At 50.5% G+C, this 1,082,131-nt stretch overlaps 357 protein-coding genes across 357 annotated transcripts in view; 181 read left to right on the forward strand and 176 right to left on the reverse strand.

Annotated features, from left to right (window-relative positions):
* Positions 1-308: 308 nt before the first annotated feature.
* On the forward strand, positions 309-623 carry A1O9_01866 (ATPase; the record flags this gene model as incomplete). Its single annotated transcript, XM_013407442.1, has 1 exon — positions 309-623. The coding sequence occupies one exon, from the start codon at positions 309-311 to the stop codon at positions 621-623; it is 315 nt and encodes a 104-aa protein (XP_013262896.1).
* A 2,635-nt stretch (positions 624-3,258) lies between these two features.
* A1O9_01867 (uncharacterized protein) lies at positions 3,259-3,790 on the forward strand (the record flags this gene model as incomplete). Its single annotated transcript, XM_013407443.1, has 2 exons — positions 3,259-3,544; positions 3,600-3,790. 2 exons carry the CDS (start codon positions 3,259-3,261, stop codon positions 3,788-3,790), a joined length of 477 nt encoding a protein of 158 aa, XP_013262897.1.
* A 7,075-nt stretch (positions 3,791-10,865) lies between these two features.
* A1O9_01868 (glucose repression mediator protein) lies at positions 10,866-11,905 on the reverse strand (the record flags this gene model as incomplete). Its single annotated transcript, XM_013407444.1, has 6 exons — positions 10,866-10,961; positions 10,992-11,084; positions 11,136-11,315; positions 11,363-11,445; positions 11,495-11,698; positions 11,755-11,905. The coding sequence occupies 6 exons, from the start codon at positions 11,903-11,905 to the stop codon at positions 10,866-10,868; spliced, it is 807 nt and encodes a 268-aa protein (XP_013262898.1).
* Positions 11,906-14,387: 2,482 nt separating this feature from the next.
* Positions 14,388-16,091, reverse strand: A1O9_01869 (PiT family inorganic phosphate transporter; the record flags this gene model as incomplete). Its single annotated transcript, XM_013407445.1, has 1 exon — positions 14,388-16,091. One exon carries the CDS (start codon positions 16,089-16,091, stop codon positions 14,388-14,390), a length of 1,704 nt encoding a protein of 567 aa, XP_013262899.1.
* A 986-nt stretch (positions 16,092-17,077) lies between these two features.
* A1O9_01870 (uncharacterized protein) lies at positions 17,078-17,503 on the reverse strand (the record flags this gene model as incomplete). Its single annotated transcript, XM_013407446.1, has 1 exon — positions 17,078-17,503. A coding segment is annotated over exon 1 (234 nt), but the record flags the coding sequence as incomplete, so codon positions are not given.
* Positions 17,504-18,839: 1,336 nt separating this feature from the next.
* A1O9_01871 (uncharacterized protein) lies at positions 18,840-20,312 on the reverse strand (the record flags this gene model as incomplete). Its single annotated transcript, XM_013407447.1, has 1 exon — positions 18,840-20,312. One exon carries the CDS (start codon positions 20,310-20,312, stop codon positions 18,840-18,842), a length of 1,473 nt encoding a protein of 490 aa, XP_013262901.1.
* Positions 20,313-22,307: 1,995 nt separating this feature from the next.
* Positions 22,308-23,057, forward strand: A1O9_01872 (uncharacterized protein; the record flags this gene model as incomplete). The annotated part of the gene is made up of 1 exon (XM_013407448.1): positions 22,308-23,057. One exon carries the CDS (start codon positions 22,308-22,310, stop codon positions 23,055-23,057), a length of 750 nt encoding a protein of 249 aa, XP_013262902.1.
* A 612-nt stretch (positions 23,058-23,669) lies between these two features.
* On the forward strand, positions 23,670-24,413 carry A1O9_01873 (uncharacterized protein; the record flags this gene model as incomplete). The annotated part of the gene is made up of 3 exons (XM_013407449.1): positions 23,670-23,741; positions 23,855-24,001; positions 24,147-24,413. 3 exons carry the CDS (start codon positions 23,670-23,672, stop codon positions 24,411-24,413), a joined length of 486 nt encoding a protein of 161 aa, XP_013262903.1.
* A 1,257-nt stretch (positions 24,414-25,670) lies between these two features.
* On the forward strand, positions 25,671-26,054 carry A1O9_01874 (uncharacterized protein; the record flags this gene model as incomplete). The annotated part of the gene is made up of 1 exon (XM_013407450.1): positions 25,671-26,054. One exon carries the CDS (start codon positions 25,671-25,673, stop codon positions 26,052-26,054), a length of 384 nt encoding a protein of 127 aa, XP_013262904.1.
* A 23-nt stretch (positions 26,055-26,077) lies between these two features.
* On the forward strand, positions 26,078-27,184 carry A1O9_01875 (uncharacterized protein; the record flags this gene model as incomplete). Its single annotated transcript, XM_013407451.1, has 3 exons — positions 26,078-26,187; positions 26,241-26,601; positions 26,792-27,184. 3 exons carry the CDS (start codon positions 26,078-26,080, stop codon positions 27,182-27,184), a joined length of 864 nt encoding a protein of 287 aa, XP_013262905.1.
* Positions 27,185-27,393: 209 nt separating this feature from the next.
* Positions 27,394-28,098, reverse strand: A1O9_01876 (uncharacterized protein; the record flags this gene model as incomplete). The annotated part of the gene is made up of 3 exons (XM_013407452.1): positions 27,394-27,516; positions 27,578-27,900; positions 28,023-28,098. 3 exons carry the CDS (start codon positions 28,096-28,098, stop codon positions 27,394-27,396), a joined length of 522 nt encoding a protein of 173 aa, XP_013262906.1.
* A 1,904-nt stretch (positions 28,099-30,002) lies between these two features.
* On the forward strand, positions 30,003-31,987 carry A1O9_01877 (uncharacterized protein; the record flags this gene model as incomplete). Its single annotated transcript, XM_013407453.1, has 5 exons — positions 30,003-30,264; positions 30,315-30,522; positions 30,573-30,879; positions 30,932-31,497; positions 31,570-31,987. The coding sequence occupies 5 exons, from the start codon at positions 30,003-30,005 to the stop codon at positions 31,985-31,987; spliced, it is 1,761 nt and encodes a 586-aa protein (XP_013262907.1).
* Positions 31,988-35,738: 3,751 nt separating this feature from the next.
* A1O9_01878 (uncharacterized protein) lies at positions 35,739-40,770 on the forward strand (the record flags this gene model as incomplete). Its single annotated transcript, XM_013407454.1, has 2 exons — positions 35,739-40,467; positions 40,517-40,770. The coding sequence occupies 2 exons, from the start codon at positions 35,739-35,741 to the stop codon at positions 40,768-40,770; spliced, it is 4,983 nt and encodes a 1,660-aa protein (XP_013262908.1).
* Positions 40,771-42,567: 1,797 nt separating this feature from the next.
* Positions 42,568-44,297, forward strand: A1O9_01879 (uncharacterized protein; the record flags this gene model as incomplete). Its single annotated transcript, XM_013407455.1, has 3 exons — positions 42,568-42,742; positions 42,797-42,905; positions 42,953-44,297. 3 exons carry the CDS (start codon positions 42,568-42,570, stop codon positions 44,295-44,297), a joined length of 1,629 nt encoding a protein of 542 aa, XP_013262909.1.
* Positions 44,298-45,036: 739 nt separating this feature from the next.
* Positions 45,037-47,956, forward strand: A1O9_01880 (serine/threonine protein kinase; the record flags this gene model as incomplete). The annotated part of the gene is made up of 5 exons (XM_013407456.1): positions 45,037-45,513; positions 45,604-45,935; positions 45,989-46,158; positions 46,208-47,307; positions 47,369-47,956. Coding segments are annotated over 5 exons (2,667 nt in total), but the record flags the coding sequence as incomplete, so codon positions are not given.
* A 5,859-nt stretch (positions 47,957-53,815) lies between these two features.
* Positions 53,816-54,496, reverse strand: A1O9_01881 (uncharacterized protein; the record flags this gene model as incomplete). Its single annotated transcript, XM_013407457.1, has 1 exon — positions 53,816-54,496. One exon carries the CDS (start codon positions 54,494-54,496, stop codon positions 53,816-53,818), a length of 681 nt encoding a protein of 226 aa, XP_013262911.1.
* A 1,407-nt stretch (positions 54,497-55,903) lies between these two features.
* On the reverse strand, positions 55,904-57,216 carry A1O9_01882 (uncharacterized protein; the record flags this gene model as incomplete). The annotated part of the gene is made up of 3 exons (XM_013407458.1): positions 55,904-56,622; positions 56,671-56,946; positions 57,000-57,216. 3 exons carry the CDS (start codon positions 57,214-57,216, stop codon positions 55,904-55,906), a joined length of 1,212 nt encoding a protein of 403 aa, XP_013262912.1.
* A 210-nt stretch (positions 57,217-57,426) lies between these two features.
* Positions 57,427-58,665, reverse strand: A1O9_01883 (acyl-CoA dehydrogenase; the record flags this gene model as incomplete). The annotated part of the gene is made up of 1 exon (XM_013407459.1): positions 57,427-58,665. The coding sequence occupies one exon, from the start codon at positions 58,663-58,665 to the stop codon at positions 57,427-57,429; it is 1,239 nt and encodes a 412-aa protein (XP_013262913.1).
* A 1,015-nt stretch (positions 58,666-59,680) lies between these two features.
* Positions 59,681-63,254, forward strand: A1O9_01884 (uncharacterized protein; the record flags this gene model as incomplete). The annotated part of the gene is made up of 3 exons (XM_013407460.1): positions 59,681-59,847; positions 59,899-62,368; positions 62,418-63,254. 3 exons carry the CDS (start codon positions 59,681-59,683, stop codon positions 63,252-63,254), a joined length of 3,474 nt encoding a protein of 1,157 aa, XP_013262914.1.
* A 936-nt stretch (positions 63,255-64,190) lies between these two features.
* A1O9_01885 (ubiquitin-conjugating enzyme E2 G1) lies at positions 64,191-64,776 on the forward strand (the record flags this gene model as incomplete). Its single annotated transcript, XM_013407461.1, has 2 exons — positions 64,191-64,350; positions 64,427-64,776. The coding sequence occupies 2 exons, from the start codon at positions 64,191-64,193 to the stop codon at positions 64,774-64,776; spliced, it is 510 nt and encodes a 169-aa protein (XP_013262915.1).
* Positions 64,777-65,972: 1,196 nt separating this feature from the next.
* Positions 65,973-67,541, reverse strand: A1O9_01886 (uncharacterized protein; the record flags this gene model as incomplete). Its single annotated transcript, XM_013407462.1, has 1 exon — positions 65,973-67,541. The coding sequence occupies one exon, from the start codon at positions 67,539-67,541 to the stop codon at positions 65,973-65,975; it is 1,569 nt and encodes a 522-aa protein (XP_013262916.1).
* Positions 67,542-72,757: 5,216 nt separating this feature from the next.
* On the forward strand, positions 72,758-73,192 carry A1O9_01887 (uncharacterized protein; the record flags this gene model as incomplete). The annotated part of the gene is made up of 2 exons (XM_013407463.1): positions 72,758-72,935; positions 73,008-73,192. The coding sequence occupies 2 exons, from the start codon at positions 72,758-72,760 to the stop codon at positions 73,190-73,192; spliced, it is 363 nt and encodes a 120-aa protein (XP_013262917.1).
* A 1,633-nt stretch (positions 73,193-74,825) lies between these two features.
* A1O9_01888 (uncharacterized protein) lies at positions 74,826-76,061 on the reverse strand (the record flags this gene model as incomplete). The annotated part of the gene is made up of 1 exon (XM_013407464.1): positions 74,826-76,061. One exon carries the CDS (start codon positions 76,059-76,061, stop codon positions 74,826-74,828), a length of 1,236 nt encoding a protein of 411 aa, XP_013262918.1.
* Positions 76,062-77,545: 1,484 nt separating this feature from the next.
* On the reverse strand, positions 77,546-79,442 carry A1O9_01889 (uncharacterized protein; the record flags this gene model as incomplete). The annotated part of the gene is made up of 4 exons (XM_013407465.1): positions 77,546-77,618; positions 77,671-78,749; positions 78,854-79,118; positions 79,177-79,442. 4 exons carry the CDS (start codon positions 79,440-79,442, stop codon positions 77,546-77,548), a joined length of 1,683 nt encoding a protein of 560 aa, XP_013262919.1.
* Positions 79,443-80,366: 924 nt separating this feature from the next.
* Positions 80,367-81,759, reverse strand: A1O9_01890 (uncharacterized protein; the record flags this gene model as incomplete). Its single annotated transcript, XM_013407466.1, has 2 exons — positions 80,367-81,059; positions 81,109-81,759. The coding sequence occupies 2 exons, from the start codon at positions 81,757-81,759 to the stop codon at positions 80,367-80,369; spliced, it is 1,344 nt and encodes a 447-aa protein (XP_013262920.1).
* A 692-nt stretch (positions 81,760-82,451) lies between these two features.
* A1O9_01891 (uncharacterized protein) lies at positions 82,452-84,119 on the forward strand (the record flags this gene model as incomplete). The annotated part of the gene is made up of 1 exon (XM_013407467.1): positions 82,452-84,119. The coding sequence occupies one exon, from the start codon at positions 82,452-82,454 to the stop codon at positions 84,117-84,119; it is 1,668 nt and encodes a 555-aa protein (XP_013262921.1).
* A 208-nt stretch (positions 84,120-84,327) lies between these two features.
* A1O9_01892 (uncharacterized protein) lies at positions 84,328-86,250 on the reverse strand (the record flags this gene model as incomplete). The annotated part of the gene is made up of 1 exon (XM_013407468.1): positions 84,328-86,250. The coding sequence occupies one exon, from the start codon at positions 86,248-86,250 to the stop codon at positions 84,328-84,330; it is 1,923 nt and encodes a 640-aa protein (XP_013262922.1).
* Positions 86,251-86,652: 402 nt separating this feature from the next.
* Positions 86,653-88,827, forward strand: A1O9_01893 (uncharacterized protein; the record flags this gene model as incomplete). Its single annotated transcript, XM_013407469.1, has 2 exons — positions 86,653-87,966; positions 88,021-88,827. The coding sequence occupies 2 exons, from the start codon at positions 86,653-86,655 to the stop codon at positions 88,825-88,827; spliced, it is 2,121 nt and encodes a 706-aa protein (XP_013262923.1).
* Positions 88,828-92,619: 3,792 nt separating this feature from the next.
* On the reverse strand, positions 92,620-93,858 carry A1O9_01894 (uncharacterized protein; the record flags this gene model as incomplete). Its single annotated transcript, XM_013407470.1, has 4 exons — positions 92,620-93,078; positions 93,440-93,537; positions 93,588-93,766; positions 93,824-93,858. The coding sequence occupies 4 exons, from the start codon at positions 93,856-93,858 to the stop codon at positions 92,620-92,622; spliced, it is 771 nt and encodes a 256-aa protein (XP_013262924.1).
* A 440-nt stretch (positions 93,859-94,298) lies between these two features.
* A1O9_01895 (centromere/microtubule-binding protein cbf5) lies at positions 94,299-95,906 on the forward strand (the record flags this gene model as incomplete). The annotated part of the gene is made up of 3 exons (XM_013407471.1): positions 94,299-94,401; positions 94,461-95,476; positions 95,535-95,906. 3 exons carry the CDS (start codon positions 94,299-94,301, stop codon positions 95,904-95,906), a joined length of 1,491 nt encoding a protein of 496 aa, XP_013262925.1.
* Positions 95,907-98,332: 2,426 nt separating this feature from the next.
* A1O9_01896 (HAL protein kinase) lies at positions 98,333-99,737 on the reverse strand (the record flags this gene model as incomplete). Its single annotated transcript, XM_013407472.1, has 2 exons — positions 98,333-98,464; positions 98,517-99,737. 2 exons carry the CDS (start codon positions 99,735-99,737, stop codon positions 98,333-98,335), a joined length of 1,353 nt encoding a protein of 450 aa, XP_013262926.1.
* Positions 99,738-105,208: 5,471 nt separating this feature from the next.
* Positions 105,209-106,222, forward strand: A1O9_01897 (protein hob3; the record flags this gene model as incomplete). Its single annotated transcript, XM_013407473.1, has 5 exons — positions 105,209-105,272; positions 105,328-105,373; positions 105,423-105,496; positions 105,553-105,700; positions 105,769-106,222. 5 exons carry the CDS (start codon positions 105,209-105,211, stop codon positions 106,220-106,222), a joined length of 786 nt encoding a protein of 261 aa, XP_013262927.1.
* A 770-nt stretch (positions 106,223-106,992) lies between these two features.
* A1O9_01898 (electron transfer flavoprotein beta subunit) lies at positions 106,993-107,870 on the reverse strand (the record flags this gene model as incomplete). Its single annotated transcript, XM_013407474.1, has 2 exons — positions 106,993-107,706; positions 107,817-107,870. 2 exons carry the CDS (start codon positions 107,868-107,870, stop codon positions 106,993-106,995), a joined length of 768 nt encoding a protein of 255 aa, XP_013262928.1.
* Positions 107,871-110,032: 2,162 nt separating this feature from the next.
* A1O9_01899 (E3 ubiquitin ligase complex SCF subunit sconC) lies at positions 110,033-110,589 on the reverse strand (the record flags this gene model as incomplete). The annotated part of the gene is made up of 2 exons (XM_013407475.1): positions 110,033-110,469; positions 110,535-110,589. The coding sequence occupies 2 exons, from the start codon at positions 110,587-110,589 to the stop codon at positions 110,033-110,035; spliced, it is 492 nt and encodes a 163-aa protein (XP_013262929.1).
* Positions 110,590-111,786: 1,197 nt separating this feature from the next.
* Positions 111,787-113,791, forward strand: A1O9_01900 (uncharacterized protein; the record flags this gene model as incomplete). The annotated part of the gene is made up of 4 exons (XM_013407476.1): positions 111,787-111,895; positions 111,958-112,340; positions 112,390-112,517; positions 112,585-113,791. 4 exons carry the CDS (start codon positions 111,787-111,789, stop codon positions 113,789-113,791), a joined length of 1,827 nt encoding a protein of 608 aa, XP_013262930.1.
* A 581-nt stretch (positions 113,792-114,372) lies between these two features.
* Positions 114,373-115,858, reverse strand: A1O9_01901 (UV excision repair protein Rad23; the record flags this gene model as incomplete). Its single annotated transcript, XM_013407477.1, has 6 exons — positions 114,373-114,594; positions 114,645-115,399; positions 115,456-115,539; positions 115,609-115,681; positions 115,741-115,788; positions 115,841-115,858. The coding sequence occupies 6 exons, from the start codon at positions 115,856-115,858 to the stop codon at positions 114,373-114,375; spliced, it is 1,200 nt and encodes a 399-aa protein (XP_013262931.1).
* Positions 115,859-116,289: 431 nt separating this feature from the next.
* Positions 116,290-117,358, reverse strand: A1O9_01902 (uncharacterized protein; the record flags this gene model as incomplete). Its single annotated transcript, XM_013407478.1, has 2 exons — positions 116,290-117,221; positions 117,268-117,358. The coding sequence occupies 2 exons, from the start codon at positions 117,356-117,358 to the stop codon at positions 116,290-116,292; spliced, it is 1,023 nt and encodes a 340-aa protein (XP_013262932.1).
* A 549-nt stretch (positions 117,359-117,907) lies between these two features.
* Positions 117,908-120,283, forward strand: A1O9_01903 (aminodeoxychorismate synthase; the record flags this gene model as incomplete). Its single annotated transcript, XM_013407479.1, has 1 exon — positions 117,908-120,283. One exon carries the CDS (start codon positions 117,908-117,910, stop codon positions 120,281-120,283), a length of 2,376 nt encoding a protein of 791 aa, XP_013262933.1.
* A 206-nt stretch (positions 120,284-120,489) lies between these two features.
* A1O9_01904 (uncharacterized protein) lies at positions 120,490-121,349 on the reverse strand (the record flags this gene model as incomplete). The annotated part of the gene is made up of 2 exons (XM_013407480.1): positions 121,004-121,349; positions 120,490-120,952 (listed from the first exon to the last, which is right to left on the reverse strand). A coding segment is annotated over exon 2 (384 nt), but the record flags the coding sequence as incomplete, so codon positions are not given.
* Positions 121,350-123,123: 1,774 nt separating this feature from the next.
* A1O9_01905 (uncharacterized protein) lies at positions 123,124-123,690 on the reverse strand (the record flags this gene model as incomplete). The annotated part of the gene is made up of 1 exon (XM_013407481.1): positions 123,124-123,690. The coding sequence occupies one exon, from the start codon at positions 123,688-123,690 to the stop codon at positions 123,124-123,126; it is 567 nt and encodes a 188-aa protein (XP_013262935.1).
* Positions 123,691-125,436: 1,746 nt separating this feature from the next.
* A1O9_01906 (uncharacterized protein) lies at positions 125,437-125,921 on the reverse strand (the record flags this gene model as incomplete). The annotated part of the gene is made up of 2 exons (XM_013407482.1): positions 125,437-125,734; positions 125,794-125,921. The coding sequence occupies 2 exons, from the start codon at positions 125,919-125,921 to the stop codon at positions 125,437-125,439; spliced, it is 426 nt and encodes a 141-aa protein (XP_013262936.1).
* A 1,972-nt stretch (positions 125,922-127,893) lies between these two features.
* On the reverse strand, positions 127,894-129,153 carry A1O9_01907 (uncharacterized protein; the record flags this gene model as incomplete). Its single annotated transcript, XM_013407483.1, has 1 exon — positions 127,894-129,153. The coding sequence occupies one exon, from the start codon at positions 129,151-129,153 to the stop codon at positions 127,894-127,896; it is 1,260 nt and encodes a 419-aa protein (XP_013262937.1).
* A 666-nt stretch (positions 129,154-129,819) lies between these two features.
* Positions 129,820-130,682, forward strand: A1O9_01908 (uncharacterized protein; the record flags this gene model as incomplete). Its single annotated transcript, XM_013407484.1, has 3 exons — positions 129,820-129,862; positions 129,888-130,452; positions 130,502-130,682. The coding sequence occupies 3 exons, from the start codon at positions 129,820-129,822 to the stop codon at positions 130,680-130,682; spliced, it is 789 nt and encodes a 262-aa protein (XP_013262938.1).
* Positions 130,683-132,082: 1,400 nt separating this feature from the next.
* A1O9_01909 (uncharacterized protein) lies at positions 132,083-132,799 on the reverse strand (the record flags this gene model as incomplete). The annotated part of the gene is made up of 1 exon (XM_013407485.1): positions 132,083-132,799. The coding sequence occupies one exon, from the start codon at positions 132,797-132,799 to the stop codon at positions 132,083-132,085; it is 717 nt and encodes a 238-aa protein (XP_013262939.1).
* A 916-nt stretch (positions 132,800-133,715) lies between these two features.
* Positions 133,716-133,925, reverse strand: A1O9_01910 (uncharacterized protein; the record flags this gene model as incomplete). The annotated part of the gene is made up of 1 exon (XM_013407486.1): positions 133,716-133,925. One exon carries the CDS (start codon positions 133,923-133,925, stop codon positions 133,716-133,718), a length of 210 nt encoding a protein of 69 aa, XP_013262940.1.
* A 2,129-nt stretch (positions 133,926-136,054) lies between these two features.
* Positions 136,055-136,924, reverse strand: A1O9_01911 (uncharacterized protein; the record flags this gene model as incomplete). The annotated part of the gene is made up of 1 exon (XM_013407487.1): positions 136,055-136,924. The coding sequence occupies one exon, from the start codon at positions 136,922-136,924 to the stop codon at positions 136,055-136,057; it is 870 nt and encodes a 289-aa protein (XP_013262941.1).
* Positions 136,925-138,047: 1,123 nt separating this feature from the next.
* Positions 138,048-139,766, reverse strand: A1O9_01912 (uncharacterized protein; the record flags this gene model as incomplete). The annotated part of the gene is made up of 1 exon (XM_013407488.1): positions 138,048-139,766. The coding sequence occupies one exon, from the start codon at positions 139,764-139,766 to the stop codon at positions 138,048-138,050; it is 1,719 nt and encodes a 572-aa protein (XP_013262942.1).
* A 2,241-nt stretch (positions 139,767-142,007) lies between these two features.
* A1O9_01913 (uncharacterized protein) lies at positions 142,008-142,931 on the reverse strand (the record flags this gene model as incomplete). The annotated part of the gene is made up of 4 exons (XM_013407489.1): positions 142,008-142,190; positions 142,242-142,395; positions 142,492-142,768; positions 142,877-142,931. 4 exons carry the CDS (start codon positions 142,929-142,931, stop codon positions 142,008-142,010), a joined length of 669 nt encoding a protein of 222 aa, XP_013262943.1.
* A 364-nt stretch (positions 142,932-143,295) lies between these two features.
* Positions 143,296-143,702, reverse strand: A1O9_01914 (uncharacterized protein; the record flags this gene model as incomplete). The annotated part of the gene is made up of 2 exons (XM_013407490.1): positions 143,296-143,451; positions 143,505-143,702. Coding segments are annotated over 2 exons (353 nt in total), but the record flags the coding sequence as incomplete, so codon positions are not given.
* A 3,224-nt stretch (positions 143,703-146,926) lies between these two features.
* Positions 146,927-148,704, forward strand: A1O9_01915 (uncharacterized protein; the record flags this gene model as incomplete). The annotated part of the gene is made up of 6 exons (XM_013407491.1): positions 146,927-147,435; positions 147,483-147,633; positions 147,682-147,905; positions 147,959-148,055; positions 148,117-148,326; positions 148,390-148,704. The coding sequence occupies 6 exons, from the start codon at positions 146,927-146,929 to the stop codon at positions 148,702-148,704; spliced, it is 1,506 nt and encodes a 501-aa protein (XP_013262945.1).
* A 302-nt stretch (positions 148,705-149,006) lies between these two features.
* On the reverse strand, positions 149,007-150,973 carry A1O9_01916 (uncharacterized protein; the record flags this gene model as incomplete). Its single annotated transcript, XM_013407492.1, has 2 exons — positions 149,007-150,253; positions 150,304-150,973. 2 exons carry the CDS (start codon positions 150,971-150,973, stop codon positions 149,007-149,009), a joined length of 1,917 nt encoding a protein of 638 aa, XP_013262946.1.
* Positions 150,974-152,546: 1,573 nt separating this feature from the next.
* A1O9_01917 (uncharacterized protein) lies at positions 152,547-153,092 on the forward strand (the record flags this gene model as incomplete). Its single annotated transcript, XM_013407493.1, has 1 exon — positions 152,547-153,092. One exon carries the CDS (start codon positions 152,547-152,549, stop codon positions 153,090-153,092), a length of 546 nt encoding a protein of 181 aa, XP_013262947.1.
* A 46-nt stretch (positions 153,093-153,138) lies between these two features.
* A1O9_01918 (uncharacterized protein) lies at positions 153,139-154,053 on the forward strand (the record flags this gene model as incomplete). The annotated part of the gene is made up of 1 exon (XM_013407494.1): positions 153,139-154,053. One exon carries the CDS (start codon positions 153,139-153,141, stop codon positions 154,051-154,053), a length of 915 nt encoding a protein of 304 aa, XP_013262948.1.
* A 378-nt stretch (positions 154,054-154,431) lies between these two features.
* A1O9_01919 (uncharacterized protein) lies at positions 154,432-156,243 on the forward strand (the record flags this gene model as incomplete). The annotated part of the gene is made up of 1 exon (XM_013407495.1): positions 154,432-156,243. One exon carries the CDS (start codon positions 154,432-154,434, stop codon positions 156,241-156,243), a length of 1,812 nt encoding a protein of 603 aa, XP_013262949.1.
* Positions 156,244-157,089: 846 nt separating this feature from the next.
* On the forward strand, positions 157,090-157,824 carry A1O9_01920 (riboflavin synthase, alpha subunit; the record flags this gene model as incomplete). Its single annotated transcript, XM_013407496.1, has 1 exon — positions 157,090-157,824. The coding sequence occupies one exon, from the start codon at positions 157,090-157,092 to the stop codon at positions 157,822-157,824; it is 735 nt and encodes a 244-aa protein (XP_013262950.1).
* Positions 157,825-158,623: 799 nt separating this feature from the next.
* On the reverse strand, positions 158,624-161,739 carry A1O9_01921 (uncharacterized protein; the record flags this gene model as incomplete). The annotated part of the gene is made up of 2 exons (XM_013407497.1): positions 158,624-159,526; positions 159,583-161,739. 2 exons carry the CDS (start codon positions 161,737-161,739, stop codon positions 158,624-158,626), a joined length of 3,060 nt encoding a protein of 1,019 aa, XP_013262951.1.
* Positions 161,740-169,619: 7,880 nt separating this feature from the next.
* Positions 169,620-171,490, forward strand: A1O9_01922 (uncharacterized protein; the record flags this gene model as incomplete). The annotated part of the gene is made up of 3 exons (XM_013407498.1): positions 169,620-169,710; positions 169,783-170,680; positions 170,731-171,490. 3 exons carry the CDS (start codon positions 169,620-169,622, stop codon positions 171,488-171,490), a joined length of 1,749 nt encoding a protein of 582 aa, XP_013262952.1.
* A 3,866-nt stretch (positions 171,491-175,356) lies between these two features.
* Positions 175,357-176,554, forward strand: A1O9_01923 (uncharacterized protein; the record flags this gene model as incomplete). The annotated part of the gene is made up of 3 exons (XM_013407499.1): positions 175,357-175,390; positions 175,578-175,632; positions 175,711-176,554. The coding sequence occupies 3 exons, from the start codon at positions 175,357-175,359 to the stop codon at positions 176,552-176,554; spliced, it is 933 nt and encodes a 310-aa protein (XP_013262953.1).
* Positions 176,555-177,056: 502 nt separating this feature from the next.
* A1O9_01924 (uncharacterized protein) lies at positions 177,057-178,115 on the reverse strand (the record flags this gene model as incomplete). The annotated part of the gene is made up of 1 exon (XM_013407500.1): positions 177,057-178,115. One exon carries the CDS (start codon positions 178,113-178,115, stop codon positions 177,057-177,059), a length of 1,059 nt encoding a protein of 352 aa, XP_013262954.1.
* Positions 178,116-178,447: 332 nt separating this feature from the next.
* On the reverse strand, positions 178,448-180,355 carry A1O9_01925 (uncharacterized protein; the record flags this gene model as incomplete). The annotated part of the gene is made up of 1 exon (XM_013407501.1): positions 178,448-180,355. One exon carries the CDS (start codon positions 180,353-180,355, stop codon positions 178,448-178,450), a length of 1,908 nt encoding a protein of 635 aa, XP_013262955.1.
* Positions 180,356-181,106: 751 nt separating this feature from the next.
* Positions 181,107-182,303, forward strand: A1O9_01926 (phosphatidate cytidylyltransferase; the record flags this gene model as incomplete). The annotated part of the gene is made up of 1 exon (XM_013407502.1): positions 181,107-182,303. The coding sequence occupies one exon, from the start codon at positions 181,107-181,109 to the stop codon at positions 182,301-182,303; it is 1,197 nt and encodes a 398-aa protein (XP_013262956.1).
* A 1,049-nt stretch (positions 182,304-183,352) lies between these two features.
* A1O9_01927 (uncharacterized protein) lies at positions 183,353-183,718 on the forward strand (the record flags this gene model as incomplete). The annotated part of the gene is made up of 1 exon (XM_013407503.1): positions 183,353-183,718. A coding segment is annotated over one exon (366 nt), but the record flags the coding sequence as incomplete, so codon positions are not given.
* Positions 183,719-183,971: 253 nt separating this feature from the next.
* Positions 183,972-185,042, reverse strand: A1O9_01928 (uncharacterized protein; the record flags this gene model as incomplete). Its single annotated transcript, XM_013407504.1, has 1 exon — positions 183,972-185,042. The coding sequence occupies one exon, from the start codon at positions 185,040-185,042 to the stop codon at positions 183,972-183,974; it is 1,071 nt and encodes a 356-aa protein (XP_013262958.1).
* An 828-nt stretch (positions 185,043-185,870) lies between these two features.
* On the forward strand, positions 185,871-188,080 carry A1O9_01929 (uncharacterized protein; the record flags this gene model as incomplete). Its single annotated transcript, XM_013407505.1, has 3 exons — positions 185,871-186,931; positions 186,985-187,367; positions 187,419-188,080. The coding sequence occupies 3 exons, from the start codon at positions 185,871-185,873 to the stop codon at positions 188,078-188,080; spliced, it is 2,106 nt and encodes a 701-aa protein (XP_013262959.1).
* Positions 188,081-188,981: 901 nt separating this feature from the next.
* Positions 188,982-190,115, forward strand: A1O9_01930 (uncharacterized protein; the record flags this gene model as incomplete). Its single annotated transcript, XM_013407506.1, has 4 exons — positions 188,982-189,336; positions 189,416-189,579; positions 189,659-189,905; positions 190,048-190,115. 4 exons carry the CDS (start codon positions 188,982-188,984, stop codon positions 190,113-190,115), a joined length of 834 nt encoding a protein of 277 aa, XP_013262960.1.
* A 926-nt stretch (positions 190,116-191,041) lies between these two features.
* On the forward strand, positions 191,042-192,205 carry A1O9_01931 (uncharacterized protein; the record flags this gene model as incomplete). The annotated part of the gene is made up of 1 exon (XM_013407507.1): positions 191,042-192,205. The coding sequence occupies one exon, from the start codon at positions 191,042-191,044 to the stop codon at positions 192,203-192,205; it is 1,164 nt and encodes a 387-aa protein (XP_013262961.1).
* A 1,917-nt stretch (positions 192,206-194,122) lies between these two features.
* Positions 194,123-195,487, reverse strand: A1O9_01932 (uncharacterized protein; the record flags this gene model as incomplete). The annotated part of the gene is made up of 6 exons (XM_013407508.1): positions 194,123-194,536; positions 194,592-194,688; positions 194,739-194,818; positions 194,873-195,036; positions 195,152-195,280; positions 195,436-195,487. The coding sequence occupies 6 exons, from the start codon at positions 195,485-195,487 to the stop codon at positions 194,123-194,125; spliced, it is 936 nt and encodes a 311-aa protein (XP_013262962.1).
* A 576-nt stretch (positions 195,488-196,063) lies between these two features.
* Positions 196,064-197,503, forward strand: A1O9_01933 (uncharacterized protein; the record flags this gene model as incomplete). Its single annotated transcript, XM_013407509.1, has 1 exon — positions 196,064-197,503. The coding sequence occupies one exon, from the start codon at positions 196,064-196,066 to the stop codon at positions 197,501-197,503; it is 1,440 nt and encodes a 479-aa protein (XP_013262963.1).
* A 648-nt stretch (positions 197,504-198,151) lies between these two features.
* A1O9_01934 (uncharacterized protein) lies at positions 198,152-200,053 on the forward strand (the record flags this gene model as incomplete). The annotated part of the gene is made up of 5 exons (XM_013407510.1): positions 198,152-198,376; positions 198,431-198,461; positions 198,522-198,535; positions 198,616-199,112; positions 199,165-200,053. The coding sequence occupies 5 exons, from the start codon at positions 198,152-198,154 to the stop codon at positions 200,051-200,053; spliced, it is 1,656 nt and encodes a 551-aa protein (XP_013262964.1).
* A 524-nt stretch (positions 200,054-200,577) lies between these two features.
* Positions 200,578-201,484, reverse strand: A1O9_01935 (uncharacterized protein; the record flags this gene model as incomplete). Its single annotated transcript, XM_013407511.1, has 3 exons — positions 200,578-200,987; positions 201,044-201,133; positions 201,229-201,484. 3 exons carry the CDS (start codon positions 201,482-201,484, stop codon positions 200,578-200,580), a joined length of 756 nt encoding a protein of 251 aa, XP_013262965.1.
* A 955-nt stretch (positions 201,485-202,439) lies between these two features.
* Positions 202,440-203,523, forward strand: A1O9_01936 (uncharacterized protein; the record flags this gene model as incomplete). Its single annotated transcript, XM_013407512.1, has 2 exons — positions 202,440-202,595; positions 202,657-203,523. The coding sequence occupies 2 exons, from the start codon at positions 202,440-202,442 to the stop codon at positions 203,521-203,523; spliced, it is 1,023 nt and encodes a 340-aa protein (XP_013262966.1).
* Positions 203,524-204,040: 517 nt separating this feature from the next.
* Positions 204,041-207,752, reverse strand: A1O9_01937 (uncharacterized protein; the record flags this gene model as incomplete). Its single annotated transcript, XM_013407513.1, has 7 exons — positions 204,041-204,165; positions 204,269-204,913; positions 204,966-205,220; positions 205,285-205,455; positions 205,516-205,677; positions 205,730-207,595; positions 207,665-207,752. The coding sequence occupies 7 exons, from the start codon at positions 207,750-207,752 to the stop codon at positions 204,041-204,043; spliced, it is 3,312 nt and encodes a 1,103-aa protein (XP_013262967.1).
* Positions 207,753-208,934: 1,182 nt separating this feature from the next.
* On the reverse strand, positions 208,935-209,537 carry A1O9_01938 (uncharacterized protein; the record flags this gene model as incomplete). Its single annotated transcript, XM_013407514.1, has 1 exon — positions 208,935-209,537. The coding sequence occupies one exon, from the start codon at positions 209,535-209,537 to the stop codon at positions 208,935-208,937; it is 603 nt and encodes a 200-aa protein (XP_013262968.1).
* Positions 209,538-210,225: 688 nt separating this feature from the next.
* A1O9_01939 (enoyl-CoA hydratase) lies at positions 210,226-211,228 on the forward strand (the record flags this gene model as incomplete). The annotated part of the gene is made up of 2 exons (XM_013407515.1): positions 210,226-210,551; positions 210,604-211,228. 2 exons carry the CDS (start codon positions 210,226-210,228, stop codon positions 211,226-211,228), a joined length of 951 nt encoding a protein of 316 aa, XP_013262969.1.
* Positions 211,229-211,275: 47 nt separating this feature from the next.
* Positions 211,276-212,748, reverse strand: A1O9_01940 (uncharacterized protein; the record flags this gene model as incomplete). Its single annotated transcript, XM_013407516.1, has 1 exon — positions 211,276-212,748. The coding sequence occupies one exon, from the start codon at positions 212,746-212,748 to the stop codon at positions 211,276-211,278; it is 1,473 nt and encodes a 490-aa protein (XP_013262970.1).
* Positions 212,749-214,129: 1,381 nt separating this feature from the next.
* A1O9_01941 (uncharacterized protein) lies at positions 214,130-215,548 on the forward strand (the record flags this gene model as incomplete). The annotated part of the gene is made up of 1 exon (XM_013407517.1): positions 214,130-215,548. The coding sequence occupies one exon, from the start codon at positions 214,130-214,132 to the stop codon at positions 215,546-215,548; it is 1,419 nt and encodes a 472-aa protein (XP_013262971.1).
* An 816-nt stretch (positions 215,549-216,364) lies between these two features.
* A1O9_01942 (uncharacterized protein) lies at positions 216,365-217,334 on the reverse strand (the record flags this gene model as incomplete). The annotated part of the gene is made up of 2 exons (XM_013407518.1): positions 216,365-216,598; positions 216,675-217,334. 2 exons carry the CDS (start codon positions 217,332-217,334, stop codon positions 216,365-216,367), a joined length of 894 nt encoding a protein of 297 aa, XP_013262972.1.
* Positions 217,335-219,658: 2,324 nt separating this feature from the next.
* A1O9_01943 (uncharacterized protein) lies at positions 219,659-221,279 on the forward strand (the record flags this gene model as incomplete). Its single annotated transcript, XM_013407519.1, has 2 exons — positions 219,659-220,062; positions 221,027-221,279. The coding sequence occupies 2 exons, from the start codon at positions 219,659-219,661 to the stop codon at positions 221,277-221,279; spliced, it is 657 nt and encodes a 218-aa protein (XP_013262973.1).
* A 370-nt stretch (positions 221,280-221,649) lies between these two features.
* A1O9_01944 (uncharacterized protein) lies at positions 221,650-223,711 on the reverse strand (the record flags this gene model as incomplete). Its single annotated transcript, XM_013407520.1, has 4 exons — positions 221,650-222,485; positions 222,539-223,002; positions 223,060-223,426; positions 223,477-223,711. The coding sequence occupies 4 exons, from the start codon at positions 223,709-223,711 to the stop codon at positions 221,650-221,652; spliced, it is 1,902 nt and encodes a 633-aa protein (XP_013262974.1).
* Positions 223,712-225,016: 1,305 nt separating this feature from the next.
* Positions 225,017-227,287, forward strand: A1O9_01945 (uncharacterized protein; the record flags this gene model as incomplete). Its single annotated transcript, XM_013407521.1, has 1 exon — positions 225,017-227,287. The coding sequence occupies one exon, from the start codon at positions 225,017-225,019 to the stop codon at positions 227,285-227,287; it is 2,271 nt and encodes a 756-aa protein (XP_013262975.1).
* Positions 227,288-227,327: 40 nt separating this feature from the next.
* On the reverse strand, positions 227,328-227,927 carry A1O9_01946 (uncharacterized protein; the record flags this gene model as incomplete). Its single annotated transcript, XM_013407522.1, has 1 exon — positions 227,328-227,927. One exon carries the CDS (start codon positions 227,925-227,927, stop codon positions 227,328-227,330), a length of 600 nt encoding a protein of 199 aa, XP_013262976.1.
* An 853-nt stretch (positions 227,928-228,780) lies between these two features.
* A1O9_01947 (uncharacterized protein) lies at positions 228,781-230,439 on the reverse strand (the record flags this gene model as incomplete). Its single annotated transcript, XM_013407523.1, has 2 exons — positions 228,781-229,991; positions 230,091-230,439. The coding sequence occupies 2 exons, from the start codon at positions 230,437-230,439 to the stop codon at positions 228,781-228,783; spliced, it is 1,560 nt and encodes a 519-aa protein (XP_013262977.1).
* Positions 230,440-230,970: 531 nt separating this feature from the next.
* A1O9_01948 (uncharacterized protein) lies at positions 230,971-233,158 on the reverse strand (the record flags this gene model as incomplete). Its single annotated transcript, XM_013407524.1, has 12 exons — positions 230,971-231,195; positions 231,251-231,351; positions 231,412-231,589; positions 231,642-231,724; positions 231,874-231,983; positions 232,032-232,127; positions 232,175-232,346; positions 232,408-232,439; positions 232,488-232,594; positions 232,650-232,765; positions 232,818-232,940; positions 232,993-233,158. The coding sequence occupies 12 exons, from the start codon at positions 233,156-233,158 to the stop codon at positions 230,971-230,973; spliced, it is 1,509 nt and encodes a 502-aa protein (XP_013262978.1).
* A 1,572-nt stretch (positions 233,159-234,730) lies between these two features.
* Positions 234,731-235,360, reverse strand: A1O9_01949 (uncharacterized protein; the record flags this gene model as incomplete). The annotated part of the gene is made up of 1 exon (XM_013407525.1): positions 234,731-235,360. A coding segment is annotated over one exon (630 nt), but the record flags the coding sequence as incomplete, so codon positions are not given.
* A 1,733-nt stretch (positions 235,361-237,093) lies between these two features.
* Positions 237,094-238,299, forward strand: A1O9_01950 (uncharacterized protein; the record flags this gene model as incomplete). The annotated part of the gene is made up of 1 exon (XM_013407526.1): positions 237,094-238,299. The coding sequence occupies one exon, from the start codon at positions 237,094-237,096 to the stop codon at positions 238,297-238,299; it is 1,206 nt and encodes a 401-aa protein (XP_013262980.1).
* A 1,553-nt stretch (positions 238,300-239,852) lies between these two features.
* Positions 239,853-241,701, forward strand: A1O9_01951 (uncharacterized protein; the record flags this gene model as incomplete). Its single annotated transcript, XM_013407527.1, has 4 exons — positions 239,853-239,948; positions 240,004-240,141; positions 240,215-241,276; positions 241,354-241,701. 4 exons carry the CDS (start codon positions 239,853-239,855, stop codon positions 241,699-241,701), a joined length of 1,644 nt encoding a protein of 547 aa, XP_013262981.1.
* Positions 241,702-241,825: 124 nt separating this feature from the next.
* On the reverse strand, positions 241,826-242,694 carry A1O9_01952 (lactam utilization protein lamB; the record flags this gene model as incomplete). The annotated part of the gene is made up of 3 exons (XM_013407528.1): positions 241,826-242,364; positions 242,413-242,584; positions 242,638-242,694. The coding sequence occupies 3 exons, from the start codon at positions 242,692-242,694 to the stop codon at positions 241,826-241,828; spliced, it is 768 nt and encodes a 255-aa protein (XP_013262982.1).
* A 459-nt stretch (positions 242,695-243,153) lies between these two features.
* Positions 243,154-246,988, forward strand: A1O9_01953 (urea carboxylase; the record flags this gene model as incomplete). Its single annotated transcript, XM_013407529.1, has 3 exons — positions 243,154-243,618; positions 243,666-246,107; positions 246,164-246,988. 3 exons carry the CDS (start codon positions 243,154-243,156, stop codon positions 246,986-246,988), a joined length of 3,732 nt encoding a protein of 1,243 aa, XP_013262983.1.
* Positions 246,989-247,124: 136 nt separating this feature from the next.
* Positions 247,125-248,564, reverse strand: A1O9_01954 (uncharacterized protein; the record flags this gene model as incomplete). The annotated part of the gene is made up of 1 exon (XM_013407530.1): positions 247,125-248,564. The coding sequence occupies one exon, from the start codon at positions 248,562-248,564 to the stop codon at positions 247,125-247,127; it is 1,440 nt and encodes a 479-aa protein (XP_013262984.1).
* Positions 248,565-249,349: 785 nt separating this feature from the next.
* On the reverse strand, positions 249,350-251,110 carry A1O9_01955 (transcription initiation protein SPT3; the record flags this gene model as incomplete). The annotated part of the gene is made up of 3 exons (XM_013407531.1): positions 249,350-249,997; positions 250,083-250,283; positions 250,367-251,110. 3 exons carry the CDS (start codon positions 251,108-251,110, stop codon positions 249,350-249,352), a joined length of 1,593 nt encoding a protein of 530 aa, XP_013262985.1.
* A 792-nt stretch (positions 251,111-251,902) lies between these two features.
* A1O9_01956 (diphthine synthase) lies at positions 251,903-252,880 on the forward strand (the record flags this gene model as incomplete). Its single annotated transcript, XM_013407532.1, has 3 exons — positions 251,903-252,037; positions 252,108-252,232; positions 252,289-252,880. The coding sequence occupies 3 exons, from the start codon at positions 251,903-251,905 to the stop codon at positions 252,878-252,880; spliced, it is 852 nt and encodes a 283-aa protein (XP_013262986.1).
* A 1,052-nt stretch (positions 252,881-253,932) lies between these two features.
* A1O9_01957 (uncharacterized protein) lies at positions 253,933-254,589 on the forward strand (the record flags this gene model as incomplete). The annotated part of the gene is made up of 1 exon (XM_013407533.1): positions 253,933-254,589. One exon carries the CDS (start codon positions 253,933-253,935, stop codon positions 254,587-254,589), a length of 657 nt encoding a protein of 218 aa, XP_013262987.1.
* Positions 254,590-255,087: 498 nt separating this feature from the next.
* Positions 255,088-255,632, reverse strand: A1O9_01958 (ribonuclease T1; the record flags this gene model as incomplete). Its single annotated transcript, XM_013407534.1, has 2 exons — positions 255,088-255,579; positions 255,618-255,632. 2 exons carry the CDS (start codon positions 255,630-255,632, stop codon positions 255,088-255,090), a joined length of 507 nt encoding a protein of 168 aa, XP_013262988.1.
* Positions 255,633-256,535: 903 nt separating this feature from the next.
* Positions 256,536-257,603, reverse strand: A1O9_01959 (uncharacterized protein; the record flags this gene model as incomplete). Its single annotated transcript, XM_013407535.1, has 2 exons — positions 256,536-257,391; positions 257,440-257,603. The coding sequence occupies 2 exons, from the start codon at positions 257,601-257,603 to the stop codon at positions 256,536-256,538; spliced, it is 1,020 nt and encodes a 339-aa protein (XP_013262989.1).
* Positions 257,604-259,490: 1,887 nt separating this feature from the next.
* Positions 259,491-262,228, reverse strand: A1O9_01960 (uncharacterized protein; the record flags this gene model as incomplete). Its single annotated transcript, XM_013407536.1, has 2 exons — positions 259,491-261,638; positions 261,698-262,228. 2 exons carry the CDS (start codon positions 262,226-262,228, stop codon positions 259,491-259,493), a joined length of 2,679 nt encoding a protein of 892 aa, XP_013262990.1.
* A 1,345-nt stretch (positions 262,229-263,573) lies between these two features.
* On the forward strand, positions 263,574-263,993 carry A1O9_01961 (uncharacterized protein; the record flags this gene model as incomplete). The annotated part of the gene is made up of 1 exon (XM_013407537.1): positions 263,574-263,993. The coding sequence occupies one exon, from the start codon at positions 263,574-263,576 to the stop codon at positions 263,991-263,993; it is 420 nt and encodes a 139-aa protein (XP_013262991.1).
* Positions 263,994-265,145: 1,152 nt separating this feature from the next.
* A1O9_01962 (uncharacterized protein) lies at positions 265,146-267,219 on the reverse strand (the record flags this gene model as incomplete). Its single annotated transcript, XM_013407538.1, has 3 exons — positions 265,146-265,494; positions 265,816-267,046; positions 267,126-267,219. The coding sequence occupies 3 exons, from the start codon at positions 267,217-267,219 to the stop codon at positions 265,146-265,148; spliced, it is 1,674 nt and encodes a 557-aa protein (XP_013262992.1).
* A 1,904-nt stretch (positions 267,220-269,123) lies between these two features.
* On the forward strand, positions 269,124-270,014 carry A1O9_01963 (uncharacterized protein; the record flags this gene model as incomplete). Its single annotated transcript, XM_013407539.1, has 1 exon — positions 269,124-270,014. One exon carries the CDS (start codon positions 269,124-269,126, stop codon positions 270,012-270,014), a length of 891 nt encoding a protein of 296 aa, XP_013262993.1.
* Positions 270,015-272,347: 2,333 nt separating this feature from the next.
* A1O9_01965 (uncharacterized protein) lies at positions 272,348-273,384 on the reverse strand (the record flags this gene model as incomplete). Its single annotated transcript, XM_013407540.1, has 2 exons — positions 272,348-272,705; positions 272,762-273,384. The coding sequence occupies 2 exons, from the start codon at positions 273,382-273,384 to the stop codon at positions 272,348-272,350; spliced, it is 981 nt and encodes a 326-aa protein (XP_013262994.1).
* Positions 273,385-276,858: 3,474 nt separating this feature from the next.
* On the forward strand, positions 276,859-279,363 carry A1O9_01966 (uncharacterized protein; the record flags this gene model as incomplete). Its single annotated transcript, XM_013407541.1, has 1 exon — positions 276,859-279,363. One exon carries the CDS (start codon positions 276,859-276,861, stop codon positions 279,361-279,363), a length of 2,505 nt encoding a protein of 834 aa, XP_013262995.1.
* Positions 279,364-283,087: 3,724 nt separating this feature from the next.
* On the forward strand, positions 283,088-283,942 carry A1O9_01967 (uncharacterized protein; the record flags this gene model as incomplete). The annotated part of the gene is made up of 1 exon (XM_013407542.1): positions 283,088-283,942. One exon carries the CDS (start codon positions 283,088-283,090, stop codon positions 283,940-283,942), a length of 855 nt encoding a protein of 284 aa, XP_013262996.1.
* A 409-nt stretch (positions 283,943-284,351) lies between these two features.
* On the forward strand, positions 284,352-285,488 carry A1O9_01968 (uncharacterized protein; the record flags this gene model as incomplete). The annotated part of the gene is made up of 2 exons (XM_013407543.1): positions 284,352-284,380; positions 284,414-285,488. 2 exons carry the CDS (start codon positions 284,352-284,354, stop codon positions 285,486-285,488), a joined length of 1,104 nt encoding a protein of 367 aa, XP_013262997.1.
* Positions 285,489-285,849: 361 nt separating this feature from the next.
* A1O9_01969 (uncharacterized protein) lies at positions 285,850-286,854 on the reverse strand (the record flags this gene model as incomplete). The annotated part of the gene is made up of 1 exon (XM_013407544.1): positions 285,850-286,854. One exon carries the CDS (start codon positions 286,852-286,854, stop codon positions 285,850-285,852), a length of 1,005 nt encoding a protein of 334 aa, XP_013262998.1.
* Positions 286,855-287,713: 859 nt separating this feature from the next.
* A1O9_01970 (uncharacterized protein) lies at positions 287,714-288,583 on the reverse strand (the record flags this gene model as incomplete). The annotated part of the gene is made up of 1 exon (XM_013407545.1): positions 287,714-288,583. One exon carries the CDS (start codon positions 288,581-288,583, stop codon positions 287,714-287,716), a length of 870 nt encoding a protein of 289 aa, XP_013262999.1.
* Positions 288,584-289,288: 705 nt separating this feature from the next.
* On the forward strand, positions 289,289-291,262 carry A1O9_01971 (electron-transferring-flavoprotein dehydrogenase; the record flags this gene model as incomplete). Its single annotated transcript, XM_013407546.1, has 2 exons — positions 289,289-291,090; positions 291,163-291,262. 2 exons carry the CDS (start codon positions 289,289-289,291, stop codon positions 291,260-291,262), a joined length of 1,902 nt encoding a protein of 633 aa, XP_013263000.1.
* A 2,464-nt stretch (positions 291,263-293,726) lies between these two features.
* A1O9_01972 (TATA-box-binding protein) lies at positions 293,727-294,604 on the forward strand (the record flags this gene model as incomplete). The annotated part of the gene is made up of 3 exons (XM_013407547.1): positions 293,727-293,983; positions 294,041-294,128; positions 294,185-294,604. 3 exons carry the CDS (start codon positions 293,727-293,729, stop codon positions 294,602-294,604), a joined length of 765 nt encoding a protein of 254 aa, XP_013263001.1.
* A 2,320-nt stretch (positions 294,605-296,924) lies between these two features.
* A1O9_01973 (uncharacterized protein) lies at positions 296,925-298,373 on the reverse strand (the record flags this gene model as incomplete). Its single annotated transcript, XM_013407548.1, has 2 exons — positions 296,925-297,210; positions 297,268-298,373. The coding sequence occupies 2 exons, from the start codon at positions 298,371-298,373 to the stop codon at positions 296,925-296,927; spliced, it is 1,392 nt and encodes a 463-aa protein (XP_013263002.1).
* Positions 298,374-298,729: 356 nt separating this feature from the next.
* Positions 298,730-299,998, forward strand: A1O9_01974 (uncharacterized protein; the record flags this gene model as incomplete). The annotated part of the gene is made up of 1 exon (XM_013407549.1): positions 298,730-299,998. One exon carries the CDS (start codon positions 298,730-298,732, stop codon positions 299,996-299,998), a length of 1,269 nt encoding a protein of 422 aa, XP_013263003.1.
* A 5,092-nt stretch (positions 299,999-305,090) lies between these two features.
* A1O9_01975 (uncharacterized protein) lies at positions 305,091-306,420 on the forward strand (the record flags this gene model as incomplete). The annotated part of the gene is made up of 2 exons (XM_013407550.1): positions 305,091-305,530; positions 305,583-306,420. 2 exons carry the CDS (start codon positions 305,091-305,093, stop codon positions 306,418-306,420), a joined length of 1,278 nt encoding a protein of 425 aa, XP_013263004.1.
* Positions 306,421-308,957: 2,537 nt separating this feature from the next.
* On the forward strand, positions 308,958-310,379 carry A1O9_01976 (uncharacterized protein; the record flags this gene model as incomplete). Its single annotated transcript, XM_013407551.1, has 2 exons — positions 308,958-310,033; positions 310,211-310,379. The coding sequence occupies 2 exons, from the start codon at positions 308,958-308,960 to the stop codon at positions 310,377-310,379; spliced, it is 1,245 nt and encodes a 414-aa protein (XP_013263005.1).
* Positions 310,380-310,694: 315 nt separating this feature from the next.
* A1O9_01977 (uncharacterized protein) lies at positions 310,695-311,393 on the reverse strand (the record flags this gene model as incomplete). The annotated part of the gene is made up of 2 exons (XM_013407552.1): positions 310,695-311,238; positions 311,278-311,393. The coding sequence occupies 2 exons, from the start codon at positions 311,391-311,393 to the stop codon at positions 310,695-310,697; spliced, it is 660 nt and encodes a 219-aa protein (XP_013263006.1).
* Positions 311,394-311,903: 510 nt separating this feature from the next.
* On the forward strand, positions 311,904-312,720 carry A1O9_01978 (uncharacterized protein; the record flags this gene model as incomplete). The annotated part of the gene is made up of 2 exons (XM_013407553.1): positions 311,904-312,165; positions 312,287-312,720. The coding sequence occupies 2 exons, from the start codon at positions 311,904-311,906 to the stop codon at positions 312,718-312,720; spliced, it is 696 nt and encodes a 231-aa protein (XP_013263007.1).
* A 907-nt stretch (positions 312,721-313,627) lies between these two features.
* Positions 313,628-316,943, reverse strand: A1O9_01979 (uncharacterized protein; the record flags this gene model as incomplete). The annotated part of the gene is made up of 2 exons (XM_013407554.1): positions 313,628-315,547; positions 316,290-316,943. 2 exons carry the CDS (start codon positions 316,941-316,943, stop codon positions 313,628-313,630), a joined length of 2,574 nt encoding a protein of 857 aa, XP_013263008.1.
* A 449-nt stretch (positions 316,944-317,392) lies between these two features.
* A1O9_01980 (uncharacterized protein) lies at positions 317,393-318,539 on the forward strand (the record flags this gene model as incomplete). Its single annotated transcript, XM_013407555.1, has 2 exons — positions 317,393-317,559; positions 317,585-318,539. The coding sequence occupies 2 exons, from the start codon at positions 317,393-317,395 to the stop codon at positions 318,537-318,539; spliced, it is 1,122 nt and encodes a 373-aa protein (XP_013263009.1).
* A 130-nt stretch (positions 318,540-318,669) lies between these two features.
* A1O9_01981 (uncharacterized protein) lies at positions 318,670-320,413 on the reverse strand (the record flags this gene model as incomplete). Its single annotated transcript, XM_013407556.1, has 2 exons — positions 318,670-319,819; positions 319,875-320,413. 2 exons carry the CDS (start codon positions 320,411-320,413, stop codon positions 318,670-318,672), a joined length of 1,689 nt encoding a protein of 562 aa, XP_013263010.1.
* A 1,188-nt stretch (positions 320,414-321,601) lies between these two features.
* A1O9_01982 (uncharacterized protein) lies at positions 321,602-322,929 on the reverse strand (the record flags this gene model as incomplete). Its single annotated transcript, XM_013407557.1, has 2 exons — positions 321,602-322,474; positions 322,528-322,929. 2 exons carry the CDS (start codon positions 322,927-322,929, stop codon positions 321,602-321,604), a joined length of 1,275 nt encoding a protein of 424 aa, XP_013263011.1.
* Positions 322,930-325,050: 2,121 nt separating this feature from the next.
* On the reverse strand, positions 325,051-327,771 carry A1O9_01983 (serine/threonine protein kinase; the record flags this gene model as incomplete). The annotated part of the gene is made up of 1 exon (XM_013407558.1): positions 325,051-327,771. One exon carries the CDS (start codon positions 327,769-327,771, stop codon positions 325,051-325,053), a length of 2,721 nt encoding a protein of 906 aa, XP_013263012.1.
* Positions 327,772-333,434: 5,663 nt separating this feature from the next.
* Positions 333,435-334,535, forward strand: A1O9_01984 (uncharacterized protein; the record flags this gene model as incomplete). Its single annotated transcript, XM_013407559.1, has 1 exon — positions 333,435-334,535. The coding sequence occupies one exon, from the start codon at positions 333,435-333,437 to the stop codon at positions 334,533-334,535; it is 1,101 nt and encodes a 366-aa protein (XP_013263013.1).
* A 1,838-nt stretch (positions 334,536-336,373) lies between these two features.
* On the forward strand, positions 336,374-337,983 carry A1O9_01985 (uncharacterized protein; the record flags this gene model as incomplete). Its single annotated transcript, XM_013407560.1, has 6 exons — positions 336,374-336,503; positions 336,560-336,771; positions 336,818-336,935; positions 336,986-337,469; positions 337,527-337,731; positions 337,798-337,983. 6 exons carry the CDS (start codon positions 336,374-336,376, stop codon positions 337,981-337,983), a joined length of 1,335 nt encoding a protein of 444 aa, XP_013263014.1.
* Positions 337,984-339,229: 1,246 nt separating this feature from the next.
* On the forward strand, positions 339,230-343,965 carry A1O9_01986 (ATPase; the record flags this gene model as incomplete). The annotated part of the gene is made up of 2 exons (XM_013407561.1): positions 339,230-341,471; positions 341,543-343,965. 2 exons carry the CDS (start codon positions 339,230-339,232, stop codon positions 343,963-343,965), a joined length of 4,665 nt encoding a protein of 1,554 aa, XP_013263015.1.
* A 546-nt stretch (positions 343,966-344,511) lies between these two features.
* On the reverse strand, positions 344,512-345,990 carry A1O9_01987 (uncharacterized protein; the record flags this gene model as incomplete). The annotated part of the gene is made up of 1 exon (XM_013407562.1): positions 344,512-345,990. The coding sequence occupies one exon, from the start codon at positions 345,988-345,990 to the stop codon at positions 344,512-344,514; it is 1,479 nt and encodes a 492-aa protein (XP_013263016.1).
* Positions 345,991-347,388: 1,398 nt separating this feature from the next.
* Positions 347,389-348,348, forward strand: A1O9_01988 (uncharacterized protein; the record flags this gene model as incomplete). Its single annotated transcript, XM_013407563.1, has 2 exons — positions 347,389-347,563; positions 347,627-348,348. The coding sequence occupies 2 exons, from the start codon at positions 347,389-347,391 to the stop codon at positions 348,346-348,348; spliced, it is 897 nt and encodes a 298-aa protein (XP_013263017.1).
* A 4,458-nt stretch (positions 348,349-352,806) lies between these two features.
* Positions 352,807-357,613, forward strand: A1O9_01989 (ATPase; the record flags this gene model as incomplete). The annotated part of the gene is made up of 2 exons (XM_013407564.1): positions 352,807-356,484; positions 356,543-357,613. 2 exons carry the CDS (start codon positions 352,807-352,809, stop codon positions 357,611-357,613), a joined length of 4,749 nt encoding a protein of 1,582 aa, XP_013263018.1.
* Positions 357,614-358,872: 1,259 nt separating this feature from the next.
* A1O9_01990 (uncharacterized protein) lies at positions 358,873-359,883 on the forward strand (the record flags this gene model as incomplete). The annotated part of the gene is made up of 1 exon (XM_013407565.1): positions 358,873-359,883. The coding sequence occupies one exon, from the start codon at positions 358,873-358,875 to the stop codon at positions 359,881-359,883; it is 1,011 nt and encodes a 336-aa protein (XP_013263019.1).
* Positions 359,884-360,352: 469 nt separating this feature from the next.
* Positions 360,353-360,598, forward strand: A1O9_01991 (uncharacterized protein; the record flags this gene model as incomplete). The annotated part of the gene is made up of 1 exon (XM_013407566.1): positions 360,353-360,598. The coding sequence occupies one exon, from the start codon at positions 360,353-360,355 to the stop codon at positions 360,596-360,598; it is 246 nt and encodes an 81-aa protein (XP_013263020.1).
* A 379-nt stretch (positions 360,599-360,977) lies between these two features.
* Positions 360,978-361,280, forward strand: A1O9_01992 (uncharacterized protein; the record flags this gene model as incomplete). Its single annotated transcript, XM_013407567.1, has 1 exon — positions 360,978-361,280. One exon carries the CDS (start codon positions 360,978-360,980, stop codon positions 361,278-361,280), a length of 303 nt encoding a protein of 100 aa, XP_013263021.1.
* A 666-nt stretch (positions 361,281-361,946) lies between these two features.
* On the forward strand, positions 361,947-363,071 carry A1O9_01993 (uncharacterized protein; the record flags this gene model as incomplete). Its single annotated transcript, XM_013407568.1, has 1 exon — positions 361,947-363,071. One exon carries the CDS (start codon positions 361,947-361,949, stop codon positions 363,069-363,071), a length of 1,125 nt encoding a protein of 374 aa, XP_013263022.1.
* Positions 363,072-365,367: 2,296 nt separating this feature from the next.
* Positions 365,368-367,752, reverse strand: A1O9_01994 (uncharacterized protein; the record flags this gene model as incomplete). Its single annotated transcript, XM_013407569.1, has 1 exon — positions 365,368-367,752. One exon carries the CDS (start codon positions 367,750-367,752, stop codon positions 365,368-365,370), a length of 2,385 nt encoding a protein of 794 aa, XP_013263023.1.
* A 556-nt stretch (positions 367,753-368,308) lies between these two features.
* Positions 368,309-369,926, reverse strand: A1O9_01995 (26S protease regulatory subunit 6A; the record flags this gene model as incomplete). Its single annotated transcript, XM_013407570.1, has 5 exons — positions 368,309-368,327; positions 368,382-368,472; positions 368,531-369,079; positions 369,131-369,546; positions 369,607-369,926. 5 exons carry the CDS (start codon positions 369,924-369,926, stop codon positions 368,309-368,311), a joined length of 1,395 nt encoding a protein of 464 aa, XP_013263024.1.
* Positions 369,927-371,289: 1,363 nt separating this feature from the next.
* On the reverse strand, positions 371,290-372,699 carry A1O9_01996 (uncharacterized protein; the record flags this gene model as incomplete). The annotated part of the gene is made up of 2 exons (XM_013407571.1): positions 371,290-372,154; positions 372,206-372,699. The coding sequence occupies 2 exons, from the start codon at positions 372,697-372,699 to the stop codon at positions 371,290-371,292; spliced, it is 1,359 nt and encodes a 452-aa protein (XP_013263025.1).
* Positions 372,700-378,642: 5,943 nt separating this feature from the next.
* On the reverse strand, positions 378,643-380,169 carry A1O9_01997 (uncharacterized protein; the record flags this gene model as incomplete). Its single annotated transcript, XM_013407572.1, has 2 exons — positions 378,643-379,090; positions 379,151-380,169. 2 exons carry the CDS (start codon positions 380,167-380,169, stop codon positions 378,643-378,645), a joined length of 1,467 nt encoding a protein of 488 aa, XP_013263026.1.
* Positions 380,170-383,129: 2,960 nt separating this feature from the next.
* A1O9_01998 (AGC/AKT protein kinase) lies at positions 383,130-385,826 on the forward strand (the record flags this gene model as incomplete). The annotated part of the gene is made up of 2 exons (XM_013407573.1): positions 383,130-384,379; positions 384,431-385,826. The coding sequence occupies 2 exons, from the start codon at positions 383,130-383,132 to the stop codon at positions 385,824-385,826; spliced, it is 2,646 nt and encodes an 881-aa protein (XP_013263027.1).
* A 2,425-nt stretch (positions 385,827-388,251) lies between these two features.
* Positions 388,252-391,512, reverse strand: A1O9_01999 (isoleucyl-tRNA synthetase; the record flags this gene model as incomplete). The annotated part of the gene is made up of 1 exon (XM_013407574.1): positions 388,252-391,512. The coding sequence occupies one exon, from the start codon at positions 391,510-391,512 to the stop codon at positions 388,252-388,254; it is 3,261 nt and encodes a 1,086-aa protein (XP_013263028.1).
* Positions 391,513-391,910: 398 nt separating this feature from the next.
* A1O9_02000 (uncharacterized protein) lies at positions 391,911-394,823 on the reverse strand (the record flags this gene model as incomplete). Its single annotated transcript, XM_013407575.1, has 1 exon — positions 391,911-394,823. One exon carries the CDS (start codon positions 394,821-394,823, stop codon positions 391,911-391,913), a length of 2,913 nt encoding a protein of 970 aa, XP_013263029.1.
* A 1,349-nt stretch (positions 394,824-396,172) lies between these two features.
* On the reverse strand, positions 396,173-400,051 carry A1O9_02001 (uncharacterized protein; the record flags this gene model as incomplete). Its single annotated transcript, XM_013407576.1, has 1 exon — positions 396,173-400,051. One exon carries the CDS (start codon positions 400,049-400,051, stop codon positions 396,173-396,175), a length of 3,879 nt encoding a protein of 1,292 aa, XP_013263030.1.
* Positions 400,052-400,740: 689 nt separating this feature from the next.
* A1O9_02002 (uncharacterized protein) lies at positions 400,741-402,960 on the forward strand (the record flags this gene model as incomplete). The annotated part of the gene is made up of 1 exon (XM_013407577.1): positions 400,741-402,960. The coding sequence occupies one exon, from the start codon at positions 400,741-400,743 to the stop codon at positions 402,958-402,960; it is 2,220 nt and encodes a 739-aa protein (XP_013263031.1).
* Positions 402,961-404,352: 1,392 nt separating this feature from the next.
* On the forward strand, positions 404,353-406,724 carry A1O9_02003 (uncharacterized protein; the record flags this gene model as incomplete). Its single annotated transcript, XM_013407578.1, has 7 exons — positions 404,353-404,432; positions 404,480-404,733; positions 404,786-405,038; positions 405,098-405,665; positions 405,731-405,832; positions 405,884-405,945; positions 406,028-406,724. The coding sequence occupies 7 exons, from the start codon at positions 404,353-404,355 to the stop codon at positions 406,722-406,724; spliced, it is 2,016 nt and encodes a 671-aa protein (XP_013263032.1).
* Positions 406,725-407,387: 663 nt separating this feature from the next.
* Positions 407,388-408,210, reverse strand: A1O9_02004 (uncharacterized protein; the record flags this gene model as incomplete). The annotated part of the gene is made up of 2 exons (XM_013407579.1): positions 407,388-407,797; positions 407,865-408,210. 2 exons carry the CDS (start codon positions 408,208-408,210, stop codon positions 407,388-407,390), a joined length of 756 nt encoding a protein of 251 aa, XP_013263033.1.
* A 742-nt stretch (positions 408,211-408,952) lies between these two features.
* Positions 408,953-410,355, reverse strand: A1O9_02005 (uncharacterized protein; the record flags this gene model as incomplete). Its single annotated transcript, XM_013407580.1, has 4 exons — positions 408,953-409,709; positions 409,762-409,917; positions 409,980-410,172; positions 410,226-410,355. 4 exons carry the CDS (start codon positions 410,353-410,355, stop codon positions 408,953-408,955), a joined length of 1,236 nt encoding a protein of 411 aa, XP_013263034.1.
* Positions 410,356-410,665: 310 nt separating this feature from the next.
* A1O9_02006 (uncharacterized protein) lies at positions 410,666-411,345 on the reverse strand (the record flags this gene model as incomplete). The annotated part of the gene is made up of 3 exons (XM_013407581.1): positions 410,666-411,010; positions 411,060-411,160; positions 411,237-411,345. 3 exons carry the CDS (start codon positions 411,343-411,345, stop codon positions 410,666-410,668), a joined length of 555 nt encoding a protein of 184 aa, XP_013263035.1.
* Positions 411,346-411,801: 456 nt separating this feature from the next.
* A1O9_02007 (autophagy-like protein 3) lies at positions 411,802-412,973 on the forward strand (the record flags this gene model as incomplete). Its single annotated transcript, XM_013407582.1, has 2 exons — positions 411,802-412,337; positions 412,400-412,973. The coding sequence occupies 2 exons, from the start codon at positions 411,802-411,804 to the stop codon at positions 412,971-412,973; spliced, it is 1,110 nt and encodes a 369-aa protein (XP_013263036.1).
* Positions 412,974-413,578: 605 nt separating this feature from the next.
* A1O9_02008 (uncharacterized protein) lies at positions 413,579-414,424 on the reverse strand (the record flags this gene model as incomplete). Its single annotated transcript, XM_013407583.1, has 1 exon — positions 413,579-414,424. The coding sequence occupies one exon, from the start codon at positions 414,422-414,424 to the stop codon at positions 413,579-413,581; it is 846 nt and encodes a 281-aa protein (XP_013263037.1).
* A 1,883-nt stretch (positions 414,425-416,307) lies between these two features.
* A1O9_02009 (uncharacterized protein) lies at positions 416,308-418,810 on the forward strand (the record flags this gene model as incomplete). Its single annotated transcript, XM_013407584.1, has 2 exons — positions 416,308-416,385; positions 416,435-418,810. The coding sequence occupies 2 exons, from the start codon at positions 416,308-416,310 to the stop codon at positions 418,808-418,810; spliced, it is 2,454 nt and encodes an 817-aa protein (XP_013263038.1).
* A 1,025-nt stretch (positions 418,811-419,835) lies between these two features.
* Positions 419,836-420,192, reverse strand: A1O9_02010 (30S ribosomal protein S16; the record flags this gene model as incomplete). Its single annotated transcript, XM_013407585.1, has 1 exon — positions 419,836-420,192. One exon carries the CDS (start codon positions 420,190-420,192, stop codon positions 419,836-419,838), a length of 357 nt encoding a protein of 118 aa, XP_013263039.1.
* Positions 420,193-420,965: 773 nt separating this feature from the next.
* A1O9_02011 (YjeF) lies at positions 420,966-421,774 on the forward strand (the record flags this gene model as incomplete). Its single annotated transcript, XM_013407586.1, has 2 exons — positions 420,966-421,035; positions 421,161-421,774. 2 exons carry the CDS (start codon positions 420,966-420,968, stop codon positions 421,772-421,774), a joined length of 684 nt encoding a protein of 227 aa, XP_013263040.1.
* A 759-nt stretch (positions 421,775-422,533) lies between these two features.
* A1O9_02012 (DnaJ like subfamily B member 4) lies at positions 422,534-423,625 on the reverse strand (the record flags this gene model as incomplete). The annotated part of the gene is made up of 1 exon (XM_013407587.1): positions 422,534-423,625. One exon carries the CDS (start codon positions 423,623-423,625, stop codon positions 422,534-422,536), a length of 1,092 nt encoding a protein of 363 aa, XP_013263041.1.
* A 637-nt stretch (positions 423,626-424,262) lies between these two features.
* On the reverse strand, positions 424,263-427,151 carry A1O9_02013 (uncharacterized protein; the record flags this gene model as incomplete). Its single annotated transcript, XM_013407588.1, has 1 exon — positions 424,263-427,151. One exon carries the CDS (start codon positions 427,149-427,151, stop codon positions 424,263-424,265), a length of 2,889 nt encoding a protein of 962 aa, XP_013263042.1.
* Positions 427,152-430,775: 3,624 nt separating this feature from the next.
* A1O9_02014 (uncharacterized protein) lies at positions 430,776-430,973 on the reverse strand (the record flags this gene model as incomplete). Its single annotated transcript, XM_013407589.1, has 1 exon — positions 430,776-430,973. One exon carries the CDS (start codon positions 430,971-430,973, stop codon positions 430,776-430,778), a length of 198 nt encoding a protein of 65 aa, XP_013263043.1.
* Positions 430,974-432,747: 1,774 nt separating this feature from the next.
* A1O9_02015 (uncharacterized protein) lies at positions 432,748-434,601 on the forward strand (the record flags this gene model as incomplete). The annotated part of the gene is made up of 1 exon (XM_013407590.1): positions 432,748-434,601. The coding sequence occupies one exon, from the start codon at positions 432,748-432,750 to the stop codon at positions 434,599-434,601; it is 1,854 nt and encodes a 617-aa protein (XP_013263044.1).
* A 676-nt stretch (positions 434,602-435,277) lies between these two features.
* Positions 435,278-439,013, reverse strand: A1O9_02016 (uncharacterized protein; the record flags this gene model as incomplete). The annotated part of the gene is made up of 2 exons (XM_013407591.1): positions 435,278-436,701; positions 436,757-439,013. 2 exons carry the CDS (start codon positions 439,011-439,013, stop codon positions 435,278-435,280), a joined length of 3,681 nt encoding a protein of 1,226 aa, XP_013263045.1.
* Positions 439,014-439,560: 547 nt separating this feature from the next.
* Positions 439,561-440,687, reverse strand: A1O9_02017 (oxidoreductase; the record flags this gene model as incomplete). The annotated part of the gene is made up of 2 exons (XM_013407592.1): positions 439,561-440,354; positions 440,405-440,687. The coding sequence occupies 2 exons, from the start codon at positions 440,685-440,687 to the stop codon at positions 439,561-439,563; spliced, it is 1,077 nt and encodes a 358-aa protein (XP_013263046.1).
* Positions 440,688-441,205: 518 nt separating this feature from the next.
* On the reverse strand, positions 441,206-442,454 carry A1O9_02018 (uncharacterized protein; the record flags this gene model as incomplete). The annotated part of the gene is made up of 2 exons (XM_013407593.1): positions 441,206-442,036; positions 442,119-442,454. 2 exons carry the CDS (start codon positions 442,452-442,454, stop codon positions 441,206-441,208), a joined length of 1,167 nt encoding a protein of 388 aa, XP_013263047.1.
* Positions 442,455-442,997: 543 nt separating this feature from the next.
* On the reverse strand, positions 442,998-443,785 carry A1O9_02019 (ubiquitin-conjugating enzyme (huntingtin interacting protein 2); the record flags this gene model as incomplete). Its single annotated transcript, XM_013407594.1, has 2 exons — positions 442,998-443,477; positions 443,531-443,785. The coding sequence occupies 2 exons, from the start codon at positions 443,783-443,785 to the stop codon at positions 442,998-443,000; spliced, it is 735 nt and encodes a 244-aa protein (XP_013263048.1).
* A 1,016-nt stretch (positions 443,786-444,801) lies between these two features.
* On the forward strand, positions 444,802-446,222 carry A1O9_02020 (26S protease regulatory subunit 4; the record flags this gene model as incomplete). Its single annotated transcript, XM_013407595.1, has 2 exons — positions 444,802-444,852; positions 444,903-446,222. The coding sequence occupies 2 exons, from the start codon at positions 444,802-444,804 to the stop codon at positions 446,220-446,222; spliced, it is 1,371 nt and encodes a 456-aa protein (XP_013263049.1).
* Positions 446,223-447,386: 1,164 nt separating this feature from the next.
* On the reverse strand, positions 447,387-448,997 carry A1O9_02021 (uncharacterized protein; the record flags this gene model as incomplete). Its single annotated transcript, XM_013407596.1, has 2 exons — positions 447,387-448,735; positions 448,793-448,997. The coding sequence occupies 2 exons, from the start codon at positions 448,995-448,997 to the stop codon at positions 447,387-447,389; spliced, it is 1,554 nt and encodes a 517-aa protein (XP_013263050.1).
* A 7,303-nt stretch (positions 448,998-456,300) lies between these two features.
* Positions 456,301-457,995, forward strand: A1O9_02022 (uncharacterized protein; the record flags this gene model as incomplete). Its single annotated transcript, XM_013407597.1, has 3 exons — positions 456,301-456,593; positions 456,655-457,111; positions 457,171-457,995. The coding sequence occupies 3 exons, from the start codon at positions 456,301-456,303 to the stop codon at positions 457,993-457,995; spliced, it is 1,575 nt and encodes a 524-aa protein (XP_013263051.1).
* Positions 457,996-458,491: 496 nt separating this feature from the next.
* On the reverse strand, positions 458,492-459,867 carry A1O9_02023 (uncharacterized protein; the record flags this gene model as incomplete). Its single annotated transcript, XM_013407598.1, has 4 exons — positions 458,492-458,809; positions 458,909-459,634; positions 459,692-459,766; positions 459,820-459,867. The coding sequence occupies 4 exons, from the start codon at positions 459,865-459,867 to the stop codon at positions 458,492-458,494; spliced, it is 1,167 nt and encodes a 388-aa protein (XP_013263052.1).
* Positions 459,868-460,242: 375 nt separating this feature from the next.
* A1O9_02024 (ribosome-releasing factor 2, mitochondrial) lies at positions 460,243-462,705 on the reverse strand (the record flags this gene model as incomplete). Its single annotated transcript, XM_013407599.1, has 1 exon — positions 460,243-462,705. The coding sequence occupies one exon, from the start codon at positions 462,703-462,705 to the stop codon at positions 460,243-460,245; it is 2,463 nt and encodes an 820-aa protein (XP_013263053.1).
* A 1,577-nt stretch (positions 462,706-464,282) lies between these two features.
* Positions 464,283-465,802, forward strand: A1O9_02025 (uncharacterized protein; the record flags this gene model as incomplete). Its single annotated transcript, XM_013407600.1, has 4 exons — positions 464,283-464,332; positions 464,383-464,736; positions 464,784-465,450; positions 465,542-465,802. 4 exons carry the CDS (start codon positions 464,283-464,285, stop codon positions 465,800-465,802), a joined length of 1,332 nt encoding a protein of 443 aa, XP_013263054.1.
* A 608-nt stretch (positions 465,803-466,410) lies between these two features.
* On the forward strand, positions 466,411-468,380 carry A1O9_02026 (uncharacterized protein; the record flags this gene model as incomplete). The annotated part of the gene is made up of 3 exons (XM_013407601.1): positions 466,411-466,881; positions 466,936-467,389; positions 467,449-468,380. 3 exons carry the CDS (start codon positions 466,411-466,413, stop codon positions 468,378-468,380), a joined length of 1,857 nt encoding a protein of 618 aa, XP_013263055.1.
* Positions 468,381-468,840: 460 nt separating this feature from the next.
* On the reverse strand, positions 468,841-469,890 carry A1O9_02027 (uncharacterized protein; the record flags this gene model as incomplete). Its single annotated transcript, XM_013407602.1, has 1 exon — positions 468,841-469,890. The coding sequence occupies one exon, from the start codon at positions 469,888-469,890 to the stop codon at positions 468,841-468,843; it is 1,050 nt and encodes a 349-aa protein (XP_013263056.1).
* Positions 469,891-470,971: 1,081 nt separating this feature from the next.
* Positions 470,972-471,406, reverse strand: A1O9_02028 (uncharacterized protein; the record flags this gene model as incomplete). Its single annotated transcript, XM_013407603.1, has 1 exon — positions 470,972-471,406. A coding segment is annotated over one exon (435 nt), but the record flags the coding sequence as incomplete, so codon positions are not given.
* Positions 471,407-476,935: 5,529 nt separating this feature from the next.
* Positions 476,936-478,610, forward strand: A1O9_02029 (uncharacterized protein; the record flags this gene model as incomplete). The annotated part of the gene is made up of 2 exons (XM_013407604.1): positions 476,936-477,182; positions 477,232-478,610. 2 exons carry the CDS (start codon positions 476,936-476,938, stop codon positions 478,608-478,610), a joined length of 1,626 nt encoding a protein of 541 aa, XP_013263058.1.
* Positions 478,611-478,741: 131 nt separating this feature from the next.
* On the reverse strand, positions 478,742-480,662 carry A1O9_02030 (uncharacterized protein; the record flags this gene model as incomplete). Its single annotated transcript, XM_013407605.1, has 5 exons — positions 478,742-479,468; positions 479,528-479,658; positions 479,739-480,028; positions 480,085-480,583; positions 480,633-480,662. The coding sequence occupies 5 exons, from the start codon at positions 480,660-480,662 to the stop codon at positions 478,742-478,744; spliced, it is 1,677 nt and encodes a 558-aa protein (XP_013263059.1).
* A 624-nt stretch (positions 480,663-481,286) lies between these two features.
* Positions 481,287-483,054, reverse strand: A1O9_02031 (uncharacterized protein; the record flags this gene model as incomplete). Its single annotated transcript, XM_013407606.1, has 4 exons — positions 481,287-481,736; positions 481,796-481,906; positions 481,983-482,646; positions 482,702-483,054. The coding sequence occupies 4 exons, from the start codon at positions 483,052-483,054 to the stop codon at positions 481,287-481,289; spliced, it is 1,578 nt and encodes a 525-aa protein (XP_013263060.1).
* Positions 483,055-484,437: 1,383 nt separating this feature from the next.
* On the reverse strand, positions 484,438-485,535 carry A1O9_02032 (uncharacterized protein; the record flags this gene model as incomplete). The annotated part of the gene is made up of 2 exons (XM_013407607.1): positions 484,438-485,368; positions 485,516-485,535. The coding sequence occupies 2 exons, from the start codon at positions 485,533-485,535 to the stop codon at positions 484,438-484,440; spliced, it is 951 nt and encodes a 316-aa protein (XP_013263061.1).
* A 614-nt stretch (positions 485,536-486,149) lies between these two features.
* On the forward strand, positions 486,150-493,157 carry A1O9_02033 (uncharacterized protein; the record flags this gene model as incomplete). Its single annotated transcript, XM_013407608.1, has 1 exon — positions 486,150-493,157. The coding sequence occupies one exon, from the start codon at positions 486,150-486,152 to the stop codon at positions 493,155-493,157; it is 7,008 nt and encodes a 2,335-aa protein (XP_013263062.1).
* An 899-nt stretch (positions 493,158-494,056) lies between these two features.
* A1O9_02034 (homoserine O-acetyltransferase) lies at positions 494,057-495,644 on the forward strand (the record flags this gene model as incomplete). The annotated part of the gene is made up of 2 exons (XM_013407609.1): positions 494,057-494,475; positions 494,525-495,644. The coding sequence occupies 2 exons, from the start codon at positions 494,057-494,059 to the stop codon at positions 495,642-495,644; spliced, it is 1,539 nt and encodes a 512-aa protein (XP_013263063.1).
* A 1,484-nt stretch (positions 495,645-497,128) lies between these two features.
* On the reverse strand, positions 497,129-498,394 carry A1O9_02035 (uncharacterized protein; the record flags this gene model as incomplete). Its single annotated transcript, XM_013407610.1, has 3 exons — positions 497,129-497,364; positions 497,432-497,695; positions 497,731-498,394. The coding sequence occupies 3 exons, from the start codon at positions 498,392-498,394 to the stop codon at positions 497,129-497,131; spliced, it is 1,164 nt and encodes a 387-aa protein (XP_013263064.1).
* A 1,768-nt stretch (positions 498,395-500,162) lies between these two features.
* On the reverse strand, positions 500,163-500,702 carry A1O9_02036 (uncharacterized protein; the record flags this gene model as incomplete). The annotated part of the gene is made up of 2 exons (XM_013407611.1): positions 500,163-500,492; positions 500,550-500,702. 2 exons carry the CDS (start codon positions 500,700-500,702, stop codon positions 500,163-500,165), a joined length of 483 nt encoding a protein of 160 aa, XP_013263065.1.
* Positions 500,703-501,706: 1,004 nt separating this feature from the next.
* Positions 501,707-502,161, forward strand: A1O9_02037 (uncharacterized protein). Its single transcript, XM_013407612.1, has one exon. The coding sequence runs from the start codon at positions 501,746-501,748 to the stop codon at positions 502,109-502,111; it is 366 nt and encodes a 121-aa protein (XP_013263066.1). The 5' UTR covers positions 501,707-501,745; the 3' UTR covers positions 502,112-502,161.
* Positions 502,162-503,836: 1,675 nt separating this feature from the next.
* A1O9_02038 (uncharacterized protein) lies at positions 503,837-504,314 on the forward strand (the record flags this gene model as incomplete). The annotated part of the gene is made up of 2 exons (XM_013407613.1): positions 503,837-503,957; positions 504,043-504,314. 2 exons carry the CDS (start codon positions 503,837-503,839, stop codon positions 504,312-504,314), a joined length of 393 nt encoding a protein of 130 aa, XP_013263067.1.
* Positions 504,315-504,356: 42 nt separating this feature from the next.
* On the forward strand, positions 504,357-504,796 carry A1O9_02039 (uncharacterized protein; the record flags this gene model as incomplete). Its single annotated transcript, XM_013407614.1, has 2 exons — positions 504,357-504,740; positions 504,779-504,796. The coding sequence occupies 2 exons, from the start codon at positions 504,357-504,359 to the stop codon at positions 504,794-504,796; spliced, it is 402 nt and encodes a 133-aa protein (XP_013263068.1).
* Positions 504,797-508,155: 3,359 nt separating this feature from the next.
* Positions 508,156-508,638, forward strand: A1O9_02040 (uncharacterized protein; the record flags this gene model as incomplete). Its single annotated transcript, XM_013407615.1, has 1 exon — positions 508,156-508,638. One exon carries the CDS (start codon positions 508,156-508,158, stop codon positions 508,636-508,638), a length of 483 nt encoding a protein of 160 aa, XP_013263069.1.
* Positions 508,639-508,667: 29 nt separating this feature from the next.
* Positions 508,668-509,304, forward strand: A1O9_02041 (uncharacterized protein; the record flags this gene model as incomplete). The annotated part of the gene is made up of 3 exons (XM_013407616.1): positions 508,668-508,980; positions 509,044-509,096; positions 509,164-509,304. The coding sequence occupies 3 exons, from the start codon at positions 508,668-508,670 to the stop codon at positions 509,302-509,304; spliced, it is 507 nt and encodes a 168-aa protein (XP_013263070.1).
* Positions 509,305-510,107: 803 nt separating this feature from the next.
* On the forward strand, positions 510,108-512,147 carry A1O9_02042 (uncharacterized protein; the record flags this gene model as incomplete). Its single annotated transcript, XM_013407617.1, has 1 exon — positions 510,108-512,147. The coding sequence occupies one exon, from the start codon at positions 510,108-510,110 to the stop codon at positions 512,145-512,147; it is 2,040 nt and encodes a 679-aa protein (XP_013263071.1).
* A 916-nt stretch (positions 512,148-513,063) lies between these two features.
* On the forward strand, positions 513,064-514,270 carry A1O9_02043 (uncharacterized protein; the record flags this gene model as incomplete). The annotated part of the gene is made up of 2 exons (XM_013407618.1): positions 513,064-513,549; positions 513,608-514,270. The coding sequence occupies 2 exons, from the start codon at positions 513,064-513,066 to the stop codon at positions 514,268-514,270; spliced, it is 1,149 nt and encodes a 382-aa protein (XP_013263072.1).
* A 1,200-nt stretch (positions 514,271-515,470) lies between these two features.
* Positions 515,471-518,118, forward strand: A1O9_02044 (AGC/PDK1 protein kinase; the record flags this gene model as incomplete). The annotated part of the gene is made up of 2 exons (XM_013407619.1): positions 515,471-517,696; positions 517,750-518,118. The coding sequence occupies 2 exons, from the start codon at positions 515,471-515,473 to the stop codon at positions 518,116-518,118; spliced, it is 2,595 nt and encodes an 864-aa protein (XP_013263073.1).
* A 1,130-nt stretch (positions 518,119-519,248) lies between these two features.
* Positions 519,249-520,958, forward strand: A1O9_02045 (uncharacterized protein; the record flags this gene model as incomplete). The annotated part of the gene is made up of 1 exon (XM_013407620.1): positions 519,249-520,958. The coding sequence occupies one exon, from the start codon at positions 519,249-519,251 to the stop codon at positions 520,956-520,958; it is 1,710 nt and encodes a 569-aa protein (XP_013263074.1).
* Positions 520,959-522,419: 1,461 nt separating this feature from the next.
* On the reverse strand, positions 522,420-524,409 carry A1O9_02046 (uncharacterized protein; the record flags this gene model as incomplete). The annotated part of the gene is made up of 2 exons (XM_013407621.1): positions 522,420-523,974; positions 524,051-524,409. 2 exons carry the CDS (start codon positions 524,407-524,409, stop codon positions 522,420-522,422), a joined length of 1,914 nt encoding a protein of 637 aa, XP_013263075.1.
* A 578-nt stretch (positions 524,410-524,987) lies between these two features.
* On the reverse strand, positions 524,988-526,184 carry A1O9_02047 (uncharacterized protein; the record flags this gene model as incomplete). Its single annotated transcript, XM_013407622.1, has 1 exon — positions 524,988-526,184. The coding sequence occupies one exon, from the start codon at positions 526,182-526,184 to the stop codon at positions 524,988-524,990; it is 1,197 nt and encodes a 398-aa protein (XP_013263076.1).
* A 621-nt stretch (positions 526,185-526,805) lies between these two features.
* Positions 526,806-528,129, forward strand: A1O9_02048 (26S proteasome regulatory subunit N6; the record flags this gene model as incomplete). Its single annotated transcript, XM_013407623.1, has 2 exons — positions 526,806-527,064; positions 527,123-528,129. 2 exons carry the CDS (start codon positions 526,806-526,808, stop codon positions 528,127-528,129), a joined length of 1,266 nt encoding a protein of 421 aa, XP_013263077.1.
* Positions 528,130-529,201: 1,072 nt separating this feature from the next.
* Positions 529,202-529,980, forward strand: A1O9_02049 (calcium-binding protein NCS-1; the record flags this gene model as incomplete). Its single annotated transcript, XM_013407624.1, has 4 exons — positions 529,202-529,212; positions 529,280-529,365; positions 529,421-529,716; positions 529,801-529,980. 4 exons carry the CDS (start codon positions 529,202-529,204, stop codon positions 529,978-529,980), a joined length of 573 nt encoding a protein of 190 aa, XP_013263078.1.
* Positions 529,981-531,136: 1,156 nt separating this feature from the next.
* A1O9_02050 (uncharacterized protein) lies at positions 531,137-533,129 on the forward strand (the record flags this gene model as incomplete). The annotated part of the gene is made up of 2 exons (XM_013407625.1): positions 531,137-533,000; positions 533,062-533,129. The coding sequence occupies 2 exons, from the start codon at positions 531,137-531,139 to the stop codon at positions 533,127-533,129; spliced, it is 1,932 nt and encodes a 643-aa protein (XP_013263079.1).
* Positions 533,130-537,257: 4,128 nt separating this feature from the next.
* On the forward strand, positions 537,258-542,663 carry A1O9_02051 (uncharacterized protein; the record flags this gene model as incomplete). The annotated part of the gene is made up of 1 exon (XM_013407626.1): positions 537,258-542,663. The coding sequence occupies one exon, from the start codon at positions 537,258-537,260 to the stop codon at positions 542,661-542,663; it is 5,406 nt and encodes a 1,801-aa protein (XP_013263080.1).
* A 2,931-nt stretch (positions 542,664-545,594) lies between these two features.
* On the forward strand, positions 545,595-546,145 carry A1O9_02052 (uncharacterized protein; the record flags this gene model as incomplete). Its single annotated transcript, XM_013407627.1, has 2 exons — positions 545,595-545,938; positions 545,989-546,145. The coding sequence occupies 2 exons, from the start codon at positions 545,595-545,597 to the stop codon at positions 546,143-546,145; spliced, it is 501 nt and encodes a 166-aa protein (XP_013263081.1).
* A 5,203-nt stretch (positions 546,146-551,348) lies between these two features.
* A1O9_02053 (uncharacterized protein) lies at positions 551,349-552,500 on the forward strand (the record flags this gene model as incomplete). Its single annotated transcript, XM_013407628.1, has 1 exon — positions 551,349-552,500. One exon carries the CDS (start codon positions 551,349-551,351, stop codon positions 552,498-552,500), a length of 1,152 nt encoding a protein of 383 aa, XP_013263082.1.
* A 540-nt stretch (positions 552,501-553,040) lies between these two features.
* A1O9_02054 (uncharacterized protein) lies at positions 553,041-554,214 on the forward strand (the record flags this gene model as incomplete). Its single annotated transcript, XM_013407629.1, has 2 exons — positions 553,041-553,293; positions 553,343-554,214. The coding sequence occupies 2 exons, from the start codon at positions 553,041-553,043 to the stop codon at positions 554,212-554,214; spliced, it is 1,125 nt and encodes a 374-aa protein (XP_013263083.1).
* Positions 554,215-555,752: 1,538 nt separating this feature from the next.
* A1O9_02055 (murein transglycosylase) lies at positions 555,753-557,280 on the forward strand (the record flags this gene model as incomplete). The annotated part of the gene is made up of 2 exons (XM_013407630.1): positions 555,753-556,163; positions 556,213-557,280. The coding sequence occupies 2 exons, from the start codon at positions 555,753-555,755 to the stop codon at positions 557,278-557,280; spliced, it is 1,479 nt and encodes a 492-aa protein (XP_013263084.1).
* A 1,148-nt stretch (positions 557,281-558,428) lies between these two features.
* On the forward strand, positions 558,429-559,493 carry A1O9_02056 (uncharacterized protein; the record flags this gene model as incomplete). The annotated part of the gene is made up of 1 exon (XM_013407631.1): positions 558,429-559,493. One exon carries the CDS (start codon positions 558,429-558,431, stop codon positions 559,491-559,493), a length of 1,065 nt encoding a protein of 354 aa, XP_013263085.1.
* Positions 559,494-560,271: 778 nt separating this feature from the next.
* Positions 560,272-560,871, reverse strand: A1O9_02057 (AP-2 complex subunit sigma; the record flags this gene model as incomplete). Its single annotated transcript, XM_013407632.1, has 2 exons — positions 560,272-560,676; positions 560,767-560,871. 2 exons carry the CDS (start codon positions 560,869-560,871, stop codon positions 560,272-560,274), a joined length of 510 nt encoding a protein of 169 aa, XP_013263086.1.
* Positions 560,872-561,591: 720 nt separating this feature from the next.
* On the forward strand, positions 561,592-563,142 carry A1O9_02058 (uncharacterized protein; the record flags this gene model as incomplete). The annotated part of the gene is made up of 1 exon (XM_013407633.1): positions 561,592-563,142. The coding sequence occupies one exon, from the start codon at positions 561,592-561,594 to the stop codon at positions 563,140-563,142; it is 1,551 nt and encodes a 516-aa protein (XP_013263087.1).
* Positions 563,143-563,478: 336 nt separating this feature from the next.
* On the forward strand, positions 563,479-565,058 carry A1O9_02059 (uncharacterized protein; the record flags this gene model as incomplete). The annotated part of the gene is made up of 2 exons (XM_013407634.1): positions 563,479-564,453; positions 564,531-565,058. The coding sequence occupies 2 exons, from the start codon at positions 563,479-563,481 to the stop codon at positions 565,056-565,058; spliced, it is 1,503 nt and encodes a 500-aa protein (XP_013263088.1).
* Positions 565,059-565,747: 689 nt separating this feature from the next.
* A1O9_02060 (solute carrier family 25, member 46) lies at positions 565,748-566,734 on the reverse strand (the record flags this gene model as incomplete). Its single annotated transcript, XM_013407635.1, has 1 exon — positions 565,748-566,734. One exon carries the CDS (start codon positions 566,732-566,734, stop codon positions 565,748-565,750), a length of 987 nt encoding a protein of 328 aa, XP_013263089.1.
* Positions 566,735-567,803: 1,069 nt separating this feature from the next.
* A1O9_02061 (uncharacterized protein) lies at positions 567,804-569,064 on the reverse strand (the record flags this gene model as incomplete). Its single annotated transcript, XM_013407636.1, has 2 exons — positions 567,804-568,829; positions 568,897-569,064. 2 exons carry the CDS (start codon positions 569,062-569,064, stop codon positions 567,804-567,806), a joined length of 1,194 nt encoding a protein of 397 aa, XP_013263090.1.
* A 2,421-nt stretch (positions 569,065-571,485) lies between these two features.
* On the reverse strand, positions 571,486-572,865 carry A1O9_02062 (uncharacterized protein; the record flags this gene model as incomplete). Its single annotated transcript, XM_013407637.1, has 2 exons — positions 571,486-571,651; positions 572,138-572,865. 2 exons carry the CDS (start codon positions 572,863-572,865, stop codon positions 571,486-571,488), a joined length of 894 nt encoding a protein of 297 aa, XP_013263091.1.
* Positions 572,866-573,241: 376 nt separating this feature from the next.
* Positions 573,242-573,706, reverse strand: A1O9_02063 (uncharacterized protein; the record flags this gene model as incomplete). Its single annotated transcript, XM_013407638.1, has 1 exon — positions 573,242-573,706. A coding segment is annotated over one exon (465 nt), but the record flags the coding sequence as incomplete, so codon positions are not given.
* A 428-nt stretch (positions 573,707-574,134) lies between these two features.
* Positions 574,135-575,230, forward strand: A1O9_02064 (uncharacterized protein; the record flags this gene model as incomplete). The annotated part of the gene is made up of 2 exons (XM_013407639.1): positions 574,135-574,338; positions 574,472-575,230. The coding sequence occupies 2 exons, from the start codon at positions 574,135-574,137 to the stop codon at positions 575,228-575,230; spliced, it is 963 nt and encodes a 320-aa protein (XP_013263093.1).
* Positions 575,231-575,657: 427 nt separating this feature from the next.
* On the reverse strand, positions 575,658-577,358 carry A1O9_02065 (uncharacterized protein; the record flags this gene model as incomplete). The annotated part of the gene is made up of 2 exons (XM_013407640.1): positions 575,658-576,608; positions 576,660-577,358. The coding sequence occupies 2 exons, from the start codon at positions 577,356-577,358 to the stop codon at positions 575,658-575,660; spliced, it is 1,650 nt and encodes a 549-aa protein (XP_013263094.1).
* A 956-nt stretch (positions 577,359-578,314) lies between these two features.
* A1O9_02066 (uncharacterized protein) lies at positions 578,315-580,041 on the forward strand (the record flags this gene model as incomplete). Its single annotated transcript, XM_013407641.1, has 4 exons — positions 578,315-578,356; positions 578,407-578,501; positions 578,554-578,628; positions 578,688-580,041. The coding sequence occupies 4 exons, from the start codon at positions 578,315-578,317 to the stop codon at positions 580,039-580,041; spliced, it is 1,566 nt and encodes a 521-aa protein (XP_013263095.1).
* A 68-nt stretch (positions 580,042-580,109) lies between these two features.
* A1O9_02067 (uncharacterized protein) lies at positions 580,110-581,207 on the reverse strand (the record flags this gene model as incomplete). Its single annotated transcript, XM_013407642.1, has 1 exon — positions 580,110-581,207. One exon carries the CDS (start codon positions 581,205-581,207, stop codon positions 580,110-580,112), a length of 1,098 nt encoding a protein of 365 aa, XP_013263096.1.
* Positions 581,208-581,603: 396 nt separating this feature from the next.
* On the reverse strand, positions 581,604-582,444 carry A1O9_02068 (uncharacterized protein; the record flags this gene model as incomplete). Its single annotated transcript, XM_013407643.1, has 3 exons — positions 581,604-581,842; positions 581,894-582,309; positions 582,362-582,444. The coding sequence occupies 3 exons, from the start codon at positions 582,442-582,444 to the stop codon at positions 581,604-581,606; spliced, it is 738 nt and encodes a 245-aa protein (XP_013263097.1).
* A 693-nt stretch (positions 582,445-583,137) lies between these two features.
* Positions 583,138-584,981, forward strand: A1O9_02069 (uncharacterized protein; the record flags this gene model as incomplete). Its single annotated transcript, XM_013407644.1, has 5 exons — positions 583,138-583,504; positions 583,556-583,856; positions 583,907-584,130; positions 584,189-584,536; positions 584,593-584,981. The coding sequence occupies 5 exons, from the start codon at positions 583,138-583,140 to the stop codon at positions 584,979-584,981; spliced, it is 1,629 nt and encodes a 542-aa protein (XP_013263098.1).
* A 296-nt stretch (positions 584,982-585,277) lies between these two features.
* On the reverse strand, positions 585,278-586,697 carry A1O9_02070 (uncharacterized protein; the record flags this gene model as incomplete). Its single annotated transcript, XM_013407645.1, has 2 exons — positions 585,278-586,331; positions 586,462-586,697. 2 exons carry the CDS (start codon positions 586,695-586,697, stop codon positions 585,278-585,280), a joined length of 1,290 nt encoding a protein of 429 aa, XP_013263099.1.
* Positions 586,698-587,165: 468 nt separating this feature from the next.
* On the forward strand, positions 587,166-588,413 carry A1O9_02071 (dihydroflavonol-4-reductase; the record flags this gene model as incomplete). Its single annotated transcript, XM_013407646.1, has 5 exons — positions 587,166-587,187; positions 587,237-587,288; positions 587,346-587,478; positions 587,536-587,830; positions 587,890-588,413. 5 exons carry the CDS (start codon positions 587,166-587,168, stop codon positions 588,411-588,413), a joined length of 1,026 nt encoding a protein of 341 aa, XP_013263100.1.
* Positions 588,414-589,370: 957 nt separating this feature from the next.
* A1O9_02072 (uncharacterized protein) lies at positions 589,371-590,224 on the forward strand (the record flags this gene model as incomplete). Its single annotated transcript, XM_013407647.1, has 2 exons — positions 589,371-590,038; positions 590,095-590,224. The coding sequence occupies 2 exons, from the start codon at positions 589,371-589,373 to the stop codon at positions 590,222-590,224; spliced, it is 798 nt and encodes a 265-aa protein (XP_013263101.1).
* A 438-nt stretch (positions 590,225-590,662) lies between these two features.
* A1O9_02073 (uncharacterized protein) lies at positions 590,663-592,192 on the forward strand (the record flags this gene model as incomplete). Its single annotated transcript, XM_013407648.1, has 3 exons — positions 590,663-590,912; positions 590,968-591,834; positions 591,927-592,192. The coding sequence occupies 3 exons, from the start codon at positions 590,663-590,665 to the stop codon at positions 592,190-592,192; spliced, it is 1,383 nt and encodes a 460-aa protein (XP_013263102.1).
* Positions 592,193-592,515: 323 nt separating this feature from the next.
* A1O9_02074 (uncharacterized protein) lies at positions 592,516-594,364 on the reverse strand (the record flags this gene model as incomplete). The annotated part of the gene is made up of 6 exons (XM_013407649.1): positions 592,516-592,850; positions 592,913-593,214; positions 593,272-593,412; positions 593,469-594,053; positions 594,118-594,181; positions 594,238-594,364. 6 exons carry the CDS (start codon positions 594,362-594,364, stop codon positions 592,516-592,518), a joined length of 1,554 nt encoding a protein of 517 aa, XP_013263103.1.
* A 1,010-nt stretch (positions 594,365-595,374) lies between these two features.
* Positions 595,375-596,616, forward strand: A1O9_02075 (threonine aldolase; the record flags this gene model as incomplete). The annotated part of the gene is made up of 1 exon (XM_013407650.1): positions 595,375-596,616. The coding sequence occupies one exon, from the start codon at positions 595,375-595,377 to the stop codon at positions 596,614-596,616; it is 1,242 nt and encodes a 413-aa protein (XP_013263104.1).
* A 1,069-nt stretch (positions 596,617-597,685) lies between these two features.
* A1O9_02076 (uncharacterized protein) lies at positions 597,686-598,060 on the reverse strand (the record flags this gene model as incomplete). The annotated part of the gene is made up of 1 exon (XM_013407651.1): positions 597,686-598,060. The coding sequence occupies one exon, from the start codon at positions 598,058-598,060 to the stop codon at positions 597,686-597,688; it is 375 nt and encodes a 124-aa protein (XP_013263105.1).
* A 775-nt stretch (positions 598,061-598,835) lies between these two features.
* Positions 598,836-600,314, forward strand: A1O9_02077 (uncharacterized protein; the record flags this gene model as incomplete). Its single annotated transcript, XM_013407652.1, has 2 exons — positions 598,836-599,085; positions 599,152-600,314. The coding sequence occupies 2 exons, from the start codon at positions 598,836-598,838 to the stop codon at positions 600,312-600,314; spliced, it is 1,413 nt and encodes a 470-aa protein (XP_013263106.1).
* A 200-nt stretch (positions 600,315-600,514) lies between these two features.
* A1O9_02078 (uncharacterized protein) lies at positions 600,515-601,151 on the reverse strand (the record flags this gene model as incomplete). The annotated part of the gene is made up of 2 exons (XM_013407653.1): positions 600,515-600,644; positions 600,730-601,151. 2 exons carry the CDS (start codon positions 601,149-601,151, stop codon positions 600,515-600,517), a joined length of 552 nt encoding a protein of 183 aa, XP_013263107.1.
* A 1,269-nt stretch (positions 601,152-602,420) lies between these two features.
* A1O9_02079 (uncharacterized protein) lies at positions 602,421-603,389 on the reverse strand (the record flags this gene model as incomplete). The annotated part of the gene is made up of 1 exon (XM_013407654.1): positions 602,421-603,389. The coding sequence occupies one exon, from the start codon at positions 603,387-603,389 to the stop codon at positions 602,421-602,423; it is 969 nt and encodes a 322-aa protein (XP_013263108.1).
* A 389-nt stretch (positions 603,390-603,778) lies between these two features.
* A1O9_02080 (phosphatidylinositol glycan, class O) lies at positions 603,779-606,908 on the forward strand (the record flags this gene model as incomplete). The annotated part of the gene is made up of 2 exons (XM_013407655.1): positions 603,779-603,939; positions 603,989-606,908. 2 exons carry the CDS (start codon positions 603,779-603,781, stop codon positions 606,906-606,908), a joined length of 3,081 nt encoding a protein of 1,026 aa, XP_013263109.1.
* A 3,402-nt stretch (positions 606,909-610,310) lies between these two features.
* A1O9_02081 (NADP-dependent mannitol dehydrogenase) lies at positions 610,311-611,256 on the reverse strand (the record flags this gene model as incomplete). The annotated part of the gene is made up of 2 exons (XM_013407656.1): positions 610,311-610,598; positions 610,744-611,256. 2 exons carry the CDS (start codon positions 611,254-611,256, stop codon positions 610,311-610,313), a joined length of 801 nt encoding a protein of 266 aa, XP_013263110.1.
* A 1,081-nt stretch (positions 611,257-612,337) lies between these two features.
* A1O9_02082 (uncharacterized protein) lies at positions 612,338-615,763 on the reverse strand (the record flags this gene model as incomplete). Its single annotated transcript, XM_013407657.1, has 1 exon — positions 612,338-615,763. The coding sequence occupies one exon, from the start codon at positions 615,761-615,763 to the stop codon at positions 612,338-612,340; it is 3,426 nt and encodes a 1,141-aa protein (XP_013263111.1).
* Positions 615,764-617,661: 1,898 nt separating this feature from the next.
* Positions 617,662-617,958, reverse strand: A1O9_02083 (uncharacterized protein; the record flags this gene model as incomplete). The annotated part of the gene is made up of 1 exon (XM_013407658.1): positions 617,662-617,958. One exon carries the CDS (start codon positions 617,956-617,958, stop codon positions 617,662-617,664), a length of 297 nt encoding a protein of 98 aa, XP_013263112.1.
* Positions 617,959-619,031: 1,073 nt separating this feature from the next.
* On the reverse strand, positions 619,032-621,446 carry A1O9_02084 (alcohol dehydrogenase; the record flags this gene model as incomplete). The annotated part of the gene is made up of 4 exons (XM_013407659.1): positions 619,032-620,670; positions 620,720-621,149; positions 621,199-621,239; positions 621,295-621,446. The coding sequence occupies 4 exons, from the start codon at positions 621,444-621,446 to the stop codon at positions 619,032-619,034; spliced, it is 2,262 nt and encodes a 753-aa protein (XP_013263113.1).
* Positions 621,447-628,235: 6,789 nt separating this feature from the next.
* A1O9_02085 (phospholipid-translocating ATPase) lies at positions 628,236-633,032 on the forward strand (the record flags this gene model as incomplete). The annotated part of the gene is made up of 4 exons (XM_013407660.1): positions 628,236-628,664; positions 628,713-631,733; positions 631,787-632,016; positions 632,069-633,032. The coding sequence occupies 4 exons, from the start codon at positions 628,236-628,238 to the stop codon at positions 633,030-633,032; spliced, it is 4,644 nt and encodes a 1,547-aa protein (XP_013263114.1).
* Positions 633,033-633,998: 966 nt separating this feature from the next.
* On the forward strand, positions 633,999-640,568 carry A1O9_02086 (uncharacterized protein; the record flags this gene model as incomplete). The annotated part of the gene is made up of 1 exon (XM_013407661.1): positions 633,999-640,568. The coding sequence occupies one exon, from the start codon at positions 633,999-634,001 to the stop codon at positions 640,566-640,568; it is 6,570 nt and encodes a 2,189-aa protein (XP_013263115.1).
* An 834-nt stretch (positions 640,569-641,402) lies between these two features.
* Positions 641,403-644,861, reverse strand: A1O9_02087 (uncharacterized protein; the record flags this gene model as incomplete). The annotated part of the gene is made up of 2 exons (XM_013407662.1): positions 641,403-641,659; positions 641,744-644,861. Coding segments are annotated over 2 exons (3,375 nt in total), but the record flags the coding sequence as incomplete, so codon positions are not given.
* Positions 644,862-649,227: 4,366 nt separating this feature from the next.
* On the reverse strand, positions 649,228-650,653 carry A1O9_02088 (uncharacterized protein; the record flags this gene model as incomplete). Its single annotated transcript, XM_013407663.1, has 4 exons — positions 649,228-649,582; positions 649,656-650,003; positions 650,087-650,191; positions 650,253-650,653. 4 exons carry the CDS (start codon positions 650,651-650,653, stop codon positions 649,228-649,230), a joined length of 1,209 nt encoding a protein of 402 aa, XP_013263117.1.
* Positions 650,654-652,254: 1,601 nt separating this feature from the next.
* A1O9_02089 (uncharacterized protein) lies at positions 652,255-653,922 on the forward strand (the record flags this gene model as incomplete). The annotated part of the gene is made up of 3 exons (XM_013407664.1): positions 652,255-652,815; positions 652,870-653,001; positions 653,065-653,922. The coding sequence occupies 3 exons, from the start codon at positions 652,255-652,257 to the stop codon at positions 653,920-653,922; spliced, it is 1,551 nt and encodes a 516-aa protein (XP_013263118.1).
* A 400-nt stretch (positions 653,923-654,322) lies between these two features.
* On the reverse strand, positions 654,323-655,796 carry A1O9_02090 (carbamoyl-phosphate synthase arginine-specific small chain; the record flags this gene model as incomplete). Its single annotated transcript, XM_013407665.1, has 2 exons — positions 654,323-654,615; positions 654,668-655,796. 2 exons carry the CDS (start codon positions 655,794-655,796, stop codon positions 654,323-654,325), a joined length of 1,422 nt encoding a protein of 473 aa, XP_013263119.1.
* A 1,075-nt stretch (positions 655,797-656,871) lies between these two features.
* On the reverse strand, positions 656,872-657,451 carry A1O9_02091 (uncharacterized protein; the record flags this gene model as incomplete). Its single annotated transcript, XM_013407666.1, has 2 exons — positions 656,872-657,314; positions 657,361-657,451. 2 exons carry the CDS (start codon positions 657,449-657,451, stop codon positions 656,872-656,874), a joined length of 534 nt encoding a protein of 177 aa, XP_013263120.1.
* Positions 657,452-657,584: 133 nt separating this feature from the next.
* On the reverse strand, positions 657,585-658,069 carry A1O9_02092 (uncharacterized protein; the record flags this gene model as incomplete). The annotated part of the gene is made up of 2 exons (XM_013407667.1): positions 657,585-657,896; positions 657,950-658,069. 2 exons carry the CDS (start codon positions 658,067-658,069, stop codon positions 657,585-657,587), a joined length of 432 nt encoding a protein of 143 aa, XP_013263121.1.
* Positions 658,070-659,035: 966 nt separating this feature from the next.
* A1O9_02093 (cell division cycle protein 123) lies at positions 659,036-660,067 on the forward strand (the record flags this gene model as incomplete). The annotated part of the gene is made up of 1 exon (XM_013407668.1): positions 659,036-660,067. The coding sequence occupies one exon, from the start codon at positions 659,036-659,038 to the stop codon at positions 660,065-660,067; it is 1,032 nt and encodes a 343-aa protein (XP_013263122.1).
* Positions 660,068-661,155: 1,088 nt separating this feature from the next.
* On the forward strand, positions 661,156-663,011 carry A1O9_02094 (POT family proton-dependent oligopeptide transporter; the record flags this gene model as incomplete). Its single annotated transcript, XM_013407669.1, has 2 exons — positions 661,156-661,511; positions 661,559-663,011. 2 exons carry the CDS (start codon positions 661,156-661,158, stop codon positions 663,009-663,011), a joined length of 1,809 nt encoding a protein of 602 aa, XP_013263123.1.
* Positions 663,012-665,960: 2,949 nt separating this feature from the next.
* Positions 665,961-669,114, forward strand: A1O9_02095 (uncharacterized protein; the record flags this gene model as incomplete). The annotated part of the gene is made up of 5 exons (XM_013407670.1): positions 665,961-666,187; positions 666,260-666,552; positions 666,607-667,647; positions 667,705-668,100; positions 668,156-669,114. 5 exons carry the CDS (start codon positions 665,961-665,963, stop codon positions 669,112-669,114), a joined length of 2,916 nt encoding a protein of 971 aa, XP_013263124.1.
* Positions 669,115-669,664: 550 nt separating this feature from the next.
* A1O9_02096 (uncharacterized protein) lies at positions 669,665-673,387 on the forward strand (the record flags this gene model as incomplete). Its single annotated transcript, XM_013407671.1, has 1 exon — positions 669,665-673,387. The coding sequence occupies one exon, from the start codon at positions 669,665-669,667 to the stop codon at positions 673,385-673,387; it is 3,723 nt and encodes a 1,240-aa protein (XP_013263125.1).
* A 301-nt stretch (positions 673,388-673,688) lies between these two features.
* Positions 673,689-674,609, reverse strand: A1O9_02097 (uncharacterized protein; the record flags this gene model as incomplete). The annotated part of the gene is made up of 1 exon (XM_013407672.1): positions 673,689-674,609. One exon carries the CDS (start codon positions 674,607-674,609, stop codon positions 673,689-673,691), a length of 921 nt encoding a protein of 306 aa, XP_013263126.1.
* A 911-nt stretch (positions 674,610-675,520) lies between these two features.
* Positions 675,521-677,776, reverse strand: A1O9_02098 (uncharacterized protein; the record flags this gene model as incomplete). Its single annotated transcript, XM_013407673.1, has 1 exon — positions 675,521-677,776. One exon carries the CDS (start codon positions 677,774-677,776, stop codon positions 675,521-675,523), a length of 2,256 nt encoding a protein of 751 aa, XP_013263127.1.
* Positions 677,777-682,512: 4,736 nt separating this feature from the next.
* A1O9_02099 (uncharacterized protein) lies at positions 682,513-683,411 on the forward strand (the record flags this gene model as incomplete). Its single annotated transcript, XM_013407674.1, has 2 exons — positions 682,513-682,993; positions 683,047-683,411. 2 exons carry the CDS (start codon positions 682,513-682,515, stop codon positions 683,409-683,411), a joined length of 846 nt encoding a protein of 281 aa, XP_013263128.1.
* An 896-nt stretch (positions 683,412-684,307) lies between these two features.
* Positions 684,308-685,762, forward strand: A1O9_02100 (uncharacterized protein; the record flags this gene model as incomplete). The annotated part of the gene is made up of 1 exon (XM_013407675.1): positions 684,308-685,762. The coding sequence occupies one exon, from the start codon at positions 684,308-684,310 to the stop codon at positions 685,760-685,762; it is 1,455 nt and encodes a 484-aa protein (XP_013263129.1).
* Positions 685,763-686,187: 425 nt separating this feature from the next.
* Positions 686,188-688,080, reverse strand: A1O9_02101 (uncharacterized protein; the record flags this gene model as incomplete). Its single annotated transcript, XM_013407676.1, has 1 exon — positions 686,188-688,080. The coding sequence occupies one exon, from the start codon at positions 688,078-688,080 to the stop codon at positions 686,188-686,190; it is 1,893 nt and encodes a 630-aa protein (XP_013263130.1).
* A 1,157-nt stretch (positions 688,081-689,237) lies between these two features.
* A1O9_02102 (uncharacterized protein) lies at positions 689,238-691,241 on the forward strand (the record flags this gene model as incomplete). The annotated part of the gene is made up of 3 exons (XM_013407677.1): positions 689,238-689,853; positions 689,962-690,726; positions 690,808-691,241. The coding sequence occupies 3 exons, from the start codon at positions 689,238-689,240 to the stop codon at positions 691,239-691,241; spliced, it is 1,815 nt and encodes a 604-aa protein (XP_013263131.1).
* A 416-nt stretch (positions 691,242-691,657) lies between these two features.
* Positions 691,658-693,683, forward strand: A1O9_02103 (uncharacterized protein; the record flags this gene model as incomplete). The annotated part of the gene is made up of 6 exons (XM_013407678.1): positions 691,658-691,696; positions 691,833-692,360; positions 692,424-692,558; positions 692,644-693,020; positions 693,087-693,277; positions 693,328-693,683. The coding sequence occupies 6 exons, from the start codon at positions 691,658-691,660 to the stop codon at positions 693,681-693,683; spliced, it is 1,626 nt and encodes a 541-aa protein (XP_013263132.1).
* Positions 693,684-694,748: 1,065 nt separating this feature from the next.
* On the forward strand, positions 694,749-696,129 carry A1O9_02104 (uncharacterized protein; the record flags this gene model as incomplete). The annotated part of the gene is made up of 3 exons (XM_013407679.1): positions 694,749-694,923; positions 695,045-695,587; positions 695,678-696,129. The coding sequence occupies 3 exons, from the start codon at positions 694,749-694,751 to the stop codon at positions 696,127-696,129; spliced, it is 1,170 nt and encodes a 389-aa protein (XP_013263133.1).
* An 8,571-nt stretch (positions 696,130-704,700) lies between these two features.
* Positions 704,701-707,054, forward strand: A1O9_02105 (uncharacterized protein; the record flags this gene model as incomplete). The annotated part of the gene is made up of 2 exons (XM_013407680.1): positions 704,701-706,851; positions 706,914-707,054. The coding sequence occupies 2 exons, from the start codon at positions 704,701-704,703 to the stop codon at positions 707,052-707,054; spliced, it is 2,292 nt and encodes a 763-aa protein (XP_013263134.1).
* Positions 707,055-715,695: 8,641 nt separating this feature from the next.
* On the reverse strand, positions 715,696-717,300 carry A1O9_02106 (uncharacterized protein; the record flags this gene model as incomplete). Its single annotated transcript, XM_013407681.1, has 1 exon — positions 715,696-717,300. One exon carries the CDS (start codon positions 717,298-717,300, stop codon positions 715,696-715,698), a length of 1,605 nt encoding a protein of 534 aa, XP_013263135.1.
* A 328-nt stretch (positions 717,301-717,628) lies between these two features.
* On the forward strand, positions 717,629-719,581 carry A1O9_02107 (uncharacterized protein; the record flags this gene model as incomplete). Its single annotated transcript, XM_013407682.1, has 1 exon — positions 717,629-719,581. One exon carries the CDS (start codon positions 717,629-717,631, stop codon positions 719,579-719,581), a length of 1,953 nt encoding a protein of 650 aa, XP_013263136.1.
* Positions 719,582-719,671: 90 nt separating this feature from the next.
* Positions 719,672-720,451, reverse strand: A1O9_02108 (uncharacterized protein; the record flags this gene model as incomplete). Its single annotated transcript, XM_013407683.1, has 1 exon — positions 719,672-720,451. The coding sequence occupies one exon, from the start codon at positions 720,449-720,451 to the stop codon at positions 719,672-719,674; it is 780 nt and encodes a 259-aa protein (XP_013263137.1).
* Positions 720,452-721,685: 1,234 nt separating this feature from the next.
* A1O9_02109 (uncharacterized protein) lies at positions 721,686-722,735 on the forward strand (the record flags this gene model as incomplete). The annotated part of the gene is made up of 1 exon (XM_013407684.1): positions 721,686-722,735. The coding sequence occupies one exon, from the start codon at positions 721,686-721,688 to the stop codon at positions 722,733-722,735; it is 1,050 nt and encodes a 349-aa protein (XP_013263138.1).
* A 316-nt stretch (positions 722,736-723,051) lies between these two features.
* On the reverse strand, positions 723,052-723,870 carry A1O9_02110 (uncharacterized protein; the record flags this gene model as incomplete). The annotated part of the gene is made up of 1 exon (XM_013407685.1): positions 723,052-723,870. The coding sequence occupies one exon, from the start codon at positions 723,868-723,870 to the stop codon at positions 723,052-723,054; it is 819 nt and encodes a 272-aa protein (XP_013263139.1).
* A 1,762-nt stretch (positions 723,871-725,632) lies between these two features.
* Positions 725,633-728,403, reverse strand: A1O9_02111 (STE/STE20/PAKA protein kinase; the record flags this gene model as incomplete). Its single annotated transcript, XM_013407686.1, has 3 exons — positions 725,633-726,045; positions 726,093-728,326; positions 728,381-728,403. 3 exons carry the CDS (start codon positions 728,401-728,403, stop codon positions 725,633-725,635), a joined length of 2,670 nt encoding a protein of 889 aa, XP_013263140.1.
* A 2,017-nt stretch (positions 728,404-730,420) lies between these two features.
* On the forward strand, positions 730,421-731,866 carry A1O9_02112 (uncharacterized protein; the record flags this gene model as incomplete). The annotated part of the gene is made up of 1 exon (XM_013407687.1): positions 730,421-731,866. The coding sequence occupies one exon, from the start codon at positions 730,421-730,423 to the stop codon at positions 731,864-731,866; it is 1,446 nt and encodes a 481-aa protein (XP_013263141.1).
* Positions 731,867-732,335: 469 nt separating this feature from the next.
* On the reverse strand, positions 732,336-735,365 carry A1O9_02113 (uncharacterized protein; the record flags this gene model as incomplete). The annotated part of the gene is made up of 1 exon (XM_013407688.1): positions 732,336-735,365. One exon carries the CDS (start codon positions 735,363-735,365, stop codon positions 732,336-732,338), a length of 3,030 nt encoding a protein of 1,009 aa, XP_013263142.1.
* An 834-nt stretch (positions 735,366-736,199) lies between these two features.
* A1O9_02114 (uncharacterized protein) lies at positions 736,200-736,918 on the forward strand (the record flags this gene model as incomplete). The annotated part of the gene is made up of 2 exons (XM_013407689.1): positions 736,200-736,286; positions 736,391-736,918. The coding sequence occupies 2 exons, from the start codon at positions 736,200-736,202 to the stop codon at positions 736,916-736,918; spliced, it is 615 nt and encodes a 204-aa protein (XP_013263143.1).
* A 212-nt stretch (positions 736,919-737,130) lies between these two features.
* On the forward strand, positions 737,131-737,352 carry A1O9_02115 (uncharacterized protein; the record flags this gene model as incomplete). Its single annotated transcript, XM_013407690.1, has 1 exon — positions 737,131-737,352. The coding sequence occupies one exon, from the start codon at positions 737,131-737,133 to the stop codon at positions 737,350-737,352; it is 222 nt and encodes a 73-aa protein (XP_013263144.1).
* Positions 737,353-738,059: 707 nt separating this feature from the next.
* A1O9_02116 (uncharacterized protein) lies at positions 738,060-739,947 on the reverse strand (the record flags this gene model as incomplete). The annotated part of the gene is made up of 2 exons (XM_013407691.1): positions 738,060-739,065; positions 739,127-739,947. 2 exons carry the CDS (start codon positions 739,945-739,947, stop codon positions 738,060-738,062), a joined length of 1,827 nt encoding a protein of 608 aa, XP_013263145.1.
* An 843-nt stretch (positions 739,948-740,790) lies between these two features.
* On the forward strand, positions 740,791-742,314 carry A1O9_02117 (3-carboxy-cis,cis-muconate cycloisomerase; the record flags this gene model as incomplete). Its single annotated transcript, XM_013407692.1, has 3 exons — positions 740,791-740,993; positions 741,045-741,284; positions 741,336-742,314. 3 exons carry the CDS (start codon positions 740,791-740,793, stop codon positions 742,312-742,314), a joined length of 1,422 nt encoding a protein of 473 aa, XP_013263146.1.
* Positions 742,315-742,660: 346 nt separating this feature from the next.
* On the reverse strand, positions 742,661-744,568 carry A1O9_02118 (uncharacterized protein; the record flags this gene model as incomplete). Its single annotated transcript, XM_013407693.1, has 3 exons — positions 742,661-742,752; positions 742,814-744,233; positions 744,287-744,568. 3 exons carry the CDS (start codon positions 744,566-744,568, stop codon positions 742,661-742,663), a joined length of 1,794 nt encoding a protein of 597 aa, XP_013263147.1.
* An 812-nt stretch (positions 744,569-745,380) lies between these two features.
* A1O9_02119 (ferrochelatase) lies at positions 745,381-746,670 on the reverse strand (the record flags this gene model as incomplete). The annotated part of the gene is made up of 1 exon (XM_013407694.1): positions 745,381-746,670. The coding sequence occupies one exon, from the start codon at positions 746,668-746,670 to the stop codon at positions 745,381-745,383; it is 1,290 nt and encodes a 429-aa protein (XP_013263148.1).
* Positions 746,671-747,137: 467 nt separating this feature from the next.
* On the forward strand, positions 747,138-749,213 carry A1O9_02120 (ATP-dependent DNA helicase 2 subunit 1; the record flags this gene model as incomplete). The annotated part of the gene is made up of 2 exons (XM_013407695.1): positions 747,138-748,659; positions 748,723-749,213. The coding sequence occupies 2 exons, from the start codon at positions 747,138-747,140 to the stop codon at positions 749,211-749,213; spliced, it is 2,013 nt and encodes a 670-aa protein (XP_013263149.1).
* Positions 749,214-749,903: 690 nt separating this feature from the next.
* Positions 749,904-752,036, forward strand: A1O9_02121 (lysosomal acid lipase/cholesteryl ester hydrolase; the record flags this gene model as incomplete). The annotated part of the gene is made up of 3 exons (XM_013407696.1): positions 749,904-749,938; positions 749,988-750,067; positions 750,118-752,036. 3 exons carry the CDS (start codon positions 749,904-749,906, stop codon positions 752,034-752,036), a joined length of 2,034 nt encoding a protein of 677 aa, XP_013263150.1.
* Positions 752,037-752,976: 940 nt separating this feature from the next.
* Positions 752,977-754,440, reverse strand: A1O9_02122 (uncharacterized protein; the record flags this gene model as incomplete). The annotated part of the gene is made up of 1 exon (XM_013407697.1): positions 752,977-754,440. The coding sequence occupies one exon, from the start codon at positions 754,438-754,440 to the stop codon at positions 752,977-752,979; it is 1,464 nt and encodes a 487-aa protein (XP_013263151.1).
* Positions 754,441-755,892: 1,452 nt separating this feature from the next.
* A1O9_02123 (uncharacterized protein) lies at positions 755,893-759,662 on the reverse strand (the record flags this gene model as incomplete). The annotated part of the gene is made up of 3 exons (XM_013407698.1): positions 755,893-759,425; positions 759,481-759,607; positions 759,657-759,662. The coding sequence occupies 3 exons, from the start codon at positions 759,660-759,662 to the stop codon at positions 755,893-755,895; spliced, it is 3,666 nt and encodes a 1,221-aa protein (XP_013263152.1).
* A 1,253-nt stretch (positions 759,663-760,915) lies between these two features.
* A1O9_02124 (uncharacterized protein) lies at positions 760,916-761,878 on the forward strand (the record flags this gene model as incomplete). The annotated part of the gene is made up of 2 exons (XM_013407699.1): positions 760,916-761,206; positions 761,411-761,878. 2 exons carry the CDS (start codon positions 760,916-760,918, stop codon positions 761,876-761,878), a joined length of 759 nt encoding a protein of 252 aa, XP_013263153.1.
* Positions 761,879-763,065: 1,187 nt separating this feature from the next.
* A1O9_02125 (uncharacterized protein) lies at positions 763,066-765,444 on the forward strand (the record flags this gene model as incomplete). Its single annotated transcript, XM_013407700.1, has 1 exon — positions 763,066-765,444. The coding sequence occupies one exon, from the start codon at positions 763,066-763,068 to the stop codon at positions 765,442-765,444; it is 2,379 nt and encodes a 792-aa protein (XP_013263154.1).
* Positions 765,445-766,079: 635 nt separating this feature from the next.
* On the forward strand, positions 766,080-769,111 carry A1O9_02126 (uncharacterized protein; the record flags this gene model as incomplete). The annotated part of the gene is made up of 2 exons (XM_013407701.1): positions 766,080-767,352; positions 767,433-769,111. The coding sequence occupies 2 exons, from the start codon at positions 766,080-766,082 to the stop codon at positions 769,109-769,111; spliced, it is 2,952 nt and encodes a 983-aa protein (XP_013263155.1).
* A 1,553-nt stretch (positions 769,112-770,664) lies between these two features.
* Positions 770,665-773,250, forward strand: A1O9_02127 (uncharacterized protein; the record flags this gene model as incomplete). Its single annotated transcript, XM_013407702.1, has 5 exons — positions 770,665-770,697; positions 770,745-770,802; positions 770,854-770,960; positions 771,014-771,975; positions 772,023-773,250. 5 exons carry the CDS (start codon positions 770,665-770,667, stop codon positions 773,248-773,250), a joined length of 2,388 nt encoding a protein of 795 aa, XP_013263156.1.
* Positions 773,251-774,267: 1,017 nt separating this feature from the next.
* On the forward strand, positions 774,268-776,055 carry A1O9_02128 (uncharacterized protein; the record flags this gene model as incomplete). Its single annotated transcript, XM_013407703.1, has 1 exon — positions 774,268-776,055. One exon carries the CDS (start codon positions 774,268-774,270, stop codon positions 776,053-776,055), a length of 1,788 nt encoding a protein of 595 aa, XP_013263157.1.
* Positions 776,056-781,559: 5,504 nt separating this feature from the next.
* Positions 781,560-783,176, forward strand: A1O9_02129 (uncharacterized protein; the record flags this gene model as incomplete). The annotated part of the gene is made up of 3 exons (XM_013407704.1): positions 781,560-781,710; positions 781,795-782,252; positions 782,319-783,176. 3 exons carry the CDS (start codon positions 781,560-781,562, stop codon positions 783,174-783,176), a joined length of 1,467 nt encoding a protein of 488 aa, XP_013263158.1.
* A 688-nt stretch (positions 783,177-783,864) lies between these two features.
* On the reverse strand, positions 783,865-785,246 carry A1O9_02130 (uncharacterized protein; the record flags this gene model as incomplete). The annotated part of the gene is made up of 3 exons (XM_013407705.1): positions 783,865-784,097; positions 784,136-784,459; positions 784,895-785,246. The coding sequence occupies 3 exons, from the start codon at positions 785,244-785,246 to the stop codon at positions 783,865-783,867; spliced, it is 909 nt and encodes a 302-aa protein (XP_013263159.1).
* Positions 785,247-788,627: 3,381 nt separating this feature from the next.
* A1O9_02131 (uncharacterized protein) lies at positions 788,628-789,824 on the forward strand (the record flags this gene model as incomplete). The annotated part of the gene is made up of 1 exon (XM_013407706.1): positions 788,628-789,824. The coding sequence occupies one exon, from the start codon at positions 788,628-788,630 to the stop codon at positions 789,822-789,824; it is 1,197 nt and encodes a 398-aa protein (XP_013263160.1).
* A 28-nt stretch (positions 789,825-789,852) lies between these two features.
* A1O9_02132 (peptidyl-prolyl cis-trans isomerase pin4) lies at positions 789,853-790,622 on the reverse strand (the record flags this gene model as incomplete). The annotated part of the gene is made up of 4 exons (XM_013407707.1): positions 789,853-789,911; positions 790,111-790,206; positions 790,326-790,428; positions 790,515-790,622. 4 exons carry the CDS (start codon positions 790,620-790,622, stop codon positions 789,853-789,855), a joined length of 366 nt encoding a protein of 121 aa, XP_013263161.1.
* A 2,009-nt stretch (positions 790,623-792,631) lies between these two features.
* A1O9_02133 (DNA helicase INO80) lies at positions 792,632-796,984 on the forward strand (the record flags this gene model as incomplete). The annotated part of the gene is made up of 3 exons (XM_013407708.1): positions 792,632-792,799; positions 792,858-796,737; positions 796,794-796,984. The coding sequence occupies 3 exons, from the start codon at positions 792,632-792,634 to the stop codon at positions 796,982-796,984; spliced, it is 4,239 nt and encodes a 1,412-aa protein (XP_013263162.1).
* Positions 796,985-802,285: 5,301 nt separating this feature from the next.
* On the forward strand, positions 802,286-804,383 carry A1O9_02134 (uncharacterized protein; the record flags this gene model as incomplete). The annotated part of the gene is made up of 6 exons (XM_013407709.1): positions 802,286-802,391; positions 802,467-802,648; positions 802,728-802,798; positions 802,840-802,942; positions 803,027-803,352; positions 803,549-804,383. The coding sequence occupies 6 exons, from the start codon at positions 802,286-802,288 to the stop codon at positions 804,381-804,383; spliced, it is 1,623 nt and encodes a 540-aa protein (XP_013263163.1).
* Positions 804,384-804,718: 335 nt separating this feature from the next.
* On the reverse strand, positions 804,719-807,458 carry A1O9_02135 (CAMK protein kinase; the record flags this gene model as incomplete). Its single annotated transcript, XM_013407710.1, has 7 exons — positions 804,719-806,042; positions 806,099-806,392; positions 806,444-806,490; positions 806,537-806,848; positions 806,894-807,182; positions 807,231-807,285; positions 807,356-807,458. 7 exons carry the CDS (start codon positions 807,456-807,458, stop codon positions 804,719-804,721), a joined length of 2,424 nt encoding a protein of 807 aa, XP_013263164.1.
* Positions 807,459-808,920: 1,462 nt separating this feature from the next.
* On the forward strand, positions 808,921-810,392 carry A1O9_02136 (uncharacterized protein; the record flags this gene model as incomplete). The annotated part of the gene is made up of 2 exons (XM_013407711.1): positions 808,921-809,041; positions 809,104-810,392. The coding sequence occupies 2 exons, from the start codon at positions 808,921-808,923 to the stop codon at positions 810,390-810,392; spliced, it is 1,410 nt and encodes a 469-aa protein (XP_013263165.1).
* A 595-nt stretch (positions 810,393-810,987) lies between these two features.
* A1O9_02137 (5-aminolevulinate synthase, mitochondrial) lies at positions 810,988-812,868 on the reverse strand (the record flags this gene model as incomplete). Its single annotated transcript, XM_013407712.1, has 2 exons — positions 810,988-812,495; positions 812,547-812,868. 2 exons carry the CDS (start codon positions 812,866-812,868, stop codon positions 810,988-810,990), a joined length of 1,830 nt encoding a protein of 609 aa, XP_013263166.1.
* A 2,748-nt stretch (positions 812,869-815,616) lies between these two features.
* On the reverse strand, positions 815,617-817,874 carry A1O9_02138 (uncharacterized protein; the record flags this gene model as incomplete). The annotated part of the gene is made up of 6 exons (XM_013407713.1): positions 815,617-816,394; positions 816,454-817,180; positions 817,251-817,335; positions 817,401-817,456; positions 817,542-817,709; positions 817,799-817,874. 6 exons carry the CDS (start codon positions 817,872-817,874, stop codon positions 815,617-815,619), a joined length of 1,890 nt encoding a protein of 629 aa, XP_013263167.1.
* Positions 817,875-818,423: 549 nt separating this feature from the next.
* Positions 818,424-820,419, reverse strand: A1O9_02139 (uncharacterized protein; the record flags this gene model as incomplete). The annotated part of the gene is made up of 10 exons (XM_013407714.1): positions 818,424-818,649; positions 818,694-818,836; positions 818,889-819,022; positions 819,090-819,170; positions 819,225-819,303; positions 819,360-819,381; positions 819,434-819,656; positions 819,708-819,829; positions 819,876-820,197; positions 820,272-820,419. 10 exons carry the CDS (start codon positions 820,417-820,419, stop codon positions 818,424-818,426), a joined length of 1,500 nt encoding a protein of 499 aa, XP_013263168.1.
* Positions 820,420-820,948: 529 nt separating this feature from the next.
* Positions 820,949-821,760, reverse strand: A1O9_02140 (uncharacterized protein; the record flags this gene model as incomplete). The annotated part of the gene is made up of 2 exons (XM_013407715.1): positions 820,949-821,308; positions 821,353-821,760. The coding sequence occupies 2 exons, from the start codon at positions 821,758-821,760 to the stop codon at positions 820,949-820,951; spliced, it is 768 nt and encodes a 255-aa protein (XP_013263169.1).
* Positions 821,761-822,452: 692 nt separating this feature from the next.
* A1O9_02141 (uncharacterized protein) lies at positions 822,453-823,228 on the forward strand (the record flags this gene model as incomplete). The annotated part of the gene is made up of 2 exons (XM_013407716.1): positions 822,453-822,558; positions 822,621-823,228. 2 exons carry the CDS (start codon positions 822,453-822,455, stop codon positions 823,226-823,228), a joined length of 714 nt encoding a protein of 237 aa, XP_013263170.1.
* A 1,193-nt stretch (positions 823,229-824,421) lies between these two features.
* On the forward strand, positions 824,422-825,414 carry A1O9_02142 (2-dehydropantoate 2-reductase; the record flags this gene model as incomplete). The annotated part of the gene is made up of 1 exon (XM_013407717.1): positions 824,422-825,414. The coding sequence occupies one exon, from the start codon at positions 824,422-824,424 to the stop codon at positions 825,412-825,414; it is 993 nt and encodes a 330-aa protein (XP_013263171.1).
* Positions 825,415-826,635: 1,221 nt separating this feature from the next.
* On the forward strand, positions 826,636-827,478 carry A1O9_02143 (uncharacterized protein; the record flags this gene model as incomplete). Its single annotated transcript, XM_013407718.1, has 1 exon — positions 826,636-827,478. One exon carries the CDS (start codon positions 826,636-826,638, stop codon positions 827,476-827,478), a length of 843 nt encoding a protein of 280 aa, XP_013263172.1.
* A 1,165-nt stretch (positions 827,479-828,643) lies between these two features.
* On the forward strand, positions 828,644-830,276 carry A1O9_02144 (uncharacterized protein; the record flags this gene model as incomplete). The annotated part of the gene is made up of 4 exons (XM_013407719.1): positions 828,644-828,903; positions 828,981-829,543; positions 829,602-829,703; positions 829,765-830,276. The coding sequence occupies 4 exons, from the start codon at positions 828,644-828,646 to the stop codon at positions 830,274-830,276; spliced, it is 1,437 nt and encodes a 478-aa protein (XP_013263173.1).
* Positions 830,277-830,922: 646 nt separating this feature from the next.
* Positions 830,923-831,345, forward strand: A1O9_02145 (uncharacterized protein; the record flags this gene model as incomplete). Its single annotated transcript, XM_013407720.1, has 1 exon — positions 830,923-831,345. One exon carries the CDS (start codon positions 830,923-830,925, stop codon positions 831,343-831,345), a length of 423 nt encoding a protein of 140 aa, XP_013263174.1.
* Positions 831,346-831,772: 427 nt separating this feature from the next.
* Positions 831,773-832,885, reverse strand: A1O9_02146 (uncharacterized protein; the record flags this gene model as incomplete). The annotated part of the gene is made up of 1 exon (XM_013407721.1): positions 831,773-832,885. The coding sequence occupies one exon, from the start codon at positions 832,883-832,885 to the stop codon at positions 831,773-831,775; it is 1,113 nt and encodes a 370-aa protein (XP_013263175.1).
* Positions 832,886-833,056: 171 nt separating this feature from the next.
* Positions 833,057-834,606, reverse strand: A1O9_02147 (uncharacterized protein; the record flags this gene model as incomplete). The annotated part of the gene is made up of 3 exons (XM_013407722.1): positions 833,057-833,466; positions 833,548-833,902; positions 833,995-834,606. 3 exons carry the CDS (start codon positions 834,604-834,606, stop codon positions 833,057-833,059), a joined length of 1,377 nt encoding a protein of 458 aa, XP_013263176.1.
* Positions 834,607-837,863: 3,257 nt separating this feature from the next.
* A1O9_02148 (uncharacterized protein) lies at positions 837,864-839,567 on the reverse strand (the record flags this gene model as incomplete). The annotated part of the gene is made up of 4 exons (XM_013407723.1): positions 837,864-838,084; positions 838,148-838,654; positions 838,760-839,282; positions 839,328-839,567. Coding segments are annotated over 4 exons (1,491 nt in total), but the record flags the coding sequence as incomplete, so codon positions are not given.
* A 1,218-nt stretch (positions 839,568-840,785) lies between these two features.
* On the reverse strand, positions 840,786-842,569 carry A1O9_02149 (uncharacterized protein; the record flags this gene model as incomplete). The annotated part of the gene is made up of 2 exons (XM_013407724.1): positions 840,786-841,082; positions 841,151-842,569. 2 exons carry the CDS (start codon positions 842,567-842,569, stop codon positions 840,786-840,788), a joined length of 1,716 nt encoding a protein of 571 aa, XP_013263178.1.
* A 682-nt stretch (positions 842,570-843,251) lies between these two features.
* Positions 843,252-844,597, reverse strand: A1O9_02150 (uncharacterized protein; the record flags this gene model as incomplete). The annotated part of the gene is made up of 3 exons (XM_013407725.1): positions 843,252-843,589; positions 843,644-843,965; positions 844,019-844,597. 3 exons carry the CDS (start codon positions 844,595-844,597, stop codon positions 843,252-843,254), a joined length of 1,239 nt encoding a protein of 412 aa, XP_013263179.1.
* Positions 844,598-846,179: 1,582 nt separating this feature from the next.
* Positions 846,180-847,474, forward strand: A1O9_02151 (uncharacterized protein; the record flags this gene model as incomplete). The annotated part of the gene is made up of 4 exons (XM_013407726.1): positions 846,180-846,471; positions 846,530-846,845; positions 846,924-847,005; positions 847,061-847,474. The coding sequence occupies 4 exons, from the start codon at positions 846,180-846,182 to the stop codon at positions 847,472-847,474; spliced, it is 1,104 nt and encodes a 367-aa protein (XP_013263180.1).
* A 13-nt stretch (positions 847,475-847,487) lies between these two features.
* A1O9_02152 (4-carboxymuconolactone decarboxylase) lies at positions 847,488-848,242 on the forward strand (the record flags this gene model as incomplete). Its single annotated transcript, XM_013407727.1, has 3 exons — positions 847,488-847,543; positions 847,594-847,675; positions 847,841-848,242. The coding sequence occupies 3 exons, from the start codon at positions 847,488-847,490 to the stop codon at positions 848,240-848,242; spliced, it is 540 nt and encodes a 179-aa protein (XP_013263181.1).
* A 1,261-nt stretch (positions 848,243-849,503) lies between these two features.
* A1O9_02153 (uncharacterized protein) lies at positions 849,504-854,913 on the forward strand (the record flags this gene model as incomplete). The annotated part of the gene is made up of 2 exons (XM_013407728.1): positions 849,504-853,856; positions 853,909-854,913. 2 exons carry the CDS (start codon positions 849,504-849,506, stop codon positions 854,911-854,913), a joined length of 5,358 nt encoding a protein of 1,785 aa, XP_013263182.1.
* An 822-nt stretch (positions 854,914-855,735) lies between these two features.
* On the forward strand, positions 855,736-859,107 carry A1O9_02154 (uncharacterized protein; the record flags this gene model as incomplete). Its single annotated transcript, XM_013407729.1, has 1 exon — positions 855,736-859,107. The coding sequence occupies one exon, from the start codon at positions 855,736-855,738 to the stop codon at positions 859,105-859,107; it is 3,372 nt and encodes a 1,123-aa protein (XP_013263183.1).
* Positions 859,108-860,244: 1,137 nt separating this feature from the next.
* Positions 860,245-862,704, reverse strand: A1O9_02155 (uncharacterized protein; the record flags this gene model as incomplete). Its single annotated transcript, XM_013407730.1, has 1 exon — positions 860,245-862,704. The coding sequence occupies one exon, from the start codon at positions 862,702-862,704 to the stop codon at positions 860,245-860,247; it is 2,460 nt and encodes an 819-aa protein (XP_013263184.1).
* Positions 862,705-864,298: 1,594 nt separating this feature from the next.
* On the forward strand, positions 864,299-869,445 carry A1O9_02156 (uncharacterized protein; the record flags this gene model as incomplete). Its single annotated transcript, XM_013407731.1, has 9 exons — positions 864,299-864,591; positions 864,649-867,466; positions 867,513-867,545; positions 867,602-867,705; positions 867,769-867,814; positions 867,867-868,295; positions 868,349-868,704; positions 868,786-869,009; positions 869,087-869,445. The coding sequence occupies 9 exons, from the start codon at positions 864,299-864,301 to the stop codon at positions 869,443-869,445; spliced, it is 4,662 nt and encodes a 1,553-aa protein (XP_013263185.1).
* Positions 869,446-876,233: 6,788 nt separating this feature from the next.
* On the forward strand, positions 876,234-878,391 carry A1O9_02157 (uncharacterized protein; the record flags this gene model as incomplete). Its single annotated transcript, XM_013407732.1, has 6 exons — positions 876,234-876,387; positions 876,466-876,842; positions 876,899-876,983; positions 877,077-877,115; positions 877,165-877,380; positions 877,433-878,391. The coding sequence occupies exons 1-6, from the start codon at positions 876,276-876,278 to the stop codon at positions 878,389-878,391; spliced, it is 1,788 nt and encodes a 595-aa protein (XP_013263186.1). The 5' UTR covers positions 876,234-876,275.
* Positions 878,392-879,873: 1,482 nt separating this feature from the next.
* A1O9_02158 (uncharacterized protein) lies at positions 879,874-885,078 on the forward strand (the record flags this gene model as incomplete). The annotated part of the gene is made up of 7 exons (XM_013407733.1): positions 879,874-880,176; positions 880,281-880,460; positions 880,513-881,482; positions 881,536-882,453; positions 882,507-882,799; positions 882,992-883,220; positions 883,277-885,078. The coding sequence occupies 7 exons, from the start codon at positions 879,874-879,876 to the stop codon at positions 885,076-885,078; spliced, it is 4,695 nt and encodes a 1,564-aa protein (XP_013263187.1).
* A 9,747-nt stretch (positions 885,079-894,825) lies between these two features.
* On the forward strand, positions 894,826-896,643 carry A1O9_02159 (phosphatidylserine synthase; the record flags this gene model as incomplete). The annotated part of the gene is made up of 3 exons (XM_013407734.1): positions 894,826-895,092; positions 895,157-895,506; positions 895,554-896,643. 3 exons carry the CDS (start codon positions 894,826-894,828, stop codon positions 896,641-896,643), a joined length of 1,707 nt encoding a protein of 568 aa, XP_013263188.1.
* A 6,751-nt stretch (positions 896,644-903,394) lies between these two features.
* On the forward strand, positions 903,395-905,266 carry A1O9_02160 (serine/threonine protein kinase; the record flags this gene model as incomplete). The annotated part of the gene is made up of 1 exon (XM_013407735.1): positions 903,395-905,266. The coding sequence occupies one exon, from the start codon at positions 903,395-903,397 to the stop codon at positions 905,264-905,266; it is 1,872 nt and encodes a 623-aa protein (XP_013263189.1).
* Positions 905,267-906,417: 1,151 nt separating this feature from the next.
* On the forward strand, positions 906,418-908,080 carry A1O9_02161 (acyl-CoA dehydrogenase; the record flags this gene model as incomplete). Its single annotated transcript, XM_013407736.1, has 3 exons — positions 906,418-906,492; positions 906,679-906,924; positions 907,037-908,080. 3 exons carry the CDS (start codon positions 906,418-906,420, stop codon positions 908,078-908,080), a joined length of 1,365 nt encoding a protein of 454 aa, XP_013263190.1.
* A 285-nt stretch (positions 908,081-908,365) lies between these two features.
* Positions 908,366-910,318, reverse strand: A1O9_02162 (uncharacterized protein; the record flags this gene model as incomplete). The annotated part of the gene is made up of 2 exons (XM_013407737.1): positions 908,366-908,831; positions 908,919-910,318. The coding sequence occupies 2 exons, from the start codon at positions 910,316-910,318 to the stop codon at positions 908,366-908,368; spliced, it is 1,866 nt and encodes a 621-aa protein (XP_013263191.1).
* Positions 910,319-911,541: 1,223 nt separating this feature from the next.
* On the forward strand, positions 911,542-914,271 carry A1O9_02163 (uncharacterized protein; the record flags this gene model as incomplete). The annotated part of the gene is made up of 1 exon (XM_013407738.1): positions 911,542-914,271. The coding sequence occupies one exon, from the start codon at positions 911,542-911,544 to the stop codon at positions 914,269-914,271; it is 2,730 nt and encodes a 909-aa protein (XP_013263192.1).
* A 1,013-nt stretch (positions 914,272-915,284) lies between these two features.
* On the reverse strand, positions 915,285-916,304 carry A1O9_02164 (uncharacterized protein; the record flags this gene model as incomplete). Its single annotated transcript, XM_013407739.1, has 1 exon — positions 915,285-916,304. The coding sequence occupies one exon, from the start codon at positions 916,302-916,304 to the stop codon at positions 915,285-915,287; it is 1,020 nt and encodes a 339-aa protein (XP_013263193.1).
* Positions 916,305-919,402: 3,098 nt separating this feature from the next.
* Positions 919,403-920,362, reverse strand: A1O9_02165 (uncharacterized protein; the record flags this gene model as incomplete). The annotated part of the gene is made up of 1 exon (XM_013407740.1): positions 919,403-920,362. The coding sequence occupies one exon, from the start codon at positions 920,360-920,362 to the stop codon at positions 919,403-919,405; it is 960 nt and encodes a 319-aa protein (XP_013263194.1).
* A 1,121-nt stretch (positions 920,363-921,483) lies between these two features.
* On the forward strand, positions 921,484-922,329 carry A1O9_02166 (uncharacterized protein; the record flags this gene model as incomplete). Its single annotated transcript, XM_013407741.1, has 1 exon — positions 921,484-922,329. The coding sequence occupies one exon, from the start codon at positions 921,484-921,486 to the stop codon at positions 922,327-922,329; it is 846 nt and encodes a 281-aa protein (XP_013263195.1).
* Positions 922,330-923,877: 1,548 nt separating this feature from the next.
* On the reverse strand, positions 923,878-924,204 carry A1O9_02167 (uncharacterized protein; the record flags this gene model as incomplete). Its single annotated transcript, XM_013407742.1, has 1 exon — positions 923,878-924,204. One exon carries the CDS (start codon positions 924,202-924,204, stop codon positions 923,878-923,880), a length of 327 nt encoding a protein of 108 aa, XP_013263196.1.
* A 2,824-nt stretch (positions 924,205-927,028) lies between these two features.
* On the reverse strand, positions 927,029-928,732 carry A1O9_02168 (uncharacterized protein; the record flags this gene model as incomplete). Its single annotated transcript, XM_013407743.1, has 1 exon — positions 927,029-928,732. The coding sequence occupies one exon, from the start codon at positions 928,730-928,732 to the stop codon at positions 927,029-927,031; it is 1,704 nt and encodes a 567-aa protein (XP_013263197.1).
* Positions 928,733-929,315: 583 nt separating this feature from the next.
* On the forward strand, positions 929,316-930,476 carry A1O9_02169 (uncharacterized protein; the record flags this gene model as incomplete). Its single annotated transcript, XM_013407744.1, has 1 exon — positions 929,316-930,476. The coding sequence occupies one exon, from the start codon at positions 929,316-929,318 to the stop codon at positions 930,474-930,476; it is 1,161 nt and encodes a 386-aa protein (XP_013263198.1).
* A 3,498-nt stretch (positions 930,477-933,974) lies between these two features.
* A1O9_02170 (uncharacterized protein) lies at positions 933,975-935,966 on the reverse strand (the record flags this gene model as incomplete). Its single annotated transcript, XM_013407745.1, has 1 exon — positions 933,975-935,966. One exon carries the CDS (start codon positions 935,964-935,966, stop codon positions 933,975-933,977), a length of 1,992 nt encoding a protein of 663 aa, XP_013263199.1.
* A 319-nt stretch (positions 935,967-936,285) lies between these two features.
* On the forward strand, positions 936,286-937,733 carry A1O9_02171 (uncharacterized protein; the record flags this gene model as incomplete). Its single annotated transcript, XM_013407746.1, has 2 exons — positions 936,286-936,305; positions 936,356-937,733. 2 exons carry the CDS (start codon positions 936,286-936,288, stop codon positions 937,731-937,733), a joined length of 1,398 nt encoding a protein of 465 aa, XP_013263200.1.
* Positions 937,734-937,947: 214 nt separating this feature from the next.
* A1O9_02172 (NADH-ubiquinone oxidoreductase subunit) lies at positions 937,948-938,540 on the reverse strand (the record flags this gene model as incomplete). Its single annotated transcript, XM_013407747.1, has 4 exons — positions 937,948-938,005; positions 938,061-938,248; positions 938,301-938,396; positions 938,463-938,540. 4 exons carry the CDS (start codon positions 938,538-938,540, stop codon positions 937,948-937,950), a joined length of 420 nt encoding a protein of 139 aa, XP_013263201.1.
* Positions 938,541-939,769: 1,229 nt separating this feature from the next.
* Positions 939,770-941,733, forward strand: A1O9_02173 (uncharacterized protein; the record flags this gene model as incomplete). The annotated part of the gene is made up of 2 exons (XM_013407748.1): positions 939,770-940,625; positions 940,676-941,733. The coding sequence occupies 2 exons, from the start codon at positions 939,770-939,772 to the stop codon at positions 941,731-941,733; spliced, it is 1,914 nt and encodes a 637-aa protein (XP_013263202.1).
* A 1,562-nt stretch (positions 941,734-943,295) lies between these two features.
* Positions 943,296-945,047, forward strand: A1O9_02174 (beta-lactamase; the record flags this gene model as incomplete). The annotated part of the gene is made up of 7 exons (XM_013407749.1): positions 943,296-943,592; positions 943,729-943,816; positions 943,894-944,426; positions 944,491-944,520; positions 944,595-944,780; positions 944,862-944,901; positions 944,947-945,047. The coding sequence occupies 7 exons, from the start codon at positions 943,296-943,298 to the stop codon at positions 945,045-945,047; spliced, it is 1,275 nt and encodes a 424-aa protein (XP_013263203.1).
* A 589-nt stretch (positions 945,048-945,636) lies between these two features.
* On the reverse strand, positions 945,637-946,822 carry A1O9_02175 (uncharacterized protein; the record flags this gene model as incomplete). The annotated part of the gene is made up of 3 exons (XM_013407750.1): positions 945,637-945,738; positions 945,792-946,503; positions 946,572-946,822. The coding sequence occupies 3 exons, from the start codon at positions 946,820-946,822 to the stop codon at positions 945,637-945,639; spliced, it is 1,065 nt and encodes a 354-aa protein (XP_013263204.1).
* Positions 946,823-947,354: 532 nt separating this feature from the next.
* Positions 947,355-950,069, forward strand: A1O9_02176 (uncharacterized protein; the record flags this gene model as incomplete). The annotated part of the gene is made up of 6 exons (XM_013407751.1): positions 947,355-947,383; positions 947,430-947,528; positions 947,583-947,884; positions 947,932-948,536; positions 948,598-949,107; positions 949,158-950,069. 6 exons carry the CDS (start codon positions 947,355-947,357, stop codon positions 950,067-950,069), a joined length of 2,457 nt encoding a protein of 818 aa, XP_013263205.1.
* Positions 950,070-950,509: 440 nt separating this feature from the next.
* A1O9_02177 (adenosine kinase) lies at positions 950,510-951,787 on the reverse strand (the record flags this gene model as incomplete). Its single annotated transcript, XM_013407752.1, has 4 exons — positions 950,510-950,543; positions 950,647-951,349; positions 951,416-951,660; positions 951,723-951,787. 4 exons carry the CDS (start codon positions 951,785-951,787, stop codon positions 950,510-950,512), a joined length of 1,047 nt encoding a protein of 348 aa, XP_013263206.1.
* A 668-nt stretch (positions 951,788-952,455) lies between these two features.
* A1O9_02178 (uncharacterized protein) lies at positions 952,456-953,025 on the reverse strand (the record flags this gene model as incomplete). Its single annotated transcript, XM_013407753.1, has 1 exon — positions 952,456-953,025. The coding sequence occupies one exon, from the start codon at positions 953,023-953,025 to the stop codon at positions 952,456-952,458; it is 570 nt and encodes a 189-aa protein (XP_013263207.1).
* An 836-nt stretch (positions 953,026-953,861) lies between these two features.
* A1O9_02179 (uncharacterized protein) lies at positions 953,862-955,422 on the reverse strand (the record flags this gene model as incomplete). The annotated part of the gene is made up of 4 exons (XM_013407754.1): positions 953,862-954,470; positions 954,535-954,905; positions 954,966-955,141; positions 955,202-955,422. 4 exons carry the CDS (start codon positions 955,420-955,422, stop codon positions 953,862-953,864), a joined length of 1,377 nt encoding a protein of 458 aa, XP_013263208.1.
* Positions 955,423-956,541: 1,119 nt separating this feature from the next.
* Positions 956,542-956,892, forward strand: A1O9_02180 (uncharacterized protein; the record flags this gene model as incomplete). The annotated part of the gene is made up of 1 exon (XM_013407755.1): positions 956,542-956,892. One exon carries the CDS (start codon positions 956,542-956,544, stop codon positions 956,890-956,892), a length of 351 nt encoding a protein of 116 aa, XP_013263209.1.
* A 28-nt stretch (positions 956,893-956,920) lies between these two features.
* Positions 956,921-958,061, forward strand: A1O9_02181 (uncharacterized protein; the record flags this gene model as incomplete). The annotated part of the gene is made up of 2 exons (XM_013407756.1): positions 956,921-957,562; positions 957,627-958,061. The coding sequence occupies 2 exons, from the start codon at positions 956,921-956,923 to the stop codon at positions 958,059-958,061; spliced, it is 1,077 nt and encodes a 358-aa protein (XP_013263210.1).
* A 376-nt stretch (positions 958,062-958,437) lies between these two features.
* On the reverse strand, positions 958,438-959,475 carry A1O9_02182 (uncharacterized protein; the record flags this gene model as incomplete). The annotated part of the gene is made up of 4 exons (XM_013407757.1): positions 958,438-958,702; positions 958,810-958,953; positions 959,063-959,304; positions 959,368-959,475. The coding sequence occupies 4 exons, from the start codon at positions 959,473-959,475 to the stop codon at positions 958,438-958,440; spliced, it is 759 nt and encodes a 252-aa protein (XP_013263211.1).
* Positions 959,476-960,386: 911 nt separating this feature from the next.
* On the forward strand, positions 960,387-961,849 carry A1O9_02183 (uncharacterized protein; the record flags this gene model as incomplete). The annotated part of the gene is made up of 2 exons (XM_013407758.1): positions 960,387-961,436; positions 961,517-961,849. 2 exons carry the CDS (start codon positions 960,387-960,389, stop codon positions 961,847-961,849), a joined length of 1,383 nt encoding a protein of 460 aa, XP_013263212.1.
* A 570-nt stretch (positions 961,850-962,419) lies between these two features.
* On the forward strand, positions 962,420-962,884 carry A1O9_02184 (uncharacterized protein; the record flags this gene model as incomplete). The annotated part of the gene is made up of 1 exon (XM_013407759.1): positions 962,420-962,884. The coding sequence occupies one exon, from the start codon at positions 962,420-962,422 to the stop codon at positions 962,882-962,884; it is 465 nt and encodes a 154-aa protein (XP_013263213.1).
* An 847-nt stretch (positions 962,885-963,731) lies between these two features.
* Positions 963,732-965,614, forward strand: A1O9_02185 (uncharacterized protein; the record flags this gene model as incomplete). Its single annotated transcript, XM_013407760.1, has 3 exons — positions 963,732-963,869; positions 963,938-965,429; positions 965,499-965,614. 3 exons carry the CDS (start codon positions 963,732-963,734, stop codon positions 965,612-965,614), a joined length of 1,746 nt encoding a protein of 581 aa, XP_013263214.1.
* Positions 965,615-967,399: 1,785 nt separating this feature from the next.
* A1O9_02186 (uncharacterized protein) lies at positions 967,400-969,600 on the reverse strand (the record flags this gene model as incomplete). The annotated part of the gene is made up of 5 exons (XM_013407761.1): positions 967,400-968,504; positions 968,592-968,683; positions 968,751-968,837; positions 968,885-969,465; positions 969,582-969,600. 5 exons carry the CDS (start codon positions 969,598-969,600, stop codon positions 967,400-967,402), a joined length of 1,884 nt encoding a protein of 627 aa, XP_013263215.1.
* A 592-nt stretch (positions 969,601-970,192) lies between these two features.
* A1O9_02187 (uncharacterized protein) lies at positions 970,193-972,827 on the reverse strand (the record flags this gene model as incomplete). The annotated part of the gene is made up of 6 exons (XM_013407762.1): positions 970,193-971,183; positions 971,250-971,311; positions 971,381-971,467; positions 971,545-971,598; positions 971,716-972,243; positions 972,408-972,827. 6 exons carry the CDS (start codon positions 972,825-972,827, stop codon positions 970,193-970,195), a joined length of 2,142 nt encoding a protein of 713 aa, XP_013263216.1.
* A 2,278-nt stretch (positions 972,828-975,105) lies between these two features.
* On the forward strand, positions 975,106-975,696 carry A1O9_02188 (uncharacterized protein; the record flags this gene model as incomplete). The annotated part of the gene is made up of 1 exon (XM_013407763.1): positions 975,106-975,696. The coding sequence occupies one exon, from the start codon at positions 975,106-975,108 to the stop codon at positions 975,694-975,696; it is 591 nt and encodes a 196-aa protein (XP_013263217.1).
* An 862-nt stretch (positions 975,697-976,558) lies between these two features.
* A1O9_02189 (large subunit ribosomal protein L24e) lies at positions 976,559-977,367 on the reverse strand (the record flags this gene model as incomplete). Its single annotated transcript, XM_013407764.1, has 3 exons — positions 976,559-976,849; positions 977,051-977,194; positions 977,317-977,367. 3 exons carry the CDS (start codon positions 977,365-977,367, stop codon positions 976,559-976,561), a joined length of 486 nt encoding a protein of 161 aa, XP_013263218.1.
* Positions 977,368-979,138: 1,771 nt separating this feature from the next.
* A1O9_02190 (uncharacterized protein) lies at positions 979,139-979,954 on the forward strand (the record flags this gene model as incomplete). The annotated part of the gene is made up of 1 exon (XM_013407765.1): positions 979,139-979,954. The coding sequence occupies one exon, from the start codon at positions 979,139-979,141 to the stop codon at positions 979,952-979,954; it is 816 nt and encodes a 271-aa protein (XP_013263219.1).
* A 625-nt stretch (positions 979,955-980,579) lies between these two features.
* Positions 980,580-982,334, reverse strand: A1O9_02191 (uncharacterized protein; the record flags this gene model as incomplete). Its single annotated transcript, XM_013407766.1, has 6 exons — positions 980,580-980,918; positions 980,977-981,236; positions 981,296-981,458; positions 981,511-981,701; positions 981,763-982,231; positions 982,278-982,334. 6 exons carry the CDS (start codon positions 982,332-982,334, stop codon positions 980,580-980,582), a joined length of 1,479 nt encoding a protein of 492 aa, XP_013263220.1.
* Positions 982,335-983,088: 754 nt separating this feature from the next.
* A1O9_02192 (uncharacterized protein) lies at positions 983,089-983,937 on the reverse strand (the record flags this gene model as incomplete). Its single annotated transcript, XM_013407767.1, has 1 exon — positions 983,089-983,937. One exon carries the CDS (start codon positions 983,935-983,937, stop codon positions 983,089-983,091), a length of 849 nt encoding a protein of 282 aa, XP_013263221.1.
* An 880-nt stretch (positions 983,938-984,817) lies between these two features.
* Positions 984,818-986,663, forward strand: A1O9_02193 (uncharacterized protein; the record flags this gene model as incomplete). Its single annotated transcript, XM_013407768.1, has 3 exons — positions 984,818-984,961; positions 985,010-985,225; positions 985,281-986,663. 3 exons carry the CDS (start codon positions 984,818-984,820, stop codon positions 986,661-986,663), a joined length of 1,743 nt encoding a protein of 580 aa, XP_013263222.1.
* A 5,411-nt stretch (positions 986,664-992,074) lies between these two features.
* On the reverse strand, positions 992,075-994,479 carry A1O9_02194 (uncharacterized protein; the record flags this gene model as incomplete). The annotated part of the gene is made up of 3 exons (XM_013407769.1): positions 992,075-993,949; positions 994,082-994,267; positions 994,321-994,479. 3 exons carry the CDS (start codon positions 994,477-994,479, stop codon positions 992,075-992,077), a joined length of 2,220 nt encoding a protein of 739 aa, XP_013263223.1.
* A 410-nt stretch (positions 994,480-994,889) lies between these two features.
* A1O9_02195 (uncharacterized protein) lies at positions 994,890-996,894 on the forward strand (the record flags this gene model as incomplete). The annotated part of the gene is made up of 4 exons (XM_013407770.1): positions 994,890-995,089; positions 995,155-995,563; positions 995,625-995,877; positions 995,969-996,894. The coding sequence occupies 4 exons, from the start codon at positions 994,890-994,892 to the stop codon at positions 996,892-996,894; spliced, it is 1,788 nt and encodes a 595-aa protein (XP_013263224.1).
* Positions 996,895-997,883: 989 nt separating this feature from the next.
* Positions 997,884-999,495, forward strand: A1O9_02196 (uncharacterized protein; the record flags this gene model as incomplete). Its single annotated transcript, XM_013407771.1, has 4 exons — positions 997,884-998,288; positions 998,346-998,848; positions 998,907-998,999; positions 999,057-999,495. 4 exons carry the CDS (start codon positions 997,884-997,886, stop codon positions 999,493-999,495), a joined length of 1,440 nt encoding a protein of 479 aa, XP_013263225.1.
* A 700-nt stretch (positions 999,496-1,000,195) lies between these two features.
* On the forward strand, positions 1,000,196-1,000,699 carry A1O9_02197 (uncharacterized protein; the record flags this gene model as incomplete). The annotated part of the gene is made up of 1 exon (XM_013407772.1): positions 1,000,196-1,000,699. One exon carries the CDS (start codon positions 1,000,196-1,000,198, stop codon positions 1,000,697-1,000,699), a length of 504 nt encoding a protein of 167 aa, XP_013263226.1.
* Positions 1,000,700-1,000,933: 234 nt separating this feature from the next.
* On the reverse strand, positions 1,000,934-1,002,944 carry A1O9_02198 (uncharacterized protein; the record flags this gene model as incomplete). Its single annotated transcript, XM_013407773.1, has 5 exons — positions 1,000,934-1,001,813; positions 1,001,877-1,002,066; positions 1,002,118-1,002,377; positions 1,002,432-1,002,594; positions 1,002,641-1,002,944. The coding sequence occupies 5 exons, from the start codon at positions 1,002,942-1,002,944 to the stop codon at positions 1,000,934-1,000,936; spliced, it is 1,797 nt and encodes a 598-aa protein (XP_013263227.1).
* Positions 1,002,945-1,003,481: 537 nt separating this feature from the next.
* A1O9_02199 (uncharacterized protein) lies at positions 1,003,482-1,004,932 on the reverse strand (the record flags this gene model as incomplete). The annotated part of the gene is made up of 2 exons (XM_013407774.1): positions 1,003,482-1,003,660; positions 1,003,711-1,004,932. The coding sequence occupies 2 exons, from the start codon at positions 1,004,930-1,004,932 to the stop codon at positions 1,003,482-1,003,484; spliced, it is 1,401 nt and encodes a 466-aa protein (XP_013263228.1).
* A 1,613-nt stretch (positions 1,004,933-1,006,545) lies between these two features.
* Positions 1,006,546-1,007,734, reverse strand: A1O9_02200 (uncharacterized protein; the record flags this gene model as incomplete). The annotated part of the gene is made up of 2 exons (XM_013407775.1): positions 1,006,546-1,007,530; positions 1,007,577-1,007,734. 2 exons carry the CDS (start codon positions 1,007,732-1,007,734, stop codon positions 1,006,546-1,006,548), a joined length of 1,143 nt encoding a protein of 380 aa, XP_013263229.1.
* Positions 1,007,735-1,008,745: 1,011 nt separating this feature from the next.
* On the forward strand, positions 1,008,746-1,009,228 carry A1O9_02201 (uncharacterized protein; the record flags this gene model as incomplete). Its single annotated transcript, XM_013407776.1, has 1 exon — positions 1,008,746-1,009,228. One exon carries the CDS (start codon positions 1,008,746-1,008,748, stop codon positions 1,009,226-1,009,228), a length of 483 nt encoding a protein of 160 aa, XP_013263230.1.
* A 992-nt stretch (positions 1,009,229-1,010,220) lies between these two features.
* Positions 1,010,221-1,011,504, reverse strand: A1O9_02202 (uncharacterized protein; the record flags this gene model as incomplete). Its single annotated transcript, XM_013407777.1, has 1 exon — positions 1,010,221-1,011,504. The coding sequence occupies one exon, from the start codon at positions 1,011,502-1,011,504 to the stop codon at positions 1,010,221-1,010,223; it is 1,284 nt and encodes a 427-aa protein (XP_013263231.1).
* A 1,026-nt stretch (positions 1,011,505-1,012,530) lies between these two features.
* On the forward strand, positions 1,012,531-1,013,069 carry A1O9_02203 (RING-box protein 1; the record flags this gene model as incomplete). The annotated part of the gene is made up of 4 exons (XM_013407778.1): positions 1,012,531-1,012,653; positions 1,012,711-1,012,789; positions 1,012,848-1,012,918; positions 1,012,971-1,013,069. The coding sequence occupies 4 exons, from the start codon at positions 1,012,531-1,012,533 to the stop codon at positions 1,013,067-1,013,069; spliced, it is 372 nt and encodes a 123-aa protein (XP_013263232.1).
* Positions 1,013,070-1,013,379: 310 nt separating this feature from the next.
* On the reverse strand, positions 1,013,380-1,013,790 carry A1O9_02204 (uncharacterized protein; the record flags this gene model as incomplete). The annotated part of the gene is made up of 3 exons (XM_013407779.1): positions 1,013,380-1,013,574; positions 1,013,630-1,013,689; positions 1,013,743-1,013,790. Coding segments are annotated over 3 exons (303 nt in total), but the record flags the coding sequence as incomplete, so codon positions are not given.
* Positions 1,013,791-1,015,073: 1,283 nt separating this feature from the next.
* Positions 1,015,074-1,017,041, forward strand: A1O9_02205 (uncharacterized protein; the record flags this gene model as incomplete). Its single annotated transcript, XM_013407780.1, has 1 exon — positions 1,015,074-1,017,041. The coding sequence occupies one exon, from the start codon at positions 1,015,074-1,015,076 to the stop codon at positions 1,017,039-1,017,041; it is 1,968 nt and encodes a 655-aa protein (XP_013263234.1).
* Positions 1,017,042-1,020,694: 3,653 nt separating this feature from the next.
* A1O9_02206 (uncharacterized protein) lies at positions 1,020,695-1,022,050 on the forward strand (the record flags this gene model as incomplete). The annotated part of the gene is made up of 1 exon (XM_013407781.1): positions 1,020,695-1,022,050. One exon carries the CDS (start codon positions 1,020,695-1,020,697, stop codon positions 1,022,048-1,022,050), a length of 1,356 nt encoding a protein of 451 aa, XP_013263235.1.
* A 576-nt stretch (positions 1,022,051-1,022,626) lies between these two features.
* Positions 1,022,627-1,023,835, reverse strand: A1O9_02207 (uncharacterized protein; the record flags this gene model as incomplete). Its single annotated transcript, XM_013407782.1, has 1 exon — positions 1,022,627-1,023,835. One exon carries the CDS (start codon positions 1,023,833-1,023,835, stop codon positions 1,022,627-1,022,629), a length of 1,209 nt encoding a protein of 402 aa, XP_013263236.1.
* A 493-nt stretch (positions 1,023,836-1,024,328) lies between these two features.
* A1O9_02208 (uncharacterized protein) lies at positions 1,024,329-1,026,282 on the reverse strand (the record flags this gene model as incomplete). Its single annotated transcript, XM_013407783.1, has 3 exons — positions 1,024,329-1,025,459; positions 1,025,516-1,025,980; positions 1,026,040-1,026,282. 3 exons carry the CDS (start codon positions 1,026,280-1,026,282, stop codon positions 1,024,329-1,024,331), a joined length of 1,839 nt encoding a protein of 612 aa, XP_013263237.1.
* Positions 1,026,283-1,027,182: 900 nt separating this feature from the next.
* Positions 1,027,183-1,027,368, reverse strand: A1O9_02209 (uncharacterized protein; the record flags this gene model as incomplete). Its single annotated transcript, XM_013407784.1, has 1 exon — positions 1,027,183-1,027,368. The coding sequence occupies one exon, from the start codon at positions 1,027,366-1,027,368 to the stop codon at positions 1,027,183-1,027,185; it is 186 nt and encodes a 61-aa protein (XP_013263238.1).
* Positions 1,027,369-1,038,017: 10,649 nt separating this feature from the next.
* On the forward strand, positions 1,038,018-1,039,748 carry A1O9_02210 (amino-acid permease inda1; the record flags this gene model as incomplete). Its single annotated transcript, XM_013407785.1, has 4 exons — positions 1,038,018-1,038,296; positions 1,038,356-1,038,810; positions 1,038,869-1,039,292; positions 1,039,359-1,039,748. The coding sequence occupies 4 exons, from the start codon at positions 1,038,018-1,038,020 to the stop codon at positions 1,039,746-1,039,748; spliced, it is 1,548 nt and encodes a 515-aa protein (XP_013263239.1).
* A 1,758-nt stretch (positions 1,039,749-1,041,506) lies between these two features.
* Positions 1,041,507-1,042,079, reverse strand: A1O9_02211 (peptidyl-prolyl cis-trans isomerase-like 1; the record flags this gene model as incomplete). Its single annotated transcript, XM_013407786.1, has 2 exons — positions 1,041,507-1,041,962; positions 1,042,047-1,042,079. The coding sequence occupies 2 exons, from the start codon at positions 1,042,077-1,042,079 to the stop codon at positions 1,041,507-1,041,509; spliced, it is 489 nt and encodes a 162-aa protein (XP_013263240.1).
* Positions 1,042,080-1,042,583: 504 nt separating this feature from the next.
* On the reverse strand, positions 1,042,584-1,044,053 carry A1O9_02212 (uncharacterized protein; the record flags this gene model as incomplete). The annotated part of the gene is made up of 1 exon (XM_013407787.1): positions 1,042,584-1,044,053. The coding sequence occupies one exon, from the start codon at positions 1,044,051-1,044,053 to the stop codon at positions 1,042,584-1,042,586; it is 1,470 nt and encodes a 489-aa protein (XP_013263241.1).
* A 705-nt stretch (positions 1,044,054-1,044,758) lies between these two features.
* A1O9_02213 (uncharacterized protein) lies at positions 1,044,759-1,046,701 on the reverse strand (the record flags this gene model as incomplete). The annotated part of the gene is made up of 4 exons (XM_013407788.1): positions 1,044,759-1,045,408; positions 1,045,458-1,045,729; positions 1,045,777-1,046,022; positions 1,046,154-1,046,701. The coding sequence occupies 4 exons, from the start codon at positions 1,046,699-1,046,701 to the stop codon at positions 1,044,759-1,044,761; spliced, it is 1,716 nt and encodes a 571-aa protein (XP_013263242.1).
* Positions 1,046,702-1,054,879: 8,178 nt separating this feature from the next.
* Positions 1,054,880-1,056,065, reverse strand: A1O9_02214 (gluconate 5-dehydrogenase; the record flags this gene model as incomplete). Its single annotated transcript, XM_013407789.1, has 2 exons — positions 1,054,880-1,055,547; positions 1,055,612-1,056,065. The coding sequence occupies 2 exons, from the start codon at positions 1,056,063-1,056,065 to the stop codon at positions 1,054,880-1,054,882; spliced, it is 1,122 nt and encodes a 373-aa protein (XP_013263243.1).
* Positions 1,056,066-1,058,696: 2,631 nt separating this feature from the next.
* A1O9_02215 (uncharacterized protein) lies at positions 1,058,697-1,059,329 on the reverse strand (the record flags this gene model as incomplete). Its single annotated transcript, XM_013407790.1, has 2 exons — positions 1,058,697-1,059,062; positions 1,059,120-1,059,329. The coding sequence occupies 2 exons, from the start codon at positions 1,059,327-1,059,329 to the stop codon at positions 1,058,697-1,058,699; spliced, it is 576 nt and encodes a 191-aa protein (XP_013263244.1).
* Positions 1,059,330-1,060,718: 1,389 nt separating this feature from the next.
* A1O9_02216 (uncharacterized protein) lies at positions 1,060,719-1,062,535 on the reverse strand (the record flags this gene model as incomplete). The annotated part of the gene is made up of 3 exons (XM_013407791.1): positions 1,060,719-1,061,596; positions 1,061,647-1,062,441; positions 1,062,526-1,062,535. The coding sequence occupies 3 exons, from the start codon at positions 1,062,533-1,062,535 to the stop codon at positions 1,060,719-1,060,721; spliced, it is 1,683 nt and encodes a 560-aa protein (XP_013263245.1).
* Positions 1,062,536-1,063,533: 998 nt separating this feature from the next.
* A1O9_02217 (uncharacterized protein) lies at positions 1,063,534-1,064,697 on the reverse strand (the record flags this gene model as incomplete). The annotated part of the gene is made up of 2 exons (XM_013407792.1): positions 1,063,534-1,063,920; positions 1,064,047-1,064,697. Coding segments are annotated over 2 exons (1,038 nt in total), but the record flags the coding sequence as incomplete, so codon positions are not given.
* Positions 1,064,698-1,065,261: 564 nt separating this feature from the next.
* Positions 1,065,262-1,067,460, forward strand: A1O9_02218 (3-methylcrotonyl-CoA carboxylase alpha subunit; the record flags this gene model as incomplete). The annotated part of the gene is made up of 1 exon (XM_013407793.1): positions 1,065,262-1,067,460. The coding sequence occupies one exon, from the start codon at positions 1,065,262-1,065,264 to the stop codon at positions 1,067,458-1,067,460; it is 2,199 nt and encodes a 732-aa protein (XP_013263247.1).
* Positions 1,067,461-1,073,406: 5,946 nt separating this feature from the next.
* Positions 1,073,407-1,073,898, forward strand: A1O9_02219 (Ras family, other; the record flags this gene model as incomplete). The annotated part of the gene is made up of 1 exon (XM_013407794.1): positions 1,073,407-1,073,898. One exon carries the CDS (start codon positions 1,073,407-1,073,409, stop codon positions 1,073,896-1,073,898), a length of 492 nt encoding a protein of 163 aa, XP_013263248.1.
* A 485-nt stretch (positions 1,073,899-1,074,383) lies between these two features.
* Positions 1,074,384-1,076,111, reverse strand: A1O9_02220 (3-methylcrotonyl-CoA carboxylase beta subunit; the record flags this gene model as incomplete). The annotated part of the gene is made up of 1 exon (XM_013407795.1): positions 1,074,384-1,076,111. One exon carries the CDS (start codon positions 1,076,109-1,076,111, stop codon positions 1,074,384-1,074,386), a length of 1,728 nt encoding a protein of 575 aa, XP_013263249.1.
* Positions 1,076,112-1,077,097: 986 nt separating this feature from the next.
* Positions 1,077,098-1,077,854, forward strand: A1O9_02221 (uncharacterized protein; the record flags this gene model as incomplete). The annotated part of the gene is made up of 2 exons (XM_013407796.1): positions 1,077,098-1,077,324; positions 1,077,401-1,077,854. The coding sequence occupies 2 exons, from the start codon at positions 1,077,098-1,077,100 to the stop codon at positions 1,077,852-1,077,854; spliced, it is 681 nt and encodes a 226-aa protein (XP_013263250.1).
* Positions 1,077,855-1,078,252: 398 nt separating this feature from the next.
* Positions 1,078,253-1,079,737, reverse strand: A1O9_02222 (uncharacterized protein; the record flags this gene model as incomplete). Its single annotated transcript, XM_013407797.1, has 1 exon — positions 1,078,253-1,079,737. One exon carries the CDS (start codon positions 1,079,735-1,079,737, stop codon positions 1,078,253-1,078,255), a length of 1,485 nt encoding a protein of 494 aa, XP_013263251.1.
* Positions 1,079,738-1,081,422: 1,685 nt separating this feature from the next.
* Positions 1,081,423-1,082,131, forward strand: part of A1O9_02223 (uncharacterized protein) — a gene marked incomplete at both ends in the record, with an annotated part of 1,095 nt that continues 386 nt past the window's right edge. The window contains 3 exons of the mRNA XM_013407798.1: positions 1,081,423-1,081,451; positions 1,081,502-1,081,597; positions 1,081,654-1,082,131. The exon at positions 1,081,654-1,082,131 is cut by the window's right edge and continues 169 nt beyond it. Coding sequence (XP_013263252.1) covers positions 1,081,423-1,081,451; positions 1,081,502-1,081,597; positions 1,081,654-1,082,131 — 603 coding nt within the window. The remainder of the gene's footprint in view (positions 1,081,452-1,081,501; positions 1,081,598-1,081,653) is intronic.

Here is a 1,082,131-nt window from a genome sequence, read left to right on the forward strand (position 1 = left end):
TTCCAGCGCTGGCTACGACATCTCCAATCCACCGAAGCCTTGGTCTAACATAGAAGAACTTGAAAGTCATAGGAGCAGCCGTGGGTGGAATAATCAACGGAAACGTACCCTCCCAGTTTTTCGCGCCATTCCTGAGGAAAGATAAATCTACAGCTACCTCGGTTAAAACGATTATCAGCAACAGCTCTAGTTACGTAAAGCCTAGCGAGATGCTACTAGTACTTAGACGTCCAGGCGTAGGATGTACTTCACTTTTGAAAGTCCTAGCCAACCGGCGTAAAGGCTACAAAAATATCTAGGGTTAGGTCATGTATGGGTCGCTTAGCCACGAAGAAGCTAGACCACATCGTGGTTATATTGTTATGGACGAGGACGAGAACACATTCTTCCCCACTCTCACCGCTAGAGAAACGATCGAGTTTACTACACGCTTAAACGTTGCCCATAACGCCCTAACTAGCCCTAGCTCCTCCGAAGAGGCAAGACGTATAACTATAGACTTTCTCTTCCGCATGCTCAATATCTTTTATGCCAAGAACACGAAAGTCGGGAACGAATATATCCGTGGAGTCTCCGGTGGTGAGAGAAAACGTATCGGTATTGCGGAGGTCATGGCTACTTAGGGCAGTATATATCTCTAGGACAACTCTACGAGGGGCTTAGATGCAAGCACAGTACTACTATATTTATAATCCGTCAGGAAACTTACCGACCTATTTAGCCTTACGTTAATCGTCACGCTCTATTAAGCTAGTAATGGTATCTACGAACTATTCGACAAGATCCTAGTAGTCGAGAAGGGTGAATAGATATACTATGGCCCGAAGGAAACGGCAAGACAGTTCTTCGAAGACCTTAGTTTCGTCTATGTAGATGGTGCTAATATTGCGGACTTTGTGATAGGTATGGCACACTATCCCCGACCTCGATGGAATTACTCGACTCTAACAATAAGCAGGAGTCACTATGCCCACCGAACGATAGATTCGTACGGGTTATGAGTCTCGGTTCCCGAAAACCGGTGCTGAAATTCGCGCGCGATATGACGATACCGTAATTAAGAGAAACATAGACGCTAAACTAGACTATCCGGACTCAGCGACAGCCAGATCTATACCGCGGATTTCGTCGATATAGTCACTCGCGAGAGATTCCTAGGCTTCATAGCAAAGCACTCCTCATATAAAGTAAGTTCCTAGCTATAGCTCAAGGTAACTATTAGACGTCAGGTCTAGATTTTGCGTGGCGACAAAACTGTCTATTCGTTAAATAGGGCTTAAATGCCATCCAAGCATTATCAGTTAGCGCACTATTCTATAACTCACCGGATACCTCCATAGGAACTTTTCTTCGAAATGGGGCTCTTTTCACAGCTATCGTATTTAATGTCTTTCTAGTACAATCCCGAGGTTACTAATTCATTTATTGGTCGTTCTATTCTAACTAAACACCGAAGCCTTACGCTCCATCACCCTACAGCCTAGTGTTTTACATAGATTATCACCGATATCCCTATCGTACTCGTCCAAATCACAGCTTTTTCTCTTCCGGTCTACTTTATAGTGGGACTAACTATAGCCGCTAATATATTCTTCACATTCTAGTTCATACTTAATCTTAGTAACATTCTATCTTATAGCTTTTTTCCGAGCTATTGGAGCCGGTTTCAAAATATTTAATAATACCAGCAAGATTTCCGGAGTAGCTATCTTGGCGCTACTCTTGTATAGCGGATTTATAGTCCCAAAAATAGAGATGAAGCCCTAGTTTATCTAGTAAGCATCTACCTACGTACCCACATATAGAGCTTACTCGAATAGGATATACTAGGTCGATCCAATTGTATATACGTTAAATGCTCTTGTTTCCAACGAGATGTACAGCAAAGTTATTAGCTGTGCTAGACTAAATCTAGTCCCAACCGGGCCGGGGTATAATTCAGCCGAGTGCCAGGAATATATAGGTGTTCGCGGCGCAATGCCAGGACAAATTGCTATTTCTAGAGAGCAATATCTAGCATCTCTCAGCTATAGTCACTCGCACCCTTAGAGAAACATCGGAATTATTTAGTAAGTCCCTTATCTCCCTGACTAATATTATAAAACTTATTGTATAGGTTATAGTGGGTATTCTTCGTCTACCTAACGATACTCGGTACTCCAGCATAGCAAAGCGTCTCGTCGTAGAATGGAGTCCTCACAGTTCCGAGAGAACTAGCGAAGAAATTACCCTTCTCTACTGATGACGAAGAATCACAAAACCTAGCCAGGACAGCGGCTTCGGGAAGTAGTGCGTCCCTCGGCGCCCTAGATAAACAGCCAGGCAATGAACGATTGAATTAGAATAAATCTGTGTTCACATGGAGAAATCTCTATTATACAATTTCAACGCCTCACGGCCCTTACTAGTTACTCGATAACGTTTATGGATGGATTAAACCCGGTCAATTAGATGCACTTATAGGCTCATTAGGCACTAGCAAAACGACTCTTATGGACATGCTATTATAGAGAAAAACCGATGGCACAATTACTAGTTCGATACTAGTTGATGGAGCACCCCTTCCACTGGACTTCCAACGGTCCGCTGGATACTACGAACAACTCGACGTACATGAACTACTAGCGTATATTTCCTTTCCCTAGTTATCCTATATAGTCGTTTAGTAGTAGCTAACTCTTAATTCCTTAGTACCGTGAGAGAAGCATTAGAATTCTCTACCCTCCTACGACAGCCGCGATCTACTTCCAGAGAGGAGAAGCTAGCTTATGTCAAAGTTATTATTGATCTACTCGAGATACACGATATTGAAAATTGTCTAGTCGGACACGTTGGTGGAGAAGGCCTATCGGTCGAACAACGGAAACGCCTAACTATAGCGGTTAAGCTTGTCGCTAAGCCGAGCATCCTAACGTTCCTAGATAAACCGACATCTAGACTTAATGGATAGGCAGTATATAACATTTTACGGTTTCTCAAAAAACTAGCACTAGCAGGTCAAGCTATCCTCGTCGTTATTCATCAACCCAGCGCTCAACTCTTCTATATGTTCGACACCTTACTTCTTCTTACCAGACGTGGCAAAGCAGCCTACTTTAGGGAATTAGAGACCAAGGTAGTATATTAAAGGTATACTTTAGCCGTAATAATGCCGCCTGTCCAGCCGGCAAAAATCTAGTAGAGCATATAATTGATATTTTATCTACTAGTAAGAAGGACTAGAACTAAGTCTAGCTCTAGTCGCCCGAACATAATGCGATGCTCTCCGAACTTGAGAACATTAATGAAAAGAATATTTCACAGGTTAGCGATAATGGCGAGGAGTTCGCCGTAGGTCTATGGGCCCAGATTAAGCTTATTACAATACGGATGACTAAATTAATCTATCGGAACCCCGAATATGTCAACAACAAGTTCGCATTACACATCATTACAGGTCTCTTCTCCGGCTTCACCTTTTGGCAGATCGGTAATAGCGTTAGCGACCTCAACCTACGCATGTTTGCAACCTTTCAGTTTGTCTTTATTGCACCGGGAGTTATCAGTAAGGTCTACACCGCGACTTAAAGGGTATAAAGATTTAGCTAACCGAGAAACAGATCAACTACAGCCTCTTTTCATCGAGAGGCGCGATATCTACGACGCTCGAGAAAAGAAGTCGAGAATGTACACCGGGATTGGTCAATTCATCGCGGCATACGCACCGAATGCAACGGTAGCAGTACTCGCCAACCCTATCTTCATCTTCACTACCGTTGGCTACTACGGCGTCTTCGTACCGTACGAATAGATCGTTGATGGGCTCCGCTACTAGCTTTACTGGATTAATCCGTTCAAATACCTTATGGGCGGTCTACTTGTCTTTCCAAATTAGGATATTGTGGTTGAATATAGTGAGAACGAGTTCGCTCTCTTCGATCCGCCTGCCAACTAAACTTGTGCCCAGTATCTAAAGGATTATATGACAAGTCCATCCGGAACAGCAAGCAATCTTCTGAATCCTGATGCTCAGACTGGCTGTCGAGTCTGTCAGTGCTAGTATGGAAGCGACTGGCTTAAGTCTCTCAATATTAAAGAACACTACTATGGATGGAGAGATATTGGGATTGTGGCAATCTTCATCTGCTCGAGCTATGCACTTGTTTACTTGTTGATGAAGCTCCGGACAAAGAAAAGCAAGAAGGCTGAATAGAGAATACTGAGGCATGGTCAAATTAAGTCTGCTGACAGGTCCTTGTCGAAACACTGCATATAGAATGTAATTATAGAATGGACTAAGGGTTGTAAACTCGGTTCAAATCAATGTCCAGCTAGGCTCGATCTTGAATCTAAGCGGAGACATACTCTCGCCTTAAGCTATCCTACGAGAGTACAAGAGAGAATTTCTTGATAAGAGCCTTTAAGCTCGAAAGCTCGTAGTTGAAGCACTTCGCAGAAGCTCTCAGTCTATGCATCTGCACAATGACCGGTATACCCGTGTGTAAATTGATTACATCCACACGGGGTGTCCCAGAAATTTACGCATCGGCACAATAGTTAATGGTCAGATTACTCCCTCGCTGATGAAGTCGATACATTCCCCTACATCACTGATCCCCTTCATTTGCATACCTAGAACTCCTACTATCACCACCACGTAAAACATCATTACATCTTAAGGCAATAGCCCTGGTGATCTTTCATTGATAATTTAGTTGCAGCGTAATAGCGTTCTAGACGTCCTCTACTACATAGGCTAATTCTTCTGCTTGGTGTTAGTAGACCTGCCACCATAGTTTACTAGATAATACTAGTCGAGATAGCGTTTCTATATAGTAAGATAATTAGCTCTAGTATATTATAAAGATATAGAGTTTAGGAGTCTTTAATACGAAATATAGCGTTACACTAGGTTAATTGTTGCTAAAAAGAACTCTAAATCCTTAAGTCGGCCCACCATATAATGCAACAACCCTGTAATGCAACACTCTCCCTAACTACAATGACATCCATTTAAGCGTCTCGTACGGCGTTAGTAACGTCGTTAACGTACCATTCTATACATAGATTCGCGAATTAAGTCTTCTATAATGCTACGGACGAGAGTTGTGCCTATCTAGCTCTATCTATTCGATCCTAATACTCCTAACGTTGTTGCGCCTCCTATTAAGCCCTCTTAACCTCCTTAATCGTTATAAAAGCTTTATTCGAGTTAATTTCGACCCTCGTACGCCGAGTAGTAGTCTTTTCCTTTAGAAGAGTCGAGACCTTAGTTAATTTATACGATCGCTCGGTTAATTACTACGAAAACTAGTCGATTACTTTAGCTACCTTCTAAAGAACTAGACGAGCTTCCTTTTAAAGCGGAATATCTCGAAAGACTTCGTACGCTTAAGTCTAAAATTAACGCCTACTCTTAGGTATTATCGTAATAATACTAAGAGAGTGTTTTCGCTTCTTCGTACGCGGAGTTTATAGAGTGGCTTAAGGAGAATTAGCTCGTTAAATAACCTATAAGGAATTAAGGACTTTAGAGGGGTCGTACGGGTTTAAACCCGTCCCTTTCTAACTAGCTCGAATATATTAAGGTTAAAGGGCCTTTACTCTCGCTTTTATATAGTATTTAATAAATTATCTACGTTATACGGGTCGTATTTCGACGTATCTTAATAAATTAGCGACTTCCTTTCGGTATATACGCTTTAAGACCGAGAATATACTAATATTAAGTAGCTAAAGGATATGCGATAAGTATAGGGGTATATAAACTAACTAAATATTATATATAAAGTATTTATATATAAAATTAATCGATATATAACTCCTAGTATTATCGTAAAGAAGAAGTCGTACGCCTTCGTCGAGAAGAGTTTACGGAAGAAAAATTTAACGTAACTAGTTTAGACCGACTTTATTTATCGTAAAGGTATTATTAGTCGTACGGAAATGCTAATTCGATAGAGTATTCGCTAGAAACTAGGTTAACTATAGTTCTTTCCCCTTAAAGATAATTAGGAGATTAATCGTACGCCCTTTAGCTAAATAGGTCTTAATAATAGTTACCTAGTTACGATTTTCTAGGGTTTTCTTATATAAGCGCTTTATAATACTCTAGCTAAGTACTTACTAATTCGTATAGACTCCTATTCTAAGGCTATACTCATTAAAATTCTAGATATTGCTCGTACGAATCCCGTAGTAGATTACTACTAAAAGAAAGTAATTAAAGAAGGCTTATAGGGCTTATATTAATGTATTCTTAGCTCGGAGGTATTTAATCTTTCTTCCTACCTTTAATCGTACGTCTAGATAACGCTTTAGAAAGCGTTAGATCTAATTAACACCGATTGAAGATACGCCGCTAGAGGCCTTCGAAACTAGCCCTACGAAGTCGCGTACTTATATAAAGGTAGGAGGAGCGTCAGCGAGATCGAGGTTAATAATCCATCGTACGAGGAGCTCTTCTTGCATCGGAGATAGATTTCGTTGCGGCTCTCTTACTTATTATCGTATAAGCCCTCCTTTTAATCGTCGACTAAGTATAGTATAATTAACTAAGTACGTAGCGGCGGCGGCTCGGATTAAAGGGTATTTACGGCGTTCGTACGCGATCATCGCGGCTTCAATGGCTTACTAGGATTCGGAGGACATCCTGATACACTTATAGAGCAATTGGCTGAGAACTGACTGCGTACGAGAGAGAGAGAAGAGAGACACGACGCGTTGAAGGTTGGTGGGGAGAGTGTTGCATTACAGGGTTGTTGCATTACATGGTGGGCCGACTTAAATTAAAGTCTAAAGTCGACCAAGAATAAGTTTTAGGCTTTTAGCTAACAGTATAGGGGCCCGATTTCTATCGATAACTTATTCGTAATGCTGTCCGGTGCATACGAGAGTTGCCTATTCTCCAACGACAAATGGTACCTGACGCCACTCAGGATGAATCGTATCAGCAGCCACTTTGAATCGTACGCGCAGTCCTTCAGTTTTATGTGGGGAACCTGGTCGATACTTGCACAAGCGATAAAGGCCTATACCGGAGAGGATTAGAGGCACCTAGAGCCTCCTGCTTCTGATATGGTATATACGCGACCTTGTTCCCAGCCTCTCCGAGTTGCAAGTTTGACGAGTCATTCCCCAGATTCCTCTTCGATACTTCATGGATTGACCAAAGCTCATAAACCCACAGACCAGCGTTTCCATATGAGCTGACTTGAGTCAACTTTCGAAGTTCCCCCCGGGCTATAGCTTTAGGGTAAAAGCAGCGATGCATGAGACTGCTAGCAAGAAGAAGACTGGGAGGCCTTGAGATGGACTGGAGGCTCTAGAGGTCGGACTAGCGGAGGAAGTTGGGGTTTGCTGCTGGCTCGAAATCGAGTGACCATTGACCGATGTCGAGCCTGGATCACTTGAGCTTGTTACAACTGTCGGTGCGGATGTCATTTTAGCACCTTCGCAAACATAGATCGGATTCGTTCACCTGACCCAAAGATGTTCTCAGTCTCGTGTGGGCGTGACTTACCAGGCACATCAAGAGTCGTCTCTGCCCCAGTTGTAGCTCTCAATAACATCATGGTGCTTGTTCCCCTGCCACAACCAACGAGCGGAGTGAAGCCCGTGATATCAAGATTCTCAAAAACCTTATGTGTGACGCATTCCACATCACTGAAATCCAGAGTTAATCACAAAGGCTAGTTGGCTTAGATGGACTGAAAAGAGCTCACCAAACGATATTACCTCCATCGATTCCTCTGGCTGTCTGTCCAGCACATGCAGTATACACGTCGTCGCGACCACAGCCTGCATACCCTAATGTGATTGTGAATGGATTATCTATACAGGCCAGCCAATCTGTCTGCAGTGTAAGCGATACAGGATCTCTCATTTTTCGACAGGGATTCTGTACGTACAATACGGCCCATCCGTTCCGTTCTGACCCACTCCAATTGAGTATTGGTCCTGGGGAATTGCAGTCTGGACCACTGTGTAGAAAGAAGTCGTGACCGTCGTTGCCCGTGCTTCCAGGGCCCTTTGAGTGGTCGCCGTGAGAGGCGTAGGAGCAAGTGTAGGGCTCGGGTCACCATAAACGAGAGTGCTGGTGGTTGTAAGTAACAAAAGGGGTACCAAGAACATCATGGTAAGTTCGTCGGTCTCACTATCGGTGAAAACCGTTGATTGATAGGGACAATGCAATAACACGTCAATTCCAATAGCGTAGAAGAGGGCACATCGCAACCTTTAACTACTGATGTAGTTTCCACGTCTTCAATGGAAGCGGAACACTGTAGATCAGGTTTTAGCGCAAGGCGACACGCAAAGGCTTGCGAATGGCTTGATGACTCTCAACCGGTATCAAATCAAGGGTGTACTGACTTTCGTGTGACGGTGTGCCCGTCTCTGCCGTAACGCCACTGGGAGCCAGCCCGGAGCCAGCCCCTTATTGCCACAACACTACAACTCCCTAGGACGAAGGACAAGTGGTTTCTGGCGAGGGTCGAGCTGAATCGTTTGGAATAGTCTGCAGACGAGCTGTTCTTGAGTTTTGTCCTTGAATTATTTTGCTGAGATGATGCTTCGTCGACCCCTGAGGCTCTGCCGCTCTCGGCAACCACGAGCATACTCTGCTCCTTGCGATGATCGTCCGCAAAACGGCAGCCAGAGGCGACATCCAGACGTCCGACTTGGAAAGGCGACTGGCGGTGGGATCTATCGAGTTTCAGTTTCCTAGGCCTACATGAATCGGGATCTAGGCCAGTTGAAATTTGACCACATCTGATGATCGACTGTTATCAAGCGAAAAGCTGGCAGTGCCAAGGAGTTAAAGATCGCCAGAACTAAATTTTGTGGCACCAGGAACCTGCACTTGTCTATCAAATATCGAGAACCAAAACTTGGCCCTTCCTTGGGCAAAGATATTGCCAGGAATTCCCCAGCGAAGTTTTCGGATGCAGCGCTTGCCAAGAGAGAGGGAGAGAGCTGCCTTCGCTAAGCGAGGTGCGCTACATACTTTACAAAGTTCTTGGGTGATGGGAAAGGGTAATGAGCTTGCAAGGGCCCTGTCCGCGCCAAGCTTCTCTTCGCTCCGTCTTAACGCTCATATTTCATTGGTGCGCAAATCGGAAGTTAGATCTGGGCTAAACTCAGCGACCAGCAAGGGGTCAAGGACGGTGGCATATCAATTTGCGAACCTATTCCATCGACATCTCGACATGTCTTTGTGGCTTGTTCCGCTGTATGCAGGCCTCAGATCCGGCCCAGGGCAGTGAGGCTCTCTTTCCAACTATTCCCACAACCATATCACTCGCGGACAGTGCTGAACGAGCTTCATCCCTAACTACAGGAAAAGTGTGCACGCAAGAGTGACTCCCGCACCCCGCCCCACCCCCTTCCTACCCCCCAACTAGTTTTGGTGTCTCCTTTGTTTCTCAACCTGTCAACCACCGTCTCGTCCATCGCGCTAAGGTCTCTCCTGGCAACCGCCCCTAATACTGGGATCCCATCCCACGCCCCGTGCCAGCATATCATATTATTTTCAACCTATACCCCAGCCATGCCTCTTTTTTGGAAGAGACTGCTAGCAGCCCGCTGCGAACATTGCTGGAAGCCGCAAAGCTAAACATCTTACAGTTGGGCGTGACGGTCGCATCGATCTAACGGCTTGACGCTGAGCCAAGAGATCGTTACGGTCCTTGGAAGCCGATCTGCTCTTAGATCTGGGTTCTGATGGCCATCTCTCCCTATGTCAGCCGATTATGGGATTTCAGCTAGGAGCCGCCCTAGTTAGTTGGATGTTGAGATGCCGATAGCCATTTGCGCCGCTGGCCAGCTGTTAGATATGGCCGATGTTACCGATTACTTTGTCAATCCTGAGAGCCTAGTATGTGAAGTCTAAAAGTCTACAGCATCTAGGCTATAACCAAAAACAAACTGTCGTTGCCTAAGACCATGGTGGATACAATTAAATCAGTTGAATCCATTTTCCTCTCCAAGACAACACGTCTTCGCGACAAAAGACGCCCCAACTTGACATTACAATGACCTCTATACACTCCTTTGAACGAATTCTTCACGCTTCGGTTTCCTTTCGATGTCCCTGGTCTCGGTCAAATAAACGTCACTCATTTTGGAATTTGTTATCCGGGCTTATTTTACATTTCGACACAGAGTCCGTAGCGATCTAGTGGCTTGTCAGACTTCTTGTCGAACTATTTGGGGCAATCATAATCACGAAAACCGCGCTCGAAGCCAGACTTGATGCGCAAGATCGCACAGCATTGCATTACCGTTCGACAAAGCATTTTCTGGAGTTTGTTTGTTTAGGCATGCTTATCTGGGAGAGCATCTTCAGGCAGGCAAGCATCCTCATACCAGGACCGGAAAGCATTCGGTGTGGGGGATAATGCGATCTTTGACTCAGTTTCAGGTGGGACGAAATGATATTCATCAGGGAGTGTACTGATAGCCGCTGGCAACACCAACATCTCTAGCAAGTCGTCAGGTCCATCTCTACTGGCAACACCGCCAATGATAACGCCATCTCCAAGCTTTTCCGGCTCTGCCCCTTTTCAGGAAATGCTCCAAGTCGAAGATCCGAATATCTTCGTCGTCTTCATATATCCAACCATCCCAGCCCGTTGCTTTTACCAGCTGACCAGGTACGCCTTTATCTAGTGCTTTGCTATCCCATTGACTTAATTCCGATAACTGTCGTGCATCCATGCAATATCTACCGAGCGGATACCAACTCTGAGCATCTCGCTCTTCAGCGTTACTCTTGATAGAGGATATTATGTCAGACACGCTGACCTGAACAAATAGACTGCTCAAGACACCTTCTTTTGGCAGGCATTGTTGTCGCAATACTGGAGACAAAGCCAGCCGAAAAGCTACAAAAAGATGTTCGCCCGCTTTAGACTCATATCAGAGACGCGCTTGTAGGCAGCTTCCGCACTCTCGAACTTTTGAAGCCATATCAGCAACCACTACTAGTTGTTAGGACGGGCGTGCCATACTTCATTTTCCTGTTCATGAACATTGCCAATCTGAAACCAGATATCTTCTTCCCGTAAAGGCAGTGGTGGGTCTTGCACAATATATCTAAAACACTTCGAAAGGGTTAGCAACGTATATAAGTAACTATTGAAGGGCTTTCTGACCTCGAGACTAGGCTGAAATTTTTGCTGTTGCTTATAAATTACACCAAGTCTGAAATACACCTCCTTCGCCCTTTCGGAGTTTGGTTGTACTCGCACAACTTGAATGAAAGCTTCTTCGGCCAGCTTTAGCAAGCCATAGCGCTCGTATAGAATACCAAAACCATACCATAGTTTCGGATCCTGGACAGGTGTTAATTGGTTCGTTTGTGCAGCAGGGAGGACATTACCGCAGGATCTGGCAAGTGGTACAGCGCTTGCTTGTAGGCCCCGTACGCTTCTTGGAGATTGTCCGTCATTAGATAGCAATGGCCTTGAGTGTTCAGTAGCTGACAGTTCTTGTGTTAGACGCTTATACGTACCTAGATTACACCAGACCTCTCCATTGGAAGGCTCTAGTCTAAGAATGTTTTGAAGTAATTCAATAGCTTCGGGATACTTCTCCATACTACGCAATATTCGGGAGATCGTGTTCATGATTCGTGTCGAGCGTTGATTATGTCGCAGCGCTTGTTCATAAGCGAACAGTGCATCGTCCAAATCACCAGCCACTTCGTTCAGAAAACCTAGAAAAGGGAGCATGTGGGATACCAATCTTGCCGCAGTGCAACGGGTGACTCACCAATTTTATCCCAGGTTGACTCATTGAGCTGTGCCAGTAGGCGTTTTTTCTGGGCACATCCCCCAGCTGGTGCTGCATCATTGACTTGCATGAATTGAAGGCTACGCTGCATGCCTAATACGCCGGACGGAGCCTCCGCCACTTCTTCCATATTATGTGTCTTGACTTGTAGCTGGGCAATGAGGTATGTTATTCAGCAATAGCGTCCGTTTCAGGGAGGTCTCTGACCATCTTATGGTAAACTGGGAATCTTGATGCTGAATTTAGCCCGGCAAGGTATATCTCGGGTGAACCTGCGAGGAACTTGTTCTACTGACTAGTAGCTCGCGGATGTGAAGACTATGTCCCTTTAATAACCTCGGTTGTTATCTGAGAACTGAAAGGCGTTAAGCGACTAATAGGGCTGATGGCCAACCTCTGACTAAGATCGGGAACGAGCCGACATAAAGGTTTAATGGCTGATTGGACTGGACGAAGCTCAAGAAGGCCTCCTTAATCAAGGAGCAGCACGAGAGGGTAGGAAAGAAATCCGAAGACGACACGGAACTATATTCAAAGAGGAATACAAGCTTAAGAATGGGTGGAAGGGACAGAACACTTAACAAGGATGGTACATATGTTCTAACCATTACCGGAAGATGTAGCATACCAGATTAGGCTGGAGCGACAGTGCGCCGTTAGCCACCATGGGGTAGATCGCTCATTTACGTAGTGCATTCTGAAGCAATCCGAAATGAAGAGGACATGACACTTCAGTCCCCTGATAATCCTTGTTCCAAACTGCGTATCGAGGCGGGTGCCCGCTTGCTTATTAGCTAATTGACGCCCGCACAGTTAAATTCCTACCTACTTAGGCAGTGCTACCGGCCGAAGGATGTGCTGGCAGAATCGTCATTCCCACTGAGATGTCCGGGAAACGCTAGATATTTATTTACAACCAACTGCCCATCTTCGAGCTAGATGTTACGAACGACGGTCTGCTTTCCCGGTGCCGTGCATTCGACGCCTTGATAGGAGACAACGCTGAAAAGCACGCTCTCGGAAGGTCTGGGAAGGTCTTGGCTCGTGTCCACCTTCGTAGAGAACGTGCTTGGGTTAAAAGAGTGACACTTCATATTCAAGAAAGGCGGGACCGAACTTTCTACGTGACAACTAGAAATTGAGAATCCTCTAACTTTAGTCATTATCATTTACTATCTCGTCGACAATACCTGCAAAGACTTCCAGATGTACTAAATAACTGATGTGGTCTTGAGAGTAACTAGTACGTTTTGCACAGTGCTTCGCTAGGTAGTAGTCGGCGCGGGGTGGCAGCGTATCCGTCCCTGCCCCTCAGGAAGTGCCGCTAATTAAAGGGCTCGCAAAGTACGGAGTACTCGTATAATGAGGTTGGAGGGCTATGTGTACATATCCGGGATGACATACGGGGCACCGCCAGGCTAACAATTTATTTGGTGCCTCTTTTTGAACTACCACTCCGCCATTACACCCACCATAAAAATGGAAGGTGAATCCACTTCGGATTGAATCGTGTGGCCCACAATTAATTCCGTTGTCCGTCAGCGCTGAATGCTCAGTTGTACCATCCCAGCATGAGTCAGTCTTGCCGCCGAACTGGTTCGCTGCAGCTAAACATGCATTTTTGGGTTGTTGCCAAAGGCTGCAAGCGGCTTTCACTAGTAACTCCTTGCCCATCCTCAAAGTGAGACCGCCAGAAACAGTTCCGATATAGTGGACTTCATTGGTGGGATGCTAGAAACTATTTCAGAAGCATGAGCCTGCAACAGTAGGCGTGGCCGCTGTCAAGTGCTCACTTCACCTGGCGGAAATCAAAATAGTTTAATATAGATTAGTCGGCTGAAAGATCGTCACTTATCGAAAATTCAATGCAGCCAAGCCAGCCACTGATGTATGTGGATTTTAATCATGCCACGTGTTGCGTAAAGAGAGACGGAAGCCCGCTAAAGCTTAAAGCGCCCGGCCGAGAATTGTAGAGCCCACGGCCCCCGCCAGGGGTCCAGGATGCCCTGAAACCCTCGCTTTGGGCCGGATGACACGGAGAAGTTGTGGAGCGGCCATCATAGACGAGGAGATTCGTCTTCGCTTGCTAGGTTTGTGTACATTAGACTAGTGCATCCGGCTTGTCACGTGCATGATAGCTTCCAGTGGCCTGGGGCCGATGAAAAGTCTAGGGGTGCACTCAGTGTCATAACATTTGCCCCTGGCCGTATGTCTTATTGCGGTTCGTTCGTCTTCTTCCTTCCATCGGCAGGATTGGATATCGAATCGATCGATTCTCCCATCTGGCCCATGTGTCGAGGAGAAGTGAATCTCACCTCCTGTAAGGAAGTCCAGCGCTGCTAGCCAGGAGCAACGCAAGCACTGGTAGTCTTCCATGCAACCAGATGTCCTAGATAATTTCAAATTAGAAAGCGACCACGGAATGAGACGTTGACCTGTGGGGAGGAATAGAGATGTGGGTGTAATAAAAGATTGGTAGGGGTGAGTGGTATGGTATTGTCCCAGTGTGAGGGTGTGGCAGGACTAGTCTATCTACGTAGCTAGCAGCCTTGGCGCCAAGTCCCGCTTGCGATTGTGGCATAAAACTCTATCTTCAGAAGTCTGCACCAACCTCAAAAGTGTGGAGTGTTGAGAGCCATGAGGCAAACCAACCCAGCGATCAGCCCCGCGCAAGGCAGAGTTAATACCCACCCACTGAAAATCCAGACGACTTGCTTCCAATTTACCGCACCAACATCATAATTCATGAGCGCAACCCCAACAACAGCACCAGTAAGGCATTGGGTAGTGCTGACTGGCAAGGCAAGTCTCGACGCCATTAGCACAGTAATTGCAGCGCCAAGCTCGGCGCTAAAGCCTCGTGTTGGCGACATACGAGTAATCCTGTTGCCGAGTGCGCGGATGATGTTGTAACCATAAAACCAAAAGCCAGTGCCTAGCAACAGGCCGGCGATAACAAGGAACCAGACGGGGGTCGGCGCTTTCGAGTTGACTTCGCCTGATCTGAAGGTCTGATAAGAGGCGACCCAGGGGCCCACAGCGTTGGCAACGTCGTTGGAACCGTGCGCAATTGACATCAACATTGCCGACAACACCTGGCAGTAGGTCCATAGGTGTTCGACACGGATATCATATTTAGGGGCGCGGCTATGGACACCGTGGAGCGCTTCATCGGAGTGCGTGACGCAGTCACGAGTCACACCTTGAAGAAGAATAAACTTAACATAGCCCCAAAGCCGTCGTGGGTGGTGTATGGGTAGGTGTCGGACTGGTTGAAGAAAGCGCTCTTCGGGTTCCAAGGCACGCTTGCGCTGCTGGACGCCCTGGGAACCGTTCTCGAGTTTCGAGGAATCGTCAATTTTATTAGTATTCGCACTCGTAGATTCCGCCTTTTCGCCCCTGACAACGCTGTCTGAAGAGGTGGTCTCTGCGGAACTGGCATAGGGGCTCGCATAGTAGTCGGTCACATAACTCCCATCTGCGCGACCGGGAAAGTAGAGTGGAGGATTTTCCTTCTTCAGCAACGGCCCGAGAGGTAGGTGATAGAATTTGACGCGAGCATCCATCTTGACAAGTCGACGTTCAAAGTATGGGATGAAGAAGGTGTATGCAATAGCGAGAACTCCAAAAAAGACACCCAGAATAACCCCCACAGCCTTGCCGGCTCCGAACTCTTCCAAAGAGGGTGCTGAAGGAGTTTCGACAACAATGAATAAAGCCAGGATAGCGCATGTAAAAGCTATATAGAAAGGGATGGCTCGCATCGCCTTCTTGAACGAGTCCTGTCGATCAAGAATGCTGTACTTCAAGGTCCCGAAAATGAATGCAGCAAACCCTGCTGCGATAAGTGGTGCCACACCCCACGATGCCGCGGTCTGAGAAACACTTCCCTTCTTCCATTCCCACGTAATTTTGGATTGTGAGGCAAAGCCTACTCCAACGAGAGACCCAACGATAGTTTGGGTTGTTGACACTGGGAAGCCAATTGTGTTGCTGATGGCAAGCCAGGAAGCACTCCCAACCTCCGCACAGCCCATGGCTAGCATGAGAGTTCCAGGCCGGTCCGTGAATCGATCCAAGGAAATGATGCCGCTTTTGATTGTAGCAGTGACACGAGAGCCGAGGGCGGTGGCACCCACAAACTCTGTACACGCGGCCAGAACACCAGCCTGGGGCATGGTAAGTGTACGTGCAGCGACTGAAGTTGCGTACGAGTTTGCGACATCGTTTGCGCCATTGCCCAGGGCACTAAAGACGAAGGCGATTGTGGTCAAGGCAAGGATCCAGTCGTACTTGGCTGTGATTGATGGAGCCATGGCTGCCGATGCTGCAAAACTGAGAGTGGAAGAGCAGGATACCGTCCACGTTTGAAGAGTAATTCAGCAGTACCAGATCGAAAGATGCAGAGCCATTATAATTTGCGGTGCAATGGTCAGGTCTATATACCTAATGGGGTCTCGTTGGTGTCACAAGGATAGAGGCATGACAGCCTCCTGCCACAATCAGCTTTCCCTGTTCACCGATCCAATAAAGCCCCAAGTATTCAGCACGCTGTGAGAATGAGATGCTTGATTGAATAACAAGACATGGCAAGCATTGTAAAGCTAATTCTTGGCATTCTTCGTACATGCTTAGAGATAATGTGGCAATATCGCTGTTCATCGGTCCAATAAAGCCCCAAGTATTTAGCACGCAGTGAGACTTACGTGCTTGATTGAGTGACAAGACATGACAAGCCTTGTAAAGCTAATTCTTGGCACTCTTCAGACATGCTGAGAGATCGTGTAGGATTGTCGCTGCGCTAAGCTCATCTGCGGTCCGTATGCACCTACGGAAAGGTTAGAGGTGCAAGTGATGGAATTGAGGCGTAGCAGGCAGAATGGGCTTTTATAAACATAGAATAGAGTGTAGTTCGGGATAAGCTTTGTATCTCTTCTGGGGATTGTCTGTTTTGACATCCTTTTCGCATTGTTATAGGTACTCCCTAAACGCGTTTTCTACTTCCACGTTAAACCCCTTGGACCCTTTCTACATTATATTCCTGCACTAAACTTGCTTGCCTGCGGTAAGGCCTTGGCTAGATTATGTCCTTGTATTGCCAAGGTAATTTACGGATAGAGCTAGTCGGTGATAGAATATACAGCGGACAGGGACCCGCCCGGGCGAAGGAGGGTCACTTCGCGCGGTTCGCAAATAGATACCATTCTGGCTCGGACTAGAACAGGGCCCTGGAGCCGTGTAAGACACTAAGGTTATTGCCAAGAAGACGCGATTTGACGGCCAGCTCACCATCCTTCGGGACAAGCAGTCCAAGAGAATCCGGCGCTACAATGAACTTTGTCCTCGGCCTTTGGCAATCCGACGGGCCCCCAATATAGTCATAGTGCTGGTGACTGAAGATGACATGGTGAATGACTTCAGATTCGAGGCCACCCTGTTTAAGAGAGGACACAATGTCCTGACCTGTATTCAACCGCATGCGATGTCGGAGGCACTGCTGGAGATCACGTGGATACCTCGTCAGATCATGGCGCATGCCGAGATCGAAGAAAATGCGTGTCAGCCTGCCAGTCTCGATGTTTGTATGCTGGATTGGAAGATTCAGTGACGGCACTGTGATACGACCTTCTGAGGCTGGCGGGATTGATTACTTCTCTGGGAGGGTCAAAGACCCAGCATCTAGTGCAGAGCATATCACCTTAGGCATGTTGGGCAGTGTTGCGCTCACTGTTTGTTTTCCAAAAACTGCTGCGACCATGAAGACTGGACGATCCTTTGGAGATTTAGGAAATTTGATATATTAAAGGTGTTGTTCCCAGGTATACCGCATTGCTGCCGTCGTGTCTTGCATGTTAGTACTTATTGGACAGGAAGCGTGCTGCGTGTTCGGCCCGAGCCTCATTCGCCGCTGTCAGAGCCAGAAGCAGTGCTTCTCTATCTCATACCTCGCAGAAATCCGCCCTAAGCCACTGTTTAGAGGTACTTCAGGCTCATATATTCCAATCTCGACAGGGCAGCGCTGTTGGTGTGCCAAAAGCTCAAGTTGCTATTACGAGGAAAGTAACAAGTAGTCACGCATGAGGTATTCATAACCTCCACGACGGCTGGGCGGACGTCACCCGAAAGCGGCGCCCATAACTTCCTCTTCTCTGACCATAGATCCAGTTGGATGCCAGTACATATGATTGTAGTTACGCCATATTTCTCGGCACTGTTGCTTGAGATAAACCTTCGTACAATAAGCGGGACCAGTTCGTGACGTCCTCATCACCACCGTTCGGCTCTATACGCAACCACGCTTTGAGAGATATATCACTGGCGCTTGGCGATGCACGACAATGTGTAGTTTCACCCGTAACCCAGGCTTACCTGACCCTAACCCAACAACTTGTGCCTAGCAGCAGCCTTCCAACCTGTCGCATCTCACGCAACAAAAATCTACCAACACATCGAGAGGTCGTTGTCATCGCTCTAGCAATCACCGGTTAAGGTATTGCTTGGCGTTTGCTGCATCACGCGGTATCAAGCAATGTCACCGTAATTGATGTCAGAGAACTACATATCCCCCGGAGCAACTGGTCGCAACGATGGATGGGTCAATTGCACCGCGGTCAAAGAATTCGAAAAATACTCAAAACTCTTTGGCCGTGAAACCGCTATTCGTATTGTTCGTTTCGAGCTATCTCACTGTCAGCCTATCAGGTATAAAGAATCGTTTGGAAGTATTGGTCCTGAACTTATGCACAGATAAGGAGTTGAGGTGGATCAATGCAGTCTACGCAGCCTTCGAGGATGAAAAGGTCACCGAATTCGCAGAGATTCTAGGATCTGTTGAAAACGAAATTCTAGATCTGAACGGCTGCTGGAAAATAATTGGAAATGATGTAGTGGCATCAGTAGGGGCTACATAAATACCCCATATACGGTGGTTGACATCTAACGTTCTGCTAGAAGTATGAAACTACATGATACCAATGCCAAAGGCGCCCTAGTAGGGCAGGCAGGATTGCATGGCCGTACTGTATGCAGAGATAGATAGATAATTACATACGAGATATGAAGACTCAATCAAGGATGGCTGAAAGATCCACCAAGCGATAGTGTTTGCGGCCATAGAAAACCCAGTAAGCCCCTGCGTACAGATATGCAAATACCAGCACGCAAACAACATAGTTCATGGCGCTCACTTCGACAGGTAAAAACAGAGGGAAGGAATAGAATACTGTAATAATCACCGTCCATATGACGACGACAAGGTTGGCGATTGGGCCAAATCTAGGCCACCAAAAAGGCCCTTTCGGAAAGCTGCCATGACGCGCTCTCAACAAGAGCACCGCGGGCGCTGCATAACTCATGTACTGGAGAATAATCCCAGCCGAGATGAATGAATTGAAAGCGGTGGTCGATGCGAGATAAAGAAAGCCACAGATTGTGATCCAGCATGAACCCCATAGGATAGCCCATAGAGGAGTACGGAACGGCGCCGGTGCAATCCGACTCATCCTGCTGTGGAAGGGAAATGCTCTGTCACGACTCATCGACCATACAATCCTTGATTGCCAAGTATGCATTCCAATTACAGCACCCCATGTAGCGATAACCATGAAAGCGCCTAACGCGAGGGCGGGAGTCGCGTTGTCACTGTAAGCCGCATATAGAACCCCGAGAATGGAGAATGTATTCTCCAGGTCAGGCGCTTTGAAGAAGACGGCAATGTTTATTGGAAATGCAACGATAAAGCCCATGCCGACGGTCCAAAGCAACGCTTTCGGAATGTTCCTCCGTGGCTCTGGGATCTCTTCGGCCAAGTGAGTGGCAGCGTCAAGACATGAAAAGCCCCAGTTGACGCTGCTGATGCCAATCATGAAGGCAACACCATTGGACCAACCTGACACGTTGAAGTATCCTTCTGTCCCGAACACCAGTCCGACAGAGGCCTTTTCAGTGTTTGAGGCTAACAAGGTGATGAATATTGCCACCATCAGTGAGAGGGAGATGTACACAAAGCTACTGGACATAACTGGGATGAAGCGCTCGAAAATGACCATTATAGTAGCGGTCCAATTGGCCCCCACAAACACGAGAAAGCCCATCCACTGCTTATATTCGAAGTCAGGTCGTGTGAGTGCAATGAGGGCGAATGTAGTATTTGAGAGTGCCGAGCACGCCGAAGCGCCGATACAGACAACTGCTGCCCAGGAGATAATGCCTGTCATGTACGACAAAAAGCGACGTTTTTGCTCGGATGCAAGCTCTGCAACATAGAAGTACTGAGCACCCGAATGCGGATAAGCTGAGGCCAGCTCACCCAATGTGATGGCAACACAGAAGGTAATGGCGGTGATCAGAATAGTGCCGTAGATGAACAGGGGTCCCGCGCCGAAAGCTGCGCTTCCAACGACCAGCACCATACCCAAGCCGGAATTGGAGATCGAATAGCCCAGTGACATGGCCGACCAGACAGTGAACGGCTTCAGTGGAGGCTTCTCAACCTCCATGGTATCGGCAAGGTGAGCAGACTTCATTTGGTTGGACATGGTTGCCTGGTGATTGTGATGAGACACCTTGATGTCGTGCATATCCCCAGTCATGACTTCGGCACGTTTACTCGATCGATGCCGCAACGATGGTGAGGTTAAATGTGAAGAATGACACGGAAAAGAGCTCTCAAACGTTGATAAGAGTTGTGAAGCGCGTTGATATAGCTATTTCTAATTGTCGAACTAACCCCCGAGGGACAGTTCGTGCACAGAAAAAGTCTGAATCATGGAGAAGAAAGATTGTGTAGGTGTGCTTCAGAAGGCCTTGGAGATGTGCAATCTCACCATCTAAGAGATAACACTGGAAGGTTATCATCAGTGACTAGCTTACTTCGTACGGAGTACTCCGTCTCTCATCAACGTGCGTACCAAGAGGAGCAGGTGCATGGTCACAGGGTTGTTGGATTTTGGAAAAGGGGACTTGGCCTCGGAGTTTGATTGGGGAGGATGTTGGTTGATTGTTAAAGGCGAGGCATTCTGGCCCAAGAACATTCCTAGTTCGTGGTAGTAGATGCGGCGCTACCAAGGAGCTAATCGATATCCGCAATAAGAAAGACAAACTTGAAGTTTGCTCGGCGACGTGCCGTTTGTAGACAAAGACCTGGAGGCTTGTAACTTCATCCCTACCAAGAATTACTAACCCTAACCCGTTCAAGTTTCTTGTTAGCCACCACGCAGCCTTAGTAGCTTTTATATAAAAGAGGAGAATATAACTAAATCCCCCTATACTAACTGTCTTTAACCTCTCTCAAGGCGGTCCTATAATGCTAGTCAGCGAAGGAGGGGTCCGGGTCTTTAATGGGTCCAGGTCCTCGAGGTCTATCAAGGACCCAAAGGACCCCAAGGAATCGTAGGATGACTAAGCAATCCAAAGAGTGCCAAGCTAGGTGCCAAGCAGCACCAAGTAGAGACAGTGCTTATATAAAATAGATGACTACTCGCCTAGTGCTAACTGTACTTAGCTCCAGATTAATATAATCCGTTTGTACTAGTCCTAATTAGGTAGGTAAATCTATAGTGAAGACCCGGACCCTACCTTCGCTGGAGCATAGTAAATGCATGTGTGTGAAGCACCAACTCACCATTCTAGAAACTATGTTGTCATAGAACTGCTGGCCTAAGAATTTCCCTGCCATTTCTTGGCCCAGTTTGTTCTGGCTTGAAAGTTCGGAAGGCTTATTCGACGGCATCTAGACTTGAAAGGCACTGCGAGAATGCAATGATTGACTTTACCCAGCTTTGAGCGTTGCTAAGCGGGAGAGGATGCCATCAAGGTGAATAAACATGTTGACCTCCCTCCTAGCCATATGCCAGCCCTGAGAAGCTAAGCTTGAACATCCAGCCGAGAAGTTCGATCGACTCCGGACAACTGTGCAAATGACGAGGGGTAGTGTACCGAATGATCCGTTAGGCCCACTCCTATATCTGGTTGGAAGTTAATTTCACCAAGGGCACACTTCAGCGGGCGATCTAAAATCGCCGAACCGTTCGAGCGAAGCCAACACGGCAGAATCTTGAGCCCAGCGACTTCGCATTGAGTGTGACGGTCAATACGTTTTAACTACCGAAAGCTCTCTCTCCCCTACACAATTCAAGGCTGAAATATAGATCACTCACTGCGATACAAAGGGGCTCTCTTGGCTGTTGTACAACTACTTGCCACGTCTAGGTACTGTTCTTGCCGGACCTCCGTCTCTACAGCTGGCGACAGAGAGAATTCACTGTTCAGACTGGCAATTCCCAGCATCAGACAGATCTACCTGGCAGCGATTCGACTGGCAGAAACATGGTGCCCCTTGACTTCCGCCCATGATGACTTCTGTGCAGGTTGTTGGTGAGTTATTATTCCTTGCGGAAGCATCTGTGAGCATTGAGCTTTCTTTGATAGAACCGAGAAAGCCTTATGAGCTACGCTAGGTCAAGACAGTTCGAACGTTGAGGCCGTATGATCTGTTAATCAAGACAGTGGTGGCATCCCTTTGCCACACCGATATGATAGTCATTGATGGAACACTTTCTGCGACGTTGCCAATCACAGCGTCGCACGAAGGCTCCGGTTTCGTGATCGAAGTGGGAAGTGCCGTGGAGAACTTTAAAGCCGGTGATCGTGCGATGAGTGGAGTGCCGCTCAATCCATGTGGACACTGTGAGGACTGTCGTGGGCCTGAAGATCAAGTTCAATACTGCAAACATACGACAGGGGCTATCGGGCTAGGTGTGGACGGCGCCTTCTCCGACTATCACGTCGCAGACAGCAGGACCACTTGTTTGATTCCGGACAATGTAAACCTCGCAGAAGGTGCCGCACTGGCGTGTGCAGGTTGTACGATATATTGTGCAGTCAAGACTAGTAGGCTCGTATCAGGTGGATTTCTCGCGATCGTTGGAGCTGGTGGAGGTCTAGGACACCTTGGAGTGCAATTTGCACGGGTGAGGGGCATTCAGGCAATAGGTATCGATGCTCAGGATGCAGCTCTTGGATTATGCACAACTGTGGGGGCAAATTATGTGATTGATGCGAGAGAAGGCCAAGAGACACCTGTCGCTAAAGTACAAGAGATCGCCGGGGCTTCCGGAGCAGACGCTACATTGAACTTGAGTGCTCACTCCACAGCTACCGTAACTTCCTGCGCCGTGACTAGATGTCACGGCACCATGATGCAGGTTGCTTGTCCGCAGCAAACGACAATCTCTATCTTCGATCTCGTTTCCGCGATGTTACAGTCAAAGATTCCATGCTAGCGGGTACCGATTGTTCCCACGAGATGCTCAGAGTATGCTAGGTACGGACTCAAAGTTAAAATGACTCTATTCCATGGACTTGATCGGGTCACAGAGATGGTACAGGCCTTACGATCTGGCACATTGAAGGGGAAAGCGGAATGCCACTCATCAAGATCAGTCCAGGCTCAACCAAGAATTGCTTTCCGAGGCCTTGTGGCACTCGTGATTCAGAGGAAACTCGGTGTGAATTCGGGCCCCTTTAATGTAAACAGGCTGCGAATCTAAGCTGAATGGCCGAGAGAGGAGGTCTAGACAAGGCTGTTGTCTTCGGTACAACGATCTGGAGAAATCAAATGTACTCGGCACTGTGTGGCGGGGTTGCTGATCCATTTCCTCGTGGGGATTGGATTTCGGGGACCACGAAACTTAAGACTTTGGGCTTGGTTTACTTAAGATGCACATGATGCCTGAGGTGATGAGGACACCATTTGCAAAAGCAGTTTCATCAAACTTCATATCCAGTCATTTGTTCTGCCCAATATGCATGGTCCCTCCTCTCAGCCAATTCCTCAACCAGAGCATTATCATGCACGCCAATGTCGTCTATACAACATCCTTATGTTGCTTATCATGGCCATCGGATCACTAGTCTTTGGATATGCCAATGCAGTCATCGCCATCGTCGCCGCCCAGCCATCCTTTGTAAGTCGCCCGCCTGTGCAGTGTTATTTGCAATAACATCTTGGGTCAATGCTGACCGCCATGCTACCAAAGTTCTCTCATTCGGCCTTCACCAGCGTGCCGATTCCAACTAGCTTTTGGGCCTGATGAACTCATTGTACTTTGCTGGAGGCTTCTGTGGATGTGCTGAAGCTGGATTGGTAGCAACTTACGCAAGCTCTCCAGAAGTTCTTGCCAATCTGAATGAATCAGCACTTCAAGCTGCAGTGGCAATGTGCTATGTGTTTATCTTTGTCCTAGAATGCAGCCTCGGAGGTGTACAGTATGTGTACCTAGGAGAAATTTTCCCAACACACATTAGGTCCAAAGAAATGGCTATTAGCACATCCGGATTGGCCCTTATGAATGTCATCTGTTGCATTTCAGGACATTGGATGGAAGTTCTATCTTTGCTTCATCTGTCCATCAACAGTGGCAGCTGTGCTCATATACTTTGTCCTCCCGGACACACGAGGTCTCCCACTTGAGAGCGTTGGTGCACTTTGTGGCAATGAGGTCGGAGAAGCCGAAGTGACTCAGGATCACATGGGGAGTGACAATGAGAAACCTCAGAAGCACGATGATGACCTGAATGGGTACAAGGAACAGGTTGAGGCCGCCGTCACTACGAAGCACGTCGAGGGGCTATCGTGAGATTTTTGAAGATCTAGACACAGCATCATTGCAGGGGAAACGGATCATGACTGGTCTAAGTTCTGGTCATTGGCAGACGAGATGACACTAGAGGATTGAAGCTGCCAACACACTGATGTTTGGTTAATGGTGAAGGCGATTTGGGCCAGTCTCATTACCCTCATCGATTTGATAGTGCCCTAGAACGCGAAGTAGTTGCCTAGGCGAAGATGATTTAGTGTTAGTTGTGAGACAATCACCTTGGGATGCTGTCAGATTCTGTGAGGGCAAGTCCATGCATGTATAGTTGTCCCTCAAAACGAACAGAATGCTAACATTAATGAGCAACGTCCATCCCTTCCTGCCTCGAAAGAATAAGCAACATTTAGGGAAACTAATTTTCAGACTTGGCTTGACCAGCCCGACGAGCCCTTCCCGGCTCAATTAGAATCTGCTGTTAGATTGCGCTGTCCGTACACGTATATCCATGGCCTCTCTTCGACCTCACATATGGATGCCCTGTTTCAGAGTCGATGGAGACAAGCTTAACGCGTTTTTCAGGTAGCTTACTAAAAACTAACTAATCACAACATAATAGACAGCTTATCTTAGCGCTTAATGTTAACCTTATTAAGGTTAATGATATCATTTACTCTTCTAATACAATTCTTAAAACAAAGGATATATAGGATTAGTCTAATAGGTAAGAAGAGAGAAGAAAGTACTAATAGTTATTGCCAGCTCGTTAGGGTGAACTCATTACTAACTTAAAAGATAAACGAGAAATAAGATTTGTCTTAGTAGTATTCCTAAAGTGATATCCCCATCGCAGCTATTTCGTCGGCATTGAACAGCGGCTGGGTCAGCAGACAGCCAATTTAGGCTTTCGGGTGCTATAATGGGGGTTTTCATCGGCGTGCGGCTCCGCCGTCCGACGCCTGATGATTCGTTGAAACGGGTATCGGCAGGTTTCCTGCACAAGTTTTCAACGTAACAACCCACGCAACCGCTCGTTCCATCGCCTACCCAGGGAAGGCAATACCTACTACCCAATCAACTGCCGACTGCATGTGTGTATACCACAGAGACGAGTGAACGCGGAGCGTGTCCCCAACAGTCGGAAAGATACGGAGAACAAATCCATTATGTTCATCGTGGTGTGGGCCCCCAACAGTGACAATTAGAGAGGCACATAAAACTACAAATGCCGCCAGTGCTCACGCCCAAGAGCTTTCCTCTTAGCAAGATTCAACGCTAAATAGCTTGGTTCTTGCAACCATGACTGACTCGAAACAGCACGACCAGACATCCGTCCATGGCGACGACATCGAGAAGTATTCGGCACCTCGGGATGTGCCGGTGGAACACGCTGCCTCAGGCATATCCGCAGCTGAGAATGCGGCCTTGGTGTTCAAGCAAGACGTGAGAATCATACCTCTCTCCGCCTTCATCTACCTGCTCTGCTATCTGGATCGCTCCAACATCGGGAACGCCAAAACTCTCAATTCTCAAACGAAGGATGACCTCCTCTCCGACACGGGCGTGACCAACTACCAATATATCATCGCGTTGATGGTCTTTCTGATCGCCTACGCCGTCTTCGAGGTCCCGTCAAATTATTTCCTCAGGAATTCAAGCCCAGTCGCTGGATCGCCTTTTTGATGCTGTCTTGGGGTGCTTGTACCATGGGCCTCGGCGGAACGCACAGCTACGCCAGTGTCACGGTTGTTCGCTTTTTGCTAGGCGTGTTCGAGGCCGGCCTCTTTCCTGGCTTAGTGTACTACTTGGCTTTTTGGTAGGTTGCCCTGAGGCAGAGTCGGCTGTGGCTTGACTAACAAGGACGCACAGGTACCGTAGTGAGAAACGAAGTTTGCAGGTTGCCATAATTCTAGCCAGTGCGACACTTGCTGGCGCCTTTGGTGGTGCCATTGCATTCGGAGTCGGACATATGAATCAAACTGCTGGCATGTCTGCCTGGAGGTGGCTATTTATTCTGGAAGGCTTGCCAAGCATCCTCTCGGCTGTCTCTGTTTGGTTCTTACTCCCAGACTACCCAGAGGAGGCCGCATGGTTGACGGCCGACGAAAAACAACTCGCGGCCCGTCGACTTGCAACGGAGGGCTCCAAGGGCACTGCCAAGTCTTTGGACTGGCAAACAGCGAAAGCCACACTTACAGACTGGCGACTTTATGCCCATTATGCGATTTACGTGGGAATCTCGGCCCCGTTTCCTCGCTGTCCCTGTTCACTCCGACCATTACCGCTGGACTGGGGTACACTTCGTTGCGCGCTCAATTAATGACAACACCTCCCTACGCTGTGGCCTACGTGTTCACACTGGGGGCCGCATGGTCTGCTGACCACTTCAACGCACGGTCGCTGCACTCGACGGTGTTCAGCACGATCGGAGCAGCCGGCTTCATGGGTTCGGCTCTGCTACCACCGACAGCCTACAAAGAGCGCTATGGATGCTTGATCGTTGCGGCCACGGGCTCGTTTGCTTGCATTCCCCCGCTTCTTGGTTGGCTGAGCAACAACCTCCACTCCACCGCACAGTGGGTCTCGCCCTTGCTATGAACATCTCGTTCGGCGCCCCTGGCCAGATTGTGGGTGTGTGGATTTACAAGGCGAATGAGAAGAAACAAGGCTACCCCAGTGGCCACTGGACAAATGCCGCGCTATTGTTCTTTGTTGCTACTGGCTGCTTGACCTTGAGGTTCTACTACAGGTGGAGAAACATGAAGTTTGCTGGGGGCAAAGGAGACGGCATGGTGAGAGAGTTTACCTACTAAGCCAAGCAATGGATTGGCGAGGGGACGAGGAGATGGTTGAGCAGAAACTGGACTGGAAGAGGACCAGCGAAACAGCCATGCTTGCAAAATTATTATTTCGGTGCCAAAAAGCGAGCGGCTTCTACGAAACCTGTGATAGCACTCATCAAATTCATGCCAATATGCGAGGCCCAACAGCGTCGTTCCAGCATTACAGTTTTGTCTCTCGTTCATTTTTTCATGCTATAGATACCGAGGTAGTTGCCTTCGGTGTCCTCAAAATGTTGCATGAGCGCCATCTCACCCTCGGGTTCAATTCCAGACATTTTCTTGCCGCCGTTCGAAACGATTTTCTGGCTCAAGTCAGACGCTGTTTGATGGATTCCACAGCTGGTGAACTGTCAAAGGTCTCACCTCTTCCCAAGCATTAATATCGTCCACATATAGGTATAGCACAACGCCTTTCCTGCTCAACCCGCTCCGATTGGCAGCCCATTCTTCCTGGGACACTCGCGTGATGCCACCGCCTGGACATGGCTGGCCGGGAGCTTCGAACAATGCGATTTCGTTTTCGTCTAATGGTTTGCCATGGTGGGATTCACGGCGTGGAAATGTCCAGTTGAAGACCTCCGAGTAGAACTTCTTGGCTGTGCAGAGAGAGACAAGTAGTGTTAGCTCACTGTTCCATGGTAAGAAGCTTTGGCAGTCATTGATGGGTTGTTTTTTCAGTGCGATTTCTAGTGAATGTCGGAGTGGACTGAGAGACTTGAAATGGGAACTGGGAAATAGAAGATCCTGGAATGGTTTCAAGGAACATAGGCAAGGTTGGGTTGGCTCGGGCAAAGAGGGCGATACCCACCTCGAGGGACGTCAGTAGCAAGTACATTGATCCAACATGGAGTGCCGTCTTTGGGTGGGGTCCAGGTTTTGGCCATGGTGCAGGTGCTCTGTGACAAAACCAACTTAATATGTTCAATGATATGATATAGCTTTTGTAAGAGCCTTCGCCTAGGAGAATGGTGAAATGAAGACAGAACCAGCACAGGAAGGCCGTGCGAGAAGCACGTTAATATACTTACGGGCGTCCTTTCTGCCCCTCATACTCTAGGGCGTTCTTTCAATCACGATCAAAGCAGTAACTTTCGTATTCAGGCGTTGAACGCGAGGGAGAGAAGTTGGCGTTTTCTAGTCCTCCATGTCATTGGCTGGGACGGACTGTTGCCTGGCGTCGTGATGCTGCAGCCAATTGCACTGCAGCTGCAGAAGCGAGAGTTCACGAGATTTACACGCAGTCACGTGTTCCCAGGACCGAGCGGCCGCAGCAGTCTGAACCTCAGGGTGGTATTCTGGTAGAGCAATCTGACCAAATCAGCATTGGTGGATTAGCCCAGTCAGCCATTGTTATCTCCCGCAAAAGCAGTCTTTCTGTGGCTGCAAACCAAGGCGTAAAGTCCGATCACGTGATCAACTAAGATTGTGGAGGTCCCCTGAGTCAGGAGAACGAGAGCGTCAATTCTCAGCCTTATCGCAATGAATCAGGGTGAATCTGGCTAGAAAAAGGGGCTCAGGCACACAAACTCAGTGACAACAGCATGGAACGATGAGAAAGAAAAGGACAACCCTGAAGGCTGTGCCTCGGGGGTGATGCAGATGACGGCTTTTCGTGGTGAACTGACCCGATATCCGATAGCCGACACTGTGCCAAGAATTCGATCCAGAAAATTTTAAAAAGCCTCTCGGGTGCAGAGATTTTCCGTTCCTGAGGCTTTAAGCATTAGTGATAAGCGAGGGGCTACCAGCCGCCAGGTCGCCAGGGCTAAGCTCACATGCACGAGGCTGAGACCTTTTGATTACTGCAGTCGGTGTTACAGCCTACAACGATATCTAGTCTATGGAAACAGAGATTGCGTCCAGTCGAATATCATCCTGTTATCTTAATGGCTGAGGGCGGCCGTTTGAGCAATAAAAAGATTTTCAGACTAAGCTCCTAATCCTGCGCATAGACAGCCTTGATTCTGAAGCTTGTTTTCGCCCATTGAATTCTTCTGCCCCCAATCTCTGCCCAGGGCATTTCCTGCCAGCGCCCTCGGGGATGTAGCAATACTAGCTGGTATTTCCGCGTCTTTGAGCTGCAGACAAGTGCCCATGGCCTACTATTCTATGACTCTTTGCCTATATCGCCCGCGGGTGAACTCATGAGGATGCAAGATCGACCTCACCCGAGTAGGTCCTGGTTGCAACAATGGAAGGCTACCATCGGCTAAAATGCATAGCATCGCAACCTCTCAGCCCCGAGTTTCCACCCTGATAACGGAATATGTTATGAGGTGATCAATTGACAATCCATTTAGTGTGAAAAAACCCTCTTCGGTGGAGACCGAGTTGTGGCCATTTGAGGGTCAGCCTGATCGCCACTCGGTTTTTGACCTCGAATCTCACGCACCATGCCGTAATAGCCGCCTCCGCAACAATGAATGCTTGCAAAGATCTTAGATCGATACGCACATTGTGCAAATTATTCGCCCTGGACCCACGACTCCCTTGGTGCTTTTGGCGGGAGTTTTCTTGTGGCCAACGTGCTAGGTACCGATCGCCAAATGTAACCAACCCATGAAGAATTCAGTACGTCCCACTCGGGAAGGACCGATTCGATGTTGAATGCTCCTGTTTTTTGGGGGTTACCTTATCTTTGATGAGTGTTTTGCTTCGCCGTCTTCTTTTAAATCTTCAGACGTCCACTTTGCTGTCATTCTAGCATCTTGTTCCTTTCAGAGTATTCTGCTGATGCCCAACAAGAGCTCTTTCGGAACTCATAGCATCCTACATCAAGACCTACACCATGGAGAAGGACATTGAAGCCAAGGCCGAGAGCCCAGCTCCTCGATCCGACATGACTGAGGGGAACATCGAGTTTCCAAGGGCACCAACGGCAATGGGACGTTTCGTAGACAGCTTCAAAAGAAACCCCAATGCCCGCGTGACCACAGAAGCGGTGGACGCAAACGGGAAACCACTACCGGATCAACAGCCAGCTGAGCCTGCACTGGCCATGAAATTGAAGCCTCGACATCTGCAGATGATTGCTATTGGTGGTTCAATCGGTATGATTAGCCTGGATACGGGGTTGAAGTTCTCGCTCACAATATGACAGGCACTGGTCTATTTGTTGGTTCAGGCTCCGCCTTAGCTAATGGCGGACCGGCTTCATTAATTATTGCATATGGCTTAATTGGAGTCATGCTATTCTGCACAGTGCATGCTCTTGGTGAGCTTGCCGTCGCCTTTCCTGTGGCTGGTTCATTTTCGGCATATTCAAGTCGTTTCCTGGATCCAGCATGGGGATTTGCGATGGGCTGGAAGTGAGTTCTCACTCACGCAGCTTGGTCTCATTGTGGCTGACAGCGGCTAGCTACGCTCTTCAGTGGATGATTACTCTCCCTTTGGAAATTGTCGCAGCATCGATCACACTCGAATTTTGGCCTGGAAGCAGGTCTACCAACGGAGCCGCATGGGTCACCGTTTTCCTGGTTGTCATTATCGCCATCAACTTTTTCGGAGTACGTGGATATGGTGAAGCCGAATTTGTTTTCTCGATCATCAAAGTATTCGCTGTGATTGGCTTTGTCTTGCTTGGTATCATTATCAACACTGGTGGTGTTCCTGGGGATGATCGAGGATACATTGGCGCTCGCTATTGGTATGACCCTGGGGCATTTGTAAGGATTCACTACTCTTCTTACACGGCATGAATGGTTGACAGTTTTACAGAACCATGGATTCAAAGGTCTATGCTCCGTCTTTGTCACAGCTGCCTTCTCTTTCTCAGGGACCGAGCTGGTCGGTCTAGCAGCGGCAGAGACGGAGAATCCACGTGTCGCCCTTCCAAAGGCTGTGAAACAGGTCTTCTGGCGAATCGCACTGTTCTACATGGTCTCACTCACCATTGTTGGAGTACTGGTTCCATACAACGACCCCGCTCTCTTGAACGGCGCCAGCTCGCAGGACGCCAACGCATCCCCGTTCGTCATTGCAGTCCGGAACGCCGGTATCTCAGCAGTGCCCTCGATCATGAACTGCGTTATTCTTATCGCCGTCCTTTCTGTCGGAAACTCTTCCATCTACGGAGCCAGCAGAACTCTGGCAGCGCTGGCAGATCGGGGTCAAGCACCAAAGATATTGGGATATATCGACCGGTCTGGTAGGCCGTTGGTGTCGATTATCCTCTGCTCATCGCTCGGCTTCCTCTGCTACATTGTGGCGGCTGGTCCAGATTCTTCCACGCAAGCCTTCAACTGGATGATTGCACTTTCTGGCCTGGCTGCACTGTTTACCTGGTAAGTCCACTATTGTCATTCGGAATTCCTGGGACATTGTTCGCGAGGCTTTTTACTAACACGAGCTACCAGGGCCTCGATCTGCCTGGCACACATCCGATTCCGACAAGCATGGAAAGCAAACGGCCACACCCTGGCCGAGCTCGCGTTCCGCTCACAGGCGGGTGTCATCGGCAGCTATCTGGGCCTCATCATGAACCTCCTAGTGCTGATCGCACAATTCTGGACCGGCTTCGCTCCCGTCGGGTACGGCGACATGACGGCATCCGAGCGCGTCGAGAACTTCTTCCAAGTCTACCTTGCCGCACCGCTAGTGATTCTCTGCTACTTTGGGTACAAGTTCGTCCGTAGGACGAGCATCAAGCGCATCAGGGATATCGATGTTGTCAGTGGCAGGCGCGAGATGAACTTGAAGGAGATTCTTGCGGAGGAGAGAGCTATTCAGGCCAAGTGGCCTTGGTGGAAGAAGGTTTACAGGACGGTTTGCTAGCGGGGAGGGATATGGAGAAGAGCAAGCAAGTCGTTCCGGAGATTGCTATGTGTTTCATCGTCTAATGACAGTAATGTTTAAAAGAATAAGCCTGGTGGTTGAATTGACTCTTATAAAACGGTCTAGAGCTTAGAGCTAGCAGATTCGTGTAGAATGCATAATTGCTGATTACATAACCATGTTCTGTTCTGGCTCTACCCAGCTAGCAGAAAACTTTCACTAGTAACACAACAAGAGTCCTGCTATGAGAATATATAGATACTATCTGATCGCTGACTAAGTGTGCTTGCTTGGATGATATCTGCCGGTCCCGAATATCGAAATGTTCAATGGCCATGCTTGCCTGTCCAACAAATGCACACCACCAGGTGGCAATAGGATAATGGTAATATGTACATCTATCATAAGGAAGAAGTCACGACACGGTGGGCACTCACACATCAGCGCTGGTGAGGATGCGGTATGCAGATTGATCCAAAATAAATGGAACCGAAATGATTGGAATACTGGTTGCAGGAGTTGTGGACAGCGCTGGTTGTGGAATTGCTCAAACGAGACCATGCTTCATTCATTGTTGGGTGGTTCGGCCAGAGTATTTAATGGACAGTTTCTACATACCTAGACCGCTGCTTTGCTCAGCATATGCATCAGAAGATATTGTGTTTATTGATGGACGGCTTGTGGTGGGAGTGGGACAGCTGGGTAGTTCATGGTTCTCCTTAAAACGACCCACAGTTCCATTCCTCATCAGCCAGCCTTGCGTGGCCGAGAAACGTCAGCACACTCCGGAGTCAGCACCTCCTTCCTACGTTGGCTGAAAAGGAAGTCAGTAATGAAATAGGAGAATAGCAGTGCATTGGTCTCGGTCTCAATCTGCATCGTAGTCATAGCTCGAGCGGCGCTTTCCTGGATTCCAGGCGTGGGAGCAAGGCCGAGGACTACGACGCATGGTGGACTCTTGCTCCAGTTCCTTGTACTGCTTGTGTAGTTCGCAGATAAAGCCTACTGTTTCCTTGCCCACTTATATAGTCTTTTTCACAGCATCCTTTGCGGCCTGGACCTTCTGCAGGAATCGCATCTTCTGTGCAGGGTCAGGCCGGGCTTACTTGTCAGCCTTGTCGTGGAGTGACTCAGAGTGCTCCGTTTCATCATTCGAATCATGGCATCACTGCCCAAGAGGTCCTTCTGATGTTACCCTACCACACGCTTAGTCTTCCACAATGGTGGTTGTTGGTCGACGTTGTGGCTTAATGTTCTGGGCGAGGGTTTGCTGTTGGAATGGTTTGTGTGGTTCTAATGCCGTGGCATTGTTCGGCGTTCGGCGTTCGGCGTTTGCTGGAATATAAGCTTAGACTCGATGATTTTTAGATTTTGTTGAAAGAATTACGGCTGCGAACTCGAGAGAAATGGTACATGAAGAGGAAAAGGATGCCTTGTCGACATTCTTGATTGTCAGATCCTACCTTTATGGGGTCTGTTTGTCACGTGTGAATGTTTCGTCGGGAAGCTGGATTCTCTTTGTATTTGCCAAAGCGATTTCCCCGATTTGAATAGTCTTTGTTTCACAGGGTGGCTTTGCCCGCCGTCGACTGTCTCATTGGTGAGGGTCACGTGATTGTAAGGAGACTCGAAGACGTCACTGGGACGGCGACACCAAGGCAGCCTGGTCTCGTAAGAATGCTGAAACAAACTGGTGGAGCTTGGGAATGCACGGTCATTCCGACCGAAGCTCTAGGCAGTATTGGACTCTTTGCTCTGTCAAATGAGATAGAAATGAAATGGGGGATAGAGCGATTGTTCCGAGTTGACGGAACCGGCGCAATAGCTGCCGGATGGCCTCATGGACGGAACGAATAATGGACGAGGACCAAGTGTGAGGGTGTGTACAGAGCACGTTCTAGCTTGGCTGCGTCCGAAGGCATGCGATTGACGAGAGCCTTAGGTTTAGCAGTCCAACTGGCAGGTGATAGCGCACTTCAGAGAGATCCGAAGAGGACAGTGGCCGGGAGTGATGCCGGTACGGAAAATTGTTCTCATCACCTCGATACGAGAGTCAGTGATGCAGACTATCCGCTAGACAGGACTTTGAGTCTGTGAGGGGCCGTTATTATTCGCGAAGAAGAGGATGTGGGCGATTGATTGAGTCAGTCGTTGACTTGAAGTGGGTGACTCTGGACTCTACCAGTGGCTGCGTGCCTTGGGAGCTGGCGGGGCACTCATGTAGTACTAAGCACGGATACTGGATGTACTAGGTACGGATAGGTACTGAATGTGCTAGGTCCTGATACTGTATGTGCTAGGTCCTGAATGTACTAGGTACCGTTTGTGCTCCGTACTGAATGTGCTCCGTACTGTAGAACCGCGAACACGCGAGCTCTGCAGGAACAGCCCACTGGCACAAAAGAAAAGAAAAGATAAGATTCAGGCCCTCGCCCTCGCCCTCGCCCTCGCCCTCGTCCTCGTCCGGGGACCTCACCCTCCCAGGGCCATTACAAATAGTCTCCTACTCTCCGTATAACTTTTAAATGAAATCACCCTCCCTCCTCCCTACCAGGCCCCAACATCCACCATTTAATCAACATCAAACAGACGAGGCGCTGTCGAAGGCGAGAGACAACATCCTCATTAATTTCTTCTGATGCTCGGCAAAAAGGTGGGTTGCAGTCAGGTCAGCAAGTCCCAGTACAGGGGATAAGTGATGGTAGGTCCGAGCCTATCAATGGGCCTTCGTGATGGCTTTTTGGCTGCATTTAGTTAAGCTTTTCGCGTGGAAGCCCAGCAGCCGCCCCTGGATCCACCTGGACATGCCCAGCGTCCAGACATTTGCAGGCATTTACAGGGATAAATCCATTAAACGAGATGGCCTGATCAGCCTCTCCCAGCCACCCTCCCACGGGAGAGGGGAACCGCCCACACCCACGAGTATCGTACTCGCACAGTCACGGAGTCCAGCACGCCCTCACGCCCTCAACGCCCTCACACCCTCACGCCCAAACTCAACGGCACGGCAGCGCTGGGGGTTGTGCTTTGGCTCTAGGCCTCCTTCCCGGGCGGCCAGACGGCCACTTCCAGTAGTGCCTTAGGCTTAGCGTCGTCCTAGCAGTGCCCACCTGCCTCACGTCCACCGACAACCCCCCCAACAACAGCACCTATGGCCGTCACTTATAGCCCACTGTGAGTCACGCCATAGGCTCGAGCACTGCATAGCACTCCGTAACTGTCACTGAGTGACTGGCCCACCGCCGTCACTGTTTTTCCGACTTGTGCCTGGTCGAGTGCCTGTGCCTTCCTATTCCCGAGTTTGGGATCCAGATCAAACTGCACCTTCCACCCGTCGCCCATCACCACCACCACTTCTGAGGATTCGTCGCCCATATTCTTTTCGCTTTTTACTCCACTAGCATCACCACAGCAGAGCACAACAGAACGCAGCACAATAACGTCGCCCTCGCCCTCGCCACACCTCACTTTCATTTGACACCTGTCTTCCATTCGACAAATCGGATCACCCACCCTATCTGTTTACCAGCCTCGGCCTGGCCGTGTCAGCTGCAAAAGAAGAGAAAGTGAAGTGACCAACCACTCTTGGCCCCACGTCCCAACAGCCAACTCGATCCCCAGGACTCATCCATCACCAGCACACATCGCACAAAATCTAGAAATGCTCTACTCCCTCGAACCATCTGCCGACGCGCACAGCCATGTATGAAGGCACCTCCACCTTGGATCCATTGCTCCATTTCTGGCCCAAATGGCCTCGGATTCAACTCTGAGCAGTCGCGTTTCCTTGATTTCCCTCGATCCTGCTGTTGCCTCCCACATTACTGCCACCACCGTTCCTTCGACCTCTCAATATGGCTCCAGTCCGAGAAAGAGTACAAAGACGCCCGACACCGAGATCACTCATCGCCATGTCAGGAATAACTCTGCTCCAAATACCCTCGACAAGAAACGCTCCAATTCCCTGCGCCGCGTCAAGAACAGCACCGAGATCCTGAGACAACGCTCTACAAAGTCCGCGAGGAAACAAAGGCAGCAAGACCCTGTATTAGACACAAGAGGAGGTCGCAACTTCACCGTCGGCAATGTCGGCACGGGTGGTATCCTGTATCTCACTCCCTCCGCCTTTCAAGCGCCAGGGCTGCACTCCATCAATCCAATATCGCCTCCGACCGTCACCACTCCTGTCACTGCGCCAGCCCTGCTAAGCCACGAGCATCTTCAGACTTCCCTCCAGGCTGTCTCGGATTCTTCCTCTCAAGCCCGTTCCACTTCTCCCAAGCGATCCATTCGAGCGAGCAACAGGAGGGTTGCACGTCCCAATCATGCCCGGTCCCAGTCCTTCTCGACCGTCGAAGAACATCGGCACTCCCTGTCAGCCCCGGTCCAGTCAAGGACATTACGGATTGTCATCAATCGCCCAGACACTGCTCGTCCAGAAACGGCAAAAGAATCTATCGAGGAGCTGAATGAGGAGCTGTCGCCCACTCTTGAAGTGCCCATCCCGCATTATCGCATTGGGACCTTTCGCTTCAGCAATCATGGCACTCCAGTTCTGCGCAATTCCTCTTTCACGAGAGCCTCCGCCACTGGCTCAGACATGACCCCCACGGCAGCCACTGCTCGTCTTGACCAATACTTTCAGGGTCCTCCGGCGTCCAGTCTCAAAGTTTTTGCTCGACCCCCCCCCGCACATTTGGGAGTTGAAGACGACCCAGCAACATTGAACCCTCCTGGTTTATCTTCCGACTCGACAACTTCAGTTCAACCAGCTGCATTCGATCAACTCACCCAGATCTATGACGATCCCTCCGTCGTTCGTTATTGCCAGAACGTCAGAGAAATCACCGCAGCAACTCCGGCAAGAATCATTGCCCAAATTTCCTCCGACTCCTTTATGGATTATGAGTTGGTCTCGGATTTCTTCCTTACCTTTCGATCCTATATGTCGACTTATACCGTTCTTGATCTGCTTCTGGCCCGGTTAAGGTGGGCTATCGCTCGGTTGGAGGACGATGGAAGAATTATTCGTGTGCGCACATTTGCTGCTCTTCGGCACTGGATCCTCAACTATTTCATGGATGACTTCTTTATAGATCTTCGTCTGCGAGAAAGATTCTGTGCCGAAGTCAACAAATTGCATCGTGATGTCAAAGCCAGTCCAGAAAATGGGTATAGCGACCTCAAGCTTTTGCGCGATCTGAAACGGTGCTGGAACGGGCGTTGCTCACTGTGCTGGGATTCTGAGGGCTTCGAACTCGATGGTGATCAGGAGGAAGATCTACTGCCCGGTGGACCGATGGACATCCAGCAATCCACCCCGAGACCTCGCACGGCGGTCAGGCCCTTCCATCCTCCTGCCGAAATCCCTCGACCGGACATTCTGCGTGGGCCTTCCCATAGTTGGTTTGAGGTTGACAAGACCGCCACCGGTTTTCACGACCGTCAGCTGTCGACTGATTCTGATCAGATCCCACCGTCTCTCGGAAGCGATGGCAGCTTACAGGCGAACTCCTGCTTCCCACCGAAAGCTTTTCTGCGCCCTAGCCCCGAGGCTAACGTCAATGCGAAGGGTCCTCATCCAGTGTCAGTGCAGCATCGTAGGAAGAACGCCCCTGCCAATCTGCAGGTGAACACTCATTCAGGCATCGGGACCAAGCCAAGCCACAAGAGAGGTGCCAGCTCCATTGATAGTAATCGTGAATCAACACCTCGGAAAACCGAAGCTGAGCCAGAAGCCATCATGGGCGAGGAGGGGAATATCATTCGCGGGCTCTTGTACAGTCCCAGCGCGCCGTTTGTGCAAATCATTGCTACAAATTCGACACAATCCCTTGACCGAACCGAGGTGGGAGGTATGCGGGAAGGTCCAAGGAGAGCGCACGGAACACAATCTGCCACCCAGCCCACTGGCAGAAACATCTTTGGGTCCTTGCGCAAAGTATTAGGAAACAAGCAAGGTCAGGTTGACGTGACACTCGTTACTGCGTCACACTCGGCACAAGATGTACCCATCCGAACCCAGAAGCCAGCAATGCCACTCAACCTATCCAAGTCACATGATGAGTTGCGAAACCAAGCCGGGCTCGCCCTCGCGCGGAAAGGCGAGGTTCGCATTGATCTTTTGTGTGCAGCGGTCTGTCAAAACTATGAGAGCAAGTTTCCCTCCAAACATCGCATCACCTATGGAGCCTTTTTCACACACAATCCGCCCATGGCGCCGGCTGACAATACTGATGGTGGATTGAACACCCCGCGACTCAATAATCGTGCCACTGCTCAAAGTGGCTCTATCCTCATTGTGGACGATACAAGACCCGAGTTGCCTTCCATGTCGGGTGCCCTCCGCCCTAACACCGATGACATGATTGGAGTCACTCCCGCATCCGAAACAGAGGCACTCTTCAATGAGGGTGTGGTCATTCTTCCCAAGGCTCGGAGTGATAGCATGGATGCGGTTGCCACCCAGAGGAGCTCTGATGTTCTTGGAACTGTGATGGATGTGCCGTCTGCAGATGGAAGCAATGATACGCTTGACAAACTCGCCACTGGTGCTTCGTTCGGTGGCGATCACTTTGCCTTGACCAGCGGACTTAGTGGAGAGAGGCTTAAAACTCCAACAACAGTCAGTTCGAGGACGGAGCGAGAAGGTAATACAAGCCTCGACTTAGCACGACCAAACGAGCAAGATGCATCCTCAGAGAAAGCGTCCTTAGTGGATGAAAGTCATGATGCAGGTGGAAAAGGAGATGAAGATAGCAACTCCCATGCTAAAGACGAAGCACCCACTCATACGCTCAGACGGCGGCCTGGTGGTGACCTTCGTCGTGTTGAGAACGTACAAGACCTAGACCATTCCACACACCATAACTCGTTGGACACTGTCAGTGCCGCATCTGACTCTGCTCATGAATCTTTACTCATAATGAGAACTGATACTGGTCGTACGATCAAAAGAGATCCGGACCCTCCGCGAAAAGCAATCTCAATGATCAATACGCACTCATCTCAGCACCTCCGACCCTCGTTCGAGGCGGCTGTCGCTGAATTTTCGGCTATCCCGGATGACGATGATGGAGGCTTAGAAGCTACGTTGATGAAGCTCGAAGGCCGTTATGAGAAGAAGTCGCCCCCAATGGAACAGCACCCATTAGATACGACGGGTAAGAGAAGATCCTTACCAGACCTCAAGACAAGCTCACATATCGATCTGAGAGATCCTGTTCGACAAGCGCGGCAATCACTTGATATCCAGATTCGAGAAATCACGAATGATCTGACCTCACGCACGTCTCTGGATGGGCTCCAGCAGGCAAGCAATCCGACATCTCTTGGTCTCAAGCAATCCTCTTCTCGCAAGTCATCGATCTTTGGGCTACCCACCGAATCTATCGCAGGTTCCGAAGAGTCAGATGGGTCCTTGCCACTATTGAAGCGCGATGCTGCCCACGAAAGCACGACAGGACCGGCCAACACTATTCAAGGTCCAGTTGTCGCCCCTGGATATTTTGCTCAGGACCCCCCTCAACTGTTTCATTTGCCTAAAGCACCTCCGCCGAGTGGAAACAAGCATGCTCACATGCAGAGTATCTCGCGCCCGGACACTGCAAATGACAGTGCTAGGTCATTCCTCCTAGATGAAGATGAGAATCTCTCCGACTTATCATCCGAAATCTCAGTGGACATTATCAATTACTCTGACGTTGTTGACAACTCCATGGCTCCCATGCTCGCGGCCCCTGGAACTGCGATATCCGGGCTGGAAATCCCGGCTCATCCTTTGACATATGCCTCGGTTGTCAATTTGAACGCTCTCGAACAATCGGCGCGAACATCTGATTCGATCCCCCATGAGATAGACCCAGCAAGACTGCAGGCAAAAATCCCAAATTCTGTGCCGCCTCGTTCACGGGAGAAGCCCATGTCTCAGCCGCTCTCACGTGTCCCTGCCGGACCTGCACATGTTCCTTTTGTACTCGCATGCGACTCTCAAGTTCTTGCACAGCAACTGACGCTCGTCGAGAAGTCCGCTTTGTCGGAGGTTGAATGGTCAGACCTGGTGGAAATGCGTTGGGACAGTAAAGCAGCTGAAGTCCTAGACTGGGTGGATTGCTTGACGCAGACCAAAGTACGGGGCATCGACCTGGTGATTGCCCGCTTCAATCTCGTGGTCAAGTGGGCCATGTCGGAAATCATATTGACCCAGGATATCCATGAGCGTGCTCGAGTGATCACCAAGTATATCCATGTTGCTGCTCACGCCCGCAGGCTGCACAACTATGCGACAATGCTCCAATTGACAATCGCTCTCACCTCTACGGATTGTACCCGTCTCACCAAAACATGGGCCTTGGTCTCTGCTCCTGATATGTCACTACTCAAGCACATGGAATCTCTCGTTCAACCTATTCGAAACTTTCATGATCTTCGCCTTGAAATGGAATCCGCCGATCTCAGTGATGGCTGCATTCCCTTTATTGGTCAGTCAATCATACCTTGGCAGGAGCCTCTTACTAACTAAGCTTACAGGTTTGTACGTTCATGACTTGACCTACAATGCCCAAAAACCATCACGTATCCCCAGTGGGCCCGGACGTGAGTCACTGATCAATTTTGAGCGATATCGCACTTGTGCCATCATTGTCAAAGGACTACTGAGACTCATCGATGCCGGATCCCGGTATAGCTTTGAGCCGATCGAAGGAGTCATTGAGCGTTGTTTATGGTTGGCGGCTCTGCCTGACGATCGCATACGAAGTACGAGCAAATCCCTGGAATGGTAATCCAAGAAGCGAACACAAGGTCAAAGCGGCCTTTGTGATAGTAAGTAATCTGATGGGAGGAAGTAGGCGGGTGATGAGCAGCAGCCCCTGTTCAATAGGTTTCTATGGCCCATTGTGTTGTTTGTTCTTCAGCGATTCAGCAAAGGCGCAGATGCTGAGTGTTCTGCTTTAGTCTTGCATATGTTTTCCCTTACTGATTGATCCGTATCTGGGTTGGGATGAGCAGAACACGTGTAATTGTGCATATTTGGTTTTTATTATTTGTTGGTCTGGCGGGCGGTCTGCTCAAAGCATTGAGATGACACTTGCGGGCGGTGCGGCTGTCGTACACATTATACTGCTGGCAGGATATATACCCCTCAATATCGGAAGCGACGCGATCATGGTGTTTGCCTTAGTGACAGCCAATAGGATAGGGCTAGGATATACAATAAAAGTAATCTCTTGGATCAAAGATGAGTGTCTGGAGATCGTGCCGGGTATTGAGTCTGACTGTGACGAGTACCCGTACAGAGTACCCGGTACCCCGTGCACATCCCGCATTCCTCCAGACTGGAATCTATTGGTAGTATTCAAACCGGTGGCAACTAATCAGGCAAACCCAACAGGATGATGAACATGGTCCATCAATGCTCACATATTATTGGTGAGCTAAGCAGGGCCCATGGGACGAAGGTGTGATAAGACAATCTACTGGCCGCCATGGCGCTTCTCCTCCAGCCACGAGTTGCTGGGATTTTGTTTAAACAGGTCTGCTTCGTGACCAGCCGTCGTTGACGTTGGCCAGTGATGAAGCGCCCTTTGAGCCGCACGGTCGCCAGCAAGGCGAAGGACTCGATACTGCTACGCACAGTAGGCAGGAGGCAGGACCAGTTTTCCTTAAAAAAGGCCCGAACTTGGCTGGGGGTGGTGAGGCCGCCCTACTTCGCTCCATCTTGCACGACAGAAGGCCTTGATGGCAACAAACAACACTACTCCCACCGACTGGCGCTGGGTGCTGCACGATGCCTATGAGCTCAAGCAAGAAAAGCTCGAGGCCAGATTGACGAGGAAATGGGGGCCTTTTGATTATCATGTGACAGTGTGCAACAGTTTCCTTGTCTTCTCATTTAGATGGTCTACTTACTCGAGCCTTGCACAGTTTCAAAACGACCAATACACCTTCCTCGTCCCAGATAATGCGACAAAGGTGAACCTTGCTTTTCCAGGACTTGCTCCGTTCAGGCTGACTTGCAGTGCAATCAGGAGGAGATCAGCCAACTCTTCGACCAGCACAAGCCAAATCCCAGAAAGGCGGCGCGGTCCAGGCGATCATAAGGGATGCGGAAGGGAAGGAGCGAGGCAGGGGTGGGGGGGCCGCGGACAAGGGGAAGGTGGCGCGGTTGCTGGCCGAGGAGCAGCCTCCGCAGTTGCAGTTTCAGCACACCGAGTAGCTCGTTCATTATTTGATGAGCCGTGCCATTCGCACGGCAACACAGAGATTGAGAGCCTGGAGGATCCTACTACCCTCTCGTTCATAATCTGGGCCACCCTGCGTAGTGTGCCGCCACCCATGCGCACGGAGTATGCTACCCTGTATCGGGCGATGCGCGAGCAGAAGCCTCGGTGGAAGCTTTCATCTTCTTCTTCAGCCTTAGGCGAGTGACCCCCGCCTGACCAAGTGCCACCACAGACTCCGTATTGAGGCGCAGTGAACGAGCAGCCACGACGAGCCTTATAACTTTCGTTTGGCTGCCTCTTCCCATCGTCATTGCACTCCTGTTTTAATGTTGGCAAGAGCAACCTTCCAATTGCGACATGGAGCTGTTGCGAGAGCAATGCGGCGCTCATCAACACTATCCCAAACAGCTAGATCTTGATTCCAAGAACCTGAATGACTACTTTGCACGGTTGCAAGCTCGCGTGAGCAGTCTATTCTGTGAACCTGAAGATGCCTTACTGGAGGTCTTAGATCTGGAAGGGGGAGAGCGAGGTCGGTGGCATCTAAATGGGCATCCCCAACGAGACTAACCTTTCTTGAAAACAGAATTCATACTCCGAGATGCGGAGACATTCTCAGAGATTCAGCGGCTGTGCCCACTACCATCCAATGGAGCCACTGCTGAATCTGAAGCTTCCTTAAGATGTCGATTTATGTGTGAGCGCTTACTCCAAAATACCGCGTCTACTAAACCCTCATCAGCTTCTTATATGGCGAGAATTCACGGTCAAAGCTCTACGTCACCCATGACCTGGTGTCATATATCTTGACGTACCACCAAGTCCAGCCATGGTTCCTTGATTTTCTGTTCGCCTTTGGAAAACAAGAAGTGCCCCAGGATTTCCGATTTAGCTCTTTCCGACGCATACATCACAATTCCAGCAAGTTGGCTATACCAAAACTCGGCCGTTCAGGCCAAGACTACCATATGTGCTACAATCTGAAATCTGTCGAGCGGACATCCACAAATCCGCATATGCCATGGTCACTTAGACAGACGGTGGTGTACCATTCCTACGACACACTCAAGGGCCAAGCATTTTGGATTATTCTCAAGGGCAACGACTCTCTGCGGGGCGATCTGGAGCAATCTGTGCAGAAAAGGCAATCTCAAGGGCAGGACAGCTATTCAACTATGGGTCAGTCATTTGCCGCAACCATTCAAATCCACCTCGAGATCTGCGATTGGTCAATGCAAGGCTGGAGATGGTATATCAACGATCTCGAGTCCAAATTGGATCAACTCACGGAACACGGCGTCACTTTTGATATCTTTGGTGCTAAAGATCCCCTACGTTCACTGGTACCTGGCTCTGGCGCTTGCCAGAAATTGAACTACGACAAGTTCTTCCAATTCAGTAACCTGCAAGAGGCTCAACATGTGGAGGAGAAGGCAAGTAAAGCACTGTTGGCTCTCAAGAGCAATGCTAGCAATATCGATGCTTTGAAATCGCACTATACCTCCGCTAGTAGTGTCCAAGGAAACGGATATATGGTAAACCCCTGTCTCGCGGACTTTTATGCAAAACTTGATGAGATGTCGAGCGAGCTGGATATGCATCAGTCTGCTCTGCAAGCCTTAGTTCGCCTGGTCACGGATCGGAAACAGTTGCTCTTTGGCATTCTGGAGTACGAGAACATGGTGGCGACCCGTACATTCGCAACAAAAGCGCAAACTTCGGCGGAGAACATGGAGAAGCTCACAAAACAGACAAAGCGTGAAACAGTGTCTATGAAGGTCATTACGCTCGTTACAATGTTTTTCCTTCCCGCTACATTCATATCGACTCTCATGAGCACAGATATTATCCGATGGCAACTGGACAATGATGGGACATTTCAGAAATCGGTTTCGTGGGGAGCAGTCAGATTCTTCCTCGCTCTGAGTTTGCCTCTTACATTCACAACTTTCATTACATGGGCAATTGTTTACGCAGTGATTCTTTACCAAGAGCGCAGGCAAGAGAAGCGGCTACAAGGCTACGGAAAGGCTGATGTCTGGTATCATCCTCTACCACGAATGAGTTGGCCCATTGATGTCAGTTGAGCAAAAGATTATTTGGGTACCCCATACACAGCTCCAAAAAGCAGCCGCATGTATGCCAGTGTGCAACCTGCTTTCCAGTTAGAGCGATAATCTCACATAGCGGAACATCTGCAGAAAAGCGACCAGCCTCATGCGCAGAGCCAGAGGTTATGCTGCTCAAGCAAAATAGGGAGAGAACAAGTGGTGGAAGAGTGTCCCTACACAATTGCGAACAACGAACAGGCAACCACTCCCAGTTCGAAGTTCGGATCCAATCCTAGTGCATGGAGAAAGCGGCAGCAGCTAGATTTGACATTGCTTTTGATACCCCTGTCCAAAGTTCAGCTAACAGAGGTGGGGCACAGATTCTGGCACCCTTGTTTGCCTCGCCCAAGCCTTACCAGGCGGCTCCCCCCCCCCTCCCTCTTCTCTCAAAGATTCGCATCATGCACTCAGAACAACCTCATCATCCGCAGCCTGACCGCATTCTCCAGTCTGCCTCTGTTGTTTCTTCTCTTTCCTGCCTCTCCTCGACATGCTCCCACAGAAATGCCGATCGGTATAGAGATCGAGGCCATCATAGAGCTTCTATACCCGCCCATACCTACAGCCTTGCCAAACTACTAATAAGACCATGGGCTCCCCACATCGCTTGTCGCACATGCACTTTGACCAGACACCTCAGGCCGAGTTGCGCCGTTTCCTTGCAACAAACCGAGTAAAAGGATTCCGCTTTGGGAATTCATCAAAGGCGGAGACATTTGTGCCAAAAGATGAGCTGTCGGATTTCTTGAAGACCCCGGGAAAGCTAGAGGCGCTTTTGGAGAGTGCCTGTCATAAACGCTTCACGCGCGCTGATATAGCTGCAGTTGAGGAACGCCTCCTAATACTCTCAATCCTGGTGTTGATCGATCGAGGGTATCTAATTGACTACTGTATCAAGGTTCCCTCTCTTGTTGATGCCAGACTGCCTCTCGAGAGAGCACCAGACAGCTTTTCGGCAGATCTATTTCAGCGATTCGATGAAGAACAGTGGGCATTTTGTGCATATGAGTTCAAGGATGGTCCTAGTGACGTACAGATTCTCAACGACATCATCTTTCCGATTTCTCCACGAGAGGAAAAAGGCTCTGGGAGGACGTCGACTACCTGGCTGGTGGATATTCACCCATGGTATTGTTTTTGCGCTAAGAATGGAGATGATGACGACGATGACGACGACGACGACGACGACGAGGTGAGTACCAGGTGCACTGTAACACTATTCGATTGTCTGCTATCTTTACTAACCTTACGCTAGACAATTGACGACTACTGCAAACATGAGTATATAGTAAAAACATATAATGCAAAGACGTCCTTATCGGAAAGGTCCTATCGCAATGAGCTCAACGCTTTTGAAACTTTGAGAGTGAATGAGGATGCTGGGAAACACATTGTCAAGTTTTATGGCAGTTTTACTCAAGATGGGTCCCACAACGTCATCCTCGAATATGCGGACCAAGGTACACTGGCCGACTATTATAAAAATGTTGAAGGCCCAAGGGAGCAAACCGATACAACCGATTTCTGGGAACGTATGTTCAATCTAGCGAGAGGCCTTCGTCAAATCCACGACGTCGGGCACCGGCATGGCGAGCATGACGATGGCTTCCATGGGTAAGGAATAAAATAATTCTCGGCGATTATTTTGGTGAGCTAATGTCACCAAGAGTCCACCAGGACATAAAACCTTCGAATATCCTCGTTTTCAGCAATGGAGAAAAGTCACCCTACCGCTACACCTTCAAACTTGCCGATCTTGGTCATAGTCACTTTGGGTTACACGACGAATCTGGGTCCGAGGTAAATCATAAAGTTGCTGTGGGAACTCGTACATATGGTTCGAGATAGTGTTGGCCCCCTCCAGAATCTGGTCTAACATCCTTTAGGGCCCCCTAGTCACTATGTGGAAAGACAGGTTAACTCCAAGTTTATCAACGCCGAGAAAAAAGGAGACATCTGGTCACTGGCTTGCGTTTTTAGCGAGGCTGCAGGCTGGGTGACCTATGGCCTTCCAGCTATCAAAGAATATCGCAATCTGCGTACACAATCTATCGCTAGAATCTCAGATTTCCAGGACAGCGACTGTTTTCATACTGGGAGCAGTGTTCTCCCGGAAATTGAAGCGTGGCATACAAAGCTGACAGGATTGTGCAGAGCAAGCGATCGAGTTACGCCCAATATTTGGCGAATATTGCTACAAGATTGCTTCAAAGCGCACGAACTCCGTTTTTCGGCAGATCAGTTTCTAGGACGGACATTCGATTTGCTGGTGATGCAGAGAAAAATAACGGCATCTGAAATCTACACCAGTGCCTACAGCCCCAAACAAAGGTCTCAGGCTCCACCACGGCCCAAAAGAGCCCACACTCACGATCCATCCGCCGACACTATCACCACACATCGCCCTCATGATAGTAGTAGCGGAGCGAGCTCCAACGACATGTCCTTCTTGCAGCCCCTTCGCAAGTCAGGTGAAGCCTTTGACACATGTGCGACTCCTACGACACCACCAGCAAGCTTAATAGGTCCGAATGCTAACGCAGGTCCATCTCACACCCAAGCCGACGTTGGAACCACCGCGTATGGTAGCCCTCGAGGAACAGACCTTTCGCCCAGTCCTCCTCAGGTCTCTGATAAGGCCTATCCAGGCTTGACAACAAACGTACCAGGTGGGGAATTGCCTTTCAACAACAGCCCTAGTGCGCGTCAAACACGCGATTCAGGCTGTGGCATACCAGGTATTGCGGAATCGGAGCCCGATGTCATGAGGAATATGTCACAGCCCAGCACAGAAGGAAAATTTGAAGCCGAAAAGTCCCCCCAGCGACAATGCCCAGTTCATGACACACCTGGATCAAAGGTGCCCACAATTTCGGTTGCCGAAGTTGAGCGGTGGATGTCTGGTAGAAAATTACGGCGATTAAGAAGGGAATCTGAGAAATTGCCAAACGAGGAGTATTTGAACCGCGTGAAAGGGCGAAACCACGTACGTTCCCCCTCACCCCAAACTCCTATGATACACGGCTAACTAGTTAAATGCCTTTTAGATGATTTTGGTCGATGACGCTATCTCCATGAAGGACCGCTGGCCCGAAGTCATTAATTTCTTTTCATCTTTCGCTTACCTCACCAAGACAGTGGATGTTGATGGTTCGATTGACTTGTGCTTTACAGTTTCGAATGAGAAATGCTGCAGCAAAAAATCATCCTTGTTACTTTCCAAGGTTACAGAAAGAGGTTCACATCTGAGTGCGACATCTAATCCTGAGAGTGTATGTGACAGAATTCTCTACGAATGGAAGAAGAAGGCGAATCCGAGTAAGCTTGTAAGCTGGATTAACAACCCCACGCTTCCTCCTGTCACCCTTTACATTCTCACTGATGGAGTCTGGGAAAATCGCAGCGATCTTAGCAGCTTCGTCAAGGATGTTGTCGGTTTTATGAACCAAAAGGATCTACCGCGCAAACATATCGGCGTTCAATTCGTTCAGTTTGGGAATGACAAACGCGGGACAGCTCGCTTAGCGCACCTGGACTCGGGATTGAACTTGGATAAAGATATTGTTGACACTGAGCCCAGCGACGGCAACATCTTGAAAGTTTTACTCGGCCCAGTCGATGATACCTTCGATAACCTCCCTGAATGTATCTGCTCTAGGCGTGAGGGGTCGACTTGAACCTCATGGGGGCCAGCATAATCTATGCATAGTTTCAGCATTTGTTTCTGGGCCAACATTCATCCTTTCATCCGAACTCATACCTGCTCGAGAAAGGCATCTGAGCGATATGTGGATGGCTTTCTATGGGGCCCTCTTTGTCACTGTCGTCTCAGGCGTTATTACTGTCATTACAGGAGTTATCTCACATTATATCACCCTCAGGGAGTGGCGTTGGGCTAAAATCACAGCTACGAAAAAGCTGCAATGGGTTTGGTCATATCATGGTTCTTGAAATGGCTGGCGTCTAGTAAGCAGTAAACATTCATCTGCGAATGAGGGCTCAGGAGAATCGGCGCATACTCTTTGGCTCGTCAATTTGACTCTGATACCCAGGGGGTGCTGGTGGAACACAGGACAGGAGGGCTTGGAACGTCTAGATCGTGCTAGCTAGCATACCAGTCATAAAAAGTCTTTTTCGCTAGAATAGATCGGGTGGAACTACCCAACGAGGGTAATGAGGGAGAAATTCGGAGCTTGCGAATGGTCACACATCCTGTGCTACGACTTGTGGTCTTTTCCCCTTGTTAGATACCCAGAGACATACAAACGCATGATGGGCTTTATGAGCTGTTTTAACGCAGTTGTTCTCTTCTGTGAAACAGGGTTTCTGTACACCAGGCCGCTCCAAGTTATCCATCTACGAGAACACGCAACAGTTCAAAGCCGAACTCTTGCGCCCCACACCACACCGACTACGTGTCCATGGACTATGCCCGAGTTCCATTTCCGCATAAGCAGGGTAGACCAGGACTCCCAGCGAAGCAGGTCTAACTTGAACCTAGAAGGGCTAGAACAAAGAGCCATCAACAGTAGGCCGCAGATTTCTCCGTCAACAGGTTCTTGCGCGCCCACACGACGATGAAGTTCGGCACCTTGAACGTCCCGCAGTGGCCCGTTCCCGCTTTCAGGCCGATTTGCAGGCCCATGAAGCCTATACAGGGAGGTAAAAGGAGTTGTTAGTCAGAGGCTTTGGTTGGGATGGATGGGGAGGAGGTAGCAGGGGAAGAGAGCGAGGTGTTGAGAGGGACAGGGAAGTGGGGTTATAAACGATGCAGTGGGAATGTACTAAATTGTAAGAGGGGAAAATAAAAACTAAAAGAAACATAACGTTTCGCAGACGGTTTGTACGGCACCAACGCCGGCTCGGGGCGGCCCTTGGATCCGCTAGCATCCGCGCGCAACGCCAGTGCAATATTCTTCGCGAGATGCGCTGACTGCTTGTCGCACGATATGAACTGCGCGTATTCGACATCCCCGACGTCGCCGAGCGCCCAGATGGCTTTCTGCGCAGGCTCCTCCGGTACCGCGGTGTCAATGCGCCCTCGGATGTTCAGGAACTCATCGACGAGCACAAAGCCGTCGGGGTTCAGGAAACGCGAGGGCATGTAGCTTGAGTTCGGGACGAGTCCGAAGGCTGGGATGTACATGTCTGTCAGCAGGGTGGTCTTATCTGGGAGCGTGGCGCTGAGTTGTTGCCGCTGCGGAGGCGGTTGAGCATTAACGACGGGGGAGGAATCGGATACGGGTTTGTAAGTGGCGGCTCATGTGTTGAATTTGATGTGGACGTTGAGATCCTGGAGCGCTTTCGTCGCGACTTTCTGGACGCTCGCGGGGCTTTCTTCCAGGATGGTGCTGCCGCTTACTATCTGTTTGCTTTTTGCTCAGCATTGCCACTGATTCAGAGCTGGAATGTTTGTTCAAATGGGGGATGTGGGAATGTGGACATGGCGACTTGGGGACTTGGCTTGACTTACCAGGATGATTACCTTCTGCCGCCCATACTTGAACGCCAGTTCACCGGCAGCCTCAACGCCCGTGACGCCGCCACCGGCCACAACGATAGTGTTGGTATTCTCGACGCGGCGATGAAAATTGTGGAGAGCGGTCTTGGTCTCCTCGGTCGAGTCTAGCCCTTTGAACGGAGTATATTGCCTCTCGCGTGCGAGCCAGTCGCAAGAATGAGGAAATTGTATTTGAGAAATTACTCAGGGGTGTGGGAGGGTTGAGTAGGCCCCTCAGAGATGGTGACTGTTCTCCCGTCGACGTGGAGAGCCGTGGCGTACGCGAGGATGAACTCGAATCGGCTGGGGGGGTAGTGCTTGAAGCCTGCGGCGATGGGTTGGAACAGCTACTCGTCAGTGAGCTGTCCTGGGAGGATTGCTCTCGGGGGGGGCATGCTCCAGTAGAAATGGCTGTTGGGGGACACGCGGGTGATGTTGAATGGCACCGTGAGAGCGGTCTTTGAGGTTTGTTTGAGGATTCAGTGAGCCATGGTGACCCTCGAGCCGCCGAGGATGACGATGTTCTTCATCTTCGGAGGTGCGGCAGTATGGTCTTTATCTATTCCTCGGAAGTAGTCTGCAGTGATCAGGTGCAAGAGGCTACTAAGGCTTTACTGGATTGTATTTGCGGCAATTCGTAGGATAGATAGCATGATTGCTATCGTGGAAGGCCATACATATAGAGCCGGACTCAAATTCCCCTTGAATCATGGAAGATGGAAGACGGCATTCCCGCGTTTAAGTAGTTGCACTTGCCACAAGTCATAAAATTATTAAATGACTATGAAAGAACTGAAATTCAGTCCATTTTGACATCGAGCCCGTCCAGATCGCGCTCGGTCGCAACCCCTTGCCCGGCCCTAGTCCGCGATTGGTCCTTTGTGCGAGCCGACAGGGTGCTCAGATCAGCTGGCCACAGCTCAATGGAAAAAGGCATGTCGTTCCTGACTAGCACTGAAGCTTCGATATATCTCACCCGTATCGGAGTCAAAAAGGGGCTATGGGACCATGAGGCTGAAGAAATGGGCCGCGACCTGCAGGAGTGTCCAATCATCACTTGAAGCGCACCGCCGGGATCCGCAGTCAGATTATGGAACGCAGTGCTTAGAAACACAGGCACCGATCCATAATGCAGTCAAGGAAAAAGTGGCCTCTGGAAGGCTCAAAGTGGTGTAATAGCAGCAAGCTTAATGATACCTTGTCGAATGGGGATATGGTCCGCCACAACGAACCAGGCAGAGCAGCTCTTTGGCTCGGCGGGAAGAAAAACCTCTGGCTCCTTCCTCCTCAACTGTGCACGGATAGCTCCTAGAAGCAGTAATGCCATTAAGCCAGCCCAAATAAGAGATTTTTGCGTTGTATTTCCATAATTGACTCGGCCGACTTACCAGAGAGCTGTTGATGCATTGGTCATCCCTGGCGAGAAAGTGATCCCGAGCAACCGAAAGATTCAAGACCGCCTTTGATGGTCTCGGCTCTCTAGCTTGTATAATTCAAAGGATCATAAGATTGTGGGTAGTTTCCTGACATTCTTTCCATGTAAAAGTCGGGTTTGTCCGTCTTGTTCTCCAAACGTCCTCTAGGAACAGGCAAAATCCTCACTCGGTGTTAGTAAATCGTTCCGGTAATCGGTGCAGAGGGAAAAATATCTCGGGAGTACTGTTCATCCTCCGTCTTTGCTATGGACCCAATGATAAATAATGGGCAGATTATAGTAGTCAGAGCAGTATGAGGAATCTTCGTCCGAAGTAAATTCATTGATTTGGGATAAGCTGAGTTGGCTAACATGTTCTGCCCAGGGAAGCCATAGACGACCAAGTGCAAATAAATAGAAGACATATACGCAAATATCTGCGTGACAAGCGTCGGTACATCGGCAGGCGTTTTTGACTCACCTTCTATGAGGCTGGAGCCTTCCAATGCTAGCTGGGAAAGTTCACACTAGATCTCCCGATCGATATCATGAACGACAGGACCGAGTGTTGCACAGTCGAGGTTTCCTTTTTCTGCGAGGTGAATTTGATGCTCATACAGCGCAGAAATACGGCCTATCTGAAGCATGACCCTATTTCTGCCGCCCATAATGCTCTCAAGCTTGATCTAGGATCCAGGGGAGAAAGCTGAAGAATTGTAAGACAGCAGAAATGGTGCTTTCCTATTTGTGATGGAGGAGATTATATCGAGCCAAATAATCGTGCTACTCAGAAATCTGAAGCAGAGGACTTCTTCTGCAACCGCAGAGTCATACTCTACGAGAGTGAGATTTTCTTTCCAAATGATTGTCGACTTTTCAGTCAGTCGGAATGGTTTTAGCTCATGCGTAAATCCACGATGGTACATACTCATTAATGCACGGAGATGCGGCTCCCATCCGTTGCCGTTGCCTGCGAACAACTTTAACATAACTTGTTAGCAAAGAAAAAAACACGGTCATATTTCTAGACAGGGCTGGGGTAATACCTCGAAAAAGACGAGCTGGATGACGGTCATCATTTCGTCCACTGCAATGGAGAAACCCGGTCGATGGCCATCTGCCTTTTCAGGTTCAACCGAAGAGGAGCTCTAGGTAATATCAGTCACTATAGAGGTTGGTATACCATCAGCATTCTTACAGACAGGCCGCCATCTAGCATACGACGACTCCCGAGATCCTTCGAGGATGCAGAACTAGCGTTTTGGGAATCGTCCGTGTGGCGATTGATCTCGGACCCAGATATAGATGTACTTCCGGTGGATACATTCAAGGGCTTGGGTGCTAAGATGGGGCAGTCGAAGTCCAAGGCTTGGACGGTGGACGCGCAGATCTCTTCCTCGAAGTATGTTTTACAATTTCCTTAAGACTGTTGGCGACTGCTCGCTCTTGCTCAAGGTCATTCATCCAAACTGGCTTAGGTCCGTAGGCGTAGCATCTAATTGATAGAGAAGTGCATATCGAACAAAGCGGACGTTCCTCGTCACATTTCTTTTTGCGTAACCGACCGGTCCAGCAGCCCTACCTACTTCGAAGGGGTACAATCATTGAGAGAAGGTCCTGAGTACGATGCCAAATTGGGTTCCAACTTTCATGTTATCTCTCAGTGCCATTCCATCTTTTTCATTTTGTCATTCGCGGATAGGTAGGTGAAAATCAGGCACCGTCAGATGCATAATGTACGGAGATGGTATGTTGCCAACAAGCGCCTTGCAGCCCGGATCTTATTACTAATCTACTCTCGGCCGGGTCTGATGGGTCTTGGATATCTTCCGATTTGTTGTGTGGTTGAAATAATCACCTTGGCTTGGCAGTAAATATATAGAGATGTTGTCCCTCAGTCACGCAATAAAGGGTGATTTGTCCGCCGCGGCATATTGTGGGAGGAGTCTCGGTGGCCGCCTCATCCATATTCTACCTTGTTCATTCTCATACTACTCCATGAGACAAAACGTCGCAAGAGCCACCATTACCCTAGGGTTAGAGAGATCACAGCTCACCACGCCAGAGAATAATAATGTTGACAACGGCCACAAGTGCCAGCTAGAATCATAATCACGCGGTGGATTGACCGTCTCGTCAGAGAACGCGCATCATCTCGCTTTGAATAGTTTAAAGTCGCGATTAATCCATTTGGGAGCCGCGATGGAGCTGCAGTCATGTTCATGCAAAGCAGGTGGGGATGTTTTCACTTTGTAGCTTCCATCCACGCTCAGTGTCCGACAGTGCCAAAACTTCGCTTGACCGATGCCTTTGGGGAGGCAAGCTGGGTTGCCGGATTGGGCTTTTCCGAGGGTCGTCAGCGCCACAACAAGGGCGATAAGCCTGCCGTCTGCAGAAAGCCCGATGGTGCTCTCGTACAAGTCTGCCGATAAATGCCTGACTCGCTTATCGGAGTACAGTTTAATCGTCCATCGATGGACACCGGCGTGATGGATAGTGAATACCTGGACAAATTGTAAATCTTGTATTTTTCCGGAAAGGTTTCGTGCTTTTGATCGGTTTACAGTCCATTTTCCAATATTAACCTTGAGCCAACACAGCAGCAGCCTGTCGTTGCTTCTGAGCGTGGCCCTGATTTGAGGCATGACCCACAGCCTTGGTGGCCGCAGACTGGCTCGCCTCTGGAAACAAGGCATTCAGTTTCCTGTAGAGGTCGTGGACAGGAGTTAAATGGGCAGGCGGTGCTAGAATTGCAGGTCCCGCTGGTAAAGCACCATTGACTTTCTTCTTGGCATCTGCAATTGCAGCTAGATACGACAGATTTGCCTGCAATCGGCGCATACAATCGGCATATTCCTGAGAAGGCGGCTTTGAGTTCCCACCAGCAGATTTGGGAGGATCCCCAGGGCTGTTATTGAGGGCGTTTGTTGAATCGGTGGCCAAGGTTGGGGACGTGGGGGATTGTTGGCCCTGGCTGGCCGTAGCACCTGCTTTGCCTTGGGCCTGTAAAGATACCACCTCTTGCAGTAGATGTGTGTTGATTTCTAGTAAGACGGAAACGCGCGCACGTTCGCGCGCTGCGGATTGGGGCGACATAGGCTGGCCTTGTGGCTGTCCCGGTTGAGGTTGCTGTTGTTGAGATGACTGCTGTTGATGGTGGGGTGTGGTGGCAGTGCGTGCTGCCTGCGCGGCATTCTGTATTTGGGCTTGTTGAGCGAGAGTTGCATTGGGCTGCCCTTGTATCCCGACTGCTGCGGCCATGTTTGGGTCGGCTGTGGAAGGCAGTGACGATGCTCCTGCTGCTTGGGAGGAGGAAGGTGTGACAACCTGGTGGATACTAGGGTTCGAGTTGTGGCTTGACCCTGGATTGAAGGGAACGGGTGATGGTCGATTGGAAGATGTCTGGCCTGGATGAGATGTCAGTGTCCGAATGGCTGTTGGTGATGAAAAGGGTGGCGACGCTAGAGAGATTGAAGAGGGCGACGGAACTGACCTTGAAATGGGGAGCCAGCGAGAGCGGGCTGTTGCGGTTGATGATAGAATTGCTGGGGAGCAGGCTGATGTAAGTGCTGAGGATGGGTTGCCCGTTGCATGTGGTTTGGTATCATGGCAGGTTGAAATGAGGTCTGGGCAGGGTCGTAGGGCGGACCCGGGGACGGTGCGTAAAAGCCGGCGGGCTGGGAATGAGAGAAGGCAGCTGGCTGAGCAGCGTATGGGTTTTGAGACTGAGCTTGGGAAGCGTAAACTGGCAGGGCGGGGTTATTCATGATTGCTTTAGCGATCAAGGTGGATGATTGGGCGTGAGCTAAGGAGGTTCGTGAGATCTGGGAAGTGTAAGGTAGGCGTAGGCGTAGCCTTGGGAGGTGGTGGATGGTGGAGGGATGGCGTAGGTTCGGCTGTGCGGTTTTGGTTCGGACTGATTTGGGTTGGTGCGGTGTGCGGTTAGGGCAGACTGCAGAGGATAGAAAGTCAAGGATGGGTGGCGGACGTAGCCTGGCGTTGCAAATGTGGGTTACGGCTAGCCAGGGCGTGGCAGGATCTGGCAGCACCAAGAGACGCCAGGAGGCTTTCGGCCCGCAGGAGACGAGAAGCTAAACCAGACGGACGGAGAATGGCGCAAGTTAAAATGGAATCGAGCGCAGGGGATAGACATGTAGGGGCTTGGATTGAGAGAGTCGTAGTGGGTAATGGATAAGGAACGATGAGTATGGGTGGTGGAACCGGGAAACAGGCGGTGGAGAGGATGAGGAGTGAGCGGCTTGGGTCTGTGTGTGACAGAAGATGAAGAAGAAGATGTGGGGACTTTAAAGCATCAAAAATGAGAGAATACGAAGAGGAAAATGAAGGGTGAGAAACCCGGGCTCGGACGGGGAAAGGACGCACGAGGCCAGAGCGAATAGAGAAGAAACAAGGGGAGAGAAGGGGCGAGTCGCAGGCGGAGGAGTTGCATGACGAGTGCCTAATCGTACACGTAATTAGTGTCTAGTTAAGCCCGAATTAGTCTGAGCCACTAATTGACAAGCGTTGTACTAAGGGGAGCTTATAGAGTGAGATAGTGTAGTATCCAGTCCCTAGTATCAACACTAAGTCGCTAGCACATATCTCAACTATTATCACTCCGTCCTTGTTAAGTCAACCGCTCTCGCTCCACTCACATTGCCACAATTCCTAAGACCTCCCCTTCTTCCTCTTCACCTCATCAATCCACCGAGGTGCCAGTGAAACAGGCACAACAAATATCCTGACCAGCCCATCAACAACTTCTGTCTTTCCATTCGACAGTGCTTCCAACAGTGTCAACTTCTTACCCACTTTCATCAGACCACCACTGATAGTATCCATGTAGCATTCCACCGTCGCCAGCTTGTACTGGTTTTTGGTATCCCACGGGAGAGGTAGAATGTAGCTAAGATGATCCGTGATGGCAGTCTTCTCCGCCCACGCCTTAATCAGGTCGCTCTGATTGTGCATGGGATACAAGAGCATCACCGGAAATTCCAGAAGACTCGTAGGTGACAACGGATCCGGCGACAGTCGGATACTCACGTCTTCCAAGTTCGGTGAGTTCTTGTTGCCTCGTGCTTGGATCTTCTTCGCCTTGAGAACCGCCGCAAGTACTGATTGTTCCTGTCGTCTCCTTTGATGCTCGGCCTCTCGTCGTCGGTCATGAGCTTCTTTCGCCTTGGCTCGCTCGCGAATCTTGCCGAGTAGCTTTGCCAGCGCAGCATTGTTTGCATCAAGCTTGATGGCTCGAGATGCCACATCAAGTGCTTCGAGCACCTTGTCCAAGGCGAACAATGCTGACGCCGACCGGAAATGTGCCTTGATATTGTTAGGGTTGAGCCGAAGTGCCGCTGCACTGTCTAATGTTGTCGACCGATAGTTTTCTATCAGATTAGCACGGTCGCTTCAGCCAAACTTCGATACCAACTCACTGAGCTCAAGGTTACACAGCGCCCGATTGACGTAGAGTTGCTCCTCCAAAGTCTGTCGGAGTGCCACCTCACTCTCGTGGTCTTCAGCCTTGTCCCATTTGTCTTCTCCCTTGTCCCCCAGGACTGCAATTCCCTTGGCGTAGAACTCTTTGGCATCTGACCATTTCTTTTCTGCTACCATCTCATTCCCCCGCTCTTTGAACCCTTGGGCAACCTCTGCCTTAGTCCCTTCATACTGCAAAGCCTTGATAGCTTCCAGAAGATCATTTTGTCCATCTGTCACGCTTTGCTCAGCATCAAGCCCGAGCATGGACGGAATTATGCCGTACCCTCGTCAGTTGCCTCTGCTAAACTGTTCATGAATAGTGGCGTTTTGCTCATGTCCTGTACAATCTGCTCGAAGCTCTGGTCGCTGATGGGGTCTTTACGGGGTGTCCTGATATGTTCTTGGTAGAGCTCCTCGATCGAGGGAGGCGGCGCACTAGGCGCTTCATTGAGATTGAGGCTTTCATCGAAGTTATCGGGGAGTTCCTCTATCCGCGACATTGTTGTGGTCTATGACACTTCTAGACGGTAAGATGACAGTGCAGGATGTTGGGGTGTGGAGGGGCACAATTGGCAAACTTATATTTATTTACTTCTCCGCATCGTACCGTGTACGTCACCGCATGCGCAACAACAGCCACAAAGGACCCGATTCTATAAACTATTATTGTATTCCAATACAAGTGTGCCATGGTACTATCTCTAAAATGATCAATAACTTCGTGGCAAGTCCAATACCTTCTCGCTCACAAAGTTGAGTATCATCTCCCGACTCACTGGTGCGATCCGAGGAACAAGACACTCTCTTAGGTATCTTTCAACATCGTATTCTGCCGCATATCCCATCCCACCATGGGTCATCACCGCTCTTTCGCAAGCTCGAAACGCTGCCTCAGCCGCTAGATATTTGGCACTATTGCAAGCCACTCCCACAGCATGCTGGCTGATGCTCTTATCCTTCGTGCTCCTGTCATATAGGCGTGCTGCATTGTAAGCAGACAGCTTGGCCGCCTCCAAGTTCATATATGCATCCGCAAGAGGATGAGCGATTGCTTGGTTCTTGCCGATGGGTCGCCCGAAGACTACCCTCTCCTTCGCGTACTTGGCCGCCTTTTCAATCGCGGCATACCCCAGTCCAAGCGCTTCTCCTGCTAGCAGACACCTTTCGGCGTTCATTCCGTGCAAAATGATCTTGAACCCCTGGCCTTCCGTTCCAATGAGGGTATTTTCAGGCACTTCGTAGTGGTCAAAGAACACTTCGTTAGCATCGACGGCCCGACCCCCCATTTTCTTGATCTTCTTAAGCTCCAGTGCTGGATTGGACTTATCAATGTCTATACAAAACATTGAAAGCCCTTCACTAGGCTTTTGGACCTCTTCCAGAGGCGTGGTCCGAGCGAGGAGTATCATCTTCGAAGCTACTTGTGCACAAGTGATCCAGATTTTCTGACCGCTAATAACATACTTGTCTCCTTTCCGAGCTGCACTCGTTTTTAACCGCAGTGTATCGAGACCGGTATTGGGCTCTGTCACACCAAAACATACTCTAGTCTTTCCGCTGATGATGTTGGGAATTGTTGATTCTAACTGCTCCTTGTTGCCAAATTTGGCTAGTGGTTGAGTGGCATAGACGTTGGCATGAATCGATTGTGCGCCTGCCATTCCCGCTCCAGATTGAGATATCGTTTGCAGCATCATTGTGGCTTCAGAAATGCCCAGCCCTGCACCACCAAACTCCTCGGGAAGCGCAATACCTAGCCAGCCGTCGGCAGCCAAGGCGGCATGCAGCTCCTTTGGATCAGTCTCACTTTGATCATGTTGCTGCCAGTATTCATTCGGAAATTGCGCACAGATCTTTTGAATAGAGTCGCGAACAGTCAATTGCTCTTCGGTGAATCCGCTTATATCCATCAACTTTTGCTGTCTGGAGGCGGAGAACTGTCTTGTCATGTTGAAGTTTGAAGCACGCAAGCATTGCCGAGGTTGTGACCAGTTCGGTCTCAAAGACTCAGCAAGCAACTGCGACGGAATACGAGTGATAGGGCTCTTGGATGCCATGGTACTACTAGTAGCTTTAGAATAGATTGGGGACCAGTAGTCCGGAGAGAATGTGAGAACCAAGGACGAGAAAGACACTGAGCTGGGTGATCCTCTGCTTTATCTATGAGCCGTTCTTACGGGAGGGAGAGGATCCCAAATGGTTGGAGAACTTAGAAAGCCTCCGATCTCGGAAATATCCTAGTCTCTCGAAATTGCACCAGGCATGTTTCGAGATGAGGGGACGATTCGGAGATGCGCCTGGCCAATAGGAGCAGCTTCGGCCGCCTGACGAGGCTGTGCCATACATGCCAACTAGATATCCCGTCTTCTCTTCGGGGAGGATTGGATTCTTTCGAGGTGGACTCCGTAATGTGTACTTCTCTTGCACAGATGTCGGTTTTAGAAAGATGCAGTTCAGTGATTATTATTGTGGCCCTTGGCCGTGATTGCTCTCGGATCGCCCGGCACTTCTCCAAAGGCGCTGCTCGCGCTGAGTCCTGTCGATGATGTTCCAGAGCGGCATTTCCCATCCCTCTTGGATGGCCTCAAAGGTAGTCAACTGTTATGTACGGGTCACGAAGTACAGATTACCGAGTCCTCGTATGATTACTCCCTAGGTGCACATGAAACGTTCTATCAACAATTGGAGTCAAGCGTTGGGGAGACGCCAAGACTGAGCTGTATCACGTGTATGCGCGATTTGGAACTAAGCTCTTTCGGTCGACACCCAAACATTGAAATCTATCGTCACTTATCCAAGAGACCTTGGTCGTGTATTCCAAAGCCTGCCGTCAACAAAGACCATAGCCATCTTGTTGCCTTTCCCACCCTTCCCACCTTTGCATGAGAACCAAATGAAGGACTCTTAACAACCTTCAATTCCGGTGTCGATTTTCAAAACCCGCGTCGACTAGTATCGCCCGCAATGGCGACAAAGAATACCACTGTCGGCTCAGCAGCATGGATCACAGCCGAAAAGGAGAATGCTCTGCAAATTTTACAGAATGAGAGAGAAGAAGTCGTTTTCCCGGCCCAGCATCAGTTAGAATGGCTCAATGAGCACATGGCTGATATCTTCAGCAAGAGCAATGTGTAAGACTACATCCTCTTCAAAAACCCCTTCCCATCGACTGACTTCAACAGTGACATGGGAAATGTTTTCAAGACGCCTGGGAAACTGCGCGGCAAGACTCCTCGAACTGCTAGAAAGCGCAATGTGCCTGGTGCAGATACGCGCATTGTAAGATTGTTCTTCATTATCCGACAAGGCGCTCTAACATATAAGCTACAGCCACTGAGTGATGTATTCTCCTCCAAGCCCGTTCTGCGCCAAAGCCCACAGAAGGCGGCGCACCATAACAAACCGCACTTTGAAATTGCTACCGATAAAGAAGAGCAAGTTTCACATTCATATAAATCGCAGGCTGACTCGGGATACCACACATCAAGTCAAGAGATGGATAATGACGTGGAAACAAACATGTCGCCGATTACTCAACCACCAGAGACTCAAGATTCAGACATGATTGATGTTGTTGCCGAGCCCGACCTGCCCGATGTTCAAGAAGAACACCGAACGACTGAAGGCTCTTTTCATTCCGCTAAAGAGGACCAGACAACCAAGCTTGGTCATCCTGAAACCACCGCGATCGCTTCAAAGGAACCAGCATCAGCACTTGTTGCAGATGCCAAACAGCCAAGCGGTGATCCTATCTCCACAGCTGAACCCCGACAAGACATGCAACATGAGTTTGATGATATCGGCTCTCCTTCAGATGAGTCTACCCCAGATCGACCGTTGGTTCGGAAGAGCAGTCTAACTTTCGCCGCACTACCTGCACGAGAACCAATGAAATCAAGTCTTGGTGCAAGAATATCAAGGACAAGCCATGTAGACCGAGCCCGTTCTCTATCACAAAATCCCTACGCTGCACGTCATCCTTCCGCAACGGATCAAGACCCGAAATCAACTAGGCTCTACAATGAAGATACCCCGATGAGGGACCATGTCGACCACGAGGCCGAAGATGACAGCGACGACGACGAGAACGTGGAGATCTTGGGCCACGATGATTCAGACGGGGAAGCGCAGATGTCCAAAAACCATTCAAAGTCCTCTACCCAAAGACTCCATGAGAAGATTGATATGCTAGGAAAGGCTCCTGCTCCACGGCCTTCCAAATCTATATCTTCTACCCTTGCTAACATCAAGAACTCTGAGCTGAATGCTCAACCTGAAGGGCAACCCAAGCATCCACAACACACGAATAATGACGAGGATGATTGGATCAAGCCGCTTACCTCCCCGAATGTTGTATCATCCCCTGCTAAGGGCACTGTCACAAGAGATGACGAATATTCGGACGAAGAAGGATTCGATATTCGTGCACCAGAACTAATTGCACATGAAGAGCGAATGAGGACACCTGTACGAATGTCTCCAGCTCCCGTAAGAATGATGCCGGGCTATGGACACGCGAAATCTGCATCGACCGTGACCTTGGCCTCTCCTGCTAAAGCGGCCATGGCACCTCCAGCAAGCCCAGCAAAATCCATCTCGATCTCCAACCCATCCTATCCTCCTACGACTACGCCTCAAGGTTCGCCGCGGAGATACCTTGACTTGAGTGCTTCTAAATCGAGACTTCATTCGATAATGAAAACTGCTAAAGGTTTATTTACCACCAGCGCAAGTATTTCGGCGGCGGCAAAAATGGAAACTCTTTCACCACAAGCATTGAAGACAGCGGCGAACAATATGCCAGGAATGTATCCCAACCTCAACGCTTTGCTCCAAGATAAGCCTCTGCCTAGCAGTCCCAAGGATGCGAGGAAGACCCGCAGCTCCACTGACAGGGAAAAAGAGGAGCAAAGAAAGGAGAAGGAGGCAGCTCTGAAACAAAGGATGGATGAGCAGCTTGAGAAAGCACGCGAACAAGAGCGACGAAAAGCTGTTGAACAGAGGCTGGCTCATGAGAAGGTATTGAAAGCAAAGGCACCCGAGCCGCCACAATCAAGTCCTCGACGGCAAAATGGGGAACAATTGGATATTGCAGACCCTCCTCCACCCGGCATGAAGACTGGAAGACCGGTGCGTCCAGGAAGAGAGCCGCCTGTCAATAAAGCAAAGCCAGCACCGGTCTCGATTCGAGTGGGCACGTTATCACAGCGAATGCCCATCAATGCTACTTCTTCGGCATCTACAACCCAAGAGACACTTCCCGCCGAGCCCAAACGCCCAGGTCTGGCCAAAAAGGCGAGCACTGCATCGTTGCAATCATCGACCTCGACCAACCTCAAATCATCGGTCCATGGCCCAGCACCGAAACCGCGAGCTCTCCTAGCGGCAGAGCGGAAGAAGGAGCAGGATGAGCGTGAAGCGCAAAGAAAACTCGAGCAGAAGCGAGAGCTCGAGCGCAAGCGGGCAGCACAGCAAGAACAAGCACGAAAAGAGGAGCAGCGTCAACGAGCGGAAGTTGAAAGGAAGGAACGAGAACGGGTGGCTGCTGAGCAAGCCAAGAGACAAGCCCAGCAACAAGCCATTGAGCGAAAGCGACAAGAAGCAGCGCGAAAAGCCGAGCAGCAGCGACTTGATCGTGTCGCGAATGAGGCTGTAAGTTCTTCCTCCATACTCTAGAATTTCTGCTAATTTGTCTTTTCAGGCGGCAACGAGACCTTCTTCTCGCATGGCAGGTCCAACGGCTAACCGCCCGTTGATCAACCATCCTTTACCTACCAATCCTGCCAAACCAGCAAAGAGGCCTCTGGACGAAGATGCCGGACCATCACGCCCCCAACCGGCGAAATATGGTGATGCCAAACGAAGAAAGACCGAGGATGAAAGTGTTGTGGAGCCCGCGTCACGACCAGTGGTCTCTGGAGCTCCTATTCGACAGTCACAACTTGGAAAGAAGCCGTCGATCTTCAATCATAGCACTTATGCCCCGGCGCAGCAAGCAGGTCACCTGAGTCAGTTCCCTCAGCCGCCTAGCCGTGCCGCTCCTCCGCAGATGCAACAATATGGCGCTGGAGCCAAGATTCCATTTGCCGACGCACCCAACCCGCCGGCGCATACCAAGACTCCAGCATCAATTGTGAAACAAAAGACCATTCAAGCTGTCAAGTCGTCGCCACAATATCCTAATGGCGAGGCTATTCATCTTCCTGAGATTCCTACCGACTCTGAGGATGAGGATTCAGACGATGATGGCAATGCCTTCCCCATTCCAGATTGGGCGACTCCAGGCCATCTCACTGAACAACTCATCCGACAAGAAGGCATGGACGGAGATGCAGTCTTTGGACCGATAGCTCCCCTGAGAATGGAGGAAATATTCGCCAAGGGAAACAAGGATAGACTCAAAAACCTACGAGTGCGCACAAGTAGTGCCAACTGGGCCATGAGCGGCGACGGGTTGACTCTTGAAGAAGTACGAATAGACCGAGAGCAGCGGGAACGGATGAGGGTACAAGGCGGGTGGAGGTTTGGCAATCAATGAGTCACTTGAGTGATAGGGACTACTGTACCGTGGCACATGCACATATGGATTCTGAATGAATGGTTTGATGCAATTTCGGAGGACTCTTGAACAGACATTGAACAGGCATTGCGAGGCGTCTGGAAAGCGGCCAATAACTACCTAGGTAGGACTGCTGGGTGACTGGCCAAGTCGAATCTTTGCCGTCGTTTTGACGATGCGGGAATAAGGACTGCAACGCTCTAGCATGGAATCAATCCACACCATGATCGTGAATTTGCCCACATGTACCAAGAATGCTGGTCTGTTATCGAACTGGTAAGCGGGATATTGGAATATTGATGCACGTTGTCATGGAGGGACGGTGCGACTGGTCGGTGAGGAGGCTGAGGATGGTGAGCGGCTCACCGCGTAACCACTGCCTAGCGCTAATTAAGTTAGTCATTCAGGCGAGTGGCGGCAGTGGCGGCAGTTGATGGCGGGAAACCGGTCTGATTTTAGGCGCCGCTCCGTCTGTCATTTAATGGGGCAATGGCACCCAGAGAAGGCCCGAGGGGGGTTCTCAGGTGATTTTGTTAGGCGCCTGTTTGTGGCTGCGCTGCCTATCACGGCCTGGCCGAAAGGTCATTCGGCAAACTGCGGTGGCCACTCTATCATCCATCATCTCTCATCCCACCTTCTCCAACTCCAACGACATGTACACTGGCTGCTTAACATAGCTGCTTCACCTCTTTCATCCCAACAAGGCCATACTTACATGTTATTCCTCGCTGCCTGTCACATTTCAATCGAGTATCCCTCTCTTTCGCTTCACCCTGTCCTCCTTTGGGATTCATTTGTTTCTCACCCACCCGCTCCCAACATCTCTTCAGATATTGGATCACTTCTCTATCGGGCCCCTCCTTGCCTCTGCTTTAAGCCTTCTGCTTATTGCTCACTGGGTTGTCTCTAAACAAGATGGCTACCACCTCCGCAGCTGCCGGCTTGCTTGGAAGACAGTTTAAACAAATGCAATCAGACAAGGATATTCCCGGCATAAGCTGCGGCCTGGTCGACAGCAATATCTTCGAGTGGGAAGTCATGCTCATGATCAACGACGACTGCAAGTATTATGGAGGTATATTGATCTTTACTGCCTCAGGTTCTCCGCCTGTTGCAACACCCTATGCTGACCTGGACCTAAAACAACGCAGGAGGCTTCTTTCGCGCTCGACTATCATTCCCACATGAATATCCTTTAATGCCACCCAAGATGAAGTTTGAAACACCAATCTTTCATCCCAATATCTACGAGTCCGGCGATGTCTGCATATCCATCCTTCATCCTCCCGAGGAAGACAAATATGGGTATGAGTCGGCCGCGGAGAGATGGTCACCCGTCCAGTCCCCAGAAACAATTCTGCTCTCGGTCATCAGCATGCTGAGTAGTCCCAACGATGAGAGTCCTGCCAACGTCGATGCCGCGAAGATGTGGAGGGAGGATCCCAAGGCTTTCAGACGAAAATGCCAGAAATTGGTACGAGAGAGTCTAGGGGACGAATGAGTCATGTGGTGATTTCCGGATTCTTTTCAGAAGAATATTGAGTTCTTGGAAATACCAAGTTGCGCACAAGCAACATCTTGGCTCACCCTCCTTGCCGCAGCCTTTGATTTTGAATACACCGGCGCAAACATCGGCCTCTCCGATCATCATGGTCTGAGATTTTGGCATGTGGTGATGGTATTGGTGTCACTCGATTGCGACTTTCAAGCACGGAGTTGGCTGGTATATGAATGCACTACGCCCATGCCACTACATCTATTACAATTTGGAGCACAGCGTCATTCAGTCTTGGAAAATCAAAGGAACCCTCATGGAGTCGTAGCACTTGAGGAGAACAGATTCATGGCTTGCTCCGCTTGAGATGTATATGGAGGCATCAATGCATGCACCTGCGGCGGAATAGTGCTCCGTGGAGGGGCCTTTTGAAATTTTGAAGCAGCATCATACCCGTGCAAATTAAGCTTTTCGGTTCAAGCGATATATCTTAGCAACTAGGAAGCGCGCTCCGAGAGGCTAATACCTATTCATTAAACGCGTCGCATTGGATTTGCATGGAATGGAACTATATATGACCCGCAGACAGACATGATCCCAGCAAAGTTAAACCTTGCATTCTTGCTCCTCCTGGTCCTAATCCTTAACATGACGAGCTTAAGGCTGGTTTCAAATACCATCTGAGCTCGGGAGCATCAGCTCTGCGAAAAGATGGCACCAATTGGCAGACAGGTATATATCAGGGCGTCACTTTGATACTTTCCAGTTACGCCAAGATTGCTCTTTTCGGCCTCTTCCCTTCCGAGTGCATGTTGCATGTCGTTTTGGTTGGGGGGGGGGGGGGGAGTGTTGTAGGTGAATGCGCAAAAGGTTTTGATTATGCTTTGACGGTGGAATGGTGTCAAACATCAACTAGCACGACTTTGCAGCTTAGCTATCCTTGCGCAGTGACATACGCCCTGCCGTACCAAGGGCCCCTATCCCTGTCGATTCCAATCTGGATCGAGGCTGGTTGCAATATTGTGATCCATCAGTATGAGCGCGCCAATACTCATGCGAGATACCACCCGTAAATAGTTCCTATTTCCCGCCATGACCTAGAGTCGAATCGTTGGAGACAGCGATTCAATCTCCGGCTTGGCCTGTATGTCGACGGAGATAACAAGTAGCCGTGGAGAACACATAAATGGCCTGTTCCGGACTCAATTTTGTGTCGCAGTCTTGAGATCTTCAGATTCGAATCCAGGGCGAACAGGGCTAGCCACGCCCGATTGGACGATCTGGTCTGGATAAACAACTTGCCTCTGGGGCTCCTGCGGCCACATCGGGCTATACCAAGCAGCTTCAAATAGTGCTCGCCTCCGCCTGGATGGTGACACAGCGGCCAGATCGACCCGCGGAGCTGAGTTGACGAACCACACGGGGCGGCTGGGATGGAGAGGCGTGCCATTCGTGATGGACTGCACTATCCAGTCCAGCTTGCTTTGCGGGAGCAGCGAAACTATGTCTCGATGGCGAAAGAGGAATACGGAATAGACTGCACCACCGACGAGGACCAGGGAGCCAACTAGGCAATATAGGACCAAGAAAACCGTCGAGATTTGCACAACGGGGACCTCGACTTGGAGGTGCCGTTGGACGGGTGTTCTGTCCTGCACGTCCTTGACGATCATGTATGTCTGGTAGAAACGGCGCAGTTCTCGTGGCGTGATGATAGAGATTGGTTCCTTGCTGATAGATTCCTGCTTAAAGCGCGAGAAGTAGTATTGCATGTAGGCGCTGGGGACCGCATCGACGTCACCCATGTCGGGAAATGCTCCAACATAAGTGTCTGCGCCTTCATCTGGGTTGTATACTATATCGCAATCGATGCGTGTAAACGAGGATGATTCGACGGCACCCACACCAAATGTGCATGAGCCAGAAAGGGAAGAGCCCTCCGTTGTATTTTTAGGGGCGTTGTGCATATGCAGCGCTGCAAGCGACATGCTGACCCGCTGATAGATGTCGGTGGTATTATCATAATCGGTGTAGTTCGCGGCATATGAGAACATGAGGACATCCCGGTACAGTGTTTGGTTCACGTAATAGTCTCCGTGGCTGTTGTAAACGTAATCACTATACCGCGCGCCGGGAATGACTGTTTCTCGCCCATGGATTTTCGCCGAGAAGCCACTGCAGTCGTCCGTCATTGTAATGTTGACGACAGTAGGGTCGATTGATCTACAAACCAACGACCAGCTGTTATTCCATTCCTCCGTCCGGTAAAGCCAGTGCGTGGCAGTTTCAGGGAGATAATCGAGCAGTTCGTCAGTGGGATATCCAGCGCGGTCGAGACTTGTAAGTGTCAAGTTCCACGTCACTTGCTCATCGCTGTTGCTGTTATGGGAGCGCGTTGCAAGGTAGCCATTGACATCCAAGTCAGTGGTCATACTAGTGCTACGAGTTGCATACCTCGCTATGGGCCCAGATGTGAGTGTCGTGATAGAAAATATGATGATAACAATCGATTGGGAAAGCATGGGCCCATGCCCTGGGATCTTATGCCTAAGAACTGAAAAGGCATCAAGCACCTCGCCAGGAGTGTTGAGTGTCAGGATAGAAGACAAGTGAACTGCCTTCATTTGTACTATCCGTCGTGCTCCGGACTGCCACGACAGCCGTACAAATACAAAGATGACCAAGGCGCTGAGAGCTGTAATAAGGACGTTCAGTCCGGCCTGTACATCTTCCAACTTCCATTGCCTCGGTAAGGAAGTCCAGGCACCCATTGTGGAAGATGCGCAGGAGTAGCAGGCCGAAGGAAAATGGGCTCCATGGTTAAGCCTGGTATCGCAACGCAGGATACTTATGCTTGGTTCGAACACAGTAGTTTGCGGCGGATTTGCACCACGATTCTCGTATTCTGTACAAATGTAGGAGCTCGTGATGGCTTTACCTTACATGTTGGAGTTGTTGTCGGTGTCACAGCTAGAAAGAAACCTGCAGGCAATTATCGCTTAGAGGTCAGCTTCATTGGCTAGCCGTCGCCACATTTCTTGGGTGTCAACACCATCATCATTTACCCCGGCTGACATTGGTCAGCGATGGCTAGAGGTACCGTTCCTCGGGCTCAAGTTGGCAGTAGGATTTCAGCCTCAGGGTCCGAAGATCTCGATCGAGTCTTGATGAAGTCAAAGAAGGCCCTGTCTGAATAGCTGCATCCTGACGAGCTCGGATGTGGATGATTTCAAAAGCAAATTTGAATGACGCCTTGTCTTTGTGGTTGCGGACTCTTTTCCAAACGTTTCTCTTATGTCCTCACATCATGAAAGTAAGGCGAATTCTTGAGTTATGTAACATCAAGGCATAGGCTCAAAAGGTTTCAATAGACATTCTGAGGTAGAGAGCCAACGTCTCCCATCAGGCTGAAAATGCCAAGATGAGAAATCGACGATAATGCTTGCCATTCGAGACAAGGAATGGCCGAGAACTTTATCTCGCGAGGTCTGAGACTGGGCATTGTTTTGTTTGGGCCGACAAGGATTTTATGGGGAGAGAGGAGGAGAGGAAGACGTAGGCTGCATTATATTTACCTTTACCTACTTACCTGCCATGTAGTGGGCAGCAAGTGGGACGATGATGGTGCGCGAAGGGAGGCACAGGACCTCAGGAAGCGCAATTCAACTGTTCCAGAGTCTGGATTTATCGTAACTGCGCGCCACCGATGCCGTATAGTGCTGATCTTCCCTGTCTAGTCTCATTGGGGCGGGAAAATCAGTATGGTAGTGCACCAGTTGGGATGTCTCCTGCAAGGGTCTCCAGATGCCATTTTTTGGGACACGCAGCCTCGCTGACTAAGCATTTGAGTCGCCGCAGACACCCCCAAGTAGCTTCTCATTCGCCTTAGCCTTATGTTCTGCCGCCTCGTGTACCTCTGGCAGCACAGCTTATAGCAGTCCCCTCAGAAGCGCAAGAGAGTACTCTGACGGGATTTAGAGGCATAAGATGGCAGACTATCTATCCTCCGCAACCAGGTTTCGAATTTAGGAGTCGAATTTGGCTTGTTTCAACCGAGGACGGTAAAGACTTGTATTATCGACTAGATCGGTCGGGATAGAGCTAGTTTGCGTCAAGTGTCCCGTCTTTTGAGTTTCATGGAAGTGCATGGTGAACACTTATGTGTCGACAGCCAGCCTAGTTGTGGTGAGACAGCGAAAGCACCGCACTGTCTCGCCCGATTGTTTAACGATATGCCGATATTTTCAGCCGGAATGCACCTAACACAAATCTCTCCACCATGATGAGGCTCTTATTGATGTCCAAGTGCCTCTCTATGATTGAAATGTTTTGACATGGTCGCTGCACCTACCTCGAGCAACGGTGGCCATACATAATCAGCGCTATAGAGATCCATCTTCGCTTGTGTAGACAAATGTGGCATATATATGATGAATTTTCCAGTAGGAATTCATTCTATTCATGGAAGTGTTAGCAACGTTGTCCATAACCTCGAGAAGCTATCGGTTGTGAGGCTAGTCTTCTCTTTTCATCCAATGCAAGGCAGTCAGCTGGCCTGGCAATATCTTTGGAGGGCATTGTTGCGGGACTTCTTCAAAGAAGATATACAATGATGATCTCATACGCAGGGGAGCGAATATCACTACGAGGGAGACGTTCGACATGGTTTTGAGCAAGGAAGATGACCTCAGGCATGCTTGCAGCTGGGAAATGGAAACGAAGAGACCAGAATAAAAGTAGATGAATTGTCGCAGCTTGCGAAATGATTGGAGGCGCAGTACTATTTGTGGCTGAAAATGCATACTTGTTACGGAGCAGGGATTGCTCTCCAGCACAAGGGTCAGTCCCGATATGCCAGAGTCCGTCCCTACTCCGGTGAAAAAGAATCAGAGTCAGATGCGGATGAGCTTTTAGGAAACATCCACATGAAAGAGATCACACTGGTGCGTCGATACTCGGTACAAGCGATCAGAGTCGGAATGCTGAGAAGCAAATGAGCATTACTCCACGCTGTGCGAACGTCGATGCACTGATTCCCAATCTTCGGTGTGAATACCCAAGAAAACAGATAGGCCTCATGAGTATTTTCTTCGGCGACGAATTAACTTCTCTTAGCATGAGACATTTTCTATCAATCGCAGAGGTTCCTCGCTGATCCTGTGCACCGCCATTCCCAGTGAGCAAGCGAGCAGGATGTCGAGTTTTCTTGTCTCAAGCGAACCATGTACGCAGTAGTCCCAAACAAAAAGACCACAAACAGGTTCTTACTCGAAGCTAGGAGACACTCAGAAGGCAAAATACTGCAGACTCGCAAATAGAGTTTTGGTGAATTGCATAGTCTGTACATACTAAGCAAAATGCTGCAAACGACGTGGCCTCTCACATTCCATAGTTGGTCAGACAGAGCATAACCTGTGTGTGGTAGTTAAGCCTGACGTATCCAGGCGCTGGCTCTGTCTATAGCGATGACTTCGGTACGAGGTGAATCGCTTGAATAGTTTGAACGACTCCACCCGTTGTTTGGGAATGTTAATTGATCTCGCTCAGCTCCAAGTGTATCCTTGTGAAGGAGTATCTGAGAGACATCGGTAAAGACGACTTCAGACCTCCTTCAACTGATGAAACACCTGACAAAACGCGCAGTAATACGCTCGACAAGCCGCATAACATTGGTCAAGCGTGCCAAAGTACTCAATAACTGTATCATTTAAGAGCCTGCATAGCTTTCCGTGATGTCAAGGTGAATAGTTATTGGTGTGAGACACGTAAGATTGCCGACTAAGCCAGCAGTTCAGATTGACCGAACTCGCTTACACCAACCATGGAGACGGTGCTGACGCGCCTACGAGTACACTGGTATGTCATTGCCGTATCTGTTTTTCTTGTTCGTTGCTCTCGGTCCAATATCCTGTGCAATGTTGGCAGCCCCTAGATGGTGGGCTTTGCGGGCTCGAAACGCCAACTCCCTCAACTTTGAGACACCCCTCCACCATGCCAAGTTGACACAATGTTGAGATCCCTAAGGTTCTGGCTCGTCGAGTGGTGTCAGCTATTCAATTCGATGATGGAAATTTCTTCAACACCTCGTGAATAATAGTTTTTGCAACATAATCCACGAAAACTTGCCACATAGCCGATCAACACTACCCAAATGTAACGATTTCTGACCATAGCCCCCTTGATTGGACCGACTAGGTGTTTCCATACAAAATCATATCAGATCGGAGACCCTCCAATGCGAAGAACATAGAGACAGCAAAATCACGCGAGATAGTAGAAGGATCTCTCCAGCGATCCCAAGGCAACCGCTCCTGGTTTGCACGATCGACAAGGAATAATCCCTGGATATCCACTGTCGCAACGAAATCGACATCAAGTCGCCCACAACAGAGAGCCAATGTGGTTGCTGCTAATTGCAGCGTCGTTCTTTCCGTCCGTGCTTTCCGCATTGGTGTGGAGTACAGAGATAACATGGTTGAAGATAGTATATCTGGAAAATGCTAACTTCTACCATATTTCTTAATAGGTGACACCGTAGGACAGCTTGAAGGGTCAAAGTTCGCAGGTGAAGCAAGGCATTTCAATACAATGGTGGCTTCCGAGTCCCACCTGTATCATCAGTCGCTCCTCGCGCTCCAGGACGGAGTTTGTATTCGCATAATGGACAAGATGCTCTTTGTGCTTCGCTTAGAGACATTGACATCATAGAATGTGCTTCTGCTAATCTCAGCTTGGCCAGGAAGTTTCAAATGCAGGAAAAGCTGTGTAGACGAACTTTGCCATGGTATGCCATGGGAATCTGATGACCAAAGTTAGCGAGCAAAAGAATGCTCGGCATTTGGTTCCACGCACTGACTTTTTGACCATTTCAAACTGCGAGATATAATTGTCGTGGTCGATCTCCTCTTTTTCACATCCACAACAAGGTCCATCCTGGTTGAATCAGCGTTATGTCTCAAGACAACAACAGGCCGCGCCACAGCAACAGCCAAGTAACGACATCTCCACAATGATCGGCAGATTGGCTTCAAACGGTTGGAGAAGGGCGAGGATCACTGCAAGGAACGATCCTTGCCACACTACATCATTTGTTCATGCCGAACACGTGAACCCTTACCATTGAAACTTCATTTCGACTGGTCAAGATTAGGCGCCTTATACAGTAGTCCAACTCGAACCAGGGCACTGCACGCGAAACTTGAGCCTTATACGGACGACTTTGCTGAGCATCCACAACGTCCCACAAAGGAGGCTGTCCAATTCTTGATCGACGAAACGGCTCGGAGATCAGCCATCAACTTTTCCTTTCCCAGGTACCTGACCGACATTTAACACCAATAATCAGGCCTTAGCCATGCTTGTGTCTCTGCGTGTACCTTGCGCACCACCGACAAGTAGCTCGGCGCGATACGCCAATCAATCGAGCCTCTTCGCCCATTCCTATGTGCTTCCAATGACACTAATTTCTTGTTTATGGACTGCCCCTGACAATGGGATACTAATCACTTCAAGGATGGCATTCTGAGTTGGAACTGTCTGATTCGCCATGTCGTAGACGAACTTTCAGTTCCTGGCGCGATCTACGCAGGTTCAAACTGTGTAGAGGAGCCTGGCGTCGATCGTCGATGAAGGGAAGTAGTCTGTTGTTGGTCTTTGGCGAAGCCTTGCCCCAACACCTCGTCATAAGGTGATTATGTAGGCAGGGAAATGCTCGGTTCTTTGATATGATCGTCGTCATCGACAGGATCATGGTTCAACCCAGCTGAAAGGTCCCTCAATGCTGGCATGCCGATACTGTTGCCGTCAGTGTCGAAGGGTGGGAGATTCATGGTCCTGGACAAGATCACACAGCTATAAAGTCGTCCTTAAACTCCCTTTACCAACCTCACTCTTATTCCATCTCAATTCATCGTCACATTCAACAGAGTTCCTTGATCAGACACTTCTCTCTAAAGAAACCCCCCTCCAAAGCAAAACACAAGCAGTCATGCGCTTCCAATCCATCGCCATTGCCCTTGCCGGCGCAACCACTGCCATGGCTGCTGCTGTTCCAGGAAAGAGCACCCTGTTGGACCGTCAAGCTGCCCTCTGCTCCGGCGCGAGCAGCAGCCCAGTCTGTTGCGCGACCGATGTTCTCGGTGTGGCCGACCTCGACTGTGCTCCTCGTAAGTTTTGCATGCCCTTACCCGTTTAAAATAGCTATCCGCATGAGCACCAAGTAACGATGATCCCTCCAGCACCGGAGACCCCAACTGATGTGGATAACTTCGGCGAAATCTGCGCAGCCATCGGACAAAGGGCTCGCTGCTGCTTGTTGCCCATTGTAAGTGGTACCCTGCAAGCCGGCATCGTGGACCAGAGGAAAGCTAACAATACCAACCAACAGCTCGAGCAAGGCCTCATCTGCTCCGCCCCAGCTTAATCATTTTCATGATAGCGAAAGTGGTTGAACATGGCTGGCGTGTACGAATTCGGTGATGTGTATGAATGACTAAGACATCCCTTTTCCAACTATTCTCGGACTTCCGCAGCATCAAGTTGGTATACGAAAATATGGTTGGTATTGTGAAGGGGATTGAACCTGGCGTTTCGTGCTTCCTTCTCAGGCAGAAATGGCGGCATGGAATAGGAGCGTTGGGGATACATGTGCGGTCCCATTGGCTGGGAGGGATAACATGTATATTTGATGATAATCCTCAATCCCATGTGCCAGTCTCACGTGATTCTTCCCATGTGAGCGCGTATGCCTTCTTGTGAATTCCAGTGTTGCAGAAAGAAGTACATGGAATCGAAAGCCCTTGGTCATAGGGTTGATTATGCTTGCAATGAGTCGTCGAATGAATATTCGAATCACCTTCGTTTTCTTCTACGCTTGCCCACGGTAAGCTATGTGCTAGGTGATAGACTTAAGTCTGTCAACGGTAGCTACCTGGCACATAAAAATTCCAATATTGTAGTGGAGCGAAGGCAAAGTCAAGGCAGTACGACGGATAGAACCGATGAAATGAAACGAAGCTGTCCTGGAGTACAGCACACGAAGGAAGGCATCCACAATCAGAATAGACCCAATTGAGAGTTCCAAGGTTCAAGGAGACGAGTCATGAGACAATGCTGCGGCTGGGAGGCCAAGTGGTCAACGTATGTAGTATAAGTGTTTGCGCCTAGATACTTTGTAATGAAACCGTACATATGTGGAAAGGAGATTCGTATATTAGCACTCACATTGGCTTCATGATATCTGTAGAGGAATTGTCTTTGCACCAACATAAACATAAAGCACTTGAGATCTCATGAAAGTGTCCTCGATGACAAGACGGAATTCCAAAAATACCCTCAACACGCAAAATGCCAAAATATAAAGACATAGCAGAATACCCTTCCTATGCCTAAGGCAAGCTCTCCTATCTGCTGGGTATCAGAAACGGCAAAAAGCTATTGTGTATACGTAGAATTCACCAGGCGTTGAATCCTTCGCAAGAACATTGGTGAAAGTTATGATTTTCTGCCGGGAGACGGCTTGATGTAGCTCCAGTTGCGGTCTTTTGATTGACGAAGGACCAATTCCGTCGTCGATCTAGTGAAATTTGATGCAGCATGACTAAATCACTCTCCGTGTAGTAGAATACAACATGAAGCGACGCGGGGTGTGTGTGTGTGTGTGTGTGTGTGTGTGTGTGCGCGCTTTTGTCAACATGATTGGACTGGTGATGGGTCCCATGAAGAACGAATGAATCACCTTCTGAAAAGTGACCGTGATTGCCTGATATGGCGATTGATCAATTAACTCCATTCGGCAAGGTTGCCATAGTGCTCAATGTAGGTTTCGGGGCTTAAGACACGTGAGAGGGTGTCCTCTTTTGTATAATAGTAGTCACCTCTGAGCACATCCAGCTATGCTAACTTGTCAATTAGGCCATACTTATGTCATAGATCAGAACAGACCTTGCATTGACTCGGGCGAGAAATGTCAAATGGATAAGGCAAAGGAATCTGGAGCAGAACGTGCTGAATTCAATCAAAGGCTCCCTGGTTTGGTGTTTTGAATCATGAACAAATTATGGCATTCGAGCATAATCTGCCGGATTGTAATGATATTGCTGTCCGTTCTGCATCTGCACCTGCGGTTGAGGCGGTGTCTGCTGTTGGTTCGACATTGCATTTGGATTTGGATTTCTTGGTGAAGGATTGGGAGCCTGACCACTACTCGCTGGTAACTCTGCTACAAAGGCCCGTTTGTTAGGCCCACCAGGCGAAGTCTGTATAGCTCCGTCATCCCCCTGATGATACGAACTAGGATATGAACTTGCTGATCCAGCATAGCTTTGGCGGTCGGAGGCAGAGCTATTCATTTGAAAATGTGAATTCTGGGGAGAACTAGCGGACAATTCAGACACAGCTGATGAGAAGCGATTGTTGGACGGATGCAAATGTGGCGGAGGCTGCATCTGTTTATTATCTTGGATGAAATGCGTACTACCCGGCATTTCGATGGCTAGGCCCTGGGCGGGCGGGACATTGTTGCCATATTGTGATTGTCGAGTATAGGCTGATTGATTTTGAGCGAATGCACCTTGATTTTGGGCGTAGTGTGGATGGGCAGAGGGAGGGTAAAGGCTAGGTGATGGAGGAGCACCAAATGCCGACGGCGCAGGAGACAGCAAACCGGGTGAATAATGTCCGGACGCTTGAAATGTCTGAGATCGATCGGCAGGATTCATAGTCTTGAGCTTTCCATCGTCAAACATAGCGTTCAAGACGCCGGCGTCGATTAGTTCAGCCTTCTTGACTAGGCGGTCGACCATGGTTTTGGACGAAGCTTTCATTTCTTTTTTCACGAATGATACCATCGCCGGGTTGCACCTGATCTCAATGTCTTCTCTGAGATATAAACCTGATGCCGGCGCACCACTACCTAGCTCCTTGGTCTCGGGAGGCTCTCCAGGTTGATTGCCTCGAATCTGCCATTTATTGCGGAGGTCTATGCCCATCGGGGCATATACATGTGTCTGCAAACCCCATGGCATATCGTGGAAGCATCCGTTGAAGTTGATCTTGCCCGATCCCAATCTTCCCATGCCAGGCACATACTGAATTCGTTCTGTGATCTCGTACCAGGTTGAGAAGAACTCATCGGGAGGTGCGGACTGCGGGGCTTTTATGGCTTTGACTCCTATGACTAAGGGGTTGAGCTCAATAATTTCCTGGTGGCTATGAAGCATATCAATAGCCAGCTGTCGCGGAATGTGAGAGGGGATCGGAGTGATCGTGCAGAAGACGGTCTTCTTCTTCATTTTGGCGGGGCAACTCGGTTGACTGCGATGATGCTCGGGTGCGAGCGCACAGAATGCGATTTTCGGTGGTCGCGAAGGCTAGTTTGTCATACAAGACTCACTGATATATGCGCACAACTGAGGATTTGGCGACGATTGTTGGCAAAAGTGATTGCCAAAGAGTAGCGCAGGCTGGAAGGGCCCTCCTGAGCTGTAAGACTGGAGGCCGATGGTGCAGCTGTGGAAATGAGCCGAGCCCTAAATCAAGGTGGTCAGGGCGGAGGTCCGAGCGCTGGTGGATAGCGGCTTGCTGGGGTGAGTTTCGAATCTTGGGAGTGAGCGAGATCAACACCCTGATTCAGTCAAAACCACGAACACGAGCAGGTTCTGTGGGTGTATGGATATACATGGAGCAAACGGTTAAGAAGGAAGAGAATTGCCGTACAGGAGAAATCTTTGTTGATTCAACTGCTTACACAGAAAGCCACGTCGCTCTTCCTGCGAAGCCGACCGAAAACTCGAGAAGGAGCAGGCGCAGCAGATAACGAGGGGCGAGGTCTAAAGGCCGGCTTACACAGCAAATTCGCAAGAAAATACGAGATCCGTCGAATGCACATTACGTTTGTTCACCTACTAGACCCCCACCCCCCTTGGTAGGTTGTATGTCAGCTGCACTGAACAGCTGGACGCTCAACCGCATCGGGAAGTTTACAAATTATTGCCCAACTGCACGTGTACTGGACCATCCCACCAGGGATTTATCCGCGGAATGCCTTGTTTTACTGTTTTACAGTTTTGTTTCGGGCCCCGGATCCTCGATTAGACACGGCAGCGAGGCCGCATTGAACAGCTTGGCCATGGGTGTACCGGAGGTTACTGGTCGCGCGTCAATTCCTTGCCCATATATCTAGACTCTTTTCCGCCTTACAACCTGCAGAGAATAGGGCTGGAGGCATTGACTTTGGACGTCTTAACCAACACAACCAAAACGGTCCCCAGATTTGGTTTTCGACGTCATGGTGGCAGTGCCATTGAGGGGAGCCAAGGACCCCCCCCCTGCTCAGAGTCTCGCGCGGCCGTGCGGCCTGGTTGGAATAAGGCTGGGCATACGTCTCGAATGGTTCTACCGAATAATCAGGCCTCCTCCACCTTATGGGTGCTTATCCACAGGCAGATCGCTGAGCTAAACCAGAGCCACTGGCCTGGATCGAAAAGCTCCAACAAAGCCAAAAGCTTAAGCGGGCTCTCAAGAGCGATCACGGCAATGTTTTACGTTGCTGTGGAGGACACTCTAATTAGAGCTGTTGTTCGAATATGTGGTGCGTGGAGCGTTGGGGGTTCAGGAAGATTGCGCCAGCGGATGAATGACACAGGATCCTTCCACGAAAGTTAAGATGCCTTTATGGTAACTATTGCTATTGCCTTCACCATCGGTTCTGACAGCAGAGAGCGTCATCCCCTGGAGCTTGTCATGTTCATTTCCCATCTATCGGACATGGACCAACTTAGTCATCATTCATAAATCTCTGCAGCCACTTGTTACGTCCAATACGTGAGCGAACCCTCTTTCCGAATACCCTGTGTATCCATTAGCATCTGTACTGGGGATCTATGGGGGACCAACACTCACCATAGTGGAATTGTCAAGAAGCAGACGAATAAGAAGAGCCCACCGAGAATGCAGAAGACCTCCAAGGGACCATCCTCGGCCAACCAATTGTTGACGAAGTAGGTAAGACCAAAGGTTAAAAGGTTTCTGGCATTAATGGCCACAAATGCCTCCTCATTCAACTTGGGATATGAATCAATCACATAACCAAAGACACAGGTCGATGCAAATGCCAAACTCATGTTCGCAAGTCCAAATGTTAAGACGGGCCCACTCCAGTGAGTTCCGTAGTGCACAGTCGCTCCGAAGCCGAAGAAACCGACGGTGCCCAAGATAGCAACGACTACCATCAGGACCAGACGAAATTCAGGCTCGTAGATGCCTTTATTCTTCTTGGTCAAATAAACACAGATCCAGTCATTCAGGGGACCCGAAATGATCTCCCCCAAGAGCGTCAGGATGAAGGGCGACAAACTAATCAATCCAACCTGTGAGACAGTGAACGAGTACGGCTCTTGCAGGAACAGGACTCCATTAACCACTGAGAATACGACGATCCAGGTCAGCGTTGTGCCATACACGAGAAAAGCCCAGAATATGGCTGGATAGAAGAAGAGGACCACCGGGCGTGTGAAAACCTTGTACAATGGCGCATAGCTGTATCTCCCGGTGAAAACTCTCAACGACTGCATGAATGTATGCTTCTTCTCGACGGCACCCCTGGATGGGATGTACGAGAGATCTTGATCTTTTCCTTCGGCCAGGTGAGATAGATCATGGTCATGGCCAAGCTTCATGTGCGCATGTCCTAGCCCCGGTTTTTCCGACTCACTGTCCACGGTGGCATGACCTGGGACCAGCACGACTGCATCACGGCGGTAAGAAGTCTCTGGTACAAAGAAGACTATTCCGAACATGAGGGCGCCGAAGAATATCGCGCAAACCCAGAAAGTCCACTCGTAACCATCATATTCGATTATATATCCTGAGACAAGAGCCCCACCTGAAATACCTGTGAGTAAGAAGAGGTTCCATACAGCAATTCTGGTTGCTCTCTCATGGACAAAGTAGAGATCTCCGATCGTACATTGTACCAATACCTGGGGGGCGGGATTATCAGCTATCAGGTTTGTGCAAGTTTGACACACCAGGCTGAGATGGCCATCTGGCTTGGAACGGTATCAAAAAGGAAGGATGAGCCTACCTCAAAAGGAGCCATGCCTATCCCGGATATGACTCTGCTTGCGAGGAACGAGTTATAATCACCTGCTTCAGCTCCCCAGACACTGCACGCAAACATGATGACAATGGAGAGAATATAAATCGGCCGCTTGCCAAATAGCTTAGCCAGGGGATTTGTGATGAAGAGTCCAAGGCCAATGGTGAGAATCAACCACGCAGTCGCCTGCGAGATTATCTCCACTGTGATGTTGAGCTGTGCAGAAATTTCGACAAATCCAGGACCCAGCCTGGAGTACGTTAGAGAGTGACAATGAGGTATGGCATAGGAGATGGGGGCTTGCGTACATTGGGCCAAAGGCGCCGACGACTGCTGCTGCAAGGCTGACTATCAACAATATCAATTCCTTCTTCCACTGTGGCCAATTGAGAGGGTCATTAGGTGAATCTGATGGCTGAGGGATCAGAATGATGTGCGCGAATCGTCCTTTTCCATGCTTCAATCGATCGCGAGGTAGGTCAGCATATTCTGGTGGTAGGTCGTCTTGGTCGCTCATGAATGATGTCCCTGGAACAACCTCCAGTTTCTTGCAATCAATTATTCCGAAAGGCATGATGATTATGCTGAGGTTTTGCGAGTATCTTCGTACCTAGTCTGGAGTGACGAGTTGCCAGTAAACGTTCGGTAGTAATAATACACTTGGCACTAGATATGTTGCTCGGAAAGTTATATCAACTTGAGCCTCATATGCTAAGGTGTGGCTCAATGCTTAAATAGCGCCCCACCCCCTCCGGGCAATTCGCAGCCACTGTACCCAGTACACTGTACGAGGGACCCCAAGGATCACAACGGGAAAATTGAAGCGGCACTTGCATCAGACAGGTTGGACACCCTACTGGACACCCATAATGACTCGAGTGCGGATAGCTCGGCCGGTGCAGCTAGCGAGGCATCATTCAGATAGATGGGAAATTTCCGCCTCCTCTCACTGACCAAAGTGGTCATGCCTACTTGACAGGCGAGCAGGTCAACCAACCCCACGCCCGAAGAACCGAATCCATATGCATGAATGACCCCAAAAGTGCCAATTCCGTAAATTGGAACCCTCCTCTTTGCCGGCAGATGGTTGGCGATCCAGAAGGGAGCCATCTTTTCTGTTCTACGGATTTATTTTCGCCACCACTTGTATAATGCATTTACCATTTATGGTTATCGTGCATATTGGTAGCGATGCTCTATGGAGGCCACATTTGGTAGCTCGACATGCTGATCGACGGCTTTGACTTTCTGAGAAATGATATCTCGTGTGGAATCTTGGAGCGGACCGCCACCGAAGTACCTCGTAGTGGGTCCGTATCCTGCTAAGGTGCATCTGTTTAACGACTCTCGCCTACGGCAGCCTTGTGCGAAAGCGCCCCCCCTTGAAGCCAGCTTAGTCAACGTCGAAGAGAAACATGACATTTCTTGTGTCTTTTCTCTGCTAGTCTGAAAAAGTTCTATTATCAGTTGAATTGTGTATCAGACTGTCTATTCTGCTTCACGCAAGCTGGTCGATTTCCTGTTTCAACATACTTTGAACACCACTCAAGTTGGGCTCTGGAATACCGTCCACCTTGACAGCCGCATCCTTGTCCAATTTCTTCAGTACATCATCAATAACCTCATAAGCATGAGTCTCAGCATCAAAGTCCAGTAGCCACGCATCTCGTTTCAAGTGCAACATTGTTGGATCCTTCCATATCTTGTCCCAATCCGCTTTGTGCCATTGCTCTCGAGTCGTCACTCCCGTCATCTGCGCCCTGTGAACCCGTTCATACCGAATGGCTTCGTAAGCGCGGATGGCTCGAGGTACATCGCCCTTGCCGCTCTTCTCAAGTGTTACTGCTAATGTAACACCGTCTTCCATCGATTGACTAGCTCCCTGAATTGACGTCGGCAGAAAGGGGTGAGCAGCGTCCCCAATGAGGGCAATCCGCGATTTCGGCGAAATAAATGTTGGCAAGGGGTCCCGGAATACCAGTTTATAATCGACAAGACGGTCCTCGGGAGTGGCGTTGACAAGGTCATGTACGATCGGAGCCCACCCCTTTAGATTTTCAAGCACTTCTGACTTCTTTCCTGGGAATTGCCAATCCTCGTCGATGTCTGCGGAGTCCTTGTGCGTGAGCACCCAGCTGAACTCCTTTCCATTTTTGATGGAAGCGGCCAAGAAGTGTTTATCTTCGCCAATCTATGATCTTGTTAGTAGTTGGTCCCCCCAACGGGGTATTCTTACTGACCCAGCCAGAGTGCGTGTCGCCATTGATCACTAGATGCTTGGTCCGTTCATTCTTGGCAAGTTCGTCCGAGGAGAACCAAGTACGATAAACTGCATAACCAGAGGCCCTAGGCTTGTCTTCGAAGCCCAAGACGATCTTTCGGCCTGCAGATTTTACACCCTCGCCCGCCAGGACACAATCCGCAGCTAATCTGTCCCCATTGACAATAACTCCGGCTTCAGAATCCGTCTCGAAATAGTCGCTGACACTCTGCCCAAGTCTGATATCGATCCCCCTGGCTTTAGCATGGCGGTAAACAGCATCATGGATGTCGCCTCGGTGGCCGTTGATTCGCCTCCCCCATGATTTCTGTTCATCCCATTCCTGACGTGTGGCAAATTTCCCCGTCCACTCATAAAAATCAAGTCCGCTGCTGTGGTGGATTATTGGCTCGAGTTCCTCGACAACACCTTCCCACCGTTCAAAGATGTGGCCTGAGTTGGATGAGAAGCTGATGATATCGCCTAGGGGTTTCAGCTCAGCAACCTTTTCCAGTAGTATAACCGAGTGGCCTTTTCGATCGCATTCAATTGCAGCACATAAACCTGCGAATCCAGCACCAACTATTAACACCTTTATCCCTGAAGGGGGCAGCCTTGAGAATCCTGGCATTTTCTTGATCACAATTCACCTGTCCTTCCGAGAGCGAGAACGAACTTGGTACTTCTCAGGATGGCGGGATATATCTACTGATACAGTGGCGAAGGTCATGTGTGTCGTTCTGAAACAAATGCTCCACGCGCTCAATAACAGCTCCACATGCGAACTCGGCCTGAATCGTTCCACGTGGACATTAGTGAGCACAATGAAGTATTGGATTTGCAATCCGGCAATCGTCCATGAGATCTCGAGGCCCGTTTTGAGACTGCACCTAGAAGACCGCAGCTCTGGGGCTTTTCCGGTGATCAAAGAGAAGCCAGGACAACTGCCGAAGGGCATAATATGGAGATTGAACTGACTAGCTTGTGGGTTTTCTCCGTACTTTGGAGAACTCGCCCCGCAAACACGCCTCCACGATGTTCGTTAGTCAAACATCCTACCTATCACCTGAAGCCCTCGGCCTGCTGTTGCATTGTTTTAGGAGTTTTCCTGGGAAAGGGGGATAACTGATAATGCATTGATCAGACGCAATGCTGGGATACTCACCGCTGCTGCAACACCAACCCTTTGTCACCCCCACCAACAACCTTGTGTTCCAGCTACTCGTTCGAAAGCCAAGTTTATAGCATACTGAGGGTCGCCTTATTTTCAAGGATCTGTCCAAGCATAGACTCGTCAGCCTGCACCTGTGAGAAATCATCAAAATGGGCTGGGCAACTGTCTTCTTGGCCTGGTCATCCTTGATAGGTCTATCACTGATCATCGCTCTTGGAGTCTTGATACATGATATTATACTATGGAAGCGAATGCCTCCAGGCCCTCGGCCTCTCCCATTCATTGGTAACAAGCTTGATGTTCCTAACAAACATCCATGGATCCAATTTCAAGAATGGTCCCGGCAGTATGGACCGATTTTTACGGTATGGTTCGGCCGTCGACCGACTGTTATCGTTTCAGATCCAAATGTGGCCGTAGACCTGCTCGAAAAGCGGTCTCAAAAGTACAGCTCCCGCCCGCGCTTCGTCGTCATGGGAGAAATCTTCTGGGATATGTCGAGTATCCTCGTACAGCCATACGGGAAGGACTGGTCGGTGAGAAGGAAAGCGATGCACCAGGTCCTAACATCAAGAGCCTTGGAAAACTACAAGCCCGTCGCAGAAGCAGAAGCAACAAGGTTGTGCCAGCAACTCCTGAACAAAGCGGATGATCTTGACAATCTTCTCAATCGATTTACATCTTCGATTGTCTTCACAATAGCTTACGGCCACCGGATCGACAGCATGCAGTCACCTATCATCAAACAACGCATGAAGATCATGCATTGGAATGCCGCCGTGAACGTACCAGGTCGATATTTGGCAGAGTCGTTCCCAATTCTTAAGAACATACCCGATTTCCTTGCACCTTGGAAGCGAGAAGTCAAGGGTTGGGGTCGCGAAGAACAGATGGCAAATGCTCAGCTCCTCGGTTACGTGGAAGAAGATATTGAAGAAGCGAAGAAGCCAGGCGCTCGCCCCCTCCCCAATAGCCTAGCTCGACAACTACTGGAAAACCGAGCCGCAGATCCTGCTTCTTTCGCCCTGTTGCGAGAGCGAGATTTTGCCAGCCTTCCAGCCTCAGTCTTTGGCGCCGGTGCAGACACCACAGCTTCCACACTATCCTCCGCGATCCTTGCCATCATTACCAACCAAGAAACACTTCATGCCGCTCATGCAGAACTCGACGCTGTGATCGGTCGCAGCCGCCTGCCTGATTACACTGATGAGTCTTCCCTGCCGTACATTCGCGCGCTGTGCAAGGAAGCGCTGCGATGGCGACCTGTGGCCGTTCTAGGTGGAACGCCGCACGCTTCGACAGAAGCCGATACGTATCGAGGCTACTACATACCTAAGGGCACCAACATCTTGGGCAACAGCTGGGCGATCAATCGGCACGAGTCGTTCTATCCGAACCCCGATCACTTCAATCCGCTGCGCTTCCTAGACGTCGACCCGACTTCGCTTGCCTACCTGGCCAAAACATATACCTCCACAACTCCCCAGGAAAAGGGCCTCGCGCATCCCAGCAAACTCGGTCACTCGAGCTTCGGCTGGGGCCGCCGCATCTGTCCTGGGGCGGAATTGGCGAGCAACAACCTGTTCATCGCCCTCGCGCGCGTCCTGTGGTGCTTCGACATTCTACCCGCTAAGGGCGCCGTCTACGATACGTACGACTACACCGACGGCTTCAACACTCGCCCGAACCCTTACAAGTATGAGTTCTCATTGCGGAGCGAGAAGCACGGCGAGGTCTTGAGGGCAGAATTTGCCGATGCACAGGACTACCTCGAGAGCAACTTCCCCTTGTTCAGGGAGCATGAAATTGTCGTTTAGGGGAATTTGTCTTTTTCGCTCGAGGCAGGCCAGAAAAGGGCAAAGAAACCCAATGACCATTAATAGGAAGACTAAGCCAGGGGAATGGTGGACTCGGGATTGCATTAAAATAGCAGTACCCAGGGGAAGTCGTAGTGTCGTTAGTCCCTCTTTAGATGGGATCAGTCATCGATCGCCTATTTGACTAGAGATAGAAAATAGCCCGAGTTCACTGAGCACCCTGCATCCGTCTGAGCCTCTCTTCAGCCGCCCTAGCTCTCCGTTCCCTCTCCAACTTCATTCTTAATTCAGGAGTCAGGCCTCTGGTCTCCTCCTCTCGCCGGTCTGAACCAGTTTTCTCCATCAGGGTCTTGCCGGCTCCGGCTTTCCGCTCCATCCTTCCAGCCATTTTATGGTCTTCTTGCTGAATTCGGTCCAGGTCTGCTTTGCGGCGCCGTGCCTCCGCGGCGTCAGAAGCCACCTTATCCTGCTGAGATTTGGCATCGGACTCTTCTTGCGTTATACCTGTTGGGATGTGAGTCTTAGACCAGTCGTATGCGTCCTCGCCGAGCTGGTGGCGTGCAACGCGGAAACTATCCCTGGTTCTGGTATCCCCGGCAATGTCATAGGGTGTCTTGCCATCGCCATTTTCAACCGTCGGGTTGGCCTTGGCTTTGGTGAGCAACGTCAACACCAGGGCTGGAGAGTTCGTCGAGGCAGAGAGATGAAGTGGGGTCGGCGCATGATAGTGTTCTGATAAAGGCCAGAAAGAGAAATCTGGCGAGAGCTGGTTCTTGGTCAGATACTGCAAAACACCGGGAGCTTTGGACCTTCGAATCAGGGCCTGAAGCTGATTTGTATGTAATTGCGCGGCTTCTTCCTCTTCTGTCAACTTAGGCGCAGTGGGCTTGGGTTTTGGGTCTTTTGGAGCAGTCTTTATCACGGGTTTGTCTTCCACTGCGGGATCAACTAGCTTGCCAACCTTCAACCTGGTGAGCTCATGGAACGACCGGAGCAGCTCAGTCTGGGTTGCGCGGCGAGTGCTAAAAGGAAATCCTCGTAGTCGCTTATCATTATTGCGCAGGACCTGTCCGTCATAAGGCCCGAAGAGGGTCTTGCGATTTGTTGTGCCCGTCGCGCGGATAAAAAGGAGCTCCGCAGTGTCAATCATCGTCTTCCATTCACCTAGAACATTTCTGACATCGGCTTCTAACGCCATCTCATTATATCTTCGTATCGACGATCCAGCAGAATGAGCATTTCCCTTGGCATTGTCATTTGCAGATTGGGATCCGCCCTGTTTCCGCCTAGTCGTATACCGGTGAAAGGTTTTATGCGCATGTACAATAGCGTGACGTTCTTCCACGCCACCAGGGCCTTTTCGCAATTCTGGTACCAGTGAAACGATCATGGCTGCGAAATGGCCACCACCAATCATACACAAAAAGAAATGAGGGTCATTCTGGCCAGGCTGCGATGCCTTTGCACCACCGCTTTGCTTTGCAACGGTAGCCTTGAGTTGTTTACCCTTGATGATATCTACTAATGACGATGCGGTTGCTTCTTGGTCTGAGTGTGAGAGAAGAGCCTTGTAGACTCCGAGACCTGTATCGTCTGCAAGCTTTGGGCTAGACAACCAGAACATGGGTGCACTGCCGGCACCTATTTTCCTCGTGGAACTATTCTCTTCTTCTTGATTACTATTGTGCAGTTTCGCTTGTTTCTTGAGAAGTGCAGTCAAGGTGCTCTCTCCAGGCTTTCCCTCTTCGTCATTGTCATCTGAGGTGTCCGACTCAGAGCCTGACAGAGACTCATCCAGATCACCAATCATTTGAAAAAAAGTGGCTTCATCTATCGGCGGCATCTGTTTTATGTTCAACTTGAGATTGTATCGGTGAAAATCTGACTTGACATGTTGCCTTTGGTCTTGCACCGAAGAGAGAGAGACTTTGCAAAGAGTGCATGATGTCGATGTCGACACGCCGTCGTTCACTGTTGCGCGAGACTGCGCATCGACTGAGTCTACAGGCTCTTGTGAGGGACGCTCTGCCCTGCCAACAACAGCAAGACTGAAAAGTAGTTCTGTAGGCAAGTCGTAGACTGAGATAATGTTCAGTAGAGTTTTGAATAGACCCCGACTACAACTCACCATAAAGAGGGCGCCGGAGAAGAGGATTTGCATCTATGCCTGTCTGAGCCATGCTGTCGTCTCACCCAACAAAGCACTGCCACGAAGAGCCAATTCTTTGCTGAGGCATCTCTGTTGTTTCGGTTTCTGAATCTGCATGTGCCATAGAAATGACTGGGCAACTGCGTCATCGCTCGCGCGATCATGTGATAACGCGTGACTGCCTGTCCCTAGCGCGACGCGTGCCTGCTGTTAGCGCGACTCCTGCCTGGCGCTATTCTGAATAGAGGGCGTCTGTAATCAGCCTACCGGCTGCTGCCTCTTCTTTTGTGAGAGCATCACATTGAGATTTCTTTAAGAAGGACTGTCGAATCTTCAAGATTTCAAGTCAGAGTCAACCTCTCCGACTTGCACTATACAGTAAATATGCCTCGTACCAAGGCTCCTCCTGCTGTACCGAGCACATCCCTTGAAGGGTACACTGTCACCTTCGCCTCCTATTCCGCGGGCTGTCATATAGACTTGACTTCGAAGACTATCGCCCAATTGAGAGCCCAAATCGCCACTTGTGGTGGGTCTTATACCTCAAAAATAGCCCAGTGCACCCACCTTGTTGCTTCTCCAGCTCAATATGAGAAGAAACTCAAAGCAGTCAAGGAGGCCCTTCAACAGCCGAGTCTAATCATTGTCGATTATGATTGGCTTGCGGAGTCTTTGAAATCCACCTCTCCAGTTTCTGTCGATGACTATCTTCTGGACAAATCGTCTGCCACTACGACTGGCGTCAGTGGCACCAACGGTGTGAATGACAGCAACGGTGTTGATGAGGAAAGCGAATCTGACAGCAAAGTTCCCAGCGATATTCCAAAACCGAATTTGAAGCGAAAGCGAGGTAATGATAAGGCTCCTGATACTCATCTGCCCACCCGAGTCTCGACTCAAAAACCTCCACCAAAACCGAAAGCAGCGCCTAAGATTCCAGTCGATGAGCATCTATCCAACGGTGATGCATACACAGTCTTCGTTGATGATGACGGCCTCGCATGGGATGCAACTTTGAATCAATCTAATTCCAATGCAAACAACAACAAGTTCTACAAAATGCAACTCCTCGTTGATCATAAAGGCTCTTGTCGGTGTTGGACACGATGGGGTCGTGTTGGTGAGATTGGCCAGTCAATGATGCTTGGCGATGGCGACATGAAGACCGCCATGGCTGCTTTCGAGAAAAAATTCAAGGACAAGAACGGGAACAAATGGGAAAACAGAGATGGTCCCGCCAAGAGCGGTAAATATGTCTTCATTGAGATCAACTATGCGGACTCGGAGGACGAAGAGGAAGAAGAGGAACCTCAGAAGAAGAAGGTGGCTGTCAAAGACGAAGAAGACGAAGCGGAGGATGAGATCGATGACATTCCCGTTCAAAGCACCCTGGACAAGCCTGTGCAGGAATTGATGAAGCTAATCTTCGACCTCAAATTATTCGATTCCACAATGGCGTCACTCAACTACGACGCAAAGAAGATGCCCCTGGGAAAACTGAGCAAGAAGACTCTTTTAAAAGGCTATGAAGTCCTCAAAGAACTTGCTGCTCTCATTGCAGACCCGAATATCGCAGTGGGAACTGGCACGACTTATAGCCAGGCTGTTGCAGACCGAAGTAATCTCTACTTCTCGCTTGTGCCCCACGTTTCAGGCCGCAGCCGTCTGCCAACCCTTGATAACATGGGTCTCATTAAGGTATGATTGGAAAGGTGTTTAAGGCCCGCGTACGCTGATTGACCAAATTTATAGAGAGAGATTGAAGTTCTTGAGACATTGACAGACATGCAACTTGCCAATGAAATCATGAAAACTGCCAAAGGTAAAAAGTCCAACGACAAGGTTCATGTCCTCGACAGACAATACCAAGGACTTGGGATGCAAGAGATGACTGCTTTGGATGCCGGCACCAGAGAATTCAAAGAGATTGAGACATACTTGATGAAGACACACGGTTCGACGCACGGTTACTCTTACGAGGTTCAGGACATCTTCCGAGTTGAACGCATAGGTGAAGATGCCCGTTTCCAATGCTCAGAGTTCAGTGACATGGGCGACAAGTCTGACCGCCGACTCCTATGGCACGGATCGCGCGTTACGAACTTCGGCGGTATCCTCAGCCAGGGCCTGCGTATTGCGCCACCTGAGGCCCCTGTCTCTGGCTACATGTTTGGAAAAGGCGTCTATCTAGCCGACATGAGCAGTAAATCTGCAGGATATTGTAGTTCATACAGCTCCAATGGTACGGGTCTCTTGCTGCTCTGCGAAGCCGAATTGGGCACACCGCCGCTCAAGTTGATGAACGCCGATTATAACGCGGGGAATCGTGCCAAAGATGAGGGATGTATCTCAACCTGGGGCGTGGGCCAAACTGCTCCTCTAGCGTGGAAGGATGCTGGAGCCATTCACAAGAGTCTGAAAGGAGTGACCATGCCCGATGTGTCTAAGAAAGCACCAGGTGCCACGAAGGAGACAGGCGCATATCTATTCTACAATGAGTACATCGTCTATGACATCTCACAGATCAAGTTGAGATACCTCTTGAGAGTGAAGATGTGAAATGGCTTCGGCGATCACCCGGGACCCTTTGGCTAATATCAGCCCCTGACACGGAGGAGTCGAGTTCCTCAATCGCTGTCCACCGCCCAAGTTGCAGACTCTCCACCTGCATTTCTCGGTTGTCAGCACAGAGACACACTTAGTCGATTTGATGATGCTCCTTCACAATATTGTCTTCACGCATTTTCTTGATTCTAGAATCTAGATACTTCGATGGCTTCGAAAACTCGGAAAGGGGGATCGTCAGCACACCACGCCGTGCTAGAGTACCCAACGAATGATGACTTGCTTAGGCGTTTCGGGAATTTCACATCATCAGACAGCGAGTGTAGGATGTTTCCTCTAGTGCTACCCCTCAGTGGCTAAGGAAGTATCCTTAGACAGTTTGATTCAGAGCTAGCTATGACCATACCTTCCAAATACAACGTGCTCGTTATCCTGCTCATATTTTTCAAGCCGTGCTCCCTATACGTACCTGTCATGCTATGATTAATAGTATTTCTCTCATTCGCGAAACGAAGTCGTCTGCACTTGTTGTATTCGCTTCATATAAGTTCTATGTTACGACAAATTGCCTCTAGCAAGGGCAGGTATGTGTATATGCATGCGTGCCCGGTTGCGGGCCGCCACTTTCCTTCACATGGTGCGGGCGCTGCGCATCTGTCTGTCCGTCAATTTTTGTATATCTCGTATAATTTCGTCGTTTCATTTTTGCTTTTGAGACCCTGGCACCCTGCCTGATGTTTGTTGTACTCTTACACTTGCCCTGAGTGGCTCCACAAAGTAGGTGGATAGATGGATGCTGCCATCCACCCTGCTCATTTGTCAAGTCCATACACTAGTCCTCCCAAGAGTAGGCCATGTTATCCCAAAGCATGCCACTTTGTCCGTGAGAGCGACATGTCGTGGTTCTCATTTTCTTTCCCAGGGGGGATGTGTCCAAAATCTCGCCTAATTTCGTCATGCCACAAATGCGCCCTCCCAATATTTCACTAATTTGATTTGGTTGTTCCACTCGTATCGCCGGGATACCTTAATTCACCGAATCCTCTGCCCTGCCCTGCAACCGCAGATAGAGATCCAGCCTCTCATGACACGTATGGCTGCGGTGCCTCAATCGTTACAGGCCAACTGATCGAGACTAGATCAATAGCCTTCGCCTTGGTAGCCCTTCGTGCTGCGCCGTACGACGCGGTTGTTGCCTCTGGCTCCAGCTCCTTGCACGGCTCCTCCTCCGAGCACATTGCCAAGGATGTCGAGAGCTTGGTCCAAAACATCATTTATGTCGTCGCCGCCGGCGCCTCCCTCCTGATTCCCGCCGCGCTGACCATTTCCTTGGCCATTGCCTCCGGCATTGGTGTTTCCTCGGCCTTGCCCGTTGGCGTTTCCGTTGCCATTTCCTCGGCCTTGCCCGTTACCATTTCCGTTGGCGTTTCCATTTCCATTTCCTCGGCCTTGCCCGTTGCCTTGTCCATTGCGATTGCTACCACCTTGATTCTGGTTGTTCTGATTGGCATTGTCGGCACCAGCAATCACAGCTTCGACATCGGCAGCTTGCACACCGCACTCTTGGGCAATAGTATCGATGATCGCACCGTCAAGTGCTCCTGCCCCGGCATTGGCCGCAGCAACATTCTCAGTCGCGTTAGCTACAGCGGCAGCTTCAATGTCGGTAGCATTCGCCGCAATTTCAGCAGAGGCTGTTTGAGAGGCGGCAGCCTCATCGCTAGCTGTGGCCGTGGCAGTAGCTGTGGCCGATGCTGCTGCATTGTTAGCAGCCTCTTCGTTGGCAGTGGCTTCCTCAGTCGCAGCTGTGGTATCTTCTGCTGCAAATCTAGCGACCCCCTCAGTAGCTGCTGCAGTAGCTGTGGCAGATACTGCTGCATTATTGGCAGCATTGTCGGTGGCTGTGGCATCTGCAACAATGTCGGTGGCTGTGGCATCTGCAGCATTGTTGGTGGCTGTGGCATCTGCAGCATTGTTGGTGGCTGTGGCATCTGCGGTATTGGCAGCCTCGTTGTCGGCGGCAGCGGTAGCAGTAGCATTTGCCGCTGTCGCGGCAGCAAGATTGGCAGCGTCCAAAGCGGCAGCATCCTTGAGAGCGTTGTCTGCGGCTTTAACAGCAGCAGCTATACATTGTTGTTGCGTTTGAGCAACGTTGGCGTTCCCCTGACCAGCGGCAGTGGCGTTGGCTTCAGCTGCTGCTAATTGGACAGCCTCAGCGGCGAGAGCAGTAGCATCCAAAGTCTGAGTTGCTGCTGCTGCTGCAGTCTCTGTTGCGGTTTCGGTAGCAGCGTCAGTGGCGGCCTCGGCTGCTGCAGTCTCAGTAGCGGTTTCGGTAGCAGCATCAGTGGCGGCCTCGGCTGCTGCAGCCTCAGTAGCGGTTTCGATAGCAGCATCAGTGGCGGTCTCGGCTGCTGCAGCCTCATTGGCAACGGACACAGTTTCTGATGCAGTTCCAAGGGCTGCAGTTGCCCCACCGACACCCACGCCTGCTCCGACATTCTGGCCAACTGTCATGACCTGGCCGTTGATAATCACAACAGCTGGGGCTGGGTTTCGGGCTTCAAGCTCAGCATTGCGTTTCTTTGCATCTGGCGATGGGATCGGAATGACATATGCCGACACTGCAGGTAAAATAAAGGCAGCCGTCAATGCCAGCGATTGAATACTTGAGACAGCATGGTATTGAGCGAAAACGCTCGGCAACAAAAGGAGGGAAGAAATGATGCTGTAAAAGAGGAGCCGGCCCATGATTGGTGTAGTGTCTCTCGACAACTAGAAGTGAATGACAACCCGTGTCTATTTGGGATGAATCCTAAAAAAGAGGAAACAATGAAAGATAAAATAGGCGAGATGAGAAGGGAGTGAGGCAGGACCGGCCTGTTGCTAGGAACAAAAAACAAAGATAGGAAGGAGGCTATCCAAGAAGTTAGTGAAGCCGTGGAGGAGAATGATTTCCCTTTAGCGAGGGAACGGGGAATCTTAATATAAGAAAGGGACTTGGCCAGAACCTACCGATGGCATGATTGCGACCTCCTTACATCAGATGTGTCGAGACAGTTAACGAACGAGATGGGTGACACAAGTACCACTTTTCTCTCACGTTTGCACCATGAAGCTGTTGAGCTGCGCCCCCAGCCCAGGTTCTGGGTTTGGGAGCGACATGGAATCAAAGTAGAATTTTACCAAGCTCAGATCCTCTTACCCACAGCAGTTCACACTGCAACGTGGTTTCAATGCTCTAGCAAGCAGCTCCGTGTTGAAGACCAGTAAAGTTTCGGTCAAGGAAGCTCAGGCCTAGGCCTTCTGGACCAGTTTGGGAGAGGCCAGGCTCGTTGGCGGCCTACGTCAATGCTTGTTGATCTGTCGAATGAGCGTTTGGCTGAGGGGAATGTGGATATCCATTACTCCGTCCACATCGAAAGCACAATATGGAAATCAGATATTGACCGGGAAAGAGAGCATCCGTAGCTAATGAAACTCGCAAGGAAGGTGGCGAGGCTGTTGATGTTCCAGGTTGAGGGCTTTCGAGTCTCCCAGTGTTTGATACATCCCAATTGGGCCAAGGCTCCATGATGACGTGGTCTTGGCGGTTGCTTAAGACTTTTCATGGTGGCCTTGGCATCAGAGCTTCTTCAGCCTTCTGGGGCCCTTGGGTTCGAGGAATTGTAATTAAATGTAGTCGATCCTGTTTTGAGGGGTCATCACTTCTATGGGTATCATTCAATATTCTGTCAATGCGTTGTTGGTACATGATATGTTGGCACATTAGTCCGGCTGCTCATGGTGTCAATCTCCTCCCAACCTCCTGCCAGCGCCTCGGCCGCTCCAACCACTCGAGAAGCCGCTTGTCCAACCCCCTGTCTGTTGCTGAGGTATATTCTGTCCAGCTCTGAAGGTCGACCCATATGCTTTGTGAGCAAAGGAACTCCTATCCGCCCCAAAATACCGCTTGATAGCACCTGGGGTTTGGATATAGTTCCGTCCTCCCTGGAATGTTGGGTACAGGCGGGTGAGGAATTCATACAGATGAGCTGCAATGATACCCATACCCTGGTACATCGCTGCCGCAAAGCCGTTCATGACCAGGGTCAGCAGAAGCATAGCCCATGGAAGTAGCTCGACGGGAATTTGAAGGACGATAAAATGCGCCTTCTTGCCACGGTTGTCTTGGGCATAAGTGTACATAAATGCTAACATGAGTGCAGAAGTGAAGATATAGCCACTTAGGAGAACTCCTGAGGTCAACTGAGGTCCAAATTAGTTGAAGCTTTCGACTGATTGGAAATAGACCAAAGATTGATAAGTGAGTAGTCATGAAGAGATGTAGGAAGCCACAACCGCGAAACGCAAATTGATGTGTCACGAAAGCTTTTCTCAATAGAGCTCCCACCATGCCTGCACCGCACACAGTCCCGATTGATATTATGCGAATGATGGATCTGTATGTGCCACAGGGGTACTCTCCCTCGTTTCCAGGAACCGCTTCAGCTAGAAAAAGGCTGGGCGGGCAGATATGCGAGGTGCGGTGTATGATAAGATGGAAGACGGGGAGAGAGGCAGGACTATAAAGGAAGAGGAAGGCGGTAGCACGTCGTATCTTACTTACCCAAATGATGGTTCCCACAAACCAGACATAGGTGAAGAAATCTCCAGGTTGGCCGAACCGGGGTGAATTCAGTTCCAATCCAGAGGCATATGTATACACTGGACATGATTAGTTGGCAGCAAGATTGCGCGGCTGTCCTTGAGCTTACTCAAATACAGATCAATGACAAAGGAGAAATCTGGCCCTGTCAAGAGGAAGGCGGAAAGCAGACGCCACAGCTCTGGAGGGAATGTGAATGCGAGGGAGTTTTGATAGTAAATACGTCCGAAGCCCAGAAGACCTCCATAAACAAGAGCAGATTCTACAAACATTGCGGCCACAATCGTTCTATGAAGAAATGTTTAGTCAGAATGATCAAAATAAAACCTTTTGTGTAGCACTAACCGGGTCACAGGAGGAGCACTCCAGAATCTGTCCATGATGACTGGCACACCCTGAGGGTCCTCCAGATGCCGAAAAGTCCAGTTGATGCAGTCAGTAGTAGGTGACTGAGGATGAACAATGAAGAAGAGGAAGAGTGAACAGAGAACACTGTGGCGGTTCATCAAAGAGAACAAAGAACTGACCTCTGCCAAGCCTTTGATGGGACTAACTGCTTTGGGTATAGATTGGGATGAAATTCGAGAAGCTCCGCACGGAGGCTTCGCCAGTCAAACAACTTTTTTCTACCACGCATCCTCGCTCCAAGATATTCATATTAATGTACAGGTCAGCTTTGAAATCCCTTGTTTTGCATATCAGGGGCTAGGTATCGGTTACTGTATCTTGTACCCCAACTACTGGTATCCCTGGCCCGAGTTTGGGCCTTTGTCCAGCGCCACCAGCCACATTCAGCTTCTGGCGATAGGACATCGCCAACATGGGCAAGGTCGAGGAACTCGACTATAGCATCAAACCAGAGAATGTCACCCCTCAAATTCCGACATCTGAGTGGCCTCTGCTGCTGAAGAACTATGACAAGCGTGAGTAGTCAACGTGCATGCGGGACCTGTTGATCAATGTACTAATGCGCGTGGAATAGTCCTCGTGAGAACCGGTCATTTCACTCCCATTCCATGTGGATGCACCCCTTTGAAGCGCGATTTGAAATCGTACATCTCTTCAGGTGTAATCAACCTCGACAAGCCCTCCAATCCTTCCAGCCACGAAGTTGTAGCATGGGTGAAGCGGATATTGCGCGTGGAAAAGACCGGTCACAGCGGAACTCTCGACCCGAAAGTTACTGGATGCCTCATTGTCTGCATAGACAGAGCAACTCGACTGGTGAAATCTCAGCAAGGAGCTGGAAAGGAATACGTATGTGTCATCCGTCTGCACGATAAATTACCCGGCGGTGAGGCACAATTTGCTAGGGCTCTGGAGACGTTGACTGGTGCTCTCTTTCAACGACCTCCATTGATCTCAGCGGTTAAGCGACAGCTGCGTATCCGAACCATTCATGAGATCAAGCTCTACGAATTCGACAACGATCGCCACCTGGGCGTCTTCTGGGTGAGCTGTGAAGCAGGGACGTACATCAGAACTCTCTGCGTTCATTTGGGACTTCTACTCGGTGTTGGAGCACATATGCAAGAACTTCGGAGAGTACGGAGTGGAGCGATGGATGAGAGCGATGGCATGGTCACGCTACATGATGTGCTGGATGCACAGTGGACACATGACAACAACAGAGACGAAACCTACCTACGAAAGGTCATTTCTCCCCTTGAGAGTCTCCTTACCACCTACAAGAGGATTGTCGTCAAGGACAGTGCTGTCAATGCAGTATGCTACGGTGCCAAATTGATGATTCCCGGCTTACTGCGATTTGACGCTGGTATTGAGGTCCATGAAGAGGTTGTCCTCATGACCACCAAAGGCGAGGCCATTGCTCTTGGTATTGCGCAGATGTCCACAGTGGAGTTGTCAACGTGTGACCATGGAGTTGTTGCCAAGGTCAAGAGATGTATCATGGAGAGAGACCTGTATCCTCGCAGATGGGGTATGGGGCCCGTCGCTCTGGAGAAGAAGAAGATGAAGTCGGATGGAAAGCTTGATGTAAGTGGTCGACATATCATATTGTACATCTCATCAATCAACACTAACATGCCCACAGAAATATGGCCGTCCCAACGAAGCCACCCCAGCTAAGTGGACAGCCGAGTATACTGACTATAACGCCCCTGATGGCACGGCCGCTGCCCCAGTCAAAGAAACGACCTCCAAATCCGACGTTCTCACCGCCCCACCAGTGGCTCCCAACGGCGAAACCGCAGACTCGATGTCACTGGACGGTGACACAGAGATGTTGCCGCGGAAGACCAACGGGGCCGAGAAGGAAAAGGACAAGAAGCGCAAGAAGCACGATGGCGAAACTCCCGAGGAGCGCGCGGAGCGGAAACGAAGGAAAAAGGAGAAGAAAGAAAAGAAAGAAAAGAGGAAGTCCAGGGGCTCCGCGGCCGCCGACGATAGTGACGACAGCGACTGACGTACCAGAGGATTAGGAAGAATTTCATCTTTTGGTCTGTCGTTTCGCTCCGGCCTCCAGGCACAGTAGTGGCGGTGGGAAAAGCAAATCTTTCAACGCTCTCATATCGTTAGCGTACGACGCATCGCTTTCTCTCCTCTTCAACGCATCTTCCGGGCGTGTTCTCCATCTTGTTCAGGAGATCGGGTTCGACTGTAACGGGGAGGGGGCCAAACCGGCGTTTTCTTGTTCAAGTATGTATCTACATGTTCGTTCGTGGGCCGTACGGAACTATGCTTATCCTTGTCCTTCCTTGTCCTTCGTCTATCCTGCAAGCTCACCTCCGGGTGGGGGGGGGGGGAATCTGCATACCTCTTCTTCACGGAATCAAGAGGAAAGCGGGCAGATGCGGACAGACAAACCTTGCTATTGAGAATGCATGTATGGACGTATGGACGGATGGACGGATTGAGTGCGATGGGTGTTAAGGGGGAGCGATTAGGATGAGATATGATGGCTGGTCAGCTGGCGTAGCTCGAAATTAAGGAGAGTTGAAATGCAACCAATGCAGATGAAAATGGCAGAATCGAATCGTCCAAGGTCTTTTCCGTCAATCCATCTTCGTTCGACCATGAGGCATCATGAGACATGTCCCTCTATCGTCATCTTATCGGATAGAAGCAGCACATGACTTGATGTAATGACCTCAGCACTGAGAACGAGGCAATTGAATCCTCTGAGAAAACGAGAAGGGATGTGATGTGTGATCTTTCCGTAGAATTGTGGAAATCACGAACCTTTGGATGACGCACAGCCTCCATCCGACTCGATCCATCTACCGTGTCTGCCCTAATTAACTCGTAAGGTACTCGGCCAAGACTGGTATTGCGCAGCGGTAATTTCGTGTTTCTGGCGGCTTGTTGGGAGCGGATACAAGTAAATACCACAATTGGGGTTAGGGTTAATATAATATACATACTATTTATCCTAGAACGGCATGAACCTCCACTTCACTGGTAGATGCAAGGGGATTCATCTCATCGCGATGCGAGCGTTCCAAATATCTACAGTACCTCCAGGAAAGGGGGCATCTAGACGAAGTGTGGAGTCTGACTATACACGCGCGGTCTGCAGTGGGTAAGCGATCGAACCAGTTGATTCCATGGATGAATTCAAATCCCTGAAATGAAACCCCACTGGGAAGGGAGTTCGGCAAGACGGAGTCCTGCTCATCTTGGCGTGTCTGTTGGAGCTTCAGGGAGCGAAGTCTGAGGCGGATGCAAGGCAGGGCAAAGCAAGAGTCATCTTCATTGTGATGACTGGCAGGACAGGCAGCAGCCAAGATGGGGGAGGGCAATTGCTGTTCCAAGACGGGTTATGACGTGGAATTCTGTCACGAATTGAAGCAGGTCTAAGGGAAGCTGGAACGACATATCATTTGTGAACGGGCTAAAATTAGCAAATCCCGTGATTCTGGGAGGCATCGCACGGTCGCGTCAGGGAACGAGGGCATCACTGTCATGGAAATCTCATCAATTTTAGTAGTGCTGTGCTGTTGCTTTTTGGTAAAAGTTGGACTCGATGGAATAAGATAACAATAGAGCAAAAAGCGAAAACCTGTCCTGGGTGACCACTTCTTTCCCTCCCCAAAACCGTACTCGAATGAAAATAGGGAGAGCATAGAAGTGAAAATAACCTTTCTAGATCCTCCACAAGAAAAGAGGGCGAGGGAGGTAAACCCTCAAGAAAGTATATATGCTTGAAGAAGAACTGGAGGTTTTCCAGAATATGAGGTCTTTTTGAAATGATTTGATATCAAAACAGCATCCCCTTTGATTGTAGTTACAGGTTTGATCTGAAGTCTTCTGGAGGTGCGTTGGAGCAGGTTTGTCTTGGGCCTTGAATTACCGTCAAGAGTCAAGGTAAAGAGATCCAAATTAAGTGTTTGACGATGGCCTCGTGCTGGCAAAATAATGCTTGTATGCTAGGTAGACCACCCGTGGTTCGGGTTGTTACAGGATGCGTGTTTATCTCCAATAAAAGACGAAATTTGAACACGCTTAAGAAGACGTGAAAAGCGATCGATGAAGAACTCAGAAATCTGCGAATGACTGATGCGGTCCGAAGGGATTCCAACGAATGTCAGTCTCTGCATGGTGACCAAGCCAAGTCAGAGGAAAACTCCCGATCCCATGTTTAGTGTTCCGATCGATAGACATGTTCATGGCGTCAATGCTGTCAAAGTGAACTGGAAGTCTGCGGACGAGGGAAATCGAATAATCACTGGTGTCTTGCTCTCTGTCAGAAAAGGAATTCGTTCATCACTTCGTGAAAGTCGTACTCGTGGTTGGTGGCACGAGTTGATTCAGATGCTTTCGCTTGATGCGCGGGCCCAAAATGGCGACGCAATGGAACTAGAGGAACAAGATGTCCTCCGCCAGAGAGGATCAATAGCCCTCCTCGCCGGCTTTACACACCTTGATCTCTCGGCCCCATTCTGATTTGAGAACTTGTGAAGCAGTGATTCGGCGACCAGGATTAGGATCGAGGATCGAATAGATAACATTTCGGCAACGGGCCTAATGTCCAGTTAGCTTGAGACCACGGCATATTGAATGCAGAAAAACTTACCCTGTGCAAGGTCTCAATGGGTGCATAACCGTCTTCATCTCTACGGCCCTCAAGATAGCGTTCGTAGAACTCATCTTCATCCTTACGGGCAACTCTCCATAGGTGACGGCCGGTGCGCATTGCCATGTAAATTACACCGCAAGCCCAAACATCGACCGCTCTTGGGTCAAATTCACCACCGGCATACTCTTCTGGAGCGATATAAGGAGCGCTGCCACAAAGTCCGGCGGTCATATGTGCTTCCTTTTCCCAAGCCATTCGGAAGCATTCTCCGTTTCCGAAGTCGGTAATTTTCAGAGCACCATGTGTGGTTAGAAGAAGATTTTCGGGTTTTAAATCGCGATGTGCCACACCCATTTCGTGCATGTATTCGACACCACGCATTAATTGCTTAAAAAGACAATCTGCTTCGGCGACCTGCAGGGTGCCGGCAGCAAGAACTAGGGTGTACAGATCACCACCGGCACAATATTCCATAACCTCACAATAATCGCCCTTGGAATCTTGCAGGAGGTCCAGAGTGTGGATAATATTAGGATGGCGAAGCGAGGATGAGATGCAAAACTCAGAAGTGAGGCGTTTTTGGTACTTCTTGGACGTTTCCTGGGGGCGACGGCGAAATTCTTTAACAGCATAGAGCAATTCTCCACCAGCAGTGGTGGGATCGGGTTTGTGAGAGATGCGAACAATGCCAAAGGCACCACGACCGACAATCTCTTGACATTTCCCGTATTTTTCAACCAGGTTTGCGCTCGCATTTGGGCCGCCGGCCTTCTTTTCCAAAGGCAGAGAGTCCTTCTCCGAGCGGAGCTGGTCGACCCATGAAGACATAAGTGACAGCTGCTGCTCACCACCATCCAGGTCTTTTTTCTTGCCTCCACCGAGCATATCTCGGAGCATGTCCGTGAGCTTTTCCTGGCGTTTGGCGGATTTGAGGTAATGGGCATGAGAACCGTTGTCGAGGATCTCGAACCTCTTGTGGGCGACGGCGGTAGAATCCGGGGTGGTGTCACCCTTCTTCTCTTTGGAAACGCTCATCTTCTTGCCGTCTTTCTTCTCGTCATAGGATGAATCCCTGATGGGGGCAGGTCTGGCTGAGCCATTGGCATGGCTGTTCTCCCAGCGATCGGGCGAGATGTCTTTGCTGTGTGACTCTGCTTTTGCAGTATCAATGTCTTTTTGCTCGGTTCTTGAGAACATGCGGGTGAGGCGGTGCGTCATCTTGGGCTTTTTGACTGCAGGGGGTGTATAGTGACCTGCGGAGTGTGACGCGGCGGCCACGGCACTACCGTTGACAGTGAGGTGGGCCGTGTCCTCCGCCAAACGTGTTATTGAACTTGCATCATCCTGCGAGACTGGAGAGTGGACGAGAGAAGGAGAAGTTGGATGCGAGAGGTTTAAAGACGATGATGTTAGATTCATGTGAATGGCGGAAGGAGGTGGGGGGTGGTGTTGGGCAGGGTGCCCTATCTCTCGGCGATTAGTGGCGGTAGATAAGGATGGAGTGTGATGAAATGATGTGATTTAAGCGGGCGATCTGACGTCTAAAAAGATCTAACTCAGGAAGCGGTCCTTCTTGTTGTTTCTGGAAGATGTATTTCTGGAATTTGAATGTTGCGCGCAAAGAATGGTGATTTGGGTGATTTGGGTGATAGGAAATGAGGATGGTGGCGAGTGAAGGAGAGCCAGAGCCAGAGTCAAGGGCAAAATCGAGGAAATGAAAATTGGTCGGGACAGGAGGTGCAATGCCTCTCGGCTTGATGATCTTATGATGAAATGGTGAACGGGTAGGCCCCAAGTCCAGGAGTGGGTGGCACTGACTGGTTCTGAATTCTCGACGTTAGGGCTCAGATCGGTCAGGGATTTGAGTTGGACAAGCGTTGGCGCGCACCGTCAGGGTACGAGGGCCTTGGTATGGAGGATGGAGCGTGCAGTCTGTAATCGTCGCTAGCTGGTAGGCGGTTAGGGATCAGATCAGTTCTCACTTCTCACTTCTCGTGCGCCAGACTCGGGTATGGAGTCTGTGGCTGTGTGAACGGACTGCCTGCGCAATCAAGAGATGGGACTGACTGTTCGCGGGGCGATTTAGGACCGAGGGCGGGGTTCAAATGTCCGCTGACCAATACTCTCCCTCAGTCTTGGCAGGCAGGTGCGCTCCAATTCCTGGTCTTTGTAATGAGGATTGCAGGACTTTTTCTGTTTTCTTCTGGCGGCACGCTGGGGCAATGGAGGGTCAGAATTTTGTGTGAATTCAAAATATTGTTGAAGGTTGCGGGAAGAGGTTGACGGAATGGAAGGGGAGCGGGAGAATTTGATGTTGGCCAACAATCCCACAAGGCCGGGGCTCAGCGTTGTCAGACCAAGTGAATGGTGAGGTAAATTACGAGCTGCTGTATCATCAAGAACGAATTGACTTCCGGGACCCACGGTCGCCGCACCCCAAAATTTGAGAAATATAATTTTTTCCAGGGAGAAAAAAGGGCCTGGATGTGTGTTGTGGGCGCAGTCGAAGACGTGTTTGCTCTGGCAGTGCGGAATAAGCAGGCGTTGGATTTGTATTTTGGTTGTGGCTTTGGGCCTACGTTTACTTGCAGTGCCCACCAACCAAGGGCAGTTTAGGCGGCTGATCGATCAACTTGTGCCCTGTAAGGAGTAACTAGGCTTCTAGGGACCTCCTGCAAAATCTGGCAAGTCTGGTCTCGTAAGTTTGGCTAGTCGGAGAGGGCAGGAGGCGCCACAAGTGCCTGGTTCGGGTTAAGGACCGTCAAGCTGCGGATGGCATTTCGGGGGTGAATAAATGGGCCGCGTCGGATCTGAGCAAAAGGCAGGGAGTGTACGCCGTACTGTACTGGTACAGTATGTAATTCTGTAATAGCGAGTACTATTGCACTGCGTACAGTCCGCAGCAACAAGAACAGAGCACAGGCATGACAAGATACAGCATGCTAGCATGTACGGAGCATGGTGGTTGGAGTTGAGAGAGCAACCAAGGGAGTCGAGATTTATCTATCAACAGTGATACCACTATGGTTAATTGCCCCCTTCGGCTGCATCTTCACCTGTCCCAGAGCACTCTTAAGAAATAGTCAGTCACTACTAACGAAGCAGACAAGCGTGGTGGTGGATCAACAGCGTGGAGCACATTTCGATCGAGTAACTGAATGCCGTAACTCGAAAGGTTGAAGGATACCTTTGCTCAGTACTGACCAGTCCAGCACTGTCCACCTCCACTATCCAGGCCGGAACTCCACCAACACCAATACCAACACCACCACCAACACCAATACCAACACCACCACCAACACCAATACAGACACGAACACCAATACCAACACCAACACCAATAACCACGCCACACAGCGCACAAACCCTGCCATCAAAATCCCCCATCCCCATTCTCATTCTCATTTCCATTTCCATTGCCATTGCCGGCCTCCGTCTTGAGAATCAAGTTCCAGTCACTTGCGTTCCGAGGCAACATGGTGAATGCTGACTGGCTCGGTGGCTAGTCTGCAGCATGCATATGTATTCCATCTCTGCAGTTCCCCCGATGCACGACTTGCACGACTCTTTTGTGGTTCTGACCTGCAGGCATGCATCATAGCGCATGCCTCCTCACTCGCCACAACCTATACCACGCGAGACATGTACGAAATAGCTTCTCGAAATTGGTAGCACCTCCTTTTGGGATATTATTCTGCCTGCTCCCCCCAATAGCAGCTCGAATGGCTTCTCTTGGAGTCCTAGCAGCCCAGGTACAACGCTCATGGTATCAAATGCACGCAGCTGGCGCTGGCGCTCTTGCCCCTGCTCGTGCTCGTGCTCGTGCTTCTGCTCATGCGCGTGCTCGCCTAAGGAACAATTGGGTGTCTGTACGCGGTGAACCATTCTTGTCTTGAGTCTTGTCTTCTGGTGCTTTGCCGGTTGGTCTCATGTCATCCCATCCATTAGTGGCTCCCTGGGAGGCTCTCCTGAGCGAATGGCCCGAGCACTCCATCCGAATAATTCTCGACTCATCGTCTCGTCGCTACACCGCTCGAACGCCGGCGTATCGACCCTCTTCCAAGCCAAGACCTGACCTGTAAGCTGCGCTGTGGATTGGGCCGCTGTATGCGCTGGCCTTCTTCCCCATTCTTGTGTCCTGCCATGCCATGCCATGCCTTGCCACTGCTTTCCCAATTTCCCGCCGTCCTAGACATGTGCACTCACCTTCGCTACAGAGTGTTCGGCGCCGTCTCTCGACGATGACTATTTTCCTGTCTCACCAGACTACTCGTTGATAGACATTCACTGCTCCGCGCCATCCATCACAAACAAGGAAGTGGCGGAATCAAGCTTTCCATGATGCTTGGTCTCAAGCAAGCATCTGCTCATCCACCGTCGTCTCGCCTTTCGGCTCCTTCAGAGTCGCACAGCTTCCAAAAGCCAAATCTAGCCCGCGAGACAGATGAACCCTGGTCGCTTGGTCTCTGTTTTGAGGGAGTAGCCGCCTCCGCATTTCAGACGGAATGGATAGCATCTCGGTCAATGGGGTAAACTCTCATCGACTTTGATTGGGTTACTCTAGTCAACCGGCTCTGCAGTCAGAGTAGAGGCTGCCCGGCTCCAGATGCGTTTACCAAGGCTTGCTCGGCAGAAGTATTGCGTATTCATCTGCGGGAGCTTTTCTTGGATTTCCAATACGACTAGGGCGTGTTCGTTCCGAGTCCGGCCCAAACCATCTCAAAAATTGTCCTCCATACAAGGTGGGCATCGTGCTGGCTGTATCCGTGTAAGATAGGGCTTATCATCCTTGTCCCATTGATTTGGACTCTTCCACCGCTGACACCGACTCCTGCATCTCGCTCAATATATTCTCCTGGCTACTGAAATATATCCAATCGTTCACCCACGAGTCGACCGACTCTTGACCTTCAGATCGTAACCAGCCTGGATCATCAGATGCTGCAGCTCTGGATGCCGGCTATCCAATCTGTGGCTCAATCAGATTAGAACGAAGAAGTCCTAGGATACGCGAAACATGCAATGCATGCCTTTGTAGTCTCGCACTTTGCAGCTTGACATCAACATTAAAGCATGTGAAATCTAACATATCATCGCCTCTCTAATGATGCCACTTTCCGCTTATTCCTTGGTTCCTGGTAGGCCAGGGGAAATGATGGATCGGATGTGTTGGACAGCCAAGAACGACACCCAGCCCTGTCCATGATGATGATAATCCTGATCTGTGACTTGAGTCGAAGCATCTACGCAAGCGCCTTCTCCGTTTTCAATTCTAGTTTCCATTCTCTCTGTATGCGGGATTTTTGGTATTCGTCCTCTAGCGATTCAGCAATCCTGCATGCCGACAAAGGGGTCCTTCATACTGTGGGCTAGGAGCATGCTGCCGGCGTCCAATTTAAATTGCATCCGCCCTGCATGATGCATGTCTCTATTCCAACAACAACAGTACAGGCCGTTAGCTATCGGAACCGTGTCAATACACAGTGATGAGTTGTTGCTGCTCGTTCAGAATCCATTGTTTCTGTACCGTCGGTAATCTCCTGCTTCACTTCTACAGGCGTCGCCAACGATAAGACTGGATCTGGCAGACCTTCATCAATTTCATTTGCTTCGCTGTTATGGAGCTTCTCAGATTGTGAATGAAATCCGTGATAATTTGGGCACGGCACTCATGCAGCACGTCGACACCGACATTTTGACGTGTTTGTGGGCAAAGGCGTTGTTCCTGCCACATGTAAGTCCCGGGTTGATCACCATTCAGACACCAAAACCAGACTCGAATAATATGGAAATCAGCAGTAAGCAATCCTTGGACAAACGACAGGCCAGATTGAACAGTGCACCTTGGATGTGGTGAAAGGACGCGTTCTGGGAGTGTACCAAAGCGAAGATGCCATAGCGAGCTCTCCAACAAGACGAACATTAGGTGTCCGGTAGAACTCTTGACCACAACAATATCCCTCTCTTGCTGTTTGACCAACGTCGGCCTCATACCCTGTTCAGTTGGTATAGCAGGTAGATGACTTTAGTGAGTAGTGTGTTGACGTCGTGGTGAATATAGTCTTAACAAATACTTTCTACCATGGGTAGGTTTTCCAAGCTCACAACATTAATATCTTCTACAATGTCGACCTCATCCTTATGTCCCCAGCCAGTGTCAATTGCATTGTCGACGTCGACATCGGATTGACTGAGCACCCCTGTGGACTCTAGCTCTAGCATGATATAGATACCCTCCAGCTTAATCAGATTGTCCTTTTGCTGTGTGAATAGCGGCCCACATTGATGACGATTCTAGGTCTATTATCTACAGACGGACTGATAGGATTAACCATGATTTTACTATTGAATAGTGATGAATAGATGTCGCCGACCGGATGAAAATATGTGAGGTAGAAATCGATGAGGTACTGTTACTATCGCCCACTGGGGAGGTGTATATGGATCCACGTGATCGATCTCCCGATACTGCTTACGTCATTATCAACGAATCCTGGGCATTGCGCTTGTCCAAGCCGCGTGGCGGTGCACTCTCTTGGCGAGTGTCTGGAGCCGTAGAGTGCAGGACTCTCCTCCCTGCCTCTCCATCGTCAACAGCGTCGTTGAGAGAGGCCCAGAGATCAACGAGTCCCCTCAAGAATTCAACGATCGCATTGAAACTGCATATACACTCTACTTCGACCAACAAAATGTCGTGGGCCGGCTTCAAGAAGAACGTCAACCGCGCAACGACGCAGGTGATGATGAAGACGGGTAACCAGTCCTCACTCGGTCTGGTTCCGCAGCCTGGCTAACTTGGAATCAATAGGGCATGTGGAGAGGACGAACGACCGCGACTACGAAGTGGAGGAGAGGTGGGTCTTTCTTCAGCAGCTTATGAATTACTGTCTCACTGTTGCGCAGGCGATATAGGACGATGGAATCGGCAGCGAATCGACTGCAGAAGGAAGCGAAGGGATATCTCGACAGTCTGAGAGGTGGGCAAGATTCCATTTTGAAGTGAGATCGGTATCAGGCTGACCACATCCTACAGCCATGACCGCTTCACAAATGAGAATAGCGGAGACAATCGACGCATTCTACGGGGACGCTGGTACAAGAGATGGAGTGTCTAGATCGTATAAGCAGGCCGTCGAAGATTTAGACGCCGAAACAATCAAAGCTCTTGACGGACCGTACCGGTAGGCACGCCTCGAGCTCGTTGGAACATAATGGAGAGCCAGAAATGCTGACATTCTCATTTCAACAGAGCTACCGTTCTCGAACCGATCTCCCGCTTCTGCGCATACTTCCCCGACATCAACGAATGCATCAAGAAACGCAACAACAAACTCCTTGATTATGACTCCATGCGATCCAAGGTGAAGAAATTGGTGGAAAAGCCGGACAAAGATGTGACGAAACTTCCCCGAGCAGAACGCGAAGCTGAAATGGCAAAACAAGCATACGAACAGCTCAACGAGCAACTCTTTACCGAACTGCCTCAGCTCATTGATCTCCGTGTCCCTTACCTCGACCCATCTTTTGAAGCTCTCGTCAAGATCCAGCTGAGATTTTGTGCTGAAGCTTACAGCCGAATGGCACAGGTTCAACAGTATCTCGATGCAGACACCAGAGAGCAGTACGCTCGCGGCGATCTGGACAATCGGGTTGAGCAGGTTCTCTCCGAGATTCGAGATCTAACCATTGCCGGCACGGTTTAGTGTGAAAGCCATGTCAACACGGATCAAGAACCTCTTTGAACTGTCTTCAACCCCAAGTAAATCACAAACAAATGACAACAACGCAACAACATATTGCAAACGACAATTGCACACAGACAATTCATAGCGACTGTCGCACAAAACATGGCTTTCTAATGGCTTGACATGGGTAGACGAAGGCGATGTTGGGACGGAGTGGCAAATCCGGGAGCGGACCCTTCTCCAGTTTCTTATAATGGGACGGCATAAGGGCATAGCGTTGGCGTTTTTACTGCCAGGTGGAGCAGAGATGGGGAGAGGACGGGCAAGACAGACAGGCGGAGCGCTTTCTCTCGCTTCAAGTTCTCCCAGCCGTTGTGTCAACCTATATGAGACCAGTGCTGCCCGACCTGAGTAGAATAAAACTTAACCAAGTCTTGAGGTTTTTGTCCTGTCCTCAGAGGGATGTTTAGCTTGGGTTCCACTCGGTTCGACTCGGTGCAGAATTCAATTGAGACAGGAAAAGTCTGCACATGCGCTTGAGGACAGAATTTTGCATTTTGCATTTTGACTTTTTATTTTTATTTTATTTCGTTCTTTCCTTGTGACCCGATCATACCTCCTGAAGGAGAGCATCCGCCGATTTTGTCCCAGCAATGAATAGCGCACAGCACGCAAAGTCGCCAACACCGCTTCCAGAAGCTATCATGTATGCATGTGTGTATGTACCGAACCAAGCCAACAGAACTGTCCGCTTTCACTTCCCTGTGTGTGGTATCCACATCGGGTCTCTAGATAGCACCCAACTCTTTCAGTTTGGAAATCATACCGTCTACATCCTCGACTTTGCCACCGCCCTGTCTCACGGGTGGTTCCTCGACTTTTACAGTTTTCAGCCTGTGTGCACCCTCCACGCCGTAGTCAGTCAGTGTCTTCTTCTCCAGCTTCTTCTTCTTAGCCTTCATAATGTTTGGTAGGCTGGCGTAGCGAGGCTCGTTCAACCGTAGATCTGTGGTGATGATCATCGGAAGTTTGGCCTTGAGGGTCTCGACGCCGCCGTCGACTTCGCGCTCGACCGTGACGTGCTGGTCCTTGATCTCGACTTTACTGGCCTGCGTCGCCTGCGGCCAGTTGAGTAGGCCCGCGAGCATCTGACCGGTCTGGCCCGCGTCGTCGTCGATGGCCTGCTTGCCAAGGATGATCAGGTTGGAGTTCTCCTTCACGGCGATCGCCTTCAGCAGCTTCGCCACCCCGAGCGGCTCCAGCGCCTTGTCTTCCGGTACGTCGACGTGGATTGACCGGTCCGCCCCCATGGCCATCGCCGTGCGTAGTGTGTCGGCGCATTTTGCCGGGCCCGCGCTCACGGCCAGGATCTCCTCTACCGGCTGCTTGCGTTCGCGTAACCGCACAGCTTCTTCGATGGATAGTTCGTCGAAGGGGTTGAGTGAGTGCTTCACGTTGGCTGTCTCAATCCCACTGCGGTCAGACTTGACTCGTGGCTTGACCTGTAGCGTTGAACTCGGGTTAGTGTGGATGTCTTGACATTCTTGAGGAAGCATTTGACCGGGACAGTCCCCATCATGTAGCGTAAACGGGAGGAAATGGTGGGACGCACAGCATAGTCAATCACCCTCTTCACAGGGACAAGAATCCTCAACTTCGATGACATCGTGCACTCGAGGGAGGTTCGCCTTTGTTGGGACCCACCGCTGCACCTCGTTGCGTTTATTGGATGTTTCCCGCAACGATCAGGATAATATCAGCTCCCTTGGAGATTGTAGAGACAGTCACAACTCCAGAAAATAGCTGGGAGCAAAGAAGCAGTCAAAGACACCAGGATCAATCCATGAAAAAGATCTTCGAGAAACAATCGAAGCCCGCGATCGGGGATGCTTTGCTAGGGTCGAGCTGCCAGCTCCGGGGCAAGCCGCGGGCATGTTCTCCTCGTAGCCTCGGGCCATTGCCCACCAAACAGCAGGCAAAGGCGGCGCTTTCCCGGCGTTGCTTTCGCCCTGCACTTGAGCCCCTCGAATAACCGAACCTTGCTTCTCTAACATGTGTTCTGCACGTGACTCAACGACTCGATAGTCATGTGATTTGCTATCTTAATCTTGGCACGCCAAGCCCACAGACAAGTCGCACTGGCAGGGCTTTGCACCCGCAGGCTTAGGAAAGGACTGAATTTCTACGGACTTGTCAACCACACCCAAGTTTCCCTCAAACCATCGCCGTCGCTCGACACGCATTCAAGATGCCGGTACGTCCTTGGTCTTCTCAATCCCTCTTCTCGGTGTCTACAGGAAAGCAAAGCGATTCTCGACTGTGGTCTCCACAGTCCAGGTCAAGGATCAGACCTGATGCAAGTTGAAAAATAATCGATCCACGAATTGACGCTTTATTTCGTGGGACATGGAGATTGCTGGATGAATCGAATGTATGAGGCATTGGCTTGACTGACATTTTCCCCCCATAAACAGAGTCACAAAACATTCCGCACGAAGCAGAAACTCGCGAAGGCGCAGAAGCAGAACCGACCTATCCCTCAGTGGATCCGACTGAGGACTGGAAATACCATCAGGTCAGCAACTATCACATTTCCCCCCCTTCTTTGAAGACCCCATCATCGTCACATCTTCCTTTGGTTTTGGCTTGTCCGTAGACTGTTGATTTTGCAAAAGAGGTGGATTGAAAGATGGGGTAGAAAGCGCCGAGCTGTGAGGGCTGGTCGCCAGGGCGGCGATCTATCTCACGGACCTACGAGGGATTGTTGGCATTTAGGGATACAAGTTTAGGATGTCTATGCTGCTTCTCTGCCTGCTTGGTCTTCTATTCAATCATTTTACCACCACCACCACCACCACCACCACCATTTCCTTCTTGGTAATGGCAACACACTAACATGTTCCACTTATACAGATACAATGCCAAGCGGAGACATTGGCGCAAGACCAGAATCGGCATCTAGATGACTCGCACAACACCACTGTCTTGTTCGCCCATAGTCCTTTTCTTCCAACAGCAAAGAATCTCTACCATGGTCAATTTTCCTTGATGGAGGGAGGTGGTTGAGTTGGATGACGATGTAGACGGTCAGATGCAGGATGGTCTGTATCTCGGACGGTACCTTGATGACCAGACCGAAACGCAAAGAAATATGAAAGCATTGCACGGGGTTTTCTCTCTGGCGAACGAACGAAGGGGCGAGGCTGAATAGCTTCTGTGAACTGCCGAACGTTTCGTTCTGCTCCCAGCCGGGCATGAAATAGGGGATGGAATCAACTCGGTGCTACGGAACATTGATGATCACCCAGTTCTTACAAATGAAATCACATATTCTACATCCATGATTTTTCTGACAGTAGTGCTATTGTGTTGCTGATGCATAGGGTGCAATCTGGCCTGGATGACGAATAATGTACGATACATGATTCGATATGGCACGTGCTTTTGGATTGTATTATCCGGTTGCTGTTGTCTATGGAATATGGTTTCCGAAGCAGTTGGAGCTCGATGGGTCATAACAGTTTGGGCTACAAAGTATCTATTGCAGACGGAGCTGAATTTCTGCATGAATCATGTGATATCCCTGCGTTACCATGTATGTCATCATGAGTAAAACATGAAGTTTGCGACGAGTCGTGGTTAGCAAAGTCCTAGGAAGGAAGCCAAAGTCGTCATCATGCCAGATACCATTCCAGTAGACAGTCGTCACAACCTCCCAACAACGCCTCCCGATGAGCTGTGCAAAGAGTTGATCATATGAGACTGAAACATTCATCGGCTGTAGCAAAATTAATAATGATGTTGTTAGGTAAACGCTGATCGTATGACTTACTCCTCAGCCCACTCATTCTCACGGCGGATTTGATCTTCCTCCTCAGGGGTGAAGTCATTTTGGATGTTAAAGGTCTTGCGGATCTCTTCTGGAGACTTGCCCTTGATCATGTTTGCGACGGTCTTGCAACCGACATCGAGGAGGGCTTTAATATCGAGATAATTGGCAGCCAGGATGATTTCGAAAAGCATTTCTTGGTCGACTTGCATGAACTTTTGGTCCCATTCTTCAATGTCGGTGGTCTTCTTGCGGGAGTCGGAGTCATCCTCGTTGGTGGAGGGAGGATCGTGCTTATGATGGGTGCACCATTCAATGACCTTCTTCAGGACAGCGGCATTGACATTTGGGATGGGGATTGCCTCATCCATGGCTTCTTCTCCAAGGTCGCTAACCATGTTCTTGATGAGAATTGACCGCTCTGCAACTTCGCGTTCTAGTCCGACCATTAGTAAACCAAATCTCAGGAGCGGGGAAGGGGAGGGAGGGAATGACACTCACCAACGACAATGTCTTCGCCATCAGAGCTCTGTAATGTAAGGTTGGATTTGGACATCTTGACAGTATGGACCCTTTGTGCTAGAGGTGCGAGATAGTACGAGGTATTGAGGGAGGGATCGGTCAGTGGATCAGTTGATCAAGGATGAGAAGGTTCGATGGCAGGATACGGATTGATGGTGGGAAGGAAGAGGAGTGCGAAAGTAAGAACGTAGAGACGAAATAGAGGTAGGAGGTGCTGGCACGCGCGGAGGAGTGCGTCGGTTGTATAGGCAGCGTCTTGAGTCTTGATGAGCGCGAGGTGAAGGAGCATGTGCTGCTTGAAACCCTGGGCAGGTTGAATCTGAAGAAGGCACTGTCATCGACTACACCTGATTTGGCAGGTTTCCCGGCGTCAGCCTTCTGCCACCTTTTGGTTGGCTGCTGCCTTCTCTTCACTATTGTAGCCGTGAAGAACAACTGGGATAATGATGCAGAGGATCCACTTACAGAGTCTGCTTAGGCTGTCAGTAACAGTCGGGGCTCTGTTCAGACTTTGTTGGTGATAAGATGAATCCGTGAGAGAAGAAAGGGTCTGTTGAAATCGCGACCACAGGAATGAGGCAAGTGTCGATGGGTAGCCTCAACTTGTAATAGAATGTCTTTAATCTAAGAGAGCTTCGAGTTCCCCTCGTTCCGGCCATCTACCTACCTAAGCAGATACTAACGGTCCTTGTATCAAATTTGATTGTCAGCCTTTCTTCGCCGCGAACAGTGAAGGCAGGACGACGAACACGTGATAGGGATTTAGCATGATGTCATAGAGAAGTCAAGGGAAGGTGGTGGCGAGGCTGGGAGGTTGAAGCGTGAAAGTCTAAATTGTTTGAGTTGCGGGAAGAACGTGCGCGTATCAACGGAATAAATCTCACATTTCCCTCCTGCAAGCACTTGATTCATTGTCCAAGCTGCGTCTACTGACTCGGTAGCGGAAGCACATTTTGAGTGTCCTCCTCTAGTCCTCATTGCTTCTTCCATTTGCTGTATCGTCCGCACTCCTTACTCCACCTCGTCCCAGATCCTACCCCGACTGAATCTTTACGGATACGCGTTTGCGTATCGTGTTGCGACGCGCTGAGCCTCCCCCATTCGATCCTCCATTCTGTGACTTGGAGTATTCACACGACAAGTGATAATGAGTTTGACCAATATCCTCCTGCCTTCCTCTAGGACAATGAAAGACCACAAACAATATCCTGCACGGTGACTGCCAACAAGCATGTGGCGGCTGATCTATCTGTTCCTTTTATTTGTTCGCGTTTATCTGGCCTTTTGCCCAAGTTATCTCCATCCCGATGAAATCTTCCAGGGCCCGGAACCAATGGCCGGTATGTTCGTCCATACCTTGATCCATCTCGCGCGTCCACAAGCCAGCTGTTAATATTCTCAGGCGCTATCTTCCCCTATCCGAATCAACAGACATGGGAATGGACATCTTCTCATCCAATCCGCAGCGTCTTCCCGCTGTGGCCCATCTACGGTCTGCCCATGACATTGTTGAAGTGGGTTTGGGCGCAAGAAGAAGATGGGTTGGTCGACCCTGCCATAATCTATTATACCCTGCGTCTGGTCATGTTTGTTCTCAGTTTTGTCCTGGAGGACTGGGCTGTCCATGATCTTGTCCGATCTCCGAGAAATAGACGACATGCGGTTCTCCTTGTGACTTCGTCATATGTCACTTGGACTCTCCAGACTCATACCTTCTCAAATTCGGTCGAAACTCTTCTCGTCTTATGGAGTCTTGTTGTGATAGAGCGTATTCTCGGCGAAAATGTAAGTTTTGCATCCTCCACCGTCGGCCTTGGGTATTGACGATCAATAGAAACGATCCGCCATTGCTGCTAGCATTGTGCTAGGCTTTCTTCTTGTTTTTGGGTCTTTTAATCGGATTACTTTCCCAGCTTTCGTTGTGATACCCGGCATCCAGTTGTTGCCACACTTTTTGAATAGGTGAGCCATGCCTTCTAAAACTCTCTATATGTACATCTATGCTGATTCCCGATTGACAAATGTGCAGACCTTTTTGCCTTCTAGCGATCCTACTATCTGGAATTTTCTGGACCTTGTTCGCCATTACCATTGATACTGCTTACTATTCCGGTCCGGCAGCCACCAAGTCATTCCGAGCCTTATACGAACGCGTCCGCAGTGCCCCTGTAATCACTCCACTCAATAATGTACTGTACAACACACAGACTGGTAACCTGGCCCAACACGGGCTTCATCCGCACTACCAGCACCTTTTCATCAACGTACCACAACTCCTCGGTCCAGCTCTGTTTGTCCTTCTGATCTCTGCATATCCCTTCAACCTCCGTGTCTTCAAAACAATGCTAAGCAATGCACGGCTCGCATCTGCGGCGTCGGGAACTCTCCTGCTTAGCATCATTCCCCATCAGGAACCACGATTCCTCCTGCCGACCGTTCCCCTCCTTCTAAGTTGCATCCACGTTCCAACGACCAAGATATGGAACCGCATCTTCTGGATAACCTGGGGCATCTTTAACATCCTCCTCGCCGTCATAATGGGCATCTACCATCAAGGCGGCGTGATCCCTGCGCAACTCGCAGTCCCATCTCTCGTCGTCCAATCCCTCAACACATCGTCGTCGGAAGCCCACAACATCGAAGTCTTCTGGTGGAAAACCTACCCACCACCCAACTTCCTCCTTGGACCCACTCCACTGCACCCAGCTACAAACCATCCACTAAACCTTTCCACCGTCCCGCTCATGGGCTTCCCGCAGCAAGAACTCGTCTTCATGCTCATGCAGCACATGCCCACGTGCGACCCCGGCCTGATTGAGCGACTGACCACGCACCACGAGAAGACGGATGTGTTTGTCGTCGCACCCCTCTCGGCCTGGCGCCTCCCTGAACCGTATCCACCGATTGCGGACTTCAGCTTCTCCGTGACCTTCAACTTACCGCCCGCAAAGCTGAATATGAAGAATATTGCCATGTTCAGACAACATATCAACTTGGATGACATGGATTTCGGTGACGACGGGATTATGAATACGCTCCAGCGAATCGTGGGGAGGAGAGGGCTGGGGGTCTGGGCGGTCAATCAGGTCTGTGGATCGCATGAGGTTGTCTACGTCCAGGATGGAATGGCCATCAATTCTAAGGGTGACACCATTTCCGAGATACCACTGACGACGGCACCACCAGGCTCTCCTAAGAGTGCTGGTGCGTTTTCCACACTGGAGACAGGTAATTAGCGGATGAAATCGCAATGAACGGAAGAAAGGGAAGCAGGTTGGGCATATGTGGTCACGATTCAGAGACAGTAGGAGAACGATTACACGTCTTGTGTCGGGAGAGTTGATTTAGTCTCAACTTGCTCATGGAGGAACTAGATGGCCTAGAATGTAATCCAGTTCCTCACGTGCTAAACAACAAGATTGCAATTTGGAGATCACGATCCTCCGCTGCTTTGTCTAATGTCTCGGTCCGATTCTCAGAACAGAAGAATTCATTGTCTGGCTCTGGCCGCCGATCAGGCGTATGAAATCGCTCTCGGTCTGTTCCTCTCAGCCACATTGGCTGTTGTCGTGAACTCGCTTCGTGCCGTGTCTGCGCATAATTGGAACAATGTCCCACAACCCTTTCTCAACGTTCCCTCTGACTGAAATTGGGTTCTGCATGGGAATGGAATCTTGTGGGTATTCATTGTTTGTGGTAGCAGTAAGCATAGAAATGTTGAGGGTTGTCCGATATCAATGAGGGGCCCGCGCCACCATCAGGCTCCCGACATTCTCCAAATCATTGTGTCAAATCTGTGGGATGATTCTACAAAGGCTCATTGCTCATCCTCATCTGGTTGCTCGAACAGAAAGTTGGCGGCTAGCTCTTCGTTCTTGTCACATGCGAAATAAGCCTGAATTACCTGGTCGCGGGAGAACCCAAGTCGGCAGAGTCGTTCGATGGCATCACGCTCCTCCTCCGTAACACTAATAGGAGTTGCACCGGGTGGGAGCGGACCAGCATCGCCCATTCCACCAATGGCATCGCCTCCGATATCCTGGTATTCTGTTAGTCCGTTGGATTTTACAAAAGCGAGGAGCAATTTACCTCGGCCAGCAGTTGAAGGAATTGTTCTTGATTTTGACCAATGATCTGAGCAAGTTGTGGGTTGCCTTCAGCGACTTGCTGGAGGATAGGCTCGAGCATGGCAGGCTGTTGCTGAACAAGTTGGCGCAATTGCTGGAAATGAGGACTCTGTCTCAGGAAATCCATATTCTGTTGGGCATTGCCTCCTGCCGCACCACCGAGACCAGCGCCCCTGGCGGCTCCTCCTCCTCCTCCTCGGCCTTGTTGTCCAGCTTGGGCTGCGGCCTCAAACAGGTTGATAGGCTCGTCGCCAGCAGGTTGGGCGGCCTGAGCCTGAGCGGGTGGAGGAGAAGCAGGGGTGGCTTGAGCGCCAGTTTGAGCGGTCTGCTGCTGCTGCTGCTGTTGTTGTTGTTGTCGCTCTCTCTGCTCAGCTTGAATGTTCTCTGGAATACCACTCAAGAGGTACTCAATTGCACGATCGGGGTTGAAATAGGCAGCGCGCAGGGCTCGGTCAATATCAGCTCGTTGAAAACCCATGGCTTCCATCTCGCGCACAGTTGACTCGTTGCGATTTCCAACGAGAAAAGCCGACGGATCATTGAAGCCTGAACTTGCTGGATCAGCGGCAGCTGCGGTCGTCTGTGCAGGACTTGGAGTTGAGGGTTGAGCGGCCGGAGCAGACGGTGGATTAGGCTGAGGGGCGGCGGGCGGTGCTGGCGTGGATGCCGTTCCGGAGGGAGCAGGCGTGGACGGAGAGCCTGCCTTTGCTGCTGGTGCTGCCTTGGGCTGGGAAGTGTTAGAAGAAATCAAAAGGGAGTGGTCGAATGGAGACTTGCCTTGCTGACCATGCATACAATGAAGCCTTTCTCCTCGATCTTGTAGGACTCGACGGTGTTGGCATCGGCGAGGACCTTACCTGGATGGTTGAGTCAGTGACAGTTCGTCCCACTGAGAATCAAGGACCGCTATGAATATAATTACGGACCAGAATAGATGAGCTTCTGCTGCGACACTTCCCATCCTTTTTCAGCGGCAACCTTCTCTTTAACCTGGGCAATCTGAGAGGGTCCACATGTCAATACAATGCTAGTATTTGATCTTTTAAAAGGGGTCATACCGTGTCTGTCGGTTCGGCTTCAATGGTGAACTTCTGCTGCTTGAGATCCTGTTATGGCGTTTAGTATCTGGTGGCATTGGGCTCGACGGGGATTACTGACTCGGAATGAGAGCTTCATCTTGCCCCGCTACGTACACCGATAGAACGGAGAAGAACTTTGGTGGGGTTGTCAGAGAGATTGGAACAGACAGATTGTCAGTTGTTTAGAAGAGTACAATGCACAAATGAGTTGATTGATTCCAAAGGATGCAGAAAGTTTGAGTGAGAGAGAGTGGACAAAATGCGGCCGAGTGAATAGAAATGAGGATGGGATACAATTGAATGACGAAGGGTTGCAACTGCCTGCGCGCCGTCGCCGCCTCTGCCTTGCGCTCGCCTCCTGCCTCCTGCCACATCTGCCAAGACCGTGCAGGTCACCTGCTTTCAGCCCTACCAGTACTTCATTTAGCACGATTCACGATTCACGACTTATGGCAGCCTAAGATTGAGCGGTTCTGTTTATTATTGTGACTATGACTGTGCGTGGGAATTTGAGTCTAGGTCCCTCTCTCATGGACTAACGTCGCCCGCTTTGCTCTTTCTTCTTTTCGGTTTGCCTCGAGTAGAAGAATTACCCTTCTTGTCACTCACCAGTGTGCCCTTGGGTACATTTGGTGTACTTGTGGCACCAGCGGCAGATGCTGGGATGACTGAAGGCGCTCGGGATTGCCACGGCGTCACTGTTGCTGCGGCAGATGCCTGGCTCTTGGATAGGCTATTCGCACCTTCCTTCGTCTTGTTCAGTCGGAAATTCCCAGGCTCTCCCACCAGCGGGACATCATCCATGTACTCTTTGCCGTACTGTAGGGTCATCCGCAGTGCCTCTCGCAGAGTCCGTGCACTGTTGTCAAAATCGTCTTGTGCTTGGGTTTGTGACGCGGTGGTTGTAGTGGGAGCCTTATCGCTCGCAGAGGGTTGCATCCCAGGCAGAGGCGTGTCTTCTTTGCTCTGTTGTGAGGTGGTTGCTAGTGCCTGTTTTGTTGATTTCTGGACAGGTTTGTAATATGTATGTCCATGGGACACTGAGAAAAAAGAAAGACCAGATGGTGCTGTAAAGACCTTGTCCAAGGCTGACACAGTGTTGAGAATCCGATAGTTCAGCACACTTGCAATTGACGGTGCTTGATATATCACGTCGTTCACAATATAGTAGTATCCCAGGGGTGTAACTCCATTGTCACTGTCGTTCTCTCGATGCTGTTTGCGGATGACCCATACATTTGACGGCTCACGGCCATTCGGTCCATCGATGAAGACCTTGGATTCCAGTGGGTCGTGCTCAACCACATACTGAGTTCCCCTTTGGTGACGGAGATGGGATTCAAATTTCTGTCGCGTCCCGAGAATATCGTTTTGATTAGGAGTGCCCACCCACTGAGTCAGCAATGACTGGTTCCCAGACACTTGGTCAAAAAATGGAGAGGTTGCAAAGTAGAAGAGGACTACATCAGATTAGACCAATCGACATCAGCCAGGCTTGAAGCTCACCATTATTCGAATGCAGAAAGCCTCCATTCCAAGAAATCCACTGCGGATCATAGTGAGCCTTGTCGGTTTGATCATCCCTAGATTCAGCCATTGTGGTTACAGTCGGAGCTTGTTAGAGAGCTAACGCTGTATCTCATCTTGAAGATGCTCAACAGACAATCCTCCGAGTCCTGATCAATCCTGGTGTCATTCAGCCTCGAAACGCAAAAGGACCAGTACGGGAGAATGATGTGGCGAAACCATGGAATGGATCAAAGGCTGAAGACGATCGATGGATCACGGCAACGAGGACCCGGACATTTATAACACGTGATATCACGTGGTTATCTTGGCAGGAATTCGTCGCGAAAGGGGATTTCTTGCCGTCTTAAGAAGAAAGTTTCCGGGCCTCGTGTTCATCAAAATCGATCCTTCCGAAAAGCGCCTTCCTCGCCCCAGGGGGTTTGGTCTTTTCGTTTATTTCTGATCATGGTGTTCTGACTCTTCTATTTTCTTACTTTCCGTATATCAATCAACGTTCCTACATCCTCTACGTGCTTTGCTATTCCTATAATTCCTTGCTATTTCCCCCTCAAAGTTGTCCAAAGCAAGTCTTGGACACACTCATAAGTGCTCCCTTTTCGGACCTTTTCCTGTCTCAATGACCAAATACGGGTCTGTCCTTTTCATCGATGCTTACGACTCTTTTGCGGAGAACATTGCTGCCCTTCTCCGTCATGAGCTCAGCGTTGAGCTAGCATTGATTCGAATCGATTGTGATGTCCAAGCACAATTTGGCAAGGATATCGAAGAATTTGTGTCGAGCTTTGACGCAATAGTCCTGGGACCAGGCCCTGGTAATCCTCAAAACATATCTGATGTTGGTCTATTCAACCAAGTCTGGGAGGTTGCTGCCCTGAAGAATATTCCTGTTCTCGGCATCTGTCTTGGCTTCCAAAGCCTCTGCGTCCGGTACGGCCTCCCAGTCATTCACATGGACCTTCCCTGTCATGGTCATGCCAAGCAGATCCTCCATCTCGGCCAGGACATTTTCAAGAATTCTGGAGAAGTCGTCGCCACCAATTACAACAGCCTAGGCTGCCGGTTGAAAGAAGTGGTCCTAGACCCCTCTTTCAGTCGCACAAACTCTTCGGGCTCTGTATCCAGTCTGTCCTCTTCTCTCAGTGTCCGATCTCATACATCGCTTCCCTACAGGCAATTGCCAACATACCAACAGTATGGGGATAAGGAAGATCTTCTGGTTCTTGCATGGGATAAAGACGACTGGTTGATGGCGGCCAAACATAAAGTTCTTCCTTTCTATGGCTTCCAATTCCACCCCGAATCTTGCAAATCCAATTCCTCCTGTACAAAACTGATAAAGCAGTGGTGGAACACTGCCCAAACGCATAATTCCTTATTTAGACCGCCCCGCACAGATGAAATCCCACGCACACTTCTAGCGGCCTCAAACCCAACGGTTGAAAGCAATACCGAAGCGTTGTCCATGTTTCAGGATAGGTTGGCTGACCTGACTCAGTCCTGTGGTTCCGTGTCCCATCTCCAAAAGATATCTTCTTCTGGCGGGAGCAAAAACATCGCTCAGCTGTGCTATGAGGCTGCTCCAAAAGATGTCCTTATGCTCGAGTCGACACGCAAAGGCCGGTACAGCATATATGCCTTCCCAGGGAGCTTCAGCTTTCGGATCGAGTATGCAGCCGGCTGTTGTACGCTGACCCAAGACTCAAACGTGATTGAGAATATTGCTCTAGAACGGGCTGAGATGATTCGAGTCCTCGAGAACTTCATGTCTAGCAAGGCGACCAAGTTAGATGATCTTGATCTGCCTTTCCGAGGTGGCTTGATGGGTTATCTATCCTATGAATTTGGCACATCCTCACTGGCTTTAGATGTGCCTCAAATCAACGCTACAGAAACAGCAGTTCCAGAAATCAGTCTGATATGGATTGATCGAAGTATCATTTTTGACCATGACACGCTGACCGTTCATATCCAGTCAATCCGAGAACATGACGCCCACTGGGTTCAAGACATGATCAGCAAAATTGGCGACCTAGACCGTCTGAAGCCCATGACAATTGATGCCAAGGAAGCTGAAAGGCTTCGAGATATTCAGAAGTCGGCAGTATTCTCTCTTCCAGACCATGACAAATATATTTCAAAAATTCAACAATGCCAATCGGAGCTGCGGGCTGGCAACTCCTACGAATTGTGCCTCACAACTGAAGCTGAGGTATTCACTCCCACCGGTGCCAACAACTCATGGCTACTATATCGGAACATCCAACGCCATAATCCTGTTCCATTTGCTGCTTTCATTCGTCTCAATACGATAACAATCCTGAGCTCCTCCCCAGAACAATTCCTGTCTTGGAGCACCGACCGTACCATTGACATGGTGCCTATGAAAGGGACGGTGAAGAAAAAACCAGAGATGACATTAGAGCGGGCTACAGCTATTCTGGCTTCTGCCAAGGAGTCGGCTGAAAACCTCATGATCGCGGACTTGATTCGACATGACCTGTATTCGACTGTTGGACGCGATGCACTTGTTGAAGTTGTCAAATTATGCCATGTCATCGAAACCGAAACTGTCTTCACACTGGTTTCTCATATCCGCGCACATGCTCCTTCAAAGAATGACTCCAACGTCGCAAGCAAAGAAATGACAGAGAATGGTATAAAAGCACTAGCTTGTACACTACCCCCCGGCAGTATGACTGGGGCTCCGAAAAAGCGCTCCTGCGAAATCTTGCATGGTCTTGAACGGCGGAACCGAGGAGTCTATTCTGGAGCCATTGGATACATGGATATCTCTGGAAGAGGCGCATGGAGTGTTTGCATCAGGACTGCTTTTGCAAATGACGACGACATCATGGATATGAAGGGCGTTGAAATGCAAAAGTGGAGGATTGGTGCGGGTGGAGCCATTACAGTTCTCAGCGATGAGGAGCAAGAGTGGGAAGAGATGATGACGAAATTGGACAGTGTACTAAGAGCATTTCAACACTCTTAAGACACAACACTTTACACAGCTATAATTAAAATACTAGGATTTGACAAATGACCTGCAATAGGTAGTCGTCTCTAGGCCGAGGGAAAAGAGCCCACGAGTCTCTCGAAGAACATGCTTTGTTCTGTGGCGGCAGCTGGCACAGAAGAAGCGAACAGAGGACTGCAGGTATGTGTAAGATAAATCCGGGTCCACCAGCCATGACGACTGTATTTACTGGTGAGATGGTCTGCGAGAAGGCTGGAGCATCCAGTAATGATGCCGGCGGAGACGGAGAGTAGGAAACTGTTCAGTGGAGAATAGCCGACGCCAGAAATTATGACGGTCATATAAGTGGAGATCCGGCCGTTGGCGATCAACATGCTGAAGGCAGTCCGGAAAAGCTGCCAGAAGAGTGGATCATCCAACACTTCAAGGACCCGGACGTGTTTGATGTGGGTATTGTGTACGCCAGCGTTGTTGGAGCGTAGCCTAGCCACGGCAACGCAACGTTGACGCCCGGTGGAGCCCCTAGCGCGATTGGGCTCTGGTGGGAGCAGGAAGAGAATGATCACTGTCCAGCGGATTGTGATCCAGTACGCAAAGATGCACATATTTCAACGGTGCAAGAGCGGCTGTCATGTGGCCAAGTCCAAAGTCGACTGAAGGGAGCAAACATCGCGAAGAAGTCGGCTTTCGATAGGTTGTCAAGGATGACCGGGAGACAAAGATGCGAATCAGTACTCCCCAGATGAGAACCAAGCGCCGAGTCTCAAATGTTGTTCACTCGTTTTGTAGAGACTTGCCACAATAACCATCAGCATAGGGGAGATACCCCCCCTTCAGGAAGCCGAGAAAGAAGTGATTTGTGTAGAGATATTTGAACGACAGATGACGGTCAGCGCCAAGTTCACTCCCTGTAGAGCGATGACACCTGCGGACACACGCTCTGCAGGGAATCAGTGAGCCAGAACAATGACGGTAGGGCTCCTACGATTGTTCCAAGAGAGAAGATGGAGAGTGAAAAGCTATATTGATTGCCGATGAGCTTGAACTCAGAGTGGGGTCCGAAACGCGTCTGTATAGATAGAGACCAGCAGATCCGGGCATCTTAACAGGCGCAAGAGAGGGCGGAGGGGTTGTACAACGCACAGCTGGAGAGATCATGGCCTTGTCATAAAAGACTAAGCCGTAAAGTGATGAGCACAATGGGGACAGGCTTCCGCTCGACTAGTTCTCGCCCCTCTAGCGACCCATTCGGTATCTTCGCCGTCGTATGCGCCGCCAAATGCTTCGATTGAGACTTTCAGAATGAGAGATTGCTTTCAACCAAATCAAGGCAGCAAGTGGCTCTCCTTCCCCATTGCCATAGCCGACCTCCTGAATTTCGTTGAGTGGAGGAGGACGGTGGAGAGGCGGAGATGATGCTGACAACTGCATGTGCTCTGCTAGACACAGCAGCAAGAGAAGACGGGGGAGTGTCCAGTCCAATATCTGCTGTGGGTCAGAGCTCGGATGGGAAGAAAGGCCTCTGCGAGAAACCCTTCGCCCAACTTATCACTCGCTGGCTGCTAGACTACATGCCTGCTGCACGTCCATGCTTTGTTTGCAACTCGATGCCTCCAAAATTCGAAACCTGGGGGGGAGCCAGAGACAAAAATCAAGGCTTCGTTCGACGCAGTGGAGACACAGTAGATCTTGTTATCGCTCGCTTTGCCAGGAAGCGGAAGCTTGCTGGATAAGCTTTGAGTAGGTATTGTCCCTGCTTTATGTGCGTTGATAACATCACTGAGTCCTGCTTACAGCTGTTCTTCGCGTTTGATGTAAGCCCCTGTCTAATCCGGGAGCTGATGGCCACCTTCAACGGCGTTTCGCTCCATTCTTTGGGCGCATACCGGTTTCACCAAGCCAATACTTTGATCGGAGACCGCTACACAATAGTAGTCCCTCATGTGGTCAGGAATCGGGGCTAGAGACCGATTTGTCTCAAATTATGAATCCTCTGTGGGAAAAATCCGCCTCAATGGTTATTCCGACGTGAATGGGCCCATGGCTCTTCCCAAGCTAGCCAGAGCCATCGAAACCAGCAATTGTCACCTTTTAGAATGTCACTGTCCTTTATGATGCCTCAGATGACTCTCAACGAAGAGAACGACCAGGTACATATCGAGTTCGGCCCAATATCATTGCGCGGCATGAGTTCCTTCTTCTGCATGCGCCACGCACGTCCGGCCGTGTGCGTGATGCATTTTGGCGTTCCCGTCGTGCCTGATGAATTCAGGATGTAAACGAGATGGTCGACTCCCAGCGGCTGATACTACATCACTAGAAGCAAACGGGAAACTACATATAACTGCGCGGGCAGCAAAGAAGTGTTGGGAAAATAGGAAGACAGTTTCCACCAAAGGTATCTACGCAGTCGGCATACGCTGCACGCAGTTGGAGGACGGGAACTAGTTTCCATGGTCTTGGCATCAAAATAAAACAACAGGAAAGGGAAGCCATTGGGATCGAGGCAGTGGTTTATGATCAACATTTGAATATTATTGTTAGAATTGGAAAGAAACTAACTGAGAAGCAACCTATGCAACAATAACCGTTAAAGAATGTGATACATTGTTGATCCGATGAACACTCAAGGGATGCTTTGTTATCATATTACACATTTTGCAACGCCCTTTGACTTTTGACCTAAAGCCACTCAGTACTATGTAGTGGTCGCTTGTGGGTATTGTTATGATCACAACTTCACCTCCTCTTAGGGCACGTGCAAAATGGCAGAGATTTATAGATAAAACAGTGTAAGGTGTTGCGGCAGTATTGGTGCAGGACGTAGTTGACTACTGAATGCTGTGGTCGGCTGTTCAGTCGGACGTGATCTGGATCCGCTTCTGAGACTTAGCCTTCTCGGTCTTGGGGACTACTACCGTCAAGATGCCGTTCTTCATGCTAGCTTTGACGTTTTCATGGTCGATAGGGTTGGGGAAGTTGAAGCTCCGGGCGAATTCCCCAACGCTACGCTCTGAGACCCAGTAATAGTGCTGTGGGTCGGCTTTGGCGACTTCCTTCGGGTCAGCAGTTGTCATTTCCTTTTTAGAGGAATCTTCAGCTGTCGTGCTGTCGTCTTGAACTTCGGTGGCGGCGGGTTTCTCGCCTTCTTCTCGGATGCGTTCAGTCCTACCCTTGATGGTAAGAGTTTGCTCATCCGCGAATTCGACGACAACATCCTTCTGGTCAATACCGGGTAGCTCGCCTTCCAGGATGTAGTTGTCCTTGCCTTCCTTGACGTCGAATTTAGGGGCAAAGGTGCGGGATGCAGTGTCGGATAGCTTCTGTAGTTCGGAGAAGGTGTCATTGAAGAGGTTGAAGAAAGGAGCCATCTCAGAGCGGTAGGGCGCGAAGGCGGATGGGATGCGTGGGATTAGAGCCATATTCCGGGTTTGGGTATGCTTTGGTTTTGAGATTGCAAAAAGGGTTGGAGTCAGACGATGTGGAAGTCTTCGCAGAGCGTTGGACATCAAGTAGGTTGTGGCCGTGTTCTGGTCCGTTGAGAATCAAAGCTGGGAAGGACTGGGAAGGAATATTTATAAGTCTGAAACCAGTCGAGTATCCATAGGCACTATACGTTATGTCGTTGAAGTGGAGGGCGCCCGCGAGCAATGCAGAAATATCTTGGAGTTTCTAGATATTTCATTTCACATCCTCATTTGGCTCCCGAACATACTTAGAGCTATCACGTTATTTTCATCCCAGCAAACACGCCACTTACAACTAGGTACGGCCGTACATCTACACAATTCGGCAGCGATCTCGATATTTGGTGTGGATCGCACGAACGAAAGTGAGACAGAAGGTAGAGTGTTGTGATGCGAAGGAATCAATCCATTACGTGAATAGACTCCTTTACAAGCATATTGAGGGCACATGCCCTGCATGTCGAACCCCAGGCGCCACCAGCACAGAAAAGTACTGCGGCCGGATTTACATTCCGCAGCCATAGTAGAGGCAAGGATAGAGAGAGTCAAAGATACGAATGACGATAAAGAGCTGCAGTTGTCCGTTTGGGGGAAGGGGGGTATGGATTTCCCCTCTAGATCACAATCCGATGACCCAGTCAAAAAGTAGGATGTGCGGGTATAGTACTGAGCGAGTGATGGACTTGAGATCAAAACGAATGAATATAGCACATGATCAAACAGCAAAAGTAATTTCGACGAGATCCTTGCAGTTGCTGAAGCAAACACTTGGGTTAGGAGAATTCGAAGCCCCGCTCTAGCAACCAATGTTTCAACTCGCTAGGAGTGGCTACCCCCTCCCGGAAATGTGCCAGACCCACCAAGGATAATACTAACTATCTAACAGACTTCGACCAGCAAGTGGAAATTCTTTTCCCACCCTTGTACAGTATGGCGAGATGCATGGAATACGAAGCCTGTGGATACCGTCATGCCAGGAAACTATTCACCAATAATCGCTGCTGACAACGACCTGGGAAGGAATTTCCGATGTTGCAGAACGACGTGAACTGTTAATTGACTAGACTTAGAGTTCGATCATCATTTGCAATTTCTCTCGACGCTCTTGCACAGTACTTAGAGACTCTTCACATGCGAATCCGGCATTTAAGAGCAATGATGGTTGGAAGCCTTAAGGAGGTCGCGCTGGGGTCGCGCTGGAAGAAGAGCTACATATACATCCGTTCTACACAGCCAGCGTAGGTGTTGGCGCCAAAAGTGACTATCGACAGAACAGGCAGACAACCACGTCATGACGATTAATGAGTCAGTGCCACAGCCTCTGGAATGCTTTGGAATCATGGAAAACAGGCTCCAGTAGGTCATCTTGCCTAGTAATTGTCTATATAAACCAGAACGGTGACCATAGAATAGAAGAAGACAGAAATCTCAACAACGCTGACTTGCCTGTATCGATTGGCCCGTACAGTTGTACAGTCCAAATCCTCCAACAGTAGGCAAGGTCTGGGCCTTTGGCGGATCCAGGATCCGGCGCCCCCTGCTCCTGGGTCCGGGTCCTTAAGGTCTGGCGAGGACCCAATGGACCCAAGGGAGTCGTAGGATGACTAAGCACATCTTGACAAGGAAGGGTGGAAGACACCCAAGAAGACCCGTATGAGGTAGAAGGCAGGGTCTTAGGTAAAAGAGCTGAGGTGGAGAAGCCTACACAACAACCTCCCAACTTGTTCTTATAGTCTCTACCTCCGTTTGTCCTGTAAGCTTCCTCTTCCCATCAATGCACTTGACCTCCCAGAGAATTACAGTAGTCTTCTTAGTCTCCTGGCCGGTTGCTTTGCGCTTGGCCGTCCATTTACTAAGAACCGCCACCACGCCTTCCGGCTTTTCAAGGTTCTCCCATTGTAGTATTACGGAAAATGTGTCCTGGATCGATATGCTAGCATTACGCGCGTATTGAAGGCCAGACTTAAATTGATCGTATGTATAGACGTTGTGGTTGATCCTGAGAGCGCAGCTGGTTTAGATATGCTTAACAAGATGCACGAAGTTTGGGTATCGTACTTGACTACTAAGCTTGGATCAACATGCTCATCGACGGCCCTGAGAGCAATTTCTTCATTTTGTTGGATGAACAGAGCATCGTTGAGCTCTGTCACCCATTGACTGAGGGGTTGCTGTTGGACTGACATCGTATGTTGCTACACATTGTAAATACATCATTCTGGCCACAATTGAGCTACGCACCTAAGAAAATGGTAGAGTTAAGAATAGAGGGCTGAAGAGTGTGATTCAGCTTACATCGTTCAAGGCATGAAGCGCATTTTATGCCTGTTGACTTCGCAAACACTAAATGTTCCCTTTAGGTCACTTTTGACCTGTAACCATGCCCATCCCTAGAAGTCCACTAGCGTCTGCGGATTTGCGGAGGGTTCTACGCTCCCTTGGGCTTAGCTCTCAACGTCCAACAAAATTCGCAGAGGATCTCCACGTTCATGTCGCCGTACTCATAAAACCTATGCAGAGAGAGCGCGAATGGAATAAAGAACGTAGAACGTATGACTAAGAATGAGGAAAGCTTGGATTTGTATAACTAGTCTACATATACCTATCTATATCGTGAACGCTGACTAAGCACCTGTATGGAATGCCCTGCACCCTGGACAGCGATGTCATTGAAGCATGTCAATGTATGAGATAGGGGTGGGACAGCGGCTTTGTAGCCATGCAGGAGTTTGATTAGATGGCAAGACAATACTTTACCATAGCCTACGAGCGAGATTGACCGATTTCCACTCCTGAATCAGCGCCAACCCTGTCGACTCCCCTTTGAGAACCCCCCTATGGCAATTTTTGATGACACGTGACCCTTTACCGTGGATTGATATAAATGCTGTGTCGCCCCAATCCACTCGCATATAGACAAACCCTTGGATGGACATGAATATCCATCCATATCCATCCATTCCGAGCTCTGAGCAAATCACTATTCTGAAGGGCCCAACCCTCGATTCCCAATTACCTGCATGTTGAAGACATACCCTAATGCTTCCAGGCTATGTCTGTATCTCAGTGGGCCAGCCTACATATGTGACATCTGCACCGAGACCCCGGCCTTTGGTGAGGCGTGAGGCCACATTCGCGTCCGAGCGTAGAAGTAACATAAATTGTGTTAGGTGAAGTTTCATCAACTTCACATGTCTGAACGAGATAAGGCTGAGTTTGCTGCCCAGCGGTCACGGCACACCTCCAGACGCCCCTGTACAACATTACAGGCACATATAGACACGTAACTAAACGAATCCTCGTACGATAAGTCATCGATATAGGTACAAATAGTTACACCTAGGCGGAAATTCGACTGTGAGCGCTGAAACTTAATCAGCCTACATCAACTCTATCAACACGTAACGCACAAAATACTATAGGTACTAAACTCTATAGTGCTAGCTAGAATGCCTCCTTTACCGATCGATAAGAAAGCTTCTATAGCCATTTTAAGAACGTTTAAAAATATTAGAAAGTAGAGCTTAAGTACCTGGCTAATGTTTATATAAACTAGAATAATGATTACAGTATGGAAAGAAACAGGGATCTAGTCACCCTTAACTAACTTGCCGAAGTTACTAAACATAGATATCCAATAGAAATTATGTTCACGCTAGCTTACTAGAGAACTAGGTGATACTTCTTCACTGGATGAAGCAACCCTGCCCAGCAACAGTAGATGATGGTTCGTGAGCGGTGGTGGGCTCGCATTCGGTAGGAGGCGCACTAAGATCGATCCTTGGTCTAGTAGAACCCCGTAGCGGCCAGTGGTAACTCTTCGATTTATTAAAAACTATTTGAGACAGGGCTGAGCCTGGTAACCGCTTCATTCGAGTTGTTGCTGTGTTGTTCGAAAGGGATTACACAAGTGATCATTGTCATGAATCTCTGGCACCTGTTAAAATTGGTTGAGGTCATCACTCAGAATATGCTATTTCCATGCACTCGTAAGCTTTATTTTACCACGACCTGACGGAGTGCGTAAGGCCCCGCAACTGATGTACGTAACTCTCGTTTATCAAGATGAAAATGCACGGAAAATATCGAGGGACAAGGACGGAAGACTCGCACGCAATTAAAGGAACAATCGCTTTGACTGTTGCGTTCCACGTCGCTCTAAGCAGTCTCCAAGCCATGCTTGAAAGTAAAATATTGTCCCAACCATATCCGCGTGGCCTCAGGTGCCCATAGCATCGTCATAATTAGTACACCGAGCTCCTCCAGGTCCTTTGGTTTCGCCTTTGCCATTTCCTCGTCCCAAAGTGTGACGCGCATCTCGAGTCGCTCCCTCCCTTCTTGCGCCCTACGCCAGCTGATATCGGACTGCGCACCCCAAAGCGCTGCTTGTGCAGTGAAGCATACGTGCAGTTCCGTGGGCCTGTCGTAGCCCAGTTTCAGGAAACTGTATACACCCTTCAGCATGAATGAGGTTATCACCGTGCGTCGGATGCTCTCCTCAACGAGCCAGGACTGCCAGTCCGACTTACAATCAATGGTCACAATACTCGTGTCCATCGAACCTTGTGTAGTAAATGTCGCCTGTGCTTCGTTGCATGTGTGAGCCCTGAGTTGGCTGGCCCATAGGATCAAAATCGGTTCATCGGCCTCCGCATCGGCCCTGAGACGGATGTCGCCATCGAAGAGTCGCATTATCTGGTAAAGCAGGAGCGCTTGCAGAGCCGCAAGAAGATCCGTTTTGGAAGCGAGTAGCGCATTGGTGCTTGCGATCAGCTGCCGACATCTATGGCCCAGATTCCGAAATACCAATGTCTGGTTTGCCACACCCTTCATGCAATACGAGGCGCACATGCTCATTGCGTCCTGCAAAGCCGGAGAACATCTCTGCTGAAATTGCATCCGGTGGATGAACATCGTTTGCCCTTGCTCTGCGAACGTCCTCGGAATTGCTGCTATTCGCTTCGCCACGAACTCTACACGAGGCTGAAGTCCTGCATCCGAAGTGTTGGCTCGTACGATTGTTGGATCGGCACTGCTCGGCGCCTGTTGAGCGACATTGTCTTGGATGCTATCGAATATGAAGGTGTCATCGTCTGGCATATTACCAAGGTTAAAAGGGTGATTAGGAAATTCGAACAGAGCACCATCCAGGCACGTTGTGAGCAACGATGTCGGTTCCGCGTGATATTGCTGCAGCTGCCAGTTGCCAGATGGCTGTCCACCCACGGGCTCCGAGGCAGGAACAGATTGATCTACATCGTAATCAATGTTCCGCCGTGGTTGATGACGATTTCGGCCGATGTATTGGCATTCAGAGCCTTTCGCGACGCACCGCTGGCATCTGGGCCATGTTCTGTCGCACTTTCGCTTAGTCTTGATACATGCGAAGCACGACTTGTGGCGTGATGTGCTCGACATTTCGGAGCGGAAGCCCCAGATTCCGTCAGCGAATGCTCACCGTCGATCGTCCGCGATGTTGTCTGCATACTCGACAGTTTTGAGAGATCAAGGTTGATAAAGAGGGGTTACAGTTGGGCGCAAACTCCGCTAGCTTTATAATTCACCCGCCAGGTTTTCCGCTGGCTTAGCTCATCGAAGCCCCACATACTCCGACCCATGGCGGAGTTTATGGGGCCAGCCTAAGTGCCACTGTTCTGGACTTCGACTTCAAGTTAAGAGGCCGAGTAGTATATTCGCGAACCGCGCCAATTAGTCGCCTTTCGCCTAGGCGGTCCCTGTACACTGTATATTCTGTCATGGACTAGGCCTATCCGTGAATTACTCAGTTAATATAAGGATATACTATAGTTAAGGCAGTAGCTTAAGTAGATAACTTTAGTACGGTCGTCGATTAGGCCGTAATTTATCGCATCTCGCGCTATTCGTGCCTCGTCCGGAACACCACAAGCTTTCTCGTGCGCACGTTCTGCTATGGTTAACTTTCTTCCTATAAGGCTGCCTTATATGTCATGTCGCTCACTCGCCGCACACCTTCATAGGGCCTTTAAACTCTCCATCTTCATAGCGTCCCGGTATTTCCTTTTCATTCTGCTCCATCAAGGCTCACGTTGAGCTTCATTAGTAATGTCTTCCTTCAGTACAGTCCTCATTACAGGCGCAAACCGCGGTACGTACTTTTCTTCCTCCTCAAGTCATTCCTGATCTTATCCTGAGCCATTCTACGACAGGTATCGGCACAGGTCTCGTGACGTTATACCTCGCGAATCCCAATACTACCGTTATAGCGACGGTCCGCAATCCCTTGGCTGCGGAATCTCTGCATTCGCTGCACAAGGCATCTGGATCCCGCCTCGTTATCATCAAACTCGATATCGCATCCACTGAATCTATCAAAGCCGGCGTTGAATCCTTAACATCAGAGCACAGCATCAACAGCATTGACGTCGTTATTGCAAACGCCGGCATCGTTGGTATGACGCCCAAACTCACTGAGACTGCGATCTCCGAAATTGAAACCTATATCCATGTGAATGCGTATGGCCAGCTCGAGCTGTACAAAGCGGTGGCCCCACTGCTTCGCAAGAGTGAGAGCATGGCCAAGTTTGCATACATATCCAGCGCTGGCGGAAGCCTGACGAGCATGAGTAATATTGTTCCGCTTGCCGCTTATGGAGCGAGTAAGGCTCTAGGGAACTTTCTCATCAAGTGGCTTTCACTTGAGACCCATGATGTGCTGATTTGGGCCCAACACCCTGGGTCTGCACGCATAGCCTCTTCTGTTGATAACACACTGACCCTAACATAGAATGGTCGCGACTGACAGCGCGAAGGTTGGCTTCGAAGCTCTGGAACAGCAGGGCCTCGATTTAACTACGCACATCGTCTCCGTGGAACAAAGCACACAAGGGATCAAGAAAGTGGTACGTGTGCCCGTTGTTCGTTTAGTTATCGTCCATGTATTTGAGAAGAAAGCTGACAAGTCGTGAAACAGATCGACGATGCGACATTGGAGAACGCGCATGGAAAGTTTCTTGGACCTGATGGTGCAGAGTTGCCTTGGTGAACATAGAACGAGAAGCGAATGCTGCGCATCTGCAGAGTACCTTACCCTCTCAACAATCACCTTGAAACCATCCAGTAAATTCCTTAGTACATAGGTAGTCGCTGCCGCTACGCCTGAGCCAGAATAGAGTCGCCAAAATCGGCGCTTGCGACACTCGTGAAGTAGGACCAACTGTAGGGGTTTTAATAGGAGCGCATTCAACTGCTATGTATCGTGTAACGAGGATCTTAAAGCTAAAGAGGGAGAGTAGAAGAGAGAGTCTAGCTACCGTACAGTAAAGAGATATTCTCTCCTTTAGTGGATTGTACGGTAGCTAGAGTAACTATGATAGGAGGGAGTCACGTGGTATACCCTTATTGAGTCGTAGGTGTCCACCAAGACCTCGTGCGGGTTTAACCCGTGACATCTAAGATACCAATCGGGAGGATGGAAACGCGTGGTTGCCGACGACGGGGAGAGCTCTGCCGGCTAATCCTTGCGTAAAGATTTGAGAATGAATGGATGACTTATCACATTCAAAGAGCGCATTAGGAGAAACAATCTTTACTCTAAGAACGAGATTACTCTCATAATAAGTGTTGGTCATGAATGTACGCACATTAGATGAAGTGCTTTGTTACGGATTAAACCCGTATAGAGTCTCGGTTAAACCGGCTATCTCCTACAAGGCAACATCACGTGACATCCCCCTATCGATGGTTACTCCAGCTACCGCACAATCCACTAAAGGAGAGTATATCTCTTTACTGTACGGTAGCTAGACTCTCTCTTCTACTCTCCCTCTTTAGCTTTAAGATCCTCGTTACACGGTACATAGCAATTGAATTAGGCCCTATTAAAACCCTCACATTGGACCATAGTATTGGTGGTGGTGGACAAGCACACGAATATTGTCATCCCGTCAGAATTTGATGTATACATCATAATATGGTGAATAGTATAGATGATTTTGAGCTTCGCCACATGTGCCTGGCCCTGCTCGCCATGAGGGCCTAAGCATGCAGTAAAGAGCAATTTGATTTTGAAAACCAGAATGCTGTCTATATTTCACTCAGCTGGTGATTGACAGAATCGCCAGGCAGAGCAAATAGATTGGAGGCTTGCATTAATTGCATTGGGACAGAACTTCGAAGAGAAGTCAGCCACTCGGTGAGGCTGAGGTAGTCGTCTCTGCGCTCGATTTGCGGCCGATCATTCTCCCTAAGCCCTGGTAGTGAGATTTTCCTCCAGTCCCCACTGACCGGTATGCAATTGACAAGAACGTGAGTGACGCATTAGTGCCCTCTACATGTCGATCAAATCAACCGACAACGGACCATATCCCTAATCGCCCGTGTCAACCTCGAGATCCAGCTGTACATTATTGCTGACACCGTAGTCTTGCAGCGTGAGTTGATCCTTGAACGGCCGCTCTCCCTGTCTCTTGAGCAAGATCTCATGTGGTTGTCGTCCGATCATTGATGCGACAATGACTTTGAAATCCTTTATTGGGTCAGTAGGATAGCAAGGGATTGCCTTTTTGGTGCCTAGTCTGTCGTTGACGTAGACGATAATCATGGGTTGTGTTACAGCCTGCGGTGGTGCTGCTGCTGGTTTCTTCTCCTTCCTCTCCTTTTCATTTTTAGAATTCCTATCTGCGCCGCCTTTTGCGTCAAGGACATTAGAAAGTCCCTTGTCCTCTCGTTCATTGTCATTATCATACCGTCTCGGTGACCGGCGGCGGGGAGGAGGCGATCGCGACCTTGATCGAGGACGGTAGTGGTCTCTGTAGCCTCGTTGCAAGCCAGAGTCTCGGTCTCGGTCTCGATCTCGATCTCGGCGACCATCTCGGTCCCTATCATGGTCCCTGCGTCTATCTTTCCATTTGAATCCTGCGTCCTTCCGACGTGGTCGATCACCTTGTCTGTCCCTGTCCCTGTCGCGCCGAGGTGATCTGCTGCGCTGCCTGCGTTGGTCTTGCGTTGGCGATCCTGGCTCCTTCTCGTCTCCGGGTTTGCTATGGGACGAAGCGCACCTATTTTCAGGCTCGCTGTTAGCCATCATGAGGCAATCGCCTGTCAGTCTACCTGCAGGCTGAATGAGATTATGACGAGTAGCATGGGAAACCTGTATCAGTCTTCGTGGTTGGAATAATGTTCTTTCATCACTCCATAGCGCGAACAACGTCATAGAATGCCAAGACTACCAATTCACGATGTTGTGTCGCGCCGTAATTACATTCCTGAAATTCTGAACGCCTCAAGCTAATAGATAAATCGTGTCTCTCATTTTGCTTCAAATGTGTCTATCACGCCTTCAAAGCACGAACTTACTCACTGCGATAACAGGTGCTATCTGAGCCTACTCTGTACCTCCTCTGCGGGTAGTCTGGTATATACCCGAAATATCTGCCGTTTCAATTCTTCATCGCCAAAGTCAAAATCAGTGTCATGGCAATCTCGAAACACCTTTATCGGCGGCATGTTTGGGAAACCAAAGCTCGTTGTTCCTGTATCCAGGTGTGATCCCAGTGTCAACTGAGGATTTTGACTTGGTTTCCTTGTCCAGGCTCCGATCTGCCATGACTCCCTGATATAACCCTTCCATCACAATTCTATATCTGTTCGTTGCTCTGTTGTATGGCTCGACTTCGTTGAAGGTTTGCAGCGCACTCTCGAGGTTCTCTATCCTAGAATTGAAGTGCTGTGGGCCCTGGTTTCCCCCAGCCAACGTGATCCCAACATTAGAGGGACCATGCACCCTTGGAAAAGATACCACGAACAATATCACGCCGAAATTCGATGCCTTACAGTGCTTGTAATGATGACAGCAGCAACTTCTTGAAATATCGCCACCACCCGGTAATCCGAGCGGCTTGAAACCGGTATCGCAGAAGACCACAAGGTATTTCGAAGCTCTTGGGTTACGCGTGACCGAATTTGAGGACTAGACGGCAGTTTCTCTCCCAAGCTTGGAGTTATATCTCGGAAGTGACTGCCTTTGCTGCCATGCGAGAGAATTGCTCCAATCTGTACTCTACCCTGCTAGGTAGCACCGCAAGTTCCGCAGAAGAGCGAGCCAAGTACTGTTCCAAGACCTTCACATCCATCATGGGCATCCCGCTGGCTCGCGAGTACGCTACCCAGCTGTCTGTTAAAATGCGGTTGTCGGGCAGGGCGGTGTACATAGTGGCAGGATCCCATTTTGCAGTCGGAGGTCGACCGATGACAAACCAGAAGCCGTATCAGAGTATGCTACAGCCCACCAGGTCCGCCTCCTCATCTCAACCTTTGACATCCGATTGATACCCGGAGCCGAGGTTGGTGAGCCTTTCAAGTGGTGATGTTTTAGTTGTGCTCCCTTGCCAGCCCCGCGATGTAGGGCCATCGGCCCATCGCTATTGCCATGCGGAGTACCATGCACAATATGAGATATGCGGTATTCGGTGAATTTAAGTAGTATAAGACACCACCTCCGAAGATTATGAGTCCTCAGAGCATCTCTAAGTTCCCAGTTCAAAGGGATCGAATGCAATGACACGCGGCGCCCGAGTGTAGTACGATAGTAGAAAGTATGCGAACTGGCATCACCGGTTGCTATTGAACCTAGTGCTAGTACGGTGTTCAGCAGCGCTACCCAGGAATCGTCAGTCCGAACTTGTTTTTTCAAACATTTTCGGAACCCTCTTCATCAATCAAGGCGGCTATGCAACAACTACGGTCTGCAGAAACAAGTGGAGTAGAACGTCTGGACAGTGTCCAGGCCTCGAGTGGTATGGCCCTGGTACAAGAAAGGAGGCCAGTCTGATCCTTGCATTGTGGAAAAGATCTACTAAGCTCCACGAAATATTGTTTTGTTGATGGACACGCGAGAAAGATCAGCCTTGGGGCTGCACCGACGCAGAACTTCCTAGGTACGAGCCATGTTGTCCTGAGATGCAAGACGGCCTACATCATCATCAATTGGTGAAAGATAATCTTGTCGTCCAAGCTCCTTCCACTCGTGGCTTGAATCCGATAGATTCTCATGACTTGTCAATCCCTGGAAGATGTGTGCTCTGTTCCCCGGTCTGCTGAGCCGTGGGCGTTGACGAGTAGACTTGCTCACAATTCAACAAATGTCTATTACTCGTTCGTCGGTTTTGAGACTTTGTCGAAAAGATCTCCATTTGCCTTCCATATAGGATCTGTCCTTCGATGTCATTGGGGACATGTGGATCGGTTCTCCCCGAGTACCACTGGCAAATTTTACGCGGGAGGCTCCCGCCACAACGAATTGTTCGCTGTGTGCTCTCAACCCAGGCAGAATTGACTTTCCTTCCTTCGGGCATTGGGTCAAAGGCTTTAGCCGTACTTGATTGGGAAGGTATCATAGATATCCTGTGTCCAGCGAGATATATTGTCGCAAATGAGCAACAGTCAAGACCATGGATGTAGACGGTGGCTGCTTTCCCTGCCAATTTGAGTTCGAAAACAAGTAGCTTGTCTGCTTGATGTCTTTCAAGCAAGAGGGATCTAGATAGGAGGTGGCATGAGGGTATCAATAACCCAACACTCTCTGGGGTACATTAAGTGATCAAGTGACTATGTTAGCTAGTTGGCGAGTTTATTACTATTTAAGTACTTGATTAGGCTGTTTAATCCCGTGACTACCAGGTAATGCGACCGGGTTTCTTGAATTATTGGCAATGAAATATTTACTTGGTGAAGCCTAGGTGCTAATAGTAAATTGGGTGGTCTAGATATTGGGCTCAAGAACGCCATATAATGCACGCCATGGCAACAAAAGGCCGTTGAGATATACTCTCGTTCCTAGACCGGTATGAAAACTAACCATCAACTTTGATCATTGGAAATACCTATGATCTAGCTACGCCATTTCAATAAGCCCGAAGTAATAGTGCGGCGTTGAGGGAAGTGTTACTCTGTAATGTAGTGGCTATAGGGCAAGTTCATCTATGTTATGCCCCCTTTACAGCCAGGTAATTATGTACTGACGTAGCATTGCTCCCTAGCACAGCCTAGGCTGTGCACCCGCAAGAGCCGTCAGGGCGTACTTCAATGAGGGCCTTTCTCGGCACCGGGCACCGGTCACCATCTATAAGCACGATGTCGCACTGTCCTTCACTGAGAAGGGCTGTAGGTCTTGGAACCTCTCAATAGTATAAGCTCGAGACTCGCTGAGATATATTCGTCGGGTAAATTCGAGCTGCTGAAGCAATGTTAAATCTGGGTGAGGTTGTCGATAGTTATAGTATCTAGAATTGAGTATGCGCGGCATAAGAGACCGGAGCAGCGAGTACCATGAATTTTAAGATCATGCCCCTCCCTGTGCTGGTCGAAGAGCATACATCCCCACAGGATACAGCCGAAGCTCCTTCGGAAACCCTCTCTGCAGCTCCATGTGCACAAGTTGCAGTCCTGCCTCTCTAAATGCGGCTCTCCAATTACCATCACTCCGCGTTACACTGCTATCAATGGGGTCGAAAATATCCGCCCCGAACGCATCCGTAGATAAATTCTCCTTCACAATGATCCATCCATTCGGCGTATCTAGTAACAAGATCAGAGCTCTAAGATAGGTAACCAACGATGTCTGAGACAAGTGGTTCAGACACCACTGGTTATAGATGAGATCGTACTTAGGGGCCGTTTGCTCTGTAGCGTCTCTCGCGATCGTAGACGACGTGTAGGCAGGTATCGAATCAGCACTCCACTCCTGCAACGGCACGTTCCAGACCCGCTCCAATTGACCGTCTTTCACAAGTAGCGATGTCGGCGCCGTAAGAATGTCCGTAAACCGCTGGATAGGCTCGATGATGTCGATCTTGGCGCACAGCGGCGCGAGCAACTGGAGCGTGACTCGTCCAATGCCCGCGCCTGCTTCCAAGGCGTGGCTGAATGCGTAGCCCTGGTATTCTGACGCGTGTGCGGTGTCCGAAATCCCTGATCTGGTGCTCCTGGTAGTTGCAGTGGAGGGGTTGTCCTTCTTGTTGTACAACCGTCGGATCTTGGCGAGGAATATGCGTGAGAATTGGATGTCGACGCGTGAGATCTGTGGGTAGCCGCCCAGCATGCCGTTCACGTCGACGCTGATAGATTCCCAGTAGGCAAGTTGAGCGGAAGTTGAGAGTTGAGGTTCATCATTACCCTCGGTTTCAGACGCTGGAGCGGATTGGGAGGACATGAGAAAAGTTTAGCCCTCAAAGAAGAGCTTGAGCTTTCCTTTCACTGGGTTTGCGAGAGAGAATCGAGCGCTCTCCACAGATTTCGGGCCAGACGGATTTGCTCTCAAGACTTCTATGATTCTTTTAACCGTAGATAGTGTTGTTTGTGGTGATTTACGTATTAATGGTTATGAAGCGTCATTGTTCGCCAAGGATTGGGAAAACTTCTCGCGACTCAACCTACTCAGGGCCTAGGGTGATGCCGCTCTAAATAGTGTTGAGTATAGCCGATCGTAGGTGGAGCACCTAGCCGCGCATAGTCGATGTGGGGCTGTCTAATTTCGCAGGCCTGCACGCTGGCTGCATCACTCTGACATTACACAGCATCTTCTACACCTCAGCAAATTAGCATAGAGCGTGAAACCGCATAACTATCCCTCATCTTGCGGGGACAGTTGCCTGCTGTCGATACAAGTCTCCCAATCTTCAGTGCGTACGTCTGAGATTTTATTCCTCGCTTAGTATCCCTTACACCTGTGTCGGCAAATCTCATGGGATATTCTTCTGTATTCCCTGGATGGGTTATACCCTTAATAGTCGACTTAGAGACCGTTAAAATGGCTCATCGGATACGCGAGACTTAATGGCGCAGAAAACATAACCCAAACCAACTTGATATCGATCTATTGTGAGCTTAAGATCGTCTTCGAATCCTTGCAATCTTGCTGTAGCGTAAGATCAAGTCAAAGGTCCGCTAGCCGCGAGACAACTTGAACAACCCGATTTATCTAGAGGTGACACTTAATTATTTTCGATTGCTAGCAGATAAAGAGTTCAGACCACCTTCTTCGCCAGGGAAGAAGCCACGCGCAATTGTCTGAGAAACAGCAACAACTTGAAGAGACGACTAGATACATGGGCAACAGTCATCCAGGGCGACAGGGTCGAACTGATGTTAAAAACAAGGTATAATATCGACAGACCTTATATTGCAAGACTGTGCGTTCACCTCTGGACTTCCGAAGGTTGGTTCGAGGACTCGAGCCCAGTTTCCCAAAAATACGGCTGAGCCCGACTGGGGTAAGCTCTCATTCCTTCATACAAATGTATTTGTAAGGTTCTTTCTATAGCTCCTGTCAATCACTAGGTGATTCGGAAGACCCGTTCATTCCACGCCTCGTAGCTGGCTTTGTGGATGTAAAATGATGTTGCAATCCCTATCCGGCAGCAGGTGTTCCCCTCTCTCAGTTTCAGCAATAGACAAGTATATTTGGGGGGTTTTGATGCTTCGTGCGGGAACCTCACAGGTAGGAGAAAAATAGGTAGGATGAAGACGGGACCACCAATATAGATTTTATGGTCCATGGAGTCGAGACTAATGACCCATCGATTGTTTCCCTCAGAGTCCGCTTCGCCGTACAGGTACGTCTTCCCGTCGAGCTCTGACTTCCAGGTATCAGTCAGCTTAGCTCTGCCCTTCACGGTCAGCGTGCCTTGTCGCACCGACCCGAAGGGCAATGTGGGTTCCGAGAGGTTGGTCTCGCACTTGAGAATAGAGATCAGTGAAATCGCGCTGAGACGCTGAGAGAACTGCAAAGAGTAGCCCGCTCCAAAGACAGCAGCCCACGACCATGATGGACTAATTCGAGAGTTTGGGGCTGGACGAATGCCAGTCTCATGAACCACCCACGTCAGAGAATGCGGCAGGAACCTTTCCCAAAGGCCCGCGCGATACTCGCCCGTAACTTCGCCGTACAAACGCTTGAATTCATCCGCAAGTGCAGATATGGCAATTAATCTGTCTCCATGTTCTTTCAGATTACGACATCCGTAATTAGTCACCATGCTATTCCAGCTGTCGTATATCCTATCCGCGGGTGTCGAATTCCATTTCTGGCTCTCTGGCATGTTCATCTGGGCAAGAGTCAAAATCGCGGCTAATGTTTCGGCTGGAGTGTGCCCGCGCTTCTCGGAGGTGTTAAGGTAAGAGTTCCAGCTCCCATAGTCCTGGTCCAACATAGGGGGACTGTTTCCTTGAGCTTGGAGTCTTCTTCTCTCTAGGAGCGCCTGACGGACACCGCTGATGTACGAGGCCCTCGAATAGCGGAACCCTTCATTATGCTTCTCCTCTGTGGCGCACGAGAACACAAATCCTTCTGGCGAAGGGAATTCTAGGAGAACATCCGGAAGAGCGTGCTCTTGCAAGGTCCACCCGCGAGATGCGATTGATCCAGAACCTGCGGCGTATACACTATTTTCGGCCGTAAGATAGGCTCTCGCATGCTTCCCGCTTCGGGATACGACGGGTATCTCTTGAATCCGAGATTGGATCACCCCTAGATGAGGTAGACGATACGTCTTGGGTATGTCGGCACTCCGAGTGAGAAACCCTTCTCTCACATGTTCCGCATTTGTAGCAGAGATGACGAAAAGTGCGTTTCTGTAGTATTGATGCATGCGAGGAACCTCGACAATTTTGTCAGCTGGGTCATCTTGTATGATGCAAATGGCATCGATCCAAAGATATTTCAGTCCCAGGGCTCGTATTACTTCGATGGCGTCGGTGTACGTCTTTGGCAAATCAGGTATCCACACCCGTTGCAGAAAGGCCTTCAGCGTGCCGACTTTTAATGTTGGCCGGTCTCCTTCGCCCCAACAATAGCTCAGCGCAGCATATGACCCCCTTTCTCCTTCTGATGGGATATGTAGGGAAACAGAATCATGACTGTTCGTTCTAGAGACGTCGATGAGACGGGAGGGTAATACCACGTCCGAATTTGTCCGACAATTTTGATGACCTTTGTGGCAAGCAGAAATCCAGGATCGAACAGTGTTTCTGTCAAAGTTTGCGTGTTGACTCATTCGAGAGGGTGCATTAATATAATGGGAGACTTCGCTGCCTGTCGAGAAAGGTAAGTTAGTGGTACGACACAAAAAGTGGGACTGATGCAATCGGCTCACCTAGATCAGCAAATAGCGGCAATTCGAAGGTTATATCAACAGCACCGTCGGCAAAGGAAGGAATGGAGTGATCTTGAGAGCTGAAAAAGGTATAATTTGTCACAGAAAATCTGAGATGATCTGCCTTGCCAACTTTGGAAATATCGATGGCAATTTCGAAGTTTGGTTGAGCGTGGCGGAGGAACCACTCTTCCACAGTCGATTCTAGCTCTTCAATGCACTTATTGACGACTTGTTGGCAAAACCAGCATGAATCTTTCAGTCCTTCTTGAAGTTCTTTGAGACTTCTTGCCGAACATGGTCGGTCGCTAAAGGTGCCTTGATATCGCCACGCTTGTGTCCAGACTTCGGGACTGAAGGTCACTTCTCTGCATGCCTTACACAGTGTCCACATGGACCTGTAGTGGATATTAGAGGAGTTTGAATTTCCCATGCTTTCGCTGATCACCACCTGCGACAACTGCTCGGGGAACGTAACAGAATTTCAGCCTCGTATTGATAGGCATCATTGCTAAGGATGCTTGGCCGGGGTCATGTGAGTCGTGTCTAAAAATAGGGAACCTTGGCCAAGTTCAAAACCTCAAAGCGACCAACCCTCATGGTATTGACAATTGTCGAGCTTTAAAGGCCCCGGAGCTGTTCAGGGCCCAGGCACGGTATTCACCACATTCTTGTCATTAATGCAGAGATATTAGACTGCTAAGTCGGAGTAGAAATAGAGCAGTCTGGCGAGGACGTCTTGCCTGTGGAAAGCTGCCGTATGAGGAAGGTGACAACCTATGACGTAACGTGGCCTGGTTTCGCAAGGTTGCATAGTGATAAGTAGAACAGGCTTCTCCAAAAATGCTCATGAGTTACCCATGTTTGCGCCGCTGCTGAAGTGCTGGCTGACAGTCCAAGTCACGTGATCCGGCCTTGCCCACGAGGCTGGCTTCCCACGATACTTCGGCTGATCTTCCCCTTTTGCTGGTGGCCGCCATCTCGCATCAACGGCCCGTAACAATACAGGTGATAATAATTCAACTGATCCTAGATCCGGATTTCATTCTATTTACGAGCCGAGACTAGGTAGTGCGACTCTGTATTTTGGTCCGCGGCCAACCTTGCAGCTTGACCGGTTGTCTCATTGCAGTTGAAAGTGTGATTCTTCAAGTGTAACAGGCTTGACTGTTATAACTAAGTGGGCACCTAGGTATCTTTATATACGGCAGTAGCTATAGTTGCCTACAGCTGCCTATTAGGCAGCTGCACGTGATCTGGGATTTCAACTATTGCGAGGCATACCGTCTTGTGCGGGGATCCATCGGAGCTTATCCTCCCATCCCGGGTCGCGGAGCTTGTCTAGGCCTTGGATGGATTCGTTCAGAATGTATTGTTCCTATGGGCATTTAGGGTTTGCCGTTGCTTGAATGGAGACTTGGCCATTGGCAAAGATGGCGCACTTGCCTGCGATGCTGGTCGTGGTATGGACATCAAGGGCAATCTGACATGCCAGTACAATTCCTTAGAGTTCTCCCGCATATATGTCGATGTTAATCATCCTTCTGGAGCGAGCGTTGTTCGGGTGTAGAGCAGATGCTAAGGCGGCGACACCGACGTGGCAGTTGGTACCGCTCCCATCGGTGTATAAAGAAAGTGTGGTGCTTTAACTGAGGCCGTCGTCTTGTTTGACGGCCACATTGAGTGATAGGTTGATACGAATGAACGGCCCAGGGCACTCCTCAGGGATCACTAAGCCGGACTCAGTGTTGGAAACGGAAATGGACCTTGGAGAGGTCAAGATTCGCCGCTGGGCATCGTGGTATATGTACTTGGGTAGCCACCCCTACCTAGGTAGGTTGGTATTCTACTTGGCAAGCTATTCTTAGAGTGTGGGCTTCCTCCATCCCAGCAGCTCAAATAGCCCCTATGGTGAGTTTTATACTAGCCTTGTAAGCGCTTGGCTTTGTATACCTTTCTAATCACAGATGCATAGTGGCTAGTTCAAAAAGGTATATATATCCCGGCTAGGGGAACGATAAAGCAAGTCACGTGGATCTCCACTTATCGACCTAGCATGGTCAACGCCTCCCGTGCTCGATCAGGGTGCGGGCGGAAATCCTCAAGCGGTGTGTTACTATGATCTCCTTGTCATTTTCTCCATTATTCATGACCCGCCTGACGATAGTCGCCTTCTTCGTACTCGCCTTCCGTGGATTGCGAGCCTCGAATATCTCGTCCAACAATTCTAAAGTGCGACCCTTTGTCTCGACGAAGAATAGGTAGATGAAGGCCAACTTCGAAGAGGTCGAAGAAAACAAAGAACACGTAGATCCAGTATTGGATCTTGTGGGGTTAATTTTGAGAGCCATATCGAAGCTGTTCGCAACAACTCACATTCTTTACTGCAACAGGAGCCGCGAAGGTGTTGACAAAACCAGCACATCCGCTGACGACTGCAGACACACCCATCCCTTTGGCTCTCATATCGTTTGATAGTACTTCTCCTGGATAGATTGGTTGCATCGAAGTGTAGCCTAACGCGAAGACACTGTCAATCTCAATGTTAGGTTTCTTGGCCTGAATATAGGACGAGAATATCTCCGAGCATCACACCAGATCTTCAGACTCGAAATAGAATACCAACCTTCCAAATACATATATAAAAGCAATTGAAGCAGAAGATGCCGCCTTGCTTCCTGTTTGCACATACCCTGCTGCTGTTCCTGCTGCTATGGAAAGACAGACGGCCATACCAAAGGCAACAGACATCATCAGTTTGCGACAGCCCACGACATCATATAGACGGGCTCCTATGAAGGCAGGTATCCAGCCACCAATGGCGTAAATTATATTCAGAAGCAGCTGTGTATTCGTGTTGGTGATTCCGACATTTGCAACTAGGTAAGGAAGATCTAACAGAACTGTTAAAGGTTTTGTTTGCGTCCGTTCGGTGAAATACTAACAGTAAGATGCGACACTTTGAGAACGCCGTTAGTACAGACAAACCTGAGCTCCTTTTTATAACTTACTTGTTCCCTGGGAACTGACCAAACCAACTGAACGCCACGTCTGAAGAGAAAACATGTCAGTTGGGGGTGGGGGTGGGGGGGGGAGCTGTACAATGGTCTAGATATTGGTAACAAGCGCCAAAAACCCCTTGTTGACTTCGAGCAAGGCCATCTCAAGTGGCCGACAAGACTTACTCAACATGAGGCGGCATCTCCAAGCACGGGTCGAGAATAAGACCCGTAAATCAAAAATTTACGCCATGTCATTATACCTTCATCGCGCAACGGGGCGCTCATCTCTTCTATCTGCAGATTAAAAGGGGATGATTAACATTGCCATCAGCGTGTAACCAGCAATCACAGTTCGTGCTTCTTCAACTCGATATTTTCCAATCAGCCTAACACTGTTAGTCGTTGATGTGGCTTTTAACCAGGGGCATTGAACTGTACCATCGAGGCGACTTTGAACAGAACCAAACTCCCAAACACACAAACCCAGGGCACAGCATTTGCAGCCAGAGTGAGAGACGCCATGAAATAGCACCGGTGAGATGCAAGTTCGAGCCATAAACAGCACATGTGGCAATTATTGAACTCTTTGCGTATTAAGGAAAGATGGAAATAAAACATTATTGTGGCATATGCTTACGAAGTAATATAATATGTTTGTACATGCCAGAAATTGTTCCACGATGTTGTGGTGGCGAGAGTACTATTATATATAGGGGAGCCGCTACTGCTGCTATCTTTGCGAAGGAAGAGAGATGAATCTTCCACCAATGAAGCCTCCTATGGTCGGAGCAGTGGCTGTCACGATGGTGCCGATGCAGACTCCGATGCATCCAATCAAAATGGGCTATCGGCGACCTTGCCAGTCGGCAGTCCAGGCAAAGGTGGTTCCAGCCATCTGACCAACCTGAAATTAGGCGAACACTATCCCGATGCCACTGTTGCCTTCTCGAGGTAGGTGGTAATATTCGGTGTAGCTTGGCATGGCATTGATAGGCCCCATTAATGATCCGTCGTCTCCTTCACACCGTGATCAGAAAGGCCTACACCCACGGGCCTGGATACTTACCGGTCATAGTTGAGCACAAATACAGCAGCCCACATATCATATACAGCCGAAGATAGCCTTTGCCCCAGAGACTGGGCCTCTTTCCTTCTAGAGCTGTAGCTAAAGCGGCATTATGCGCGTGAATGGTTTTCTCTTCGACGATGGTGCGCGATGGCTCGGTGTGCTCGAAGCCGACTTTATTGTCTTTTTCCATTCTACTAGTTCATATGACACTCTTGAATAATCAAAGAATATGGCGGATTCCCAGAGTAGTATCTGGACCGTGGCTGAATGGAGATTGACCTGGTGTGCTTCGAAAATCTAAAGCGAATCGATATAGAAGTACGGTTGTGGACTAAAGGTTCAAATAAGCAAGGGAATACCGCTACCACATGTAGAGCCAGAAATGAGTATTAGATCTTCCCCATAGTACAAACCCCAGGAATGAGTGTCGGTAGTGGATGTCGGAGTGCAGCGGCGTTGATGATCACAGCCGGTATTTTATAATCCTGGATCCTGCACACTGATCATTTCCTCTTATGGGTCGCTGGGTCGCTGATTGCCCGCATACCCGTGATGTACTGCTGGTGGAGATTCTAGAGCGATTAGTAGACTCAAGATTCCAGAGCTAACAGACCAACCTCTGTAGACATTGCCAGGTTTCTACGTGCCACAAGATATGTATGTTCTTCTGCCAGCGATTTGGTGAGAAGACTAAGCATTCTCTGCTACGAGGTAAATGATAAATCAAGGCGCTTTTACCCCTGCACAATCATCTCAAATGATCTTCGAGTGCAACCATTCAAACTTTTCTGGATCTTCAGCAACGAGTTCAAAAATCCCACGTCACTGTCATCAGCTTATAAGTTTATCTAGTCAATGGTCGTGGAGCGAATGTAGGTCCACCTAGCGCGGGGTGCATAGTTTAGATCTTAATTTGATTGATTGATTGATTTATTCCTACACCTAAAAGCCTCTTAGTGGGCTTATGTCGGGAAAACTATCTAGCTCTATAGTAGGAAAACCCTCTGGGCTAGAAAAACCTACTATCTGCAAACACTACTTCATGCTTTCCCTTCGTACCAGGCTTAGCTCCTAATTACAACCACTACTTTTATGAGGGGGGGGGGGGGGGGGGGGGGGGGGGGGGCGCATCGTGTAATGCATCTAAACCACAAGCGTATGACGATATCGGTTCTGCGGCAGAGAATGGGTTCTTTTTAAGTGAATCAAGCAACTCTTGTCAAGTCTTGGCTTGCTTGCATTCACATCCACCTGGGACCCAAGGTAGATCTAACATATCAGCGTCCTCTAGAACTCAAGTTTTTGTATTCCCTTATAGAAAGGATCGTCACAATTGGGTTCTGAAGGAACGTATATGTGGCTGTAACGATGAGTTTACGAACATTAGACGATAGCTAATATAACAGGTAGGCAACTATGACAGTAGGGTCAGTGCCGTTGTACTCGGATTATAGTAAAAAGCATCCAAATGTGCCTGTAGCGGTGTTGCCATTAGACTTTCCCAATCCTTGGACGGCACAGGGGCATCAGCAAGATCGCCTCCCCCTTACGGTCTCTCTAGGGGTATCTAATATTTTCTTGTTCCGAATCGCTTTCATCTCCTCTTCTTGGGAAAGCGCCATATGCATCAAGTAAAATGCAACGAATCGGCGGATTTGCTGAGATACGAACGACTTTCTTTATGTCTCCTTGCTAATCCTCACAAAGACTTCTAACTAGACCTGAGCACACGATTCCGACTTTGAGTCACGCTTAAAAATGTAGTCTATATTTCACGAGGATATTTGTGAGAAAGGAGGCTTAATATAGCTATCCTCGTACTTCGCTATAGCTGCACCATTAGCGATACGAAGTACATAAGCGTTTGGAAATGGAAAGGAAATGGGGGCATTGGGCATTGGGCATTCCAGGATTAACCACCTTTCCTCCCTGGCCTCTTGGTCGACTTACATAAGTACTTAGCTAGTCCTCGTCATTTGTCCTCGATGGTCATTCTAGGATGCCCCAGCATCATTTGGTAGGCAAGAGACAAGCACGATATCGAAGCGACATCTAAGTGATCTTATGATCCAGATAGAAGGAAGTGTCCTTGTTAAGTGAATGATGTTCAAACTCGTTCGCACGAAAATTGAGTCCCTCTAGCCAGATCACCGCCACTAAATCTTGTACCTATTATATCGATCCCTTTCCCCCGACAACAGACAGCGAGGCTCTTGTTTGTTGCCCGCGAGAAGACTTATAGACGACTGCCGTGAGCACGTAGTTAGCCAAGGATAACTGGACAGACAAAAGGTTTCCGAAGGAGACGTCGGCTTGTGGTCTGCTGATCCAGGAACCTGTTGAAAGCCTTCTGTACGGATTGGCACTATTCTACCCGGCCCACCTCTTGATAGCATTTCCAATATGGCGTGAGAGTGACAAGTTCGCCGGCCGGTGCCACCATGAGGTCCGAAACCCACATCCAATCTTAGTTGCGGGTGAATCGGACTCGGATGCGGTCCAGGTGAATCATGGTCAAACAGCTGAACGAGGTCGACGGGATACCAATAGCAGTACCCTGGAGCCATTATTCGGTATTCTAGTCTTCTAAAGCCAAGAGGAGACTCATGTATTACTATGTAGGTAGTCCCAGACTCCCGGCGGGTTGGCTTCTCAGATGCTCGGTTCCTCGACACTCAGGCCACCCTTTGGCTATGGCCAAGAACGGCTATCGCGAATCTTGTTGTACGAAAACCTTGGATAGCTGAACCACGCATTCTCCGTGGTTCTCCTCGCTGCTAATACCAAACCCCGTGGAGCAGAATAGTCGGTTCCGTGCTTCCAAGCACGCTAAAAATCGGTTCCGTCCATTAGGCTTTGTATATCAAGCTTCCGCGTATAGATCTAGTATCTGACTCAAGAGTATTTGAAGAACGCGTTGCCGCACCCAACTGTTCAGGTTGTGCGACATTCTCATCAACAGTCTTCCGACAAATCGAAATTCCCTTACTATGGTGGCGTCCAAGGAAGTCGAGGCAGCAACATCTGTTCCAAGCCCTCTCGAGGATGGGCCCCATAAACACGCAGAAGTCCTCGGCGCTTCTCATGAAACCGTGGTTATCGATGAGGACCTCTCTCGCATGATCGCGAGGAAATTCGACTACCGCATCTTGATCCTCTTCCTCATCATCAATTTGTTTTCATTCATTGATCGGGTGAACATCGGCAACGCCAGACTGTTGGGACTGGAGAAAGATCTCGAACTGGGAGTTGGCCTTCGGTACAACATCGCGCTGATGTGTCTCTTCGTCTCATACTGCGTGGTGGAATTGCCCTCCAATATTGCGTGCAAATACTTCGGTGGCAATATCTGGATCCCTTTCCTGGTGTTCTCCTTTTCGATCATCACGACCTTGACCAGTCTGGTCGAATCGCGCGGCAGTCTCTATGCTGTTCGGTTTCTCCTCGGCTGCGTGGAGGGAGGAATTTCGCCTGGGCTGGTATGGATGCTTTCACAATTGTGAGTGAATTCTTACAGCACCCAAGCATGTGCATTGACAACTGTAGTTATCGACGACAAGAGCTCGGCTTTCGCACCAGCATCTATATTTCGGCCGCCTCTGCAAGTGGAGCATTTGGCGGCTTGTTAGCAATTGGACTCAGCAAGATCCCCCCATGGGGCCTGATCCATACATGGAGGAACATCTATTTCTTCGAGGTACTAACCAGTTCCTGGAAGGCAGAGACTTTAACTAACACGGCCTAGGGAATAATCTCTTTATTCATTGCGATAGCCGCGTGGTTTATAATCCCCTCAGGACCCGAGACGGCTAAATTTCTCACTGAGGAAGAGAAAGCCACGGCAGTAACTAGGTTGCTGGCTGATGCTGTCGGTACCTCCGAACGAGGCCGTACACAATTTAAACACGTTTGGCAAGCCTTGACCAGTCCACACGTTATTGGCTGTGGCTTCGGATTTTTCCTTTCCAAGTCTGTAACCTGCTGGTCCCATATTTTCTCATGGTATGCTGACGCATCAATAGCACGGTCGCCCAGGCATTCGGGGTTTTTGCACCCTCAATTATCAGGGGTATGGGTTACTCCAGCACAGATGCCCAACTGCTTTCTGTGGGTCCCTATGTAAGTAGATACCTTTCATCTGACTACTAACCATGGCAACGGTAGACTGACCTCGGAACAGGCGGTGGCATGCGGTTTTTCGATTGCAGTGGGCTATTTGTCCGATCGCTATAAACAGCGAGCCTTGCCCATTATATGCACTGCACCCTTTGCGATTGCTGGATTCTTCATGCTTGAGTTTCTCCCCAACGACAGACCTGCCGCCAAGTATGGCGCGCTGTACCTGGCTGCGACTGGGCTGTATGCTTTTGTACCGATCTGGCTGACCTGGGTAAGTACCTAGCCATCACTCAATCCTTGGGACTAGAAATCATGACACTAATTCTGGGTATAGGCTGTCAACAACTGTGCAACTGCGACGGTGCGAGCCGCATGCTCGGGCATAGTCTTCACCATGGGCAGCTTAGGAGGCATCATGGCACCCTGGATGTTCCTTCCGAGGGATGCGCCGGCTTATCGTACGGGTCACGCAGTTCTAGTAGCATTTCTTTGTGGAAGCTGGGCGTGTGCAGTGCTTCTCTGGGGGTATTGCAGGTGGGAGAATCGTCAGCGCGACATGGGCAAACGAGACCATCGCTTGCAAGGACTGACGAGAGAGCAAGAGCTGGAGCTGAGCTCTCGCCATCCTGCCTTCAGATATTTGGTCTGAAGAGGGTCCTCGCAGGGAAGGTCTGATGAGCAATGCCAAGAGCGACGCAATATAATATATACAGCTATATATTCTTAGATGACCATGTTTGGTACTTTGAACCAAAGCGACGAAATCGGCTTCAGTACTATGTTTCGCTCAATATGGATGAGATCATGAGAGTCATTACTAACTACACAGGCAACTAGCCCACTGTGGATTTCCGTGACGTCAGCCTTGTCCACGGGCTACCCATCCCTTGTCAACCATCTTATCTCATATGAGATTTGCCAATCGTCTTGTTGGGGTGTTGAATGTATCGCTTATGTTCTGAGAACATAAGGGCTCGTTTCAGGGTGTCTCCTGGCCATTTTCATCCTGAAATTTTCACCTCTCTTCAACAGGGTGCTATTCCCACTGCCACTACTGACTTTTTCAAAAGCCCCTGAGCGCAGCACCCGAACTTCCGCAGATTGGACCTCTCCGCTTTCTGAATCCACATTGAACACAATCTCATCGAACGATATCCCTCCATATGACACTGCATCAATGGCAGCCCAGCTACTACAAGCAAGGGAGAAAGGACCCATAAGTGAAGTAATCGACGTTGAGGAAGATGTATCTTCCGAGGTGTTATCGTCTGAATTGGTGGTGGCATCAGGGATCACGTAGCTGTACGAAGTACGCCAACTAACAACCTCGTTACTATCAGGGCCTTTCCCAGCCAGGCCGGTGGGAAATAGATTGAGGTCGAGTGACAATATTGTTGTGTTCACACCCATCGCCGACCCCAACAGCGCTGTGAGATCTTCACCTTCCCATGTCCAGCTATCGATGTGCAGGTTTGAGCCGCCCGCTACGCCATCGACAACACTCAAGGCGAGGCTGGAGTTGGTAGCTTCATCTTCGTATAGGCCTGCGTAGTTTTGCTCGGTTTGCTCTCGGGCCGCTGCCTTGACTGCCGTGAGGAAGGTCGATGAAATCAGATCAGCCCCAATGGCATTGACCAAAGGCGACAGGGGTCCAGCTGCGAGAATTGTGAAGCCAACATTGTAGTCTGGGATCAAACCCATCTCGGCGCTGTACAAACCTATTCCGCCAGACTTGGCATATATCCTGGTTGGATAGCGATCATCCGGTGGATAAGGGACAATCTCCCAAGGAGCACCCACTGTCATGTAGGTGTCAGGGGTGAATGAGTGGGGCTTCAGCCACCTTCTTGTTTGGGACGGCGGCAGGACTGTATAGTTGAGAATGGAGAGGCCGAAGTTGCGCAAGTCATTGATAGTGCTGTAGAATGCGCCTCCAGGACCAAGAGGGCCGAGGTCTGCAGAGTACAATGAAGTGGTATCATTGACTGGTATGACTGCATTGTCTGACGTAGGTGGAACATTGAGATATGTCGAGTTGAGGGAAATGTCTGATAGTGTCGCATTAACTAGGTCATCAAACGGGGTTGAAGTCATGTTCTCTAAAGCATAAGCCAGCAACTGGAAAGCGAGGTTAGAATATGTCGGTGCGTAGAATGGCGCAATCACTGGATGTCTGCGGAGAATGTTCTCAAACAGTGCTGGATTTCTCAGCAGGCAATACGGGCTGAAGACCAATCGACCAACTCACCTGATCGATCACATGGATATTGGACTTCGGGAACTCCACAGTATGACACATTGGGGCTAGAGGCTGGGGGCAAACCCAAGGCCGCAAGCTCTTCGTTGGTGTACCTGAGATTCCGTTGAACATCCCTCGAAACACCAGAGAGGTGTGACGCCAAAGATCCAATGGTGACCTGGTCCCATCTGAGGACGTCGATGTCACTCTCCTGGACAGTGGAGGATGCAGCCTCGGCAAGTTCTGGGACGTATTTAGTGATAGGTTGGTTCCACGTATCATCGCCTTGATTGGCCAGATATGTGTAGACGGTGAAAACCTTGGAGATGCTACCGATGCGGTAAATAGTGTTGGAATCCACTGAGGTGACGCCCTGGGATGCACGTTGCAGGTTGGGAGCAGAAAAGTGATAAGTGAATAGAGATCCTTTATCGTGAAGAGAATAGAAATCGACCGAGTAGGATGTATCGTTGTCAATCAAGACGCCGCTCCCTTCTATGGCGGTGATGACGGTGGTTACGTTCTGTATGGCATCTGCAATTGCTTTATTGTCTGCCAAGGGTCCTGAGATAGGCAAGTTGGGTGTGAATGGGGGACATGACTGGGCAGATACGAGAAGACTCTGGTGTGCCAAAAGGGCGAGGATGGCGAGCTGCCAGAATGAAGACAGGGTATTCATGTTGACCAGAGGGTCTGGATTTCGTTGAGCCAAGGTTCTCGGTTCCTGCACTGGATACCAGCAGATCTCATGCTTTATAGACTTGATCCATTGCTAAAGCGTCCACACGAGACATAGCCTGAATCTTGCATGCTTTCCTTGGCTGAGGCAACACAAGGTTGGCATCCTCGATGCCTAGGCGTGCTAGGATGGCGCACCGCTCCACTGGGGAGAACATGTTCAGTCTCTGGTCTGACGCATACGGGGATGCTGGCCGCTCCGAATACGTGCAGCCGTGCAGCCGTTGAAGCCATGGGATCTCCTTGATCTATGGCCAGTCTCCATCTGTCGAAGGCCCTGTTTGCCAACGTGTGGGAGGGAGAGTCCCTGGGTGTTCACTGTTCGCTGCTATCCAATTGGGAAGGGCGGCACATTGATGGCTTGGCCATCACTGGGCAAACGCAAGGCTGATTCCACAGCCGTGCCCAGCATCCCATTCCCAAACGTCATGCGGTGGAGTCTGTGGGGCCCAAGATGCTGTTGAGCACCGACGTTAGGCCGTATCTTTAGTTTTGCTCGGTGTCAATGACATTGTGTCGACTTTGGTTAGATTATTTTCTTAGGTTGGATGGTCAGGGGAATGGTGACAACCAACAAGCTCGCCTCGGTTCTTGATGTCGAATTACTCGTAGCTAGTATCCTGAAATAGCCCCCTTTCCAATAGATTCAAACCCAAAAGCGACCGGGCGTCTTATGCATGGGCACGGGACTTGTAGCTACCTACCTAGGTGCCCAGGCAATTCCAGCCGTATCCTTCTGCATCCCATGCCATCTTCATGCAGCCTCCAGTGCGGGGTTGAGATGACAATGGGAACTCGACCAGTTAGGGAAGTAGCGAAGTACATCGCCTGACGTAAGGATGCAGGGAAGGCGCGACGCCCCTTGGAGTCTTGGCATCATTCTCAACACAGCCACATTCACCTCGCTCATCAATACAAACCACCAGGCTCACCCATACAAACTGCCTCGCAACCCCTCGTCAGGTTGCCATAGCATTCTCCAACTCAATCATCGGCAGGCAGAAGCGTGAATGATCGACCGCACTGAGCATGTCTCCTCCATTAAGCCCAGAGTGCGGGTGAGCGTGGAATGACGCCACTCACTACCTCAGAGTGGGTTTATTTCTCCCTGCTAAAAATAGCAATGGATCTTAGCGAGGTCATGTGTCAACCCACCATTCACCATCAACTGATGAACAGGATATCCGACCGAAGTCCTCCGTACCTCCTGAGGCTTTACCAATGCCAACGTTGCGCTTGCCGGGTAGAGGCAATATGCACAACGCGGGAACACAAGAACAAGCATCGAAACCCACTTTGGGGGAGCAATTGCATTGGTTGTTGTGCGAGATGCCCTACACCACCCACGTGAAGCCTCGGAGCTTTCATGGCGATTTTCCATCGCTTTCAAGATCGTGCTAGCCCTCATGTGGGGAAAGGATCACCAACGGTTTCTTGTACCACACAGAACTGTTCATGGTTCGCCTAAATAGTAGATATGTTCTATTTGTGTACACTTTCGAGCTTGGTGCATTATGGACAATGACGAGTACGAGCAAAGTACCACTGTTCCCCAGCATGCTCTTGTTTCGGAAGACGTTGATTGGGAGTCGCACCCAGAAAACCCCCGAAACTTTTCGCTACAACGCCGCGTGGCGTCCACGGTTGCGGTGACTTTTCTAGCTCTTGTGAGCACTTTAGCAGCCTCGATTTACAGTCCGGCTCATGCAGAGGTCTCCGAGGAATTCAATGTTTCCGAAGTGGTGGCTATCCTGCCGCTGGCGCTCTACAATCTGGGTCTAGCATTTGGACCTCTTGTCGGAGCGCCGCTCAGTGAAAGTTGTGGTCGAAAGGTAGTTTTCCTGAGTACGACCCCCATTTTTGCAGCATTCACCCTGGGAGCAGGTCTGTCACGGAGTGTGGCTGGCTTGAATGTCTGCAGGTTTTTCGCAGGCGTTTTCGCTTCTCCAGCCATCAGCAATGCATCCGCAACGATCATCGATTATACTGCCGGGCGGTATCGGGGAGTCTCACTTGCATTTTACTACTCGATACCCTTCTTTGGAGCAGTCTCTGGATGAGTATTATCTCAGTGCTTGACGAGCCCCATTGACGTTCTGCAGACCAATGATTGGCGGTCTTGTCCTAGGGGCAAACGGCTGGCGGTGGACACAGTGGACCACAATCTTCTTCATTCTTGCTTTTTATCTGCCCATAATCTTTACCAAAGAGACCTATAAAAAGGCCATCCTGCAGACAAAGGCTAGGACACTCGGCTCGCCGAACTCGATGCCAGAATTGGAATTGGGCTCGCTACTGAGTTCCACCAAATACTTCGCGACTACGCTGCTCGTCCGACCAGTCCACATGATATTGACCGAGCCAATAGTGACTCTGGTCTGCATGTACAATGCATTCCTTTTCGCCATGATGTACACGTTTGTGGTTGCATCACCATGGGTGTTTGAACACTACTATCATTTCGACATGGTCGCCCAAGCCTTATCTTTTCTAGGTCTGATGGGGGGTACAGCTCTCGCACCAGTTCCCTTGATTCTCATCGACACATACATCTACCAACCACGACTTAAGCAGTTTCGAAGGGAGTTCGCTGGTTTTGATAGGCACTTTCCCCCAGAACATCGACTGTACCCTGGTGTGCTTGCGTCCTTTACTCTCCCGGCCTTCCTGTTCGGATTCGCCTGGACGGCACGGCCTTCGATTCATTGGATTGTGCCCATCATTTTGGAAGGACTCACCATTTTAGCGGCCGTAATGATCTATTCTTCGGCCAACCTCTTCATGATGGATTCCTATGGTCCGCTCTATGGCGCTTCGGCATCAGGAGCAGCCATGTTGTCTCGATATGGATTGTCAGCTGCTTTTCCATTGTTTGCATTGCAATTGTACAAAGCACTTGGTGTCAGTTGGTCAACCAGTCTCTTAGCCTTCTGTACACTGGCCATGGCGCCGATACCTTGGCTGTTCTGGTACTTTGGGGAACAGTTGCGTGGAAAGACCAAGTACGAGACCAGTGGCTGAGGAGGAGGATGTACATGACAGCATCAGTTTGCTATAAGACGTTCGCACCGACAAATATAATCTCCAGGTGGCCTTTCACTAAGGGTAACTTTGAGCACTGAATGAGTTGATTGCAGGCGATTAGCCAGACAACCAGGATATATTCTGACCAGGTGTACGAGGATATATGGGACGTCAAATGCACGTGTTTGCAGTATGCAAGGCTGCGTCCGGCATACCTTCTCCTTTAGGGCTCGGACTCAGCCTTGTTTAAACGCAAATCAACTCCATAGAAGTTTTTCCTCCGCAGAATAAATACTGTATGTACTGCTCTTCTTCCAACGTCTTGCACTAAGTGCTTTTAAGCACAACTTCTAAAACAGCGTATACACCTGCCAAATGAGTCAAGCGTCAGGCACCTTGATGCCATTTCTCTACCCATGTATATTTCAGCCTGCATCTTTGACGACTCGATCCCGATCCTACCTCACCTCGACGAGGATTCGTCCCCACTTTTTGCACGGCAGCACTCGACGATCACACACATCGCTTGCGGAGACCAATGCTGCACGGCGTGGCGCGGCATCAGAACCCCAAATTGCACCTAAGAGTGCCTCACGCCTCAACCCAGCCCCTGACGACTACGCGCGCAATATTTTCATCGATAAATGTTTCTTAACGGTCCACGCCGGCGGAGGCGGGAACGGGTGCGTTTCGTTCCACCGTGACGTCTATATTCCCGATGGGCCGCCTAATGGAGGCGACGGCGGCTCAGGAGGTAACGTCTGGATCCAGGCCGTACCAGACGAAACAAGTTTGCACAAGATCGCGAGGCGAGGAATCGTAAAGGCCGAACGAGGAATCAGTGGCATGGGCAAGAGTCAGGGCGGGCGAAAAGGAGATGACATCTGCATCCAAGTGCCCGTGGGAACGGTCATTCGAGAAGTTTGGCGCAGCGACCCCGTGACAGAGGAGGAGCAACTCCTCAAGGAACTCCAGGCCATGGGGGTGGAGGATCCGCTCGCAAACCCTACTGAGCATGGTCTGCGCGACAAATGGATTCTCTACGCTGGATGCACGGCTCCCGAGGCTAGAGGTGTCAAGGACAGACTTCCATCTGCAAAGAAGGCGAGGAGGAGTCACCTGACCGTCTTGCAACCTCAGGCCCCTATCAATCTCGACCTGGACAAAGCGATGGAGAAGCCACAACTCCTCGTGGCCGGCGCAGTGGGCGGGCTAGGCAACCCACATTTTGTGAGCAAGGAAGAACCCAAGCCGAAATTTGCCACGAAAGGCGAGCTCGCCGTGCGGGTCAAATTCGAACTAGAACTTAAACTCCTGGCGGATGTGGGCTTGGTAGGGCTCCCAAATGCCGGGAAAAGTACGTTTCTACGAGCGATCAGCAATTCCCGCACGCGGATCGGCGACTGGGCGTTCACGACACTGGAGCCCACGATCGGCACAGTGGTGCTGGACAACAACGAAGGCCGGCCTCTGATCAAGTCCGGGATCGAGGGCGACTCACCGCGCACGAATTTCACCATTGCAGACATCCCTGGTCTGATTGAGGACGCCCATCTGGATCGGGGACTAGGCCTTGGATTCTTGCGACATATCGAGCGTGCACGCATCCTCGCCTTCGTCATCGACCTCAGCGCTGGAGATGCCGTCACCGCGCTGAAGAATCTCTGGAAGGAGGTCGGCGAGTACGAGAACCTTCGCAACACCGAGCTCAACGAGCTGACCGAGGCTCGAGCCGTTAGCTGGTCGCCCTTTGATATCAGTGGTGATGCTGCGGGGAGCGCTTCTTCCTCCCGCGGCAAAGTCTTCACGGAAGACGGTGAGGCGATATCCGTCTTTCCACCTCCCTCGCCCTCGGCGTCCAGGAGCAGCGCCGGCGGCGTGCGTGGCATTGGCCGCGTGCTCGAACCTCTACGCTTTCCGCCCATCTCATCGAAGCCATGGTTCGTGGTCGCGACCAAAGCCGACAAGGACTCCGCCGTGACGCAAAACGAATTCCTCGCGCTGCGCGACTACGTGGCCAGTGTGGAGAAGGGCACGGTCGAGCACCCCAGCGGCAAGGCAAACGCCTGGCGGCAAGCCTGCGCCACCATCCCTGTCTCCGCCATCAATGGCCAGGGCGTCGATAAGGTCATGCGCTTCACTGCTGGTTTGCTCGATAGTATGCATGTCAAGCAGTTCGCCGCCTAGTAGTCTGTTTGCTAAATGGCTGGCTGGCTGGCTGGCTGGCTAACGAGCCAGCTGTGCAAGAATGTAACATTATTGCCCCAATCCTGGAGTGGCTGCTCCGCTTTCCTGATCTTGATAGTATCTCCTACTCAGAAGGTGTCCGGATCATCGAAGGGCGTGTGGGCTCATCTATACGAATGCTCGCTCTACTTTCTTCTACATATGCTCCGTTAGTTCAGGATAATATGGTGTGTCAGGGATTGCGTGCCTGCCCATGACTTACGAAATGGCGATGATGGTAGCGACCGGCCACATGTCCAATCAATTATCAGCGGTGGGACTGGTTTCCCTGCAGCAAGTCCGAGACACGTACCTATGTATATGTATGTAGGAAGCTAAGCTGGAGAAAAAGACACTCACTTGTAAATACTTAATTAGCTGTATGTGCACGACCCACCGCAACCAACCAAGTCGAGGCGGGGGAGGGGCAACACTTCCGCGGCCATGACTCACCTGGTAGAGTATTTCAGTGCAAGCTATCAGTTAACTCACTCTATTACCTGAGGTAGTACGAAGGGTCCCTGGGAGTGTTGTCATCACCGGCGGGATTTATCTAGTGATTTAATTCATCAACCACACTGTTGCTTTGCTTCCCAAGAACAAAAGCTCGACCATTGGGGATTGGTTATCCAATTACTCTAGGAACCCGCGTCTGCAATCCAAGTCTGCACTTGTCATTTCGACGCGAGAGAAGCATCTCTAGTCGCCAACAAGCACACCACCACCCCGCAAAGCCACACTGTACACCCACATCACATAGAGAGGCTCGCGCACTCGGTCGCCTTCAACGGCGCATCCACAGCAACGATGTTCACAGGACTCGTCGAGACGATCGGGACGGTGTCGTCGCTCTCGCCGCTGGACGCGTCGGTCTCGGGCGGGAACGGCACGTCGCTGACGATCGGCAACTGCGCGGCGATCATGGAGGGCGGGATGGCGCTGGGCGACTCGATCAGCGTGAACGGGACGTGTCTGACGGTGACGGAGTACGAAGCGGGCGGCGGAGCGTCCAGCTGCTGGTTCAAAGTGGGCGTCGCGCCCGAGACGCTGCGGCGCACGAACCTCGGCTCGCTGCAGGAAGGCAGCAAGGTCAACCTCGAGCGGGCCGTGCAGGCGTCGACGCGCATGGGCGGGCATTTCGTGCAGGGCCACGTTGACACGGTCGCGGTCATTATGGCTAAGACGCCGGACGGCAATGCGCTGACGTTCCGCCTCGCGCCGCGCGAGAAGGCCGTCTTGCGCTACGTCGTCGAGAAGGGGTACGTGACGCTCGACGGCGCCAGTCTGACCGTCACCAAGGTCGACGATGCCGCGGGCTGGTTCGAGATCATGTTGATTGCGTATACGCAGGAGAAGGTGGTCACGAGCGCCAAGGAGCCCGGCGACGAGGTCAACGTCGAGATCGATGTCGTCGGGAAGGTCGTCGAGAAGAGCGTGGTTGGGTATCTGGAGGGCACGCTTGGGTCGGACGGCGGCCCCGCCATCCTGGAGAAGATCGTGGGCCGCATCGTCGATGAGAAGTTGCGCGCTCTTCAGAACTAAAAGGACCCCTTCGCCGTTCCCCCTCCATAATGGGAATTTACATGGCATGGCATGGCATGGCATGGGAGAGAGCGGCCGAGGACGAAAGTACAAGGACACGCGTCCCTCCCCAAGAATATATATAACGATGACCTAGATGGGTTGATCAATGAAATCAGTGGGAGGAAGTGTGTCCGTGTCACAGTCCTTTTCAATGGCGACTATATACAGCATGCATTCGAGCAGCGGCCGATGGATTCGACTCCTGCAAGATCCTACTGGCAACATCTTTCTTTGTACGAACATTACTCGCTCTATCATGGCGGGCTCTTTGACTCGGAGCAGCTGGGACGACGGCACCGTGATGGCAACTGGGTCTCTAGCAATGTATGTGTCTCTCAACTTTCCTTCTAACCCACTCAGCGACAAGTTTCGACAGTGATTTCTACTGTGCCGCTTCATGATGGACCATGACACGGCGTGGAGTCTTGAACGCTCTCAGGTCTAACGGGGGTTGGATAAATCAATCATTCAACCGAGAACTTCTGCGTCAGAAAACGACCCCTTTCCACAAGCCGTTCTTGAGTACATAGTATCATCATATAACATCCCTCGCCCATTTTCATTCGAATAAAAACTGTGGTATCTTATGGTTAGGCATCATTCCCCAACATCCACATTTCCAGTCCAGCCCAGTCCAGCCCCTGAGCGTATCCTGTGGTATATTTTCCGTCAACCCCATCCAAGGCCAATGCTTCTTCTCCCCCAACGGTGCCCATCACTCTTGCCCCTATTATATCGCTGCTTCGGATTCCATAATTCAGTCACCAGCCCAGGTGCCACTGCCCTCTTCTTTAATCTCTCCCTCACCACCAAATCCATTCCCGGCTCCATTTGCAACAGCATTATTGCCAAAGAAGAAACCATCGAACAAATCATACTGCTGGCCGTCGGACCAGTCATGTTGCAGATCCAACCCCATGCCGAAACCAAGGTCGAGCCCGTTAGTGTCGAAGTTGAAATCATCACCTGGTCCACCTGTTGCGCTTCCTACCGCGTTGTTCAAGAAATCCATTCCTGGGAGTGATGACATAAAATCTGGGTTGTAAGTATTATGCATATAGAACGGCTGTTGCTGTTGATTGAAAGCCATTCCCGAAGAATCCGTGGCTGTCTGTTGTCCACTGGCAAGACCAAGGCCAGAATTGAGCTGTGAATTGATATTGGACGTGTTTGAAAGTTGGCGTGACTGTTGAGAAGGTGAAGAGTGTTGTGGTGGCGGCATCGATTGGAAGGGTGCCTGCCTTTGGAGGGATTGATGTTGTGTCTGGGTCTGCATACGTTGCATCCCTGGAAATTGATGTGGGAAAGACTGAGACGGCCGAACGTTGGGTTCCAAGTCTTCTGGGAAAAGTTCTCGAAGGTCCATATCAAACTTGGGTGGTGGACGCTTTACCGGTGGTCTAGGCGCCAATTGAGGATATGAGTCGATAGTCATCGCCACGGTCGGACTCTGTAAGCTCGGTTGTCTGGAAAGTGGAGCTCGTACATCATCATGTTCTGCCGAGAATCCGAATCCAGGTGTTGACATGCACATCTGTACTGTGGCTTTGCTCATTCGTTCGAATGCATCTCGACAGGCCTCGGCAGGAGGACATTTCTCCATCAGATCTCCGAGAACTGAAGTCGCAGACAGGACGGTCCAGTCAAAGTCATCGAGTGTCTAGAGATATGAGCATAAAGATGATCAAACAAGATAGCCAGGTATGCGACACTTACCAAACCTGCCCTGACCGCCGGGGAATGCCACACTGCATAGAGGAACGAAATGCCTGCCATAAACAAATGGTGAGTGGCCAGATATGTGTAGTTCACTAGTCGCAGCCGATGAAGTTGTCTGTAGAGTTTCAATGTCTTTTGTCCTGCTTCGGCGCATTTGAGAAACACCAGGTCTTCATCTTCTTTCTCTTCCGTTCGCACGCTCGATGGACTGGAGACATCCTCGGTCGGACTCAATTCGTTGGCCAAAGGCGGTGGCACACTCAAACTTTGCCGATAAAGCATGATGACTGCCTGCCAGTAGTTCAATTCTAGAAACTGCACAGAAAATCCGACCCCAGTCTCACGAGGCCCTGGAGCAGACTGCTTCCACTCGTAAAGGCGCTGATCTATATCTCGACGCCAACTGCGGAAGGAATCAAACTTGCTCAGAAACGGTGAGGGGAGTTTGGTATGCATGAACTGGTTGCGGCGGTTCATTCCGTTGTGATGTGCTTGCTGTGCTTGCTGATGCTGAAGCACCTGAAGAATTTCTGATTGCAGGAGACGTAGTCTGAAATAATGGTGAGAAACACACTTGTAGGTAGGTTCGTTGGCTGGCATCTGCTGTTGAAGGAATCCACCTCTTGTGATATATTTGTCATCTAGGAGAGAAGGAAAATCCGTTGTGACCACTTGGTCGGTGATTCCAAATGGTCGACCTACACACGTGCTGACTAGACGGTCGAACGTGTAGGTGCACCACCAGAGCCGACGGCGAAGATCGCGAACCCATTCACGTCGGCCTCTCTCTTTGGCATTGATAGGTTTAGGTGGTTTGCTATCCGCCCCGTTATTGATTACCTCACGCCCATCAGGAACATTTTCAATGCCAGAGCCATCCTCATAGTGAAGGCCAAGGTCAACGGCCAGGCGCATAGCAACACCAACGATATACCAAAGACCCGGAGCAACAGGTCTTAAAAGAGCAAAGCCACAAAGTAGAAGAACGGCCTGGAGCTCTTCTAGGTCACCATTTGGCCGCTCCACTCCCTCCAGGGACGAATTTGAGCTTAGATACTGACCCAAGTTTACGATTGCAGAAGCATGGTATTCCTCAGGCTGAGCTTGTTGACTTGCCAGCCTCGGTCTCTTGGACGCGTACTCACCTTGACCCTGCGAATTGGGCTGCGGATCAGAGGAACCCCAAATAATACCAGCACCGATTGCAAAGACTATATTGAGCAAGTACAGCTCTCGGCTGGTCCTCTTTTCTGGCTCGGTCGAGTAGGTCCGATCGAACAGTTCCAAAAACTCTCCTCGATGAAGCACAGGAATTTGTGGGTTGGCATGTTCGAAATATAAATTGACAAGTTTGGCACCCAATTGACGGTCGGGAAACGGGGCTTCTTTAATGGTGGGCTTGGTTTGCAGGCCAAAATAGGAATCTCGCATGGAACTGCCCCCAGACGCAGCTACGTTGGCCATAGGACGATTAGACCTAGGTCCTGCGCGCTCTGAATTGTTGGTCGATACGGAACTTTTGACAGCAGCCAAAACTAGCCGAGCAAATGATATGCCTGAGGTCGAACCCAGATATCGAGCATCAGATGCACCTTGCACCGAGACCATTCCAATATTAGAGACCAGCTTGTTCAAGTTCTCGGCATCATCCTGCTTCTTTTCCCATTCTTCATTTCTGACAGCGTGTGGTGAGGCATGTTGAGGGGAATGCGGGCCTATCCAGGAATTTCTGGTGCTAGCCGGTGATTGCGCAATATCACTGAGCTCCTTGGACTCGGCGCTGTAGACATCAGCTGCATTGTACGAGATGTCATTCGCTTTCAGCAGCTGCTCGAAGTATGCCAATCGGGTCTCGAGATAGTAGACATAGCTTCGAGGGATCTCTCTCTTCGTGGTAGCATCATATCCTACACATCGGACACTGGCTTTTTCACAGGTGCTGCAGGCGGGTAATCTCTGGTCGCAGCGGTTTTTCCGAACACGACATCGATTGCAGGCTGAGACATTGCGAAACGCGGAGGTGGCCGCGGCTACGTTGGAGGGCGGGGAGGCTGTGGGAGGATAAAGGTCTTGGTGGGATTGCGACAACTTGTCGTCGGGTTGGTATGCACGCTTGATACCCGCACTCTGGGGTGAGGGAGTGGTCGAGGTCATGGATTCGATGAAGACCCGGCTAACATCTCTGGCAGAGTCAAGATTAAGACTTGATGCGCAGGGGTGGCATGAGTGAATCTAGAGTGTGCGGCCTCATGCATCATACCAGCATTGCAGTACAAGGAGAGCCTCATCGGGCAAAGGGCGCACGGGGTACAGATGAATTAACCATGTTTCTTGATTCGGCCTGAGAACTTCGAGAAGCCAGTGAAGGGCAAGGAGAAGGCTGCGAGGGCCGGTTGGTGCAGATTATCGCAGGCTGATAGCAAACTGACCAATAGAGAGAAGTGGTTGGACGATGAGATCTGGTAGTAGCGATTACTCGATGCCTTCTGTAGGGATGCGGATAGGGACCGTGGGCCTGCTTGGGCAAAAGCAATCCTACGCAGGCCAGGCAGCTTACCGAATTGCGGGCATTCGGTGAGCCTGGTGGGAGAAACGTGAACGATTCACAAAGGGGCCCTTATCAGGTGGCGACCAACCAATGGGAGAGAGCTTGGCAAGAGAGAGCTGTGCCGAGGCAGGCACGTGATGGAGCACGCCCAGCCCACGTGATATGGACGGACGTCTTGAAACACGAGACCCCACCGCTAGTGCTTCAAGTGGACCCTGCCGCGTTTGTGTCGAGAGGATCACGTGACTGAGAACTGGGAGCACGAGGGACAAGGGACAAGGAACAAGGAACATGACTCCAAACAAATGACCAGAAGCTACAAGTAGATTAGCTTGAGAACAATCACAATAAGAACAAAAACTCCCGTTACGGGGGCCTCATCCACAACATGCCAGTATGCACGAGGGAAATTGCATGCCTGCCGCCCCTGGTGGCCCTTGGAGGGCGCCTTCCTCCAGGAACTCCTCGGAATAGCATCCGAAGAGTTAAGGTTGGGCGTTGGAGCCAGTCGGATTTCTCACCTTGGTTCCCGGATCCCGTGTCCCCCGAAATCAGCAGCCATCAACAACCATCGCTGTACCCAACACAATCGTCAGATTCATCACCCACAAAGCAAGGGGTGCATCAGGGTAATCCCGGGTCTTGCGACAAATAGTACATACATGCCTCGTACAATCTCATCATTTCGCAGTTTATCATGCACCTCTTTCCGCTACGGAGTACGACATACCGATTTATGAATTGGCCTTTTGATCGCATTCTAGCCTGGCTCGTTAAAGCAGCAGGATCCATAACCCTCACCAGGGAGAAGGAACTCTGCCCTTCGTATGTGGACTGTTCTAGACGACAAGCCACATCTTGCATCGAGAAGCCAACAAAACGTGCATTTCTGTCCTTGGTTTATCGGTACACAAACTGTGAGCAGGAATGCAGCCGCTGGACAAGTCATGAGATTGGGTACTTTTCATACTCAACGAGGTTTAGAGCAGAGCCTTGCAACATGTTGACAGAGATCATGCAGACTTACCCACGGTAGGTATTGGCTGTTGGGTATCTGCCGCAACAATGGTTCACAGTTTTGACCAAATGAAAACTATACGTATTCATCTTGCGAGAGAAAAATTGGCCGCAGGTGAGGAAAATTGCCCGATTCAACCAGCGGGAATATGAAGTCTTATCTTGCATGACATGCATGTATGTCTGTACGGAGTACCTGCAGTACAATACAAACTCGGGATGCGTCTGAGGTCTCATGATGCCTCTGGAGATCATTTCCGTCCTCGCAGGAGGAAAACACCCTCGCACCAATCTTACCTGACCCTACTTAAACATACGAGTACGAAAATGTCAACGCACCTTGAGATGTCTGCATGAGTCAATTCTTGTTCTTTGCAGGGTGGGATAGAGCGAATCACTACCCTTGAGTCCTTGACTGCCAGCCAGTTTGACCATGAGCATTGACCCATAGTTCCCGAAGTTTGAAAGTTCCCATTTAGATGACCAGTTGGTAGGTGCGGAATTGCATGTCGAAATATTGCCACCTAAGTAGTGCATCATGCAATATGATGCCGAGTTGATCTTTCGGCACAAGAAAAGGCATGCACTGTAGTAGGCAACAAATGCATCAAGACGCAGCCTGAAGACCATGCACGATGTAGTTTGAGCCTCTGGTATGAGTCATTGCAACAATAGTCCTGAGTCCCTCAGCAAGGAATTGGATCTGCTGGCGGCTATTGTGCACGTGTACACATTCAGGATCGCCAGTCCAAACTCAGGAGTAGGATGCCCGGGGCAATACGCTGCGGCTGGGTGGCAACAGCACGGGCAGTGCAGAGCAAGGAAACTTGGAGGGCACAAACGAGTGCGGCGAACGGACGACTGTGACACGTACCATGAGTTCCCTGGTTTGACTGGCACCAACGCATCGCATCCGAAGCAGTCCGACACACCAGGCCTAAGCTGCCGATCCATTTGACGGGAGATTTGGACAAGCAGAAAACTTGGGGACATAATCCGTCAGCTCGTCACTGGCTGGTGCAAGTTCAACCTGTCACTCAAGCTGACCGCTGATTGCGTCGAGGTAGAGGCTGGAATGCCAGAGTCGAGGATCAAGTGCGGGACAATGACTGGAACTGACACGTATGACGTGCAGTAGATTCACATTGACAGGTCACAGCGGGGAGTGTACGCCCAGCTGGCGAGCTGACTTCGGACAAAGTCCATGGAGGGCGTGGGATTCTTCGGATCTGGGTCAATGACAGGCGGGCTGGATAGACAACACCGACGAGACGTTCAGCCAGTCAACCAGGATACGGGGGGGGGGGGGGCAACATTCGGTCAAAATCGATAAAGTTTGATGGAAAGGTGCCCGCAGCCAGGTTGATGGTGCAGCCGAGAGGAGTCGAACACATTGACACGGACTTTGGAGGGGTGGTGAAGTGACTGATGCAGCCAGATTGAGATTCTGCATCTGCATCGAACATGTCAGCAGGTGAGCGCCTTGCGGAAACGATGGTCGATGATGATTCGCGTTTCCTCCGCTCTTCTTCTCTCGAGAGATGGTCAACGACAAGGCTTCAAGACGCAGGCGACGGAAACGAATCAGCCAGCGAGCTGAGGAAGTCACTGCGTCACCCGGCAGATACCGGGTGTCGAGCACGAGGTAGCAGCAGTAGTACATACGGCGCACGGAGTGCATGCGTAGACTTTAGGTAGACGTGCATGAGTGGGCATGCATGCAGACCGCAGTGTGCCGCGTGGCGCACGGTTGGGCAGGAATACGGCAATGAATTGATTTATATTCATATTCATATTCTCGGATACTAGATACGGAGCATGGCAATGAGGCAGCCCTGATGCATCACGCATGTGCTACTGTGCTCCGTAGTTTGATTGATACTCCGGCACAGAGACACGAGTCCATAGCATGACTACGTAGGTACTTCGAACAGTACTCCCATGCTCGTAGTTACCACTGCCCTGTCGGCGTCGATGCGATGACAGCGACGCGAGTGATCGCCAGACTATCCCTCTTGGTCATCAACGCCGATCACCGTCAAATGTAATTATGGACGGAGGTCACGCGGACGGGACTGGGGACGCCGCTGCAGACTGCAACGGTCAAAGATTCAACTCAGTTTCCACTAGCTGTTGGGTGGTTGGGCATTCAGATATGGAACCCAAGCGATAAATAACAGGGAGAGAGGTCACAGCACCAGTGCACCACAGGCGTCAATTTTGGACCAAACTGTCAAACTCCGTAACTCACTCAAAACCTAGGTACTCGGTGGTACTCGGGTAGGGAGGGAAGACAAGCCAGAGAAGCAACAATTCAAGCCGAGTTGGGAAATTTACCGCAGAAGCGAGGGTTTGCCTGCGGCTACGACGATAGTCCGTCCAGCACCTGGTCCTCCGTACCCCATAAGGAGATTCCATGGGGAGATGATGTGCGATCAATTCCCATCAGAAGTGGATATATTCTCGAACCGAGCGGCGATGATGCGACAAGCACAAGCACAGGCAGGGCCAAACCACGGTGAAGCTGGCACGTTCTTGTGTCGGCCGCCCAGATTGAAATAGTATCATGGAGACCATGCGACTTGGGTACCGGGCACCTTGTAGACATCTGTATTGAGAGCTTCTGACATAAGGAGGCGTCTTATGAAGTACCTAGGGAAGCCTCTAAGGTACCTCGTATGTACCTAAGTACCAGCACAGAGGAACTCGGCAATCGAGGTACATACATGACATTCGTTGCGATATTTTAGGGGGGTCTAGGTTAAAGCCAGCGCGAGAGAAGACCCATATTCGACGAGATGAGATGATTGATGATTCAGCTGCCCCTCCATCTTCCTCCCCTCCCCCCAATTCGTTGCAAAGAGACCAGGGCAGGGATTGTTCCAGGGTTATACTTTCGCGGGTCAGGGCTGAAGCAGACGATGTGGGTTCCGGAAAGAGGCCTAGAGAAACGCCTAGAGAAACGCCTGGGGCACTAAAGCACACCGCGAGGCTCTAACAGCGGTAACCCTCCTCCCCCGGTGGACTCTTGGACCGTATCCCCGGGACAGTTGAGGGTGACGGTGGCTAGTCTCTCTCGGAGTACGGAGTACATCGGTGGCGAAGTCCTAGGGTAGGTCCATCGAAGGTGCGGACATTTTCTGGAAATGAATCAGGGGCACGCTAACCGGTTTGCCATTGATTCTCGTTTGGTGAGCGTGTTTTGTGACGGTTTGAACAAGCGCTGAGGAGTCAGGACTCAGGAGACTGGGATGGTCGCCTACAGTAGCTAGTAGGAAGTTGTTGGCTACGCTCAACTCGAGGTACGTGCCTTATTTGGCACAGAGGTAGCGAGTACATCTGCGGTACCGAGTGTCTGCGACGTGGTACCTCCTCTGGCTGGCCGCTGGACTCGAGGCAAGACAAGTCGGCGTCAAGATCAAGGCCGCTGCTCGCGCCCTGCTTCTGTCTTTCTGACTTTCTGACTTTCTGTCGCCGGGGGATATCGTCAAGTAATGCTCAGGATTCCCGTCTTGCCATTTCATTTCCCAAATTCAAGCGAAGTTCCCGCGCGCTACGTCGGCTGACAGATGTCCATGCCTGTTTTCCTGTCTGTGTCTCAAATTCTCAAAGTGCCGAACCAGTTCACATGCTTCGCCTCGCCCCATCGACTAACAGATGCAGCATTCCGTAATCTACACACGTCCTTCCCAAGTATGGAGGACTGAGCAAGGCTATGTATGACTCGGCGAGCCACCAAGTCCCTGTGATATGGCGCATCGTGTTCAGATGTACGGAAAAGGTACTGATCCACGCCCCACTTGGCAAACACACAACAATTCCCCTGCACACTCCATACTCCGTTCGACGCAAGCTGGCAACGGCTAGAGCATGTAGCATCATTTGCCTGGCCTGCAGCCAGGCAATTCTATAATACCGGTCTAGTAGGCAAAACCTAGCGGTGGCGAATGTGATGGCAGCGCCTCCCGACAAAAGCCATTGTGCTCTGCTTTTCTTCCTGTTTTAAGCTCGTCACCTGCGCCTGGTCGGGCATGACCGCCTTCTTCACCGCCTCAGGAGTCCCTCCTTGACAGGCGGTCAATTGGTTCTCAAGCAGAGCCGATGACGATGGCTGATGTCAGGTATTATGTGCGAGTACGGCAAGCAATCAGGCCCATCATTTCGCTCTCCACCTGAGTCACGAGGACAACAGGCCATGGGGTGCCAGCATGCACTGCGCCTGCACCTGCACTGGACTGCACGCCGTAGGGGCGACGGAGTGGCCGGACGGAGGATGTTGGGCAGTCAATTACGACCGCTAGCGACTGTATACGGATTGCGGAGTACGAGGGACCCAGGGATCCAGGTATCCAGGTATCCAGGACTGAGCTGACATGACCATTCCGAAGAGGGAGTCTGTCACGACTCACGACTCACGACTCACGACTCCGAGTGACCAGGCCAACGCCAGGCACGCTAGGGTGCAAAAGTAAAAGCTTCTCAGCAGGCTCGGTGTAGCTCTTTGGGGCCTTTGACTTTGGTGACTATGGTGCCTTGGTGCCTTGGACTCCACCCCAAGTCGCACGGGGACGAGCGAGGACGACTGGATAAACTCCAGGACTAAATGGCCCCTGCTTCTCGGTAAGCAGTCTCCCCGGTGTTCGGGAGACCAGGGTCATCTTCCTAGCTTCGACGCTACCACTCTGGTCAGGGGCACGTCGACGGTTTGGCCGAATCGCGACCATTGCCGTCTGCTTCACACCACCAGACCACTGCAGCCATAAAGGGTTGTCCTCAACAAGAGCCGACGAGTCAACGAGAGAGCCCAAGGTACCGCACTGGTGGTCCCTCCTGGAAGTCCCTCGCACCTCATCCCCCGCGGGCCATGGGCCATCACATCAGCCTTGGGCCGTTGGGAGTCCACGACTGCCCATTCTTTTGTTCTGGGTGTCCATTGACCGAGTTCTATTGGGACGGGTATCTCGTGCCCATGCCCACGGCCTACGAGTATGCCCAGAAGTGGCCCCGTTACTTGTAATATTGACCGCCCAGGGGCCAGGTACCCTAGTCGCCCCCTCCCCCGGCCCTTGGTTTAGGCCCTTTTAACCCTTTGGTCTCGTCTCCAGCGTTTCCAATGTTTCCACGCCGTGTCTATCAATGCCCGCCAGAAGGAGTCTGTGGTTGTTCACACCACTGTACAGCCCTGGTCCATGCCCAAGGCCCATGCCCAAAGTCCCAAGCTCACGCCCGTTCTTGCGCCCCACATCGCCACTTGTCGCATGGCAGCCCTGAAACCCACCGGGGGCAGCAATTAGCTCTGCCTCATTTTCCGAATCCTGACTGGGATGAGGGATGGGGGACGAGGGACATTCGCATTTCTCAGCATTGCATACGAGTTATGTATTCGTCAGTCAGACTGTACGGGGTCCTCTGTCCTCTGCTGTTGCCCTGGCCAGTCAAGGCCATTCCCATTCCTTCTCCCTGCTCTGAGTACGGTGCCCTGTAGTGGAAATAGAAACAGAAACAATAGAACAACACCAACACCAACACCAACACCAACACCGTGCTCTCGTCGCCCGTCCTTTCATTCCTTATCCTATCGTCATTCATGAGTAATGACATGCGAATCACCACCCCTGCAAGACCCGTTCAACCCCATCCCTCATTGTGCCCTCTTCCCCCCCAAACCCCAATTGTCTGTCTTCCCTTTTTCCTTTTTTCCCGTTTCCCTTCTATACCCACTTTTCTCGTCACTCAACCCCAAAAAAACCATGACTTAATTACTCGGAAACCCTTCGCCCAGCGTGTCCGACCCTGGTCTTAAGTTATGCGGGCATTTCAATTCGGGCAATTCCAAACCGGACGGGGATCGGTGCCAGTCCCAGTCCACCTGCCAGCCCGCCTCCCAGTCCCGGCTCCTGACTCTAGCGCGGTCGATGGAGTATCCCACCGTTCGCTTGTGTGGACAGCCGGGCGCGGATGTCAAAGACTTTGCCTGACTATCAATGCTTCCGCGCTCCCTCGCGCCGTGTAACCGTCGCTTTATTTGGCCACTGGCTCTAGCAACTTAGCAACTGAATGAGGGCACTGGATGCTGAATGATGGCACTGGTGGTCCCAGTCGCAGACCCAGCCAGTTCCGCGTCCCCATCTGCTCTCACGCTGTTGCTGCTGGGCGCCGTGTACGGGTCCTCGTCTTGCTCGTCTTCCTAACCCTCGTCGTCCTGTGATATCCCATCTTTGCCCAAGCAAGCCCACTGCCCACTGCCCACCGCCCACCGCTTCTTTCCACGCGGGCGGCGGATGCACCATTCCGCCAGCCAGAATCGTCGCCCCGCTCTCTGGTCGGTCTGACTCCTGGAAATCTCGTCGTCTCCCTTAATAGCCTGCCCTCTCCTGCGCCTCTGCGTGACAGATGCCCTTTCTTCTGCTCACCTACTCTTTTGTCCTCGACCTGCACCATCGACACACTCCTTCCCTCCTACGGCAACATGCCTCTTCCTTTCAGCAAAATCTTCTTTCGTAGCCCTAGACCTCGACAAGCTCAGGACAATTTTCCGACCAAACAACTATTTGTTCTGGGTACGTCATCTCGCAGCCCGTCCCGAAATGGAATGCTCTTGCGAGAATAATTCTGGCTAACGCACATCGCAGCATTATGTCGCATATGCGAACCAATCGCCTTTATGTCCATCTTCCCTTATGCCTATCGCATGATCGAATCCTTCAATCTCACCCAGGACGAATCCCAAATCTCAATCTATGCTGGAATGCTCATCACCGCCTTTGCCTTTGCTGAATTCTCCACCGGGATGATCTGGGGGAGAATCAGCGATCGCGTAGGGAGAAAACCAGTTCTTGTCATGGGCCTCATCGGCACCGCTCTCAGCATGATCTGTTTTGGTTTTGCAAAGAGCCTGACCGGTGCCATTGTCGCTAGAGCCCTTGGTGGTCTTCTCAATGGCAATGTGGGAGTCTTACAAACAACCGTGGCCGAGTTGGTCACCAAAAAGGAGCATCAGCCTCGTGCCTACTCCATTATGCCCTTTGTCTGGGGCTTAGGCTCCATCATTGGTCCCGCCATGGGAGGAGCCCTGGCCATGCCGTCCGAAAATTATCCCGCTCTGTTCCCTCGAGGGAGCCTCTTCGACGTCTATCCATTCTTGCTCCCAAATCTCGTCTGTGTCATTATCCTGCTCTTCGGCATCTCGAATGGCGTCCTTTTCCTGGAAGAAACCCATCTGGAGATGAAAGACCGCCGAGATTGGGGCTTGGAGCTGGGCCGAAAACTGGTCAAGAAAGTGACGGGCAGGGACACTGGCAACCACGACAAGTACAATCTTGCGTTTGGGGATGAGACGGAAAGCCTCACCGAGGACGACCCGCCTCCAGGATACCGCAGCACCGAGGGTTCTCCTCGACTCCGTTCTACTACATCAGTACAGCTGAACGCCGACATCGAAAGACTGGCAGAGAAGGAGAACAGAGGAATGACCAAGACCTTCAACAGACACATCATCTTGATCATTGTGGCCTATGCCATCCTCGCCTAGTAAGTCAGAGATGCACCACGTAGTGACAACCAACTGACAATTCACCCAGCCACAGTGTTTCCTTCGATGCCTTGATGCCAATATTCCTCAGTGAAGATCGGGTCTCTACAGCACAAGCCGTGCTCCCTTTCAAGTTTTCCGGAGGATTCGCCAAGTCAACTCAGGCAATTGGCTTCATGATGGCTGTTCAGGCTGCCTATTCCATGTTCGCCCAGCTGTGGCTTTTCCCCTTGATCGTACGCCGGATTGGCACTCTCCGTGCTTTCCGAGCCGTCATGTCTGTTTGGCCTGTGCTCTACTTTGTGGTGCCTTATCTGGTCTTGCTCCCAGAGAAGTTCCAAACCGCCGGCATCTACTCTTGCCTGGTCATCAAGATCACCTTCCAAGTGATTGCCTTTCCTTCAAACGCAATTCTCCTTGCTAATGCTGCGCATTCCAAATCGGTCCTTGGCACCATTAATGGAGTAGCCGCATCCACCGCTTGTTTAGCCCGTGCCTTGGGGCCCGTTGTCACTGGATCAATACACTCAGCTGGACTGAAACTCGGATATAATGGCCTTGCCTGGTGGGCAGGGGGCATCGTCTGTGCTATTGGAGCTCTGGAAAGCTACTGGATGGAAGAGACCGAAGCACGCCTGGATCGAAGTTCGGAAGAAGAGGAGCAAAACACTTGCGAACCGTTGCTGCATGCGGCCGCCGTTGAGTCGGTAGACGACTGCACCACGAGACCTGACAACCTCAGCCTGATGGATGAACTGGACCTTACGAAACCTGTAAAGCATGAAATGGATTTTGGAGCAAAAGAATGAGGACCCCGGCTGCCTCTTCACTTTGCATTTGTCTCGGAGTTTACAACGTCCCTATTCCCTTCTCGGCTTTTTTTGCAACATTGTTTCCGACGTGTCTGGCCGCTTTGGATACCGTCGATCTGCATTGAGCTTGGGATGTCATCACGATATGAATTTTGAAGACTAGTTTTGGTTTTGGTTTTGGTTTTTACCGCTAAGAATATCTGAAAGCAGCGCGAGCTGCGAAAAACTACAAGCATTTGGAGGGAGTACTTTGCGGTTTAGAGTATTTTGGAAGAACAAAAGAACCCTTCGGGGGAAACAGTGGCGCATGGAACGAATTTGGTCTTGATTGGAAGGCAAGGGCACGGACTCAGGATTTCTTTTCCTACAGCATTTCGGTGTTTCCTTTTCTCTTTTTCTCTATTGACAAATCTAGTTGGACATGGTGGAATTTTGCTATTGCTATTTGGGGGTTATCCTGGTTTGGACTATCGAGCTTGGGAGGTTGTTTGGTCTAAGATACCTTGCGGGCTTTGTTCCCGGCCTGTCTTGTCTTTTTGCCAGTTTATGCTGTTACTCCTGCTACCAGCTAGCTGGTCGGGTGTCTCCGCCCTTCTCAGCACAACTTGCTCTGCCGAGTCACTGAGACGGCGGATACGGTGGGAGTGTGTACTTTATATCTCGCATCGCGAGAACTGTATCTTTAGGAAAGGAAATGTTGCAGGCATTGGATCAAGAAGGGAGAAGGTGATCTTTAAGGGAATGACCACACAAAGGGGAGGGTCACGGAAGAGGGAGAGGGAGATTACTATATGGATAAAACGAACAACCAAAGAGAAAGGACATGGCATGATGGAAACCAGCGGTCAAAAGGAAAAAATGACACGCTTTTCACTCTGATTTGATTCATTTGCCTGTTTTTCCTCTATTTTGTTCGTCCTTTCCCCCTTCTCGATCCACTGTGTGTATACATGTTCCCCCGTCTGAGGTTGCAGTATCTACGGACAGTCCACAGGGCAGTTCCATGGGGTCCAACCATGCCGGCGATATCCATAATTCTGCGTCGTTGTCGCCTCGACTTCTACTCAACAAGGCGTGACTGGCGGGTCGCACAGTCCGCGTCGCCCACTTCTCATCTGCGTATTGTTTCACTGTCCATTTTGTAGCGTGGTTGCCTGGCAGGAGCAGCAGGCGGGTCGTAGCTTCCCGACTGCCATGTTCCCCGTGGCACTCGGATTGGGAAGCACGCAGGTTCCTTGCTAGGTTTTCCTCTTTCTTCAACCTTCCTAGCCATACATCATGTAGAGTAGGTGCGGTTTTTTCCTACCTTGACACCAAATCACCCCCTCCTTCGCAAAGTACCCGGTCAGCTTTCCCACAATGGAATCCACCATCCATTGCCGCGTCGGCTCGGGCAGATCTCGCCTGGACGGGCCAGAGCAGACCAGACAAGGGTAGGGGATGGAGGCGAAATCGAGCAACATATTGGGCACACACTCACAGCAGCCAGGCGGTCAGGAAGGAAGAAACGTGCCCCGAATCCTGCTACCTCAACGACGTACTGCCTCATCCCATTTTCTCCACAGCCGCTCGGAAGGGTGGTCGAGTAAACTTGGGCTCCACGATGTATCATCCATTACCGTGACGTTTTCTGAATCAAGAGAGCGCAAATGCCGGCATTCGAATCAGGCTGTCTTTAGCGAAAGCTGGGTTGCAAAGCGCCCGTGTGACAGCCCCCTGGCAGTCCGATCAGCGGGTTTGTGCATGGGTTCATTTGATCATTCACTTAAACAAAAAGCCCATCGGCGATGCAGAGGAGCAGAACAGTTCTTCCTTCCCTCCCCTTTCCTCCCCTGAGCCGTAACGAGGATACTGCTGAAAAGAAGACTGTTTGAGGCTGTGTTGAGAGAGTTGCTGCCACGTCATGTGTTCCACTGCGAGGCAACCACGGCGAGCCACCTGGTCGCAGTGCGGACAATGACCGCTGGCATGCCGTCACTCTCAGTGATGCTGTCCAGGGGGTCATATGATTGCCAATTTTTCCGGCCGGGGAGATAAGTATTGATAGCTATTTACGTACTTACAAATATGCACTAAAGAGTCATGAAAAGGAGAAAAGAACAAGAGCGATGTTGATCAACTAGGGCCATGTGGAGCCGAATGCATTGGTGGCATTTACCATTCTGGTAGGTCGCATATGTCAAGCGACCAATCGAGATACCATATTTCCGGACATTTCATGATGACGATGACGACCAGACACTTGGCCATGTTGCAATAGCACATACAGCTTGGTGATTGTTTCTGACATCCTCAAGTTTCTCGCTTGGCATAACAAGAGTCATCAAAGATTTCTCCACAATGATCAGATTACTCGTAATCACGTGCACCAACACACGCTAGCAAATAGGGTGGCAAGGCTGGAAGCCCGAGAAGTTATGCCAAAGATAATGGCTGCCTACGAAAGAGATGGTAGTGGTGAGCGGTAACGTCAATGAAAGGCGAGGTCCAGTGTTCCTCAACTCTCTATTTGTTTTATCAATTCCTGTTCCCTACCTACATGTCTTAAACAACCTCGGCATTTGGATCTCAGGCCCAATGACTCCGAGTATTTTGGATGAAGCTATCAAATCAAGCCATTGCTATCGTCGGGCCTTGGCGTCCGAAACCCCAGTCGATTCAACGGCGGACGGCAGCGACGCCCGCGTTGACCCTGTCGGTAAATGAATCGCCGTAAATACTCCGGGCACTACTTTCGATTTCACCACACGTCAAGGATATAACTTTGAAGCTCGATACAAAACATTCCTGATAGTCTCGTTTTGACCCTTCGACTGTCCTGTACAATATACACTCACAGATGGCGCCTAGCAGAGCTTCGCCCTTATTGCTGCTTCAAAGAGACCCCATCACCAGTGTGGGAACGCAACCCGCTTGTTTCATTTTCGACCTTCTTCCCAGATCTAAACCCAGACCCAGATTCGTCACCGGTAGAAGATGTTTGTCCTCAACAACGCCTAGGAGCAGTCCTACCGCGGGCAAAGTGGCGCCCTTAGATGGCATCAGGGTCCTAGACATGACGAGGGTGTTGGCTGGCGTGAGTTCCTCCCGCCTCCTTCGTGGTGTCAGGGAGGCATATGGCCTGTGTCACATATCGCTAACCTCTTCTTCCTGTCGTGGTAACTCAGCCTTATTGTACTCAAATTCTGGGTGATCTAGGGTAAGTATGCTATGTCCCCCGGTTTTGGCCCATAAGTCTTTTGGCGATCTGGGACGTGGGGTCAGGAATTCATGGTTGGATACGCCCAGTATTGCCATTCATCCTGGGATATTTGAGAACCGGGAAACTACGCAGATCCCTTTGTTGCCGGAATCCTAGCGAGACAGGCTCAAAAGCAACAACATGTTTGCATTAATTCCGTAGGAAACGAGCGATACTAACTCCTGAACCATTTGCGGAACCACAGAGCAGAGGTCATCAAGGTCGAACATCCCACTCGAGGCGACGATACGCGAGCCTGGGGACCCCCTTACGCCAAGTACATGGATGATGGTATGTGCGATCACACTTGACTGCCCTGTGTGAATTCTCACCTGAGCTTCGAGATGAGATATTGTTCCCCAGGTGGTAAATGGCTCACTTTGTAACTTTCCGTCATAGCCGTGGTGAAAGGTGGGAGGCCCGGTGAAAGTGCTTATTTCATTGGCGTAAGTTTACCAGGTACCCGGCTTTCCCTCCATTTTGTGGTTACCATTGCAACCGGCATTGCTTCCAGGTTTCTAATTGCTCTATCATCCGGCGTTAGGTAAATCGTAATAAAAAGTCACTCGCACTTTCGTTCCAGCACCCTGAAGGCGTCAAGGTCCTACATGAGCTTGCAAAGATGTCAGATGTCTTGGTTGAGAATTATATTCCAGGTAAGTTGGACCAAAACGAGGCCCTTTCTAGGCTGGCCCTGCTCTTGATGAGCCTCCTGCCTTTGTCCCCTTTTTCGAAATGTCATTTCATTCGATTAATGATGATGGTGTTCGTGAGACTACTATGCCATTGTTAATCCCCTTGTGTCTGAATCGTCAACTAACATCGCGGTTTACTTATCTCCAGGGGCGTTGAAAAAGTATCAGTTAGACTATGAATCCTTGAAGAAGATCAACCCCAGGTACGAGATCCTCCATGAGACCTCCATAATACCGCGTCGGCAATAATTGAGCTACAGAAACTGATCCCTTAATTCCAGATTAATCTACGCATCAATAACGGGGTACGGGCAAACAGGACCATACTCGAACCGAGCAGGGTACGACGTGATGGTGGAAGCGGAAATGGGACTGATGCACATCACAGGGGAGCGGGATAGATCACCAGTGAAAGTCGGGGTTGCAGTGACAGACCTAACGACAGGACTGTACACCTGCAACGCTATCATGGCGAGCCTGCTCGCACGGCAGAGAACAGGGACGGGCCAACACGTAGACGTGGCACTGGCGGACTGCCAGGTAGCGACACTAGCCAACATTGCAAGCAGCGTGCTGATTAGTGGGGAGCGCGACGGCGGGCGATGGGGCACGGCACACCCATCCATTGTCCCTTACAAGGGCTTCGTGACGGCCGACGGCGACATCATGCTGGGCGGCGGCAACGACCGGCTCTTCGGTGTGATCTGCGACAAGCTGGGGAAGCCTGAGTGGAAAGGAGACCCGCGCTTTGTTACCAACGACGCCCGCGTCCAGAACCGCGCCGTTCTCGAGGACATGATTGAGGCGATTACCAGGACGAAAACTACATCCCAGTGGCTCGAGATCCTCGAGGGCTCAGGAATGCCGTACGCGGCCATCAATGATGTGAAGGATACCCTGGATCATGAGCATGTGCGCGCTCGCGGGATGGTGTCCCAGATTGAGCATCCGTCTTGTGGGCCGATGAGTCTTGTCAGCCCGCCGGTCAAGTACAGTGAGAGCCAGACGGGGATCAGGTCCCCGCCGCCTACACTCGGCCAGCATACGGACACTGTGCTTACGGAAGTCCTTGGGTGGACGGGTGAGGAGGTACAGAGACTGAAGGACCAGGGTGTCATTGCTTGAAAGGAAAGGGGGGCGAGGAGCCAGGAAAGAGAAGAGTGAAGAGTGGAGTTGGGTATTTGTAACTATATCTTGGATATCCATCCTCCAAAGCCCCCCCCCCCCCACCGGACGGCGCATGCGTGTCGGACTCGAGAAGGAAGAATAATACTTATGTTTGAGGGCTGTAGGTATTGGCATCGGCATCGGCAGGTTGGTTTGTGGTTTGTTGAGACCTGCCCCAAAGCATAGAGTGTAGTGTTGTTGAGAGGAAGCGGAGAGGTGATATCATTCATGAGCTGCCTGCTCGACCCATCCACAGCCACCAAGAGAATAAACCGAAGAGAGGTTCTTCCTCGAGAAGACACAACTTATGCACGTGATATTATGATCTTTCTCGCCTCTTTGCTATCCGTACATCAGCCGCATGACCGAGACATCTGTTATTAATTGCTTCCTCTTCGGCATCGCCACATAAAGCGTTCGCCGTTCACGGTTCACAGTTCGCAATTCGCAGTCCACTCATTCACAAACCATCATCGCTGACTCCAACCAATCGACAACTAACGCCCCAAAGCCTCCTGGCATCCTCCTCGTTGTCGGTCCTGCCAGGGACATATCCAGGATCAATGAGGCCCCAGCCCTTGCGCACAGGGACAGCGAGGCCACAATCTTCGAGGTAGAGGCCGCCTCTGGCTTCGAAGCGCTTCGCCACGGCAGCGACGACCGTGGTCGCGGCCCCCTGCTCGGTGGACTTCATGTAGTTCAGCAGCTTCATGATGTTCCGCGCGTAGTACCACGTCACGATCTCCCATGCGCCCGAGTTTTTCTGGAGTCCGCTTCTGATACCGCCCGGATGCACCGCTAGGCCCCAGACGCCGGGCTTGCGGGGGTCTTGAGCGCGGGCGGCCAGCCCGTACCGCCGGGTGATCTCCGATGCCATGTAAACGTTCGCGAGCTTGGACTGCGCATACCCCTTTTCTTTCTCGTAGACGCCGGGCTGTTCGAGATTCAGGTCGGAGAAAACGATTGCAGAGTGTCGGTGTGCGGTGCTGCTGAGCGCGACAACCCGGGATTCGAAGCCGAGTTTAGAACTGCGCTCTAGTGTCGGGAGGAGCATGTGTGTGAGGAGGAAGTGTGCGAGGTGGTTGACTGCAAAATGCTGCTCGAATCCATCTTTCGTCTTGTTGAACGGGACATGGCGGATTCCGGCGTTTGTGATGAGGATGTTGAGCTTGTCTGACTTCGAGAGGAATTCTTTTGCGCACTGGCGGACGGACTCAAGCGAATCAAGGTCCAGCTTCAATAGGTGGACTTTGGGATCGTTGGCCAAGTCTGGCCCGAGGGCTTCGCGGGCTTTGGTGAGGTCGCGGGCTGTGAGGTAGAGCGTGGCTCCGGTTGACTTCAGCGCACGTGCAGTTTCCACACCAAGCCCTGATGAGCAACCGGTGATGAAAATCACTGCATCGGACAGTTTGCCAACCAAACACTCATGCTGGATGATTTGGAAAGCGGTAGGTCGGTCGTCATTTGGGCCCCCGGGTGCTCGATGAGCTGGAGCGTAGGGGTTCTCTGGATCATCCATTTTCTATAGAGAAGTAGTTGTGAGGGTCAAGTTCAAAAGTTGAGAGACAGATGGATGTCCGCCTTGAATAATATCTCCTGGCTTTATACTATTCGATATTTGGGTGCCCATACCCATATTTTTGTTAGGGGTTAAGAGGTCATCCACTTGCCTAAAGACCGCCAAGCCCAAAGCCGTATTGGGGGCCGGGCTGACGAGGCTGACATTTATCTCCGAGTTTTTCCTAGGAATGACAAGATCAATTTGTCTTTGCTCCAAAAATCGAGATTTAGTCAGTGCAAATCCCGCGCCCACGTACAATACCCTGTGGTGTACTTCGAGATCAGGTTCCTTCAGGCAAATCCTTCAAAAACGACGTCATTTTTGCTTTGGCGTTGCTGCTGCTGGATCTGCTGCACCATTTTTGCTGTTTCGGCCTCGTGCTCCTTCTCAGCGTCGGTCATTTTTGAAATTCTTTCATGGTCCCTTCGAGCATTCCTCTTAGAGCGTTTGACCTCCCTGCTTGCTTTGTGTTCAAGTTTCTCCGACCAAGCCAACGTTGTTCCTCGTTTCTTGTGAGATTTCTGTGGATCCTCCTTCATTTGTTGTTTGTTCTCTTCTAAAGCCGCCCGCCTTTGCTTCTCGTGTTGTTTATCTTTGTATGCATAAGAATCCCAGTTGACCTCAGGAGCCGTGTACTTGCTTCTGTCCCAATTTCGGAGTTCTGGCATCTTAGGCATTCTCAAAAGAGCCCATGCCGCCGCATGATCATTCCAATCAATATCAGTCAACCGAAAGATAGAAGACGCTTGATGCTTGGAATAGCTTCTCACCCAACTGACAAAAGCCTTTTGACCCTTATCGTGGATATTTCTATCTTGAAGAACGAGTTTGCGAAAGCTCTCCTCAATTGAAAGGCTGCTTTCTGGCGAAGCTGATATGTCAGGTTCTGTGAGCGGCTCGATCGGAGTTTGTCGAACACTTAGGAAAGATATGTATTCTTCCTCTCTGCCCGGGATCAAAAAGACAACACTTAATCCTTTCCGTCCTGCTCGACCAGCTCGTCCACAACGATGTAAAAATGCTTTAGGATCCGAAGGAGGGTCGATTTGTACCACTAGATCAACAGAGGGGATGTCTAGACCTCTCGCTGCAACATCAGTGGTCAACAGCACCGCCGGAGAAGTAGAGTTGGTAAAACGGACGAAATTTTTTTGTCGCACATTGGTCGGATGCTTTCCATGCAATGGGACAAGAATTGTATCTGCTGGAAGGATGGAAGGAAGCAAGGCTTGAAAATAGTCAACTGCAGCGCAAGTTGATAAATACACAATCGTGCGTAAGGGGGAAGGCTCGAGTCTTGACAATAGATTTGCAAGCGCTGGCAGCTTCTGCGAAGCTGGGGCGAGGGCATATGTCATCTTCAGGCTTGCGGGAGTCCGTTTATCCTCCACTCCATTTACGCCCTTGACCTTGACAGCAATTCTAACTGGATTCCGTAAACCCACCCGAATGATTTGGTCGACCGCTTCGCTTACACTTGCACTGAATAAACCGGTTCGGCGTTGTTTTGGGAGCAGCTTGAGTATCTTGGTCAGGTCATCCTTGAAACCAAGATCGAGTAGCCGGTCAGCTTCATCAAGGACGAGGACCTCAAACGAAGACTGCGGACAATGAACATATGGAGAAGATAGTATCTCAAGTAAGCGCCCCGGTGTTGACACCAGTAAATTTGGTGATATCTTGAGGAATGTACTTAAGTCTTGTGCGGGCGTTGTTGCACCGCCCAAGAGTAATTGCGGCACTATCTTCGGTGTAGATGCTGAGAATGTCTCGGCCTCCGTCTCTTCGTTGGTGACAGCATTCTCAGTGCCCAATGAAGATCTCCGAACAGCAGCGGATGGGCCATGAAAGTCGATTAATGACACAAGCACATTGTGGATCTGAGAAGCCAATTCTCTTGTAGGAGATATTATGATGGCACCAACATGATGCTTCTTGATGGGCTCGTCCAAATGTAGTAGCCGTTCCACGACAGGAATGAGGAATGCCAGCGTCTTTCCACTCCCGGTAACCGCTTCCACCACAACATCCTTATGCGCCATAAAAAGAGGAATGGTTGAGGCTTGTACAGGTGTCATTCGGGAGAAATTCATGGACGACGCAGCGTCAAGGACCCATTTCGAGAGGGGGGGGTTGAGAGAATCCCATGCTCTTGAGGCCGTGTTTTTAGATCTGCTCCTACCTCTGTCGGGAGCCATGGTGATATGTGTCGCTTTTCTCTTGCGCAGAGTGCGACTATGGCGGGGGAAGATGAAGGCCAAAAAAAGTTGTTGCCAGAAATGTGAAGGGCAAACGGCTGACTACTTCACTGTACAGGTCAAATGTTCGGCCGTAGTGCTCAGCTCCATATCAGGCTAGACCAGGAGTCGTTCCAACCGGCAACGAATACATTTGGCGAAATCAAGCGATAGGCAAGATTTCCGCACCTTTCTGGCGGTCAGCCATTTTCTGTCCTTTTTCACTTTCTCTCGCAGGCCCTGGCCCTCTCGCTTTAGGCTGCCGTGCCACTCCGTGCACAATCCACAACAATCCACAACAATCCACAGATACCACTAAGTTCTACGACTGACAGTCAGCAGTGCACAGGCAAGAGACAGAGTTCATCCGAGGCCATCCATCCCTGCAACATGTGCCATCATATCAACTTGAATCTTGACAACTTTCTCAAAAAGCCACTACTCTTCCCCCTTCCACTTTCATCCCACATTTAACACACCGACCATTGATCACTGGTATCACCCGTCGAGTTTTGCAGTTCTCTTTTCTTGAGCTGGCTCATGGCAATGAGAGACAGGATCTGGTCATTGTTGTCTTTCATCATGCAACAATAATCTTCGCCCACCTCTCCACAACTTGACCTTGGTGCGCGTGTGCCACTTCTCACCACCCTCCACCACCGACACACTTCCCGACGTCTTCTCTCACACATCTCGACACACGCACTCCCTGATGTCGTATCCTTACCCAATTCCAGCCACTCCGCGAGTCATTTCTCCTTCTCCCACCCCTTCCGAGGCCTCCGACCGACAGGACTCCTATTTTGCACCAGTCACCAGATCAGCTGCGAAATCCCAGAGACAAAAGTCTCCTCACCAAGAACCTATACACGAAGAGAGAGATGGTTCAGGCTCAGACTCGAGCCTTGAGAAGAGGGCTAGAACGAGGTCAAGAAGCCCAATACTATCTCAAGCTGTTCAAATGAATGGCACCACCAGCAAAAGAAGACGCATGAGCGGCCTCACCTCCAAGAATCCTGTCACAAAATCAGAACCTCTCACAAATGGCGCTGCACTTGTCCCTCAGTCCAATGGACATCTCTCTCCCTACGATCGAGTCAAGAAATCATGGCGAGAATTTTCTCGATCACCCTCCCCACTTGGGCTGATCCCTCTCCACCGGCACTACCGCACGCTCATTCACAAACATGAAATTCCTCGCAAGGTACTGCACGTCTCCATCGGTTTCTTTACATTGCGATTTTACACGCATGGCATTCAAGCAACTGCCATTACACCATGGCTATTGGGAGCATTGGCCATCATTGGGCCGACTGATATCCTACGCCACCACTCCGATCGATTTAACCGGTTCTACATTCGCGTGCTGGGTGCATTGATGCGTGAAACCGAGGTTGAAGGCTACAACGGCGTTATTTGGTATTTGGTTGGCGCGGTCATCGCTCTACAATTTTATCCGAAAGATATTGGAGTCATGTCTATCCTTCTTTTGTCCTGGTGTGATACCGCTGCGAGTACATTCGGCCGACTATACGGTCGCTACACGATTCGGTTGCGTAGAGGAAAGTCTTTGGCTGGATCTCTTGCAGCTTTTGCCACAGGTGCGCTAGTAGCAGCTTTCTTCTGGGGCTGGCTTGCACCGAGAACAGGTCCATTTCCGGACGATCCCGTCAACGGATTCATGTTCCAGAATCGACTGTCCCTACCTTCTCAGGCCAAAGTCTTCCTCGGTTGGGAGGCTAATCAAGGGATGATTGTGGGAAACTTAGCACTCACGATTATGAGCTTGTGCACTGGCCTAATCGCCAGTCTTTCCGAACTGATTGATATGTGGGGATGGGACGACAACCTCACAATTCCTCTATTGAGCAGTGCAGGACTATGGGCGTTTCTGAGAGTCTTTGGATAAAGAGCTCAGACCATGGGGAATTTCATGAGCTCTAGATTATTGCCGCCCCTCCGCGTCTTCTGCATTTTGGGACTCTCTTGAATCGCATTATGGATTTTACAATTATTTGTCTAGGTGCTTTTTGAGCGAGCGAAAGTTCTAATCTTCAATGTCGGGATTTTGACATCGACTAGCTGCGAGGCCCTTCCACTTTGTGAACAGGGTTGCAGTACATGAATACACATAGCTTCTTTTGGTCTGGGTCTTGGGACGGTCACGAACTTGAATGTTATTGAGACGAGTGACTACCTACATAACGTAGCTATGCGTAATAATTACAGCTCCATACTTACCCTTTGCATTTGCTCCCCCCCCTTCAACCGAGAACATTTTCAGTGTTTGTTGTTTGCCCTTAAAAAGTAAAATTAAAAACGAAGAGAAAGCAATAAGTAAACTGGTCACCGAGTCTTGTTTTGCCATCACTGGCTTTGGCTACACACGCCCAAAGACGCAGTGATACAGGTACGAATATGCATGACTGTGCGCCTCTGATCTCAGCATTCTCCCAAGCAACGCACCTGGGGGCCCAGTGAGGCACAATCAGTGACGGAAAAGCGATTTCGGGCAAATCGGAGATCAAGTCCGGGCGATCGACCAGAAGACGTCTCCCTTTGTCCGCGCCGGGCTTGGCAATGATGAAGTCATGGATGATCTCGTCCAACATGATGCGCAGCATGATCATGGGGGGCAGTGAGTTGCGGGTCGTGACCTCACTCAATTGGCAGCTGTTCTGTGTTGAAGATCTGTACGAATACTTGGTTTTCTTTGCGTCTGTCCACAGAAGACGTTAACATTTCTGCGATTGGAATCCAGAGTGCAAAAGCATCCATACAAGAGGAACAGAGATATATATTTCGGCACGGAATCGTGTCAGTATTTGAGCCTACTCTTATCAAGCAGAACTAGAACTTGTCTTTCCGGAACTACCCCCTATCATGCAGTCACTCCGGACGTTGGTGAGCAGAGGTTCTCCTCGAGCGACAGGTCTGGCCATTCGACCCTTCCTCCCAGCTCAATCTGTGAGACTGGCCCATCAATCTTACGGCAACGAGCAGTCCGGAATGGAGCAGGGCACCAACCTGAAGAATCCCAAATCCCATCTCGAACACCCCGGCCCAGAGGCTCCAGCGAGTAAAGGAACTGATAAGAAGTCGTCTTCGTCGACCTCCGCATCCTCAGCACAGTCATCGGAAAATCAAGAGACGAGCGGCGATGGTGGAAGCCCTGCGATTCATCGACCCAAATCTGCTGCAGAAGACACAGATCCTGAAGTGAGGAAGCATAACGAAGAGATGGAGAAACGGAGCGATCGATCCGTCAACCAGCTCAGTGAGGATGACAATAAGGTCGATAAGAACTTCTGGAAAGGTGAGTTGCTTACACGAGTCCAGTGGCATTTCCTAGTCTGAAGTTGCTGACACGCTATTGGTTCCCTAGGTGATGTAGGCCTAAAGAAGTAGTCGAGGTCGCAGCTCAAGCACCGGTGGATGACTTTGGATGGTTTGGATGTCCTCATGTAAAGCACTTTGTACCATAGCTTTCGTGGTTGACACGACACGTTGAAAAGTTTGTCGACAAGATGCGATTCTTGTATTCAGCATCAAAAGATGATTTTTCCATTAGAGAGATTTATCCTTTCTTGAGTTGTAAAATGTCTCTCAACTTGACCTGGCCACGTTGACCCCATCCTGCTTGGCCATGATCCACATCTGGTCGAACGCGGATATACCACGTCTGAGCTTTAGAGTCCAACTCTTCTCTGCTTGAGTATTCTGCCCAGCTCTGACACACGATATCGATGGCCTTGAGCATCTTCGCTGCGGCTTCCTCTTTTCTGCGAGCAATTTCTGCTGGTTTCTCCTTTTTAGACTCTGCTTTGGTTTTCGGCGCAGGATCGTTATCCTCGGAGTTGGCTTGAACATCGATCATAGATTTCAAGAGATAATTCCGGGGAGCGATTGGCGTGTGGATCGGGGGGGCATCTTGTCGTTTATTATCCTTACGTGCAATCAATGGGCCATTTGACCTACGCAAAGCCTCAAGGTCCAAGCCCCAGTACGCACTTGTGGGGCTGAGGGAGTCCTCGTCAGACTTAACGACATGTCTTCGCATAACAGCCACTTCACGGCCCATGATCTTGATTTTGGGCTGACCCATAGCCCAGCCGTCCTCCTCGGCAGTTGGACCCGATGTCAAGCCCAGGTACTTGGCCTTGCTTTGTGCACCAGTACTCACTACTGCCTGGGCCATGCTCCATCGGCTTGATAGTGGCTGTTCAGGCTGGGTATAGGCTAAGACGGCGATTGTGAAGGCGAGAAAGAGGGGGGCTCGATTGGTCTCAATAGTGACATTCTCAAGTTCATCCTGGGTCAGGTCGGTTTGGGGAAAAGCCAGAAGGCTTTCTTCATCAACCACATCTGATTCTGACTTGGGCCGTTTGGAGATCGAGGATGATGCTTGTGCCGCCGAGCGTTTCTTTGGGTTGGATACACGTTTGGCAGCATTGATGACTTGTTTCACATAATCCGTTTTCTCAGCCGTGAAAATGGACTTAAGATCCGCAGGATCGGCCTTAGCGATCTGATCAGGCGTGCTCAGGCTCTGCTTACGGAGAGCACTGATCTTGGACATGGCGTCCTGCAACGGAAGCCGAGCATCTTTTGTGAGGAAACGCAAAAGTGCCTGTACTTCTGCGGCCATGATCTCTATCGATCCTCACGGTGGTGAAGCTTTTAGAACCCGCCTCGTCGCATATAACTGCGAAGGGCCAAGGAAGGTCGTGGGGTCATCGCGGATCAGGCTGCAAATCTAGGATGGGCGGCTGGCCCTTACTCGTACTCATACTCGAGCGCGATCGGCGTGTGCCAAGAAGGGGGTATGCGAAGAGGGGATCGGTCGGAATTTCCGTGGATGAACATGGATATTAGAAGCAGGCATTTGGAAGTGCAGAGACATATTGGTGGTGGGCAACAGTGCGCAGTGGCCGAGATTTCAAATGACAGGGTCGCTGTGAAAATGACCAGGACTTACGGCCTAATGGGGACAAGATCAACCCGGGTGCCAAGAAGTGTGGTTTCCAGTGCCAGTGATGCAGTGGATACAGGAGTTGCAGGCGCAGCAACCAAGGCAAGCACCCAAGTCTGCAACAGCGACCCTCAGCAACCCTCGCTCGCGCTCTGGCCTCTGGCCCTGCCCAACCGACCACCCCCGATCATCAGCCTGCACCCGCACCTGCGCCTGCCGTCTTGGATTCTTGCTGCTACTACTGCTACTGCCGCTTTGCACCCAAGCATCACCACCTACCACCGTCTTCCACTAAACAACCTCAAACCTCACTTCTCACTTCTCACTTTCTCACAATCATCCACCACCACCAACCCACCACCGCCAACCCTTACATTACCCGTTAAACAGCTCTCACACCTTCTTCGTCCTACACACTTATCTCGCGTTCATCATCGACTCTCCCCTCATCGATTCGAATTTCTCGCTTTTGACGTGACCGCCGTAAGGGGTGGCGCAGCGCCCATGGCGCGACGACCTCCTTCCACCAGCTCCCTTTCCGCTGAACCACGCCCTTCCTACCGAAGAACATCATCTAATTCCTCCAACCCCAATGTCTTCAGTGATGATTATGCTGCCGACAACCCCAATCCCTTTGCCAGTGCCACTTCCAGTCCAATAGATTCGATAGACAGTCGTTCGGACCGATTATCACTCAACCATCATGTCGATCCCGAATCAGATCCAAGAGAGTATACTCCTGCTGGCCTTCCTGGAAATTTAGTTGGCATGGGCCAAATATCTGCCATGTCCGGCACATCTGGAACCAACTTTTCCACCACCCCCCAGAGAACCGTTTCTACCTCGTCTCATTCGATAGCTGATACGCACAGAACACTCAGCACATCCTCTCGTTTTTCTCTACCTCGAGCACCCAGTCCCTACAATGGCCCGACTGCTCCTAGCCAACCCTATGGTCTATATCCTCAGGCCACGCGTGCCTCGAGTATTGCAAGCGAAGCAACCATACGCCCCATCGACCGACCTTTTGTTCCTCAGGGAGGGCCTGAACATCCTTACGGAATGTATCAACAAAACACTGTTCCCGAGGAAGGGGATGACTCGCAGCTACATATCCCCTTGGGGTTTCCTGGCCTAGGCCAATCTTCACAATCCAGCTCGCATTCTTCTGGAGACGAGGTCGGTGATATTGTAGGATCTGATGGTCACGTGGAACAATTACCTCCCTACAGTCGCTATGCCGACAACGTGATTGCTAAAGGCGACATGGCTCGGATAGAACCGCCTACTGTCGCTATAGACGACCCCTCACCTTCTCCCACCACTCAACCGGTCCCTGCCTCGTCCTCGAACATTGAGTTGACAAATGTCGGTGACAGCTCTTCTTCAGACGAAGTAGCAAGGAAGGAAGGCTTGGCAGAACAAAAGAGGAACAAAAGAATGTGCTTCGGGATCCCATTTTGGACATTCGTCATCATTGTAGCCGTTGTGATAATTGCTGCCCTCCTAGGTGGAGTGATTGGTGGAGTGGTGGGCACGAAGAAGGGCACAGACAGGGCAAACGGGTATGCTGTGACACCTCCCTCAGCCTCCCCCATTGACTAATTCTTGACTACAGGAGCGCAACCACTACCATATGGCTTGATGCAGATCCTGCCCAAACAGATGGGTCGACAGGGCCATGCCCAACTGGCCACTATACACTGGCACTCAACCAAACTGAAGAGGTTGACACCTGCGTCGTTGACCCTGCCCTCAAGAACGCCTGGGGCTGTATGGATTTTGCCAAACTCGGCATTAACATCTTTGAGATCCCCAACGGCGGCTCATTGCAGGTAGTCTTTGATGACTATTCTATCCGACCCCAGCAATTCAAATATGGTCCACAACCACCCGACTTCAACGGTACTGCATTCACCATGGAACCCTACATGGACAGGGAGGACGATGATCTGGGTGTTGCGCTGTTCTTTAGTGTTCTCTTTGATAAATTAAGCATTCGTCAGTCAACTGCCCCCCTTGGTGAGATTTGGCCACTAACTCATCTCACAGTCCCGGCAGAGGCTCTTTCTCCCCCCAGTGAGAGGAAGCGATCCATCCCCGCCTCGCATCTAACGCAACGAACGGACTGGGAAGATCCCAACTGGTTGAGCATTGGCGACCAGCCTTGGTACTGCTATTGGAATTCTACAGTTAGTGAATTTTGGATTTTCCTCGACCAAGATATGAACCTGTGGGATTCATGGGCCGCAACTTCCACCATTACATCAGGCTATCCGACATCCACAGGCCAAACGTCGTCTATCTATCCCACGAATGCGCCAGGCGCGCCTACCACGAACATTGAATCTAAAGGCAGTCCACCTCAGAGTTCTCCCACACCCTACAACGACCCTTACTGGAATGGTGCAAAAAACAAGCGTCAAACAACCCAAATTGGCGCCCCTGGTATATTCCCCAAGCTGGTGAAGATGGTGGAGAAGAGGAAACCACACAGCAACATCCAGCCTTATTGCCAACAAATGCAAGTTCTCAACAACTGGCAAATCATGCCCATCCCTACCGTCCCAACCATCTGTGTCACCGAGGATGAGTACAGCCCTCCAGCTGCGACTGACGCCGGCAACAAACATATGTCAAGGCGGAAGCGCTCGCCCGACACCGTCTCTCAGCTAGCATCGAATTGTATTTGCGAATGGTTCAGCGATTACTAAACTTGGGGGTTTTGCTTTGTCTTCTTGGTAATGCGTCTACGAGGTCATGACTGTATCTACTGCACTTTCGGGTTGATCACGGCGCAAGAATCTTTGGTATTGAACGGGTGGCCAACTGTGGAACGTATTACAGGGATATATATTTGCGGCTGAAACTCTATTTGCTAAACAAGGACTTAGCAGCGTTGAGGCCAGAGATTTATTTGGACATATGGAAATATGATGGATGCATGTATAGTCGGTTCATTGGTTTGGGACTGGGACTAGGACAAAAAGAATACCAGAACACGCGTTGGACCGTTCTTCATAGTTTGGAGCCTGTCGACTTCGGTCAACGAGGCTGGAATCGGGGCCCAAATGCCGATTTACTGCCATTCTTTCGATATCGTCATCCTGACTGGTTACTTTCAGTCTTGTTATTCTGTACCCCCCTTTTCCCAATTCGAGCCCTGTTCCAAATCTTGGAGCAAGCTCACGTAATCAGCTCCAATCCATCGGGTTGACGTGGCTCGCACCACTAGCTGGTTCAGGGGAATAAACTGGTAAACCCAAAATCTATCCAAGGAAAGTTTCTTGCGGTTGGGTTTTGCAGCCGCCATCCGAGCTGAAGCGGAAACTCCCTCATATGCCACATCAGCTCGGCCTAACCATTTGCCAAAGCACACGAGATGTTTGATTTCTGCTTAATGAGTTTCCCTCCTGACATAGACCGTAACCCTGTCTACTACTCCAAGTTGTGGCGCACAGTTGCTATTTGAGATTTGCGTCCACTGTCTTCTCTTCTGGTGGGTTGCCCCTGTCAGTCATCCCGATGACAGCAAGGGTGAACACGCATGTGGATATATGACGATTCTTCCATCGTTCACCTGTCGGCGTATCATCCACACTGAAGAAACCAGCCATGGGCCGGCGCAAAGCTCTCCTTATTGGGATCAACTATAGCGGGTCTCAACATCAGCTGCAAGGCTGTATTGATGATGTCGCCAACATGAGCGAGTTTCTGGTATCTCGAGGATACCCCAAACAGCCGGGCAGCATGGTACAGCTCACAGACAGCAACTACAATCCACCCAATTCTCCATACTACCCTTCTGCGCACAACATCCTGGCTGCCATGGCATGGCTGGTCTCTGAGCCCGGGTGTGTGTGTTTTCTACATTACTCCGGCCACGGGGGCCAAGTACCTGGTAATCGGGAGACCGCCTATGACGATACCATCGTCCCCGTGGATTTTGAGAGAAACGGGATGATCGACAGTGGGACCTTGCACAGGCATCTGGTTAGTGCCTTGCCGCCGAACTCGACTCTGGTGATTCTTTTCGATTGCTGTCATAGGTATTGTTTTCTCGGCTGCATGCCTTTTCTTTGGGATTCAAAGGCTGACGTGTGTCTTGCCTAGTGGCTCCGCGGTTGAATTGCCATTTGTCTACCGTACAGATGACGATGGAAATGTCAACCTGCTTGACAATCTGCGAATGGGAGCAGAGTTGATTGGCGAAGTACGCACTGATACGTTTCCTTCCTCTTCGACGATCCACACCCTTTCCAGTTCCTTCACTAATATCCTTGACATCGTAGGCATCCCATCTAATCCGTGGCGATTTCTCCATCTCGAATGCTGGTGAAGCCCGGCACCTCCTTGCGGGTGCTACTTCGTTCTTCCGCGGCCTAAAACACGAATTCGATGGCAACGACCGAGAAGGTCTACAAGAAGTCGACAATTTCGGGAACGATTGGTCTCAGGAAGGCAGATCCGTTTTCATGTTCTCGGGCTGCAAGGACGAGCAGACCAGTGCGGATGCTTTTATCAACGGACGACATGTTGGTAAGTGTCGACCTTCACTTGCAATGGGTGCTAGCTGGGTTATGTCGTGCTAACGCAGGTTGTGCCAATGTTAGGTGCGATGTCCTGGGCTTTTTTGGAAACCATGAAGCGTGATTTCAACTGGAATGTGAGTTGGATACAGGTAAGTCGAGAATCATCCCTCGTGCAGATGAGTGGAAGAACTTGTTGGAGCTCACGTACAGGCCTTAGATACTTCAAAATACTCGCGGATTACTGCAGGAACATTACTCCCAGATACCGCAGTTGTCTTGTGGCTTTCAGTTCGACCTAAACAGTCCTTTTCGAATTTGAGATCGAGAAGGATTGAAACTTTCACTGAGGGGCCAGAGACTTTCCTTATCTCCCTCCAAGAAAAATCCACAATTGTCCAACGGGCAAGACAGGATCAATCATCGATCCAACTACTATACAAACGCATAGAAACATATGACGGGAGCATCATAAAATGAGACAATGTTCCTCCCTTTTGATCCCAGCCTCGTCATGCGAAATTGGAGCCGGTCAGAAGGATGTTTGGAATCCGCCGTAGCTTTCTACTCCGGAGCATACAGTAACTAGAGTGCTGCAGATCCCCTCGTTCAGTGGGACACATGCGCCATCCACCATCCTCGCTAGATTTCGGCATCCTCCAACTCTGACAGGTCATTTATTTGCTCTCAACCGCGTCTTGAGGTGTTACACAGCCCTGGGGAGTCTCCTATACGTTTCACAATTTTCCAGCCTCCAATTCACCTTCTCTCGCGACTGTGTCTTCTCATGGGGTAGAGAGTGAAGTACTTGGGCTGCCCTTCTCAGTGACATCCAACCTATGACAATTAGGAACACCACTCCTATCCCACCAGCCTCCCTACAAAGCTGTCAGTACCGATTTTGGCATGTCTGTACCTCGGACCTCATTACCGCTAGCATGGTCATGCACCCTCCCATGTACCAGCGTGTGAAGAAAGCTCTACACCAGTTCTAATACTCTCATACCCCAAAACTCTGGACCATCAATCGCGACGTCCGCAGCGAGGCTCACGACGAACATTTGATAAAGCCCACACCTCAAACTCAATTTTGGGTATATTCGCAAACCACATATCTCCGCAGCTGTCCTTCTCTCGCAACCGGAGATGCCCGTCTACCTGGTTCACGGCTTCCGCTGGCCACGGGAAGGCTTTAGTGGAATTAGGGTCCATGCAATACTCCACAACCTCGAGGACACCTCGGTCGAATACATCCAGAATGAGAACAGTAAGACTGATATCCTGGCATCTTTCCACAAGGCCTATCCGGAGATCATGAAAGAGCTCGATGCTCCCGGTCGCACCCTCGAGTTCATTGAACAGTATAATCCTGAGGATACCGAGAGCGACCACGCTGTCAGCCAGCCTTACGCCTATGTCGGCGACAAGGTTGTCACCATTGCTGCAAACCCGGGCGATGCTCCAAATCTGCCTCTTGCCGCCCTAAACTCCTCTCCAGTTGCCTCACAGGGACAGACTGGCGGAGCTGTGACATCTGACCCGCCTAAAACAGCGGCTGGGGCCTCGAAGACGGCCAATCCTTCCCGTATCGCGGCTCTCGAACCGACCGCACTCAGTATGAACGTGGAGGAGGTGATATCAGAAGGACCGGGGCTCACGAATCGCGCGTGGGAAGCGCTAGCCGATCTCCGCGACAAGATTGCCAGTGGGGAGAAGATTGGCTGGTGGGTTGTCTACAATGGCGATCCGCAGCGCGCGTTTGACGATTATGATGATGACGATGAATACGATGGCGAGTACGAGGATGGGGAGATGGAAGATGTAGTTGAAGAGGACGAAGTCCGAAAACAGCAGCAACAGCTCAAATCACTGCGTCATTCACAGCAACAACAGCAAGGACCTCAATCGAGATCCACACTAGCTAGCCCGACATCAACCTCAACGGTCCGCCCACGAACTGCACCATCGACTGATGCTCAGACTGACAGTCACCCACAATCATACATGACACCACGACTTCCGCAAGTACCCACATCTCCGCTACCTCACATCGCCTCACAACAACTCCCCCAGCCCCAAGGCGATTTGACAGCATTGCCGGTGCGGCCTGCCGCAGGAACAACAGGGTTGAGGACATCGGCACCATACCCCCCACCACAACCGCCAGAACTTACTTCGCCGGGACGTGGCGATAGATATAAAGGGAAAGGAAAACAAACACAACAGGGCGAGGTAGACACTGCACCTAAGGTCAAGGAGGTGGTGCGGACGCAGGGCCTGAGGAAGAAACTCTTCGGGAAACGGATATGAAAGGGAAGCAAAGTCATCCTCGGAGCAAGAAAAAGCAAAAACCCGTTGGAATCTTCGGAGGTCGCCACAAACGGACGTTTGATCGTGATGATGCTGGACAAGCGTCAATGTCTAGACAGACGAAAGAAACGAATGAAATGATGCTCGGAATGTATGATGGATGAGGGAGCAGGGAAACCAAACCAAATCAGGCCTACGAGGCAGTTCTATAGCTGCCACGCCTAAAACAGGACTGGAGTAGGAAGTGATGGACTAGGACTAGGACCGTTGAAAGCAAGCATTGGGACGGAATCGTCATGCCTAGGATAGGACATGGTCTTTGTGGTCTGACCGGCAGGCAGGCAGGCATAGCGATGAGTTCTTTCTCACCCGGGTTATCATATATGAATCATATCTTCTATCCATCTATACTGATATAGGACACAAGCCTATCTATAGATAGCCCCCTACTCTTATCAATGATATCCATTGTTTGATGCGAGTGCAAGGAAAGCGGTAAATGATATTCAATAGTCATGTGTTCCCGTCTGCACTAGTCTATTCCCATGTATTCCTGAGGTTGGTATGTAGATCTGGCATGTATGCAGAAAGCCCTCTCTCCATCTAGCCCTCTCTTCATCTAGCCCTGACTAATTCCGGAGGACGGAGTACGGAGTAGGTAATTAGTTAGTACAATGCTTGGGCTTATTTAGCCAGTACGGGATACGAGACGCGTAGATCCTAGATGGATATACTAATACATGTGTAGGCAGGGACCTGGAGAGGCGCATTGAGTACCCAAAGTCTACCTACACGAGAAATACATCGAATACCCACCAGTTACTCTCAAAGCAAGCAAGCTTCAAACAAATTGCTCGCGCGCTCGGTCGTTGGTTCGTTGGTTCGCTTCACTGCTCTTTCTGTCATAATTTCTTTTTTGGCCTGGCAGAGGAAGAGGGGGAGAGTTCAGAGGAGGCGAGGGTTAGGAAGTGCAGAGCTCCGCTGGACTATGACACATTACTCTACGCCGCTCGCGGAAAAGAGGAGAGATGGTTCTTGGTGGTGTTTCTTTGCATTATATGAGGGTTCAGTACTCGGCACTCAGGACCCCCTACTTCGTACGCAGACCAAGTGAGGCTACGCATTTACCTGGGGGGAGGGGAGAAGGCTAGCAGGGGAAAGGCAATAACTGAATCGTGACAGCAAGGAAAATTGATTCTGCTGGTTGGAACTTACCCTTGTCCATTAGTTTTTAGTTCTCCGACAAACTTCGAGTCCTGGAGAGACAAAAAGGACCCCAGGGAGTTTAGCCAGTCACTTAACTCAAAACCAAGAATTCCAGGTTGTGCGTTACGGATCCTGGAAGAGTAAAACAACGGACGGGGGTAATGCTATTTGGCCGTACCGCGTTACAGAACTGAAGGTAGTCGAATTCAAGAGCCGTGAGGATCCAAAAAAAAAACGATTTGCCTGATGGTTTCCTTCCAGTAACGAATTTATTGCTTGCATGTGAACCAGGATGTCCAATAAAGACGGAGTCCACAGCCCTTAGTCTGGCTCATTTGTGACTCTGTTTCATCGTTCAGTCTGTAGACCACAAATAATGGATCCTTCGTGTCATAATCCTTAGGTTCGGGCCCATGCGGTACGCTCCAATTTCGAAAACTAGGCCAGAAGAAAAGGAAAACCTAACGAGTCCAGTCCACCGCTTTGAGATGTGCCTGAACCAATCCTGCGACTGTTGTCATATCCACGGTGCTAGCTCGTATGTCAACTCTTACAGTGTCCACAAAAAGCTGGATACATCGATTGTCCCAGGGATCATTGGGTAGTTGTACAGGTCCATCATGCCACCCAGAAAATCATAACAGGATTTCACGTCATCAAGTTGTTAGACAGTACACTGCCATCCGGAAGTCGAAATCGTCTGCACACGTCCTAGTATCCACGGCGATCGTCATAGGCAGGGTAGCCTCCACCACCTCCTCCAGACCCATAGCCTCCGTAACGAGGCGGGCTTCGAGGACGAGCGTACGGATCTCCATTTCTTGCATATGGGTCACCGTATCCTCGTGCAGCAGGTGGTGGACCTCGGCTATCATATGGATCAATATCGTACCTCCTAGGAGGTGGCGGCCCATCATATCCTCGAGGTGGGCTTCGTCGTCCGTAGCCTCGGTCGTAGTAGTCGTCAGGTGGTGGGCGACGGCCAGGAGAGCGCTCACGGTAGCCTCGTGGACTGTAGCCTCTTGGTGGAGGCGGACGGCGGTCCCAGTCATCCGGAGGACCGTAGCGACCGCGTGGTGGGCTGCGTTGGCGATAACTCCTGGCATCCGCTCGTTCTTCTTGAATCTGAGATTGCGATGTGTCAGTTTATCTATGCGCCTCCGAATCAACATGTACGTACATCTGCAATACAGTGGACAGTAGCATTCTTGAAGCTTTGTCCATCTAGTTTTTCAACGGCAGTCTTGAGATCGGCGCTAGTTTCGAATTCGACGAAGCTATACTCCAGGTGAGTAGTTGTCTCTTCAGTTCAAAATACGGAGCGTACCCTTTGCCGTCGCGTTCACGTCCCGTCTCGGAGTAGACGACATCGAGTTGGCCAGAATTTCGAGCGAAATCTTTCAGATCCTGTAAAACCATCAACCCAGAAGTCGGGTGAAATTTCCACATGTAGAAACTGACCTGCCAGCTGGTCTCGGGTTGCAAACCAGTAATCTGCATGCGATAGATGGTACGACGGGGGCGAGGCACATTACGATCCGGAGGGCCAGAAAAGTCATCCTTGCGGCGCGGGCCTCGAGCGAACTGAACGGTCAATCGCTCACCCTTGAACTCAGTTCCATCTACTCGCCTATTAGACCAAGAAAGAAACAAGGGAGCAGCAGGGAGCGGGAGGGCATACGGAATGCTAAAATCTGTTAGCGAAACAAGGAGAAGGGAGTGGGAAGTTGGCTGAAATACCTGGAACCACATCGCGAGCATCCATGGCATCCTCGTATTCGATGAAACCGAAGCCGTTCATTAGCTTGATTTCCTTGATGGTACCAGCTCCATGTGTGCTGAAGTGGTCTTCAATATCCTGCTTTGTGACTGAGTTGGGGAGTCAAGAGTCAGCGACTTGGGAAAACCTGGAGTTTCAAGCTGGAGATCCTCGGATTTAGGAACAGGAACAGGAACAGGAACGAGGGTGGGTGGAAACAGTTATCCTTTGGCACAAAAAGAGATCGGAGCGGAGGTGTGCATACTGTTGCGGGGAAGATTGCCCAGATAGAGGCGAGTAGAGGACACGTCGGCCATTGTGCAGTTCACCACGGTCTCGAGGTCAGATTCTAGATGCTAATCCTTGGGAAATGAGGATACGTTTGTGAGCTGGCGCCACGGCCGGGGATGATATCGGATGAGTGAAACCAGAATCCCAACGCTGGCGCGAAGTAGCTCAAGGCTAAGAGCCCGGATGGATGCACAAATGCAAGTGGAGGGCGCAGGGACAGCACTTTGCACCTCGCACCTTGAAGCTGAGGTAGAGGTAGAGGTTGAGGGAGAATGGCGATGCAGAGGGTGGAAGAAGAAGCAACTGCGCAGGCAAGAAGGCGAGAAGGCAAGAAGGCAAAGTGGGTGGAAGCGAGAGCGGCGAGCAGTGGTGTCACGTGCATGTTGGTCTTCAACTCCACGCTTCGGTACACCTGCCAGATTTGCGCATTTCAGCCACGCCAAGGCTCTCAAGCGCCTAAAACATGCCTCGCTCCTACGTCTTGGGTGCCTGCTACTCGTACATCTACCACTGACATTTCAAAGCCGCGGAACTCCCTATATTTCTTTTCCTCAGCCTTTGCTCCGACATGAGCAAACAAACTTGGACAGATCATTGAAATCATGGTGTTGAAATCGAACCCCGAATTCCTGCAATGTGTCGTAAAACAGATGCAGAAGGGCATTCCTGAAGATCCCATTCTTGAATGTCATCCTGATGGCTACCAGCACCTGAGAGACCAAGTTGAGAGCCTGTTTGCACTTGCCGACCAGAAATTGCATACTTTCCCTTTCAAAGACGTGAGGCCGTGCTGGTTTCGTCTCTACACTGACGCCAGTATTGCCAAGGCATTGACAGTAATGGAGAACCCCTTTGAACTTTCAGAACTGGATAACATTGTCTCCATTCTAGACATGGCGCTCATCATGGCCGGCGGCCTTGGCCGGGAGCAGTTGATCCACGACCTCCTATTCAATCTAAAAAAAGCCCTCGGAGAACATCAAGAAGATTCAGAGCGCCCAAGCAAAAGAAGACGTCTCCAAGAATTAACTAACATCCTGCCCCATGACACTGTTTCCCTTCCTACAATCCACTTTCCCATTCCGCAAATGTCAAATCCTTCACTCACAAAGTTCCAAGCCTTTATGACGGATAAGCGGGAACCTATCATTTTGACCGACATTTTAACTCATTGGGCAGCGCTTGAAAAATGGAAAAATAGCTCTTACTGGTTGGACAATACCATCCAGGGCCGGCGTTTAGTCCCCGTTGAGATTGGGCGCAGTTACACAGATGAAGATTGGGGCCAAAGGATACTATCTTTTGGTGAATTCCTCCACGATTTCATTTTACAGATGCCAGAGGCTGGATTCCGCTCCGGAGAGCCTCCTAGGACCTGCTACCTTGCCCAACACGACCTTCTTAAGCAAATTCCGTCCTTGCGGGGTGACATCGCCGTTCCCGATTATTGCTATTTGGACGTTCCTGGCCCGGAGCCAGGTACGCCTGTTTGCTCAAGTAGAGTCGAAACGGAAACCAACAAGGCCAGGAACCCAAAGGTCGGTTCTTCAACTGGACTTGCCTCTTTCGGACCTGAGGACAAGGATAGTACTGACTCCGAGGTTCAACAAAACATCTGGTTTGGCCCTGCCTGGACAATCTCTCCGTTGCATCACGACCCTTACCATAACATATTGTGCCAGGTTGTCGGAAAGAAATATATTCGCTTGTATTCGCCCACCCATAGCGCCGCATTGTTGCCGAGACGTAAGGACGAACCTGCCCCTCACGCTAGAACTCACCGTACAGAAGGATCTCCAGAATTCACAAAGGAGGATAGCCAGGCTTCAGAAACCATTGACATGTCGAATACTTCTCAGATTGATATTGCTGCAATGGAACTGTCCCCACTTGAAGATTGGGACGAGGTTTACCCGGGAATCAATGGCATTCCATACACAGAATGTATCCTTGAGGCTGGCCAAGCATTGTATATACCCGTTGGCTGGTGGCATTATGTCCGAAGCTGCTCCGTTGGCATTAGCGTAAGTTTTTGGTGGTGAGCTGCCGAGTACTTGTACTTCTTCGGAATAAGCGAGTGAGGTCTACAGGTGTGGGAGATGGTCAGATTACGACCGAGGTATAAGGTGATTCAAAGTATTCGACCCAATCAAGGAACCTCGTACCGATAGAGAGCGTCCAGGGCTGGCGTAGCTTATTGCTCAAAGAACTACGCTTAAGACGCCCCAATGCAATCAGTCAAGCTCACACGTATCCCCGGACGCATGGAAGGGAGCTTGAGGCTACCTAGCGCCATGTTGCAGCCTTCCTGAATGGCCAAGTCGTTCCCCTCGATCTTAATGCCATCCGCCTATTCATTCCATAAGAGGAAACGCCCGGTTGTCACTTGACCAGAGCTGATGCTCTTTATCTCTGGCCAGAGCAACGTTGTTATCACTAGATATGGACGCACCAGTAAACTCCGAGGTTGGCATGAGACTAATTGACAGCCATCAACTGGTGCCTGTGGGATATAAAGATGGCTCGTACACCCTCCAAGCTTGCGGCAAGCTTGATCTTGCTTCCGGGAGAGAATTGTGAGAGCTTGTCCCAGGCTTGACCATTTCTTATCAGCCCACAAGCCTTGCCCAAGCAATTCAACGACTCCACCCCCGCCCCACACAGCCAGCCCATTGATAACGTCGCCTAACATGTCCGACGCCGAGTATGCAGGAACCGCGGCGCGCAGCATGTCCAAAGATGAAGGTCGACTACGTGAATTGGGCTACAAGCAAGAATTGAAGCGAGACTGGTCCATGATCCACAACTTTGGTGTTTCTTTCAGCATCATTTCCGTCATCACTGGTATTACCACGTTGTTCAGCTATGGTCTAAATACGGGTGGCCCGGGTGTGATGAGTGTAGGATGGATTATTGTACGCATTCTCTAGATATCTGGAAAACGGATCTGTTAATTGACTGGCTTGCAGGTCAGCTTTTTCACCATGTTTGTCGGGTTAGGTGAGCATTGCCCGGTCGATATTGTCAGGACCCAGTACCTCAACTAACGACAAGCAACAGGAATGGCTGAAATTGTATGCTGCGTTTCGCTCTGATTCTCTGAATTCTCCCCTTATGTGGTCGATCCCACGATTGACCAAGAACTTAACCTCAGGTTTCAGCCATTCCATCAGCTGGCGGACCATACTTCTGGGCAGCAATTTTGGCACCTCAGTCATGGGCACCATTTGTTGCTTGGGTAACTGGCTGGTTCAACCTGCTTGGACAAGTCGCCGTGACGACAGGAATTACCTTTGGTTGTGCCGGACTTGTGTCGACACTGGCAAGCATCAACGGCTATGAGCCATCCGCTGGGAAAACCCTCGGTATCTACGCGGCAATCCTGTTCTCCCATGGCATTGTCAACTCATTCGGCGTGCACATCCTCCGATATTTGAACAACACCTCGATTGTTCTTCATTCAGTGGGTGTTTTCTCTTTTGCCGTTGCTGTTGTCGCCAAAGCACCCACCCATATGAGCGCGAAATTCGTCTTTGCAACGTTCTACGACGGAACCGGCGATCCAGGATGGTCTGTCCGTGCTTCCCCGGCGTATGTCGCCTGCGTTGGTATTCTCATGTCTCAATACACCATCACTGGATTCGATGCAAGGTGAGCGGCTCTGACCAGTAGCAACGCTGCAGCCTTCCTAACAAGTCCTCAGCGCACATCTATCCGAGGAAACTCAAAACGCATCTTGGTCTGCCCCAATCGGCGTGCTCATGTCGATTGGTTGCTCCGCCGTCTTTGGCTGGTTCTTGATCCTCTGCCTCCTGTTCAGTATCCAAGACTTCGACACAACTCTCGCCTCCGAATACGGAAACCCTGTCCTACAAATCCTGGTCGACGTGTGCGGCAAAGAAAGCGCGATTGTTCTCTTCGTACTCGTCATTGTATGCGTCTGGCACTGCGGGCTGTTCAGCCTGACGTCGAACTCACGGATGATGTTCTCGTTCGCGCGAGACGGTGGCATTCCGCATTTCTTCCACCACGTGGACAAACGCTTCCGCAGCCCGATCCGTACCATCTGGCTCGCGGCCACGCTGTCGTTCCTCCTTGCAGTCCCAAGCGTCGGCTCAAGCGTCGCGTTTGCAGCAGCGACCTCCATCGCCACCATCGGCCTGTACATCTCCTACGGCCTGCCCATCCTCATTGGCATGGTGAACCCACAGGGCTTCATCCACGGGCCCTTCAACCTGCACAAGTTCTCTCGGCCCGTGGCACTCGTTGCCGTCCTGTGGATCTGCTTCATCACCATCATCTTCTGCCTCCCGGCTGTCAACCCCGTCGACAGTCAGACGCTGAACTACACTGTTGTGGCCGTCGGCATTATTGGCGTCTGGTGTATGGGAAGTTGGTTCCTCTGGGCGCGCAAGTGGTTCAAGGGCCCAATTCGGCAGGTCGAGGCCGAAGTCGCTGGGATCGATGTCGACGACCCGGACGCCATGGATCGCGCCGAGAGGGAAGGCAGAATCCCCCAGGCGGACGCCCTGGAGGGCTCAAACGAGAAAAGTCTCCTCGCTGCCATGAAGCATGTATGTGACCTAACATGATCCGACAAAACGACAGTCTAGCTAGTGTTTGTGGTGTGTTCATCATGAACCGCGCGTACTGCTGCGTGGAGGCTTCTCGCTCCCATGATTGGGGGAGGAAACAGGTGGCAGCCCAGAATTTGATACCCAGAGCTAAATTAGCACATTGCTGAATGTCATTCGTTTTAATCCCTTGCTTTTTCGGGAGCTCGTGTGTCTACATGAACGCTTGCATGGATCTCTCCGCCACAATAACAGTAAAAGCCGCTTGGCAACCAAATCTGAAGGTCCCCCCTTGTAGAAGTGTCATAAATCCAAGATTTCCCCCCTGTACTATCTCCAGTATCGAGTGACAGACACGACGGTGGATTGATGAAGACAATCATGAGTGACTCTTAGTTATTATGATTCTTGATGTATGCAAGTCCAAAAAAATCAGAAATCTATGATAGTAACAGCCCGTGTGACAACCGCCGTCTTGTCACTCACAGAACAGAGCGCCTGGACCTGCAAGGGTCTCCCCAGAACGTCAATGTCCTTTGTCCTCACTCGACGAACAAATTTGCCGCATTCGGGTTGGGCAACTTCGGCTCGTACCTCAACTTCTCAAGATCGGCCGGAGACTCGCAGATGACTCTGCAGCCCTTGATCTTCTTGTCGGCGAGAATGCCCTCATAAATCTTGGCGTAGTCGGACGCTTTCATCTTCCATGCGTTCGCCTCGCCTTCACACTGAGCATCGTACTCGACACGGTAGTCGAGATACGCTTCGTTGAAACGGACATTCGTCTTGTCGAGCTCGCGAGAGGCCAGCGCTGCTAGTGAGAAGAGTGCTCCTTGTGAGATGGCGGTGACGCCGTGGCTGCCGTACGTGCCAGCGCCGCCGGTCACGACCGTCCATGTAGCATTGGGGTCTCCTTGTTCGAGCAAGTACGGGACCGTTGCGCGGTACGCAGCTAGAATTGGGCCATTAGATTGGCGGATCCACTCCAATATTGTCCAGTCGGCTTACCAAATGCAGCTCCAGCGTTGATGTTCATTGCGTCTCGGTAGTAACTAAGATCGACGGTGTAGCTCGGCGATTGAGCCCTGAAGACTCCCACTATCGTGTTGTCAGCTGCCTTGTGCACGCACTGAAGAGAACCACCGCTGACATCGTTCTTCGCGCGCACTCTCCTCCCCCAGTAATTCACGTACCTGCGGCGTAGACATGCTGAAAAGACGGCAACTCTCTGGCCTTGACACGGTCCACGAGGCTCTGTACGCCATCGTCGCTAGTCACGTCGACCTCGACCGTGGTGATTCCCGATTTTGTTCCAACATGCTGGTACAACCGTTCCGCTGCGGCTGCGTTGCGGACTGGAGCCAGGACTTCTCGCTGAGATCGTAAGGCGGCGATGATGACGGAAATGCCAACGTTGCCGGTGGCGCCAACGACAAGTACTCTCTCCATGGTGTGGTGATGGTGTCTCCCAATTTTCAGCTCTGATGTTTCGCTCTGCCTTCGTGGTAGAGTGGCTTGAGATTGCACCACGTTTAATACTTCTTGGAGTCACTATCAACCGCCCATATCTCCGTAACAGCTCCGAGAGATCAGTTCGATCCCTAGAACATTGGTAAGCCAACACGGGTCCGGCATCAAATGATCGCGTTCTTGGATATTTGCGAACACCAAGACTACGGAGGAAAGTGAAACTTTCTCCGAAGCAGAAGAGTAGTGATTGAGATGCGTCGCCTAATGGGGAAAATATCACGGCCGAGGCTGTGTATTGCCAGTTAATAGCTAACCCGCGGATACGCGAGCTAGCCCCACTACTTGCTTCATGGGTTTGAGCAATAATTAGGTTGTCAATCCGCTCCCTTCGGGCTGTGGCTAGGCTTGATACCCTTTCGGCCTCGATGAGAAGAGAGTATTTCAAGACATATTTAATGATTCATAGGATAGGCATGCCGAATTTAACCTGAGACGAGGATGTTTTGGAATTCCCAAATCTCACCTCTGCCAACCAAGACTCAAGCTACTTTGGCTTTTGTTGATCCAGGGGGACTTGAAGGAACCGTCACGAGCACATTTGATCCGAGGTCTGATTACGAGAAAACCGTTACATACCATTCTTATCACTTACCGTCGCGCTGGCTTCGAGGAGCAAGTGACACATCTCGCTGTCGTTTCATGTCAAGACTTAACCCACACAGCAACACCTACGCCTGTTGGCATGGTTCCGCCCATCATCGGAATTAGTGTTACACGTGATCGCTAAATGGGGGGTCGCATCGGAATGAGTGTCCTTACTTACTCGCACGTCCGTCAGTGTCAAGAAACATCGATCATGTCAACCTGCCATATATATACCTTGATGCCGATCAGACTGCGAGCTAACTAGTGCGGGAAAACGACTTGCGAAAATATGGCTACGCAAATGTCTGGGTTCGAAGGGTACACGAACAGGGTGTTCCCGTTCAAGGCCGCGGATGGCCTTGAGTTGAATGTTGATGTCTTGTACCCCTCCACGAAGCCGCCTTCCCCTCCACCAGTCTTGATCCACTACCATGGCGGGTTTTTGGTAAGGCTTTCTCCTCGGACTCTGTAACGGAACACTTGACTGACAGGCGACCTTACTTTAGGTGATAGGAGATCGATATGCGTTCTTCCCAACATGGCTGGCGCAAGCAAGCGCAAGTCGAGGGTGGATCTTCGTCACACCAGACTATCGGCTCATTCCCGAGAAGACTGCACACGCCTCTGTAGAAGATGCGGTAGACGCCTACCAATGGGTGCTGACGTCCCTGTCCAGCCATATCGGGATCGAGCTCGGTCCAGTGGTACTCTCCGGTTCTAGTGCTGGCGGATTTTTGGCCCTGACGACTTCTGTCATCGCAAAAGACAAGCCGGCTGCGTTGCTTTCTGTCTACGGAATGCTCGACATGGCGAATGCGCATTATCTCACCAAGGGAGGCAACATATTTGGTCTCCCTGTTTTCGACACCACCGAGATAAAGCAGACGCTGGCATCGATTAAGGAGAAGCCAGTATTAGCCGCATATCCTTATCCTGCGGATCCGAGTACTGACCTGCGTATGGCAATTATTTCAACCTTTCACATCGACGCCCTATTTCTAGATTACATGACGGGCGTCCCGGGTTTAGGGGATGAAGTGGCCAAGGGAGGCGTACGAGCGATTCCTTCCACTCACCACTCGCTGTATCCTCTCACCTTTGGTCGCTTGGATAACCTCCCTCCAACCATCCTCGTCCACGGAAAAAGTGACTCAGCGGTCCCTGCCGTTTTGAGTGAAGTTGCCGCCGAAAAGCTGAAGGCAGCCGGTGTCACCGTGCACACGGAGTTTCCAGATGTTGGGGAACATGGGTATGATAGTGCTACGGGAAGACTGCTGGAGCAGGAGACAACAGGGGAGCTTAGCGAGCCTAGATTCCAGAGCTTGCGGAATGCCCTCAAGGTCTTAGATCAGGTTATATCCAAAAAGGCATAGACGAGTCGAGTTCAAGCGAAGCAAGGGACGTTGTGACACTACACTAGAAAGAATAAAAGAAATCGTGGCCGCTGTTACCACCGGAATGCTTATTGCAACTGCTATATCGTGTAATAATCCTTTCTTGAGCTCTTTCCTCTGCTCTTTAGACCTATGCGCATGCGCGGCGCGCTCTAGTTCAGGTGCAATGTGTATAATAATATTGATGCTTCGCGGAAGTGATCAAGAGTCTTAAGACGGTGGCGATTTTCCGTGTAGGACCAAGTGTGCTGGATTTAAGCGACTGAAAGACTTTATGTAGATTTCCTCTAAAGTAGTTTAAAGACCCTACCCCGGTTTCAAGGCTCATGACGCGGACATGGGACACTCAGTCTAAATGTTCTTCGCCAAAGATGCACCCACCAACAAGAATTGTATGTAGCATAAATCGCACGACAGTTGACCCCAAAACGAACCCAAAATCGTTGCAGGTTGCGATTTACCTTTGTGTCGGCGTTCAACATAAGTGAAAATTTGCTTAGACGTGGAATTTAGCCCTGTACTTGTTCTCAAGGGCAGCCTTGATCGCATCGGTTGTGGCCTTGGCGTCGCCGAAGAGCATCTTTGTTCCGGGCATGTAGAACATTGGGTTAGGGACATCAGCTTTTGGGAAGATTTTCAGTCAGTACGTTAGAGGACATATCAAATCAAGGAAGGGAAGGTGATTTGGATTGAGGCCCAAAGAGGTTTGATTGGCTTAACTCACCATAACCACTGCTCATGCCTCTCTTCATGACGATTACCTGCTTGCTCTTCCAAGCATGCAACACTGGCATTCCAGCGATTGGACTTCCAGACTCCAAGGCAATAGGATTGACAGTATCATTTGCTCCGATGACAAGTGTGAGGTCAGTTTCCGGGAAATCGTCATTGATCTCATCCATCTCCAGCACGATATCGTACGGCACACTGGCCTCGGCGAGAAGTACATTGCATTGGCCAGGCATGCGACCTGCTACAGGGTGAATTGCGAATCGAACATTAACACCCTTCGATCTCAGGAGCGCGGTTATCTCTGCGATGGCATATTGGGCCTTTGCGACTGCCATGCCGTAGCCAACAACAATGATGACGGACTGTGCCTCGACTAGCGAGTCGACCGTCTCCTCAACACTGGTCTTTGTGACAGTACCTTGGATCTCGTGGCCTGGTGCTTGGGCGATAGGAGCAATGCCACCAAAGAGGACGTTTGTCAGCGACCGATTCATCGCCACACACATGATATAGGAGAGGATTGAGCCGCTGACACCAATCAGCGACCCGACTGTGATCAACAAAGAATTGTCAAGCATAAACCCCTCCGCGACGAGCGCGAATCCGGAATAAGCGTTCAACACAGTAATCACAACGGCTGACGAGTCGTAAGCAGAGCGAAGATTTCACCGCAGAGGGCATTGACTTACGCATATCAGCACCACCTATTCCAGCAGTGGTAGTGTACCCTTTGGCGAAGCTGAGAATAGTACTCGCGGAAAGTGCCATCGCCGCTACCGCCGGCGCGCCTGGTGCCATTGTGACGAAAGCACCCATCGTGCCTACGTTTGCAGCAAGTAGACTAGAATTGACTAGATGCCGTCCTGGTAGAGCCAATGGTCGCGAAGACATCTTTCCAGCGAGTTTCATGAAAGCCACGATACTGCCAGTGAAGGTGATACCACCTAGAAAGACAAGGATGTTAGGTATGTTTGGTGAACTCAGAGGGTCAGGGTGCCCCAGTCTTACCAATCACAACGCCAAGGTATGCTGTGACCATATGCAGGGTAGAGATATCCTCAACGTGAGCCAGAGCACTTCCGATACTAGTCAAGACGGCAGCGAGGCCGACAACCGAGTGGAGCGCAGCGACGGTCTGTGGAAGTTCGGTCGGCGTTATTCTGCGTCCAATCAAAGCACCTGACATCATGCGTCAGAAGGTATCAATCAAGAAACAGGCAGGGTCATAGAAGTACTCACCAGCCAGAGCTCCGATGGCTGCGATGCCTCCAAACTGAGCTAGAACTTCAGGCGAGAAGCCGGCGGCAGCTAATGACGCAAGGATACCTGCTCCAACACCGAGAATACCCAGAAGGTTGCCTGTTCGTGCAGTGGCCTGAGAGGCCAAGCCAGATATCGAGCCTGAGGAATCTCGTCAGCAACCCGCGGAGATATCGTGGTACGTCCATCTTACCAATGCAGAGCAAACTGCTCACGAGATATCCAGCTTGGACTAAACCAGCCATACCAGTAGATGCAGCCGCAAGAAAGCCTCCGCCAAACAGAACACCAGGAATTGCATATAGCCATGGATATTCTGGAGGATCAGTGGCTCGTTTAAACATGTCCAACATTCTTTTCGTGATGACGAAGCCGCCTGAGACGTTGACAAACGCCAACAACACAGACAAGGCACCCAAAGCTTGAGGGATTGTCTCTGGTAGATATCCACCTCCCATGACGAAGAAGCCACCCACACCAACTATACCAGAAATAGCGTTGGTGACGCTCATAAGCGGCGAATGAAGGGCAGGGATCACACCCCAGACAGATCGATAGCCGATGAGACCAGCAAGGCTAGCGGTGAACATATTGCTCATGAGAAGAGGTGACGTAAACTTTCCGAGGGTAAGCATAGCGCCCATTCCTCCTGCGACGGTTGCGACTTCTCTAGTCTGCTTCTGCCAAGGGGTCAGTTCCACAGGCTTGACTTCTTCATGATGCTCCTGATTTTGAGTTGTTGGTGGTGGAGCAGCTCTGGGAGCGGGAGGAATAATTTCGCCATTTCGAGTGACTATTGAGCCTCGCACCACCTCGTCTTCTAGATCGATGCCATAGGAGTTTTCCTTTGGTGCCATTGACAGCAGGAATTTGGTAATATTGTTCGAGTACAAACTTGAGGCTTGCGTTGGAAGTCGAGATGGGAAATTCGTGTATCCAATGATCGTAACATGATTGTGAACGGTGAGCTTTCCAGGTTGGGTAACCTCGCAATTGCCACCACCTTCAGAGGCCAGATCGACAACCACAGAGCCAGGTTTCATGGCACTGACCATCTTCTCGGTGATGAGCTTGGGTGAAGGCTTACCGGGGATCGCCGCCGTGGTAACAACGATATCGACCTCTTTGCATTGCTCCATAAAAAGCTTCATTTCTGCTTCGATGAATTCCTTGGACATCTCTTTGCTATAACCGCCTGCAGCAGAACCCTCTTCTTTGATGTTAACCTCCAAGAAATCTGCGCCAAGGGACTGAACCTGTTCTCGAGCAGCCGATCTTGTATCAAATCCACGTACGATTGCCCCGAGGCGCCGAGCAGTGGTAATAGCGCTGAGACCTGCAACACCAGCCCCAATGACGAGCACTTTTGACGGCGGGATCTTGCCGGCGGCGGTGACTTGACCCGTCAAGAAACGACCGAAATGATTGGATGCTTCCAGAACGGCTTTGTAGCCAGCAATATTTGCCATGGAACTAAGCACATCAAATGCTTGCGCTCGAGAGATTCTGGGGATCATATCCATGGCGAAAGCAGTTACGCGCTGCTTGGCGAGAGCTTCAACAAGGGGCCTGTTCTGCATGGGTTGGATCATCGAGATCACAGTGGTGCCTGGGCGAAGATTGGGGACCTCTGTATCGACGTTGGGGGCGCGGACCTTCAGAAGAATGTTGCTCTCAGACCAGACTGTCTTCCTATCAACGACGGTAGCGCCAACATGCTCGTAAACCTCGTCAGCATATTCAGCATTGGCGCCAGCACCACGCTCTACGAGGACACGTGAGAATCCCTTCTTCAATAGAAGTGGGATATTCTGTGGAGCGACAGCGACACGCTTCTCGCCATCAAAAGTTTCAGCTGGGATACCAATGGTGAGCTCCGAGTAAGGAGTAGCCTCCGGCACAAGTTCAGACTTGAACCTGGACCATACTGGTGAAGCCTTGGGTAGAGGCTGTCGAGGGGGCGTCCGTTTGGGGATCAGCGGAATGGCGCCGCGTGGACCCGAATGCAGATGTTGTCTAGCCTGCCGCACACAGCCATGGATGATGCTGAGGCGAGGAACTGAACCAAATGTCAGAACACTGGTCCATGTGTATGAAGGATTCTATTAGACGAGTGACACCAACTTACCTGGCCCCAGAGCCTCGTAATAACAGCTGGTAGATAGTTTAACCGACATGTTCCTCGACCAGGTTACTCGTGAGGCGTGGTGAGCCATTGTGGCCTGTAAGAGGCGTTATCTCACCGCCCAAACGACACGCGGTAGAACCTTGCAAGATCGGAGGCTGAAGCTGCAGATGACCGCGATGACCCGCATGTCACGGCCGAAAACGCGTCTGGAAAGTCAGAACTCTATCTAGACGATGCGCTGTAGCATGGTCCAACTTCGAACGTTGTGTGCGTGCGTGTGTGTGTGTCGGGACCAGGCTGGGATTGAGTCCCCAGTTGAAACGGTGGGAGAAGAACTGAGGGTGAGAGACTCGGAGGTAGGAAATGAGCAAAAAGCTACCGTGGCAGCCAGTGGTAGCGCCCCTTTGCAAAGTGGGTTCGAGGTTCGGAGAAGAAACCTGGGAGCTCACAAATGCAAGAAGCTCGCGCCTCAGGTTGCAACAACTACACACGAGTACAGGGAAGGGTCCGCTTGATCGATTTGGTGCGGGACAGCTCAGAGGAAGAGCTCGGGACTGCCGAGGGACAATTGCGATGGTCGGGCGACGGTCGATGCCCAAGTCCCTCCGCTCCGTCCTCTACTGCGTACGCCGGACCCAAGCAACCAAGGCTCCATCGCGCACCAGGTTGCATCAACTCCCCATGCCGTCCCCCGTCCCCGTGTTTAATCCCTCATTTCCACCAATCTACCCCTCCATGGCTAAGTGGGGGTGGAGCTGATCGCGACGAGGTTGTCGAAGATGGCGGGGTTCTGAAACGTGGAGAAGGCAGTTGTGGCAAGAGCGACCACGGGACGCGTCTCCATCGAGCCTGCCATGAGGTATCACATCACGCACGTACCAGTGTCTGGATTACATAAGGCACACGCCACGCCACGTGTGTGGAATGCCATAGAGAACGTTAAGTCCTCGTCTAGGTTCCTGCATCGAACACTTGTAGAAGGAATGGAGCCTGTGCACACAGGTAGCCTGCGAGTCCCCGTCGCGAGGGACCCTCTCTTCTGGTCTGCAGCTGCTTACAGGCCTCTATTGACTAGTCCTTATACCCGAGGCGCGTCGGTGTTTGCGCGGCTCTGTCCGCTACTCACTCACAGGGTACTCCGTACTTGATATACATGGACCAAGTATGCACCCGAATGACCGGGCACCTGATCTTTTCATGGCCAATACCCGTCGTATTCGAGCACCACTCGGACCCAAGGAACCCTTGTCGAGGTACCATGGATGTCAGCTTAAGCTGCAGCTTCACCGCCATCTTCAGCTGCGAGTTCGTGATCCATGCCAGCGATTGGCTCTAGGAAGCCTCGAAAGATGGTTTTTGTGATCTCCCAGCTTTTCACAAGGTTATCCTTGACTTCGCCTTTTCTGTCTTGTCGCGCTTGCACGTCTTCCGAATTCCCTTCTCCTTCCACTTCACGAAGTTCTAGTGTCCACCTCATTCCATATCCAAGCGGATTTCTTATCTCGTAGACAGCTATGCCAGGGTGGAGCAGCATAACATTCTTCCAGACAGCCTCTGCCAGCATCTTGTCAAGTGTGTGACTAGCCATCTCTGTCTTACCCTCATTGCTACCCACTGGCAAGGTCCAGAATGTGTGTGGTCGACCGTGTTCGGACGAGGCTCCTCCACGCTCGAAATGTTTGCACAGCGCCACAGCCCCAGAGGACATTCGCGTCTTGGGCCGCGGAGGCGCATTGAACGCTTCCCGTAACGACTCTTGGGGTGGAGGTATGAGGAATAATGTTCCTTTCGTCTTCCTGTACCCAGCAAGGCGGTAAACTGTCTCTGCTTCTGACGGTGCGTCAGACCATGGAAGAATGAGAGAGGGATACATCTCGCGGGTCTATGTGTTGCCTTGCTGGTCAAGGTACAAAGGAGCAAGTCGTAAACGGGATGAAACGACTTTGCTCAAGGCTCTCTCACGAAGTGGTGAGGTCGGGTCTTTAGATCCGATGACATCGTGAAGAGACGATGGTCACAAGCCACAAGTCATTGCATTTTGGAAGTGTTTGGTAGCTAATTAGGTGACTCAGATCACGCGTTTTGGCGTGACTCAATGAGAATGTTTTGGAATTGGCGAACCACATCTAATCAACTCCGGCGCCGGATTAATGATGAAGCGGGGATATCAATGGATGGCAAAACCCTTCACGAACGACATCCTTCCCCATGATCAGTAGTGATTCAGGTCTAGTAGTTCATGCTTTTGTTGCAATGAGTACCATTGCAGTGGTCTTAGGAATGACTCTCATTTCAAGGATATTTCAAGGGAGAAGTCACCCGAAAGCCTAGAGACGGGAGTGATTACATATTCCGACTGTTCACAAATCAAAACATCCGAGGTCCCAAGGCTGGGTATTATTGAGTTTACCATCTCCGCATCAGTGGGAACTCCAGAGCTTAGAGTAAATCTCATGAGTTGAGTACTATGCCGAGTACAAGTAGATGGCAGTGCGTTCCAACCGTCATCAATCTTCGACAATAGACGTATGCTCGCAAAGCTGACCTGAACAGAACACAAAATGCTCGCCGATCCTGTGAAAGTCCAGATTCCCACATCTTACGAGACGCTACCTGTCCAACATATCAAAGTATCTCATTACCCGGAAAATGCCCCTGAAGCCACCCCAGTCATTGTTGTCACATTGAATCGGCCAAAACAAGGCAATGCATTCACCGTCCAAATGATGCATGCCTTTGAGCTGGTCTATCCAATGCTGGATCTGGACGAAAGGGTAAAATGTGTGGTTCTTACCGGAGCCGGCAAGTTCTTTTGCGCTGGGGCAGATCTTGATATTGGATTTCCCAGTGATGGGAGCAGAGAAAGACTAGTGGACCATCGAGATAGGTGGGAGATTCTGCTACCGCCCTCGACCCAGAAATCTAACAAATTATAACAGTGGAGGACGTCTAAACCTCGCAATCTACCGGTGTCGGAAACCAACCATTGTGGCGCTCAATGGTTCAGCCGTTGGCCTAGGGCTGACGATGGGTCTTTCGGCGGCCATAAGAATAGCCCATGCATCCTCAAAGTACGGCTTTGTTTTCGCCCGTCGTGGGATCACAATGGAATCTAACTCCTCGTTCTTTCTACCACGATTGATTGGCCACTCTAATGCTTTGTACCTCCTGACGACCGGCGATGTTTATCGTGGGGATAGCAAGCATTTTGGAAGTCTATTTCAGGAAGTCATCGAGGACCCAGCGGGCGTTTTGAAGAGAGCATTGGAACTTGCAACAAACATTGCAGAAAAGACAAGCGTTTTGGCAGGCTTCATGAATCGAGAATTGATGTGGAGAGGCAAGCCATCAGCGGAGGAGACTCATCTTTTGGACAGTGCGGTCCTGTACCACATGTTCGCGAACAAGGACTGCAAAGAGGGCGTGCAGAGTTTCATGGAGAAACGAGATGCAAACTTCTCGGCCACCCTTGAAGAAGATGGGCCGCCGTTCTATCCTTGGTTTGCCGAGGTCGATACAGGATCGCGAACTCGACGAGACAATCTAGGCAAGTCGAAGCTGTAAGATAGTCACTAGGAGGGCTAGGAAAACTTAGGACAAGAGAATTTTCGTCAGAGTCGGGCTCTAGTATGTCGCTCATTCCACTTCTGAAGGGCGTCCTTTTCTCTCGTAAGGGCATGTTGTTGCATCTTGTCCATGGCGTCTGCAACATCATGATCACTCAGATTGCTGATTTGCTCGATCGGGGTTTTGATAGGCTCCAGGGGCTTAGAAAACGCCTTCACCCAGCTGGCTTGAGAGGTAATCGTTCCTCGGCCTTGAACGACTTCAGAGCAAAATGTGCCCCACCGCTGGTAACAGTCCGACCCAGAGACAGACCTAGGGAATATCATTGCGAAACAGTGAGGCATACCCTCGTACCCGACTAATTCGACGACTCCACCACCCTGATGCATCCTGCGGGCAAGAATCAGAATTTCATCTTCCAGCGCTTCATTTCCCAGACACATAAAAACGGGTGGCATTCCCTTCCAGAGCTCGGCAGCAGCAGCCAAGGGAGAAGTCAATGGATGTATCAACATAGAGGCGTTGCAGAACATATCGGCGCGCGGGGGTTCTGTCGGCCATACTACATCGGGGGTTGGCTCATGTCTCGACACACCGGTAGCAGTTGGAGGGTCGAGGTAATCGAGGTGTGCATTCTTGTTGATGGAAGGTAAGGATCGAGTAATATCTACCCAGGGAGAATTCAGGGCTACCCCAGCGGGTAGTTCGACGGGAACATCGACGCCATGGTATCTAATTGTATTCAAACCCATTCTCCGAAGAGTAAGGAGGAGCAGGAGCAAGGCTGCTGCTAGATTCGCCCCGGCAGAGTCGCCGGCAAACACAATGTGTCTTGCAGGAACTGGGCTATGTGGCACTCCAGGAGGAGGGGATAGCAAAGACAGGTACGACATCAAAGCATCAAGCAGCTGTGCTGGGAAAGGGTACTGAGGAGCCAGTCGATAGCGCACCGAGTAACATCTACCTCGAGTCAACCTAGCTTGTCGTAAGGTTGAGTCGCGAACGGTCGCTGGGTCCATCAAGAAATAGGCACCGCCATGGAAGTAGAGAATGGTCACATCTGAGGTTACTTCTTTCATCATCTTTCTGTACTGTTCAGCTTCTGGTAGGTCCGGTCGCGGTTCTGTCGAGGAGACCCCATCTCTGTAGCCGTTCCATTCGGCTTCAACAGCAGCGACGTCGGGCGTTGTATAAGTCTCGTTGCCGCTCCCGAGCTCTGCAATTGCTGCACAAACAGCTTCGCGCGGACCCTCCCTGTCCAGCGGAGGGGCTAGAGTGACCTTTGAGACCCATATGGGCCCTTTGATACCTGGATCTCTTGTCGAGACCCTCTGCAAGAACCTCACGGGCCTCCTCATATTCATGATGGATCGCAGCACGACCACAGCAACCTCGGTGGTCAGATGCTGCTTGGCAGAATTCTCAGATATTGACAACGCGTTGAATAAGGCGGTTTTCAATATCAATGGCAACCGAGGCAAAAGAAGCCTGATCATTGCTTTCGGTGAAGGATCCATTTTGAAGGGGACAAGGTACTGTGCGTCGATGTCACAGCATATACGGAGTTACACTGAGAACTGTCCACATGATTCAGGAGAGGCCTCGCCCAGACGAGGCCTCGGTCCACGTGTTTGTCGATAGGTATGTATGGACCGTGGGCGGCACGCGTCATAGACGCGACGCATGGAACAGCAACATCGGATTAATCTCATTCCGGGCGGGGCTCCCTCTCCCTGGCCCTTTGTCGATACGAAGTCCCGCCTCCTTCCTGTAAGCAATCGCGTACGGAGTATGTACCTTTGTATGATGCATACTCCACGTAGTCAGAATACAAACACGAACAATGATAATACCAGCAACACTCCAAACGGTCGTGAGTTTGAGCTTCGCTTGTCGTGAGTCAATGCTCCTGTCTTGTCCAAAGTAATCAAAAGTTTGGAGGTCATGCCTCGGCTTGCCCGAAGTTTTTTCTTCCTCTTCTACCCTTTCATTTCCGGTTCCCTGAAGCTTCCGTAGTCACCTGGACACACCAAGGAAAACCACCAAGAAGCCAGCAAGGAGCAGCACGAGAAGCTCAAGTCGATCCCACAATCCTCCATTTCCTCGTGACTCTCGCTTATTATTCATCTCAACAAGTCATCCATCATCGATGATCTTATCCTAGAAATACTCGTGGCCTGGGTGGACCTTCTCCTTTCACCCGCTTCTGCCTGGCTTATGCAAGCGGCGCAAGGGTCTTGCGCGCGTTAGGGCTGGAACCTTTCGCCCTAGTAGTGTTGTTAACCCCCATGAGGGCATGGCGAGCCTATTTTTAACCAAAATTCAATCTCTCCCTCGAACAGGGCATCGCTCTCAACTCTATCAACCACTGTTGTCATCCTAATTCCAACTATCCCAGGAGATTTTGCGTCGGGTACTTCACCCACGTCACCGACTATTGACCCCTATTGGCTTCCCCCAAAACGCAATGTAAAGGGCGTGGCTAATCCTTACAAGGCCATCGGGTCCTTCCTCGGATTGGCGAGCACTGCCAGTCCGGTGCGTCACATTCCCATCTTCTGCCTCTGTGAATCACCGTCACTCCAGGCTGAAACGTTTCGCTGTATGCCGATCCTGGATGAGGGGGGATCCATAACAACAAAATCGGTTGGTCACTCAAACGCAACACCTTAGAGCGCCAGGGCTGACATGAGCAAACCGTTTTCTTTGCTAAACATGGGATGTGCTCGTGTATGCCTTGCCCTTGGCCGACCATACCCGATACTTGATGGTGCCGTGGCTCCTCCATGTGCATGGGCCCGCTCCCCTATAGAGATAGCTTGAGATAATTCCAAACATCAACCATACCCGAAAATCAACCATCTCACCCTGTTATTCTCCCCACTGCTTACCCAAAATATGACTTTGGACGACAGTACATTTGATATTCTAGGCGTCGACTCCCCAGATCTCGCTTCGCTGGCCGTGTGGGATCTTTCATCCCTCTCTGATCATACATCAACCCCGGATAGTGGCCGACGCAGTACCACCACCAGCTATGACTCAAAAAGGGGAGGTCGTCACAAGACGCGCACTCTCGCACCAAATCTAACGCGACGCTCCCACAAAAAGTCCCGTGGTGGTTGTTACAGCTGCAAAAGCAGAAAGATCAAATGTGGAGAGCAGAAGCCTGCCTGTGGGAGCTGTCTCATGAAGGGTATTACTTGCGTCTATCCAGCTACCGAACAACCTCAGCGAAAATCTAATCTACCGTTGATAAAGCGAAATCCAAATGTTTCGCCATCATTTTGCGGCGCGAGTTTCTCCTTGCTCGACATGCGCTTTTTCCATCATTTTCTCACCATTGCCTATCCTCATCTACCCGTCGACAATGATCACGTCTGGGTCAATGAGATCCCTCAATTTGCTGAGCAGCACGAATACTTGATGCACGCAATTCTTTCTCTTGGAGCGTCCCATCTTTCGCGACTGACAGGAGTCGACTACCGTCGCGAGTCCTTAGTGCATCGAGGCCAGGCGATCAGTGGACTCAACACGGCCTTATCTCAGGTTTCTAGGGTATATGGGGAAAGCGACGCAATGCTAGCCTCTTGCTATGCACTCACATTCCAAGCCTCATATATGGGCGATGGGTTGACAGATTTTATCACGATGGTGAGAGGATGTGCTCTTACCACAGAGAAGATTCGGCAAGATCACTCACCTACCGCCTTCAACTTGCAACCAGAGTGGCATTTCAAATATATGGCACCGAGACTCATGAGCCTGCCGAGTGTAGACCCAATCCTCCTGGAAGAAGGTTACAATGCGCTAGAAAACATTCGTCCATACATCACCACAGACACAGAAATCGATTTCCATGCCGCACTGGTTGATGTTGTTGCCTCGCTCCAGGCGTCTCCTGCATCGGGGTACCTTCAATTTGTCGGCGTCTATGGTGTATGGTACGAACTATGCCACGACGCATTCAAGACATTCCTCGACCCTAATAACCTCATGGCGCAGCTCCTGCTTGCCTACTTCGTCGGCGTACAGCTATTGATGGTCCCACTCGCCGCAGCCGAGTATCCCAACCGCGCCGACGTCTCGCGCGTGCGCGTCCTGTTTGGGACCATCGAGTGGGCGGAGGGTATTTTCGAGCGCTTGGAAGCCAGCAATTCCGAGCTCAAGTGCCATCTCGAATGGCCGAAGAACATCGCACGAACCGTCGTGGCCGAGATCAATGGCGATGTGCTACACCTCCCTCCGGTCTTGCAATTGCACCTCGCCAGTCCGGAAATATCTCCTCAGACAACCATGTTAGGCGGTATCCCGTGATGCGATTCGATGAACACCCGATTCCAAAGGATTCACACTGACCCATTGGGGGCCGATAGTGTGTCGGGGGCTGTGCTGTCCCGGGCAAAATCTGCTCGCACAGCACCCCCTTGGAAGTCGATGGCGGCGGTTTTGAGGATGAAGAAAAAAGTTGGGAATGTTGTATCTCTTAATGATCTGTTCTTGCTTTTGCTTTTCCTCTTGATGAACTTTCTTGAAATGAAACCAATTGTATTTTACCAGTCTACTTACCCAGGGTAGTCCCACTCATGGGAGAGAGAGTATGTGTCTCACCTCTGCAGCTTGGATTGGAGTTCCCCTCGATATGGCAAACTCATTCAGTTGATAGAATATGAATAATGAAATTTGAAAACGACCCCCTGTTTCTATAGCCTTTCGCCTTCTCCCGTCTTTTTGTGTAAGAATGACCCTCGGGAAAATCTAAGCCAGAACGTCGGAAAACAAGAGTACGCGAGCGAGTCGGGATAAGAGCTTGAGTTCCACCCAAAAGAGCACGCGAGGTAGACAAATATTGAGATAGGTTGAGCACATGCTTGGTATCAACGCCTTAGAATAAAACGACCGATCTCAGTATTTCCCCCATCCTGTACACTTGGGCCAGTGCTCTGCTGCATATACTCCTCAAGTGTTTGTCGTCAAAATCAATTCTCCCGACTCCCCAAATTGACCCCAGTTGGCGTCTTCAAGAAAAGCAAAGGTAAATCCAGTGGTTTGGAAATGTACTGTATGTAGCCAAAACGCCATCTCATTGCTCCACATCTCCACGGCCTTTTCCATATCCGCCAGTCTGTAGAATTAGACGACGCCTCCATTCGCGGCAGTGCCTGCGTTTCCATTTTTCTGCACTTCTTTCAGAGAGAAGTCCGTTCGCGACTTTTGTTGCATCCATTTGACAGGAGAATACCATCCCAGAACGGCGATTGCGATGAACATCGGTGCGGCTTCGAGGACATAGAGGCACCATTCATTGCGGAAAGGATAGCCGTCGATTCCAAGCCCAAATTCGACGACTCGGTATATCGATCGTACCTGGTAGAATGAATTTTGTTAGTTACATGAGGGGCATTACAAGCGTATCGCACAATGCATCCAATAATTCACTTACCTGCACGAAAAATCCGGCAATCCAAACACCGAGTATCACCTTTTTCACACACGGATTGAAGCCAGAGTCGTAGGAGCGCTTGACTCTTACTACAACGCGCCCGAGAACGAGGAGAAACGTGCTAAACGTCGCCAGTTGCAGTGCCAGACCGACCAGGAGGACATTGGTGCCGACCTCCTTCAAGTTACCCTCCCAGTTTCCCGAGCTCGCGATCCCAGACCCGGAGCACTGAGTCAGGAAGCTGAAGATGTCGGAAGTGATGAAGATGCGACCGAGCCAGCGAGGAGGGATACGGAAGAGCACTTGCTGCGCTGGTCCCTCGGGTAGGCTGGAGCGAATGAGGCGAGTCAGGAGAAGATACAATGTAGCGCAAACGAATATGGGGCTGATGACGATGTAAGAGGCGGAGGTGGCATACAGAGGGATTGACTGCTTGTTTTTGATGCTGGCGATGCGCACGCTCCAGCCGGCTGTGGAGATCAAGGCTGCGACGAACAGTGGTATCGTGTATCTGTGCTTGATCGGTTGTCTGCGTGCGTATAGTATAGAGATGTGGAAGTGGTAGAGTGTTAGGAAAAAGTATAGCGCAGAGAAAACGATTGCAACTGCAGTGGACGGATTGTAGAAGTAGAGGTTGAGCTCTTCGGTGTCTGAGGCCATTTTAGGCTTGGGAAAGTGGCACTCGAGCTTTGATGGGATGCGAGATAGCGCAGTATAAAGGTCGAGTCGGTCGAAGAGAATGGGGATGAGCAGCGTTGGCGATATGATGCTTCGTATAAGGACGTTGACGGTCCAAATGATGATGCCTGGTTGGCCTAGTAAAGCAGCAATGTGTATGGTAGTATTGATCAATGGTATAAGCTAGACGAGTATCTAGCAGGGACGTGAAGAGTTTCAACAAGATAAAACAGCTGCCACACACAAAAAGCCCCGCGCAGACAAAGGCAGCGAATGTTCAAAGCGCTGAATGGTGCTAAGAATGTTCTTCACATTGAGAACAAACAATTCGGGAGGCTTTGAAGGTCTATATATATGTCTGAACAAAGCGGATCTCGCCATTTTGATGGAGTGACCCAAGAATAATAAAGATTTGCAGACGTTTGAACGATTGTACAATGCACAAGAGGATGCACTGGGCAGAAGGATGTTTCGTTCTCCAGTATCGAAGGTCTTTGGTCTCAATCCGGTAAGCGAACGTATTCGGGTTCGCCAGCAATCAGCCCGCGAATGTTAGACCCAGCTGGGTGCTTCCAGCGAAGTCACTGTCGCCAAGGACATAAGTCCAGCCTTTGAGTAGGGCAGACTTTGCTCCTGTTAATCGCGATTTTCACCCTTTCCAAGATTAATTTGAAGCTGTAACTGGTATTGTGGAGATTCGGGTTGTCCCATGCATACAGGCCAGGCAGCAAGAATACAAGAGGGCCACGGGAACGCCCCGCCAGCAGAGGCTTGAATGCGTGGATACCAAAATGGGAAAACGATTACCTCGTATTGCCTAATTGGGGGAATCCCGTATTGACATCCAATGATGCCTTTCGTCGACAGATCTGTGTGTGAATATCATGTTATATAGAAACATGTTGATAAAACAGCCCCAAGTCACTGCAGGTGGAACATTTCCCAGGATAGGAGAAGCAGTAAGAACCGTATTCGGAGGCATGGGGCTGGATCTGCATACATCTCAAGTTGCTAACTCGTCACTACTAGGCGCGAGAAAGTGGTGCTTCATATGCTATCAGCCTTGATATCGCTGATAGAGTAGATACACAGCCACATCAGTGTAAATCCTATCGGGTACGATCTCAGGCAACAACAATTCCAGTGTTGAAGGTTGGAGTCGCAGTGGTCAAAAGCACTATGTCGAAGCAATCAATGTGTGGCGCACTTTTCGTATTCGGGTTTGAAGCCTTGGCTGCCAAGACATGGGGATACATGCTGATATACTCTGCCGTAGTGAGATACGGTGGCGTAAGTAGACAAGACGCTTCTCCTTTTCAGTATTCGCATTTACATAACTTCCTGTCCGTCCCGACAATTTAGGTAGGATATTTCAAACGTGTCCTGTCTCGATTCAGCCTAACAAACACTGCCTGCATCTGTATCCAAGACATTTCCACCTCAACTATTCTAATTGTTCCCCACGAGGGCTTGTATCACCGTAGTTAGCTAATACTGGGTGATCACATCTTATGCTAAGCGAACCTCCAAATATGAGACTATGAGGTACTTGCCCTTTTGGACCATCGAACAAATTCAATAGATGTCCTTCAAGAGTCTTGTACATTATTCAGCAAAATCGTTATAAGGACCGATATGACTTCCCCTTATCTAGACAGGTCGCCTCACCACGGCCTTGTTCACTTCCCATTCCAATACCTTCAGTTTCTCGTCTTTCTGGAATCTAAAGGATCACACCCAACACGAGTCGATAGACTAAACATTTTCTAAGACGACTCTGACTCAAGCACAAGGCGAATCACCAGCCAGGGTTTGATATCGACCTGCCTGAAGCAGTACAAAGGTTTGTTGATTCTTGTAATTGTTGTGCAGCATCAGAGCTTTTGGCACTCTCGGGGCTCGCCTAGTCATCAGTGCTTAATTTATAGGCTGGTACTAACCCTAGAGTTTTCAGTACCTACCTATCATAGGTATATATGCCAGGCAAAGTTGTGTGATGTTCTACCAGTTACTTTCGGGTTGCGGCTACAGGCACAAAGTCGCCCGTAATATAAGTGGTGGATTCCGGGCAACAGGTTTCGATCAAACTTGTCTGGATTTTCTTGGTCGCCAACGTCTACATCTAGAAAGTCTACTGTCAAATCCAACACAGAAGTCGTTACGCTCCAAACAAAAGCCGTCCATCCACCCGGTCCGATGGAGAACGCCACAAAAACCATAACTGCAAACCCGTGGGCAAGAAGGATGAAGTCTCCCTTGCTTCCGGACCCTAACTAATCACAGATTTGCGAACATCGCTATTCCAGATGCACATCGACGGTCAGACTTCGTCGCCCGCTCTTGTCTTGCTGAACTTTATCAGCCGGAACAACAAGCATATTCCGTCCTCCATCATACTTTTGGAGCACGCCCATCACATAGCGCTTGGCCCACCTCTCGCTCTGACACAAAAACCAATCATCCTGGCCCGACGTACCAATGCCAACAAACAGGTCAACCCTCAGATGTTTCACCGAAGTCCAATCTTGCTCCTGCAGACTCATGAAGAAGTTGTCCAGACACAAGTTGTTGCAGAGGGCAAAGGTTCTTCTTTTCTCGCCCTGTCGGACAAGAGGAGCCACCTCGCTGAATATCTGACGGCTCACTCTAAGGATGCGATTGTCGCAGAATCGATATACGGAAATGTTCTGGCAGCAGTTACCAAGTCTGTGTATGGTACACTGCATTGCTTTGGAGGCGCATCCACATGGGTAGATGGTTTGCGGACCGACGATATATGACCATATCTGCAGCCGAACTTCTAATGGGAGATCTAGGAGTTCCAACATTTGTTGTGGTTTGTCTATGGTCATAATATGGATAGAGCAACCATGACCATGCATCTATAATTGTATGATAGCGGTTTCACAGAATTAGTTAGAAGGGAATCCAGATTGACGAGGCAGCAGATGGCGGTGGAGGGGCTGTAATTATATTGTCGAGCTGTGGTGGCTGGCTAATAAGGAATTCCGAAGCGCAGGCCCAGCAAGCCCACGACACGAAGGGCAAATATGACACAGTCAATAGTACCGAAGGACAAGGCTGATCGCCCGGGCCTGGCTAGGTTGTAACACGATAAGCGCATAACACTTACCATCTTTGCATTAGCTCAAGAAGTGATTCCATGGAAATGGAACACTATTGTCGGATAGAACGCGTGGTGGCTCCCACTGCCGCATGATTTTAAGTTATTGCTCAGAAACTGGCAAATGATTGTTGCGCGATTGTCTTTGATAAGGTCACACATCTGCGGCTATGGTAAGCACCCTGGTTGATCCGCTAGCTATCCCAGAAATTTGTCAAGACTTTGCGAGCTCCCCAAGGTAATCTGCAGTCATGGTCGACTCACTGATACCCCGTCAGCATCATGTGAGTTTCTGGCCTGATGAGTGGGAGATACCCCCAAGGTTGAGACGAGATCGAGGGAATGACAAAGACTAACGACTAAAGCTGCCCTCGTCATGAGAATTGAACGTTGACCGCTTTCTGGAAAAATCTTCGAGCAGCCTCATCCGGCCTCAATTCTCGATGCAGCGCTCCAGCATTTGACTGAGATCGGAATGTGCAAATCCCCTCGTTAGGATAGGGCAAAGTATGCAGATTCTGTTGGGCTGGAGCGGGAAATCGGATATCAGAGGCCGACAGGTTGTTGAGACGATGCATGAAGCGCTGAAATACGAGGAATCCCACCTCGGTCTTTCTGTGCTTTTTCGGAACGTGCCATGGGTGAGATCAGCAGTGGCTACTCATCGGTCTACTCCTTATGGCCGCCTGATTGGCATTGCCTCCCACAATCAACCGACGATGAGCTCAGCGTTCGTGAGTCAACTGCGAGAACTGCTCACAAGTTACAACCAACGAAATACTGAGCCTACTACATACTCGTGATGATTCATGGTCGCCCTTGTTGCTAAAATGGAGACGGTGTGAAGGCTGCTGGGCTACTTACGTTCCCCCGTGATTCGGGGGTAGCCGGAGCCGGGTCAAGGCCCTTGTTCTACACATCGCATGCAGACGTTGGTTTTGATCATCACTCCTTCCTTGCATGATGAGTATTCTGAGACTTAGAAGATGGCTTAAACCAGCGCGCGAGTATTTAATCATTATGGGTACTCCTCAAACCTATTTGAAAGAACACTCAGGCGGGAGAGTTAAGGGGCAATATGTCAAGCCGACCTCCCAGCAAGGACCCGGCATCGCTAAGGTTTACATACATCAATTCGAAGAGAGCGGTAGGTATCGTTGGTTTCCACTCTGCCTACAGCGAAGCCTTAAGATGCAAGACCCTTTCGATTCGACCGACCGCCTCTTTCAGCTGGGCACTCGTATCACACACAGCGAAGGTAAACCGGTCAAAACGAAGCACCACAAACTTCTTGTTCTTGACTTCCCTTCCTAGCCGCCATTCATCATAACCAATCGGTGGTGGCCGGTTCTTACACAATAGGGGATCAGCAGCAAATTCGTCAGCTGTTGCAAGTCGCGTCACAATCTGATCGTATTGCCGTCCATCTAGTGATAATCGTGAATCAGTTGACTGGATGATCACAGTTGCTTCATCCGCACGGACAAAGCCATTGGAGATAGCGTCAATATCTCCAAGGTCATCTTTGAGTTCCTCGAGTTCCTCGATGCTGTCTGGCAGGATGAGCAGCTGGAAGAGCCCCTTCTTCCAGGGGGAGAACAGCAGATCGTCCGTAAATGACAATTGTCTCGTTTTCAGATCGCACGCGTATACCTGAGGCAGGTTGATCCCTCCATGCATGTTCCGAATGAATGGAAAGCCATTCTCGTATCGATATCTGGTCATTCCTGCCGCTCGGGGACCCTTTTGGATTTCCCGCCTCCAACTAGGGACAAGTTGCACCGCCCACATGTACCATTCGCGTATGAAGACCTTGACAGGATCGGATTCTGTCACGTATTCACCGTTGACAATTGTGGCCGCGAGTGACTTTTCAAGCTGTTGTTTCCGTTCCATGTACCATGCAGTAAAAAGTTGGTCGTGATCGGCTTCTGGCTTGCGATGGAGAAGAGCAAGCCTCCATGATAATGCCAGAGCATCTCGGAAGCCGGAGGCAATTCCTTGTCCTCCTAGGGAGAAGTTAGCAGCCTTCGTGAATCTACAACACCATATTGAGACTCACCAAAGGGAGGGAAAACGTGTGCAGCATCTCCTGCCAAGACTACTCTACCGCGAGACCACCTGTTGCAAGATCTGGCAACAAACGAAAATGGTCTTGACCTTAGAGTATCGATACAGTCTTCAGGAAATCGAATTGGATGATCGAGACCGTATCGACTTCCAGGGTGGGTGATGTAAGGGAATATTATCTTGCTTGTCTCCTCCCACGTTGCCATCTGATTAGGATCTTCCCGCTTCTGAACCACAAATTCGAATCTCCAGAGTTGATCTTTCATAAGACCAAATCTGCCGCAGACCGAGGGTCTTTTGGGGTTGCACAAAAACCTAAATTGCTTCGGAAAGAACAGGTCGTATACTTGCTCCGGCGTATATCCCAACCGCCACAAGGGAAAATCGGGATGCGTCTTTTCAGTCGGTATGGTGATCTTCCAGTTGAGAGCTACCCAAGTCTCCTCGTATGTTGACCTAAATTCATTGTTAGCTGATAATAACTTATGGGAGGGGGTGAGATATGATACTAACCCTTCGCAACGCTCTAGGACAATCCCCCGGTCTTCAAGATACCTCTTTCGCACAAACCCGGTTTTGCCATCGGCGCCGACCAAAAAAGGAGCTTTCAATTTGCGTATGTGGCCATCCGCCCCTTGGTACTCAGCAACAACTGAGGCTTCTGTCTCATTGATACTGACCAGAGTCGATTCTGGCCTAAGTTGGGAAAGAGGTGTCCGGTCAAGTTTATCCCTAATTGCTTTCTCCATGGCAGGTTGTTTATGGCAAATAAATCCCACATGACCTGTTCCGCCCTCGGTGGTCGAATAATCCATCTGAACGAGCGGCTTCTTGTACAGATCACCTGTGTTGCCTGTAACAAAATTGAATATCTCCATACCTGGAGGACTGATCAGTACATCTCACCTGTGATGATCATCGACAACGTACAGGTTCCAATCTCGGTATATATCCGATCATATATGCCGATTGATTGCAGGATTCTTATGCCATCTTCGTCAAGTGCAATGCCTCTAGGATCTGTGGTGATGTCCTTCTCCTTCTCTAGCACAACATTCGGCACGTTCATCGACCCAAGTAACGCAGATAGCACCGTTCCTGTTGGGCCGCCGCCGCATATTATTACTCCAGTCTCTTCAATCTGGTTTTCGACTGCTTGTGCCATGATGAGTCTGAGATGGGTTCAACTCTTTTTCAGGTATGATGTTCGGTTACTTCGTCTCTGCCGGGAAAAAAATATTGTCAAAGACTCCTTGCACTTTAACGTCTGCCGGTGGGTTAATAAGTCTGGGCTTGAGCAGACCCCAAATTCTCTTTTCATGACACCTGGATGGTGGATATGAGTGGCAAACATACCACTCAGATGCGACCTCCTCCCGGTATTGGATCCCGCCATAATCTGGGGAATAATTATGACCGACGCCTCAGTTCCCAAAATCCGGGCACGCGCAAAAACAGGTGTGGGACAAAGGAGGGCTGGGGAAACCCGAAGACGCCATGGAGGTGAGGACTCGAGGCGTGAGGGGCCCCTCGGCCATGCTCGAGACCAAGGCTCAGTTTGAAACGGGACGTTTGGCCATCCTGTGGGACCTCAAGCTGGAGCATGGGCAGGTCAACATGTCAATGTGGGACCTCAAGATCTTTGGGCAGCTGTGCCAGCCACAATCAAGATTCATTGCATAGCTTTTGTCCCTGTCCTATGCAGTTGTCATCTAGGTTGCAAAGCGACTAAATAGCTAATTAGTATCCTCTGGTCCATATTTTGATCTGTCAACCGAACCTGAAGTCCCCAGGACCAAAATACGAGAGGAAGTGATCAACAAAATGGGCACCGCGAGTGCCTTGTCGCCGGCGCGCGAATGGACCTGGGCAGGGTCAAGAAAACACATCTACCAATCCACCAGAATCATCTTTCGATTGACCCTTTTTGCAACATGGAATGTGATCAATTCACTCGCAACTTAGTGGCCTCTAAGGAGAGAATCCTTCATCTGAGATCCCAGTAGTTGAATGGTTAGAGGTCAGGTCTGGATATGTAAGCCGGCTTTGCACGAGCCCGAGGCAAAGCTAAATAGTCGTTGATCCCTATCAACGCCGAGTAACCAATTACCAATTCCCCGGATCGCATTAGCTGGCGAGTTTTAGTAACCACAAGAGACCCTAGTTGAAAGAATACGTCTGAGGATAGGCGTCCTCCAGTGCCGAAGCTTGGGTTTATGCCGCACCACCCCAGATTTTGGGACTTCCTTTTCCCTTCCCCACACTTATGAATACTCTCGTGCTTAGCTCAATTCTTCACCTTACATGTCTCTGCCTCCAGAACGAAAAGAAAGAGGTTTTGATGATTTAAAACGTGCCTACTTACTCCCTACCATCATTCAGCAACTGTAATGCATGCTAATGAGACCGAGGCCGGGTCTAAAGCACCAGCACGAGGCCGCCGAGGGAGTAAAGTTCGCCAGTGCATGACATGCGGACGTACCTTTGCCAAAACCGACCATCTAGAGAGACACATCAGGTCCCATACAAAAGAAAAGCCATTCAAGTGCAGTATATGTGGGAAGCACTATGGGCGTCAGTAAGTGAGAACGCGGAGTTTCGCCATTCAAAGTCTAATGCTGTCTTGCGCAGCGATACACTGCTTCGTCACCAGAAGGACCATTTAGAAAATGCATCGATCGGCGCATCAGATGTGAAGGATTATTCCAACGGCTCGGAGGAGTCAGAGATCCAGCAGACGCCTGTCCCAACGCCTAACATGACACTGAGTGCCATCAATGTCCCAACACCTGGTCAAGACAACATTCAGTCTGTTCCTCATGCCAACGCGAGCCTAGATTTGGGTTCCCTTGCTTTCACGGCCGATACGTCGAACTTTCAGCATATGCAAAGTGATCCTGATGCTTCCAAATCTGTATTTCCAGCCGAATTCTCAGCCAGCGACATTAGTACGAATTTCGAGGTTCCCCTCGATGCGTTCAATTTCGACTTCGAGTCCAACTACCCTTCGTGGCTAGTCGATGGTGATTTCCATGCTGGCATGCTTGATACCCCGCTGGTCACCACTATGGCCGAACTGAAGCCGGGCTGGCATGAAAGTCCGTATGCCACCATGAGCGCTAGTGGAAACTACAATGTAAAGTCTGCACCAAGCATGAAACACCTGTGGTTCACGCCAGGGATTGAACAACAGGAAGACATACCTACCTCAGGGCCTGCTACGCCCCCAGCATCGCAAGTTGAGGTGGATGACTCGTATCGTCAGACCCTCCATCAAAGCCTGCTGATCCGCGCCCCACACGACCAAACGTTACCCTCAGCGGATTTTTTGAACCTGTGCGTCAGATCTTACTTTTCGAGGTTTCATCCAGTCTTTCCCGTCGTTCATGCGCCTACGTTTCGTCCGTCGAAGGCGAAGTCTATGGTTTTGTTATCAATATGCTCTGTCGGCAGCCTCTTCACTGGCTCGGTGCATGCAATACGGCAAGGAGTACAGATCTTCGAACGACTGCACAAGGCCGTACTTGCGAACTGGGACAGACTCATCAGTCGAGGCACGGATGAGAAAATCTCGCTTATTCAAACGGCCATCATAGGACAGACTTTTGGGTTGCTGTCTGGAGAGCCCAAACATCTAGCTATTGTCGATACTTTCAACGGCACTCTCATATCTTGGGCGCGGCGGCTGGGGTCCTTCAAGACGAAGAAATTGCGAGATCTGGACTTGAATCTTTCGCCGAATGACCTCGATTTGCAATGGCGTGCTTGGGCGAAGAACGAAGAACTAATCCGCATAGCTCTTGCCGTGCATATCCATGATGCTGAGCTAGCAAGCATCTTTCATCATGAACCATTCCTCAGACACAACTCGCGGCAATTGCCAATCGCAGCCTCTCAGCAGACTTTCATGACCAGCAAGGCGGAAGAATGGCGAATATCATATCTCAACGACCCGACTAATTTCAATAATAATGATCTCACTCCTGCCTCTATTGACGCGAATATGGATTTTGACATCTTGGCCATGCCCAACAACAGCTATTTCACAGCTTACACTGTTCTTCAGGGGATCTGCGTAAATATCATTGAGAACCGAGTCAGTGCACACTCATCCACGAAACTGGATGCAATATCGAATCTTCTCACCACATTTCACGCGAGATTCTTGCAAGGTGCAGCTCCCTGGGAATCCGATTCCATGGACATGACCATCCTTTGGCATTCGGCATATATGTCCATCTGTGCAGATTTCGACCTTCTGGAGAGAGCCATCGGCCGCGACGGAGGAACATTATCCAACGCAGATCAAGTCGCGGTGACAGCATGGGCGAACTCAAAGCAAGCGCAAAGGTGTGTCATTCATGGCACTATCATTCAGAAAAAACTCGAAAATCTGCCCCTCGGCTTTGAACCTGCCATCCATGTTCCGAGAGCCATGTTTCGGGCTGGTATCGCCTGGTTCTGCTACACGAGGTTCGGGATCCGAGCAGACGGAGAGAGGACTATTATTCCCGACAATCTCGATTACCCTGAATTCAAACTTGTCGGAGTCAACCCTGCCGCACTGTTGTTTCAAGCAAACGGATACAAGCATGGACGACCCAGTGCCATGGAAATCAACGCAGCCCTTTGTGGTCTCACTGATCTGCTGAGAAGGATCGGACATTGGGAAATAGCTCGAAGATTTGCCGCCATTCTTGGAGCATTGCTTCACAACGAAGCCGGACCACAGCCGCCATGATGGTAACCGGTCACTATTGGCCCAGTTGCTCCAAGTTCTACTAATAGTTGCTATAAAAATTGGGATGCCGTTTGACAGCATCCGGCAAAGTCAGACCATTCCTCACATCCTCCAGGACATTATCACTGGCATCCTTCAACTTTGGTAGGAGATCGAGCACGTTCTGCAAAAGATCCCGTGGGATTACAACGACAGCGCGATCTCCTTCGTCTGCGCACAAGATATCTCCAGGCCTGACAGAGAGGGGCCCAAACTGAAGAGGAACATCAACGGCCCAAGGCACGACATTCAGCGACGGTGCCGCCGCGGAGAAACCATTCGACCAAACCTGGAATTTCCCATCTTCACAGCACGAAGCGCAAGACTCTGCGTCACGAATCCGCCCATCCACCACGATTCCACGAACACCTCGCAGCTTCAATCGCGTCACCATGATGTCGCCAATCAGGGCCACCGAGAGCGGCCCCTCCGGCGCCTGGACCAGCACGACTGCACCAGGGTCTGGAAGATCAGTCCAGTTCGTGCCCTTTGGGATATTCGATTCGAACTTGGTCGTCATAGCACCATCTCGGTCTGCGTAAGGCGGAATGTGAGCTTTCCGCTCATAGCGGATGGTATGGAGGGGTGCGACAAGTCGCATGCCAGGACGGCTGTTCTGCCGAATTGACGCTAGATAGACCATCCCATAGGAAAACATTAGCCTTCAAGGTAATACCATGTCGCGAATCTACCGTGGGACACCAGGCAAGCTATGTATAGTACCTATGTCAGGATCGATGACACCAGAGTTCGGCGCCTTGAGTTTTAACAGCGCGTCTGAGACCTGAATCACAATATATTTAGTCCTGGTTAACAGATACGGACAAGGTGTGGATATCACGCACGTCGCATGCGGAGTAGTTTTGCTGAATTCGACCGCACATGGCCTGCAGATTAGCGTCTGCAGTCATCTTGCGTTTGCGGTGGCTAAAAACTGGCTCGAAATTCTTCCAGGTAGTATACTCTTTGAGCTCTTCCTGAAAGTTCAATCATTTGATGATGAGTGTATCTTCCTCTCAAGCAAAAGATCAACCAAAATTTGGCATCAAGTGTTCTCCGGCTGGTGCGCCTCTGGCCGGCTAGCCTCGGGCGTGAATGTTACCCCATCCCTGGGACCCATGACGCGCTAGGATTGATGTTCAGCGCCGGATTGCTATATCTGTCAAGGTGTTTGTTAGCATCAGAGGCAGGGCTTTATCATGATAAAAATGTAGCTATGTAGACGCTTATTTTCTAATCGAACGGGCTGCGATTTTCCTCCATCAAGGTTCAAACAGGGTCTCGCTGGACTACGCATGTGATTGTGCTTACTATTTGTTGCATATTACTCAGACTGCAGTAGGGATAAAGGTATTTTAAGGGTTCTGAGAACTGGATATTATAAGGCACAAACTCGCGCCGGGGCGAACTATTTCACCACTTCTGTGCTCAGGTCTTCTGGCCAATATGGCTGATCAACCCCCGTTCCCTCTGGTGCCTACGTTATACGATGGCTCTACCGTACCTGGTGGGAACTGTAGCACAGGCTTTGGAACGCGGAACTGCAACCCCAGTGCCTTGGACTGTCGGAGCTCGAAGAAGTCGAGGTTGAACATACCCTGTTTTCTGAACATTTCCATGTACCGAGGTGCGGTGTAATTCATGCTGTGGTAGTGCCGAAACACCTCACGCCCGTTGCGAGTCCAGAGATCTTCCCATACATCCCTTGGATACTCCCCGACCTTGTCGGTCAACCAACGGTTATAATAATTCATAGCTAGGTTGACCAAATAAGAACCCCCCTGTTCAGACCGTAGCACCAATGTCTGGAGAACGGCGCAGGTCCCAGCAATACCTACGCAATAGTCAGAGTTTGGGAGGACCGGAGTCACCGCTTCGTTGTTGCCCATAGCCCTGCCAAATCCCATCGAAACACCGGTGCATGCGTCACTTATTGGTTGCCAACCACTCCGATGTGCCCAGGGACCATTCCAACCGAAGCAGTTTTCACGCACATAGATGAAACCGCGACCACGCTCCTTGCCTAAGTTGAACACGCTCTCAAAATCTGCTTCATACTTATCCAGCACGCCAGGCCGGTAGCCATTAACCACCACGTCGGCGTCTGAAAGGAGGGTCTTGAGTTTTGTCCTGTCTTCCTCCTTTCTCAGGTCCAGATGACAGTTCCACTTCCCCCAATTCAGGTCAGGATGGAGACCGGAAAAGTCAGCAACATGTGGCCCGGTGACGCGCATGACACTGGCACCCAGCTCAGCAAGACCTCGAGCAATGGATGGCCCAGCCACAATTCTCGTCAAATCCACAACCTTGAGGCCAGCTAATGGGCGCCTCACAGGAGTTGCATCAACGTCTGGCCACCAACCAGGTTTTAATGCATGATCCGGATGGGGGTAAATAGTGTACAGCCCAGTTTCTGCATGTGACTTTCCTTGTGCAGTTTCCGCGTACTCTTCTGGTGAATGACATATAGTTCCGGCCTGTTTGAAATCTTCTGCAAGGATATAATCCCACTCAGCAGCATCTTTTTCGGCTATTTTGGAAACAAAAGGTGTCCATGAGTCCTCAACGGCTTTGAACTCAGGCATGTCCCATGGCAAGCTCAAGGCTTGCAGACATGGATCTGGATTCAAGCTGGCATGCAAATGGTAGAATCTTCCGTCTCGAGCTTTGTAAATATTTGTCACAGACTTGCGATAATGTGATGACACTTAGTGATGAAGGTCCCAGCTTGGGAAGTGCTTCGAGTGGGCGGCATTCAACTCACGAAGCTCAGTTGTACGGATAGGTCCATCTGCCGGGTCAGGATTGATCTCCAATAGGAAAAATGACATCACGAATAGTTGTGCATGGTCAGTGTCAATCGTTATCTCTACAGGAGGAAGGCCGTATTTTCGTCCCAACAGGATATTAAGGAGGACTGCTTCTAGCCCTTTGAGTGCCGAGACACTTTCTGCCAAACGCCAGTTGATCGCCATTGATGGCTGATCCCGACCAGTGAATCTGATCTTGTCCACAAGCTCGAGACATTCAATTGGTAGTTCTTGATGTGGATGGTGCAGAAGGCCTTGCGTGAGAACCTTTTTAGCTTCAAGGGGAACTGAGTATGGAGTCATGCTTGCAATCAGGAAAGAATGGAGTGGTCGCGAAGTGAGACTGAAAAGCTTCGATATGGTGAGAACGAGATGTAGTCAATCTTTCGGACCCTTGCCAGGCTGCTAGCACACTTTAATATGATTGACGACAGGGTAAAAGCCCTGTTCGACTGCCATTCCTCACACATTCAAATATTCGGTGCCGGATTTCCAGTTCTGGAAATTCCACCTGTTGATATCCTTTGCTACTAATCCGCCAGAGTCCACTTCGTGGATTCACCTAATAATCTACCAGGCTGTCAGCTGTCAGGGGCACTATGCGGGTCCTTTGAACAACCCAATGATGCAAAGGAGCAATTTTGGCTGGGATGCACTGGATAGGACAAACAACTTTGAATGTCAGTGACCATGATTGTACCCATACAGTGGCCGAGAACACCGAAATCGCCTTCGCATACACCCAATTGAGTAATCACGGAAAACTATAATTACGTCTTTTGTCGGATCGCCTCGGTGCGTTACCAACCTCCAGTCCCTATACCTCGATAGTTCCTAAGCAACCGAATCACCATATTCGGCTGTGTTCGGTGGCACGACCTCCCGCTTCTGCCTCGCCAAGTCCCTATTATGCAAATGTCGCATAATGAGAACAATTGCCGCTGCCGCCACGCCGAAACCGGCAGTGATGTAGTTACCAACGACGATGTATGGCTGTTTATTTGCGGGGAAGGTAAAGATAGGAACCCAGGCAATAAAGATGTAGCCAAAGGCATTCATCTGAGTGAGGTCGTCAGTTTTTAGCTCGTGATATTAGAGAAATGGCAGCTCCTACCAGTGCACCGACATATGCTCGCTTCTCGGGATTAAGTCTGTTCACCTCGTTTACCCAGGTCCAAGTTATGCCCGCAGCTACTCCGGTAAGAGCAGTAAGGTCTAGACAAATAAGGAGGTCAGGTTAGACGCTTATCCTTTTGGCAAACCAAAAGGACTCACAATAGAGTACCCAACGTTGTCCCCTATCGGTTGGGTGAACAGGTGTGGCGGCAAGCGCTGTTGGAAAGATGATGGCCATCGCACTAACAAACAGCATACCAGGCCACCGAAGCGACCCAGGCAAACTATCCGAAATCCACGCGTTGACGGCGGTGCCAAAGATTTTTATTATATTAATCTAGTCAAATTCATTAAGCTCATTTAATCGCATAGCCAGACCAAAGACTTACGCCGAGTGGGATAATATTGATCTCAGCCACTGAAAAGACGGGCGGCTGTCCTTCAGTATTATAGCTCTTAACCCAGAAGATCACTGCTAGGGTTAAAATTTGTGGACGTCTCATAGTAGAAGCGACTTACTCGAGCCCCCGGATTGCCCGAACTGTATCATGAGCGCATAAAATAAGGGAACTACCCAATTATCAGCAGCTGGAAGTACCGGAATTTGATCAATGTACTCACAAAGAAAAGCATGCCACGTCATATGCCAGCGTTTCACATCTTCCCACCTATAGAATCCAGTGAATGGTCGTGTTTCCGTAGGCATTCTTGCGCGTGCCAGCTCAATTTCTCTCCCGGTGAAGATCCTGGATGATATCAGCCAAGCTATAGTAGGGAACGAAGAGACCCACCAATTAGGCTTCGCTCGAGCAGGGAGTTGAGGAATGGCAAGTGCGGTCCACATAGCACTAGGGACAGAGATGCAGCCACAAATACTATTAGGATCAGCTTTGGTTTCTCTGATGGATTTGGACTTATATACATATACATCCACCGCCAACCAGCGAGGCCGCCGGATCCATTAAGTCCTGAATATATCGCAGCCATTAGGAAACCAGAAAACAGGGGCCCGATCTCTGTAGCAATCGCAATTATCGTGGCACGTCGCGCCAGCTCATGAGGCTTGTAGTAACTTGCGCACACGTACATGACCGCTGATAAATTCTGTAGTTAGAAGGTTTTGGCACCAAAAATGTATGCTTGTTAGGATATTACCTGGATAGTGGCCTGCCTCGAAGATTCCGACGCTAGGACAAAGTTAGAGTTTTCAAATTGTCGAAGGACAATAGACGTACAAGAAGCGGAAAACGTAGAGTTGCTGAACATTTTGAACACCAGCATGGGCAAAGGTGAAGACTGTCCATGATAGCTCGAGAAATGCTATATAAAGTGGAACGTTCACCTGATTCCGGGTTAGTACATAACAGGAAGTACGCGATTCGAAAGGTAAAGCATACCCGAGTAAGTAGCAGGTTCGAGGGGATCTGCCCGAACACATATGCCGCACTCCAGATCGCGTTGGCGTAGTTGAGCTCCTTTCCATAAAGCGAGAGATCCTCCTTCATACCACTGTCTAGAGTCAAAATTAGTAGACATTGAGTTTATCTTGCGGGCATGACGCATACTAAAAGCATTGTTGATGTTGACTTGATCAAGGTAGCGGCAGATAACCCCTAGGAATGCGGCTGATAAGAGTGTCAGGTCGAGCTTATTGAGGAAGCGAGCCTCTTCTTTTGGACAATCGAGCGCTACAAACGATCATGTAAGCATTCTTCATTTCTGATGTTGGAAGAGACCTACTGGACCAGATGTATGACCTCCAGGTTCGCTTAGCTTCATGTTGCGCTGGAAACTCTGGATCCTTCAAGCTCGAGGCAGTCCGCTTCGTTTCCATGCACACCGGCACCTGAGCCCCAGTTTTCCCAACAGTGGGGATTTGCAGAGGGTTTTCGCGACTTTGTGACATGTTCAGCAGTATTGATCTGCTCAGACCAGAGAAATCCTACTTCAAGCTTCTTTCTGCCCGCATAGGCCTTTAAGCATGTTAATAGACCACGGTCGTAGGGAAGGATTAAAGTAATTCAAACTTAGGTAAAGAAAACCGGTGGCTTGCTTCCATGCTATATGGCGGTATCATGCCTGACACTCTCCCAAGAGCAAAGCTGGGCCAATATTTAGCGGCCCTATCTATGCCTACGCAGGGCAGAGCGGGGAACATCTAGACTGCGTCGAAATAATGGACAATCAGTAGCTGATTCTTGCCAATGTCTTAGCTATCCGGCCCATATCGTGATTATCTCAGGAATGTTTCTGCGGTCGAATCGCTCAGGAGTCTTTCTGTCGCAAATACGGTTGTATTATGAAGACATGATCAACTCATTCGAACCTGCAGGCTACAACCCATGAAGATACCAAAAGTAGAGAGCCCGGAAAAAGCCATCGTAGGCGATCTCTGGAAGCTGGATTACTAACGGTGCAGATGAAGACTTGGCTTCTGATTACTAACGGCGCAAGCCGTCGGCTTGTACAAGCATCTACTATTACCTAGGCGGGCTAGCAAATTGAGATGGGTGCCTCATATGTTGTTCAAGGCAAAGGCGTCTTCTAACAGCAGGTCGTCCAACCATTTTTCAGGATCATCGCCCACCATAAGTGAGTCAAATAGGGGGCCTTCGTCATTATCAGAGCCCCCATTGAAAGTTGAGCCCAGCTCGAGAGCACCCAGAGGATCGGATTGCTCACCCAGGTTCGTTGCGGCCCGGTGCACAGTCTTTTCAGTGTTGCTGAAGTGCTGATACAGGCGGTCGTGGGATCCCAGATGAAATTGATTGGCGAAAAGTTGTTTTGGATTCACGCCATTTGTTTCAATCGGTATCATATCCAATTTTGAAAGAATCACATCGAACATGCGCAGTGTCCATTTGAGGCTGTGCCAATACTTAGAGCCTGCTCGAAGAAAGGCAAGGCCTTTTCGTATTAATGATTGATCAGCACAAGGCATCTGACCAGTACGGGAAGCGTTCAGTGCAATTTCAATTTGCATCGCCACCGTCGTTGAGGCACACAAGTGGCCCTGGCACCATACGTCAAGCTGCGTTTCGAGATAGTCATGGAAATCCAGCACTTACATTGAAAACGGACAGAAATGCATTAGATCATGAAGTATGATGCGGTCGAAAATCGTGCCTAATTCTAGGATGGAGTTTTGTTGTTTCTGATACGCTCGGAGCAACAAGCTGCTGTCGCGTTGAGCAGTCTCGTATAATTTTCTTGCTTCTCTCCAAAGAAGAATCTCGAACCGACAGCTCATTGCTCTCAACACCAGGATCCAGACATTCTTATGCGACCAGGTTTCGACACTCTCAGGGTATAACTCAAATGGCAAAAGTCGTTTCCATTCGAGCATTGCGATATTAAGTTCTTCAATCACAGAAATTGGTGAACCTTGATCTGGCACCCTGAATGTGTGGATGAATCTTGCACCTTGAGAAAGTTGTCAGAAACCGAAACCAACCATATTCTCCCGAGGGCACCTACATATATGGGAGAGCTTTGTGTTGTGAATAAGGTATAGCACTTGTACGGGGGACAGAGTACAGGGGTATTCAGCACCAGAGTCTTGGGTGTGAGCCTCGTCCTCTTCCGTGCAATCCTCCACTTCCAATTCGAGAACATCGCAATGTCTATCATTCAGTCCGCGAACATTGTTGCGCCCAGAGATAGCCATCAGCACATCCTTGTTGAACATGACCCAAAATATGCGTGTGAATAGCTTCTGTGTTTCCATATCTAATTGTCTCGCCATTTGTTTTCGATGCAGTCCGAGTTGAGTGGCTAAACGTACTGCGTTGTTGAGCCAGTACCTACAATCCTTGTCCAACCCGAACGAAAAATATGATGAAGTCAAAATCAATGATCCTTGCAGAAGAACCAGTTGCGACTGCTCACCTCCCAAGTCGTACAGTAATTGAGCTTTTGCGAAGAAAGACCTCTGAGCAGTGTATCTATCAGGATACCCGCTTTCCGCAAGGAGTGATGATGACATGTAAGGCGCAACACTCGTCAGGGTGCACTGACAAATGAAGGTGGAGTATGTTCCCGCGGTATAGCGACGCACGAAACTGACACTGTCCAGAACTGGGGTATACGGATAGACCCGCTCGAAGTAGAGCCCGTAGGAGCTTCTCGCTTCAAGTTGAGTTAATTAGTAGTCTATACTCTGAACCGCGAATGAGACATACCAAGTTGCCGGTGGCGGAAGCACAAACGCTCCACTCCTTTCTAGAAATTGGATGGTCTCTCCTGTAGTAGGCCGTATTTAGTCTCCGGCACGATAGCCAGACTCATCCAGCAATAGTCGAACAAATCTTCCACTCGACCGCTGCCCGAAAAGCTCTCCAAGGATGGTGGTAGAATTAACGCCGTCATGGTACTCCAGGACTTCACGTCCCTTAGCTGAATGAGCTTCTTGATTAGGTGAGAAAATATCATCGCTGCAATTGGCTATTTTGCGGCATGTTTCCAGAGGTATATCCTCTTCTAATATCGCATCTGCTGTGGGCTCAGGTAGTACGGGATTCGGAGGATCCTCGGTGTCTAACGAATCTATTGAAATTGGACAAGAAAGAGGGGGACGTTGACGAGACTGAAGGCCATAGGGAGACTTTGACACTGGCTCATGTGCGATAGGGTTGAACACTTCATTGGCAGGAGCGCCCTGGACTGCTCGCTGCATTTTTGGAGGCCTAGGAACAGCGGCAGGGTTCTCGAGAGACCAAACATGTTCTTGTAGATGGTAGCCCTCTTTTAATTTGTGCCTCCTTCTTCGACATTTGGGTTAGACCGAGTTCAATGAGGTAGGAATTGGGGATTGGGACTTACCGAGCTGCTGAAATTGTCCATGGGACGAGCTCGCATGAGTTGTTTCTCCCGCGTTTGATACAGCGCGTGCAGGGCAAGCCAACTTGGCCTGCATCGCACCTTACTTTTTTCTGATGGCAAGAACGCAGGCTCTTGGCTTCTTGACTTTCTCTTCATCATTGGCAATACTTGTCATATCCTCAGACCGGTAGAAATGCGTTCGCAGTCATACATGAGGGCGCCCGCTCTTTGACTTTCATAGTCTGAACATGTGAATGTGATTTATTTTCCATCAGCGGATAAGTTCTGCGAGAGCATACGGAGTGGGAGATAGACCGAAAGACAAGGACAGAAGTGTCAAACAACAATCAATTACTATCGAGGAAGATAAGACAGTATCGGCGCCGAACTGCCATATCTGGCTTGGTGGCTTGGCCTCTTCTCTCAGGGGTCGGTCAGAGGACCGATACAAACAATCAAACCCCATCAGCGAGACTGTCCCCGCCTCGAAAAGGCCGAGGGACATCGAATTGGACGAACTTAGCCCCGCATCTCCGTACAAGGTGCCGAAGCCAGCAAGATGTCTAGATTGCTAACATCATCGAATTCCGTTCATGGTTGTTTCATCCTGAAGGGTTTGGTCTGTTTTGTCGATGAAAGAACAGATTAAAGCCTCCAACCTGAGACTGTCACCCTCATAGCCTGACTCTTAAGTGGGTACGACATTGTAGCAACGATCATGGTACCTAGGGATTGACAAAGGATGTCTTGGGTCAGCCCTGCCTCCTCGCCGTCTCCTCTCTTGAATCAACATTCATCACACAAGTGCTAGCTCAACTCGGTCCACTCGTCACCAGGGACCAGCTAAGCAAGATTTCTCTTCGCAACCAATTGGCCTTTCGCATACCAAGTCGCCGTGATCTAAAACGAGGTAGGACATACCAAATGCTTCTAGGTCTCTGCCCGCGAATCATCCTGACCTTCGACTGTTCAACTGCCATTGCTCATCTAGCACCCTCTTCTCGTCGCCGAGCCATGACTATGTCGTCTGAATGGACGGGAACTGCAAATGCTCATACTCTTGTCCTCCTGGGAGATTTCATGATAGGTCGTCTCATCGATGCTCTTTTGCCTACCAGTATTGCACGGGAGGCGCCAGCATCAGACCCAGAATCTGTCACACAGCTTGTCGATCATTCGATTCTTCCCAAGTACCCGGAATTGAAATCTTATGGCTATCATTCACCTTGGGGCAATAGCCTCAACTTACTCAGAGGTGCTGACATGGTGATAGCCAATCTTGAAACAGCGTTGACAACGAGTGAGCGGAAATGGGAACACAAAGTTTTCAACTATCGAAGTCATCCCGAAAATGTCAAATGCCTGATGAACATAGGAATGGGGGACGGCGAAAGAAGAGGATACGTCAGCTTGGCAAACAACCATACCCTTGACTGGGAAGTGGAAGGATTGGCCGAGACTGTGAAAACGTTGAGTGACGCTGGCGTTGGGTTTGCGGGAGCAGGGAGGACACAGGAGGAAGCAGAAAGGCCGGCATCCCTGCAACTTGGTGGAACGCAGCTAGCCACGACGCCATGGAACATTGACTGCTGGAGCTTCTCAGACCACCCCAGTGAATGGAAGGAGATTACAACCTTCAATTTCATCGAATACACGAGGCACGGGAGGGAAAAATTGAAAAGCCAGATATTGTCCGAACAATCCAACCAGAGAAGTCAGAACGATTCGAAGCAGAGGTCGAAGCTGAAAATCATCTCAATTCATTGGGGCCCAAATTATCGATGGCGACCATCCAAGGAAATTGTGGAACTGGCGCATTGGCTGGTTGATGAGTGCGACATCGATATCATTCATGGCCACAGCAGCCATCACATCCAAGGGATAGAAATATACAAAGGAAAATTAATCTTGTATGGATGTGGAGATTTTGTGGATGACTATGCGGTCGATAAGAGTTGGCGAAACGATCTCAGCGCTGCGTGGAGAGTCACGGTCGCCCCCAACAACGAGGTGGCTGAACGAGGTGAGAGGCTTATGGTTCAGAAGTTGGAAGTATTCCCAAACAGGATCGAAAGATTTTCTGCAAACTTGCTGAGCCCGGGCGATGAAGATCATCAGTGGTTGCAGAAGAAGTTCAGGGATCTATGCGATGAACTCGGTACAAAGATTGAGAAAGAATTAGGTGATGAGGGACAAATCATTGTCGACACCAGGAGCCAAGGTTGATCGAATTGATGCTATTTCAGGGTGTGATTCGGTACATATTCATCAATGCGTGGGACCCTAGGGAGATGGACGGAAACAGCCAACCAGTCTGATCAAAGCAATAGGAGGAAGATCATGGCATTGGTGGATCCAATGGACGTGAGAAAATATGGAAAGAGGTAATTAGTATGTACACCTAGTTTAAGCAGATTAGGAACCTTCTGCATCCGCAGATAATTGTCTTGCATGCTCTATAGATCATTCAAATCATGATACCTCGCCAGTACTCGCTCAATTTGCCAGGGCTCTTTTAAACTCCTGTTCGTCTGTCGCAAATTCTTTTCCGCACATCAACAGGCAACGTTAGGGACCCTGATGGAGTACTCGAGTGTGATGATGCCACCTTCGGCCGACGGTCAAGGACTCAAGGCATCTTCGGTGCCGCTCCTGGCAAGTATTGCGGAGATGTGAGTCTGGGGTCTTAGGGTGCCTTGTCTAGTGCTGCATCCTCTGAACGAACTTTGTGCATGGGCGACAGGGCATGTGGAGGAAATGTACTCCGTGCTCGCAGCTTGTTCCTCCGTACCTAGATAGCATTGGTTTGAGTTCTGTGATGGGTTCTCCTTCGGCACCGTTGACGCCGCGGATTTTCCGTCTGCCCATAAATGCCAATTTAGATACTCCGTACTTCCTCGGAGTTAGCTAAGATACATAGCCGAAGGTCTTCAAACTAGTGTTTTGATTGCTTTATATATCGTAATAACTTACATAACCGAAACATGACACGATCGCTATTCTTACAGCAACCCCTTCCCACGAACTTGCCGCTAATCATCTTGCTTTCCTTGTCAATGTTTCAGCTCATATCTAGCTGTAGATGTGTCTCGACCCATAGGATTCTGGGTGGAACCGCTCACATGATAGAGACAATGTGGATGCAGTCACTAGCTCGACTAATTGGTGAGATGGGCTTGAAGACAGGCGGCTGAACGCTTGCGATTGAGCGTCAAGATCGAGGCCACATATGGACGCCTGGTTTCACCGTGATATGACTCTGCTGACCGGGGAAAATGCGGTCGATAGTGAGAGTAAGCTGATCGGTACAGGGTACAAGGTACGAAGCACCCCGTTGAGTCACATGATTCTCAGGGCATCTGATATTATGTACGGTGTAGGTAGCAGCCCACAGCCCGAGGGGCATCACAGGGAACTAGTTTACTCCAAGTAAGTGATATTCAGCAAGAATCCGGTTGAAATACAATACAAAGCGGGGCCTGGAAGCGGCCGGGGCGGTGCCGAGGCTGAAACCTCGTACCTACGTAAGGTTTACTGAGGCCCCAGATCTTGGACTACTTAAAGATTACAGCAACTCCACCTGTCAAGCGTTTGGTTTCTCGGATATGACCTACTTACACTGTATATATGACTTCTGTTATGTTTTTCTGAGATTGTGAGGCTGTTCCCTTCGGCAACCTCTGAAGTTTTCCGTAAAGTAGTATCGGCACTGAAATCTGGACTTTCCCATCTGATCCATCGATCCCATTAGCCTTGTTTGAGAGCTGGTCGCGTCCACAATGTACATTACGTCAGAGGAGAAAGGTCTCCCAATACCGACGAAAGACTTGATATCGTGGATCTTCGACGATCCCAAATATGACATCGACAAGGCTGTCAGTTGCAGATTTCTGAAGAATTCAACCTAGACTTCCACTAACAATGGCATAGATATACACTGACACTGCCAAGCCGTCCCGTTCAATCTCTCATCGCCAAGCGCGGACGATAGTGCGCCAGCTGGCTGCTGGATTTCAAAAGGCAGGTGTCAAGAAGGGGGACACTGTCTGTCTTCATTCGTTTAATGATGTGGGTGACTTTGCCTCATCCGGGGAAACTGTAGTCCCCTATAAACCCAAGATATCCTGACGTTCGTTTGTAGATCTATTACCCCGTGGTCGTCCTGGGAATTATTGCTGCCGGTGGGATTTTTGCCGGGACGAATCCTTCGTATACGCCACATGAATTGATACACCATATCAAGACCTCGAGAACAAATTTCCTTATTACTGAACCGGAGATGCTCCCTCAAATTCTCGATGCTGCAAAGACATGCAGTATCCCCCACTCGAATATTTTGATTTTTGACGTACAGAACCAGCCCGTTCCGAATGGATTCGAGTCCTGGACGAAGCTTCTGGGGCACGGTGAGGCCGACTGGGTTCGTTTCGATTCTGAATCACAGTGCAAGAACACGGTAGCCTGCAGACTCTTCAGTTCTGGGACAACTGGTCTTCCCAAAGCCGCCGAACTCAGCCACTACAACCTGATCGCTCAGCATACCCTGGTCTACGAATCGTTTCCCAAACCATACGAAGTCCGACGCATATTGCCTCTGCCGATGTTTCATGCAGCAGCAGTTCCCTCAGTCCACTTCACGCACCTCCGTGCAGGTCACATTGGTTTGGTGATGCGACGTTTCGAACTCGAATCATTCCTTAAGGCGATCGAACAATTCCAAATCACCGACTGCATCGTGGTTCCACCCATGGTCGTTGCGATAGTCATGAGTCCACTGATACAGAAATACTCAATGAAGAGTGTCAAGGTGGCCCTATGCGGCGCCGCCCCCTTGGATAAAGGTACCCAAGCACGCCTTACGGCCGTCCTCAGCGAAGGTGTACCTTTCACTCAAGTCTGGGGCATGACTGAGCTAAGTTGTGTTGCGACCATGTATGTTTATCCCGAAAACGATACGACGGGAGGTTGTGGTCGGCTCATTCCAGGGCTTGAGGCCAAATTGATCGACGATGACGGCAATAACATCACCGCATATAACAAACAGGGTGAATTATGTATTCGCGGGCCCACGGTGATTAAGGGCTACTTTGAGAACCCTTCAGCCAATGCATCATCGTTTGATAACGAGGGATTCTTCAAAACTGGAGACATTGCGTATTGTGACGAGAAGACGAAGGTATGGTACATTGTAGATCGGAAGAAAGTAAGTTTTTCCTTGATCTCAACTTTGTTTAAGTGCGCAGTTCCGCCTTCATTCTGATACTGACTAAAACTCGATAGGAATTAATCAAAGTCCGAGCATTCCAAGTCGCCCCTCCGGAGATCGAAGCAGTGCTTCTCTCGCACCCACACATTGTCGATGCGGGCGTGATTGGCGTGCAGAAATCAGTTGACGACTCGGAATATCCACGAGCTTACGTTGTGCGGCGGCCTTCGCCTGAGGGAGCCGCACTGACGGAGGACTCCGTGAAGAACTATGTTGCAGAGAGATTAGCGAAGTATAAGAGGTTAGAAGGAGGCGTGGTGTTCATGGATGCGATTCCGAAGAACCCAAGTGGGAAGATTCTAAAGCGGGTTCTGCGTGAGATGTCGAAGAAAGAACTCTCGAGTGCAAATGCTAAACTATAAAGGGGGTTGGTTGGTTGGTCTAGACCTTAGAGTTATCTCGATCACTTTTTTCATTTGGCGGTCTTCAGCAACTGAGGGTCATAGATTGGAATCAGATCACTGGCTTGGTGGCCTCTATCTTCGATCACCTTGCATGCTCTTTGTTGAATCTATCAATCACTTCCTTCGTAGTCTTGATGATCTCCAGGCAACCCGGTGAATCAGAGTGGCAGCAGATAGAGATGGGGTACTCCTTGACAGGAAGTTGCACAACACTGCCGTCCGTTGCTGTTACAGACTGAGTATTGAGCTGTTGGCTGACATGGTTCCTCACGTCCTCCGTCTTCCAAGGTTTCTTCTTGCGGTCGATCACCAGCATACCGTCATTACTGTACTTTACATCGCCGTAAAGCTCAGCCCAGAAAGTCATGCCCAAATCATTCGCGGCTTTCTCCATGTTCGTGCCAGCCAGGCCAAACACCGGAATACCCTTGGGAATCCCCTGCATTACCGCCTTCGCGATCTCATAGTCTCGACACATCATGCCATACAGTACACCGTGGGGCTTTACGTGGTGTAAGGGGACGCCCTCAGCGTCAAGAAATCCTTTCAAGGCTCCGACTTGATAAATAGTCATTGCAGTCAATTCTTCCGGGGACATTTTGATCTCACGCCGACCAAATCCTAGCTCTCGTTAGCTTTGAATGTTGAAGTTGTAGCCATACTTCTAACCTTGAATATCGGGAAGTCCAGGATGAGCACCCACTTTGATATTGTGCTTTTTGCAGTTTCTGACGGTCTCCTGCATGATCAAGGGATCGCCTGCATGGAAACCACATGCAATATTTGCGTGATCGATCAATGGCAACAGCTCAAGATCTGGTCCACACACATAGTTTCCATACTACGTGGAAATGTTAGTTTCTTCCATGGCCATCAATCGAGTGGGCCCCTTACAGCTTCTCCTAAATCGACATTGAGCAAGGCTTTGTGCTTGATTGGTGGGGGTGACATGACGTCAGTTAGGAGTCGAAGTTGATCTCGCAGTAACTTAATGTTTCTGTTTCACCACAACCTCGACGCCTTTTGCAACAGTATCAACATATGGGGATAACAATGTTCCTCTCCGTTCAAGCCATCAGATATCGGCCAAATGGAATCAATATCAGGCCACACAGCTCTCTAATACGTCACGCACCTTTGACGGAGAAGAACGATGTGGAGAGGGATCCGAGGTGCTCCATCTCCCCTCAACGGTCTTGGGGAAACTTAATCCTTGAATCCAATCACAAGTCTATCCAAGGGAGGAGAAGGTAAGAGGCGCCAATGATGTGAACGTCACTGCGAGGTGATAAGCCAATGCCAATCCTAATGTAGCGGTGGTGTAAAATCCGCCTGAAACCAAGAAGGTGAAAGCTCCCTTCCCAGATCACACGTCCATGCTGTTGGAAAGCCGTACACTTCCACAGCACTATGGAGAAATTGAAAACTCTCTTGGTTGCAAACCGAGGAGAGATCGCGGTGCGTATATGTAGGACTGCTCGCAGCCTTGGTATCAAGACCATATCCATCTACACGCCAGCAGATGCTGCCTCAGCTCACGTTGGTGCTGCCGATGCAGCTGTCCTTTTGTCCGGGTCTGATGCCAAGGGGTACATCGACGGCGAGCACATTGTTGAGATAGCCAAGTCGAAAGGAGCAGATGCTGTCATTCCCGGCTATGGATTTCTCTCCGAAAATACCGAGTTTGCCAGGCAAGTGGCGGACGCTGGCATGGTCTTCGTTGGACCCAGTCCCAAGTGTATTGATGATTTTGGGATCAAACATACAGCACGCGACCTAGCCGCCAAGGCAGATGTACCGATTGTTCCTGGAACGAAGGGTTTGGTGGGTTCAGAGGATGAAGCCGTTGAAGAAGCACAGAAGCTAGGGTTTCCTGTTCGTAAGCGTGTCTTTCTGTCCAGTGAGGTACTAAAAATGCCTAGGTGATGCTCAAAGCAACAGCAGGTGGTGGTGGAATGGGCTTACTCACCTGTAAAGATGAAGATGGAGTCCGCCAGTCATTCAAGACAGTACAGTCCCGTGGAGAAACGCTCTTCAAGAATTCGGGTCTTTTCATTGAAAAGTTCTATCCATCATCACATCACATTGAGGTTCAAGTCTTCGGAAACGGGCAAGGTCAGGCGATCCATTTTGGAGAGCGAGAATGCTCAATTCAACGTCGTCACCAAAAGGTGATTGAGGAGTGTCCGAGTCCTTTTGTGATAAAGCATCCAGAACTTCGAGAGAAGCTTGGCTCAGCCGCAGTGAGATTAGCAGAGTCGATAAACTATGGCTCCGCCGGTACGATTGAGTATCTCGTTGATGACGAGACGGGCAAGTTTTTCTTTCTGGAAATGAACACTCGTCTTCAAGTAGAGCACGGAATAACTGAATTATGCTATGGTGTTGACCTCGTGGAGCTCATGCTGAAGCAGGCGGATGCCCAGCTACTAGGCAAAGGCGGAATGCAGGGCGAATATCTGAAGTCTCTACAACCCAAGAGTCCGAAAGGGGCTGCCATTGAAGCACGAGTCTATGCAGAAAACCCTGCAAAGGACTATGCTCCCTCACCTGGCACTTTGCAACATGTCTCGTGGAAGGAGGTCGCTGGTTCGAGAATTGACGGCTGGATTCATACTGGAACTAAGGTGACTTCATTCTATGATCCACTTCTTGCTAAGGTTATGGTTCACGCAGACACGCGAGACAAGGCTCTCGAACGTATGTGGGAGCTGCTCGCCGAGTCAAGAATATTTGGACCACCAACCAATATGGACTTCCTTAAAGCCATCCTTGAGGACGATACGTTCAAATCAGGCAAAACTTTGACCAAGTTCCTTGACGGGTTCAAATATGAGCCCAACGCCATAGACGTTTTGCAAGGGGGAGCATACACTTTGATCGAAGACTGGCCAGGTCGGCCAACAATAGGAAGGGGATTCTCTCATTCTGGTCCGATGGATCCGCTGGCATTCAGAATTGCTAACGCACTCGTGGGCAATGCGCCTGGAAAGGAAGGGATTGAAATCACACTAAGCGGTCCAGACCTCAGATTTCTCGGTCCTGCAATCATCGCCATCTGTGGAGCACCTATGGAAGTAAAGATTGATGGAAAGCCTATGTCAATGTGGACTCGTCTCAAAATAGAGGCAGGTCAGCGGCTCACGATCGGGAAGACAACGGGAGGGGGATGCAGATCGTATCTGGCAATATACGGGGGGCTTCCGAGTATTGCTACTTGGTTTGGATCCAAATCTACTGCTCCCATGACCGCCGTGGGAGGCTATCAGGGCAGAGCACTTGCTGCAGGAGACCTTCTCGCGATTAGAAAAGATGTCCCTAGGGTCACAGGGGAACTGAAAATACCAGACCATTTGATTCCGTCTTACCCCGAGGAATGGGACCTCTTCGCCATGCCCGGACCCTACGACGAGGGCTATATCGAAAAGGATTCCATCGAGGAGTTCTACAAGACGACATGGAAGATATCTCATAACGCGGCCCGAGGTGGTATTCGTCTCATCGGTCCGAAGCCTAAGTGGGCACGTTCAGATGGCGACGAAGGCGGTGCTCACCCTAGTAATGTCATCGAATACGGGTATCCAGTCGGCACAGTGAACTGGACCGGCGACGATCCGTGCTTGTTTCCCATCGATGCTCCTGACTTTGGTGGATTTGTCTCGGCGACCACTATTGTCAAGGCAGACTATTGGAGGCTGGGTCAGATGAAGGCCGGCAACAAGTTGCGGTTCAATAGGGTATCGTATCAAGATGCAATTGCGAAAAGGAATGAAGTCGAGGAGTTCCTTGGCTTGATTCATGACTGTTGCAACGGCAAGGCTAACTTTAGTGATGCATTCCCGTTGAAATACCAAGGACTACCTCCCTCAGTCAAGAGTCAAGGTTGGGAAGTCGCTGTCATTCACCAAATTAAAGAAGAAGGCAACCAACCTCTGGTGTCTTATCGACAAGGCGGCGACGATTTCATCTTGATCGATTACGGCTATGGTGCATTTAATCTCAACTACCGATGCCGTGCTGTGGCGTTGTACCGGAAGCTCAAAGAAGGCACCGGTGACATCTCCTTTGAAAATGGCGCACTACACACTGGCATGGCATGTGGGAATTCCCTGATGCTTTACTACGATTCCCTGAAAGTCAGCCGCCAAAGAATCCTAGATTATCTCTTAAAACTTGAAAACGAGCTGGGTGACCTTAGCGAGGCCAAATTTCCCAGTAGGAAGTACAGGCTTCCCATCACTTTCGAGAGCAAGAGGCAGAAGGAGAGCTTACAGAGGTATATCGAGACTCAGAGGCCGTATGCAACCTACCTTCCGGATCCTCTGGAGTTTGTTGCTAAGAACAATGCTTTCACTCCGCAACAGGTATGTGTGGCAGAATATACCTCTTCTGATTTTGTGCTGACTACCAAATGTTAAAGCTTCGAGATATTTTTACCAAATCCTCGCTGATGGTGGTTGCAGTGGGCTTCTTTGTAGCGCTGCCGATTGCCCTGCCAATTGATCCTCGTCAGCGAATTCAGTGCCCCAAGATGAATCCATCGCGGGTACATACTCCCGAGGGCCAAGTAGGATGGGGAGGATCGTGTATGGCGCTATACAACGTCGAATCACCCGGTGGGTACATGAACACAGGGCTTTCGATTCCCGGGGCAGACATTCTAGGATTTAAAAACGGGTACAGCTCGGAAAAGCCCTGGTTGTTCGAAGACTTCGACCAAATCACCTTCTACGAGGTCAGCGAGGACGAGTACGAGTCCATGATGGCCACTTTCCGAAGCGGCAGGTACAAATATGAATATGAAGACACGGAATTCGATATGAAAGAGCATAACCAGCTTCTCCGAGACACAAAGGATGAGGTCGAGAAGATCCGCGCAAAGCAACGAGAAGCGCAAGCTGAGATGGACAGGCTTGAGAAGGAGCTTTTGGACAAATGGAGCAAAGAGAAAGAGGCCGGGAAGATCAGTATGGATACAGTGGAAGAACTTCTGCATGACCCGGGTATCATTGCGATCGAAGCGCCCCTCAATGCCAACGTGTGGAAGGTCGAGGTCAAGGAAGGCGATCCAGTCAAAGTCGAACAGATTGTTTCTATTCTGGAAGCAATGAAGTTGGAAATCCCAGTGAAGACCGAGCAGGATATGGAAGGTGCCACGGTTGAGAAGCTGCTGGTAAAGCCGAATGATGTTGTGCAGGCTGGTGCGCCGTTGATGTTATTGCGCAGGCCGAAAGGAGAGGAATAGGAATATGGCTTCGTCGGCTCAATGAACATTGTTAAATCCACGGGACTTTCAATCTAATTAGGATGATGGGTAGTTTTCGACATTGTTGTGCTTTCGAGCTTTATCATATTCGTTTACAGCTTGATCCACATGTCTCTCACCGGTTGACTGTTGTGGTATGTGTGGACTGAGCAGCTCCCTCTTCAATGACTGAGTCGGCATTGTTCTGGATTTTCTGGTCCAAACCATCAACGACATGTTTCCACCCTACAGGCACACCGTCATCTGTAAATTGTGCCCACTCAAACCAGCCACAGCCTTCACCTCCATCTGGTTTATTCCCAACTTGGCACATCCACATGTACCGACCTCGATTAGTCTTCTGTTTTTGTACACATTTCAATACGCATGGAACTCCACATTTGCACTTTGGTGTGTATTTGGGACGGAATTCCTCCCGGTACCATCGGTAAGTAATGTTGATACGTTTGTTGTCTGTAAGTGGGTGTGGAGTAATTGCTTGAGCTGGGGCAATGCTATGTTTCCACTCCTCTTGCATTTCAGCATGCATGACGAGCAAGGAGTTGTGGGGAAGATGGATTGCAATTTGGCCAGATACATCAGCCGCAGATGGATTTGTTTTAAGACTTGTTTTGGACTTGGTGCTGTCCTTAGCAGATTCCTCGTCCTTTGGAACGATCTTTCGCACACGGAATTCCCGAGCCACACCCAAACTCAAACTTCCAATTATTGCTCGTGGGCCGAGATAAGAAAGCTGATCTGAATGGTATCCTACATGTTGGGCTCCGCCATCATAGCAATTGACGAAGGCAGCATTTGGCTGCCATGTTGCGGGAGTCTGATATTTCAATTTTTGACCGTCAGGATAGTAATCACGAATACGAGTGGCAACTTCTTGGTTAACAGCATCCCTTACAATATCACTGACCTGTCGCATGACTGGCAAGATTTGGCGAACATCCATGAGGTCGTTGCCATTGTAATAGTACTCACTCTTTTGACGCTGGAGCTCCTCGAGATTGTCCACATAGAAGCAGGCAGTGTGTGGGGATTTGACAACATTGTCAAATAGTTTGAACGTGATGCTCTCGTAGCTTGGGACCTCGACCATCAGCTCTTCAATTAAAGCATTTGCGAGCTTCGTAGGGAGGAAGTTATGGATGATGGAGCACGGGGTATGATCTGCAATGTCTCTTGGGGTATATAGGTGGACTGTTTTCCCCTTTTTGGTGAGCTGTTGTGTATGTGATTTTGAAGGACTCTTATTTCCCGTTGTAAATGGGAGTGCGCTCTGAATACCCGGAATTGTCTGCCGTCGCTTCGCGATGTGCGGTGTATTATCCCCTGCAGCCGACAAAACAGCAATTGCATTGTCCACAGAACCGTCACAACTCAATAGAAGCTCAAGCAGGTCGGCTTGTGTTTTCCCAGGGTGAAGTGAGGAGAGAATGGCCAGTTTAACATCAGTCGATTCGTCCTCATCCTCCTTGTCTTGATTTATAGAATATGCTCTCTCGATCAAAGGTGGTGGGGAGTGGGTTGGGCGGGGTCGTTTTCGAGACAAAAGCGCGTCCATCGAGATATGACAAAAAAGACAGTGGAGTGAGTAGTCTTCGGCTTGGAGCCATGGTATGTTCAGAGGGCTACCAATTGACCAAGTAATGATCTTATTAGTTGTGTTGCTGTAGACATTGATTGCGTGACCAGGAACCGTAGATACGCAGACATATTCTTGCCACTTAGAAAAAGATTTTCATTTCGTCTTTATGAAGACAGAAAAAGAGAACCGAGCTTACATGTCTTTTTAAAGAAACGACCGGGAAAGCGAGCAAAATAGCCGCATCTTTACAAATGCCGAGGAAAAGAAAGAGAGGGAGAACCGTGTCTTTTGAAAAAGGCACAAAAAAGCCATCTCCTCAACCCGTGACGTCCTTGTCGGCACCAGCACCACCAGGAGAAGCAGGGGGAGGGCGGCCGCCGTCGCCATCCTTCTTGCCCTTTAAACTGAATACAATGTTATGAAGACGAGAAGAAAAGAGAGAACGCATCAAATGTTATTAAAAAAAGAGTGCGTGTTTCTTCAGCGGCCACAACTCCATTGGGCTAAGGATTCGCAAATGTCTCTACGCCTAGCATTCAAGGGAGGACTTCCGCTCAGGGAACCCTCTAGCTGTAAGCTAGCTAAGTATAAACGCTCATTCCACGCCTTGTAGTGCCTCTTCGACCCATTTGAGATGACACCGCTCAGATGGTAACTACTCGTTTCAAGGTGCCTGGGGATACCCCGCCGAAGCTCCCTTCTCTCCAGAAACATCCCGTAAAATAGACATTGCTACAACTCCAGCGTCAAGATGCAAGATGTCAAATCAACCTCAACGGTGTCCTCATTCCAGCATAGCCAGGGCGCATGAACTTGTACTTAGGAGGAGTGACCTGCAGACGACGAAAGCCCTCACGAACATGCTTTGGCTCGACGGGGGTGCGCCCTTCCTCTGGCATTTCGAAAAGACTGCAACCCTCACGCTTGCGCTTCTTGGATGCCTCCAGATCACTCCTACCAGTAGCGCCGGCGCCACCACCTGAGGCTTTCTTATTCGCCAGGTCCTCCGCGGCCTTGACTTTGAGAGCCTCCTCGGTGAGGGTCTGTACGATCTCGAAGGTCAGGAACCCCAGGATATCGACCACGTCGTCATTCGGCTTGCTGTCGATGATGGTGCCAAAGCCTGCCCACTCACGGAACCGCTTGCCTTTGCGGAATGTGAAACTCGCTTGACGGCAGTCCGACCAGTACACATATTCCTCCCGTGTCATATCCTTGGTGCGTTCGTCTGCCGACGCAAGACGGGCCAGTGTTGCCTCGTTTTGTTCCTCTTCTTCCTCGTCTTCTTCATCATCGCGCTCGGGCACTTGCTCTGCGTAGAATGACTGCACTTCCCAGGGGAGCACAAGTTTGGCTTTCTTCGTGCCCGTTGCTTTCTGTGGCGCCGATGGATTCACTCCGCCCGACGCCTGGAGTTTTGGGGAAACCATGTTAGATTTGCAGACTGAAAAATTTGAGAGGCTACCGTGGTCCGGCAGCGAGAGGATGATTTACCTCTTCGAAGTCACCAACGTCACCAGCATCGCCGCCTCCTTTGTCATCAGAGTCCTTAACATTCTTACGCACGTCCTTCCACGAGAGGAAAGTCTTGAGGCGGGATACTTTTGCTCGGTCATGGCGGATCTGGAAGATCAAGTCGACAATGGAAATCGATCTGGAGCCACGACGATTAGCGAGGATGGTAGCCTGCTGAAGCTGGAAGTTTGCAGAGTTAGAACAGAACTATCAAGCCTTTCGAGAGAGTTTGGGGAGTGTTTTAGAGGAGAGAATGAGCATACCATTTCTAGAACTTGCTCCCGTACAATCTCTTCAATCATCCATGTCGTCTCGGGGCTTGGTTCTGCAGTCTCGCCACTGACAAACATCATCTGTGCAATCCAGTAAATTAGTCTCTGCTTGAAGTCCTCCATCGTTTCACTGTCATCATCTTCCATGGAGCTGGCCTCCGAAAAGGACCATTCCGACTTCGCTTCTGGGCTCGTGGTAAGGTCTTCAGCACCGAGAGTGAATCGTCTCATTGATGCGCCTGTAGATTTGTCGTTGTCCGATGCGGTAGAGAGCGCAGGGTCATTGTTGGTACTATCTCCGTCTAACGCCATGGATTCACTTTCATTTTTGCCTCCATTGAAACTTGCGAACCCTCTCAATTCATTGATCCAGTCTCCCAAAGAAGTAGCATTCGATCCTCGGGCAACGTCGTCGTCATGTTCTACACTCTCATCATTCTCAATCTCCTGACCCAAGTTGATGTGATCACGCGAATCTCCGGGTGCTGAGATCTGACTAGGCGTGTTCGTAGTGGCTGCACCATGAGAGTGAGGAGTGGTGGAAATGTCAGATAAATCTATAGCTTGCTGATGTTTCAGATCAATTGAAGGCGAGATGTGATTGTCACAGACGCGATCTTGATATGTCAAGCCTGTAGCATTTCTCTTTGTCTGCGTCTCAAAGGTATCTTCGTTCAAGATAGCATTGATAAGCCATGCCTTGCCATCGTTGGAAATGCCAATCAAAGGATCCATGCTGGCTGCGGCGCTGCGCTGGGTGGAGTCTTGGGTGGATCTTGCGCAAACGCGAGGCGCGGCGAAAATTGAAAGGTTCAGTAGAGTCGAAGGATTGTCTGGATTGATGGTCTTCTTCAACGATGAGGCTGTCTTCACTATCCCAGCTCTCGCCAAGACGCATTTCAGGGCAGTCGCCTGCCACTCATGGCAATAGACTCGATACCACATGATACTGACAGTCCAATACATAACCATTTCAATAATAGCGGGCTGCTGCTGGTGGATCTCCAGTGTCCGGCTGCTCCTCCACAGGTGTCGTTCTCAGATATGGCCATTTCTTTCAATAAACCATCACAGTTCCATTGCATGTTGAAGATGACGACAGACACCGCGGTGGAAGTAAAGGGTAGATCGCTTACCTGCTGGATCTCCTGCCGATACTTTGCAGGTCGCTCCGCCATCTTGTCCCCGAGGTCCGCAATACACCTCCACTCTCAAACACGCCTTGTACGCAGATCAAAATGCAAGAAGAAATGAAAGCCTTGTTCTACATTTCACGCGGTCGGCTTCCTTTGATGGAATGATTGCAGACATGTGATAAGATTGATCATCAGAAAGGAGGCGACCGCGCAAAAGAACATTGTGCATTCCCGCATGTCACGTGCCAAGATGCCTGGCGATATTTACGTCATTCTCGTCATTTGAACCCCGCGCTCCAATTCCAATCACTTTCTTTAAGAACAGGGAACAGCAACTGCCTTCTGGTTCAGGCAAGACTTAGACTCGTCACTGGTGTGAGAACCCTTCACAATGTTGTACCTGATCGGTCTAGGCCTTGCCGATGAGACAGACATCACAGTCAAAGGCCTGGAGGTGGTGAAGCGTGCCGAAAGAGTCTATCTAGAGGCCTACACCAGCATCCTCCATGTTGGAAAGGACAAATTGGTAAGAACACCTATCTTGCGCATCCATGCATGCCCAGTCGTCACTGACTTTCTCTAACCAGCCATCATAGGAGGCGTTCTATGGTCGGCCTGTCATAGTCGCGGATCGGGAAATGGTTGAATCTTCCAGTGACGAGATTCTTGCAGGAGCACACGAATCTGATATCGCATTTCTTGTCGTTGGAGATCCTTTCGGGTATGTTATCTGGCCGTGGGACCAATACAACTATATGTGCTGATTAGAGCTTGCAGGGCCACTACACATACTGATTTGGTGCTTCGCGCACAAGAACTGTCCATCCCAACCAAATCGATACCGAATGCTTCAATCCTAAATGCAGTTGGAGCTACAGGCCTTCAATTGTACAACTTCGGCCAAACGGTATCTATAGTTTTCTTTACTGACAACTGGAAACCCGCGAGCTTCTACGATCGAATTCGTGAAAATGCCTCCATTGGCCTGCATACACTCCTCCTACTCGACATCAAAGTGAAAGAGCAGTCTCTAGAAAATATGGCCCGTGGCAGGAAGATCTACGAACCGCCGCGATACATGACCGTCGCCTGCTGTGCACAACAGCTCCTCGAGATAGAGGCAGAAAAGGGGGAAGGCATCTGCAGCGAAGATAGCCTAGCCATTGGGTGCGCAAGGGTTGGTGCAGATGATCAAACATTTGTTTGCGGAACACTGAAAGAACTGTGTGACGTTGATGTCGGCCCACCCCTCCACAGTGTGGTGCTTATTGGGAAAAGGGCACATGAGCTTGAGAGAGACTACATCAGACCATTTGCGATCAACCAGGACGCCTTCGACAAAAGCTGGAAAAAGTATCAGGGCGAGTGATACTGTGATGGGCGGGCACCCAAGAGACAATGGTGTCCAGATCCCGTGCCGACAATGGTTCGACTTCAATTGAGCCGATGAAGGGTCTGTTCAGTTTGCAAGAGGACATCGACACCACTATCCTAAGTTCCCAATAAGAACAAGACCTTGTCCAGCTGCACCTCCACACATACATCAGATGCAGGATGTTGCGAGCCCCTGCCAACTACAAGATTATGCTCAATTTGAGAATTTGACCACCGTGCAGGATTTCTCCTTTATGTTTTTGCTGAAGGCATCAATTCGTTGACTGCTTTGTAGGGTTGCATCTCATGCCCGAAGGGATGGATCGGACTGGAACGAGTATGCATACATAGCTAGACAGGTCTTATCGCTCCGGAGACAACCCTATAACATGTGAAAGTGATATACCAAAATTCCTGAGCAGGCGATGCCATGTATGGTCGTCTGTCTGGCGTGCTTGGGTCCATGATATTGCGTGACACAAATCCAGAAGGGGGGATAGTTTGTCCATTTCGGCCCAGGAGGCCCGCTATCGAAGATTGCATCTTATCTATGATCAGCATGTCACCTACATTCAAGTTCTTTGTAGAGAGGAGTCCGCTTTAACCTCTACTATCTTGCTTGATAAGTAGGTGCATAGCAGGTTGCTCCATTCCTTCCCCCCCTTCGGCGAATGATTCATACACTAAGACTTAAAAGATACGCATGACTCATGATTAGTTATTTGGGCCCCACGTTAAATGACGCACTTGCCACAGGCAGAACATGTGAAGAGTCACAGCCGGAGAGGTTAGTTCGAGAATTAAATACACAGCAACAAATCGGAGCAACAGACGCGGACTCACCAACGCAGCGATCTCGCTTGTCTGATCAAATATCGACCTCCCAGAAGTTGCATGCCTGTCCACAGTCACTTCTTTTCACCAGTCCAGTACATTCGTATTTTCGTCATTGTCCATCTCACCACCTTCCTCACGGTCAGTACATATCTGCAACACCGCAACCCCCAAGTCTACCACCCTCGCCACCACCCTGCCACTGTCCACACGATGGCACCGAAGAAAGAAAACACTAAGAAAGTAGCGGGCAACGCGCGTAAAGCCGAGGCGGCAGCACAGAAACAGGCGGCGAGCGACGCCAAGCACGCTTTAGAGGAGGATGAGGAATGGGGCAAGGGTGCAAAGAACAATAAGAAGAAGGAAAACGCTGCCGCCAAGGCAGCTGAGCAGGCGGCAAAAAAGGCTGAACGAGACGCCCTGTTGGCAGAAGAGGAGAGGAATCAGCGGAGTGCGCCTAAAGGAGCAGGGAAGAAGACAGCGGAGAAGAAGAGCCGTGGGACACTGGATCTCGGCCAGCTGGACGGTGAGCCTTCCAAGGCGATCAATGCCTCCGGGATTGACAATGCACTTGATGCGTTGACTCTGACCGGATCGGCGAATGATCTAAAACTCGATCGCCACCCAGAGCGAAGGTTCAAGGCCGCATACAAAGTTTTCGAGGACCGTAGACTACCTGAGATCGAACTCGAATACCCCGGCTTGAGGAAAAACCAGAGGATCGAAATCGTCAAGAAGGAATTCGAGAAAAGCGAGGACAACCCCTTCAACCAAGCTGGAAATGTGCGGTATGATGCGTCCAGGGAAGATCTGGATGCTGAAAGAAAAAGAGTCAGGGATGGTGTCGAGCAGCGGCTTACTAAGAAATGAGAGATTCAACTCTACGTCTCTCTCTAAACAGAGAAGCATCAATGATGTAGCTCTGCCCCTTTCATGGAAGCCTACATATTCGGGAATCTGTTCATGGGGCCCTGTGAGTGGTCTTGAGTCAACCAGCACGAAACCTGGCATCCCTATCGTCGCGATCAGCACAAGTTCCAACCATTACATAACAACGTGACGGCGCCTCGAAATGGGTATATACAACACTCAAAAGGACAACTCAGAAGGAACCCAACTCCACTCCCAAGGGAAATTACGCAATGCATTTTACAAGCGGGCCTTTTGAAAGCGCCTACTAGGGATAGATACGACTATAATGATAGACGGAAATACATGAGCCATTCTGCACATATCAAGTTTGACTGCGCTGTTCAGATACTGTTTCATCTACAGGGCTCATAAAAGCCGGCTTGTATCTAGTGTCTTCGGGGAGGTTCTCACACATCTAGCCAGTGCTCACAATGATCTTGACGTCAACTAATTGGTTCAAGCACACTCAACAAACCCATTCCCCGACGCGCCTGTATGGGTAATAACGCCCGCGAGGGCCCCCTGCTCATTGAAGATGACTCGATCGGCGCCAGGACTGCCGCCATCATACTCCTGGAAGTCACTGAGGATAGGGAACTCCTGGTAGGGGCCAGGGACAGACAACTCAAAGTCTTCGTCGTTGCGGAACGCGTGCGGGTACTTGCCCGACCCCTCGGTCTCGCCCGCTTGGAAGAGCTCGAAGCCCTCGGCCACAGCGGCGGCCACGGTGCGTTGGAAGTAGCAGACGCTGCCGCAAGTCGACGCGCAGGTCTGCGTTTGGCGCTCGATGAGCAGTGACGTTTCGGGTGAGGCTGATCTTGGCTGATATACGGATGGGTACAGTGATGGTGATGGAAAGCCTTCGCGGAGAATGAATGGTGGGAGACACAGTGCTGGTGTGCTCAGGGCGAAGAGCGTGGCTAGAGCCTGGAGGGGCTTCATCAGAATCTAGCTGTCCGTTATGGTATCATTTTTGGGGGGCATACCTGGAGGAGATGCATGGTTGCCTGTAGTTGAGATACAAGGAAGCGGAAGTCAAGTGAGGTTCAAGCAACACGGAGAGTGTAACGGCTGCGAGTTGAGCGGACGCGACGCCAGCACCGATTGTTTGTATGGAGACGAGGCTGCCCGGCAGTGTGTATCGTAGAAGCCGCCGAAAGGCAATAAGCGAAGGCTTGCGGGAAACCTTTAAATACCCATTGTCGATATTTGAATCCATCAAAGTTATGAGACCACTTCCTCGTAAACTTGACTTGCAGGATAAAATCAAGGACTCCATCTGCAGACCTCTCAGATCCATCACATCCATCGTGTCCTACCTTGGAGAGATCAAGGCGACCACAAAGAGATGGACCCTGGTGACAGTCAGGTACCCGTTGGCGTGCATGTTGGGAACGCTGTGAATGGATGATATTGGTCCACGCTGTCCCCAGACTGGCGGTTGCGGGCGAAGGATGTCGATCAAGCTATCCCAGAGCTCGACATTCTCCGAGCCTCGGCCTAGAAATCAAGTTTGGATTGTGCGTTGCGAGAACCTATCAGCGATGAGAAGGAGAGCACGAATAGAAGAATGGAAGTTAGAAAGCCAAAAGACTCAACGACTGTTTCGGTGGTGCGCGTATCCACATCCCATCAGGAAGCTCGTATGGGTTCTGATTGGAGGCTGAGGTCCGCATGTAATATCAACCAGGGGCCATCTCCGGGCATGAAACATGGAATATGGGGCGGCTTGGACGGGTCGGATCAGCCTTGTTGCATTAATTTCATAACCAACTATCTCATATGGAGCACCCTGTACCTCGTACTCAATGTGGCATTCATTCATCTGGTGGTGTATTCTCTGGTACAGACGCCATGCTATCCAACGCTGTGTGTGGCCCAAAATCCATTTCCAAGACGAACAACTATGGATGCATGAAGGATCGAACATCCCATACACAAAGTCGTTCATCCCACCCACAACTGGCAGCCCACCCTTCACTTCCAAATAAACACCAGTCAACACCTGTCGCAAACTCAGTATGACGACCCATGCTACCCAATTCTCGGGCTTGCTGTTGGCCGTCACCTCCGTCTGTCCACACTCGACATGTCATGTCATAACTGGCACTTAACAGTAGGTCTGGAAGGTGTGGACTCCATGCAACTTTCCGTACGGCATATCCGTGACCTTGTAACAGTTGAAGTGGGCCCTTGGGTTGTCGAATATCAAATGTTCGAATGATCCTATCAACTCCTCCCGTCGCCACCACGGTGCCCCGGTATTTGTTCCAGTCATGACAAAGTGCTTCGGCGGGTGGAAAGGTGGGTTGAGGTTTCCCCAGACCGACGGAAATTGGAGGTGAGTGAATCGGAATTTGAAGGGTAAGATGGTTACTGGCGCTGGCTGGTGTTCGCAAATCCCACACCCGGAGGTGACTGTCTGAACATACTGCGCTCAGCATGCCGTCGGTATGAGGATTCCACTGTACTGAATATGTACAAGAGTGCGTTGGTAATGTCAACAGACTCTGCTGTCGCTCAGGGTTCCATATCTTGACAGATCCATCCCACGATGAAGATGCGAAAGTTGCTTTCGAAGTCAGGTTCCAACTACAAGAGAATGCCTCTCTTGAATGCTCTTGAAATGTTGCTATGGGAAAGTCGGGGGCTAATGAGGTGTCGTAGAGACGGAGAGATCCGTCCCCAGAGGAAGTCAATACGTGGAACGAATGCGCTTCAGAGTGAGTGACATCGTAAAGCGCATCCTGGGTTGGATAGCTGACTGGTCAGCATGTGCCGTGTCTGAATGATGATATAGAGCAATACCTCTTCAACGGCTGGATACCATGGGGAGTCAATTCCAGTATATAGAGCCGTCCATTTCCTACCAGACCATAATTTGCTGAGGCAGCGACAGCTATTCGGTTGTCGAAGAAGGGAGAGTATTTCACAGCATAGCCTTGGAAGCCCTGGGTGCGGTATTCTAGCATGACGGAGAATTAGAAGACTGGACGATCAGGGTGCTGTCAATCATCATGCAGCGGTTTCTGAATGGTCTGACAAAGAATTATTGACGCGAAGACATCCCCGCCGTGGCTATGACTGCTGCAGAACTTGGGCACCCTCAATAATTGATTGATAGAATAAGGTGGCGGCGCTGGATGAGTCCGGCTCTTAAAATTCAAGCCGAGGTTTCTCCCCGCGTACCTTCCTCATGTCCTGCAGGAAGCAACGTCGCTGCCTGGACGGCTCGTCAAAAATCTAGCTCCATTATGGCTAAAAAAGTTGCCGCTTTATAGTGGTCTGCAATTGTGAGAAGAATCAACGACAGGTCAACGACAGGATTGACACGGTGGTACACCGATACCAAGCTTACCTAGTGCTGCACTCAGCTAAATCAATGTTGCATCCGAAAACAGCACTCACAGCTTTCCTTCCCATGCCTCAATGATGATTTTACCTCGTACGACAGATGAGGCTGTGCATCTACATGCGAAGTGTGTGTCCCGGAGCCTTGAAAGAGAGCCAGTGGCACTATCTCCTGATGAAGGCTCAGACCTATTGGAAGCTGCACGGCCAACATACGAAGATTTTCTTGAGGATGACGAGAAGCGATAACACCGTCACAAGGGGTCATGAGTAGGTTAGTATTTTACCGACTTCGCCTGCTCTTTTGCACGACCATAAGCAGAAGAATGCTGGTATTTGGTGAATGAAATTGTCTACCCATATTGTGTACAGCAGGCGCATCCATGCGCGACTTCATCTCCTTGTCGACTCTGCCCCCTTCCATCGTCAGACATACCGTATTCTGACCCTCTCACTCCGAATACCATCCAGGCTCCCCCATTTCACCTTTTCCAGTCTGATAACCAAATCGAAGTGTCACCACTCTGCTGCCAGCGGGAAATTCGAACTGGTGCGGCTGACAAAACTTCCTGTAGTCAATCACGCAAGAGGCGAAGTATCTGCTATTCTAGAACACAGAGTACTAGTGTGTATAAGTGTTATACCTTCAACCCAGAGTGCAACGATCTCACCCTGTTGTTTGAGGTCACGCTTAGGTTAGCCCCTAGTGAATGCTCTTGATCATCCACGTAGACGGGGACCCATTTGTCGCTTCCTGAAACTGCCCTGAAAGAAACGAGGATGGGATCTTTAGTGGGAAAGTTTTCGGCTCTGAATGAGTCTGTCCCATTCGCAGAATCGGAAGATGGATCAGAGAATGAGTATTTGTTCCAGCGAATCTTCTCGCCGAGCTTTATAGGGATGGTGTCTGCTCTAGCTCCTTCTGGAGAGGACATTCTACAAACGTGCATTCCGGCACGACCCTTGCAAGCTACGGACACGCCTTATTCGTTCGTCCAGGAATACCGGTCTTCGCACAGCCACTCGCCCCTTGTGCCTCGGAATGAGGCCCGCTTAAACATAGTTGTGAAGCTGCCATTGACTACGAAGCCCGCAATAGTGAGTCAAGAAAACTTGAATAATTCGAGCATGCACACACACCTTGTTGTGCTATGAAGGGTAGCAGGTGGTTGTCTGCGCAAAGAAGCTCTCATCAATCTTAGCAATCAGTGTAAAATCTAACATCTTGCGAGCTAGAGACCTAACACAGCGAAGTAGATTTTATTGTTAAAAGCAAATAAAGGGGTTCGGACAAGCAGCTAAGTATTTGTACAACAACTCAATGCATTTGACCTTGGCTCATTAACGAGTAAACAGCTGTAAAAAACAGTCCTAGTCAAAAAAAAAATCGCGACCGGAGAGTCGAACCCCGAGCTTGTCGGATTTTAGAGATATTATTGTCTCACCCTCTGATGCGTTCGATATACCCGTGTCTAGACTTCCTAGGAGGTACTTGTTGAGCTCGATCCTTAGAGAACAGCTTGCACCGTCGCTTTTTTCCCAACCTCCCAATCGGCCAAAAACCGAACCTTGACATTTCTACCTCGAAGGCCCCTTACTTTCACTTTCATTTCCTCTCCAGGGAGCAGATCAAACATGTTGTCAGTCCACAACGGCTCTGGCTCATCTTCGCTTTCTGTTCCATCATACATTGGCTCCATCCAGCATCCTTTGATAGGTTGGTTTGCGACAACCGTAACCTCGTCGTCAAAATCTATGCCCTGATCATCAATACTGTTGGAAATCCTCAGCGGCTCAACAGAGACAGTGACCTTGGTATCTGCAGGCCACAGCAGATATCGAAATGGCTCTGGCCAGTCGACGAATCTAGCTAGGGTTTTTCCACTCACAGGATCGACAAGGGTCACTTGAAGGATGATAAGGCTCCCTTCTGTCCACGAGGCATGTGGCTTCAATTGCAGTAGTTCGGTGTTGTACCCAGCCGACAATGTCACATCGGATTCAACGTTATCCAGCTTAGCAGCCTTGCCAACGTAGAAGTCATATGCTTTTAGCTGCATTTTGCACCTGATCTCCTCTCGCGTGTTGTTGTGGGCGAACACAGCAAAACTAGGGATGTAGGAGCGGCTAGGTTTGTTCTCATCAATCCAACGTGAACCAGGTGTCCGTTCGCTGCCAACACTGATAGGAGCGAAATTTCTTCGAATTGAATAGAAAGCCGGCTTAGGACGAAGGTAGTAGTCGATATATGCCCAACTGGTCGAGGGGTAGATATCATTGAGCTGCCAGATTAAGGCACCTGCGCAGTATTCTCTACCTTTCCCGCCAAATTTTCGCTTCCAGTCCCTTAATGCGTAACTATTTGCTTCACTTTGTAGGAGGTGGGAACAGTAGACAAAGTTCTCAAACTTCATATCGTAGCGGAAGTTCTCCGATAGATAGCGAGCAATCCGCGTCTTTGATCCATTGTCCTTGTTATGACAGTCCATAATTCTAGATTGAGGGAAGCGATCCTTCGCTTCAGGAGCGAATGCAAGCACCGTGCGTTGGATAGGATACCCATGCATACCGAACTCAGATACGAAGCGTCCGGACAGGTCCTTGTAGTTCTGATAAGGTTTATCAGCATGCCACACAGCCCATTGGTGAATATCACCAAATGTTGAATCAAAGGAATTTTCCCCCTCCCCCCAGGGTGATGAAGGCCAGTATTGAGTGTTTGGACTAAACTTCTCGCAGATTTCTGGAAGAAGTTGTAGGTAGATTTTACGCTGAGGAAACTTTGTGTCTTCAAAAGGTCCTTTGATATCTGTATAGTCGTATTCCACCTTGAGCCAGTCTGCAATCAAGAAGTCCTCGTTATCACCGGCCCAAATAGCTAGAGACGCTCGGTTGCGAAGACGAATAGTTTGAGCTTCTGCCTCGAGCTTGATATTGTCCAGAAAGGCTTGATGGATTGGGTAATCACCGCATGCGAAAGCAAAGTCGTGCCACACAAGGATGCCTAGCTCATCGCATGCGTCGAAGAAGTCATCGGTCTCATAAATACCGCCTCCCCAAACTCGTACCATATTAGCATGGTTGTACTTGGCCAATTTCATCCAGCTGTAGTATCGCTCTCGGGAAATGTTTGGGATAAACACATCAGCAGGAATCCAGTTGGCTCCCTGGGCGAAGATATCGTGCCCATTGATATTAAACATGAAGGTCTTGCCAGGAGCATCCTCAAGAGCTCTTTGGATTACCCTAATCGTTCGCACGCCAAAACGAGTAGTGTGGTTATCAAGTGTACTTCCCGAGTTATCTTCCAGAGACACCACGACACTGTATAAATGTTGAGCTCCTAGACCATTTGTCCACCAAAGCTTTGGATTCGGGATTGAGAGTTCAGCAAGCCCTCTCTGTACTTCGTCTAGAGGGACGATGACATTTCTATGCACCTCCTGCTGATCCTGATCGAGGACAGTGACTTTTGCTGTCATAGCTGAAGACCCAGCGGCCTGTATGTCAATGGAGAGATCGGCGTTCGAATGGTTAGAGGTAAGGTTGGATACAACATAGACGTTATCAACTCTTGCGTCGTAAATATCAAGATAGATTGGCATCCACGGACCGGCAGTCATCATAATCGGACCCCAATCCCATCCCCAATGACACTGTTATTCAATTTTTAATAATTCCAAACTTCGCGAAAGAAAAAGAGTCTGGTACTCACCTGGGCCTTACGAATATGATTTCTTCTCTTATCACGCACTAAACTAATCCTCTCGCCAAATTGTTTTTCAAGCGCAGTTCCAACTTTTAAAGGGCTTTCAAACACGACAGCAAGCGTATTATGCTGACCCGCCGGTTTAAGGTAGAGTTTAATGTCTCTCCGATATGGAACAAACATATTATCGCTTTTGAGAATCTCCTCGTCATTCAAAGTAACTGTTGCGAAAGTATCGAGACCCTCAAATACCAAGTCCGTGAAGGTTGCTTTCTCAACACCCTCTGGTGTCTGGAAGGAGCAGGAGTACTCCCAATCCGCTTCGCTGACCCATTGGATGTGCCGCTCATTTTCTCCCACACTTGGGTTGGGAACCACTCCTTGCGCAAGAAGTTCCATTTGGATAACTGACGGAAAGGTTGTGGTGGGACTCCAATTCTTCAAAGTCGGTACTGCGTCTGCATTCGCATTGCCATTGGAATTTGAGAGTCTCCATCTCCATCCAGTGGCCAACTTTTCTCGTCTTTTGATGGGCATATTGAAAGGAGATCACAAACTAAACTGTGTGAGCAAAATCCATAGAAGAGAATGGACCACCTACATGTATGAATAGCAACTGTGTAATTCGCAATTCTGGAAATACCACGATGATTTAATCACATTGACTGCATAATCTTATAATCATTCTCTCCATCGACCTAGGCCTAGGACGGTAATAAAAGTTCTCAACGTTTGAGGTGAAGACTTTAGTCTGGTGGTCTCATTCGTTGAGTTGGTGGAGAAATGTGCGTTGTTTCATTTTCGCAAGCATGTTGCGGGTGCCGATCTATGGCAACTCTAGCAACCGAGAGGACCGAGGTGGCCGAAAAGTACCGCTAACTTTATCTTTGAGTCGAAACGACATATCAGTAGAGCTTCGTAGAAATTCAAGGTGGTTAAGTGGTGGGTGGAGGGCGGAAGTACATATTTCCGCCATTCACAACTACTCAGAGCCTCGCCGGCGATATGGAGTACATATCTGGCTGCAGGCGAGGGTCCACCGTACCGCATGATCATGAATAACCTAGGCCCTTTTAAGAATGCCACAACTTTGAGAAGTGAAATACAATTTTGACACCCATCTATTTTAGTGGAGTGCTGCCTGGAGATTTGTATTTCCACGGTTTCCGCCACTAACCCACTAAAGCTGCACCAAACAACTCCGGTTAGATACTATATTCCTGTCAGGTATTGGCCAAAGGTCAATGCGCATATACTCCGTGCCCCACATCCCTATGCGGAGTCTTAGTCACTGGCTTCCTGTCCCACCAGCACACCAGGTATCGTGCAGGTGCTCCGTATGACATGAGATTTAGAAATAAGAAATGCCTCGCAACCCCCTTTCAATCTTGTAACAAAGGAGTTTTCTCTTTTTCTCAGTGTTAGGGATCCTTAGTTTCTGAATAATCCCAGATTCCTAATTAGGTCTCCTAACAATACCGAGCCATTCCTACATCTTCTTTAGGCGGCCATCGAAAAGTACAATTGACTAGATACCTAGAATGTGGAGTACGCTCCTTCCAATAATGAAGCAGAAGTCGACCATAGCAACCATGTTAATATATCCGATCGAATTACCATCTGGGAGATTTTAAGATAGAATCCATACGCTGTCGGATGGTGTTGCTACGCACTATTCGCGTATATCATGTATGTGTATGATGCAATGGCAGGTGCTATCGTCCTTTCAATCAACCAGTTTCGCGAGGACTATGGCTAGCTGTACAATGGACAGGATATAATTTCTGCAAGGTGGCAATTCATCTTTGTAGCTGGACCTCTTGTGGGTGTAATTTTCGGAGCGACAGCCACGCCGACTATTACAAAACGCTATAGGCACAGAATGTGTATTGGCGCGGCATACATACTCACCATTACGGGTGTCTTCCTTCAATATTATTCCCCTGGAGATCTCCCCATGCTGTTGGGAGGCAAGATATTGACTGGAATTCCCCTGGGTATCTTTGTCATGGTTGCACCAGTCTACTGCTCCGAAGTAGCACCAGCACGATTGCGTGGACCCATGATCGCTGCTGCGAACTGGAGTCAAGTAATTGGCAAACTTATTGGCTATGGTGTGATGCGAGAGACACGAGCTGTCGACAGCAATATGTCCTATCGCATCATGTTCGCAGTGCATTGGGGTTTCGCAGTGGTTGGTCTGGTTGTTCTTCGCTTTCTGCCTGAGTCTCCATACATGATGCTTACTCAATCCAATATTTCGGCGGCTAAAAGAGCATTTCTAGACTCTGCGCAGGCATAGATTTCAATGACAAGGTACATGAGATCGAGGTTGCGCTCATGCAGAACCGTGTACAGCAACCGAAAACGGCCAGTTTCAAAACTTGTTTCAACAAGCAGAACAGACTTCGAACATTCATCGCAGTGTCTGTATTCTTCTTTCAGGTCAATTCAGGACTAACTTGGATAAGTACTTGGGATATATGTCTTATTTCTTGTTTTGGGCGACATGAATTACGGGACTGCATTTGACGTGTCGGTCGGCATTGCTGGACTAATGACTTTAGGCAATATGGTTGGATGGATATTGATTGAGAAACTTGGTCGAAGAGGGACCATCTTCTACGGTATATATCGCGATAAGTCTCCCACTATGGAGCCTGGGCTAATATCGTGATTTATGAATGGTGACTATGACACTTTGCCTCTTACTTATTGCAGTCCTTACTCTCTTCACCGATAAAGGCAGTACGATCATTTTCACGCAATCGGCGTTTATGGGTGTCTGGGGTTTTGCACACCAAACTTCTATCTGCGCAGCAGGGTATGTTATAGTCGCCGAAACGGCCACATCATCCCTCCGTAGCCCTACTCAAGCCCTGGCCATCTTGACACTAGCGGTTTTTGGTAGTGTGTGGGCTTTTGCGTTGCCGTACATGGTCAACCCCGACGTGGTGAACATAGGAGGTCGCGTTGCTTTCATGTTTTTCGGTATGGACATCCTCCCCTGTATCGTTATCTTCTTTTATTATCCAGAGACAAAGGTTAGTCGTTTCTGCCTCGCGTCATATATAAGGTGATAAGGGCTGACGCTATGTGACCAGGGCCGTTCATTTGAAGAGATCGATTTGCCGTTCGAACGTGGTGTCAAGCCGAAACATTTTGCAAAGACAAGGCTGAGCTAAGCGGCCAAAACTGTACGTGTACACTCAAAACAGGGTTGGGATCCATGACAGCCGTTTAGTCGTAATCTGCATCTATGGACATTGGACAGCAACGTACCGTTCTGGAAAGAGGGATATGGGCTATTTCAAAAGTGATGAAATGGTGATCAATAGTCATTCATCACATTAGCAAGCTGGAGAAATATGAGAGAGAAATGAGGGGCGGCGAGCAAAAAATAACACTGGTAGCCTCTGTCGTATCAATTAATTACAGGTTACGATATCCTTATTCAGAAATCCGGCAGCGGATAATAATTGGCTGCACTCTCGTCACCAAATCCAAAATCATGGTCAAACCAATCTGCTGGCAGAGTCGGTGTAGTCATGTTTGATTGGAACATGCACATTAAATTTTCCATTTCCAACCCGGTACTTTCAATTGATTCCGAGCCTTCTTCTCCGTACGCGTCATCTTCTCCTTCTTGGTTAGGAACCAGGATAACTTTGTACAGTACCTCGACAACTTCGCCATAACGATCTACTGGTCTCTTGTAAGGGGTCATATCCTTGAAAGTGTGAATTGCTCTTTCGAGGCTCTGTACCCACTCGTCGACCTCTGCTTGGCTGAAACAATCCATCCTTTTCGCGATAAGTAGTGAGAGTAATAAGACCAAGCACGCTTGAAATAGATGAAACGATGTATGCCATACTGAGACCCTGGTATGAGGGGAGAGAGAGGTAATCTCATGGACAATAATAGTAGCCGTCTCGAGGCAAAGTGAGACAACTTTCCAATCCTCATTTCTGAAAGTATAGGGTGCCTCGTTGTCCGTTAAATGCAACAAATGTGGCCGGGAGATACAGAGGAGCGTAGCTAGAAAGAAGAACCTCCTTATTTCTCGACTGTAATGAAGTTCTTTTGGGCATAACCGCCCTGGCTGAAATTGCAGAGGTTGCGACCTGTTCCATATTTGGAGCCCATCCTCGAAAGATAAGACCTCCGAAGCGGTTAGTGGAGATAGTTGAGCCATTCGGTCTTGCAGCTTGTTCAAAATCATGCAAAATTCGGCCTTACTTCGGATTGACATCCGGTAACAGTCTTCGAGTGTCAGGTCATTATTGTGGGTCTCCCTTGCGGCTGCAGTCTGAGTGCAAGCATGAGCATGCTTCGGAAGCTGAGGCAAAGGTAGTAAGAAGGCGTCGCATTTGATAAATTTTGGTCGATCTAACAGCATTCCTTGCCAGGAGTCGGCGGACACCAGACTCCACCATATTCGACTCCTGACCTCGGCTCGAGACTCTGACCCAGGGATTGTCTTTTTTGGTGTTTCCCTGTGAATGCCCATTAATATAGCCATTCGGAATGCTGTCCCCAAAATCAAGTATGCGGTATTTGGTGAATTAATATAGTGTAGGTAAACTCCTCCAAGAAGAATTAGAGCTTGGAGCATTTCGAGGCTCCCTGAGGTCAAAGTCTGGTAATTGATGGCCTCACGCGCACGAGTGTAGTAGAAGAAATGGAACTCATCGTCTCCCGTCGCAATAGAACCCAGAGCATATACCACATTTGACAAGGCTTTCCAGGCATCATCTGTTCGTTCTTGACTTGAGAGAGTGGTTCGGAATAGAGCTTCATCAAGGATCGGCATTATTGCGTGAAAATGCCCAAAATATCCATCAACAATGGCCTGCTGAGTAGATAGTGAGGATGGTAATAGCGAATTCTCGCCATAGGCAGCTTGTTGAGAGCCATTCGTCGGGTCCGGCTTTGGTGGGGTCGGGTTATGCTTCTGTGAAAATGACCTGCTTAAGGTGAAGAACCTCTTTTTTGCTTTCGGACATAGTGTGAACAGAGCGCATAGTACAGCAGCGTTTGAAAAGTTTCCCGGACGTATAGTTGATTTCTCGAGGGTGAGACCATTTATGGCATCTCCAACAAGCGGTTCGGAATCCTTCCCGTCTGGAATTACGTTCCACTCATGATCCGCCTGTTCAAGCTCTCCAAAACTTGGGGCCGCTGATATGTTCTCATTGGCTATATCACTGTCCAGAGGTGGTGACGTGGACGTTTCATCTCTCTCGTCACTGATAAGGCTGACAATGTGTCTCCTAGATAATCCTGGCACCTTGCTGAAATCGATCGCTGGTAAAAGCTGCCTCAGCAACGCATTTCGGGAATCCACCGCCTCCACTAGTCGGCCGATGGTTCTAAATAAAGGGCAGTCAGACTCTTCCGCAATCAAAGCTCGTATCAACAACGGGATGCTTACGTCCAAGACGGATTTGTTCGCCTATATCGCTTCCGGTAGCCACATCTGTCCTGCACGGAATAACTTTGGCAGCCTTTGCACGGCAAGGACCCATCGCAGCGAATCTTTCTTCTAGTACATTCGAAACAAGCACGGTTAATTGTACGCGGTTCAGGTTTAAGTTTTGCCTTACGTCGATCAAGAAGTTGGGAAGAGTGAGACATGGACGGAGATGCTCTTCGGCAGCCTAGTAATTAAGCAAATGTGCACGAACGCCTTGTTCTTGATATATATTGATCTTTTCCTAGGCAAGCTGATGAAAGTAGCGAGATAAAGTATCCCAGTAGGATGAGTCACAGGGTTGAGATAAGACGTGCTAGGAGGTGAGCCAAAAGGTTAATTGGTGTTCTTGCTGATACATAGAATGCAGTGTAGAACCGAGGTTTTGCAGGTTCAACCCCATCTTTGGGTTGCCGGCCACGTGGCCGGTGGCACAGCCGCTCACAGGTTTTGCTTAAACGCTCGATGTACAGCTCTCACCATCCCAATCGGAAGTTCAGGGCTAAAATAAAGTCATATATAATGTATAGACGAACAACATGGATTGAAGGAACCTAAGATGTTTATTCCATAGGGTAATTAACAGCTATTCGGCAACCAGCCGGCCCGACAGATCATATGGAGTAGAAGAAAAGCCTCCGCCTGCGGGTTAATGCTGCATTCAACTACTTCAGATACCTCTGAAAATACTTTCCCCCGAGTCCAGTAGTCATGGGCAGTGTCGTTGCCGAAGAAAAGACTCTGCTCCTACAATCTCGCTGACAATGATTTGACTATCAATGGCTTTGTCTCTCAGGAAGGATCTGTTGCAAACTTCCCAAACATTCAATATGCCAGAATCTCCGCTTTATTCTGCGTAGGGTTGAGGCTAATGACCCAAGAAGCCGAGCCGGACGAATCATCTCATAGACGGCCTGCTTTGATGTCGCGGAAGATGGCGTTCGCATATTTTCCACCGAGCATGAGGCGATATTAACACCACACACATCTGGATCCTTCTCAGCCGCATTGAGATACACTGTATAAGGCAAGGTGTCGCAGATCTGGACCAACGACATCTAGCTCGCGAACATGGTCACCAGCTCTTTGCTAATTGTTGTACCAGGAAGCGTCGACAAGATCTACAAACGTTGCCGCCTGCGTAGCCTCGGTTCCCACCTTAGCATTTCGAACCAAGCTGAGAGCATTTGGTCATAATGCGGGGCGTATCGAGGGGTCAAGTTGCCAAGCCTTCCCCAGATTCTATTAACCAGGCTTTCTCTGTGGGACGAGCGGCAGCCCCGTCCGATGTGGCCCCGATATTCCATTCGCCTCGCTTGGCAGGAATAATGCACCTTGATATCTCTATCCCTCATGAGGATCTCCAATATTATGACGGGCTCATTGGCTTGAACTACCGAGGCGCTCTTAGAGCCATGATACGACGTACACTTTGATGGTCCCTAACCAAGAGCGGTCTGCAAACGAGGTGAAGCTCCCCGCAGACAAGATGGCTACGATCCGAACTCCGAGCTCGTCTGGGGCTCATGTTAGGTGTATATAAGTATGCTTGATGCCAACTGCTTGCTCGCCTCAATCTGTCTTTATTGGTGGAGCCAGAAGTGGACGATCAAGGTCACATCAATCATGAAGGTTTTCAGGTCAGCACTGTATCCCCTCTGTGGTATCCTCGCTTGCAGTTGCGGGGTGCAAGCAAGGAATGGGCCTACTGGGCTCAGCACACCGAAGATTGATACGCATTCGCACATATACCCGGATTGGTATCGACAAGCGGTGATAGATGCAGGTTGGGTACCAGGCGTAAGTGGCCCCCGAGGATCGTTCGTGGTATCAAGCTAAAGCCTATCAAAAGCCAGATGGCAATGCTGGTCCACCGGTAGGTTTCGAGGTTTTAACATTTCGATCGATGTCTCGTTGACTGAGTGATAGGCCTGGAATGTGTCGTACCATCTTGACTTCATGGCGGCCAACAACATTGAGAAGAGCTATGTGAGCTGTTCTAGCCCAGGGACGAACCTTTATCCAAACGACACGGCAACCAACATCCAGATAACGCGGGAGTTCAACAACTACACATCTGACCTGAAGCAACAGTATCCTGATAAATTTGGCTTCTTCGCCTCGCTACCATTGCCAGATATCGACGCAGCTCTCCTCGAGATCGATCGAGCTTTGGACGAATTGAACGCCGACGGATTCGTGCTATTATCGAATCACTGGGGTCTTTATCATGGAGACCCAAAGCTTGCCCCGGTATACGAGAAACTAAATGAGCGGAACTCGGTGATTTTCATCCACCCGACCATTCCGTGCCCAAAGAACGCCCCGGGAGAGATTACAGGGACCCCTCGACTGGACTACGTTGCACCATTAATGTGGGCATATCAAGCGCCAGTGATAGAATTTTTCTTCGACGCTGCTCGCACAGTGTCCGATCTAATCCTAACGGGTACGGTTCAGGACTATGCGAACGTCAAATGGATAATCCCACACTGTGGTGGCGTTCTGCCCGCGGTATTTGAGCGATTCTTGCGAACTTCATCTCTGCTGGGCCCCAAAGTCGGCTCTGACCGTCCTGCAGTACCATACACCCTCGCGAATGCCACGGCATTGCTTGAGAAGCAGTTCTGGTTCGACCTCGCGGGTTTCAGTATGTCAAGTCAGATCTGGAGTATGAGTCGATTTTGGGGCGCCAACAAGTTCTTGTACGGAAGTGATTTCGCGTTCACCGCGGCAGCCGGCGCCATTGGCTTGACAGGTGCAATGAATGAGACGCTCCCTCAGTTGTACAACGATACCGAGATCGGCTGGATCTTCAAGGGCAATGCCGTTAGCTTGCTGGGCGGCTAAGCTCCTTACCATGGAAGTCCTAGAGCCGTGGAGGGAAGGGACACGGTGAGATGGGTAATATGACAGACGTTCGCACACAACAAGACCTTTCTAATAAGTTCGCTGAGCACTGTGTCCTTATCGAAAGGGTATTTGTGAGCAGATTCCGTCATACTCAGGACCAGCTATACCATCAAGCACTCATCACGCGGTGATCCTATTATTATATAGATATGGCCAGCGCCTTCTCAAGGCTAGGATAGTGCAGCTTCCTTTACATCTGTAGTTTCAGCACAGAACCTCCATGGCATCTGATCTTTTTCTTTAACTCTTTCCCATGGTGAGCACTCTCGGTCTATTTCCTACAGTCTTGCCTAGAAGAGATTAAAAACCCTGATATCTGTCTGACAATATCTCAGTCTTTTGATAGACCGTTAGAATGGCATTGTCATTTCAAGATGCCGCCGTTCTACAAAGCCTTAATTATGCAGAATAATTGGTTATACTTTTGCTTCCTTCTCCGTAGCTAAATATCCACCACCACTCCCAAATAGCTTTTAATAGTTATATATTATAATTATCAGAATTGCTTCAACAATCAATACCCCATTCGAACTGGTGTATCGGTAACATATAACGCTCTCAATACCGATTAATTATGACTCATAATTAGTTCATATGGTATTAGATATCCGTTAGGCGCGGGGTTCGACTCCCCGGTTCGGAATTTTTGACCATATCGACCCTTTTTAACAGCCATTTTTTGCACAATTATCAGCTTCAGTGCGTTGACGCCAAGGGCGGATAGCCACCCTAAGAAAATACTCCCCACCAAGTGACCCGTGAGTCGAGGAATTCAACAAGCCTATTGCCAAAATCTGCGCAAACAGACTCTAGCAGACCCGTTTTCCAAGCACCAGAGACATGAAAATAATTCCTGCACCTCGTTGCCGAAGTTATACATTTCATAAATAATACCTTGCACGCATTTCATTAGGCATTACGGAGTGTGTATGATCTGCCCAGCACAAGTACGCTTAAGGATCGACCTTCCCAAAATTGACACCAAATTGAGATTAGATTATCATGCCACACCTCATTTTTATGGGCGGTAGACGATGGCAAGGATGGAGCTTCCGATAGCCTTGTAGCACTGCACGTTATCGGCTTGGTAGCTATCTTTATTGCGATGAATGGAAGTGCAAGACCCGCAGGTTTTCAAACACGCCCTGTGCTCCAGACTCGCCCCCACCCTCCCGGACAAAATTATGAGAACTACAAACAGCATCGTTGCGGTGGTGTTTATCATTCTCATCTGGGAGTTCTTAGTGCGGCATGAGAGATGACAATATAGTTTTGGTGTGTATCCCTACTCCGACAATCCGGACACTGGCAGAGCACTCCAACGCAACCAATTTTTGACAGCAGCTGAGCATGGTCTTTTGAACTTCGCGGCAGAAATAACAGTGGAGGGTTGGGAGCATATCAACCAACAGCTGTCCCGAGCCCGAGCAGTGCGTTCTGCCAGAGGGGCTTCCTTTGTCAAACCCGTCAGAGATGCAATACCCGCAGGATCCACCAAAAGAACATGAAAAGGCAAGCATCGTTGGTCCAAGCACAAATATTGGAGAACCGCAGTGGCTAATTGAATGAAATGAACTCGTACTCAATACCAAACGATGCGATCATACTGGAAGTCTTTGAGTATTGTACAGCAGGTGGTGCTGGGTTCGAAGGAAGTGCTGAGCTCTTCAGGGCTGACTTCTACTAGATTTCCAGGCCCTTACTCCCATATATGGACCCGACATACCTGTTGACGGTCACCAGGATCCACTGTTGAGCGTGGTTTTCCCAATGGTATTGCAGGCGGAGCTGCTTTTCCCAGAATAACGTTATTCCGGAGATTAAGTGCTCGCCTTAGCCGTGATTCGGCTCGGATTCGAGTCCTTGAATATCTCAGGATTCGAATCTCAGATTCAAGTCCGAGCCGAATCTGGCTTGGTGGTGATTCGGACCCTGCTAATGCTGGGTCATTCCTGCAGTCCCTTCCGCTCCCGCTGGGAACTCTCTAGAGCATGATATGATCTTGATGAATCGAATGGGAAACTTGATCCGGAATGTGCAAGCAGCATTATCTTCAAGTAAGCAGGAAGGAAAAGAATTCCCAAAAAGGTTTCAGAGTTATTGATTGGCTAGTTATTTAATTTATGTATGAAATTACATGCAGCCAGATATCTTCATTCATGTCATGCTTTCAGCATAAGGCATCAAGGACGTGGAATTTCACCCTGGACGTGCATTGGGAGCTCGCCGTTCGAATCACGGATTACATCTTCGAAACTGTTCATACCAAGTTAGCAAGACGAGCCAATGGAAAGGATGGGTAGCACCCACGCAGATTGAAACATGATGTAAACCATCTCGTCATTGTAGACTTTCCGGGTGTACTCAGCCTCCTCGTGACCAATCTTGATTGTCTTCGTTCCACGACCGGCGCAAGCCGCGTCAGCCATTAGCTGGGCTTGAATACATCGATCCATCGCACCAAATAGGAAGACTGCGCCGTCGACCGTCTTAGCCACTGTCAGGTGGCCATGGTTCTGGAGAATCACGCCTTTAGTGTTCCCAAGAGCTTCAGCTATGTGTTTGCCCTCATCAGGGTTGAAGGCGATGCCACCAAAACCAGCGTATATCCCGTGATCGTTGTAGAATCTGTATATCCATCAGAATATTCTTCCACAAGAAGGGCCCGCGAGGGATATAGTCACCTGCAAGCATCTTGGCTGATTGGCTCAAGTTGACAACCAAGGGACGAAAATGCTTTGCTTGGCACCGAATGGCAGTGGACAGCCGCGATAACATCAGGCCTAGCTTCATGAACTGCGGAGTGGATGATATATCCAGCTGGATTGATGGAATGCATGTTTCCGCCCTCTTTAACCTCTCCATCCTTACTCACAAGTACAAGATCTTCAGGCTTCATGTGACTAAAGGACTTCCCGTGAGGATTGATCCAGAAATGATCGGTCATTATTGGATCCCTGACTGTGACATGACCACCGGCGCCTTCGTTATTGTAACCCTGACAGCCCAGCCATCTCAGAGCAGCAGCATGGTGGAGTTTCCGATGTGCTCTTTCAGCATCCAGACTTGCGAATGTCGGGATCCGTATTCTAAACACATCTTTCGCGTCTGGTCCGCCAACTTTCTGATACGCACCGTAGGTAAACTCTGTTGGTGGTGGCTTGCTTTCTCTGAAACTGTCAGAGATGATTGCCGCGGGCGCCTTATTTGACGTAGCAATAAGTCTTCTCTGGTGTGTCTGGACCGATGAGAGTCGAGGTGGCTTGAGTTTCTGGGCTACAACCCTCAGGAATGGTGAAGTGGCCATCATGATGCACTCGTTCTGTCATCAAATCGAAAGTATCCCACTTCCAGAAGATGCACCTAGGCTCTGTAGTGAGCGCAAAGATACTAAGATTCGGTTTGTGTATAGAACTCTCAACCCAAGAGACTTGGATTGTAGGTAATCCCTAAGTAGGGTAGATTCTGGATAGAGCGGCAATCGAGGCTGATCCCGGCAATGTTGGAGTGCTTGTTGAGGGGATGAGAGGAGACTTCGATATATCTTCTCAGCATGGCTACTACTCCAACGATCGGCATCAGGAGGCATGGAGGCATAATATCCATTGCTAGTGGTTGAGAATCGCACCTGCAAGGGGGGGGGGGGGGGGGTAACGTGGTGAGGGGTCAATTACAACTCACCAAAAGAAATGATGATATGCCATAAGATCCTACTCTTGCCTACCGGCCACAATGCATAGGTTCGCATGATCCATGACCGATACAACGCTAATGGCATACCATTCTTCGGTGGCAATGCTTACTTGAACCGCAATCTATACTGGGAATGCGCGGGTGGGAGCCATTGCGGCAAGGCTGGCTAAGAAAGGGGAAGCATAATGTTTCAGGTGTTATGACCCTCGAGCGACCACCATTTCATATCCATGCTGCAGCTCGGAGTGGCCCAAAGAACGGTGGATCTCTTCTGACCGTCTAGAATTGGCCACCAGTCTTGATTCACAAGCCAATCTTCGATCTTTATGGGCGCCTCCTCCAGCTTCAACTGTCACAATGTCAATGTGGGCGTCAGGAGGATGAAGTGTAATCCTCAATTCAGTAATGATTCTCAAACCACCTTTATCACCCCCAAGGTAGCCAGCTTCGTGAACATACTTCCACATTTCGGCTAACTCTAACCCGAAACCAGGGATTGGCATCTTCTCTGCCAATTAGTGATGCCAGTCTCTTCAAAGGATACCTCGCATATCACTTGCTTGTTGGGAAAGTCGATTCACTCTTTATATGTCGTATACTGTGGGTACCCAGCGTACTCGCGTATTTCGCCTTCTGAACTTGGTGGGGAAGAGGTTGGCTAGAGAGAGCCTTCGCAAAGATGCCAGGGTCACGATTTTGGTCAATGAACGGGATCAGAGTGTTACTCAGCACCGATAAGGAAGAAGGTGAGTTGTTTCAGGACCGCGGATCGATAATAGTGGATCACAAAGCGACTCTGGATTGGGGAAGAGGTCGTCCTGTCCCTGTATCGCACGGCCTCGCAGGATAGTATTTGCCTACCTGCTCTATCGGGACTTAGTATTGCGGCAAAACCCCAAGTGACAATCTAGTCGAGGCTACTTGGCCTTGGTCTCCCTCTATCTTGAGGATGCACATAGCTGGTGCGATAGGAGTATCTGAACCACAAGAGCAACGCAGTATAAGATCTTGATCACTTCCTCCCTTCAAGCGTCTCCGCAAAGGAAATATCACAAGAATTACCTCAGCTATCGACACTTTTTGTTGTTCAAAAGGCATGCCAATGGCTGTCAGCATTAATCACTTTCACCATGCTCATGTACGACGGTTCGGTTGTCGTGGCGGCATCCGCTGGCCCTGGAAGCAGACGGCGGGCCCGCGGCGTCTCAGCGGAGCCATCGGCCGTTCGAAAGCAATTGAATTTCGACGTACTGTAGATGTGGATGTCGACTGATATTAATGGTCCTAGCTTCAAGAGACGCGTTGCCTTGCGGAGATGATGGACGTAAGTCTGGACATCCATTCCATTTCATGTGGCCTGCGCTCCCGGCCTACCATGTTTCAGTAGATGGCTAAAATCCAGCGCGGCTGGTGGTCAGTATGCATGTTACGTTCCTGAACATATTCTAATCGATGATAGGAAATCGCCCAAGAGATTCCCGAGACACGTAAATTCACTCACCGTCCTCTTCGGACGGGTAATCTTTTTCCGCTGGTCATTACCTTATGCTAGCCCGGCGCAACGAGACGGGAAACGCGAAGCTGTCGACGCCCACGGTGACAACAGCGATAGCACCACCGACAACTCAATAGCCGATAACACTCTTGGGGCAGGATGGACTTTTTGTCTTTTTGGAGGCGATTGGGGAAAAGTCCAGAGTCCTAGGCGTCAGGTGTATGAAAGCAGTAGTCGAACAGAAAATGATATAGGAGATGTTTAGGTGGACTCCAAGCAGACTACAGTATCATATGATGACGGTTTATTTCAAAGGTCGCCATAGCAGAAATGTGCTCACCTGGCCACGCGTATGCACTGTTGGTATTAGGTAGAAGAAAGAATAACTTCAGAGTTCCTGCCATTAAGGAAATGCTTGTTAGTCCGACTTAACACTGATCAGTCAGTAGTTCACCAGAGCTCTACCCTTCACTATTGTCCTCCCAGTTCAATTGTATTGCATAGCCCACCTTCTTCATCTCCTCAGCGTTCGACCACTCGAAGTTATATCCGAGCAGGAAGATAACATCACCGTACAAATCAAGACATTCAGACCGTCTGTGACAACCAACGATGCTTCCAGCTCAAGGAGTCACTGATTGGAGGTCATCTCTTACTCTCTAGACACGAGCCTTGGTGGGCGGATTGTTTACCCGAGACCGCTTCCATCCGCCAGAAGTACTATACTGTACATCCGGCATGAAGAATTTCCTGGGGTGTGAGAAGGGCAACCAGCGCCTACAATTCACCAGTTCCGACAGCGGAGGCAATTGGCCGTATTCGAATCAAATGCAGCAAAAGGGGGATTATCGGGGTTTTTCTGGAGCAGGGCTTCACTGGGGTGGCATGGGAAGCCGCGAAAATGCGCAAATAACCAACGTATTCGTCTCGCAATTGATGGAACAGGCACCCACAGGTGGGTGACAGGCAGATCCGAGGGAGCTTTGTCAGCTGTGAACTTGAGGCACAAGAGAACACAAGAGATAAATGAACGCGACGAGATTGGCTTTTTGGACCCAAACGCACCGTCCAATGCAACATCGCATTTAAGCACTAGGGCTCGCTCTTATGACGATAGAGCCGAGTGCTCATGAGGGCGAGAAAACCCCGCAACAAAGGCTTGAGCTATGCTGCCCTCGTTCTGTTGTTGGACGGGTGACATGACACCTGTTGCAATTGGCCCGTGCCCTGCGAGGCCTTCTGGAAGATGCCATAAGCAGCGACGCACATAGATTAGCGTACTCGGAAATGTCCACCAGGTTTACCACAAGGGCCTGAAGCGGTAAAAATTGTCGTGTGAAGGGCGTGCAGTGGGCCAAGCAGTTCTCCCTCCTTGAAACGACCCAATGGCGCTGAGAACAGGCCGTTCTCTGCCTGAGGAGTCATAACCTGACCCACCGACCTCGGAGTTTCTCATAATGATTGTATCCGACAGGAAAGGCTGAATATCTCATCTCATCCTTCGAAACTTCACGTTCACATTTTGTTCTCCCTTTGAATCGAGCGGTGTCATATTGGCTGATCCCACAATTGTCTGGGGTCATCGTGGCAAACATGGAGTACTTCAACTTCGAGGATGCTTCGAATCTCCCTCCCTTTGACTTGGATGAGGTCTCCTCGTTGACAGGCGAAGTCAACGAACAAGAGGCCAATGACTGCTATGAGTCTCTATTCTTCGATAAAACAAATGTCCTACCAACATCTCGACCAACAACTCAGGGTCCCATGAAACTCAAACTAGTCAATAACGTCGAAATCGAAGTCATCCCACATACCGCTGATGTCTCGGCAGACTACCCGATGTTTCGTGCCAAAGATCCGTGCGACCTATGTTCAAGGATGGGACTAGACTGCTTTTTGGCTACAAGAGGAGCCATGGTGACAGGCTGCACTTGCTGCATCTCTCTGTACCGTGAATGCAGTTTCGTTCACCCCAAGATTCCAAAAGGATTCGTGAGCACTTTTCCTGGTATCTCCGAAGACTTCCAAGTCTGTGAAGGCTCTTTGACCGAGAGAAGGAAGGCAATGAGATCGATGGAGGAAGGCCGAGGCCGCAAGACAGGTGCTCGATTCCCTCGAGATGCTGTCAAGATTTTGAAGCAGTGGCTTGCAGACCATGCTGACCACCCATATCCAAATGAGAGAGAAAAAGACGAACTTAAGCAACTTACTGGTTTGAAGCGGAGTCAAATTTCCAACTGGCTTGCGAATGCTCGCAGGAGAGGAAAAGTCCGACCAGCCAACTCAGATCCTTCATCTCCTATGCTCGGTGCCATCGATATTCCTCAAAGGCGTGAAAACACGGATGTTGCGGACCTCAATCCCCTAGACAGATGGAAGGCTTCTCCACCGGAAAACGAACCTGCATCAATGACTGCCATTGCCAGAGCCGTCACTTCCACACCCCTCCCCGTACGCAACCCATCAGTAACTAGCCTTCAAGGTTCTCGACCGAATTCCAAGAAAGCTTCTAGCGAAGATAGTTCCTCTTTCTCCATGTTCCGAGCCCCCTCCGTGAGCAGTTTTGAAACCCGAGAATCCAGCAATAGTGACCTTACATTTGCCTCTTCGAGGTCGAATCGATCCAAGGGTTCGTTTGCTTCGTCCCAAGATCGACGAAGGCGCAGAAGAGCCCCAATGCCACAACGCGCTGCTGCACAACAAGCCAAATCGAGGAGTGCGAGAATCTTCCAATGCACCTTCTGCACAGACTCTTTCCCTGCTAAGTACGATTGGCAGCGGCATGAAAAATCGTTGCACCTTGCACTCGAACGATGGACCTGTTGTCCTGATGGCGGAATCATGACCGATCCACAAACTGGTGTTCAACAATGTGCGTTCTGTCGACGCCCAAATCCTGATACAGACCATTTAGAATCTCATAATTTCAACGCCTGTCAAGAGAAGACACTACAAGAACGAACCTTCTATCGGAAGGATCATCTCAGTCAGCACCTGAAGTTAATGCACAATGCGAAAGTTCAATCACATATGGACAAGTGGAAGAGTAACACCAACGAGATCAAATCCTCGTGCGGATTCTGTCCATCCAAGTTCACCACTTGGCAGCAACGAGCGGACCATCTCGCTGCCCACTTCAGAAATGGAGCAGACATGAGCATGTGGGCCAATGGTTGGGGGTTCGAACTCTATGTGGAAAGACTGGTTGAAAATGCCATTCCTCCATATCTTATTGGACATGAGAAGAATTCCATGGAGCCATATGTCGCCAGAGCTCAGAGAACTCCTTCATGCACAACCGATACCGGACTCACAACCGGAACATCTGCTGAAAGCACGGAACCCGACCAGCTGACGAAAGATTCCAATTGCTGGGGCAGACTCGAGCAAGAATTGGTCAAGTTCGTCTTGCGATGTCGAGGCGCAGGAACCGTTCCAAGTGACAAGGAGCTCCAGGACCAAGCACGCATGATCATATATGAGGACAATGATCCGTGGAATTGGACAGCAGCGGATAATCAAGAATGGCTCGATACCTTCAAGTACCAGAATGGAATCGGAACGTTCACGGAGACGATGGCCACTCACGCACTGGCCGAAGTTCCCATTATGGCACCGTATGTGATTAAAGGAGGTCTGAAGAACAAGTCAGTCAGCGGGGGGGGAGGTGCTCACCACCCGCGCAAGAGCGTTTCCTCCAATTCCAATTCCAACCCGACGCCCGAGTGCGGCAGTCTCCCTAATTCCGCCGGCATCAACGCCACCTTCGATCAAAACATGGACTTTGACTTCGACAGCATCGATTTCAGCGGCCTCGATCTGGGCATGATGGACGACATGAATTTCGAAAGCGGCCTAGACGGCCAACAACTTGTTGCTACTGGAGATCTGAATATGATGCCAGCAACCACTGGACAATTCTCATCAAGCATTCCCATCGATCCAATATTCGGATCCTACGATCCCAACAACTTGACAATAGATATGAACGCAGGACTGTCGCCCCAGCTGCCGCAAAAGGAGCAGCCTCTGAATACAGATTTCATGACCGAGCAGGACTTGAATCATTTGACGGGGTACATGGCAGGATTCAATTGAAATGGGACATAAATTGACATTGTCAGAATCTAAAAGGCGGAAAGGAAATCCAAAACCCAGGCCGGAAAACGGGCAAGTATGGAATTAATATACGATATACAAATTCCCATCCGCAGGAAGAACTTATAGGCAGGGCGGACGTCTTCAACAACCGTCTTACAAGGTCCGGCGCAGGGCGTGTTCCGTGCAAGCATTCGTTCCTCTACTTAGTTAACATGATCTCGGCCAAGGGGCAAGAGTCTCGTAGCTGAAAGAAACACCAGCTAGCCAATAAACGAGCAAATGAAAACTCATTGACTCAAGAAAATGTCCAATTTTTTCGTAACTATCTTGAGTCGTTGTTGAGTCACAGAGAACGCTATGAATCTGATGCTGGACCTTTCGTGGCCGCGCGCCCTGCAATTGTCACTTGCTGCCGTCCCTCGCCGAATTTCATCAAGCGGTATACCCAGCTAAGTTTATTCGGTTCAAGGGTTAGTGGTCACAAGTGTTCTTCAGACCGTAAGTTTCCTCTTACCCGTCGGATCTCATCGGTTACGTCCATGTTCCTAGGTTGTTGGAAGGGTGCCACCGTGTTACGAAGTTGCAATATAGTGCCCCCCATGGCGGTGGATGATTTGATGGGTGTTCCATCAGTTTTGCTGTTGTGCTGGGATGGTGCGTTGCGGCTTCGGCTGTTTGATGGGTCTCAGCCTTGCGTATGGCTTTTTCTCGTCTGCCATATGCCTGGCCACGCCCACACTGGTAAGCGTGATGCAAAATGTGGGTTGTTGACAAGGATCCGCGAGGAATCCATTGATGGTCAATCATACCAGACTATATTTCTTGTTGCCAATTGGCCCATTCAACATGATTGAAAATATGTGTCGGAAGTCGATAAGAGTTTCCTAAACAAGTCTAGGACTATTGGATTATGAATTCGAGTAGGACTGGATTGCTGGTTGAGAAATGTGGGCAAGATTGATCTGGCGTCCAGTTGACTCATCATGCTGAGGTTGAATGGAAGGCGATGTTGCTTCAGGCCCAACAAGGGACAAGATTGATGATAAAGTAATTCCTTGCGATATATCCTTTCTGCAGGCTCTATCGAAGGAAGAAAGTGATTAAGATGCCAGTCTGCGTAGCTCCTGTTGTTGTCCTCTTTTGATAATTCTCGAGCCATTGAATGAGGATGGGACTAGGTGAGAGAATCTTGAGCGGTTGACATTTATCGACGTTGAAATCAATCCGAGCCTTGGTGGCAAGACCATATGTGCTCTGCCGCTGTCTGATCAATCGTCCTTCAGCCCCTCTCATTTCGTTAATACTTTAAGTGTGAATATTTTCAAGTGAAATCCATGCGTATCACTTCAAGTGGCCAGAGTGGCCACAGGTTTCCTCCTCAGTTCATTCCTGATCTCTTTTCGCAATGCCACGCGCATCAGAGGGACTGTATAGGCTAAAGCAACCCAGGCCTTTGGTTTTGAAGCGGTTAAGATCTACACCTCGAAGATTTCCGAAATGTGTGTTAACAATGCCACTGACCTCTTCCAAAATGGGTGTCTTGCAGTAGTCACAAGGCCTCTCGAAGCGTGCATAGAGTGCTAGCACTGGCTCCCCCATTACCGTACGGAATTCGAATTTTTTTGGCTGGTCCACAAAGATTGCGAAGTTTCTCAACTACGGATTTGAAAGAGGAATCTTCGCCGCTTCGCCATCACCGACCTTGTCGTATCTGATTTGCAAGTGTGCAAGTGCCATGTGAAAGGCTCCGTATCTCCGCTGGCGGCAAGAAGGAAAGCTGACCTCCACCTTGATCTTGAGTGATAATCTCTGTCGATACATGTGTACACGTCCTTCACCAAATCGCGGACCACATCTTCGCGAACAGAGTTAACCAAACCTAAATGAAATTGTCAGGTCTCCAATCAAATTTAGTGGTGCTAGTATTGCTCACTGAACAGGTGACGGCCGTTAGATGTTTCGTGATCTGATACAAGGTCAGGATGCGGGTGTGCTTGTATGGTGATGTTTTCAGAGCCCTGATACAGAAATGTTTGTGTTTCGTGCCACAATAGGTCATCGAGCCGGAGTACGGAGGCGATCTGAAAAATGTCTTCATAATCGCAATCTGGTATCATTTCGGTCGGCGGGTCCCGTCCCAATATAGTAGAGCGTCACCTATTGCTGGTCGAACATATTCAAGGCATGCAACATACCCTGCAAACTGGCTTTCAATCCAGGGTTTGACAACTCTTGTGCAGAGCCGCATATCCGCGAAAAGCGTGAGCTTGATGAACTCTTTGGGAGTGTAGAGTTTGAATCCGTCCCACCTAAGGTGGACAAGATCACAGAATGCAAGGACAAGGGTAGGATCTTCGTCGTACAGCTCGATTTCCTTCGAACTATGCTCCGGCCACTTCGGAGAGGAAAGCATCGCCGAAAAGACAGGGGAGGCCAAGCTGATGAGAGTGCCGGATACTTTGATATCGAGCGCGTCGGTACCTGTCCCGGCCTTGGGGATGGCGTCGCCGTTAGGGATGATGGCCACTTGTTTTGCATCCCGCCGTTGCTCTGACCCTTTTGTCTCGTGCTCCTCGGTGGTATCTAATTCAACTGCCTTGCGTTTGCGGTGGCTTATCCACTCAACGGCAGGACTTGAGGTGTCTTCTCCGCTTCAGAGGAGACAACGGTGTCGCTGGTGGGTACTCCATAGTTATTTGTAGTTGACCAGAGTTCAAAAGCGCCACATGATAAGTTTCAGCTTGAGCAAGGAGGTGTCATGAAAGCAAGAGAAATACCACCTCAGAAATTGAGTGGGACTGAGTGAAAGACTTGGGGATCTGTGAGGTAAGAGAAACATTAATCCACTTGGAGAAGGTATAAGGAATAAACTATTCGGTGTCTACAAAGGAGTATAGTATGAAGTAGGTACGGAGTACTCATCCTCAAAACGCATCTTGATATGCGTTTGAACGCGTCAGAGGCCGACCGAAAATGAAGGCGGGAAATAAGATAATCCGGTCCGCAGGCATCCGGCCATATCCCCACCAAACAAGGACAATACGTTACCGAGTACTTAATTTTGCGGAACATAGTAGGTATGACTTGCATGAAGTCCCTTTGAAAGCAAGAAGAAGGAAATATCTCGATTGTGGATGGCTCTCCTAAGCCACCCGAAATCCGAACAGCCGAGCCCCATATCCGATGGCGATGGCGATGACGATGGCGACGGATGGCGCATACCAATAAGCGAAGAGAATCTTCACATGTGAAAAGAAGGGCACGAAAACGAGAAAGTCTCCTAATCCTGCCTCGTTCTCAAATCGGTCCTGGTCTGCTGCGTCCCACGCCGCTTCGCTGAATGCTCAACAAAAGCTACGACCATCCCAAACTGACTAAGTCTAGTAGCCCGCCGTCTGCCTGTCATTCCTGCTTCGTATCATGTCCATATCTCCATCTGCATGTGATAATGTTGTGCACATGCCAAAGCACTGATAACAACATTCCCCGGTAACGTCTCATCTCATCTTATGTTATGATCTGATCTCCGTGCGCCCTTCATTTCATACATTATTTTCTCCATCTCGAACGCCAGACACATAAGTTGTGAGGAAACACATTCCATACAGCCCATACACAAGCAGCCTACACCTGAAAAATGTCAGGACCCAGCAACAATGGGGCTCTACTGGCACCAGACCAACCCTTCTGCACAACCGTCGCAACCTCCAGCATATTCACCATGATACCCTCTTCTGTCCGCTCACGAATCCCAGTGATGAAATCCATTCGAGCCTCTGCCAAAGCTGCTATGCTTACGAGGTCCTTGACTTCTCGACGGAAAGCCTACACAATTTCGAGCCTTGATGAACCCAAAGAGGAGCGAAGTTTCGGATTTGCTACGACTGCCCCCAATAGTGAAGTGAGCACCCCGACGATAAGACCACAAACTCCTGAAGATGGAGTCCGTACGCCGGACTTGAGTCTTGCAATGCTCTCACAATCGGAGAGCCAGTCTGGTGTCAATTGGGATGTTGCGGCTACGGGGATACGATTATGGATAACGGCCAAAGCCCAGGCCGAGCAATCTGGGGACTCGGCTGCACTGCGAAGCATGCATATTGATGCGATGCGATACATGCATATGGCGTTACCACGGGATTTGACTCCTCTTGAGATCGAGTGTTTGCGGGCTAGTATGTCGCCAGCTCTCTTCCGAAGTACCTCGCAGGGTCAGCCTCAGGAACCTCCTCCTCGACGATCACCTAGTGTCTTGCGAAGAGCTGTTGCCCAGATGGTTTGCTGGGTCTTTGCCATTTTCCTATTTATCATGCCACTTTTCATGAGCCTCTTAAATAGCGTTCTCCAATTTGAACGCCAGCATCAAATGACGGAGAAGATCTTGTCCGGCAGCTTTGATCTTGGTTCTTGTCTGGGCGAACCCGGGTCACAACTTCAGCGATCGTTTCTCCGATTCAAGGATAGTCCATTGGGGGAGTCATGTGTCCATGCAGGGGTGTGGGTTGCGGAGGGGTTGATCGGCGGTGTCAATGATGGAATGAATGCTGTAGCGTATGGTCGTACCGTTGTGGTTTAGATTGCATGGACACAGCAGGCATTTACGAGCAAGATTAGACTGGTTTGGATATGTGATACCCATTTGATAGAGGTCCGAATTGAATGATATGACTTTACGAATTATGATGTGGAACTATTTGCTCGGGTGCGACAAGGCTGTGCTTCAGCCTTGTCGGGGATTCGTGGTATTTCATCACCAAAACATTCTGCGTCTCCAACTCAAAGGACTGCCTTTCCTCTACAATCATGTCCGCATCCACCACGCTTCTTCTTCCCACATTTCGACGACAGCAATTAGTTCTCGACTTGTCAGTCATACCTTGAACGTATGACATATCCTAGTGTTCACTGACGCGATCAAGTTCCTCGCTCCGCAACGAATGTCCTGAGGGAATTTATCTCTCCTTAGTCCCAGGGAGACCATCGCTATGGGGCGGTGTCTTCTTCGTCCGCAATGGTGAGTCCTCTACAAGCCCAGCCACTTCTCTAGCAAGAGACTAAGGGAGATATCCCAAGGCCCCTACGCTGAAGCCATCCTGCGTTTCCAGATCTCCTTCCCCGACACATACCCTTCATCACCGCCGCTGGTCACTTTCTCCACAGATGTCTTCCACCCGCTAGTTGTGCCGTCGACCACATATACCTTCAGCGCCAATCTTGAGGCCTCGAGCACCGTCAGCGCATCTGACGAGCACCGTCTACCGCCTGGCGCGTTCAGCCTGAGATATGGCTTTCCTAATTGGTTTGCACGCGCAGGAGCACAAGGAACCACAACGACCACACACGAGAGGGAGGGCGGTGCGTCGACCGATGATGTTACACAGGGAGATGTGAACCAAGCACAGGGGGAGAGTGACCAGCGATCTAAACCGTCCAGCCCAGAGTCCACAACAGTCGATGCTCAGGCCACCACTCAGGCTATCAACTCAGCGCAAGTAGATCGCAAAGCCACGCTCCTCGCCCTCCTCCACCACATCCACGCCTCATTCACCGACCCGTCCATCCTCGACCCCCTCCCGATCTCCTCCGCCGGCAACCCCAGCGCCTGGCATGCCTGGCGCGCACACCGGAGCCTTAACTCTCCCACAAGTGCGATCGCTGCTACTGGCGCAGACGCATCAGCCCCGCTAGGTACCGGGCCAGCGACGGGATCCTCCTCCTCAACATCTCCGTCATCACCCAAACACCCCAGCGCATGGAAATGGGACGGCGTGTGGGAATCCAGGGTCGAGAGCGCCATCCGCGAGAGCATTGCTGAGAGTGCTTTATTTGGTTCGCCCGCGGCTTCGGGGGGACCTGGGGCCGGCCTTGGGCTCGGTTTTGGCTTGGGCGGTGCGAGAGGGGAGGTAGGGACGCCCGGCTCAAGGTTTGCGTCTTCTCCGTCGATGGGCGGTGGTGGAGCGTCTGGCACCGCGGCAGCTGGAGGGTCGGATCTCGACGATCGACAAAGGCTACAGGCCATCGCAGACAGGCAGATTCGCTTCGCTAAGATCCCGGATGATAGTTTGTTGGATGTTAGGCGGCAGGCAGGATTTCTTGCTCCAGCCATGAACGTGGCAAGGTGATGTGATTTGATGACTGTTTGACATGAGATGGTATGGAGTGTATTAAGATATTGAGCCACACCATGGTTCCCAATCTCTTCCAGATCGTTCGACTAGATTGCCTTGTCTATGCGCGAGACCCTCGAAATGGAGACATTTACATAAATACGCGGATTTTGAGAACGGTCAATGCTAAATTTGCTTGACAGTGGCTACTTTGGCTATTGTATGTCTAGCAACGCCCTGGATCACATATTGCCTCCCTCCTTTAGTGAGAACTGCGAAGCTTGCAAGAAGGGATCCTAGCTACGACGGAAACATGCCGAGAGGAAGGAGCAAAGAAACTTGTGATCCTAGGATATTGTATTTCTCCCAGATCTACCTACTCCTCAAAGCCTACAAGCTTGTTGCTCACCTCCCATAGCCTCGTCGCGGCATCAACATCATAAGCCCAAGCGGCATGGCCGGGAGAACCCAGGTCAGCGGCTAGCTTCGGATCGGCAGGTGGGCAGACCTGTGTATCATCGAGGTATTTGCCACCGGTTCCCTCGAGCTCTTTGTCGACGGCAGCGAGCACGGTCGTGGCAGCGCCCTGGCCCGGGGATTTCATGATACGCAGCATCTCAGGCATGGCTTTCAGGGCGGAGAAATCCATGTGGACCCCAAGGCCAGTCTCGATGCTGCCCGGGTGCAACGACCAGGCGTGCAGGCCTTGTGCGCCATAGCGCCGCTCGATCTCGTTCGCCATGTAGATGTTTGCGGTCTTGGACTGCCCGTACCCTCCGAACGGGGTGTAGACGCCTGGTCCCGACAAGTTGAGGTCGTCGAACTGGACCGGTAGCTGGCGGTGTCCTTGTGAGCTAACGTTGACGACGCGCGAGTGGAATGCCGGCGTCGAGGACGCGAGAAGCGTCGGCTTGAGCAGTTGGAAAAGCAGGAAGTGGCCCAAGTGGTTGGTCTCGAACTGCGCCTCAAACCCGTCGGGCGTGATGGTCAGTTCCGGAACCGCCATGATGCCCGCGTTATTGATCAGCAGGTTGAGCTGGGATTCCTTTGAGAGGAACTCCTTTGCAGCAGAGCGCACGCTCGCTAGGGAGCTCGTGTCAAGAGGGAGGAGCTCGACTTTGCCTGGTTCGATAAGTTCGGACAGCGCTTCGCGCGCCTTGTCGAGATTCCGTGCTGTAGCATATATTTTGGCGCCTGTTGCTTTCAGGGCGCGCACTATCTCGATACCAAGTCCCGACGAGGTGCCGGTGACGAAAATCACCTTGTCTGAAAGCTTTCCTTCAAGGTCGTTGTCCTTGATGATCTGCAGAGCCGTGGGTCGTGCATCCCCTGGTCCTGCGAGATTGCTTACTGCGTGGGCTTCTGCGTACCTTGTTGTCATTTTCGAGACCACTTGCTTTGGCTTCTGGATTTGGTTCTGTTGATATTGTTCTGGCGGATAAATTGTTTAGAGGCTTATGAGAATGTACTTGATTTGGAGGAAGAGTATACCGAGTACTCCTGGCTTGAACGGAATCATGTCAATCCTCCCTTTATATGCGAAACCCTTCCCAGCGACAGATGAATCCATGCAGACAAAGGAGATATTGCGAAGCTTAAGGCCGAAAACATGTAGCCTACTAGATTCATCATTTGTGTGGCAGAGCAGCCGATCAGTCCAAGTTCCGTAAGTCGTCACCCACCAACCTACGCCAGTCCTAAAAGTTCGGGCCGCTAGAACAGTTCAGCGTATTAGAGTAAGCCAATGACGGATGTCTCAAGATGCAAATGCTCGACGTTGAATTGCTTGAGTTTGAACCTGTCAAGGGGCAAACTCCGCCAAAGCCCGAAGGGTGCTTGTCGGATGGGCATGGCGGATTGCTTGCGGTCCGCTTGGCTGCTGACCGAAGGATCGTTGCTCCATCATGATCCAACGAATTGCACCACTGCTCACAAAGACGTCCTTATTCGGCAACCTAATAAATCTCTTTCTCAGATGCAAGAACGGTGGGAGGGGAATCATAGCCTGTAAACCTTTTGACGTATGGGGTTTAGTTGTTGATCCAACCGGAGTTTGTTATATCCTTGATAAGTGTCCATGCTGCATCCATGTTGGAATCCTCAAGATCCCCGAGACACTTTCTCCAAGGGAAGTTTAGGTTTTGATAAAAAAGGCACTTGACATGAAATATGTTTCCTTGGGCATTTTAGCGACTACCATGATGAGGTCATCCGCTACCGATCACAAATAGGCTGGAGTTTCACCAACTGATGATCTTCTCATTCTGCCAAAATTCGCCATTTGAGCCTCCAAGATCTCCCAGGACAAGCAATACCGGAGTCTGAGCGCCTTGATCCGGTGTCTTGACTCCGCCGCCTCGGGTCATATCTGTCTTGACATAGCCAGGACAACAGCTGTTGATCAATGTCTCACTTCCATTTTCTCGATTCTGTCGCGCGATGGCTCGCGTGAAGCCAATGGTACCTGCTTTGGAGACGGCGTATGCGGCACTAGGCCAGTCTTTTTGATGAGAGCCATTCTCAACGGCAGTCGTGAACTCCTGCATTAACTTGGAAATGTCTTCTGGCGTCTTGGCGGCCAGGAACCGAGACCTGATGGAATCCGAGTATTTGGAGGACAGGTGACCAGATGCGCTCGCAACATTCACTAAGCGACCTCCATTCTTGATGTGTGGCAGAAGTAGTTCAGTCGCGTGAAGGGTGCCGTAATAGTTGCTATGGAGAGTTTCTCTGACCACATTGGCATCAAAGCCTTGCATTGCAATTGCAGCATTGTTGACGAGAAAGTCTATGCCGCCAGGATGCTCGGCCTTCAGGTGAGCCGCAAATTCCTCGATACTGTGTTTGGAGCTGATGTCCAAGTTGAGGTATTGAACATCCGTGAGTCCACCATGGCTGCGCAATACTTTTGTCTCTTTCAGCTGGGCGTCTTGTAAGATTGATCCAAGAGCGGTCTTCCCCCTTTGCTCATCGCGTGCAGTGAGATAGATAAGGAGTGGCCCGTCGTTGAAAGAAGATTTCGGATACTGTAAAGCAAGTTGGCGGACGATTGCAAGTCCAATACCTTTATTGGCACCGGTGACGGCACCGACGCGAGAGTAGGAGGTCATTTTGAACCTGTAGAAAGCGAATGTGCAAGAGAAGATTGCTGCGTGTTTGTGGCAGGAATTGACGGTGTTTATCAATCAAACTGATGGCATACGGCTGAATTCTACGTATTTAAGTTCAATCCGTGACGAGTAGAGACGTCGTCAGCGGTTTCTGGGTCCGATGGGTATACCTACATCTCGGGCTGCATCACATTGTTGGTCTTTGGCGATTGAAGACGTATGCTGACATTTGATGATATCACTGGATTCTCTTATTACTTAGTTGTCTATTTTCCTACCCGTAGGTACCATTTTCAAGGTTCAATTCAAATGTCGTCACGGAATCATCGTCGACCTCCCGTTGTGTGTCTGCTCCACCGTATTTATTGAGTGGAGTATTAACCCCGTACCGTGACGACGGAAAGAAATCCCTGGAGAGCCGAGCCTCGGATCTCAGAATTGCTTTGGTTCAGATCCTCGTCAATTGGTCGGGCGAGACTCGCAAACAAAAGCTCCATGGCCCATTCACCTTTATCCTTCAACCCAGTCGCCCGGGCTTAACCGACAAACGCTGACGTCTTGTCGGAGTCCCTCGTTGCTCTCTACAAAAATGCTCCCGCCGTGATTTCACCGTGCATCGAATTCTTGATCTAGTCTACTCCTAAAAGCCATCCCCTTTCCCTTTTCACTCCATGCTTTGTTTCCCTCTTCCACGATCTTCTCCAGATGGCCTCTAAACACCTTTCTCGGCCTTTAACCAGGCTTGCGAACCCAATCCAGCAGACTCGATCGTTTTCCAAATCCTCGGTTTCCTTCCTCAATTCCTTCCCCGCACATAGGCAAGCTGTCACGAGAACACGATCACACCGGCCTATTTTTGTTGCTGGCCAACGACGATCTATATCGTCAAGCCTTCAGCGGCGATATGCCGACGTTGACGAGAGCTTCGACCCGGCCTCCGTTGAACGAGAAAGTGATGAGGTTGATGTTTGCATCGTCGGTGCTGGTCCAGCTGGCCTGAGTGCTGCCATTAAGTTAAAGCAAATCGCCAACGAAGAAGGCAATGAGGAATTCCGAGTGGTCGTGCTGGAGAAGGCTGGAGAAGTTGGAGCACATATTCTATCTGGAAATGTCCTTGAACCTAGGGCAATCAATGAGTTAATACCAGATTGGCTATCGGAGGATAATGAGCACAGATTCACCGGGGCCACACCAGCTGGTGGCGACAAGATGCGATGGTTAACCAAATCTAATGCCATACCCATACCTGCACCTCCACAGATGCACAACAAGGGCAACTATATCATAAGTCTCAGCCAATTCACGAAATGGCTTGGTGAACGGGCCGAGGAAGTTGGTGTTGAGATTTATGCTGGATTTGCTGGCGCCGAAGTCTTGTACAACCGTGAAGGCGCAGTCAAGGGAATTGCCACCAACGACCAGGGAATTGGAAGAGATGGCAAACCAAAATCGACTTTCGAAAGAGGAATGGAGTTCAATGCAAGAATCACTCTGTTAGCGGAAGGATGCCATGGCAGCTTGACTAAGAAAGTGACCAAGAAGTTCGACTTGAGACGAGACAGTGGCCCACAGACTTACGGACTTGGAGTTAAGGAGATCTGGGAGGTCAAGCCCGAGAACTTCAAGAAAGGAGAGATTGCACACACTTTAGGTTATCCACTCTCCAAAGACACCTACGGCGGTGGCTGGATGTACCATTATGGTGAAAATCTGGTAAGTCTTGGGTTGGTCGTCGGTCTCGACTATCCCAACCCATGGCTCTCTCCATACGGCGAATTTCAACGCATGAAACTGCATCCTTTCTACAAATCCGTGCTAGAAGGCGGAAAGTGCCTCGCCTATGGCGCCCGTGCCCTCAATGAAGGTGGATTTCAGTCAATACCCAAATGCGCATTCCCCGGTGGTGCGCTGATAGGCGACACTGCCGGGTTCCTCAATCTTCCCAAGATCAAAGGCACACATACTTCAATGAAGTCCGGCATGTTAGCCGCTGAATCCGCCTACGCGGCTGTGACGAAGAATCCGGATGCGAACACCATTTTTCTGTATGACTACGAAACAGCGTTGCGCGAGAGTTGGATTTGGCCGGAGCTAAAAGCAGTCCGCAACATGCGACCCTCCTTCCATACCCCTCTCGGAGTCTATGGCGGTGTGATGTACTCGGGACTCGAAGCGTATTTACTGCGCGGCAAGGTTCCCTGGACTCTGAAGCACCCGTGCAAGGACAACGAGGCGACGAAGCCCGCAGACCAGTGCAAGAAGATCGAGTATCCAAAGCCGGATGGTGAGATTACATTTGACATTCTTACATCCGTATCGCGGACAGGGACGAACCATGAAGAGGATCAACCAGTGCATCTACAGGTGAAGGACTGGGAGGCCCACGCTGCACAAGAGTGGCCAGTCTATAAAGGTGTCGAGAATCGATTTTGCCCGGCCGGTGTGTATGAGTATGTCGAAGATGAGAGCAAAGACATTGGTGTCCGATTCCAAATCAACGCGCAAAAGTGAGTGTCCTTCCCATCCCGCTGTTTGCTTCTGCTTGAATGCCAGCGACTGACGTCTTGTGCCTCAAAAAGCTGTATCCACTGTAAAACATGCGATATCAAAGCCCCCAATCAGGATATCAATTGGCAGACACCGCAGGGCGGTGAAGGACCGAGTTACAGCCTTACTTGAGGGCTCTTCGAGCTGATGACAAACTCGTGCTCCCAGAGCGTCCTTCTCCATGTTGGATTCAGCAATCAGATGTACAGCCTTATACCTTCTATGATCATACTGGAATATGATACGGGTACGGTCGAGAGGAGCACGAAGGCGGATGATGGCAATCTGGCCTCGCTGCTCGGGCCCGAGGCCCCTCCCGCTCATAACATTACTCGGGAAAAAGTCCGCTGCGCGTTGCAGCCAAATATACGTCTAGTGGTAAAATGATGGAGAAGTAAATTCAAAGCGTGATATTGTCCGTGCAGTGCGCCTTCACGCGCATATGTTCGATCTGGATGTTGCGATGTATGAGTAATCACTCCTCATTCTTGATTCCAATGCCAAAGGACCTCGTCCGTTTCCAAGATGGAGCAGCCTATCCGTCTCATGCCCCTGGGTCGCTGCTTAGCTTGATAGACATCCAGCCCCGAGACCTCGGGTGTTTGCCCGCTCTGTCGCCCGCATCGCTCCTCCAGCCTGGCACGAGATCCTCGTATGCGGCCGCACCTTGAGTATTTCAGCTGGATCAAAGATCAAACAGATTCATGCACTTGTAGCCTTACTGCAGATCCTTGCATGACAAGGCTGACACTCCAGCCGTGGAGGGCATGTTTACCGATGTGCGCTATACTTAAGATGGATGTTAGTGGACGATAATCTCAGGTCGGATGGTCGGATGTTAGTGGTGCTGGTGGGGCAGCTTGTCACCGGTCTGGACAGAGTGGCCAGATGCCTGATTGGCCTGATAGGCCTGATGGCTGCAGATTGTGGCGTCGGGCGAAAAAGCCCGGTCGCCGCCAAGGCGCGAAATGACTGTCAAACTTGCGCGGCATGTGAAACTGTTTGTCCCTCCATCCCTGGCAAGAATCGTGAGTCATTTCGTTTTTTGCAGTCCCTCTGGGTGCTCTCCCTTTTCCCTCTCCCACCGCTCAACACACCCAGCGTCCATTCATTTTTATCTGTCTATACAATCATCGTGTTGTTGTGGGCTTGTGACCAGCCCTGAAAGCAGACCGGATGATGCATTCTGTGACAAGAATGGCTATCATCCAACTGTTTAAATCATGACTAGGTCTCAACGCGAGCCATTTGCCTGTGGTTCGGTTGGGTAACTTTGGGCGGCAAACCCGATTTTCTCTCGGTCTCGGTCTTCCCTGCCCACCCACCCCCAAGCAGAAAAATTCGCAACCTGAAGCACGTGAGCTTGGGCCAATGTTACACTGCCATCCCGCCTCGGTAAATGGTATGAGCTAGAGTTGTTGATTCAGCTCATGGCAAAAAAAACACACTTGGTCCTGTCTTTTGCCCTGGTTTGTTCAGCAGACCAAAAGGAGGCTCGCAACTTTTGACCTGAACTTTTGTCACTTGATGGGTGCACAAGGCAGGATTCAAGCTGGTTAGGCGTGTCTGGTTCCGTGGGAGGTGCATTAACGCGCAGCACTGCATGCATGCAAGCACAGAAAAGGGGCAGATAATGGAAGGTGCGATGATGCAGACCGGGTGACGGATGAGGCTTAGCTAAATCATTAGCGTGAGACTAGCGTGGCGGGGTTGGAGGCCCTGCTGCGAGTATAAAAGGAGGCTGCCCTCCCATCGCGAATGCTCCCGGATTTTCTGACATTTCTTGGCTTGGCACTTCGCCGCAACCGCATTTCATCCTCCACGGTCTCTTCCATCAGGCTCCAAGGCTGATCAAGCGCATTACCCACGCCCGCCTCGCCTGCGACCTCTCCAGATACCATACCCTCCCAGTTGTCATCGGCTTTGAGATCCTTCTCGTCGTGACATCTCTATCCTCTTGGCGCTTCACCGCAAACCACAGGCAAAAAGCTTGCTTGCGTGCGCCTGGCCACTCTCTTATCACAAGAGCCTCAAGGTTCAGAAAGACAAAGAAGAAGCCGCAATCAATTTTAGACAGTCTTGCACTTTCCGCAATAGTAATTCGCTCCCAAAAGTCAATCTCACTTCTCTTGTTGCCTCGTTTTCGCATATTGTCGGTCCAGGCTCGTCGACCGAACCTCACCTCAACTTAAAAGACTCCAAACAAAAAGTTCAAGTCAAAAGGGCAGTTGTTTGTAGGGGAGACATTGACTTGTTTATCTCCCACATTATCGGTACGAACTCACTTCCCTGTCGCCTCGAGTCCCCAATCCATCATCGTCGTCGAGTTACCGAGAACGATATCTACCTCGGTGTGGGTGTGAATCTTCACTCAAAGATCACTGCCTCACCTCAGTCGATTCTCACTTAACCGACCGACACTAGTCTGCGCGTCGCTCTCTCGAACCTCCCATCCGTCCTCACCACAGCATCGTCCTAACATCCTCTCTCATACAGACTGCCTCTTGCGTCTTTTTCCTCGATCCACACATCGTCGAAGAGACATTTGACTGCGACCGCTTTATTGCGCCGCAGTGCAAACCTCACACCTGCAATCATGGATTCCCTTACCACTCATCCCTCCACCGCACAACAGGCCAAAGCCTTCACCTCTCCCGCATCTCTCTCGTTTCCTGGTGGTGCTGGGGACTTGACACCGCCTTCCTCTGAGAAAGATGGACAGAACCTCAACGGTGGCTCTTACGCAGATGCGAAGATGAATGGCCAGCAACAGGGAGGAAATGCCTTACAGGCTCCACAAACCCCCAGTGCTACTCCTGGTGCTGGAGTGAGTGGTATCGTGCCCACTTTGCAGTGAGTATCCATCCTTTGTTGCCCTATGGTCAGCAGAGGTTAACTTTCTTGGAAAAGAAACATCGTTGCAACAGTCAACCTTGATTGTCGCCTCGATCTCAAGACCATTGCACTGCATGCTCGCAATGCTGAGTACAATCCAAAGGTACGATTCATGTGATTGCATACTTTTCCTCATGACAGTTAGCTAACTATCACCAGCGTTTCGCCGCTGTGATCATGCGTATCCGTGACCCCAAGACCACTGCCTTGATCTTTGCATCTGGCAAGATGGTTGTCACTGGCGCAAAGTCGGAAGATGATTCGAAACTGGCAAGCCGCAAGTATGCGCGTATCATCCAAAAGCTCGGCTTCAATGCCAAGTTCACCGATTTCAAGATTCAAAACATTGTCGGCTCTTGTGATATCAAGTTCCCCATCCGACTCGAAGGTCTTGCTTCCAAGCATCATCCTTTCAGTTCCTACGAGCCTGAATTGTTTCCTGGTCTCATCTACCGTATGATCAAACCTAAGATCGTCTTGTTGATCTTCGTCAGCGGAAAGATTGTGCTCACTGGCGCCAAAGTTCGTGAGGAGATCTATCAAGCCTTCGAGCAGATCTACCCAACGTTGTCAGGTTAGTCCTTGAATGCCTTCGCCCTGTCCTCGTGCCACAACTAACATACGATCTAGACTTCAGAAAGATCTGATTTCTTTGCGTGGGCGGTCTTTGTATCACTATTCACTTTCATCAAGCTCTTGACTATGGTCATCTTGTCAAAGGCTGATGGAGGCAAATTACCATGTTGCTTTTTTTTTGCCCGTGTTACGACTAGTCTATGAGCATTGCAAGGCGTTTTGAGCGATGACATTGTTTCCTTGGTGGGCACCAAAACGGACAACAGGTGCCACGAGGTTTTTACACCAATTAGAAATGGGTCTTCATCGACACACGGGTCATTGGCGGTATTCGGCGCTGGTCGATTTCGGTACCGTCTTGGTTCTCTATTCCCTCTTCAACTTCCACTTGGGTCATGGTTCGAAGTACAGAGCCATCGACATATTTTCCGGCGATACACACCGAAGGGGGTTGCGCCTGATATGGGAGGCAATCTTTCTTGAGAGCCGTGGATCCGCGACAATTGAGGAATGTCACGGAGAGATTGGACCCGACGAAAGTTGTCGTCATATTAGATTGCTGCAATCAGGAAGATTCATAGAGCAGTGGTTGTGGAAACCGCCGATCGTGGATGAGTGGAGGTTGCTGGTATCGTAGGCGGTCGCTGCTTGTGCTTCAGGTCATCCTTGGTCGCCAGATGATCAAGGCTGGCGATAGCTTTAATCATGAAGCATTGCTTTGATAGTCATAATATGATTCTTCAACCCTCCAACCATATTGTTGCCTCTTTTCTGGCTTCTTGGATCCTGACCGGTGTTGTGGAAGTATTCGTAGAATGTGCAGCGTGCTCCAACCTCCGGATCCACCCCCTGCAACAGACGCCTCATCGGATGGATGCAAGGTACTTTTCTTCTCGCTCACCTTTTTATTTTCCGCACGCCGCGTACTTTCTTTACCCTACCTTTCTGGCTTTTGAAGAGAGCCCCCACCATCAGATGCCATTTGTGTCAGAGGAGAAGGCTGTCTAGATCCTCACCTGGCAATCTGGCTTGCTTATGTGTGTGTGTATTTGTGTGTGTCTTTTGAGGGTCGTGATTCGTGAAGGTTTCCTGGGCGGATAGTCTGGCAGTTGGCAGTGGGTTGAGTGCCTAGGTTGGCAGGTAGTCTAGTTAGCGATCGTGTTTACCTGCATACCATACCTTGTCTACACGGCATCCTTCTGGACCGTCACCGGGTAGGTCGTGTCGTTGATGTCGTCGATTTCGCGTGGGTTACTGATGACGAGGCGAAGGGCTTGATCGTCGCTGCTGCCACTGGAATGGAGCCTTGGGGGTGCTGTTGCATATAGTGCCTGGGCTGCCGTGTCGGGTTTTATACCTGGCGAAATCTGTACCTGGCGAGCTTAGTAGGTGTCGATATTGTCGACTTTTGTGCGTTTCGACTCTCGTCCATTGACGAGTTTTGTACATACGCGCCTGTGTCTGGCTGTCTGGCTACCATTGGTGACCCGAGAATAATTGTCCACAGCTAGGGCACATAAGACTGCGGGCTGCACTCAGGTACAGTGGCCTCTCCATCTCGCTTCAGGACTAGGTACTATGTCTATTAGGTCAAAGTTTGCAGACGACGCAGAAGACAACAACAAGGAAGATCAGGAAAAACAAGAACAAAGAAAGGGATTTTCTTACGCTTCGCTTGAGTAGAAAAGAACTATATAGCCATTCCACTATCAAGCCAAAACGCGCGAGATCGGTACTCGTTCAGGGGGTCGGAATCCAGGTGGAATTTCGCGCGACTTTGGCAGAGTCAAAGCTTGGGTTTGTCTGACAGTTTTTGGACATATTGTGGTGGTGAAAGTGTCTCATGTCGGGTTAGATGTTGGCTTCGGATCTCGCATCCATCTACGCACGTGCTGGAAGTAAGCAGGCTGTTGTTACTGGTGGGGATTCCGTGACTGGGATATTGCTGGTTTGCTTCTTGCTTCTGAATCTTGAGATGAAATGTGTGGACTGTCGGAATATGTTACGGGGTTTCCTGGGCGTCAACGCAGTGCCATGTCTGCAGAAGGGGTTCCGAACGTCTTGGTGACAGACAAAGCCCTTCCGGTGAACACTGGCTGGTACATCTACCTATCTAAGCCTGCTGGTCATGTAAATCGGCCTAGCTATGTATGTAACACTGTAAGTTGCCATGTGTATGTGATGTTTATCCACGTCCAGTCTGGCTGGCTGGCTGGCTGAGACGGGCTGTCATGGACTCTTGGGCCATGTTCCAAGGAGATAAGGAATGCAACAATGGCCTCCGTGAATCCTCGGAACACCGAGCAGCCGTGTCTGATCAATATCACCTCGTTCTCTTCGCCTCCTCGGCCAAGATCATCCCTTTCCTGCCAGCTCGACTTCCGTCGTCACAGCCCAAAAACTCCTGCCCAGCCGTCTCGGCTTTCAACTCCTCCTCCGTCTTCCACCGCCAAATCTCTGCCAGCTCCGGGTCCAGGTTGCCCTCAAGCGCGTCGACGATCTTGTCACCTATCACGGGGAAGAACTTGAAGCCGTGCCCAGACCCTCCAGTTGCAAGGAAGAGGTTCTTGTATTGCGGGTGGTATGCCATGAGGAAATCGCCGGATGGACTGTATTGGGACACGTTAGACAGATACTTGGCCCACAAACAGGCAAATGAAACTTACGTATCGCAGTACCAGCATATCCTCGTACGCGTGAAGGGTCGGGCTTTCTTGTGCGGAATGAGAACGGCCATTGCTTCACGGATTGCGTCTTCTGCTTCCAGAGGTATGGGCACGCCGACCTCCGGAACACTGACTTCGATAACCTCATCGTCTTCGAGTCTAGCCGGCGCATTGCTGAAGCTGGCCTGCAGCTTCTTCCTGGGAATTTTGACGAGATTCCTATACCCGTAGCCATGTCTTGCAATCTTGAGCTTCTTGTCTCGCGGTGGTATAATGAACATACCCCGGCTCATGTTCATGACTGTCGGCCGGTGTGCCATGGCATCCTGCTCTTCCTGAGTGATGTCGATAAATGCAACGGCTTGCCCAGTGGCCAGGCATCGTCCTTGCAGGTCAATCAACGATGGGCTCCAAGCCCCAGCTGCAAGGATGATAAGGTCGGCTTTTAATTGTTCGCCGTCTTTCAGTTGCGCTCCCATGACAGTCTCGTCCGAGAACAGCAGCCGATCGACCTGCGTACCATTCCGGATGGTGACTCGATCGTGTCCCTCCTGCCTCACCCTCCGCAAGGCATAAGCAACACAAGCCTCGGCATCAGCCCACCCAGAATTGAAGTTCGCGTAGCCGTGGTCGCCACTGACGCCCTCGTAGCCCGTGGCCTTCTGGATCTCCTCTCGACTGTTCAACTCCTGGATCTTGTTGACATCGCCCCAGCCCGTGCCATTCGCCGCTGCGAAAGCTCGTACATTCTGCAGTGACTTTTTCACGTAGTCGCCTTGGCCCTCGTCCGCTGTCAACACAAAGCCAGGCTCATGGTACCGCCCCTCACCGCCCCATCCGTCCTTGCTCGTGTCGCGCCATTGCGCCTGTACCTCCAGGGCCAGCTTCGAGTATGGCGCGGATGCATAGTCTGCCCGCACGATGCGGTTGGCATCGACGGATGAACCTGATGGGTTCGGTAGCTCCGGTGAAGTGTCGACGATGGTTATTCTGGTTTGTTTGTATTTGGGATTAGACAGCAAGGATAGCGCCGTCGCCAGTCCGAATTCTCCTGCCCCGATAATGAGGACGTGTCCAGGGGCTGTGGAGGTGCCAGCTTTTGACATGTTCTCGGATATGTAGTTGAACATCAAATATAGACATATGTACGTCCCTCCACTTACATCTGATTAGTTATGACTTACTTCTGGCCCAACCCATAGACGAGAACAGCCTTGGTGCCGTGTTGCATTTTATACTGAACGATCCCTCCAGCTCTAGGTTATGGTGGTGTGCTTCTCCGCTTTACCGTTGACGGTCTTCTGCGCCGTGCTGGTGTGAGAGTCTGGACTCTTGAGCCTCGACTTGTTCGCTTGAACTTCGGCTCGGCAGAAAATAGTTAAATATTAATCTCCAACTCCAACTGCAAGACAGCTCGACTTCCTCGGTGCGACCTTCACCGCACCAGGTTTTGCCGCCCACGATGCAGAGCTTGCAGAGCTCTCGGATACCACATATTGCGCTGGCACTCATTTCCAAACGATCAAGTACGCGGAGATGCTTGAACCACACGTTCCAAGCCAGCGAGATCCGCAACCATGTCTATGCCAGATCCTCGATGCACCATTTCGACAGACATGCCTCGACGGCACTGAAGAGGATGCCCCGACAGAAGCCAGTTAGAAGAGACCCAGTAGACACGACCGCGCCCCTACCGAAGCCAGTTTACCAGCCCTACACCCGACCCCTGCCACAATTCCTTCAAAGGCTATTCGTATCCAAGGCCGCCTACTTCTGGGGCGCTTCCATCATGGGCGTGGCGTTTGGAATATACTGCACGATGACCTACATATCATACCGACGGGCGGTCGAGCGAGCAAAAAGCCTGGACCTACCACAAAACGCCGACGTGTCCAGCCGATGGCTCGATCTCTCGCGCGACTTTGACGACGAGGTGGACTTATCCGAGCGGCTGGCGCGGCTGCACAAGAAACGCGCGGCGCTGTGTACGCAGGCGCACGGGAATGTGCTCGAGGTCAGCTGCGGTACGGGCAGGAACATGCGGTTTTACGATCTGCGGCCTCTGCGGCAGCCAAGCGATACGCGAGTCAAGAGTCTGGTGTTCAATGATCAGAGCGAGATCATGGTGTATCAGGCGCAGAAGAAGTATGACAAGTTGCAAGAGGCTGTGGAGCCGATTAATAAATTTAAGGGACCGGTGAGGTTCATCGTGGGAGACGGTGGTGACAGGCGCGTTATCCGCAGGCCTGAGGGAGGGTTCGATGTGATCATCCAGACAATGGGCATCTGTAGCATGGCGAATCCTGTGGAATTCCTTAAACGTTTGGGCACCTTGGCCAGGCAGCCTGGGGAGAAGAGCGCCACAGCCGCCTCAACAGCGACTGGTAAGCAAGCAGAGGAAGCAGCTGAAGGACCGAAAGCCACAGACTACGGCTCTCCCGACGAAGAGGCGGAAGCCAGCAAGGTTTCAATCGACAGAGGCGGAAAGATCCTTCTACTGGAGCACGGGCGGTCGACGGTTGGGTTCGTGAACAACTTTCTAGATGATGTCGCCAAAGAACACGCCGACCGGTATGGATGCTGGTGGAACAAGGATATTGAGAAGGTGGTCAACGCGAGTGGACTCGTGGTCGAGAGCATGAATCGATCGGCTTTTGGCACCGTCTACGAGTATGTCCTCCGGCCGGCTCCTGCTGTCGAGCTGAAGGAACGCGGTGAGAAGAAAGCGTAAAAGTCTATAAATCTTGTGGACGACTTGTTGGCGACTGGCCTCAAGTCACCGTCTCTTCGGGGCCATCGCGCATTCAACCAAAGAGGAATTGTACAATAGTAGATATGTATATATCTATGAAAACATTACACTGCCCGAGGTCTTGGAGCAACTTTGAAATTTACCTTAGCTAGTTTTATGCGATCTCTTGGGTTATGATTCTCCGAAATCACACATCTTTGACATCTAAGCCCGAAGCTGCTTTTGGAGTAGTTCGTAAGGCTGGCATTTCAGGAGCGCCGAACAGGTTAGCTATTGTGTGAGAGCACAGATGTCCCAGGAGGGGTGCCTTTCGCCATTTCTGAGAATGTAGCACGCGGAGCCACTGTATGATGGAATAATACTCGTAATTCCGGGATGATGGAGGACCTGTGTTCAATCTGGCTAGGATCGGGGTTGAAACCTGAACGCTTGGCGCATTACGATGCGACGTGGACCGCTCCTGAGAGGCACACGAGGCCCGGTGAGCCAGAGAAGGCAAATCTAACCAAAACGAACCTCCACGGGCAAAAGGTACTTTCGACACACAAGGATGGTAAAGGAAGTTATTTCCTAGGTATATACGTCAGACCCTGCGCGTTTAGCGAGTTTTACGAGCATAGCCGGGGCGAGCTGCAGTCTGTTAAGGCCGTAGAGTTAGACGTCATTGTGTAAAATTTCAAGGCGGAAGCCACTCCCTGGATATCTCTTTCCGCGCCGCAGTGACGATCAGCAGCTCAATCGCATTCCCGAGAGTGTTCCGTCGGGCCATTATGCAGTTGTAGGATCACAGTTGCATGAGCATGGCATACGCCATGTCTGCATGTCTGGGCCGTCGCGTCGGTGGTAGGGTGCGTCGGGTTTGAATGTTGAGTTATGCTGATCATGATGATGTTCGTGAAAGATTGACGGCTTGAAGAGCCGCCGCTGTGTGCCAATTGCCGACGCAAGTCTTGAATTGGGATGCCGTGCATAAAATCAGGAAACCATCGCAATGTGTTTATCTGCCGACATCCCGGAGCCAGCTATTATTCGTGATGATGGACTGAGACAAGAGTGGAGGGCATGAGGTGGATGGTTTGACATCGCGAGGAATCTCCATATGCTTACTGCCCTAACCTTCTTGAGTGGGGTGCTAGTCGAACCTCTCGTGGCGAATATCAGCGGTATGCTTCACAGCAGTATTCCATAGGATGCCACAGGAGTAATCGGTTCGAGGGTATCTGACAGACTGGGCTAGCGTTGGTCCTGATATATTGATTTTCGATAATGTCGGAGCGCATTGATTCTTTGGTAGATGATCCCATGATGATAGGCCGTTCCAAGAGCAGGTATCCAAGCTCGTAATTCAAAACAGCTGCAAGAGGGTTGGGTCGCGATCGGGTCTGTGCCTGGTTCCCTCTTTAGGTTTCGTAAACATAGCTGCTGAGCTCCAAGGGATAAATCTAACTTGGTTTAAAGTGCGGGGGAGTATGCGCATATGCAAGTGTAGTGCGAACTGTGGATAGCCGTGGGAGGCTCACATAAAGGATAGGTGAAGAAAGTCGGACTGCGAAGGTTTGAACATGGGCTGAGCTCCCGTACCGAAAGTGCTCCTTATCACGCCGATCAGCAGCTTCGGCCACCTTCAGCTAAGTCGCCGAATGAGAGTTCTTGTGTAGAGACGGCCTCCAAATTGCCGCCGAAACTCTAGATACGTCCTCGACTCGAGGAAGACGCAAGGTTGAGAGGATTTTGACTGGGACATTGCCACGGTGCCACATGCTGGTAGAGAGCCCCTCACGTAACTCTCCAAGTAGCCATGCACATGTGTGGGATTCGGTGAAGGAGACCAAAGGCTACAGCGCGAGAGGAATGCCTTGGGCAGCCAATGTTTGTTTCAGATTGAGTTTCGACTGGCCATCACGTGCCTGGCTCCCCCGTCCCGTTTCGGCCTTAGGGCTTCGAGGCTCGTAACGGAATCCACGGCTCAGCATTTCCAACCAACATTTGTCGCAACAGTTCGGTGGCCATGTCGTCCCGAAAAAATCCATGATTGGCTGGCTATTGTATGATTGTTGCGATGATGATTGTATTATGTTTTCGAGAGGAGGCGAGCTTACTATGGTTTACACGCGGCTTTCAGCACAGCGAACGTGTGAGGGCAAAGCTGTCAGCTTCCGCTGCGACTTGGGCGAGTTCTGAACCTCTGGGCTCCTACCGTGGCTTTCCATGAGCCGCTCAGCTTGCAGGCGAGAACCTGATCACAAGTGCGACAGATGACAGGCACGAATTGAACCAGCGTCGCCTAGAGCAACGACAGCCTGCTGCATGGGAAACGCTCCCCCGACCGACGGGGACGAGTTTCTCTGACAGGTGTGTGATTACAGGCCAAGTCCATGGCCATGTGGATTACTCGCACAGGCTGGGTGGTGCGGGTTGTTCCCGTTGCGTTGTTTGCTCGACTCCGTACTGGGCGTTCACACTGCTCGGCTGGATTTCAGTGCGAGAAAAAAAATAAAATAAAAATCTTGGTCTTCTATTCGAGGAAGGTGGGGAGCCGGGCCGGTGATTGGCTCGGTAGGGATGCAGGCTGGTGTCATTCTGGGGCCGAGGGGGGCCCCCTGGAAGGTGCAGCAGCCCAGTAAACGCAGTTACGAGTAGCCTCTACGAGTACGCACTACGCACTACGGAGTACTCTCTCCTGTCTCCTCGTAGCCTGAGGGGGAAGTTGGAACCCAAGCCGACCTCGCGAAGGGACCGGCATCCCAAAATCAAGATTCCTATTCTGAATTCCTATTCTTGAACGGTGAGAATTCTAGCGCAACTCGCGACTCGCCAGCGGAACAGAACACCAGCTTCCTGGCTTGCCGCAACATTCAACCCACCCAATCGTTGGCAATCCGCATGGCGCTGACAAGGTAAGACGTGTCCCCTAGTCCTTCGCTCTTGTTGATGCTTAGTGAGGGTGTGCATTGGCTACCCTCCTTGATCTCTGCCATTGTCATCGTGCATAACCTGGAGTCTGCACGCATGCCCGGGTGAAGAAACCGGTATCATGACTCTAGCTAGCATCCGAATCTCACTAGGAGTTTCGCTGCAAAAAATAGGAACCCCTTAGTCAGGCTATCCTCCCGCATCACACCACCGCCTTTGGCATGTCTGACGGCATCCAAGGCGACGGTCGAGGATAACGATCTCAACACCCTTCCGCCTGTCTGCCCATCGATCGGACGATGACAAGATGAGCGGCTGGGAGAGTTGATTGGACCCGATTAGCGTCGACTCGTCGTGAGAGTCGTCGACCAAGTCGTCCAGAGTGGTGCTGTCAGAAGCCAAATAGGATATGAGCGACAAGTGCGAAGTGGCGGACGACGGAGTACGGATACTTCTGTTTGCAGCAACTGCCAGGAAGACCAAATGACTGGTGTCGGTGAACTCTTAACTCACCTGCCAGTGTCACCCAGCAGGCGAAACTCTGGTAGCGCATCCTCGCGCCGTCACAGTAGGCGGTTTAGGCTGGATTTTGAAGGAATAGGCGTTGAGCCATGCCGAATGTTGCCTAGGCGCTGGTGCCTGAGGGGTGCTGCGTGGCCGGTGCTAAAGCGATGACTCCAACCCTCGAGAAGCACGCGGGTGGCTGGCCAGGGCCTCGGATCTCGAGCCAGACACGCCTAAGAAGACGGTTGACATGCTAGCTGGGCGGGTGGACATCCTTAGAGACGTCGTACAAGTATGAACCGGGGGTGAAAAGTCTGGTCCCCGGTGCCCCTTCCAGGCTGATATAATGCCTACAGTCCGGAGCACAATGCCTGCAATGGCTGAAATGCCACTGGTACGGTGGCACCTCATGCCCATGGCGGCCATGCTCGATACGTATTGGGGATCCACATGCTGAGGAGTATCCGCTATGCTTGCAACTCGCAGGGTCTGGCGCACACGCCTCTCTTTGCTCTGTTTTTCTCTGTTTTGCAGCCGCCAGTGCGAGTGCCGCACTCGATCAGAAACTGCTCCAGCTTCCAATTACTACGACGACTAACTAGGAGTACTTACTACTTCCCACTCGTACGACTACATCTTACCGGTTGCAAGCTCGTGCTGCTGCCTTACAGGCCCTATCCGAATTGTTCTATTCTTTTTTTTTTTTCTTTTCGAGAGCTTCTGGTTGCTGCTTTTCTCTCCCTCCTCTGCTCAATCACCTCATCCCTCCCTCACCTTCGATCTGCGATTGTTATCATCCCCCATAGGACTTCTTCTCCTCCACCCCGTCCTTGCACGTGTACTACTCGTACCACCCGTCACTCCTACTACTGAGTTGTCTGTACTTCTCCTACAGCAAACAATTGGATTTCCGCCTGCATAACCCAAGTAGGCGCCCGCCCCTCCGGTCTATTTTCTATTTCTGCCTGCGCAACCATCCCCATCACCATCACCTTCGCCATCACCACGTCTATCAACATCTACACCCCCAGCGCGCGCAACTTGTCAAACAAGTCAACAGAAAGCCCAGCCCCAGCCCGACCAGACTTCTCGATCCTGCATGCTTGCTTAACCTGCAGCTATTCATTCTCTGCTTACCGCCGTTTGGCCAACCTCACCATTCACCGGTAGCCGCGAGATCTCCCAGACGCAAGGAGGCGAAGGCGCAGCCAGTCTCTTGGACTTGACACTGATCCCTGCACTCCAGCACCCCTGCTGCAGTTGCTCATTGCTCCACACGTCGGCACCTTGCATTGCGTTGCTGCATTCCAGCTGCCCACCACGCCCTCGCCATCCAATCACGCCCTCGCCGCCTTTGGTCACACTGCTGCGCTATCCAACCGTCCATTCCTCCCCCCGTCGGCCTCCCTGGCTCCCTGGCTTTTGGCTCTTTGGCTCCTGACCGCAGCCTGGAACACCATCATCATCACCATCCCAAACATTTCCATTTACCGAGTACTCCTTTGTACTGCCTGTCGCTATACTTTGGGCCATACATACTTCCTCAAGGCCCTCTGTACCAACCTTCGCTCCATTACAGTTATACAAACTCTACCATTCGACAACTGTATTCACCTCACCTCGCCTTCTCTCCAACCCATGACCTATTTCCACCATGCCTTACAATACTCGTCGGAAATCTCTCTCCTTGCCATCTCTCGGCATTCACGTGCCTAATTCCTCGCGCACTCACCGCCCATCCATCAAGTTCATTCAGGAGTCTGAACCGGTACAATCGCCTCCCTCAAAGAAACTGAAGCGTTCTCATGCCGGCGATGAGCCGCTTTCCCCAATCTCATCCCCTCGATCAAAGGTCGGTTCTCCAGCACTTGACGAGATCCCTCCAGCAACATTTGCCAATAAGAGACACGCAGCCGAACAAACTCCTCCACCTTCACCTGGCTTGAGGCCACAGTTTCGCAAAGTCGACATCGACGGAATCAACGACGATATTGTCATCGGAGTCATTGAACAGCTGGAGAAGACTGGGAATCGCCCACACCTCATCCGAGACTTAGCAACCATCCTGGCCTCGACCAATAAAAGTATTGCTCAGTAAGTCTTTCCACCATGCTTCATGCGCCATTCTTGCTGACGTTCTCAATAGTTCTGCCAACCCAGCTGCATTACTTTCTTCCCGTCTGAGTCTATACCTGAAACGACCCTGGACTGCTTTGTCACCATGCCCTTTAGCCAAGGAGCTTATACCGGTTCACCCAAGGAAGGTGTTCTTTTTCTTGACCACTCAACCACGGATGCCCTTGCCTGAATCGTCTGACGATATCCTACCACCTCCCCTTATCCAGGCCAAGAATTTGACTCCAAGCCTTTCCGACCACAGCCAGATGGATGATTTGGAGTTGGACCAAAGAGAACGCGCTCGACTCTCACCTAGTCCGGAGGTAGAACTATATTCCCCAGAACTAGACCAGGATGTTTCCATGGAACCCACTACCCCTGGCGAGCACTTTAGTGCTAGGAGCAGTCTCAACCCAGATGGCACCCCAGAGGTTCCACGTCGACCGAACCGTGCCCCTAGTCCTCCGCTCGAAGCCGATGAGCGAGGATTCACCGAGACTGCCACTGCGGTTCGCGCTCGTGGTATGAGTCTTCACAATCTCACCATTCAGGAATCCGTTGAGGGTGATCGACAACTGACAGCCGTCGACGTGTCTGACGAGACCCCTGAAATTCGTCAGAGGCGGGACCGTGAGCTAGGAATGGAGCTTTTTGGCACCTCCCACGCAGAGCTACATGCTCCAGAACAAAAGCTCCTCTCTAGCAGTCCCATGATTCCTGCCAGACAAGACCATCACTCAACAATGCCAAAGATGTATTTGACCTTACAACTCGACGACATTGACATACTCGAATCATCATGGGCACTGAAAAGCCCCGAGCAGATGGATATCGACGAGCTCGAAGACTTATTCACAGGCTTTTAGTCATCCACCAGACACGAACAATCTCGAGCAAAACTCCAAGAGACCAGTTTTGAATGTTCAGAAGGCATCAGTCGAACGACTTCTCCACTTCATCTTTTCCCTCACCCTAGCTCTGCTTCATGTTTCTTTCTAGAAAGATGGTGCTTTTAGATCTTTTATCTTGCAGTGATCTCTACTTCTTTCAGGTTGGCCTGTCGGTGTATTGTTTGGTTTTTTGAGCAACATCAAGAAAATTCCCCCATCCTACCTATAGGTACATGTTACCGGGGGTTATATTGTCACAATACTGGTGATGGATGGATGGAGAAGAAGCAGCATGATAACGACCCAACAACATCATGTCTATGTAGTATTAGGGTTCACTGGTCATTGTGGATCATCAGTGGTCGAAAGCTCGACGGAGATGTGCTTCCTGCTGTAGATTAGATAGCAGCAGAACGAGCCAAAATGGAAAGAGGCGAGAAGCGAAACGACATGAATTCTTTTGTTCGGTGTGGTGAGCGCGCTCCTGTTGTGCATCGGCTTAAACATCGAGAAGGGCAGTCTACGCAAGTGCCATTGCTTCCCACTTTATGTCCCATTCTTCTGCATCATAGAAATTATCATTATACTATTCTCAACATGTCATTCTTATCCCCAACCCGTCTCTCTTTCTCACATATTCCCCGGCCTTCGAAAGCCACATACTTGCCGAACCAGCGCAGGCCACACCGTGACATATGTATTGTATGTAGTTGGTGACCCTCGCGCATCGGCAGTGCGCGCAAGTACACTTTTGCTTGCGCCATCCTCACCGCCTACTGCCGCTATAACTTGCTAGCTCAAGGACGGAGGATTGTACATATGTACAGTCCAGTACATAGTTGGGCGCCGCACAGTTCACCGCCATCTTGACCGCCCCAGCTTGGCCGAGGCTGAAGCGGCCCATCCGCCGGCATAATGATACTAATACTACATAATGTTATACCCTAAGCACCTTTGTACAGTACATACTCGTATAGCCATCGACGAGAAATCTAATATCCTCATTTCCTCAAAGGGAAGGTCCAGCGAAAACGCCAAGGCCAACTGATGTACGAGGTATTGTTGATAGCTCTAATAGCAATTAGACCCTGGGTCCTGGTAGCGCCACGATCTCGATGTACCTTGCAATGACCTAATTGAGTGAGATGGCTGTGCCGTCATTTGCAGATTCCAAGCTGCCTCAGTCCTGGACACAGATGAAGATTACAAACGCGTGTTTTGAGTGCCACCGTCGAAAACAAAACGTTGATCACACGAGAAACTCACCCAGCCACTTCCCGAACCTCTAACAAGCGGTATAGTGTGACCGCAGCCAGCCTTGCAGCAACTGCATCGCCCGTAACGTTGTTTCTAAATGCCTTTTCAGCCACCGAAGATCGTAAGTTGGAACGATCACTTTAGGGCTCATCTCTCTCCTGGAACCAGAGTCATATTCTGATTGCCCTTTGATCCAGGCCATCTAATGAACCAGGCCGCCCGGGAGAGGCTGCCAGCGCGGAGGTCGTGCCAGCGACAGCGGCAGCAACAGCAAGAGCACTCGACGGAACAGCTGGGTCGAGTGCCGCGTCAGACTGTCAGACGGCCGACCCGGGCTACTCGCTGACCAAGGGAAATAACGCCCTGGTGGATTTTAAGCAGGTAAGAGTTGGTCCTGTGACTATTAGGACACTTCGAGTTGACTTAGTAGCTCATGAACCCCTGCTTGTTCAGCCGGACAACGCGTCGCATGCCAATTCTACCGCCTTGGACCGTCCTGTCAAGCCTAGCTCATGTACCACATCAAGTGCGCTCTTTTCCTGGCTCCCCTCCAGGATGGCTATAAATCAGCTAGTGGCGTCGTTCTTCAGTGATGTCAGTTGGCGGTACTCCATGCTCGATAAGTACTATTTTGACTGCTGGTTGACTTGCTGGTCCGAGGCCAACTTGGAAACCATACCACACTTCAGCCATGAAGAGGTCTCGAGAGAACTTTACTACTTTTCAGCATTACTATTTCAAGTATTGGGTCTTGCTATACAGTTTCTGCCTTTCGATTCCCCTGTCTGGGCGTTCTTATCGCCGGCTGATCTCGCCTCGTGTCAGAAATAGAGTGACATTGGAATAGAGCTGATGACGCAGCCAAAAAGAGAAGATGTGGCTCTCACAGCCGTCCAAAGTGGTTGAAGAACATTGGAAAGGGTATAGAAGCTTGGCATAGCCTGGGAAACGCAATCCGGTTGAGTTGGTCAAAATCGACCTCTGCATTCTCCAACTGATGAGACTTCAGGTCCGCCCAAGAGCTTGAGATCCACCAGCAGAAGGACGTCCACCAGCAAGATACGTGTAGCCTCGAGACAACATTGAGTCATGTGTGGGATGAAGAGCATAAACGGCGATTGTGGATGAACTTGTGTATATGGGATACGTAAGGTTCTCGCGCGACACCACCATACTGTTATTGACCTTAGCCGATCGAAATAGATTCACTTCAATGATACTTGGCCGACCAAGGGCCATTCATCCTGACGACTGAAATGAGGGAGCCAATCGAGTGCAATATCCCCCCTAATCCACCGATCAGCGTTCCAGGCACTCAAGTAGATTTAGTCGACCAAGATCGGCCCAACACTGTTTCCCAAAATCTCTTCTTATATCGGCTCTCGAATGTATGGCATACTGTAAAAGCTTTGAAAGCCGACAGACCTCTTCTAAAAGATTATACTGTCACTCAGCGGCTTCATAACGAGGTGAACAATATCATGGACCTGCTACCACCGACACTTCGATATGAGAACCCGGACAAATCATGGGACGACGAATATCCATATCTAAATCAACAGCGAGAAGACATCCTCACCAAGGCCAACCTAATACTGATGGCATTACACCGCCCGCACATGGAGCACCACGTCGAGAGCCACCGCGCGGCGCTGCAAGCTGCGATCGTGACACTGGAATCTCAGAATCGATCATTTATGGGGATTGGGCTGCACCAATACAAGCTTTTCGGGCTGTCATTCTACACCATCGACGCATCACTATTACTTTCAATCGTGGCGGCTAAACATCTACCACGTGAAAATGACGAATTCATGGCTAGGATTGACTACATATTACAGCAAGTGATGAACAGGCTGAGTGTTATGTATTCATACAGTCCAATTGCACGCTCCGGTCTCGCTATCGTTCGACAGTGCTACGCTGTCCTCAAGAAGCGTTGGCAGCGCATTCCTGCGATATTGAATGCATCAACAGGCATGGCCATCGAACTAGAAAACGCCAGACAAAGGCTGGGCGCCGATGTGGCAACAGACAGTTTGTCCGAACGGCGGCAGCTGCCACCTTCTCGTCCAACATCAGGTGAGACGATCTCTTCGCAAAGTGTTTGGACCTTTGACGCGGGGACCATGGATGCAGAATTCATGCCGAAGGCTGCCATCAACCCATCTCTATGTTTCGGTCCATCGACCACCTACTTTGACGAGACATACTGGATGAATCTAATCAATCAGACACCCGACGTGCCATGTTTCGATTTGGGAGCAGCTGACGAGATGGGCGAAATATTTGACGCAGCCGACATAGCGCACGATACTGTTCGGAATCAAACGTAGCTCCATGCTTGAAGCGAGGAAGGCATTACGCCTGCATTAGAAAATCGGAAGAACAATCGATCACCACACTTGATTAACCAATAGACGCCAAAATTACGCTCTCAACACTTGATTGTTATGGGGATACACACCCCTAGGCCTACCATGACCAACCGCTCATAGGACCCATGTAGCCGTGTCCTTTACCCCATTCAATTCCCTCCACCCGTGTCCTTGGCCGAAATTGAAGAAGCCATGGGAGAAGATGGTCCTGATAAAGGAGGCCAATACAGGATGGGAACGCTCCTTCTTTCACTAGCAAGACTATTGATACAACCATTGCTTTTCGGTCTCTCAAGATAAATGCTCCTTGAAAAATGTTGCAGCATTTTGGACCCGCCGGATCAACAAATGGAAGTTTGTCGTAAAAGTCCATGTGGGTGCCTTTCGGGACCACGATCTTCTTGGTCGCTCCACCAATCAAGTTGTCCAACTTCTCGGTATGCCATCTAGAACCTGCATTCTCCCCCACGATCAGCAGAACCGGTTGCTTCAAGAAGATGTCGGCGAGATGGAATGCATCGAAGGTCATCACGCGCGGAACACTGTCGTACAACATCTTATTCGCCGCTCTTGGATGCCGACATTTTGGAGTGAGATAGTAATCACTCGCTTCTTTCAAATCGTACGGGGTCTTCTCGTCCGGGTGCGGTGGCACGTATGGGGCAGCAGCATGCTCGGCGCCCTGGGTGACCTCGGCGGTGATTTGCTGAGCCGCCATCTTGAGCGATCGACGTGTTTGGAAGGGTCTTCATAGCCGTACCATCCCAAACGAGCCGAGTCGCCGATTTTCACCATACTGACCGTCGCAACGGCCTTCCCAGTAACCACAACATAGCCCACCCCGGCGCAGATGCCGAGGACGGCGATTTTCTCAGGGTCGACTCCGTTCAGTTGTTGCAGGTAGTCGACAACCGCCCAAACATCGCTGACTCTTGCCGCGGGATCTTCTAGAAAGTGAGGCTCGCCTCCACTCTCGCCCTGATAAGAATCGTCGTAGCTGACAGTAATGAGGCCTTCCCCGGCAAGTTTCTTTGCATACAGTTGCGCCGTCTGCTCCTTGACGTCGTCACCAGGATGGATGACAACGATACCGGGCCGTTTTGGCGAACCGTCCTCAGCGGGTCGGAACAGAAGACCGGCCAACTGGATTGGGCCTTTCCTGATCGAGATTGCAGACACTGTGGCGCGAGCGATTCACTGAGGGCTACTTCGTGGAGTCCAGTCTCGCTGTTGCTGGTGAGGGAGAAGCGAGATATTTAGGGCCTGACGAAACGGAACCGAAATGACATGTGCCAGACGGGTCGTTGTCTCCATCAAGAAGTAACTCGTGGCTGCTGACGTGGTAGCCAACCAGGAGATATCATTATGGCCGTTGACCAAGAGACAGCATCGGCTCTCTGGGGATTAAGCTCTGAGGCGTCCAATGTCGAGATCGGACTAGCGTGTCGGGCATCGGACTAGTGCCTCGAAAATGGGATGAGCACAGCGATTACGATTGGTCGAGGAGGGACGACTCAAGCACTGTCACCAACAGATATCTCGTAATGTCACCGCCAGCTCCCTGTCGTGCCTTGTGTTGCATGGCTGGTCTTTGATCTACGCCGACAGCACAGATACGATATGATGTCAGTGTGGCCGAGGGGAGTTTGAATGCCCTCATCGCTTCCGGCACTAATCGTCTTGTCTCCAATGTCGGTGGAAGTGATCTGAGAGCTGCATAAAGACATCAACAATATGATGCCAGGAATGGTAGCAATCTAAGTCGACAAAAAAAGCTTCTCATCCGGCGATCAAGAAAGTGCAAAGCCCAAGAATCGGAATCAAATGGCCTCACCCAAATCACCTCAAACCGTGTCGTTCTACTCGCGCAGCCTCAAGCTCGCTGGACATTTCTACCACCCAGCGGAGGCCGCTCCGGATAGGTCTGGGGCCTCCGTCGTCATCAGCCACCCATGGACCTCCGTCAAAGAGCAATCTCCAGCAAACTACGCCCGTGTACTCGCCCAGGCCGGCTTCTTCTGTCTCACCTTTGAGGGCGAGCCCAGAAGCCTGGAAGATCCTTATCAGCGGGTTGAAGACATCAAGTGTGCGGTCAACATACCTCATCGGCCGAAAGGACGTCAGTCCTGATAAGATTGGGGTGTTGGGTATCTGTGCGGCTGGCGGCTATGCACCGTTTGCCACGCAGACGGACCTCCGCATCAAAGCATGTGCCACCGTTGCTGCTGTGTGCGTGGGCACCATGGCCCTCCGAGGGTTCGACAAGGATACCTCCAACATGTCGATCCTGCAAGGGCAGCTCGCAAATGCAGCAAAGGACCGCAACGGCGAGGTCGAGGTCGGCGGCGAAAAGGTGCCCATCGTCCATCTCCTGCCGGAGAAAATCGAACATGTCCCTGCCGACCTGCCAGATTCATTCAAGGACTTGGCAAACTACGATCGCACTCCACGGGCAAACCATCCGCGTGCAACTAATACTTGCCTACCCGGGAGTTGGGATATCATGGCCACTTTTGATGCCTTTGGGTTCAACGAGATGATCGCACCCAGGCCGCTCTTGATGATCACTGGTACGAGAGCCGCGACGAAGTGGTACAGCGAGAATGGCGTGGCCAAAGCGAACGAGCCAAAAGAACTTTGAGTCGTGGATGGTCTGATCCACGCCGATCTGTATGATCACGTTGACGAGGCTGGGGCGAAACTCGTCGACTTATTCGGGTCCCACTTAGGCTGAGTTGAGTTGCCTCGCTCAATCAAGTTTGAAACAATAGGGTAAATAATAGTTGCCATACGATAGATAACATGAAACAATTACTCCGTCCTAAATACTCCAAGTGGCCATTTGTCCACTTGTCAATGCTCATCATGGTGGACTAGAAGCTCGATCACGTGCACGTGGTTCTTTTTCAATGTAAAACGAATACAATCATCTTGAGCCCACCGAAAGATTCTTGTACTATCGCTCTCATCCATTCACGAGTCACGAACGCTCCTCTCAGTATGCCAGATTTTACCATGCCAAGTATTGTCGACTATGACACCATTTCTTCTTCGCATTTTGCAGAAGGATTTCGCAATGTGTCTTGAAGGGAAGAGCGGTTTCGGAAAGGACCACACCTCGTTGCGCAATTCCCACGCGTTTTGACTTGTGGTGTAACGGACATGTTGTGATGGCGTCAGGGCCGGATTGTCATTTCCATCGGCCGAGGGAAGTTTCCTTCGGTAAGTGATACGAGTCAGTCTTGTGGCGGATTAGATCGGTGCCTTTCGATCCAAGGTGCTGATTTGTGACCCCTTCTAGGCCGCACTCGTGTTCTGCGGCTCTTAAGACATTCCGTCCACAGTAGACGTGCTGGATAGGTCAAGTTGTGCCCCGACCTTGCACTCACAATCCCGGGTAGCCATCCTTCTGCCAATCTCATCAGGCCGTCCGATATTCTATAGGCTCAATACCACGAGAACCCCTATCCATACTACATAGAGACCTCCGTGAGTAGACCACCAAGTATTAAGGGAACGGGAGAAACCATTCCTGGTTCTGCGCAGATTCATCGCTTGGAACTTCGGACGCTGAGAGCGTCGCTCTTCACTGACAAGGCCCGTTTGCGAGCGCGCGACACACGCGTACGAGAGGTGTCGGTCTTCGCTTGGTCCTCTTTCGTTTGTTCCTTCTGAGCTTCATTCTTTTTCGACAGGACTGCCTGCCTAGCGAGCCATTCGTCTCTGATCAGCTGGAAACAAAGTCTGGACTCAGATGTTTCCATCTTAAAGAGTATAAAGGGGTAAATGCATGGAAAGAGCTCTGCCGCTGGGTCGATCCAATCCCCGTCTCGTATCTCGATCTCGTCATTGTCGAGCAAATCCACGACTGTTTTTTGTCTTTCGCAGTGAGCAGCCACTTGAAGTGGACTGATACCATGGATATCTCTCGAGTTTGAGTTAACCCCAGTGGTCTGAAGAAGGAAGTCGACCTGTCCATCATCATACTGACTCACAGCATACCATAATGGAGACCTTGAGTCGTTGTCCTTTATAGCAGGGTCTGCGTGGCCTATATTCATTAGGTTCGCCCATACTCCATCCCTTCGTCCAAAAATACTAGACGCCGCCCATGAGAACGGCGTTCTTCCTTGCATATCTCTTGAATCAACTTGCACTTGATGAGTCTCAAGTAAAGCCTTCATAGCTCCCTCAGAATTCCATTCAGCGGCGTAAGACAACGGAGTTCTACCATTTTCATCCCTTGAGTTGACCTCCACTTGAGGGTCCTTAAGAAACGCCTGTATAACCTCCTTAGAGTTACTCTGAGCAGCATAAGCTAATGGAATTCTGCCATGCTTGTCTTTTGAATTGACGTCGACTTGATAGGTCTTAAGCAACACCTCCACACCTGTTGCTAAGCCCCACTGGGCAGCGTAGGATAAGGGGTTTCTACCAGAACTATCCCTTAAGTACACCTCTTCTTGGTGGGTCTCAAGTAGTATCTGTATAACTTCTTTGGAACCCGCCTCAACAGCATAGGATAAGAAAGCTTTATCATAAGCATCACCTGTCTTGTAGCCAGTTGCATGGAGTTTCAGTTCACCCGGCCTCAGCGCAAGTAGAATCCTGACTACCTCCAATTGCTGTCCTTTTATAGCTAGCTTGGTAGGGGTCTCGAGAGAGTGGTCTCCAACGTTGACATCGGTTTCATCCTTCTCGAGAAGAAGTTGAACGATTTGAGCATGGCCTGCGTCTGCTGCATAGTGCAGCGCGGACATGAAGGAATGATCTTGTGCGTTGAGTTTTATGCCTGGTTGCTGAACGAGGAGCTCAACAGCCTTGAATAGGCCGCGCGTAGCAGCCGCTATCAGTAGCGTCCTGCCACTCTTGTCAATATCACTTACATATTCCAGTAATTCTTGAGGACTAGCGGTGCACAGAAATATGGCGAAAACAGCTTCCTCTTCACACTCGATCAAATGAAAAAGGAAGTTAGACTGCCGCTGAAATGCAACGCCCCAATGGGTTTTGGTGCGCTTTGTACATTCAAGGCTGTATTTTCTCAAGTAGTTTCGAGCAGGATGTTCTGCCGCAAGACCTTCTACTCGGAGGTCGAGAAAGGTCTTGACTGCATCGACACTGCCAGCGGCGAGAGCGACATGGAGCGGTGTCCCAAAACGTTCCTCGTCGATGTCGAGATAGGAGTATTTCATGGAACATGACTTTAGCAAGTTCGGTACGTTCACCTCTGCTAGGGCATAAAGAAGCCTGGTTTTGGCGGTATGCTGTCGGGCCTTCACGTCGAGATATGTATTGTGAAGAGCAATCCACACAGGAAAATCAAATTCTGCAAGGAATCTCTCTTCAGGGATATGGCTAGCAGCAGCGGTCTCGGCATGAAATAATACGTTATCAGCAGCATAACGTACAAAAGGATAATGTCTCTCATCGCATAAAGCGGGTTTTACCACCTTGGGCTTCTTACCCTGATACAATATAGTATTAGAGCGGAGACAGTCGGCCTTCCATGCGGCCAGGTAGGAGACGCAGCACCGTGACTCTGACCATTGCACGCTTCTCGAAGTTCGTTCCAAAGATTTTGCAATCCATTTTCCTTCAGGAGCAAATCTCGTACAGATTCATGGATGAATTGGACAGTAGGAGGTGAATTAACAATCTCAGCAAGGCCTTTGGATGAAGATAGAAGGAAGTTCTTGACAACCACCTCAGGCTGATTGGCTGCCATCACGATATCTGGATCAGTCTCGACTAGGATCGCGCAATAAAGTTGTCTAGGTGACAGTGGCTCTTCTGCGAAGAGTAACCGTTGCAGACAGAGAAGTACTTGGTCTGGGTTATTGCAGTGTCTCGTCAAGATCCTCTGAAAGAGATCAGACAGTTGTTCCGGGATTTCGTCAAGACTTCGGCGAAGAGCGGACATTTGGCCACGATCATACTCTTCATTCAACAAGTCTACCACAAGTACGACCCACATGAATACTCTGCCTGATTTTCTTTGTACTTCGCTCCTGATTTCATCAGCTGATGGCCCAGTTCCAATAGTCAGCATATCCGCGATGTAGTTGATGATATCTTGCTTGTGCCTTCTAGGACAAGTTCTTGTGCTTTGCGAATCGAAATCCGAGGATAATGGCGACTTGAGAAACACACTTGGAAACGGATTTGATGTTGTAGGGCTATCTGCCCAAGCTGTTGAAACAAATATACCATTTGTCGGACTTGGCTCTCATCGCATTCGCCTAGCGCGTCGATAAAGCAAATCACAGGCAACCGAAGCTCCTTTATAACCACTCGAAACAAAGATTCAAGAGACTCGAGGGTCCATGAGAACGTTTCTGATAAGAAATCGTCCAACATAACATCGTCCAAGATCTGGGAGATGAAATCAAGACTTTGCGATTTCAGTAGTTGCCAGAGAAGTGATCGATACAATCCAGCTGTAGATTTCTCCAACAAGGCGCCCCTAGCGTTGAAGAAAAAGGACACGATTGTGAACCCTTTTCCTTTCATTTCCTTTCGAGTTGCCAGGCAGGCATACTTCATCAGCGTGGACTTTCCAGATCCAGGTTTGCCTTTGATCCATAAGAAGCCATGATTTTCGTGCGCCTTGCGGTGCGTGAGCCAGTCTTGAAACTCCGTCTCTTCAAATAGCCATCTGCAAGTATGTACATGCTCTTCTCTGATGCTTGACCAGCGCGTGTTTATGTTTTTATACTTTAGAGACTCTAAGAGGATCGCCTTCTTGTCTTTCGTGGTAGACGCGCTTTGTCCAAAATTCACTGTGGTCGCGTTGATCTGGGAACTCAATATCTGGGGACCTGCGCTGTCAAATGTACCCGCAAAGTCGTTCTGCATGGACATGGTCGAGTCGGGAGGTCTTCAAGACGTTCGACGGTGGCTCGCTTATATTACGACTTGGGATTCGAGACTAATTCAAGCACGAGGAAGGATTGTAGAAGTTTGAGATCGAACCATCTCTTCGGTGAGCCTGGACCTCCGTTGGAAGGTGCATAAGCATGCGTTGTCCTGCTACCTACCATCAGGCTGGGGCAAAGCCTCAGTTTAAATAGTATTAGCCTCAAGAAATGACGCTCAGTGCTTTGGGTCGTGGGGTGCGGTGTCGAGGCTGAGGACGCTAACAAGGCCGATGGCCCCAATGACCTGGGTGGCGCTGGCATGCCCAACAGACCAGGCTGCCATTCAGTACATCGCTCGTTGGCACTGTTTCGAGTACCCGGTACAGTATATCATCCAATCGATGTCTCGAGCTCTTTCGACTACTCGACGAAGACCAAACAAGCTCCTGAAAGATGCCAAATTATCCACAGCCACAAACCCGTCTGACATTCGAAGTCGCCATTATCTGTGCCCTGGTCGAGGAGCTCGATGCCGTCGAGGCTACCCTTGATGACATATATGATGTTGACACTTACAGCAAAGGAGAAGGCGACCCAAACAGATATAAAGGAGGAAAGATGTGGCACATCGAACGTCCTGTTAAGTTTGCTGCCGGGAATGGGGAAGGAACGAGCCGCAAGTGGATCCGCCTACTTCTGCACAGGCTTCCCAGATATCAAACTATGTTTACTAGTTGGCCTCTGCGCTGGAGCGGCGAGGGACCACCACAAGGAAGACATTCTACTTGGCGACATTATCATCAGTACCAGCCTTGTGCAATCAGACTTTGGGCGACAGGGAAAAGATGGAATCACTCGAAAAGACACCATCGGTGACAACTTTGGGCGACCAAGCAAGGACATCCGAACTCTCCTGTCCATGCTCCAAACCCAAAAGACAGGCGGGCAATCGAGGGCAAATAGCATCGCTGCATTGAGAGTCCTCTCGCAGACCAGACAGACCTGGCACTATCCAGGTCGAGAGAAGGATGTCTTGTTTGACGCCAAGTACGACCACAAACATCATATCCCTGGACTATGTGAGGCATGTGACGATGGCCACGACTGTGAAGCCGCACAGAGAGCGTCTTGTGAGTACTTGAAATGCGATATAGCCAAGGCAGTTGAGCGACAGACGGTACGGGAAGACCAGCTTCCACGCATTCATTTTGGCGCTTTCTCATCTGCCGACCAAGTCATCAGGTCCAGCAAGCACCGGGACGCGATGAATGCTGCAGATGGCGTCATTGGCTTTAAGATGGAAGGCGCAGGGGTATGGGATAACTTCCCTACCGTCATCATCAAGGGTGTCGGCGACTACGCCGACAGCCACAAGAACAAGAAGTTCCAACCATATGCTGCTGCGACTGCCGCAGCATGCTCCAAGGCCTTTCTCATGGAATGGGAGCGTGGGAGGACCCCAAGAAGCGGACAGGCATCGTTGCCTTCCCCATCAATGCCTACCTCGATCAACAATAACTACGCAGGAGGTACGTTCAATACCATGGGGAATGCCTTTTACGGTGGTAACTTCACCTCTCATGGCCCGATGAACGTGTAAAAGTGCACACCTCACAGGATTAGAGTTACAAGAGGTTGGATACCTAAGTAGTTAGGCCTTGATGAACGATGAGCATCTTCCGCCTTCATGGCAGATAGAAAGGCATTCCAAGCAAACAAACAAGGTTTCTCTACCACATCTTCTCCCAAGCTCTCCTCACAACATTCATCTCAGCGAGTCTCCGCTTCTCATTCTCCTCCAGGCCACCTTCTTCCCAGTGCCTGCATTCACGGTCGATCTCAGCCTTGCCACTGTACAGATCCGCGGTCTTGGCATCAACAAACTTGGTGCCCTTGAAGAACTTCCAGAAGAAGAACATGACGATTCCGAACGCGAGGCCGAAATATGAAGTCACAAAGCCTTGAGTATCCCACGGCACAAACACGTCAAATCCGATGAAGAGCATGGCCAAGCAGGCAATGAAGATGGCGAAGTATGCCGAGTAGGGGGCGAATGGAGCCTTGTACGGCAAGGTGGCGCGGTCGAGACCCTGTGCTTTGCAGGCGTTGTACCAGCCGATGAAGACCCAGAGCATACCGGTATAAGTCATGATTAGAGCGATGGTGGTTAAAGAAACGAACCAGAAAAACACCTTGATCGCATTGTCGGATGCGACTAGATACGTGACACAAGAGATCAAGGTGACTGTAATAACGCAGTAGATCGGGATACCAGACTTGGTACATTTCATGAAGATTTTTGGCGCCTGTCCATCGCGAGCCAGGGAATAGAGCGTTCGGCTGGATGAGTAAAGGTAGGCGTTGCCACATGACCACCCAGAGAGAAGAATCAGGAAGTTGATGAAGCCAGGCAGTCCGGTAATTCCGAGGTTTTGAATGCCAATGACCCATGGTGACGCAGCAGCGCCAACGTCTCCATTCTCAATGGCCCCAATAAGTCTGGTATCTCGAGAGGAGCAGATGATTCCCACGGCGAACACACCGATTACGTAGAAGCCGACGAGACGATAGAAGACCAGTTTTGCGACTCGTGGGATCGTTCGTCGAGGGTTTTGAATCTCGCCAGACGCAAGTGCGATTAGATCCGGACCAGCAATCGTGAATGCTGCGTATCTCACGACACTCCACCACCCTAGGAAGCGGCCTGTACTGCCACTTGCATAGTACGGATGCGTAGCCAGTCCGTTCTTCCAATAACGGAAACCGTAGGCATCGTGTTTGGGGTTTCCCCCGACCATGGTAATGAACGTCAACAGAACCAAGCCGATAAGCAGAAGCACCTTGGTCGAGGCCATGACGAATTCTGATTCACCGTACCATCTGAATTTGCGTTAGCCATCAAGTGATCTATCCAGAGCTCTTGTGGATTACTTACCTGACGGCAACCACATTCAACAGGAAGCAGACCACCAATGTCATGGTAATCCAAACAGCCGGGTTAACATCGGTGTTCCAGTACTGCATGACTGTGGCAACGGCCGAATACTCAGTGCAGACTAACATGACACCGGCGAAGAAATATGTCCATCCCATAGCAAAACCGAGCGCCGGGTCGACATAACGACCGGCAAGCTCAAAGATGGTACCTCGCACAGGTAACCAGGCGGCGATTTCGGCCACGCACAGATTGGTCGGCCAGATGAACAACAGACCCCAGAAGAGGTAGCCCAGGAACAGAGACAAGGGGCCTGCTCTGCTCAAGCTGCCGCCGATTCCAACGAAAAGACCAGTACCGATCGAACCCCCGATTTGCATCAACTGCACGTGACGTGGCGAGAGACCTCGCTTGGTCTGTCCGAATTTCTCCCATTCCGCTTGCGAGAGACGTCGTTCGTAGAGGTCGCCCTCGTTGGCGAGCACCGCAGAGGCCGGGGTGACATCCTTGATTTGCTTGACGTCCGATTCACTGTCCATTGTGATTTAGATAGGGATGGGCAGTACCAATAGACTGAACCCGTGATGGGAGAGGACGATGGAGCAGATCAGTGGGAACTCACCCGCGATATATGTAAGATTCAATGACTTTATCAAGCGAAGGCAACTAGAAGGCTACGAGAGAACATTCTGAATCGCAATGAGGAGTTCGGAAATCTCAACGAGCAGGGAACAACCGTCAAGGTCTCGCTGTCAATTGCCACGCCCCAGGTATGCTGTCCGGCGCGCCCAATCGCAGCTGTGAGGAGGAGGATAGCAGATCTCACCCCATGTAATTTGCCCCTGTATACGATAACTCCTGTCAATTTGGCTGGCTTTTGTCTAAGCTGCCTTTTTCTCGACATTGTCGGATCATCATGATACTTTGCATAGTGGCGAGCAAGATAACAGGTGGGGAAATATCAGAAGACAAGGGTTCCATCATCGAGACGGCGGAATAGGGTTGCTTCCCATGGTGCCAAGCCCTTGGCAGCTTGTCTTGATTAAGCAAGGCTCGGCTCCAGACCGGCATGCGATCCCGCCTTATCTGTGGGCTGAATGCCGGCCGGGAAGCAGTCAGCGAACCTCTGTGTTGTCGGCTATTGCAATTCACAGGTCAATAGCCTTGGCGGTACCTGAATGCTGATAAGGTTGGCCTTGAGAGTAGCTGTCAGCGAGGCCTTCGGGATCTGGTCGATTCTAGGACATGCTTCTAGAAACCCCAGTCTCCGTACATATCCAACGTGATACGCATCCATTTCTCCGGGGAAGCAAACTTGTTCCACTGGTAAATTATACAAGATTTGCCCTTCCCCAGTCGAGTCTTCGTCACTCCACGACGGAAAGTCTTCTCGTACACAATACATAGTACTCAAAGCTTGAGTGCTACCCGGCCCGGACCACACAGTTTCTCCATACCCTCAGCAACGAACAACTGGAGATGAGATATTTTCCTGGTCCTTACCAATGGGCAATGCCCACTTCAAGCTATGCCCAGAGTGAACCGAGAGCCATGGATTCGTTGATAATCTCTTCATCCTGATCTTGTGATTCACTCTCTCAAACACGAGGCCATGATGGTCTTATTTACGGAGGATGGTTCTGGCGCCTGAGATGTAGGGCGATCGATCCAAGGGAATCAAGCTTGGTTCTCTAAAGAGGCGCTGCTAGCGCAAAAGATCGTGTCCCTTAAATTGCCAGGACCCGTTTTCCTGTTACTCTCAGTGCTGGCATCCATCCTGGAACTTCCGTTGAGCCTTCATTGTCCCGAAGTGCCCATGCTTTCTGAACAACATTCCACAAATGGGGAATGTTTCCTATGCGATGTCGCAACATCCCGTTCCACCATCGGGACCAGACCTCTCGTTCCTGACCCTGCGTGGCTTCACAAGAAGCTATAAATCCAGGCCAAGTGATCGTGGCTGCGACGTTCGAATCGTATTGTGCTTCGGATTTGATTTCTTCAATGGCAATCAAACGTTGCGCAACAAGACCAACGTAGTGGGACATCTCTGGTACGCTGCAAGGGAAAATCCTTGTGTGATAATACACCCTTAAACCGTGAGCAAATGCCAGGAGATGATTTCTGGCAAGGAGCAGACTAGTGTCTGAGTGTGGATTCGAGTCCAACAAAAAGAGGCGTGACAATGGTTCTGACTCTATGGACCATTGCGATATTGCTTCTGATAGCTTTGTACAAGCAGTGACGAGAGTTTCAGGGAGCGGGAGATCTTCCGAGACGTAGTAAGAGATGTTTTGAGACCGCTTGACTATCTGCCGCATCAACCGAGCGAGAGAATGTGTAATGCCGTAAGTGACCTCCAGACCGTGGTGTACTCCCGAAAGTTGATCTTCCAGGTCGTCTAAATCAATGTTGTCCTCCGTCCATGGTATGGAGGGCAAGTCCATAGCAGTAGTACTTGCGACAGTTGAGAGAAAGGATGAATTGGCGATCAATCGATCAATGATAGGAGAAGCTTTACCGTCATCTCGAAGTTGCCGGGCAAGTCGCTCGAGACCATCCAAATGGATCCAGTATTCGCTCATGGAGCCTTCCATAACCTGCAGCGGCTGTTAGTAGTGGACGTAGCAGTCTTCAAGAGGGATTTACGTACATCCATAGAGGAAAAGGCCAACATGGCTGAAAGTAGAGTCTCAAAATGTGAAATGGGGAAATTGTAGGAGCTTGATAGGGTATAATGCTCGTTTGGTTCTGGGGATTCCTCGAGGGCCTTTTGCAGGGACTCGAAAGCCTTAGCACGGAAACTCCTGCCTATCAGCTCGAATCCCGAATCAATTCGTCCACCAGAACCTCGAAGCTGGAAGGCAGAAGTTGCCAACAACGCATAGAAAACAGCTACATTGCTGGAAGGGAGATCTGTTCCTAAATCACCGACTCCAAATATGAGGTTCGCTGCGCCTACCAAGGCATTTGGGACATATACTGATGCGTATGGACTGTCGGGGTGTGGTAGCGGAGGCAATACGTTGGCTACGTTGAGGACGTAGTTCTTCATCAACCGATCAATAACCGGGTCCTGGAAGATTGAAGAGCTGGGTGTTATTGACAGGGGAGAGCCAAATCCAACGGGTGAAGCGGCTTCTAGCTGCCAAGACGCCGCATCTGCAGGACTCGTCAATGATGTTCGACTTTCAGCGTCTGCAAGATCGTAGAAAGAATCCTGGTCGCCCTCGGAATACTGGTAGGCATAGCTTGTATTTTCGTCGTGCGATACTGATATTGTACTCGCACTTGTCGCCGGACTGTGTGAGGCACGGATGTCGTTCACACGCCCGCGAAACACCGAAAAGGGGCCAGTTGAACACACTTGTCTGTCACTAGTAACGTCGTCGAAATCATCGATGTATGCTATTTGACGATCGACCTCATCCAGTTGGAATGGCCACGGTCGACATCCTAGAGATTGAATGACATAAGCTCATGTCTCAAAATCAGAGATCGCAGTTGCAGCCGGAGCCTGAAATACATGTTTCAGGTAGAAGGCATACTTTCTAAAGTCATTGCCTGCCGTTTGATGGCGGAGGGCGCGACCGTGTCCTCGTCGGTAATCCAATACAACTTCAGATTGTAGCCTTCGCATCGCAGGCCGGATTTCTCGCAGCGAAAACACGATGGGCGACCCGCATCGCACTTGACCTTGCGGCTTCGACAGGTCCAACATCTAGCAAGATGGCGTACAGTGAGCGACGGTGACTGGGGAAACTTAGCTATCACGAGACGCACTTACCCTGTAAAGGTTTTCGTCTTTGGTTTGGCTTCACGGACTCTTTTCTTCGTAGTCGCCATGGCTTGCAGGCCGAATATGATTCAGAGGCCACCACTACTACCCATGGCGGCGAGTCAAGCCCGATGTGGCCTTTGCCGACACCATTGAGCGCACTCTCGCGTCAGACCGTCAGACTTTCGCCTCGTTTACAGCAAAAGCCTACTCGGCGCTCTGATGTAACACGGGTGTGAGTGGGTAAGACGAGGGACACCAAGATGTACAGCTTGAGCGTGGGGTGGGGTGAGCTGGAAGAAATAAGTCCAGTATTGTCGCTCCGTGGATGATAAAGTCGCGTGAGTCGTTATCAATCGAGATGCGAGGTCACTGTGCCAAGAAACCGGGACACGGAGAAACGTGGTTTCTGCAGGGCCCCCCGCTAACATCTTTCATCTTTTGCGAGAGTGAGACTGACTTATCGCCGTGCTAACTTAGCGGGCTCATGGTCCCTGGCAGCCCACGTTCTTCCCATGTGTGTGTGTGTGTGTGTGTGTGTACCGTGACTATGGTGGCGTGCATGTGTTGGGTAGTGGTGCCTGCTATCGAGGCCATCTGCAGCTCCCAGAACTTAGACCAAAAGAAACTACAGTCCCACAGTAGCGAGAAGCGACGCTGGGCGCATCGTGGTGTCTGTGGTCAATTTCATTCTTTTTGTCTTCGCTATTCGGCAGCATAATCGTGATATTGTACTTGGAATGCAAGCGGCGGGATGCTCAGGGGTAAATAACAGACAGCGCACAAATCTCAACTTATCATACCTCTGTTCAGGGGTCCGACAACTCCCGCACGAGGTGAGCAGACCCAGCTGTGTTGCCTCGGCAGATCATAGCGTCTCATTGGGGATACCGTTTCGCATTACCGGTCCAGAAAGTGTGTGGAGGTTCAGGTACCGACACAATGCACGTCTTCCGACTTTGGAAGTAGGCGGCCACTGAAGATTGCGCCGCTCCCAACTCACCACGCCAGGAAGCTGGAGAACGGAGGGTCATGGATTGATTTTCGTGGAGGATAAACTCGGTAGCCAACTCTCGCCAGAGGAGTCGCTCAAGTAAGAAAGCCATCAAGGATCATGACATTAAAGGTTGTGTGATTGAAACGAGGTCCACTCCATGTTCATGTTTACAGCATCTAACGACAGGCCATGTTTTGGGGAATCCTAATCTACAGTCTCTACTTGTACAAGAAATGTGAAATCGACTGGGGAAAGACATCATTCCCACCGGGCCGGAAAAGGGGCCACAAACTGATCCTCAACATCGTCGTAGACTTTCATGCTTTCATTAGACCTGAGACTCGAAATCATATATGGCCCTTCAACCTAAACCACACAAATAAGAGGGAACACGCAAAGTGTTACACGCCAGTGCGACCCCGATAATGATGCTCGTAATCTTGTCTCGATCTACTCCTGGACGAGTTTTTGGCAGTATGAGGCCGCCTTGTATGTTGTAAAATGTCTTCGTAGTCGTCCTCGTCGTCATTGAGCGATTTGGGTAAGCTGTCAACACGCAATGGATGTCCCGCCGCGGCAGCGCTCTGGATACGGCTCAGCAATGCCAACTCCTCCCGGGATGCTAGGATAGGTATGAGGTGCTGTTTCGATCTGCTGGGTCGTACATGTGTGGGAATTGGAGGCACGGGTGGGAGCGCTCTGTTCGGCGCTTTAGTAGGTGGATCCACTGGCGTGGAAGGTGGTCGGGGGAAGTATTTCGCCCCCTCTTCAGACGACGCGCTGGTGCTGTAGTTGACGAACGTGAAGGCGCCAGCATCGACAGACTCCCCAAAGGATAGGCGGGGATCGACTTCGCTATCATTCTGGTGCCAGGTGTTCCAGTACTGGTGGTGGTGGTGGTGGTGCTGCTGCTGCTGCTCTCCTCCATTGTGCGCCTGGTCTCTTGTCCAGGGCACTTCGACCTGAGGACCACGATTATCTCTCCGGCGGGTGCCCTTTCGAGAGTGGTCGCGCGACCTAGGACTTTCTGCAACAACGGTATCTGATAGACCATCAAAATTGAATGACATGAGAGAACTGGCGGAAGTTGTTGCTGGGGTTGTACTGACTGACATCCCACGAGTCGAAGATGGGGCGTCGCTGATGGGAGATTGAAGCATCTGCGCATCTGGTAGAATTGTTCGTTGCTGTTCTTGTCTCCATTCCTGAGTCTGCGTCCTGGGATTTGGGGATGGTTGCCGAAGGCAATCCCGTGAAGATTTCTCTTTTACTGAACGCTCTGAAGACACGTTCCCTCGCGCAGTGCTGGGCGTGTCGGATTTTTGCTGCTTTATCTTTTCGGCCGCACAGTGGAGGCGCTTGATATTAGCGAAGCGGCAGATGTAGTCTCCGAGCCTCCGTTCGAGTTTCTCGCTGGATAATCGAGCGAGAGGGTCCCTTTCCAAGCACTGAAGCGTGAGCTGCACCACGGGACCTATAGCGTGGTAGACCTGACTTTCGTCTCTCTTCGCTTTCTTCTCTGCCTCGTTCTGAAGCGACTGTGCCCAGAGAAACACTTGCCCGAGATTTGCATGAAAACTGGCATCTGCCAATCCGCCGCCTCGACCGGCATTTCGATTCTTGGATGAACGGTGTCTTGAGAATGAGCTGTAACTCTTCTTGCAAAGAATGGATAGAATATCCAAGATCACGGCTCCGAGAGAAAAGACGTCGGAAGCGAACATATCCTGCTCGACTGATTGCCATGTCTGTACAACAGCGCTTCGGCCTTCTGGAGCAGAGACAAACCTCGGGTTACTGCGAAGTGAACTTGCAATATGCCTGCCACTGGAACCAGTGGATGAGCTAATTGAGGGCGGTTTTGGTCGAGTTGTAGCCTGGGTTGAGATGGACTTGTTGTCCGAGGGAGACCTCATGTTTCTGCCGCGAACAGTGGGCTGGAGTGGTGCATCAGGACCCATGGCTGCGCTAAGTCTCAACCTTGCGTAGTTGCCTCTAGAAGTTGGCTGGAACGTATAAGCTGCAGCGGAAGACTCCGACCTAGCTCTGACACTGTTATTGCCATCAGAGGAGCCCCCTTTGTCTGGTCTGCCGGTTACTTTTCGCCCTGAGCGACCGCCGGACGGTAGAGCTAATGTGGCGGAACCTGTATTTTGAATTGTCACAGCCCTCTTCCACCTCTCTGGAGGAGCATATTGGTACGCTTCAATGTCGTCAGGCTTGACACTGTCTCGAAGCAATCCGTCGCCGTCGAGAAGACCTAGACAGATCTGGAATGAACTATCGACCTGAATATTGGAGGGTCGGATAGCCCCGTGAAACTCTCCATTGTCGTGAAGCCATGCTAAAGCGTTGGCGAGACAATGTGGCCAATTGATCATATGATGGCGTCGTTCCACTTTTGAAAGGGCACTGAATGCTTTAGGAGTGTCAGTCAGGAAGGTTTTGAGGTTCCATTCGGCTGCTGGAAGCGACAGGACATTGAAAGCGCCTTGGTATAGATAAGATCCAAAGACTGATACGACATGTTCATGACACAGCCTCCTACTCGTGGCTATTTCCACGAGGATGTCCTCTTCCGTCAAGTGCGCATCCAGGGTAATCCGCCGACGAAGGACTGTCTTTGCAGGTTCTGACGGGAGTCGAACGCGGTCAGTTCCATCACTGCCTCTGGGGAGGACGACAGTCTTCAAGCTGAGGGGGATGATGGGGATGGTTTCCTCATCGGCGTAGCGTATGTGCTCGCCCTCGCCAACAACGCGTGTGAGGAATCGAAACTGAGCTTTGTAGAATCGTTTGTCCAGAGAGCGGTCGGGTTGGAAAGACAAGCGCAAATCGGGTATGGCATGTTCAACGATGGGAAGGTCTTCATCATCATACGAGTCATCAACAATACCAAAGATCTGGTCGGGGACACCCGTAGCGACTAATATAAGGAAGAAGCGCTTGGACCTCGTCAGAATCCAATCCAGATAGGTGTCGTCGGTCAGGTCTCCCCCAAAATAGAGAGGTCGTTGTAGGAGCTCCTGCTCATTAGGGCGGAGATGCGAATGGACGTATGCTGAGGTTACTGTTTCATTCACCCGATCATCGCTCCACCATGGAGCTGAAGAGGGTGCCATAGTCCTCGTGCAATCCGCTCACATCGGAGAACAGTAACGGGGCCGCGATTCTGGGAAGCCAGCCAACTTTACAAGCATTTCCAAACCACAATAAGGTCGATCAAGGAAGGGAAATCTACACAGTTGAGACCACCACGTGGGAAACGGATAGTCGTCATATTTAGACGGACTGGGGGAGGAGAAAGTAACTAGTGCGAGTCTTGAGCCGGCAACACACCAAACGAGCCAAGGGCCTGATTGGAAGCAAGGGTCAAAGGGACTATCATCAAAAAGGAGACTGGAATTACGCGGGAAACCTGGTATCTTCAGATGATGGCTTGCAAAATGACAGAAGGAAGGGTTCATTCATCTCGAGAAAGACGTCCAAGTGTCTTCCCGACCAACTGGGGTGAGCAGCGCGAGTCCAAAGGTGATGGCGCTAGTCAGGGTGGGTGGGGGTGAGGGAAAACGGGCACACTGCCTTGACAGCGGGCTGGTATGTACTGGACGAGCAAGCCCGGTGGACCTATCTTATCTGAACCAACAGGGGAGAGTGACAAGTGGCTACGCCTGGTCTCTGCTGCCACATTGGAGCAGCACTGTTCACTGAGACAAAGTCATCCGATGCCATCACAGCGCCTGCTGCTCCTTTGAGTCAAGCCCGATCCGTTCTGCTCGGCGTGGAAGCTGCAGATCAACCCCCAAGAAGGAGGAAGGCTGGCTTGCAGGCTCGGGTTCAAGCTGGAGTGTAAATAGTGGCCGTGTACGGAGAATTCCAGACCGCACAAACCAGAGACCCGAACAGGCAAGGGTTGAAATTGAGCGTTGAGATGAAGCTTGGAAGCAAAGGTACGAAGTCCGGAGGACGTCCTGGAGCTTCATATGTCGAGTGCCGAGACTCGAATCGGGTGATTCGGGAGTGGGATCCTCTCAGGCGCTCCAGGATAAAGGTTTGGGAGGCAGTAGTGGCGGCTGCATGCTCTGTTGGTCGAGTAGGACCCAACCCACGGGCCTTAGCTTGGGATCTGTCTTGGGCACAGCGTGGTTGGAAACGATAGAGACATATCCGTACATTGGTCCAGAGTAAGCAAAGACTGGAGATTGGAAAGTGGTTTCTATCAGTTTTCGTTAGTAGTGCTCTCAGCCAATTCTGGGCGTCTCAGTGGTTGCAATGCAGCCTTATCAGTTGGGAGTTGGGCTAAAGCAAGCTGCTAGGACTAACGCGCAATTGGGCCGCTGGAGAGGTACGACTCCTCGTACTGTCCGGATAGGAGATGCAATGCAGTTCCAAAGGTGGGGCGTCTGATCCCTGAGTCGTCCCTGGAAGCCGTTCTCGCGCAGCGCAGCGAGTCAGGGGGTCCTACAGAAGGAAGGTCAGCACAACCCCTGGGCCGAAGTGTGGTCGAGGGACAGCAACGGTTCTTTTGGTTTGCGACGCGACGAGGGCAAGCCCTTGCCTGCCGTCGTGATCAGTCCCCGTGTTGCTGCTCCAGCATATTGGCTCGCGCCAGCACATGGAGGGATACAGTAGACTCGTAGATTCCTCATCCGGACTGTAGTTGGGTCTGCGAGCGACTTTCCTCAGCTGACACGTCCTCCTGGTCCAATGCAAGAGGGCGGATGAGGAGGGGCGGACTGCCGCAGAGCGATCCGTATAGAAGCGTGCCTACAGACGGATGATCCCTCTGCCTGGGTCTCTAAGGTTTGCAGGGACACTCCATGGACTCGGTATCCATGCTCCGTACTTGGGACTCGGTAGGTTGTCCTGGATCACTCGTCTTTGCCGTTCTTTCCTGACTGCAGGCGGGAATCAAATTGGCGGGTCCGCTCGGCCTTTCCAGCCGAGTGCACGGCGAGTATCGCACGAGTACATCATATGTGTCAAGATGGTCCCCTATCCATACACACGTCGCGACACGCCTAAGGCTCTTTACCACTGCCCTGGATCTTGCTGGATCGGCCTAGTGCTGATGGCATTGTCGAGCTTTCAAACGGTCAATCATGCGTGATAGTTGGGATGACGAGGTCCAAGTGCTTATCCGACACTGGATCTGAAACTCGGCTCTGGCGCCACCTACGAGTACTCATCCCCACTCCCCGCCATAGGAGCATCACATTCAGTTCAACACCTGATCTATCGAATGGCTTTGAAAGGCATACCGTGCAGATCGCCGTGCTCGTACTCGGTATGGGTATCGGTCAGCCAACTCGCCATGGCCAGGGCAGTGAGGTGCTTCAAGGCAGCATCTAGCTTTTTCTTGTCTTGAGAGTCTCGCCCGGCAAATGGGCACAGCAAAGTCCTAGTCACAGACTCACAGGAGGCCCGGGGGAGGCCCGGGGGAGGCCCAGGGGCCATTCCCTTCTGAATAGAAGTGCGCGGCGGGCCTTCTCCACGATGTCATCAAGTGATCCGATCTGCCACAGCTTCTGAATCACATGTCTACAACTGCTTATTACTTCCTCACAAAGCGTGATCGTGCCTCCTCCGTCGCCCTACACGCAGGCGCATATTGCCTGATACCTTCCCACCAGCCTACTCAGCAGCTGAGTCCAAGGTTTGACATCCCGATGGTGGCGATGCTTTTGATCACCGAGAACCCTCCGTGGACCGTCCGGATTGTCTCTGGTCACTCCTCTAGATAACACGGGGACCTTTTTTTCCCTTCGATCTGGAGCATCCCCAGATTTATTCGAAGGCGTGCAGCGACAAATGTGGGACAACCACGCAAAGTGATCTAAGCCACTGGCTTGAAGCGATGCTGAGAAACGGCGAGGCTAACAAGCAGCCACCTGTAATTGCTATTTGGACATTGGGGTCTTTCCTTGGATCCTCAGTCTTGTGCCAACTCGGCTCAAGGCATACGGGTTGATGCGCACGGGTTAATGCATCATGATCACTGTCGCCAAACACGAATCTTCCTGTCACAGTAGTAATGGAATTCCTGAGCGACGCGAGTCCTCGGCACCGATCTACGACGTATATTTAGGTAATTGGAGCACACCGATCCCCCCAGATCCTGAACCGAGTCCAGACTGAGGACAGAAGAAGACTGAAGGGTGCTACGCTCCCCACGGCCGATCCTAGCATCAGTCCCGTGGACTCCGTCCTCAACCAAAGCAAGGGAGGATGATCGACAGGGCGAACGGGTCGCCCGAAACTGGGTCAAGCCTTCCAGCCTTCCAGCCTTCCAGCCTTCCAGCCCGTCACGCCCGTCAAACGCTCGCTCGGGGCTTGGCTTCCAGGCCTGTGCCCAACCGCTGCGCCTGCCAAAAGGTACAAGACCGCAGCTCAAAAGGGCATCCCTCCATCCGGGCTCCTGAGGTTGTGTTGTTGGTTTGCATTTCTTACAGAAACGGTCTGAGTCGGCCTCAACACCAGAACAGTCGACTGGACTCCGTCCTCTCCATTCAACCTTGGACCCATCTCGCTATCTCTCCTCGAGGCTGGAGTACATCTCGGCTGCAATGCCTACCTGATTCCACTCCACGCCAATCCAGAAAGCATAGGGATACGGCCGACCGCTGATCATCCTCAACAGCAACGCGAACCTTGTTGGATCGAGCAGAAAACCGAGTCCACTTGTGCTTGTGCATCCGGAGAAAGCCCCTCCCAATGAAATTTCACCTGCTGGGTAGCCGTGTTCACAGACATGCGCAGCTCCAGGAATATTGACCAAGGCGCAAGAGTGTTGACCATCATCATCTCCCGATTCAAGTCCGAGGCACAGCAGAGGGTCTGTACCTCGTATGGAAGCCGGCACCTCCTCAAACTGGGTCATTGCTGAGCCACCCGCTACTGACTAAATTATTCAATTCGGAGACTGGTGGGGTTTAAGCTCCCTCCGCCAGAGAATACGAGGAACCCGACCGTCCATTATTGAATAATATACCGAGTATGAGAGCAATTATCCATACTCGGGTGCTCGTAGATACCCCCCCATAACTAGCGCACGACTTCATTGCCTTGATTCTTCTTTTATGGTCGGGGAGGGCTCCATATGGACTGCCACATTGCCTTGTTGAGCCCAATCCACCGCTACGTAGGCGCAACCTGCGCCGCGATCGAGTGTTCAGCTTTGATCTTTGCTTCCTGCACACCGTCCTCACCCCCCAGCAGACGACAGTTCGTTTGATGGCAGCGTTCAGGCAGGAGCCATTTGCTGCTGATATTCGCGGCCTTGATCCCTGGTCCCTGGCGGGAGCGGTGCCTAGTGTCATCTCAGTGGCCAGCTTGGGCGGGCTAAGAAAATGCCGGTGTGTCTGTCCCCTGTGGCTCGTACGATCGATGAGAGTCTAGAACGTGCCAATCCTTCTCCCATCCGCCAAAAACCACTCAACCAAGCATCCTCAGCGCCAGTTGTCCGCCATCAAATAACTCCACTTTGGATGTTCTGCATGTACCAGTAAATGTCTGGGCCTAAACCGCTGCCCCAGAGCCTGTGAGGGAGTTGGTCCTGGTGCATTGTCCACGTAAGTTTGGGATGTCAGGCACACAGACACAACCCTTCAAACCAAGCCCATGCTCAGCCGTCAGAACCTGTCCTTGCCAACCTATCTGTGCACTTGTGTCTTTGATTCTTGATGCTGCCTACTGCCGCATCCTTCATCTTGCTTGATCGATTCGTTTGCTTGTGGGCTGGTTAGCAACTGCGTTGTTCAGAGCCTTGAGCCCTCCCTCCTTGCTGGGTCCATACCGTATGTCGTCTTCCCATTTCCTGTGCCTCGACGTCTGTTTGATCCGTTCACTCCAGCTCACCTGGCTCGTGCAGGCCCATCCCCCAAAGAGCCTTGTTCTCGGTCGTTGCGATTCCTCCCACATAACCTCTACACTCGTCCTCAAGGAGACATCCTGGCTGTCGATCGCTTTTGAATAAGGCCTGGCAACGTCAATGACCACTCAGGGTCTGCCAGTGGAAAATGGCGGCCTTGCAATCCCGAAGCGACAGTCGGTAGTCATCCAGGTCCAGGAGCTAGGATTGACCTCACCAACCCAAGAAGGCCCGTCAACCTCTTGCCATGGTTTTGTCGACCTTCTGGGCAAGACGGAAGAGCGATCAGATTGCACCCCTGCACGAGTTTGGATGGACGGACTGAAACTAGAAAGGCCACAGACCGGTGATGGTCGAACGTCCTTGAGAGAATCTCACAGCGGCAGTCAAAGGAGGTCGTCGGTGGGGTCGATAGACTACAACCCTGGAGACCTGCACAGTCGTGGTCTCCAGAAGCGGCCGATATTGCAACTTCCTGACTTGAAGGTCTCCAGTATCCCAGCATCACGGTGCGAGCACCGAAGCCATTCTTACCAAAGGTCGACGATTGTCACTCGGCCAGTGGAAAGCGGCACAGCTGCTCCTTCACACCCGATCCCTGGGGCTCATCTAGAGACTTCCGGACTCTTTCATGCACAGTCGTGGCCGTTAACGGCTCATATGGCCGCATCTTCCTTTCATTATCCTTGTGGAATCCAACCGCTACTCACACCACCAGAAGACCTCGACTCATTCAAGTGGGAAACGACAGCTGAGACCGACTCTAGTGGCGGCATTCGCACTGTGCCGGAAAACAGCTCAGGGCGCGGTCGAAGCACTCCGGCCCAAATTCAATACAGTCGATCCTCGCCCGCCACCAGACCTTCTGAGATACAGATGCCGGCACCTTCAGATATGTCGTCAGATCAATCAAACATGTCCAACTGGCTTGATAGAGCCTGCCAGCACCTTGGTACGGTCCTTCAGACTGCCAATTCAAATGATCGTTTGCTAATGAGCTGTGTAGTTTCGGCTCCCGGCGACCCGAGCAGTCAGCAACACATCCAAATGGTTGTTCAGGCTCTGCCGTCCCAGGCGAAGAAATCAGGCAGCAAGCCAGTCTTTGAGAAGGTGGTAGAGGTGCTGCAAGGACGTTTTAGTCTTCCGCCTTACATAACCATCACGCACGCGGTTTCGCAAGTAATCAGTATGGATGAGGTTCCCGCTTCGCCACCTGCCACTCCTAATACACACTACTCGAGCGACGACTACTTCCAAGACCAGACGATTTTCACACATGCAGCCGTTGTGCCCGCATACCATGCCCAGAACTTTGCGTCGACAATTGTCAGTCCGCGCCCCAGCAACATCATTGCAGCTCCGAGCAGCATACACTACAGCATTCTGGAGCGTTACATCCCGCCAACCACCGCTCAGGAGGTGCACGACTTTTTTAGCATGAGTAGGAAATCATATCTTGCGGACAGACTCCTGGAACTCTCTGCAAACAACGGAACGCTCCTGCTCGTCTTTCCCACCAAGACGGGAGGTGCAACCTTTGCTAAGAGATACATTGGGCCCGTCATTGAGCCGTTCCTACGCCAATTTGTTCTGCTCAATAACCTCTTTGTCAGCATTGCCGTGGACCTGGGACGGATGGCGTCTTTGGAGGGCATGAAATCGTTCGCGGAGCTTCTCCAGGCCGTGCGAGAAATGTGTCAAGCTCTGGGCCAGAGAGCTCCGGCTCGGGGCTTACAGAGCCGCTACGAGGTCGTACACGCTGAAACAACAGAGGTGGTGCTAAAGGGGAACGTGTGGAAGGAATGGTTTCTCGAGCAAGAACAACCAAGACTGCGGCAGAACATGGTCGACTATCACAAGGCTGGTGGACGAATGCCATCCCGCGTCGGCCAGATTGAGACCACCCCAGGCATGTTGGCGAGAGAAGTCGTGGACGGGATACGCTCTAGCCGGGAGCCGTCAGGAGACGCCGGGATCGAGGTCGGAGTGTTTGTCATTCGGCGGTCGATGTTGTAAAAAATCATCAGCGGGCGGCTTTCTACTTGCATCGTTCAAGAGCCAAGGGGTGGGTTTCCAAAGAATATGCAAATTCTAATACAGCAGCAAGGCGTTGTGAGTGACAGGGAGTTGGGTTATGGCGACAGTACAAGATGGTTGACGAGACACGAGATACCCCGCAGGAAATATTGGCTGAAAACTTTTGCTTGATAGGGTGCGACGGAAAGGATCTTTTCGTGCTTTGATGACCAAGAACATCAGCTTCGCGCCAGCCCCCTAGGCATGATTTGAGGAAGGCTGGCGGTCGATCCGGCTCTTCGCCCGGGCCGTTTGAACGGGCAGACTTAACTAGTAGTAAATAATCGAAACAATCAATCACACTACAGTCTGTACAGTATGACAAGGCCCACGTCTTTCGTTGAGCTGGTGGACTGTGCAATGTCGGACAAAAGAGCTTGCCGTGAACTATGTTATGTTACCTTGATTGAACGGGTTGCAGTATCGAGCGTACATGCTCATATGATATCAGCGTTGAGGAGATTTGTATATTCACACACCACGCTAGAATTAGTGCTTGAGCTCAGTTGGATGGCATTCTGAATGTTGGTGGTTAAATGGCATGGCATTTTCGGCTGCGGATTTGGCCGGCGGGAGGGGCGTTCGAAATTGGAGGCAACCCCGCGATGAATTCCGCCCGAAGCTCCCCCTCCCCCCCTGCAACCATTGACTAATAGGCATCATAATCGGCCCCTCGGGGCACACAGGCACGGAAGGTTAAGCACCATAACCATCAGGGAGTGGGCTCCCTGGCGCATGGCTTGTCTCGGGGTTTAATCACCAACAGCACCACCGCAATTGCCCTGCTAAACCCGGCCAGAGGTGATCCACTCCGTGGCGTCGGCCACTGCCAGGCCTGCAAGAGATTTACTGTACCTACTCCGTAACTGATCAAGCCTTTACAGTAGTTAATTACTTAAGCCTCCCTCCCCAGCGAGCACCCATCCAACCCCCTGTGCGGAGAAATCACCCAACCATTGGCAGTGGCGGCTATGACCGATGTCATGGATAAGAAAAAACCGGTTATCCCAAATTCCCATGTCTGGCTATCATGGGACCGACGCGCTTGATAGCTTTCTCTAACGTTAGGGCGCAGACCTCGCAGACCTCGCAGACCTCGCAGACCTCGCAGACCCTGCCAAACAGGACGGGAAGGTGTGAATCCGCATGGCATGTCGGCGACCTTCCGTTGAGAGCGCCACTGGTGTTGCCGCTGCTTTCTGGGCTTCACCTGCACTCATCATTGTTGAGGATTTCTCAACAGCTTCGCGCCTTCCTCCTGCCCGTTGCTCGTTGCGTGTCGCGTGCTTTCCTCTTTTGGCTACCCAGCGCCGATGACGTCGTTCGTTCTTGCTTGATTTGACGTGACCAGACCAGACCAAGGCCAGCTTTGCGCCTTCCTCTCGTTCCTGCCTGTTCTACTGCGGGCGCATTTTTCCTCTTCAGAACCACGAACCGAAACTGCCAGTGTGGGAAGATCGAAGAGACTTCAAGTGACTTTGTGCCCACTGCCTCCTAGACATTGTCATCATTGGACTTCAACTGGTTGCGCAAAGAGAGTCCCTTTCGTGAGACTACTAGTCCTCTTGGGTGGCATGCGATCACAAATTGTCTTCTATTGCCCATATTCTTCCCTCACCAATTAGCATTTTGTGCTAAGTACTCTCTCGAGCGGCCTTCACATCAAGAGACCGCATTCCAGTAGCCAAGCGTCCTACCGGTCTTCACATATCTTCAATCCCTTTCACGGTTGCTGGAGAACACGGGCCAGTCCTTTCTACCACAACCATTTCAACACAATGGCGCCGAGAATCACCCTCGTTTTCCTCATCCTCGCGACCCTCTACACCACTGTCCATGCCATCTTGCCTCTGTCAGTAGTTGGTTCCAAGTTCTTCACAAGTGATGGTAATCAGTTCTTCGTCAAAGGTATATTTCCAGCTGTTCATGTGCTGGACAACCCTTGCTAACTCCACGGGTTGCAGGTGTTGCCTACCAATTGATCGAAGATGATCCTCTCAAGAACACCACTCAATGTCGGCTCGATGCCGCTCTCATGAAGGAGCTTGGTGCAAATGCCATCCGCGTGTACCATGTCGATGCTACCGCCGACCACAGTGGTTGCATGAGCGCCTTTGCAGAAGCAGGAATATATCTCTTTGTCGACTGTGACAGCTTCCAGACATACATTCGCCTCGTAAGGACCCTCCCAAATCGAGACCGGGCAGTGCTGATCTAGACAGGGCTCTGAGTCTTCCTGGACACACAACAAGTCCGACTCCTATCGTGCGGTCGTCGATAATTTCCAGCAATTTGAAAACACTGCTGGGTTTCTTGTGGGAAATGAAGTTCTCAATGTCGGTAGGTTGCTTTCTCATCACATTACAGCTTCGTCGACTGAAAATTTCCAGTGGAGGATTCCCCAGCTGCCCCATTTCTGCTCTCTGCCGCCGTGGATTTGAAAGCCTACATCATCGCCAAGGGCTATCGCAAGATTCCCATCGGATACTCAGCCACAGACACAGGTGCCCTTCGACCTATGCTCCAGAACTATCTGGTTTGCCGGAGCGACCCCGTTGAACGTCTTGATTTCTACGCTCTGAACAGTTACGAATGGTGTGGAGCGTCCCCAACGTTTGAAACCTCAGGCTACATTGCGTTGCAGGCCGATGCCGACAACTACCCAGTCCCCATCTTCTTTTCGGAGGATGGATGCAACACTGTGCCTCCTCGTACTTTCAATGATCAAAACGCCATATTTGGACCGAACATGTCACATACTTGGTCAGGGGCTATAATCTATGAATGGATACAGGAGCTGAACAACTACGGACTCGTGTCCTACGGGCCGCAAGTAGATGCTAGCATTCAAGAAGGCTCTTCTATTATCCAGGGGTACTATTCATGCAAACATTCTCAGAATTCAGGTTCGACAAAGCTGACATTGCACAGATTCACGCGACAGGGTATTCCCACACCAGTACAGCCAGATTTCAATAATCTTCAACAGGTTTGGGCGACAATAAACCCAGCTGGTGTGAAATCCGCCGACTATGCTGCCACATTCAAAACAACTGCACCTCCTTGTCCAAGCTCAACTGCGGGAGGATGGATGGTGGTTCCCGACGCGCCATTGCCCACGATTGGAGTGGCTGGCGTGGCACCAGGTATGCCTGCGAATGTGCCCAAAGGCAGCATCTCCGTGGGCAACCACACTGTGCAGATCAGTAGTACTTACAGCTCGACAGAAACCCCGTCAGGGACTTCCACCAGTGGTGCTGATTCAGCCAGCTCTGAGGCAGCAGCTGGTAGGACCGTCTCGAACCCCTTGTCAGTACACGCCTACGGAATTGTAGGTATGGCTACTGCGCTTGTTGCAGTCGGCGCTGGAGTGGTTTTTTGGTTGTGAGCATTTCCAAGCGGGATGTTATTAGGGACGACCACATAAGCATGACTGCAGGGCCACTCGAATACGTGCTCAGCGATGTAGTTCAGCCAGAGGGAGGAGCACTTGATGATAAACTCGGACCAGCATGGACGGATGAATGAGAGGTTCACATAGAGCGGTGTCAGATATCCACCGCATCACATAGAACAGGGCATCAGACGTGTACAAGCCCAAAAGTAGTAATAATAATGTGTTTATGAGTAACTGCAAGGGTGGGCATCCGCTCTTGTACCTTTTTATATTAGTAACCGATGCAGGCAATACGCGTGGTCGGCGCGCCGGCTGCGGTTAGATAGCCGCAGAATGGCACCCAAATGGAAATCCAGCCGGAGCCGCGGCGTCATGCCCCTGGCTTCTTGGTATCAAATTATCTCATCGCATCTCATCTACTTCCGGCGATAACGAAAATTCTATTGCTCTTCCACCGACGGAAAACACGGCATTAACTAAATTCTTGTTGACAGCCGTCCGCAAGCACTTTGTCCCAACAAGCTTGGCGGCCGCCGGAGGAAGCCCCATAGCTTTGAACTGCTCGGACTTTGCGAATGGACAAATGATAGTTCCACCGATCTCACTCCTCAGGAACCTCAAGCTTGGATCCACTGAACTCCGGCTCTTCTCATCCGCTGACGTATTGGATTGTCTGAACGTGTTGGGACTTTGCAAAGGAAATACCATTATCCACTGACGTGATCTTTTGAAGCATACTGACGCCCTGATGCAAGCACACTAACCCCTGGGCCAGATCCACCAAACTCGTCTTTTACCACTACTTCTAGTAGTCCTTCCAAGCCAGGCTTAGAAATACACCGACTTGCTAGCGGACGATCGACATCTCCGTCACTCCGACCCATGCATCGTTTTTTCTTTCTATTTGGCGGTAACCGGTTCTGATTGAACCTCGTCGCTACTCACTCCCTCTCCCTCCCTTGGTATCTTTCGATCGATTGTACAACTGCTAGATTTCTTATTTTACGTTTTCAAGAGTTCCTGCGCCGCTCGACGCGCCTAGGTCTATTCATCAAAGTCTCGTTTCACTCGGTCAAAGCCCCTCCCTGCAGCTGGCGACACAAAACGAGGAGATACACTGAGCGAAGAGCCCTCGAGACTTGTTCTCCTACTGGACCTTGACTTTCCAGCAGCAGAGGCCCTAACAGAACCATCAACATGTTTAGTCAGCATTCTCGAGAGATGTTTGGACGGCGGTATGGCCCAGATCGTGAGTTTCGCCTTGCCCCCGTTGCATAATGCAAGACTAAAAAAATCCAAAGTGCCGTCGTCGAATTTACACAATGTCCAACCGTCTGTCGATGACTCTATTGAGACTAGTCCTGCTGAAGGGCTGACGCCAGAAAGAGGTAACAGCCTCCGACAGGACGGAACATGGGGTGAACGAGACGTGGGTGGCCCACTCAGTCGGGAGGGTGCCATGGCAGACTTTGATGAGATGAGGCGAGAATTGACCAAACTGAGCCTGCAAAGAACCCGGACCCGCGACTCGGATAAACGGCCTAGCCTGGCATCGAGGGCTCGCACACGCACCTCAGTTGCAAGGAGGAGGACTCGCTCCGAGAGAGCAGAGAGCGTGGCGACTGTGTCGACTCTGGACGAAGACGACCATGGCGAGTTCAGCAGTGAAGACGATCTCGATCTCGGCGATTTTCTCAGGGAAGGCCGTTTTGAGAAGCGTACAGAAGCCGGCGACTCGACGAAGAAAGTCGGTGTCACATATAAAAACCTGACCGTGAAGGGAGTGGGTGCGCAAGCAACATTCACCAGGACCTTGCCTGAGGCCATCATGGGGACCTTTGGTCCTGACTTGTACCATCTAGCGTGCAGATTTATACCGTCGCTCAAGTTTGGGAAGGCACCACCTACAAGAGATCTCATCCATGACTTCACCGGCGCGGTGCGCGACGGAGAGATGATGTTGGTTCTGGGCCGTCCTGGCGCGGGGTGCTCGACGTTCCTCAAAGTGCTCGCCAACCAGCGCGATACCTTTGCAGCGGTCGAGGGCGAGGTCGAGTACGGGGGAATATCCGCTGAAGAGCAGCGAAAACGATACAGGGGCGAGGTCAATTATAATCCCGAGGATGATCAGCACCTCCCGACCTTGACTGTCTGGCAGACTTTGAGGTTCGCGTTGATGAATAAGACGCGGAAGCACGACGCCAACTCTATTCCCGTGCTCATCGACGCCCTGTTGAAGATTTTCGGTATTTCTCACACGAAGGGTACTCTCGTCGGTAATGAATACGTCAGAGGTGTTTCCGGGGGTGAGAGGAAACGTGTTGGCATTGCTGAGACTTTGGCGACAAAATCAACGGTGGTCTGCTGGGACAATTCGACTCGAGGCCTTGACGCGTCGACCGCACTTGACTATGCGAAATCTCTGCGCGTCATGACCGATATCTCCAACAGGACCACAATCGTGACGCTCTATCAAGCTGGCGAGGGCATCTACGAGTTGATGGACAAGGTTTTGGTGATCGAGGAAGGCCGCATGATTTACCAAGGCCCAGCCCAGCTTGCTCGGCAATATTTCATCGATCTCGGATTCAAGGCTCCTGATAGACAGACCACAGCGGACTTTCTGACCTCCGTTGGGGATCCCAACGAAAGACAATTTCAACCAGGAAAGGAAGCCTCCACGCCCAAAACCGCTGCCGAACTCGAAGCCGTTTTCCGAAAATCGGACATATACAAGAATTCACTGGTTGATGTCGAAAACTATGAGGTGGACCTGGAGACTAGTGATTGTCAGAAGACGCGAAGATTCCAGAAGGCCGTGGAAGAGCAGAAGAGTAACAGTAAGCTCATCTCCACTCGGTCTAGCTACACCGTGTCTTTCTGGCGCCAGGTCCTGGCGTGTACCCTACGAGAATTCTGGTTATTCTGGGGCGACAAGACCAGTCTATACACGAAAGCATTCATCATCGTTGCCAACGGTCTCATCGTTGGTTCGCTGTTCTATGGTGAAAGTCTTGCCACCGATGGTGCTTTCCCTCGTGGTGGTGCTCTTTTCTTCTCGATCCTTTTCCTCGGCTGGCTCCAGATGACGGAACTGATGAGAGCCGTTGGTGGTCGAGTGGTGGTAGCCAGGCATCGCGACTATGCCTTTTACCGCCCCAGTGCGGTCGTCATTGCTCGAGTCCTGCTTGACATCCCAGTACTGGCGGTCCAGGCGATCGTCTTCACCGTCATCCTATATTTCATGGCACAGCTGGATGCACAGGCCGGGAAGTTCTTCATCAACCTCCTCTTCGTTTTCGTCAGTACTCTATCCATCACTGCTCTCTATCGGATGTTTGCGTCACTGAGTCCGACGATCGACGATGCGGTGCGCTTCAGTGGAATTGCTCTCAACCTTTTGGTCGTGTTTGTCGGTTATACTATTCCCAAACGAACTCTTACTAGTGATGTGATATGGTTCGGCTGGCTTTACTACGGTAAGTCCTTGCTTTGCTTTTGGTTCACTTTCGCATTCCTTCTTGGCCGTCTTCTGACAAGTCTTCCACAGTCAATCCCGTCTCCTTTGCATATGAAGCTGTTTTAACGAACGAGTTTTCTGGCCGTACCATGGAATGTTCACCCTCAAATTTGATTCCCCAAGGACCAGGCGTCGACCCCGCTTACCAAGGATGTTCGCTGCCTGGCTCAACTTTAGGAAGCAATACGGTAGGTGGCGACGCATATTTCGAGACATCTTTTGGCTACTCCCGTTCGCATCTCTGGCGCAATCTCGGTGTCCTCATCGCTTTTACTGCACTGTATATCCTCGTCACTGCCTTTGCTTCTGAGGTCTTCTCATTTGCTGCTGGCGGAGGTGGTGCATTGGTCTTCAAAAGGACGCGCAAGGCCAAGAAGATGGTGACTGAGGAGCAGAAGCCTGCAGACGAGGAGAAGGCAACAACTCCGGCAGAACCCTTGTCCGTTGGATCGTCGGATACCATACAAAGTGGGAAGGACATGGTGGTTACCGATATCGCCAATGGCAAAAGTGTCTTTACCTGGGAGAACGTCCAATATGAAGTCCCCTACCAAGGCGGTAAGAGGAAATTACTTAATGGAGTGAACGGATACGTCAAACCAGGAGTCATGATCGCCCTTATGGGTGCCAGTGGTGCGGGCAAGACAACCTTACTCAATACACTTTCGCAACGGCAAACCCTTGGTACCGTCTCCGGAGATATGCTGGTGGACGGGAAGCCGCTCGGTGTGGAGTTTCAGCGTGGCACTGGGTTCTGTGAACAAATGGATCTCCACGACGAAACCGCCACCATTCGCGAAGCGTTGGAGTTCTCTGCCATCCTCAGACAAGACCGGGACGTCCCAAAGCAGGAGAAATTGGACTATGTCAACAAAATCATTGAGCTCCTAGAGTTACAGGACATCCAGGATGCTATCGTCGGTTCATTGGGTGTCGAGCAGAGAAAGAGACTGACCATTGGTGTGGAATTGGCAGCGAAACCCGAGCTGCTACTTTTTCTCGATGAACCAACCAGCGGCCTTGATTCTCAGTCAGCATTCTCGATTGTGCGGTTCTTGAAGAAACTCTCCAAGTCGGGGCAAGCCATCATCTGTACAATTCATCAGCCTTCTTCTATGCTCATCCAACAGTTCGATATGGTGCTTGCTCTCAACCCTGGCGGCAATCCGTTTTACTTCGGTCCTGTTGGCGACAATGGCTCGGCCATCATTGACTACTTCGCCAAACGAGGAACGCAATGCCCACCTAACAAAAACGTCGCCGAATTCATTCTCGAGACCGCTGCCAAGGGTGGATCCAAGATCAACGGGAAGCGAGTCAACTGGAATAAGGAATGGCTGGAATCGGAACAAAACACCGAGATGCTCAAGGAGATTCAACGTCTTAAAGAGTCGCGATCCAAGGAGCCATCCAAGGCGGCGAGTGCGCAACACGCCTTCGCGGCACCCATCGCCATTCAAACAATGGAAGTCACAAAACGCACATTTCGTCAATACTGGCGGGACCCATCCTATCTCTACGCCAAGCTGTTCGTGAGCGTGATCGTCGGCATCTTCAACGGGTTCACGTTCTACAACCTCGACAATAGCGTCGCATCGCTGCAGTCCCGCCTTTTCACGCCTTTCCTCATCCTTCTCATCCCACCCACCATCGTCAATGGCGTAGTCCCAAAGTTCTACCAGAACCGCGCACTGTGGGAGGCCCGAGAATACCCGAGCCGCATCTACGGCTGGTTTGCCTTCTGCACTGCACAGGTCGTCGCCGAAATCCCTATGGCAATTATCTCCTCCGTCGTCTACTTCCTACTATGGTACTACCCCACCAACATGCCGCGCGACAGCAGCACGGCAGGATACATGTTCCTGATGACGATGCTGTTCTACTTCTTCATGTCGAGCTGGGGCCAGTGGATTTGCGCATTCGCGCCCAGCTTCAACGTGATCAGCAACGTGCTCCCATTTTTCTTCGTCACCGTGTCCATCTTCAACGGCATCGTCAGACCCTACGCCCAGCTGCCGGTCTTCTGGCGCTACTGGATGTACTGGATCAACCCCAGCACGTGGTGGATCAACGGTGTCCTAGCCGCGACGGTTCGCGGGCTCCCAATTCAATGTGCTGAAGGTGAAGCTACGCTCTTCAACGCTCCCCCAGGCGAGACCTGCAACTCGTACGCGGGCGATTTTGTCAGGACCACCATGGGCTACATCGAGACCACCGCGAACGGCACGTGTGCCTACTGCCCCTACGCCACCGGCGACGAATACCTCTCGACACTGAACGTCCGTGGTAGCGAGAAGTGGCGTGACTTCGGAATCTTTCTCATCTTCGTCTGCTCCAATTGGCTGCTGGTGTACTTCTTCATCTACACTGTTCGGGTCAGGAAGTGGAGCTTTGGAATGGGGCAGTTGTTTACTGCCGCAGGGAAGCTTGGGCGGATTTTCAAGCGGAATTAAACGGCTATTGGGCTTCCTATATCGATCGATTTGTTAATCATTGCAGCGAAGCATGGCGTTGGGTTATGTAGCGCAAACGCCACGTTCAGGTGTTTCCCATGGTGATATCCTAAGCGGAGATCTAGTTGTAGGCCAGAGGAATTGTAGGCCAGATCGAGAATACGCACTAGAGGATGTCTTGTCTATCCATCTGAGAGCTGACGATGATATTCCGGGCCATTCTAAAACCAATACCAATCGCATTCTGCTTAACTATGGATCTAGTTAGTGGGTCTAGTTAGCATTCCATTCTGCCAGCTTGATGGGTCAGCGCCAATCTGTCTATGGGTTACTCATGTTCTTCAGTTCGCCCGTGAGATAAGACTAGGTAGATACTAAGGCGACATGCAGGAGGAAGATGGTTCTATCTCTACTGATGGTATCCCGACACAATATCCAACATTTAGTACAGCCGCCGCTTTGCAAGGCCAGTTCTACAATCTTCCTTTCTACGCCCGGTCGCTACCTTAATACAGCAGGCCTACTCTAAATCCGTCAGCTTGTTTTTCACCGAGAGCCCAGAGTTGCGCTGAGGTTGTTCGACAGCAGGCGACAATGGTCGGCGGTCAGGAGGTCTTCAGGATCGAAGCTGTCCCGATCGAGACCGAGGATGGTGAGGCAGCGGAGAATCTGGGCTTGGACCCACCCCAGCTGTCGCTCCCTCATGGCAAACGCCAGCGACGCACCGGCTGGGCCGAGACACAGGCTGAGGATCCTGCTCAGCGTGTTGATGATGTGCCATGGGCCCTGCGCAATGGCATGGCGTGTGTGTTCGTCGCGTGGCATGATGCGTGTGGTTTTCATGTGATCGGGCAGGCCGTCACAGCCAGTGCGCTTTCGTTGGTCCAGAAGGAAATGGTATGCCGGGAGATGGAGCGATGTGTCTGTGAAGTCGTCCAGGGAGCACCTGCTTACCCGGTTGCCGACGTGGAAGGGGACGCTTGCGCAGATGGAATCGACGGTATTCCGAATGTCGACCCGGATCCTGCTGCTCTCGATGCTTTGGGCGGTAAACGGCAGTGACTCGGGTGCCCTCGCCAGTTCGAGAGCCTCCACACACGCCAGCAGGATGGTCTGGATTATCAGGCGGTAAATCCGCCACGAATTCCAGAGAGATGAGATTTGGATCGTTGGGTATATATCACAAGCTCCCGAGTATGTTTGGATCGGTGGGCTTGCCTTTTGGGGTCGAAGACGTCCGAGATCGAGTTTGAAAGGTGACCATGATGGTGGGACACCCGATGCCCATGAGTTGAGGTCTTGTTCGGCTGCCATGGCTTGCGTGCAGACTCCGGCAAGGATTCCCAAGTGCGGGCAAGAGCTGATCGTACATCGAGAGTGGTGGCGCCACGTCTGAGCGAAAATGCGCTGCATCTCGGCCACGTTGATTCCAATCGTATCGAGATCCGAGCTTTGCGTTCGAGGCATGTCGTTCGAGCCACACCAACTGTACAGGTCTGCAGGCACTGGTCGACCTTCCCGTATGGCTGACGACACTTCCATGTTGATGAGGCGGAATGCTAAGTATTTCGCGTTGGCGGTGTCAAACCCTGCTTGGCCCTGGTGCCTGGCGAGTGCAAGCGCGCCGTTCTGATGAGTGCGCGGAACCTTGTGCAGGCGTCCCACCGAGGCGACATTGTCTTGGAACTGCAGCAGTAGAGTCGCCACAAGGGTTGCGTGCGTCTTGCTTTCAACGGGGTCCTGAAGCGCCGCTTGCAGTCGTTCCAGAGCCTGTATCAGACGCACTTTGGCCAGGCTGCTCGGCTCGATGCTTCCACGTTGCCACCTACTGTACATCCTCGTCGCCACGGCCGAGAACGCGAGAAAGACTGGCGACTCGACGTGCGCGGTGGAAAGAGTCGGCATGATATTCTCAAGCAAGCCTCGTGTCGAATTGAATTCTTGCCCGGAAGTCACGAAGCTGCTCAGGAAAAAACCAAGCGCGAGGCTCTCTTCATTCGCCGAAAGACCTCCCAAAACACCCATGACATGGTCATGGCACCGATCCAGAAGAGAGACCTTCGACTGCAGCTTACAGTCTGGCTGTGAGTGCCGGGTCTTTTTCAGGCTGTGGTGCTTAAATTTTATCTTGACTGTCTTCCTTGGCTCGTATCCTTCGCATTCGACGTCGACTCTCGCGCACCTCTTGCAGGTTGGCCTGCCTTCATCACACTTGACTCGTCGCCGTTTGCAGGTGTGACACCCTTTTGAGCGCCCTAGGTTGACCATTTCCGCTCCAAGCAAAATTGCCAATAGCCGGGTTGTGAAAGGATGGTGTTTGTGTATGCTACATGCATATTAGTACACTGATATCATCGGCCGTGACGTCGGCTAATTATTACGAGATAGTGTCTCGTTTCTAGTTTCAAGTGCTGCCTGAGGGTCCGTCGCTCGTCAGTGGCCAGCATTGGAAATGGTGCTGCCTGGGGAGGTCGCCAATGTAGAGCCAGTCTTGGGAAATCAGCTGTTTTCAACCTAGCCCCTTTTATCCACCAGGACTTCGAAGCCTTCTGGCACTCCGCCACCCGGGACTATCTAACTTTGAGAGTTGAAGAGGACTCGCTTACATACTTAGGTCTCCCTAAGAAGTGGTGAGCCTTCGGCCCTGAAGACAGTATGCGGAGTCAATATTCCGAAACACATCCGCCAACCAGTTCAGAGCGGCTATCTGGCCAGAGGGCGGCAAAAATAACCCAGCTATATGGAAAATAGTAGTATATGAATACCAACAAACAGCGACAAGTGTCGCCATCCATCCAAGCCTAGCCCCGTCGGAGAGCCGCTCAAGTACATGCACCAACTGGAGCCATGATGAACATTGCTACCCGCCATGTATCGTGACTTTCACGACCAGCACAGCACGAAAGCCCAGCATTGGGCCTAGACCGTTTTAGGTAGGATTTTTGCGAGCTCACCCTCTCGTCCACAATCAGCCTCGTCATAACCAGCCAGTCCCTGAAGGGCATTCCATCCATAGTATTGTTTGAGAGGTATTCGGTGCCCCCTTTCCAGTCATCAATCAATCAAAGGCAGACTCCTTATTAGCTGCTCTGCATGTGTTGCATGTGTTTGAGCAGTGCACTGCCACCTGTCCGTCATGTTACCATGACAGCTCGCAAAAAGTGATGATGAACGGGAGCGGGAGACCGCCCGGTTGGCATGGTGCCTTTGATAACTGAAGTCATGTACTTAAGGTCCTGGCTCAGTCACAATCTGACTCGATTGCTCATCCTACAAATCCTCCCGGCAAGAGTCTTTCACCATATTACTCTAGCTCTACCAGTCTTGCCTCTTCTCTCTGCTCAACCTATCGACCCTGATTACCAGCGAGCCACCAAAGAAACCTTTCGCCTTGCCGGCATTAGCATCAACGTCGATATCACTATGGGTGCTGAGATCGTCTGCCCCGGTGACGTGCCGAGCCAGTATGAATTTCTCCCTTCAGTCGCTGGTTCGGTGATATTCATCATCTTGTTTGGTGGGTTGACAGCCGGCCATGCCTGGCGGATGACCATGTCAAGGCAATGGTTCATGTCGGCTTTCATCCTAGGAACAAGCAGTAGGTGCCCTTCATTCATGGATTCGGAAGCGTCTCGTTCGCTGGCTAACTTCTCCTCAATAGTGGAAATTGCTGGCTATGGCGTACGGATAATGGGCCACAATAATCCATGCAACGAAAACACCGAGATTACACAAAAGATCCTCCTTCTCGTGGCGCCCTCGGTCTTCGCTGCAACCATCTACATGGTCCTCGGGCGGACCATTCTGGCCGTCCAGGGAGCTCACCTGTCTCCAATCAAGCCTTCAATTTTGACCAAGGTCTTTGTCACTGGCGATATCGTTTGCTTTTTCGTCCAGCTAACTGGTGGAGCCATCATGTCTGGCGGTGGCTCAAGGACCAACCTGGGGAGGTACATCATCCTTACCGGCCTCGGCCTACAGATCACTCTCTTTGGCTTATTCGTCTACGTGGCTTACCTCTTCCACACCCGTATTCTCAAACAACGCACTGAGGCATCTCACCGTCCCGCTATCAAGTGGGAGACGATGCTTACCATTCTCTATGTTGTCAGTGGTATCATTATGATCCGAAATTTCTTCCGTGTCGCCGAGACCTCCGGAGGCCGTGATGGATATCTCCTTCAGCACGAGTGGCCTCTCTATGTCTTCGACTCCATCCCGATGGTTGCGGTGGTCGCTATTCTGTTGTACTGGTTCCCTACCCTCATCCGGCCGACTAAGTATTCCAGGGACAGCATTGAGGTTCAACCAGTCCTTGGCCGCAGGCAACACAGCGGATATAAGAGATCTCCCTCTCCGGAGGACAACAGCAACCCCGTCTAGATTGTGCAGTACGGGGTGGATCGCCAAATAGAATCACAAGAATCACACCTGTAACAACAATCAAAAAATGCACCGTGGAAATTAGACAACAGGTTACACGAGGACGGCAAGGAGATTCGGGATAGCATCACTCTCCGATACTTGAGCTTGGCGGAAGAGGATACATGGTGAGGGCATCGGTCGCAATGGCACACTCAAGCGAAGAAGGGAAGAGAAGGATAAAGCAAGGGAGTGGCTTCACACAAGGGACATTGAGGATCGCCCGTTGGTCTTGCAACATGAAAAGATACAACATGCACCTCAGGGGGACTTCCTTTCTCCTCTTGTCCACTCACCGAGGACGGACGGATATATGGTGGGAATCATTTTGCATGGGACAGCACAGCACGTGTGTACATGGAATCGGGCGTTTCTCTAGATTTTAGTCGCACTCCTCAGACGGCGAAGTTTCACTTTTTTCCATAGCGTTTCCCTAGCGTTTTTCAATCGAGAATATAGCTTAAAACACACCCGACTTTCCGTTTCTCGCATCGGCATATTACTCTTGTCTTCGGAAATCGCAAGGCTTCTTTCGGCCCTCCTTGCAAGATGCTTCATCGAGAGTACAGACACTACAACAATGTCAGGTTGATCCCCCGCGTCAAACTACATTGGCACTACATGTACCGTTTGCACACTCTTAGACTTCCAAGCGAAACGGCAAGGCGTCGAAGCGGCGACAAGATTGGACGACTTCAGGATTTGGTGGCAGGACAGGGCTGAGCCAAGACAGGCACTGGAAAGGCTGTTCGAGGATTTTCATCAGGACCTGCGAAGTCTTAAAGATTGCTCAAACTTTGGGATCTCACAAGTCAGCATGGACACAGACGTGAAGATGAATTCCGCTCGATCGTCGGATCTAGAAAGAAGTGCAACCCCATCCAACAATAACTGAGTATCTAGTTAGGCGTGAGTTGAGCCGCTTGCTTACCACCTCCAGTTGACCCTCAGCTTAACGGACTACTTGGCAATTGGACTTACTTGCCCTTCCACTCTCCCGAGAGCTCCTCCCTTTCAGTCCGGTTAAGACTTACGGTGTTCTCCTTGATACCTTCTCCGGACAGCATTCTTGGGACACTCGTCCCAACGACTACTACTTCCTCATCAGGGGATACAGCGTGAAATCACGGAACAGGACCATGTTGCTGTACAGGTGGGTCAAACTTGATGCATAGACATTGGGACGCGCATGCAGCCTTACTTATCAATGACTGTTATGGAGCACAGGCGGGTTTGTACATGTGTTCTGTATGATATTAGTAAATGACAAGGTACCGGTAATGTAGTCCGGGTGCGCAAATGAGGGAGACTGGTGGAGGCATGGCTTAGAAGGAGTGGATGCGAATGGGATGGGATGGGAGTTGTGTAACTGTGGATAGACCGTGCCATACGGAAAATCATGAGCCGGGAGGATGTTTTGCCAGATCTGGAGGAGGTGGATGATCATGGTCGAGTCAAAATCAAACAGCGAGGCATTGTCGTTGTTCTGGTTACATAGTACCTACGAGTACACGCGTAGGAAGATAGCATAAAATGTTCCACTGGCTTTATTTCTCGGCTTGGCGGTGCCATGCTAATACTTGGATCGCGCCAAACTTTGCTGGATAAAACGTAATAGGTGGGAAAGTTGAGACTGGCGGTGCAAAACCTAGATCTGAAGCGATTCAGCAGGATCGCAAGTCAGTACTTAGTTAGACCTAGTAGTAGTAAACCATGAAGCCAACATCGATCTGATTTTTGGAAGGTTCCATTCATGTGCAGGCGGGGGTGGGTTTTGCGGCGCACCTTGTGTGCGCCTAATAGACTCGGTCGCTTTTGTGAGGCGTCCTGTACATGGATCCATTTGCACCGGGAAAGCTGTCGTCGAGGAGCGTACCAGTAGATAGATATGGATTTGTGCATGGACTTGGAATCTGGAAATTGATTTGACGACGTTTGTTCGCTTCACTTATAAGCCGGATAATCTAGCCGCTTTGGAAATCTTTCTTGAGATAACATCAGATAGCGGGACCACAACCCAAGGGTGCTAGTGCGGGTGTCATCGTAGGATGAGTCGTGAATCCGTTGCTGATGATCGACAGCGAAGCCCGCTGGGCCGTGAACGTTGTTGTCTTTTGGGAATGCTGAGTCGTGGACTCCTGAACTGCACTGCCTGAGCACAATTGCGGATACCAACAGGCGACTCAGCCACTAGCGCAACACCTACAGTATGTAGCCAATACCCGGGATTATGTCATGATAACGAGAGTCTCAGGAGTCAAGCGTTCCCCACGCCTCTGACATACATGATGCGGCAAGGGTTGGTGGTGCTCCAAGAAAAGCCAATGCAGAAAATCTCTTTTCGGAGTGGCGCTCATGCATGACGATGGGATATACTTTTGAGACATCTCTCTCTTTGAAAACAGGCGAAGATTTGCCACGTGTGAGGCCACCTTCCGAAGAAATGGCGAGGGCGTTACAACGACAAAACTGCAGAAAAAATCGAGCAGGGGCCAGGAGTCAGGACTCGGGAGAGATGGCCGGATCAGACCGTCTGTTGGCTGCCAAGAGATGCTGACGAATTGAAGGGCAGATTACACCCCATTGATCCTGCAATTGATCCTGCAATTGATCCTCTTCGTGGGATGGTTTACGACAACCGAACCGGACCGTATAGAGAGAAGCACAAGCTCTGCCTAGAAGGAACGGCTGGTGGATGGTGTGCATAACTTTCGCTGGATCCACTAGTATGAAATAGGACTAGCGATTCCAGTCACGTGCGTTTGTGCGCAAGGACGGGTCCGAAAAGTCCGGCCGGCGGTTGTTCTTCGAGTTTCCCTATCTTGACGCAACCAACCAAGAACCAAGCACGGATCTTGTGTGTGCCGAGCAGATCTCGTCAATTCTTCCCACCTGCCGGGTCCCTGGTGGTACAGTATGTACAGTTATGTACAATAGTACAGTAGTACTCCGTACCGTACACGTGGAGTAGTAGTCCGGGATTCTGTGTCGAGCACTTGCGGAGTATCCCATCATTGAATGCTACTGCGTGCTGTCGTGCTTATCTTGTCGCCCCTCCTCTTTGATGCTAAATCGAGAATGAGGGTGAGTCATATTTCCATCATGTTCTAAGAATGAGGAAATGGCTTGCGACTCTACTGAGAGAATCCGTGGCATTATCGTGAAGAGTGACCGGAAGGGAATTTCAAAGGACACTGTGCAGCTGGGCTGCGGCCCGGGTCGCAAGGCTGCGGGGATGGCAACCTCGTCAAGCGCGATAATTCTCCCAGAACACGAATACGATACTCTTCGTTTCTACATCCTCGTTTTATCAGCGCTAAAACGCGATACCTTGGACAAGTCCCCAGTTGGGTTTGGTGTCCGCAAGGGCCTTGGGTACCCATCGGGCTGAGATCCTGGATACTGGCTCCATCGCTTCTGACGCCCCGAAGCCACCCTGATGGACATCCCTGTTGGCGTCCACAAAGAAATAGGGGGTAGTATTTCCATTGCACATGCCATCAACGAGATACCTCGACCCAGTCCCACGTACCGCAAATCACATGTGAGTCGTGTCTTGCATAAATCATGGTCAAGGGCCACCACGGGGTATGGCTTGCGTAAGAATTTCAGTGCCTACCTGTGGGTGCCTGGGAACTATGTACAAGCAAGCAGTCGATCCCTGAGGATTCCGTCGACGGCTCCGGCATTGAACCCGCAGGCAGCCTGGGCTTAGATTGGGTGCAATTTATCAAGAGCACTCGGTAGAAAGCGCACAAGTTGTTCCAGGCTTCCAGCACCGCACAGAGCGGCCAAGCGAGCCAACAGGCGACGGGTCAATGCCGATGCACCCTGTCCTTCAGCTCCGAACCCGATGCATAAACGATCTTTGTGCATGTGACACCTGCTTCCGAGCCGAATTCGTGCTCGTCCCTTGTATCCATCCCTCTCCTCCTCCATGCCAGCATCCGGAATAATGCTCGTGTCTGTGCGAGGCGCTTCTAGTTCGGAGCGATTGCCTTGCCCCCACCAGAGGCATAACTATGTCGGAGGGTAGACGGGGCCTTTTGGTCTGCCAGACCAGGGCTCGTCAACATTGCAACCACTAACCACTCCCCTTCGTTGCTTTCCTCCCGAATTAAAGTATTCCAGCTTAGGCTCCAAGTTTGAAAAAAGGCTCCGCGCTGTATACATTGTGCTCGTGTTTCTTTTCTTCCTGTTCACAAGCTTTTTCGTGCTTCTTTCGTCCGTCATACCGTTCACGAGGTTGCAGAATGAGCCTGAGACTTACGGCCACTCTTCTTAAACCCTTGTCTCGGTGGCGTCGCTGATCTGCGCTTCTAAACTTATATCTTCCCACGCCATTCCTTCTAGCCGGACTTTCCTCTGTTGATACATATCCAATTGTATTTTCTATCTCGCGCTCCGCCACGAGCAGATATGTCTCTCGTGGGGAATTTTACCTCCAACTACGATCGAAGTGTACAAACAGGAGGGGTTGGACTCCCGGGCCACCAGAGACGTCCCAGCGAGGTTGAAGAGTTCCATGTCCCATTTCGAACCAGATCTCATTCCCAGTCGAAACCAAAACACTCGATAGATGACAAGGAGATGGCGGCAGCATCGGATAAACATCCAATTGGTGCTCACGCTACCTCGTCACCCTCCAACAAGCCTGATTCTGGCAGCAGCTCTGACGGGGAAGCAACCGAACGTATCAAATATCTAGCCAGGCAGTTTTCCCGGTCGTCCAATTTCTCTGTCGATGGCAATCCCTTCGAAGCAGAAGCAGACTCCGCGCTAGATCCCAATTCTGACAACTTTCGACCTCACGCATGGGTCAAATCTATGTTCAAGCTACAGTCCGAGGATGACCGTTTCCTCGCGAGAACTGCTGGATTTGCCTTTCGAAACCTGAGTGCCTTTGGCTTCGGTGCAGCAACCGACTACCAAAAATCCGTAGGCAATGTCCTCTTTGAAGTTGTCGGCTTAGCACGAAGACTGATGGGTACTGGCCAACGAAGGATTGACATCCTACGAAACTTTGATGGGCTCGTTCTACCAGGAGAGATGCTCGTTGTTCTCGGACCACCTGGCTCAGGATGTTCAACGTTCCTCAAGACAATTGCCGGTGAGACCCACGGCTTTAATATTGAAAAGGATTCCTACATCAATTACCAGGGCGTCAGCTACGCAGATATGCATAAGCACTTCCGCGGTGAAGCAATTTATACAGCAGAACTGGATGTCCACTTCCCTCAAATGACAGTTGCTGAAACTCTCTACTTCGCTGCCCGTGCGAGAGCCCCCAGATTTCTTCCTGGTGGAGTATCCAAGGATACCTATGCTGCTCATATGAGAGATGTCATCATGGCAACCCTGGGCATTCGACACACTTTCAATACCAGAGTTGGCAACGATTTCATCCGAGGTGTCAGCGGTGGCGAGCGAAAACGTGTTAGTATTGCGGAAGCAATGTTGAATCAATCGCCTTTACAGTGTTGGGACAACAGTACGCGTGGCTTGGACAGCGCCAATGCACTGGAGTTTGTTAGAAGTTTACGAATCTCGACCGATGTCCTTAATGCGACCGCCGCAGTGGCCATTTATCAAGCTCCTCAGAGTGCTTATGACATTTTTGACAAAGCCATCGTCCTGTACGAAGGACGACAAATATATTTTGGAAAGAGAGAAGACGCCAAAGCGTTTTTCGTGAATTTGGGTTTCCATTGCCCGGACCGCCAAACAACTGCTGACTTCTTGACTTCCATGACAAGTCCAGAGGAACGTATTGTACGCGCAGGTTTTGAGAACAAGGTCCCACGTACGCCAGACGACTTTGCTCGGGCCTGGAAGGAGAGCCCTGAGCGTGCACAGCTCTTGCAAGATATTGAGAAATTCGACCAGGAGCACCCGCTCGGCGGAGAAGGGCTTTCGAGGTTCAAAGAATCGAGACGCCTACAGCAAGCGAAAAGGCAGCGGGTTGCATCACCCTACACACTTTCTTACGCGCAGCAAGTAAGGCTCTGCCTTTGGCGTGGTTTCCGCAGACTGGCCGCGGATCCAACCCTGACCTTTGTCCAACTCTTCTTCAACACTATTATGGCTTTGGTTATCTCCTCCATCTTCTACAATCTCGACAAGACAACAAACTCTTTTTACGCCCGCGGTGCTCTACTTTTCTTTGCCATTCTCATGAACGCCTTTGGTAGTGCACTGGAAATTCTCACCCTCTATGCTCAGCGACCAATCGTGGAGAAGCACCAGCGATACGCTCTCTACCACCCCTCGGCGGAAGCGTTCGCCTCGATGTTAACTGATCTCCCTTATAAAATCCTGAATACCATTGTCTTCAATCTCACGCTTTATTTCATGACCAACTTGAGGAGAGAGCCAGGAGCGTTCTTCTTTTTCTTGCTCATCTCATTTTTCTTGACTCTGGTCATGAGTATGTTATTTCGAACCATCGCGTCAGTTTCAAGGAGTCTGAGCCAGGCTTTAGCACCAGCGGCTATTTTGATTCTTGCAATCGTCATCTATACTGGCTTTGCCATCCCCGTCAATTACATGCTGGGATGGGCACGATGGATAAATTACCTAGATCCAGTCGCTTACGGGTTTGAGGCTTTGATGGTCAACGAGTTTTCCGGTCAGGACTACGACTGTGCCCAATATGTCCCACGCGGTCCCGGCTATGACGGCGTTTCAGGTTTAGCACATGTGTGCAACACGCCGGGTTCTCGACCAGGCCAATCTTTCGTGAATGGCGATGATTATATCAACACCACCTACCAGTACTATGCTTCACACAAATGGAGAAACTTTGGTCTGTTGATCGTGTTTGGAATTGGCCTTATGGTCGCCTACCTGGTGTCTGCCGAACTTGTCTCCGCGAAGAAATCAAAGGGTGAAGTATTGGTATTCCGTCGTGGACACAAGCCTGCCGTTCTGAAAGATCTTCCACAAGACGCTGAAGCCGGTGCTACAGGACGTGCCCTTCGAGCTACAAATAATCAAGATCTGCAACCTATCTCGAGCATCATCCAGAAACAGACGGCCATCTTCCAATGGAAGAACGTTTGCTATGATATCAAAGTCAAAGGCGGTGAGAGAAGATTGCTAGACCACGTAGATGGTTGGGTCAAACCTGGCACCTTGACTGGTCTTATGGGTGTTTCTGGCGCTGGCAAAACAACCCTGCTGGACGTTTTGGCGACTCGTGTTACCATGGGTGTCATCTCAGGCGAGATGTTGGTTGATGGACAACAGAGAGACGAGTCATTCCAACGTAAGACCGGTTATGTACAGCAACAGGACTTACACTTGGAGACTTCGACTGTTCGAGAAGCCCTGAACTTTAGCGCCTTGTTGCGCCAACCGGCCCATGTCCCACGCAAGGAGAAGCTTTCGTATGTCAGCGAGGTGATTAAGCTCCTCGATATGACCGAGTACGCCGATGCTGTCGTCGGCGTCCCTGGTGAAGGGCTCAACGTAGAACAAAGGAAGCGTCTTACTATCGGTGTCGAATTAGCAGCCAAGCCTCAACTCTTACTTTTCTTGGATGAACCCACTTCCGGTCTCGACTCGCAGACTTCTTGGTCTATCCTCGACCTTCTCGAGAAACTCAAGAACAATGGCCAGGCTATCTTATGTACCATCCATCAACCATCGGCAATGCTCTTCCAGCGCTTTGACCGTCTCCTTTTCCTTGCCAGCGGCGGTAAGACGGTCTACTTTGGACCTGTCGGCGAATCTTCCCATGTCCTGACAAGCTATTTTGAGCGAAATGGCGGTCACCCTTGTCCTCCTGAAGCAAATCCTGCCGAATGGATGTTGGAAGTCATCGGTGCCGCACCTGGATCCCACACAGATATTGACTGGGTCGATACATGGCGAAGCTCGCCCGAATATAAAGAAGTACATGCTGAGCTCTCACTTATGAAGCGTGAGCGATGCAAACTCGAGCGAGCGACATCCAATAGTGCAGACAAGTCAAGCTACCGAGAATTCGCCGCACCCTTTTGGCAGCAACTGCTCGAGACCCAGAAGCGAGTTTTCGAACAATACTGGCGCACACCCTCCTATATCTACAGCAAGCTTTCTCTGGTCATATTCTCTGTAAGTTGACACAGCGCGGGGCCTCCTCCCTGTTTCGGTACTAACAGATATATCATAGGGCCTCTTCGTTGGTTTCTCATTCTTCAACGCCCCTAATACACAGCAGGGTCTTCAGAACCAGATGTTTGGAATTTTCATGTTGATGACAATCTTCGGCCAACTAGTGCAACAGATCATGCCTCTCTTTGTCACCCAGCGCTCCTTGTATGAGGTTCGCGAACGCCCCTCGAAAGCTTATTCATGGAAAGCCTTCATGATGAGCAATATTGTGGTTGAACTCCCTTGGTCAGCTCTGTGCGCCGTGCTCCTCTTCTTTACCTGGTACTATCCGATCGGGCTATACCACAACGCCGAACCAACCGACAGCGTCCACGAGCGCGGAGCCTTGATGTTCCTCTATATCTTGTCGTTCTTGCTCTTTAGTTGCACTTTCGCGCACATGGCAGTCGCAGCGGTTGACACTGCCGAGACTGGAGGCAACATTGCCAATTTGGCATTTATGCTCTGTTTAGTATTCTGCGGTGTCTTGGTCGGACCAGACGCCTTCCCAGGATTCTGGATATTCATGTACAGAGTGAGCCCATTCACCTACTTGATCGACGGGATGCTTTCCACTGCAGTCTCGGGCACCCGCGCCGTATGTGCCGCAAACGAATATCTCCATTTCGACCCTTCGGAAGCCGGACAGAACTGCGCACAGTATATGTCGGCTTACATCAATGCCACGGGTGGCTATCTTCTCAATCCAGATGCGACCGAGGAGTGCTCGTTCTGCCAGATCAGCGAGACGGACACGTTCCTTGCCGCCGTCAATTCACATCCTCAATACAAATGGCGTAATTGGGGCATCATCTGGGCATATATTATCTTCAATATCTTCGGTGCTGTTTTCTTCTACTGGCTGGGTCGAGTCCCAAGAAACAAGGGTGATGCTAAGAAGGAGACTGCAAGCCCCACTGGCAGCAGGGACGCCAGTATCATCTCCCCGGTTGCCACAAATCAACCTCAACTTCAAGAGAAGAACCTCGAATCGGGCGCTTCCGCGGACGCCACCAGACCTGAATCACCGCTCGTCACCCGTGACTTGGAATCTGAAAAGGTGGCTGAGAAGGACGCAGTCGTCGGGTGATGTCACCTTCTCCGGTTCAAAGTTATCATATCGTTCTTGTTTCTCGATCCCTTTTTCACAACATCGTCAAGCATTCTCCGCAGTTAGAATTCTCAGGATCAGAGCGAGTGTTCTCGCTTTTTCCTTCCACCCACCAAATCTCCAACTACTGTCATAGAACGATCGATCGTTCACCAGCGCATTGCTGATTGCAGCATATCGCGGCCTTTTTGTTAAATAAAAAAAATTTAATGTATGATACGCAATTTGTACATCATATCGCGTCACCGGGGTATCCATGGGTCTGGACCCATTTTGGACATTTTCACCATCCGCTCTGAGCAAAGCAAGTAAGAGGGGCAGAGGATTGCGCTTTTAAACAAGACGAGGAAACTAGGGCGGAAGACAAATACTAATTTTTGATTGTTCTTGCAACTCTTTTGAGTCATTGAGTAGAAATGCATATGCGCCCATTTCTGATCCAGAGGACAACTTTGGTCTTGTCATAAGGGGAAGAGCGGGATATAGATACATAGTAATTTAGACCAAAAAGGTGCCCGCTCTTGTGTGCTGTATATACACCGATTCCCTTAAATGTGGTTAGGTTCATCCCCTCGCTTGCATTCGACAGGCTGCGACTTCCCCGTAGTCATAAATTTACTCATATTTGCGCGATCGACTTTCGTAGAGTGCACTATAACTAAGCAAGCGGGCTCCGATCTATTGGCTCGGTGTCTCGAGAAACCGAGCCGGGCACGAGGCACCAGGCTGGATGTAATGGGCGTTGGGCATTGGTGTCATTACCTCAGCAAGACGAATCGCGGACAAACATCTCTCCACAAACGCTCGTCCAAGTCCTGCGCTGCCGGAGGCTAGACATGCATGATGCAACCGTCGTGCGATCTTGAAAGCGCTGGGGAATGGGCATGCCTTTGCTCATCTTGTCTTCACGATCTAACTCACTGCTTCGAACGTTCTATTACCGAATGGTAGCTCCCTTCTCGGAGTTTGGAAACATAAGAGTCGGGTCAAAGTTTCTTGCTTGATTTGAAATCTGGAACCTGAAAGGTAAGAAGATATTTACATGTTGAGGCTCTGCCACTCTGAAGTGCAGACTCTGCTTCCCATACATCCAAACTCACCAGACAGCGTCGCCTTTCACCCCTACTCTAAACAACTCTGTCAACAGAATACCGACACATCAACACAGAAACAACCAACAAACCGTCCAAGCAGTACGCCAATTTTCTATTTTTATATATACAGAGGAAGTGGTAGCGATGGTGTCCTACTCAGATATCAAGTCAAACAATGAATCGCTAGCTGCGAGCGGCGGCGGCCCAGTTGTAGCATTTATTGGCGGCACCGCTGGCATCGGGCACGAAGCGCTTCTAGCTTTATTGCGATACACCGCTACACCCACCGTCTACTTTGTCGGGCGCGGAGAGTCTCGTCTCAACAGTCAGATAGCCTCTGCTCAGAAACTCAATCCGAATGCAAAGCTGATCCCCATTCTCGCTAACGACTTGACGCTTGTCAAGGACGCCCAGAATGCCGCTGACCAAATTGCGGCACAGGCCCACCATCTCGATTTGCTCATCACGTCGCAAGGCTACCTCAGTTTTAGCTCTAAGCCAGACTTCAGCCCCGAAGGGCTTGACAGGATAACGTCGATTCGATATCATGCGCGCTTGCGCTTTGTGATCACCCTACTACCTCTGTTGCGCAAGGCTCCCAGTCCAAGGGTAGTTTCCGTGTTAGCATCTGGAAAAGAAGGGCCGTTGGATCTCGAAGATCTCGGCATGACCAAGACGGGGAATTATAGCATAGGGGCCGCTGCAGGTGCGGCCGTCAGCATGACGACGTTGACGTTCGAGGAATTGTCGAAGCAAAAGGAGAATGAAAAGATCGTCTTCATTCATATTTTCCCTGGCCCCGTCTCAACGGGCCTCAAGGCCGTCGGTGGACCGCTACCTCTAACATTCCTATGGAACATTCTACTAAAGCCTTTCTATTGGCTGATAGCATACACCCCGCGCGAGGCTGGTGAGAGGGTCCTGTTTGCAGCGACAAACGGGCGTTTCCGAAAGTTGGGACCGGGAGTGAGTGGTGAAGGTACGTTGATACAAGAGGGAAGTAATGGCCACCAAGGAAGCGGAGTCTATCTTGTGCAAGGAGACTCGAGCGTGGTCCCTGCAAATGCGGCCTTGAAGAAGCTTCAAGGCGAAGGCGCCGGGGCCAAGGTGTTGCAGTATACTCTGGACGAGTTCGAAAGGATTTCCAAATTGTAGAATGTATTATATTGCGTCCTTCGCGGTCCAAAAAGCGTCAATTCCTTCCTCCATTGCGGTCCAATTCACTAGCCAACAAAGAGCTGGGAGTTGTGCTTCTTCACATGTGATGGAAGACTCAACGCCTGCGACATGATGTTAAGCACCCCTGAGTGGTAGAATAGGGGGGAGTTTCCTTGTAAGCACTCCTCTCGCGAGATAATATTAAGACGCATGGAGGAGAAGCTTGGTTTGTCGGCCAATGAATTTAAAGTCACATTTTCAGGCGTTGTTTCAGGGTGTGCTGGCATTGTTCCACTTGTGACCTCTCCTGCTTGAGTTCTTCAGCAATTATTCTGCATGGCGAAATTGAACTGCTCCTGCGAAGAGTCAGATGTATCAAAAGGAGCATCGCACACGATAATGATCCTCTGAAGTTTACCGAGTGACGTGCCCGTGCGACGCCGCAAAGTACATAACTTAATAAGCCATGGCAGAGGCAATTGCCGCCCTTGGCCTCCTTGCCAGCATTCTTCAGCTTGTGGACTTCAGTGCGAAGCTCGTAGATCGTGTCAATGATGTTGCGATCAACACAAGGGATGTTCCCGAAACGTTCCGGAACATCTCAATACAGTTGCCGCTTGCAATTGCAGCACTGCAGAGATTATCCGGCCGTATCGAAGGAAACGAACTCACTCACAGTGAAGAAAAGGCGCTGCAGGCACTTGTTGATTGATGCAGAGAGTTGATCCAAGAGATCGATGGAATTTTGTCCAAGACAGTACCTCCGGCGTTCTCTTCATCGCTCGAAAAGAGACTTCTTGCAAACGATTCCAGAGCGTCACCACGCAACTGCTAGAAAACGTTAGTCTGTTGGTTTTCTTCTAGACGACTCAAAATCAAGAGTGTGCGGCACAGCTGATTCGAGAATTGTCGACCACCACGCTATCCAATGTACCACAAGCCACCAATTTCCAACATGGATTGAATCTGGGTGGAGCGCCTCACCTCGCCGAGGGCTACTTCGTCGGGCGTGAGGTGGAGTTAGACCAACTAAGCAATATGCTCCAGCCCGAACCGAATCACGAAGACAGTCCGTCGTTGCAGTCACTGCTATGGGTGGCATGGGCAAGACCCAGCTTTGTATCGAGTACGCTATCACCTACCAGAGCCGATACTCATCCGTTTTCTGGCTAAATGCTCAAGATGAGCCCTCACTGCGAGCAGACCTTCTCAACATGGTGGACATTATTCTGCCGGACCAGGCAAGCATGATGACAACACGAACAGACGAGGAAGCCGCAATCCAAAAACTTCGTCGATGGTTTTCCCATCCAGAGAATCGGAGTTGGCTCCTGATCTTTGACAACTTGGACAACCCCCAAACTGTCAGGCGACAACGATCCTTCATCTGTTGACGTTCGAAACTATTTCCCGTTTCGTTCTCTACGCTCGATCTTGATAACCACACGGTCTCGTAACATCAGTTTTGCGAAACAGCTGCCATTGGAGAAGCTTACAACTCCGGAGCAGGGAGTGAAGGTCTTATCTGCACGAGCTGGACGCACATTCACCTCCGGCAAGCATAGCATTTCAAATTCTAAACCTCCGTGGAGTCCCAAAAATAGCGAGACCTTCAAGTAAGAAGTATGAACTAATAGCTGCCTGCTCTAGATAGCGTAGCTGTCAGGAACGGATAAGCGCCGCCAAGCGAGCGCCGAGATTCTAGTATATAAGAGCTGCTCACCGCATGCGGGTCTCAGGGGAACCTCATGCTTTGAGCTTGCTACGACAGACACGTCAAGGTATCACTTGTAATTGAGAGATAGATCCAACATTGAGACTATTTACACTACTCTACTAGTAGTCCTGCCTGTTAGCACGAGTGGTGCCTAATAGTAGCACTTGAGTTGGCGCAGAGGTTAGATGGACTGCCATTGGCGCTTGCCTCGGCGGCGTCTTTTCTTGAGCGTACTAGATTCACCGTGGAGGAGTATCTCGATGAGTATGAGAAGAATTGGGTTGGAGAAGACTCGGAGAATCTCTAAGAATATGGAGATCGCACCCTCTTCACAACATGGAATATGTCGGTCGAGAAGCTCAAAAGCCAGGATGCTTACGCGGCTGAGCTGTTACGAATATTGGCTTTCTTCGCCAATGAAAGCATATACTACGATCTCCTGTCAGCGGATGAAGAAGATCCTTGGCCAGGCTTGGGAAATATCATGCAAACCAAAGCAACATTTGAGCGTTCAATGGCCCGACTCAGAGATTACTCGCTGGTAGAAACGTCCCGTCGATGCTACCGCCTGCATCCTTGCGTCCATGATTGGACGCTCTCAAGCCTCAATCAACACGTCGAGGAATCTGATATTTGGCGCGCGATGACTTGCGTAGTAGCAGCAGGGAGAATAGCCTACGAAATATGGGAAACAGACGATGGCGACCCTCAGTCCCGGCTTGCTTCACACGCTATGCGGCTCATGCACCCGCGTTTATATGACGTTTTGGAAAATTCAGAGCTGGATGAGGAACGGTGTAATTTGCTGTGTGGCCTAGGCGGAGTCCTTGCACATGCCGGAATGGCCGAAGAAGCCACGCCGCTGCTGGGACGTTCTCTAGCATGGTCTCACCAACATCTCGGAGAAGAACATCATGTCTCTCTCAATACCAGCAATGTCGTTGGCCTTGCCCAGCAGGAGCTGCAAAACTTCTCCCAGGCAGAAAATCTAATGAAACAAGCAATTCATGGATTGCGCGAACTTTGGGCAAGTATGACCAAGCCACCCTGGACTCAGTCCATAACCTTGCATTGCTTTATTCGGAAAAGATTTGACGAAGCAGAGGATCTCTACCTCTGGTCTCTGAGAGGGTGTGAGGAGAGCTATGGACCACTGGATGTGAACACCTTCTGGGCAATGCTGGCGCTCGCCGAATTCTACGCGACCAAGGACGAGCCTGGTGAAGTCGAAAAATTCCTTCACCAGATACTGAAAGGGTTCGAGGCAGCTGCCGACAGCGATCATCCCATGTCTCGGGCCGCAGCGTCTCGTCTTGGTGCCATCTATGAGCAAAAGGGCAATCACCACTCTGCGGCAGCCATGTTTCAGCGCGTCTATGATAGTTGTGGGCGAGTGCATGGTCCCGAGCATTGGTCCACGCTCGAAGCACAGGAAAATTTGACCCAGCTTGAAGCCAAGTCTCGGTGAGAGACGACGTCCGGATCGCCTTCAACATTTTCGCTGCGGCACCTGGCGGCAGCGATATCGAAACCCCCAAGTCATCGGATGAAGCGGTCCAATGTTGAAATCTCCCTCGCATGACGCCGCTGGTGGGCAGACTTCCAGCAGGATTTAGCCAATTCGTCGAAACCAAGTCCCGCTATACTGGTATGATTCTAGAGCAGCGCTTGGCACATCCACCAATGAATTATCTGCTGCTCTTGCACGGTCATACATAGACTTTGTGGTATTTGGCGTTCGAAAAAGTCAGTCACAAGAGGAATTCGGTCCGGTCCGACACAGACAGGGCAAAGTGGTCAGCACCACGTTGTTTCGTCAACTTCCATGCCGAGATGTCAAAAGTCGTGGCTCATGAAGGGAGAGTAAAGAGAAAAAGGTCTTGCGTTGCGACAGTCCCCAGTATATACATATATCTGTCTTGGCTTCGGCCCCACGTACATCCCGGATGCTGACATTCATCGTGGCATTATTTATTGCTCGGGCCGTGGGAAGATAGCTGACAATTGTAAACAAATTGCAACTTGGAAATGCACTGTCAGGATCCCCGTCCATGGGTTCCCGTCTCGAGCTTCGACAAGACTAAACTAAGGATAAGGGCAAAGACATGAATGGATAACGCATGGCTCTTTTTGTTGCATTCACTAGCCCCCGTGCCGACTTTCATGAGATGCTGGTGAGATTTCTTGTTCAGTCAAAATGTACTCCAGCAAGAAGTAGCGGTCTTTGGTCCGGATCTCGGTGTTCATTCCACCCTCCTCAAATACTATGTTGAAATCGAACCTGGTCCTGTAACAGATAGACTGCTTGATACTGGATCTATCAAAGCCCAAACTGACTGTTAGGTGATGACATTCTTGCGTGGGCTCTGTCTTGGGAGGCTTTACGATAACAAGAGGTGCAATGAACCGGGGAGGATGTCGACAAGGAGGAATATAACTAACTTGGAGGCCTAGGAACCATATTCATGTAGCCATCTCTGCAGCGTGAATAGACAGGAGGGCGGAAGGATCCTTGACTTTACCGGCGAATGCAGCAGACCTGCTTCTTGGAGCAAAGGAGAGCGGCTGTTGCTTGACTGGCCGAAAACTCCGCAACGGGGAGATGGAGTAGTTGTTCCTGAAGAGCCAGGCAGTGATGCGCAACTGAGACAGTTGTTGAATGAATGCTTTTCTGCGATTGACATCCAAACAAGCAAGATCATCGTCCTCAAAGCGTACAAGCCTTTACTATAGCTCTCCTCTGCGCATGAAGGAGGAGGCTGCTGGAGTTACGACGCGCAGGAAATGCTTCTCGGGACATCTGCTGGCTCTCTTCCGAATTCTCTGCTTCCAACGCAATGGCTCCAAAACTATTACGCATTGAGCCATTCCGACCTTCACGATCGCGGCAATTTGCCCCATGAGGGCTCCTGACTGATGCCTAATCCAACTTGATTATTCCTAGTTAGTTTCTATACATGGACGATGGTGTTTCGTATCACTGAGACAGCTAGGACACTCAGGTGCAAGTTCAAGGTCTGCCTTTCTGAAACAACGTTGCTCTGAATCGAGGTGAAGAAGTTGTCAAGAGAGGCTACCTTGGCCCGTGCCAAAGGGGTTGGCTTCTTTTCTGGGCTCCGCGCCTCGATTTTACCCTCAATATCCCGGAGGGTAGTCGGGAATTTTGAGATGGCGCGGAAGAGAGCGTTAGAAGACTGGTCGATGCGTCGACTGGCTTGCGAATTGAGAAAGAATCTCTTGGATGTGGGAAAGAGTCGATTTGAGGGCCTCGCAATCATTAGCGATATGCCCGTCTTGCTACGATGCAGAGTTGTACGATACAATCGCCGAATACACCTTCACACACCCGCTCAGTGTTTGCCCAGCAAGTACAATCAAGCCAGTCACGCTGGCAATCTCACCCACAACAGACATGTCGAAACACGGGAGGGGTGACACATACAGGATGAGATGGCTGATATCTGGGCTTGAAAATGAACGTGGCGGAGGTGATCGAAGATGGCCAGGTGAGCTGGTGAGGCTGTGAAATCCTGGCGGGCGTGGCTTTTAATACATGACCCGCCACGAAAGTCACCGCAGGCAGACTGGGCAGACTTTACTTGCTGCATCTCTTCCGGGCTGATCAAAGCCACTGTCCTGGGATTCTTTCTCCCGGTACGAGGGGCAAAATTGGTGTGTATAAATATGTAAGCAGTCCATAAGACACTCTTTATGAGGTATCGACAATCAAGCATAGGACTTGAAAAACGGGCAGAATTTAGTTCTTATATTCCAAAGAAATCTTGAACAGTAATGGCTTCACCTTTTTCTCCTCTCGGCCTTGCAACATGCTTCCATCTCTCGGGATATCTTACTCTAGCTGAGGACCAGAAATCAAGGGGTAAAGAAAGTCTCGATGATGATTTTGATTTTGACTTCAAGTTCTTGGTAGACTTCAAACCTGCAGTGGATTTGGAGGATGAATTCAACACCTGTACAAATCTCGGCTGCTTCTCAAGAGCCGAATCGATTCCGGATGAGGAGTTCCACGAGCCATCACAATGAAAACCTCTTCCAATGGTAAGGTTTGTCGACATCTGATGTTCGCTGCTGCTTTCAGAGTGAACAAATTCAGGGCTCATGCGTATGTTGTCTGTGCTCGATTGCCGACTATTGTTTCTCATCTTGGCCTTTTGTTGGATACCCAGAAGCTCTGCCCAGCCCACTAGTCCGCCATTCTCATGATTGCCCCTCACGTCTGGTTGGAGGTAAAAGGCTGGGCGTTTGAAGCTTGTAGCGGATACTTTATTGTTTTGCAGGGAGGTGCATTGCGGCGGAGCTGACGCAGTTGACTTGAGATGAAGTGGATGTCGAGGTGGCACATATGGAGAGCTACCACGTAGTCGCATATTGGGAGGGATGTCTGCTTGATCTGCCAGCCATTGGTTCGCTGTTGCTGCTCCTACATCAGTCCTCCCTTGCGAATTCACAGGCTCCACTATTTCCCACGGATATTTGAGTGAATTGGGCGATGGCTGTGCCATTCGAGAAGTCTGGGTCGAAACTTGCTTCATTACGGCCTGACGGGCCATCCGGTGAGCTCGAATCCGTGCGATTTGAAGGGAATTTGAATATGGTTTCGCATGAAAGCTCTCTAAGCTGCTTCTATCTTCTGGCAGAAGGAAGTTGTTTTCAGGAGCAGGAAGACAAACAGACTGCAAGACTCCGTAAGGCGTAATGTCCCGTGGAGCTCGTAAAAGGGCGAGCCGTGGAAACCCATCATGCTGCACAGACAGCGCGAGGTGTGCATTTGCCGAGAGTCGACCACTAGGAGGGGGTTTGCCGGAGGTAGTGCCCGTGTATGGGTGCTGGTCAGGCTCTTGACCGTCTCGACAGAGGAAGTCCCAATGGAGAAACACTAGGGACGAAGATGCAAGTGTCGGTTGCAGGGTGACTCGCTCTTCTTCATGTGTGAACGATGGGGCGATGTCGTTCTGCAGAATCGTGAATTTCGTCAGATGACTTGAACTAGCTAGCAATTTTGATAACGTTGAGAGATGTCTAATATTCTGATGTAGCAGAGTGAGTTCTTTGATATGGAATGCAACAGGGCTCGCTGCCCATCTCGCCAGACCGTGTTCAGTTATTCCATTGCATTCCTCAAGCCGAAGACGTTGTATTGGAGGAACCGAAAGCAGTGTCTTATCGTGAAAGTCATCCGCGTCGAAAGTGGAGATGCACAAGCTTCGAAGTGATGGTAAAGAGTTCAGAACGTGAATGGAGAGCTCGTGTTCGATAACACCAAGCCTTGCTGGAGAACACAGCATGAGAGTTTCGAGATTCGCCCAGCGATCATGATAATGTGTGAACTGATAGACCTGATGCTCATCCAATAGTCCTGGAGGCAACTGGTTCTGGCTGCGTGCGCTAACATCATCATTTTCAGCAATAACCCAAACGTGCTGTCGAAGCTTAGTTCTTGTCGATAGGGAGTGCGTCAAGCGATCAAACGTGTGATTGTAGAATGGAATGAAGCCTGTCAAAGCTTCTAGGTTTGGACAAGACATAATCACAGACGCCAGTGTGCAGAGATAGCCATCGTACTCTGGGTTCGGATAATCATTGGAAAGGTACAGGGGAATATGTGGATCCGGCACGTGAACTGTTTTGACCAATGCTGCGAGCAGGTGCTTTGATCGTAGTGTGGACCGCAGACAAACGAGGCGTGCGGCTCGAGACAGTCTCCATTTCTGAAGCATCGACGAATCGTCATCACCAACAATCTCGATATTGGTATATAGATGCCGCTGGGCCTCAGAAAACCATGCCTTGCAAGTCATCTGCACCGAGGCTAGATCTCGCATATAGCATGTTGTACAGGAAGCAGAATTTGGACCCAGATGAATTGCTCTGAGCCGTTCTAAGACATGGTCGAGAACCCGGGCTGGCAATTTCTTCCAGCTGAGGATTGCTTCATACCGTGGAAAGGTTCGGTTGGCAGCATATCTGGTTGAAGTGGAGGATATTGGTAAGGATGTGCTTCGCGCGGCTGGTGTGCCGAAAGCGTTGTCATCAGTGACCCCGTTTGATATCAGGTCGGGCTGTGATTTGGTAGCCGCATAGTTGGATTCTCGATTTCCACTATGTGACAAGGCCGCTTTCCTAGTCATCATGGTGAGACATCGACAACAGCAACATTTCCATGCTCATTTACTGTTTCGCGTTGGAACGGGTTGGGTTGCAACAATTTTGCGGCTGCCGCATAACGCCATTTCAGGAGCCAAGATATGGATGGTCAGCGAGTGGAGAACGGTTCTTTTCCCATGCTTCACACAATGCGACCGGAATGGCAAAGAGAAAGTCAGGCATGTCTCATGAGAAGCAGAATCACGAGATGCGAAAGTTGGAAACGCATGGTGAAGAGTTGGAATTAGTGAACGGCAATCTGGCAGGAGTGTGGTCGCAAAGAGCCAATCAGGGGACAAGAGCAGCCAGCTGCCAATTGGCCGCGACGATCCTTTGGCAGGAGCGACAAAATATCCATAACCATCTCGCTACAGCACATTCACATTTCGATTATCACTCGCCAGGGCCAAGGAAGACCACAGTTGGCTTTCAAGATGGTGCTTTATGATATTTTTCGGGATCAATCTATCAAGGCCAGTTACACCACCATGCTATTAAGATACATGCAAGCATTACGGCCTGGCCGATGCTTTGGCAAAGTTAAGCGTAGAAGTTGACCCTGCGCGCATTGTCAGTATGGAGACGGGTATCGTCAAGAGAGCAGAAGGCTTACGTGTCTTTCTTCTTCGCTTGCACCTCGGCGATGGCGTCGACAAAGTGCTCATGAGTCACCTTCGAATGTCCTTTGCGGAGAGCAATCATGCCTTGGAATAACTTGTTAGCTGGTGTCAATGGCCTGAAAATAGGGGTGCGATTACGTACCGGCTTCAACGCACACTGCCTTGAGCATTGCGCCACCGAACTCGTCCGTACTTCGTGCAAGCTCGTTCCAATTGATATTTCCTTCGTCAATGGTCATTTTTCTGGAGTGGATTCGGAGAATCTGGGCCCGAGACTCTTCGTTGGGTAAAGGGAACTCGATCTTTCGATCCAATCGGCCTGAGCGTAGTAGGGCAGGATCCAAAACATCAACTCTGTTTGTAGCCGCCAAAACCTTGATTCTCTCGTCCGAGGCGAATCCATCTAGCTGATTGAGCAACTCCAACATGGTCCGCTGGACTTCTCTGTCACCACTCTTTTCCGAATCGAATCGCTTGGTACCGACGGCATCGAGTTCGTCAATGAAGATGATCGACGGGGCCTTCTCCTTAGCGAGGGCGAAGCAATCTCGGACGAGTTTAGCACCATCACCAATAAACATCTGTACAAGTTGAGGACCGGCGAGTTTGAGGAAAGTGGCATTCGTTTGAGCGGCGCAAGCACGGGCAAGTAGAGTCTTGCCAGTACCGGGAGGTCCGTACATCAGAGCACCTGAAAAGCAATATTAGAATCCGAAGTAAGGAATGATCATACCATACATACCCTTGGGTGCCTTGATACCAATCTTTTGGAAGCGTTCCGCCTCCTTCATAGGCCAGACAACAGCCTCAACAAGCTCTTCAATCTGCTTGTCGAGTCCACCAACGTCGGTGTACTTCTCTGTAGGCTTTTCATCGACCTCCATGGCCTTGACCCTAGAGTCGTATTCTGCAGGGAGGGTGTCCAACACGAGATATGAGTCTTTATTGACACCAATCAAATCGGCGGGCTTGAGTTTGTTGTGGTCGACAAGGCCGATCAGAGGAAGAAAGATGGTCTGCCGGGTGCTCGTCTTGATGACGGCAGATTTGCCCACCCGTGTGGCGTCGAGATCAATGTTGGCACCTTCTTCCGCCGCTTCGGCCTCGACATCAAGATCCAGAAGTTCGACAACATTGCCAACTAGATAGGGTAGTTGCCTGCAACCCGACAAGTTAGCGGCCATTCACCAAACTTGGGAGGATCAAGGTTTCGCTCACCGGTTGTTCTCGATCTTGTCCAGATTATCCTTGATCTTGTCTTTCATCGTGGTCTCCTCGTGCTTCAATCGTTGGAACTCGCTCTTGAGGATCTTCATTTCATTCTCAAGTAACCGCCGCCGATTGATGATGTCTCTGGTGCTGGACTGAAGGATTTCGGTGTCGATGTATTCTTCCTCTTCTTCCTTCTTGTCCTCTGCATCTTTCATTTCGGCATCTCTGGCATCGCTAGTGCTCTGAAGCTTCTTCTCATTGTTGTCGTCCTTCTTTTGCTCCTTCTCATCACGCTCGATATCATCGAGGTCTTCTAATGTTGACATGATTGGTAATGTACAGGGAGGTTGTGGTTGTTGCAGGGGATGGGATGTGTTTGGTTGAGGGCTGAAGCTGTTGTCAGATCGATGCAAAGGTCAAATTCGGTAATAGAACTCTGTTTATTATCAGGAGGTTGTTCGCATGCAATGATAATCAGTAGGAAGCAAATGGCACCGTGCAGATGGATAGACGAGTTGATGCCGCGAGGCGGCGAAACTGACCGCGCACCGGTCTTGGCACTTTCACCGCGCAACGCAAGGCAGCCTGGGTCACACGTTTTATCATCACCGAGTTCGCTCGGTCCTACTGTATTTTATATTGCTCAATAATCCCATCCATGGCAAGTCATTCGAGATCTGGTGAAACACCATTTACAGTCTCTCTATTGTTATTGCTTCAAGTTAAGGTCTTGTATTGTCTTTGCAAGGATCTTTTCAGTACTGGAAAAAGAAAGTATTGCTGAGTCTATGAGGGGTATAAGTAACCACAATCCCAGTTCTGTCAAGAAAGAATTCGTCCATGACCAATTCAACAGTTGATTGATCGATTTGTTACAAAAAGGATACATCAATCACATCCTGTTGTTCCAAGTATTTTCCTCTTTCGTTTTGCAAGCACCGACGTTTCTGATGCGCATCTGTTCGTCGCTCGTCTGTGCGTGAACATCGAGATACATAATTTCCTTCTCAGGGCATTTGCGTCTCTTTTTCTCTTGTACGTGTAGCCTGGGGCATTGGACTATCCACCACATGGTTCACACAGCTGATTACAAGGAATGACGAAACAGCAATCCACCAGCTACCTTCACTTGTCCTCGCCGCCGCGCCATGCAAGCACCCAAGCAATCCATACTCATCTCTTGCATCTCAGTGTATATATTTGGAGGAACAGTAAACTCCATAAAACAGGTGTAAGCAAACTCTTGCCGTAATGAAAGCTCTTTAAAACCGTGTTCAATTTGCACTCTCTTTGGAAACCTTCGTAACGCCGAACAATTAACCCCCCTGGAGGCGGATACTTTTTGGTAAACTTTTCCTCTGTGAGCGCTTTCCATACCGCCCTGCCCATCATGAATGTATACTGTAAGAAAGCCTTCTATCGTAAAGAAAGTTGCGCGCTGTGTAAATGCCGAAGAAAAGAAAGACAAGAAAGTGCATGTCGTGAGAAGTCGTAAAATGTGATCGCAATTAAAAAGCCCTCGATGCATTGAAGGATGATCGTGAAAGCCTGAGCTAAAAGCTCCTTCTCGCTTCGACCTAAACTCCAAGATTCATGTCGGTGAAAGTGGTAAAACACGGACTAGTGTCAGCAACCCATAGCTTTGGAGAGACTGGATCAACATGCTGAACGCTGTGCGAGGAGAATGATTTATCCCACCACTGTTTGCATGGGATAGGCAGCATGACCAAAATAGTAGTCTTGCTTGGCATGCAGGGAACAGTTGCAGTTGGGCCCATGAGTCATCCACGATGTTGGTGTGAGACTGTTGGGGTAGTTGTAGTTATGAGAGTACGCTGGAACTTGATGACGCTGCGCAGAGTAAGCAGAAGCATTGCTAGAATGGTAGGCCGGTCGGCCAAATGTTGAGCCTGTGGGCGTGTAGGACCATGCGGGAGTATAGTAGTCTGGGGTAGAAGGACCGCTGTGTGGTGCAGATGGTGGTGAGTATTCCGAGATGTAGGGTCGTACCCAACGGGTATCGTATTGGGAGCCTTGTTGGTACTGAGGGGGGATTGGCCCTTCAGGAGACATGAGGGGTTGATGGACGGAGTGGCTACGATGGATGTTGGTCTCAATAGGGGCCAACTTCTGCAGCTCCTTGACTTTGGCGAGCTGAGCCTTCTCTTCGTAGGTATGCCAATGCTCCACCCACAAAAAGAAACCTTCCTTGTCATCGTACATCATGCCGTGAATTTCCCACTTAAAGTCGGTGAGCCACTGTAACTCCATCATGTTGAGCTCGTGAACAGGGATGCTGCTGACCTCCGCCCAAGAACGGTTCTGGAATGTATTGTCGTCGAGGAATTTGCTTCCCAGAAGGAGTGAGGTCGTCAGCATTCGGTATACGGTGCCTGAAGATGAGGTCGACTGGCCACGTTCGATGACATGCTTCATCCGCGAGGAGAGATAGAACAGACCGAGCATGATGGTCGAGCTGGGGAGCCGAGTTGATGACAGGATTTGAGACACGTATTTGCGGAATTGTGGTGTTGGAACAGTTTCTGGTGTTACACTGAACGGAAATTAATGAGACGGTTTCCAGGTGTAGGGGTTATTGACTTACAGTTTCTGAGACATCTCAGCAACAAAGCTGGACATAAGATCCATATCATAATCCAAGTGCTGGGCCACACCTCCTGTCGGCTTTTCCTCCTTCTGCTTTTGTTGCTCGGCCTGCTGTGCCAATTGAGCGGAAAAGTCCATGGCCTCTGTGACACGAATGGGCGGCAGAATGGGAGCAACAACGGGAGCGTACTGATATTGAGCAGCTGCAGGATATGGTTGAGCGTACGGATAATCCTGAGAAGGATGGCCGTGTCCCAGTCTCGACACCTGCCCTGGTAAAGCGGGCTGGGCGCTGTAGGCTGGTGGTGCTTGATGGCTTCGCTCGCTGTAATCACGAGTCGAGAGGGATCGACGTGGATGATAAGTCTGGGTAGAGTAAAATCCATGATCCGACACGGCACTCATGGGAGTGAGGTACGGTTGATACTCTGGCGGTGTGGGTGGTAATCTTGAATGCTGGCCGTTGGGGCCCCAACTATGGTAAGAAGGCATGATGGAGGATGGATGATGGGCAAAGCAGACTGCACCACGCACTGAGGCTGTTAGAAACCACTGATGGCAAGGGTAGGATGGCATGTGCTTACCGTCTGCTTCGGCTTTTTGCGGCCACGCCAAAGGCGTGGAAGCCGGTGCTTTAGAGCTGGTGACGAAAACCGTTTCTTAGCAATATAGCATAGGTGTGATGGAGGTGTCGTAGCCAAACACGAGGTAAGTTACGATCTGACGAAGATGTTGGTCGGTTGTAGGCGTAGGTTCTGTTGTTTGAACGTGAGTCGACAAACGGGCGAAGTATACAGCGAAGAATTGTAGTGATAGCTTTGGGGGACAAGACTTAGTGAAAAGCTCGTCCAAAAGTGGTCAAGGTGGTCGTTATGCAATAACGATGGCGGTGTCTGGAGCAGTCTTTATCCTTGATGGCAGCCTGCAGACGTGATGGGGTTAGAAGAAGTGTCTCAGAGGTATAAGACCAGGAATGCTCAGCCAGGTTGCTGCGTGTCGGCTCTGGAGGTCGGATTTGAGGGAGGTCAAGCGGAAAGAAACATACCAGGTGGTGTCACGTCGGCGCGCACTAACTCTTTCCAAGGCAATAAAATAGGCTGTTGGAAAGGGTACGACGAGAGCGTGTTTGCTTGCTGGGAATGGGAGCAGGCAGAATTGTTTGTGATAGCAAGTCCCCAGTGGACGTTGGGAAACGTAAAGAAGAGGCGCTGAGCGGACAAGAAAGCTGGATGTCGATGGGGACACAGCCACTGGCAAGGCCGGAAACAAGCGCAGCAGCCCAGCACGAGAGGGCACGAGAGCTCTTTGCTGGCTTGTGACGCGCTGTGATGGCGTGGACAGATTCGTGTCCCTGCCAAAGGTGCAAATTGGCCACTACCGAGTACTAAGTGGTGGTGCCTGGGCGACGGATGGATTGAAATGTCATGCGAAGCAAGGCCAAATCGGTAGCCTGGCGACAATGGTGCGGTGGGAAATTGTGGCAATCAACGCTGACCGCAAGGAGTCGTCAGTTGGATGGTCGAGTGGACGAGTGGATTCGGGTCCGAAATTACCACTGGGGGGAGGCTGGGTTGGATAGTGCTCCTGGCGTGCCGAGAATAGCAACTCTGAACTGCACCAACAAAAGGCCGACCGTGAGGATATCAAGGACCTCGAGGATGATTTTGAAGGGAGAGATTATAGAGACGAGAGAGAGGGTGAGAGCGAGGTTGGAGGGTTGAGGTTGAGAAGATGGGGAGAGGGAGAGAAAGCTGGAAGACGCTGATAGGAAAAGTGTGAGAGTTTGAATGGGCAGGAATGCCAGTGGGCAGCGGGAGGGAGGGAGAGGGTCGAGGGTCTGAGTGGATGAGCGAGAGAGACGGACGCAGCCAGTGGAGGGAGGGCGGCGAGATGGTGACGGAGAGACCAGATCATGGGAAGGATAGGAGCAGCTGCGGAAGAGAATGGTAGCCGGAGGAGCCACAGCCAAAAGCCAAAGCCAAAGACAGCCAGGCTTAGAGATTTAGGCTTAGATGGGCTAGGGAGGAGGCGAAGGCGAAGGCGAAGAGCGAACGGTTGAGGGCCGAGGGTCGAGGGCAGCACGAACGATGATGGGACCAGACAGGCGCAGACAGGGACTGAAGGGACGAGAACGGGGATGGTGATGATGGAACACACGAGTCCCCCGTCCGCCGTAGCAGTAGCGCAGCCGACTAGAAACTAGTGAGAAGTAGAGAACCCATCCCATCATCCTCTAGCCCAATTGACTACGCCTAACCGGCCTACCGGCTGCAAGCCTGCACCCAAGAGGAGTCGGTGTATTTGGCCTGTTGGCGCTGAAGTTTGTGAGAGAGGGAAAAAAGGAAACGCAGGTGCCACTTGAGCCCCCCTCGGCCCAAGACAGGGTCCAGTTGGCTTGGGAGAGTGGCCCCCCGGGGCCCTGGCTGTTCTTTTAGAACAGAAAGGGTGTGAGCCACCCCTACGCCTCTCTTGGTAAGGAGTGTCCACTACACACCACTCACATTGCGACTTCTCGTATTACTCGATATTGCTCGTCCAAGAGAGGGTGTATCTGCCAGATTTTGGGAGGCGATGTTGATGATGCCGATGACGCCGATGGCGCCGATGGTGAGAGAATCTGTCAAGCATCACACCAGGCAGCAATTTGAGCTATTGAGGGATGACTGAGTACGAGCTACAGAGGGACTGCAACATCAACCAATTCCCTCTTCTCCTGACAAAGAACGCAGCAGTCGCCGGGATTCGGTAGGCTGCTTTCGAGGATAATCTTGGGTCGAGACATTTCTTCAAACCCATAGCCCATCATCACCCGTTCCATAAAAACCCTCATCACAGTTTTGCAAGCCGAGCCGGAAGCCCTGCTCCAGCTCTGCTCAGTCACGTCTAGTAGAAGGGCACATTGCAGTGTGCACAGTCCAGCATGGAGTATTTTTGGCCGCACGACTCATCATTTCAGGCCGCGATCAAGGTGTTATAGCCAATTATGCAACCACTTTGATGGTGATAAATCCACGCCCGACTGCCGCCTTGGCCCCATCCCTAAGGCGGCTAGCCTGTCAAGGGGACCACGCTTTAACTTGCAGTAGTTGCAACTGCCGCCAATTCAACGCTTTCCCAGTAGCAGTTAACTACTGCCGAGCACTACCGAGCACTACCGAGCACTACTCCGTACAGAGCACTAACCACGAGGTGCCTACAGCACAGTAGTAGTACACTACTGCTCCTGCTGCTCCTGCTTCATGCTACTCCGTACTCGTACCACTGCTACTGCTAGCAGTACTAACACTCCGAGTCCTATTGCTCCTCGCCTACTCATTCGAGAGCTCTGTACTACTAGCTGACTAACCACTACGGCATCACACTTCTTCCACCTGGCATGATGGTTCTCTCGCACCCTATTAATGATGCCGCTGATGCTACTGCTACTGCAGCTGCTGATGACGATGACGGTGATGCGACGATCTGCAATGCTCGTGTGGCTGTACACACTCCTCTGGGATCTACCTTGAATACTCCGTATACACAGCGGAAAGACGACATCTGACACCTCGTTTGGTGCACAGGTTTCAGGCCCAGTTCCTCAACAATGACATAGCGTCAGTTTCTCCCATGACTCCCATTACTTGCACCAAAATATGGACCAGAAGTGCCACAGATCTCTCCCCATGACATGGTCTCCATTCACCTGCGCCTGTAACCTCGATCGAGAACTCCATATTCTCTCATAGTGTCCCAAAACACCCTTTAAAACCGTCGATGATTCGATCCCGTACTCGGACTCCATACACGCCCTTCCCGCTTGCCACCAATTTTTCCCACTGCCCGCCCCCGCCACGCCCAGCAAGTGACGAATGCTCCGCACTCGCCCCTTCGATCCATCAAATCGAAATGCAAATGTCAGGTTTTCATCCACGAAACCACGAACCCACGAACCAACGAACCACTTTCCATCCAAGCAATTATGGCATCGTGACTTCAGAACCAAAGCCACTTCCATCACAAGACGATAGCTCCCTCAAGTCAGATAATCCTCATCATCTCCGACCCCGCTACCTGCCGCATGCCTAACTCCTGGTCATTGCCGACTAAATCGCTTTGACTGCATTATTCTTGATCTAGTGGGAGCACTCCGTAATTATGCTCAACCATAAACCCTCTTTAAGCAGACAACAAACGGGGCTATCTCCTTCTCTGCCGCACTTCGCCTGGAGTGGCCGCCCTCGTGTCCGAGACTGATTCACTTGCTTCCCTGTAACGTAATCGAATCCGTCTCGGTCCGATCTCTTCGTCAGACGTTCCTATCGTAGGTACATAGGTTCGTGGGAAGGATCTATCTTTTGAGAGTACCCCAAAAGAGAACCAACCCTGAGGACAGCCACGATCTTTCCAGGCAAGGCATATCAGCACAAACACGGCGGTTACCATTCGTCGAGAACGGGAAGGCCTTTGCGAGTCAGCAAACGTCGAACGACGCCTCCACAACACGCATTCCAAGGTAAAGTGCGCCTGGCGTCGGACCCGACGAGCTATCCGCCGTGCCTACTCTGGGACTCCGTACGGAGTACTACCGTGCTACTGTACAAACCAGAAGTTCCGCTATCGCCATCCGGCGTGGCCTGGCCTCATCGCATCGTATATGGAACCCTGCGGCTACTGCCTGGCTTGTAAGTGCTGACAGCCGGTGTGCCTGGGTTGCCCACTCTGTTCGTGCTCTGCCTGCATCTAAACAGGGAAACCAACCAGCTGAGCTGCACAGCTCCATTCGGGAAGAGCGAATCCTGCACAACTGACAGGACATGGAACACACACGGCCACTAGCTGCTCACGTGAACTGGAGTTTGACTTACGACTAGTCACGGGAGCATACTCTGGCAATGGTGACTATCTGATTTTGTTCTCCTATAGGACAGCGAGAACAAGCACTTGCCACCGAAGCTGCAGAGCCAATTCTTCGGTTCCTCTTGCAAGCTCATCTGATCCTCTGGTGCGGTGGCACAGAATAACATCAATACGTACGGAGTACCGAGTCCTGGGCACAACTTACACCGGACGAGAAAAAGGCCACACCGCTAGAACTCCAACCCCGCGTCTTCCCACTTTCCCCACTTTCCCTGCGTGTGGTCACGTTCTCCGCGAAGAAGTCTACACCGTATACTCCGTACTGAGCCCTTGGTGTGATTGTACATTGGTTGGTTCTCGATCTCCCTTCTTCTTCAACATGTGATGTACTCGGTACGATGGACTGAAACTCATTGATTATATTGGCTGCCTCGAGTCCACAAGGCCCAGCACAGTCCAGATCAAGTGCTTCGTGGAGCGGAGCGTGGTGGTGCACGAGATGTACCCGCCTCCTTCAAACCACAAACTCATGGACCTTAGTCCCTCGCACTATTACTGGTATCCCAGGCCATAGGAAGTCTTCCGTAGTGCATACACAGCATGACGCACAGAGCACCTCATAGTCGACTGGGCTGGACTGGACTGGACTGGCTGACTAGTCTGACATTTGTCTTGTCAGTCCCCTTCCCTGTCACCCCTACCTTCCCTCACACACCGAAAAATTTCAACCGGTCACGAAACGTGATTGAAAAAGGCGGGAACAATGGATCAGACATTGCAGACAGTAGAAGAAGCTGTGACTCGCTTGGTAGCCAATGAGCAAGTGGGGAAAGGGGAAAGGCAAAAGGAAAACCCCCCCCCCTTTATTCAAGCGGGCCAATCATGGCCTTTACCCATTCATGCAGACCGCGGACTTAGTGCGTGAGTGCGCCGAGGATCGGGTTCTTCCACGCGCACGTACGTTCTACATGCCCATGCACAGGGCACATTAATAATTGGACTGGGTTCGGTTGGGCACCTTGGCTTAGAGTTGTCTTTTGTGAACTTGTGATGGTGCAAGCCTTTCCTTCAAGTCTCTATCATCGGGTTCCGCCGGCTTCATACCAACCTCCGCCACAAGCCATCCCCACACCCACACATCTTGTGTCCCCGTCCTTGGGAACAAGAAGCTGGAGGATCCTGGAGAAGGGATGCCACTATTACAAAGTAGCCTAGTAGATCTCTCGACCGAAGCCGTCCTAGGATTGAACCGGGCAACACAAGTGTTCTGTTGAACCTCGGTCTCATCAAAACAAAAAACCATGGAGACGGAGAGATGGAGCTTCATATCCTTGCTCGCTCCACTGCTCGGTTCCGTGAAGGTGCATGGACCATATCGAGCGGTCTCCTGTAATGTGAACGCATTGGACAGCCGCTGAGAGCTCTGATTGCGTCGACCATTGCGAGGTCCGCTCTTGGAGTCGAAGAGGTGCCCTCTGCACGGTAGATCGAGATACAGGACGTCCGCGGAGTACAACCACGAGATTGCTGCAGGTATATCGTTGACCCTGGGAAACCCAAATGATATTGTTCCGTTGTATATTCTTTCGGCGCTGCTCATTTAGGGAACCACTCAGTTGAGGGAAGAACAACTGCTCGGAGCCCGTCGATACTTTCGTTCTGCCATTTGCCTCTCCAGCGGGCTTCGCGATCTCGGGCAGTGAGAAAGGCGCAGAGTGCTTCTTGAGGGAGCTCTTCCAGAATCTCCAAAGGAATCGATGTCAGCCCAGTGCTCTCCACATCGGAACCAGCGTTGCTGAACCATGATTCAGGGGGTGACTCCAGACAAAGGTCGTGAATTCGGAAATTGCGTGAATACACTGGATTCAGGCGAGGTAGTCGACCAACCTTGTCAACCGCTTGTGTTTCCGAGCTGTCGTCGACAGCTTCCCATCTCGCGTGGGTTGGTTGCGTGTTACCGGGCCATTGCATGGCATTCGTATGGATATCATAGATTCCATTCATCGTGTCTGCGCGTGCGGCTGCCAGCGATGAGTTGAAGCGACTGTGCACAAGTCATTAATTGTAATTCCCTCTAGTCTGTGTACTGGTGAGCGCTGCTTACCTCGCATCTCGAGCATGTTCGAGCATCCAGTTATCACTCGTGACAACAATCTTACGTCGCTTGGCCTCTTGTGCCTTTGCGTTGGGTATTGGTACATTAGGGATATTGGTATGATACACGGCACTTGCACCATGCCAGGCGACATACTGGTTGCGGTTGTAAGGCTCGCCCGGAAGTGGTAGGCGATCCTCTGGCACAGCCAACTCGCCCTCGACATCTCCTCGATCTCGTGCTTTTTGAGCCTCATAATCATCAACCACCTTTTTGCCGCCAATTATGATCTTGGCACCAAATTCGCGGAATACCGAGCGAGCTGTAACCACACCAATTGCCCGACCCTTGTATGAGTGAGGGATCAGGTCCCTTTCAATAAGGTCCCTTTTCTCATCATCATCGATAATGATTTTATAGAGGTTTTTGTGCTTCTGGAAGAAGAGATAGGAGTCGCGGAAACCAATGCAGCGCGCGGGCTCAGTGGACAGCATGTAAAGCCGGTCGTCTCTCCCCAGAATGGTAAATGTACGGACTCGATATTCTCTTCCGCCGAGAAGTTCGCCGTTCTTATCAACCTTGTCTTCACCCTCTTGGTCGTCAGGGAGCTCGACCTCATCGTTCACAATGTTCAGAGGATTGCCGTCGACATCCAGCGGAGCATGTGCCGCTCTGGAGGCACCACCCCTGTACTTTGCCCATCGTCCACCTCGATGGCCGCGAAATCCACCCCTGCGTTTGGGAGTGCTGACCTCAGAAGCGACATCATTATTATCGTCCTCTGAAAGTGGTATAGGGCGTTTCGGCGGTCGACCAAGCCTCCGTCTACCACCGCGTGGACCGACGGCCGTTTGTCTACCGGTGCGTCGAGGAGTTGCAGAGCGAGAAGGTTGTTCGGAGTCACGCGAAGGGGTCGGAACATCCTCGACATCATTCTGTTCATCATCATCATCCTCCTCTCCGTTCCGAACTTGGTCTTCGTCATCATCTTGAGGAGTAGGAGCGTCGACAGAGGCGGTATCCGGCATTTCTTCATCTTCATTGTCTGATATGTTTGGGATTGGGGTGCCTATAAAGGGTTAACGGAGGTTCGTTCTCCATGAGTTTCTGGCTGGTGAAGAATACGCATGGAAGCGGCAGCGGCTTGCGCTGCCAGGCGCGGGCGCCGAGCCATATTGTAGAAATATCAGTGAGTGTGGTGTTTGGATGTGAAGGCTTGTGATGTTCAGATCTTAGAGGGCAATCGCAACAAACCAGTTCTGGCTTAACGCGGTCGGCGACAAATCTACACGCGCATGTGTCCGCGATTGTAGCAACAGAGAGAGGTTGACAGGCTCACATCACGTGGGTTCCTCGACATCTTGGCAGGTACGTCTACGGTGCAGCAAAGGTGAATCACACGCCAGGATTTGCGACCTCTTCACCACGTGATAGTACTCTCATGCAGAACAGGAAGATTCCAGATATTTGCAGGTGTTCAGATTTCAAGAGTGAACCACCTGGGCCGATGTAAGGAGGCACCTTCGCAGGTTCGCCAGGTCGAGGTAAAAGGGCCAACGCGGCTTTGCGGTCATGGTGATCCTACAAGGTGACGCATGTGCGAATTTGGAAGCTGAACGGCTAGGATGGAGGTACTGTATGGCATCGAGCAATGATTACTCCGTAGATGGTCCTTTCAAGATCAAAGAGATCCACGAGGGCGATCGGAACTAAGCGACAGGCGAACTTGGTCTCAGCCTTGCTGCTATTCTAAGTGATTGACCCCTTCCACGTTACACGGTAGCAGGGATGTTCCTTCTAGGTTGGTTTCACCAAATGGAAATCATCTCAGCATCAGCCTCAGCTATACCACGAATAGAAAGATGCGGTCCAAGAATTGTCAGTTGGCTAGAGCAAGGAGCAAGAATCAATACTGGAAGTGGATCACGCCCTTGAATCAATGATACAAATGTTGTCAAGCGTGACAGTTGAGCGTGCGGAGTGCAGAGCTCCGGGCGGAACATTGTATTGCCGAAATCCAGTGTCGAACCGTCACGCGGCAAGGTGGCAGTGCAATAATAATAATAATAACACCAACGAACTTGCATGTGCTGCAGTTTGTGCACCAAGTGGGCAGAAAAGCCTGTGCTGCAGAGTGAGCTTTCCACATGCCTTGACTCCAAGTACTACTACCACGAGCACTGGGTAGTCGGTGCTCCGTCCCGATTATCTCGTATTTGCTTCCTGCTCAGTCAGCAATTCTTCTCTCCCATCAATTTCTCGCCCAGCCGGACAACTTGATCCAATCTACCTTTTCCTGTATTTCCCTGCCCCTCCATGGCCTGTCGTCGGACATACGCCATGATGACGTCGATGCCCGGAGTATCTCTTTGATGATTCACACACAGCTTGCTTTTCAGCACTTCTACTACAGAACCCAAAGAAACCTCACTCCAAGTCTGTTGGGATTGTTATCCCACCATTCATGTACCTGTAGCTGTCCCGTAGCCGAGTCGGGTCAATTCTTGACACTGGCACCTCTGTCGCCGTTGATCCGCCTGAGGCCAATTCGAGGCCTCGGTGATTTCACAATTGACTGGCTCTCGCGACGAGGGCTCCTTGTCTCTTGGGTTCTTGAAGCACTAATCTGCCCCGTAGGCTTTTTTGGCATATGCCCGCACTGATCCGCTTCATCCTTTGCCTATCAACGGAGTCGTCCACACGCTGCCTAAATCCAAAACCCAAACCTACCAATTCTCCCAGTTCCCACGAATTCCAGCCCGCAGTCTCAGTCTCAGTTCCAGTCGGTCCCCCGTCCAGGTCCTCAGTGGTACTCCGTAGTATTAGGTAGTAGGCCCTCAATACTCCGAGCTCGTTGTACTCGTAATCTATCTGTACTTGGTGCGGCGGTTGTTGCTTCTGCCCGCTTCTTGCACCTTATTTTTCGCCGCCTTCGCCATCAGATTCTGCTCGTACCACTTTTTTCCGCCTTCGATCCCTTCCCCCAATCCGGGCCTCACTATCGTAATAATCTAGCCTCCCTGCTAAGAGTCCTTGACTCAAGGCCCAAACGCCCAAGGGACACACGCCTTCGCCTTCGCCTCCCCATGTGTCCACGCTTGAGAACCTGAGCCCCCTCTCTAGAACAGTCCACAAATTCTCACTCGGGCCTCACCACGGCGTACGCTATTCTTTCATCATACTTATCTCTCGCCCTCAAGCTCGCTGTCGCTACCGATTACCTTGGGGACATTTCTCCTCTTCTTCCATTTTCAGTTTCCCATCCAAACCCTCTCCATCTCCCTCGACCATACTCCGTACTCCGTACTCACCCAATCTTCACCCAACCTTCACCTTACTCTTCAACCCCGAATCGGTCCCAGCCCCGAGAAACGCCTGTAATCCCTGCCAACCCAACTTCCGAGATTCTCCAACTTCTGCACCACCTTCGTCACTCGAAGCCCACACCCGGATATTTCAGGAGCTTCAACACTTCCACCTCTACCGAGTACCGCACACGGCACACATACGCGATATTGGTCGGGAACTGAATACGAGAAGAGATCTTGACCGTCGAAGAGGTTGAAGATTCTTCCGCCATCATGGCGCAGACTGGTGTCAACCCTCATGCAGCTGCAGACTTGCTAAGACAAGCCATGGCACAGAAGTAGGTTCCACCTTCCCCGTTCCATCCAACAGAGCGTCATCTTGGAGGACCTTGTCAGAGACGGATGTGGGCGTCACGGGAGATGAGCCCAACGCACCAGCCTCGGCCGTCTAAAGGCAGTGCGGTTCTATCACTTGAACCTACGGAGTACTAGTCAGAACTCAACGTGAAAGGTCTCGCAGTCTGGCATGGAACGCCCAAGTCCAACCTAGGTGCCAGCGTTAAGCTGCAACGACCTAAAGACGACCATGTTTCGCCTTCCTGCCCCTCCAGCTAATCGTTCGCCAAAACGACCTCTGTTTGCATAGTGCCACCACCTTTTGCGGTTCATTGCTAACTTGGATGAGCAGCAGTGCGAGGCATGAAGGTCGAGAGGACCTCCATGATCACATCGGCTCCAACTCCCCCACGCCCTCGGGTGTCGAAACCCCCCGACCAGACCTTCACGACAAACGCCTCCCAGGAATAATGAGCTACTTTGGCCAGGTGGGTAGAGATCCTTCTCAAAATACACCGTCACGGTCATCTCAAGTTGCTGCATACCCTGAAGTCAGCCAGAAACATGCCCCTTCTTCTGTTCAGCCCGAGCCCGTGAAAGAGGAAGAGAACGAGAAAAAGCGTGTATCGTCTGCTTCCATAGGCTCGATGGTGATGGTCGAGCGGGAGCAGGCAACCGTGTCTACACCACCACCTGAAGAGCCTCCTGGCCAACATGGGCCTTTGGAGGGTACGGGTACGCATGAAACAGATGCTTCTCGGTTGCCGCCTACACCTATCTCATCTGCCGCATCAGTCGTGCATCGAGATGGTGAAGTGGCCGAGAATGGAGCTTCCCTGGTGGACGGTGGCATAACCTCCATTACGCAGGCTTTGAGGAACTTTGTACTTCCCAAATCCGCGTTTGGAAAGAAAGAACGTCGCCACCAGTCTTTGCCTGTTTCAAGCGTCACAAAAAGCACTGCGACCGCAGCGCACATATCCAACCCCACTTCGTCTACACACTCCTCGCGACCGCATTCCCCTCAATCTTCATCTCCAAGTTCTGCTAAGCTACCATCATCTCAAACTATCCCAGAGACTCATGAGCTAACTTCGAGCGTGGCCATTGTGCCGCGTGATAAGAGTACCCCTCCTCACACACCACGAGCGTTATCGCAAGAGGACCGCAGAGATCAAACTCGCTCGCCCCTCTCGAGCACGAGCACCGCCCCGGGTGACACAGGTACCGAGTCAGAAAAAGAAACTCAGAAACAGACCAGTCCTACTCTTCCTTCCGTCTCCTCCCCACGAGGCAAGTTGTCAATTAAAATCGCCGAGGGACGAAACTTGAAGCCTTCATTTGACCCCTATGTTGTGGTGCAATTTGAGTGGAACGAGTATGTCTCTAAGGGGCCGAGGCAGGACAAGATGGAAGTCGACAGTGATGCCAAAGGACCAGTAGCGTCCTTGCAGTCGATTCCCATCCGCAGAACCGACAGTGACATGGGCAAACCCATGGCGATCCCCATGCGAAGCCGTCAAAGTAGCACCAATGGAGAGGAGCGTCCCCTGGATAAGGTGACGGATCCTCAATGGGATCGTGAGGCCAATTTGTAAGCTCACGTTGTTCTCATTGGACTTTTGCTGGACTAATTCATCTGCAGCGATGTTGTAAGCCAACAATCGGAGCTCGATGTGACAGTGTATGACCGCCACTCCGACTCGTTCTTGGGCCACGTCCGGCTTTGTCTGCTTTTGAATGAACAACAACCAACCCTGGAAGGGTTCTTCAGACTCGAACCCCGCGGACCACAGGACCAAGACATTACAGGCGAAATTCATATCCGCATGCATTTTTCAAAAGTTGATAAACGACATTTTGGGCCGAATGATTTCCAGATCTTAAAATTGATTGGCAAAGGTACTTTTGGCCAAGTGTACCAAGTGCGGAAAAAGGACACGCAACGAATCTATGCAATGAAAGTTCTATCGAAGAAGGTAATCATCCAGAAGAAAGAAATCCAGCATACAATTGGAGAAAGGAATATTTTGGTCAGGACAGCTACAACCGAATCGCCGTTCATTGTGGCGTTGAAATTCTCGTTCCAGACTCCTACCGATCTTTACCTGGTCACGGACTTCATGTCCGGAGGAGAACTATTTTGGCATCTCCAGAAAGAAGGACGCTTTAAGGAAGATCGTGCCAAGTTTTACATTGCTGAGCTAATCCTTGCGCTGAAACATTTGCATGACCATGACATTGTTTACCGAGACCTCAAACCAGAAAACATCCTATTGGATGCCAATGGACATATTGCTCTGTGCGACTTTGGTCTGTCCAAGGCCAATTTAACACAAGATGACACCACCAACACGTTCTGTGGAACAACCGAGTACCTGGCACCCGAGGTTCTGCTGGACGAACAGGGCTACACCAAGATGGTGGATTTCTGGTCTCTTGGTGTACTTGTATTTGAAATGTGTTGTGGATGGAGTCCATTCTATGCCGAGGATACACAACAGATGTACAAAAACATCGCCTTTGGGAAGGTGCGATTCCCCAGAGATGCGCTGAGCACCGAAGGAAGAAATTTCGTCAAGGGCCTGCTCAATCGCAATCCCAAACATCGCTTGGGAGCGACCCGGGATGCACAAGAATTGATTGAGCATCCCTTCTTCGCTGACGTCGACTGGGATGCTCTTGGCAAGAAGAACCTTGTCCCGCCTTTCAAACCCAAGTTGAGTTCAGTTTCCGACACGTCAAACTTCGACCCGGAATTTACCAATGCGCTCAACACATCGTCCTCTTTGAATGCTCGAGCTGCTGCTTTGGCGGCAGGAGCAGCACCGGCGTCGACACCATTGTCACCAACCATGCAAAACGCTTTTCAGGGATTCACATTCGTCGATGAAAGCACCATGGAAGAACAGTTTGGCGGCTCGCGAGTTGCCGAAGATGAGAGAGTCGACGAAACACATCTATCCCGTTCCAAGACCCATGAGCACCGGATGAGTGGGGTGCAAAGGACGGGTGACGACGGGTTTTTCTTCGAGGAATGATCAACGACTTTGGTTAACGCGTCTGTATTCTTGCAAGTCTCAAAACATCGCATCATGCTTAGCTATGTTGCATTGCCGCATGCTCATATCCCCTGCCCCCATGCTTCTTGTATCAAAGGAGCTAAAATACGTTCTAATTCCACATGTCCATACTCGTCCCCCTTCCCCTTGCGCCCCTTTTATGGCGGAGTTGGAGAAAACCCCCGGAAAAGCAAAAGTGTGATGAAATTTCCCTCTCGCAATGGCAGAATCTAGGATGGCAGCGTCATTTTAATCATGAAAACCGTGTTTCAGGAGTGGAGCAGGCAGCGAGGGAGACGCCCGCGTCGACTATTATCATCGATGCAGACACCAAGGAATGGCTCCCGGTGGACAGCAGAGCAAAGGAAATGGAAACGAGACTGGAGAAGAGGAGGACAGTCCCCAGCACCTACCTACCTCAATTATGTCCTTGAAATTTGGGTTCTCACTTTCTTAGTTAGTACCTATGCGATAGGACAAGATGAATCTGTTATGAAAAGAAAAACAGGCTGCATGTTTTGATCTGTTGTATTCTGTGTCCTGTGTTCTTTTGCGGCTGATTGAGTTGATCGTAGTTCTTCAGCAAGTCAAAGTTGACCGACTCGGAAGTGCATTCTCGAAGCCGTTCCCTTTCCCAACCGCACCCATAGCAAGATGCGTTTGAATCCCTTGCGCTCCTCTTCTGGCCAAGTTCCGGTGACTCTGCCACTGAGTAATCTTTCTCGAGACCCTTCGTTACTTAGGGTGTTGTGCTATTATTATTACTTGGACCGCCCAACACTAGACCACGAAGATGTAAGCTGTCTTGGATGATTTGAGGGGGACTAGACTAACTTGTGGTGCTCAAGGCACCCGAGCCAGCGACTCTTTTTGAACACGCCATCCCCCCGTTTTGCTCCGAGATCCATGTATGTATCACAGGGATGGATATCGGAAGCCTTTCTTTTCCTTCACATCCAGGATTCCATTTCAGCCCTCCAAATCAGCATGGCATGTTACGACGGCGCTCCAGCGGACCAAGCTATCCTACATATCCGTCAGAGGCGTAGGCTGAGGATTGGGGCGGAAAGCAAAGCCGGAAAGGGTTGTAGGCCAATTAATAACACAAGGCTGCGTGCTCGCCCCATCCGCACCCCCAACCAATGGCATCCTCGACTCGAATAATCGAACCCCCTTTGAGATCTACTCGTAAATATCATCATCCATTTCAACCAACGATTATTAATATCGATCGATAGACTCCCGCAAACTCCAGGAACCACAATCACAACAATACGGTCCATCCATCCCTTCTCGTGAAGTCATCAGGGACTCCACGCACCTGCGCCCGCGCCCGTCGACGCGCGCTGCCAGCCTGACCCTTGATCATCTCTCTCCCCTTCCTCTTCTCGTCATCGTCATCGTCATCGTCGCTTATCGCCATCACTGTTGTTTGTGTTAGAATGAGCATGTGAAGGAAAGGAGAAGCCCCCAAAAAGGCACCAGCTACGAGCCCTGCCCATCTCGATCTCGCATCCCGCCTGAGTCCGTCTTCCCTTCCACCAGGACGAAACCTCTAATCTTTCGTTCGTTGGTCCGAACGTTCATCTCTTTTCCTTCGGCTGAGCAATGCCCACGATCTCCGGCCGCGCGAGGCCGATCGAGAAGTTCGCCGTTGCGGCTGCCAAGTGTTCTGTCGAGGTATTTACCCTTGTCCTTGTCCTTGATCTTGATCTTGTTCCTGCTCTTCTCGTTGTCATGTCTCCCTCTCCATCTCCATCTCCTCCGCCACCTCCATCTGTCACAATGCAGCACAACACTAACCCAGCAAACCGGGACAGGCAACAGCTTACGGCAAGTGCGTCGTGGCCGACTACCAGGGCACGCACAAGGACATGTGCGCGCAGGAGTTTCTGAGGCTGAAGGACTGCTACCTTGTAAGTTCTATCTTGATTTCCTTCCCCCCACCCTTTAATTTGGTCAAAGATCTTCCGCTGCTGCGCTTTGGGAAGAGGCCCTGCTGGCTGTGCTCCACTCCCCAACTTGCCCTTTGCTCGTGATCTTTCTTGTTTGGTAGCAGCAGTAGTTTATTGATGGCTTGTATAAGGGTGAGGACGCTGCGTAGTGGCCGTTGTTTGGCGTCACTGCTTCATATATCTATTATTTGCCCGTTTCTCCCCATTCGTCCATCATATCACGCTGGCTAATAAATCCTCCCGTGGACAGAAACACGCGAAGAAATCATGAACAAGGAAGTACTGATTTAACTTTTCCTCGGTTTTAAACCCCGCCGTGGACGGTGATCACTTGTTCACATCTAGCTGAACTTCTAGCCTAAAACAGAGCGTGTGGGCATAAAGTCCATTCCTCTCATACAATTCATTCGTCATCATTGCTTCCCTTCCTTTCTTGTTTTGTGACTCTTTCAAATCTTCAAAAGTCTCAACAGGAAAGTCGCTTTCTGGATCTCCTGTACCTCCTCTGCGATGATTTTGTCCTCCCTGACGCCGTTCACCACGGGTCCTTCAACCTCCGTAACGATATGCTTGTCTAGCGGTCTTCGGAGTGCCTTCTCAATGAAGCCACTCTGCGACTCGAACACCTTTTCTAATCCGATGGCCTCCGGGTCCTCCTGCACGCGATACTCCATCTTTACATCGTCTGTCGGTTTAAGATCGGACTTCTTGCGCAACTGCTGTACACGATTGATAATCTCGCGAGCAAGACCCTCCTGTGCAAGCTCGGGGTGGATAGCTACGTCTAGTATAGTCAGGACATCGTCGTCGGTATTGGTTTCTTGATGCTGAGAATTTTCGTCTTGCGTGAGTGCTCTCTTGACCACGAGATCACCTTCCACCAAGTCGATACCAGCCACGGATATCTTCTTGGTGGAAAGGAAAGACTTGCAATCGACGCTCGTCACGTCGGGAAGAGCTTTCTTGACTTTCTGTACATCCTTCTTGAGTTTCTTCCCGAGGACAGGCCAGTCGGCAGTAACACTGTACTGTACGTTGTACTTCTCCTCATCAGAGGACAGTACTAGATCTCGAACGTTGAGTTCTTCTGTAATGTATCCCTCCAAGGACTTGACATCGTCGAGATACTGTTGGTCCTTGTGGATGACCACAAGTGTTTTCAGTGGTGTTTTCAAGCCCACAGTTCTTCGTTCTCTGGACTGCCTAGCAAGTTCAATGACTTTCTGCATGCGCCCCACTCTTCTCTCCACAACTGGGTCAAAAAGCTCTTCTCGAACCTCGGGGAATGCGAGGAAATGTACACTTCGGTCGTCCTTGGCGTGAAGAGATTTGGGAATATGGAGAAGAAGCTTCGAGTAGATGAGATCGGCAATGAAAGGGGTAAATGGGGCAAGTGCTCGAACGAGAGTGTACAAAACGTCGAAAAGAGCATTAAGTGCATGGAGAGTGTCATCTACTCCCAATTCACCCTTCAGGCGCTTGCGGTTGAATCGAATGTACCAGTTGGTCGTTTCATCAATTAAATTGAGAAGACCAGGCACGACAGTGTATAGTCGGTACGCCGCCATCTCTTCATTGATGTATTTGAGGAGAGACTGCGTGCTGGCTAGGATCCACTTGTCCATCACATTCGTGTTGGTTGTCTCAGCTTTGGGATCAAAGATGTAATCAATTCCTTCAACCTTCTTCAATAGCTGAACCTGGCCTTCGAAGAATTTGTAGCTATTCCACAACGGCAACAACACTTTGGCCACAATTTCTTTGACGCCTGTTTCCTTGAATCTCAGTGGCTCAGCTCTGACAACTGGAGAATTGATCATGTAGAGACGCAGGGCATCGGCTCCATACTTGTCAATGACGGTTGTGGGATTGGGATAATTCTGAAGTCTTTTTGACATCTTCTTGCCATCTTCAGCCAAGACTATACCATTGACTACACAGTTTTTGAAGGGCAAAGTCTTCTTCAGGTGAATACCGAGAATGACCAAGGTGTAGAACCAGCCACGAGTCTGATCAAGGCCCTCAGCGATGAAATCACCAGGGAAGGTCTGGTCGAAGAAATCCTTGTTCTCGAAAGGGTAATGGGAAGACGCGTAAGGCATGCTTCCAGATTCGAACCAGCAGTCGAAGACTTCCTCGACCCTTCTAAGAACACCGTTCCCTTTTTGGCTAGGAATGGTGATATCGTCAACAGAGTCTCGGTGTAGATCGGTAATCTCCCCATCATAGCCACTGAGTCTCTTCAACTCGTCTATACTCCCGATTGCGACGACCTCAGAATAGTCTTCACTTGCCCAGAGAGGGATCGGGGTGCCCCAGTATCGATTGCGTGAGATGTTCCAGTCTCGAGCATTCTTGATCCATTCGGCAAATCTCTTCTCCTTGACGAAGTTGGGTACCCAGTGGGACTTGGCGATTCCATCCAGCATCAGAGGGATGATGCTTGGTACTTTTTCGTTACCGGCAATGTTGACAAACCACCCGGACACTGCTCGATAGAGAAGTGGAGTATCTGAACGCCAGCAGAATGGATACTGATGGGTCACTTGGCCGTCTCGAATTAACCTTCCGCTAGCTTTCAAGTGCTTGATGATGTGCTTGTCAGCATCCTTGACATACTGACCAGCAAAATCAGTGACTTCCTTGGTGAATCTGCCCGTATCATCCACGGGATTCGGAGGAAGTCTGTCATGACTGATGGTCCCGGCTTCCATGGCCACGTGGAAATCTTCTTCACCAAAAGCAGGAGCCTGGTGGACGACTCCAGTACCATCGTCATCTGTGACATAGACCCCATTCAAGACCCTGAAGGCATGGTCTTTATATTCTTCATAAAAGTAGTCGAATGGAGGAATATATTGCTTATCCTTGAGGTCGCTGCCCTTGATACGCTCCAATATGATGAATTTGGCCTTTTTCGGGTCTTTGTATAACGTCTTGAGGAGTTTCTCCAACATGATAAATTGTTGTCCAGAATCCTGGTCCACGAACTTGATGTACTCGAACCCGGCATTGACTGCCAAGCCGATATTTGAAGGGAGGGTCCAAGGGGTGGTTGTCCAGGCTAGGAGGCTGGTCTTCGGGTCGTCGACCAGGGGAAAAGCGATGACAACTGCGGGATCTTGTATTTCCTTGTAATTCGATTGAGCCTCATGTTGACTGAGAGGAGTGCTCAAGGCGGTGGAGAATGGCATGACTCGGTAGCTCCGGTAGACCTGTCCTTGGTCGAACAACTGCTTGAAAACCCACCACACTGACTCCATGAATGTCGGGTTCATGGTTTTGTAGTCATTGTCAAAGTCAATCCAACGGCCGAGACGGTCAATGGTCTCTCGCCACTCGGTTGCAAACCTCATGACAATAGCCTTGCACTCAGCATTGTATCTGGCAATTCCCATCTCTTTCACAGCAGCCGGGCCTGAGATATTGAACTTCTTGTCAATCTCATACTCGATTGGCAAGCCGTGGGTGTCCCAGCCAAATCTTCGCTCCACATAATAGCCCTTCATGGACCAATATCTGGGGATGATATCTTTGATAGTGGAAGCCAGTAAGTGGCCATAGTGAGGGAGACCGGTCGCGAATGGAGGGCCATCATAGAAAGTGTAAGGCTTGTTACCCTTGGACAGGCGCAGTTGGGTCTGGAAGGCATCGATCTCTCGCCAGCGTTTGAGAGTTGCAGCCTCTTCAGCAGCAAAGTCGACTGCCATTTTGGGAACCTGAATGACCAGACTCTGCTGCTCGGGCGGGGGGTTGGGAAATATAAATGCTGGTTAACAGTCAGAATGAGTCAACGGGCGAGAGTGTCTGGGTGTCTGGTCGGGCAAATAATTGAAACGGAGGGGCAGCATGAAAGCTTGGCAGGCACTCAGGCAGGTACTGGTTTGGGAACCCCCAAGGAGAAGGGCAAGGAACAAAGGGCCAGGGCACGTGAAAAGTAGAAACACAGCCTCGCGGGACCAGTGATATCAAATAAAGGCTCATGTCTCTTCATCCTCCGCCTAATATCATACAGGGTATCAATTTTGTATCAATACAATGGACTGGCCATGTCCATTGCTTTCCACGCATGCTAATTTCGAAAGGCCAACGTCGCCTAGATGGTTGTTTAGTCAACATCCTCGTCATCCTCGTCATCTTCTTCTGCATCCTCATCCCCTTCATCTCCATCTCCGTCGTCTTCGGACACCTCTTCACCAAGCTCCTTCAATCGCGATTTGTCGGTAGACCTTTTCGCCTCTAGGTCTCCGAAAACGACCAGGAGATCTTCAAGCTCGGTCTGTACGTCTTTTCGTCCCGACTTCTCCTTCTCGAGATATTCTTGCAAGCGCTTGGCTTCACTTTCTGCATCGCCCGCACGACTCTCTGCTCGTTTCAGTCGTGCTTCTAGAGCATCTATCTTGCCTTTGTAATCTTCGTGCGCGGTCTCAAGGTCTTGAATATGATCTCTTTCTGCCTTTTTCAGGTTCGTCTCCAGTCCAAGGATCGTGCGTTTGAGATCCGCAATTTCATCAGCTTCCCTCTTGCGGGCATTTGAAGACTTGTGCTCCACTTCTTCAAGCTCTTGTTTATGCTGCTGTATTAAGGCTGCTCGATCTCGCGCCGCCTCTTGCTCGAGGAGTTTGAGACGCTGCTCGAGCTGTTGAATTTCAGCATTGTGCTGCTTCTTAGCGTTTTCGAACGTGCTGAGATGCTCGTTCCGACGCCGGTGGAGTTCATCCTCGTGACTTTTAAGCAGTGAATCCCTATCCCTCCCGAATCCTTGCTGCAACCTGGTGATTTCATCCTCGTGGTTTTCATGAAGACTCTGATTGATTTGCTTGATGCGAGAAAGTTCTACCGTCGTGGATTCTCGGGTCCGGCGGTGGTCCAACTCTTCTTGTTCGAGTCTCCTCTTGATTTGAAGCAATTCTGTGCTCGATGCTTCCAAGGATTGCCTTTGCTCCTCCACTTGCGCCCGAAGATTGTCAACCAAGTCCCGAGATACGCCTTTTTGCACTCCGTTGCTCACAATGGACACTTCGAACTTTGGGTCGCGATCAATGGCACGAAGAAACCTACTGAAGTTGTCCTTCAGAAAGTCGATAAATGTTTTGTCAAAAAAGACCTCGGGAAGACCTCCACCGCCTCCCTGCAGCAGAACCTCATAATCCCGAACGAAGGGATTTTCCCGCAACTTAGTCAGTCGGTCAACGTAGGTTTCGCGGCCCATATTAGTCGTCAAAATTGAATGAAGTGTGGTTCGGGAGACAGGAGAATCTTTCGTTGAAAACTCATAAATGATGCCAAGTAAAAATGCAGCGAGACCTGCTACCAGCGGCATCGAGATGTTTGCAATCTTGACTGCAGCAACTAGGCCCTGAACGTTGCTTCCCTCACCAAGAAGGTCGTTGACAGCTTCTGGGTCTTCAAAAAGCCACACAGAGAGGAGCATGAGATACCCAAGCAGGGCCCGCTCATCCTCAACATGCTGAACACCAGCAATCACATTACTGGTTATGCTTTGAATGAACGTCACAACCTCCTCTCCGTTGTCTGCGTCGCCTTCCGTCACCTTCAAAGCGAGTTCCTTGGTGTCGGCGTTATCGTAGACTAAATGCAGCAAAATCACAGCAGCCATCCATTGCTGGTAGGGGTCTGCATTGCTGCGGGTTGAAGGCGATTCCAGAAGGACGGTAAGCATATTCGGAATGGCATCGTCACCACTTTTGTGTCCCTCAATAGCTCTTCGAAGGACATGAGCTCGAATCCCTGCATGGCCCTCCACGAATGCTTGCATACAAGATAAAGCAGCAAGCCGAACGTCAAATAAAGCAAGTGGTGCTGGCTCCAAAGCCAGCTCGAGAAGCGACTCGATAACATTTTGTTCTCGATAGTTTGATTTCCTTGATTTAGCTTGTTTCTCATGTGGGGCTGGGGATTGATGGCCATTCGTCGTAGGTTTGTCTGGCTGTTTGAGCTGCACTGGAAGGTCACCGAAACGTTCTTGGAGGCCTTGATTCCCACGTATGATATCTCCACAGGTTTGAAGAGACTTAGCTCGCACATTGGAGTTGAACCCTGGATGGAACGCTATACATAGCACAATCTGGAGAACCCCCGTTTGCCAGAAGGCTTGCTGGTTGACCATAGTACCTTGAGCTCCTACTGCGAGAAAAAGCTGGATTACTCCAAGTAAACCCCAGACGTTCATATCGCGTTGAGGCTTCATCCATTCTGATACTCCATCTACGCCATCCTCTTGCTCCACAGCGGCGAGAAGTAGCTTCCTGATCTTCACGATGCCGCCAATTTCACGGAAATACGACTGATTTGACGTGTTCAGGCGTAGAAGATTTGCGAACAAGGACAAGCAGTCCTGAACAATGGTAGAGCCCTCCGTCAAGCCTCCATCGCCTTCCACCAACGCAAAGTTCCTGTCAAACGCATTTTCGAAAGCGACTACCTTCTGCAGTTCGGTAGAGGTTGGTGTCAGGGCAACCAGAAGGACTAACGCCTCGTTCCGCACTGCTTCGCGTTTGTCATCCAAGACAGCTGTGATCCGTGAAACGCCTAGAGGAGCGGCAAATACAGCTTCTTGTGTTCGTTGAGCTCTTAATGTCGAAATGTGTGAAAGGATTTGAAGCCCATACAGCCGTAGGTAGAATTCACCGGATTCGAGCAAGTCCAGCAGCGCGGTGATGTTGTCCTGCCGCTGCGTGAACTCATCCGCCAACCACAACGTAATTTCGTCTGATGCCTCCGGTGATTTTTCATCTGGTTCAAACAGCATCAGGATGGTCTCCAAGACCACCTTAATTGTATCCGAGTCTTCTCCATCTCGGCGTAGGGCAGCAATGAGGTCTCGAAGGGCTCCGGACGCAACCGAGGCAGGATATGTTTTCGCAAAACTTCGTAGACCGAGAATGGCCGCCCGGCGATCTTCTAGTAAGGTGGCACTTGAGAGACGACTACTCAGCGTCTGGATCGTATCGGTGGCGGTCTGCCGTGCAGGAGCCTGTGATTCGAGAATTCGCATCATCTTGGGGACAGTTTCATGGTCAGGCAAGGGTGCATGTAACCAACGGCCATGTTTGCACGGCCTAAGTAATAATTTCACACATGGCCTTGCTGGTCATTCGAGCACTAGTCAGAGGCTTATACCTATAGAAATAGTTGTGTTCAGCATTGCTTTGTCGACGTAAATGTTTCGTTGCGAGGCGAAGTGTCCTCGAAGTTGCAGACGGAAACAAACACACGAAATATGCCAAGATATAATCTACGGCTTTGGAAATTAAGTCGTGCCGCCTTACATAAACTATGCAAGGCGGCATTGTTTTTGCTATTCAGCGTTCAGTCTGGACTTTTCAGAACGTTCTCAGGTTGTTTTGAAAGTTCTCTGATCGACAGACCGGAGGCCTGGCAAAGAAATGTATTCTAATTCGAGAAGAGGAGCGGTAGGGAGAGAAATCCCTCCTCTGACCATACAAACGACTTACTATGGAATGTGGTTACCTGGGTCCCGGCGAAAAAGGGTACAACCCATCGGTCATTAAATCACCAGTGATGTTGACGATATCGTCGAGGTTGATATCTCCGGTGGAGTTTGCTATAAGCAATATGTTCGGGAAAAAGGTTCGACAGGCACTTGCCCATGCCGCGGCATCAGCAGCAATGTTGATGGTCGGGGCTGCTGTGTATAAGGAATTTCTAAGTCTGTTAAGGTCATATCTTCAGTTTATTTCTTGTTTCAACCCCAGGTATGGCAAGGAGAGAACTGAGTTGAGCGGCGAGCGAGCCCTTGTGGGCCAAGAATCAAGAATACAATAAGTGCCACGAGCTGGGTTGTCCTGGTTATTCTCAGCCAGGATGGTGGGTTCACCCGTATTGCCTAATGCAGATACTTATGGAAGCTTGTCTATGATTAGGCGGTTCAGCTGGTATATCTATGACAACCACCCTCAGCGAATGCTGATAGTTGAAAACACGCAATATCTTCGTATCTTGGCTTCTCCATCTCCGTAGAAATGTAGCATTGTGGCCGCCTAGGTCAGCTTCCTCGTGTCATCCATGTTCTTCTGGTGCTTCAAGGGCATCTGCGCACGAATTTTATAGTCTGAATTACAAAGAAAAAAGAAATCGTTGCTCTTGTCAGTCATTACAGAGAGGGAAACCATCCGACATAATAAAGATCCAGCCTTAGTTCTATGTCCGTTCCGGTAGTCATGAACACTGAAGAAACTTGGGACTTGCTCGTCCAGTCTATCCGGTGAAAGACCTTCTCACGCCGATCGAAACCAGCCAACTCCTAGATGCAAGTGAAAGATTGCAGCAACCTGAATGATTTATTCTCAGTAGTCACACTAATATTTGTTTTAGGTCTTTGAATCTCTAATCATATGTTAGCATCTGTGCACGCTTCACAAAGACGAATGGACTTACGATGGGTTTTGACAGAAATTGGTCGAACCCGGCATGAAAGGCGTCTTGTTGAGCGTTCTGGTCACCTAGGCCGGTCAGAGCGATGATAGTGGCAGGTGATTCAATCCTCTTATCTCTCTCGAATTGTCGTATTGCTTTGGTGGAAGCAATCCCATCCATGACAGGCATCGAAATGTCCATCAGAATGTATTTGAACCTACTGGCGCCTTCGTTTTCAATTGCACTCCTCTTATAAGCTGTCAAAGCTTCCGAGCCGTCAACAGCACTCTCGAACGGATGCTTGGTCCTCCTCACAAAAGCCACAAGAAGAATCAGATTTATGTGATTGTCGTCAACAACTAAAACATGTGGCAAATAATTCTCTCCGTCCTTGGTGACTGCGTCAGGGACACTGCCGACTTCCAAAGTAGTTTCAAGCCTCTGATCAAAATCTGGAAAAGCTCTCTCTTGTGCCCTCGGTTGACCGATCAGCTGGCGAGCAATCTGGTTACGACGTTCCAGATTTTCGGCTGGTTGGCCTTGGGAGATACGCGAACCTTGAGTAGCTTCAGCTGAAGTATGATCAATATTCTGCTGGCTTGCGGTCATAGGAACATGCGCTGTGGAGTGCCGAACGTCAGGGTCTTTCAATAATTTCAGCCGCTGCATACATCGTAGTAATGCACTGGCCATTTTTTGTGGCCCAAGTGGCTGAGGGATCACTTCGATGATCCTACCAATGTCTGTCAGCAGATGTATGCCCTTGGAGCGAAGACTCGCGGCCTCAAAGGCATTCGTGCAAACGATCAAAACCGGGACTTCCGCGTCGGAATCGGGATTACCATGGCATTCTATCAACCACTCAATTGGAGGAGGCTCGAGGTACATGAAAAAGTTCGGAGAGGCACCTTGCATGCTTGGTGCGGTGGCGATATTCATCTCGAACCAGGTGGCCAGCATTTGTTTGACTGAGTCTGGCACAGTCGGCATCTTCGATATGCCTCGCACGGGGTCATTCAGAGCGTTTGTCTCTTTCAAGGGAGGCTCAAGGATGCACAATTTGAGGCCTTTGGTCTTTACTCGCAGCTGCGCTAGGGTTTGGCCACTCGGGTCGTCAAGTTGGGCATTGCCAGCGCGTGGAAGGCTAAGTGAAATCTCAAGATCGGTACCAACATTCTTTTCACTGCTAAGATGAATCTGCCCACCAAGAGAATCCACAATTTGACGAACGATACTCAGTCCAAGCCCAGTTCCACTGGACAAAGCGTTCTCTTGAGAGAAGGCTGTGAAGGCATGATTTTTGACATACTCACCAGACATTCCCATTCCAGTGTCTGCAACAGACAGCAGGACGTGTAAATGAGAGGCGTCTTTCTCAAGAGAGTTTCCCGGCTTGAGCGAAACGTTGATGCTGCCTGAGTTTGTGTATTTCAGAGCGTTGCCCAGAATATTCGTAACCACACGCCGAACCGCGCCAGGTTGTGACTTTACGTTCCAGTTGGTGTGATTCTCGATTTGGAGGGTAACTTTTACGGGGTGTTGGTTTCCCATCGATACCTGGGGATCGTTGTCATTTAAACGACTGCGGTCGCGGACAATGCGTTCACTCGAGGAATGACTGCTTCCCCTCCCTTCTATAACATCGGCTTGAACTGAGCGGAAGACTTGGCCAGCATATATAGCCTCGACGACTTCTTCCACGACAGACGCTAAGTTGAAACAGCTGGTCAAACTGCTATCTGAACTCGAAGCCTGAGGATTCCCTTGGTTCCGGGGGTGACCGAGATGACGAGAGTTGTGCTTGGCCAAGTTGTTGATTTTTGCGTAGTCCAAGACATGATTGACAGTATCGAGAAGGGTTTTCCCACAGGTTTCAGCAGAGATGAGCATACTGGCTTGAAAATCGTCCATAGGAGTATCATGTAGAAACTCAATACTGCCCAAAATGCCATGTAAAGGCGAGCGTAGCTCGTGGGAGATGCTGGCGAGGAAAGTGGCCTTTGCAGTATCAGACAAGGCAAGATTGATGCGATTTACCTCATTCATGACGGCGTTACTGAATGCTTTCAAGTAGGCCATGTCGTCATCAACGTTAACGAGCTTTGCTGGATCATTCGACCAGATAACCAGTCCCGAATGCCATCTCTCTTTCGCGAAGTCCCAGAGTGGCAGCAACACAATGTTTCTTGCGCCAGGAAATGATTTCAGCAGAGCATTAGGTCGAGAACGGGCTAGACTGGGGACCTGTGTCGATGTGTTTGAACCGGCCGCCGCATCACTGGTGACGGTACCGGTAGCTGACTCAGAGCTTTCATCGCTAGACGCTAGGTTACCGCTTTTATCGAAGCTGAAACACCTCCCCCCAGGGTGGCGGCGTACGCAACGCCGAAAGAGACGTTCTGACATTTCGATGGCACCCATTTTTCCCGACTTCCCCAATACCTGGCATTTCTTACTTCTGTTAGACGAAGCCGTGGAGCGATCGTTCTGGTGTGGGTCTATAGAGGCAGAAGCAGAATCGCTTGATTCATGAGAGGTGGGTTCGGGGGTAGTTTCGACTTCATGAGTTTTCTGCTGGTGGGTTCCATCGCCTGCATGATGTAGATTGGGTCTCGGTCGACCCCTGGAATGTCTCGCGGTAGGATGTGAGTTGGTATCAATGAGAGCAGTGGAACCGGAACTTAAATTTGCAGAACTTGCGTCCAGGAAGGCAACACCCTCCGCAGCCAAACAATACCTGAGAATAGTAGCAGCTCGATCAAAGACACGGTAGTAGTCATGTATGGCTTTCTCCTTGGCGTTCGGCTGGGATTTTTTCGACGCAACGTTTTGCTGGTGCTCGGAGTATGCAACTTTCGATGAAGGAAGAGAAGCTCGCCTTGTTGGAAGGGCACTGTGACTGCTACCACGACGATGCTGTGGTCGAGGGTTGAAGCATTCAGGCGGAGAACGCTTGTGGTCGCTGTGAGGAACATTTGCATCACCAACCCTCATTCCCTTGAAAGATGGGACAACCTCTTCTGAAACCCAGGATTGCAAAATCTTTCTCTGGGGAGTTTCAATCTGCTGATTCTTGCTCACCGGGACGTCTGAATTTGGTGCGTGGTGAGGCGTCTCCTCTGGATTCTCGTCAGCGTGGGTGGTTCGCCCCTCGATAAATTTGCCAATGCCATGGATGAGGCGCTCTCCTCTGGCGCGGGCACGATTATTCTTGACAACTTCAAGATGGTCAACCACGATAGTGGCCATGTCGACCATAAAATGGAGCTCGTCAGGGGAAAGGCCCGTTCGGGGCTTATCATCGGTCACGTTGTAGACGCCAATCACATGTCCAAGGCGAGTCTTCAACGGCACGCCGCAATAGAAGTTGACACCAGTGCCAGCATAGCCTCTTGTCTTGTAAATAGGGTGTTCAGCAATGTCATTGATGATGAGAGCCGGAGCAGAAAAGCATGAGCCATCCGGGCCGCTGACGGTGCATGTTTCAGGAAACAGGGCATCCTGGGAAATACCTTGAGAGCGGGCGACGAAGGCATTGCCAAAATATAGCCCATCGCCGGGATTGTGTTGGGCATCGTTGAGAAGAGAAAGAGACTTTGTGGCCTCAGCAACGATATATTGCTTTTCAGAATCAATCAGGGTGACCACGCCTCTTTTCGCGTTTAAACGCAGACAGCCCAGCTGCGCAAATGCTGTTAAGGATTTATCTCGCGACGAGCGCGGCTTGTGCGAATCAGAATGGCCAGGGGGCGGATTGATGGCAGTCGCCTCGATTGTGCTGATGAAAGTGTCGAGCCATGGCTGATAGTGACGGTGCAGTTCACGGTCTCGGGCACCCTGAGGAGGCATCACTGGAGAACCAAAAGAGAGCAGTCATGCTGGTTGAGTCAGGTGTACATATCAAACACCGAATAGAAATGGCCGGGATAAAGAAAGCAAACCTGGAAGGATACCTTGGGTAGGAGAGAATGCAGCAACAAGGGCGGATGCAGGTGCGGGCGCAGGCACAGGTACAGGAACGCTTAGTATCGACGAGTCCAATTCAGACCTTTGCCTTCCTTCAACTCAAATTCCAATATGGCATTTCTGAAGATTCGGAGCATAATGTACAGGGATGAGAGGTGAGAGGAAGTGGACCACGAGTCCATCAGACGGGTGGCTGGTCACGAGTCAAGCAGGGAGAATGCAGGGTCCGGAGGGGCAACGATTTTCAGAGGAGTCCTGCAGGACTGGCACGGCCATCGGAGCCTCTTGATTGGATATCTGGCGCTTTCGAACACACCGCACGGCTCACCATCCAAGCCCTCGGTTGCTAATTGACCCCTCTATATCATCCTGGGTTAGTTGCGTGGCCCCCGTCGCTGGTCACGTGCGGGATATTATGAAACCGGTCACGTGGAATATCACATGACTATAATATCAACGACATCTGCCTCTGCCCTCGGCTGACACCAACTCCCCACTGCGTCAAGTATCTTCACGATGCAAAACTGTTAGTCCTACTATACCACTCGGACAAATATAAATAAAGTCTCACTATGGCTCCTGATAGGGGTCACCTCCTGTCCTCTCCCTCTCCCTCTCCCTCCCCTCCTCCTTCACCACCGCCCGAGCCCTTCGACTCTTTCGAACCCAACATCTCTCACACGCGCTCCGATCATGGCTGCTATGCTTCACCTGCCGCGCAAGACTCTGCTCTCGATGGTACTAATTTCACCTTTCGTGGCGTCGCTGTCGGCATTGCCATTGGTATAGTGATCTGCTTCTCCAATACCTATTTTGGTCTTCAGACTGGCTGGGTCTCTGGAATGGCGATGCCTGCGTCCTTGATCGGCTTTGCCGTCTTCAAGGCATTGTCACCCTATTTGCTCGTGCCGTTTACGCCTGTCGAGAATGTCCTGGTGCAGACTGTGGCCGGCGCAGTCGGGACCATGCCTCTGGGTTTAGGATTTGTTGGGGTCATGCCCAGTTTGGAATTCTTGTTGAAGAAGAGCGAGGGTGCTCCCATTGATCTGAGCCTTTGGCGTTTGTTTGTCTGGGGTATTGGTCTGTGTCTCTTCGGTGTCGTCTTCGGCGTCCCTCTTCGGAAGCAGGTCATTATCCGCGAGCGCTTGAAGTTCCCCTCTGGCACGGCAACTGCTCTTATGATCAGTGTTCTGCACGGTGGCACAAAGGCTGGTTCCTCCAAGAATCGTGAAATTGAAACCCAAGGCACCGAAGAACGAGAGGAGCTTTTGAGAGAAGACGAACGCGAGAATCAGCATCATTTCGTACCGGGAGGCCCGGCGAACGAACATGATCTCCGAGCGGATTGGAAAAGACAGATTCGTGTGTTGACAATCGCTTTTTCTGGTTCTGGGGTCTATACCTTGACTCAGTATTTCCTGCCTATTTTGCACAAGCTTCCTCTCTTCGGAAACCACCTTGCCCATACCTGGCAGTGGACTCTAAATCCATCTCCAGCCTACGTTGGTCAAGGTATCATCATGGGTCCCGCCACTACCTTCCACATGCTCCTTGGTGCCATCATTGGTTGGGCGATTTTGAGCCCGATTGCCAAGCACAATGGTTGGGCTCCCGGGGATGTCGATGACTGGGAGACTGGCAGCAAAGGCTGGATCGTTTGGGTAAGTTTAGCAATCATGTTGGCCGATGCTGTGGTCAATCTAGGCTGGTTGCTACTCCGACCTGTCATCAAACATGGGCCGGAATGGGTAAGGTCAGTTGTTGATCACTATCATCACAGCGCCTCGTGGTCAAATTTCATACTTGGCAGACAACTAGCTGGTTATCTCGCACTTGACAGCGCTGATCGCCATGGCCAACGGTCCGGCCCCTCGTCGAAGCATCGCTCCTCTGATGAACTTCCTGACGATGCTCCGGCTCACCATCTCGTTTCGAATCGCACAATCACCATTCTCCTACCGCTTACCATAATTCTCTGTGTGTTTTGTGTCCATGTAACTTTTGGCGCCTACATCCCTCTAGGACTTAACATCCTCGCCATTATCCTTGCACTGCTCCTTTCAATAATGGGCGTTCGGGCTCTCGGTGAAACCGACCTGAATCCCGTCAGTGGCATTTCAAAGCTCACCCAGCTTGTGTTTGCCCTCATAGTTCCCTCAGGAAAACATGCCAATCATGCTATAATCATAAATCTCCTTGCAGGTGCGGTGAGTGAGGCTGGTGCTCTCCAAGCTGGCGACATCCTCCAAGATCTAAAAGCAGGCCATCTGATTGGCGCCAGTCCTAAAGCCCAGTTTTATGGCCAACTGATTGGGAGCGTGGTCGGGGCTTTTGTATCAGCAGCGGTCTATAAGCTGTATGTCTCGGTCTACACCATTCCCGGGGAACTATTTCAAATTCCAACAGCGTTTGTCTGGGTCTTCACAGCCCGCCTCGTCACAGGCAAGGGTTTACCTCCTATGGCCTGGCAATTTGCACTGGTGGCAGGTGCCATCTTTGTTCTCACCACGATTGTCCGGATCTACTTATTAGCGTGTCGCGACCAGAGCGAATGGTGTCGCCGAATCCATCCATGGATTCCAGGCGGTATTGCTGTCGCTGTTGGCATGTACAACACCCCTAGCTTTACATTGGCTCGCACAGCAGGTGGTGTGGTAAGTTGGTGGTGGGTGCATTGGAAGGGCAGAGGCGAGACAACTGTCATTGTACTTGCAAGTGGACTTATCTTGGGCGAAGGGGTTGTGAGTATCATTAACTTGGGCCTTGCTAGCCTCGCCGTGCCGCATCTATAAATAAAAAGACTGAAGGCTGCTTAGAGTTAGGACAGTCTGAACACTTTCTGCAGTCAAGTTAGTCCGTGATTAATTTGTGTGAGGTTTCTGATTGCTCTGGTAGAGTGCCAATGGTCCGTACTCTTTCTCGGTATATATCCATGCACAATCTGAATATATGATATGTATTATTGGAATACACCCTCCAACCAGGCCGCCACAACAGCTAGTGCGACATCAAGAGGGAATCTCCTCACAAACATCATATGGAAGAGCGCTTGGAAATAATGCTGATCCATACTTTTAGCCCAAGATTGTTAGTCTCAGTATTCGAGTTGAAGGAAGCCTGTGTCGTATATCAATAGTGCGAGAGATGGCCATAGGCCGTTTACCCAGGATGAGCGAGGGTGGTGTGATGTTGCGCTATCTTAGTGGTTAAAAGGGGTCACCTGGCTTGGCAAACCTACTGTACTCCTTACAGATTGAGATGTACCTAGTAGTGGCGTCAAACCAAGTATCCTTTCCTTACATACGAAGTACGGAGTACTCCGTAGGCACATCTTCATACGGAGGCCCTCAACATGAACCTCCGCAGTGCTTGCGCCATCCGAGTTTCATTCCTGGTCAAGCAAATGTGTAACCCGGGAAGCCGAAGGCGCCATCCGCAAGGCTGACCCCCCTGGTGAAGCTGCAAACGTTTCAAGCATGAGCTATCCTGACTTGCTAGCTCGATGACCGAGATATGGCCATGACTCTTTTTTCTGCTGTTTGAACGCTTCTTCTCTGCTCTCGCCTGAAGTCGTGTGTGGATAGCGGCGGCTTATCACTTGATTTTGAGTCAATGAATTCACTGGGACGACAAAACGACTGGTAGGAGAAACTCCAGCGTCAGGTTAGTGCACAGCCTTATCAACTGCCTACCTGTGCATAAAGCATCTCCAAGAGGACCTATGCAGGGTCCAGTAAATACCCGCCCCCAAGACTAAATTCACACCATTTTGGCTTCCGACACTAGCTGCGACATGTAAAGGCTGTCGGGACTTTGCTCTTCCCCGTCTTCGATGCATAACTCACAAGCTAGCTACTTTCACGGGATCTTCCTGGCGTCCGCCTCAACCTTTCTGGACTGATCAAGCGGATATGGATCAGTACGTTGTTGGAAATGAATTCGGCATGACAAGGCAGACAGACGCCTTGAGCACCAGATCTCGTGCAACAATAGCTAGGAACCCTTGTCCGTCGGGCAACGGTTTCCCAACATTGCTTGTTCCCGAAGTTGAATATGTCTGTTCAGTGTTCACAATGAGGGCCGAAACGTCTGGCTCATGTCAACAGCCAAAGAACTCTTCGCTCAACCCTGCTGTTTAGAGCGCCACAGTCACATCGCTTCTATGGAGGATTCGACCATTCTAGATGGATTATGCATTGCTCGTATGCCCAGTGAGCTGGTCCTCACGAGCACGGCTCTGCAACAACGAAGACCGATATATCAAGTGAGCTTCCAACGGATATTCTGCACTGATCAACTAAAATCCTACAGGACCTCGCCTTCTCCTCCATTTGATACCCCAGGAATTGGAAGTCAATTTATCGTCGCAATGTTGAATCTCAATCATATGCTTTCTCTTCATTTTCTATCCCTTGTCACAACAGTGCATGCGCTAGTATTTGATAACCCAGCGTTGCTTGCAGCCAGCTCTCGCCAACTCTATGCTGCAGTAACACGTTCAGATACTCAGCGCCGAGCGGATGTCCTTACACCAGTGCATGGTGCCAGTCTAACATATTCAGATGGTCAGTAGTGCTTTCTTCACTCCAGACTTGGAATTCCTAACTCCCCGTTCAGGAGCTAGTGACAGTCGTGATGGAACTTCCTTCTCTTCAACCGTCTCTTTTCAATCCCGTAACCCACTGGTTGTGCTTGAACACATCGAGAACCTCATCGCCGATGTCCATTGTACGAGCACAAGCATCACAATCAGCTTTAACGACTTACGAGACTCCTACAGCGCTTGTGAGTCATGGTCAGATCTTGTGCAAGGACACCTCATTGTGTCCCAGGAAGGCTGTGTCCGAGAAGGATCCCGTGCCCCATTCAAGTAAGTAACCACTGACCTCTGAATTATATCAAACCTGCCTGACCAGGTGACTTGTCCAGGGTTCTGTCAATGACCTGCACACGAATGCAGCCAATAATCAGCTTGAGTGTCAGCCAAGTCAAGTGGCACGACGCTTTCCATGGATTTCGCGTCAGCTTTGGGCGGATCACAGAACCACTTGAACTATATAGCCACCAGAGGCCGATGCACGAAAAACGGCAAGAATCTGCGACTACCACCGCAGCTGACCCACTTGCGTCGTCCCTGATACCTTCTGGCCCAGTTGCAACTGCCACTGCCGTATCGATCGACCTCTCCCACGAAGGGGATGGGGGGAATTGGTTTCCTGAACTCAAAACCTCCGCCCTACAGCTTCCCATTGATATCGACTGCAAAGACTGCCTGACTAAGGGAAGTCTAGAGCTCTCGCAAGGAGAATGGGAGCTCCTGGACGCTGCAGACTGGCTGGATGCGGGCAGCTTCACAGATATCTTCAAGGTCGGTTTTGTACGGTTCAACCTCAAGGACTTTTTTGCACATGTTGAACTCCAGGTCACTCCATCGATCGAAGGCTCCGAATCCTTTGTGTTCTTCAGCTTGACGGTACCTGGTGTCACTGGCTTCACGGTAAGGGTCTAGATATACCTGCAAACATACCAGTGTGATCATGAGCTGACCCTGACAAACGACAGCTTCCTGAGATAGGTAAGGCCGGGCTCTTGCTCGAGCCACAGCTCAGTCTCTCGTGGAAACTTTCTGGCGCCGTTGAGTTGACCTATGGCTTTGAACTTGAGGTCCGTGGAACCTTCTCCCGACATGATTTACTGCTAAGTCTCCTTTCTTAGATTCCTAATCTCGACATTTTAATAAACTTCTCGGATCCGGGATCATCCCAGGTCACAGGCTTGTAAGTACCTCCACAATGGAGACAAGCCCGCCATGGATGCAGCACTACGCAACGGTATACTAACCAACATTCTTTCCGACAGGGACGACATTGGCCTCTCAGATCTACCATTCCAAGCCAACCTCGGCGACATCGAACTCTCCGTCGAAGTCTCCCTACAGCCACGAGTGACACTAGGAGTCGAGTTCCTCGAAGTCTTGACCGCAGAATCAGGGCTATTCATCGATCTTCCCAAAACAACCCTCGTGCTCACGCAGATAGCAACAGATACGTTCGATGCCAACTGCGAGCCCATGGCCACCACCGACTCCGATACCGACAAGGAAAACCTCCTACAAGACATCTTTCAGAACCTAACGCACATCACGACGGGCTACGAGGTCGGCATCGGGCTGGACCTGCGCGCGGGCACGAACTTCGACCTGGGGTCGCTCGGCGTGAAGAACATCGAGCTTACGAGCTCCCTGCCGCTGGTGGCGACCCAGCTCGACCGCCTGGCGGCTACGCAGTGCTTGGTTTTCCAGCCCGATGCGACCGGCGGGCCGGCGTTCGCGAAGGCCACCGAGGCGCTTGCTGATGCACAAAGTAGCATGGCAGCGGCCTCGGCCTCGAGTTCGTCGGCTCAGGCTGTTGCTTCGGCTTCTGCCGCTGCGTCGGAGGGTAGCTCAGATAAGGAGAACGCAGCTCATGGTACGTACATCTCGGCCTTGGGGTCATCGTTGCGTAGGGTTGGCTTCTATGGAGTTGTCTTTATAGGTAACTTGTACCTGAGCTTGTAATGTGTATGATATCATGTATAGATGACCAGAATCTTATGATTACCAGGTTTTCCTTCGGTTCGCTACTGTATGACCTGGCTGGAGAGGCGGATGGAAACCTTCGTGTACCAAAAGACCGGCGTGCTTCGAAACTGTTGTTGTGAACCATGCTCTCGCATAGCATCCTAAGTTTATTGCTTCCGGGTTTATACCATCCATTTGAGGGAAAGAGGCATGTATGTGAAGGCGTTAGTGACCTCTAGGAGTATCTGCATTCATACCCCTTCTGAAAAATGGAATTCCATACGATGACAGCAATTCTCATTGGCAGCATGCGAAGCCAATCAGCATGAATACATCGCAACAGCCCTCTGCTTTGCGTTGGAAATAGCCAAAGAGCTGCGCGATGATGATCGCTCGAAACAGTAAGATGCGGGTCTCCACGTTCCGTTCATTGAAGCAAAACAGAATAAGATAGACGTTGTCAGTGGGGTGTCTCGCCCCGTTGTATCTTGTCGTGGCAGGTAGATAGGTCCAGTCAACCAGCTGATGTCAACTCCATTAGCTTTTGAATAGATTGTTTGTTGATTGAGAGTCAAAGTGCGATTGCCAGGGAGTCCAAGACAGTCTTTCTCGTAGCATGACCACTTGCCACAAAACCCTGAGCAATGAATATGGCTTCGATCATGATCTGGACGGACTGAGAGGTCTGTTGAACCCGCCAACACGGTTCATGTACTGTCGGTACTCCGTCTTCTTCTCCTTTCTAACCCCATAAATCTGATTTCCAGGGACTTTGGTGTTGTGTGTGCTTTTGAACGAGGCAAATCCCATGGCCCTTCTCAGGAATGCGTCGTCCTCGTCTTCATCGACTGCCATAGCACCGCCGTTGGCCGCGGGTTGTGCCTGTCCTGGTCTTGGAGACGCCGCGCTTTTGGAGGGATTCTCTTCTGACTTCGCTTGGTCTCCTCGGGGTCGTACCCGATCACGGTCGAGTCTTCGAGGAGGCGATCTTGCGCGTACCGGTGTGCCGCCACCATTCTTCACGGGCGACCTCGATCGTGAATGTCGGTGGGACCACTCGCTGTGGTGATCTGGACTGGGTAAGTAAAGACTTAAGTTTGAAGATGTGAGCTGTTCAGACCTTTAGAGGAGCGGTACCAATCACGACTCCTGCTCCTGTTCCCGTGACCTCTATCATTGACTCTTCGATCTCTCCCACCTCCATCACGCCCTCGGTTCCTATCACGGTCCCGGTCTCGATATGAGTGCTCTCTCGATCGGCTGCGCTGCCGTTTCCTGTCTTCTTGATCGCGCGATTTTGACCTAGATCTCCTCCTGCGACCCTCATCACGCCGAGAGCTTCGACCTGGTTCTCTATTGTCCTCATGCTGCCATTTCGTTCTTGTATCTCGGCCGCTGGAACTTGGTCGTGGTGAACTACGACCGTCTCTGTCCAAAGGGGTCGCCACGTCTGTTCGCCTGGCTCGCTTTGCAGGTGGTTCATCCATTATTGTCGGGAAATTTTAGCCTGGAAGGGTTGGAAGCGCGGTCGTTGCATGTATCTGCAGGTGACAGATAACTTCCTGGCTGGTGGCCCTCTGGCGCAGCCAATGTTCCACCTCGCGCCAAGAAACCTTTCTGCGCTTGAGGCTTAACTACTTGTTCGTAGCCCACTTGCTCCACCGCAATCTTTTCCCCCCAGACGACAAGGCTGAGCTCTTGCTCCTTGTTAGGGGCAGGCTTGCCGGCAACTCCTTTACGCCAATGTACCACTATATTCCAGATAATACAAGCTGGTGGCCACAGGTAACATACAGTACATAGGCCGGTAAAGCCTGAGAAGTCATGGCTTCTCACTAGCTACATTGTTTCTTTTATGCCAAGCCGGAGGGATGAATGAAACGAATATCTCATTCTCCGTCACTCGAACGCTAATAAAGTTTCACGGACTTCTTTCCAGGGCGCATGATGGAGACGCACAGAGATTTTGTTATTGTTTGCTGGATAGGGTCAAATGTGACTGGTTCATACTAATACTGGGTGTAATTCAGAAGTTGAAATCAAACCCTAAGAGGTCCATCCCAAAGGACGAGTCATCGAGTCCAAGTATTCCAGCAGAATCAATTGGAAATCCGGTGTCCACGATATATGAAAGTTCTTGAGGATGATCTGCCGGCATGCTTGAGGCTGGCATATCTATGCCAAACTCATTAGTAAGAGCTTGAACTCATGGGGTTCGAGCCGAACTAACCCATTATTTTTGCGACCTTTAACAGGAGTTGGAGGTAATGCCTGCATCTATCGACAATATGGTTTCCTCTATCAATATTCTGCGTCGCTATTATTGCTTTGTTCAAAGTATCGATTGCATCTTTGGCTGTGACGCTGGTAAAATCGCTGTTGATTGTTTTGTTCCCTGGGTGACAGATGAGAAAGCACCCGAACACCACCAGTGCCGCGTTGAAAGCTAGCGAATGTGAGCCTGAATCATTGCGTGGGAAATAAATCTCACTGTAATAAAGTGTGTACCACCATGACCCTACAGATGTTCGTGTGGCATCTATAGAAGTGACGATCGAATGTACGATTGAGATAATCTCATCAGCAGTGTGCATGCAGACTTGAAGGCTGTGCGACCCTATTTGTCGTAGCATCTGAATATCGTGGCTGTCTCCAACCGATTCGGATCCAAAGTTGAGAAACCTGACGAGAATGGGCCGATGCAAGAGCAGTCGCAGATTAAGACACCTTAACGTCAACACTATGCGAAGTGTTTGAGCAATTTTCTGATCAGCGTTCAGGCGGGCCTGTTCTTTCATTGCTGTCAAATGGTTATAAGTCAATGTTCTGAGGTTTGGATGTAGATTATGCTCCCAAGAGGACAGTCTCTGCTCCAAGTTGAACAGTCTAGTCACCATTTCACCGGCGCCTAAGCGCTCTTCGCAGCTGATGTTATGCCCATAGAGCTGCTCAATGATGTCCCATAATACCCGGTACGCTTGTCTGCACTATGTTAAAACCTGAGAACCTGTCATGATGAATCAATTCAACCTACATTGTCGCAACATAAAAATGAACATTGAGACTGTTTCGAGCTTCGGCCGAAGAAGAAATGCCAGTGATCGGATAAAAGTCGCGCTCACTGGGCAACTCAAGCTTGACGAAACTTTCGGGAATTGTACATGGGCGACCGAATGTCATGGCCAATGCTCTGTGAAAGAAGCGCAGCGTTAACCTTAGACTGTTCTATCACAGACAGTGTTTCGTACATACCTATCATGAATCACGCAACCAAACCATGTTCGCTTCCTGATTTCGCGCTCGAGTGAAGGCAGCCCTTTGCAAGCCTCACTAGAATGGAGTCCCAACTGCATCGCCGCCTTCATGGCTAGTCCATGGACCACCCAAGCTTCTATTGATTTCTGGGTTCCCTGAAGGTATTGTCCCATAAGGAGAAGACACTGTACTGTAAACGCAAGAGCATTAGTAGAAGATTGGATAGAGTTCTCAATAGCGTACCAATCTCCAAACTCGTGCCTCGCAGCATCAGCTTGCCGCAAAGCCCATACGCGCGTTGATAGTAGACATCCGACTCCTGAAAGCGTTTTACCGCGTCGACATTGTCGTCGATCGTGGTACTAACAGCCATTGCGAGTATTATATTGAATAAACCAAGCCAGGATCTCCTCACTGAAGGGTACTTTGTCTTCTTGATTTGTTGATAGGTTGCGAAGAATGTGTCTTCGTGAACATAAGGGAAAAAATATCCAGGATAGCTGAAGTAGCGATGCAGTAGATCTATGACTTGTGGCTCGGGGGGGATCATAAAGATGTCAGTCTTTTCTTGAATCTTCTCGCCAGGGTTTGATTGAGGCGAGCATAGCCTTGAAAAGTTGAGTAGTCCACCATCCCTGAATCTCTCTGAGCTGGGATTCCCTTGTGGAGAGTGAAAAGATACGTTACTGCTGTTTCTTGCAGCCTGTGATATTTGACGTAGAAATGCGATATTGGATGATGGCCCTGTTGTTACTGAGCAAGAAGACGGGCAGGACTTGAGGAGGCATACCAAAGAAGCCCGATTCTTCCTCATTCACGAATACGACGGCGCCCATGGCATCAACCTGCTCGCTTTCCTTCTCTGAATCTTGTAATAGGATACTGTTTGTAATGTTCTGGCAGCTGGAGCCACTGGATTCCCCTGAGCCCGAATCTTCTCGGTGCCGCATTTCATGAAGCTGTCCTTGAACATTTTCGAGAGCTGATTCGACGATCTTAAGACGATCTTCCAACGTTGAGAGATAACTCTGTAATTCAGACGGGTTGATAAAATCTCAATTAACGAAGAAAACTTACTCTTTTCCTGCGATTACATTCGTTGAGGTCGTGAGCTGGTGGTATTCGCAATCGAATCCCATTTTCTGACAAGACAAGCAAGTTGGTCTCCGCCCATCGCACTATATCGACATCATGTTAGCAAAGCAGCAGGCCTAAACATAGAGCAAGTACCTACACGAATTTTCCTCGTCCTACAAGGAGCGCAGGCTAGTGCAGTTCTACGTCTCTTGTTCTCAGCCTTGCTTTGGGGGCTGGCCACCTCGTCATCCAGTCCAGGATCATCTCTTGAACGTTTGGATGCCATGCTAACGAGGATATCACTAAGCTGAGGGGATTTTATCTCCGGATCGAGAGACATTCGACTTAGACCATTGCACATATAACAGCCTTTTCATGGGCTAAAAGTTGGATCTGGTCCTACAATTTAAATTCACGAAATGATGATGCTGGAAGAATCCGGGGAAGTCGGGAACGAAGGGCTGTGGGAAAAGCCTTAGGAGCACGTGCCAGAAACCTCCATGGCCCCTTCAGCCTTACCACGTGAGAGGCTGCCAACGTGCAAACCTAGCAAACATTTCTAGGCTGGAGGGGCAACCTGATTCCAAGTTAGTCGAGGGATCCTTGAGGCACACGTACATCACCTGGTCCACTATTGATTGAATGGCCGCCTATTACTCCGTCCTGTCTTACCTTCCTCCTCCAAGCATCAAACCACCTACTTCTGAATCTCACACCTCGTCTGCACTTGACAATTGATAAGATGAATCTCCTGCACTCAGCGTTAGATAAGGTTCGCGACCGCTATGCACCGATCAAACACACCTCGACCTTTCGATCAACGGGGCAGATTACTCCTGAAGAGTTCATTCTCGCAGGCGACTACCTAGTATACAAGTTTCCCTCTTGGTCGTGGTCAGATGCTTCAAGTCCTGCCCGCCGCGTTAACTATCTACCTGCCGGAAAGCAATTCTTGGTTACGCGCGGGGTACCATGCCACCGGCGGCTAGACGATAACTTCGCTGGCGGAAACGGCGCAGCGGATGATTTAGTTCGTGATGGGTTTCTGGGCGGCCCTGACGATGAAGCTGGCGCCGATGACGAAGGATGGCTGCGAACAGGCGGCACAACAGAGAAAGAGCAAGAGGGGTTGAGAGGTGAGGTGAGGACCATGTCTGAAAGCGGACAACTAGGTAAGAAAGCCAGCGAAGAGGAAGAGGAGGAAGAAATCCCTGATATGGAAGATGAGGACGACGACAATGAGGCGATTATTCGCGACAAGACCGAGGGTGCTTCTGCGTAAGTCTCTCAGGCCGCCATCTCTCTTCGTTTGCCACTATACTGACGATCCGCGAATACAGACCTTTCCGATCATACACACTCTACATCACCTATACGCCCTACTACCGAACACCACGAATGTACCTTTCGGGTTATTTATCGCCGTCTGAACCGCTTGCGCCGCACTTGATGATGGAAGACATCGTAGGAGACTACAAGGATAAGACCGTGACACTGGAAGACTTTCCATTCTTCGACGCTAGTGTGAAGATGGCTTCAGTCCACCCATGCAAGCATGCCAGCGTCATGAAAATCCTGCTCGACCGAGCCGATGCAGCCCTGAAATTGCGCCTGGAGAAACAAGCCGCTGGTCAGGCCAGCAGCACAGCAGTTGTTTCTGGCATGGAAGGTCTGATCGACGATACAGCCAGACTCCATTTACAGAAAGAGGAGCGCCGAGGCCACGAAGCTGGAGTCAAGGCAGCCTCAGGGGGCGCGGGGGATGAATGGGAGGTCCTCGATGAGCAAGATGCAGGCAAGGACGAGGAGAGCGAGAAGGTCGCCATCCGCGTCGACCAGTATCTCGTGGTTTTCCTAAAGTTCATGGCCAGTGTTACGCCGGGCATTGAACACGACTTTACAATGGGCGTCTGAAACCAAGTTTCAACGTGTTTGGCGCACTCCACGGCGGCACAGCGCGTCCTTGGTTATGATGGGATAACGAGCATATGAAGCGAATCGATTATGCGTCACTTTGACGTAGGGATGGATGGGGTCCTTCCACCGCAGGGCATGCTAGCGTTTTGCAGGCATTGGATACGAGCACACACGCGATTCAATCAGTCAGTCCCCTGATTATGAATAGCGACCAAAAATCGAAACTAATATCAATAGCATTAAGAATATAACTGTGTTCGTGGAATTGAGATATAATCCATGCCTAGAAAGAAAAGCCTCACATAAGGTCTGGTTGCGTTTCATTTTCCCAATTCGCCTGCGATGCATATCAAAATCCGAGCTCAATTTCAATTCATTGCCCGGCCCAAGTTTGGGCAGGCTTTTCACCGGCATAATATGTCGAGTCTCGGGGTACGTGGGCTGAAGTCATTCGGCGCGGCGTCCATCGGCTTTGTGCCAAATGGATCGGCGTAGCATGCGGCCCGTAGCCTAGTTGCCAAAGTTCTTCGTCATTTTTCAAGCGCTCGGTGCGATCAATCAAGATGAACTGTTCCCACGTAGCCTTTCCTAGACCCTTCGAGTCACAGACCAAGAGTTTTAGTCGCAGTGCCAACCGAACCGGAAACACCCTTGCTGACACCATCAACTGCACTGCTCGCCTTGCCAGTCGGTCCCGTCGAGCTGGGACGGGGAGCAAGCTTTCGTGGATGCGACTGGTTCTCCTTGCCGTCTGCATGGTACTGTGCTCCCGTGCTGGAGCCTTTCTCTCCCTTATCGCTTTTCTCAGTCTTCCCAGGCTTACTCGGCGTTTCGTTGTGTTGTTGCTCCTCCGAAGATCCAGTTACGGCAGATTTCAAGTCCGGACCCTCACCATTCAGTGGGTTTCCGTTGACGCCAGGGAGGTCATTTAGTCCGCTGGCCTTTGATAACCCGTCCGCCAGATCGGTATGCACACCGGGGACGTCCTTCTGGTTGAACCACTTGACGATGAAATAGGCAGCCATGCCCCACAGCCAGATAAACACCGCCGCGCCCGTCGTGAAGAACAGTATCGGTAGGAGAATAATCAACGCGAACCCCACGGCGGCCACAATAAAGAGTAACGCCCCCAGCACGCCGACCAGGATCCCAGCCAGCAACGCGAAGATGAACACTGTCAGCGTCATGAGGGCAAACAGGGCCAACGGCATGCAGCTCAGCGCGATCTGCGAGAGCAGGAAGGACGCCAGGTAAGGCCGTTCCGTGGCGAACTTCATTAGCCATGCTTTCCACTGCTCGCGTTTCTCCGGCGGGAAGAATCGATCGAGGAAGTTCGAGGAGAAGTTTACCAGGTTGTTCACGCCGCCTTGCAGCACTCCTGTCACAGTGCCCAGGCCGGTGCCAGATAGACCGCCGCCGGCAAGAGAGGTCACTGGGTCGACGGACATTCTCTCAGAAATGGACCGTGCAAAGGTCTGGTTCGAGAATTGTTTGAGAAAGATATACAAAATAGTCCAAGCTTCGACGGGTCGCCGCTGTACGTGAACTGATGCTGTTCAATTGCAACTCAAGCTCAGCCTTCCAAATGCATTTACATCAGACTGTACCACTCCTTCCGACGCGTCAAGAGTCTTGTAGGTGACAGATGGAGAATGAGCTCTGCGTGCAGTCAAGTCTAGTCGAGGGAAAAGAAGCTGGCACCAGGTGTGGCACAGCAATGGGCAAAGTGGGAAACCGGATTTTGGGTGGTGCTTTGTTTCATGGTGACGTTTTTGACAGGGATGCTCCATTTGTGGCGGTGCCGTGCGGAGAGTCGCTGCCTATGAAACTACTGACATGTGATGATGGAGCGGGTAGTTGATCGGCGGCCGCAAGGCTAGATTCGACAGGGGTAGGGGGAACCGGTAACATTATGAGATGCAAAACCCTCATCTTGACATACATGGAAGCAATGGCAGAACTGGGACGCGTGAGATCCCCATAGATACAAGCTTGTTAGACTAAACAAATGAACAAATCTGCCAACATCTTTGGCCGATCATAATATCGGCTGTGTGTTGCGTGGCGCACACTCTTCAACAAGTCAACTCATTTCTTTCAACAGAGATGGTTTTGTCAGCAGATCTCTACTTCTCATCACCTACATGCTGCTGTTCAGATGCAGTTGCACTCTAATTCACTACTCTACTCCAAGTTAAGACCCCTACAGTTTGCATTTACAACACCAATAGCCCTTCCACGTTGACTCTCCGCCTCTGAACCTATTGAATTCCCGTCAAGTTAGCATTTCAATAGCTCATGATCTTATAGACTGTCTGGCTTTTCCACATTGACTCATACTCATTTGAAATGACATACCCGCATGATTTGATGCCTGTGTAACACAATCAAGAGATTGTAGCTTGGATTGTAAACTCAAACTGTAGAGCAAAGATGATAGAGTCGTTCGATCAGTAGATTCGATGAGCGAATAAGCTGCCTGACGGAGCGACTAGAATGAAGAGGTTGCCGGAAGTGTATTTAGTGTAGCATTTATATTCTGACGATCGACCCCCTGTACCTTCAGCAGTGCCTTATCTTTTTCATGTTGGCTGTGAGTCAAGCTCTCTTTTGTGAGACCCTTCCATATCTTTGATTAGAGCTTGCGGTCTACGCTGAAGAATAGGGAGCAGTTTGTTGGTGTTCTTACCAACTGATTGTGCAAGCAAAGTATCAAGAGCACTGTTTGGACAACCCTAGCAGATGAAGCAAATCAGTATTCTTTGACAGAGGGTTGAAGAATGTTGTATCATCCAGCCAATCATCCAAACAGCCAATCTGAGCCGCAGATTGTTCGTGAAGCTTGCCACTGTTGTCTTGATGACCCTGTTCATCACACTTTAAGACGTCATGCCAAATATCCAAGCAAAGCTCATTGATGTTTGCCCGTGTCAATGATTTGCGCAAACAAAGGCGGGGAATAAGCCTGAGAGGGATAAAAGTTGTTGTCAGTGCTTATGGAGGAATTTCTCCTGATCCTTAGAGCATTGACATATACCTAAGTATAGTGCTCAGGTGGATCCTTCGCCTTGCCACTTTGACCAGGGCCGATGCCAAGCGTTGATGGAGCTAGCAACAAGGCTGCGCTACGTCATCCGGCAAGGCTGTCAGCCTGTCACGCTCTCGCAATACTTTCCCTTGGTGGGGTCGCTCGCCGTGAAGTTCGACGGTTGACTGCTCACTTCTACTTCCACTTCCACTTCCGCTTCCGCTTGACTGTGATTTTCACCTTGGTTGTTCTTTCGTTTGTGTCAAATCATCTCATGATCGTTCAGTTTCTTGTCGCGCGACAATGAGTGGATCTAGCAGTCAGCCTGGCTCAGCGCCAGTGTTCAAGCTCAGCGCGGTTCTTGAGGGACACACTGGCGATGTAATTCCACCGCGCAGCCTCTACGTTTCCCAAGACTGACATTGGACAGGTTCGAGCTGTCCTTCTTCCTGACCCTTCCTTCGCCATAACCGCTTCACGCGATGGTTCAACCCGCGTGTGGAAACGCACCTCCGAATCTCCCCCTCTGTACGATTCCATGGAATCATCGCATGGGGCCCAATTCAAGACCTGCCTCGCATATGTCCCACCATCCAAGGAGTTCGCAGATGGCTTAATACTATCATCTGGTCAGGATGCACTGATTGAAGCTCGACAGCCCGCATTGACAGCAGATGTCAATGCCGACGCCATCATGGTGGGACATGCCAACCAGGTCTGCTCACTGGATGTCTGTGCTTCTTCGAACTACTTTGTGAGTGGAAGCTGGGACAGTACGGCAAAGGTCTGGGAAGTTGGCAGATGGGAAGCCGCAGTTGAGCTACACGGACATACCGCTACAGTATGGGCAGTTCTAGCATACAGCCGAGACACGATTGTTACGGGTTGTGCAGATCGAGCAATCAGAGTCTTCGACCTCCGAGGGAAACTGCTGCGGTCATGGGATGGAAAGGACATCGTCCGCGCGCTAGCAAAACTCCCCAAGGACCACCCCAGTGGAGCAGAGATTGTATCTGCAACCAACGACGGCGTCATTCGTTTATGGACCCTGAGAGGCGAACTCATCGCTGAGCTATTTGGCCATGAGTCTTATATCTACTCATTATCCGTCTTACCATCAGGCGATATCATCAGCTCTGGAGAAGATCGGTCTGTTCGTGTGTGGCAAGGTACCAACTGTGTCCAGGTCATCACTCTCCCAGCACTCTCGGTCTGGTCTGTGTCTGTCGGACAGAATGGTGACATAATCGTTGGATCAAGCGACAAAATGGCCAGAATTTTCACTAGAGAATCTGAAAGACTCGCAGATGCAGAGGGTTTGGCTGCATTCGAAGAGTCTCTATCAGCATCTAGCATCCCTACGCAGCAGATGGGCGATTTCAACATGACTGATCTTCCAGGCGAAGATTTCCTGCAACGCAAATCCGGCACCAAAGAGGGACAAAGTCAGATCATCAAAGCAGCTGACGGAAGTAAAGTTCTCTACCAATGGTCAATGTCTCAAAACGCATGGATTGCCATTGGCCAAGTTGTGGACTCATCAGGAGCCTCGAGTGGAAACAAGCCCACTCACAATATGAAACAGTACGACTATGTGTTTGACATTGACATCGAAGATGGCAAACCTCCCCTTAAACTACCCTTCAATGTCACTCAAAATCCTTACGACGCCGCCACCAAGTTTTTGCAGGACCACGAGCTCCCAATGTCGTATCTGGAAGAGACTGCCAACTTTATCATCAAGAACACACAGGGCGTCACATTGGGTCCTTCGCAAGGACAGCAACAACAACCGGCTGGTGCTGATCCTTGGGGGACAGAACAACGATATAGACCCGGTGAACCTCCCACTTCGTCGTATCGAGCACCCCCACAAGCATCTGCCCAGAAGTCGTTACCACAGAAGCAGTACTTAGCTATCGTGATGGGTAAACCATCTGCTGCATTGGGTCAGATTGTGAAGCGAAACAACGAATACTCCGACCCTTACGAAAAGCTCTCAGTTGCTGAGCTGGAGAGTTTGACCTCGTTATCTCAGCAGCTTGAGAAATACAATTTCCAAGCAAAACCGTCCTTACCCACTTCACCCGCCCTCAAATCTGGCGTGGAGGCGCTCCTCAAGGTCGTCACACAATGGCAACCTCCTTCCAACCGTCTTGCTGGTCTTGACCTCTTGCGGTTCATCGCTGTGGCCGCCTACGACTTCCCGGATATCGTTTACCTGGGTCATGACGCCGTGGGTAATGTCCTCGGTAGCGGCATCTTCGACCCAGACTTCATCCGCTCGAATAATAAGCCTGCTATGGTAGCAGCTCGTTTCCTCTCAAATGCTCTGTACGGCTCTCCTGGTGCACGAGCAATGGTCCAAATTCACATCGACGACATCATTGCGCGCGCGAAGCCATTGAAATCACCCGCCGCTTCTGACACCGCCGTTGCCATTGCACTGTCTACGCTCTACATGAACCTCGCAGTTGTCCTTACAACAGACAAGACAGCCGACGCAGACACCTACGCCAGCTACGGCCTGGAACTTCTTGAGGAGCTAACAGCACTTCTGAAATCCTGCCCAGCAGTTGACCATTCTGCAAATGCCAACCCCTCTGCACAATCAACTGAGCCAGCTTACCGAGCTCTTGTGGCACTGGGCACCGTGATCGTCGGCTTAGACAGAGATGATTTGAACAACGCAGCCAAGGAGATCTTGGGAGTTCCTGGCTTGCTGAATGATCTGAAGGCAAAAAAGTACCTGGAAGAGCCAAGGTTCAGACAAGTGGCCATGGAGCTCATCGAGGCATTGCGCTAATCCAGCGATTTTCAACCATCATTTGAATGAACTCTCGCGAACCCAGATGCTGCTCGGTCTCTCCAACCCGTACTGATGCAAATATATCAATTATCATCATAAGACGAGCTTCAACCTGAGAAATTCTTGGGAACCCCCCCCCCTCCCGCCCCAACGACACCTCCGAGCTCGCAATCGATAAACCCTGTGAGCCCGGTTGATGGAATTTATTACACGATTTCGCGCGATCATCACGAGACTCAAAAATAGAATTGCATTGGCATAGCGCAATAGGGCAATGGACATTCAGCTTCCTGACCATGCCGTTAAACGAGAAAGGCACAGACAGATGAGAAACGAAAGCTTCAGGCCACTAATGCTTTTTTGCGTGGGAGCCGGGCTTGGTTGAGTACGACTACTACTTCCAGGTAGATAGATACTACACTAATCAGCCCAACAAAATGTGAAGAAGCTAGCTATCCAATGATTTTTTCTCTTCATAGGCGATAATGCATCCTGTAGGAGGAGATGTCCCTCGTCAGTTCCTCCCACGGTCGCCCTTTCTGCTCGATTCATTGTATATACAAGTCAAATGTACTAGTACATGTGTCCGGAAACGCCGCGCCATGCTGTGCTCAATATTACAATGCCCATGTCTGCGCTATCTCATGCCAGACCTTTCCTCGGCGCGTCACTCAGTCGCGCGGAACGAGCCGGGGCTCTCTTCCTCTTTTCTAGAGGTTTAGGTGTGTTTCAGATATAGGAAGCGGTGGCGTGGTTATAGCGGTTCTGGCTGAGGTGTTGTCTGGGCTCCTGGTATATGTGTTCTCATGGCTTCTCGTTGGAGCAACGTCGGTTTCTTCTCCATCAGACCGATCTATAGGTGAATAAAAGCGGCAGAGGTCAGTATAAGATTTCCTACCAGCATGATTGCTCTGAGGTTCTTCTTAAAGAAAAGAATCATGCAACAAGGAGGAGGGAGGTTAGTCCCCAGATGGCTGCCGGGACGAGCTCAAAGCAACAGAGACTGCATCCATCAAGCCCTCCTATTTTCCCGCCTGTCGTCTCCCATCCTCCTTGATTCGAACCAATGGAGACCAAGCACTCACCATACAAAGCAACTTCTCCACAGGCTCGGTAGGCTGGGCGCCGACACCCAACCAGTACTTGGTGCGGACGGTATCGAGCTTGATGTCCTTGTACTTCTTGGGTTTAAACTTCTCGCCGCCGGGTGTGAATTCGGGGGTGTCGTGGGAGGCAAGCGGCGTCTGAGGGATCGGGTTGTACGTGCCTAGCACCTCCATTGGTTTACTGTTGCGCGCTGTCTTCGCTTGTGACAGGACGATGTTGTAGATGGGCTTGCGTTTTGTCCCGAAGCGCGCCAGGCGGATGCGGAGGACCATGTCTGGTGATGGTGGTTTGATTTTCGGCGCTTTGATGGGGGAAACTGGAAAGGAGCGGAGTTCTACTTAATTCAGCTGCTCTTCGGATAAGGGTATCAGTGGATGGCGGGAACGGAGTCGTGCGCTATGGAAATGCAAGAGTTGTTCAAGACTGCGGAGGCACTGAGGGAGGTTTGGCCAAAATTCTATGACGGACTCCGATTGGTTGGGAGGCGACCTCTGCCAAGCATGACGATATGCTTCAAGGAAAGGCAGCAAAGGAACCCCATGATTCATGAGACATTACACGGAAAAATTTCTTGTTCTGCGACGAATATTATCAGATTCCATCGATAGAAAGAGACCAGCTTCACTCTTCCCATCAAAAACATCAGCCCAGCAGCAGCCCTGTGTGAGTATTACCGGCACTTGGGCTCTCGCCGGATCATACCACTCTTGGCTTTCCTGATATCAACCTTACGCAGAAGCATATCTTCCTTGAAATCAACAACCTACCTACCAAATAATATCCTCGATCTCGCTACATGCTATTTCGCTCTTTGCCCCAAAGACGAATTCTCAAACCATTTATCACTGCCAAAAAGTTCTCCAGGATGGCGCTCAAGGTAAGTCAAGGAAGAGAAGTGGATCCTTGATTTCAGGGCCACGCCTATATGTGAAGGCTATTTCGGGGGTGAAAACACTTTTGGAACTCGTTGAACTGACCATGCCAACTCTCTATCCACAAATAGACTCTCGGAGCGAAAAAGGCAGCAGAGCTAGACCAAGAGCTGATGAGCGAAGAAGGCGGGTTTAGTATCGACCAGCTCATGGAACTGGCTGGGTTGAGCGTTGCACAAGCTGGTGAGTCCAGACCTACTGTATTTGATTCCGGTAGCAAAAGTCCTGCGGCAAGGATCGAAAGGAATGCATCTCGACAGAGTTCAAACTTCAGGACATCCACTTACAGACTCCCATTTCCGAAACAGTCTACAGGGTCCACCCACCCTCCTCAGGGCCCATGGTCCTCATCGCCGCGGGACCCGGCAATAACGGCGGCGACGGGCTCGTGGCCGCCCGCCACCTCCACCACTTCGGCTACACGCCAACCATCTACTACCCAAAACCCACCAACCAGCCCATCTTCAGCGGTCTCCAAAAGCAACTGCATCACCTCTCAATCCCGCTCCTCACAACCCCCGAATCATTCACCTCAGCCCTCCAGTCGAGTGACCTTGTCGTCGACGCCTTGTTCGGCTTCTCCTTCCACCCGCCCGTGCGCCCCCCGTTCGACACCGTGCTGCGGGACATCATCACTGCCAGGAAACCCGTGCTGTCCGTCGATATCCCATCGTCATGGGACGTCGAGGCCGGTCCGCCGTCGGGTGACGACCAGGTAGGGCATGACTTCATGCCGGAGTATTTGATCAGCTTGACGGCCGCAAAGCCGAGTGTGAGACATTTCAAGGGGAAACGGCACTTCATCGGCGGCAGGTTTCTGAGTGCTAAGGTAGCCGAGAAGTATGGGCTTGAGGTCCCTGAGTACAACGGCGTGGACCAAATTGCGGAGGTGGATGTCGGTGTCAAGGTGGAGAAGCTGTGAGATCAAGTGATGCAATGTACTTTGTACAGCCCTGAAAAGCATTCTCACAACGAAACGCAAGATGCAATAAATCGAGGAAAAGGTTTAGGACAACACCTGATGCTGTGATCATGATTTGATACATGATTTGACACAATCTGGCTTTCTCACAGGGACTAATTTGCAGTAGATGAACTTTGGAAGAAGAAAGGTAATCTCATGGTAATTTTTCTACAGAGAACTATAAAAATGCGCATACATCAAAAGCTTTAAGTCCGATCCGCCCAATTGTCATAATTCATTACTCGAGGGTATTTTTCTGGTTCTTGATAAAACCGTAACGCCTGTTGTGCGAGAGGTGGCCAGGCAAAGTTGGAAGGCTCATGAGACAGGCTGCGCCTTGTTGGTGGTTGAGGGCACACCTGGAAATGATCAGTTCCTGCTCTGACTTTCATCTCGTAGTTTTGGCCTGCTGATAGTGATAGTAGGTCGATCTATTGGTCGATCTTCGGGCCTTTGTCTTCCCAACATATGACATACCCACCGGCACGGACTCCACCACCTTGACAGCCTTTGCAGAGAATGAAAGCATAATTAGCCTCCTGTCAAATGCGCTCTGCCGCTACTGTCGAGCGTTGAAATGTAGCTGGAACGCCAACTAATGACTGCCTGGCACCTCTCTCCCTCAGATTTTGACTCGCTACAAATTCAGGTTTGGCCACTGAACATTGCAGCGTCAAGGTTGATCGCTATCTCGGTCCATTTTCTTGGACATTTCTCTCAAGGAAGAACTTCCTTGATCTTCTGTTTTTGCGCTGGGGTCAAGGACCTAGGAAAGTTGACTTTGACTTGAACGACGAAGTCGCCTCTCTCACTAGGCTTCTTGGACAGCGTCATCCCTAGACCCGGAAATCTCTCTTCATATCCAGGTGGTGTGGGGCCGCCTCCTGATACATTCAGTTGCTTGCCATCGATTGTTGTAACGGTCCGCTTCCAGCCGGTGAGAGCCTCTTTCAGGTCGAGCTCTATTACTGTGCGCAGATCATCTCCATCACGGGTAAGTGTAGGATGTGGTTTTTCAACCACAATGAAATGTAGATCTTGAGTGCCCCCTTCTTCTTGGTCACCAACACCCGAGAATTTGATCTTCGAGCCAGCTTTGAGACCAGGTTTGATGTCCATTTCCAGGATTTTGTCCTCAGTCGTCCGCTGACCTGAAGAATTGAAAGTCTTCCGCTTGATCTTCATCTTCTTGTGTGCACCTTTATAGATATCTTCCAGGGTGACAGGTAAGTTCCGTTCGACGACAGACACCTCGGGAGTTTGAGGTCTAGCCTGCCGCTGTGGGAAAGTACCGGTTGTTCTCCTGCTTCCAGCACTTCTGCCACCGCCGAAGGAACCACCAAACAGATTGAGAAAATCATCATCATCTGGACCACCACCTGCGCCGCCACGAGTAAAGCTGGAGAAAATGTCGTTTGGATCGGAAAAGCTGAACCCTTGACCTCCATTAGAGGTGAAGTGGAAAGAGCGAGTACCGCCGGCGCCACCTGGCATTCCTCCAAAGTTGAAACCGCCAGGCATGCCTCCAAACCCACCACCAGGCATACCTTCAGCACCAGGTGGCGGAGCCTGCCCTCCCTTGAGCAAGAATTCGAGGCCATAATCATCGTACACTTTTCTCTTTTCAGGATCTGACAGTACTTCATATGCCTGAGAAACCTCTTTGAACTTTTCAGCTGCGTTGGGGTTGTCTTTGTTCTTGTCTGGGTGCCATTTGAGGGCCGCCTTTCGATAAGCCTTCTTGATTTCTTCTTGTGTGGCTGTGGGTGATACGCTCAGGGCATCGTATAGTTTGGATTCTGCCACCATGGTGACAAAATGTATGATTGGTTAGATATGGTGTCGAGGTTTTTTTTTTTGGCGAAGGTTCTTTTGCTGATGGCAACCAAGGACGTGGGAAGAGAGGGAGAGAAATAAGACACGACGTTGGATGGTTCAGCCTGGCGAGAATGGAAGGAAAGCCGGCTGAAGGGTGCAACGGATAGGTGCGGGATTTGGGCGCTCAAAAGAATGGAATAATCGAGTAAAATCCTTATGGATCTGGATTCTCTGCCTCTTTCTCACCGGCGCATTGAAACAGAGAAAGATTGGTTGTACGATCAGGATTGATTGCTCTGACTTCGCTTGGTGTGAGAGGAGGGGAGGAATGACGCACCGTTTTGATAGAGGCCCACATGCTTAGAAGGTACTAGATGCTTCTATCCAGACGCCCAAGGCGCCGGCTACACGGGCTAGCGCGCCTAAAAGGCTCCCTCTCGTCCTCTCCTGCCGTCTGACGCGCGCCTAATTTCGCCCTGAGCAACAAGGTCGAGGTCCTTAATTCTCATCTATTTCTGACTATTAAAAATAGCTCTATCGACGATGCTGGGTCCAGTTTCATGTGCAAGCACGCACCACATATAGCAGCTCTCTCCGATGTCTTGCACAACACCTTGGCGCGAGTCCATCACATCTTCCACCTGCCTTCCACAGTTCTCTTTCTGGCAAATGGTCTGACAACATAGACACCAGCACCAAGTGCTACCACTGTGAGTGTCAGTTGGATTCTATTAAATCCCTTTCCAAGTACATCAAACGCAAGACTAGGTGTGACTTGAGTTCCAAAAATATCATGTCCAAACGCGAAAACCACACTGGTGCTCTCCAGCAAACTTGGCGATGCAATCACCTTCTTGATGCCGACTACTTCTCGAGCATGTGTCAAGAAGTACCGTGGTTCCAACTCAAGTACTGGACTATACCTGAGCAGTCCTTCTTCTTTCTCCGTAGCGTTTGCATCTCGACCAGAAGGTCGTCTAGCGTCCAGGATTTCTCGTGGAATGCCAACAATCGCATTCAACTCTGGAAGTGTGGCCAAGAGTTGGCGAGAAGTGATCCCCTGCCCCGTCTGGGTGACAGCCAAATGTGATATCTGCTCTGCCACAGTGTACGCCTGTGAGATCACATGTGGAGAGGTGAGGGCATCAGCTGAAAACGACGAGTAGTTGGTTCGCGCACCCAGAGCACCGCGCTCATTTGACACATCCGACTCGTAAAGCTCAGAGATGATTAGCTGAGTAGATAATCCTTTCGTTATCGGATCTTGGCTTGTAAAGGAGAACGCAAACCAATTTTCCGAGACAAGTGCCGGAATGTTCGTGCCTGGTACGACGCCGTGCCATGTGGATGTGTGTAGTACTGCACCTGTCACGGAGTCGACGAGGTAGGTGATAAGGCTGGAGCTTGAGGTGGCGATTAGGAGGGCAATATTTGGAGATATGTATTTGTAAAGAACAGATCGGTCGCCGAGTACCTTTCCGATCGATGCGACGGGGTCGTGATCTGGTCGTGCGATGGCTTTGATGAATCTGAATCCGGGTTTTGGGTTGAGTGTCCAGGTCTTCTCTACACTCTGTCCAATGCTCCAGCCTATAGCTTTTCCGTCATCAATAATTGTGACCAAGGTACTGCCCTCTAACGGATTCGCAGGAGCAAAATCATCCGCAAGATGGGGTGTCCCGTCGGCGCCAACTTTGACGATCGACGGGGCTAGATTTCCCGGAAGATGGACTAATTGAGAAACAGGGATGGTTCCTGGCTGATGCTCGATCACAGTGCCTCGAATAGCATCCAGTACAACAAGAGATCCGTCAGAGAGGTACGTAGTAGCACGGCCGTTGCTTAAAGTGAGCGATTTGATATCAACACCGTCGCCCGCATAAGTAGACACATCTGTCTGCCACAACAGAGCACCAGCGTTGGTAGCATCAAGTGCAATCAGTTCTTTTCGGGTTGTTCCCACAATTACAACCTTTGTGCCGACGAGATCTCGTCGCGTATCAGCCGCAGAATCTGGCGAAGATTTGAATATTGCATCCGGTAGGCTTGCAATGTAAGATGGAAGACCAGTAAGGTCGGCAAGATGACGTTTCAGACGATGCACATAAGCTGTGAGAGGGTTTACAGATGCTTCCACGTCAAGTTCTTCGGCCAAAGGATCAGTACCAGTATTATCGGACCATGCAGCAATGTTGGCATACGCCAGTTGCTCAGGTCTCGTCCAAAGCAATTCACCATTTCGGATTAAGGACCAGTCTCCACTTGTGCTAGTCTCAGCAATGCGAACAGCAAAACCATCCTTTGCTTTGCTGACAACTTCGGCCGCAGCGTGGGGAACAAGCACACCCGTCTCAAGAGCTCGGCCTCCGGTCCTCTGCCATCGCCCAAGCTGGCCATGTGATTCTGAAGAATAGAGACTCAATTCCGATCCGGTGCTTCGAGTGAAATATAATGTTGGGCCGCTACTGCTCACGGAGAAGATGCTTTGCTCTTCCGTCGCGGGTAGTGAATATGCTTTCACTATTTCGCCTGATTTGGTGTTGAAATGGTAGACATCTGCCCATTGTCGTGTCTTGCCTTTGATATGAAGCAGGAAATGACGGGCAGCCTCGGGATCACTGGGGTACAGAACGCTCAATGACTGAATCTCCTCGTCTTTATCGTCCAAACTGAGAGTGTTGACCTTGGAAGTGCTCAAAGCGCTGACTTTGATTGTTTTGTAAGGCTTTTCTGAGGATATCAGGAATGGGAAGCCCGATTGAGAGCCGATACAATAATGGCCATTTTCACCAAGAGCATCGGAGTCTACAGCAATTTGGGTTGTAGATATTTCTTTTCCGGTAACAATATCAATGGCAACCACTTTAGCTTTCCCACCGGCCAACAGGCCATGGGATTTGGTGACATAGTATGCATGCTTCGACGAGGTTGCTAGACAGGCAGAGGGCGTATCAGATGTGCTCATATCAATGTGCTCCCATCTAGGCCCACTTCCGTCGCTGGCGATACGGCATATTACATTGTGCGCATTTGCCATCCCAGATGTTGCCAGTATGATCAGATCTGGTATCGCGGCGCTATTGGCACCCAACCTAGGAACAGACTTCAGTCCTTGGACGACGGTCCCCTCGGGAAGATCGTAGGACCAGATCAGTTTACCATTGAGGGCGTCCCAGCTTGAAACAACCCTTCCGTGGGCACTAATAACTTGGCCGTCTCTTTCTCGAGCAACTAAAAAAGAACTTGACGCGTAGTCGAGGGGTTTTCCGGCGAGTGATTGCCTCCACAACAACGAGCCATCTTTCGGATTGATGGCGCCTAGTACTGCCTTATCTGAGATGGAGTATAAGAGCGACGCATTTGTCGAGACTTGCGGCTTATGGAAGAAGGTGGCATGGGATTGGGGGACACCGAGGAGGGCATGATGGTAGTCAATGTGAAATGCGTCGTCGGCAAAGATGGCACTGGACGTTGACAGTAGCACTGTCAGCGCGGAGACGACATCATACCACCTCATCCTGTAAAGTGCTTGTGTTGTCCAGGGCCTCAGTGCAGGCTCACCATCATACAATTGTGGACAGAGAGGAAGGTTGCAGGACGATATTTCACGTGCAAGAAGGCGGTGTCACGTGACTGAGATTACATATCTGAGTGTTATCTCAAGCTCAAGCTGGGCAGTGAAGAGTGAGTTTGACTTCGTATTTATTCCTCCTCTGACTAAGGTGGACCTTTTCCCTCGTACACCAACATTTACGCCCAGGTCTACACTACCTGGCCAGCAGATAAGTCCCGCAACAGAACATACAGTCTTGTGAACATGGCTTTGTCTTTCGCTATTTGTCTTCATCTTGGTCCTTAGCGTCAGTGCCTTAGAGAGGTGGGCTCGTTCACAGAAAAATATCAACATCCTATTGCATCCGTTGGAAAGAGGCGTTGGCTCTTGTCTGTGCGCCCTACCTTTCTAGGGGACAGCCATTTTGGAAAATATGGTCAATCCATATTCGCAATAATATGGACAAGGTTGGGGATGATAAGAGCTCATCGACAGATCTGAAACAACAGCCCTCGTTTCAATATCCGGTTACCACTCAGTTTCGTGACGGTTGATCCTGACGATCACTCCAAGCACAATGGCAATACCTTGGTTCGAGCCCACGCGTCTCGTGCCGCATGGACAGATGCAAGAAGATCGAGCCACAGGGTCAAGCGGACACAGCACAGGCACCTTGTTCCTAAAGACAAGGCCGTAAAATGGCGACCAGGATATCAAATTGATCAAACCAGCGGCAGCAGTCACCTGATCAAAAGAAGTCCGACGAAGGCGCCATCACGATCTCCCTTCCGGTCCCAGAGTTGAACACCAGATCTTTCGATCGCTTCGAGACCTATCCATAAGTCTGCCTGGTGAAGTCGTAGGCCCCGTCATTGACCAAGGTCAGTATGCTTGGAGCCCAATGAAGGCATCTGGACTCCGCTTGATTTCGCTCGGTTGCTGACTGATCGGTCGTACGCCTCAGTTTATCATTTCGAACGGAATATGTTGCTCGCTATTGGAGACGGAACCTCCATTGTGGATTGCCGTTTGGCCCGTTACATGTCGGATCCTGTCTTGTTCCACGGTCTTGTTCTTAGCCAGTTCATAAGGCGAAAAGCCTCAATTCCAAACCGGGGCCAGAAGCGAATGCATTGTCACTTTGCCATTCGGAAGTACTCCATGGTATTCACAGGAGATTTAACGATTCCCAAGAAGCTGTAGTGAGATTAATATCTTCTTTGTTCAGATATTAGCAATCCACAGCGCGATGAGGACGGATTAGCTGAGTCAATGCCGTTACAATGTCCTCTGGATTCACTAAGAGGGCTCAACGTCTATGCCGCTCGGCTAGATTCAGTTGCGATCCATTTCGGTCTACGCAGAATGATAGAGATGAGAGAAGGTCTCACAACTATCCTTCTGCCTGGTCTCGCCTCCACAATAACATAGTGAGTTCTCAGTGCTCTTTTCCAACTCTACCGTTCGCTTCAACTTTGCATGACTACGGAAATAGCTGATATTTCTTGACTAGTGGTGATTTGATCTTAGCATCAAGAACATTAAAGCAACCCTCTGTCCCGTTTATGGCAGGCGGATAATACAAAGAAATTCGACGTTCACCATGAGTGAACACAATCATACTCTGTCCAACTCGGGCAGTGGATTCTCGGAGATCTCAAAGTTATTGGAACCCAGGGATTCATTACAATTACTGTCTGTTATGACTAGGCTTTCGAACTATACCATGGCGATGGATGGCTACGTGGCAGCGAGACTGGAGGCTCCACCGCTGAATATGTTGGCTAACCAGAGGGACGCGACACTGCATGCATTGATGTCGGGCTGTCCATTGACTTCAGAACTCAAATCACAGGCAAAGAGCCCTCTTTTATGTGGCAATCTGGTCAGCTGCAACGGTATACAGCTTACTCATTGTATTTCCGATACCCGTTGCAGATCTAGTTGTGCGACTCGGCCGGCAGATCAGACAACAATTATTAGACCCATTGATTTACAGGAGATGGCACGAAGCAAACAAGCTTTTATTATGGATCACGTTCATGGGTGCGATTGCAACGATGGACTCTACTGAGAGCTCCTGGTATCTATCAGTTCTGGAAAGGCTCTCTCACCGACTTCGCATTGCAGATTGGCCAAACCTGAAGCAAGAATTGCAAAATTTCTTATGGTATCCGAAAACTAGTGACGCTGGTGGGAAAATGTTGTGGAAGGACATTCGAAGCTCGAACCCATTGATTACTTGATCCGTGCAGCCCATGAGGCCAAAATTTCATGGCCAAAGTACTATGCTTGATTTTGGTTGTCATTGTCCTCGGGACATATCATGCTCACAGGAATCCCAGATCAGTAACCACGGAAAAACGGTGACCGGTCGCCACACTCGAATACCCAGCTCTTAGCTTGAGCAGCATTGTGCATCTCTACTTGATGCGGCTTCAGCTCCTTGTAGACATCTGTGGCTTGTCCATTCCCTTGGAAAGGCCAACTACAGCTCGAAATCCCGGGATCGTGGAAAATTCAAATCCCGGCCTAGGTGCTGATACACTTCACAATACAACAACCATATCAAAAAATCTCAGCCTGCGACTTTGACTGATCAGGTATCAGTACATACAACGTCCGCAATAGCCGCAGTCACTAGAGCTGCAAGCAGTATAGGCATTGACTGAATCAGTATCCGATTCGTCTTGGCTCCGAAGACTAGATACCTGATGCCCCAAAACCATCCTCTTGGTTGTCCCCATCGCTATCTAAACAGCCTCTCTGCCCCGATAGTCGAGGAAGTAATCCGGGGTGCATAAAATTCACATTCCTAATTGCCACTTCGAGCTCTGTCATCTCATCAGAAGCAGTGACTGCGTCTTTACGGTCGAGCGTGAGGTCGACAGGCGAGGCTGTTGCGAAGGTACAGTGCTTGTCCAGACTTATCGAGCAGACTATATCCATCGGGAAGGAAAGCGGTGACTGCCATGCACTGCTAAGCCATCATTAGCATGATCATTGAGCGCGGGCTGCTGCTTTCAGTGCTGAAGATAAGATACCCTTTCGTAACGAAATGTGGACCAAGTGCCATGTGTTGTCCCTTGCCATTGAAAGTTGGGCTCTGCGAGAGCAAAATGCGATTTTTGGTCTCGGATTGAACTTGAGAGGCATGCCTAGCGTCCATACGTCGAGAATAACTCAACAGCAGCTGCGGTATATGCAACACATCTTGCACACAATATTAGACAATTGGGGGAGGAATTGGGCGCTCAAGGAACACTTCATACCGCCCGCCCCGTTCGGGAGCAAAGAGCTTTTGGCCCTGAGCTTTACCTTCACGCCATTCGCCTGCATCTTCCCAGCTGAGGATGCTGGATTCGGAAATACATTTCGATAGCCCTTTGACAAATCTTCCGCGTGGACGGCGAGATGCAAATTCAAAGAGCTGCAAATCAACCACGCCGCTGACTTGAATATTGAAGAGACTGTAAAGGGCGTCAGAATCATTGCGGATGTCGAAAAATACCTTGGGAAATTGCTCCGACTCCAGAATCGTCCTCAAAGTCAACCCTTTACTGCTTGGCGTGGCAAATGCCTCTGCTTTTAGTACATGGACGTCCACCAGGAATACCATTTTTTTTTAGGAGGAATTAGGACTTGAATGATAGCGATCAACCCATTCCGAGAGAGGTTCACCCCTTCAATGTCGATAAGGATGAATGCTGGTCTGGGCTGAGTATTCTCGAGCACCTCGATCAAGCCACGGACTTGGTCGATAGCGTCAATGACCTTGCCAGACATTGTTGCTGGATATGTTTTGAGGGGGCCAGTCACGTAAACAGGCAGGGAAAGGCTTGTGGACTGAAAGAAAATGAAGAGCTAGGAGAAAGGAAAGGAAACAGGAAAGGCGTTTTATACCTCAATCAATCAAATTGAGAGGCATCGGCTTCTTCTATGGGTGCAAGATATCTGCAACAGCCCCTTGCTGAGCAATTCTGGGACAATTCTGGGACATTCCTGGCCTACCAAAACTGCCTTGCGTAGAAGGGTATCTAATGAGATTCACCAGACTGACCGCTCGCTACCCTGCTCTCCTAAAGCACGAATAAAGGTCGATTGTGACGGTGAGGTCTAATGGCCGGCATCCTATCATTCTGATCTCTATGCAACATAGTGGGCGACTCCTATTGCTCTGCAGAAGGCCAAGGAAATATGAGGCCTATCATGCCAAGAAGTAACCAATGAGCTGGTCTATAATAGAGCGGCTCTCACCAGCTTTCCCTCTCCCCTTCCTTCTCTTCGCTGCGGTGTTGTCTGGCTACTTGCGCCCGCCAGTCACCTCACTCATTTTGCTTCCCTCATCTTGTTGTTGCTCTTGTGCTGGACACGAGGCTTCCGAAGGGCTGATCACCGGGCCAGTAAAGGCCCAATTCAGCCCACGGAGGTAGATTTCAAAGACCAACCAGTCTAGAGCCGGTCAAAATCTTCATCTTCATTATCACGAACAGTTTATCGACCCTAGGCTCCTTGACCGACGGAATCATACTTCCCAACCCCCCGAGGAACCCAATCCAGCACAACAAACGACGCATGATGAGCCTTTTCATTCCCATCCAGCCTTTTCTCCAGAGAGTTCTAACAAAGGCGTAACTCGAGGAGACCCCATTGACACTCTTTTACCGAATTTGCCACCAAACCCGATCGACACCCTTTCCCCGTATCCATCACAGGCAGATGCCGGAGGATCTCTTTTCGTCGGGCCATCGTTTGAAGAGTCCGAGGGACTACCCTACGAATGTCCTCAATGTCATTCGAGTTGCCCCAATGCCCCGCTCCAATTGAGGTATTAACGTCTTCTTTGCCAGCCGCCACACGAAATCGCACACGCTTCCATTCAAGTGCGATAATCCAATCTGCGCGAGCATAGGATTCAGATACAAGAAAGACCTTAAGCGTCATTGCAAGCAAAGACATCCAGAGGCCGTTGAGGACAGTGCCTTATTTTGGTGCCCTTTTCAATATTGCAAGTACTCCCAGCAGGGAGGAAAGGAGTTCTCCAGACGAGATAACTATGAGCGACACATGAGATTAAGACACCCGGAACGATAGCCTAGACTGGTCAATACAAACCTGCTGTCTAATCCGTTTGAAGTCTACGAATCAAGCGATCCTCCAAAATGTAAACTGTGGCTAAATAATCATCAACCCGATCAAGCTGAGATGGGACGAGTGCTTCGTATTTGACCCGTATAAAACTGTAGTGTCAATATATGGCTCGTCTTACTTAGTGGATGCTAGTAGCAGTAAGTGCATACAAAAATGATGAGCTAAATTGCTTAACGTAAACTAGCTTTGTCTAAAGGAGCTTGGCGCATAATCTCGACCGCATGCAGACCACCTTCACCAAATCGGCTCCTCTCCCATTCCTACTCCCACAGCACGTCCAGCCAACACCGGCGCGCGCTGCCAATCTTGTTGAGGGTATTGAAAGCGTACCACGGTCCTAAATACGCTTCACAATGATCCGACTGAGGCAATGACATACACATCTCAGTAAATCTTGTCCACCTCAACCATGTCCCGTCCTGGATTTCAGCCGCTTGCAGGACGGGACTCTCTCGAACTCGCATCTCTTGCCGATTCTGAGCACGACGATCTCCCTACGTCCGAGTCTTCTTCACGATCTGGCATCTCATCATCAAGAAGACTCTCGTTGGAACATGAGGACCCTTTGGACGACGCCCATGCAGCCGCACGAGGACGTCTCCGCGATCGTTCCTATTCAGTATCCTCCGTATTCGACTTTACGCCCGCGCTCTTCCCACTCTCTTCGACGTCCGGTGGCGGATATACTGCCCTGGGAAACCCTTCAGCTGTCTCATTATCGCTCGAGCGACGAGGAAATCTGCAAAACCTAGAGAAGAACAAGACTTTGACGTACTTGAACGGTCTGTCCTTGGTGGTCGGTTTAATTATAGGCTCAGGCATATTCTCTTCCCCTGCACAAGTGAATTCCCATACAGGGTCTCCCGGTGCATCGCTTATAGTGTGGACGATCTCCGGTCTTCTCGCATGGACCGGTGCCGCATCCTATGCAGAACTGGGCGGAGCCATCCCCTTCAACGGCGGTGCACAAATTTACCTGGCGAAAATCTTTGGAGAAGTGGCAGGTTTCCTCTTCACATGGACGGCTATCCTGGTCCTGAAACCTGGAAGTGCAGCAATCATCGCAATCATTTTCGGGGAGTACGTTGTACGTGCTGCCATAGGGGCAGAAGTCGAAGATGTGAACCCCTGGATCAACAAAATTCCAGCCATTGTGGCTCTGGTCCTCGTCACATTGTTTAACTGCATCTCGACCCGTTTCGCCGCACGGTTGGGTGATCTTTTTATGTTCTTCAAATTCATTGCATTGATAGCCGTCACCATCATCGGCATCGTTGTCGCGACCACTGGACTTTCGTTCAACGGCTCGGCCAACACAGATTGGCGAACCCACCAGTGGTTCGAGGGCACGTCCCATGATATCTCCAACTGGGCAGTTGCGCTCTATGCAGGTCTATGGGCGTTCGACGGCTGGGACAACACAAACTATGTAACGGGCGAGTTCAAAAATCCCAGCCGCGACCTACCGCGGGTTCTCCACACAGCGATGCCTGCGGTCATCGCCTGCTACCTCCTCGCCAACATATCCTACATCTTTGTCCTTCCCCTCGAAACCATCAACAAATCCAACACCGTTGCCGTCCAATTCGGAAGCAAAGTCTTCGGCCCGATCGGCGGCCTCATCCTCGCACTCATCGTCTCCGCATCTTGCTTCGGCGCCCTCAACGCCACAACATTCACCTCCGGGCGCCTTGTCTACGTCGCCGGCCGCGAAGGCTACATCCCCGCGCTCTTCGGGCGCATCGGCTTCGGAGCCTCCTCAAACGGCCCTGACATCCCACCGACACCACTCAACAAACTCCGCCAGCGATCCTGGCTCTCCAAAGCCACCTCCCGCCTCTTCGGCGACGAGTCCATCGGCGTAGGCTACACGCCCGTGAACGCAATGCTTCTCAACGCCGCGCTGACCATGATCTACGTTTGCGTCGGCGAGTTCGAGACGCTGATCACGTTCTACGGCGTCGCGGGCTACACCTTCTATTTCTTGACCGTCCTGGGCCTGATCGTCCTGCGCATCCGCGAGCCGCACCTTGAGCGCCCCTACCGCACCTGGATCTCCACGCCCATCGTCTTCTGCTGCGTCAGCCTGTTCCTCGTGAGTCGCGCTGTCATAGCTCAGCCCCTGCAGACCGTTATCGTCGTTGCGTTTGTCGTGAGTGGCGTCCCCGTTTATTACTGGCGTGTCGCGAGGAGGGATACCAGCGGCGCGAAAAAGGCTGGCAGTAGTAATAATAGGTTTTGGAGGCGCTGGGGTAGGGGGTAAGAAGAAGGAAAGTGGTGTTCCTGTAGGATTTATGTAGTGCTATTGTGTCTATGTATCTAGTTAGCTAGCATATCTTGAATACCCTGCCGTTTGCTGTCTGCCTGTCTGCATCCCTGCCTGCCTTCTACTTACCTGACGTGTTATAGCGAGTCGTAAGTGAAGGTACCCCTATTCCGACAAGTCACAATTATTTATTAGCATCGACAACAAACACCAATTTTCCCGGGCGGGCCCCCCAAAAAGTCGAAGTAACACTCAATGGATTTTGTGGTGGATATTTTCGGGGATATGGTAGATTTTTGGCCCAGGGGCCCGTTTCTTCTGTGTCTTTAAAGAATAATGCTTGTCGGAAGCAGTCCGGCCACAGGCTGGAAGAGAGGATACAAGATATAATTACACTGGTATATTAGTTATAAGTACAGGCTGTTCCCGGATGTCTGTCTATCTCTCTACATCCAACATCTGGAAAGCTGCCTTCCCTCTCCTCCTCGCCGTAGCATACTCGTCCCATATGCACCCCCTTGGATGTTTTGTCGGGCCCATGCATTTCCCAGCCTACTAGCGGTGTGATGTCTGTTAGGGCGAAGCTACAGCTACACCTCCCACCATGGTGCTGGATGTACTAGGCTTACCCTACGGCAGCTCGATGTTCTCAACGGAAGCATCGGGGCCCCCTTCATCGAACGAAGCCTAGGTACACGCCTCGCGGGAGCCGCAGTGACTTGCGGATTTTTGGTCCTGGCGTCGACAGCACCCTGGCAACAGGGACGTCCTTCTGCTGTATCTTCCTCTTTTCGATAGTCCGCAACTTCGGCATACGCCGTGAATCGACATGCCTTTTCGCCTCCTCTTTCTCAGTAGGAGCAATCTCTGTAGGTTGCTGGTCTTGCGTTGGGGGTCCGTCTCCGCCGGCGAATATTGGTTTGATACGCGTTTGGATGAAGTTTCCAAAGAAGAAAGTGCTGACATTCTCTGCTGCAGGAGGAGAATCAGCCCTACCACTAGTGTCAGTTCTTCCACTGGTTGTATTCTCAACTTTGCTGGCTTTCTCGAGGATTTTAGTTTTCCTTCGTGAAGGCGGCGGCGGACGAGGAGCGCTAGAAGTTTCAACATCGCAAGGGTTCTCAGTGCCCCCAGCTATTGTCCCAACTTTGTTGATAATATCTGTACTTTCCTTTGCCCTCCCCTGAGGCTTCCCAGGAACAGCGCCAGAGCATTCAACCCCGTGGCCTATAGCAGGCACTTCACTTGTTGTTCCAACTATGTTGGCATTCTCTTCGATTTCCTTTTGCACGTGTGATGTCTCTCGTCGAGTTCGTTCCTGCCTTACTTTCACCCTTCTTTTCTCGCTTAAGAGCTTTCGTCTGCCTCCAATAGGCAGAATCGAGCGATGGGGTGCTGAACTCACTCTCCCAGAAGGCAGTGTAACGGGAGAAGGACTAGCAACTGAGGGTGCGACACGAATGCCTTTCTTTCTTGATGTTCGATCTAGGGGTACTTCTATAACATCGCGTGCCCATGCGGCCCACTGGTCTCCATCACTACCATGTTCTGTGTGCAAGAACTTCTGGCTGGCTGCTCTGAGCTCGGGCTCATGATCTAGACTTAAAGGGAGCCTGGCTGTTCTCACCAGAGAGAGGAGTGTAAACGCCAGTAGACCATGAGACCGCTCTCCATTTAATGTGACAGAGTGCTCTAGGCGATATGCTTCTTCGATCCGTCGTTGAAGTGGTAGATCGAGACGGTTACACACCTGCTGGAATGATTGGCCGAAAGTTGTCAGACGAATGTATCCCTCCAAAATACTGCGCCTCCAATCTGTGCAGTACGTAGTTTGACGAGCGCGCAAGTAAGCATTGTTCTTGATCACGCGGGTGCACATCTCCTCAACAAGGTCCCTGAGATATTGGTACCTCATTCTATAGAGTGGTGGTGAAATCTTCTGTAAGACAACTGACAACCCTGGGTAGTCTTTCGGTAAAGGGTGCACGATAATCGGTCCAAGGCTTGCCTCTGGTAACTTACTCATTGACCGCTCATTTCCGTGTGCACGAGCCTTGTTGAGTAGCTGGAGCGCAGCATATGGGCGGCAGGCCAGATCTGGAGCACCGAAATTAGAACTTTGTCTTTTGAGCCTAAGAGTGAAGTAACTTACGTCCAAAGTATAAGATGGGATTGTTTGTCCCAGCCTTACATAAAACACTATTTGTTAATAATAACTTCGGTAGTGGACTACCGAGGTTGGCATCGGCCATCGTCGAAAGGGTCTGAAATGTAGGGTCGTTGTTCGTTTCTGGAGGCAACTGCTCAGTGGATAGATCTACAGCATTGACTAGATCAATGCCGTTATCAGTCCCCAGTATGCGGCGCTGCAGCTCAGTATGCACACCAACTTTCACTATTCTTGGATTTCCCAAAGTCTGTTGCAAAATTGGGTCGACGTTATGGCTCAAATTGACAGGCATATAATCCATGTCAACAACAGCAACTTCGTTCTCACTCGCGATTAGCAGAAAATTAATTCTGGATTTCATAGAGTACGGCCCGCTCGTAGGAGGTTCTGACAAGACAAGGTCAATTCCGAGAAGACTCGACCTTGCAAATCGCTGTGAGACAAACTTAAGAGACATCATTGTTGTCACATAGTGGATTGGGATATTTCCACGTAGTGGATACAAAGATGGTGACAATGGAAGCCACGAGACAATGGGATTCAGTGCCGCAGACATAGGTTCGGGCCACCTATGCGACCTTAGTGATAGCTTCCCAAGATTGAGGTTCGGACCAGGCTCAGTATCATGAGACTTTTCCATCGAGGGCCAGTGTTGAATTCTGGATGTTTTGTGAATCCCCAGGGCCACGTTTGCAATAGCACGCCATATTCTGACCGTATCAAGCGCTTCCTGAGTTTCGCGGATTATGGCAGTGGTTCTGGTAAGCAGATACGTGTGTCGCTTAACCAGAGCTAATGGAGACTGGTGTCGGGACTTTTCGATTTCAGCAAGCTCTGTCCAGCAATCATTGAGCTTGTCTAACTCTGTCCGTATTGGGTTTAACTGGACAAGAGAATCATAGAAAGGGCGCAGGTCGTGCAACAGGGCTTGTTGAAGTGGAAGGTCCCCCGCTTCATTAGAAATGGCAAGCGGTTCCAGGACACTCCTGAACTCGGCAAGACATCGTTGACCCTCAAATGCGACCAGCGTTGGAAGATGTTTCAATAGATGCCCATCATATTGCACAAAGCCAGGGGGTTTGAGGTAAATCATAATGCCTCGCAAGCGGCGAATTTGCTGGTTGATGTCCCGACAGTATACACTAAATCGGCGGAATGCATGTGCACGGAATAGCTGCCGGTAGTCATGTGCAAAAACCTCGGGCATGGCCTTGTATGCAAGCCCTTTGACACGCAATCGTCTGTAGTAGTGTAGTTCAAGACCAATGGCCGCGAAAATGGGTCGTGCATCGACAGCCCAGAAAGCCAGATCGATGAGGACTCTTCGCAGAGCGCCGTCCTCTAGGCCTGCTAAAAACCTTCGAGCCGGCTCTCGCCCTGTCGCAGAAGATATGCCGGATGAAGCAAGTTCGTTGTTGAGTCGGGTAAGACTAGTCATGGAGGTGCATTCAAGCAATTCTTCGAAGGCGTCATAGGCGACACTATAAATCTCTCTCATTCGATTGAAGAAGACTCGGCCAGTCTCCTCGTCTATGTCAGACTTTAATGTTGCTATACTGGCTTCTAGGCGTGTGCCAACGACGGCAAGTTCCTGACGATACTTGGCAACTGATCGGCGCCATTGTTGGAGCTCAGCATCGACGAGGTCAACGGAAGAATCAACCTTTTGCAAAATATGAAGAGATTTGGATTGAAGCTCGGAGACCCTTGTCTCCATGGCCTTCTGTATGCGCAAACGCCAAGCTCGGATCTTGCTGAATTTTGCATCGATCCGCGCCGCCTTCACCGCTCGTTCTAGGTCTTGCTCAGTGAGGGAAAAGGCGCTCAGCTTTTCGTGATGCGATCGTATATGCTGCTTGAACGCACTGTGTGCAGCCTGTGCACTCTCCATTTCCGATTGGATAAGCCTCTTCTCGTTGGCCTCTGCGATCCGCAACTCCTCCCTTGCTTCTTCCGGATTGAGCAGACTTTGAATACCTGGGTAAAGGACGTGGTCGGCAGGTCGATCAAGGCCCCTGTTGACTTTGACCAAGGGGTCAGGCGTGGATGAAGATGGGATGGATCTTTGCCTCGGTCTCGGTCGTGCACCATAGTGGGAAGGAGATTTCACGATTGATCGCCTGGATGTGGTGTGGAAATACCGTGAAGTGTTCTTGTGTGCTCTAAAGATATTGCGTCTCTTCCCACTATCATCCACGGCATGTGACAGGAGATGGAACCGCCTGAGGTTGGTGGCCATGGCTGGTGAGGCCCACTGGCGAGGACGACCTCGAACCGGCGGGGATCTGTCGCTGCCATCGTAATTGCTGCAACAGGAAGCGTGGTTGTCATCAGTCTTCTCAATGCGCAATGCCTGACTGATGGTCAATTCTGCATGGCAGCAGGTGGTGTGGAATCTCAGGATACTGCTGAGGTGTGTGGACCTGTGGGTGCCGTGGGCGACCTTATGATATCCATGCAACATCAACACACCGATTCTGCATTCACTCGACAAGTAGTAACATCGGATCACAACAACGAGGGGGAAGCAATTAGAATAGTATTAGAGCAACGGCAACAGCATGCGCAGATTTCATGTCCGAGGGCAAAAGTAGTACGGCAAGGCGTTTTGACTTGAGGCGACATTATACACGGTACCGCAAGCAGCACATAACCCGGCCAACGCGAAATGGAGAGTGGAAACGGGCCATTTAATGGAACCCTCCTGATGAAGACATTTGTATCTGAAAGCTTGTTGATCCACAAAGTGAGAGGCGCATACGTGCGAAACCGAGCGGTAACCCAAGTTAGACATCTAATGTTTTGCCCAATTTCGAACTTTCCCTTGCAAGCTCCACCAGCCTTATCACGCTGACCGCTTCCTCGGGGGGAACTGGGACTTTTGACGCATCACCAGCGAGTGCTTGCGCAAGACGGCGGTAGTATTCAACATAAGTGGGAGGGTCGACGGTTGGGACCACCTGGCTCGTGATGTTGCCGTCCCGGGAGATGTTTAGCGTGCCATGATGAGATTCTGGCTCGATGCCATAATTTTTGTCTCCCGGCTTCAACCCTTCCTTTCTCAGCTGGTCCTCCTGGGGATCGAGGTGGAACTTTTTAAACGAGCCTTTCTCGCCGCGTACCCAGAACCTCAGTTGATTGACTTCGGGGCTCACCACGCCAGCTTTGACGGTCACCAGCAACTTGTCATAATGGAGCAACATTGTGGCCGAGTCTTCGAGGCCCGTGGTGTTGACTGCTCGCTGAGAACCTACAAACCCCGTGACTCTTTTTGGTAGGCCAAAGAGGTGCACAACTTGGTCCATCAAGTGAGTTCCCAGATCATAGGCTGCGCCGGTACCAGGAGCAGCATATGCTTTCCAATTGTCTGCTGGTGGTTCTGGACGGTGACGATCAAAATGCGTCTCAAACTCGACAACTCGACCAAGAGTTCCATCATCGATATATTTCTTTAGAGTTAAGAAGTCGGAATCCCAACGTCTATTCTGATACACTGTCAGAACGACACCTTGTGCCTTTGCGAGATCCACGAGCTCCCGTGCCTCTGCGGATGTCGGAGTGAATGGCTTTTCAACAACAACTAAAACATGTCAATACCAACTAGTGATAATTTTGACAAGTTCAACCCACCATGTTTCTTTGCGTGTAATGCTTGTTTAGCCAAATGCAGATGTGATTCTGGCGCCGTTGTCACGATGACAAGATGCACCTGATCATCCTTGACCAACTCATCCACTGACCGGTATGATTTGATTCCAGGATGGTCTTTTTCTGCGTCATCATCTGGCTTTGGGTTCCGCTGGACAACAGCATAGAGATTGAAATCCGACACCGCTTTGATGAACGGTATATGGAAGGTCTTCGCACTCAGTCCATAGCCGATCACACCAACGTTGTATTGGCCTGCCGTCATCTCTAAGACCTTGTTGAAGCGAGTTGGAAGTAACAGTGCAAATCCCTTCGTCCTCTTCGTCTTCTTGGAATACAGTGAGTATATATAGCTCGCAGTCAGTGGGTCAAATGGACTGGTGAACTCGAAGCTCAATTAAGCAGGACCGTAGGAAGCGTTGAGCGGATCGAGTACTGGAAGGAGAAACCGACCGTGCGGAAATTTATGCATCAAGATAAGTCATTAACACTACGTCTTCTTCAAGGGTTTGCAAAAGAGCTCGATTTCTTCTTGCCCACTATGTATGGACCCTGGTAAATAAATAATTTGCATTGCAACATTGCCCCACGCATGATTCACCAAAGTTTCGCTGGGGTGGGGGATCTCTCCAAACATGGCATGAGCTTTAAAAACTTTTATTTGTAGAGTCCCCAGAAGATCTGAAAATGCTGACAAAGAGCTTTCTGATTTTCATTGTTCATGATGATAGTACAGTGTTCGCTAGATATATCCTAGTTGTTTAACTAAGTCAGTCATGCAGCTCACTTGTCAACATTTCTCAGGTCTGGACCAAAGACGTCGCCGTCCTTCTGCAAATTCTCCCTCTCGAGCTTGCGCTTCTTGAGCGCCTTCTCGGCATCACTGCCATTATCACCTTCTCTCTTTTCAGCGGCCTTGGCTCTCGCCACGGCGACGATGTCCATCTTCTCGGGATTCTGGCATATTGTCAACTTCTTACCAATCCGCTTCATCTCCTTCCTCTGAGCTGCGTCGTCCTCAGGTGATCTGTAGGACTCGAGCAGCGCGGCACAGGACGATATCGTCGGGATTAATTTCTGTTTCATCTGATCGGCTTCGGCGTCGCTGGCTGCTCCTAGGCTCTGTAGACCCTTTATTTTCGCCTCGACGTAGCTTTCTGCAAGGGCTCTGTCAGCGACCATGACCGCTGCCAGCCAGATCTGACTGGGCGTGTACAGAAAGTAGGCATCTGTAAGCTGCGCCGCCGTGGCGAGGAGTCTCTTCGCGTAATCTGCTGCTGCGCCGATTCTCTTCGCACTCCCTTTGCCGGATTCCACGCCGTTCAGTAACCCCTCCTCGCCCATGTCGCTCATCTCAACGTGTCCGCCAGCGAGCCCTTTCATGGGATGCCGTACATCTAAAGTGAATCTCAAACCTTGCAACAGTAAGAACTCGGGCGCTTTGACGTTGTCTTCAGAGACATTGTTCAATTCGGCGATGAACCGTGGTAGTGAGATGTAGAAATGGTCGGCTTTCGTTGCCAGATATAGCGCACACATCATGATTTGCTTGGGATGGTATGTCATGGGACTGTTGGTCAAATAGAAACGGCGTAGATATTGAATTGCAGTTGCCTAGAAAGAAACGATGAGCCAAAGAATGGCCAAATGTGGACAGGCATCGTTGGCGCGAGGCGTATCGACTTGAGAGACTTACCACAACAGCACTCGGCACCCGAGGGATCATTGCTTCACCCATATCCATGATCTTCTGACATCCCCATTCGACAATCTTCAACTCCTCGTCGGCAGTCAAGGTGTGGACTTCTGTATCACTTGCAGCCTTGGTCCCGCCCGTCTCTGGGCTCGAGCCGTTCGCTGAATCTCCATTGCTGTGAGAAGATGACTTAGAGGCTTGCACTCGCCTGAAAGCCACTCGGACTCTTTCAGATGCAAGATCATTGGTATTTTGACGTATGCGTGCTAGACATTCTTTGGTGTACGACCAATATCGATATTGAGAGGAAGAACGGTACGCATCATCTTCGATCATTTTTACGGCGGTTGAGTTTCTGGACTTCGCTTTTGTCCCGCTCGGGCTCACCTCATGCTTTGTGTTATCCCAATTCAATGGTGGCCTCTAGATTGAATACATGTGGTTTGCGGTAGGGTGATGGGTGGCTGTTTTTAGTTTGGGACGTGATATTTATCGTCGTAGTTGGTATCCGCAGTCTTCATCAGATTTTTAAACTCAAGGTGAGACTCCCAACACGCTGTATCCGGCGTATCTTTACCTGCGATATTGGTTGTGGACACAGTATAAACGAAGGATCTATTATTCTGCGAACTTAATATGATGGGAAGTTGGAGAGGCCGACGTAGACCACATGGGATGCCAAGTCTACAATCAACTTTTAAGTACAGAGTAAAAATAATAATCCACGGGTCAACGAATGCTTCGTTCATCAAAATCCGCATGTCCATCTGAAATCTCTTGATTTACATCTCCAACGCCAAAATAATGCGTTGGGCATCCCGAAATCCGTAACAACACCAGCGCTTTTGTGCAGCAAGATCATCAAAACCATAGAGCATTCTATGGCTCACCCAATAGTCGGGCAGTGATGTCGCCCATATAAGCCTCCTCGAGTTCATAGTCTTGTCCTCCGTTGCGGTCAATGCCAACATAGTTGAATGCATCCACAACTCGCTCCACGTCAAATCCCATCATCACAAATCGATCGATCAAGTCTTTGTTGTATCCATCATAGACTGCGATGTTAGCTGCAGCTTCGCGTTCTTCACCTGCCTTCTCGGCCTCCTCAATTGATTGTGCAGTTGATCCTCCACTGCTCTCTCCAATGTTGGATTTAGGTGCTCCTGCGTATTTAACAGCCCACTCCTTTGCTTGTCTTTCAAACTCTTTGGGATTTTTGATTAATTGTTGTGCAACAACGGCGTCTTGCGGATCTTTCGGCTCAGGCGAACTGAGAAGGGATTGAAGCGAGATCAAGGCAGATTTGATAGTCAGAACAGGTGACCAGCCCGTGCTCAGAGTGTCTAGGCAGATGGCACCCTGAGGAAAGTGTTAGCTTGTAGTGGACCAGCACATGAGGACCTAGCACTCACGGTTTGACTTGAGACGTTGGGATGCCAAATCTTTGTGGTGAATTTCATCACCGGCGGCTTGAATGGGTATTCATTTGGAATATTAATCGACACCTCATATGTACCGCCCTCGTAAGGAGTTCCGGATGGACCTCGGAAGGAACCTCTAAGGTTGGTAATGTTGTCACCGACAGCCTCCGCAAAGATTTGAGACGTAGTATCTGCTCGGACGTCTGCAAGATCCTTTGCTATCCGCCTAGCCTTGTGTCCGGCCATTATGTGTTGTAGGTAAAGGGGGGGAGATTGCGCCAGAAGGGGTTTGAAGGGATCAGAACGCAAGGCTGTCAAGTTCCGTCGAACCGTCAGGCGGCAGCGAATATAGCAGGATAGAGCGAACTTAGGAGAGAGGGTAACTGGATGAGCTTGATCGTGATCAAAGAGTGTAAGACAAGCAGGTCTGAAAAGCGAATAAAATAACAAGGCTGTAATGTCCCACTGGGTAGAATCACATGGAAGGAAGGAGGGTCAAGGGGTGCAACTTGTTGGAGGGGTATTTGTGAATGCTGTCGAGATAGAGATAGAATGAGATGTGGGATGGTGAATTGCTATATGGGAGAATGTGTCACACACATGCACACAGCCACCGTGGACTATGGACGTGGTGCCTGGTTTGTGGCCTAGGAAAAATGTCAGATAGGCAGATCGAGGATGGTAGTGGTTCGACTCCGAGCAGGTCAAAGCCTCACTTTGAATTGTCGGAGAAGCGCAGGTAGAGGCATGAGTCTGACGCAACTTCACTGTTTTAGTGGGATCCCCAAACGACGGCCATTAGTCTGCGCTAAAGAGGCTGGTGGAGTAGAGTTGCTTCACAATAATATATATACTGTCTTGGCGGCTTGCTAATCTGTACAGGCCCACTGTTCTAGTCAACGATCACAAGCTAAGCCCATTAGTAGGCCTAGCTCTCCGCGCCTACGAGTAATGTGATCTATGGTGGCTTGGCAGTCTGCTAACGTCACTCCAGGCGCGACTAGCAATCGTCACGCATCTCTGGCCTTCCTTCGTACTTTACATGCTTGCTGTTATCATTTTGTCAAACTACCCAACTCCCTCTTTCTTTCACATCATCATCACCATCATCATCCGACTGTCACCTCACTACTTTGTTCCTTGAATATATCTGGGTCTTCGTGATTTCTCTATCTCGCTCGCAATGGTACGCAATCACGCTATTCCTGCTCGCTAGACCTCAGGCAGTGCTAACTATCTACTAGGGAAATCAACAATCCCAGATGGGCGGTGGTCCCCCAGGTCAAGGAGGGAAGGACGAAAAAGACAAGAAGGTATCTTCAAACCCTCTTCGAACTCGATCAGATACTAATTCCATGTTCAGAAAGACAAGCCAAAGTACGAGCCGCCTCCACAGCCTACAACTAGGATCGGCCGAAGAAAGCGCAAGCAGGCTGGTCCCAACGCCGCCGCAAAACTTCCTACAATCTATCCCACCGCAAGATGCAAACTCCGGTACTTGAGAATGCAAAGAGTACACGATCACCTCCTGTTGGAGGAAGAGTATGTTGAAAACCAGGAGCGACTGAGGAAAGCAAAGGCTGCTCAGACCCAAACTCCGGCTGTTGCCGCTGAAGGCGAAGCCCTCGATCGAAACGCGGATGAGAGAAGTAGAGTTGATGACATGCGAGGAAGTCCCATGGGTGTGGGCAATCTTGAAGAGCTTATCGACGATGACCATGCTATCGTCTCCAGCGCCACAGGTCCCGAATACTATGTGTCCATCATGTCTTTCGTCGACAAGGATCTCCTTGAACCTGGCGCCTCCATTCTTCTACATCACAAGTCTGTTTCTGTTGTTGGTGTCCTCACAGATGATGCCGATCCGTTGGTATCGGTCATGAAACTCGACAAAGCTCCAACCGAATCTTACGCCGATATTGGTGGGCTAGAACAACAAATACAGGAAGTCCGCGAAGCTGTTGAATTGCCCTTACTACATCCTGAGTTGTACGAAGAAATGGGTATCAAACCGCCAAAAGGTGTTATCTTGTATGGTGCTCCAGGCACAGGGAAGACTTTGCTAGCCAAAGCTGTCGCAAACCAGACATCTGCCACCTTCCTGCGAATTGTGGGCTCGGAACTTATTCAGAAGTACCTTGGAGATGGCCCGCGATTAGTGAGACAACTTTTCCAGGTTGCCGCTGAAAATTCTCCAAGCATCGTCTTCATCGATGAGATCGACGCTATTGGAACAAAACGATATGAATCAACATCTGGTGGTGAGCGAGAAATCCAACGAACCATGCTTGAACTTCTGAACCAGTTGGATGGGTTCGATGACCGGGGTGATGTCAAGGTCATCATGGCAACCAACAAGATCGAAACCCTCGACCCTGCGTTGATTCGACCTGGTCGTATCGATCGAAAGATTCTGTTTGAGAACCCCGATACCAACACCAAAAAGAAGATCTTTACTTTGCACACGAGCAAAATGAGCTTGGCTGAGGATGTTGATCTTGATGAATTCATCGCCCAGAAGGACGATCTCTCCGGTGCCGACATCAAAGCCATCTGCTCCGAGGCTGGGTTGCGTGCCCTGAGAGAACGGAGAATGCGAGTCAACATGGCGGATTTCCGGAGTGCCAAGGAGAACGTGATGAAGACGAAGAACGAGGGTGAGCCGGAGGGCTTGTACTTGTAATCTTTTTCATCTCATGGCTTTGGCATCAGCAATCTCTTGTTTTTTGCTGAAGCGCGACAGCGGAAGAAGTTCTGTCACGCTTTCTCTTGCGGCACCATGTTGAGGTGGTTGTAACTTTAGATTAGAAAGACAAAACCCACTTCTCGGCAAGGTTTGAATCAGCAGTATAGTAGTAGCAGCAGTCGTAGCAGCAGATACTCTACAGGGGCGCTGTCAAGATTATGATGCTCACTGATTCCGCGTGTCCATATCCATACCACACCTTTCCCTCTACTGGCTCACCGACTCGATCTATCCGGTACTCGGATCCCTGCTCAACGAAGGGCCGTATGCAACAACCCGCTTCACCGAAATGTGCACTCGTGCACATACGTAGCGGAGCCTTGCATGCAACCCATCGCAGAGGAGTAGCTCATTGGTTCACTCGCTCACTCACCTATGTCTCCCTCTGCAATCGACTCTACACCCAGTACACAACGCAGACACTGTGTATAAATCGCATCTATGTAGTCTGTTTGTTGCCTTGGCCCTGCCATCCATCTCAACAATCACTAGTGGCCCACAACAGTCTCCGCGAGAAGCGAACAAGAGGTCTTCGGGTCCCTTACAAAAGGCGGCGCAGCGAATCAGCAGCCGTTAGGATGTGTACTAGATGCGGAATGTGGAGAAAAATGAGGAGTACTATTGAAAATGAGGAAGTTCATGAGAAGGTCCCATCTTGTGGTCATATCATCTCGTTGCAATTCGTTTCGAGTCTGTCTGCTGACTGTCCCTTTCGCGTCGCTCGCTATTCTACCTGCACATTCACACGGGGATGGATGTCTGTAACCCAAAAAGAAAGGAGGAGGAGCTCTCCTCCGGAAAGTCGTTGGCCGGTTTGGCCATAGACACCCAGCTGGATCGGTGGCTGAATTCAGAATCCCGCCAATCGGTTCATCACCGGCGGCTAGGTGAGCTGATTCGGTTTATGAAGCATTACCACGAGGTAAAGAGCTTCGAAGAAGTAAAAATGAATAAAGGAGACCGTTCGCTACTCTATCTTATCGTGATGCCATGGCGGAGATGCGGCAATGGGGTATCTCTTTCTCTTTCTCTCTTTCCTTTCGTTTCCGTACAGAGCAGAAAGCGGAAGGTAGGAATGACGAAGGCTAACCTATCAATCAATCAATCCGATGTCGATCCTTTGTCGCAACCAATGCGTCCAAGTAACTCTTTCCGATCACTGCTTCCTGCTAAGAGATTGATGCCTGACGCGTGTGCCGAGTCGTAGCTTTTCCTGCTGGTCGAACTCGACGATCCGGCGCTCGAGGTGCGTACCAGAGATGACGAAGAAGACTTCGATTTCTGCTTCGATCTGCGTGGAGAGGATGCTGTTTTTGAAACTGAAAACCCTGGGTCTGTACTCAACACCTCCTTCTCGAGGAACGGTTGCGATTCGACGCAGGTGTGGACGTTGTCGATTAAGGGCTTCTTCTCGTTGGCCATGGTTTCTTCCTCCTCTTCCTCTTCCTCTTCATCATCAGATCGTACGTCCTCGGCTCCTTTTCCTGTCACCACTTTATAGGCCACTCTGACAATCATGATGAACCACACAAGCAGCACGACTTGAAGAGCTGCAAGCATCCACAAAAAGACCCACTTGATACTGTTGTTCCAACAGACCAAGCCTTCTGGGTCCCGAAATGGTTGGGTCAAGTGGTCCCAATCATTCGGGACAGGTAGTGGCCCCTGAAGCTTCTGCACGCTGCCTTTGTAACAGCCATACTGGATTTCTTGGGGAATGTCGGAGTAGATACTGTACAAAACAGTCATATAGAGCGCGTGTCTGGTAATGAACCAGGTCACAATGAAGATCCCAAATGCGATGTCGCAAGCCACATTGAAGTGGAGATATTTCAAGATTTTTGCGAGTGGCAGGATGATGTCGACACTGTCCATGAGGCAGAGAATGAGGGTGCCAACACGGGACTGGTGATAGCCGTAGGATGCAAGCATCAGAATACACGTGATAACGTGGTGTGTAAACATCTGGTGGTAGTCTTTTCTCCGTTCCTCAATATTCACCACGACTATCTGCTGCAGCCAGAAACCGAATTGGACGAGGTAGTACCACTTGGCCAGCCCGTCCATTTCTCGAATCGGCCAATTCCTCCATAGTGCACGTAGGTCGAGCCAGTAGTCTGAGTTGTATATGATGTACATGCCTACACTCCAGGAGAAGGAGGGATAGATGAAGATCCAGGCCTGCTCAGCAAAGCGGACCTTGGGCTTTTTCTTCTTGATACCAAGGAGAGACGCTAGTGGAGTGAGCAGGTAGTCCATGACGGCACATCGTAGACCGGTAAAAACAACGGTCCAGTAAAAGACAAAGAAAATATCGTCCCAACCAAGGGCGTAGGTACCAGTCGCTGGGTTAAAGTAGGAAATACGAAAGAACTTCTGAGTGTGATGTTGCGCCGAGGGAAAGACTAGGTGGATGAGGAAGAGTATTGATATGAAGTTTAACGATATAGCTGGGACAGATGGTTAGTTTCGGGGGCTATTGACGGGTGCAAAGGTTTGGGTCTTACTGATTTGATGGTCCACAACCCAAGTGCAGGCCAATGCTATACTGCTCTTCTCTTTGCCCTTCTGTTGCCATCTAAGCAATGCTCTCTTTTGTGGCGAAACATTATGTTGTCGATGGTCAGTTTGCGGATGCGCGACTCGCTCTAATTTCTCCTGATCACGGAGTGATGCCATGTTGAAGTGCTTCTGAAGGGACGTGTCCGCCATGGTGGTGAATGGCAATTGTGTCCACAACAAGAGTCGGGAGTTGGTGGTGTGTGCCAGTGAGGGGTGGGGGTAGATCTAGGACAGGTGATCTGCGTTATGCGAGTTGTTGTGTGGGCGACCAGCGCAGCCAATGTGAAGTTGGGAGGTAAACTTGCAAGCTGCAAGTAGAATGCCCGGTTGTGGTGGTGGGGGGGGTAAAAGCGAATGTTCAATGAATAGTCGAGATGATGGCACACTTCTCGCTAAAGCATGATGCCAAAAGAATGAATGATGGCATTGATTGGGATAGAGGGAGAAATGGGGAGCGAAGGTGGCAGCGCGAAGACTACTGTATGTTGTTGTGTGGGAAGAATGGTAATTGGCTTGGAGGATAGTTCATGATGGAGGGACGATTATAGAAAAAGTAACCTTGGGAGTCTCGTCAGTAAGGGATTGAAACTGGCGGTGACGCCCCCCGGCGCAGAAGCGGGCGTGGGTATGGGTCTGGCTTGGTTGGGGACAGAGGAGGGGGTAGTTGCCTCGTAGCTAGTAGCGCGCTAGGGCGGAAGACGTTAGATTCCAGGTGCCTAGTTGGGCATAGGGTCATGTTAGCAGCTCATCAGCTTGGATGTATCCCTGTGAGATGATGGCTAGCTCCCTTGGCTACTTGATTAGCGCTTCAGTTTGGTCCTTAACATGCTAACTAAATTATCTAGCCTGGTCGCTCCCCATTCGCACTCGTACATAATACTGCCCTGCAATCGTACGCATTCCCACTGCAGATGTCACTCTCTTGCCAAGACTGTCACACCTGCCAGAAGTGCTGGACAGTCAGTACATACGGAAGGGATCATTTATCGCACAATCGACTTTTTGATATTTTCTCCTGACTTCGATCTACATGAATCCACCAGTCTTCTGAACGCCCCACGTTGCTACCAGCGGAACCACTTGAGTTTTACCGACTCTTAAAAACCACAATGCACAATGGCCAATTAGACTATCTGACGCTACATTGGAAAATCCCATTCCGTCCTGATTTCCCCACTCTCCTTTGGAACAAAAATGCACGAAGTGATGATGAGCTTTGCTTATAGTAACGGGCCCTAACAGGCATTGACATGCCAAACTACTCCGTACGAGTAGTAGTAACTGAATATGGATCTTGACCCGCTTCGGATCGGTTCTGCAAGAAGCAGGGGCTCATGTACGGGATCTTTTTCGGACCGCTGATAAAACATTTTCTTAAATGTATCATTAATCATTGGCTGATTAGGAGTAACTGAGTCATTGTCTGGGTCTCAAATACTTCATTTATTCTCCATCTACGCAGGTACTCGAGAATGTGGCTATCCAACTCAGCCTTGAGGCTACTCAACAGTCTCCAGCAACTTCCTCTCACTCAAGCTGACTCTCTCACTGGTAAGCTCACACAACGGCTCGTGATGGTTCCAGGCCCCCCCAACCAACTTAGTGTAATACTAGAGTCCGCTCGCACCCTTGTGGGCCTCGATGATGCCGACCTCCACTGTCGGGATCTCTTTTCACTTTTATACTCGTCTAGTACATGACAATCATCAGATCGTCTCTCGACGGTCGGAATATGTTGCCCTTTGGGGTTACCGAGCTTCTCCATCATCTTCTTGCTCGTCCCTAAACTCGTGTAAATAATATTCACCAGGTTGCCTCGCGACGATCGGACGTGTAGCTCTCTGGCGTCGACGATCTTCCTCTTCACCTCTTGCTCATCATGAGTGCTTCCCCGGTAGCTGGAACCACGTGATGAATGGCCAACACGGCCACTTTCGTCTCTAGTTGACCGTCGGCTCCTGCCTATGGGCCTGTCTTCCAGCGTGGCTTTGAGGTCCATTACGACCCCGTGCCTCAGCTATCGGCGATGGCGAGTGGAGGATATGACACGTGCCTGGTCCTATGAATTCACTGTTTGATGTTCCCGAGAGCTCTCCTCCTTGCTGTTCTCCTGCTCGAGAATACTGCCTGACTATCGTCGGATGCGCTGCTTCCTCTCTCCATTGATCACCATCGTAAGGACTATCGCGATCAATGAATCGCCGATTATGAGCACCTCCTGGCCCAGCCTTGCCCCCTGGGAATGACGGTCCCAGCGTGCCAGTTAGGGAAAGACTTGACATTTGCGAGGTGGTTGTCTGCGTTGGATCTGTGTATTTCGAGCTCGAAGTACATGATTCCCCAACGGGCCCTGGTTGCAAGATTCTTGATTGTGCATGTTGCTGCTGAGGGAAGGCTGGGTGCTCGCTCATATCAATCTTGATGGGAATCTCGTGCCTTCTGGGGCGTGCTGTGCACCCTTGCCCTCTGGGACTTCTAGTGTGAGAACTTGAAAGTCAAGGCCACGTGCATAAACGGCGTGGACCCATGCATGGTCCCAATCAGTAGTGCCTATCCACATGTCAATATCTCCGTTACTTACTCTTAAAGAACCAGATATCGATGTGTCGACTCTCATTCCAATCCATTGTCGTGGATTTGGCCCTGATACTGGAATTATAACATCAACCACACATCTGCGCATGCCCGCTGAGCGTCCTGGACTAGATGAGAAACTCCTGCCAGTAGGCATTTGCGATCCCTCTCTGGGTGACTCTGTCTTCGCACGGGCGTTTTTGAACCCACCGCCGAATGTCGGGAAGCGGAAAAGGTCTCCAAGGCGCGGTCTCGTACTGAAGTATTCGTAAATATCGTGAGTGATGAAAGCACCGTATCCGGGACTAATGCATATACGCAATGGATGGTCTCGGAGACCACCAATCCGCAGCAGAGAACCGTTCACATTCTTGGAAATTTGCGTACCTGCTGCGGACGCGGTTCCATCGGGCCCAGAGTTTGTTGAATAAGCTAGTCGTCTGATAGATCCAGCACCATAGGGACTTCTTCATTTGGTGCAGGTGCAATGGCTTACATGGAATCTGCCTTCAAAGGGCATCTAGAAAAACGTCAGGATGCTATTGTTCGAGGCAGTTGGTTGATCGACTGGAAGACTACCCAGGTCCTAAGTCGACTGTGAATGAAGTACCTTCAGTTCCCCGATGCAATATGGAATCGATCGTATTGAAAACAAGTTGACGTCAACCCTCTCCAATGCCAGATGGGAAGATGGGAAGAATAAAGAGATGAGAACTGTTCGCTTGCGGATTTATATACATACAGCCTTGGATGACATCAAGTCAGACGATTTCATGACTGTATGCAGTACGTATACTCACAGAGGAGGAGGCTGGAATCATGTACAGTGACGGAGAGGTACTCTGCATAATACTGGCTTCAATGCAACATGGTTGAGACTCAAGTTTTATATGTGACTGAGTAGCCATAACTGAGTCCTGAGATTAACAGGTTGTGAGATGCAGCACTTCGTTTTCGCCTCGTAGGATTCCTTTTGTAATTGAAGATGCCGTCCAGAAAGCCATTAAAGATAGATTCCAAGCACAATCAGGATTGCCATGTCCCGGTCGAAAACATGAGTTGCGTATCTAGGGCAGCAACTCTGCTCTATCAATGACTAACGGTCCAAGATTCCATAGCGGAATAACTACCAAGGTATGGACTCACATATAGAAGAAAAAGCAATCATGATACTGGCACTATGCCAATAACACATACAATGACAGTAGTTGTATCTACGGAGTAATGCTGAGATCTGTGGTGGAATCCACAGTGCAAGGCTGAGAGCCCCTGAGCGGAATTTATTTAGGTACCTAGCACAGCAACCACAAAATAAACCCACTCTGAAGGCCACTAGCTACAGAAATTGGCGATCAATACAGGTTCGTCATAACAATAGTCCGGCCAGTTTGTGAGAGCAAGCCTGGTAGACTCTCGTTTCGTATTGGCTTGCTCGTGTCATCATTCATTGTTTGATCTCATATCTTGCGGCCTTTCTCGGCGCAGCGGACCCTACCCATACGTCGCGACGACTCGAACTGATGTCAATTCGTTCCAAGCAGGAAACTGAACATAGACTTCTTTGCCTTTGCTCTGGGACGTTGTGGGAGTGGGGAGGCGGCTTGACGTTCTTCTCCTGCCCGATCTTGTGCAAACCTCAGAGGCTCGGTCTCTGCAGGCCGTAACGCTAACCTGTCCTCATGCTCCTCCCTTGCCCTTGCCGCCGCTTGCACTAAGTATAACGTTCCATCACTGTTGAAAAGCTGCTGAAGATCCTCTCGATCAAAAACGATCCTGATCTGGTCTGCTGGACGAACGCTCTTTTCCCAATCGTCTATGATTACGAGTTTGGAGTGACTCTCAAAAACATTTCGATGGCACAGGAAACACTGAAATTTGTACTTGAGGGGGGAGTCGATTGGTTTGAGCGACTCTTGATACATTCTCTCTATGCTCTGCTGAATTTCGCTGCTCCAGTATGGAGAGGTGGTCCAGTTACTGGGGCAGTGCTTCTTCACTGACTTGACAAGATCCTTTGGGGAGTTAGGGCTAGACTAGTATTTTGGAGGTTGAGATGCTTACGTCGTAAGTTCGACACATTTGAAATGGCATTTCATGCTTGCCGCCGCTCTGGTGTATAAGCCATAGGGCATCGGGATCCGGGTTTTTGGTGAGTCGGAAACCACTTTTTCGGAGGGCGTGCTCGGTGGGTCTATCGTCGGAGTTGGAACATGAGAATCGGCAGTTGGAATAGTAGACGGCGCAGGGAGTGGCTTTCGTACAATATCTCTTTCGTGTTCCCGTCTAGCACTATTAGCACTAGAGGAAATATCTAGGGTATCATAGAGACTTGGGGCAGAGTGAGAGGCGCTATGTTCAAGCCTAGAGCTGCTGGAGTAGCCCGAGTGTTTCAATGGTGGGCTAGTATAGGTTGTGCGTAAGGGAGGTATATGTAGACTGCTAGGGTCTGATGTCGAGATCGGAGTCGTACTCCCGGATGGGCGATCAGAGTCAAGCTCGGCTTTGATTGAAAGCGGACCAACGCAGTTGATTTGTGAAGTATCAATGGGAGACTGAGTGTGATCTACCGTAGGCGTAGGAACTGAACTCAATTTGGAGGACAAATCCAACGGAGACACGTTATCATGTATTGATGTGGAGAGGCTGTTTGAGGACGCAGCGTGCAGTAAATCATTTTGTAAATGAAGTGGATTTCCATCTTGATCTCGGTCTCGTAACTCAAGGGCTGTGTCAGTGTATTGGCAGACTTTTTCTTGCGCCAGATATGCTCGAAAGTAAGGTAGGAGAGCTAAAGGCCCGATTTGATCTGCTATGGGAGAAATGACATCTTCGACGGTGCATTGGAACGACTCTGGGTCCCACTCTCGTTCTTGGACTGACAGGGTGCTGGAAGAGGAAGCTTCTTCTGTAGCCGTAGTTTCGGAGTCAGCGTTCGCGGCCACTTCGATTTCCCCACTAGCAGGGCCTTCAATAGCTAAAAGGCCTACATTGCTTCTAACATTGACAAGCAACGACGTTCGTGGCTGGGATGTGTTCATGAGCTTTGAAGACCTGAGGTGATGCTCCATGTAGTACATCCCATTGTGAACAACATGCTTCATTGACAACCTCCTCGACCAGACTGGCAATCGAGAATTTAGCAATACATCTCGACATGGGAGGCGAAAAAAGGTACTCACTGCGTAAGAAGATCTTGGTCTGACACAGTTTCCATGATGACAACAGAAACAAGGAGTTGAAGCGTAGATCTGAGTGACGATAGCAGCTCACGATGGTAGGCAAATTTGGATTTCTCGAAAAGCCATCGTATACTGAGGAAGATACGAGAGAACGCCGGACCGAGATGATCAAGAGCTTCTCCCCGTCTTCCTGAATGGTATCGCACGCTCTGATAACATCCTCGGCCACTCTTCTCGCGCGAGCTATGGCGGGAAGATCAGCTCTCAGGCTGTGACTGAGCTCTTTAAGGGCCCGTGAGAACCGTGCGGTGTCATTGGCAATTATCCGAACGTCCTGACCTGCATCCTTGAGAGCGCCTGCGACTTTGTAAAGGCCGGTACTCAGCTTAAGGGCAGCACATGAAATTGGAAATGTAGTGATAATCTTGAAGGTGAAATCTGTTAAGTATCAATGGAGAAAGTTCATCAGGCCGAGAAAAGCCATGCTTAGAGATGTCTTTGGTCTTTGGACAGGGCGCTGAGAGCCAGCCTGTACGGAGTACAGCCTCATCCAAAGAAGCCTTGGCCCCCATCCTGGTGCAATTCGGGCACCTGAGAAGGCATCGTGCATTTATGACTTGCAAAGATGCTGTCTAATACGACCATGTGGACTCGTCGATTGGTTCTTACCTAAGGTCGAGCGGTTTATGCCTCGTCTTGATGCACGTTTTCCACTAGTTAGCGAAAGTCTACCTATCATTTGCCCCTATGTATCAAGGTTGAAGATCCAAGGGATTGGGTGGAGTATAGTTGCGATTCCGCGGTTTCAGGATATCGATTGTACTCCGCCCAAGCAGCTCGAATAGTACGAGGAGGTACGGACGTCACCCAGGACGTGTACCGTGCATGTAATTACTAATTACTTCAATTGACCCTTGACTCAGACGGTTAGAATGTCAAGCCATCATTTACTGGTAGCCTGGACTAGCGAACGCGCTAGGCTTTGGTAGAATTAGGCAAGCCCCAGTGTGTCCTTAGCGTGGGTTTCAAAGAATATCATAGGTGTAATTTGATCCACTAGTACTTTTGATAGCTCGAGCTATACCATTCTACGTAGCGCTCGTGTGTTAACTACATAGAGGCTTTTGCGGGTAGAGCTGGGCAATTCGAATTCGCAACGCGAATTGTGAGGCCGGAGATTAAATGACTGCCAGCTGCACGCAACATTTCTACTGAACTCAGCGCGACTTTGCGGTTGTCAGACGGCGGAATTGATCCCGCAGTTATGCACTCTTCCCTAGGCTCGTCCTTTCCCCCTTTTCGAAATCATCAATGCCATCTGGATTGGCATCATCCCCGCATTCACTGCCGATATTGCCGTCTTCGTCCCCCCACTACAGCTGGCAGTGTTCTTTTGACCGTCACCGCACACCAAAGCATTCTCCGTGGGCCAAACGCTTCATGAATCGCCCGTCTAGGATGTAACTTTAGTATATCCACCATGGCTTTCGGTTGTCGGCACCGCTGGCACTGCCCAGGTCTTCTTCTACTTAATTGTTAAAAGACACCGCTCCTTTGTAGGTCTTCCATTTCATTATGTTAACACTTTTTTAGGGTGCTGGTTTTCTTCTCCGTGCAAGCATGAGGTGACTGGCATTTACATTCGCTCTTCCCAGCCGCCGAATCCACTAGACTCAGAACGAATCCTTTCGTCCACAAAAATGTCCCATTCTGAAAAGGACATAGAAGCCGAGGCAAATGTCAGGTCTCCCTCTCTGTCAAGCACAAGTAGCACAGACAACATCAGCCACACCAATCATTTTGCTGAACAGAGTGACCTCGAGAAGGTGTATTCTCGTCACGAGGACAAGGATGTCGCTGTCGAGGTCGTCCCAACGATAGATCCTGACGTGGTAAATTGGGATGGACCCGACGACCCAGAAAACCCTTTGAACTGGCCTTCGCGGCGGAAATGGACCAATATCTTCCTGTTGGCAATCATCACTACTTTAACGTCCGTTCCCTATCCCTTCTAAATCCATTCCTGGTGGCTATAACTAACATGTTGCGAACAGACCCCTTGCATCTTCAATGTTTGCACCAGGTGTTCCACAGATGATGGAAGATTTCCACGAGACGAGCACCGATCTGGCATCATTTTCTGTCTCGATTTATATCGTGGGATATGCTTTTGGCCCACTATTCATCGCTCCGCTTTCTGAGCTCTACGGCCGCCTTTGGGTGTATCACATCAACACATTCTTGTTCATTGTTTTCTCCATTGGCTGTGCCAAATCAACAAACTTGTCTATGCTGCTTGTTTTTCGTCTGCTTGCTGGTACGGCGGGGTCGTGTCCTCTGACTGTGGGCTCGGGCTCTATCGCCGACACCTTCAGGCAAGATCAACGAGGCATGGTCATGTCAGTGTGGACTTTTCCAATTCTTTTCGGTCCGTCTCTCGGGCCGGTGGTTGGATCCTACCTGTCTGCTGCGGCAGGCTGGCAATGGACTTTCTGGTTCCTCGCTATCTGTGTAAGTTTCGACTCTGCATATTCTATTTGTCCATTCCATAGGTTAACATGCCTTGGCAGGGAGGCGTATTGCTCGTCATCGCCGTGTTCATCCAACGCGAAACGTATCCGCCGGTTCTGCTAGAGCGCAAAGTCCGACGCCTCCAAAAAGAAACCGGCAACGACAAGCTTCGATCCGCACTGCAGTCGACCAAAACGCCGCGCCAGCTATTCCTCATTTCAATTGTGCGGCCAACGAAAATGCTACTCTTCTCTCCAATCATCTTCGGGCTCTCGCTGTACATTGCCGTCACCTACGGATACATGTACATCCTCATCACGACCATGACATTCATCTTTCACGAAGGCTACGGCATCAGCCTCAGCAACGTGGGTCTCGTGTATCTGGGCTTCGGAGCCGGGCAATTCATCGGCTTGATAGCGTTTGGGTTTTTCTCCGACAGGTATCTGCGACGGCTGGCGAAAGGCGGCGAGATGAAACCAGAGTACCGCCTCCCCTTGCTGTGGCCCGGCGCCTTCACCATCCCGTGCGGCCTCTTCCTGTACGGCTGGAGCGCACACTACCATGTGCACTGGATCGTGCCCATCATCGGAACCTGCCTTCTGGGCATCGGCATGATCACCTGCTTCATGCCCATCGGCACCTACCTCGTCGACGCATACACCGCGTACGCCGCCAGCGCCATGGCAGCGAATACCGTGCTGCGCAGCTTGGGTGGAGCCTTTTTGCCGCTTGCCGGTCGTCGCTTGTACGCCACGTTGGGTATTGGATGGGGAAATAGTCTGTTGGCGTTCATCGCCATAGCCATGCTCCCCATGATGTGGTTCTTCGTCAAGTACGGCGAGCATATCCGCACGCACCCCAGGTTTCAGCTGAAACTGTGATTCTGGGGGAATTTTGGTGTTTGAAATGATTGATACGAGTACATATTCAGCATTCAGCGTGGGGTTGGTTGTATTAACTTCAATTGTAGATTGTGCATAGATAGCCAGGAGTCAAGCTGAGGGTTTAAAAAAAGTGCCCGGGTTCTTCGTGCGTGCGATTCGTTTCTAATGCCTTTTGTCCTAAGTCTTGACTGTACAGAGCATGAACTTCCTCAGAGATGCATATCTGCACAGTCAGACTGGGCTTCGTATGACATAAATCACCGAGTCACGGAAAAAAAAGAAGCACCAAAACTTTGAGCATTTCATCCAAGTGACCTGTATACGTGTATCTAAAAGTCCATTTCCATGTGACACAATGGCTCTCCAAACATTCGGTACGGCCACAACGCATTGTTTTCCTAGCCAACTCCCACGCGTCAAGGCATCCCCATCAAACAAACCACAAGAATCATCGTAAAACCGATCACCTCTATGGAAGCTGCCCAATTCAAATCTACCAATCATCACCCCACCCGTCATCCTTGGACTTGATCGGCGGATTCGCTTGGGGAGTGTTCGTCTTCTTCATCGCGCTCGTGCCGATACTGCTGGCCGACTTCGTCGCATTATCCGCCGGTTCGCCAAAGCTGTCCCAGAAGTCCTTTCTCTCGGGCTCGACGTTCCGCCGTTGCGCGACGGAGCTGGCCTTTTCGTCCTGGCCCTCGACGAAGCGGTTGAAGGATTCGGCGGCGCCTTTCGCACCGCTTTGGATCCCCTGGCCGGCGGTGAGGGCGGCGTTGCGTGCTTGTGAGGCGAAGTCTGTTGATGCTAGCTATTTAGGGTAGAATTGTCAGTAACGGAAGGGCAGGTTTCATAGGAGGGGAGGAAACTAGCTGATGAGACAAGGAGGAGGGGTATTCGTTCTGCCTACGTTTTTCGCAGTCGGCTGGATGTAGGATTCGTTCACCACCTTGGCCTGTTTGGAGACCGTGGCGCTGAACCAGCCGAAGCCCTTCGTCAGTGCGCCGATTGGGTTCTGAGAGAAATCATCGGCGGTGGGCATGCCGCCTGAGCCCTGTGACTGGGGCTCTGGCGGTGCGCTGCCAAAGCCTCCGTATTTTCCGCCCTGGCTGGGTGCTAGATTGTCTGGTCTGGAGGCATTTGCCTCGCCCATCCGAGAGAAATATGCTTCATTTTGACTCTTCTGTTCCGACGTGATACGAGCTGGTCGTCCCGGGGCCGGACTCGCCGTCCGCGACCCAGAGGTACTGCCTGGTTGTTGCTGCTTGTTACTCTTGACTCCACCGGCGGGCGTGGCGGAGCGGCTGGCCTGCTTCGCGAGGATAGCCTGTCGCTCCTTCAAGAAAGCGGCTCTGTCGAACTCTCGCTCCTCGACCTGGGCGGTGAGCCGTTCCTTCCACTCTTCGCCGATCTCGCTGTCGTAGCGTTCTTTGATGGTCGCTTCGTCGAAGGGGATGGCGGCATTCTTGTTGTAGAAGTCCTGCCAGGCTTTGTTGCCGCCGTATTGCATGCGCAGGATCTCGTTCTGCTTAAAGGCGTCCATAGACACGGAGCGCACGAACGACACGTGCACCCCCAGCCCTCTGTGGGTGCCCGCGCATTGTAGGCAGATGAAGGTGGAGAATTTGGGGGATGCCTAGGCGAGGAGAGTGTTAGAAGGCATCAATGAGGGTAAAGGCAAAGACATGTTCACCCATTGCGGTGAAGGGGCACCGCAGTCGCAACACCTGTCGTTCCCGGCGCCCTCCTTTTTCCCCAGTTGTGCAAGCTGTGCTCTCAATCAGTTGGCTGCGACATAAGTGATGTTGCATATTGTCATACCTTGCCCCTGGTCTCAGGATCAACCTCCCACATAGCCTTGGACGCCATGGCTGCGGGTGCTGAAGGTCCAGCGAAAGTGAGCGGCTGGTGTTTTGGAGAAAATGAGGTGGGGGTGAAGAAGAGATTAGGGATGCCTCTAATCAAGATCAATTGATGACGAACCCATCAACGATGTGCACCACTGGTAGTCTCGCTAGAAGTATGCTGTATGTGGTAATAAGACTGTATTGTTCTAAAATACTGGGAGGTAAATACATCAAAACGATATGTAGGTCCTCAGACATCAATTTTGGTACAAAAGTCTAAAGATTGGTAGAGATGAATTGTTTGTTGGTACACATTGAAGTCCGGCCCACTTACGGGATCACCGATTCATCGCGTCCGCCTTCTTTGCATCTGACACCTTGACAGCTACAAAATATCTTACATTGTCCCACTGCGCAATTCTGCGACGAGAGCTTTCTCTCGCTGCCCGGTCATTTTTTCAAATCGATCAACACTCATCACAAACGTGCCTCTGCCCCCTGTCATACTCCGTAGATGTTTCAGGTACCCTACCATTTCTCGTAGGGGCACCTTTGCCTTGACCGTTCGCTGGGGATTGACTTGGGCATGCTCTCCGATGTTGCTAGAGGCAGACTCAAAAGGGTCCTTTGGAGCGTAAATTCTGCCGACGTCAATGTGCTTGCGTCCGCCATTCGAGTCCGCACCTGCTTCCTCATGGTCGCCTAATGAGACAATTTGGCCCCCTCGGCTGGAGGAGATATCTTGGATGATGGAGCCAAGACTGTCCTCGTTCACGCTGATATCAACATTCATCACGGGTTCCATCAAAAGAGTCGGCGTATTCCTGGTAGCGTCTTTGAAAGCTGCAATCGTGGCAAGTCGTGCCGCTGAGGTGAGAGAAGCATAGGTTGTTTCGGTGCCGAAGATGTGTTCTTCGGGTCTTAATGTGAGCGTAACTTTGGTATTTCGTAAAGGGTATGAGTATGATGGCCCTCGGCTCAGCGCGGCGAGCGCCCCGTTGATGTACGCTGCCTGAATCTCAGGCAGAGTTAGGTGTAGAGGCAAGGCCACATTGTCAAAGTTGACAGGCCTTCCCTTTTTGTCCAGAGATGGCGCCTGAATAACGACCAGATTGCCATCTTGTTCATACGCTCGGCAGTTATCAGTCTCGCTGTGCGCCGTGTCCTTGGCCTGATCCAATTGCTCAACAAGCGCCTCGCAGCCTCCTTTACCTTTCGTTGCTGCACGGTCTCCGTCCAAAATTTTGGTGATGGATTTAGACGCTCCTGGTACCATTTCTCGGTATCCAATAGCGATCTTTCCCATGCGTGCCTTCGCCTTCAGGTCATTAACTAATCTGTCCTGAGCGATCTCCAGGTGAAGCTCTCCCATCCCGCTGATCAGAGTTTGGCCCGTATCTTCGTCCTGTGTCACTTGCAAGCTAGGATCTTCTCGCAAAAGCAGTCCCAGCTTTTCGTGCATGTCCTTCTCCTCTCGGAGACTGTTTGGCTCAATGGCGGCAAAGAAGACTGGCGGCGGAACGTTGATGGGCCGCAGCTGAAGCAGGTTTAGTGGTTCTGGTGGTACTGCCTTATTCCCGCTGTAGGCGATAAGTGTGTCTCCCGTGCGAGCGTATTTAGAGCCTGCAATCACTCCAATCTCCCCCGCCTTCAGGGTTTGAACGGGAACAGACTCTGAAGCATACATACGTAGTAGGGTGCCCGCTCGCTCCGAGTTCTGCAAATTGGTGTTGTAGAGCAGTGCATTGCGCTCAATCGACCCTGAGTATACCCGGACATAGACCAGAACACCCCTCCGGGCATCATTCACGACCTTGAAGGCGAGAGCGCAGCCTTGTAAAGTATTCCCGAGCGCAGCAGCGGTCAGTTGTTGCCCCTGTTTGTTCAACTTTGTGGTTCCAGGGTCATTCTTAACGGTCAGCTCGCCTTTAACCAGTTCAGCAAGTCCTCCTTTTGTACGCCCAAGGCTGATCTCCGGATCTGGTCTCTCGACTGGGCTCGGTAACAAGTTGTTTACTGCGTTTAAGAGAGGCTGAACACCGATGTTCCGAAAGCTGGCGCCAGCAAATACTGGGATGATCATGCTTTCTTCCTGGAGTAAACACCGCCGTAAGCTCTCAAGAATCTGTGGAGGGGTAATCGCCAAATGATCCTCCTCCATCGCGAAAAATGCTTCAACAAGCTGGTCGTCATGCTCACTGAGGAGTTCGACCAAAGCAGCACGTGCCCGCTTCAATTCTGTCGCGACTTCCGGATGATCTCGGTCAAGCATTGATAACGGAATTCGTTGCATACCCTTCCCATCACCGCCATGAGGATAAATCAGTCCCTCCAAGTCAATGACATCACCGACCCCAGTAAAGCGACCATTCCCTCCTTCAAACCATGGGATTTGACAGACAGCAGGCCAGCCACCCAGTCGCGACCCTATCTCCCGGACAGTTCTGCCAAAAGCGGCACCTTCGCGGTCGAGTTTGTTGACATAGGCAATTCGAGGAATTTTCCACTCTCCAGCTTGATGCCACACTTGCTCGGTTTGGGCCTCTACGCCCGCCACACCGTCAAGGATGCACACAGCGCCATCGAGAATTCGAAGTGACCGTCGCACTTCGAACGTAAAGTCTGCGTGGCCCGGAGTATCGATGAGATTTATATTGTGAGAGAACCGTGCTCGTGGCTGTGCATTGTGCGTGTTGTCACCTTTGTGCGAGGCACATTCTTCGGTAGGTGGCCAATCAAATGTGATCGCTGCGGACTGGATAGTAATGCCGCGAGCTCGTTCTGCGGGAAGAAAATCGGTCACTGTCGACCCTTCATCCACGTCACCTATACGTCGAGTGTGTCCGCTATAGTAGAGCATGCGCTCCGTCGTGGTAGTTTTACCGGCATCGATATGTGCTATGATTCCGATGTTTCTGGTCTTGTAAGCATTTTGAGTCTCTGCAGCAGAATAAGGTTCTGCTGTGCGACGACATGATGACGAGAAACCCCGTGGAAGTTGATGTCTATGACAAGCGGTCCTAAGGAAAAGCTTGCTCGATCTTGCTAGGGTGGAGTGACGAAGAACTCGGCCATAAAACACTACCATTCCCCCTGCACTTCCAGAGTTTCTTTTTCCCTGGATGGTCGATTTCTTGCAAAAAGTCTAAACGCAATGCAATCAAAGCTGCGTACGGGGATATCAATGAAAGAATTGAATGAGAGAAATGATCCAAGAGAATGAACTTTGATGAAGGACAAAATTAGATTAGCATTCCTTGACATCAATGACATCCCGAGATAATCAAAAGATTCATGCCAGGAGGCTAGCAAGTCCTGGAGCCTCCACGTGATGCCACGGTAAAAGTAATTTAGGTAAATCCATTGTGGTTCCAAGGCCGACGCTGCCCTGAGCTATGTGCGTACGCCACAGTGCACCCGGTTTAAGCGGCGTGATGTGGCTCACGAACTCCAACGAACTCCAACGAACTCCAACGTGCGCTCTGGGTCTGAGCGAAGATGAAGCCATGGTCTGTCGGCGACCATAGCTTCGACTAGCTACACCGACTAGTTGGCAGGACTTCTTTATATAGTAATCACCTCAAACCTTTTGTGACGCCACTGAGTTGGTCTAGTGAAATCAAAGATCTTGGTCCTAGATGTATCGATTTACACTCTTCTGAATTCCATAGCTCTTTGAAGCCTCAGTCCCACTGTGCGATCCTAGAAGGGCGCGACTTCGAGAAAGATATGAACTCCGAGGTAGAGCGGTCAGATGACCCTGCGTCCAGATACACTCTATACCGGTGTACATGCGGTCTCTAGCCTGCCTAAGGGTAGCATCGGCACTCTCTGCGACAAAGATGGCTCTTATGTGCACAGGCAGTTTCCAATGGAACTATTCAATGAGCCATTAAAAACTCTGAGATATGGGTTTCCTAATATGGTAGGTTCCGACTGACTTGTAACTCAGCGCATGCGCCACTCCTGGGAGTATGGGTAAAGGTATATATTCATGATGCTTGCACATATCTCGTATCTCCCTCAAACCAAACCGGGACCAATCACGATGCAGTACAGTTTCGTTTGCTGCCTGTCAGCTATTTTTCTTCTTGCCTCATCGGCTCAAGCTCAGTCTCACGATGATGGTCAACGGCCGGATGTCGGCGATCATTCAATCGTCTGGTCGACAAACTGTACCTTGCTGGCAGCGAATAGCTCAACTCCACTGCAATGCGCAGATTTCGACGTGCCACTGGACTACGCCGATACTAGCTCGAACGATACCCTATCTTTGACACTAGTCAAGGTCAGTGCAAAAAAGCAACCCGTCATCGGGAGTATCATTATGAATCCTGGAGGCCCGGGGGGTAGTGGTCTGGGCTTCATGATTGATAGAGCGGAAGAGCTTTACACGTAGGCGAAGCACTTCATTCCTTCCATTATAAGGAGACTGACATGGAAAGCATCCTTGGGGAGCATTTCAATTTCATCAGCTTCGATCCCCGGTAAGAGCTGTCCAACCAATCATTGTACAGCGAAGCTGACACTTTGAAAGCGGTGTTAACTTCACACTCCCATTCTCCTGTTACGACGACACTGAACAAGCTCCAAACAGTGCTCTTGGAAATTCTTCCGACGTTGCTTTGGGGCAGAGCTATGCCATTGGGACGGAAGTAGCGTTGCAGTGCCAGCGGACGAACAATCAAACTTCGGCTTTGCTTGGTACTGCATATGTTGCTCGTGATATCATCCGGATTGTCGATGCTCTTGGTGAAGATGGGCTCCTGAAATACTGGGGGTTTTCATACGGTACACTCCTCGGAGCAACAGTTGCAACCATGTTTCCAGAGAAGATGGACCGAGTCGTCCTCGATGGCGTCGCAAATGCGAAGGAATATTATGCTGGCTGGTGAGTGCTGCCCCTGATAGTTGACGAAGAGGAAGCTGACCTGGCAGGGAACCACAATCACTCACCGATCTTGATGCCGTGGTCGAGGGATTTTACAGTGGGTGCATCAAGTCACCATCGACGTGCGCCTTGGCCTCGGAAAATGCGACACTAGAGTCGATTTCGATGAAAGTCGAAAAGCTGCTTGAGTCTCTGAAGTATGAACCGATGGTCATGATCTCGGATCACTCGAGCGAACTCATCACCTACGACAGTGTGAAGACTCGCATGTTCTCGCTCTTCTATGCTCCCAAGAACTGGCCCCTGCTTGCAGGTGCCCTGCAAGGTCTCATAGACAAAGACCCAAACCAGTGGAATGCTATTGGGGGTGGATCTGGAGACCAGTCCGACCCAACACCTCTCGCGCTATTCGGGATCCGATGCGGCGAGTCCGCTTTCCGTACTCACAACTTTTCCAGTTTGGCCCCCCTTCTCGAAGAAGTAGCCAATGTCAGCAAGTGGGGAGGCCTTGACTTCGGCGCCAGCAACAACATCCAGTGTTCGCAGTGGTTAGTCACCGCAAAAGAGATATATCGAGGCAACTGGGGTATTCGAACTAATCATCCTGTCCTGGTAATTGGCAACACCTATGATCCGGTCACGCCCCTCGTCTCAGCACGGAATGTGAGCGAGTCATTTCCTGGAAGTGTAGTGCTCGAGCATCGGGGTTATGGGGTAAGTTTTCCACACGTCCCTGTTGTTCTGCTTGTTTTCAGTGCAAGGCAAAATGCCTTGAAGCCTGGATACAATACTAACCTGACTGCAGCACACATCTCTTGGTCAACCGTCACTCTGCACCGCACGAGCTGTACGTGCGTATTTCACCAACGGGACCTTGCCTAGTAATGGCACGATCTGCGAGGCAAGCGTTCCGCTCTTCTCGAATGTGACGGTGGCCAGTGTTCTACAGCCGCTGAATGGAAATGGCACAGGTAGAGGGATTGCTAGAAGAGACGCAGCCAACGAGGAAGCGTTGTTGAGAGCACTGCAGAGCCTGTCAAGTGGGGTCGTTGGGCCTGCTTTGTAGTCTACAAGATAGCGCTCATTATGCTGTAGCCGCAATGAGAATGTCACATCCTTGACAAACGGGGTCTTCATGTACTTTGGGAGATGCCCTTGGAATCATGTCATACGGCAGAAGGATCATGATTGAGTGCCTTGAATGAGTTGGGCTTAATTTCTGTGCACCGCTACTCTATGAGCCCGAGGAAAAGATGTTTGCGTAGATTGGTGGTTCCTCCTTCTCAACGTGGTACGAGCTGGGCGAAACGTGATCCGCCAGATAGTAATTAGTGCACTTACAAGGTTCATACTTCTCTGTATACTGTACGTCGAGCGCTGTACGGTGGAGCACTCCGCTTTTTTACACACTCTCTCTCCATTCCCTGCGGGTTCCCTCCACCACCGGCGTCAACATCAGTAACAAGGAGTTGAATTAGTCTCCCACAGCTAGCAACAACAGATCTTCTTCTACTTTTCAGCCTAGCCTACGCACTTACTGGGCCCACTGCGCACAGCCAGATTCTTCTCGCCCAACCCAGAAGGCTCTCAGAATGTCCGACTTTTGCGCATAAGCCAAACATCCGATTGAATACCACTCACAGCACAAGTGACCGTTGCGGCTTCATCTACGCCATGGACTATTCTGCTGTCTCGAGCGATTCCGACGCTCTTCACGGCGCATCTCCCTGGGGTTCTTCTTCTCCTCGAGCAGACCGATCTTTCCCAAGCCCCTCCGACCCTCCCGACTCACCCGCTCCAATTCGAGGCCATTCCTATTCCCAATCACAAGATAGCGTCCCAGAAAGCCCATACCCTCCTCCAGCGCCCAGCGAGATCAGCGAGTCTACTACATTGATTGATCCTAGCGTTTCTCAGCAGGCGGCTTACCAACCGGATTCTGTTCAGTACGGCCAGTCAAATCACCAAGACAACCAGGCTCCAGCTGTTGGCCAACAACAGCAACAGTATCAACAGCGACCAAATGCAGCAAGATATCATAGCACTAAACAGCACAGGCCCGTTGCACAGTATAAATTACAAGCCAAGGTGACAGCCTTGGAACGAACCGGGCGCAAAGACCCTGTCATCAGATTTGATGTACATGTATGATTGGCTTGAATGAATTGGTAGAAAAAACATAACTGACGCTTTCATCAGACGAATTTACCCAAGTTTCGAACAACTCAGTTCCGGGATGTCCGTCGAACTCATACCGAGTTCATCAAACTGGCAGATCATCTCATCTCATCCAATCCGGAGGCGCTAGTTCCCGCGGTGCCTCCTAGCCTCACGTCCGCCGGTGCGGGCACTGACGAGGACGAGGCTCGTGTGAAGAATTCCATTCAGAGATGGCTTAATGTTGTTTGCAGCAATGACGTGCTCATGCGAGACGAAGAAATGGTCTTCTTCGTCGAAAGCGATTTTGGCTACTCCCCTGTGGTTAGGATGAAGCAGCCTGCAACCGGAGTGAGGCGCAAAGTCCTGAAGCAATTCGCACCACCTCCCGACGATACGCCTGAGCTGCACGAAGCTCGACCTGTGGCTAAAATGTTCTACCTAGGCTCGCTTGATACTGGCCAAAAGTTGGAAAAAGTTGTCAAAGCGAGAAGAGGTACAGTCCCTCCCTTGCATTCCATATGCAGTCATAATGCTAACATTACATTTTTTTAGCCCTTGGACTCGCTGAATCATCCCTGGGCGAGAAACTTGGCCAAATGCATGTTCAAGAAACCCACCCTGGCTTGTCGGTCGCCTATCGCAAACTAGGCCGCATCATCCAAACCACAGGGGATTACCACGCTGCTCAAGGCACAGCCGAAGCCACCACCCTCGGAGATTCACTCTCCTATCATTCCAACGATGCTTTCATCGTCAAGGAAACCCTGACGAATCGTCACATCTTACTCCGGGAGCTCCTGCAGGCGGAGGCAAGCCGGCGGACCAAAGAAACTGCGGTACACCGCTTGAAGGCCAGCAGCAGTGTGCGCCGCGAGAAAGTCGATGAAGCAATCTCCGCCCTCGATGAAGCCACCAGCCAGGAAAACTACCTCCGCGCCAAGACACAGCGCGTCACCGCGAACCTACTTCTCGAAAAACGGCGCTGGTTCGACCGCACGAGCGAGGAATTTCTCTTCTCGCTCCGCGAGTACGTCGTACGACAGATTGAGAGCGAACGGCGCGCTCTCGCAACCCTGGAGTCCGTGAGGCCCGATATTCGGGCCATCGACGCCAGCGGTGGTCTCAGCCGCCTGGGACGGGAGAACCATCCACCGATCCGCCGTGTCAGCCTTGCCAGCAGTCAGGGGGCCAAAGGAGACGCGTGGTCTGGCGTGCCGCGCTCGCGCGAAGCTCTTAATCGCTCCATCAGTGGCACGTTCGGCGCCAGCGGGATCCCGGAACGCGACGAGGGCGGCATCTACGCTGCTGCGCCTGGTGGGGCATCACAGGACGCAGACGGCGGTAACGGCGCCACTGAGGGAGGGCGGCCGCGCTCGGGCACCGGCTCGGCCAGCCTTACTAGCGTCAAGGAAACGGCCAACGAGGACGACGACCGCGTCGATGCTAGGAACGCTGCGAGCCGTTTGGCTCAGAGCACTTTCTAACCTTCTACTGAGTGGTGGCGGGCTGGCTCAGCCGTGCTGTACGTACAGCGAGGTTGAGGGAGGTAAAGCTCGTGGTGGGAACAGAGGAGACATGGCGCAGAGAAGGAATACCTTCTCTCTCTTGTCCTCCCGTTTTTGATGTTAAGGGCGGGATGCTGCGCCTAGATGGGGATTGGGCCCGAGATGCTCTTGATCGCAACCCACTCAAAGTGGGGGTTCCTACTAGTCACAACTCCTACCTAGTTAGAACATTCGTCACGTATCGCGTAGGATTCACATTGATAATTCCTCTCTAGAAATGGAAGCGGAACAAAATTGGAAAGTTCGCATGTCAAAGTCTCAGCCCCAACATGTTAAGTCGATACTTAGTCCTACAGTACATGCCCAATTTCTCTCATTACCCAATCAACTTATCAAGTCGCCAATTGACACTGGAATGTTCCGTGGAGACCAACCTGCTCTAGCTATCTCTCCTATCCCGAAGGTAATTTGGAAGGAACTCATCCTCATCGGCCATGGCGAGCATTTTGCAGCTTTTAGTGAGATACTTCCTTCCTGCTTCCTCCCTCCGAGTCGTCCATGCTGCTCCCGTCTCTGCTCCAGTTGGTTCAGGGTAAAAGCATGGCTTCCCATCAGAAGGTTGCGGTTCTGGAGAAGATTGTGTGGTGACGGTGGGAATGGTTCTAAGACCCGTGCTGGGGCTATTACTAACACCAGTGCTGGCTCGACTGTTTCTCTCACTTCCAATTGCTCCCCATGGACTTGAGAGACCGAAGGGACGCGGGTTCAACCAGTTGTCGTTGATATCTTGTTTGGTCAGGAAGAGATTGATTTGATTTTGAAGAAAGGTATTCTGTTGTCGAACGGTGCGAAGGGAGTAAACTTCTTCATGGTATTGGTCCCGTTCCAATTCCAGTTGCTGACTGCGCTTCTGTAAGGCAGCGTGTTGATCGAGACTAGCGGCGAGAGCTTTTTCCAAAGCTTGCTTCTCAGCAAGACGTGTCTGCACTTTGGCAAAATGGAGGTCGTCGTTGGATATAGTGGTGACTGGAGCTTCTGGCTGGGACTGGGAGCGAGGCGTAACTGTTGTGGTGGAGGTACTATCGCTGGACTGAAGACGCAATGTCTGCTGGGCCCGAATGAGGTTTCTACCCGCCATTGCAGGCCCGCCTGGGAATAGTGTGAGAGGTTTGTCGGTGTACATTCCAGTGTCGTGGTGCGCATATGCACATTCTTCAGGGGATTTGCTGCAAGAGCCTGTCTTCCAATAATAGCAAGTCAAGTGCTTAACGTTACGAGGGTCCGATGATACCTTGTGAGAAGAGCTCTTGATATTTGTGGATGAGTTGAGGCGAGCGCGATGTTTGGTACCAGTTGGGAAGCGGCCTTGTGCGCGTGGACCTTTGGGCGGCTTTCGACCAGGAACAGGCGCAGAAGCAGAGCGAGACTCGCCTTGTCTGTTCAAGCCGGCGCCAGAAGGACGAGAAGGAGGATCTGATGATTCCGGCATGTTGATGTAGTAATGGGAGAGCGAGATGAGACACCAGTGTAGGGGCGGAGGTGTCGAGGCTGATTACAAAACTAGAGTCGTTGTAAACTGGGGAGGCCTGTTGAAGAGGACTCTAAACAAGAGTAGCACTGAATTGATGGGGAAAACGAAGGTGTAGAGCGACAGGCTCTGGTTGGTGAGTATCTTGATGGACACCACAAACCAGGCTGAGTTGGATTGAAACGACTACTGACCCCAACAGAGGCTTGTGAGCTTTTAGTGTGGGTACAAGGCGGGGAAGACTTACAATGTATTGTAATTAGTATTAAGTTTGTAAAGGGCGATGTAGCAGCGCTGATGGCAGCGCTGGCTATGGGAAAATGGATGTAATGGGAAGAGGTGTGATGTAGAAAGGGTGTATTGTAAAGAGATGTGAAGGGATGGATGCGATCAAGTTGGTGAACGAGCTGGGAAGTGAAGGGCTTTTATATCCTGTGAAATGTGAAGGAGGACAAGAGGTGGAGGGGGAGATGGAAGAAGAGATGGACTGGTGAGGACCTCAGGTCGTGCCTTCCTCCTTCTCTTCCTTCTCTTCCAGTGAGGACCTGTGACTTCCTCTCCCAGCAGCAGACAACCGTGGAAGGTGCGAGTGGAGGGCACTTACCCTGTACTATTGTACGGTCCCTCCTCCAATCGTCAAGTTCCTCTGATCAAAACGAGTGAGTAGGCACAGTCTTCTAGCCTCAACTTCTATAGAAGAGGGTTTGTACCAGACACTGAGTAGGATCCGTGGCTGCTAGTGCTTTCGCTCGTCCGGCACCCCTGGTCGATAGTGAAGAAAACACACAATGGTCCGAAGTCGCGCCTACAAAGGGCAGCATTCACTGGTTGCACCGGACTGCTTCGTTTTCATTTCGTTCTATTCCTAAACAGTGGATACTTGTGAATTCCATTTCTTGCTTCAGAACTCAATATTTGGGTGCATTGCTGTCGCCTTGAGCCTGACTGCAACGGGCAAACCGAATAGCGAGTATGTACCACCAAGTCATCGAAACAACGGATGGCGGTTTACACTTTCAGCAGAGCAATGCATGGTCTCGTCTCAAAGTTTCGATCTGCAGGCATTGTTTGTTCCCTGCTCCATCTTCCACTTGTCGACCTTGGCTTGGAACTCATCCCCGAATCCAGCTTGCCTCGTTGCGCCATCCTCGGGAACAACAAACCAGGGTGCCTTCTCCGACAAGAAGATATGATACGTGATGCCAGGAATCGGGGGGTCTGCTTCTTTAATTGTCCCTAGCGTCAACCCGATCCTCTCCCTCTCGAACAGGTACATCATCGAGATGGCAGAGCCACAGATTTTGCAATATCCGCGCTCTGCAAACTCACTTGAGGCCCAAATATCGGGAGGCTGTGTCCACGAAACACTGACCGAGTCATAATCGGCGAAACCTAGGAATGGCCCTCCAGATACTCTCTGACAGGCTCCACAATGGCACGCGTTGACTGCCAGTGGTTTTCCTGCGGCGACTCGGTACTGGATCCGCCCACAAGCACATCCCCCTTTGATCATGCTTCAAGATCCTTTATTGCTTTGTCCTGGACACAGTCTCGTTGGATCTAGAATGATGTTGGCAAGGCTGCCGTTGTATCCGATACCAAGCAGTTGCCCCCCAAAGTAAAGCAGCGTTTTTTATTACTACTTCAGTCACAAGTTCTTTCACCCACCGCACAGACTTTGCAACGCACTGTGGGGAAAGAGAGGACCTGACGGTTGTGACGGTGTGATGGTGCGAGATTCAGAACGGAAAGGTGAACGACCAATTTCCAGAGGGGATGGACGCGTTGATATCACTAGCCCCGCGCGTTTGGTTGCCCCGTACTGACGCAATCCTTGCAACCCACTTACAAAAAACGCAGGGGTCCATACATTCCGCTGATTGGTTGTGGCGTACCCGACCATTTCGAGAGGACAAAGATCGAAATCTAAACATGTGGGCCTCGATGTCTACAAACTACTACGAGTAGGAGCAGAAAAAGCCGGAACCTCGAAGCTCGGTGCAGAATACCATTATGTGGAGCACGTACACTGTGTGAAAGGACTCTTCACGACGTGTCTCCATGGTTCAAGCCAAAGCACTGCCAAACATTATGCCGCGTGGGGAGATTCTCTGTCCTCTGACGCAATCGGGTATCCTTTCCGCCAGTACGTGGTTCAAGGCCAGGCGAAGTAATCGGGGCCAGCCGCTGCTAGCCGGCTACGCCCACAGTTCAGATCTTGGTGGGTCTTGGATGTACCATGTTCCACTACAAGATCGCAGGCTCAAGGGAATGAACCTTGTTCAAGGCAGCCCAAGGCCAAACCCTCGTCTTCGAATTCACGGTATCTCTTCCTGTTCCAATAACCAGTACTTCGAAACAGCAGTGTGGCTCGAACCCACTGAACAGCTCAGCTTGACGTTGGTCAAGACGTCCAAAATTCGTTGGCGTAAGTCCTACAGTATTTGTGTACTAGTATTGTGATGGAACCGGCACGCGAGCTTGGAATAACAGGGCAGTACCACGTATGTAAAACCGCGTATTTAAGTTTAGACATGGGTGTGGGTAGCAAGGGATACCAGCGAACCTCGGGAATCCAGTCGATCACAAGTCAACCTGCAGTGCTCAACGCTCTGGACTTAATCGCGTGGTACAATGTATTCCCCCAGGCATCAGCGGCAAATTCTCAAGCCAGTGGCATTTTGTCCAATGAGCAAAGACTACCAGCTGAGCTTCCTCCGGTGCTTGTGAGTCGTCACACTGAGGCTCTGAAGGACGGCTTTCCCAGAGCGACATGCATGCTGTCGTCAAGACTCAAAGCATTGAGTAGAGGGGAATTTTCCGCACAGAGGCATATTATGCTGTGGCTGAGCCTGTAATACCATGAACCAGAAACATTGCAGTAAACCCCCTGTCCCGTTTCCTGCGCCGATGAGAGTTGAATAAAAACTAAACTAGTACTAACTAGCACCACGATCTTCGAGCCCAGAGTGAGTAGCGCGGATTCTGTTCACTCATAGCCTATAGGAAGACACAGAGCTCTGTGGAGCTGATGCTCTCTTGATGCTCCATTGGTGCTAAGCGGTGAGCACGCCACCCTTGACCTTTTCCTCCACTTGAGAACGAGACAAGTTCTCAAGGTTCAGGTAACTGGCGAACCAGGTTCTAGCCTTTATTACGGGAGGGGTTCGAATAAAACGAGAACGCGGCCAATACAGGGCTTTATCAGCATCATACCAGTTCCCTCAATAGACTGCCCCATTCCCCTAGGAAAGGGAGTGTGAACTGGGAATATGCACCTAAAGTGGAGAGGCTTGGGATGCCTACAATTACAAAAACCTAGCAATCAAAGACGCCGACTGATCTGGATGTCCCCCGTGAATTGGGCCAAGACCTTACTTAAGGGAAGAACGGAACAAGAGTGCGTATTTACGACTCAATTAGCGATACTGGGAAGGCCTGAGGACAGAACTTCGATATATTGAGTCATTGGTCTCTGAAGGGGATCAAGGATTGCCAGGCCGCAGAACGTGCAAACCCAGCACCACAAAAACACCCAAACGAGCAATGTGATCAGAGAGTGGCAGATTTGCCATGTTGGGCGGACGTCGATGACTTCATGCAAGCTGTGGAACAAGAGGGTATCAGGAGTCTGATTGTTCTTCTCCAATTTCGAGGGCCAATATTTGCAAGGGCGTCATGCTATACATGTTAGGGCGGTTGTCATGTACCGCAGTCCTGTCCTCATATGCCTCTCATTCTCCTTCATTGAGCCCCTTTACAAGAGTGCATACTGAAAGTGACGAGGCAATAGCTGCACCTGCGGGAAGCCAAGCGGTAGATACATCACACAAACCATTGTGTTAGTTGCTAGGAATGTCATAGAAAGATGCTAAGGCAACCAGCGCCGGAAACTAGACCTATATAATACTCGGCCTATGTAGCTTTCGGCCGTGCTAACTCGCCCTTCTGTTGGCATTCTGTACTGAGACATTCCCGGCCTCACCAGATTAGGTGCATTGTTGTATCGGCAGAAAACATCCTTTAACTTGTCCGATACCCTTGAGCTGAAACCGACTTTTCACTTTTCGGGAAATCGTCACATTTTGACGTCTCCAGTGTCGACGTCCACCTAATAGATTCTTGAATTGCAATAACTAGTGTGGACGTGCTCACAACGCTGGAGTGGAATGCCGGGCCCACAGTGCATGGCCGAGCTGGGAGTGCATGCGCGGTGACGAGCAAGACTACCAACGTGGAATTAAGCACCTGTGGACTACTAGTAAGCCTTCTCACGAGGTTGATCCTCATCTAATTGGGGCGTTCGATGCAGATAAGTATCGAGGGTGGGTTTGAGCGATCGGGTGCGCCCGACCTTGCATCGGACTCCTTAATAAACTCAGTAAGGACGTCTTCGTATTTGGCCATGATCTATCACTGGAGAAACATTGCGCTTCCAGCTATTGTACAATCTCGAGCCATTCACGAACTCTCATTCCGCCCAAATCATCCTACAAGAGGCTGCAATTCGAATGCATGCCGCCCAAAAACACGACCTTCTGAACAGCATAAACGGGGCGTTTTCCACATCCTGGCGAATAAATCATTTCCTTAAGAGGTACAGGATGTAGTACCTTGTGGCCTCCTCGCGTTCTTGTATCACCTGGTCTAAAAGTTTCTGACTTTTCGTTGGACCTCTAGCCATAATCTTGGTTTTGCCGTCCGTTGAAATTGGAGCCAGGCGCCCCACGGATAGCTACTTCTGCCTTGAGTAGCGATTGAGAGTAGTACGGAGTATGTAGAGAATCCTATGGATATATTTGAATCTACAATATTCCGTCTATGCACACTACCGCCACTATTGATCCGTGACTAGCTTCTCACAAGCACGTTCGATGATGCATTAAGAGCATGTTGCAAGAGTCTTTGACTACACCATTGTCAAGACACCTGGACACCAAATCATGATAGTACGATTAAGCATCTTGCCGACGCGTATGGAAGTATTCATGACGATTGGCGACGGATGATACACGACACATGCCCTGGACGCGAACATGATACGGCCGCAACCGATTTCGGGGCCGTATGTTCCCAGTTCGATGAAAGTTTCGCCTCCTCGCAATTGCATAAGATCCAGGCCCGCTCCCTAATAAGAGTTGACAATGATAACGGCCGGTTTGAATTCAGAAAATCCTCCTTTTGTTGTGTTGAAGCAAGTATGATCGCTTGGTCGGCATGTGTTTCAGCCTTGCCGTTACTCCTTGTTAACAACCATACTGTGCAGTTGTTGTTGTGAACCACAGAGAGTCTTCATTTATCTTACCCTCTTTAACCCCATCGATGCCCGAAATCCCTTACTCAAACCAACGTCTTGTAGGGACTATGCAAAGTCGCAAAGCTTGGACTAGGCTTGCAAGTGATGCACGGAAGCAATGCGCAGTGCTCCAGTGCTGGACTTCTTTCTGACCTCGGTGTATATGCAAGACGTGACCACATTTGTGGGCTATCCATTTCACGAACAGCTTGAATACGATCAACTTGTTCACATGCTCTTCAGCCTTCCTCATCGCAGTGACTTTGTTCCTAAAGGATCGAATCAAGAAGTTGAAGTCCAGCTTCAAAATTGCGAGGAAGTCTTACAGGCTGTGTAGGAGGTTACCGAAGCGATTCTATTCCTCAAGATGCTGAATTTGGTGCTATTCTTGGGCTAACAGTTGCCCTTTTGGTTTTGCGCAGCAACAGAGCTATCGTAATCATGATAAACAGAGATGAGGCTCGAGTTCTCTGGCCCTTCGCGACAGAAACGCACCGGCTGCCACCTTGATCGTATCACCCCAGAATTGACGACTTCCAGTAGTACACATACCTACTTGTTATCTTCTTAGGCGTTGCTACAACAGGTGTTTAAACACGAATCGAGAGCTTGCGAGGTTCGAATGATGGGGCTAAGAGTTTCTGATTTCGTTGAAGCTGAGGTAGCTAGGCTGCCTCGGCACAAGGAACCCTCCCGAGCAAGCTCTTCCTTCGTTATTGACGGCTACCAACGCCGGGAGCTCTCGTTTCGAGCATTTGACTCCCAGATCTGCAAGCCATCTCTTCGAAGAGACACAAGCAAATTAAAAAGTGACAGGGTCCCAAACGGTTGAAGGACATGAGGGTCCTGAAACTCTACTTAGCAAAGGTGATGCAAGACGATGAGTCTGCGTCGTTGGCCAAAACGCCGAGGCGAATAGAAGTCCACTCAGCTTAAACAAAAGAGGGGTGTACGGTTGTGGTAGCCCTCAGGTGCTATATCCGTTGCAGACTCAAGGCCTCAGGCTTTCGAGCATAGAAGCGGTGAGAAAGCTACTCGAAGCCCTGAGAGAATCGAGGCGACACTTAAGGCGGCAAACTGGGGGATCATTGAGCCTGGTTGCATGGTACTTGAATAGAAGTGGCAAGGAAAAATCCCAGCGTGGAAGGCGAGGCTCAGCGTAGTGTCACTGGCGAACCCCAAATAGGAGTAAACGACCAAATGCAGGATTGGGATAAAAGATTGATTCATGTTCGGTATTCAGCTAACTGTACCTTGTTGACGTTTGCCGACCTGCCTAAACAGGGAATTTCACATATCTCAGGGCCCGCTTTTATCGACTTGCCTCCTCTGGGAAACTCCTTGAACTGCTCTTTTGACTGTGGGATCACTTGGCCAGGGACGAAGCCTTAGCAGGTCGTATTCTTTGCCATATCTCGGAAACGTCGCACTGGTGGCCTGGTATTTCCCAATGTGGCTGTGAACTGCGGCGAGGATTCCACGCTTTGTAGGCGCAAGAGTGACAACGGCCATGGGAGCTGCATCGTGGTCTGAGTCTGATTGAGGGTCTTAACGGTTAGGGTTCGGCCTAGAGGATGTAAAACTCTTCATCCGCCTATATTATACATAACTCTTGGTGCTGTCAGGTTTCAAATCCGTCTCTTCAGCATCGCAGCATCCTGCACCGCCCAGATCAGACAACACAATTCCGATCTTGGCCCTTGCCATACAATGACGATCATCAACAGTCTATCCTCCAACAATGCTGTCAAGTTTGACTACATTATTGTCGGGGGAGGGACAGCGGGCTGTGTAATTGCGAGTCGGCTGTCAGAATACCTGCCTGACCACCGAGTCCTTATGATCGAAGCGGGTCCAAGTGATCTCAACGACAAGCGTGCTCTTATCCTCAAACAACGAGTCGAGATGCAAGGTACAGACTTGGAATATAGATATAACTCCGTTGAGCAACCAAGAGGTGAGAACACTAGCTGAATCGTTGTCGCTGGCACCAATTTGGTACATAGGGAATAGCCACATCATACACGCTAGAGCTAAGGTCCTCGGCGGATGCTCAAGCCATAATGATATGGTTTCACTTCGGACTCCGAAATACGACGCTGTTACTTGGGAGCGCTTAGGCTGTAAAGGCTGGTCGTTTGAGACTTTTACACGCTTGCAGGACAAACTCCGACTTCAAACATATCCTGCCGCACACCCTCGCGATCGTAATGATCTAAGTAGAGATTGGCTCACCTCGGCTCAGAAATCCACAGGGCTACCCTTCATTCCAAGCTTCAATGATGCCATCTCTTCACCAAAGGGACTGGCTGCTGGTGCTGGTTGGACTCCGCTTTCATACAACCCAGATAACGGCCATCGAGCAAGCGCGAGCGTAGCCTACATTCACCCCATCCTGCGGGGAGAGGAGAAACGGCCGAATTTGACTATTTTGACTAATGCTTGGGTCAATCGGGTGAACGTTCAAAACGGCGTTGCTGTAAGCGTTGACGTTGAGTGTCAAGGTGGGTCAAGAACAGTTGTACAAGCGGGTGCAGAAATAATTCTATGTGCTGGAGCATTTGATACCCCTAGACTCATGCTACTGTCCGGCCTCGGGCCTCGCAAGCAACTGGAGTCCATCAAGATACCAGTGGTGAAGGACATCCCCGGCGTTGGCGAAAACCTACAAGACCACCCTTGCTCAACGGTGGTCTTCAATCTCCACAAACCAGTTCCATTAACAACCGCAACACATTCGGACGTGATCGGACTGTTCCGTCACAAGCCTGAAAACTATGCTGGTAATGACGGAAGGATCCCAGATACCCTCATGCATGTATGGGCTCTAGAGTTCTGCTCGGAAACTAGTCGCATGGGATACCCTGTGCCGGAGAACCCGTTCTGTATGTTGCCTATCATACTACGGCCCGAGTCAAAAGGACGGGTATACCTAATTTCTAATGATCCCCAAGAGCCACCGGCCATCGACTTCAGATATTTCGAAAACACAGATTATGACGGAGAGTTGCTTGTAGCAGGTATCAAGACGGCGAGGAGGATAGCCCAGACGGAGCCATTCAAGAGCTGGATCAAGGAGGAGGTTGCACCAGGGCCGAATATTGTGTCGGACGAAGACCTTGACCAGTACGCCCGCTCTGTCTCACATACTATGTACCATCCGGCATGTACAGCGAAGATGGGCGACATCGAGAATGACCCCCTGGCCGTGGTCGATCCCCAGCTCAGGGTGCGTGGTGTGAGGAATCTGCGTGTTGCTGACGCGAGTGTCTTCCCCACAATGGTAACTATCAATCTGATGTTGACAGTACTGGCTGTCGGCGAACGAGCTGCGGAACTTATTGCTGAGGACGCGGGCATGGCCGGACTGCAATCTAGGTTGTGAAAGGCAATGGATGTTTCGCAAGGTCTCATAGTGCTGCAAGAGCGTGTGTATTTACTCCTTGACATGATGCGTAGCTGATCTCGAGGAGTTCCTTACCTTAAACAATCAGATACAGATGTGGCGCCCATGAATCAGCCGAACAAAAATCCACAGCCATCCAACTGTTTGCTGTCTATCACACTTCCCCACCACACAGTTGGGTCGCTGGCATTTAGATCTCTTTGTGCCCAAATTTCCTGCAAAACTGAATATGCATCGGGAAACAATGAGTATCTAATAGTTTTGCACCATGTGTCACAAAATTCCTGAACGAAGGACCTTGAGTAAGAGTCTAGCGATTCGGAACCGGCCACAAAAACCGGGAAGAGTAATTGTTTTCTCATTGGAGAGTCGGGTCTGCAGCACCGTACGCTGTCCAAAACCAGCCTCGAAAGTGACGTGAATTCAGAGAGACGGATTTGGCTGGTGGGATCCCATTTAAAAACCCTGGAGATGTAGAGCAGTAGAGCGTACTTCCAGGCGTTCGCGGCGTTGTAATAGTCGTGCCAGCATTCAATCAGTTCTTCGGCGCCATCCTCTCCTTGCGGTGCTAAACCTCCTCCTGGATACTCTCGAATACTTTTTTCGAGCTCCAGTACTCGGCTCATGTCAAACACGGCGTATTTGAACTTGGATATCTGTCTCTTCTCGCTGGCGATCTGAGTCAACTCTCTGCAGTAGCGGAACAGGTCTTTTGGTACACCACTTATTGTGAAAATGTCATATGTCGCGCCGTTATGTTCTTCAAGCGCAAAGTCGTAATAGAACGATGAAAATACGGGGTTCGAACGCGCAACGAGTGCGATACTACAATCCCACCTAGAAATAATTGATCAGAGCCCTAAGTTCAGGGAGGACTGGCAGATAGATATACTAACCAAACAAACATCATCAACTGTGCTCGGGCCCTAGGCGAAGCCGCTGTGAGACTTATACCCCCCATGGACTCGATTTTATGGTAGGCATTCGCTAGGCGCGCACCCCACGGCCCAGAAGCTGATAGGAAAGCCTATTAGGTTAGCCACGAAGTTACACTAGTGGGACTATAGTGCTCATGAGTAGCCGAGGAGTTGCACTGGGTAGGCATACATCCAAAGCAAAGAGAATAAAGATAGTATCAAGCAAATGCCTTTTGGCGGCGGTTGAGGCAGCTGACGAAGTTATCGCATAGCATTCTGCTGCTGAGTGCTTGTAGATGGTTATTTGGTCGGTCAACGAAGGTCCAGGCAGTTTGTCGCTGAGTCGGCTCACATGCTCCAAAGAGAACGCAAGCATGGCGTGCAGTAAGTGCTTCGGCTCTGCCGAAACGCTTCGTAGGCACCGGAGTGGATTCTCGGGGAAATCATGCGTGAAAGGGAGAGTGCAAAGCTCCGAATCATCTCGAAGAGGTCAGCCTGAAATGCCACCAAAGTGCGCGGAATAAATAGATACGTACAAAATACAAGTAACTCTGCAGGCTCCAGAGCTAAGAGCAAGGACTGTCCAAGGGAGCTAGTTGACACGATGTCTTTCGTCGAGGCTGATACACTTTCGTCATAATCATCGTCATTATCGTTGTCGCCTTCGCCTTCTTGTTGTTGCCGTGCAATGCTCCCTGAGACCGATGGCAGATCATGTGGATCATTGTCATTTCCGGTGCTGAAGTATGCAACACAACTATCCAAGATGGTTTCAAGACCTGCGTCAAAGTCATTGGCGGTGTCCGCGAGCGACGCTTCAAGACTTAGATAAGGCTCGACGACGAGTTCCGAGGGTGATTCAAATTCACCTATATGCTCTTGGTCTTGTGACTGAGATCTCCGTCCATCAGCTTCAAATGGCTGTGCACCGTTTTCAGGAGCATGTTGTGCCGTGGATTTCGATGGAACCGGTCTGCGACCTGTCTGTGTCTTCCTAGGCTTGAATCTAAAAGAGCGGCAACCATTGTCTACAGGCTGCCACTGTGGATTAGACGACTGGATGCTGAGGGACCTGTTTTTGTACTTCCCTCGCGAGGTAACTCCAGGAAGCCATCGAAGCCGTCTTGGGTACCCCTGACAGATATCTGAGTACTGAGAACATGTGCTACACCGGTATCGCGTCCTATCACAGACACGCTGCGATGCGGTGCAGTTCAAGCAGTCCAGCAGTTCCTGTCGCTTTGAGACCCCCACAAGCATTACTAACTAGCTAGATAGAGTGGTTCCACGGGCTGCTGGGTCTGGGGAGAGTTTGAAGCATTCCAGCATCGAGGAGGGAGGTGCGACAAGAACCAACCCAAGGAAAGTGATAAGAAATCACTGGGCTAAGGTTTTAAGGGTCTTCGACGTGTGGCGGGAAAGTAACTCAATGTACAGCAAACCAGCCGAGATTGTGCGAGATAAGGGCGAGAGAGTTATCAATATGTAAAGAAGAGGGCCGCGCGAGAGAATCTCCCCTAACTATCTGCGTTCTCGGCGTTCGGTCTCCTTCGTCCCCCGGGGTCGCTCGGCTCTCTTAATGGCTTAGATCCACTACTAACCCCGCATTTCTATGTCGTCGAATTCCTCGATGGACACTGCACGGAAGGTATCGTCTGTTCACATTGTTTTCTTCATCATTCCAGTTTCTCTCTATAATATCCATCTCTGCGTGGCCTGTGCGAAACTATTCCCATCTTCACATCTTGGTTTCGCCCTGGTCAGAACTTCCGAAGATTGTATCCGTCACATTTGCGTGAACCGCGGCTTGTCGTCTCGCGTTCATCAACTCAAAGTCCACATCAGGCCCTCTAAATTTCCTCCTTTTAGTAGTAAACCAGAATACCAGGACCATCGAGACTAATCCTGCACTGACTACTGACATGTAATTCATGTTCTGAGGGTCTACTGGCCGGATGATTGGAAAGCATGCCAGAATATCGATGAGAACCACCCAGGCGACCGCTATTGCGTTTACAACTGGGCCAAAAATGCCAAGCTGGAAGAAGCGGTTGGGCAAGATTCTGTTCCGGCCTCGGAAGAGTAGAATGGCCTGCGGCATGGCGCAAGAGGTTTGGAGAAACATGATCGTGGCGCTTACCATGGCAGCAAACGCGGTTGTGGAACCCAGGAATATCAACCCGTACAGCTGTCGTACATTTAGCCGTCATCGCACGATCACTAAGCTACACGATGCAGTAAACTAACCGACACAAATGTTGTTGTGAGAAGTATTGAATTGGCTGGCATGTTGAAACGGGGATGCAACCTCCTCCACAGATGAGACCCGGGCAATGCCCCGTCACCAGACATCGCCCACTGTATGCGTGAAGAAGTAGTTTCGGCGCGAGGTCAGCCTCCTCCAGTCTGAATCGCTTGCGATAGACTTACCCACGGCGACCAAGCACCCGAACATGCAGAATGTGAAGACAGAGGTAAGTAATACAGCGGCCGATTTCGATCCTGTTGCTTGAACGAATATTTCCAGCAATGGCAGACCAGTGGGAGTACTTAGTACAGCCGAAAGATCCTTGATCGAATAGAGCAGCGAGCACAAGAAAGGGAATGCCGTGGCAATCCCCATAACCAATGGGTACACAATAACTCTGGGGACATGTTTCGCCGGATTCGCAATCTCCTCACAGAGATGGGCACCACAATCGGTCCCCAGAAAGCCATAGATGGAGTTGACCGCAGCCAGGAGGAAGGAAAAACCGTGGTTTGACCAACCACTTTGACCGTTATCAAAATTCGCAAATAAGAAGTGTGTGGATGCATGGTCTTGTCTACCACATACGAAGAGTGCGATCGTGGTTGCTGACAGTGTCAGGACTGAGAGACTGAAAACCAGCTGGTTGAACTGAGGCAACCAGCGGATGCCGAGGATGTTAACTGCTGCAGCGAGCCAGAGCAAGGATACAAATATCAGGTATTGTTGCCAGGACTGAGGCTCGAATGCCGGATGGCATCCCACAACGATTGCCATAATCAATACGGAGATGAAGTTCGCCACAGAGCCCGCGGCAAGCCACCATCCGATAACGCTGAGGAATCCATTGCTATTGAGATGATCAATATTTGATTCGGGGAGGCTTAGGAACAGGGTAGACTCACAAGAACGAGGCGAATGGCTTATATTCGTCGCTAGCAACTAAATATGACCACAAATATCCGGCCCCAGCGAGAGGATACGCGGAGGACAGCTCGGCCATTCCCAAAGACAAGACCAATGTCATCACCCCAGCGATTGGCAGAGACCATAGCGTTGCTGCAGAGCTTTGGGTCAGGCCGATCCCAACAGAGGCTCCGGCACCAACCCACGTGCAAGTGATACTGAAAGATACAGCCCCAAGAGACAATAACGAAAAGCGTTTGCTCATGCCCTGCCCTTCAGCAGCAATTTGTCGATCGAACCCATCGTTCGAGCTAGGTTCTGCCGTCGTCCCCATCTGTGTTTCCACAGTCATCGCAGCGAGGGCTCAGCGTAGTAGCTGAGAGATGAATTGAAACGCAGTATATGCGACTCTGCGGCCCACTAGGTCATGGATGCTCTAATGGCAGCCGGCGGCGACGACGACAAGGAGGAGGAGGAGGAGGAGGAGGATGATGATATTGTTTTCGAGCACGTGGATGTGCAATTCCAGATCGATCAAGGAGATTTGTGAGGTGGAGGTTGAGGATACCAGATACCAAGAGGGAGCAAGAACAGAATCCACGTCCGAGTGCTACTCTAATCAAGGCAAAAAGCTGGGATCATTGCATGAGGAAGGGAGGAAGTGGCAGGACTAATTAGTAGTGGAGTCCTGTGGTGCGTATTTGAAATGATTACTACAGACCATCAATTCCCAAGAGAAGCTGAAAGGGGGAATTTTGGACGTACCAAGTACTGGAACTCTGGGGACTCATTTGGCTCAGTTCCAACTCTGCGGATTACCTCGGTGGGTGCCCTCTAGATGATAGATAGCCTTGTTTATATAATTTCCTAATCTGGACAATAAAAATTGCCTATTTGGGATAAGCTCCGCCAAGGACTTCACCCTCCATGCTCCATTTCCAACCTTGGTAGTCAATTGTACCGTGAAGGTCAATTCTCATATTTATGGTCCTAAGATAGGTCCTATCGATGCTGAGTGCTACGATATATGAATGGCGTACCAAACCATTGATTGGCATTGTATGGCTTCTTCCGTCCGTGAAAGTAATGCTATTGGAACGAAATGGATAGGCTTTGCGGAGGGTTTGAAAACTACTCTAACATAATGTCTGTGGTGCTTTTTGTACACCCGAATGGGTCGAGAGATTCAGGTTGGACCCATGGGCGTTACAACGAGGCAGCGACGAGCCCATCTGCCATCAGGAAAGGATATCAAGATTCCATGGCTCTTTCAGGGAGTTTTCTAGTCCTAGTCTCTCGGTTCAACTTCTATTCGTCGATTCACTTTCTTACTTCCAAAACACACAAAAGACATTCAACGTTAACTATAATAGTTTGAGAGAGGAATTTCATGGGGAAGCTTTCTTGCCTTGAGCTTTTACTGAAAAGGCAAGACGGTAGCGGCGGCCAGCTTGTCCACCTCGCATCCAAAGGATTGGGGCTGCCGTTGCTTCATTGAAACCAGCTCCGCGTATTAATTGTGCTGAATATAGCTCTCAAAATGTCACTCCAGCGCTGGCCATAGGATTCGGGGCACCCAGGTCATCCATCATTGTTGTGATTATTTGATTTTCATTCGAGTAGTCGAGCCCCAGCATGAGGTCAGAGATGAGAAGGTATCACCGCATATGATGTAATCCATGCGTCGTTCGGGAGTCCAACATATCATGGGGAGCAATAGATATCTCCATTGGCCTCACCCCTGAACGTTCTCTGCATGGCTTTTAACCAGTCCCAAGAGCTTGGCTTCGTTGTTGACAACTTCGGTCAACTCATCCTCAAGACTACATTGGATCGGTTTCCAGCCTAACAATCTCTTGCCTCGGATTGATATACCTCTCGAATTTGTCCCAACATAGTACTTCGCATTGTGAAAGTACTCTTCTGCCTCCTCGGGTGAATTTTCTTCAAGAGTGCTATCTGGAATAAGACCCTGTTTAGCGGCAATATTTGCAATACCCTGCATAACATCTCCCCATTTGAATGATCCGTTCTCAGCGAGATAATAGCCTTCTTCATTCCACGTTGCTGGTGGGCCCCCGTTGACAGCTGCCTCCCCAAGCAGAAGATAGAGTTCCGAAAGGTCCTGAACGTGGATGCCGTGCCAAACATTCTCACCCTTTCCTATCTTGAATGATTTTTTATGTTTGAGAAATGCCTCGGCTATCATATACGCTTGCATCGACCTTGTATTGTCAGGACCACGACCAGGACCATAAATAGTTGGAGGGCAGACTATGGCCGTCTTGACCTTGTCCGAATGAGAAGCAAGGACAATCTTGTCAACTTTCCGATGTGGGGCTTCGTCGGGATGGGACTTCAGTTCCTCAATTCCGTCCCAATCATTGTAGACTTTGGGGAGCATATTACCAAACTCCCCCGTAGCCAGTGTTTCGATTCCTAGAATCCCGGTACCAGATGTATGAATCCAGTAGCCAGCCCCGGTCCGTTGCCGACGAGTCAGACCCTTTGCAATTGCTGTAGCAGAGGCTTCATGATCGCAATTTGCAAAATGATACACGATGTCAGTTGTGGCGGCTTCTGCTTCTATCAATTCCACAGAATCGAGGTCACCGTACACAAGGCGGATGCGAGGATAGATAGCTGCCAACTTGGCGCCTTTGTCACTATTCCTTACCAGTGCTGTAAGCTCCCAGTCTGGATGCTTCTCCGAAATCAGCTACAGAGCATCACCTCCGATATACCCTGTAGTTCCAGTTCTGGTCACAGGTCATCAGAGCCAGGCGAAGTGGCGAGGCAAAGAGGGTACTTACAAGAGCACCTTGGCCCCCATGGCTGAGGGTTATGCTCCTCTTCAGAATGCAAGGCCCATTGAGAGTCGAGGCGTGGTTCTGGCCAGAGCAATTGAATCAGAAAACAATGTATCCCGCTGAGCACTTATCAAGAAAGAGAGCAATGCCTATCGATTACCCATTGAGCTCTTATAGAGGTAGACTTGTTGCAACATTCGACTCTTGATTTCAAAGATTGGCGTTTGGGACGTTGTCATGATAATGACTCATGAGTCATGTACGAGTATGTATGAAGAGAAAGAGGGGAAAGCGAGTCAGACATTGCACCGGAGTTTGGGAAACTGACTCGATATACCACGTGACCACAATTCATTTCACCAGCGCCCTTTGTCTTCGTGAACGTTGACACACGAACTGCTCCACGGATGCTCAAACCTTCATCACCAACCTCTCATCTATTCTTTTCACCACATACTCAGACTGCAAAGACTGCACCTCGCAGTACCTTCGTTTGGAAATAAGCCAGCCACCCGGTTTCCTTTGAGACAACCCGTCCTGCCCTAATCAAGTGAAACCTCAATCTATCCCATGCGACACTCGATAAATCCCACCCTCACACGCTCGCCGGGACCGAGACGGGGTTCGCATTCAAGGGATGCCCCCTCCGGGTGGAAATAAGAGAAAAAGGCCAGACCGTACCTATTCAGATGATCAACAGGCCCCTCGGCCTTCACCTCATCGACCCGGAAACTTGAACCTTGCTCATCAAGGCCCGCAGTCCCCTGGCAATGATCGTGATTTCTCACACATCCGCGGCGGCCGCAACTCCAGAAGACCTAGCAGAGGTGGCCGTGGGGGTAATGTGGTGTCCAGCGCGGTGAACAGCCCTGTCGACAACCCTGACTCTGCTTCCACTATCCCCAACCCCGAGCCTAACCATACAAACGGCACGATGGACACTCCACCGAATATTGGCAATACGCCATTCGAACTATCTGAAGCCCCCTCTGCTCTCCAACCATTCAATTATATCTATGTTACGGACGAAGCAATTGCGTCGTGGCAAGGTAGTGGCAAGGACGAAGTGCTCCGAAAGGCTCTAGAAGAGCTGCAAGAAGTTGAGAGAACCAAGTTGACAGCTATCATGCACGAGCTAGTGGAATCCGTCATATACGGGAGAATTAATCCATCCGATGCCGGGCAGCTAGTCAAAGAAATCTTGGACACTGAGAAGGTTGAAGATGATACCCACTCCGCACTCACACCAACAGACTCCCAGGCCACGCTGCTAGATTGCATATCCATTCTTTTCGATGCGAACCCGGAGCTACCCAAGGATAGATTAGCAGTCTTTCTTTTGGCAACCAACATCGCTCACGAGTTGCTACGCCTTGAGCTCGACGCAGCTGTCCTCGAAAAGCTCGAGCTGATTAGGAATACATTCAACCGCGTACTTATCAGGAAACAGACCAATATTCTATATCGTCAAGCAAATTTCAACCTGATGCGTGAAGAGTCTGAGGGCTTTGCAAAATTGATTACAGAACTTTTCACAACGAGCAACAACGAGCCACCTACGGCAGAGGTCGTCGAGGACACGGTGGAGAAGGTTAAAGCCATGATTGGAGCATTTGATCTTGACGTTGGGCGAAGCTTGGATGTCGTTTTGGACGTTTTTGGCGCAGTCCTCGTCAAGCAGTTTCGATTCTTCGTCAAATTCCTACGAGCCAGTCCCTGGTGGCCCAGACAAACAGTGACAGCAAGGAAGGCATCTGCAATTGGAGGGCTACCCCTTTGGGCTTTGCCCGGCTCGACTGACTGGCACCTCACAGATGAGCAGAGACAACTTGTTGCCAAAGAGGCAGAGGCTCGAGACTCGACATTTTGGCAGATTGCTAGGCAGCAAGGTCTAAAGGCTTTTCATCATCTTGGAAGGCCCCAGATCTCACCAGAGCAGCTCGACCGAGCTTCTGAAGCATCGGGAGATGATCTATGGGCAAAATGGGTGCGAGAGACGGGCACAATGCCTCCATTAGGCAATCGAGACGCAGCGCAACTACTGGGCTTCAAGCTACGATTCTACTCTTCCTCTGCCGCACGAGATGAGGCTGATGTTTTGCCTGACAATCTCATCTACCTCGCAGCTTTGCTAATCAAAATTGGGTTTATCTCCCTGAAGGACTTATATCCTCATATTTGGAGGACCGATGATGCGATGGAGGAGCTCAAACAGCAGAAGACTAAAGAAAAGGCTGAGCGAGAGCGATCTGCAAGACCAGGTGCAGGCGCGAAAAATGCTTTACTGATGGCGGGAGCTCTTGCTGATGACACACTGCCCATTCCCGCTCGCCTGAAAGACTCGAATACGCGAGCAAGTACACCGTCTAAAGAAGTTGATGCCGACAAAGCTACTCCAAAAGAGTCCAATGGACCTGCAGATCAGAAAGTTTTGTTGTTGAAGAGCCTCCTCGCTATTGGCGCTCTTCCAGAGGCGCTCTTTATCCTTGGGAAATTCCCGTGGTTAATGGAACTTTACCCTGACCTCCCGGAATACATCAATCGTATTCTGCATCAGTGTTTGAGCAAAATCTATGGTGCTATCAGGCCGCTTCAAGACCGCTCTACGTTGAGAAACCCGGCGCCATGTTATGAAACCGACATTCCAGGGCTGCAGAAAGGCCAAGTTAAGGTTGTCGACACTACAGAGAAAAAGACACTTCGATGGCCGCTACTTGACAAAAGTGATAGTGCAGATGGAACTAACTATCGCTTCTACTGGGATGAGTGGAACGATAATATTCCGATTTGCCAGAGCGTGGACGACCTCTTCACCCTAACTGAGACCTTACTGCCTCTTGTCGGTGTTAAGATTGGCCAAGACCCTATCCTTCTCCTCAAATTTGCTCGAATTGGCAAGCACAGTCTCCATACAGACCGCAGTGAGTTCAACCGGGCAAGGTGGCTGGACTTGAGCAAACGTATTTTGCTTCCTGCTTTGAGTCTTACGAAATCTAATGCCGGAGTCGTCAACGAAGTATTTGAGCTTATTAGCAATTTCCCTGTTAGCGTCCGCTATCTCCTCTACGTGGAATGGTCGAGCGGGAAAACTTCACGAAATCCAGATATCAAAGCGGCATTCGATCAGGCCAAGGCTGAAACGAAAGATATTCTCAAGCGGATTTCTAATACCAATGTACGCCCGATGGCCAGAGCTCTCGCCAAAATCGCCTTCGCTAACCCACACATTGTCATCACTACTGCTCTCCCTCAAATTGAAGTGTACGATAGCATTGCTGAAGTGTTCGTAGAGGGTGCGCGCTACTTCACCGACCTTGGTTATGATATTCTCACCTGGGCAGTGGTGAGTTCAATGGCAAGAACGGGCAGGGATCGAATTCAAGAAGGTGGCATGTTCACCAGCAAATGGCTCATCGCGCTTTCACAATTCGCAGGCAAGATCTACAAGCGGTACGGGATGATGAGACCTGGCCCTGTCCTTCAATATGTGGTTGAACAACTTGAGCAGGGTAAAACTGCGGACTTGAAGATGCTGGAACAGATCGTGGCCTCCATGGGTGGAATTGCGACCGATACGAGCTACAATGATGCTCAGCTGCAAGCCATGGGAGGCGGTCCACTTCTTCAAGCCCAGACTATTCTTCAAGTCCTCGACCGGCGGCACGACTCCAAGAAGACCTCGGAAAGGCTTATGAAGTCGTTGCATGATACAGGTCTTGCTGCCAAATTCCTGATCGCTCTCGCTCAGCAGCGGCAGGCTTGTGTTTTTGACCAAGGCGATGTGCCCTTGAAAGCTATGGGAAATACATATGATGAAGTGCAACGAGTGATGGTGCAGTATCTGGATCTGCTTCGTTACAATCTATCTACAGAAGAGTTTGCTTCAGTCATTCCCGACGTGACTAGCCTCCTGATCGATTACGAGGTTCGCCCTGAAGTTGCATTCTGGATCAGTCGACCTATCATTGCTAAGCAAATGCAAGACTTCGATAGAGAGAACAAGAGTCAACAGGCAGATGGAGCTCACGACCTTAAAGGAATCAATGGCGATACCGAAACATCTGACCAGCTCAACGGTGGCATCTCAGAAGAAGACGGTGAAGCCCAAGAAGTGGACGATATGCACGATTCTCCAGCAGATACAAGCACCCCAGGACTGGGCTTAGAACCAGAGTCGGCAAGCAAACTGCCAGGACTAGAAGCTCCAGTAGGAGATTGTTGGCATCCTGTCATGAAGGAGGTGATGGCTTCGATTGAGCCACATTTACCTGAGGAAGTCGTGGAAATCATTGGTACAGGCTTTTATACTACCTTTTGGCAACTAGCACTCTACGACATCACAATCCCAGGCAAGTCCTACGAAGATGAAATTTCGCGGCAAAAAAAGAAAATCGCTGCAATCGCATCGGACCGATCAGATGTCAGCGCCTCTGGGACGAGAAAGAAAGAACTTGCGAAGAAAGAGCTGACAGAACTCATGGACAGATTGCTAGCAGAGAACAAAGATCACCTGAAAGCCTTCAGTGATAGTAAAGCCAAACTTCAGCGAGAGAAAGATAAATGGTTTCTTGGGAAGGCAAGGATGGACAAACTGCTTAACGCCTCCCTCATGGAGCACTGTTTTCTGCCTCGGCTCCTATCCTCGCCACTGGATGCCTACTTTTGCTTCAAGTTCGTCAAATTCCTTCACGGCGCTGGTACACCGAATTTCAGGACTCTTGGATTCTACGACCTACTTTTCAAACCAGCGAGACTCACATCTCTCATTTTTATCTGTACTTCGAAAGAATCTGACAACCTTGGACGATTTCTCAATGAAATATTGAAGGATTTGGGGCGATGGCATGCTGCAAAACAAACGTATGAACGAGAGGGCTGGGGCATCAAGAAAAATCTCCCAGGCTTTGCACTGAAAGTCGAGGCGGGTAAAGTCGTGTCGCTGTTGGACTTCGACAGTTTCCGGAGGGTATTGTACAAATGGCACAGCAACCTCTTCCATGCTCTTGTCAAGTGCCTGACATCTCCGGAGTATATGCATGTTCGGAACGCGATATCTGTATTACGGTCCATCTCAATGGTGTTCCCTGCAATTAACTCTCATGGTGTAGGGTTGCAGAAGGCTGTCGACAAACTAGGAGAATCTGACAAGGAAGATCTCAAGGTGTCATCGCAAGCACTTCTAGGAGCTCTCCATCGACGGGAGAAGCTATGGATGACACCTTCAAAATTCCGAGACGGCCACGACGCTAATTCTGAGTCGGAGCAGATTGCAAGTCAACCCAAAGCCATTGGAGCAAAGCCATCAGCGACCGTTGCTAAGCCTGTTACGAATGCTGGTGAGGATGGAGAAGTCAAGGACACAATAATGACAGATGCTCCTGAACAGCCGAGAGCAAGCGACGAGCAAGAGTCGGAATCAGAAGCTGCGGCAAAATCAATCCCGGCAGAACCTGTTGCAAAACCAGAACCCGCAATTGGCTCACCCAAACCGATCTCAAGAGCAGCACCAACACAAGGCTCATCTACACCCTCCAGACAGGTCGTTGAGCCTCAAGTTTCTGGCAAACGAGAGCCAAGGCCAGTACGCTCGGATGTGGCGAAGCCAAATAATCTTCCCAGACGACTCTCTCCGCCCACGAGAGGTCCGCCTCCAGCACACCTTCCCAGTCGCCCCGAACCTCCAGACTTACGCAATGGGCAAAGAGACAGTCCGCGCCTTCCAACAAGACAGTTAGGAGACTTGAGGACTGGTCCTGACACTCGACCGTCACACAGTAGAGACGTGAGATCCGGTTACCGAGGGCCGGAATCTGCCACTTACGATGAATATGATCGTCATCCTCGCAGATATGATACACGCGAAGGGCCCCTTCCAATTAGCCGGGAAGACAGGGGCTATGCACGGGAGAGAGAGCATGAGCGACCGCCGCCACCTTATGAGAGACCCCGCCCTTTGGAAAGAGCGGCGCCACCAGTGCGACCGCCCCCAGGAGAACGAGAACGCGAACCACGAGATTCGGCTTCCCGTACTCGACCTTCAGGGCCTCCTGAGGTGGCAGCTCTTGAAAACCCTTCGCAGAAGAGCAGTTCGCAACGAAAAGAGCCACCATCTCAGTCAACAGCAGCACCATCAATCAACCCTGAACGAGCAGCTTTGATTGAGGGCAGCAATGAGCCAAGACTCAGCCTCTCTACTCGGGTACAGATGCAAGATCGGCCATCTCGATCCTCACGCCCATCCTCTCCTCGACGCGAAGAGGAGAGACGAACATATCCGCGACGTGAGAACGAGGACCGATCGTTACCAGATCGCCGTGCTGACCTCCTAGCCTCCCGGTCTTCAGGACCGACCTCAGGGACTATCAGCGACTCTCTTCATGGACCGACTCCTCGATCAGGGCCGCGAGATAGTACCCCAAGAGAATCGAAAAGCCTTAGACAACCTCCTGTTGATATGCAGCATGGCCGGTTGGAACAAGAACCACCGGCCCGGCCTTTGGCTTCGGTGAACGTAGATCGAGCGCCAGCCTCGGATGTCCCATCGGGCCCTCGTACCAGACCGCCGCCTCTCAATGGACCCAAAAGCGGTCGTGGGCCCCAGGTCGACACCCAACTTTCTCCCCCCGGACATGGTGAAAGACCCACACCTACCGGACATGGTGAAAGACCCACACCTACCGGACCTTCAGCCAGGCGACATGGTCGAACCAGCTCGTACAATGAAGCTCCGGTCACACCAAATACGCCTGATTCTACAGGAGTTCATCCATCTCGGCTCAACCAAATCGATGCGGCGACAACTGAGGGACCTCGGCCAAATCCTGCGCCGACATTACCTCTGCAAGCACCCCCCCCGGCGGGGCCACGAGGTCAACCACCTCCTGGTGCTCCATCGGGACCTTCACCTACAACCCGCGCCCCACCTGCTGGCCCACATATGGGTGATGGAGGAGCTGGCCGTGGAGGTCGCAATAACCGACACCCACTGACTGCAGTCAACAACACGTTGGCTCAAGCTGGCCAGGGAACTTCAATAAGAGGACGAGGAGGCAGTAGCGTGAGACAAGGCAGTGGAACATTCGGCTCGCACATGCAGCCTCCGCCGCCGCCCCCTCCCCCAGGCGGACCACCACCACCGAATGGATACGCTTCTCATCAAGATCTCTTCGCGTCATCAAATCCAAACGAGCTCCCTGTGGGCAACCGTCCATCAGCCACGCGGCATACCAATAGCCGAGATCGGCGCAGCGATTATGACAATGATCGAGGGTCGGAAAGAAGACCAACGAGACATTCAGGTAGGCAAGAAGATATTCGTGGAGATCGGGACCACCAGGGCAGACCAGAAGCTCGAGAGGGGAAAGATGAGCGACATGGACCCCCAGATGCATCACGACATAGGGAGAGGTCGAGTCGGCGAGATGAGCACGGCCAGGGACAAGAAGGCGAAGATCGCAGAGGCGGCGGCGGAGGGTATGCAAGATCTGGCCCACAGAGAGATGACCAGTCCACAAGAAAACATGGAAGAGGAGAGGACCCTCCCTCATATGGAGGAGGACCTGGGGCTGAACGTGGAGGGGGTAGCAGCGGAAGAGGTGGCTCGCGAGCACCTGGCGATAACAAGCGACCCAGGAGAGGTCCGTGATTTTCACGAAGATGGCGAGGATCTTACCAACAATTGCATCACCAAAGTGTTTTACTAGATTGAGCATGGCATTTTTGTAATGGCAGCGTTTCGAAAACGGTCATCTATTGCCATGCACTGTTATACTTGGACCAAGTTAGGCTATGCTCTCATTTGAGATGGGTCCTAACACGACGAGCTGCAACGGCATTCGAGCTAGAGAGCAAGAAAATCGAGATTGCTTGAGTAGTAATTAATCATTTCGATTCAAACCCGGCACACATTCATTGACAAGGCTGCTGTCACCTGCCAGGCTATGAGGCAGTTTCTGTTCTACGGGCTTGGATTAACATAACTCCGATTTGTATAATCACGTGCTCGGAGTACTTTCCTCACTCATCAACCGTATGAGGATTGCTCCGAACTGCACAGTCTTCTATTCAGGCTTCTATTCGTGGACGATGATGTGATTTTCTGCCTCGCCGTCTGTCGGCAATCGCCAGCAAAGACTCAACCGACTCTGACCACAGTCAAGATCTAATTCCACAATGAAAAACCCAGAGCACACGCTGCTGCATTCTTGCCTTCTTCGTATCCACATTTAGCTCAGGATGACTCGCTCGTCAATGCCAAACCCATTTTGACTCATAAGGCCTTGACTCACTCAAAGCCTTCAATGGATCACACAAAATAAAAATCCACCGTCCATCCGTATTCGTCCCATCCTCATTCGTCTACTCTTGGTACCTGATTATCATACCATTTCGAAAACGCAACCCTATTCTAGGGACGTCTTCCTAGGATCCGGATGACTTCAACAAGTCCCAACGGAGGGGCTCACCTTGCCTCACAATGCTCCCGTCAGTGTTCCCTGCTCTCTTGTCCTCCCAATTTACAGTCTTCCCCTTGTTGGTGCAGTCATGATAGGACGGCTACTAAATCCCGTAGAGAATGCCACCGAGAAACCTGAGAATCACTTCGCCGCTCTAGTCCCAGATCAACAGTTTTTCACCATTCCCTCTTTCACTCTCGAATCGGGCGAAGTCCTCTACAATGCGCCCGTTGCATACACCACGCGGGGACAGCTTTCAGAAAATAAAGACAATGTCTTAGTCATATGTCATGCTCTGAGCGGAAGCGCAGATGTGGCAGACTGGTGGGGCCCCCTGCTTGGGGGACCCGGGCAAGCCTTCGATGTCACCAGATTCTTTGTTGTCTGCCTAAACAGCTTAGGGAGTCCGTATGGCAGCGCCAGTCCTGTCACAAGCAAGAACGGAGACCCTTCCCTGGGAAGATATGGGCCAGAATTTCCTCTCACAACAATAAGAGACGATGTGAAGTATGCAATATGTGCTGCAATTGTTGAATTACTATTGACCGTGCGATAGTATTCATAAGCTAGTGCTCGACAAGCTCGGGGTGCGACAAATCGCCTGTGTTATAGGTGGGTCAATGGGCGGCATGTTGACCTTGGAATATGCGTACTTTGGCAAAGATTATGTTCGCGCCATTGCACCCATTGCCACTGCTGCAACCCATTCTGCTTGGGGCATCAGCTGGGGTGAGGCACAACGCCAGGCCATTTATTCCGATCCCAAGTATGATGATGGGTACTACCCATCTGACGACCCTCCCTCTGCCGGCCTAGGTGCAGCACGTATGTCCGCTCTCCTGACGTATCGTAGTCGTGATTCATTCGAGGCTCGATTTGGTCGGAACGTTCCAGATTTGTCCAAAAAGCCGGCTATCAATCAGGGTCATAGAACGCCTGAAGGCCAGAACGAGCATTGGACCATCCATAATGACGGACACAAACGAGCAAAGGGCTCTCGTGACAGTCGACCCGCCTCACGAAACGGCAGAATATCCGAATCTACATCACAGCCTGATTCCCCTAACAGGGCAGCACCCACATCAGACTCAGACCAGCCAACCACCACTTTTCAAGACCCTCAGTTCACAGGCACGACAGAGTTCCCCATTCCCGTTCCACCTAGCTTATTCCGCCGATCTTCCAGACCGGCACACTACTATTACTCTGCACAATCTTATCTTCGCTACCAAGGGACTAAATTTGTCACCCGCTTCGATGCCAACTGCTATATCGCCATCACGCGCAAGCTTGACACGCACGACGTGTCACGCAACCGCGCACCCACTGTTAAGGAGGCACTTGCGCAGATCGAACAACCAACACTCGTGCTTGGAATCGAATCCGACGGTCTCTTCACAATTGCCGAACAGCAGGAGATCGCAGAAGCAATTCCTGGTGCAAGACTGGGCAAGATTGATTCTCCAGAAGGCCACGACGCATTCCTACTTCAGTTCGAGCAGGTCAACTCTTATCTCCTTGGATTCTTCAGAGAAGTGTTACCGGATATCATGGAGAAGCCGGGCGTTGGTGCCGATGAGGACAAGAATGGCCACGTTGTGACTGATGGGGTTGGGAAGTTGACTAAAAGCAGCACTTTTGGAGAGGCTGAGGTTGACGATCTGACGGCCTGGTGACTGGCCGGGGAGCATTGAAGAGCGGGAGATGAAAGCGCGTGTTGACTCTGTTCGTGGCACTGCCTGTGGGGCATTAGTTCAACTCTGACGTACCACAAGTGCGACGAAAGAGTAATCATACATCACCCAATTCGGCATTGATGTTTACTCCCAAACAAGGGACTTGCTTGTCATGAGCAGAAGAGATAGGGGGTTGGGGATGAGTGGATGGTTTCGTGCGCGAAGGAAGCCGCCATGTTGACTATGTATATCTATACCAGGTCTTTGTATCATTGTCGCCGGCCAAAGACAGCCCCGGCCGGCCAGGAATGGTTAGGACGAGGGTGCCGCATTCACAATCACATCAAATCCAATCCAATTTTGCAATGACGTTTGTCCCTGAAATTGATCTGCATGTGAATTCTCCAGCCTGGGAATTCGGATGTGGAGTACGGCCAGGTCTCACATAACAAGTATCTGGGGGACCTTAGTCACTGAGGACATTACTCAACGAGCATGCTTGCCGTCGAAAAGCCTGGCAAGCAAGGTAAGCAAGACGAATGCCCTTCTGATCTTTCCGGATGGATGGATCAACAGGACCAACCCTCTACAAGATTCCACTATGACACCGTCCGAATTACCATCCGAAAAAGCACGCACCTTGATCCGTTCCCCTCCCCAGCATTTCAAAACCCTGACCCCAATCAGCAGGTGAGAAATCTTTTGAGACAGCCGTGGTCCTTGGCCTTCGGTCCGTCCAAGTTCGAATCTAGTATGTTAGGAAAGGGGGGAGACAGGTCAAGCATCTACGAGTACGCCGCTTTCCCGGCCGTTCCTAGTTAGGGGTTCAATTCTCTGACGATTTCAGGAGTGGATGTGTTGTAGATTGGCCACCAGACACTAGATTGATTATCAAACCTGGCGGCTATACCAATACCTCTCCAGTCTCAAGTGGCATGCTGACTTTCATAAGGGGCAGATAAAAAAGCAGACAGAATAGGTTCATGGGTTCATGGGTTCATGGGTTCTCCGTGGGCTGCGTCTTGGGGTGCTAAGAAAGTAGACACGACTGGAAATGGCGAAAACGAAAACGAGAACGAAAACAAATACCAAGTCAATGCGGAATGGGGATTGGGTGGAGGAAGATGGATTTCCTCCATTTCTCATTTGGAATCCCCTTGTGCTTATATGCTTTGGGTTCTCTGTTGTCCCCTTTTTCCTTTCTTTTCTCACACCTCATGAGACACGACACAACCTTTATAAATGCATACATGAAGGAAAAATGATTCCTCGTCATGGGGGGAGGAATGCTATTCCACTTTCCAGCTTTTGGGTGATAAGGATTTCGTCACATGAAAGAGGTCACTTATGTAGACTTGTCGCCTACGCCCATGCACGGAAAGCTGGTCTTCTTTCTTCCGCCATTTTCTTCCTCTTCGCCTCGAACTCTACCAGTCCGATCTCAAGCAGAAACCGAAACAAAACCGTCAGAAAGTTCGTCACACTCATGCCCTGAAGGAACGAACAACTCTCATCTTGGCAGGAGGCTCGGCCGGGCCACCGCTGGGGTTAGTCACGGTGCCAGGGAAGCCCAGCAGGGTGTTCCAGGTATCAGCGGTGCTCTTGTCGCGGGTGCCCAGTGCGAGGATCTGGGCTTGGGCGTCCGTACACAGGGTCTTGGCTGCCGCGTTGGCGTCACAGACGTTAGTCAGTTGGTCGCAGATTCTGTTGGTGATGATGTCTGGAAGAAGGGGCTTGGTTAGCTGGGTTTCAGTCTGAAAGGGTTGATAAGGCTGGGGTCAACTTACTAGGGTTCAACGCCTCTTGTTGGCCTTGAGCGACCAAAGGATCAATGGGCAGGAAGGTAAACTCAGTAGCAGGTCTGCCGCCAATGCCGCCTTCGAATTTCATAGTGGGAACACATTGACCGAAGTCAGCGCCGTCTGTGTCAGCAGCACCGCCATTGTCTGCGCCGTCGCCAGCGTCTCCAGTGGCTCCGGCACCGGCAGCACTGGTGGTTGCAGTCTGTTGAGCTGCGGATGTGGCTGTGGCGGCTGCGATGTAATTGTCAGCTTGCCGTGGCTCGAGATCCATTTTAGGTACTTACTTGCTACAGGGGCGGCATTGCAATCCGTGGCGGCTCCTCCGTTGCCAGCATTGCCGCCAGCGTTACCACCTGCGTTGCCAGTATCGTCGCCTGCGTCACCTGCGTCACCTGCGTCGCCTGCGTCACCACCTGCGTTGCCAGCTGCAGGCTCAGTGGTTCCACCAGCGGCATCTTGGGCGATGAAATTGGCAAATCCATTCTCAGTGAGCAAGTCTGCCACACTCTTGCCAGTGGCATCCAGAGGATTGGCCTTGGTCTGGTCAGACAATGCATTGGCGGCGGCAGATCCATCCACATTGGGATCGATCTGAGGAGTAATGCCACGCAGGAGCTCGTTGGCGGGCAGGGTCGGGTCACTGCAGATGGTGGGGATATCCTGGACGAAGGGATTGAAGTTCTTCTCGGCAGCAACCATCCCGATGGCGGCAGCGATGGCATCGGCATCAGTACCAAGTTCTGCAAGGATCTGGTCACCACGTTTCAACTTGTCGCAGGCATTGGCCCCGGCAAGCAAGTCGCTGATGGCTGCACCAGCGATGGTGGCTGCAGCGCCAGGATCACCGCCCTTGACTGCAGCAATATCAGGGATCGGGATTTGTTCCTGGTTAAAGCGGGCATGAGCCACGGCAATGAGCACTGCAAGGGCTACCTGTCGGGAAAGCATCTTGATCGACTTTGGGTTGTTGGGAGGGAGTAGTAACGAACGAATTGCGAGGGTTTGGATGAAGGCAAAAAGAGAGACTGGCTCGCGAAAGATGGAATGAAAATAACCGACCAGCGGTAGGAATAGCAAAGTACAATGCAGGCGAAGGAAGTGAGTGATGAGGATGGGAAAAGGAAACGTCTGGAATGGAAGGGCGAGATGGAGATCTTTCTTATATGATTCCCTGATTCAGCATATCCCGCAATTGAGACGGCGCACCTCGAATTGATCATAATCCCTTTATTTCGGATACTAGGACTCTGGTAGATTGGAGAAATTCGACTGAGATGCGCCTATTTCTGCAGGCGAATCTGTCGAGGAGTACTTGATACAACCCTGCCAAGCATGGAAGCCGACAAAGCCGTTGAAGTCTAATAAAGCTCAAGGGAAAGCTCAGGCAACAGAATGTCGTCATATTTACCGTTGAAGAGGTGCCTTTGGTGTCAAGGAGACAGATTAGGTGGCGAGCATCCAATTTACCCATTGGGTGGAGACGGGCCACCGGTCTTGGAGGTTTTGAAGTCGAGGACTGGCTGAAGCATTGGACGTCTGATGCTGGTTTCACGTGGGACAAATGTGGATCCCGATGAACAAGGCTCTCCAGATGGGCGCTTCTTCCGGAATGCCGTTAGTGGCATCGTCCCCACAATGCTGAAGCCTCGATCTTGAATCAAGCCGAACTAGTCTCTAGATGCAGAGCTAGCTAGCCTTGCTGCTGTAGAAGCCTGCTTGCGAGGATGCAATGGAGTAGGACGTAAGATTAAGTGGGGAGTAGGACGTTTACTCGTTACAGACTCCTTGGCATACACTAGCTACATCTTGGCAAGTCTTCTAGTGATTCCTCGTACTAGAGACCACGAGCAAATGGTAGAAAAGTTTATGAGTTAAAGCGAGTTTACTTTTAATCTAGTGCAGCGCTAGGCCGTACTACAAGCAGACGGTATCTCCTTCGACAGGGAGCTGGCCTTGGGCACCGCGCTCCTTACCCTCAAGGTCGACGCACTCATTAGGACGCACACCAACATGATGCAGACGAAGGAGAAGTCCTCGGAGACAGGCTTTGAGCTCATCGCCGAGCTGCCTCCGCCCCGTGGCCAAATGTACAGTACATCATGCAGCAGATGGCGCACAATTTGTATCTAAGCGGATTACCCCCAGGGCGTGTCCAGCCTGCCACATTGCACCGTCTACTTCACACTACCTGAATTTGCAATATCCTTAGTTTCTCAATGCCCAAGATTCAAAGTCTCCTAGCTTGTCTCTGTTATTTACTAGAGTCGCATCGCAAAAGCAGTCATGAAAGGCGACGCAATGCTTTCGCTTTGATTCCTTTGCTATACCTAACTCGAAAGAAAGTCCCAATGCTGACACTATCAATATGGTAAGTCGATGGAAAGTCGTAGTCGTGTTTGGACCTGACCGAGCTACTTACGATATGCTCGGGGTTGTTAAAGTTTCAGAAGGTTTGAGCAGATTTTTCTTGGTGTGGCTTCGTGGTTGAAATTTCTCAGAAAAGGAAATTTCCAACCAGATGGGCCTTTGCCACGTTTAGATTGGCCTTACATAGAGAACCATACTGTACAACCATCTGTCTGAGGGGCTAGATTTTTGGCCTCACATCGACGTCGCAGGGCTACTTGGCGTCTTTACTAGTTTTTGGCTTTGACACTCTCCTTGCGCTCGAAATCTCTCTCTCTGGGGAGTGATGGGAAGCTCTTTGACCATATCATCAATAAGTGTATCTGAAAGAAGGGTGGTCGTCGCCTAGGTTGCGTAATTCTTCCGCTGGAAGATCCAGTAGAGAGTCCCGCTTTCCAACATCGCGCCGCCTATTCTCTGCTCTCAGGTAGAAGAGAAATGCGATCGATGAGAAAATTGCCAGGAGCATGAAACCTAGACCAACACCAAATCCGAGGGGATACTCTGGTGCCTCACTGTTCACAACGACATTTGATGCCACGAGGCCGCCACAGTTCGCTAGGGAGATCTGCATGGCGATACCCACACTTCGTTTGTAGTGGCCACCAAGGTTGTTGGTTAGCCAGCCTATCGTTATAGGCTGTGCAACGAATTACCCCGTGAGGGATACGAAGAGTGCAAAGTATCGCACGCCCACCGACACCGAATGCATGTTCAACATAATGATATAACCAGCAACCGAAGGGATCGCTCCAAGAAGAACGAATGCAAATCGATGCTTGATTTTGTCCGAGATGATGGCCACCACAATAGTGCAAGTGGCCGCACAGAGGTAAATGGGGATGGGCATAATCTGCGCACGAACTGATGTCCATCCTAGTTGTCTGAGGATGGTGGAAGTGAAGAAGGCGGCTGAGTAGCTGCATTCGAAAGTCCCAATTGCCAAAATTGGCAAGCCGGAAATGAGTGGTCTTCAAGCATCCCGCGGAACAGAAGACGTTAGTCTTCTGGTAATAATCTGTCCAGGGATCTCGGGCTCTTCATGTTTGGGTATCACCCTGTATAAATGGACACTCATGAAGGCTGAGCGAGATACAAAGAACCTCACGCCAAGTCGTGCTGAGCTGCTAGTCCGTCTATCGCACGCAACTGGTCTAGTCCAGCAGACCCACCAGAAAATGCATTTTGGAACGTGTTCGATGCCTCTTCGAAGTTATAGTCTGAGTTGCAGTTGGCTAAGAGGAGATACCTTCAAACTAGTGTAAATCTACGTAGGTATCAATCCGGTCGAGTCTGTCAGCACAACCCTCACCTACTTAGAGTGACACATAACGCCAAGGCGACTAGTGCCTTGTAGCCTGTTGCCTCCCGTCTACTTTATCTTTCTAACTCTTACATAGTTAGATATAGACAGAATTAACTCACCCATTGTGAGTAGAATAGCATCTCTTCCCCTTCGTTTCGCCCCCTAGATATTACAGTGTCTATAGGTGATACCTAAAGTTCTTATTCTCCCAATCATTCTCCTCCACAGGTGCCGAAACAGTTTCTCGATCCTCCACATGAGACTGGCCGGTCCGTGGTTCGGGGTCGATAAAGACATCCTGAGTAGTGTCGCGTCTTTTGTTCTCCCACACTAGATAAGAGCGGAATGCGGCGAGGACACTTATGGTAATGCAGAAGAGTGCAAGTAGGGCGGTGAATGCTGTTTCGTACTTGGGAGCTTCTTTGGTGATGAAAAATTTGAGGACCTGCTATACTACCTATATGCCGGATTGTGTTAACGACGTGCGAGCTATTCTAGAGTGGAAAGCCATGCCTGCACAGTATCCAATAAGAAAGACCGCGTTAACAGTAGACTCCCGCTTCATCTTAGCCATCTTAGCCGTGGCTATGCAAGAGTCGAGTGCATGCGTTCGTGCACCATCCACCCCGGGGGTTCACAGTAATCCGGGCATCATGCAAAGCGACCAGGGTCAGGGTACGTGTAATTCGAATGGTACCATACTGCTGCCTTGTCCCTACGCCAGCATATACCAGATGGTGTATGACGGAACTGCTGGGTCCCGATATGACGCGGTCAGTTTGGTGAAGATGTTGAATGTCGCCTCGTCTATGGCGTCGGACAACCCAGCACAGACATACTACCAAGGCGCCCGGCTTTACAACTCTGGACCGTACAGCCTCCAGAATACGACAGACCTGGGGTCACCAGGGTCGACACGATGCTATGCAAGCGACGTCGCCAATTGCCTTTAGGATGGGTAGATGGGCCTAATTACTGCCCGTTGGACGATGACAGTTCTCAGCGGCTTCAGCGTCGACTGCCCATGTGGATGACATACCCGGTAGCTATCAAGGCGGAACACTACCTAGGATCGAGCTAAGAAGTTAAAACTCAAGTGGATGGTCATCGAACATCCAAGGCTCTAAGTCGGAGGAGACAGACATATCAGGCATTCTTGTCCCGAAGCTTATGTCTACGTTCCACAAGTCCTCCATTCGCGCCCAGCCGGTTGATAGAATCTCTTGCTGAAGCAGAGCGTCACCGAATGACTGTAGTACCGGCAGTGGCCCTCTCTCGGACATGTTGGACCGCATTGTAGAAGTTTGCCCTGTTGTTCCATGGCCAGATTCGTCGCAGAAGCTTGGTACAATCTCCATTTGTCGTGCTCGACTGCTAGTACTGACGCGCAGGTCCTGCAAGTGTGCTGACATGTTGCGCTCGTGGCCAGGATGGAACTATCATAGATAGCAAGATAGGAGACCGGCTTTCCCCATCAACAATCCCCCCAATTCTACCAAAACAATTAGCCACGCGGGTCCACGGAATCATATGCAGTTCGATTAAGCTGGACCAAGTGGGACGAAGTCATGTCGGTATTTTCCGAGCGCGCCTAAAATAGCCAGTACTGATCGAGACCGTAACTCCTGGTATGTAACCGACAACTGTTCCCGTCCACCAGATCATCGAATTGTCCTACACTCATGGCACCGGGCCAGAACGTTTAGTGGGTAATTGACTTCAAGTCCGTCCCTATCTACTGATAACTACGGCACAAAGCATCACTGCCTGATCAAGGGGGAATAGAGCAATGATACCGACATGGCAGTGAGGTGTATATAATAGCTGGCATACCTTGACAAGATTCAACCTGTTCGTGGTTCGTTCTGCTTCCTTGCTGTGAACGTTTCTATAAAGGACGCACTAACGACACAGAAACAGACCTTGTTCTACACCAAAGCCATTATGTGCCTAGACTCACGAGATTTCAGCGACGAGAGAACCATAACCTCTTCACCCAATGCAAAGATGACGATGGCGGATGCTACTGCCACTGCTCCCAAGGACAGATCTGACCCAGAAATATAAGAGGTAGCCGGCGTCGGCGTCGGCATTAGGAGGTTAGGAATAGAAGATCCTTTTAGCCGTAAATATAATGTAGAGCTTAAATATAAGACTATGCGCTGGTAGTGCGTATTTTATATTCCGAGTTACCCTTTCCTGTATCTTTAAGTAAATAGCGTCGGTGACTATAGGAACTACGGCTTCTATACGTGACCTAATAACCGCTTATCCCATCTCTCTAACCTCCTGTTCTCTTTGCTGTTTAAATAATTAGTGATGACTAGCGAGTCGGTATCTTTAGGTATTCTTTCCTTACCGTTTTCCATGGCTACCTTTGGGTTCGTACCGTAAGTCACTATTCCCTAATCTAAGCTCTCAAGAAGGTTATGGCGATTGAGTAGATTACTGACCGGTCGTTTCTATAGTAGTATTATCTTAATTATTAGTATTAGTCTCCTTACTACGTATACTAGCTATATCCTCGGCTAGTTTAAGCTGCGATACGCATAAGTTCATAGTATGGCCGATGCGGGTGAGATCCTATTCGGCGTCTAGACCGCGAGATTATTAGAGCTACTTAGATCATCTTCTCTATCTTCCTTATGGGAGTATATATCTTAACCTTCTCTATCATGATGAACACTCTCACCAATCACGCCACATGTACGATCATTTTCTGCTTCGTTGGGGCCGTGATCTGTTTTATCTTCGCTCTCCTGCGAACACTACATAAGGTATCCTATATGGCAGTCTTTGGTGAGTAAAAATGACCTTTCCCCTGACGCGGTGATTGGCTAAGCTCGCCTTTTATTGACCTTCGACTAATTCCATCCATTTATAGCGTCCATATCAATTCTGACCGCGATAATTGTCACTATAGTTGCCGTCGGGATCGAAGCCCCTTATCCCCACGCCTATGCCACCATAGAACCACCCCTGATCTCCGGCTTCGGCGCCACGCTAAACATCATCGTCTCCCTGTCCGGCCACATCGCCTTCTTCAGCTTCCAGTCGGAGCTGGCCAACCAGCGCGAATATCCTAAGGCCCTCTTCATGCTCCAAGGCACCGACACGCTTCTATACCTAATCGTCGCCGTGGTGATTTGTCGCTAAGCTGGCGTTGAGGTGCGGAGCCCTGCATTCCTCAGCGCAAGTATGGTTGTGAGAAGAGTAGCTTTTGGATTGGCTTCGGCCACCATCGTCATTGCCGGGGTTATTCTCGACCATGTAGGTGCCAAGTGCATCGACGTGCGCATCTTCCGGGGCACCTCGCGCATGAATGAGAGGTCACTGGTCTCATATGGTACCTGGGTATTGATCACTCCCATCATGTGGACCATAGCATGGATCACTGCCGAGGCGATCCCGGCCTTCAATGATCTCCTTGTTCTTCTCGCAGCCGCCTTCTGTAGCTGGTTTACTTTCGGTTTAGAAGGCCTATTTTGCCTGCATTTAAACAAGGGGAAGCTTTTCTCGACCCAAACCAAGTCGGCTTTAACAGTACTTAACATCATAGTCCTCGGGATCTGCCTAGTCACGGTATGTTCATATCTTGCATCCTATTACGTTACTCTTAGCTAGCTGCAGCGCTGTAAATCGCTTGAGGGCAGATTAAGTCCGTTTCCCACTATTCTTAGTCTGAATACACCTAGAGTGGCTGTAGGCGTGCTGGGGATGCAACTAAAACTTCACCGGAAGATCATTGCTCAACGTGACACTGTGGCTACATTCTCAATAATGGCCCTTTCCTGGTTTTTATGTGCTGATAGGTAGGAGTGGCACTTCTCTAGCATGCAGAACTATCTGACCCTCCCTTAGGAAAATTTGCGAATATGGGAGGAACGCCACTGCTCATGAAACCATTATAGGTTGCTGCATCTGACTCGATCTATCTATCTGTAGTCCAACAACTCAGCATAAAGGCATTGACGTTGGAAGAACGAATTTACACGTTGCTAACAGTCAGCCCCAAGGCTATCTTAGAGAATCTCCTAGGCTCAGTACCATGGGCCCCCAGTAGTTGTATGAATTGCATTGAGTGAGTATAGCATCAACGACCTACATGATATCAAAACTAGCTACCGCCAAGGAACAGACTTCACACTTGTAGGCACCATAATAAGTTGCTAGCGCATATTTAAAAGGAGAAATCAAGGATTTGGACTCTATTTACTGCTATGTTGTACATGCTGCCAGCGTCTTGTCTACCAAAGTATGGGAAAGCTACTTGCGACTCTTAATTCAAGCGTGCTTAGTCGATTCCATTCAGCGTGCCCTATTTCCCTGTCGACGCTCGGAAGACATCTCTACCAATAGATTTGGACATTGTGGAACAACATCGTCTCCAGGATCGTACCAGGTATGGGAATAACATTCTTGCTTCGATGTAGCAGCCATGCCAGAATCAATTGACATGGATTGAGATTCCTGCTAGGCATGGTCTCCTACAACTGCTTCACCAATTCAAGGTTCTTTTCGAAATTTTGTGATGAGAAGCGTGGAAGCATGCGATGGAATTCCTTTCTTCAAAGTCGTCTCGGGATATTATCGTAACTGTGAGGAATCCTCAACCACGGGCGAATACGTCAAGGGCGTCACCTCGAGCGACACAGATTAGCTATGTTAGATTGGTACGAACAGGGCCCGCTATAGTTGCTAGTTCTGCTGTATCGACATTTGGACTAGGTACCGTCTGCATAAGACCAGACGAGGCTTGCATTGGACTTTGAGCGGCGAAAGCAGCTCTGGAAGAAGCAAAGTATCCGACTTGTACGGAAAGGACTTGTTCACTTACACCGTTACCATGAACGAGGAACGCAGAATCCGGCAAGCATGGTGACAAAAGCCTTTGGTGAAACTGTCGGGAAATTCCTGATTCCTGATGCGCCAAAAGATCCTTCTCTCAATTATTCTTCTTATAACTACTATTTACCATTAGCTATCTCCTCCCTCCTAGTAACTACTAGTAATTACTAGTTATAATTATACTCTTCTAAGTATCTACTACTTTATCTATTACTTATTGCTAACTTCTAAGCCTTGCCGAGGTTAATACTGAACTGTCGCTGCTATATGCCAAGGAGTTGCTGAACGTCCTACTCCACCATGCGCCCCCTGCTTGGCCTGATTTCAGGATGGATAAAGCACCAGAAGTTAATCGCGGGGCACCGATGGCTTCCCACCGATTCGGCGAGGTGGTGCGATCTGGTAGAAAAGTGAGAAAGCCAATTCTGTCCGCATATCCTTCTCGCACGATTAAGTGGGATCTTCTGGATAGTGATCGAAGCGTAGGCTCATCCGATTGGTCAGAAGTGGCCACGACTCCATTCCAAACAGCCAGACTCCGCTGGCGTTGATAGACCACCCCTAGAGCAAATTCACGCCCGGGGTTGCTTGGCAGGAGAATTTCCACCAGGCCAGAGAACAAATTAAATCTACATGTGCAGTGTGATGGAATGCAGAATCAGGAGACACGACCTTGAGCATTGACCGCTTGGCATTGCATGAATAAGATTCAGTGAAAGTCGGATCGAAAAACCAATGAGAAACGTTGAGTCCCATGAAGCGAGAATTCCATTCTTTAGAAGCCGAGGGACCAGGGTTTGTAGGATTTGGGTACTCGCTGCTGACGCCCCTGACAGTATTCCGTACTCCGCATGCAATTCGGGAAGCATGGAAGCTAAGGACCTAAACAGGCAACATCATTCGGTATTCTGGCAGCTTGACTGGCCATGTGTTTATGACGAAGGCGGTGAATCTAGTCCCTGTTTCACCATTCTGTTAGCCTCACGAGTTTCGAGAAATCCCTCTCCGAGGGGAGGGATTGGATGCAGAGAGGGGCATTTACGACCGCGATTATATCGGCTTTTATCAATTAAGGAAGCCTGAAATTCCCATTTTCTTTCAGCATCATGCAGAACTCCATGAATGGCGAAAAGGTTGGAAAGACAGCCTTGTCAGGTGACTGTTGGACTCATCTATGACGCCGCGCTTTTCCGTTTGCGGGAAGGAACCCCCAAGTTGCGAGTATTTGAAAAAGCTGCATCTCTTCAAATCCTATTATGTTTCCGGTTTCATATCGCATCCTGGGATGCATAAGCTCTGCGCATGGAAGCAATCGAGGAACCGTGCACGCTCGACCCAGAGGTATGTCTCACTTCCCAAACATCCAGAGGCCAGCGGGGTTCTTGACTCGATGACGAGGTGGGCACACATGGGCCAAAAATCAAAATGACGATAAAACCGCGCACCGTGAAACTCTGCCAATGGAAATGCCACCAGTTTGTCTTCAATGGTAGATGGGATTTCATCCCACCAAATATGCAAATATCTCCAATATTCAAAACATCAAACCTAACTTTGCACCCCCACGTCTCCTCTCGAAATCATCAACTTTGCGGGGTCACTGCCCGTCAGTTGGCCCTGCCCAAAGGAACTGCTCCGGTTTACTCAATTTCGAGAAAAATATCGCTGGGACTATTGATACATCAAGGTCGTCATCTGCATGAATACTGAAACTGCCAATCTATGGTTCACGCGGGGTCGAAGCATTTGCTATTTGGTGACTTCCTCGGCAGTGCGCACATTTTGTTCATCTGGCTCGGGATCTGGGGATATCATGTCTGCACAATGACATTGGGATCTCGGAAACCTCATCTTATGTCTGTGGAGATCTCCAGTGTGATTGGGAATAAAGGTAAGCGTGGTATAGAGAGAGTCTTTGACCTCACCTATTCCTCCTTAATTTGCTTCCAACCATATATCATACCTCTTCCAATATAACTATTAAGGTAAACTTTATAAGTAACAGCATGCCTACCACTAACGGCCAGAATGGAGCAACTCACTCGTGGGAATCGCTTCCGAAGGCGATGTCCCAGGTAGTATCATCATTGAGTAAGCTTTGCAGTGGCAGGCTTTTGTCGCCACAAAAGCCATCATCGAACCAGTAACTATGGCTATTCAGTCCTCTGGCAGTGATGATGCCGTTCTTGTCAAGGTAGACCCAGGCGCAAAGACAACTGCCTCGACAGGGTCGGCCTCAAATGCAGACTTCGCGCTCTCTGCTCACGGAGAGCATTGGGAGAATTTTCTTGCCGCAGCACCTGTTGCTCCATATACTAGTTTTATCGGGCTCCAAGGAATGAATATTAAACAAGTATGGGTTGGTGTTAATGGCAATGAAGTAAAGTTTGCCCAGTATGGCCACCTCGCAACTCGGCTCCTAGAACTTCTTCGCGAAGGCCAGAATGGACCGTTGAAAGAAGATCCACAGCCTGAAATAGATGAAGATCACATCAGCGGCAAATACAAATACATCGATTGCCCCGTCTGGGGGGCACCAAGGTCTTCTATGAGCAATCTGGTAATGGACAGCAAGAGATCGTCTTCCTGCACACAGCTGGTAGTGACAGCCGTCAATACCACGGCGTCATGAAAGATCAGCGGATGCGTGAGAAATCCACCATGATAGCCTTCGATCTGCCTGCCCATGGAAGGAGTTTTCCTGGTAGTAAACATGTTCCTGGGAATCACACAAACAACGAAGAGGCCTATGTCGGCACGATTAGGGAGGTGGTTAAGGCCTTGAAGCTTAACAAACCCATCATTTGCGGTGCTTCGATGGCTAGCCAGGTCTGCGTTGCAGTGCCAATCCGAGCGGACGAGGCTGGAGTCGGGGGCACAATTCCGCTGCAAGGATGTGACTATTTGCCCATGGACCGTCAATTCAACGATAAGTCACCGGTCTGTAGCCAAGCGCTGTTCAACCCGGACTGGAGTAAGGCCCCCTCAACCACGAGCATTCGGTAGGATACTAGGATGAGTACTATCAAGTCTAAAGTTTATGGAATGGTGGCACCACAAAGCCCTCTCGTGAACAAACAACTCATCCGGGTGAGTTAGTGATCGTTCTAGCATAATGAAACTTGTATAGTTTGGCTGACCACTCTCTACCCTCTAGCACATGTACTCTGGACAAGCTTATGGCATCTTCCATGGTGACTTGGACTTCTACTTTGGAGGATTTGACGCGCGAGATCGTGTCTCATCCATCAATGTCAAGAAGTGTCCGATCTACTTCCTCCCAGGGGAATATGACTGAAGCACAACACCGGGGATGAGCAATGCCACAGCCAAGAAGATTCAGGGAGCCAACTTCAAGGCCATGAGGGGACTGGGCCATTTCCCAGCAACGGAAGATCCAAATAGATTTGTGAGGATCTTCGTTCCTTATGAAGAATCGTTCGCAACCCTAGCAGGACTCGGCTTACCAATCTTCTCCCAACTAGGTCCCATATCTCCTGGATGCGATCGAATGGATCTAGAACACTAGGAAGGCATGAAGGACGAGAAATTGTCCCTCGACACAGACAAATGACCCTTCAAAATGTAGGCAGAGCCCGCTTGCCAAGTTGGAGAGCTTGGAGGCCCTCTGAGGACTTCGATTGGGACATTTGGTCATGAAGGTGTCTGTCAAAAGTTCTACTCCATTAGAAATGATTGTTGTTGGGATGTTCACAGTATGTCGACTGGGTTTTTTGATAACATACACAGAGAGTCCTTGGTGATTCACAAATACACTACACCAGATAATGCCAACAAGCGTTTGTCTAAGCATTAGTGATGTTGCTTTTTGAACAGGCATTTGATATCCAATCGCGTTAGTTGGTTGTAGGTTCGGCTAGCATCATTTGACTAGTACGGAGACACATTCGCCCGGAAACGCAGCGTGTTTGCGCATGTTTGCTTGTTCAAGTCGCATGAGGAATGTCCGTGCACATGTACTACTTACTGTTCGCATTCTCCGAACACGTCTCTAATGGCCCATCCTTGATTACGCCGATATCACAATTTCGCACTGCTCATGACCGAGAATCTCCGTTCATTCACCTGCGTTACGTGAACATGACCGACTGGGGCAAGTCGAAGGTCGCCGACCTGAAAGAAGAGTGCAAATCTCGTGGCATCCCACTCACTGGCCTCAAACTCAAGCAACAATACATTGACAAATTACAAGAGTATGAAGGGGCACAAGAGATTCAGAATTCCAATGAATCGGAGAATGCAAATGTGATATCCCCAGAGGAAACACAGCCTACGACGCCGAAGAACGAAACCCCCGACTCTCAGCCTAGCAGAGACTCTGAAACGAATAAATGCACCGGTGAATCAAATGTTCATGCGGACAAGTCTGTCTCAGATCAAGGCCCTATCTCCAGTGCGGTTGATGAAACTCAAGATCACGGAGCGCAAGATCAATCAGCAGGATATCTCGGCACTGATACTCAGCATGTGAGCGCGCAAGAGCCTATGGAAGGAGACAAACCTGTAGAGCAGCAGAAGGAAGAGGAAGATGTGCAAGCTGAAGATGCGCATTCGCCCACGGATACAACTCCGGCGAATGGCTATCCTACAGACAAGAAGCCTCTGTTGATACTAGGATCAGATCAGGTTCAAGTGGATGTTGAAAGCATCAACGCGCAAAGCCACGAAGCCCCAGGGCACTTGAACGGAGCTGGGTCAGGTGTAGATATTGCCACCCTTACTGAGGACCAGAAAAGGACTTCTGAAGTTACGAGTGAGCAAAGTCAAGAAGCGCTATCAACGATACGGTCAAAATTCGCCCTCATCTCTTCTGACACCAGTACACCGACCTCTTCACAGACCCCTGAGGCGGATCTGCTGGACGATAGAAAGAATCGTCGAAAACGAAGTCTCACTCCTGTTCCTATGGCTGAGGAAATGGCGCGCAAAAAGGTGAGACTAAGCGATGCAGCAGAGGATGCAACCAAGGAGCCCGTTTCATCCGAGAGGTTCGAGGCTCCTGCTCATGGTGTTCAGGAGACCCAAGGCGGAGGCACTGAAGGGAAAACTCTTGACCTCTCCCCTCAGCACTCTGGAAATGGGGATAGCAGTACTGCCGTGCGCCGAAACTCTGTGAGCCCTGGAGTCGCTACCATCAAAATACCACCTGTCTCGCCTCCCGAGTCACGAGGCCTCTCAGAGGAGCGTGATGTACCGGCCGCCCTACATCCAGCGACCTGTTCACTCTACATTCGAAATCTGAAGCGACCATTACATATTCCCACTCTTCGAAGTCACATTGTATCATTAGCACAGGCACCCGATCCTATTACGATTTTTTTCCTTGACAGCATCCGAACGCACGCATTCATTTCATTCACCTCTGTTGCCGCTGCATCTCGTGTTCGCACGGCTATGCATGACACACGTTTTCCGGATGAAGCTATGCGTGAGCCGTTGTTTGTGGATTATATTCCTGACGATAAGGTCCAGCCGTGGATCGATGAAGAGACGGGAGGTAATAGCTTTGGCGGACGAGCAGGAGGGAAACGATTTGAAGTTATCTACGACGCAGGCAGACATGGCGATGTCGAGGCCATTTTCCAAGAGGTCGACACTAGAAACCCTCAACCCCCACTCCCACGACCGTCCCTGACATCCAGAACATCCATCGACATTGGAAGACCGCGACTTGAAACTCGCTCTCAGGAGGTCCACCCTGATCGCGCAGCACTCGTCTCCAATCCGACTCAATATGATCGTCCTCCGCCTTCACGAGCCTCAGCGCAATCTAGGCCAAACAATAGTGGAGTCGGCTTCAAGGCACTCGATGATCTCTTCCCTTCAACGACTACGAAGCCAAAGCTATACTTCAAGCCAGCTCCAGATGATGTGGTACAAGATCGGATGAACATGCTCCGGGACCTCCGTGTAGAGTATTCAGAGATGGGACGCAGCGGGGATGAAGGCATGAAGCGCTATAGCTTCGAGCTATACAAAACCGGACGCGAGGAGTGGGTCGACAAAGGACCAGAGTTTGGATTTGGAAGAAAGGGCCAGGATCGACTCACTGGTTTCAGGGGGAGAGGTGGAGGAGGTTACCGTGGTAGGGGTGGTGATTCGTGGAGGGGCGCGAGATAGAGGGTCTCCTATCTGCTCTTATCTGCTTCTTGATCTCTGGGATGAACAAATGGAGCGGAGCTTGTTTATTCCAGCATGACGGACGGCGTTACCGCATGTATGAGTACGAAAAGGTTGACGACATGCTTACGGCCAGATGCCACACTGTAACAACAATGTCACTTCTTCAAACAGCAGATACTGATTGGCCACACGAAATGGGAACTCGCATTAATGGCAACTAGGCGCGCTGTTGATGCAGCCTGGCCATGACATTTGATTAAGGAGAATTCACTTCCTCGAGATTTCTACCATGGGTCGAGAAGAACGGTACAGGGGCAAACGTCAACGATGAATGCGGTTGGAGTAGTCCTTCGTACTTCCCCTTCAGGTGATCACCGAGTCAGCAAACGGGTTTGCCATGTAAGGCCAAAGTCGTTATTAGGTCCCTCGGCTGCCTACTACTCGTGAGTCACCAGTGGTTACCTAAGCCAACCAGCACTGCCTAAATGGGAGTGAGCTTGGGCAGGGGTCTTCCAGTAACTAACTAGTTCCCCCGGCGGTTGTTCTGCGCTGTTGGTGTGTGTGCGTCATGCCCAAGCTCGGTCGGTGCTCGAGGTCTCGCACCTGGAGAAATACTCACGTCTGACGCTCGATATTCGCTTCTCGGCACGTGCTAGGGCTCACGGCAACGCGGAGCCACTATTGTCAGACAAAGCCTTTAGTGGAAGAAGTCAGTGGAGGTCTCCGTAGATGAGCGACTTCAGCCTCTACCACTGCTCGGTCCAAGGCAGTAGGACACACTGCGGTCCTTACAACCTCCTACTTTCTTTCAAATTGTGGTCAACGGAAACGTTGTCAATTAGACCTTTAATCACGCTCCTCTGATTGCCTCAGACCGCTCCGTTCCATTCATTAGATCCATATCCTTGAAGCGATGCGCGATCCCCTTCCACCTCCGCCACCTTGGCTGGTCGAATTCACCAAGCCGTACGCCGAAGCGCTCTATCTTCCTTCTTTGCCTTATCACATTCACGAGGTCCTATTTGCGTTCATACTTTACCAATCCACTCAATCCTTCTTCTCGCCTGTGCTTTCCAACCTGCTCTTTCCCCACATCTACCCGAAGCTGACACGCCGAACCCGAATCAACTGGGATGTGCACGTGGTGTCTCTATTGCAGTCATGCCTGATCAATGGACTGGCGTTGTGGGTTATGTTCAAAGATGAGGAACGATACGACATGCAGCACAGTGCTGTTGAGCGGGTTTATGGATACACGGGAGCGTCTGGGCTCATTCAAGCTCTGGCAACAGGATACTTCGTCTGGGACATCGTAGTCAGTACTCGCTACGTGAAGATCTTCGGTCCCGGCATCTGGGCGCATGCCGTGACCGCCTTGTCGGTCTTCTCCCTAGGCTTCGTAAGTATTGTCCGAAAAGTTTTCTATTTTGGGGCTCGGGACTGACGGATACATACAGCGGCCGTTCTGCAACTACTACGGCCCAGTCTTTATCCTGTACGAGCTGTCGTCACCCTTCTTGAACATCCACTGGTTTTGCGACAAGCTCAACATGACAGGGTCCAAACTCCAGTGGTATAACGGAATGATCCTCTTGGGCACGTTCTTCGGCTGTCGACTACTTTGGGGCACCTATCAGTCTTTGCGAGTCTACCAGGACGTTTGGCACACAATGCATCTAAACACTACAGCGCCCATATATCGTGAGGTGCATGACTCCCTGCACGCATCCATCTTTAGCCCAAGAGATGGCCAGCTGTGCTTGGGTGAGACCAGCTGTCTCCTGGCTCAGACCGAGGTGATGCAGTTCGTAGGATCGCACACTCAAGCCGTGCCACTCTGGCTTGCTGGCACTTATCTGACATGCAATTTGGTCTTGAATTCTTTGAACTTTTACTGGTTTGGAAAGATGATCGAGACGGTTCGCAAGAGGTTTGACGGAAAGCCTAATGATGAACTCAAACGAGCGCCCAATCGAAGAGCTAGCATGGTGGAAGAAATGGCCACCGAATTAGACTATGAGACCTTGTCGGGACCAAAAACCCCTTTCGAGGAGAAGGGTGATGCATTTACAACGAGTGCCGCTGTGGCAGCCAACAAGGCGGAGGTGAAGAGGCGATGAGCATTAGTCATGTGATATCGTGAGGGCGAACTGAACTTGTCTGGGTACGGATACCCGCAGGAGTTCCTCGGTATGATGGGTTACTGTAGCGCAGGCATCGGCGATTGAGCGTTGTTTGATGGGGATTAGGATACTTTTGGGTCGTGCTGTATCTTCAAAGTGGGTTTTAATAAGAGGTACCTTCTAGAACTCCATTTTAAAATGGATCTAGCACTCCGCCGGCATATGTGGGAGATGGGATATATCCCCACTGCAATCTTGCAGAACATCAGCCAGCATACATACTCCGGACTCTGGACTCCGTACGGAACACGAGGAGCTGCGTACCCAAGTACCCAGGTATTGCAATCCTGGCATCACTGGAAGAATGGAATATACCATTCTGGGGTAGGGAGTACTTACTAAGTACTTACTAGGTACTTACATACGAGTACTCCGTGTCCAGGTAGTGTTCGTACTAGTGCCTCTAATTCGTGTTAGTAGGCCGACTAGAGAGGAAGGCTGGCAAAGTATCAGCAATTGTCGGGGTGCGAAAGTGGTAAGGCTCTCCTGGACGGGTACCCGTAAATTGTCCTCGGAGTGAGTCTGTCGAGGGGCTCCGTATTTGATACGGTCAGGTACCGACTCGAGTGGTGTACGCCTGATACTGGCAGACTGCCCTTGGGTATTGTACCTCGTACGTGGACCGTACGTAACTCGCAGTTCGTGAGTCGTGCACCTACCTACCTCATCCTCGCATCCTCGCATCCTTGCCTCTTGAGTCTGCAGTCTTCAGCCACGAGTCCACGACCAAGTGTAGCTTCGTCTAACAACCACCGAACTGCCCGTGCTGAATCTGTCTGTCTTTCATATTGTCACGCTCGCTATCCATTTCTCGTCGCGCTGCTGATTGCACCGTCTTCCACAACTCACCTCCCATCCATTACACGCTAACCACCCACGGACCCTGAAACCACCAGGTTCACCTCTACCACTACCACTCCCACTGCCAACCCAACGACCATTTCCCAGTTTCGATTTCTAGAACCCCAAGAGACGACTGCGCTTCCCCATCCTGATGTCGGAGTCATCAAGATGCTCCCTGCTTTATTCTCGACCTAGTCCTATCTACTGAGCGAGAGAGGCACGTCATCCGACGGTCACCCCCAATCCCCTCCAAGCCACTCCGTCCACGAGTCTCAAACCTGGACAATAACAATAATGGCCGACCTTTCGTTAGGTCCCCTGCGAATCGCCAATCCAGATGATGCATCACCAGATACTGCATTGCAGCCTCACCCTGCAACCTCTTTCCCACGAGTCTCCCCACTTGTCGATGTCCAGGGCCGGCCTGACGACTATCTGACCTCTGTTCCTCAGCGGACCGACAGCCCTGTCTCACCCATCGAGAGTCTCCCAGAAGATGGGTCGACTTCCGCTGCGATGTCCTCTACTCCCTCCTTTCCCCAAAATGGTCGCCCATTCGATCGGTCTCAACCCAGACAGACGCTGCCCTACTCCTATCAAGACCAACAGCAATCGCAATTTCCTCAATATCCCGCCATGGTCCCGCAGAACCTCCACGATCCGCGACAGATTGCTTCTCGGCCGGGCTCAACATACTACACACAGATGCCTGTGAATGGTGTCAATGGCAATAATTTGTCACGCCAAGGTTCCTATCGCGTCCGCAGTGATGGCTCTGTGTCTACGGGCTTTCCCCAGAGATCATCATCAAAACGTTCCGGCATTGGAGATGTAGCTGGTGTTCCCTCACGAGACGATAGTCACACTGAGCGGTCCTATGGTTCGGGTCAATATACCTTCGGGAATGCTCCATTACCTCCTAGAAGGAGCTCGAGAGGGCTAGCTGGCGGACGGATGGGTAATACCCCTGTGGGAAGTACCCCTCTCTCCACCACACCCAAATCAATCCAGACACCGTTATCGGGCTCGCCGTATAACTTGGAAGATCGTCCCTTGGCCAGTGCCGACGACTGGCAGGAAAGAGGCGCCGCTGTCGGAGTCAAGCGAGAATATGATGCTGAAGGTCGGCAGGTCTTGAAGGCTGTCAAGAAGGGTGTGAAGGATTTCAACTTCGGTCAAACACTGGGCGAAGGGTCATACAGTACTGTTCTCGCAGCTCAGGATCGACAGAGTGGGAAGGACTATGCGATCAAAGTTCTGGACAAACGACACATCATCAAAGAGAAAAAGGTCAAATACGTTAACATCGAAAAGGACACTCTCAATCGGCTAACTGATCATCCTGGAGTGGTCAGGCTCTACTATACCTTCCAGGACGAGCGATCACTATATTTTGTTCTCGACTTGTGCCCAGGTGGTGAATTACTAGGTGTTTTGAAAAGGATGTCGACATTTGACGAAGAGTGTACGCGGTTCTACGCAGCGCAAATCCTTGATACCATTGAATATATGCACAGCCGTGGCGTGATACATCGAGATTTGAAGCCTGAAAACCTGTTGCTTGATGAGAACCGGCATATCAAAGTGACGGACTTTGGAACAGCCAAAATACTACCAGAATGGAGAGACGAAGACGGAAGGGTTGGTGGATTCGAGTCCGATTCGACTTCGTCAGAGAACAGGGCCAATTCATTCGTTGGAACGGCCGAATACGTCAGTCCAGAGTTGTTGACAGACAAATGCGCCTGCAAAGCCAGTGATTTATGGGCATTCGGTTGCATTGTCTACCAACTCTTGGCGGGACGGCCACCATTCAAGGCTGTGAATGATTACCACACCTTCCAGAAGATTGTTGGACTCGACTATGAATTTCCACGAGGATTTCCTGAGGTGGCAAAGGATCTCGTTGAGCGACTACTGGTACTGGACCCTCAACGAAGACTGCCCATAGAACATGCGAAAAACCACCAATTCTTCCAGGGTATCCAGTGGGGTCGTGGTCTGTGGCAGCAAGCAGCTCCTCGACTAAAGGCATATGCACCGCCACCAGCACCACCCATCAAACTCAATGGTGATGGTGTGCAGGACACCTATCCTCCTGACATCGGACCTGGCCACAGTACACATCCGACAATGCTGCCTCCTAGCAATCAAAAACCGAAGCCGAGGGTGATTACGGAACTGCCGCCTCCTAGCCAGCTTGATATCGAATGGTCTCCGGTACTGACGAGGAATAACGAGAGGATCTTGAAACTCGGGAATCTGTTGGTAGTATCGTCACCGAATCCTCACAGTCCACATGGAAATGAAGGCGGAGGGAAACTGTCTCGCTTGTTTGGAGGGAGTGCCACGAAAAAGAGACAGAGATTGGTCATGGTGACATCGAGCGCCCGCATCATCATTGCGGCAGCCGGAGGCGAGGAAAAAAAATCGAAATCGGAGATTTCACTGCTTTCACCTGACATTGACATTTCTAGTGCGACCGATGTCAAGGGTGTCACCCAATGGATTGTGAACACTGTGAGTAGTTTATTGTTTGTCTGTAAGGGACGCATCAACTAACACAGTCTCAGCGAGACAAGCACTATGTTTTTGAGGACCCGAAGCCCTCGTCTGGAGAACAAATGGCCTCCGCGACATCGGCACAAGAATGGCTGGATACCCTTGTGCGAGCACGCGAGATTGCCATTTCATTCCAAACACAGCATTCCAACAACAACTACTCGACGGACGATTCACTTAACATATCGTCCTCGGCACTGTCAAGCCATGCGAGCACAGTTGACCATGCGACCGACCTGAATCCGCCGTCAGGTAGCCACGGGCATAGTGGGCGAGGGATCTTACACAAGCAACATTCCGGAGGGGATGCTGAATCACTCAAAGGAAGAAAACGATTCAGCAAAAGACAGTCCAAGAGTGGCCTGACGGCGGTGTTCTGATTTGCGTGGATTAGCATAGCATTGCGACTACTTAGCATTCGCGAGGCGCGAGGCAAGGTCATGACATGAACAATCGTCTGCACTACCAACAGTAGGAGTATTCATGTATGCAAGTTTGTTTGTGTTGTGTGCATTGTGCATTTGTGCACATTATGGCGATTGTTGGGGCACTTGCCTTGTAGACAGGATACTTCCCTTACTATACCGCTTTGAATGAGGGCGTATATGAGGGTTGGCTACGAGTAAACAGACTCGTCCACCAGTCGGAATGGAATGGGCATGGTTATGACACGACCTCTCCGTCTGGATCTACATCTGTGCCTGTCGTTGAACTCGACCTCTTATTTTATTTGTTTAGCGAGTCATCTGACTATCAGAGCTCACGTGCCAAATCACGTGGAACAACGGTTCCTCCTAATGCCACTGTCGCCCTCGCAGGCTCCGAGTCTCTGACCCGAGTTGTTAGCGGGCGACCAACACCCACCAACCCGCAAATGAAAACTCAAGATGGTCCCAAGACGCTGGTCATGGGTGTTTCCTTGGTCTCAGCAGCCTCTTGACTGGCCGAGGTCGCATGGACCTGCATTCCACTCAACGAGTCAACTGGCTGATCTGCCTCATCTTCGCCACACTTTTCGGCCTCCCCAGATGCACGGATCCAGCCGCACTCTGCTTCTCAGGCTCTGATCAACACCATCCACCTCCACCATGCCCCTCGACAGCCTGCAAGGCTTGGTTACTCCTCTGTAGCCGCGGCGGCAGTCCTCGAGTTCTTCTGGTCTTCTCTTTCTGGTCTTTTTCTCGAACCTTATGAAACATCCACAATTTGTATCTGTACCCCCTCTCTGTCTGCGCTATCGAGGCGTTTTTCGGACCACCCGCACGGCGCCCGACTCCTTCTACCACGCCTACTGCATGGCACCCTAATGACAGAGTGAGACATGTAGTCTGAGAAAGGAAATTCGCACTGTTTCGAGACAATACAATAAATCCATCTCTCGTCAAAAGCTTGCGCTCACCATTACCACGGCCAACTGAGCGTTTCACCAGCTCTTCCCAGCTCAAGTCACCAGACCATGACCATCGACCTTAGCCCAGCCTGACCTATTGCACAGCACGCCACAATTGCGATGGTCTCTCGCGCCGAAGTGGCAGATCACTCGCGCGGCGCACGCTCTGTTGCTTCACGGACGTCCCGTTCACGACACCACCATCACCGAGGCGCGACGCAGTATGGTGGGTCAACCCACGCTCCCCAGAATGAATTTCCATTCTTCTCCCAGTCTGGGGATGTCGAGCTAGTCGTGTCGTGCGACGGGCAGGAGAAGAAGTACCTCTTACACCGATTCACACTGGCGCAATTTTCGGGCTTCTTTGAGGCAAGCACAAGCGCAGAGTGGTCGCAGGATCAGACTTTGCCTCTAGCCTCGTCTGCTTTCCGACCAGAGCAGGCGTTGAGTGCCATCAGGGAAGAGGTATCTCAGTTGAGTGGAACTGCGGGACCAATATCAGCAGCGGCAGTGGCCGCCAACACTACGCAACCGGCTTCAGGTTCACCTGAACGGCCGAGGTGGAGATACGAGCTTGACTGGGAAAATCTAGAAGAGGATGATGAGCCCATTTTGGTCAAGCGAACACCAGAAGGAGTACTCTTTCGTCCTTCACAACCACCTCTACAACCACAACAGCCACGACCGAGACCCCAACCTTCCCATACTTCCTTTTTCCGGTCCATGGCCAACCTTGCGCTATCCCATCATGGACCAGCTTCACAGTCAACCGCTCAACTTGACAACACTGTTCCGGATCCTGCAATGACAAATCCCTTATTACGAGATTATGATAACCTCTTCCGTATTTTCTACAACTTCCCTCCAGTACTCAATGCGAGCAATATTGCCTCAGCTTATTCGGAGTGCAAAGCTTTACTGTCGCTGGCAGACATGTATGATGCTCTCCCTGTTGTTGGCCCACGGATTGACCATCACCTCCTCCGCTTCTCAAGCCGTCTATTCAAACAGATTGCAAAATACCCTCCGAGCTATCTCAAACTAGGATATCTTGCACACAGCAAAACGATATTTTCTGAAGCACTCACTCACGTTGTTGGCCAGTGGCCTGCCGCCTTGCCTTATCTGAAACCGCCCGATCATTCTGGAGGTGGTTACGAGGTTCCAGTTACAGTAATTCATTTGATTGAAGATCTGGTGGAAGAACTGGAAGAATTAAAACAGAAGATTGAGACGAAACTTTTTCGATTGACCCTGACCACATCTCGTGGCGAAAGAGTCAATCCTTCCAACGACTACCTGGGGTGGTTAGCCATGAGCTTGTGGAGGCAATGGCTCGCCGAAAATACAACGCCTGAAGTACGGGGAATTCTGAAAAATGCACCGACTTCGAGACCTGGCACTGCGAATAACAGTGCTCAAAACCCCAATGCATTGATTCCTGCTGCCAACATTCCCGGACGACCACCTGTTCCAGGCCCTCCACAACTCCAGCCTCAGCCTTCTCCAATTCAAACCGGCCGCATCTTCCGCCTCATCGGCAGCACGAATCCAGATTCTTTCCTCAACCACGATGAACTTAAACGGTTCCTGAAGATCCAGCCTCCAGGTACGACCTCTGCATCTGCAACTCTGTATACGAGAGATAATATTCGACGATTCGAGCGCAAGATCGATGAGATTAAAAATGTCGCTAGAGATATCGTCAAACCATTGACGAGAAATTGCCTCGAGCTTGATCTCCGAATGTTGGCAGATGGTGGAGGTGGCGGTCTTGGCTATCTCACGTGCACCAGAGTTGAGGATGCAGATCTGCCTTGGGAGATGTGAGAATGTGGCCAGGCCGTGAAAGGAGAGGGGGCTGCGAAATTGAAGGGAAATCGATCTCTTCATTGACCTTGAGTCTCATTTCCATGTCCTGCTCCCCGCTCACAAGTCAAACCCGTCGACTACTCGTCTCTAAGACTACCGGTCAGGGCGAACGCAAAGCAAACGCTGTATTGTCTGAAGAGTCGGGCATGGTTTCTGATACCATGAGAGGATTCTTGAAAATTCTCGGCATCGAACTTTAGGTTTGCTCCAAGCGGGCTATCTCATAGCTTCAACATTCCTAACCTCAACTCTCCTCAATAGGAATAACACAACACTATCCCCCACGCATCTCTCGGCAAATAGCTACTCACCAGCTGGATAGAACATCAACTTTCAATCTTACCCTCCTCACAAGCAAGCGAACAGGCCAACAAACTAGCATTCCCTTTCCTCACGCCTTTTCCAAATGCACGACCATACCATGTCTTAACGAACCTTGTTATCGCTTTCTGTTATTCTATTTTCAACATGATCAGCAAACAGCCATGAAATGAAACTTGAACACTTTGGATGAAACGACAGCCTTACGAATTTCCTTTAGGGTACCTTGTTCTCTTTCTCTTAACAGCCCCCGACCTGGCCAGGGCTATCGTCGGATCGTCAGTCTAGCCAGGCAATCGAATTAGGTTGCGTTGTGTTTGGACAATGGCTCGATGATTATGATATTGTTTGGACTTGTTTTATATATCCCATGTCTTGGCCGTAGTATGTAGCATTTGGGTGCTTGTATGTCTCTATCAGGCTTTTGGCCTGCAAGCGCTCTTAGCAGCTCTCGATGCGATTCTATAATTTTCTTGCAAGATGACGAGGACTTGAGGAGCACCTTTCTAAAAAAGAATCCTTATGTATCTCTTCCATGGATTCAAGTAGTGTAGAGCTATGGTGGCTAGGTTGTGTCCCAGTCTGGGCTTGCCGACAGAATATCTGGTTAGGCTACGTGAACACCCACACATTTCCCACCCACAGCTTTGCTCGTGGACATGGGTAGATAGATAGATTCGCAGATACCAACTCAATCATACCCTGCTTGTTCAAAAACTGATGGAGAGAGAGAGGAACGCTACCCTGGACGGACAGGACGGACATGCGAAACGACTCGTACACTGCTGCGGACGAAGAACCAACTAATTAACTCCCTGGCCCAAAAATGAAATAAATAGGCTGCTTGCTGACTGCTCTTGTTTCATTGCTGTTCCTACATATGAACCAATTAAACCAGCGTGGTCTGCTGCCCAGATCCTCTGTCCACCCTATGTCTCTCTCTCTCTCTCTCTCTCTCTCTCTCTCTCTCTCTCTCTCTCTCTCTCGCTCGCTCGCTCTCGTACACACATGCCAATCACTCGGCGCCTTCCCTCTCCCAGCCCTGTGTACGATCCTCCTGCAACCGAAAAAGCCACAACTCCAACACCGACATCAACGCTAGGAACCCGCGGCCCTCGCACCAAAAATGCGCACCACGTTATTCCCGCCGGCACCAGAAAGCAAATTCCGCTCTTCCACCCAGCCGGGCACGACGATCCTGCCGAACGCAGCAGCGGCAGCACTAGCCGAGCCCGCAGAACTCGTCGTATTCGTCGTACTCTGATTTTCAGCGACCTCGACGCCCATCCGCGCAGCGATGACGGGCCACACACCCGGAAAGCCGGCTTTCATGGGCCCGCCGAGCTTCTGGGCGCCCGGGACGGCGAAGCGCGGGTTCGTGTGTGTCGCGAAGCCGCGCAGCAGGTGTTGCTGGATCAGACTCAGCACGATCGATTCGATCTCCCATATGTGTGGCCAGGTGGATGGTGGCGACGACGACGACGACGACGATGAGGAGAGGATTGCGGATGCTGACGGCGGTGCTGCGTGTTGGTACTTGTTGCTGAGAGACCAGTCGTCTATGTATTGGCCTGTGCTCATGTCGAAGCCGGTTTCGGCGATGGCTGCGTCGAGGTCTGCGAGTTCGGAGTCCATGTACGTTTCGTCGTCGTCGTCATCGTTCTGAGGGTGGGCATTGCTGGTGTTGGTGGCGGTATTGCTGAAGGACCTAGAAGGCTTTGGCCGCGGTCGTTGTGGATTCGCCGACTTTGTCCTCATCACGGCCCAGCGCGCGGCCCGCTGGACGAGGTTCAGGCGCAGAAACGGCACCTTCCTCTCCTCCGCGCCCAGGTATCCCGCATGCCGGAACGTCTGGCGGATCAGACTGCGCCAGACCAGAATCTCGCAGCGGTCTTGAAGTTGTAGCAGGATCGCTCGGCGGAGGAACCACTGGCCCGTCGAGCTCTCCAGACTCAGCATCTGTTGAAACGCGCCGAGGTCACCAATTCGGATCGCTTGACATAGTGGGACGAAATAGGGAGCTAGGTCGACCGCTTCTGGTCGCGAGAGGAGGTTTTGCCGCGAAGGGAAGCGCCCTACGCAGATGTTCGCAGCAATCAGGTAGGTGAGGATTGCACGACGGTGCTTGAGCGCCTGCGCGTGACATTGCTCGTACGCCGCTTGGAGGGCGGCAATAGCGCGGACGAAGTGGCTGTTGGCGAAATGATAGCGGCCAAGGTGGTATAGGTAGGTGACACGTTGTGCCGCCGGGTAGAAAGCCAAAGGCGGCGATTGCGCGTCAATGCTGCTGAACATCTGCTGGGCGTTGCGGAGCTTGCGGCACTGCGTTAGGAGTTTGAGGCACGAGTTGGCCGTCAGGTATATCCCGAGCCGTTTGTCGTCCGGGGGTGCTGGTCGGGAAGTTCTTGGGACCCCAGGAGACCCTGCGAGGCATTTGATGAAAGCGTCGCGGAGGACGTTCGCGGCGTCTTCGACAAAACTGAACCTCGTGCCGGGTGTGTCGGCGCTGGTCGTCGTCTGATTCTGGCTGGATTGCTCATGCTGACTTCGGTCGAGGTTGGTCGCGACCGCAGCGAGGACTCGTGAGAAGGAGAGCACGATGGGAATCATGATCACTCCATATTTTGAGTCGCCGAGGGCGGTCACGCATTGGCTTTGGTATGGGTGTTAGTTGAAACTCGTTTGAATCAAGAGCAGATAGCATCGAGCTGTAGGAATGGTTGACCTACCTCGTCAACTGCCTGATCTTTGACGCTTTCGCGCGATTATCGGCGGTAGTGAAATCTCTCAAGTAACGAAAGTAATGCACGATACTGTCTGAGAAAGGTGGGCTGAAAGACCCAAATTCATCTTGCGAAAGCACGGCCTTGCACCGTGTAACGAGCTGTGAGTCGTTGGACGACGCCGGATATTGAGCATTGAGTTCCGCATTGAGTTCAGCGTATGGCTTCTGTCGCTCAGGTGGCAGACTGTCGAAGTCGAGCTGGATTAATTCTGCGATGCGCTGACCATTTTTGCTCCTAATGCTTGAGACGATCTCCGTCAAGAAAGAGTCCAAAATTGTTTTGTTGGCCCCGAACGGTGGCATGTTTGGCACATGAGAGATTGATGTTGTGATATTAGAAGTGGGTGAATTGTAGTTGATTCCTGGCTGCTCAGGATTGTTTGACTCCAGTAGGACACAATTGTTTCTGCTATCGCTCTTTAAAGTGTCCTGAGATCAAATGCTCTCTTCGTATGATCCATTTTGATTGTTGACAATAGGACACTTTGTATTTACCGGCATAAGGTGGGATTGTGAGCACAGAGAGAGAAAGTAAACATGACTGAGGTCCGAAAAGGGATTTTAGCCTTCTAAATTTCTGATGTTGATTGGCTGAGACAAGAGCCTCGTCAACCTTGCAAGGCTGCCACTTCTGCATCCTCTCCATAATACTACCGAGGGAGGACTCAAAACCTGTCTGAGCCTACAGTCCAGTGATTTTGTGCTATCACGCGTACATGGTAGTCAGGTTGAGCTCTTGATTGTTGATGTACTCTTTATCTTTAGTAAACCCGCCAGCCCAGCCAGCTCAAAACGCCGACCATCATGACTTATCGCTAACATTTCATGGCTTCGTGCACGACAAATTCTGTATCCGCCTTCGTACCCATAGTAGGTCACAATTATTTTTCGGCCGCCAGAACCATCTTTTCCCTTTCACTTTGACGGGGAACTGCACCCTTTTTGCTATGCTTTCGAACGTTCTCTTCCTTCCGTTTAATTGACTTGAGTTCTTCTCCTTTGATCTCACCCGCCTTCTTGACGGTCTTTGGTATATGTCGATGTCGCTTAATCCGTCTAATCTCGGGCATATGTGCATACCTTTTGACTAGAGCCTGGTCATATTCCAATTTTTGCCGTTGTCTGGCTGACTTTACTCCCGCGCGACTGGAAGCATTAGAGCGCCACAACCTGATGTTGCCATCGTCGGAGCCGGAGAGAACGTAGTTGTTGTCGGGCGTAAACCTCGCAGAGAAGACTCTTTGCATACGCTTGGTGTGGTAAACATCTCTGGAATGGCCTCGATCCCTGTTCCATAGACGAATGGTACGATCATACGAAGCGCTTACCAACTCCTCTCCAGTTGGACTGAACTCAACATCCATAACAGCAGCAACATGATCCTTCAGAACGTTTAATGCCCTATCAAGTTTCCTCATATCAAAAATGTAAATGTTGTGGTCTTCATTGGCCACTGCGAAGTTAAAAGCCTCCATGGGATTCCATGAAATCGCATTCGAGGCGAAACGAAGAGTTGTTTTTGCCAGAGGTGAAGATGTGCGAAGGTCGTAAAGGATGATAGCTCTATCCAGAGCAGTAGAGGCAAGAATCGAGGTCTCTGTTTGATTGAAAGAGACTGCTGTAATGGTATCAGTAGAGGTGGGCCATCGTAGGACCTGGCTAGGCCCCGAAGAGGGCCGTGACAAGTCATAGATTGATATTGAACTGGAAGAGGCTGCGAAGGATGAATGATCGCGATGATGGGAGAGGGAGGTGAAAGCGCCTTGACCAAGGTAAGTGGCAGATGGAGCTGTATTGGTTTCGGAATTGTAGGGATCCCATAGTTTAATGGTTTTGTCGGTGGCACAGGAGAGTAGTTTTCGGTCAGGGGTCCAACAAACACTCCTTACAACATTTTCATGTGCTCTTGCCTGCCAGATTTCGTCACGACCGGTCAAGTTCCATACTTTGACCACCCCGTCGCCGCTACCACTTGCAAGTCTCTCTAGCGATCCTGGGTCCTTTGCCATGGAATAGACGCCGTCGACATGGCCTTGACCGAGTTGACCGATGAAAGGAGCAGCGAACATGCGCTCCATCTTGACGGCATTGAGAGCTCTTGTATATTCGCGGGCCCTTTCAAAGGGATGATGTGCGGGATCAAGGTTTCGCGGTTGACGAACGGCATCACCTGGCGGCGCTGCAGGCCGAGTAAGAGATTTTATTTTCTAGGAGAAGCATGTTAGCAGAGGCACCGGGGGAGGGGACAAGGAATTCCACATACCATATTGACGGTGGCATTGTATTGTTGCGGTGAGGATCTTGTGACTTGAAGGTGGGAGAAAAGCGTATTGATTTGGAGAAAGACAATTCAACTTTTTTGTGGGGCAGAGGAGGAGGAAGGTGCCCGCAGTTGCAGGTGCAGGTACGCAGCACAGGTGGCAGGTGTGGCTTTGTGGTTGTAGGCAAGGCTGGGCTCAGAGAGCGGTTTGTTGGAGGCTCAAATTGGCTCCAGCGCAGGCGCCCTCAGGCTGAGTCATCCCCTGGATCCCTACAACTCTGGGTCAACTCCAACCTAGCGTCATGTTCCCGTGCCTACGTCTGCATCTACAATAATATCGTCGTCGCCAACTCTGCCCTTCGCGTCTCTTGATTTCTTCATTCCTCACCACCTCAATTCTCCTCAGCTTCTCACTGCTTTCTTCATCTCCTGTTGCACCATGGCCCCTCCTCCTTCCAAGGTCGAAGAGGCCAAATCTCTGGCCAAATCCGATCCTCAAAAAGCCGAAGGTGTGTACAAAGAAGTCCTGGCCAAATCCCCGGGCTCCAATCAGGCTGCCCTTCAAGACTATGAGAATGCTCTTGTTGGGCTTGGGGAGCTCTATCGAGACAACAAACGGACAGACGATCTTGCCGAACTGGTCAAGACGAGCAGATCGACACTATCATCCTTTGCTAAAGCGAAGACGGCCAAACTAGGTAACGATTGGATCAACCAGTCAGTCACTTCGGTCTATCTTGCTAATGACCTTTCCAGTACGACAACTCCTTGACTTCTTCACCGAAATCCCAGACACCCTCGAAATACAGATTTCCACCACCAAATCATGTATCGATTGGGCCAATTCCGAAAAACGATCGTTCCTCCGACAAAACCTGGAAACGAGGCTCGTCAGTCTCTACATGCAGAAGCAGGCTTACTACGATGCTCTGACCCTCATCAACGGTCTGTTGCGAGAATTGAAGAGGCTCGATGATAAGCTGGTCCTGGTTGAAGTGCAGTTGCTGGAATCGAGAGTCTATCATGCCCTGACGAACCAGGCCAAGGCTAGGGCTGCGTTGACATCAGCAAGAACATCAGCGGCTTCAGTCTACACTCCACCTCTTCTCCAGGCGGGATTGGACATGCAGAGTGGAATGCTGCACGCCGAGGACAAAGATTTCAACACGGCATTCTCCTATTTCATCGAGGCTCTGGATGGATACCATGCTCAAGATGACACTGCTCGCGCAACGTCGGCTTTGCAGTACATGCTACTGTGCAAGATCATGCTGAACCTGGTGGATGATGTCAACTCGCTACTGTCTTCCAAGCAGGCATTGAAATATGCTGGCACTAATCTGGAAGCGATGAAGGCAGTGGCTAGAGCTCATTCGAATCGATCCCTGGAGGAGTATGAGCAAGCTCTTTCTAGCTATCGATACGAATTGGGCAGTGATGTTTTCATCCGCAATCACCTACGACGACTATACGATGCTATGCTAGAACAGAATCTGATCAAGGTGATTGAACCATTCAGCAAGGTAGAGATCGACCATGTCGCCAAGATGGTGGGCCTCGATACTCAACAAGTGGAAAGAAAACTATCACAAATGATCCTCGACAAGGTCATTATTGGTGTTTTGGACCAGGGAGAAGGATGTTTGATTGTCTATGACGAGGTGGAACGTGATGCCGGCTACGATGCCGCATTGGAGACAATTGAGAAACTCAGCAACGTGGTGGATGTATTGTACACTAACCAGGCGGCTCTGTTAGAATAGAGAGACACCAGGGCATAGGCCGGGACCACAGACTTAGGCGTAGGAGCAAGGAGTTAAGGTCAACAGACTCACTATCTCGTCGCTCCCTGGACCCCTGGCAGTTGGGGGCGGTAAAGCATGGAAGGTCCAAGGCAGGAGGCAGTGCGTGGCATGACCGAGGCCTCCGTCCGGATACTAAGAACCCACCTAGTTAAATCCTCCAAGTGCTTACATGACTCCAAGCTTTTGTCGTGCAGCCGAGTTCTAGACCTGAGAATTAACAAAGATTTTTGGCTTACCTGATGCAACGAGGGGCCTTTTGCGGCTACAATAATCGCTCTCCGGGGCGCCCTTTTTGGATGCGGCTGGCTAAGAGTCAAGCGTCAAGCGTCCGATCTGCTTTGTCCCAATCTCCTGCCCTTTTCGCCTTCTGCTTCTTCGTGAGCGTGAGTTTGGGTCTTGTCTGAGACCAGCGTTCTACATACCCGTTCGGTGTTCCCCCACCCTGACTTCACACACTAATGCGCTCAAGTCTCTACAAATTGTTTCCAACCAACTACTTTCGTACCTGGACTTAGGCGCCGGTGACTGGACCAGCTGCATCTCGGAGGTTGAAGTGAGCACCCTGTCCGGGCACCCCATTTAGTATTGTGGTCATCTTGCCTTACGGCGACTCGGTATTACGCACACCAGCACCCGCTTGCAGTATTGACTTAACTTCCTCTGTTTGCCCCAAGCGGCTCCAGCGTTTGCCTTCCACCTGAGCGACCCTCTCTTTTGCCTTTCTCGCTGCACGACTCCCTTTCTCTGTAACTGACATTCAGCCTCCTTTGTCCTGCGTATACCTCACTCCCTTGAGATCTGCCGTCCTTTGACCAACATCCAACCTCGCATCTCCCCAAATCCTAAAGCGCTCGAGTCGACTGCTTCCTCATTTTCCCAGTGCCCCGCTATCGCAACAACACAAACTCCGTTCCGACACCAGCCTGCGGCCACGAACCCGCCACACAAGACAACTCGACTTCCTCTAGACAGTCGTCCTTGATTCTGTTTGACTTGAGACAAAGGCCGCAAGGCCTAAGGAGGGTTGAGAATGGGTCAAAAGTGAGTCCGACCCTTCGGCTGATCCCGCTACCATCAAACAAACCATCCAACTGACACTGCTTCCTAGACAGTCCAAGTTAACACCCCAACAACTAGAAGACCTCCAAAAGTCGACGCACTTTGATAAGAAAGAGTTGCAACAATGGTATAAAGGTAGGGCCCGAAATAATCGCTCCTCGGTTTCGTGCTGGCGGCTGAACATGCTTAGGATTTTTGAAGGATTGCCCTTCGGGTACCTTGACCAAGGAGGAATTTCAGAAGATCTATAGACAGTTCTTCCCATTTGGCGATCCTAGTTCCTTTGCCGACTACGTCTTCAAAGTCTTCGACTCTGATAAGAGCGGCACCATTGACTTCAAGGAGTTCATTTGCGCGCTCAGTGTGACCAGTCGCGGCAAGATGGAGGATAAGCTGGACTGGGCATTCCAGCTCTACGATATCGATGGCGATGGAAAGATCAGCTACGAGGAAATGCTGGCCATCGTTGAGGCTATCTACAAGATGGTAAGTTTGTATCTCTTGGGATGCTGAATCGGTCTGGTTCTACCGATGGGTCGCCCGGCTGACACAATCCTCCGCTTTTCTCAGGTCGGTTCAATGGTCAAATTGCCCGAGGACGAGGACACCCCGGAGAAACGAGTCCGGAAGATATTCAGAATGATGGATAAGGACGAGAATGGCAGTCTCGATATGGCCGAATTCAAGGAAGGCAGCAAACGGGACGAAACTATCGTCTCAGCCTTGTCGCTATATGACGGCCTGGTATGATGACGATGATGACTTCGAGAATACTCGTGCATGCTTATTGACGTACGATCGAATGAACATATTATGAGGAGGGCGATGCCAGTGGTGATGATAGAAACTGGGTCATGGCTTTTTCCTCCAACGTTTTTCTTTTGTGAACTTGATTTGGTTCTTTCTCCTGGATGTAAACGCAAATCAAGAAATTGGCGCTTTGCGACGGAGTGTCCCATGCACTACTTTTGAGGTGCCGCATTCTGGGTGGATCGACCTGTGCGACTGTAAGAGAGACATGATGCGATGGAAAGGAAAGGGCTGGTGAAACTCGATGGCTGTGAGATGAAGGACTTTCCGAAAGCCAGCCGTGCGGGAGACGAGTGATCTGGACTAGCAACTATTGCTCAGCATAACGGTGTTTGGCGAACTGACAATGAGCAACGTCCAACGGGACAAGTTCTGCGGCTGCCGTCACTGCGATAACATCATAGCGCAGTATAATAGCTGACCTGATCGCATTTTCATTTATGGTCCTAACAGATGTACAAAATCGTCTTCGGCCGCCCAAAAAGGGCTTGGGCTGAAATACAGAAATCAACGAGATGGGCACCTGGGTGGCACCAGAGTATTACAAGTAGATAGAGTCGTTGGTTAAGTGACCTGTTCCATTTCCTCGTTTGCAGGGCTCTATTAGCGTTCTTTGGCATCATTTCGTCGTTCACGTGTGAGTTTTAGGATTACCAAATCAATGAGTAATTATTATAGGTTCATTCTCCTGGCCAGATCATCTCTTTCCTTATATTTACGCCCCTTTTAAACGTGTCTCATACCCCCATCATCTCTCTAGAATCTCGCTAGCAGTGATGCAAACCGAATGCGGTATTGTCGAAAAGTGCCAAGCCCGGCTCCCCAGAGTTAAGGCGCGACTGACGGCGCGGTCTCGACATGGATAGACCCAAGAAGAGACTGAGTAGTAAATATTTCGGTGTTAATCAATTGATCTTTGGACCTACCCGCCGCGGTGTTCTTTACCGCTGCCCGTTTTGTTTGCGTATACCTTGTGATAGCCAAGATGCATGGAAGGTGACTTGCCTTCTCCAAGCAGGCTGCCCGCATTTCTGCAAGTACCATATTTCGATCGACTACCTTTCTCTCCTGATCCGCAAACATATATCCCATTGCGATGTTACAACTACTGTCTTCAGCACTTCTGTGCTTAATCTTTCTCCAGCGCTCCAGCGCATTCTACCTCCCCGGCGTCGCCCCATCCTCGTATTCACTGGGCGATCGAGTCCCTATCACCGTCAATGCGTTGACACCCTCAATATCACGACATGATGAGCAGATCCACGCTGTGGTCTCGTACGACTATTACCACCCAGCCTTCCGGTTTTGCCGACCGGAAGGAGGACCTCAGTGGGTGCGAGAATCGCTAGGCAGCATCATCTTTGGCGACCGCATACGAACCTCCCCTTTCGAGTTACGAATGGGCCAGAACGAAACCTGCAAAGTTGCCTGCAAGAGCAATCAGTTCGATGAGAGGGCTGCAAAATTTGTTAACTCTCGCATTCAAGAGGCGTACAATGTCAATCTTTTAGTCGATGGCCTACCAGCAGCTGAGCTCCGAGAGGATCCCCTGACACATGAGCGCTTTTCGAGCCCCGGATTTCCGTTGGGGAAGGTCAAAGAGGATGGAACTAAAATCCTACATAACCATTGGGACATCATCATTGATTACCACATGGCAGGTCTGCGCGGCACAAAATACCGTGTTGTCGGAGTTCTAGTTCAGCCACAATCATATTCGGGCAGTAAATATCTCGAGGGCGGCAAGGCGGAGTGTGCCACTTCTTCTAACGCACTCACCCTGAAGGAGAAAGGTGAGACCGGAGTGACATACACATACAGTGTATACTGGCGGCCATCATCAACGGCTTGGGCGACTCGGTGGGATAAGTACCTGCATATAATCGATCCAAAGATCCATTGGTTTTCACTCATCAACTCGACGGTGTTTGTGATATTCCTCCTTGGCATGGTCAGCACGGTCCTGGTCAGGGCACTGCGAAAAGATATTGCGAGATACAACCGCTTGGAAAATATCAATTTGGATGATCTCTCGGGCACGTCAGCTGTTGAGGAGGATATTCAAGAAGACTCCGGTTGGAAACTGGTGCACGGAGATGTGTTTCGTAGCCCTCCACATGCGCTGATGCTGAGCGTTCTGCTCGGCAGTGGTGCTCAATTGTTTGTCATGACCGGTGTGACGGTCGCTTTTGCCATGATGGGCTTCCTATCACCCTCGAATCGCGGTTGGCTGACTACCATCAGCCTTCTCCTCTACATCCTGTTCAGCTGCATCGGTGGATACTTCTCAGCCCGGACGTACAAGGGCTTCGGCGGTGAGAAATGGAAGCTCAACATGGCACTCACTCCGATATTTGTGCCAGGCACCGTGTTCCTGGTCTTCTTTTTCCTCAATCTCTTCGTCTGGGCCAAGGGATCTAGTGGTGCGGTCCCTTTGACTACCATGCTGGCCATCATTGCCATTTGGTTCTTGATCAGTGTCCCTCTCAGTTTGGTGGGCTCCTGGTACGGTTTCCGGCAGCCAGCTGTTGAATCTCCCACTCGGACTAACCAGATCCCTCGACAAATACCACCTGTCTCCAGGTCACTCAGAACATTGCCATCACTACTTCTGACCGGCATTCTGCCGTTCTGTGCCATTTTCGTGGAGTTGTATTTCATTATGACATCACTATGGACGAGCAAAATCTACTACATGTTCGGATTCTTGTTCATCTGCTACGGGCTTCTGGTCGTCACGTCAGCCTGCACGACGATTCTACTGGTGTACTTTTTGCTCTGTGCCGAAGATTATCGATGGCAGTGGCGAGCATTCTTTGGGGCTGGCATGACCGGTGGCTACGTGTTCTTGAATGCTCTGGGCTTCTGGGCTACAAGAGTCAGCTTCGGCGGGTTGACTGGTGCAGTGCTCTACGTGGGCTATTCGGCTCTCATCAGCTTCTTGGTGTTTGTTCTCACGGGTAAGTTCAATCAGATCACCTTGGAGTGCTGGGCGGCCAATCTTACTAACTCACCGTGTAGGAACCATTGGATTCTTGGCCTCGTATGAGTTCATCCATCGTATCTATGGATCGATCAAGGTAGACTAGCTTCAGGAGCGAAGAGTCACCGAGTCTCACGCAGGGGATAACTCCGAGCAGCATTGCGTTACCATTCTGCAAAATGCCCAACCTCTAGGGATGAAGGTGCTTAATTTTTCTGAAGGCCGCTCACCTGCTTGAGACGATTTGATCCGATCTAATCTGCTCCGACTCAACCCGTATGTACATTTTTGGTGACGATTCCATGCAAAGCTCCGGCGTTTTTGATGGTTGCTTAATTTTGTTCGTGGGCTTGGGCCATGAAAAGTACACATGTAGAAACGAAAGGCGCATGTTCCAATATAAGTCCATAGCTGTTTCGGAAACCTGCGAGTCTAGGCAGTTGACTGCCTAGCTTTAAAGTGTTCAAGTGTATAGGACTGAGGACCGAAGTCGGTATACCCTGGCAACGTTGGGTGCTTGGTCTGGCAGGGTCCTCTGTCCTCTGTCCTCTTGGATCTGTATATATCATACATCTTGTACGGAGTGCCCAGTATCAACACCACCATAATGCAGGCACATCTCCAAGAGTAACCTGTATCTAGGCAGGCGAGAAAATAAACTAGGACTCTTGTACATACTGTCCATCCACAACATCGCTTGCCCTTCTACACAAGAACGTGACATATCTAGGTGCAGACTTCGGCCCCTGCCTGAGAAATCGAGGCTTCGTCCAATATCTTTTCACTCTCTGTACGAGAGACTCCGTACCGGCCTGAGCTCACCGATGGGTACAGTAGCATTGCGAGATAAGATAGTAGTGGTGCGCCGTCCCCCAGGTAGCGTTTCACCACTACACACAGTAAAACTAAGTACGAGTGATACCTACCCAGGTACCCCTGTCCCTCACACCCAGGCAACCCTGGTTCCGAGAGATGAGCTATCCCATCCGGGTTGGGGGCCCCATCCCACGTGCCACTGTGCGGCTGCAGGTACTCATACGGTCTCGTTGATGCGAGAGCAACGAATTTGACCCATAAGAGCGGGATCTAAGCGTGCGGCGACGCGGTCCTCGCAAGTGCCCGAGCAGCCGGTACACAATCCTCGTGTCAGCTACGAAACGTCCAAGATTTGTGTGTTTTTGGAAGGATTGTTCTTTTTGGGGCGAATGGCAACGGCCTGTTACTGGTGTTGCGAAAAGGCTGTACGGAATAGAATGTACTTGTACGAGTATACACGTGGCACTGGGTGGGTGCACGGGACGCGGTGCCGTTGGGAATGCTCGGGAGTCATGAAGCGAGGGAAGGATATTCCGCTGGTTGATCACTCTCATATATTGGTATTTGCTACTCGTAGATACGGTAGTACTCCTTACGGAGGACCGAAGATTGGTCGTTAGTAGCAACTAGTCAGGATGGGTTTTGAGGCTGAGGTGATCGCTGCGGATGCGGATCGCACTTACGAGTAATGAACGGCGCGAGGTAGTTATTGGTGGATTCAAGAGTTATGAGATGCTAGGACGGTACTGTACAGATAGTGCCTGAGGTAGTGCCTGCTGCGCGTACGTATGTTATAGGGATTGGAATGAAGGAAATCTTAGTTTACTCCGTCGCAGCCTCCGTACACTATTGACATTTCCGTGAGACATCAATTAACAGTTACAGCATTGGCAAAGTAAACAATGGAAAGTGATCGTCATGCATGCGGGGCGACTTCATTTCGCTACAACTTGGCTTCCCCTTTGAAGATCAGAAGGCACAAACAGGGGATAAAGTACGCCGTAGTGCGTAGTGGGTAGATAGTTCGAAGTTCGTTTGAGTTTCGGGTCAGATCGACTGATATGCAGCATGGAGGTATACCTCCCCTGCTGATCGCGTGGTGGGTTTGTTGTCGCTAGTTAGGTGGGCTATCGTATGTACTCCGTACGAGTAAGACAATCTGTTCAGACTATAGTAGCCAGTACTCTTAAGTACCCTGGAAGTGTTGCAGGAGGAGGAGTGTTCAGTGTTTCCGAAGGAGAATTGTTGTGGAAACTGGCCTTGACCAGCCCTGTGCTGTGTCACTACGAGTACTCAGTTGACGGTCGTCAAGGATGGTAATTGGCACAAGTACGGAAACAGCTGGGAGAAAGAAGGAAGGATGTTGTGGGACACGTCGAGTGTGATTTTTATCTTTGGTTCTTAGTGTCAGTTGGAAAGCGGGCAGTAGTGGTCAGAAGTGAGGCGTGTTTCATTTCAACTGATGTTTATGTCCAGTTGCAACAGGTGCCTTTTGTTGTACCGCCTTTGCTGGCCATGGCCACGGCGGCGGCCAACGGATTCTTGCAATAATAGTAGCAGAAGGCGCGCAGATGGAAAAGGAGATAGATGAATGGTGATGATTTGATTTGCTAGAGATGAAATCAGCAGAACGCCCCAAGTTGGTGAGGTAAGTCAACTCACCGGTCCTCATGTGGGTGTCATGGCATGGCAGCAGCAAGGTTTCGTCATCGAGCATGCCTAACTTTACTCGGTACAAACCTCGTGTGGAAGTGCTTGATGAGTTGGAGTGGATGATCGGGAAGGGCGGGTGTGGCTAAAGGCACAACCGAATGCAGGCAGGGAGATGACAGGGGCCAAACTGGGATCAAAGAGGCAAGCAAGCTAAAGAACAGTAACTCATGGACCATGACCCAAGGACCATGACCCATGAACCCAGAGGCTACCGCTCATACAGGTAGGTTATAGGTTGTCAGGGAGCCGCAAGAAGCGTGGGCATTATCATTACCTGGGATCTCCAGCGAATCCAAGACAAGCACCAGTGGCGCCTGCTGCACCATGGTCTTGGGCGAGGCAAAGAAACGGATGCACCAAGTTTTCGGGACGCCTGCAGTTCAGCCGCTTGAAGTCTACGAGTCATGAGGGACAGTGCCGCCAGCAACACAGAGACTCAATCTGTGATAGACCGTGCTGGAAAAGGACATAGATGCTCGATACTACTCCGTGCTTCCTATCCGTACTTTGTACGGGATACAGTTCCTGCTTGAGCCAGGGTGAGGCGAGGGTCCCGGGAAGGAGCAACCAGCGCAACGCTTACGAAGTAATCAGGAGCAGGGACCTTGTAAGTTGTACGGCGAACGGAACCCTTGTAGTGCTCGGTACTGGCAGTGGAAGCGGCTGGAGATGGAGGCGTCCTCGTTAAAGGGTGGGGGGGAGGGCGGTGGTTTTAGAGGAGTCCACCTGGGGGCCACCTGCATCAGGGAGCCATCGACGTCATCGCCAGTACCTAGTTTGTGAGTGGAGCTGTGGACTGTGGGCAGCCACCTGCTGGTGGATTGTGGGCGGCCTCCCTGTGCAGACTGCCTACCACCACTACGACGTACTACCACTACCACTGCCAGTCGCACCTGCCAACTACCTACTACCAGTCCTTGTACTACAACCACCACTCACTCCCACTTACACTTGCACTCACGACGCCTGCAGTATCTGCTGCTATTGCTATTGCCACTGCTACCGCTACATACTTCCACTTACCTTCTGGCCAGGTATCCTTCACTCTTCCTCGTCATTGCCCTCTCAGATACATTTTCCGTCCACGGCACTACACGGTCCCCAGCGCCCTCCCTCATTTACTCTCTGTCCTTCTACATCTTGTGGCGTCACGGCGGCCCATCTTTTCTCCGTTCCTCAGTCTCCTATACACTCGTCTTTGACAAGCACTCTCCCACGGTTCCATCTTCACAACGTCGATCATGCACTACGATGCCCGCCCTTGAATAGCGATTACACGTTCGATCAACCGCCGCCCTTTTATTCGCCACGGTCATGCTGGCCGAGTCCCCATGAGTCTCCCAGGTAGTCTCGAGGCTGCCTCCAAGTTGGAAAGTTGGGAGTGGGTGGTGGACATAGGTGACTTCCTGCTCGGCACAGTCTGGCTGAGGGAGACGCCAGAGCCATCGAAAAGAGTCGTTTGTTCTTGAATCATCGACTCCTCGGTGTCAGACTGTGCCACTCCACCTTAGACTCAATCATTATGAAGTCAACAAAGCCTCCTCGCGCCGGCCTGCCCTCCCGAGGCCGCTCCTCGCGTTCCCTTGAAAACCAATCCTCCTCAGGACCTCTTCAGCAAGACCAAGAACCTACCGCGGGCCTAACACAGGCTTCGCCTTTTGTCCACTCCCAGCTTACCAATGTCTTCTCACGCGAGCCCACCGTTATGGACGGCATGAAGCGCAAGATGAGTCTTGCCTTGGCTCAGAAACAACAAATGAAAGCATCCAATTCCTCCTCGCCTTCTGACACGGTCAAGGTCGAAGATGTCGCAGAGCCCTTCATCCCTCTTTCGCAGACCGAGTCCAGTTCGGATGAGTCGATCAATACTGGCACTCTTTCCACCGGTTCCTCTAGAACCATTAAAGCTTCCTTTGACATGACTCCTGGTTCCGTGAGAACTCCTTCCTACCCGTTCCCTCGCATGACTTTGCGTCTCAATAGAGGTACAAGTCATCGCTCCGGTCCCTCACACAAGCCGTTCACTTTACTATCGCCTACCAATGAACCCCTTGGTACCGATTCCACCACGAGCACTGCTCTATCCCAGGCACAAGCAACTCCATCTGATGCATCCACGCCAATCGGACAGGCGCCAACGACTCAGATGCTTCCTGACGACCCAAATTTTCCCTCACCTGACCTGTACGATCTGATCCTAATGCTCAATGCCGAACCAGGCCTGGATATGTGGTGGGTCAACGTCACGGAGATTCTGTCTGAAGCGTACGGCGCTGACAGAGCATCTTTGGCAATTCCCGGCGATATTACAGACCTCGAAAATGTGCCCTGGGGTCAGAAAGCCACTTTCAACATCTATGGAAGTGACTCCAACCCTTCCCAATTTGATTCTCTTTCGTCATCTGAACTGGAGGTTCACTCTATAGGCGGACTGTCTGAAGCTGCCCGGGGACTCAACGAATCCACGACTACGTCCGCTCGTCGACCGCCATTGCTCTCCAGACATTCCATAGCAGGCCCTGTTCCAGATTCACAAATTCGTGGTACTCGACAGCGGCCTGCTGGGCCTGTACGCGCTTATAGCACTCTCCCAAAGGAGCAAGGCGAGCCCTCTTCTGCATCACTGCCGCTGATGCCTCGACTGACAAAGCAATCACCAACCCCTCGCTCCTTGTCCACCACCGAAACTGAGTCCTTACCGTTCGGCGTGACCTATAACTCTTCCGGCTCAACTTCGTCCACATTGCGGTGTCATGTCCACCGTACCATTCAGCCACTCGAGGCAGAGGCTGATCCTTTCATCGTACGGACTACCGTATCTTCTCTTTTTGGTAAAAGAAAGCCCGTCGTTCTGACCAGAGCATACTCGGAGCAAGCACCTCGGCCATCATCTGCGCTCAAAGAGAACCGAAGCGCACCACCCACACCGCTCTCTGATCCTAATGATGAGCGTAAAGGACTTAGGGCGGAGGATCCCTTGGTTTCGCGTACATTTCAACCTATCGACGAATACGAGCAGCCCGAGCCTTCGCCTTGGTCGCAGAGTCCCTCGCCATCTCCTGCCGCTCGTGCCGATCCCGCCGAGTCTCCCTTTTTCGTGCAGAGAACCGCTCTGATTGACGAGACAGCATTCGAGCAAAATCCTCCGACTTACGACTACGCTAGGTCAGCGAATCAGTCCCTAAACGCAATTGGGGCAGAAATGTCAAAGACGCTGATTCATATCCCCTTGATCCAGCCCCTCTTGTCCAGAGGTGCAATGGCTTCTAACTTGCGCTTTCCCATAGCTATTTTGTCATTCTCATCGACGCTGAATCCGTACCCACTAAGCTTGCGACATTCCCTGGAAGCAGTCCAACCGCACCTAGCCAGTTCATATTCGTTAGCACAGCAATATTCCAATCTTCATGACCGAATCCGTGGAAGTACTGGAGATCGACACGGTGGTGCATTCGGCCTTGGTGGAACCTTTTCAGACGAAGGTTCAGAGCTCGAACTCGTGGCAGAATTGAGTGGACAAATCGCCCAGGACAAGGACAAAGGAAGAGGTTTCAGTTACCAAAGCAATGCCAGCCCTGGCTCTTTCAAGGAAAGTCCTTCAAGCTCAGTGACATCCACACCACTAGTTGAACACTATGGCTTCAGCACTGGGCATCCACCAACGCCAGGCAAGACTGGATCTGAAATGGTCGACAACTATTTCGCAACCAGAAGGCAGAAGGCAGAACAACAGCAGCCACTGACACCGGGTACCCGTGCAGTCAAGGAAGAAGCAGACAACGCAAAGCGGTCGCAGGAAAAGTCAACTTCGAGCGCCAAAGCGTCGAAGAAAGGCACAACGCCGGGTAAAACTGCGACTGAGCCACAGAGCCCCTCCGCCATGAGAACAGCCAGCAGCGCCTCGGAAAGTGAAATCAGCGATCATTTGTGGCCCAGTTCCTCCATAAACCGGAGGTTTCCACAGCGTCGAGACAGCAGGGATGACAGTGAACGGCCTCTGCCTGAACTGATTTCATCTTTGATGTTAAATGCGGTACCCCTCCAATTGTTTCTGGCTAAGCCTGGCACAGGAGATCTCGTCTGGACGAATCGTAAGTTTGATGCGTTCAGAAGCCAAGGCGATGGCCGTGTGAGAGATCCCTGGAAGAATGTGCACTCCGCGGATAGAAACGGCTTGGTGCGATTATGGAATGATGCACTCAAGACTGGAAGCCAATTCACTCACTATATTCGGGTGAAGCGTTTCAATAGCGACAGCGACTTCCGATGGTTCGTATTTCGGGCTAGTACACTTCTGAGTCATAATGGTCGGCTATTGTACTGGATCGGCTCATTTCTAGATGTTCACGAGCAGTACATCAAAAATCTCGAGGCGAGCGAAAGGGAGGCTACGATGGCACGTGACAATAAAATCCGAGCTTTGGCTGATGCCATCCCTCAAGTGTTGTTCGAAGCAGTCGAAGGAGATGGCATTGTGGCTGTCAATCAACAATGGCATGCATTTTCTGGACAAACGTTGGATGATGCCCGAGGATTAGGATTTGCCAAGCACGTTCATCGTGAGGACCTTCACAAATGCGGTGTTCTATCTCCGAACGATGTGGCAGCTATAACAAGATCTCTTTCTCCCCAGACAAGTTCGTCCAGCGATTCGAATAAGACTGCGTCGCCTTCTACACCCACACATATGACTCTGTTCGCGCCAGATCAAAATTTACTTGATCACATGATCAAGCAGGACTCTGTTGCCGTGGAGAAAGATGAGAATGGTCGGCTCTCGTATCTCACCGAAATCCGGTTACGATCCAAGCGTGGGGAGTATCGTTGGTTTCTTGTCCGACTTGTCCGGGTCGAAACCGGAAAGATGGAGACTACTAGCCGTGCCTCCTGGTATGGCACGTGCACGGACATTGAAACTCGCAAAACCCTCGAACGGGAACTGAATCAAGCGAATGAGAAAGTGCATTCAGAGATGGAGTCAAAGACGAAATTTTTTGCCAATATGTCTCATGAAATCCGAACACCATTGAACGGGATTCTCGGAAGCATGCCGTGGTTGGTCGAGTCCACGCTGGACCACGACCAGAGGCGGACAGTGGATACTATTCAAAATAGTGCAAACAATTTACGCGAGCTGGTCGATAACATTTTGGATGTAACGAAGGTAGAAGCGGGCAAAATGGCACTGGTGCCAAAATGGTTTCAGGTCCGCACACTCTGCGAAGAAGTCATCGACACAGTCTCGTCCCGTGCGATAGAAAGAGGATTGGAACTTAATTATTTGCTTGAACCCAATGTTCCGGCAACAGTCAGGGGTGATCCATTCAGAGTACGACAAGTCCTACTCAATCTCCTCGGAAATTCAGTCAAATTCACCGAGCAAGGTGAAGTCTACATGCGATGCTTCATTCCAAAGACCGCACCGGTGAGTGCGACAGCAACCGTTGAACCGGCGAGCTTCATAGCATTTGAAGTAGTCGACACAGGTCGGGGGTTCAATACTGCTGATTTCGAGCGTCTTTTCAAGCAATTCGGCCAGATTGGTGGTGGGACCAACCACGATGCTGGGTCTGGTCTGGGCCTTTTCCTCTCTAAGCAGCTGGTTGAATTACATGGCGGAGATCTTACAGCGGAGAGCAAGGCCGGCGAAGGATCAACTTTCAGCTTCTCCATCAAAGTCGAGATGGCTCACGCGGGAAGTGAGGTGACATCGCCGGCGCCGGTTGGCAGGGGTAGCCAAGCTCGCAGTAGTCCCGCTCTAAACACCAGTCCACGTTCGCGGTCTGATGGCAGAACGGCCACTTTGGGATCACCTCATACCACTGGGCAATCTGACGGAATTATTCAAACACCAGGGCTTTCGAGATACGTACCTTCAGCTTCGCCCGAGCACCAATCTCCTGCACTGTCGCCTCCACCTTTGTCATCCTCACCATTGGTTTCACCTCCAGTCCTCCCCTCCGACAGTTCTGGTATGTCAGCTAGGTCGAACTCGATCAATACCGTTGGACAGTCGTCTATTTCTTCATTGATACCGACCCCCGATTCCATTGCTTCTCGAGGGTCCGCCCTCAACATGAGTGAGAGACATATAATGGCAGAGAAATCGATGAGCACAACCCCGATCATTCGACGAAGCCAGAGTGACACTCAGAGTGTCGCGATCACGGCTGACATGGCGCACCCACCGACTTACTCGATTATGATCATCTGCCCCGCAGCTCATGCAAGATTTGCCATCAAGCAGCATATTGAACATGTGGTGCCGTACCAGATAGCTGCCAACGTAACGACTCAGCCAGACATTGGATCGTTTCTGGAACTGATGAACGGGCCAGAAACTCCAGCATTTACACACATTGTTCTTGATCTCCCTGCAACCTCGGACATTATGTTGTTCATGAGACAGATGGCTACCTATACAGCTGCGGTAGCCCCTGCACTTGTGGTGGTTACAGATCATTACCAAAAGCGAGACATACTTGAGGATTTTACGGCGCTGACCGCTAGTGGGCGAAAAGCGTTCTTGATACACAAACCGGTCAAGCCATCGGTATTTGCTATGATATTCGACCCGGCACAGTTGAGAAATCTGAGCAAAGACCGAGCGAGAGAAGTTGCACAATCGAGTTCGGATGATTTCAAGCAGATAGCCAAACTAGTCAAGGATACAATTGGCGATCAGGAGTACCGAGTGTTGCTGGTGGAAGATAGTGATGTCAATCGAATGGTGATTCAGCGATATTTGAAGAAGGTGGCACTCGCGAACGAGTCAGCCAAAAATGGACAAGAATGCGTGGACATGGTGCAGAAAGGGGGTCATGACTACTACTCGCTCATTATCTGCGACATTCAGATGCCGGTGAAGAACGGGTACGAGGCGTGCACAGAAATCCGGGCTTGGGAGAGGTTACATGGATACAAACCCTGCCCGATCATGGCATTGACAGCGAATGCAATGCCGGAAGAAAGGATGGCAGCAGGGAACGCAGGATTCACAGACTACCTCACCAAGCCGGTGGATTTCAATGTGTTGGGGACTATGATGATGACACTAATGGACCCGAGGGTGCCACACGTGTTCTTACGTGATAGGCCTCCGGAGTCTTGAGCGAACTTATCGCAGGTGGCGATTGTCGATTCCACTTTCTAGGCTTCCAGGCCACTGAAGATCGTCTGGCAAAGCGACGTCAATGTGTGCCATGTGACGGAGGGGAGAATTTCGTCCCCGGCGGTCCAGCAGTGGCCGTTGGCACAGCTATACCTAGGTATGTGCTGGGCACGGGTGCTTCTAGGTTTGAGCGAGCGTGAGTATAGCTACACCTTGCGTGGCTTTTGCAAGGTGCAACATTTGAGCATGCCGGCGTTTTGGTTTCGTTTTGGATGGACTTGGGTCAGCAGGTGGAAAGATTGCCTGATTGACAGGAGGGGCATTACCAGCGATTTGACTCAAGCACCGGTTGGAGGCTGAAGGGTCACGGTAATTGTGCATCAAGATCGTCGGCATGGGCATCAAGACGAACAGCAACATCAAAGTTCAAAGGTGCGGTAGAACGCGGTGTCGTTCTGGTCGCAACTACAGGCACAAAAAGTGGACACTATACGTACCGCCAACGAGAGATGATTACATGAACGACGTAGACCAACTAGTTAAATAGGACATGCTCAGGATGGGAGCAGATGGAGTTGGGTTGAAGGGGCCGAGAGGTGTAATACGGAGGGACATTGTAGTATACAGCAACTAAGAAGAATGTAATGCTTGTCGAAGAAGAAGATAGAAAGTGATGACCCGGAGTGCGAGATCCTCAGTGAAGGACGACGTTGCAGTGGTTCGTTGTGCCGGCAAGCCAGGTGATTGACGACTGCAGTGTGATGTCGTGCAGGCTCAGGCCGACGATCGGCTGCAAGCCAGTGACTTGGAGGACGTGCCAGCGCCACCACTGTCACCAGCAGGCCTATACCGAGCGCGTAGGCTGTGGGTGGTTGAGGCGCCAAGAACCGCACCGAGTGGCAGGCACGACTGACGGGGACTCGGAATTCGATTCGAGCAGGTGGGGGAGCCATCCAAACGGGGAGCCACACAGTCACTACAGAAGGCGAAACCACGACAATTGGACGACTTCCACCCTCACATACGGAGGACAATAATTATCATCACTCTCTGCAGCCACATGGACGGGTGACGGAGACTCCATGCTCTTCTCTATAGATCAGCCCTACTCCGGCCATTTGTACCGAGTTGCTGAGTATCCTTATTGAGCCCCGTGTTGCTTGTCCATGATATTGTACAGAGTACTGTCCTCCATCGTCGGTATTATTCAACGCCTAACAGACCATGCACCCACCAGCATCTGTCCCCAGACCTGGCCCGAACAGAGCCTGGCACAGCTGCTATAACTGGGCTAATTCTTGTTTCAGTTCCAGACATGCCTGGCTTCTACCCGAGGAATGGGTTTTGGGATGAAGTCTACCACCTAAAACCGATGAACCGTCACCCCTCCGCGCCCAGCCCAGGGCTCCCCTCGCCACCTCACGGGCTCCCCCCTCCCCACCGAATTCTTCACGCCCGCCGCAGTCTGAAGCTCATCCTCGACCACCCCCCTCCCACCGCTACCGAGTTCCGTCCACTTTGGCAGCCATCCCACACCTAATCACCACAATCACTTCTACACTAGGCCTGGGGTGCTCTAACAATCTTAGAGTTGCCTCGTAACTCCGTTAAGTATCCGATACAAAGTGTGTTCTGCATTTACGGCCTTCGACCGTTCCACAATACGGTCACCACCAGCACCACATTCCTCCCTCCGCGCTTGACCCTTTCCTGGCCCAGCTCCTTGCTGCTTCAGCTCGACCTCTTAGACCCGGCCTCACTCCCATCGTTCCCTCTATTCCGTCCATTCCCACCCACACTGACCGCCGCCCCCGGGGCTCGTGCAAAGGCACACCCCCTCATCCCATTTCATTTTGTGTGCGTGCGTGCGGATAAGGAAGAGCAAAAATCAAAAATCAAAACCCTAGGCCCGTATGGAAATACCGCAGTATTGAAAATACATCCTCGCTGCATCACAACGTCTCACTCCCATCACCCCAAAACGGCATTCAGCCTCAATCGAGTTCATCTCTGACCGGTTTCCCTCGGTCACTCATTTCTTCCAATCCATCACCATCGTTGTCTACGTCCGCGTCCGCGTCCACCACGTCCGACCCTCTGCTGTTACTACCGGGCAACGATCAATCCCTCCTGAAAACCTTGCCCTGCAGAGACATGGCTACGAGTTTTCCCCGATTAGTCTTTCCCACCCCTCCCCCCTAGTCCACTCTATACCACCACCACCTTATTCCCCCATGCTCGCTCCTCGAACAGCCACTCCCGTCCGCCGTTTTTGATTCTAGATCCCGCAACTAAGGACCCCGAAAGACCTGGCAAAACTCTCGCTGATCCAATCAGCAGCTGTTGCTTCCCGTTTCCCTCCCTGAAAATCGGCTACCGGCTGGGACCATTCCCGCAGACCTGAGCTAACAAACATCCATGTCGCCGCTTCGTCAAGGAGGGCCATCCTCCGCTCTCTTTGGCTGCTCCCGCTTCAAATTTGCCCTCGCTCTGCTGGGCGGAAGGTTACGGACGGTGCCGACCCTGTCTCAAACTTCTCATCACATTGGTCATATCCTTCCTCCCTCTTATGTCAATCCAACTTTGCGAGCGGGGTCGCTGGCTCTGGGTGGCTCTTGATGACACCACCCTCGACACACTGTCCAAATCATATTGGCCCACCGTCACCATGTGTGAGTTGGCAATCTATCCCCCTGCTGCGAGGGTGACAGCGGCTGCTCCCTCTTGCCTATAAAAGCGTGCTCGGTTGTCCTCCAAATCCTCCTTCCTCCTTCTTCCTTCCATATCACTCATCTTCAGAGTTTTTCCAAGACCCTTAGATCTTCCCATCTGTCATTGAAGCCATAGGTTCAGCTGACCACACTATCCCGACTCTATACTGGACTGACTTAAGCACACTACCACTCACCCAACCTAACAGACACAAACAAGATGACCTCCATCTCGCGCCATCCTACCCACTATGCTTCTCATCACAAGTCCCCACCAGTCATCATGCCGCAGAAGGGACAAAGCTACAACTATCCCGTCTCTAGGGCGATGTCGCCTCCGTCGGATTTATCTGAAACCAGCTCCTACGGCGGAAGCCGCTCGTCTGGTGGTTCTTACTCCGTAAGCTCGGGCCGCAGCTATGCTCCCAGTCACAACAGCGACCACGATTCTTATAGCTCGCACCACGGCGGATCTATCGATGTCATGGACACGTTGAGCCAGAGAATGAACGACGCATTTGATCCCATTACGATGGATCGCGCCTTGGTCTCTCAAGCCCAAACGTGAGTATCAAGCCCAAAAACAGAATCATGCAGCCGCTAATTCTGGGCAGATCCGGTCAGCTCAATGCAAAACAGCGCGAATTGCAAGAATTGCAGGCGCTCGCACAAAGAAGATTGAAGACCGCCAGAGTGAATTTTGCCGAGGGAATAGATGCTGCACGAGAGACCAGGCGAGATATTGAATATATCTCCAAGAAAACATCGTAAGTCTACCCGGGATCTTGACTGGCGATTGCAGGTTTGTTGCTTGCTAACAAGTGCTACCCAGATCAATGAAGTCTAAGGCTGAAAAGAAACACCCGGAAGCTTACGCAAAAGCCAGCCGAAGCCGCCATTGATTTCATGCGATCACGAATCACGATGGCAACGAATTTCCTTGATTTGATGACCGAGACGATTTTCTTACGATTTTCTTATTTCTTCCCAGTGCTTTACTTGCGAGATGTGGAATGGTCAGGGCTCGAAATGGCACCCCTTTGTCTTCACAGCCTGACACTTTAGACGACGTCTAATCACAGCAAATCAGATTTCATCAACAATGTTGATCATTCATTCGTCGGGAACCCAAAAGCCAGCCTTGGCGGTCGTCCGCTGGTGTCGTTGACGTGGCAGTCACTTTAAGTTCCGCTCCACCCCACGAATTGGGCCAAGCGACTTGCTGCTTTTTGCCCCGCAAGGTGCAAAACGCTGCATGACGCCAGAGCCGTTCGGTCCAGAATGCCAGGAACGCTTGCCGATTGCACTGCAGCGATCGACTGTGCAGCAAGCCTTCAACCGACCAGTTTCCGACTACCACCAACCGCAGAACCAGCCCTTGCAGATACGCTTGCCAATTTCAATGATTTGGTGTGACCCCCAGAATCACGTTGATTGGCCATAGACTCGATCTTGGTCGTTTGGCGGCCGTTCCTCCGTCACAAGACCTGTAATCTGCAGGTGATGAGGCATAGAAGCTGCAGACGGTGTGGAGATTTCGGTGTGTTGGCTAAGCCGAATTTGGCCCTGGGCCCGGGATTCGGTGGCCTGCGTTGGATGTGACACTGGTGAACTGGGTGATGGTTGTTTTTCAGAGGACTGAGAAAGATGATTTTCTAGGGGAGGCTATCTGAGTGTGTGGCGGATTCCATGTGCTGGGACTTGTCAGGCAGGGCTGGGTCACTGTGGAAATCGGTCTTGCGAGTCCCAATTTTCCCATTCTGCTCTTATGTATTCCTATATCCTCGGGCTTCCAGGACGAAAATGACATGAAGCATTGCCACCCCGGCCGGCACTTCTCGGCATGCGATCCTGGTGATGGCGGAGATTGTTGGGGGGTACAAAGCCCCATTCTTAGGGGGGGAATTTTAGACGTGGGCGCTGTGAGGAGCGTAATCGTTAGGTATTTACGGGCTGTAAAGCGTTGACCTTGCTCCTTAGAAACTTCGCTTTCGAGGGCACATAATAACGTAGGAGGTCCTAGCAGTAGCCTTATTCTGGTCGCTAAGGCCTGCCCAGTAACCATCGCTCCTTTTCTCATAGGCAGTCTTCCTTGGGGCCTTCCTTCCGCCAGACAGGCCCACAAGTGCTCAGTAGTACTACCATTTGTAAAAGACTGCCATGCGGGCACCTTTGCTTTCGCTTTCCACGTGCAGACGTCTTCAGTGGAGGTTCGTTCTGTTTGTTCTCATGAATCTCTCATCGAGCCATCCTCCTCTCAGCTTTGAGGAGACACCAGCGGCCAGGCCCGTGTGCTAATTCTTCTCTTGCCATCTCCTGTGTGCATTTTTCAACGGGGACCTCTAGCCCTGCTAATGCCATCATTCCCCATCCCTACTAGAAGATGCCTTGCTCTACCCACCAGGTCTAGGCAATCCCAGTACCTTGTGCCTACCTTGGCATACCGTGCTACTGGGAACTGACCACAGGACAAAGCCCCATCTCATCCAGAGCTCATTCTGGTTGCTGTTCATACGTCAGAGAGTGCTTTCCACCCTCAGCCTGATATCCTCATGGCGGCAGCCCTGCAGGCCCTGATATCGAATGGCTCCCTGGGCGGCCATGCCCATCAAATGAACCGACATGAGTCCCGCAGGCAATACTCTGCGATTCGATTCCCCTTGCAGGTGTTTCAAAGCATTCCAGGCTTCCAGGTTTACAAAGCGCAAATGCAATGGACAATGCCGGTGTCTGTCACTCATCAAGCGCAGCCCGTATGATCGATTGCAGGTCGAAATGTTGGGTCGCTGTGCAAGCGACCGAAGAAGATTTCAAGAAAAGCCAGGGTGTTCTCCTTCGCCTTCTCCCTCCTTTCAGCTTGAGACAATGAACGAGAGGTTTGAAGACGGACGGCTCGGTCCGCGGCGCGGAAGGGAGTTAGCCTATTCGCCGTTGTTTACCGAAACTGGGGACTCAGGGGGGCCTGGGCTGGCTGGTGCTCTGAGTGAAGGAGGGCAGATGCGACAAGCAATGCCGCTGCTCGAGGTTTTCTAACGTCGCGATTCCTTGAAGTATGTGATGGTTTGGATATTTGGCTGCAAGAGGTTTTGATTTAACTAGTGCGTAGCCTTAAGTTCGATGTGTGCGTTGGATGGTCTCAGAGTGGGGCCCACTGGCAAGGCTTGGGAACGAGGGGCTTAAGTCAACCTAAGAGACTAAGACTAAAAAATGGGGGCATTAACGGGGAGACACTAAGTAGGACTCGGTACACTCAGATAAGGTGGCACCTAAGATATCGACACAAACCCGGCTCGACATGGGTAGGGCCACAAGCGCACAGAGGAATTTGCTTGGATTTATGTTTTAACTTCGGGGCTTGGGCATTGATAAATCTCCAGCTTCCAAGTATCTTCAGGTCTCGTAAGGAGAAGCTGATGCGGCGAGTCACTAATCTTTCCATTGTTCGCAACTTGAAGACTCCGCAGCTAAAGACAAACAGCGCGCTGCATGTATAACCGACCACGACAAATCCGCATCAAAGGCATTTGCTTCACTTGGTCTTCTCACATGGTAGTTAGTTCTGCACCCGCATCCACGTATCGTGTCGTCCGCTGTCGGGGTTGATGATTGTGCACCGGGAGGGGGGCGGATTATATCCAGAAGAAAAGGAGACCTCCGCCCCCCCCCCACGAAAATAAACAAATGACGGTGTCATCAGACACGAGAGATAGAAAGAACAAACAGGTCACGCGCTTGGCTGGCACTGACATGGCGTGGAGTGGGAGCTCGACGGGCTACATAGGACTCTGGAGAACGCCAGACTCCAGACCAGCGGCCGGCTTGTGAGGTCGTCTCGTCTTCACGCGGATGTATCCTATATATCTAACAGGCAAAGGAAGGTCAGATGTCGACGGCCAACGCCGGCTTCTATGTATACAAAAAGTCCGAAATACCCAGGAGTGAGATCACTGAGATGAGATGGTGGTACTGTCCGTGAGAAGAGGCCCCCCTCTTCCGTCTTTTGACTAACTAGATCAGATGAGTGTTTTTCTTTCTTTCTGCGGCAGTATATCTATCACGCAAGCTGGCTACAAACAAAAAGTATCCGACAATCTCGACGCCTGATCCGGTTCAAATCCCCCCCGTTCTCCAGGCTGGTTCGTTGTTCGGCAAATGACGGGCGACAACAGACCTTGCAAGGCCCGAGGTTGAGACGCAGAAGCAAGCGATTCTGGATCTGCAACTGTGCAACTGGAGGTCTACGGGGGATGGGTCCCGTCATGGTACAGGTACGGGTACCTCGGACGGCGTACCGTAAATGAGTCCTACTAAGGCTCTGAGTCTCGAACACGGAAAAGAACCCATTTTGAGCCTCTGGCAGGGGAAGGGGCTGCGATGCGCTCCGTGGACTTTCAGAGGGTCGCATGTCACGTCGACTGTCAACGTTTGTTCTCAAATACAATCGCGGATCCAATTCGAGGATCCCTGGTCGGGACAATGTGTATTTGTTCGGATGTGGGGGATCTTAACTTACTGATCGCAATGCACACCTTCTCTTCTGCCCGCTTCATCATCCTTTTGGGGGGGTGCATGTGGTACGCCTCCACAATTCACATGGACTTCCTCTTTTTCTTTCTTTTTCTTTTGGACGATACCTAGCTGTCAGAGGGTGACGGCGCTCAAGGCCAAATGATGATAGCAGAGTCGCAACTCGACGAGGAGCGGCGGATTGCAACGTTCTTCTGTTGGGCGAATCGTAGTTTAGTCGGGCCGGATGGCCTTTTGTGTGTAGGACATATCAACGCTATATGGCGTTGAGGTACTGACACCGACCTAGGCATACACCTAACGAGGTACTTGCTCGGTTGGAGGCATGCCTACGGAGGTCTTTCATCGATAGACCAAGCGGGGCCCTGTCCCGTGAGGAAGACTTGCCACGGAGATGAAAGACTGCGTATCCTGGACAGGGCAGGCTCCTTGTCACAATTTCCCAAGGAAGACAGGCGGTGCGCGATTGAAGTGTCTTCGAATCTGGCAAGTTGCCGGCGGTTGAATGTAAATTTGCTTATCCTTCTGCCTTAGCTGGAAAGAGTGACATCAGAACCTCGAGGGGTTCGATGCGCAGGAGGTTGTGGTTGTTCATGCCCCCTCCATGATCGCGCACAAGGTCATTCTAGCTTGCCTCCTTGGATCGTCCTTGGTTTGCCTGACCTGTGCAAGGGTTTCAGTGAGACGGGACAACCTTCTTAACGTCCTCCAAGACTGGGGCTGTTGACACTTCGATTGTGACTACCGCTGCACACTTTAGGTAGCATAGGGATCGGGTGAGATATACTACTGCATTTAAATCGCCTAGTTTTGCCACAAAGTTAACGCGTCCTCCTTAAGCCTTTCAGCGCTCGATTGTTCCGCAATTATCAAGCAGGTAGGGGGGAGGGCAGGGACAATTCCGGAGCCCGTACGTCTTCAAAACCGAATACCTCTTGATAAAGGCAACTTAGTTCGTAATATCAGCTAAGACTGGACGCGAATGTCCCCCAGGTGCTTCAGGTCTTGTGCCGGGCCGCAGCCGATATGGGATGTGTCCGAAGTGTTTCTTGCACCAGCCGGGCCACAGTTCTCCTTCACAAACCTGGACACTCTCTGCTGGTAGTATTAAACCCAGTGGAGTGACACGAGGCGGCGATGTTTACTCTCCGAACACTGGTCCACCATGCGACACTGCATTGCCCAAACCATCCATTATGCCTATTGCGATGGTAGAGAAGAGCAGGCGAATAGGAAGTTCGCTTGAGGCTTGCGGCTTGTCCTTTTGCTTGGCAGGCACGGTCACGTGCCTGCCGATGGAAAGTCCATGCTCGTCCGTAAATTTTATTTTGCGTGAAGCGCATGAAAGTTCTCAAAATGAGCATGCTAATTCTTCTCTGTCCAACAACATTAAACACGGTTCTAGCAGCAGCTCAATTGTTCTGCACTCTCATCGGCCCTCATCAACATGGCTATTGACACTACGCCTGCGAGTTTGCTCTCGAACCTCACTTCTGCGCTGACCTCTGTAAGATTGGCAATTCCCACCGAGACATCAGCGAATGCTGAGGGGATTTCTTTGCTGGATGTGAAAAATGATCTTCTCCTCTCATACCTGCAAAATCTTGCCTTCCTCGTTATCATACGACTCCGCCATGACTCCAGCGATGATATCATCCGAAGCGAGGTAATCAAGAAGTTAGGCGAAGTACGAGTCTACCTGGAAAGAGGCGTGCGCCCATTGGAAGGAAAACTCAAATATCAAATCGATAAAGTTGTTCGAGCCGCAAACGAAGCAGTACGGAGGGGGGCCACTGAGCGGGCTTCGGCCTCGTCCGAAAAGCCCTCCACGGGCCCAGCAGCTCACGAGTCTCATTCCCAGGGATCGGAGGATGAACGATCTGAAGTTGATGAAGACTACCTAAACCAGGCGGTCCATGAGCCGTCTGTCGGGCCCAGGGCGGCAGCTCTCCTTCGGAATGCATCTGTTCCCTTGAAGAAGGACTATCACTCCAATAAATCTCGGAGTAGCGACCACTCAAGACCCGGCGCATACAAACCCCCGCGCATAAATCCTACCGCCATGCCGGAGCCTTCATCTCACCGAGATCGGGATGAAAAACCTGCTCGTAAACGCAGGTCACAATTATTGGATGAGTACATTGACGAAGAAATCTCATATGCACCACAATCTCAGCCATCGATTGGGTCTGGCGGCACTATCCTCCAGCAAGGACGAGGGGCCATGTCTAGCCGCGACAGAGAAAAAGAGCGCGAAAGGACAGCTTATGAAGAGCGCAACTTCACACGCCTACCAGCTCTGAGCAAAGCTGAGCGGAAGAAAGAGAAAGCCAAGTCGCAGAGAGACACGAGAGAAGTATTTGGTGGTGAGGATTGGACGGGGCTTGGTGGGCTGGGTGATCGAATCAACAGGACTGTCGCTTCTGGGAAAGGCAGGAGCGAGGGCGTGTTTGAACGGAGGGACAAGAGGAAGAGAGACACAGTAGATGGACCACGTGGGGATGGTACAGTGGGCGGCGTTGGTATTGGTGATACCTTCGAGAAGCGAAGGAAGATTCTACAGCAAAGGGCGGAGAAGAAAGTCAGACGGAAGGGGTGAGCTCTGGGGCTCTGAGGCTCTGAGGCTTTGAGACTCTGAGACGTGAACAGTGCTACTACGGGCTTCAGACTAGGGCTATTGTGAGTGAGTGGCTGTCCCTTACCCCATGGGGCTCAACTCTTTGATCAATCCAATCTTGGTCCCATGGCTATTCATACGTCAGTAGCACCTTGGAAACCTCCTTAAGCGGCAACCTGGCTATGCTTCACTAAACGCGCGCACTCGGAAAATTAATCTCTTTTGTCTTTAAAATCTTCACCTGCCTCCTGATAGGGATGAGTTCCATCTGTTTTAGCTGCTCCGATAGCCCAGCTGGGTAGATGAGTCTGTTGGGAAGAACTTCGATTCTCCTCGAGCGCTGGTGGGCTTTTGGCGGATGTAGGTTCTCGTCGGTAGTTTTTCAGTGATATCTTGTCAAGACTCACCACCAACGCAAGAGGAAAAAGAGTGTAAACAGTGGCTTGGCACGCATGACCTCACCCTGCAGGAACCCGTCTTATATTCCACTCCGCACGTCAAACAACTCTCCCGGCATTTACGATGTCGGCACCACACATACCGAATTTAAACTCTCTTCGGCGAGGACCACGAGGAAGGGGTCGAGGCTTAGGAGATCGTCCTGGAGGTGTGAGTCACAAACATGTGGATCATGATCAAGTTGTGCGAAACACCGACAATGATGCTGCCACCTCCCGATTAAGCGCCGTGGAGGCTGGATATCTCGAGGATCCGTTTGCCAGACTCCTTGCACCAGGGGATGGCGTTCAGCGGCGCCTACCTCTCATGAATCGAGGTAAGGCTTTGGCGATGGATGTAAATCTCATCGAGTTAACGATCGTCAGGGACGTACGTTAGAACGGCAGCAATTGATAAGATTGTCTACAGGTTTTTATCCTCCAGGGAATCTGGGCGCAAGCAAATTATCTCTCTTGGGGCAGGCAGCGACACCCGGTACTTCCGGTTGAAGCAGAAACAACGCGGTCTTGACCTGGCCTATCACGAAATCGATTTTGCAGCCAACACACAACGCAAGATCAGCCACCTACGAAGTGTTCCCTTTTCTAATCAAGCCAAATCATTGTGTGGTATCGACTTGCAGGCCTCTGATGTTGAGGTTTCTCAAGATAGGACCAAGTTATCCTCGACGGATTATTTTATCCATCCCCAGGATCTGAGAAGCTTACCAAAGATTGAGACCGGGCTCACTGGGATTGACACTTCCCTACCGACGCTCATCCTCTCAGAGTGCTGCCTCATCTATCTGCCTCCAGATGACGCGGATAGTGTTTTGGACTGCTTCGATCGAATCTTCCCACCAACCACACCTTTGGCGATTGTGATCTACGAGCCCATTCGCCCATTCGATGCGTTTGGGAAGACGATGGTGAGAAACCTCATGGAAAGAGGTATTCAATTGCAAACTCTGGAGAAATACTCTGGGCTTGAAGAACAACGACAACGACTAAACAATCACGGCTTCGTTGTAACTTCCAATGGATCAATAGCTGGAGCGGAAGCAGCCGACATTGATGCCATTTGGCATAGGTGGATCGACCCTGAGGAAAAGGAGAGGATCGAGGGGTTGGAATGGATGGATGAAGTGGAGGAGTTCGTCCTGTTAGCGAAGCATTATTGCATCTGCTTGGGTTGGAGGGGATTTGGGGATGGCTCTTTATGGAGCCCGCTGCTGCAATCACTCGAGACGGGCGGGTGATTTACGAGGAAGGCGTAGAGTTAGTGTAATCGTGGCCATCCAGCGACGATCTCCAAAGAAAGGAGCACCAATGAACACTGGATCCAAGCGATGTGGGCCTTTGTGTTATTGAGCCTCCGGTAACCCAGGGGGTCCCGCAGGAGGAGAGTTTGATCAATTTATTATCACGTGAGCTGCCCTGTGACTGCCAAGAACAGCAATCAAAGCGGAAAGCGGAAAATCTCCCGTCACAAAAGAAGCTTCCATCCACCTGTCGGTCAATTTACACCCACGACTGTTCGTGTCAGAGTTGCCATAATCCGAGAAGTCAACAGTTGACGGATAGTCCGGGATTCCCTCGTCGTGTATACCCCGTATACCATGCATTCGAAGGTTTTCACTTGCTGGGCATCGCACTGAAAGTCGCCTGATTAAAAACAGGCACTCTGGAGGAATTCACGCGACAGTCTTCCGTTGCTCTAAGAAGTCTGATTGCAATGCGAAATCACCATCTCGGCGGGGCCTTGGTATTCAGTCTAGTCGCAGGCGTCACCCCGACAAACAGAACTAATCACTCCATACTCCATACTCCGTACGGAGTACTCGTACTCGATATGCGGCGAGATATCTACCGCTTGACGGGGGCCGATGAAACATTGACTGATTCCCACTGAGTACGGAGTACTAGAGACTGGTGTATCACACTCGAACATGGCTGGTGATTTGGCCGGTAAACGCATTCTTCGATCTGTAGCCTCAACTCATTCTCGATGCTGGACAATAATGGCCAGTCATTATTATTGGCAAGTCTCGAGTCTCGACCCTCGGGCTTTGACCCTTCTGAGAAATCAGAGCCTCTTCTAGACCTCCAATGGCCGAGGTGTTGGCGAGCCAGCATTCCACACCCTTGCTACACGCAATGGTTAGTTGCCTCTGCGACGAGGTGCGGTTGGCGAAATGTGCAAGACCCATCCTCGTCGAGGGCACAGAGCATGATTCGACGATAGCGGACATTGCTCAACAAGCTCAAGTATCAAGCTCAAGCTGGGAGAATTTGTGATTGGCGAAGCGAAATTGACCCTCACCAAGCGGGTCGGAACTTGACGCGATCAAGGCCGACATCCCTGACCATGCCCCATCTGCAACATAAACAGTGGATTATTGTGGGTCAGCCTTGCATAGCACGAGAGCGGATTGTGTTGGTCTGCTACTTCGTCACAGGCAATTTGCACAAGCCTTGGTAGTCTCTCGCTCTAAGCTGGATCTGCGTCTCCTTTACCTAGTTGTCTCCTCGACACGATCCAAGTCAGTCTTTCATTTACATCTAGGCTCTTTGCCTTGTCGCCTTGCTTTGGAGTTTTTTTCGTCGTCGCTGGAACTGATCGCCGTCGATTATCGTTGTCGCAGCTCTGCGAGCACCCACGTTCATTACCACAACACACTCACCCTAGTCACTCATTTGGGAGCCTGTCCCTGCGCCGAGAAGCGCAAGTAACATCGTACATCGCAATCTAGAGTTTATGTGTCAACCCTGCGTATAACACGAGCCTTTTGCGACAATGCGAAAACGAACTATTACCTCAAGCGCGAGCGCGCTCTTGCTCTTGCTGGCCTCACTCGTGAGTGCAAAGCATGCGACCCATGAGCATCTCAATGCTCTCCATAAGAGACACCGAGCGTCCAGAGAACTTGGCGTCAGATCTACCTCAGAAGATGGAGATATGGGAGTGGAGATAAGGGCTATCTCTGAAACAACAGCACCGAAGGTTGAGAAACGTGGAGGACAATGCGCATTTCCATACGATGCTGGTTTGGTCCCAGTCACGCCGGGTCAGCAGAACGCGGGTTGGGCTATGAGCCCTGATCAGCCTCCTAAACCAGGTTCCTACATGCCTTATGCTTGCCCACCAGGTCAAGTCTCTATGCAGTGGGATCCGAGTGCTACCAGTTATTCATACCCAAAATCCATGGTATGTCATGGTTCCAGAATCGCTGAAGCGTATTACTAACACATGACAGAATGGTGGATTGTACTGTGACGAGAACGGCAATGTCGAGAAACCATTCCCGAATAAACCATACTGCCAGGCAACATCCAATAACATCGGCGTTACAAACAAAGCCGGAGGTGTTGTTTCTTTTTGTCAAACTGTACTTCCAGGCAATGAAGCCATGTTGATCCCTACTGCAGTATATGACACCGCGAGCCTGGCTGTTCCAGACCCAAGCTATTGGTGTTCTACTGCGGCACACTACTACATCAACCCTCCGGGAGTTGGTCCTGACGACGCGTGTGTATGGGGATCGACCGCAAAGGCGGTTGGCAATTGGTCTCCATATGTTGCAGGTGCTAACGTGGACGCATCTGGACAAACTTTCATCAAGTTGGGATGGAACCCAATATACCTGGAGCCAACTACGCCATTCCGCGACGAAGTCCCGAACTGGGGTGTAAAGATTGAATGTGCAAATGGAGGCTGTAGCGGTCTTCCTTGTGGCATCGATCCTAGCCAAAATCAGGTCAATCAAATGTTGGGAAGTGCCAGTAATGGTGCAGGAGGCGGTGCTTTTTGCGTAGTCACGGTCGCCAAAGGATCCAGCGCCAACTTTGTTGTTTTCAATACCGGTGGTGACAGTGGATCTGGGTCAAGCTCTTCAAGTGGAAATGGAAACCATGGAGGTCAATTTTATGCGTCGTCAACTACCTCTGCTCCATCGTCTAGTGCGCCATCTACAACAAGTGATGTGACAACAAGTACCGAGCCGACAACAATTTGGTCGTCGAGACCCAGCTCCAGCTCCCACCCTTGGGGTGGTTGGGATAACGACACATCAACTGCTTATACCTCATCATGGGCCCCCAGACCTTCCCAGTACTACTCCCTTTTCGACTACTCGACTGCGGCTACAGCTACGGAGACTGCCGTTCAGACAGAATCCAGCCAGGCACAACCCACGGCTGCTGCATCATCAACAACCGGGCCTCAGCCATCCATAAAGACAGCCACCGGTGCTGCATCACTGGCCCAAGCATCACTTTGGAGTCTCCTGTCAGGTGTGACTCTCTGTGTCCTCCTATCAACGTAACCTGTTTTTGCCAATCTTATCGGCAGCCTTGACGGCAGAGTAAACTCTTAGTTCGATACCCCAGAGCGCAACTGGCCTTGCAGACACGAAAGTTTCCGAAACCATTTTTGATTTCATGGTTCGACCAATTCGTTCGGCAGGATGTCCTTTACCGGCACAACCGACATTTTAGTTCTTATACGGACATACATACTTCACTGGCAAATCTTCATTTCCCCCTTTGGAAACGACGCTTCAAGCGACTTTTGAATCCGATGGGTTTGCTGAATTGGTTTACAGCACGCTACCATTCTGGAAATGCTGGACGCCAGGCCGGGAAAATGATATTCTACTATTCTTCCCTTACGGGTGGGAGGCGACCGTACGGAAAGAGTTTGCCAGTTTTTCATCAAAGTGAGCGTGTTTTGTTATTGGAGGACTTTGAAAGGCTGATGGTTATTTTCTAACGATGCCCACGTTTTGAACCCGTTTTTGATTGATTAATCCAGTTGCGATGGTGATGGATATGGTGATATATCTGGACAAATACGAGTTGGTACAGAGCTTGACAGATGGTTGATGAAGATGGGATCTGGGTCACCGAGTGAAGCTATATTCTTTGTAATATTCTTTGGCTCGAGCGTGGATAGTCTACATATACACATATCCAGGTATATAGTTGAAATTTTTAATCCGATATCGGTGGACGAAACATGGCTTTATATCATGCTGTGAGATATGATCAGAAGGTCTTGTGTCACTGACGGGCCCTTGGTTGTAAGTCGGTGTTGGACTCAGCCTTGTCCCAGCAAACGTCAGATGTCAATAGGCTGAGTCAATAGGCTCCCCAGGCTGAATCCAGGTGCATAAGGGGCCCCTCGGCCCACCCGCCGGGCGCGGGCGGAGCACGTCTGATGTCTGTCGTCCTTCGTCTGATCCCTCAACTTAGATTCAGATCAGCTGCACCCCACCTTCCTTTACCAAATCTTCAACACCATCACCCAGTCGCACTCACTCACTCGCTACATGTGGTTTTCGCAGCCTGCACCAGAAAACCCTGCAGCACAAAACCTCATTGCCACTTGGAATTTCCGACAGTGACTTCCAGTCCCTCCGCGTTTCCGCTATCCCAAACCCCTCCTCAAGTCTCATCCACACACTCTCCAGCCATGCCGTCAGCCTCCCCTCAAACAGTAAGTAGGCAGTGTCCATTCCCTTCCTGGCACGACCTTCCTCTATCACCAACATGCACTGACCAACCGGCCACCAACCAGGTCAAACTAAAATCGACCCTCCGCCTTCTCATCCCTCGGCTCCGCAACGCCCAGAAGAAAGACACCGCGCTGTCCATCACGTCGCGGCGCGAGATGGCCGAGCTGCTCTCGCAGTCCCGTGAGGCCTCCGCGCGCATCCGCGTCGAGAACATCATCCACACGGACATCACAGTCGAGCTGATGGAGATCCTGGAGCTGTACACGGAGCTGCTGCTGGCGCGGGCGGGCCTGCTGGACGTGCGAGACAAGAACGTGAAGGAAGGGACCGCTTCCGCCGGCGACGACTCGACGGGCCTCGAGGAGGCCGCCGCCAGCATCATCTACGCGGCGCCGCGGCTCGCGCGGGACGTGAGGGAGCTGGCGATCGTGAGGAATATGTTGATCGATCGCTTTGGGAAGGAGTTCGCCATTCGTGCGAATGACAATGTGGACAACTGTGTGCCTGCGCGGGTGGTCGATAAGTTGAAGGTCGATCCGCCCGGCGAGAGGCTCGTCCAGGCGTATCTGGAGGAGATTGCACGGACGTATGGTGTTGATTGGCCGCCACATCGGGAAGAGGTGGATGAGCTGGGGAAAGAGGTTGACGACGAGGAAGACGATGACGGAGTAGGTGGTGGTTCGAAAGAGGCACCGATTCTCGCGGATGGCGCCGCTGCCCCCTCGACGCCAGCGAAGCCGAATAAAATCGACATTGGGTCGCTGCAGAATGCCACGCCCCCGGCAGGTCTGGGCGCGAAGAGTCCTGTCTCGGTCGCTCCGCCGGGCGCCCGGACCGACAATCCCAGTCCTAAAGTCAAATTACCTGGCGGAGGCGTAGTGGGCAAAGGCGATGACAAGCCGAGATCTACGGGAGCGGCGGCGGCAACGGCCAAAGGGAAGGGAGCTGCTACAGGGGGTGCTGTGCCTGGTAAGGTTCCCACGGTGGATGATCTGGCGAAGAGGTTCGCTGCACTGAAATGAGTTATAAGATGTGATAAAACATAACGTGGAATAAAGATATGTGCGATGAAGTGAGGAAAGGCCCACGATCAAGGCCCATATTATGATTACTGTACGGAATTTATGATGTGTGCATAGAATATGCAACAGATATCAGTCCGTCCTCGTTATTGTTCGTTGTTGGACTTCTCGAATTGCCCATGTGTCAGCGCGGGCAGGTATCATTCGATCCTTTGGATACCGGATGCCAGAGCACCGGAGTAGCAGACAGTGCTGAACGCTTTCGGCTTCCCAAGCAGGTAACCTTAGGAAGGGCTCCCTAAGATCTGCGAGTGGTTTTGTGCGAGTTCTCTGGTGAGACCAAGGTAGACATGGCTGGCTTGGTCGTGGTCATCTTTGCTGTACTTCACGAAGGGCGGCTCCGATGCCATATTCAAAAGGACACGTCCGCAGTCCTTCCATCGCAATGTAGATATCACTAGGGGGCAACTCTGAGACTAGATTCCTCCCGACAGTCCCTGATTCGTTCAAGCTCTTGTGTAAGAGTCACAGGAGTGTGGTGTACCATTGGAGATCTGTACCGATTGGAGCGGTTTTCCATCGCTAGGGAAGCGCATGCCGTGCGATATGGCGGATAATTGTTGAGCAGCTAAGAAGGGGCCTGCCGTCCCTTCACGCCTTGGCATGGTGATATCTCGATGGATGTATCGCATTCTTACGAGGCAATGGATATTGCTGAAGCCCATAGCTTCATACTATCCAAGCCTTGTTCATTTGTTGACGGTCTTGTCCTGATTGATCACTCCAGTTTATCCAGATGCTCCAACCTCGTCAATACAACCTGTTTACTTGTCTCCTCAATCTCACCCGCGAGGAACACTTCATCTAAAATCGCATAGACTTTGTAAAAGTTGAACACCAAGTCCAACTCGCAGACGTTGCCAAAGAACTGGTCGAGGACCTCAACAAAGAAATGGATCGCCTCGAGGTAGGCGAGTTCGTTGTCGTTGGCATCAACACACACACAGAAGAACAAGCCCGCATATCGTCGGTAGACTATCTTGGTCGATGACAAGTTCTGACGCACCAGGGGCTGGTTGTGTGAGGAGGAATTAGCCCCAGACGCGGAGGACGATGGAGCGCTGCGGAATTCGACAAAGTTGGATTGGTATTTCTGATCTCGAGGCGCGATGAGGCGGTGGACCTGTTAGGACAAGAAACATTATTTCTTAGAAATATAGTGACATGGAGAAATAGGGAATGTCGGCTCCTTAGACGCGACAAGGGGACTTACTTCGCCCTTCAATTTGACCTTCTCCTCATCGGTGTAAGGAGCGTACCATTTTGCGAGACGGGTCTTACCCTGGCGATTCTGCACGAGGATGAATGACAGAACCATCTTCTTATGGCGCGGCAAGAGAATAACGGAAAAGTACGTCAAGCAAAGGCACAGGATCTTGTGGCTGATCTTCCCTCGAACAACAGCAAGGGAGCATTGATTGTAGTCAGCGATGAAAATGCGGAATGGGTGATAATCCGATCCTCATCGCGGGTTGCTCCTTTTAGGCACTTGCCCTCTAACCATTTTGGTTGTGTTTCACCTTAAAAGTGGCATGAGTGCTTCCGCGGAATATGGCGCGCTTTGGGCAGCCTTTGGTGACTATGTAAGAACACACCGCAAGGTTAACACGTACCGTCATTCGTCAATAACCCTCTTGTTCACACATCTTGTAAGCTGGCATGTTCCGCTTGTGCGTCAACCCAGGGACCTCCCACGATCTCGTATGGCGTCCTGCGAGGCTTCAAAGTAGTGCATGCACCTCCCCGCAGTTGATCATTCAGGTCCCACCTTGCCGGTCAGAAGAGACAATGTGTTGGTTATCACGCCCGAACAAACACTTACTGTAGGGTGGGACGTTCACATTGATTGGGTGAGACGATGCCCATTATTTGGTAAAGTCCTAAGTCCCTTCCGCGTTTCTAACCCGTGGGGCATCCCGGTGATATTTGAATTGCCTCGATATGGTCGGCGACCTACCTAATAAGAAGACGACGGGTTCGAAATCCTAAAGTCAGATTTTGTAAGTGATACAGTCTCTCGTCTAATCAACCGCGCGAGATGGCTCTCCTCCTATTTGCTTCTGCTGGAGGGCTCGTATGCTTGATCATTTATTATCTTGCTCTCTCCTTCAGACCAGGTAAACGACTGCCACCAGGTCCCAAGCGGCTGCCTGTTATTGGGAATCTCCATCAAGCACCCACAGAGTATCCGTGGAGGACTTACCAGCAATGGACCAAGCAATATGGCCCTATTTTCTCACTACAATACGGCTTGAGCACTATCATCATGCTCGGAGATGCAAAGGTTGCCCGAGAGCTACTGGACAAGCGTAGTAATATCTACTCAAGTCGACCACATGTTGTAATGGGAGGTGATATCGTCAGTAAGGGCTTTCGCACTTTGCTGATGCCATACGGCGCTCAATGGCGCCTTCACCAACGTTTGCAAGCCTCCTATCTCAACGTCAGAGTGTCACAGACCTACTGCGAACTGCAAGACATTGAGAGCAAGCAGTTGGTATTCGAAATGCTTTCCACCTCCGACTTTACGAACCGATTCCATCGATATTCCTCGAGCCTCATCTACACACTTGCTTACGGGAAGCGCATGGAGCGTGGAGATGAATCAGAAGTGGAAGCCATTGATCAAATAATGGACAACTTCCTTTACGCCGCGCGGGTCGGAACCTGGATCGTCGATGCCCTGCCAATGCTAAACCTCCTGCCAAAGTGGCTGGCTCCATGGAAACGATATGGAGACGAATTACATGAATTCGAGGCAAGGAATTACTCCACCTTTATGCATGAGGCGTTGAAGAGAGAATCTTGGAATTGGTGCAAGCAAGTAAAAGCGATGCCCGAATCAAGAAACATGTCTCCGTTGGAGCAAGCATATGATGTGGGCATTATATACGAGGCAGGTAGCGACACCACTACGATGGCGCTGGAAATTTTCGTCATGGCTGCCGTACTCTATCCGTCTGTGATGCAGAAGGCGCAAGCGGAACTAGATTCTGTGGTTGGTCCTGATCGGCTTCCTTCATTCTCTGATAAGGCAAGGCTTCCATTGATTGACGGAATGGTGAAAGAGGTCTTACGATGGAGACCTGTAAGTGCAGGTGGCATTCCACATGCTGTGACTCAGGATGATGAATACATGGGCTATACAATCCCCAAAGGAGCCACGGTAATCGGAAATCATTGGGCGATCAGTCTTGATGAAGCTGTTTATGACAAACCTAACACCTTTGACCCAGAACGGTGGATCAAACATCCAGATCTCCCTCTAGTGGCCTTTGGATTTGGCCGACGCCAGTGCACGGGCCAACACATTGCGAAGAATTCGTTGTTCATCAATATTGCGCGGTTATTGTGGGCTTTTGACATCGGACATGCCTTCGAAGAGATCAATGGAGTCAAAGTGAAGCACCAAGTGGACCCGTTTGCGTTTACACAAGGGTTCAATTCAAGACCACTTCCCTTCAAGGCCTCCTTCAAAGTCCGCAGTGCACAAGCTGCAGATGTTGCAAGGAGAGAGTGGAAAGCAGCTGAGGTTGACACCAACATCATTCTCGAAAGCATTCGCCACTTACAGAAAGGGAAGTCTTGAAACAGTCGATCGGGTTGAAGTAAGTCAACAATATGATCAATGTAAGCACAAGAATGTGTAGTTAGTAGGCCGAGCACGGCGCTCTACTGTATGTACGAAATCGGTAACTATGTAGGGCTGGCAAATGGACCAGGGTGCCTGCTCCAGCCACAACAGTAGCACTCATGATTGCACAGCCTGAAAACAAGTCATCTCTGAACCTGCATAGCCTTGCTGCCTTGAGCGAGTACATACCTTCCTCTTGCAGTCTCGGACTGCTCAGTCGCAATTCAAACTTCTTCGAATTGATCTCGATCCTTCAAAGATACGTTAAAAACTCGGCACAGAGACCATTCAATGGACGCTTTTCGATCGGGCGCCGAGCAACACCTCGAGGATCTCCTCTACGTACCAGTCGCCAATCAATACAACATATGCCGCATCGGCTCCTCTCTGACTGACGATAAAGATACAAGGATAGAAGAACTAACCCTCAATGACGTGGATTTACGGGACCTCAGTGACAGCTCGTCCGCAACGTCGTCGCCGGACATCGGATCGACCAATGTTGTCCACATGTCCTATCATGTCGACCGTGGTGTGAAATCGGCTCCTTTGGTATTCCGGCATCTCTGGGCCTCATTTCACCTAGATCCATACATGGTCTACATGTTTTCGCGTAATGTGCCTGGATTTCACCAACTTCCGTCTGCGTCTCCACAGGGTCAGGGCCATCGATATCTCAGCTTCTACCTCAATTGCCAAGCCCACTGGGCCATGTGGACATACGACACCTCGAACTTCTCAACCAACGCGATAGTCCTCTCGCGCGACACACCAGGACGCCCCGACGCTTACCCTGCGGTACACGCCCATCTAAGAAGGTACGCCAGCTCATCAGGACATCCGCTTTTCCTGACATTGGCATTCGCCCTGGAACGAATCGAGTACATAGACAAGGTCGTTAAGGACCAGCATCGGCGCATCGGGCGTGCAGAGCAGTATACGGGGTTTAGCCATTTCTACCTCAACAAGCCTCTGCCCCCGATCCAAGACGCCGAGGCGAAGCTCGCCCAGTTGTCGGATCTGTCGCGGACAGCGAGCAGTGTTTTGGTGGCACTGGCGGACATGGTCCAGCATTTACAGTGCTCGGAAACCATGCTTGCTGCGATTGAAAGCTTTGAGTTGACGAAGACCATGTCGGTAGTCGATGGGATTGTGACGAGGGATACCGAGATGAAACTTATCGCGAGGCTGCTCCTGCCGCAGTTGAAGGGGAGGTATAACTATCTGGATTACATTAAACAGAGAGCGCAGAATCAACTTACCGTGGTACGTAGAACAATCATTCTACCCGTGCTATCAGCACATTCCCCCCTCTCTCATCTTCTAACATCCCCACCTTCTAGATCTTCAACCTCCTCGCCCGCCACGACGCCCAAGCAACCATCAACATTGCGAGGGCGACACAACACGACAGCACGAGCATGAAAACGATCGCGATCATGACGATGGGATTCCTGCCCGCGACGTTCTGGGCCGCACTCTTCTCTATCCCCTCGCTTCAGTGGGACCAGCCGAAGGTCATCGGATCCCGCTTCTGGGTCTACTGGGCCGTCACCATCCCAACCACGCTGTCGGTGTTTGTGGTGTGGTTGGCGATCGTGAAGCGTGGGAGGATCGGCGAAGGATTTAGAGATTTGATGATGATTGTGACAGGGGGAGGAGGAGCAGCAGCAGGAGGAGGAGGAGGAGGAGGAGGAGGAGGAGGAGGAGGAGGAGGAGGAGGAGGAGGCAAGAAGACTATGATGACGATGAGGGCGACGAGAGCGAGCGAGCTGACAGAGACCACTACTCAGAGGGAGCAGTATCCTCGAAGTAGTGGTGGTAGCACTACCACTCGGCCTCGGTCGAAACAACTAAGCAGTATGGCGTGAGCTCACTACGAGGCCAGCAGGCAATACACCCAAGTTAAACAGAATACCTAAAGTAAAAACCAGATCCTTCTTATCCGAGTTCGGGAACTGCTGTTGAAATCCAAAGCAAAACAAGACAAAACAAGATAAAATTAAACAGACCTGATAGTTCCGGCTGGCTGCGGGCACAAGGCTCGGAACCCCTGACAAAAGCAGCCCGAAGAATGCCACGTCACGTGCACCAATCCGTTATTTCACATAGATTAATCAATGGAAAATGGTCAGCCTGGCTACATCTTACGTTACCTACCTCAGCATTCGAGTTTGCCTTGTGACGGGCAAATTATGGCTATAATTCAGGCCACGGTTTCCCTAGTAGAGTCCAAACAGTGCCGTTGGTTGCCTTGCAGTTTTAAAGTCTTAGCTTGGTGCGCTCCTTTCTAACAAACTAAGTTGGCTTCTGGGAAAAGCGGCGACTTTTCTCTCACCTAAGCAATGAAGCTTGGGAAGAAAAGTGCAAGAGTAAGATGCACAAGATCCAATAACATGCATGTGTGTATTTATTTCCATCTGTGAAACCTGGTATCTTTGTGCATAGAAGTGCCATGACCGACAAAAATCTATGGAAGCGAACACGTGACTCCATATGTGCAGTTGGAGGGAAACCTGGGGTTTTGGAAGCAGAAAGACAACTCTTCAAGACATTTTCTTCATCCGAATGCCTTGTTCATAGCTTTGTGAGCCAGTTCCACGCCCAGGAAGGTAGCCGCGTTGGCAGGGATGGCTCTTGCCAGCGCCGGACCAAATCCAGGGAAGAAAGCCTTGATTCCTCCATTTGCATAGACACCTCGAATTGTGCCGCCGATGGTCGGTCGCCCTTCGGCCGACTGTAGCCTCGACTTGATGGTGTCAACGGGGAAGACTGGAATCCACATGGCGACACCTGCAGCACCACCGGCAGTCATGACTGCGGGAAGGCTCAGCTCACCTGTGGCATTGCCTTCCGCGTCCTTGGGGCTCAGACTGCGCTTGACGTACTCGTAGACGGCGAAGTAAGCGGCAGAACCGGGTCCGTCACGAGCCAGGGTCATCGCGCTGCCACGGAAGACGGAGCGAACACCGCCTTCCTTGTATAGTTGCCTCACAACATCGACACCACCGCTGTATTTTGGTTTCTCGCCTGGTGCGAGGTGCTTCTGGCCTTGGATTTGTAGGAGGACTTTGACTCGCTCGAAAGGCGCGGTGATAAGTGTCATGGGAATGGCGGAGAAGAAGCCAGCAGCACTGATTTGGCCAATACTGTACTGAGGAGTGTTGTTCTTGATGGGAACGGTGGAGAAGTTGTCGACGAGGCGTTTTCCCATATCGTAGCCCCAGAAGCTCACGGCGAACATAGGAGTGACGCCGACCAAGGGAGCAGAGACACCAGCATATAGGCCACGAGATAGACCTTCGCGCGCAATGGTCCTTTTCACAACATCGATCGCTCCGGTATAAACACCCTTTTCAGCTGTCTGTAACCGCACCTTGACCAAATCAAAGGGATGGCCGACAACGACTGCGCAGATACCGCCGACCCCACCGGCTGCCAAAGATCTTAATCCTGAGGCAGCACCCTTTGCTTTCTCTTTGACTTGTTCCTTGACTTCCGCTGTGGAGGGCAGTTCGTCCACCGTGGTCGGTATGGCAGGAGCCATTGTGAGGCACGTGTGGCTAGAATAGAAAATGAAGCTTGCCAAAGTCGCTGTAAAGAACGCGACCGTGGTTGTCCGCTTTCCGGGACAGCAGCAATGAGTGTCTTTTGAGGGAAATGGCACTTATTCTGCCTCTCTCCTATATTTTCCTTTCTCTCTCTCTAGTCTCTTCCCTGCTTGGAGACCCCACGGACGGGCAGGCGGAGGAAGCAGGAAGCAATGATCTTCTGGCCAGAGGCTTGTGGAGAGGGGCAGAGCCGGGATGTTGGTGAGGTTAAGACGTTCGTCTAAGGAAGTGATAGCATGATCTTCGAGTTTTCGAGTAACTGGAATATGAAAGATCTGCTGGCAGGGAAATTAATCATTTAGCAGGAAGCAGAAGCTACAGCAGATTTATTTTCTAGAAATTGGAGAAAGAGAGTCAGGAAGAAGGGAAGAATGGCTGTTTTTCGTTGGAGCTTGTGACGGCAGGCCGCAGCGAGCATCTGCATGAGGAATCAACGCCCATGGGGACCCGCGCGCCCGCGACACGCCCCTCGTCACTGAGTATTTTACGCCTAAGGTCCTTGGCCGGCAAGGAGCCCTTCGGGCGTGTCGTAAGCCGAGGCTCGGGGGAAGCTTGGTGCCAAGGAACATGCATCCATTGATCATCGATTGCCAGTAGGAAAATCATCCCATACTCCAACTTCCCGGGCCGTTTTCGTCCAGCAACTCGAGGTTGGCATCGGCTACACCTCGGCATCGACCAGGAGAGCAAGAGGCCGTGGAAAGGCGCCAGCTACAATTGCTTCGGCAAAAGGTGGGTAGATGTCAAAGATATGGTAATGAGCTTGTTCAGAGATAGTAATCTGCTATGCAATAAACCCGCTATAATGTCATACTAGTTTACAACCCAGAGTTCCTTGCCCATAATAGAAAAGAAACGCCACATGCGCCTACTGTATGTGTCGGCCCTTCTGCCAGACGGTCTTGTCTCAAAGTCATATACAAGTGCACGCATAATGCACTTCAACTGAGTAGTTGAGATTCAAGGTTTTCGTGATATACCAGGAGCTGAGAACAAATCGGTCTCTCAATTGGAATGTGTGGCGCCATGCAAACTCTTCATCACCTCACCCAATGAATCACCAAACAAAAGGTGGGCTTCAGCAACCACGACGACTATGACTAGGACCCAGCAAGAAATTGCGATGAGAGCGACCTTGGCCATCAGTCTGACAAGTCGCATTCGACTGGCCCACGAAAAGCTCCTCCATGCCTCAACAAGTCCAATTTTGCCTTGACCGCCAATAATGGCTGGGGTTGTCTTCCCGCCAAAGGTGCGATCAAATGGGACAATGGTCTCGTCTTCCTCTGGGAGCATTGACGCCGCAACTCGGACCAAGGTTACGCTGGCTGGGATCTGAAGCAGCAGAAACAGGGCCAGCATGAGCAGTGCCCCAAAAATGGTTTGTGCGCCAAAGGCATACAGGTCCTTCTTCTCGGGCTCGTACTCGGGATTGTGCATGTGCTTCATGGGTCCAAATGCACCGGTCACCAACATGGGGAGGACCGAAACAAGCTGGTTGGCGGTGGCCCACAATGCAACAGCCGGGGCAATCTTGGGCCATGTTCGGAAGGATGGGATACGCTGATACCATTTCTTCTCACTGGGCTCCGAGATGACAATGTGCACCCAGGTCATATGCAATGTTGCAAGAAGTGTCTCCGCCACAATCGCCGCCAGAGCAATGTAGATGCGAACGCCACTCGCACCACTGAGGATGGAGATCAGGATGCCACTAGCAAAATTCCAAACGAGATACATGGACAGGCCACGGAACCGAGACATGTATCCAGCACGGGCCCGTAGATGGAGGATGGTCTGGCGGATCGAGGCGGTGATGGGCTTGTTGCGGACCAAAAGGCCTTCAGGCTCATCCATCTCTGCGTCGCTCTCGGCATTCGCAGGGGTGCCATTGGTGGGCTTGGGAACAGCGGTGGCCGAGTAGGCTGGAGGATCGGTGGGGTCGATATTGTTGACAGGGACATAGGCCTCAGTCTCGGAGGACTCGATCATGCAGAGTGTCGGGACGATGTGACCGTAAGTGTATCCAATCTGCAGTTGGAAGTAGACACTCAGCATTTGTAGGCAGATAGTGCAACCAGTTTGCATGGAAACTTACGCTGAAGACGAGTGCAACCATGGAAAGGGCTGTGAGAAAGAAGATCAAGGCTGCGATGGGGGAAACGTGAACAGGTTTCTTGTCGCCTTGGTCTGAACCGGACATCATGCCATGCATGCCATGAGCGGCATCGAGTCCACGGCGGACGAGGTTTTGAGAGAGAGACATATTGTTGGTCAACAGTACGGAGTACTCTTTGAAGCAGGAATAAGGAGGAAGGAGGAAGAAGATAGGAAGAGGAGGGAAGAAGGAAAGGAAGAAGTACAAGGAGAGTGGCGGGTAGTCGTGGTCAGATGGAGACGAAGATGGCAGTGCTTTGAATAGAGCAAATACTAGTGGGCACTGGGCAGCTAGCACGCGGACGAGTATGTAGATGTCTAGGTCGGCCGCTCGCTGGGGGGAGGCCCAAACCCGAGCATGTTTCAGGCTGCTGCAGGTGAACAGAGAGCCCTGGCACCCTCCTGGGGGAAAGGGGGGATTCAGAGGCGAGGACGGCGACCTGCTAACTACCATCACTAGGGACCCAATCTAACCTAGTTAGTTCACTAGACACGCGGATAATTCATTATTGCGTGTTGCTAGCAATGCCTATCCGACTGACCCCAAGTCCCGTGCTGGGTGCGTGGCTCTAGGCTGCCATCTTTCTTTCTCTGCCCTCCAACGGCCCACCACCTCGACAGCACATAACGGCATCAGCAACACGTGATAGTATCCGAAAGACAAAATCCTACAGTATTACCGTTCGAGATGGCTAAGGCAAACATCATGCTGAGGACAAAATCAGGTGTTCACTTCGCCGAACGCCTTCTAAGTTAACCTTTCGTCATCTTTGGACCCCAAAACCAAGTGGAATCAAGCGCTTGTTGGCTGCGAGAACAGAGAACACGCTCGATGTGAAACACTGCCCACTACGCATTCAACAACCCATTTCGTCGGCATCGAGTCCTCCCGTCCTCCCCCTGACCACTATCTTGTGCTTGGAACTCCTTTCGCCACAGGAATTCCTTCCCCGACGTGCGAATCATTACTTTGTCTAACTGGTGGACACGTATCTTGGCCAATCATGAAAGTATCAGCGTGGTTCTGTTATTATCAGGTCCCAATATTGCAGCCTTACTCCGGATTGCTGTTGTGATGATCTCCTGTCTCAACACTCTCGGTTTTCGGCATGTCGATTCATCCTCGGCACTCTGGCCCGATCAACTGGATGCAAAAGCCCGGATTCCATTTTACGAATACACACCATCGTGATCGACACATACACTGCCGCTGTTGGTGACTTCGGTTGGTGAGTAAATGTACACACCCAAGGCTGTTGAAGCTTCTCTTGCAACAGACGCACAGGGCCCATGTCCAAGACGTTTCTGGATCGGCGATTGACACACTCTTTCTATTTTCTGTCCCAGACTAATTGGTCCCTCCGAGCACTCTGCAAACCCAGCGGGCATGCATGGTCGGCGGGGTGGCGCCGCCTGCAGTGGGATCGTGACTGAGGCGTAATCCATGGATATGACATGCTGGGTATTTGCAATCACAACTCAGCCAAATGGTTTCAATTGAGGTTGTGTCCACCAAATGCAGCACCTGGTTAAGATTACTAAGTTCTCTTCGCATATACTTAGATTATCACGCAAAACAACGGAGCCAATCTAGGGGCAGCGGCCGGCGCACCCAGGCATATATTGTGCCTTCTTTGCGTGTTCCAGGTAAGTTTAGGACGGATACTTTTCAAGTAAGAAACACCATACCTCTACACTTACAGCTCTCTCCTTTCATGAAGCCCTAGAATGTCTCTCACTTCGCCTCCAATGCACATGATTTCCGTCAACAAAACGCCTGCCCGGGCGATATCACTCGTCAAAGAAGTCTTCAAGAAGCTCCAACCCGACCATCATCAAATCCACGTCGCGAACTCCCGTGGTAAGTCTGTGAATACTGCATTTTGCTAGCGCTCACAGGCAACATGCACATACTGGCACCACTTCCCTCATAAGCATCGACACGCTCGAGACGATAATGGACTCTCTAGTCGTCCAGCCACATCTTATTGTTAGTGACTACGTCGGCAGTCCAGAATGAAGCCACTGCCATATCAAATAGTGCATGGTAAAGCTAACGGCAACAGATCTGCTCAAGCCAGTGGACTGCCGATGAGCAAGCTCGGGCTAACGGGATTGCTACGAGAATCAACCCCACGATAGAAATCATCAATATTCCTGTGGGGTTGAATGCAATGGAAGGGGGCAGCGCCGTCGTAGACTTCTTCGTCACTGCAGTGAAGGCTCGTGGGAAGCGAACCTAGATTGACCGAATGACGCCGCCGCCGCCGCCCCCGAGGACACAGGGAACGGACAAAGGGGCTAATGGGTCACGGGTACAACGATGCCATTGACTCGGGACAGAGATCTGGAGAAGATAAGAAGGCAATAGCATTACAAAATCTATGGAGAAGATGAACAATCCTATCCGCCAAGAGAGGCTACAAACGTTACAACGAGAGCCATTCATGTCAACTTTGTCTCCTGTACGTACATCTAACTTAGCTCAATTGCCTAACAGGGTCTCCGTGGTTCTCCCCGCTCAGACTTGCTACACCAGCACATTTCCCTCGGACGCATAGGGAGTCTCCCACATCTCAGCGCGACGAAACCACTGCTCCTTAACCGGCACACTCATATCGACGCCGCTCTTGCGAAACATGCCGGCTTTGACGAAGATAACATTGCTGTTTCCGGTGATGGAAGTAAAGATCGGCCTTGAGAGGAAAAGCGTGTGTTAGAAAAGAAAATCCTGATAGACCATACATCGTCCAGAAAATCATTCCGATCTCTCCAAAATTACGATCCACATCTCAGACAAAAGTGTCTGTTTGATTCATTCCCTGCTACGGTCGCCGAGCTGTAGACTCTGGGCTGGATACTGCCGCCTATGGTGACGTCGTAAGGAGCGATGGGAAGATTCACCGCGAAACTGTTGGGGTCCAATCAAAGAGTCAGTCGGAGAATGGAACATCAAAGATTTAGACATTGATTGTTCTTGTTTACAGTGATCCTGAAGATGCCCGGCAGTCCAAACAGTGGCAAAGAGAAACTTTGATGCCGGCCTCAGGCAGTTTGATGTGCACCGTGATGCTGCCGCAGTTACAACTACCTTCCATATCGAGGTGCTGAACAGATGCCTTCTGGATTCTTTTGAATCAAGCTGGAGGTAGCGCCTTGAGGCAGTTCTGTGCTGAATGCACGGCTTAGACGTGCTCCAATCATGTAGATTGAGGACGCCACGGACCCTATGAAGCATTGCGTCGACTGTAGGTACCGCTCGGCTGCGCTCGGCCCGCCGCTCCGCATTGCCGCCGACTGCAAATTCTCTCAGGACGTGTATCCAATCGCTTGGGGGAACCAGAAGCGAAGCCTCCTTCATGCACTCAGTTGCATGTTGCATAAAAACTTCATCAAGCTTCGAGGAGCCTTGCACCTTCCTCAGACTCTTGCTTATCTGCAAGAAAGTCACAGCGATCAGGTATGTCCAGTGCAACAGCGACGGTGATGACTTTTCGATTGACCATGGCTCCCTTCGAAAGAAGAGGTTAGCGTTCGTGTATGACTCATTGGCAATCGGGCGAAGGAACTTCAATGTTTGAATCGCGGACATGGTTTCATCATTTACATAGTTGTCATGCCAGTGGTTCATTGCGAACGCGACACTGTTGGTCAACGGCGAAGATCTGGGAACCGGGTCGTCACTGTGCAAGATGACCAGAGCGCTAAAACAAAGCGCTGTTTGGGGACATATTGCCATTAGTCGGGTAGCTCCCTCTTCGTATGTGAGGCTGAGAAGAGCGTGTAATGCACGGTCAAGTTGACCCTTTTCGGACAGGTCAAATTGAGCATCGCCGGTAGGATGCGTTTTGCACCTATAAACCCGTCCCAATAAAAAGGCCGACTGTGCGAGTCGAGCCAGCATTCCCATGTTGGTGCGAGAAGGTGCAGATACAGGGCTAATACGACTTTGATCGATGTCACCATCGTCCCACGCCTGATCGTGGACAGGCAACAAATCGTCTGGTCGGGGCTCAGGACCATCTGTTGGAGGATTTGGACTGTACAACTGTACGGGCCAATCGATACAGGCAAGTCAGCGTTGTTGAGATTTCTGTCTTCTTCTATTCTATGGTCACCGTTCTGGTTTATGTAGACAATTACTAGGCAAGATGACCTCCTGGAGCCCGTTTTCCATGATTCCAAAGCATTCCAGAGGCTGTGGCACTGACTCATTAATCGTTATTACGAGGTTGTCTGCCTGTTCCGTCGATAGTCACTTTGGCGCCAACACCATCTGATGAGCGGGAAATTATCCGATCAAGTATGATGATAGACCACCATACGCGCCTTCTCTCTTCTTGCGCATCACTAGCTATCGTGATTGGATTCACTGTCTTATCCTTCCTGTTTAAGCCTAGAGCCAAACTATATCGAAAACATGTACCAATGGATATGTACGGCGCTGGGTAGACTCCGTGCGCGTATTCATAGATCGTGGTCAGAATCCAGGCCTGAAGCAACTCTAACGTCATGATACCGACCGCCTCGGCCTCCGCTAGATGCTCCTTGAGGACCGTATATTCTCTATGTCGTGGTTGCCGTGACTTCGCCTCTCCAGAGGGTGTCCAAAGAAGGACTTTCATCGCAAAAAGTAATAGTTTGACATCAGGAGTAGGTCGAGCCAGTGGCCCGGTCAGGCGTTTCCACTTTGATTTAGAAACGATGGGCATCCATAGATGTATCCAGCTAAAGTACTTGCCTGAGATCTCGGAAGCTGTACTGAAGGCGTCAAGGATGCTTTGATCCAGAGGTAACGGACCAACAGGAGGCCAATTTCTGACCGCAAGAAGACCTCGTGGTCTAGAAAATAAACTGGTGGAAATCCGGCTGCATCGTCAACAACTCCACTTGAGTGTCGTATTGTGTACTCTGTGTCTGGTGTTGAATCTAGAGATGACTGTGGATGGGAACGGTCCAACGTGCTGGTCTACTAAGACGTCAATAGGGGGCTCACTAATCATGCGTTTGCGTACTCAGTATAGCGACAGTCTTTGTTTTTCCTGGTTGTGGAAATTAGGGAACGACTAACATAAGTGCAGCATGATAAGAGCTTACAACAGACACAGTGAGCATCTTAATCCCGCCAATTTGTACAACTCTATTCATTCGATAATAGAGAAAGTCACCGACCTCTATAATGTCCAAACTCGTGGTCATTCTTGGGGCGACCGGAAAACAAGTTGGGTCAGTGGTCGATGCCTTGCTTCGCGACCCTGGTTTCAGTGTCCGAGCAGTTGTACGAGACACCTCATCGGCAGCCGCAACAACATTGCAAGGAAAAGGAGTGGAGATTGTTCAGGGGAATCTGACTGATCTGCCATCATTAGTGAGGGCATTCAGGGTGAGACCAACCTGATTGGAAATGAAGATAGAGTGCTCACTGACTTTTAGGGTGCTCGATACATCTATGCAACGACGCCGGACATGTGTTTTTGACATCCCTTCCTGGTGTATTGCCCGCTAACATCCTACAGTGGAGTCAACGGCCCGGCAATCATGGCTCAAGGGACCGCAGAATCTATTGTAAGGGAGGCATATCGGCTCGAAATCGAAGCTGGCAAGAATATTATCACGGCAGCCGACCTTGCTTGCGAGACACTGAGCCTGTTCATCATTTCGGCTCTCTCAGCAGCGAAAGAGCTAAGTTCCAACAAGTACCAAAAAATATACCATTTCGATGCAAAGGCAACGCTCGTACAAATGATAGAAAACGAGTATCCAAGGCTTGTGGAGAGAACTGTCGCGTTGCAGCTGGGGATGTTTGCTACCAATTGGAAGATGCCGACTCCTTTAAAGCCAACCGAGGTGAGAAGTTTCTCCTGAAAATTGAAGTGAAGATAATGTGCCTAACACAAAGGACAGCAATCCGATGGCCAGTTCCGATCCAAATGCCTTGTTCAGTCAGCACCCAGATTCCTTTCATTGACCCCAACAAAGACCCTGCCATATTCCTGAAGGCACTGGCTTCTCAAGCCCTTCCGCTGCCAGCCCAAGGCAGAAAAATCCGACACTATGCTGGGTATGCTAAAATGATAACTTTTGAGGAGTGGGTCATTCTGCTGAACCACGAGCTTCCCATTGAGATATATTATGAGCAGGTCAGCATGGAGGACTGGGCTCGAGAAGTCACTATTATCCCTGGCATAGGGAAAGAACTAGCCGAGATGTGGAACTATTGTGAGAATGTCGGTTACGTCGGAGGCGAGACTGGCCATACACGTAAGATAACTTAGGTAGGAGAGTTAGCTTTGTACCTTGATTGTGGAACATGTTGACAAGCTCATAGCTCTACCTTGCAGATGATCCTGCAACTATGGAGGAATTTGTCAAAGGGGAAGACTGGTCGATTCTGCAGAGCGCTTGAAAGTCTATGCAGACCATTGACGAAACTGGAAGGAGGCCTACTGAGTCATGGAAGATCATTCCTTGGCCTGCTAATTCTAAAAGACCATCAAAGTAGAATCTGTAGTAGCTGCCATGTGCGACGACAATCCCTCTTCTTATGCTCATCAACTGTACATGATCCTTGCGGATGCAAGAGTATCTGAGCAAAGTCAGATTTGAAGCCAAGAGCTATTGCAGCAGGGTTAGTTATCAGAATATTTCCATGGCGTTCGAAGCGTCTAAGATTTTGAGGCTGCGGTGATTTATATCCCGAATCTAGAATTGCAGGCCATTCAACGACCTTCCCTCCAGATTGACTCCGGGATTGGAAATGGTACTGGCGTCATCAAACACAAGTCCCCAATTGGGCTGCCACGAGAAAAGTTCCAGGTCGTCAAAGAAGACGTCATTGCCATCTGCAAAGTTGGTATTTCCTGTTCCAAGAATTGCTGCCCATGAGTCTTGCTCCCCAGACGGCAGTGTGTCCCATATGAGCGGCCCATCCGGAAACAACAAATTCTCAAGCTGCTGGACAATAGCTACCTCGTCGCTGATGGCGCTTGCAGACTGCCCATCGTTCTCGTAGTTGGCGAATCCACAAGCTGCAGTGACATCAGCTAAAATGGGCCTGAGCCGCTTTGCACTGACTTGCGCAGCATTCCATCGCCGGCCCATCTTGGTCAAGAGGTCGAGGCAGTTGGGGACCGCGGTGCACAGCATTTGCTCAAGTACACTGCGCAAAGGCTCCGCGGCTCCTTTCAGCCACCAGCATGCCTCGAGAGAAATCGCTGCGGCTTCAAATAGGATGTGTGCCCCGTGGAAAGGATAGAAGAGGCGGCGACGTCGCTCTTGGGACAGATAGTCCTCAATGAGTGCTGCGGATGCATCGAGTACAATGCGGCGGTCTTCATCGCTGCGTACTCGCAGACGGGGGGTAGGTCGATGAAGACGTAAAAGAAGGTGGTTGTATTGGACATGCTTGAATTCGAGCATGTTGTATTGTGTGTAGGACTGGGCCTTGGCATACCATCTGGCAAGGCGACTGGAGATGTCAGAGATCCAATCTGACACATCAACATGTCTGAAAATCTCGAGATCGTGTTCAAGATGCAGCACGCGATGGGCCTCGGTTTCAAGCGCGCGATAGAGATAGATGTGGTTCGCGGACGACTCTTTCTCGATATCGTCGGAAGTGAAAAGGTGATCAGGGCGAAAGTCGGCAGGGGGCTAGAAATCCATCAGTCTGGTGCAGCATTCATCAAACACAACACAGCTCACCGGCGTCGATATCGACTCTTCTGAGAATGATAAAGGCAACCGCAGGACCGAACAGAGTGATCTTTCCATGCCATAAGCGACCCAGAATAATTGGCGTCTTTGACGTTGGTCTGCCAAGCTCAAGGCGTCGGGGCTTCCTTTATGCAAGCCCAGGTCAAGAACGATTCGAATGGCGTGCGATATGCATGTCCAATTGTCTGCTCGTTCAGGACACTGCTGTGCATAATGTACCAGTAACAGAGAGATCTGGAGAGCCTGGATCTCGTCATTATCGTCCAATGCTTGCAGGTGCTTCTTGGCCGAGCCGAAAAATGCCTCTGATGCAGAACGAGCCTGATTTTCGTCTGCCCAGGTGAGTGTCATTGCGGATATTGCAAGGGTGATGAAGAGGACAAAGTATTCGAAGTGACCGAGTCCAGACGTCGCTGGTTTGCCACTGGAGAAGAAGGTGTTGGTGTCGTCTACCTCGCTCCGAATTCGATCGACAATATTTTCTACTAGCGATGCCGAAACGCAGGGATACTGCGGCCTGTGTACTTCAACATAGTTCTGCACCAAACGCTTGACCGCGGAGAAAGGCACACTGCTGAGGTCCATGAGCGCACCAGCTACCGTGCTCTTGAAAGTCTCGTCACATTGCGGAGTAGTTACTCCGGCGTTCGATGTGGCGGCCCTCAGCTCTTCCTGCACCTCCCGCATCACAGCTAGAGGTGGACAAGATGGCCGAAACACCAGGGCCGGGCAGATCTTCGAGCGCAGGTACGATCTGCGGCTGGAAAATCCAAAAGACAGTGTGGCCTGCGAAATTTTGAGAGCCATCGATGAAGGCAAGTGCTCAGATACTGCACGATATGCTTGCAATTCTACCTCCAACTCGGCAACCCTGGCTTCAAGCGAACGTACGAGACTATGTCAATTAATGAATGTTTCTAGACCGCTGGTGGTGGGTCTGGGAGATACACACCTTCTGGGCACGACTTCTTTGGTGATAGGGTCGTAGCCCATGCAAGTGGCACTGGCCGCCTCGCATGATGTACATGCAGGAAACTTGAAGTCGCACTGTGAATGAGTCAGGATCCGGCGAAGAGATTGTGATCGGAAGAACGTAGTACTTTGGTCTTGCGCTTTCGACAGCGATTGCAGACCTTGGTCGATCGTCGCTGAGTCCCCTTCGTTTCAACACGAGGCATGATGTACTGCGCCCTTGTGCAATCTGTCGGGAACAATTCTGTGGCTGGGCATGACACGGCTCCTCAACGCGGTGACAGAGCTCAAAGACCACATCGAGACAAAGCTATCAGAAGCTAAGTAGCATGCAGGCAACGGTAAATGGCTTCATTAGATTCGTCATTTGCAGAGGCTCGTCGAACTAAGGCGGGAGAGATGTGCCAAAGTCAGTATAACAAGTCGAATTGGAAGAGTATCTGATGAGTGGAAGCGAGACGGAGCTGCCCAAGCGGAGAGAAGAGAGCAGCGGCTCCATGACTCCATGACTCCATGACTCCATGACGGTAACTTTTGTAAATTACTGTATTGCACGTGACCGTAGTGTTCCGCCAGGGTAACTTCATCCAGCTCAGCCTGAAGCCCTCTCAACTACTTGCAGCAACCAACAGTCTCCCTATTCTTGCGTGGTACGGTCACCAGACGACGCCATGCTCCAAACCTGCACTCGATGTCGCAGCCGAAGAATCAAGGTCCGTGGGATCACCTTGCCCAAACCACAGTTGCTGACCTGCTGTTCTAGTGCGACACCCGGCTGCCAGCTTGCCAGAATTGCGCAAAGAACGATTCGCAGTGCGTGTTCCTCGATGAGGCCCTGCAGGAACAGATTCCTAGGAGGTATGGAGGTAATCATGCTACTATGCTGGTAGAAAACGCTCACCCATACCAGCTATGTTCGAGCACTCAATGACAAGATCTCCGAGTTGACTTCTCAGCTAGACTTGCAGAAAGGTTACGCAGCAAGGTACGCGGGGGCGCCCAATTATTTGCTACCCAGATACTCAAAGCTAATCTCTCAAGCAGATATTCGATTCAAGATGCTACCGTTATGACCGCTGCTGCGGCCTCGAATGAAGACAGCTATGTCCTCATGCCTCGCACTCAGCGATACCTGCATCTTGAGCGTTCGTTGCCGACAATTGTCACTAGACTCACGGTGGAGGCACTGTCGGGCTCAAGTACGCAATCAGACATGAAGATGTCCCACGATGCCCAACCCTTCTCGACGGATATCTTCAAAACTGACCGATCAGCTCTTACACCAAAAGTCGTTCGCCACCTCCTGAGTCGCTATGATAGGTGCGTTCGTCCAGAATTCGATATTGTTGACCCGGAGCTCCTTTCTCAGGATGGCCAAGGGTTGAAGAAACTTTCAAAACGCCAGAAGTTTGAAACACTCATGATATGTGCCGTCGCCGCCGGTCACGAAAGCTATCGCAACCCTTCATGGAAAGCTTTGGCCCAGACGTTGCGCGACTGGGCGGCCGAAGACACAGCCTCGGTAATTTCTGCAGCCGATCCTGCCTCGTTGACGGCGATCCTCCTGCTGATTGTCTATGAGTTGCTTGAGCCATCCAGGGGCAGCGTCTGGGAGCTGATGGATATGGCAATACGTACAACCATCCAGCTAGGCTGGCATCGTCGGGATCGTTCTGAAGTGCAGATAGACCTCCCCGAAGCTGGAAGCCACAGTAATAAGGACGGCTATGCTACTCAGCAACGCCTCCTGCATGCTTTGAAAACAGCTGATCGAGCATTGAGTCTTGTCTTCAACCAATCAAGCACACCGAATGATTGGCTGTGGACTCCCAATACTGAGGAAGATTTCCTCCTTCGGCTCTATCGAGACGTACAAGGGAGTATCTACGGCTATGGGCAACTGTACGACACACACAGCTGCCCCTTCGTCGGGCACGTTGAAGAACTGATCATGTCGATGGAGACCTTTTCTCTTGAGCAATCGCCCACTGTGTGCGAAATGTGGCTTCAACTTCTTCCGGTTTCTGTACGACATCGGCAGTGCGTTTCTTGCTTCCAGGAAGAGGGCGATGTTGCAGCAAGAGGCATGAGATCTCTTCGACGGCGGCTTGTTGCAGCGGCCCTGGCTCTCGTTGAACACACTCACTGCATGACGATTTCGCCAGATGGCTTCATCCCTCCCTTGACTGCAAGTGCGAGAGCGTTAGTGGCGGGCTGCACAGTTCTGCTTGCCAGAGCGAAAAACTGGTCACCAGAAAGCCCGTTTCTCAAGGCGATTCTACAATGCACTGAAGTTTTGACGCATTTCACTTCTCATTGGAAGGGAGGGTCGGGCTACCTGCGGGTATGGACTATCATTACGGAGATCTTCGATAAGAATCAACCCAAGTCTCAATAACAATGAAATCATGGCTTCGCAAAACACACCAACATTTTCCTATCGAAGTTGGAACCCTCTTTACTCTATCAATCCATCGACAATGTCAGCACTGGCGGCGAAAGACTCGGCTTCCCAAGAGACACCTCGGCCTTGCTGGCCTGCAGATCAATAATGATGGTCGACAGCGTTATCATCCTCTCGATGCCTTTGGCGCCGGGCGGAGTTGAGCGACAGATTGACGTCGGAGCGCCCTGCTCATCAGAAAGCCATTCTCGTATCTTCTGGACGCTTGGCTCTTGGTTCTCGCTGAGCTCCTTGATCCTCTCCAGTCTCGTGAAAGAGTTTGCTGACGGGTGGTCTCGGATCCCATGGGGAACATTTGGTGACCAGAGGTGATTCGTGTGGAACGTCCTCAACGATCCGGGTTCTGGGTATATTGGGCACAGACCCTTCGGCGTGCATTCGATGGTCGCGAACTTTCCCCCCCGATCCGCAATGGCTAAGTTCACGCAGGATGCGAGACCTCTCTGTTTCAACAAGGCGAAGCCTTCATCAAAGGACTTGCATTCCAACACCCGCCTCATTGCAAGATGCACCGGCAGAGCATTTCGATCAATGGTGCCACATCTAATAGCGTTCATACAGATGCCGACGCCGGCGTCATTAAAACCGAACTTGGCCAAGATTCCGGCCTCGCCGAGCATGCGTATTCGCGGTGTTCCAGTCTTCTGGACATCGAAGAACGCGGTTGCCATCCCGGCTTCCTCAACCCAGTCCCAGTTCTGTGCGACAAAGGTGTTCTTACCGGATGAGTCTTTGGTCACAATGCTTGTGCAGCCATCCGAATAGTTTGTCAATGAAATCTCACTGCGGAGATTCAGGGCCAGGATATCACCCAAATCGACTCCAGCGCCCGTTGCTATTCCCTTCATCTCCTCGACCAACTCCGGCTCATGCTGCTCCAAAGCTGGCAGAAACTCCTCGGCTCGCCTCACTGACTCTGGCCAGTCAGCCTCGGCGAGGTCAAGGAACAACCGCTGATAATTTGCTATGCTGGTCTTGATGCGATTCGGAATTTGCTTGCCATGGGCCAGGCCTATTTCCCAAGCTGAGCCCCTCAAGGTGAGCTGAGGTACTCCGTTCCATAAGGGAGCACTGTCGTGAACTTTTTCGACTGAGCCCATGGTTTCTAAGCCGCCACGAATATCAGATACTCAGACCAAATTCCAAGCGATAGGTACAATGTACGGTTTGCAACATACTGTTTTGATTTAGACTCTGTCGACATCGTTGGCTGACTATCCGGAGACACAGGGCGCCGCCCCGCCGCTCGGAAAGGTCCGTACCATGGATGGGAATTTACGTGCAAAACCGACGACGGCATTCGCCGCCATCGAGAGACATGTTCTCATGGAATTGACACATCTTCTGCAGCTTCACGGGATCCACACTGAGACTACCGTGTCACATAGTTTCTACATGATGTTTGCCTGTAGGGACACCAGCTAAACGACGCTGCCATAGCTAACAAGCAAAACATGCCTATCACAGACCCTACACCGAAGAGCGAAAACTTTCAATCAGTCTGAATTGGATGTGACACCCTTTAAGATCAGCAAGCGGCCTCCTTCGACCCGTACGACTTTGCCGTCCATGAAGGAGCCAGCTTTGCTCATCAACCATGTGGCAGTTCCAACCATATCTTCGTCATTTCCCGCCCTCCCTGCCGGTGCTTGACTGGCGAGGTGCAAGTTTGACGTTGGTCCTTCATCCGTCATTGCCGATGGCACGATGCCAGGAGAGATGGCGTTTACCCGGACTGAGCCAGTGTTAGCCTCGCACTGTTTCAAGTATTCTGAAGTCATCTTACTATAGAATTCGGCGAACTCGGCTGCCATGATCCTAGTCAAATGGTCGATTGAGGCCTTTGTAGTCTGATACACAGGCACAAACTGGTTATTGTGCACACTGGCCGGACTGCTGAACATGATGACACTACCTCTCCCTTCGCCTTTGCTCGCTGCTGCACCGAGAAGTTTGACGAGGCCAGCGGTGAGGAAATAAGGTGCGAGCACATTTACTCGATGTGCTAACTCCCATTCTCGATATGGCGCGGACAAAGTGGCCATCTCGAGCTTTGCCAGTCCGTCCCCGGGCTTGTAAGGCACCTCGTTCATGAACCGGATCGCGGCACAATGAATGAGAGCGTCCAAAGAAGAATGTTTCTCACGAATATTTGCCACAACTGACTGAACGCCTTCTTGCGACGACAGGTCGGCCTCGATGCTTGACAGACCTTGATTAGATTTTGATGGCTGCGCTGGACAATAGCACTCACGTGCTGATCTCTGGAGGCGTTGCATGGCCAGCACTGATGCTCCCCAGTTCGGCCTTGACCGACTCCAGTGCTTTCTTATTCATGTCAACGAGGATTGTACTGGCTCCATTTGCAACACAACCTCGAGCCAACATGCGACCAATACCACTTCCTATTGCTTTTCAGCGAGTGATGAAGCAACGAGCTGAATAGATGACTCACCAGCCCCTGTGATGCACACATCTCGCCCAGATATATCAAACAGTGAGCTCACTTGCAGATGACTGGCCATTCTCAATCTATTGACAACGCTTCGCTGATTTACAGGATCAGCTTTTGTGTGTCGGTAATGGTGGTGTTGTGTTTCGTGTATAATGAGCTTGAGCCGAACAGCCGATTAGCCACATATGTCTACGGCGATAGCAAGGTAGTCCAGAACACCACGGCCCTAGACTACTGCTTGTATCCACAGCCTTGCAAACTGATATTGACAAGGCGAACCACGCTATCTAGCGGAGCACCATCCATATTTTATGCAGGGATATGCTACTTGGTATCGGCTTTCAGCGAAGTTACCATCGAGACCTCGCCGTTATCCGAGCAGTCCTTACATTCTTCTGCCACAAGGCGGACTAGCGGTTTGCCAAGTGGACCTCGTGCTGGGTGGCATATGTTCATGGGCGGTACAGCAGGTGGCGACCAGTGATTTCAAATCTCAATATAGGTAAGTCCGTACCATCGCATAGTACCAGGTACGAAGCAACTCGCCAAGACAGGCTCCCGTCACACACCCAGTCATGGTTCTACCATACGTACACGTCTTTGGTGCAGCTGCCCTTGTCAGTGCTGTCACAGCAGTGATTGTGTTGCTGTGTCTGCATTTCTTCTACGTTGACCACCCAGCTATCAAAGGTCTTCCAGAAATCCCTGGCGGAGAACTACTCGCAGGTCATCTGTACCAGTTGGGCGCCGACCATGCGACCACCGCCGAAGATTGGTCCAAAAAGTATGGATGGCCAGCGTTTCAGTTGCGGATGGGACGGCGACGGGCTATCATGTTGAACTCTTTCCAGAGTGCCCATGAGTTTCTGGTGAAGAACCAGTCGGCTACTTTGGATCGTCCATGGTTTTATACGTTCCACGGACTATTATCGAAAACATCAGGTCAGCCAAACTCGTTATCTGCTTGCCTAGAATGCTTCTGACACAGAACAGCCGCAACGATTGGTACCAGTCCCTGGGATGAGAGAACCAAGAAACAGAGAAGGGTCATTGGATCCTACACGACTGGACCATCAATTCAGCAGCTCAGGTCGATGCTTGACATGGAGACGTGTGCTGTAGTGTCTAGCATGTACTACAAGAGCAATAGTGGCGAGTTTGAGCTGATTCCTCACATCTACCTGCAACGCCTGGCCTTGAATCTCATGAGCATGTTCTGCTATGGAACTAGGTTTTCCAATGTTGACGACCCCACCCTGTTGCAGATCCTTAAAGATGCCAAAACCATTGCCAGGTGAGTGTGCGCACGAGTATGGCATTGACTCCAGACTCAAGACTTTCTAGTTTTCGATCAACAAACTCCAATGCGCCGGACTTCATTCCCCACCTCCGTTATTTGAGCGGGAACAATGGACGCCTAGACATTGCCAAGGAAGTGCGAGGGCGACGTGACGTCTGGTTGGCCGCTATGCTGGAAGGAGCTCGCCAAAACACTGGAAAGCAATCGATGGCCAAGCAAACGGTAGCAGAGATGCTATTGACGGATAAGAATGAAGGCTTGACTGAGCGTAAGATGATCCCGTCCCGTCATTGACAAGTCATTATTATGAGGCTTACACCTGTCAGTTGACGTCAAGACTATCCTCGGCGGCCTCATGTCTGGCGGCTTCGAGACCACATACTCAACTGCGATTATCGCACTGGGCGTTCTTTCACGCTATGAAGGACAGGCGATACAACAACGAGCGTACAAGGAGTTGCTCAGTGTCTATGACAGCGTAGAAGAAGCGTTCGACAAGTGCGTGACTGAGGAGAAATGTCCTTATGTCATGGGAATCGTCAAGGAATCACTTCGCTATTTTCCTCCCTTGAAGTTACTGCCAGCCCGACAAACCTACAAGGACATTGTCTATCAGGGGGCAGTGATTCCCAAAGGAGTATTGATATACACTAACACTCAAGCAATCTCGCGAGGTCAGTCTCCAAGCAACTGCTTCATCTCAAGACACTCATACTTACCTACATAACAGATACCAGCGTCTACGGCGCCGATGCCGGCCAGTTCAAACCAGAACGATGGCTCACAGAAAAGTGTCAAATCCCACCACCACTACACTTCGCCTTCGGCGCCGGAGCGCGGATGTGCACCGCCGTGAATTTCTCCAACCGAATTCTGTATGCCATGACCTGTCGTCTGATCCTGTCATTCCGATTCACGGAGAGCAAGACCATGCCGGCCAACATCGACTATATTGATTACAAGAACGACCCTAGCGACTCGAATGCGATTGCCAAGGAATTCAAGGTCAAGCTGACGGTGCGGGATCGCGAGAGCCTTGAACGCTGCTTCCAGCGGTCTCAAGAGATTGGGGCGGCAGCCACTGGGGGACTGCCGTATGAGGCCCTTTTCAGGGGTTAGGTGCTATTGTGAAACTCTGCTGGAGTCTTTGTTAGAAATGAATCGTGGCTGTTTCACGCGCTTTTGGGGATGAATTCGAAACGCATCACCTCAATATCTGCAGCAAGTGCGGCGGTTGGACAGACATGGGAATCAGATACGACTTGAAGGGAAGGAGCTGGTGGAGCAGTCATAGATCGATTAGATAATGCCGCTTTAATGGCTTGGCGGGTGTGCGAGGTGCCAACATTGCGCCCGCGTCTATTCCGGATACATATGCTGTGCAGCAATGACGCCTCGAAGACTGAAGCTTCAAATCATATCCTCCACGGCTTGTTGTTCAATTTAAAAATGGTTCCATCCCTCATGACGAAGTTGACGTTTCTAAGGGCCGTCGCCGAGACGTGCGGATCCTCATCAAGGGCGACAATATCAGCCTGACAGCCTTCCTCGAACCAGCCAAAGCGTCGACCCGACAGGTCACCACCACATGCCTCCCAGCCACCCATGGTGCAAGACTCGAGAACATCGGCGACAGGAACACCCGCCTCAATCATTAATTCTAGCTCGCGTACATTGTCGCCGTGCGGATACGTGCCCGTATCACCACCACAGGCCAAACGCACACCGAGCTCATGCGCCCTTTTGGCCTGGGGCAGGATGTGGCTGTGGAAGCGCTTTGCGTGCAATTTCTCGGCAATGGCCAATGTAGGCACGAATATCACATTTTTGGCCACCATGCGCTGAAACAGCTCGTCGGTGGCAAAGTAGCCGTGTTCGATCGAAGTGACTCCCGCCTCAACGGCGCCCATTGCTCCCTCGAGCGTACAGCAGTGCGCCACTGCAGGACAGTTCGCCAGGTTAGCCTCGCGCACGATCATATCCATTTCCTCCTGCGAGAATACCATGTAATCTGCGTTCGGCTCCTTGGGCGGATGCAGCACACTGGGCTTGTATGGATGCTGTTGTGCGGGGGGTGATCGCATGATGCGCCGTCTGTAGTCGGCGAAGAATTTGATGATGTCTGCACCGGCTGCGATACGCCGTCGGACTGCTTTCCGACATTCCTCTGGTCCGTCTACAGCGTCGGCCTGCGCAGGTAGGCAGTGTCCACCCAAGTTGTTCTCGGTACGCGCCTCGAATGAGCCAGTGCTGGCGAGAACCTTGGTGGCTACAAAGAGGCGTGGGCCCGACGTAAGGCCCCTTGCGATGGCATCTCGCAAGTTGGCGTCACACTCCTGCATGCCCTCGGATCCCAGATCTCGGTATGTGGTGTATCCGGCCATGAGTGCTGTATGGCAGTGGTTGACGGCGCGTACGATGCGCTCCGTCATACTTTCATCACGCTTTTGTCGAAGGGCATCGGTCTCGCTGTGGATACGAACCGGCCGCGGAACCAAGTCAGAATTGTCGATTCAACCTCAAAACGTACGATTTTACCACTCAGGAATACAACATTGACAGGGAGGGTTTTTGGCTGTTGAGATTGAAGAGAACTTACTCATAAGAATGCAGGAAGACATGAGTATGAGCATCTACCAGGCCAGGCATAACAAACTTGCCTCGCAAATCAACATCATCGAGATTGACTTGCAAACCTTTTTCTTCCTCATCTGTGCGCTCACGCACGCCGACGATGAGGCCACTCTGGCTGTCGACGGTGATTGCGACATTCTTACGCACACATTTGGTCTTTGGATCGAACAGGGCCGATGTGTGGACTTCGAAAACGACCATCTTGGCTGAAGTGACAATGAGGTAAGGTGTCTTGCTGCAGGGAACGGGATCTGTGTGGCCGCTGATGCTTCCACTTTAGCTGTAGATCGATGTATCCAAGGCACGGGTTGGGGTCAACACCGACCACCGGCAGGCGACATCGTAAGCCTGCACTATTGACGGGCGATCTCGGTGGAAAGCGCTGAAAATGTGTTTCGAGCCGGGCTGCGCCGACAAGCACGGCCCAGCACTGTTCACATCGCCACATCGCCGGTATCGAATGCAAGCGCAAGATCTGGTTTGAGTTCCGCTTCAGCACGTTATCGAATATTCGTGATGAACCTATGACAAGTGCATCCGAGATGTTGGCATGCAGCATTTGTCTTTCTGTGGATTGTTGACAGACATACACAATTTAGATTGCGTCGAAGGCGAGCGTTCTATTGTTGCAGTAACTATAGATCATATAGCCAACAATAATCACTTTCGATGGGGAAGATACTGTTGACAGGTACGATACTTATACACCTATTATTAGGACACTGGCCAATGATGTACAGGTGGAACCGGATTCGTGGCAGCCCATATCCTGAATGAGCTGTTGGCCAATAGGTATGTCTCCCATTTTCTCCGTCTCAACGTTTGAATCAAAAGTTGAGCAAGATACAGACACAATGTCGTGACAACGGTGAGATCCAGAGCCAAAGGTGAGACGGTCCTAGGTCTTCATTCTGGCACAAGTCGGACCGAACTCTCGTACGAGATTGTGGAGGACATTGCAGCAACTGGCGCCTTTGACGATGTGAGAAAATTTCTCTCGACCACCGAACATGGCAAAACTCACCTAAGACGAGAACAGATCTTCAAGAGACATCCGAACTTTGATGCCATCATCCATGCGGCTTCACCATTCCACGATAACTTTCACGACCCAATGGAACTCCTAGATCCTGCAATTAAGGGTACTACTGGCATCCTGAAAGCTGCCAAAAGCTATGCTCCGAGTATAAAGCGGGTTGTTTTGACCTCATCATTTGCAGCAATGGTCAATGAGGCTCAGGCGCCTGAAGTCTACGATGAGTCATGTTGGAATCCCGTCACTTGGGAAACGTCACTTACGATTCGCAATCAGGCGTATCGCGGTAGCAAGGCAAGTCAGGCCTCGTATCTAACGCGATGTTCTCGGCTGATGTGATTCGACAGACGTTTGCAGAGAAAGCTGCTTGGGATTTCGTCCAAGAGCAAAAGCCAGGCTTTGACCTCGTTACAATATGTCCGCCCGTAGTGTATGGACCCATTGCACACAACGTGGGCAGCGTCAATGCACTCAACACGTCCAACCAGAGGGTTCTCGACTTCATCCAGGGCAAGCATCGAGAAGGCGACTTTCCTCCCACGGGCACTTTAATGTGGGTTGACGTTCGTGACTTGGCTGCAGCCCATGTCCGCGCTCTTGAAGTAGGCGGAGCCGGTGGTCAGCGCTTCTTCTCCCCAGCCAGCCACTATTCCAACAAAATGCTTGTTGATGCTATCAGAGACACGCATCCGGGGCTGGCAGATAAGCTGCCCACGGATACAGTCGACGAACTCATTGATAGAAAGCACATGTTCAACTTCGACAACTCAAAGATTAAGGAGGTGCTGGGTATACAGTTTCGGCAATTCAAAGAGAGCATCGGCGCAACTGTGTCCTCGCTGCAAGAATTGCGACCTGCGAGCACGAAGTCTGAGCTGTAGCTGTTGCAGGATTAGTCGAATACAGCGACATTCCAAGAACAGGCCGTGCACGATCTGCTCGCGGTCTCTGAATTCGTTACTCTATGATCATTATACATGAATATGATACTGTATTCTTCTATACGGGTTTGTGCAGATGTTCTAGCCACGGCCATAATGGTATCTATTCGCTAACAGTGCCAAGTAATTGCTTTTCTGCCCAGGCGGTACCTGTGCGCCATATATTGTGTCACCGACTAGGCCTATCCGTGAATCACCTAGGCGATACGAGGATTTGATACAGCTAAGGCCGTGGCCTAGGGAAGAATAGAACTGTAGAAGTCAATCTAGGAGGACTTGGAGGATCTAAAAGCATCAATTTCTACGGTCTTTTGTCAAAATAATAATAAAATTATCCAACATCAACTCCACGGTAAAGCATCATTCGAAGGTCTTTCATCCAGGGAGTGCCTGTCGATGCTTTGTGATCCCGTGCGAATCGCACCCAGCGTAGTCGATTCGCCGAGGGGCTGTCTGGTACTGTATTCCTCATATCGCTGAGCCGGTAATTTAGTCTTAATTCGCGCTATTCGTGCTTCGTCCGGAGCACAGGTACCACTCCATGAACGTGAAGGCTGCTCTATCAGCTCCACACCGGCATGAGGGCATCATTACCCGGGGGGGGGGGCGCCTGGAGATCTCCGCCCGTTAAACCCTGTCAAGCTTGTTCATTCCCGCACCTCACGACCATTAATTCATTAACGATTCACATACGTAAATCATCTTGAATCGGCGCTCTGCGCCCGAATGCAAAATTGTGGCGTGGCGTGCCGATGGAGGCACCTGAGGCGCCTTGTGGCAGGGCCGGTAAGACCCCGGCATGTCCTGGGGTCATTACTACTGCATTTCCTCAGAGGCTCCCCGTCATGACTGGCACGCCACTACAACGAAGACATCAAGGAAGCTCGGCAACAAAGCATGGCTGGAACCAACAAGCACGTCGTGTTCGACGTTGTCGGTACGAGTGAACATGAGCCATTGAATCCCTTGGGCACTATAGCTAAACCACATTCTCACCTCACAGGAACATGCATCTCTTACGATAACTTCTTCGAGGCCGTCGAAGAGCGCATGGGCGAGAGATTCCGCGCCCAGGGCATCGGCACCCGCATCTTCGGGTACTGCTGGATGGAAGCCGGAGAGCGAGAGTACACCTACCTCAGCATCGCGGGCGCATACCGGCCGTTCTTCGACGTCTTCCGCTCCATCTTCTACCGAACACTGTGGCAGGCGGGCATCCAAGAGCCGCGCAAGTTCGCCACCGACGAGGACCGCGAGTTCCTCTTGCAGTCGTATCGAGAGCTCAAGGCTCGACCCGATCTGGTCGAGTGTTGGGATAAGCTTCGCAAGGCCGGCTTCAAGGTCTGGTGCCTCACAGCCGGCGACATTCCTCGTGTGGCGGGGTATTTGAAGAACGGGGGTGTCGAGATGCCCGAGGAGAATTTTGTGTCGTGTGACACGATTGGCATTGGCAAGCCCGAGCCTCGTGCTTACAAGTTCTTGCTGGACAAGTTTGATCCCAGTGGGTTGGATGCTTGGTTCGCTGCGGCGCATATGTGGGATGCGGCGGCTGCAAAGCAAGTTGGGTGAGTAGCGGAGAGACCTTGGATGATATTTCTCAGTTAACTTATATTGCATCTAGCTTCCGGGGCGCGTGGTGCTCAGTCTGGGAGAAGGAACAATGCTCAGATATCTTTGGTGACATGGATGTGACATCGCCGGATTTGCCTGCTTTAGCTGACGGGATCATTGCGGCGGCTCCTAAACAGTAACTGTATTACGATTTGAGATGCCTTGAAACCAAGTATTGCGTGATTAACAGGTGACATTCGTAGAACACCAGCATGCGAGTACCTACGGTAGCGATAGATAGCCAACGACAATCAACGAGATGGTCCGTATGCTTATTTGGACCTGGAAGTTCCACCGACGAGCCAATCAGACCGACTGTTTTCTTAATGACTGACTATTAATAATAACTATGTGCAGTATCAATCGGCGGGGCCCGTCTTCGACCGGAGGAAGTTCGCGCAGAGGCGACGGGCGAGTAAGTCACTCAATTATCTGATACCATCTTGGCAACAACGCTTTCAGCCCTGTGATCAGGGTTCCAGACAAGTATACTTGCTGCAATTCTTATCGCATTTGGCTCAGAATACGCTGCGAGGGCCATCCATATTACTACAAGGGACTATACACGACTACCAGCCATGACAGATCAAACTTCAGGCCATAAGCCTATACCAAACTCCACCAAGCCCTTCTGGCGGGTTCAACTTCATGCTCTGGACAAGCATCGAAGTACATCCGACTTACCTACTGAAGCCGACATTGTCATTATTGGCAGTGGTTTCTCTGGCTCCGCTCTGGCACATTACATCTATGAAGACAATCCAACCCCTCCATCGGTCGTCATCTTAGAAGCTCGAGAAGCTTGTTCAGGTGCCAGCGCGAGGAATGGTAAGTCCACAACCATCACCACTGATAATGATCCATTCTAACAAGATGCTCACAGGAGGCCATTGCAAACCGGAGAGATACTACCAACTCGCCAGCCACATCAAGAAATATGGCGCCAAGAAGGCTATTGAAGTCGCTCGCTTCGAGAAGTCTCAATTGCACGCCATGAAAGAACTGGTCGAGAAAGAAAACATCGACTGTGACTTTACCCTGACGCGAAGTTGCGACGTTATCCTCGACCCGGGCCTGGCCAAAGCGACCGACGAGGCCTTTGCTGAGATGGTCAAAGCAGGCGAAGCTGATCTGACCGATGTCTACCATGCCAAAGCCAAAGATGCCGAAATGTTGTCGGGTGTCAAGGGCGCCTTGTCTGCTTTCACCGTCACTGCTGCGCACCTGTGGCCTTACAAGCTGGTCATGCACCTGCTCCAGGGCGCCGTGAACAAAGGGGCAAATCTCCAGACCAACACGCCCGTCACCAAGGTCTCTGACCAACCACTTCCGGATGGACGGTGGCTGGTCGCCACACCACGAGGCAGCATTAAGGCAAAGAAGATCTTCTTTGCCTCCAACGCCTACACCCGCGACATTGCTCCCCAGTTCGCAAGACATATTATCCCCGTGCGAGGCATCGCCAGCCGCATCGTCGTCCCAGAGGGCAAGAATCGGCCCTTCCTCCCTTACACATACAACCTCCGTCATGGACCTGGTCTCTTCGACTACCTCGCCTCCCGTGCCGATGGCAGTATAGTCGTCGGGGGAGCCAAACCTTTGTTCTGGCACGACCGATCCCATTGGTACAACGTCCACGATGATAGCAAGCTGATCGAGTCTGCGAAGCCTTGGTTCGATGGCTTGATGCAACGCTCATTTGCAGGTTGGGAGAACAGCGGTGCTTACACCGAGCGGGTCTGGACAGGAAGTATGGAAATCCCCAAATCTCCCCTTCCCTGAATCTCTTTTTCAGCAAGCCCATCTTCCATATGTCGCATATGCTAACTAGTGCTCGCGCAGTCATGGGCTGGACATCCGATTTCATGCCATATGTGGGCGACGTGCCCGGCAAGCCAGGGCAGGCCATCCTGGCTGGCTACTCTGGCCACGGCATGCCAATGATATTGCTCTCTGCGCGGGGTCTGGTGCAGATGATGCAGGGAAAGTCCTTTGAGGAGGTAGGCATCCCTGAATTGTTCAAACCAACTGAGGAGCGCCTGGCCAGCACCAAGAATGAGATACTGGATGGGAGCCACCCGAGCTCCATGGGCGCTAGTAAATTGTGAGTGATGGTGGTGAGGCGGAGGCGATATATCCGTACCGATGGTATTACCGAGAGCCGTTATAAATTAGACCGCTGGTATTACGAATCACGATTTAACCAGTAAAACCCATTACTGCAAAATAGTTGACGGACCAAATTTCAGAACCCAGTTTCAGCTTCAAGATTTCTCGAATCTCGATTTTAAGGTAGGATCACGAGAACAGCTATTTGATAAAGAGGCTGTCGACCCAATTCTCGCAAGAATCCTATCTTCCCAACCGTTTGGCACAAAGCCGCCATTCTCATCCAACCATATATTCCACGACTTGTCTTCCAGATTCCCGCTCACATGGCATACCGAATATAGATGTTCTGGCGATCAGTCTTGCCCTGCTCACCAAGCTCCCTAGCCAGGCGCACGCGGTCTTCCTCGGAAACGCCCATCTCAACCATGAGGCGGTCCCGGCGCTTGTTCTCCCACGTGTAGTACAGACGCCAGCCCAGGAGGATGAAAAATTGCAGTCCAAAGCAGGCGGAACAGATGATGGTGCCCAAAACGTAGCGAGGGGCATCTTTGGTGCGGAAGACCTGCGAACCGACCATGTTGCCCGTGCAGTATGCGATCAGGGTCATTCCCGAAGAAAAGGAATACTTCGTCTTCCCGAGAAAGTTGGAGGGTACTGGCAGGGTAAATCAACATTGGTGTCCACTGGAAGTGCGAATTGCAAGAGGTTGGACTTACGCAAACTCCAGGCCAGGAAGGTGGCAAGGCTGAAGACAATGGTGCACATGAACATGCCCCATTTGATCCATTTGTACTCTGGCCCATTGGGTAATAGCGACATGACGAGCATTCCCACAAATGGCAGAACACAGCAGGGCAGCGTGATCCAGAGACGCTGGTTCTGAACCTTTTGTGTCCACCACGCGACAATAATGAAGACGACCGTGTAGACCGAAATACGCGGAAGGCCGTACAACATAGACTGATATGAGTCGAAGCCGAAGGATTGATACATGAGGTATGCAAACGAGGTGATGCCACTAGACGACGTTGGTTAACGGGAGAAGTAAAAGACAACATGGTGAGAGGGAACTCACCCATTAGGAATGCAGGTGACAAAGGTGTTGAGAAACGAGAAGTAGAATTGAGGATCGCACAATGCCTCGATCACCTGATCCCAATCCCATCGTTTGCCGGTGGTGTCTTGACCGGCACCGTTCTCAATAACACGGGCAGTCCTGTTTTCCCAGTTAGTGCAAGTCCAGAGAAATGTGGTCTTGGGAATAGAGCATACGCGATACGCTTCTCCTCTGGACTCAACCATCGCACTTCGTGAACCGTTCCCAGGACGAAGAAACTCCAAATCGAACCAACAATGGTGAGGGAGCCCAAGAACAGCGAGACACAGCGCCAAGCGGCAAGGCCAGTGTGGTTTTCCGCGTGTCGAGCGATGCCATATAGAATCAAGTTGCAGATGACGGCAATGACACCTTCGGAAGACTGCCAAAGGAGAGAGCGGCTGGAATGCTCTCCGGTTTTGTACCAGGCACCGGTGATCTGCAAGAATCCGGGCTTGACGGCACATTCGAAGAAGCCCTGTAGAGCGCGCAACACAATCAGGGCGGCGAAGTTCTGCGCGGCACTGATGCAGATGACGGAGACGCCCCAACCCAGCATGTAGAAGCTCAAGGTCCAGCCCACCCTCCATCTTTGCAACAAGTAGACTGATGGGAATTCACCAATCAGGTATGCCAGGTAGAAAATCGTAGTCAGCCACTGGTATTGTTGGCCGTGGAGACCAGTATCTTCGCGCATGCCAAACACTGCCTGGATACTGATGGCGTTCTTGTCGACGATTTGGATACCATCGATGAAGAAACTTTCACCCGATCCCCCATTAGCCACAGACCGCCATGGTCAGTTGTAACTCGGAGCGAACTTACAGCAAAGGCATCAGGTAAAGGTCTGCCTTCCATCTAATCCTCTTGTACTGCTCGGGGGTATAATCTAGGTAAAATTTCAGTCGCAAATTTGGCTTGCTCCGTGAGCGTCTGAAAGCTTACCAGAAGTGTCGATCATGTCCCCTGTGTCGAGATCTTGCCCCGCATGCTTCTCCTCGACATTGAGTTCCTTGTCTGGGCGGGCGACGGCATCGCCGCTAACAGGCTTCTGGGTGTTCTCAACAGACATTTCGAGGTGAGTGGCAAACAAGAATGGAGGTCAGCTATGTGAGAGCACCTCCATTATTATATACCTAGGGCTGGTGCCGATATGGACGGATAGGCCTAGCCGCACCACCAAAGTACCTGTTATCGGTTATCCACTTCCCGTATCTTAGGTTCGCGCTCCACCTCCGTGAGGTCGACAGAGGCGGGAGGTGGTGTTTTCGGGGGTTTGCGTTTCCTGCTGGCTGTACAGCGCGAAAAGCCGACCCCCCGGGTTGGATGGCAACGGCCTGTGAACCTTCATCACCACCCTAAAAGAGCCACGCGATACTGATCAGCGGAGATACTGTGGGGTTCTCCAGCAACAGGCCGCTCGAGTTCGTTCCGAACTTTTGCGCGATCGATAATGAAATAGAGGTGGCGGATGTTACCATTTTGCAGCGGCCCAAAGACGAGCCCAGATTGGTCTGGCTATAAGTGGCTCCACCGCGATATGCTCATATAGAAGATAGTAATGGTAGATACCAACCGCTTGAAAGCGCCCATTGAGCGCATATCTCGGGATGGCACGGTCTGGGAGACATGGTGCACGGGACTTTCCTACGTGCTGGCTCTTGGGTGCGTGTTTGAAGCGGGTTGATGATGCTGGGCAAGATACAGTAGATATCGGAGAATAGGAGAGGTCAAAGTGCAGTGGACGTAGCGGATGTGGTAGTAGCACTTGTTTTGTAGCATACCTATTATATTTCTATGAGATCCAGGAAGGATCACGGACTTGTACGCTCGCACATCGGTCCGAGTCGCTGCTCCACAGAAGATGCAACTTGCAAGTGATTCGCGCGCCCTTCAACAAGATATTTTTCGCCCTCACTCTAACACCTGGTGATGCTCGCTGCCACCGCCAGAATAATCAAGGCATCGACGAGAATTGGATCAAATATAGAATCAAAACTATACTCGAATCTCCACCCACGAGTGAGCTGGTCTGGTCTGCGATATCATCTATATCACGTTATCAACCAACAAGCACAGCAAATGGCCTCGTCAACAACACAGAACGGATCAGATTCCCTCACTGACGTGAAGAATAGTCCTGCAATAGCTGCCGCCAACGACCAAGCAGCAACCCACAAGAAGATGAATGCCTGGCAGCAGCCCGGCCCAGCGGCATTGGACTTCCGATCCGACACCATTACAACCCCCAATGCATCAATGCTGCACGCCATAGCCAACACAACGCTAATGGACGACGTCTACGTAGAAGATTCTACGACTAACGACCTAGAAGCTCATATCGCTAGACTCTCCGGCCATGAAGCCGCACTTCTGGTCATGTCGGGTACGATGGGCAACCAAGTCGCACTGCGAACTCACCTCTCTCAGCCACCACATTCGGTTCTATGCGACATCAGAGGACACATCTACAACTACGAAGCAGGGGGCGTATCGTCGCTCTCCTCTGCAATGCTGATCGCCGTGCACCCTAAGAATAACCACCATCTAACGCTCGAGGACGTCGAAGCCCATACAGTCCTCTCTACCGATGTCCACGCCTGCCCCACAAAAGTCATCAGCTTAGAAAACACCCTCAACGGGATGATAATGCCCCTTTCCGAGGTTCAACGCATAGCAGCATTCGCCAGGGAGCACGACATAAAGCTCCATCTAGACGGCGCCCGCATCTGGGAAGCCGTAGCCGCCAACGCCGGTACGCTAACAGAGTTCTGCTCGCCCTTCGACAGCGTAAGTATGTGCTTTTCTAAAGGCCTCGGGGCGCCCATAGGCAGCATCATCGTCGGTAATCGCGAGTTCATCACCCAATCGCGACATATCCGCAAGATGCTAGGTGGCGGAACAAGGCAGTCCGGCATAATCAGCGCCGCTGCCAGAGTTGCAGTGGACGAAGGCTTTGGACACGGTCCGCATGGTGAAGGTGGTAAACTGCGCGCCTGCCATGCGCGAGCGAAGCGTATCGCTGAGATGTGGGGATCCAGGGGCGGCAAGCTGGCGAATCCAACGGAGACGAATATGGTCTGGTTGGACCTGGCCACAGAGGGAGTTTCCGCGGCCGAGTTTGTCCAGATCGCTAGCGAAGAAGGATTGAAAGCTTTAAGTGGACGACTTGTCGTGCATTATCAAATTACAGACGAGGCAGAAGAGAGATTAGGCAGGGCTATGGACAAGGTGATGCAAAAGGCTAAACAGAATGGCGTTAATGGTGCGGAAAAAAGAGGGCCAGTGCATGTCAATGGCGACGATCGATATGGGTCGAAATAGAGGAAGACACCAAACTAGGAAAATAGATCTGCTTTTCATCCAGAGTATGCTTGAGAACGACGCCATCGGCTGCGCTGGATTTGATGCATTGTAGTCGTTGACTTTGAACGAAGCTTCGCCGGTGCAGCTCTAAAGCATCAGCGCGTTTGTTGCATTTCCCCTCTAAATCTCTATGCAGGTCCTTGATCACATCGCCGGTCGAAGGGTCACCCATTCTGGAGGTAGTTTTCCACCGAAGACGTTGAAGAACGTGTTGAAAGTCAAGGTTGCCTCGACTAGAACGATTGATCTGCAATTGAGTTGCAAAACGTATAACGAAAAGACTTGCAAGCGCTACGTGGCGGCAGCAAAGTGACTTTGTAGTGCCGCAAACTCCCAGTCCAGTGCTGCGCAGGTCAGGCCGAGAAGTTCGCGGACGACGGTATTTTGCTGAGCTAGAAGACAAATAAGTAGTAGAGGAATAGGAATGAACCTTAGATATCTCAGCGGAACAGCAATTGGACCTTACTGTCTGAACCGATGTTTGAAGCCTCGTGGGAGGTCGTTCCCACTAGCTGCAGAATACAGGGACAGTGTAACAGTAAGACGGTAGTCAAAGCGTATCATAGCAGTTCTAACTCTTTCAAGGACGAAGCATTCGATGGTTCAAACTTCACCCTAAGAGTCATCTGCTTCTAAATTCTCTGACCAGGTCTTCGTCTCTAAAATTCGTTGTGCAAACTCAGGCCAGCTATACTGCACTGCCGCATCCTTCGCTGACGATGTCCAGCCCGCAGTTGCGTCCGACCTTTTCAGGGAAAGTTAGCTTCACACCTCGGGTCAATTGGAGCGAGTGAAATCTTACAGCATTGTGATACTATAGCCTCTGCCATGAAATGTCAGCGAGCCTTTCAAGCGGAGGTCAGTGGAGTTGCTCACAGTTCATTTGCCTCCCTTGCAGTAGTTTCGATACACGAATTAGCCACCAATCCTGCGAACACCAAATGAGAGATGTTATGCTGACGCAGCAACCAGTCCAAATCTGTGTTTTGAAAGAACTGTCCACCAGGGTGTGGGCGGTTGGACTGTATTATTGACATGCTTTGAGCACTAACCTTTGATTCCAATGTTTTGATATCACAGTATCTCCCTTCTCAGATTTGGGCTCGAGGCTTGCATAAACCTCGGCTCCCCAACTGCCCAATTCAAAGCCCCGAGTCTGCTGTATGCTCTCCAACATGGCATTCCAGCGTTCAAATCCTGCGTACTTGCCGTCGTGATATTGTTGGTGCAGGGAGTAATAGATCGGGACGTTATGCTTGCGAGCAGACTGGAGAGCTTCTTCAAGGTGCTTGATTGTGTTGGAGTCTTTCAGAGACTCAGATAATGCTCCAGTTGCTTTACCATTGGGGTGAAGGAAATCATTGTAGACATCGATGAGCACTAATGCCGACCTTGGAGCCATTTTGTGATCAAGAACATGGGGATGTGGATATTTCGATACAGATTAAGAAGCTTGGAATTGGCTCGGTGCCATGTTTTACCCATGATAGGCAGCTGTTTTAAATAGTTTTCGGTGAATACCAGCATTTAGAAGCCCATGGACTAGAAACTGTAACTGCTAACTTGCATTGTTTACGGTAATGTGAGAATCTCTATATGATGAGGTGCTTACACCGGAAGCTTTTTTGGAAGGAGCTCGGCGGCCCAGGGGCGGCTGCAGCGCCGCCTCCGCTAAGCGGCATAGGTAACGCTTGAAAGCACCCTTGTCTGTATAGGTATCCACCTACCTTGGTAGGCAAGACTGGCTCTAATACTTGTAGGGGGCAAGGCTGTTCCATTCGCCTGGTTACTTTACGAGAGGGCCGTCTCAACAGAAGTTTTGGAGGAAAGAGCCACTTTTGGGAACTAAGCATCTCCAGTTTCATGGGATCATTAGATGTGCTTTAGTTACTAAGAAGTTTGGTCATCCCTACCTAGGTATGCACCATGGAGCTGAGGAATCTTCCCGTCTGCAAGGATGGTTCGAAAGAGGAAAGACTAAAAGAGGCGATGATCGCAGTGCTAGATAAGTCCGCCCCCGGCTACTTATCTGCGCCCTTCCAGGTACAAGCAGGTCGGTTCCGACCCGTACGCCACGCCCATCTGCGTCAACTTTCACTACAATGACAAAGGGCGATAGTTTGCTACTATGGTTTCTACGACCCTCGTCCTTATTGATGATCTTCACCTTGACACTCATGGCTGTAACAAGATCACAGCGTTCTATTTCCCTTGTACAACTCAATGAGTCTCATGCGGCCGGCTCTGTCGAGGCAAACGGCTTTCCAGGTTTGCCTGCTGAGGTACCAGATGATGATGGAACAAGTCACAACTATACCTCACACGAAGCAAATGATATCATCACTCAGAGTCTTCGACCAGTGGATGGAGGATATTCTGCTTGGAAGGTGCTTATCGCTGCCTTTATTTTCGACGCCCTCTTATGGGGTAAGGGCTATCACACCGAAGAGATAGTGAGAATGCTAGAATTTCAGTTCTGCTGACACGTTGCAGGCTTTCCAATGAGCTTTGGCGTCTTTCAGAATTACTACTCTCAGCTGCCAGGGCTAGCAAGAAGCAATGTGGCCTTGATAGGAACGACCGCACAAGGTCTTTACTTCCTGGGAGCACCCTTCAGCGCCATGGTCACGAAAAGATTCCCCAGATATCAGCGGCAACAGATATGGATCTCTTGGCCGCTTTGCATCTTAGGGCTTCTCGCCGCATCATTCTCGTCTACGCTTGGCGGCCTTGTCGCGACACAGGGAGTCATGTACGGCGTTGGCTTTGTCATGTTGGCCTACCCCATCGTCAGCATGCTGAACGAATGGTGGGTCGTGCGGAAGGGAATGGCATTCGGACTCCTCTCGGCGTCATCTGGTGTCACTGGCGTCGTGATGCCATTTATCATCGAAGCAATGTTGAGAAGGTATGGCCACAGAACAACACTGAGAGCATCCGCAGTCGCTATGGTGGTCCTCACTGCGCCTTTTATTCCACTCTTGGAAGGTCGCCTGCCTCCCTCCGAGCACAGCACGATGTCGAGGACAAATTGGTCGTTTCTGAAGAAGCCACTGTTCTACGTCTTTTGCTTTTCAACGATGGTCCAAGGGCTGGCATTCTTCATCCCGCCCGTTTTCCTACCCTCTTACGCAGCAGATATTGGTCTAAGCTCCACGCAAGGAGCTCTTCTTCTCGCACTGATGTCTGCGGCTCAAGTTTTCGGACAATTCGCTTTTGGCTACCTCTCAGATAAGCGCTTTTCAGTGACCTCGCTTGTCTTAGTGTGTTTGGTATTCTCTGCGGGTGCCACATTTGTCTTCTGGGGACTCTCCAAATCCCTTCCGATGCTTGTCACGTTCAGCATCATCTATGGTGTTTTCGCCTTTGGGTTTGGAACGATGCGTGTGGCAATGGGGACCGCCGTGAGTGATGACCAATCTGCTATGGTGGCCACATACGCCATTCTTGTCTTTCTTCAAGGAATAGGGAACGTGTTGGTGTCGCCGATAAGTGCTGGCCTTATCTCCAACGGTGTTTCTCTTTCGGATTTTGGCGCCTCTTCGTACAAATGGCTTATAGTCTTCACTGGCGGATGCATGGTTCTTAGTAGCATACCAATCGGCCTGCAGTATATTGGAGTGGGTATCATAAAACACAGCCGTCGATCGGGCTGAAGGGAATTGATAATTGTGAAATTGATTAGAGCTTTCTTCCAGACTGTCAAAGATTAACCCGAGATGGAACACTTGATTTCGAAACATAGAAGGTTCAAGTCGTGACGCTGAGATCACACTACCGTGAAAGGTATATCATATGAGAGCTGCTGCAATCTACTTCAAGGACATATTTCTTACCCCAACTTTATCCCAGTTCTTTATCCCAGTTTCATTTTGAGGTCCTCAAGAACAGCTTTCCACACCTCAGTGTAATGCCCCTTGAAATGGTCGTCCTGATGTCGCGGCTTCCAATTCAGCGATTTGCCGTTATCGGCTGTGGCCTGTACACTGTAGCCAAATGAAAGTCAGCATGTGGTCCAGAAGTGCCTCATGATTCAACAAGATAGTTAAAAACAAGATCGGTCCTACTGACTTTGAAACGAAAGCCAGTTCGACGGCCGTTTTGCTTTCGCTCCAGTCCAGCTTTGCCACGGCTTCCTCTATGGTTAAGGAAGTTAGGTCCTCGTCCTTGATGATGCTTAACTCGGTGGCTGCTTTTGCAATTCCCATCGAGATATCCTGATAGGACTGAGAACCGGAGACCACGAAAAACACCCCATCTAGCCCCGATGGTACAGGCTTGCCAATCAATATCTGGCCGAGCAGCAATTCGTAATAGGTTCCAACATCCTCGATATGCACATGGCTTTTACGACCTTGGCCATCGCCCACAACACTCGTGAAGCCATGCCGGATGGTTGCTTTCATCAAGGCTGGAATCTGTCCGGAGATCTTGTTAAACTCACCAGTCCCGATGCCATAAAGGATGGGTAAGTATAAGATATAGGTCTTCATCCCCCGACTTTCGCCGGTGGAAAACACGGTCAAATCTGTGGTTCGTTGAGGATAACTCAGGGAAGCCTCTAAGGCCCGAATAGTCTCAAAGACATGCCTGGGGTCGTTATCTGAGAAAATTGTTTGTGGATGCCGGTGCTTTCCGTAGAGATTTAGGACAGGGCTATCTGCTAAACTTGACGTCCCAGATGTCTGGAGCCCCTCGATATTACCCAACAAGCAGATGACAAGGGGATGAGTGACTTACATGGAGATAGTACACATCTGTACCCAGTTGCTTCATTCGATTTGATAGACTTTCCAGGAGCGACCTTGCACAGTCCGTGTGAAAGCCGGATGCGGTATGTATGATAACTAACCCCGGCACAAAAATCAGTTATAAAGCTTGGGAAGGCTGCTTGTCCACTTTCAGGCAATCCATAGTGCAACCACGGTCGACCCACCATCGTGTTTAGAGGCGACTTGTCGTATCGTATCACTGTCGTCGAATCCCTGAAACAAAAATACACGAACACTTCTCTTTTCTAAAACGCGAGCTTGTTCGTCCTTGCGTACAAGGACCGATATAGGTGACTCTCGGATTGCTGGATCTTTTGATGATAGCAGCGTTGCCAGCACGGTGCCGCCACTGCATAAATCACCCAACATCAGCAGAGAATTTCATGTCAAGATTACTGTCGGGCAAATCAAATTCCCGGAATAATGCATACGCACACATATCCGGTCGCACCAGTGAGTAAAATCTTCTTAGACATGCTTCACACTCAGACTGCCCAGCGGATGCTGTGCGAGCACATTCCCACAGTGAGGACTTGTAGAAACCCAAAATTTGACGCCGAGAGTATACGATATAAACAGCTCTGCATGGACTTCGAGGCGATCCTCCATCACCAAGGCTCAAGAATCATGAAAACGGTGCTGAGGACAGGGTCCCCATGAATCAATGATCCTCTTTACGGCGCAGTATATCAGCATTCTTGATCCTTACGGTGCGGCATATGAGCAATGGTCTTCTTGCTGAAATAGCATTTTGAGTCATAGAGTTTCAATTCAAACAACGGTTGATCAGCGATTGCCTTTTCGGTTCAGTGTATGAACATTGATTGTCTGCCTGCGATGGTCACCCTTTGGACAACCCTTTGATCTAGAATAGAATGCGATGACTGCCAACGCATCTCCCTAAGCATGATTGGCTCATCACATACCATGGCAAAAGTCAGTCCGACTCGAGCCTTGTGCAGACATTTACCTCCATTATTGGAAAAGAGTTTATCCTGCTTCCTCCCCTGCTTCTATCGTTTTGTCCCGCTTTTGCGCTTCCCGCTCTCGCTTCCGTTCTAAAAGTCGATTTAACTTTTTGGCGGTATTGAAGACACCGTTCGTACCAGAGCCACAAGCTGCACAAGACGGATCTTTCCGATATCTTTTCAGTGCACAGGCCTCACAGAAATAGTGCCCGCACTTGGTGACAATAGGGTTTGTGTATGACTTTTTGCATATAACGCAGGCAAAGGGGATGCTCTCGAGGAGGGCTTCGTCATCGTCATCATCTTGTGTCGATTGTCCACTTCGATTTGCTGATGCGACAGTTGTGCCGGACGCCTTCTTCCCTTTGGTGTTGACCTCCCAGTCCCGATCAAGTTGCCAGCCTTGCTTGTAGTCTTCGCGCGCATGCAAGAACTTGCAGTTGTCTCCAAATCCACAGAACCCCGTCTGTTTGTAATCTTTGCACACATCTGGAGCAAAATCTGTGACTGTAATTGTTCTTACGTTGCTTGAGGCTTTGAGTGGTCCCACTTGCTTGCTTGTTCGGTCAGGATTCTTTTGTATGAATGACTGATAATTGGCAGCACCCTTATACGTGCCGTCTAGTGTAGTTCCGTCCGTCGTTCTTACGCTTGTATTTCCTCCGGATTTGTTCTCGCTGGCGTCGTCAAACCAATTGGAGATCTTGGTGGCGTCATCTTTGTTGGACTGCGCAACAACTGCAGTCGCTGGCTCCATATCTACCTGAGCAGAACGAAGCTTATTGTTCCCTGTTGAAGATGCGATCACGCCTGCATTTTTGCGCCTCCTCTTTATCTGCCTGCCCTCGTCATCTTCTGAGGACGTAAAGCCCGAGTCAGATTCGCTCTGGGGGGGAGTTGCCTCTCGCTTCCGAATGGTGGACTTTGATTTGTTGTTACGCTTCTTAAAGGACGCCTGGGGCAGGATTTGCGTTGCTCCTGAATCCTTCATCGTCGAAAGTTGGGGGAACGGACGAGAGAAGACAGAGAACAAGGTAGAGTAATTGGTGAGCCCTTTAAACACCGCAGCCTCAGCCTCAGCCTCAGCCTGGGGAAGGAGATCGAAACTGCGGGACGAAAAATCATGCTTGCATAAGCCAAGGCTTTAGCGGGAGATCTACAGCGCTAAACTCTATATATATCGGGCAGGTATACCGACACATAAATGTAACTTGGTGTTCGCAGTACAGTCTGCGAAAGTGAGAGAACCAGCACCGCATATACATTTCTCAGCATTCAACATTGTAACATATCATACTGTTTTCTTTATGCATTTCCGGTGCAGAATCGTATTCCCTCTATTTCTACGTCCTCTTTGACCAGGCGGTCCATTGCACAGCCATGGTTGACCACACAAGCGGTAGCCGGCCAGCTAATGACCCAAACCATGTTCCTCCGCCCGACAGCCAGTCTACGTCGAATACAGATTCGATAGAGAAACAGAAGATAGTCAGTCTCAAAGTCACCCACATTCTCCTGACCGTTTTCCTTCTCTGGCTCACGTATGTACTCACGCATGTGGATCTGAAACTTGTTGACTGAGCCTTTTAGGATTGTGCATATCATTGGCTTCCTCTTTTTTGCGAAAGGCTTCCTTCTTACCCGACTGGTGCTGGATAACCGATCGGAATGCGGTATATTACCTAATGGCCAACAGCCTGAACAATCCAGTGGATGCTGGCATCCGAAAACATTTGACCGAGCATTGGTCCTAGTAATTGACGCCCTGCGATACGATTTCACCATCCCTTCTCATCGTTCAACTACGGGACCTCAGCAGAATTTCTATCTTGACAATTTCCCAGTGTTGTATGACACCGCGGTTTCGTCTCCAGCCAATGCATTTCTCCTCCCGTTTATTGCGGACCCTCCAACTACAACGCTTCAGAGACTGAAAGGATTGACCACTGGTACACTACCCACATTCATAGATGTAGGCTCGAACTTTGCGGGTACGGCAATCGAGGAGGATAACATTATCTCACATCTGAAGGATGCTGGAAAGACAGTGGTGCATCTTGGAGACGATACATGGCACGCTCTCTTCCCTGGGTACTTTGACCCTAATATGACAAGACCATATGACTCCTTCAATGTCTGGGATCTCCACACAGTTGACAATGGAGTAATCGAACACATAATGCCGCTTTTGACGAATCCTCCTGCCAAGTGGGATGTTATTTTTGGCCATTTCCTTGGCGTTGACCACGCTGGCCATCGCTATGGACCCGATCACCAAGCCATGGCAGACAAGCTTAAACAGATGAACAGCGTCTTGCAGCAGATAATCAGTAAAATAGACGATGATACACTTCTTGTTGTTCTAGGTGATCACGGAATGGATACGAAAGGGGATCATGGCGGAGAATCCGACGAAGAAGTTGAGGCAGCACTGTGGATGTACTCCAAGAAGCCACGGTTTGGCAGAACAGATGAATCGGCCACCCTGCCGCCTGCCACTGCCAAAGAACGACCCGTCGGCCAGATCGATCTTGTGTCAACTCTCTCTTTGCTTCTAGGTCTGCCCATCCCATTCAACAACCTTGGAAAACCCATTGCGGAGACATTCGCAGGTCCCGGACGAACCCCTGACTGGGAAACTCTTGCAACGGTCCACCAATTAGCGCAGAGTCAAATCGCAAGGTATCAAGGACATTATTCAAAGTCTCGAGACCTTGGCCTTGAAGACGATGTCCACAAATATCAAGCACAACTCCTCCAGCGCGCAAACGACGCAACGTCTTCCGGACAATGGAAGGATGCATATTATGCCTATGCCGAATGGCAACGTGAAGTAATCGGGATGTACCGAAAGCTCTGGGCGAATTTCAACCTTTCAGACATGATCCTTGGCGTCATAATCTCGACCACTGCTCTGATATTCGTCTTCCTATTCTCTCGTTTTTCCAAAGGTGACAGCGACAGTCTAACCACGGGACTTCTCAGGATATCCGCACTTGGTTCCGCTGTAGGAGCAGCAATCGGCGCATCGCTACCCTTTCTGCTCCCCTCATACTTCTCCACACTCACCGGCATCATTTTCGGCACCAGCATCATCGGTTTGATATCTGCAACAGCATGGGCATACCGCAACCGACTAATAGGCGGATCCTTCAAGCCTTCTGCGTGGGGCGGTATGGCGGCTGTTTTTTGCATCGCGCAATCAGCGGGGTTTGCATCAAATTCATACACGATTCACGAAGACACGATTCTCCTTTTCTTTCTTACGTCCTTTGGCGTTGTGTCGTTGATGTCGTCCCTGCGACAGGCTGCTAAGAGCGACCGCGTCTTGGGGATCTACCAGTCTGTGGTGTTCACCTTTCTCACGCGCTCCGCTTCGTTTTCGCGCTTGTGTCGTGAAGAGCAGATGCCGGGCTGTCGATCCACGTTCTACGCTTCATCCAATTCGACAACTTCAGCACCCTGGCACTTATTGATCCCGTTCACGGTCGCGCTCGTCCTGCCGGAAATCATCAAGTCTTTCTACAATACCACTGCATCGTATGCCGCCTCCGCTGGCTTCTGGATCGGCTTCACCTTCCGCTTGGGGCTGGTCCTTGTGGCTGCCTACTGGGCCGTCGATGCGGCGGACAACGGCAACTGGCTGCAGGAAAGCTTCACGTCGTCCACCTTGAAGACAGCTGGTATCGTGCTTGCCCGCTCTGCACTCGCAATTGCTATCCCTGTCGGTATTGGCACCTTTGTATGGGCGAAACCATGTATTGACATTGAAATCGCCGATCCTATTCCTCCCACGACAACTTCGGGGAACCAGACTCCAACTCGCCCTCAAGTGACTATCTACGGGTACGCCAATGTCTACGGCACGCGATATTTTCTGCTCATCCCGATGCTGGTCCTCACCATTGCTCTGCTCCTCCCGCCAATGGGCCAATACAGCATGGCGATCCTAACCTGGCAGATCTTGTGCCTACTTGAAATCCTAGACACGAACAATCTCATGATCACCTCGCGGTACAAGTCGTCGATCGGGCCGATCGTCCTTGCTTTGTTGGGGAGCTACCATTTCTTCAAGACCGGTCACCAAGCGACCTTGGCTTCGATCCAATGGAACAGCGCCTTTGTCCCACTCAGCACAATTCGTTATCCGTGGTCGCCACTGCTGGTCATCTTAAATACGTTCGGTGCACAGATTCTCTGCGCCGCCGCCGTTCCCCTGACGGTGCTGTGGAAGCGCCCAACGGGGAGATCTTCAGGCTTGAGCCGCGGTATCTGGAACGACGTCTTGACGGCCTGTCTCACGCACATACTCTATTACGCCACTATAGCGGTAGCGACGACCCTCTGGGCCGGCCACTTGCGGCGGCATCTAATGCTGTACCGCGTGTTTATGCCGCGCTACCTAATGGCAAACGGAGTTTTGGTGATCGTGGACCTCGTGTTGATAACCGTGGCTCTTGCCAGCGTGAGGGTCACTGGTTTGAGTGTCGGAGAAGTCTTTGGGTACTAGTTAAGCGGCTCGCTCGTCGCGCGCCCCGGCTCAATAGAGCCTAGACAGTGCTTGCGCCTCTTGTAACAATAAATAAAAGTATTGTTTGTACAGTGTCCACCTGCTGAATACATTCCATATATATAGTTCTTGTAAAAAATGGTTGTCTTTAGGTTGTAAGTGCGCATATGTAGCCGTAGCGACTGCCAACATGACACATGTAGATTTGCGGTTTTTGGTGGTATCGTACAAGAGTTCACGATCGAAAATATCCATCAACTGTGCCCTTGTAAGGGGTGAATTTGATCGGCAAGCCACTGGTCCTCGATCTCGTCTACCATGATATCGAACTTGGTGGAGCTGAGAGAGCCGACACCTGAAGCGTCTGGGCTCGCCAACCACGACCACATGACCTTGAGGACCATATCTCTAGAGTCAGCACTGGCCATCATCATAAGCTCAACGAACTCGTAAACTTCTTCGACATCGAAAACAGCCCTAGTGAACTCGTCGTGGCCTTCGCTGTCCGCAGCGTAATGGGCCAGCATGATCAGAAGCAGTAGGCATGGCAGCTTCGCGCCAAAACACTGCAAGATGAAGCTGCTCGAAGGGTGGCTTGACTCGGTGCATTCAATAAGTAGATTGAGGTACGTTGTGCACGTGCGCTCGCTATTCCGGAACGCGTATAGCGCCGTGTTGATGGCGAAGAGCATCGACAAGTAGAACTTGTACTCTTCAGCAGTGGGTTTTCCCAGAGGGAGCTCGATATACGTGAATAATGCTGGTTTATGAAAGGCCTGTGTACGCCGATCAAGATAGTCAATTCCTGGGAGAGACTGCACAGCCCGGGACTGACCACCACGAACAGTATTGGACGCCCGCGGCTGTCTGCGATAACGGAGTGCATGGTTCCATTCCTGCAACTGCCGCAATCTCTCCATGATGGCTGTCAGCCTCCTCAGCAGATACTCACGGGAATTGTAAAGCCCCTGCAGGCCGATCTCGATCAGGGCATTGACGATCATTAAGTTTTGCGGGTAGACCATCTTCTTGATGGCGGTAATTCCACCTTTGAGAAGGAGGAAATCCTTGAGCGCTTTCGTGTGCAAGTCTGCCTGGCGGAAGTTGCGCATTCGCCTCTCGATAGTGGCTGCCATAGAAATGACGAGCATGAAATTGTCCATTTCCAGCGGATCTTTAGATGAGTTGATCTTCAGCTCGTTAATTTTCGTTTTCATGAGGTTGTAGATTCGACTCCTGCGCGCCAGAATCGATGTTTTTCGGGCGGACTCAGAGGCCTGAAAGCTTGTGAACGTGGTTTCGATAGACATGAGGCACCAGAGAAGATTGATTTCAAACTGCTCAACCCCTACCATGCTACCCTCATAAAGCTTAGCAGCAATGGGGCTTGTGGTCGTCCCGTAGGTTTCGTGTGGCATCTTTGTCAGGTCTAAGTAATTGCAGGAGCCATTAGTGGAATGTCGGACATCGGCCGCGGATTGTTCGAAGGGTCATCTTACATAAGTGAAGTAGGTGCATGTCTGGCACTGATAAGTCAGCGGCCGGGCGAACAAAAGGATCCAAGCTGCTCTTATTGATTGGTTTCAGCAGGCTGATAGGCGGCAGCTGCAGTTCATTGTGTGGTACTGGTTTTTTCTTCGATTGGCCTCGGTTCTGTGATACAATCTTTGCTGATGACGGTGATTTCTTTCGGCCTGCTACATGAAGCCGGAACTTGATGTTGATAGATTTTACAGGTGGGTCCGGGCTATTTCGGGCTTCTACTCCATATGTCAATCACAATGCTGCAAATTTATGGTCAAATTGAAGAGACAAATGCATCGATGGGCCAGGCCAGAAGGAGGATTGGAATACAAGCTGGGTGCCGCAACTTACTCGGCGACGAGGTGGTGGAAGAAGCTTGTGAGCTCTCATCTGGTGGAAGGTTCTCTTTGCCATTATTATTGTCTTGTGGACCTTTGAGTGGGTCTTGTTGATGATTTCGTGAAGCCAAAGCCGCGTGGGATCGAGCCTGGGACCTTGCAAGTTCACGCTCTTTGACACTTCCCGGTGCCCCTGTCGTGTTCACAAAGAGAAATTTATTCCCATTCATTGTGGAAGAGCGTCTCCCTGAGATGGATGTTCTGCTTCAAAATGAGAGAGATTGCATATCCATGAGATATGATCCTGCGGTTTGTGGAGGCGGTGGAAGGCAAAAGTACCTGCTTAGTACCGAACCTAAGTCAGGAGAGATTCTGGCATTTCGAGCTGACCGAAAGGGCCCGAGGCCCCCTACCACTTAATAATACTATGTAATACTACGTATTTGCTCAGAAGGTGCGACCACGTGCACCGATGTACGTTTTAGGGAAGGGCCGCTGACTCCGTGCTGACTCAGGCGGCTCAAGTGTCTCGAAGGGACGGCACGCAGGACAAGGGAACCATGGTCTACATATCACCGCCCACACCTACTCCACAGCCTGGAGGGGAGCTTAAGAAAACCAAAGGCAAACCACATGGAGAATAGTCATCTACGAACGATTCGTACACCTTCCGGGAAGGCTCTTGGAGATTCCCATGTTCTCTCGCTATCCAATAGTACTGGAGCCTGTCGAGAGTGTGCGGTGCAGCCGACACCGTAAGGGATAGCTTGCCAGTAGATGGTATGTCCAGACACTAACGGGCTAGATTATCAGGTGGCACGAGATCAATGATCTCTCCTGAGAGACTTCTACTTGGCCGCACTAACTAGGCGCCCGAACGCCTGCTGCAGATAAGGTTGCTCGTCTGTGGGGAGTCTCGCTGCGTTGCCATACAAAGTGTTCTCGATCGCATTGGGAAACCGTTCGCCTTGATACAAGTGGCCACTGTTCAGTCCTTGCGAACACGTTCTGAATGTTCAGGGTGTTGAGAATTGGGAAATATCATAGCAAGTACTCGGTGCCGAGTTTATCGTACGGCTACCCAGGATACGTGTGATGGCCAGTCTACATCTCGTTCTCACCAGACTCGCAAACGCGCGGGAAATAACAGGATGGAAGCAGAACAAGGAATGGAGTATGTCCCGTAGGTACCCAAACTCTTGAGATAAGGTAGTCGATCTCCGAGTAAACGCTGTGACTGGTATGAGGATGGAGAATTCGAACGCGGTGTTCCGGAGATGATACCCCCGCAATACCCACTACAGCAGACAAAACGAGCTTAGGTGCATCGTACGGAGAGAAGTAATCCCGAATCCCGACACATGTTAGGCGGGATTCAAATCTGTACGGTTCTGGCGAGAACACCAATACTGATTGCATATGCTATTTTTAATTCTGCAGATCTCCAAAATCGCAAGTGAAAAATCAATCCAAGCTTGCAGATCACTTTCCAACGGGGGGGTTTTTTTTTTCATAAATTGCGGGGCGAGCAATCCAGTGTCTACCTGGCAGTGTATCCACCATCGATGACGATGTCGGAGCCAGTGGTGTAGGAGCTTGCATCGGAGGCGAGGTAGACGTAGGCGCCCTTGAGCTCGGTGGCCTTGGCATCACGGCCAAGGGGAATCATGCTGTGCCAGAGCTCTTGGATATCCTTGGGCACAAAGTCCGAAAGGCCGGTGTCGATGTAGCCGGGGGAGATGGAGTTGACACGTGCAAAATCGCGCCATTCGTTTGCAAGAGATCGGGCAAGGTGGATGCAGCCAGCTTTGGCGACGTTGTACGATGTCTGTTTTGTAGAAGTCAGTTTCGCTCAGGATATCGCATATGTGTAGGTAGGTAGGTAGGTAGGTAGGTAGGTAGGTAGGTAGGTGGCTCTCCCAGGATCTGGCCAAGAAGAACCAAGGGGATGATGGGATGTACCAAGTGCTTACCTGTTCTTGGGGGAAGTTGGCAATGTGGCCGGACATGGAAGCGGTGATGATGAAACTGCCGGTCTTGCGTTCTCTGAAATGCAGGCCGACGGCTCTAGCACAGTGATACACACCAGTCAAATCGGTCTGGATGACCTCGTTCCACTTCTCGATGGGGGCATCGAGGATACCGCTGTCAGCGGTACGGCCGGCATTGGCGATGAAGACATCGACCTTGCCGAAGTCCTTAACGACGTCGGCGACCAACTTCTCGACTTCCTCGTAGTTGCCGACGTTTGCCTTGTACGCCTTAGATTTGACGCCGTACTTCTCCGAGAGCTCCTTTGCATTTTTCTCGCCGCCTTGGGGCCGCGACGAGTAGGTGATGGCGACATCTGCACCAAATTCCGCGCAGCCACGTGCGGCTTCCGTGCCGATACCTGTGGGACCGGAAGCACCGGTAACGATGACGACCTTCCCTTTGAGGGAGAAGAGGTCTTTGAGAGAGGTGGAGGTAGGGACTGGGACCGGCATTTTGAAAGCTGTAATTCAGTGGGAGAGAAGGTTCAATGTGTTTGTAAGATAGGAACTGCTAGGATCTCAACGGATCAGGGTGAAAATGGAAATGGAACACAAATCGATCAGATTCTCCAGGAACCGCGGTGCTTTTATATACTGAGATAAAACGAAAGAAAGGGGAAAAACTCTGAAGAGCTAGCCGGGTAGAGTTTCATTATTATAGGGCACTGCAGCTGGCAGACTGCAACATTAGGAGAACGCGTTGCTCATAACTGCTGGTTCCCTCATTCTCTCGTCCCCATCATGGTGGGGGAAAGAGACTCCATTGAGGCCCCGCTGGCCGGTATGATGACGTAGCAAGATAGGAACAGAGGGGAAGCACAAGCACAATGCACGGTCGGCTGTTCGTATTCATCCAGTGCCAGTCCAGCACATCAGCAGGTAACAAACACGTCTTTGAGACGTGGAAGTCCAGTCAGAGCTTGGAAGATGTCCTATTCAGAATTGGGAAAACGAACTACTCATCGCCTTTCCACTTATTGCCCGTGGGTTCAGTGACTCAGCTGCTGGGCCCTGACACCCGTGACTAATCCATCTCGGAATGTCTCACGAGCTAATGGGACGAACTCAGATTCGGCGAGCTTGGACTGCAGATTACTAAAGACAACAGGAGACTTCAAGGTCAAGTGGAAACCCACAGTGAAATACCAAGGCAACCGAGGAATAGGAGGACCTTAAAAGTCACCTACACACTAGCCTTCAAGTTTTGGATGACCAGAGGATGGACAACCAGCAAATCGTGTCGAGGGGGAGATGCCAGGATGGGCAAAGTCTATTGCTGCTGGCATTCCAAGTAAAGTAGTGGTCTCGCTAGGCCAACTGTTGTCCTACTTTACCAGCGGTCACACGGGTTGTATTCGAGAGGCTATTATTACCTGAGAGTCCTGCTGAGGAGATCTTGCTGACTGTCACAACAAACTTGTCTTCCACGGCTGTACTCCTTCCTGTGACGAGGCTGGCACTCCCTACGCCAATCAATATCCACCCAAGGACCACTACTGCTAATACATAGTGTTGTATGTCTCGGATTGTCCCATCAACCGTAAGCCCTGCCTACTTCCAGATCCTCGGTGGCAACAGATTTCTCCGTTCTCTCTGTGGCACTCCTGCGAAGTCTGCGAAAGGGATTCGCTGCACGATCCTGTGACTCCATGCTGGACATTGGCTTCCGGCCTGGCGTTGGTATTGTCGTGGGTTGTGTATTCACAACCGAATACTTCGAGCTTCGAGGTTGAATGATGGTCGTAGTGGCATTCAGTGCTTCATCACCCGTGCCATCCTTGCTGGCATGACTCCGCCTACTCCTTAATATATTCCGCGTCCAGCTGAATCCTTCGTCGGGAGGGTTCTCGCCTTTCTCGGAGCTCTCATCCCACTGCTGCTGCCTCTGTCCAATCTGTCGTCTCTTCGTGTGGTATTTGTTCAGCCTTCGCTCCACCCACCAAGCCTTGACATCACCAACAACGAATGCAAACAATATCAACGGGACACTAACACCCAGTCCAATCCCAAGAATCCACTTCAAAACCCATCCAAGGTGAAGCTCTCCCCCATCGGCGTTCCTGGGCCGTGGAAATTCAATAATGTTGATGGTAAACAAGCTCGCCAGGAAACTCAGGGGTAAGAACACGATGGTCACCACGGTAAATACCATGATTGTCTGACCTTGTCGAGTAGCTTCCTGGGCTTGATATCGCTGAAACCTTGCTTCAACGGCGTTAGCATGCTTTTGTTTCAGGTCTAGCACCTGCGTGAGATTTTCATTGACACTCCTGGCCTGTTGAGTCATGCGCGTTATGTCAAGGATATCGGCATCCAGGTTTCTTTGTTGCTCTTCCAACTGGACATAAAGATCGATTCGCTTGTCATAGGGGACGAGCTTTGAGGTCCGAAAGACATCTTCCATGTTCCTCAAGGCCTGTTTCTGCTGGCGGAGAATATTTGCGAGGATGTCGAGCTCGTCCTCGATATCTTTGCATTCGACCAGAAGTGCGGCTTCTTCGTCGATGTTAAGAAGCTTATTGACGAATTCTTCTGCATCGGTGTCACGCTCGCGCCAGCCGTCCTGGCCCAGCATCGCGGCAACGTCAGCGTCAGTCGCGTACAGCTCTTGCTCCGAGACGTATGCCTCTTGGGCCTCGATCAGTTGCTGTTCATAAATTGCACTACTCTTTCCATGGGCTCTGAGCCAATGCGCCGCAACCACTGAGTCGCTCTTGAACCGTCGAAACAAGGCTGTCTCCTTGAGCGTCAACAGCCCTATACTCAATTCGAACATTTCAGCAAAGAGTAGCTCATCATTGTCCCATTGATGGCGGTCAAAAATGCCACAGCACCTCTCTGTGACAAGTGTAGCGAGTTCGTGCACACTCCGGATAGGAGGCCGTGTGGTAGAGTTGATGTCTTCAACGATACCGTCAAAAAGATTGAGCGGATCTCGACGTGGCTGGCCCCATCTCTCGGGAAAGCAAGTTATCAAGAGATCACCAATGATGAAAAGCCAGAGCTGATCAACCATATAGACCTTTAGCTCTTGCTTGTTGTTGTCGCAATATCGATACACAACTTGATCCACATCTTGAGGATCAGTATCTGTGCTGTGATGCTTGAACTGATCCAGTGTGCGGCGTGGGTGAAGATCCGTAGACTGTGTCACTGGATATCCATGAATAAGGAGAGTATCTTTCGGGATTTGCCACATCTGAGAATCTTCGAGTGAGTCGGTATTTCCAGGTGGTCCTTTAATGGATTCCGTTAAAGCTTTTCTGTTCTTGTCCGTCTCCCAATGCAGGTATGGCAAGAAAAGTACCATCATGTCTTCTTCTTGTAACTGTGGCGGTCTTTGTGGCTGCAGTTGTGATTGAGGTACAGTAGGAGGCGGCTGTATTGGAGGCTCTCGGGTTGGTGGCCGATATGAGCCGTGAAGAGCTGCGTTGATTTCTCCGCGATTCGAATGGGACGACCTACGAGAGGCAGCTGAAGCGACATCTGCAGGCCTCCTTGACCCGAGACCGATCCGTTTACAAGATGGTCGCATGAATCGTGAGTGAACTTTCCTGCCTCGATGCTGCTGTTGACCCATCAGCCTCAACACTGATTTTAAAGCCGAAAGATCCCTCGATTCCCCTTCCAGAAAATGCTTGGTCAACAGAGCCTCAAGCCAGGAAATGTTGTTTGCAGGAAGATGAATCCAACGAAAGTCTGGCTTCTTCGTCTCGATATTCTCGAATACAGTAGGAATTGCAAATTTGTCCGTGTCTTTAACCCTTTCGTATAGCACCTGCCAAACGGTGTATTTGTCCACCTTACTTTTAAGTCCCCGCGGTCCTTTCTGATCGAAGAAGAAACTGACAACCGCTGCCTTGAACCGTTCACAGGCTTTTCGGGTGGCACGCTTTGTTGGGCCTTCCAGTACGTGATGGCGAAGCGCATCCACAATTTCCCAGTGTCCATTGTGGGCTGCTCGAATAAGAGGCGTACTGTCGGAGCTATCCTTTGCGTTTTTATACGCATGCGGTACTTTTAGTATCCGCTGAACGGCCGCTAGCTTGCCCTTTTCTGCAGCCCAATGCAGGGCAGTCATTCCAGTGGAAGTGCGTGCATTGATATTAGCACTTTGTGTGTGCGTCAATAAAGCATCAATGGCCGCCTCAGACCCAGCTTTTGCAGCCATCAGCAATGGAGTCCACCGTCCATCACTCCTTGCCTCGATGTTTGCGCCAGAGTTTAGGAGAAGCTTGACCATTGCAGGCTGATCATTTTTGGCAGCGAGATGGAGTGCGGTGTGACCCTGGTCGTTCGCAACAGAGATGTCAGCAAGCCTCTTGCCCTTGCTAGGTAGTAACACTCCAGCCAACTGAAGTGAGCCCTTTGCTGCAGCCCAAAGAAGCGGGGTCCGGTTTTCGTTGTCACGCAGTTCGAAGTCTTTGAGCCTTGACAAGATTAGGGACAGCATATCGGAATTCCATTTCACGGTAGGGGGAACTTCGGATGCCATTCGATGGAGGATATTCCTCCCATGATAATCCACCGCGTCCGCATTGGCGCCTCGAGCCAACAGTGTGGCAACGGTTTCAGCCTGACCACGAAGGGCTGCCGCTATGAATGGAGTTTTCCCTTCAGTATCTCGAAACTCGATATCACTATTGTAGTCAAGGAGCAAGTTGATGATTATATTTCGGGTCTTGTTCTTCTGACTTCTGATCGAGCGATGTATTGGTCCGTTGCCAGCGGTGACATCTGTCTTTGCCCCTGCTTGAAGCAGGAGCTCTACTGCTAGGTCATTCCCGTAGCTAATTGCTCTTCCGAGAAGCTCGCGCAAGTAGTTTTCATCCGTGTGCCGAACAAGATCGGGATTTTCAAGCAGGTTCTTTAGCTCGGCGGCCTCATCAGGCTTTATTGCCTTCGCGAACGCGACTCGCACTTGGCGAGGATCAAGGCCAACACCTGGTGGTTGCGACATTTGATGTCACAAATTGAAGCTCGACCTGATGGAGTCGATAGGAAACTCGTTCCATCATGATCTTGATGAAGCACACAGATGCAGACACGGCTCAAATGTTAATGTGGTGTTACGACGTTAGCGTCACCCAGCCTCGTTGTTTGAGTGAAAAGGAGGCAGCAAGGATGCGAAGGCTGTGATTAGAAACACGAGATGTCCACCAATCGACCATCAACGGCTGAATGGGGGGAAAACATGGGGGAACGCCCACAAGACCCCAGTAGTGCCATAACTCCCACTGAGGGTATATCCTGCCATTACCTCGATCTGTAGCCCTCAAGGAGCTGAAAGCTAGATTGCACTCTCAATTGGTGCCACGTCAAGAGACCAGGCGGACAATGAGGGATACGGAGAAACACGAGGTATTGCGACAGTGCCTAACGACTTCCCCGTCATCGCGGCTATATTTGAGTAATTATGAATACAACCCCTGCAAAAAGCTTACACCGGTTCTGTTTTCCTGTTCTCCTCGAAGGGATGGTGGCGCATGCCTAATTCGACGAATTTGGTAGCCCTTTCGCCAAACAAAAGGAAAGTTTTGTGAGGTTATTTATGAAATGCGCGCCTTTGATTTCATCCACCCCGGCCATGTTGTAAAGAACATGTCATGGGATAGTAGGGCGGCTGTTGAGGCGATACACACCTTCAGAAGTAGACTAGGCAATGTCATATAGGCTCGTAAGATGGTCACGATTCCGCTACATTTGCAAAGAACAGATACAGTCGGGACGCATGAGCCTATACCAAAGGCGTCGATGAACATGCTCTCTTCGCTGCCCCCAACAACAGCAAAAGCGGCTTCAAATTCAAACCCATGACAAGCCAATTATTAACGCTTGTCTTCACTCTTCGAGGATGTAGTCTCCCGCTAAGACTGATATGAAGCTAGACTAGATGTGTTGGAATAATTTCGATCTTATCTACGTCTTGACTGCAGTCGCCCTCATATGAAGTGGTCTAAAGCCGAGAGGCGGTTGGTCTTTCTCCCTCAGTCGAAAACAGATACCTAGAAGGTTGTTGAGAGAACTTGCGTTCTGATTCGCAACGAATGCACGCAGACATGGCGGAGGCCTGCGTCTAATATTGAATTTCAGGTTTGTCCGCATTTGAACAGTTCAAATGGAGACAGTCTATGTCCAGCTGAGAAGGGACATTAGGTTTTCGGTCATCAATCGTGTTAATAAAAAGATTTGTAGCTCTTCGCGAGAGTATGAGCTTTCTCTCATAACAATCGAACAAATTAGAGATCCCAGATAGCGTTGGGACAGAGACATGCCAACAACAATCCACTGATACTTGCCATCATGCCTAGTGAAACGACAAGAGATGATGCTGTCAGGATCCAAAGAACCCAGGTTAGAAATATCCCGCAGTCTCGCAAAGACTCTGTAGATAGCGACAAGTGACTAACATCTCTCTCAGCCTTAGCTGAGAGAGATATATCGTCCGCTGGATTCTCTGCACGAGCGCAGAGTGCAGGTGACAAGGACACCAACACGCCCAGTAAGAAAGCAGCCAGAAACAACTCTAGTGCTTCTGGCAAAAATGACAATAGCTTGGTGTAGAAGTAAAGGGCTTAGGAGGTCTGCATAGGCTGAGAGGCTAGCTCTCAAAGCCATATGTGGGGCTGACGGGATCCTGGAGGGCGAGAAAGCAGGATGGGTCGACGAGAGACCCTAGAGGTACAAATCACTCCTTTTGCACACCTGGTCGTAGACAATCGCACAAGATTTGTGACAGAAGCCGGTATTTAATGTCGCTGGTCATACTCCTTAGTGCTCCCCAGTTAGGTGTAAAATGCCTTACAAAGGGTTTTTGCTCACACCGTCGGTAATGGATATGACCACACATTGTTGTACTCATTTCATCCCCTCGTCATTCTGTCTTCCCTTGCCCTGCACACTCTCTTCACCCAGGACTTTAGCGCTGCCCATGAACAAGGCACCAACGTATCCACCCAAAAAGCGCATATCTTGTGCCTGCACGGCCGTCATGCGTACAAGGTTCTCTGTGTCGGCAAGATGAGCATTGAGCTGGGCAAGCTGGGCATGAAGATGCGCGTATTGACGGTTCTTGTTGGTTGAGGTCGCGTTGAATGAGGTCCCGGATGAGGGGCGGGAAAGAGATTGTTTGGTGTTTGTGCTGTTGCTGGCCATACCGAGCAATAGCCGCTTCAAGCGATGCTTAGTTTCTCCCCGGTCTGATCCTGAGCACAATCCTGTGGACACGTTGTGACTGTGTTGAAGGTTGTTCAAGGAGCGCGACGCTCAGGAAAGACAACGTGATTGTGACAGCCACGTGATATCTTGTGGACTGACGTCACTTTCTAACTATATCCGGCGAGCGCTAAAATAATCATTCTAAGGTCCACTATCAAGGAGTGCTCTGTTGTTACAAGCCACTGGCATGTGAAAACCTGCGATGGGATAACAATCAGGAACTGTAGGAATCAGCATACAGCCAACATTGGTTTCATTTCATAGGGTGGAGCCTCTCAGCGAAGCCATATGGCGTATCGCGTGGCGGATGCAAGGCTTTGCTTGCATACATTCGCCTGTCGTGAGGTCTGCGGTTGAAGTCTAATGTTGAGTCTCCTCTGAATGCACGGTCGAACGCCAGGAGACACAGAATAAAAGTAGTCGTCAATTTTGCATGCATTGATTAATTACCCGTTTTCTGACACTTTGCCACACCCAACACGTCTCATATGCCCCTAACCTCTCGGTTACCATGTTTGGCTAACATGTCTGTCGTTCCGGCCCTGTCGTATTTGTGCCTGAAAAGTAAAGTTTGCGCCCATGTATGCAATACAAAAGGTCTTTCTCCAATGAATATTGAACTGGATGGTCTGCTATCTCGAGACCTGCCCTGTCCTCCAAGGCTCCGTCGTGATACACAATTCGGTTCTGCACTACATGTGAGCCAGTAGTCCATCCTCATTGCAATTTTTATGTACTGGAAGCGAAAAATCAAAGAGCTTCTCTTCTCCGTTCGTTCGTGCCATTCTCCGAAAACTCATCTCGTTGCTTTTCACCGTGTTGCGATCCATCTCCAGCCTACCAGGTTGTAAGATTCGCAGAAGCTGATCATTAAAGTATATGTGAACAAGGTACAATTGGAAATATATGCGTACTGTGCGGCAAAGTGAAGACCCCATGATTATCGGCCGTGAGCGCCTGAGTCGCGCGTGTATAGGAAGGATGTAGGACATTATTGGCTTCAATTAGTCCTAATGAGTCGCAAGCATGTGTCGTGGCGCGAAGCTGCTCGTGCTGCTATGCGCAGACGGCTCCGATTCGATATTTGCACTTCCACTGTCAGCGCTACCCGCGCTAGCACTTGCACTTCCAGTCAGACTTTTCACGGGGGCTTTGAGTGGTGGGAGAGGTTTGCTCACCCCTGCCTGTTCGACCTGATGTGGATGCATCATGTTGCCTTGGGTTGGAGGGTATCGTGGAACTGGAGCTGGCATGCCGCTGGGTGGTGATGGTCGGCCATTGCGCGGTGGCCCTTGTTGAGCATAGGGATCGTTTGGTGGGGAGGGTCGACCAGGCATTCTGCCCGAAGGCCCGAATGGATTACCGGGTGACCGACTAGTACGACGGCTGGGCGGGCCTGGATATGGTCCACCATTCATACCAATTTCTTGTAATCGACTTGCTGTCAACGAGTTCGCACGGGATTCGTCTGCCATTTCTTTTCGATCCACATTGCCGTATCGATTCGATGAAAACCCCATCATAGGATTGTCCAAGATGTTGGCTCCAAGAATGGGCATGTCGGATAGTATCTGGGTACTGGTCCGTTGTCGGTTCATCCCTGGGCGAGGATAGCCACCTTGCCGCATGGCTGGACCATTGGTGAAGACATCCTTACGCAACTGATTCTGGCTGTTTGTCCTTTTCGTCCGCCGCGAGGTCACACTCATCATGTCAAAATTATCAGGATCAATTGATGGGGGAGGAGGACCGCGTGCTGCCATGGGGTCGAAATAATCGTCGTCGTCGTCATCGTCGTCAAAATCTTGGTGGCGATTATTTGTAGGTCTTCTGCCATTGCCTCGAGATCTCATGGACATTTCTTGTTGCTTAAGTTGAAGTTCTCTCTCCCGCAGCATCAATTCGCGTTCCCTCAAAGATGGGCCTTGCGGCCCACCATTTTCTCCGAAGTTGGTAGCATCGGCACCATCTCCTAGCTCGTCATAGAGCACCACATGACTGAACTCATCTAGATTGTTCTCCTCATATGAAGGCCGTCTCTGCATTTGACTGGGGCCCCGGGGTGGGTAGCTATTTGGAGGACCACGGAATCCATTGACTGGAGGAGGACCACGTCTTCCTGGAGGGCCCATCGGGGGACCCATGTTTGGACCACGCATAGGTCGTGGTGGTCCACTGATGGATCCGTTGAGCTGTCGAGGCGGCGGGCCGTTGGATAAGGACATGTTTCGAGGGGGTGGCTGAACGACAGCAGGCGAAGGAGGTATCGCAGATTGAGGAGAGGTTTGCGGTCGATCTTTGTTGACCATATTGACATGGCGCAACATGGTGTACAATGTCTCGATACGGGGCACTTTGACCTTTAGATCTTTTGCGAACTGCACCGGGGTTCCAAGGTATGTTTCAACCTCCATTGGGCGTCGGGATGTAAAATCTTGATACATCGTGCTGGGGTCTTGGGTCGGGGTAATCATAGTTGAGATTGTGTTTTCTTTAAAGTCAGAGGGAAATTTGCACTCCTGTGCACGTGCCAACTCCAAGAGTTCGTCCATAACGCTGGATATCAATTCGTGAACACCGGGTAGTCGTATTAGATCGGAGAGAATGGGGGTTTCAAACAAGACGCTGATGGGATGAAAGGCAATGGGACTATATTTGATGGTCAGTTTAGAAGAACGCATTGGAGCAGAACACATACCCAATCATTCTTTCGTACTGTTGTTGCTTGATGTTGTTTGATACCTTGCAGTCAACTTGTGCTGTGGTCAATGTCATAGCTAAGGCCTCTGACATGTCCCTTTGGATGGACTCTGGGATAGCTGAGTTCTTGCTAGCAGGCCCAACCCAGATTTCAGTGGACCCGGTGTGCTCGAACTCGCTGGAACCGAGCTGTGTTAAATCTGCCCCAGAAACAAGTGAGAGCACCACATTGGTAGGAAATCTCTCTTCCAATTGTTTTTCCACGCCCAGTGTATTTGTTGTGTTGATGAGGATACAGGTGTGTTGAGGTGTCACAACGGACTGGATTATGTCTGCAAGGTTGTAGACATCGGGAAGCGCTTTCACACACAGCAAGACATAATCGAAAGAGGCTTGTTGGTTCGCTGCCTCTTCGGGACTTTGGACGACTGGGGAAATTAGCTGAAGCAAAGAGGTAGATTCGAGGGGTGTGCCTACCATAACGTGGCTTGAACCGCTCATTGCCAAAGAGCTGTGATCTGGAAGAGAATGAGTATCGCTGCGGCGCGGACAGAGAATCACGAGTATTCTTACTTGAAAGATACGCCATACTGCGCAACAGCCTGGTAATTGGCTTTCCAGACCAAGGTCACGTCGCAGGCATTTGTGGCCTGCAATCGCCATGAAAGAAATGCCGAAACTGCATTGCCGCCGACTATACAACAGCGTCTTAGCTCGCGATTCATGTCGTACTGCGCCGGAGAGGAGGGGGTGGGGGAAGAAGAGCAGAATCCAAATAGTGGTTGATGATCAGGAGGCCAGTGGTCATGCTCACCAGAGAGAATCCGCAGACGCGGAGGAGAAGGAGCCATGTTGTGTAAAAGTGCCAATCCGACTCGACTCGATCGGATGAAATATAAGGTGTTCTCTCTCTCCTAAGCAGGAACGACCTGCTGCAGAGTCTGAAAGGCCACTGGTTGGCGCAGTTGGAGGTGTCCAAAAATCCGGTGTCCAACACAAGGTACTCTTTTTCGACTCCTTTGGATCCAAACAATGCCAGTCAATCAACAAAGAGGTAGTAATCTCGGATTAAAATGAGCGATAGAATGTAACAATTATGTCGGCGACATGAACCGAGAAAGCGAGGGGCGCAGGATGGATTTTGAGAAGAGGATTTCGGTGGTAGGCGATTGGGGTGCAGTGGTCTTGGGTACGCCAATACCAGCACCAACAAGGACGTTGAGAAGAGGAGAGGAGGTGGTTGAGGAGGGTGCAGGCTGTTACAGGGGTAATGTCATGAAAAGCAGTACGGAGTACTATGATTGTGGCTTGCAAGATAAACGAGCGACGGCGTCGGTAAAGAGGATGAACGGAGGACGAGTAGGACAAGAAGTAGGTGAAAAAGAAACAATGGTGAGGGTGAGGGTGAGGATGTGAAAGTGGATGTGGTGGCTGCGGTGATGAAAGGGAGACTCGGAGGTGGCAGACGATGTCGTGTTCTGGTGCGTGTGCTTGTACGGGCGCAGTGACTTGAGATGCGCAAACACCACTCGAAACAGGCGAGAAAAATCAGACCAGACAGGGACGGGCACGCAGAGCCAGCCAGAGAGAGAGAGCAGATGGGGAAGGGTGGAGGGGTTGATTGCATTGGATTCTGACGGACCATGCCATGGACTTAACTACTAGATCCCCGTCCACGCCTATCACCCACACCCGTTGCGTCCGAGCCAACGCCCAGAATTCACCGCTCGGGGGGATTAACCAAACCACTTGGTTACGTGCCTACCTTGGATTAGGCACGAGTACGTGTACTCCGTACGGATCTCAACTTTAGCTAGCCTAGCCCAGCATATTGCCGACTGCCCGTTAAAGCCTTCCAGAAGTGCCACCAGGCGTATGGACCCGGATCCCCAACACCCTTAGCTCGCTCACTAGTTAGTCACTTAGTTTAAAGGGCCCTCAAGCTGTTTCTGAGCCGGGGTTCAGGCATCAGGTATCAGGCATCACGCTCAATTCTGACGGGCACGGAGTATGAGTAGTTCAGCTGGCTTGTGTCTGCATGTTGGGTTAGGATTAGACATGTACATACACTCCTGTACGTGAATCTATCACGTACACTACGCACTGTATTCGCACTTGGTAGATACTCATGTAAAACTGCTCCAGTTACTGCAATACAGGCAGACCTGCGCCTGTCCTCGATACCTACCCGTAGGGACCAAGTAGACCATGAATAAATGATCACCATACATCTGGAATCCGCGCTTCTGGGTCGCTAGAGCAGGCCCCAGCTCGAAGCCCACTTCCCTCTTCGTACGGAGTACGGAGTACTCGTAATTCCATTTCCAACATCCTTGCTCCCAGACGAGCAATTATGCATATCACAACTTCCATCCCCATACATATGTATCCAGCATATGGGCAAAGTAGGTTACATACTCGCTTCACGAATTTGCACAAGGAACTGAGGCCTGCGTCTCCAAGGTTACGAGTACATCCTGGGACGACTTCAAGCTTACACCAGAAACCTGTTCGATGCACCGACTTTGTCTAGACTTTGAACAGGACTGCCTTATGAAACTTGTCGCTTCAATTATTGTGGCCCCTACTCATTTCTCAAGCAGTGTCGTACGGTTTCTCGAGGCACAAGAAACGCCGGCAGTTCAGGACACCCGGGCCAGGACCGCTAGACTCTGAACATAACAAAACAATTGAACCCAACTCGAGCATCAAGCTTCAGCTGTCTTGGTCTTAATTAAACTCCTTGCCCGGAAAGGAGCACTCAGGATTGGATCTTACTCGCCGACTAGCTCCATGTCACCCGCCTTGCCATGGGCTGCAACTCACTTCCTATCTACTCATTCTCGTTGCCCTGGTCCATGTCCCCCTGTTGTATCCGCCAGGGCTCCTCCCCTGTTCCACTAGTCTTCAATGTCCGCGGCTCGTAAACCATGACCTAGCAGATCGAAATGTCCTTCTTTGGAACCACGGTGGTACGCTTGCGCGCCTAAAAGCCGTTGTGGACATTTTGATCGCATCATTCGACTGGAACGTACCCGTACTCGGTGCCTCAAAGACCACTCTCCGGCATGAGCTATACCACATACTCGTGGAGCGTGGCGAGGCTGCCGTGCAATATTGGCGCGTCTTACAAAACCAAACACGGAGAGTGTATAACGGGTACGGACTATCTTGATAATATCACACCGAGTGCACGCCAGCTTACGTACTACTCCGCCAACACCCAAATCTTCCCCAATTGATATCTCTCGCTTACTTATCTGGCAGGAGCTGGAATAAAAGACTGATAGCCTGGAAACGTGGATTCCCTGACCATCTGAGACAATGGCAGTACAACTCACCGCTCCGTCCTCGACCGTATCCGTACACGGATATCCTATCGACAATCTATTGCTTCTTCGCTGGCAATTGGTGGCGGTGACCATTGAGTTCTATGGAAACAGCAACCATATCAACAATTTCATGGCAAAGCGACGGACATGGCACGGAATCGCAGCTCAGGTACAAGGTGGGCGGGTGAGCCCAGACGCTAGTTGCCCCTTACCGCTGCCAGGAAAAGTGGCGTCCTACTCTTGAAGGCGACTGAGACTTGCATAACTCTATTCTTGACTTGACACTTTTTTAAACCATTGGTACTGAACAGTTCTGTTTCAGTAGTCGCGAACGTGGTTGATCAAGTTCTGGAAAAGGACAAATCACGTCGTCGGTACCGAGTACAACCTTTCATCTTCAATGAGATGCTGCCGACAGCAGCATTCACACCAAAAGCACATCTTGCGTGGGAGCAAGGACTTGTTTGATCCTCTCTGATTGGGTCGCTAGATCTCAGTCTGAATCGATGATGATTCTGATGCGTGTCAGTGGAGCTCCCGAGATTGGGACAACGCCCAATCCACACCTGCAATCCTAACAAGAACTCCAAATGCCGGAGTGGCGTAGCATTACGCTCGACGGCCGTGATAAGTTGCACTGGCAAACTATAAGATTGTTGCGCAGAAAGACGCAAGCTTGGATTATGGCCTGAGCCCCCGGCGCCGGAGCACCTCTTCCGATTGATTTGTGTACAGGAGATCTCCTGTCCTGGCGCTCAAGCTTGCGAAGCCTCGGGCTCCTCGATTACTGCTTCGGAGTATATCATTATCATCAAGACAACTGGGATGATGCCATGAAACAATGCTGGTACTTACAGATGCCGACAGATCCACTATCCAACTCCTATCTTATTAGCGAAAACCCATATCAACAACCACAACGTGAAAGGTACTAAGTACAGCTTTGGCGAGACAAAAGAGTATTAGTGTAGGTGCAAAAATAAACCATGGTAATCTACGCAGGGGATGTGCGATGACCCTCAATCGCTAAGGAAAACGCATTTCTTGTCTGGATGCCTGCCACAGCCTTTTCGCCTCGCTGAGCTAACTATAAGGCGCAGATCATCGAGCCTCCCGGGCCAGGTATTGCCCCTGGCCAAGAAATTACCCTTCCAACATTTACGAGTATGCACGTTAGTTGTTTCATTTGCTCGATTATTTGTGTGACGACCCCACACGATGTGCTGGGAATCGCGTCTCAGTCCCCAACCAGTCACATGATCAGCAGTAGGACGTTCTCTTTAAGTCGAGCGTATTTGCCCTCTACTTCTCTTAGACTCGAAGAGAAGATGAATATTCGTGGTTCCAGTCCAACGCGCAGCCGCCATTGAGATATTCATGAGTGCCAACCAGGATTCCCTTCAACTACTCGTGCAAACGCGGACTGGATGATATTTCCGGCTTAAGCCAAGGATCGACCACGTGCAAATAATGCCAACATATCAGATTTTGTCGCGTCATCCACTTGGACTAGCTTCTGTTGCGTGGAGTTTGTGTTCATAGACGAGATAGGGATGGGCACTCGCTCATCTCGGCTACGAGGGGCCCTCGGGCAGACACTCGGTGCACATGTATGTATGTATATACCTGCTCGTACTACTGAGTACTACACTACCTGGTCTGCTGTGGAATGGCTTGTTAGATTGCTTGGTACAGATATTCCTTAACGCATTCTCGGCAACGACCTAACCTGGTGCTTGCCTTGCACCTCGTCAATGGGTTACCTAGAGTACGGAGTACAAGACCGGTATCTACAAGGAAGGATGCGTATGTACGAGTCGGGAGTCGGGACCCAGGATTTATGTAGGAGATATGCCAGATCCAGCACAGAGAGCACGACTCCTTGTCCTCACCCGTTATTGAATTACTATAGACCCATTGTTTGGTCTTTCCACTCTGGTGCAGAGGGCAAAAAGCCTTACAGGATTCAGATCCCTCGGGCACGAAAAGGTATCCGGTCGAAGTGCATTACCGTGCCAAAACTGTTCAGTCTTCAAGTGGGTACCCTGAGCTCACCACCAAATTCTTAACAAATGAACGTGCTGAATTCTAAAGGCAATGCAAGATTTAGAGGGTGCTGCTCTGAAGTGGCTTGTTGTGGCAATTGTCGTCAGAAATTATGCGATCGACAACTAAACCTGACGGTGAACCTTTCTCTCAAGGTGCCTTGCTGGAGTGGCCCTTACTAGTAGTTACTATCCCAGACCGATCTCCCCTCGTATCCATGAGTCCAAAAACTCGAACTTGGGTGCGGTGCCAACGTGATAAGTCACGTGCTTATTTCGCAGGCCCGGAAGAAGGTGAACGGGTCGGCATCGAACCCCCTTATTGATTATTCAGACCCCTGGGTCATAGGAGCGCGGAGGACGTCCTCCTGACGACGTCCGAGTAGTATCCGTTCTACTCGTAGCATTTCGTCCATGTCGCAGTCAGCGCTCTTTGTATACTGCCAGTCTACCATGAGTCTGAAGACTTCCAGTAATGTTCCCAACGTAACACCCACAACGAGGCGCAGTCCGACTCCTACATAATTCGTCTTATGATTGGACATGATGCGGAGAGATACCTTTCGTCGTTTGATGAGTGTGCATGCAACTGAACCCATTAGTGACCCGGACAGATCCGAGTATTATGCAGTTGTATGTGTAATGGTGAGTCAGCTGTCCTTGCCGCGCCCCCTTCTTAATTTTCATAGGCCGTGAGAATTATGCAAACGTGTGAGTAAAGCCCCCATCCCTGGAGAGGTCGTGCTCATTATCACGTATTTGAGCAGCCGTCTCCGTTCAAGGCCAAAGGAGAGGAGGAGGTCTCTTATACAAGCAGGTATCAAAACTCTGGAGTAAGTCAAGGTACGAAGTACTTGATCTACAGTATGAGCACTCCGTACTGTTGACCCATAGATGAACAAAAAGAGGAAGCACTCCAGCATTTTTCATCCCGAATGTGGCAAGTGGCCATCGTGCTAACTAGATTGTGGAGTTATGTATGTAAGAGCAGAGATCTTCATGCTTGGTCATCTTGCGAGCAGTGCCGGTGCTGGCTGCATTCCAAAAAGCCCTCAGAAGAGTGGCTGGGGAGACTCTTGTGACCCGTTAATTGGCTGCATTTGCACCTGGAAAAGGGCCCCCTCGGCCGCCCAGGGTAACGCGTGCGAGAACACGTTGATGGGCAGTGGAAGCAGCAATCAGCAGCGCTCGGACCCGGCACGCGGCGGTCAAAGCATCACGCTTAGCCCGAAGGTGCTGGAAGGAGAGTGCTGCGGCATCGCTCAGCACGCCTCCCCTCGCCGTGCCATAAGGAAAGACAGGAAAAAAAATTTAAGGGCATCAGGCCCCCCTTGCGTTTGTGGGAGCGAAGGGCAGCCAGGCGCCTCTGATTGACGGCAGCCCCTCGCGCTGTAGCATCTGCTTAGCCACCGCAGCCGCACCCACGGCCGTTCTTTACTCGAAAGGCCACTACTTCCATTGAGGCCTGAACCCCCTGCATCCAATCCGTTTCAGTCTTCACCCAGTCTGTCTCTTTCTCGTCTTGATTCTTGAATGACTATTGTTCGTGAATACCGAGTGCTGCATTCCTCCCTGCCGTCGTCTTTGTCGTCGTTGTCGCAGTCAGCCATCACCAGCATTGCTGTCGACACCGAAACACCCACTCTTCTCCTACCAACCCAGCTGTATACCGGCTCGGAGATAAAACTAGCACCCCCGCCGGGAATCCGAACCCGCCGTACTTTATTAGTAGTTGCGTACGCGAACCCTCTTTCTACAGCGCCCTGAGCCTACAGAACCCCAATTGACCTTCCGTTGGCTTTGGTCCACATCCAAACTGATCCTCGACACTTACTCAGTTTCATTCATTTCCATCCAACACGCCATCGTCCTCTCGCTGTTGAGCGCTTTAGCAACCTTGTTTTCTGTGCTTCCTCCTACACCAAGGAATGCACACCTTCCAGCATTGCTGACGTGAGCCGATTCTTCCGAGCAACCTAGCCTCAGCCTCCAGCTTTTCCGACTGCTCTCCTGCCGACTTTCTCCCAGGCCAAAGGACATTAGTAGAAGCTGGAAACCGTTGCTCGCCCTTCTATTGAGCTGATTACCCTCCTCTCAACCCAGCCCTACGTGGCTCTCTAACGCAGCCCCTTTCACCATGGCGCGAATACAATTCCAAGATGACACCAACGTGTCGAAGCCGGTCAAGAGAATGCGGTGGGCTACAATTCGAAGACCAGAGCACAGTGGAACTAAGAAGCGGCTTTCTTTGCTCCAAAGAGTGCCCAAGGTCCACGTGTCATCCTACGAGGAGAAGCCCTCGGGTCCTAGTCGCCAGGGAGAGATCTCTGAGGACAGCCCAATGGGTCAGCAACAGGAACCCGAAGACTCGGGGCTCCGGACCATCTATTTCAATATGCCCCTGCCTCCTGAAGCGAAAACTGAGGAAGGCCATAACAAGGCGAAATACGCCAGGAATAAAATCCGGACCGCCAAATACACCCCCCTCAGTTTCATTCCCAAAAATCTGTGGTTCCAGTTCCATAACATCGCGAACATATACTTTTTCTTTATCATCATCCTTAGTGTGAGTATTTTGCTCTGCTCTAGCTCGCGTTCTCGCTGACAACGGTAGATCTTCTCCATATTTGGAGCCTCAAACCCTGGCCTGGGTTCCGTACCTCTTATTTTCATCTTGACCGTAACCGCCATCAAAGACGCTGTGGAGGATTGGCGCAGAACTGTGCTGGACACAGAGCTCAATAACTCGCCAGTCTATCGCCTCTTGGAATGGGAGAATGTCAACTCATCCTCAGAAGACGTTTCATGGTGGAGGAATTTCAAAAAGTCCTGTACAAGATCCGTCATATCGACATATCGTGCCCTCAAACGGCTGGGAAAGAATTCGAATCGGTCAGAAAAGATAGGTAAACCTGGCCTCGAGAGACACGGTTCTACCGCGACACGGGGCTCGGTAAGAACTTCGGTGTATTCGCAACGGACATCTTTCCACTCAACCCGCAGCCAGACCGATAATGATATTGCCTTGACTCCTGTACCTTCTCCAGGCTATCGTGCAAGCCATGCCGAGAATGGTGAGCTCTCCGCTTCAGAAGCTCCTGGTAGCGCATTCTCATATCGAACCGCCGAGGACTCAACCGCACCCGGAGAAAACACCGCCTCGGCTCTGGGAAACCAACAAAGCTCGAAACGTAAGAGTACTCTTGCACCTTCAAAAGATTATGGCAATATCATCAACCCACATAAAGAAATTCCCGAGCGTGCTCGCTTTAAAAGGGATTACTGGAAGAACGTTCAAGTGGGCGATTTTCTTCGCATTTACAACGATGAGCAGATCCCCGCTGACATTGTTGTACTGTCCACCTCAGATCCGGATGGTGCTTGTTACGTTGAGACCAAAAATCTTGATGGGGAGACCAATTTGAAAGTCCGCCATGCCCTTCAAGCTAGCCGGAAGGTGAAGCACGCCCGGGACTGTGAAAGAGCGGATTTTATCCTTGAAAGCGAAGCTCCACACCCCAATCTGTATTCCTACAGTGGTGTTGCAAGGTGGCAACAGACCGATCCCAAGGACCCCAATGGGCCAGTCCGTGAGATGGCCGAACCCGTCAGCATTAACAACCTTCTGCTACGTGGTTGCAGTTTGAAGAACACCGAATGGGCCCTAGGGATTGTCGTCTTCACTGGCAGAGAGTCGAAGATCATGCTCAATGCTGGTATTACCCCTAGTAAGCGGGCCAGACTGGCCCGGGAACTCAACTGGAACGTCATCTACAACTTTATCATTCTTTTCTTCATGTGTCTGATATCTGGTATCGTCCAAGGCGTGACATGGGCAGAAGGAACCAACTCCCTCGATTATTTCGAATTCGGTTCAATCGGTGGCAGCCCCCCACTCGACGGCTTCATCACTTTCTGGTCTGCGGTCATCTTGTTCCAGAATTTGGTGCCAATCTCGCTTTATATCACCCTCGAAATCGTCCGTTCCGTTCAAGCTTTCTTTATCTGGTCGGATGTTCACATGTACTACGATAGGCTTGATTATCCCTGTACTCCCAAGAGCTGGAACATTTCCGACGATCTTGGTCAAATCGAGTATATCTTCTCAGACAAGACCGGCACCTTGACGCAGAATGTCATGGAGTTCAAGAAGTGCACCATTAACGGTGTCCCGTACGGCGAAGCTTATACTGAAGCCGAAGCTGGTATGCGTCGTCGACAAGGTGTCGACGTTGAAGCTGAAGGGGCCCGCATTCGTCAGGAAATTGCCGAGGCGCGGGTAGACATGTTGAAACAGCTACGCAAGATGCACGACAATCTATATCTTCACGATGAAGATTTGACCTTTATTGCTCCTGATTTTGTTGCAGACTTGAATGGGAAATCAGGCGAAGCACAAGCACGCGCCAATGAGCACTTCATGGTCGCACTTGCACTTTGTCACACCGTCATTACGGAGACGACTCCTGGAGATCCACCCAAGATCGAGTTTAAGGCTCAGTCACCCGATGAGGCCGCGTTGGTGGCGACCGCTCGCGACATGGGTTTCACTGTTCTCGGTCGCACGAACGAAGACCTCCACGTGAACGTTCTTGGTGAAGATCGCACATATCGCATTTTGAATACCCTCGAGTTTAATTCAACTCGAAAGCGCATGAGTGCTATTGTCCGTATGCCCGATGGAAAAATCATGTTGTTCTGCAAGGGCGCCGACAGCATGATATATTCCCGGCTGGCTCGGGGCGAACAGCAAGCCTTGCGCAAAGCTACCGCTGAAAACCTGGAGATCTTCGCCCGCGAAGGCTTGCGCACGCTTTGCGTTGCCGAGAGGGAGATTGACGAAGAGTTTTACCAAGAGTGGAACAAAGACCAAGACTTTGCCGCCCAGGCTCTGACAGACAGAGAAGACCGTTTGGAAGAGGTTGCTGATCGAATCGAGCGTGATCTGACCCTAATCGGTGGCACTGCCATTGAAGATCGTTTGCAAGACGGTGTGCCAGATACAATTGCACTTCTTGGACAAGCTGGCATCAAGTTGTGGGTCTTGACTGGAGACAAAGTGGAGACTGCCATCAACATCGGCTTTTCCTGCAATCTACTTTTAAATGATATGGATTTAATCCTGTTCGACATGCCAGATGGCAAATTGGAAGATGCTGCTAAGCTGTTGGATCAACATCTACAGACCTTTGGTCTTACAGGATCTGAAGAAGAACTAGCGGCTGCTCGCTTGATCCATGAACCACCAGCAGCGACACATGCTCTGATCATTGACGGTGAATCATTGAATCTGGTGCTACACGATGATCTGAGGCAACGCTTCTTGTTGCTGTGCAAGCAATGTAAATCGGTCCTATGTTGCCGAGTCAGTCCTGCTCAGAAAGCCGCCGTGGTTCAACTCGTACGCAATGGTCTCGATATCATGGCGTTGTCAATCGGCGATGGTGCAAACGATATTGCAATGATTCAGGAAGCGGATGTTGGTGTGGGTATCGCTGGTGAGGAGGGACGACAGGCAGTCATGTCTTCAGATTACGCCATTGGTCAATTTCGATTCCTTCAGAGGCTTGTTCTCGTCCACGGTCGCTGGTCATATCGTCGACTGGCCGAGTCCATGGCCAACTTCTTCTACAAGGTTTGACAATCCTGTTTTATTCTCTCTCGTCATACTAATTCATCCTATTACAGAACTTGGTCTGGACTTTTGCACTCTTCTGGTATCAAATATACAACAGCTTTGACATCACTTACCTGTTCGACTACACTTATATTCTACTTGTTAACTTGGTCTTCACCTCTTTCCCTGTGGGTCTGATGGGTATCCTCGACCAAGACGTCAGCGATAAGGTCTCACTGGCTGTGCCGCAGCTCTATCGTCGAGGTATGAAGAGGAAGGAGTGGACACAGACCAAATTCTGGTAAGCCAATGTGCCCACCTATCTTCGCGTTATCATACTAATCTCCCTAAAGGCTCTACATGTTTGACGGTCTGTACCAATCCGCAATATGTTTTTTCATGTCGTACCTCCTCTTCCAACCAGCTACCTTCGAAACCCCGAACGGCCGTGGTATTGCAGATCGAAATCGAATGGGAGTTTACGTTGCTTGTACCGCTATCGTGGTTATCAACGCCTACATCTTGATGAACACCTACAAGTGGGACTGGATCATGGTCCTCGTTACTGTGGTTAGCGTTCTCCTCATCTTTGCCTGGACTGGGATCTACTCCTCGTTCGAAGCATCGTTCCAATTCTACAAGTCTGCGGCAGAGGTTTACGGCTCACTAACATTCTGGGCCGTGCTTCTTCTGACCGTCATCGTCTGCCTCCTACCCCGATTCACTGCCAAGTTTTACCAAAAGAACTACCGCCCCTACGACATTGATGTGGTTCGTGAACAGGTTCGACAAGGTAAATTTGATTATCTGGATGAGTACGAATCGTATGTCCCACCAAAGTTAGCCGATGTCTCGGGCACATCTTCCGAACAACCCGAGGACCAACCCACTGACCTTGAGAACCACAAGACCCACGCGAGGTACTCAAGCATGGCTGAATCTCAGAGACCAATTTACCCACCATCTGAAGCGCCAACGAGAGATACTCGGCACCCTCACAGTCAGAACGGAAGTGATGGCACTGATAGGACGAAGCCATCACTTGACTTGTCCAGGTACCAAGGAGAATCGTCCACTCCTGACAAGTTAAAACGAAGAAGACCTTCTTTGGAGCGTGTTCGCTCTTCATTCGAGCGACAGCGACAATCTTTGGATCGGCTGAGACCAAGCTACGAGGGCAGCCGAGATTTTACAAGCGCAGCAATGTTGCAGCGAATGGAGTCGAGCTACTCTCAGTCGAACTACTCGCAAGCCACTGGTCCATTGTCCCAGCAAAACACACGCAAGACACATGATGTTGCGGATGAGCTTCATTAGGAGTACTCTCCTAGCGATATCCCTTTTGGGCGTTTCTCATGACTTTTTATGTCTATTTGTTATATATGAAGCTTACGGCGTCGGTTACGGCCTGCTTGGCGATGTTAGCCGACCAGGAAATCAAGGAATTGCAAATCATTTAGCGGATTGGAGAGGTGTACATATTGTTAAAGGATCACTGTGAACAAGACGAGAAGGACAGCTCAGATCGGTCGAAGCTGGACAGAAGAGGTCGAGGTCCCGAACAGCAGTATTGCCATGACTAGACCGAGTTTAATGGCAGCGAAGTGGTCAACTAATACTGCAGTGCACGCACCAGCAGAACACCCTATATACCTAGTTACTCAATTCTGGAATCTTTTCAATGTAATTGATCCACCTTGAGCTGTGTTACCAATTGCCTTTGACAGTGAAGTTGGCCTGAGATGAAACAATGCCCAACACTATTACCCATCACATCCGTTACAGCCTTCACAAAGCACCTGCGCACACTGCCAGTGGTATATCACGTCACTTTGTCCGCCATGGTGAAGCCTGACTGCCTGTGCACCATCGTCACCGTCTGTCGCCAAGAAAAACCCTTTCAGTTAGACGCGACTTGACGCGCCCTGTATCCGTGGCTGCACTGTGGGGAAATAATCTGAACGTCAAGGACCGCATCTGCAAAGCCACTACCACCTATTGCTTGTACCCCAATTGACCCAAGTTCACCCACTATTAATTGTCCGCACTCTTTTACCGTTCAAATCAGTAAAAGAAAGATTATCTGGTGGCAGCCTAGTCCATGTCACCTTTGGGTGCGGCCAGGTACATCTCAGGATGAAAGTCTATCCCCTCCCTGCCCTCTGAACGATCCTCGATCTGGCTACATATCAAGGCTGTCCTGCAACTCGCCGCAGTCATGGCCGAGTTCATAAACATCATCCAGTTAGTACTCACCTCCGCAATTTCACAAAGCCCCAGATCATGCTAATATACGACAGAGAGATCAAACAATTGCCCCCCGGCCCGCATATCTTCTGCCCTAAGAAGGGTGATGATGATCTAGATCGATACGAAGGCCAACATGACCCAAGATCCAACCACGACACAGCTACTAACCCAGATCGACTCGCACGGATCGATGAGGCTGCCCGACGAAAGAAAAAGTTCATCTCTTCTCTGCAACTTCTGGCCTACGACGGGCACGAGTCAGAGGAGTATCAGCGATACATTTGGGATACAATCGATGAAGCCCTCGGAAAATGTGACATTTGTATCCGTGAATATTATGTGGAGAAGCTCGACTTCGTTGCTGCATTACGGCAAGATTATGAGGAGGAAGACATCAAGACTTTTTTCGATATAATCAATCGTAGGGATATCTCCCGTATCATTGAGGGTCTCACGAATGCAGAAAAGACTTTGAGATCGGTGCCCGAGAATAAGAGAGGCTTCCAGCTCTTGCAGCAGAAAGATATCCACGCCCTCTTTGAGGCTCTTGCTTGTGAATCGTTCCTGCAAGATGAGGATAAGGTGCAGACTTATTTCGATGAGCCTTTTAAAATGATCCAAACAAGGAAACCACTCAAGATGCGGGAAATCCTCCCTGGTACGGTTCGCTTTCTTTTTGACTCAAAGCCAGCCAGACTCTCTTGGGCCACGGCAGTTGTTTGGGCTAGATTCGCGAGATCCCCTACAGAGCTGGAATGGGATTGGGCCATGAAAGACTGCTTGCAAACGAAGTTACAGCAGGCTTCTGAGCCAGCTGACATCGCAAGGCTATGGAGTGGCCTGAAGCTCATCGTGAGCAAACTCGATGAGAATATGATCACTCACAAGCTCTTTGATCTCCAACCCTCCGTCGCTACTACTGGGATGAACCATCTGACCAAAAAAATCCAAGCAATTCCTTTTATCGTGCAGACATGGAAGATCATTCTGGACAAAGCTCCAGATGCTTTCTGGCAAGGTATGCAGTCAATCCCATCTCAGACTATTATCGAGCAAGTCTTTGCGAGTCCACAATTCAATAGGTGTCTTCGGGAGTCTGTCAATGAGCCTGAACTTCCCGATCTCGACGTCCTGTCCTGGATACCTTCTTTCTTGAAATCTCACAAACCTGCCAATCGTCCGGCAGCAACACAAACCCTTGTCTATCAGCTTTTCGAGAGAGTCAACAACACAGATCTGAGCCTCCCAGCAAGGAAAGCGTGTTTTGAGATGGCAGTCAAAGTCCTTCTCCAGACGCTCGTCATTTTTTCCGACAACGAGAAGACTCGACAATCTGTTGAACGGCTAGTACTGTCGGACATACTCAATTTGATTGGGCATAGACTGGATGAAATTTTGCGACCGAAAGACTCAGCTCTGGCAAGCTCGGTGTCGCCAGCAAGCAGGGAGAATATCTTGAGCATAGTGAAGAACGCCGTTGCACTCGAATGCCAAAATCTGAAATCCGACTTTGAGACACTGAGCCAAAGACAAACCCTCCCACACGGCTCGAGCTCGTACACACCTGAAATATGGATGTCTGTCATCAGTAACCTCCAAGATGATAATACTGATCTCTCTTCTGCTGCTCTGCTCGGTACCATGTCTTTGCCTGGACTAGAGCAATTTCGAATGAAAAATGCCGAGCCCTTCGCAAAGGAGAAGACCACGTATAATTTGATATTCGAGAAGCTCACAGGTGAGGTGGCCAAGATGCTGGAGCGAATCACCGAGTTCAATCCGACACATCTTGACAATCTCTTCAGATCTCAGAACACCAGCATGGCATTGATTGCAGCGTTGTTCTCCCCTGACGAGAATACTTATCAGGCGGCCATTGACCTTGTGAAGAACATCAGTGGTGAATCCGGCAGAAAAGAGGCGTTGGCTCATCTAGTCGATGCTTTCCTCGGGACTACAATATATGCGCTCTGCTGGACATATCGGCGAATAGCCAATTACAAGACCTTTTCTTCTGTACCACGAATGCTCAAAAATGGTATGGAAATTCTAGATGTCCTATGCAACCCTGCAGACGGTCAATTGAGAAGAAGTAACATCTCCGGCCGAGACGTGTCAGCCGTCCAAAGCTACTGGTCATATCAATGGATTGCTCTTCGGGTCATTTTCAGTCAAGCAGAACGATGGTCTTTGGAGCTTCACAGCAAGGACGCCATGATGGAAGTCTGTCGAGATGCTATGCAATATGCACGCCAATTGTTCGATCAGTACGCTGTTTTCTCGAGCGTCTTGGTTGCTGCAAAGCCCGAGAAGGAAATGGATATTCCCATGCAATTGCTGGATTCCAGTGAATCTCAGTTGGGATCCCCCCTCAACGCACTTGACGCCATGTCTAAATGGCTAAGGCTCCGAGATGAATACCTTGCAGATACGCTTGTGTCTCTTATTGAACGTATGCTAGAACAACTAAAGCGCCACCAAGCAGTTGCAGCCGATAACAATGGACTTGCGTACGTTCAGGAAGTTGCGACCAAACAGTCCATCAAGACCATTATCTCACCATCTCAAAAAGCACGACTTGTACGGGCATTAGAACAGTACTACGGCAAACAGATCGAAAAACCCGCCATCAAAAAGCAGGCAACCTTGAACTTGAAAAACTGGACAGACTCTGCTGCTGCCTCCCGTTCCGAGGTATCTACCCCTGCATCTAAGGATGACAGTGCAGACGAATTCGGAGATGACGATATCCCAGATAATGAACTTGTTGAAGTCGCAAGCAGAGTTTTAGACACCCAGAAACTGCCCACCGCAACCAAAGGGATGAAAATTAGTAGACCCCTCTTAACGCAACCCAAGCCAGTTAAACCCAAGACGTCCTCGGTCTCTGCTGCCCAAATGGCAGCAAAAAAAGCCCAAGATGCAAAGGCTTTTATTGAGAATCGGAAGAGGGAAGAAGCCGCTCGAAAGCTGAGAGACAAAGAGGCGGCTCTGAGATTAAGGGGTCAGACTGGAGTCGGTCAGCAAACGAGGGGCCAAGGCTCGGGAATGGCAGGTCTTGGAATTCAAGGCAAGGATCATTCCCTGGGCAAGAGCGATCTGATGGTGTCTGATGCTAGTGCCTCGGAATCAGAGTCAGAGGATGACCTGTTTACTTCAAGACCGCGCGGACCAACAGTACGCACGCAGACCGGCCAGCGTGGCATTGTTTCACAAGGGCCCGTCCGTGTCAAGCGGGGAGTCCAAACACAGAGAGACATGAGATCACGGCTAGCTCCAGACCTGAGTGACCTCCATAAAACCATGCTCAACTGGGAATTCTTCGCAGAAACGGACCTGCCACCAAATTCGACCAGAGACGACTATACATTGGTAACAAGCACTTTTAGGTCTGTCGAAGATTACCAGAGGACTTTCGAACCCCTTTTGATGCTTGAAGGATGGCAGGGTCTTAGGTCCGCTCGTGAGGATGGCAGCTTCAAGCCATTCGAGGTCAAAATTGCGAATTCATTGATTGTTGACAGCTTTCTCGAGATCAATTCTCAGATGCCGTTCGCAGAGGGCAAGGACTTGCCCGTCAGTGCATCCGATATCGTCCTTCTATCAAAATCGAAGACTCCTGAACGTGACCCATCAGAGCCTCACTGTCTGGCCAGAGTGAAGGAAATCACACGCAAAAAGGGTGAAATTCAAGTCGTCTACAAAGTCTGTGCCTCCAACAATTCTCTCCGACCCTTCTTGAACAACAATTCAACCATCTACGGCATATCAGTTCAATCCCTCACTACCTTGGAGAGAGAATATGGCGCTCTGAAGGCTCTGCCATACTACTATCTGAGGGACTACATCGTCAAAGCGGAACCTTCGGGGATGCTCGAGTATCCTGAGAAGGAATTGCTCCCTTTGACTTCCACGTATAATGTCAATCTTGCACAGGCCAAGGCGATCAAATCGGCCCTCGACAACGACGCATTCAGTCTTATTCAAGGTCCTCCAGGATCTGGAAAAACGAAAACGATATGCGCGCTTGTTGGTGCTATGTTGACCGCACCGCTCAAAAGACCTGCCAGCTATGTTTCACGCTTTAGCAATTCTGGAGGTGCATCTGACTCCGCTCCTCAGAAAATCCTTGTTTGTGCACCCAGCAACGCGGCAGTCGATGAACTAGTGATAAGGTTTAAAGATGGAGTGACATTGATGGATGGCTCCCAGGAGAGTTTGTCTGTGGTTCGCTTGGGACGGTCTGACGCAATCAACAGCAAGGTCAAAGATGTAACTCTTGAAGAACTTGTAAATACCAAACTGAGTCTTGCTGCACCTAAGGATCCCCGAGAAGACATACACTCATTGATGAAGGAGCACAAATCGGCGTCTGAGGACCTTAATGCACTTCGAGGCAAGCTCAATGAGCAACGTGGAAAAGGAGAAACAATTCTAACCTCTGACGAGCGACTGATGGACGGACTCAGGCGCAAAAAAAATGCTTTGGGAACACAGATTGACAAGATGAGAGAACGCCAGAATACTGCCTCTCGTGATATGGAGCTTAGCAGGAGGAGAGCACAGCAAGAGGTCTTGAACAACGCCAAGGTCCTCTGCGCAACTCTCAGCGGTAGTGGTCACGAGCTGTTCCAAGGTCTCAGCATTGACTTTGACACTGTGATTATTGACGAAGCCGCTCAGTCGATCGAGCTTTCGGCTTTGATCCCACTGAAGTATAATTGTGCCAAGTGCATATTGGTTGGTGATCCCAAGCAGCTGCCGCCCACGGTCCTGTCCCGAGAAGCGGCTAGGTTCCAGTATGAGCAGAGTTTGTTCGCTCGCATGGAGAATAATCACAAGAAGGACGTTCATTTACTCGATACTCAGTATCGAATGCACCCGGAGATTAGCCTCTTCCCCAGCAAGACCTTCTATGACTCCCGACTCAGGGATGGCAACAATATGGCTCAGCTTCGAAGACGACCTTGGCATCATAGTGAGGTTTTTGCCCCCTATCGTTTCTTTGACGTGCAAGGAATGAGTCAATCAGCTGCAAAAGGTCATTCATTGATCAACCTGGCAGAGTTGAATGTTGCTATGCAGCTCTACGACAGATTGACTACAGATGTCCGCAGATACGACTTTTCTGGAAAAATCGGAATCATCACCCCATACAAGGGGCAATTGAATGAATTGAAGAAAAGATTTCAGCAGCAGTACGGTGAAAGCATTCTTTCAAAGATTGATTTCAACACAACCGATGCGTTCCAGGGTCGCGAAAGTGAAATTATTATCTTTTCGTGCGTCAGAGCCTCCACGCAAGGAATTGGTTTCCTGAGGGATATTCGTCGCATGAACGTCGGTTTGACCCGAGCTAAATCGTCACTTTGGATTCTGGGAAACTCGGAAGCATTAATTCAAGGCGAGTTCTGGAGAGCACTGGTCAATGATGCCAAGTCAAGAAAACTTTACACAGAAGGTGACATTTTGGGTCTCCTCCGTCGGCCCCTCTTGACAGAGGACATGATGAAAGACGATATTGAGATGATGGATGTGGACCAGTCTATATCCAAGCCTACAAATGCTCAAGTTGGACAATACAGCCTTAACCAAGCGGTGGTGAAGGAGTTCCCAGCTGCAGCGTCGAAAACCATTAGAGATGAGCCCAGATCCGGTGCTACGTCACAGCGTAATACGCCAGTGCCATCGAGGCCAAGTAGCAATCTCTCCCGGACCTCATCTACTTCTTCTAGCACAAAGGCGGAACACCAAAGCTCTAATCAATCCGACACCGGACGAGACAAGCCCAGAAACGAGAGTCTTCATCAAGAACCTTTATCTGCCCATCAACCGCAAACATCACACCAAGCAGCTCCGCGACCTGATTTCAACAGTGGCACATATGGCCCGTCAGGGGGCGCCAATGGACTCAATGCCCAGGCTGTCTGCGTTATATGTGGCTCTTTTGCGCATTTCAGTTTCAATTGCGATAATGGAGAGGCTCTCGCAGCTGCGATCGGAAAGTGCAGTCGATGTCATCTGTCAGGTCACACAGCTAGCAGCTGTCTCGCACCACGATGCAAATCATGCGGCGAGGTGGGACATTTGACAAAGGAATGTACGGCTGCAGAGAAGTACAGATTGAAACCTGATCAGCAAGAGAAGGTCAAGAGAGAAGAAATCAGATGGAATCATCTTCGGGACCGAAATCGCACGAAGAGGGCAGAGAAGCAGCTCGGCGAGCACGGTGCGAAGATTCCAAATGTCAAGAGCAGCGTCCCTCCAGACTCTGCAGCTGTTGCAAAGAGAAAGAGAGAGGACGGTGCACTTACCATGCGAGATGCCTCGGATTGGAGCAAGGTACCTCGATTGGACACTAGTACTTCCATTGAGCACAATCGCGACCCACGTCGCCCCAAAGCTCCTCAGCCTGGTCCTGCCGCTCAACCTCGTGGTGCGGTCAACTCCCCATCATCGCAGAGACCTCCTGCTGGAGCTGGAGCTGGTCTGCCTGCCAGGTCTCCTGCCGGTCCCGGCGGACGACCAGGAATCATGCCAGGACAGTCAATGGTCCGGAGGAAGAAATCCAACGCTGATGCTATGTTCGTCAAGAAGAAATGATCAAACGAAACCCCCAAGAAACCGGGGATTGCGGTTGGTGGTAGGCATGATTCCATGATAATATGATCGTTACACAAAGAAGTAGTTAGGTCCGTTAGGTACGTTACTCCCATCATAGCATGGCTGTGACACAGAAAGGACACAAGGAAAGAAGGAACTTCGAGTGGGCTGATGTGGCAAGTGCTTTTCACCACGCGTGCCGCAGTGGCCATGATTGACGACTGATTCGTAGACATCCTGGTCCTGGTCCTGGTCCTGCTCGAAGTAGTCCTCATTCTCATTCACGAGCAGTCGCAGTCGCAGTCGCAGTCGCAGTCCGCCAGCCACTTGTCCAGTAGTAGTAAACAGTGGCAGCTCTCAGCACTGCATACATGCGAGCCAGCAGATGTCCACCAGGAAGGCTGAGGAGGGCGAAGTGATGACCTTAGTTCCTTCCCCATGATGTGCCATCCCATTCATTCATGCATTCCATTGGCATTGCCACCACCGCACGACCGACAAGCGGATGAACTGGAAACTTCTGTCGCCTTCGTCGGGGGCCTCAGCCGGGGGGTTTCTTGGGACTGCGTACTATCATAATGTTTGTAATACTAATCAAGGGCCCTCAATACATTCAAGCAATTGTACCATCTTCGGATGTGATTTGCTTTTTTCTATGCGTGAGCTAGAGCAGCATTTGTATATAAGACCCATCGTTGAGTTGGTATCTACTACAAACAATCAGAAGGGGGGCAATTCCGCCTCTTCGTTGACTGCCAAAGCCTGTCATTGACTATTTACCCCTGACTGGGGTGACTGCGAGGCTCTGCAGTTATTACAGCATCAGAAATCCATAAACCGCTCTAGGGCACGATCCATCTGCTCTGTACTAGTCAAGACGTGGTTGACACTAAGCCTCGTGATATCACGCCGATTCTCAATTCCGGTGTCAAGCGAATCGTTGCATCCATTGCGATTCCGCCGACTGTTGCGACGAGAATTGCTCCGGGCGATCTGAGTCAAAGTCCGGTACTTCAGACCGCTGTCCTTGCTGAGAGTGTGCTTGTGACGATGCTCGCAATCTTGAGTGGAGACACTCAGCAGGCTCACCTCTTCAGGCAGTTTTCCACGTGGGATCACCTTCGCCACAGGAGGTGGGTGGTGTAGTGGGACGACTGTAGTTGGTGCTTCTCCACGACCCGCGGTTTTCTCACGTGTCGCTGTTCTTGAGTTTTGGGCATTGGCGCCACCGATCTTGGAAGGCCTGAATGTGGCGGTTGCTAGATTCTCCGACTTGGTGGTTGGGTCATTTGGACTGAAGTCATACTCGAATGGATCAGTCATCGAGGCTTCATCAGTAGAGCCCTTTGTAGCATCGGTCGCGTTCGCACTTGCAGATGCCGTACTGATGGCATCTGTGCTATTGGATCTCTTGTGGCACCAGTCTGATGTCACTTTCCCAGTATTATAAGTCGGATACCCTGGATTGATTTTGGGACCTTTGCTATTTCTGGCTCCATTTGGTCTCCTATTCATGTTGCAACTAGAGCAATGGCCGATTCCTTCTGCGATCGAGTGATCCTTGATATCTGATAACCCAGATGGGGCTTTCACTCCCCGGGCACGATTCATTGGAGCAATGACTCTGATCATCATCTGAATTTGATATGCTTGATCGCGCAGTCTCTCCTCCTGCTTCATAATTGTGGATCGATAGAATTCTAGAGCGTGTTCCAGAGTCTTTACATGACCTATGTCGTTACTGTTCCACCTTCTTCGCTTCTTTGGTCGCGTCATATTATGCTTGGAAGCGTTTGAAATCGATTGGGCTATACGCTGGTGCGACTCATCGCTCGAGCTGCTGGTATTCCTGGTGGTGCTCCGTAAAGGTCTCTTATTCTTTTTGATTCCGGTTTGACTTGACCTTGCCGATGCTGAGGCCAGACTCTTAATGCTGTGGAGGCTAGTGCGATTCTTGAGATTCTTCAAGGGACTACCCTGGGTTGAAGTTGCCACTTTCCAGTTCGACGGAAGTCGACCATGCTTCATCTGCTGATGTGGACTTTCGCTGCGGCTACGAATACTACCGATACTTGGGGCCGGGCTCATAGTTCCGGCCTTGAAACGAGTAGTGACAGGATCTGAGTCAACAACAATAAAGATGTTGCTTTGAGAGAGGATCTGACGGTGACGGGTAGGTTGAAGATTGTTAGAGCTAGCTTTAGATAGCTGACGAGTATGTATACTATTCTTCAGTTGACTCTGTGCCCTGCTGTGGCCACGAGAAGCGGTTGGAGTGATCAGGCTAGTAGGTCGCGACTCCGGAACATCGGGGAATTGATCAAGTTGATCAATAGATGGACGAGAAACTAGAGAACGAACAGCAATAGTTCCCCTGACGTGAGACAATGATTCTGGCCGTGTCAGAGGTTCTTTGTCTGGAGAAGTTGAGCCAATCATGTCGGACTTGGAGGATGCTAAGTCTCGCAGTCGCTTCTCCTTGACCTTTTCAGCACGCGGACCACAGACGCTGTGCCTCATATATGATCGTGTGGAGCTTCGAGAACTTCCAGATTTTAGCGAGGCTGCTGAAGAGCCACCTGCCGGAGACACGATGTTGGCGTTTAAAGTGAAGGTAGAATGTGAGCTCTCATGGCGAGATTTCTGCGGCAAATCTGCCGCTTGTGAGATAAATTCTTCGGGATCAGTAAAACCCAAAATACGGATTGTCGATATGGAGGACCTTTTGGGGCCTCGATGGACTGGCGTTCGACAAAAGCCACGCGAGCTCTCACTGGAGAGGCGCTGGATCTCTGTGATTGCGTCTGCCGGCAATGCTGGTAAGGGTCGTTCTGGTGGGATACTCGGAGGCCCGTTCGACGTTGGCTCGGATGACCTGTGAATGTGGAAATGGCCCCTGTTGCTGTCAAAGTGCGAAAGTTGGTTGGTTCGAACTTGAGCTTCTATCTTTGCCAGAGTGTCCGTGCTGATTGCTGACCTTGGGCCTTTGAAGGAGCGGCTGGTCGATGAGGCAGATGAAGGCATTCGAAGGAGAGACTCTCCCGGAAATACATTCCTGTTACCTGGGGCGTGTACTTCTTCTGCGTGGGCGGATTTGTGGAGAAAGGCAGAGAGTTTGGGTGACTTGTTTCCCAGCTTCGACACGGGAAGAGGCAGTCCACTACTTCCCACTGTTTGACCTGCAGGTGGTTGTGCTCCATACATGTGGGCCCTAGGGGTTGAGCTAGAGGTAATTGTTATATCAGGTATCGGTTCAAGACTCCTCGAGTGTGGCGTGGCTGGCGCAGAGGCAAGCGCAGTTTGCATGGATATCTTCTCGTAAGGGTCTTCTTGGTCAATGTGATTTGCCTGAGTTGACAACAAGTTGTGGCTGGCTTGGGCCAACGGTCCTGAGGTTGGTATCGAAAGCCAGTCCCGGTTGTGATCCATGCTTTTGAGGAAGTCCATACAATCCTTCGAAAATTCAATATCGTTCTGAGGGCCGTGAAGCGAGAGGGCAGGAGAAACCGCTGCCCTGGTGGGGACCCAATTCTGCTTCTCAGTGTCAAAACTGTGCTGAGTATAAGTATTGTCAATGGCGGTTGACACTGCTTTCAAAGGTTTCTCGGGCAGTGGGACGCATCGTCTTGGTATTGACGTCGTGGCGAAGGCACCACTTCTTGCCACTGACGGCACGGCAACTCTATTGCTATTGGAGCCGGCCCTTCTTTCCTGGGCTTTGGTCGGAGTTCCTTGTCGACTCTGAGGCCGGATGTCATGCTTCTGGGACATATGACCGCGAGGTGTTATGAATATCGTTGCTTTGACGCTCTTCCAGCAGTTTGACGCTGCAGGCTGACATAAACCAGCTTCCTGAACGATGGGACTGCTATCGCTCCGTAAAATTTCATTCGCGGGCTCTTCAATGTTTGGAAGAGTAATAGGAAACCTTCTCAGCTCGGCCCGCTGTTGCTCAAATGATTCTTCGCGTTTCGAGAGGATGCGACTCTCTGATTCTGCGACCGGGTTTTGCTCAGGTTGCTGTTCGTTTTTCGGTGGTGGTGTCGGCGGAGGAGGATCAGACCCATATTTCTTCGCCCACCGTCGAGATTGTTGGAAATTCGGGAGGCGTGACGCTGTGTGTTGAGGCATCATCAATTGATTTTCGTCATATTTGCGCACTATTGGGCTTGGGCAAGATTCCTCATCACCAGCAGTCAGAGGCCGGTGGCTCTCGACAGATATTTTTGGCAGCCTCGGCAAGGCTTTGTTTGCATGGACCATATTAGACTGAGCCAACATGATCGACTGAAATGCAGTCGTGTCGATAGTAAAGCATCATATGGAACTTGCCGGGGATTGAGTATAGGTATAAAAAGAGTACACTCCAACAAAGGCTATACCCAGTACTTTGGGGCCAGGGGAGGAAGAATTTGGGCCAAAGGACAAGTTCCAAAGAGTCAATGTTCAAGCAGAGGGATCAGCAGAACTATGTGAAGGCTTCGTTTGACATGGTCCGTGAGGGGGGAGCATTCCTGCTTTATTCCCGTTGGAACGCGAGAGCAAAGCGTTTGAACGGGGCTCACAGGGGAGACCGCCAGGGCAGCTTCGGTACAGCAATGGATAGTCGGGCTTCCTTCTCTACCACTATACGCACCTGCGATACAAGAGATCTGTCAAATGGGGACATGTTCAAGAGGCTGGGTCGAGCAAGGGCTTCCCTGAAAGCAACAACAGGTGGGGTATTTTTGTGACAGGTCGCGCCGGTGCAGTCTTTTTGGGGGGGTGAGGTCACCGCGACCACAGAGGGTCGATTAGCTCAGTAAAATAAGGTTATTGACAGGTAGTAGTGGACTTTTCGACTTCACAGCGAGTAACCTAATGTGGCGACCTGACGGAAGCCAGGAAATCGCGCGCAGGCATCCGAGGTGGCCATAGCGACGGATTCAGGAGCAGCAGCCTCGTGTCTGGGGGTCGCGGCGTTGAGGGAGCCGTTTCAGTCTTCAGAAAGCATTGCGAGTCCGACAGGCTGCAAGACTTGCGGGGAAGTCTTTGCTGCTTGGCTCGAAAATGAGATTAGCACAAGGCATATCGATCTCTGACTAGCAAGAAGCGACATCCGAAGTTGATGTTGGAGCCGCACAACATCATGGACCCCTGTTGACGTTCGTGAGGATTGTTAGTTGGGAGATGGTGCATTCAATCCCTCATTAGCCTCGAAAGGGGCTGGGGGGGTCAACCGGGACGCAAGGGCAAAGCCGAACTAGTGGTTGATGGCAAGCCAGTAGGCACTTTTCAGTGCGTGTCGTTGAGCGAAGAATGAGCAAGACTCTGGAATGACTGTGTCCACCTCCGATAAAGCGTCACTTGTGGGCATGTTATTTTGGGTCTTGTTGGTCTGGCTAAGAGAGTCAGCTTGATTCGTGAAGCGAATCTTGACGTGAGGTTTAGGCTGGCGATCACTGACCGATCTGGCGACTCGCTTGCGATGGCTTGCAGGGCCAAGGGATGGAACAAAGGGTGACACCCTTGGCCTGCACAATTCCAACTCCAGATGTCCGAGGCAGGTTGTGTTTATCCTGGTGGTCGTTTGGACGATGCTTGATGGCAAACAGGGCACAGAAAGGCCTGCCAGAGCCAGACCTGACTTGAAGTTGACGGTGGCCGGTAGCCGATGACGAGAAAGAGGGATGAAGAGGGAGGGAGGGAGAAAGAGCGAGAAACCCTTTTTGGCGTGACCCTCGTTCTTTCACCCATCAGCTCTTTCCTCAACGAGGGATGCAGCAGCGCACCTCATACGTCGCACCTGCCTTTCGAGAGGCCACTCCACTCCACCCCTTTGGAAGGAGGCACGTAATCTGGCAGGCAATCTATACACCTACAGAAGACATGCATGTTGATATACGGAGTCCAGAGTACTTGTGGATACAAGCATCCGGCGGCGGGCCTTGCCTTGCCCCTCCCCGGGAAGTGTTGATTCTCTTGAGGTTGTAACTTTGTAAGGTGTGAGTAGTTTGTGGCCAGAAGCGTATTCCTTATCCAAAGCTACAAGCTGTCTGCTTAATTGAGGATCAACATGACGGAGAGGTGGCTCTAAAGAAACCAATATAGAGTGTGGAGTATCTCAGCTGGTAGCCATTACTTTACGTGAGACAACAGGAGCTCGCGTCCGCTGTCTAGTCCACTGCTGTAGGTCCTGAGTCCTCAGTTCTGACTACCCAACCACACCATACATGTCAATACCCAGGCGCAAGTTGCCCCTGGCCGGTTGTCCCCGGTTCTCAGACGTGTTCAACCCCTGCCAGTAGCACTGACGTAATGCCAGCAAGCGAGCCGCCGTCAACCATCCATCGCGAGGCCTTAACAGCATGCCGATCCCTTGTCTACTCATCCCCTCTATCCGATATTCTGTCGCCTCGTGCGAGGTAGAGCAAGAGTAAAGTCTGAGGCATCGTGGATTCCCCTCTCCCTTGCCTACAATATTCTTTTGCTTGACCTTCAACACGTCATGCGGCTTAATGGCTGTCCGGATGTCGACCAGTCCCTTCGCGGGTTCGCAGGACATTCTAGGAAGCTGATACAGCCTCCAGATCTCGCCGCCACTGTACGCATCCATATGTGCTAACTCCTTGGTGGTCCAGTACACTCTCGTTGGGCATCGACAACTTCTGGCCCAAAAATGCTTATGCTCATTTTCTTTTGCTGCGTCCCACAGGTTCGCACCTGATGAACCTCAAATGCATGTAAGCACGCGATAGCAGGCATTCTGCACATGGCCGATGATCTCGGAGTGCTTCAACGCGTACCGGACGTTGATCGTTGAGATATATAAGTTAGTTCCTGGATCCCTGCCCTTGTTCGAATTCCCGCGCCTTGCTGATCGGCCCCATCGAATTCGAACGACTACAAAAAGAAGCCATAGGAGCCCCGTGGTGTTGATGCGACTTCTCTCTCTTGTGTCTCGCACAAACTGCTGTGCTGGGCCAAGTTTGTAGGAAACCTGTGTCTGGTTTTGATCCACGGCTACAGCATGGTCGGCAAGCTCTGTTCGGCACTCACCACTTGCAGGGCAGCTGGTCACTAAGGTAAGACATGTCCTGATGTATTAGTTGCGTTCACAGTGGTGCGTTCCCGCTCAATATCAAGGGGCGCAGTTGGCCCGTATCCCTCGCGATGGCGTTACCTCCTGAGAACGTCAGGAGACCATAGAAGCAGACTGCGAAGGAGTCGTGTGGGCATTTTCAAACCCGTGGATGTCTGAAGCTACTCGTGTCCTGCTACTATCTCACGGAGCGATCAGCTCCTACTCTGGGATTCCACCTACCTGTACAAATAGCCCATATGAAGATCTGTTATCCAAGGAACCAACGAGGCACGTCAGCCAAGTGAGAAGCACCTATTTTGGGTCCGGAGAGCAACGATTTCTGGTCTCCTGTCGGTGATGGATTGCGCCTTCCCTCGCTCCCTCTACCCCACCTGCTGCATTTACAAGCAGGCAGATATCAGCTTGGGTACAATGTTAACTTGACATATTCATCTCTTGCCTACTCCCTCAAAGGTTGGCAATTCCTTTGCTGCCAATGTGGATGGCGAATAATCATAAACATGAAGTCAAGTACAGAGTACAGGTGGATCATTGTGGATTTATTTGCGCCCCTGGACCAGAATCGATCGCATCGCATCGAGATAATGAATAGTTGGTGGAGACATATCTTACTAGGGGCGGGCTTCCCTGTCCATGCCTAGTTACGGGTAAAGTTTTACAGATTCCTGAGAAAGCAGGAGTGCCAGTGGCCCCTGGAAATCGGCCTAAGCGAAGCCTGGCAAGCACACCTGCCCTTATGGGTGCGACTGAGCCCCCGGCCGCTCGTTAATCAAACCGAAGTGCACCAAGCCCTAATGAAGGCCTCCAGGTTTCGCTTACTCGTAGGGAAGGGGAGGAGCCCGAGGCGGCTGCCAGCATGCCGGTTAGTTACTGTGTGTCGTAGCCGATGGGCGCCCGTAGCGTCATGTCTAGGATTCGGTACGCCGTATGAGGTTCCAACTCCTCCATCCTAGGCAGTCCACCAAGAACTTCGATAATAACCTCATCGTCCTCGTGAAGTATTTCGCTAAAGCATGTCTAGTGGATACTCCGGTCTGCACGTATTGCTTATATCTAGGTTATGCGCATGAACGGACGATGACTCTCCCAAATAGATGCAAGCAAGGGTAGGCCGATGAGTCTGGCCCTGACTAGGGTACTAAGTCATTGATAGCTCGTTGTACCCGAGTGAGCAGGCTTCGTCGGCGACCTCGCTTGGATCCAACTACCCAAGTTACAGTAACGTAGCCACCCACGCTGCAGATTAGGCGATAGGTGGTCTGATTCTCAATGCTGCCGTCTAATATGCGTTCTTCGTGAAACCTCGGATTCCGCACTTTTGCTATGGAAAGGCTGCTCCTCGATCAAGAACGAGCATAATGAATTAGCTCGGTCGAGATCTAGCTGGCTCAAGGCATGCCGAAAGGAAGTATAGCTTTTCCAAGGTTTCAATTGTCCCACAAGGCTGGCTAGCCATCTACGCCACCCGATCTATGCACAAAACCTACCAATGTTCAGGTCTATTACAGCCTCCCCTATCCTGTTCGATGGAGGCATGATTAGCCACAGCAGTATCCTCATCCCAAAAGAGCCTTTCTATTTCAGGTTGGCCGTCAAGAAATCCGTGATGACGGTGTACGCACCCGTGGCGTTTTTGTGGAAGTTGAAATTATGCGAGGCATTAGGATGCAAGTAAGGAACGAACGGCTTCGCGTTCTTGTAGAAAGTGGAGGCAGGTTCGTCGTACACGCCCGGGCAGAAGCCGTCACATACAATGTAATCGTCGAGACCGGTGATGGTGAGGACAGGTCCCGTGAATCCACAGGCGTCCAGGTTGCCCTTGTTGTCGTTTCCATTCAGGATGGTGAGGAACTCGGCAATGGAGAAGGCTTCCTTTTGAGCTTCGGCGAAATCGGTGGTCGGCTCGTCGTAGAATGGGCGTTTGAAGTATCTGTTTGCATTGAACTCTGATTAGTACAGATGCGCCCATTTTCTGTAGGAATGCGAGGGGGTTAAGAACTTACGTGTTGATCTGAGAGAATTTGTCGACCCATGTTAGGTATCCAGTGTCTAGATCACCAAAGCGCAGAGGGTTCTGCTGTGAGGCAATTCGAGGCACAAAAGATCGCACAAGGCCGTTGGCATTGACTCCAGTTGTGTTAAGACCGATGGCTGTGAGCACGACAGCATCTGCGATGTCTGGTTGGGATCCAATGGCGGCATGCGTGACGTACGAGCCGAATGAGAAGCCCATCACCACCAGCTTTCCGGGCTTGCCGACGCCGGGTGTGTAGTCGCCAGACTTGACAATGCTGGTCAGTGCCTTGAGTAGACCGACTTGTGTACCCAGTTGATTCTCATATCCGGAGACCCTGCACGTGGAAAGTGTTAGCCATTTCCGTCGTTCTAGATCGATCTTGATAAAGTGAGCACAGTTGGTCGGGATTTGACACACTTCTCCGAGTCTCCAGTTCCGAGTCGATCATAGAAGAACACTGAGTAGCCCTGTCCTATCGCGTGTTGTACAAAGTTGTACTCCGCAGGCTTATAAGGAGAGTTCCTGGCGGCCATTGTTAGCCTTCACAAGATCCCGACCCATATGGGCATGGCATATCTCTTACCAGTGGCTTCGGGCTTGTCCGATCCCGTGTGTGGCGAGTATAACAGTCTTTTCTTTGCCATTGAGATTCTTGGGCGTGCAAAACGAAGCGGCTATCTCTCTCGTCACTGTTTCTTTCTTTGTGCCTGCGGCGATACTTCCAAGGTTGGCGGATGCTCTTGTGGTCGCCACAGCAAGGAAATCTTCCAATGCATAATCATCATCCCACTTCGGGAAGTTGAAGATCACATTCTCGGCTTCGAAGGTGACTGGAACATAAAATTCGGTGCACACTGCCTGTGGCGGATAGTATGCCTGGGTGAGAGATGAGGAGTTCGCTGTTGGGCAGACACAGGAGCCCGGCACTGAGTTCAAACCACAGGCTACGGCGGCGCCCATGCCGAAAGATCGACCCATGTGCATGACTGCTAAATTCCAAGAACAAGGTCCTTTATCAAAAGGGTGAAAGAAGGTACCGAATGCAAAGGATAATGAAAATAGCGTCTATGATTTCGAAATGACGTGAATACAGTTGCGGAGGCGAGCTGACGATAGCCATCCCCGACACCAGACTTCTGTTCGTTCTTATACGCAGTACCTCGTAAAGCAGTGCCTGTCTGTAATTGAGATTGTTTCAATGCATGTCGTCCCAGTGCACAAGGGCAAGATTAAACATGACAACGTCCAGTGCGATGCCGGGTGTGCCGCCCCAATCTCGCGGGTTGAAACCCATCGCAGCATCATGTCCCAGGAGGCGATTGCTTAGCCAGGGGTATCTGAGGAGATCATATACTCAAAGGGCACAACTATAGAAATGGGCCGCAGAGCTGTGCCTACCAAAAAGAGGAGAGTTCTGTGCTGTTAATGGGCCGCCACTACTAACATGAGGCATCAAATGCCCAATTGGGTAAGTGTAGTGTTTCTGTAACCCAAGGGCAGCCCCGTTTCAGCGAGATACCCAGTAGTTGCTCGTATGCATCGCTGGATCTCCTTTAGTCAGCAATTAAGTGTTCAGCGCCTGGCATGCTAAAACAACCCGTCGCGAAAGCCCTGGTCAAAGGCCGAACAAAGTTATAAGCTCATAACTCCCAACTTTTGAGGATGGGAACGTGGTTCAATCGGGCAGTTGTTGATGACACCGCAGCCTTACGCGGGACGGTGGGAGATTTGTCACCGGATCGAGTGTATAGCGTAGATAGTACGCTTAGCTCATGCACATCATAACGGTTGACCATGGTTGAAAAGGGGATTTGATTGAGCTTCGAATATTTGGCATCTAATGCAGTCGAGCTGTTAGTTGGCCCAGCTGTGCGTTGCTAACGGGCACTGCGAGAATGCCAAGCTCCACCATCCCTTATTGGGAACCCTTGAACGAGGCGCAATCAGTCAGCTGGCGATATCTGAGTCAACTGGACGACATGGCCACAATGTACCATGTCTCCAGACCCCCGCTACGCCCAACCTGGCTTCAGCTTGATCCATTATCAAGATCCACAAAGTGACTTCATCTTCAGTCACACCGGCCCAGGCTCTATCCTCAATGGCCCATCATCCGTGGCCGGACCAGCCGATGTACCTGCTTGAATTGGTTCAGCCACTTAGCCGTGAGATGTCGACGTGATTCCAAAGCTCGAAGATCCAACCACAGGCTCTATCGTGAATTCAGTCCCTGGGGCCGCTTCCTCAAATGTACCTCGTACCAGAAGCCTATACTGCCGGGCTCCCATATAGATTCACTCCACATGGCGGCTGTTTCTCAGGGACGAGGTACTCCAACATCATGACAAAAAGTGAGGAAGGCTAAGCAACCAGGAGAGAGCTGGCCGCATAATATAAAGTGTTTGCACCTCCCATTTGGGGGAGGAATGGCCGACACGCATCTCGCAGATTACACTATATTACGCTATCCACAATCATGGTCGGTGTACCTGGTCGAAGCAAAGGCTGTCATACATGTCTGAAGAGACGGGTCAAGTGTGGTGAGTCCAATCTCGATCCATCAGAAACAGGGATGCCGTGGACCAATGGCTCACGGTCGGTGCTTACTAGATGAGTCAAGACCAACCTGCAAGCGTTGTGAGAAGGCCGGGTATTCATGCGCGGGATACGAGAGGAAGCTCGAACTGCGATTCCATTCTTTCTCAAACGAGGCCGAAACGACTCCGTCTGGATCGGCAAAAACTACCAAGGAGCCACGCCTGTCCAGTAATCCCAGAGTTCCGACGTCGGTCGTCCTTGGTTCCAACGATAATCCACGTGGCTTTGTGCCTTCGGATATGAGTCTAGTCGCCTTCAAAAACGACATCCAATTTGCGTATCTGTTTGACAATTTTGTGTGGAGCAGCTATGGAACCCCGTGGCTGCAGATGTCTGCCGAGGGCAGGGTCGACTCACTGTCCTTGGAGGCATGTCGAGCGTTTTCTTTGAGCATATTCGGAAAGCATCATCATCAACCCGACATAGAACTAAGCGGAGCGATTCATTATGACAAGGCAGTCCGTGCCCTTTCGTCGCGGCTGTCGAGTGTGGGGGCGCCGGGCAGCGAAGAATTGATCATTCCAATAATGATCCTCCTCATGCATTCCGTAAGTTATCCTACGCTAAAATGCCGGTGCATTCTCCTCGCTAACGCACGAAAGTCGACGACTCCCGATCCTCAGGCGGCGGCCTTCCACCTCCAGGGCCTCCTGAAGCTCATCCAAATCTGTGGCCCACGAAAGTTCGCTGAGGGCATTCTTCGAAATGCCTTCGAGTCTTGCCGAGCAACCTTGGTAAGCCCTATGCCGTGCACCTAACACGAGCGGGAGCACCACACTAACCAACAAACCTTGCAGATCACCGTTGCCCTAATCACCAAAACCAGAACCTTCCTAGAACAATCGATATGGCTGACGGAGCCGTGGGCGGAGATCGGGGCCGCGAACAAAAGCTTCCAAAACCAGCTGGTGGACGTCCTCGTGCATCTTCCCGGGTTCTTGCAGGACCAGGACCAACTCGAGCAGGCCCAGTCGGCAAAGCTCAAGAGTGATCTTGTCCGTCGGATTGAATTTCAGATCGAGCGAATTTCTCAGTGGAGGTGGAGATGGGAGGCATCGAACGTGAACATGGTCTGGGAGGCCGAGCCTGAGATGCTTCCTGAAGACTACGTCCTCGCCCATTTTCGGCCCATTCGGAGCTTTCTGGTCTTCAGTTCTTGTTCCCAGGCCACGGAACTGTCTCTCTACAACGCGGTCCTGCTGTGCCTCCTGGCCCTACTCTGGACGCTGACGCCACCGGACGATCTCCCACCCTCACCAGTCCCCGCCCCAACGACTCCACTGGCCCTTCCCGGCGACGTCGAGTCACTTACGCAGCCCGCCATCGAAATCTGCCGCGCGTTTGAATACCAGTTGACCCACATCAGGAACAGCCGCGACTCGGCTCTTTTCTGGCTCTTCCCACTAGGCCTCGCCAGCCGCGTGCTAGAGGACGACACCAGCATGATGCTTTGGATTAAGACCATGCTGGAAACCTCCCAAGTCACCAGGGGCTACGGCACGGGCGGCAATGCCTACGGCTTCGGTTTTTACCGGTTCCCCAAGATCCGAAGACAGCGCGCTCAGCAGCTCAATACATTGTTCCAGGCGCGGTATTCAGCTGAGGCCATCAAGCATTATTCAGATGGTTCTTCGAGTACGTCGAGTGATAGGTGATGAGTGAAGGATGGGCACGTGTAGGTTGGCACATTCCGGTTGTGGACGGGCGTGTTTTCCACTCTATTTCTTTGGACATGGCATTGAGATCGGGACGGAGTGAGCGGGCCTTACTATTAACGGCGTTTTCTTGGGATGTACCACTATGACGAGGTTGTATGTGCAATGACTAGTGCAATGACTAGGGATCCAGGGCTGGCGTTACTGAGCTTAGTTTTATGTTGGTTTACAACACAGCATGGTCGAAGATTAAGGTCCTAGAAATTATATTCTCTGCAGGACCTATATCAAAAGAAAGTCAAGGCGTAGGCATTTACTTTCAATCAGAACCTTTCATCACCGCAACGCCAATATTCCAAAAACATAACAATAGGGTCACTAGTGGTTCTCAAAGTTACTATCAAGCCGCACCTGCCGCGTAGACTCGTTCTGGCTCTTCCACACGCGCTGCGGCAGACATCATATTTCGAATGCCTTGGGTGAGATCGACGCCAACTCGTTCCTTGGACAACAGGTCCACAAGCAAGGGGCTTGGCTTACTGTCTCGGTGTGGTTCATACACCGACTGGCTCTGTCGGTACTTGTGAACGTTGCCTAGATACATGTCAAATAGATACGAGGAGTCAAGCGGTCCACCTTTCGCCTCGGGGTGGAACTGTGTCGAGAAAATTGGTCGAGTCGCGTGGATTAGTCCTAGAAATCGTAAGTGCGGCTGTAATATAAGACAGACATAACAGTGACTTACCTTCATTCGAGTTATCGTTCAGATTGATAAAGTATGGCTTCCAGTCGCTCGGTAGTGTCGCAGCATCCACGGCGTATCCATGGTTCTGGCTGGTGATGTGGCATTTGCCAGTTGTAAGATCCAGGGCAGGAATATTGTGAGCCCGATTTCCGTACTTGAGCTTCACGGTTCTACCTCCAGCGGCAAGCGCCAACAACTGATGCCCGAGACAGATACCAAAGATAGGAATCTGAGAACCCTCCATCAACTTTCGAAGATGATAGACAGTGTCTTGGCAGTGGGTTGGATCTCCAGGTCCATTGGAAATGAAGACACCATCAAAGTGATGGGCCACCTTGTGGATCGGATAATCAAAGGGGAAACAAGTAACACTAGCCCCTCGGCTAACCAAACTACGCAGAATATTCTCCTTCACTCCACAGTCGATGACAGCAACGTGAGCAGTGGGAGACGGTGCACTGACGTGGAACGGTGCCTTGGTGCTCACTTTGCGGACGAGGTTAATCTGCTCAGGATCGACAAATGCCTCGTCTTCATCCTGATCGTACTCCTCACCGATGGTGATCCTGGCGAGACTCGATCCTTGCTCTCGCAAGTAAGTGACAATCGCTCGAGTGTCGACACCGGTGATGGCTGGTACACCTTCCCTAGCACACCATTCACTCAAGCTTTCGACAGCAGTCCAGTGAGAGTATTTCTCTGCGACGTCTGCCACGACCACACCCACAGCTTGAATGTTAGGGCTTTCGAAGTACTTGAAGAGCCCGTGTTCGTCTCGTGCGTTGGACGGGACACCGTAGTTCCCAATTAGGGGCTGGGTGAAGACCAAGATCTGACCACGATACGAAGGGTCGGTGAGTGACTCAGGATATCCCACCAGCGAAGTTGTGAACACGGCTTCGCCTGAAATGTTGCTTCGAGCCCCGAACGAGGTACCATGGAAGATGGGGCCATTTCGGATTGTAAAAGTCGCTCTTTCGTGGGTAAGAGGAGACGATTGGAGGGTTTTTTGCACTGGAATGTGTTGCTGGCGAGGTGTAGTATTGGAGACTGTTGCCAGCGTCCGGGACTGCAGGGTCGAGAGGCTCTTGAAGCTCGGGGCCGACTTAGTCAAGGCTCGGAAAAGCATTTTTATATGATTGTGACGGTTTGGAATGGGGTGACCACTAGTTTGCTTGGGCTTTCCACAAATGATCTGGCACAACAGTCAAGATGGATTCATGGCCGAGGAAGGGTTAGAGAATACCACTAATGTAATCCTACAAGGTCAAAAGTTAGCATACAGATTCAAAAAACTCCCATGACATGTTTGCTGCTGTCACGCAAGTAGCAGGTCCTTATCAGTGGAGAATTAGCACGGGAGAGCTTTACCTGAGAAGTAAAGATGCTTGGGAAGCACATGAACGCGATAGACTGAACGCCCTTCAGGGAGCAGCAGGAGTGGGAAGAACTTGTACGTCCTCGACTCTTGTTGGATGTAAAAGGAATAGCTGAAAGGGCTTTTGCACAAAATTCTTCCTTTGCGTTCAATCGGTCGGTGTGGAGCAGCGAGAAGAGTCATTGGTGGGGAGGTGGGTTGGGAGGAAGAAAAAAAAGAGTTGCTGCGCAGGCGGTACACTGGCCTTGGCATTGCGTCAAACCACGTGACTTCGCTAGAAATGGGGAGCACAGATATCTCATCTTCCTCTATATTAAATGATATATCAACAATGACAAAAAGTCAGTCGCCAGCAACATAAGATATAGCCAACTAGTCATGCATACCATCGTAAGTATCTCGAATTAACTTAAGGGAATGGATGTCATCGCGTATCTGTGCCCTCAACTATGCAAGACGTGCTGCCTCAGTCAGTGAGACGTGGGACACGACAAGTGCCTTGGTCTCTGACCTTCAAGTAAGGCTTGTTCTTAGGTTTTCCAAAGACTTCGGCTTAGGTCGACACGATAGTAGTGTCTTTTTCCAGAAGAGGAGACCTTCAAGATGTATCCCACCACCGTTGTACCCGGGAGAAGGGCGTCAATTAGCCAACGACTCCAAACCAACAAAGACCCAGAATGCTTCCAATGATAATAGCAAAGGGTGCGGGAACTTTGAACCAAGCACTTTCCACATATATAACCACCGCAACGACAACCCACCATGGATCTTCAGCAAGGCCTTTCCCGTCGTTCGTGTCAGGAGTCAAATAACCGATCTGCCAGAGTCAGTAGACAGCTGTGAAGACTAATCCGACTGCCGTTGCATTGATGCCTCTCAACAAGCTGGTGACGAGTCGCTTTGTCCTTACTATAGCCCAGGTGCTCTGAAACCCAACCGCGCGAGTGATTCCGGGGATAAAAATGGCGATATATACTATGAAGGCCCCGAGGAAAGTATGATGTCCTGTCCCGAGCAGGGAAAGAGCACCAAGATATACGGCAAAGTTGAAATTCGGTCCTGGGAAAGTCTGGATGGTGGCAAGTCCGATAAGGAAATCACGAGGTGTAACCCAGCCTGGTTGCAAAACGTACTCACGGAGAAGCGGAATGACGACAGGGCCTCCCCCAAAGATAATGGTCCCAGCTAGGTACATGTTGGTGAAGAGATCCAACGCCCGTGGAGTATCATTGAGGAGGCCACGGGCAACGAGAATCGCAATAAACGAGGCTAGATTTCGTCAGCACAGTCCACGGGGGATAGAGATATGTCGTACCGAAAAATGCAATAATAATGTAAACGCCTGCCAAGACCTTGACAGCATGTGACTGAGTATCCGTCTCGTTAACATTTTCATGAGCTTGCATCGTCGGTATTTGCCCATTTTTCGGGCTTACTTGCGAGATTTGGCTATCCTCGAGATTTGGCTATCCTCGAGATTTGGCTATCCTCGAGATTTGGCTATCCTCGAGATTTGGCTATCCTCGAGATTTGGCTATCCTACCCGATGTTTCGTCTCTGCAGACCGGGTCCTTCGCGCTCGCCTCCATTGCGTTCCGTAAGCTCAACAGGTCGTGGAGCATCCGCCTCGCCGAGGTCTAGTATATCAGAAGCGCCTCTGCGCCTTCTCACCCATTTTACTTTTACCTTGCCAACCTGCTGCTGAAGCCACAAGTCGCAGACACTGGTCACTATTCCACCAGTGAGTATCAGGACTGGAAGGTACCACAATGGAGTATAGCACAGCCCGGCCCACGGTCCAGTGATGACCAAGACTCTGGTTAGCGTGTCTTTAATAGCTTTCTCTGCAAGCTAAAGGAAGTCAGCTCGGGTATTCTGGCAGAATGAAAACCCAGTAAGCTTACTTGAACTGCTGCAAGAGCAACGATTCCCACTGTCGATGCGTTCAAGCCGGAGAGCAACGCATATTCAATGTTTGGAAGCCGGTTATTGATATGTTGGACTCCTATCGATAACGCGTACATCCCAAGAGCACCAGGCAGACTTGCCGCTCGTATTAGCACAGAGATATATTGCTTCTTGTCTGTTCATCAACCCACCTCCATAATAAAAAGGCTACAATCGCTGGTATTAGGCCGGCATGGATGAAAGAGATACAGAATAGCATCTTAGTGCAACCTGGGCCGGGCAGAGCTTAGCATATTGCAAATAGTTCTTGATACTTAGGCGTGAATCAGTAACATGCAATTAATCAGTGACCTGGTACATACTACCCGCTCGTCGATCCATGGAGTTTTTCCGCTTCGGCCTGCCACGAATCTCTGATGTTCTATTTGAAAGTGAATGGGTGGTCCACCAAACGCAGTGAAACCAAGGTCCCATGTCCAACCGAACGTGCGGCTATCCGCAAGAGCAACTTCTGTGTAGTGGCGTTATATGCGTTGCGATCATCGCGCGCATATTCGCGAACTGCACGATAGAAGTTAATGAGGGGCATAGTCCTAAAGTTTTAAGCTTTCAATTTGAGATAGAGAGGGAATAAGGCAAGGAGGCGGATGCTTGCAGCGCGGATGGAATTTTCGTGATATAATTATTGTTGGCTCTCCGTCCTCAAGACCTATGGAAAAACCAAACGAAGGCCAATGGCAACAGTGGTGGCACATGTTTCACCAGTCCGATAGTCATCATACAAACCTTGGTCAAGACTCGGGACGATCAAGGTATCGAGACATTCATGTACCACTCCCTTATGTGCTTCTTGAAGTTAATGGACTAATTCATGTCTCCATGGCCGGTTGCCATGGGCTCTACGAGGCTCCAGAAGCTTCTCAAGGCTGACTGAAACACGTGCCGGCCTCGATTCCCCTGCCAAGGCATTCACAGTTGATGACTCAACTAACGGTCCTTCCGCATTGAAGGTCGTATAACTTGCGTTGGACAAAGCATGATCTCTCCATCATGAACACATACCCAGAATCCAACACCTCATAATGGCTGAATCATATAACAGTACTCCGAAAGTTCTCCCATTTCCACCTATAACGGCGTCACATATCTTGAGTTGCTCGTTCCACTCGTGGCATCCTCGATTCAGATCTATGACACCCAAAGCGAGACTTGTTCCGCTCACACAACCTTTCCTTGACTATCTCCGTGCCGATGGCATTGTCTTACCTCCAGAAACTAGTCCCGACGATAGTGGATATGAAGACGAAGATGAGGACGAGGACAACGAGAACAATGATCCCTCTGATCAGTGGCCTGGGGTTCACGAATCTATTCGCCAGGCTATTGAAACCCTTGGTGGCAAAGTGGTTCCCAAGTTAAACTGGTCCGCACCAAAAGATGCTACATGGATCTCGGCGACCAACGATATGGAGTGCCGCACACCCAATGATGTGTACCTGTTGCTCAAATCCAGTGATTTCATTACCCATGATCTTGAACAAGCGTTCGATGGCTGTGTGGATCAGGCTGAAGTTCCATATAATCTAGTTCTACGAAAATCATTCAACCTCAATCCTGCGCTAGAATTTCGATGTTTTGTCCGCAACAAACAGCTGATTGCCATCAGTCAACGTGAGATGAATTATTTCGAGTTTCTCTTCGAACTCAGGCAATCCTTCAAAATTAGGATCATTGAGTTTCTGGAAAAACTCGCAGGCTTTCCTGAAGACAACTTCGTCTTTGATGTCTATATACCGCCTCCTCACGAGAGAGTGTGGCTCATTGACATCAATCCATGGGCTCCGAGGACAGACCCCTTGTTGTTTTCCTGGCTGGAGATACTACGGACACCAGAACCAGAGGAAGACACAATTTTTGATCCAGAGTTCAGATTGGTGCAGCGAGATGATCCCGAGGCATATCAATTTGCATCCACCAAGTACAGTGCACACAAATTACCAAGAGAGGTTGTCGATGCCAGTATGGCCCCTGGCGGAATGAAAAATATGATGGAGGAATGGAAAAAGGTTATGAACGGGGAAATTGGGGACTCTTCAGAAGATGAGGATACTTAAGGAAGCTCGCCATGATCACAACGTATTTGTGGTTCAAGCCAAGAGTACATACATCAAACCGACAATTTCGATCGCCATTGAATCGGTCCAGAGCCATTGACGGGGCGTGTGAACCACATCAAGCTAGTTGATAGCTCACAGGCATCTCATGCGTTGGCTTGACTGGACGTTGTTCCTTTCTTCAAGGTCACAATGTCCTCTGCGCAACACTTCGCTACGACCTGGGGTACGTGAATGCGGTCAAGTACATGCACTTGACCAGCGGCTGCAGTGATGTCAATTAATTTGAGGCAGTAGGATCGTCCGGGTCCGGGATCCCAAACAGCGGGCAGCTGACGGGGAGTTGACTGTAGTAACATGCACCAAAGCGCTTCCCAAAAACTTTGTTTGAGACCTTTTTTCTCATGAGTTTAGCACTGTTGGAAGGCACTAGACCTGTACAAAATATCTCGTCATCGATAGATAGTCCAATCGGTTAATCCTTATTCATCTTGGCCTACCTTTCCAGAAACTCGCTCAGCTCCAGCCTTATCAGTGGCCGAAGCATGACCGGAACGGACTATCTTTAATCCCTCCGTTTCCGACATCTCATCTGCCTGATCATTCGTGTCAAGTCTCCCATCTCTTGCGTACGATAGGATTCTCTCAATGTATGCATTGACTGACCCCGCCATCATGTTGAAAATCGGGCTTTGTCACGGCCTGTAACCACGTCTTGCGGTCTGTTCGCGCTTGCGTTAAGGGATTCGCCATTGCGGATTGAGCAATTTCTTTGTATGCTCACGATTGTGCCCCCCTGGATAATTCCTCCTACCATGAATCCAATATCAAATCAGAAACCGTTAATACGTCATTGATACCATGATAATGGCCTTGCCACGGCCGCTTGCCTGGCTGCGCTCCACGGGCACGAAGTACATGGTTCTTCGCAAAGGATATAAAGGTAGCCCCAATCTCTTGGTAGCCCCGGTGAATCCGATTTATCAGTCTCGACATTCAGACATCGATCTTTTAGACACCATCGCTCCTCAGAGTCATTCGCTGAATTCTCCATAGCTTTGAAACCTCTCGATGAGAGGAACATCGAAATGACTGCCATCGATTTGAATGTGGCCCAGGAGGACGAGTTCCCCACCCACGAAGAACTTGAAAGTCTACCGCGCGTTCCTGATAAGATTCCATGGCGAGTCTACACAGTCGCCTTTGTGGAACTGTGCGAACGGTTTTCTTACTATGGCACTGCTATTCTGTTCCAGAACTTTGTGCAACGCAAACTCCAAACTCCCACTGGTAAGGCTGTTAACCCTAGCGGGGACTATAACAACAACCCTGGTGCCCTTGGCCAGGGGCAGCAGATTGCTACTGGAATGAGCACGTTTTTCTCATTTTGGTGCTATGTTACTCCACTTTTGGGTGCGTATCTGGCAGATAGCTATCTGGGGAGGTGAATAGAAGCAATCATTCAATGTGCCCTTTCGCTAATGCCCTCAGGTTTAACATGATTATGATTTCCATTGCGTGTGCTGTCGTTGGACATGTAGTCTTGATTGCGGCAGCCGCTCCCTCAGTGCTTGAGAACTCCAACGGCGCTTTCGCTGCATTCATTGTCGCTATTGTCATCTTTGGCTTGGGCACAGGAGGCTTCAAACCCAACATATCACCCCTCATCGCTGAGCAGATCGTCAGTGACAGACTTCGAGTCCAGACGACGGAAAAGGGTGAACGTGTAATTATTGATCCAGCTCAGACCTCAGCAAGAATCTATAACTGGTTCTATCTCTTCATCAATATCGGTGCCTTGGTCGGCCAGATCTCAATGGCGTATGCGGCGCTCTATATCGGTTACTACCTTGCATTTCTCCTTCCGACAATTATGTTCCTCTTCTGCCCTATTGTCCTACTCGTGTTCAAAAAGCACTATCGCCTGACACCCCCCCAAGGTTCGGTTCTCGGCCCAGCGGTGAAGGTTCTTCTCTACGCCACCAAAGGTCGTTGGTCTCTAAACCCAGTACAGACAGTACGAAATATGCGCAGTGCAAATTTCTGGGATGATGTTCGACCCTCCCGGATCCCTGTTGATAAGCGACCCAGCTGGATGGTGTTTGATGATGCCTGGGTGGACGAGGTTCGCCGAGGCTTCAAAGCTTGTACCGTCTTTCTATGGTATCCTCTCTACTGGGTGACGTATAACCAAATCAACAACAACCTCACTTCCCAGGCAAACGTTATGCGGCACACAGGCGTACCTCCGGAGATCGTCAGTAATCTCGACCCACTTGTCCTCATTATCCTTATTCCCATCTGCGATCTATTTATTTACCCAGCACTACGCAAACGGGGCATCAAATTTACACCGATCAAGAAAATCGCACTGGGATTTTGGACCGGCGCTGCAGCCATGGTGTACGCCTGCCTCGTGCAGAACTATATCTACAACCATAATGAATGCGGCAAGTTCCCAAGCGAGGGCCTACCCGACGGCAGCGATTGTCCCGCGGCCAGCATCTCCATCTGGGTGCAGACCGGCGTCTACATCCTGATTGCAATCAGCGAGATCCTCGCCTCCGTTACTAGCCTGGAGTACGCGTTCACCAAGGCGCCCAAGAATATGCGATCCATGGTGCAGGCGTTTGCGCTCTTCATGACGGCCCTTGCGAACGCCATCGGAGAGGCGCTGTTAAGTCTATCTACCGATCCTCTTTTGGTGTGGAACTACGCCAGTATGGCCGTCATTGCATTCGTCGCTGGCTGTCTCTTCTGGATCACCCATCGCCATCTTGATGCCGAGGAGGATGAGTTGAACCAGTTGCCCACCGGCCGGGTGGTGAGACAGAATGAAATAAGAGGGCTGAATGTGGATGATGAGAACATTACAAGTGGAAATAGCATTGATGCTGCTTCTCTTGAGACGGATAAGGTCGTGCTCGGCGCTCACAAGTCGTAGGTGCGTCTCTGCTTAATCGATGGTTTGGATTCGAGCAGCTCAGGTTCGCTTGTGTCCTTTCTTCTTTCTCTTGCGCTCTTCAACTTCAGATGGGCTCATTGGGACGTTGCGATTGAATTGGAGAATCATAAGAGGTGGTAGACGTATTGAAGTGATTTTTACAAGCTCGAAGACGCATCATATTGCGTGATGGAATATCCCATAGATTTCCATCCAGAAAACAAAGTCCAATCAAAATCGAAAGTACGGCATACTTAATCTGACCAGTGAAACCATTAGAAAGTCGCCTGCAGATGCTTTCGTTGCAAGAGACAATAGCGCTCGCTTCCCGTGACAATCAGAAAAAGGATTCAGCCGATACCCGCTGCTTTCCGTTTTCCCTCCTTGATGTGGACGGAATGCACATCGTTGAGGCGTTGCAGTGTAAAGTCATACCACTTAGCGAGGCCGCCGAGCATGCCGACGGAGTATCTCTAGTGAACGATGACTCTATAAGTGTCGATAACGACGACTGAGACCTGGGTTTCTTCTCGCTGCGAGACCACCAGTGACCCGAGTGACTAGCATTAGCTGGTCGCTGCTTCGTCAACTTTTTCCGATCCTGCTTGACCAGTGATGTGTCCATGTTCTGCACGCTGAAATGACTGGTGTAGATTGCCTTCGTGGTGGCCACAAATGAGCGGAAATCGGCAACAGTGCTGACTTTGTCGCTGAAGACTTCTCTTTCGACTCGAGATCGAAAGGTATTTTGGGTCGTGATGCAAGAAAAGCTGTGGAAGTCTGGAGAGAGTTGCAGTCACGTAATGTAGCGATGTACTTACTATGGATATATATATATATATGCAACATCGGTCCATTCAACTATGAGCAACTCACCAGGCTGAACCAAACACAAAGCCAAATGCTCAAGGCTCAGCTTAGGATTTCTTGCCTCTTGCTGGCGGGATGCACCGCGAACCAATCGCTTGGCTGGAAGACTCAGCCCCTCGCATGAACATACCTCCTCGCATCGGGACAGGAAAACTTTATGCCGTACGTATTTCTAGCCTTCGGTGGTACGTGCAGCCAACGAGATTCTCTGTTCACAGTTGAGATCTTAGTACCTCGCCGTGAGATGTACCGGGAGCTTGCGCATGTGCGAATGTATGACATCGGCGTCAACATTACCCCAGCTATTTAATGCTACAGATAATGTAGCACGGTAGTAGGACTTGGTGCGAGCTCTGACTCTGCAGTGGGTAGATGTGGAAGTGATATGGTGGAAGAAACATGGCTTTTCAGATGCGAACGTTGGTTGCGCTAAAAAGCAGAAAATACTGAATTCTCACCTCCTAAGAAGATGTATGCCTAGAGAGTGCAATGTACTCGGTACAAGGATCATACATGCGAAACGGTGCGGTATAGCTGAACTCTGAGGAGGATGTGGTGTCGTTGCCTTGAGCATTGGCGCAGTACCAAGGCTCTGGCTCTTGAGAAAGGAGTAGGTACTCACTCATGCATCGGCATTCTAAGGTTCACAGTCGAAGTGGCGACCATCAGGCGTTTGTCTTCGCCATAACAATCATCTTAGGCTGAACGACGCCCATAGTCTGCCAAATTTAATCTCATGTCCTAGCTTGTGTTAATTCCCTTGCCCCAAGGAAGTCTGACTCTGCTGCATACATAATACTGATTCATCCGTATACTGAAGTGCTGCCGACTCTCATGCACACAGAGACGTGATTTTGGCGAGTACCCACGACTTCATTACCCACTCTTCTCGCCCAGGCCGTCGGTTGCTAGAGGTTTGTCACAAAATCACAGGGCATCAGGCTCTGCTCATGCCGATCTCACAGCGAGTATCGACATATTCCACAGCAATCTCTTCGATGACAAAGGAATGTATTCGAATCGACCGGGGTTAGATGCATATGAAGATCATGTGCGACTCCTCTCCGACCTTTTGTGGCTCTTTATCAGGTGCGGAGGACTCCGTACGGAGTACCTGTGATGCAACTGAACAGATAATGGACAGCAAGTGGAACAAGCAAAGTAAAACTTGACAGCAGCTCCTACTCCACAAGGGAATGCTTGCCTATTGAGGGATCGTTTGCAGAGAATCCCTGTTTCGGCTGATCCGATCAACAAGGGGTTTCTGGGCATCTCGGACATCTTTTGGCCCCTGTAGATTTATTCGCTTAGCAAAATCGAATGTCATTGAGTGTTCGCTGCTCAGTCCCTTAAATCCTAGTAGAGCTGATACAATAAGGATTCACAGACTGATTTGATGCTTTGAATGCACAAAGTAAGTGCATACATGGTCATGTAGAAACGGGCGTCTCGATGACACATCTCAAAGGCACAGGGATACCTTCTTAAGTGTCGTGAGCCTTGAACTTAGTGACAGATAGGAGGCGGGTCCCCAAATGTTTTACGTGAACGAGGCGTTAAATGGTGCATCTTCGCTTGCATTGGTCTCTTCCTGGGCAGCCAACAAAGTTGGTGTCGATTCGACACACCCGCTTCCGCAATTCGCCAAAGCCACAAAAGACCTTGCTACTCTCTCCAATGCCGTTCCACTGCTCATCAACTCTTCTCAGCGTCCCAACCAAATGGCAGTTGAAGCGCCGGCACAGCTAATCCACAGCCCGGAGATCCTCTGCCAGGCTTAGACGGCAACCACGGCCTCGTTGTGTGGACCATCCTTGCAGGGCCCAGTTATCCTTGAACTGGTCTGGACCTAGGTCAAACGATGATCTTGTCCACTAATTACTGAGTATTTGTGACCTGGAGGTTGACCCTTGTAGGGCCGGGGCGCCGTTCAACGGCGCTGGGCGTGGTGGGCTGCGTAACCACGTCTGCTTGGTACTTAGTGCATGTCCGAATAAAGCTGCTATTCTTTCCCTCAGGTAATTCTTTCCAGTTGCCATATCGTCCCTCGGATGGGTGGCAGCTTCATGTCTTCCCACGATGAACGTTAGCGACCCGCGAGTGGGCTCAGCCCGCGATAATTCCACGGCGCCAGGGGTTTCTCGGATAGGCTCTGGAACGAACTCAGCATCGGTGACAGGTCTGCTTGCTACATTGATTCCTGTTGGGATCTGGACAGCAATTTGTGTGCTCATCTTCGTTGTCTTGCGCCGCAAATGCCACCGAGTTTATGCGCCTAGGTCTGTATTGAAGAGCCTGGAACCACAGTAAGTCTGAATCTGTGCTGGAAAATATGGTGATCAGCTCTTCCCGAGGCCATCCGACTAACAACTAGCCAGCGAGAGGAGTGCGCCGCTTCCAACGGGATGGTTCAACTGGTACACTACATTCTATCGAGTCCCCGATGCATTTGTGCTCAACCACTCGTCTCTGGATGGCTATCTATTTCTTCGTTTCCTTCGCGTGTTAGCCATCATCTGTGTTGTGGGAATCCTACTGCTGTGGCCAATTCTAATCCCATTACACATTACTGGAGGTGGAGGGAATCAGGCATTGGACGCTGTGACTATTGGTAATGTCGTGAACCCCAACCGCCTCTACGCTCACACGGCCCTGGCATGGGTCTACTTCGGTGTGTAAGCCTAAAATAACTCGTGTGAGAACGCAATTGGCTCATCGAATCTAGCGTTTATCCTATACATGGTGTCGCGAGAATGCATCTACTACATCAATCTACGACAAGCGTATCTGCTGTCCGACTTCTACGCAAATCGGCTATCCTCCCGCACAGTGTTGTACATGAATGTTCCTCGACAATATCTCGATGAAGAACGCCTTCGGTGGATGCTAGGTAAATCCGTCAAAAGGATCTGGATCCCCCAAACTAGCGACGAATTGGACAGGCTGGTCAAAGAACGCGAGCAGACAGCCTTACGACTTGAAAAGGCCGAATTTTCCCTCATCCGTATGGCAAACATTGCTAGGGCAAGAGCGCTCAAAAAGCAGAGAGGAGGTGGGGAAGAAAAGCCTCACCACCCTCCATTCGAGCTCGAGTCTCCAGAGGGATATCCTGGTTCAGACAGGAAAACCTTACAGTTTACCGAGAATCCTGAATCACCCTCGAGCACATCAACATATGCTCGCGAGCCAACTCTGCCAGATGTTGCCGGATCAGTCGCATCTAAGTGGATATCACATGGCTCACGTCCCCGTCATCGACCAATTGGAAATGCTCTGAGAAGTGTTGACACGATAAAATGGTCACGGCTTCAAATTAAAAAGCTCAATTCCAAGATCCGACAGCATCGGCATCAGCAACTATTCAAAACCAATAACTTCATGCCTTCCGTGTTCGTGGAATTTGAAACTCACACGGATGCTCAAGATGCTTACCAGACCTTGACTCACCATCGTCCACTTCACATGGCACAGCGCTACCTTGGTGTCCGACCCTTTGAGATTCTCTGGGACTCGCTGTCCATGTCTTGGTGGCAGACGATAATACGAAGATTTTCCATACAAGCATTTATTTGTGCTATGATCATATTCTGGGCCTTACCTTGTGCTGCGGTCGGTACCATTTCGAACATCCAATATCTATCAGAGAAGGTCCCCTTTTTAAGTTGGATCGGAAATCTCCCTGCGTCCATCAAGGGAGTCTTAAGTGGAGTGATTCCGGCACTAGCACTGTCATTTCTGATGAGTATTGTGCCTGGAATTTTGAGATGTAAGTCGCTCATTTGATCCCTCTGCCCCGCTTTGCCGGTCCTGACAGTGAACACAGTCCTTGCCAAGTTGGCTGGAATACCAACACTCACCATGATCGAACTGTTTGTACAAAACGCATATTTCGCCTTTCAGGTGGTTCAAGTCTTTTTAATCACGACTTTGACCTCAGCAGCCTCCGCCGCAATTTCTCAACTACTTTCCGATCCAACGCTGGCGAAATCCCTGCTGTCACAAAATTTACCTAAAGCGTCCAATTTCTATCTCAATTATTTCCTGTTGCAAAGTCTCGTTATTGGGTCCACCCACCTGGTCCAGATGTTCAACATATTCAAATTCCATGTTTTCCAGCGCTTTGCGAAAGATGCTAGGAAGACATATATGAAATACCACCGTCTAGAGAAAGTCCACTGGGGAGGCGTTTTCCCCGTTTATACCAATCTGGGCGTGATCAGTAAGTTTGACCTTGGCGGGAAAGCTCTGCATTCATACTAACCGTTATTGCGCAGCTATCACGTATTCCCTGATTGCACCAGTTATCCTCGGGTTTGCTCTTCTCGGCGTCGCCTTCGTACATGCCGTATGGAGATACAACCTCATTTATGTCTACGACTCCGAGATAGATACTCGAGGGCTAGTCTATCCTCGAGCGTTGATGCAGTTGCTTCTCGGGCTCTACTTCTCGGAAGTCTGTCTTATTGGCCTGTTTACACTCAAAGGCGCTTTCTTTCCAGTTGTATTGATGGCAGCTTTATTAGTAATAACGGGTTTGGTCCACCATTCCCTAATTAACGCACTGGGACCGCTTCTGTGGAGCCTGCCGAAGAGCCTGACGGCGGAGAAGGACCAGCCACTGATGCCAAATGCAAGCGCTCAGGGACTCGGTCGTGATGTTGAAGATCCTGAACGTTTCCGCAGAAGGAATACTGACATAGCCGACGACGACTCAGATCACGAGGCTCAGCACGAAGTTGGAGCAAGTAGGGGAGTAGAAGGTCTCGATGGCGCCGTGGACACTCTCAAAGGCGGCTTCAAGGTTTCAATGAAGAAGAGGATCAATGCAAGTCTGCCAGAACTCAATGTCGGACTGGGAGCACTGGCTTCTTTCTGGAGACGATGGCTGTCTCCCGATCCCAGTGCGAAATCCAACTTCCTACTCAGATGGCTGCATCCGGAGGTGTACACAGACTACACCATACTCCGACGAATGGTACCTACTGACTTGCCGGAACCAAAATATCCAGAGGACATTGAACAGGATGTCTACTATCCTCCATCATTCATTGCCAAACCTCCCCGCCTGTGGATCCCACGGGATCCTGCCGGCGTTAGTCGACAAGAGGTCGAACACACGGAGAAGACCATTCCGATGACTGATGAGCATGTATCTATGGACGAAAATGGGCGATTAAAGATTGACTTGGAATCCAGCCGACTTGTATTCGATATTGACCGGTTACGATACTGAGTATGAGAATATTTCGACCCGGCAGCAAGCTTTATTTATGTAATGTGTAGCACCTTAGCACCGAGATACCCATGACTGTGTTTGCCAATGACGATTCAAATCCCTAAAGGAGTCTATGAGAAGTGGTCATAGCATCTGAGTTCTTGAGTTCGAATGTTCACCTTTAATCCGAAGCCGTGTCCCGGAGGTTGAGGTTTATCCGGAGGTCTTGGCGGATGACAACTTTATGGATGCAGGAGCGGCCATAAACCATAATTTGAATGCGAATGCAACTCCCCCTCCTCCCCCGACGCAGACATTCTAAGTCGTGAAGCTGGAGTTGCTGTCATTCCCGTCGACCGTCAAAGACTGCGCGTCTCCAACCTGCCTTTACTCTACGCACAACTCTCGGTGCAAGGTGATGAACACCTAATCTCACAGCAAGTTTATCTCCTCTCACCAGACTGTTTGTATCCAGATCTCCCTCAATTGCCGACCCGCCATGCCTTGAACAATTTCAACCTTTCTTCCACTTTCTGCAACTGTCGAGCCCAACCTCCCAAGGCTCGAGATGGCAGCAACAGCCGTCAAAAATGGCGGCACAAGAGTCCCAGGAGGCATCACACCCTCCACGCGTTTCGCCGATATTCCTGCCGCCCTCGACATCCCAGTGTCAGGTGGTCTTGAAGCCGATGAAGCAGTCGAGGTCAATCTTGAGGATCTCGAGGATCCTACCGAGTTATGCCAGCTTCTTGAAAATGAGAAAGCCGCAAAGAATCTGTGGATCACAATTTCCCTCGCTTATGCCAAACAAGCACAGATTGACCACGCAGTGGAGATCCTACACAAAGGTCTTGGGTCATTGTCAAAAAGTGGTCCGAAGGAGCGCCTGAGTCTGCTCGCATGTGTTGCATGGCTAGATCTCCTGAAGAGCAGACACGCTCCTCGTGTTCTCCCAGAAGCCCAACAATCCTCGGTCACGAAAACGAAGGACAGCTATCTCAAGGAAGCGACCTCGACCATCAATGAAGCCCTTCGCATCAATCCTGCATTCCCTCCTCTTTACCTCACCCAAGGTGTCCTTTCCCTCCTACGAGCATCCCTACAATCCTCGACCAAAGCTGGCGCGGACGCTGAAAGAGCAGAGTCTTTAAAACAGGCTTTGAAGTCCTTCGATGACGCGCTTAGGCTGTCCGACGGCCGAAATCTAATGGCAAAGATGGGTCGAGCGAGGACTTTATACCTCCAAAGACAATTTCCGCAAGCACTTCAAGTATATCAAGACGTTCTCGCAAAAATGCCAGGCCTCACCGATCCAGATCCTAGAATTGGAATTGGATGTTGTCTGTGGCAGCTGGGATTTCGAGAGAGGGCTCAAGCCGCCTGGGAGCGTTCTCTTGCTGTTAACCCAGAGTCGAAGGTAGCCAACGCGCTCCTTGGGGTGTACTACCTCGCCGAAAGCGCTAAGTATCCCGCTGGGGATCCCGAGTTCAATCGGTTGTACAAGAAAGCCATGACCGAGCATACTAGGAAGGCATATAGCATTGACAAAAACTTCCCTCTGAGTTGTGCCACTTTTGCCAGTTATTTCCTTCTTACTGGACGTTACGATACCATGGAGCCACTGGCCCGGAAGGCCATCGGGCAAACGGACATAAATGCTATTGCTAGTGATGGGTGGTATCTTCTTGCTCGAAAAGAACACAACAAAGGCGATCTAGCTAAGGCAACCGATGCATACAACAGGGCAGACCAAGCCCGAGGTGGCCTAGATCGAGGCTATTTCCCAGCCAAGTTTGGCCTCATTCAGATCATGGTCCAAACAGGGGATGTTCAAGGTGCTAAATTTCGTCTCGAATCCCTTGGTCAGCTCAACCGACACGTGGAGGCGATGACTCTTCTAGGCGCTATATATGCTGAAGAAACTTTTTCGGCACCAAGTACCACAACCAAGGAAGAAAAAGTCGCTTCGGCTCGGAAAGCGATCTCTCTACTGGAAAACGTTCGGAAGAGCTGGAGTGATGAGAAATCGCGAGCCAAGCCTGATGAGTCTGTTCTTCTCTACCTTGCTCGCCTCTATGAATTGGAAAACTCGGTTGAGAGTTTGAAATGCCTCCAAACTGTCGAGATCATGCAGTTGGAGAAGATTCCGGACGAGGACAAACCCGCGCAGGCTGAAGCTGAAGAACCGGATATTGCACTAATTCGCGAAAATCTTCCACCCCAGCTCCTCAACAATATCGCCTGCTTCCTCTATGGAGCAGAGTCTTTCTCAAATGCACGCGAAACATTTCAAATCGCTCTCAATGCCTGCGTTAAGCTCACGGAGAAGCAGGAAGCAGACAAGAAAGCTCTCGAGGAAGACAAGATTACTGCTGAAGATGTCGACAATAGCGACACAGATGCCCTTGTCACCACGATATCCTACAACTTGGCAAGGACTTATGAAGCTTTGGGCCTGGTGAGTGAGGCTCAGAAAGTGTATGAGGGCCTGCTTGCTAGGCATCCAGACTACACCGACGCTTCGGCTCGTCTTGCATATATCGCCTTGGAAGAGTCCCCACGCGATGAAGGCCCTAAAAGGGTGCATCAAGTCTACCAAAACAACCATGCCAATACAGAAGTCCGAGCGCTGATGGGTTGGTACCATCACAGCGCAAAGAAGAAGACGAGTAATCTTGCTGAGGATACCGAGAACAGACATTACAAGCATACCCTGCAAAATTACGACAAGCATGATTTGTACTCTTTAACGGGGATGGGCAATGTTCATTTGCTAATCGCTCGTGACATGCCGCGAAACAACGATGCTGAGAAAGACAAGCGAACCAAAATGTACGCAAAGGCATATGAGTTCTTTGACAAAGCGCTTCAGTTGGACTCCAAAAATGCATACGCTGCCCAAGGCATTGCTATTGCGCTGTGCGATGATAAGAAAGCCTACTCGGATGCGCTACAAATATTCACCAAAGTGAAAGATACTGTCCGGAATGCTTCCATTCATACCAATCTCGGTCATGTGTTCACTGAGCTCCGGCAGTACTCCCGTGGTATCGAACACTACGAAATGGCACTGAAAGCTGAAGGAAGAGGTGACAACGCGCAGTTGCTTGCATGTCTGTCAAGGGCGCAGTTATTGAAGGGCAAAGCTGATCGATCAATCCTCGCCCTGAATACTGCTCTCGACTACATGAAACGTGCTTTGGCCACTCAGCCTGAATCGCCTCATCTGCAATTCAACGTGGCTTTCATCCAGTTTCAGATTGCACAACATGTCAACCAAGCCAAAGAGACGGATCGAACTCTTGAAGATGTCGACACGGCCATCGCAGGACTTGAGGAAGCCATCGAGACCTTTGAGCGAGTCGCTAGACATAAACAGCCACCATACCCTAAGTCTGCACTTGAACAGCGAGCCGCCATGGGTAAAAATACTATGAGAAATCAACTCGAAAGAGCCCGTGCGAAACAAGCCACCTACGAGACTGAGAATGCAACCAAGCTCAAGGAGGCAAAGGAGAGACGCCAAGAAGAGCTCCACAAACGTGAAGAAGCGGCCCAGAGAAGAAGAGATGAAGAAGCAGACCGCGCACGAAAGATTGCCGAAGAGCGACGCAAGATCGTGGAGGAAACCGAACGTATCGCTGAGAGCCTACGTGCTGAGGCCGCCGCACGTGAGGCTCTCGAGTACACAGACGATGAAGAAACGGGCGAGCGTGTGAGGCGGAAACCCAAGAAAGGTGGCTCGAAACGTAAGAAAAGAGACGATGAGGACGGGTTTATCGAAGACGACGGCGATGGACTGGATGGCCGATCTGAACGTAGCGTTTCTAGAACACCAATTTCCGGATCGGACAATGACGGTGCGGCTGCTGCAGAGAAACCGAGAAAGAAGAGGAGAAAGTTGGAGAGAAAGAGCGCCGCCAGAGAGAAGAAGCCGCCAAGAGAGAGCAGCAAGTACAAGTCTGCTGCTGTGGTGGTTGACTCAGACTCGGAAAATGATGATTTTGGTAACGCTGCAACCCCCGAGCCTGTGGCAGATACTCCTGTCAGCAACGCAGACGATGCAGCGGACAAGGATGAGGACATGCGTGAGACTAGACCGGTCGAGGACGATGATGACGAGGATGAGGTCAGACCACGACAGCCTACACGACAACGGAAACAGCCTAAACTGATTGCAGATGAAGACGACGACGAAGAAGAAGACGAAGACGATGGGGTTACTAGCGAGCGAAATGGCACTGCACCACCATCGAGGAACCGTGTAGTCAGTGAAGACGATGACGAGTAATACTGAGGTGGGCTTGGATCGTCATTCGTGTACACATCAATGGTGTCTTCTTTGATTCTGTTGATTGCAACCATTTATTCCACTTGAGTGGTTGGCATATTGCTTGGCACCCTCTTGGTTTGTATTCTAGCGATACCTCATACCTGCGTCCTTGGAAGAGAAAACTCAACGATAAGTTGACGATCGTTGTCCTACACCTGATTCCCATCAAGTTCGTCCTTTCAATGCAGTTCCAAACCCGGTCTGAGACGGTCTTTTCGTTTGCCTGTCAAGACCCTTTCCAACGAGTTGGTAAGACTTCCTAAACCCGCGGCCTCAACAGCGGCTCTAGGACTTCTATGACCTTTGGAATCACCTTCATGTGTTCATGTCCAGCACCATCAACAACCACAAAAGAAGAATGGATTCCTGCCTCTTGAAACTCTCGATGAAGGCTTTCCAATGCATCTTTTCGATTAGGCAGCTTCGACGGCCCCAGAGCCCTAGAAACTGCATCAGATCCTCCACTCTTTTCTCTCCACCATCGCAAAAGCCCGCCTCCAACCTCCTCTATATCATTTCCACCTACAATCAACTGCACGTGCTCAACAGCCCTCAACGCACTGAGATTCACCTTCAGCCCACCGAAAACTTCTTCGACCCCTTGGATCCCCTTCGGCCACGCCAGCCCATCATTCAGCTGCGTAACCACGCCCGGTGCCCCAACGCTCAACGCTGCCACCCGCTCCGGATGCAGATAGAAGAACCTGAGTACGAACTGCCCGCCGCCGGAGAAGCCGACTAGAAAAATCTTTTCAATGTCCACCCCGGGCCATCGCGACGACACCTCATCCAGCATCGCCAACAGCACCAAATCGTAACGGATCCCGCCGTACGCGAGCCCCTTGTAGTTATGCGAATCATTCGGATCACCGCCCACGCCCGCTGGAAACAACGGCGCCAGCACCGCCGCGCCTGTGCGGTCTGCAAGTTCTACCAGGGCCTCGCGCGCTCGCTCTGCTCGTCGGCCGCTGCCGTGCACCGTCACGATCAGGGGCATTTTCCCGTAGCTTGCGTCTTCTCCCCTAGGGAGCGCGTAGTGCTGTGTGGGGACGTACATGCAATAAGATGCATGAGCGCGCACGTCAAACATCGAGGCCATGAACGGTGTGCGCCCGACTAGTTGTGCGGCGTCCCAGTATTCCGATGGGATCTCGCGGGTGCCGAGGATGCGTGAGGCCATCATGGGTGGTGTGCGTGGGTGAAGTAGTGAGGCTGGACTTTTCTGTAAACAATGGTCTCTCGATAAGTTGGTAGCTAGTTTTGGAAATTGCTGATGAGGCGTCGCAAAGATAAAGATTGTTGCGTGATGATGAAATTGCTGCTGTACGTGCAACCTCCGTGGCAGGATCTGGTTTGAGGTGCTAGTTAAGCCAAGGGTGGATTATATTCTCGGATGCTTTAAATTCGAAGTATTTATTCTTCGAGTCTTTTGTAAAGAAAAAAGAGGACATGAGATATGCGCGGAAAGGCTTTTCTGGCCTTCTATGTACAACACAAGCCAATTCATTTCCTTCATTATTAATATATATATATATATATACATATGGAAGAAGTAACAATGGTTTGCCATTGTTAAGGGTAGAGTTGCATGAGTCCTTTGAAACGCCCACAACAGCGAAAGCTTATTTTCGTGGGCGTCGCCCCGCCCTAAAAGAGCGATTTTCGCTTATAGGCCGATGGGTGTGCTCATAGCAATCTCTGTGGTCCGCATTGGTGGGTGTGCGGGAATTCTGGTCTGTTTTCAAGTGCATGGCTCGTGTTTAGAGGAGTTGCTGTAACACAGTCCCGATGTGCTGAGAACACTGCCCTGCAAAGAAAAAGGGCGGGTTGTTGGCTCCCTGCCGAGGTTCCAATTTTCCAATGGGTGAAGTCATGCTGACTGCTTTCTTGCTCGGAGTCGTGCCGCATTTCTGTACAGCCATGGAAAATGTGTGCGGCGGAGTGTCTGCCAGGAATGGTGAATTCCATGTAGGGATGTAGCACTCCGTCATGAGAGCTTCTTGGTTCGTTCATTCATTTCATTGCTGCAGGCTCGACGTGAGCGCAAGCTTACCAGGTATATGGGTGGTGGCTGGGAAGCATTGAAATCCATCAACGGGAAAGGAATGACACTGGCCTCGAGCCAGGGCGCATACTCAGCCTCGAACTGGAATTATCGCGGTAGTGCCGAGTACCGTGTCGCAAGTACGCAGCCGTACCGCTGATGGCACCTTCCTCCTCATACTGGTAGCCTCTCATCAAACTAGGCAGGATCTCGAGGCCGGTGGAGGTCGTCTTTCGGAGATCGGGAATGGAAGTTTCTCGGTGGTGTTTCTTCGCTTCCTGCTTGAGGTGGAATGCCGCGCGTGCGGCGTCTGCAGCCTCATGATCAATCGATACGGTGTAGTTGGGTGCGTCGATTGTTCCCTGATCAGGTCCCCCGCCATCTGGTCCATAGATCGGAACCTTTCTCATGGCCGAGAGAAGCGCACACATGAACTTCGAGCGTCTATATATTCGGAGTTGGTCATCGGCCCAGTTGGACTTGTGTCTAATTTCGACTCGGAGGTCGAGTTGCTTGAGGTCGCCCACCGACAGGAGCTGGATGTCCACGTCGGTTTGGTAGTCACGACTGTTCTCCGGTGCTCGCACGAACTCTTCCAGCTCCGCCCTGAGAAGCTCTAGGGTGGTGAATTCTGTTGTAGCATCGACCGAGAATTGATAACGCTCCTTCATGGCTCGCGACCGAGAGATGTTGTCGATGAATAATGTGCCGACAATCGAGTTGGCCACTTGGACGATCCCGTCAGTGTCGATTCGACGAAAGACCGTGTACAGGAGGGAGATGCGGACGACTTCGAACTCCTGGTCCTTCATGATGATCCTGTCCCCGACGTCGAATGGGTGTTTGACGAACACCTGGATGCAAGCAGCGTTAAACTCGCCAACGGTCTGGCCAAAGGAGAACGCAGATGCCGACAGTAATGTGATGATCGTCTTGAGGTTCTCGACAACAAAATTGCTGAAGAAGGAAGTATAGACCATGATGACAATGGCCAGGACGATGACCGAGAGAACCCGGTCGAGTGTCCGTATGGCGTCGCGAATGTTGCACGCGGATTTCCAAATATCTTTGCGTTGTCGTGATATACCAGTGACAAGCATCACCATTTCGTCAATGGAGACACTGCCATTGCCGTCACGATCGAGCTGTGCAAAGATCCAAGCCGCCTCTTTCTCCGACCCAAAGCCAAAGACCTCCGCAAGTACATTGGGGCAGATGGCTTTTCGGCCTTCGGCGACGAGACACTTGAAGATGCGCCTGGCGAGCGCTTCGGCACCGGCCTTTCTTTCCAACGCGGCATCGACGATAGCACGTGTTTCAGTTGGTCTCAATATATGACTACCAGTGAGATCACTGGCCATGTATCCTAATGCTGAGACCAGCTTTTGCCCGAAGAAATGAAGGCCTCCAAATATTCGGCGAGTTGACCGATCTGCGGCATTTTCCTTCAACAGGTGCTGCACATTGGTTGTGTCGTGGATGTCATAGTCTTCATCTAGTGTTTCTTCCGAACGGTCTGGGATTTTTCGCAAGGAAGATTCGTATAACAGGTCGATAGCTCTCACGGTAGCTTTGATATCTTTGATCTTGTCTCTGAACTGCTGGCTGTGGTAGTTGGCACTGATCAATTGCATAAGAATCTTCTCCCCTAGGACGATGGCTGAGCTTCCTATCGAAGCCCTGATGACTTTGTTCAAGACCGTCATCCATTCGATGTTTTGATGCTCGCGGTGATATAAGTCATCGTCGAAGTCGTGAACGATCGGGAACCAACATAGGGCCAGTAGAGTCCAGATGAAAATCGACATGGGAATCTCGACTGCGCGAAGGACCAAAGCATATTTACGGATACCTGTGCTGATAATGCCACATATGCCTTGGAATAGAGCAGGAAGAGCAGCAGCTATGAGCTTGGCAACCCATAGCGAAACCCACAAGAGCTCGATGTAGGCAAACAAGCCCGCCAAGGACATCCCTTCGGCTGTAACATGGCGGTACTTTGTTGCGAATAAGATAAGGGGAATGGCGAGAATGGCGCCGACGGGTAGGATGTAGATACAGTATCGAAATGTCGGGTTTTCAAGGATTTTGTAAAGTGCTTTTCCTGCAGGCGTAAGTCGATCATCTTCATCTTCGCTAATTGACAGTGGGCGTCGGGTAGGGTGTATTAGCGGCGAGCAGACAGTGTCGGGAGACCCAGGCGTGCGGCGCGAGCCCGCTGACGCCACGTTTTTCTCGGCGTTAGGAGAGGGAGGATCAAGGTCCGTTGTGTTAATGTAGATGATAGCATCTCTGCCCGCCATGTCCTTTTGACGAGCTGGAAATGATATACGGGTGGTGAAGAAACTGATTACGAGGGGAGGGGAAGGGGAGTTTCTCGTCTGGCTGGAAGGCGTTGTCAAGTACTCTGCTCAGATGCCGGGCATCCATTTCGTTGGTATAAACACAAATAGCATAGCTTACCATCACACAGGGGGCGAATGTCTTGATCGTGCCGGCGGTTGTGGCACAGGTATTGCAAAGTGCCATATTCGCCGTGAGGACTGAGCAGCGGTGATGGCGCTGCTGAACTTTCGTTGTCGTTGCAGTTCGGTAAAGCATAGCCTGGACCTACTGGGCAAGCAGACATATGGCATTTACCTTCTTGTGCACTAGGTTCCGTGTCGTGGCGCATCGGCTCGAGTGGACATACCAAAAGAGTGAGAGTCTTGGTCTCAGCTCCTCGCAATATACGCTGCCTTTCCATGCATGCCAAGGTAGAGCGACTGGGCCAGACTCTGATGACACGCCGCTACCGTCCCCTCCCGCTGAACCACCAACGCTTAAAAAAAAAGACTTACACACTGTAAGAAATCACGGCTCGTCCGGGGGAGACTTGAACAAACCTGGGACATACATATATGGCTGAATTCGTCGGTATATCTGCCGTCGTAGAAGGAGGCCGGCGTCGGGTGCTGTGACTGTCTTGCCGCATACTACCTTCCACTTTCCTAGCCCTCCAGCATAAGATGAGGCCAGATGGACGGTTCAGCCGTTCTGGTCATTAGGTTTAGTGTGAGGCAAATCGCTAGCACGTCAATATAGAGAATAGCTGTTGGAATCACCAGAATCGAAATAACCCAAAACCCGCTTCGGAGCACGGAGGACCGTTCCGAAATCACAATCCCAAGTTGAGCATCGCGTGTAGCGTGTTGTCGCGGTGCCTTATATAAGCTGCATGATTGCAAAGGGCGGGTGAGGCCACCACAGAGGGTAGCTGCTCGCCTCCTCAAGTTCCTCCTACTTGTAGTATCCTCCTACTTCCCTGACTCACGAAATATCGGTTCGCCTACATTGTTTACTCTTTCCTACCAGACTCCACCATTGATCATCTTGCCAGACAGCGTGCTTGCTCGTGCATGGTGGCCATCTCGGAGCACAATGTCGAAGAGATAAACGTCTCGGATCAGGGCCAATAGCATTGGTGGCCGTTGATCAACCCAGCTTCCGTAAATATGTCTGTTTACCATTTATGCGATAGGACCATCTCTCGTGGTAGCCCTTTGATACCTTGTTGCCCTTCGCTGTCATGCAATTCAGCCACTCGAAGTAATTGTGTCGCTTGCAACCGATTTCCTCGATTGAGGTTTATCCATCGCCATTGAGTTAGATTTTTATTTTTAAGGCTGACCTAGTCGGCTAGTTTGTTGGATGATTGTGCAGTTTTCCAATATGCCTGTTGTATCCACAGTCGATGAAATCCTCCCCTTGTTGCGGGTCGAACAGCTTTGCGGCGGCACCCAGGGGCTTTAAGGGCTTTACCTAGGCAATCTGCTTTCTCAACTTGAAGACGGGCACGGTATTCATGAGCTTGAACCGCGGATCAGACGAACCTAGGAACCAGCTGCCTTTCTAGGGTTATATCTGGTTCGTCTGGTGCCGAATATCTTCTTCCTCAAGGCTCAGGCTTGGCGGTCAAACATAATTCAAATTGGGACGTTTGTCGCTTGAATATGTGATTGGGAGTTCCAATTTCGGCGGAGTCTCAGCATTTTGTTTTTCTTGAACGACCTGCTGTTGGCAGTTCTTGATTTCCAGCCAAAGACACCTTGGATGTTTTCACGTTTCCCAAAATTGGACGACACTTCCTGTCCTGGATACAACTCACGCCCAGCTGATTAAAGCCCACCTAACCAGGAAACCTGCAGATGTACCCTGCCGGAGCACTTCGATGGAGCTCCTCGAACTTTTGGCCAGGAGCGAGAGCAGTCTAGCAGGACTGGCTCCAAGTCCAATGCATCGCAGTGTGCTTGATCGCATACAAAATGGCTGGCGGACAACTTCAATGGTGCAGCTAGAGACTGTCGGCTTCTTCTATTCATCTCCATTGCCTCTATTCGTGATCACCGGGTCTGTTTACTCGATTCTGGATTTGGTTTTCTCAATGGTTTGCAGCAAACTGTCATTACCAGCTTCTGTGCTGGCATAGATTGGGCTGTGTATCAATATATCTGCGCAGGCTCAGTCTTTGAGTCTTGCTTCCATGATTAAGACAGAATTCGGTTAGCGCGAACCAGTGTCAGTACCATCTAGTTTGTTGGACAGTTCGTGCAAAACTCTTCCCGGGTTTTCGCGTGAGTATAAGCGAAAACTGCAACTTAGGTACTCCTTGCTCCAGCATGAGTAAGTGCGATGGTATTGCTGGATAGTGGCCTGCTTATTACTTGAGCTCCGGCGATGGAAACCAGAGAAATGAAGACCTGTAAATGCTAGTATTCCTGGTATCTAAGGTAACAAACTCTCGTCAGCAACCTGTCCAACCTTGGGGAGACGGAAAATCAGGGGTTCAGGCTTCTTCGACAGAATTGGCTGATTAGATTCTGAGACTTAGAGGACATTTCCTGGTGGCTGCACAGCACAACAACGCGTTAGACGACTATCACAGCCCTGTCGCTGTCTTACAATACGTGCAATCGGGGCCAGGTCAATTGACAAGGGGTAGCTCGCAGGAGCCATGGTTTGGGGAGCCTTCAAGCATCACCACTTAAGACCTGGTGATTTGAGTGTGTGCCTAGCACGGTCGGAGCAGCGGCCAGGTGCAGATCTCGCTGATGCCCAGATCTGGTTAGATATGCGAGCATGCATACGAAGTACCACGGAGGGATAGGCTGAGATGTCTAGCTTGGTTCGTATCACCAGATTTTGCCTTAAGTAATACATACTCTGTACTTCGTGCTGTAGATAGCGACCCCAGAGGAAAGTGATTTTTCACAAGACAATTCCGGGACCAAATGCGATCGTAGCTTTGAGCGCCAACACTCGTGAGTAGTTGTCTGGATGTGGACGGGAAGCTCGCCAAAATGATGGGCCATGCTTCAAGGGCCAGCCTAGTCGCTCATTCATGTTTCCTCCTTCTAAAATACTCGATTCATGCATGATAAATCGTCCGGCACTCGATCACAAGCACCACGCGAATGTTGACGAGCTTGGCCACCACATTGAGGCGATGCTTGGATCAGGCGCCCATTGAGCGGGATTTAGGCGTTCCAAGCGGATCCCAACAACCCTGTGGAGATGATGGGGGTGTCTGGCGCACTTTGTAGCAAAATCGCAATTGGTGTGTTCGGACAGCAATTCTTCGTGGCTTGAACTTCGCCCCCTACGGCGATGCTAAATGCCGTTCATCCTCTATAAACCTGCGCCTGGGGTGAAGCTATAGTGTTGGTCTCTGAAACATTGGCAATTATCTCAGGACTCGCCCAAACTCGGATACAGAATATGGTTTGGCCTATTGTTCAGGGCTCAGGAGTCCATGGGTTGCACACATTGACCGAACGAGTTTCATGAGGAGGGTTATCAATGCGAGATATCCTTTCATTGGGGCCGAAATTAAGATCCCAGCCTTGTTTGCTTGACACCAGCAATTTGCGATTCCACTATTATGATTCGTTCTCTTTCGGGATCGGGTTCGGAGCCTAATGGAGGTTAAGCTTGCGAGACCCACCTCTGACTTCTTAAGTAATCGTGGCCAATACCTAAAGCCGAGATCAGGAGCTGTTTGCGGCTCAAAGCGGCCCTACCAAGGTAGCAAGCCATGCTTCATTTGCAGGTAGCCAGCCCACCCTCGCTGATCTCATTGAAACTTGGGAATCCTTGCATAAAGGCCACCATTTTTGCATTGGCGGTGGTGTGCCAGGTAACAGAAGATCTCTTGCGGCCCCTAGCCGGGATACGGCGTACCGCAGCTATATCATGGTGCTCTATGACAGCTTCATGACTAGCAGCCATAGCAGCAAAAGTCAGCCCTGTGCAGGGCATCGCTTCGCTCTAGCATGCGAGTTTACCCGTCCCATGGCTGTGCTTTTGTGCGGACGTACCTCCACTTGGCCACAATGGCCGCACGTTCCCTTGTTTCAGACTAACCAACACGAGCATCCTGTTGATACCATATTGCCAGAAATAGTACGATGGACAATTTCCAATGAATGCCTCCACAGGACATTCTGGGAACGGCGTACATAAACACTTCTCACTCCCCAGACTGACAGTACCTATCAGATCAACCCTCTAGTCCTCCAAGCACACTCGCTTTTAGCTACCGTTCCTTTTCCATTTGCCTACTGTTATCGCCTGCAGAACTCCCAACTCTGAAATGTCCGACAGTGTTCTCCCAGTCCCTGCGGCTGAATGCAAGATCGACCCAGCTTGTCTGGAAGAATATGGCTCCCTCCATTATATCCCTAACTCAGGGCTCAACTACGCATCAACCGGTTTCTTCGGTCTCATTTTGATAGCTCAGATCTATCTCGGAATCCGATACAAGTCATGGGGATTTGTGAGTTTGTTTCTGCCCTTCAACTGTTTGCCTGTACATCTTCATCTCAAGCCTTGAAACCGCCGAAGGATATATGTCGTGGATCGGTTCGAGGCTGCAAGCTGCAAGCTGGCGCCAATCCAGCAGCCCCAATCGCCCATGCCTACCTCAGATGCATTACATACACCGTTCTGAACATTACCATACCTACCTAATATTCACATGCTGACGGGAAGAACCTTCTAGATGGCTGCGATGATCGGTGGCACAGTTCTTGAGGTTGTGGGTTATGTCGGACGTATCATGATGATTCAGGATATCTTCGAGCAGAACAACTTTATTATATACCTCGTGGGCCTGACGATTGGCCCCGCCTTCTATGGAGCAGCTATATACCTCAGTTTGTCCCGGATCATCACAATCTATGGCCAAGGTCTCTGCTGGCTGAAGCCCAAAACGGTCACAATCACCTGGATTGCATTCGACACCGTCTCGCTCTTGCTGCAATCTGCCGGTGGTGCCATATCCTCGATGGCCGATACCAAAAGCCAGAGCGATATGGGTCTGAACATCATGATTGCAGGTCTGGCAACTCAGGTCGCTGCTACTGTGGCCTTTGTCGCCGTTTGCCTCCAGCTGTGGCTGGCCGTTCGTCGCCATCCTCAAAAGTTGAGTGTCGAATATGCCGTCTTCCGCAACAGTCGCAAGTTCAAGTTGTACTTGGCTGGTGAGTCTTACCCCTTGTTCAACACGTTCAAAGTTACTGACAAGGCCTTTAAGTCCTTGCTATTGCCGTCGTAGCTATTTTAATTCGATGCATATATCGTCTGCTTGAGTTGATGGGAGGCTACGATAGCGATTTGGCTAATCACGAGCTCACCTTCGTCATTTTTGACTCCGTCATGATGGTTATCGTGACAGGAGCCCTCACGATTGGGCATCCCGGGATTTTATTGGGAGAATACTGGAATCGTGCCACGTTCTCTTTTCGAAGCAAGAAAACGAACGCGATGGAACCGATGAGAAAAGTCTACGATGATAGTAGCCGAGGAAGCTCTCAGGTCAATCTTCATCAGCAAGAAGCCACCCCACTCCAGTCTTTCACTGCATACCATCCAGGGTATGAGCGCGTGTCCAATGCATAAGCAGATCAACACATAAAAACAATGTTGTAATCCATTAAAGCTAATCAGAAAACTCCCTGGTCTGCAAAGTATGCGGTACCAATGAGACAAAAATCAAGAAGGCGCGAAGAGCTTCGCCGCCTGACAAGCCAGGATCCTAGGACGTCTCGAGAAATGGTCCGAGTGCGGCGATCATCGCCCAGAGAAGACCAAGATCTGAGTCGCAATATCATCTGCTGTAAATGACTTAGTGATTGCATCGGAATTGAACTTGTGGAGCTATGGAGATTCTGAACCGAGTCTTGCAAGGTTTGGCCGTCATGATGAAATGAGGAGCAAAGGATGCTAGAAAATTCAGGCTGCAAGATCTGCTTGGAGATATCGGCTAGATTGGCAGAGAAAAACTTACTCTACAAAATGATAGCGAGATACCCCAGCATGCGCTGTTTAGATAGTGAAAGCACAAAGAGATCTGTTTACTTCAAGAATTGTGCCAGGGGAATAGCGCCATTTTCACTTTTGAAGGAACAACATCGAGCTCGCCATAATGTGCAATCGATAGTACCTTTCTCATGAATTGTTTCGATGAACCAGTCGTGCGATATTTGGGTGGCCTTGTGCTCTGGTCTCCTTGTTATTTCAAAGCCTCATAGTTGTTTGTTTGGGCAACAGGCTTTGTCAGCCGTTGTCGTCGCGAGGCTGCATTCTTGAGGGGGAAGACAAAAGCGGGAAACTTAGCACGCTTAAAGCGGCGGGAGGAGTTTATTGTTACTAGTCATGTAGAGGCAGCTAGATCTGCGACCCGAGTCAGTAACTTTTCCATTTCATTTGATGATCTGAATTGTCTCTCCAAGTGCACCAAACTCATTAACCCATCTCAAGTCTTTCGATGCTCCTCCCTCTAGAGGGTGCCGGTAATGGCGGATTCATCTGCTCGAGCGCTGGTAAAGCGTATCCCCAACGATGTAACCCTCATGCCACCCCCACCCCTCAAACGTATCAAACGTCCTAATATTGTCCTCGAAGAAGACGAGTACACGGCCGCCTTATCTGAAATCATAACGCGAGACTACTTTCCTGGCCTCTATGAGATCGAGGCTCAACATGAATATCTTGCCGCGCTCGATTCGCGGGACGATACATGGATCGCAGAGGCTGGCCGGAAATTGAGAGAAGCCGCCACTCCGCGGCCATCGAAGAGACGACAAGCACACAATACAAGGTTCAATGATGATGTGGAATCGGCAACCCCTCAGCGCTCATCAGGCAGCTGGGCCTCCGAGACACCATTGGGGCACACTGGAGCCGAAACACCAATTTCTGCAGCAGGATCCGTTACAAAGCAAACATCAACTCGAGGAGCAAAAGGACTGGACACATCGAGGCTCTCCTTAGGCGCATTCCAGGCAAAATATACATCTGAGGACAACGAGTCCTTCAATACGGTATTGGCCAAGCACAATGAGAAAACTCGGACCAAGAACGCTCACCTCTGGACCCAAGACCAGCGGATTCCTTCAGCGAGGCAGCTTGCTCACCGTGCTCGTGAAGCCAAGTTGATTAAGCAGAAGGAAGAAGACGAGGCGGTTGGGAAATCTCTTATCGCTTTGACCAGTGGTGCGACGGACTCTAGACCAGCAAAGCCTGATACGTGGAATATCAAGAGACCAGACAATAGTTTTATGTTTAATGCAAGCTCGGTTGACCAAGACGGGATTCACACGGTGCAAGAAGTCAAAGAACAGAGTTCTAAAGCCGGGCCGAAGCAAGTTGTCTACTCGAACACGAGATTTCCTCCTTTACCACATTTGGAAGACCCCGGTGCGGTCCCTCCATCACCCTCACTCAACACAGACATTATCACTCGTCGTGACGCGAACCAAGCCAGACGAGGACCTCCTAATTCCACGGCAACAGAGTACGACGGCAGTGAAACGCCGCGCGTTAACGGCTATGCATTTGTTGACGAAGATGAGCCTGAGAACATAGCAGCTGCACCAGCAGAAAATAAGCCGAGCTACCGTGACCTCCTCGCTGGACAGGTCGGCGATGGAACAGCAAACCCCTTCAAGATCAACGAGATACGCAAACGCGAGGACCTGCACCTTCGCATGGTGGAGAAGCAGGCGAAGAAAGCACGCGACAAGGAACGCGACACGAGGGGATCTACGCTTGCCTTCGGGGCCTCAACCCCCGGATATTTGAAGACACCGGCCACTGCTGCGGGCAATATGACGCCAGCGGCAAGACGGCTGATGGAGAAATTGGGTGGTAGAACACCCAAGCATGATAGTCGCGCTGGGAAAGACGTAGACGGTAGAGATATGTGGACGCCTAGCCGGACGCCTAGGAAAAGCCGAATTGCGAATTAGATGGTTCCAGCGGGCCAACAAACATCACTCAACGAAGTGAGAATTTCGACGCCATGATTTTATGATGTACGTCTTGTATGGATTCCTCAAGCAACCCAAGATTCGGGTTACACTGGGATCTATAATATGCGTCTCGGTAGGTGGGAGACGTCTATGGCGAGCACGACAACTCTGGCTCTGCCCAATATAATCCGCTGTTTGAGGCGTCATATCTAGTATAATGTACGCCTCACTCTAGCCAGGCCCGTGCTGTTGCTACTACGACGCTTTACATACATAAATAAAGAATTGTAGACCCACTCCGGCCCCTCGGGGTGTCATGCCAACAGTAGCAAGACATTCAAAAACGCCAGCTCAGCCCTTTCGCTTTTTTATTCCTGATCCTGTCCATTGTGATTCATTTCCCAGTCACAATCCCTGTTACTCTACAACATGTTTAGCATTGCCGCCGTAGCAGCCAAGACAACGGCACCACCAAGCCCGGCATATCCAGAGGACCGCTGGGTCCCGCTGAGGTAGTACGCGGCACCCAGATAGCTGCACGTGATTAACCCAGAGTCGTTACTCCTGGTGCCATAACTGTCCTCAAAGCCTGCGCCTCTCGAGGGGCATCCGAAGCCGAAGCTCGCTGGGCAACTTTGGACCAGGTCGTAACATAGATCTTCACATGGCAGGACTTCCTTGTACGGGCCGGGTTTGATGAACTCGTCGATGATTGGATTGCGAGAAGAATTCGTTGCTACATTAACAAGGAGCGCTTGATCGCCATTGAAGTGTGCCGAGTCAGAAATGGTAGAGCCGTTGGCGAACGCCTGGCCTAGATTACGCGGCTTCAGCCACGCATCGGTGTTGCTGTAATCCGCACAGCGTGGAATCGTGACAGCGCAGAGCCATTGCTTGTATGCACGGGCGCAATCGTCACAATTTCGAGCAAGCGAGTATTGTGAAGATGAAGAGGCGTTGCAGGGTATTTGTTGCAAGGAGTAATTGAAATATTGGTACATCTGAGCGGCGTGAGAGTCGTAGAGCGCCGCAAGATCGGGGAGGCCGGTGGATGGAGAGAATGTGTCTGGGTTGGTGGGCACCGCATAGGCAACCTCGGAACAGAACGAAAGATTGTACATCAAAGCGCAATTGTCTTCAGCTTTTGTGCCAAATTCGATGGCAGCCCAAACTGCGCCGCCACCACCAATGACACCCACGCCAGAATCTGTAGAGTTGCCTTGCATCACCAACATGCCCCAGTATCGCGAACTAGCGTTGAGACCAGTGATGTAAAATTGCTCCTTGGGCTTGCCACCCAAGCCTCTGCTGGTCATCTGGGCGATATTTTGGGTTTGAGTGCCTTCAATATTGGCAGCTAGGCGAACATTGTTCTTGAGGCCACAAAAAGAGTTCTTAAGACCAAGGATGGAGCGGTCCTTCTGATCGGCGGCAAACACTCCCCAAGGCGCTGGGCTGAGGCCCATCCACTCTTTAAAAACAGTCTCGTTGGGCGCAGCTTCTGTCAAATCATCGGTGATCAGGAGTGCTGCGTGATTGTCACCGTCAACAAAGAATAAGTTCGGCTCAGGGTGAGCAAAATGGTAAGGTGCATCATTCGATGCGGCCACCTCATAGTTCCAAATGCCACCAAAGGCTGTCGTATTAGGTGCTGCCACGCCAACATATACGTCACTATTCGCATCTACCTCGAGGTAGCCATAACCGGCATCGACCTGTATATTCCGTTGATTTGGATCATTGACACCAGGCCCGGGTTTCGGGTTTGAGTCGGACATAGAGAAGTAAATTTGTAGCTGAGGTGGTATGGCATCATCCGAGTCTCCTCTAGAGGAGTTGGTCGAGGGCTGCAAGCAGGTATTAAGGGTGATGTAGACTTTGCTGCTCTGCTGTCGCTTCTTAAGTTCGTGTACGTCGACCTCAACGAGTCGCTTGGCCAAGTTGTCACTGGGTAGCCCGGGCCCAGGTGTTCCATGTGGACCATCAATTTCGTCCTTTGTGAAGACCCAGTGCTGTACTTCACCAATATTTATATTTTTGTTTTGTGGGGCATTATTTGACAATGCTAACACCCCTTCCACTGCCCTCACTTCCAGTTTAATGTCATCATCGAATTCGACAGCGTCCTCCTCGAGTCCCCTTTCGAGGAGAAGACCAAAGAGGCTATGGTCCTCGATCGGTGCTTCCGGGTCAAGTTGCAAAGCATATGCAAAGTGAGGCTTCGTAAGGCTCAGATATAGGAGTAGAAGAAAGATAGAGGCTGCAAAGGAAGCCGTGAACCTCAACTGTAACTGAGTCAGCTTTGGGAATGGCATGTTGAAGCCCAGCTCCGATCTTCGGTCATAAAGGCTACGACGGCCAGACCTGCGAATGCTATAATAGCATCTTATGAATGCCTGCAGTTGGCGGATGGAGTGTGTTTGCAAGGAAATGGAATCCGCTCCTAAGAATTGGGGGGCATAATCGTTGAGGGAAAGGCTGAGGCTGCGTAATCCTCAAAGCCTTGCGTGGCCTAAGACAGTTTCACGTGAACACCAAGTTTCACTCCCCACGTGATGTCCTTCCACTTATGAGAAGAGGGCCGCCGCTTTAAGTTCGGCAAAGTGTTGACAATTGATGCCAATTGCGCATATTGTCTTGCCTCTTGTCAGTTAGTGCCGACTACGCCATGATTCAATGTTGTGATAGAAGTAGCCTTTGAAAAGCTCCAATCTCTCTCAAGCAACCTTTTGTCACTGGCATATACCAGGCCCCTTGGTGCTGAACTAGTACGCTAAGTGAGTAATCTCCTTCTCCCTCGCAACTCAATGACTCTCGGCCAGGTAGTAATGGGATTGACCTTACAATACAACCAACTCACCATGGGTACACACAAGCCTCGGGCAAACTTTTGCCCTCGGTGATTGATTTCAGTGCCATTCCTATGAATTTCAACCGCAAAGCGTCCTGGAGAACCTCTAGATTGACGCTTTTAGCGTTGTCCGCTATCGCAATGTGCCGTGGATGCACGGCACGCAAATTCAGAATTCTCGTTCCATGTCCACCGCGACTAGAGACACCCCTCATTTGCCTTTCCTGCAATCGCAGATACTGCCTGAAGCTAATGAGCATTGATGTGATATCCTTGCAAACTCTAAAGGTGTGCTGCTATTTCAATTGGTGGGATTATCAGGGACCGCGGACGACACCTGTCACACCTTAGCCTACACCCCAGGCAAGCCAGTCCATCATTTCTTTTCTCGCATTACCATCTAGCATACCCTACTGGAGAAGATCACCTCCTGCTCCTGTCTCGCGATTACGGAATGAGTCGTGCCCTTTTATGTCCATAATTGGGGCTTGTAAAGGCTATAAAATGTTTCATTTTCATCTCACGTCAATTGGCGAATAGATCTCAAACTCTACCCAAACAGACACAAATACCTATCAAGGAAGAAACGCTTAGAAATAGTTCTTGAGCAGAAGTAGCGTCATGTCTCCCTCGAAGACCAAAGATGAACTCAGAATTGTATCACCGATCGGTGCGCTGGGCCGGGGTTTCGTCGAAGAATATGTGTGGGATGCTATAGAATCTGGCATCGATGCGATCATCGTTGACGCTGGATCTACCGACAGTGGTCCTGGTCGATTGGCACTTGGGAAAATGGGCGCACCTCAGGCTGGATATTGGCGGGAGTTTGAAATTCTCGTGAGAGCTTGTCACCTTCACAATGTGAAAGTCTTAATTGGATCTGCTGGTGGAAGTGGTTCGAATGCTTTTGTTGACCACCATACCAACATAATCAAGTCAATCATCAAAGAAAAAGGCTTTAGGCCAATGAAGGTCGTCAGCATCTATTCTGAGATCTCAAAGGAAGTTGTGCGTGAGAAGCTCAAGGCCAAACTTATAAGCCCTTGTGGAAGCGGAATACCGGACTTACTGGAGCATGACATCGATTCGACAAATATCATAGTTGCTCAGATGGGCCTTGAGCCCTATCTGCAGGCAATGACTGATAACCCTGATTTCGATATTATCATTGGGGGACGGGCTTACGATCCAGCCCCATTCGCCGCATTCTGCATGTACCATGGATTTGATGATTTAGGTGAGCCCCTTTTCTATAGCTTGCCACTTCGTTGGAACTCCAACTCCTAAATCAGTCAAAATATAGTGCACGAGGCTATTCACATTACTAATCATATGTGCGCACCAGGACTCAACTACGCTATGGGCAAGATTATGGAATGCGGAGCACAGTGTTCTATTCCCAAATCTAAGGAATGTCTTGCAATTGTTCGCCGAGACAATTTCGACCTCATCCCACTCCAGCCTGGAGTACGTTGTACGCCTACCTCGGTTGCTGCTCACCTACTCTATGAAAAGAGCAGACCCGATATACTTCAAGGGCCTGGAGGGGCTCTCTATACCAGTGATCTGACTTATGAGCAAATTGATAGTCGAACGGTGCGTGTACGGGGCGCAAGGTTTATTCCAGAGCCTGAAGGTGAGTACACGGTTAAGCTGGAGGCTGCCCGTGTGAGTGGCTATCAGACAACCTTTGTGGGAGCCTTCAGAGATCCCATTCTCATTTCCCAACTTGACAGTTGGATCCCATCTATTGAAAAGGGAGTCCGTGATATCAACAAAGGCTTCGAATTCGACTTGAAAATCCATCTGTATGGGCTCAATGGAGTGATGGGATCGTTGGAACCAGACAGAAGCATTCCAAAGGAGGTTTGCCTGGTCGTGCATGTTAGAGCACCTACTCAAGAGCAGGCCAACGACGTGGCAACGAGCACCAAAAATCGACTGACTCATGCGCCATACGCCGGCCAGCTTGCCACCGCTGGTAACTTTGCTTGGCCTTTGACTCCCTCTGAAACTCCGATGGGACCTTGTCCAGAGTTTTGCATCTATCACATCATGCATAATTCGGACCCGGTTGCGCTGTTTCCTATCAGAGTCGAAGAATATCAGGGTGACAATTCCTTTGTGAACCCCGTCCGTAAGTCAGAACTATGGTTTCTATTTGAACCAAGATAACCAATGATTTGAACAGATGAAAAGACCAGTTTGAAACCCGTGAATCCAAAATCAGTTACGAACACTTCGCAGCCCGCTTCAAAGGCACACCAAAAATACTATCTCCAACCAGAACCAGCTGCGGGAACTTGTTATCTAGCAGATATCGCATCAGTTGTACGCAGTAAGATAGCGGGGCCTTATCATGTCACTTTTGACGTGATGTTTACGGACCGCGACACCTACGAGAAAGTCAAGCAGGCAGATGTTCTGAAAAAGAGCACCATTTCCAAATTGTACAATATTCCTGAGAGCGATATTGATGTTTCAATGTGGTGGGACCAGGCCATGGCCTTCAAAGCCACTATCCCTAGACATCGAGCATCGGGTGGGTTTGGCGAGACTGATACACATGGCTCACAGCAGCATGCACCGCTGTTGTATCTGACTTTACCTTGGGGAAGAACCTAAATAGTCTCTAAAGCACTACTCGAGCACAAACAATATTAAATTCGAACTTCACTCAGTTTCACTCAGTTTCACTCATATATGATATACTGCACAATTGTCTCCAAGGAATGCTTGAATAACGAGGGTTAGCTCCATACGTTCTTCGGTAGAATTTCATCTACACAGCTCTTCAACCTCTCGAGGTTACTGCGATCCACTTCCAGAACTTTTGCGGCTTTAGTCTAATCTGTGATTTCCGCACCTTTGCGATATCGCAATCTTCGCAATGTTAGCGGAAACCATGTTGGCGGACCTCGGTTTGTCCCCAGGATCCCCGCAAAATCATAAGTGCCACGAGGAGTTCTCCATACTCTGTAGGGAGTGGCTTTCGGGGAAACATTTCACCAGCAGGCTATCTAACATTCTGGACTCGAGAGATGGTGGTACAGAGCAACTTTGGAGGTCGTTTGCCCAATGTAAGTCTTACGTTGACCCTTTTGTGTAGGGTGTACCTATATAGTATCAGAGCTCCCTCCCATGATCTTGCATTTCTACAAGCATTTCTCTCAACTCTTTGTCAGTTGAATTGTTTCGAAATCTCAATCTGCAAAGATACCTTCTGTCCTAACCTTTGAGCGCGAAACCAAGATGTGGCTCCACGACAATAGACTGGCCGAAAACTTCAATGGACAGCTGCTTTTCGCAACCTGTCTCATGATGCTGTCCCAAATCAACTTTGGGATGGATTTGGCAGCCTTCTCCAACACCCAAGCTATGGACGCATTTACAGAGAAATTCGGCTCCCTCAACCCGAAGACTGGCAAATATCACATTGATCCTTACTTCTTATCTCTACTCAACAGCTTGACCTATATTGGCCAAGTATTTGGAGTGGTCACTGGTGGATTCATCAATCGAAGATATGGGCGGCGTCCGGCTTTCTTTGTGATGACTGGCTGGGCTATTTTGGCAGCCGTTTTGCTTGTTAGCGCTCAGCATAAGGAGCAGATACTCGCTGGGCGGATCGTCAATTATATCTATCTGGGCCAAGAACTTGTGACGATTCCCGTGATGCAAGCTGAGATTGTCCCCCCAAAAATTCGAGGAATGGTAGTTGGCACTTACCAACTCGGCGTGATGGTACGTATAGTCATATCAACAACCACTCTGCAAAAGCTGTCAACTGACCGCAGAGCCTTGAAGATCGGAGCATTCATTATGGCTAGCATCACCTATGGAACGGCTAAGATTGATGGCGAAGCGTCCTTCCGGATCCCTCTGGGTCTTTTCTTCATCATACCATTGATAGTTGGAGGCTGCGCATTCTTTCTGAGTGAGGTAAGTGCTCGACTTCAACATGGAGACTTCGCCTCACGTATCCAGTTATGAGGTGCAATCTACTAACAACGCATTCTGTACATAGTCACCTCGATGGCTTCTGGTTCGTGACCGCCACGAGGAAGCGTTGACTGCTCTACGCCGATACCGCCGCGGCAAATTCACTGAAGAGGAGATTACGGCTGAATATCACGAGCAAATTGCTATGATCAAAGCGATGACAAATGAAAAAGGCACATTTAAAGAGATGTGGCAAGGAATCAACCTCAAACGATCGTTCATTGTCCTCGGCTCGAATATCTGCATTCAAATAAGCGGCCAGGGACTTAGCAGCAAATATGGTACCATTTTCATCAAAGACATTCACGGGCCGGACCCCTTTCAAATGTTTCTGATCAACACTGGAATCCAAATTGCAGTGGTTCTTGTCGCTATGTATCTCCTTGACAAGACTGGACGGAAGTGAGTTCGAGGCTCAGGCCTTTCTCCGCCTCGTTGACAGAGCATCCTACCAACTCACTGTTACAGACCTCTCCTTATAATAGGCTCATTTGTGCAAACGGCTACGATGTTCATCATGGGTGGCCTAGGCACAATCAGTGAACCCAGCAAAGGAATTAAGATAGGTATCACCGCCATGTTGAGTCTCAACTACTTCGGCTTCGTGTTTGGCTGGGCACCTATCTACCATATTATTTCGGCAGAAATACCGAATTCACGTAAGCAACATCTCGATTTTCATCCGCGGATGCGCTGACTGGGGACTTAGGTATGCGAGATATGACATATACAGTATGCAGCATCGCTACGGTGGCAACACAATTCGTTGTGTCTTTTTCGATTCCTTACCTCTTATATGCGCCATATGCAAACCTCGGGACTAAGATCGGTCTCGTGTTTGGGCCCATCGCTTTCTGTACCCTCCTTTTCGCCATCTTCGTGATTCCAGAGTGCCGCTCATTCTCTCTTGAGGAGATCGACCATTTATTCCGTGAACGAGTTCCGCTTTTGAAATTCCAGAAATACAAACACGGCCATATACTTCCAGACGAAGTTGTTCATGTCAGTATGCAGAAGCTGGGAGAAGGCCCATCAGTTGAAGAGCGTGAAAACGTCGCTCCATGAAGATGAAATGGAAATTGGGTACTTCAGACTGCTGCGGTTCCTCAATGGGAGAGTTAAAGCTAGTTCCTATGTTACGAGATCGGAAGAACTTACGTATGCATGGAAGCTGGGCGACAGTAGTACGACATACCAGAGCATGTGGTGGGGTTCATGAGCGGATACTGTTACAATTCACCAAAAAAAAAAAAAAAAACACCATGCATCTAGGAGATATGGCAAGATACCGAGGCATCTATCGGCTTCGTTCGATGTCTCAGATCAATGGTTTTCCAGCATTTAGTTTCGATTTCCAGTGCACGATTGACTATCATACTGCTCCCCGCTCGCTAGTCTCATAGAGCACGACCTGCTTAAAGTTTGGCGATTTGAGAACACCCAGAATTGTCTCTCAGAATTTTTGCTTTCTCACGATAAGAGACCTCGCTCCGGGAATTGAATCTTCCTCTGCGGGGAGATTTGTCTAGGTTCGGGCTTGTCGTGAAAATGACCACTGACCAGCTTCAATGGGCAAAGATTTAATTCCATGACGCTAGGAAGCGTCGGAGTGGCGCCCTGGGTGGCTGCGAGAGTCGCTATGGAATTCATATCACGTAGCTTACTCCTCATCTCATTAGAAGGCGCGGTAGAATCACTAGACCGAATTGTACTACACCAGGGTCCATTCATGGAATGGAACAGAAATTGAGAGGAGGCTGACGCCGGCGGAAGCAGCAATGGAAAGACCCATGAATGCGCGTGGGTGAGCATAGGGCGGCAATGTCTTTGTCCAAACGGAGAGCTGTGCCCTGATTTTCACACTTCTTGACCAGGACTTCTCTTGAATCCTGAACGTCGCTTCATTGCCAGAAGGATGACATCAATCTACCAAACCATCTCCAGCCATCCATATCATTCGGAATCTTCATTACGCCGCGCTTGGAAAGTATGATTGCCTGATGGTGGAAGGTGCTGCATGATTTGGCTGGCTTGCGTGATGCTCATTCAGAACAGCTGGGTGCGGCTACTCATGCGACGGGACACAACCTGATTTGCTTTGACGTTAGCAATATTCGGTGAGGCTCTGACATGGAGACTTCATGCTATCATAAGCCGGTCATAGGATGTGCCTTAGTCGCACTGGCTGGCTGTTGCGCCTGTGCTGATAAGCGGCCAATCGCTGCTTCCTATCCTGTCTACATTGACGGCCAGGGTATGAGGATGCAAGGCAAGCGCTGGTCGCGTTACTGCTGGAAATGCAGAGGTAGGGGGTTTTTCCCTCTCGATTCCAATTTCATTCGTTTCGCCACATATCACCACTTTCATTTGACCCAAACCAATTTGTCAGCCGCTCGCTACTGAGAAATATTGTTAATTTGCTCCAGATTATTGGGATATCTTTTCTTGCTCATCTAGCTCGCCCAATATGAATCATCCGTCGAACCGTGTACCACCTGCAGATGAGAACATGGCCACAGCTTTCGATCACATGACAGTTACAACGCAGGGTCAGTCATGGTCATTTGATGGCATCGCAAGAGCTGATCCACACCAAAATCGTCCAAGAGGATTGCTTCAAAGCATCCATGCCCCACATATTGCAACTTCCTCATTACCGGCGAGAGAAATACGCCGTCCAAGCAGCCCGGATTCTCCTTCACCGGCTCAACATTCTCTCCATCCTATCCCTTCCGCACCCAGCAGGCATTTCACAGACCCACCCCTTCGAGGACGGAGGCCTCTACTTCAAAATCCTTTTGGAACGCTCGAGGAGATCCAATCCGAAAACTATCAAAGCCCTCTCGAAGGGATGTTCCAACGGGCAGAGGCCCGCTATCGTGAAGCAGAAGCAGCCCGCCAACAAGCAGAAGAAGCCCACCTCCAGGCAGCTACAGCAGAAGCCCGTCGTATAGCAACTGGAGAAATCCGTCGTTACCCGGAAATGATTCAGAATACAAGGATGCACGCCAGAATCATTCCACAGCACGTTGAACTTGAAGCCGCGATTAATGCTGAAGGACAAACCGAACTTATCGAAGCAGATATCAATGCTTCAAACCATGTGACTGTTCAGCTCATGATGGATATACAAGAAGCTGGAGAAGCAATGTGGCGGAATGCCCTGATGCCCCTCGAAAACGGACTAGAACCCTCGCATAGACCCCTTACACCAATGCTTTCTCCACTCAGCGATATCAATCCCATCGACGAGCAGACTTCACGGCCAGCTCCATTGAGCCGTGAAGACTTGACGATCAACATCGCATGCCAAGTATGCTCAGAGCAGAGGGTGGACACGCTCTTGGAACCTTGTATGCATATTGCCCTGTGTCGCTGGTGTTCTGAAATCATTCGCCGTGGACCTCGCCATCATCAAAGCGACCATGGTCATGCCTCCAGAAGCTACCGATGGAGATGTCCAATATGCCGTCGCAGAGTTACGAATGCAAGGCGTGTGTATCTATCCTAAGCTGCGAACGAGAGGTTCAATTCCCAGGCACGGGCCTACGCCAACATTGGAAAAAAGTGCAGTGCAATGATGGGGGCATGCATGACTACCTGGTGAGTCCACTGTTGCATGATCTAGCAAATCTGACGATTGAGAACGAACACAAGCCGAGGGACAAATTCATTTTGCACTAAGTTTCAATTCTTTTCGTCATGCGGCTTTTGAGCCATCGAATACAAAACCATAACCAATTTCCGTACATTGAAATCAATGACTTTCGCGCAGTAGCACAAACGTGTTAGACCCCAGATTCACCAGTATTCATGACCCTATGTTTGTATGCGTACAGGTGAATATTGGTAGCATTTGCTGGTTAAACAGCAGACGATGATGCATCTCACATTGAGTCTCTATATGTGACTGGCTCTTTCTCACAAACGCTATATTAAGTGCCTCTAACCTGCAATGCGAGCTCTTCACTATTTAGCAATATAGCAATCTGCATCTGCTTCGTTCGACGTACTGTTGAGCCGAGATTCAAGGGCTAGGGTGGGTAGAACTCGAGAGCAAGCCCAGCGACGTGGACTCCATCAACTGAGAAGGGGATTTTCATCGACGACCATAGTCCCACACTTGCGTGACAAAAGAAACTTTGGCTTTTAACACGCATATGAGGGCCTCGTAGAAGGCGGACCAGAGAGCCCACTCTGAGCAGGAGCAGAGTCTATCCAGTTTTCGGCTTTAGTTGAGCTTTCTTTTCCCATGAAGTTTTTTATTCCACTACACAAAAAGGCCTGGGGAATCAGCCTTGCAATGGAAACCAGAGTTAAAAACACAATTACACCTTTCTTTGAGCATCGAAGCTGGGTTATTTTCGTAGAATCGTACTATCTTATGGTGGAGACCGCGATCAGTGTTTCTCTCAAACGACAAATTCTCCATTCTGGGAGATTGAGATACTGGGACAGGCTGGGGTGCTTGCTCGGTAATATCACGAGGGCTGCAGGCCCATGACTCCCTCATTCTTCGCCATTATAATCGCTCATCCCTCATGTAAGCCTCAAGGTCAGGCTCAGAACCCCTTTCGCCGTTTCTGGCCGCCGAATCAGCCTCAAGCCGTAGTATCATGCGATAATTCCAACTCTGGTGAGCGATTTAAACGCCCTGCGACATCCTCTTTGTTCAGTCGACGTGACCAAAGCTTCAAAACGAATCCCTCAAGTTGGAGATCATGCCAGAGAGCGGGGTGTTGGCTCTCTGCGGCAGCCTCTTGCCGCTTCATAAGCCAAGTGCCTTCGATTCTTTCGCTCTTCGTTCCTGGACCTGTCGCGGATCAGTTTGATTACTTCTCCTTTTACGTCGAGAGTTGCCTTGCCCATCTCCTTGGGTGGATAACAGCCTCATATTCCTGCTTTGCCCTTGTTAGCGTGGTATTGTACAAGGGCAAAACGCGGTGCTGAAGTACGGAAGCGATTCAACATCAGTGTCGCCACCACCGCTCAAAATTGTGTGATCTATTGCCCGCTTAGAAAGCTATATTGCTTCGAACTTCGGGTTGAGACTCGGACAATCGAGAGGACTCTAGTCTGTTTCGTCATGTGGCTGACTTTCTGAGAGAGATATTTCCTGTTTTGGGACTGTGCAACCCACGTGGCCTGCTCCTCCAGGGGTCTATTTCGAGTCCATGGTGGCAGTTCGACATTGCGAACCTCGCTTCCTTTGAAGAGCACTTGTGCAGTGTGCATGTTCCAGACAAGCCGCGTTGCCGATGGTTAACACGATTCATAAAGTATTGCCCCATTATTTTGGAGCAGTCAGGCTGAAGCCTTATACAAGCTTTGACGTCCCTTTAATCACTTAGCAGTTTCCCAGTCTCGAACACATGACAGGTTCTTTGGTGGAAGTTGCCAATAAAAGTGCGTCTTGGTAGCATGATCTTTTCACTGGGCTGCTGAAGCAGAGGGAAAGGGAACCTATCACTTACCGATGTTGTTCAAGCCATGGCACACGGCATGTCCCATTGTCCCAATTTGGTGTTGGTATGCTACTTGAACCGTATAAACATGGTCCAGACCGACCAGCCATTTGGTGTAGTCCGCGACCCACGGCTAAGGTGTAGTTTCCTAATCTCGGAGTTTTGCCTGATCCATTGAGTCATGTGGGGGAGGGGGTAGATTGCTTAGCCTAGGATAGCTGGAATCTCGAAGTCGTATCTACATCTAATGTCAGGGGCGAGACAAGAACTTTCCATGCGAAAGGCTTCCTTAGCAAGGGGAGTCTGAAACTCGACTACATGATATGGGAATTACTCCGATCGGTCATTTAAAAGATGGCTACCAATTTTCTCAGGCTACTAGGATCTCATCGGGCCGTCGTGCATATTCATATTTTTGAGACTGGTTAAATCTTGCGGTTTGAGTTATATTGGCAAACCAGGCAATCTGATATGTTGCCTGGTTGCCTGAAATTCCCGCACTTGAGCTCCCTAATGCCTTCTTAGTGGCGTTCCCACATCATCGTCTAATTCCACCACAAAAGGCTGTCTGTTATCTGCTCAGACACCAGAAATCGTTCTATAACAGTTTAGAAATTTGGTTTTTTCTTTTTGGGTGGAACGTGCGACAAGTAAATGTCCGCGGCGGTGCAGATGATATTGACGGAGAGGGGACACTTTTCCGACGGGGAGAAGTTTCAGCCTCATTTGTCACCCCATGGGCTACATGACGTGCAGGGCTAGTGGAGAGGACACTCCCTTGAATTGTCGTCATCGGATCTCGGGGTGCTCTAGCCATCCGTCGGGAGCTGCATCGTACGAAGCCATGGACCTGTAATCGCTTCAATGCAGAGACTCTAACAGTCAAATCCTCAAATCCTCCAATCCTCCCCACTCTCAAGACATCACCAGTCAGATTGCTATCTAGCATTCCGAGAAGGCAGCGAGCGATGCACCATCGGCCCGAGCTTCAACGGGCCTACGATCTGCAATGTACATAACCGATCTACTGCCCCCATCGGGTCTTGGAGTACGAATATGGTTTGCTTGCTTAGCCTCTTCCACCCCCTCCGAAGCCTAATGACATCCGGGATTCTGATACAGTATTGGCATGTCACGGTCTACAGATGAGTTTTCGTGGACGTTCATGGGGCAAAATCACCGGACTCGTCTGATTGCATTTGGGGTGACATCCTACTATCGGAGCCCTGTGCAGCCTAACCCAAGAGAGTTTCATCCAGGAGAGAGCATCTTTGACTATTTATTAAGACCCTAACCACTTACCTCATATTGCGCGGAGCGCATTAAGCCGAGGTCTTGATCGATAGAACCATCAAAGTCTCAGCAGGCGACAGACGTCCAAGAGAAATGTCGCAAAGAGCATCATGGTGCATGCAGGGAGAACTAGGCTCCTTGACCCGGTACAGAATGTTTGATTTCACAGAAGACTGGTTGCGGGCATGTTGCAGATGAGGCTCTCAGTTGGGCTCGGCCCCTTGGTTTACGGACCGTGGGACCTTGTAACCACCAGCGAATCAGCCTCTATCGGCTGGATCTTGCTCAATCACACAGCTTCGAGGATTCTGCAAGACTGTTTCAGTTTTGCTATTCACTAGCAGGTGAAACACACTTCGGGTCCTTCATCCTCGCACATACCTAGAGGACGAGATCTGCGTATAGCGCTTACAAGGCTCCCTGTAAGACCGGTCATTGGTGATCAACGAGGGAATTTGGTTCGCTGATAGCCTGATCAAACGCAGGATCATGGAGAAGTGTAATAGTGTGGGCCGTGCATGTCGACAGCACCATGTTACGCCGCATGCTGCGAAACATATTGAAAGTTGAAGCCGTGTTGCTCAAGCTGGCCTGTCTCGGCGAGCGGCTTAGAGTCTCACGGAATTGCACCGTGATTCCATTCAGAATGTCCCATTTCGGAATCCGAGAACATTCTCAGAGGGATAACAACAGCATAGATGGCAAAATTCACGTCTAACCATCCCCAGTGGCTAGTCTACACCGTTGTCCGCCCTACATGGATGCAAGTTGCTACACCAAGAGCTACAAGCTAGCTGCTCGAAAAAGGACTTGGCCTAGGTAGAGGAGGGTGCGGTTTAATGCCATAGGAATAGCGCTAGACTCTGCATGCTGACTCGATGGTGTGCCTCGTCAATAACTCATTGGGGTTAATCATATGAGCAGTGGAGAATAAGACGTGTGGATAAGGACAAAATAAATGGCCGCAGAATCACATGGATGACAGAAGGAACACACGTGCGGCCGTAATGGCTGCCAAGTATAGTCAAATAGATAGCACAGCCACTATCAGCGTTTCAAATTTTGAAATAAGGTCAAGTCAATAGTTGGTTGCCTGCTGCTGTGCTGACGGTCGCTTCGCCGTTCCAGAATGATCAGCGAAAAGTGGGACAATGCCATCAAGCGAACGGAGGTTCGCCGATGGCGACTAACGGACAGAATTTCAAAGAATGGTCTTCGACCATTTCGAGGGGAAGTCATATTCACATACGAGCTACATGATTTGGCAATATCCATCTGTCTGTACATCATCTCAATCATTCATCCGCAACTCCGGAGACCACGATTTGGTGGCCACACTGAGTAGGCTTATGAGAAAAGATGCAGTTCTGGGAGTCTCCGATCGAATCGAACATAGTCTCCACATTCTGAGATGGAATAACGGAGCGGCTGTGGACCTGGGTCCCTGATTAGGACTGCAATAGCCAGGACAGGTGTCTGCACGATATTATGACTTGGTGATCCGCGCCATGGAAGCATCAATGAAGTCGTCTGAGGGGAGGAAATAGACCAGAAATAATGTCATATAGAGCCTCAATTTGAATGTTACCTGCTTGGTCGAAGGGTTTGAGGAGAGATAGACCAGCTTGTATCTTGCTTTGAGGACCACTTGAGATGAAGCCCTATAAAAACTGGTTTGCATTGAACGCGACGCCTTTATATTGTTTCATGGTCTCATGCTCAGTGACTTGTGGACAGAAGACAAGGGGGAATTCCAGGGACAACATCTACAAGTTTCACTTTGGTTTGCCGATCCCGATGAACCCAGCGTCTGAGAGGATCTTCGGTTCCTCTGCTACCTATGTCCTGATCCTTCGGAAGTACTCCGCATGTTAGGTCTTGCATTTGTTCGCCATCAAGTCTCAACTTCTACCCCTTAGTTGACAGAGAGGCTGAAGTCCTACAGATCCCAAGGAAGTGCATCAGTCGCTCCGAATTGCTCAAGCCAGAGCCGCAGCCTTACAATCTCAACGTAGGCATGCGCGGAAGGTCATCCGCAGGACTTTTGCTCTACTATTTTGCATAGCACGAGTTGCCGCGAGGTTGTCACGGTCGTGAGAGAGGTCTGAGGCGTCTTACGAATGTAGCCTTGCTGAGCCCCGTTTTTAGGCCCAACTTGATCACACTTGATCAGGCTGCCTTCTTTGACCATTGGATGCTGCCGGCTTGATCACTCCAAATTATGTCGTATAGCTCAGTATCGAAGAACTGTTTTAAGCAACATTCCCCAGATTACGACGGGTTCCACTGTTTCACATTCGCTACATAGAGGAGACCATCTTTTGTGCACGTCCTTGCTAAGCTGAACCTCATGACCTAAACCGGGAAATAGCAGATTCGAGATTGGGGTCGGTTGCCTGAGCGTCTTACGATGAACGGGGGACTTATCTTGATGTTTCACCTGAACGGAGGTCCGTGGGTGTAGCACCACAGTTCGGATGCCGTAACTGTACAGCAATAACTTTAGCATGTTACAGATACGGGTGCAAAGAACGAGTGCGTCGCTGCAGGCGAATACGTCAAGGTGGCGGCTGAGCTGACGTTCCAAAGAGGATGTTTCGGGAGGGCAGCTGACTTCCACTCGTGCTCTGCTTCCCAGTCTTTAGCTTTTGATTTGACTGCTCGCAAGAATGAGGTGTCCTTTTGCGCTATTTTGCCATAGGAGTTTTCAGCGGACACAAAGTCCCAACGCCTTTCTGGCCAGAGCGAACTGCGCGAGCATCGGACGAAGGTTGGACACTCGACGCCATGACGCTTGCTCCAGGACCAAAGGCAGAGAGACTACGAAGCTGGAAGCTGACCAAAGCATTACCGCAGCAACGTCTGGGTTTGTAAAAATGGAGATTTGTTTGAGCACCCAGGAGATTCGGTGGGTGCTTTCTGGTTGATGGTTCACAGGCCATCGAAATTGACCTCTGAATCGTGATACTGGTCATTTTTGCCTTGAATTGAGAGTGATATTGCTGAAAATGGCAAAAACAACGCTTCGAGACTTCCTTTCGAAATGCGCTGTCTCCTCTCCTCTGCAGTGCTGCCCGAGCAAAGCTGCCAATAGGGCTGAGTTAGAAGATGCAGTCCAATGAGAGGTTGATGTCGAGCTGGTAGTTTTCCCTTGTCAGGCTGCTCCATGTGTCCTGTACGGGCAATACTCTTCATTCTGCAGGGCAAACCTCGATCTGTTGGTCATTATTTGAAGTGTCTACACAAGATACAAAGCATCTTCTCAGGCAGCATATCTGAGGGTGATTGACCCGGGTACTTGACCACTGCACATCGCTGTCATTCATTACATTTCCTCCATTGTCTCCTTGCGGCTGGCTCTAGCGTCTTCAATCCGGCTTTGGCACAGTATCACAAAACCTGTCCTACGGGCTGGAGCGCTGTACGAGGTCAGTCTATCGATCATGTAGGCCCATTTTGTGAAACGAGCTAGGGCCTCACTGTCCCAATGGGCCAACATCAATCTACCTGTGCTACTTGCTCTTGTTATCAATTAAGGGTCATCGTTCGCGGTAGCCGGCTGCCTTGAAAGCTGGAACCGATATTTTTGGGTAGAGCTTCGATACCAATGACACATGGTGATGAATTGGTTGCCTATTCCGTGTGTGGCCACTGGCTAGGCGGCAAATCGAGTCAGAGGTCATTTCTTCTCCAAAGTCAACTATCGCGGATGATGGCTCAAAGAGGATGAGGCAAGGTCTAAGTCAACATGGAGCCAAGGCAGTCCGACTAGGCTGACGGACGCCATGTAGTCATAGATAGGGAAGAATAGCGGCGGCAAGCCTTGAGTTGGCGTTCGGAACGTCGGACAAGGCTCCAGGAAAGATGAGGGCGCCCACATCACGAAGCGCATTTGCTCCCAAGACATTTGAGCAACATATGATCAGAATGAGGAACACATGTGTAGTCCATAGTAGGTAACTTGGTATGTTTATCAGGAACAGGAACAACATCACTCTGATAGCCGGGGCGAAAGCAGTCTAACTACTACCGTAGTAGTCCCGGGAAGGAGAATGAGTCACGCCAGTCGAAGTTCGTGGCCTGAACTTTGAGGGATAAAAAGGGCGTACCCCCCCCTTTGGCGCCCCTGTTTACCCTTCCCTTCTCTGGTTTGTCTGCGGAGTAGGTAAGGTGAGGTGTAGAGTGATAAGAGACATAGAACGACACGTCGATGGGGTGAAATTGCAGGGCACGCACTGACGGCCCGTGGGCTGTCAAATTATTGATACCAAGGGACGGCGCACCGAGTGCCGAGTGAGGTGGACAACAGACAACGACAGTCTCAATTCTGGATGCGAGGGGCAGCTTGTCATATCATATGAGGCTCTGCGGCCTCGCAAGGCAACCACTAACCCAAAGAGGCTAGATGCGGACAATGCGAACTTGCGAAGATAAATGCGAAATTTGCGGACCAGGGGGCTACACAGCGTCTGCAGCAGACAAGGGTGACAAGCTGGCTTCTTTTGGACAGCCGCCTCTCTTAATTTGCCCTGTTGAGATTTGCAGTGGACGGGGTAGCAGGAGTTGGAGTAGGAGTAGTATATCTTCGAAGCAGAACTTCCCGATTCTTCTCAATTTCATGCACATCCCCATCCGAATAGGCCTTGAAAGAGTCGCCGTGGCCAAATTCAAGCGTTCCCAACCTCATCCCACGATCGACGTGCAACCCGGATTTCGAAGAAACCCCCCGTCTTCGGCCAGCCTCTCTGGCATCGCCAGCTGTGTTTTTTCTTGGTGTGTGCAAGCCGCGAGATTTCCACATCTCCCGCTTTCCGTATCCGGATGTCCCCCCCAACCTCCGTTTGCATGATATCTGGCCCTTCAGGACCAAATTCCATCGCGAGTGTTGCCTGGCTCCAGATTCACCATCTTTCAGACCACCAACGGCCGAGGCGAGACACGTGACGGCACGGGATTTCCCGGGATTTAGCCACTTGACTAGCGCTCCAGCCAAACCGGCCTAATTGCCGCAATATCATCATTCTCACATCCCACCTCCAGGCAATATCCGTCTGTCCTGGGGTTGCTCCCAAGTCGTGCACGTACTGGAAACCCGTTATGGCTTCTCGTAGATCAACGAACGACGGCTCATTCCTGGGACATGTATCGAGCGAGTCCAAAAAATGGTGGTTTGGCCTGAAAACCCCCCCGGGAAAGCCTGAAGGGTCGCCCGATCCTGGAGGACCGAGCCCTCGGGCCTTGGACAACTCTCAGCCGACTTTCAAGGCTGAGCCTGACCTGGAGAATCCATTGAGACAGGTCCCGAGGTAATTCAGTGCTCTCCCATGGAACTGCGTGGTTCAGTCTTTCTAATAATCGTCAGGAGTGATCCGCGGTCTCCAGTTCAACCAAACACATCGTTGCGCCTGGGTCAAATACCACATGAATCTGCTCACATGCCACTTCAACCGAGTATCAAGCAGGAAACCACCGATTGGTTTACCAAACTCTCTCTGGATGACCAGAGCAAGGCTCGCAATGGCCAGATCTCGGATCCTACGCGGCATCCCTCAAAGCGGCCTTATAATGACAAGGATCAGTATCCTAGTAAGCTCCGCGCTGGCTCGGCCTCACCGTTCTCTTCACGCCACAACCGAGACCCTTCTGAATCAATCCGTACCGGCTCCCCTTCTGGATTCCCATCCACTCAGAGGACTCCACAATCTTCGCCCAAATTGGTATCATCTCATCCAGCCAACAGTCAAAGGCAGCAGGCACGTCACTCAGCTCAGCCATCAAGCCAATTAAACTTTGCCGCCTTGAAGGCTGAAGAGAGGAAGACTCAAAGCCACACCGCCCAAGCCGCAACAACCTATGATATCCCTCCTGACCAAGAGGTTCGAATGTTCCTTCAGCCAGAGACGCGATCCATCAGTCAAGAACAGCTTGTCAATGAAGTCAAGGGCATCTACGCTGGCCTTGTGATGGTGGAGAAGAAATGCGTGGAAATATGCCAGTCCCAGTCTCAAACAACAAACAAGTTGTCGAATGAGCAGTGGCAGGCCCTCATCGCCTTACACCGCACTCTCCTTCATGAGCACCACGACTTCTTCCTAGCCTCTCAACATCCCACCGCATCACCAGCACTACGCCGCCTGCCTACCAAGTACGCAATGCCAGCTCGGATGTGGCGGCATGGGATCCATTCGTTCTTAGAACTACTTCGTCATCGCCTTCCTCATTCCTTAGAGCACATGCTCAGCTTCGTCTATCTGGCCTATCAAATGGTGGGTCTGCTGATGGAGTCTGTACCTACCTTCTATGAGACCTGGATTGAATGCCTAGGCGATCTTGCTCGTTATCGCATGGCGATCGAGGAGGCGGACATGAGAGATCGCGAGAATTGGTCAAATGTTGCTCGCATGTGGTACAATCGTGCTGCTGACCGTTCTCCAGCCACAGGGCGCATTCAGCATCACCTGGCTGTTCTCGCTCGGCCGAACATCGTGCGTCAACACTTTTATTATTCCAAGGCATTGGTCAGCGTGAATCCCTTCGTCAATGCTCGGGATTCAATAATGTTGTTGTTCAGCCCCTTGCTTGATTCCGACACATTTAATCAAAAGTATAACAGGGCCGAGAGAAGTCTCGTGACTGCAGCAGGTATCATGTTCACTCGGGGATCCATTCACCAATATATCGTCAATATCTCGGACTACGTGTCTGACTTGGACAGCCAGATCACCCGATCAGGATCCAACTTCAAGGTTATGGGAGCTGAGATTGCTTCATCCTTGATCGCACTCATGTATGATTTCGGCAGTGATGACAATCATCTCTGGAAATCCTTCAAGGCCAACAACGATAAAATCAAAGGAATCCAGGATGATAAACCCCAGGCTCTTGCATCTGACCCTGCCCCTGTTGAGGATCCCATACTCAAGGAGAACATCCATGCCCAGTTCTGGCGGAATGGGCCCATTCATACCGAGGAGTTCCGTCAGGTCCGACCCCATGGAGGTGACAAGGCCGAAGCAAAGTTCGAGTCGTCGGACGAGGTGACGTCGTACATCCTTCCTATCTGGTTTTCATCCATTTCTATCGTGGCGCAAAAAGTTGGGGATCGCAACATTCTTCCGTTTATGCATATCACATTAGCGTACATTTGGAGTTCATCATACGTACCAGGCGCTCTAGTTTTCGTTGAAAACTACGTTCCATGGCCCAAGTTGGTCCTAGCATTAAATACGTTGAGCCGTTCGGGCGTCTCTGACAACCGGATCGAGGCCAAGGAATTTCCTCAGCAACAAAGCGGAACAGGGCGTCAGCTCCCTGAGGACTTTCTCATACGTGGCTTAGTCTGGTCTTCATATTACTTCCCTGACGATTTCTTCAATGGCCAGGTTGTAGATGAAGACGAACGCACTCTCGAGATGCCCAGCCATGCGGCACCTCGAGCAGAACGATGCTTGTGGTTAGGTCACAAGTTGGCATCGGTAAGTTCTGCTCCGTACTGAACGTCCCCACCAGGCCCCCACATTAAACTGATATTGAAAAGTTGAACCGTTATATGACATACGATGACAGAACGAAGCTCTTCGCCACCACCGATCTTGCTTCGTCCATGGCTACTGTGGCTGCTGCACATACGTTACGCGTTCAATCGCACCCCGACGCTCAGATGGTCGAAACCAAATGAGCCGTACGTACCCAACGTTTAGAACCCAATTTCCCCGTGGAAGACATATCAGATACCGGATACGATGATGTAGAACCCAAATACGTGAATGCTGCGCTTTACTTTGAAGAACGTGCTGTCTGCAATCGAGCCCTGGTTTGCTGGAGTCCGACGGAGGCAGTGTTGTTCGTCAATCCTCGAGGATCGTCTGTTGTAGCATCGACAATGCCCCGGCGCATGACTAGCTGTTGTCATGAGCCCGGATCAGAAACGTTATCGCCTTCGACGGCTTGAGAACGGCATTGAATCGAGCTCTTGAACAACAGGCACCCGCCATTGATGCTGTTGTTGCTGGATGGATAGATGTCCAAACACCTACGTTTTTTGCGTCAAGAAACCACCTGGGGGTCAACAAGAGGTCCGCTGCTTGAGCGTACCAGCCCTTGTTTAAGACCGAAAGTAGCCACACAAGACTGGTTCATCAATCTCCTGTATTGGCTGGGTGTTCTAGAGGAAGGGGGAAGGGATTGGAGGGGGGTTTTGGAGGGGGTCGAGAGAAGGCTTTCACTTCTTGTGTGCATATTTCCTGCCTAGTAATGCTGTGTTTCACAGAGATCGTACATACATCTTTTATGACTGATGAGAATCACGACCTTCAAAAAACAAAAGAAACACACTTCCAACAAAACCAAACATCGGCAATAAATCGTGCTCCCTGCCGCGAAGCCCAGCCCAAAATCTTCTTGTCACAAGAATCTTGGGACGCATCCAAATACTGGCCGGGGCCCAGGCCCTTTCACGGTTTTCCCTCCAAGAGGCCTCCGCCAAACAACGAAGAGGGTCGATGGCAGATGCTATAAAAGCGTCCAGACCCGAACTGCGCGGGAAATCTAGCTCACGACTCCGGGGCCTGACTAAGTCACTGCCAGGCTTGTTAATCGCAGGTCAGATCTCTTTTTAGCACGGAGGCAAATGGTCGAGGATTTTCAACGACAAGACCGGATCGTGTTTCTCGACCAGTACATGTGTGTATATATGTATCTATGTACATATATTGGCCGTCCGCCGGTGAGAGGTCGCCCGACGTCAACGCCACCAAAAATACAGAGAATGAATGCAAAGGTCCGTACGAGGTACATATACTCATCCCGATGACGGGCGGCAACCAGCGTGTTTCGATGTGTCGCAACTCTCCTCGTTGAAAAAGACAGACAGCCGTTTTGAGCATGACCAAACAAATTGCAACTCCAATCATCATTTCTCCCCAGGGGTCAGGCCCCCCAGCGGGACGACGAGTAAAGGAGTATCAAACAAAAGCGACGACGCGCCCGTGACATCGTTCGGCGTCCGCACGTCTTCAGACGTCTTCACACAGATCTGATCTGGCGCCCCTCCAGATTGATAGGGAAAGGGAGAGATCTCGAACACGAAATCCCACCCCTCCTGAAAAAGACAATTCATCAGGCTGAATGCCCCTCAGCGTCGGTCCGCTGATAGACGACTGAGGGAAAATTCGGCCAATGAGAGTACCCCGCAGCGCCGCGCGGGACGGGTGCCACGTCGGAGATCTGAGCACGGGGGCTTATTTTGCCCATTATTTGCACAGAAGTGGGAAGATTCGGGTGGGGGGGGATGAAGCTGGCACGAGCCAAACGTTCGTCATTGCTACTGCTGTCCAGCTGATATGCCAGAACATCTAGACTTTCGAAACAAAGTCGTTCGTGCAGCTTTTATCCTCACTTCCCCTCCCTTCCAACGTAACTAATCTAGAGAACAGGTATACATGAGCTAAAAAAGAAGTTTGGCGGGTTGGAAGCATTTCCCGAGTGCCATTAACCAACGACGAGCAAGTCTCTTCCCAAGGCTGCGTTAAATATAAAAGAGACATAAGGGGAGTATAGCACGGTAACTGGTACTGGGGAATACGAAACATTTTGTGAATCTCAAGTTGATGTTGATTGCAGTTCGGAAAGGGACAGAACAGTTGCTTGCTGGGCATGTGCATCCGGGACAGCTAGCACTGGTGCCTGACGAGGCCGCTGGGGCAAGTGATACCTGGATTGAGAACACTTGTGTGGACCTTCGTGTATGGCCATGTGCGTATCCCACTCGCAAGGTCTCCTGATGGCCAGTCGCAACTTATTCTGTTGCAGTTAACGTGGCTGCAGAACATCTTGGGAATTCGTGCAAGAACGCGAGAGCGTCAAAACATCCATATGTCGTAAAGTTGTAAAGGAAAATTCACCGGTGAATTGGTCAGTAAGGCGGATCTGGGCCAAAACTCCGACTCAGGTAAGCAAGCAGCCCCTCATCATTGAGTGAAGCGAGATTTTTTGGCCCACTCGATTGTCCTGAGCACAGCGAGAGGACTGTGAGTAGCAGTCATTGCGGCCATAGACTTGTCCAAATCAAGCTCGAGTACGTCGAATTGCCCACGGATTAGGGCTTCCCTGGACAGACGCTGTCGCTTGTAGGGCCGCTGCTGAGAGTCCCTTGTTTGGACGGCAGAACAGCCCTGTGATGTTACTGCGTCCGGCATATCAAGGTTGGTCTGCCTTCGCATCAAGCTGATATCAATTGTTTCTTTGGATTCGAGATATGTTGATAACATAGACCCCTCCGGCACCGTAAGCAGCGTAAAAGCTGTCAATGGAATTTGGCGGCTTCGAGGGGCCCGTCAGTACTTCTGGCCACGCAAGGAAGACAAGATATTGAAAGGGGATCCCACCAATTCTTACTGATGCTAGCCTGTGCTGGCTTCTGAGTACGGGCTGGCTTGGTACCCATACTCACAGTGGTGTGACGGGGTGGGATGACGGATTTTGTGGCGCAGGGGTACTCAACCCGTAAAAACTGGATGGGCCCAAGCAGGAAAACTTGCTGAATCGATGAAATTTGATGGGAAACACGATGTATCAATACATAGCTGATGAAGACTGATGATATGGGGAGGGAGGGGAAGAAGTGAAGAAGGGGGGATCCCAAATACCCTGAAGGTCAGGCAGATTGGTCGGGAAACAGCGCAGATGACGCTAGTGCTCGGCCCAGGACTGCCATTCGCCAGGATTTGGCACTGTAGAGTCTTCGGTGCATTTGATTTGCAGGGAGCGTTGCTTGCCTAACTGCTTTTGGTTAGGCGCCAGCTTTTCCTGACCTCGACTTGCAGGTCGACTCCTTCCACTTCCTCATCTTGCCCTGCAAACTGATGGGGTAAAGAATCCCTCTTGAGGAGATATGCGCACTGCAAACTCGTTCATAGCAGTCCACAAGACAACTTTGGTGTTTGGGTTGTTGTTTCAGAAGTAGTGCTTTCATGCCAAGCTTTTCGAGGATCAGCCGGAGGAGAAACGCTCTTGGGTGCTTCGTGTCCGGTCCGGTAGTGATAGCCATGCTGGATGCCGTGACGCCACACACTGCATGCCAACTCTGTTGAGTCCGTTGACAAGATGGATTGCCTGTCCCTAAGTTCTTTTCGATAGCTTCAGAATGAAGTTCGCATGGGCGTCAAGATGTCAATTTGGCCTGCAATGCCTGATGCAGGAGAACAGGTTGGCTTGCTCGGGCTGGACAGAGAACTGCCAGAGACCTAGGGCGAGAGCCCACAGCATATGTTGCGATTGATGCGAAGATGTTGCAAAGTTGTTGCAATGGTTCACATCCCCAGCACCCACCACGAACAAAGTTGTCTGCTGGGCTGTGATACCAGGGTCTCATGAGCGACGATTGAATGCTCCAGGCTCAATTATGGCGACGTTCGCACTTGCTGTAGTCTATGGAGAGGGGTAGAGGTGTACGTGGTAGACAAGGGAAGAGTCATGGTAGACTGGACAAGATGCCCATCACGTGTCTCGGTCACTCTCATCGCAATATCATGTGGGCAAATCGCCACGTGTAGGTAACGACCCATTCAGATGAAGCCCAACACCGGGGAGTTGAGAAGCAGGCCGGAGCTTGGAGAGTGCTTATACGTCGAATGCTGATATGATGTTCGCGTTGCTCGACAGGGATGGCTCTCATGTCCACACTAAGTCAATCGTGTACGTCCAACAACGCACGTGACTGCCTCACCCAAGGTGTGCACCCTATCGTCTTTGTCATGCTAGTGCCAGTATTAGGCTGGGTCTTGGTTTCAGAACACATCAACAGTCGTGCATTCAGTCTTCATGAGATGACGAAGCAAAACCGAGTTTGACTGATGCTTTGAGCAGCTCTTGGGCCAACGACGTGGCTTTCAGGCCACTAAAGTCCCCGGTCGGCTTTCTAAGAAGCACACCACCCGCATTACCAGCTTTTGGAAATGGATTCCTTTTTTGTGACTTGGGCGATAAATGCAAGCACGCGGTTGAATCCAACGACAGCAACCTGCCAAGCCTAGATGTTGGAGGCTAGCCTTGGCGGACCTGACGTGAAGCCCCCTCCCGAGGTCAATATGGACCTGCGGGTTTTCGACGGCGAGAGTAGCGTGCTTTCATTCTGCAGGGGACGTTAAATAGACTGCGCAGACCCTCAAAGTTGAGCTCAAAGATCGCCTTTGATAGCGCTGCTTGTGCCCTGACGTTGGGCCATTCATGAACAATGAAGACTTGTGTATCGCACTGTGCAGGTAAACACAGCCTTATGTCTCGTTCGACTCGATGATTGTTGCTTCTTCTTTGAATTGAGAACTGCGAACCTGAGAGGGGTGTTGTATTGTGTTTGGCTCTGTTCCACCGTCAATGGGTGTTGGTTGTAGTTGAAATGAGGTTGGGAAGGAGGGAGGCCGTTTGTAGTTGGGGTTGCCCCTTCCATTGGTAGAGCTTGGACTTACCGCATAAGTCTTAGCACCTCGGTATCGTCGGCGTGGTCCCGAGCCGCCCACGTGTTGTGTTGTGGTGCGTGCGGCTGTACTTTTGCGTCCACCTGAGGCTGAGGGTCTTTCATAAGGAAAACACCTCCCTCACGCGATTCATGGTTTTACTCTGTTCATCGGATCGCGCAGGTAGTACTATCCAATTACGCACCCTACTATCTGTACGACGAATTTGTGTGCACGCATTGGCTCATATTTTGAGAGACTTGCAGACCTCAGCCTTCTAGTGACCCGCCCTTCTCAGCTTTTTGCCACCGTCTGAACGAGTTCAGCTTCCACTGCATTTCTGCTACTTTTGACCGACATCTAAGTCAAGGATGTTTGGTCTTCTCAGCTTGGAATCACAGCAATTCGGCTTAGATCGACGACCAATTTATCTGATTCATGCTGTCTCGCCGTTCATCCAGGTGATTCGCGCAGAGATGAGGCTGTGCGCCATATTGCCGCCACCTACCAGTGTCGCCACACATGCTACTACCTTTCTAGGTAGAGATATTCCAGAGGACACACCATCCCCCTGTGCACATTCAAGGTTCGTTCCTTCCAAGTCATGGATCGCCTTTTCCATTTAGGAGAAACGCACTGGTCGCAAAGCGTCAGGCTGTCGCCATTTAGAATCCAAGTTGTTGGTTCTCGCTGTTGCGGCAACGCCATCTATGTACGTAATCACAAGACGGTGGCTCATGAATATGACTGTCAAATACTGAGCCAGCTGACAAGTTCAACCAATGGTTACCACCAATTCTGTCCTTTACGAAGCTTTCCTTCTCACTGCCTCCCTTCTTTTCTGGTATCACGACTTCGTGGAGAGCTTGCGTGGCATGGTCGAGTGAGTTGCCCCTTGACTAGATTGCCACAAAAATGTCCGTCTCTCGATTACTCATTGGTAGATTGGCGGATTTATCAGACGACGGAGTCTTTCTTGCCTGAAAAATGGCACTCAAACCCTGTTAGGAGGCTGGGCAGCCACTGTCGTCGTGGCCCTTCTACCAGTCTATTCTCATCACGCTGTCCGAAGTCCATCCAATTCATTAAGATCATTTTGCAAGCTATGAAGACATTTCAGTTGCCTTGGACGATTTACTTTCCTAATTCATCCAATCTATCAGACTGGGACTTTTTGCTTTGTGGGACTTTCGGGCAATCCAAAAACCCAAAGAGTCGTTGCAGACCATGCAACCTCCCTTCCCTCACAAGAATGGAAAAAGGCATCCGGGCTAATGTCACATCTCATCTTCCAGATGCCAATCAGCAGCACCATACCAGCTTCTTGAACGGCCAACAACCGCATAGTGGATATGCCCTGTACACTTTTGGGATGCCCAATATTATCGTGATGCACGAGTTTGCCTTGCACTAGCAACAGGGGCTTAAGAATCCGACAAGGAATCCTCGAGTTTCACTTGGTGCTAGTTTGTTAAGGTATCATCAATCAGTCCGTTGGATTAAGTGGGCTAACACCAGTGGATGCACATGTCCGGGACATCAGGGCTGGTTTGCCTCACTTCCACCCATTCCCCACAGCTAGGTCAATTTGGCTTTGAGATGCGTCCTCGTTCGTGCGGATCCCGGAGCACATTCAACAGAGAAGCCCAGACCAAAGTAAATTACAGATCCCGGTCTCTGCTTCAAAGGCGGATATGGCAAACGCACTTCAGTGGGTGGTGCCTAATTGACGCTCTTGGCTTACAACTCGGGCCCCCAGGAGAGGACGACCCCCAAACGGCCCCTCTCCGTATTCTGACTGTTAGAATTACAACCGATGAACCAGATGAATGGGGTCATTTCATTTGGATCTTGGTTGCCTACGGAGAACTTATTTCCACGGTTAGTCCAGTTCGGGGCGCTAGCGAGTACACAGGAGGCTTAGAATCGCCTGTGCAGGAGAGTTTTCAACAGAAACTTGTCTGAAGTTATCCTTTTCAACAACGCCCTTTTCTCCCATTCTCGTTGACGCCCTCTCAGGCATCGCGACCGAATTAGGGCTTATGTTGCACGGTTATTCCAGTGACGGGTCTTCTCTATGCTTCCAAAGGCGTGCTACGCATCATGGCCCAGCTTTTGATAATACTTGAGTTTTTTGGATTGCACCAGTCTGCCTTTCTGCCTTCCTGCCTTTCCGCGCGTCAAGTGCATGAGCGGTGACCCTCATAGATTGGCCAACAGCCATGCTCACTTTGTTTGATTGCAGGAAATGGTGGGCACTTTCCGGCATCTTTCATCTAACTTCCCCACACCGCTCAGCTGTCAGCGAAAAAGTGCCGCTCAGCCACGAGGAAGTGATTAGCATCAACGAACAATCAAGCCATTCCGACCTACTGCGAAATCAACCACTCCGAATATACCCTCAATAGGCCCTTGGACAAGCGACTCGATCACACCATTTACAACATATCAGGCAAGGAGCTAGGATTCACACCACGCGCAATCAGGCTGAAACTTGCATGAGTCTAGTCGATTTCCCCTATCCTTTCTCCTATCGGTCGAGCCTTGTCCCATTCTTGTTGGCACAGCCTGATGGAGAATGGCAGAGATACTCGAAGGATCAGTTAACATGTTGATGAGAGACTTCTCAGTCGTTGTGGGAACAGTTGGGTGATACTGCGACGCGTTGTTTCGGAATCTGGAATTCTCGAGGCTGGCAAGCCTACAACCACAACTAGCTTGAAACACTTGCATGGACTTAGATTTAGACCATCTGTACCTCGTCGCTGGAACCTCTCACCAGTTGCCGGCTACGGCGATCACAGATTCGCCGCATGAGATAAGTTGAGTCATTTCTCGCCGCACGCAGCCATTATTAGGCACTGCCATAACATGCAGCTGTCCACCCGAACAGGGACCATGGACGACTGTGCGAATTTCATGAACAGCGCAGAAGCTATCCCTCTACAGTGAAACTATGGGGTCAAGTAAAGAAAGGATTATATCGATTCAATTCAGTACCATTCAGGTTACCCGTCTTCCTCCTACGGAGAAGGACGGAAGACCCTTAGCAGGAAACTCGGTGCCCGAGTCCTCTTAAATCTCCGGCTGCTTCACAGCCCCTCGGCCTTGTGTCCCCGGCCTCGTGCCACTTCCTGAGCGCCGCTTCCTAGCTATGTGAGTTAATAGAGAACGACAAGTCCTCAACATGGAATCCTCACGGCCACAGCTTCAGCCACGATTTCATCTTCAGCACTTCGACATGCGTCCTTTAATATATGTCGAAATACATGAAAGACACTATTATATCTAATCAAGCCCTCGTCGCGCTGCAGAATACATAGCGGGGCTCTCTTCTTCCCCTTACATCTGCGTGTGCTCTTGCGTTCTACTCAGGCCCGTTTCCCGAGCAAACAAAATACCCTGCGCTTCTACCCTTCTGAATGTTCTTCTTGTTGCAGAGGAGCACGCCGACCGCACGAGTTCTTACCCCGTGACAAATCAACTGCCGTACTACCATTGTCTTGATATATATCTTCATACCTAGGTTAAGTGTAGATGGGTGAAGGCACTACACTGCCATTTACATGGTATGGCTCGAGCGAAGCCCGCGTTTCAGTCCCAACGCATCTCAATGAGCTGGGAGCAATCATGGTCTAGCCAATTTACATCGTCTCGAGACCAAAGGCAAAATGTGATGTTTTCGCTCCCAAAGATCCTTCTACTATATATAACATGGTTGCATCTGCACGTCATGGATTGCAATCAGTGTGCCTGCTCCCCTCCTGCAATGAATCCCCTCGACAAAGCACAGATCAACATTCGCTAAATCTATTTGTAGCGATGCCACGATTCGACGTGTTGCGCGCACCACTCGTTTGCTCCCCTTCATTGCTTTTTCCTCGCCTTGGAGATTGCTTTCTCTCCAGAAGTAGGAACGCGACCGAGCAGCGCAGGACTCAGTTTCCAGAGCACCCACAGGAACCCGAGAACGATTGTGAGTATGGTGACTCCCTCGATGGTCTTGGAGGATGCGGTTTCCGTGTTCAGCACGGGGATTTCGATCTTTTCGACCAGCCTGGCTGTTGAATTAGTGGAAAACGGGTCGAGGTGGTAGAACATGGTGCGTGGACCAAACAGCCCTTCGAATCCAAGTTGTGTGCGGTCGAACGGGTTGACTGAGAATCTCGTGCCTTCCTCGGCGGTGCATGCCCAGAACACGATCGGCCATGGTAGCGAGGCTTCGGTGAGCCCACCAGCTTGTGGAACCAGATATCGCAGGTGCAGCGGAATCGTTACGTCCCATGAGGAGTTGCTGTTGCCGGAGTCTAAGCTGGCTTGATCGGGAGCTTGGATGTCAAGCAGGAGTGTTGAGCCCCATTTCTCGACCACATAGTCGGGTGCTTCGAGATCAGTCTCGCCTGCGATCATGTGCAGTTGACCGAGACGATGGGATTTCTGGAATAGGGGGTCATTACTGAGGAAGGCGTACTTGTCAGCGAATATGTGTGATGGCAAGGTTAGATATGTTTGTAAAGCGCAGGTACTGCCTGGGGGCTTATTGTTTGGCTCGACGAGTGAGGTGGACGAAGGGAACGAAATTCGCAGTATGGGATGCAACCCCGTGGGGTGGTCGAATGAAACTTGATATTTCTGTTCCTTTGACTGTTCCGGGCCCAGAGCATGGTGCCGAGAAGGGAAGCTGAATAAGGTCGCTTTTGGCTTGTGATCCTCTCCAACCACGGTCAAGAAACCTGAAAGTGAGAGCTCTGATGGATCCTGAGCCGGATCAGGGCTGAGAAGACCGATTTCAACCTTGTCAGCGGGCTTTGACTGGATGTCAATGTTCCAGGCATCGAAGGTAGTGAACTCCCCGATTGGATCGTAGAATACTTCTGGCTGTTTGGACCAGAAGGCTGTTAAAGTCAAAGCATGCGAGATGCTGTCGTAGTCTAGGTCGACAGAGTCGGCAATATTGATCAGAGACGCCGAGTGTAGGCAGGTCAGATCAGAAGGAGAGCATACATTGCGTTGCAAGTACGAGACCAGGCCTTGGATGGAGGGCAGTGGAGAATAATATTGATGGGAAGCCGTCTGGGCAAAACGCTCCGAGACCAAGGGCGGGCTGATGAATGATGTCTGAGGGGATTCACAGCGGAGACTCTGGCCAAAGACTTTGTGGATTAAGCTACACAGTCGATCCTGCTGGCTCTCCTTTAATGGGGTATAGAAGAGATGGAGGCCTGGGGAGATTCTGGAAAGGAATGGCGTTACTGTAGTGAAAAGATGCTCAGGAGCCCAACGAATGTGAAACTCATAGGATTCTTGTAAGATTTCAACCACCTCCTTGGGTAACTCACTCAGCCCCAGAGTCAGTCTCTCTTCTCGAGCTGCTTTGATGGCGCCAAGAAGGAACTGCCTTCCGTCGACCTGGATGTCCTTTGGGTTGACAGCGAGACTGGGGTCAGTGATATATGTAGCCCGCCTCCTCATGGCTACCAGGGATGCAACCGTTGTGAGTTCAGATATGGATTGGTGGTGGATCTCGAAGTCGATGTTGATATGTTGACATTGACGTTGGCTTTGGTCTTGGTGTTTATATTTAGGACTTGCTCCTACCTCCCATGACTAAATATCGAATCGGATTTTCCCAGTTCTTATCGATAAAGAGTTTCTCCGGTCCGGAGTGCAGCTGCCCTCCTGACGTCGTTCCCCCAATATTTGCTTTAACATGTGTCCTCACTGCGCACCACTCTCAGTTATTTCATTCTCGAACATGCGTAACTTCTAAAGATTGTCTTTTTCTGTTCAACCGTTCGAAATGGCTCCTGAGCTGCCCCTCTCCAGGACTAAGTTGTCCTATCCGCTAAATGCGGCCGACTTCGACCCTTCCAATCAGGACTTCCTTCTCGTCGGTGGTGGAGGAGGGTCTTCTTCAACTGGGGTTCCTAACAAGATCTCCCTAATCGACTCGTCCCCTCGAGAGCAGCTGAGAGAAATTGCCGATATTGAGCTGGCTAAGGATGAAGACTCGGTCACCACCCTTGCCATTGCAGAGTCCTCCACCTCGTCTCTGACTGCATTTGCGGGCATCAACAGCTCCGCCGCGGACCAAGCTGCGGGAAAGAATGAGCATTTAAGATCAATCCGCATAGGGTTGCCTACAAGGAAGAGAAAGGCAGATGGAAGCACTGTTGAAGCTGAAGACAAGACGCCTGCAGCCGGGAGTACTACCCAAGCCCTAGGGCGCACTGCAGTCTTCACATCTGCCAAAGGGCCCAAGAATGATATGTATCAGAGAGTCCTGCGGTTTTCTCCTTTCCGAAAAGAGTCTCCAGCAACTCGACTCGCAGCCATTGCCTCCGGTTTGGCTCCAGAGAACGAGATTGTCGTGTTTCTCCCAAGACCTAGTCCTGGCCCCAAGGATGAAGTTTCACGCATCAGGCTGGGCAATCGTGAGGCTGCAGATATCGATTTGACAACGAGTAACACTTCGCCCCAGGACCACGTACTTGCCTATTGTACAGATGACGAAGTATTTGTACAGCAATTGTCTGGTGGGGCTTCGGCCAAAGCTGCTCCGCGCTCTCTTTACCAAACGTTGGAATCTACCACAAGTCTGCCCACCCCCAAGAGACCTAGATTTAGAGCCTTGCGCTTTCTGACGCCACGCCATCTCCTCTTGGTCCAAAATTTGCCAAACAGAACAGGGGTGTTCCTGTTGGTGCTCAAACTCAATAAGGATTACTCGCAAGCGCAGGTTACCATTCGCAAAAAGCTGGGCAAAGCCATCAAAGCAGCCGTGGGGCTGGATGTGTGTCCACTGACAGAGTCTGAGCAAGGCGAGAAACAGCTTGTTATAGCTGTGGCCGGTCAGAACAGCTTCATCGAGCTCCTGACAATCGACTACTCCCCAGATTCTGGTTTACGGAGCTTCCGCCCGTACACAGTCCTCGAAGAAGTTCACAATGGCCCTCTGACAAAACTCGTCTTCTCAAACTTTATTGGCCCATCGCTTCCCGTGGCCAAAGACACTGGTCCTCAATCTATCCGTCTCGCTTCTGTTGGAGTGGATCAATTTGTTACTGTCCACTATCTTCCCCTTCGCCCTTTCCCAGCAGGACAGAACAAAACCCCACGATATGTGCTTGTACCAACTAGCAGATCAGAGTCCATACAGACTGCATTCAGTGTCATCGTTGCGCTTGTGGTTGTTGCTATGGTGGCATTCCTCATGCAGGCGTTCTCGGAAATCCGCGGTGCTGTTCCACCAATACTTGGTGCGACGGATTGGCTATCCCCTCGAGTTCAGAGCTTAATTGCCCGGCCATATATATTTGCGGATGGAATTCCGCATGCTCAAACGCACGTATCACTTCAGGCCAAGAGTGCGACTCAAAAGCTTAAGGACATAAAGACACAAATTCCTGGCGTTGATGATATCAAAGAAAGCCTTGAAGATGTCACTTTGGACCTGAGCCAGAAGTTGGCGGATTTAGTGGAATCCAACTCGGAACTTGAGACTCCCAAAGCGATTATTGTTCGAGATGCGGGTGTCGGGGAGATCTCGACTGAACTGCGCCATGACGCAGATCTGATCAAAGAAGAAGCACTCAAGAAGTGGGAGGAGCTAAGTGAATCGCAGAAGAAAGGCTGGAAGAGAAAGCTTAAAGATGCAGGCCATTGGGCAGAGAACCAAGGCGAGAGTATTCTCAAGGGTATTTTGTTTTCTGAATTGGCTGGTGCTGTGGGGGAATTTGTGAGAGGCGGCTAGAAATGCATCGTTAAGCTATGGACTGGTCTCGGCTGCCGCAAATCACACATTGCTTCATCGCATGCTTGGCTATGACCTGATCGATTCCTTTCACACCAAGAACGCCCCGCTATTTGAGTTGACAATTATTCCAGTAGCGTTCAAATCCTTCAAGCAATAAAGGTACGCCTCTGCAAGGTCTTCGGGTTGTCCAACCTTGCCGGTTGGGTTCTTGTTCTCTAGGTCGAGGAAGAAGGCCTTTCGAGTTTCATCATCCATACCTTGCCATAGATCTGTCTCGATGACTCCAGGTGCAACTATATTAACACGAATAGGAGCGAGATCGAAGGCCAGCTGTTTTGTCAATCCGTTCAACCCAGCACCAATGAGTGCCAACATTGCCCAGCCACCAGCAATGGGCTTCTCGGAGATAGAGCCTCCTGTCAAAACGATCGATGACCTGCGGTCTTTCTTCATGTACCTCGTGCCGACCTTGGCGACCAGAATGGCAGCAATAGAGCGCACTTGATTGCACTTTTGCCACTTGTCGAGAGTGACTTCCTCCAGAGGCACCGTTGGCAATCTATCACCTGCCATGTACACGATATGATCAACCTCGCCCACTTTCTTGAACAACTTCTCCACGTTCTCTTCAACATTCGCACTGGCGAGGTCGCAGGTGTAGCCAGATACGCGCTCTTTGGCCTCCGGGTAAGCCTCGATGAGGGATGCAACGACTTGGTTGACTTTGGTCTCACGAGAGGAGGACACAATGATGGTGGCCCCGAACTCGATCAGTGCTTTTGCCACGCCCACTCCAACACCACCTGTTCCGCCAACGAGTAGTACTCGCTGACCGACCAATTTGGAGGTGAAATGTGCAGGAGACATATTGGACTGGTTCTGTTGTCGAAGTTGCTAGGCACTTCAATAGTCGTCAGGTTTCTGCTGATTTCCTCGGGGATGGATTCGCTTTGATGGACTGTGGTGTTGCTTGTTGGTGCTTGTTTTGTTGAATCATGGAGAACATGAGCAGGGCTCTTGCATATTTATGTATTGGAACATCGTGCCTGCCTCGTTCGTGTCTCCGGCTTGTATGAGTTGGAGCCCTAACCTGCCTTACCGTTAACTCCACGTCGAAGCCAGATTCATTGTCAGACCCTTCAAGTCATTGCTGAACCATGGATTATCTCCGACGTTGGCTCGACCAAGTCAAACCCTGTCTCTCGTGCACCGTGAATCTGTTTGGTGCCAGTTGCTTACATACCACCAGCGATGACGCACTCGGCAGAACTATTATACCGAAGCGCAATTTCCTAATGCGGTGCCTTCCATTGACGATTAGTGACCACTCCTTCGCAGGATCAACCAGCTCATACGAGAGTCCTCTCAGGTGCCATTCCTTCGTCGCTATCACCCTGTTATTGACCGACCTTCCATCCGGTGCTCCTTTATGCCGAAGCAGTGATTCTCATGTGTAGCAGATGCATGTGACGAAGGACAAAACATGATGTATTATCTTCAATGATCGCGGATGCTAAGACCGAGACATCTTTGATACTCGTGGTTCTCTGCTATTTGTTATCAACGCGACGAGCATGCAACATACTTCTGTTTCGAAAGCATTCGACACTGGCAGAAGACTCAGAGCTCTTTCGATTGCAACCGTGTGCACGGCATATTTAAACTGAATGAGTTTCGTATGTAGCCGCTTGGTTTGCTGGTGCTATCAGCTAGAAACTCAACACCAAACATGCTACTTGATGGCGATCTTACCTTCAGAGATTACTCAACCGTTTACATCAGGTAATCCAAAAACCCTATCTGTCCTTTTAGCGATCTCCCCAAGCGGTCAAGGTCGAACTATGGAGGCGTCTGCAGGCTTCATCGCACTTGTGAGTAAACAAAGCTGATAAATCTAGGGCATGCATGTGCCCTTGATGTTGACAAAACACAAAACATGAAGACCCAAACCGACTTGTGCCAGATATTTAAATTGCTACTAACTTCTGCAGTTGATAGCTTTGAATGAATTCCTATATCAACTGAAATTGCCTTGCGACAATCCTATCTATACTCCGTCGATAACCTGCCTGATCCCTGATAATCACAAACAAATCTCAAAATGTCGGCGCCACTAGTATTGGTCACAGGAGCAACGGGCCATATTGGCTTCGGAGTATTGGCCCGACTGCTTAAGGACGGGTATCAAGTTCGAGTCGCCAGCCGAAGACAGACCGCCGTGGAAAAGCTTCTTCAACTTCCTTCAATCAAACCATATGCCAGCTCTGTGTCCTTCATTGAAGTCTCCGACTTCCTGGCTGAGCACGCCTTTGATGAAGCAGTCAATGGTGTCGACTACATAATTCATGTTGCCTCTCCCATACCCGATCCAGCACATGGTGAGAAGGACTTCAGCGTCAGGACGCATTACATTGAACCAGCCGTACAAGGCAACGTGGGTTTGTTGAAAGCGGCCTCATTGTCACCCTCGGTTAAACGCGTCGTTATCACCTCCTCCGTCGCCATTCTCAGACGTGCCCCTGAAGGCGAGTCTACCAAAGTTGGTCCCGATGACCTTGCACCCCTTCTCGAGACCTCGGAATGGGAAGATACAAAAAGTGTTCACACTGCATACGCCGAGTCAAAAAAACAGGCCAATGATGCTGCTGAAAAGTTCATTGCCCAACAGACCCCACATTTCGATGTTGTCCACATTCTACCTGGATTTGTGCAGGGGCGCAACGAAACCGTGACAAGCGTTGAGGACCTTCGCGAGCTGCGAGTCAGCTCCAACACCGTCATGGTGAAATACGTCCTGGGCGCGAAAGATGGTCCTTTAGCACCAACCAACCTAGTCCTCCTGGACGATGTGGCTGCTGCTCATGTGGCTGCGCTCTCACCCAAGAATGCTACCAGTGGCGAGCGTTTCATTGTTACCTATCCCGAGGAGATCCCCTGGAACACCATTGACCCGATCGTGAAGAAGCTATTCCCTGCGGAAGTCGAGAGTGGGTTACTGCCACTGGGTGAGACACTGTCTGGGTATTATGTTCCGTACGATGTGTCAAAGTCGACGGAGAAATTGGGTGTCCAGTTCCGTGGGCCGGAGGATATGGTGAAGAGTCTTGTCGGTCAATTAGTCGAATTGAAGCATGCGGAGGCCAAGAATTGAGAGCCTTAGTTGCTGTCCGTCGAGTGATGGCTCGTGCCCATAATATGAGCGAACTTTGGTCTGGCCATGGATTGCCTCGCTTTGCACTGCAATGCAACACTGATTCGCTATTGATGGGAAACTACATCTTTTTCTTGACATGCTCAATATACAAAGAGAGGCTATGGGTAAGTCTAGACAATATATGATAGAAAGTTGTGTTCCATTAATTTGTTAGACTCATCTACAATACTATGCATCCCTCTATTTCCAAGGCCCTCGATATTCTATTGTCCCCCGGACTTTCTCGTCCCTCCCTCTCACAGCATCTATGGCTCTAATAAGACTCCTCAGCGCTAATGCCATACGTCCCACCGCCCGCAAAATAAGCCGCATTGATCAGATCACAAAGATCTTTCGCCTCGACGTCCTTAAGCGGCAGGTGATGCCCGCCCTCATACTCCATCTGGAAGCAGACGTCACTCTCACAGGCCTTGTGCAGCTCTACACAACCAGGCTTGACATGGTCGCCACGGCCCCACGCATGCACGGTCGGGATCTGCTTCAGCAGCTCGTAGTCCTTCGTGTCCACTTTGTCAGCGCTGTGCAGCGAAATCGGCGGGAACGGGCCCCCGAGCATGACGCCAAAGGAGAACTTCCACTCGGAGCCGCCCAGGCAATCCCGCTCCTCGATCTTCTGCCGCAGGAGCAGTCCCGCGACCAGGCGCGCGCCCTGGCTGAACCCAATCACGCCCTTGAAGCTCGCGACGCCGCCGTTTTCCTCCATCGCCTTGCGGATGATCCCGTCCACGGTCTCGGCCTCGTCGCGCGGCGTGGCTTCGTGGTCGCTCTCGCCCAGCACGAAGCGCCGGTTGATCCAGCGGTAGAAGGGTGCGCAAGACGCGAACACCGGGAGCATGCCGAACCCGGGCGTGCCTTCGATCGGCGCTTCGGCGAACACGAACCGGAATTGTTTCGACAGGTTCCAGATCAGGCGCCGAGACTGGATCTTGAAGACCGTTGCGTTCGAGCCGCCTCCGTGGAGCATGAGGATTCCCGGCAGGAGTTGGCCTGACGAATCTTTTGTTGGCTGGCTGAAGTTGGACGGCGTGGAAGTGCGTGACACCGGCGCGCCGGTGGGAAGGTGCGTTGTCATGATTTTTTGGGGGGGCTAAAAACGATAGAGTTCAACTTGCTAGAAGAAGATTTCTTTGGAAGACGCTTTCGGGAACAGAAACTCCTTTCAAACCCTCGTGGGTGGAGCGAATGCAATTGTCTTCGTCTGCTTCGTTTCCGTCCCCCTGGCTGAGAGTCCGGGGGAATGGGGGGGGGCTACGGTTTTTGCTCAATGGTAAACGAGTTCCGGAGAACGTTGGAACAGTTTTTTGGGCTTCTCAGTCCCGCTTTCTTTTGATATCGTTGACAATTCCGTATCCCGTAGCCTGGAAATAGCACTCGAGACCTGGCTCTTAAGCGCTGCAAGTACAGCCGAATCAGAGCGTTAACGTGCACCTTATTGTTGAGCCACTCCTCCGGCAGATGGTGATAGCGGGGTTCGATTGCGATGCTTTATTTACTTTTCCGGTGCTTTGCACCTGGGCTTCTCTCCGTGTCGCTGTGCTTTTCTTTCTAAAGCTAGGGACCTGTTTCATTTAGAAAAGAAGGCGGTGGTAAGACTGCGAAGCCAAGGCTTTTTTGATATTTGTCGTAACACAGATAGAGGCGAAGACTCATATACCGGAATGTATGTGTTGTTCTCGCCTAATTAATCAAAAGTATGTAAGATGTTGATCCATTTTGGCGGGGCACAGAATAGTTTGTCACACGTGACTATCCGGTTGAGAATGCAAGGCTATCGAGTATTGTTAGATGAATGAAGTATCTGGAACACCTTATGGGAATGGGGCACAAAATGGCATGATAGCACTAAGTATTCCCATCTGTTCGCCTGTAAGCAAGAAGCGTAAAAAAGATCTTAATTTGAGATTCTACAGTCAACATAGGTCTCCTTTCATGGCTTCCTCTTCCCATATCCCGTCTATTCGTATGCTGGTCCACCATATATCACGGGACAAGACGAGTCCCAATGAACTATCCAATCCTCAAGTCAGGCACTCCCTCCAAGTCACTTCTCTTCTCAAACCGGACAAGTTGTGTTTACCCATCGAGAGGGCCAATTGAGAAGAACTTGACGGCTTTGGATGTCAACCATAGCCATCTCAGTTATTCATTCACATTGACAATGCGCGCAATGCTTCTATCCTATCCAGTCCCAGACATTGGTCTCTACTGTATCCCGGGAGAGAAACCATGGTCCAAAGATGTATGTCTCCTTCGCATCCGCAGTGGGGATTATCTTTTCTCCCTCAGCCTAGTCAGATAACAGAATTATGATAGATCGGTCTTCCGTTCGAGCAGAGAGTCAGTGTGAGATGACTCTGAGACGGGTGAAGAAGGTGTTGATAAGGGCTAAATGATTTCGACGCTATCGTCTCCGAGCTCGCAGGCATCCTGAATCATCCGTTTCGCCATCATTCGTTATAATCGTTCCCACATTAACATGCATTCCCCTTCCCCTCCTTCATCTCCATTCCACCTAATCGCGCTTATACCGCCTGACATGCTCGCATGTGGTGGATCTGTTGAGAACTCGGTCAGTCCTGGACTTTTGTCGTGCATTCGTGGATTATTGTATCGTATAAGACTCGTTTTGCCTTGCTCAGTAAGCTCGCTGTCGTCTTCCATTTCTCATTTGCTGCAATGCCCAATAGTTCCGCCGAATATATGTCACCGAGTATAGTGCCTGCCACATATCCAAGGTAGGCAAATGCATTAAACATTGGCAGAAGGTCCAATTCACTCCATCATCAACTGAGCAGATTCCTCTCCAGAATCCCCACCTCCATTCCCATCATCTATTATTGTCGACCCTTTTCCCTCCATTTGAGTAGTTCACTTAAGCTTGCAAGGCTGCAACCCATCCGCATAAAGTCGTTGCGCAATAGCTCGTCTGCACTGGCTCTGCTTCTAACATCAACACAGAGACAGACACTAAGGAACGCTTTCAATTCGCGTGAGAGCTTGTTAGGATTCTTCAGGCGAGGCGTTCCGTTAGTTGCAATCAGGAAGAGAGCCTTCAAAGGTTCCTCGTTCAGATATGGTGGTTCTGATTCTATCATTTCAATCGCCATAATCCCGAGAGACCAGATGTCGACTTTCGGGCCGTATTCCTTCTGCTTGACAACTTCGGGTGCCATCCAATATGGTGTCCCGACCATGGTTGCACGCTTGCTCTTCGACTCGGTAAGTTTGGCAGAGAAACCAAAATCAGCTGACGGAGAGGTTAGCGTTGAAGGACGATGCATGAGACATACTTACTAATCTTGACGTTTCCAACCCGATCAAGCAACACATTGTCGCTCTTGATGTCACGATGAATGATGTCTTGGGAGTGCAAATGAGCCAGGCCTTTGCAGGTTTCAAAGCAGATGGTCGAGATCTGATCCTCAGTGATTACTGGGTTATTGTCGATGACATCGGTGAGAGCACCACCCTCCATAAACTCCATCACGACCCAGAGCTCGTTGTTCTGCTCCTGCAGGAATGAGTCGAGAAAGTTGACAATGTTTGGGTGCTTGGAGTCCATCATGACAATGATTTCGTTGACAATTAGTTCTTTGCGCGGCTGATTACGAAGATCCATCTGTTTGATGGCAACTTGACCTTTGGGCCCGTGAGTGCGGTAAATCTCTCTTGCGATCGATGAAGTAGCACTTTCTTTCACTCTTGCAACATAGACCGAACCCGATGCTCCCTGACCAATCTTCTTTTGTTTGCTGTAAGACTCCAACGGGTTGTCCTTGGATACAACCTGCTTGAGTTTGGCCATCACCTCGCTCTCGCTCATGCTAGACATGCGCACCTCCTTCGCTCGCTCTTCCACAGGTTTCTTGGCCGTCAACGCGATCTCGGCTTCTTTGCGTGGATCGGTGGCGGGTTTGGCCTGGGGTTGCTTAGCCACATTCAGTGGCTTTGGTTGCTGCACTGAGCCCTGTGAGCGACTGAGCGACTGACCGTTCATGCCATTGGCTTGGGGCTTGGATGAAGAATCTTTGGGAGGAGCTTCCCTGTCTGGTTGATATCGTGCATTAGGAGAGGGTTGTCGATCTCGGTCCTGGCTGCCAGGAGAACGGAGAGACGCCTGACCGGCAGAAGAGGAAGTGGGAATGGATTTTTGAGAATTGCTTGTTGGAGCAGAAGGAGCTGGCCGTTGGGCGACTGGTTGTTGTCTGAGAGATGCCGACGCACCTTGTTGAGGAGCAGAAGGGGCAGCTCGGGCAGGATTGTATCGAGGGTCTTGTCTGGCTTGTTGTTGGCGGTCAGGGCTGCCGCCATAGCCACCAATTTCCTGTTGAGCTAGAGGGGTACGAGTTTTTGGTAGGGCTGCATTATATGCTTCCAGTTCCCTCCTATTCTGCTCCTCCTCACGCTCCTTCTCTCGTTGTCTCTCAGCTGCCCTTTTGTTCTCCATCTCCATTTGTCGGCGCTTCTGTTCTTGATTGGCAATCTCCTTGATTCGAGCAGCATCAGCTTCCATGTCATAGCCGCTTTTATCTGTCTGTGACCTTTGCAATTGAGGTTTAGCAGGTGGAGTATTCGTTCGAGCTGGCCCATCCTGGTACTTGTTCATGAACTGGTTGGTGTTATAGCGTTGAGAATCGGTGGGAGGCGCGGGTCGTGGAGGGGCAACACTATTGCCGCCGGAAGGGAAACCGAGCTGCTTGTTGGCTTGAGAGGCGGCGGGGGGAGTGGTCATACCGTGAGAGTAGATTTCAGGATTTTCCTCGCGTTTCTTCTGATCAGAGTAAAACTGAAGGACTTCGATAACAGCTTGAGGATTCTTCTTGTAATCATCTTTTGTAATGGCAGAATTGTTGAGGAGTTTTTCCCATTCCTGGGGCAGACCAACAAATCCACCGGTCTGAGGGTCGAAACCGACGTGGATGCGATGGCTGAAATTGGTGGGGTTGCTGACACCTCCCATTCCAGGACAGCGTTCATAAATCTTGTCGATCCAGTCGTAGATTTCATCGTCATTACGGACTTCACAAGTCATGACCCGAGTGGGAACATCGCGAGCCATAACGACCTTTCCATTGGCATCCTTGGGATTGGCAATGCGCGTGATCTCAAAGGCCATGCGAGTCTCCTCAGAGCGAGTGACACCGGTGACAGTATTTAGCTGGATGGACTGCATTAATTTTCCATTTTCACTCTTCATAAAGTCCAATCTGAACTCGCGCAGGATCAGATAGCGCTGATTCCACTGGGCGAGAAATTTGTCCTCCTTGCAGCGAACATGGCCTTCCTTGATGATCGTAGTGGAGCTGGAGGACTTGATGGTGCCCGCCAACGACAGCGAACTGCCATTAGAGAAGAAGGGGGCACTGGGAGTATTGATTGCAGGCGATTGTTGACCACCGCTGAGTGACATGGACTCAAAACTAGTTGCAGGGAGCGCGGATTGAGTGCGCTGGAGGTCAAGTTGTCGAGGTCTGTCAACAGGGGGACGGGGTGCAGGACCAGGGTTCATGAATTGACCAGCGTAGAAACTGTAAATCAGTGGTCAGAGAGATGTTGGCATCACGATATTAAACAATGCTCACCCATTTTGCTGGCCGGTTGCCATTGTTGGGAGTGTTCAAGCAAGCGGCTTGGGCGTGCGGCAGGATTAGAGCGGGTTTGAGTTGTAGATGGTCAAACAGGAGGTGGAGATGGACGATGGATGGTCAGACTTGTATGCAAGAAAGGACTCAGCGCAGAGAAGTAGGCGACCGAGAAGTGACAACGGGTGACAGCATGAGGATGATTGCAGCTGTTGGTGTTGTAGTCAAAGGCGAGAAGAGTGAATGTGGTGTCTAATGGGCCTTGAATAGGATTCGAGTCAATTCAATTCAATCGGATTCGGTGTGGACTGGCTGTTTGTGAGGTGTGGCAGACTCGCTTAGACTGCACCAGCGCCGCCGAGAGTGAAGAACGACAGATTGAATCAACAATTGCAGTTCAATAGACGGGCAGAAACACAACCTTCACTTTCCAGGTGTTGGGTATGGCAGAAACAGAAGCAGACACAAAAGCAGAGCCATCAACAGGTCTGGGAGACTGAGGGCAACAAGAGTGAATTTGTGACTTGAGTAGCAGCCAGTAGAAGTTGATTGGGGCAGATTCTCTGGTTGTGGCACAGGAACCTGAAGGGTAACATGGGGCCCGGGCGTCGGCTTGGAACTGGACTTGGGGCGTGGGTGCGGACTGGGCACTGGGCACCAACACCAGCCCTGGCTCAGGCTCAGGCTCACAGACGCCCAGAGGGGCTTACAACTCCGTACTGAACTACCCGGAGTTGAAGCTACCAGGCTGAGACACAAGTGGGTGGCGGCTAACAAGCACTGCTAACCAGATTCATCCTTCGCCTAACTTGGGCGCCCCCTGTGCGCTCGTGTTTTCTAGGCGTCGACAGGCTTCCAGGTCCCAGGCCCCAAGCCGTCAGGTTGGGGGAAGCGGGTTGTCTTTCAGCACTGTGGGATGCCTGAGAAAACGAAAAGGCTCGCGTGTGGCACTGGTGCTTCAACAATAGCCGCCCCTATCCAAGGATTCTCAGCCCAGCTGAAACACGCTGCCCTCGATAGGCGTTGGAAATTCGCCGATGAGGTTCATTCCCCCTGCGACGCCACTCATCTTGAATTGCTTGTGTCGTTGTTCTGACTTTGATTTGCTATCAACTGTGGCCACGGCGCAATCCGTCCATGCTCCCTCCCTGGCTGCCTGCCAATGATACCTTGGGTCAACAAGATCATCATCCTCGCTGGGAGTGTCCTTCTTCTAGAAGAGATGGCTGGCGTCCAGGTCTGTTGTACAAGCACAAGCACATGCAAATACCCACGCTTCAGCCCTCCCGGTTTCGTTTCAGATCCTACAGTCTCATGCATTCTCTCCCGAAAGCCAATTCATGAACTCAAAAGCGTGAGGGGAATCTCCTGCTCAGAATTCTCAGAAGCACATTGTGCAAGTGATGTTCTGATTTGGCTAATCTCATCTGACAGACCAACGGCGCCATCACTGGCCACTGGTCACTGCCCATCTGATAGGTACTATTATCTCACTTGCAAGTGAAGGGTTCATGACTCCCGCCAAAAGGCACCCTGCGATTGGTGCTCCTCAGCATGGGGAGTGGACAAATATTCCACGGTCCGTGCCTTCCACCGGGTGCTAAGATGAAATTGACACTTGGTGCCTTCGGAGTACGCGTTCACAACTTGAATCAGCCATCGCAACATCAGCCACTTTAGTCTATGACCTCGTGTTTCATTCGGCAGTAAATTGATTTACAATCATGGTGGGAGCCGAGATGCTGAGCGTTGGGGTGAGAATCATGTGACAAGGCTGAATCTCTAACCCACAAGGCTGAGAAGCTTGGCCGCATGACGCAACAGAAATCGAAAACCACTTTCGGTGCCCCTCCACTGCCAAATTATTATCAACCCGGCAGAACCATTTCTAAGCCGGCCGTTGCTAATAGACTGCCATAGACATTCGTTAATTTTCTCTGACAAGGAAGAGGGGATATATCCTTCTTTCTCTATCTTCTCCCCCCCCTCCTTCCTCCTCTCCCTAACATCTCTCCAATCCACACCTGGCCTACCCCCACCATGTCGAGCTCTGACCCTCGTCGACAGACCGCAGACCCTCAAGACGAGGATGATGACCTTCTCGATGCGGACGAGGCGGCCGAGGAGATAGCAGAAGATCAGGATGTGGACCATCCTATGGATGACGATGATGACCTCCTGGAAGAAGAGATACAACTGCAAAATGATTCCTCAGCACACTTCGATTCCCATACCGACTCTATCTTCTGCATTGCGCAGCACCCTACGAATCCAAATCTCATAATAACGGGTGGCGGTGATGATGTTGCATTCCTCTTTGACGCCTCAATTCCCTCTGGTCCAGTCCTACCGAGCTCGTACGAATCAAACCCGCAACCGCAGGGGGAACGGCAGAGCATTGCCCCATTTCAGAAACTTGATGGACATACCGACTCAGTCAATGCTGTCACTTTCACATTGCCCAAGGGAGAATATGCGGTAACTGCAGGCTTAGATGGTAAATTACGAGCATGGAAGCCCTCTGACCCGGCCTTGACCAAGTGGGCATTTGTCGCCGAAGCCTCCGAAGTTCAGGAGATCAACTGGGTTGCAGCATCGCCTAGCCCCGATCATCCAAACACTATCGCTCTGGGAGCATCCGATGGCTCGGTCTGGGTCTACCAAATCGACGCCTCGGACACTTCAAGCCCGCTGACCATCGTCCAAGCCTTCTATCTACACACCGCATCCTGTACGGCAGGAGCATGGACTCCCGATGGCAGTTTGCTTGCCACAGTATCCGAAGATAGTAGTCTATACGTGTGGGACGTGTTCAACACCGGTAACGCAGTAATCACACATACTGCGGCAGACCAACGATTTGAAGTCGAAGGCGGCCTCTATTCCGTCGCATGCACCTCATCACTCGTCGCGGTGGGCGGTGCAGGGGGCAACATCAGAGTAGTGGGCTTGCCTGCACCGGCCGCACCGAGCCAACAATCCAAGAAATCAAACACAAAAAGCTCCTCCAAACAATCCTCATCTTCATCCTCATCCGCCGCAGCGGGCCAAATCCTCGCCGCCCTACAAGCGCAGTCCGACGGTGTCGAGACTCTATCCTTTTCCTCCCCACCCCTCACGATCCTCGCAGCCGGGAGCGTCGACGGCTCCATCGCGCTCTTCGACACGGCGCATCGTTTCGCCGTGCGCCGCCACATCAAAGACGCACATGAAGACTATGCCGTGGTGAAAGTCGACTTTGTCCGGAACCAGCAGAAAGGGGGATGGATCCTGACGAGCGCCGGCATGGACGGCGTGATCCGCCGCTGGGATGTCCGTGGCGGCACGACCGCCGCCGGCCAGGGCTTCCTCAAAGAATGGAAAGGCCACAGGGGCGAAGGCGAAGGAGGCGGAGTTCTGGGCTTTGTGCAGGGCGGCGGTGGCAATAGGATCGTCACTGCCGGCGACGACGGTGTTTCGCTCGTCTTCAAGGCAGATATTGCTTGAAACGCGGCCACACACGCCATCTTAGGATATTATATGAGAAAAAGAAGCATCCTGCCGTTCAACTTCGACCTTTTTCCCGCTTCCCCAAGAGTCCGCTGGAATGTTTTGCCCCTTGCTTGCCCTTCTCCCAGCTTCATTCTTTTGTTCACCAGCCCCAGGATCCGTCTCCCTCATTCTGTAATAAAACGCCGAGTTGGGTGGAAGGCCTTCTCATGCTGGGATTGTGCTTGTCTGGACAGAGGAGACAGCGGCTATAAAACAGCACACCGCATGTTGTGTGATAGTGCCTAGTTCGTACACTGGGGAACCGCACGGCGTGAATCAAAGCAGCCTCTCAGGCATCTCCAGATCAAAGAATACTTAATCGGACTGTTTCTACAGGTCAATGCTGTATATACAGACTATATACCATGTGCTAATGCATTATGCAATACAAATATAGTCTTCTCCAATGCCAGGGGAATCTAACCTAGTCAACTGACTCGTCCAGATAGCTGTCCAGCCGCCAGGGATCCGGGTCGAACGCTCTGGCTCTCATCGCCTCTTCCCAACGCTTCCACGTGGGAAACCGCATGTGGTACTGAGCATTGCTGGAATCCCTCGCCGTGGCGAGTTTCAGGTAGGCATATACAATCTCAGTAGGTTGCTTAGGATCGCCAGCCCATTCTTCGGCCCACATGCCCAAACTTCGACGCTGTTGCGTCACGTAGGCGTAAAGAGTCAGGAGCTGAAAGTCGTTTGTGAACCTCAAGAGCCGGAGCGAGTCGATGAGCGCCCACAGTGCCTTCATAGAGTCTTGAGTCCCCGACGCGGTTGCAAGGTGAATCCACATGGTGAAGAGCTCTTCGTCAAACGGGATCCCCCTCACCCCTCTGACGTCGTCACTCTCGTAAATGGCGCAGATCAACCTTATTGCATCGGCATCTCGGAAACATCTGGTTAGTTGACGAACGGCATACTTCAGTAAAGAGTGATCAATAGTCTCGCCAGCCTTTGTTCTCAACATGTAATCCTGTGAAATTGCTTCAAGAATTTCTCGATATGAGGACCGTCGGCTTTGCTTCAGGCATTCGGGCATCGAGCTGGGAGCTTGATCAAACCTGGCGTATTCCTGCGCCAACGGGCGGCGAAGGTGTTGATAATTTGGAGTTCTCTTCCTCGATTCTTCATCTCCATAGAGATCATTCATTGTCCAACCCCCTTCGAAAACGATTTTTAGTTCTTCGATTGCTTCTACTTGCTGGGCGAGTTCTCGTTCCAGCTTGGCTTCCACGGGCGGCGTAGTGAGAAACTTCGGTTTGTTGTACTCAATCCCACGAGCTAAGGCTATCAATTCGTCAGTGGATGTTGAGTTCAAGTCGTCTGGAATGCTCTGGTTGACTTCCCCAAGTGCTTGCAACCTATAGATCAAATCCTCTCTCACGAGCGCTGACACACTGCCCCTGAAATATTTGCTGAATGGGTCCTTGCGAGCTCCGTAAGCAATTGCTCGGCACGCGCTGGCGATCTCTACGCAGCTGGCCCCGATATATTTGCAAGCCGCTGAAAACTGCAGTCCACCCTCGAGAAGCGAAAAGGGAGGCTCTAACCGGGTGTAGACTTTGTCAACCAAGCGACCCCATTCAAGAATGAGTTCGTGTCGTCCATCTCTGATTGATGCACAGATAATTGCTCTTGACACGCGGGTGCCTGGAATGAGGCCAGAGGTCTTGATGGCGAGAATCGTGAAACCAAAGCAATTCTCAGCCGTATCCACCGTACTGTAAAGTTCAATGAGCCTCGCATAGAAAGACTGACAGCGTTCAGGGTGGGCTCTCGAATAGCCCTTACTGTGCATGAGCTCTAGAACTGTCGCTACATTCTGCCACTCACCGGCAACAGCGTAGCCTTTAGAGAGAGTTTCCAAACTAGCATGAGTCAGAGAAACGCCGCAGTGCTTCTCCAGTTCATCCATAGTAATGACTACTCTGTCCATGTCTCCGGCATGGCAAAGACACTCAATAACTGGAACTGCGAAGTCCTCGCCTAAAGATATACTAGACCCTTTTGCGATGAAAAGCACCTTTTTCAACTCTGCACTCCATCTCTCAAGGTCTTGGTGCGTCTCTAGGAAATGCTTTAGATAGGCGACTGCTATGAGTGAGTCATTCGTCTTCTCGGGATTTTGCCATAGATCCGACGAGAGTGATGGGAACAGTATCTCGCCGGCTTTATCAAAGCAGGATTCGTCTTCGAGAAAATGTTCGACGATCTTCAGGACAGGTGGCAAAGTGCACATTTCAAGTGGAAATGCAAATCGATACATCAGCACGAGACCGGCTGCGATGCGCATGCGGTTGCCTAGAGCTTGCGCCAAAAAGTAACGCAGAACTAAATGCCACCGAGCAACTTCAAGAGAAATATGGCGACCCTGCTGAAAAATGAAGGTGATGATCTCGTGGTATTTGTGACTTCCAAGAAGGTTCTTCAGCTCTCGAGAAGCATTTTGAGAAGAGGGTGGAAGAAGATTGGGAGGAGTATTGATATCAAGCAGTGGTGCTGCTATGCTTTGGGGGAGCTCACTCAGAGTTCGATCCGCCATGATATTTGCTTTCAGCCTTCTTGGAGTGATTCGCCATGGGACCCCATCGGGACACCAACCACCCTGGAGGGCTGATTCCCCATCTGCAGTGATTGAATAGGAGCGGAGGTCGTTGCTTTGGTCTTTCGACTGGCGACGACTGCCAGCATGATTGAAGACCCTAACTTGTAAGTATGCTGGGCTGTGTGGTATGCGAGTCGTTGATCTTATTCTTTCAGGTTGCGAAATTCCTTGATATGGTTTAAATTGGGAGATCGGACTGTCTTTATATTGATTGACTTGGACGCTCTGCCGGGCTAAACGCCTTGACTCCTCTTTCTCGAGATGTCGACTGCCTTGTTTATTGGCTTTGTACTGATTGACTCGGTCGCTCTGCCCGGCTACATACTTCACCTCTTCTGCATCCAAATGTCGAAGCTCAGGGTTATTCAATTTCTTTTGACGAGCTCCTCGGATCTTGGATAGCTTAGGCAACAAATCTTGCTCCACCTCTTCTGAATCGACCACACGCCGCTGGTCGAGAGGCTTTTTCGGTTGAATTCTGCTGTCTACTTTCAAGTGATCAGACTCTTTCTTGTCCTTCGCGAATACCGTAGAGGTAGGCGACGAGCGAGAACCTTTCCTGCTTTTCGAATGCATAGTGCAGTCTTCGCCTCGCTCAGCAGCTCTAAACAGGCTCTCGAGATGGGATTCTGCTGTTCCGTGGGAGACGGAGCGCAGGATGTTCTTAGTTTCGATGACTTGCTCAGCGAGATGGATCCTGCGGTGAACATCGTGATTGACGGCTGCAATGCCACAGGCACTACTGAAGGCTGTTATGACAAGCGTCGCAGGGGACCAGGCTAGTCGTCGAAGGACTCGTAGAGCGGCTTTGGAGGGAACGAGAGGTAGACTCGGGATGGGGGGTGGTGGTCCCATTGCTGTTGATATAAACAGGGCGGAGACATAGGGAATACAGAAACCACATTACAGAGAGCCCATGAAGATTGAGATGCAATCGAATTGTGCTGCTGAGAGCAATCATCCACTGGTAGTCAAATAGTACACTTCTGTCTATCATTCCACTTTCCCCGACTTCAAGGTCTTCGATATGTCACATGACTCAGTCTAAGACTTTGTATGCTTGGCGCTGACTCGCGGTAAGTACGCCCATTCGGCCTTCAACATAGTCATAGGTACAAACTACCTCCACCTAGGTACCTACGATTGATGGTATTGGTAACTGATCAATTTCTTTATGAGGATGTCACTCCATTCGAGAATTGATCTGATGAATGTATAAATCTTTCAAGAGTGCTCGATCAGACACGAAGTGAAGTCGAATCCTGTGGCCTTCTCGTGCTACGTTCATAAATGTTTGGCTTATCAAATCATTCAGGTTAATTATGTTTGCATGTTTGCTCTTTTGACAGATTTAGAAGTGTTTACCGACCCATTTCTTCATTGGGGATGGCGCAGTGGCTTGGTTGGTTGCAATACACCCGTCCGGCTCCCTAACAGTTGCACTTCACAAAGACATTTGACCACTGGCGATCTTGAGCAGGGCGCAGGCTCCGTTACGGGAATGTCGATGGCGGTCATTCTGACAAATACGAAACTTTCTGAGAGGGAAGTGTTCACAAGAATATTTCTGTCGCGACGGCAGTATTTATACTACATAGTCATACATTTCTCACAAGAATTTCATCAGCGAGCAAATGCTTCAACATTTGAAGGCTAGTCAAGCCACACTACTCCATAGTCCAAAAGACGATGAAAGCTCTCGTCCTCGATGCAGAGCACAGGACCGCACAAGTTAAGACCATTCCCAAGCCTGTCCCTCAGCGGAACGAGGTTCTGGTTCGCGTCCATTCTGTTGCCCTCAACCCCGTTGATCGTTGATTCACTATACGTGTATAACCCTCTTGGTGCGAGTGGACGTGTTATCGATAGTGATTTCGCAGGAGTTGTTGAATCCCTTGGTTCGTCTATCTCAAACCGCAGGCGCATTTGAGCCTGGCGCTCGCGTAGGTAGGTTCCTCCAAGGGGCTAGCAGTGTCAGTGACCGACCAGGCGCATTCGCAGAGTACCTCGTATGTCCAAGGGATCTCGTCTGGAAAGTCCCCGAACATGTGGGCCTGGAAACCGCTGCAGCAGTCAATTTTTGTAGCTTGACAGCTGCACAGGCACTATTCTACGGCCTAGGAACGAGAGCACCGTTCCATCGCGATGAACAAAACGAGCAGGGGTTGGCACAGACAGCCCAGGCAGCTCCGAAAAACATATCGGTTTTCGTCTATGGAGCATCAACATCTGTGGGTCTATATGCCGCACAGCTTGTCAGGCGAGCGGCTGAGGCGAGCTGGGACAAGGTGCGATTGATTGGCAGTGCAAGTCGAAAGCATTTTGAAATGCTGAAGGCTGAACCCTACAGCTATGATGATCTTGTAGACTACCGGACCAGGACTAGCCTGAGCAGGTTCGAGAATTAAGTGGAGGAGAGGGAGTAGATCATGCATATGACTGCATATCTGATGGCTCGACAGTCGCCAATACAGCCAAGTGCCTCTCGGTGGCCGGGAGAATAGCAGTCGTGCGATCACGGCAAGGTTGTGCGTAGGATACCCCAGAGGCTGAACTCCCTGTTGAACCAATATATGGAGCTGTATGGGAAGGTTTGGGTGATAGTGTGCAATACGTTGGAATGTTCTTGCCGGAGTCGAAACCGGCAAGAGAATTTGCAGTGGCTTTCTACAAATGGCTTCCTGAGGATGGAAAGTTGCAGGCAAATCCGATCCGGTTGATGCCAGGTGGCTTGGAAAAGATAATGGATGATGGCTTGAGACTGTTAGGATCTGGTAAAATGGAAGATCGAGATTTCAATAGGACCGAGAAGTGGATGAAGCCTGTCAGCGCTGAAAGCTAGTGTATCGATTCAACAGCTCGCGTTGAATGCATCTCAATAGCATTTTTAAGTTGATCTTGCAATGCTTGAACCTGCCAACTTAGAAAGTGACTCTCACGCGGTGAAGTCCCTTTCTAGCAATATTAATGCCCGAAGACTGCCACTCTCTAACCGAGCAGGTCTTGCCTTACAACAGAAGTTAGGAGCAGCGAGTCAATATTTCTCGAGAGTCAATATTTCTCGAGAGTCAATATTTCTCGAGAGTCAATATTTCTCGAGAGTCAAATGAGGCAAAACCTTCACCTCGTGCCCGAACATGAAATGTAATCACATGGTATTCAGCTAGTATAATAATCACTTCACCTAGGTGACTTATATTTCGATCACAGAGTTCCTTCATTTGTTTGGTTCCTCATTCGTTCTAATCTCGCGGCTGTAGAAACTGACGACCAAAAAAATATCCCTGGGTAAAGCGATGTTTTCACTTGCTTCCACCGTACCTAAGACCTAGGTGGTAGGAGGTGGCTAGAAAGGTTTTGGCAATTTGTCCTAACGTTCGAGCCTTGGTGTGAATGGGGAACTCTTTTCGCTTTCAGGGTGCGGCCATTAGGTGTGTGAGATGTCTGACCGGTAGTGTTGTGTGAATGCTTTGGATCCTGCAGATGATTTGCTAGGAGGGATTACATTCAGATCGTGCTGATGCTCACATGATGGCACTGATGTTCATTTTAAGTGCAGTTGGTCATGTCTCCCCAGATCCAATCGAAGTTATTGAAATTGTTCAGAGATTCTAAGGCATTGGTATTCCAGGTATCGAGGGTGGCGAGGGCGGGTTGAATGTTGTCAACTTGAGTCGCGTGGGAAACTGATGGCAAGTCAGCTCCAACCATTATGTCCAGTCTGCCCATAGTCGGGCTGCTTTGAGATCTTGCTAAGAGGGCAATCTCAAGAGAACGTAAAGTACTGACAGCATCACCGATCCATTGCGATCGAAGGTCTCCAGGATTATACTGCACCGACGATGGGTTTTGGTTTCCTGGTAGATACAACTGGAGTAGCGCAATTGCTTTTGCTACTGCTCTCATGTTAGTCACCTGATCTGGTTCTCCGGCTTTCGTGGTGAGGCAGGCGGAATAAATGTGCATCAGCCCGCTTTGGAATATTAAGCTTGGACCTGATGGACATATACTGCGAAGCCAACCACCAAACCACTCATGGTCAAGTATATTTAGGATTGCAGTGCTAGATTTGACACACGAGTTGAGACTTTTTCCAAACTCCGGCACCTGGACAGAGAAAGTAAGGGCAGGGCGATGAATTAACACCATCGAAATATTTGCCAGAAGTTGTAGCCACAACATGGTGAGTTCTGAGGCATTATGCACGCTGGTTCTATCCAACAGATGTGAACCATCTTCTCCCACCTCGAAAGCATCAATACGAGGCAGAGCATTGAAGGTGTGGTTCCAGACGCGCATTTCTCGATCAAGGCGTCTGATTTTCTCCGCACCACCTCGGCGTTGTGTTGTAGTGTAAAGCTGTTCAAGGACTGTTGAGAGTTTCTGGCCTAGTGAAACATACTGATTGAACAAAAATACTGGCGTATTTTCGCCTGGTAATGGATATGATATATGCTCTGCATTGACGTCGTCCAGAATACAGTCAGTTGGCATTTCGTTATCAACATCTGTGTCATTTATGAGTCTCGGAAGGCCATGAACAATTGAAGTGATCCTTTTAAAAGTGAGCATAAAGGCCCCGCGCTTGCATAGAATACCACGGTCGTTGCACTTACTTGTCAAACAAATATACCCACCACCAGATGCGTCGTCTCAATTCAACCATCCCGCTTTTGAACTTGAATCTCCGATCATGGCGATGGAGACCTAGAGATTGGGAAATACGAACCATCAGGCTGTTCAATTGCAACAACCAAATACTGTGCCCAGTGATCTGAACATAGAACGCAAATAGTGACAGAGCTTGGAGAGCTTGGAGATCACCAATTGCACTAACTTGGCCCAACAACTGACAGGCGAGGTCGAGGCAACTTTTGCGAGTCTCTACAGCCTCACCTTCGCTAGCTGAACTGAAGTTTTGGTCGATTTGGTTTATACTCGTAACCATTAGCATGGTCATGACGGTAGAACAGTCAATTTTGGCCAGTGTTGACGACGCATATAGATTGTTCAGCAGACTCTGCATCGCGCTTACTATTTCCCTTCGTACCAGCACAGGACAGAAGCTTTCCCACTTGGCCATGAATATATCAACATGTCGCATATAGTAATTTAGCGGGAAAGAGAAGAATGGCTTGATATCTTGAACCAATAGGACAGAGTTTGAGGACCCAGTCGTTAAATTAAAATCAGACCCGAGAGATACAGCCTGATTGATGGTTGGTTGCAAAAGGTGTAAGCTGTAACAACTTTGGGGGAAGTGACCACCGTAATTGAGATCCTGTATGGAAGTTTCCTGTGCGCCTAACACAAAATGAACTCCTGTGGTTGATCCAGCAAAGCGACCAGTGCCAGACTCATCATAGACCAAACGACCCATATGTTTGATGATGTACACGGACCTGTCAGCATTGATGGTTTCCGATTCACTCGGCATTGCGAAAGAGGACGACTTATTCATTTCCCCATATTGTGGCCGCGTTGTTTTTGAAACCTTGTGAGGCCTAGTATTTATTTGAAGCCTCAAGCGTTCCAGCTCGTCTCGCAGTGCTTTTGACGATTCGCGCTCTGCTTGCAGCTTCTGCTGTAAGTCGGAATTTTCAGAGCGAAGGCTCTTGATGAGCCTGGCATTTTCACTCGCCGAGAAGCCCCTGAACTTGGTATTTCTCCTCAGATTCGTTGATACTTCGCAAGGGACATTCGCGGCTGTACATGCTGTACAGCTTGGTGCAGCTCCATTGCACTTGACTCGTTTTATTCTGCATCGATCGCAAACTTGACCGATTCGCGGTGAAGGTGCGCTGATCCCCGAAGATTCTTGATCATGGGTCGACGACTCTGTCTCGTCCATGGCAACAGGAACTGGAAAAGCGACTTCTGACTGAAGCAGGAAGATGGAATAGTGCTTATTCCTTTAGATATGTGCTAACCTCCAATGAGTGGTATATCTCGCTCCTTTGACATCGCGAATCAATGGCTAGTAAATTGGAGAAGTAATCCTAATTGCTAACGGTAGGAGATTCGCCGCTTTAATTTATTTAGCCCAACCCCAAACGCCCTTCGGGTTACGTTCTATCCCGACCTCAGAGGAATGAAAGGACCATAACGACAGTTGAGCAGGGGGTATTGAGGAAGGACGGTGCGGGGGGGAATATGACAATTTCTTCCAAAAACGCACTCGAGGTTCTTAGTCTCTCACAATGATGTATAAGACCCATTCACAAGGTTTGAGCGTCTGTCATCGACGACAGAACGGTGGCTCAAGGATCGAAATCTCAAGATGGCTGTCTCTGCGCTGGATTCAAGAGTCTTCAGAAATCTATTCGGCACGGAAGAGATTCGCAAAATATTCACAGACAAAGCATACGTAAGGCGCCTCGTCGAGACCGAAGCGGCATTAGCTCGTGCAGAATCTCATGTTGGAGTGATTCCAGCAGATGCAGGACAAGAGATCACAACGGCTCTTGAACATGCACAGATAGAGTAAGATTGGGCGTTCTTTTTGTAATACTGATGTGCTTACATGGAACTTAGCTTTGATAGACTGTCAGGGGAGACAGACATTGTGGGATATCCTATCCTTCCGCTGGTTCAACAACTGGTGGAAACCATGCCTGCTGAGATGGCAAAGTACATCCACTGGGGGGCCACGACACAGGATATCATGGATAACGCATCAATACTGCAAATCAGAGAAGGCCTTGAGATTATCGGCCGTGAGCTAGATATGCTGACCAGCGTGCTGGGGAGGCTATCATCAGAGTATCGCGATACGTGAGTGCCTTCGAAACCCTCAATGCTGGAAACCTTGCTGAATCAATCCAGACCAATGGCAGGACGGACGCATTTGCAGCATGCATTACCATGTACATTTGGATATAAATGCGCGGTATATCTGTCCGGTGTTCTTCGACACCAAGAGCGTCTCGAGGAGATCAAGAAACGCTGCCTCCTAGTCCAGTTCGGTGGGGCAGCTGGAACACTTGCATCGCTTGGAAACCATGAAGGAATTCAAGTGCGCAAACAGCTGGCGAAAGAACTGTCTCTACGAGACCCACCTATAACATGGCATGTGGCGCGTGACGGGATTGCTGAGATCCTCAATTTCCTCGGCTTAGTAGGAGGGAGCTTAGGGAAAATCGCGTACGATATTATCATCATGTCCTCGAACGAACTGGGTGAAGTGTCTGAGCCTTTCGTGCCCCATCGAGGCGCTTCTTCGACGATGCCCCAGAAGCGAAATCCCATATCCAGCGAAGTTGTTCTCGCTGCGTCCAAACTGCTACGTGCCAACGCAGGGCTTGGGCTTGACGCGATGGTCGTTGACTTTGAACGAGCGTCTGGTCCGTGGCATCTGGAGTGGGTGGCTATCCCGGAGGCATTCGTATTGTGTGTCGGAGCGCTGCACCAAATGAAACTTGCACTGGATGGGCTTGTAGTCAACACCAAATCAATGCAGAGAAATCTGCACAGCACGCGGGGCCTTATTGTGGGAGAAGCAGTGATGATGGGTCTCGCACCATTCCTGGGTCGTCAGAAGGCTCATGACTTGGTATATGAGGCGTGCAAGATGGCGATTGAGAATGATCGCCCGTTGCTGGATGTATTGAAGAGCGATTCCAGTTTGCTGAAAGACTTGCCTGAGGACAAATTGGCTAGCTTGTGTGACCCGCTTAATTACCTTGGGGCGAGTCAGATCATGGTTGATGACGTTCTCCTGGAAAATGTGCGGCTGAGAGCGAGGAAAGAAGGGGAGACCAATGCTAGTACACTCAGCCATGACCAGGAGAATGGCGTTGCCTAACTGGTAGGGTGGTGCCACAGCTTGGGGCCTGAGCAGCATGGATATACTTTAGATAATAGAGCGTGCATGAGCAGAACATATTCAATGCTATAAAACGTATATTCTCTTGTTGTGTACGTACGTCAGCATGGCTACATTGCAAATCGCTTTGGCTGCAGAACACTCCGAAGCGCCAATTCCTTACGTGTATGTATCGATGAGTTGGCTCAGACCGAGAAATGTCTATATGCGACGATGGAAACAGTAAAAATGAACTTAATATAGGCCAATATTAACACACAGAAAAGCTAGCGGTATATGCAATATATGCAGTGTATGCAGAAGTGTGGTGAAGTAGCTAGTCGAGTTAGTTGTCGGAGCGTGCATCCGCAGAGATGGAAGTTTCATTGTTGTCTTCATCGTCGCTGAGTTCGAGGCCAACAGAGTGTGGAAGATATACTAGGGCTGATGTCAGTGCCATCCAGATGCTGAACGGGGTACTGCGTTGAAGGGAACTCACCACCTGGCTTTAAGAACCAACTGAGAACGAGAACAATGAGGAATATGCTCGCAAGACATATGAAGACAGTTCCAGCATAAATACCAACTGTCTTCATGTAGATAAGATTGAATATAGTGGGAGCCACAACTCTAGCCAAGGCGTGGAGCAGACCTGATGCACCCAAGATCTGGCCCGTCATGTCTGCGGGAATTGCTTTGGTAAGAGAAGATTGAAGAGTTGGCGAACCAATCCCACCTAGCGAAGCCACCATGCCAGAGATGAACATGACAGCCCCAGAAGGTGTGAGAGCATAACCGACGTATCCCAGGAACTCGAAAATAACCGCGCCTCGAATGATGTTAATGTCGAGCATGTCCGAGCCTTCATGCCCAATAGACTGTTGGGACATTGGGCCACGGAAGATTCGAGTCAAGGCAGGCAAGAGAATGACCAGACCTAGCACGCGGCAAATATTTACCGAGGAAAGGTATATGCTGGCGGTGACTGAGGTCCAGCCAAAACGGTATTGTGAGTAAATGAGTAGGATTTGCATAGTGCCCATAGCGACACCAAACATCATTGTGTCAATGGCAGCGATCACAAAGAGATTTCGGCGAAGCGCGCGAGTCGCCCCTGGACCTTTGGGCCGTAGCACCCACAGGGGCTCAAAGATATTATAATTTCTCAACTTGAAGGTCCAATCCTCGTCAGGGGACTCCTCCTTTGCAATCCGTCGTTTTTCGCGGGCAAGATGTTGGCGTTCCTTCGACAACGACTCCGGAACAATGAATGCGATGAAGACAATGTAAAATACGTGGCAGGCTAATGCCAGGTAGAAGGCCGACATAACAGTTCCGGTCGATTTGATCAGCCAGCCAGACAAAAGCGGACCAAGAGCGATCCCGGTGAATAGCGTGCCGTGGAAATAGCCAAAAGCGACGTTTCGGCGTTCTGGAGGACTACAATCAGACGCATATGCAAAAGCTAGAGCCATGCCAGTTGTAAAAGAACCGGAGACTCCATCCAAGAAGGCGCCCAGAAGCATCCAGTAGACAGAGACTTCGGTCGGATGTCGGCCAATAATAATGGTAATGATCTCCATCGTGAAGGCACCGAAGGATATGGAGACCAACACCTTAATACGTCCATATCGGTCTGAGAGAGCGCCCAATTGAGGAGCCACAATGGCGGAGAAAATACCCGACAGCAGATTCATGTATAGATTGAAGTTGGCAACAAGAGCCTGGACATGATCATCCCGGCATTGTTCGTTTTCCTCCCCAAAGATTATAGGTAGATAGGTAAAGTTTGGGTCTTTGGCGGCTCGATCAGACAGGTACTTGTGGCAGATAAGGTCGAGGATGAGATATGTTTTAGGGACGATAATGCCCCCAAATGCTAGGCAAAAGGGGAAGAATGCTGGAAGAAGCCAGAATATCTAGACAAAGTGTCAGCCGGAGGAAATGATTCAGCAAGACGGGGAGGTCTTACAGAAGCCTTCTTATACCATGACTGGTCGCTCGAGCCGCGTGATCCAGTCCATGGTTCATTAATGGCTCTTTCATAACTTGGCCTGGCTCTGGAATAGCCTTCCCTTTGTGACCGCCTCTGTTGACGAGGGCTCACTAAGGGGCTCGTCTCACCCTCATGGTACTCGTCCAGTGTGTCGTTCCTCACATCGTGGCCTGTATCTACAGCAGGGCGCCTGCGAATATTGCTTGCGATGGCCACTTCCTCCTGCGCTTCTCCAGCAAATGCTTCTTCGTGGTCCATGTCGTGTACTCGTCGGCAGAGAGGATTCCGGCAGATGCGTAGGAACTATGCAATCTAACAGCGCCGATTGTAATGAAGGAACGAAGAATCGGCGGCGCATACAAGGTCCCTCCACCACACAAGGAACAACCGAAGAGATGTTGTGGGCAGTCGATGCTCTTAATCCATTAATGACAAGCCGCTGGAAAGCAATTATCTTGACGTAATATATGGGTTGTCAGTGTAAGCAGAGGACGGAGTACTGAGTCGCAAGGGGTGCTGGGGGGTCGGAAGTACAACAGACTGAACGAATAAATCCAATGTGAATGGATTTGTTTCCCAGGGGCTGTCCCACTGTTCTCCCTCGCCGCTCCCGAATTGGCTCGAAATGCATCTGCCTGGGGATCTGGGATTGGGGATGTCCAGCCTGCCACGTCTGCCGCGGTTGGCGTCTGCGGAAACCTGGACCAAGTGCTTGAGTCGCCGATAAGAGGGCTTAAAGGGACTGGTGGATGCGCCCAAGGTCCTCCAGCTGGATGCTTCTCCAAAAGGTTGGTTGGTAAGCAAGACTCGGGGGTCGGGACACCGACGGGACCACCACAAAGGTGCTCACTGTGGCCGGTGGCCGACACTGGCATCGAGATACTACAGGGGCTCCAGATAGTCGCGCGACCACTTACAGATGTATACATTTCTATACCGAATATATAGTATTGGGGACACGGACATCGTTGTGTAAGTTGCAGTTGAATCAATTGTTGGCCTTGTTGGATGAATGAGCCGTCCTTTTGGGAAACCTAATATGGATGCACAAAGTAGATTTACATTTGTTCCTATCGAACAGTGGGTAGTATTTTGGCCTGCTCTCCTGCAAAGAACTTCTTTTGCTCCAGGCATCGTTCACTCTTGCAACCTTGGCATCTCAATCCCATTTGTCGCGAGCAGCTCACGCCGCTTTGTAGATGTTCGTGAGCAATGTCTGCTAGTGCTTGAATGAATACCGGACTTCCATTCAAGCTCTCCGCTCGTCTCACTCCTGGGTTGCCTTGTGCATCTTCATGCATCACCTCTTGGTCTAACTCGTACAGGGTCTCAATATGGTCGCTTGTAAACGCGATAGGCACTAGAATCAAGTCTGTCTGACCCCGACTGACGTACTCTTTTACCGTATCACTTGTTTGGGCTCCCAGCCATGCCGATGGTCCAACTTGCGACTGCCAGCTGAGTCGATATGGGTTAGAAAACTTTAGTCGACTCATAACTGCATACACCGTTGCTGCAACTTCAGCTGGATAGGGATCTCCTCGATTCACTACGCTCATGGGCAAGCTGTGTGCAGAGAATATGAGGACCACTTCCTTCCTGCGTTCTTCTGGGTACTCGGCAAGTTTGTCTTCGATGTTTTGTGCAAATGCCTCCACAAGTCCGGAGTGGGCAGGCCAACGATCTATCACGCTCCAGGTAATCGACCCGGGTGGATTGGACTCTCCTGTAGCTCTAGGTCCCTCAAGTCGATTGCGCCATTTCCATAACTCATTTAAGGAACTTCCAGTAGTGGAACAGCTGTATTGTGGATATTGTGTGAATGCCACTGCTCTTCCTCCTCTACCGCCACCAAAGCCATCTTCGAGGAGTTGAGTATACATATGCTCGGTCAATGGATTGGCGTATCTGAAGGCAACATAGGGTTTATGAGGTGCTGTTTCAGGAGAGATCTTATCCAGGATTTTGCACATCTCACTGCATTGGTACTCGGACCATTTGCGGATTGGAGAGCCTCCACCAATCGCGGCGTACTGCTTCTGAATTTTGGGTGTCCTCCTGCGCGAGATCAACGGCCCTAAGTATGACTGCAGTCTTCCCAGAGGAATCAAATCGCCATCTGCGAAAAGCCGACTGAGGAAGTCACCCACCTCTTCAGTTGTCGAAGGACCGCCCATGTTCATGAAGACCATTGCGGTAGGCCCTTTGGCTCCATGAGAATTCTGCATTACTGGAGGTGCCGCACTGGCCATTGACGACTTCTGCTGGCCATTGTAACTGCAAATGACTTTCGATAGCCGAATAGCTTTGGGCCGCGGCAGCTGACGGGAGAGGCTCGACATGCAGCTGCGGACTGACATTGTGTAGATTCGAACAGCGTAGTGTGTATATGGAGTTGTCACCAAGCCATAGATATCATGAAGAAATGTATCTGAGAGACTGTACAAGCAGAGAGTAATTGGACGGAAAAGGAGCTACTGGATTACTGGATTGCGAATGAAGGAGTTTTTTTCGACATGACGCTCGGGACTTGCCTCTGTTTCCGATCACTGAGATCATGGGAAATGATGTCTGCAAGGGCTCCGGATCGGCCACTAAAAATGCATGCATTAAGGAGTGAGCGCAGTCACGTGATAGCGCGTTTTGCCGCGAACACGGGTCGTGTCACTGCCTTGCTCTGCGTCACTGATCAATCCGCCTATTCCAATATTGGGATCTCACCTCCAAGGAAAATCGATCGGGATCCACATCCACTGCAGTCTTCCTAGCAACTCTACACACTTGTCAGTCATTTGTAATGGGTGACAATCTACCATACAGATCCAAAATGGAGGCACATGACTCTGCTCAAAATGATGAAAACGATGATGACGATGAAGAAATCGATGAGACAGGCTACAAAACAGTCAAAGATGCTGTCTTGTTTGCCATTGAAGTTAGTCATTCAATGTTGAAGATTCCATCTTCATCCGGGTTGAAAAAAGGCGACAACAGTTCCCCTCTATCAGCAGCCTTGAAGTGTGCATACTACTTAATGCAGCAACGCATCATTTCAAATCCTAAAGACTTGATGGGCATCTTGCTGTATGGAACCGAAGCTTCCAAATTCCCCGATGAGGATGAGAATTTTGGAGGCGGTTGGTCCTTCCCCCATTGTTACCTACTCACTGATCTCGATGTTCCGGAAGCCGAAGATGTGAAGGAGCTGAAACGGTTGACTGAGTCCGAATCTCCCGAAGCTGAAGATATCTTCAAACCAGCTAAAGAATCGGTTTCGATGCATACTGTTCTGTTCTGCGCAAACCAGATCTTCCAGCAGAAAGCTGCCAATTTCACCTCGCGCCGACTCTTTATTGTTACTGACAATGACGATCCGCATTCTCAAAACGAAAGATCACGTTCTCAGGCGACTGTGAGGGCCAAAGACCTCTATGACTTGGGCGTGGTGATTGAGTTGTTCCCGATTACCACTGTTGACCACAAATTTGACACCAAAATCTTCTACGATGATATTGTGTATAAGTACTCCCCCGCCGATCCCGAAGCCATTGCATACAATCCTGCGTCAGTTGTTGACGTTGATGGTTCGAAGCTCATTTCTGGATCAGCAGATGGTATTACTCTTTTACAATCGCTCCTCACCACCATCGCATCAAAAGTGACCCCCAAACGTGCTTTATTCTCTTCTGTTCCTCTTGAGCTCAGCCCAGCGCTCAAGATCTCCGTCAAGGGTTTTTTACTGTACAAACACCAGAAACCGGCTCGGAGTAGCTATATCTACCTTGGCTCAGAACGACCACAAATAGTAAAAGGACATACACAGCAATTCGACGAGGTTGGCAAAGGAGTCCAAAAAGTTGAAATTCGAAGAGCATACACATTTGCAGGGGAGAAAATTACCTTTTCTGACGAGGAAGCGAAAGAACTTCGAAATTTTGGGGATCCTGTCGTCCGAATTATAGGATTCAAGCCAATGGCCAGGTTACCATTCTGGGCTAACATCAAGAATTCGACATTCCTCTATCCGTCGGAGGAAGATTATATTGGAAGCACGCGCGTGTACAGTGCTCTACATCGCAAACTGCAGAAGGACAAATTGTTTGGTTTGACCTGGTTTGTTCCTCGGAAAAACGCAACTCCCGTCATGGCAGCACTGGTCCCGACGTTATCTGCAGTTGCTATGGATGGTAAGACAAATCCAGCGGCAGTATCTGCAACGGGGGCTCCCCAAGGCCTGCATCTCATTCCTCTCCCATTCGCAGATGACATCCGCCAGAATCCTCCCTCCAGCCATAAGACTCCTCTTCAGGCCCCTGATGAGCTGGTGGATGCTATGCGACCCATTGTTCGTAAGTCTGACTCGTGCAAGCCGCGATGCGATCGAATCGAGCTTTGCTAACGAGAACTGATAGAACAATTAAACCTACCGAAAGGACTCTACGACCCATCTAAATACCCCAATCCCAGCTTACAGTGGCATTACCGCATCCTACAGGCATTGGCACTTGATGAAGAGCTTCCAGAAAAGCCAGAGGACAAAACAATTCCGAAGTACAAACAAATCGACAAGAGGGTGGGGAACGAGGCTATTGAATGGGGGTCTATCTTAGAACGAGTTTTCAAAGAGCGTCAAGCGGAATATCCAGATACTGCGCAGACTGGTTCAAAGCGGCCAACAGCTCCTCACCCGGAAGCGGCCCCTACAGCATCGAATAAGAAAGTGAAGACTGAGAATGCGCATGGCATCAGCGAAGCAGAGGTTAGATCACTGTGGGCAAAAGGGCAACTGGGAACTTTGACCGTGGCCCTGCTCAAAGAATTTGCAACCGCAAAGAGAATTCCTGTGGCAGGGAAGAAGGCAGCCATTGTTGAAACGATTGAGGGTTGGTTGGAATCCAAGTAGTCAGACGACACAGCCACATGACGTATGAAGTTTTATTGACATAGCGGTAACAAGATGCCAAAATTTCCACTCCGCGACTCGTCTCAAGCACCTCAGCTGTAATAATGAAGTTGTGCGGCCAATCATTGCACTCTCAGTCAAGTTCCTTGGAAGGGAAGACTGACACTGCACCCAAGATCGGCTATCATTTCATTGATCTCCATTCCAATAGACGATTTCCGTACATCATGGGATCACGTAAAGGTAACCTCGTAGGAACGCTTTTTGCAGGAACGTTGGTTTTTTGCGTTGTTCAATATGGAGAAAAAAGAAAAGGAAGACAAAGGTCACCCACAGACGAGGTTAGAAATAGGCAAAGGTTTTTCAGATCACGTCACGTGCTGCCTCGGCATAGTTTCTATTTAAGACCAGCACTCTCACATGCTTTGCCCATCAGCGGCCCAAAGGGGAAGTGCAGCCACATGACGTGCATGGACCTCCCTCTTTCCCTGCGCTTCAACCACTGCATCAATTGGTGTAGCGTTCAACTCGGCAGCTCAACCATGCTTTGTCTTGCGCATGCCGCCTCGACGGCTTCTCTTGCAAACCAACTGCTATCTTCATGGCTTTTGATGTCCTGCTAACTTCATCCGTTCTTTTGGCACCACAAACCCCTTATCGGCTTTACCAACTTACCAATAGTCGTCGACCATGGCAAGGGTCCCTTTTATTGGAAGGCTGTTCTGGTGAGTTGACAGAGTCGAGGTCTCGAGGACGCACTGACACATTGCTCAGGCGAGAGTATCTTGCTTTGGTGGGATCTCTTATTCTCGTTGCACTCGAAGTCTTTGTTCGAATCATCACCCTTGGCCTTCGTAAGGACTTTGCCGCGCAATTTCGCCTCCCAAGTCTAATTTGTCTCCAGCTCAACCTGTCATTCGTTTTTGTTATAATGCATCAAAGAAACTCTTCAATCGTCTTTCCTCTCAAAAGTCAAAACAGGCCAGGTCAGAACAAAAATCAATATACAGTTCAATTGCAACTTGCTCGGACTTCACGGAACTCTGTGGGCTGTTTGGATACTACGCGGAGGAACATATTGTACAAACGGGCGATGGATATCTGTTAGGTGTACATAGGCTACCTTTCCGCAAAGGCGAGGAACAAAATGGCACAAGAGTCAATGCAGGCCCAGATTCCATCCGCAAACCTGTGGTTTACCTCCACCATGGTCTACTTATGAACAGCGAGGTCTGGGTTTGCATCACAGAGGAAGAACGCTGTCTTCCCTTCACTCTTGCCAGCCAAGGCTACGATGTCTGGTTGGGCAACAACCGGGGTAACAAATACAGCAAAAAGTCGACTCAATTCTCTCCTACTTCTGCTCGGTTCTGGAATTTTTCAATGGACGAGTTCGCTTTCCACGACATTCCAGACACAATCGATTACATTCTCAACACGACATCACAGGCGTCATTATCCTATATTGGTTTCAGCCAAGGCACTGCACAAGCATTTGCAACTCTCTCAATTCATCCAGGACTCAACGACAAAGTTAATCTCTTTGTCGCTCTTGCACCTGCAATGTCGCCAGCTGGACTCAGCAATGGAATTGTCGATTCCCTTGTCAAGGCCAGTCCCGACGTTCTCTTCCTTGCCTTTGGTCGTAAATCCATTCTATCCTCAGCTACCATGTGGCAGTCTATACTCTACCCACCGATTTTTGTTCGATTGATCGATATGTCGCTTTCGTTCCTTTTCGCCTGGTATGGCCGAAACATTTCTGTACAACAGAAGCTTGCTGCATATCCGCATCTTTACAGCTTCACAAGTACAAAGTCAGTCGTCCACTGGTTTCAGATCATTCGCAACAAGTCGTTCCAGATGTATGATGACGACGGATCCAACAAATTCTCCGTTGGGGCGAGCAATCGCTATTACAAAGTTGCAAGGTTCCCCACGCGAAATATCAAGACCCCTATTGTGCTCGTCTACGGAGGAAGCGACTCACTTATCGATATCCGAGTCATGCTTAAAGAGCTCCCTCGACACACAATCGCGACCGAGGTACCTCATTTTGAGCACCTGGATTTCTTGTGGGCACAAGACGTGGAGAAGCTTGTTTTCCCTCACGTTTTAGAAGCTTTGCGCTACTATTCACTTGGACGAAATAATAATGATCTGTCCAAAGGGCTTGCATTATCAATAACAGACACGGCATACCTTCACCGCCGCCAAAACAGTGGCAGCACGACCCCGTGGTCTGAAGATGATGGTGGCTATTCAGACTATGACGGCGCCAATGACACACCTCGAACCCCAAAAGCGAAGTCGTTCGCTCAGCAACAACGTGATCGACATTACAGGTATCAGTACAACAGTCGACCGTCGACAGCCAGTCCTGGCCAATCCAACCATCAGCCCAACAGCAGTAGCAGTCAATTGACCTGGACGGAACAGTTTTATAAAATGACAAACAGGGAACCGCATGCACCCGCAGCAGGCGACGCTCTGCTGCCCCGTCGCAAGGAGTCTGCAACCTCGACCTCGCTGGACGAGTCAGAGCAGACTGCCGATCCTTCTCAGCCGCCACCAATCGAGGACAAGGAAGGCGCATTTAGCCCGGCGATATCAACTGCCCGATCGGACGAGCTGGGAGGCACGTCTCCGTCAGTTGCACAGCAAGTACAAAATCGAAGCCACCATACGCCTGCGAGGGACACTGACAATGAAAGCGTTGGCTCTGGCCGATCGAGCCCGGGCGCCAATTCAATCTTGCCGCGTGCGATCACATCCAGAGGCATCAGGGTCGGCAGCTCGAAACCGAGCGTTGGGCTCGGATAGACAGACAGCCTCGGAGTAGGGGTGGGTGGTCTAGGTAGCAGTGAAGGCCCAAGACCGACTCAGCGCGTTAAGGCCTTTGCATATTTTGTAACCATTGAAGTCTATCACGTATTAGGGACTTGCACAGGAAGCCACCGAAGACACTTGTTTTCCGCAACGCAGGCCAGAGCAGTGTTATCTCGAAGGCCCTCCAGAGGCTTGGCTTGGCCGAGAATCGGGAGTCACGGCACAACATCAGCCAGTATCAACATCCCTGGCATGTTTCCTGCATGCAGTCTTTTATACATAGATCATATAAAGTCACATAACCTCGGCGCGGGTAATCTATGTCGGCAGGACAGTCCCATAGCGGCGGCAACAGCAGCGGCAACATTAGCAATAGCAATAGCAGAAATGCTGCGACCCGGAGGGAAGAGAAAAGAGACGTCGTTAACTAGTTGGTCTAGTACAAGGCAATACAGAGAGAGATAGAGAGAATAAAAGTTCAGAATGTCCGTGTTCTCCGTAAGAATCAATCGAGTGATTCTTGCAAAGATCGAGGCTTGTAATTAAATTCGTAAGCTACTCTCGGTATCCGCGGACCGCCATCTAAAGCCACTGCGTGTCCCCGACCGACTGGCCATTCACAACCTATCCAACACTCCTGGACTATGTGCATATTTGCATCTGTAAATGTATCCACGATATCTTTCCCATGATGGGAAATTCGAGAGAAACGCCTTGGCGCTATGCATAAAAAAAAGATAAATGTATATATGTCCGGCCGCTGCCAAACCAACTCCATGCTGTTGGGTCTTTTGGGTCGCAACGAGAAAATCAATCAAAATGCGCAGAACAGGAAATATCCGTCAGGTCGTAATCGCATCAGAGAGGACAGCCGTGTAGGCTCGTAATGTCTAGAAAATGGTCGCTGAGGGAACTGTGCGAAAGAATCAAGGAATTATAGAGCTGTAATTGCGGCGAGTGCAGCGGTGATGATCAGACCAAACAGTGGTACAGCCTTGTCGATCGCAGCGCTGTTCGATCCCGTTGGGCTGCCAAGGCTACCAGTGGCAGTGCCAGTTGCACCACCAAGACGGGCACCACCGCTCTCGGCGATGACGGAGCTGACTGGGTTGGCAACAGGAGTGGCGTTTGGTACAGAGTCAGTACCGGTGCCAATCTCCTGGACGTTGTCAGCCGTAGCGTTGAAGACGGTCTGGGCAAGGGAAATCTCGTTGTTGGCCAGGTCGTAGACAACGTAGGCGCTGCGCAGGAAAGTATCACCGAGGACGGAAATGCCACTCTGGGCGGGAGCGATGCCGAAAAGACATGCCTGTTCGCCGTTGGTGAAGGTCAGGGGGTTGCCGCGGCTATCAGTGCCTGCATCCAGGAGAAGCTCGTTGTACGGGACGCGGATGGTCTGACCGGAGAAGTCGAAGTCGAGTGTGGCGGAGGAGTCGGCGAGACTGCACTCGGCATAAGCAGCGCCGACTGAATCCTGGTAAACTGCTTGAATTTCGTTGTAAATCAATTCGGTGATGTCGTTGGGTAGGTATGTGAGAGTGGCGCCGGAGTCAAGAAGGACGCCAGCAGGAAGAGAGTTGGAGTTCGAGAGATCCTGGCCGTTGATTTTGACACCAGTCAGGGCGACGACGAGTTCGTAATAGCCGCCATAGGTCTGAATGACAGGGACTGTTGCTAATGAGCCTTCATATTTGGCAGTGTTGACACCACCGAATAGAATCTCGCCGGTGGAGGCGTCCAAGTCATTTAGCCACAAGCTGTAAGCATTGGATCTAATATGGCCAGCATTCAGGAGAGCCTCGGGCAGATTGGGGTAAGGATCCATGCCTGCACGGTTGACTTGGACTTCGTTGCTTGTATAGCCAATACCAAGGACGCCCTGCTCCGAAGAAGAGGTCTCACCAATGCCGAACTGAAAGCCTTCGAGGGTGACGCCTCCAAAATGTAATGTGTCAGAGACGTAGTCACCCAGGGCAGCGGAGCCGTCAACGTAAGAAATGTTAAATTGATTGTTGATGAGTTCGTAGGTAGAGGAGGCGCTGCGAGAATACGTGCCACCTTCGCAGGGGTTGGCCGACGAGGAGCAGAAGGATGAATCTGCGGTGTTGACCCAAAGATCGGAACTGCCTGTGTCAATGTGCAGCCGCAGGGTCTGCTGGGGGGTGCCGAGAGTCAGGTTGGCGTAGTACAGGGACTGATCGTTATCGAGGACTTGTTCAACAACATTTTGGCGCTTTTTCAAGCGGCGCCGCTCGTGAGAGAGGATATCGGGGACGTGCCTCCGTTGAATGGGCAAGGAAATCACGCGAGCATTCTCTGACCGTGGAATAAGTGGAATTGCGGAAGCGAGAGGCGCCACAAGGGCGGCAGCAGCCACTGCGGCTGTCAAGGACTTCATATCGCCTGTTGAGACCTTGTCGAGACAAGAGAGTGAGGTTGGAATGGGAATGGAAAGTGCAAGGGTCTGTCTGAACGGATGCAGCCAAAGATGATGACAACAAAAGGTGAGAGAGCTGGTGACTGGGCGAGTCGAAGTGCCAGTGATGTATCTCGTATCTATACAAGAGCAATGAAAACGGGAGACCAACGAAAGACAGACAGACAAACGTATACAGGAGTGAAGTGGAAGCGGAAGTGGTGGAAAGTAATATTAATTAACGGGAAGCAAGATGCGAGGATGAGATCACACAGCGCAAAAGCGACATTAATGATCTAAGCGACCCGGTCGCATGGTGATGGGCGATGGGCAGTGAGGGAAGAAGTGGAAGGCGCAGCACGAGGGAAGTCGTCGTCGGAGAGCGTCGCTCCCCCGTAATTGGAAAGGTGGCTGTTTGGTGATATGCAGTCAGGCGAGCCATTGGCAGGGGCTGGCTGGTCGGTGTGGCGGGGAATGTACGAGGAATCCAGGATTGCCAGGTACCGCTTAGGTGCGTCGTCCACCACCAAGAGGTGAAATTGGGGAGGATGCCCAGGAACACAGAGGCTGAAGGACCTTGTTGAGCCTCGTTGCAGGGACCTCTTGCCCCCGGAAGGCCCCCCCAGCCCCCCAGCCCACATGTTGCCCCGGCACGCGTCATAGGCATAGAATTTCTCTTCACTTGGCCAAGTCTGACACTTACGAATACTCGTTGACACTACGTGGCCTGCGGTTGAGTCGGATGCCATAATCATGACGATGGTACTCCTACTGCAGATGTGACGATGGAGTTGAATACGACGAGACTCGTGAGACAGTTAATTTGTGTCTTTCCAATTTCGACACACTCATGCTCAATTGACCTCAGATATCCCAGCACACAGCTCGAACACGCGAACAAGGACAGGCTGACCAGACTGAAACTCCGACAAATTCCAACTGGTTGCCGACTGCCAGTGCGCCGAATCTAAAAATATGGCCCCAGGCTTCGCGCTTGGTTGCCAGTCCTTAAATTTAGGGTCTGGCGAATGTGGCGATTGGCCTGCCCCGGGGGTGATAAGCCTCCTAAGCTACTCCGTACACTGCCTTCAGCCGGCAGAGGACGTCTACAGTAGGGCACCAGGGGGCGATCAAGCCCTCGCATGGATCATCTTGGCGCTGCCTCGTCTCACTCGTAATCATTCTTTTCCTTCCAGGCCACTTCCTTGGATTCGCGACTCCGTAAAACATCTGCCCGAGATTGCCGAGATGGATGTCCTCCATTCCGATTTGCTGTACTGGTCCGGAGCACAAAGTACTGATACTACGGCTGTTGGATAGCCTGAGTCCATACCACGGACTAGCCACCTATACTCGACACGGTCCCAGAGCATGATTCATGAATCACTCTATTTTGTAATTTGTCATGCTAACAAATACAAAGGGAGGCTATGATCAGAGAACATATCCACCCCCAATATTGTGCCAATGTCGGATAGGACGTGTATCCTCCAGCTCGACACACCACCAAAGTATTTCTTTTGCCTTCTCAACTTCCCCTCCCAATTCGTTCGCCCGAGCCAATGCGAGCCATGCCTCAGAGTTGTCCCATCCGCTCCCCAGCTTCGTCAGCGTTGTCAGAAGTCCGTATGCCCGATCTCGAGCTGCGAGCCGATTCAGATTCTCGGGTGTCTTCTTAAGCTCATCCTCCTTGATTCGTTGTGAGTGCTCACTTGCTCTCATCGTGCTCTCCACAGTGCCGTTAGCTACAGGATCCTCTATAGATTGTCGTGAGAAATCCCTCCGATGTCTTCGCGGACGCTCCTCCACTGACTCTTCTCCCTTCGCGGTACGCGCAGCCACCGCACTCAAAGCTGGCTTGGCTCCATCAACTTTCTTTCCAAGTTCCACCTTGCGTTCGTAGTAGTCCAGTAGAACATTGCTGAGTCCCACCATCCCTCCAGCGTGGTTGTGGAAATACATCAGACATTGCTCATACTGCTCCACGGCCTCTCGAACCCCTTCAGATATGCCGCCGCCTTCTTTTTCCTCGCGTTCACGTGCGATCGCCAGAAGCAATTCCGCCCGCTCAAAGTAGACGTCCGCCCACAGTTCATCCGAGCTTTTGCTCCCAACGCCCCAGCCTGCTTGACAGAATGCTCGAGCCGAACTCTCCACGCTTGCAACCAACGTCTCGACCCGGAGTGCCACCTTGGCAGCTTCGTCACAGGCTTCTCGAGAATCCTCAAACATCTTCGACCGACGATAGAGAGTAGCTATCACCAGCCAGATCTTGACCAGAACCGTCCACGCCTGTCTTTGTGCCATGGCTCGCGGGAATCGAGGCACCATGTCCGACACCGCACTGTTTGGCTTTCCCACAGGCAATCGGACGTCTTGTTCTGGTGGTTGAACATCGTGCTTCGCAGGAAGTGGTATTTCATCGTGTGACCCCAGGTTATGAGGAATTGGTTTCAACGGTTGTTTGGCCCTTTCACTCGTGTCGTGCCCGGTTTCAGGTCGGATTGCCGGAACTTCCTGCGAAGGGATGGTTCCTAGCTTGTCCTGGGCAGAGTCTTCAGTGCTTGCCGGATTTGGTCCTTTCGCTTTGCCTGTTTCATATGACGGTCTGTCGTTTGATTCGTGACTTGTCACATCTTCTCGCCTACCACGGCTTCTCGATCGTGAGAGTCGATGTCTAGGCCGGTTCCCTTGCGGTTTCCCGGGTGAGTTCCGCTTCTCATTTCTATTATGCTCATGTGATGTTCTAAACAGGCGGTGCTTCGGTGGCGACGCCGCTTCGTCTTCGTTTGTCACGTGGATAGTAGGTGCATCAGTCGCCTGTGTCGCTCGAGTGTTTGGCCGTGTCGCTTCTTCTGGTATCGATGCTCCATTGACTGTCCGCGACCCTTTGGTCGATTCGTTGGACTGGCCTACCTTTCTCCTGGAAAAAAGGCTAGCATGAGAGCTTTTCACCGTTCCTGCCGAGCTCTTCGGTGGTTGCATCAACTTCGGCTTGGAGCTGTTGTCCGGACTCGTGAGGCCACCTAGTCGGCCGAATAAACGTGAATAGAGTCCCAGCAAGTCGTTACTACTATTGACCGCGTGCTCATGTCCCTCATTGAGCTCAGTCAATGCGAGTTCCGTGATTCGTATTTCAATGATCCTCCTTAACTCATCCCCTTCCATGTCATCAACAAGGCCTCCTTTCCGTGGCCCGACTCCTGACGTCTCACTCACCCCTGACTCATCAGAGAGTGTTCCAAAGATCACATCGGATGGCTCAAATTGCTCAAATGCTGCTGCACAACTCTGACTCGCTGTTCCAAAGTCCTGTCTGGAGGTCAGTAGCAGAGAGAGCAGATGCCAAAATGGTATCAGATTTCTCTGCACTTGGTAAGAGCTCTCCACCTCATGCTCTGGCGGCTGAGACGCAAGTGCTCTCTTCGCAATCGCTACTGCCTGGTCAATCTCCCGAGTCTCCGCAAGCAGGCAGGCGAGCGCAAACATAGTTTTAAGCTGCTGATGAGGTGATACGTCCTGCCGGGATGCCTTTTGAAGACACCCAATAGCCTCGGACTGCAGCGAAGACCGATTCTCGCTGAAAGGAGTCCACCGTGCCCATTGCGACTTCCCGATACCGATCGCCCGATAGACCGTGTCGGTAAGGGTCGGTGACAATGGATCTCGCAGAGGGCAATCGCCATAAACTCGTCCGCCGATTGCTGTTCCTCCATTTGGTTCTTCATGAGGCAAAAAAAGTCCAAGCTCATCGAGAAGACCTTCCACTTTAAGGCATAGATCATACGCCTTTTCCGCTTCGGCCTGACCTCCATGAGAACAAAGCCCCTCGATAGCCTCGGAGATTGTCTGCAGAAAGAGCTCATCACTGTCTTGCCCCATTGCAGCCTCATTGGATTTAGCAGCTCGCGCTCTGCCACTGTCCATCAGTTCAACATACGTATCCAGGGCCTTATAAGCAAGATCGAAATCGGCAAGAGCCTTGTGTAGCTGAAACAATCTCCGGAGAATGAGGGTTGAGTGAAATGTCTTGGTCGCTGCACGATACAGGATCTCCAACACATTCCTTCCTACAGAATTTCGACCGCCGTCACCAAGATCAGATTCAGTCCAGTTGGAGCCACAGAGAATGAGCCAATTCCCAACGACTTCCTCAACCCAGTCCTCCACAGGCTTGTTTGATTCGATGGCCTTTGGGAAATGTGCGTTTCGTAGTAACTCGCTTTCGTATGATGTCTCCACTCGACGGAGCTCCACAGCCAGCTCGGATCGACTAATAGCCACATTTTGACCAGCCCCGGGCCGTTGGTGTAGAATGCCTGACATAAACCTGTAATACGTCCTCCACATTGTAAGGCTTGACAAATGACCCCGTGCATTTCCGTAGGCTAAAGAGGAGACAGGCTTACTCTTCACAGTAAGAACTGCCCAGTGGCGGAAAGCCTGTAACCTGAAATTTGACGATCCGTCGAAATCGAGAGCAGAGTCATCCGGTGCTCTGTTGCCTAACGCAACCTGTCCGAGTAGTTGCTGCGCCCAGTAGAGGAGTTGCGGTGTAGACACCACAAGGCTGCGATTGGAATCTAGCCACGGCAAGATTGTTTGGTATACATCATTGCCCTGCTTGCCCAGCCCTTCCTGGCTAAGAAGCATTCCCTGGATATATGCAGCCTTTACCACACAAATCTTCGTCCAAGTAGAATTCGCATCCGCAGCTGCTCGCGCAGGGTCAAATGTTAATGTCGAACTGGCGGTCTCTTTCTGATGATATCCGATCCAGCGTGCCCAGAGCAAGCATGATTGGCCTTGGAGGGTCTCTTCGTCTGGATGTTCGCTCGGCTTGATTTCCGCTTGCAAAGCAGAGACGGATTGTAAAGAAGGCTTTGTGGATTCGGAAGTGCCGGGTCTGCGGGCAGCAGTGGCATAGTTGATGACATCAACTTCAGCCTTTGCAACCTGTAACAGGCCTGATTTTGGGAAGATGTTAGTTGCAGGCAGTTCACAAGACAGGTGGGAACAGACGCTTGCGACCGGAGGCGTGTTTTGTAATCTTTCGAATCAACTCGGGAACATCTTTCCAACTGGAAGTAATACGTGCCACGTCTAGCTGTTGAATATAGCGTTGGGCCTTTTCATTATGGTGTTGTACCTGAAAGGTTAGTCCATTGGATTGAAGACGGTGGCATGGGGAACGGTACACTCATTATTGCCTTTGTGCTTCGTGCGTCGGAGTTTTAGCACGATCTGGAGTAGAAATCATAGTTGGAGAGGCATCGCGACAGCTCAATCAACGCGTCAGGGCCGCAAAGAGGTGAGAGTGGCTACAGAAAGCACTACGTTTGAAAGGTGGTTCTCGAAATGTTACGAGCCCAATGTTGTACGTTGCATGCGCTCGCCGGTGAAACTTCGGCAGCGGAATGCAGAGCGACCCTCTTTTCCCTCCTCAGGAAGCTTTAATCCCTTAGCGTCGAAAATGTACTCAGGAGCAACGCTCATGCTGCTTTAAAACGCCAACACCTCTCCTGCCCAGCCTCGTAAATACTAGAATTCTTCTCTTGGCCTTGCTCTCCTATGTGCCAAAATATCATTAACCTAGTTTGCCATAGGGTTTGAATCATCTTGAACCGGAGGCAAAGACCGATCCCGGTAGCGTGACTCCTGGAATTGTTGCCATGGGCCGCGTCAAGCGCCTACGCTCCTGTAAAACTAGCAACTGAAGTAATCCTAGTGATGTTTGTTCGTGGATCTGACACTGAAGAGCAGGAGGCATCATCGCCGCATGATCTGCACTACCGTAGGCACCGGGACCACCATTGAACCGACTCCCACGCTACTGTTTCTGAAGTCGCTTGTCCGAGTTCTCGGATCGACCGATAAAGAACGGTGGGACGCGCTCGGCCCGCTATAAGTAGCTCATGCGGATCTTCCCACCCCGACTCCATGGAGGAAACTGATATCAAAATGCCGAGTCTAGCTATAATCGAGAGGGCCATTTAGCAGAATTTGGCACTCATGTTTGGACATCGCCTCACTAATCCGCGCAGAAAGAGTAACGAATGGAGACAAATCGAGTCGAGCAGGCCTCTGCAATGTCTCCTAAAATAGTAGTTGAGATTGGTGCAACAGGGCCACAGGTGAGCGCTTTCAATTTACAAACCCACTATGAGGGAATCAGGTCGAAAATAAAGAGGGACCGCAGAAAAGGAGGAAGCCTCTTCTAAAAGAGTACCAACAACAATCCCTTCCCCGGGAAGGTTCTGTGGTGCGCACTTTCTACAAGCTCTCTGGCTGGGAGGTGAGAGCCATTACACGTAACGCAGACTTGATGCAGCTCGGGCTCTAGGGGTGACTATCGCAGGGATCAAAGTCGTTAAGGCGGACTCCGACGATGTTGAATCGTTGATCGGCATTCGAAGGGGTCAACGCCATTTTTAGCGTGACTGACTTCTGGCAATTTATGCCGCTGTGCCGTCCTTCGACCCAGGAAGTGTGGGATCAGGTCCGGGCTCGCTTTGATAATAGCCTCACTGCTACTGATACGCCAACAACGTGGAACGAGGCATGCTTCCTCCGTGAGTTTCAACAAGGGAAGAACATCATCGATGCTGCTGCTCAAATCGCACCACGGCTCGAAATATTGGCTCTCAGCTCACTCAGCAACGCTATGAGTAACAGCAAACATACTTGGGTCTGGGGCTTCGACAGCAAGGCTCAATCCGTGAAGTATCTGACTTCGAAAGCGGGAGAGGTTAGTTTGAATTTCAAGTGCTATTGGACAAGACAAGTTTTGTCCAGATGAGCTACTATTTGGACAATTGGAAGATGAATCATTTCTTCATGCCCAAAAAGGTTCGATATCTCGTTAATCCGAGCCGCTCAAGCCTGTCTGCTTTGCTGATGATAGCAGCACAAAATCTTGCAAATATCTGTGCACGTACTAACAGTTCTCTAGGGGGCAGATGGAACCATTATATTTCGCTCCATCATCCCATCCGACACCGATGAATCAAGTATCAAAGAAACATACACTGAGAGCCCCACCTGCCACCTCCCGCCATGTGTCAATCCACCAACAGCTACGGGACCATTCGTCGAAGCGCTAGTTCTCAGGGCGCCTCCAAGGACGACTATGCATGGAACGTCTGGCCCAATGCAGTTCAACAAATATATCAAACTGTGGAGTCAGCTTCAGGGGGTCAAGACCGCCGTACAAGCCTTGACCAGCAACGAAGCAGTCAGTCTGTGGCCCGATGGTTTCGGGATTGAGCTCGCCAAAACTGCATGTTATATCCGCGAGTCCGGGTGGGATGGTGCGAAGGTGCCATTTCTTCCAGAGCAGGCAGGTGTGGACCTGAATGCGTTAACAGACGTCGCTTCGTACATCAAGAGTGTCGATTGGAGTTCAGTGCTGAACAGGTGAGCAATCAGGAGCTCGAGTCACTGTTTCGCAGCAACTTACCGTATCTCTGGATACATGGGTGGTCAGGCTCGAGATTGGAGAACCGGCCTGGACTTTGAAGGTGTCCCAGCGAAAGTGCTGTTGCCGGTGTTTTTGCGAAGTCGCTTAGTGCGGGATATTTAGTGTTCCAGATGCACATAGCGGCGGCGTGGAGATTCCTTCCATCTTTCAATTTGCTCTTATTGTGGCTTGCAGCCTAATAGCAGCTATCGCACGATTGACTATTCGTAACTGGTATCAGTTTGATTGGCTTTCCACTTCCCTGCCCTCCTTGATAGTTACTGATCATACTCCGTCTCCTGGTTTTTCTGACTCTCTTCTCTACACCCAACAAGGTCTATGAACGATCAACTTGGCAGAGAGGACAACTTAGATTGGAAGTATGGGTAGCGGAGGACTGGCTTGACGACGAGAACACGCGTTTACCATGAATCATCTATGGCAGGTCCTGAGTTGCCCCCCAGCTCAGGCGAAAGCGAAAGAAGCGGTAAAGCCTCATACAAAGCATCCGCTGAAGCTAGTATATCCTCTTTCTGAAGAGCAACCAGTTCAACTCAAAAGGGGAAAGCGATACACTCATGCGGACAAGGCCTGAGGACTCACTTTCCTATCACTTGACGTCTCCACTCGCAACATTCATGACTGGATTGGTGTACCGCCAAAGCAGATTCAACAAATCTTACAGAAAACCAAAAAAAAAAAAGGGGGGGGATACAATTCGTAAGAGAGTAATAATGTGCTTCATTCCTACGTAAGGAGGGAACGAGATGTGGCAGACCACGAAATAATAAGGCGGGAGAGAGTGAGACGGCCAGATCAAACAGTGATCATCAAGGTAGAAGTGACCTTATAATGGACTAAATTGGTACTTATCCTCTCTAAGCCTTCATGCCTTTTCAAACCTCGCTATCGTGGCGACAATGAGGTCGGGTTCCAGATGATGAGACGATAGTAACATACACGTAGGAGACTTGTGGAGGTTAATTACACAGGGCGGCATGTCCCGGCATCTCCATTTGGGATAGTTTCATCCTGCCTTGGCATCAATTTCGAGAATTTTAGAACATCAATTTCATGGGTGTTCATTCCATCGCATGAACTTCGCTGGCCCCCTCCTTCTTCTGCCTGGCCTGTGACTGAAGGCAGTCATGCAGCATGATGCGGCTTTTCGTGCCCTCGTAAACCGCCTCAACGTCACTCCAGTGGAAGAATTGCCTCGCCTCGCCGGCTTTCTAGCATCGTCGCTGGCAGGCTGCTCTCTCGAGCGTTACTTTACGGACGCAAGGACTAATGCCTCCCCAGTGATTGCTCACAAGCTAAAGACCCGCATCAGTGCGCTATTACAGGGCAGGTCTCAGGCTGGAAGATTATCTGCCGTCATTCTAATCAAGACCATCATCGAGAGTGCTGGATCGAATCTTCTTGCAAGTTCGGAACCTTGGGCACGCGGCCTCCTAAGCTGTCTAGGAAAAGCTGAACCACCAGAAATCAAGAAGCTGTATCTCACCACTATCACCAGAATATTTGTTCTGACTCAACATCAGCCTGCCTTGATAAGGGAAATTACAACCCCTCTGCTGCCCTCGTTCCTTACAACATGCCTTAGTCTTATTAGACCCATTGTCGCCAGGTCTGGAGATCAATCAGTATCAGTCCCGAGTCCACTGCTTGACACGGTTCTACAATGCTGGCTCCATCTACTCCCACAGCACGCATCGATATTTCGCCCCTTTCTCAATCGGATTAAGCCTATTTGCCTTAGCTTCATCGAGGATCATCGCAGCCCTAAATGCACCTTGGAATTCAGTATCCGGGTTCTATGTTCGCTAATATCATGTGCTCCGAAGAATACTGCAGGCCAAGAATGGTCACAGATGTCAAGCAGTGTAATTGGCCTCGCCCATGGAACAGCGAGCGATGTTTTTCGTGCCATTCTTGAGGACCACGAGTCCAACAATCCGTCCCTCATCGCCAGTGCGAAGAAGCACAATTTTGCCAAGCCTCAGGAAACTTCTGGAAAGGATCAGCTGGGATTGGCGGCCTGGAAAGGCGTATCAGAAGGAAGCTCCAGGCTTGCGACACTCCTATCCTGGCTTCGACACCTTCTTTCTTCTGGCACGACGCAGCAGGTTCAGGTCCCATTTGGCGAAGTTCTAGATCTTACAACTCGGATTCTGTCTGTGAACGTTCCAGAAAGTCAAAGTGGGCCTGGACACAACTTGAGATATCACATTGAGGCGAGCAAAGAGGAGAGAGACGAGCTTTTGTTGAACTTGCCTAGGCTGAATATTTCATGTCTAGCCCTGTTGTGGTCTTTGTGTACAACACACGATGGCAGCCTCCTTCCTCTTTATCGCGTAATGTGTGATCAGGTATTGTTCAAGTCTCAGACAATGTCATGGCATCAAGAAATAAGGGTATTGTGTTATGACATTATCCGTCATCTTGGGAGCACCAGCAATTTATATGAATTGGATATCCACCGAAAAGCACTTTCCAGCCTGATTGCTCAAGTCTTTGATGATCTTAAAGCTGCTCTATCGAACGCTGATTCCAATAAGCCAGGTGAAAACTTCAAGGAGCTCACCCTGGTCACAAAGACAATCCAAAGGACGGACATTTATTCTGTTCAGAGGCTCCTCGATAAACCCTCGAGTACTTTCGGATCTGCGTGGAAGCTTTTACCAGTACTGTTAGGATCTGGGGCAGCGCCATTGCTCTCACGACAGGCCAGAACCGAAGCTGACAGACTTGCCATATTGTTGAATCATCGAGAAGCCATGCTAGCTAGTGTGCTAAATCCGGTGTTTTCAGAAGATGGATATATAGCGACAGCCAGTGTTCTCCCCTTCCTTACGAGATCCGCCGCCGGCACTACAGCCGTAGAAGCTTTATTGAGACCTCGCTTCCCACCTGCACAAACACAGGTTACTCAACCTGAAGACTCTGATCTTCACATTACTATCGATGGCCCGCCTTTGCACAACGCCGAGGGTGGTGACATATTATCGCAGCTTGAGAACTCACTCAATGAGATGGATAAGGACTCGGAATATGCTGGCGATGCCGCCGATAGCACAAATAACATGAGCTACGATGTCAGGGAACCCATTGAGCCTCGACTATTACCCAAAAAGCGGCCATTCGATGATCAGAAAGAGAACGAGTCTCTTGTAGCCGTCAAACACCAGATCGAAAGTGAGATGAGATTACCAAAAAGACCACGCCCCGACGAAGTTGTTGACGCCCTACCAGCTTCAGTGGAATATGAGGTGGAAACCACATCTACTGTGCCTGGTTTCCCAGATACAAAAAACGTGCAAGACAATGCCTCACCTCATGAACAGTCTTTAGGTTCAATGGTTTCCAGGCCAACTGGAAACGAGGCTCCAAGCATCCTGGACAAGGGCGACAGTTATGATAGTGATAGCAGTGATTTTGAGATCCCCAAGATCGATACTGGCTTCGACACCGACGAGGAGGATGACGAAGAAGAAGAAGGTCAGAACGAGGAGATAACGAGGTAGTCAACTTAAGTGATATTCCGCCCGTTTTATCAAAGACGACAAGAGTTAGTTTGCGATCCCAGGTGAATACAGAGGTCTTTGCTCGGCCAATAAGGCCATGAGCTCAATACACCATGTTGTTTCTTCCATCAAAATTTGCTGGGGGGGGAGGTGAAGTCGTGACAATCATATCTCAGCCACAACGTCATGTGACAAGATATGACTCTGTGTGAAGAGGTGACGTACGTAGTCAGATTAGTTAGTCTCTTCTATTTTTCAATATCTTGTCTTCTTATGATTGTGTCAAATACATCGGTCTATGGGTGTCATTGGGTGATTGCTGCCTGGGTGATACTAGCCTTGCCTGTTTTTGTGAATTAGCTGAAAGCGGCCGTTGTTTCCCCGCGACTTCGGCATCTCCTTTTTAACACGACTTCATAATGTCAACAAATCCTCACGCGCCGCTAACCATTCTAGCACGCACTGTTTCATTTTTAACATTTGATCTTGATATCGCTAACACGGCCATTCGTCTCATCTAGTTCCATTGGCGTTTGAGCTTTGCAATATCTCAAGAAAAACGCTGTGTTAATGGCCGCACGTATTGCACCCTCTAGTTCACCCCATTAGACTTAAAATACGTCTGTTTAGCGCTCATGTACAAAACAAAGGCGAAAAGGAAGATCGAGACGGTTGACCTCACCGGCAGCGATGATGATGATTGTGTTTACAATATTCCAGCAGCCAACCCACCTCGAAAATTGCCGTCATCATTTTCTTCTTCACGGGTTCAGAAGAATGTGGTCATTCCACCAAATAGGAGTCAAGAGCCTGGACAATACTCATCGGCAATTCCCAGTTCCTCTCAGCGACATCGCAATGAACTACCAACACCCCCATCATCCAGTCAGACTTACGGGGGGTATTCAATGCCTATCCACCTTGACGGGACGCATAGTCAGGCAGAGCGCCAAAGCTGGCTTGCATCTACACAAGAACAAGATGCGGATATCGCGCGAGAGGTCGATCTCACGGAAGATTTTGATGATGACGTCTATGAAAACTTTCAGCTGTACGGCATTCTGAATACCAAGATTGTTGGTTGTCGGTTTTACGGTGGAAAAGCGACCGTGGGCGAATATGTCAAAGTGCGCCGTGAACCGAGCAACCCCTATGACTCCAACGCGATCCGCATTGATAATGTTCAGCGTGATCAGATTGGCCATATTGGCAGGAATGTAGCGGCGAAGCTGGCTCCTTTAATGGACGCGGGCTCGTTGCTCGTGGAAGGCGCCTTGACAGGACACAAGGAATACTACGAATGCCCAATTGGGCTGAAGCTCTTTGGCACAAGCGACCCTGTCGCAGGGGCGGCGCTTCGTCAGCAAATGCAAAATCTGAGACTCCCTATCAACGAGTTCACTAGACAGGAACGAGAAGCTAAGAAGCGTGCACAAGAGTTGGAAAAGCAGAAGAAATCTCGAGAGAAAGTCGCCGCTGCCATGCACAAGAAGGGGAATACCGTGTTTGACAACGAAGGAAATGGTGGATGGAGCAATCTGAGCCAGATAGTTGGGATGAGCTTGCCACAAGCACCGGGCATGGATCAGTTACTGGAAGGCACCTCCACGTTCAATCCGCGAGATGTTGAAAGCCTCGTCAATAAGCTTGGAGCAGGAGAGGATGTTTTGGCCAAGTTGCCGATGGCTGATCAACCAGAACTGCTTGCAACGACGCTGTTACCATACCAGAGACAAGGCTTACATTGGATGCTTGACCATGAATCACCCAAACTGCCCGAAGCAGATGATGTGGTTCAACTTTGGAAGAAAGTGGGAAACGTCTATACCAATATTGCCACCAATTTCTCCATTACGAAGGCCCCCCAACTTGCACGTGGTGGTCTCCTGGCAGATGACATGGGCCTTGGTGAGTTCTTGCTATCTGTGCCTTCCATTTCTAATCAGGCTTCTTACTGTCTGGAAAGTACGGGACTAATCAAGGAACAGGCAAAACCATTCAAATCATTTCGCTCATCATGGCAGACCCGAATAAAGATGGCTCACCTACCCTGATTATCTGTCCAATGTCGGTTATGAGCAACTGGAAGCATCAAGCAGCCCTTCATGTAAGAAAGCAATATGCCCCGCGCGTCTTCGTCTATCATGGTGGGGCGAATCGAAATTTGAGGCCTAAGGAGCTCAAAGAGTACGATATTGTGATCACGACTTACCAGACAATGACACAAGAACTTTTCCCTTATGGCATTTCAGAGCCGCGGCGGACACCGTCCAAGGATGGTCTCTTTTCGATCACGTGGCGTCGTATTGTTCTCGATGAGGGCCATCAGATACGAAATCCAAAAGCTAAGATGTCCCAGGCGGCTTGTACACTTCAAGCTCAATCACGCTGGATACTGACAGGTACTCCGATTGTCAATAGTCTCAAGGATCTGTTCTCGCATATCAAGTTCCTACGGTTATCTGGCGGGGTGGCTGAGTTTGAGATTTTCAACTCAACATTGATTCGACGTTTGAAGAACGGCGAGAACGGCGCAAGAATGCTTCTACAAGCTCTGATGTCGGCATTGTGTCTGCGACGAATGAAAGACATGAGGTTGGTCGATATCAAACTTCCAGAGATCACTTTCCACAAGTACGCAATACAATTCTTGCCTCACGAACAAGAGCAGTATGATGCTTTCAAAGCCGAGGCCAAGGGGATGGTGGAGGCGGTCAAGGCACAGAAAGGAGATAACACGATAACCCACCTATTAGAAGTGCTTCTGCGGTTGCGACAAACTTGCAACCACTGGAAGATGTGTGGAGAGGAAAGGGTCAAGAAGTTGCTTGCTCTTGTGGAAGATAACAAGGTTGTGGATGTCATGAATCCAGGCAATCGAAAGACGCTGCAGGATCTTCTTCAAGTACGGATTGACTCACAAGAAGAATGTCCCATCTGCTTGGAAACCCTCAAGGACCCGATGATTACGGCTTGTGCGCATAGCTTCTGTCGAGATTGCATCAGTCGAGTGATCAACGCTCAGCACAGGTGTCCACTATGCCGAGCTGATCTCAATACAGACGCTCTTGTTGAGCCATCAGCTGGAATGGGCGAAAACGAAGAAATTGATCTCAATATCGACCCTGACACGACCAGCAGCAAGATAGAAGCCCTGGTGACAGTGCTACAGGCTTCTGAAGCAGATCCAACGGTGAAGACTGTTGTGTTCTCACAATGGACATCCTTCCTGGACCTTGTCCAGACACAGCTCACAAAAAATGGCTTGAACTTCACCCGACTCGACGGCAAAATGAAGCCAGCAAGCCGGGATGCTGCGATCGAGTCACTTAACGCCGATGACTCGTGCAAGATCATGATAGCATCTTTATCTGTGTGCTCCGTTGGCTTGAATCTAGTAGCGGCGAATCAAGTCATTTTGGCGGACTCGTGGTGGGCACCAGCAATAGAGGACCAAGCTGTCGATCGTGTTCATCGATTGGGGCAAACGAGACGATGCAAAGTGGTTCGTCTTGTGGTGGAAGGAACTATTGAGGATGAAGTGCTCGAGATCCAAGCTAAAAAGAGACAACTTGCAAGCGAGGCATTTGGCGAAAAAGATGGGGCAAGGAAGAGAAAGGAACAACGTGCAGGTACTTTGAGAGACATTGAGAGATTGCTGGGTTGATGGTAGGCACCTGCACTGTTTTCGGCGTTGTCACCTCGTCTATCTTCAGAGAAGGAGAGAGGCTAGCGAAGATACCATGTGCAACTATTTTACCACCGACAGAATTTGGGGTGGGGGATGTCAAGTTCGAGTTTTCAAGGTTTGTTGAGGTGGGATGGGAGATTTATCCAAGATTACAGACAAGGGCCATCAGATAGAGCATGGTTTAGAGCGTGTACAACACGAGGTGTCCTCATTTTTTCAGATGGCAAAAAGTCCAGAACGCGTCGTTGCCGTGTCTGACGCGTAACAAAGTAAAGAACGTGCCCGACGGGTGTGGCTTGATATGACAGCAGTCAAACGACTGGCATATCAGCATTTGATAGACGCTGGGGCTCTGACACCGGCATGGGCATCGGTGAAATATGTTCCGTGCCAGATTCTTGCAGCCTCTCGTACTGGTAGAAGAATGTTGCCGCAGCGTCCTCGTAAATGAATGGCCTGATATGTTGCAAATCAAGTATGTAATGGTAAGCACAAGGAGTTGCTGGCCGCCGTGGCAACGACAAGCCAGAATCCCAGCATGATCCAGCCTCAACAGCCAAAACAGACGGGGGATGGACCGCCTAAGCGAGCCTAACAAAGACCCGAGGAGCCTGCGAAATTGGACCAAGCGGCCCTTAGGCCACGGGGACTCTGAGTGGCAGGGCTTGGATCTCCGGGCGACGGCCAGGTGTCAGCCCTGGCAAAAATAAGCGGAGCCCTTCGTTAAGGGAAAAAGGCCGTGGGTGGGGGGTGGGTCAGAGCGGCTTATCTACAGTAGTTGATCGTTGAACAGCACATGCTTTTTCACGTTGACTTGACGAGATCTATTGTCTTGCTTTCACCACACTGGTAAAGCACATTGTGAGAATGCAAGGGATCTTATATGCAAGCCGCTAGACACCTCCCTAGGTAGAGAGTATTGTCATTGCCGCCGAGGCCTTGTTAAGTTAACTAGCTGCATGTCTCCGTCCGGCATCCTGCATTTTGCAGGTCCAAGGCAACGTCACATGGGCATCACCTGCAGTGGGTAGGCAAGCTGGGGCTTTGGGGGTGGAATTTGGTTGGTTCCACTGCACCAGAGGGCGCGCTCCCCCCGCCCCTCTGGCGCCCTCAGGCATCATAGTGCAGCACAAGCTCAACGAGGAGAGAAGCTATTTTTTTTCTGGTCGGCGGTCAAGCCTGCAATTGCACATCGCGTGCGGGGGAAGTGCATCACTGGCATCATTCCTCTGGTGTATCCTGGCTTGAGCTACTCGTAGTGGTACGGTTATTCTCGACTCCTACACCAACACCACCACCACCACCACCACCATCGCCGCTGGTACCCTTCACCTACTCGTACACTCTTTGTCGCTCTGGTTTGCTGCACCTGATCACTCGACCTGCTAATAGTCTCCCCGTCCACCAACCTTCTCTCACACTCTTAATTCTCAATCAACACAATCCTGCTCACCATCGACCCTCGCTGTCGCTGTCGCTGTGCCACCCTTCCTCTTCCTCTTCCTCCTCCCACCTCCTCCCCCGCCGTCATGGCACCCATCGGAGCAGCTGTCTTCGCGACGGTAAGAGCTTCCATCGGAGCTGTTTCCGAATGGTTTCCCCGCACTAGAATTTCCATGGTCAACTGACTGTGTGGCAGCTGCTCATGAACGATGCCTACCTCCCAGGTATGTCGAGCGGACTTCAGGTACCCTAGTTCGAGACTGACATTCTTCTAGGTGCCATGGTACTCGGCCACTCCCTCAAAGACCGAGGTGCCAAAGCTCCCCTGGTCGCCTTTATTGTCGTCGACAAATTGTCCACCAACACAATAACAGAGTTAAGAGTCCGTTTGACCATTCTCGACGCTATGGACTACCGCTGACCCCGAGCTTCTAGACCGTCTATGACGATGTGATCCCTGTCCAGCAGATCACCAATTCTCAGCCTGCAAATCTCTATCTCATGGGTCGGCCAGAACTCATCTCCACGTTCACAAAGATCCAGCTATGGAGGCAGACACAGTTCAAGAGAATAGTATACTTGGATGCAGACATGGTCGCTCTAAGAGCTCCCAACGAACTCCTCACTCTCGATACAGATTTCGCCGCTGTGCCTGACATTGGCTGGCCCGATTGTTTCAACAGTGGTTTGCTGGTTCTCAACCCCAACATGGGAGACTATTATTCCCTTTATGCCCTAGCACAGAGGGGGATCAGCTTCGATGGAGCTGACCAAGGTCTATTGAATATGCACTTTCGAGAATGGGAAAGGCTGAGCTTCGTCTACAACTGTACCCCGAGCGGAAACTATCAATATGTCCCTGCCTACCGACATTTCCAAAGCAGTATCTCAGTCGTCCATTTCATTGGGAAGGACAAGCCCTGGACCCTCGGTCGTGAGAACAAGTACAACTCAGGTGTTTATGGTGAGCTGCTGGGCAGGTGGTGGTCCGTATATGACAAGCATTATCGGCCAAAGGTACAACCCACCGTCTCCCAGCATGCTGATGCTCCTAACATTAAACAGGAGGTGGCCCACTATAGTCCTGAGTCACATCAGTCTCACACAAAAGTTCAGGATTATGTAAGAGGCGAAGAGCCCTTGTATATTGCTAGTCATCCATCCCAACCCGCTCCATCCTCTCAACCGCTTCCCTCTCCGCCCCAACAAGGACAAATTCCCCTACCACCTCAGATTACAGTCACAGATCCTACTCAGGGTCATCTCCAAGCAGCTCAAACAGTAGAGTTGCCCCTAGGGGATGCTCCTACTCCTGTGGCTCCACAAGACTTCACGCCACTTCCAACAGTTGAACAGAGGCGGTTTAGTGCGCCGCATGTCGACTGGGAACCAGCGAGGTAAGCGGATCTAACCCAATCGAATGGCTGATATTTATCATGTGCAGAGCCCCTCCACCGACTGATTCCAAACCGGAAGCTGCGAACTTCCCTACGACCATCTACGATTTCAATCAAGATACTACTCTCTTCCAACCTCCCTCGAGCTATCCAGAAGCTCCCAAAGATATGTGGTATCAAGTACCGCAAAAACAGCCAGAGCCACAAAAGTTGAAACAAATCTTCCCATGGGAGTCAAGAGCCCCCAAACCGACCCGCGTTTTCCTCGAACCGAAAGCCCCGAGTCCTCCTCCCCCTCCCGCCGAACCCGAACCTCAAGCCACGACACTTGCTCAACAAGAAGAAGTGACTACACCATCGACGACGACCGATAGCACTGAAGATAGCACCCCAACCCCCAGCGCACCACCAGTTGATCCTTGGGCAGCCTTTGAGTCAAGGACCAATGCATGGGATGATATGCCAGAAATTGAAAGATACGTGCAAGCATTTAGTCAAGCTCGTAAAGGGAAGTTACAAGTACTGCACCACACCCCTAATCAGCGTTCTCCTCGCGATTCAAATGTTACCTCACCCCCAACAGAAACCGACCAACGACGACCGAGCATGAAGTTGACCGATTTCCCGACCGAGATCGAACGACCGAGTTTACCCGTAACCCCGGCTCCAATCCGACGACCAAGCTTTTGGGGAGAAGAGAGAGATCAGGCAGGAAACTTACCAGCAGCTAAGGGTGTACCAACACAAGAAGACTGGGTGCGTCGCTTCTCCTCCTATCCCAAACCTGCGTTTCCTGATTTACCACCCCCGTTGCATAATCTTTTGCATGGTGTTTTCTATTGGAGATGCCAATATTGTGGTAAACAGAACCCGGTTTCCAAACTTGAAGAATTACAAAGACGCCAGAGCGAGGTGTTGGTGTCACCCACAGAAGCGCGAAAATTGGATCAAGACCTTCAAGAATTACCCAGAAGAAAAATGCCTGAGAGTAAGAGTAAAGAGGCGGTTGTTGAAGCAGCGATTCAAGCAATTTCGCCGGCAAAAGCTGCAAAGGCACCCAAACCCATATTGAAAGAACCTAAATTCGAGCTGGGGCAAGAGGAGGGAGAGCCAGACTGGCCAGTGGTGTCAAAAGACGATGAAGGAGACCAGGAAGCGGACCCCCTCTCCAAAAAAGTACCAATGTTTAATCCTCTTACCGTTGAAGGGGAGGCAGCCTCTGAGAGCAAGCAAAGTGCACAAACCCCGCCTGAGGCAGTGACTGTTAGCTCATAAAGATGAAGAGTAATGAGGCAGTAGTGGGAATGAGGAGATGTTCATCAACAGTCAATTGCCAAAAGGTTTTGGTAGGAGTGTCCTACCGGGCTTTGGCCTCTTTGTTATTGAGGTTCTGTTGCATCGCATGCGAGTCATTTTGGAAGCATCGTCCAGAAAGTCCTGTCGAACCATTTACTGAATGAAGCGTCCTGCATAATGCATCGCCAACGCATTTTGGAGTTACTTGGATTTACGACTGCAGGGATCTTGCACGTCAGTACTGATCTATTTCTCTTATTTGTCGATGGTCATTCTCGGTGATCTACCTGCATGCGTTGAATCTCTGGCTGTGCAAGTTGTCGCCACTGCAATCGGCCAGCGGGCCGCGACACGTATGTTTGGATTGTACACCGTTGGCTCAGGCGAACTATCTTCAATAGTAAATGAGAATTGCATGAAGCGGAAAGACCAGATCATTCATGAATGAATTAAAATCGGCTCTTTTCTCTTTTCTAATCAATCACATATTTTGTATACTGTTCAAAGGGGGACCTGCTCATGGTCGATTTACATGCCAGTGGTTGGACTTGCGCAATGTGGGATTGCGGGGGAGAGAAGCAGGGGCTCTCAGCCTTGCAGTTCTTAACTTCCCGGCCGAGTAGGGTTTCTGAATTAATAATGCAGTCGGTATCACGACGTGCCGGTCAGGCTAGCCAGTTAGCAGTGGGGGCCGGACTCTTTCTTGGTGTCTTCTGCAACGTCTCCTTTTCTGATCCGCTTCGACAGATACGAGTGATCATCCTCTACAAGTCGCACAACTACTATATTTGCTCTTGTTGTAAATTGCACGACGTGTTCTTTACCACCCGCTGAGTCATGCTGTCCAGATAAACCAAAATCAGAAGCCTGCATTTCTCAACCCCTCCGTTTTGGTTCGTGCTTCTGCGTGTCTTGTTATTTTCTGGATATGCTTCCGTAAATCAGTCTTGATTCTTGTTGATGAGCGAAAAATCTGGCTAGTCTCAACAGTCCGCTATGGCATACGCTTTCATACTATCTCTCACGCCTGCTCAAATCCAACAGCGGAGGAAGCAGTTGGACCAAGCTGGCTACTATGCCTGGCTGACGCCTATCATTCTAGTGCTCGCTGTCTACCTCTACCGAAAAGCCACCAGCATCCTGACTTCTCTGCCTGCCTCATCAAGCTCGAACCCCGCCGTCGCTCGAGCAGCTCCCTCTCAGGTCCAAATCATAACTCGACGCATCTCCTGGATCCTTGGAACGACGTACATCCCGGAATTCGGCCCTCTCCACGTCCAGCTCACAGGTTTGATCTACACCGTATGGCTGTTATACCTCGTCTTCCACAACACAGGTGAAGATTACATGCACCTGACCAAAGCCTTCGGGCATGTGGCCGTCTCCCAACTACCCGTCCACTATCTTTTAAGCTTCAAGACCCCCCTCTCACCAATCACCCTGGCGACGGGGCTCACGCACGAGAAGCTCAACCCGTACCATCGGCTGCTGGGCCGGGTCATCCACTTTCTCCTCTCGGCGCACGCCGTCATGTACATTCGGTTCTTCATCCAACTGGACGCCTTGACCAAGCGGATCAAAGACCGTGATGTGCGACTCGGGCTGGCGGCGTTCTGGGCGTTTAATCTCTTGGGATTGTTGGCAGTTCCGCCGGTCAGGAGGAAGGTGTATCATGCCGCATTTTACAGGAGTCATGTCCTGCTGAGCGCGCTGGTGCTACCGGCCTTGTTCTTCCATGTTCCGTACACGAGGAAGTATATCCTCCAGGCGGGGCTGTTCTGGGTCGTGGGCGGCATGACGAGAGGCAAGGCTACGGCGCCGGCGAGGATGAGGACCAGACAGGTTCACGGCACGAATCTCGTTGAGGTCAAGCTGACGATGGACAAGGCTAGGTCCAATCGCTCTTCCGTGCATGGCGCAGTGCCTGGGTCGCATGTGTACATCCAAAGTAGAGCGTTTGGACCCAAGAGTCCGTTCACAGTCCTCAACGTTGGCATTGCCTCGTCGTCGAGTTATGAAGAGCCCAAAGAGGAACTCACGCTCATCGTACGGAATCTCGGCGGTCCGCAGACTCGCTTTCTGGCGCAATCGTCAGCTGAAAAGCGAGAGCTCGAAGTCTTCGTTGAGGGCTGCTATGGGGAGTGTAACGATTATCTGCCTCGTATCCTCTATCACCCGTCTGCGTCTTCGTTTCCCCCTGGAGCCAGCGTCGCCAGCACCCACCCGATCCTGCTCGTTGCCGGCGGCATAGGCGCTACATTTGCGCTGCCGATCTACCTAGAGTTGCTAGATATGCGAGGAGGTAGCACCGGCGTCAAGTTCATCTGGCTGGTTCGAACCCTCGACGACGCACGCTGGGGCATCGCGCTGCTGGAAGACCCACGCCGGGAGAGCGAGGTGGCTGTCGATGTCGACATTTATGTCACTACTATCTCGCGCAAGTCGAGCGAGGGTTCTTCTCCCTCCTCCTATTCCTCGTCAAGGAGAGGTCTCACGATCCACAACAGCTCGAGCCGCCCTAGTCTATCAACCATCATTGGCCCGGTCCTGCAGGCATCTAGCACTCGCAGCTCCTCGCCAATACCACCGCTGATCTCCTCTTCCTCACGGCGCAGCCCGGACCCGCGCAAAAGAGCCAGATACTACGACGCAAAACTCACTGTTCTGTCGTGCGGGCCGCCGAGCTTAGTCCGCGACCTCAGAAGTGAGGTTGGGAGGCATGTTGCGATGTATGGACGAGAGGTGGAGTGGCACGAGGAAGTGTTTGGCTTTGGTGGTTCGTGATTGTTTAGCGTGGTGTAGTGTACTGACGGCTGCTGTACCCGGGTATTCAGTGTTGATGGCTAGACTAACTAGGTGTCTATATGAGTTGTCGTCCGTCGGCTGCTCTTACAAACGAACGGAGCCATCAGCCAGCCAGCCATTCGGGACACGACTTTCCAGGAAGGACAGCCCCATCCCAGGGGACCGTGCCACCGAACAGCACGGTCGGCAGGAGTTTCGTTTGCAGCAAATGCTACATATCAGACTTTGCGTCCTCCTGGCCTCGCGCGTTTGTTCAAGCCTTGTCATGTCACAGGAGTGTCGAAGTGGCTCCACGACATGGTTGGATAGACAAACTGTCCGCACGCAATGTTTGAAGAAACAAGAAATACTTTACCAAAACACCCTCACTGAGTGAGATCGCTGAGACATATCGTTCGTTCGCATAATGCAATAGTGCGCACGACAGCTTGTTCTCACATCCGCTCTCCTGCCCTCCCAGTGCGCCCTCCCCTGTGGGCCTTCGTCAGAGTCGTGGGTCTCGTCGTTTCGACTCAGTGCCATGGCCATGGCCATGCATGACATGACCTCTCTCCCTTATGACATCCCATGTTCCTCTTCCCGCAGTGCCATGCCATCGGGGATTGAGTATAAAAGTCAGGCCCTAGTCTCATGTTTTTTCTTCTCCATTTCCCTCCTTTTCCTGTTCACATGTGTACTGCGTTCGCGCCTTCAAAGATACGATACTTCCACGCCGTGATTCGTATTTCCTGGAATATACAACTATACTCGCCCCCCGGCGGCGTTACTCCATCAGTCACAGATCTACCCGCGGACATACATACTGTCCAGCGGGACTCTCAAGTGTCATCCTCTCGTCTTCCAAAGTCAACAGCGCTCTCGCCATGATCTCGACGCTGTTGCTCTGCGCCACGTTGCTCTCCGCCACGGTGACTGGCTCGGTTCTCCCGTTGCACCAGCACCAGCACGTTAGTCATGGCTTCCACAACAAGCACCAGCTTGACGGTCAAATCCAACGGTTCCCAGAATACGACCCAGAAGGCGACGTAACCACTGCCAGCCCCACTACCCTGCCCACTGCGGCCGTGGCAGCAGAGTCTGCTACGCGGCCTGATACCGACTTTATGGACAATATGCGCGCCCGGATCGCCACCGCCGCCACGGTTACTGTCTTCGTCCCGAGACCGTCGAAAGACGTGCTGGGCGTCGACGCGCAGGGCCGAGCCAACGTTGCAGCTATCGACCCTAACCCCATGACGCAGACTGAACCCATCCCTCCGAACAAGTCTCCAGACGTGCCGGGCGTCGACGCGCTGGCTCGTCAGGGCGAAGCTAAGATCATCGCTCTCGATCCTAACCCAATGACGCAGACCGAACCCGTCCCCCCGAACAAGTCGCCAGACGTGCCGGGCGTCGACGCGCTGGCTCGCGAGGAACTGCGCACGGCGAGCACGCGCACTATCACTTTGATCGTCCCGACCTCACCGGGCGGTCTTGTGGGCTTCGAAATGCTAGGCCGTGACGTGGAGGAAGTTGGCGAAGCTGAAGACAGGAGTATCGGGCAACTCGCCCCTGGTAAGACGCGTACCATCACACTCATTGTGCAGCCAACGAGACTGGCAGTGTCGCCTAAGGCACCGGTGGAGGTGGCCGACGCTCATGACGCCCTGGCCGAACTAGCTCCTGGGAAGACACGCACCATCGCCCTCATTGCGCAGCCAACGGGTCTGGTAATGCCGTCCGGGAACCAGCATGGATACGGTGCGGTCATCTTTCGCACGGCCACTGCTTCCATCCGACGAACCCAAGCCATGTCCGACAGCATTATCTGGTTCTTTCTCGCATCTTTTGTCGTCTTTATGACCGGTGTCGCTTGGAACATCTGTGAGCATGTCGGCATGGAACGGGAGAGGAAGTTGGCATTGGAGACGACAGACCAGGAACTCGGGAAGGGCGGCGACCGCGGCGCAATTGTGTTCGGATATGGTCCTGATCTCGGGCTGGCCGGGGTGCCTCATGTTGATGAGCGTTTGTCAGGTTCCTTGGTTTGAGTTGAGCATAATGGCGGGTAGAAGGGTTGGGTGTGTGGTGTGTGTTTTTGGGGAGGACCGTGAAATTGCTGTGGGAGTTGGTGCCGGTGATAGAGGCGATGTTGCTATCCATCGCTTGGGTCAAGGCTCTTGAAAAAGGTAACGTGATCGACATGTTTCTCTCCTCACTTGTGAACTTCTGGTGCTTCAGAAGGAGCTGCGCTTGGCTGAGGGTGCGGTTTTGGCGCTGCTGTAATGAATCGTCATGCTCGGAGTTGTTAGAAGGAAAACAACATCTGTTAGTGAAAGGCTGTCTCCGCGTTGTGCACTCGCCTAAGGCCAACAGAAGTCCTGGTCACTCTGACGTTGGCTACTATAGTCAGCTTAGATTGATTATATGTTCCGTTTGGTGGAGATACCAATCACTCACCAAGGTATTGATTTTGCTTATTGCAGACGACTACTTGTAACTAGGAATCGATGCTGGTAGGCACGCGTTGTCCTTAATGCATATACCATTGTTTCCTGAGGAAGCTGAGGGATGAATCTTCCTAAAGCCTATTGTTAGTTATACTGAAGATGTGCGGTAACTTAAGCTTTGCTGCGTGTTTGTCCGCATCAATCGATAAAGAGAGATGGCACTGGAAAGGCACGGCTTCGTAGCAGGTTCAGCGTCTTGATTTCTTGCCAGGCCCAAGCAGCTGATGTTACGAGACGCAAGCGTGAAGCCCCAGGGTGTAGGAACTGTGGCAGAGTTCTAGGCGAATGATCACTCGCACCTTGTTTGCGTTTCTGCCATTCTTTTTCGAAGAGAGGAAGTCAGGAATTCACAAACGTCCACTTACAATGGGTTTGAGCTGTTATCCCAGGGACTGACACCAGGGGGACATTGCGAACATAGCTTCGCATACCATTGGTGATGAAGTGTCAGGTCTCCCTGTGAACACATGGGCAGGTGAGCAGGTAAGATACTCGAGTGATGAGTGGGACTGTTTGTTCAGGAGGGGGGGTTATATAGATAGCAAAATTGCAAGAACGACGGCTTTCTCTCTACCAGACATCGAACGGGATAGCAATCTTGAATATATAAGGACGACCCTCTCCTCTCTCTGCACGACACCTCATCTGACAATACCGACCGATTACATATAAAAACCATTGCCTTTGGCCAAGTGCGACAGGGATGGCTGCAAGCGAGCACTGGGGACGTATATTGACCGGAGTCCTTGCAGGGATCCTGGTTCTCTTCTTGATAGTCACCTGCATCAACAATCCTGGATGGCATGGGACTCGTGGGCGCGCCATGGTCGATCGCATAAGAAACCGACAACCTCCCACGATGGACTCTCAGTCAGCAGGTGAGGTATGGGGACCACTTGGACAGGGAAATCCTCACGGGCGGAGTCAGTGGCCGCGTGACTTTGCTTGACGGAAGTCAAGGTGGCGTACACTGAGATTGCTGTGGGATTGACTCACTTGGAAGGAGTTGAGGTATGACAGGGTAGGTTCTGGTCCTGTGAAAGGGGGTACGCGCGACTCAGGCTGTGCGTTTGGAGGTGATCGTGGCTTGGTTGTATTCACACTGCGCAAGACACGACTTACTCTTTTTTTGTTAAGACACAAGTTGCGCATCAACAAAGCTGAAAGCATCCCAATCTCTCCAAGATCAATACCCAGAAGTCGTGTCTAGCTGATGATCAGACTTTCACTATCGAGCAGGAAGGTCATCTTATTCCATTTCAGTAACAAGTTGTCATTCCAGGCCTCTCGGACCTCGAACAAGAAAGACTTGCACAACAAATAGCATTTTGAATCACCTAGGAACCAGTTATTGCATTCCGACGACGGGCTTGGAAGCCAGTATCAATCAAGGTTAGGGTGTTGAGCACGTGACCCACAGCCAACGTCCAAAAATGCATCGGACCATGCACGCCAGCAAAGTGAGGGGAGAGGAATCGGCGTCCAAGATTCCATGGGGTGTCACCGGCATCACCATCGCGATCTGGGCGGTGATCCTGGTGGGCATAGCCCTTTGGATCGGCAAGAAGGTTCATTTGAGGAGGAAGTCACAAGACGAGGAACCCCGGGCTTGAGGGTTGACTTTCGACGAACGCCACGTTTGGTTGTTTGCTAAATATCAGGTGGGTACGGAGTTCTGGCCACGATTATGCTGCTCTTCAGAGTCTAACCAGACACAGACTCAAGTTGACGGTGGAATGGATCGTTGTCTATCCAAAGAAACACGAGCGATGTGACGAGTCATGGGGAATAGGGGTGGATGTGCAGATAATGTGTGGGAAGAAGAAGATCAATAACCTTTTCGTGGTTGATCAACAGAGGAGATACTTGAGGGTTGGAGACTGACGACTGTGGGTGACTGGGTGGCTGGGCGGTTGGAGTGGTACATGGTGCCCGAGGCTCAGTGTAAACTCAAGCCCGACAGGTGGCCAATAAATGAGTGCCAGAGTGGGCATAGGCACCCCCAACCCAGAGCAATTCGTCCTTACTGTACGGGGTATGCAATACATACATTTCTGCTTGGGGCTCAAGTCTCAACTTGCCCATGTCCACTCCTCGACTCCTCAGTCGATCCATTTCAATACGCCCAGGAGACCGCAGGGCACCTGGTGACCTTGTATTGCAACCACGAGTAGGTAGCAGTTACTTGCCGAAGACAGAGTAATATATAGTATATATAAATATATATAAGAGTACGGAGTATTAGACACTATAGTAATCTGGGTGATAATGCTGGGAACCTCATGCTTATTGTCTGGGTAGTCACGCACTCAACGCCAGTACAGTACAGCACATAGTACCTGATTGCTCTCCGCTCCTGGTTTCTCCCTTTACCACGTGCCCACTGCCAACGCGTCTTTGCGCGTCCTCTCTCACCGTATTGTTAGTACCGCATACATACGATACACACCACCCCGCAACTTACAGTACATATGCTGGTGACGATCTCAACTGGCATTCCGGACAACTACATACAAGTACGAGTACAGCCACCCAAGTCACGTCCTCCCGGACTCCGTATTCAGCACAGATAGGTCAACGACTGTCAGACCTTCAAGCCCAAGAGAGTAATGATCTTACTCGCAGCTGTCTCCTGTTTCTCCTCTCCCTGCATGTTCGAGTGTATCGCCTGCAGTGCCCATCCACTGCATTGCAGACGCACTTCTCGTACACAGAACTACCCCTCCGCCCCTCCTGCTAAACATCCCACCTAACCACTTGCATCCCAAGCACGACGACAGCAAACCAGTAACTCAAGTCAACCTCGACACCGAATGCTTGTTTATTGCCTAAAGGAATCTAATTGCTCTTTCTTTGTCACGCCGCCCTCTCACGTAAACCCATCCCATAGTGCTCGTCGTTGAGATAAATCCCACTCCCATCCATTAGCCACAACTTCACAAGCCACCACCATCCCTTTTTATCAGCTCTACGAGTACAGATGAACTGACCAACATGGCTACAAGCACCGCTCGCCGCCTCTTTTACCGTGTGGCCTTTTATTGGTTTGCAGTCTTCAACTTCTTCTTGTACTTATTTCTGTTTCTCAAGAATGGTGCCTACACACGCAAAGAATCGGAAAAGGACAAGTCCCAATTTGCAATTGGTTCGTCCCCCTGATGGAGACGTGGAAAAGATTCCCGGTACAGGGCTTCATAGTCCAAGGCTAACTAACATCTCGCCATAACAGAGAAGGACCGCTTTTGGAATCTATCCAAGTCTCCCCTCCCTGGTTTCGAGCATTATTTTTACACCCTCCGCAACAATCTCAAGCTGCACTACATAAGTAATCGAAATGGACCCTCCCCGGGACATCTCGTGGTTTTCTTCCACGGTTTTCCTGATAGCTCAATGATGTGGAGACATCTGTTTCAAGAGAAAGAGATCCCTCTTCAACATGCTACCATTGTCGCCGTTGACTTGCCTGGCTATGGAGGGAGTGACAGTTTTCCCAAGTACGACACCGAAGTTCTTGAGGCTCTCACAGAGTTTGTCAGCGCTATGAGAGACAAATACATCCTGATTGACCAGAGCGACACCTCTAACACAATCGTCGTGGGCCATGATTGGGGATGTGTTCTGGGTTTTCGTCTTGCTTCTGAAGCCCCAGCACTCGCAGATCGTTTTATTCTGACGAATGCCCCCCATGTGAGTCCAAATATTCCCAGATCATCGGAACCTCTAATCTGTACTAATCACTATCCTTCTCAACAGATCGAGCTGGTTTTCGCGAATCGGGATCGAGTCCTGCAATCTGCTTGCAAGATTTTCAAACAATTCCGACAATCACCCATACAGCACTGGGCTTGCCTTTCCAAGGCAATCAAGACCTTAAAACCTTTGATGCTCCAAACCTTGCTGATGGGTTATATCTTCGCCTTCAACCTCCCGGCTGTCTTTGTCCGTTATCTTGGCAGCGCTGCGAACTGTGCTTTTGTTCGAGGTGCCAACAAACTCGGATATGGGCCAAAATCAGAGGAATATCGAGCTCAAGAGTGCAAAGCTTCGTCCCTTGGCCCGGGCTTGGAAGAATGTAGAACATCTATCGCTTCTTCCGGAAGTGCTGCAGACATGTATGGGCCAACTGTTCTTGAAAGAGCCAAATCTCATGGCACCGCCTTCTACAACATGACAGGTCTGTACAGAGATGGAGCAGGCACTGCACCATGGTCCAAATCTCTGGAGACTATTGCCGATCTTTATGCGTTGGAGACCTCGGCATCAAATTCCCCCAGCCCCAGCCGCCGACGATCATCTATCTCAAACGGGGCTCTATTCACAGATCCATACAAAGGTAGCCTGAAAGCACCCACTTATGTGCTATGGGGAGAAAAGGATCAGGCTTGTGGCAAAACTATTTGCCTGGATGGCCTTGGTGATTATCTGGGAAGGGACAGTGAGATCACTCTCCTCCCTCGATCTGGACACTGGACTCCAGTTCAGCAAAATTCCCGCACGGTGTTGGCTAAAATGATCAATTTGTGCGCTGGGAAAAGCGCCAAGCCCGTCGTCAATATGACCGATGAAGTTGCGAAGCTCTATGAAGGTACAGTCTTGGTAGCCAAAAAGTGAGAGAAAAGGCAGGGCCAGCTGGGTGCCAGTGCACGCCTGGGCTGGTCTGGTCAACTCAGAATGTAAATGTGTTGGGTGGTCCTTGGCTCTTTGGCAGGATCCTCAGATGCCATCATATCGTACTCCTCGTAGTGACTGCACTCGCTTGATTACAGCTGACCGAAATAGTTGAGAACCTTCAGTCACCGTTTGTAAGCAAGCAACAGAAGGATTCCAACCTGTCTTGAGGTGCCGAACGGCGCGACTGAATACGGACTATGACTAGCACCTCCATTTTCGGAATTTCAGCCTCGACAGCGGAACCGAAATCCGAATCTGCTCGGGATCATCGAATCTTTATAGCCTAGCTGAATAACTGGATTCATGAAATACCACATGCTAGTGAGACAAACAAAGTCGCGACACTGCTGCTACTACTACCACTTCCTAGGTAGTACTAGCAGTATAGATCGCTTCAATATCACGAGTTCCCATGTTCCTCCATCTAAATTCAAGGCAAACATGAAATCTCACATTATAGTGACTCGCAAAACCGGCTGCTCCGTCCTTGCTGTCGGTTACCAGGTGGACGGCGGCTCCAACGCACGAAACGGCCTTTTCGGTCCACGTCGAAGGTCACTGTGATACTCCCAGGCTCCCGGCAGCTGCTCCCAGCGGCATCAGCTCCCTCGATAGGAGGATCACCCTGCTAGCCTTCCGGTGCTGCCTGTCTTTGCCGGTACGTGTCGAGCAGCCAGATCCACAACTCGGCTCCGAGGACGCCCGGGACCACGCCAAGAATGGGCAGTGGGAGCTCGCGTGTCGCGGCCGCGCATATGGATCTGGGTCTGGATCTGCATGTGCTAGTGCTAGTGCTAGTGCTTCCGCTGTTGCTGTTGCTGTTGCTGTTGAGGTTGAGGTAGAGGTAGAAGAAATCCATACCTGGACGTGGCGCGGCGTTCGTCACCTCCTTGCCTTACCCTTTTCTACCGCTTCAATGATATTCGGTTGTGTGCGTGTGCGCGTGGGTGTGGGCTGGGTAACGTGGAAAGTAGAATCCGGTGTCAACTGAATTATGATCGCCGCTGTTTGGGCCCGCCCGGATGGGAATGTGTCCTGCTGTGATATTTGCCCCCCAGCTATAACGCTGGCTAATGCTGTGGGTGATGCGCTCTCATTATTTCTGTGGCTGCCCTTTGTTTTCGGCTTCAGATATCGTGACAATACGTAGCCCAGACATCCCCTTTGCGCGTTTGCGTCTTCATCGGTCATGGTCAATGTCGGTGGCTTCACGATATCATGGTCTATTGATTGTTAGTAGGTGGGAGAAGACAGAGGAAGGACCGGGGGTGGATTCAGGAAGGCGATGTAAGGGTCTGGCTGAAAATTAGTATAATGGTATTGACAAGACTGTGGAACATGGTATTGACAGCACTTCGGCAAGACGAAACTTGAAAATACAAACAGCCGCCCTTTCCCGCTTCCCGCTTCATCCAGATGAAGTATTTTGCATGTCGTAGGTCTGAGATACGATCGCAGTTTGCGCCCTTCGACTGGGTGTCGATCACACGGGTAGATAGACACACCCACCCGAATGGCACCGGCAGATCCGCAGCCAGTGGGTTTGTCCACTCCAGATGCACCACCCGCCAAACCTGAGAAAGTGCCCCTCGTATGAACCGCTTAAAAGAGCATATCCAGACAACAACAGCAAGCGCAGGCAGCTAAGAGTGCCGCACAAAATCCACCACCAGCGCCTCCACCCCCTCTTCTGTCGTCAATGTATCCTACTGGCGGACCTTGCTGATAGTACATGCCCGGCTGAGGTGGTCCGTAGTGTCCGTAGGGCTGCGGACCTTGACCAGGTTGAGGAGGCCATGGTCCTGGAGGACCCTGATTCCAACCTGCCTGTGGCGGACCATAATAGCCAGTCGGGCCTTGAGCTGGTGGATAGCTGTTGGGAATAGGACCGCGAGGATCGCCCATGGGCGCATCGGGTGGATAGTAGGGGCCAGCGTCATGGTGAACTTGAGGTGGCATAGAGGGAGGCGGCCCACTGGGGGGTTCGTATTTGTAGTTGGGATCAGCCATGGTTGGAGAGGTGAGGTGAAGAGATGTCGTTGTCGAAGATCAAATTGACAGAGTAAGCCTCAAGGGTGAGTACGTCGTGGAAATAGACAACCCCAAGGTGAACAAGGCCAAAGCGCCTTGGGATGGGTTTGAGGAGTGGTAGGAAGTTTGATTTGTCGGCTGCCTGCGGAAACGATGAGCGAGGAATTCTAAAAGCGGCACCAGTCCCGAGTCAGACGGCAGAATGTGCGGAGGGAGGAGAGGGAGGAGAGTGGAGGAGTACGGAGTACTGTAAGAACAGAGGGTGGCAGTAGTGGATAGCACCTACCCAGTGCCCTCTGCCCACCCGCCCGAGGCCCTGCTGCGGGGCGTGCCGCTGCAGTGGCTGTGCCCGTGGCAGTTGGAGAGGCAGCGGGCGAGGAAGGGCCACCGACCAGACAGTCCTTCGTCTACCGTCTTGGTATTACGGAGTACTGTAGGTAGCCAAAGGTGCCCTATTAGGTGCCTGTGGAAGTGGACCTCCGCAACTGAGGATGGGTGATTCGTTGAACAACTGGAAAGGGCGGGTTCGTTGTCCCTGAGATAAGGCTGTCAAACACAGCACATAATCCCGAACTGAGTTGATGCTGCCATCACGCAGTCATCCGTACTCCGTCCACCATTCGTTCTCGCCTGTTGCTGTTGTACTTGCTCGTACTTATCATAAACCTGCCGCGTACCTGCCCGAAAGTGCTCTGCCGTTACCTCGTACTCCTTATCGAGATCACGGTCGTAGCTGCCTTATCATAGGAGTGATCATCGGCGCTCCGTACCTGCCTTGTTGGGGATGATGAGACAGCAGCAGTTTGGGTCACCTTCCTGCTTTGCCTTTCTCCATAGTAGCCGTCTGAGATGCTGTAGGGAGAACGATGGTAACAAAAGTTGAAACAGTTGTTGCCACCTGTTCCGTGTTGGATCATTATGTAGGGGGCAGCAACTCTTACTAGGCACTCCGTTCGGAGTACATACGAGTCCATACCTAATCTTTTCTTTGGTGGCAGGGAGGCAGGTGCCAAAAGCTTGACCTACCAACCGAGCCAGACGGGGCGGCTGGCATTCTCTCTGGCACTTTGGCAACCGTGCAAGAAGGAATGTGCGTGTGTGATCACTGATCCTGGACCTGGATGAATGAGCCGCCCTCGGCGTCCAGACATTGCACCATCGCTGCTCAAAATGAGGACCCTGAGCCTAGCCTCGCTTAGCCGGTCCTCGCTGGTTATGAACTTATGATGCATGATCCTCGTCCAGATACAGGCCCACATCCAAATCATCCATGCCTCACTTTGCCTAGCCAGGTAGCCAGGCTCTCGCAGAAGGTGTCCGAAGCGCTGAAGAATCAAGCGGCATGAAAAGATTTGGGAAAATCTAACAGTACGCATCATCACGTGGGAGGTTGCGCTGAGTCACCACCTACGGTTGGTTGGCATTGGAAAAAAGGCCTCATTGCCCCCATACTACTGGAAACCTCGCCCACTTATGTGTTCTAATGACTCCCAGGCGTGGTGGTTAAGGTGGGAATGGGTGGGAGCGAGCAGCCTCCAGAGGTAGGATCCGTGGGTTGACTGCTCATCATGGCTCGCTCGTCACCTCGCACCTCTCCACGCCCAAGACATGGACACGTTTCACGAGGGCTGAGGTGCAGGCAAAGCAAGAGTCAGACTTTCGAGTCTACCCTGAACGAACACTGGCTACGCATGCGCTGACTCGATCGGCCAGGCCGTGGACTATGTCGGCCCAAACAAGAGCACGAGAGCGAAGTCGACACCGACACCTGCTAGTCACCATGTAGAGCTCGGGCAGCGCTTCTGTTCTACCCACTCGCAACAACGGGGATATTGGCACAGGGGCTGCAATATCAGATGTACATTTCGAGTGCTCAATACGAAGTACATACCTAGGTACCCAGGTGCACACGTACTCGTACGTAGTACGGAGTCCAGTACATACTCGTAGCCATTCCGGTTGAGATAGGATGCAGCATCAGGACAGGGCACGTACTCCGTCTTCGGAACATTCCATGCTCTTTCAGGGCTGCTCAACTTCGGTTCCACACCGGCTGAACCCCACCTGGCCTTCCACCCATCCACCACTGCACAGTTCCACGCTTCTACTGTACGAAGTCCGCTTCCACACCCCATCCCTCTCTGCCTCCCCATGCCAAACTCGCCCATCTGACCCCAGTGGGTGCCAGTGCCTTGCCTCTTTTGCTGGCCTGCAGTGATCGGTCGAGAATGCCTTGGTTTGGCAAATCTAAGTGAGCAGAATAACCCCCCAGTGACCCAGTAGGAGGAGAGCCAACGAAACCAATTCCACCCGCCACCACACGATCAATTCAAGGCCATAGTCAACTTTCGATCGTCACCAGACAATCACCAGGGAATAGTGGGGGTTCGAGATAGCGCACGGGCGGCAAATCCCACGTTGCTCCGTTCCGCAAAAAGTGCATCAACCCACCCCGGCCCATCCCATCCCAGCAACTCTCTCTCTCTAGCTCATCTTCTTATCACTCGCAATCACGATCGAAACGACTAGCTACATCGTCCACTGTTGTGGACTGTGAGTCCGGTTACCACGACCTTGGACGACTATCCCCAGTTCTCCCGTGTTCCCGGGCGCCCTCGCTCTGCCCATCAGACTGGAAAATATCGGGCACGTTTTGCAAGCTAACACCATCTAAACTGCTTCCGATCCATGTCAAATCAGCCTGCACATCCTCCTCCCCGATTATCTTTCGTCCTCTGATTCGAGCTGACCAGGAGTACAAGATCCATTCGCCTTCTGCCACAGAGGCACATGTCTCCTGCCTCTTGTCTTGCCGGCATAAGTCCTGTCTGAGCCGAGCATCGGTGCAGATAACGACGCTCTTCCTCCATCAAAACATCCACCTCACTGATAACCTTCTCCCTGAAAACCACTGATCTTCCGCTTCTTCTATCAACGCCCGCGAGGCTCTCCCCTCTCCCCTTCTTTCCTCACCAAGAACCCAGCCAGAATGAGCACTTACTTGTGGTACACGTTCAGCTGGAGTTCTTTGAGAAAGAGCCATGCGCCTTGGTAGCGCTGAAGAACACTCCAAGAACAGTCTGCGTACGTGATTCCCCTCACCGTACTTTGTACTTTGCTTCTCGTCGCGATACCTGTTCCGCGATAAAGGATTCTGACACCTTACAGTGATCAGCCTGTCCAACCCAATTTGCACATATCTATACAATAACCGGTTACATCACCCTTCCCTAAACGAGGGAAGGGGAGTCCTCCCATCTATCAACCAACCCGCGGGAATTTTATCCTCGAAACAGATCCTCCAACCGCCCTCTTATGCGGGTATCGCCTCGAGAGCCTGCGACCATGTCAATGGCCTCGATGTTCGGTTCAAATGCCCTGTCGCTTCCGCCAACCTTTCACCATGAGCATCGTCCTCTCCGGTTGACATCTGAAAGTGCACGCCCCCAACCCACCGGGGAGTGCCGATATCTTCTTCAACATCCTTCGGCACAGAATCAACAAAGATGTTCATGCCAATCCTTTCACCATAATCGAAGCGCCCCAGGAAACATCTGTGAGTGTGGCCATCAAGCATGCTATCATGTACACGAAACGAACAAAGACAAATCTTCTCCCGAAATCTCGGCCACATTGGTGGAGAAATTGAACTGCCTGATGGAGAAGGTCAAGCGTATGGAGGAAACTATTCAGAATGAACGACGAAGTCGAGAAAGTACAATGCACCGGGAGCGACAGTTGTGGGAGAGCGAGGTTCGCATTCTCCGAGAAGCCCTTGCGCCATTTTATAAGCACGACGAAGAGATGCGTCACAAGGTGACAGATATTGAAGACCGGGTGGAAGGTAATTATGATGAACAGGTCCGCCTTAGGGACCGCCTTGTCGCTGTCGATGACATGGCCATGACCCTGGAGAAGCGTGTCGAGGAACTTGAGGGCCAAAGACCCAAGAAGAGAAGAGTCAACCGTGCTCAAGGGCCAGAGGAACAGTTGCCAAACGGCCACATCTCATCTGATAACAGTGGACGACGGGTGTCATCAAGCATTGATGAGAGGTCCATCCATACACCATCGTCACGAGCCCTATCGCCATTGACCAATGCCTCGGCACCACCGCATACAGAGATGGAAGAAGCTCGTTCCAGTGGCATCTTGAACCTGGTTGAGCTACCTCGATCCATGCCATTCAACTTCCCTCCTCGTCTTTCGCCACCACAAGATGAGGCTAGGTCAAGTGGGTTCCTGAATCTCAACCTCGCTGACCGACTGGCTCAAAAGGCTGCATCAGAACGGGGACTTGACGCTGCTCAACGAGCCATACAAACACCGCCTCAAGACCGACCAAGTCCACCTGCCTCTGTCTATGCCAGGTCCGACCCAGAAATTGCCAGAGCAAGCTATACACCTCCAGCTGTTATGCAGCCAAGCAAACTCCCGTTAGTCGATATCATGGTGCTTCCGCCCATCAACACATCTCCACGCAAGAGAAAGCACTTTGATCACATTGCTTTGGATGTTCTTGCTGACGTCAGCGTTGCAAGCCCCCTCATTCATTAATTTTTTGATTTCTCGACTCATTTATATGTCACTTCCTTCCTTCCACCATGATGATATGGTATCCGTGACTAGTTTTGACTTCGACATCTGTTCAGGGCTTGAATTAGCAAGTGATTGATTAATGACGGTCATTGTTAAGGGCAAGATCAGGACAGGCTATTCGCGGCATGGTCCGCTATGACTTTCCAGACTAGGGTTGGTGGGTCACTCATTTCTACTATAATGGGGTTTCTTTGTACCGGCAGATGACGATGACGGTCGCTGTAAAAATGATAAGGACACTTACATTTGGGATTGGCTGTTGTACTTGGTTCTAATTCGTAGGCCACCTTTTCAAAGTCCCCATGTAGACTTCCTCGTGTTTTCCAGCCTAGAGAGCCGCCTAGAGAGGGTTGACAAGAGGTTTGTCAGAATAAAGTCGTGGATGGTGCGGGCATCTATTCAATTGAGCGGAAGAGGCGGGTGCTGGTGGTGCTTGTGATGATCAGAGAATCCCCCTACCTTGCCTAGCCTTGTCCTCTGAGAATTCTCGTGCCACGTCATCGAACTTGACACCTTCACGAAGTTTCGCGAGTGCTTCTTCTTTCTTAGAGTGCTTTTCGCACTTTTACATGGAACAACGATGAGATGGAATCAGAGCCATGCTTCTATCATTGGGAAGGCGATGTCAGCTGGGCGGGGTGAGCTTACCAGGATGTGCCTAACATTGATGGATTGAGCTGCTTTCAGTTTCCCAGCTGAACCGGACGAGCCCTCGTCCTCCTTGGCCTTGCCTTTGCCTTTATTTTTGGGAGCCATTAGTACTCGTATGTTCTCGTACGAGGTATGTGTGGAGGAGGTTCGATGTAAGGGTGGTGGCGTATTTTTGTCAGGTACAGGATAATATCGAGTGCTCGGTACGGAATCCTCCTTAGTTGGTAGTTGGTGCTGTTGCGTAACCCTGATCCTGGGAAATAGATATGCTCGGTGCGACAAAGCCAGAAGCCATTGATTAGTCCGTATGGGTGCCGACTACCTCGAGTCGCAATAGAGTAAAGACGCAATAACGTTTAAGACTGCCTGATGCGGAAAGGCCCACCCGTGTTAGCGCAGTCTTGGCGTGCTGATGATGCGTGCGGCGTGCGGCAGAAAGTCAAGTCGCTCACACTCCTTCTGCCACTCTGGCTGCTGGGCTGAGCGTCAAATAACTTTGGCCCAAAGACAAGTCAGAAGCCGTGGGTCTCCATCCATGCTCGCTCCCAACATGGACTCGTCCTTCACACAATGCTTCCACCATGGTCCTCAGGGAGTATGCAAGCAGAGACAGAGGAAGACGCCCAGGATGCGGTGCAATGACAGGTCGTTTCTCAACACCCAAATACGCGCCTGCCCTTGGGAAAGACGTGGCTATATAGATATACAGATTCACGTGACTTGTCCACTTCAATAATGATCTGGAGATTCGCGTTTTGAGATGCCCCAGACATCCGCCGTCGGCCAGCAGAGCTTGGGCTGCGATGCACCAACTGTGACTGATCATGATCCCCCATCTCCATTCCATCTCTGCCTTCAACATCACCCTGCCTCATCACCCTTCCCCTTTCACCCTTCCCATAATTCTATCATCACCACCACCACACACCCTATCGCGCTGCCCCCCTGCTTTGTTCATACCGAATCGAGCAATGCCACTCGCCCCTTGAGCATCCTTCTCCAGTAACACGACCTTGCCCAGTGCGATCCGCACTTTCGTGGAAGGCAAACTGCGAGTCGCCTCGCCTGAGACAGCCTTCGCAACCACCTTCGTCGCGAGCCGCCCTTCGACCAAAAAAAAGTCTACGCTGCCACCACCGAGCCATGGGGGCTGCGGTTGCAGGGTACAGATAAAACTCTGATCTCGGTGCGGGTGTCCATTAGGCCAAACGCTACTTGATTGAAGCATAGAATTGGCCATAGTAGAGATCACCCCGATCCCAATCGCGGGCGAAAAAGGGCTTACAACCAGAATCATGTCTGGAACAACCCCGTTCACGGCTCGCTCGCCAACGCAGTCAAACCAATATCCACCTTACTCACCTACTCACCCAAACCGTCCGTTTTATTCTCACCATGAACCATTTCAAATACCATCCTCACACTTAATACAAACCACTCCTCCTTTTCCACCTGCGTCTTTGGTACAAAGCCCTGTTCATAGCCGGCCTCCCACCATAGCGTCACCCTTGCCTGCACCAAACACTCTAGCACCTCCTCCATTACCAACAAGTTCTCATTTCCAATATCATCCAACAAGTCCACCTCAGTTGCGAATGCCATCGAATGGCTATCTTGTCAACTCCATGCCTGGATATGAGGGAACGTCGACGCATGCGCATCCGTCATCTCATCCTCCCCCTTCCTTGCCGTCACCTATAAGAGACCAACACCATCTTTCCAATGGCAGACAGGATGAAGCTGCTGTGGGAGAGTCGCGACCACCTTCCAAAGATGTGAGCTGTTATCCATCCAATGTTGAACTACCTACTAACTCCCTACTACAGAAGCCTGACAGAACAAGTAATCCCATGTCTTTCGCTAGTATTCTAGGTCCTTCGAACAACGAGCCATCACCTAAAGTTTCTGACGCAATACTGCCTCGTCCATCGACTCCAGCGCCGAAGCCCGTGGCAGAGACCAGGAAGAGCGTAGAAAAACACGAGCCGAAGAAACTGCCTTTCATGAATAGCAATGGCTCTGCACCAGCCAACGGTTTTACAGAAGCACGTTCCAAACCGGCGTTCAACGTGTCGACACCTAAGGAGTACATTGCACCTTCGAAACCACGCAAAATGGCGACAGATGGAGAAGCAGATAGAATTTTGAGGGCATTGGCTCTCATTGACCAGACCACTTATCACGACACAGATGCTGGCTTCTACGAATTCAAGAAATTATTTCAGTGGAGAACTCAGAAACGAAAAGCTGCCATTGAAGAAAGTGAATACCGCAAGAAAAGAGTAAGTCCTCATTTGAGCCCGTCTCTTATCCAGACCAGCCCTGCTAACCTCATCACAGCGTCGGACCACATACTTCCTAGACAATATCACCAAGTCCTTTGACGTTTCTGCCACGACCGGCGCACATCACTTCCGCGAACGGTTCGAAGCTTCCGCTGCAAAGGAGATTGCAGACAAGGATCACCAAAGCGAGAAAGAAAGAAAGAAAGACATGCAACGAAAACGCCGTCGTGAGCAGCAGATTAGGAATGAGACACAAAAAGTGGAAGAGCTTCATGAACGAGCAAGGGAAGCTGAAGATCAGGAGGAAGCACAGCGATATTTGAGGCAAGCGGAAAAGGCTCAGCAACGGATCAGGCAGACCACAGAACTCCTCGAGGGTGGCCCAGCACAGGAAGACATGGAAGTCCCTGCACCCGCTCCGAACTATGAAGGTGGTGTTACTTCGACATTCCAGCTTGGTTCCCCAGAGCCTGGTGAACCGCCTAAAAAACGTTCCAAGAAAGATGGCCCGTCCACCCGACCCAAGAAATCCAAGGCGCAAAAGCAGGCCGAGAAGGACGCTGCTGAAGCCGGTTACGCTGCCATGCAAGAGAAAGAAGCCCTCGTCCATATTGCCCCTAAGGAAGAAGTCAAAAAGGAGACTGTCTCCAAAGCCAAGAAGTCCAAAGAGGCCAAAGAGGCCAAAGAGGCCAAAGAAGCCAAGGAAGTCCCTGCCCTTGTCCCAGACAAGACAATCAACTATGAATCGAAAGGCTATAATCAGATCTACGAACAGATCTGGAGAGATATGGCTCGGAAGGACATTCCAAAGGTATTCCGCCTGAAGCAGCTTTCCCATACGACTCGCTATGAGAATCTACGAAAGACAGCTATCCTGGCCAGCAAACAGGCACGCAAATGGCAAGAGCGTACCAATAAGAGCATGAAAGATGTTCAAGCTCGAGCCAAGCGAGTTATGCGTGAGATGATGTCCTTTTGGAAGCGTAATGAACGCGAAGAGCGCGACCTTCGGCGTATGGCAGAACGCAAAGAAATTGAAGACGCGAAGAAGGCAGAAGCCGATCGAGAGGCAAACAGACAGAAGCGCAAACTTAATTTCCTCATTTCGCAGACCGAAATCTACTCTCACTTTATCGGTCGCAAGATCAAGACCGACGAGATTGAGAGGGCAACAGATGACCCTGAAGTGGCGGCCTCTGGTAGTGCGGCTAAACCGAACACCCACAATACTCACATGGACGACATGTCGGCTTCCAATGAGCATGGTAACCACAAGGTAACCAACTTCGAGGACCTCGACTTTGATGCAGAAGATGATTCCGAACTCAGAAAAGCAGCAATGGCCAACGCTGCGAGTGCTTTGCAAGACGCCCAGGACAAAGCCCGCAATTTCAATGGTGAAGATCCAATGGCTGCCTTTGATTCAAGCGATATGAACTTCCAGAACCCAACCATGGCAGGTGATGTTCAAGTCACCCAACCAAAGATGCTGCAAGCTCAACTAAAGGAGTATCAACTGAAGGGCCTCAACTGGCTCGTCAATCTATACGAGCAAGGCATCAACGGTATCCTGGCCGACGAAATGGGTCTCGGTAAGACTGTGCAGTCGATATCAGTAATGGGTTACCTGGCCGAACAGCACAATGTCTGGGGTCCGTTCTTGGTCATCGCCCCTGCTTCGACTTTACACAATTGGCAACAGGAGGTCACCAAATTTGTACCTACGATCAAAGTTTTACCATACTGGGGCAGTGCAAAGGATCGTAAAGTTCTGCGGAAGTTCTGGGACCGGAAGCACATTACCTACAACAAGGATTCGGAGTTCCATGTTCTTGTGACTTCGTATCAATTGGTTGTTCAAGATGCTCAGTACTTCCAGAAGATCAAGTGGCAATATATGATTTTGGATGAGGCCCAAGCTATCAAATCCTCGAGCAGTTCTCGATGGAAGGCTTTGTTGGCTTTCCAGTGTCGCAATCGTCTCCTCTTGACGGGTACACCTATCCAGAACAACATGCAAGAACTATGGGCATTGCTACATTTCATCATGCCGACACTATTTGACTCCCATGATGAGTTTAGTGACTGGTTCTCAAAGGATATTGAAAGCCATGCACAGAGTAATACCAAGCTCAATCAAGATCAACTTAAACGACTACATATGATCTTGAAACCTTTCATGTTACGCCGAGTCAAAGCACATGTCCAGAAAGAACTGGGCGACAAGGTCGAGAAAGACGTCTTCTGCGAGTTGACCTACCGACAACGAGCATACTACGCCAATCTTCGAAGCAAAATCAGTATTATGGATCTTATCGAGAAGGCGACTGTTGGCGATGATCAAGACACTGCGACCTTGATGAATTTGGTCATGCAATTCCGAAAAGTTTGCAATCACCCGGACTTATTCGAGAGAGCCGATACTCACTCACCATTTTCCATGTCATACTTTGCGGAGACTGCATCTTTCTTGCGAGAAGGTTCCTATGTACAGGTCGGCTATTCAGTGCGCAATCAAATACAGTACGACCTTCCACGGATATTGTGCAACGATGTTGGCAGACTAGATATTGCTGGTCCCAACAATCAAACTGCCGGCTTTCGAAGGGCTGGCTTTAGGTCTGATAAGATGGCTGGATTGTTGAAGATTTGGACTCCTGAGCACATCAAAGCATCGGCAGAAGGGGACCAAGCCTTCACTTTCTTGCGATTTGTCGACACTTCCGCCAGTGAAGCATGTGTCGCAGGAGATTCAGGCGTCTTTGAGCGTGCCATCGAGCTAAGGAAGGGCACAAGGCGAGCGATTACTGTGTTTAAAGATTCTGAGGTGCAGACCCCAATCCATGCCATGTTCAACATTGTGGAAAACAATCCAAGACAGGCTCTTGCGCAACTCGATCCGAATTCCAATCTAGCCAAATTATGCAGCGTCTCGAAGAATGCGCTCATCGACACTGGTTACCCTGTTCTTGAGCCAGCCGCTGGTCCAAAGGCATCGGCTCCTCCGATCGAAGTCAGCTGCTTTGACCAGTCTTCCCTTTCTGAACGACAATTGACCCTCTTCAGTTCAAAGATCCGAAGTGTCTTGTTCCCTCTAGACGAAACCTTGGAAGAGAACTTGTTGAAGAACGACGTAGCTCCCCAAAATTACCCACTATCAAACTTGCTACCAAAAGCTGAATCTGAAAAGGGGAGATTTACCCACATTGGAGTTCCTTCGATGCGACGATTTGTCACAGACTCTGGTAAGCTTGCGAAACTGGATCAACTACTCCGAGAGCTCAAGAATGGAGGCCATCGTGTTCTTTTGTACTTCCAAATGACCCGTATGATAGACTTGATGGAAGAGTATTTGACTTACCGCAACTACAAGTACTGCCGCTTGGATGGTAGCACGAAGCTTGAGGATCGTCGGGACACTGTCCACGATTTCCAAACGAGACCAGAGATATTTATCTTCCTGCTCTCTACCAGAGCTGGCGGTCTTGGTATTAATCTGACCTCTGCTGACACCGTCATCTTCTATGACTCCGATTGGAATCCAACCATCGATTCTCAAGCTATGGATCGTGCACATCGACTGGGTCAAACCAAACAGGTCACGGTCTATCGTCTCATCACTCGCGGTACGATTGAGGAACGGATCCGGAAGCGAGCAATGCAGAAGGAAGAAGTCCAACGTGTTGTCATCACAGGTGGAGATGGCGCCGGAGTTGACTTCAACACGAGAGATCGACGCGAAAACCGAACTAAGGATATCGCTATGTGGCTCGCTGATGACGACCAAGCTGCACTCATTGAGCAGAAAGAAATGGAGCTTTCTGAGAAGCCTGAAGAGGAGATAACAAAGAAGAGGAGCAAGAAAGCCGCCGCCGCCGCCGCTGCCGCTAGGAAGCGAAAAGGTGAGATGAGTCTAGATGACATGTATCATGAAGGTAAAGAACTTCTGTTGATCCCTATTCTAGTGATCGTCGCTAACTATGTTTTGCAGGCGAAGGACATTTCGAAGATGCCTCAGCGAAACCATCAGGTGCAGCGACACCAGTCGAAACGACTGAAACACCGGGACCCAAGAAAGGGCCAGGAGCTCGAGGTGGCCGAGGTGTCAGCAAGAAGGCAAAGACGGCCAAACAAAGACTGGCCATCGTTGATGCCGAAGGCGACTTGGGTATGGGCGGCTAATGAAAACCCGCCTTTTGCCAACAAGTCCATTTGTCATTTCAATACCTCACGTATTAATATGAAAGACCCAAATCGGGAGGAATTCTGGGCATTGCTTCAACAATAGAGAAGCAACATTGTGGCTTTTTCGCGTGTATGATTAGAAAGCATTTGAACGCAGGGGGGTTGCATTTCTCTCTTGCTAGGCAAAGTCTTGCAAACTGGATTGATGGGATGATGGTTTACAGATGCGACGAGAGTGGTGACCATCCTTGCGGCATTGTGAATGGAATGAAGATGACGAAAATCGGGGACAGGCCATGTGTTCAACGGGCGAGGTCTTCCACAAACTCTGTTCCCTCGTTCGCATCAGAGAAGAGGGACGAAAGACTTAGTTGTCATCAGCACTTTCCCCCACCGCCTGATATGACGAGCGAGAGGGTGAGAGATCTCAATCTGGGAGAGAGGACTTCTTCCAGACTTTATTACTTGAGGGCCCCAAGAATTCAAAGTAACGCTGGTTAGTTCACGCGTCTCCCTGGGTTATTGGCTTTTCCGTCGTCGACTGATGTGGGGTGGATTCTTCGGGGCAATGGTAACGGGAAACTCGAATGCTGTTTGTCGAGAGTAGATGAATATAGATGAATGAGTGTCGTTGAGATTCTTGTGTCAACTAACTATCTGGCCAGCTAGCTAGGGTCTCAAAGTTCCCTATCTGTCCTGGAACTGCCTCGCGAGTAGCTCCAATGGGTTATATCCCTGGAGATACTCCGATAGAGAGATGTTTATGTCACCCTGGAAGATATCAACAATATGTAAAAGAACTAATTGTTCGTTAGATTTGCGCTCAACTTAACTTGTGTTTTCGACTAGTCGTTCCTTTGGTTACATTGAATCGGTTGCGCCTTGCGCGAGAAGCCGAAAAGGAAGCCTCGTTAAGCCCCCTCGGCCAAGGGCCCGCAGGCCTTGACATTGGGGGGGCCTTAAAGGGGGGGGCCTCAGGATTTTCAGCACTACATACCACGTGCGAAGGCGTGCGAGCGTGGTAGGTTGCTACATAGCGATGAAGCCTCTGCAAGTTCGCGGAATCTATTGAAAAGGGGTGATGCCTTGATCGCTAAGTACTAGTTTTTAACTACTCGATTCTCTTCTCCCAGACAAGGATGTGCTGCGCAGGTAGTCAGGAGGGGGTATAATGGCAGCGCAGGGCCACCCAATGCTGGCCATAATTGATTCAACACTATGCGGTCGTCACTAAATATAGGGCGCTGTAGAGTTGATGCTTTTCAGTAGTAGATCAAGCGAAGCTGATGTACCTTGAGATGGTCCCGAAATTCGAGCTGTTGCGTGGTTAGTATTTCTTGCTCTGACGGATAGTATTTATACATACTCGACAATTTCTCAAGCGAAGACACCATCGACCTCCGATGGCGTGTGACCATCAATCAGCACGACCATTAGTTCAGAAAGACCATTTCCCGCAAACCAACGCCAAATATTCAACTTATGTTCAGGCGTAGTGGCAATTCGGCAGAGGACAGCCGCGCAAAGAAGGCCATCAGGGACGTGTTCACCCCGAATTTCGAGAGATACGTTCGGAGCAGAACCAAGGAGCATGTAACTTCCACGGTCACCAAAGCCATTAACGATCGTCGGCGGCAGCGGCAGCTAGCCATCCGTGATTTTTATGTCGTTGGGGCCGGTACGTTCCTGGGTCCGCCCGGGGGAGGCGCGTCACCGGGGCCGAATGTGCTGGCGACGAGGACGGCGAATATCAATCGTCTCGTTGTGGCTCTAGATCTGGCGAATTGGATTGGTACGTTGGTTGCGTCCCTTGCTGTCTTCTAGGATAAGCATGTTAACACGGGTGCGCACGCTAGACGGGGCTCAGAACCGAGACCAAATTGACATACGGCGACTCTGGGTCAAGACAGTAGATCCTTCGCAACCAGAGCGAAACTTCTCATCTTCAGACAGCCTCGTCCTCGCCAAAACCAGCGGAATAAGCCCCAAGTTCACCGCTGTCGACCATACCGCCGGGACTTATCAAGGCGCGTTTGTGTACAATGTCGGAGTTAATCTTCAGTGGCTACAGGCCATCCTCAGCAGCTCACCAGCCGCCGTGCTCGGGCCTGCGATCTCTGCTGAACTGTGGCCGGATCAAGCGGGCCAAGATGCAGCGAGGCAATTCTTGGAAAATTACACCCTGGTTCCGCTGAGAGTCTCGACCGCGAACACGACCGATGTGAACGTCGAGAGGATTGGTGTCACTCACTGGTGGGTTCCGCCTAACCTTGCTCAGACAGCCCTCTATCCTCCTACGCCGCCGCAGACGGTGCTTTATGTCTCAGTGAGGCCGGCGAGTCAACCATCCACAGCACCTCAAGCACCAGTGTCACTACCTCCCCCAGTAACACCAGGTCCGTTTCAGGCATCTGGTCACAACACAGCGGTACTAGGCAGAGATGGAGCAGCTCCACCGGCCCCTGAAGGATATCAGGGCCTCCCTCCTCCTCCGCCACTGCCAACTTACAACACAGCCACCCATGGAAATTGGAGGGAGGCAGGACGCCAAATAGACCCGCAGCATGCCGCTGCCGAGCTCAGTATGCAGCAGCATACGAACAGAAACCAGCAAAGGCTCCAAGCCCATATGTTACCGATAATGCAAGCAAATCCCAACGCAACAGATGAAGAATTATGGCAACGGGTGAACGCAAACCCCCCTGCAATAGAGCCGTTGGCACCAGAGCAAGAACAACCCCAGGTCCAGGTCCCGGCTTTCACCAGCTCTGGAGCACATAATTGGAATGTGCCTGACGGCACGTATGATGAATCGGTGCTCCATGACCAGGGGACAAACTCCCACCACCTGGATTTTGACAATAGCACTATGCCTTTCCGTGAGGCAGCGCCTGGTGCTCCTGGAGGGCAAGGACAAGAAAATCTCGGTTCCCAAGTAGCTGGCTTGCAGCCTGTGCAGCTATCCGCGTCAACGCCATCCGCTACGCCCAGACCGACCATGTCTGGAATGCCTGAGTCCGCGGGGGGGACAGACCGGAGCTCTCGTCGCTACAATGCCCAACCGCGAGGAGATTCATCACTCAACCAAGATCGGCGATTTCATATTCCATCGAACCATGACGCAGGGACAGCTCAGCCTCGACAGCTGTCAGGACCGCCGACGCCGCAACCGCCGCCAGCGCAGTAGGGGCCAATATTTGTGGCTCAAGAAATCCACCTTGCTTGTTATGATCAATCTCAAGTCCACGAGTCCACGTGAGGGAGAGAGATTTTAGTGTATAGAGGCCCGGTTGGGGAGGGGACTGTTCTCAAGCATTAGTACAAGATATGATCGGCAGGGCATACGCAAAAGACAGAGGGTATGTTAGGTAAATAATATCTACTTAGACATTGTGACAATAGGGTGCAATAATTCCGTCAAATTCCAAAAAGATATATAGCTACTATTAAATAGCGGCCGGCAATGCTTGGCGGCTTGGTCCACAGTTTGGGGCGCCTCCTTTGTCTTTGGCTTGTCCGCAACTTCCTCCCATCGGTACGAAGGTGTCGCTAGGTATAGGTAACGATCCGTAATGTGAGGATGGGCCTAGTGTAGAATCAAGAGACGCTAGACGACATATGGGACTGAGCCCTCTGTTGGAGCGGAAATGGTCGACCGCGCGCCTCCATGAACCTACATTCCTCTGTTCAGACAACAGCTAACGATCCATGTGCTCCAAAGCATGCCCACTCATGATTGTGTGACCTTTGCTACCAACTTCCCCCTGTGAATCAAGACTAGTGATTGGCCTACCGGCTGAGACAGAGGAATCTACTAGCGCATAACTAATTTGTGACTTCATAGCTAAAGGACAAGGTACGCAGCACGGCTGCTTCTCATGAGAGTGCCAGGCCCCCGTCCCCGTCCCCGGGGTTGGAATCGAAACCAACATTTACCTTGGAGCCTCGTAATAGACACAGGTTTCAAAGAAGGAGAGCAACAACAGGAGTAGGCGCAGTACAGACTATCGAGATTGCACCGCGGACTGTCTCAATTGAAGATGTTGATGTGATAATTAGCGCTCACATTCACCAGCGGGATCTGGAGATCCGTCACAATAGCGCCGGGAGATACAAGATCTGCATGATCATTCCAATGAGAAGGAATTAGCGGGTTACCTCTTTGGAAGGCTGGACGAGACGCACGACTCACGAGTTATGGAAAGCAAGTTAAGGTTGCTGATGGCTACGGGTCTATCTACTTGAACGTCATCGGTATGCAATCTGGGCTAGCAAGATGCGCGTGGCAAGGCTGTCCCAACATTTGAAGCATGAGAGATTGGTACATAACAATGTGAGATTAGCTTGTACGTATTACTTTACTGCAAGCACTCGTGGCTCAACAATAGTCATTCTGGAATGATGAAACGGCCACGAAGCTGAGGAGGGATTGACACCAAGCGCAGGAGGTCTGTTGCAGCCTGGTCGAGGTTGTGTATTTCTATTCTACGGAGTACTCTGCTTCTCATCGATGAGTCAGGGGCTATATCCGAGAGCCAGGGCCTTGCTGGCCAAGCCGGATAGTGAGGACAAGACCCATCTCAGTCTCGGATCCCACCCGGGATATATGCATAGCAAGGAAAAGCCGCCACAAGTGCTTGGAGCATTGTGTCAATGGCTTCGCGTGGTCCCCAAGATTCACCCGTGGGTGTTACAGATCCGAACATCGTATAATCTAACCGCAATGATAGCATCCAAACGAATCAGCGACAGGCTCCCTGCTTAAAGAGCTAACCAGAAATGAACTATCACGGTGGATGAAACACGTTATATAGGAAGGGAGGATCAACATAGCAAGAACGGGAGTCAATGAAGGCCCCTTGACTTCAAGAAGGGAACACGTGCAGCTGCTTCTGTGTGTAAGGTTTCACTTGCCATTGGAAAGAAACCTGTCCTGTCTCACAGACTCCCAGCCATACACGGTCTTTCATATAGCCGTTCCCCTTTGCCAGACTAGCCATCGATGGAGCAGATAGCGAAACACCAATTTGAAGTATGTCCATTGGTGTTTCGTGGAAAGCCATGGGGCCTTTTTCAGGACGATTGCTGCTGGACGTCCTTGGCATCCGGCTCCTCAAACAGGCCTGGAGTGTGTTGGATTGCACCACCTAAACAATCGGCAGATGGGCTTAGGATGTGCTGTTGTCTATATAACGTTCAGCCTGGCTCTATGTCTCCGACCTTCTTCTCTCAAGCGCTGGCACATAATCTCCATTCGCGCTCGACAGATACAGCAAACAATACCAATCACACATCCCCATGGCGACCAAGCAACTATCTGCGATAGTTCAGGGACAGAAGAATGAAGCATTCGACGCATCCATGGGAAATGAAGTCCAACTGGCAAAGCTCGGTTATGAACAAGGTATGCTTGAGAATGCCAGCTCCACAATAGAAGGTCTCTGGACAATAAACTGATCACTCTGTTTCCGGAATATAGAGCTCAAGCGTTCCTTCAGCTTGATTGGCATGGTTGGCTTCAGCTTCTCCATTGTCACCAGCTGGACTGCGCTGGGAGGCACACTGATCGTCGGTATTGTCGCTGGTGGTTCGGCGGTCATGGTTTGGTCGTGGCTTGGAATATCTGTTCTTTCATTGTGCGTCGCATACTCTTTTGCTGAGGTGAGTCGGAAACTTTTCGGACTTGGATTCTGAGCCTTTCAATCTCAGAGGATAATATGCTGACCGATTCAATCTTTAGATGTGTTCTGCTTACCCGATTGCTGGCGGTCAATATTCATGGATATTCATCAGCAATTCAGAGACTACCGTGTATACCGCGATGATACTGACATGTGGACTGTCTTCATCAGGGTTGCGATATTGACACCTCCAAAATATGCAAGAGGAGCAGCGTGGGTGACCGGTTGGTTTATGTGTACTGGTGCCGTGGCCATGGGCGCCACGACCAATTTCGTAAGCCTCCTCTCCTTCCACTAGTCTCTTACAATATGCTATGTCGTCCAAAGACTGACACCACTATCTCGACCGCAATGGTAGATTGCAGCCAGCTTCCTCCTCGGCATGGCCAACCTCAACAACCCAAGCTACACGATCGAGCGCTGGCACTGCGTGCAGGTGACATACCTCTTGGCCATGTTCACAGCACTCATCAACGTCTTCTATTCGCGATTTTTGAACCATATCTACACATTCGCACTCGTGTTCAACGTCTTGTCGTTCTTTGTCGTCACGTTTACCATCCTTGTCTGCAAGGACAACAAGCAACCCGCCAGCTTCATCTTTAGCGATTTCCAGAACGAGACAGGCTTCGAAAGTCCCGGTATGGGTATCATGATTGGGCTCTTGCAGTCGTTCTTTGGTGAGTTCCCTTTGCTCCTTCCGCTGCTCACAGGACCTCTTCTTGATTGTCCACCTTTTTGAAACGTATCTAGCTGACATTGTTTCTTCAACCGCCAAGGGATGGCCTGCTATGACGCCCCGAGGTAAGCACATTCTCCTCGCTCCACTTCTCCCGCTTTCAGTTTGAGCTCCAGACTGACGAAACCTGCCTTCATACAGCCACATGACAGAAGAGATGCTCAATCCAGCGAAAGAAGCGCCAAAAGCAATCGTTCTCAGCGTGTACCTCGGCGCCGTGACGGGATTCGCCTTCCTAGTAGCGGCGTTCTCCTGCGTTGGGGACCTGGAAACGACAGCGCTGACGTCCACGGGGGTGCCGCTGATCCAGATCTTCTACGACAGCACGAACAGCGTGTCAGTAGCGACAGGTCTCGCGGCCATGATCACCGTCATCCTCATCATCGCCGCCAACAGCCTCATGGCTGAGGGCTCACGCGCTCTATGGGCTTTCGCACGTGACCACGGCCTTCCCTTTAGCAGTGTCTTTGCTAAAGTCAACAAGCGCAGCCACGTGCCCGTCTACTCGATCATCCTGTGTCAGATGGGCTTGAATAGCCTTTATTTCGCCTTCTACACAGGCCTCGCCACCGTCATCTCCATCGCCACATTTGGCTTCTACCTCTCGTACGCAATGCCGCTGCTCATGCGTCTGCTCATGCGTCTGTGGAGCTACTTCAACGGCTCGAACCCTCAGTCGAGACAGATGCCCGGTGCATACACACTCGGCAGATGGAGTCCGTTCATGAATGCCATAGGATTAGCGTTTCTGGTATTCGCTGGAGTTGATTTCAATTTTCCACAGGTCGGGCCTGTCAATGCCGAAAACATGGACTACTGCAGCGCCGCATTTGGTGTCATCGGCCTCATTAGCGTCGTGACTTGGATCTTCGACGGAAAGAAGAGCTTCACAGGTCCACAGACAGAATTTCTCGCTTGTATCAAACTCGAAGAAAGGCTCAAAGCACGAGGTGCTGTGGGTTTTTCAAAAATGTAGGGTCAGTCCGTCTTTGTTGGCACAAGTGAGCCACGAGCAGAGAGTCGATACTGGTTAAAACGATCCACCAGAAAGGGTCTTCAATACAATAACCATCATACATGAAGTCTGAAAATTCAATTCGATCGAAAGACTTATTGTAACTGAGAATAGAATGCCCGGGCACGCTTTGCTTGTCCTGGATCCACATCGGACTTCCATCCATGAGGATATTCATGTGCATTGCCATATGGCAATTCATGAGGCTCGGAATAATTGGATGCTCTCATTGGGCATGTGTCAAGAGAGAGACTTGGGATTGATACCTTCCAGCTAATGCCTCACCTTGGTGAATATTAAATATTCGAAGTGGGCTGATGCCTGTAAATCAATTTCCCTTCTCGGTCAGGCACCAACAATCGTTGTTTCGAAGCTTCAACATCATCACTGTCACTATCACCGTCGTCATCTGACAGATCGTATATTGAGCCTGGGTGTCGTCTGCGCTTAGTATCGAGTTGCAAGTCTAGCTTCGGCGCCTTTCTCTTCAATATTCTGCCAAAATCTTGGGCATCCGCATTAGACTCGGCCCTTGGGCCTGCATTGTGGGTATCAGTAGTAAGTTCGATAGAATTCTTGATCTCAGATTGCCTTTTCGAACTATTTTCCCATGCTCTGATCGAATGTGGAGAACGACATTTTGGCTGCTGAGGGCCATGCGGATATTTAGTAAAAAGCCGATCTGGACCTCCCTCATCTTGCGACGCTCTTGAAGTTTCTGGCATCAGAGTTCCATTTCTTTCAAGTATGCCAGATAAATTTGCATCTAGGCTACTATCAGTAGGGTCTCCCATCCGCTTTTCATCCCACCTCAACCTAAAGGGTATCCTCAGCATAGTCGGTGATGATTGGAGAGTCAGGCGTGACAAAGCGGAGTCCTTTTGGAGGCTGATTGCCGGTGGTTCTCTTCTGGATCTCCGTGTTGGCGCTGTGCAGGACCGGAAAGACTGCTGACCGTTAGAAGCGTTATTCAATCTTGCTTCCCAGGCTCGTGCAGGCTCTTTTGCATTCGGCCAATTATTTTCAATAGCCGACAAGATTTCATCAGAGAGCCTGCCTCCTACGTCTCTCTTCGGTAAGAGTGCGAAATGCATCGTCCTTGAGAAAGGCTTATAAGGCTCTTCGACTGGGACATATCTACGTTTGCGGGGAAGCTTGTTGTAGGTTTTTTCCAGATAGCTCTGAGAGCAACTGAGATGCTTGATCGACCCGTCGTCCATGAAGTCAACAACGGGTGCTTTTGGAGGTTTCGGATGCCAAGTCTTGACTGTGCGTTGATAGAGGCTTTCGAATTCAGTTTTATGAGGCTGGTCGGAAAACCAAGAGTGGTTGAGAGCCGCCTCCGCAGTCATCCTTGCATCTTCGTCGAGCACTAGAAGATTTTCCACAAATTCCCTTGGACGCGTCCTCAAGGATTGCCAATCGGTTGACTTCTGGAGAAATTCGAGGTTGCAGTCTTTGGACAGTTTTTCTGAGAAGTAGTTGGTAACAGGGTCGCAGAATGCTAAGCCGCCTGTCAGGAGTACGACAGCCACGCAACCGACAGCCCACATATCCACAGCTCGAGTGTATGCGCGATTCTGGACCTTTTCTTGAACGTCTGATGAGATCAACATTTCTCTTGCGCTTCGTCAGCTTCGCATTCATTTTTCGACAATAAAGGGGGATTGACATACGGAGCAGCATATTCGTGAGTGCCAATCTGTGTTGACATCAGATGCCTTTGGTTTAGAATCCTGCGTGCTGCACCGAAATCGGTAAGAACTATTCGACATCCGGCAGATGAACTGGTCATCAGAATGTTGTCAGGCTTGATGTCTCTATGCACAATGTTTCTCTCATGCAGGAACGACACAGCGACCAGGATCTGGCGTATGATTCCTGCTGCTTCAACTTCAAGCAACATCCCATTCTTCGACTCAATGTAAGAGAATAAATCGCCTGCAGTGACGAGATTTTGCATCATATACCTGAAACTTTAGCAAAGCAGGGAACCAAAGCAACATAACAGTGATACTCACAATGTATTATTGGTGATGAAGACCTTTTCGATACCGATGATATTTGGCTTCATTCTGTCAGTGATGATGCCACAAGCACTCTGATTGACTCACATGGTTGATCGAAGCGAGTATCTCAATTTCACGGAAATAAAGCTTCAACTTTTCCTCGACGCTCTTTCCCCTCTTTCGTTCATTGATCCAATCTTTTAACTTCCACATCTGAACTCGGGAATCAGAGTCTTTGGCAGGGACTGGTTGTTCGGGGTGACCAAATCTGTTGAGCCTCCTAGGTATAAGTTTCCGGATGTCGACCATTTTGCAAGCTACTTGCACTCGCGTTCTTTGTTCAATAGCCATGAAGACCTTCCCGAAAGCTCCCGCACCAAGCAATCTGTCTGTTATAATGTAATCATTCCGGAACCGCTGAGCGAGTCAGTCTCTGTCCAGGTCGGAGCAGAATGAACATACAGCCATTTCACATTCTTGGGTCAGATCAAAAGCAGACTTGTCGTGTGAGCCAGAGGTTCCGGTGAAGACAAGATAAGTATTGCGAGACAGTTTGAGAACATCTCCATCGCTGAGGAGATATTCGCCATTCCCTTGTCCAATAAGACTTCCATTCCAGTACGTGCCGTTGCGAGATAAGTCTTCAGCATAAACAAGAGTATCCACCTCATTGGGTTCATCATTTTCGTAAACCACGGTGTAGAGTCTGAGGTGTCTTTTTGAGACGTGAGGGTCGTGCAGGACGTATTGACTGTACGATTGTTAAGTCGCAGGTGTGTATGCTCAAGTCAAGACCTACCACCGGGTACTGTCACGACCGACAATTATTTCACGATTGGTGCAGATTTCTTTTCCTGGTAATGCTAGTATAACTGGGGCCGAGAAAGATGGAAGACCAATGCAACAAACTCCCTAATATATTACCAGCTGCATCTTTGTGCAGAAGAATGCCGGCGAGTGGAGGCTTTTCCGCAGTTCCATGAACATCGCTCATATATCGGACGCCAGAGGAGGGCAAGAAAGGCATTAGGAAAGCAAGTACGGGATTACCTCAAGGAAAGAAGAAGGAAAACAACACAAACGCGAATCAGAACAGCCAGGTCGCCCATGGCAAGAAAAAAAAAAGGCACGAATGGACCACGTCAAGTGACAAGTCATGAAGAAGCAAAAATTCAGAAGCAAGAGGACAGTAGGAGCATTTATCATTGATTTATCATTGAATATTGGAAAGCACGCGTCTTTTCGACGTGCAGTGCTGAGAGGCGTATACGAGTAAAGTTGAGGAAGGAGCGATGCAGTCATCGGGTCGGCACGTGATCAGTAGACATACTGGGATTAGCGTGTAAATGGCGCCAAGCAAACTGAGGTCACAGCACACACCATTTCGTCCACAAAACCCCCTCACGAGCTGCTTCCCTCTTGTTTACCATCTCTCATCCAACATCCTCATCCTCGACAAATCGTAAGTTTTCCAGTCGCTACTTTGCGGCCAACCGGCTCAATGAGCAGGCACTACTGTGATGAATACCACTAACAGCTCATAGTCGAATTTGAACGAAGATGAGAGCCAAGTGGAGAAAGAAGCGAGTTCGAAGACTCAAGCGTAAGAGGAGAAAGACGAGAGCACGCAGGTATGTCCTCAAGTCTTGGATGAGTATCAATTGGAAAATCACTGACTCCTCCCACAGCAAGTAATTGTGTCAATTGCTCCATCACATCTTCCTCTCTCGACCAATGTCAATGAACTTTCTCCCAGTACAATTAGTCGTCCAAAAGTCTCAAGCGCAGACGGCAATTTGACCTGGACCACTCTTTACTGCGACCGATTCCGACATTCGCAACAATGAAGTGGGTTATACAAAGTCTCGGCCTTACAGGCATCGTCTTGTCACCCGTGTGTCAATTCATGTAATCGTGTAGGAGGAGTGGAGGATGGTTAAGCCCAGTGGAGCTTTTAGGCACATTGCTTATGATGTCTTGGGTGTTCCGAAGAGGTTTTCGGTCCGCAGAAAATTATCTCTGACAATTCTTTCGACGCCCAAAGACTCTTTTTTCTCATGGTCAGAGCTTGCAAGCTATCAAAAGTGGTTCGAAGTCGTTCACTTGAACGGCAAATACTGTCTTGAATGAATCAATCCATCGGCTCTGAACCAATACCTTCGTAATCTGCTGCTCCTTGTGACTCTTCCCTCGCAAATTCTACAACTAGTCGTAGTCTACAGCAGCGGATCACCTTCTGTTTCTCCTCGCGAGCAGTCTCAGAGTTAGCATTTCGCCTTGGATGTGGGCACTGTTGCACGTGTCGTCTGCAGTACTTCCCGTCCACCATTGGATCGTGTGTGGGGCAAGCCGCCTCTGACCGAAAATTAATTTTCGGAGTTGGAGAAACTTCACGATTCTTGACCCGCGACGCCGCACCCAACGCTCTTCGCTTGCAGTTCACATCCTGCAAATCTTGCACATCATCCGGAGTGGCAATCGAAGACACAATGAGCGAGAGAAAGAGAAAAGCAGATGCTCAGCAGAGCGAGAGGCCGTCCAAGAGGCCCCAGAACGCTCGAGTCCGAGTTTCTCATTTCACCGGGCCCGACGTAGCCAGACCAGTTGTCGGTAAGTGGAATAGCAAAAGAGGGACCTGAAGTGTCTTCATGAATGCTAATGGACCCCTCTAGCTTCCTCCCCTGGTATAACACTTCCTTCAAAAGCCAAATTCCACTCTTTTTCCAAGAAAAACAAATCCGACCTCCTCCTCCACTCGACCTCACACCCCACAATAGACTTCACGGCTGTGGAAACCAGCACCAGCAATGCGACCGAGAAGCACATCAGACACTACCTTGCTATCTTCGACCCTGCCACCAACGAGTTGAAGGTGACAGATGCCAAGAAAATGACCGTACGAAGCACCGTCCGCCAGGTTGAGCATGCCGAAGAAGACGAGGAAGAAGGCACATCCTCCTTCCCACCAGCGACACCTTTTTCTCGCGCAGCTCTGACCGAAGCATTCGGAACAAAAAAGTCCAAGAAAGCCGTGGCTTCAGTGGCAGAGAATCGTCTGCTAGCTGGTAGCGGCGAGCACGCCGACGACCCGATCTCCAATGCGATCCTCTCCACAATCAAGGACGAAGACGACGTGGCCAACAGCGTCGAGTCCGGGAACACGAACCTTTCACGGTCTAGCAAGCCTCTCCCACAAGCCGACCTCTCAGCCACCGAGATCCGGGACGTCTATCCTCTATCGGCACTCGTCTTTCCAGCGCCTCCATACACGACCCTCTCCCAAATGCCCATCGCCTACTGGCGGGACCACATCAAGTCGAAGAAGGACGTCCGCTCACGCTCGCGCTTCGTCGCAAACCGCGTCCAATACCTCACCCAATCGTACCTCTCCAACCCGGCGGATGAGCATCTCCTCCTCAACCTACAACTGCTCCGCTACATCCTCCTCCTCATCGAGCTACATACATACATCTCACGGCTCCCGCAGCGGCGACCGATCCCCCCGCCCGACAAATGGCCAGCCAAGACGACCTCAGACTCGAGCCTGTCAACGGCATTCCTGAGCAATTTGATCGCCCGCTTCCTGCCTACCAGTCAACCAACAACACAAGCCAAGACCCTCCTCACAACCACCATCCTCGCGCTCACACTCCACATTCCCCCGCCCAGGTTCCAGCACGGCTCGAAAATCCTCATCACGGAGCCCACAGACATCGCGCTCGACCTAGCATTACAGTCAACCGAGGTCTCCAAGCTCTTCCGCGAGCTAGGTTGCAAGCTAGAGAGCGTCAGCGACGGAGACCTGCGGGCCTGGGGCCTGGAGAAGGTGGTCGGCAAGGCCGGCAGGAAGATCACGGATGAGGACGGCAAGGAGATCACGCTGCCCAGACCCAAGTTCGCGAAGCTCAGGTTTCCCGTTGAGTTTCCCAAGGTCAGTGCTGGGAGGCCTGGGAGACGGTAAATAGTGGCGATTAGAAGCTGTCGACTGGTTGTTGTTAGTGAGCGAAACATGTTGTGTCTGTCAGTCGGGTTGATCCTTCCATTTCGCACCTGGTTGAAGGAAAGGCGTGCAGAAGAAAGCGTACAATCCGCGCCGGCATTAGTCACGTCACTGCGTACTGAGAACGAAGCACGGAGATGCATACTTTACAATTATCACACCAAGGAACAGGACGCGTGATGGAACGGAACACCTCTTTTTGTAGAACGATAAAAATGGCTATCCGCAGATAGCGATTTCATATTGTGTTCATGGTTTCGCCAGCTGCCGGAGGAACCAGATGGCCTCAATCCATTTCAGCCATATGGCGAAGCAAGAGTATTTTAAAATATATAAATCTGACAGGCAGAAAGGAACCATTCTCACCGAATGAGAGACATATTCTTCCGCTCCAGTTCAGAGGTGGCTGAAGAGCCGGACTTTTGCTAGCTTTCCTGATAGCAAAGAAGAAAAAGACATATAAATCATCACCTCCTTGTCTTGCCAGATGTTCGTTATCTGTCAATCCAGGTCACTCCCAACAAACCGCCTTGAGGTACCAATGTGGGTTGGAGATTTACGCTGCTGAAGCGGCAACAGGCATTACGCGCTCTTCGAGTGCCTCATCCAATGCAGGCTCAGGAGTTGTGTTGGCATGTTCGATCTGGGCATCTGTCCAAAGGGGTTCGACAGGCTTGGCATCCTTGACACCGACACCGACGAATCCACCTTGGGCTTCCCAGTCGGCCACGCGCTTGATCTCAAGGCGGTTCCAGACGTTGTCGAGAGCGCTCACCAGCTCGGCTCGCAGCTCGGCAGTATGGCCTGGTGTAGGGGTGACGCGGAGCCTCTCTTCACCTCTGGGCACGGTGGGATAGTTGATGGATTGAACGTAGATGCCATAATCGCTCAAAAGCATATCGGATGCTTTCTTTGCGGTTTCGGCATCACCTACAAGGATTGGGACGATGTGAGAAGGGTTGGGCATGACTGGAATTCCACGCGCGGTGAGGTCGTTTTTCAACTCTCGGGTGTGCACCTGCTGGAGACGCCTGTCTCCTTGATACCGAACCTGGTATTCAATGGCAGTGCGGGCGCCCGCCATGGTTGCAGGAGGAAGACTGGTGGTGAAGATGAAACCGGGAGCAAGAGATCGAACTGTGTCGACCAACGCGGCGGAGCCGGCGATGTAGCCACCAACACAGCCGTATGCTTTGCCCAGTGTTCCGGTAATAATGTCGATTCTATCCATAACAGAGCCCTTCTGAGACGCCTTGGTCCTGTTAGGATTGGCATAGACATCGTAGTCGAGATGCTCGGCAACACCTGCACCTCGCGGGCCATACATGCCGACAGCATGGACTTCATCCAAAAAGGTCAGGGCACCATATTTGTCAGCCAAATCGCAAATGGCCTCGATGGGAGCAACGGAGCCACACATGCTGTAGACAGATTCAAAGGCGATGATTTTGGGTTGTTCTGGAGAAAGGCTGGCGAGTTTGTTTTCGAGGTCGACCAGATCATTATGCTTGAAGACCATCTTCTTTGCACCAGAGTGACGGATCCCCTGGATCATGGAAGCATGATTCATGCTGTCGCTCAAGATGACACAGTCGGGCAACTTGCTACCCAAGGTAGCCAAGGTAGCGTCGTTGGCAACATAGCAGGACGAGAAGACCAATGCACCTTCTTTGCCATGAAGATCGGCCAAGGACCGTTCAAGGGCGACAGCATGCTTATTGTGACCCGAGATGTTTCGAGTTCCGCCGGCGCCGGCGCCATAGTTGTCAAGAGTTTCGTGCATGGTTTTCAAGACGTGCTTGTTGCGGCCCATGCCGAGGTAGTCATTGGAGCACCACACGGTGACTCGTTCCTCCTCTGCTGCCATGTGAGCCCGGGGAAATTCCTTGGCCAGACGATTGATGTTGTTGAAATAGCGGTAAGACTTGTCCTTGTGTTTCTTTTCAAGCTCCTTGTTGTAGAATGCTTCATAGTCGTAGCGGGGCGTAGGTGGGGCATTCGGCTTTGGACCAGCATAGGTATCGGGGTTCTTGACAGCGGGTTGGGATTTGGTTGGTGGTGGAGCTGGACAGATCAGTCATGGAGGATTGGAAATTGCAATAGGGGCTCAAATACCAGGTTGGGCAGGACGAAACATGTTGGTATCAACGCTGGCCTTCTTGTCGGAGGAAGTGTGCAATTTCTTCTCGAGGAGAGACTTGACCACACCAGTTCCGGTAGCCAGCTTCCCATAGCTGCGGTGAGAGCCAATGCGAGCGCTCTGGACAGCGAGGGCCTTGTTCATGACAGGGCATCGTCGAGCAATGAATTGCAAGTTGGTAATGGCACCGCCACCAGGAGATTGGTGGGTGGAGCTGGAGAGGGAGCGCAGAGTTGCGGGAGAGGTCTTCTTCAAGAAGGGGCAGACGCCCTTGGACTGGCGAAGGAGAGCCTCCATTTTTCTGGAGATTCAATAGCAAGACGAGGCAAGTGAGTGAGTGCAGGTCGAGATGTGTAGAATGAAGGGAGGAGGAATAGAGCAACTTGGTGGAAGCGTCGGGTGCAGAAATGTCAAAGTGTACAGATATGGGGCAGTAATAATCGTGGTGTATTCGTATTGTCAGAATATTCTTGCTACGGGCTCCGTTACCCACCAAAAAAGGTCGAGGGTCTTGCTTTGGTCCCTGGGGCACACATTCAAGCAGGGCACGCAAGGGTTTCTAGGGGCGCCCAGCCCACCGGCGATTCGAGCGGTTGGTATTGACATTGCAGTTATTGGTCAGCGCTAGGTTTACTAAGGCACATCGGCAGTGTGGTGCCTGAGGAGCCTCTAGGGGCGGGGGCCCTCGCCTATACGGGTAAGTAGGGCAAGGTACGAGTAACCTGCTCTGCCCTGCGACCTCGCTGTGTGTTACCGTTTTCGTCACCTAGTGCAATTACAAAGTAATTCCAGATCGGGTCAAATACCATTTACATACCGACCGAGGATATTCAGGTCAACGTGCTGATGATCTCTGAGGAACATTCACTGTGCATGTTCAACATTTCAACAATACAGCGACATTATTCTGGATACTAGATAATATCCACCGTCCTCCGTACTGCGCAGAAAGGGACTCGTTGCAGGGATGATTCCGCCTGAGCTGAGGGTGGTTCGGGGCTCTGTGCATTAGTTCCGAGAGAGTCTCTCGTAATGGAATTCGAACCATCTCCATTGGTGGGTTTTCACGCTTCGGAAAGGCAGGCACCTAATTACGTAGTTACATAACTACGGTCGGATGTGGGTGGCACCCATCCAGCTCCTTCCCCAGCATTTCCGCCCTCTTTTTTTCTACTTTGTATTTACTTTTGTGTGCTCATTGCAGACATCACGTTTCTTGCCTTGCATCTTGACGACAGTCCCAATCTACCCATGTGTTCAAGGTGAGTCTTCTCTAGAAGTCGTTTCGACTCTGCAACCCGCAGGCTCTCGCCCTGTGACGGGCAACGCCCGATACCGTACAATGATCAGTACCCGGAGTCTCAAGCCCACGCCCTGTTCAGACCGAGCCCAAGAGAGATGCCGGCAGTAACAGAGTGGGGTCTTCCAAACTATGCCCTCGAATTGTGCTCGCTGAATTGTTCCTTTCCGTCTTTCCTCCCCTATCTTCGTTCGCTCTGCCTTCCTTACTCTTCTCCCACCCCCCGCCCACCATGTGTGGGCGCCATTGTCCCGAAATCTCCTCTCCTCAGCATCGGCAGAGTGAGAATGGCCATGTTCTGTGCAAGCCCGGTCGTGACTGGATCCAGAGTGGTTCGAGCGACGTTCGCAACTCATTGCATTGCTGCTTGTGGAGGTCCTATTATTGGCGTCTGGTCTGATCCCTGTCACATTCGGGCCCAGAGATGAACTGGTTCTGGAGCCTGGCTTGATTTCCCGTCACGTTATCACTCGCGGATGCACTGTTCCTGGAGGGTGGCTTGATTCCTGTCATACTCTAAGGCGAGGACGTGGTCGATCTGGAAGCGTTCTGAATTCCTGCCTCACTAGGACTCGGAGCTGCACTGGTTTCGGGGCTTGTCTTGATCTTTGCCACATTCAGACTTGGGGCTCGCACTGGCTCTGAACTCTGATTGACTCCTGTGGCATGCAGATTGTGTTGTGTTGCGTTCTTGTTCAAACAATCGGTCTGATTTGCGAACTGAGTGTGATCTTTCGTGTGGAATGCTGGGTGGCAAAGGTGGAACCGGGGAAGACGCCTGTCAGGCCCAAGGCTTGTAGGAGGCATGGCGACTACTTGATGCAGAAGGCAGCCATAAATGACAGGAAGTGCTGCGACCGCGAGGCCAAAATGCGTCTTGATGCTGCTGTCTAACTGTCTAGAATTCGTCAAAATGCCAGCAAAGGGGAACAATTATGATGCGCCTTGCAGTCGGAGAAACATTAAGATGAAGCAAAATCATGCAAATATTCAGGGGAATCGATTCTTATACTCCTCGCGATATTATAGCAGACTTTTCTGGTCAAGGCTGAGCTGATTCAGAGAGGAGCACTTTCACAAGAGCTGCCCCAATATCAGACCTTTGACAGCAACGGCTCGGTGATTAAACTATATGGTTAAAGCCGACATTGGTCGCAGAGGGTCAACAACTCAAAATGTGTTTGGGCTCTCAGGAAGCAAATTAGCCGCACTTAAGAATGAATATTTGCTATGCAACAGCCTCGTCGACATTTGGTTAAAGCCTCACACATAACTCTATCCCGTGTAGCTTTGCTTGTTATTAGTGCAGACTAGAGCCCACGATTGTCAAGATGATCGACAAAATGAATTTGTCCGGAGTAATTGGGAGGAACAACATAGCACAATTGAGGGATGATGCGCAGTACTCGGGTTGGCCAAACTGTCCTCCACACAGACATGCGGCTGACTACCTAGTCGAGGAGAATAGGCAATCGCAATCGCCAGTACTCGGTACAGCATCCAGTTGTGGGGAATTTTTCAATTTCGAGTAACAAGGCTTTGACTTTGGCATGTCTTCGCGAGCAGGTACTGTCCCTCCCGGCCAGTTTCATCTATTCTGTACCCAGTCCAGTTCACACCAAGTAGAGCCATTTTCTCCATTCGTCCACTTAGAATGCCTGAATCCTACTTCCCAGTGATTTTGATCCGTCCTTCCAACCTCGGAGCAATGGCCTAGAAACAATGGCAAAAGTCAGCAAACGAGTCTACACTCCACATCTGTAGAACTGCCTCAAGGAGAGACGAAATTCACTTGCCCTTGTCCAGTCGACGGTAAACTCCCCCTCTCCGATACTATCACAGCACTTGGCTTCCCCCTTGAGGCCAGCGAGGCGCCACCACTTGCGCATAACCTTGCGGATGATCTGCAATTCGCGCTCGCTCCACTGCTGCGGGATGTGGACACGCTCGTGCTCGCCTTCGTCCTCCGAGTCGTCCAGCGGAGTGACGGTGCCCCCTGCAGGTGCTGATCCTCCGCCTCCGCCGAACAGGCTATGCGTGGACCGCACCTCCGTGGGGCTTGGCTCGACCACGGGATGTGTCGCGTGGAGATCTTCCTGTACACATTCCCAGTGCCGGTTCAAGCTCTTGCCCCAGTGTTTCCACTTGCCGAGGATCTTCAGCGACATAAAATACTGCCGCAGCATCATGCTGATCAGTACGCCGTTCTCCTCCGACACTATCTCCTCCGCCTTGCCGCCTTCAGATTCCACGAGCAACGAGTCAAACCCGTCTTTGCCTCGACCCATGTACCCTCGTGTCACGACGACGTATTTTCTCTCCAGATCGATGGGCTCGCGACCGACTTCGGCCCATTTGACTCGATGATTCTGTGGCAGAGACGGGTCGAATTCGAACTTGATGTTGGACACTTGGGGAAACCGGCCTTCCAGCGCGGGATATGTGGAGACCGAATTTTCGAGAGCGGCTAGGATCGCAGCTCCGCTTACTCGAATCACGATGCATGGGTCCTCGAAGGGGAAGCTAAAAAGACATCTCGTAAGTCTGTTTATCGGTCATGTCTGAGAGACAATTGGACCTACCAATCCATAATGTCCTTGAGACGCAACAATCCCGGTGGGTAGATTTGATCTCCGCGAATGGTTCCTGAAGCCATGATACAGCAATCTCCTGAATAATGCGAGCGCATCAAATCGCAAATGAAGTTGCCATAATTTGACTCTTTCAGCCGCACGGTTGTGAATCGTGCATCTAGCGGAGCTGCAGTGTAACCAAGGGGCTTCCCAAGCTTCGCCTTCAGTTTTGCGGTCAGCTTCTCGGTGAGATCACTAGTCTCCTTATCTTGCGAAATGGCGGAGGTGATATCTTGTCTGATGATATTGAAATCCCAACCCTTTTGGTCTCCGCCTCGCCGTCTCGCTTCGATGTAGCTGAGCTGCTTAAAGTCACTTCCAGATCGCAAGACATGCGTGCCGTTGATCAGCGAGTGGTTGTAAAAGTGATCATGTCCACCTAGAATAATATCAATCAGTCCTTCAGGAGTTTTCTCTGCGAGTTTGTTGTCATTGGGTTCCCGTTGATGCGTCACCGCGATGACGATCTCGGCGCCCTGCTCTCGTAGGCCAGGTACCAGTTCGATCGCTGTTGCAGAAGCGGATTTGTAGATCAGATCAGGTGGAAGTGTGTTGATGGTAACCAACCACTCTCTCTCGACAAGACCAATCACTCCGATCTTGATACCGTTGGAGGAGGTCAGCATCAGGGTTCTTTGTGCGTTTCCCAGCGGGACATTTTCACCGAGCGCTGGATCTGAGTGTGGCAGCGTGAATCAATCAGTATCTAAAAGAAACCCACATCCCATGGCCCCAGATAGACTCACCAAGGACGTTCGCGAGGAGCCAAGGGAAGGTACACTGCGATGTCAAGCTACGGAATTGCCGAACACCAAAATCGAGGTCATGGTTCTGCAACACCTCAGCATCAGAGTCCGGTTGCAGCGAAGTCATCACTGCTGATTCGAGGGACTTACACCAACGCAAGCAGCATTCGTCCCGATACTGTTCAAAATGGGAACCATATGGCTGCCTATCCACGACCATCAGTGAACCGCTGTTTCATGTGACCATATCAAAATGGCCCCTTTTTCGGAGAGGTAAGCAGATTTCCTCACCTTTGGTGACACTGCTCTCCAAGCTGGGATTGAATGCGTCGCCAGAGAAGAATGTCACCAGCTCCGGCTGGCCCTTGAACTTCTCGCCACTACGATAGTGGTTGATGACCGTTTGGAAGCGGGCGATCCCACCTACAGGCTCTGCTGATGAGGCATCGAGGTGGTAGACTAGACAACGCTTGCTATTAGTTTTCGGTTTTGGATCAAAGACAATGGGGAATGAATCAATGTTTCTCTCCCTCTTTCTTTCACCTTACCATCATTGAAATGTAGCAGTCGCAGGTCTGGTGGGGACAAAGTGTCACCGCTCGCGTAGGTGACCGCTTCTTCCATTATCGACTCACCGCAAGCGGTCTCCAAACCATGGAGAATTCAGAATATACCGCCTGAGCAATGCAAGAAACTTCTAGGTGATTAGTAATTGAGGTAGCTTGCAAAATATCGAGACAGTCGCGTGCTCAAGACTTTTCGCAGTTCGGACGGATGTTAAGGTATTTACACCAACGTTTTGCTGACTGTGGACGAAGAATCTTGACTGAAACTAACATGATGACTGATGATTGGTGGCGGAGTGCGGTGAGACTGTTTCGGGTGGTTTGGAGCGAGCTGGCTTCGAGTGGGGTTATCATTTGCCAATTTCTCAGCCTTGCTTATGTCACCCTCGTGAGATTGGTGAGCAAAGCCCCTTATTCACACAAGCGCATGCATCTTCGTCCTGTGGTAGTCAAGTAGATGTAGCAACAACAGTGAGTGTGTTTCCCACCGGGGCCAGGTATTATTTACACTTGTTACTTGCTCTCATCACTCCCTTGCGTATGTCTTTGCAATGTCCCGGAGTTCCAATTTGTCCTGTACTACCTTCTTGGTGAGAAGTTGCCAGCATTACACCTGCTTCACGGCAACGACCTTCTCATCTTCAATTTGCTCTACGCCTTCTTTATCCTCGACGATGCCATGTCCATCAGCGGTCAAATGTACAGCAACCTCGTCCCCAAAGAGAGCCCCAATCTCCTCGATTGGGATCCCCTTCGTTTCTGGAATCCATATGTACGTGATCACAAAGCCAACGACACAGAGAGCACAGTAGATAAGATACATTTTCCAGCCACTTCAACCGTTAGAAACTGTGCCTCATATTATGAATTCACTTACAGATTCTTGAATGCTAGGCCCGACGGCGCTGTGAAGGTTATAGATCCCGTGAACGTAGAAAACAGACCCAAGCTTATGCCTTTTGCGCGGATAGGTGTTGGAAAGACTTCTGCGACCCAGATGAACGCAGGGGCATCCAGACACTACAAATGAAATCAACTTAGCTTGTACACTCCTAATGGACAGACCACTCACCTGGAAAAAGATAATGTACAAGAACATGAATAGAATACAAGCTGCATTTCCTGCCTTGTTGTCCGAACCCAGATACTTCATGGAGAGAAGAGATTCAGCGAGCAGACAGCAGAATAGTGAGGGAAATCCAATCACTGTCGCTTATTAGCATTCAATACGCACCTGAGGTCGAAACCGGCGAAGAGATAGGAGACTACTTACAGAACAGAGTCCGTCTTCCAAACTTGTCCACAATCAGGATACTAATAAGCACTGATATAGTACCAACGGTGGTATGGACCGCTAAATGTTGTCAGATTGGAGCTACATGCTTCTCTAGAGGAAATTCTTACTTACCATAAAGTATCAAAGGCATGTCCCCGCTCACGCCGAGACTTCCAAATATTACGACGAGAAAGTTGGTAATGCCATAGATCTGGTGCCTCCTTTAGTTGATCACTTTTGAACATTGATATCACGACTTGTACATACCCCTGTGGCTTGGATACTAAATCTAAAGAGTAGGTTCAGCTAGAGCTCCAATCCAAGATCGTGGGTCCACTTACAAGAGAAACATTACACTCAGCGTGCGTCTTCTCCAAGAAGGTACTGTGAACAACTGAATAAATCCTGCACTGAGCTCTTTCTCATATTCTACTTGTCGGACAATCTGAGTAAGCTCAGCGCGCGGAAGACTCTCTGAAGGATCTGAAGGGTCCCGATGCAAGGAACGGAGGACTTCCCATGCTTCCTCGCGTTTGCCACACCAGACAAGGTAACGAGGCGACTCTATTAGCACAAGGTCAGACATTGACAATAGATCCTAGAGAGTCACTTTACCGGGAATGAAAGGAATCCCAATGAGCAAGGCCAAGGGCCCAACACAGGCAAGAGCCAGAGGTAGTCTCCAACCAAGTGTAAGATTCGCCGCATGGTAGGCACCAACCGAAATCCAGCCACAGCTATTTCCATCAGTCAGCAGTCAAGTATCATTAGAGTAATTCGTACATAACGTATCCCATTCCAAAGGACATGACGGTGAGGCCGGTGAGAAACCCTCGCCGGCCAGGCGGAGCTATCTCTGTAAGATATAAAGGTACGAGGGCCAGTAGCATGCCCAATCCGCAGCCTTGGAGTATCCGAACAGTAATTATCATGGCGACGGCGACGGAGCCAGCAGCTAGTGCTCCGCCAACGAGGCCACATATTGACGCAATAGCCATTGCTTTCTTGCGGCCGTAACGATCTGCGAGATAGCTCTGGATAAGAGCTCCAATTGCAGCTCCAAAGAACACTAGAGAGTTGACTGCACCGAGGATTTTCGCCGTATCTATAACAAGACTCCGTTAGCCTGAGAACTCGCAGCGCCAGTCTTGTTCTGGTCGCGTCTTCGAGGCTACTTACAGGAGCTTGTAGGGTCAAGAGCGAAATACTCGTAGAAGCCTGGCTGGCCAATACTGGTGACGAACACAGCGAAGCCGAAGCCATACGAGAAGCCACCAAGGGCAACAATCAAGCTGATGCGAACAATGTAGGATGTGAGGAGCGCCATCTTGCGTTCGAGTGATCTCTCAAATCTTAGATGAGTTGAAGATAGTCAATGCGGCCACGAGGTACTTGTGTCGGACTCGCCGTGGACATGTTCACCTCTTATAGATACTGCCGGTTACTGTTGACCCGCTGATTGGCTAGTATTGCCAGGGAGCGACCCCATGGGGGAGATTTCTTTGAGGCGAAAGCCGGGGAATTCGTATGGTGGGGTCCGCCACATCCAGGACACATGGACGAAAAGTCAAGCTCCCCCAATGGGATTCGCGACCCTCGAATTGGACAAGTATCTTGCTTCAATGAGAGGGGTCTGGCCGGTTGTGCAATATCAGTCTACTTGGAATTAGATGCATCGAGCTTAAGCCTGACAACACGGTATAGCGTCATCTGTCATCTTAGACTACTAGTACTTTCTGACCGTACATGAGAGCCTAGCACACTCAATCCCCACGAAAGGTTTAATGTCTGATGCTCTGTGGTGTGGGACTGACTATGTGCAACAAAGCAGTCGTGCCTGGCGTAGAAATTGAATACTATGAAGCCTGCACAGCGATCTTTTGGAACAATTCAGCCAAAAGGACAGGTTCAGAGGCGTGAGGTGCATGCCCGGCCTTGATATGGTAAACATCCACGACTTTTCCTGTGTCTTGCTTGAGAAATTCAATCATCTGTTCCTGTGCTTGCAATGGAATTATCAAATCCTCATCACAAACTATGTATGAAACGTCCACATCCCTATACCCTGGATATGTCAAGGGACTCTCGTAGCTAGCGACTGAATGCACAGACATGTTGTTTGCCAATCTGAGTGCTTCTTCATCAGGAAGGCCGGAAAAGGTCAACTTTGAGTTTGCAACAGGATCCGTCGACATGTAGTCACCCTGATTTATCAGCTAGTCAACATAGTAGAGAAAAGGACAACTCTTCTTACGTGGACAGTCAGGAAATCCGGCAAATTGTCCCCCATACCATCCTTTAGACATACACCTACGGGCAGAGCAAGAGAAGTCGTGTACACAATTCGACTGACACCCCCTTTCAAACCACGGACTTCTCGAGCGGATTTCGATATTCCTTTGATACTCTCTGTACCCGGAATGCCTCCATATGAATGCGTGTGAATATGGACTTCCTTGCCTTGTTCGATGTATTTGGACGCAATCGCTTGTATCGCAGCCGCGTCAATTGCCACTGTTGCTGGAGGCTCTGGAAAGCGGTCGATGGTCGATGGAAGATCAACAACTTCGAATTCAAGTCCATGAAGTTTGACCTTTTCCACAAAACTGTCATATAGCTCTGCTTTGGCAAATGACCCAGGAACCAATATCAGAGCGGGCTTTGACATCGTGTAAGCCTTTTGAGGTAGTCGATGGAGTGGATGTCAAAGAAGAAGTGAAGGTAAGCAGCTCGGGCTTTGCGAATGGGAGACAAACCCTCTGAGCTAAACACATCCACTGATAGGTTGTACATTATATAGTGTGTTCAATATCAGTTCCTCGTTGGTTCGAGGGCAACGGACGAACAGCCTTGCCTTACAAATAATGCAATATGCGTCGAGCATAGGCTAGAACACGGAGTCTCGGACGAGGAAAGGCGGCCTCTTCCAAGGGCAATGCATCTTCATTATGTGAGATGTTGTCCGCTAACTACTTGCTTGGGCTTTTCATTGACATGTTCAGCGTGAGGCAATATCAAGAAGCATCCATGGTATTGGAATCGTCAAAATGTTCACGTGACCGGGCTGGGCCCCTTGGGGAGTCAGCAAATAGCTTGACGGTCATAAATTAGCGTCGAAGCCACAAAATGACTCTGTCATATATTAGCGGTCACCATGTCGAGCGGTGCGGGGATGATTACTTACCCTTTCGACCACTCTCAGTGACTTCGACCTAGAGCACTGTCAGGATCGAAAACAAATCCTTCTCTCGGGTTCAACATCAACACTTTGTTAGTCCCTCGATCCTAATCAGCCTCTGAGCCGTAAGACTACCCTGTGATATCTGCACGCCGTCTCGAAAATCCACCTGGCTCGCCGAAATGGAATCTCCAAGGGCTCACAGAGAGGATCCTGATTCGTGGTATGGCGTCGTCGACCCCCGGAAAAGGAAGCAGATACAGAACCGCCTAGCCCAAAGAGCGCGACGTAAGACCCTTTCGCTTACCTCCTAGTCTCTATTTTGTCAAGTTGGTTGATCAAACGAACAGGAAAACGCCTGTCAGAGGCTAGCAACAGTCCAGAGCGAGCATTGGTCGTCCGGCGCAAATCACGCGAAAATAGTAGCAATAAAGCTTGTACCGCCTCGTTGGACTGTGCTGCACTTGAAAGCCTCCTTACAGGTGATTTATGTCATAAAATACCGTTATGTGTCGATTTTTCTCCCTGGACGATACCGGGCAAGATCCACTCATACGAATCCACAATACCATTGCCAGTTGATCAGGTTCTGCTGCCATGTGACCCAAAGACTGGTGCAATAATTGCAGTCACCGAGAATGGCACTCTTCTCGGTCTCACCTGTAATGGGTCAAAATTCGACAGGTCGCCTCCTCAACCGCCCAGTGTTCCGGAGTCTCTTTATCCTACACCGTTGCAATTGTCGACGCCTCACCACGATTGGATTGATCGATTTCCATTCCCAAGAATGCGCGATAACCTAATCATCCTCAATGATACAATCGACGTCAAGGAGATACTTTGTGATTTCTTTTTGATGCCCTCATTCTCGGTGAGATCAGGCGGAGCGTCTTGGGATCCTGATGCCTGGTTGATCAGTCCTGGGTTCAACGAAAAGTGGGGTTATTTGTTTTATTGAAGTATTCTGTGAACCACGTTTATACATGGAGTTCCGGTGGCGGATTTGTTATTGCTGACCCTATCAACCAATCAGCTCCCCGTCGCTTGAGAGGCAACATCGCAACTTGTTCATTCGTACCGAATTTCTCTTGCGGCTTGCCGAAGAGACTGAACGAGATCGCCTGTCTTACCGATATTTAGTATGGTGATGGCTACATTGATTTATAATTCTAGATCAGAAAATGGAACAATTTGAGGCTCCTGTTGATTTGTTGAAAGGCCAATTGACCGAAACACACGGACACCTCACAGAATCCTGTTTCTTGTCAGAAGAGCCTTTCCGAATTCCAGAGTCACTGCAGCTGCTTCACAATGGTCAGGACCCCTCTTCTCAAGGAGAGGAGAAGAATAGCGTCATGAACGAGATCCACGCTTTTGAAAATCGTCTTTCACGCCAACATTGGTTCGATTTCATCAGCTGTAAACGAGCGCAACTTTGAGATTATGTACATCGTTCTCGCCCGAAGTGAGGGAATTTAATGGTGCGGAACAGAACTGTATCGCCACCCCTTTGAGCACCAGGCACACATATGATTGATCTCCGGGACATCATTACGGTGAAATCCAAGGAGTTTATGAGTGGGGTATAGTCATTGACTCATAGAATTGTTTAGGGCAACCGGCTCTACTTTCTTCTGAGCAGATCTCCGACTTTGCCTCTATCATGCCCTTTCACTAATATTGGTAGTGTGTGAAGATAGGTCAATTCTCACTATGACGCACCCGCCATGGATCCAATGGTGGTCCGAAGAAGCTATCTACAACCAGCTCAATCTTGTGTCTTGACCGAAAGCACAACCCTTTGTATTCCTACAAGGGAGGACATCTCCGATGATGACTACGTAAGCAAGCAATATGGAAAGCTCATGCCGATCATTCAAATCCATATCTCGGCAGTGGTTCCGACGTACTCAACACGTTGTTGCCTTCCTTTCATGTGTGTGGAGACGCAGCTGCTAGGCATCAAGTGAAAAACGAACCTGCAACTTTAGATATACTTGCTACCTCCCCTCTCATCATCATCGTAATTGTCATCAGGCCTTCTCCCCTCACGAACCTCGTCATTCTCAATTCAATCTCAAACGGAGATTCGAGTTGGCCAGATTGTTAGATATTGCTTTCACTAACACGAGTCTTGTTCTCAGTGAGAAGATGATATCCCCGAATGTTCTTATATTCGGTGTTGGAAGTATTGGGGCTGTCTACCTCTATCAACTGCAGCAAGCTGGGTGCAGCGTAACTGCAGTCTGCCGCTCGAATTATGAGGCGGTCAAGAACAACGGTTTCATGCTGAAAAGCCTGAAATTTGGTAATCAGAAGTACAAACCTGACATCGTAGTGCAAAGTGTCGCAGAATGCCCTAGAGAAAAGGTCTACGACTTTGTCCTAGTGTGTACAAAGTCGTTCCCCAGCAGCGATCCTTCATTGGCCGATATGATCAGGCCCGCTGTGGTGGGTCGACCGCAGACTGCAATTGTACTCGCGCAGAATGGAATTGATATCGAGAAACAGATCGCCGACGAATTTCCGGACAATCCCATCTTGAGCGGTGTGGTTTATCTTCCCGCCACCCAGACAGCTCAGGGCACTATCGAGTATTCAGAAATGTTAAATTTACTTGAGATTGGTACCTATCCATCCAATGCACCACCATCCCACAAATCCGCTGCTGCAAAGATGGCAGAGCTGATGATCAAAGGGGGAGGCGGGGCGGAAGTTCATGAAGACATACAAATATCCCGTTGGACGAAACTGCTGATGAACGCGGCCTGGAATCCCATCTGTGCGCTGACCCTATGCACAGACGGAGATTTCCTGACGACCTCGACCCCCTTTGCATATGAATTGGTGTGGGAGATCATGTTGGAAATCATTGCACTTGCAGGCAAAATTGGCATCCCAGGAGTTACCACTCAGGAAGCAGAGAAGAGGCTGGGAATAGCGAAAATGAGGGCGGAGTCTGGAACGGGACGCCAAGTGAGTATGCTGCAGGACGTGAAACAAGGCAGGTCGTTTGAAGTTGAGGCAATCGTTGGAAACACTGTACGGTTGGGCCGCGACTTCAACATGCATATGCCTCGACTAGAGACTATCTATGCCCTGCTGAAAGCGAGACACTTTGCTTTGGAAAAAGATGGAAGGTGACAGAGACGTTCGAAAGGACATTCAAGGCTGGCTCTAGAGCAGGGAATAAGACGATCAATGTGGTAGCATTGCCCATTGATAGAAGGAGGTTGCCGGGCAAGGAATTTGCCATAGTTGCCAGGCCTCCATTGAAATGGTCACAGACGTCAGGATGTGCATACATTTAACGTTCTTTCGCTTAATGACATAACGATGAAAGCTCTCAGAGCACTCGTTGCCCGCATCCATGCATTGTCTCTTTGAGCGATGCAGCCCTAGCAGCTAGTCCGTCACAGGATCGATACGGAATGTGTTGTGTATGTGGAGCACATTCTGAGTCTACGCTAGCGGACACGCTCAAGAGCTTGTTGTAGGCCTAATCGACAGAATGGAAGGCGAGCCTTGAGGATTGCTGGTCGCCAACGAATGACGAGAATGGTGCGACAAGGTCAAGTAAGCAGGGGTTCTGGACATTGCAAATCTAGATATCTCTCTAGGTGGCCTTCAGCCTCATGACGTACAGGGAGGTGGCCTGGGAGCGATGCATGGACTTCAGCCTGAGTTAATATCTGGACCTCCCGGTGCTTTTATCGTAATCCGCTCATGCTCTGTTCGCGGGGACTCACACTCTTGACATGAGTCAAAAGAATACAATCGATAATGAGCTGCGGGAGAATACCTCGGGATGGCCTTAAGACATACGGAGTACGAAGTTGATTCTTCCGCCCTGAGTCAATTCTGTAGCATATGTTGGAAAAATGGCTGAAGCAAGCAAGGCAATCCAGATGAAACTTGCTGGGGAAAACATGGCGAGTCGTTATCGCCAAAATAAGCGATTATCTCGTATTTCTACTGCCATCTAACCCCTTTTAACCCCCTGGTCATCTGTGCCTCGTCCAATGAGCGCTTCCATCGGTGTGACAGTCAAAACCGGGCGGAGCATCTTGCATCCGCTGTGGACTTTTGTCCGTTCACATTGTACATTCGCGGAGTACGAGTATGGGCCGGAAGAGTCAACAGTGCTAGGAATGCCCTCTTGAAATGGCACCCCCCTTTCATGCTCTGATACTAGATCAGGGATCTAGAACGACTTGATATCGCAAGCGAGGAAGAGATTAACGATCCTCCTCCACCTCATTCTACTTTCACAGACAAACTGTTCATTTGTTAGTGTCCTATTCAGTATCCCGCTTTCTCATCAGTCTTTGACAAGACTGTCGGTCTCTCTCGCTGAGCTTTACGATGTGCTCCTCCAAGTCATTCGCTTTCCTTGAATCAATCTGGTTCCTATGTCTATTTCTCCGCTCTACGGAAGCGCAGACTGCAGCGGCGCACCAGTCAATTTTCACACTCGATGCCTTCTCTTTCCAACAAAGCTGCGTCCAAGATTGCTTCACGACGGGGTACGCCAACATCGATTGCTATACGGACATGCTTGGGAGTGCGCTCGGGTGCCCGAACAGCCCATGCAGCAAAACCTGGGCTGCCGTGGATGATTGCTACTGCCGTGGAGATCTGCAGTTGGCAGGTCATGACTGGCTCTCATCCTGCATAGCCGAGTTGTGCACGGTGGGCGACAATTCCGTCAACCTCGAAAACGCGGTGAGCATCTACTCAAGCTACTGTACAGACAGAGGTTTCACCGCGCTCCCGGTGCAGAACATTGCGGAAACAAGTACGAAGAAAACCAATTCCGCATCCACCGCCACTACAGCAAATAGCCAGCCCGGCGAAACATCCAGTTCTTCCAGCGACTCATCACAGACAACATCCACCGCGAGTTCCTCCACGAACAAGACACTGACCATTGCGCTCGGAGTCGCATGTGCACTGTTCGTCATAATCAGCATCGTTGCAGGTTTCCTATTTTGGAAAATCAGGCGGGACAAGAAGAAGTTATGGCTAGGTTTATTGAAAGGAGATTCAGAGGTACATCAAGACGAGTCAGCATCCCAGGTGAATCAGCCTAGTGTCATGATAGGCCCCACCTATCCACATTATGCAGTTCCACCGAGTGCGCTTTCGTCAAATCGCGCTTATCAGTCGACGATCGGGCCAGGGCCGTACTTCCCTCCTCGACATTAGGTCGCTTTGTGGAGTATGGGGTTGGGTTGGGATGGGATATTATGACTATGAGTAAAACAAGGGCAGAATCAATTAGCATTTTTCATTGCCTGGCGAATTACCTCGTTCATGAAGAGGATGAGGCTCTGCAGCATGATGCCTCGACAGAGTCTCCTAACTTCCGATGCTTTCAACTTTGAAATGTGCGATACGAAATTCGATAGCATGCGTGTGGCGTAGCTCACCCCTTTCAATGAGGGATGAGAAGGGGGGACGAGGTACCGAAGAACTGAAACTCTGAGTCGGTCGAGGCTCAAGCCACCGTTTTGACGGAGATGGCAGTGCCCGTTTCGGATGTCAAAGTCACATCATATTTTAGTGGACACAGAACTGGCTGGACCTGGGCGATTGAAGCTTGTAATACGAGGCTGAATTAGGCGCTGTAACTAGTAACAAAGATTCCAAGTACCCCTTGCTACAGTCCCAACTCCTGCATAAGATCATGAGCAGAAACTTGCGCTTGAAATGTGACAGGTACATATGGGAGCAGCCTCATCATCTCCAGGAGGGCGAGCAGCAGAACCTTGTTGTTGTTGTTATTTCTCTACTTCTTACCCAAACCTTCCAATTGCTTTAGGTGCATTGCCACACAGCTAGGCTTGAGGCTCATCTTTAAGCAACTCACATACAAGTAAATGATCGTTCACGATGAGACTCGGGGAGATGCGGCCACCAAGGACAATGGCGACAACGACCTCGAAACCAGAGGGCTCTGTCTTCTTTCCCTTGATGGAGGAGGAGTGAGGGGGCTCTCAACTCTGTATATCCTCCGTGCTCTTGTATGTTGCACCTCCATCCAACCATTCTCCTGATGTCTAGCGCAATTTCAAAAAGAGAGGGATAGACGTATATCCAACGATTTCTCGCTATCTTATTGTGGACAAAGGGAGCCAACATCTGTTATGACAGACCATTGAGCCTCAGCCGCGACAGACACTAACTTTACGGATCTTTCAGATGAAAAGACTTAATGAGCAGCGTCGAGAGGCGAATCTGGAACGTCTGAAGCCTTGTGAGATTTTTGATCTCATCGGTGGCACGAGCACTGGAGGGTGAGCTAGCCGGCCGATGGCTGAAAGACGTGCATCGTAGGCGCTGACTCGACCGCTGCAGACTCATAGCTATAATGCTCGGGAGACTCGAGATGGATGTTGATGAGTGCATCGAAGCATATAAAAAGCTCATGAAAACCGTCTTTGAGAAGAAGCAAAGTTTCTTCTCGGTCGGGTTCCGAGGAAAGATTAAGTCCCGATTTTCTTCCAAAACACTGGAGAAAGCGATGAAGACTGTGATTGAAGGCCGTGAGGCTGCTACTGGCCACAAGATCTCGGTCGACGAACCGTTTTGTCTGGAAAATGAAGAAACGGGAGTCAAGAAGTGCAGAGTGTGGGCGGACTCCCCTTTCCAGGCTGGTATCGAGCATACATATTAACAATCTTTGTCCACAGCTTTGTCTGTTCCAGAGCGAAGGAAATGAACAACGTTAGCCTGATAAGAAGCTACCCTCTTATAAGCGAACACACCGAGCCTACTACTATCTGGCAAGCAGCAATGGCCACTTCAGCTGCAACCACCTTTTTCGACTCTGTTCAGATCGGTGACCGAGTCTACATCGACGGAGCGATAGGAGCGAACAACCCAGCGGCGGAGTTGGAGACGGAAGCTTCCAACATTTGGTGTGAGACTACCGGCCAGCTTGAACCACTAGTGAAATGTTTTATCTCGATCGGAACCGGGAATCGAATCATCGACCCAATCAGTGACAAAGCATGGACATTTCTAACTGAGAGCCTCAAAGACGTTGCCACCGGGACAAGAGAGACGGAAGAGGCTGTCTCCGGCCGCTGGAGGATGCATTGGAACACGCGATATTTCCGGTTCAACGTGCAACAAGGCCTCCAAGGCATTGGACTGGCGGAGTATCAACATTCAGGGGCGATCGATGCGGCGACGGGGACTTATCTTACGAGCCATGAAACGAGACCACGACTTGCTGCGTGTGTCAAGAACCTTCGGGAAAAGAGGTGTTGGTAGCGGTTCTTAAAGCTCGGCCCTCGATGCCTCTGTACTAATTCTCAGCATAGATCCGCCTAACCGGAAATTCTGTGTCGAACGAACGACATCTCACGCTCAGCAGGCTAAAGCACCGCCGCAAGAGAGGAAAACACTCACTGATACCGAGATCTGTAAGCTTGAAGCCAGCGCAGCTCTAAGCTGAAGTCAAGATATCGTCCTAACTTCGCACAGCCGAACTGATGGAGCAAGCAAATCGCAACCTCAAAAAGCCCCGTGATATCATCAGCCACAAGGACCTCCTAAAGGCGCAGGAGGACTTCCTCCGTGTCCTCCACGCCAAACGCGACCGATCTCCGCCAGCAAAACCCAAAGAATTGGCCAGTGTCAACAACAAACTGATGTCGACTTGTCTCCTCCTGAGCCACTTCCTAAATTTCACACCACAAGAAAGAATGAACTACGTCTACGAAGCCGAAAAGTACGCGAAGCGTGCAGTCGCCAACGCAATCAAGTCGCAGAATAACGACCGGGTTGTTCAAATGCAATTCTACCTCACGTGTGTCAAGGCTCGGGAGATCCAGTTGAAAGCCACCGTCTCAGACTTCCAATCGGCGACGCAAGATGAAAGAGAGGAGGCAGAGGATGCCATTTCTTTAGCCTTGGTGACGCTGAGAAGTGTGGATAACCTGGACATGACTCCGTACGAACTCATGGGGAAGGAATCTATCGGTCAGCTCAGATAATATTGTCGAAATAACCTCCATTGCGACTCCGTTGTAAACTTGGTATCAGCTAGTCAGTGGGTGTTTCGTGGTGAAAGAAGATCGCAATGAATATAAAATATTTGCGACTGGGCGAGACTCTATTATTATTATTATTATTATTATTATTATTATTATTATTATTATTATTATTATTATTAGCAGATTTTCCCAGAGAAGACTTGGAGCATTGTATACATATCCCCACATGAATAATGCAATGACTTCAGAAGCATTGGAGGTTGGAACCCAATACTCCTTACATACCCAGAGCAAAGTTGGAGAATCTGGCGAGTCAAGTAGTTAAGCTATTAGCGCTCATTGATTCTCGGTATCTAAACAGTTAATTAGAACAGGCGTCGTAGCTTCTCGTTCCTACAGGAGTCTTCGGTACTTATCGGTAGACGCAACCAACAGATGGAGGGTCCGATGCGGAGAGTCTCCAAATGCCCCAAAACGCAGGACATCGCTCTCGGCTAATATCAAAGCTGGCCCATCCGTCCAAGTCTTTATATATCTATCAACAACAAGGGGGATTGCATGGTCTTGAACATTCTGGAAACGAATACGCTGCTATTTGACTAGACAAAAAACACCGTATCAAGACGAGAACGCGACCGCATTCAAGATGCCAATGACAATCATCCGCCATTCACGCGCCGCTGGCGTCGCGACGGAAAAGCGGGGGGCGACATTCACGGGCGAAGTGTGGGCGGACCCGGTTTTGACGGACGAGGGCATCGTAATCGCCAACGTGACTTTCACGCCGTGCGCACGCACGTACTGGCACACACATGAGAACGGGCAGGTTCTGGAGGTCAAGGTCGGCTCGGGATGGATCTGTGACAAAGGTGGAGAGCCACATCGCCTTTCGGTGGGAGATATTGTGTGGGCGCCGCCGGGGACGACCCATTGGCATGGTGCCGATGAGGGGAGTATGATGACGCACCTTGCTATCAGTCGCGGAAAGACTACCTGGCTGGACCCGGTCACAGAGGAGGAGTATAAACTGAAAGATAAAAGTGACGCGGGCAAGGCTAAGACTGCCTGAACAGAAGGGCAAGCTCGGAGTCAACGGCAATTGAATGTGCTTCAACTAGATCGTGTGTCTCCCGCCAAGTAGAAATGGCCTTCTTATCCTAGTTGTCTATACGCTTGGACAGTGGCTCTCTCAGATACTCAGTTGCCGGGGTGGCAGTGGAGGTGGTAGTGGCTTCACCCGCATAGCTCTATCTTCCATCTCATACTTCTCGATCCAGTCAGACCCTGTTGCCAGTGTCCAAATTCAGCGATCTCGCACTACTAATTTCCAGTTCCACGGATCTCGGATCGGCTCAGCCACTTCAGGATTGAGGACACCCTGGCAGGCCGCGTGTGGAGGTTCTCGACACCAATTTTTGGATCCTGAGCAGCCGGCATCGTCCAACATAATCCTGATACGCTCCGCTTGTACTTGGTCCTTGAAGTTCCAGGTAATATCATAGGGGAATGTATCCCATTTCTGCATCGCGTTTTAAGTCTTTTCGAGACAAGAGATCTCCGATGCAGGACTCAACCTGACTTTCGACCGCGAGATGGAGGAGCCTATTCCAAGCATAGTCATTGGCATTAATGTCCACCAGAATTTTCGAAAGTAGTAATGCAAGGACAGCCTTGGATCCGAATAGCGCTGCTAAATCAACTGGAGTGCGTCCGTTAGTATCATTTGCCGATCCTTGGTGTGGAGAAATCTCAATCAAGGTCTCGGCTGTTGAGTATAAATTCCATGCCGCAACATAATGCAGTACATTATGTTTCTTGTGGTCGATGCAGTCAACGCCGAATGCTCGATTTTCAATCATTATTCGGAGTACACGTTCGGAGCCTGCCTCAGCTGCAGCATGCGCTGGGGTCATTCCTTCATCATCTTCCATATAAAGGTCAGCTCCTGCAGCAAGTAATCTAGTTGTGCCAAACCAATTTCGCGTCTGAGCTGCGTGGTGAAGTGCTGTTCGTCCATTTTTGTCTTGAATTTTTAACCTGGATTTGGACAGGCGATCCACGCAATATTCTAGAACATGGTGCCATTCTTCCATTGCCGCGTGCATGAAAATCGTCCTCCTGTCCATATCTCTTTCATGGTCGAGATCAGTTTGGAAGTTCTGAAGAGCAATAAGGGTCAAATCACCCCGATGTTGGAGGGTCGTCAGAAAGGCCCCTGAAGTTGGGTTTCTGCATGGCGATCTCAGTTCCACTCGTTTCCGCGCTGCCACCATACGTGGATGACTCATCATCAGGGTTGCCATCGTGGTCATTCCAAGAACGCAAGCATGTTCAAGGGGAGTCGTGTGGTATGTTCCCAGGATGCTACCATCCTTACCCTGGAAGCGAGCATGGGAGAAGTCAACAAGTGGGTTATCTAATATCTCCAAGACGGCCCTTTTCATCGTCATGCCCGCTGCCTGATTGAGAATGTTGAGATCATATCCGGCAATCGAGGTAACACCAGGTTGGCTTTTGGCAAATTCCAACAGCATGACAACCTTATTCTCATCGTTTTCATCAACAGTGTTTGATAAAGCACTGAAGCCATTTACGTCGGGCTCATTCATGTCTGCCCCGAGGTTAAGGAGTACGTGGAGCAGCTCACGATCGAGGCTAGGGGTATGGAGGGCCGTACCGCCGACAGCCATCCGAGGCCTGCGATACTGTTCGGATGTATTCTTCCATCGTGTGTTCCGCTCATTGATTGAAGCCCCACTCTCGATTAACTTTTTGATGAACTATGCGTTCTCCAGGAAGACGGCGATGTGAATTGCAGATGGGTTGGCGAAGCCATTCCAGAAATGTTTGCTGAGTTTCCAACCTCTCTGTGCAGACAACGAACCTTCATAGAGAGCCAACATCAGCCATAGCTTAGTACTATTACCATGTTCCAGTAGTGTTTTGAAAGCGGTCCAGACCTTCAAATCCTCACCCGCCATGCTGGCATGATAGTACCAATTCGTCACAGCGTCCGGCAGTAGAAGATACCGCCATGGAAGACCAACCATCTGGCTTTCGGAGGATCCTTCCGTCTCGGTAAGCTCTGCTTGTATGCTTTCAACATCAAAACCTGGCATGTAAAGGGACTGAACACAAGCTATTGCAATGGCGGAATGCAGCTTGACGGGGATCAATGCGATACTGTGCGCTGGTGTCGGGACTCAGAAAGAAGTCCTTGATTGACGAATGAGCAAACTGCACATAACCATCTGCGCCAATGCTCATCAACTCAGGACACAGTGTTTCAACTTTTGTCGAGCAATCATCCGTCTCACTGCAGTTTCATAGCTGTCGGTGGTCTCAGCCATTGCGATCGCAAATCGCAACTCATCACCGTGTAATGGTCGAGCTGATAAAGTGAGCCGGGAAACGGTCTTCAGTGCCAGCTGGCGAGAGGAGATAGGTAGTCGATTGAGGATATTCTCGTATAGCATTTCAAGCGTTGCAAGAAGCTTTCGAAGCTCCAGGAGATTTGCAGCGAAATCTTCCGCCCGTCTTGCGTTTCGACATAATTCGTACCATGCGAGAACGGCCCACAGAAACATTCCATTGGCTTTCTCTGAGATACGATCAACAATGTCCATCTGTAGTTGTGCTGGTAGCACAGATCTTTCGCTCAATTGATTTTTGCTGCCTAGAACAAAGTGCTTGACGTCTCCTTCGCTACGCTACGAACTGAGATTGAAGGGCATGAGAAGTTCATGTCCAAGTTCGCAATCGGACGGCTTGTGATCAATGTTTTAAGACTTCGTGGCTCGATTCGAGGCGTCACTCTTTCCACCAAAACTTTCAGACCCTTTGAAAAGTCCTCCAGATCCTCTGCCAACATCTCATCGAGACCGTCGAACACAAGATAGATGGTAGTCCAATTTGTGGCCACTAGTGCCGATTTAACAGCATCCCATAGATCTTCTGGCTGGAAGAGAAACGAATAAATCAATGATGATCTGCGATAGACCTGAAAGGCTTTGGAAACATCCTGTGGTGCAGCACTGAGAAGCTGATGCAGGGTCGACATCAGTATGTTACTTTCTGGCTGCAAGTGTCTCCTACGTTCACTGCAGAAAAAGTATGCAAGAAAGTCGCCATGCCTTAAGCTCTGCTCCTTATCACAGGAAGGCAGTTTCCTCGATTCGATATACTTCGCTTTCAAGACATCTATGATCAGATACTTTGTGATGACGGATTTGCCAACACCCGCATAGCCACGTAGCCACAACATGTCATTTTGAGACTCTGTAAGCCACGCAACGAAGCTTAAGTAGGATGAGAGCCATTCAGGTTCCATTATATCGTAGAGAGACACGAGCTAATTGTGTATCATAGTCGGCAATACTCAGTTGTTTTGTGAGATATGAGATCGCTGGTCATAATCAGCCTGATGCCCTTATAATAATGATCTCTGAATGAACACTCTTACCATTCTCTACGCTTCTGGAATCTATTGGCCTCCCCTCCTTGGCCTCCCTCAAGGCGAATTTCACCGAGTCAAATTTCTCACTGTTAATGCTTGTAAAGTGGACCATTTCACGATGATTCGCAGCGATCGGGATGATCTGCTCAGTGGCAATCCTAGTACCGCAGAATCTCGCTCGACTACGGGGCCCTTGAGGGGAAGCATAATTGCAGTCTCATAAAATGTTTTCAGATCAATATCTCCAACAATCTCTTTGGACGCAGTAGAGATGTCAGCTAATATTCGAGAACTCAAGGAAAGATCTGCAAGGAGGCCTCTCTGGATTGGTTTGTGGAAGGAACTCGTATTAATGAAATTGCCCACCACAGTGGCCCACGATGCAACGCGCGATCCACGATGCGGAAATCCCTAGGCAATGACTAGCAGGCACGGTCAGGCAATTATTGAGGCATACCGACGAAGAACAATATGGAGGAAGTCTTTTCGAAGATATTTGTGCAAAATGGTAATGATCGAGCCAGAAGCAGAGCCTTGCCTCCGGTTTAGCACAGGCAAATGCCAGTGGGACTGTCTATCCTACCTGTTTGCAGACTATGCCGCCTAGCGAATGGCATATGAATGCGATTGGGTGGTTCATTGCCTGTTAGTGAAAGATAAGCAAATACGGGTTCCAGAGGTCTCGAAACGATAGATCCTACATCGGCAGACCAACGCTTATTTCGCAGGCGATTCAGTAAATCAAGAGCGAAGTCCTTGATATCCGCGGTTGATGGACTAGAGACTCATTTGGAATCATATCCAAAGGTCATTACCCTCGCAGTAGGAATCACCTGGGGATGAAGTCTCGGGCCACATTATCCTGTTGTCAGGTGTCCAGGCGGTGTAGGCATCGCCACCCCCGGCCGTGAACTACAACAATGCTGATAGCCGTGTTAAATGCTGAAGGAACAAGACAGCTCTAAAGCATTACGTACTCAACATCCCAAGTTCCCTCTGAGGGAGGAAAGAGAACAAACAAGCCATGGCGTTCGATTGCAGTGGTGTTGTGTGGCCGCTTCGTTTTGAACATTTTCCAAGGCTAGCGATCGCGAGGTCCGAGGAGAACGGCACAGACCACTTGCAGAAGTCATGCTAAGTGGTTGATATCGAAGGGAGGATTCTAGATAGTGAGTTCAACCAACCGGTCTTACCATCACTGTTGGACAGGTTTGGTGCTTAAGTAAGGCTAGATGTGATGGACACAGGCTTGACTTCACGTGGGTGTTGGGCGGAGAGACTGTATTCCGTAGGAGTCCTACAAGAAGTACTAGTAACTAATACCTATTTTCGACACTCCATTTGTGACCCTCAAGGCAGCAACCCTTTCCAACTCAAGCTGCCAAACTATTCGTGAAGGTGGAGGCCGAGGGTGGCTTCCTTGTTCTCTTGGTATCCCTGAGCTCTCGGACGCTAATGACTCGTAGAGAATAGAGAGGTTATGCACTGCTGGATTGGCGGGTGTGGAGTGGATGATATTGTCTAAGTGGGAGAGGTGGTACATCATAAGACTCATCTATCAACCTAACTAGCGGGCTTGGCGCCAAGGTCCAATGACGCCTAACTTGACGCAGTTAGGCCGTCAAGTTAGGCCAAAGTTAGCTCATGATGAGCGTGAGATTTCCGACCAGCAGCGTTCACGTTTTAGCGCGCGTCGACCACCAGGAACCTACGAGCAATCCCTTCCTTCTCATCATCAAGTCCGAGGGTAAGTCAAGAGAGCGTCGTACGAAAGAACTGGGTACTGATGAATTCTGTTTTCTCTAGGTCCAATCTCGATGCCGAAACAAAAACATTCTTCGCAACACAACCGAGCTAAACCCCAGCTGATGGGGCGGAGAGGAGACGCCAAGTTGACAATGGAATTCCTTGCTGCAAGGAGCCGCTTTGTCACTTGCCCCCTCTCCCAACCCAGTGAACGACAGGAAGAACAGAGATCGAAGAGATGCAGCCTCCCGAGACCGTCTTTTATCTAGGAAGAGAACGTGATCTTGCAGAGACAGTGAATTGCAACAAAGCTTGTCGTCGAGCCTCAGCGCTAGCCTCACGCCAAGCAGCATATTTCCTCTCCTTCATCTTCAGACTTCACGTCGAAAGTCGCTTTGTGTGCCCTTTTGAATAAACGACATGGCCACGCGTCTCCGAATGTCATTTTACTGACTTCGCCCTCGCGCCGACCTCCCCGTCGTGAGCACCGTCCTTGTGAGAACCTCAGTCCCCGCGATATTTCCAAGTACCGAGATATTGCGATCCTGATGTCCGCATGAGCATGGTGCTCGATTTGAAAGAGCATGGGAATCTGTTGGTGCTAGGGGAAGGAGAGACTAGCCTTGTAGCAAAGGCAGCTGGAACATTGAAGGCAGCTTTGTTCGGTTTCAATCTCTTGAGATACCTTTTTCCAAAGCAAAAAGAACATGAGGCAATGAAGACAAGACCTAAGCACACCTCCGAGGCGCCGACCCTGTCAAGGTTGTTCTCTGAAGTGCTACACGCCTGTGGTCGAGTTTCCTGCTAGCAAGAAACTCAGCCCGTTCTGTTTACGCACGCCCTATGAGGATTAAATGTTGCAGTTTTCAATCTGAGCCGAGAACCAGTTCTTTTGCTATGGAATACCGACGGTCATGGCAGGTGTTGCCTCGTTCTCCATCTCTGATACCCGGAAATCTGTTCGTTACAAGCATCAGACTGGCGATCTGTGTAACCAGTGGTGTTTTTACATTCTCTACCCAAGAACGAGGGGTGGTCTCTAAACAAACTACCCAATGAAGATTTCAAGTCCGAAAAGCCAAAGTTGAGACAGCCGAGCCTCTTGGATCGTGATTCTCTCTGAAATATGGGATTGTCATTATCCTCAGACTCTGGCAGTCGCTGTTAACGTTGAGAGCTGCTCTGAGGGTTCAACAGTGTTTACTTTCACCACACCCATATTTTAATACCTGAGGACCTGCTGGCTACACGGTATTGTCGCACTTAATATCCCATCAAACTCAAGCTCCAATTTTAACTCTCATCCTCTAACAGTCTTATTCTGAAGAGAGAGATCCCTCATGATTTGCATGCGCTGACTGCTCTGGAAAAACATGGTCAGCCATTCCCACACCAGGACATAGTCTCAAACACTGCAGAAGGTCCTCGACTTTGACTTTTGCAAAGCCTTGAGAGACATCATCCACCCCAATCCCCACAAGGACTTCATCACCAAGGTACCCCACCCCCAGGCGCGACATGTGGTCGATGTCATCTTCATCGTCTTCCCCAAGTCCTGGGGAATGAGGCTTCCACGCCCATGTGAGACCGGGGGTATAGGTGAAATCTCCCTCCCTTTTGACAAAGTCCGACTCATGGCCTTTCTTATTGCTACCATCAGCACGGCCACGGGACTGCGTGTGATCCTGTACCTTGCCATTGGGTCGACCTGATAATCCACCATCCTGATTTAGTGTCCAATTCCCCCCTGTCTTGGCTTTCCTATTTCCCATTCCCGGCCAATTTTCAGCATCACTCCATGGTTTCGCCCGTTCTTCCCTCATCAACAAAGGGAACTTACTCATCCCCACAACTTGAAATGGCTTCCTGCTCTCCCAGAGAAGCACGTATCTTTCATACCTCAATGGTAGGTGGATCACATTGCTGAATTTCCGGTGCACGACCGCGAAATGTATTGATCTGCCATCTTCTATTGCTTGCTCCTCCTCACATTGCCCCATCCGAGCCTCGGCACGCGTGCAGAGAAGCAGTCTCAGTGCGTTTGAGCCTTGATGCCAGCGACCCGGGTTTCCAAATTTGTCTTTTTCTTGGGCGTCGGTGAAGCAGGGCAGCTCGTAGGGTGAGGTCAAGTTACGCGTGGTAAGCCCGTTGCCGGTAAGTTTGGCGAATGTTCGTCCTCCTCTTCGCTTGATCGTTGTTGTATTTCTATGGGCTCTTGTCGTCCCATTCACCAGCAGGGTTCTGTTCAAGCCCGTGTCATCCTCTTGTAGAGGGCTTCTACCTAGCATATCGTACTGAACATAGGCTTCCTCGTGATTTGGAAACCACAAGACCCAATTCTTCTCGACAAGACTTCGACTCGATCTCGGATTGCGCGTGATTTCCGTCAAGTGCGGATAACTCATCAACATCGTACCAGTGCTGCTGCTGCCCTTCCCTCCCGTGCCTTGCTCTCTCTGGTTTTGCCGCAGTCGCTGGCGTGGCTCCAACACCTTATCCAACTCGGGAAAGACTCTCCGGAGATCCACAACCCACAGCCCGAGGCAGCCGTACCGACTGGCGCTGTTGACCAGGATCAACGGCTCGCCTTTCCCACTCCAAAACACCCGCGGGTCGTGGAAACCAGGGATATCGGGGAATGCGAGCCACGCGGTGTCGCATCGCTCAGCCGGTGTCGATGGGATGTTGATCTTCACGGGCTCCGTCACGCACCGCATGCCTCCGCGGCCGCCCAGCATGGACAGATCTGACGCCGTACATGCGCGCGTGTCCAGCGGAAGGACTTTGCTTGCGTTCGTGTTCGTCTCCGTGTCCAGATCGGGGCTCTGCCGCTGCTCATCGTGGGGCACACAAATATCCGCGAGACAAATATGCGACTCCTGATGATACCCCGTGGTGACGAGACGGGAGACAAGCACATATTTCGGGCCGGCCGACCGCGACGGCGAAGACCAGTATGGCAGCGGGATCATAGCGGGGTTGAAGAACCGCGCCTCCTCATCATGGGAGCCAGAAGACGTGGGCGTCATGCTGATGTCGTGCATCTCGGCTGACAGGCGCAGGTGCGATGTATGCCGATTCACGGCGTTGGGAGCGCAGGCCAGGAATGGCAGGATCCGGGAGTTTACACGTGGGAGCAACCGACGACGCCGCTGGTCCTGCTGCTGCAAAGCCGTAGCAGCCGGGAGAGGAGCTGTAGGATCGTACGCAGCGGCCCAAAGCTCCTGCTCAGCACCGGCTTCACTCCCATAGCCATAGCCATAGCCAAAGCCATCCTGGTGATCATGCCCAAGCAACCCCCAAAAAGACACGGTGTGGTTCCGACCCACTGACACAGCCGCTGATGATGATATCAACACACCACGTGTGGTCTGCCTCCTCAGGGCGGCGGCGTGCAGCAGCCTTGCCTCCTGCGACCATGAGAGGTTTTGGTGCTGCGAATGCGGGTTATATCGTGTGATGAGCAGCTGCGTGAGCGTGAGCACGGCCAGCACTGCTAGTGCGGGCAGGATGAAGCGACGGGTGGAGGGCAAGTAGAACATCTTTTCTTGGGGTCTTCGGCCTGAGACACTTTGTTCTTGGGTCTGATTCTGGGTTGTGGGTGGGTGGGTAGGCGTGCGTGAGCCGAAGAAGACGGCCTTACTGGTGCTACCGGTAGTAGTAATGGAAAGGGGAGCGGGTGAGCGAACGAAGGGAGGTCGAGGATGATGTGACACTCTGCCGAAGACGCTGGATGAGCCAAGTGGGTGGTAGATCCGTCAGGCTAGGCCTCAGACTCAGAAGTGAGCGACAAGGCGTACAAAAAAACCAAAGAGCCTGTTTCTAGCCTTCTGACCTTCTAACCACTTTTACTGTTTGATCTTGCAGCCTTTCATTGCACTTTGGGGAGATCTCCGCGTTGTCAATTGGTTCTTTTGGAGCCTCTGTGCGTTGATCGAATGTCTGAGGCAAGGGACGGTGTGCGAGGATGGCATTGTCTAAGCATTATAGTTGCTTAGCTGCGTTGAGGAGCTTTTACACATACAACAGCTAACATCTTGACAATTTCCGTATGCGTCCTGTGTGGTTTTACAAATGGTGCTCTGCAGATTGCTGCTAGGAGGCACGGATGGCATCAGGTTTATCAAGACTAGCTTGGTAGTCAGTCACGACCTCGTCTCTCAGATCCCGTAAAATCAGGAGTTCAAGATTTCTGCTCCTAAAAGTATTAAATGGTGATGTTCCCTCTATCACAAAATCGTATACTTTCATGGTTATTTTCTTTCTTGTATGGCCGAGGCCGTGGGGTTTCTTTCTTTCTTTCTTTCTTATACGTCTTCCTCCTCATCAGATTTATCGCTGGCGTCATCTTCGTCATCATCCGTCTCCCATCCTGCGGCTTCGAGATTGGATGATTTTATCCCAAAGCTAAGGCCAAAGCCAACGAAGGCAATGCCCCCGAATAAGCCAAAGGCGAGAGCCTCGCCTTTCGGTTCAACTCTAGTTGCGAGAGAGAAGAGGCCCCCGGATACAAAAGGACCTACAGCTCGTCCAGCAGCTGAGAGGGTCTGTGCTAGTCCGTTGAGGGTGCCTAGAACATTGTGGTTGGGAGCAGAATTCGTGATCTATCTACCGAGTTAGTCGCTGATTGCAATTTCCCCGGACTCCAGATAAGGGGGGCGGTAGAACTTACCAACAGTAAAGCACTCGTCAAGCCACCCACCGCGGCGACGGTCTTGACGAGTAGAACGATGCAGATCTCGAACCATAACCAACCAGCACCTTCTGAGATTGCCCACTGCCCTTGGTTGCCCCCTTTGTATCCAACCCATGGCATGAAAACATATGCAATCACGAACCCTCCGAACCCGGCTCTGTAAGCCCACCGGTTGCCGACCTTCTCCCGCAATTTTCCAAAGAGGCCGACTTGGAAAAGAATTGTCACCACCCCAGCGAAGGCAAGGGAGAGTCCTATCTCATCAGGGGCCAAGTCACGACCAGTCGGGGGGGCAGCCTGTGCGAAAATGGGGTATAGAGAGTTGAAAGAGATGTTGGATAGCTGAAAGATGAGATAAGTCAAAAGGAGCAGGATGGTATCACGGTTAAGTACGTCACTAGTCTTCAGCTCCTGTGTAGAGTGGAAAAACGTAGGCTGGTCATGGCTGGAAACGCTGTCCTCGTCATCTGAACCTTCGAGTATGCCATTGGCTTGAGTCTCATGACTGTGGTGGGATTTGGTTCTCCGCCGTAGGTATGATGGTCTGCTCGAACTTGTAAATTCCCACACCCAGGTGAAGAGGTTGCGGACCCTCGTGCCCAGAGGTTCCTGGTACTGTGCTTCTTCCAGACTCTCTTCCAGGAAAATGGTAGTCAAGACCAGATCCACAACGAGAATGGCGGCTGAGAGCAGATTCGGCAGTAGGTAGGGGTATGGGTTAGGTTTTGACTTGTCGAAGGGATTGTTCTCAAACACGAGCAAGCCACCGATGATGGGCCCGGTGATACCTCCAAGGCCGTACAGGACTGGCAGATAAGTAAAAGCCTGCGACTGGTTACTGCGATCGGTGATCTCTCCCAGGCATGTCGAGACGACACCCTGATTACCGTTCAAGAGACCCATCAAGGCCTGCACCAAAACCGCTTGCCAAAGGGTTCTGCAGAATCCGAACGCAACGAAACATGCCGCTGTGAACAGAGTCCCCATCAATATCACAGGTTTTCTACCTATATGATCTGACAGCCAACCCCAAAAAAAGTTGGATGCTAGTTGTGCTAGTGCGAATGCAGATGCGATTGTGCCAACATAGACTCCGACTTCTCGAGGGTTGACCTCTGGGAACGTCGATGCCATGGCAGGAAGGTAGGGGCTGATGGAGTTAAGCGCGGTCTGTTCACAGAGGGCGATTATAGCAAGAATAGCCATCTGTTTCTTGGGTAGAGGGGAGGCATGATGATGGTCGGGGCGTTGGTCGTGGAGGTCATGGCTAGAGGAATTGGAGGATTCAGATAAAGGCTGGCCTCGCGATTTGGGCGGAGAGATGCCGCCGAAGGTTTGGTAATGAGGTGTAGAGGACTTTCGACGCAACAGCGGGCCTTGGTCGGAAGGTTTCATGACTGGCGCGCATCAAGAGCTCTTCGACCGAAGGTGGGGGGAATTCGTGCTGCGACGGAGACAGCGAGCTCTAGTCTATGACACAGACGACATATAGAATGGCTTAGGGCGCGCGATGCTGCAATCTAGAGATAGACAAAAAAGAGGAGAATGGTTGTGGTTGTGTCCGAAGATGAGTGTGCACTGGCAATGTAGAAAATCTTCGTTGCAGGACCTGTCGAACCTTGACGGGAGGTGCACCTCCCATCCTACACTTTGCACTCGCTCCTACTCAGGCGCGCTGAATTCCGGCCATATCAAATGACGTCCTCGACACTGGCGGGCTCAGTCAATCGAAGTAGCTGTGGCATGCGCGTCGGGGGGAACTGAGAGCCTACTCCGTACTGCCTAGTAGTAGCCACGTTGAGCCCACATGTGATCTCGTCACGCCCCCCGGAACCCGGGGAAACTCCTTGATCCGGGTGCAGCCTAAGCCTAAGGAAATGCGAATGATTCGCGCAAGGTTCGAGATTTCGCCTAAATTTTGACTGGTCATGGTCTTATTCTGGCGCTTGGTAAATTTCACTGTCAGTGCCTAGCTATGGTCCAACAAAATGCTTCTTGCTCCTTTACTCGTACTCTGCACCTCCCAGAGATCCAGGAACACATTTCCCACAACGCTTTTCCAACAAGGTTCTCACATCTAATTTGTATTGTAGTGCTGGGTAAAATCATATGAGAGTGCGAACGGGCCACGCATGAATTCCAGCTGGGCCTTCTCGTCGTCTTTGATGCTGTTGAGCATCTTCAAAAAGGAGTCGTTTTCAAGCGCCTTTTCTGGATCTTGACTGAACAGCCTCGTAATGTTCTCGGTCGACACAGGGTCAGTCACTTTTTGGAACTTCTCTCGCCGGACATCCGAATATTTATCTAGGATAGTGTCGTCTGCTTTGCCTTCATAGATGCCAATGAGGCAATCAGATAGCCCACCGATGTCCACGATGCCACCAGTCAATCCTAGCCCACCAAACGGATTGCAAACTGCGCTCTCGGTTAACAAACATGTCACTCTCTACGACAACGGATATGACTCACTGTGTGCTGCGTCAGCAGCGAGAAGAAATCGTCCCACGTGGAGACTTTTAACCAATCGTTGATGGATCTTGTATGGACTGATAGCTGCAAGCTCATACTCACCAGGTTTGGGGTGACCAGGCAGCATCGCCTCAAATTTCATCGGTTGTCGCGCAATCAGTTCCTGGTCAGTCAAACCTGGAATCTCCCCGTATGACACTCGCCAATAGCTTAACTTAGTTGGATCGGGGTTCTTAGTCAGGCGGGCCACCATATGCCAATGCTCGGGATGAATGAAGAATTGAACATCCTCATAGCCGAATTTCTCGAACGGATAAGCGACCTAGACAATGCTTAGAAAGACCATCTCTAAACTACATTCTCGATTCGACTTACGTTGGTGGCCACAATCTGTTTGTCCCAGGTGTAGCCGGGGAAATCTTTGTCGGGGTAAAGCCTTCTTCTGACGATGCTTGAAGCACCATCGCAACCCACGATGTAGGTAGCTTCTAAACGCTTGTTACCTTCGGGGGTTTCCACATCGACCCACGCCTTTTCATCGTCTTGTCCTATGTCAACGACTTTGTGATTGAAGGACACCTTCACTGAAGGCTGCGCTGTGGCATGTCGGTAGAGAAGCTGATCGAGTTGGGCCAATGGCATACATGCCAGTCTATCAGGGTCGTCTTTCATGAGACTATTGTTGAATCCAGCAAGATAGGTACCATCTAGCTTTCGCCAACACATTATAACAGGGTCGAATCCATCCTTCCTGATCTCATCGATAACTCCTGCACGCCGTAGTTCGTACGCCGCGGGAGGCCCATAGTATGCTGCTCTGGGCGAGTCATCCAGCTTACTCGAAGCTTCCAGTACTTGGACCGGGATTCCCTTCTTTGCGAGAATGAGAGCGAGAAGCAAGCCAGACGGACCAGCGCCAACGATGATGGCCCATGGTTTATCTAAGGAGGGCATTTCTGGAAGACTGAAGAGTGACTAGTCAAGTGAGATGTTCTTTTGCGACAATTGGAGCATGAAAGGGGGGCTTGGCCAGATCGAGCAGGATTCCGAACTTATACAGAAATCGTGTTCAACATGAGCCCCGCGCATGGGCTCAGAACACGGACAGTTCCTGGCGAACCTACCGAAAGGACGTTGCTAGTGGAAGTTGCTAGCCCAGACCTTGCCAGCATGGGGAAATCCCGGATGTGGAGAAGCATCGTAGAAAGAGAAAACAGACCTGAAGAATAAGATGTGGGGCAAGTTTGTTGGCATTTCTGCAAAAAGGCAGAGCAGCAGGGGGGTGGCCGTGTCGATGAGTAAATGAAAGTGAGTCTTCAGAAGAACTGATCTTATATGCGTCGAGCTAGGCTGATCAACGATTGACTTCGTGCGAACACCGGGATAATACCTCCCTATCTAAAATTGGAGGTTATGCAGAAGGAACACCTTGACGGTTCCAAGTGGGAGCACGAGCGAAGGTCAAAGCCACATACAGAAAGGCTGTATTGGTGGGTAACGGACATGCACCAGTAGAGCCTCACCGAGTTGCAATGCTCTGTGATTTGGCAAGCACAGTCGATTCTCAGAGTCTCGTATGTGGAGAGTGGGAGCTAGGAGACCACTCGCGTGATCGATATCGAGGATGGGTCGCTTTGGCGAAGGATTTTTCGTGGGGCTTTCGATATGTACCACCGTCGTACTCCGCACGTTGTAGGGAGTAGAGTGTCTACGAGTAAGATAAAACTATCAACGCTAGTGCTTCAGTCTTCACTATGTGTAGGGAATTAATTGTTTCGCATTTTCAGAGTCAACAACATAGTGACTTCATCATGCAACAGTCGAAAGTCTAATCACCTAGTCTCATGCAATCCTCCGAGAGGCCCGCGAAACCTTCTCGGTCTCTTGCTTATTTCTACTTGAACCCTAACACGGCAATTGGTTCAGGTAGTTCGACCATCGAGAGGGGTTGCTACAACCTCGGGGTCGCAGTGAAACGTGACTATTATTACCAAGTACTAGGTACAATTGGAGCTCCGCTCAGACACATATAGCGGGCCAGAAAGATGTTGCTGGGGAGTTAGCAACCATTCTTAGAATCGATACTGGCTTCCACAATAACATCTGCGACCCTTGATTGAGGTTTAGGTACTTGTTCGAAAGAACTGACCTCATACCGTGGCAAAGACAAGTGATTGAGCCACCATCTCAGCCAATATCACTCTCCTGATCGACTAAAACACATGAAGGTCGTTGTCGTCGGAGCTGGCCTAGGAGGCTTGGCCTGTGCTCTTGCCTGTAGACGGGAAGGTATTGAAGTGGACGTACTCGAGCGGGCACCTGAAATTTTGCCTGTACGGCGGCCTGTTTTCCGACGATGCCATTGGATCATCTCTATCTGGGACTAGCAGTGTACTGATGTTCAGTGTCTTCTAGATTGGCGCCGGCATTCAGATTCCTCCAAATGGGGCTCGGGTGTGTCGTTCACTTGGAATCCTAGAAAAAGTGAAACGGAATGCCACCATTTTGGAACAGATATTCATTAGACGATATTCAGATGGCCATGTTCTCCAGGAGAGACAGTTGGGCAATCGATGTATCGAGAGATACGGGTGTCCTTGGCTGTAAGTGTGTCCTATCTGCCAATTTCGAGCGGGTCATTCTTAAAGCGTCGATCAAAAGGGTTCTTCATCGTTCAGCATATGTTGGAGTCATGCTCGAGGAGGCTACAGCAGCGGGTGTATGCGTCCTCGTCGGTGCGAATGTGGTGGACATCGACTTTGAAATTCCACATGTGGTTCTCGATGACGAGAGGATCATCAAAGCCGACGTAATTGTGGGCGCCGACGGTAGGAGAGCATCCACCTTTCTCACCTGAAATCATCGCCTTCGGATTGACATTTTCAGGGTTGTGGTCAACAACTCGAGACAAGCTGCTGGGCACTTTATCACCGCCAATTGAGACAGGAGACTTAGCCTATCGAGCCACGTTCAATCGAGCTGAACTGCTGGCCATAGACAATGTGCGGGTGACTGAGCTATGTTCACGCAGAAGTGTAAATATTTGGTTTGGGCCGGACAGACATGCTGTCTTCTATCCAGTTCACGGCGGAGAACAATTCAATCTTGTCTTGCTGCGCCCTGACAATATCCCGCCCTCAGCGCGAACGGTGCAGGCAGATATAGAAGAGATGAGGTCAACTTTCGACGGCTGGGATTCCACGTAAGTTCTTACCGTCGATGCGAGATTGCGTCTGCTGCGCTCGTGCTGCTTGCCGCTTACCATCTCTCCTGTACGCAGACTCGAAAAACTCATTTCTTGTGTTTCATCCGCGTTAAAGTGGAAGCTGTGCCACCATAGGGAGCTTGAGACGTGGACGAGGGTCAGTAGACTGGTCCCAGGAGCAACCGAACGGTGATATGACTGACACAACACAGGGCAGCGTGGTCCTGCTAGGAGATGCATGCCACCCCACTCTTCCATATCAAGCTCAAGGAGCCGCCATGGCCGTTGAGGATGGTGCGGTCCTGGGAAGACTGCTTGGAGCATTCCAATCCGATGCAAGTCCCGAGAAGTCGCTCCTTGCTGTTCTCAAGCTCTACGAGAGCTTGCGCAAATCCCGCACCACGACCAACGTTCAGGCTGCCACCAGCAATCGAAAAATGTTTCACATGTCTGACGGACCCGAACAGGTCAAGCGGGACGCGGAGCTGAGAACAGCGGATTATACCAAGCCAAGTGCTTTCAGGTGGCTTGATCCTGAGCATAATATGGATATGCTGGGTTTTGACGCTATCTTGGATAGTGAGAAAGCTTACAAAGTACTCGTAGCATCTACATTGGGTACCTAGGTATAGATACACCATGGCTAAAGCTCGGCGCCAGACCTTGCCCTCGTCTGAGGCCCTTTCACGTGGAACGTGAGTGAGCTACACGTGATGTGCTAACCTAATGATAATATGCTCACCAGCGGTTGCCATGCGGGTGCGTGCGGGCAGTACTCCGTACTCCGTACAGTACCGGGTGGTACATATCCTGACCTACCAAAGCACGTAAGTGAGTCCTCCACCTGGCATGTCAGGAGTCAGGATTCGTACATACCATCCGCTATCTGACACTGTCTTTAACTGGGTGTATGAATTGATCCAACTTTCACGCTGCACGCTGCTTTGCCATACAAAATGGTATCAAAAGACAAACTAACTGAGGCTCACCAGACGCTTTGGGATGAAGGCATTCAAATCCGGAAAGAAGTGGTTGGAGCCGAACATGTTCAAAGATCACTACAAAACGTCTCAGACTTTGCTCGGCCACTGCAAGAGTTGGTGACCGAAGTGGGCTGGGGCGTTGTATGGCGGCGTGAGGGTTTGGAACGCAAGACTCGATCACTTCTCAACATTGGAATGTTGTGTGCTCTTAATCGAATGGCAGAGCTGGCAGTCCATGTCAAAGGTGCAATCAACAATGGTGCGACCGAGGTTGAAATCCGAGAGACCTTGATCCAGGTTGCTGTCTATTGCGGCATGCCAGCCGCACTTGAAGGTACCAGAGTGGCTGAAGGAGTGCTCAGATCGATGCAGGAAGAAGGCATAGACAAAAGCAAAATCGCCAGCACCTAACTCGAATGGTGAAGCAGCCAGCTTAGTAGGAGCAGGTGCTGACATGGTCGATGGCATATTCATCGAGTCGGGCATGCGAGTGTACGAGGTACCCCGTACGTGATGGGTGCATGATCAGCGATCAGTGATCACCAGAGAGCCGTTCTCCGATTAGGCTGCCTGAGTCAAAGGCCATATTTATTTTTAATTACAGCCAAAAGGCCAGAGATGTTTACGAAGGAGCAATAAAAATGGGTCTACCGACTTTGAACTGTACAGATCGGAGTTGGGCTTGCAGGAAACCCTGATTGAGCCAGCCAGCCCTATTACCTGAAGTCCCCCGTATGGGTGCCGTACTCCGTACACGATTACCCATTCGCCCACCTATTTTGCCCTGGATCAGTGGCCCAACCCTTCAAACATAGGTTCTCTGGGGCCCCCTTGGGCTCGCCTGTCATCACTTTAAGCCCTTAGCCCACCACTAACGGCGATAACCAACGCCGCCAAGTTAACCACCTTACCTCCCCCTCGCCTTCCTGGCCCCCAGCCGCTCCTTAGGTGGCAGCAGCGGCTCCTACGAGTACTGCTACTGGTATGAGAGCAGTGAGCACTCGGTCCTCGCCATTGGCGGTGTCCCATTATTATTCTAGACCTTCCACCCTCGGGCTGGCTGCGCTGACTGACGGAAGCATCCATCAAGACTCACCAGCGCCACGACGCTATGCATTGACACTACTCGCTGCGGCTACGGCTACGGCTACCACTACCAGCACCACCAACACCACATCACACACTTCGCCTGTCCTCACATTCTCCTGCACAAGGCCTTTGCATTGCTGCATTATTGCGTTCATCCATGGTCTGAATCGGCATCAATCCTTCGCCATTTAACCATCCTTCTCACCTCATCGCTTCAGCATCCTTTCCCTCGTTTCATCTGCTGTCCTCGGTCAGCAAAATTCCAATTCTGCCCTGTGTATCAGTTGCATCTCGAGGTTGCCTTGCCCTGCCTCGCCTTGCCTGGTGCTGGCCGTGCCTCTGGCTGTCGCCTTGTCCCCGCGACCAAACACCTGTCTGTGCCATCATCAGCACTCATGGTCCTCTGATCGCTCTCGACCTCCGTGAATGCACGCTGGTGCTGTTGTCACGGCCCCTTCTTCTCGCACACAAATTCTCTCCGTCTGAATATGCGCAGCGGCATCTCACCAGGAGCCTGCGCTGACTTCTCTCACTCACGCCGTCGCGAATCCATCTGCCCACCACTTCAAGTTGTGCGCTGACCATGGCCGGCTATCAGAACGGGCAGCCTTACTATCCGCAGAACAGTCATCCGTCCTCTTCCCATAACCCCGCCCATCCTCCCTATGGCTCCCATCCGACCTATCCCTCCCAAAACATCCAGCGGACCGCCAGTTTCGATGCTGGAGACGACCACCGTGTGACTGATGCCCAAGACGCACAAATGCGATATGGCTCGGGGTATCAGACATATGCCTCATCCGCTGGTGCTGCGAGTCCTCCCATGAACCGTTCGCAGTCAGCCAGCTACCACCCGGCATCCGCATCGTCTGCCATTCCTTTCAGGACAAACACCCAGCATTCGGCGCTCAGTGGCTATCAGCACCAATATCCGCATCCCTCTCCTCCCTCTCACGCCTCCTACAATCCTGCTCAATACCAACAGCAGCAGTCAACATACAACCCTCAGGCATATTCCTCCCCTCAGTCCGCCCACCCGTCCTCCAATGCGTACCAACCTTACATCCCGGCTGCATATGGCGATCCCACTCTCGCCCGCCAGCAAACAGTCTATAATAACTATGGTTACAACTATGAAGCCAATGCTCAGGCCAATTACTCCTCCCAACCTCCGCCCCCTCCTGCGCGAGCCGAAACCTACTCTTATTCGCAACCTCAAACTCAGCAGTATGGCGCATATCAACATGATCCCGCCCAACAGTACCCTGTCCGCCATCCCGGCAGCGTATCTCCTGGTCAGAGCCATCAGACCTACTCCCCATCCCCTCCGCAGCCTCCGCCACACGAGTCATCTCTGTCCACCCGGCCCTACTCCCGATCAACAGGCATTCCCGAAGAAGGTTATACGTATACAACCGCGTCATCCGGCCAATATCAAACTGCAGGTTTGGCCACATATTCATCCCCTGATATCAATCGAAATCCTTCATTTGCGAGCCGAATGAGTGGGCGGACCCCCTCTCCCCAGCCTTCCCTATCAACCCCTCCGAGTAGGCAACCTTCCAACAGATCTCCCCAGCGGAATAGCAATCTGGATCGTCATCCCCAAGGGAGATCACTTCCCGGTGTTCCATCAGGGTCAGAATCAGACAACGATCGGTTGAATTCACGTGTCCAGAATGCGAGCTCGCGGAATACATTTTCTTCGGGCTATGACGACCTGATAGACAGCTTAGATGCAGCCATAGGAGGGTCTTCACAGCCGAGCAGTGATCAGAGATTTGCTGATGCCAGGGATCAAGGGCCAGATGCACTTTTTCAGCAGCCTTCTCCACAACCTCAGCTTTCGCCAGACGAGATCCCCACGCACCTTAATGGCAACATCGCATCAACGGGAGATGCCTATATCAATTATGGTGCATTCACAGACGACAGCGATGCAGAAGCTGCTGCAGGGCTGGCTGCTCTCAACGCCCTGGACGAACAAGAACGTGCTGAAGATGCACGCAGACGCAGTGGCACTCAGGGCTCTGCTACTCTATTCCCGAGCCATTCCACAGAAACAGTCCCCCGTCTGTCTTCTCAGGAGCAAAGCAGCGATAGCGATTATACTGGTTACGACCTAAGTGGAGCTGCTGGCGGAAGCTATGGACCCGACATGTCATACGGCGCGCCCCCTTCTTACAGCATGCCGACCACCATGCCTGGAAGCGACCTTTATGGACGTCTCAATACTCGGATGAGCTCCGTTCGGAGTTCAGGCGTATCATCTGAAGGACGTGAATCTCAGACAAGTGGGTTTGAGTCAATACCCCCTGCGGAGGATCTGCATCCTTTCTCTCCCACCCGTAACGTTGCTAGGGTAGATACCGGTGGCACCGGTGGTCTAACGGAACCCAGTCCTCATCCTAGGCGACTGAGTTATGAAGATGGCGACGAGGCAACGTTGATGGACTCGGATACTGGCCAGGCTTCAGGGGACACGAGTCCTTCACGAGAATCCATGCCCGACCTTTTCTTCCATCCTGGAATGAGTCAGCAACGGCCGCTGCCACCCCCTCCCGCGCATTCAGACCCCTTGATACGAACCATACCCCATCTTATGCCGGCCGGCACCTATACCCAGCAAAGCAGATTTTCTCAATATACTGATCCGGGTACCCGTCTATCCTACCCTGCCGCTCCCGACGCCTATTCTGCGTCCCTTCTGAGCCCCACAGCTGTACCTCGCTCTACATCTCTATCGAACGGCAGGAGCGCCCCGAGGGCTGACCATCCAATGAGGTCAAAGACCGAATCGGATCGTGCGAAGCTGCTCCGGCAACAGGGTCGCCCAATGTCTGATATGTACGATCTTGCAAGTCCCCAAGCTGCCGTTTCACTGGACCTCCCAGCTATCCCTAAGAAGCGATACAATCCAGCTAAACTCACGACAGATCAGTTTAAGAAGTGCTCGGAGCCATGGGCGCTCAGCTCGGTTCTGTCATGGATCAGAGAGCTGGCGGAAGAAGAGGTTGACTTGAAGGAGAACAACATTGCAGAAGGTTTGGTTGCTCTTTTCATGCATAAAGTACCCACCATGTACATCACTGAGGCCGAGGCACTTGGAGAACGTGTTGTGAAAGAGATGTTAGCAACAGGAGCATTGTTGCGTGAAGAGGAATGGGTGAAGTTTGGTGCAGGTACTATGTCCGGAGTTCTGTATCAGCTGACCGGAACGGGTTGTTATTCATCGAAGTTGCATCTGTATCACACCAAAGGCAGATGCTATTCCTACCACTGTATGAGGACATTAAAGAAGGTCGATCTTGATACTTTGCCAGTTGAAAAGAAGTCCGAGGACTGGGTTACTTTCTATAAGCTTAAAAAGGAGGATCTGGAAGGTCACGATAAAAAGGACATCGAACGCCAGAATGTTCTGCATGAAGTTGTCACGAGCGAGGATCTTTATATCAGTCAATTGGATGTTTTGAGAGTCCTGTATAGAGATCGACTTTCGGCGTCTCAACCACCCATTATACCAAGCAAAAAGCTACCCACCTTCCTGAAAGAGGTATTTGGAGGAATCGACAAGGTGAAGAAGGTCAATCAAGATTACCTACTTGGGCAACTTAAGTACCGGCAGAGTGAACAAGGACCTTGGATAGTAGGATTCAGCGATATCTTTCGCGAATGGATCCGAAAAGCACGTTCTGTCTATGTGGAATATGCGGCAAACTTCCCTCGAGCGGATTATCTCATGCGACGGGAAGCTGAGCGCAATCTTCATTTCAAGACATTCCTCGACCAAGCTCAGACTGATGCTCGTTCCAAGAAACTCAGCTGGGACAGTTACCTCAAAAGCCCCATCACCAGACTTCAAAGGTACAGTCTCCTTCTGCAGACCGTTCAAAAGAATATGATTAAAGACTCAGAGGAGAAAGCTAGCCTTGCTTTTGCTTTGGACGAGATCCGGGCGGCCACTTTTGAATGTGATTCGAAATATGCCGAAATGGGCAAGAAGATGGAGTTGATCGAAATGCAGACCAAGCTACGACTCCGACCACAGATGGAGAAGGAGGTGGAACTCAACCTCGACCATCTGGGGCGGGAGATTGTGTTTCGAGGTGACCTGCAACGTGCCGGTGGAAAGGGTTTCCAATGGGTCGAAACCCATGCCATCCTCTTCGACCACTATCTTGTGCTTGCAAAGCCCTTAGCACGTGATCCGCGCAGGGAAGGTTTCTATGATGTTTCCAAAGTCCCAATCCCGATGGATTTGCTGGTCTTGGAGGGCGCTCACGATGCCGCTGTGGTCAAATCCTCGGTCAAGGGCATCGGGGCAGTAACAACTGTTGTGCCACGTAGCCAAGCTGACAATCGGATGTCACGAGCTCAATCCACTGCGAGCGGCGAGCGAATTGGTCCTCTAACACACACAAATACTAACCTATCGGTTGGATCCGGTAGTAACAGCCAATCCATGGTTGCCATCACCACATTGGAGTCAAGCAATTCCAAAGAGGAAAAGATTATGTATCCTTTCCGTGTGAAACATCTCGGCAAGACCGAGACGTACACTCTTTACGCGCCTAGCGCCCAGAATCGACAAGACTGGTGTGAGGCCATGATTCAAGCCAAAACCAGGCATGCAGAATCTTTGTTTTCCCAAAATGCTGAGCCCTTCAAACTCCGAGTCTTGGCCGACACCGCCTTTGGTTACGAAGGGCTTGCATACCCTGCGAGGCGTATTCTCATTCGCGGCACACCTCTAGATAGAGCCATTCAAGAGACGGAGAAGAGGTTTGAGGGCCAGGGACGACCAGCGCCGGTTTGTCGAGCTCAAGTCAATTGTGCCACGGTCTTCAATCAACCCTACGGCAGGCTCATGTGTGCCATCGGAACTGACTACGGCGTTTACATTTCCGAGTATCAAAATTCTCGGGGATGGGTCAGGGTAAGTGATCTTCGCCTATTGTTGCCACGTGATCCTACTAACATTACAACAGGCGATCCAAATGCCAAAGGTCTCTCAGATTTCTGTTTTGGAAGAGTTCAATCTATTCTTGCTCATATCCGATAAAGCACTCATCGCCTATCATCTTGACGTAGTCTGTCCGCCTTCAGGGAATGCCCTCCCACAGGCAGATGCATCAAGTCGCAAAGCGCCGCAAAAGCTCTCAGGATCCAAAGACATCGGTTTTTTTGTGACTGGAAGGATGAAAGAGCGGACATTGGTCTTTTACAAGAAGCGGGATGGTATTGCCTCCACATTCAAAGTCTTGGAGCCGGTATTACAAAAGAGCACCACGAGTCGCTCGCGCTTCTTGCCATCGGCATCGCGACGTGGCCAGACCGAATTCTTCAGGGAATACGACGAGTTTTATATCCCAGCCGAATGTTACGGGCTTAATCTATACCAATCAAGCCTGGCGATATCTACCGCACGGGGCGTGGAGGTGTTGACGCTGGAAAAGAAACAGACTTGGAGTGTACCAAATCTGCGCAGTGATCAACCAGAAACACAGGCACATCTCAGTTCCATCGCAACGCGAATCAAAGATTTAAAACCACTAGGCATGTTCCGACTGGGCGAGGCGGAATTTCTAGTTACCTTTGAGGAATGTGCCGTCTATGTCAATAAGCATGGCGACATATCACGCGGAGTGGTGATGGAGTTTGTTGGCAAGGCCAAAGCAGCATGCCTGTATGCGCAATATCTCATCTTGGTGGACGATGACTTTGTTGAGATTCGAGATTCTCAGAACGGAAGACTCAAGCAGGTGATTGCAGGCAAAGACATCAGGCTGTTGGACGACGGTGGTAGTGGAGCGGGTGCAAACCGGGGTACTGGACAATCGCAGTCACCGGCAGTGCTTGGAGGAGGAATCAATGGGCTAGGCCTGAAGACCTTTGGGAATGCTCCGCGGACACCCAAGATCGCGCTGCAGCATCCGGAGTACGAGAAGAGTCATGTTGTTGTAGAGCTGATTCTAACAAAGGACGACGAGTGAATGAAGTCCTTGCATGTTTTTCAAGGGGTGATGCTGGCGCTGGTGCCCTCTTGGTGTCATATTCGGTGATTTTTTCGCTCCTGGACAGAGGAACGCGGGGCCACACCATGAATGAATGAATGAACAGAGAACCGTTTGGATTATGGGTTTTTCTTCAGGTTCAAGTGCTGGGGAGGAAGGATTTTCCCCAGCAGTACCATTCGAATGGCATGACACGATGGCGATACCAGGTTCTCTCTTTACAATTCTACACCAGGCATTTAATTCCTACTTTGTCAGACTCGGGGCACTAGAGCGAATATCAAGATCAGGATCAGGATCAGGATCAGGATCAATATGATTATCATATTCCGTGAGCGTGAGCAGGGTGTGCTGCGGTACAGTGCCACATATCTGAGGTTGTAAGCTCGGAACAATGAGATGTTCCGTGCCAAGACTTCAGCCTTCAGCTAGACCAAGTTGGCAAGCATAGCGCCGAGGGCGGCCACTGCCACTGCACGCGTTGACCTGCACCGACCACCGCTTGGGCCTGCCTGTGTACCTGGCACGCCTCACACCCTCACCACCCCCAACCGCAGCCGCCAAAGTCAGCAACCAAGAACTACACCTGCAGTCCTGTACGAAGTACAGACTCTGGCTTCGTTTCTCCAAGCACAAACAGTGTATACCTCGAGCATAATCTCTTTGTCTTTGTGGCAGGGCGTGATCTATTCATTGTATCAAGTACCTACCCTTCTATCACGCAATCATGAGCAGCATGTGACTGTCTCCCTGTAATCTCTAATCTCCATACTCTTATGCTTCAGGTCACTACCTCCGGCCATGTTGAGCTCCTTCGTCCAAAAGTTTATTGACCAGTCCCCTCTCGCGGTCATCAATGACAACCGTCCTTCCAAGGCCGCGCTGTTTCGAGAGCAGTTCAGACTTCCTGCCGGGCAGAATCCCCTCCACGAAATAACAGCGGAACTCTTCCTCCCACTCCCTTCCACTGCTGGACTACCCGTCACGTCAGGAGACAAGTCTAGAGATTATGGCAATAAATACAGTGGAGAGTTGCACCTAAGTGAACACTTTCTCTGCTTTTCCACCATTCGCACCAGTTTTCTTCCCTCCGCAAGCAACAGTGCCTCGACCTCGTTCACCGGTCCAACCCAGGGCTCTGGACCTGGTGGTCATGGATTTACCCTCCCCCTCTGTTCTATTCGCAGAGTCGAGAGGCTCAATAGCAGTCAGGATAAGTTCTCGCTTGCTCTCACGACGCTAGAGTCCATCCAGAGGTCGACCACAGAGAAATCCAAGGCTTTACACCCTCCCCCTCGAAAGTTGATTCTGAATCTGGATGGGAGCCGTGTCGCCTGTGAACGATTCTGCGATGGCCTGAAGAAAGGTTTAAGGGAGGGGATGAAAGAAGCCGATGTCTTACGTGCCGTTGTGGCTCAGTGCTATTCAGAGTATCTCTTAGATCCGGCAAGGATCAGATCAAAGGAGGAGGGCACGCAACCACCAGAGCCCCCAGACACTGGCCTTGGGATACTCTTTCGGTATCCTGGAGATGCACGGAAATTGAGAGACCGGAGCAAGATAAGACTATGGGGTGAGTACATGCGAGAAAACGGCCGAAATGCCACCATAGTCCGCCAGCCCACCTTCCACAAGCTTATACGTGTTGGTTTGCCCAATCGACTTAGAGGCGAGATATGGGAGGTAGCCTCGGGCTCTTTCTATACTAGATTAAGAAATCCACATATGTACAATAAGGTACTGGAAAAATTTGACGGCAAAGGATCCTTAGCCATCGACGAGATCGAAAAGGATTTGAATCGAAGCCTTCCAGAATATCCCGGCTTTCAAAGCGAAGAGGGCATTGGCCGGCTGAGACGCGTTTTGACAGCATACAGCTGGACTAATGAAGAAGTCGGCTATTGCCAGGCTATGAACATTGTCGTGGCTGCACTTCTGATCTACATGTCGGAACCTCAGGCCTTCTTCATCCTTGGGGCCTTGTGCGACAGGCTACTTCCAGGCTACTACTCTAAAGACATGTACGGCACCCTTCTAGACCAACGAGTCTTCGAAAATTTGGTAGAGAAGACCATGCCTGTTCTGTGGGAACACCTAGTCAAGTCCGACGTCAATCTATCGGTCGTCTCGCTACCATGGTTTCTGTCTCTGTACATAAACTCTATGCCCCTTGTTTTTGCCTTCAGAGTTCTGGATGTGTTCTTTCTAGAAGGCCCAAAAGTTCTTTTCCAAATCGGCCTGGCTATTCTGCGGATAAACGGCGAAGAATTGCTCGATGTTACCGACGACGGTACCTTCATATCCATCTTGAAGAATTACTTCTCAAGACTCGACGAATCTGCCCACCCACATTCCGAAAATGAGAAGTTGAAAGCAATCACTAAATTCCAGGAATTAATGGTGACAGCATTCAAGGAGTTTGCTGGTGTTACTCATGCCAGTGTGGAGGAACTTAGGGCGAAGCATATTGACCATGTCAAAGAAGGTTTAGCAACGTTTGCCAAACGTACCTCCATCAGAAATCTTGGTCCAGAAAGCAAAAAGTTAAGCCCTGAAGATCTCAGTGTAATCTACGATCGCTTCTTTGGTGTCCTGTCTGAGAGGCAGCAACGTTCAAAGGCTAGAGAGGAGGAGAGGAGGAAGCAAGAGCACCAGAGGCTTCGTCCCAGCATATTTTCTCAGCACTCACACCACAACCATGACGAACCCTCCCAAAATATTTCACCCCTTCAAACTATGGAATACGATGCTTTCCGCGAATTTTTAGCCAACACTGCCAAGTGGGCAGTGACAGATTCCCCCTCCTCTCCAGCGAAGGAAATCGCGAGTCCTATGGCAAGCCAAAGAAAAAGAAGCAAGACTATCACACAGTGGGGTTCTGGTCCCGAACCTGCTGATCACGATTTCATGCAAAGGTTGTATGGCAAGTGGGACGAATCCCATCAAGGTTCTATGACATTGCAACAGTTGGTTCGTGGTCTGGCACAATTCAAGGGCACTACAGATATTATGAATTCCATGAGTCTTTTCTTCGATCTTTTCGATGACGAAGGCACTGGCAAGGTCGACCGTGAAGGTATCTTGAGGATGTCAGAGTCTCTTCTGTTCCTTTCTAGGCGGGGTTTCGACGGAACCATCAACGCATCTGAATCTAACGGAATGACCCCAGTTTCAGCTGCTCCTGATTCGAAGGAAACCTTGAAAATGAGCACAAATGAGAAGTTCTTGGGTTCTGTCAGCGCATTCATTCGGAGATGTTTCGAGTATGCCGATCCAGACCAACCAAATGATGCGGTTGGAGAAACGACGTCAAACCTGGAAGCTACTACCCTCGACTCCTCCGGCCAAGATGATTTGTTGGACCTGACCGAAATAAAGTCACACACCAAGTCTATTGCTTCGCCACAGATCACCAACAGTGATCCCTTGTCTCCATCAACTCCGCCAGGAACACCCTCTCTCTCTCTTCCAAATCAGAGTAAACGAAATAGCTCTTCCAGGGCTGCATCACATAACCTTGCATTGGACCCCAATAAGCCCTTACATATTACCTTGCCTACATTTCGGATGGTGATACTAGCAGATGAGCTTCTTGAACAGTTCTTCGAAACATTCTTCCCTCAATCTTTCCGTCTCAGCGACTCACCAAATGCAAGCACTGTTTCATTGCCGTCTAGCACCTTATCTGGCAATCTCACTACATTTAGCAGTTTTGGAACCCCAGTCAAGAACCTCATCAATGGAGCCTCTACCAAGACCGTGATTGATGTCGGAACCGCTGGTGGTGTAGTGGAACCTGGATCTCGAGGGCTGCGCGGCGTATTGGACAACATTGTCAATGATGGAATGCGCATGGCGGCTGAGATGAGAAAGAGAATGGACGAAGCACAAAAGGAATATGAACGACAATTAAAGGAACAAGGCCAAAGACCATACAGAGACGACGATGACGATGAAGAGGATGACGAAAAAGGGACGGAGCTGGGCAAGAGAGACCAGGAGCTTTTGGAAGGCGCAGAGGTAGCGAGTATAAAGACTTACAGGAGTGATGACAACACCAGAAGTCGGGCCCAGAGTTCGGTCGGTAATGCTAGTGGAACGCTGAGTGGAAAGGACAGCCACGGCGTGAGTATATTGGATATGGACGAAAATCCAAAGAGTAAAGGGGATTGATCATCCCAGCGGAACACGTACAAACCGTTCCCCCATGCCGATGTCGATACTGCATTTGTGAACAGGGCAGGAGAAGGAGAAAAAGTGAAGAAGATACTCCGACGACCACCAGGTCACGACTACATGAAGTATTCTAACTTCTCGTCGGCTGCAGTTCTTGCTATTGCTTAGCTAGCTATCCTGGAGGTGGAGACGTTGATGATACCCACGAGTTAATTGAATATATTTATATTTACCTGGAAAGATTCTTGAAAATTGGTGGAGGCGAAGATGTGTAGGGATGTGTAGGGCATTGATTGATTACCGCTTCGGCCGCCCCTTCTTTTGTCTGGTGTTTCGCTGCTCCCACTGGCAGCTCAGGAAACAGGCTGGTGTGTTCCAATTGACGCTCACACGCCGGAAAACCCGATCCTGTGTGTCTGCTCCTGGCAACAACGTATTCGACATGAAATGATACATTATGAAGGAAACGGAGATGGGGATAGGAATAGAGGTAGAGATAGAAGTAAGGAGAATGTTATACTATTGTAGGCCGTGCTGCTATATGGTATATCAAAGTCGATAGAGATGGGTGGATCATTATTGAACAATGGATGGAGATGTAGATATCTAGATAGCTAGATAAACAAACGATGTCCTCCCAACTCCTCGCTGAGTTGTTACCCTTTATCCCTTACCCCTTACTCCTGTTGCCTAGTTCCTGCTCCTGCGCCTGCGCACGAATTCCGATCCCTGACCCGGATATTTGCGCCTGACCTCTTTCATGATATATATCAATAAAGCGAATTCCAAATCTGATTTTCCTTCGCATTGGACCCCAAGGAGACAGGATCTCAAGTTTGTTTTCAACTCCCTCTTCGCACTCACGGTTTCATTCATGGGGGGCCACGCGGCCCTTCTGGAGTCTGAAGAGCGCCGTTTTCCCGCTGCTGCTATTGCCTGCTACCGGCGCCGGAGAGGGCCCTGGCTTAACTTTAAAAATTCCCCAGGTCACGGAGAGGGAAAGGGCAAGAAGGGAGCGGAGGAGTGGAAGATGCCGCACAAGCTGACGAGGAGAGATCTGTGGCCCTTGTTTTGTCGCTTCTGTGTTATTGCGTGCGCATCTTGTTTTGATCCAGTAGTGGTCCTTCTGGTCTCCTAAGCTGGCTGGTTCTGGTTCTGGTTCTCGTTCTCATTCTGAGTCGAGTCTTCTTCTTTCTCGCTTGTAACGTTGGGGACAGAGACGGAGGAGTGCTCATCACCACTGGGTTTAGCGTCAGGATTTGGCTCGGCGGTCGTGTCTTTTACATCATCACCGTTAGCATCGGCATTGCCACATTCTTTCTCCTCCTGCTCTCGCTCTTCATCCGTCTTCTCCGCCGCTGCGGCTTGGATCTCATCCAGGGCGCTCTTGGCGACGTCGTCGCGGTCCAGCGTCGGCGGCAGGATGTTGTCGGTGTCATTCCTGGGGACCACGACTTTCAGGCCCAGGTCGGCTTGCTTGCTGTACACCCTCAGCCCGACGATGCAGCTGGCGTTCCATGGGTTGCGAGCTGGGTCTTTTTCCTTATCGTCGTCGTTGTCGTTGGGTGATGATGCCCTGTCGGTTGTGGATGCTGCGGGTGCGGGCGCTGGTGTCTTTGAGGTGCTCGAGGTTGGCGTTGAGCTGCCTGAGGGAGAGGTTGAGGTCGATGTGGTGGATGATGGGGATGAGGAGCCTGGTAGTTGGCCCTTTTGGTGAGCTAGGTCGTACAACTTGCCGATCTGGGTGATTTTGTCGCGGCGGTTGATGTTGTTCCGTATCACCGTCTCGACGTCTTCTCGTCCGCTGGCGAAGGCTTCGACCTTGACCAGGACAGTATAAATTCCCTTTTGGAGTGGGACTTCGACGTTGACAGACCGGACGAGCTCGTAGTTCATCTTGCTTCTGGCAATGTATTCGTCTTCGTCTTCATCCTCTTTTTGCACGCGGAATTGAAGCGTGAAGTTATACTTCCCTTGAAGGCCCTTGAAGTATCGGTCATCCAGTTGGGAGAGGACGATCACTGCCTCGGTGTCCTTCGGCACATCAATGGAGAAGTGGTTGGTTTGGTAGTCAAGTGTGCTCCAAGGCACTTGCACTGTCATCCATTGCTGTGCGACGTGCCATTCAGGCCCGAAGATCCTCGTCCGGTCGATATACTTGTACTTGCTCACCATATCCTTGTACGTCATCCAGAAAATGCCGTCGTCCCCGAACTGATGGTTCAGGCGCGTCATCCACTCCGAGTCCCACTCCTTCGAACCGTCGGACCATGCTCCAGTCCATTCCTTGCGGCCCCAAGGGTTGCGAATCTTGACGAGTCGTTGTCCGTGGCCTTCGTAAGTGTCGAGGATCGCGTAGGCATGTTGGCTGATGATTCCAGCCCGTCTTTCCTCGCGTACTTTCTCGTTGGCCGAATGGTAAGGCCGCCATTCACGCCAGCGTGCGACTGCGCAGCTGAACACAAAGTCTTTGCTGTTGCGAGACAGTTCTTTGGTCCAGAAGTACTCCAGATCGAGGATGTTGCTCGTGTAGATCTCCGTCGTCACCCCTCCAGTGAGGTCTTCGATTGCTTCACCTGTTTGTCCGCCGGAAATGGATGCATAATCCCCATGTACTTTTGCATATGCTTTCTCTAGTAAACTCACCCATGTCTCATTTTGGTTGCGGCATTGTGCGAAGTATAAGGCTTGAGAACCTCGCTGAAAGAGCTCTTGGTATTGGCCTTCTTGATTTGCACGACGAACACCGTATTGGCCGAGAACAACATCACCGCTCTCATCGTATGCAGGTGCACGCAGGAACAGTTTATCATCGATAATACATTGATGCCATTCGCCGTCACGATGAAAAACAAATCCGTAGACTCCAACCGTTTGATCTTGATACACGCACACTCGCTCGATGAAATGTGGATTGCAACTCAAGGCAGAGAGGGCAGCAAGAAACCAACAATCCCCCACGGAGCCTTGGAGGATATCATCAAATGACGCTTTGCCAACATAGAATTGTGGCTCTTCGAAGATGTCAGAAACTCGCTTTGCATCAGCTGGATATTCTTTCTCGTCATCTTCAACAGTAAGCCCATCCAAGCAGTCTCTGATCCTCGTGATCTTGAGATCTCGCTCAATATCCCAGTGTGTATCAGTGTACTTTTGATTGGAATCTCGACATTCTCGGATAATGCGTTTGACATCTCGTATGCAATTCTCCTTTGCGTTGTCGTATGATAGAACTGCCCGGTGGGCTGTCTCCCCTTCTAATTTGGTCCGTAGGAGACTCCTATCTGCAATGCGCTCTGGTAGAACTCGCGTCACCTTCCCAACATACTCGGGATCAAAATTGGTCCAGAATTTCTTCATTTTCTGCTGAGGGTGAGGCTTTCCTATCTTCGTAGGGGGTGGTGCAGGAGCAGGGGGAGGTGTGTCGGGCACCAGCATCAGCTTGATGCTTTGTCCTCCCCCAAGCACAAGACCTCCAGAAGGAGGTGTTGGTTCTTGCCCTGTGGACTGAGCTTGAATGTCAAAACTTTCCCCTTCATTCTGGACATCTTCTGTTCGTGACCGTCCTTCTGTCGGAACATGGTCTCCCTCCATTTCCTTGACGTCCAGGACTATTGGCTGCACAGTTTGCCTTTCCTGCTGGCAATACTACGATAAATTCTCCTCACAAATCTTGCCCGGGTACACTGGAAGCAAATTGGGAAGGGGAAAAGCGGTGAGTGACTCCTTGTAACGATTGTTGCTATTGAGCTCTTCGCCAGCAAGGCTGAGGGTGAAAAGGTGTGGGGAAGAGCCATGTGCCCCGAAGTGATAGATATACTCGGCGCCTAGCGTCTTGACAATTGAATTGACGCTTCTGGTCATCCGCGGGGGTGTGCAAGGCTTAGGAGGGTGAATTGAGGCCACAGTCCGTGCATGTCATGCGTGTGAGACGACCGGGCTCGAGACGGCCCTATCCCACGAGAATCGGCAAAAGTGAGGCTTGAGAGTCACACAATTGGCGGTAAGGAAGCTGCCAGACCCCACGGTAGTGGTGTCCTAGGGAAAGTCTTCCTTGAAGCGATGGCATAGTGGCATGCGTATGCGCCAACCAGGAGTAGACAAGTCGGTCTGGCTTGTCTGGGGGACTAGCGCCACCATGCATGCATCGCCTCCTACCTAGATAAGCAACGGGTGCGAGGATATCGACCACCGACTAGCCAGTACTCGGGACTACCAACTGGAAGTGACTCAGAGTCTGACACGACAGGGCAGTTTCAAGGCCGAATTTGTTGGGATACGGTGGTATGCTCGGGTCGAGCCCATTTATAATGGAGATCGTTGTGAATCACCTTATTGAATGCAGGGTCATTCCGGGTGTCTTTAGCGCTCCCGTGGACCCTGAGGCTGAATTGTGGGTGGTCATTTAAAGGTTGATATATTGTCCAGCGCCAGCTGATCAGATGCATCGTCTCTCCTAGCCTAGTACCCGATGGCAGTGGCACTCTGCTGCCTGGAAGGATCGGGCGAAGACAGGACGGGGAGTCTACGGAAAGGTCATGCACTCCGGGCCTGACCACGAAAGCATGCTCCATGATCCATGCAGCGCAGTGAACCTAGCCCATCGCTGACCGGTTGTGGCTTGAATACTGGCTCAGCCTCATGAGGGGTGAGGCTGAGGTAAATTGATATCGATATCGGACTCACTCACGTGTACGAGGGCCCAAGGGTTCTCGGTGGATAATTCCCCCCCCCTCCGGGAGTGAAAAGCTCTTGGTTGAGTCATTCGTGCGTTGCTTTGTAAGGGCTCCCTCAGGTCCACGCAGCACATTATCGACTTGGCCAAGGCATAGATTACATCTCCTCTCAAAGATTCCCAGGTATATAAAAGCTATCGCCGAGGTTGTTTACATGGCCAGGTAATTGAAGGTACGTTCGGTGTCACTTATGGCTTAGCAAGCAAGCTCGTCGCCGTCATGAGAGTCCGTGCAGGAGGCTCGGGGAAGCTTAACTCCGACCCTGCAGCTTCCCCAACTCCCATGCTGTTCCTCGTAGTCGTTCTTGCCTGCAGTGCGTTTCTGTGCCGGCGCCGTACAAAACCTCCATTCGCGAGACACCACCGTCCGCCTTTTCTCTTTCTTCACCATCTTATCCGCATCCCACCGATTTTCACCCTCGCGTATGAGTAGTCTTTGTCTCTTCGTAATAGATGAGGCGCTCAGATGGCTTGCAGTCGGTCTTGACCGCCGTCGGACCTGATACCTTTGACTTGCAACCCGCTTCACGTACTCGTATTCAATCTCGAGAGCCTTTGTGTGGTGATGCAGAGGGGTGGGGTCCTGTGAGCTCCCTAAGATGGGATTTCACGCCTTGCTTTCTTGATATTTGGATTGTTGGAGTGGCTGTATGGGGTGTACTGTTCGGAGCTGGGGCTCTTTGGTACTTGTTCAAGAAGAGGAGTGCCCAAGATGTCCCTAAGAACTGGCATTTTTATGCTAAACTGTATGAAACACTCGGAACGCTCCAGTGATATCGGTGCATGGTGCTAATTCAATACAGTTCTGTCATTGCTGCCATCATCCTCACCACGACCCTGCAGGCCGCCTTCCAGATTGAACAACTACCAGAGATATGGATTAGAGATATAAGATTCTACACATCCATTGCTACAGCTGTCTCACTCCTCGTTGTATTCGCTGTACAATATCATGAGCATTGGCGGTCAAGAACACCAAATGGGGTTGCCCTGTTTTACTGGGTCTTCTTTATTCTGGCATATGGAGTAAAATTACGATCGCTGGTGGCAAGAAAGGCTTACGAACGTCGCCTACCATATTTTATCACGTTCAATGCCAGCCTCGCCCTCGCGATACTCGAGTTCATTCTTGAATATTTTGTCCCAAAGAAGCAGAGTGCTTATGATGCATTGGGTGCTGACGACGAATGTCCCTACGAATATGCAGATGTATTCTCCGTCCTTACTTTCGGCTGGATGACCCCACTAATGAAGTTTGGCTACAATAATTATCTGACCCAAGACGACCTATGGAATCTACGGCAGAGAGATTCTACAAAGGTCACTGGGCAATTGCTACAAGATGCATGGGAACGTGAATTGGAAAAGAAGAAACCGAATCTATGGATTGCTCTCGCGCGGTCATTCGGTGGTCCTTACCTACGAGGAGCACTCATCAAGACACTCAGTGACATGCTAGCATTTGTCCAGCCCCAACTCCTTCGCTTGTTAATTCAATTCGTCGATTCATACCGACGACACCATCAACCCCAGCCGGCCATACGAGGAGTTGCCATTGCGTTGGCTATGTTTGCCACTTCAATAGCTCAGACAGCGGCGCTCCATCAGTATTTTCAACGTGCATTTGAAACTGGAATGAGGGTCAAATCGTCGCTTACAGCGATGATATATTCCAAGTCGTTGAAACTTTCCAACGAGTCTCGGGCAGAAAAGTCGACGGGCGATATAGTAACCTACATGAGTGTAGATCAGCAGCGACTAGCCGATCTGGCGCAATGGGGTCAGCAACTTTGGTCAGCACCATTCCAGATTACTCTGTGCATGCTTTCTCTATACCAGCTGGTTGGTGTCTCATGCTTTGCCGGGGTGGCTGCCATGGTGGTCATGATCCCCATCAATGGATTTATTGCCAGATTTATGAAGAAGCTCCAGCTTTCTCAGATGAAGTACAAAGACCGCCGCGCTCGGCTCATGACGGAGATCCTGAACAATATGAAGAGCATCAAATTGTACGCATGGGGCTCTGCGTTCATGGAAAAGCTGAGCCATGTGCGTAACGATTTGGAACTAAACAACCTGCGTAAGATTGGGGCGGCTCAATCCTTTGCAACATTTACTTGGTCTTCAACACCGTTCTTTGTCTCCTGTTCGACATTCGCAGTTTTCGTCTTGGTTAACGATAAACCTCTGACCACCGACCTTGTTTTCCCTGCATTGACTTTGTTCAACCTGCTGACATTCCCACTGACCGTTCTGCCTATGGTAATCACCAGCATTGTTGAAGCTACAGTTGCTGTAGGTCGCTTGACTGCCTTCTTTACCGCGGACGAGCTCCAGGAAGATTCTGTGAGACAAGTTGATGAGCCTCCAACTCAAAATGGAGACACATCTGTAAGTATCAAAGATGCAACCTTCACCTGGGACAAAAATCAGGACCACAACGTGTTGCAAGACATTAATTTCAATGCCAACAAAGGAGAGCTCACCTGCATTGTCGGTCGTGTTGGGGCAGGAAAGTCTTCACTCCTTCAAGCACTCTTAGGAGACCTGTGGAAGATCAATGGAGAGGTTGTCGTATGCGGGCGTATAGCATACGCCGCACAATCTGCCTGGGTCATGAATGCCAGCGTGAAAGAAAACATTGTGTTTGGCCACAAATGGGATCCACATTTCTACAACCAAACTATCAATGCATGCGCTCTCGTCGACGACTTCCGACAACTGCCGGATGGGGATCAGACTGAGGTCGGTGAACGTGGTATCTCTCTCTCAGGCGGTCAAAAAGCTCGTCTCAGTTTGGCACGTGCGGTCTATGCCAGAGCGGATGTGTACTTACTCGATGACGTACTTTCTGCCGTCGATCAACACGTTGGAAGACATTTGATCAACAATGTGCTCGGTCCGAATGGACTTTTGGCTGGCAAGGCAAGAATATTGGCAACAAATGCTATTAACGTGCTCAAAGAGGCCGATTATATGTACCTCATTAGGAATGCTACCATCCATGAGAAGGGGACCTACCAACAGCTCATGGCTATGAGAGGTGAAGTTGCCAGCCTCATCAGGTCCACCACCACAGATAATGAGCAAGAATCTGATGGCGAAAGAAGTCCCAGCATTGAAGGGATGGAATCTGATGAGTCTACAACCGCTGTGGCAAGTGGTTTTCAGGATGAGCTGGACCCAGAAGAGGCAGAAGAATCGCGTCAAGAGGTAGGTGGGCTCGCACCAATCCGAGCTGGACCACTAGGTCCCTCAACTGCCAGAAAGACCAGCTTCAACACGCTTCGACGTGCTTCCACTGCAAGCTTCCGTGGCCCCACGGGTCGGATGACAGATGAGGAGACTGGGCTCAAGACCAAACAGAACAAGGAGACATCTGAGCAAGGCAAGGTCAAGTGGTCGGTTTACACAAGCTATGCTAAAGAGAGCAATCTCATTGCTGTGGGCGTCTATTTCATTGCACTTCTGTCTGCCCAGAGTGCTCAGATCGGAGGTAGCTTCTGGCTCAAACGATGGTCAGAGATCAATGAAGCCAAAGGCTCCAATCCACAGGTCGGCAAGTACATTGGAATCTACTTTGCCTTCGGAATCGGCGCTGCAGGCCTTGTCGTCCTCCAAGTAAGTGACTGCTATACAAGTGTGACATTGGTGCTGACACTTGTAGACCTTACTTCTCTGGATTTTTTGTTCTATCGAGGTTCGTCAATCCGGAAAGATGACACACTTCACACAGCTCACATTTCTTTTCTGCAGGCTTCGAGGAAACTGCATGACAGGATGGCATACGCCATTTTTCGGTCACCTATGAGCTTCTTCGAGACCACCCCAATTGGCCGTATTCTGAACCGATTCTCGAGGTATGTCATGTTCCCCAACTGGACCTGGGACTTCTGCATTGCAATTCAACTGACTTGATTTAGTGACATCTATCGTGTCGATGAAGTCATTGCTCGGACTTTCAACATGGTGAGTTGGGAATTGTCCGTATTGGAAACTTGGCATTCGCTCACGCGCGTAGCTTTTCGTGAACACGGGCAGGGCAGCTTTCACGCTAGGTGTGATAGCAGTAACAACTCCTGCATTCCTTGTGCTTGTCATCCCCCTTGGCATCGTCTATATCGTGTATCAAAAGTACTATCTTCGTACCTCACGGGAATTGAAACGACTGGACAGTGTCAGTCGTAGCCCCATATACGCCCATTTCCAGGAGTCTCTGGGAGGAGTTTCAACTATCCGAGCCTATCGCCAACAAGCGCGCTTCACCATGGAAAACGAGTGGCGTATGGACGCTAATCTTAGAGCATATTTCCCTTCGGTAAGTGCCAATAGGTGGCTTGCAGTTCGATTGGAGTTCCTTGGATCGGTCATCATCCTTGCCGCCGCCACTTTCGCCATCATTTCTGTCGCGACCGGGAGTAAACTGTCACCCGGCTGGGTGGGCCTTGCAGTAAGTTGTCCTTGCATGCACCTTGGAACGTGAGCCACGAACTGATCTTTCAGATGTCATATGCTTTGCAGATCACACAGTCCTTGAATTGGATTGTGCGTCAAACAGTTGAGGTCGAAACTAACATTGTCTCGGTCGAACGTGTCCTCGAATATGCCAACTTGACAAGTGAAGCACCAGATGTGATCTTCAAAAGCAGGCCCAGCATTGGTTGGCCAGCACATGGTCAAATCAGCATCAAAGATTACTCGACGAAATACCGCGAAGATTTGGAACCTGTATTGAGGAACATATCTCTGAACATCAAACCAAGGGAGAAGATCGGCGTGGTTGGTCGAACAGGGGCAGGCAAGAGTTCATTGACCATGGCGTTATTCCGGATCATTGAACCGACATCTGGCCATATAAGGTATGCCTTGAAAAATCATTTCAGATCACTGATTGGATATGTTCCTCCAAAAAGCAACGCCTTGCTAATTCGGGTTCGCAGCATTGATGGGCTTAATACGTCGACCATTGGTCTACTAGATCTTCGGAGACGGCTTGCAATCATTCCACAGGATGCCGCACTATTTGAAGGCACGATCCGAGATAACCTGGATCCCCGCCATGTTCATGATGACACGGAGCTGTGGAGTGTACTTGAACATGCACGATTGAAGGAGCATGTCTCGGGCATGCCTGGCCAACTAGATGCCGCGATCCACGAAGCTGGTAGGTGATGGCTTGGCCGGCCCCCCTGGCCGATGCATGTCATTTCTGTTCGCTAATCGTGGCTCTGTCCGATCTAGGTTCCAATTTGAGCCAGGGACAACGGCAGCTTGTCTCTCTGGCACGAGCCTTGCTAACACCAAGCAATATTCTCGTCTTGGACGAGGCAACTGCCGCCGTAGACGTCGAGACTGATGCCCTCCTGCAGGCTACGCTACGCAGCACGGTCTTTGACAACCGGACGATCATCACCATCGCCCATCGCATCAACACGATCCTCGACTCGGATCGTATTGTGGTGCTCCAACAGGGGAAAGTGGCTGAATTCGATAGTCCAGAGGAGTTGATTAGGAAGCGAGGGTTATTTTATGAGCTCGTCCGTGAAGCCGGACTCCTCGACAGCTTTGGCAACGGCACCGCTGTCACAAATCAGCACTAAGGCACCGGGGAAGCAACGCAAGCAACTAGTGGAACCACAGTGTCGGTATTGGAGGCATGTCCACGAGATTGCCCGGACGCCTACTTGTGCCACCCCAGCTACGTAGTTTCGTGCTCGACACCACAACCACCATCCCTTGTTACATTTTCTCGTATCGGCGAATTTGCCCGCAAGAATGAGATGGTGTGTGGTGCAAGCGATGCGATGGATATGAAGGGCAGAGAAGACGGTTGTCCCCAGAGTGATCAAAATCAAGGGGACTTTAGCGGCGGGTACAGCATGCATACAGACTTCAAAGTTACACTACTCCTCCCATCCAACCAATGAGAGATGGCGGAGATCATTGAGAGGACCGGGTGGCCACAGACAGATGCGGGCTCGTTGATCTGTTCTTGTGCCACATCTATCACCAGGGACAACTCTTTCCAGACAGCTATGTAGATAGCTAGCTAATTGGGGATTGTACAGAAACGTCGGATGAAGTACTCGGTAATACAGTGCGTGTGTCTGAATTGTCTGACCTGCGATTGCAATTTCATGGCAGCCTCTTCCATGAATCATGAGGGGACTATGGTGAGAGTTGTACATCGGTATTGACGCGGTTGAATCGGGTAGATTGGTTGAGATTGGAAGGACAACAGACATGGCCCAAAAAAGCTGCGATGTACCACGCCGTCAATCCTGGCAGTAGCTACCGCTACCGGAAGTAGAGATACAATTTCACAAGGGCACGTTTACAAGAGTTGACTTGTACTGTCTCTACAGCTCTGGCGGCGACCTTGGTAGTTCGTCTGTCTGGATATCCCGTCAGTGGATAGGCAGTCACACGGCAACGGAACGCAAAACGTGGGAGATCCCAAATCATCGCCCTGATCGGCGTACATACTGTACACACCGTGGTTAGATACATGGCTGCGATGGACCTCGGAGCGCGAATAGGATGGGCGTGCAGGGGAGCACTAAGCCCCTCGATAGATGTAGGTGCGACGTCACGCGAAGTGCGTCTCGTAGAAGGCATATGCTCAAATGAGATGGTCGAATCGAGCACAACCTATTCTGTATATTGAAAGGTTATCTATTGGGCGGCACGGCATGGGCAGCGATCCAAGAATTTGTCGAGTTGCAGTCCTCGTGACACTAACGGGCACTGGCCGCCAATCGTGAGGACGGGGGGGTTTGGTCGATGTGTCCAAATGTATCCGTATTCCGTACCGATGGAGACTAGCTCGGTAGTTAGGTATGTACGAGTACTCGGAGGTACGCAGCGTAAGCTGAGGTATGGAGTACGAGTACGGGAGTACCTGATAGCTAGCTACCTGGGTCCTTCATAGTTGGGCTGGCGACTGGCTAGTCAGGCCCCTTGGCGAGAAAACACTGCCGCTAGGCTCGATCCCGATGCTGTAGACGGTGCTAACCGCTTGCTGTATTAAATACCTGGTCGTAGGTCAATGGGGGCCCTCCGTAGTGCCTCCGTATTGAGCTAGTGGTACCGACATGTGCATGACGACTCGAGGCGCTGTAATACGGAGGACAGATTCATAGTTTGCTGGACAATCTATTAGAGACGAATCTCACTCTCACAAGTGGGCCACCGATAGGTATCAGACAGACTCGTGCGTGGTACAGGACATCGGGGAAGACGGAGATGAAGACGAAGATCAAGGCTGAATGAAGGGTCGTGCGACCACAATGCTGCAGTGTGTGAGGTACTCTGTAGATGCTCCCTTGGAACCGCGCCGGACGAGACTCGGCTGGACCAGTGCAAGCCGCCGCCGCCGCGAGCGAGGAAGGAACGGGGGCAATGTCGTGTTATGCGGCTGGTGTGTCGGTTGCTCCCATCCTTTCTGCTTCTTTTTGTTCGTATCTTGGCTCGTCAACTGCAGGTGTGGGCGTGGATGGGGGGGCATCTGTCAAATCTAGGAGCGGGAGTCGTGGTAGATGGATCCGCCCAGTCAAACTCAGTGTTCACGACATGTCAAAGAACAAGAAAGGGAGGTCGAAAGTTAAGCGCCCCAGTTTGTTGGTAATAGGACTTGTCGTACCGGGTACTGGGCGGACAGATGCAACAAAGACAGACTGTTGCTCGGCTGGTCCAGGCTTGAGGGAGGTACTAGTTGAATGTCAGTTAGTGCCATCGCCATCTCAGCTGAAACAGGGTGTGCCGTGTGCGAGCGCAGGATGGATTGGACCAGCTGGTGGGTGCTGGGTGTGGTATGGGTTAGGGGCCACCAGATTCAGTGGGCAGGATAACTCCGCATTTGAATGATCATCGGTCCCTCGAGGTAGACAGCAAGGGAGATGCCAGAAGCACCTGCTGCACCGACCGCCACAATGGCTCTAAAAGACAGGCATCCCCTACCGATGTGCAGAGATGGAAGCGCATGTGGAGGTGCAGGTGCAGGTGCGGCAGCCCCATAGGCAGGTACTCGGATTGCTTGTGGCAAGTTCGAAGGGAGCTGGGCAAGTGTCCTCGTAGCCTGGAGATGGGAGACGACAGCTGGCTAAGCTCCAAACAGGGGGCGTGGAATTGTGGCTGTCCTTTGACCGACTGGGGAGGGGTCGGTGCGGCCACGTACTGTGTAGTCTGTAGATAGTTCGGCTTAGACATGGACATATGCACACAAATTTGGGCCTTTTTCCTTGTAGATTTCTGTTCTTGTCCGGCCGAGACGGGAGGGACAGTGAGACAGGATCTTGCATCGAGCAGATAGGCAAAGATGAGCCTTTGAGGAGTTGTCTGCCTCTGCTTTGCCTTGGTTGATGAAAGCCAGGTCGGGTTAGTGCGTAGAGGACATTGCCGAGTGCTTGCAGAATTATTCTGGTATCATGCCATGGGAAGAGCCAGGCTGGCTCTGGGTTGAGTATCACAAGCCAAGGGAAGAACCCACTGGGTACAAAGTGATCAATCTTCATGCCTGAGTGCCGAGTGCTGAGTGCTGGCTGCTCAGTGCTCAGGACAGAGTACAAACTCCAAGTATGTATCTAGGTAGTGCTCTAGAGATCGATCTTGCCTAGCTGTCTATTTTTATACTTTCAAGAGCAAACTGCATGTTGCGTGTCGCTTGTGTGGACCGTGATAGCAGCATGGATTGTGGGTTAGCCCCAAACCCTCCCCCAGACTTACGGCACTCCGTACAGGGTCTGGGGTGGGAGCTCGTCATATCCGCGGGGGGCTAAGGCATCCAGGGTCCCTGACTAGGGGTTGACCTCCGAGTCTCAAACGGCAACACATACAGGTACTCGCAAGTACGGAGTACTCGGTACGGGCACTCGTAGTCGCAGGGATAAGAGTGAAGGGATACGGAGCTTGCATTCCGGGCAGGCTAGTTAAGTTAAGGGGCTTAGCGTTCACTCGCTGGCTGTTATCAGCGGTAGCTGTATGGGAACACTCTGTAACGACTCAGACTTTCTGTGGCCATGATCTACTTTCGACGCCAATTCCGTTAAGAATGGACGAGGTTTAGCGATGTTTGCCCCGTCAAAGCTTTGGTTCCTGAGGACGAGGCACGAGGGACAAGGTTCCTCGTAGCATCTGGCCGCTGGCTTCTGGACGGCCCTTCGCCTGAGCCTCAAGTCGCACAGAACAGCAGATCCGGCAAAGCCTCCTTCGTTCCCAACTCGAAACTGTTTGCTTGCTTGCTTGCTTGCTTGTCGGGAAGGGCATACATGCAAGCCTGGCGGTTGTGGTGTGGTCGTGGTTTGTCAGTTTCATTAGCTCCGATGGTTAAATGATAGCATCTAGCTCGAAGAGTTGGGGTTCCTGGGGTCGCCTGTGGGTGCCTGTGGGCGTCTATGGGTGTCCTTTCGGTAAGTGTGTGTTGAGAGCGCCTGGCAAGTCTGGGTAGCTGCACTGCGGATACTGGTCCCCGACTCCCCGGGCCACTACTCGGTCCTCCCGAGAGTCTCCCTCGATTATTTACTGGCTCATAGCTTTTCTCGTCCTCCCTTGGCTACGGAACACCAAGTCCTTTCTCGGGGATCAAGAATTCGGGATGCTTGTTGCGTCCATCAGTTGTCTTCCCACTCGCCAAAGAAGCACAGAGTGGCTTGGTCACAGGTGAGTGCCATGTCGGTTGGAATTCCTTGTAACCAAGCTCTCCGAAGCCCCACGGCTAGTTGGTGCTGCCAGGGCCGCCAGAGCCACTTCCAGCCTGGCCGTCGCAGTTGAAAATGCAAATTAGTGGTGAGTGCGCTGCGTGTGAAAGGGCGTATGCTCCCTCAATGCCTCATGTCTCCAGCGTGAGCATACGAGTACTTGGCATTGCCACCACTAGCTTCAACGACAGCCGCCACCACCCCCTCGGATGGACAAGACCACAACCAGATACGGAGGGGTGGAGTCAGTGGTTGGGCTGGTGCAACAATGGGCAAGAGACAAGGCAGGGTGCCTGGACGATGCCTGGGGGTGCCTGGGGGCCCTGGGTGCTCCTAGGGGAATAGAACCAGCCATGTCCTCTCCTCTCGAACTATCATGTCTATCATGAACACACATCCTCGCCTGTCCTAGACTCATGGTCCTCTGGTACCTGACACTCCCGTATCTGGTTGAGCGGGGAGTTCCAGCAGTGATACTTTGGCTACCTACCCAGGTACCAAAGGTACCGTAGGGACTTAGTACGGAGAACATGGCCCTTTGCCCTTATACCCAGCATTCAATAATACTCGATACTCATAAAATACTTGCGTAATAATTGTTCATTTCCCCATTTCTCAGTCCAGATCATCTCGATTCTCTTTTCAGCCTGCATTCCCATTCCCATTCCCCTCCTCATCCTCATCCTGTCCAAGTCGCTCTTTTCCAAGTCAGCCTGGCTTCTGGTCTCTGGCTTCTGGTCTGTCTAAGCTTTGCCTCCAGCACAACGCGTCTCCACCCACTCCCATCACTCCCACCACCACCACCACCACCACCGCCATCCGGTCCACCCCTCCTGAGGCCAATCATTAGCCTCGCAAGCGTCTGCCGTCCGATTGGCAATCTCATATACAACCTCGCCTGAGTCGCCTGGCCTTTTCCTTCTCCCCCATCTTCCTCCTCGCTCAACGACTCCTCTCCTGCCGCCCGTACTATTTTCTGCCCTGCTACGCTCCCTGCTCGGTAGTTCCATCCTGTCCTGCAATCGTCCCCTCTGTTTTAGACTACCGGCTAACGTTCATCCTCCACACCCGCTCTACATCCAGTATCGCCCTTCCAGCTATCTGGACAAGCCTCACTTACAAAGCCCGCAATACCAAGTCAACGCTGAGCGAATAAACCAACCCAACAACGTGATTGCTACTGTTGATAGCGGGATTGACTGTTGAATTTGAATTGGACTCCATCTTACTTTTTGCCCACTCTATCCGATACTATATCACCATCAAGCACCCTTGGAAGTGCGTGTTGACTGTCGACCTTGAATTGCTGGGCTGCCTCCGGCGTGCCTGCTCATGCGCCATATATCGGCCAATACCGAGCAATACTGCCTACCACCAAGAACACGACTTGCCATTTACAGCACGAACCAGAACCAACACCATCTACCATCCCTGCTCAGAAACTAGCAACTTTACCTCTGGCCGTGGCCATGGCTATCTAAGCCAGCTACCTCCTCCAGTCAATCCCTGGTCGGCATTGTCTTTTGTTTTTTGCTCCTTCTCGGTGGTTGCCCGCGTTGCTTGCGTCTCGCTGCCGTCTGCAGAGGGCGTAGTGTGCATCCTATATCCTATCCTGCTTGCGGAGCTGCCCGTCCTGCAATTGACCGATCGATTGCACTTAGAGGCCTCGACATACATTACTGCAGAATTCGGCCTGCACTCCCTGCGACTATCCAGGTCGACTCCTCCCACTCCCCAAGTACTAGTGCTTCACCTCAGCTCGTCACTTGCATATCCCATCTTTTCTTCCTCGTCACAAAAAGGTCGGTCTATCTCTTTCCTTTCTATTTCAATTTTTGGTCCCGCATGTTTCTTAATCGACCACATGTGGTTGGCTTTGCCTTGTCGGAAGTGCCAGCATGGTTGACATCCGCAAACCTTATGATGGAGATTTTAGCCTTTCTGGGTCTTAGGGTACAAGGGTGTACTCTCCTAGAGGCCCCGTAGGCTCCGAGGCTTGGCTTCAATCTGGCAGGGACCCGCCCCGAATCTTCGCCTGAGCCTAACCCCAGGGGGCCCGCATTGGCAGTGCCTGGTGCAGAAAATAGGTGGTCCCAGCGCCCTAAGGCCCGAGGGTCCGTCACCTCGCTCCCCCAGTGCTCTCATTGCCCTGCAGAAAGTGCCCTTCGTCACCAAACCTGACCGCTTCAGCGACCGTCAGCTTCAAGACGGCCCCTCTTTTCACCGGCTCGTCCCCCAACGCTTGTGCTGCCCGCTCCGAAGGACCCATACTAACCGTTGATCCAGTCTGTCCACTCTCCAAGTCTCACTTGACCAGGCGTTTGCGTCCGCTTCGATCTTATGCGTTTTAGTACGGTGTACGGAGTACTAGGAAGCAAAAGAAGACGGTCCCAAACTCCAAGCACGATTCGGCCTAAACATTGTCCATCCCCACTAACGATTTAAATCGTGGTACAATTGTTCCATATACATCCTACCGGCACACCAATATTCGCTCCGTAATGACCGTCACAGCATCTCCAATGTCGTCCCTGCAGCAATCTGTACGTTCCCCACATGTGAAGCATGAATTAAGTGTCCCTGGCGTCGCTTCGAAACTAAAAGACACCACGCAGAAGTGTAATTTAGTAAGTAATACTTCGCATTGGCATGCCGTTTTCCCGGAGACACTCAGATTGACATCCTTACAGGAGAAAATCAAGAAGCTCCTTGAGCAACTGGAAGATGTTCTTGTTATGGCTGCCAACGACATGGGTGATGTTGAGATCCTGTCCTCTCCAAACCTCAAGCAGGACAAGTGGGCAATTATGCAGGACTCCCAGGAAACCTTCAAACAATATCTAGAGGGTCGGAGCCCCACACTTGACAGTGAGTCCCTGTTGTACTCGGCACAGTACCCTCCCTTTCTAAAGTGTCCAGGAACAGTACCCGCGGCGGCTAGGCTAGGCGCCGGGCAGTCTCTCAAAGGTCGATCCCAACTGAAGAAATCCCTTCATCCACCAGGTCTGCAGACCTCTCTCCCTGAAGGTTCAGTCAGTTATGTCACTCCACGACCGGCTAAGCGACAACGGTCCAGGACACTCAATGGCCTACGTACTAGTCTTCCAGTCACCATTCCCGTTCGTCAGCCTCGTGATCGAAGATCCAGGCGTCCATCTGTCAACCCAGCATCTCTCCTTCAAGTTGAGGTTCAGGAGACGGAGCAGTTGGAGAAGTGGTTTCGCGAGGCCTTCTTGACAATGCAACAAGTAGCCTGCAGGCTAGTTGCCAAAGTGTGGATTAAGAAAATCCACCCCAAGAAGGTAGGGAAAGCCCTCTGCACTCTTCCGCAGCACCTACCGCTGACTGAGAACTCAAGCAATCCACACACCCTTACAATGGAGGCATGCCGCGTGACCAGCCGCCAGATTCAAATCGGACCAGACCTCCATACTGGCCAATCGGTGAGTACAACCGCACACAACAAGCCCGGAGAGAGAACTTGATGGTCTTAGTGAAACTTCAACCAGAATACGCTAACAGACCTTCTGTGGCAGGTGTTATCCACAGAGAGCCAGACCATATTGGGCGCGATGGTAAGATTCTCGCCAAGGCAAAGAAACATTCGCATCTAACGTCACAAAGACAGGGTGAATCTGCTTGTCTGTCTGATCATGCACACTCCTCAGCCCATCATACTCAATCCTGCTGATCCAGAAAGCCAGCTTGTGGTACCTGCAACTGAACTGTTAGACTGCTTGGAAGAAAAAAGGGGCGAACTCAAGGATGGCCCCTACGAGATAGTCAAGGAAGTGATTCGCGTAAGGCACAATATGGAGCGCTTTGAATGTGGTGAAATAGGTAAGTCACACAGCCCAATTCTGAAGAACATCAGTTCACGCAAAAATGATAGATGGTGACAATGTCGTGTTCCTGCCCGATTACAGTGATCGTTCGACATCGGCACAGCTTGATTCTGAGACCGAGTTGAGTTCTGCTGATGGGCATGGTCATGGGATAAAGAGTGAGGGCTCTGCCGGTGATGAAATGGGTGACGAGCATACGCTCACTCCAGAATCATCCACATTGCATTCCCCAGTTGAAAATCCTCGTGGGGATGATCGGTCGTTGGGCAGTAGACCTCGACGATCCGCAACCACCGAAAAAGCTCGAAGCAGGTTAACTGCCACGCAACGAAGTCGACCCTCATTGAGTGCTGCTGGTCAGCTCCCCTCAGTGGTGATTCCTCGAGGTCCTCAAGAAAGCCTGATCGACATGGCAATGGGGATGGGGAGGTTCGAATGTAACATGGACGCCACGATGCAGGATGCCATGATAGATCAACCTGGAGGTGACATCCACCAAATACATGCTCAAACTCCAATGATGCTTGGGATGAACCAGGAACTACCAACTGAGCTTTCAATGGTGCCTGACAGTTTCGATCAAGATGTCAACGCTTCTGCTCATGAAGTTGTGCTGACTGACCATCGAAGCCCCCATGACATGATGGATGGTATTTCACACGCCATGCAAAGTCAGAGCGGCGTGAATTATCAAGCCTGGCTCCCAGCACTCTCCAACATATCACCAGGACCATCACACAGCATGTTTGGCATGGCTTCGCACATACCTATCCAAGCACAAGAGCTGCAGCATGGTTATTTTGACCCGTCACCAGCGGACCTAGTTGGTGGAATTCAAAGCAGTCTTCCCTTGATGAATCCTTCGGCATCATATCAGCATGTCAGTCACCACCTCAATCGAACCCTGCCAGTTCGTGGTATGAGCGAATCGCATACCAGAATGATCCCACCTACCGAACATAATCTGGATGCATCAACCGGCAGCGCCCCCTACTATCACATGTGAAGAGGCCGCTCTTCAGTGGTGACAAGTCTCCAGAGGCATGTCCACAGCGCTCCAGCGCGCTCTCAAGCAGTAACTAGGAGCGATGCCTGGATTAAATCTCGATCGGAATGTTCCATTTATCCTCACTGCCGCCGGGGCATGTGCTTTTGTTGCTCCAGATGACCTCCATGGTGTGATTGGGGGGTTGGGTTTTGGGATTTACTTGTCACTTGAGATCACACCAGGTTTTGACGATTCTCCTCTGTTCTGGAATTCTGTTTTGTTATGTTCGGTTACGCGATCTTACTCTGTCATCTCAATCGAAAGTGTGGAATTGAGCAGCGACTATCAACTTTCCTGGCTTTCTTGCAGCGAAAAAGTTTCGAATTGAGATTGAAATAATAGTGTCTCGAGAACGTCATTCTGACGTTGAAAACGACTATTGCCGTCCGCATCACCGAACGACCAAAAATCTGTCTTTTTGTCGAGTCAACTGGCAGGACACACACTTGGACCAGAGCACAGAATTTCATGATCATGTTCTGTAGGTTTGCACCATATTTTGCAGTCACCAGCATGCGAGAATGATGGGTAAGGATACAAACACTACCTCTTTTGGGGGCGAAATGGATTCTTTTCTTGGGGAATATGGATGCGACGGCCGTTGGGTATTGGGATCGGTTTGTTCGAAATTGCAGAGCACAAGATGCAGAGAAGCGGTGATATTCCCGACGACCGAAGCATTGACGTCGAGATCCCCTGTTAGTTTAGCTTTTCCGGTTGGCTGGATCTTGCGATAGAAGATGAAGATGATGACTAGGTACCTAGGTAACTTATTGTGATACCAAATGAACATAATGACGATGAGAAAAAATTTGCATACAATAGAAACGAGATGTTTGTTCCCTTGTGGTCTTGACGTGTCTGCGGTCTCCCACAAGGCTTTGACGAGTCATATCTATTCACGTGACCTGGCTATGAGCCCTACCACTCGAGTCAGTTGACTGGCTGCGGAGAATCCACGTCTAAAGACAAAGCGCCGCATGCATCACTATTGATCTCAATTGACGACTGCATCCGAACAATTTCCAAACTCAATACACACGATCGGTTTGACATAAACACAATCGCAAAGCAGCATCATCGATAAAGACGTACACCTTCCCCTTCTCAGCGTTGTCAACATTGGCCGACCTTCGCAAGCTGCCGTTGCCTGGCCATGACATTCCTCCGATGTTGAACAAACACATCTCTTGCCCATGTTTACGCCGACCAGCCGCGGTCAACGCGGTGGCAGTGCGGCCAGAGGCGCAGGGCGAGCTATGCCGTTCCAACCCACCCGGGGTCGCGGTAGTTCTAGAGGTGTTGGTGCGACACCGACAACAACTCCTCGGGGCAGAGGAAGAGGGAGAGGAGGCGCACCGGCAAACACTTCCCCAAGTGTTGGAGGAGATGGACTTTTGCAGAAGCTTCGTGCTGGGACTGTAAAGAGAGGCGCAGACGATGCCACGACTACACCCGGAGGAGGTACGAGAACTCCACGGTGCGGCGCGCCGCACCATCACAAGAGACGGACAAACTTTACTAAACAACCGAACAGGACGCGGCACACCCGCCAGCTATCGAGCAACCTTTACTCCCGGCAATACTCGAGCGCGAGGACGTGGACGAGGCCGTGGATTCGCGTCGCAGAACTTTAACGAGAGCAAAGCTCCGACCCCTTCAACGACACCTTCGCGCACCTCCTCACCTGCGCCGGGCAATCAACGAGATTTCATGAACGCTGCGATTGATAGATTTACAGTGGTATGTTTCCCCGTCCCCGGGCGTCTTGCTGACCGATGGAGGATTTTTGATTGCACGGGCAGTTCTCTTCTTCTGACACACGGGATTTTCCTTTCCACATCTAGCTCAAACAAGAACGAGAAGGTGAGCGCGCCCAGGCCATTCGCGACGGGTTCCTTGCCGATCCGGACAAAAAGACTAGTCTCGACAACGCTATTACCCCTGTAGGAACCTGCACCGATATGTGTCCTGCCTTCGAGAGAGTCGAGCGCATCGTGCAGAATATGGTCGACAAAGCTGAAAAGGTGGGATTCTAGGGCAAATCGGAAAGAAGAAGCGCGCTGACAGAGGGCGTAGATCCATAATGATGATACAGGCAAAGACGTGCCAGCGGAGGACCGGATGGTCAAGCGATTTCGACGGTCTGCTGCTGGTTACGACGAACAACTCCCTTCAGACATACGGACTCCACAAACTCTCCGGCGAACCCTGGACTATCTCCTCGACAAGGTCATTGGAGGGGATGAGCGTCTGGCTACGGTTCACAAGTACATCTGGGATAGAACAAGGGGGATTCGAAACGACTTTTCGATCCAGCAAGTCACTAAACCAGAAGATGTCAAGATTGCAGTGGATTGCTACGAGAGGATAGCCAGGTTCCACATCCTCTCTCTCCACCAGCTCACCAATGCAGACAATCTCTGGGAAGGTGAAAACTTCGATGCACACCAGGAACGAGAGCAGCTGAACAACACTTTACTTTCCTTGCTGTACTACTACGACGATCATCGACAACATATTGACTTTCAAAACGAGGGTGAGTTCAGGGCCTATTGCATCATCTTTGAGTTGCAATCACAGAATCCCGACCTAGAGGATCGAGTCCAGTCCTGGACTCAGAATCTACTCAAGGATAGGAGGGTCAAGACGGCCTTAAAGCTCTACAAGGCTGCAGGCAATACTGTCTTCGACCAGGGACCGCTGCGGCCGATGGAGGCATTTGCCATTGCTCAGAACAACTCCGGCAGCTTTTGGAACGTGCTTGCTTCCAATGCCGTTTCTTATGTCATGGCATGTGTGGCAGAGATCTACTTCGGCCCTGTTAGATTCACAGCACTTGATGCACTATGGCATTCTGCCAAGAGTGCTCCAGCGGGCCAACAGGCGAAATCCCGAGATTGGAGTCTTGCGGACCTCACAGCGTATCTTCGATTCGACACGGAAGAAGAAACCAAGGATTTCTGTGGTGCATTTGAGCTAGATTTTACGAGTGACGGCAATGCCGAATATCTGGATCCAACATCAAACAGCGATGTCAACCTCGATCGTGCGTTCCTCCATTCCTATCCATTGAGAGAGCATTTTCTGATAGCAGAGTAGAATCTTGCATTCCGCGATCACAATCGTTTTCGTACAATTTGGTCGAGAAGAAGCGGTACCGCCGAACATTGACGGCGGTGATCAATGGCACCTCGGTTGCCCGAGCCATTCGAGAGGGTTGGATCGAAGCAAGTGAAGAGATGGTAGACGAGCAAGAAGAATCCAGGGACGACGAGCAGAGTCTCTTCGTACCAGAAGGGAACTCTTTTGGCGGTTTCACTCCTTCGTCGAGTTTTGGAAAAGGTCTCAATCCCAGTGCGTCGATCTTCAAGCCAGCAGTATCTCAGCAGTCAATGGTGAAGAGCTCTACTTTCGGCCAACCTACAGACCAAAGTAAATTTGGCATACCGACATCCAATCCCACCTTCACCACCTTCGGGCAGCCCGCCGTTGCGGCATCTACACGGGCAGCGATCACGCCAGAGACTAATGGTTCGAGCATCTTCGCGAAGGCGGCGGCTGAAGAGAAGAAGCCTGGTTCGTCATTTGGCTCGCCAACCAGCTCGGCCGCTCCTGAGTTCAATCAATCATTCTCCTTTACTGCGCTGCCTCAGACAGCCCAGATCCAATCACCACCGATACCGTCACCGTCCAGTTTGAGAACATTTGGTATACCAAAGAAGGAGGAGGCGGCAGCAATGGTGCCTGTGTCGCAGCCTGTCGTCGCAAGATTCCAATTTGGGGAGGGGTCACTGACGCCTGCCGTCGCCACTGCCACCGCTGCTGGCCCGGTCCAGCAAGCAGGAGCGACCAGCAGCAGCGTGACTACCGTCCCAGGTATCTTCACATTGTCAGATCCTAACTTGCCCCCATTCCCCGTTGGGAGCCTGCAGTCACATGACCGTAAGTCTAGTTTTTTTGTCCTTCACGCATTCTCATTCAATGCCTTCGTTGCCACTTCAATTCCCGGATTCACGCGTTCACACCCATGAGTATTGTTCTTATTGACGTTATTTCGTTCGCAGCTCCAGCCACAACCTCAATTCACCCATCTGCCGTGCCATCTACTCCCCTCAAATTTCCCAGATTTGATTTCGCAAATCCATCAACTTCACCATCTGGAACACCACCTCAACTCCAACAGCTACAACAAAAACCACAAGAACAGTCTGTTATTAATCAATCTACGGCGTTGGAGCTGGTCTCAACGTCGGAATCCTTCAAATTTCCCGCAATCTCCTCCGAACCTTCATCCCGATCGCCCAATCCTTTACCCGCATTCTCGACACCAGCTGCCGGCTTTGAATTCCAACCAACAGCTCCTGTCCCCCAAGGCACATCAGTGTCGACCAAAGACCAATTCCAGGTCCCTGCAGCTCCAGACATCAGCGTAACCCCTCAATCAAGGACATACGATTTCCCCCCAGTGAAGCCACCATCAGGCGGCCCTGTTGCTTCAGTTGGGGAAGACCAGCTTAAGCAGGAGTCATTCAATATCTTGTCCACGACACCAAAGGCTCCACCTCCACTAAGAAACACTATCTCTCCCTCATCCATTCCACCCCAAGCATCTCCGGAGCCTAGCTTCAGCCAGAAGGACAAGAACCGACTTGTTAACGATTTTGCTCGTGTCGCATTATTGCGTCCGCATGGTCTGATCCAAAACTTCATTGAATACAATCTACCCGACATCGTCAAAGCAGTCTTCATTCAGCACCATCGTGACACGCACAACGCAGCCGTTGGTGAGCATTGCAACTTTTCTTCCTTCTTCTACCCACAATCACTAATACTATTCTAGCTTCTGTTCGTCAACGCATCATCATGCGCAAATTTGCCAACCTTTGGCGGTCCTTGACCTGGAACAACCTTCTACGTCGAAACGCGGACAATCGACGCCAGCAATTCTCCGAAACCATCAAAGCAAGCGAGGCCAAAAAAAGGAAAAGGGACGATGAGTTGAAGGACATTCTCGCAGCTGTTGAAGAGTCGAAAGCCGTTAAGCGTTTAATGCAACATGAAAAGGAGATAGCCGAAGAATTTGAAGAAACAAAAGCGGCTAGAAGGAAAGAGAACGAGGCAACCCGCAGTATGCAAAAAGTCGCTGGACAAAAGCGAAAGAGCCTTTCAAATCACGACGACCTTGTCGACGATGGTGATTCCGCAAACCCCGGGCCTTCCACATCCAACCACAAGCGGTCTCGTACACTTGATGCATCGTCTAATCCTTCCAGCTCCGCAGAAGGATATGCTGAATACCTTGCCGGCAAATTTCCTACAATTTGGCCAAAATTTCCACCCCGATCATCACAAATGGAAAGTTCCACGCGTTATCGAGACCTCAGGCTCACGTCTTTCCTGTCTTCAGGAAAACGCGATCGACCAATGGTCGACAAAACAGTGACAGATTACTTCAGGCTCAAGGCTCTCGGGATTGATCCAGATACTCCTTTGGTCCCATTGACGGAGAAACAGCTTGAAGCGAAAAATAAGCGAGAAGTCGAAGAGAAGAAACGGACGATTGAGCGGATCACCCGTCGACACTACCATGGAGGAAGATTCCGGCGGCGGCCGTCCCCTAGCCCACCTCTCTTCCCGGAGACATCCCCTCCTGGTTCTCCATCTCCAGTACCAGCTGAACCCGTACCAGTAACCAACGCGAAACCACCTACCTGGAATGATGATGATGATGATGACCTTCTCAAACAAGCTAGAGCTCAACGGAAAGAACTTGAAGAAGGTTCGAATTGGCTCAATAACCCAAGTCTGGAAGTCGAGCAAGAGATCGAAGAAGAGGTGGAGCGCAGAGTCAAGGAAGAACTCGGTGCGCACAATGGTCATTCATCAGTTTCAAGATCACCGGATGGTTTGGCTCGTGTCAATGGTTTTGAGTATCTACCCGCCCCAACGAAACTTGGTGTCCCCCTTTCTCGCTCAGAGCAACGGATTCGAGCAACTGGCGCCCACGGACTTGCTTTTAAGCCATTACGTCCACATGCCGACTATGTATCTATTGGGGTGGCAATGTCGAAACGAAGTGCCTCGAAATACGGCAACAAATTGACCAGCCAGCAAGTGTCCAACCCGTTGAACAAGAAACCTCTTGGTGATGATGGAATCGAGTCAACACTTCATGATAACGCTGTCTCCTGCAAGATTTTCAACTCACAAAAAACTTCCTCCAAAAGGCAACCCGCCAACGCCAGCGATGATGATGAAGAACATCAACCTTACCAATCTGCATTCGCAAACAGTCAACGTCAATCGCGTTACACTGCCCATGACGATGAGGAGGAAGAGGAGTTGGTGGAAGAGTCGGACGAAGGAGCCCCAAGGGAAGAATATTCCGATGGCGACTACCACCTTGAAGATGGAGAAGACGAAGATAATGATGAAGACGATGATTTGGAAGCAGATGAGGACGAAGATGAATTTCTCAACGGTGGCAATCAAGCTTATGGCAACAGTGGTTATGCACTTCCCGCAGAGGAGCTTGTCGACGATGCCATGACCCCATCAACCAACGCGCAAGCAAGTCGAGCTGCGAGCAGTGTCCCTGGAGCGAGTGCTGATGATGCATTCGTGCTGAGTGATAGTGATTGAGTGAGGGGGAAAATGTTTTCACAGTGGCGCCAGACACAAATAATGGGAACGGATATGAATTGAAGGGCAGGTCACTCAAAACATCTAATCGGCGAAGCCCCTTGGAAGACCCAAAGAACGGTACCTTGTTGAATCTTGGCTGGACCAGTCTTCTACGAGGCAACTTTGCATCTCTTTGGGCGTGCTGTGCTGATCGACACGAGGATTCCTGGAGGTTGTGCCACCATATGTGGAATATTAGTTAGCGCTGGCACGGGAAACTTTCGACTGATCCTTTTTGGATGAAGGGATACATAAGTATTACACAGTATAGTAGCTTTCTCCAAACAGCACGAAGAAATTACCACGTAATATGTGCATATATAGTTGTGCCATAAAATCACTCCAACTTAATGTTCATTTCAAATGAATCCAGCCAGGATGTGATGTACATTGTAGTGGTTCTGCCGGATTTTGGCTGGAATGGTAATGCTTTATAGTAGGTACTATAAGCCCCGATCATACTATGTAGACTACTATGTGCATACTACTTAATGTACCATGTAAATTAACTACACAGTATGTACATACTACTACATAGTGTCTGACAAGTGTCTCAATACATAATACTACTACTACATAATGTGAATTCCACGATATTATATACAAGTGCTATGTACTCTCTCCGTACTCCGTCCTCTGGTCGTGATTATTGCCTTTTTTTTGGCAGCACGGTGTACTAGTAATTATTAAACAGTAAAGAATATAGCACATCGTCGTTGCGTGGAGAAGAATCACAGGCACACAGTGTCAAGATTACGTAGACCATCCACACTCCATTTAGTCTTTTCTGACTCCAGGTAGCAACTTTATTCTCTGTTCACTCCTAGTTGTGAGTTACTATATACTCACTATATGTATACGACCTTCCACAGACTGCGTCCACACGACGGCACTTTATAATAAGTACTACGGAGTACTTTGTACTTCTCAGAAGTCTGTGCATACCCAGTAGGTACTATGTAACATATGCAGTACTAACGTTACTAAGGAAGGAAATCTGGGTTTTGTCCTTCGAAGTATCCGTAAACGTATCATGAAATGAACCGAGAACGGTTTAGCTAAGTACAGACAGTACTTGGTATGTTGTGGATCCCGGCCAGAGCGCCCGGCTTGAGTAGTGCAGAAAAGTGGATGTTATGGCTGGACTGATGACTAAGCAACGCCATCGTTGGGCGAATGCGGCGGAAAATTGGGTAGGACTACTTACTATGTAGGGTATGTACTGTATGTTCTGAGTCACCCCTCTTTGTGCCTGTGCCAGTAAGGGCCATGCTTTCCGCCGCATCCGCTGGCTCGCCCACTTGGGCCCTGCAGTGCCTCCCATTCCTTTCCGGGGAAGTCTATTCGTAATGCTAAAGTGCTTTAGAGTCTGACATTCCCTGCTTTCTTCGAGCTGCTTCTTCCTGTTCTATGCGTCTCTGCTGTCTGCATTTGGAGCGGCTTAAGGTGGTTGGTGGACACCCTTGAGTCAAACTGCTGACATCTGCTGCAAATCTTGGATGAGAAAGGCCTCATTCCTGTCCGTGGATATCATAGCTTCAAGAGTACATAATCACCATTGAATTGCGTTTCAACTCCACACAATGAAGGCACTTGCGTGAGTTGTGTCATGGGGTGCTATTTCAAAGATACGCCTTGTGGTGTGTTCTGAAGCATAACTTGTTGCATGGACTTGGATCCGTCCTTCAGGGTCCCAGTCGCAAGGCCCAGAGGGCAGCTGCTCTGATCTCGAAGACCTTCACTGTTCTTTTTCGCAATAGTCGTTGAAGAACTGAACTCGTGACGAAGTCGTTGCTCCCAAAGCAGAACCCATTCAGATCGATGGCGGATTCATACCTTGTCCATTGGAGACCAAGCCTGACTTGCGGTCAACTCTATCACTGGTGCTCCTTCGCCTTCTGTCTCTGTGTACTCGTGGTATTTGTCGTCAAAGAAGGGATCCAGACTAGAGCCCGATGGATCGTTGTCGTCGTCGTCACTATCTTGAGATGGCGTCTCTAGCGAAGCTGTAGGGCGGTCTATTGATAGGTCGGGGTAGTACCCACGACGGCCGGCCGCGGCATTGGACCAACCTGGAAAAATGCCTCAGCATATCTGATAGCCATTGAATGCTTGTTCTCGCTTGACGCTACAGCGAATTATCGCAAAATCAGATATCGAGGTGTCAATAACAGTGGCCTCGCCCCTTCAGATCTGGATTTCACCCGAGGTCTTCTCGGAGCCACTAGATTCAAGCACCTCTCCGCCCTCTGGTCGTTCTAAGAGGACGGAGTAAAATCCTGATAGCACCGCCGAAAATCGACATACGTCTTCCAGGACTTTTAGATGGTCCGGCAAGGAGTCAAGGACCCTCCAGGTGCACAATGCTTGTGATCCGCTGCATTTTGTTTGAGTTGTGTTTGAACGTGGGGCTTGCCTATTCGTGGTATACATGGTGTCGGAGCTGAGGTGAATGGATGGGGCGACTTCTTCGTCTAGGGAGCCATACGTTTTAGAAATGTTATTTAAAGAAGTGGAAGTCTTTAGTCTAAAGGAAGACCCTAGTCACGAAGACTTCAGTGTGAGAGACAGGTAGGGCTCACTCATTGCAATCTGTTAGCATGGTAGTGGCAATGACAGCTTAGAGGGAGACAAGTAGTCACGACAGAAAGTAATCCTTGTGGACAGACAGGAAAGCATGATGCGAGGTGCTCCCTATTGCAAATCTACAATTATATTGGTGTGGTATAATTCACATTGCGACTAGTCTCAGTCACGTTGGAAGCCGACACTACCCTTTGGGATTTATGACCGTCTTTTACGACATCGTTCTCGACGTTGATGAGCAAGACAAGTCTGTATTTCTTGAAGGAACGACTTCAGTCAAGGTATGCAAGTGAACTGCCATCATCGCAGAGCACTCTCGCTCCGGCCAAGTATATACCTTGCGGCCAGTAGAGCATGTTATCAAATATACCTTGCGTAGCTAGATAACATCAGTCCCAGGTATGAAGCGGCGGCATTCATAGATCGAGCAGGAAAGGGGAGTGTGTTTATCTCGGCTCAGCCCAATCGTACCTCGCACGAGGCCCAAGGTACATGTTCAAGTGCTGTCGTTCCTCTGCAACATCATTACTGTCCGAGTTATTCCATTAGTCAGAGGGAAGAAGTTGAATGGATTGCTTTGGCAAATGGAGGACGCAGAAGAGCTGCCCGTCATCATAGGGGACGGTCTCTCTTACACCAACGCGATTCTAGCTCTTGATAGGCAGCCTTATCCGTCTGATCATTACAGACTACGCCAAGGCTGCCACAGGTTCATTTTCAACCTAGGCACACCGTGGCCGTCAAGGCGACGTGCAATGGAGGCATCCCAATTCCCGGATAAGTTGGCAAGCGTTTGAGGCGGAAATTAGATGGCTGCACACGCTATGTCAAAGGCTTGCTGAGAAAGAATGCCCCGGTGATTGGTAATCACTACTCGAGTCAACCTGATTTCTCCCAGAATAATGGTCAGGTACATGACAAGATTGATGTTCTGCTTTGCACATGCAGGCAATTGCAGTAGACATCCTTCCAGGTAACAACTGAAATATTATGTATCGATGTGCTCGCCCTTTGTCCTCATGGGTGTGGCGTCTCCATGACAATTCATGACCGAATACCCAGCCCTCAATCACCAGATATGATCCTATGTACTTTATTGCTTTGACTCACTGGCCACCTCAACGTAGATGATGAATATGTTGAAGAAAACCATGCAGCCTGTTTAGAGACTGTTTACCCCGGAAAACCCAAATTAACATTGGCAGGTCTTCTCTCCAGACGTGGCTTGCGCTTCGGGGAAACACGTGTGAGGATCGCCTTCTTACGCGCCAGATCGATCATTTGGGTGATGTAAGATACCATAAAGTCTTTGATCAGGGGCTGCGGTGGTGAAAATTCCTGGAATGGGTTGTAGGTAACGTATCGGGACATCAGCCAAGAGTCACCGTCGTGGCAATTGCGTTCATTGTTACTTGTGTCATGTGCTCGTATCCACGATGACCATCTATCTTGGCACTTCTGATAGATTTTGGCTATGTCTTCCTTGTATGCCTCCAACATGGTCTTTCTGTTGTACAATCTTGGGAGCCGGAGACTTAACAGAACGGAAGAAGTCACGGTCAAAAGCGCCTTGTCGCTGTTGTAGAACCCAATCTATTCTTGCCTAACCGTTGGCTTTCGATACCACTTTAACCATTGAGTTTCGGGTGGAGCAAAGCTTGTGGGGAAGGGTTCCTGGAAAAGTCGATTCCGCAGCGCCATTTTTTCTAGAGTAGCCATACAACAAGGCCAAGGCATGCAAAGATCGCTTGTTTTGAACAAGACATGCTTCATTCCTGGTCGTTATTTACCATGAATGCCAGTGAATGGCCTTATTACAGCTTCCTAAAATGGTGTTAGTCTCAGCAGAATCATACCTACATTTTCATTGCATACGGACGTACGAACTATGTGAGAGCTATTGAGGTTAGAGGTCGTTTCGACCACAAGAGCTACTTCGGAAGATTTAGTTGCACCATTGTGAAATTTCCTGTCATCAGCTGGCCTTAGAAAAGCGCCGACAAGCTATGATTTCTTCGTCGTGAATATAGCTGATTAGCTGGTTGTCTGGAACTCTGCGATAGCCTTTGGCTTCCTCGTCAAACTGTTTATAGCCGCTCGCAATTGAAGATAAACGTAAGTCCTAGCAGAGGATGTTGGCATCGTTGCACGTGTAAGGTGAGGTGCTGCGGGAGGCTGGATGCAGGATGGTGCTCAAAAGGCAGCATGGTCTATACGGGTTTGAGCCTCAGGTGATAGGTTGACGAACAGACTCCTCAGATATACCCACTTGGTCAGACTTATTGACGCCTTCTAGGGAAGATCAGTACTGGTGCTTGATGCCTGCAGACTTTCGGTGATCATTTCGGATCAACAATGCACCTTGTTCGAGACTAGGAAAATAAAGCTGCTGGATTGAAATGGACCCATTGGTAGACACAGAATGCCAACAACATAAGCCCAACCAGTCTTGCTCGAGTTATCTCGCGTCATTCTTGGACACTGCCAGCAAGACGACCCCACTTGGAAGTCTCCTGGCCAATTAGCTCTCAGATGACCCGCTTTCCTAGCACTGTCTAGGTAGTCAGCCACCCGCGATTTCCTAAGTGATACTTTTGGGTCACAATTGTGGGACTTAGTCACTGCATATGCTATCTCCTTGAGGTCAGGTGCGATGCTCAGTTAGAACTTTCATTCGCCGCACACTGTCGATTTCGCCAAAAGCACATCATTCTACTTGTTTGGAATGAGCCCAAGACGCACATACATGAGAATGGAGCGACTCTTGTATTGGTCTCATGAGGCCCTAGGAACAGTAGTTAGGTAAATGTTTGCATGCCCACCACTGACATCCGTTCACGAGCGCTGCAAAAGCTCCCCTTGATGCAGGACTAGTTTACGACTGTGTCTTTGATAGGTCATGGATCGCCCTAATGCACGTCTCATTACCTACAATCTAATGGGGTTTGCGCAGGTGCATCTCTTTACCGGCCCCAGATGCGCGGAATGAGCTGTTAACCCTGTCCATTTAGCCATTGAAACGCCCTTTAAAGAGAACCAGTCCACAATCTGAAAGGAAGACACTTGCGGTGGATACGATCCTACGAGACAAAGGATGGAAACCTGTATAATTAGCCACGAATAACAAAAACACCTTGCCGCCAATTTGTTGACAAGCACACGGAAAGTTCCTACGGGTAGGGTACGGTACGACATGCCAAAAATCGCCTTCCCCGAACCTGAACCATGCAAACGCGACATGTACCCGAGGTATTGAGGTCACTCTGGGGTCGTCTGGACTAGGGAGACAGCTCATCGCAAGGCTTTTACTGGTCGGACATGTTTCCACCATCTAGAAAATCTTGATACGAAGAGTGAATCTTCCTCTGTTGACACCTCCAGCGCCGAGGCCGGCCAGGGTTAAACATAGCCAGTAAAGTACATATAGTCAATGGTCATCCTCACACGCTCCTGGGACTCTTTTGCGTTGCCTGTATTTGTGTACTTATTTGATGTCCACGCCACGACTGCCCGGCAGAAGTTAAATGAGAGAAGCAAAGTGACCGACATAAAAGTGTGTGAGCTCTCTACACCTGGCGGTTGCAATATCGGTGACTCTACGTGATTACTGTTATCGGCGTTCATTCCGACATCACGGGTTGCTAATAGACGTCAACTCTCCCTTCTTGAAACCAGTGCTTCAGTCACCGACCCACATGGACAGCGAGATCCGAGACCTACAAAAAAAGATATCGTTACTTAAGAACGAATGCGACATCTTAGAGAAAGCCAACAGAACGTCTGCAGCGGTAGCTGACATGATGAGAAAAGAAGTCAAGCGTTTAGAAGAGTTACTATCGGCTGAAAGAAGTGGCGGGGCGAGTCAACAAAAGAAGAGCGGCACGAGGCGATGAGGGGCCATTGTGCGAGGGGCAATCATCAAATCGATAAGGCTCAACGCATTGCAGATTACTCCACACATCAAGCGCTCCAGGAACTTTTGTCTACGAATTCATATCTCTCCATGAGCCGGTCAAGCTTTCGGTTCGGACGGGGCTTTTGGAGTTTCTCAACCTGAATCAAGATGGAGAGTTGGTTTCATCTCAAGGACCAGTGGCAGGTCGTCCTGGGGTTCACCGGCGCGGCTGGATTCATGCTGGAAGCGGCGCACTTGCATATTTCGACAGGAGTGTGGTGTTCTGATTCAGTCAAGTTGGACTCTGCCAGAGGCCAGGACTGCCAAAGTGTCAAGTGCGAACATCGCAATAGGAGGCTCCAATACACTTTGTGGCATCACCCATCGGTCCTCAAGAGTCCAAAGCGACTGTTAGGCCTCTAGAAAGCTGGGTTTTCCTGATCGTACTGGAATCAGAGTGCCGGATCATTGATTGGAGCTCTCCTCAATCCAACAGCGTCTAGGTTGCAGTCCAATTGGGATGTACAGCGAATCATATCTACAACCGAAGGAATGTAAGAGACTTCTGCCAATCCGTGAGCGGGGCAAGGATCGTAGGGTCCAGCACTTGCATAACGAGCTTGGCTAAGCTGGGAAGGTACTACGCCATGCCTAGTGTTGACTGAGCGAGGGCAGTGATGTTGTGAGCGTGATCTCAAGTGTGAATCAAACATGGTGTCAAAATGCTCTCAGCCTCGCCATTCGATTCATGGGGATTGTGCAGTTAAGGACAATTTGACTCTCTGTTGAATACTTGTACTATTCAAATACCTGAATTCTCAAGAAGCGACCAGGAACCATGTGTAACATGAGCTGGGGAGTGATTATTGCTGATCAATATCTCCAGAAAAGGACAATGCGATTATGTCACCACGCATGGGAATATCAATGAACCGATCCCCGCAGAATCCGGAACCTTCCCCTATCTCGGTCTGCCAAGATGAAGACACTTAGATCCATCAGCTGGAATTTCAACGACACCATTAGCCTATTTGGTTTACAGGGCGGAAATTACATTTGATTTAGTTAGAGTGACGACTCGAGCCCGACATCCAAAATGCCCCCCTCAACAGGAACCAGCGATTCGGGAGTGGAGTCAATGGCGACCGCAACACTCGTAATCGCTTTTCATGAGAGAGGATAAGTAGAATCTCTTACATAGAGGTATCCATGGCAGAGATTATTCAATACATCTAGGATTGACAAGGACGCACCGGTGGATGCCTCACAGTAGCTCACGAGGACCAAGATTTTCCAAATTAGCATATGATGCGACAACTAATCTTGTGGTAATCGATGCGGCGAGGGGGAGCAACTCATCAATCACCACGGACGCTTGTGAGAAGAGATTTTAGTCTTTCAGATAGCCGCACCGAGATAGGAGCCAGTCCCTCTTGGGACTGAATCAATCGAGGACTGGACAGTTATCCGAACAACTTTTGGACAATTGAATTGTCGTCTTCCTCTATCCTTCCCTTCATACATGGATATGTAGCCAATGAAGGTTAGTGGTCACTGACCATGCCAAACCACATGCAAGCCACCCGTACACTGATTCGTGGCTTCAGCAAGAGCGAGACTTGTAGAACAATTCGTTTGCCATACGGAGAGTTTGTCTTGTAGAGATGGTGCAACTCGTAGCAAACGGAAGTATTTGCCTCCCAGGGAATACCAAAAAGACAAGTACACTGGCCTGTGCGTCCTGAAGACCACTCATTATAAGCACATCGTCGCGTAATGAGCAGACACTGCCCATCTTTAGTTTGGGCCCTCCGCATTGGACAGCCTTTGTCAAGCCATGATTACAGCTTGTAAGTGACGATTTCAGCTGCAGCGACTCGGTAGTCCCTTTCCTCAAGCAACTTTTGATATGGTCATCATTACAGCATCCAAAGAGTCTGGATGAGAATCAATTCTCCTCACGCTCAAGTGGCGTATCCAGTGCGATCCAGATTTGTCTGGAGGGATTCCGAATCAGACCAAAGCCCGATATTGGTTACAACAGCAAGGACGTGGTGTGACTTCCTTGTCCTTCCATTTACTGAACCATGACGACCTTCCCCCCCTCACCTGTACCCTTCTAGATGGCCTAGAATGCTGCGGCAGGAGTGGTAATTACAAGGATGGGACATGCATGTGGTACGGCGTAACGATGATATGAGCACTGAAAGTTGGGAAGCAAGCGCGTATGGAAACCTTGTAAGTTCTATCAATCATTGATCTTGACTCAAGCTGTCAGGTCTCTCTTCCAGAACAAATCTATTCCCGGAGGAGAAAGCTGCATCAATGGGTCATTCTGATTACTCAATTTGGCGATCTACACGGTGGAGACTAAATTCAAGCAACTGCTTGATGCTGTGCACCGTTGGCCGCTCAGAAGGTCTGCCATCTAGATCCTATCTGAGGTTGAATAACCGAACTGCGAATTAGATTTGACGAGAAGCCAGCCACACCGGCGTTCTAAAAGTTATGCCCTGAGATACCTCCCAGAAGTACTAGCAACTGAGGGACAGTACTATTGGTAATGATGTCGACACGGGAAGGACCCACGTTTGCTCGATTAGAGATACTCCTTGAATGTATTCAGCAAACCCACGCGAGACAACAGCTTGGGCGGCTCCGCCTTTAACGAAGCGGTGCGCGATATACCTCAAATTGCCCAGGCAAGTGCGTACCAAGTACAAGAGATGAGTCATTGATGCGCGAAGCTGAGTCTTAGAGGAGGACGGTAGGCGCCTCAAAAAGGTGCGAGGATTTTGGCTTCAGGTCGATCGATATTGGGCATACCCGAAAAAGGGCTAATCTCTTCAGCGGGATGAAAATCTACTGCTTCAAGGTCATTGAATATCTCTCGTGGCAGGCATCGCAATTTATGAGACAAGTTGAGGGTAGCACCCCAGCGCAGTAATTTGCGAGGCTCAGGAGAGAGAGATCATAGTTATGCCCGTCATTCACAGCCTGTAGCTACCGAGGTACTTGCCCAGGCTAAAAGATAGGGATAGACAGCCTTGTCACCCGGCAGAGTTGCCTGTTTAGGTTATGACGATTGTGGCTTGCTCCCTTAACATTTAATTTTCCTGTCTGCACCGCAGGAGTTTCTGAGGCTACGTGCCGATCGTCCTTGCCGACATGGATGAAGAACGAAGTTTTGAAATCTGAGCGAGCCTGCTTTTTCTGGGGTTGACATGTTTGCGCGGAGCGCAGGAAGGCGTATCCTGCGAAATTGCAGCTGCACCACACGTCGGACTGCGATTACCCCTACATTTCGAGCAACAACACGACGGAGATTCACCTCGTCTACGATTCCAGCCCAAGATGGAGCACTCGCCCCTGCTACGCACCCTCTCGCCGGGGTCGCTTCCCAGCTCGACCAGGTAGCACCTCGATTTGAAATCGATCCCTCGGAGATCGAGATTCTTGATTCTCCTACCGCCTTCTACGAGACTCTCAAGGTACTCCCTCTCCAAATGGAAACTCTGCTAGACAAAGAGATGGTCAGCTAAAGAGTTGCTGCAGGCCAAAATCAAGGGAGCTAAACACCGAATTTTCCTGTCTACACTATACATTGGCAAGACCGAGCACGAATTAATTGGTGCACTGAGGGAAGCGCTGGAAAACAATCCTAAGCTCGAATTGTCGATATTGACGGATGCGCTCCGAGGCACAAGGGAGGATCCTGATCCATCATGCGCGACACTGCTCGCTCCATTGATTAGCCAATTCGGTGACAGAGTCAAGATCTCTATGTTCCATACACCCAACCTCAACGGGTGGAAGAAAAAGTATATGCCTAAACGCATCAATGAGGGATGGGGTTTGCAACATATGAAGCTTTATGGATTCGATGACGAGATCATACTATCAGGGTACGGTTTGGTTCTGAGTGCGTGAAAATGGGCTAACACCAGCTCAGCGCAAACTTGTCAGATGACTATTTCACAAATCGCCTCGACCGTTATCACCTCTTTTCCTCGAAGCAGCTTACAGAATTCTATTCAGCTGTCCATAATGCGGTCTGTGACCTTTCGTATCAAGTGACGCCCTCAGATGCCCGACCTGGGGGCTTTGAATTGATCAGTCCTCATAACCGTGGACTTCCTGATCCGCTGTGGCATACCAAAGAATATAAAGCATATGCGAAGCGGACACTCGAACCCCTGATCCACAAGAAAGCGCGACAGAAAATGTTTCCAGTACCATTTACGCAAGAGAAGACTTTTGTCTACCCACTAGGACAATTTGACATCCTCCTCGGCCAACCGAAGAACATTGCATTCCTCGACTATGAATTTTCGCAGTATACCTCGACGGAGAAGCCTGCACTGACTCGACTTCTTACCAATCTTGCAGAGGATCCGCGGTTGCACCAATCATCATGGACCTTTACAGCAGGCTACTTCAATATCGATCCTGACATTTGCGAACTCTTGGTTGCATCCTCGCCGGAAAAAGGAGTTCTGGCACCTGCGAAAAAGGCATTTGATAAGGCTTGCACAGTGATCACAGCATCACCATGGGCCAACGGATTCTACGGTAGTAAGGGAGTAAGTGGGATGCTCCCAGCTGCATACACTCTGCTCTCGCGGAGGTTTCTGCGAGAAGTCGCCAAAGTAGGGAGGGAAGATGTGATTCAGCTCAAAGAATGGCGCAAAGGTACCGTGGGCGAGCCGGGCGGCATGACATACCATGCTAAAGGGCTCTGGGTGACCTTGCCTTCGCAGTCAGCCCCAGATGGCACAGTAACTGAGGAGGCTGGTCCCAGTATCACAGTGGTTGGAAGCAGCAACTATACTAAACGCAGTTATAGTCTGGATTTGGAAGTTGGTGCCATGATCGTGACTGCCGACCAAGGCTTGAAACTGCGACTCAAGAAGGAGACAGAGAACCTGCAGGCTAATGCGACAGTCGTCACTCAGGACGATCTGGCGAAAGTTGATCGCAGAGTTGGTCTAAGGGTGCGGCTTGCACTCTGGCTTGTCGAGGCATTGGGGGGTGCGCTCTGATCGAGAAATTTTGAGAAGTCCTATTCACCAAGAGCCGACTGTCTGTCGACGCTCTGAGCTGTCAAAGGTAAGCAAAAGCGATCCAAGTGCACGAGGGAATTGCAAGGCAATTTCACCGACAGTGGAAGAACGAGTTTCGTCGAAGCCTCCCAGCGGCTTGAGAGGAGAACTTCGAGAATTGGCACCTCTCACCGCATAGACAGGACACTGCAAAATACAACATTTCACCCTTCAGGAGATCTCGTAGTCTCAGACAGTAATTATTCTCTCAACCCCCCAACCGCGGCCTAGATCACTTGCCCTCCAGTCGACAGCCTCGAACATCGCTCTCAACCCAAGAGGAGCGAGTTGGCGGTCAAGAGTTTTCACCCTCTCTTGTACCAACAGGATGTATTACATAGGCGGGCACTGATGGGAAATGTTCATGCCCAAGATACCCCACCAAGGTAGAAATCTCTTTCCAGCCTTTATGCAGAGACAGGCATTCGCAGACAGAAAATTGTACCTTAGCGCCCAGCTGCCACTCCGACGCGTACTAGTCTCATTAATTTGCAACCTGTGCAGGTTGGAACATCAATTCAAAAGGAAGAGGAAAGGCTAACTGATCTCCCAGGCGGCGAGCGGGCTCTGGCGATACGTGTCTTCCCGACGCATGGATGGGTAAAGGCTGGTAGCCTAGTACTCCGTACATACCTACGGGTCGGAAGGTCTGATTGTCTCGGTTCGGTCCAGCCCATATCCATACCTGGGTACAGGAGGTAGCAGGTCCCACTGCGGAAAGCAAAAAAGGTCAAGAAACTACACCAGCGAAAAAATGCAATGGTCGGATTACTGGCCCTGGGGCGAGTGTGGAAATGCGATATCAAGATTAAGATGTTCCACTTGGGTGCATGCATACGAGTTACTCCGGATATGCAACGGTGCCTTCCTCTTAGATGATGTGGATTACACCTCTCGCGAGCTAGCAGAGTTTTTCTCTGTCTTTCGTTTTCTATTCCAATAGAGCTATTTGTTTACTTTCTATCTCGATTTGACACGGGAGAGGGGCCTGGGCGTGGATGCGGAGAGAGCGAAGGGGGGTAAATTAGCATGTGCACATATATGGACCATGCAGTATGCAGAGTCAACGGGGAACGCTCAACTCGGGGACCATGAGAACACGTACAAGCGTACGACAACCGCGTCTTGTCGGTGTGAGACGCGAAGAGGAGAAGACCCAAAAACTTTTCAAAGAACTTTTCGAACATATTTTGGTGCATGCACTTCGTTGTTGTTTGTTGTTTGATTGTGCGTGCCCGAATTGGCGGCCGCGATAGGTAAGGGAAGTGCTAGCGGTGAGCATACCGCCATCCAAGGCTTGATGGGACGTGGGAGCTCGTGGAGGGTCGGCTGGGCCCGCGTAAGGCTTCGCTTGCTTTCAGTCGATCCTACCGTACATATGTACGGTGATCTCTCAGTATGCAGCTACGAGGATAGAGTGCTTCGTACGGAGGACTTCCAGGAAATAATCCTCCGTCCTCCGTGTGCAGTGCATGTCCAGAAATTGTGTGGACTTTTGATGTCAGGCGCCGTTATGCCGATGACGAGGGAGGCCAACTGCTGGAACAGTACGAGTACGCTCTCCATCTGCAGGAGAGCAGGTGTTGTCTCGGGATGTATGTAAGAGCGGCTGTATGTAGATTAAACTTAGGCAGCTCCTATGTTGCAGAGGCACGCATGGGAATCTTGGAGATTCCCTCCCTGTCCTGCAGCGGTTCCATTCCCATAGGGATTTTGCACTGCTAATTCCTGATCTCTATTTAAGATGAATGGTTACATTGTAGATTCGGAGTCTCGTGTGCAAGTATCATGGAAAATCCAATATCCAAGGGATCGGCTCCTGGCAGGAGGGATTTCAATCGTGCCCAGAGAACGAACACCTGCTGCCTTGGTAGAGACATGGCAAAGTTTGAGGCGAGGTCCTGCGCCTATCGGTCCCCTTCGGCGTATCATTTTTCCACTTAGAGGGCCGTAAACGAAGGGTGATGTCGGAGAATTGCATAGAAAGCCGCCGTGTCAGTGTCAGAGCAGCCGCCGCCGAGCTGTAATTAGTCTCTACTCGTAGGTATGTACGCGTCCTTGTAGAGAGAGATCGCAGATGGTCGGACCGCCAAAGAATAGACGACGATCCCTCCGCGGCGACTAATGCCAACTAACTGCATAGTCTATAATAATAGTTGGTAGCAGCAGGAGTCCGTGGGGCACGGGCACAGGTCCACATTGTCGGTCTCGCCACTCCATTATTCTTCCGTTCTTTGGCTTGCAGCAGTTCCAACTGACGAGCCAGGCGAGCAGCGGCCCGTCGCTGGCCCAATTATACTGTACAAGGAATGGGTCACCCTCCAGACCCAGAAAAGCCAGAAAAGGAAGCCATCGAACGTACGAGTACTCGTACGAAGTAGAGTGAGCGCCATTCCTGCTCGTAGTTGGGAACATATGGACATGCGACCACCTTCTGCAAGCCGTGGTGAATTTGCCAGACAACATCGTTCACTGGACGACAAACTGCTTGCACCGGCCGACCACCATGGCGGCCATTCAGCATTCAAGAGTACGGGGCCAACGGGACCAACGGGACCAACTTGCCAATGGGCGTTCGTTTTTCGTGGCCAGGTGGCGATCTTCACCTATGATAGACCCTCGTTGCAAGACGGCACTTCCTACACTTGCAGAAGAACCGCCTAGAAATGCCTGGCGCCCGCCAACAGCGAGCGACCCAAGGTCAGCGAAACCCTATGCGAAGGAACTGGGTCTTGCCCAGGTTGGGGTCGGAGGGCTGGGAAGTTGGGAACTCAAGTTTTGCACTTATGCGGCTTGTGCATTCAGACTTGTCTCGAATGAGCGGGCCTTTGGTGTTTGCAGACGAATACATTGCTGCAATCAGAGCAGAAGGCGAGATTGCAATAGCAATGCCCATCTCTTTGTCCTTTCACCGACTTTTGGTGACCAGACGAGTCGGTCACTGTTTGCTCTGATTGATGCTTCTCTATTGTTGCCTCCCAACTAGTCGAGGTCATTCTACGAGTAAGTTCCAGCACTGCAAAGTATAGGGGGTTGATGCATCTGTTCCTTCTAATTCCCTTCCAAAGGACTCCGGAATCCGGGAAGTAAGCATTGTACCCGTCGATTCGAAAAATGATAGGGTCACTACAGTACTCCCTACAAGGTACAGAAATGGGGGATCGAGATGCCATCAGGAGCTGTTGTCGAGAGAGCAAGTTTAGACGGCTGAAACGACAACAAACTGTCTCAAGAGGGGACGATTCGAAACGACCAGTGTCGGCGATGAGATGATGAATGTATCCGAGATGAGTTAGCCGTTGCTGGTCTCACCCTCTGCCAATCATGTGTCTGTCACTCACGTGGCTCGTCCTGGCTTGTACATGGTAGTGCATTGTCATCCCATCAACAATGTGCCTGGGATGATAAATACTCTGTATCGAGTGTTGCTGATCTCGATTAACGTTGTGTTGAGTAAATCAACAACCCTGACAATAAGGAGGGTCCTGGATAAAGCTGTGCTCGTAGATACTTAGTAATCTCCATACGGTACGGAGCACTCCACGTAGAACAACTCGGGTAATCGGTGCCAGGTTGATGTGCTTGAATCTGATTTGTACACAGTATCCTTACCCATAGGAAGCTTCCGAAGCCCCTTACAGATCCTAACTAGAGGGTCACATGACACCGTCATCATACTGCTATGTACTCGTACGACTTGACATGTCTTTGTGTTCAACTTCGCCGTGCTTTGTACTCCGTAATACCAGGCCTCAGAGGATAGGATGAAAAGTCATGCGACGGCGGCGTCGTACAGACGCCCCTGCCTACTCGTAACTTTCAATTGAGGGTTTGCCACTACATGTACAGGAGGATAACCAGTAGACCCCGAGTTCAGGAGATTACCGCCATGACTCGTAATTGTTCCAGGTTTTGCGGGGTAGCTAAGGCAGGTCATTTGTCTCGCGATAGGCAGCTCAGGTTAGAGCAGGGGCAACACCCTGGATTCTTTGTGCTCCGTACAGGGCAGGACTCAGCAGAGAGCAACGATCCCTACTTCACAATTCCGCACAGAAGGGAGGAGACACGTGAGGGAATAAGAGCGCTCGGAAAAGCTCATCGAATTGTCTCGAAACCCAACCGCCGTCAAGTCTACTGGTACGAAGCGGAAACGGTGCTGCTGAACGCCCACCCGAGGCAAGGTGCTGACCAGCAAAATGTGGCGGTACCGGGTATATTGTCCATAAACTGATAGTGGAAACGGATGAGGACTTCGAAAAGCTATAGGAGAAGGCAGTGGTTTCGGAAGGAAAGGGATACGTTTGCTTCCGTCATTCTTTGTAGATATGGAGGACTCTTGTACTGGTACCATCATAGGAGTACGAGTATCTGGAAGTCAAGAGCCCCCATGGAGTACGAGTACTCCATAGTAAGTGCCCGTTGTACGTATGACAGGTTGGAGGCGGCGTCACGCAGATGAGGCTCGTGATCAGTGTCACGAAAGGAACAAAGGGTGGCGTGAGGCGTCAACTATTGGCTCGAGGCAACAACAGTGACGAGTAAGGAGCCAGAGTGTCCAGTAGTTCCTTGTCTTCCGGAACACTCTCGTATGTCGTACTCAGAATCGAATGGCGGCAAAGAATCATAATAATATTAATAACAACAAACAATGATAGAAGCTCATCATAATTCAGCTTGGACCTGGGGCTGAGCGTCCAAGGAGAAGGATGGCGGCCAGATGGTGTGTGCTCGGCAGGTTCTGAGACAAGGACGCACGAGTACGAGTAGTGGAGGCAAAAAGGGAACAAAAGATAGTACTCGCATGGAACGGCGTAGATGTGAGCACTGACTACTGCGCAGATGTGGTCACGCGCTAGCAGGAGATTGCGACCTCAGGCTCGTGCAGAGGAGCTAAGCCAAATAGGAATGGGCTGACGAGTCCCCAGTGAACACTGAACACAGATGCAGTAGCGAAGGGTCCTCCTAATCGACGCAACCAAGGCAGGCTCAGGGCCACAGGCGCAGGCACAAGAGCTCTGCCCCACCTTCCCACACAACAGCAGCACCAAGCAGTCTGCCCTTGCCCTCTGCCCCGATTCCATGGATTTCTCCGACGGTCCATCCCCAACTCAATGGTCTAGGCGCCGCCGGGTTGGCTGCGTTGACGGCGTTGGTGGTGTTGGTCGCCCCAGGCCTATCGAGTCCAGTGAGCCCAGTGCGTGCACAGCTGCATGGGCGGCCCCAGAGTTTTCCATAGTTGTAGCCTATTCGCAATTTAGCAGGAACTACCCAGAACTACCCAGCAGCCACACCCGCCATTCGCTGAGCCCACCTTTTTCGCCATCCCTCGTCCCATCCACCCCCGAACAACACCGACACCGCCAACCTGCAGCTAGACACCTAGAGCGATGGCCCTCACCTACCTGCACCTCACCTACTCTCACCCGACTCACCACCACCCTGCTCTCTCTTAATCCTCATCCATCATCTCATTCTCTTGTTCACCTGCCCACTACCCGACCTTCGATCGAACCACTCTGCAATGTAAAAGTCAAGTCCTGCAGAAACACCCTTCTCTTCTCTATACAACAGCACCTGGCCGTGTCCCTCCTTCTCGCCATCTTCCCGTCTCGACGACGTTCTTTCCCGGCATTCCTAGCTGTCACCTAGCCAGCGGTGGCCTACCCCCGCCTATCCAACGCTGAGCTTCGCCCAACTCTCCCACCCCCATCACCTCATTGTGAGAGGAGGCGGCCGACAACCAGATTACACAGCTGCACCTCCCCTACCTACAACCTACAACCTACAACACATCTCCTGCATTATACACTCGGGACAAACTACCATTTAATCATTAAATAAATCCAAAAACAAACCCTGAGTGGTGACAACGACGAAGTTTGCCTGTCCCAGTCCGGCTCTAATTGGAGAATCATTGTTGTGATCCCCAGCAGCCCAACGACAAAGTACCAGTCATCGTGACAACAAAGGAAGCCTCTTATTCTTTTAAGGTCAACTGACGGACAGTTCAACTCGACCTTTTCTTCTTGTCACCTCAGTGGCAACTCTTGTGGCTGCCTGTCTCAACTCTTCCTCTGACCTCCACTCCCTGCTGACGTCTGCCTTTCCACTGCCCACGACTCTCCTTACCTATATAATCTCCTGCGGCGACCTCGACTTGACCTCGACCTCGACCTCAATTCTCAACCGCTCTCCCTCAAAATCCTCTATTCGTTCTTTGGCCCTGCCGGTACCAGTCCCTGCTCGATCATGACACAATAGCCTGACGCTCTTTACGCCTCTGCTTGTTCGACTGCACAACGAGCCCTCAGGCTCTGCGTCATCGACAGGTTTTTCCTTTGTTTACGTTAACGACCTATTTCTCAATGAGCCTCTGATACCTCCACGACGACTAGGAGTTCCCGTTGTTTCCTCTCCAACTTGGTGTTCCTCACATGATAGCGGTGGTTGAAGATTTGCAGTCCCCCGGTGGTTTTATGCTTGGTGTCCCGGTTCTAGTACTCGACGTTGTTGCTTTCTACGACTGAGCTCTCTGCTCACTCACACGCTCTACGCACCTCACTTTCTTGTCTACACTGTACAAAGCTGTGCTCGACTATCTCTCTGCTCGGCCTAGAGCAGCAAAAGTTATTGCCTATTCCCCAACAGAAACATAGACCTAGTTGCTCAGACCATATCACTTTCCATGGAAATGGAGTGTATGAAGGATGCCTTCCGCAAGGATCAACTTCTTGATGGACGCTTTCGGACTATCGCGCCTCTGAATCATGGCTCTTTCGGAATGGTCTTTCTGGCCGAAGATCTTACAACTCAGCAAGAGGTTGCTATCAAATGCTTGACTAAGCCCTCGGTTGCCAACCAAACTGGCTCTTTACCAACTTTCGACGAGGGCACCGAAGAGCTTACTTGCCATGCCATTCTCAAGCACCATGATCATCTGGTTAATCTTATCCACCACTTTGAGACTGAATCCCATTCCTACCTGGTTCTGGAATACTGTTCCCAAGGTGACCTCTACGAGGCCATTCGATTGGATCGTGGGCCCCTCCAGACTGAACATGTACGCCGTTTTATGCTTCAGCTCATCAGTGCTGTCCAGCATATGCACGACAATGGTTTATATCACCGAGACATCAAACCCGAGAACATCTTCCTTGCTCATGATGGCTCCATGAAACTCGGTGATTTTGGTCTGGCTACCAGAGCCCTTTACTCTCACGAAGCTTGTGTTGGAAGTGACCGATATATGGCTCCGGAACAATATGATCCTGCGGTCACTGGCTACTCTCCAGCCAAAGCTGACATCTGGTCAATCGGCATCTGCTTGTTAAATGTTTTATTTGCCCGGAACCCCTTTGTCACACCAACAGAGTCCGATCTCCTCTTTGCCGATTATCGCCGAGACCGTCAGTCGTTGTTTGATATCTTTCCCAGCATGTCTCAAGATACCTTTGAGATCCTTTCCTGTGCTATGGCATTGGATCCCTCCAAGCGTGATCTGGGCGCTCTCAAACAGGCAGTCCTTCGCGCTGTCACCTTCACTACTGACGATGAGGCCTTTGACGACTTCTGTGCCGAAGAGCGGGACATTGTCCGTGCCAGCGCCAACCGTGAGCCACTACGTACTCCTTCAATTCAGAGCCCTCATATCGATTCGGACGCCTTCCCCTGGGCCAAGGCGCTTCATGCCAGTCCTAATAAGAAGCACCAACAGCTGGCTAGCATCCCTGACATGTATGACGAGGACTTGTTCGAATCCGAGAAGAGTGTCAAACTAGGCGAGTCCTGGTACTCTGGCCATACTCCCTCATTGGCTTCGGTTCTTGATTCAGCTTATGGTTCCCTCAAGTCACTGGCTATTAATCGTCCTGTCAAACGCAATCCACCAAAGCCAGACCCTGTTCCGATTCCCAACTCGCTGCCTACTCGCCCATCTCGGCCCATCCACACCATGTCCTCGGTGTTTGGAAAGCACCATGACACCGTGGCCAAGAGCTGGAGCGACATGTTTGAGGAAGACGAAGAGGAGTCAGAACGTGAGGCAGAGTTGCAGAGAAGACATGAGAAGAACTCTCGAAGCTTCAGTCACGACAGCCATCGACAGATTCCCGTCCCGGCTGGTGTCTTGACCGAGTCAAAGAGCCGATCATCGAGCAATGCACGCCGCAGCCGAACTCCCCGGCCTGCACTACCATCTAAGCCTCACGTACTTGGTTCGGACGAGAATGACCCATTCGGCTGGCGTGTGCGAACTGCTCGCCACTCTCCCAAGCAGGTGCCTGTTGACAAGTGGGCAGCATTGGGCAACAAGAGACGAAACTTTCAGACCGAGCCAGATCGTCAAGCTGCACCATATAAAAAACGGTCTTTCACTACTGGAACACGCAAGTCATCGATGAACGGAGCTGGGGCTGAGCAGCCTGGCTGGCAACGACGTGACAGCCGAACGCGGGGACGCCCGGCGTATTTGAACCAAGATTGGCGTCAGCATAAGGTGATTGATTCCTCGACGGACGAGGAAGACCATGAGTGGGTTGGAGGTTGGCACAACTTCCATTTGTAATTCTTTGAGCAGCGCTTTCTTGTCAGCTTTTCGAAACATTGTGTGATCGGCGACATGATTCTATGGATTTTGCTGTTTCTGTTGGTGGCGTGTGGGACAGAGATGACTTGCACAGACCACAATCACCCTCGCTGCTTGTCATTGATTGGGACTTTTGACACTGATGACTTTGTATTCCTGACGAGGTGTCACGGAGTGTACCAATATTTTGTTGAAAAAAAATGGGCGCTTGCTGGTTGTTAAGCAGTGGAGGTAAGGATATGTTGGCTTTTGGGATGGAGCATAAGTTTGACAGCACGGAAAGGGAGGACAGGGCAGCATTATAGGATATGGACCGTTGGTTGTCCGGGTCACCGATCAGATTTGGAGAAGCAGTTCACAAACAAATGAAGGAGACAAGGGAGTGACTCTCCGGGTTGCATCAATTCTCAATTCTCAGCTTGCACAAGGCACCTTTTTTCCGATGTGTTTTTTCCAGCCTTTGTTCAAGAAGACCAAAGAACCTTAGCTAGTACCTAGATTGAGACTTCTTACGGTTTGGACGGGACATATATCGAGAATGAAGAATTATAACCCCCTCAATCAAAGTACGAGAGCGATCAGACTGTTGAAATTCATGATTATTCCAGTAGGAGTTGACACAGTACCCTGGACTGTGCTTAACCGCAGGTCTGCCTCGGATTCCGGCTATCGCTGAACGACTAAAAGGTGACTGTTGTAGGGCCCCTCGGCTTGCTTTAGGTGCTTCCCAGGCCCCAGAGTTTCCCAGTCGACCTGGAGGAAAGTGAGTACGAGTGCTGTACAGTAGAAGCTGAAACCCCTAATCCTCTAACCCTAATCTGGAAATGGACCGAGCTGCCTTCTGGAGAAGGTGCGACCTCGGTATCTTCTGTTTTGGTCTCCAACCCTTCCTTCCCCACGTTTTGGCGTTCTCTTTACTTACAAGCCAGCTTTTTGACCACCTCTTTCCACCCACACAGGCCTTCTTGGATCCTTCTGTTCGCCTTTTCTGTGTGTTTGTGTATATCTGAGTGACCCATTGATTGACGTTGAGTTGACCTGGATTGAGAGTCTACACTCCTGTATCGTATATTTTCATATATCCACAGCCTAAGACAGCACAAGACAATACCTCAGAACCGTAATCCACGATGACCGCGTCTCAAGATATCCCGCCCATTGTGGTGCCCTTCGTGTCGGACCGTGCAAAGCAATTGCTAGACAAGGTGCGTAGAACATTCATCCGGCCAGACACCCTCCCGCAGATTAGGGATGTGAGGAGAGAGGAGAAAGGGTTGTTGCATGTATTCTGCAATTCCTTACCCTGCTCCATGCTTTCTGCCACTCTTAAAATCATCTCAAAGGAAGAGTCACAGCTTATTGCTGACATATCGCTTTTCAACACCTCCTAGGTCGAAAAGTTCGTCGATGAAGAAGCCATCCCCGCAGACCCGGTGTACAGCGCACAGATCGGAACCGGGGAGGAACGATGGCGTGGCCACCCGAGCATCATGGACGACCTGAAGAAAAAGGCTCGCGCGGCGGGAATCTGGAACATGTTCCTGCCCAAGAACCACTTCAAGGAAGGGCCACAGTTCACCAACGTTGAGTATGGTCTTATGGCTGAGCAGTTGGGAAAGAGTATCACTGCAAGCGAGGTATGTGTGTCATTCCATCTACCCCTCCGGATGTCGATATACAGAATGTTGTTTGAGATTCCAAAGTCGGAGGGAAGAAGAAAGGATGCTAACCACGAACACGATCATCTAGGCCTGCAACTGTGCTGCACCAGACACGGGTAATATGGAAGTGATTGCTCGCTACGGCTCACCCGCCCAAAAGGAAAAATGGCTCAAGCCACTCATGGCCGGCGAAATTCGCTCTGGCTTCCTTATGACAGAGCCTGACATCGCCTCCAGCGACGGCTCCAACATCAAGCTCCGCATCGAACGGAAAGGCGACCACTACCTGCTCAACGGTTCGAAATGGTGGTCCTCAGGTGCCGGCGACGACCGCTGCAAGATCTTTATTGTCATGGGCAAGACTAACCCAAACCATCCAAACAAATTCGAACAGCAATCTATGTTGCTCGTTCCTGCCGACACGCCAGGTATCATCGTTCACCGCATGCTCAGTGTCTATGGCTACGATGACGCTCCACACGGTCACGGTCACATCACGTTCCGGGACGTCAAGGTCCCGTTGGACTCGATCCTTCTTGGCGAAGGCCGCGGCAATGAGATTATGCAAGGTCGTTTGGGACCCGGGCGTATTCACCACGCTATGCGTGCTATCGGGGCCGCCGAGCGTGCTCTGGAATGGATGCTTAGAAGACTGAACGACGAACGGAAGGTCCCGTTCGGTAAGCCACTACGTGAGCACGGTGTCTTGCTCGAGTGGGTGGCTAAATCCCGAATCGAGATCGACGCAAGTCGCATGATTGTGCTTAACGCGGCGATTAAAATCGACCAGAAGGATGCGAAGTTTGCTCTGAAGGAGATCGCCGAGGCCAAGATCAAGGTACCGCAAGTGGCATTGGAAGTCATCGACCGCGCCATTCAAGTACACGGAGCAATGGGTGTTTGCCAGGACACCCCACTCGCCAGTATGTGGGCCCATCTCCGGACCTTGCGCATTGCCGACGGACCCGACGAGGCCCATCTCCAACAGCTCGGCAAGCGTGAGAACAAGCAACGTTCCGCAGAGGTAATTGCAAGAATTGCCCGCCAGGAGAACAAGACTGAACAGCTGTTCAGACAGCTGGGCATCGAGAGGAAGGAGCTCGGTGCGGAGAAGTTCAAGGCCAAGCTATAGAAATTTGATGGTGATCATTGAAGGACATCCTGCACTGGCAGCGAAGAGCTACTTGATCTATGCTGACGACCGTACTCGGCAAGGCACAGGGTGTTCGTATGAGTCTGATTTGAAGCTGAACTACTGTTGGAAAGTCGCAGGGGTTGGAACTGTCTCGGAACCAAAGTGACGGTTGACAGGATTATCACGTGGACTAACAGCCGGTATGAATGATTTGCAAGAGGACTCAGAATCTGCTTCATAGTTATATCGTCTTGACAGATGGATGGAGAGCTGCCATTTATCTTATACGTGGAAGAATTCGAACATCTCGTCGTTGTTACTATCATTCATGCCCTCGTCCGGGTCATCCAACGTGCTGTGACCTTCCTGCCATCCTCGATCTAGCTGAGAAAAGATCCTAAAAGCAAAACTGTCCGATTTCGTCGCCGAGACGTCGAGCAGCGAACGATCTAGGTAGGTTTCGTCTTGTCCTTGTGCAGACTGTGTAATGTTGCTGGGTGTCAGCTTATCCATCTCGAGTGGCGAAGGGTAGGAGGGAGAAGCTCTCATGGGCGTTGACCTTGTCGCTGTTGAGGTTACTAGAGGTTGCACCGAGGAGGTAGACGACATGATGTGTCCTACAGCTTCGGTGGTCGGTTTTAAGCGCCGTGGAGAGGCCCAGCACATGATCATGTCAGAAACAAATTCCTCAAACCATGCCGTCACTTCAGATCCGAGTCGAAGGACATCGCCGAGGAACATATGTGCACTAGAATTGTTAAAGGCATAGGTCAGGACATGATTTGATTAGAACGAAACGAGAAAGGGATATCAGGAAAGGACAAAAAGGACCGACCTCGTCTGGAGATCACGTAAGATAGCAATCTTGGAGGATCTCAGCTTCGGACTCAACTCGTCGTGTTGGATTTCTGGTACAACTTCTGACAACAGCCGGACCACCTGCTTCGCCCACGCCACGTATCGGCCATCCGACTCGCCGATGTGCTCGTCTATCACCTCGATACAGTGCACCATCCGCCGCAGCGTGCACATGGGAAGCCGATCATGGGCATCGGGCCAGATCTGGAACGGGATCAATACTTTCAGCAGGATCATGTTTGACATGAATGAGGCGATGAGGACCAGGACGGTCCCGTTATCGGGCCCTCGCAGGGCTTTCAGCATCCCGCCGGCGAGGTGATACCACATGCTGTAGCGCATGATCGAGAACGAGTATCCCTCAACGGGAGATGAACAGAACTGGTCCAGTGTCACGTAACACGCTTTCCAGAAGAGGTGTTCATCTGTAAGACCTTTAGATGCCTGGATCTCCCGGAGGGTCTCTAGCCCGGATTTGACTAGTGCCATGTGGTGGGCCTGCAGGCTCGCTTGAATGTGTTGCATTCCCGCGTGGATCTTGTGGCTCGGCCAATCGGGGTCGACATTCAGGACGGTCTTCAACCGGGACTGTTGGATCTTGTCTGTGATCAGGGCACAGCCTTGCACCAGTACCTGGAAGTCCTTCATCCCATCCACGATGCGCGAGGATTGGTAGATCAGCGCGTAGCAGGTCGCGAGCACGGCATCCGGGTGGCCGTAGGTATTCCATGCCTTCGAGTCGTCCAGCGCTTTGTTCAAGCCTGAGATCGCGCGGCCTTGGTGCTTTAACACGTCGTATTGGAGAGGCATGGGCTGGTTTGTGCGTTCCATTTCCGAGGCTCCGAGGGAAAGAATAGCATGCAATAGGAAGGGATACTCGTGTGCGATCTGTGGGATCTCGTGGACCCAGACAGCGCGGTTTCCGATGGGTAAGGGGTGTTTCATGGAGGTCAAAAAGTAGTGGAAGAACCTCATCTCCTGGGCCGTGAAGACTAGCTTCTCGGATGGCGATGCTGGAATTACTCCGACTTTGGGCTGGAAGGGGACGAAGATTCTCCCTGGAATCGTCGGCTCCCGAATCGCGCCGGCGCCGGCCCCGATTTCTGTGGTTCGCGGGTAGATACACGCGCTGCCCCGATAGACGCAGTGCGAACAGGATGGCGTGCCCTCATCGCACTTGATTTTGCGAGTCTTGCAGGTGAAGCAGCCTCGCCGCGATTTGGTGTGACTTCGTCGGCTTGGGTTCTTGGGTAGTTTGCTCTTTACAAGCAGAGGCTTTTGTTCAGCTGAGGAGTCTGCTGTTGTTTTTGCTGCCTTGACCACCCCTTTAGACCGAGCCTTGCGAGTCTTGCCATGTATAAGGTCACTGGAAGCCATTTGATTTTGTATTAGACTGGCACTAGCGACCTGCTTGAAGGGCTGAGAGTGTATTCTCGAGTCCATAGAACACAAGTGCACATCCAGGCAACAACAACCTCGTATTGGCGTCGGCTGCAACGTGGAAGAAGGATCCAGATTAGCAACCCGCTTCAGGGCGGTGCGACATTGCGTACGAGGCGGATCACTCGCCTGTCTCCTTCCAGTTGTATCAGTCAGGAACAATTCAGAAAGAGCCGAGGGGATTTGTCATAGGGCTGAGCATGGACGTCTGGCGGCGAAGGGTTGCAGTTACTGCAGGGCCGCCCAAAAAAGGACATTTTCATTTGATCGCCCAAGACTCGAGATTCGAAAGCCCTCGTGTTCGTATTCAAGCGACGAAAGAGGCTATACTTCCGGCGTGTTAGCCGAGTGCGGAAAATTATCCGCCACTTCTCTATGATTTAATCTTGATATAGAAGGCTGAAGCGCCTTTGTGCCCCACAGGGATCATCAGGGTTTCCTCCTTCAGGACGAGGTTCAGCATCCTTCGCCATTGTAGGATAATGCGCCCCTGTTTTCTATTTGGGTCCTATCTTAGTTTCAGGCCAAGAGCACATCTGTGGTTCATATCCTCGGCTTGGCGTCCATGGTGTGGGTTTCGCCAATAGATGCGCTGACGGATGACACATCGAGTTTTGACTTAATCATCCAAAAGCCAAGATCGTGGATATCTGATCGGCAACCTGTTGAAAAATCGCTGCCGACATCTCTCGAGTAGGCGTTGTAAGATGTGATGGGTGTTCTGCAACCCTCTGCCGTTCAACGTGTCGCTGAGTACTGATGTTAGTAACATTTTACATGCCCTGAGCCTATAGTCCATGTTTCCATTCGCAGAGTGGTGCAGTCTTGATACCGGAGAGAATACCGAAGCAATTCTCGCTTCGGCATGGTTTCAACGATGCCTATCCGTTGAGGACAGTATAACCACGTGACAAGGCTGGACAAAGCCGAGCTTTATAGCGTTGGCCTTGGCATCGCGTTTACCGAGTGCTCGCTATCTAAACGCGGCCTCGCCAAACCTAACGCCGTCAAACTTGGCCTTGACTTCAGCATTCCCGACCAAACAGCTCACCGCCATGTGGAAGCGACTCGATCACATTTCGGCCTCGTGAGATTCTCCTCGGAGGACTCATTTGTCCCTCGATGCCTCAGTCACGCTTTCCAAGAACAAGCGCACCGCAATGAAGGGGTTCTCGACGATTCTTTTGACCCTAAACATCCTACTTGCCCCAGTCCTTGCTGCGAGTACGCCCGCTTCAGCTCTAACGTGCCCCTATCGAACGGTGAATTACATCACGCACACCCTTCCCCAGCAATGCCTGACTTCCTCCCGGAAAGCCAGTCCTATAACATCCTTGACGACCGCAGGCAATTCCACCACAGGATCAGCAGGATCATCCACATCCACTGGTGTACAACTCTCGAATGTCGACTCGGAAAATGCAAATGTATCGACTGTCGCCGCGGCTTCCCCTGTCACTGTGAATAACACCTCGATTCAACCACAAAGCACAGCAGTCACTGCGAGTTCCGAGCCCTATATCAGCGGAACGGATGATGCCATAGATGAGGTGTCCCCGCTCGAGGATGTCAAATTCCTCTCCTTTGAAGACTGGAAGCGAGAAAATCTCAAAAAGTCGGGACAATCGGAACATATTGGACAACGAGCTAGAGGCGAGCCTCAGAAACGGCCAATAATTGACCAAAATTCCTTAGACTCCCTCGGCGATGATGCCGAAATAGACCTCGACTTCTCTGGATTCGTTTCTGACGGCCTGGAGCCCGAAAATCAACCTCAACCGCGCCCTCCACAACCAGTCTCTGATGGAACACCCGCCCTTGAGCCTGGCCGTACGCCGAGGGTTGGCCTGAGGAGCAAAGACGCTGGCAAGACTTGCAAGGAGAGATCCAACTATGCCTCATTTGACTGTGGTGCAAATATAATAAAGACCAACCCCGAAGCAAAAAGTCCTTTCGCTATCCTTGGCAAGAACAAGGATGCATACATGTTGAACGAATGTTCTGCTCAGAACAAATACGTTATCCTGGAACTTTGTGATGACATTGCTGTGGACACAATAGTGGTCGCTAATTTCGAATTCTTCAGCTCGATCTTTCGGGCGTTCAAAGTTAGTGTTTCTGATAAATATCCTGTAAAGCCGGACAAATGGAAAACGTTGGGTACCTTCGAGGCTCGCAACAGCCGTGAGGTTCAAGCCTTTCTCGTCGAAAATTCCGTCATTTGGGCCCGTTACCTCCGAATTGAATTCTTGACTCATTACGGAAGCGAGTACTACTGTCCATTAAGCCTTGTCAGGGTGCATGGCACAACTATGCTGGAGGAGTACAAGCATGACCTCGAGTCCTTACAGAATGAAGAAGAAGATGAGCCGGTTTTGGTTCTGGAAGAGCAGTCTACTCTTACTGACGGGCAGGCATCAGATGCTGTCACCGGAGCAACAACAAGTCAGACCGATTCTCACCGATCTGAGACTGCCAATTTAAGGGAGGACATGACGGTCTCGCAGGATCTGCAGCCCTCTTCAGCAAATGAAACTATCTCAAACCATGGTTCAGTTGAGCCAGCCTCCGAAGTAGCCACATCCTCAACGAATTTATCAACAATAATGGATAGTCTAGGCCATCAAAGGTATGCAACCGAAACATGCGACCTTGCAGAGACTTCCTTAGCCATAGAGCCAGAAGGACGGATAGGAATATCAATGACGGATAGTATAAGCATTGGCTCATCAACGAGTTCGTCGACCTCGAGTCTTGGTTCTAGCAACTCGATCAGAACACAAGCTCCTATGACTGAATCGAGCAACATCACCTCGCCGAGCTCGTCCTCTCCAAACGTCAGCTCACAGGCTGCCAATTCGACAAGCTCAAAAGGCTCCTCAATTGCACCTTCGTTCAACAGTACCAAGGTGCAACCTTCACAAACACAAGCCGCCCCTGCAGCTCCAACTATGCAGGAATCCTTTTTTAAATCGGTGCAAAAGCGATTGCAAATGCTTGAGTCCAACTCATCCCTCTCTCTCCAATACATCGAAGAGCAGTCCCGGGCACTTAGAGACGCGTTCCAGAAAGTTGAACAGCGGCAATTAGCCAAAACCACCTCATTTCTGGACTATCTGAATAACACAGTACTGAACGAGCTCCGTGAGTTTCGATTACAATATGATCAGCTGTGGCAATCCACCGTGATTGAGCTGGAGCTACAACGTGAGCGTTATCAGCACGAAAACCTGGCAATAAATGCCCGGCTCGGCGTGGTTGCAGATGAACTCATCTTCCAAAAGCGCATGTCCACATTACAAATGATATTAATCTTGGTCTGCTTAGGGCTTGTCTTATTCTCCAAGGGATCGCTGAACAGTTATCTGGAACTTCCGCTGTTCCAAAACGTCCTCTCAAGATCACCGAGCACACGCTGGCTGAATATCCCCACTCTTGAGACACCCACACAAAGTCCCCCTGTGACAAGGACCAACTCTGTCCGAAGTTCCAAGCGCCAAGGGATTTTGAAGGGTCATCGTCGTTTATCATCCGAAGACTCAGTTGAGAGCACACTAAGCCCTGCGGACCTCTACACCCCATCAACGCCAGTCAGCTTTGGAGAGACCTCAGATGATGAGCGGGAGCACGAAAATAATGATCCCCTAGGCAATCCGCAATTTGACCCAAGTCTTATCGAAAGACCTAGTACAAGTCCTCCGGTTCTGCTTGGGAGGGACATGGCCTCTACGCCACCCACACCAATCTCGCTCACCGATGCTGGAGCTCGGACAATAGAAACAACCCTTGAAACTTGCTCCCCTCAGAGTGGTGTGAGACCGCCTCTTTTGTTGGTCGAAGATGCCACTCCTCCAGCAAAACACCTTACATGGCAGCTGCCAGATGACTAGGGCATTTTTGAGATTGGCGAAAGTTTCCCCAAGTAGTAGGGGTTTTTACGATGTTATAGCTGCAACCAACAGCACAGATTTGCTTGTATGACCGATTCGCTCTACTGAAGAACATGGTTCATGTGAATGAGCTGAATTTACCTGGGTCAAGACCCAGGAGAGGGATGACTAAAGCTGACACCATTCTAGTTCTGGGAACAGAAAATGGAACATGGCTGTCACCGTTCACCGGTGACTGAGATGTTAAGACGGATGTAGGACGCTGTGCAATAGCCTGCACCGTTTCAAACCCGGAGTGACAAGAATGCCTGACCTGGTGACTTGCGTGCATTAATGGTGTTTGCCTATTCTATCATGATTTTCTGGCGCTCAACAATCCTTTGTGACCTTGAATGCTTGTCAACCCCGTGGAATGATTTGATAAGTCCAGGACCACTCTCCTGCGTCTGGAGTACAACGTTGTGCTCGCTTATTGCCAGGATCAAGATCCATTTATTTATTGATGAAACAAAATCATCAACAAACCATTCACTGCCCAGGATCAACCTCTCCTATTACTTCGCAGCAAGATCGCACCCAGTGTACATTCGAGTAGGAAGATATCTCTATTGCTATACTTTCATGACTGTCATCGAAAGAACAAGAGCGGCCACTGTTCGTTGCAAAGCCGGGAGAATGTAGCATCTTGATAAATGTCCTACCCAGACTGAACCCCCCACGCCGAGAACAGCCTAGGAGAAGTCGCAAGCGATGTCCAGCATGTCAAATCGTGGACCTAGGGCCCCTCCCCCCTCTCAGAGAATGTGCATCTTGATTTGTTCGACGTTGCCTCATTGAAGAACGCCGCAGAAGTGAGAGCTGATCGAAATTTGGGCAGGACCTCTTTGCTAAAGTTGGAAATTCTCGGAGAAGACGATTTGTCTCCATTTCCTAAATAACATTCTATCCGTGGAAAAGCCATCATATATGATCGAGGACACGACTCGCAACTCAATGGTACAGCGGCGCAGACTCTACCAAGGGATGTCATTGTTCGTTGCCAAATACCGCCTGTCGGGATGAGCTGCGATCCAGGAAAGTATATCTCCCGCTGCGGCGCGGGTGCCCTCATGGTCGTAGTATGACGTGAGCTGGAACCCATAAATCAACCCATCAACGCCTGCCTCGTTCAACATCTTCTCTGCATACCAGCCATGGCCGACTGTCGTTGTCCAACCCCAGACCTTCCCGAAACTGCGCGACTCGACGGCCTGTCGAAGCTCCGTGCAGCTGTAATAGCTAGTTTCATGGCAATTGCCGAAGAGAAATGGAAGGACCCAACTACCATAAGAAATCACCCGTTTGATCTTCGGAATCCCCGCGCTGGTGTACGCCTCCAGGACCTCATTCGTCTGGCCGTTCAAATTGATCACCTCGTTACTGTTCTGTCTTCCGACGAGCCAATCATAGGCACTATTATTCGGGTTGTAAAAGCCATACTGCACCCTGATTCCTTGCGGCTCGAGAATTTCTCGTGCGAGGTTCTGTAGTCCCGCAATGGAGCATTGCCTTGTCTCTGATATTAACGGATCGCATCGATCAGGGGTCTTGATGTCCAACCACACAAACGTGATTGTGCAGCCTGCTTGTCGCCGTTCAGCGACGGTCTCAAAGATTGTTCTGACAGTGTCTCCGCGAGTGAAAGGCGTGTCGTCGTGGTCAGCATACCACTCCTGTTTCGTCGCAGATACGTCTAACTCAATGGCGTTGGCGCCGTGTAAGAGCGCATCGTGGACACCTTGAGTGGTTAGCACACGGTGGGCGATGAGATAAAATGGCTGCGGACCCGACGTATAACTAGGGACATCGTCGAGTTTCTGAACGATACTGTCGTTTTCGGGTTGGAAGGAGGTTGTTTGCTGACTATGCTGATTACGCTGATTATGCTGATTACGAAGTACCCTGGGCGCGACAGCGGCCGCTTGGGGCGAAGTGCTGCTGAATGCCGAGAAAAGAGATGACAAGATGAGGTTGAAGTGCGTGATGAACACCATTTTTCCGATCTGTCGAGGAATGGGTGTTGCTAGGAGGTGTTCGGTTAAGGATCGGCAGCGAGAAATGTTGCAATGTCTTGTTATTGCTCGTCTGACGATCTTGCATGGTGCCCATCGTGGCCACTTTGTATCATATATATCTACTACAACACGTCCCGCGAACGCAGTGATTATTGCGAGACTATTCCTCTCGTTACTGTTGACGTAGCTTTGAGCAGTGCCACCACCGAACTTCCAGGCAAAATTGATAGAGGTAACCTGTGGTCAATGCAAGGGCCAACGTCACGCTCGTATCTCGTATCCCGCTCTCGAAACTCTAAACTCGAGCGGGATATTTTTGGCACCAAGCCACTGAGAGGAGGGAAACTTAGTTCGAACAATGATCAGGGTCACCGCGTTCGCCATGTAGTGATTTGATCAGACTTGGCCGACAGGATGAAGATGCAGGATAGGTGCTGTTTTCTGGGCTCGTCGATTTTTGGAAATTCGGAGAGTGCATGATTCAACCTTGTGTTCGGCTTTCCTACGCTTCATCAGCGCTTTGACCTTGTCCAACTGGAGGGTCCAGAGCTGAGTAGATCTTAGAAGTATGTAACTAACGCCAAGCAACACCTTGTGTGACGATTATGAGCTATCCATATAATTGAGCTCCTCTTCTATATCATAGATCTATCCGGTAAGCTCCCGAACACTACGTCTGCTTCCTCTGCTGTATGCTATTACGGCTTGACCTACCAGGCGGCCACCTTCCCCACGGTAGGCGGGCCGGGCAAGGAAGTCAGCCTTACGACCAAGCTAAACGAAGAGTCACGTGATGCATTAAATAGTAATGTATTGCATCGATACAACGATGTATAAACACTTATACGCTAATGGAGTAACACAGGGTATTAGAGCATTATGTATAAACGCTCATGATATTAACTAGGACTAGTTATAGTTGATTTCGTTAACACTTCTATACCTATTTCCCTCCCGTCTTCTCAGTCCTATACTTCACCAAGACCCACTTATCATGTTAACTACTTTCGTTAGATTTGAGGTGTATAGTGCCCACGGTCCGCACACCCGAGGCAACTAAGCCAAAGTAATAGTCCACTCGATAACTGGCAATTAGTATGCCTCCTGCTTACGCGGCGTTTACTATCCGCCGACCAACGCACAAAACGTCATACCTAAAATACACTGGCGAAGGCATGAAGATAGGCGCGCTTGCCGATGCCCTCGCCGGCAGCGGAAGTAATTGTTGATGTACGCCGAGAAGTCTCCTTGGGTGCCGACTTTCTAAATTCTTACCCGCAAGGTAGGAGATGAAAAAAATTGCAAAGGCCTAGGCGAGCGAGGCGAAGCTTGCGCACGTCCTGCGTTTGGCGGTGGGGGTGATCTTTGTCGCCGAGTCCGTCAACCTTAGATGGAAGCGAGGACAAATGCTCAGCAAAGTCAGACAAGGTGCACACTCGACTCCAGACCCATATGGTTCAAGTGTCACGTTCCCATACGACGATGACTTTTTGCAAAGTTTTATTGCTACTTTACACATGAAATTTGATAGCTGGTATGGCCGGCTCGACAAGCGTCGACTGTCAGCCGGTGAGGAATTCAATTCCAGTTAAGCCGTGTCCCTTGAAATAATTGGTTATTGGTGCAAAGTGTTCGATGTAGGCCATATGTCACTCGCTTCCTATGCCCTGCGCCGCGCTGGCTGACTTCTGCTTGCTTGTACACAGCCGAACCTCGGAGTGATATGAAAATTTCAGACTTGAGGTTGTTGCCCTAGAGCCGCTGCCATCTATTACTGTGGACGGCAGACGAGAAGAGGAGAGCATGGAGACATATTGTGGAGCCAAGATACGAAGGGATGGAAGACGGAACGATACTCAATGAGTCAATAGGGATTCTAGATACTCTAGACATTTCAGCGATGGCTGACACGTATTTTGAAATGCTGGTTGCCACATCCCACGCATTGGTATCTTTGACGAACTGGAGGCTGGCTGTTCTTAATCGCCAATATCCAACCATTCCATGGGAAGGAATACCAAATCCTAGGATAGGCGGCTAGAATTACTTTGGGCTTGGTCGAGTCGCGAATAGACACCCATTCGCGTACGACAATGACTTTGACTGGAACATGCATGCGATCTCAGATGTTGAGGCTGGGTCCGAGATACAACAGCTTGTGTCGCAACGGGGACAAGTTGAACCCCCCAGCGCAATGACAATCATGGCGGCCACTCTCAAGGTCCACATGCGGAGGCAGTATGTAGGCGGCGTAGACGTTGACCTCGCTGGCGCTAACCTGTTATCCGTCCCAAAAACCGGTCGTAGGAGCCCTCATGCGTGGCCATACTATCTTTGACTAAAGACGTCGGCAATTAAATATGTGGGAGGCAGGCACCCAGGTATTCAGCCCACTGGTGCGCGACCAGCGTTGAAGCGCCCAAGAGCTGGCCTCCCCCGCGTTTTTCGGGCTTGTCGCGAGCCATTTACTTTTACTACCCACGAGCCCACTAAGATGAATGATTCAGGCTTGATACCCATCAACATTGACATAGAAGTGTTTGATGTCATTTTATGTCCCAATAGTGGGTCATTCTATGACTAATCCACTAAGGTACTCCTGCACTGCGTCATTTCCCTTGATAAGGCCCGAGTAACGAACAAGGCAGCCTCCTTCTCTGGAGTGGATATGAGGAGTGAGAAAACGTGTCTCTAGAAGGTGTCGGAAAACAAGGTTTCTGAATCCATCCCTTGGTTGTACGCTTGGCTAACATGTATTAAAGTCCCAAAGTCCTGTGCTAAGCGTGAGAAAGCATACCAAAAGACTCCAAACTTGACGGAGAAGGAGCTTAGGAGGGCTTCGATGTTGAATACAAAGGGATATGACCTACGTCCGGACGCGATTGTCTAACACTTTGTAACATTAACCGGCTCAACGGAAGCAGAAATGGTCTGAAAATGGAAGGTAGAAATATTGACGAGAGCATCTGGTGTCCTTGGAGATAGTGATATGCTGGGGATTGGATTCACAAAGCCTTCCGCCTTCCTCTATCACACAGCCAGAGAATCTCCTTCCAACAAGCATATTTATCCATTACTTAGTGGGAGAAAGAACGATAATTCCATTTCTCTATCTTCTCCGGGAACGGCGCAGACGGCTTATCCACGTAGTCGGGCTCGATGTAAAATGAGATGTCACCACCGTTGGGCTGAAGCTCCGACCACCCATTACCCAGCCATCTCAGGAGCCGGTCATCGGAAGCGTTCTCGCCGCAGTCGTAATCGAAGTCTTCCCATCTGGGGGATCGTAAAGACTCGACAGCGTGAAAGGTACTGCCAGGCCAGAGGCCAATGATCCGATTGTTCTTCCTGTACCACGTGCGGCAGTCGTCGAGGAAGACGGTCTTCTGAAAATAGACCTCCACATATTTGACCCAGCTGCTTATCGCACGTGAAGAGATTCGCATGGATTTGATGTCTTCTTTCTGCAGCTTGCGGATGCATTTGATGGTGTAGTCGCCGACGCCCTCGATGATCTTGGTGAGGCTGCCACTTGTAACGCCGGAGTTTGGGCCTAATATAGTAAAGTAGTTGGGAAACCCATCCACTGCCACAGACGTATAGGATTCCGGATATGATCCCCAGCGATCGGTCAAGGTATTCCCATCAACACCAACGACGGAGAACAGGGGTGCGCCGATGACATTGAACCCGGTCGCACAGACGAGGACGTCAAGTTCAAACAGCCGCCCGCCCTCAATGACCACACCATCTTCTGTCACCGCTTGGATGGGTGTGTTGATAACCCGGACATTACCTTCCGTCAAAGCTTCAAGGAATCCCTGTCGCGGCGTCAGACGCCGGCAACCAGGTGCAAAGCTGGGGATGAGGACGTCTCCTAGCTCCGTTTTCTTGGCTAGGTGACTCTTCATGAGCTGGGTAAAAGCATCACGGGCAAAATCTGACGTGGCCGAGCCCTTGAGAGAAAATGGATGTATCGCGTTGCCTTCAGTCTCGATTATTTTGCGGAAAGCATGATATTTTTCGGGGTCGGACATGTACCTGTCCTACTCTTCTTGCGTAACTATCACCGTTTGTTAGTTCCCCCAGCCCATAAAATAAGAATGCATGAGCAAAGGTGATGAGCTAGCTATACATTATTCATGATCAAGACCCAGTTTCTGCATAGCAGAGGTACCGAAAGTGGTAGAAATCCACGTTTTACTCCGGATCAAACAGCTCAACTGTGCTCCAGCAAGTTCCTGTAGCTGTTGCACTATTTGAATGGCACTGCTGCCACCTCCAATAACACCGATTCTCTTGTTGGAATAGTCAAACCTAGATTGATGGTCAGCTGAGAGGACTTTTGTCAATTATTCTAGGGATTGGGGTTCTAGACGATGTATCCCAAGTTGCAGAGTACACAGTCTTTCCCTTAAACGACTATAGTCCATCGATCTTCGGCCAGATGTAGTCGTTCAGACCGCCACGCGCAGCGACTATTACGTCTGCTTCATCTGAGAAGACGGAGATCAAATGCCTCATAAATTTGTATATAAACAAGAATAGAGTCCGTAGGATTGAAAGAGACAGAGATCTCATACATGCTCGAGTGCTTGCCAAAAAAGGGCGTAGTCAAATTCGCAAACACATATGGTGCTTTGGCTGGGCGTCGATGCCCGGTGGGCCCAACCGAAACCAAACACACCCAGAGGCTGATTTTCTCATCAGCTTTCGGATGAGATCCGATGCAAGATCCTATTGGCTTCCATGGCGGTTCCCAATGGCCAGGTTTTTCCACATACGAGTTTCCGTTCAGCGAATGCTTCTAGCAAAAATGGGCCATTCAGACTAATTGAGGACTTAAGGCAGTGGGGTTGTATCAAACAGAAACCAAGGCAAAGGGGATGGATGATATTGATGGCCATCCGATCAGTTGCTCAAAGGACAGAATAGTCACAGATAGAGGTGGGGGAGTCATAGCCCTTCGAGGCCTCTAGCTCAAGACACCTGTTTCTCATGATAGAGGTGGGGGACTCACAGCCCTTCGAGGCCTCCAGCTCAATACAACCGTATATAGACAACAAAAGTCAGCAGATCTTGCTAAAAATTTCCTTCTTCCAACCCTCATACCAGTCTAGTGTTCAATCTTACGAGTCAAATTGCTGTATCTACGAAAATGTCCAGAGTTGCATTAGTAACCGGCGGTTGCTCAGGTATTGGTCTCGCCTTGGTCAAGCACCTACTGGCCAAGGCGTGGAATGTGGTGATCGCCGACATTGCACCTCCCAAGCAGGACGCAGATCTTCCTGCTGAACGCACACTCTATGTCAGGACAGATGTCAGCAGTTTCGACGAGCAGGCAGAGCTCTTCGCCAAAGCCTTCAAATGGCATGGGCGATTAGATTTTGCCGCCCTCAACGCTGGTATTGAGGATAGAGATGACATTTTCGGTACCATTGACCCTTCAACACCACCAAGCAAGCCGGATATGTCAACTTTCGAGGTCGACTTGTTGGCAGTGTATTATGGGATAAAGCTCTTTGCGCACTACGCTGCCCAAAACCCGGTCCCAGGAGGCAAGATTGTTGCGACGGCCAGTGCAGCAAGCCTTTATCCCGCCCCATGGCTGCCTCAGTATGCAGCAGCGAAACATGGAGTGGTCGGTTTGGTGCGGTCGTTGGCGCCCATAGCGGCCCCCCACAACATCACCATCAATTCTATTTGTCCAGCTATGGTCGTCACTAACATCGACCCGAGCATTTCTCAGCGGTTCCCAGAAAGGCTCCGGACGGATATGTCCGTCGTGATGAAAGCTTTTGATGAGCTGACAGACGAAAGTCTGGGGCACACCGGGCAAGCCGTTGAAGCCTGCGCTGAAGGACTGTACTACCGAAATTGTGTTGAAATTGAAGCTCCGAGCATGAGCGAATTGCAACAGACCGAAAACATGAGGGAGTGGGTGGAGTCTGTCATAAAGAGGAATATTCAACACGGTTTGAGAGCACAAGGCAGGCTCTCTTAGCCAGCTTTGTGGGAAGGAAAAGTCAACATTTGAACAGCCCGAGCATCCTTGAGCTCATCTGGTGGGATTGTTTTTGAGCCAGTGGAAGCAGCCAGTAAAGTTGTAGGGATGTGGCTAGTGAAAGCATGGGAGCACATGTTCTCCGTCAAATCCTAGCCTAATGCCTGTCCAAGAGACGCGGGGTGGGTGATGCAGCTGTATCTGGACCTCCAGGAAGAGAAACCACCAGGTCTTCATCAAGAGGCTATTTATGACCAGTTCATAGTGTTCCAGGAGCGTTATCGCGATTCTTGCTTCTCTTTGGATCACGTTTTAGATGAAGTATACTGGGCCTGCCTGTAAGATGTCAGAACAGGGTGAAGGCTCACTACTCATGAATAAACCCCATCAGCCTAGCAGAGATTGATACAAACTCCGATAACCTTAGTTTCTCACAAAAAACGGTGGTCTTGTCGAGACCTTTCAATGACAAAAGAAAAAGACTGAATAGCTTTATCCGTGGGTTGCGTCCACTGGTGGAATTTGAAATACTCGATGAATAAAAGGATCGGACCAGATGGACTCTGAATCTAGCTTTGGCATATATATTGGCTCGCGGAGAGGATCGAGAGCAGTTGAAAGGAAATGACTCTGCCTGTGACTCAGAATTAGGTCATCAAGAAAATCTGGAAAGTCCAAGGAGTCCGTGGTTGCAGTCCCGATTTCCAAGTCCCGAGTGGGATGAATCTGATCGGGAGAAGTAGTTGCTGGCCAGTCATCTTGGCCAACTCTCTCATGACCGTCCGGCGATTGTCCCCTGTGCTCGATCGAGTCAAGATCTAGATTGGGTCGGGTTGGTCGTGTGTAGTGATGTCTATCAACATCTCCAAAAAGCTCGTCGACTAGGGCTCGCCGCTCTTGAGTTCAGTTTGCCACGCGACTTCTTCTTGATATAATTTTCGCAGGCTGCGCTCAATTTCTCTGAGATCCCAAGGTATTGCCTGGCAAGCCAATCATGCTTATAGAATATAGATAGAAGCTTGCAGGCGGTTTCAAGATACTCTTCGAGAGGAAACGTGGAATAAAGGTCACTAAAGTTTGCAGAGCCCAGCACAAGTACAGCGTAAAAGACCGAGTTTACAACCAGCGGGAGCCTATGAGGTACCTGCTCAACGACAAGCAGTTCTCGAAAGAGTTCATTGAAATCGATGGCCGACTGAGCGCAAGCGAGCCCAAGCAGCTGTGATGAGAGAGTCCATTGAGAGAGTCGTTCCTGGTTAAGGCAGGTGTCAGAAGCACATGTAGAACTCCCCGTACTCGCCGAGACGCTTCCCGCCAAGTATCGTTCAGTCAATCGCATCGTGACGCCTTAGAACGCCTGCTTGAGGTGAAACAGGCCGATGTTGGGCAGTCAATGATCTCCCCATTTAATGTTTCCGAATGGATGGGCTCCATCCTTTTGAAGACCGGATAGAAATCGAGCAGCCCATTCTCGATTGCAGTCGATGATTTGTTGCAGCATCCCATGCCTATCGCAGGTTTTATGTATGCTTCGGCAAGCAGTGACTTCTATATTATGCACATGTCGACTGTTGGAGAATAATTCGTGACCGTGACCGTGTTTCGGGACTGACAAGTCATCAGCGGTCTCCCAAGGGTGGCGCTGAGATAAACATCAAGAACTCTAACGGCTTTGCAGAAGCGTTCTCGTATTCTGCGCTCCAAGGGCGTGAAATTCGCTACCAGATCAGTGCGATGCAACCCTAGACCGTATGCAGCGCGGACAGCTTGCCCAAGATGCATGAAAGCAGCATTCAGGCGCGATACATTCACCAGGTACATCTCAATCAGTGTGTAGCACTGCGCAGCTACCAGGCCAGCGCTCGAGTCCTCCATTGTGTCAAACACAGTCAGGGTTCGGCCATAAGTGTAGTATTGCTGGGCAATAAGATCTTTCTCTTTGGACAAGTTTGTGCACCCAGGGCGAGGATAAGGAAGAACATGGAGCTTGCCCAATCGTGTCGTTCCTCAGGGTCCGACAACCAAGCACAAAGCTCGTCCATCAAAAGACATTTGTTGAACAGATCACCTAAACAGACAGTGCTATACAGGTACCATTCCACAAGATATTGAGACTCAACAATGCCAGGTTTCGGAGGGGCATTTAGACCACCAGGGACATTCTGGAGCCGCCGTTCATTGAAAGGAGGCGCTTCTGATAAGTCCGGTGAAAAGCTGACAAAGGACAATCACCCACAGCTATTTTTGCAAGTTGACGGACGCTTTGAAGTAGCGCAGAAACTGAAAAATCTCAGAGGAATGTGAATTCACCGCCCCCTCGTTCAATAAGTCTTGGAAGAGGCTGCAACGAAGTTTTATTCTGATGGGACCCAGGTCTGTTGGTGCTTGTCAAAATCTTTTTCACATAACTTTCACGAAGGACATCCATTCTATTCCAATCCGACGGATCTGTTTCCTGAGTTTCGAGACCTCAGTATCCGGGTACAGGACCCCTCGAAGCACCGCTGGTGCAATTAAGCGACACTCATGTTTGACTCCTCTGGCACGACACCTCTGGCACGACACCTCTGGCAACGCTGAACACCATCACATCGTTCTTTACGTCGTTTGCAATTGCCGCAAGCGTTGGCACACCACTACGAGAGACGACGGCTGGAGCCGAAGGGGACATAACCGATCACTTCACAACTTGAATTCTGTCTCCATTCTTTATAGGATGAGAATAAGATGGCTGGTGAGAGAAACACGGGTCTTAGGAGAGAGAGGAAGGGTGAGGATCAAAGCGTTTGTCAGGAAGCCGGTAGTTTGGAAGAATTCCTATGGCACACCCCCACCAAAGGTGGAGTCTTGAGGGATCACGATCCCAGCTTTCCCCACCGAGATCCTCAGACCCCGTCCCTTCTTCCCCACAAGGTACTGTGCCAATGACAGAAAAAGCGTGCGGGATGGAGTTCCCCGCTGGGGAGAACCCAATCCCGACTCGCACAGCCGAGAACCTCAACGACACTATCTACCGAGGTAAGAGATAGAGCTGAGTTCGTCTGGATGACCCATGGCCTTCATTCATAATGCCATCGCCTCCTTCGTCATAGCTCTCAAAAGGTGAAGTTAGCGGATATCCGGACCTGATTATCTTCGCTTGAAAATCTGCTTAATGGGATGAGTAAATATCTTACATTCGCTAAATCTTGGAATTATGAAAAGATATGTGCTACTCCGTACTCCTTGGGCGGAATGATCATCCCGCAGACGGACCTGAAATTCCAGCACGCCGCTCCATCACCTCTCTTTTCCTCGGTGTGGCGCCCCTGCCACCGGATATTGATCTCCTCTTGGTGCCGAACCCTCGTCACATGATATGCCCTAACGACATATGACGGAGGATGTAAGGTCATTTCAAAAAGGAGAAGCATTTTAAGATACGGCCTAATTAGATCTCAAATCGGGGTTGCCTGGAATTTAAACCCAGACGACCTCCTGATCCTAATGATGGCTCCCTGTCATAATTGAACCATTCCGATTCTCATCTTTCTCAAGCGTTTCTCAACTAGCCACAGCCTTACTGACCATACAAGCTTTGATGATTCACTTATCATTGATGATTTTGCACATATTTGTTAGATCGGTGGACTTCGGCAAGAATTCTAATTACTCATATAAGGACATAGTATTCTAGATATCTAGAAATCCTAATTTATAGCTATGAAAATAATATAGAGGATAATCAGGAACACCTTTTCTAGCAACCGTAAAGCTGATAGGTCCGAGATATCCTCGTACTTTTGTGCCAGATTTTAAGCGATCCTTAGGACCTCGCGGACCAGTTGCCTAATATTTATAAATTGTCGACACTTCGTGTCGATACTCTACGTCTTCTTAGTTCAATCGCTAGGCCTATGTCATTCGCTCTGGCAGATGATGCGCTGTTGATTTCTTAGCATGAAATATACCTTTCAACTACTCCAGGTAGCAATTTGGTCGCGGCCGTTGATGTTTGGACACTAAGTCAAACAGGGAGTACTGTTTTCTTCTGATACAGCTCCCAGCAAGACCTGAGTAATACCACAAACATAATATGCTAATATATATTACCTGTCTAGTAATAGCTTCTATACAGTCCTTCTAACTACGGAAAAAAGCTTCATATTTAACGTCGAATCCTTCGTTTTTCGAGCAGAGAATCTTGGCTCTTTCACCCTTCTAATATACAATAATTTTGCGCTAAACAAATGCTTGGCATCAATGGAACTTCTCGTGGCCGGATGATATTAGGGCTAAAGTTGCTCTCCATTCTACCGTAGAAAACTACAGCAGGGGTTTTCAAGAGCGAGACTTTCTTCCCGAAAGCTATTCTTTTCGGAACCCTCTACTTAGCCATGTGGAGCCCAAGCCATAGGATCAGACCCCTCTTTGATTGGTGGGCAGTCCCATCAGAGTTCCATCGCAGCGGCAGCCTATACGGCCAGTTCCGTGTGCCTCTGGGAAAGTGAGCTTTCCTCTTTCGCACCGATCGACTTAAAACATACGGGCACTCATCAGCTGCAGCCTAACTTTGACAAAATCAATAAGTGCAAAGAACTCGACAGAAAGAACAATCAAGGCTGCGCTGTTTTGGGTTCAGGCTGGAGAGGATGGTGCTCTAAGCCCACCCCGTAGTTATGAATGCATATTCTTTTCCTTGAATCAAAAGTGCCGAGTCCTATGGCCCACTCATGAAAATTGCGCCTTTTCTGACTTCCGTCGCGAGATACTCAGCCGTGGTGTCTACAGATCTTTGAGTCAGCGAGTTCGAAACGCAGTATCCTTTCCTGCCATCACCAGACTCTGTTGGGAAGAGACGAAGTAATGTAATAACACGCAGGAACTGTTCTTGGATCCACGCGTACTGTCCTGGTCTGAGAAAGCCAGACATCAGAAGGTCCTCCGAGAAGTGCGTCAACAGTCGGCTCAGCGGGCTCATGGCGTGCCACGGCCCTTGGGCTATAATCTGACGCTTGTACTCATCTTTTGACATCCCATGGCCGTGTTTTTGCTTACTGAAATGTGTCTTGTCCGACTGGGCCACTGAATTGTAGCTGGGAAGCAAGATCGTCGGGTCGGTAAAGTCGTTCATACTTAATGGTTTGGTTAAATTGCCAAGGTAAAAAGGTATGCTATGGCACACAGAGTCTACCAACTCTTGAGTGATTTGTTTACATTCAACATAATCATCGATCCTGCCCGAGGTTTGTTCCCTCGCAGACTCAGAAAATCTGTGGCAATAGATTGTATCAAGCAATCCAAGGTAGATTTTGACGAGTAAGAGGCGCTGGAGTCGCCATAGGTTCCAAATATTTGCAATTTGACAAGAAAGATAGATTTCGCAGACAGATCGATAGGTCGGAATCGATGAGTCGATGTCATGCCCACTTGTGAGCCTCTGCGGCAGCCAGTGACCTGGCACGCTTCGTGCCCAAGCCAGAAGCTGCTGATCAATGCTCTTTGCCTCAGCCTTAAAATTTCTCACGTCTCGTAGTGACGACGAGGTCGCGGAACCGTCTTTCTTTGATAACTTTGAATAACTGTCATGCAACTCGGCAATGGACGCCCCGATAACGTCAAGTGCTGAGCTTGGATTATTAGGCGTAGCCTTCAAGCTTTTGCTCCTAAACCAGGAATATGCGAGGCTCTGTAGTGGCCTTTTCTGGCGCTTCGCCGATGAAATCTCAGTGTGAAGCACGAATCTGCAAAGATATCCGTTAATTGTTTCATCAGTAACGCCCGATTCTGCGAATCGGAGTAAGGACACTGCGCCATTATGGTGAATACCGTTGGCTACACGAAAGCCATATATAGCAATGATATTCTCGTACAACTGCAACGTCAACACGGCTAATAAGGTTTGTGGCTTGCCAACTTCATCGCGATTCTGTAGTGCACTCCGAAGACTAGCAATGGCTTGGGCGTAAGGCTCTTGTGGTGATCCGGAATCACCGGGAATGTGCCGCCAAAGGGAAAGTATTCGTGAAGCTAAAGCAGACACGGCGAGTGAGAGCGCCGAGCCCTGCTTCTGTGAACAATAGACCGGAACCAGCACCTCATAGAATCCGCGTGCCGATTCCACGTGGCGGCCTATGTTGGCATAGTGCCCAAGAAAGAACGACACAGCAGAGTCGGGTTCGGACGGCAAAGGCGGGATAGACACAGCAGTCTGGTCTTGATTTTCTCGAGTTTGGTTCAGAGCAAAAGCGCCGTAAAACTTGTGATTTTGGTCTTTGAACTTCAAGCTGGCAAAGTTCGTCTTGTAGCCTCCGCAGCGAAGTCTTAGGTTCCGACACAGCCAGCAATCTGGTTTCGCTTCGTCGCATTTGACGCGACGTTGTTTGCACGTAACACAACCTCCCGAGCGCCCGCGGTTGACCATGGCGATAGGGAGGATTCCAAAAGCGGTGATTTGTTGCGACTAGTTGAAGATGAGCGCCATCTCTTATTATTACTATCAATTAATTTGCTCTGAGCTCCGTCGTCAAGTACAGTGCCGTAGCTCATCAGAGCCAAGTACGTAAGGCATCTAATTACTGACTTTCCGATTTTCCGGGTGCCAATTCTAGCTAATATCGAACAGGTTGAACGATAATTAGTATACTGGTCCTCGCCACCAATGATCGTGCCCCATCGCAAAACATGGACTAAATGCAGCCTAGCTTGATCTGGCTCGTATGCACTTTCACTTTGATCGTGGCATACATCTGAGCAAAAGCTTCAACTATAAGTAGAGAGAAGAGGCAAACATGAAGGACATTCAAGAAGATCTAGGGCATTCCAAGCTACGTCTTTGTCACTTCTTTTCCACCATGAGACTCTCTCCTTCCATCAAAGCCAGCTCTCTTTTGGGTGCATTGCTGCATTGCCGTATGGCAGTCGGGGCCAATAATACCGTCGAAGACCCAACACTGCCGTTAAGTTCAGATACAACTATGAATTTTGATATACTGACTCCCCTCGGAATGGCTATCACTGGAGGGGCAGATATCGGTCCTATTCTAGGTGTTGCCAAAAACATCATTGCTGGAGACATGACATCTTTTACCCAAGAATTTTATGCCCTCGCCAACTATACCAAGGCCCAGGCCGAAAACCCCGACAACGCTTATGACCCTATAAATGTTCGAGACACCTGGTTCTCTGCCGCGAACTACTTCCGCAAAGCCGATAATTACCTCCACGGCAACTGGAGCGAACCCCTTGTCAATAGCCTGTGGGCGGAGCAGACTGCAGCGTTTGACAAGGGGATAGCTGCATTGCCTATCCCTGGCGAGCGTGTCCGCATTCCAGCCACCAAAGGAAACTTCACTGTTGATGCCATTTGGTACGCCGCATCTGACAATAAGAACGCTAAATTGCCTACTTTGGTTATCGGGAATGGCTTCGACGCTGCGCAAGAGGATTCTTATCACAACTACGTCGCGCCAGCGCTGGCTCGAGGGTGGAACTGCATAACGTATGAAGGCCCAGGACAACCTACCGTGCGCCGAGATCAGAACCTCGGTTTCATCCCGGAGTGGGAACTTGTCGTTACCCCGGTAGTGGATTATCTCTTTCGAGAAAAGTTGCATGTCATAGATACGGATCGGCTCGCACTTGTCGGCAATTCTTTGGGCTCCTACCTTGCTTCTCGTGCGGCGGCCTTCGAGCACCGATTTTCAGCGTTGGTTCTCATTGACGGTATGTGGGACTATTTTCCTTCTTACGCGAACGCCATACCGGCTGAGCTTTTGGGCATGTTCGAGGCAGGCAACTTCACAGAATTCGACCAGACGATCTTTGAGTCCCGGGAATCTGGAAAACTGTCAACCATCGCCGGCTGGGGCCTGGACCAAGGCTTGTGGGCGTACTATACACACTCACCATCTGATTTGTTCACCAAGGTCAAGCAGTATCGAATTCAGGATTTCGTCGATAAAATCAAGATTCCCGTGTTCGTCGGCGATGGCGAGTATGATTCGCTTTACCCTGGGCAGCCGCAGCAGGTCAAAGATGCTCTGGGTGAGAAGGCTACTTTGCATCATTTCAACGGGGTTGCTGGCTATCACTGTCAGACTGCTGCTGGACAGGAGCTAGCAAGAGCCATGTTTGCCTGGCTGAACAAGACTCTAAGCAATGCTTGAGACTGGCATCACTAGAATTTAAATTGTAGGAACAGTGCGGTGCACACACACACCCAGTGACTAGGCCGAAAGGGTAAATAGTACTAATCCCCAGATTTCTCGAAAATCCCGACAACTTTTATACAAGAAGTCACAGCTGGGATCCGGGGGAACACTGCACTACAGGATACTATGCCGGGAGCTTCGTGAAGACTTAGCATCTTTATCGCAGCGGAAGATGATTGCTCGGACTGATACTGCATGAAAGGGATAAGTGTTGTACTAAGCAAACCCAAAGCACGGTGACTTAAGGGTTGAGGAGTGATATAAAGCACTCCAAGGAAATGGTCTATGTCTGCGGAGCAGGATGCTTCGAGCAAAATTTTCCAGAGGCGGAGAACTGTTTTCACCTAAGGCTATAAATCCTCCAAATCCATCAATTCCTTTTGGCGGAGAACAACGTACTGATCCTGTCCTTTATTACCTTTTGAAGGCGAAATATTACTAGTAATAGTGTTCAAGCCGCCGTCTGAGAGTTTTACTGCAAACTGGCAATCTTTAGCTGGTCTGATTTTGCCCAATCCGCCGGTAGTTGTCTAGAAGGCAAGTAACAATGCTTCCCATTGCAGCATTGGCAAGACTAACCTCCTTTCCTACTTTATACATGGAGGAATGTTCTTGTCCTCACATTATGATAAATCTATTAAGAGAGAGAACCAAAATAAGGTGGCAGAGTATGCATGTCTCCATTTTTGGGAACCCGAAGTGTGCGGCAAAATCAAATGTCTAAGCTGTGAGAAGAGAGCGAATCTGTCACCTCGATTGCGTCGAGTCTGGTATTGACTCGGGTCTCGGTCCGTCTTTGTTCGCTATGTGCAGTGAAACCATTGGATAAGAGGAAAAGACTCCCGTGGATATTGAGGAGAGCAAATGTGAGAAGAGAAAGAGGAAATGCAGCATGGTAAGAACGAGGTACACGCTACGTCGGTCAGTTAGACGACGGTGCCACGACTATATTAGAGAAATTGGACAACACGAAAAAGATATAACTACAGACAGGCCCATACGAGGCTGCACCGAGATGCTCAATTAGCGGAGGGAAGGAGAAGTATGTCGAGGGCCTACGACATAGCGGTCAGGCTGAGGGGGTAGAGGATGTCCCCCCACGTCGGGGTAGATACGTTGCAGCGGTGGCAAATCGTGTGATCTTTGGTGACCTTTGGCTGCTATTGGGCTGAATGGGTAGAGGGCGACTGAGGGAACTAATTAATATCTGGTCTAAACTGGACATACAGAGAAACTGAGTCAATGATTTCAGTCATGAGCTAATACATGACTACACCCGCTCTAGCGATCACATGTCCAACTCGAAACCACACTCTCAATTGGTTCTGCAATTAAGTCCTACACATTGGGTCGAGCTGAGGGTCCAAGATGGATAGAGAAGTTTAATCAAGTCCGGCAAACTCTGAGGAAAGAATGAAGAAAACTCAGACTATGAACGACGTAGTGATGATCTCTTGTTGGCGCCTAAATGACTATCGATGAAACAAGCTGGCAGGCAACCTTGTGATGACGATCAATGAGTCAGTGCTACAGCCTTTGGAATGCTTTGGAATCATGGAAAATAGGCTCCAGGAGGTCATTTGCGTAGTAATTTTCTATATAAACCAGAACGGTGACCATAGAGTAGAAGAAGACAGAAATCTCAACTACGCTGACTTGCCTGTATCGATTGGCCCGTACAATTGTATAGTCCAAATCCTCCAACATCTCTTAAATGTGCTACAGCCTCCAGGCTGGCTATATGAGCGAAGCTGTTTTTTCGTTGTCGATCGCGACGAATTGATGGGATTCTATCCCTTGCGTTACGATTCGTCCATGAACAGATAAGATGGCTTAAAAAGCCTAACCAAATATTCTGTAAGCGAGTCAACTAAGCCATCATAATTTGGCTGGTCAAAGCACTTAGCTTTGGCATGCACGTTCACGTGATAGGCGAATCAAGAGATCCGAGCGCATTCAAATGGCGTTTTGTGGATGCCATTGCAAGATGCGGAGCAGTCGGTCAGCAGGAATGGTTTGCATCGACGATTGTGGTGATGGCACGTTGACAATACTCCCTAAAAATCCAACAGCTATTTAAGAGTCAAAGAGCAGTGTTTCCTGCGAAGCGGGACTTATCTGGCAGCAGCACCAGCTCGGATGTACCTGAGAACTATGCCCCTGCTTCCAAATGATAAGCGGAGTAATTTCGCCCATCTCATGGTCTCATCCCGGCTTGTGCAAGACATAGGCTGATTTCACTGAGTGGAGATGGTTCTTGTTTGAATGTGAGTATAAAACGTTAACATAGTCAATATCATACAATTTCGTGGATAACCTCCGAGGCAACGCAGAACAAGAATTAAGTTGGCTTCGTATCACTCGGGTCAGTACCAACTAGCTAAGCATGTTTTCATCCACTTTATTACAAATAACGGACTGTCATCCAGACGCCTGAGCGCCCGAAACGCGTGATATTCCTCGAACGAAGCTCATGAGATGACTTTCCGATAGTGGGGCCTCCAGATCCTAAACGAAACCGTGCTGTTAAGGTATTAGCTGTAAGAACTACGTCTTCTATTGGCTTGCGCAGGAGCATGATTCGCGTCGAAGTGTTTATCAGTATAATGGAAGTATGCGGTCTAGATGAGATTTGCGAGCCTCGGAATGGCCCAGGTCCAAATCAAGATCACTGCTGGCGGGGCACAGGCAGCATTGATTGTGTTGTTGAATATTCCGACAAAAAATTGCTGCAGACCTTCGGCTTTTGATCGCTCCGCTAAACAATCTCCGAAAACCTATACTGGCCAGTAAGAGTGCGATCCACTGCTGGAAACCTTTTGATGGCAAAGAACTGGAAAGTTGTATTCTGGGCGAGATCCCTTCATAAAAGGATTCAGCAATAAGAAGAACAACATCGCCCATATCAGTTCTTGTTCGCCCGGGGCATTTCAATATTGAGTACAGAGGCATTTGCAAGTTTTCAACTACGACTGGCGATGCTCGGTGACAGCGTTCGCCCTTTGCTGGCATGGGAGAGTACTGTGAAGTTTGGGAGCAAATGAACCACATTGACGATTGATCAATGACCCAAGATAAGTTCGGCTCCATTACTAGCGCCTTAGGTTCTAATACTATAGAATAAGGGTGCTCAAAGGCCCTCACCCTGCAGGCGCCCTCGACTGCAGTGATTGAATGTCCTCAATCTGGATGAAGGATGTCGGCTTTTTGATAGGGACGGACGAGGAGCTATTTCAACAAGTAGTGTCTCGATTGGTCCCCTTATAGAGTGAGACTTTGCGGCGGAAATACTAGTCAATCCTTTAGCGTGACTGACTTTGTTGACAGGCGTGCCTTCTGAGCCGAGTGTATTGACAATGTAACCTCGATCAAGGTTTAGCAGACATCGAAGGTATGGACATGCGATTAGGTCATTATAGATGTGCCGAGTAGAGACTCTGACCCCTGAGAGGCCTAACCATCATCGTTATACTCAGCTCTTACTGTTCGAGTCTTCTTCTTCGCGCCTTTGAAATGTTTTTTGTTGTTCAGCTTAAGATCAGCGGGATCGACATTGTGTTCAAGGGCCGTCATTGTCCTTGCTTTCCGACCATGGAGTTCTTTCTGCTGTTGACCTTGCTCGGTATATTGATGGTTGAACGGTCGAATTAAGTGTCCGGCATTTCGTGACCCTGGGCCGAAAAACCCCTTATCAAGATTTTTGGAGCGCGACCCAGTTTCTTGCGGCCGCACAGGCATTGAGGCTTGTGATTCCAAGTCGTCCGCGAAATTCGCTTCGTCATTGTGAGCAATCAGCCAGGCTTGTCTTTTTGCTGGTAGATGAGCAAAATCGTATAATGGGGCGTTAAACTCGTTCCCGTCGATCTCTGGATCATGAGGCGGCGGGTGGCAGTATAGAAGCTTGCCATTTACATAGTCTTTAAGCACATATCTTGCGGCTCTGGATTCATCTGGCTGCCCGCCGTGACCGGTTGTTGCAAAGCCTCGTGCTTTTGCGTAGGACCGGAGAACCTCAGAGGCTGTGGGTTCCCCAGTGCCGCCTTCCTCCGCTGGCCGAGTGGCAATTTTCATGCCATAGACATTCTCCAAAAATGTCTGGGGAATTCTCTGTGCAACAAGTGCTGCAGGGCCACTGAATTCACGTAGTTGATCAATAGGTAGGATGCCGTTGCAGACTAGCTCTGCCTTTGTGGTTGCAAAATTGGGAAAGACCAGACCTGGGCAATCACAGAGGATTACACGATCCGAAAGATGAATTGTCTGGAAATGTTTCGTTTTGCCTGGTGTGGACGATACACTGACCTTCTTGGCACCGATTAGAGCATTAATAGTGGATGACTTTCCGACGTTTGGATAGCCAACTAGGCCGATTGTGGTCTTTCGATCTATGGCACTGTCCGTCTGGATGTTTTCCAGGAAGAGGGCCTCGAGTTCGTCCACAGTCAGGATTTGAGTTTTTTCCGTTGATCTCTCATTGCTGGCACTTTGCGGTTGCTCTGAGCCTTCGTCATCCTCATCCTTACCCGACAACCCATCTTCCTCAACTTCCTTTAGGTTGAGATCTTGAACGTTTTGAACCATGGTCTTTTCCGGCTGGTTGCGGTCCATCTGCTGCTGCAGTTGTCGTGCATCAAGTTCTTCCATGGCATCACGGTCCTCATTCATTTCCTTGGCGAGGTGGGCAGAGAAGAACTTGTAATTAATGCCCTGCGCCTGGAAGTAATCAGCCCAGGAGAGCCTCTGTTCCTCAGTCATCATGTCGGCTTTGTTGACAAGAAGCAGATTGCGTTTCTTCGGGTCGACATCTTTCACATATCTCTCCAGATCTTCACTTCTGAATAGCAATGGATTTCGAGCATCAACGATTTGCACAATCAGATCCGATCTCTCGATGACGCGCCACAATTGCCTCCAGACTTCAATATTTCTCTCGAATGGGGTCATGAGAAGGTCGTCATTTTCTTGTAATTCGGCGAGCCCCCGTCTCCAGTCCAACAGACTCTCTTTCTCTTGCTCGTCCAACTGTTGTGGTGTGGTGGACTCGTCCCAAGCAGGCCTTCTGGGAACGGTGAGTCGCGATTTATTTTGAGCATGTTTTCTCCTCGCGCCTCTCTCTTCGGCTGCACTAAGCAAGTAAGGATTTGTTTGGTTGGTATGGATGATCTTGACATTATTCATCTTCTCAGCGGTGAAATCTGTGCCTGCCAGTTCGGCGGTGGAGAGGAATTCATCGAGCGCGCCCTGTTCGGTGACACTGCGCATTTTGACCCAGGAGGCTTCTTTGGCTGCGTTTGTCACATAGGTCTGACCAGTCGTATGATCTGTTCGGATAACTCCCTGCTGGGACGACACTTTCTTCCTGTCTGCACCTTTGCCTTTGCCAAAGCGGTCGTTCATTAAACTGTTGCCCAGGCCCACGCTATTCTTGCTCTTTGGGAGCACCATCTTGGGCGAAATCGGAATGGGGTGTTTGGTGGCCAACAAGCGATAGATGATGAATTACAAGGCCCTCTATACTAGGAACTGAGTGTATCGTATGTGGTTGTGCGGGTGGTGAATGAAGCAAGGGACACAAGACTGATGGCAGAAGTTGGAAATGGAAGCGGACGTCATAAATTGGAAATCGCTTGGGGGGGCGGGGGCAATTTTTCTAAATCGCAAACAATTTTCCCCACCACAGATTCAATCTCCCTCCGCCTGCGCCTGCGCCTGCACCTGTGCCTTTGGTTTCAACGTCTTATACTGTTACCAATCAAAGATCAAGATGCCTCGAAAACGCTGGATGTACGTAGGAAGCATGACTCATACCGATCTGTCAGCTAATCTAGATACAGTGACAAGAAACAGGCGCAGACCTTCCAACTGCTCTACCGCCCACAAAATGATCCTGCCCTGCACGACGAATCCGCTGGTGAGCGTGCCCTTTATCAGACTTCGGGCCAGAGTTCCTCTTCCGAGAAAGCGCGTGCTGGCCCAGGCCTGCACTTGGAAGACTTAGAAAGCGATGTGGATTTTGAACAAATGCGTGAAAACGAGGGAGAGGCGGCTGAACATGGAATCTACTTCGACGACACGACCTATGACTACATGCAGCATCTGCGTGATGTCGGCGAGGGTGGTGGAGAGGCTTATTTCATCGATGCTGCGCCTGTGGCGGGACAGGCCAAGGGGAAAGGGAACGCTCGAACAGTGAAACTCGAAGACGCTTTACGAGAAGTCTCACTGGATGATGGTCAGAGCGTGGCTGGCAGCGACTTGTTTTCCACATTCTCCACAGTTTCCAGGCCCCGAACGTATCAAAATCAACAGGACGTACCAGACGAGATCGCAGGATTCCAGCCCGATATGGACCCTAGATTGCGTGAGGTTCTTGAGGCCCTTGAAGATGAAGCCTATGTAGATAACGAGGACGACCAAGACATCTTTGGCGCTCTGGCCAAGGAAGGTCGTCACGGGGAACTTGAATTGGGCGAATTCGAGGCCAATCTTGACGAATATGACGATGGCTGGGATTCTGATGCAACAGAAAAGGCACTCGAGCAGACTTCCGAACTCAAGCTACCAACGGCCGCCTCAGACACGGCCAGCGACGCAACAGATGGTTTAGATGCTGAGACGGCTGCAGCAGAGGATGGCGACTGGTTGCGAGACTTTGCCAAGTTCAAACGAGATCATACAAAAAAGCCACCCGCCGCTGCAGCGTCTATCGTTGCAGCGTCTGCTGTTCAGGATAAAGCACCCTCTTTATACACACTGAATGGCACGCCACTACGGCAGAAGAAGCGGAAAGGCGCTCTGACGAACCCGAGTGCTTACTCTATGACATCCTCATCTCTCGCCCGAACCGCTGGCCAGCAACTATTGGACGCTCGTTTCGACCAGGTGGAGAAGATGTATGCCTTAGACGAGGGCGACGAGTACGAAGATATGGACGGTGGCATTTCTCTCATGTCGGGAATGACGGGTCGCTCGAAAATGTCACAGCTTTCCACCACCAGTTTCGCCGACGAGGGTGCGGTAAGACAGGACTTCAATGGCATGATGGACGACTTCCTTGGCGATTGGAATAAAGCCAATCCTGGTGGGAAACGGAAAGGCGTTAAGGGTAAACGTGGGAAACATGGTAATGAGAAGTATGGGCTGCAGCAGTTGGATGAGGTTCGTGCTGAATTGGGTCCCGCAAGGATACATAAGCCCACGCAAAAAAACTGACCGAGGGATGAATTGGATGCACTAGGCTGGGCGGCGCTTCGGAGGGACATGAATACGTTGCCATGAAAGATCAAAAGATACCCATTTTTGCAATTGATGAAATCTGAGTTTGCTTCCCTGATGTAAAAACGTCCCAACTCCTCATACATGCATCTGTACAGACCGTAGATGATATACCATCGTTCTATAGCCGAGGACAAATATCCGAGGGGGCTTATGCGCCTGTTCGTGCTTTGGCAACGGGCTGCCATGCTTCGTATTTTGGCTTGGTCCTGTTCAGTGGTCAGTCGTCTCCAAGCCGCACTCGTTCGCAGCAAAAAAACATACGTTGAATAAGGTCGGTATGCCGCTCTGCTAGCTGTGTTGTTCACGACAGGGACTTTACTCTCCCACGGTCGAATTCCAAGAGCCATGATTTTGTCTTCCGTAGGAGGCTTGTCGACGTTATAGCTCATCCAGGCATGCCATCCTGGGTCGATCTGGCTGGCATCTAACTCGTAATCCTTGTAATCAACCTGCTGCTCTTAGTGTTTGGTCTCAGGATCAGGCACTGCTAGAGCTCTGCACCCATCGTGTTCGCAGAGGAAGTTCCTCTTCCAAGTTCTCGTAATATTTGTTTCCCCATCTATCGGTGCCTATCAGCACGCCAAATTTGGTATCACCCTGCGCGGAGGTCAGAAGCGGGCTTGACTAAAGCTGCAAAGCTAGGGTGGGAGGAGAAGGACGTACGATATACTGCATCTGGTGGCCATAGTCCTTGATGCCAATCTTCCAAAGATTTCGGAACGTTCGAGTGAGGGTCGACATCTTGACGCGAAGGGGGAAAGGCTCTCAAGCTCGGCCTCTACGAGCGTCGACAAAACGAGGAATACTGGTGGTGAATCCGCAGTCAGCGGCGTCTGGGGCTGCCCTATTTCTTGCGTGTCGCTCCGGGGAGTTGAAGCTCCCTCAGTTCAGACGTGTCTTGGCGTGCAGTCGTGGTCCAGCCAATCGGGTGATACCTCGGATAAATAGTGGCGGTTGCTCCGAAAATCGAATGAGTCGCGGCAGTCGTGGCGCGTGGGGCAGAAATGGCCCAAGACGGCCCAACATCAAGCACTTGGTGGTCTTGCTGAGCTGAGACTGCCAGTCAGGCCCCTGCGATAAACGAGTGAATATCTGATCGCCGTCTACATAGGCAACGGGCTTCTGACCCTTTATATAAGTTTCGGCATTCCCACAATGAACTCATAGGACTGGCTGCGGCCCCGGATGCGACAAGAGGCGATGGTATAAATTGCCGCATCAGGCGAACCACTTCAAACATTGGGCCAGAGAATCCGAACCCTAGTATTAGAGACCGATCTAGGCTCATCGGTTGTTATATCTTGAGTGTTGTGAGCAAGGTCTCCTTCAAGATTGGACGTGCAAACAACGGTCGCGATGAGTGGAATCAATAGGTTTCTTTCCAAACGCGAAGGCAAGCGCCACCGACAGACCGACGGCCACAATCGTCATCACCACCACCAGCCTCAGCCAGAAAGGAATCCGGGTCCTTCTACTGTAAGTTTAATCTCTGTATGATGCGCAAGCACCATATCATATTGCCTTGCTGTCATACTCGATGATGTCGAATCTACAAAACTTCTGCCTGTCGATGTGTTCTCCAAGTTTACATAGCGATGAGTTTCCCGTACTCCTCACGCCCCTTCATGCATCTGCTATTTGGCATTCGCGAGGCAACACTAACTTGTTTTTCTCCCCAGTCGAACCCAGAAATAGTTGCCAGACCGGTCGACCCGACTTCATCGGCCGACTTCTACGGCTTGTTTGACGCTCATGGCCCACCTCATAATCAGGCTGAAGAACAGAAGGTTAGCGCCCGGTTCGGATGACCTGACTCTTTTCTTCTGACAAATTGTCCACAGGTCAAGACCTTGCGCCAACGCATTCTTAATGGCAAGGGAGTCATGCTACGCGATGCCCAGATCTTATGGGCTTTGCGATCGCTTTTTGCTACGGGCGAGGTCGACCCTGCCTATGACCTCCTTCTCACCATGTCCGATGCTTCGGAGGGAATTGTGACGAGTTATGATCCCAGAACCAAACTCCTAGGCGCGCAGAATAGGCAAGGAGTAACATGCTACCTCGACTCAACCCTGTTTTCCATGTTTTCTCGTCTTGATAGTTTTGAGGCCATGCTGTACAACACCTTCGAAGACGTCTCTCTCAATAAGCTGGGATTTATGCTACGGCTTTGGGTGAATTTGCTGAGATCAGGAAAGCTCATCACCACAGATATCACGAAGGTTATGCAAGAGACACTGGCTGAGTGTGGATGGGAAGAAGCCGCAGAATTGCATCAGCAGGATGCTTCCGAAGCCTTCACATTTATAACTGGAAAGCTAGAGTTGCCTCTGTTGACTTTGAAAATGGACATCTATCACACGGGGAGAGAAGATACTGCAGATGACCACAAGTTCATCAATGAGAGACTGCTAGAGGTAGCGATCCCCCCTGACCTCATCGGAGAGAGGGATGAGATCACATTGGAGGAGTGTCTTGAAGACTATTTCAACAATCGGATAGAGGTTCGGAGGTACATGACCCGCCGCTCGACGCTAAATTCAATACGAAAATCCAACGCTATACACGTGGAGACCGTGGAATTGGATGGAGATTCGTCACCAATTACCCCGATATCCTCCTCACCTCTCCTAGCCTCCCCAATACGACCATCAAATCGACTCCGCACACCTAGCATCATACAAGAGCGGTACATTCCACCTCGAAATGAGAGCGGCTTCACGTCTTTGACAACTGTAGAGTCCCTAGACTCTACAGGCAGAACACGGGCAGGAAGTGTGCGAAAAGAGGTAATGATGCCTGCTTGGCAATTTTTCAGCCTTATTCGTAAGATCATGTGTATTTTCCTGGTTGGGAATCCTCCTGACACTCTCTAGCTTGGTATACCGATAACGCCCCCAAGAACGATGCGCAAGTTGCTGCCCACTTCTCATCGAAGCGACCAATTCTCGGCCTTTGCCTCAAGCGATACTCCATGTCTCCTGCAGGAAATGCGATCCGTCTCAACACCCAGATCGATATTCCCGTCGAGATTGGAGTGCCTCATTTTATTCAGGACGATCAATTGGAGGAGGCTGGGGCCTTGCATGGCAACTTCAAACTTTCCTTGCAGTCAGTCGTCTGCCATAGGGGCAATTCAGTGGACTCTGGTCATTATATCGCACTCGTCCGTGGAACAGCCCCCCCAGGGACAGCTGAAAGTAACCATAGTTTTGACAGCAGCAAGACTTGGATGCGATTCGATGACCTCGCCCCACATCGTATCACCGTCGTCGACATCGAGAAAGCGCTGAAAGAAGAAACTCCCTACCTACTCTTCTACCAGATTGCCCCCATTACTGGAGACCCTGGCCGCATCACGTCCGGAGAAGACACCTTGGAGCCCGTCATGGACCGCAACCACTCCGTGAGCGAATTGTCCATGGCCTCTGCAGCAACGAACACTGTAAATCAAGGCCAGTCGGCATCAGGGAGACCGAGCTTTGAAATTGCTGCTCCTGATGATCACAGAGGACGATCGCCACCAGAAACAAGGAGAGCAAGCGTTATATCCTTCTCAGGTCTACCATCAGGGCAATCCAATGATAGGCTGAGTGTACCGACGAATGGTGCTGCAGGATCTTCGCCTGCATCCAACGCTCAGTCTCTATCTCGAACGCCGAGCAAAGTCAGCGATGGGCTTGGACGGAAACTTAGCAAGTTGGCCAGGAGGAGTCGAGAGATTTTACCTGACACTGTCCCCAAGACCGAGATCCATGTGACAGAGATAGGTGATGGAACAAAACCTGAAAGACAGAGCACTTATCAGCCACCCCTTGCGAGCCAATCTACAGATTTACAGAAAGGTCATAAACGAGAAAAGAGCCGGAGCCGGCTGACCAGAAGCAAAGTCAGGACTGGGGATAAGCCTGATAGGGAGTGTGTCTTGATGTGAAGTGACGGGACTTGTTTGTGCCCACAAGTTACAGTTGGTTGCGACTTATGCACTGGCAGCAAACTTTTTACCGTTCGTCTTCAGCGACAGTACGTTGCTGAGTAACTGATATCATTACTGTCTTTCCCAGGCTAGTATCTGCAAGTGGCACTCATCATTCTCCTACCCAATAAACTATATGTATCTTGTCATTCTCCACATCTATGGCTCGCTCGCCCAACCCGAGGCGTTCTCACTTTTAGCCGTGCTATAGTACAGATCGGTGAAAGGGAGCATATACACCTTGATATTGGGATCGGTCCCCCTGTAGGGAGGCAGCCTTGTCTGGGGCACACAGTTTTGAGCCAGCTATTATGCAAAGAGTGTGCAGGCCACAGGAATTTCAGGTTCAAAGGCGGACCAAAGCCTAGCCAAGTCGAACAATAACAAGGGGTAGATCGATGTTAGGCTTGTGACCTTAGGGCAGTAGACTTAAGCCCGGCGACTCGACAAGGCTGACTTGTTCTCGAGACCACATTGGGAAAAAGGCTTGGCATTCCCTCCTCCGCCAGTCCTGCATCGAGAAGCGGGAAATAGTGGGAATCGTCACACAGACTTAGCAAGAGTGAGGATACGAAGTTGAGAGAACCTAGTCTAACCGCCCACGCGACTCTCCCGAACGCAGATGGGCTTCAGGGCCGAGCTCGCTCTCTTTTCATCTTGCTATCAACCAACTCGCAGCCGAACCAGCCGCTGGAAATGCGGGGGTGTTGCGGCATTGCCCCTCTTCTTGAACTTGGGAACCAGTTGTCTTTGGATTTGGATATGAGCCTTGCGACCGAAGCGATCCATACATGAGGTACCTTGGCCGTGGCTTTGACCTAAGATTACCACACTCCACCTCCGTCTGGGGAATGCCGAAGTCCTGCGGAGGAGAAGCCCTGTGTGCGGATCCGCGAATCGTTTGCTTATGGTCTTGCGTGAGCGTGAGCGTCCGCCAGTCGTTCTGCAATGATGTTGTCCGAGGCGAGAGGGAAGTGAGAAACTTTCTTGGGGGTTTTCGTGAGCTTTTCTTGACCCCTGGAGGGAGTCCGAATTGCGGATTTGCTCCCCTGTGTGGACTCCTCACCCTCCTCCCTTCTATGGCATCCGCAGCCCATCTTCTTGCTTAGCCGAACGATACGTGCGGATGGAAGCTAAATTGAAATCGGCACCGTGTGTGTATTTATAATAGGTAGATCTCCCCGCTCTCGTCTGCAGGGTTGGCAAGAGGCATTCCAGACTCCCTGATTGATGTGTCTTGTGTTGATCGCGACTGTTCATCTTTCATATCGTAACGGTATTACCCTTACATTAGCCCCAGGCAAAGCAAGTAACCAACGAGCTATATATCCCGCTACCCAGTCGAACGTGGGTCTTCCGTTTGTTACTAACTTTATTGTGCATATATAATTTGACTGGGAGCACTGTCTTACGTCTTCGTAGGCTATCAAGCATCACGAGAAAGCACATTGTTGATCTTTTCAACAGTCGGAAGAAAGGGCTAGACACCTAACTGGAGCGAGAGTAAAGAACAAGAAAAGATGGCCAAAATCGCCGCCTCCGCACAGTCGGAGCTCAAGTCCCAGATCGATGCCCTGACGGCGGATCCCAACGGGGCTCCCGGGGTGGTGTTCGCGGCCGTGAATAAGAATGGCGACATCATGTTCGAGCACGCCTCCGGCAAGGTCGGTGCAGGCAGATCCGAAGATATGAGCCTCGACAGCGTTTTCTGGATTGCCAGTTGCACCAAGATGATCACGGGAATCTCCGCCATGCAGCTCGTCGAGCAGGGCAAGCTGGCCCTTGATGATATCGATTTGGTGGAAAAGTTGGCGCCTGTGAGTTTGCTCCAACCATTTCTTTCCCTTCTCTTCAAGTTGGCACTTGTTTGGAAATGGATGGAGAGCGGGAATAATGGGTTGATGGTCTCCAGGTTTGAATGCTGACGTGTTTCATTTTCTTTCCGTTTGATAGGAGTTGAAGGCGGTACAAGTTTTCGAGAACGGCAAGCTCGTACCGAAGAAACGTGGTATTACGTTGAGGATGCTGTTGTCCCACACTGGTACGTAATGTCGTCCATCTGATCCCGAGAAGGCAAGACATGAGTTCAGTAAGACTGATTGACGTTCCCAAACGCAGCTGGCTTCGGCTACTCCTTTTTCGACCAGCGCCTCGTCGACTGGGCTGGAGCGCAGGGTCTCGATGAATTCTCTGGCTCATTCCACGACTATCTCTCGCAGCCCCTAGTCAACCAGCCCGGTGAAGCGTGGGAGTACGGCATCAACATCGACTGGGCGGGTCAACTAGTCGAGCGCGCTTCCGGACTCAAACTCAACGATTACTTCCAGGAACACATCTTCAAACCCCTTGGCCTGAAGAATATCAACATGTTCCCACATGACGAGATGAAGCGAAACCTGGCGTTCATGAATGCTCGCGCCCCGGATGGAAGCCTGTCACTGAACCCAGACGGCCATTTGAATCGAAGGCCGCTATATGCTAAGGGCAAAGAAGAGATCGACGGAGTCTTCCAACAGGGTGGCGCCGGCTGTTTCGCGAAGCCCACCGAATACGTCCAGATCATTGCGGCATTGTTGAACGACGGTGTCCATGCCGGTACTGGAAATAGGATCTTGAAGAAGGAGACGGTCGATTTGATGTTTTCGAACCAGGTAAGCTCAAGGAACGGGTGAGCGGGTCAGTTTGAAAACGTGGGAGCTGACATTGGACTTGCAGATTCCCGAGTTCCCCAATTTTGCTCGCCAGGTAAGTCTGAGACTACATCAATATCCTTGGTGTTGGAGGTAAGGGAGGTTGACCGTGGCTTTCATTGATTCTAGGCCATCGATCCGCCAAAGAGATTACTCTCGAACCCCCTGCCGGAGCTCTATCCCGAGCCACACGACATCCCGCAAGGCTGGGGCTTGACGTTCTTCTTGCATCTCAAAGACTCGGCCGTGCACAGTGAAGGCACGGGATGGTGGGCTGGATTGCCAAACTTGTTCTGGTGGGCCGACCGGAAAAGGGTGCGTACCGCTCACTCATCGTTTCCACTCCACGAGACACCGGAGAAAATGCAGATAAGCTAACTTCCTCCTCACGTCCAGGGTATTGGTGGTATGATTGCATCGCAGATCATCCCCTTCGGTAAGTTCACTCCCAAGCACATACTGTGACTGTACGAAATTGAAGGGAGACTGATCATGACACAATCCGTGCGAACAGGCGATCTCAAAATCATGGGCCTGTGGGGCCAGCTCGAGGCCGGAATCCTTCAGAATCTGCAGCAGTGAGTGAGTTTCCCAGACGAGCATCGGCTCCCTTCCATGTCTTGGTATGCGAGAAAAGTTCGCAAGAAACTGAGAAATTCTGCTTTTGGAATGTTCCGATAGGTCGAGTGAGTCGAAGCTGTGATGGTTGACGCTGGCTGCATAATGGACGAAGGGGGTGGCAATAGCGATTGAAATTGTGGGACTTAAGTAGGGCTGAACTGAGTAGTCGACAGTATGTTTGGAACAAAGTACCATATTTGCCCACTCAAATTTGTAACTGATAATGTAAACCTCTTATTCATTCTATGCCATAAAAATCGACGCATAGTCGACTGCGTCTGGGTATATTGATATTGTACAAATTCTAGGCCTCGGTTGTAGAGATACCATATACCATGCATCTACCATGCCAATCTGCTCTGTCTGCTCCTGCGCTGGTTACAGAAGGAGAAATGCATTGCTCAATGCGGACGGTAGCTCGCAATCGAGCGGGATCAAAAGCATTGTTCGAAAAGTATGAGTGCTGGTCATATCTGCCTACCGGCTTGTCGGAGGGGCGGTCCATCAGAGCGTTGTGCAGTCTCATCCAAATAAAGACAGCGTGATCAAATCAGTTCACGATCTTGCCATAGAAAGGAACACCGAGCTGCTGCAGTAGCAGTCTAGCATCTTTATCACAATTGGCAGTCGTATGGATTGTAATGTGCATGCCCTAGGAGACAAATTAGCACGGGATAGCTCAATGAGAAGGCCATCCTTTTTTACCGGAATGAGTTTGGGAGGATAAGCATCGTAATTACCCTCCATCTCAGGAAAATTGCTGACAACATCAGGCTCAAATCCAAACATCAGATTTCCGCTACCATCTCCTGTTGTCGCTCGAACACCATTCCAATCCTTGATTCGTGGAAGAACAATGTTGATCAGCTTTCCAAGGAAATGATACATATTCTCGCCCTTAAGATCGCATGTCATACTGACACTCCTTCCTCTGATAAGTGAGAATTTCGACTCACTTATCCTCGCCTTATGCAGAGTGACTCTCTGATTTGTTATGGCTTGCAAGACCATTCCCGCGACATGAAGATATCCAGATCCATTTTTGAGAGCACCCGAGATCATGCTATGCACTGTGATTCTCTCAATCATTGGGACATTTCGAAAGGTAACAGGCTTCCGTAAAAGACGGAGCACGTCTCCACCACGGGGTCCACGCAGTGATCTATTTCTGAAATAGGGAGAGTCTCCGACCCAAGATCTCAGGCGCGGCCCTTTCTCGACCGCTCTAAAGCCGGGAGGTGTATGTTGGTAACACATTGTCATGAAATCGGGGGCAATAATGTTGTGGTAGAATTGCTCAACTCTAGGAGATGAGAACGGCCCGGGAATGAATTCTCGACTGCCAGGATTGGACGGAGGAAGAGGTTGATGAGGGTTTAGAGGCCCGCGATCATATTTAGGATCACGAAATTGATACCTGAGAAAATCGTGAGTTTGGGACTAAGATGCGCTGGGGGTATTGTTGGGGTGCTCTGTAGAACATACCTGCTACGTGGTAATTGATGCTTTCGCGACCTTGCAGACTTGAGCGGATCAAACTTTGGTAAGGTAGATCCAGAGGACGATATCGTCCTCAAAGATGATGCTTCTTCTAGTTCCGGATCCAACGAAGTAGACGGACGATTGGCTTGAGTTGCGAGTGTACGGCGAGATCGCATGCGACGGCTGCGGAAAGTTGAGTTGTTCATCGACCGCAATGTCTGGACGAGCCGCAAGGGCTGTGCAGCGTTCGACATGCTGCCGGTCACTGAAGATAAAACCTTGGTAGAGAGTTACCGTGGTGAAGAGTTACTACATGGAAAGCAGTGCTTCTTTGGAGCCTGTGAGGAGCTCGACCAACGCAAGCAAAAGGGAAATTTCCAGACTGCGCGTATGTATTAATGTTCCGCCGTACCCACAAGGCTGAAACTACCGCGGAGTATATGTGGAGACTTGCTCGATAGCCTTCCACGTGACCATATCGTTCCTCCTTCCCCACCTGTTCATCAGCGCAGGCACGCCTTCGTTCTTCCGCGCACTCTGCAACTTAGCCAGCTGCCAATGTGTCTTCCTTTTTGATAGCATAACAGTGGGAAGCCGTGCTCACTCCTTCCTTCAACCCCCTTCTGGATTCATATTCCTTCGCAGGTTCTCGCCCATCACGGAGAGCCGGGTGGTAATTTCTTGTCCTCATGGAACGCACCCTACACTTTTGGCCCATCTCCGCAACACACTCTTCCTGACCTGCGATCCGGTCGCGATGACCTATTTTCTTGTCCTAAAATCGTCATGGAAGAGGTCGCCGAAAAGGCGTCCAAGTTCGTTATGAATCTCAACCACTCAATCAAGCTCCCCGGCTGACAGCTTGTACCACAGAAACGTAGATTGCGCAGAAAAGGACTTAGCCGTCCTCGTGGCTCATAAGGAGCCTATTTATGCAAAATTAGAACCCCAACTTGCAAGGTAATTGCCTCCTCCAGACCCTAGACCCCTTGAGAACCCGTCTAACTATATCAGGTTGCGGAAAACATGTCAGGATTTCGTCTTTGTTGATTTCGACAGCGCCACTGAAGCCCGAGCCGAAACACGCCTATGGGATGCTCATGCCAAAGTCAACCAGAAGTTCAGGTCGTTTCTTGCGAAATTTCGAGATGTTGATGGCAAAAAGAAGCATGTTGAACGCCGAAAGGCCGAGAAACTCTATCTTGAGTTTATCAAATCCAGCATGAGATTCTACCGTGGCTATATCCAACGCCTTGCCTCACACTTCAGAGGTATCCCTGAAATCCTTGAGGTTGCGAAGAAGTTCAGCCTGGAGAGTGAGTTTTAGCCAACCATAACAACAGGCATTCACTGATTTAAGAAGCTCTTAGCGTTGAACCCGTAGTATCTATCGACGACTTGCGCAAGAAGCAAATCGTCCGTTCCTGCTATCTGAGTTTGGTGCAGCTCGGTGACCTCTCAAGGTACAGAGAGACCGAGCTGCAGACCAAAGAGCGAGACTGGGGTCCGGCGAAAGGCTATTACCAGCTTGCAATCAAGTTGGACCCTCATTCTGGTGTCGCATACAATCAGCTTGCTGTTATTGCACTCACTGACCAAGACCACCTTCGGGCCGTCTACTATCTCTACCGAGCCATCACAGTGCGTAATTTTGCGCCGCAAGCTCCTGGAAATCTTGAACTCGAATTCAAGAAAATTAGAACCCGAGCATCCCAAGGGATGCCAATTTCGTCCACTGCTACTGAAGAAGATAACGCCCTTTCTGACCATTTTATCATTTACCACTCTCGTTGCGCTGAAAGAGGATTTGTGCCTGGTGACGATCAACAGAACGAGATCTTTCGTCGGCTAGCAGATGATCTACGGGAGAAGCCATTTGACACTAGAGTCCGAAAGTTCTGTTTGATCAATATTGCGGCAGAGGATGTAACAGCTCAAAAAGCTCGCGGCAAGTCTCTTCCGGTTCTCGTTCCACCATCCTGTATTAATTTTCAGTCTAGAAGACGGTTCCCTCTTGCGCACATATCAGGTGTTTCAGCAGCTTAACGTTGGCACTTTCTTCTTACTCATGAAGCTCATGCTCGACGAGCTTCAGCGCTTGGCCAAGAGCCCGAATACAGGGACAACAACTGACGATGACAAGAGCATAAACGTGACGCCAGTCACTCGCAGAATTCTTCCCCATCTGCGCTTGTACAGCAGCTGGCTGTTGAGTAAGGCCGATTATCTGCTTGCAAGCGAGACCTTGAAGGTTCAGATGCGCGAGTTTTGGCTGGTATACGCGGAAGCACTCAGCTCGTTGGCTGCGACATATTCCCTTGTCGACATTCCAGAGATCCCATACCTTTTAGACGAGGATCTTGACACATTGGGTTTCAGTCCGTTCTCCGATCTTGTACGAAAAACCCTATTTTATTTGCAAGATCAAGCGAAGCCAGCCTATGATGAGCTTCAGTTTGGTCCCCGTTCCCCTGAAGTTGAGATGTTGTACCGGATCAAATGCTTGGTCAAGGACGGGGTCATTCTGTGCCGGGGAAAAGTGAGTTTCTTTCCTCGCGCTCCAGGACATTTCTAACGTGATGATCTCAGTGTGGCATAATGCCAATTCCTCTCAAGTTCGCGGGCATGTGTTTCGTTTTCCTTGATGAGGACGGGGGACCGTCAATTGGAAAGGGGCTGGTGTCACCGCATGAGACTCACACGAGCTCGATCAACAGCATCAGTCGAGAAGACATCGAAGCTGCCAAGCAATCGAGAAACACCGTAGAAAAAGCCTTAGGCCATCACGAGGATGCCTCTGATGCTGGAGTGTCAGCCTCGGCAACATCGACCATGGAAAACATGGTCAATAATCTGACACAGCCTGAACCACCACGACGAACGGCACATTCAAATCATCTTCATGACGAGTCTCTGCCGTCGGCATTGAAGACGCCGACGGCACAGTCGTTTGCAGAACGTGGTGCCTCTCAATCTCAATTGCAGCAGCAAACCTTTACAGCTCATGATCTTGTGCAGCAAATCCAACGATCGCCTAGATCTTCGTTTCCCTTGTTGGGAGATTCCGCGACCAATCGTCCCATGCTACCAAGCATCATGAACTCACCTTTTGCACCTCTCCCAGGAGAGACACCCGGATCGTCACCTCGCTCAAGTACAGTTCAACGGTTGCATGCTCCATTCGTGATTTCTCCTCAAACCCGCCAGTTCCAGGTAAACCTGCTACACCAACAGCAGCAAGTTCAACTGCGTTCGTCTCCACTCGAATCGCCACAGCCTACAATGTCGAGCCTCTTCGAGACACCATCAAAGATGACAGTAAGGATGCGTGCTGCTGATCAATCGCAATCTGTGTTGTCTCCGTGGCAAGACCCACCTTACCAACCAGTCATTTCGGAGTCGGTCGTGCCTAAGCGAGCACCTCAGCCAGCGCCCTTTGGGGCTATCGGTGATCCTCGACCAAAGAGCAGCGGAGGTCCGACCAGTGGTCAGCTTGGGTGATTCCAAATCAACAGGAGTGTAAAGGCAACTTCAATCTAGATAATCAGCAACGAACAATCAGGGTGAGCCGACAGTGAAATACTGCATCTGACCAAGCGACACCGCCGGCCGCAGACCACATCTTGAAGAGGCGGCTCTAGCTAGGGTAAGGACAATGAGAAAGTTCTGCTGTGTGGTGTTTGGGATTTTCTATTCCTGGTCTACTTTTTCGATAAAGAGAGGATGCCTCTTGTTTCACTCGCCGCCAACTCCTGTTGGCATCCGTTTTCCTCATGAAGTCGTGGAAGACGTGGTATCATGGCCTAATGCATGGGTCTTGTTGAAATAGACCGCATTAAAACTTGTGTTCTATCAAATCGTTATGAGCAATGTTGCAAATCTCTGGTCTGCAACGCCGCGCAAGACCCGAAGAAACAATGAAAAGAACAACAGCAAGACAATTATGCCTTGTATATCTGCTTAGGCCATGGGTATCTGGGAACGGAATGTCAGTTGACGCTTCGAATCGCGATGTTAGGTTGAGGGCATTGGTGAATAGCATAGAAAGGAGACATGAAATGATGAGAAGCGGACATACGAAGGACCAAGTTCTTGCAACCCGAGTCTTGCCAACCAATGGCCCTTCTTGATGCAGGACGCAAGCGAATCCCCTTCAACGACACCTGCACAAAAGCCGCCAGCGAAGGCATCGCCAGCACCGTTTGTGTCATTGATTGCACTGTTCTCAATAGCAGCTACAGGGTATTCTTGGACTTGGACGTCTTTGCCTTGCTCTGCCACTGCGACGATGGTGGGATCAGTGCCTTGAGTTATGATGACGACTCTGGGTCTCTTGGAATTCGCTTTAGGGGTCAGTGCCAGGAGCTTCGCAGCTTCAGGGATGGAAATGTCTTTGTGTCCCTGCGACTCGGCCCAAGTCTTGGCCTCGTTCTCGTTGCCGAAGACGTAATCAGTGTACGGGAGGACTTCAGCGAGCTGATCTTTGAAGAACTGCGGGATGAAGCCGGCAGATAGGGAGAGCATGTAGACCTTGTTGGTCTTCGCGGCATGTTCGCCGAGCGCAAGCGCGGCCGGGACGCACACGGTCAGGTGGTAACCACCAACGTAGAAGACCTCAGTGGATTCGATCATGGACCATATTTTCGGTTGTTGTAGATGCTCGATCTTGTATTCATTGGCGGCGGCAAGATGAGTGCACATAGTTCGATGGTGGTCGGTGATGATGACACCGCATTTCCCGGTGGGCGTGTCGGGGTCGACACGGTACTCGACGTGGAGACCTGAGTGATTTCACACACGAGTCAATTTTATATGCCTCCAGACAAGGCCCTGCGTCTGCTCCGTACCTTGCTCAGCGCACTTCTCTCTCAAGATTCTTGCATACTCGTCGTCACCCACACAGCCGATGTACCAGACCGAGTCTGGCGACAGCATGTACTGGGCGCCTCGGGCAGTGTTCTGGGCCGCGCCGCCGGGGATCAACTTCGCGCCGCGGTTCTTGATCAGGTCGTCGTACAGCCCCATCTGGTGGGGTTCCGCCAGGAGAGTGTCATCGAGCTTCAGGCCGTATTGCTCGAGCATGGCTGGGTCGCTGTTATGAAAGGTCAGCCTCTAATTTGTACCCCGGAGAGCAGATAGAAATATGGTACCTACCCTTGGCCCTGGATGTCGAGGAGAGGATTCTCCAGACAGAGAAGCTTGAAGGGTTTGGTGGCCATGGTAATGTTCTGTCCCTGCTAGTGCTGGTGGCGGATGGGAGACTGGAAGTGGAGGAGAGAGAGAGAGACTCAAGAGACAGGCGATGTTTGAGCAGAAAATCTATTTCCCCCTCCTTATGGTAGAAGCATTGGGGTTGGGAGTTTAATTGTCTGGCATACAAGACCCTCCTAGTAGTGGGATTCGGAAGTATCTGTACAATGCGGACAAACTTGAAGGTGGACGAGGTGGGGCATTCTGCCCGTGCAAGACTGCGAAGATTGCAAAGTTTTGCCCAGCCGAGTAGTGGAGTACTAACTTCTAGTAGCGCTCATTTCTAGTACCGTAAGCTCATACGTACTAATGTTAAAGTTATTGAGCAATTTACCCGGTACGTTACCTTGAAGTACTATATATTAACTTAATGATAGTGGTCGGGTCTTTTTAAGAAAATTATTACCGAGGTAAATACTCAATGAGCAAATGCCTAGAGAATTATTAGGAAATAGTTATAGCCTTGAAATGCTAATAGTAGTATAGATATACAATAGTCGACTTAAAAATACACCGCGCCGGAACTTCTGTAAACATGTTTTCTTTCATTTACTAGTCGTGTATACTTCGTGAGATCAGCGCATTGGGGTCTGGCGTGCAAAAGGCTTGACAGTAGTCCGATTGCCGAATGAATCAATCATTCCTTTGCTTTCTCTCCCACGGCGTTGCCATAAGTCGGCAATCCTGCCGATACCTCCTCTTGTGCTTGCTCTTGCTTCTGCGCCTTGCTGGCCTTCTTCCTCTCCATCCTCAAGTATTCCCTCACAGCCTCCCTTGCAAGCTTGCGCCTGTCCTCTTCTTCCTTGAGTTCACGCTCCTTCATCCGTTGCTGTTCCGTACGAGTAGGTCCGGTCCAACATTGCTTCCACTCCTTGAGGAATTTCGCTTGTGTGCTCAGTAGAAGTTCCGCTTCCTTTGCCTCACGTGCCATGAGCTTCTGCTCGCGTTTCGCCAGGTGGTATTCTTCGTCTTCTGAATCAAGATATTCGATTTCGTCTTCAGCCTCAGAGTCGGATTCTTCGACGAGAGGGTTACTCTCAGCATCAGCATCCGTAGCGCTGTAGAACCGAGCCTTGGCTTTAGATTTGTCTTTCGCCCATCTCCGGGTTGCAGAAGCGGCAACACAGGCAGTGATGGACAGTGGTAGGGTAAAGACGGAGACGAAGAAGAGGGAGACGAAGAACCAGAATATAAGCTCCTCATCCATGTTTCCAGACTTGTGTTGTGTTTTATCCAAGATGATATCAATGTCGTCAAATAAAAGCGCGTGTTGGAAGGGAAGGGAGGAATAACTGTTTGTGCTGGTGGCAGGGCATACCTTCAAGTTGGAACCCGAGCGACCAAGAGGGCGATAAGGCACTTCGCCACCCGCTGCGCCACACTGCGTCACATCTACAGTTAGTGTCTCGGATCGCGCCGATTGGATCGGATGAGTTAACCAATGAACATGTCGGAGCAAGCAGCCACACAACGCCTGGGAGATCTGATAGTAACACTTTCCACATCACGGCAGATATCACTGAGGTATGAATCCGTACGAGTACTTCAAATGTTCGCTAAACCTGACGTCGGGCCAACGTAGGGCTAACTCTGTATAAGGTCAAGATAGAAGAGAAACGACCACACTTAACGCTATACGAGGTTGGAATCGGCTGCGTGCTGGATCGATGTTGCCTTTGTCTACCTCACCAGGCAGAAAGGGATTGTACTTATCGACGACGAACACACCTTCTCATTGCATCTCTCATCATACACAAGTATATTCAGGATGTCCAGGCTCTGTTATTTTGTCACTACGGTAGCCGGCAATATTGGGCTAGCAGACCGCTTCCAATTTATCAGACAGCTGGTGCTGTTTCTGAAAACAATCTTGTGCGAAAGCACACTCAGAGAGTTCATGCTACCAGTCGGAGAAGGCGCGGAAAGCCTTGGTGTTGTTATGCTGAACAAGTTTTGAAATGAACCAAGCTTTTATATAAACTGATATATTCAACACCTTTCATCTAAATAAGGGCAGTCGTTCAACAATGGTGATTGCCTGTATCACCACTGACCGGCAAGGATATTGCCCAGCATGCGTTGGAGCGTGTCGTATCCCACTTCTCCGGAAAGCTTATGGATCACCGCTCTTCTTCCAAAATCACTAGGTTCACTGCTTTTGATAAATCCCGCTGGACTAGCTGGTGGTCCGTATACCATCGCACCGTTGGATTCCGCTTGGCAGGATGGAAATGGGTCTGATCCGGCAATGAAACAAATGGTGTTCTCCGCGAACCTCTTTCCCTGTGCCTGCTGATCTTGGGAAAGGCTCTCCTGGAAGTTCTGGAATAGGAGAATCACGTCCATAATGTGAGCTGCTTTTCCCCTTTTGGGGCCTTCCCACGGATTTACCTCATTGAGATGGTAGAGGTAGCTCTTTCCGGGCCATGTGTGTGCAATGGTTATGGCTGGTAAGTAGAAACCAATATCCGTTGTCCATTCCAGGATATTGTCCAGGGCTGCATCATCGGCTGTCTCCGTCGTGATATTGTAGACCCGCTCCAACTCTTCGACTACGGACGGGAAGCCACACAAAGTGCGGCTAGCAAAATTGTGGAAACGTTTGGCAATTTCATTCTTGTGAGGCTCAAGCATGCCTCTGTAGATTGAGGCCTAAATGCAGATGAGGGTGGTCAGTCATGTTGGCGCCGTCTGTGGAATTGACGGCGCTGCTTACGTCAAATTCACAATCCCCAACCAGAATCCGCTGACACCATTTGGTACCTGGAAGTACATTTTCGACCCTGGTCGCGCCGCCGAAAAGTTCTTCGTAGCTCGGGCCTGGATGGACTACCTCGTTGTCAATCACTGGCAGAAGCGGAATTGCGGGCGTGATTTTTTCGTAAAGGTCTGACTTGGGGCCGTGGATGAGTTTTGCAACCCGTTCATCTACTGTCAGCCCTTCAAGGTCCAGTGCTTTCATAGACAAAGAATATGCAATCTCACTAACTGGCGGTGGCAGCGGTGGAAGCAGCAATGTAGACCCAGACATCAAGATGAGCTGTTGAAACAGCGCCTCCTTGGACTGAAGATGGATCATACAAGCCACTGAAGAAGATAGCTAGAGTCAGCGAGTCTACGCATTGAAGACTTGTTCGGTTTGCATACCAGATCCAGCACTTTGTCCCATGAGCGTCACCTTACCCGGATCCCCACCGAAACCACCAATTTGTTGTTTTATCCACAAAAGCGCAGTTCGCTGGTCACGAATGCCGTTATTGCATTTGCATCCAGCTGCTTGCAGCTCTTTCGACGTAAGAAAGCCCGGAGCTCCAATACGATAGCTAATTAAGCAATTGAGTCAAGGTCTTACAATAGTGCTATCTCCCATGAGGGTGACTTACTTCACAGAGACACCAATGAAGGGCATTCCCAAGTCGATAGACAACTTTACAAGTCTCGATTGGTCATACTGCGGCCACGCGTTAGATCCTACTGTAAAACCTCCTCCGTGAATGAAGACTAGGACTGGGAGTCCCTTAGCACCGCTCGGGACAGTGATATTGAGATGTAGACCGTCCAAGTCGGAGATGTCAAAGTCCCCATGGGGAAGGGTATTTTGCATCAGGCTGTGTTCGAAATCGCAAGCTAGTGGTGTGGACAACAGTTGTGGTCTTTAATGTGCGTCAGTACATGAGCTTCAATTATTGTTTGGTTGCGGATAACCCAATTGTCGTGGCCTCGATTTGTCCATTCCCATAGCCAGCCAGGAGCTCAGGCTCCGCCAATCGGTCCTTCAACGATGCGTATTTCAATCCGAGAAATTGCACTATGTTGTCTCCTGCTTTGCCATGGATGTGCCGATATTCGGATGCCTAAGGATGGCAGTCATGTTGGGTCACTCTTCTCAAAAGCCAGACTCAAAAGAGGTTTGGGAAGTCAATATGCATACCATACGGTTTGTAGATCATGCATTGAATACGGATTGAAGGGAACTGTGCGCCAGCTTAGAGTCCTTGGGCCAACAAATAGCGCGACTACTTAAAGTGTAGTAGCAATGCAAAACCCCGGTTGGAAGAGATGATAAAGTGCTGGAAGGCGAGCGAACTTGTTTTTGAGATCGGATCGATCATTTGGAGGGCTGGCAGGTAAATACACGTCCCACCTGTCTGCCACGCACTCTTTCTTGACAAAGTAAATACACGCATTGTGATCGGCAGCTTCACCAGTCTCCGAGCACAGACGAACAGGCTCCAGCTGCAGTTCCACATTCTGGACGCCAGCACTCTTAGACTAGCCTCGCAACCCGAACGCAAATTCTGTGTAAAGCACATCGAGGCTGCACCGGGGTAGAAAAAATGTACGGCTACCCAATTGATCGGTTCTGCGGGGTGCTGGTTTCATTCGCTCTGATCCTTGTTCGGAGCCAGTCCTCTCTTTTTCTGCCTTGAACCTGGCATGGAATGCAGACCGGTAAGTTGGAGAGTTGCTTACACTCTGAGCTGGAAAATCCAATTCCTGAGCTTTCCCCACTTCCCCAAAAAGCCGAATGTTCGCGAACATCTAATTATTTCTCGACAGTGAAGCCTGGAGAAACTTCTGGTGGCCGACTTATATCCAGGTTTCATTGCAAACTTACAAAGCAGTTCCTGGTGATGAAATTACATTCAGAATCACTGGTCCGCGAATCTCATTCCACATACCTCCTGCAAAACCGACAGCTCGTACAGGAAGGGCAAGTAATATGGAGATCAGAACCCTGTACTCGATGTTGCTGGCTTCCTTTGTCGTTTATCGGGTTTGTCTTGCCGTCTATCGTGTTTTCTTTCATCCATTGGCTAAATACCCTGGACCGCTTGTTGCAAAGCTTACGAGCCTGTACATGGTTGCCACGGCTGCTATGGGCAGGAACACGTATGTGCGCAACGACTTGCACGTCAAGTTTGGCAAGATTGTCCGCACCGGTCCGAACGAACTTTGCTTTGCCGATGAAGAATCAATTAAGGATATATATGGGCAAACAGCTGAAGCCTGCGTCAAAGCTTCGGTTTTCTACAAAGGGATTCACACTAACGGGCACGGAATCAGTGTTTAGTACTGTCGATCGCAAGGCCCATAGCCAAATGCGCCGCACATTATCGCATGGATTCTCACAGAAAGGCGTTCTACAATTCGAGGCCGAGATAGCTCAAATCGTCCAAAAATATCTAAATGTCATTCAAAAATCTCAGCAACCACACAACCTGTACGAGACAACACATAATCTATTCACAGATATCACCAGCCAACTGGCATTCGTCAAGAATTTCGACACCCTCAGTGGAGATAAACACCAATGCGCAAAAGACATCGAGACATACTTCGGTATCGCCCCTATATATGGCATAATGCCAATCGCTCGATATTTACCATTTGGTGAGTTTCACGCAGCACAACAAGCCGGACCGCGAATTGTGAGGGGGATACAGTCCTTCATAGACGATTTCCGCCACCGAATCCGAGGAGGAACCAGCGAGCACGGTCTCCTTTGCTATATGGTGGAAGAAAGGAAGGATGGAGAACATACAAAGTTTTCAGATGCAGAGACAATAGAAAACAGTGTGATATTCATCATTGCTGGGAGCGGCACCTCAGCATCGACTGTGTTATACCTTCTCTTTGAACTAGCCAAAAGACCCGCTATGCAGAATCGACTCCGCGAGGAAATTCAACAAGCTTTTCCTAACCCTACAGTGCTTCCTGACTTCGAAACCGCATTGACACTAGTAAGTGCTCCCCAGTTCACGATGCACAGGATTTGCCTGCAGGCACTGACTCTGGTACCAACAGCCTTATCTCAACTGTGTTCTACAGGAAACTTTACGCCTTCGGGGACCTCTAGCTACAATCGCGCCCAGGATATCTCCGGGAAAGGTCATTGGAGGTGTCTACGTCCCCGCTGGCGTCGTCGTAGCCAATTTGGCTTACTCAACTCAGCGCGATCCCGACATATATTCCCGCCCCTTAGAATTCCTTCCTGAGAGGTGGGAGAATCCCACTCCCTCCATGAAGACGATGCACAGACCCTTCAGCATTGGCGCAAGAAACTGCATTGGAATGCATCTTGCGCGCGTCCAGATGCTTCTCACTGTTTGTGCCCTTTACCAAAGGTTCGATTTGCGGCTGGATTCCCTTATGACGGAGGACATGATGTACATGCGGGATGTTGGACTCATGACTCCAAGCGGCAAACAGCTATGGATGCACGTCACACCTAGGACATAGTGATCTTGATATTGACCATGGAGATTTCCACAATTGTCTGGCTTCTCTACTGAGCTTGAACTAGATTCTTCTAGTATCTGAGGTAGTTTGATCAAGATGATCTTATGACTTGCCTATAGTATACTTCCTCCGTTGGGCGCAAACCAAGAACCTATTCGCTTTGTCCTAAAAGTCTGCGACCTCAGTACAGGGAGATTCAACGAGGGCAAGATCTGCGACCTCCATGTAAACTGCAGCCGGCGATCTTTTGAGCAAGTAAAGAAGAAGCTGTTCTAGGGTCCAAAATCAATGAAAGCATCCGAATTGGCAATGCAAATCATAGGAATCGAGAAAGCTCGCGCTCACTAGACTCCCACAATGCACGTGCCTAACATCTCTATGCAACTTTCAGATTGCTTCGAGCCTGCTGAGCAAGGAGCATGACATTGATAGGCGTGAGATTGTATCCTTGCCACGCAGCCAACTTCTCCGCCATTTTGGCGACCCTAGTAATATCGGCGTCAGAATATCCAAATGCTATACATGCTTTCACATGGCTCCCTGCTTGTCTGGTTGCGGGAAGTGCAATGAGAGCAGAGGTTACTATCAGCTCTGCTGCTGGCAAAGGAAGTTTATAGTCGTTAGTACACCCTAGATTATAACTGTACAAACGTCAGTGGTGTTGTGATCAAATGTCATGTAATATGTCGTCGAAGCGGCAGCAATATCTCATGGGCTACGCAAGTTTCGACATATTAGAGGCTCTTACCCGAATCCAACTGTGTTCAGTGCGTAGGCGAAATCTCCATAAAAAGTACTTAACATCTCGAAGACCTCATTGTTGGCCGATGCTTTGTATATCGAACGACGCGTAGCCTTTCCTAGTTCAGTGTCTTCCTGAGTGAAATCCGGTCTAGAAATGTTGTGGACTTCAGTCAGCGTCTTAATAACCAGGTAGAAAGAGTGCAATCTAGAGCCACAATGTGACTTCGAGTATTCCCTGAGAGAAGACGGAGACTCACCTGTTCCTGTTTTTGTTTTGGTCTAGGGTGGTGATACCTTTGGACTGCAAATAACCGGCAAGACCAAGAGCAGCTGGTATGACTTGCGGTACACATACAAAGGGCCAAATCATATTGATAGTCTCACGGAAACTGTCAAACAGCTCAAGTATTGAGTCCTTCGACCTGTCCGCTTTTTCAAGGGCGTTCTGGAATAGTGAGGGCACCAGATCTGCACGCTTGCTCGCACAACACATCGCTACCTAACGGAAAGTTTTCTTTAGTCGCATGGTTGATTCCACAGACATGCCCTTGATGACACTCACAAGTATCTGCAAGCCCAGTTCGGTGGAGATTCCTTCGTCGATTGCGGCCAAGTCTAGCACTAAACCTTCCAAAAACTGCTGGTCATACGAGACTGCACTAGGCGGCATATTGGTTCTAACGTAAGTATCCGAAAACCTTCCGAAATCCATATCATACACTAGGTCTGCAATAATTTTTTTCCCCTGGAAGATAGGTGTTCAAGACCTCAACAGCGTACCATTGACCAGCAACGGCGAATTGTGGCAGAAGTACCAATTCCTACGTAGTGGGGCTGTGGGGAGCCGAAAGGCCCACGAATTTGGGCTTGTTGGTAGTTCAACCACCATCAACACCTCCACCGGCGTTACCGGCAGTTTCGCTAGGAAGGGCCGGGCTGTTGAGAGGTCTGGATTATTCACCACTCCCACTTCATCTCCGGTTTAGTGCTGAAAGAAGGTAATCCTGACTTGTTCCTTTCGTCGTAGAAACCTCGATCGAAGCCAAAAGTCGGACAGTACTGATCGCCATTGGAAGGGGCAATGAGGAACGCAAAAGTCCATGGAGGAAATTCGGATCGATTCTAGCTGTTTTTGAATGTACATGTGGTATTTTCCAACATCTACCACACCTTAATCACCTAACGCTAGTTCCTGTGTAAACAGCGATGGGCTTTGTTGCTATCTCAAGCACCTATCACACTTCCGCTTTGGCCACCTCTTAAAAGTGTAAGCTTGCGAAGGCCCTGGCGGTTTGGGCAAGGTCTAGTCATTTGGGGCCTTATACACAGCTCACAGTCTCTCTCTGCCATGCCTTTCAATTGGCCACCCGGGAGTGTGGGGTAAACTGCATTAGGAAAGAACAACCCACGTTTGAATGGGGGCGAGCCATCCATTTATCTCATGCGTTTGATCCTGGATTATCAACTGATTTTCTGGTCAACCAGCAACAGCATTCACTCCTGTCGTTAGTTACTGCCATCCCTCCAGCAAGACCTGCTAAGTAATCCCGATCAGCTGGCAGCCTGCTGGAACAGTCCAAAATGTCTATTGGTGAGGACAAAGTCGATTACCACGACGGTACCAATGGCGTTCTCAAGAACCGTCTCAGCCTGAAAGGTATTCACACCAAGCACAATTCGAACAACCAAACAAATACTGTCATCATTGTCGGTGCAGGCCCTGTGGGAACATTCCTGGCCTACAGGTTGGCCAAAGAAGGGATCAATGTCACAGTGATTGAGAAAGAGTCGCAGACTAGCGAAGCACCCAGGGCCGTTGGATACTATGCTGCATCAATGCAAGCCCTGGTGGATGCCGGATTATACGACAAGATTCGCGAGGAAGGCTTTATGGTCAGAGGCCTTGCTTGGAGAAAGCAACCAGTTGGTGATGGCGAAGGTGGAAAGCAGCTGGGAGAAGAAATTGCTGTTATGCCATTGGCTGCACCAGATGATGACCTTATGGAACCGCCTGCTGGACTTCTCTGTCTCCAGCAAGCGCTGCTCACGAAACTGTTTCTTCGTGAGGCCCTTGCCACTGGAAAAGTGACGATACTTTTCAATCGCGAGTTGACCGGCATTGAAGATCATGGCGGGAATGTTACAGCTACTACTAAAGGCACCGACACAAAGGTTTCATCTCAGATGACCGCATCCTTTCTAGTCGCCACTGATGGTGGCAGGTCCACTTCGCGAAAGCTGCTAGGAATATCATTCCCTGGTCACACCTGGCCTGAGCGACTGCTCGCCACGGACGTAACAATCAAGAACGAAAATGTCCCGACTTATGCTTGCTATTATCAATTTCATAAGCTTCATTACGGATTGGCTACGCCTCTAACGGAGCCGTTGGATGGGAAAGAATCCCTGTGGCGATATGCAGTAGCTTTAGATCCTAACGAGAATCGATCCGATGAGGAGCTTCTAAGCGACGAGCATATTGAAAGCTTGTATGAAGATGTCATGGTTGGTCCCAGGCCATTGAAGGTTCGAATCGGACGACGGGCCATTTACAAAATACATCAACGGCTGGCGACTACTTTACGACGAGGTCGAAGCTTATTGGCCGGCGATGCAGCTCACGTGTGCAACGTAAGGAACACTCTCCTTGTTGTCTTTTTCCAACTTCTTTCGAATTCTTGATGCTCAAGTATATGTCTAATTGGATTTAGCCGTTCGGAGCTCTGGGTCTCAATTCTGGTCTTCTGGACGCCGATGCTCTCAGCGACGCTCTTATAATGATCCTGAACGAATCCAAGCCCCTATCAGTTCTGGACCTCTACTCTGATGAACGACGGAAGGTATTCCAATATTTTGTCGATCCAACGTCAACGCACAACAAGCTTCGTGTCCAGTTCAACAGCCAAGAGACTGCCGCAACAGATGATGATTTCTTCCGACTATTGCGAGAAGGATCCATGGTGGATCGGATGGAAGCAACCAAAATGTACTATGATACTTGGCGGACGAACATCAGAAAGTTGGCAAAGGCAAAAGGGTACTAGTGATCTTCAATTTCAAAGAGGTTTACAAATAGTCGTTGGCCTACAGTTTATAATGCGTTCCTCCTCTAGAAAAGAATGCTTTATCATGCTTCCCAAGTGTCAAGCAACCCCTCCTTTAGAATCACAACCTTATCTTCCGATATTTTCACATTAACATCGTCGTTCGACTGCCCAATTGTTAGCCATCGGTCACAAGGGTTAGTGAAGTGCGCAGTTGAAAGATCGGCGCAGTTGGCAGCAGAGATTTGCAAGGACTTCCTGCTCCCTGGGAAATTAAACTCAACCTCCACCTCAGCTCGGCTCGAAGATGGCTCAAAACCTGACACAGGCGCTGCCGGTGGGGGTGGGGAATAGATGAAGCCACGTTCTTAAACCCTAGAAGAGGGATTAAACTTCCAGTACTCCAAAGCTTCATGACCTCTCTAGGTGTGCAAGTTATATCTGATAAGCTGAATTCGATCAGAGCAAGAGTATCTACCGCAGCCCGGTCTTCTACCCCAACAATTTACTCCCGTTCTGCTCATTCAACCTTCACTTCAACATATTGCACATATCGAGTACCATCGCATCATGACAGATCTCAATAAGCCAGGCTCCGAGGAGCGGGCCATCGCACAAGCCGAGATCCGTGCCATCTGTCATCGCTATGCGGTCATGGCAAGGGACAAGGTAGATTTCAAAGATATGGAACCCCTCTTTCGACCGGACGGCCTTTTTCGCCTCCCAAATGGAGTTGCAGTAAAGCCATCAGAGATCAGCACTGTTGTACAGGGAGAGGAAGCAAAATACATTCGGCACCACATCACCAGCATCGACATACACTTTACCAGCGACACCGAAGCCCGAACGAAGTCGCAATTCTTTGCCGCCACCAATGTAACCTTCACCGACCACTGGGGCTGCTGGGAGGACATCTTTACACGCGATGAGAATGGAGCTTGGCTTATTTACGATCGCAGCATTGTTATTGATGGCTATGATCCCAAGGGTTGGTATGGGGAGAAGTATGGAGGTCCGTCCTGCTTAGAAAGATGATATCGAAACGTACATAGTACGCTAAAGTGGCTGATAACATCGTCAAACCTATCACGTCTTCTTTGTGTTTTCCCTTTCAGCTTCGATCACATCCTCAGGTTCATCGACACGACGTTCTTATAATTGTTGAATAGGGACTTGGGTAACATTTCAATGCCACTCCCACTGCACATATCAAGGTTCCAAGAACATCAACGAATTACGAAAGGAAGTTAGCTGCGCAGTCTAGTAGGCTGGATAGTCCACAAGTCCAGCGAGGAAGTCAAGCCGGCAGCGGCTCCGAATGGGTTTGCCTAGGTCTCGTTCGGGCGGTTTGCAGTCCGACAAGGCACCCACGAAGTCTCCTGGAGTCGATCCTCTGAGATTAGCAAGGGATACTCTGCGGAGGTACAGAGTTTGTGGAGAAGAAACCGATGGGGTGAAGGGCCAACTTGGCGCGCCAGTGGCGTCCCCACACCGACCGACCATCTCTTCGGGACACGCATCCCCTACGACGCCCTCATGTAAGATGTGGCTGCCATGGTCGTCATTCTCGATGCATTCTTTAGACATTTGTGAACTAAATTCTGCTAGTGGCTTGTATTAAGACTTTTTGAAGCTGATGTTTTTGTCGCTCCACGGACAATCTCGACTCGCGGCTCGCGGTTCTGTCCCGATTTTACATCTTCGTCCAAAGCCTTGCCCCAGTGCTCCTGCCCTTGGGAGGATATAAGTTCACAGTGACCCTCCTCAGGCTCAAAAATGGACACTCTCAGAAGCCCTCGCTCGACTTTACTATTAAAATATCGGGGCACTGCAACTCTCATCGATCGCGTGGCAGGCTACTTTCACCCACCTCCTCCGCATCATGGGCTCGTCTACTGTGGTTCACCATGAAACCACGACTCACGATGAACCCATTATCCGTCATTGTCACCGACATGAAATGGTTACGGATGACGAGAAGAATGGCCGTATTTCCATGAAGACTATTGTCATTGTCTTGGTAGGTGGCGACCATCCCAAGCTCCTCCAAGCTCGGCAACACCTGATAGCTGACTTGTGGTCTTACAGGCCATAGATTTCATCTACCTGGCACAGCTGGTCATTCTCGTCGGCGCTGGTGCATATGCACGCGACATTGCGGCCGTTGTCGGAGGGTCAACCCAGACCGTCTGGTTGAGCCAGGTCCTGGTGATCGGCACGACATCGCTAAGCCCAGTCGTAGCCCAAGCTGCTGACTATTGGGGTCGGAAATGGTTTCTAGTTCCTCTCACAGCCCTCGGTGTCCCTGGAGCGATCATTGTTTCCCGTGCCAACACGATCGGCATGGTCATCGCCGGCCTCTCGATTACAGGTCTCTCTTTTGCAGCCCAGCCACTATTGCACGCTGTCGTGTCAGAGGTTCTTCCTCGAAAACAGAGACCTTGGGCACAGGCAAGCATCAACATCTCGGCTTCCATGGGAGGCATCCTTGGTCTCTTGGTTGGCGGTGCTCTCACCAGACACGGACGTTCAGAGGGGTTTCGTGCATACTTCTACATGGTCGCCGCAATCAACGCCGCAGCCTCTATCACATGCGCGCTTCTATACAACCCACCAACACGTGAGCTTCAAACTAGCTTGTCGACTGAAGAGAAGCTACACCGTCTCGACTGGATTGGCTACCCTCTCCTAAGCATTGGGCTGATCCTGTTTTCCATTGCTCTTTCCTGGTCACAGAACCCTTACCCTTGGACAGATGCACACGTGCTGGCTACCTTTTTGGTCGGCTCCGTCCTTCTCCTCGTCTTCGCCTCCTACGAGAAGCTAGGCAGAAAGGATGGTATGTTTCACCACGGCTTGTTCCTCAATCGAAATTACACACTGGCACTCATGTGCATCTTCATTGAAGGTCTAGTTTTCCTGGCAGCCAACAACTACTATGCATTCGAAGTGAGCGTTCTCAGTACCCAAGACCCAATCGTTGGCGGCTTGCATTATTGTGTAATGTTTCTTCTACTTGGACTCAGTGCCATGGGCGCTGGCACTTACTGTTCACGATTCAAATCAGTTCGATGGCCAGCGGTCTTTTCACTCACCTGTTTGATGGTCTTCAACGTCCTCATGGCGACGATAAAGGTCGACAGCCCTCGGGCGGTGCTTTGGGGCTATCCAGTGATCCTGGGTCTGGGCCTAGGAAGTTGTCTGATTGCATTACTCGTTGTGGCGCAGTTGTCGACGCCTCCCGAGCTGATTGCCATCGCGTCCGGCTTGATGGTCGCCGTTCGCTCCTTTGGTGGAACCATTGGCCTGGCAGTCTACAACGCTATCTTCAACCACACCTTTTCTGCAAATCTAGCTTCAAAGATTGCTACGGCTACCCTCCCACTTGGCCTGCCCACGGCGTCCCTTGGACCATTGATTGACGCTGTCCTTACCCAAGACAACGCTGCCCTTGCGGAGATCTCTGGTGTTACTCCAGAAATTATTGGCGCTGCAGTAGGTGGTCTGACCGAGACATATGTCCTCGCTTTCAGATATGTTTGGGTGGCTGCTGCTTGTTTCACATCTGTCGGTGTCATACGTAAGTCCTTTCACTCTATCTTTCTCTCGCCCTTCATCACTTCCCGGAGCTGATAACCCTTACTTCTAGTGTCCTTCTTCATTTTCGATCCAAAAAAGGATTTCAACGCTCACATCGACGCACCAGTCGAAAATATCGTTGTTGTGCATCATGAGGAAATCAGTGATCAAAAGGCTGAAAGCTAGCCCCCATGAGAATAGCCCTCAATAGCTGTGTAACAGGTTGTGAGGCAACATGTGCTGGTAAAATCCTCGGCCAACTGTGTTTTAGTCGTACATCTGTTGATTCTCGAAATGCAATATCTCATAAATTTCAGTTTCACAATATGACCTACTCTCTCTACACTCGACACAGACTCACAAAGCGTCTCTAGGGTACGGTCGTTACCTACGCGCGATTAGCATTTCTGTGGGGGATAACACAGTCTGGACTATACAAGTAGTGTTACTCTCACATTTACTAGAAAGTTCCAACAATCGGTCTAAGAATTATTTCCCATTGCCCCATCACGACCTGCTCTCCTCAACCGCCTTCTGAGTACCGACTCCCTCGACTCTCGAAAGCCTAACTGTTCTGGCGTACCTACATCACTACCAAAGCTCATAACGCTCTTCTCTTCTTTTCTTACGGGCACAAGAGGCTGCATAACGCTCACGCATTCCTTGATTTCCCTATCCTCCTCCTCCTGAAAGGGACGCTTGGAATGCCACTACCCTAAGCTGAACAGTCAACCATCCAACACCTTCTCCACCTCTCACCGCTCCAGCCACTTCGTTCTCTTGGGCAGCTTCGGCTTCGCCGGACTGCACAGGTCAGACCCGACAAGAAATCCCATGGTGCTAGCAGTAGAATACGGACTCGGTGGCGCCCCCGGTAGATCGCTCAGCCAAAATGCGCTGCACCAAGCAGCGCCGGCGTAATTTGCAATGCAAGTTTCGAAGTGAAGTTAACCTGTAGCGACGCTGCTATCGTGCGCGCCGTGCCTGGAATACGAGTTCGGTGCTATCCAATGTAGTTGACCGTCGAAATTGCAAGTCAAACACCAAAACCATGTACTTCGTATAGAGGTTTTGTACGCTTTTAAAAGCCGGTCCCGGTTCTTGCGCCCAGAATGGTCTTTAGAGGAATACCGTCAGGCCTACATTTAATGTGATTGAAGAAAGAATCCAAGCCCTCGGTACTGTAAGATTTGTTTCACCAAATCTGGAAAGCAAAAAGTAGACACTATATTGGAAAGTTTCAACACCGTCAGTGCCGTTAGCGAGATACCGTGCTTCAGGCTCATTTGGTATCGGCGTTATGCTGTGGTTGATTACTGGGTTGGATTTCATCATTGCCATAAAATCATATCTTGACACTGACCTGTTGCAGCTTTGCGAGCATATCGTAGCAGTAATTTCGTCATGCGTTGTCGCATTTCCATTGGTATCAGCGACGAGTATGGCTGCAAAAGGGCATCCTGGAGGATATCTGAGTGGCTCATCATTCCAGTGGACAAGATTGCTATTGCTAGCCAGAATAAGACGAACGCCCAAAGAGACCAGAATCTTGTCATTCTATGACATCTACCTGGGCTTCTCACCTGGTAGAATATAATCAACCTTACAACTAGCATCCGTTACCGGGTCTGCGGGTCCAAAACAGGCACCGGCGAGACAAAAATTTGGTCCTCGGAGTAGAACAGGGAGCCCTAGAATGCAAGCTCAGCCACTTCTACTAGGAAAAGTCAAGACCGTCTCAGCTGATATTGGGATCCTGCAGGGCAGACGTGGGGGGGTTTTACAAGGCAAGGGCAAAATGGGCAAATCTGATGAACGAGGATCTGTAATGGAAAGTCCAAATCAACTCGTAGCTATCGACAGGTCTAGTCCTAAATAAAAAGAAAGGGGATGTTGGCCTCTGGCAGGGCAAGCTCCCGGTCCGCACAAGGGTCTCTGCTCAGACGCCCGGCTCAGGCACGTGGAAGCCTACTATTTAAGTGATTTGATGATCGCCACCATTCTCTCCGTGCATCCCCAAGTTGGCTTCATCTGTTCGAGCTCGATCTGGAAAGTGCCCAAGACCTTCTTTCTAGCAATAAAAATAACGTCACCACCGCTACTTTTTCTACTGCTATCTTCCAGCAGCCGTGCCCATACCACAAGTGCTGCATAGAAAACAATCAGAGGATACCAAATAGGAGTGATCGACGAAGAATCAGAACGAGACATTGGGTCGAAACCACCATCAACACCACCACTGCCACCTACACTAGTTGACTGACCAGAATCGACACCGGTATGGTGATGGTCTGCTTCGATGCTTTCCAGGATTTGCCATGCGCTGGACAATACGGCATTGTTGAAGGAAAACCCTGCCCTTTGTACATCGAGTGACCTCAAGTTCCTCTGGAAGCTCGCACCAGGATCCTGTGAATCTGAGGAAACACCGATTGGCGTATAACCCACCACCGCTGGAAGGAGATAAATGGACGGACCGGCCTCCAACAGCATGCGGCAGAAGTGCAGAATTGGGATGATGGTGCTGTCAACGACGGTAGGTTTGTCGGCGACATCTCCGCCGCCTGAAAGGCCAACTGAGACTGACCAGGCGTCTAGAGCCTTTTCCAAATTCTTTTTGATGCGGAAGTACTCCTGTGTTGCAGAGAAAGGAAGCAGTGGATTGCAGTAGGCCGAATTGAGGCTCTCCTGGCGAAGAGATTCACGTGGATTCCGTGAGCCACCAGTGGGCTCGTCACTCCAAAACAGAGGTTCGTCCGCACCTGGTGGGCGGGTCGGGAAGGATTGTTGATCTGGACAAGTTTGTTGGTGTGACAACGACGGGTGCACCGTCAGACTCCCAAAACCGTGAGAGGCCGAGACAATGTCTGATAACAGGGCGATGAGCAGTAACAAATATCCGTCAGAGGAAAGCGCCACCGGCAGGGGCTTATGGTCCACTACGAGAGTCTTGTAGAGTGGCCTGAAGTCGTGACCTCGGCTAATTGGTAGAGACAGCTCGGCTGCTGTAAGAGATGGCGGCGTGTTGAAATGGATAGCGCGTAGAACATCAACTAAGAAATAGAACCCGAGAGTTCTTGAGTTCAACATCAGCCATTTCGCGCCCTCTGCAGGTCGATGCAAGAGAGTGGTATGTCAGGGAAATTCACCAAAGCAGACTTACCCAATGTTTCCTCTACCATGCAAATCGACAAGTCTTTGTGCCGCGCTGCCTGTGTTTGACCCAATATCTTTGAGTCTCATTTTGTGTAGCGGCTGAATCCATACCCACAGCCGTCAGTTGCGAGTTCATCATCATTTGGGCAAAATCGATTCTACCTACCGCTGCCAGGTACCCGCTGTATGCCTGAGTCTTGCGCCACACTTGCCCGTGGGCCTGCAATACTCCATATGCCATCAGCAACGTTGCCTGTAATCAACATTAGTAGGCAACTTTCGGAGCATTCCTATGCTTACCGCATGAAGGTAATCAGAACTCCGTGCCAGGGAGTTGTCAACTTCAAGGACTCCAACAAGAAGAGCCTCTGTGGCGCGCCAGAGCTTCTTGACCCACTGAGAGTGCTCAGGATTTGTAGAAATAGCGGCACCCAAGAGTGCCATGGGTAGAATCAAATAAGGAGGTGCCCCAGACCTAGGGAGTGACATGGATTGGAGGAATGGTGAAGAAGACACAAAAACATGGTGAAATTCTTCCAAAAGGCAACTCAAAGTCTCGTTATCGGGCAAGGGCGGAAGATCTGCAAAAAGCAACAAGGGGTATTCGAGGCCTGACAGTCGTGGCTCAGTATCTCTAGGGATGCGGAGGTCGGCAGCACCAGCTTCAAGATCCCGGCGGAGGACATCGTTGGCCGCGGGCAGCGCGTCAGCCGACGAAGATCCCGACACTTCATCTTCTTCGAATGTGAAGAAGGAGCAACAGTCGGCACGGGTGCAATACTTGGGACTGGCTAAAAGAGCCTGCCTATAGTTTTCCATGAATGCGGAGTCAGGAGCGGTGGCAGCTCTAGCCGCGTCGCTGATACGAGGTTGGTGTGCATCTAGCGGATCGGCATCATTAATATTTTGGTTATGCCAAAGAGGCTGCAACCACGATTTAGGAGCATGACAAGTGCAACAGCGCTTCCAGAGAGTTGACAAAAAAAGCTGTACTTACGTACGAAGAGGTTCTCCATGCTGGCATGACAGCGAGTCCTCAGTGACTTGATGTGATATCGCTGCGCCCTCAGCGATGGCTTCAGACTTATGTGGAGCGACCGAATAGAGAGCTCCAGTAGCTGAGTTTCGAGGTAGATATAGTAGAGGAAGAAAAGTAACCCCAGCCGTATGGAGAGCCTTGGTGTTACTCCATTTGCGACATGACGCCAAGGCTGATGGATCGGATCCGTAAGACTTCAAACCACGTGACGTGGGAGTTGACAACGAGGCGAAGCTCAATTATTAATCTGGTAGTGGGTCTCCATCAGACCTTTGTAGCAGACTTCAGATGTGTGGAAAGCGAATGTTACAGCAAGCTCGTAATACCTGTAGGCAAATATGTGCTACAAAATCGGGGGTTCCCACGTGAATTTACTAATTTATATTAAGCATCGGTGCAGCAATTTCCCATTCTAACTGGTAGCGAAGTCCAAGGTTGCAAGCCGCTGTTAAAGGCCGAGGCAGGATGTAACCCAAGGTCCAGAATGGATCGATACACCATTCACACTGTGTCCACTAGCATTTGGGGTGCAATGGAGCATCACTATTCCAGGCGGTAGGATACCTTGTTCACAGAGTAGACCCCAAATGCTCCAGGATGCTGTGGAAAAGTCTCGCGATTCCACATTCTGATTGTGCCATGATAGCCTGTCCCAGATGCCGCTCTCTTGCAAGGCTAAGGTTGCTCCGAGAGCGGTAGTCACCAGTACTGCCCTGATGCGTTCTAGGAGCAAGATCGCTGTTCGCGAACCAGAAACATAACGTTGCAAAATACACGGCCCACATAAAATGGGGACTTCGAGCAATATCCTCTTGTCCATCGTCCTTCGAATGATGGGCTGTATGACACAAGGCTGTGTTACCTCGAAACTCATGCTCCCTGGCGGTCACCTGCTGTGCTAGGCGTAGAATTTGGTTGGCGTGCCACAGAGCCTTTTCGCAGTCATCCTCGGTACGAAAACATCGCTGCAAGCGTTCGGAAATTCCTGTGGTAAGAGTTGTCGTGTTGCTTGGCACGCTTGAAGCTTGACCTGTCGTCGGATTTCGGGCAGCTTGATAGAGAATCTTTTGTGTAAGCTCTTGGATTGTGGGCAGGCTAGCGTACATGTTGAGATGTATAGTATGGAATAACATCATAGTATTAGCCGAAGGTGCGGTTGAGTGTACACAGCGCCAGTTGTTAAGCACAAGCTCGAAGAACGCCATTTGCCAGAGAGACTTTGACGATCTGCCAGAAGCTTGCTCGGAGCGACCTGCGTCTTGCTCATTTATGGTGGTAGTGGCAGCCCTGTAGGTGACATGTGTTGTCAAGAGTGACATGGCATAGAGGGTGTGCACACTCATTGAGGGGGTGTCAATCCTGCGCCCTGAATTTTCAAGGGCCGCAATTGACCGAAGGTACTCAGAAAGAGCCTCATCTTCGGGACCGGGACCGGGGCCGTAGCCGGAGCCCTGAACCACATCTAATATGTAACGTGGTGTTGAACATGGATAAAACATCGGCGGCTTTTGAAGGAGGACGACCCGATAGCATTCGAGCACGAATAGTGACTGAATGAGACTATGAATTCGGGAAGACCGTGGTTCAGTGAAGAAACGATCAGGACTGGCCCGTCAGATTGCTCACCTCTTGCGTTCGTCTTCTTGTAAGCCCTGTCTTTGACGCCACAGTCCGAAATCACGTGCAGCCTGCGAATGCTGTCAGAAGGACATTCTAGCGCAGAAATTGGCCCAATGTAGACAAGTCGGATTTCGTACCTGCAACATCTCAAAATGATACACCTCGATCAATTCGACAATCCTTCTGTCACCACTAAGATACCCAAAGAGTTCCAGCAAGATGTACTGAAGTCGTCTCGTCAGTCACAACCACGGCGACAACGCCATGATAGGTTGGCGGCAACGAAGGGTTGTATGCTTACAGTTGACACAATTGAACTTCCCTCATTCGGATTCGCAGGTCGTGGGGCACAGACCTAAGTCAATATCAGCGCAGGAAGAATAGTGGTGCAAAGATCCATGGAAGCGGGGCACAACCCGAGTTGAACAGACGATTTCGGGGGTACATTTTTGGCATTTCTTGGATAGCATACCTTTGTCAGTAATTTGTGTTGAGCACTGTAGTAAAGCCACCTTGCCACATCGGCGGAACCAGCTATGCTGCAGTACAGGCCTCCAACAGCGGCCATTGCAAGATATAGTTCCGTTGGGGTGTCTTTACGAATGTAAAACCCACGGAAGTGTTGGAACGTTTCCGAGAGTCTACTTTGGAACAGACCCAGGAATACGTTGATAATGGCTCTATCGACCTTGGGAGATTGTACAGAGGCCAAGTTCGCCAACCATCGCTGATGCTGAGACTGGGCACTTGGTGACGATGGGCGGGAGATAAACTCCGCGGTTGAAAATTGGCGTAGCTTCTCATAGGCTGTAGCGATTCGGCGAGGTCGTGTATTAGAAGTGTGATTTAGAGGAGAATCGCCACCACTAGGCGTGCTAGGGTTCGGTTGGCGAGATTCGATTGGGTTCTGCTCGTCGTAGGGCCTCTGAAAATCGTGAAGGCGGTAGAAATCGTCGGGAAGCAAATTGAAATTTGAATCCCAGAGATTGACTACAGGGTTCTAGCTCAGACGTTAACCTCCGAGTTTGTATGTAACGGATAAGCGAGCAGTTTTGTAGACAACACTGCCGATGCTTAGACTGTAAAACTTGATGTTGTTTCGACTGCTCGCTGGAAGAGGCTGAAAGTTCGAAATGGACCAAGATCGCATGAAATAAGACTTACTTCAAAGAAAGCCTCGTTCTGAAATGGGAAGGTATTCCCGACCCAGGCAGACTGCCATTCTAAAAGGTCATCAACAGTATATGGAGTGTGAGTATAATCCATGGGAAGTGCGACACTATGGGTCGCAATGTGAGGCTGACGGCTTGATTCATCCACCGCGATGATTCGTGGCACGTGTGAGTCCAATCGCTCCAGAGGGCTGAGATGTCTCGACTGAGGCGCTACGCGCATTCGATCGTGATCGGCAGATGGAGGCAGGAAGGAGGACGTACCGGCAGCCAAGCTTTCCTCCGTCAAGCTGGATATCTGATCATTCGAGTTGTTCAAGTTGACGTCGACCTCGGCATCCGCTCGAGGAAGCGAGTATTGTTGTGAAGACGCCGAGCTGTCCAAAGTCGTGGGCTGAATGGGTCTGGTCATTCGCGAACCGCGATCGTAGGTACATATGACCCCTTTGATTTTGCATCGTGAACAGGGCGATTGCTCACTACTGCATTTGACTTTGTCGAAATGGCACGCATCACAGGCCACTTCGGATCTCTGCCGTTTAGATTCAACGGAACCTGCATGTTGATGATGAGATTTGACGTGGCGCAAGTAGCTGTCTTGACGTGAAAAGCTTCTTGCACAATGGGCACATTTATAAGGCTTTTGATTGGTATCTGCAGAAGAATGTGTGGGCAACAATTGATGAAACTTTGCAGCATTTGGCGAGACTTACGAATTCGGCAATGTCTGTCGAGATGCTCCCTCCGAGAGAATTGTCGGCCGCAGAAGCCACATTGAAGTCCGGCTGTTTTTGTGCTCATGATGCAGATATGCAGATGGAAGAAGGTCTCTGAGAGAAGCGGTGGTGGAGAACCGAGAACATTCTGCTCCGGCTGTGACGCTCGTGGGGTGGGGGGGGCGAGCGTTGGCTGGGTTGTGGGGATGTCGGCAACCGAGGGTCCCTCTGCAATGTTCCCACAAGTGTGATGCCACCTTGCACCCGTCAGCCTTGCCCAACTTCCAGTACCCTGCAACTGCGACTTAGGACGATCGAGGACTTAGGCTAGGATCAAGTTGCCTTTGGACCCTAGGTTCCATGGCCAGAATCTGCTTAGGTATTGAGGACTTCACCAAAACGACCGGGTCATGTGGTGGTATTGCTGGTCTCTGTGGGTTGCCAGTCTCAAGTTCTGGTTCAGACTCGTCAGACTGCAGTTAGCCATCGCTCGATATGAATATCCATTATCCAAGAGAATTCACATAAGCTTGAGGAAGTGTGATTATTTGGAGGACATGAGCATGAGCATTGCAATGAGAGCCAGGAGGGCTCGTCCAGACTAGTATCTACTATGTACTTAGCGCCTAGCACTAGCATCGTATAGCGTCCGTCTAGCTCTTCGCAGCTATCACGAAAGAAGCTACTTAGCACTAAGACAACGTCTTGACATCCGCTGGCGCCCCGATAATCACAGAAGTATGCCCGGAGTGTGGACGTATTGAAGAGCTTGGCCCTAACAGATCACGATAACCTCTACAGGACAACATCGGCGGTATAACGAGACTGAGCTCAGTCGGCGGAGCCGAGTCCTTGGAAATAGACGGTCTATCGACACTCGGAGGGTAAACCTACATAGATGATTCAGTTGTGGGGACTGGAAATTGGACCGCTCGATAAGTTAAAGACATTGCAGATGTCTATCACTTCAACTTAGGATTGCCAGCACCTTCAATATCTGCTGTAGCAACTATGAAACCATTCGCATTTGTGGCTGTCGTCCTTGTTGGCGTCAGGGTTTAGATACGACCTCCGCCCTCGATTGAACCCCTCTTCAACGCCACCCTTATTGTCGATCCTGAGGTGATCAGACCGCTCAGCGTGCCGGTTGGGTTACAGACTGATATGCTAGCGTCTTTATGCCTCGCTGCTTTCGATGGAGAAGAGTTTTTTGTAACAGATCAAGACGCCAGGGTTTGGCAACGAGCTTTCAACCGAGCAGTGAGTTTTGCAAGCCAATCCTATCCTTATTCTGCCGGCGACGCGCCAGTGCTAAGCAACGGGACGGGCGATCTCAGTCGGCGGAAACTATGTGAACCTGACCCAGGAATGCATCCTGGCTTTCTTGAGTCAACTTGGATGAGAAAACAGTCTTCTCCCAAGCTTTCGTGTTGCGCGAATGGCCAACATCGTACTGGGCCTCAGACCTTAGCGAAGACAGGTCCCGGTCATTTTGCTCACCTCCACCGCGATCGAGTCCGTCTAGAGACAGAATCCTTGAAGTTATGAACTATGTATATGCAACGCTACGAGGCAGACGCCAATAATCTATAGAGGCTAATGGGGGTAATGAGGGCATATAAGTAATAACACATGGGCCTGGCCAAGATAACATGGGCTCGCTGCTGAGTCTATTTAATAGTTTCTAGCCCAACGCGTGCCTGGAGAGCAGATATCTTAGCAGTTTTGCACTGCAAAATATTGCAGCGCCTTACGCTTTTGTTCCTGCCTTCTTTCCCCTTCACCGCCTTCGAGTTGCACGTGCAAGGCCGCGCTTTTCTACTTTAGGCGTTGAGAGCTTCCTGCATCTTTGTTTGCCCGACGACCGGCCCACTGGCTTGCTCTATCAACTTCCCCTAGCAGCCACCTCTTGCATCCTTCTGGTCCATATATCCCTCGGTGGTGTCCGCCGTGCCATTCTTGCATCTTGCCAGAATGGCGAGCAACCCCGCCTCAGAGCTGGCCTCGGCCATCCAATCCGTCTCCATCAACCGACACCCGTCTCAATTACATGATGTGAATCCATCCACTGCCGCCTCTAAGAAGATCCCCGCGACAGCTGAGTTCCCCGAAGGAGATTCACCTCCACGCTCGCGATCACATTCCTTCGCCTCAGCCAGCACCGCGTCGTCATCCACATCGACCATCCCGAGTGAGATCATCCACCCACGTCCCCGCCGAAGGGATCTGCCACCGATTCCGGACTTCCGCTTCGAGCAGTCCTACCTCGCCAGTATCAAGGACGCCGACTCAAACTGGAGGGTCGCCTTTATCACGATCCGCGATCAAGTGTTTCTGCCACTGACCCAGGGCATTCTCTGGAACCTTGCCATGTTTGGCTGGCGCCATTGGAATCGTGGAACCCAGTTCCGAGGGCAGGGTTTGGGTGCGAGGGTCAGAAATTGGTGGTGGCGGGTGAACAATTGGAGAGTTCCTAGTGAAGCAGACCATCGGAAAGATGCGAAGGTGCTGAAGAAGGCTGAGGGCTTCTTTGTTGATCGTTTCGGTACTGCGTTGGGCGATTGAGGAGCTCTGGACGAAATTGTCTTGGTATTATCCCCAAATACATCACGGCTCAGATGTCCCGGCTTGAAATTGCTGTCGCCATTCGCTCGACGGGCAACCCCTAGCTTCATCGCCCCTCGCCGCCCGGCTCAGACCACGGTTATCTCTTGTGGACGATAGTGAAGAGGTAAATGGACTAGCGAGCTGCTATGTCGATTGCCCCAAGTGGCAACTGTCATGAATAGATCACACCTCCGCGGCGTGCTCTTAACCAGCCTCGAGTATCCTCGGCGTGACATTAGCTCGCCGATACCGAATGCTCTCAGCCAGAACAGCTTTGAAGCAGACAAGCTGCCGAGAGCAGAAGTGGAAGTGGCGAAGTACCAGTGAAACGCACGATCATGCAAAGCGCAACATATATTAGTTTAGCGTGTCGGGGTGCTGAAGACTCGACGTGAATGATCACGGCATGCTGTCGAAAAGTCGACAGAGACTACTTTAACGCGTTCACATTGCGTATGTGTGCAAGACCAGGCTAGTCAAATACCTTGTACACATTTGACTGTGAAAATTCTATTGACGTGTTCAAGATTTTGGAGTTTTGTCATTTGTGTCGAATTGGCTTATCTCTACCATGCTTGGCCGTAATAGAATGACCCAGGGGATTTGCCATGCAGTGAGCAAGCACACCTCCGTAAGATTTTGGTTTCATCCCCGTTGCTTTTCATGCACACCGTCAATCAGCAAGCCTTTCATATCCATCGTGAAGTGAGAATGAATAGAGTTCTGTAAAACACTTCCATCCACCCCTGACACCATGAGTATTCCCCGCAAACCTGCATCAGAACATCCTCAACCGACCAAAGCCCTCGATGGCGTTTACTTATCTGCTCTTGGCTTGAACTTTGCTGGGTGCGCCCTTGGCCTGCTGCTTCGAGGCAATACCACCACGGGCCTGACCGCGAGCGGCACTGGAAGCGGTCTTTGCTTTTTCGGCCTTCTTCTTTGACTCTGAGGCAGCCTTCTTCTCCTTGCCTTCCTTGATAGCGGCTTGACGGGCGGCGGCACGGGCTTCAGGTCGTTGGGCGCGGCGTTCCTTGATCACGTCGAGCGAAGCTCCCACAATTGCGCGCTGGTGCTTGACAGTGCGGCGACTGCGTTTCTTGGCGACTTCCTACGATTCCGGAAATGTCAGTCTAATGTCCCCTGAGAATGAATAGCTAGATCGATTGGACGGTGGGTAGTAATATGGGGTCTTTTTCAGAGTAATAAGCAGCCTTCCTCTTTTCTGTTCATTCGAACCCGAACTCCGGCGTACACTCTCACACCATCTTAAGGGAGGGGTATTTCGTGCCAACAATTTCGGGGGACTGACCTCTGAAATTCCCTTCTTGTGTTGTCTTCGGTAAAGCATGGTCCAGGCTATTCTTCGAGGGTTCTTGCGCTGGAGGAAGAGGGATTCGGTCTTGCCATTTTGGAATCGGAAGATCTTGCTGTCACCGCGGACGTAGAGTTTGCCCTGTAGATTTCACCACATGTCAGCCGTTCTATATTTGCCTTCAAACTGATTCTTATCTTGTGGAAAGCCGTGGAAATGATCGGGTTGGGGTTTCCTCGTTGTTGTGGGATCGATGGACTGACCTTGCCCGGGTAGATTTTTGTAGCACTGAAAGTATCGTCGTAGGTACGCATCTTGGAAGTTCTGTGATGCTGTACCTTGCTTCGATGGGTATGTTTGGGAGGTGGGATTCAAAGCGCAGTTGTTCCTTCAATGTTCAGACTTCGATCATGACCAGTGGGTTCTGTGCGCTTGGCAAGGCGGAGCGCCAAGACTTAGATACCTTGACTCACGTGTGCGACGAGAGTGCTCTATTGTACGGCGGAGTGTAACTGCATGATTAATCACCAGACTTTTCATCTACTCGGGTGGGTCCTCAACTTGGAGCCAGCTTCACGCAGCAGCTTTTACGGACAGTTGCTATTGTTTCCTCACAGCCCATCATGAAAGCTCAATCTAAGATCACGGGAAGGACTGAGCTATTTGAATAGCCAGGACAATGCGTAATCTTACAGATATCATCAAGTCAAGTGAACCTTCCATCTATCATTCTAATATCATTCATAGGCGTTCCTCAGAACGCCTTCATCGCTCGGGTCGTCGCTTTGAATGCAAGAGTGGACCTTAGATGTTTTATTCGCTGACCAGATCTAGCTGACCATGTCAGTTCCCCACCACAATGAAGACCCACCTCACCAAAGCTCAGAACTTACTTGTTCTTTCGGTGGTCGACTGGGCAGCTGGATGAAGTAGAATCCTGCAACAAAGAATTGGAAAAGCAATGTGGAAATGTCAGGCGTAGCGTCACCCCCACGCACTACAATTCTTTCTCGCATTGATTGTCCTGCTTGAGGTCCTAAATTACTTGAACGTCTATTCATCTGCGATTTCAGTCCCCCATGTCCTAACCTATAGGATCTGGAACCTTGATGCCTTGTGCTAGTGAGAAGCCCCAAAACTGGGTGATGCATTCGAGATTCACCGTTTGACAAGTGGACATTTGACTTTCCCCGATGAGCCCCTTCCCGGGAAGCCAAATGCAAGACTGAGGACCTAACGGGCATATTGCCTTCTTGTCGGCCTGATATAGGATGGAAATAGGGCTTGATTTGATCCTAGCCGCTGGACGTCCGACCATGTTCTTGTGTACATCCACCGAGGTTATGTTCGGACGCGAGCGAGGTTTGCAAGACTGCTGTAATTCTTGTGCGGACAGACTCCCAAATTGACAAGAATGCTAGCGGCGAAACTCAGACCACTCCGGCTTAATAAAAGGACAGGAACGATGGCGTTTCGCGTCTACTTCAAGAAAGGCCGTCACCGAACAATGAGGCAATCAGAAGAGCAGCAGGGAGCCGTGATTGTGCAAGACGACGATTTTGGCGGTGGGAGCAATACTAATGCCCAACTTTAAGGTTTCTGGACTCCACAATATGGTTGCCTCGTCCTTCTTCTGGTCTGCATTCAACCCTGTCTGAGGAATTGGCCTCTATCTCATCTGAATTCATTGGCTGAGAGACTGCTTCTCTATCCCTCATTCAAAAATTTTTCAAAGAAGAGCAACTATCTCCTTTGAACTAGCCTCTGGCAGGAACTCAAATGTACGAGGATGCTCAATTTAAGATGCTAGGCGAGATGGAAAGCCCTATCTTGCTAGGTCCTCATCAGGTGGGGATAAAGTGAGCGGCCACCCCTTCAAGAAGAACTTTCAGGTCTATTTCCAGATTGTCCCTGATACAAGTCTAACTGCACATAACTGAGTCCTTGCCCTTGACACAAACGTTCACCAAGCAGCAAGTCCGGACCATCGCCGAAAATCTGCTTCCTGCCAAGGCACCTCCCTCCATTTCATCTCCATTTTGCACTTTCGGCAATAGCCCATCGACAACCGGGATAACCAAAAAGATGAAATCTGTACTAATTGGAAACGGTTCCCTTCTCCTGGTGGTCGTTGATACGCTCATCGGCCTTGGTGCTGCCGCACCGTCGCCATTGAGGACAATCCAGCAGCGTGATACATCGAATTGGACTTGGGAGGAGAAATATGAGCATGAGAACCCTGGAGCCATCGTCGGGCCGCTCGTAGGGGTACGAAATCTTGATCTTGACATTTCCCTCCTCAATTGGGATGGTAGATTTCCAATCCCAAAAGAAACACCTCCTGATCAGGTGCACAAGATGAAATTAGACTGCCGTGGCAGTTGTAAGAAATGGGACGGAACGAGAATGGTAGACATGAGCAATCCGGTGCCCGCGCATTCATGCGTTCGCGACTCACTTGCGGCTCTCGCGTATTGGCGTATGTTCTGCGACGTTAACCATAAACACGAAAGACCAGAGTGTTGGACTCGCGCGCCGTCCATCAAGCGGTGCTGTGGTGCATGGTATGAACAAGGGAAATCCCCCTACGCACCCCTGATGAAGAAGCACAAAGAGGTCATAGGAGGCTTGGAGTATTGGGTGTTTACACCAGTCAGAGAGCATCGGAAGAACATGGATATGGAGCAGGTGATTCGTCCAGATTGGGACCAGTACAATACCAAGGACAAGATTTGCAGGAAGTGGAGACCGGGGAATGATGCAGAATTCTCCTACTTCATCAACAACCTGCCCGCTTGGAATCTCTTCGACGCCGATACTAATGGAACGGTCTTGGGCTTGAGCTACGACTGGTATGATCCGGAAGGACCGGGCCGCTTCCAACTGAACTCGGAGTTGTAGAGGGATGAGTCAGTGAATTTGATGCTGGAGACCGACGCCTAGGATATCATGAACCGGGCATACGTCCATTGGGGCAATGCGATGCAAATTGCGATGCTGGCTGCATGAGGTGGTATGGTATTGGGTATCTAAGTGAGCGGGGAATGAATTTCAACTAATTCATTTGCATAGGCCCAGCATCGATAGGGAGTGTGATGGAGGTTCAACTTTTGCGCCCGATATCACCACGCGTGGAAACTTGCACGGTATCAATGGTACAAGGTTGCCCTTATGCATAGAGTGATAGTTCGAGGAGGTGTAGCACTATTAGAACTTGTGATGGTCTAATCTGATTTCGGGCCAAACTCGTGAGATTCATCATTCTCTTCCGTGCATCGCCTTTTCCGTACATTTTGACATTCGCTTTCTGTCAAGACAAGGAAAAAGATGGCTTGAAACCTCCACACGAGAGAACGCACCTGAAAAACCCACTTCGTCCTACTTTACCTCGGAAGGCGTGTTCCGCTTGAATCCCACCTGCCATTGAGCAAATTATCGGTGAGCACGGATTAAGCTGCTCTTGACACTGGACAATTTCGATCACATAGTGCCTGAGCTCATTGCCTGTCATATCAAAGACGCTGGTCTACTGCTGCTCAATATGCTTGGTAAAGATTAAATTACATTTTCCAGATTTTGGAATAGCCAGGAAGTGATCAAGCACAAACATACTACCTTCAGTGGTGTCTGGAGCAAGACTGACATCAAATTGTTTGATAAGCGTCGAAGTGATCAATTTGAGTTCCATCATGGCCAAGTTCTTGCCCAGACATGCACGAGTGCCTGATGAGAATGGCATGTAAAGCGCCTTAGCTTCAGGAGAAATGACCTCTGGCCCAAGCCAACGCTCCGGGAGGAAAGTGCCGGCGTTTGAAAATACCCTAGGATCGCGTTGTGTGGTGTAGCATTGCATCGAAACAATGGTCTAGAAATGAGATGGTCAGATACGGGATGTTAGTGTGCAGAGCCTATTAGCCGCTTACCTTCTCTGGGATGAAGACATTATTGAGCATTCGCCCTCCTACTGGTGTTTCTCTGGGAAGACTGGCTGGTGCTGCAGGATGCAAACGAAGTGCCTCATTGATTACTGCATCCAGTATTGGAAGTTCGCTGATATCCTTGAAGTTCGGAAGACCGCTAGTCCAACCTATGTTATGAGATATCTCAGAGTGCAATTTCATCTGCCACTCTGGAAAACGAGCAAGTTCCCAAAAAAGGTATGTCAATGTTGTGCTGGTGGTGTCTGGACAAAATGTTGCTCAGTCAGCCTAGGCTTTCAGGATCTGAAGACCAATTCCATACCACTGCCCGCAAAGACGAGGTTTGAAATCTCAATATACGTCTCATCATCGGTCATGGGAGCCTCCTCCGCCGTTTTGTTGGCTACAATTTTCGTCAACAAGTCTCGGCGCCCCGAATCTCGCCCATAACGGTCGATATAGTTATTGAAAGAGCTTCGGCCATACTATGCATGGGTCAGTGCGGAGATTTAACAACAACAATTGATGGAGTCTGACCTGCACAATCCTATCTTTTGCGCCGAGAAAATCCCATACAGCAGGAATGGGTAGGAGGTGCAAGAGCCTCACCAGCCATGGGAAGGAGCCTGCGATACCCCCAATGATGAAGAAACGATCTATATCCTCGAGTAGACGTGGGGGCTCAAGTTTTTCCAAACCACCAGAAGATTGTCCGAGGAACAACTCGCCTATCAGAATTGTCAGCCATTGCCTCAACATTGATCAATGATAATTCGGGGACAGCAATACCGACAATGTCGAATGCGGTCAGGCGGAACCACAACAGCATATCCGTAGACTTTCCCAATCTTCCTTCAAGATGTGCCACCAGTTTGGAGATAATCTGTCCGATAATGGGCTCAGTATCATACAAGTTCGACTGCGAGAATGCGTGGCTGAGCAGACGACGCCGCTGGCTGTGGGCAGCTTTGTCCCTCATGCTGAAGATGCCGACTGGGGGAACGACGAAAGTCTCATATGAAGGAGCCTTCATGAATTGCGTCTGCTGGCTATAAAGCTCCTTGACGATGTCCGGATTTGAGTATGAGACCTCATTAGGTCCAATGCGCACTGATGAGCCATATTTTTGGTGCAGACGGTGGATTGTGATAGTCCGATATCCAGCCATGTCAATGATAGTTAGCCATTGAGGCGTGATCTTGGCCAAAAAGGGACCTGGTATTGAGCGTAATGGCGAGAAGAAGACATTGTAGACCACCTAGTTTATTTAGTAGGCGCAGATTTGACTGATTAACTTGACTGACCTTCCAAGTGACCCAAGCAGTCGCTAGAGCTATCAGGCCTAACATGTATAATGACATTGTGACAATATCTGGTGCAGCTTGGCTTCTGGTTTATCCTGGCTCCTCTACGTAGTGCTATATAAAGAGGCAGGACATGCTGCTATCACGCTCACAATTTACAAAGCGGCTGGAACGCTAACTCCGCTAGCCCCGTGGCCAAAGTGGAGGTACCCGAGCTAATCGTGGAGGACGAACTCATCTGGCCCGCGCGCTGTTCAACTGGTATGGAGTCTGAATAGCATTTCCCCATCTTCCATTTAAGTAGAGTGTGACAACAAATAGAATGGGCTCACCACCTTGTAGACTCAACAAGTTCGTGTCTCCTAACCATGTGGGGAAGACGTTCCTATGTCAGCAATTGCCAGCATATCTTGTTCTACAATCAACTCAGGTGTAGAATTGTGGGGCAGGGCTCGCTGATGAATAATTGAATTCCGAAAAGACAAGGCCTGGTCCAGTCACTTTAAGTATATAATCATACGGACTGAATTGATTGCCTTTGCCAATACACCCGCACGTTAGCGACCCTTCTTGATCTACGCGCCAACGATTGACTTGAAGGAAAAGCTGAATTTGTGGACGAAGGGGTTAGGTATTGCCTTTTTCGAATCCAGTGCCCAGGGCATGGACCACAATTGGATCCTCTGCTTATTCACTGGTTCTAATACTAGATCAGAGCCGAAAATTCCCATATTCCGAAAAATCAGAACGCGCAGCTAGTGTGAGACTTGCTTATCTGGAACATACCTATAGGACATTACACCTATTTAGCTCAAGCAGCTACAATTCCCGAGGCTCGTGCCTGTGGCCCACTATAGCCATAGTCACCTAGGGTATATTGCGAATTGCACATGTTGGTCAACTCCCAAGACTCGGCACCAAGTATATTTTTGCTGCCAGCGTCCTCCCAATCTCCAGCAGCACCGGCGCAGAAAAGAGCTGGGATGAAGTGCTCATCCGTCGCATGTGCATCACGGTAAGCTGGATGTTTCATCAACCGTACGAGTGCAGCCCTGAGTTCTGGACCGGAGTTTTGTGTGATCGCGTCTTCAGTAGCTTGACGAAACTCGAGAGCCCATTCCTCGGGTGGCCTTTCTTGACCAAGGGACTCTCGATACAGAAGCATATCGGACCAGACGTTGCGGTAGAGGTTGTGAACAGCGCCTCCCGTACCAATGAATAGATAGCCTTCGTGACGAAGCTTGCGCAGAGTAGCACCCATCTTCATGTGATAGTGTGGATCATAGCGTGCATTCGATGACAATATCACCGTAGGTGGACAAGTCAAAGCGTCTGGAAACATGCGAATCAACACCATGAACACATCATGATGCCATGGTGTAGTCGAGTTTCCGGACACATTGTACCCTTCGGCAGCCAGCAGTTTGATACAGCGGTTTGCGCCTTCAACGTCTGGATTAGGCTTCCAATTCACCCAATCCGCTTGATTAGAAAATGGACAAGGAGTTTTGTCGGGCTTCGGATTAGTTGCGACCTGGATCTGATCCCCAAGACATTCCCAGTGAGCGCCTATGATGATGATTCCTTTCACTTTGTTCTTAAGAGCCTCTTCACCGCATTTTCTCCAGTATTTGCCTGAAGTCGTATTCGCTGACAACATTCGCGTGGATCCGTGTGAAAAGAAATGGACTGGTGTCAAACCTGGAGTTTGTCAGTGTACAGATGACATTGAGAAGGCTAGGTGAGCACAGACCCATGGCGTGTGAACAGATTTTCTTTGCGTTCGACCCTCAAGTGTCTACCACTGCCTATTTTCATAGTCCGAGGCGACAATCAGGGCCAGATATACAATGTCAAGAACGCCAGTCTAGATAATAGTCATTTGAACCCAGTGGAGTTAGCCGATAGGTATGGTGTCTCGGGCTACAAGTCTACCTATACGTGTAGAAAACCAGGAGGGTCTCTGACGAAAGTTGTCTCTGGCTGTCAAATAGCGCCAGTCTCATCTATTCGACTCCACTCAGGTTTAACTAAGGCTGTCCTAAGCGAATACGACAAACATTATTCTGGCGAGGCCACCACCCATCGGATAGACTCTCGGATGCCCCCAAGGCTGCTGTGCTCCCAAAAAGGAAGCAATAAGCTTCGGGGATTTCCTATTCTTCCTTCAGAAAGGATGTTGATCCTCCCTCGGGAATAGATCTGGGGCCCAGTGATGCATCAATCGCTTCCATCTCATAATCGCAGCACTAACTCCATACCAAGACCACCTGTTCAACCCCGCTTGCGAACCTCTAAAGTCCCACAAAACTGCCTAGATATTGGATTGCTCCGTGCAAATAGAGTCTGGGGAACTTGAAAAGGCTGGAGAGGGTTCTCGCTAATATAATGGCTTTCACGACCGAGAGACAAGTGTGAGTTCGGACTAAAGATCTATCATCTCAGCTTGACACATTTTATATCTTATCCATCTGAGTATCCTTTGTACTACACAGCATCGAAGGAAGTAATTATCGATTATTTTGGGCAGTTGTGTGAAGATGGCAGCCAACGAAAGATATGAAGAGAAAGTCCACGAGGCTGACGTTGAGGAGAATGAAACTCGCTTGGGTTCTTCTCCAAATGGAATCGACATTGAAGACCGCGTTGCCCATATTCATGCAAAGACCGTCATCCTTGTGTTTGTCAGTGGCACACCTTCGTCATTGTTGCAGAGTGCTGAACTTGAATAGTCGGTATACCTGGCTTACCTGGCCGGCGGATACAACATTGTCGTCGCCGGAGCATACGGCCGCGACATAGGTATCGAGCTAGGGGGAGAATCCCAGTCAACCTGGCTGGTTCAGATTGTAACGATCATTATTGCGGTCCTCAGTCCACCGATCAGTGAGGCTGCAGACCTATGGGGTCGGAAATGGTTTCTTGTTACTTTAACAGCTTTAGGTGTCGTAAGTACTTTTATGCCGAATCTGTTGAATCCGTGAGTTGACTGACATGTCATAGGTTGGATGTGTGATCACTGGCGCCGCTAGTTCCATGGCCATGGCCCTGGGAGGTCAGGTCCTCTCAGGGATTGCTTGTTCGTCCCAACCGCTAGTGCATGCCATTCCATCAGAAGTCATCCCACGCCGATACAGGGCGATCGCCCAGGCAGGCGTGAATATATCTATCGCGCTCGCTGCTGTAATCGTACTGCTTGCTGGTGGAGCACTTACACGAAATGGTAATCACGCCGGCTTCAGAGTCTTGTTCTATATCAATGCAGGGCTATTCGGTATTGGGGCAGTGGCTGTTGCTGTGTTGTACAATCCTCCTCTGAGGGAGTTGCAGACTGCGTATACGCAACGACAGAAGCTGGCTAGGCTCGATTGGATCGGTATCGCTCTCCTGTCCGGCGGGCTCACACTCTTCTGCATGGCTCTGGTATGGTCGCAAAATCCATACTCATGGAAAGATGTGCACATTCTTGCACCGTTCGTGATCGGATGCGTCCTGCTCTTGGCTCTTGGTGCATACGAGACAAAAGGAAGGAAAGACGGCATGTTCCACCACGAGCTGTTCAAACGTGGCCGGAACTTCAGCCTGTCCATTGTTTGCATCTTCGTGGAAGGCTTGGTCTTCTTTGCTGTAAACAATTACTTTGCGTTCGAGGTCAGCACACTTTATGAGCACGACTCGCTTTATGTCTCATTGAGATTCAGCATTTGTTTCTTCACCTTCGCCGTCTCGACTGCTCTTACCGGTCTCTACTGTACCTGGACGAAGGCCGTACGTTTCCCAGTGCTTGTTGGATTTGGCTTCTTTACCATATTCATGGTAGTCATGTCTACCGCCAAGGTTGGCAGTAGTGCCGCTGTATGGGGCTACACGGTATTTTTCGGTAGTGGGCTAGGTATTCTTTTGAATACTTTGATGACTGCCGCTCAACTTGGGACCCCGCCTGACCTTATTGCTTCGGCGTCGGGTCTGATGATCAGCACAAGAAGCGTGGGCGGTAGTATCGCTCTGGCTATCTACAACGCGATATTCACACACACGCTGTCGTCCAACCTTAATTCAAGGGTGCCTGCCGCTGTTCTGCCTCTTGGACTACCACCGAGTTCTATCGGCCTATTCATTGGAGCAATGACTTCTGGTCAGACTGATGGACTCACACAGATCCCAGGAGTCACGAGCGAGGTTATTGGAACAGGGGGAAATGCAGTCCTTCAATCGTTTGTTATTGCATTCCGATACGTTTGGATCACTGGTGCAAGCTTTTCTTTTGTGGCCATGATCGCAGCCTGGTTCCTCCTTGATACCAAAAAGGAATTCAATACTCATATTGATGCGCCTGCAGAGACGGAACAGGCCCTCTACGGAGAGAAAGTACAGCCCCGTGCTTGAATGGGATACTTGGTAGTAAGCTACTGGCTGTCACATTTTACCGTACCAAACATGTAAACTGATTGACATTAAACAATCTCATATCAAAGAAGTCTGCAGAAAGATCAAACAACCTTGAAGGCAAATACTATGTACTTTGAAGACTTAATTGATGTTATCTCCTCACTTGGCTGAGAATACGTTCCAGAAGGGTTGCTATGTGCAATTTCTGTTGTGCAAGCATATTTCTACCTCGCGTCAGGTAAGACAGTCTTCCCAAGTCGTTCCCTTTCTCAAGTGCTGCAGCACCACACCATAGCACTAGTGTGGCATAGTAGATCGCGTATGGAACGTGAGCTACATTGATAACCGCCGTCGGAGCGTTCGCAGACGAAGTTGTTCGTTCAGCTTCCCTAAGTCGACTCGAGTCTGCATCTCTCTTTGGGCCAAAAGTGCTACTCTTTTCTACACATGCAAACGCAGCTTCCGCATGCCACTTGGCTATTTTGTAGTGTCGTCCACTTACCCAGCATAATATGGAAGACTCGTAAGGGTCTCTCTCTTTCTGTGAGGTCTCACGACTGAGCGGCAGATGTGCGTAATTTTGAATAACGAGCAGGTTGGTATGCATAGAAATGTTCATGAAGTGGTAAAGGACGAGAGCTGCAGGCTCTGGCACATCTTCGTGCGATCTCAGCCATTTATCGGTAGCCAGTTCCACAAAATCGAGTCTTGAGAGTGCTTTGGCGAACTCAACGTCTGCCGGCGCTAGCGACATTGCACGCCACAAGAAAGGAGACAGTGCCGACAAAGCCGCCAGGCTGAACCGCTTGAGAGCTATTGGGTCAACGGGAAGGCCTGGGTGGCTGATGGATGTTACAAGATTACGAATATCGTCCGGAGCTCCATTTTTGGAACCTGGCAGAGGCTGTGTATCAAGGTGTCTCCAGAGGAATGAAGGAGGCCTTTGTAGAATACATATCCTATAGCAATCGAATATGTGCAGACACTCAAGCAGACTATTTGAAAGAGGAAGGAGTCAGTTCATGTTTCCACACCGCCTAGAGTTAGACTTACTCATCAATTTCAGATTTCCTCGAAGGGGGAGAATCTGTACTGCTGAAGGTAGTGAGAATTTGGAGGGCCTGTAGAGAGCCCAAATCAGCCTGCCTGTAAATGACCTCGCTTTGTGGGTATACCTTTGCAATATCTTGGTGAAAGACTTCAACGAATTCATAGCTTCTCTTGTCCCCACTACTAAGCCCGTACAACTCGTTCAAGAAGTACTAAGCCATATCAGAGCCTGTGATATGCTGGGGATCCCGATAATGGTTACCGTCTTGATAATGGTCACGACTTCGTCGTAGTCGGGGCAAGCTCTGCTGTACCATCCCGTAGATTTCGTCTTCATCTATTAGTTTACGGCAAATACCGCGGAACCTTTCCTCTCACCGAAGCCAGAAGCAATCTCCTTGAGTCATTGTACATAGCCTTTGAAAACTCAAAACTGCCGGCAGTTGAACAGTATAAACCTCCCACAGCTGCCGCCGCAAGGACGTAGTCCGGCCTAATCACAGGGGTCACAACGAGATCATGGAAAAGTCTGAAAAATCTTGGCACATTGCGAGAGTAGAGATTCAAAAAGACATTGACAATCTCAAGGTCGTGGTTCCAAAGGCCTGATGGAGCCGAATACCACATGGAGGCTGCTTTGTTAGGAGATGGACAAATTGCGCGGGATCTCTGATCAAAATAGTCTTGCATCAGCTGAGAGTAGCGTTGTGTGGGCAGAGGCAAGGAGTCTGCAGTAAAATCAGGCATGGCCCCAGTGAAAATATTGTCCTCAAAGTCGATATCGTCCCACCATGCTTCACCATTCTAGAACGTCGATTAGTACTCATCAATAAGATTATAGAAGGCTTGGCTTACAAGGAGAGGGACCTGCCAGAAGTCTGGAACTATGTCGTTATCAAAGTCCGTCTGCAAAAGTATCGCGGTTTCTAGCCCCGGTGCAGCATCTGGTATTACGGACCCTCTTTCGTTTGTTGGTCTGTTGTCATCGCCCTGTGCGTCATTGAACAATAAAGGCGCGGGCACCGAGCTTCGCAAAAAGTTTGAAGTCATGAAAGTTGCTTCCCTCCAAGATGTGGAATTCGAAGGTGGGAGAGGTTCTTGCGGCATTTCTTGAAAATCTAACTCATCTTGGAGAGTTGAGTTACGGCTTGAATCATCGAATACCAGACCCTGTGATGTATCGACAGACATCGCCGAACTGTACTGACAACCCGAATTTCCCGTACGGCATTGCCGACAAGGATTCTCGCCGTCGCAACGCAACTTACGTCTACGGCAGAGATCACAAGCCGTTTTTACTCGTTTCCGTTTCGGTTCGGCGTTCTCATGATCGGGGAGATTAACGGCAGTAAATTCTATTCCATGCGCCTTTTTGACATGCAAAGCTCGTACGTCGGAGCGTTGGAATGACTGCTCACACAGGGGGCAGGGAAAGGGCTTCTCATTCGTGTCTAGTGCAATCCTGGTTAGGCATGGAAGGGCTGCCTGGTACATGCCAGTGAACCTGTTGGACTTACGTATCCTCTTGTGTCTGTCAAGGTGCTCAGTCCTCACGAAGGTCTTGTTGCAAATCTCGCACTGAAATCGATTAGTTGGTAATGCCTGCATAAGAAAAATGAAAAGGGGCTATTCATGCTTGGTGATGCCTTGCGCAATGACCGGAGCAATTAATTTGCTCTTACCCTGCGGGAAGGCGTGACTTGCTGTGAATCAGTCTTCGTGGCCATCTATGTCACTGGATCACGGATTCCGTGGAACGGAGAAAGCCCAGTCTGTGAACGGTCCTCCCAGTTCTCTCTGGCGTTTAGCTTCGCGAGTGTCACCTCTCTAGAGCATGGACGGAGTGTAGAATGCCATGGACGCAAGACTGTCGTGAGAATGATGGAGGCTTCCGCAGCTTATGAGCCGAACAAGCATATAACTCCTCCCCACATTTGCCCAGTCTCTCCGGTATCTGGGACGTTTTGCTATCAAGATCAAACAAGGGCCCCAGATCTTCCCCGCGAGCTGGGATCTAAAATAATTGATGTGGCTCCCCCACTACCCCGCTAGGGTGATTTAACAGAGTCCGAGGTCTAAAGCCGTCCCGCTCCTTCGGAAGCCTCCACAATCTCGGCCAAACGACCTCGGCTAACCCCGGTCTCTTTCATCAACGAAACGCAGTGGAGTGCTGTCTGATAACCTGGGCAAGTTGTGGGACCTTACCCAGACCTGCGCTCATATCGTACGAGGTGAAGTCTCACAATCTGCATAACCAACAATCGTCTCAGGACTGTATTGCTTGCCTCCATGCTTGCCCAGACACCAATGTCCACCGCTTCCCCAGAAGCAGACCACGCCACAAGTGACTCAAGAAGCACCCAGCCGCACGACTGGCCAGCAGAGCGTAATCCAAATCAATGGGACGTTCACGATGCCCATCAGGTACCGGAAGTCTCCTTTCTCCGCCGCTTTAAAGCCGCCCTGCTTTTGAGCGAAGATGCGATTGGTTGTCGTCAATATTTCACCGAGACAGCGAGTGTCGAGGGTTCTGTCCGTGCTGTGGATGATACCGCTTCGGTAGGAATCACCGCCAATATCATTGTTGTTGCCAAATGTAGGAGAACTAATTTCTCTGAACAGGGAATAGGACGACAGTATACTTATCCAATGGCTATTCTTGCAGAACTGCCAGTACTCCCCGAACGCGATGTCCTTACTAGGATGCAAGCACAGTTCTTCACTAGCTTTAGCAATCACGTGTTTTTAAGCTCCGTTACTTTCCCGGCTTCTTCTAATGTCTCAATCCCCCCATATCTTACAATTGCACTCGCCTGCCTGGGCACTGCAGCTTCGAAGATCACACTAAATGGTGAAGGAGCGCGGCGTCAGCCATCAGTTTCTTCCAATGTCTCAGCCTCGGATCTTTTCCTCGCTGGTGACGGCTTGTGGGGTGTGATGATGGAAGTCGACAACCGCGAAGCTCGACTCCTTGAATCAGTATTGGCCGTGAGAACACCCCACCCAGGCTAGAACAGAAATCCTTGATAGCATTTCACTAAGTTAACCCGATTTCAGGGATCCCTTTTTGCTACATATGGTATGCTTAGCGCGCAGAAAGAATTTTGGGATATGTCATCCTCGACACTCGCAGGAACCGCAACAATGGCCCGGCGTACGCGCATGCACTACGAAGACTCATTTGCAGTGATTGAGAAACCTTACTTACAGCAGAGCGCGAGTACGAGCAGGTACGTACCAATACTGTGCCCCTCCTGACTCTGTTGTACCAATAAACGCATAGTACTCTGATGTCCTACTTGTTTCTGACGGATGTCACTTGCGCCATCCATTGTGGGAGAGTTCCTTGCATCTCGACCCAAGAGCTCTTCATGCGAATGCCATCTTCACCACACAATTTCAGCCAAATGTATGGATGTCTTTTGTCGGGTGTTGGAACCTTGCCATCTGACCTAAGGGCGGGCGAAGATAGTATGCTACTTCTGACTGGCATCTGTGCAGACATACTATACCTTCAGCAGTCTTTTTCGAATCTGGCACCATCATTGGACAGGTCTGGCCAGCCCGACCATAATCCTTACGCTCCGCTCTCTCCTGGTGCCGAGGCACTTCGCCATCAGTTTGGCCTCGACGCGGCCCTGACGCGGTGGTACCAATACTTTGGAGAGCTTGCCGGTAGTGATGTACTTCTGATGTTCTATTTCTGTAGATTACTTCTAGCTCTGCCAGAGCTTTTGAGGCTCTCTGAGGTCGCAGGCTATCCACCAGATAGTAGGAGAACTTCAATAGCCCAACAACTGTCTCCCACAGCGATATCGAAGGTCTCAGATGAAGCTTTGAACTTTTCCTGGCAGATCTTGGAAACCTCAAACGCCCGTGCAAATGCGCGGGACGCCAACATTGCTATATGGGTTCCGTTCGTTCTTTTCTTTGCCGCATTAGCTATGTGGTCTCATCTAGAACAACAAAACTCGTCTACAAGCCTCAAGACCGGGAGTTTAAGGACTTTGAACATGTTCAAGGACGAGTTGAGTTTCTTGCCCTGGCCTTGCTGCATTGACATGTGTCAAACACTTGATCGATTGATGGGCAAGTCTATAAACAAGAATAGCCAACAAAGCCATCTTGCAAGCGGAACTGTGTGATGTTAAGAGGTTGACGAGAGATGTATCGCGAGACTTTTTTTTAGATACTTATTGGTGTCAATATTCTCATTGAACGTGCATAAGTGCGAACAGGAATTGCCGAGCTCTTTCGCTTCTAATGATTCATTTTCGTTTGATTTTTAGCCTCCGTAAGGGTAATGTGCCACGTGAGCTGATCAAGATGTGGATAAGAGGCTCTTGCTATGATAACTTTCAGCTAATTTTAAAAGCCTTCGAGACAGTTTTCGAGCTCTCCTCCACCCACATTTTTGCGCTCACAATGCCGAATACAGGAAGCTCAGCGAGACGACTCACAATATGGTGGAGTGTAGGTAGCTCTTGCTGGTTATGAGGCGTGATCTCAATACCGGCTTGCGAAGACTCCTTGAAGTTAACACGCATATCTGCTTTGGCTTCGCCGTTAGAAGTATTATCGCCATTTGGGAGATGACTAGCAGTAGTCGGCTGTTCCACGATCAGAATATCTTCTTCGATCTCAGATTCACCTCTGACAGGTTTGTCCGTAATTTTCGAGAGATATCTATGAACCAAGAGACACTCGCTTGTTTGCCATTTTTCAGGAGTTGCAACAAGATCTTTGACCCAGAATTTTGCCCATTGGACACCTCCCCAGGAGAGTATGGCACTCAGTGATCCGTTCGGGCCGTCTTCTAGCATAATATCGGAAAAGACACTCGGAAGCCCAAATTCCTCACGGCTGGCGGTAATAACATCGGCTGAGTTTTCGAACACGATAGGTACAAAATTGACAGGCAGGACTGTGCCATCTGGTTTCGTATAATTAAGACCGTGAATCTCAAAAAGAACTCGTTCGAAAGGCTTGTTCCCAAAAAGCTCCACCTCCCGCCGAGTTTGGATTTTGAAACTTGCGAGAGCGACAGTATCTCTAGTTGAAAAACTGTAGGACTTGTTGGGAAGGAGACTCCGCAACAAAGTCCCGCTAGTTTTGAATGTGATGCTGAAAGTCATAGTCTTAGCTTTTTGGCTTGTGCAAACTGATTCAAGTCGTAAAATTCCCGGCATGGGACCAAAGACAGTAGGCTGCCGCCAGATTGCTCCTTTGGTTTTCGACCACCTATACTCGCGAAGCGCCTGTGTAGTATTATGGTATTCGTTATGGCTGAGCGCATAGAAGGCCCGTTCTCGCCCTGTGTTCAAGTTAGCTAAAGCGAAAGCTTGAAGGAAATTGAAGTCATGGTGATGTTTCGTACCCTTCATCCTGGCCTCTTTCTCCTCTCCAGGCTTCACCCCATCGCCTGTTGAATCACGACTGTAGCCTTGTATCCTGGTTGCACGTTCATAGCGGATTTTGTTGTACAACTCCAATCTTTCTGGAACTTCTGCCGCAGTGATTTCCCTGGATAGAACGACGCTCAATGAGACAGAGTCCTCGATTGCTGTAGCCCCGCCCTGGCCAATAAATGGTGTGAATGCATGTGCGGCATCGCCAATGAGTGCTAGACGATCTTTGATGAAAGTGGGCATAGTCAAAGCATCGAAGAGTGGATACACCTTAAGCGAGTCACTATCACATTTTTTGAAGACTTTGAGCAGCGTCGGATTAAACTCCTGAAAAATTTCGATTACTTTCTCCTTGGACACGCTGGTGTTGTAGGTTTCAGTCGAAGCATTAGATTGGTGTGAAGGGTGTATGCAGACGATGTTGAGAAGTGTGTTGTTGACACATGGGTAAATGATGACCCTATGCTCCTGGGTGAAGTACATGTCCATCGAACCCAAGTCTTTCCCCAACGTGCTCGTTTCCGGGTCTGCAAGAATAGCTTCTCGAGGTACCATGAATCGGAACGCACTTTTGCCAATTGGGAAGCTGTCGTAATCGACTCCAGCGATGGCTCGACGAGTGATAGAGCGGACACCATCGGCACCGATAAGGACATCTCCATGGACAATATCACCATTCTCAAGGGTGACCTTCGCATTCTGTGCGTCGACTTCGACGATGCGAGATGAAATCTGGAGTTGAGCAGGCGGTCCTTCGTACTGGGAGGATATGGCTTTGTCTTTCAGCTGGGCGTGGAGATGACCCCGATGTGCTTGAAGCCAGCTCTAACTAAAGTCAGTACCATGAGCTACACGTCCAGTTTGTTGGGAGCTTGCATCCTGCCATCTGAAACTGTTTGCCTCGTTGTCGTCACGCGACAATAAGCTCCCGGCTGAGTTGTGGTACCTCGTCTGCACACTGATGAGCAATTTTCTCCCATCCTCGGATCTATCCTTAACAATATCACTTTCACGTACCTGAAGTAACCTAGTTGCTCCCCGCTCGGAGACATCAACTCCGAGTTTGAGCAGGACTCCATTCGCATTAGGACTCATATGAATCGCTGCACCGATCTCATCTGCAAGTTGTGATTGCTCGAGGATCTATTTTTGGTCAGGTCCAACGAAGTGGAACCGCAAGCATCATGTCTCCATACGTGTACATGGTGGCCCTGTTGCCTAAGACCGACAGCCGCCGTAAGCCCAGCAATACCAGCGCCAACAATTATGACCTTGATGGGAGAGACATTCGTTGCATTTTCTTGTGCATGCACTCCGTTTGCGGCTTGTGCTTCACTGTAATCTGTGCTGCCCATTTCCAAAAAATGATGAGTCTCACGCGTCAGATTGTTCTAAACCAAGTACGACCATCGAATTTTCATCGTCTGTTTTGAAGAATTTCTCTACGTGTGATTTTGAATCATCGACTGCCTGCCTGATCAGGTATGACCGTTACCAGAATGGTTCATCCGAGTGGTAGCCATGGAGATCCGGAGCTATCATTCCACCGATGGTGGTCGATTGGGTCCCGCCACAAAGTGCGACCACACACGAACCCCAGTGCTAAGAGTCTACAACCATTGTTTACGGACCACCAGGTTGACGCGACCGGCACTTTGAAGCTATGTATGACATGTTGCGCGCGTGAGATATCAGCATGAAATAATTCCATCAACCTCACCGTGGAAGGTTCCTTCAATTTAGGCTTACTGCGAATTTTCCCACGATGCCCAACATCATTCGAAAAGATATTCACCTCGTTGACGAGAAGTCATTTGGCTATATTTTTGAACAGAACGTCACCATTCAATTGAAAGACGACCGTGGTGTTGTCAGGGTCAATGTGTACCGGCCAAAATCGATAGAAGAAAAGTTCCCTGTGCTGGTCACCTATGGCCCTTACGGGAAGGACATTCATTATGCAGAGTAAGCCTGATTGCTGTCTCGATTTTCGTGCTCGATAATGCCATGATCATGCTCACTGTCTATAGTTTCCACGCCAAGTCATTCAGCGAGGTTCCGGACGAACACCACTCTGCACATTCCGCGTGGGAAACGCCAGACCCAGGTTTCTGGACAAAGCATGGCTACGCAATTGTGCGGGGCGACGAGGTTGGCCTTGGCCAGTCACCCGGAGAGCTCAATACTATGTCGCGTGATACAAGTTTAGCATTTAAAGATGTGATAGAATGGTCAGCTGATCAGCATTGGTCAACTGGCAAGGTCGGTTTACTGGGGGTAAGCTATTATGCTGGAAGTCAATGGCGAGTGGCGGCAAGACAGCCCAAAGGTCTCAAATGCATCATCCCCTGGGAGGGGATGTCGGACTATTATCGAGACCGATGCCGACACGGCGGTATACTATCCAACGCTTTTATCGATTTTTGGTGGAATCGCCAGGTACATTTACCGATTTTGTGCACCCTCCCCTCCCGAGGATCGTATTTCTCACTTTATTCAGGTTATTACGAATCAATATGGTAGGCCAGGGAGAGCAGCTAGCAATTGGGGTCCGGATACCCTTGAGGGTGATCTATCACTAGAAGAGCTCAAGAAGAACTGTCGAGACCAGACCGTCGATAACGCAAACAATCGCTTCCTCGACGATGACTACTATGCCTCTAAGGACTTTAATCTGAAGGATATTCGAGTGCCAATCCTTTCTGTAGCTAACTGGGGTGGAATTCATCTCCATTTACGAGGAAACATTGAAGGTAAGTTATAATATACTACTACACCATGTATTTGGTGAAGTGATATCGTGGGTTGCGAGGAATACTTGACTCTAACAAGTTTGGAAATTAGGGTTTATGTATGCCGGGTCAGAACTCAAATACCTACGCTTTGCTACAGGACGACACGATCTGCCGTTCTATACGAAGAAATCTGTGGACCTTCAGAAAAGTTTCCTTGACGCCTTCCTCAAGGGCTGTGATTCTGTTGGGTGGTCCACAGGGAAAGCACCTCGGGTTGAGCTGGTTGTTAGGAAGGGCAATCCAGGTGTCAACAACCCTGAAGCTGAGAAGGCATTCCCAACGAGGCTCGAGGAGGAGTGGCCCCTCCCTCGTACTACATACACTAAGTACTATCTAGGACAAGATCACTCATTAAGTGCAGGCCAGCCTTCACACCAAGGCATTGGAAATCTTGCTTATCAGGCACCGTCTGGGATCAAAGAGCAGTACACACTACAATTCAAGACAAGTCCCACCGAACGAGAGGTTGAATTTACCGGACATGTTGTCGCCCACCTCAACGTCTCGGCCAGCGCTCTAAAGCCTACAAGTTCGCCACCTAGCGAGATAGATTTATTCCTCACTCTACGTCATCTCGATGCTAATGGCAACGAAGTTTTTTATACTGGTGCAGATGGTGATTCTGTTCCAGTCTGCAAAGGATGGCTTCGTGTCAGCCTGCGAAAAACAAACGACCAGAACAGTCAACACAAATTTTGGCACCCTTATCGCGAGTATCGGTCAATTGACGTGCTGCCGGTCGTTCCTGGAGACGTCTATACTGTCGATGTGGAACTCTGGCCAACGAGTGTGGTCCTGACCCGAGGTGAAGTGCTCGTATTTGAGGTATCATCGGGAGACACCCAAGGCGCTGGAAGGTTTGAACACAACTCTTCTATTGACCGTCCTCTGGAGAGGCTCCAAGGGTTCAACCACATCCATTTTGGTGATGGGCTGGAGAACTATATCCTACTACCTGTCATTCCAGCAGAGTAGACTTTTATTTGACAAACGATCGATAGAGATCAATGGCAGAATAGTCACAGGATGTCTGAATGGGCTTCAAAACTGGGAGACATTGCCACTCGAATTATCCATGAGCTTTTCCTCCCTTTTCTGTCTTAAAGCACGTGAGGCGTCCACAAGCCGTACTTTAATGGCCTACCATTCCCCACCTATTGGATATCCCCAAGGCCACTCTCTCCAACGACCAAGTGTAAATCTCCAGGCCTTACTGACAGCCTTTTGGGCGTTAGTCAATTACCAGCTGTGCTTCAGGAGCGCTCGCAGCGAAAGTGTCAAGGGCTTACTGAGACTACAAAAACACCAGAGAACATCATGACAACAAAGCTTCCCTCCCCAATATCGCGACCCGCTGGGCGGCTGAAGTATCTGTGAGTCCGGCCAGGTTCGCGAAAGGGTGGGACTCTATGGTAGGTTGAAAGCCAATTTTGAGCATGGGAATTTTCAGGAAAATCTGTGTCGATGCTCCATCCTGATGTGTCTGCTGGTGCTGTTTCTCCTCCAGTTCGATGAATGTCATAGACCTGTAAGATTTCGCGCAGGGATGTTGGTTCGTATGTTGTAACTGTAGTCGTCTGGGTTTGCGACATTGTACAAGCTTCAACGCAGCTGCTTTATGAGTCGGAATGGTTAATGAGAATAACAGGCGTCAGACTGACCGCAATTCATTTATGATGACCACCAAAAATGAAATTCTGGCATCTCCTGGGCTACATAGACATCCCAGTGAGGAGAGGGCCTTGGTACCCGTGAAGCTGGAGTTCCGAGAGCAACCCCCCAGGCTCGGACTCAATTCTGGCCGCCTATGGATTGTGGACCCCAATGTTTTCCTTGGAGGGTGTGTGCCCCTACACAATTGTAACTCCCGTGTACAAAGGAAAGGCAATGGTGGAATCTTCAAACAGCAGCTTCTCCATATCATCAGGACGAGTGGTAGCTACAGTTCGACGAACACGACTACCATGGCTACAATTTCTAAGGAATTCCCCAACATACAGATATCCCATCTTGACAGCCGCGCGCACTCATACCGCTATAAGCAAGCACAGTTCCACCGCCTATATGATATTTTGACTAAATCATCAAGCACGCTGAAGCTGGCAATACAAGCTGACTCTGTATTGACCTCAATGGAAGCTGATTTCGAATTTGCCAGCACGCTCTTAGAGCTTCGCACTCATTACGACTCTCTTGATCTAGAGAAAGACCTAAGGGCGGCGCGAAAAGTGGAATTGGGCCTCGACAATATCGAGAGAACACGGCCAGTCGGCATTGTCTACATCATTCCGTCAAAATCGAGTCTGGCCTTCTCGGTTCTCTCGGCCTTGGGTGCTGCAATAGCTGCAGGCGCTTGTGCTATTGTAGAGGTGAGTTACCAGAACCCCTTCGACCTGATAGATAATACTAATTCGGAATTGGCGCAGCTACCCCAGACGCTGACACAAACTTCTGCGGCATTGAGGAAGATTTTGACTGATTCTCTGGACTATGACACGTTCGCTCTCTCAAGTTCTAGACCAACGTCTGATTTTACCAGAAAGTGTCTTCTTGTCAATCAGACAGAGGAGGTGATCAATCCGTTAGAATGGGCACAGGTCCTTTCCTCCCCATCTGTCGCAGGGACGGTGGCAGTGGTAGACCGCACGGCTAATCTCTCAGAAGCTACGCAAGCTGTTGCTGAGGCGACCTTTGGTTTCAGCGGCGGGTCTGCTTACGCACCTCAGCTTGTTCTCGTGAATGAGTTTGTGGCGGAGCCATTTCTGTCAGAGCTTGTGTCAAAGTTCGCACGCGACCTGGGCACAACGTACCAGAAGCCAAATGGTCATATGAGCAGGCTACAGGAAGCTCCAAAAGAGTCATCGAAATTCGATAACTTGAAAACTGTGGTCTCTGGATCTAAGGGTGACATTGTTGAAATACTGGATCGGTAAGAGCTACTTATTCATGCTTGCACAGCTAACTTGATGGGACTGACATTCCGGTAGGTGTACTCCTTTCTTTGAAAGGAAAACTCCTGAACGAACGATATTGGTTCATCGTATCAGCAGTCTTGATGATGCACTTAACGTTTTGAAAAGGTAAGTTCACTCAAATGATGATGATTTCTCAAAGTTGACTGACAACTCTGCCACAAGCCAACAGCTGGCTGCCATTTTTCTCTTCGCGGGCCTACCCCAGGCGAACTATCTTTCGCGGTTCATCAATGCTGATCTTTGCACGATAAATCACATTCCAATGGAATTGCTCGTTGGGCCTGTCGCTCCCAGACATCCTAGTTTGCCTTCTACCTCGTCTCCCCGTTATGCGTCAGCCATGTTCACTATGCCAGCTCCACAATATCTACCAAAACCCCACTCTGCACAGTCCTTGACCAATCTGAAGGACCAGGAGCTTCTCCGCAAGCTCAGAGACACGGCCATGCAGCCATTGTTGCCCATCGTGCGAAAGAGCGGCCACCAACTCAATTTTTTTGGCCAAGCCATCTTTCTGGGCTTTGGTATGGCGGTTACAAGCATCATTGGTGTTAGTATTGGAGGTCTATACCTTGTGCTCCGGCAGTATCGTGTCAGGTGATAATCAGGATTTTGACATAAGCAGCTGCTAGGGGATCAGCGAATACTATTTGGCTCCGCATATACAACATCGCTAAAGCATTCACAGCCCTACCAATGTACCCTCGTAAACATTTCGTCTGTGGATGTGCGCTCTCAATCCTTTGTGTCCTTTGAATTTCACGTGAATATACCAGTGCAGATTGGCAAAATTGTGGCGCACCGGGTAACTCCAAAATGCTCTTGAAGGAGCTTTGATCGACCAATAACCTTGGAGTCGTCCATTATCCCAACCAGTGGGTCCACCGCCAGAATAGTGAGGACTTACTACATTCTGGAGCCGGATGAAGGTCAAGGAGCCTGCGGATGCGCTGGTGGAGATTCAGCTGGTGGGCGTTGTGATGTGGGACAAATCTTGAGGAAGGGGTGCAACGCAGTGCTCAACATCCGACCCTCTAACCCCGGCTCCAGATGTTCACGTAGAATCATCACGTGTGCTTTTCATTTTTTTGAAGTACTACGTAATGGTTGAACAGTTGCTCCAGGTTCCGTGATACTCTAATATCGTCCGTAGTCCTCGCTCAACACTACCTGCTGTAAGTCAAGCTGAGACACAAGAAAACGATTCGAAGCAGTTCTTCTTGAAATGGTACTGTGAAGCCAAAAATTATATCCAACGCAGTCCTCAATAAAGGATTTGTCAACAGCGCAACCTACAAGGAATGGCATCATATTCACCCTTACCTCCAATCAGACGAGTCGTCACCGGCCATAATGCTGATGCCAAAGCTTACGTCGAGCGCGACGACTTGATCAACGCCGAGGTTATGGACCACGGCAATGCTGCTCAGTTACTATGGTCAAGTGACTCCATTCCTGCGGACGTCAATGTCACGGATGATCGAGCAAAAGTCAAGACTGGGATCGTGAACGGTGGTTCAGTAATGCGTATCGTCGACTTTCCTCCCCATTCCACCGGGCGCTTCCACCGAACAATCTCTCAGGACTATATCGTGGTGCTCAAGGGTATAGTATCGTTGACGCTGGATGATGGATCCAAAACACCGGTTGCAGAAGGCGGGGTTGTTGTTCAGCGAGCTACCATGCACGGGTGGGATAACGATACAAACGAGTGGACAAGGATTTTGTGTGTTCTAACACCTTCAAACAACCCAGTCGTCAACGGGGTTGAATTGAAACAGCACATGACATTTCATGTCGAATAGAGGCAATTTCTATAGAAATATGTGATTGAATACTAGACCCCGTTCATTGACACGCAAGTTCTTTTGTGGCTAAAATGTATGTATATTGGCTACACGCAACCCGCTGATTATTAAAACGGTCAAATTGTCTGTGAGTATGCGTCAACCGAATATAAATGTTGCGAGTCTAGAGGATGGGTGCCAGTCGTAGATAGTTCAAAATTGCATTGCTTAAAAAGCAGTCGTAGTCTCCGCTCATGATGATGGCTGGACAAATGGAACCACGAAGTGGGATGCCTCCTCTCCACCAATGTATAACTTGTGTAGACCTTTGTTGTTTGCCTTGAACGCTCCCCTCAAGGTTGGAAACTCTGCCAAGTACATTGGATGACCGCTGATCTTTATCACCAGGCATTCATCTTTCTCAAAAATGATCCCTCCCGGCCAGATGCTAGTCTCAACCTTCACAACTTTTCCATTTGGAATACGCTCCTCCATCAAGTGACTGTGTGAAATGTAGTGCGGTTTTGAGATGCGAGTGTCGATAGCACGGTGACTTGCTCGGATTTGGCCATGAGGACCAAGGTATACCACCGGATTTGTCAATGGAACCTTTTCTCGCGAGATTCCCATGGCGGCCATTTCGTCGTCGGGCACATTGTAGCTTCGAAGTATGCTTCCATTCTTATCAGCCTTGCGGACCTGAAGGAATATGTCCATATCGTCTAGGTCATTGCAAGATAAGTAGAGAACCGCCCGTACAGAGCCGATAAGAAACGTTCTCTCGGGTATCTTCCATTTGAAGTGAAGCTCATGGGAATCATTGTCTACCTGTTGAGCGTCGGCATCAGCTTGGTAAGAGACAACCCCATGGGACTTTCCAGCATCTCCAAGCAATTTTCCATGGGCCCCTGCATAAAGCGTTGTATAATTCGTCTCCGGTGGAGGCCATGCCTTGTAAACCTGATTTCGAATATTGCACTGGTTATAGCCCAATAATGAAACACGGACCTGAGGGGTGGACTCCCACCCATTGTCAACACCTTTGAGGTAGCGATCGAAGAAGACCTGGAGCTCATCACTGGTTCTTTTCTGATACAAGTCATGCCATTCCTGACTTTCGTGTATCCGCAGCCTGTCAAGGTATTAGATCGATTCTCGTAAATGTGTCATTGCGTGAAACACGTATGTTGCATACCATTTCTTGTTGTGTGGAATCTCTTCAAAGCCCCGTAAGCTCCCAGGCAAATGGAGGAATGTAGAGTAACTGGCGAGGACATATGCTGGAACCTCTATGCTGGACACTAGTGCACGTTTGTCTTTCCAGTAGTCGTTCATGAGAGGGTATTTCTTCAGCATAGCTACGGGATCCTCCATGTAGCCTCTTCCTGCGCTATAGGTCAGTCTTTTTCCCTAGGTCATGGTCCGAATAGCAATACCTCTGAAATTCGTCATCATCCATTCTAAAAAAGGTTTGCAAGCGATTCCTCCCCGAACATGAATCTCCCTGTAAAGATCACCTGAGCCTTCAAGGGGAGCTATACACTTCAATGACGGAGGCCGCTCAGCCGCAATGTACCACTGTGATCGACCCAGCCATGAATTGCCTGCTGTGGCCACGGTTCCAGTACACCAGGGAAGTTTGGCAACCCATTCGATGGCATCGTGCCCATCTCTTCCTTCTTGGGTGCCAGCCCAGCTATTTGGCCGTGATCAGACATTGATCAGACACAGAGGTTTAGAGCAGACGAACCAGAGATACCCTTGCGAGTCCCAGGACCCTCGAGAGTCGATACTGACAATGGCATAGCCGCGAGCAGTCCACTCTGCGGGGTCAGGAGCTTCAAATTTCTCATAGCCCGATGTGTTGGCCCTTGGAACGCCCATCCTTCCGGGCATTATGTTCAAAGACAAGCCTATTTTCCCGAATTAGCTTAATTCTGCCTTCCTAGGCCTTCTTACCTCTGCCAGTTTTCCCATACGGGCTCCATGGGATGATAGCGGGTACTTTCAAAGAATCAGAATTCGCTGGACGAAAGATATCTCCTTTGAGGATGACACCGTCGCGCATTGGAACCTCGACATCTTTCTCATAAATAGTGTCAACCTCAAAAGCCTTGACTCCTTCTTCTCTTTGATGTCCCGCCTTGAGGATGGTCACTGAATGCTCTGGCCCATCATATCCGCTGACTCCAAGCTCAGGATGCTTGAGGGGTCGGAACAGAATGGGGACATCGCCAATTTTGACATTTGGTTCTTGCGCCATACCCGGATAATTTCTGGATGATGATACCAGCCACTTTAGTTGCCTAACGTGACTTTCTGGTATCTGGTAGACATTGCAATTTATGATGAACCAGGAAGTACGCGGTTTGTTCTCAGAGTACTCCATATCTTCGCGAATGACATTGGCCAAGCTGCCTCGGATGGCCCCAAGACGATTACAAAACATACACCCCAGTGCCTCTCTTCTCCTCATTGCATCTCCCCAAGATGGATAGGCGCGCTCTTATTCCGTACCCACGGCGTTAGACGCTCGTCTCTTGGATGACATCAATCTTTGTGGTTTCTCCAATACCAAAATAGCAGTTCCAGTATAATACTTTCGTGTTCCTCTGGAAATTATTGACTTGAGATGAGAGTCGTTCCCTTGTAGAACGGCTCGGTGCCAGTAATCACGAAGTCATACCACTAGAGACCCTACGTTACAGCATTCATTCTCACATATCAAAGCCAAGCTACTATGTCCATCATGTGTGCTTTACATATCGTATTGCATGCACCTACATACGCTGGTGGGTTTCTAAAGGCCGGAGTCTTCCTTTTTCCAATAGGCGGTCTTCGAGTAAGCTTTCCAACTTGCACAGGCCTGCTCAAATGAACTCTGGTTCGGTAAGGGAATCAGAGAAGGAGACTCCAAAAATTGGACTCCCAGACTGGCAGAGATGTGGCGAGCAATATGGCAGTGCATGAGCCATGCGCCTGTCAAAGCGTCAGTACAAGCAGGCTTCACTCAGTATCATACTGCTTACCCGGATTGTTCGACTCAAATGCGAGAGCTAGCCAACCGCCTCCACCACCTCCGTATACGCTGGCCGTATCTCGGCGAGCAGGAGTGTCGTAATTGAGACTAACGTTATTTACATTGAATAGGCCGTAGCCTTGCCCTAGGATAAAGAAATCATGACCATGCAAATGTATTGGGTGGGGCACTTTGGGCACGGCGGCCGACTGCTGGATCAACCAATAATTCCAACCTCCTTCACTTATCGTTGGGAAGATGGTCAGGTCGTCAGGATAGCTTGTATTACCTTCCATCACATATTGCAGCGTTGGCTTGTCCCAGTCCACATTAATGGCGACACTATTAATCGCCCATACCGTGATTGAATCGCCTCCTGGTACAATGACTTGATTAGTAAAGTTAACATCTAGTTCTTTGAAACCAGAATAAAGATTCTCCGAGGGGACCGGCTGATACACTATTGGCATCATGGCCTGCGGCTCGGAGCAGTCGAAGGGGAAATGATAGGGACTTGTTGTTGGCAAATCCTCTCCCGCTCCTTCATACGTCCAAATAGCCGTCGCATTGTGGTGGTTCGTACTGAAACATGCGGTCGCAACATCAGCCCGAAACCAATAGTTGCCTCTAATTTGATTGGCATCGATGATGACGTCGTATCGCTGTCCAGCACCTATAAGCAATGTTTCTGTGTAATAAGGGACGATTGGAACAAAATCAGCTGCGATGACTTGAAGTTGATGGCTGTCTAGGGAAACTCGAATGTAGTTGTCGACTCCGATGTTAATCAGTCGAAGGAGGTATCTTTTTCCTTTCTGAATTTTTACTTTGTTGTGTGTTCCGTCTCCGTCCGCGTTGGTGCCAGTTCCATTTATAATCATAGTATCTGCCTGAGGTGGTAGACCTTTTCCTTGTAACGCTGCAGTGGAAAGTGAGGCGACTTGCCATGACGTCAAATAGTACCACTCGTTGATCGTGTATGGGCCCAGGTCGACATCATAGTTGGCTGAAGCGGGCCCTTCAAAAACAATGGGCCCAACAATTCCATCTCCATACTGTGCACTAAAATGCGAGTGATAGAGGGAACTGCCGTATTGCGTAACTTGAAACTTATACGTCCGCGTATCTCCAGGCGCAATTGGGCATTCCGTGATGCCATTTGTACCATCTTGATCAGCACTATGCCACTGACGGACGCCATGCCAGTGCACCGATGTACCATTATCCTGCATCGAGTTCTTAACATTTACGACCACAGTGTCCCCCAGGTGGCTCGGAGTACTGGGCCAGGGTATTCGCCATTTACACGAAAGCAGGTCCTGGGCCCAGCACCATCAGGATCGCACGTAGAATTTGTAACCTCCCAGTTGTAGGTGATTGTGCTTCCAGTATAAGGGACTTCCAAGTCGAAATCAGTATAAATACTGAACCCGTCCTTCCAACACCCGCGCGTCGTTGGACTATTAAGACAGTCATGCCGATGGCCTTGGTTTCGCTTCTGTACCTGGGAAGGTGCTTGTGCCTTTGGTGGCACAACTGATGCAAGGCTGGGCAAGAGGAAGGCAAGTCCAGTGATTGCGAAGAACCCGATCATCCTGCGTCCTCACCATGCAATACCGGAGGTGAGAGTATCAGCTACCCTGAAAAACCGCTGAGATCTGAGAAAATGAGCACGACCTTAAGTATCAGAGCAGTGCTATGAGTAATGGATAACATCAACAGAGACCACCCATGTTTCACTGCGAGCTCACCCACGGTGACCGAGAAGAGAGTCTCTGAAATCTGAAGATTCTTTTGAAGGACCTCCACCGGGATTCCAATCTTTATAAACACTCAAATGGTTAAGATTAATGAATCTGGGATAAGCACCTGCCGCATCTCTGGGCTATTCTTGCCAGCTTTGGGCCCACGGAAGCTCCAAAGATTGCAAGATGTCTGAACCAAAAAGATTGGTGTAAGACACCCCTGCACAACACTAAGAGCTAAAAAGGGGCTACACCGCAGTTTGACTCACTGCTCAATGATTGATTCGTGTGAAATGATCTCGTATACACAAGTAAATCATGCACGGCGACAGGCCTTGGATCTGAAGAATTGATCAAATGGACCCGCTCATGAGCTTATTCTTCCCCGGACCCAATGTCCCCAGGATGAGCTACTGTGTGCTCATAAGGCGGGGAATCGTTCGGACGGGATATGTTCCGCAAGATTTAGTAGGGGATTATCGCCCAGATTACCAAGACACAAGGAAGCCCTGGTCGCCATCCGAGGACCAACAGCACCCCCCGACCAACGATTGAATACCCTGAAAGAGAAATCGTCTAACCGTTTCCTCTCATCGGCTCCATTCGGCTCCAGTTGTGAAAACCACCATTTGCTGAATGCCAGTCAAAGCCAGTTTCCCAACCCCTTGTGCAAATGCGGTCAGGGGGGTCACACGGCATTGTGGGCAACACAATTGATTCCAGATCTGACCTAATTACAGTAGTTGTGCACAGGGAGCTTGAGAATGCAGGCAGGGTTGACAAAGTTCAACATCTTTGTAGCTTAGCAAAACCTATAGTACAATTTACGGGTCGTTCATGGACTAGTCATCTACAGGATTGGTCAAATCGTGTCGCCGAGGCAGAAACTTCTTACTTAGAGAGAACGTAGAACAACTTCTTAGTACACTTTGCACACCCTCTGTGAAGAAGAAGCATTGACGGTGACATCTCAAGGATATTGAACGATGCATTCAGTATTATATTCAACATTCAATTTATATACGCCTTGATCCTGTTTTTATCGAGCATATGGGAGCCAAGGCCCAATGTCAAGGAATTTTCTCTGCCCTAGCCGGGTGTCATGGCTTTGTCGAGTTTGCTAGGAAGCTGTTCGCAACGAGAGCATCCAGTTGCACGGTTATATCAAAAAAGGGAAAGTTCTTCCGCGGTTTGACAGGGAGCGCGAATTGGAATATTTGATTGAGCACATAGACTCTATCATTGATTTCGAAGCAGGCAGTGGTCATCGAACCCTGAATTCGGCCCGGATCATCGTTGACGATGAGACCTATGAAATGAGCGGTGGCCCAATCGTTGTCACTCCCGTAGACAGAAGTTCCATTGTAGTCATCGGACCACAGAACAACCTTGCCATCATACCGCTTAGGCAGGTAGACCCCATCCGCGTTGAGTGGTCTATAGTTGGATGGCAAGTCTTGAAGTTTCACATAGGTTGGCTGAGGCTCCGTCTCTCGAGTATCAAACGTCACGAAACCACCTGAGATGGCATCAGACACAATAAGCTTGTCACCCAGAGACGCGATACCGCCGAAACCATACTGGTAACTGTAGTTCCTGGGCGCATACCAGACATGCGGGATGGTTGTGTCGCGAATGAGCTTAACGATCGAATTTCCAAAGGTCCCAATGAGATAGGAATCTCCAGTTGTATTGACGGCGGCCACATCTTGAAATCCATTGGTTAAATTACCAGTGGCTGCCTCATATTCGGCCTGAGCCACGTCGAGACTCAGATCTGCAATCACCCGCTTGGATTTTGGGTCATACACGAGAAGGTGGTTGGGTCCAGTGTAGTTCGCGTTCGAATAATTGACAGCAATTGTATTGTCTGGGCCTGGAGCTATTACACTCACGAATGACTCTGCGGACGAGACCGAGACCAGTATGTGACCGGTTTTCGGGTTATATTCGATGCCATTGAGATGGTACTCGGTGTAATTGTCACTTCCAGGATGTGAGATACCTGGGATGTTGATAATTTCCGATGTCTTGTTGTACGGATTGTATGCTATGACTGAACAATTGAACAAAGATCTTTCGTAACTGATTAGTTTTGCTATCTTCGTGCGTTAATCTCATCAGCACATACCCAAGATATAGTGTGCAAGTATTGGGATCCCAGTCAGCACCCTCAGGATACAGGCCTTGCTGTTCAATAAAGAAAGATCCAGAAAATGGTGGACAGATTCCAAATACAAGCCTTGTACTAAACAACAGAACTATAGGGATGATGAGCTTGAAAGTCATCCTGGTGTCCATACGACAGTTTTATGGCTCGACTACAATACTCTTGATTCAGTGTTAGTCAAGGAGTGAAATAAAATCTGATTCAAAGGACCATCGGTCGAAGTATTCGCAGTACATTATAAGTCAATTCTTGGCTGGATGGACAGATATGGTGCTTCCATGAATATCAGCTCGTTGCTCGTCACGACCAGAATATCCGTCACCATTCTGGCAAAACTGGCCATGCGAACCTTGAAGCCATCGGCCCCAACAGTTTGGTATATTAGTAAGAGATCCACCTGGATAGAGCACATCTATCAGATGCGGAAACTCCATTTCACCAGAACTATCTGGTTCGGATCTCCATAATGCGCTGGCCAAGTGAAATTGGCTTCGATGACTGGTTGTTCAGCCTTGAAGGGAGAGCAGTTTTTGGTAATGCATAAATTGCAGTAGATTCTAGGTCTGCGGTGAGTTGCTCGATGCAAGCTTGCTAAGCACAGTCAGAAAGTGGTGTTCGCGGGCGGAAGAATTCCATCAATTTTATGCCTTCGCTGGCACATATTTTCTCAACAACGTGGAGGGTAGTGCGGCGACTACAACATCCCGGATGCACATGAAAATGTCACACAAGAACTGCCATTCCTCTCGTACGAGTAAACGAGAAATGTTACGCTTCTCAGCAAGAAATCTAAGCCCTGAATGTCGCCAGAGATTCTTCAGGAAATTGGGATGAGGTCACTATCAGGCCGAGGACAGGGCGGCGCGAGACTTGCCCTAAAGAGGGATGACTGGGGAGCTAGTCATCTTAGCGATCTTTTCTTGCCCTTAGTCGATCCGAGAGTTCGCAGCCTTGCATTTCCACTCCAACTGAGACTGAGTACTTTAGCAACATCAGTCACCACTTACCTCTCACCCACCTCGACGCTCAACTTCACCGCTTACCGACTCACTACGACCATCGAAGCACCGTTGCATGCAGACAATATAAAACAGCCTAACCACAGAATCCCCCAAACCCTCCGCCCCAGCATGCCACCAATCCGCTCGCGCAACTCGCGGAAACCGCCACCAGCGGGGTTCGACGACATCGAAGACACACTCCTGGAATACAGCAACAAGATGCGGGACGCACAGAACGCGTCGCATGAGGGCAAGAAGAAGCACGAGACGCTGTGGCCGATCTTCCAGATCTCGCACGCGCGCTCGCGCTACATCTACGACCTGTACTACGAGCGTGAAGCCATCTCCAAGCAGCTGTACGACTGGCTGCTGAAGAACAACTACGCCGACATGAATCTGATCGCCAAGTGGAAGAAGCAAGGCTACGAGAAGCTGTGTTGTCTGCGGTGTGTGCAGACCAAAGAGACGAATTTTGCGGGGACGTGTATTTGCCGCGTGCCGAAAGCGGGGCTGAAGAGGGAGGATGGCGGTGGTGATGCTGGTGGAGGTGGTGGCGGCGCGGGAATTCAATGCGTCAACTGTGGGTGCAGAGGTTGTGCGAGCAGTGATTGAGAAGGACGGGCCTGCGGATGTTTTTCGCTTTGGAAGGAAAAGCAGAACCCCAAGGGATCGTGTTCTCCAAATGGCACAACTATCTATATACGACGATATGACCTGGTGAATTCACGTCGCGAACTACCACTACTACTCCGAGACGCCACAACTTCTGAAAAGCACAACCGATGTTCCGTGGTCCATACTCCCCACCAAGCGGATGAGTTGTGAAGTTACAGCAAAGCATCTGGGACGGACAGCACAATCGTCTCTGCTTAATGAGTAATGCTAATGTATTTCCAACTTGGAACCCGAGAGCTGCATGGGCCACCCATGGTTTATACAAGTTATCTCTATCACAGAAGACACCATTTTGCATTGAAGGTTATGCGTGCCACGTGGTGGTTGCTGGGATCGGTGCAGTTTAGCATGTCTGGATCAACTCGAACGCCAATCTCGACTTTGATCTGAGCGTTTAAATGTCTATGCCATGTAAGATATGGGAAGACCAAGGCCTCAGTTACCTACACATCAGGATCGGGGGATGTCACAGTACAAGTCTTAAGGTTGAAGGAAGGATCAAACAGCAGGAGAGCCAGGGGCTTCTCGTCACTGCACGACAAGACGACTCGGAGTTGAATATTAATGAATGTGTCATTATGATAGTATCTCGATACGCTAGCAAAGAGATTGCCCCTACTCTGCTTTCCAGCAGCAGGCAGTGGCATGATACTTGATCCGTCTTATAGGATTCCAACTAACAAAAGAAATACATTTCAAGCGAGCGTCCCCGACTAAGCCCAGCCCCAAAAGAGTCCCAACAAGCTTTCCAAAGCAAAGGTATCATCAATAAATGTCATACCCTCTTTCAGACATGTTATCTCATAAGTTGCCTATTCTGTCTCATAAAGTCTCCTCTCATTCCAGTACCGACCAAAAAGCTCAAGAGCTCCCTGCCTGTAGATCCCCATTCCAGTTGTTGCTTTCCGTTAGCTTGCCTGCTTAAAGGCTCATCCTCGAGATGTTAGATCTAATTTCAAAACACGTCTCAAATCGTCCTCCAGTTGCTGCGCGCTGGGTTTGCTTCGGTGTGTAGGCATTTGTGGCTGTGGAGCGTAGGGTTGTCCGACAAAAGCGCCAAATTGTTGAGTTGATCGAGGTGCTTTTTTCCACGTTGTAGTAGCTGGTGGGGTAATAGCGCTATCCGAGGACAGTTCCGCATACTCGGGCTCGTTCTGAGCCCCATAGACGTTCCTCAATCCGGAAGAAGCAGGGCGTTTGGGGGTTTGTACTGGGATGGAAGCATGATAATAAGGAATTTGAGAAAATGACGGTTGAGAATGGTAATCCTTACGTTCCTGCATGAAAACAGGAGTAGATGGATTCGAATTGGGACGCACTAGAGAAGCGCCTTGAAACGAGTAATTGTTCTGTGGGTGTGGAGCCTTTGCGTTGAATGGGTTGTGGGGATCGGATTGAGGAGATATCACTGGGTTTCCATTTTGACCGCTCGACTTCATCAAAAGTTTCTTGAGTGCTTCGGTCTTCGCTTTCCGTTCAGTCTCATCCATATTCTTGACGCCTTGAGAAGTAGATCTTGTCGATCTCAGGGCAGCCATGCGATCTTTGTACGGAGTGGCAAAGGACAACCCATCCTCCCCGGGAGCGGCTGCACCATCCAGCTCAAATGGAAACATTTGATCGCCTTCTTTGGGGCCTGGAGACCTTGAAGCAGGACTGCCAGTCGGGACCGACAGATTTCCGGGGAAGTTTGCAGGACTGTCTCCACGAGGGGTAGCCTTTGCCTGTCTGGCTGCTTCGAAAAGGAAATCGCAAGGAGTTGACTCGCGCTTGCTTGGTGAGTCATGCGGAGGCGTAGCTGAGCTTGGAAGTGGAGGAGAAGGTTCTTTGGTGGGTTGGGGTGGAATAAAGCCAGCGGTAGGGAGTGACTTGGAGTAGAAGCTGGGCATTGGTAGAGCTGATGCTGCAGGCGACTGTTGAAAGGTAGAACCGGCATAGGCAGGCTGTTTCACCGGAGTAGCTTTGTTCTTCTCTAGATGAGGATTGTTGTATTTGCCCCGGTCCGAGAGGTTGCCATCAATGTGATTTTTGAAGTTCTGGGCATGTGAAGACCTACGAGGTTGGCCTTTGGGATTGTTCTTTGTTTGTTTTGGCGGGGTGTTGTGCGTTTCGGGTGCAGAAACAGGTAGGGCGGCATCCTGAGGTTCCGATGGACGTGGCTTCTTGCCCGATCGTCTGGCAGCCTTTGTAGACTGCTGTTGTGGAGTAGACATTGTGTTCATAATGTTCATAAGCAGGCTTGATGAATTGGCAGCCAGCAGACCTTGACAGAGAGATGTAATGGAAATGCAGAACGCTCAGATGCTCAATAGATTGACAAAAGACGACAAGTAGAGTGAATGTCTATCTTGTGGGTTTGTGGAGGGGGAGGGCGAATAGGCTTGGATACTGTAATCGTGGTGGATGTGAGATGAGTCTGGTGGTAGAAGTAATATGTTGCATTTCGGAGGGTGAAGGGTATAGGTTATGGTAGTTGAGGAGATGAGGTTCTGCGGCCTGAGCTAGTCAGAAAAAGACGGCAGCCAGGTCAACAAAGGCTAGAATGGCGAAGAAGAAGTTTGCAAGAGGATATGGTGCTGTGGTGAGGGCAGCAAATGGTAGATGTCTTTGAGAGGGCGAGCAGTCTGGTGATCCGTGGTGCGGACTACTTGTAACTGACAGGGAAGTTGGAAGAGGGGTGGCCTTGTGGGAAGATGGTACAGAGGATGGAGTAACGATGGGACGATGGAGGAGGAATGACTCGGGCGATAATTAGTGACGCAGGGGAGAACAAGAAGGGGAGAGACAAAGATGCCAAGAGCGTAAGTGGTCGATTGGCAGTGGCCACCTGCAGGCGGTAGGCTGGAGGGTTGGTTTCATGGTGGCAATTTGCAAGTGGTGACTCTGACAACAAACCAAGGTCACGTGCTGCAATTACGAGTGCTTCGTGACTCTGACGAAGCAAAAACGAAGGTCACGTGTGATACTGCCTGCGGGCGCCTTACAGTAAGTACTGTACATAGTTCCCCAACTGCACTCCTCGCCCCAGTACGAGTGGTATACGGGCGGCATTGCTCATTCATTTCCGTTTCAGCCTTGCCTCTCCGTTCCAAGCCCTGCACTGTCTCTCACCCTATCACTTGATCCAAGATCCGAATCTCTGAAACACACAGCACGCATCCTCCGAAGTCCATCTCTATCTGGCCTCTCTGCCGTTGACCCCGCATTCACCTCGACTTCACCCAGGCCACCGATCTACCATGGCTGACGTTGAAATGGCTGACGCCAGTTCATCCACCGAAAAGCCCAAGGCAGTTGTCAAGGCCTCCAAAGGCGGTGCTGTGGAAGGTGGCGATAGCAAGAAAAGATTCGAAGTCAAGAAGGTACACCTATACCACGGACTGATCCACAATTGGATGGTTCTAATACTTCTCTTATAGTGGAATGCCGTTGCACTATGGGCTTGGGATATTGTAGTCGACAACTGCGCCATTTGCCGGAATCATATCATGGATCTATGTATGCAGTGCTCTCAGTTCCTGTCCTCGATGGTCAGATTATCTGACAGGAATTCTAGGTATCGAGTGTCAAGCAAACCAGGGCGCCGCCATCACTGAAGAATGTACCGTTGCCTGGGGCATTTGCAATGTACGTCTAAGGCTACCTTTCCTATGTTGACCGTTGCTAATTCCAATCACAGCACGCCTTCCACTTCCATTGCATTTCGAGATGGCTTAAGACCCGACAAGTCTGTCCCCTTGACAATCGAGATTGGGAGTTCCAGAAATACGGTCGATAGAAAATAGCTGCGATTGGTGACTATGCATAAATTGTGGGAGGCTACTGCCGATGCAAGCCGCTCAAAGCCACGACGGCCATATGAGAATCCCAAGAGATGGGCAAATCACAACAGGATCTGCAATGGGACACGGTCGTCCACAACCTGACACCAGTTGGCATTTGCCAAATTACAAGGCAGCCAGATGTATGGAGACCAAGTAAAGCGAAGATCGCATGAATGGTCGAAGCTGGGAACCATAAGGGATGAATTGACTGTGGAGAGATGCTGCAGATAGAATTTGGCTGGAAATGAAACAAGCTCGTCACCGTGGTGCTTTCCCTCCTCCCACCACGATTCCCCCAGACAGTAATGCAGCATTGGAGCCGACCCAGGGTTGGGGATTCTGGTTATAGAAAGGCCAGGCTGGGACCACTACAAGCATGGCAAGCAATGTGCCTAGTAGTCCGACCCACAAAGTCAAATAGATATCTTGTTGAACGAATCCAATAATGAGTGCGATGACCTTGGGAGGTGTTAGTCCAGCTGGCCCGAGGTCTTTGATAGGCACAGAACAATACCGAAGTGATGGTCAACAACACGGTAGAAATGCTCTCGGCGATTCGTTGGCCCTTGAAATCCTGGAGGAACATGTTGTTAGGGTATGATGATTGAGATGGAATTGCATGCGTACTATTTGGCCTTCAAACAGATCCTGAATCTGGCTGACGAGGGCATCCATGGTGCCGGTGTACGTGTGTTGGGTGAAATGAGGACTTGGTACTAGTCGGTGGCCGGGATCGAGGAAATTCCCCCTTGAGCGAAAAGAGGCGCGATGACTAGGAGTGGGATAAAGGATCGACTTTCAAATAGGCATTGACCGTGCCGGTGCTTTGAGGTCGATGGCTCCAATAACCAGATCGTTGTGACTGCTTCCTTAGGGTGGACACAGGCATGTGCATGTTCTCGTGGGTTTGATGGATCGTGCAACAGGGTGGCCTTTTACACTCTGACTCGCTGGCGGTGGCCTTAGCGCGAGCTCCACGTGACTCATCGCCCCAAGAAGTATCACTCCTACTCGTAGGTCCTCAAACTTGAAGTTTGGCTTTATTGGTGGGGCGGCTTGCATTGCGACTGAGTCATCGGCATAATAGTGAGATAGCGTGGCGCTAGATCGAGACTACGAAAAAGTCCAAACAGTAAAAATGACTGCTAGTCACAGCTTGCAGCCCCGCTAAGCCACTAATGCCATATCTTGGTATACTATGACAGCTGTTTGCTCATGGGCCAAATGGCCCCTCGCTTCCTTTGCTTGCTCCAACTTTTTTTTTCCTCGGCGCCAAAAACTGGGTTCCTGCGGCCAGGAACAGCTGACCAGTGACAATTTGTTATAATGCAACCTCTTCGCTGCCTCCCCGGACGTGTTTCTCTCTTCTTCTCACAACTCCAAGAGTTCTCACTTTTTGACACTTCATTCCCAACGCCCCAATTCAAGGATTTTTAAGCCCCTTGACAGACTTGATTCAGTTCTGTCTCCCGTTTCCGAGTCCTTGTCTTGAATTAGACATCGACTCTATCCCCTGCGCATCATCACTACGCAAATTTGGCTTTAAGGAAGACTGCTACCAGTCTTTCTTGTCCACAAAGGCCCACTCTCAATCTGGCTCTCGATAACGCCTCGTTCCCTCCCCTAGCCTTCAAGTTGGCGGGCTCAAACGTCTTCATCTCCTCCCCCATCCGCCCATTGCTCGGCACTGCACCCATGATCTTCTGTGGCGCTACCACTCGTCCTCCATAATTTGATCTAAGGCACTTTGAAAATTCCCTAGGCCTGGCATGGCCTAGGAAGTCTACCGGAACTCATTAATAGAAAAATTCATTGGTTTGAACAGCGATCGATCCTCTTGGCGGATCTTTGACTCCGAACTTTCTTTCAAGCTGGCCCATCCAGCAAATTCCGTGCGCTGATTACCGCGCGCTGCTCGGTCAAATTAGGACAAGTTCTCGCAGCAGACCCGATACACCATGTCGTCCTCTGACTCAGTCCACTCACAGAATCTGGACACTCGCTTCAGTACTCCAGCCCCCGAGCTCGATGACCATCGCCGCAGAGTAGTCCAGCCCCATCATCATTTGGTTGTTCCTTCTGTTGAGGTTGAGCACCCTACTCCGGCGCCCAGTGGTATCGATGAGAAGGACCTGCAACGGATCGATGCCAGCCTCCTGCACAGCTTGGAACAGAACCCCATCGCCCGCGACTTTGAGCAGGCAATTTTAGACGATGAGCTGTCTGATGACGATGATGGGCAACCTGGTAGCGCCAAAAAAGTGTCCAACCATCATCGCAGAACCACAAACAGAGAAGGGCGCCCTCGAGTACCCCGCCAGGATCGCTCCCGGGACACATCCTCCTCTCGTTCAACTTCACCTGCCAACTCTGTTGAGGCCTTCGCTGAACCACGTCGACGGCAGCGCGCAAACACTGCCGAGAGTCATTCTTCTTCATTTGTTGAGCATGTTCTCCGACGAACTCACTCGGGTGCCACAAGCCAGCGACGCCCAACCTTGACCAATATTAGCGTGCCAGCTGCACTCACTTCGCGAACCGCGCGAACCGATCGTGACGACGACGACGATGCCATTATCTTTCCTACTGACGAGGAGCCGGGAAAGACCTACAAGATTGATTTTGAAGAGCTCGAGGAATATGTTGCTCTATGTGCCCAGGGCCAGATCCCGGATAGCATCCCAGATCGATCTGGCGGGAGCAACGTTGTTTTTGATGACCTTCGAAAGGTTGAAACAAGCCACAGTGCGCCAAATGTGGCTCTGAACGGCGAGGCTTTTTACGAACAGCCCCTGAACTGTTATGATACAACCACGACCGGGACTTCGTCAGACGAAAAGGTTACGCAGAAAGACAAACTAGGACCCAGCAAATCCACCGATCGATTCTTCTTATTTTCATCCGAGTTCCTTCATGGAAAGAGTGCAAACAAGCTAGGAGACTTTACAGCCGATGGGACCACCTTCCGCGATCTGTTCGATGTTGGACCAGATGGTGCGGGCGTCTGGTGGCTTGACATTCTCAACCCCACAAAATCCGAGCTCGAGGTCATTGCAAAGGCATTCAAAATCCATCGCCTCACTCGTGAAGATATCGAAACCCAAGAAGCTCGTGAGAAAGTCGAGCTCTTCTCACAGTATTACTTTGTCTGTTTCCGCACTTTCAACCCGAATGTCAGGAGCGAGGATTTTCTTGATCCGATCCATGTTTATATTGTTGTATGCAGTGACGGTGTTTTGAGCTTCAGTTACACAGCAAACCCGCATGCCCGCAATGTCCGCCGGCGTATCTCCAAACAAGGCGATTTTCTGTCTATCGGGCCGGATTACATCTGCTACGCTATGATCGATGACATTGTCGATTCTTTCGCACCTATCATTCGCGATGCGGAACGTGAATCCGAGGAAATTGAAGACCAGGTGTTTATCGCTCGCGAGAACGATTACTCTGCGCTCCTTCGCCAGATTGGCGAGTGTCGCAAGCGCGTCCTTAACATGATGCGCCTGCTGGGTGGCAAGGCCGATGTCATCAAGGGATTTGCAAAGCGGTGCACTGATCAGTACCAGATGACGCCTCGTGGTGACATTGGACTGTATCTGGGCGATATCCAGGACCACGTTGTCACCATGATGTCCAACTTGGGTCATGTGGAGAAAATGCTCTCTCGGTCACATGCTAACTACTTAGCCCATTTGAATGTCGACAACCTTCTCAAGGGGAACCACACGAACAAGACGTTAGCCCGAATCACAGTGCTAGCGACCATGCTCGTCCCCCTGAACTTAATCACCGGTCTTTTTGGCATGAACGTTCATGTTCCCGGGGAAGGAGGAAGTGATCTTGGTTGGTTTTTTGGCATTGTTGGTGTGATCATCGCCATCGTCACCACCAGTTTAATCCTTGCGAGGAAGTTCAAGGCCATTTGAATGTGGCACGATGCCACGACTCAAACGTGAAAGCATGAACAGGGTGAGGCGGGGGATTCAAGCTTGTCGAATGTTTTTCGTTTTGATGATTTCAACTAAATAGACGAGATTTTGTCTTCGCACCATGTCTTTGATGATGTTTCAAGTCTTTGGTTCATGTCACACTTGTGGATATTGCTTTGGTCGTGGATGTTCATGTTGATGGTGTGGGAGCAGGATATGCATCCTATAGATTTCATACAGCGTGGTTGATTCAATGTTAAATACAAGTATTGTTTGAACATGAAGACGTGTCTCACCATTTTCCTCGCTGCCTTTTGAATGAGCCACGAACGTACTTACGACCATTGCCTTTTCCCGTCGTGGTAATGCTATCACTCCTATTTGGTCTCGTCTAGTAAATCATACAGGGATGATTACAGTCCTATAGGGTGATAGAGCACCCTTAAAGGGAGGGTATTCTTTCGCTCTACCCTCCTTATTAATAAGCGGCCAAAGGCTTTAGAAGTGGATATGATTTGGGGAGGGACTCCTTCGCCCAAAAGAGGTTGACGGTATCGAAAATAGAGATGTCCGAGCAAGATAGACCGCTACGGACAAGCAGAGTCAAAAAATCCTTTCGCGGTTGATTGAAGAGGTCGGCGCCTGTCTAGTGATTTGCACCAACTTGAAAGTGCAGGGAGGTTGCAACTCCGCCCCACATCACATCCGATCTGTTCTTCCGGGAATACACAACAAGGGCTGAGCCGCCTCTCTGATCTACGGCATTGTCGAGGAACAAGAATTCAGGTAGCTGGGCAGTAATGCTCGGCCGGTCTGCTTGTGGGCGCAATAGGCAACGCTGATCAGTGATGACTGCCAAGGGACGGGGCGGGATGAGCACCCAGAAGTATCACTGGTTGAAATTCTATACTTATCAACAACCAACCCGTGGTTGCATGATGCAGGCTTCAACGTCGAACCACGGAGAAGTCTTGTGTACCTGCATTAAAGGGTGGCGAAATGATACCTTTTATTGTGGTGATTCCTTCTTGAATGTCCGACTCACCGATGCACGGCATGTTATCAGAAATCCTTCCGGAGCAGAATGCTGGTGCTGATGAGGAATGTCGAATACGAGTTCATGTTCTCTGTATTTGGACCGACATGTGATTACGCGGCTTGTTGTCGATGCAGGGCACAACTGTTCTTAGACTTTGACGCAAAGAAGAGACGACGAAGGCGTCACTTCTGTCAGAATTCATTGGGGTCTCATATTTGATGGTCGATGTCGACCATCAGCCGGCTAAGCTCCAGAAGTGAAAGCTTGGAAGATGAAGAGACTCGCTTATCAGCAATCTAGAATGTTCGATTCTTGAGGTCTTGGTAGCGTTGAACTAAGCGTGGCATGTTGAGGCACACAGAACCAAGGACCAAGGACGTTGTAAATATACATATAGGGTGGTAAGTCAGGATCAACGGCCATGTCTCTCGCATAGGGAACAAGAACCATGATGTTGCACAGAAAACCAAGTTTCACGGAGGGTTTTTCTGCACAGCTATGGGTGGCTATGTGGCCAGGCGTGGCTTAAGAAATTCAATACTTAGATCAGTCAGGCCCTGCTTGTGAAATGTGGCTCAGGACTCGGGAGATGGAAATGACTGGGGGTGCTCGCTGGACCCTAGTACAAATAGCAAAACAATGTTTGACGATCCACGAGATCGACAATGACTATAACATGATCTAGGACATGGCGAATGGCGATAGAGGAATGAACCAGGTGTTCTGTTCATTGACTCGTCAAACAGCAGGCACACGGCAAGAAGGGAGGAGACTCAGAGAGGCACGAGCGACCCGCTCCCATCGTTCGAGGCCCCCTTTTATCTCCTTCCTTGATTCATTCATGGTAGCTCTTGCCACTTGAGCGGACTAGGGATATTCCGCTCGCTGTGGCCATCCCTTAACATTGCGGGCGGGGCTCTCATTTGCCAGTCTCGGCAAGGCACAGTCAGCCTATCGGCTAGCGGGAGGCGCTTAGAAGCTTGTTCGCAAGCCACGAAATGCAACGCGTTCTCGTCCTCGTCCTCGAAGCGCGACAAGTGATAACAAAGTTTCCATGGTTGATGGGCAAGCGAGGATGGCGCACTTGATAAGAATCCTGCCCACGTTTGGTATTTACGGGAGGTTGAGACTCGAGAGTGACGGTGGGTGACCGGGGTAGCAAGGACTAGTATAGAAACACGAAGGTATTGTTGGTGAGATCGTCCTGTCTTAGTATATGCATCTGAGTCAAGACTGACGCGTGTCAATGCAGTTCAGCTGGGGGAGAGGCGCAGTCTGGACGAAGACGAGGGCGGTTATCATAAACAAGCCAAGACGAGTATCATGATTATGATGATGATTATATGCCCAGGTATTCCGTACAGTGCGAGGGCCTCGTGTAGACACTGCAAATACGGACGGGGTGCCTAGAGATGTGGTCATTAATTACCTGAGACAGGCCAGGCCCTCTGTAGACTCTACCTTATACCGCCGGTGGTAATAATAATCGTAATAAAAAGGGCCAGCTTACCCGGAAGGTGGCTGTTGAGCTTCGTACATAGGCATGAACTAGTGCCGAGTAGACTCCGTCCTCCGTGCTCCTCGGGCGCCATCAAACCGCCAAGAAGTTTCCCCCAGGGGATCGTTAGGGGAGGGATTAGGCGTGGGAAGGTTGTCTATCGGCACCTGCACTGTAACCAACGACTACTTAGGACGCCGTCCCACGAGTCCACGACGAGAACCTGTAATTACCTCTGCCTCTCCTGAGTCCTGACCGCGTTTCCTCCACCTGCTCCCTTCCTCGTTCTCGTCCTCCTGCGCTCTGCCTGCCTGCGGTCTCCAACGTGACAGCGTCTCGCTCACTTCCACTCACCCTCAACCTCACCATCCCGATTCTCCACCCAAAAAACCCTCGCCTTCATCCTTCATCCCAGTCAAACAATCTCAATTCCAATCCACCACCTCACCTTCTCTTGACTTCCTCCTTTTAACCTCCCATTCCCCTCCCCGTCCTTTTACCTGCCATCCGCTACTTGCACACCCTGGTCTCTCTTTCTCGTGCAGTCGATATTCAAACTTCAACTTGCACTCCAACTGGGAACCTCTTTGTTTCCCGCGTTCGTCCTCTCTTTGTTTGCGGCTACACCCACCTCTTTGTTCGGCCTACAGCAAACGCATACAGCCATCCCACACTCTCTACATACACACATGTCGTTTTAATCCACCAACGCTCTCTTGGGAATCCGTCAAAGTGGCACCCACTACCACCACCACTCTCGAGCCTGCCATGGCAAACCCGTCAGTTCTACCCCTTCAGCCTGCTCATTCTCAACTAACCCTTGCAAGTCTTGCTTCAGCATGGCGCTCCTTCTGGCATACCATGACCTCCAACGACCGCCATGCCTCCCATGACTCTCCCTATCGGACGGGTCAGCATATGCCTGTTGGCCAGGACCGACATGCTCCCCTGACTTCGGTTGCCACAACTGCAGGAGACTCGCACCAAGACCTACCGTCCACCTACCATGATGACTCTAAACGACCCTCAGTTTCCTCTTCTCAACTACCGCAATCGCCGGCCAGGCCATACTCGCCTGGGATGCGGTCTCTATCCTCCCCCAAGACCGCAACCATGTCCATCGAAGAGACCCTCTCTCCTGGCGAAATCCAAATGCAGAGTTTCGCAGACGGCGGCCCACCTCCTCCACCTGTCTCTCACTCCTGGAAAAAGATTGATCGCTGGGCAGAGAAGAATTACCCCGAGCTCTGGGATCAACTTTGTGAAGGCTGCACTCAGAATGACATCAACGAACTGGAACATGAACTCGATATGTCGCTCCCCCAGGACGTCCGGGAATCACTCGGTGTCCATGATGGCCAAGAACGAGGTGGCCGGCCCACTGGTATCATCTTTGGTTGCATGTTACTCGATTGTGAAGAGATCGTTCATGAGTGGAAGAATTGGAAGGTTGTTAATGAAGAATATTTGAGTGGCGCATCCCGAAAGCAATCCTACATCTCCAAGGGTCTCAGCAACGGTGCTTCTTCCTCGTCCTCCGCTCAGACTCAGAACAACAATCGTTATTGGCGACAAGAGTTGCTAGATCGACAAGAGTCACAACCCCCCAAGGCAATTCAGAGAGCCTACGCCCATCCCAGCTGGATCTCTCTTGCCCGAGACTGGGGTGGAAACAACATTGCTATCGATCTCGCCCCTGGACCCACCGGCAGATGGGGTCAAGTCATCCTTTTCGGTCGAGACTACGATTGCAAATATGTCATTGCACGATCATGGGCTCATTTCTTAGCCACTGTTGCTGATGACTTGAATACTGAAAAGGTTTTTGTCGATGAAGAGACGGGAGAGCTCAAACTGAAAGAGTTCAAGACCGAAACCGTGGAGCCTGCGTACATGGATATCCTTCGATGGAGAGCCGATCAAAAATATGGCCGAAGAGGGCCAAAACGGAGGCCACAACCCAGTGGACTCAATACTAACTCTGTCAGCCAAAATGGCCGGCATTCGCCCTACGGCAGTCCCGTCCTCGGCAACGAAGACCGAGGACGATCTCCGCAGAGGTTCTCAAGGGGACCATCGAGCAGTCCTCGACACGCCGTTGGGAGCCCTCTTGCCCGCGTCCAAGAAGAGATCGCTCAGCCGCAAGCTGTTCGTCCTGGAGGTGATGTTGTGAGAGACTTTGCACAGGTCGCCGAGAAGAGTGAGGGCAAGAAGAGACTCGTGGAGGGTCCAACTCCCATCGACTCTGCCGTTGCCAACAACAAGAAGCCCGAAAAGCTGATTGATGCACCAACTCCGGCGTCCTTAAAAAGTGCAGAGGCCCGAGAATATCCCGTGCCCCGACTTTCTAGAGTCTCGACAGAGAGTGAGAACAAGGAAAATCAAACAAAGAACCCAACTGCAGAAGGAGAAGTCAAGGGGCTTGGCGTTAATGGAATCGAGGATGAAATGAAGAATGTGGCAATTTAATACATGGCTATTGTCACAACAGTACTGCACCTCCATTGCGGATCACCTGCGGGTCCCGACCGTGGCAGAGCTTTGGTCAACGATCCACGATCAAGCTAAAGTTTCATACACTTGTCTCATTACCAGCGGCGATTTATATGATCAAACGAAGGTGTCTTTTTTCCTACCCAGCAAGCTATTTTGGGGAGTCAAACGACCATATCGATCGATAAACGGAGTGGACAGCGACAGGAAATGGAAGGCATCACTTGGGAGGTGTTTTTGGGCTTTGGATCGGTTCGGTGGGATGCAAGAGCTTTCTTACGAGCGGCCCCAATGAATTTTGCTTAGATAACGGCATAAATAAGATAGTGAGATGGAGATGGACGAGAGCGAGGTGAAGCAAAGGTAGTGCTTGTGGGCTAGCGTTCTACTGTAGTTAGCCACGTGTGTGAATTATGAAACCAGTAAGGCAGGCTTGCGCAGAGCCCAGTAGGACCAATGAAGATATAAGGACCCAATCTTGTTCTATGCTTTCGTTATTCATTGGTACACCCGAAGTTGCACACCATGAGAGTCATACTAACACTCACTGGCTCAGGGAAGGGCAATACAGAAATTATTTCTGCCTCCCCCCGGATTGATCTCTTTCTTTGGAAATCGAGTCGGTTGCCCCTGGGCTAGCCACTCTTCCTGCTTCGAGATGTCGTAGTGCCACAGGCTATAGTACAGTTTCTGAGTGGTTTTGCTATTGAGAAGACTATAGCCTAAAGTCGACATGAGCGATGTCAGGTGTCGCGGGTCCAGATAGCGCGAATTATGCAAGCACGGCGCGGGTAGGACGAGGAAGAGGCATGGAAGCAGAGGACGAGGACAGCGTCGTCGTTCACCAGCCTCAGCGACTTCAGCCTCGACCTCAACATGCTCCCCATCCGCATCCCCGCGGGCAGCGAAGAACTGCGTCGTCCGCCTCAGCATCTCCCCCCTCCCGTCCGCGTCTGGAACATAGTTCAGCACGAGGCTGAGACTGAGCACATCGTACCCGCGACGGCCGTGCCACTCGCCGGACCCATCCACCGCGCTGGGCAGCGGGAACGCCATGAAGTCACACTCCTCGATCCCCTGCCCGGACGACCGGAGGTCGATGCGGCGCACACTCGTCGCGCCCGCTACGTTCAGCGCGTTCTGCGTGCTGAGGGCGCCGATCTCGAGGACGTGGAGCGGGAGGAGGAGGTGTTCGTGAGGCGGCGCTTGGGGCGATATTGACGGGCGTAGTTGTCCAGGAAGCGGTGATGCAGCACGGTTCGGCGAAGGCAAAGACGAAGAAGTGCCAGGCTCTGCATGCAGTTTCCTCGCCTGCTGCTGGCCCTGCTTCTTGTCCAGCTTCGCCATCACTCTCGGAGCGCGTCTACGCGGCTCAATCTCGTCATGGAGCCACTCGACGAGCACGCGACTCGAGTCGCCGCCGCGGCTCGAGCTCTGGCCCACCGTGCTGGCCAGCTGGTAGGTCTTCAAGCCCCCTGCCTCCGCCAGTTGCGCCTCGAGCGCTTGGATCTGTGCCGTGTCGTTGGCAGCCCGCGCGCGCGTGAGTCGCTTCTGGAGCACATGGTGCGTCCGGATGATGCTTCGTGTGTGTTTCGATGACTGCGAGTGTGATTGGGATCGATGCTGGCCCTGCTGCTGCTGCCGCTGTTGCAATGGTGCAGATATTGATGTCGCTCTGCTGTTGGACAGTAGCGGTGGGCGTCCCGATTTGAGGCTCAATCTTTTAACGCGCCGCGACGGCGGTGGTCGAGTCCTTGTCATGTTTAAAGTTTCTGATCTACAGCTTCCATTCCCTTGGGGTGAGATGTTCGTGTGACACCCCTTCAGACTACCCTCCCGAGACGTTGGGTTGCTTTGCTGGTGAAGGAATGAGGGCTGACAATCCAGAATCGCATCACTTTTTAAAGGAACCGATCGACTGTATGTGGGTGGGCTTTGATAGATTTGGTAAGGCTTGGGCTGCTCGCTTTAGTGCGCCATTGCCTTTACCTCTTTCCCCGGCCCTCACGGCATTTAGCGGGAGCAAGGCTGTGAAAGAATTGAAGCACTGATGAATACTGGCTGATTGGCTCCTTAATGTGGGCTCTTGGCATTAGATATGTGCTGAGGCCCCTTTTGATGACGTCATTCAAAGGCCATATGGCATATGTAACGCGACTTGAGAAGTGCGTACTAGGACATGTTTTGAGTAACATGTTGATTAAGGGGTCGTTAACTTGAATTTCGGGGGTTAATATACAGAAGAATTACTTCCCTAGAAGCTGGCAGCAAAGGTCTGACCGTCAGCTTGAAATTCTTGGGCTAAAATACCCCAGTCTGGCCATGTGTCGCTGCCAATGTCAAAGTTGAAGTCGCTCCCGTAGACATCTCCAAGCAACGTATCAGTCTGTATTTCGTCCAGGGATGAGGTGGCTTCCAGCTCTCTGACGCTGGACTCATTATCACCGCCAGCCTTCTCATTCAAATTGGAGGATCGCTTCTTTTGAAATTTTTCTCTCAGTGCAACGGCTTTCACTCTCAGAGCTGCCAGCACGGCCGACTTGGCTCCGAAGCCGGAGGTGTACTCATCCCATAGCTCGCCTGAAAAGACCATGTCCACCGTTTCCCATGCCCTGGGGACATGTGGCCCTTCGGGCTTGACACAAAGATGCCAAAGAATGTACATCGTGACATAATACTGTGGGAAGACTTTCCTCACCCACGCAAATTGCTTCAGCAACTCATCTTCAGTCATCGCCGCGAACCTGGGCTCCAAGATCTCGAGTGCTTCCAGAAGATTTTCGTCGGTTGCAAGGTACTCACGGGACCCGGGATGTTTCAGCATCAGCCACTGCTGTCGTGTGATAAAGTCGAGCTTTTGGACCAACCAACGTGCGCAAGAGACTGCCATCCGGTGTTGGGGCACCACTACATTAAATAGCAGCACCCTTTGCTCCACCAGGCCCCGAATCTCCCCGATGATCTTTGATCTTTGATTCTCACTTTCGAGCGATGAAAGGCGACTCGATGCACTGATCTCCGCTAGTCTCTGTCCTGCCTTGGCTATTTCAATGTGGATGAGTGAGAATGTCATTGCGGTCCAGCCTTTCTTGGCAGTGGGGAGCTCTAGCATGTCTGGCGAGAGGTCGACGTCGTCGACGTTGAGGGGAGCAGCAACCTTAGAGGTAAGCAAGAGACTGTTGGTACTTTCCAAGCCATAGTCCTCTCCCGCTCGACTGTCTCGAGTGATCAAGTGCCACCACAAGCGGCGTCGAATCTCGGCTTGAAACGGGGAAAGAGCGAGCTGTCCTCCATCACGATGAAGTCCCATGGATTCTGCCATACGAATAGCGAGCCCGTTCAAAACCCAGATACCGCTTCCACGGTTGTGGACACGCATTGCAGACTGTGAATGGGTCAGATTACTGTGCAGTCTTTAATGATATAGGATGAAAGGCATACCAAATAGATTGCCAGTGCGTGAAGTCCGGTCAAAGTGGGACGGTCCAGAAAGTCTCCTTGAGCGAAGGCTTGCTCCAGTCCTACCTTGAATTTGAGCAGTTGAGTATATCTCTCCTGTCCTAGAACTTCAAGTGCTTCTTCATCGTCGAGAGTTATCGTCGTGGCATAGAAAATAGCTAAGCATAAGGCGTGATGATCTAATGGGGCACCCACGGGTTGCTCAATGGTCGAATATACCTTGACCTCGTCGGTGGGAAGGTGTAACAGCTTGAGCCCTGTACAACCATCCACATTGTTCACGTAGATGTTCCACAGCCTCACAGCCACTCGTTTGGGCGGGTGGAGGTCCGCTGGGGCCAGTGAGAAAGCTGGAGCGGAAAGAATCCCCGAAGCACTAAAAGGTGAGGTCGACCCATCCACGATCGCTGATGGTGGTGTCGTCACGACCGACGCGATGCTTTCTTCCTGTGCTCGGGCTTAGCAAACTTCCACTTGGATCCCGAACGCAAACCCAGCAGACTGACCTCAGCCAAGGCTCTAGACAGAAGTACATCGTTGAAATAGTGACTCAAAGTCCCCTTTTGCACGAGAACCCCTGCCTCATTCAGGTAATGAGGATGATTTGGGCTTCGTTGCGGCGATGGCAAATTAGCCATCGTTGCCTCGGCACGACCTCCGGAATGAGACTCAGCAGGGACACCGTTCGTGCTAGTTGCCTGAACCAGGGCGTTTTCAAGGTTGTGAATCCGAGAGGCCATCTCCTCCATGATTGTCTGCTTAGACCGCCGGGTACGGGGTCCTATTGGTGGGTAGTTACACGATTTTCCGGACCGTGTGCATGGCGTGCATGGTTTCTTCTTGTCACACCGAACCTTTTTGCGGTTGCACGCAAAGCATGAGCGGCTGCTCGCTGGCTTTTCCTGAATTGACTCCATCGGGGCTCAAACCGTCGATAGATCTTAATTCTCGAAATTCTGCATCTTTCTTAGTCATAGGCGCTTACAACGAAGAAAATGTTGGTCAAGATCTTTGTACGCATGAGGACGGTGCAACAAGATGTCAGTACGGTCGATAGAGAAGGGTGAATGTACCACTTCGCCTATCGAGGTTGAAATCTTTTAGTCAGACAACAGAATTCGGAATCTTGGTAGGGCGTCTGAGTTATATGTTTACCGCATCAGCCTTGCTCATGGCTACTCCATCTAATGACAGACCGGGTAATTATCCATTTTACGACCGAGGCCGAGATTACCAATATCGCGGACGCCTTGAGATGACCCCCACACCGATGTCGCCAGACAAAATATCATGATCATCATCACGAAGCCAGCGCTTCTATTCAATTTTAAATTGTATTGCGATGTATGAGTAATGACTACAGATAAAGCTGCCCTGTGCCCTGTGGTATGCATTTACTGCTTTCAAAACGCCAGGCAGTAAACACATTCTCGTCTCCAAATCACAACTGCTCTTTCCAAACAGGATTCAATCCAGTAGCCTTTTGTATATAGTCTCTCGATTTCCCGGATGTCTACTTCTTACTGGCAGGATTGTAAGAAGTGTCGACATCCCTGCACTCCAAGTAGCCTTAGCTGCCTCAAGGCAGGTATTTCTCGACCAGGGAGTATTTCCTGCTGAAGGATTAGAAAATTCAGCTCTGGATATGTTCATGGCCTAGTCATCAACATACGCATTTTACTCTGCAAGCTCATTCTCCGATCTTTGAGAAATGCTTTCTCCATCGCCCTGGCTTTGGCCTTTCTTCGTTTCTCAGAGGCTAGATACGCACGACGCAGCTTGTTGTACTCTTGCACTTCATAGTCGTGTTGGATAGAGAATCCTGAAACAGCCATAGTAATCTGCCCTTAGGTTTCACCTTCAGTAAAGGAAATGGATGAGTGTAGACGGGCGGGAGGCGTGAAGTGATATTTACGATCAGATGAGGGCGATTAGAGACTGGGACTTCCTCAGCCTGGGTGGAAAATCCTTGACCAGAAAACCCCTTTTGAATAAAGATTACTATAACTCATTCAAATCAACCAGTTCTCTTTCACGACTCGATTTAATCTATAGATATCCGTGAAGATCAATGATAAGTCCATCTGGCGAGAGTTGGCCCGATCACAGCCTTGTGCCGGAATTGCCTCCAAATGCCGTTCAGGTAGGTATCTTCATTGTTTCAAATGCAATAATATTCCGCAGCAGCGACCATACAAACGACATGTAGAGTTGAACTATGGCCCAAGTAGTTCCGCTGCTGAGAAGACAGCCTGCTACCAACGAGAACGAGACGAACTGAAAGCTTATCTTCAGCCTTGTGCTAGGCCGGGTGATGTTCGGCCGCTTTAAATTCGGACCACTTGCCCGTCAAATGGCGGGGTTGTCGCCCAGCTTCCCGTCAATAACGATCCAGCACTCTTAAACTCCTACTTTCCTCCTCTCCACACATGGTGAATCGAAATCCCTTCATCTGCCGCAGTAAATCCCCAGAGATTGCAAACCGACTCAAAGACTCTTCTTTTTTGGCACTTTTGGCTCTACGAGTTTCCACGAGTACGAGACTGGATGTTTGTGTTCAGGTTTGCACTGCCTCATAGCAGATGAACCCAGAGCTTCTCATTAATTGAGGGGTTTTTCCCCAAGGCGGCCGACGGCGTACAAAAGCCTGGCTAAGGCAAAAAGTAGAGAAATATGCAACAGTCCAGATCATCCAACAGGCATCCAAAACAGGCCAAATGGCATCAAAGCACGACCAGGCTGAAATTTGTTGATTAAAGTCACAGAAAGGGGTTTTCTTAGTACTCTGCAAGGCTGAGCCTGGATATTATCCGAAACCCCGACCTCTACCTCGCTTTGATCAATAAGAAGTACGGTCGTGAAAAAACAATTATTTGAGACATTTTATCTAGCAATACTAGCAGGTTTCGGATAGTTACAGCACAAGTTGTCCGAATTGTGCTAGACATGAAAAGGCAACCCAGGTTGCCTTTTGCTAATCCTAATGCTTGGCGACTTCTTTTTCTCAGGATCTTTTGGGATCACCTGGGATTACCCAAAAAAACGGCCTGATTGAATAATCTCAATTCTTCTTTGCGATCCATTATGTCACGCAAGCTATTTTCCGGCTGGCAGAGAAATTATAGCCTACAGAAAACTGATTAGCCAATAGTCAGATTCTCTTGAAAATGCAATTGTCACATTTGCGGCCCGCCATGTCTGGAATCCACGCCTACCTATCTGGGGTGTTTGCAGGTCCTAGGGAAACCACAAACCTCTCCGTAGACACTATTGCGGTGAGGTCGAACACCTCCTAGACATCTGGAAGATTTCCCATCTCAGCAATAAGGTGGCTAAGCACCTGGTCCTCCTCCTCTCTGGATCTCGATACATTGAAAGGTTCGCAATAGCTTCTATTGACAACGGCTCGTCAACATCTTTCGGACGCCTTCACCTGGAATGCCTCCAATCAAGAAGTTCGGACCACTAGAGGTGCCTGGAAAATAACGTGCTGCACCGAAGACAGCCAGGCCATCGGTCCCAACGCACGGGGGCGGTCAGCGTCCTGCCTCGAACTGGGAGTCCGGCTGGAAGCGCTGTCCTGCTTCTTTTCCACAAATCGCCTCAAAATCAAACTGTGCTGGATGATTAGCTCAAGGAGTTTCCTGATAAACAAAAACACAGCCTCATAATACGTGACTGCCACGGGAGGCTGACACAGTAATATGTGCCTTGATCAAGCCATGCATTATCACCTGGGCAGTTGCTTGTTCTATGTTACTGATTACGACGATCCCTCGAAACGCCTTCCCTTTCTTTGTCACCTTCACGATATGCGCAAATACCGCAGTATTCCTCTGGCTACAATGGATTAGTTAGTATCCACAACGATGCCTTTTGTGGCGAAGGATCTCCGCATGAGAGAACCTTCAATTGAGATCCTGGTCGAGGTTCTGGACAATTGGAATGGATCTCCCAGAATCATCGTGTCTTCCGTCTGTGGTACTCTTCGTGGCGGAGTGTCATCAACCCTTGAGATGGCTCTCAGTACTCCTGAAGGACTGCTTAAAAGGCGCCGAGTACCTGCCACCATCCTTTCTCGAAATGTTTTTCATTCTCCAACGAAATTCAATTCCTTTCTCCATATCATTGAGAACAGTCTTTCCAGCGAATCCGCGACCATGCCGTCCACCGATCCAAAACGCGTCAGGATGAGAGAAGCAAATGCATGGCGGTGTGCTTGCAATGAAGTCAATCTCCTTCATACCTCCAAATGCCCACTCTGCGACCGAGACCAAAAAGACCAGGGTTGCTATTACATCTATCTGAAACAACGTTCTTCGTCAAGTAAAGAGGATAGACGTCCTCCTAGAGGCCATTGACACTATTCAGCGGGCCCTATGGTGGTATGTAAACAATTGAAGCCCGGCAACTCAGAGACTAAGACCGGTATAGACGCCCCAAACTCAATCGCTTATACCCATTTGGCTGGCGTTGGATGGAGTGCCTAAAGGTTAAGCGGGATAGGGGCCTTGTTCTGATTGATGGATTGGAAATGTACGAGTACGGGTGCCACTGGACTATCATGGACTCATGATGCTATTGTATGAGAGGGAGTTAGTGTCCTAGGCTGTGAGAGCTTGATCGACTGAATATGTGCCCGCTAAGATGGAGGGATCAGAGTTAAAACCGAAAAATAGTGGAGGTCTTGAGTTGTTCATTCTGACACCATGTATTCAATCAAACCCTCTTTTGAACCAAGGTAATCGATGTCCTTTGTTCTACGGATTGACAATTGTTCGGCAGGCGGGTAAATATGCTACTCGGGTTCTGGTCAGCCACTTCATCCAATCATCCTCCAGTGCAAACTTCCCAATGGCCAGCGGCACAAATCATGGGGAGGGGCCACACATCTTCCTTCCACGTCAATCTTCGTGATCTAGCGTGGAACAGCTTCCATCTCCAACGTCAGTCGCCAGTGCCAGAGTGAAAGGCTTTGTTGTGTTGGCAGCCATGGCAGATAGAGCCTGAACCAACAGCTGTTTGATTGATTCCACTTCGTAACGGCCGACATGGTGTCTTATCCCCATTCTGGGAACCCCAAGTATCCAACTTTGGACTAGCTACTTTGCCAATCTCAATCACCCACAGTCCCAAAATCCCCAAAATCTTCAGTCAGCCCTAGGTATCGTCAGATGATCGAGGCTGGATGCATGTCAACAAGGCCTGCCATGGTAGAACTTCACGTGGCACAAGAATGTTCAAGGGCCCACTTGCAAGGATGATAGCTTGGTCAATCGAGCCCAACCACGAACACCCAGCCACACCACACCGTGCTCTACAATGCTAAGATGTTGAAACACAAGTTTGAGAGTACAGGGGACAGAAATACTCCTTAGACTTTTGTGCAAGGATCTTACAAGGGCGCCCCTAAGGCAACGAGGCAAACAAACCCCGTTACGGACCACCCTGACCAAACCTGGTTCGCTCAGGGAGCTTAGGTTGCGGTGTTACTTTTCAGCCGGTTGAGCAGATCCGGATCCCAGAGACAGCTCACATCGAATTCAGGAGCACAACAGCGAATGGCACGTCCTAAAACTTAGTGGCGTCAGGGTGCTGATGGTTAGATCGGTCTTTCTCCGCGAGAAGCGCTGCAAGGCTGGACCTCACATTACTGAATTGCTCTATCCCATGCAACGCCGCCGCCCCTTCCTCCGCTTTACCTTACTTCTAGTAGTACTACAAGGCTGGGCCTTTCAAGGCAGTCATTATCTAGAGGGGACGGAGGAGTGGATGCCACATTCATGCCTCCCTCCTATACAGCGATCCCTCCGGCTCTCAGCCCCTGGAGTCGTCCAGGCCCCACAGTCATTGCAATTTCACCCCTTAAGACACCCAGTAGCCTGTTTTCCAATAATATTGCCCTTCATCATACTTGCTGTTTGCCTCTCAAACCGCCTAACATGGCTCATCTCGCCATCAGCCACGTTACGCCCTTCAAGGGAGCGATCCTCGTTCATTGCGTTTGATGTTCACGGAGCCAGGCGTAATATGTGTCGCTCGGCGGAAACAGATGGGGCAGTGACAACTTGCAGAACTGGGAACGTATTCATCCTACTTCAAGTACTTAGGGTGGACGTTCCTAGTGCGAAGCTCTCAGATGTTCGATATCTCTTTCAAGCAGCACGATCGGAATCTCAACAAACATAGTCTAACGCAACTTAGTTCTCCAACATGGAAGCAGAAAGAGGACAACGCCTCGCACCCGCAACCATCTGGCAGTGCTGTAACTGTGAGCCCGACGCGATGCTGGGGAAGACCCCATATCTCTGGACGCTTTACAGGAAGTGCATGAAGTGTGAGCACGAACGATGCGAGGACTGTAAGAAGGTCAAGCCCCGCAGACCTGGGAGGTGACGGATTGCTATCACCGCATTAAAAGCACTGCTATCCTCTATTGTAAGTTCCTAACCCATCCCTAGACACAGCGGGTTGTGCTCACGCGTCATACAGTGTTCGGAGAAGTCACCACACGCAGACTTGTATATCAAGGTCAAGATTATGGTGGCAGTATGTGTGCATCCTCAACCCTACCTCTATCAAATACCCTGTCACACATGGCTCGACTTGACAAGAAGATACAACTTACTCTTGGTCAACTATACGTATGGCTTGTATACTACACTCACTATCCTTTAGGAAGGACGGTTCGTCGCCACTTTTCCAGGACGGGATCTCGATGAAACGGTTAAGAGTCAAGAGAATAATGGCCAGCAAAGTTATGGAGCAGGATCGCTTCATGGGTCTTGCTTGCTCTTCTCGATCGCGCTACAACATGCTCGGCAATAGTGTACCCCAATCCACCTCTGGACCACGTCGATGTTGACATGCTTTGCCTTGTCTCTGTATCTATTCAAGAAGGGGCAAGCTCCTATATATTAGAGCTTGATGGCGACTCCTCATAATATATGCTTGATGTGTCAAATCCTTCTCTGCCTTCAACCGTTCCGTGGTGTCCTCTTTGTATTTGTCTGTAGACTGAAAGTTAGAGTTCGAGGTCCGTCTAGCAAGACAGCGCTTACCTCAGTAGTCTAGGGCTACATAGTTGCACCCCTTCTCCTTCCATGAGGAAAGAGGTGTGACTCGTTTACCGCAGCCTGCGTATAAACAATGGGCAATATCCATGTGACGCAAGATGGTCTCGGAGTCATGGGCGGCTTGACCCGTCTCTAGCCACGTCCGGATGAAAAAAAATATCATTACTGTCGGGATTGATGTATGCAAAGAGGCTTCTACAGGCAAAGCTTACAAAATGACGAACAAATCGGGGAGAGGAAGTCAGCCGGCCAGCCTAAAAATTGCAGCGCCTCCTTCGCCGGTTCGTATGCAGTATGCAGGTACATGGTGCAAAGGACTTGTAAATCTACGCCCTTGTTGTTAGGAGGGCCAGGAAGAGGAGTGTTTTTATCCCCTCCCGTGAATCGTGATATAGGGGCTGGCTTGGATGGCCGCCCTGGAATATGAGCCTATATCTTCGAGTACGAGCTCATGATATGCCCTCTGGGCGTCTGATTATTAGACTCAGCCCCAGAGGTCTCAAGGGAGCACTTCTCTTGGTCCCATGATCTTACAGTCAGTGGAACCCCAGCGTAGAACCTATCCTAGCTGCTGTGCCCGTTGTAGGCAGCGATACTCTGCGCCTACGGCCCACCGACCACGGTTGGTGGGCTCACCTACCGAATCATCAAAAAGAAAATTGGGGTGGACAGCCCTGACATCTCACCCTTGGTGCCTCTCAGAGTAATGGGGCAGATAGGTTCATGGACAACCAACCAGGGCCCCAAATTTTCCAGGGCCGATTTGTTACACAGCCGTACGAAGCACAGGCTGTCATGTACGGTATTTCGAAGTATGTTCTCTCAGCCAAGCTTGTATAATGCGACCCGGCACGAACGGAAAGGCTTTTGTAGCCTCACGACTATTCCCTTTCCAAGATGTTGCACAGCAGGAATCCCTCATCTGAGATAGTGGAGAAGTATCTGCCTCAACAGACCTGATTCGAGGTCTGAAAAGGCTTGCCGACCATCGACTAGGGTGGTGGCGCAAATGGATCATGTGCTGGAGATGCCGATCGTGGGTACTGGGAGCGGTCTGTAGATCGCTTGAAGCTGGGAGGACAAATATTTTGGGGAGCCTGTACTTGAATTAGGCTGTAGGTACTGGTTAACACAAGCCCTCGTAAGCAGAGCGATGGTCGAAAGTCCCCTGCCACATCACATGATCGAGTTGTGTGCATGTGTATGCACGACTTGCATGTTTTCCAACCCGTCTAAGATGTAATCAGCAACATTAGAGTTACCAGAGCAACACCAAAGCACATCAGCTGTTTGGGTGTTTGAGTTCTACAAAGTTTTCGTTTCGACATGCCGGTCAGCAGTCGAATGAGTGGGCTGCGAGACGTTGAATAAGCAGAATATCAACGAGGCGTGGACCAAACATCAAAGAAGCTAAAGCCTTAAACGACGGAAACGCGAGCGCTTAGGCGACCGGTGTGGAGAAAATATGCATTTTGAAACCCCTTCCAGGCCTAGGTGCTTCCAGTGATTCGATGAGTCGTATTCAGTCGGTCATGCCTGTTCGTGCGGCTCTACGATCCTAGTCTTCGAGAGGCAGGGGAAAATTAGAGGCATGGTGTCATGAGAAGTCACGGACTTTCAAATTAGAAATTGCTTGTTTTGCCGGAAAAGAGTATGCTGCCTTCGTTGGCCATCATGCGCGAGGTATGCCATTTGCGAATACGTTGGACCAAAGTTTATGCATTGAAAGGCATAGCGCCTGAGCGCGCATTTTCGAAGATGATCTCTGTTTCACTTGCCTGATGATCTGCCATCTTTGCCCAAATGAATGCCCTGACCAGCAGATGTGCCTTGCCGGAGACCCCGAAGTCGGTAGACTGCGATCTCGGATGCAGGTTGACGGTGAAAAAGGCAACCACAAGAGGTCTGGGTGTCTTGGAGGTTGTCCGCTGCGTGACATCACATACCATCACATACCATCACATACCATCACTCCCTGTCAAGTACCTTCACTGTCGGACTTGATATAGGGTGTGACGACTCGAGACTCAAAGAAAAATTGAGGTGTCCTGCGACGGCTAAGGGAGGTGGCGCAGATGGATGGACGCCCTCGGAAAGCCCGACATAAGCCTATTGCTTGCCTTGGATGCGTGTGGATGTATCGGAATATCGATTCTTTCTGCGCCTTTGACATTAGGCGATGCCTAACCATTTGTCGTAGGAAGACCAGTCACCGTAGCGATCTTCAGTGCCTGATGTGCTGCGTGCCAATGGAACCCGGTTGTCATGATCACAAATTCGGGCTAGTGAGTTGTCAACCTCATCTCACTGCCTTTCTTGCTAGGATCAAGTCAATGTGGTGTTGTGACAGCCCAAGCTAGATGGGAAAGACACCGTAGCGAAGCCTTACTATCCTCCAACAGCAGAAAATCGTGCCAACGGAAAAGTGGCGTACAATCTTCCGGGTCGCTTGATCGCCCGGTGAATTTTGTCCCACGATCTCGCTCAATCATGAGCATTCTGGCGTTGTTTACTCTTTGCTGATGGATCCATTCTGCCTCGTATGTAGCCCTAAAATGCGTTTCTACGCCCTGTCATCAGTTTGAAACCAGTCGTACAGTATAATGACCATTTCCCAACAACAAAGCTCCTTACGAAATCGCCTACCGAGACATAAGCAAGGAGGCCAATAGTAATAAATGGTTTCCAGGCTAGTTAGTGCCCACATAGTGCCGACAATGAGTCGACTGTCTGCTTCTCGGAGTCATCGATGAAGCGGTGATTCGCTACATGCCTCTGGGAATTAGATAATTGTTCGAAGGCGAGCAGAAGTGCTTGAAAGCATCTCGGACGGTGGGAGAGGCTTAGATAACACCGTGCCTGGTTCAAAACTGATGATGCTGGAGAAAATGACTTGGCCAGATCTAAGGTTTGCACATCTGAATCTGGACAGAAGCAACTGGAACAGGAGTCACGACAGTGCTGCCGAACCCGAAAAGAAGGCAATGGAATACCGCTGTTTTAGTTCTTCGCGGACACTATATACTCCCTGGCAATCCAGTCAAGCTGGATCAGGGTCATTCTGCTTATGGATATTTTTGGCGAATGGTCCAATAAAGGACGAGGAGCCATGCTTAATAAGTCACGGTAAGTTCATCACGATCCGAGATCGCACAAGGCATGGATTGTATGTTTGGCTTCTAGGATAAAGAAGATCGGCAGGCAGATCCTGGACGTACACTGGCGATTGGACGACGAGAAGGGGCTCGACGGGCGCATTCGAAGCTGCGTCATCATCTGCCGATGACACTGGTGGGTGCCTGGACGAGAAGAAATCGCGCAAGATATCGCGGATCCCAGTCCTCTAGTACCCAAAGTATTGTAGTATCCAAGTATTGTAGTATCCAAGTATTTTACTACTCAACACAATCTCGATGGCTCGATATCACAAACAGATTTGTCATGAGACTGGGGGTCTTCAGCACTTTGGAAGGAACGACCTTGGCATGCCGGTAAGGAAAGAGGGGATCGAGGGAGGAAAATATGGCTAGCCCAGAAAAGGGAAGGCGCCGGCTGCCACGGCAGGTGACATGCAGTGCCCAACTCGGAATCAGGGAGTGGCAGGCACGACCTACAGCCTCCAGTACGACCCACGAGCTGTGGGATATCTCGCATGGCACAGAGGACGACAACGGCGGCGAGGAGTACCTTCTGGCGTTGCCAGATTTCAGCTGTCGGCGGAGGCCGAATCGATACAACTTCGGAACGGACGATGGAACAACATCTTGGTACGCACTAATCCGTCCAAGCTCCCCAAAGCGATCGCCGTCGACTATGGATACCAGATAGGGGTGCATTTAGGGCCCGTCTACCGAGCACCTAGCAAGTCCCAAGGATGGACGACGTATCAAGCACACATTGGCAGAGTCTTGTCAATGCGACGCTGATCAAAGTCAGGGTATCTTGGGCCTCCACCCTGGCATCCACTTGATGATATGCCGTGGCTGGTGTCCAGACATGGAGCTGGAATCCATCAATCCATCTTACAAGAACCATTGCCATTGTCTTGGCAATCCACCACGCTCTCACATTATCATGGGACAGATGATAACTGCTCGCACTCTGATTGATGCAAAGCCTTCGCCCAACGTGCCCGTATCGTCGCTATCAATTGCACGAACCGCCCGGCCAGAGTCTCCTCAATTTCGTGGTGTTTGGTGTGGCAGGATCGTTTCAACCACTTACATCATCCACTGCCTCAGTCGCCCTCGGCGAGACTTGGCATGCCATTTTCTCAGCACTTGCATTTCGCAGCGCCGTGGAAAGTCTGAAGACAACAACCGATGATATCCGGCTACCCCTCTCGCAGCCGTGGCTCTTCTATGCATCTCGCAGGGTCGCAATCGTGTCGGCACCACCTAGAGTTTTTCATCGACCCACTCGCCCCCTCCGATGGGTGGTCTGAAGCATGGAAATGGAGATGTTCTGGAATGCTTCCATGTGCTCGGGGGGGGGGGGCGCTGGTCAGACCCACGGCGAGGCCGCTGTCCGCCAAGGCTTGGCACGCGTCTTGGCGGAAGCTAACAAGACTTGCAGTGGCAAGCCTTTGAGCGGCGGCGTCCATCTTTGCCCAGAAGACTTCGCCAATCTTGACTGGCCTCCGCTCCATCCTTCCGCCCATGGTTGGCCCATTTCGCAGGGCCATGTCTCCCGCCGAGTCTCCTAATCTCTTGGGTGGTACCGTCAAGGCGCTGGACCTGCTCATCTTAGTTAGCTTACTGGCCAGGCCAAGCGGCCATACCTAAACAAACTCCACCCCCGAGGTTGCAAGGCGGGGGAGACGAGATAGCATGACAGACGCAAACTGGTGACTCGTGAGAGCTCGTGTGAGTCGCCTGAGCTTGGAGATCCTGAGCTTCAAGATCGTCTGGCCCTTCCCATGGCTATGTGGACCGAGGGATCCTGGTGCTCACTCACGCCCGAGTGGGTAGTAAGTAGTATTAAAGATACGGTCGTGCCGTGCTTTGCGTGACGCGATTTCCTCTGACTGCTTTTGTTTTTCAAGCATCTGCGACTGTTTGTTGACCAGTCGACTTTCCATACGCTGTTGTGCGCCAGATACACACAGCATTCCTGAGATTTCACTTGGATCACTTCTTCGCCGCTTGGACTGCACACATCTCTCACCATGGAGGAAGCCAAGCATGTTTCCCCCGTCGACTCTGAGAAGGGGGGGCCAGAGACCACACCTCGCCGTGCCAGTGTGGTCGGAGGGACTGATCACGACCTCAGCAACAATCGTGAGGATGACTTCATGACTCGAAATGGTCTCAATCTCAAGAGTTTTCAACGACGTGAGTTGCCCACTCACTTCTACCCTCGTCGCAACACGCCGTTTAACCCATTACACAGGTGAGAATTTCGGCGAAATGGCCCAACTCGATCGGTCGATGAAGGCTCGCCACTTGAACATGATTGCTATCGGTGGCTCGATCGGTGCTGGTTTCTTCGTCGGCTCAGGAAGTGCCCTGACAAAAGGTGGCCCTGCTTCGGTGCTCATCTGCTTTTTGATCTCTGGTGTGATGATTTTCAACGTCGTCTATGCGCTTGGCGAACTCGCCGTCATGTACCCGGTCTCTGGTGGTTTCTACACTTATTCTATCCGCTTCATCGACCCTTCTTGGGGCTTTGCCATGGGCTGGAACTATGTAAGCTCAGTTCTCCACCCCTTCTCCCCCCGAATCACATCGACTCACAAATGCGACAGGTCCTTCAATGGCTGATAGTATTGCCGCTTGAATTAACCGTCTGCTCCTTCACTGTACAGTATTGGAACAAAGACATAAGTGTCGCGGTTTGGATCACCATCTTCTGGGTCTTCATCATCTTAATCAACGTGTTTGGCACTCTCGGTTATGCAGAAGAGGAGTTCGTTTCCTCTCTATTCAAGCTTCTGGCAACCATCATCTTCATGGTCGTGGCTGTCATCCTCATCTGCGGTGGTGGCCCTTCAAGCGGCATTTATGACGAATACTGGGGCGCGCGCCTTTGGTACGACCCCGGCGCATTCCAGAATGGCTTCCGTGGCTTCTGCTCCGTGTTCGTCACAGCCGCCTTTGCTTTCGCAGGCACCGAGCTTGTCGGTCTAGCTGCCGCCGAATCCAACAACCCCAGCAAGGCCCTTCCCAGTGCCATCAAACAGGTCTTCTGGCGTATCACTGTGTAAGAACACCCTGTCGTCCACTGCTTTGCGCCGGCTCAAGCTAACGATTTCTGCTAGCTTCTACATCCTCGGTCTGACCTTCGTCGGTCTCCTCGTCAGCTCTACCGATGACAGGCTGCTGAACTCCTCAAACCCATATGCTGATGGTGTCTCGCCTTTCGTCCTCGCCCCTCTCGATGCTGGTCTGCATGGCTATGACAGTTTCATGAACGTCGTCATTCTTGTATCCGTTGTATCCATTGGCGTGTCATGCGTTTATGGCGGCTCCCGAACTCTGACTGCGCTTGCCCAGCAAGGATACGCCCCACGGATCTTTGCCTACATTGACCGATCTGGCCGACCTCTACCGTCGGTGATCATCAACTTGGCCTTCGGTGCTCTAGCCTATGTTATTTTGGCGTCCACTGGCGGTATTGTCTTTGACTGGCTTCTTGCCTTGTCTGGTCTTGCTGCTCTGTTCACCTGGGGTTCCATTTTGGTGGTATGTGCTCCCGCAGTCGAAGTTTTCCTCTCTTCATTGACTCAATAACTCTGACATTATGAACAGGCTCACATTCGATTCCGACAGGCATGGAAGCACCAGGGCCGCTCGCTCGACGAGATCCCATTCCAAGCCATCTTCGGTGTCACTGGATCATACGTCGGTCTCTTCCTCATCTTCATTGCACTGGCAGCGCAGTTCTTCGTGGCCATTGCTCCTCCATTCACGAGCGACCTGAACGACGCCGAGGGCTTCTTCAAGGCCTATCTCGCCCTACCTGTCGTCCTCTTCTTCTGGGCCGTCGGCTACATCTGGAAGCGACAGGGCTTCGTCCGCATCGACCAGATCGACCTCGACACCGGCCGTCGTGAGCATGACTGGGATACGATCAATGCCTACAGACGCCAAGTCGCCAGCTGGCCTGCATGGAGACGCGCTCTCGCTGCCGTCTGGTAGAGGAATTCCCCCAGAAGAAACAATCAGTCAAGAGAAGGGCACCTCTCACTACATAAAAACTGTCGTGGAAGTCGTTCACGACAGCATGTGGGCGCGGGTTCCACGGCTTTTTATGTAGTATATATGATCCACGGCACCGACCCCTCTTCGACAGCACTGTTGCTCGTCTCCCGACAACCTGCGATATGTAGCTTGAGTGGGGAAGGAACAAGGACGGGTTTTTGTAATAGCAATTAATTATACTCGATAGCAGTATCCCATACCGCTCCTAGCGCGTGCATGTGTGTGCTACTGTGAAGAACATGAGAGTTGACATCGGCTTTCGATTGGTTTTGTATTATTCCTCTGTAGCGTTTGAAGCGCTTCTAGAGACACTGTGGTTCCTATCTCGATATTGACAAGCGTTGCGTGCTTCCTTGCTCTCCATAGGTCCCTTGACAAGTGGAAACCTGCGCCTCTGCTGCCCACGTCGCGAAAAGCCCAATCGATGGGTTTGGAACTACCACCCACACTCGTCGTTGCAGTATTACACACGGAGCAAGCCCCCGGCATTTGTAATCTTACAAGATACTCGCAAGGAAAAGAATAGCGTTTGATCTGGTCGGGTCGGGTCGGGTCTGTACCACTGGCATGCATGGCCTGTACACAAGTACCTGGACAGATCCTCCGTAGAGGGCTGGCACAAGGACAAGGACAAAGACAAGCGCAAGCGCAAGCTCTGAGCCGTCTCCGCTCCAGCGCGCTAGCCGATGTAGTTGGTGTTGGCGTCCGGCAAGCGCAACTATAGGAACTAGCGTCCGCTGCTCCCGATGCCGGGCGATAGAGGTTCAAACGGCGGGGACCTATTTCTGGCATGCCGCATGCATGCAGGTGGGTATGTGGATCTTAATACAATACAGGCATCGACTGAGCTCCCTCAAGAGGCCACATAGATAATAGCGGTGACAACTCCCAATGTCGAGAAATTGGAGGTTTTGTGCAGCCTTCCATCGGTCGATGGCGTTCCCCTGTCATAGATATTACATATATCTATATATATCTATATATATATATACCTTTGTGGAGAAGAGAGTCATCTGGGAGGGTACCGTAACATAACATGCCCCAAGTTTGCGCATGGCCCTGACCCTTGTGCACGTTGTTGTTGACGTGGTCGGTTTCGAAACGTGCTGGACAGGGTCTAGCCTCGAGAGTACTCGTAAATCACGCGACCTGGCCGTCGAACATTCGAGAGCATTTTCGACAACTTCATCGTGGATTAACTAGGACGGGGGCAAAGAGCCAACAGTGGCTCTCTGAACATGTGTAGTGTCTGATGGACACATTGCGTGAACCAGTCTCCGTCCAGAACGGCTAGATCTCGTGACGCCGCGGGTCAGTTGGACGCAGGCACTGCAATTGACATAACATCTGAAGAAAATCGTGCCTGCCATCCATCGATGCCCATCTCTTTCGAGAATAGGTAGGTCCCGGTCCGCTTCCGCACGCGCCCAATCTCGTAGTGCGCTAGTGAGACGTGGGCTCGCACCACCATTTTGGCACTCGAGAGGTAGACAGGCGGAGTGCTTCACCGCAAGTGCAGCGCGTCGCCACGAAACGGTACGGCACGGTATACATTCCATAGAGTAAGCATGTTGCGTACCAAGGGCATTAAAAGGGTCAAACGTGTCGGTGTCGGTGTCGGTGTCGGTGTTCGTGTCGGTGACTGGTTGACCAGAACACAAGAGAGTGGCCAGCTCCAGGAATTCGAACCAACGCTCACTCGGCACCACCGCCCTCAAGAACCTTGGCCCTCAGGATCCTAACCTCCTCTTTCGGCCTATCGTCGCCATCCGTCCTGACCAGCCCGAGCCTCTGCACAACCTTCATCCCACTCTTGACTCTCCCAAAGATCGTATGCTTTCCGTCCAGCCATGGCGTCGGCGCCAGCGTGATGAAGAACTGGCTCCCATTGGTGTCCTTCCCACTGTTCGCCATACTCAGTACACCCGCACCGGTGTGCTTGAGGTCTGCGTGGATCTCATCCGCGAACTTGTCGCCGTAGATGCTCGAACCCCCGCGTCCCGTTCCGGTCGGGTCGCCCGTCTGCACCATGAAGTCCGGGATGATCCGGTGGAAGATCACGTTGTTGTAGTAGCCGCGCGAAGCGAGCGTCGAGAAGTTGGTGCATGTCTTCGGCGCGTGCGTGGTGTACAGTTCGATGGTGATGGCGCCCTAATGTAGGTTGGGGGGATCCAGTTTAGCAGAGGCACGGCTGGATGGTGGAAGGGGCAAAGGAGAAGGAAAGAAGTAACACACCATTGTGGTCTCGAGGAGCACGTCCGTCGCCATGGCCGGTTTGAGAAGAGCTTGGTCTTTGGGAGATAGTCTAGGACCAAGGGTTGTATGTAAAGAGCCGTACTGCGGACTGCGGGTGTCGTGCACATAACTATATAATTAAAATATCCAAAATTGCCTCTTCGGGGTAGCTCGAGATTTGGAATGACCACATGTCGTGGTCATTTCAAACAGCTGGTGTCACGTGCTGAGGAACTTTCGCCTGTTGCTGTTCCTTTACACCTGGCTATCCCCTCAATTGTACGGTCTATGACTGCTGGGAAATGTAGAATGAGAGTGATTGAGGGTGCAAATTATCAGCAGAAGTTCTAGGGATGATGGTGGACCCATCGTCGCTCCTAGCTCGGGAACGATGAATTCAAAATGAAGCGAGCTTCCACCAAATCGCTCTCGACGACAAGGTACAGTGGTATTTGTTTCACGCACTATGGAACTTGTAGCTCCCATCTCTTGTTCAGGCACGCAAGTCAAAGCAGCTGTCAGGCTGCTTGGTACCTATCAGGATCCGTCACGAGGGACACAGAAGCGCCGCTGATCGCCCTCAAGCCTGCCACTGGACGTCAGGCTCTCAGCAATGGCGGGATCCTCGCCGTCGTCGTCTCCCCCTTCATCATCATAATCATCGCCTTCATCATCACTGTCAATGTCGCCCCTCATGTTCCACCACCAGCGACTACCCTTCCAGATCCCATGGACGTCGCCCCTTTCCTCCTCTTCCTCCTCGGTGCCGATCAGCCAGCTCCACTTTCGCAAGAACCACTTCTTCGCCTCCCAGCTACGCGTGCTCCACGCGACATTGTCGCTCATCTGGCGTTTGCGGGCGCGGCGCGAGCTCGCCAAGTCCGAGACGCCGCCCCAGCAGACGAGCCCGCCCGACAAGATGTCCAGGACCAGTTGCTCGTGGTCGAGGATGCCCTGCACGGACGCCAAAACCGTCTGGTCCCGGAAGTAGGGGAACACGATGCAGTCGAGGTACGACGGGTGTGGGTTCATCAGCTGCGCAGGCGACGGCCGCAGCGGCTCCTTCACGGCGTTCATGTGCTCCGACAGCTGCGGCGTGACGGTCAGGTGTGTTTGGAAGAAACTGTAGCGGGCGGATTTGGGCCCCAGAGTGTCGCTGTTCAGCGCCACGTAGCAGCCGGGGAAGTGTGATGGGTGGTCGTTGATGTATGCCGACCGTGGGATGTTGAGGTAGACGGCGATGGTCAGCGATGCCTCAAGGCTGCCCACTCCCAGGAGTCGGAGGTGGTTGATGTAGGGATCTGCAAGTGATGTCGAGGCGGCAGCAGTAGAGGAGAAATGAGAGCTTGCTGTACGCTGTGCGTTGAACGGCCTGATGGCAAGGGAGTGCGGCGGCCGGGCCTTGCGGGGGACGTATGGCTTGTCGCTCTTCGACGGCGGCATTGCCCAGATGGGCCGCAGATCGATATCTCCATAGTCGTCAGGTGTATGGAGATGTTCTAGCGGCTCTGTAGCCGGAGGGCTAGGCGCAACATCAAACCTCAACCCGGTAGTGAGTTGGCTATGTGAGATAGGAAGGTCGCCGGCAGCTAGAAACGCGTCTTCTAGGTTGAGTATCTGCGGCTTCGAGTACTTGGTGGCCGTAGCATCTGCAATAGCATCGGAGTCGGTGACGCGGCTGGCTCCGTCCTGACAGTCGGATTCTCCAAGCAGTATATCATCTGAACCAGAACTCGGAGCAGGCGTGATGAAGGCGGCAGCACTATCATTGGCACTACTACCGACCGTGGCGGCCTGTTCCTCGAGATCCTCGAGTCTCTTTCTTAGCCTCTCACGGTATATCTTCTGGGCACGTCTGTTCTGCTCACGGCGCTTATCAGTGATCCGACGCACATATGGCTTTTTCTGCGGCTTCGTAGGACTTGCATCAGCATGGTTACTGGCCGTTGGCTGACCGGACTTTCCTTCGCTGGTGGATCTTGTCGGTGGCTGGGTACAACCGGCCATAATGGCTTTCGGCTGACTGGATACAATTCGCAACGACTTCTTCCGAATGACAGAGGCTACTTGTGAAACCCAAACGGGCATGTCTGGATCAGGGAAGGAAAGGGAACATGAGCCGGAATGTTGTGGCTGATATGAGCATCACCGGCTTTGGTCCAGATGAGGTAGGTGGTCCCTGGTGTGGTCTTTGGTTGTGGTGATGGTCGTTCGGCCGAACTGAATCAGCCATTGTAGTAAGCCAGAACCCTTTCCCGTCTCGGCAGCGCGGTGGAACGGTGAGAACTCGATCCAATGGACAAGTGCATGAGTAGTCAGCATCAAGGTCAATACGCCATCAAGCATGATGAGAGGGCACCGACAGAGTACATTGCGATGGATTAATAATGGTTCAAGCCCACGTGTAAAACGGTCTTCGTCAGGCGGTGGTGGCTACCTAAGTAGTACGAGTAGTAGTGAAGTGATTAATCTCTCAAAATCATTCATATTGCTGGTTCTTTCGTCCCACAAGCAAAACTCCCATCAGATGCTGTCGTCCAGTAGTAGTCGAATGCACACACATTCGATACTTTTGCTCATGCTACATGCGTCAAGTCCTTCCCTCTTTGCTGTTGCAATTCGTAATTCCGTCTCTCAATTATGGCTGCCACGCAAACAATGCAGCTGGGGGTATCAACCGTTGGCTGGTTCAATCAAAGAAAGCATTTCATATCACCTCGAATAGGTGCCATACACTGTCTGCCACTGCACCAATTCCCGGGTCAGAGTTTCCATCATTTCTGCACTGCCCATGGATGCAAATTCTCGCTCGTCCGTCAATCGAACATGGCCATCTTCTTCCGCAGTCTTTGACTCTGTGAGTCCTGCCTCGACCGCTCGGACCAGGCTGGCGGTAGGGAAATGGAGCGTGGAACCTTTCACCCCATTGGGGGTATTGGCACCTTTTGAGCTGGCACTTCCACTTGAATGATGTGACTGAGAACCCCTTTCGGTTTGCATGTGACCCACGAACTCCAAGATAGCTGCAACCCGTCGCTTCATCTCATTGAGACTGGTCCGGGCCGGGTGTGTTTTCGCCTTGGAGCTCCGTCCACTTTCCCCATTGATACCGTTGGCTCCATTAGGCGAGGCTCCATGTCGACTAGCATCATGTGCTACATCCCTTGAAGGCGTCGAGCCATCATCACCATTGGCAGTATCGCGAGTATGCTGGTTCCTGGCAAGTCGGACTCTTCTCGCAGGAGGGCGTCCTGTCTTGCGATTTGTGGTGGATCGTCCAGAAGGCGGTGTCTCGGCCTTTGGTTTACCATTGGCTTGCGCAGCTTTCGAAGGAGAGACGCTTGGAGATGGAGGAGGGGAGTCTGACTAGATTAGTACCATTTCAAGCTGCGGCAAACCATTTTCACGTACCTTCTCCTCTTCTGCGCTCGGATCGAGCATTCCTTTTATTAGCGGCTTCCGCTCGCTGTGCCGCCTGCTGCTCCTTCTGTTTGTCTCGGATCTCCTTGTCTCGGTTAGTTCTCGAAGGCGGGCCTCGTCGAGAAGTCTGGTTAGAGGAGCGATGAGTTGAGGATCCCTTATTTGCTACTTCGCCAGAAGTGGGCTCTGGAGACTCGCTGTGCTTGGACGCTGTCGAGGATGAGTTGGAACCAGTCCGCAGGCGTTTCACATTTTGATTGAGGCTGCACTAGGTCAGCAACCTGCCACCATGTCTTCTGAGGTTACATACTCTTGTGAGCCTTCCCAGGCCCGTTTAGCATTAGCGAGCCTTCCTAGAGCCTTGCTTTCCTCAATCACATTGAGGAACATTTGTTCTTCGAATGTGCTCCGACTGTTCATGGTTGCCCTCCTTTTCGTATTTTCGATAAGTTGCTTCTTGCTGTCTTTCTTCAGAGATGGGTCTTGAACGGAGGAAGGAGGAGAGGATGTGGCAGAAGCGTTCTCGACAAAAGGGAAGTATTGTGATGACTTGGGCCTGGTTTTAATCAGTTAGTGTCGTTGTTCCGAGGCAAACACAGTAGGCTGTCAACGTGGTTGGAAAGGGAGAGGGTTGTAGAAATCTCCCACCAACGCCAATATCAACAATGAGGATGGAGGGTTGCTCACCCGTTTGAGTTCTTTATGATTTTGTGGAATTCTGGTTTGCACAGCTCGCAGTAGTATTCATCCGGTAGCATGGATTCTTCGAGCAAGCCCATGCAACCACCATGTTGCCAAACACTGCAACTATCACACTGAACAAAGAAATTACCGGTTTCCTCGGTCAGGGTTTCTGCTTGGGTGGCTTGCTGACGTATGGTGGCAGAAGGGCCAGGGTACTCAGCTTGTTCACATATACAGCGAGTGACCTCCTCTTCAGCAGGATCGACGTCATTGTCATCGTGATTTTCAGCCTGTGGATTTGTGGCAGATTCTTTCTCTTCTCCATTTCGTCGACTGCGACGCGGTGCAATTTGCTCGGCACGTGAGCTAGATTCAGGAGCATCGATCGAATCGGATCGTTGGGTGGAGGGCCGGCGAGGAGAGTTTGTAGGATTGATGGATCGAGCATCACGATCAGGTTTTCCATTATTAGAGGAGCTGGAGTTGGAGTGGTTTGGACCAGATGGTGGTTGCTGGGAGGAGCGGGCGCGGGAGGAGCGTCGAGGGCTCATGGTGGAGGAGGTGGATGGAGAGGACCGTGGCTGTTATGTAGTATAAGTATCTGCACAAAGATGATGAAGGCGGACACGGGCTTACAGAGTGTGTGTGTCGAGGTTGGCGGGAGGGTGGTGGTGATCGCGCCGTCAGTGAAGGAAAGAAATATGAGCGTGTTTGGGACGGCGGGAAAGTGATGGGCAATTTGGTGCAAGCAAAAGGATCGAAGTGCTATGACATTGAAAGGGTCGGTAACAATGCCAGCAAGGAGAATGGCATGGTATTGAGTGTCGACATCAGGATAGAATGTGAAGCGAAGAGAAGAGGGTAGAAAGGTGTGCTCCAACAGATTGTAGAGGTGCAGAGGTCGCAGGTCGCAGGTAGCGTAGCAAGACGAGTCTGCGGTGACCATGCCCTCACCTCCATTCAGAGCGTTTACGAAGTGGTGGACAGGGTACTATAGTGGTAGCGGTAGTGGCAGTTGCTTTGCACCGGTTCGGCCGACCGCCAGCCGAGAGCCTTGATGGCTTGACGCTTGAGAACATACCTCAGGCTGGAGCTGTAAGCCCAGTACCAGTGGTCCTAAGCTTGAGCCTCCCTGGAGAGTGGGCACTCGTAGCCCAAGCCCAAGCCCAAGCCCGGAGCCCTGAGCAGACCCTTGAAACAACCAAAAAGAAGTGGGTCGTTTTATCGCTGCTGCGCTTTTCAGTGGCGGAGGGGATTTGGAGGTGCGCCCGGTCAGCTACGGCCCATCATGGCCTCAGTCATTTCCCCTCTTGGTGATTGATCAGCCCCGACCCTCGTTTCTCCAAAACTCGAACCAGCCCTACACGTGCAGATCGAGCTAGGCGATGATGCGGGCGAGTCACCTGATGGGACTGGCAGCATTTTGGGATATGCATGGTGATGACCATTGGAAATTCAGCTAGAGTAGTCTTGATGACTTTTCAGGTACACTGCGTGGAATCGAGCATGTGGTGGGCGTGGAGGCGATATGGTCTTTGATTCAATCCTCCTAGCCTCGTCCTGTCGCTGGGACGGAGTATGATAATTCGATTTCGGCTGCATGGAAAAGTTTTCTCCAAGACCCAGCGTATCACGTGCTATTGAACATGCCAAGAATTACTCACCGCCCCGTCTGCCCCTCCCACACGCGTCCGGGAGACGCGTCAAACTCATCCACAGCCTGAGCGTGTTTAAAATATTGCTGCTCCAGTGCGCTATGTCGACACATGGCCCTTCCACCAACCATCCCATGCGTAGAACCGTAGAACTCCAGAACGCCAGCAAATCCATTTCTCCTAATAATTGCTTGGATCTCTGCCTAGGTACATAGCACTGTGTGGTCAATTCAAATTTGGGACCGACTATTTGGAATAGCCCGATGATGACTGTGCCTGCTGTTAGCTTCAGTACGTGAATGTCTTCCAGCAAGTGCTATGGACTGCTTCGTCTAAGCCTTATCTGCAGCCATACTTTATTCCAGCACCAACCTAAACAGCCTGCCTCATAGATAAATGAATTCTCTGATAGGCGAGTCTGCCTGGGGAGCAACCGCACCATGTCATATAGTCAATGAACTCCTCGCCTCGCCGATTGAGTACTGAATCACTTGAGCCGAGAAGAAAATAATTAGTCATCCCAATCAGCTCTTCTCCCCCATCAGAGAATAAACTAGTAGCCAAGAGAGAACATGGCCATGGTACAGGTACTAGTCAGTTCGATTGTTGAAATGGATCCAAACCAGAAACTGAACGCGTGCAGAACAAGCCATCGATTCCAAGCGGAAAACTGACTGATAGCGGTGTCAGTGGCTGAGGGAGTGGGAACCTCGCGATGTTGTAGCGAAGAGATTCGAAGCATACTAGACAAAGGATAAAGACAGACTGTCAACAGCTCCATTACCTAATTATGTGGTTTCCGTTCGGCTCGTGTGATCAAGACGTATGAGAGGTCTCACCAGCCTAACGCCAATCCTGGATATCGCGTGGTGATATTTCGTTCTGCCACCAGTGTGCTTCGCTCAAAACAAAACATATGTATGGGTAGGTAATAATGTACAAATGGATCGGCCGTCTCTTCGTTATTTCATGTCGTAGTACAGGTGAGAGCAAGGTTGCGACTTGGACGTCAAGCAAGCCTGACTTAGATAAGAGCGACATCAGAACAATGGCTCGGGGCTCGAAGATGACAGGTCCTCCGGTTGATCGCTCGCAATCACCCTCGGCTGTCGAGTAATCTGAACACCTCCTGCTTTAGTCACCCCGTCTCGACGACCCATTGACAGAAGCTCCTCCTCTTTTGATTTTTCCTTGGCTCGTGGTTTAGAAGCATCCTCGGGCAGAGACGATGGTCCAAGATCTTGACTTCCTGTTTGCTCCCTCTTGTGCTGGATCAGGAGACTGAGCTGACTCTTGGTTCGAGGAAGTTTCATCTGCAATTTATCGTCGTCATCGTCGTCAGCCTCATCACTGTCGCTGTCACTATCATCGTCACTATCTTCTCTGCGATTGCTGTGTTCTTGTTGACGTTGCCCAGAGCCTTTGGAAGTTGACTTCGTGTGAGACCGGTCACCTCGCTCATCATCCAGGGGAGGTAGGATCTCCTTTTCTTTGCCCTTGCCAACATCTTCTGGCCTCTCGTCGGCGAACCGGACAGAACTTACGCTTTTCCTCACTCTTTCAAGCCCTGCAAGGTTTGTGACACTCGACAATTTTTTTTGATTCTCCACGAACTTGACCCTGAAGCTAGGGTCGACTAAGTTACCGATTACAGGTTGAGGGGCTGTGGTTGCCAGTCTACGATTTTCGGTGGTTGAATCGACACTTTGCCATGAGGATGCGGAAGGAAGAGCGAAGGGAGCCCCAGTAGTGGTCGCTATGGTCATGGATTAATATCTTGTCAGCAACGGAGAAATTGACGATCCAGACTTACAAGGCGTCATAAGGAGGCTCGATGATACACCTCCTTGGGGTGGCTTGGCCAAGCTTGCACTGCCGGTTTCTTTAGGCGCTTGACTAGATCCCGCCCTCTCCGGGCTCTCTTTAGGGGACTTCGGTGGGTTGTTGATGCCGGGCGACTTGGGCGTACTGGACTTTCGCCGGGGCAAATGAGGCCTCGTCCTTGACTTGCCAGCAGCGGCAAGGACGGGCAGTCGCGGTCGACCATTGCTAGCAGATCTAGTTAGGGAAGGCCGAGAGCTTGACTCGGACGTTGCGTTTGACGTTGAACCTGAAGTGTCATCAATCTGCTGAACAGCCGCTGGGGTGTTAGTCGATGACTGACGACGGCGTTGTTGTTCCCTAGAAGTCGCAGCAAGAGGGAATCGAAAGTCTTGCAGGGAAGATTTTGGTCCTTGAGTTGTCCCAGTTGCAGTGGATGGTACTGGTGATTCAACTGCCCGCTGGTGTGCCTCGTGGAAAGCCTAATCGATATCAGCGTAATGATGGGAAGGAGACGAACAGCGTCCCTCACCAGATGAGATGGAAGCGGTGGAAGTGGAATGCGATGGCCTATAGGGTCCAGCTCGAACTCTTGACCTGTTCGGCGCAAGAGCCTCATCAAGGTGGCACTGCTAATGGATCTCGCAAGCCTAGGGCAGGTCCAAACTCTCCAAAAGAGATTGCGAGCCCTCACACTCGCACTGTCATGAGAGGCATCACTTTGGATTGCGTAGACTGCAGCCGTGGTCAATCGCCATCATCAGGCTGTAAAAAGCATGGAAGACTAACCTCTCCAAAATCGGCGAAGGATCTGTTGATTGTCAAGATCAGTCGTGGACTCCCCGAAAGCATTTTGTTCTATTGTTGCAGGGCTGATAAGACCTCGAGGCAGGATGGCGGTCATGGCATGCGATGTTCAACGATTGTCCCCTTTAGCTCCACAAAACCAACTGTCAACCACAGGGCACGAAGCGGAGCAGCACATATCCTTTGACGAGGGATGTTAATTGCGACAGAGAGAGGTGGCCATGGAGCAAGGGACAACAAATGGGGGATTGAAGAAGGGTGACAGAAGCGTAGGAGCCTGCTGCCAGCAGAGCAGGCAAGACTTGCTGGCGGAAGTTGGTTGAGCAAAGGTCGGTGTGAAAGGGACGACCGATATTTGATTTGAGCAGAGTGGACCTTTTTTCCTTCTGTAAGAAAAGAGAATTGAGCTGGTTGGTGGTGTGGTCCGTCGAAAGCGTGGCGCACCGTGTCAGGAGGGCAATGGGGCAACTGGCAATTGGCAACCGAAGCTGGGAACCCTGAATCTTGGACGGACGCCAGAATCGGAGTTTGGCACAGAATTGGATTTGGACTTGGACTTGAATTTGAATTTGGAGTCTCTGTTGGTCGGTAAGGCACAGTCAGAAGGAAAGAATAGGATTGTGAGCCCCGGAAGCTAAAAAGACGGGAGCCAGTCACGACTTCAGTTGTCGGTCCGGACTGGTGGGCGTGCCATGGAGTCGGAAGCTGGCTCAGTGGTACGAGTACCTATCCCTATCCCTATGTAGATGTGGAAACCAGGAATAGAAAGTGAGCAGATTGACTCAGATCTGGTGAGCCCGTTTTGGCGGAAGGCTGACTGATGGAGAGGGCGGGCAAGAAAGTGAGGTCGATGGCTGAGTGGCAGGAGGGAGGCAGCGGCAACTGGGGCTCTGTGAGGGTGATTTTGGGTCTAATGTCTGAATGGACGGTGGGAGAGGAAGGGGCAAAGCTGTCAGAATAGAGAAGGGATGCCAAAGTGGAGAGGGGCTATGATGGGATGGGAAATACCTTGGGTCTTATGGATAGATCGGGAGGAGAGTCAAGAGCTGGCAGGTTATGGTTGGAAAGCTTTGGGTGGACATGCCAGGGCGGTCCAGGGCGGTCCAGGGCGGTGCTCGTCTCCGTTGGACGTCAGACGACCAAGACTGAGGAGGAGAGGGCGCAAAGGATAGTACCGCAAGGAAGAGGAAGAGGAAGAGAAGGGAAGAAGAAGTGGATATTGCAAATCCAGACTAGAGCGAGGGCGACGCCGCAAGTGGAGGAAGAGCTGTACCAAGAGCCAGACCTTGATGCAGGAACACGGTTAGGCCGCAGCAAACGACGACACTTACTCCGGGAACTAGACCAAGCACTACAACATTATGTAGGTAGGTTACTAGCAGCCGAGGGGGCAGACACTCTGGTCAGGCGACGACCTCGACCTCGACCAGGACCACGGCCAGAGACCCGAGGATCAACGGGCGGATGGAGGTGAAGGGGAGGGGGAGAGACCGGATTGAGACGAATACCCATCTGGACCCGGTCGCTATACGGATACCGCGTCAATGGAGGGACCCACGGATGCGTGTTGCTTGTCGGTAGCAGTACCCAGTACCTCGTACATAGGAGTAGTCATGGGAACATTGTTGGGCAGTAATGAAAAAACGGGGAGGGAAGCTGGGATGGGAAATAGGAAACAGGTGAACGGGGCCGGCAAAAGCGAAAGCCTGCGGCAGGCGTCTTCAAGCGAGCAAGTCATGATAGCGAAGACGATGGTGGCTAAGCATCATGGCAATTACTGGACTGGACTGGGTCGGGCTTCTGACGTGATAGTTGGTGGACCAGGAAAAGTAGGACAGGTGTGAATGAATGAATGAATGAATGAGTTCGGATACAGCATGGCGTTTGTGGTGTTGCAGAGGAGAGTGGCGACAAGATCACCCTGGCCCTGACCGGCAGGTAATACTCAGTGCACAACACCCAACTCCGAGCACATAGCCAGCACCAAGGCGAAGGGATTCCTGGTCACAGAATCGCATGGTGCGTTGGTAGCAAAGGTTGGCACAAGCTCGTCGTACCTCGGAGTCGTACCTGAAGCTCACCGCCTGATGCGTCAAAGATCGTCGCAAGCGGTGACCGGGGCCAGGGTGCTAGGCACATCTGGGCGAGAGGGTGGGTGGGAACAGGGCGCCAGAAAAGTCCAGAACACAAGCATGCAAAGCCCAGTCTCGCGATCACGCTCGGGGCCATCGAACGGTCACAGGCGGCCGACCCCTGGCACGACGGACCTACTGTAGGGGAGTACAGCTACCTGAACCCAGAGGTGATGTTAGGCGCCTCACTGCCTGCTGACGTGCCTGGGTGCCTGTACTGTGGTCTGTCGGGGTACGGGGTGCTCGGTGCCTCGGGGCTACAGCGAAACCCATACTCGCGGCCGGGAGCAACAGAGAGCAGAGAGCAGAGCACCGAGTGCCATTCCTCGTAGGCAGCAAGTCTCAGTCACGACTCACCAGGCTTCTTCATATCGCTGTTACTTGTAGTCCATAGACAGGACAGCACAATCCTCCACCAGGTGCCCTCTACCAACTCGTATACAATTCGATATACAATTTGATGTTGCATTCCGCCCGCCCAGCCTTTAGGCCGTGAATCTGTGTCCCTTCGTTTCGAGAGCACATCCTCCCTGTCATTCATAGCCGAACCACACTTGGTTCTTCCATTCAGCCACACACCTGTGCCATCCCACATTCTGCTTGCAACCGCTACCGCTACCGACCTTTAACACTACTACCGCTTGCCCGTCACCCACGGTGCCGGGTCGACTCAACGAACCATCTAGGTCTGTCGTACTACATGCACTTCAACTTCCGTTCCGAGCGATATCGCGGCCAACTCCGCGACCTTATCTGTGTGCATGACCTCCCCCCCGAAGTCCGATGGTTATGCATCTATTCTACCAACCCTCCATTAACAGGAGCACTCCCAAGAACACATCATATCCTCATCGGCTTCCAGGGCTCCAGGCAGGTCTTGCCATGTTGGCCTCCCGGAAACTGCCGTCGGGAGATGCTCGTCGACGCTCAGCCAATGCCACGCTCCTCTTTCCTTGTTCGTCTCCACCGACCCTTGTTGCTATACCAATACTCCGTACAACCCACCAACTACCTAAGTAGTAATTCTTGCCACCCCAGGCCAGAGCCGGAGGTCCAGTGGCTGCAGTTCCGGCCGCTGCCTGCTTGAACACTCTAGTTTGGCAGTGGGCCCCACCAATGTATCAAGTTGCAGATCTGCACGTGGCAACCCACCGGATAGACGCTGAAGCGCTCGAGACTAAGGTTGGAGGGCCCCTGTTCTCATTCCTCCTGAAGTAGCAACCAGATAGGCCTGGACCCGTGCGTACTTGGTATGCATTGTCTAGACCGTTGCTCTCCGTGTTTGTTAGGCTTGTCGTCAGGTATTCGGTCAATACTTCACAGCGCCAACCACCAAGGCAAGGAAAGATCCCCTGCCTAAAGTATTGAAGATCTTCAGACACCTCTTGCACACCCAAAGCGTGCGGAACCTCTACAGTTCGCAAACTCACGCCCTCAACTCCCGTCATGGCATTGCCAGCGTCCACAGACAGTGGACACGTAATGACTATTGGCAACAGAAACAATTCCCCGATCACTAAACGCACGACAGACATGTGCGACCCTTGGTGCGTGGGATCTGGATATGCAACTATTGGTCCTCCTGGGGGGTTCTGGGTTGCCTGAATGCACGCTATTCTTGATGCAATCCCATGGCGCTGGGTGGTAAGCATGATCACAACGTCTCCCGCGTCGTCGGCATGATTGAACCGGTCCACTCTGCAACACCCTATCATATACTCTAACCCGACGGAAATTATAATGGCCGAGTCCTGCTGCAGCCCATGATCCCCCCGGACTCGCCTAACCTTTGAGTTGATTTGCAGACTGCCCAACCTGGACTCAATCCATATACTATTAATTAATTGGCAACAGCCATTATACTAGGGCCCAAGATTATTGGCTGTGTCTACTCTCTGTTGCACCATCGCCTTACGAGTATGTTTATTGACCCTCAAAGTGCTCGATTCGACACACCTACACTACCTAAGACGCCGCTCCTCGGGGTGACTGTGCCAATGCAATGGCCCAGATGTTGAAATGAGTTCAAGCAGATTGACCGCCGTGACGTGAACATGCTCCCACAAAGAGTCAATAGTCCAGTGTCCCTGTTCCTGATTAAAGCATAGAACCGAAAACACATCGGCCTTGCTTATGTGCATGTATATCTGGGAGATTTCGGTTAGCCACAGCTCAGAGAAGCTCTCGGACAGCATGAATTTGACGACAAGACCCAAAACTCTTCCCTTGCAGGACCGTCTCTGACACCGGTTGATGTGGAGTCGTGGAATCATAATATAGTACAGGCATGAGCGCAGGGGGACAAGAGAACCACTTACCCTCCATCGACCCGAAGATCAGCTCCAGTGACATAGCGGCTCGCGTCACTAAGAAGGTATACCACCGCACCCTGCAAATCCTCCGGTGAACCCATTTTGCCGACTGGGATCAAGGAAGTCCAGGTCTTGTTGAGTTCTGGGTTATCGTCAAGAATTTTGCGAGTTAGAGCTGTCAACATATATCCTGGGGAGATACAATTGACTCGGATGTGGGCGTGCGCCCACTCTACTGCCAAACTAGCGGCAAGGTGGCGGACTGCGGCTTTGGCTGCATTATAAGGGGCTTGTGGTTGAGGGACATTGACCACCGCACCAGACATGCTTCCAATCATGACTATGCTGCCGTGAGTAATGCTGCCTCTCTCCATCAGGTGTCGAGCGACTCCAGTGGCAAAGAGGTAGGTCCCGTCAACATTTACACCCCAGAGTTTCTTGATCCGATCATACGGATATGTTTCCGCCGAGAAATTCTCGGTGAAGCCAGCAGAGGTCACTAGGTGGTCGATCTTCCCGTGCTGCGAGATGATTTCGTTAATGCAGGCCGACACACTTTCAGGGTCAGACACGTCGGAATAGTGTGCGGTCACTCTGGGCGGATCCTCGTCTGGAAAGTCCTTCTGGAACAGGCGAATGATTTCAGCGGCTTGTTTTTCACCTTCCTCCTCTGTTCGGGAGACTTCGTGTCAGCATGACTCCGGACATGGACGACAAAACAGGCGGGCACGCACTATTCAAATCCACGATCGCCAAATCAGCTCCAGAGTTCACTAGAGCCTGTCCCATGACAAGACCCAGCCCTCTTGCACCCCCAGTGACGACAGCGGTCCGGCCCTCGAGGGAAAATGTCGGCAGTGTCCTCACATTCTGCACTCCTCCAAAGCCCCGCAGCGGGCGCTCGTGTCTGTCAAATTCCTTCTCATCCTCTGGGTATTCGACGATGATCTCGCGATCCGTTCGTGATGCGGAGCCTTCGTGGGGGCCTGCACTTGTCCCTGTCGCTTCCGTACTCGACTTGTGGTAAGGGTCGGATTTGTCATTCAAGAGGGATGTGATGCGGAGAGAGCGAGCCGGACTCGTGGAGAAAGCACGAAGGCCAGGCTTAACTGCCACGGCAGGTCGGGAGACTCGAGTTGATGTCGTTGCCAGTCGGCGGAGTAAATTCAGTGAACTTTGAGTATTCATTTTCACCTAGCTCTTCTGCCTGCGGGCACCTTCGGTATGTTCTGCTCCTGCACTGTCGACTCAGGTGGACCGGTTAGAGAACAATCAAACGGACACCTGGGCAGCCAACGAGCGCTCGCAAAAGGGATTGCTATCCACTGACCTGTGCGAGCACTGTTTCGAGGAAGAGAGGTAAAATACAGAACTGCGTTACAAGCGAGACAACCGCGACGAGTCTCACAACCTGGAGCGGAGATGAGGTGAGAACTGTTTGGGTCTCCCACGGACTCCTCCACACGAACTGGATGACAAACGTAAAATGCTATGCAAAGAGCTTTGTGGTCTGTGAAGTAATACCAGCGGGCTGTGGCTGTCTTGGGCTGTGTCAATACTCAAAAGTAGCCAGAAATCAATCAATCATTGAACAACGACCGGCTCGAACGAAGCTCCCATTGAAATTCAGACCACATTTCACCAGCTTGTCTAAACGTGGGAGAGAAATTGTTGACGCGAAGACGTCAGAGTGGGGACCTACCTGGTGAGGGGCTCGAGTGGCCCCATCCACCCCCTGAGAGAGGGGACATGGTGCCCCGTAGTGGCTACTTAGGGGTGCCTTGGTAGGGTGGTGTCCCTCCTGGGCCCCCAGCAAGGCGTACCCATTCGCCTATAAGGTACAGGTACACAGCACACCAGGCAAATCACCGTAGCTCATTACTCGAAAGAGCCATGTTGAGCCGGATCTGCGTCTTGCTACGTACTCGCCAGCCACTGACAGGTTCTCGTAAATGCTGGTAGGGTATTGTGGGCATTCCCATCGTCTCCGCGTGTGACAAGACCACCGAGAACAGGGCATTGTGATGTACTGTAAATTCGACCGACTCACACGTTCAAAGAGGTCCTCGTGCAACCAACGCATCGATCCAAGCCAAGCCATGCCGTCCAGGAAAGTCTTGCACCCACGATCTCGAGGCGGTGACTAGGGGCCATGCGTTGCACGATAATTAGCTGATGATTCTCATTATGGACTTACCCGCACTCCCGGTTTACATACGAGCGCTGCACGCCGGTCGGTACGAAGTCGCAAAGGGTAATCTCAGGCTGTCAGTTCCCAAACCCATTTTAATGTTACATTAGTACGGAGATAGTACGGAGTCCTTGTGTATCTACTCGTAGCTAAACTTCGGGTCCTCTATCTAACGTCGAAAGCGTCCAACAGGGTCCATGCGGCTCTATTCACGGGTTCCCGGGTCTGTGGAGGAGGTACTTCCTACTTCCTACTGCTTTACGTTCGTGGGCTTCGGTAACAGATAGTGCCTCACGTAGTGGTAGTGGTAGTCCCGAAACGCAACAACGCATCCCACGTCTCAAACCTAACCATTCGACACACCGACTCATCTGTCTGTCTGATGATCGATCCGTCGTACCTGGTACGACGGACACCGTAGGAGTCAACCGACACAACGCCAACCGCCTCGCCTCGCCTCGCCTCGCCTCGACCTACCTCGACCTACCTCGCAAACAAACCGAGGTTTTGTGGGCAGGGCGGAAGGGTGACCCAGAGGGGGGGGAGGGGGTTCGAGGCTAGGCTACTGTAAAGCCCAAGCCCAAGCCCAAGCTTCCCCCGGGGGCAGAAAGAAAACTCCGTATTGACGGTCAGGTTCTCGCTCGAGCGCTTCTGTGAAAGATCTTCCCTCTCCTTCGCGCTCTAGAAGAGAGACTGTCCGTGCACAAGCACTCCACAAGTACTCGAGGTGAGGCGGTGTTGATGTGGCCCCAATCAACTCAGTTGCACGTCAATATAGCCTAGCCTACCGGGGGGAGCCCAGTGGGCGTGAGGGGCCTCGCTTCATGGCGGGGAAGAACAATATCAACACAATACCAATATCAATGGCTACCGGATCCTTCAGGTGCTCAACGACTACCCACATACCCTGTACGCGTTCCGAGCGAGGTCTCCGCCTCCCTGAACAGCCCTGGCTGCTAGGAATGGGCCACGGTACTATAGCGGGGCACAAGTACGTAACAAGTCATTCAAGGCCCTCAACGATACTTCGAAGCCGCGGACCTACTGTAAAGGTATGTATGTGTGCACGTACTTCAGGTAGGCGGTTTTGGAAGCACCAAATCTGACAAAAACTGGCGACTGGTGATTGGCCCTCTGCCTACCTACCTGCTAAGTCCAGTCGCCACGGATCACTTACCTACCACAGTGAGAAGGAGTATCAGTTTGGACTGTTCGGTACCTATGCACGCATGCTGAGACTTCAGGGAAACGCATCATGAGGACAGAAAAACCCAAGTCTCAAGTCTTAGCATAGCTACCTGACTTGAAGGGATATTGTTCTCCAAGCCAAAATGCGACGTTTATTGAGGTACTATATGGACACATAAATAACCTGCTCGGAGGGATCTTCGTGCTCGACTCGCTTGCTCGCTGGCTGGCTGACTGGGATTCGGATGGCTTGTTTCTGCGGTCGACGACATGGCCTTGTCAATCGGGTAGTACCGCGGTAGGTGAATTCTGAAAGATGGAAAGACTCAAGGCAAAACATCGCCTTGGTGTTTGTGCTTTGACATGACATATGTACATGACCGCTTAATATGGTGGAGATGGAGCCAGTCACGGCGCAGTCATTGCATGATTTTAGCATTTCAACTCGTGGCGCTGGGGGCTCGGGCGACTCTTCGCTCACCTCCGGCCTTTTTGCGGCCGTATATTTGAAACTTGCGCGCCCGACAGAAGGCGAATGTCGACCAGACCGCGCTAGCGAACCAGAGCCCCAGGTTGATGAGGTCAAATATTACGGCGATCTTCATGTATTGAATGTCCTCGTCCATCTCGACCCGCTCGGGCATATACATCGACCCGAAGATGCCAGTCAGGGCGGCGAAGAGAATGACGAGGACCCAATCCCACGCAAAACAGACGGCGACGGTGCCAAAGTGGAGGAACCCTGCGGCGCACATGAACGTGATGGCGCTCGCGGCGGCAACGGAGCCGACGACGACGGCGTACACCTGCAGGGTGAAGATTAGTCGGATAAACTCTGGCGCGATAGACTCGGCTTCACGTACCCATTTTCCATCAGCGTATACGTCCACCTTGACGGCGCGGTTGAGGTACTTGCCGTACATGCCGACGACGACGAGACCGGCAACCAATTGGAGCAGGCGTAAGATGAAATGGAATATTGTCGTACCCTTCCAAATCTTGGCTTGGCTCTTTGCTCGAGCCCAAAGAGCGCCTTTGCGGTTGACGAGGTTCCTAACGCGAGCGGGCTTCATGTTTTCTGTCTTTCGAGAGCTGGGTAATTAGCTTGTTGTTGGTGTTGGTGAACAGGGGGTTTCAACTCTGGGGAATATCTGGGGAATACTTGGAGAGGGAGTTTTGCGACGTATTGTGCTTCTGAGTAAAGTGTTTGAAGAAATGGTAGGGTATTTCAAAATGTGTACCAGTGGCAGGAAACTGTAGAATGCTAGAATGTTAGGAGGGCCTTTCGTGTGATGTTTGGACTATTCCCAATACTTGACATTCCACTACTAGATAAAGAATGCTTAGTTGTGGTTGTTCGGTTTTAAAGCGGTTGTGTCCCTTTGTTCTCTTCCCTGACAACGGGATTATAGTGACAAGGATGAAAGACCCCGTCTTTGGTTTGAAGGAATTGACCGGGCACTGTTTGTGACGGTGAGCTGGGATTGTGTGTCAAGATTTCGAAAATTGGACCTCTATGATGGTGACTGCAGCTGGTGACAGACAGATGCAAGTGTCGCTATGCAGGTGGCCATATGCTCATGTAGTCAGGTAGCGATCAGTAGCGATGATCAGTCATGAGAGGGAGAGCAAACGACAGTGTTATATCACCAAGAGCGCAGAGACTCAAACAAAAGAATGTACCCGTTTCGACCCACCACCGATAGATAACCTGGAATCCTAAGGTCGACGTTGCTCAATCTTGGATCTAGTTCTGCTATTGTTGGCGCATTGATCAACTGCGTCATCCATGAGCCATTGCAGCCATTGACTGGCACTCAAGCCACGCGTGCCTTGTAGCTTTGGCAGATCGACCCCGCAAAAAGGCATTGATAGGCTTCGTTTGTGCTGCTGGCAGTTGGTGGGAGGCGGAGTCTCAGCCACCTTGACACCTTTCTCTAACGGCGTCCCTGGGCTTGCATCTGTCCATTGGGACTCGTGACGCGGGACAAGCCTGTTTTAGACAGAACAGGCCGGGATCCCTGTCTTAGCCGTTGTCGAGCCCAACCACACGTGACATATTACTAACAACCAACAGCCGCCCCATATGACCACTATACCACATGCTTCAAAGTTAAAAGGGACATAAACGACTGAGTACTCCATTAGTCCTCGGTACTCTGGTGACTTGGTTTCGTATATATTTATCTATCTCGCCAAGGCGATCCGGGGATTCAAGACACCTGAGTAGCCAAGGCATATGGTACCCGGTCCAAGGTTGTCAGAGAGGAGTATGTGCAAGGCTATGGTAAAGGGCTGATCAAGGGAATTAAGTACACATAAACAAAAGGACAACCGCAGGATGAACAAACGACCAAAATACAGACGCCAGTGCAATGCCAAACCAAAGACACAAACAGATAGAGAAAGACAGAGCCAGACGAGAAACTGAGGGATGCATGGCAGCAGCGGGTTGTCCACTGTCATCGTACCGCTCCGCCTCCAGGCCCTCCGCCTGCTGTTTTGCCGGCGGTGGTATTGTAAGTGCCTGGCATCGGCTGCTGCTTTCCAGATGTTTGTGTAGGTGGAGCAGGCATCGGGATCGGGTCGTCGTCATAACCATAGTCCAACTCATCATCTCCCAACTGATCCATATATTGACTGTCGTGCGCTGGTTGATGAACTGGAGCCGCTTGTGTTGCGGCCTTGGTGGCATTCTTGCTCTGCTTCTTGCCCTTTCTTCCCTTCAACTTAGCTTTCTCTAGCAATCTCCTTTTTTCTGCCAGTCGACGACGTTCCTTCCGATCCTTGATTTCATACTGTCGAATCAAAGCATGTGGTGGCTGACCAAAAATACTTTCATATTCGCAGAACTCACAAATCCAGATGTCTTCGGGGGCTGGAGGGTGTTGAAGATTGTTGTACTCCTGCTGAAGCTTCCTTTGCCGAGCTGCAAGAGCATACACATCCCCTCTTCGCCTTCGAGGCTTCTTGCCTTGCGCATTACTGTTGCCTGCCGCGGGAGCTGCTGTGCCGGCTTGCTGTCCACTCTGAGAAGCAATATTGGGACCCGTTTGGGTGGTTTGTGTCGAGTGCTTTTGATTGGCGACAGTTTGTGAAGTGTGTGCAAGATTGTTGGCTCGCTGATTATATCCTGGCGAATAGAGACTTTGTTCGGGGAAGGTAACTCCCTTTGCCTCGGTCTCACAAGTAAAGGTGAATTGTGAGTTCGTAGGGGCAGGTTTGGCTTGTTGATCCAACACCCCGACATTCTCCTGACCTTTGCTTAGAGGTTTGCGGAGAAGGGCTGTGGCATTGGCGATGGCGGCAGAAATGATCCCTTGGTCTTTCGATTCTTCAGCTGTCTTTGTCAGTCTTGATCGATTCCATTTGTAGCAAAGCGTGACCTACCCCTGGCATTGGTGCTCATGTTCTGGTCATACTTAGACGATCCAGTGCGAACATTCGTGCCATTAACTGATACGCCCAAGGGATTTCGACCTGGTAGTTTTCTACTGTTCCGGCCCCTGCCAGCGCCTTGTACACCGAGGCCAGAAGCACTCCCAGAGTGAGTTGAGGCATAATATGCATCATCAGATGCTCCGTTCTTCCCTCCGTTGATGCCCAAGTGTGCAAGGTCGTTTGTTAAAGATGAGTGATGCAAGCTCAGACTTCCAGATGTCGGGATTTTCCGTTTCTTTTTATTGTTCGTGTTTTCAAAGGCTTCGTAGCCATCTGGACCAGACCCAGCATTTTTAGTGCCATACTTTGTCGCTCTTGAAGATCTGGGAGAATTTGGAGAACTGCGATATGAGGTTGAGTGGCGAACAGGACCCAACGAGTCATCACCAGAGTCTAGTTCGTCATCATCTTCATCATGATGGCAGTGATGGTGGTGATGGTGATGGTGGTGGTGCGGGCAATGGTCATGGTCATGATCGTCATCGTAGTGGTCATGGTGGTGGTCATGGTCGTAGCCATCGCTGTGGTTTGACAGTATCACCTTACTCTGATTCATAAACTCGCCGTTCTCACCATAGTGTGTGTAAGTGGGGAGGCTTGTCGAAGGCAGGGTTGGAGGATATGTAATGGCCTCCACGGCCTCTTGAGACAGACGAGATTTGAGGGATCGTCGAGGAAGAGGTCGAATAAGTCGCTCGGGGAAGACAGTGGATGGCGTGTCAGGGGACGAGAGGTACGAGCCATCTGATAGTGTAAAGTCAGACTAGCGGACATCCCAGAAGTGAAAGGAAATGGCTGAACCAGTCAAATGGTGTATAGAAAACATACTGTAAGACATCTTGACGCCCGTCCTTCTTCTAGCAAAGTAAAATGGTCCTCGTTGACTCCATCCACCTCTTGGGGGGGATTATTCTTCGAAGGTGGGTTCTGCACAAGGAGCATTGGAGTCAGTGCATGTCCCTGACGAATGAATGGTAGAGGAGGTCAAGGACCAAGAGAGGATTCATGCCGTGGATTGAAATAGAGTAAATCTCGAGATGGCGATAAAACATACCCCCGTAAATTATTCAGCAGATTGGTGTTCACGCCGATTTGCTGTCCTCGAGGTGCAGATCTGAATGGACGGCAGGAAGGGATTCCGATTCAGGGGTGTAGGGGGAATTGAAATGCAAGAGAAATACACAAATCCCAAAGGTCAAAGATGGATTGATCCTGAGCTCGAAATACAGATGCAGATGCAGACGCAGGTTGAAAGTGGCCGTGGTGGTGGTAGAACTCGGAGACTGGAGTACGTTGTAGATTCAGTTGACTGGCCGTGGCACACTGGCAGTTTCTACTACGGCCGCCAAGCCATTACGGCGACACATCTGGCCAGTATTCACATCCCTTCATGCTATACCACTGGCGCCACTACTACTGCCATTGTGCGGAGTACTAGTGACTACAAGAAGGAAAACACAATGACCAAGATCCTACATTAGGTATCTAGGTTGTACATGCACTGGGCACTGGCAGTCACAATTATGTCTCTTTTCCCACTACTGCAATATCCAGGCTACCTATTCCCCAGCTGTTCGTTGTTGACCCCGCCAGCCCTTGCAGGTATATACCCGAACCGCCTTTTACCAATCCTGCATAGGCGGCCCATGCTCATGTCGTCCAGCAAATGCGATCTCAAACAGCAGCAATTTGATCATTCCAGGCGAGTATCCGCTCAGCGCTATGATTTCCGAAAGCAAAACATATCATTTGTGGAGAGAACAGCCGACGGTGTAAAAGGATGGAGTGGACAGAGAAAGTGTGCATCAAAGTTTCAAACGTTCAAACGTTCGTGCTGCCACGCTTTCGACGCGAACGCCTCTCACTTGTCTCACTGGCAGAACTGCCATTCGTGCTTCGAGCTGCGATTCGCTTCGCTCGACGAGGCTCATCTAACACCAGGTCATTATCGTGCTCGGTGGACGGCTCTTCGGATGCTTTTCGTTTTTTGCTCGTTCTCAGGCCGTCCCCACTTGCAGGCTTCGTTTTCGCATTTCCATTGAGGTGCCCTTTATACGTGGGCTTGGTCGAACCGTTCTGGTGCTGCTTGGGAACTGGTCCGCTGGAAGTAGGTGGTGTTTGTTGGCCTGGCTTCAACCGCCGTCGCTTTCGAGGATTTTCATCGTCACTGGCCATTGATGAATCGATAGTAGCATCCATCACCTGATTCAGCGTTGTCAGGCGCTTCTGACTGGATGAATTCGTTGCTTCTCTTCCACTGCCACCATTCAACTTCGAGTTGCTGATGACATCGATGTCTTCGACTTGAAGATCCGACGTCATGCTTGTCACTGAATTGACATCTCCGACATCATCGTCAATATCTTCATCGTAATCTTCATTCTCGCTCACACTGCCTTCCTCTTCGTATTCATCATCATCTTGCTGAACAGGCTCTTGCTCGAACGACTTTTGCCGCTGTGGTTGCAGGCCCATATCGGCTAGACCGAGATCTTTGGCCCAAGATTCATCGTTGTCAACGACATCGGTTCGGCGACCCCAACCATCGTCCTTGATTGAGAAGACCTGCCTCCAATTCTTCATGAGAGATATCCGATCGCCCTGGCCGACGGTATGAGTGGGGGGCTCCGTCCTTCCAGGCCGTGCCCACACAGTGCCTTTGATCGATCGAGTGATCAGCTTTGTTTCGTTCAGATCTAGTTCAGGTATATCTTTGGTCTCAACCAACTTCCGTTTCTTCCCGCGTTTCCTGGATGTTTGATGCTCGACGAAATCTCTATTCTCTAACGCAGAATCATCGTCCATATAGTCATCACTATAATACTCCCAATCGCTGTGGTACTCTTGAAGCTCGTAACCAGCAATTTCATCCAAGTAGACCGGGCTGTGAAGTGCATGTTCGGCCAGATCATCGGCCAGTTCAGGAGCGGGGTCCGCGTCGTACAAAATGTCCTCGAGGTCATCATATGGAGAATAGGCATAATCCTCGAGGTCGGACATATTCGGTCGCCGTAGACGTGATCATTTGACGCTTTAAAGCGTAGCGGGTCTTGTGTAGAGGAAGGAATCGAAAGCCAATTCACGCTCAGCGCGGTGGAAAAGCGTAAGCACAGTGACGATCTGATGACCCAGCATCCGTGTTCACCGTGAGATAGTCAATGTTCGATGGATTAATTCCTGGGGGTGTTGGTAAGGAGCACGTCAAAGGAATCCAGTCCAAGGCGCCACCAGGTATGAGCAACACGACAACATTGAAAGCCTTCCGCAGGACAGGTTCCAGCGACCTCACGTGGTCGAGGCGGGAGATGCTTGTGGAGAATTACAGCAAAGAGGGGGCGGTAACATTCTATCACGTGATAAGAACACTTCGGCGCTCCTATAATCTGCCGGACTCGATTTTCACAGGCACGGCTTCTTCCCCGCATATCTCAAACGGGGCCGAGAGTAACCGCGCCTGATTTCCGTGCTGATCAGTGAAACGGACTTGTTATTATTGCACATTTTACCTTGAAGCACTTTCTCTTCCCATGCATGAGCCCTTTGACAACAAGAATAGTTGAGATGATGGCCTCTCGTAAATTGCTTCGAGCTGCTTCGTGGCGTTGCAAACCAGTCTCCCGCGTCCGCCTCACATCTCTACAGGCTCGCTCTGAACACACCAGCACCAGCACCCGCACCGACTCTGATATTAGGTCCTTGGATTCCATCCTCATAGCAAATAGGGGTGAGATTGCCATCAGAGTCAACAGGACTGCAGCCAACCATGGAATTCGAACCACCACTCTCTATACCAATCCAGACGCCCTTTCTCAGCATGCTCATTCTTCTCCCTTCTCCTTCAACCTAGGTGCTACTGCCGCCTACCTCGATCAAGAAAAGATCTTGAGAATCGCAAAGGAGCAAGGATGTCAAGCAATACACCCAGGTTATGGATTCCTGTCCGAAAATACAGAGTTTGCCAAACGGTGCGCGGAGGAGGGCATCACCTTTATTGGTCCACCTGCGAGCGCAATCGAAGATATGGGTGACAAAGCTAGGAGTAAGGAGATCATGAACTCAGCGGGTGTTCCATGCGTACCTGGATACCACGGCTCCGATCAAGCACCAGAAACACTAGCAAAAGAGGCCGAAAAGATTGGGTATCCGGTCCTTATCAAAGCTGTCCGAGGGGGCGGTGGCAAGGGCATGAGGATCGCCAAAACAGCCCAAGAGTTCTCAGATATGCTTGACAGTGCAAAGAGCGAAGCTAGAAATTCCTTCGGCAATGACGAAGTCCTTGTTGAGAAATACATTACTACCCCACGGCATATAGAAGTCCAGGTCTTTGCCGACAAGCATGGAAATTGCCTGGCTCTTGGTGAGCGAGATTGCTCCATACAGCGACGGCATCAAAAAATCCTCGAGGAATCTCCCGCTCCTAATCTGGATGACTCAATACGAAAAGATATTTGGGGGAAGGCTAGAGCTGCGGCACTTGCTGTCAAGTATGAGGGAGCCGGAACTGTCGAGTTCATCTTTGACAATGATTCAGGGGAGTTCTTTTTTATGGAAATGAATACCAGACTTCAAGTCGAGCATCCTGTTACTGAGATGGTGACCGGCCTCGACTTGGTACATTGGCAGATCTTGATTGCAGAGGGTCACAAATTACCCTTGACCCAAGGCCAAGTTGAACAAGAAATCTTGAAGCGAGGCCACGCTATGGAAGCTCGAATCTACGCTGAGAACCCCGACAAGGGCTTTATCCCGGACTCTGGAAATCTCCTCCATGTCAGCCTTCCCAAAGAGACAGAAGATGTACGTATCGACAGTGGATTTGTCCAAGGTGACGAGGTATCCAGCCATTATGACCCGATGATTGCTAAGCTTATCGTTCGGGCTGATACTAGAGAGGCTGCTCTCCGCAAATTGACTGTGGCTCTTCAAGACTACGAGGTCGCAGGCCCTGTGACAAATATCGACTTTCTCAAGAGAATATGCAGGTCACCGGACTTTGTGGCTGGTGATGTTGAAACAGGGTATATCGAAAAGCACCGGTCAGAGCTTTTCCCGAAGGCTTCAGTCAGTGACGAGGTACTAGCTGAAGCTGCTATAGCTTCATTCCTCCAGTCGACAAAGCAGAGTTGTAGATCCTCTCAGCCATCAGCCCAATCATCATCTCCCTCTTGGCTGACAACATCCACGGACTTCCGACCACGATCCTTCCACTTCCAATCGGCGGACTTCGAGCCAGGTCCAGGTAAGACTCCAGATGTGTACTCTGTCGAAGTCCACCAGACGAGTCCAGGACAATTCTCAGTTTCCACACCATCAAGCTCTTCACCTATGGCAGTGACCTCGACACTAGACCATTCGACAAACACTCTCACGACCTACTTTCCACAGACTCGGCACACCTCACGAGTTATATTCTCACCTTCTTCCGGGGCAATTCACCTTTTCACCCCGGTGGGGTCGTACCGTTTGCAACCATCGTCACCAGCGTGGCTCGCCAAAGCTTTGGGTGTAGTGGAGAAACCGAATTCTTTGCTCTCACCTATGCCAGCCAAGATCCTTCGTGTTCTGGTTCAACCTGGTGATAGAGTCAAGAAAGACCAGCCACTTCTCGTGATTGAGAGTATGAAGATGGAAACGGTAATCCGCAGCCCTGCGGAGGGAGTTATTGTCAAGCGAATCGTTCATGGCGAGGGTGAAGTCGTTGGCAGTGGCGTTGAATTAGTCGAATTCGAGGAACAAGCACACGGGGAAGACCAAACTGCTTGAGCGGAGACCAACTGACCAGATGATTCTGTGGGCAGCTCCGACCAAATGTTGCCAGCAAGTGCCACAGCGACTCCGACTAGTTTGCAACTATAACTTGGCGTCTGACTATCTGAGCAAGCATGAGCTGCCGATATCAGCAGGGCCAAAGTGCCGCGGCCAGGCACCGAAGGAGACCTGCCGATTCTTAGCATGGAAGCCGAGTTGTGCTGACGATTGCCACATGAAACTGGGATCGAGTCGTCTCCTTTTTACGCAGATCTCACATGGAATCCTGTGCCTGGATACATTGCAGTATCAAATTGGTTGGCCCGAGGACCAAGTCCCCTGCAAAGCGCCAGGAAACGCGCAGTTGGTGGTCACGTAAACAAGACGGGTGGTGCTTGAAAACTGGCAGAATCACCATCCGAAGACTACTGAAACCTTCCAAGGTGGGAGACGGAAACGCAAGCGCCACAGTGGATTATTGGTGCAACTTATGTCTTGAGCGCCAGACCAAGCGATGCGTTCAGTCAACACTCGAAGACAGAACAGATAGTTGGCGGTCAGCACCTCGGAAAGGCAGCGTGGAGCGAAACTCATGTCCGTAAAGTTAGGCAGTAATAACGCAGCTCATAATCCTTGAACTCACAATTGCCCGTCAATGCAATTAGCTGTTGAAGATGCGAGCCGCAAGATTTACAGGATCGACATGATTCTTACCCGTGTGTGCATGACTTTATCCTAGGATTAGCCGTGGTTCAGCACTTCGTACATACATTTACGGACGACACCAACGATGTTTATCTGGCGAAGCCGAGACCCATAAAAACCCGCGTCTCCCTCGTGATCTAATACTCGGGAGACTGCCAGGTCCATCGCATTGTCGCCGATGAAGGAGGGAGCGGGAGCGCTATTGATGATACCTGCGAGGTAGGTACTCCGTACCAGGATTGGGAAAGGGAGTTTCCTATTAATCCGCCAATTTCCAGTACAGATCAGCGGAGCACCCAGATTACAGCCTATTGATTGTGGGGGAAGGTGGGGTGAGGAGGAACGATAAGTCGGACGTGGGAAGGAACCCTTGATCGCAGCACACACAGATCCAGGTATCGAGGTACGGAGTATAGGCCTACTGTACTGTACCAATAAGCTCGTTTGATCTCGAAGTTGTACAATGGACAGTGCGGTCAGCACGGCCGTGTCCAGGAACATCCACTACTCCTCCACCCCAGGGGTGGGTAGCCTGGTGTGTTGCTGTGACTTGGTACGGAGGAGCCGCGGATGCGATGCGCAGGCCCCAGCAGACTCGCGGGTGTTGGGACCGCATACACACTTGAGGGCGTCTTGAATTGGGGTCAATAGGCTGTATGCGTCTTCACACAGCACGAGATCAGCGCTTTCAAGAAGGATAGACGCATGGCGATGAAAAGGGGGTCAGCTAAATCTGGTCTTGTAGGCCCTCAGATGTGGAGTTGCGGAAGAGATATGCAACGATCGCATCACTCTCCATTTCTCCTCTGGGCTACTAGGGTAAGCCACCTACCTACTCGTAAAGTAGTCTGCTTGCCATTTGACATGGCGACGTACGTACTCATCTAATATGAGGGTTTGGTGCCGTTTGCGCGCGAAGACATTCGCTTGCCTTCGTTACTAAGTGTTGTCATGAAACAACACAAAGCAAAAGGCCCACCAGGCAAGACAAGATGTAGATCACGCCTGAAACCTTTTCCGAAGGCCAATGCGACTTCGTTCTCAGTGTCGGGCAGCGGTTAAAGGGGTTGTTATGAGGTTCCAATAACCGATACCTGATCGTCAACCCAGGAAAGTTTAGATGCGGCCAACCAGACGTTTATGCACCCATCGATCTCGAAGGTACGGAGTCAGTGCCGAGAACTACGATCGGCGGCGTCCCTACCTAGATCGTGGACTTTGTTGGGTTCGGGGACTTACTCCGGAATGCATGAACATGGGAATCTTTCAGAATTTGGGCAACCCCATGGATACCTCATACCTTTATGCTTGCAGCAATCGTGAGTCGGAACGCCAGGGTGTACGGAGAAATGCTCGGGTGGCTTTGACGCGAGAAGAATTCGGAACTGACCACCGGGCATGGTATCTTAAGCAAGATGACTAGGTTTGCGCAAACAACGCCATCTAGCAGGACCAGCCGAAGGAAGATATTCTTCTTCGGTGGCAGCAAAGAAGAGCTTGCTCTGCCCTGCTTATTCTTGTATGACACAATTAGCATATGACGGTAGGATTGGCACTTGAGGCCTAAGGATTGAACTTGAGGAATTTAGCCAACTTCTGATGCCAGGTCCCCAGTCTAATCTACATACCAGATCCGCAACGGTGCCTTTGGCTCGGGCCCAGAACAGGAAGAAGCTCGACAGGCACACACATACGTAGAGACCGGGATATTTTCCGGCGGGGTATATGTTTGGTTAAGAAAGTGGATAGATAAAAAAAAATAGAAGGACGGGAATCGAAGGTATTGTGTTTGATGGGTGTATCCCTGGCCGGTCCCTGGTCGGAAGGGTCCTCGATATAAGCCTCCTCCGTCATCGTATCACCACCTTCGGGACAGGTTGGACATGGAACAAACCCTGCTGCGTATTACGGAGCAGTAGCTGTGCCGCAGTGTGGAATTCGTCGACGTTGATCTTGCTGTTCTTTCGGGGGCTTGTAACCGACGGTGCGAAACTGTTGACGTGAGAATCCCACTGAGCAAGGCAATGCTACAGTACCTAGCGTAGGAGAAACACCCTTGGTCAATTGCTTCACTGCCCCTCCAAAGCATGTATCTCAGGCACGAACTTTATCCTTGATGCGAGCAAGGCCACGGCGTAATCAGGACAACCGTGCCAAGTAGGACTCCGAGGCTGGGTAGAGTTGAGGCCGTGCTTTGTCGTTTTCCCCTCACCAATGACGACAAGGCTGGGCAGGTACTGAAGTTATTTGGATGGTGGCAGTGCCGGTTGAAGGAGTGTGGTCTGTGCTCAAGGATTGTGGAAGAAACCGGGGGCGAGCATACTTGGTGGTTACACTGGGGGACGTTTAGACGGAAAAGGAACAGTGTAGAACACCAACCATGGAAGCCGCCTGCAGGAGATTCCTTACGTCCAGGCCTCCTGGCATTGAAATAGAACAGTTGTGAGGTGTCGAGCGACTCGTTCCTGGAGTTGGGAAGAAACGACACAGGAGTGACGATAGCCTCGGTGGCGAGCTCCCGGCAAGGCGGGCTTCTCCATCCTTCAGAACTGGGGTGTTACAGGTCCCTTGTTTTGGGGCGAAGCCACGAAAGAGATCCTTGCTGAGATTGAATGAAGCCTGTGTGGTGGCTAGTACAGAGTAGTGCGTCGGGAGCGTAGGATAGAGCCTGCCCAAAGTGATACACCAAACACCGTGTGAGGAATGCTGCTTGTCCTCGTAATTGGTATCTCTGGTCAAGCGATAGAAAATGTGATCGATACTGTAGACGAAAGGGCGTCGCGCATCGCTTGAATGGATGGATGTCTATTAAGCACGATGAGTAGATGCTAAATTGGTGCTCTTACTATTGATTCGAGCGTCAGCTTCAGGTACAGACATCCTGATGGCATTGGTCTCGCTCGTATGTAGGTCCCTAATCCACAGGCCCAATGGATCCTCCAGGCGCAGGTACAAGGGCCCTTTCTCCATACCAGTCAGTCGCATGATGTATCCGACCCATTATTGCTGCCTCACAATGCTCCGAATGGGCCTCTCAGAAAGTGAGGGTCTCCCGCTACCGGGGCACACGCATCATCGCTTCCGCGCTTCGGGGAAAGACTGGAAGGCCTGCTGCCGGCAAGCAGATCGAGCCTTGAGTGGCAGGCTGGCAGCAGATTCCAGGGGATCTAAACCCGCTCCGGTTATACATGCTCGAGAGCCGGGCATCTGGGGCTCGTGGTCGACAAGGAGGCGCCCAACTGTGCCCGAGGGCCCCTCGGGTCCTTGACCAGGCCCATAACCCCCTGGGAATGATCGTCGTGCCGAGCAGGGATCACCAAAGAGGTACTCGACGACATCGCGAGCTCTGCCTCACTAACGGGGAACCACTCGACCCTTAGCACGTCCCAGCCAACCGGTTGGACTCCAAGCTATCTCATAGACTTACCTAGTGGGAGGTCCTCCGTACGCTTCATGCACCGCTACAATGACCCGTGCTCCGTACCGGTACCCCCAGGACCCATTATTTTTCAATCGGTGATCGAGGGTGTCCTTTTCCATTGACTTCCATCCTGAGTCCGGCCTCTTGTTGACAAGCGCCTCGACTAACTGCACCTGGGAGACAGGCTAAACCCATCTCATCAAGATGGAATGCAGGGCTAACACGTAGCGGTGCAAGGTGCAGACAAAGCGAGGCAGGCTAAGAATTTTTTCAGAAAAAAAAGTCGCACCGACAGGACCTTGCTTGCCGGTAGTCAACCTATAGTCCCATAAGCCCAGCAGTCAATCAGTACCGAGTCTGTACCAATAGAGTCAATCTGCTACTCGTACTTCCGTAGAAGCTGGCAAACATATATCAGGAGCCCCACTTCAGGCAAATGGGAAGGAGCCAACCGTCCTCTGTGTCGTCGTTGCCATCCAAGTCGAACCTGAAGCCCAACAATCAACGACATCCAACAAGCTTATTGCCACCAGTTCTACGTCTCACTGCCTTTGCCTTTGGCCCGCCTCGCCTTTCGGGTTGAAGACCACACGTCTCCCGGCTTCAGTGGGTCCACGAGCAATACGAGCAGCTGAACGAGCCTTGCTATCAGCCTACCACCAACCACCAACCACCCTACGGGAGGACAGTTTCACGATCGGACGGGCCGACGTAGTTCTGCACCAAAGCTCAATCAATTCCAACCAACGCCCATTCGGCATCCAGAAAGGGACTTAATTACTGCCGAACCTCCCATTCCATCCGGCGTGCGCACCTGTCATTAAGTCAACTCACGTCAGGTCGGACTAAGAACGTAGCGAACCGTCCTTGCCCGCACGCCATCTCTGCCACCCAAAAACTCAAGAAAGGAGCTCTGCAAACGAAAGAGATTTTTGAACTTGTCCATATCGACCACCCGACAAGAGGAAAAGCATTCCTGCTCCACCGTCCCAGAACCTCACATCTGAGCCGCATCTCAAGGAGGGTTTATCTATCTACCAGGCTCGGTGAATCCTATTGTCTCTTGCGGTGGGAGGTCTCTGAGATGTAGTAGGCTGGGCGAGATCTCGGATCAATTTATTTTCTGCGTCCTGTCTACGACCAAAATCCATCAACTCCTGGTCCCGTTTCGTCGCCTGCAGGCTTGAGCGCGCGTGCGTGCCTCCAGGAGCTAGGGCAAGCAGGAAGGTTGTGGGGGAAGGAAGAAGGCCTTACACGAAATCCGAGAATTTGTGGCGTGTTGTGTGGGAAAGGAAGCGAAGAATGAGTGCCCAGCAGAGGTAGGCATCAAATCCCATCTGGCGCCTTACTGATCCTCTTCCGTCCGCTCCCCATGCGAAGATGCGATCTCCACGGCGGATGGAGGATGTGATGGGAAGAACCATCTGCTGACCTGGGCGGCTTTCGATTTTCTAGGAGAGAATACCACATTGTTGTGCTCGGCGCTGGTACGTACCCAAAAACTTACCCGTTGTACTTTCATTTACAACACACGTCTATTCCTTGAAACCCTGGAAAAATTAACGAACTCGTCGATTTCAACAGGCGGGGTTGGCAAAAGCTGTCTCACGGCCCAGTTCGTGCAAAACGTCTGGATCGAGAGCTACGACCCGACCATCGAAGATTCCTACCGGAAACAAGTTAATGTGGATGGCCGACAGATCATGCTAGAAATGTGAGTTCGAGGACCCTTGCTTCACGTGTGAACTTTCTGCTATTCTTGTTTACAATTCTACTGTCCCCCCGATGTTTGAAGCCCAGCCCGAAAGAAACCGAAAACCCTGGCATGGCGCCAAATGGCTAACTCGGTTTCTCAACCTTTTACCAGTCTTGACACGGCGGGCACGGAACAGTTTACTGCCATGCGAGAGCTGTACATGAAGCAAGGACAAGGATTTCTGCTTGTGTTCTCGATCTGCAACATGAATTCCTTCTACGAACTGGCTGAGCTCCGAGAGCAGATCATCCGCATCAAAGACGACGAAGACATCCCCCTGGTCGTGGTCGGCAACAAATCAGATATGGAAGACGAGCGAGCCGTGCCCCGGGCCAGAGCCTTCCAGCTCGCTCAGCAGTGGGGCCAGAAGCCTTACTACGAGACCTCGGCCAGGAGGCGGACGAACGTCGACGAGGTCTTCCTCAATCTCAGCGCTCAGATGCTACAGAAGGACGCCGGACAGAACCAACTGCATGACCAGCAACTGGCTTATCGGCGGAGGGACCGACCGAACAGGCAGGATCGCCGTGGTAGGAGGCCCCGGAATCGAGACCGGTGTGTCATCTTGTGATTACATTTGATTACTTTGGGCAGTTATCTTTCTAGTAGAAAGGTTAGCATCAGTGCATCAGTGGGCTTGGGATATTTTGAGGGCAGATGAGGCAAAAGGTTCAACCAAAGCATCAACTTGGCGTTGTAACGAATTAGAATGGGAACGAAAAGGCCACGCGAGCGAAAGGGGGACCATCCATCCTCGAGGGAGAGAGAAAGGGAAAGAGTGCACAAGGAAACTAGGCAGAAGACTTACCGACTCGCGACGTAATGGACAGAGCAGCAAAAGCAGACCAGATGATTTGCACGCAAGCCCTTTCTCGCCTGGTTAATGTCTTGATGCCTGGCTCGTTGATGAGACTGTCTTCGCCTTCCCGAGCTTTCTATCCATTTTGCCTGCTGAATTATTATGTGGTGGCGAACCAACAGCGTGGTTCACTAACCGAGTCGCAAGGTAGAAGTGTGAAGCGGATCCAATGATGACTTTCTCCCTGGCTTTTGTTTTTACATTCTGAACACACCGAACTTGGTGCTTGCGTCCTCGGTGCGCCCGCCCAACGCAGCCTTGAGGCCAAGGCCGAGCATGTGCCTCGTCTGAGCGGGTGGAATGATTCCATCATCCCACAGTCGAGCGGAGGAGAAGGTGGCGTCGCTCTCACGCTCGATACGATCCCGCAGTTCGGGATCCACCGATTTGCCCACGGTCTCCATGACGGCGGTCAGCTGATCAGCACCCATGACACCGATCTTTGCGTTGGGCCACATCCATAGGAACCGTGGCGAGTACGCGCGGCCGCACATGCCATAATTCCCCGCTCCGGCGCTTGAGCCGATGACAACAGTGAATTTGGGTACGTTGGCACAGGCGACGGCGGTGACGAGCTTCGCACCGTTCTTGGCGATGCCTCCCTTCTCTGCGTCGGCGCCAACCATGAATCCTGAGATGTTCTGCAGGAAGACCAGCGGGATGTTGCGCTGGCAGCAAAGTTCAATGAAGTGAGCACCTTTGAGTGACGATTCAGAGAAGAGGATGCCGTTGTTGGCGATTATACCGACCCGGTGGCCGTAGATTTTGGCGAATCCGGTCAAAAGGGTTGTTCCATAATCTTTCTTGAACTCGGAAAATTCGCTGCCGTCGACGATACGGGCTATGATCTCTTGCATTGGGATCTGCTTGCGAAGATTGGTGCCCACAATGCCAGCTAGCTCATCCACATCATATAGCGGCTCCTTGACCTCGGATGGGGCGGGCTGTTCCGCGGGATAGTTCAGGTTGGCCACCGACCTTCTCGCGAGGACGAGAGCGTGTGCATCGTCCACAGCGAGGTAATCGGTGACGCCAGATATCGAGCTGTGTAGCTCCCCGCCGCCGAGGTCTTCGGCAGACACGACTTCACCTGTCGCAGCTTTGACCAGAGGTGGTCCAGCGAGGAAGATGGTTCCCTGTTTCTGGACGATGATGGATTCGTCACACATTGCAGGGACGTATGCGCCTCCAGCGGTGCAAGGACCCATGACAACAGCGATTTGTGGGATTCCCTGGCTGCTCATTCTTGCCTGATTGAAGAAGATGCGTCCAAAATGGTCTCGGTCCGGAAAGACGTCTTTCTGATTTGGCAAGTTTGCACCGCCCGAGTCAACTAGATAGATGCATGGCAGTCTGTTCTGTTGAGCAATCTCCTGAGCTCGCAGATGCTTCTTGATGGTCATGGGATAGTATGTTCCTCCCTTGACCGTAGCGTCATTTGCTACGATCATACATGTGACGCCTTCGACCGTGCCGATACCCGTGATGATGCCGGCCGCAGCAATATCGTCGTCGTACATCTCGTGGGCAGCTAGAGGCGACAGCTCGAGGAATTGGCTGCCTGGATCGATCAGGGCTGTAACGCGATCTCTTGCCAGCATCTTTCCTCTTTCCACATGCTTGTCTCGCGCCTTTTGAGGGCCTCCCTTCTGAATTTTCCGGTGCAGCTCAGCATACTTGGTCATGATCTGGGTCAATTGCGCTGAATTATCCTTGAAGTCCTGACTGGACTTGTCGACCGCGGTGGGGAGGACGGAGATGGCTTGAGCATGTCGAGGATGGGTGAAGGTGGCCGCTGAGCGTGAGCACACACGATGGTGAGGGTGATGGTGTAGGGGTCTGCTTGAGGATCGCAGTTGTTGTTCTCTGAGTGCTCGCCCTAGAGTCCGCAGCACAGCATTGGTTGGTGCACAGGAAGACGCCATGGTTGGGTTGTGGTTCTCACTCCTACACTGCGCTATGCGTTCTCCCGTCGGGTACCTGTCGACACCTTTGGAGCAAGAGGATAGGATCAAGTCGGAGGATTGTACAAGAAAATGGCATTCCAATTGTATCTTGCAAAGGATGAGAGACGAGCCTCCCCACACCGTCGATAACCGAGGAGGAAGACGGGGAGCTGCTCGACTACGGCGGAGTATTGGGCCAATCTTGCCAGGCACCGCGGCTAATCAAGGTTGCCCTTTGGTGCCCATGGTCGCCCCTGCCTTCGTCCACGGTCCGCTCCCGGGCTCCTGCTCTGAGTACCCCGTACTTACTCGTACAGTAGTAGGGCAGCACCTTCCTCAGGGCCATCCTGTATGTCATCATCGGCTTCCATCTCAAACCACCTACGGAGGATTCCCTACCCGTATCTCCTAACAAGTGCACAGTAAACAACAATATCCTCATACGCCCGCTTCCTGCAGTGATACACTCAGGCTGCATCCTTCACTGGGTTCACAACCCGTAGTTCTCAGGATTGAACTAACACACATTCGCATCCGGCTCTCTCGGACTAATTAAGCTAGATAATGAAACGCGGCCGCGTCTCTCCAAAGATTTGCCAGATGGGAGACAATCGGCCAATGGGAGATTTTGTAGAAACCCAGGTGGGATTTAATTACACCTCGGTCTTGGAGGCTGCTCGTTCAGCTGATGTCCCCACGTTTTAGTCGCATTTCCGATCGCTTCTTCGGCCCCGACTTCGACAGCGAGCATTTAAAAGCAACACCTGGATAGTTCGAATCCTTGAATTGAGTGGAGTTGATTATATGTTGATTATATTCGCGGCTGCCTGAAACCCGGCGCTATAAACACCTTGTAGGTCCCGCTGTGTGCGATCTTGTTCACCAATTCTACACCATCGGAAGGTCGCTTGCATCACGACCCCTTCTTTGAGCCACTGAGAAAGGCGATCAATTCAACATACACGATGGCACCAGTAACAGAAATCGTCTATCTGCCTCTGCCGGAGGGCAAAGACCCGGCAGATCCAGCCAGTGGCCTCAAGCCCGTCCTTGACAAATCGTTCCAGACCATCTTGTCACAGCCAGGCGCGCAACGTCTTTTCTACGCGCAACAGAAGGAGAATCCCACCATAGCCACTCTTTTCATCGACTGGGACTCTGTCGAAGACCATAACAAATTCATGGCAGCTGAGTAAGTACGCCACAGATACGGCGAACAGGTAGATAGAAAGAACCCCAGACTAATCCAGACCTTTCCTCATCGCTAGCATCTACAAACCATTCATGGAAGAAGTCCTCAGCCTTGCCGCTGGCCCACCGTCCCTTCACCATGTGAAGTTTGAGCCGTTCCCGCCGTCCGATGGGCTCAAGCTAGGCGGTGCCACCGAGGTTCTCAACATCTATTTCCCAGCAAACTACTCCGCCGAGGACATCAAGACCTTCGACACGAACATCAACAAATTTGCAGAGATCGTCAATGACAGCTCGCCAGACGTCAAGGCCATCGCACATGGCTGGGGTGTCGAGGAAATCGACATCCCTGGCACCGATGAAAAGGGCATCATATACGTTGCGTTAATTGCATGGACGAGCATCCAGGCCCACATGGAGTATCGTGAGACTCAAGTCTTCAAGGACAACATTCCTCTGTTGAGAGGCGCAAAGGATCTCAAAGGAATCAAGGTCTTCCATGTGTCGACTGAGGAGGTGCTCAAGAAATGAAGTGGGTTGCTGATGGATAAGTAGAAAGGCCCGACGCAGCCATTATCGAGTCAATCAGACTCATTGTTATTGCTACATGAGGATAGCTTCAATCATTGATTCCATGACGCAGAATGCAACTTGGGCTGACCTGCTGAAATGTCCGAGCATCGCATCGCCCTCACGCCCGTCTCCCTAATACGAGAGAGAGAGAGAGAGAGAGATAGCTCTCCGCGATGAACCTAAAAGAACATTCCATACTCTATTATGTTCCCACGGTTTAGAACCTGGAAATGTCTTCCTTTCCTCCACATTATAGATAGCCCCCACGTCGTACCATGAATGCAGCAAAACTCATCGCAGAGAATGGTGCCGTAAAGCTAAGCTGAATCTCTGATGCCTGAGGCGTCTGAACGGGCTCACTCGTCGGCGTTGGCGTCCCCTTTCTCCTCTCCCTCCGCATCATCACCATCAAATCTCCAAGAAGACTCGCTCTCAAAGCCATGTTCGTTGATGCCGACCCCGCTTCCATACAAATCGCTCGTTTCCCGTTGTATTGTTCCAGCCCGAGAACAACCGCGATGTCCTTCCTCCTCCATCCGGGTCTCGAGATTTCGCAGAGCTTGCTCAGCAACAAACGCTCGGTAGTCCTCGCCGTTCACATTGACCTCCTTAAGGAGCTCAGTGCTTCTCATCAACTCCTGCTCAAGCCCACGGATCTTATGTGCATTCACAGATGCCTCGTACTTCAAAGTTGAGTTCTCGACGATGAGAGCGTGGATATCCGTGGAGGCATGTTGGACCGCCGCGGTCAGGTTCTGGACTGCAGGGTGCGAAAACTGTTCTGCCCACATTGGATTGTTCGCTGGGTGCTTGTTGAAATTCCGTCGAGCCATGCTGCCGGCGAAGATATGGCTCTGAGGGATGACTTCATCAGGCACGATCCGGCTTGGATGCGTTGGAGGATAGTCGGGGATCATCTGCTCGGCGAGGTTCTGGCTGCTTGGAGAAACCAGCCGCCATTCGCTGTGACCGACCTGCACGAGACGTCGTTGGCTGTCGCCAGCGAACTCGGCCTCGCTGAAGTCAGCCCAGGCACGACCGTCTGTTGTGCGAAAGCTCTCGACGGTGGGTTGAACGTTTGGTCGAATCTCGCTTTGGACGGCTTCTAGAATTGCTGCTCCTGTAATCGGAGGCTGGACGACTTCCCAGTTCATGGAAGAGTTTCGAACCAGGGTTCCACGAAGCTGTCTCTCTCGATAGGACTGGGTACTGGATGGGATAGATGGCAGTGAGGACCGTCGAGTGAAGTTTGGATTTGCTCGTACATTTCGGCTTCCTTCAGGCCTGGATTGCTCGCTGGAGTCAGCGCTATTGAAGAAGTCACCCTCTATTGCTTTCGGAACACTTGGCTTAGGCTGGTGTCGGTATACGTTGGTCTTTGGTTGAGTAGTGTGCTGATTGCAACGAGAGAGAGCATTGCCGGAACGTTGTGGTTTGGATACCTCTTTACATCGTCGAATAGAAACAGCAAGAGGATTTTTCTCTGTTGGAGTGAGCTCGGAATTGATTCGCCACATCGCAATGTTGTTTTCCTCACGACGGGCCTGCCATCTATCTGACATCTCTCCTAAGCTGCTCCGATCGAGGTCTGCAAGGCTAGAGCCAGGCGTGAGATTGCTTCTCACATAGCGGAGGATGGACCTAGCAACTGTCGGTCGGGTTTCTCGTTGCTGTTGTGGGGGTGGAAGACTGGACTTAGCGTCGGAACCGTCATCACTGGTCTCACCATCGCTGCAATCTTGCGCAATCTGGAAACGACGAGACGCTGGAGACGACTGTGCGCTCTCACGGCGGAACACTTGCGACGCCTTGCGGCCAACAGCGGAGAGAGATGGAGCCATGAGGATGGCTGCTGCCGTCGATGTTATACAACACCCACATTTTTTGGATTGGAATCTGACTTACTCAAAGAACTAGAGATCGGCACTGGCGGGTGGGTGGTATGATCCAAGACCTCGATGATAAAGTTGAAATGCGGTCGTTAGTAGACTGTAGGTTAGGAAAGTCGTGGTAGAGATGAAGAACATGATACATGATTGTAGTCCTTCAGAGTACACGGACTCAAAACAACCAGCAGGCAGTATCGCAGGAGAGGATGAGGCATTGCATCGCGTTCTTCGGCTGGGGCGAACAATAACACGACTGTTCCTCGCTGCCTCAACAAACAATAGGTGGCGCCGCGACCGTGAATATCAATGGTAGCCTCATAATGATACTCTGAATCACTATTCACCAATGGCATGTTGTAACTGAAGCAGATCGAACTGGCCAGAGAAAAAGGGCGCGATAACGTGCCACACCGACTCCTTTGACAGGTCATTTTCAAGCGTCTTAGGACGGATCACTTGGTCAGTTGGGTGGGATGATCGCCAGACCTTCAACGCAGGACGGTCAGGGCCCATTTTTTCTTTGTTCTCTCCTCCTTCATCAGGCACACCAAAGGCCGAATGCGGCAGAGGATATCAGATCTCTCCAGCAGTCAGGGAACATTTACCTTCATAGATCTTCAGGCGCTGAGTGTTGGCAATGCATCCCAGTCATCGGCTGCTTTGTGAAAGGCTGGGATTAGGACTAGGTTGGAGGCTGATAGAAGCTGTTCAGCCACGACTCGCGAGTCGCGACAATAGCAGATCCGCTAGCCGTAATTGGCATCGGTGGACCCTAGCGTCAACATTTAGTACCACTAGCGCTGAGACCCCAGCGCTAGCCATATATGCGTTAGCGCAGCACTAGCTCTTCAACTTAGAAACGGGCAAACAGACAAATGGGAAATCCGAAAACCACAAACCACAAACCACAAACCACAAACGACAATCCTCACTCAAACCTCAAACCACGACACAACATCTCCCCTATTCCTCATTCCCATCCCTATCCTACATATTCGTCTAGCTTTCACATCTCCGATTCCGCTTATTCCTTGTTCACAGGCGCTCGCGGCTTTATCACGACTTTTTTTTCTCCACGCACGACCTTCCAACCCCCAACCTCGACCGCTTCGAAGCGCACAACCGTTCGACCGTTAATGAAATCAAATGTCTACTGTGAATAATTGTTTTTTGGGCTAAGACTAATTGCTTCTCGTCACCCGCCCCGGTCCTGACTGTTATAAACTGTTTTATTTTCATTTCTTCTTGTTGGAGAGTCAATCAATTCCGCCACGGGCTTACGAGTAATTCCTCGTTTCTTCTTCACGCGGTCCATCATCTTTACGACGACAATCTCAATCATAACCAATATTCACACCTCAGGACCTCGCGCCCAGCAATGTCTGGAGGTAAGAGCACTCACGCACACAGACTCCTCGGTTTCTGTACTGGTCTGAACCGAGAACTGACTTCGTCGAAGAGACGCCAAGAGTCGTCCCGCTGACCTGCCATGGTCACTCAAGGCCTATCACGCACTTGAGCTTCTCCTCAATTGTCGACGACGATCAATATTATCTCATCTCTGCCTGTAAAGGTATGTTTCATCGTTGATGTGGCGATGCTCGCTCTCGTGCTGAGACGTATCAGACAACAACCCCATGTTGCGCGATGGCACTACTGGAGATTGGTAAGTTACATGATCTGGTTTCCATCGGACTCTACTCAAAGACGAGCTAGGATTGGAACTTTCATTGGCCATAAAGGAGCAGTCTGGTCATCGCGACTGTCAGCAGATGCCAAGATTGCGGCGACAGGATCGGCAGATTTCACAGCGTCAGATCGGATTCTAATCTTCCGAATCTTTACCAAACAAACTAACAGCCAACTAGGAGAATCTGGGACCCGCAGACCGGCGAGTGTCTGCACATCTTGTCGCACGAACATATTGTCCGCTCTGTCGCCTTTCCTCTCCAAGACAACCCGCAATGCGTCGTCACCGGTGCCCAGGACAAGAAGCTGAAAATCTTCGATTTGACCCGTGGTGGTAGCGCAGCCACTCCCGCACAGCTGGCCAACGGCAACAACGGCAACGGCAGCGGCAACCCTACTGTCACGCCAAGCACCACTTCCGAGGGCCATGAGATCGGCGTGGGCGAACACAACGGCAGCATCAAATCGATTGTCTGGAATGTCGACTACAACGTTCTCACCACCGCCTGCGACGACAAGACTATTCGATGGTGGGATCTCCGAACTCAGCGCGCAGTTTCCAGCTTCAAGACCGAACGCGACATCACCGCATGCGAACTCTCTACCACACGAGTCGACGACACTGATCCCGGAATTCTCAGCGTTGCTGCGGGCAAC

This window comes from Exophiala aquamarina (genome assembly GCF_000709125.1).
Source record: "Exophiala aquamarina CBS 119918 chromosome Unknown aczIA-supercont1.2, whole genome shotgun sequence".
In the NCBI taxonomy this organism is placed as follows: domain Eukaryota; kingdom Fungi; phylum Ascomycota; class Eurotiomycetes; order Chaetothyriales; family Herpotrichiellaceae; genus Exophiala; species Exophiala aquamarina.

Bases quoted from the DNA above. Each gene is read 5' to 3' on its own strand.
- A1O9_02037 (XM_013407612.1), top strand. From the start codon at position 501,746: ATGCAAGAGTCGAGTGCATGCGTTCGTGCACCATCCACCCCGGGGGTT.